A 1,153,433-nucleotide genomic window follows, 5' to 3' on the forward strand; every position below is an offset into this window, starting at 1 on the left:
CATTAGAAATAGTTAAAGAACAATTAAAAACAAAATTTGAAATTCAAACAACTTATGTCACAGAAGAAATAAGGGTAGGAAAGATACTTGAGCATAAACACAGACTAATTCGTGTCAAGGTCAGTTGTAATGAACATAAATTGGATATATTCAGGAAATCCCCAAGCCTAAAATGAACAAAAATCTTTATAAATGAAGATATCATTCTGGAAGACCAAGCTGAACTTAGGAAAGAAGTCCAAAAGGTCAAGGAGGGAAATGTGCAATCATTAGGAATAGGAAAGTTATTATTAGAGAAAGTTTCAAGCACGAGTGATAAATAGGGACTTGCATCACTCCGGATCCTCTTCTGGAATTTTCGTGGTTTTCCAAGCTGTAAATGTCCTATGTTAAGTTGGATCCCAAGTGATATTGACCTTATTCTTTTAGTCAAAACTTGGGAGCATGATGAATCTAGGGTCCCTCACATTGACCATTTCACTCTTTGGTCAATTTGGAATAAGAAATCCTCTCGGAGAGGTTTTGGTGGTATATTATGCTATATAAGGAACATTTTTTCCTCTCACATCTGACTTCATAAAATCGACCCCTTCAATCAATACATTTGGATTGAAATCTCTGATTCTACCACCAATAGGTTCTTTCTTGCAATATTCTATTTTGCCCCTATAAACTCTACATCCTATAAGAAGAACAACTTGGATAAGAACTGTCCTTTCAATAACTTAGAAAAAGACATCTTCAACCTAAGGAATGAAGGTAATATCCTTTTTCTTGGGGAATTTAATGCTAGAATTGCTACTAACCAAGCTATTATGTTAATTAACAACTCTAACCCCTACCCCTTGTGGCTTGATGAAGATAGTAACTTAGCTAATAGATTCAAGAGAAAATCTGAAGACATAATTGAGAATTTATTCGACACTGAGCTCCTCAAACTTTGTAGTTCACAAGACCTAATCATCCGTAATGGTATTAAAGTGGCCCCTCTTTGGTCAGATGCCCTGTTTCCGTGGGTTGGGTAGCAGTGTCGTGGATTATGCGATTTTAAACACCCTTGTCCTCAACCGTATTACAAACTTTGAGCTACTTAGCAGTTTCGAACCTGACTCTGACCACAAACTTCTATCTTTATCCCTCAATCTTGTTATGCATACCACCCACATGCAGGAGACTAATGAAAGCAAAAGACATTCGCTTCGATAGAAGTAAGGTTGACCTCTTATTAAGGGATTTAGAAAGGGATTTAGGCTCCATGACTTATAGTAGCAACATTGGCCAAATTTATTAACATTTTACTACTACCCTTTCCAATACCATTAGCAAGTTCTCTAATGAGACTTTGTATAAGCAGACTCATAGAAATTCCAATCCATGGTATGACAAAGACTGTAAAATTGTCAGGAAAGCAATTAGAGACGCTCCTAATGAAATCATTAAGCTCCAAAATATAAATATATACAAATATCTCATTAAGAAGAAGAAGAGGTCATATATTAATAAAAGGTAAGAACATCTTCTCCACCTTTCGTGCCCAAAAATTTTTGGTAGAATGTGCTTGCTTGTAAAACCAAAGATAATCAATCTATCCCCTTAGAAAATTGGGACAACTATCTTAAGAAGTTGTATGACTCTCCAAAAGTTCTGGGCACCACCTTAAAGACTCCTGTTAAGGAGGATGTATTTTCTCTGGATGACATTGAGTCTGGGATAAAAAAGCTCTCTAATGGGAATGCTAAAGATATTGAAGGATGCCAAGTTGATACCTTTAAAATGGGAAGATCCATCCTCATTCCTCATCTCCACAAGATTCTTAATTTGGCTTTAAAGCATGGCTTCCCTCAGATTTGGACACAAAACCTTATTGTGTCTATCTTTAAAAATGGGGACAAAAGTGTTCCCTCTAACTACAGAACCATTATGATTAGCCACATCCTAGCCAAGCTATATGGGCTCATTTTGGAAAAGAAGCTTAGCCTTTGGCTTGAAAGCCAGGGTAAAAGAGCTAAAGGGCAAGCTGGTTTTAGGAGACATCATTCGACTATTGACCATCTTGTCACTCTCAGGATCATTGTAGAGGAATGTCGCAAGAGTAAACCTGATCTCTTTTGTTGTTTTGTGGACTCTAGAAAAGCTTTTGACATTGTTCCATGCGAGAAGATTTGGGAGAGACTTGAAGAGATCATGGTTCCTTCGGAACTGAGGACTGTGGTGATCCGCCTCTATGAGACAGTCACTACTAATCTTAAGACCAACAAAGGGTGGCCTAAAGTCATTAAATGCAATAACGGAGTTAAACAAGGGTGTCCCCTATCCCCTACCCTTTTTGGCATATACATTGATAAGTTATAGGAGTGTTTGGAAACTACAAGATGCAAGGGCACCAAGCTTGCAGGTGTAATCATTACTCTTCTCCTCTATGCTGATGATATTGTTCTTCTTGCAAAAAGCCATGATGACCTGGACAAGCAGCTTAAGACTCTTCATGTCTACCGCTCCAAGATGGGTATGATAGTTAATACCGACAAGACTAAAGTCATGATCATGAAATCCAAGAAGATCACCCATGGTAGTTTTGTTTATAATAACCATTACTTAGAGTAGGTTTCTTCTTATAAATATATAGGTATTGAATTTCCTCATCAACTCAACTAGAATTATAACATCTGAAAAAGGATTATTAGAGGCTGGAAAGCTTCTTATGAGCTTTAAAACAATTGTAAGTCGGTTGATCTTTACATTTGGAGTAAAAAGTGGTTCCTTTTTTAGACTCTCATCACCCCTGTTGTCTTATATAGATGTGAAGTTTGAGGTTGCAGTATATCCATAGAGCCTTGGAGAAAGATTGAGATGATTCAAAAGCAATTCATAACCTACAACCTAAAGATCAAGGGAAATACTCACTATCCTATCCTCTTGATCGAAGATGGTCTATCCCCCATTGAAAGTATAGCTATGTTTAGACATCTGATGTATAATAAGACACTTTACAACATGGAACCCAAGAGGCTATCAAAAATTGCTTCTAACTTTAGTCAAAACCCCCACCTTTGCATAAAGCACGGGTGGCATAAGGATGCCCAGTCTTGGCTCAACCATTGGGGAATCAAGGAGGAGATCATAATGGGAAGCAAAGATAGTGTCAAAGATACTATTATCTCCAATTTTAAGGACAAATCTTGGGAGGATAAGGAGCTGGAGGGTAAAAGGAAGCTAAGACACTATAAGGAGCTGATCAACCCCACCCTTGATAACCAGAATTATCTCTATGTGTTGATCATCACTAAGAAAAAAATGAACATCGCTAGGATTAGAACTAATTCTCATGAGCTTCGAAGTGAAATTGGGGGTTGGTCTACTCCCAAGACTCCCTGGAATGACATAATCTGTCTGATTTGTGATACTAAGAAGGCAGAGGATGAAAAACACTTCCTTTTAGATTGTCCAACTCTTACTCACATCCACTCTCAATTCTCTAACATTTGCCACACTTCCAATCTTCTTGACTTATTAAGCCAACCCAACTATAATGATCTTGGTGTTGAAAATAGCAGCAAGAAATGCTAAAAATAGAAGTGCTAAAAATAACACTGCTATAAATATTGTTTCGGGATATATTCCAATTTTAGTTAGTCTCTAAACTAAAATTGAGAATTAAAATTTGAATTTGATCTTAGCAGTTGTTTGTAAAATAATTAATTAATTCATCTTGAGTTAATTAGTTGTATAAAATCAAACATGAAGTCTCTGTGAAGACACGCAATAGTTTCCCCTTTGATTAAGGAAGTTATCCCTTGATTAAGGAGATCATGATGAGTTGTACTTTGAGTTGTAATTAGTTAGCTCAGTTAACTGAGTTAATTCTAGTTAGATTAGTTCCAACAGTTTGTGGAACTGATTGTGAGTTCAATTAGTTAATGCATGCATGCATGTAACTACTGCACTTCAGATAATTGAATATTCTCTCATAAATAACTCATGCATGTCAGTTCAGTTAGAGACCCAGTTGAGATCAGATGATGGGACAATGTACTATCAATTGTAGGAATATTCCATTGAGGATATCTCTTGCATGCAGAAGGAATTCATTCCTTGGAGATTGCACAGTTACTTCTGAGTTTGGTGAGTTGTGTGAGAGGCCAATTCACACAGGTGGCAGCATTGGACCCCAGGAGAAACTGCGCAAGGAAATAGGAGGCTTGGAGGACTGAGGGAAGGCATAAGTTGTGTCTATTCAGTCTGTGAGCTGTATTGAGGGATTGTACTGAGAGCTGGATAGCTTGTGAGCTAAAGCTTTGTGTAATCCGAACATATTTCCACTTGTATGATAATACAGAGATCAGGGTTTTTAGTTGAGACTTTCCCCAGAGTGTTCTTCTGTGTTCATGTGTGATTGCTTTCTCATTCTCTGTTATATGTGTTCTATTTGATGTTGCTCAAAATCGATTAAGCTTCCACAAGTTTGTTTGTAGAAGTAGATCAAGTATTTTGCTTTAGTATATTGCATTATCTAGTGATTTACAGTGGGAAATTTCTACATGGTATCGGAGCAAAGGTGATCAAAGTGAAGAACAATTTACAAAGAAGAGAGAAGTTCCAAGTTTGAAGTTCCTGATTATAGAATTCGAATTCTTATCACATATCAAATTTCACCAATGGCGTTCAACGGTTTAAGACTCGAGTATGCCCTTGATAGCAGCTCGAATTATATAGCCTGGAAGGATCGCATGGAAGAGGTATTAGAGGATAACAATTTGAAGGGCTTCATTGATCACGAAGTCCCCAAGCCAGCAGCTGCTAATGCCTAAGAATTGGCGGAATGGAAGAAATGTGTGGCTAGAGTGAGGAGAATCCTTTTGGAGGGAGTTCGAGACCACATAGTCTCGAGTCTTCATGGGAAGGAGACACCATTTTCAATGTGGAAAACATTGAAAGATCTATATTAGAGCAACAACGATCAAAGAAAACTGGCGCTGAAAGACAAGCTTCGGAAAATCAAGTGTGAAAAGGGCAACACGAACTCTACATATCTAAACAAGCTCACCACCTGCAGGGATGAGCTTGGAAATGTAGGGATCACGACAGTCGATGATGACATGGTGAGTCTTGCTCTCCTCGATCTTCCTAAGAGCTGGCATAGCTACCAAGAATCAGTAAATGGAAGAGAGAAACTGCTAGATTGGGAACGACTTTGGTCAAATCTGATGTAGGAGGAGATAAGGAGAGGCACTAGAGATGGATCTTCATCAAATTAAGATGATGAAGAAAATCTAGCCTTAGCGAGTAAGGTGAGGAAAGGGAAAGGGAAGGCGTCCCATTCCAAATCCAGTTCTTCCCATGGTGGGAAGAATTTTGACAAATCGAAAGTGAGATGCTTTCATTGTCATGAGGCGGTCCATTATGCTACTAATTGTCCATAGAAAAAAGCCAAGAAGGGATCCTTGAATGGATCAGATGGTGAGGCACAGGCCTCACAGTTTGAATTGGATTTCTCTCTCATCGCATGCATGGTTTCATCCATGGTGGGATGTGTTTGATACCTGGACAGTGGGGTTTCATTCCACATGACCGAAAACAAGAATCCTTTAAGTAGCTTGGAGGAGAAGGATCTCCAGATGTGGATCGAGATGGGTGATGATGGAAAGTATCGTGTTTCAGGTGAAGGTACGGTTGTGTTTCAAAGGGAGCATGGAGCTCCTCTCACCCTGACTGATGTAAAGTATGTACCAAGTTTGAAGAAGAATCTTGTGTCCGTCACTATGCTGGAAGACAAAGGCTATGATGTAGTCTTTAGTAAAGGAAAGGTATTCCTGAGGCATATCGGCACTGGACAGACCAAGAGGATTGGGATTCGAGTAAAGAATCTCTACAAGATGGAGGTAGACGACTGTGCTGCATTGAGTTCCAAAGTAGAGTTGGTGTAGAGCCAAGATGTTGGCGAGCTATGGCATAGAATATTGGGCCACTTGCACCATGGGGCCTTGAAGATCATGCAACAGATTTCTACCGGACTTCCCAAGGGAAAACTGGAGCAGACGGATACATGCAAAGGTTGTACCTTGGGTAAGTATGCAAAATCTTCCTTTCAGGATCAAGATAGTAGAGCTGGAGCAATCCTGGAGTGAGTTCATACAGATGTGTGTGGACCATTCTCTACAGCCTCCACCGGTAAGCAAAGGTACTATGTTATTTTTATTAATGATTTTTCTCGTAGATGTTGGATCTACTTTATGCAGAAGAAGGATCAGACCTTCTCAAGGTTTTGTGAGTTTAAAGCCTTGGTAGAGAAAGAATCTGGAAAGAAAATAAGGGCCTTGCGTAGTGACAATGGTGGAGAGTATGTCTCCCAATAGTTTAAGGACTTCTGCGCAACAGAAGGAATTAAACGGGAGTTGACGACACCTCATAACCCACAGTAGAATGGGGTGGTCGAAAGGAAGAATAGATCGATTGTGGGAGAACAGAAGCATATAACAATATACTTGTAGAACAGAAGCCCACATCATAAACTGGGGATGAAGACACCAATGGAAGCCTTTTCTGGGAAGCGACCAGATGTGAGTCACTTCAGGATCTTTGGATCATCGGTTTATTGCCATGAGACCAAAGATGCCTGGAAGAAGCTAGATCCAACAATTGAGTTGGGGATACTTGTGGGGTACACTGATACACCCCACAACTATCGGGTGTTCCTGCCTACCAGTCACAGAATAGTGGTACGTAGAGATCTGAAGTTCGACGAGAAGAAAGCCATGCGAGTATCACTTGAGAGGGAGCTCAAGTTGCATGTAGAGGAGGAACTTTCAGTTCCTAAGGAGGAGGAGCCTCAGACTAATGCAGAGCAGCCTCATGCAGAGGATTCAGGAGTGGAGACATCCACTCATGCTGAGTCTTCCATAGATGGGTGGAAACGCTCAAGGGGAGTTGACAGGTTGATGCTGGATACGCGAGAGAATGTGGGACAACCATCTTCTTAGTGTAGACAGAGGAGGTCACCGAGCGATACACTGGTTACATGGCCCTGGTTGGGGAGTATGTAGAGTTCGAACCTTCTTCATTTGAGGAAGCAGTGCAACAACCAGTTTGGGTTGATGCCATGGTGGAGGAGTACGACTCCATCGTTCGGAACTGTGTTTGGGATGTTGTTCCAAGACCTCAGGACAAGTCAGTGGTGATTTCTTGATGGCTTTACAACAGAAAGTAGGTAGCTGATGGCAGTGTTGAGAAACACAAGGCAAGGTTTGTTGCCTATGGTTTCTCACAGGTCGAGGGGATTGACTACAATGAGACTTTTGCTCCTGTAGCAAGGTACTCATCTATCATATTAATTTTGGCACTATCAGCTCAGATGGGTTGGAAGATCCATCGATGGATGTGAAGACTATGTTCCTTAATGGGAGGATTGAGGAAGAGGTGTACATTGAGTAGCCAGAAGGTTTTTAGACCTTTGATCGTGAGTCGCATGTGTGCCGACTCAAGAGGGCTTTGCACGGGCTAAAGCAAGAACCTCGTGCTTGGTACACCAGGATCGATAGTTATTTCACCGGGTTGGGCTTCACCAAGAGTGAAGCAGATGCGAACCTTTACCACATCATGGTAGAAGGTAAGCCATTGATCATTGTTCTTTATGTGGATGATCTGATTTTGACAGGTGATGATTAATTGTTCAAGTCTTGCAAGGAGGACCTTGCAAGAGAGTTCAAGATGAAAAACATGGGTCTTATGAATCACTTTCTAAGCACGAAAGTGTGGTAGAAAGATGGGGAAGTATTTGTGTCTCAAGGCAAGTATGCCAATGAGATACTCAGGCGATTCCACATGGAGAAGTGCAAGCCCATGCAGACTCCTCTAGCTGGTAACTGGAGAAAGGAGGATGCTACTTCAGGTGAGGTAGTAGCTGCTACTGTTTATCGGTAGCTTGTGGATTCATTAATGTATCTAGGGAACACACGATCAGATTTGTGCTTTGTGGTGAACCAGCTGAGTCAAGCTATGGTTTAGCCTACCAAGCTGTTTTGGAAGGCAACGGAGCATGTACTGAGATACCTCAGAGGCACATCTCAGTATGGATTGTGGTACAGACGGATAGAGAGAGTGAAGTTTTTTTGCTTTGCAGATGCAGATTGGGCAGGGATTCCATCAGACCGGAAGAGCACTTCTGGAGGAATCTTCAACCTTGGTTTAGTTGCAGTTTCCTGGTACAATAGGAAATAGAGGTCAGTTGCACTTAGCTCAACAGAGGCTGAATACATGGCTGCCAGTCAGGCAGCATGCGAGGCCATTTGGATGCGGAAGATTTTAATGGGATTGTTTGGTCAGAGGATGGATCCAACTGTGATCTATTGCGATAATCAGAGTTGTATCAAACTCTCTGAGAATCTAGTATTTCATGACAGGTCCAAGCACATAGATATCTGGTATGATCATCTTCGAGACTGTGTGGTGAAGAGAATCATGTTGTTGTTGTATGTTTTGACCGAGGAGTAGGATGCAGATATTTTGACTAAGGCATTGTCAAAATGCAAATTCGAGTTCCACAGAGACAGGATTGGGGTGACTAATAATCCCTTTCTTGTTGAGAGGGAGTGTTGAAAATAGCAACAAGAAATGTTAAAAATAACACTGATATAAATAACATTTCAGGATACATTTCAATTTTAGTTAGTCCCTAAACTAAAATTGAGAATTAAAATTCGAATTTGATCTTAGTAGTTGTTTGTAAAATAATTAATTAATTCATCTTGAGTTAATTAGTTGTAGAAAATCGAACATGAAGTCTATGTGAAGACATGCAATAGTTTCCCCTTTGATTGGGGAAGTTATCCTTTGATTAAGGAGATCAGGATGAGTTGTACTTTGAGTTGTAATTAGTTAGCTCAGTTAACTGAGTTAAGACTAGTTAGATTAGTTCCAACAGTTTGTGGAACTCATTGTGAGTTCAGTTAGTTAATGCATCCATGCATGTAACCACTGCACTTCAGATAACTGAATATTCTCTCATAAATAACTCATGCATGTCAATTCAATCAGAGACCTAGTTGAGATCAGATGATGGGACATTGTACTATCGGTTGCGGGAATATTCCATTAAGGATATCTCTTGCATGCAGTAGGAATTCATTCCTTGGAGATTGCACAGTTACTTCTGAGTTTGGTGAGTTGTGTGAGAGGCCAATTCACACAGGTGGCAGCGTTGGACCCTAGGAGAAACTGTGCAAGGAAATAGGAGGCTTGGAGGACTGAGGGAAAGCATATGTTGTGTCTATTCAGTCTATGAGCTGTATTGAGGGATTGTACTAAGAGTTGGATAGCTTGTGAGCTAAAGCTTTGTGTAATTCGGACATATTTCCACTTGTATGATAATATAGAGATCGGGGTTTTTAGCTGAGGCTTTCCCCAACGTATTCTTTTGTGTTCATGTGTGATTGCTTTCTCATTCTCTGTTATATGTGTTCTATTTGATGTTGCTCAAAATCGATTAAGCTTCCACAAGTTTGTTTGTAGAAGTAGATCAAGTATTTTGTTTTAGTATATTGCATTATCTGGTGATCTACAGTGGGAAATTTCTACACTTGGAGCACTTCTTTCCCTTCTTTTTTATCATAAAAACAAGATTTTGAAGAATTACACTTAGATTATTTTTCTTTTCTTGAGTCCGCATTGGTCTCAGTGGACGTTAATAATCATCATCATCATTATTTTTTAAATGAGCTTTTTGTCAAAATACAAATTAATTATAATTTATTTTGAATTTTAAAAATTAATCAAATTTAGTAATATATTTAATATTAAATTATCAAAATTTTCAGTAAATTTACATTTTAATTTTCTCATCTCATCTTTTCTCAATTGTTTTTAATTAAAAAAAACATTTCCCCTCAATTATTTCTTTACTTCAAATTATTTACCCATTTATTATTTATTTACTTTACCGCATTTTATTTACTAATTATCTATATAAATAATATCAAATCAAACTTATGATTTATTATTCCACTTAGTCCTAACTAATTTTGGTTATCTGCATTAAATTTAAATTCTTATAAAGTTTAAATAATATTAATTTGAATTGTATTTTCATAAATCCAAATAATTTAAACTAAAATTTTATGTTGAAATTATTTAGAGGTCGTGATTGGAAATTAATTGTTTTACTTTTTCAAGTAAACAATAAAAAAATATATTCCAAACTTATAATCATTATATTATTCCATGTAATATAAACATATTTATTTTATTGTTTTTTTAAAGTGTTTTATCTTTCTTGGCTCTAGGTAGATTTGGAGTTAAGATGAATCTAGGTTGGTTTGATTCTTCTCTTTAGATAGGTTATATTCCACTTGAATATTATGGGTTCTCATAAACTTGGAGCTCAAAAACCGCCGGTAACTTGACCAAGTCAAGTTTACCTTAACTACCCAACAAAAATTAATTAAGAAAAAAATAAGGTAGAATTTTTATTTTAACATAGGGTTATTTTTATTTTATTTATGTTTACATAAAATAACATCACATCACATAACATAGCCTTACAACATCTCTTCCATATAGAGCCGGGGAAATGATAAAAAGTACTTGGAGAAGGTTTCCTCATACAAATATTTAGGTATTGACATTCACCATCAGCTCAACTAGAGCTATAACGTCGAGAAAAGGATTATAGGGGGCTCGAAAGCCTACTATGAGCTTGAAAACAAATTAAGTCGACTGATCTGGTTATGGAGTAAAAAAAACTCATCTTCGTCACCCCTATTATTTTATATGGTTGAGAGGTCTAGGGCTGTAGTATATCTAGAGAATCGAGGAGAAAGATTGAGATAATCCAAAAGCAATTTATACCCTACAATATCAAAATTAAAGGAAATACTCCCTACCCTATTCTCTTGATTGAAGTTAGGCTCTCCCTCATTGAAATCATGGTTATGTTCAGATATCTTATTTACAAAAAGAAGTTATCCAACATGGAAGCCACGAGGTTCCCCAAGATTGCTTCTAACTCTAGTCAAAACCCCTGCCTTCGGCTCAAGCAAGGATGGCATAAGGATCCCTAATCCTGGCTCAACCATTGGGGGACAAGGAAGGAGATAATTTTGGAGAATAAGGATGATATTAAAAACACTATTACTTCTAAATTTAAGGATAATTTATGGGAGGATAAGGAGATAGTGGGGAAAAGAAAGCTAAGATCAACCCCACTCGTACTAACCAGAATTATTTTTTGGTCTTGACCAGTGCTAATAAGAAGATGACATTGCTAAGATAAGAAATAATTCTCATGAGCTTTGGAGTGAAACCAGGCATTGGACTATTCCCAAAACACCTTGGAATGAAAGAATCTGCCCCCTTTGCAATACTAAGAGAGTTGAAGATGAGAAGCACTTTCTCCTTGAATGCCCGACCCTTACTCACATTCGTTTTCCTTTGCAAAACATGTGCCACATTACCAATCTTCATGACTTATTAATTTAGCCAAACTGCAGTGATCTCGGAACATATATCTCACTTCTTTTTTTTCATAGAAATACAATATTAAAGAGTTTCAGGTAATCATTTATTCTTCTTAAGGTCTGATAGACCTAATGGGTCTCTATGGACATTAACCATCATTATAATTCCAATGCACTCTTCTAGAGAGTGTTGTTTTCCAATAAATGTGATTTGTATCCACATAGGAGTCATTATCATCCCAAGTTGCAATAAGTTATTCCATTACTATAAATATGAGACTATTTTGTGTTGAGGGATGGATCAAATCCAATAAATATTTTTTCTTGTGACTTTGGCTATCTCATGTTGTTTATGCTTTTTGTTTTGGTATCAGAGCATATGGCTTGAGATCTAACAGTGTGAAAGAAGTAGAATGTGAGGGAAGGTGAGAAAAGATCTGGTCCATAAGAGCATGGGTTGGTTACATATTGAATGTTCAACTTGTGATACTCTCCAAAGATTTGGACGAGCTAAGATGCTTTACTAGGTTGCAAACAAAGTGAGGAATGCCTTGATTAGTAGATCTGAAGCAAACTCCACTCTATAATTATGCTAACAATTAACTATGGTTGTGTACATCAATTATTAAAGAACCACACCCTCGCACCACATCTTAAAGTTGTGGAACTCATGAGGTTTGAACTGTTGATGTAGATGCACTACAAGTTCATAATCGACAAACAAATTGAAAGATACAAGGTAAGCATAAATAATCGTCAATGAGCCCCACTTCATCGAGGTGGCCAACCATGGAGTCTAGTCGTCCTCACCTGTGGTGATCAAGAGGAATCAACCTATTATGCATGAGTTGATGTAGAGATTGGTTTGTTGATGAATCAAACATCTAATTGTAGAAGATAAAGTGTAACAACTGAGTGCTTGTGTGGCACTGACTTTACCATTGGATTTAGTCACAAACTATGAAGTAAGAGGGCATTTAGTGAGTTATATTTGAGAAAGTTTGAGGATGTGCCACTATAGCCATTGAAGGAGTTGCAGATCAAGAGTTAAGACTTCTACAATAAGTGGTTGATTTTGAATGCAGGGTTGCAAGTTTTGAGGATGAGTTGCAAAGGATGAAGCCTTAAAAATATTGAGCTTGAATGACAACAAGATGCAACCTTCAATAGGGAAGAGGAGGAAAGGATTAAAAGAGAGGAGGTAGCTCATGAAATAGGATGAATCTGATAGTTGTTTCTCTATTTCAATGAAGTTGGTAGTTCAATCCAAGAAGTTAGAGATGTTGAAAGTCGATTTAGGTAAAAAAAATCAATTGCTCATATTCCTTAAAATTCATGTTCTGGTGTGGTGTCTCATGATTATCTTAGTGTATAATTTAATTCCTTCATTTTCAATGTAATTTAATATTTATGTTGAGATTCCAAACCACAAGGGAGAGTTATGAGTCTGTAAAGGAGACATTTTTCATAGGGCCTCCTAAACAATTGCACGTATTTGTTCTGGATCTGAACATGTATCTAGTCAATATTTGTCCTACATAAAACATCTTGGAGTTGTTGGAGGGGAACACATAGAGTTGGCAAGGGAACCTTTAGTAACATGTGTCATGTTGACCAAAGGTTTTCCCTAGATACTCTTGAAAATTGATATTCAATATCATCTATGGTAAAATATCTTGACTAGATTATCAATTTCATGCCCTATAATTTAATATTGCAATCAATTTCATTTCACTACTATCTATCTCGCCCTCCTAAATCAAATTTATTAGAGCTACTACTTGGGCATTTTCCATCATCTCTACAAACCAATGTTAGAGGTTGCAAATTAGAGCATGTGCAACAAAAGTGTGAGCACTAGATTGTTGGTTTCCATTATTAAGAGAGAACATATTTCATGTTGGCCAATCTCTTGATTAAAAGTCAAATACGATTTATATATTTGTTATTTGGAAATCCTAAGAGGAAGAGACAAGCCAAGGAAATTCCTATGCAAGGGCATATCAGAGTTTGCTGGAATGGAATAGTAACGAGGTTGAAGGTTGAAGGAGCATGAGGAGACAAGGAAGTAGAACAACCTGATCTACAATAAAAATAATGTGAGGAGAAAATCCAAGAAGTGTGTAGATCATAGTGTGATTTGATCTAGAAGCTAAAGATTTGAAAGTTGCATTAGAATATGGGAAAAGAAGGAAAAAGACCTCATAATGCTAATCATGAAATTGAATTGTTACAACAAAATCTTGATGACGTTTTGCAAGAAATAGATAGGTTGTATAAGCAAAATGATTCCATAATGGGAAACGTTGTGGAACATATATCACGGGATAATAAAATTTATCTTGAATTTGTTGGTATCACTACACAACACATCAACACATTGGCAAAAATGTTGTTATCATTAGATCAACGGGCAAGTTATTTTTTCAAAATTCAAGATCGAAAGGATAAATTAATAAAATCAATATAGTAAGAGTTATTGGCAAAGGAAAATGTATCGTTAGCAATAGAAAATGAAGTAAAACAATGAAAGCATGAGGAAGTAAAGTGTGATGCAATTTGTGATATAAGTGACATGATTTATAAGATTGATAGTTCTTTTGATTTTTTTGATGATAATAATGTTGATTTGTCCTTCACATGCTCTAAGGCTCAGAATGATAATCCTAGTGATATTTCTAATGATGAATCTCTAATTGAAGATGATAAACTAGGTTGTTTTGAAAAATGCAGAAAAGGAATTGATTCCAAACTTTTGAATAAAATGTGTTATGATGAGAAAGATTTAGGCAAAAATGGTTAAGGCAATCACAATACCATACAAATAAGTGTAAGGTGAAGAAATCAAAGACTTGGTTATGAATTTAAAATAACTAATGAAGCTATCACGTTCATAAAATAAAAAACATTGATAATAGATGACTTATTTACAAGTAGTAGTGCAACAAATCAAGTGCAGAAGCAAAAGAAACATTGCAATCATGATAGCAGAAAAGGATATGTATAAGTTAAGGATTGGAACATAAACATATCAAAGACTCACATACATGTACATTGTGGTTGGGTAGAAGTGGAAAAATGGAAGAAAGTTACTTTTATGTTGAAATGATTCTACACAGATAAGTTTTAAAATGTTCAACACTATCTCTCATAAAAAATTCGTGAATTTGATAGTCCTCCAAAAGTCAACACTTATTAAGGAAATATTTGTCTATCATATTGTGTCATTTCTTCAAGTTATGAGTATTTTCCCTTGTAATGGTTTGGGTTAACTAGAAACCATTTTGTAAAGGGAAGGACAAGTGAGTCAAGTCTAAGTAAAGAGATAAAGGAGAATTGAGAAATGATGTGTGGAGATGAGATGGGATTATATGTTTGGGAATATGAATTACCACAAAGGAGTGATATAATCTTGTTGTGCCTTAGACGAAATTATGTGTATGGGATGTACCCAACACCCTAGAGTTTTGGTCCAAGTAGTGCAATATTTTTCCGCAAGGGTGTTAAGCCCTATTGAGTTAGACCTACATGCATTAATGTGTAGCATGTATTCCTCTTTTGAGTAGAGAGGATGTGGCATCAAGTTGTGGAGTTAACCACTTAGATAGGTATGATGGCTATCTTATGCTAGCTTGAATTGGAATCGAAGAAATTGAATCTTCGATTAAGGTGGGGAATGTGAGATGTAAGAATTTCCTAAATTGATATGGATTGATTTCTATGGACATAAATAATTAGTTTTATGTATATACAAAAGGAAACAAAAGAAATTTCAAGGATGAAGTTCAAGTGAAGATAATGAAAAGTTGATGATATTGCACGTGGAAGTCTTGTGGTAGGACTGACTATGGAAACATATATGAACAAGTAATGATTGAAAATTATAGCTAAAATGTTGTGAGTGTTGTGGATGTGAGTCATACATTTTGTTGTAAGAAAGTATATGGTTTCATGTTTGACTTAATGTATTGGTCCAATAAGTATATTTCACTATGTACTTGGTATCACCATGGATGGAGCATGAGAATTGTATGTACTTGATTCAAATGTAAGCTTAATGAGGCAATGTGTACTCCCATGTAGTTCGTCGTAATCTTAAAACCACATTGTAGAGGAAGGTTCATGGTCAAATAGATAATAGATGACATGGGAAGGTTAGTGGTCAACTGTAAGCTGTGAATGCAGTATTTGGGTTATGGTCAGTCGAATTCATTTGATGTGATGTTTGTGGTAAGAAAGAAACCAATTTAGGTGTGATGGTTGAGGGTCATCCACAAAAACTGATCGATGTAATGCTAGAGTGTGGTTATGGGTAAGACAAAAGAAAACCTAGTATAATGATGGTGTAGGGGGGGTTAAAGGTATAGGTATGAAGAGGGAAGAATGGTTGAGTGAACCATGTACATGAATGGCATCCTACTAGATTAGTGTTTGCAACAGTTGTTTACCCATGCATTTTAGCAGATGGTTGTTCCTTTATATGGAAATCAACATTTTGGTAATGTTTGCAAATGTTAGGTTGTGCCATAAATTAACTTTATTGAGCGGGAGGTTCGTTAGATCCTATTCTGCAAAGAATAACATATTGATGAACATATCAACTAATGGAGATTAAACCAAGTTAGGTTTTGTAGAGAATACATTTCTCCATTAAGGGGGAGTATTAGAGTTAATGGGAGAAATGTATTGTCCCTATGCATTAGAGTTCCAATGCATTCTTCTATAGAGTGTTGTTTTCCAATAGATGTGAGTTGTATCCATGTAGGAGTCATTATCATTACAACTTGTAGTAAGCTATCCTATTTCTATAAATATCAGACCCTATTGTGTGTTGAAAGATGGATCAAATCCTATAAATATTTCTTCTTCTATGTTTGGATATCTCATGTTGTTTCTGTTTTCCTCTATTTATTACATTGCTAAATTTTGGCATACATAAAAAAATTAATCCACATTTTGTTTTTTTGAAAAATAGCCATTGATTCAATCTTTCTTTCATTTCTTCTTTTTAACCTCATGCCACCAATAAAGTTCAATACTAAATAATGATAATTAAAATATGTCCAATATTTGAATAGTGTGTCAATTACTTATTAGAATCAAGGTTGTCAAAATAATAAATTCTCTTGATTCCCTTTAGTAGTGTTTCGTTTGTGGCTACCACCTTCAAGGTATTCTTGTATTCTTATATTCCGTCATAAATAACACTATTTCCTCAACCTACAGTTCCTGGCATCCGTTGCTTTCCTTTTCTAAATCAAGACTATCTTAACTGTATGTATTTTGTTTATCTTCATCATTCGATAGTGATTTATTAAATGATTACCATCTTTTGGGTTTTGGTTTAAAATGTCTTTTTTCCCAGGAGGATAAGCTTTTGTGTGAGGACATGTATCTTGCAAATGTCATGCTTATTAACATATATGGCCCACTAAAATGTCATATTTTCATAATCCAAATATTTCGTCCACCAAATAGCTTTCTTTTGAAATATAATCCCGTTTAGCAATCCCTTGCTAATGTAAATATCCACACACATATGGTAATATGGAAAAAGAATATTCTTAAACCTAAAAAGCCTTTCTTTGAAGTATAAGCCCCTTTGGCAATCACTTGTTAATGTAATTTTCCACACATACATGGTAATATATAAAAATATTAAGGTTAACCCAATGTATATCAATTTTGAAATATATGTCCAAAGTATTCCCAATGCCTTAAAAGATTGATAACTCCCAAGTGTGTATTGGTATGAATTGGAAGGGATCTCTTCCATAAAATTAGGGTCCCTCCTCAAAAACCTTTTGATCATTATAAAGTTTGTGAAATTGAACCATCAAAAATTTTTAGAAACAAGACATACCTAATAATCTCTTGACTAATTCAGATAAAGTCAATGGTACAAATATGATGTAGGAGGCTAGAAACTATTAAACCAACAAATTACCTCCTTGGATTTGTAATAAGCAATGAGGTTGGAAACTATCTCCTCTAAAATTACCTCTAGTACTAGAACCTCCTCTAATTGTTTCATGATATACACATCCAACCAATATGTTAACACAATGGCAAGGGTTTGGCTATTAACCAAAATCCTTAAAAGAGTGGCCCTTGGATGAGGAGGGTATTTCATTGCCCATTACTCCTCCACATAGGCACAAAACTAATACAAAGTGATCATCAAGTTGTTTACGTTCAAATAGAAGGTGATGTTGGTCCATCAATATCCCCTACATGAGTTATAGCTTGTACTTTAGTTCTACCACATAATCCACAAGCTCAACTACAAAACTAAGGTTTTAATTATGAGATGATTGACCAACATTTTAGAGCTATCTAATTCATTAGAACTATCTTGAATGAAGCTTGGCTTCTTCAGCAAAATTTTCATGAAACTCTTGTGTTGCAAAGATTTCATCCATACATTTTCTTGCAAAAGATTCTTTAAACACTTGGCATGAATCCTTATGATGAGTGAGAATGACACTTGAGAATGTGATAAGGTGGCTCACATTAGTTCTTTGTGTTTTTGTAATTAAGCTACATGCAGTGGCTGAGCTCCCCTCTTTGTATCATTGTATCATTCTTTTAAGAAATAAATAAAATAGTATTTTCCATTATCTTGTTGTCACCTGACATGATAGATTTTTTCAATATTCTCATCCTCATGATGAACCTCATAAGAAAGTTATAAACATTGATAATCCAACAAACTCACACGATGTTTCCAAAAATAAATTATGAACAAAACTAAGATCGCAAAGGCCTCAAATATATAACATATATGATATGTTACATTCTATATGTGATGAACATGTCCTATTATATATATGCTTATGTTGTTGCCAATTTATTAACTAAACTAAGCACTGTTGGGAATGTTTTGAGGCTAAGTTGAGTAGGACATGCTTCATTGTCCAATTGTTATAGTTCAAGATGAATTTATGGGTAGACATTGAATGAAAAGAAGTAATATGGCTGTAATATACATTGTTTGGCTAAGTTATTGCATCAGAGGCAATGTGGTTTCACACAACCAAAGATGATGAAACAAAAAAATTTGTGCAAGATTCTTAGGTCCATTATAGGCAATATAAAATCTCAACTCCTCTAAGGAGTTGGTTTCATGATTTTGTTTTGTGCTCTTCACCATGCCTAAGAAGGAAGCAATTAAATATCAATTAGGTGGGTTGAACACAATTGTGGATGTTTTGATCAGGAATATTCAAATTATTTCCTTAGAGAAGAATGACTTGTTGGAACTAATGGGTATTCAAACTCAAGCCTTGATGGATTTATGGGAGAATATTAGGAAGAGGTTGCACACATATCCCATGGATTTAAATATTGTCAAGTACATGAAGGAAGGAAAGACACAAAAGTTTTGGACAAGCAATGGAATCTTGCATTTTGGTGAATGAATCTATGTCCCCAAGTCATCAAACCTCAGGAAGGAAATCATAAGGGAGTCTCATGACTTTCCTTATGCTAGCGACCCATACCAAAGAACATAGGCGTTGTTGGAACAAAGGTACTATTGGGAAGCAAGGCGTAAGCAAACACAAAAGCAAGAAACATTTCTTGGAATTCCTTGTCTTGTTCTTCTTCCCTTTTCTTCGTTCAATATTCTTCTTGCTTATTTTTATTATATTTTTCCTTTTGAAATCTTAGTCCTTCAACCTCTTGTTGTATGTTCTCCTCTTCTACTGTTTCCTTGGATACAACTTCTTATTCCTATTGAAGTCTTAGTGCTTCAACTTCTTTTTCGAATCTTTCTTTTTATGCTACTATGTTGGATGCAACATCCTTTTCTACCCTATTCCTTTTCTGGGTGTTCCCTTTATAATTGTATTTATTAGTCCTTGAGTTACCTCCCGTTTTGAACATGATGTTATCATAGTTAATGGCCCTACTATATATTTTTTCTCCCTACCATACATCATCATCATCTTAGGGCCACCTATTTTTTAATACTTTACAATGTTGGTTGTTGATTTCTAAGGGGTCATGTTTGTGGAATGTTTCTTCCCTGAAATGGTGTCACACATCCAAATTTAGTAGGAAACAATATATGTATGTCATATATATATATATATATATATATATATATATATATATATATATATATATATATATATATATATATATATATATATATATATATATATATATACCTTATCTTATATGGAACCATATCCAACCCATGGTAAATATACATTTATGAATCTCATACATTTGGACAATAATATTTGTTAGTTCGGATATCATTTGAATTATTCGATCAACTTCATTTTACTGTGGATTCATAAGTAAATAATTAAACCATAATGTATTAGGAAATTCGGTTCACATTCGCAAATTGATTTACTTAATGATTTATTAGAATATTTATGTTTCTGGTACCATACTCGAATTGGCATATTAATCGCAGTTCGGCCTCAGCCTTGTCATTGAACCTTTTATATGTGTGAAGTAATTAATTCCGGCTGGTTTCTAGCCTAGGTGGCAGTCCGGAATCCTCGCAGTTGTCCAATTCCTTTACTGCCCTTGGGATCATCCATACATCGACCACCCTTAGCGGTTCTGCATATCGGACGACATGGGAGCATTCTAGAGTTCTTTGCCCTAGGAGTAGTGATCACGCTTGGTCATTGTGTATTCCAGGAGGTAGTCATTCGCCCACTCTGTCCAGGGTTCCTCATTCTATTCTGGCCTTTTGGTGCACCCTATTCGTAGTTGTTGGCTGCTCACATTATTCTTTGGTATCTTGCTTTTGTTTCTGCTCGCTTGAGGATTCTTTGGTCAACCGTCCTGGAATGTAGATCCGGGTATCGCGCAGATGGGTTTCCTCTGGTGCTTATTTCCTGGTTTGTCTGAACGCCATCTCTCTCTGCAATTTTTAAGTTTTATTTACAGTATTATTGTGGACAAGTATTAATGCTTTTAGTCCATCCAGCTTGGATGGAGGTTTTACAGGGTTTGTGGTTTTATGTGGATGCCATGGAAAAACCTTCGTTTAGGCCTTGGTTCTTGAAAGGGACAAAGCCCATTTCCCGTCGGGTACTCAAAGTTTCTTCTGCTCCTTTGTTACGGCTAGAGAACCTTGTCTTTAATTACCCTAATAGTTAGTCTTTTTAGTCTGTCTAGAGTTGACATGAATAGACTGAACATGATGTATTTATTTCATTTTAGAGAGGGTTTTGGGCTAAGACCATGTTATCATCCACTGCTTATGTAACTTTTGGACCATTTCTCACGCCACCGCTTTGTCTATACTTGTAATACTTTGAATGGTATTAGTGTCATTATACTTACAATTATTTGTCTCAGTAAAATCGTAATTCTAGTTGATACTACTTAATGTTCTATCGATGCTTGGAAAGATCTGGATATTCATCCGCCTACGTGTGGTCAAGTTCTTTTTGGGGTTAATTACTACAACCTATGGTTTTGTTATGGTTCTTAGTCGTGTAAGCAATTCATAAATTTTCATTGATTCCAGTAAATTTAGTTATCTTTCTTTAGTCTGGTTTATGATATGTACAAGTCAGTTATCTGTGTTCAACCTTAGCTCCAGCTCAAGGATTTGATATTAAGTTTTTCTACTCTTTAAAATAGATTATATATTTCTTCAAAGGAACTAAATTCTCTCGTTGAATGTCTGCATATAGCATTGTAATTTTACTGTAATTTCTTGTTGATTCTGGCGAGGGTGTTTGTACTGATGGCGTCCAAAGACCTGATAAATATTATGCAGTTTATTAAATCAGATTACCTACTATAGAATACACCTTTTCTGAAAATGTTGGAAATATTATCAGTTCGACGTTCTGACGAGTTTCTTTTTATTATGCTCATACAAATCTATATTTAGATTCAGCTTTTCTCTCATGAACATTCTAGCTTTGCTGTAGGTTTAGTCTGAGATTTGGTTAAGTTGCAACGATATTCATGGATATTTTCCATTTGCTTTAACTTTGACTGAAATTCATCTAGAACCAGTTTTCATGGTTTTCCTTTTCTCAAGTTATACTAAAAAAAACATTGCCTACTTTCTTAATCGTACTGTATTTTGTTAATTACATAATTATGAAAAAACAAAACGATACTCGTATCAGTTTCCATTATTCACTGATTTTGTACCTGAACTGCTCATAGAATTCTTAACAAAGGAAATATGATTCTTTAGACCTGCAAAAGGACTTAATAATAATATTTCTTGATACGAACAACTTATTATCATTAACTAATTTAACAACTTAAATATAAACTCTATTTGTAAATTCTATCCTTAACACAAAAAGATTCCACTTATCTGGTTTATGTTATTCCAAATTTTGGTCTACCAGTAGACCTATTCTTTATATTGCCTCCCAACCGTGAGATTACTGTTCTAGTAAATTCCCCCTCCCTGCCCCCACCCCGCCCGTGTTGTTCCTGTTCTCAAGAACCTTCATCTCACCCTCGAGAACTTTGTTTTTCTCCAGCTATATGGTCTTAACCAGATGTAGCTATCGCAGACTATCTGACCCTTCAGCACAACTCTCTTTTCCGTCTTCTTTCTGTTGAGCTCAGATACCCCTATCCTCTTGATATTTTGAGTAAAATACTCCTGACCCTTCAGCCTTTTCCGTCTTCTTTCTGTTGAGCTCAGATACCCTTATCCTCTTGATATTTTGAGTAAAATACTCCAGACTTTAATTTTGGGACAGATAACTGTCTCCCATAACTAATTAACTAGTGGAATAGTATTTACTAATAACTATAGAATTCACTTTTCCATAACTAATTTAAAAAATAGTTTATAATTAAAAATAGTAACAGTTTGTTTTGGTTGCAGTAGAAATGAATATTCACATTAACTAGTTCTAATACAAATGAAATTTCCAAGGTTTCTAATTTGTGGTTTCCTAATCATTTTATTTTTAATTTTTATGATCCTAGATAAGAAGGAAGTCGAGGGCCAAGGTAATTTATTATCTTGAGATAAGGCTACTCCAACACCATGTACTAATTTATAATATCCAACCTCCTGGAGACCTAATTTATTTGGCATAAACTTGGGGAGTAAATAGGGATATCTTATGGTCCTATAAACTCTAATGTGTCTTCCTTTCTCCATGACAACTTAGTCACTTAGCTTTCTTATACTCGCATTTCCCTTTTAGATATACATTATACTAGGGTGCAAAGAAATAACTAATATAAGGGAGTTAGGAATTGTTCATAGATTTTTTGATGTTCCTATCGGTCTTGATAATATGTGTAAATAAGGGTCATTGAATTTCCTCTACTATCCTATATTTAAGGAAGCTATAAGTTTTAATATGTACATAAATTACTTGCAAATGAAGTCTTAAAAACAGAAAAATATACAATGGTGAGAACATAAAATATACATATTTTTTCTCCTGGAACCTAAAACTGGGAAAACCATATTGATTTTTCATTATATTCCTTTCAACGTTACAATACATTATATACATGCCGAAGTATTCATAAACCCAAATCCATTAACCCTGGATTATAACATAATTGTAGTTCCCTTGACTAGATATTCAAAATACCATGGGAAAAACCATTATGCCCAAAACCATATGCCAAACCATGGGTAGGTCCACCCACCATCCTTGGGTTTGCGCTTGGAGCTAGTCATGGAAATAATATAACACATACCCAACATTCTCCCACTTGTTTTTTTCTTTCCACATAGGGGGTCGCAAGAGTGCACAATCATTGGTCCAATGTCGCAACACCAATTATTTCTCTACACCAAGAAAATTGCATAGTGTTCACAGACTTTGTCAATAAATATGCAACATTCTTCAAAGTTTCCACCTTTAATAGAAACACCTTTTTGTCTTCAACCATATCCCTCACAAAGTGATATTGAACATCAAAATGCTTTATCTTTGAATGACAATCAGGGTTCTTTGCCAAGAAAATTACACTTTGGCTATCATGTCTATCCTTAGAGTTTGTTGTACCAACCCCACACCTAAACACAATATTTGTAAACAAATTGATCCCTTTCTTACATGAGTGGTTGCCGTGTATTAAACATCTATAGTTGGAAATGCTATTACAGGTCGTCTCTTGCTCATCCAACTTACTGCTCCTCCAAATATGTTAAACACATACCCACTTGTACATCTTCTTTGATCTACATCTCCATCCTAGTCTGCATTAACAAATCCATGTATGTCCAACACTCTATCCAATCCTGGTCTTCCTTGGTAGCACAAACCATAATCACTAGTGCTATTCAAATACTTGAAAACCCACTTAACTATAGTCCAATGCTTCTTCCTTGGTTTTGACGTAAACATTCTCAATACTCCCACTACAAGTGCAATGTTTGGTGTGGTACAAACTATTACACACACCAAGCTACCAACTTCACTCACATATGGAATATATAACATGTCCTATTCCTCATCCCATGTCTTGGGACATTGTTCATCATATAAATTTTCACCTACATGAATAAGAACCTTCACCAGTTTACTGTCCTACATAGTAAACCTCTACAATATTGTCTCAACATACTTCCTTTGGTTTAACCAAATCTTCCTCTTTTCCCAATCTCATTTAATTTCCATGACAAAAATATATATTGCAACACCAATATCCTTCATGTCTAATTTAGAGGACAATGAGGTCTTCACATCCTAGATAATTTATCTATCATTTCCAATCAACAACATATCATCCACATACAAGAAAAAATAAATAACATGGTCACCAATTAATTTAAAATACACACAATGATCTACTTTTCTCCTTGTGAAGCCAAGTCTCGCATATATGTATCAAATTTTTGATATCACATCCTTGTTAACTGCTTTAACCCATACATAGACTTTTTTGACCTGCAATACTATTTCTTTCTTACCCTTCATAACAAAGCCTTCTAGTTGCTTAATATATATCTCTTATGCTAGATCCCCGTGAAGAAATGTTGTCTTCACATCCATATGTTCTACCTCAAAATCAAAAGGAACATCAATAGATAAAATTAATCTAATAGAAGCCAACTTGGAAATGGGAGAAAATATATCACCAAAATCAATTCCCGACACCTAGGAATAATATTTTTCTACCAACTAAGCTTTGTATTTCTGCACATTTCCTTCTGCAATCATATTCTTTTTAAGCATCCATTTTCTTCTAATGGGTTTCCTTCCAACTGACAGCTCCACCAGATCCCAAGCCTCATTTTTTTCCAAGGTTGCCATTTATTCAACCATGGTCTTTTTCCGAAGTTTTCCATCATCTAAATCCACTACCTCCATGAAATTTCTGGGATCATTGTTAATTAGTAATAGATAAAGCAAAATTTGAATGGAAATAAAATGGAGTATAACTCTTTGGTTGCCTTCTTTCCTGAACTGATCTCCTCAGAACAAGAGTGTGTTGTTCTTCTTCATCTGGTTCTTGTTCTTCTGTGGAGTATGATTCTTCTTCCTTCAGTTTAAAATCTATTTTCTCTAGTTCATTTTCCTTTGGCAGGACTTCCAATTTCACAACATCCTTCACTTCTCTAAATACCACATCTCTATTGTACATAACCTTCTTTTTTTCTAGGTTCCAAAGCTTTTAACCTTTTAAACCATATTTATACCCAATAAAGATGCACCTTTCATATTTACTATCCAACTTGGTTCTTTTCTCCTTTGGAAACATCCATATATGCATCACGACAAAATACCTTGAGATGTCAGAGAGAGGGTTTCTTACCAATCCATACATCATGTGGAGTCTTTTCCTCCAATGTTGATGAAGACAATTTGTTAAACAGGTAACATGTAGTATCCACTGCCTCTGCCAAGATTTCATGTCCTAACTCGACACCACTGAGCATGCACCTTTCCTTTTTCATCAATGTCTTATTCATTCTTTCTGCAAATCCATTATGTTGAGGTGTGTATGGTGTAGTCTTCTGCCGTGCTATACCACACTTTTTACAAAACTCTTCAAATTCCTTCTTGCAAAACACTCCACCATTATCTATCCTTAACATCTTGATCTTTTTCTTTGTCTGATTTTCCACTAGAGCCTTAAATTCTTTAAACCTGTCAAAGACTTTAATTTTTTTCCTAAGGAAATATATCCATGTATTCCTCAAGAATTCATCTATAAATGATACATAATACAAATATTCACCCAATGGTGGAACCGACATAGGTCCAAACACATGACTGTGCACAAGCTCTAATATCCCTTCTTCCCTCTTAGCATCGGAATAGAAACTCACATGATTCTGCTTCCCATATACACAATTTTCAAAGAAATCGAAATATAGAGAGAAATGATACCATTGTTATGAAACCAGCTCAAGAAAAGATAGAAAAGATAGATCAACGCCTTAGAATTCAGCCTCTTCGAGGGGGCAACCTCCTTTACATTACATAAATGAACAATTCTTGGATGATTCAAATGACAAAACCTCCTTTCTATATATAGGAGTCTAAGGAGTCACAATATAATCCAGCCGACCTAACAATAATAATATAAAGCCACAAAAATAACAATAGAGGGATTCTATGGGGCACAGTAATAACAATATGGGGGCAATAGGGGCACAACAATATTAATAAGGGGTATAACTACAATAGTAATGGGGTAATCACTAGTATTATAGGGACCCAACATGCCCCTCTCCTTCAAAAAAGTGTTGTCCTCAATGCTCAAGTAGTTCTGGACACTTCTGCATAAAATTCTCATCCTCCCATGTGGAATCTTCAGCGGATAAGTTCTTCCACTTGATAAGATACTCTGAAATTGATCGATTTTGTAGCTGTCGAGTTCTTGTCTCTGTGACTGCTTCCAGTTCCAATATAATTTTTCCTTCCTCGTCAAGTTCTGGCAATATTATTTGAACTGGGAGCTTGTCACCTATAACCTTCTTTAAACATGAAACATGGAAAACTGGGTGCAATCGAGAAGCTGCAGGAAGCTCCAATTTGTATGCCATAGTACCAATCTTTTGCAACACCTTGTACGGACCATAATACTTTGGTGATAATTTATTATCATTCTTAGCTTGCTTGAGGGACATTTGCTTATATGGTTGTAGCCGTAGGAATACCCAATCACCTACATCAAAACTTCTTTCACTGTGATGTTGATCTGCCTATTGTTTCATTCTATTCTATGCCAACACGAGGTTATCCTTTAAGAGTTGGAGGACTTGTTGTTGATGTTCAATGTGATGTTCCACTGCCTGAACCTTAGAATTTTCTCTTAAATATGATGTGATGGATGGTGGTTGATACCCATAAAGTGCCCTAAATGGGGTCATTTTTGTTGCTAAATGGAAGGAAGTGTTATACCACCATTCAGCCAGAGGCAACCATTTGACCTATTGTGTCTGTTTATCAGATATAAAGCAACGAAGATATCCTTCCAAACATTTGTTTACTATCTCAGTTTGCCCATCAGATTGAGGATGATAAGATGAGCTATGAGCTAACTGAGTACCAAGACAAGAAAATAATTCTGTCCAAAAATTTCCAGTGAAAATGGGATCTCTGTCACTTACAATAATCTTTGGGTTTCCATGTAGCTTTTGAATTGTTTCCATTAATGCAGTAGAAACTGTGTTGGCTTTAAATGGATGTGATAATGCACAAAAGTGTGCATACTTGGTAAATCTGTCAACTACCACCATGATGACACTCTTTCCCTCAGACTTGGGTAAACCTGTGATAAAATCCATTGAAACCTCCTCCCAACGTTGGCTTGGAATGGATAAAGGTTGTAATAGACCCGGTGTCTTAATTGTTTCAACTTTATTTTGTTGGCAAACCAAACATTCCGCCACAAACTTTTGAATATCTGATTTAAGGTCATCCCAAAAAAATTCCTTCTTAACCCTGTGGTAAGTTTTTAAAAATCCTGAGTGCCCTCCTAAGGGAGAAGTGTGCAATTCCATAAGAATCTTTTGTTTTAGCTGGGAATTCTTACAGAGGTATAAGCGATCTTTGTACCATAACGAATCATTTTTCCAGCTAAATGTATCAGACGTACTGGAATCTTGTTGTAACTTTCGAATAAGTGCCCACACTTCTTCGTCATTCTTCCATTCCTCCCTTGCTTCGTTTATCCAATCTGGTTGGATAATAGAAATGGCGCACAACAATGCTTCCACATCCTCATCCTTTCTTGAGAGTGCATCTGCCACCACATTTTGCTTCCCTTTTTTGTAGATGATTTCAAAGTCATAATCCAACATCTTTGTGACCCACTTTTTCAGAGGATAATATTTGTTCTAAAAAGTATTTAAGGCTATCATGACCCGTTTTTACCTTGAAGTGTCTTCCCATTAGGTAGGGTCGCCATTTCTTAAGTGCATGGAGTATTGCCAACATTTCCTTCTCATAAATAGCTTTGCTTAAAAACTTTCCCTTGATTGGATGACTTTCAAAAGAAATGGGTCTTTCATCTTGCATTAGAATAGCACCAATTCCATTTCCTGAAGCATCACATTCCACAATAAAGGTTTTTGTGAAGTCCGGTGTAGCTAAGACCGGTGCTTGGCACATTGCCTCTTTAAGATGTTTAAAGGCCTTTGTTGCTTCCGGATTCCATGAAAATGCATCTTTCTTCAATAATGTTGTTAGATGTGCTGCTATTCTCCCATAATGCTTAACAAACTTGTGATAATACCCTGTCAACCCGAGAAATCCTTGCAGATGCTTTATGGATGTGGGGATTTTCCATTCCTTAATGGCTTTAATTTTGCTAGGGTCTACCTTAACTCCTTCATGAGATACAATATGACCCAGATATTCCACCTCCTGGACTCCAAAGAAACATTTGGATCTTTTTGCATATAATTGTTTTTCCTCCAACAGTTGTAGCACCCTGTCAACATGTTCAACATGATCCTTCCAAGACTTGCTGTAGATTAGTATATCATAAAAAAATACTAATACAAATTTTCTAAGGAATGGTTTGAAAATTGAACTCATCAAACCTTGAAATGTTGTAGGTGCATTGGTAAGGCCAAAAGACATGACCAAAAATTCATAATGACCCTCATAGGGATATCTGTACGGCCTGATGTTTGGAGGAACACTTCTTGGAATCAGATGAATAGCATGATTATGATCACGCATAGGTGGGAGACCTTTGGGAGTCTCAAATACCTTGGAATGATTGTCCAGGACTTTTTGGAGATCTGCAGAAATAGATGATTCCGATGTGGAAACATCTAGCGAACATAATTGTGCAATTACACCTCTTTGCTCATTTTTTAGAAACTTTGTCATACCATTAGAGCTGATTATATTTCCTGGTTTCCCTGCAATACCCCTTAATTCAACTTCCTTTCCTTCTGTAGAAAATTTGATGAAAAGTTCTTGAAAATTAAAAGCTATTATACCCAAGGACTGTAGCCATTGGACTCCTAGTACAACATCAACACCTCCCATTGGAATGGAAAGCATTGGGCTAGTCAATACATATTCTCCCATGGATAGCTTGATATTATGGCACTTTCCAGAGCAATTTATTGTTCCTCCATTTGCAATCATCACTTGACACTCTGGTGCTGGATATAGGAAGCAATTCAATTCTTTTGCTACCTTACAATGAATAAAATTGTGGGTGCTTCCTGAATCAATCAACACTATTACCTTTTTCTTCTTGATTTGTCCTTCTATCTTGATGGTTTGAGGAGTGGTAATTCCCGCCAATGCATTACAAGATATGGTCGGATTTATTTGTTCTTCATCTAGGCTTTGTCCCTGGATTATATCATCTTCTTTTGACCTTTCTTGCTCCTTTTCTTCTTCCTCTTCACAATCTATGTAGAATAATTTCTTCTCAGCACACTTATGACCTTTAGTGTATTTGCTATCACAACTGTAACAAAGCCCTTTTGCTCTTTTTTCTTCCAATTGTTGTGGTGTCAACCTTATAGGTTGTGGAAGACTAGGGGCAACAACACTTCCGTCTTTATAGTTGTGAGTGGTATGCTTCCTGGTTGCCATACTTTTGCTTTCCATTTTTCTTGCTAACCTGAATGCCTTCTCTAATGAATCAGGTTCCCAAAGGCAAACATCATGTTGGATATTATCCTTTAAAGACCCTATGAACACATCAATCTTATTCTCCTCTGGAATATCTTTTACCCTTATGTTCAATTTTTGGAACTCCTCAATGTGCTCCATTATTGAACCCTTTTGTTTGAGACTTATGAATTGGCTAAAAAAAGTGTTGCTTTTTGTATCCTCATAATGTGCTATCAATTCTTCCGTAAAAATTGCCCAAGTGATAAATTGTTTACGAGAGCAAAGCCATTGATACCATACAAACTGATTTGGTTCCAAATATAAAGTTGCCATACGTACCTTTTGTGTGTTTTGCACATTATTGAGATCGAAGAATTGCTCCATCTATAATATCCATGTGGCGGGATCCTTGCCATCAAACTTCCTCATATAGATTTTTGGAATATGGTGAGTCTTCGATCCAACATTAGAGTCTATGGAATTATGATTAACATTTCTTTTGTTCTCATCATGAGTTTCCTTTAGTACCCTTTCACCCTTAGTGACCATTTCTTGTAGCAACTTATTCATATTTATCTTCAATTCTTCCATCTTATCATCCACGCCATCAATTTTAGCTCCTACGCCTTTCTTTAAACAATCCATCTTAGCTTCTACACCTTTCTTTAAACCATCCATCTTAGCTTCTACATCTTTCCTTAAACCATCCATCTTAGATTCTGTTGCTTTTTGTGCAAGTGACACTTGTTGCACTTGTTCTTGTAATTTTGATGTATCATATAACATTTCTTCTTCTTCTTCATGAGTCATGCTAGAGCTTTCAGGTTCCTTACTAGGTGTTTACATTTTCTTTCCTCGGGGCATCAGTTACTGATAATAATTCTCTATTATGCCCTTTTAATTCCTTCAAAATAAATTTTCAAACCAAGCTCAAGCAAAAATTTAAGAAAATCTACACACCTTTTTTCACTTTGTAGGAGCTCGATATTGCTTCTGATGTATCTCTGTACTTTCCAATCATCTAGTTCTGAATTTGTTACCTGGAGTATCCCTTTGTGTCCTCTTTCCAATTCCACAAGTCTAACCCAAATTGGATTCTCCAAGGAAGAGTTATGCGAAATCTCCCATAGTGACTTGATTATAGACTAGTTCAGTAGAGCGAACTTGTACGACGTGCCACAAGTCACTGTTTCAACCTTTGGATCTAAAAAATGCATACAAGAAACTACAGTCTGTCCTATTTCTGTACCTTCTTACGAAATTTCAATCCGATCCACAGAGAGAAAGTTATGATGATTTTTCCCAGGTCACCTGTTTGGAATGTAATTTAGGAGTCTGCAAAAAGACCAACTTCCTCAGATCATATCTCTGCAAATATAGCGCGAAAAGCTCTGAAATTTGGACCCGAGGTTCAGCGCGATTGCTTCTCAAATGGGTTTTTTTTGCAACTTCTGAAACGTCGCAGAAAAAAAGTTATAGCGAAAATGCCACGATGACCTTTTTGGAGCAGAGCTCTGATACCAAATGTTATGAAACCAGCTCAAGAAAAGATAGAAAAGATAGATCAACGCCTTAGAATTCAGCCTCTTCGAGGGGCAACCTCCTTTACATTACATAAATGAATAATTCTTGGATGATTCAAATGACAAAACCTCCTTTCTATATATAGGAGTCTAAGGAGTCACAATATAATCCAGCCGACCTAACAATAATAATATAAAGCCACAAAAATAACAATAGAGGGATTCTATTGGGCACAATAATAACAATATGGGGGCAATAGGGGCACAACAATATTAATAAGGGGTATAAATACAATAGTAATGGGGTAATAACTAGTATTATAGGGACCCAACAACCATACCATTTCCATGTATTATTCGAAGGCCCTTCTCTCCAATGTGTCATAGTCTTTGATGCCACAACATAGTCTTTTCACCAGAGACCATTATTTTCTGCTCCACTTTTAGGAATCACAAAAATATTGCACTCATCAATAATAATAATTCCCAACAACTTGTACAGAGTTATGATCTAAACTCCCCTCATCAATACTAGTGATCCCCAAACCATCTTGTCAGTATCTTTCTCGAACACTATTTTTACACTTGCATCATCTATCTTGCTTACATAAATTATATTTATGGCCAATGTAAGAATGTGTAAAACACCAGGAAGCATTCTAATCCTCCCACCTTGCAACTTCATCTTGACTTTTCCACGTCCTATGATTATGGTCTTCCTATCATCACTTAGGAAGACATCACCACCATCATATTTCTCGTACTTAAGAACCATTCCCTATGGGGAAAGGATGCACCTAATTCAATAAACCATGCCTTGTGATCTACATGTGTAATAAAAGAATCCAAGTACACATCCCCACCTTTATCTAATTTATTTTTCTCCTCTGCAGAAGGAGCATTGTCAAATCTCTTTCCTTTATTAGGAGTTTTAGATCTACACTCCTTTTTGTAGTGCCATTCTTTCCTGCTTTTCTAGCATACCTTTACATATTTTCCTGGAGATTTAGATCTCCCACTTGAGAAATTATTTTTATTTTACAGACAAGGCATCTCCATTTTGGCTCTCCATATTTTTCCATCCCATCTCCCCCACCAACAAGGATGAGACTATTTCATCAAATTTCAAGGTAGTTGTATTACTACCTATGGCAACAACCAAGCTATCCCACGATTCTAGTAGAGAACACAACATATTGATGCACTTATCTTCATATGAAATTATAGTATCAACATATAATAATTGAATTACCACAATATTGAAGGTGTTCAGATGCTCTATCATCGATTTTCCATCCTTCATCCTCAGGTTATACAACTTTTTCTACAAAAACAATTTTTTCACTAGAGACTTAGATTGATACAAATTCCCTAACTTGTCCCACAAGGCCTTTTCGTAGATTCCCCTAATACATTCAACAATACTGAATCTAAGAGACATAATCGTATTGTTCTCTTTGCCTTCTGATCTAAATTTTCCCAGTCTACTATCAACATTCATGTTGGTGTCATACTTGGATATACAACAATCCATTAATCTTTGTCCACCAATAGATCCTCCATATTGAGCTTCCACAACTCAAAAATATGTCCATTGAATTTCTCAATCTCTATCTTTCCATTGTTTGCCATCTCTTTTCACTGGAAGAATCAATCCCGCAGATCTCGCATTGTAGCAAGGTCTACCATAGGCTCGAGAAACAAACCTATTAGCTGTAAATGCGCCCCCTTGAATCCAAAACAAATCTAATACTAAATGTAAGTTTTAATCCTATACATAAATTACCTGCAAATGAATTCTTAAAAACATAAAAATATACAATGGTGAGAACATAAAATATACACAATACACATAGATTTTCTCCTGAAACCCAGAACTAGGAAAACTAGATTGATTTTTCATTATATTCATTTTAATGTCACAATATATTATATACATCTGAAAGCATTCATAAACTCAATCCATTAACCATAGATTAGAACATAATCGTAGTTCCCTTGATTAGATCTACAAAATACCATGGGAATAACCATTATGCCTAAAACCATGCGCAAAGCCATGGGTAGGTCTACCCACCACCTATGGATCCACCAAACCATTATTGGGTCTGCTTAAAAACAAATTCAGGGGCACTAACCCGGACCCTGTGCAGGGGGGTTATTGCCCCCCTACTGCACCTAGCTCAACTTAACAACACCTAGAGCTAGTCATGGAAATAATATAACACATACCCAACAAAAGAATGGAATATATAGAAAACATCCAGTAAGTAAGAAGCATGTGAAATGCAAAGTGTGTCCCCATCATTATTCATTTAGGCGTTAAGATGGTTTCTTCTAGAGTAGTGGAGAGAATGCCTTCTCAATTGAACATTGTGTCACTTTTGATAAATATGAATTTTAGGGAATCCATGATTCTTTGAAAATCAGGGAATCTTTTGGCCCATATAGCCTACTTAGGAGGGTACAACAATTTTGTAAGGTATCCTTAGCAATTCCATGGGCTAGGTTGTTTTTCCTCTTGAACTAAACAATGTCGCATGTACCCACCAACTTTTTTTCACTTCTCTACAAACATATGGGAATTTTTGCATACAATCTCTAGTGAGGTCAACCTTTGATGGAGGGAGTTCATATTATTTGTGTAAGATGGAGGTATAAAATGATGCAATAAGTTTCCTACTTTTATCATTGATGAATCTATTAACTACATCAATGTGTCTAATGATCTAAGAGAGAACCTCTACTCAAGGAAAGACACTAGGGTGCACAACTATTTTTCCCAACTAGGAGAATTTGATTTCCTAGTAGACTCCCATCGATTCGAATATTGGGAAAGGACCCCAAGATTTGATAAATTGAAATGCCAAAAATTAGAAGAAAAAAAGAAGGAGAACACCCAGTAAGCCAAACCAGAAAATAAATCAGGAACTAACTTTTATTAGATAAAAAATGATGGTTGCCACTACATTGTGTTTGTTGGGTGTGTGTTATATTCTTTCCACGACTAGTCGCATGCGCAGGGGGTCACTGGGGGGCGATAGCCCCCCTTGTACATTGCGTCGGGTGCAACAATGGGGTCACAAGGGGGGTGCATCCCCTCTTGTTGAGGGGTTTCAGGGGGGCGGTAGCCCCCCTATACGAGGTGCCCCACGATTTTTTTTTGGACCTTATATTAGGTGGGCGGACCTACCTATGGTTTTGTACATGGGTTTTGCACATGGTTTTGGGCATGATGGTTTTCTACCCATGGTATTTTGTAGATCTGATCAAGGGAACTACGATTATGTTCTAATCCAAGATAAATGGATTGGGATTTATGAATGCTTTAACATGTATATATATGTATTATAACATTGAAAGGAATATAATGAAAACTCAATCTAGTAGTCCCGATTTTTGGATCCAGGGGAAAAATCTCTGTGTATTTATTTTGTGTTTCTCGCCATTGTATATTTTCTGCTTTTTGAAGAAATCGTTTGTAGGTAATTTCTATACAGCGTTAAAACATACATTTAGTATCAGAGTTGTTTTGGCTTCAAGGGGATGCCTTTGCGGCTGAGGGGTTTTGCTCGGGCCTGTGGTAGACCCTATTCAATGGGAGATCTGCGTGATCGATTCTTGTGGTGAAATAAGATGGCGAGCAGTGGAAAGATAGAGATCGAGAAATTTAATGGTTAGAGTTTTTAGTTGTGGGAACTCAAGATGGAGGATTTGTTGGTGGATAAAGATTAGTGGATTGCGGTAGATCTGGGTACTAAATCAAAGACAGTTTTAGAAAAAGACTGGGTGAAGTTGGATCAGAAAGAAAAGAGCACAATACAATTGTGTATCTTAGATTCAGTATTGTTGAATGTAGTAGGGGAATCTACGACAAAGACTTTGTGGGACAAGTTAGGGACTTTGTACCAATCTAAGTCTCTGGTGAACAAACTATTCCTACAGAAAAAATTGTATAACCTGAGGATGAAGGATGGAGACTCGGTGACAAAAAATCTGAATGCCTTTAATATTGTGGTAAGTAATTTGTTATCTGTTGATATTAAAATTTCAGATGAAGGTAAGTGCATAAGTTTGCTATGTTCTCTACCAGATTTATGGGATATTCTGGTTGTTGAAATAGGTAGTAATACAACTACCTTGAAGTTTGATGAAATAGTCTCATCCTTGCTGTCAGAGGAGATGAGATGGAAAAATATGGAGGGCCAGAATGGATATGCCTTGTCTGTACGAGGACAATCCCATAACAGAAACAAAAATAAGTCCTCGAGTGGGAGATCTAAATATAGAGGGAGATCTAAATATCTAGGAAGCCCTGTAAAGGTGTGCTGGAAATGCAGAAAGGAAGGGCACTACAAAAGGAATTGTAGATCTAAAGCTCCTAAGAAAGGAAAGGAATATGATGATGCTCCTTCTACAGAGGAAGTAAACTGAGATTTCTCCCTCAGGCTTTACCATGTATCCCGCCAAAACCTGTCAAGGGCTATGTAAGCCTTTGGGAATGAAACTTGAGACCACCTCCGCCCTAGATTCTGAAATCCTTTTGGAAAACCAAAGCTTAAAACTGCGATAAAAATCTCAACATACCATGGCATTTAGAAAAAGGAAAGGCTAGGCTAAAAACCATTGGAATAACCCAAAAAAACCATGCCACCGACAACAAGAGAACCATATACCAACATACAAAACCATGCATGTCCAAACCAGCTAGGAAATCACACATGCAAAAGGTTACCTGAAATTATTCCTGTTGAAGTTGCTTGATCCCGCTCTTCTTCCTTGATCCTTGATTTCCTTTCCTTTCATTTCATTTCCTTTCCTTTCATATCCTTTCCTTTCTTTTCCTTCCTTGATCCAAAGCTAGAGTGCTGCAAGAAAACTCTAAGTGACCAAGAGAGAGAGAGAGAGAATATTAAGAGAGCTCCAAAATTGAACTAACAAAAGGTTACCAACTGATCCTCATAAGTCTTTTTATTAATGAGGGCTCTAATTTCTTCTTTTTCCATTATTTTCCTTCAATTTCCTACTCACATGCAACCTGTGACCTTTCGTCTTACTTTTCTCCTAATTTCCTTTAGTTTAATAAATAAATGTGCCAAAAATGCCTTTTTTCCTTTTAATGTCTTTGCCTTAGCCTTTGCCAATTTTCCTTAGCCAAAACACACATCCAATGATTCCCATTAGGATATATTTTCCCAACATTTAGCGTGGAATAAGTGTCCCTTAACGTGGTCTTATTTTGCCTTTATTAACTTTTATTACATGGAATTTTCACCAAGGTTATTATAGAACCCTCCCCCTTAGGGAACACTGTCCTTGGTGTTAAACCTCACCATGACCTAAACGAAACCACTGAAAAGAAAACATACTGCCCGTGGGGCTTTGTAACTTAGCTCATTCCAATATTTACAATGAAAGACCAGCTTAAAATAAAAACATCATGACAACATGAAAAGATAACAGCCATAATAACATGACACCAGTACTGCTTATTGGATCTTTATCCCTTAGCTCAGGACGGTATTTACATCCATATACATATACCAAAACATTAGCTAAACATAAGCCAAACATATACCAACATCAAACCAAAACTTCTTTGCCTCAACCGGAAAACAATGAAGGATATAGGGCCCACATCTGATCTACCATCTCCCATGTAGCTTCTTCAAACCCAAAGTGCCTCCACTACACTTTAAATTTCTCTATGGCTCTATTCCTGAGCATGAGATGTTTCTGCTGCAATATGAATTGAGGCTCCGACTAGAACTCTCCTTCTTGCTCCACCTGTAATACAGACCAATCAATAACATGATCAACATCCTTTATATACTTCTTAAGTAATGAAATATGAAAAACATCATCGGGTTTCATTGTTAGAGGTAGTGCAAGTCGATATGCCACTGGTCCAATCCTCTCAAGGATCTCGAAAGGCCTGCAATATTGTGATGCCAACTTGGCACATGAACCAACCCTCAAAGAGATTTTCTTGACCTTGATGTACAAATACACATGCTCTCTAACCTGAAACTCCTTGAATACCCTGTGTTGATCCACATAACCTTTTTGTCTATCCTGTGCTGCCTTTAGATTCTTATTTATAACCTGCATTTCTTGCTCCATGTCGGCCAACATATCTGGTCCAATAAGTACCATGTTCACTGGATCACTCGAACTGATGGGAGTGTTACAAGTCCGTCCATACAATGCCTCAAAATGACTGATCCTTAATGACTCCTAATAACCATTATTGTATGTGAACTCAACCAATGGAAGATACTCCTCTCATTTCCTCTGTTGGTGCATCAGGTACATCGTCAACATACCCTCCAAGATCGTGTTGACCCTCTTTGACTGTCCATCTGTCTGCAAATGATAAGTTGTACTGAATGGAAAATATGTACCCAAGCTTACAAATAACTCCTTCCAAAACTTGGAAGTGAAATTTGCATCCTTGTCTGACACAATATTCTTTGTAACACCATGCGATATTACCATCTCTCTAATGAACACTTGTGCTACCTTAATCATTGAATATGTAGTCTTTACTAGAATGAAGTGAGCTACCTTACTCAACCTATCAACCACGACCATAATAGAATCATGTTGCCTCACTATCCTCGGAAGACCTGTAATGAAATCCATGGAAATGACCTCCCATTTCTATTCTGGAATCACAATAGGGTGTAGTAAACCACCTGGATGATTACATTCTACCTTTACCTGTTGACAATATAAACATCTAGCCACAAAATCGACCATTTATTTCTTCAAATTTGGCTAATAGTAGAAGTTCTTCACCGTCGTCAACGTCTTCTGATATCCTGTATGACCCGAGTATGGCTTAGCATGAAACTCTCTCATGATAAGCTTCTTGACCGCACTGTAATTCGGCACATAGATCCTATCTCTAAATCTTACCAAACCATCTGCGATGTGATGATAATTTGCATCATGATCACCTGTACTTGTACCTGAACCTGAACCTGCACCTGTACCTGTACTTGTACCTGTGCTCTGCTGTAACTTGTGCATGATCTCCATGTATTTGTCATCCCGATGTCATGCCTGCAAGATCCTATCCTATAACTCTATCCCATAAGAGCTCATAACTGCTATATGATTTAATTGTACCTTCCTGCAAAGACCATCTGCAACCCGGTTCTCCTTCCCTGTGATGTATCTGATCTCGAAGTCGAACTTTGTAAGGGTTGCCAACCATATAGATTTCCTAGCATTTAGATTTGGCTGGTCAAACAAATACCTCAACCCATTGTGATCACTCATCAATGTAAACCTCCTTCCCAGAAGATAGTGCCTCCACATATTCAATGCATGTATGATCATTGCTAGCTCAAGATCATGCGTCAAATAGTTCTTCTCAAAATTATCCTCACATTATTCTGTCCATTCGAATTTCTTACCTTTCCGTTGCAATGATGTGATAGGATGTGTAATGCGTGCGAAGTTCCTGATGAACCTCCTATAGTAACCTGCCAATTCCATGAATGATCTCACCTCATCCACATTCCTAGGAATTTCCCACTCTTTGATAGCCCTTATCTTCTCTGGATCCAATTTTATGCCATCCTTGGAGACAACATGCCCCAAGTAATGTACCTCAATCTAAAAGAAACTGCACTTTCTATGTTTAGCATACAACTGATGCTCTATTAGCAATCTCAAAACCGCTGCTAAATGCTCAGCATGTTCTTCCTCATTTTTAGAATATACTAGTATGTAATCAATGAATACAATAACCAACTTGTCCAGATAAGGACACAACACACAATTCATCAAACACATGAATGTATCTGGAGCATTAGTCAAACTGAATGGAACAACAACAAACTCATAATGCCCATACCTGGTCCTGAACACAGTCTTGAAGATATCCTCTTCCTTGATGTGTACCTGATGGTATCCCGATCTCAAGTTGATCTTAGAGAACACGACTGCTCCCTTCAACTAATAAAACAAATCATCAATCCTTGGAAATTGGTACCTATTCTTGATCGTTACTTTGTTTAGCTGCCTGTAGTCAATGCAGAATCTAAGAGTACCAACTTTCTTTTTTACAAACAACACTGGTGCACCCCAAGACAATACACTTGGCCTAATGTATCCCTTGTCAAGCATCTCCTTTGACTGCAAATTCAACTCTACCAACTCAGGTGCGCTCATTCGGTAAGGTGCCTTTGATGCTAGAGCTACCCCTGGCACCAACTCAATAGAAAAGTTTACCTCCCTGTGAGGTGGAAACTTTGTAATGTCCTCAGGAAATACATCCTGAAATTGCTGCAAAATAGGGTACCTACTTAACACATCTACGTCCTCAACTTCCTTACCTTTATCACTAGAAATGTGCACTGCAAATATCACACAACCTTTTCTGCAACTATTGTTAGCCTGCATAACGGTAACAATCCTCACTAATGTAGACTTCTTCTTCCCCTGCAAATTCCTCCTTTCCCCACTATCATCCACACACTTAATGGCCTTGTCGAAGCAATCTACTTTAGTTCTATGAAGGTATAGGCAATCCATACCCAAAAGCATATTGTACAATCCCAATGGCAATGCATTCAAATGTGTCGTTTTAGGCATACCATTTAACTCAAATGCACAAGCTCTCACCCAATGGTGAAGTCTCTTCTTCATACCTATAGCCAATTGTACCAACCAATATTCTGCATACACTTCTTTTCTAAAACCACACGTATATACCAGGCCATGATTAATATAACTATAGTTAGATCTAGGATCAATCAAAATAGAAACAACGTGATCGCAAAACTTATCATCCATCTCAATGATCAATGCCTGATGATCCACCTACCTATTGTCCACAACTGTATAGATCTGAGGAATGATATGACCAACATCACTAACTATATGCACCTCTTGATCACTGTAGATATGGGGTCTACCACCACTGTGATACTGCAGACAATCCCTCTTACGATGATCCTTACTGCATATCCAACACTGCAATGGTTCCCTACCATCGCCTCTAGGTTGCTTCTCTCCACGTCCCTTCTCAGTTGTATTGAATCTCTTGTAAGGAATTTCATTTTCGTTCTCACTTGCATCTTGAGGTCTTCCTCTCTTAGGTGGCCATTTTCCTTTAGGTTCCTCATTTCTTTTCAAGTCATGCTTAGGCTCAACTTTGCGCTTCGATTTCTCATAACAATGCTTCAACTTTCGAATGGCCTCCTACAAGGATCTAGGCTCATCAAACTCAATATGGTCTTTGTATGCTACTGGCAGCCTAATGAATCTTTGAACCGTGGCCTTCTCCTCCCTAAGGTAAGGCACATATCTCAAAAAATCCAAAAATATTCTAGTATACTCATCATCTGTCACAAAACCCATATGCAACTCATAAAAGTCCTTAACTCTGTCATCATAATACCTCTTACACAAGTACTTCTTCTTGAAGAGCCTTTCAAATGCATGCCAAGTCAAATATTTCTAATGTATACCTTTGACATTCTTCACGCCTTCATACCAAATATCTGATTTACTTTTGAGACTCAAGTGGTTATCATTGCTTTCATGTTTTCTGAATAATCATGCAATCAGAAGAATTTCTTCATACCAAGAAACCATGCCTCTGCATCCCATGATATCTTCATTTCTCCATCAAATGTAGGTGGCTTTGCTTTCTTAAACTCATTCGTCAAGTAAACCCTATCACTCTTCGTGTGAGGATGATAATAATGATGATCGTGATGCTTATCAAAGCCAAAACTGGAATAGTACCCGTGTCTATCACATCTCTTATCCGGAGTGTCCAACAACCTACCATGTCTGATAGTGTCAGATCTATCTGGCCTGTGTTTACTAGGAGACCTACTGCCATATGCCCCATTAGTTTGTCCTCCTGTCCATCGCTGATTCGAAGTGGCCCCTGTCGCTGCAATTCTAGCAGACTCTAAAGAAGTATAGAATTCACCTCTGCTTGTTTCTCTTGTGTTTGCATGATTTTGTCATTGTCTACTTTGCAACTCCTTATTTCTTCCTTCAGGCTTCTTAATGTGTTTTCCAAGTTAGGAGAGTGACCCATGCCACATTGCTCATCTGATCCATAGGGAGATTCTATGTAGTCTACCACCTTGCTAGCCATTTGATCTCTTTCTTGTAAGGCATGCTATGCCAACTAAACCAAATCACAATAAACCAACGTACCTTAGGATAATTCGGGGAGGATACCTTGTCTACAAGATCATAAAATTAGCATGATACATGTATAACATAATGATAATAGCATATAGACATATATCGAATGAGTGCGTTAATGCATAAACATCATTATAGCTAGGGTCCAACCATCAATGCAAGGCCATATCAACAATGCATGTTATGACCTCATGCATGGCAAAAAAGATTACTCCATTGTACACATTGTCACAAGAAACTATCAACATGCATAATCTATGCCTAATCAACTACACATGCACATAAACACATGTAGTCAAGCATAAGAAATCAATTCTTGTAACCAGCCTACAACACTGATACATGTAATCAAACATACCAAGAATGAAACCTAACATACAAGGATGTAATCACACTGCATATAATCCTGTAACTAGTCATATACTTCTGACATACATTCCTCAAAATCAACATCAATTTCGTCATGACAACCTTACTACAATCATGATCAACATGATGCAATGCAACAAGTACACATAATGCAAGTGTAAGAGACACACATGCAACTTACATGCATGCGTGACCAACACATTCACCCAAGGAGAGCACAACTATGCTCTGATACCAATCTGAAACACCCCCTCCTCCTAGGTCTACCCAAGCAACCAACCAGCCGAGGTAAAAATGCGACGAGAGAGGTCACTATAAGGGATTCAACCTCCTTGGTGACCTTAAGGAAGTGGAATTGACATAACATATCAAAAAACCCATCCACATCAGCGACAACACCCTCAGGAGACATGTCAGCCACTCAGACATCATATCCCCGAGTCCCACTGATGTTTTAAGCCTTTTGACCCCTGGTTGCTCTCATGTTATAGGCATGACAATGTCCATAACCCAAAGTCATTCTCACAGGCCTCTGTGCCAGCGTCCCTGGACTCTTTTCAACAAATCTGTGCTAGCATCCCCGAGATTTGAGCCACTTTTCTAGCCCAGAATCTCGACCTCTTCCAAGAACTTGTTACAACCTCCATAATCCATCAAAGACATGATGAAAAGATAAACAAATCAAAATTTAACCTTAGGACTAGACCTGGGCATCCCCAACCGAGACTGACATTCTATCAAACACTTGGCATTAATGCAACCTATAGGTCTTGGATACAAGACAACGCTTGAATGACTGAAAGAACTTATGAAAAATAACCTGAAGGGTCACCACCTTCTCCATTGAACTATTATAACATCAATTAGGTCTTGCATCCGTCAATTTAACAATTACAAGTAAATACATGAAATAACCATGACATGAACGAGTCATATAACCATGCATATAACCAACATAAAACCATATAAATATCAGTGATATGACATCAATTAAATCCACATATAATTAAGTGTAAAAGTAAGAGAACTTATCTTTTATTAATCATAGGCAAATCCGACCAGGTTCGAGACTTCCACGTACCACCCAACCATAGACATGGCTAAACCAAATCTTTCTTTCAGCCAGTCACCCCCATGCCATATTCCAAGCATGAGTGTGATCTCATAGAATAACCAATCCAAGAACAACCAAGGGAATCGAGAGGTTTAAACACCTCCACCCTCATCAAATCGTGATCACACCAAAACTGGTCCTCTGACCACAACTGAACCAAACTTGGAATGCCATCTAGAATCCATCACTATCCTTGAGGAATTTCTGTCTCCTTGTCTCTCAGGATTTACCGCAATCCAATCCCAGATCACTAGGCCCTAAACTGAGACCAATATCACAGTCTTTACCGCAATCCAAACCCAGATCACTAGGCCCTAAACCGAGACTTCTCCCTCAGGCTTTATCGTGTATCCCAACAAAACCAGTCAAGTGATTCCTAGGCCTTTGGGAATGAAACTTGAGACAACATCCCCCCCGGATTCCAAAATCCATTCGAAAAACCAAAGCTCAAAACCGATATAAACATCCCAACATGCCATGGCATTCAGAAAATGGCAAGGCTAGGCTGAAAACCACTATCATAACCCACAAACCATGCCACCAGCAGCAAGATAACTATATACCAACATCCAAAGCCATGCATTTCCAAACCAGCTAGGAAATCACACATTCAAAATGTTACCTGTAAGTATTACCACTGAAGCTACTTGATCCTTCTAGTATTCCTTGATCCTTGCTTTGATTTCCTTTCCTTTCCTTTCCTTTCTTTTCCTTCCTTGATCCAAAGATAGAGTGCTCCAAGAAAACTCTAAGTGACAAAGAGTGAGAGAGAGAGAGGATAATTAGAGAGCTCCAAACTTGAACTGAAAAAAGGTTACCAACTGATCCTTAGAAGCATTTTTATGAATGAGGCCTCTAATCTCTTCATTTTCCATTATTTTCCTTCAATTTTCTCCTCACATGCAACCTGTGACCTTTCATCTTACTTTTCTCCTAATCTCCTTTATTTTCATGAATAAATGTGCCAGAAATTCCTTTTTTCCTTTTAATGTCTTTTCCTTAGCCTTTGCCAACTTTCCTTAGCCAAAACACACATCTAGTGATTCCCACTATGATACCATTGCCCAACATTCAACTTGGAATAAGTGTCCCTTAATCATGGTCTTATTTTTCCTTTATTAACTTTTATTACATGGAATTTTCACTAGGATTGTTACATCTAGCTTTGGAGCAAGGAAGGAAAAGCAAGCAAAGAGAAAGGAAGGAAAGCAAGGATCAAGGAAGGAAAAGTAGGATCAAGCAAATTCAGTAGGAATACTTGCAGGTAATCTTTTGCATGTGTGATTTCCTAGTTGGTTTGGACATGCATGGCTTTTCATGTTGGTGTATGGTTCTCTTGTTGTCGGTGGCATGGTTTTGCAGGGTTATGGTAGTGGTTTTAAGCCTAGACTTGCCTTTTTCCAGATGCCATGGTGTTGGGATGTTTACTTCGGTTTTTGAGCTTTGGTTTGTCTGGATGGATCTCAGAATCCATGCTGGAGGTGGTCTCAATTTTCACTTACAAAGGCCTAGGAATCCCTTGACCGATTTTGGTGGGATACACGGTAAAGCCTTAGGGAGGAGTCTCGGTTTAGGGCCTAGTGGTCCAGGTTTGGATTATGGTAAAGCCCGAGAGACTAGTCTTAGTTTAGGGCCTGGTGATCAATGATTAGATTGTGGAAAGCTTGAGAGACAAGGAGATGAAAAATTCCTCGAGGACATGGATGGCATTCCATGTCTGGTTCGGTTGTGATCGGAGCACCGGTTTTAGTGTGATCACGGTTTGATGAGGTTGGAGGTGGTTTAACCTCTAGATTCCCTTGATTGTTCTTGGATTAGTTGTTCTATGAGATCCCACATTCATACTTGGAATATGGCACGGGGGTGACTTGCTGGAAGAGATATTTGGTTCATCCATGTCTATGGTCGGGTGGTATGTGGAAGTCTCGAACCTAGTCGGATTTGCCTATGATTAATAAAGGCTAAGTTCTCTTACTTTTTCACTTGTTTATATGTGGATTTGATGGATGTCATATCTCTGATATTTATATGGTTTTATGCTGGTTGTAAGCATGGTTATATGATTGGTTCATGTCATGGTTATTTCATGTATTTACTTATAATTGTTAAAATGATCGATGCAAGACCTAATTGATGTTATAACAGTTCAATGGAGAAGGTGGTGATCCTTCTAGTTATGTTTCATAAGTTCTTTCAATCATTCATGCTCTGTCTTGTATCCTAGACCTGTAGGTTGCATTGATGCCAAGTGTTAGACAAAATGTCAGTCTCGGCTGGGGATGCTTAGGCTTAATCATGAGGTTGGTTTTGATTTATTGGTATTGTCATCATGTCTTTGATGGATTATGGAGGTTGTAACAAGTTATGGGCAGAGGTCGGGATTCTGGGCTAGAAAAGTGGCTCAAATCCTAGGGACGCTGGCACAGGTTTGGTGAGAAGAGTCCATGGACGCTGGCACATAGGCTTTTGCGAGTGACTTTGGGTTTTTGGACGCTGTCATGCCTATAAAATGAGAGCACCTAGGAGACAACCATAAAAGTAGAAGCCTTAGAAGGTTTCTATTTTGGGGAAGAAATATTCCACAAACATGACCCCTTACACATTAACAACTAACATTGTAAAGCATTCAAAATAACTGGCCCTACCATAATGAAGTACGCTAGGGAGAAAACTTGGTATATAGTAGGGTCATTAACTATGATGACATCATGTTCAAAAAGGGAGGTAGCTCAGGACCTAAAAAAGACAAGTTAGAAAGGTAACCCCTAGAAAAGGAAAGCGTAGCAAAGGAATTTGCGACTAAGGTAGTAATAGAAAAAGAAATATTGGAAAAAGAAGTTTAAGCACTAACGCTTCAATAGGAAGTAGATGATAGAAAGAAGCAAGAATAATACAAAATGAAGAAAATGGAAGAATAACATGGAAGAATAATAAAAGAGCAAGAGGAAAAGGTAAATGAGAAGAATAAGAGAGGGATAAAAACTTAAAAGAAGATAATGAAGCTAAAGCAAGCTTTGTACTTGCTTATTTGCTTATGCATTTCTTCACAATAGTACCCTCATTCCAACAATGCCAATATTCTCTGTTGTTCTAGGTCGATAGCCTAAGGAAATTCATGACACTTCGTTATGAGTTCCTTCCTGAGTTTGGATGACTTGGGGACATAGATCCATTCACCAAAATACAAGATTGCATTGCTTGTCCAAAACTTTCATGCATTTCCTTCCTTCACCCACTTGATTATGTTCAAAGCCATGGGATCCATGCATAATCTCTCATTAATCTTCTCTCGAAGATCCATCAAGGCTTGAGTTTGACTACCCATTAGTGCTGACAACTCATCCTTCTCTAAGGTTGCAAATTGAAGAGTCCTACTCAAGGTGTTGGTAATTATGTTCAACCCACTCAATTGATGCTCAATTGCTTCATTTTGAGGCATGGTAAAGAGCACCCAACACAATTTTGAAATCAACTGCTTGGAGAAGTTAATCTTTGATACCATCTACCATGGACTTAATTGTCTTGCCCAATTTTTTTTGTTTCATCATCTCTATTTATGTGGCACTATGTTGCCTTAGATGTAGTATGATTGTAGGTTTAGACTATACTTATAAGTTTTAAAAATATTTTTTCTATTATATCTTATTATTTTAATTTAAATTATTTGAGTAAAAAAATATAAGCAATATATATATACACACTCTCGAGGGAATTGAGAACTGAGTTGGATTACCCTTCCTTCAAACACATGTGAGTCAGTTCACGGGATTGAATATGGTTCTTTCAACACTCACATAAATGTACATAACATAAACTTGGCAAATAAAGTAAACCAAAAAGAAATTTAAATTTAATATTATTATATAGGAATAACTAAAATTAATTTGAAAAATAGATAATAAAATAATAAACAAATTAAAATTAATTTGAAAAAAATAAGATAAAATTATTATTATTATTATTTTAATATATATTTTTACAAATAATTAAATATATTAATAAAATTCTACAAAATAAATAAATGAATGAGATGAGTAAAACAATTTGATAAAAAAATAATAATTACATAATCAGATAATTTAGTATAAAATAAAATTATTAAGTTTAATATTTTAATATATTTTTAAAATATAAAATAAATGAAATAAATTATAATAACCTTATATTTTGAAAAAAACACATTTTGATAAAATTTAATATATAACCATGTTAAAAAAATCCATATTTTAATATAACTTAAGATATGAATTGCAACTCTACATTATTTCTTCAGAAGTCCATGGAATCCGTATCTCCCGTGGGCCGTAACACAGAAGGTCTTATCCAGAACCAAATTGAAAACTTATCCACTTCCACAAAAATAAAATTCGAGACATAAACCATCTGTTTTTCTTAATTGGAATGTTTGAAATATTTATCCACTTCCTCTTTATCTCGCCGTCTAAATATGTATGGAAAATTTAAATGGGTACCAATCACTACTTTATTCAATTCAATGTCAAGTAACAATTTTATAATAAGAACGCACAATTGCCTTCTTAAAGATAATCTCTGCATTCCCTTTCAGTGCATCTACGTTGCCTGCCGTGTCACTACCAACCCACCGTATGCCAAAAACCAATTCCACCTCCTGTAAAACTCAAACCAGCGGACACGTTGCCTACCGTGTCGCCCTCAACCCACCGGATGCCATAAACCACTTTCCTTTTGCCTGTAAAGTTCAAACCAGCAGACATATTTCCATTCGCCGCACATAGAAGAAAACGGTGTCATCTATCTGTGGAGCCTCAGCCGCCTATAAATTACCAGGAAACTCGTCGGAGTCTCCATCAATTCGAGAACAGCGTTTCAGTGGTGAGATAGAAGGATTTTGCGAGTGTTGTGAGTGAGGATATTAAATATTCATTCTTTCTGTCTTGAGTTCAGGAAAGAAATTTCTATTGTGACACTGATTTGGTGTGAAGAGATGCTGAAGCTGCGTGGCGGCACCTCACAAAAGGAGGAGCAGAGGCCGGGAGTTCCGAGTACTGAGCAACCGCCGGCGTTGGCATCGCAGTCCACAACTCATGAGTTGGAGTTATTGGCAGGAGTGGAAAATAATACTAACAATACTGCTTTTGCCGCTAAATTGGCAAAATGGTTGTCTGTTTCGTCGCCCTCTTCTTCGGCCATCGATAACATGATGGATTGCGTCTGTCCCTGATATATTGCTTCTCTCCCTTCATCCATTTGTCGTATCCATTACACAGTGCGCTCTCTATCTTTCTGTGATGTATTTAAGTGATTTGGGTGTGTGATGGCATAAATACACATATCATGGTATAGATATCATGATTTTGTAATTTTGTTTAAAGAAATTTGTATTTTCGTTATAAAGTAAATTTTATAATTCACTAACCCCAGTAGTGATTTTACCATGAAAGTCTGCCTTGATTAATTTGATTCCAGTTTCTATGAGGACAAACTATCCTTTTTCTCTTCATTTATATTGTTTTCTCATAATTTATAAAAGAAAATGGATATTTTTCCACATCCACCGATGGTGATGACACCCTTTGAATTTGAAGTACCTTATCTCAAAATAAAATCATAATTATAAAATACAATATTTTTATGATAAGGTTGATAAAAACATAATCATTTTTATATTTTTTTTCTTAAAATAGTAAGATAATTTATCATAATTCAGTTGTCAAACTAACAATAGGGATAACCATTATTGGAATGTAGGTTGACTCATGACTATTATTCAAGGAAAACCATTCCACTTGGAATTACTCATTGGTGGTTTGTGTCAGGCCAGGTTAACTCCAGTCTTGGCAGAAGAAAACTGATTGATTATTTCATTAGGTAACTATTGTTTATATACAGGAATGTGACTGATCAGTTCATCTACTTGATGACTGTTCACATTCCGGGTACACCCAACCGCTGAGGATTAGGTGTCAACAATTCCCCCCCTTAATCTGAAGGGATGTTGGTGAGTCCAAGCATCGTTCTGAATCTTTCAAGCTTTTCTCTTCCAAGCGCTTTGGTGAAGATGTCTGCAATTTGCTCATTTGTGGAACAATGACGGAGATGGATTGTTTTGGCCTCAACATGATGTCGGATCAGATGATATTTAGTATTGATGTGTTTAGTACGATCATGGAACTTTGGGTTCTTGGCCAACTTTATTGCAGAGGTGTTGTCAATCATGAGTGGAGTTGATTGTACTTGTTTTACCTGCAAATCTTCAAGAATTTTCCTGAGCCACACAATTTCTCTCGTTGCTTCAGCTGCTGCCACGTATTCTGCTTCTGTTGTGGAATCTGCTGGAACTGATTGTTTGCGTGATCTCCAAGAGACAGCTCCTGATCCAAGACTTATAGCATATCCTGAAGTAGATACTCCAGTTTCTTTGTCTCCATCGAAGTCTGAATCAGAGTATCCAATCAAGCTGAAGTTGTCCACCTGTGTATACTTGATTCGAAGGTCTTGAGTTCCCTTCAAGTACCTTAGAACTCTTTTTGCAGCAGACCAATGTCCCTCACAAGGCTTTTGCATAAACTTGGAGAGGATTCCAACAGCAAATGAAATGTCTGGTCTGGTAGTAGTGAGGTAGATGAGACTTCCTATAAGCTGTCTATACTTTGTTGCATCCTCAAATTCCTTTCCTTCAATAGATGTGAGCTTTAAGTTTTGTTCCATTGGAGTAGAAAGAGGATTGCACTCTGTCATGCCAAATTTGTTTAACAAATCTCCAATGTATTTCTTTTGAGAAAGAAATATGGATTTTGGATGTTGGGTTACTTCAATGCCAAGATAATAATGAACATAGCCCAAATCAGTCATTTCAAAACTTTTTCCTAATTCTTTCTTTATGGATGCAATATAGCTTTCATTGTTCCCTATCATTAAAAGATCATCTACATATACCACAAGATATACAACTGTTTTGCCAACTTTCTTGATAAATAAAGTTGCATCATCAAGATCAAAATGATTGAAGTTGAGTTTCAGAAGATGCTCTGTTAGTTTTTCATACCAGGCTCGTGGTGCTTGTTTGAGGCCGTACAAGGACTTCACAAGTTTGCATACTTTATGTTCATGTCCTTTCACAGCAAATCCTTCAGGCTGGGACATAAAAACATTCTCTTTTAGATCTCCATTCAAGAATGCAGTTTTTACATCCATTTGATGGACTTTCCAACCGTTCTGAGCAGCTAGTGCAAAGAGTGTCCGGATGGTGGCCCATTTTGCTGTGGGGGCAAAAGTTTCCTCATAATCGACCCCTTCCTTCTGTGCAAAACCTTTTGCCACAAGCCTAGCTTTGTGCTTGTCAAGTGAGCCATCAGCTTTGTATTTGTTCTTGTAGACCCACTTGCAGCCAATTGGTTTGGTTCCAAATGGAGGATCAACCAGCTTCCAAGTGCCATTCTTTATGAGGGCATCATACTCCTTTTGCATCGCTTTTTTCCATTCATCATGAGAAGCAGCTTCTTTGAAGGAAGTTGGTTCAAAATCTGTAGACAAGTTCAATTCACAATCATAAGTAACATCCATATCGACAGGTGAATTAGAGTCATCTACATCACCTCCATCTTGTCGGTTTGTATTTCTGGTTCCTGTTTTTCCAATTTCATCAGGATGAACACTTTCAAGTGTCTTTGTCAGCCACTTTGGGGGACCTTTCTGAGATGGTCCAGGTTGCTCTGTTGATTGAGTTGGGACTGAATCAAGATTGAGTCTCCCAATTCTATCAATTACATCACTTAAAGCATCATCCGTTGTTGGAGTTTCATGCAGGGGAGATTGTTCTTCAAAAGAAGATTCCACATGTTGTTCTAGTATAGGAATCCCCCCTTCAAGATGTGGAATCTGATTATCAAATTCTTGAAATGATTTTGTTTTTGCGAATCTATCCAAGCGATCAAGTTGCCGCTCAACAACATTGTCAGATTTGGATGATTCGAGAAAAATGACATCTCTAGATAAAACAAACTTTTTATTTACTTCATCATAGAGGCGGTATGCTTTAGATGTGTTTGAATACCCGAGGAAGATACACTTTCGACTTCTAGCACCAAGTTTGTTTCTATGTACCTTTGGTATCAAAGCATAACAGGTGGAACCAAAGATCCTGAGATGTTTTACCGAAGGAACATGTCCATACCATAATTCATAAGGAGTCTTGTTTCTTATAGCATTAAATGGACATCTATTCTTTATATATGCAGCACATAGAACAACATCAACCCAAAACATTATCTTTACATTTTTGAAGAAAAGCATGGATCATACCATATTCAAAATTGTTCTATTCATTCTTTCTGCTACACCATTCTGTTGGGGATTATAAGGTACAGTTGTTTGATGTTTAATCCCATGTTGGCGAAGATAGTGTTCAAATTCATTTGATGTATATTCTTTTCCATTATCAGTGAGAATAGACCCAATATGAGATTGTGCATCATTTTCAATCCATTTATGAAAATTCTTGAATGTTTGAAAAGCATCAGATTTGTTCTTCAATAAATAAACCCAACACATTCTGGTGTAATCATCAATAAATGTCATGATATATTTATTTCCATTTGCAGAAGGAACAGGCATTGGACCACATAAATCTGAATGAATGAGTTCAAGCTTCCTATGTGCTCTTGAATGTGAATCATGAAAAGACTGTTTGCTATGCTTTCCTAGAATGCAAGCATCACATTGCTTATGTTTTCTAGGAATTGTAGGCAAACCAGCAACACCATTTTTCTTCAATAAGCGGAGACTGTCATAGTTTAAATGTCCAAATCTAGCATGCCATAATAAACTTGATGGAAGTGTACCTTCTTCATGATGAGAAATATATGAGAAATGTTGTGCATGAGCAGAGGTTCCTTGCAGTTTGAGAAGCCTTTCTTCTTCTATTCCCCTCATGACAAGTGAGTGGTTAGAAGCTTTTCTTACCTCAAGCTTGCCATCAAACATATGAATGGAGTGACCTTGCTGGCGGATGTGGACCAAGGACAGCAAGTTTCTCTTGAGCTGTGGGAGATATAGAACATGATCCAGAAGAAAGTTTGGAAGACCAGGCAGTTTAAGCCTGATTGTGCCAAGCCCTGATGGCTTGATTTTTGACTGATCTGCAAAGTATACTGCTCCATCAACATTGTCAGTGAAATCTTCAAAAAAATCTTTCCTATGAGTCATATGACAGGTTGCTCCTGAATCAAGCAACCAATCATTTTTCGAAGAAGCAAGTGAAGCATTAAACAAATCTTCATTTACTCCAATGTTACATTGTGCCTCAATATAGTGAGCGGATTCAGGTGCTTTACCTTTGTCTGTATCATCAGTTTTACCTTTCTGCTGGTTTCTTTTCTTCTCAATTTTGTCCCATGGTAGCTTGCATGTAGAAGCATCATGTGATCCATTTCGTTTGCAGCGAATGCAATGCAGATCTGCTTTTTCTCCTTGAGAATGTCTGCCCCCCCTGCCTCTGAAGTATCTTCCTCTTCCTCTTCGTCCACCTCTTCCTCTTGTAGAATCTTGAGCAGGATGCTTTTCTTTATGAGCAAGGCAAACAGTCTCTTCAGAAGATTCAGGGACTGTCTTCTTTGCAAAGGCTTTCTCTCTTTCAGCAAACTTTTTCACAAGAGAGTCAAAGGTTATATCTTTAAGATTTCCATTTGCTTGTAAAGACTCAAGATAATTGGAGTAAGTAGGATAGAGTGCCTTGAGAAAAGCAGTAAGAGGGATATCCAGCTCAACTTTAGTGGATTTGATATCATGCATTATGGATTTTACTTCAGATGCAAGAGCAAGAGGATCATTATTTTTTAGTTCAAGAGTGAAGAGTTTAATCATGAGCTGAACAACTTCAAGTGCAGAATGTGAGTCATAAAGTTCTTTCAGCTTTTGTAAAGCTTCAAAGGCAGTTGAATATGATGAAATATGGCGACTTACTTATTCATTTACAGATGCTGCGATTAATGCATAGGCTTTGCTGTTCTTGTTTTCCCAAATGACGAGCTCTTTGTCTGATGTAGGCTGTACTAGGTCATTGTCTCCTTCTCCGACACACACTCCCTTCCACAACTCATTGTAGATGAGGGTGTGTTTTACCATCCGGGACCATTCAAGATAGTTCTCCTTGCCAGTGAGAACTATTCCTACCATAGAAATGATTGAATGCATTCTGTAAAAAAAATGTCTCTGCTGATAAAAAAAACTTCTGTTGATAAAAAAACTTCTGCTGATATACAGTGAAGTAGTATTCAAAAAGGCAACAGATTTCAAATACTTTTATATACTGTTTCTTCAAATCCCTCTGAGGATACTGTATCCACTATATTCCATATCTACAAACTCAGTTTATAACTCATTCAAATGAAGACCATAATATATATATATACTGGTTAATATAACCACAGCGCACATATATATATATACAGGATTCAACAGTGAATTTTTTTTTTTTTTTACTGCTAAACTTGATACCTCAATGATTAGCCAAGAGAAGTAAACTGCCTCAGCATGACGTTAATATTAACAGAAAATAATGGCTCTCGTATGTCGGAAAGGAAAAAATCCCCCCTCGATACGCTGATAGCTCAATGAATACGGCAAAGCCACAGAGACGCTAGTCAAATAAACCAACACAGAGCACCATTTGAGAAAGCATAAGAGACTTGGCAAAGAGGAGCACGGTTCATCAGCAAAGAAGAGCACGGTTCATCAGCAAAAAAACAGCGCATCAAAATCACATTATCTTAGCAAAGAGGAGCACGTTTTAAACTTTCACTGTTTCAGCACATTGAGTCTCTTGCAAGATGCATTGGTATGAGATCTTCCAAAATTTCAATCATTTCATAACCAAGTCGCAAATCTCATAACAATCCTTTTGATAGAAGGGCTATACTGATTGCAAACATACACTTCAGATGTAATATTAGATTGGAAAAAGGGTCTTTGCTTGTAACAAGTGCTACATCAAAAATTGTTGCGAGTTTATTCTCAAAGATCTGAATATACAAGGGTTTCCCAATGTCTGTGCTGCGCACTTGTCTTCTTGCTCTACACCGTAAAACAACTACCGCCACGCAACATGGAACCTTCACATTGTTTAATCGATCTCATGAAGACATCATTTATGTAATAATGCCAGAGCAAAATCAATGTTGTAAATTGTAAGTACCACAATTCCTGATCATAATCCCGAATTCAGAACGTAACTACAAGGATTCAAACTTAAATGAGGTTTTGATGCTCCCTTTAATCAGAAACGAAACCAAAGTCAGCCTCAAAGACAATATTTGTGTAAAATACTTAAGCCAGAGAGCAGTCGAAACGATTGCAGGGACAATGAATTGGAGATGAGATGATAATTATTATCTAGTATAGTGTTTCAATACCTCCTGCTGCGGCTTCCATAGCAGCCGAAGCTCAAAAGGTACACTTCTTGCGTTACATCGAAAAGCAGCTCGTAAAGCTCCAGCATCTGCTCGGGGCTTCCGTATTCAGTGCAATAGATGGGCTGAAATTGTTCGCCTGCTTCTTGGTGAAATTCCAGAGAGCAGATTATGTCAGGACAGAGGCAGCGCTGGTGCGCCAGAGAGCGTTATGTCAGGACAGAGGCAGTGCTAGCAGTGTAAACCGATGCGCAGAGAATCAATGAGAGGAGTTACGACTATTCTAAGGACTGGCTCTGATACCATGTCAGGCCAGGTTAACTCCAGTCTTGGCAGAAGAAAACTGATTGATTATTTCATTAGGTAACTATTGTTTATATACAGGAATGTGACTGATCAGTTCATCTACTTGATCACTGTTCACATTCCGGGTACACCCAACCGCTGAGGATTAGGTGTCAACAGTTTGTAAGGGGGTAAGCTTTCACTCATGATACCATAATCCAAGCAAACACGTTTTTAAACCATACTACATGTTAACTTATTAGCTTCACAGATAAAGACTTAATTGGAGAATAATTGCATAAACTTGCAAGAATTGAGAGAAAAAAAATGGAAGAGAAAATGAATTTTGTATAATCAATAGTGATGAAAGAATCAATACATAAAGCAACTAAATTAAGCTTAAGTGCATGCAGGCATTAAAGCTAACTAAAGCTATATATGCAATGTGCATGTTCATCACTGAACTCCATGGAAGGACTAAAGCTAATTGAAGCTATATGCTATGTTAATGTGCATGTACATCAGCCCCCTCCTTCCCCCCCCCCCCCCATAAGCATAACTTAGGTGAGTATGATGCAAGATGGATGAGTCCCAACAACAAGGTCATTTTAGGTACATATACAATGCATGGAAGAGGAAAGAGGGAAAACCCAGTGGGAACACCCCCCTGCTAAAATACAATGCAAAACTAAAAGAAAAGACAACTGCAAGGAAATTGTCCTTCACCTTGGAACAATTCCGTAGAAAGTGAAACTTGTGCTTAGTGAAAATGTCAGTAGTTTTCTCATAACTAGGAAAGCACCACAGATCGATGATCCCATTATTAATCAATCCTCTGATGTAGTGGATGTGGATTTGGATACGTTTGGTCTATTGTCACTACACTAGATCTCTGCAAAACTTCAGCATACTTTGATTGTCGCACCATATGACAGTCGAATGATGGAAAATGACACCAAGCTCGGAAAGGAAATGTTGCAACCAAATGGCCTGAATGGCATAATTGACTACTCCTTTGTACTCAGCCTTTGTTGATGATAAAGCAATGGCTGCCTACTTCTTGCTTGACCAACAAATGGGGTCGGATCCCAAACTAAGTACATAGCCAAAGGTGGACTTGCAATCAAGGTTGTCACCAACCCAATATGAATTTGTGAACCCAATGAGATCCAAAGAACAATTTGTTGCATAATCAATCCCATAGGTGATTATCCCTTGGACATAATGAAGGATGTGCTTTGCAACTTTCTAATGTAATTCATGTGCCTCCTACATGTATCTGGAAGATATTGGCATATGAGAGATCAAGACAGGAGGGAGTTAGATAAAGAAGACTCCCCACACTCTAACAATACAATGTGCAATCAAACAATGGTGTTTCTTTTCCATCCTCAAGCTTTATCCCTATCAAGAAAGGTGGGGCTATTGGGTTGCAGTCACTCATGTGAAATTGTTCCAAAAGATCTCTAATGGTAATCCCAACACCATTCTGACCGATCTGTAGTCTAAGGAAGAAATTGAGCATGCCCATGTCTATCACAGAAAAATGCTTATGCAATGTAGTTAATATTAGCAATAGTAGAAACTGAACTACCTATTATCAAATGATCATCTACGTAGAGTATTATGATCAACAAGGAATCAGTTTTATTCAACAAATAAACATTGGAATTAGAATTGCAATGTACAAAATTTTGAGACAACAAATAGGAATCCATCTTTGCATACCAGGTTATAGGTGTCTGCTTGAGGCCATCGAGAGATTTCTTTACTTTGCATACAACAGATGAATTCTCCACATATCCTTGTGGATGCTCCATGTATATTTCCTCCTTGAGAAAACCATGAAGAAAGGTATTCTTCACAAACATATGATGCACCTCCCACTGTCTTGCTACTGCAATGGAGAGAGCTAGCTGAATAGAATCCATTTTTTCCACTAGAGAAAAATTCTCATCATAATCAACGCCATGTACTTACTAAAGAACATTGGCCACCAATCATGCTTTATATCAACTAACTTGGCCATATGTTGCTTTCTTGATTTAGTAAATCCACTGGCACCTGACAAGTTTACAATAGGAAGTTAGTGGAACTAGGTCCCAAGTTTGGTTCTCAGTGAGAGATTTGTATTCCCCATCCATAGTTTCCTCCCATGCAAGATGCCCAATTTCTTCCACATAGGTCTATGGATCAGATGCACGTATCATATAAGCATGCATGGGCATGGATGATTCCATAGTTGAGAGTACTAGTGTAGCTTCCTCGAATTGAGGTATGGTGGCAGGATCATCTAAGATTTCACTCATGTTGCACCATTTTTGTGTTGAAAGTGGTTGAGAATCTTTCAAACTACATGAGGAAACTTATTATATTGATGTTCAACAATTAGTGGTCTAATAAGTGTCACAGGAAAATGCTCTTCTAGATCAGAAATCTAATATGAAGTATCATCTACATACTCATCAACTAGTTGTGAGGGTAACTTTGTAACAGGTCATCTGGCAGTGCATGAAAAGGATCTTCTTCAAACTTTAAATCATTTCAATAAATAGCTCTTTAGTGTTGATATCAATAAATCTATATCCTTTGACTCAGTCACAATATCTAATGAACATGCATTCCTTGTTGTGAGACTCCAAAGCCTTTCTCTTTTTTTATAGGAATGTGAGCCTATGCTTAAGATCCAAAAATGAAAAAATGATAGACTTTAGGTTGAATGCCAATCCAACCTTCAAAAGGTATTGCTTTGATACCATGTCAAATTATTAGAGGTTGCACACATAAGAACCTAGCTACAGAATAATTGCATAAAATTACAAGAATTGAGAAAAAAATTGGAAAAGAGAATGAATTATGTATATTCAATAATAAAATGAAGTAAATTAGTGATTGTAGTTTTTCTAAGAAATGAAGTAAATTAGTGATTGTAGTTGTTCTTTGCGTTCAAACAAATAACAGTTTTCAATGTAATTTTCAACATAACGAAGTTTATCCATAACCACAATTTTACCCTAATATGATATAAGGCCTTGATTTTTTTATTTTTTTTCGAAGTTTAATAAAGTAGATTTCTTTACTTTTCGAACCCCTTGGATTTTAAAAGTTAATGAAAAAATCGAGCAATGGTTTTATTGCGTTCGTTACTACATTGGTTCTAACTCCAACCAATAAGGAAACCATTTCTTCATAATGGGGCTAAATATGCACCTTTATTTCCTAAATAATAAAGGGAATAATATATTATTTGACCATAAATTTTTTCAGTTTGAAACTTCCAAAAAAAATAATCCAAAAATAGATTCAAGAAAGAGATCCATAGATTCAAGAAAGAGATCCATACTTGTCAAATTCTAGTTACAAAATCTGGAAGACAACTGATTTTTCATACAATAATAGGGTGAAGATTATTTAACAAAACCCACCTATAAACATAGACTTCATTTGATTGGACAACTTCATCCTTCCTTGTTAGTTGGGATAGGAAAAACAATCCATGAATTGATCGTCTCCTAAGACACAATAAATAGGACTTTTTTTAGACCATCTCTGATGTATCTATATTTTAGACTCTTATATTTCTCATATAATATATTGAAGCTTTTTTGTTCTGAAAAAAACAAATAGGAATCTCTCTGCATCTTTGAATAAGATTTCCATCTTACGATTTTGTTGTATGTGTATGAAAAGAGAGGGGATATCCTTTGGCTCCATCAGAAATAGGCATCACTCACTTCCATCGTTCCACTATTATTTTTCTCCGCTTTTACTACTTTTTTTGTTTTTTTCCTGTTTCTGTTTTTAATGTTATAAGCTTTGCGAGCAAAGGAGTAAACTCAGCAGGAGTTTCCATATTATTATGTGGTTACTTCAAAACCTTGAATGAAATTTAGACCTTCGAGTGTGCGTGATTCGATCCCGATACCTTTCAATTCAGGCTTTTGAGTGCACACGATTCTATCCCAGTACCTAATTAATTGTTCTATAAAAAAGGAGAGGTAGTGATCAGGGCACGTCAAATCACGATTGTGTTGGAGCATTGCAACCTAAAAGTGCAAGACAGGTTGTTTTCCGTACTGGAAGATGGTTTTGCATTTATATATTTCATGTCCAAATCCTTCTTTATCTCGTACGCGTGATTTGCAGTGTTTCTGGAAAGCATCGTCTTATTACAAATGGTATCATGTACTTTAGTTTTGGAATCTGGTGCTTATTGGTGTTTTATAGGGAGTAGTTTACTAAGGTGGAGGAATTACTTGCACTGTTAAAAGTGGCTGAAATCCGGGTAAAAAATTTCAAAAAATCTCGAAAAGACAGTGTTTGAATCGTGTTTTTAATGGTGGAAATTGATTCAGCACCATCAAAAACGTCTAGGACACCTAAAATTTTGAAGTTTTTTTCTTCAGAGAGAAATCCTCATATGGCCGAAGCCTACAGATATTTTTACAATCAATATGGCCGAAGCCAGCAGAATTTATGGCCGAAGGAAATTGATTCAGCACCATCAAAAACGTCTAGGACACCTAAAATTTTGAAGTTTTTTTCTTCAGAGAGAAATCCTCATATGGCCGAAGCCAGCAGAATTTACGGCCGAAGCCAGCAGAATTAATGGCCGAAGCCAGCAGAATACGGCATAGCCGTTACAAATCGCCAAGCGAGGGGCCGCCGCAGGACTCGAACACGGCTGGGGGGTGCGAAAGCCAACCGCCCCAGCCGTCATATCATGCACGTCATGTGCACCTAAAATTTTGAAGTTTAACAACTCTAACTTAGATTTACAAGATTTACAAAAATCCTTGCCCGATTTTCTCTAAATATGACCAGAATTTCTATAACTTTCCGGGCAATTTCTCCGGCTAGTTAGACTACCGCGTTTCATAGTGATCAACAAATTTAGAAAGACATGCTCTAGAGTTATTTGATTATAGATATTTGAGAATGCAAAAGACACAACTAAAGAGAAGAGATTGATAAAAAAATTGATGTTTTGAGTTGTATGAAGTAATTTTTTCTCTTCTTTTGATCAAATCAATATTGTGAGAGATAGAGTGATAATAGACCCAAGAAGTTAGTGAAAGAGTTATTAAATGAAAAAAAATGTGGCAATAAGTAATAGAAGGAAAAAACATATGTTGTAGGTGGAGATTGGGTGGAAACTTGAAGCTATTTTAAAGAAAGGTGTAGAGGACAAAGAGAGAGTTGCATAAACAATATCATAAAAACTTGTCAAAACAAATATTTACCTCCTTTATGAGGCGATTGGTGTCTCCTTCAGGTTTGTGCCTAAAAACGTTAGTAGGTTGGTGCCTATAAACAATGGGATTTGGTGTTTTTAGCAAGTGGATGCTTGGAAAGAAAAAGAGAGGTTGGAGTCTCCTAAACAATATCATAAAAACTTGTCAAAACAAATATTTACCTCCTTTATGAGGCGATTGGTGTCTGGTTTAGGTTTAGGCCTAAAAATGTTAGTAGGTTGGTGCCTATAAACAATGGGATTTGGTGTTTTTAGCAAGTGGATGCTTGGAAAGAAAAAGAGAGGATGGAGTCTCCTATGGGTTAGTGCATAAATAATATGATGTAAGATGAAATGTGTTTGCATTTACATAAAAACAATAATATTTGTGGTTTTCTCCCTTTATGGGTTACCACATACCTTTGGTGTCTCTATACTATGTATGTTTGTGATATTGATAGTATTGTTGTGTATTGATTTCATGGTTAAATGATGAATAGCTAATAGCTCTATTCATTGTTAAATAAATTGATTAAATATTATTAAAAGTTATACAATAATGATTCACCTCCCCTCTTGGTAATTTCCCAGTTTCTAAAAATTAGTATCAAAGTAGGTTCCTTTAGCATCAATCTAACAACTAGAAGGAAGATCTAAACTTGAGACATGGCCAACTAGGAAGGATGTTGTACCAACAAAGCTCCTCTTTTTAATGGAACAAACTATACCTTTTGGAAAGTGAGAATGAGGATATATCTAATGTCCCCTCATGTAGATGTTTGGGATGTAGTGGTGAATGGCTATGAAAAGCCACTTGTATTGGTTGACAAGGAGGACAAGGTTAATTTTTCATTTAATTCCAAATATATGAATGCAATCCTAAGTGGATTGTCTGAACCAAAACTTGTTAAAGTTATGCACTGCAAGACTACAAAAGAAACATGGGACACGTTAAAGAACAACTATGAAGGTGATGGTAAGGAAAAAGATGGAAAACTAAAATTCTACATAATGCAATTGAGTCGTTAAAAATGAATGAGGATGAGGATATAACATTCTTTTTCCTAAGAGTGAATGAAATAGTGAATGTCATGAGACTCGTCTTGATGAAACTATGAAGGAGTCCATTATAGCTCAAAAGGTGTTGAGATATTTTCTTGTCAGATTCAATGCCAAGGTATCAAGCATTGAGAATATAAATGAACTCGAAAAATTAACAATGGATTAATTACTTGTAACATTAAAAACCTATGAAATGATAACTACAATAGGAAAATCTACATCAAGGGAAGCAACATTTAAAGCAATTAGGAAAACTAAAGATGACCAAGAATGCTCAAGTTTTGGATCGAATGAAGAAGAGGCTAAGTTTTTCAGAATACTAAAGAAAAGAACTAAAAAATATAAAGGTAAGCTGTCTTTCAAATATTTAATTGTGGAAGAGTTGGTCACTATGCATCAAAATGGCCATTTAAAAAGGAAGATAATAAACTTGATAGCAAAGAAAAAGAATAAGAAACAAAAAGAGTTATTGATTAAGTATGTAAAACAGGAACTCGAATACGAAGACTCTCCACTCCTTCTTATCAAGGTAGAGCTGGAATAAGCAAAGAAGGTCGAAGACATTCTATTGCAACAACTGAAAGAGAAAGACAAGGAATGTGAAAAACTAGAAGTAGAGGTAGTCTCTCTAAGAAAGGAATTGGAGAAAACCTAGGCTCAACAAAACTAGAATATAAAACATATTAAAGGATCTGAGAATTTAGATGAACTTCTTAATGTTTAGACATCCCCTCTCATTAAAACTAGCTTAAGTTATAAGGGAGAAACTAGCAATAGGAAACTTGAAGACAAAAGACCAATCAAGTTCATCAAAGCACTCATAAAAATGAATGGAAATGGAATTGAAGGGAATGAAAATAATCAACAATAAAAAAATTAAGAAAATGATAGTAATACATCTAAGCAACACTCAATGAATATTGGAAACAATAGACGCATTGAACAAGTGACAAATCAACAAAAACGTAGTAACACTACAACTCAACAACAACCAAGAAAATTCTATAATAAAGTTTCGAAAAACTTTAAAGATCAAGCAAGAAATCATAAAAATCCCTACTTCCCTCAACGACAAATTCATAAAAATTTTTGTAGATCACATCCCAAAAGACAAAGTATTCCCGGGTACATAAATGTCTTCTATGGTTATTGTTATTTATGAAACAATTTTGGTCACAAGGCAATGAATTGCAGAACATATCTTAGAAACAACCAGAAAATGAATAAATAAAACAGATCTTATCAGCCAAGTAGATACCATATATTTGTAAATTTAGGTAGAAATAATATCAAGGGAAGCAAACATTTTTCTCCCTTATTTGATGTTATTGAATGTTATAACCGTCATAATCTTGGCCATAAAGCAAGTGAGTGTAGAATTAGAAATTTTAGACCAAATTCTCAGGATAAGCAAATACAAGAAGAACCCAAGGTTTGGAAAAAGAAAAAGGAGGAAAAGAAAGACAAATAGGCCCTTTTTTATATGCCTAAAACCAAACAAATAATTGTATGTGGATAGTGGATTCTCCAAGCATATGACCGATGATAAAAGTAAGTTCTTGTCACTCAACAAAAATAAATCATGAAATGTCACTTTTGGTAATGATGTTCCACCCAAGATCATCGGTAAAGGCACAATGAGCCTAGACAATGGAAAGGGTAAAGCTCAAAATGTTCTCTTTGTAGATGGGCTCAACAATAACCTGTTGAGTGTAAGCCAAATGTCCACGACAAAGTTACGATGTTATTTCTCTCTCCCAAGATTGTGAAATAAAGTCAAAAAACACGAGGAAAATAGTAGAAAAGGTTGTGAGAACCTAAAATAATGTATACGTTCTCAATGAAGAAAATGAGGAGTGTTATTTGGTGAAACTTGACGAAAGTTGGTTGTGACATAGAGGATTGGGGCACTTTAATTTTGATCATATTATAAATCTCAGCAAAAAGGAAGTAATAAGAGACTTGACAAAAATTACAAATCCAAAAAATACAATATACAAGTCATGCCAAAAGGGGAAGCAAGGTCAAGCTCCTTTCAAAGCAAAAGAACATTCATCCACCAACAGACCTTTACAACTAGTCCATATAGATTTATGTGGGACTTCAAGAACTGAGGCTCTAATTGGTGAGTGATACTTCATGTCAGTTATTAACAATTACACAAAACTTACTTGGGTCACATTCTTAAAGGATAAATCATAAGCGTTTGAAAACTTCAAAATTTTAAAATCCCTAGTTGAGAATAAAATAGACTGCAAATTAAAATGGATAAGGTCATACAAAGGTATAAAATTTACTTCAAATGAGGTTGATGAGTTTTGTGAAGAAAATGGCATAAAGAGACAATTTATAATTGCAAACACCTCTCAACAAAATGGAGTATCTAAAAGGAAAAACATAATAGTGCAACAAATGGAAAAAAAAATGACGAATGAAAGAAATTTGCCACATACATATTTGGGTGAAGCTATTCACACAATAATCCATATTTTAAACAAAGAACATCTCAGGCCAAACAACGGAAAGAAACCTTACGAATTGTGGCATGGAAAAAAAACAACACTAAAGAACTTCAAAGTTTTTGGGTAAGTTTGATGCCATAGATGATGAAGGAATATTCTAAGGATATTCAAAAAACAACATAGGCTACAGGTGTTACAATAAAAGATTACACAAAATAGTTTATTGTATTGATGTAAAAGTTGATAAGGAACTACCTTTCAAAACCAAGAGGGAAAGATTTATTAGCCCACCTAATTAGACTATCAATGAAGAGGAAGAAGAACAACTTGAAGAATCAGAAAATGAAGAAGAAAAAGAGGAAGAATAGACTCATCGAAAATCTTTCTCATGGTATGTCCAAAAGAACCACCTTGAAAGTCAAATTATTGGTAATAAGGAAGTAGGAGTTCAAACAATAAGAAAACTAGTGGGCACTTCTACTCAAGCACATATTTCCATGTTGTCAATGATCATACCTACAAGATTTTCTCAAGCAAGTGAAAACAAGTATTGGATAGGTTCCATGAATGAGGAATTAGACCAAATTGAAAAGAACTAGACTTGGGAATTGATTCCAAGAGAAATACGTAAGAATTCCATAGATACAAAATGGATCTTCAAGAAAAAACTAAATGAAGATGGAAAAACTATCTGAAACAAAGCCATATTATTGTGCAAAGGTTATGGTTAGGTTGAAGGATTGGATTTTGAAGAAACTTTTTCTCCTATAGCAAGATTAGAAGCAATCATAATGTTCCTAGCATTTTTTCAATAAGAATTTCAAATTATATTAGATGGATGAGAATCAACGTCCTTGAATTGAGAACTTGAAGAAGAGTTGTATATAGAACAATCTAAAGGTTTTCAGCTACCAAACAATTTTCATGATGTATGCAGGTTGAAAAAGGAACTATGTGGACTCAAGAAAGCACTAAGGATATGGTACTCCTGATTAGACGAAATATCTACACTAGCAAGGCTTCAAAAGAGGGACAACTAATGAAAATATGATAATGAGGATTGTGTGGTCGTTGTTGTTTATGTTGATGATATAATTTTTGGCAATAATACAGATTCACAAAACCAAGATTTTGTAGATTAAATCAAGTGTAAGTTTGAAATGACTCTGCTTGAAAAACTCTGAGTTTTTCTTGGTTTACAGATTACACAAACATCAAAAGGAATGTTCATCTCCTAAGGAAAGTATATAAAATAAATATTGAAGAAATTCAAAATGGAAGAGTGTTCACCTGTTAACACTCCTATGGTCACTAGGTGTAAGCTAAGTAAAGATGATGAGTCACCAGAAGTTAATAAAATTTCGTATATATCAATAATTGACATTTTGTTGTATCTAATAGCCTCAAGGCCAAACAAAATGCAAGTTGTTGGTTTGGTAGCAAGATACCAATCAACACCCAAGAAAAGCCACTTGTTAGTTGCAAAAATATTTTTCAAATATCTAAAAGGCACAATGGACTATGGAATGTGGTATCCAAAGGGTAAGAACTTTTTATTGACTACATATGTAGAAGAAAATTGGGCTACCTATATATATGATAGAAAGAGCATAAGTGGCGGTGCCTTCTTTGTAGGATCCTCATTGGTAGCATGGTCCAGATTTAAATAGGAATGCAAAAAATTATAGATATAACCATACATATAGAGATGCAACATAAATAATACTTCATTTCATTGCTGTAAAATACTGAAATATGATTACAAACAAAAATCGAAATAAACTAGCTAGGGCGATGGTAGCTTATCTCTAAGAAGAGATGTGGTGGATACATGCCTCTGAACTGTGTTACAATGAGGCTTAAAGGCCTATTTATTGTTGAGAAACAATGGAAAACCATAAACATCCAAAAACCTAACCCTAGAAGATGAAACACAAAATTGTGGGCCTTGTTTGGGTAAATTGGTACATCAACTTCTCAGGGTCGTAACTTTGGCATACGATCTTCATTTGATGCGCACAATATCTTGTTAGAAAGATATATCCGAGAACTACAACTTTGGGAAAAACAACATGGATTGATGTTGCTCCCAGTTTTCCCAAAAAACGTCGTTTAGGGCCTCAAAACGGCTCCGGAAGTTCAAGACTCGAAAAACTACTAAAAATAGTAAATTATGCTACAATTAAGGAAACTAAAAAGCCAAAAGAAACAATGGTGGGGGTCCAAGTGGACTTGGCAGGTGGCCACCAATATCCACCTGGATCATTCCTCCCCCCTTAGGAAGCAATGGTCCCCATTGTGTTGAGTTCCTCCATGAGATGAGGAAACTTCTGCTGAACTTGGTCCCTGGTGAAGGAGTTGGCCTGCTTTGAAAATTCGATACAGTTGGATATTCTGTTGGTGAGTGTGCATGATCTGTGTGTTCATGATCTAATCAGTTGTAGCTTGCTCCATGCAATCTGGATTTAACTATGTGGGTGTGAGTTGTTCTACAATGTCAGATGTGTCTAGTAATGGTGGAAAGTATGGCCGAAGGCCGTCCTCATTGAACACTGGGTGTAGGCCAAGGTATGGGGGAATGCTGAGCTCAAATGAATTGTCTCCCACAACCTTGGTAATGGTGTAAGGACCATATCGAAGTGGTCTGATTTTCTGATAGGCTCCGATAAGGCATTCCTTTTGAAAATGCAACCAAACTTTATTGCTCACCTGAAACTTTTGTGGCACCTGATGTTGATCATGTCGTTGCTTGTACTTGGCATTTGATTTCTCTAGAATGTCGTGGACCTGCTGGCGAATATGTTGGATGTGCTCAATGAAGTTGTTTTCCTTATCTGTTTCGGATTAGACATGAGCCGAATCTACGTGAGTAGCTACAAATGGCATGGCCACATCAATGGGACATAGCGGCTGGAATCCCAAGCCCACCTGAAAAGGGTTGTGGCCAATCGAGCGGTGGAGAGCCTGGTTGTAGCTGTGATGAACATAGGGGAGGCTCTCATCCCATGTGTGTGGATGCTTTGAGTTGTACATGCGCAAAAGGTGTACGATCACCCTGTTCACAACCTCTATCTGACCATCAGTTTGAAGATGGAAGGTTGTGGACTTAATGAGTTTGGTGTCTAGCATCGACCAGAGACTGGACCAAAATATACTGAGGACCCTGTTGTCCCGATATGAGATGATAGACTGTGGGATCCCAAAGTGTACCCACGCTCGTTCAAAGAAGAGTTTAGCGGTGGCTTCTGTTGTGATAATCTTCTTGTAGGCCGCCATAATGGCCATCTTCGAGAACTTGTTGACGACCACAAAAACACAGTTGTTTCCATGCTTAGTAGAAGGAAGGCCCGATGTGTAATCCATGGAGATGGATTCCTAATGTTGACTAGGGGTAGGCGGCGGGGTATAAAGGCCTTGCTTCTTGATGGTTGGTTTGGCAATGGTGTAGGCAGTGCATGATTTAATGTACTTCCCGACATCCTGTTGAAGATTCGGCCAATAGAAATACTTCTGCAGTACTACCACCATTTTCTCGACCCCGAAATGCCCATCAACCTGACTGTAGTGTGCTTCCCAAATCATCTTGGAATGCTTGCTTGAAGGAACACAAAGGTGACCCAGGTGGCATAATAGGGCATCCTGGAGGTGAAAATATGGAACATTTTTGACCCTCCAAGAGTGTCTGGTATGTGCGGCCGAATTTTGGGTTGCTTTTGTAGAGAAGTGGAAAATTACAAGTCTCGTGCCCACAAGAGTTCAGCACGGTGGTAAACGCCATGATCAATGGTCGACTGAGGCAATTTGCAACATTATTGGTGCTGCCTTTCTTATACTTGATATTTAAATGGAACTGTTGCAGGTATGTGGACCACTTCTGATGGCGATCATTCTGCAATTTCCCTTGGGTCTGTATGAACTACACGGGTTGGTGGTCTGTATGGATGATCGTTTCCTTCCCCAAAATGTAATGCGTCTATTGTCAGCAGCCCTGCATAATGGAATACATATCTTTGTCATAAGTGGGATACTTCCGGGCTGTGTCTGAAAGTGTCTCACTGTGATATGCCACTGGATGTCTGTGTTGAGTAAGGACTGCCCCAATAGCATAGTTAGAGGCATCTATCTTGACCTCAAATGGTTGTTGCAAGTCTAGTAGTGCGAGCACTAGTGTCGAGCAGAGGCGATCTTTCAACTCTGTGAATGCCTTCTATTAAGACTCAGACCAAAAGAATTTTTCTTTCGCTCCTCCCTTGGTGACTTGACTCAAGGGCCAAGTGGTATGAGAAAATCCCAACACAAACCTGCGGTAGAAGTTGGCAAGACCTAGAAAACTACGAAGCTCTATCAGAGTGGTTGGAGATGGCCAATCCCGAATGACCTGGATCTTGGTTGGATCCACATGCACCCCCTGTTCATCAATAATGTATCCCAGATACTGAACCTAGGTAATGCCAAAAGTGCATTTCTCCAAATTGGCACATAACTTGTGTTGCCGCAGTGTTTGGAGAACCTATCGGATGTGGTGGATGTGCTCTTCCTAACTCTAGCTGAAGATCAGGATATCATCCAAGTATACCACTAGAAATGAGTTGGTGAATGGCCGCAATATATCATCCATTAGTCTCATGAAGGTTGCAGGAGAATTCGTCAATCTGAAAGGCATAACCAACCATTCGAAAAGGCCCTCCTTGGCTTTGAAGGTAGTCTTCCACACATCGGAGGGTTCGATTGCTACCTGGTGATATGATGACTTCAAATCGATCTTGCTGAAACATTTTTCCCCCTTCAGTTGGTCCATGAGGTCATCAATCTGTGGGATCAGGTACATATTATAGACAATGATCTTGTTCAATGCCCGATAGTCAATACAGATTCTCCAAGTCCCATCCTTCTTCTGTACCAACACGATCGAGCTCCCACTGGGTAATGAAATCGGATGGATGTGACCTTTCTGCAACAGATCCTGAATCTGCCTCTTGATTTCATCATTCTCCAGAACAAAGCGCCGATAGATTGGTCCATTCAGTAGCGGTGCACCTAGGTTCAGATCGATGGAGTGCTTGACCTGACAGTGCAGAGGAACCCCTGCGGGGGAGGTGAAGATGTCCTCATACTCCTCCACAACCTTGTCCATCTGTAGTTGTCGTGCGGAGGGGCCCTATCTGGAGGTCGTGGCCACCATCTTCTTCTTTCCTTGAGGGCATATCATCAGGAAAACAAATTTCCCAGTTTTGGAAATGAGCTTACTGCATTGTTTTGCAGTAACCAAAGAGATGGCGGTAGGCAGTGCTACCTCCAGTATCCTGTACAACTTATTTCCCAAAGTAACAATAACAGCACGGGGCCTTGATTCATACACATCATGTCACTTCCACAAGTATGGTTGTCCTAATAATACATCACAAACATCAAGGGGAGCAATGTCACATAATACCTCATCCCTGAAGGGCTTGATGTTGTAGGGAAGGCGACACTGTCGACTTATGCGAAGATCCCATCCTTGGTGAAGCCACACAATGGTCTACGGTTGTGGATGTGTTGTGATCGGCAAGCCCAACCGCTTCATAACCTTTGTCGAAATGAGGTTCTTTTGGACCCCGCTATCAACAATGAACTGTAGTGGGGAGCCCTTTACCCACATTTGGGAGTGGAAGAGACACTCCTCCTCCTCTGGATATTCGGGTTCCTCCTTCTGGATCTTCGTGGTGGCAGCAGTGGAATTGGGCTCCGCATCGATAATCTGCTTCCCTTTTTCATTCCCCTTGTCAAGTTCTGACTTAGAGTCGGAACATGCATCTGATTCTGAAACCTTTAGCTCAACCACGAGTGACTGCTTTGCCCGACACTCACTTGTGTTGTGAGTGGAACTCTTATCGAACTCACTCCACTTTCCTGTGTGCTTTTTCAGCTTTGCGGCGTTGTTCTTTGCTTACAGCTTTGGCGATTTCTCTTGGGCCTCCCCGCCTTGGCTTTTTACTTTTTTTCTGCGGTTTGGGGGCACATTTCCCTTGCTTTGGATTTGCAGATCCAAAGTATCACTTCTTCTGTTTAAACTTTTGCTCGATCTTAGCGGCATATCGGTATGTCGTGCCGAGTGAGGAGATGTTCGGGAATTATATTTCTTCCTGGATGTACTTGTGTAGGTAGCCATGGTATTAGAGTACCAAATGCTGCTCTGAATCCTTGATACCCAACTTTGTGCAAAGGGTATGGAAAATATTGGTAAACTCTGGCACGTCTTAGTCCCTTCCCTACTGCAGCGTGGTCCACTTTATGTATTGATCCTCATAGCTTCCGACAGGGTAGTAATGCTCCTTGATGGTAGTTCGGAATGAATTCCAAGTGGGTGCGGCCGAAAACAGTGAGGTTGTACTTTCATCCTTCTGCTCGCAGTAGGTTTCCCACTAGTCCTTGACGTGCGGGGCGGCTTTGAGAAGAGTGAAAGTAATCTTTTCCCAGTCGGAAAAATCATGAACAGAATAATACCCTTCTAGCAGATTTAACCATTTATCTATGACGTCTGCATTTATCTGTCCCTCAAATATGGGAATGTCATAGTTAACTTATACCTTAAAGGGTGTGGTGCTTCCAGAGTAGCTGTTGGAAGTAGATGTGTTGCCCTTGGGTAGCCGCTGAAGGATCTGGGAAAAGTTGTCCATCATCGTGTTCCTTTGTCGCTCGAGGGCCTCTTTGAGCAAGATTTTGATAGGATCTTCTGCCCCCTCGTCTTTCTTTTCATCTGCCATGGGAGGCCGTCGGGATTTGCGAGGCTGGTCTTGCAAAGGTTCGACCAGTTCAAGCCCTAACTCCTTATATCCCGACCTCGTTAGGGATATGCAAATAAAGATAAAGAAAGAGCAGACCGCTCTGATACCATCGATTCGGATTTAAACAAGAACACAACAAATTACAGATATAACCATACGTATAGAGATGCAATAGAAATAATACTTCATTTCATTACTGTAAAATACTAAAATATGCTTACGAACAGAAATGGTAATAAACTAGCTAGGGCGATGGTAGCTTATCTTTGAAAAGAGATGTGGCAACCACATGCCTTTGAATTGTGTTACAATGAGGCTTGAAGACCTATTTATTGTTGAGAAACAATGGAAAACCCTAAACATCAAATAACCTAACCCTAGAAGATGAAACACCAAACTATGGCCCCCATTTAGATAAATTGGTACATCAACTTCCCGTGGTCGTAACTTTGGCATACGATCTTCGTTTGACACGCACAATATCTTGTTAGAAAGATTTATCTAAGAACTACAACTTTGGGAAGAGCAACATCGATCCATGGACCCATGTTGCTCTTAGTTTTCCCAAAAAATGTCGTTCAGGGCCTTAAAACGGCTCCGGAAGTTCAAGACCAGAAAAATTGCTAAAAATAGTAAACTATGCTACAATTAAGAAAACTGAAAAGCTGAAAGAAACAGTGGTGGGGGTCCAAGTCGACTTGGCAGATGGCCACCAATATCCACCTAGATCATAGCATGGTTGAGCAAAAAGAAGAGATCATATGCCTCACTATCTATTGCTAAATCCGAGTACATAGTAGTTGCAGTATGTTTTGTGAATATTTCACCAATGAAATTCTTATTGCAACAACTGGAATTAATTCTTCTAATTGTTAATTAATTGAAAATATATTTTCTACTACAAATATAGAATAAATCACATTGCAACCTTCAAAAATAAATTTACGGAAAATTATAGCACTAGAAACTGAGAAATGTTCTAGCACACACACACAAAAATTAACACATTTATTTTTGGACAAATGTCCCTGGAAAACCCAACTTGGGAAAGCTGATGCAACAACTGAGGATTTTATTATTATGCAACAGTGAAATTATCTAAGTAAAATCTAGATGCTGAAAACTGACAATCTTGCGGAGAAAATTCTAGCAAAAATTATTTGATAGAAATTACCCTCACTCTGAACAATCCTGACACTTCACTGCCTGTGAAATGTTAGCCGTCCAGTTGGGCCTGCATGGGCTCTGCGTCACTCTGGAGTTTCTTGCCACACATGCTACCTATATCAACTACCAATCTAGTTATCCTGCCTGCTGCTGACTAGGAAAATAGTTCTCGGACACTCTACAACCCCTTTGAGGCCTCTGGAACTGAAAACATCTTCTTCCTTCAAAAAATCAAACTACTCTCTAAAGCTTCTGCATAGCCTCGTAGAGAAATTTCGGCCTCTTTGCAATGAATTCACTAGATATGGAAAATATTCCTCTAGCTTCACTATCCCTGCCCCTCTCTATCTCTGCATCCCTTCTAAATCTCGAACTTTTCCAACAACAACTGCTCTCTAGAAAAATCAAACTTTCTAAGGAAATCGATCTCTGTGTGTGTGTCCTCCAGCTACCAATTGAATTCTTCTTATAATTTTCTATTGGACCTCCAACGAACAAGATTAATACTTAATCAAGGGCCAAGATCATATCTGGTCGATATGTGTGAGTTTCTAGATGATTCTCACCTTATCTCAATTAATTCTAATTAATTAACAAGATTTCCTAAGTTTAGACTTAGGAAATTTTAAAAAATAAGCTAATAATCTAATTGAGACACTTCTAGGTGGAATTTCCATGAACAATTTCTGGGTTATAGAGAACTCTTGTTTCTTAGCCTGTCCACAAATTTTTGAGACTACAACACCTTCAATGCTACAAAAAATAACACTCCCTCTTAGCGAGGAAGGTGTTCTAGTGTTGCACCACTACTACAACTCACTGTCTTTGTATCACCCTCTGTCACGGTGCTAATGTCTAGACACTGTGATTGCCTACCACTACCCACCAACCATTGTGAAAGTCTGAAGTTGCATCTGTGTTGTTCCTGACACTATTGTATTGCTGCCAACTTTGCATCTGCACTGCAACTCCCTCCCATCTGTTATTACTGCAACTACAACTGAGAAGCATCTTAAATACTGAATCAATTATGTCGGTTTCATCTATCTCCTAATTCCTAACTGCTACTAGCCACTTCACTGTCTACTAAAGAATCTAAGTTGTTGGTGACTCTGCATTAATTCCAACACTATATTGCGCTCCTCACCTCCTAAATGCTACTAGTATGCAATTTTCACTTAGGAATCTGACCGCATCCCTCACACTAATCCATCATTCTACCGAATACTGTGGGCCCCTATAGAAAGGTAATGATCCATGATGATGACACCTTAATGGACCCTTCCCAATATCTCTGCCTCTCTAGGACTATAACTCCATATCTCCCCACCTCACTACTAGAGGTATAAATGCAAACATAGCGAAATCTTCCTCCAACCTGAAGGATAATTTGTCTATCTTTGTGGATGTTTCCTCCTGGTCCTACCTCTCTTGCTTGTCCTTCTTCATGAGAGGACATTGGGTACTGTAGTGATCAAACTCACCACATTTGAAGCACTTGACCTTAGATAAGTCCTTCTTCTTCTTCTTTTTTCCCTGTCCCTGACTGGGACCCTTTAATGCTAGGGCCACATTGTCCTCTTCCTTCTCACCCTTCATAGCCTTACTATTGCTTCCCTTGATGGTGCCCTTCACTAGAGCCCACCTCAATTCCTCCTGATGTAGGTCAGACCACATCATGTCCCATGCAGGCAATGTGTCTCTGCACAAGATACTTTGGACGAACACTTGTCACTCCTCTAAGACAATGTTCAGTGCCAACTGTACAGGCTTTGTCAGTTGAGGTGCCTATCTAATTGTAGAAAGATGATCTCGGACCTCTTTAATCCTATTGAGGAAGTTATCTATCCCTTCATCCTTTTGCATTTTGATTCTTCTCATCTTCTCATGGAGAAACATCTTCTGCTGCTTGGAAGAACTCTGATATAGATGGGAGAGATCATCCCACATTTCCTTGGCAGTGTCCTTGCCAAATATATGTGAGACTATATGATCTCAGACTCCATCCAAGATCATCCGCTTTGCCTCCACCATTTTTTTTTTCTATATTCCTTCAGTTGATCTACATCCTAGGGTACTACTACGACATTGTCCACATAGGCTTTCAGGCCAAATTCATCAAGAAGGAAGGATGTCCTAGCCTTCCAGATGGCATAGTTGGAGGCTCTCTCCAACCTATCTTGATCTCTAAGCCCCGATGTGGCCATCTCTAAATATAGTAAAAAATCTCCCCCTTTCCCTTTTCTCTGTTGCTAGATCTTCTACATGCACTCCCTTCTGGAGTGAGAGTCTCTACTCATAGCTACTACCAATATACAACTATAAAATTGGATTTCTAAGGCTCGAAAATCCCCTAAGATAAATTTCCCTCAATGTGTACTACTTCTCTTACACTCGGTGTTAATTCTCCTTCTACAAACTCCTGCAAAAACCTTTATGGCCAAATAAGGAATCTACTCAGTGAAAATATGAGTTGTTGCTGCTCTCTCTTCCTGTTGGAATCACTCAACTAGAAAACCCAATTTTTCTCCCAACCTACACTGAAAAATCAAACTCTCTCAAGAAATTCACATTGCTTGGCTTAGGCTCTATGCAACCACTAGAAATTTGTCCCACTACTCCCTCTGAACAATGAATTTATGCCTCTTCTTTTGAGCTTCCCCATTTGATTAATCACACTTTGATACCATGTGAATATTCCACCATTGAAATTCTTATTGCAACAACTGGAATTAATTCTTCTAATTGTTAATTAATTAACAATTTGTTTTCTACGGTAAATATTGAATAAATGACATTGCAACCTTCACAAATAAAACTGAAAAATATAATAGTGATGGAAACTTAGAAATATTCTAACACACACACAAAAATTGACACAATTATTTTTGGACAAATGTCCGCGGAAATACCCAACTTGGGAAAACTAATGCAATAGTTGAATGCTTTATTATTGTGCAGCAGTGAAATTATATGAGTATAATATGGATATAGAAAACTGGAAATTCTGTAGAGAAAATCCTGGTAAAAATTATTTAACGGAAACTACCCTCACTCTAAGCAATGTCATCACTTGACTGCCTCTAAAAGGCTAGTCATCCAACAAGGTTTGTACAGGCTTTGCGTTACTCTAGAGTTGCTTGCCACACATGCCTCCTGAATCGACTGCCAATCTAGTTGTCCTTCCTGTTGCTGACTGGGAAAACATTTCTATGGAACTCTAGAACCCATTCCAAGCCTCTAGAGCTAAAAATGTCTTCTTCCTTCATCAAATCAAAATGCTCTCTAAAGCTTCTACATTGTCTCTACACAACCTCCTGGAGAAATTTCGACCTCTCTGCAAAGTACTCATCAGATCTAGAAAATATTCCTTTAGATTCACTATCCCCACCCCTCTCTGTCTTTGCATCCATTCTGAAGCTTGAACTCTTCCCTAAACAACTGCTCTCTGGAAAAATCAAACTTTCTAAGGAAATCAATCTATGTGTGTGTGTTCTCCATCAACCCGTCCAAATCTTCTTATAACCTTTTGTTGGATCTCCAATGACTAGGATTAAAACTTAATCAAGGACTAAGATAATATCGGGTCGATCTATGTGATTTTCTATATGATTCAAACCTTATCTCAATTAATTCTCATTAATTAACTAGATTTTCTAAGTTTAGACTTAGGAAATATTAAAAAATAGGCTAATAATCTAATTGAGACACTTCTAGGTGGAATTTCTAGAAACAATTTTTGGGTTATGGAGAACTCCTATGTCTTAGCCTCTCCACAAGGTTTCGAGACTAGAACACCTCCGATGCTACAAAAACTAACACGTTGCACTCAAGTCTTGTGGATGAAGCAAACACTTCAAGACATGAAGGTAACATGTGATAAACATATTCCCATAAAATGTAATAACATAAGTGCAATAATTATGTTCTTCCATAAAAAAAAAACATATACCCATGAAGTATCACTTTCTCAGAGAACAAGTAGTTGATCAGACTGTAAAATTTGAGTACATTTCAACAAAAGAACAAATAATTGATATATCCAGCAAGCCCCTTGTAAGAGAACCGTTTGAATACTTAAGACAAAAGTTGGGAGTGATTTCTTTATCTTCTCTCTGCTAATTTATTTTGAATAAAGACGACTGTCTAAGTGAGTCAAGGATAGTTGTATAATTAAAATGCCAAAGATAAGTAGGGAAAGCAAATATAGGGGGAGTCTCAAGATGAATAGAAGCAATACGCATTTAAAAGGGGATAACAGTTGGAGAGTAATTAGCATGGGGATTCTCATAAACAAAGAAAAAGAGTGAGCCAAAAGAAGTAATAGATTATGGTTACAACAAAAGAATGGAAACATTCACAAGGGTAGTAGATAGTGAGTAATTATTAAATCAAGCAACCCATGTATGTTGAGAAATTTTTATAGGGAGCATGATTAAAGTAGAAGATTTCATGGAGAGAAGAAGTTAGATGTAACATTCAAATATGTTCAATAAGAAATTAAAATTAACAATTGTGTTTGTCCTTCTTGAGAGAGGATGGTCAAAGGGGGAGAGTCCTCAGAAACTGGATCCTAAAATTTATGCACTAGTTCAGGGGGAACATAAACTTACGACAAAAATCATCAACAACATATTATATTCCCTCAGGGGGGAATTAGCATCTAGGTCCTTTGACATTGATTCCAAATGGGGGGAATGAGCAAAAATTTCCATCAATGTCCAAAAATGCTTGAATGTATTTCTATCAATACCCAAGGGTGAGATTGTTGAGCAAAGTGTTGTCATTGATGTCAAAGTTTTCAAGTGTTGTCATTGATGTCAGAGTTGAGTCATTACTATATGTTTGTGTCAAGTTCATGGGAGATTGGAGGTTATAACTTTGAATATTTGAAGGCATTTTTGTCTTAATGCCTCAACTCAAGTGAGAAAGCTAAGTGTTTCATTGTGTATTCCTCCCAGAGACCTTTCTAGTGGTATATAACACTTAGAAAAGATCCTAAGGGTTAAAGAGAAAGTTCTAAAGTCCATTCAAGTTCAACAGTGAAGAAATTCAAATCCATATAGACTCATCCAGGAATTCAAATTCATCTGGGGATGAAGTCATTTGGGCATATCTGGACCAACAAGTTATGCAAGAAACCTGGATCAATATCGAATAGAAATAAATATGAATCCATTAGGATGTTTAGAGAATTCGGGCCACACAAGGTTAAATGCAGGCATTTTCCCATCTAACCCTTAGAGAATTTAGCAAAAGAAAACAATGAAAAAAAACTATATGTCAGGTTCCAATTCGTACAAGGTAGATGACAGCAAGATGAAGTGGATAATGACTGGCGTACAACTAGAAGAAATGACACATGGCCTAATGTGATTGAACATGGTTGATGATGTGGTAGTGCCTAGTGGTAATGACATGAAAAGTGATGATGTGGCACACTCCATACACATTACATGTGGCAGACAATTTTTGAATTTTTGGGTGGCCAAGTGGCCTATTTCTGTATGACATGTGGTACCACTCAAAGGAAACCATCTGGCATGATGGCATCATCATGACATAAGAATGACTTCAGCTAATGATGTGGCATGCCAAGGGGTTAGTTTATAAGTAGTTTTATGTGTTAAGTGATTTGGCATATGTTCAGGTAGTGGGGCCAAAATAGGTTTAAGGGCATCTGGAGTATTTGAGATCTTGCTTCAAAGGATAAATGCACAAATTTAAAACAATCAGATATAGGATGCAATGCAAAATGTTTCGATTTGTGGACAAGTTTCCAAAGGATATGATATCCGACCCATAAGACAAATTTGGAGGTGCAGAGAATTTTCGTTATGTTAAAGATTAAAGCATCATGATACCAAGGAAAGTTATAGAAAAATTTAACACCTTTGAGTTAAGAGCTTGGATTTCAGTGTACGAGCCTATGGATTAAGCAGTTGACCTTAGGGAGCTTCGAAATTTGGTGTTTTGTAAAGAAATTTGGAATTGTGTATTCCATAAATTTGGTTTTTATATGTGTTAAATAAATTTGGCATTATGTGCTACATTAACGTAAAAATAAATTTTGTGCTTGGTGTTTTGAATTTCCTCAAAAATTGGTGTTGCATAGTGAACAATGAAGTTCAAAATCCATGATTTGAAGTGATTTGATTCTTGATATTTGAGAATGGAAAAAGACACAACTGAATAGAATAAATTGATATAAAAATTGATGTTTCAAGTTGTATGAAGGAATTTTTTCTTTTATTTTGATCAAATCAACAATATGTGATACAGAGAGAGATAGTTGACATAAGAAGATAATGAAAGAGTTGTTAAATTCCAAAGATCTAAAGCATATAAGGAATAAGAGGACAAAAATAGAGGTTGTAGGTGGAGATTGGGTGGAAATATGAAGTCGTTGTAAAGAAAAGTGTAGAAGATCATGAACAAAGAGAGTTGAAGAAACAAGATCATAAGAACTTGTCAAAATAAATGTTTACCTCATTTATCAAGGGATTGGTGTCTCCTTTAGATAGGTGCCTGTAAAAAAGATCATAAGGTTGGTTCCCAAAAAACTAAGAGTTGTTGCTTCCAACAAGTGGATGATTGCAAATAAAAATATAGGTTGGAGCCTCCTATAGGTTGGTGCCTACATAATATTATGTAAAAAGAAGTTGGTGCTTGCATTTACATCAAAAAAAAAAGATTTGTGGTTTTCTGTTTTTATGGGTTTCCATGTACATATGGTGTCCCAATGTGTTGCATATGTGTGTGATGTTGATAGTATTATTGTGTATTGATTTCATGGTTAGTTTCTGAATGGTTAATATCTTTGTTCATTGTTAAAGCAATTGGATAAATATTGTTAAAAGTTATAAAATATTGATTCACCCCCTCTTAGTATTTTGCTAGTTTCCAACAATGAGAAAATTTTGAAACCTATTACTTATAATCTACTACTTTCCAATAGATAATATACTACTTATCTCTACACATGAATTCATATATTTTAATGAGAATTACGCTAATGTTTGATGTCATTGACATGGATGATATGGCTTTAAAGAAGGACAGGAAAGGAAAACACACTATCAATAAAGTGATCCTAGATTGTGAAGATGAGCTAGAAGTAAATGTTTTTGCCCTAGGATCAATATATGGTGACACGTGATGTTGCATGGATCTTATTATTGCCTACAAATAGGGTGATAATATGTTCAAGGAGGATACACATCTAGTGATCTGCGACTCCTCCCTAGGGATACTAACACGAATTATGGAGTCTACTAGGAAATCAAATCAGCACGGTTGGGAAAAAATGTTTTGGAACCTATTACCTTTCCTTCAATAAAGGTTATCTCTTAGTACATCAGACACATTGATGTAGTTAATAAATCAATCAAATATATAAGCAAGAATGTTATTGCATCATTTTAGACCTCCATTCTACAAAAATATTACAAACTCCCTCCATCAAAGGTTGACCTCATGGAGGAGTGTATGCTATGATTCCCATTTGACTATAGAGAAGTGATGAAGGGTTGATGTGTATAGAACATTTTTCAAGGCAAGGAGAAAAACAACTTATCCCATGAGATTGTTCATATCCCTTACAAAATTGTTGTGGCCTTCCTCAGTATGATATATGAGCCAAAAGTTTCCATGAATTTCAAAGAATCACATGTGCCACTAATATACATAGTTATTAAAAGTGACATAGTGTTCAATTGGGAAAGCATTATCTACACTAGATTAGAAGAAACCATTTCAGTGCCCAAACACATAGTGCCTAGTGTTAGCGCTCGAATTTGGCCTCAGGCTGAAGAAGGCAAAATCCAAGGCAACATCAAACCACTTAGCCTCGTAGCTAGCCCTACGAGGACAGGAGAGGGCTCTCTCCGGGTCTATCTCGGCAAAAGGTCTTCAAAGGGCTGAGATGACCAATAAAGAACACTGATTTTAGGCTAGTAAACTGATAGGGAAAGTTTGATTTCAAATTTTTAGGGTTTTGTTGGAAAACTGAGCACGACAATTTTGGGTGCGGGGATGAGACACAGTTTTTGCAGAGGTCTTTTTGGGGCAAGGTAGGAGATTGTCTTGATGCCTTTGAAATAAGTGAATGGATAAAAATGACCGGTGAGAAGCTAAGGAGAGCAAGAAACCATCGAGAGTTCTCCTTAAACAGATGAAAACATAGATATTAAGCAAACTTAAAGGCAGAGCATAGAAACCATGAATTCTACCGTAACACTTCATTTACTTAATTTGCAGAAGAGAAGAGTAGGAAAATGATACACATAACAAACTTACAAGTACATGAGAGAAACACACCATCAACACAAATCACCACAGGAATCCCAAATAGTGCTGCAAAACCCTGGTCTTTCCTTTGCCAAAATTGCAGAGATACAAAGAGTAATACAGTCTAAGCTTATCCCTCAAGAGTCCAACCTCTCCAACCATGAAAATGATTTAGAAAATACATAATATAGACCATGCCAACCCATTCCCTAGCCTCTAGGGGTCGAGCTCATCATCCTAGGAGCTGTTTCAACCAATTCTAAACTGAGCACTACAATCTAGGCAATCAAAACAACTTGCCTCTATAAGCTAGGAAACCAATTCATTCATTAATTTTTTGCCATTTTATGAATGAATCTTCTAGAATAGGTAAAAAAGTGTCATGTCAACATGAAATTACATCAATTACATCAAAGAGGATGAAAAATCCCACCAAAAAGTCAAAACTAGTTAATGTTGCGTTTTCCTGAGCTGAAGGTGCAAAACTGGCAAATTTTCCCAACGTGTAGCGCGCCATTTCTCAACGCGTAGCGCACCTTTTAGGCCACTTTTGAGGCATTTCCCGGCATCCAAATGAGGCACAAGTGGGCTTGTTGGAAAGGTCTGGATGTCTACTCTCCAGCCCAAGTGGAATTTCTCAATTTGGTGGCCATTTGCCCCTCCAAAATTGCAATCTCCCAAGACTGCTTCCTGTGTGTCCAAAAAGTGGCAGAAGGTCATTTTTTGCTTGTTTTTTGACCTTTTGGGGGCTCAAATCTCCATGAAACTTCTTGGAAGTGGCTGAGAAAGTGTATTTTGTCATGACAAATCCAAAAATGCTGATTTTTTGTGAAATGGACCTCCCCAACTTAAGGGTAGCGCGCGGCGCGCTACGCGTTGAGCCAAAACCCTGACGCGTAGCGCGCCTAAGCCCTACGCGTAGCGCGACTTTCAGATGCTTTTTGGAGGCCTTCCCGGTGTCAAAATTGGGCACAAGATAGCTCGTTGGAAAGGTATTTGAGTCTACTTTCCAAAAAAACTATAATTGTTCAATTTGGAGTTCATTTTCCCTATCAAAAATCAAATCTCCCAAGACTGGTCAAAATGGGCCAAATGAGGCCGCCTCAAGGCAGAGTGCTGTTGCCGTCAACTTTTGAATGCCTTTCTCAACTCCAAATTGAGCTCATGATAGCTAATTGGAAAGCTCTTTGTGTCTAGTTATCATTTGACTCATCAAAAAAGTCATTTGGCCAACCAAGATAGGAGAAAACTTGATTTTCCCAAGGTCACTTCAGAGGTACATTCGATTCTCCTGAGGCAACGATATTTTTGACATTTCTCTAAAACCATGACACCTGTGTAAAAAGTGAGGGAGGTTTTTCTTCCTTGGCATGTTGTGGACAAAAAAATCTCTCAGTTTTCCCAAATTCATCTCTGATTGCTCAGAAACATCATTTGAGTAAAACCTACCTCGATGTGTGGAACAAGAGATTTTGTCGAAATGAAGCGAAATGAAGGGGATAGGGGGCTTCTAAATTCTTGAGGAAATTTTGGGGAGTAGGAGGGATGTTAGGAAGTAGGGGAAAGTGGAATCTCAGAGATTGAGTGAGGGGAAGGGGTCCAAAAGGGCAAAACACAGGCCCAACCTAGAAAATTGCCAGGTTGTAGCAAGAAACTAGGGTTTGTGAAAAAATGAGGAATTTGGGGAATCTGAGTGATGGGAAGTGTTTAATAAGGTACATGAAGGATAGGGGAAGGTGTATGAACATCTGGATACAAGTTTTTGACCCTCCAAGAGAATTTACCTCCAAAACCCTAGGAGAGGGAAATGGACCTTACCAAGGCGCAACTGAAGCATGAACAAGGTGTAAAATGACTCATTAGACACTGACATGATAATGAAAACCCTATGAATGATGATAAACTCAGCAGAATGATGACATGGACCGACATTTGGACAACTTTAGAAGGAGTGAAAGCAAACCCTAGACCTAATACCTAGTGACCAAATTTTGCTTGAAGACTCACTGAAATGACAAAATTTGACCTTGACACCCTGAGACCACTTTGTAAGAGCATACTTGATCACTGGAGGAAGGCTGGAAAGACTGACACTAACACCTAGGACACATTCTACATTTCACATGGGTTCTTGCTAGACATTGTTTGTGTAGTTTTATATGTTTCTAAGGTATGGCATGGAAGTGGCAATTCAATGACCCCTCTTTACACATATATTGTCAAACCTATGTGAGGGTAAGTATTGGATTTATTATCACAAAATATACAAACATTTATGTTGTCATTGCGGCAAACACCCTCCAAATATTTTCTTATACTAAATTTTGAAGCATATTGTGGATCTTGCGATCAATCGTTCTATGGTCACTTCTTGATCAGTCGGAGTCACTTTCTCAAACATGCTCAGTTTGAAAAAATTTCATGAGTGTATTATTTTATACAATCTTGAACAAGCATAACACAGTCCATTAAGAAAGTTCATGTGCAATGTTCAACCCGTCCCAGTAGTCAGTGCACACTGTCATTCATAGTCCTGCTATCACTCCAAGAAAATCTCCTAGGTTGTAGCTCAGAGATGCCTGGTAACATATAATCTTCAATATTGTTCTCTGAACTATTGGAATAAATGATGGTTTGGATCAAGTTAGATAACCATTTCAGCTCTGTTTTCACTCAATGCATGCATGAACGCTCTCACCAATACAAGGCTTTAGACCACTAATGCTCAATAAGCTATAAATTCAATGGATAGATGGAGAATACTGACTATACCATCACATTGCATATATAAACATACATCAATGGTTAGCTACAGGCAACAAAAGAGAACACTAACTGTATTGGAAGATGCATATATGACCACATATGGATGGCTAGTTACAAGCAATGAAGAAGCTTGTAAATCTAATATATCAAAGCAGAGATAATATGACAGTTATCTGGCCTTAGACACACAGCAAACATGAACAAACTGTTCAAGTGCAAGCATAGAACAACAAAGAGAATGGGAATTGAACATATAATGGAAAAAGAAGCTTATATTGCTAGAATGAAGATGAGAAGCTTGAATGAACAGAGGAGGAATAATCTCCAAGAGTTGAACCCCTATTAAATCTTTGTTTCAGCTATTTATAGCATGTTTACAATACTCCTCAGCTCTCTAGAAGGCTTGGAGTCTTAATATGCATGATATGCATTGTTAATTGATTTAATGCCCTCTAGGCAAGCATGGGATCAGATTTTTCTGCTTCTGATAGCAGACTAACTGATTTCAGATTTTTTTATGGCCTGCTGTGCTGTCTGGGAGTTTTTATGTGCTAGAGATGATCCATAATGTTTGTTGGTGTGGTTGTTGCGCTGTCTGAGCTCCCTGAACTTTCTGTTTCGAACTACATCATGTTGTGGTGTCCATGATCACTTTCCAGCCTCTGTCCCTGTCTCTCGGCCTCTGTTAGGTAATGGAAAGGGTCTGCATGCCTTTGTTTTCTCTTTATACTGCAATCAGTGACTGTTTCTGTTATAAACAGAAAACACAACAAATACTGAGAAATCCTGCCCTTCTCTGTCCTTTTCGGACTTCAAAGGTCTTCAAATATGATTTAATTATCTACTGGGTCCGGCCTTGCCGCCATCGCAAGTCACATTCGGCCTGGCCTATGTATTTCCTTTACACAATGAAATATGCGAAAACACTGAAAAATGCAGGAAAACTGCTTTGGGCGGACTTCAAATTTCATATATTCCACTTCCCGGACCCTTTCGGGTCTGGGGCTCATCGCAATCACACTGGCCAATGCTCCCTTCGTATTTTCGTTATACAATGAAAATACATGAAATACATTAAAATCTGGGCTTCTGCGGATCTCAAAATATATGTATTTTTATCCCGAAACCCTCTCGGGTCCGGGCTTTATCGCATCGGCACTGTCCCCTGTTCCCTTTGTATTTCATTAAAATAATGAAAAATTGCAAAAAACGTTGAAAAATCTTGGGCACGGATCTCAAAATATATGAATTATCGCATATAATTACGTTGGGTCCGGCCTATCGAGTCGCACACATGTAGGTGCATAGGCCCCGCCCCTTGGTATAGTGCCGATGCGATACAACAATGCGATTTGATCGCAATCGCTGATTGCTCAATACTCGAGCCTATATATATATAACGTAGCATATGTTCCCTGCCAATGCGACCTGCCGATCCGATCATCGGCGATTGTTGATCGGCGGTGTCGTGTGCCTGCCTTTAGACTATTCCGTCTACTTGGCCGATTGCGATTAGCTGCTTAGATCTGGGCCGTTGATCAGCCATATCTAATAGTGGCTATTCATTCATGGTTTTTAAGCATTTCTTCCCCCCGATAGTGTATTTCCGCCCTCCCGAGGGCTCTCCTCTTGTGCAGATTTTGATCATTTGATGATCTTTGAGCAAAAATTGAAGATTTCAATGGCAATAATGGATCCGTTGGCATGTTTTTAAGTAAATTTGGAGACTTTTAGAGCCTATATGGATCAATTTGTGGGCCTTTTGCCAACAAAGCTAACAAGTCTCTCACTTTGTTTGTGGTCATACTTTTATTTTGGTGAGTTTCTCCAACTGTCGCTTTTGCGGACTTTTATCATCGCAAGTGTCATTTTCATGTTTACAATTGTCAATTTCGATTTCTTTCCCTTTAATTAGTATTGTTTTCTTGTTATCTTCACCCTGTCATGTGTTGTTTTTACTGTCATTCACATATTGCAAGTGTAATTCGCACTTTTATTTTCCTATAGCAAGTGTCGTATTTTGGCATGGGAATTGCTGCTTATTGTGTAAAGTGGATTTTTGGTTTGTTTCAAGGGGAAATATTTGTTATAATGAGTTGTTCTTATCATCTAAGCATGTTTTGCACTCATTTCCAAAGTTTCATGCCTTGTCGCACAAGTGTCGTCATTGTCATTGCAAAGTGTATCTTTAGTGTCGCACTTGGAATGGGCTTTAAAAATGTTGTTGCATTGAGGAAAGTATGTTGTTCATGTGTTCTGAGTGTTTTGTGTTGTTTCTTCAAGTGAACTAAGTGTGTGATCATGTTCAAGTCTTTCTTTTATTCAACTTCCTCCCATTGATCCAACACTTAGTCAAAATTGCAAAAAATCATAACCAAGCCACTGAGCCTCATCTAGCTCCCCTGAACTTCGCACCACATAGTCTCAGTCCTCAAGAAAAATCCTTGTTCTTTGCATTGTGTAATGTGCAATCTTTGCCTCCTAGAACTACGCATTTCACAATATCATGCTCAAGCCCAGCCCCTGAGTCCCAAAACTACACAATATTTCTCTCCAGACAAGCCAACACTATGCATTATGCAATATCAATCCTCAAGCCTCAGTCTTCAGCTCCTAAACTATTCAACTACACAATCACCCAGCCTCATGTCCTTTTAGTACTACACATTTCACAATCTCAGTGATTAAGCCTAGCCCCTGAGCTCCAATACTGCACAGTCCCTATCTCCTACCAAGCCAATACTGTGCAATTCCACAATCTCAAGGCTCAATCCTTAGTTCTAAGCTCTTGAACTACACAATTTCACAATCACCTAGGCTTCTCCACCTTCCAGAACTATGCAATGGGAAAAATTAGCCTAGCTCCCTGACCTCCCCAATGACCCAATATTTTTTCTTAGTCCAAGCCTGAACTACACATTGCGCAGTCTCAAGGCTCAAGCCCGACCCTTGACTACCTGAGTTGCGCAAATCCATAGTCATTGAGCCTCTCCCTCATCCTACCACCCGATTTCGGCTAAGTGAGTGGATCATCATGCATCATCTTAGATTGGGGGTTTATCAGATTGATGTCGTCTTGTCATGAGGGGATTGCAGATGTAGGTGCTCTTTCATGCTATGGAAGGATGATAAAGAAATTGATGGAGAAGGAGGAAAATTTAGAAGACACCTAAGGAGTTGAGGAGATGAGATGATCTTCAGGTAAGAAGACGAAGGAACATTGTATTACAATAGAAGATCAAAGATCAAGACCACATGAAGACTCTATATGATTCACAACCCTTTGGAGGTTGGATATGAAGAATGAAGCATATATTTCATGAAGATAAATTATTTTATACATCTCTTATTGAAGACAGAAATAAAGAAGTAGCAAGAAGGATAACTTGACACTACCACACCATCATGTAGTCCATGTCATCAGTGTCATGTCATGTCCTGTCACGAGTCATCATGTGTCACATCATTTGTGTATTATGTAAATTCGATATTGGAAATGTAATGTAAAGTGGAAGTCCAAGAGTCATCCATGTGATGTGAAAAGTCATGTGGGAGTTGAAAGGTCATACAGAAATCAGACAATCATGAGGGTAGTTAGAGAGTCACATGGGAGGTGAATGATCACTCCATTTGTTATATATACACCCTCATTGTACATGAAAAATAATTTTCACTTGGGCTACTCCTACCAGGCATTAGAGAAGAAGATAGTTTTTTTGGAGGAGCAAGTGATTGCTCTAATGCTCTAGTGTTGGGGCTAATGGTGTTCAATGTCTTGATGTATCTTGGAACTTTTACTTAGTTCAAAAGCTCATTGAGCCGACACACTTTCATGAATATGTTGCAAATATTGTAAGACTTTTCTTTGAATGTTTGCGATGTATGTTGTTTTCATCTGTACTGAGGAAATTGAACTAATTCAGTGGATTTGATGCTTATCTTATTGAAGATGTGTTGTATTTGATTTAACAATTGTTTCTTCCCTATGAATTGTTTCGTTGGTTGATCAACAATTCATTCTTATGTATGTGCGCATGTGCCTTTTCTAGATTAGTACTATTACTTGTATTTAAAGAGCCCACTTTTATCTCCCTTTCGGTAGAAGGACCTTGATACTTTCTGCAGCTGAACATTCACAAGGCATACTCACTTGTTGATCTGAAGATACCTGTATATTGCTCTCTTGTGATGAACTTTGTAGCCAAGGGAAATCTACAAGAATACTTAGTAGCTTGGTTGATTCTACGGATGGGGCTCCTACTCCAAACAATGTGAGGTCTAATTGGGACTTCAGATCGAGGAGACCCCCTTAGTTAACGAATTTCCAGCACAGTTAATAAAATGGAACTAGAAGGAGGGCCAGGTGATAGGTTGTGCCCATTGGGTCTTCTTTGAATTTCTTATTCGAAATGGCTCTTCCCCAAATCATAATCTCGGGATGTTTTTTAAAAGAGATCAATCTTACCATCCCTGAAGAATTTTTTCATAACTTGTTCCAATTTAAGTTTGATGGTGAGGGTGAATTGACTCTTTGCAAAAATTTGTTTCAATTTGTACGTTTTTTCCTTTTTAATGGAATACATTACAAAGATGTCATGGCTAGATTGCTCACCATCACATTTGAAGGTCGTGTTAATAGATGGTGTCACACATTACGTGTTGCTTCTATCCATTCATTCGACCAACTTATAAAGGATCTTCATAAAGCATTTGATAGGTATGACTACCAGGATATTATTAAAAGAATTAATCAAATAAGAGTAAATCCTAATGAATAAATTGAGGATTTCTCTAATCGTTTCCTCCACCTTTGCTATGAATTTCCTAAAGAAAATATTGATTGGGATTTATTTAAATAAAATTTTAAGTGTTTGGTATATATCTCTTTGCACAGTGAATCCAAACCACCTGATTTTCCTACTTCCCCAACTATTTTAAACCATGAGACACCCCTAATTTTAGAGGAGGAACCTATTATTACTTTTTTTCCTTGTCCTCCTCCTTTTCCAATTCTGATGAGGGTGTCTCCTCGCAATGATAGTAAAGTTGGGAAATTTGCAAATAAAATTCCTAATAAGTCTCTTCATCCTCCTCCCACTTTTCATGATCCAAATCTAATGCAAGAAATCCCAGAATGGATCATGGAGCTTAGGGTGAAGGCTAATCCTTTCATTCCTCAAGATGATATAGCACTCTAAACAACAATATTAAATCTGGTTCCATTGAAAGTGTTACTTCTTCAAGGGACATATGTTATCCTCTATCATCTACATGTTATGACTCTATGTATCATGATATGCTTTATCAATATGCTCGCCCAACTAGCTCTTCATGCTCTCTTGATTTCCGAGTTGTTGGTTCAAATTGTGATCATATACAAGGCAGTCACATTACAGTGGTAAAGGAGGAGGAAAGTGAAGAGACTCTTGATATCTCTTCCCTTTCTCAAAGTCCCCTATGTCAAGATGATGCACTTCCATTCTTGGATGATTTTCAATTTTCTAATATTGGTAGTGAATCAAATTAAATCAATTCTTCCAATCAATTTGTATCCTTTGGAAACAATAATTTTGATGATGATGAATCTGTTGATGTATGCGATCATGAACACCCAGGTGCATCAGTTGATCTTTCAGTTTCTCATAAAGATTTTAATTTAGATCTCGAATTTGATTCAATCAAAGAAGATTCTTTTATAAAAAATTCTTCTTCATCTCACTATCCCTTGTGCTCTAGCGTTTGTGATGCATCTACTTGCGACAGAGATTCTCCATGCTCTTAAAGTTCTCCATATGATGAGTTTACTTCTCAATTGACACGAGGTGGTGAGATGATCCATGATGAAAATGAAAACAATAAAATCATTGAGTACTATTTCCATCCCTCATCATCTCTTCTCTTGCATGAAGAAAACTATTCAAATCAACTTGCTCAAAATTTCTTCGATTCATACATCTTGAGATTTGTGATCAGAAGAATATTTCAACTCAAAATCTAGTTATTGAAGTTGAAAAATATGGTCAAATAAGTGACAGAGATGGCTACCATTTGGTGAGAAGTGGTCTTATTGAAACCACTGGTAGCAGTTATCCTCACACCATGCACTTTTTGGTTCAATATTCAAGATGTGATTTTACAATCTCTAAAAGTTTCGGGACTTCCTAGCAAGTCGAGGCACTTCAACTTCCGTTTATGGTTATGTCGGGATCTTGCGACTCTGGTAAGCCCCCCGCATTAAGTCAGATATAGTTTCTCTCACACAATCCTTCTCTTTGAATGGTTTCACTCGATGTAAATTTATTTTTGAAAGATGTTTGGTATTTCGGATGTAATATTTCAAAATTTCAAGATTTTACTTCTGATCGGATACACAAATCTTATTTAGTTGTTTCATCTTCATGAAAATATCTTGCATTAAACTTGGGTTTGGAAAGTGTATCTCTCATAAAGTCATGGAACTGTGAAGTTAATCGCCTCAAAGATCATCTTTGGCCAAATGAATCATATCTATCATATTTATTTCATGATGAGAAACTCCTAGTTTTTCTTGTGAATTTTGTGAATCTTGTTCTTCATCACACCTAAAATCCTCTTGAGTTCGAATGATTGCATGAGTTCTTGTGTGAATCAAATTCTTATTCGTTCACTATATTATGACTGGTCTCATGTGTTTGTTGTACTGGCATTTCTTTTCACTTATTTTGATGATTACGATGCTAGTGTAGTGTGTTACAAGTTACAAAGAATTAGTTTGTTACAATCATTCAACTTACCATTTTCCCACCATTATATCATATGACAGTTTTTTTACATCCTTTGATCTTCATGGTTTAACATTTCACCATTCAGGTATTTGTCAAACGGTTGAGGCACTTTAGCCTTCGTTGATGGTCATGTCGGGTCCCCATTGTCTTGACATGTCAGATGAATATGATTAGATCAATTCTCTCTCACAAGATTATCATCCTGACCCTGTGTTTCTAACTGAAAATTCATCTTTTCAAGGATTTTGGGCTTTTGAATAAGATTGTTTCAGATTTCACGATCCAATCTATGATTTCCTGGAAGAATATTTCTTAGTAAGCCATTTTCCTAATAAAAAGTTTAGGTATTTTCTCATACTTGCTAAGAAGGATGACATAGATGAAGGTGCATTCATAGGAAGTTTTCGAGGTTTATCAGTTTATAATTTTTATCGAAAAGGTAAGACCGTAAGTTGGTTAGAAGTGGTGATTATGATACATCTTTTTTCTCACATGCAAGACCTTCAATTTTTTGTGCAAGTTATTCAAGCTCTTATGTTTTATGTTGCACATTGTTTTAAAACAATTTTAATTGTTAATATCTTTCCATATGTAGTCGAGGAGAAACTACAGTGGCTTTATTGGAAATTTAATTACACTTGACACTGACCTTCTAGCCAGTTAGGTTAGGAGTAGGCTTAGCTGCACTCTAGTTTCCCCATTCTTGCATTCATCTTGCACTTTATTTTTGTAGTCTTTCTTTTGTTTTCTAAATTTGTCTTTTGTTTTGTTTTGCCTTTGGTTTTGTTTCCTTGTTATGTGTTGTATTTTATTTCATTTTGTTTAATAAGATTTTGCATGAAGGATGTTCTTGTTGGCTCAAAAGGAAATATGCAAAACTTGGAAAGGGAAATCATGATTAAGGACAATTCTTGGCTTATCTATTGCCTCTTAGCTATCTTAGGTTTACATGTCTTTAAAGTCAATGATGTCTTAATGGAAAATATGATTCATTCCAGATATAAATCCTTTGGTCAAACTGTGACGCGCGTATCTTTATTAGGACCTTCATTCTTGACTCAACAAGGTATTGAATGGTGTTTCACCCTGTCAACTCAATCGGGTAGAGAAGTGATCTATTGTTGAATGTTAGTTTTACTATTCTAATTTCAACGTCAGATTTATAAACAAATGCTTGTCAATAGCTTCATGTTCACTTATGGTGTTTGTGAATGTAAACAGGTAAATTTTATCAAGTTTTATGTGAAATTCATGAGCAAACTAGCATGAAAAACAAGTACTAAACAACAACAAGTAAATGTACAACAAACCATCGAATTGAACACTTAACACAATGTTTTTATGAAGGAGTTCAGCCCTCCTGGGCTACATCTCCTTCGTCTAGCTTCCATGGCTTGGGCCTCTGTATTAGATCAATAATAGAAAAAGTGTTGTTTACAATGCTCTATTGCTCCTGAAACCTGCTTCAATGTGCTCAAAATTCCCAAATCAGCTAGGAACACCTTTTCCTTTTCTAAATTTGGTCGAATTTTAATCTAGTTATGGTCAAAACTGTTTCCCCTAGTAAACCTCCTCTAAAACTGGAAGAACTCTAGTTAACTCCACTAAACTGGAGTTGTTGCCGAAAAAGGAGGGTCTGCCAAAAGTGCCAATGAATTAAACTCGAGTTTAATTAAATTTTAAACATGATTAATTAGCGGATAGGTTAGATTAGTGCTTTATCCAAATTTTAATGGATAACTATTAGTCTTAATGCTGGCGTTCTCCACAAAAGTGGACACATGGTGATGGTTAGCGCAATACCTGCACGGTTATGGTGACTGTCTGCTTGACGGTTACGTGGAGGTGGACACATGTCGTGGTTATGGTTTGTGTTGGTCATTGGTCTGGTAGTTTTGGTGAACCGTTAGTGAGTGGTTAGTGGAGTGTTCACATGGGAGGGCTAGCCCGCAAGTTGGCCCTCCTAACCCCCATTCGCAAAACATTATAACTTCAAATACATGCAGACACCATAGTTGGTTAAGTCCTGTGGCGGTGGTATAATGGTAAATCTTGGAGTTAGTTCGGTGCAGGTCGCGGGTTCGACTCTACCGACCTGCCCAAAATTTTGTCACTGTGCACCATAACCGGTCCATTGGGGAGGGACATGAGGTGGCCTTCGAGCTTGCCACTTGTTCCCTCCTCATTGATCCATTTTAAACCAATCAAATCATGCCACATCACCACATCTGATAACCAACCACAACACGACACTTGTCGTAACTTGATTGAATCGTTGACCACCATTGACTTTGCACAGTCACATACCACGTCAGCAGTACGGACTGCTAACTGTGCAGTGACTGTACATTTTTTTTTCAAAAATTCCTTTGTTTGACAAAGTGGGAAAAACATGATATCTTCCTCATAATAACTCGGATTTCAGTGAAACGAGTTGCTTTGGAATCGTTTTGCTGACACAGACGCGATTCATTAGGTTTTGAGCCATTTTGAGAACTTTGATTTTTGAGCTAAACACTGAGCACCTGATCATTCCTCCCCACTCTAAGCCTTTTGAACCCCAAAAGATACTATCAATTGTGTTCAATAGGTGAGGGTAAAAATTCCTCACCTTCTCGATCTACAACCATTTGGCTTTAGAAGGCTTTTGTCCCTTGAGTCCCACTGTAAGGTATTCAACATTCCCTCTCTTCGAAGTTCTGGTTCTTCTATCAAGTATGAGATCCTGCTGAATTTCATCAAGATATTATAGCAAGAAATCATCTATTGATGGCGAATGAACATGCTCTCCTTGATCATAAATCAAAGGAGGCTCAAACAATCTCAAATTCCCAACGTTAACAACAGAGTATGTTTGCATATAAGGAGGCAAATCTAGCTTAAATGCATTGTTACTGTTATGTTCCTATACCAATAGGTGTCATATATCATGATTGACTTAGTTTAGTTCTGTAATATGTACATACCTTTGCTTGTTGCAAATGTTTTCCATATTCAAAAAAATAAAAAATGTAAAGAGGGTACGCCCTAAAAGAAAGATCAAAGGGAAAAAAGAATAAAAAGGTAAAAAATAAAGAAAGATGAAAACCAAAGAAAAAGAAAAGACCAGGAAAGTGTGCAAGTCCAAATTCCACTACTATTTTACTTTTTGTGCAATAAATGATTGTGTGCAACTTGTTACTTATGCCTCAATCCATGGTAACCAAACAGTTTAATCTTGGTTATACCATGTTTTCAATTTCATGCTTAGAGATAAAGAATAAAATCTGACCAAACTGTTTAATCTTGACAAATAAGTAGATAGGTAGAGAAAAAGGAGCTCAACAATTTAATCTGAGCCCTTGGATGTAATAAGGATAGACTTGGATAGAATTCCATTGTAAAAGAAAAGAAAAGTTTGATAAGGGTTTGCCAGTTTAAGTGAACCCTAATAAAGAGAAGTAAAAATGGTAGGATAAGTAGGTAGGGTAAGTAGATGAATGGTTGCAGAATTATGTATGATGAATGGTTAAGTTAAAAGCTAAAATCATTTGCTTTCATCATTACATTATTTTTCCAAAGATATGGATGACAATGAAGACATTTACATCATGAACAAAAATCAAACTAATTAACCTCCTCACTCATTTTTTCCCTAAATTTAACTAATTTCCCATAAGTACTAAACGCACCAACAACTTGAAAGTTAAAGGGATTTAGAGAATTTCTCTGACTTCTGGAGGGATCAGACCCTTGGCCCAATAACTTGTAAGGCCTAAGTGTTAAAGCCCCTTTATCAAATTTCACCCCCTCTATATTTCATTCCTTCCCTTTAAATTTTTTTCCTAAGGTAAAATCACTTTTTTACTTAGGAAAATAAATGGTTCTCCACAAAAACCCCCAAAACACATTTTAGCTTAAGTCATGATGTTAAATGATGAATGTATATTCAGAAAACATTTACTTAGCGCAATTTCTTTTTCCATATTTCATATTAACTTTTAATTCTTATTATCTATTTAAATCCCGAAAGAAATACCCTTTCCCGTATTATTAATAAAAACTCCAAGATTAATAAATATCCCATCCCGAAGGTTTGAAAAATAAAACATAATAAACGTAATTAATTTGGATTAATTAATCGAATCGCGATTAATTAAGAGCCAAACCCCCAACGTGTTAAAAAGGAATTAATTAGTCATTTGGATTAATTAATAGCCTCTCCACCAATACAATCACCCCCGATATCATTAAAGTTCCTTAATCCTTTATTCGTCCAATCATATCATCCCTGATATAGTTAAAATCATTTAATTATGATGATTATGCCGTCGGGTCCCCACCATTAATTCCCTAACACCTTCCGGCGCCGACTACCGTCCGATCTCCCTTCCCTCATCCAACGATCCTCGCTCATATCGATCAGACCTTTTGGTCAAACCTTAACCACGCAATACAAGTGGTTTTGACTTTTCGCCAATGCTACGTGTCGTTTGATTTGTGGTATCGCGCGAACCTCCGCCAAAACCACCAACCTCCCATAAGCGGTGCAATCAATCCCGCTTACTGCCTCCGCTAAACGACAAAGTGTCCCATCGTTAGTTGACACCATTTGTCTCTATCCACATTCACCCGCCAAAAGTCATTGACTTTGTGCATAAAAACAAAAATGTTCATTATTTTTTCTTTTTTCCGAGAAAAGAAACTTTTGTTCATGCACGCACAAAGTACGTCCAGACCAGCAACTGACTTCCAACTGCCAACCGCCATCAGTTGCTGAACTCCAAGCCACTACAGACCACTGTGCGCATCCAGCAAAGCCTTCACGACAACCATTTGCCCCTTCAATCTACCATAACCAGGTATTTACCATATTCCTTTTCAGAAACTCTGATTTGTACTGAAATATCACCAAATTACTCCAAAGCTTAAGTAATTTAGTACAATTAAGCTCTTTTTAGTCCCAAGGTTTCCCCAAGCACCTGTTTTTACTTGAAAACCTAGAAAACCCTAATTTCTTCCTTGAATACACAAGAACCAAGGATGGAAGCTCCCGTTGCCCTAAATGTCACTCCAATCACTACTCCCCATAGGGATTTGGACCACCTTCCCTTGGCCGATAAAGATTTTCAGATCAAGGACCTTACCTTTGAAGAAACCCCCTTGAAACTATTCTACAAATATCAGGACAATTATCTGGACAATTCTGATAAAATAGGACTTTGGGAGTCAAAATTACCTAAATATCAATTCCCCACTGTCCATATTTTCCCAGAAATTGTCGACCAATGCCATGCAAACTACAATCCCAATATGAGAGTAGTAATGTCCCCTAACCAGAAAATCCTTTTTACTATTATAGCTGAGTCTATAAACAAGAGATTGCAACTACAGCCTGGCTAGGACCTCACTCCTCTTTCTATTTCCAATTTACTTGAGAAATCTTCAAGGCTATCCAGTTCTGAAATTAACCAAATCTGTCAGACTTTCATGGAAGAAAAATACAGGCCTAAAGACCCCGTCCTTATATGTCAAGCTTCTTTACAACTCTAGGCAAGGATATCATCACCATGATTGCTTTCATTTTGGGTTTTACTACAAGTGAATATGTTGACGAATTGACCTTGGCCTACATGTCTATTTTTACCCCTGGTCAACCTCCTGCATCCAAATTTGACTATGCCACATTCATTTCTGATAAAATGCATGAACAATTTATGAGGTTAGAGAATGAGAGAGTCTTTAAATATTCTTTAGTCCTTTATCATCTTTTCCTCTATTATCAAAGTGAAAAATTCCATTTATTTGTGCAAAAGCTTGACACCAAAGGGAACCCTATGTCAGTCATATTCTGGACTTCCATTTTTCACAATTCACCTTCTTCTCCACATCCTTATACATATTTTGTTGATAACTTTGTGTATCCAGTTACTACCATGTTGATAGGAAGTCCCCCCCCAGAATCAGTGATGATATCAAAAGAATTCTTCAGTTATCCAAGAAATACAATGTTGGAGATTGGTACTTATACTAGAACCATACCGAGATTAGAATTTATGGATGTGAATTGCCTCCCTTCAAGCTGCCCAAGTACCTTCCCATGCGATTATTTGCCCTAGAGTACTACAGGCAAATGATCAACTCTGATGAAATCCACTTTATGAAGGCTAAGAAGAAATCCCAGTTAAGGATAAAAGACCACCTAGGACCATTCATTTGCAACAACAGAAAAGTAGGGAAAGAGGCAAAGGAAATCCTTGAGAGAATGAGATTAAAAAAGAGTTTCATCTGGATTTATGATCCTCACAGCTTCGTCTGTGATAGAAGACAAAAGCATAGATTATCCCCCTACATTCATCATTGAATTCCAAAGATAGAACAATATGCAAATCAAAATGAATGGGTGGAGGGAACACTTGTAGAACAGGATAGTACTCAAGTTGTAGTAGAAAATGCTATGAAAGATTTAGAAAAAAGACTTGATCTAGATTCCTTTGAACAGGTTCCTGAAGATTCTTCACAAAGGCCAAAACAGGAGCACAGTGCACAGAGCTCAGGACAACCAGAGACTTCAGTACAGGGAAAAGATTTAGGCTCACAAAGTATTTCTGAATAGTTGACCCAGACTGATACAAACATGGGCAATCCTCCAATATTGCAGACCCCTCTTAATGAGGAAAGAATTCAAAAAAGAAGTAGAAGTGAGGCCAACCCCTCTACAGTACCATTGTACCAAGTGTATGTAAAAAGTCAGAGATTAAATCCTCTATCTGAGGAAGAATATGAAGAAACAAGAAGTGACACTGTGCAAACAACATTAGTAGGGGAGACACCATCTACCTCCAAAACACAAGCACTGAGCAGGTAGCAAAGTGTAGAAGTGTCATCACTGAGAGCAGCTTCAGAACAAAGCCAGGATTTAAAGGAAAAATACAAAGAAATTAAGGCTACGAATGAGAAGCTTGAAGCTCAGACCTATGCCCATTATCTGAAGATGGCACCTACAAATCAGACCAGATTGATGTCAGCTTTTGACATCAAAGAGGGAAAAATGCAAATGAGTTTTTTGAAATGAATGGTACAACAACCAAATTCCATGGTTGATTATTTCAGAAAAAAATTTGAAGTTCTTTCCAAATACATCCACCCAATTGATCAGATTGAGCTCCATAAGCAAACGAGTGAGATGGTCTATTCAACATTGACCAGTAAAGCCATCACTGCACATCAATTGAGAATTCTCTAACTAATACTACAACACAACTACAATTGGAAAGAGCCTCTTCTCAGGCTAAAGATACCAGGATAAAATCATTAGAAGACCTAGTGATTGAGTTGGGCCATGATCCCAAAGATGTTAAGGCAGATGAAAAACTAATAAAGAAAAAGAATGATGACATTGCTGCAAAAATAACTCAAACTTCCTCCCCTCGTACATCCACAAACGACAGAAGTAATTGAGAAACAAAACGAGGAAGGACTTATGGACTTGGTCCTTAAGTTGAATGAGCAGTTAAAGGAAACATAACAATAGCTAGAAAAAGCTTTGCAGTCCAAACAAGGTGAGTCGACCACCATGCCTCCGATTGTAATACCAATAATTTCTATAGCAGTGCCATATACTATTGCAACAGCTTTAGAACCAAATATTCCTCTAGCAACAGCTCAACCAGTGACAACACTAGCAGGTACATCAGAAGCAGTAGTAGATTCAACAAAACAAACAGAGGACTTAATAAAGTCCATGGAAGAAATGAAAATCCAAGCAATTGAAATAAAGAAATTAAAAGAAATTGTTAGCAGCTTGGAAAGAAACTATTAGTTATCGCAGATCAATTACACTTAAGAAGAGAGGAAAAACAGAAGGATGATTGAAAGAATCAGAACATTAGAGAATGACTTAACAATGGAAAAGCCTCTAAAGGAAATTATAGAAATTTTATGGACCAATATCATTGATTCTATCAATGATATTTGGTCATTTATTCAGATCATTTTTGAACAGACTGAGTTAGTGAAACTAGCTACAGAGGCAATACAGAAGACTAGGGAAGAATTGGGAAAAAAACCTGAAGAGGCAACCCAATTGAACAATTTTTTGAACAGCAAAAGCAAACAACAGTTGGAACAATGGGATATTGACGATAGCACTGGTACTATTCTTGAAATTAAGAAAGTTCTTACCAAAAAGAACCTAATGCTTAACCTGGAAAGGAGATGCCAAAGTACTCAGGAGGACATAGATGACTTTATGTTAAAATATGGCATTCTAAGAGAAAAAGGCCTACCAAGTCCAATGGTCATAAACGATAAGCTAATGACTCATGAAGACTATGTCGAGAAACTGCACAAGCAAGCTAAAAGTCAAGCCAACTCTTCCACAATGAAAGCACTGCCTACTTGAAAAGTGTTGTATGATGGTTTGGAAAACCTCTTTTATATTGCGCATGAAGTTAAGCCCCTGTTTACTGTTCAACCTAATTTTTCAAAGTAGACTGAGGTTGATGAAGTATACAGGAAATTAATTAGGATGAAGATACCAAATGAAGAATGGTGGTCCAGTATGACAGACATCCTATAATTTACTATGGTTACTTTGAGGTAAATAGAAAATATTTACTAAGTTAAAGGCTGGTAAATAGGTAAAGAGTATCAGGAACAGATAAAGAGTATCAGTAGGGAAAAGTAAACAAATGTCCAGCACACAATTGCCACAACAACAACAAGAGACAAATCCGAGTTTCAACCTCCAGCTCATGCATGAATAAAGGGACAACAACAATCAATTTTCCATCTGTCCCTATATTTTTGTAAAAGATATTTTGTATTTCCTAGAATAAGTCTCGTATAGTTATGAGATATTTTTGATGTAATTTTTGTATAAATACTTCTCCATTCAAAGTATTGTGGGTGGATTCTATAACATCTCTGTAAATATATGCTATCAAGCTGAGAAATATTTTGTACTCAAACTTGGATTTTTGCTGGAAAAGGAATGAAGGTTGAGGACATTTCATCAGATTCTCGTGCAGTATAAGTACAAATAAGTATTCTATCCTTGTGATTTATGTGTTTTCTATATGTTTCAATGTTTCATGCATGTACTAAATGGTAAAATAGTAAAAGTGTATCAGAATTAGCTTTATTTCTCTTTGCTATCAACAATTTACCATTTTTATGTTTTCTTCTAAACGATTTCGACAAAGGAATTCTTAATTGCTCCTCTATCCCCGTAGTTTTTCTTATAAGTCCCTGGTATAGTATTCTTAATTTCCCTCTGCTAGTTGACCTATCTTACTTTCCTCTTTCTAATCCTGACTTGAGGATTCTTGATTGCCCTCTAGTTTTGAGCAGAAATATCACCCATTGAAGCCCAAAACTTTGTTTTTATTCTGATATCCTTCCTTTTGAACTCATATCTCAACAATTTGACTTAATCCAGTAAATTATTCCTGATAGACTCCATGGCCCAATGGCCTAAAAGCCTAGTTTTCCCATTTGTTTCAAAACTCCACCACTCTCAAACAAAACAACCTCACTGAAAATTAATAGCTAGCCTAAAATCTTTTCAAGCATAGCTAAAACATAAAGAGAGAGCCCTCTCTGAGTATAGATTGGCTAGAATCTATACTTAAAATATTGGTTTGTGGTTACCTTGTATCCTTTCCTTCTTTTGATAAATTCTAATGAAAATCTGAGTGATAACATAGTGGTGGCTCCACTGGGGAAGAACAAATCCTTAGTTGAAACAAACCTTTAAGAAACCTAAAAAACTTGATTTGAAATATCTTAAAGGATTGTTAGAAGTTATTTTCAAAATTCATAAAAAAATAGCGTTTTAAAGACTTGAAGTCTGGCTTCAGGGAGAACTCATTACACCAGGGCTAATCTTGATCCAAATCATCCCCCTGTGTTTGAAATTCCCAACCTGATTCCGAGAATCCTTAGGAGACAAGAAAGTTCATTGAGTCCCGGACCTTTGTACAAATCCCAATCATGTCCTGTTGAGTGGCTTTTCTTAGAAGATCTTCCTTTTGACGAACATTTTGAACTATCTCTATTTAGGACCACATCTGACAGTGAACTATTGGACCTAGTCCAAGATCTATAATTCCTCAGAGAACTTGAAACCCAACGAGCCAATTTTTCAGTTGATCGATAACTGCAGGACTCCACTCAGTCACCTCTTACCACCGATAGGACACCTGAACTTTCTGAAAAAACATCACTTTCTGCTAGTTCATCATTATTTCCCCACTCTTTTGAAGTTCACTCTACCTCTCCTTTCATCCCTTCACTTCCTCTCCCACCAATCATCACTCAACAACCCACCAACACCTCCAGTTCTTCCTCCACAACCCAAACACCCCCTGTTACCCTAACTCTAGTTCATACTACTACCCAACCTAGAATCATGGCTAATAGATATACTCCCCTTGTGATGCCTGCTCCCCTAGGTGCCATGCCTCAGGACTATCAAAGTAAAATTACTACTTTTGATGGCACTGGAACCTACACAGCCTAGCAACACACTAAGAAAATGACCGACTATTTTGAGATATATGAAATTGACACAGTCGATGTTCAAATGAGAATCTTTGTTCAGAGTTTGACAGGGGAAGTTAGAACTTGATTTAGATCTTCAGCCCCCAAAAGTATAGATAGCTTAAGAGTTATCTACCAACAATTCTTGAATAGATGGGAGAAAAGGAAGAACCCGTCACAGATTTTATCTGAATATGAGAACCTTAAAAGGGGACCTCATGAAACCGTTCAAGACTACTGAACTAGATTCAGTAGTGTTTATAGTGCCATTCCACTTGACCTTAGACCCCCACCTGGTTTAGCCCTGATCAAGTTTCCTGATGGATTTGATTCAGATATGGCTTTCCAGTTAAGAGAAAGAAACCCCCCCACTTCGGAAGAAATGCAGAGTGTAGCAGTAAGTGTTGAAGCTAACTTGCTTTCCAAAAGAGCCAAAGCTAGGAACGAGAGAAGAATACCTGCAAAAGAAGAGAATACACCCTTTGAACAAAACATGGATGCTATAGTTAAAGGAATGGATAGATTGTTAGACAGAGTTGAAACTATTGAAAAGAAATCTCCTTGGGATGGCCAACAGGCTAATTCAGGGAGAAATCCTAACTTTAGAAAAAATCAAAACCAAAATGCTGGAAAGAATATTCCTGACCAGAATATCAGACCACCTTTCCAAGAAAACTATGCAGAAGCCTCACATTTAGAAGACCCCCAAGAAGATACTCAGATAAATTTAATGGGCCTAAATGATGAGGAAAAAGTTTTCCTGACTCAGGATGATCAAGAATCATACATGCTCCAACAATTCCAAACCTAAACAGGAGAATCATTTGATTTTAAACAGGGGTATGATTCTGCTAATTCGAGGTACATAAACAGTACAATTTAAGAAGCAAAAGAAAAATAGATGCTCTAGAACAAAACCAGAAAACAACTCCTAATCAACCTGACAAAAATAAAACAACTCAAGTAACCAAAACCCTTCGAATCCTGTCTAGATCAACTCAAAATCCTCCCAGCCCCACCATAGAAGATGTGTCTGATAATCAGCCCAATAATGAACAACCTTCTACTTCTCTTCCCTCCAAGGAAACAGTGGAAGAATCTCCAAAGATCGTGTTAGAGAAATCAGCAAAGAATGTCCCAAATCCTGAAAGAGAAGAAGACACAGAAAACACTGCTACCAGAAATCCAAAAGACAAAACAATCCTGCCCTTTAATTTGGGGGCTGAGGTTGCCAAGCTTAAAATTTCAGTTCCTTTGACAGAATTGATAAAGCAGGAAACTTACAAAGCTCAAATTAGTAAATCTCTAAACCTAGTTGAAAATGAAGATTCTGTAAATTTATTTGATGATCAACCTAAATTACTTTTTGGACCAGATGTTAATGGAAAGCCAGTTGAAGGAGGGGTACCACCCTTCTATATCAGTCTTAACATCCACGATAAAACCCTACATAATTCCATGCTAGACTCTGGAGCCTCACACAGTCTTCTGCCAAGATATGTAATGGAAAAACTTAACTTAGATATCAACAGACCTTATTAAGATCTTTTATCCTTTGATTCAAGCCAGGTTAAATGCCTAGGTCTCATAAAAGATTTGTGTGTCTCTCTAGTTCAGTATCCTGCCAAAACTATACTCATGGACATTGTTGTTGCTGATATACCACCCAAGTATGGCATGCTGTTGTCCAGGTCCTGGGGTGCTAAACTCCAAGGATCTCTTCAATTAGATATGTCTTATGCTACCATTTCAGTTTTCGGACATCCCAAGAAATTGTATAGAGAAACTTTAATGAAGTATGTAGTGAGTAGTCAGGAAAAGCCTCAGAACTTTCCTATATATTCAGTACATTTTGACATGGATTCTTTTATCCTTTACAATGTTGAAACTAATCAAGAAGATATCTCAACTGATATAATAGCATAACCAAAAGAAATTGTAAAAGAAAATTCAAATGTCCAAATTCAAGAGATATCAGACAACAAAGAAAATCTAGATGCCCTAGCTAAGAAAGATTCCACTACCCTAGATGAAAATTATGAACATGAAATCCTATGGCATCTGGAATTTGATGGTTCAGTAAACAAGCTAGGTGCAGGAGCAGGTGTATGGGTTTACAACTTAGAAAATGATCATGCAGAAGGTCATGCCTACAGGTTAAACTCAAATGTACAAACAATATAGCCGAGTATGAAGCCCTTCTGTTAGGACTGAAACTGGTTAAGAGATTAGGAGCCATCCGGGTATCAATCATGGGAGATTCTGAGTTAGTGATTAAACAAATCAAAGCTATTTACATGACCAAGGATCCTAGGTTATGACTTTATAGAGGAACAGTCATAGAAATACTAAATACCTTTTTAGAAACTAAACTTGATGTTATCCCTAGAAAACACAACATGCGGGCTCATAGCCTAGCCATGTTTGCTAGTACTTGTAAGTTGCCTTTTGAGCCTAATCATCAGTATACTACTGAGGTCAAGCATAGACCTACCATTCCTGACAATTTAAAGAACTGGCAAGTATTTGAGAATGATTAGCAAATCAATAATTTTTAAACTTTAGATAATGAATTTGTAAATACAAACATAGATACTGACATAGCAGTAGATTGTAAGTATTCTAATGAAGTAGAAATAAATGAGCTAGAAGGAAATCAAATAAAAGATAAACTTCATCCTACAAAATTCGCAAAAACAGATATTAAGTATTTAAAACAAATGGAAATTGATGATGAAACTGAAGTCATAAACCTCAAAGATAATTTCTTGCCGAAAGGATTAACTCCTTTGGAGGACTTGTTCGACTCAAATGACATTCCTAAAAAGCCTAAGATGGAACCTTTGAAAGCAGACATTGAGGAATGCAACATAGGAACTCAAGAGAATCCTAAACTGATAAAATTGTCTAAATCATTACCCCTTGAAGAAAAATTGAAATATATTGAGCTAATGAAAGAATTCCAGGATGTTTTTGCCTGGAGTTATGAGGACTTAAAATCTTATGATACTAATATTATACAACACACTATCCCTTTGAAAGAAGATCATAAACCTTTTAGGAAAAAGTTAAGAAGAATCAATCATGTTTTATTACCTTCCATTGAAAAAGAGATTAAACGAATGTATGAAGCAGGAATCATTGCCCCCATTAGGTTTTCAGATTGGGTATCCAATCTTGTCCCTACGAGAAAGAAAATAGGAGAAATCAGACTATGTGTTGACCTTAGAAATTTGAACAAAGTCTCACTCAAAGATAACTATCCCTTACCTAAAATGGATCACATTCTGCAAAGGGTAGTAGGTTCTACAAGGATTTCACTTTTAGATGGATTCTCAGGTTACAACCAAATTTTAGTCCATCCTGATGACCAAGAAAAAACTGCATTCACAACCCCATGGGGCACCTTCATGTATGTCAAAATGCCATTTGGATTGAAAAATGTAGGGGCCACCTTTCAAAGGGCAATGGATATTGCCTTTGCAAAGGAAATCCATGAATTCCTGGTTATATACCTTGATGATATTACAGTGTTTTCTAAGTCAGATCAACAACACCTGGATCATCTTAGGCAAGTATTTCTTAAATGTAGAAAATATGGCATCTCTCTGAACCCAAAGAAATCTTTATTTGGGTTGGAAGAAGGAAAACTGTTAGGCCACATTATCTCTAAAGATGGAATCAGGATTGACCCAACCAGGATTGAAGCTATCTTGCAAATACCTCACCCAAGAAACATTAAAGAACTTCAGGCATTTTTAGGAAAAATAAATTTTTTAAGAAGATTCATCTCTAATTTAGCTGAACTAATTAGATTATTGAATAATATGTTGAGAAAAGATTAGACTATTAAATGGACAGTAGAGGCTAAAAAATCATTTGAAGAAATAAAATTAACCTTAACTCGAACACCAGTCCTCACAAGCCCAAAATTTGACAGAGACTTCATGATTTTTTCCTTTGCATCAGAACACACCATAGCTGCAGTTTTACTACAAAAGGATGATCAAGGATGTGAAAAACCAATAGCCTTTTTTAGTAAAGCTCTTAGAGATGCCTCATTAAAGTATAAAATAATGGAGAAACAAGCTTTTGCTTTGGTAAAAGCTATTAATGATTTCAGAGTGTATATATTATATTCTCATGTACTAGCTTATGTTCCCAATGCTGTCATCAAAGATATCCTAACACAGGATGGAGTTGATGGAAAAAGGGGAAATAGATAGCTATAATTTTGGAATATGATATAGAGATAAAACCTACCAATTTAATTAAAGGTCAGGGGTTGGCTGATATTATATATGTTCTAGAAAACCTGTAGGCTCCTCCAGGGTTATCCAAAACTAAGAGTAGGTTTTTGAAAATGAAAGCTTCAAAATTTTGCATTCTAGATAATACTTTATTTTGGAAAAATCATGAAGGAATTTTGTTGAACTGCTTATTAAAAGAAGAATCTGACAAAGTACTCCAAGAATTTCATGCAGGGGATTGTGGTGGACATCTCTACTAGAAGTCAACTGCTGATAAGATTCCAAGAGCTAGATTTTACTGGTCAACCTTGTATGCATATGTTAAAAGATTTGTAACTTCTTGCCATAAATGTCAGATCTTTGAAGGCAAAAGAAAACTTTTACCCTTACCTTTGAAACCTATTTCCACAGAAAAACCTTTTCAACGATGGGGTCTTGACTTCATCGAAGAAATATATCCACCCTCTTCTGCTCAGCATAAATGGATACTCATTGCAACTGATTACTTTACCAAATGGATAGAAGTTATTCCCTCTAGATAGGCCACTAATACTGTAATAATAGGTTTCTTAGAGGCTAATATTTTGTCTAGGTTTGGTTGTCCTAACAAAATCATCACAGATAATGCTGTAGCCTTCAAGTCAAAGAAAATGATTGATTTCTGTCACAAGTATCATATAACACTTGGCCATTCCACAACTTACTATCCTCAAGGGAATGGACTTGTAGAATCGTCCAATAAAAGTCTAATAAATATTATCAAAAAATTGTTGGAAGACAATAAGAAAACTTGGAACAAGAAATTAACCAATGCTTTGTCCGCATATATGCTTACAACTAAGAAATCAATTGGAACCAGTCCCTATGAACTGGTATATGGAATGGAGGCAGTTTTCCCTTCATCTTTGGGAGTTCCAGTCATGAAATTACTTCAAGAAGCCCAAGTGGAATCAAAAGATATACAGAGGAGAATTAATCAGACGATCCATTTACAACAAACCAGAGAGGAAGTATATAACATAACTCAAGTACTGCAAGAAAAACTTAAGAAGATTTTTGAAAAAATGACCAAAGCAGACGACCTCTATCTGGGAGACGAAGTGTTAAAGTGGGATTCAAGAAGAGAGGATAAAGGAAAACAAGGGAAATTTGACTTCTTGTGGAAAGGTCCATACATAATATATGCCTTCAGAGGAAATAATTCATATTTTCTCAAAGAATTAGATGGTGCAAAGATTGAAGGAGGGCCAGTCCATGGTTGAATGTTAAAGCACTACATTGATCCTAGTTTCTAATCTAACATGGTTGTAAAACTGTATATATTATATCCTTTTACAATTCAGTGTTGATTGGATGGTGAAATTTTTGAAGTTGAAGACTGAAGAGAAGGCCCTAAGCTTTAGAAGGATTATTGTCATACATACAAATAAAGCAGTGGGGAAAAGGAGATTTGCAAAGCATAATCAAAGTCTTTCAAAGGCCATTGATCTACAGTTCTTGACTTTCCACCAAGGAAAGCCATCCACAAGATGAGCCACTGTTATGTTCCTATACGAATAGGTGTCATATATCATGATTGACTTAGTTTAGTTCTGTAATGTGTACTTACCTTTGCTTGTTGCAAATGTTTTCCATATTCAAAAATTAAAAAAAAAAAAAAAAAAAAATGTAAAGAGGGTATGCCCTAAAATAAAGATCAAAGGGCAAAAAGAATAAAAAGGTCAAAAAAAAAGATGAAAAATGAACCCCAAAGAAAAAGAAAAGACCAGGAAAGTGTGCAAGTCCAAATGCCACTACTATTTTACTTTTTGTGCAATAAATGATTGTGTGCAACTTGTTACTTATGCCTCAATCCATGGTAACCAAACAGTTTAATCTTGGTTATTCCATGTTTTCAATTTCATGCTTAGAGATAGAGAATAAAATTTGACCACACTGTTTAATCTTGGTAGATAAGTAGATAGGTAGAGAAAAAGAAGGAGCTCAACAGTTTAATCTGAGCCCTTGGATGTAATAAGGATAGAATTAGATAGAATTCCATTGTAAAAGAAAAGAAAAGTTTGATAAGGGTTTGCTAGTTTAAGTGCACCCTAATAAAGAGAAGTAAAAATGGTAGGATAAGTAGGTAGGGTAAGTAGATTAAAGGTTGCAGAATTATGTATGATGAATGGTTAAGTTAAAAGCTAAAATCATTTGCTTTCATCATTACATTATTTTGGCAAAGATATGGATGACAATGAAGACATTTACATCATGAACAAAAATCAAACTAATTAACCTCCTCACTCATTTTTTCCCTAAATTTTACTAATTTTCCATAAGTACTAAAGGCACCAACAATCTGAAAGTTAAAGGGGCTCAGATCATTTCTCTAACTTTTGTAGCGACCGGACCCTTGGCCCAATAAATTGCAAGGCCTAAGTGCTAAAGCCCCTTTATCAAAATTCACCCCCTCCATATTTCATTCATTCCCTTTAAATTCTTTTCCTAAGGTAAAATCACTTTTTTACTTAGGAAAATAAATGGTTCTCCACAAAAACCCCCAAAACACATTTTAGCCTAAGTCATGATGTTAAATTATGAATGTATATTCGGAAAACATTTACTTAGCGCAATTTCTTTTTCCATATTTCATATTAACTTTTAATTCTTATTATCTATTTAAATCCCGAAAGAAATACCCTTTCCTGTATTATTAATAAAAACCCCAAAATCAATAAATATCCCATCCTGAAGGTTTGAAAAATAAACCATAATAAAGGTAATTAATTTGGATTAATTAATCGAATCTCGATTAATTAAGAGCCAAACCCCTGACGTGTTAAAAAGGAATTAATTAGTCATTTGGATTAATTAATAGCCTCTCCACCAATACAATCACCCCCAATATCATTAAAGTTCCTTAATCCTTTATTCATCCAATCATATCATCCCCGATATAGTTAAAATCATTTAATTATGATGATTATGTCGTCGGGTCCCCACCATTAATTCCCTAACACCTTCCGCCGCTAACTACCGTCCGATCTCCCTTCCCTCATCCAACGGTCCTCGCTCATATCGTGCAGACCTTTTGGTCGAACATTAACCATGCGATACAAGTGGTTTTGACTTTTTGCCGATGCTACATGTCGTTTGATTTTTGGCATCGCACGACCCTCCGCCAAAACCACCAACCTCCCATAAGCAGTGCGATCAATCCCGCTTACCGCCTCTGCTAAACGACAAAGTGTCCCATCATTAGTTGACACCAATTGTCTCTGTCCACATTCACTCGCCAAAAGTCATTGACTTTGTGCATAAAAACAAAAATGTTCATTCTTTTTTCTTTTCTCCGAGAAAAGAAACTTTTGTTCATGCACGCACAAGGTACGTCCAGACCAGCAACTGACTTCCAACCGCCAACCGCCATCAGTCGCTGAACTCCAAGCCATTGCAGACCACTGTGCGCATCTAGCAAAGCCTTCACTACAACCATTTGCCCCTTCAGTCTACCATAACCAAGTATTTACCATATTCCTTTTCATAAACCCTGATTTGTACTGAAATCTCACAAAATTACTCCAAGGCTCAAGTAATTCAGTACAATTAAGCTGTTTTTAGTCCCAAGATTTCCCCAAGTACCTGTTTTTACCTGAAAACCCTAACTTTCTTCCTTGAATACACAAGAACCAAGGATGGAAGCTCTTGTTGCCTTAAATGTCACTCCAATCACTACTCCCCACAGAGATTTGGACCACCTTCCCTTGGCCGATAAAGATTTTCAGATCAAGGACCTTACCTTTGAAGAAACCCCCTTGAAGCTATTTTACAAATATCGGGACAATTATTTGAACAATTCTGATAAAATAGGACTTTGGGAGTCAAACCTTCCTAAATATCAATTCCCCACTGTCTATATTTTCCCAGAAATTGTCCACCAATGCCATGCAAACTACAATCCCAATATGAGAGTTGTAATGTCCCCTAACCAGAAAATCATTTTTACTATTACAACTGAGTTTATAAACGAGATGTTGCAACTACAGCCTGGCCAGGACCTTACTCCTCTTTCCATTGCCAATTTACTTGAGAAATCTTCAAGGCTGCTCAGTTCTGAAATTAACCAAATTTGTCAGACTTTCATGGAAGAAAAATACAGGCCCAAAGAACCCCCTCCTTATATGTCAAGCTTCTTTACAACTCTGGGCAAGGATATCATCACCATGATTTCTTGCATTTTGGGTTTTACTACCAGTGAATATGTTGATGAATGGACCTTGGCCTACATGTCTATTTTCACCCCTGGTCAACCTCTTGCATCCAAATTTGATTATGCCACATTCATTGCTGATAAAATGCATGACCAATTTATGAGGTTCGAGAATGAGAGAGTCTTTAAATATTCTTCAGTCCTTTATCATCTTTTCCTCTATTATCAAAGTGAAAAATTCCCTTTCTCTATGCAAAATCTTGACACCAGAGGGAACCCTAGGTCAGTCATATTCTAGACTTCCATTTTTCACAATTCAACTTCTTCTCCACATCCTTATACAGATTTTATTGATAAATTTGTGTATCTAGTTATTACCATGTTGATAGTAAGTCCCCCCCCAGAATCAGTGATGATATCAAAAGAATTCTTCAGTTATCCAAGCAATACAAGGTTGGAGACTGGTACTTATACCAAAACCGTACAGAGATTAGAATTTATGGATGTGAACTACCTCCCTTCAAGCTACCCAAGTACCTTCCCATGCGATTATTTTCCCTGGAGTACTACAGGAAAATGATCAACTCTGATGAAATCCACTTTATGAAGGCTAAGAAGAAAGCCCAGTTAAGGATAAAAGACCGCCTAGGACCACTCATTGGGAACAACAGAAAAGTAGGGAAAGAGGCAGAGGAAATCCTTGTGAGAATGAGAATAAAAAAGAGTTTCATCTGGATTTATGATCCTCACAGCTTCATTTGTGACAGAAGATAGAAGCATAGATTATCCCCCTACATTCATCATAGAATTCCAGAGATGGAACAGTATGCAAATCAAAATGAATGGGTGGAGGGAACACTTGTAGAACAGGATAGTACTCAAGTTGAAGTAGAAAATGTTATGAAAGATTTAGAAAAAAGACTTGATCTAGATTCCTTTGAACAGGTTCGTGAAGATTCTTCACAAAGGCCAACACAGGAGCACAGTGCACAGACCTCAAGACAACCAGAGACTTCAGTACAGGGAAAAGATTCAGGCTCACAAAGTATTTCTAAAGAGTTGACCCAATCTGATACAAATATGGGCAATCCTCCAATATTGCATACACCTCTTAATGAGGAAAGATTCAAAAAAGAAGTAGAAGTGAGGCCAGCCCCTCTACAGTACCATTGGACCAAGTGTATGTAAAAAGGTATAGATTAAATCCTCTATCTAAGGAAGAATATGAAGAAACAAGAAGTGACACTGTGCAAACAACATTAGTAGGGGAGACACCATCTACCTCCCAAACACAAGCACTAAGCAGGCAGAAAAGCGTAGAAGTGTCATCACTGAGAGCATATTCAGAACAAAGCCAGAATTTAAAGGAAAAATACAAAGAAATTAAGGCTAGGAATGAGAAGCTCAAAGCTCAAACCTATGCCCATTATCTAAAGATGGCACCTACAAATCAGACCAGATTGATGTCAGCTTTTGACATCAAAGAGGGAAAAATGCAAATGAGTTTTTTGAAACCAATGGTACAATAGCCAAAGTCCATGGCTGATTATTTCAAAACAAATTTTGAAGTTCTTGCCAAAGACATCCACCCAATTGATCAGATTGAGCTCCATAAGCAAACGGGTGAGATGGTCTATTCAACATTGACCAATAAAGCCATCACTGCACATCATTTGGAGAATTATCTAATTAATACTATAACACAGCTACAATTGGAAAGAGCCTCTTCTCAAGCTAAAGATACTAGGATAAAATCATTAGAAGACCTGGTGATTGAGTTGGGACATGATCCCAAAGATGTTAAGGCAGCTGAAAAACTGATAAAGAAAAAGAATGATGACATTGATACACTTAAGAAACAACTCAAACTTCCTCCCCTCGTACATCCACAAACAACAGAAGTAACTGAGAAACAAAACGAGGAAGAACTTATGGAATTGGTCCTTAAGTTGAATGAGCAGTTAAAGGAAACAGAACAAGAGCTAGAAAAAGCTTTGCAGTCCAAACAGGGTGAGTCAACCACCATGCCTCCGACTGTAATACCAATAATTTCTACAACAGTGCCATCTACTATTGCAATAGCTTTGGCGCCAAACATTCCTCTAGCAACAGCTCAACCAGTGACAACACCAACAGGTACATCAAAAGCAACAACAGATTCAGAAAAACAAACAGAGGACCTAATAAAGTCCATGGAAGAAATGAAAATCCAAGCAACTGAAATAAAGAAATTAAAAGAAATGGTTAGCATCTCGGAAAGCAACTATGAGTTATCACAGATCAATTACACTGAAGAAGAGAGGAAAAACAGAAGGATGACAGAAAGAATCAGAACATTAGAGAATGAATTAATAATGGAAAAGCCTCTAAGGGATATTAGAGAAATTTTATGGACCAATATCATTGATTCTATCAATGATATTTGGTCATTTATTCAGATCATTTTTTAATAGACTGAGTTAGTGAAACTAGCTACAGAGGCAATACAAAAGTCTAGGGAAGAATCGGGAGAAAAACTTGAAGAGGCAACCCAATTGATCAATTTTTTTAACAACAAAAGCAAACAACAGCTGGAACAATGGGATATTGAGGATAGGACTGGTACTATTCTTGAAATTAAGAAAGTTCTTGATCTGAATTTGAAACTACTTGAAATTTGTTTGCAAGGTATTCAATTCAAAATTAAACATGTTTAAAAGATTTCAATGTCTTGCAGAAAGAAAACACATGAAATTTTCAGCTGTTTATGACCCATTTAAGCATAGCAGAGTTATTTCCTTTTACTGTTTAACACATTAAAACGAATTTGTTCTGCAAAATAAATCAACCACAAATGCAAAAGAAGTTGATAACGCAGTTCACCCCCTCCAGGGCTACGTCTGCTGGGTCCAAAGCTCCCAACTGGGCTTGTCCTTGTTTTTATTAAATGCTCAAATTGAAAATAAAGCTGAATAGAAGCATCTACAGGAGAAATAGATGGTAAAAATGGATTCAGAACACTTGAATCCTTCAGGATTGACTATTGGATCACCTCCAATGGATACCTGCAACCCTATCCAGTCTTCACAAAACTGGGCCCTCGTGGCTCCTAGAACTTTCACGGCTCCAAAACCTCTGCAAATGACCTCAAATGGCTGTAAGACCTACACCAATGGCTTCAGAAGGTCGAAAATACCCAAAATCAAAAAAAAATTCGTCCAAAACCGACTTTCCTTGCCAAAGTTATGGCCATTTAAAGTTTCTCCAGTTTGCCCCTAGAAAAACTCCAGTGAACTTTAGTTAACTCCAGTTAGCTCCGCCAATTATGGCGGGTCCGCCAAATTTGGCACTCCTGCCAAAATTCTGCCAACTTAACTGCAGTTACATTTAATGTTTGGTGGTTGCCTCGGATTTCATGCCCGACGGAATATTCCTTTTTTATTTTTTTTTTGAAAAATTAAAATTTCAATGTTATGGACAAATTCTTCTTTTTGCCATAACTTCCTCATACGGCGACCATTTTTCGAACCGTTTGCGGCGCCAGAATTGAGAAGACGAGCACTTTCCATTCATTCAACTTTGAACTAGTTCTAAGCACTTTAAATATTGAGCATTTTACGACACTTAGGACATGAGCACCTGATCACGCCTCCTCCTTGGGAAGCTTTTGGACCCCAAAAGCCTTCAACTACCTATTAAAGAGGTGAGGGTACAGCTCCCTCACTTTGTCCACCTCCATCCACTTTGCCTTGTTCGGTTTGCTGCCTTTGAAACCAACTTGAACATAATCTACACTGCCCCTTCTTGAAGTGCGTGTCCTTCTGTCAAGGATTGTATCTTCTTTCAGCTCATCTAAGAATTCTGGCGAGAAATCTTCTATAGATAGCAGCTGAACAACACTTTCATGATCAACAACCAAAGGAGGTTCATACAAACGTAAGTTCTCCACATTGACAACAGAATACATTTGCATGTAGGAAGGAAAATCTAATTGAAAAGCATTATTTCCAACCTTCTTGAGGATTTTGAATGGACCATAACGAATAGGCTTCAACTTTTTACCTTCTCCTTGCATCCTTTCCTTACTAATGTACAACCATACCTCATCTCCTTCTTGAAACTTGTGATCGACTCTATGCTTGTCGTGTCTTTCCTTGTACTTGCCTTGACTCTTCTCAAGCTGTTCTTGAATTTGCTGATGTATTTGCTAAATCATTTCAATGAATGAACGAGCTTTGTCAATGTCACTATGTCCCTCAATGGCAACATCTTTCTCAGGAATGAAATCAAGAGGTGATTTTGGCAAATAACCAAAACAAGCTTCAAACAATGAGGTGTTTGTGGAAGAGTGTTTGGCACGATTGTAAGCATGCTGTATGTAGTGCAAATGTTCATCCCAAAGCTTGGGATGCTTGCTGCAATAACCTCTCAAGAGGTGCACAATGGTTCTGTTCACAACTTCGGTTTGTCCATCTGTTTGCGGATGGAAAGCAGTACTTTTCTTCAACTTTGTGTCCATCATCTCCCATAGGTTGGACCAAAAATTCCCCACAAATCTGGAATCCCTGTCACTAATAATGGAAGTGGGCAAACCAAAGTGAATCCATACATGATGAAAAAATAATTCAGCAGTTTGGTCAGCAGTTATAGTTTTCTTACAAGGCATAAGTATACACATTTTGCTGAAACGATCAACTACTACATATAAATAATCATGATGCTTTCTAGATTTTGGCAAACCTCCTACAAAATCCATAGAGATGCTCTCCCATGGTCTAGAAGGTATCGGAAAAGGAGTATACAAACCAAGCTTCCTATTGCTAGGCTTGCTTGTAGCACATAATGAACAACCTCTTATGAACCTTGAAACATAATCTACCATGCGAGGCCAATAGCAATACCTCTGTAGATGTGCAACTGTTTTGCTCACACCAAAATGGCCAGCAATAAGAGAAGAATGAGCTTCTCTTATGACATTTATCCTCTCCCCCTGTGGTATACACAACTTGCCCAAATGAAACAGCAAATTGTTATGCATGTGATAGTCATTTTCCTCTACATGATTCCCTTTACTCAAGTTAGCATACACATCATTAAGGTCATCATCAGATGCATATTGTTCTATGTAACTATCATGTACAATGGAATCATTCTTAAGTAAAGTAACAGCACCAATAATAGGCCTTGAAAGCATATCAACAACCTTATTCAAAGTACCTTTCTTATACCTTATTACCAAATGGAACTGTTGCAAGAAGCCCATCCATCTGAAGTGTCGTGACTATTGTAACTTGCTTTGTGATTGCAAGTACTGTAAGGGCTGATGGTCGGTATGTATAACAGTTTCTTTGCCCATCAAGTAGTGTTTCCACTTTTTGACGCTTTGTACCAACGCATACAACTCCTTATCATATGTAGGATAATTTACAACAGCACCATTAAAAGTTTCAGAATGAAAAGTAATAGGCTTACCATGCTGTAGAAGAACTGCACCCATAGCATAATCACTAGCATCAGTTTGTATCTCAAATGGCTGTCTCAAATCTGGTAATGCAAGGACTGGAGCTGAACTAATCTTCTCTTTCAAAGATTCGAAAGCTTTTTGCTGCTTGCCTCCCCATTGGAAAGCATGCTTCACACTTGTCACTGCATGCATAGGAGCTACTATAGAAGAGAAGTTAGAGATAAACTTCCTCCAATATTGAGCTGCACCAAAAAAACTTCTTACCTCTGTTATGGATTTGGGAGTAGGCCACTTCACAATAGCCTCAATCTTAGCAGGATCAATTCTCAAAGCACCTCCTCCTACTATGTGTCCCAAATAAACCAAAGAAGTCTTTCCAAATTCACACTTTGACATTTTAAGAAATAACTGATTCTTCTTCAAAACATCAAGTACTTTTCTAACATGCATGACATGATCTTCTCTAGACCTTGCTGAAAATTAAGATGTCATCTAAGTAGACAATAACGAAATCATCAAGAAAAGGACGCAAGACATCATCCATTACCCGCATGAAAGTTGCAGGTGCATTGCACAAACCAAACGACATCACAAACCACTCAAAGAGTCCTTGTTTGGTTTTAAAGGCCGTCTTCCAAATGTCACTTTCTTCAATTCTTACTTGATGATATCCACTGCGCAAGTCTAGCTTAGTGAAATATCGAGCATCTTTCAGCTGGTCTAGCAAATCATCTATCCTTGGGAGTGGGTAACGATTCTTTACCGTTATCTTGTTCAAGGCCCTGAAATCAACACACATACGCCAAGTGCCATCTTTCTTTGGAATCAATACAATCGGTGACCCACATGGCGAAGTACTTGGCCTTATGAAACCCTTGTCCAACAAGTCCTTGATTTGCTTCTTTATTTCAGCATTCTCCATAATAGACATGCAGTACATGCCTATGTTTGGAAGAGGACAATCTGGATGCAAATGGATTTCATGCTGAATCTCCCTCTTAGGAGGCAAACCTGTAGGCTCCTGAAACATCTCATGATATGCATCAACTACATCATACAGATCTGATTTAAGTTTTGGATCACAATTGTCAAATGACTCATGATTCACATCAACCTTGGGCTTAATCATAAGAAGAACAAAATTCTTACTTGAATTGACCAGCCTTTTTACCTGTCCTGCATTCACCATCGCTATATTTGTCTTCTTGCGATGAGCTCTAACAATGAACTCCTTGCCATCTTTGAACAGATGATATTTGTTTTCATGGCGATGAAAGATAGCTTTCCTGTCAAACAAGTAAGGACTTCCCAAAACAATTCCTGATATATCAAAAGGTACCACATCAAGTTCAACTGTGTCAATAAAATGTGCAGTAATTGCAAAGCGCAATGTGCACTTTCTTGAAACTTGTAAATTTGCATCCTTGCAAATCCATCCAAGTGGATATGGCTTCGGATGTGGAACGGTCTCAAGTTTAAGCTGCTTGACCAAGTCCTCTGATATAAGGTTTGCTTGTGACCCACTATTAAAAAGTGTGTCAATTTTAGTATGTTTTGAAATCACCCTCACATGAAACAGTTCAATTCTTTCTTCCTCATTAGGAGCTTGTACATGGCAGTTTGAGGTACTAGTGCTGGCTTGAGTTTCAATTTCTTTTCCCTTCAAGTTTTTCAACCCCATGGCTGCAATTTTGGTTTCATCACCTGAATCTTCCCCTAAATCTTGTGGTGTAGATGTAGTAGCAGCAGTTTTCTGTTTCCCTTTGGATTTGTTAAATTGAGGTCTTTTTTCAGGATATAATTTCCAACAGTTTTTCTCCTCATGGCCTGGTTTAGAACAGTGTTTACAGATCACTTTCTCACTCTCCTGTTTGACAGATGCATTCTTTTTGCCCTTTCCCTTGGAGGTTTTCTCTTTGTTTTTCCCCTTGGGGGGCTTGTTTCTACCCTCTTCAAATGTGTTTTTTCCCCTTGCCTCTAAATGGGTAGCTTGGACACAAACCTCGTCCAGGCTAGTAGGGTTAAACGTCAAGATGGTGTGTCTAAGGTAGCTATGCAAGCCACCGATGTATTTCAGCAAGGTTTCTTGGGTCTGTAAATCTACCCCTAACAAGAGAGCTCTTCTCCTGAATTCTTGGGTGTAGTCTTGGACACTCTGACCCTTAAGTTGTCTGAAATTTTGCCAATTCATAATGGCCTTCTGCATGTGAGCAAGAGGATAAAACTTTTTTTTAATGGCTAACAGAAATTCAGGCCATGTTAAGGTAACCTTACCAAATTTTTTGATCTCCTCTTTAGTCTTGGCCTCCCACCAGACCAGTGCTGCTCCATCCATTCTCAAAGAAGCCAATTGAATCTTTGTGGCATCATCATGCATATTTTGGATCCTCAAGTAAACTTCCAACTGCCTAATCCAGTTGTCAAGCTTTTCTGCATTCACTTCACCATTAAACATAGGTAATTCGAATTTTACATCAAGCTTCAAAAAAGGACTTTTTCTAGAGGATCTATGCTTATGAACAGAAGAAGACGAAGATGAAGAGGAAGAAGGTGAAGATGGGGGTGGTGGATCACCATTTCCTCCATGTCCTTTCTTGCAATGATCATCATCCTTCTTACCTCCTGAAGAGCCCTCTCCTTCATGTGGATGTTTGGACCCTTCTCCAGCCAATTTCTCATTTCTTTCTTGGTACAATATCCTCACCATTTCAGTGAGGTCCAAGAAAGCCTTTCTAAAGACTCTTTCTTCTTCTCTTGGATCTGTCTCTGTAGGAATTTCTCCTTCATGTTCAGACATCCTTGAAGCTTCTGCTGAGACTCTTGAGGGTGAAATTGAAGGTGGAGGTGATGGCTCTCTGGCCTTCCTTGACTAAGGATTCTCTCGTTCTCTAGTCAACTGTCCTTCCCCTCTTTTAAGTTTCAACCTGGTAAGCATCAATACTTTGCAAGATAGTTAGAAGATCTTTGCACAAAAACCCTGAGCTCTGATACCAACTTGATCTGAATTTGAAACTACTTGAAATTTGTTTGCAAGGTATTCAATTCAAAATTAAACATGTTTAAAAGATTTCCATGTCTTGCAGAAAGAAAACACATGAAATTTTCAGCTGTTTATGACCCATTTAAGCATAGCAGAGTTATTTCCTTTTATTGTTTAACACATTAAAACAAATTTGTTCTGCAAAATAAATCAACCACAAATGCAAAAGAAGTTGATAAAGCAGTTCACCCCCTCCAGGGCTACGTCTGCTGGGTCCAAAGCTCCCAACCGGGCTTGTCCTTGTTTTTATTAAATGCTCAAATTGAAAATAAAGCTGAATAGAAGCATCTACAGGAGAAATAGATGGTAAAAATGGATTCAGAACACTTGAATCCTTCAGGATTGACTATTGGATCACCTCCAATGGATACCTGCAACCCTATCCAGTTTTCACAAAACTAGGCCCTGGTGGCTCCTAGAACTTTCACGGCTCCAAAACCTCTACAAATGACCTCAAATGGCTGTAAGACCTGCACCAATGGCTTCAGAAGGTCGAAAATACCTAAAATCAAAAAAAAAAATCGTCCAAAACCGACTTTCCTAGCCAAAGTTATGGCCATTTAAAGTTTCTCCAGTTTGCCCCTAGAAAAACTCCAGCTAACTTTAGTTAACTCCAGTTAGCTCCGCCAATTATGGCGAGTCCGCCAAATTTGGCGCTCCTGCCAAAATTCTGCCAACTTAACTGCAGTTACATTTAATGTTTGGTGGTTGCCTCGGATTTCGTGCCCGGCGGAATATTCCTTTTTTTAATTTTTTTTTGAAAAATTAAAATTTCTAATGTTATGGACAAATTCTTCTTTTTGCCATAACTTCCTCATACGGAGACCATTTTTCAAACAGTTTGTGGCGCTGGAATCGGGAAGATGAGCAATTTCCAGTCATTCAACTTTGAACCAGTTCTAAGCATTTTAAATTTTGAGCATTTTACGACACTTAGGACATGAGCACCTGATCAGTTCTTACCAAAAATAACTTAATGCTTAACCTAGAAAGGAGATGCCAAAGTATTCAGGAGGACATAGATGACTTTATGTTAAAATATGGCATTCTAAGAGAAAAATGCCTACCAAGTCCAATGGTCATAAATGATAAGCTAATTACTCATGAAGACTATGTTGAGAAACTTCACAAGCAAGCTAAAAGTCAAGCCAACTCTTCCACAGTGAAAGCACTACCTATAGGAAAAGTGTTGTATGATGGTTTGAAAAACCTCTTTTATATTGAGCATGAAGTTAAGCACCTGTTTATTGTTCAGCCCAATTTTTCAAAGTACACTGAGGCTGATGAAGTAGACAGGAAATTAATCAAGATGAAGACACCAAATGAAGAATGGTCCAATATGACAGACATCCTATAATTTACTATGGTAACTCTGAGGTAAATAGAAAATATTTACTAAGGTAAAGGCTGGTAAATAGGTAAAGAGTATTATGAACAGATAAAGAGTATCAGTAGGGAAAAGTAAACAAATGTCCAGCACACAATTACCACAACAACAACAAGAGACAAATCCAAGTTTCAACCTCCAGCTCATGCATGAATAAAGGGACAATAGCAATCAGTTTTCCATCTGTCTCTATATTTTTGTAAAAGATATTTTGTATTTCCTAGAATAAGTCTCATATAGTTATGAGATATTTTTGATGTAATTTTTGTATAAATACTTCTCCATTCGAAGTATTGTGGGTGGATTCTATAACATCTCTGTAAATATATGCTATCAAGCTGAGAAAACTTTTGTACTCAAACTTGGATTTTTGTTGGAAAAGGAATGAAAGTTGAGGACATTTCATCATATTCTCGTGCAGTATAAGTACAAATAAGTATTCTATCCTTGTGATTTTATGTGTTTTCTATATGTTTCAATGTTTCATGCATCCTAAATCTAAATGGTAAAATAGTTAAAGTGTATCAGAATTAGTTTTATTGCTCTATGTTATCAACAATTTACCATTTTTATGTTTTCTTCTAAACTATTTCAATAAAGGAATACTTAATTTCTCCTCTATCCCCGTAGTTTTTCTTATAAGTCCTTGGTATAGGATTCTTAATTGCCCTCTGCTAGTTGACCTATCTTCCTTTCCTCTTTCTAATCCTGACTTGAGGATTCGTGATTGCCCTCTAGTTTTGAGTAGAAATATCACCCATTCAAGCCCCAAACTTTGTTTTTATCCTGCTATCCTACCTGATGAACTCATACCTCAGCAATTTGACTTAATCGAGTAAATTATCCCTGATTGACTCCATAGCCCAATGGCCTAAAAGTCTAGTTTTCCCATTTGTTTCAGAACTCCACCACTCTCAAACAAAACAACCTCACCGAAAATTAATAGCTAGCCTAAAATCTTTTCAAGCATAGCTAAATCATAAAGAGAGAGCCCTCTCTGAGTGTAGATTGGTTAGAATCTATACTTAAAATCTTGGTTTGTGGTTACCTTGGATCCTTTCCTTCTTTTGATAACTTCTAAGGAAAATCTGAGAGATAACAGTTACCAATCTTTTCCAGAATTTTAAAAGGACCATAACGAATTGGCTTAAGATTTTTACCTTCCCCTTGAAGTCTCTCTTTTCTAATATATAACCAAACTTTGTCGCCAAATTGAAATTTATGATCGACACGATGCTTGTCATGCCTTGCCTTGTAGCTACTTTGACTTCATTCAAGTTGTTCCTGCACTATGTGATGTATCAACTAAATTTTCTCAATGAACTTCCTTGACTTATCCATGTCTCTATGACCATTGATAGCGACATCTTTCTCAAAGATGAAGTCTAATGGTGATCTTGGCAAGTACCCAAAACATGCCTCAAATGTCGATGTATTTATGGAGTAATGTTTTACCCTGTTGTATGCATGTTGTATGTAATGCAATTATTCATCCCACAACTTGGGATGTTTTCTGCAATATCCTCTAAGAAGATGAATGACTGTCCTGTTGACCACCTCAGTTTTTCCATCTGTTTGTGAATCTGTACTCTTTTTCAACTTAGTGTCCATCATGTCCCACAAATTTAACCAAAAATTCCCAACAAACCGAGAATCTCGATCACTTACAATGGAAGTAGGAAGACGAAAATGAACCCAAATGTTTTGGAAGAAAAGATGAGCTGTTTGTTCAACTGTAATTTTCTTTTTACGTGGTGTTAGTATACACATTTTGTTGAACCTGTCTACAACTACGTACAAGTAATCATGACCTTTCCTTAACAATGGAAGGCCTCCTACAAAATCCATTGAGATACTCTCCCATGGACATGAAGGTACCAGAAGTGAAGTGTAAAATCCTAGTTTCCTATTGCTAGGCTTACTTGTTGCACACAAAGAACATCCTCTAATGAAACGAGATACATTATCAAACATGCGTGGCTAATAACAATACCTTTAGAGATTCGCTATTGTCTTGCCTACACCAAAGTGTCCCGCAAGCACTAAATTGTGCACCTCCCTTATGATACCATTTCTTTCTCCCTGTGGAATACATAACTTTCCCAAGTGATACAACAAATTGTTATGTACATGGTAATATAACTCTTCAATTTGGTTTCCTTGCCTCAAGCTTGCATACACATCTTGAAAGTCATTATCATATGCATATTGCTCAATGTAACTTTGATGCAAAACAAAATTGTGCTTGAGTATAATAGATGAATTTACAATAGGCCTAGAAAGCATATCAACTACCTTATTGTAGATTCCCTTTTTGTACTTGATAACCAAATGAAACTGTTGTAGAAAACCCATCCATCTGAAGTGTCGTGATTGTTGCAATTTTGACTGTGACTGTAAGTACTACAATGGTTGATGTTCGATATGGATAATGGTCTCCTTCCCCATCAAGTAGTGTTTCCATTTTTTGACACTTTTTACCAATGCGTAAAGTTATTTGTCATAAGTGGGATCGTTAGTCACAGCTCCATTAAAAATTCCAGAATGAAATGAAATGGGCTTACCATGCTGCATAAGAGCTGCTCCCATAGCGTAATCACTAGCATATGTTTGAATCTCAAATGGCTTTCTAAGATCCAGAAGAGCCAATACCGGTGTTGAACTGATGTTTTACCTCAAAGCATCAAATTATTTATGCTGCACATCTCCCCAATTGAAGACTTTCTTGACACTAGTCAATGCATGTAATGGTGCTCCAATGAAAGAAAAATTAGCAATAAGTTTCCTCCAATATTGTGCTACCCCAAGAAAGCTTCTTACCTCTGTAACTGTATTGGGTTTGGGCCAATTCAGAATGACCTCAACCTTAGAGGGGTCTATCTTCATCTCACCTCCTCCAACAATGTGTCCCAAATACACTAAATAAGTCTTGCTAAATTCACACTTTAACATCTTTAACAACAATTTTTCTTTTCTCAAGACATCAAGTACTTTGTTCACATGCATGACATGTTCATCTCTGGATTTATTGAATATGAGAATATAATCTAAGTAAACAATGACAAAGTCATCTAGAAATGATCTCAATACATCATTCATAACTCTCATGAAAGTAGTTGGAGCATTTGTAAGACCGAAAGGCATAACAAGCCACTCAAACAATCCTTGTTTAGTTTTAAATGCCATCTTCAACTATTCTAACTTGATGATAACCACTTTGTAAGTCTAACTTAGTGAAATACTTTGCATACCTCAACTGATCAAACAAATAATCAATTCTTGGGAGTGGATAATTCTTCACTGTTATTTGTTCATTGCATAGAAATCCACACACATGCACCAAGTCTTGTTCTTCTTTGGCACCAAGACAATGGGTGAACCACATGGAAAAGTAGATGGGTGTATGATACCTTTGTTCAACAATTCTTGAATTTGCTTCTTGATTTCCATGCTCTCCATAATCGACATGCGATACATTCCAATGTTTGGAAGTGGAACATCCTGCTTCAACTCTATCTCATGTTGAATTCCCCTCTTGGGAGGTAACTCCTTTGGTTCATGAAACATCTCACCATGTTTTCTTACCACATCAAACAAATCAGATTTTAATTTTTCGTCACAACCTTCAAAATATTCATAATCAATATCATTCTTTTTCTTGATCACGAGAAGCACACAATTTTTACTTGTATTTACTAGGCTTTTCATCCACCCTACATTAACCAAAGAAATGTTTAACTTTTTGCGATGGACTCTCACAATATACTCCACCCCATTCTTGAGAAACCGATATTTGTTTACATGGCGATAAAATATTGCTTTCCTATCATTCAAATAAGGATTTCCCAAAATGATTTATGATATGTCAAGTGGAACTACATCTAACTCAACTTCATCAATGAACTTTTCAGTAATGGCAAACTTGAATAAGCATTTCCTTGTAACTTGTAATTTGCATTATTGACTATCCAACCCAATGGATATGCGTTATGATGAGTTATAGTTTCAAGGTTAAGCTTTTTGACCAAGTCTTCTAAAGTTAAGTTTTATTGTGACCCGCTATCGAATAATGCATCAGTCTTTGTATGATTTGAAATTACCCTTACATGGAAAATTCTATTCTTGATTCTTCATTTGGAGTGTTATTATGACTATGTGAGGAACCAGTGCTTGCAACAACTTTTTTTTCCTTTTGTAACCATGGCAAAAATCTTGGTCTCATCACCAAAATCAGATCCAAGATCATGTTGTGTGGTAGTGGTCATCTTTTGTTTTCCCTTATTGTTTGATTTCTTATGCCTTAGTTCGGGATGCAATTTCAAACAATGGGTTTCATCATGCCCAGATTTGGAACAATGTTGGCATATAGTTTTCTCCCCTTCTTTCTTCACACTTGCATTCTTCTTTCCCTTCCATTTTCCTCCCTTCTCTTTCTCCTTACCCTTGAATGGCTACTTCTTACTACCCTCTTCATGAATGTTCTTTCCCCTTGCTTCAATGTGCATGGCTTGCACACATACCTCATCCAAATTACTTGGATTTAACCTAAGGATAGTATGTTTTAAGTAGGAATGTAAACCCCCAATATATTTCAACAATGTATCTTGGGAATTCAAGTTTACTCCTAACAACAATTCCCTCTTTCTAATCTCCTGGGTATAGTCTTAAACTGTTTGGCCCTTGAGTTGCCTAAAAATTTTCCAACTCATAATGGTTTTTGCATATAGGCTAAAGGATAAAACTGTCTTTTAATTGCATAAAAAAATTCAACCCAGGAAATGGATATCTTACCATGAATTCACATTTCCTCTTGAGTCTTTGCTTCCCACCAGACTAATGTTGCTCCTTCTAGCCTCAATGAATCCAACTTGATCTTTATGTCATCTTCTTGAAGGTTCTAAATTCTGCAATAAATCTCGAATTGTCAAATCCATTTGTCTAACTTTTCTGCATTCACCTCACCATTGTACATGGGAAGTTCAAACCTAATGTCCAATTTGAGTAAGGGGGTTTTTTCCTTTGGTGTTTTTGAATAAGTATGAATAGTTTTTGTGGTGGAAGTGGAAGATGATTCTATTTGAGATGTTGAGGATGATGAATATGATGAGGAAGATGAAGATGGTGGAGATGGAGGAGGCTTTCCTCCATTACCCTTTGAATCCTTCTTTTCATCTTTTTTATCTCCTGAGATTCCCTCTCAATATGGAGGCTTTAAACTCTCTCCAACCATTCTAATATTCATCTCTTCATAGAGGACTCTAAACATGTAACTTAAGTCATAGAAAGATTTCTTGCATGCTTCCTCTTCTGAAAGACCTTCAGTCTCTCTTGCTCCAGACATGATGGCTTTGGATTCAAGCTGAGCTTCTAGTACTGCTTGTACCTCCTCAATCTCAATAGAAGGTAAAAATTGAGATGTTTCAAGTGCAAATGGAATTGGAACTTTGGGTGGATATTATGGCCTTATGGCTCTCCTTCTTCTGGGCATTACCTCAGCAGTTGCAACCAATAGTTTCCCTTGTCCTCTCTGCAACTTTAACCCTGTAAGCATCACAAATTTTCAACCATTAAAGTCCTACCTGCACAAAAATAAAGCAATCAAGGAAATAACCGTTTTTCTCTGATACCAACTTAGGAAGAAAAAAAACTTTAAAACAAGCATAAAACTTCAGTTATCTTTTAAATCCCATAAACAAGGAACAACCTCTTATGCTCTCAATAAGTTGGGATCCCTCTTCTGCCCTGGTAAATAAATATGCGCCGAAGAAAAATTCTGTAAATAAAATGAATAAAGGGTGAAATAAGAGGAAGGATTCCTATGCAGAGAGGTGAAGCAAGCAACTTCATCGGGGTATTGTCCAGGCCTTCTGGTAGCGAAGTGATATTTGTGTTATCTTGAGGTGACTTCCCTGGGGTATTGTTCAGGATCATTGGCACTAGAACAACACCAGTGAACGTGTTTAAAAGCTCAATATACTTACTATCCTTCTCCCCTATCGATGTAGTTGAGCCACATGTAGTATTATATTAATTTATTTTAAGCTAACTAAAGGATAGAGGGGACTATATATTTAATCAAGATACGTGGAAAAGTCGCGGTAATCTATATGGAAAACCAATACTTCCTCAAGGACTGAGACCTTGCAGTTAGGGATGAAACCCGAACATAGAAGCTGAAGTTCTACTAGAGTGTCGCCAAGTGTTGTCTCTATGACAAACACCCTCTAAAATTTTTCCTATACTAAATTTTGGAGCCTATTGTGTATCTTGTGATCAACCGTTCCATGGTCACTTCTTGATTGGTCGGAGTCACTTGCTCACACATGCTCAGTTTGAAACAAGTTCATAATTGCATTATTTTACACAGTCTTGGAAAAGAATAACATAGTCTATTAAGACAATGCTTATGCAATTTTCAACCTGTGTTAGTATGCAGTGCACACTGTCATTCACAGTCCCTCACTTCGTTCACTTTGTTTGTGATCATACTTCTATTTTGGTGAGTTTCTCCAACTGTCACTTTTGCACACTTTCACCATCACAAGTGTCATTTTCATGTTTACGATTGTGGCTTTCACTTTATTTCCCTTTAATTAGTATGATTTTCATGTTATCTTCATCGTGTCATATGCTATTTTTACTGTCATTCGCATATCGCAAGTGACGTTCACGCTTTTATTTTCTTATAGAAAGTTTCGTCTTTTGGCGTGGGAATTGTCGCTTATCATGTAAAGTAGATTTTTGGTTTTTTCAAGGGGAAATTTTTGTGATAATGTGTTTTTCTTATCATGTAGACATGTTTTGCACTCATTTCCAATGTTTCATACACTGTCGCACAATTGTCATCATTATTGTCGCACAATTGAATCTTTAGTGTCGCACTTGGAATGGGATGTCACAAGGTTGTTGCAATGAGGAAAGTATGTTGTTCATGTGTTCTAAGTGTTTTGTGTTGTGTTTTCAAGTGAACTAACTATGTGATCATGTTCAAGTCTTGATTTTATTCAAATTCTTGTCATTGATCCAACACTCCTGACCAGGCCACTCAGCCTCATCCAGCCCTCCTGAAATGTGCACTGTGCAATCTCATTCCTTAAGCATCAACCTTGTCTCTTGGAACTACGTGATGCACAATATTTGTTCTCAAGCCTAGCCGTTGAGTCCTAGATATGCGCAATCTTTCTCTCCAACCAAGATAGCACCATGCATTGCATAGTCTCAGTCCTCAAGCCTCAGTATCGAGCTCCTGAAATGTGCAATTACGCAATCAACCGAGCACTTGTCCTTCCAGTGCTGCGCGTTTCACAATCTCAGTGCTCAAGCCTAGCCCTTAAGCTCTATAACTACGCAGTCCTTGTCTCTTGCACAAACAATACTACACATTGCACAGTTTCAAGGCTCCAGCCTCAATCCTGAGCTCTTCAACCGCTTAATTGTGAAATCACCTGGGCTCATCTTCCTTCCATAACTACGCAGTGGGAAAAATCAATGCTCAAACCCTTAGCCTGACTCCTTGAGCTCCCCAACTGCACAATCTTTCAACTCAGTCCAAGCCTGAACTATTTATTGCACAGTCTCAAGGCTCAAGCCTGACCCTTGACTGCTTAAGTTGCATAATTTCATATTCACTAAGCCTCTCCCTCAGCCTGCCACCCGGTTCCAGCTAAGTCAGTGGATCATCATGCATCATCTTAGACTAAGGGTTTATCATACCGATGTCATCTTCTGATGAGTGGATTGTAGAGGAAGGTACTCGATCTTACTATGGCAGGATGATGAAGAAGGATATGGAGAATGAGGAAAAGCTATAAGACACCTAAGGAACTAAGGAGATAAGATAATCATCAGGCAAGAAGATGAAGGAAAAATGGATTACAATAGAAGATCAAAGATTAGGACCACAAGAAGTATCCATTTGATTCACAACACTTTGGAGGTTGGATATGAAGAACTAAGCATATATTTCATGAAGATAAAGTATTGGATACATCTTTTATTGAAGACAGAAAGAAAGAAGCAGAAAGTAGGACAACTTGACACTGCCACACCATCATGTAGTCCATGTCATCAGTGTCATGTCACGTCCTATCACGAGTCATCATGTGCCACGTGATTTTCGGATTATGTAAATTCAATATTGGAAATGTAATGTAAAGTGGAAGTCCAAGAGTCATCCATGTAATGTGAAAATTCATGTGGGAGTTGAAAGGTCATAGAGAAGTCAAACAGTCACAAGGGTAGCCCAAGACTCACATGGGAGGTGAATGATCACTCCATTTGTTATATATACACCCTCATTGTACATGAAAAATAGTTTTCACCTGGGCTCCTCCTAGCAGACATTAGAGAGGAATATAGTGTTTTTGGAGGAGTAAGTGACTGCTCTAATGCTCCATTGTTGGGGCTAGAGGTGTTCATTATCTTGATGTCTCTTGGAACTTTTACTTTATTTAAAACCTCGTTGAGCCGAAAAAATTTCATGCATATTTCATGAATATTGTAAGACTGTTCTTTGAATGTTTGCGATGTCTGTTGTTTTCATCTGTACTAAGGAAATTGAAATATTTCGGTGGATTTTGTGCTTGTCTTGTTGAAGCTGTGTTGTATTTGCTTTAACAATCATTTCTTCCTTGTGAACTATTTCGCTGGTTGATCAATGATTCATTATTATGTATGTGCTCATGTGCCTTTTATAGATTAGTACTATTACTTGTCTTTATAGGGCCCACTTTTCTCTCCCTTTCGGTAGAAGGACCTTGATACTTTCTACAGCTGAACATTTCGCAAGGCATACTCACTTGTTGATTTAAAGATACTTGTGCATTACTCTCTCATTTTGAACTTTGTACCCAAGTAAAATCTACAAGAATACTTGGCAATTAGGCTGATACTCTAGATGGGGATCCTACTCCAAATGGTGTGAGGTCTAATTGAGACTTCACTTCAGGGAGACCCCTTGGTTGATAGATTTCTAGCACCGTCAACAAATTCTTAATTCCCTTATATTAGATATTGTTCTACACCCCCGCGTAGTGTATGTCTAAAAGGGAGATGTAAGAAGTAAGAAAATTACGTGACTAATATTTCATGGGGAAAGGGACACATATAAGAGTTTACGAGACCACGAAAGCTCTACATTTATTCCCCTATTTTATACTAGATAAATTAGCTCTCCAAGAGGTTGCATATTAGACATTAATAGATGGAGTTAGAGAAACCTTCAGATAAGAAGTTACCATGGGCCTCCACTTTTGTTATATGTAGGATCATACAATTTAAAGACAACAAGGAGGAAGCCAGAAAACAAGAAATCTTGGAAATTTTCTTTTTTGGGGAAGAAAAATTCCACAAACATGATCCCTTACGCACAAGCAATCAACATTGTAAAGCATTGGAAAAAATATGGCCCTTCCATTATGAAGTATGCTAGGGAGAAAATATATATAGTAGGGTCATTAACTATGATGACATCATGTTCAAAAATGGAGGTATCTCAAGGCATAAAAAAGACAAGTTCGAAAGGTAACACCTGGAAAAGGAAAGGATAGCAAAGGAAGTTGCAACTAAGGTAGTAATAGAAACAGAAAGATTGGAAAAAGAGGTTGAAGCATTGTGGCTTCCATAGGCATAGGAAGTTGTAGCAAAGGAATAGTAGAAGAGGGGAACATAAAACAAGAGGTTAAAGCACTAAGGCTTTAATAAGAAGTAAATGACATAAAGAAGCAAGAATAATATAAAATGAAGAAAAGGGAAGAAGAATAAGGAAGAATAAGAAAAGAGCAAGAGAAAAAGCTAAAATGAGAAGAAGAAGAAAGTGTTAAAAAATTAGAAGAAGATAATGAAGCTCAAACAATGCTTACTACTTGCTTGTTTGTGTATGCCTTTCTTGAAAATATTACCCTCATTACAACAATGCCAATGTTTTATGCTATACTAGGTAGTTGTCCTAAGGAAAGTCTTGACACTCCCTTATGAATTCCTTCCTGAGTTTGGATGAATTTGGGACATATATCCATTCACCAAAATACAAGATTCCATTGCTTGTCCAAAACTTTCATCTATTTCCTTCCTTCATCCTCCTGATGATGTTCAAATCCATGGGATACATGCATAATCCCTCATTAATATTCTCTCATAGATCCATGAAGACTTGAGTTTGACTACCTATTGGTGTTGACAACTCATCCTTCTCTAAGGCTACAATTTGAACCTTCCTACTCAAGGTGTTCGTAACTATGTTTAACCCACCTAATTGATGCTCAACTGCTTCATTATGAGGCATGCAAAGGAGCACCCAAAACAATTTTGAAATCAACTCCTTGGAGAAGTTGATCTTTGATACCACCTACCATGGAATTAATTGTCTTGCCCAAACATTTTTGTTTCATCATATCTATTTATGTGGCACTATGTTGCCTTAGATGCGGTAGCTTAGCTAAACCATGCCTACTACAACCAGAGTACTCCTCCTCATTCAAATTATACCCACAACTTCACCTTTAACTACAACACTTAGAAAATGCACTAAGTCCTAATCAACTTAGCCTCATCCAAAAATATGCCAAGTGCATGTCCAATTGTGGCCTGAAACATTCCAAGTGGTACTTGTTTAGTTAACACATATGGAACAAAATTTAAGTATATATATATATATATATATAATAGGTTTCATTCCACACATAGAGAATATAAAATATCATATATTGTTGGTGACACCAAGGCAATGCCTAGTACTCATTTATTTATTACATAGAAGAATGATACAATGATACTTAGAGGGAAGCTCAACCACCACCTATAGCTTCATTACAACAATACAAAGACCAAGGTGAGTCTCCTTCCAAGACTTACTAACTCTTCGCACAACCAACCCTTGTCACATACTTGAGTACCATTCTCTCTCATCATAAGGATGGATTCTGAGTGTTTGAGGAAATGTTTGCAAGAAATGTTTTTGATGAAATGTTTGCAGCAAAAGTGTTTCTTGAAAACTTTTCTCAAGAAGCCAAGATTTATTCAAGAGGGTTAAAATGAGTTAGATAGCTCTAAAATGTTGGTCAAACCTCTCATAGGGAAAATATTAGTGTTGTAGGTGAACTTGTGGATTATGTGGTGGACTTAAAGTAAAAACTATAACTCATGTAGGTCATACTGATGGACTAACCCCATCATCTATTTGAAGCTAAACAACTTGATTATCATTGTCTATTAGTTTTTTGCCTATGTGGAGGATTGACGGGAAATGAAAGCTAAATAACTTGATTATCATTGTCTATTATTTTTTTGCCTATGTGGAGGATTGATGGGAAATGAATACCCTCCTCATCTATGGGTCACTATTTTAGGGATTTTGGTAAATAGACAAACCCTTGTTATTGCGCTGACACATTGGTTGAATATCATTGAGAAATTAGAGGAGATTCTAGTAATATATGTAAATTGAGAGTTCCAACCTCCTTTCTTAGTATGAATCCAAGGAGGTAATTTGTTGGTTTAATGGTTTCTAGCCTCCTACATAAAATTTGTACAAATGGATGTATTTAAATTAGAAAAAATATTGTGAAATATGTCTTGTTTCTAATTCTATTTTTAATGGTTGAATTTCCCAGGCTTTCTAATTATCAAAATGTTTTTGAGGAGGAACTGTAGTTTCAGCGAAGGCTTCCCAATCTACTAATACACTCTTCAAAGTTATCAATTTTTGAAGACATTGGGTAGATATTTCAAAACCAATATATATTGGGTTAAGCTTAGTCTTTTTACATATTACCATATGTGTGTGGATATTTACATTGGCAAGGGGCTTATACTTCAAAATAAATACTTTTGAAGTATAATCTTAGTCTTTTTACGCACCACCATATATGTTTGGAGGTTTACATTAGCAAAGGATGGCTAATGGGGGTTTATACTTTTAAAGAAATAATTTTGGTGAATGAAAGAATTGGCTTATGAAAATGCAACATTTTTGTGTTAGATATGTTAGTAAGCATGACATTTTCAAGATGCATGTCCTTAAGCACATTCATATCCTCAAAGGAAAAAATTACATATTAAACCAAAACCCAAAAGATGGAAATCATTTAAGCAATCACTAGTGGATGATGGAGATGAACAAAGTAAATAATTTTGATTTAAAGGAGGAAAGCAATAGATTTAAAGAAGTGTTGGTTGAGAAATCATTTCTCTTTAGAATGGGTATTAAAGAAAACATAAACACCTTAAATCTAGTAGTTACAAATGAAACATTGCTAAAGAAAATTAAGAGAATTCATGAATATGGCAATTTTCATTCTAATGAGGAGTTGATATAGCCTTCAAATATTAGACATTTGATTTTTCCAAGACATTTGATTTTTCCATTATTATTAATTAGTGTGAAATTTTCTTTAATAAATGACATAAATTTTAGGAAAATAAAAAAGATAAAATCAATTTTTTTAATAAAAAAACATTAATATATAATTTCAAAATTTATCTATATAATGAGCATATGAGAAATATAATTTCTATTTCATATTTAAATAAGTATGACGATTTTTCTTTAAAAAACTTACGAAAAGTCACTAAAATATATATGGCTATATGCCTAAGGAACAATATAATAATCTAGATAATATGTTTTTTTGTTTTGAACTTCTAAAAGGTCATTAAAACAAGTATGGCTATATGATTATAGCTTGGGACTATATTTTTTAATAATCTAGATAATATGTTTTTTTTGTTTTGAACTTCTAAAAGGTCATTAAAACAAGTATGGCTATATGATTATAGCTTGGGACTATATTTTTTATTAGTAACTCAAAAAAGTAAAAATAAATTTTGTTATAATTTTTTTTGTAAATCAATAATTTTCATTACTTTAGAAACTATTTACATCTTGATTGGTGTTTTTCAAAAAAATTGAAACCTCAACTCGACCGGATTTGTTGTCTAGTAGATATAGGCAAAATATATGAGATAGTAGCAAAATAAAACTTTATTACCACATATCAATAGCCCAAGTGGCCAAACATTGTGTAGAGAAAAAAAAATGACTTGTGTTTTTCATCCTTGCTAATTGTTCATGGGAGTTGGAGTTGAATTGTCACCCTCACCTTGCTAGTGGATGATCTCATGTACATGTGCTTCTATATGCGCCATGTAGAAATTTTGAATAATTTGACACTTATTCACAGAGATTATCCCGATTATACACGATTGCGGAATACATGCATAATACATAACCTCCTCTACGTTGATCATCAATTTAGCAGCATTAAAAACAATGAAACATCAATCGCATGCGCACATTACACAATATGTAACCCGAGGAAAGCATACAGTTGAAAACCCCACACTATCTGTATATTATAACGATTGAGAACATGTAACAATACATAGTACAATACTCCTCCAAGTACTCAGTACTATCTCCACCTGCTACACACAAACTAGCTTAGATCTGAATCAATCGCAGGTTCAAATCTCCTCTGTTGCTCGCTTGCCTCCATTGCGCAATCCTGCATGAGAATAATGATGAATGGCTGAACCAAACTCGTATTTCCTTGGCTGAACCACGCAATCCTCATTGGCATTACTCAATCCCATTGATTGTGCAAATATCATGCACAACCATAGTCACAACTGATAGCAATCTCAACCTCTAACACCTGTCTCCACTGAACTGTCCATGCACTGAGTTAACTGATGTATTCTTTAGTTGCTTTATGAGTTAATAATTAGTGAATTAATTAACAATTAATTCACATCACTCGTCACTAGTGTATTCTGCAGTTAGACTAAATACAACTATTTTAACCAAGTCAAACTGAACACAACTCCATCAACTCCTCAACCAACTCCACCAAACTCAACCACATGAGTTCTAACTAAAGTCCACCATGCAATAGCTCAACTGACCCACAAGAAAAGCGTATTTCCTTCTGACAGATGCATGTGCCACATTTGTAGCTCAAACTAAAGTGCTCCAAGAGGATAAGATAAAGTTTAGAGTCCAAATATTATTATGAGCTAATAATATTCGACTATTCTATTTTTAGCTTGGCAGTCTAAAAATAGAAACGCCCATATGTCTAAAAATATAAGTCCATCTATTTTTACCAACATGACCAATCATCCACAAATAACATCCTGCAACTCATAGAACATGATCCATATGTCTAAAAATAGACTTTGCGCCAAAAATAGCCTACGGGCCCACTTAGTGAAGGCAACTCCTTTCCACTAAGCTCCATTATCTTGTTGCATTTTCAACACTCCCTCTCAACAAGATATGGATTATCTGCAACCCCTATCCTGCAACTCTGGAATGTTCTGCATGCAACACATTTGCCTGGTCCACTTTCTCCAACAACACTTGGAACAAAAACACTCCCAATCTGACCACTCTGTTGGGCTAGGAACATACTCTGATGCTGAAGCTCTACCTATTGCTTACAAGTGCTCCCTCTCTGACATCTGCACTACTGCAACATCTCCATGCATCTCGCACCATTGCACACTTCTTTGTGCCACCTAGCACTGTGCAAAACACTTGTGCCTCTCGCATTGCTGCAGCCTGCTAGCTATGCGCTGTCCTGGGATTCCCTACACTGTCGCTCTCTATGCCGCTCCATCCACATGTGTCTCTACCCAATCAGTCAATTCCTACTACTCCACATCGGGGCTCCCGTAGCAAGGTCTCATCCAAGAGGTTGGGTACCTCAAGGATCCTGCCCCTCCTCCTTGGGACAATCACTCTATATCACCCCACCTCCTACCTGGAGGTATGGCTGCATGTGATCCCTCAGCCCACTTGGCTTGAAGTTTCCCCCTACTAGAGGTCTCTGCATGAGTAGATGTCTCTACTCGATCTCCTCTCAGCTTCCCTTGTTGTGGCTGCTCCACAACCTCCTGAAGCTGCTGCACCAATCGTGGCTCCTCCACAATCGTCTGAGACTTCTTCTGGCTCTGCATGTTGAGAGGTAATATACGCTCCCTCTCAACCACCAAGTCTCCATCAGTTGCCTCGTTGCTCAAGGCTTTTCATGCATCTTGAACCTCAAGAGCATACAGGTTCTTGACCCGTGAACCAATCTGCTTCACCTGTCTAGTGATGATGTGTCTAAGGAAAACCTTTCCCTTACTGAAGACTACATCATAGCCTCTGTCTTCTAGCATCGCGATCGACACCAAGTTTCTCTTCAGTCCTGGTACATACTTGACATCGGTCAAGGTAAGGCGAGCTCCATGATCCCTCTGAAAAATAATTGTACCTACACCTGAGACACTATACTTCTCATCATTACCCATCGCTATGAGTATTTGGAGATCTTTCTCCTCCAAAGTACTGAACAAACTCTTGTCACCGGTCATGTGGAAATAAGCTCCACTATTAAGAAACCAACCACTTCCCACCATGGATGAAACCATGCATGCGAAGAGTGTGAAATCCAACTCAAACTGTGAAGCAAGCGCCTCACCTTCAAATCCTTCCCCGAATCCCTTCTTGGATTTCCTCCATGGACAATTTTCAGCATAATGGCCCACCTCATAACAATGAAAGCATCTCACTTTTGATTTGTCAACCTTCTTCCCATCATTGGAAGAACTAGATTGGGAAAGAGAACCCTTCTCCTTCCCCTTCTTTGCTTTGGCAGCCAAAGCACAATTTTATTCATCAGATGCCTTTGATGAAGATCCGTCCCTAGTATTCTGCCTGATCTCCTCTTGCACAAGATTCGACCAAAGTCTCTCCCATCCTGGCAATTTCTCCCAACCATTGACAGAGTCCTGATAGGAATTCCAACTCTTCGGAAGACCAAGGAGAGCCAATCTCACCAAGTCGTCATCATCTACAGTCACCCCCACACTTCCCAGCTCATCCCGGCATTGAGTGAACTTCGTGAGATACTGGGGCATACTATCTCCATTCTCACACTTAATGTTTTTGAGTTTATCCTTGAGCGCCAACTTCCTCTGGTTGCTCTTGCTTTGGAATAGATCTGTCAACGCTTTCCACATCAAGTATGGAGAAACCTTTCCATGCAGGCTGGACACAATGTGATCCTTCACACCCTCCAACAGAATCCTTCGACACTTTGCTGTCTTCTTTTGCCAAGCCGTAGCTTCAGCAGCATCAGTAGGTTTTGAGACCTCAGCCTCTATGAACTCCTTCAGTCCATTGTCATCTAACACCGCCTCCATCCTGTCTTTCCATGCAATATAATTTGAGCTGCCTTCAAGAGCATACTCCAATCAATCCATTGAAAGACATTTCAACTTTGACACCAAGAAAACACTGTTGTAAATTCGAATTCCACCTGCTCAAAACTCAACCGCTTCTGATCTAAAATTCATGAGAACAAAGTATTTCTCATATAGAGATTGACTGTATGGGCTTTTACCGAATATCCCACCTTCCAAAGGAAGGATGAATCCAGAGGCTACCTAGCCCAATTACAGACTCTACCTAAAGAAATAAATTGTAAACACTTTCTGAATAATAGATTTGATGATCAACTCTGCTCTGATACCATGTAGAAATTTTGAATAATTTGACACTTATTCACAGAGATTATCCCGATTATACACTATTGTGGAATACATGCATAATACATAACCTCCTCTACGTTGATAATCAATTTAGAAGCATTAGAAACAATGAAACATCAATCGCATGCGCACATTAACACAATATGTAACCAGGGAAAGCATACAGCTGAAAACCCCACACTATCTGTATATTATAATGATTGAGAACATGTAACAATACATAGTACAATACTCCTCCAAGTACTCAGTACTATCTCCACCTGCTACACACAAACTAGCTCAGATCTGAATCAATCACAGGTTCAAATCTCCTCTGTTGCTTGCTTGCCTCCACTGCGCAATCCTGCATGAGAATAATGATGAATGGTTGAACCAAACTCATATTTCCTTGGCTGAACCATGCAATCCTCATTGGCATTACTCAATCCCATTGATTGTGCAAATATCATGCACAACTATAGTCACAACTGATAGCAATCTCAACCTCTAACACCTGTCTCGACTGAACTCTCCATGCACTGAGTTAACTGATGTATTCTTTAGTTGCTTTATGAGTTAATAATTAGTGAATTAATTAACAATTAATTCAGATCACTCATTACTAGTGTATTTTGTAGTTAGACTAAATACAACTAGTTTAACCAAGTCAAACTGAACACAACTCCATCAACTCCTCAATCAACTCCACCAAACTCAACCACATGAGTTCTAACTGAAGTCCACCATGCAATAGCTCAACTGACCCACAAGAAAAGTGTATTTCCTTCTGACAGCTGCATGTGCCACATCTGTAGCTCGATCTCAAGTGCTCCAAGAGGATAAGATAATGTTTATAGTCCAAATATTATTATGAGCTAATAATATTCGACTGTTCTATTTTTAGCCTGGCAGTCTAAAAATAGAAACCGCCCATATGTCTAAAAATATAAGTCCATTTATTTTTATCAACATGACCAATCATCCACAAATAGCATCTTGCAACTCATAGACCATTATCCATATGTCTAAAAATAGACATAGTCTAAACATAGACTTTGTGCCAAAAATAGCCTGCAGGCCCACTTAGTGAAGGTGACTCCTTTCCACTAAGCTCAATCATCTTGTTGCATTTTCAACACGCCATACGTCCCTTAAGGCTATCCAGTATGTCATGGAGCCTCTTCTAGCTTCGTTTAAGGGAGTCTTGGCTCTCCATGATATGCCATTGATTATGCTACAAGTCATTGAGGAAAGCAATTACCTCATTTTTGTCATCATGTTGATGTTGAGCTTGTTGGTCCAATGGAGCTAGGAGATCCGCACCTCTAGGGGACACATTTGCAAGTGGATCCACGATAGCTAGATCAACTTCTTGAACAGCGGGAGGGTAGATTCCATGTGTTATTAGGAGATTGACACAACCTTCCATGCTACTGCAACATAACAATCTGCAGGATCCCTTGTTTACGAGAGAATCTAGGATAGACCACCACCCTTAAAAAAAAACTCCACCTAACAGAATACCCCCAACTAGACTGCGAAGAGACCTGCAGCTAGACTACATGACATTGAAGACCTGCAGAGTATAAAATAGTTATAGAACAAACCTTCCAGACTTGTGCAAGGATTGAAAATAGAACCCCGTTATAGGAAAGGAATCTGTTATCAACAATAATAGGCCACTTTGGTAGAAGCCAGATAGGGTCACAGAGTAGCCAACCCAATGATGCCAAGATCCCTTCCTCACCCACACTCCCTTCCCCACCACCCACTGAAGACCAAACGATAAGGAGGATAGAAAAATTACCAGCTATGAGTAAAAGCATTGACTACCGCAGAAAACAAACAAATAGCCCTACTATAGACATTAACTTGCCACAAAACAAGAGTTAAAACCTAGAAATTCCCTCCTTCAAGAAGGACCCCCAGACGAAGCCTATTGCTATTACCACCACCCATAAGGAAAGAAAGAGATCGAAATTTTGAACAAAATAGCACCCAAAAAGATGCAATTACCAGTAGACAGACCCAATTCTCCATGGGAACGATCAGAGAACCATGATGCTTCACCTCCAGGCCTTAATTATCCACACTTGTACTCCAAGGGACCAACTAATGTGGTGCTTCCTCGCTGCTCAATATAAACCATGGACAAGGGTTCCATGTTAATGCACAGACTACAACAATAAATTACAAGTTTCCATGAATCGACCAAGGTTCCACCAATGGGTTCTATGCCTGAGGCAGTGTTGAGAGGGTGCCTAAGGTCTACATTTTTATAATCCCGCACCACCAACATTTCCAACATTATATTCCCTATGCACAAGGCATACCAAATGATCACTGCTATAGGAAATGTACTCTACATTACCTCGAGAATGTTCTTGTGCATAACTGAAAGTCTTGCTCGGTCACCATGTCTCATCATTTTTATTTTCGTGTGGAGGTGGTATTATATCCCCTATCTACCCTCCGCCCCCATTTTCCTAATTTTCTACCCCCAATGGGGAACGACTATCTCTGTACAATATACTTCTAATTTGACTTATGGACTAGTCTGGAATGTGCAGATTCCACCAGGAAACAAAATCTCTATTGTTGGCGAAGAGGCCCCAATTGGCTAGCCAATTCGTGATGTGATTTCTAGATCTTCATGTGGGGGGATAAAATCACATAGTGGAATGATCACATTAAATTTCGTATGTGACTGGCTATGCCTCAAGTCTCTAACTTCTGATAACCTTTGAAGGTGATGATCCCTGGAGCATTTTCTAGGCTACCTATATTACTATATAGGAGTCCCCTATTATTTGAATTTTAGGAATTTGCATACTTATAACCAAGAAGAGACCTTTTTCAAGTGTCATTAATTTTGTTACATTGTTGGTTGTGGATACACAAAATCCAACAAAGTACCCGAGAGGATTACCATCCAAGTCTGTAATAATTCCTTCCAAACCCGTTAGTCCTGGATTACCTTTTGAAGCCCTATCAAAGTTAAACTTGATGAAACCTTCAAGGAAGTTATAAAAATATACAGAGACTCGATAGGATCCTTTCTTGTGGGTGCAACCTAGGGATTCGTTATCGCCGATGCTAAACCAAGGTTAAATAGAATTGCAACCTCGTCCATGTCTACCTTCCAATCCTCCTCTTTCTATCAGTCAGCTAGGATAAATTCCCTAATGTTCTCCTTAATAGTGTTCCAAATTTCTATTGGGGGAGTTCTATGATATTTGAATATGATGTTATCCTTCCTTTCCAAATGTTCCATAGGAGGAATTTAACCTAATACCAACACCCAAGCTTTGTTCACAATCATATTTTTAAATAACGATGCCTGCCAAAGTTCTATAGTTTCTATGAGGTTGTTACGTGATTGATCCAGATGACCAAAAACATAGCTTACCTTTTCCCATAAGGCCTCCTCTTCTGGATAACAGTTTAATAAATTCTCCATGTTATCTTCCAGTATCTGGCATACCAGACACCTGGAGGGGCCAACATACCCTTTTCTAACAATTTGGTCCCATGTTAATATTTTTTGTCGAGCTATCAACCATATGAAGTGAGCTACCTTTAGCCAAAGGTTGGATATCCATATCTTTCTCCAAATAGGTTCCTGTGGAGTATTATTGTTCCTTGTTGCGATTACATAAGATTATTTTAATGTGAACGTACCATGTGGGCGATATCCCCGCTGTAGTTTTTCTTGCTGCTCGAAGAAGTGGATACAACATTCTTGGAGTATGTTTGATAGTTGCATCCAGTTTGGAGATCCTTACATCCCTTTCCAATATGAACTTGGCTACCATGATCTCCACCCCTCCTATTCGTTAGTCTCTTTCCGATAATCTGTGACTTTCTAGGCCTGAAATAGTCTTAGGTATTCTTTGATGGGGATTATATCTGTTGTGTTTTCCAACACAAGGAGATACTGTCAGGAATCCTCCCAGAACCTCACTGATTCCCCCTAATGGATTTCCAAAAAAAAGTGGTCCTTGATTAGATGATTATTGTGGCTTGGCTAAGTTCCACAAGAGAGATCTAGCTGGGAATTCTGACAACCAAATCTTGTCCCACATGGTTCTTCCTTGGCCATATTTCCTGTCCTGCATCCTTTTCCATATCTCTGCTCCTCCCTGGACCCATTTCCACCAAAATTTCACACCCATTACTTTATTGATAATGTCAGGGTCTCGAAATACTAATCCACCACATCTTTTCGACAAACAAAGCTTCTCCTAGGAGACTAATGCCCATTTTCGTCTTGAGTTAGTTCCCTTCCATAGAAATTTCTTGAAGACGGTCATGATTTATTTATAAACACTTTTTTGGGCTCATAAGGTAGATAGTTGATATAGTGGCATCACTTGTGAAACCTCTTTCAATAAGGTGGTGCTGCTAGGTAGATTAAGGGCCCTGAATGTCTAGTTGGAGAGTCGCTTGTAGATCTTACTACATACTTCCTTCCATACATATATTCTTATGGGATTAGCACTAGTGGCACACCTAGGTATTTGGCTAGAAATGATTCTAATGATAATCCCATCATATGTGCTACATGTTGATGCACTGGCCTAAGGGTATTGAATAAAAACAAACTAGATTTTTCGTTATTTATCAACATACATGATGCCTCTTGAAAGTAATTTAATATTGAGAATAAAGCCCAAGCCTCTTGTAATGTATGTTCACCAAAGAGCATATTGTCGTCCATGAATTGTTGATGAGATAGAGGTTCCTCTGCATGGTGAAATTGGATGCCCTTCAAATGCCCCTAATGCACAACTGATTGGATCAACTGACCTAGGCCTTTTGCTGCCATGATAAATAAAAATGGAGATAAAAGATCTCCCTGCTAAATTCCATATGAGGCTCTGAATCTTTCAGTAGGGGATCCATTGAGTAGAATGGAAAAGGAGGTAGAGATCATCAATTGAACCCATCGAATATAATCCTCTGAGAAATCAAATGTCACCAGTGTTTTGAGGAGGTAATCCCAGCTCATTCAATTGTAGGATTTTAAAAGGTCCAACTTTACTTGGTTTTTTATTTTATTCCAAGGAGTGGATAACCTCCTATGTTATTACTATCTCATCGAGGATTTGCTGACCCTCCATGAATCCTATTTTCTCTGGACTTATAATTTGGCTTGGGGGGCTTCAACCGTCACACTATCATTGAGGATATAATCTTATAAACCACATTGCATAATGCTATGGGTCTAAACTTGCTTGGATCAGAAGCAACGTTTGATTTAGGGATCAATGTAATAAAATTGGGATTAAGCCTCTACCATACCTACTTCGATCGTCAGGATTCTTCCATGAGAGTGACAACATCTTATTTGAGGAAATTCCAACCTAATTTAAAGAATTCAATAGTAAATTCCTCTGGTCCCAATGATTTGTTGCTGGGCATGTCCTTGACTACTGCTTCCACTTCCTGCAAAGAGATTTCTCTTATTAAGGATTCATTATGTTATGCAGAGATTAGTCATAAGATATTGGAAGTTACTCGATATATTGCTTCAAAGCGGTCATGGTCTTACTCCGCCAGTAGATCAGAGTAATAACTAATAAGCTCTTCCTTCGTCTCTTTATGACTCACTATTCTGGATCCTGACCTTATTGTTAGGGAAAATATTAGATTATTTTGTTGGCATCCAATCATTGAATGATGAAAGAATGGTGAGTTTCTATCCCCTTCTTTCAACCACTTAATTCGTGATTTATGATGCCATAACATTTCTTCTTTCTTTCGTTCTCTTTTATCTCATGGATGGCCTTTCCTTCCTCCATGGCTAGATCTTCTAATCTTCCTTCAATAATGATTTGGCTTTGTATTTCTTCCATTCTATCTTCCCATTTTCTTTTTTCTATGAAGATGTCCCCAAATTTGTTTTTGTTCCAAGTTGTAATTCTTAGTTTTAGCTCTTTGAGCTTTCTCTGGCATTTTTGTATTATGTTGTTCCCAAGGACTGAGATCTTGCCACCATTTGTTTAATTTGTCTACAAATATTGGGTTGTACAACCAAAATCATTCAAATTGAAAAGGATGATTTTTAGGAGTCGTCTTCATATCTATCTCCAATCAAATGGGCCAATGATATGAACCAATGCTAGGTAAGATTATGGCTTCTATGAAATAATCTCGCATGAGGATCTCTTCAAATATGAGGAAGTAATCTAATCGGCTAGTGACTTATTGACACCCGCCCCCGGACCCACCCCCCCCACACACCTTCCCCTTTACAGTTATTCCAAGTATGAAAACAATTTTTTGTCTCCAGGTCTGCTAATCCCAATTCTTGGATGGTATCATTGAATTTGTTTGATACTAAGTCTAGTCTTTGTACCTCCCATCGCTTCTCGTCCAAAGAACTAATCATATTAAAATCACCCACTATGATCCAGAACTAATCCAGGAGGTGGTCCTTTAGCCTTCTCATATCATACATGAATTGATATTTTTTATTGGGGGTAGAGGGTCTATAGAAAACCATTATAAATGTCCATTCCTCCACCCCAATACACATAAATATCCTCTTCAAGATGAAAGGAGTGGCTTGTCAGTCCTAAAACACCACCAACAATGGATCCCAGATCACCCCTAAGCCTCCTGCATTGACTTTAGCATCCAGAGAAATCACCTTACTTCCTTTCCAACATTTTCTTGCTTTATATTCCATTTTACCCCCTGACACTTTAGTCTCTTATAGCGGTGTTATCTCTGGTTTTTACCTATTGATCTTATTTCACAAATAACAGAGATTTCCTTAGCTATTCAAGCCCAGAATATTCCATGAGACATTTTCATTGGGTAAGTTGTGGGGTGCAGGGGAAGTACTCCGTGAGATGAATCATTTCACCAGAGTTTAGCAAAAATTCTCCAGCATCCCTCAATGCCTCTTTTGTCAATTTTCTGTCATTCTTTCCTTTCTCAGATATCGATGGATCTGATGGAGAAGGACCTTAGAAACCCCCCTCTCTGCTTATGAATGATGATTTCAGGTCTCCTTCCGATTTGGATATTCATGCGCACCATTGACTGAATAGGTTGCGGAAGTGGGCCAACTGATTGGAGGGGATGTCCTGCACCTCTGCTTTTACCCAAACCCGAAAGAATTCTGGCATTGTTTTATCTTCCACATTTAACCTGTTGTTTCTCTCCTCCACCTATAGAAGTTTTCTAGTGTGGATGAGAACCACTTTAATTCTTTTTTCTTCCTCTAGATCCTCAAGAGCCTTTCATTTTTGGTGCAATTTATCCACTATTGAGTTCTTTGTTTGATCTACCTCCATGATTTGGGGGGGCCATTTTCTCTGAATTCCCTTCTATGACCATCTATTGCTCCAACTACCCTAAGACATTAAATGGATTATTGTCTTGTGTCTTTTGTTGGGGAGGTTGAGTCATGGACTGCTTGGGTTGGGTTCCATTTTGGCATTTGTAGTCATTTTGTTCCCCTATTTCCCCTATTGGTTGTGGTTGTTTTTGTCCCTTCTTGGACCTACTGCTTGGAATCCTTCTTCATCCACCCCTTGTTTGTTTTTTTGTTCCTCGGCCATGGTGAGCGGGTAATCCCAGAAGAGATGTTCGTATTCAAGGAACCTTCGACATTTGAAAGGCACATCCTTCTAGTCCAACGGTTGTGGCAGGGGTCTGGAAATGTTCATGTGAACGCATATTTGTGCATACGCCGCATGCCATCGTCTTTTTGTGATCTCTGAGATCTTCACAAATTTCCCAATGGCGTTGCCAATTCCTTCAAGGATATCTGGTTCTCAAAAGTATTATGGCAATGAAAATAAGCAAATCCAAACATAAGTTGCCAGAAGTTTCTCTTTCTCAAGGTTATAACATTCTTTCCAAAAATGGATGAAAAAGCTCGCATTGTTCATGAAGTATGGCCCATTGTCAAAAACCCAATTTTGATCCATCAAATCCTCGAGTATTACTATGAAGAACCCCTTTGCCTGCAATCGCAATTCCACCAGCCCCTCTGGGTTTCGTTTTGCTTGGATCCATTATACAATCTCTTGCTCCTTCAGCCAAATACCCATAAATTTGTAGATGAGGACATGATTTTTCATAAACTGCTGAGGTTTTTTTAACCTATTATAGGGGATCACGAATTTCAGGTTCTTGGCAACTTTTGGCAAGCATCAACCATGGGTATCTGCTTGCCACTTAGCTCCCATCGTTGACATCTCCTCCGTCTCATTTCCTCCTTGCGACATATTGGAGTTTCCTCTCGGTTGTCTTGTCATCCCATGTACAACGTTGTAGTAGGAGGAGTCGCCCCGTCCCCCTCCCTCTCAAGGGGCCACTCATTCACCAATCATACCAACACCTTAATCTCTTCATCCACTGCAAATTGTTCAGATATGGCATGACGCTGATTCGAAGCCTATTTTACGCTATAAATAAACCCTAGTCTACTCAAACCTTAGCAGAGCTTTTGAGCTTTTATTATAATTTTATTATTTTAATATAAAATATAAATATAAATTATTTTTTTATAAAAAAAAATTAAAATTAATATTATTGAAATTTAATGGTTTTTTAATTACAGAAGAATTGACAATTTAACTAGACTAGACTTTTATTTCTCACATGAGATTAGAACACCACTATAAACTTGAGGTATAATTGCCTTACCTTAACACACAAGTCACTTAGTTTAGGGGACACGGGGTTACCAAGTAAAATACCTAAGAACAAATTTAAATGTAATATTATTACATTAAAATAACTTAAATTAATTAGAAAAAATGAGATAATAAAATAAAACATTAAAATTAGTAAATTTAATTTAATAATATTTACAAATAATTAAATATATTAATAAATTCGGTAAAACAAATACATTAATTAAATGAGTAAAACCATTTTAAAACAGAAAAAACATAAAAAAATAAAAAATGAAAATATAATCATAATTCAATATAAAATTATATTTTTTTATTATATATTTTTAAAAATTAAAATAAAATTTAATAAACCTATTAAATAAAAAACCACCTTTTAATAAAATTCAATATATATACTTATATTTTTAAAATAAAATACATATTTTAATAAAATTTAATAATATGAATAACAATTTTAGAAATCCATGGAATCCACATCTGTCATAACACATAATGTAACGCCCACGAACTACGAGGCGTTTCGGTGAAGACTGCACGATGGAGGAGCGGATGAGCCGGAGGAAACGACGCGGTTGAAGATGAGAAACACATGAAGGCACATTGAAAAATGGTTAATGTGTGGTGAGCGGTCAGTTGTATATACCCGTGGGCAGGCACGCCGACGAATAGACGAGCCAACGAGCGGGCGAACCAACGAGCACGAAAGCCGACAAACGGAAAAGCCGGTGGGCGGGCGTGCCAACAGGAAAGTGAGCCGACGAGTGGATGAACCGATGCGAGTTGGAAAGTTTGGTGGGTCGGCCAGGCGCCCCCACATGACGAATGATGGGTATAAGAATTCGGTGGTGAGACGACGGATGGATGACAAAGAAGTGCGAAGTTCATAACATGGTGGTTCTGCGGTGAGGAGCAGGGCGAAGTGTGAATGAGCCCGCACGACGGGTGAACCGAAAGGCAAAGAACCATGTGGTGAGTTTCGGGCAGGGTGACACGGCAGTTGGGCTGAACGGACTTGTGCAGGGTGACCTGTGGGTGGGAGCGCCTGGCGAGGTGAAACGAAGTGTTGGATTGTGAACGAGGTGTGACAAATGTGTGAAGGTGCCAGAGTTGGGTGGCATAGTAACACGGGTAGTGATGCCCGAGTTGGGCAAACGACACGATTGTTCAACGAGATGAACGCAACGCGTTCGGAGGCAAACGATGAGTTGGCAAGTCATGCGGCGACCATGTGGGCACGTCGACGAGCTGGGCAACCAAGTTGTGCCGATGAATGTAAAATTATTCTAAGTGTAAATTTGGGGTTTCCTCAAGATTATAACTTACATATATATATTGATATTTCGTGCAGACTCATTATAGGGAGTTGCCCCTCCCAATTATACTATTGTGCATTTGTGTTAATGTTGATGAACGTTTAACTGTTGTTTTATAATGAATGAAAGTACTTGGTAAAAGAAGAAAATAAACTAAGTATAGAAAGTAGGTGCAGTCCACGATTGCAAGTATTGGTGAAAAGAAAGTGGTCGGTGGTGTTGCACCTCCTATAGTGCGGTTGGAAGAGTACCGCCACTGTAGGGGCATGATAGGTGGTATCAAAGGTGATTCAAAAATTTGGAAGGTGATTCAGGTTTGCAAGGAAAGTGGATGGTAAAGATGGCGGAAGGACCTCAGGTTATAACAGGTGAATCTGGCCATAATGCGGGAAAGGCTTTTCTGAACGAGGTATTGGAACAAATGAGGAAATGGAGTTCGGAATGGGCTTCGATGAAGGCTGAGAGTATGCAGATGCGGGAAGCTATGCGAAGATAAAAGAAGAACTTGAAGAACTCAAGGACCAATACGAGTATATAGAATGAGAGTATAAACAGAAGGAGGACTTTCTTGGTAAGAAGGTCGTTGTAATAGAGCAGGATGAGCTCGACTACATTGACAGAGTTGGAGACTACTACCAGAATAGTCAGGCGGATGTCCGGAAGCTTAGTTCGATAAAAGAAGTCAATGGGTACTTGATTGGTGCACTTGAAGAGGATGTTGCAGAGTGCGATGAAGATGTTGCAAGCATGACAATGATGGAGGAGGAACTTGAAATTGTTCAGGTTGAACCAGGATTATGCAGTTTGCAGACATTGGTGGATGAGGAGACTCACATGGAGGAGCCTCATGATGAATTAAGTAATATTGATACTTGAGTTTCAGTGAGACTTTTGGAAGATGAACTGGATGCAGGGAAGAGCAAAATCAATTTTCCGATGCTAGGGAGGATCTTACCATGGATGTCTACGATGAGACCTTGTATGGAAATGTAAGAATCATTGACTATTGCAGGGCTTGTTGGGGTTATTTGTGATCTTATGGTAGAAGGTGCAAAGGCCTGTGACAAGGGAGGAACGTGATGATCATTGAGAAAGAATGGATCATGCTTTAGCCACATGGAGAATTGGCTAAGTTCCCGGCATGACTCATGGACAGATTAGAGGAGGGCACACACTCGAGTATGGTGATACTTGGGTGGACTTCTCATGGCCGAGACCAAGAGGAAGTCTTGGTGGAACCTTCAGTGGGGAAGCAATGGTGGAGAGACTCATGTGATGATGATATGGTTGGGTGATCGAGTTCACTAAATCGATTTGCAGGGCTTGGATGAGGATGACCGATTGTTGTGATGGGTCTACCTAATTGGACAACATGGGCAACTTGTGTCATGGACATCAGGTTGGAGACATGGAGTATGACAATCTTATGCAGGGACATTATGCAGGAGCACTTGTAGAGGTGTCACTTATGGGCATCCAATGAGGAGTGCCAAGGCAAGGATGTTTTGCAGGTATATTTGCTGATGTGACATGGAGATGTTTTATTTATGAGCCAATGGGAATGTTGTGCAGTTGAGTACAACAAGGCCATGGACTTGGTTGGACTTGTGAGCAGACTATGGAGCATTCCTACTACATGGAAAGCTGAGGCATCTTGTAGAGACATTTGGGCCGAGACTTGTATGCTTGTTGAAATGTTGGTTGGAGATGACTCATGGAGCTCATGATGACATAAGGTTGTGGATTTTAGGGACTTCATATTATGGTGGACTTAGAGGATCTAATGCATTGAGGAGTTGAGGTCAAGGACTTTGATGTAGGATGGAGTGCATATGTTTGAGTACATGTATGGGTGTGCTTGAAAGAGTGACTTGATGTGGAGGATGAATATGAGACACTTTGGAGTGATGGAGTTACAGCGAAGGTGATGCCTTACTGGCAACACTTGGGCATGGGTTGAGCCGAGAATTGACCACTTTTTACACATGGATGGATGAGATAGGTGTATACTTGTTTCTATGGCAAACTTGAGGGATGACACATTGAAGATATGGTGAAGGTTGTTTCATGAACCTGGATGTAGCACATCGAGAGTCGAATTTGGTGAGAGGATCTCTTTATTTTGAGGAGATGGATTTTACACATATGGATGATGATGTTGGGATAGATGCGGCTAATTTCATGCAGCACATTGATACCAGACATCATGGACAACATGTTGCAGATAAGATGAAGATTACTTCATGGACCTAGACGTGGCTTAGATGGAGATGGATTCTTGATCGAGTTGATGTTATGACAAAAGTCTGAGAAAACACTGATGATGGCATAAGAATGTGCATTCTTATGGTTTGAGTGTGACAGTTGGACTGATCCCTGGACTAGTTCAAATCATGGGGTCTGCAAGTGTACAGAGATGTGTTAGCATTGTGTTGGAGTATCATGACAGCAGTTCACACGATGATGATACATGATAAGGTCGACATGGTATGTTGCAGTAAGCATGTAGCTTAAGTTGGAGGAGCCGACCTTCCACAGTGGGAGTAGCATGTGGAGCTTGCGACGGAGGTGGTTGATGACCATGGATTGAGGAGACTTTCTAATGTATGACATACCGGTGCTTTATATGGCATTGGTATGGATATCTTGGTGACAGATGGTTGCTGAGATGGGAGATTGTCGAGAACGACAATGATTTGAAGTGGCGAAGAATGTAATGCCCACGAGCTACGAGGCATTTCGATGAAGACCGCACGATGGAGGAGCGGACAAGCCAGAGGAAACGACGCGACTGCAGATGAGAAACACGCGAAGGCACATTGAAAAATGGCTAAGTGTGGTGATCGGTCAGTTGTATATACCCGTGGGCGGGCGAGCCGATGAACGGACGAGCCGACGAGCGGGCGAGCCAACAAGCGGGTGAGCTGACGAATGGACGAGCCGGCAGGTGGGCAAGTTGACGGGCAAGCGAGTCGACAGGTGGATGAACCAATGCGAGTTGGAAAGTTTGGTGGGTCAGTCGGGCGCCCCCACACGACGAACAATGGGTATAAGAACTCGGCTGTGAGATGATGGATGGACGAAAAAGAAGTGCGAAGTTTATAACACGGTGGTTTTGCGGTGAGGAGCAGGGCAAAGTGCGAATGAGCCTGCACGACGGGTGAACCGAAAGGCAGAGAATCATGTGGTGAGTTTCGGGTAGGGCAACACGGGCGTGTGCGCCTGCCGAACGAAAAGCGGTTGGGATGAACGGACTCGTGTAGGGTGACCTGTGGGTGGGAGCACCCAGCGAGGTGAAACGAAGTGTTGGGTTGTGAACGAGGTGCGACAGACGTGCGAAGGTGCCCGAGTTGGGTGGCACAGTAACATGGGTAGCGGCGCCCGAGTTGGGTAAATGACACGATTGTTCAATGAGTTGAATGGAATGCGTTCGGAGACAAACGACAAGTTGAGCAAGTCATGCGACCACTGTGTGGGTGCGCCGATGAGCTGGGCAACCAAGTTGTGACGGTGAATGTAAAATTATTCTAAGTGTAAATTTGGGGTTTCCTCAAGATTATAACTTATATATATATATATTGATATTTCGGGCAGACTCATTATAGGGAGTTGCCCCTTCCAGTTATACTGTTGTGCATTTGTGTTAACGCTGATGAACGTTTAACCGTTGTTTTATAATGAATGAAAGTACTTGGTAAAAAAAGAAAATAAACTAAGTATAGAAAGTAGGCGTAGTCCACGATCGCAAATATTGGTGAAAAAAAAAGGTGGTCGATGGTAACACACCTCCTATAATGTGGTTGGAAGAGTACTGCCAATATAGGGGCGTGACACATCAGGGCTTATCTAGAACTACAGTGAAAACTTATCCACGTCCTCAGAAATAAAGTTCGAAATATAAACAATCTGTTTTTTTTAATCAACCGAATCCGTTAATAAGGTTTTCGCTAAAACTAAATTTGAATGTTTGAAATATGCATCCACTTCCCCTTTAGCGTGAACTAAACTCGCCGTCTAAATATGTATGGAAAACCAACCATTAATTTATTCAATTCAATGTCAAATTACAATTTCACGATAAAAAACGCACGATTCCCATCTTGAAATAATCTGTGCATTTCCTTTTCCGTGCATCAGCCATTTACTTTAATAATTAAAGTTTGAAGATTAATCCACACTGGCTGCAGTGTCACCTTCAACCCACCGGATGCCATAAACCAATCTCCCTTCCGGTAAACCCAAAACCAGCAGAGTTGTTCCCCTTCGCCGCACATAGAAGAAAAAGGCGCCATATGCCCACAGAGCCGCCCACAAATTACAAGGGAAACTCGTGAGAGTCTCCATCAATTCGAGAACAGCGTTTTAGTAGCAAGATCGCAGGATTTAAATATTCATTCTTTCTGTTTTCACTTGGGGAAAATAAATGTTGATTGTGGCACTAATTTGGTGTGAGGAGTTACAGAAGCTGCGTGATCGCACCTCACAAAAGGAGGGGCAGAGGCAGGGAATTCCGAGTACTAAGCAACCGCCGGCGTTGACATCGCGGTCGACAGCTCATCAATTGGATTTAATGGGATGGGAGGAGTGGAAAATAATACTAACACAACTGTTGCGGTTAAATTGGAAATATCGTTTTCTGTTTCGTCGCCTTCTTCTTCGGCCATTTATAACATGATGGATTGCTTCTGTCCCTGATCCATTTCTTGTATACATGACTTCCCCCGCTGTCTCTCCCACTTTCATGTATTTAAATGATTTGGGTGTGGATGGCTGTTGGATGTTATGGCATCTGGTAGTATTTTCCTTTTCATTTATATTGGTTTCTCATTATTAGAAAAGTGGGATATTTTTCACATGGATGGACAGTGATGACATGCACTAAACTAGAATTCCCTCCCATAATAATATCAAAATTCCAAAATACAACACTCTTGTGACAAAGTTGATGAAAAGACAACCACTTTTACCTTATTGCATAATCGGTAATTTCAAAGTTGTTTTACTTCATAAATAAACATACTTCTCTAATAGAACATGCGGTATATTGGCAATACCACAATTAGAGATGTGATTTAGGGCTATGCTAATAGCCGCCCTGAGAGGCAACGGACAGAAATCTTTAACAAAACTCCCGAGTTGACTAGAGTGTATTCTTCTACACATATTTTGATGCAAACAATGATTCCTCTTGTTGTCTACATTTTAGATATGGATTCTCTTCCATGTGAGAGATGCATGAGAATGTAAAAATATTGGATTGATTTGAAGGTCTGACAATGACCTTACTCTTGAAATGGTGGTGAACGTTAAACCTTGACATTCTTTGGGGCCAATGTTTACTGTTGCTTTGTTTAATGTTATTCCTTGTGACTTGTGTATTGTTAAATCCCATGCCATTCTAAGTGGTATCTGTCAGCCTGCGCCCCTTATGATAGGGGAAATGGTTACATATGTTGGTGTGAAATGTCCCATGGTGTTCGTTTGTATTGGTTGAAGTCAACTACCACGAAGGATGACAATTTTGGGGGCTTCAAGTCAGCTGCATAAAAGATTGAAATGTCTTTGCCAAGTGTGCCATTAACAAGGTCTGCGTGTACCCACAAGTTGTTGGTGAGTATAACATTGTGTTCATTGCATAAGAGTACCTTTGTGTCTAGATGTTCATCTTTTGTTGTAGCAGAAGTTTGTTGCCTTTCTTGTTTTGCAGAGAAAACCGTCACTGGCATGTTCAATTTTTTTAGCATTGTTTTATTATGCAAAGAAACTAAGTTGTTTGTTGCATATAGGTGCATGGAGTCTTGAAATGTTTGTTTCTCTTCATGTGTAAGAGAGGAATTTGTCCTTGACATTAGGAGTTTCCAATCTTCAAGTGTAGGTGTTCCATTTCTGAGGTTTGTGAGGATTTGGCACAAAGCAACTTGAGAAGGGTTAGGACCTTGTTGGTGAAAAATAGTTGAAAGTGTTACAAATGTGTTGAAGTTGCACCAAAGTGCAGTGCCACGTTATGTGCCAGCATATAAAGGAATGTCTTTCATAGGTGGTAGCTGTCCTAAATCTCCGACAAGGATAATGGAGCGATTTCCAAACAGTGCATTGCAATGAAGGGGGAGTACCTCTCTTAAGCAATTGTCAATGCGAGAAAGCACTTTTAGACCGATGAAGCTCATCTCATCAATGAGGATGTACTCTACATGGTGGAGCTGCTCTTGCAAGTGTAAAATCGACTATCATTCAAGAGGATGCATTGATTGGGTAGGGATGTGAAGGGCATAGTGGATTGTAAGGGCATTTATGTTGAAAGCTGCAATGTCACTGGGTGCAAGTAACAACAAAGGGTTTGTGCTTGTTGGGGAGTCTTCCATAAATGCATGTTCCAAGAATTTAATTAAATAAGATTTTCCTCTCCCAGTTGTCCCTTGTATGATTATTCTAAGTGGGGGTTTTAGTGAAGGGTTTTTGAAGTGAGAAAGAACAATGGTAAAATCTATTTGTTAAGTGGGAGAGAAGGTGTGATCTTGGGGTAGGGTTGAAAAATGATGATGTTGGTTTTGAGTATTTGGGCAGTTGAATTCGATGAAATTTATGGCAGTTTCTTGCAAGTGGAGAGGGGTAGAAGTATGCGACCAATTTTGGTTAGCATCAAAGTCGCAATGGCCAATCATTTCAAGGTCATCAATTTCAATGTTGTAGCCTAGGTGGAGGTGAGAGAGGATTTTCCATTCATTCATTTGCATGGGGTCAGGAGGGGGGTCAGGAGGGGTAGCCATAGGAGTAGATTGATCTTCAGTTTGTGGAGTTCGTGGGTTTTGAATTTCTCGATGAACATGTCATGGTGTATATTTGCCTTTATTTTGTTCCCAGTGTGCAATTATTTCCTCACCAGTCAATCCAATGTCATTGGGGAGTGTGTGGAAAGGGAAGCACAATAGTAGTTCACTCCAACAAAAAGTGGCATAACAAGGATCATTAAGGGAAGGGATGGCGGTGTATCGTGGCAAGACATGTACAATCATTGGAGGTGTTTCCATTGGTTTTGTTTTCGGCAAGTAGAAAATGACCAAGAGTGGGAAACTTCAAGGATGGGAAACGATTCCAATGATGCAGGTCTATTCATGTATGCAAGAATGAAATTCGGTGGTGAAAGGGGATTTTCAGAATCACGAGAAACATGTCTAAAAATAGTTTTATTAACATTCAAAGAAATAAACGTGTGATTGCAGAGTGAGAGGGGTAGTTTTTGTAACATATGGCATATTTCTTGTGTGCCAATATCTCTATCTATAATGGTTTCTGTAAGGAGTTTCCAGATGACAGTAATAGTAGGTGCTTCTAGAGCGGCATTGTGCGAGAGACGTGATAACATTTGGTGGTAGCTCTCTAATCTTGTTTCTATTTTTACTGTATACTTTGAAATATAGATTAACATAGCATGGTGGGATAAAACTAGTTGAAAATCAATATTTCCTCTCTAGATAGAAAGTAGATCGACATTGTTGATATTCAATCTATCATATTTGCAAGTAGGGACATAGGTTTTTCGACCTTTATCATTAATGAACAATGAAGATGTGGAGTTTAACTCCCACGATACTCCATATCGACAACTAAGAACATTGTCTTTTTTGTGAAGACAAGAAGATTCATGACACTTTGTGTGATGTTGAATGCAGTTGACAAGCTCTTCATAGTCTTTAGACTGGGTTGAACCGAAGATTGATGTTGTGTCAAGAAGACATGGGTTATGAATTCCGAATTGGTGAAGTGCAAGATTGTGATGTTGGGGCCATCACGGATTCCAGACAGTTATATAGTGATCAAAATATTTTTTAGCATCGACAACTTATGTTTCATTGTTCCAATTGAGAGGGTCAATATTTGGTGAATTTTGCAACCAAAGGAAGCCATGTATGTGTGCAAATCCTCTATGTTTCCATTTTTATCTGAATATAATATGAAAGTCAAAGTTGGTTCAGACATATTTGTAATGTATAAATTAATGCAGAGATAAATGGTTATTAAAAAATACTTGTTCCAATAATCAATTGTGTGGAAGCCTTTTTGTAGGACTTCTTCGAGGAAAATTGTAAATCTACAATGCATATATTTGGATGTTAGATGTGGGTTTTTAATTATGTCTTGAATTATCCATTAGAAGTGGTTGTTTGAATTGGTTGTGCAATTCATGCCATTTCGTATCAGCTGCACTGAGAGTGAAGAAGAATGTCGAGATTCCTATTTGTGTGATCATGTCAATTAGTTCACACGGTTGCTTGTTCTAGAAAGATCGTGTTCCTCGTAGGCCCGAGTCGAAGCGCATGACTTGCTTGGGAAATTTTTAATCTAGGAAGTCACGAAGACATTGTCGTATGTCTAAAACAGTTGTTGACAAATTGCTCTCAATGTATTTATTCACAAAAATAATAGCAGTTTCTTGGCTATGGTGGCACATTATAATGTTATAGAGGCAGTATCAGAATCTTGGATGTTGGCAAATCAGTTATCATGGTAGTGCAACAAGTGCAAAGCATATTCATGCATCATAATTTTTGTAATTCTTGGTTGTGTGATAATGAAAATGCTTGTAGGAAAGAGTGTTGGGAATTCCATAGAAAACAGGCCCTTGATGCTGTATTCATTCATAGCCGATAGAGATATTGCAAGCCATTTCAACCGAGCTTGTTGAATTTGGATGGGTCGAGTGAAAATAAGCACAAATGTGCTCAAGTTCAGTACATGAATTTGGAAGTATTGGAACAAAAGAAGAAGGTTGGATATCTAATGGATTTAGCATGACATCAGGATCGTAAGTAGAATCAACAATGGTTTGATGGGGTTCAAAACAGGAGGTGGTTACATTATGAAGAAGAGAAGAAATATCTGTGGGTTGATCTGGCAGAGCATAAATTACAGATGGACTGAGTTGGACATGTTTATAGTAGGGATCATTAGTTAGTTTGCATTCAAGTGCCACAAGTATACACAACTTGCAAACGAAGAATTTATAAGCCTTTTTAGAAGGATTGTTCCTTTTCACAATGAGGATGTCTAATTCAGAAACCATTCTAGGTAAGTATTTGGAAATAGTAGTGATGTCTTGAGGGAAGCTAATTGTATGACAACTCTATTTGTATTGACCATCACAGACATGAGTGAATTATAGAATGGGGTTCACACGTGCAGTGAGAATTTCTTCAAGTTGTGTTATATTTTGAAGGACATATGGTTGTTTACCAGGGTCCATGTCGTTCATATGAGAAAAACGATTGGTAGATTTAGATGATGGACAACAAAAGCAAGAAAGGATACCATTAAAAGCCTTGTTTTCATACCTGGGTATGATTCTTTGCATATTGTGCAAACATGCATGGTGGAAAGTTTATATATCCTTTGTTGAAAGCGATGACGCTCATCATTAAGGGGGGGGGGGGGGGGGGGGGGGGGGGTTATATTGGTTTTGACTATTGCTTGGCATATCTAAGCAAGTAGAAATATTTTGTCGTTAGTTTGGAGACATAAGCAACTTAGAGTGAATCTTAAACGAGCTTTGTATGCATAGAAACTGTGTTACAAGTTTTAGAGTTCCATCTTTTTATTTGAACATCATTAAACGATAGCAAGAATAGGTAAGAAAACAAACATGTAATTTATAGACACATAAAAGATGGAGTAAGAATGAATTGACATTGCTATAGATGCTGATATATAGGTTATGTAAATTTTGAAGGGGTAAGCATACATATGTTGGAATTATTAAACAAGAGTATTGCCAAAATATATGCTATTGTAGCATCAAACATTGATAGGAGAAGAACAACATAAGAAATTTTTCATTTTTTTATTTTTTATTTTTTTTTTATTTTTTAATTTGAGCGTCATTGAACGATAGCATGAATAGATAAACAAGAAAAAAATCAATGTATAGACATATAAACAATGGAGGAAAATAATGAATTGAAGTTTCTACAGATGTTGATATCTATATTATGTAAATTGTGAAGGGGTAAACATACATATTTTGGAATTATTGAAAAATAGTATTGTCAAAGAAAGTGTGTAGCACAACAACATGGATGTAATTTACAATATTATGGAACAATGAGCTATGCAGAAATGATACTTCATGTAAAAAACAATAGCGTTCCTTGCAACCATGAAGAAAATTCAAAGGCGGAAAATAACAGGTCGTTGCACAGTAGACATTGCTTGAATGTCCTTGAGGACCTCCTTGCATGCAGAGGCATATTGAATTTCTTCTGAATTAACCAGTATTGGTTGCAAGCACTCAACACCATAGAAGGAGTTTGTTTTGATGGAAAGTGTCAGTAGGGAGCGACAGCCTAAAATTTTGCCACAAATTTCTTGCAGATCAGTTGGTTCGATAAAAACAAGGAACAAGTCTATTGTTGTGATGCTCATGAGCTCATTTCCTGTGTTAATGAAAGCTGTGATGTTTTCTAGGTGCCCGAAGTGGTCATGTAACTCAATTTTAAGTTTGTAACGGTAGTCACATTATGGGAAATCATTGTTACACTTTTTACAATGTTAGATATTTTTAGAATGGTGAACCACTTTTTTCATGCATTACTTTCCATTGAAATTTAATCGACATTCAAGAAAATAGAAGTTGTCCATGTGAAGAGCAGTCACAATTGCATGAAACAAAACCCATATTGCTTTCTCAGAGGCTTGCATGCAAGTAATTTCATGAATTGTCTTTTGTGCTAGGGCTCATTTGGAAGCAACAACGTAGTTTCTACTCAAAGATGGAGACGAAGAGCTAGAGCCTGTTTCACAAAACCATGTATGGATTTGCTGAGTTTCTTCAATTTTTGGATTTATGACGAGAGTGCCAGTTGAATCTGTCCCTATGGTGATCCCATTAAATTCAAATACATGACCTCGTTCGATTGAAAGGATTGGCAGGTTGTCAGAAGAGCATAATTCATCAAGGTTCTATCTTATAGAGTCATAATGATCTCCCTATAGTGTCACATCAATGCTAAAACCCGAATTGTCCTTTAATGTGAGTGTTTTCCTTAGTGTTTCAGTTCCATATCTTCATTAAATTGTCGAGGTGGGTGAGGTGGAACTAACAACACCAATGAAATCTACATTGGTTTTTGGGCTTGCGGATTTGATTTCAGCAACAGTTTTGAAATGAAAGCTCTGATAAGGAAAGGTTGGGTAATCTATGAAACATGGATTGACAGTGGATGCAACAAACAGTAAATCTCCCATTTTTTCTTTAGGTGGTTGTAGTTTGAGTTTGCTTCTTTAAATGTGCCATTCAAAATAATGTATAGCTGCCCAACTTGGATTAGATTATAAAGAGATTCAACCAATTCAACAATACCCACAAAATTCAAAAAAAAATTCCTTGAGGGACAATTTTTTGTATGGTTGTAGTTGTAGAAATACCCAATCACCTACATCAAAACTTCTTTCGTTGCGATGTTGATCTACTTTTTGTTTCATTCTATCCTGCGCCAAAGTGAGGTTATCCTTTAAGAGTTGAAGAACTTGTTGTTGATTCTTGATGTGATCTTCCACTACTTGGACCTTAGAATTTTCTCTTAAAGATGATGTGATGGATGGTGGATGATATCCATAAAGTGCCATAAAAGGGGTCATTTTTGCTGCAGTTGGAAGGAAGTGTTATACCACCATTCAACCAAAGGCAACCACTTGACCCATTGTGTCTGTTTATTAGATACAAAGAAACAAAGATATCCTTCCAAACATGTGTTCACTATCTCAGTTGGCCCATCAGTTTGAGGACGATAAGATGAGCTATGAGCTAACTAAATGCCTAGACAAGAAAATAATTTTGTTCAAAAATTTCTAGTGAAAATGGGATCTCTGTCACTTACAATAAACTTTGGGTTTCCATCTATATTTTGTATTATTTCCATAAATGCAGTAGCAACTGTACTAGATTTAAATGGATGAGATAATGAACAAAAGTGTGCATACTTGGTAAATATATCAATTATCACCATGATGACACTCTTTCCTTCAGACTTCATTAAACCTGTGATAAAATCCATTGAAACCTCCTCCCAACGTTGATTTGGAATGGATAAAGGTTGTAACAGACCTAGGGTCTTAATTGTCTCAACTTTATTTTGTTGGCAAACCAAACATCCCACCACAAATTTTTGAATATCAAATTTAAGGCCATCGTAAAAAAAATTCCTTCTTAACCCTATGGTATGTTTTTAAAAATCCCGAGTGCCTTCCTAACAAAGAGGTGTGAAATTCCAGAAGAATATTTTGTTTGAGTTGGGAATTCTTATAGAGGTATAAGTGATCTTTGTACCATAACGAATCACTTTTCTAGATAAATGTGTTAGATGTATTGGGATCTTGCTGCAACTTTTGAATGAGTGCCCACACTTCTTCATCATTCTTTGATTAATCCCGTGCTTCATTTATCCAATCTGGTTGGATAATAGAAATGGAACAAAGCAATACTTCCACATCCTCAACCTTTCTTGAGAGTGCATCTGCAACAACATTTTGCTTCCCTTTTTGGTAGATGATTTCAAAGTCATACCCCAACACCTTAGTGACCCATTTTTGTTGCTCTTCTAAAGATAATATTTGCTCTAAAAATTATTTAAGACTATCATGATTGGTTTTTACCTTGAGGTGTCTTCCCATTAGGTAAGGTTTCCATTTCTTAAGTGCATGTAGTATTACCAGCATTTCCTTCTCGTAAATAGCTTTGTGTAAATACTTTCTTTTGATTGGATGACTTTCAAAAGTAATGGGTCTTCCTTCTTTCATTAAAACAACACCAATTCCATTTCCTGAGACATCACATTCCCCAATAAAGGTTTTTGTGAAGTCTGGCATAACTAATACTAGTGCTTGGCACATTGCCTCTTAAAGATGTTGAAAGGTCTTCGTTGCTTTTGAAGTCCAAGAAAATGCATCTTTATTCAGTAATGTTGTTAGAGGTTCTTCTATTCTCCCATAATTCTTAACAAACTTGTGATAATACCTTGTCAACCCGATAAATACTCGCAGATGCTTTATGGATGTGGGAATTTTCCATTCTTTAATGGATTTAATTTTGCTAGGGTCTAGCTTAACACCTTCATGGGATATAATATGACCTAGATATTCCACCACCTATACTCTAGAGAAAAATTTGGAATTTTTTTCATATAATTGTTTCTCTTCTGATAGTTTGATCACCCTATCAACATGTTGAACATGATCCTTCCAAGACTTGTTGTAGATTAGTATATCATCAAAAAATACTAAAACAAAATTTCTAAAGAAGGGTTTGAAAATGGAATCCATCAAACCTTGAAATGTAGAAGGTGCATTGGTAAGTCCAAAAGGAATGACAAAGAATTAATAATGACCCTCATGAGTTCTAAATGTTGTTTTCGAAATGTCTTCAGTCTTCATTCTGATTTGATGATATCTTGAATGAATATCCAACTTGGTGAAGTAAATTACTCCATGTAATTCACCCAAAATTCATCAATGAGTGGAATGGGAAATTTATCTTTAATAGTGAGATTGTTAAGCTCCCTATAATCTGGACACATGCACCATGATCAATCCTTCTTGTGCACCAATACTACTAGAGCAGAGAAAGAACTTTGACTAGGTTGAATTATACCAGCCTCTAGGATTTCTGCAACCATACGTTCAATTTCACTCTATTGGGCATATGGATATCTGTAAGGCCAGATGTTTGGAGGAACACTTCCTGGAATCAAATGAATAGCATGGTCATAATAATGAATAGGTGGGAGCCTTTGAGAGGCTCAAATACGTCGGAATGATTATCCAAGGCCTTTTGAAGATCTGGAGAAATAGATGATTTCGATGTGAGAACCTTTAGTGAACATAATTGTGAAATTATGCCCTGTTGTTATTTCTTTAGAAGATTTTTCATGTTGTTAGAGCTGATTATCTTTCCCGATTTCCCTGCGATACCCCTTAATTCCACTTCCTTTCGTTCCCAAAAAAAATTTAAGAAAATTTCTTGAAAATTAAAAGCTATTGGCCCATTAGACTCCTAGTACAACATCAACACCAACCACTGGAATGGAAAGCATTGGACTATTCAATACATATTCTCCCATGGATAGCTTGATATTATGGAACTTTCTAGATCAATTTATGATTCCTCCATTTTCAACCATCACTTGACACACTTGTGTTGGATATAGGAAGCAATTCAATTCCTTGGTTATCTTACAATGAATAAAATTATTGGTAATACCTGAATCAATAAACACTCTTACATTTTTGTTCTTGATATGTCCTTCTATCTTGAGAGTTTGAGGAGTGGTAATTCCTGCTACTGCATTACAAGATATGTCTTATTCATTTCTTCTTTCTCTAAGGTTTGTTCCTGGTGTATATCCTCTTCATTTGACATTTCTTGTTTCTTTTCTTCTTCCTCTTCACAATCTATGTAAAATAATTTCTTCTCAACACACTTATGACATTTAGTGTATTTGCTATCACAATTATAATAAAGCACTTTTGCTCTTTTTTCTTCCAATTTTTGTGGTGTCAACCTTGTAGTTTGTGGAAGTCTAGGGGTAGCAACACTTCCCTCTTTATAGTTGTGAGTGGTAGGCTTCCCTGTGGCCATAATTTTGCTTTCAATTTTTCTTGCCAACCTGAATGCCTTCTGCAATGAATCAGGTTCCCAAAGGTGAACCTCATGTTGGATGTTATCCTTTAAAGTCCCTATGAACACATCAATCCTATGCTCCTCTAGAATATCATTTACCCTTATATTCAATTTTTGGAAGTCCTCAATATACTCCACCATTGAACCCTTTTGTTTGAGATTCATCAATTGACTAAAGAAGGTGTTGCTCTTCGTATCCTCATAATATGTCATCATTTCCTCCATAAAAATTGACCAAGTGACAATTTTTTTACGAGAGAAAAGCCATCGATACCATACAAACTGATTGGGTTCCAAATATAAAGTTGCAATGCGTACCTTTTGTGTGTTTTGCACATTATGGAGATCAAAATATTGCTCCATCTATAGTATCCATGTTACAGGATCCTTACCATCAAACTTCCTCATATCGATCTTTGAAACATGGTGGGTCTTCAATCCAAAGTTAGAGTCTATGAAATCATGATTAACATTTCTTTTGTTCTCATTATGAGTTTCCTTACTACCCTTTTGCCATTAAGAATCATTTATTGTAGCAACTTTTTCAAATCTATCTTCAAATCTTCCATGTTTCCTTTAAGCTTTGCTTCCATGCCATCCATCTTAGCTTCCATTCCATTATTTAAACCATCCATGTTAGCTTCAATTACTTTTGGTGAGAGCAAAACTTGTTTTACTTGGTCTCGTAATTTTGATATATCATGTTTCATTTCCTCCTCTTCTTCGTGTGTCATTGTAGACAATTCAGGTTGCTTACTAGGTGTTTCCATTTTCTTTCTTCGGGTCATCAATTAATGATAATTTTTCTTCACAATGCCCTTTGAATTACTTCAAACTACTTTTTTAAACAAAACTTATGTAGATTTTAAAAAACTACATACCCCTTTTTTTTTTCTTTATAGGATCGTGATATTGAATCTGATGTATCTTTGTAATTTCGGATCTCCAAGGTCTAAAATTTCATCTTGTGGTAGCCCTTTGACTCTTCTTTCCAACCTCACAAGTCGAATCATGATTGGATTCTTCAAGAAAGAGTTATGTCCAATCTCCCACGATGACCTGATTATTGACTAGTTCAGTAGAGTGAAATTGTACGAAGTGCCACGTGTCACTTTTTCTATCTTCGACCTTGAAAACGATACCCAACAAACCACGGTCCATCCTATTTCTTTCCATTTTATGAAATTCAAATCCGATTGTTAGAGAGAAAGTTATGACGATTTTACCAAGGTCACCTGTTTGAGATGGAATTCTGAAGCCTACAAAACCCCTAACTTCCTCGACTTGTATCTCCGAAACTATAGCGAGAAAATGTTTGAAATTCGGTCACGACATTCATCATGATTTCACCTCAAATGTATTTTGTTTTCAGCTACTGAATCTTTGTAGAAAAAAAATAGAGAGAAAATGCGACGATGACCTATTTGAAGTAGTGAAACTCTATAATCCAAAGTTCTTATTCCAAATGTTATGCAACCAGCTCACAAAAAGATAAAAAAGATAGATCAACGAATTCAAAATTAGCCTCTTCGAGGGGGAAACCTCCTTTACATTACACAAATGAACAATTATTGGATGATTCAAATGACAAAACCTCCTTTCTATATATAGGAGTCTAATGGGTCACAATATAATTAGAGCTGACATAACAATAATAATGTGAGGGCACAACAATAACAATAGTGGGCTTCTATGGGGCACAATAATAACAATATGGGGACAACAATAATAATAAGGATTACAATGAAAATAATAATGGGAGAATACACTATTATTATAGGGACCTAACAGTAGCTAACTATGACACCATGGGAATGAGTTTCCAAACATTTGACGATAAACATAAATAATTATGGATTCAATCATCTAAGATAATCACTGAGAGATCTGGGGAAGGAGGTGTTGTAGCCATGTTGAGTGGAGGAGCATTAATCATTGCCTCCCAATTCTAAGGTGCCTCTAAATCATTATCAAAATATGAAATTATATGCCACTCCATTTTGTTCAGACGAACCACTATGTCATCCATATCATAACGAATATCTTATAGGATCCTCTCCAGTTCCTCTTGACTAGCAAATAGCTTGTAATTGTCCAGTTTCTTGTCTCGTAGCACCACGTGAAGAAGAGTTTCCATCTTCTTATCAGTTGAAATTGAGTGCAAAAAATATAATCTTCTCTTCCTCCATTTTCCTGGATCGGATACCCAATTGGTGTTGTCACTACAGACGACTTCTGAATCTGAATAATACACGCCATCTCCAAATTCCTTTGCTTCAGGGGTGTGAATTTCCTTTCAAACTTTCAAAGGCACAATATCAAAAAAAAATTCCACTGACTCCCAACCAAAGAGGCAATGATGCCTGGAGGTAGTTGCCTCGTGTGCTTCCTCTTTGACTAAGAAGAATTTAACATGGTACCATGTGAGAGAAAAACATGCACGAAATATTGGCAAAGAGAAATTTAAACAACCCAAAAACTTGATGCTAATTCATAATAGGCCAAAATAGTAAGAAAATTACCTTAAAGACCAAGTAATAAGTGATGTATGGGGTGAAGTGAGCAACTAGAAATTCCAGACTAATATCATCGAGGAACCTACGACCAACTACGCCCAGACCAAAATAGGAAGTATAGTCGCAATAAAACAATTGAGACGAGAGAATAATCTTATGTCCCTTCTGGACTGATCCTTGTAGCATGAAATTGAGATGACAATTAAAAACAAACCGAAAAGGAACCACTATACCAGGCTCTAACAACCAAGGTAGGACAATTAAATGTTATTCCTAATGGCTTGATAGTTTGAAGCTCTATGAAGAGTAGAACAACAACCAACTCAAAGGAGGGACCAAAGGAGGAGTTATGCAAGAAAAAAACAAAGAACATCGGTGATCATCGCTTAACCCCATGAGACTCCTTGAAATATTTCTTGCCACAGGGCTACAATGGAATAATAATCGACTGGAAAACCACACACCAGTAAATGTTCCTATATTTTATATGGTGAGAGATAGTGAAATAAGAGACAATGTGGTGATTTTTGTAGCCCAGTAGCGATAACGTTCCTGTACTAAAGACCCACAAAGGTTCTTAAGAGAACGTAAGTGAGTAAGAGAGGAGGACATGGAACAAGTTACCAAAGCACACCTAGAGTGGAATACAGACAATAATTGCCACCATGTATACACGATGGAAGTTCGCCACCCTTGGATATCAAACAAAACAAGATACAAGGCTACAAAATTGGAGTTTGTATGTAGAGAACATGAAGTCATGGTGAGAGAAGATGCAACAAAAATGCTAAGTGTGCTTCTTCTCCTTGGGATAATCCATACCAATAACCTATATGATTAAACATTAATGCTTTGTGATCGAATATCAGATAGCATGTTAGCCACATCCAATCACCCAAAATTTTGTAGCACCTCCATACCAATAACAATGAAGCAGATGGAATGTCGAGATAGCTTAGAAAACCTAGATACACCGCCCCCCATTGTTGCAAATTTAATGCAATAATCCTCACAACATACAACAGGAATGTGTGAATTAATTCCCCACCACACATGATTTGTTTTAGGCCAAGTGGAGGTCGTGGCTCTCACTCAGAAGGTTACCTCCAACTTGGCCAAAGGATCCCATTGTATGCCACTCATTACCAAGAGGAAGGAACTGATGCCAGAAACTATATGGTTTGGTGATTCTGAGGATCGAATTTCAATGAAACACCCCTATCGAGGAACATCATGCGGTCTTTGTTCCTATCCTAATCCACCCATTGTTGCAGTTTCTGGAGAGAGTCGCAACATTTCTAATTCAACCATTCCTCATCCAGTGCTAATTCTTTCTCATAACTTCCCTATTTAGCTAGACAATCTGTAGCCTTGTTACGCTCCTGTTTGGTGTGGACAGGGATCACATAGTTAAAAGTTAACAATAGATCCCTTATATTATTTGCAGGTTCCTGAAGGTGCCAATTGCTGATAAATTTGTTAATGGATGACCTAAAAGGATTTTTTTGCACCATATTGATCACTATTTGAGAGTCCCCATCAATTTGTAACAAGCATATCCCCTTTCTTGCAATGATTTGAAGGCCTTTCTTTAATGCCCAAAATTATGCCAAATTGTTAGAAGTTTCCCCACAAGAGAAAGCATAAACATGAACACACATCATGTTTTCATATCACAAGGTTCCACCAAACCCCGCTTCACCTGAGTTACCTTTTGTAGCGCCATCAAAACTCAAAAATGAAAAAGGATTGCAGGGAGATGTAAGAGAGCTCTTTTCAATCAAGCATGGACTGTGAACAATATATGAAGGAAAAAACTTGTCAACTTCCAATATTTTTTTTTAACAAACAAAACTTATGCACCCATATTACCATCTCCCAAATCTAGCGGGTGTGCTAGCAAGGTCCCTCTGCTATTGGTACAAATTGTTTCTTGCACCACATGCAAAGGTCTACATCTATCTTTGAATAGCCTTATGTTTCTCTCTTTCCACAAATTCCATATTGAGAAACCTAAAATTGGTTTCTAAGCCCTTAGTATCCATGGATGCTTAGGTTTTGTTTGAAACCATTCGATCATCCAACTTTTGATATCCAATGTAGTTGGCAAATGGAAAATATCGATTAAACAGGGCATGAGAAAACTTCCATATTCGTTGCGAATAAGTGCATGAAATGAACAAGTGATTTGTTGTCTCCTCCTTCTGTAAACATAATGTGAATCTTGATGGGCCCTCAAAGCCTATCCTTTGCAAACTCCCCAAGTGAGCTCTCTACCCCACGTTATCATCCAAAGAAAAATGGAGACTTTGGGCCATCCGCAACTCTTCCAGATATTACCCCAAATGTGATTATCCCCTTGAGATTGCATGCCAAGTAATAAAGAGTATGCCTCTCGTATAGAGAAGGTTCCTGATTATCGTTTCCCCCAATGTAGTATAGCAATTTTAGAAGAGCATATTATCCTTAATTGTTGCAAGTATTTGTGAAGATCAACCCAAGGAAAGGAATTATTTGAATTTTCCCATGCAAATTGAGTTTTCCATTGTCTCCAACCATGAAGTGGTTCCAAAGGACTCGAATAATCTGCTACTTTAAAAAAACCTTGGGATTGTATCCATGATTGTATTTCATTAAAATGTCTTCTTTCACTTAAGGGAGGATATTGTTTCCATGAGTCCTCAAAAAAAAAAAAACAATTTCACTGTCTCTTATTTCCTAGAAGACATATTGTTTCACCAAGTCCTTCACCTCATAAGCCCAATTCTATATTTGTGAACCTTTTATAGAATCTTGCAGTTGTAATCTATCCTCGTTTGGTCCTCCGGTCAAACGAGAGTTGAATATTTCCTCTCCCAAATCTTTTTCCAAACTTGATTACTTCCGTGTACCCATAATTACCACAACTTCATTTTAAGTCTTGCTAAAAAAAAAGGGATCCCTAAGACCCAAAGCACCATTCAATTCCAGTAAAATCAACTTTTCCAATTAAATATCTCCATCTTATTCAAAATATCGAGCTAAAGAGAAAAAAAAACTTCCCAATGGTCATAAAGTTAAAATAAAAGCTAAAAAAATAAAAGACTTCCCAATGCATCAAAGGATTAGGAGAATTGTAAAGAAAGGAAAAAAAACAACTTCCCAATCGTCATAAAGTTAAAATAAAAATTAAAGGGAAAAAAAAAAGATGTTCCCAATGCATGAAAGGTCCACGAGAATTATAAAAAGAGGTTACAAAGGATAACTGAATTTAGCAGTCGGAATGGATCACAGCAAATGAGTCTCGTACAAAGGTGCAGGAAATAACCATGGATGAATTATGCCAATTGTCTAATCTTCTCGTGGATCTATCATGGGTCATTGGTCGTAGTGGATGAACTAATGCTTATTGAACTTTTGTTAAGTGGTATGTTCTTGGCCTCTTGAATTGAAATATGATTATGCTAAAATATAACTTTAAAATAGTTATTTAACTAAATTAAAATTAAACAAGTTTTAATTAGTGAAAATTTATTATAATATTAACCAAAAAAATACATTTCATAACAAACTATTCATAAATAAAATGTTGGGCATTTAATCGCACGTTAATCCAGATATATGAAAGTGAGCATCTAATGCATCCCAAATATTACCACACATCAAAATGCATATAACATTATTATCATCCGCGCGTATAATGCATCGGGTAATAGGTCGTTCCTTGAATTAATTCAGAGTTGACTAAAAGTCAAATGAATACATTAATATATATATTTTTTTTTTAATTTTTAATTTTATTTATATGTATTTTGATGAGTGGAGGGGGTTGGCTTTTTATTTGGTAATGATGATTTTTTGCAATTAGATTGTACATTTATAATAGTGTAGTTTGTAGTTGTGTATGTTTATAGTTGTTTACTTTCTCGGCAACCAATATTAACCAGTTTATAGGGTCATTAATGCGGTTAAATTGTATAGGTCTAACTATTAAATTTAAACAAATATAAATGTGAAAATAGACCTATACAACCCAATCGCATTGATAACTTTATAAACTGAGAAATAAGTGTGGCCCTACCTCCTTCGCCTTGGTCGCAATTGTCCCGAAGTGTACATTAACTATACAATTTTTTGACCGTTTATTTTTCATTTACACTCATCTCTCGATTCAAAAAACCAAATATCCAAACAACTCTCCTCTTTAGCTTCTCTCATATGGTAATGTTGTTGCCTTCTTCTCTATCATATCGTGTGTCTTCTTCCGCCTAGAACACTTCGTTTGGATTTATTTTGATTTTGGTCACTGATTTTTTCGTGGCATGCTCAAACGTTCCCGTCACTATCGTTTTGATTTTAACGGGACTGTTAACACGCGTCTCGTTCCAATGAATCATTACGCAGGCCGTTGAGCCCGTGAAATGATTATCATATCCCTATCGAGAAACAGATAAATATGGTTCCACGTGAGAAAAAGCATCATTGTTGGCACTTATTTTATTAAATATGAAGTTTATATATATAGCTAATTTTTTACCTAGTTTAAATTTTTAATGCTTTTAGGAATTGAATTTTAAATTATATTGGTGAAAAAACTAATTTTTTTGTTTAATTAAATGAATTATTAAATTTTAGTTATTGTTAATAATAAATGTTAATTTTGACCCGAATGCGGGTGTTTTCAAGTCATAATCAATGAAGCTTTATGTCAAGCCGACATCTCGACTTGCAGCTGGCAAATCTGCACGGCCTCCAAAATCCTCCCGCATATGAAAATGGATTATATACAGTACCTGCAGATCATCAAGCATTCATAATTGAATCCGCTCCCTGTTCGAGACTTTTCGCAGGTTGTTTTATTTATGGCTTCGTTGGTTGTTTCAGCTGTCATTCCCATCGGGTCTCCCTTCATCAGCTTGTCTCTATCCCTGCATCCTCGTATCGCTCTGGTAGCTTGGTTGCATGTCTGGTGTAAGACCTTTATTTGGCTTTCTTACCTTCGAACTTGCTCTGTTTGGCCTTGTTCTTCATCTCCTTCAGGTTACTTCGCTCCCTTGACAATGGTGCGTCGCCGTGGAGGCAGCAGTGGAAACCGTGGGCATTCTCAGCCTGCTCCCCAGAATATTATCCCTTTGGCTTCGGCTTCCCCATCCTCTGATCATGGCAAGCCTTTCCCGCATAATTCGTTCCAAACCACCCGCTTTAAATTCCATAGTCATCTCAACAGACCGGTTCTCTCGGCCAGCATCACTGTAATTTTGGCTGAGGAAGAAGATAGGCCTAGTGTCTCTGTGCATACCTCAACTTCGCAGTCTCAGGATGATAGCGAGCTCCAGGGAGAAGATGTGGGCATTGTGTTCGATCGTGGTGAGTTGCAGGCTGAGGGGAGTGTCCCTGATGTCCTCAAGCCTCCATAAGACAATACTCAGGACATTTCGGCTTCGGTTGATCCGGCGAACCCCTCAGATGGCAATCAGCGCTTGGCAGCTCCTCCAGGTGGCAGCGGTACAGGTGCTGGGGACAATGTTGATGATTCATGGATGGGCATTCCTTGCCGGGTGGAGAAGGATGCTCGGGACCCTCTGACAGATGCATGATGCCTCCGGGACCTCGTTTGATGTCGCAGTTTCCCTTCTGGTTCTTTTATCCTATGTGCTGTGTTGTTCTGGCTTTTGTTAATGTGTTTTGTATCAGGTCTTGGCTCGGCATGTTTATCAGATCTTATGTCAACATGCTTTTTATCAGGTCTTGGCTCGGCAAGTTTATCAGGCCTTTGGTCTTTCAGTTTTGCATATGGTTATCCGGGCAGCATAGAAAATATTATGGCTACAGCGCTCCTCTGTCCTGTACTATTGTTTACCATTATGGCCAGTGTTTTTGTATGAATGGCTTCTGGGTCTTTTGTATCTGGTTATCTCAACTTAGGGATAGTTTGTCAGTTCTGTTGGACAACTTCGGCTTCCTCTGAGGTCTTGACCTCCATATAACTATATTTTCCTTTTATTAATAGAATTAGCCTTTACTTGGAAAAAAAAAAATTAATTTTGAAATTATTAATAACAAAAATTAATTTCGAAATATCAAAACTATAAATCTTCTTTTTAATCATTACTAAAATTTATTTTTAATAAATTTATGTTTTAACCGCATTCATTTTAAACAGAGTCTAAATGATACTAATAATTCAAATTTATTTATTTTATTTAAAAAATATAAAATATATGTAAATTTTAATATTTAGTATCCAAAGTATTTTGATTTCCATCCATATGGAAACATCATTCTAGACAGGTGGCGCTATTTCCATTCACGTGTCAACATCACCTTAGATAATTGTGACTCCAATAGAACATTATTGTTTGGTTTGGATGATGGGTTTATTTGTATTTACTCATGAAAAAATAAACGATTTTATTTTATTTATTTCAAAGAAATTTACAAGTTACAGAAAAACTTAATTAAAATTTTATTATTTAATAGAAAGTTGTTATCATATACAATTTTTTTTTTTTAAATAATAATGGTAAAAAATTTAAATATTTTTTTAAAATTATGCTACCAAACATTTTAAATAAAAAAGATTTTATTTATTGATGCGCTATTTTTTAAGACAAAATCCTGCATGCATAATATAGAATGGTCATTTGGCGTATTATGCTAACAATTATTCCAAAACTCCAAAATATCTTAGTGTGAAATCTTATATCTATGAATTAATTGTAAATAGCTATTATAGTTTTGTTTTAAAATTATATGTTTTTAAACTCCAAAATATCTTTGTGTAAGACCTTAAATCTATGAATGAATGGTAAATAGTTTTTTTGTTTTTTTGGTTTTTGGTTTTTTGTTTTTTGTTTTGTTTGTTTTTTTTTTTTTTTTTTTAATTATATGTTTTTATTTTATTGTTGCTCAGAGTGTGTTTTTTAGATAGACATGTAATTTCCCATAAATCAATTAAAAAATATTTTATAAAATTATAACTTAATATATATTATTATGGTATATGGTTTATTTATAAAAGAGATATATACCTTTTTTTATATTTTAAATATGAAATTAATAGGTTCAAAAATAATGGTTGAAACGTGTAATTCAACCGTATATAGTTCAATTATAATTCAACCAATTAATTTATATAGTTAAACAAATTCATATTCTCACTTGTCCATCTTTAATTTATTTACATCATAAACCCATAATTTCTAAATATCCATATCTTTACTCTCTATTCTACCACCTTCATATCTTTAATTGGGATACTTGATAACTTGAACATTGTCATGCACTTCCTATCTATTTTCCTCTGGTCTCCATTATCAATTATTATTATCCCCGCCTTGCATATTTGTCCCTTTCAAAAGTGAAAAATAAAATCAAATTCTCTCATGAATACATTCTAATTTGCCAAAAATGAACTAGATTAAGTTTAGATCTCCCATCCTAAAATATTTTAAAATACATATTATATCATTGATTAAAACACCACTAATCATATGCTTCCAATCAATCAGCGTACACTATTATATTAATTTTCGCTAGATATATCTTGGTGATATTTTATGTTTACTTTTAGACAAATATAAATATAAATAAATTCTATTATAAATAAAGTAAATTATACAATTAATCAATTTAAAATTACTTTTTATTGCTTGAAATTTAAGGTTAAAAAAATTAATTTGATTCAAGTTTTATTAATTTTTATAATTATATAAATTAAATTATAAATAAATATGAAAAATATTTTGATGAGTGTTTTCATACATTATAACTAACATTTGGATGTTCCAACTACTAGAAACTTGGCTTTACCAACAAGTATCAAAATGTTTCAATTTAACAACACCATAATTTTACATTGTGATTGCTCTACTTCAAAAGCTTTGTGATTTTGTAAAATGATTTGGTCAAACGAATTTTAGCTATGAAACAACTTTAGCTATGAAACAACAAACTTAAAAAAGATGATTAACTGAAGGTTAATACAATCAAACTCAATGGTTTAAGCACATATAAGGCTTATAGTTTGTCCATTATTATGAGTACCTTTCTCAATCACCCCCAATGAAAGTTTAATCATTTACTCTAATTTAACTATATTTAAACTAAGCTAGAGTATCTACAATATAGCCCTTGTTCAAATGTGGCAATTGGTTCATATCTTTCAAAGTTAAATAATTAAACTAAGTTGCAGGGAACGTTAACTATGCGACTTTGTTTAAAATGTGTTGATCTGGAAGTTCCATATGCATGTCACCAACCAACATTGTAGTATTCATCCAAAATTGTACCTCTGTGTAACAATATTACATGAATTAATAGAAATAATTAAGAGACAATGGAAAGTCTACATTTGAAGCTATTATGAAAATTTCGGGTCTACAACTTATTTATTGAGAATATTTTACAATGTTATTATTTCAATGCACGATGATACTAATGAGAGTGCAAGCAAGGTAAGCAATCAAGCAACATACTACATTTCCCAATAACTCATGCGTCTAAAAGGAAATTTTTTATTTATTCATAATGGTGGATGGTATAAAATCCATTATTTCTTTTTAGTCCATGCCTCATTAGCGACTATAACACTCGTCTTGCGGTCAAATTCCATAGAATCTTGATTATTTTGGCAACTTTTTACAATTTTAACCAAAGTTTCAGGAAAATGTCGAATATTTCTATTTTTCTGTAAATTGAAAAATAATTTTCTAATTTCTGAAAATCTTATTTCCAATTTTCCATTAGTTGAGCACCTTAACGTGACATAATTCCCCTCATGAAGGGAAATTTATTTTCGGTATTTGTCAATGCGTGACAAATCGTTTTAAAATTAAAAAAGACTAATTTTGTGAGTTGTCATTATGTTGATGAGTACTTTCATGACACAATTATCCCTGACACCACTATTTCTCTAGTTAATGATGCCCGAAGTGACGGGGTTCTAGGGCCTTTACAAAAGCAGAGGAGTGGGGGTTTGAACAAATATGTGGAGGAAGCTTTTATTTATTAATTTAATATCGAGCTGCTACTATTTTTTTGTGCAGAGAGAGGGCGTGTAGGAGAAAGCGTGTGCAGAGAAATTGTGTGTGAGGGAGTTCGTTAAAGAGTAGGGACTATATCAATTCAAGCTTTCTTCCTCTACATCTCCACATTATGTACAATGTATATTTAAATTTTTTAATAAGTTCCTTCACACATCAGATTGAAACCAATGCTAGAACCTACATTACTGACATACTATGTCAATGTTTAATAAGCTTGTTCATAACAATTGATAGTTAGCTTCATTTACAAATAATTCCAATGTTGTCGAGTGTTCAAGGTTTCTCTTTTCCTACTATGGAATGTATATATTCTTCTTTCTTTATTTGCATATTTTTTTATTGAAAATTTGACCAGATGATTGTTTTGTCTCTTTAGGACAAGGTATCTAATCCCTTCCCATTGGAATTCATCTTTAGTCTTTAATATCTTGTGCTTTACACTTTATTGATCTTCAGTGATTGCTTAGATGCATCAAAAACAATTTTATTTAGCATATTGTACAACACCATGATCAAATGTAGGGTGTTGTCCTAAGGTTCTCAGAGAAATCCTTGGCTTTTGGTGAATTTAAAGGAATGTTGAAATATGCGAGCAAATGTTATTTTTTTTTTTGTGAATAAAAAAATTCCATACTTTAAAAGATTACATCATTTCATGGTGTGTTTCTGATCCAGGTGGATATTGGTGGCCACTCACCTATTCCACCTAGACCTCCAGTTGGTTTCATCTGTTTCCTTATTTATTTCAACATTTACTATTTTTAGCAGTTTTTCGGGTCCTAAACTTCTAGAGCAGTTTTGACCCCCTAAACGATGTCTTTTTAGGTTTGCCACAGGGCCATTGCCGCTTGCTGCAAATCTTGTAGTACTCGCAGATACCTTTCCAACAAGGTATCCTACGTTCCAAACAAAGATAATATGACCAAGTTACGACCCCGGGAAGTTGCCTACCCAACTAACCCCAACGGGGCCCACAAACTCTTGGTGTTCCATCTCATAGGGTTAGGGTTTTGGTTGTTTAGTATTTTCCCTTGCTGTTAAATAATAAATAGGCCCTTGAGCCTCATTGTAACATAGTTCAGAGGCATGTAATCGACACATCTCTTCTTGGAGACAAGCTACCATCGCCCGAGCTAGTTTATTTCCATTATGTTTGTAAGCATATTTCATTATTTTGATATTAATGAAATGAAGAGTTATTTCTGCTGCATATCTTTATTTATGGTTATATTTGTAATTTTTTGCATTCCTGTTTAAGTTTGGATCAATGGTATCAAAGTGGTCTACTCTTTCTCTTTGTTTCTTTGAATGTCCCCAACAAGGTCAGCGTATAAAGATGTAGGGCTCGAACTAGTTGAACCTTTGCAAGACTAACCTCGCAAACCCTGATGACCTCCCATGGCGGAAGAAAAGAAAGATAAGGAGGTAGGATATCCTTTCAAAATATTACTCGAGGAAGCTCTCGAGCGACAAATGAATGCGATGATGGATGACTTTGCCCAAATCCTTCGACGACTACCCACAAGTGACACATCTTCATCCAGCAACCACTCTAGAGGAACCACTCCTTTTAAGGTACAAGTTAAGTTGATATTCTCATATTTGAGAGCCAGATAGATGCAGATGTCATAGATAAATGGTTGCATCTGCTGGAAGGATATTTTTCAGTTCATGACTTTTCCAATTAGGAAAATATTACTTTTGCACTTCTCAAAGTGTCCCCACATGTCAAGGACTGGTGGGAAACCTACTGTGAATAGAAGCACGAGAGAGAATCCTCACTGTTTGCAATCGAACCCACTTGCAATTCTTTTAAGACGCCATCAAGGAAAAATATTACCCTCTTGGGAGCTATGAAGATAAATACATAAAGTGGACCACGCTACAGAAGGGAAGGGAACAAGATGTGTCACAGTTCACAAATGTTTTCCATAGCCTCTGCACAAAGATGGGTATCAAGGATTCTGACTGGCTTTTGGTACTCGAGTATTGCGGCTATCTACACAAGTACATCTAGGATGAGATGGAATTCTTAGACATCTCCTCGCTTGACACGGTATACCGATACGCTTTCAAGATTGAGCAGAAGTTTAAATAGAAGAAGCGAGACTTTGGAACTGTGAATCCGAAGCAAGGGAAAGGCACCCCCAAACCACAGAGAAAAGGTCAAAGCCAAGGCTAGGCGACCCAAGAAAAGACTTTGAAGCTGCAATCAAAGGACAACACCGTGAAGATAAATAAGGACATGAGAAAATGGTGTGAGTTCCATAAGAGCTCCACTCATAACAAAAGTGAGTGTTAGGCCAAGCAGTCATTGGTGTCTGAGTTGAAGGCTTTTGAATTAGACGCATGTTCCGACTCTGAGTCAAGAGCTGACAAGGGGAATGATAAAGGAAGAAAATCATTGACGCGGAGCCTAGTGCCACCATGGCCACCACTAAGATCTAAAAGAATGAGCTTGAATATACAAAGGAGGGGGAACACCTCTTCCACTCCCAAATGTGGGTGAAGGGTTCTTCACTGTAGTTCTTTGTCAACAACGGGAGCCAAAAGAACCTCATTTTAGCATAGGCCATGAAGCGGTTGGGAATACTGACGAAATCATATCCACAACTATACACCATCGAGTGGCATCACCAAGGACGAGAACTTCGTGTCAGCCAACAATATCGCCTTCCCTACAACATCAAGCCCTTCACATATGAGGTATTATGTGATATTGCTCCTCTTGAAGTTTGTGATGTGTTATTAGGACAACCATACTTGTGGAAGCAACATGCTATACATGAGTCTAGACCTCATTTTGTGATTATTACTTTGGGTTGTACATGATACCAGAGGTAGCCCCGCCTACCTCCATCTCTTTGATCATTGCAAAGCAATGTAGTAAGATCATTTCCTAGACTAAGAAATTTGTTTTCCTTATGATTCACTCTCAGGGAAAGAAGAATGTTATGGCCGCGGCTTTGAGACAGGGCTCCTCCGCACAACAACAACAGATGGACAAGGTCATGGAGGAGTACAGGGACATTTTCACCTCACCTACAAGGGTGCCTCTTCACTGTCATGTCAAGCACTTCATCGATATGTCCTCAAGTGCGCCACTACCCAACATTGGACTGATCTATAGATGCTCTGTTCTAGAAAACAATGAGATCAAGAGGAAGATTCAGGAGCTATTGCAAAAAGGGCACATCAAGATAAGCTCATTACCCTGTGGGAGCCTAATTGTATTGGTACAAAAGAAGGATGGGACATGGAGACTCTGTATTGACTATCGAGAATTGAACAAGATCACTATCCAAAATAGGTACCCAATCTCACAGATTGATGACCTTACAGACCGGCTCAAGGGGGAAAATATTTCAACAAGATTGACTTGAAGTCCAGTTATCACCAAGTGCCTATCTAACCCTCCAATGTGTGGAAGACTGCCTTCAATTCCAAGGAGGGGCTTTTCGAATGGTTGGTCATTTTCAGGTTGACGAATGCCCCAAAAACCTTCATGAGATTGATGGACGACATCTTGCGACCCTTAACCAATGCATTCATGGTGGTGTATTTAGATGACATATTGATCTTGAAACAGATTTGGGAAGAGAACCTCCACCATATTGTTCGGGTCCTTCAAACCCCGCGACAACACATGTTGGAAATAATACTGAGAGGGGGGGTGAATCAGTATTATCAGATCAATCAAACTTTTCAATGCTTAGAAACATATACGCTACTTCAGTTAAGTGAACCAGCGTGTACACGCTACTGTGACTAAGTAAAACAGCGTATAAGAAGAAAACTCACAATTTTAGTTAGCTTATTCTTCAGTTAAGTGCATCAGGACATTATTCACCTCATTAACAGTAAACATGTGCAGTATAACAGAACAGATCAAAAGCCACACACATGAACACCAAGATATAAGGTGGAAACCCAATGTGGGTGAAAACCACCTGCTGCAAGTTGTCTCTATCTTTCTTTAATATGAAACTTCAGTTTACAATCTTTTGTACTGGTGCAGCCTTATACCAGTACGCAGGCTACAACCTACAGAAGGCTACAACCTTCTCTCGTTCTCCAAACTTCCTTGGAAGGGAGCTCCAACCCCCTTTGCTCTTGTACTAGCCAAGATACTAGTACGTAGGTGCTGACCTACAATCTTCTTTCTTTCAGGTATCACTTTTCATACATTTTCAGACTTGGATATTCCTGAAGCACAACATTACAATCTGAAGACCACAATTCATTCAATTTCCACAACAGATCATTGAAGCATAAAACAACCAAACTTTGAATCACTGAACCACTGAACCCTGTCAATCACCAGTTACCAGAACACAGAGCAGACTACAGAACTCTGCAATAACAGTCAGACCCCACTGTAAACCCAAAATCAAGCTTCAAAAGATATACGCTACTTCAATGAGCAAAACCCGCGTATACACGCGCTTTTACCGAAGCCAACCTGCGTACAGATCTAAAAATAAACTTTCTCAATTTGCAGCTGTACCAGACATTAGTTAGACCCAGAACATAACATTGCGACAATATGCAGATCTAGAAATACGCATAATCAACCATATCATGATAGTGCATTTCAAACCATTAGATCCCGATCTATCCTTAGATCTAGTCTTCCATCAACCGATGTGATCTCTCCTTGGCTTAGATCAAGCAACCCAGAACCTGCATATCAGATCTCTTTCTTTCTTAGATATTCAAGCCTTGTCGAAAGATACTTTTGCCTAATGATCTTCTTCTCCTTATATAGTCTTAGGCCTAGCTCAATACCAAGAGCCAAAACCATAGTAACACAATACCATCAACTTCAAAACTAGGGATCGACACGCCCGTCGAGACACAATGGTCCGAAATCATAGGCACAACTTCCAAGGACTAACCACCATGGACCAAAGATACTTTTCCACATACACGCGCTTTTTATGAATCCAACTAGCGTGTACACGCGACTTGGGCTTAACGAACTTGCGTATATGAACTTCCTTGGCATGCTGTACTAAGATCTGTCTTCTGATTAAGTTGCCATCACCTGTACCAACCTCTGAGCACCTGTACCAACCTCTGAGAGAGTTGCCATCAAGGACAACACTTGAATCATAATGCCAACAATCTCCCCCTTTGGACTTGATGGCAACCACCACACCAAGTCACTCTCCCCCTTTGACATCAAGGGCAAAGGGCTGTGCTCCCCCTGAGGACATGCTGATACCTCTGCTTGGCTGTGCTGACTCGTGCTCCCCCTGACAGTAGGCCAGATCTGCAAAAGATGTTCTTCAACAAGAACCAAGACTTATACACCATAAGAGACCTTCCTATCACCAAAAGACTCAATACATACATCCATACTCCCTACCAAGAGGGGACATATCAGAACCAACAAATTATATTACAGCATTCATCCCAGGCATAGAGGGGAAACCAACATAGGCTGTTACATGACCTTGACACCATAAAAGAGATATGACAAGAGAGATACATGACATAGAGACAACAGATCTAGACCAAGACTTAGGAAAGGCACCAGCAGCATCTGATAAACATCTTGTTAGATCAGCAACCAGGATTTCTTTCTGAGCTCCTTCTCCTGAAACCAACAACCAAAACATCTGAATGCCAACAATGCTTTATGAGACTTTTAAGCTGCTCCCCCTGAACCTGTGCCTGTTGCACCCCCTGAAACTGTGCCTGAAGAATTCTGACATTCCCATTGCTGTTCAGAACTCCAGAGTTTTCCCTTGCTGTTCAGAACTTCATATACGCGATTTCTCCTGCATAAAACAGCGTATGTACGCGGATATAATTTCTGCAACAAGCGTACACCTTACACGCGACTTTCCCAGCAAAAATCCGCGTGTATACGCGTATATACCTTTCGTAACTTGCGTATACCAACTTTTCTGTAGAACAGACAAGCTTCAACAGCAGGATGAAGCATCAACTACTCCCAGCTTTTGTCTGAGATATTCAAAAGTTTCCCTGGGCAGTGGTTTTGTGAGAATATCAGCAACTTGTTCCTTAGAAGGAACATACTCCAACTTGACTTTCTGTTCAAGCACTTGTTCCCGGAGAAAATGGTACTTGATTGGTATGTGCTTGGTCTTTGAGTGCATGACTGGATTCTTTGAAATGCTGATTGCACTAGTATTATCACATAAGATAGACACTGGTGGAGTGCAAGTGATTTGAAAGTCCTGCAAGGTCTGCATCATCCAAAGAAGTTGTGTGCAACAAGATGCCGCAGCCACATATTCTGCTTCAGCTGTAGATAAGGCAATCGAACTCTGTTTCTTGCTGAACCAAGATACTAATCTGGAACCCATGAAGAAAGCACCACCACTTGTGCTTTTCCTATCATCCACACTTCCAGCCCAATCTGCATCTGTGTAAGCATGAAGAGTGAGATCTGTATTTCTAGGATACCATAAGCCATAGTTTTGGGTCCCTTGAAGATATTTGAAGATTCTTTTGACTGCCTGAAGATGAGTTTCCTTTGGGTTGGCTTGAAATCTTCCAACCATTCCTACTGCATGTGTAATATCTGGTCGAGTACCTGTCAAATAAAGCAAACTCCCAATCATGGATCTATAAGTGGGTTGGTGAACTGCTGCTGATTCATCATTAGCACTGAGGCTGCATCCTGTAACCATGGGTGTACAAACTGGCTTTGACTCTTCCATGCCATACTTCTTCAAGATCTGCTTGAGGTATTTGGTTTGAGACAAGAAGATACCTCCTTCATTTTGTTGGATTTGCAATCCAAGAAAATATGTCAATTCTCCAAGAAGTGACATTTCGAATTCTTTCTGCATAACCAAGGCAAAGTTTTGACTCATAGTCTCTTCATTGCTGCCAAAAATAATATCATCTACATAAACAACAAGAATTAGCAATTTGTTATTTTCAACTTTTATATAGAGATTGCTATCTGCTGATCCTTTTGAAAAGCCTTGTTGGTGAAGATATTTGTCCAACCGATAGTACCAAGCCCTTGGAGCTTGTTTGAGCCCATAGAGTGCCTTTTTCAATCTGCATACAAGGTTTGGATCATTCCCAAGAATGAAACCATCTGGCTGCTCAATATATACTTCTTCTTCTAAGTCTCCATTCAGGAAGGCTGATTTCACGTCCATTTGAAATACCTTGAAGTTTTGAAAGCTTGAGAGAGCAAGGAACATTCGGATGGCCTCTAGTCTTGCCACAGGAGCAAAGGTCTCTTCAAAATCTATTCCTTCTTGCTGTGCATACCCTTTACAAACAAGTCTGGCCTTGTTTCTAATTACTTCTCCATTTTCATTTAATTTATTCTTGAAGACCCATTTTGTTCCTATTACATTCTTATCTTTTGGTCTAGGAACTAATTCCCAAGTGTTGTTCTTTTCGATTTGCTCAAGTTCTTCATCCATTGCTTTGACCCAACATTCATCTTTGCATGCTTCTTTCACATTTTGTGGTTCAATGGAGGAGAGTAGAGCCAAGTAGCTTGAAGCTTCTGCAAGTGTCCTTCTTGTTTGTACTCCTGCTTCTTTCTGCCCCACAATCTGAGTTTCTGGATGATTCTTTTGGACATATCTGGATGGAGTCTTCTCTTCTATTCTTGTCTGCTCCTCTGGTTCTTCTTGAGATTCTTCTTCTTCTTGAGGTTCTTCTTCTTCATCATTTCGCCTTTGAGAGTAACCTTCATCTTCTTCAATGTCTTCATGATGAACTTGCCTAGGAATATATCCCTTCTCATCAACCACTATATCAATACTGTCAACAATTCTGCCAAGTCTTTTATTGTAGCACTTGTATGCTTTGCTATGTGGAGAATAACCAAGAAGAATGCCCTCATCTGCTCTAGGTTCAAGTTTGCCAAGTTGCTCATCAGTATTCTTAATATAACATTTGCTCCCAAAGATTTTGAAATGCTTCACGGAAGGAGTTTTACCACTCCAAAGCTCATGAGGTGTTTGAGTGCTGTTTACTCGGACATTTGTTTTGTTAAGAATGATAACAGCAGCATGTGCAGCTTCACCCCAGAAGGTTGCAGGAGTACCTGATTCATCGAGCATAGCACGAGCCATTTGTTGGATAGTTCTGTTCATTCTTTCCACAACCCCATTTTGCTGAGGAGTTCTAGCTGTAGAGAATTCTCTTCTTATCCCATGTTCATCACAGAAATCGAAAAATTCATTTGATGTGAACTCCCCACCTCTGTCAGATCTGAGGCACTTAATTTTGTGTCCTGATTCATTTTCAGCCAATGCTTTGAAGGATTTGAATTTTTCGAATGCTTCATCTTTGTGCTTCATAAGCCCTAACCAAACAAACCTTGAGAAATCATCAATGAATAATATCAGATATTCTTCTCCTCGAGGTGTCCTTTTCCTAAATGGACCACATACATCTGTATGGACTAGCTCAAGAGGCAAGCTAGCTGATCCTTCCTTCTCTGGAAAGTTAGTTCTGGTTTGCTTTCCAAACTGACAAGATTTGCATATGGTGTTGTCTGGAATTTTGATATCTGGAAGATCGCGAACTGCCTGATATTTGCATGCTTTCCTTATTTGTGAGAAGCTTAGATGTCCCAACCTTCGATGCCATAACCAGTGCTCTTCATCCTTGCTAAGATAGCATTGTTGTTGTCCTTCTTCAAATATGTACAGATTATTTGGAGTTCTTTTGCCTTTGAGAACTGTTTTACCTGTATCAAGATCACGAACAAGACATCCATTCGATCTGAAAATAACCTCGGTTTTTTGATCACACATCTGGCTGACACTTAGTAGATTATGCTTCAATCCATCAACATACAAAACATTTCCAGCCTTGACCTTTTCTTTCAAAGGAGCAATACCTTTTCCTTTTATAGTTGCAGGAGTATCATTTCCAAAAGAAACTTTCTTTCCCTTTTCTAAAGTAGAATAAGATTCAAGTTTTTCTTTATCACCTGTCATATGTTTCGAACATCCACTGTCAATGTACCATAGATTTTCCTGTCCTTCTGCATAAAAGGCTATCCCACATCTTTCTGTCTGAGGTTCCTTTATTCTCCATTTTTTGGTGCTCGTGGCTTGTTCCTTTTTCTCCTGAAACCTGCTCCTGCATTCAGATTCTTTATGACCAAAATTATTGCAAATAGAACATTCAACTTCATTTTCAAGAACCGAAAAGTTGTTATAGGTCCTCTTTGTAATCCCTGTCATACTTCTTTGTTTTTGAGCTTCCCTAGTCATGATTGTTTTATATGCAACACATTGAGCTGCTTTGTGACCAAAGTTATGGCAAGAAAAGCATTGTCCATTGAAGAAGCTTCTGCGGTTATTGAATCTACCAGCCAACTGATTGTAATTTCTATTTTCATCTATTCTTGTGCCAAACTGAGAAGATTTTACCTGTGGTTGGTTGTAGCTTTTGTTCACCCTTAAGAAGGATTGTCCCTGTTTCTGTTTGTAATTCGTCCCTGCTTTACCTGATTATCTTCATTGTTCTTCTGCTCATTTCTTCTTGCTGCATCAAGATAACTTTTTGAGGTGGATGCTTGAGAGGTTTCTCCATTATAGCCCAAACCTGTCTTGTTTAGAGGAGACCGCTGCACATTGATAATCTCATCCAAAGTTTCAGATCCTTTGACAAACTTAAGATTAATAGCTTTTGTTTTCTCAATTTCTTTTCTGAGACCAACAATTTCACCTTCTAGTTTTTCAAGATGTTTTTCCTTTTCATCAATTTGAAATTGCAAAGTATCAATGATCACACTCTTTTCTTCTATGCATCTCTTGAGTCTAGTAATTTCATTATAGAGATTATCCACATCTACAGCATCCTCATAATCATCATCTTCAAATGCCATTAACAGCTTATATTTATTACCTTGTTCATCTTCATCACTGTTTGATAAGCCATCACTATCTTCATGGGTGTAGTAGCTTTTCTTATTTGCACTTTGTTTCTTGTTCCATCTAGCAGGTTCTTTTCCTTTATCCTTAAAAGGACATTTTGCAGCATAATGACCTACTCTTCCACAAGCAAAGCATTTGAAAGGTAGCTTACCTCTGAACCTTCCAGCACCCCTTTGAAGATTTCTGACAAAATTTGATTCTTCTTCCTCTTCTTCTGGAACATGGCTTGCTTCATAGTAATCTTCCTTTCCTGATGCCTTAAAAGCAGCTTCCCTTCTGTCTGATGGACCTCCCTTTCTCATTTCATAAGCAGTTAGAATTCCATGTAGCTGAGACATAGTGAGAACTTTGAGATTTTCCTTTTCTTCTATTGCAGATACTTTAGATTCAAACTTGGGGGATAATGATCTTAGAATCTTTTGAACTACTATAGTCTCTTTTATTTCTTCACCCAAATTTTTCATACAATTAACAATCTCATCTACCCGAAGAAAATAATTAGCCACACTTTCATCATTATACATCTTGAGAGTCTCATATTGAATCCTGAGAGTTTGAAGTTTAGCTTGCTTTACCTGTTCATCTCCTTCATAGCTAGTGATCATTTTGTCCCATATCTCTTTTGCTGATTTGAAGTGCATGACCTTCATGAATTCTGTTTGGGATATACTTCCTAATAGAGTACTGACTGCTTTTGCATTTGTTTCATATGTCTTTTTCTCAGCTGGATCTGTAGGAGTAGCTGAAGGAAAAGCATAGCCTGTTTCTACAATGTCCCAAACTTCTGTACCAAGAGATTGAAGATATGCAGTAACTCTTACCTTCCAATAATTGAAATTTGTTCCATCAAAAACCGGTGGCCTGATTGATGCTTCTTTCTCGTAGTTGCTCATGATGAATGATCTACCTTCAAGCGATCAAGCTTCTCTGAAGGACCTGCTCTGATACCAATTGTTGGAAATAATACTGAGAGGGGGGGTGAATCAGTATTATCAGATCAATCAAACTTTTCAATGCTTAGAAACATATACGCTACTTCAGTTAAGTGAACCAGCGTGTACACGCTACTGTGACTAAGTAAAACAGCGTATAAGAAGAAAACTCACAATTTTAGTTAGCTTATTCTTCAGTTAAGTGCATCAGGACATTATTCACCTCATTAACAGTAAACATGTGCAGTATAACAGAACAGATCAAAAGCCACACACATGAACACCAAGATATAAGGTGGAAACCCAATGTGGGTGAAAACCACCTGCTGCAAGTTGTCTCTATCTTTCTTTAATATGAAACTTCAGTTTACAATCTTTTGTACTGGTGCAGCCTTATACCAGTACGCAGGCTACAACCTACAGAAGGCTACAACCTTCTCTCGTTCTCCAAACTTCCTTGGAAGGGAGCTCCAACCCCCTTTGCTCTTGTACTAGCCAAGATACTAGTACGTAGGTGCTGACCTACAATCTTCTTTCTTTCAGGTATCACTTTTCATACATTTTCAGACTTGGATATTCCTGAAGCACAACATTACAATCTGAAGACCACAATTCATTCAATTTCCACAACAGATCATTGAAGCATAAAACAACCAAACTTTGAATCACTGAACCACTGAACCCTGTCAATCACCAGTTACCAGAACACAGAGCAGACTACAGAACTCTGCAATAACAGTCAGACCCCACTGTAAACCCAAAATCAAGCTTCAAAAGATATACGCTACTTCAATGAGCAAAACCCGCGTATACACGCGCTTTTACCGAAGCCAACCTGCGTACAGATCTAAAAATAAACTTTCTCAATTTGCAGCTGTACCAGACATTAGTTAGACCCAGAACATAACATTGTGACAATATGCAGATCTAGAAATACGCATAATCAACCATATCATGATAGTGCATTTCAAACCATTAGATCCCGATCTATCCTTAGATCTAGTCTTCCATCAACCGATGTGATCTCTCCTTGGCTTAGATCAAGCAACCCAGAACCTGCATATCAGATCTCTTTCTTTCTTAGATATTCAAGCCTTGTCGAAAGATACTTTTGCCTAATGATCTTCTTCTCCTTATATAGTCTTAGGCCTAGCTCAATACCAAGAGCCAAAACCATAGTAACACAATACCATCAACTTCAAAACTAGGGATCGACACGCCCGTCGAGACACAATGGTCCGAAATCATAGGCACAACTTCCAAGGACTAACCACCATGGACCAAAGATACTTTTCCACATACACGCGCTTTTTATGAATCCAACTAGCGTGTACACGCGACTTGGGCTTAACGAACTTGCGTATATGAACTTCCTTGGCATGCTGTACTAAGATCTGTCTTCTGATTAAGTTGCCATCACCTGTACCAACCTCTGAGCACCTGTACCAACCTCTGAGAGAGTTGCCATCAAGGACAACACTTGAATCATAATGCCAACAACACAAGCTGTGTGTCAATTTGGAGAAATGAACTTTTGGCATGACCTAGGTTCAATATCTAGGGTACATCATTGATGAGAAAGGTGTGCATGTGGACCTAGCCAAGATCCAAGTCATTCGGGATTGCCCATCCCCAACCACTCTAACAGAGCTCTGCAACTTTTTGGGTCTTGCATATTTCTACCATAGGTTCGTGTTGGGGTTCTCTCATATCACTTGGCCTTTAAGTCAAGTCACCAAGAGTGGAGTGAAAGAAAAGTTTTTTTGGTCTGAAGAGACATAGAAGGCATTTTCCGAGTTGAAGCATTGTCTCTGCTCTACACCAGTGCTCACATTACCATACCTTTAGCAACCATTTGAGATTGAGATAGATGCCTTTGACTATGCTAATGCTGCAATTCTTACTCAGCAGACCATCCAATGGCTTACCACAGTGAGACACATTCATACACAATCTAAAAATATCCTACTTACGACGAAGTAATGTATTCCATTGTGCAAGCTTACTGTCAATGGAAGCATTACATTATGTAGAAGGAAATGTCATCCACACAGACCACCAACCCCTGCAGTTCATATAGACACAAGGGAATTTGTAGAACGACCGCCATCAGAAATGGTCCACATACCTACAATAGTTCCATTTGAACATTAAGTACATGAAGGGAAACACCAATAATGTTACATATTGACTTAGCTGACCACTGGTCATGGCTCTAATCATTGTGCTCAACTCCTGTGGGCATGAGACTTCGGGGTGGCTACATCTTTACAAGAGCGATCTAGAATTCGACAGAACATACCAGACACTCTTAGAAGGGAAGCAAGTTCCAAAATTTCACCTCCAGGATGTACTGATATGCCACCTGGGACACATCTGTGTTCCTTCAAGTGAGCGTGCCAAGATGATTCTTGAGGCACACTACAGTTGGGTTTCTGGACATTTCAGAGTAGATAAAATAGTGGCAGTATTGCAGAAGTATTTTATTAGCCGAAACTTTGTCAGGATGTTGGGAAGTACATTAGATCTTGCACTGCCTGCGTCATTACCAAACTAACCATCAAGAAGCAATATCTATATACTCCTCTACCTACTCCTAGTCAACCTTGGGAATCCATCTCCATGGATTACATGTCAGACCTTCCTTCTACTAAGCACGACAATGACTATGTTTTCGTGGTCGTTGACAAATTCTCTAAGATGGCCATCATGGTGGCCTGCAAGAAGAGTATCACAACAGAGGCCACTGCTAAGCTCTTCTTTGAGAAAGTGTGGGTACACTTTGGGATCCCACAGTCCATTATCTTAGATCGGGACAACAAATTCCTAAGTGTATTTTGGTTAAGTCTCTAGTCGATGCTGGATACCAAACTTACTAAGTCCATTTCATTCCACCCCCAAACTGATGGCCAAATAGAGGTTGTCAACAAGATGATCGTACACATTCTATGCATGTACAACTCGAAGCATCCATGCACATGGAATGAAAAATTCTGCTATGTCCAACACAACTACAACAAAGATCTCCATAGCTCAACGGCTCATAGCCCCTTTCAGGTAGGGCTGGGATTTCAGCCCTTATGTCCTATTGATGTGGGCATACCATTTGTAGCTCCTCAAGAAGATTTGGCTCATGTCTAGTCTGAAGCCGATAGGGCTAACAATTTCATTAAAAGCATTCAACACATCTCCCAGTAGGTCCATGATATATTGGATAGAGTCAATGATAAGTACATGCAGTTCCATGATCAACTTCGAGTGTCACACAAGTTATAGGTGGGCGATAAAGTTTGTCTACATTTGGAGAAGGAGTGCCTTGTTGGACCCGACCATAAGCTTCTCCCACTCCAATATGGACCATACACCATCAAAAAGGTTGTAGGGGACAATGCCTTCGATCTTAGTGTCCCACCGTTCCTTGGTCTACACCTAGTGTTTAGTGTAGACAGCCTTCAACCATACTTTCCACCATTGTTGGACATATCTGACGTTGCATAACAACTAACACCAACAGAGCTAAACTTAAACTACATGGAACATGCCACAACTAAGAAGCTCATGGAAACATAGATCAAGAACACTCACCAATAGAGGATCCGTCTATATCAATTTTTCAAAGCAATCCAACTCCTTCACCAGGGCAAGTGGTTCACCAGGGACCGGACATAAATTTCCTCACCTCATGCAGGCTCTGCATGCAATGGGGACCATTGCTTCATAAGGAGGGAGGACTAGTCCAAGTGGATATATGTGGCCAACCACCTATTCCACCTAGACCTCCAGTTGGTTTCATCTGTTTCCTTGTTTATTTCAACATTTACTATTTTTAGTAGTTTTTTGGGTCCTAAACTTCCGGAGAAGTTTTGACCCCCTAAACAATGTTTTTTAAGGTTTGCAACAAGCCCATAGACATAGCTTGCCACAAATCTTGTATTAATAGGAGAGACCTTTCCAACAAGGTATCGTACATGCCAAACGAAGATAATATGACCAAGTTACGACCTCAGGAAGTTGGCTGCCCAACTAACCCCAATAGGGCCCACAAACTCTTGGTGTTCCATCTCCTGGGGTTAGGGTTTTGGTTGTTTATGGTTTTCCCTTGTTGTTCAATAATAAATAGGCTCTTTAGCCTCATTGCAACACAGTTCAGAGGAATTTAGTTGCCACATATCTTCTCAAAGATAAGCTACCATCACTCGAGCTAGTTTCTTTCCATTATGTTTGTAAGCATATTTCAGTATTATGATATTAATGAAATGAAGTGTTATTTCTGCCACATCTCTGTATTTATGTTTACATCTGTAATTTTTTGTTTTCTTGTTTAAGTTTAGATCAGTTTCAAAAACCCGTTGGCCTCACTTTTACTAGATTTGTTGGCCAACAAGTGCATGCCCACATATATAGTATATTGTCAAAGTATCAATGATATACAGACACTAACCAACAGTGATTACCAAAAGACCAACAACACAAAAAACAATCAACACACATCAGATATCACCGAAATTTACTAGGATAGGATGGTCTAGAGTTAAGCTCAGTGAAGGGATGGGTTAAAACTCATAATGGATGTGGCCCTCCATGTGCGCCAACTTGGTTGCCATCTGGTCCATCTATCTTAGATGCACCGCTGTCCTCTCCAAATATTAACTCATCCTGTTGCGCATCTCCCACATATTGCATTGGAGGTGGTTCATGAAGTCATTGGTATCATTATGGTCATCTTGCCAAGCCCGACTAGCGAATTGTGCATAGTTGAAGGATATCAACAATGTTTTCCATTGAGGGAGTGTTTCCCACTAGAGGGAGGAAATAGGGAAAATGAGGATCCATTGTTTCACCTTTTCCATGTTCATATTGTTGTCGTCGATGCTAAATACTTCTCATCTCCATCCCATGTCACCTAGCCTCTTTGAGAATTTGTGTTTTTCTTCTTACTTAGATCTTCTTGAACCTAGAAAATTCCCTTGCTAAAACACCCTTTGACCATAATAGGTGGACAAGGGTAAGCCCTAAACCTATAGAATATTGCAAGTACCCACTACCCCCAACGTGCACTACCACACAAATTATCACTGATCATCATCGGGGAAAACGAGGTAGGTAGTAGAACAATGACCCACTCACCAATCTCTAATTCAACCCTAGAGGAGAGGAGTCCCACCCACCACTCCACACAGAACAAAGAAACTTCATACCCAAAAAAACATGTCGTCAAGGTTAGCGAGACCCAACAACTGAAAGAGAAAATAGACCCCCTATAGAATTGGGAGCAACTTTCCCTAATAAAATTAAAATTATGCCCACTTTTACAGGCCGCCCACCCAGGGGGGGTCTAATAACCCACTATAAAAACACAAGAGAACCCCATTTCCCCATATCTTCCATAGAGGGAAAAATGATACAACCTTCTTTGAACTATACCACTATCACACCACACCTAACCTTCCAAATACTAATAAACATAAAAACGACCAGCACTAATAAATAAATAGGACAAGGATTCTTATACCTCGTATGAATCACCCAAAGAAGCTCTGAATTAAAACCCTTCCCATATGAATTAGAAATATAACTTGGTAAGTCTCCCATCTCTCCGTGCAATTATTGATTCCTCACTACTCAGAGCCTCCAACGTACTTTGGTTTTTAAAATCAAGACCGCTCCGAAGTCCCCTCTCCTCCCTTGCGTTCAGCTAGGGACTATGCTTCTTGGATTATACCCCAGTAAATGATACAAGATCAATCCCAACCAACATTCTTACACTTAAATTCCAATGGTTACTAACCCGCCACCATCTAAACCACCGCCCTCGCGTCTGGTACATGAACAATGTGTTTATTATAAATACCATTAATTGGCTTTCCTTAATGGATTGAATCCTCATACGTGTATGCATGCTTCCCAATTGTCAAGGGGCACCTCACTCCAAGTCAAGAGTGGGGTGTAGGGTGAAGAGCCTTTGCCACATTCTCCAATGTCCCATAATCTATCATCGCCATCAGGGTGAATGGATAAATAGTTTTAAAAACATCTTTATTTTGCTATCATAGATCAATTTATTTAATTAAAGAAATAAATAGTTTGATAAATTGTATTATTAAATTTTGGGAAAAATCTAAAATATCTAAATGATATGCGTGTAGTATAGAGAAATACTTTATTTTTCTTTCTCTGCACTCTCTCACCTCTGTACTATGCAAATTGCAATGTGAGGCATAACAATTCCATTATTATAATAATGTGAGCACAATTACAGAAGAAGATATCGCAATAAGCATAGCGAAAGGAGCAAAAGACAGACAAGAAACAAAGACAAAAAGGTAGTTCTATGCAATTTAGCTAACTGTATATCAAATTTATTTTTGTTTCCTTGAATTAATTTCAATTCAAAGCTCATGGCTAGGAAAAAAAGGGATTGATTACATGCCACTATTAATCGAAGATATCAATAACAAAATAACAGGAATAATTCTCCATAGCATTGTGTTAGTTACATATCAAACTTTTTTTAAGAAAGCAAATAACACAAGACCAATACTCCTTGCAGATTTGATAGATAAGAAAGAAGAAATGAAAATAGCATTTCTTATGCCAACACTTTATATTGAATAGCACGAGGAAAAATTTATTGCAAATGTTGGTGTTTCTAATATAAATTTTGAAATAATTCCAAAGAACAAAAATAATAATGGTGACTGTGGTAAAACTATTTCACTAAATAGCTCTAGCATTGTAGAAAACCTTTGTCTTGTTTCTGCAAGTATTGATTTTTCCCAAATATGACGATTGGAAATTTGTCCCATAGTCAATATATGTTTCCAATTGGCATAATTGGTGCCATTGCAATTACAACAACACAAACATGGATGCAATATGTACTATAAATCAAAGACAGTGAAGTCGATCAAGACAGGGAAATAATAAGCATAGATTTATTCGAATGTTTCAATGATAGAAAGTTATTGTTTCTTTCTTATACGACTTAGATGTATTGTTTTACAAATACTACATATGTGACAGGTTCAAGTACATGACAATGACTTCTTCCTTGATATATCTTCTAATCTAAATAAAATTGCAAGAAAACATATTTCTGCTCATCTTGCTAAAACATATAGTTAAAAAAAAAGAAAAAAAAATTTGTACTTCACTATTGATGTCAATTGAATAATCATTATTCAATATCAAATGAAGTTTCTTTTTAACGTGTATGAGAAATAATTGTTGTGCAGAAGAACAAGTGTCAGAAACAAGGAACGGAAAATCCCCCCCTCCTGCAAACTTCTATCACACACCTACCTCTTTCATTATGTAGAGTGTGCAAGTGCAGGTGATGGTAAAGTTAAAAATTTAATATAATTGATTAAAATATTTGTGCAAAGGGGAATGTGTGTAGAGGTGTGGAAGAAGAAACATACATCATTGACAAAGCAGTGTTGTCATAACTCCTTTGGATCCTGATATCAAATAAAATGAGCTCACATTGACATAACCCGATATTAATATATATTATGTGCATTTATGATCTCACATTTCTAAATTAAATACTTATGATGCAATATCAAATGAAGTATATTTTTAATGCATGCGAGGAAGAAGCATTGTGCGGGGAAGCGACTATGTGGAGCAAGGAACATAAACTTTCTCTCAGAATGTTCCATAGCATCGCATGCATTCCCCCTCCACACACTTCTGCTGTGTATCTCCTTCCTAGTCAAGACTACATATTAATTAATTAATTAGTGATTTTGTCTTATTAAAGTTTGGGGCATGAAAAATTTGGTTTACATGTATGTTTTATTTGATATCGGGATGTAAGGGAGTTGTGGAAAAATGGTGAATGTTGGTAGTCATGGTTCCCAAATACTACTTTTTTGTGCAATGTTTCATATTCACACCACATATTAACCAATTAATTGGCAGTTTTTCCTTATAGAAGTTTGGGACATGAAAATTTTTGGTTACCTGTATAAAGGGTGAAAAATAAGGGTGCGTGATTAACTTTCCCCACTACTATGTCGATGTGGACTTGTTTTATTTGAGATTCTTGAATAATGAATGCGTTTGTGATTTGACATTTGTCAATTAAATAGTTATTATCCAATATTAAATGAAGTGTCTTTGTAATGTGTATGAGGAAGAAGTGTTGTGTGGGAGAATGGGTGTGCGGAGTGAGTAAGAAAAGCTTTTCCCCCTCTGCACACTTCTACCGCATACCTCCCTCTTGCATAAAATTACATATTAATTAATTAATTAATTAGTGATTTTGGTTTATTAATGCATGTGAGGAACAAGTGTTGTGTGGGAAAATGGATGTGTGGAGTAAGGAACACAATTTTTCCTCTATAATGATTTGCATCTTCGCATACATTTCCCCATACTACATGCAAATCAATTAATTACTAGTTTGGTCTTATTAAAATTTGGGGCATGAAAAGTTTGCGTTATATGTATATCGGGTATGAAGTAAGGGTCAACAATTAATTGTTCTCACTACTATGTTTAATCCATAATTTGTCGTGGATATTCTACTGGACAACTCTTCACAACAAATTTGATAATAATATATTAAAATTTTGAATTTCTACACTATTACAGTTTTATTAAAACTCTTGATCTATAAATTTAATTGTAATTAGTGGATGCATGCGAATGGAAATTATGTAGAAAACTAGAGAACAAAAAAATAATCACACACACACACATAAGACACAAGATATGCTTTGGGAAACCCTTTTAGGAGAAAACCCAACTAGAAGGTGAGGCTCCCTCACTATCTTTATATGTCTGGAAAATATGGTTTTAAGTACAAAAAAATAATGCTTGTGGCCTGTGGGCTGCTACAATGCATGGATCCTATCTGTGTGCTCTACCTCCTATCTCTCCTAGCTATCTTTGTTCAACTATGGAAAAAAATACTCTCGAAAGAATGGAATGCCTCTTCTTCCTAGTGGCCTGGTTATAACACAACTCGATAGCCTACTAGTGGTAAAGTTTGACTACATCAACTCTTAACTAGAGTTACCATATAGACTCTTCTAGAGTCTCTTACATCAACACGTGGCTAGCCCCTTTTCAGTGATTAATGGGGGCTGACGCAACATCCTCTTGAAAAATGGTGGTGAAAAAAGGAAGCTCAACTACTACGTCGCATAAATTTTGCATACAACATGAAAATGTTTTGCGCTAAAGAGGCAACGTTTTACCCCTAAAAAACATTGTTTGATGCCTCAAAACACTCCTAGAAGGTTTCAAACCCCATTTTTCCAAATTGGGTTCCACTAGTAAAAATGGTTTTGTGAGGTGACTCCACTTTTTCCACTCTCAATGCATCAAGATGGATGGAAAACAATATAATGATCCAATCTAGATCAGTGTTGATGTGGGCTTGTTTTATTTGAGCTTCCTAAATACTAAGTGCATTTGTGACTTCACATTTGTCAGTTAAAAGAGTTATATTAAATGTAGTGTCTTTTTAATGTGTATGAGGAAGTAATGTTGTGAGGGAGAACGAGTGTGTGGAACAAGGAATAGGGAAAATTTTAGGGGCTGATATTCACAAATGGGCTAATTTTCCATGCTTTTTTCCCAACAAAAAATATCATCAATTTACATATTTTCTACAAATGATTCACCCAAATTTTATAGGATAAAATTATTTTACCTTAAAAGTCACCAAACTTTGATAGAGACTAATATAAAATCATTATAAATTTGAATATTTTTATAAAAATATCACCAAACATTTTATAGTTTTCATATTAAGCACTGCTAAGATTCACCAAGGTTTCTAACCTTTAAGATAAATTTCCATCCTTAATTTGTGCCCAACAAGCAACAAAAACTTTCATTCGTGATGTTCATGCCTCTGCAAGCTTGTCTGCACACTTCAGCACACGTATCGCTTCCACATAACATTACATATTAACCAATTAATTAGTTTCTTTGGGTTATTAATGTGTGTAAAGAAGAAGTTTTGTGCAGCAAAATGGGTGTGTGGAGAAAGGAACAAAAGATTTTCTTAGCAATATTACATACCTTCGGATACTTTCCTATAAACTACATATTAATCAATTAATTAACGATTATGGATGGTTGAAATTTTGGGTTTGAAAATTTTGGGTTACATGTATACTGGGTGAAAAATAAAGCTTCTAACAAATTATTTTAACATATTGTCATTATTATTATTATTACTACTACTTAGTATATAAAACATATCATAAAATTTTGAAAGGTAATGTGACAATTCTAATTATTAATTATATTTATTGTGTATGCAGGTGCATTGGTAAGATGTTCAAAAATAAGATACCATGAATAACATATCATCTTTAGTTAGTATCTAATACATATGTTGAAATTTTAAAAGTTAATGTGACAATTGTAACCACTAGTTCTAGTTACGTTGTCCATAGGAGCATTAGCCAAGTGTTTATCACGTAGTTTTTAGCATACACGTTTCCATCATATGTTCGATTACTTTTCAGGGGAGTTGGTTACCAAAAGGTTTGTTTTTCAAGATGTACGATGGTCATTCTAGTAGTTGCATGATGTGAGGGATTTTCTTTGCAAGTTCATTTCGAATGCAGGTACAAAACTTGTATATTTTTTTTAAGATAAGTGGTGCGTCCTTCCTTTCGTATGTGAGTGCTTAGAACATTTATACAATATATGTTACAACCTTGTAGCAATGAAGTCTACAACTCAAAAAGTGGATAATATTAGAGTGCTAAAAACATTTGTACAATATGTGTTACCACTGTGTTAAATATTGATAACTTTGCTAAGAGGTGTGTTTCTATTCTACTTATCGTCATTTATTTATAACATTATACAAGTCTATTTTTATACACTGTAACTAAAAACGATGCTTTTTAAATTTTAAGGAAACATGTAACACTTAGAGATTCAGAACTAGGAGAAAAACTACAAGGGATTAAGGTATTTTGAATATTTCTATAAAAAAATTGTGCATTTGTACAATTTTCAATTTAATAAATGTAACAAGGAACTATAACTTAGAATTTGTAGAAACTAGGATTGTTGAGAGCTCTAAGGAGCTAGGGTTTTGAACAGGGAGCAACAAGTGCGAGCAGGTAACGATGGAAGGGCTTGGAGGAGGGAGCTCACTCCTTCCTACAGTAATGTGGTTTCGAACAAAAGTAAAGAGGTGAGTCTGAACAATTTCCGGAATCCACCTGAGGTAGAAACAAAGAAAATTGACACTCACAAGTCGGGAAGTAGCATTTCCCAAGAAAAGGAAGGGACCCACAAGGAAGCTAGGCAGGAAAAGATTCCTGGTGACACTATTCAGAGAACTGAGAAAATGTCTGCAACGGGACCATGTAGGCCCAAGGCTAACATTAAACCCCGAGTGGTCTTAAATGATCCGGCCCTACAGGTGCACAGAGAACATATCGTGACTTATGCGGTTATTTGTAAGTTCATGGGCATATGACCGACGGAAAAAGCGTTGTATACTTGGATAAGAAATAACTGGAAACCGAAGGGAGAAATAAATCTATATCTTGGCTCCAAGTGTTTCTTCACAACAGTTTTCACTAACCTAGAAGACAAAGACAAAGTTTTCGAAGGAGGACCCTACTTCTATGCTACTGCAGGACTTTACATGCAACCCTGGGTGATGAACTTTGTTCCGTAGCGAGAAACGTTCACATCGGTCCTGGTATGGATTAGATTATACTCCTTACCTTTAGACTACTGGCTACCGGAATCTTTAAAAGCTATAGGTAACAAATTAGGGCATTTCATAAAGATATCATAGGCGACTCTGCGGAGGAAATATACCTCCTTTGCCCGCATATGTTGTTGGAAATAATACTGAGGGGGGGGGTTGAATCAGTATTATCAAATTCTTTTCAATTTATACAAGGATTTGCAGATCTAACTATTGAAACTTGCATATACCTTCCAGACTTATAATTTAATTTATTCTTCAGATGTTGATCATTAATCTATGTGTCAGAACCATATAACAGTAAGCAGGAACAGAAAAGTAGAACAGACAGTCACACAAAAGGAACACAAGATATAAGGTGGAAACCCAATGTGGGTGAAAACCACCAGCTGCAATATGTCTTTATCTTCTTTCAATTAGAAACTTCCTTTTACAATGATTCTGTACTGGTGCAGTCTTATACCAGCACGCAGGCTTCAACCTACAGAAGGCTACAACCTTCTCTCGTTCTCCAGACTCTTCTGGAAGGGAGCTACAACCCCCTTAGCTCTTGTATTAGCTGAGTTACCAGTACATAGGTGCTGACCTACAGAAGACTTCTCTTTTCTTCCAGGGACCATGTTTCATAAATTTTCAAACTGGATCCATGAATATCAATCAAACATCAAATAGATCTGCAATCAACCAATTTCCTTGTGCAAATACTGAATCAATAACTTTTCAAAACACAGTACCAGTAACCAGACACCAATTCAGAACCCTGAACACTGCAGTAATAGACAAAAGCAGCTAAAACATATTTCAAATAAAAGTCCACAACTTCACCAACAGAAACCTGCATATGTCTGTGCCTTCTCTGTGGCCAACTTGCGGGTATCCGCACCTTCACTCTGTCGGTCCTGCGGACTTCGCGCCTGCGCTATGTAAAACCTGCGGATATCCACGCTTGCACTGTGACGATCCTGCGGATCTCCACGCCTGAACTGTGTCGGACCTGCGGGTATTCTCACCTGCGCTGTGTCGGACTTGCGAGTATAGATAATTTTTCAGACTTCAATTATACCCCAGACTATCAGATTTACAGATCTGATCTTGCGCCAAAGAGATTTCGCCCCATCAGTAGATTCGTCTTGTAATGTCCAGGTTTCACCTTGGTTTAGGTCCAGCTATAACTCACCAATCGATCACAGAATTTCAGATCTTTCTCTTCTTAAGATATTCAACACATCAGTGCCAAAACCAAATGATCTCCTTTCCTTTTTATAGTCTAGGCCTCACTCAAACCATGGTCCAAAACCATAGAGATCCAATACTAGGGACCCAATACCTGGGTTCAATACTTTAGATGCAAAACCACGGACCGAAACCATAGGATAAAAAATGTCAGACTAAATATCATGGACCAACCATAAGATTTCCCACGTGCACACTTTTTCTCTGCATGAAAGTGTGTGTACTTTACGTCCGCACTTTTTGTTCGGAGCACCTGCGTACATGCCCACAGCTTTTGTTCACTGCACCTGCGTATGTCCGCACCTTTTGTTCGCTACACCTACGGGTACTTCATTTCCTTCCATTTTGAGAGCCTGGACTGTGATCTGCCATTTGAGAGAGTTGCCATCAAGGACAACACTTATGTGCCAAACCTGTGTCATAATGCCAACATATGTGTTGAGATGCACTTATCAGGAGCACTCTCAGATGAAGTCATCCTGGAAGTTTATGACGAGGAATGGATCCAAGCAGTCAACTATGAACACATCCCATTCAGATGCCGTAAATGTCAAGAACATGGGCATCTCTTTAGAGACTGCCCACTCAACAAGAGGGAGGAATTCTTAAAAACCAACAAAGGAAAAGACCCTGAAGGCTTCACCAAAGTGGGAGGCAGAGGAAAAGGAGGGGGAAAAAGGTCCCAAAAGAAATCTAGCAAAAGCAAGATACCAAGTTATAACAGTTTCGAGATCTTAGAAGAAGAAGGATGAGAAAATGGAACGCACAAGAAAACTGAAGACTATCAAATAGAAAAGGAAACAGAGGATAACATGGAAATCATATAGGAGCACAATGGACAAGAGGAGGACATTCCAAGCATCATGGAACATGGAAGGGACCTTGAGATGACCCCAAGTGACGGCGGTATGGAGGACCAAGACCTACAGGAGATCCTAGAGAGGGAGAACCTGGAATTAGAAAAGTTTCTGGAGTAGGGAATCAACACAAGAATAGACTCTCTACCACAGGAGGAGTTTGATAGAGCACAAAAGCTATTCCTCCGAAGGTCTAACACAAAGGCAGTAGGAGTTAAAAGGAACCACAATAGCCAGGAGAATTGAGGGGTTAAATCAAAGGAGAAAATAACATGACACTCCACCAAGAACCCAAGCAAGAAAAGAGGATGTAAGAGACAGAATGAACTATTGACAGAGTGTGGAAAACCCATGATTAATTCAGGTAAGATGAAAGATCTCACCAGTTACTCTTTTACAAACCCATCATTATGAAGCTTACAACCTGGAACATTATAGGACTAGGGAGTAAAAGAAAACAAAGAAATATCAGTAACATAATAAAAGAATAAAAACCAGATATGGTGTTTATTTAGGAAACAAATTGCTCAGTAGACAAAATAAGAAAAACCAGATATGGTGTTTATTCAGGAAAAAAAATGCTCAGTAGACAAAATAAGAGAGTTGTACAACAAATGGCTTATTAAGTACGATTATCTAGAATTCAAAGCAAATAATTTAGCTGGAGGAATTCTTACTCTATGGAATCCTCAGAAATTTGGAATCTTGGATGCTAAGGCATCAATAAACCACCTTTCAATTGTTATCCAACCATTGGGGGACAAGGATAGCTATGTGATCACAAATGTCTATGGTCCACAACTTCTGGAAGACAAACTCAGGCTCCTCACCTCTATGGAAGAGTTGAGAGAGAGACATCTAGCAGTGCCCTAGATTCTGGGAGGGGACTTCAATATGATCAAATCTCTCGCAGAGAAAAAAGGAGGAACCAGATCACTTTTTAGAGACTCAATAGCCTTCCAGAACTTCCTTAACAATATGAGACTGGTGGATATGGACACAATAAATGGCATCTTCACATGGAACAACAAGAGAGGAGGAACTTCCAAAGTAGCCTCGAGATTAGACAGATTCATAATCTAGGAGGATCTTCTTCTCACTGGCCGTAGTATGACTTCTTTCATCCTCCCTTTCGGAGGTTCGGACCACTGGCCCATCCAACTGGAAGCCTCCTTTACTGGAACCCTGAGGAACAGACCTTTTAGGTTCAAAAATGTCTGGCTTACTCACCCTGATTTCATCACTAACATTGGAAAGTGGTGGGCTAAAGAAATACCCACCCAAGGCACAAAAATGTTCCTTCTACATCAGAGACTCAAACACATCAAGAGAAAGCTCAAAGAATGGAATAACAATGTGTTTGGAAATATATTCAAAGCCAAGGGAGAAGTGGAAAGAAAATTGTAGGAAATTAATCAAATTCTCATCATAGAAAGTTTCATAGAGGAAAAGAAAATGCAAGCGGATTCACTTCAAGAAGAATGGGACAAAAGATTCCAGCAGGAGGAAATCTTCTGGAGATAGAAATCCAGAGTATAATGGATTAAGGAAGGGGAGAGAAACACTAGATTCTTTCACAAGTCTACCATGGAGCACAGGGATCATAATAGAATCACAAAACTTATAGATCCTCAGGGTACAGAGCAAAACACCCACAAGGAAATGGAAGCGGTTCTGGTCCAACATTTCCAAAGTATAGCAGAGGAGACCATGGAAGACAAATCTTTATTTACAAAAATTTTTACTCAGCACATTCCAAAACTTGCAACCAGAGATGACAATTATAATCTTAACAAGGCAGTAATGGAGGAAGAGGTCAATGAAGCAATCAAGGAGATGCACAATGGGAAATCTCCAAGCCGTAATGGTTTCAATGTAGACTTCTTCAAAACTTGCTGGGAAATAGTAAAATACGACATCCTGGAGGTGGTGGAGGACTCAAGAAATTCAAAATCAGTTCTGAGAGCACTTAATGAATCCTTCATAGCCTTAATCCCCAAACAGGAAAAAGCCATGACTCCAGATAGATTTAGACCCATAGCTTTATGCAATGTGGTGTACAAAATCATTTCCAAAGCAATTGCTAACAGACTCAAACCCCTTCTTCCAACGCTTGTGTCAGAAGAGCAGATTGGTTATGTGGAAGGTAGACAAATTCTCAATAACATCGTTCAAGCTCATGAAGTGGTGCATTCCCTCAGGACCAATAAGCAAGCAGGTATGATAATACACATGGACATAGTGAAAGCTTATGATAAGCTAAGCTGGTCTTATATAAGGGAAGTTCTTAAAGCATATGGCTTTGACCACAACTGGATAAGGTGGGTCATGGCTCTCGTCACCACTGCTAGTTGTTCAATTCTTCTTAATGGCTCTCCTTCCAGAACCTTCAAGACATTAAGAGGCCTCAGATAAGGAGATCCTATCTCCCCCTTCATCTTCATACTCATGATGGAAGGATTGGGCAGAGAGATCATTTCAGCCAAGGAGGAAGGAAGAATCCAGGGACGTAGACTCACTCCAAATGGGGACACATTGACCCATCAACAATTTGTGGACGACACTATGCTGCAAGGCAAACCAATAGTCAAGGAAGCCAATGCTTTCAAACAAATCGTACATGAGTTCGCAATGGCCACGGGTATTGAAGTAAGCCTCACAAAATCTAAAGTTTTCTTTTTCAATACTGATATTTCAATTCAAAGAAATCTCTCCAGAATTCTAGGATTTCAAAGAGATCATCTTCCCTCAAAATATCTGGGAATACCCCTCATTGACAAACCGTTGAGCAAGGAAATCTGGGAGTCTGCAATCAATAAATTGAAGGATAAAGTTAGCAAATGGATAAATAGATCCTTGAATTTAGCTGGGAGGGTAGTTCTCACAAAAGCTGTGCTACAAACCATTCCAATCTTCATGTTATCAGCCCTTCCGGCACCAACAAGAGTATTACAGCAAATCAGGAACATTAAAAGATATTTTCTTCGGGGTAAAGGGGAAGAGAAAAATAAATGGGCTCTGGTAGCATGGGACAAGCTCTATAAACCCAAAACCCATGGTGGTTTTGGTCTCCATGACCCGGACATTTTAAACAAAGTTAAGGGGGAAAAACTTTGGTGGAGATGGCTAAAGGAAATAAGAAACCCCTGGGCTAAACTCTGGAAACAAAAATATGTAAGGGATTGGCAAGAAACGGAGCACATCAGAATGACAGGCCACATCATAGGTTCCCACATTTAGAACAAGGCGTGGGAAAATAGAGCCTTAGTTTAGAAACACATTTTCTAGGAGATCGGAAATGGGAAGCTTGCATGGTTTTGGGAGGACAACTAGCAGCAGGAACATAACCTCAGTAGAGAAGGACTGGATATCATCAAAATCGATACCATTAACAAAGGACTGAAAAATTAAGTGACTACTGGGATCAGTCAAGGGACACTGGTAAATGGAGGAATTGGAAGGTACCAGACTATAATGAAGAAACCCCCTTGAAGACCCAAGCTAAAGTGCTGACAACTATTCTGGAGAAAAGACAAATTTTGACCTCTACCTCGAATGATCTTCTAAGATGGGGTAAAAACAACGAGGGAATCTTCAACCTCAAAGAAGCCAAAAGAATAGCCATGGGGCTTAATTACCCAAGCCCTAATAAGACATGGAAAGACCTATGGAACAACCCACACTAGACGAAGATCAAACTGTTCAGGTGGTTGGTCTAGCACAGAAATATTTTAACTTGGGAAAATCTCAGAAAGAGAGGTTTTTTTGGGTCATCAAGATGCCAATTATGTGGATAGCAGGAAGAAACTATAGATCACCTCCTCAACCTCTGCTCTTTCACCTCCACCTTATGGAATTGGGTAGCTGGTATCTTCAAGCAGACAGACATGAACGAAGGTGACATCACTGACACTTTAAAGAATTGGAGGAAGGACTTCTTGGACAATGAGACAGTAAACACAGCTTAGGCTCTGATTCCAGGATTCTTGATCTGGGATGTTTGGAAAGAACGTAACAACGGGATCTTCAAAGATAAATCTAGCCCAACTCAAAACATCATAGCTCAAATCCTAAAACAGCTTAAAGAAACTGTCAATGTCCATCGGAAGAAACCTCCTGAGAAACCCCCGGGTCATCGGGATGCTCACATCCTGGAACTGTTGGGACTCTAGTCTATTGTCCCTCAGGGAACAAGCAAGACAACAAATATAATATCAACTAGAAAGGCTTTCTAGCAACCCCCTCCCAAAGGCTTTTTAAAATTCAATATTGATGGAGCCTCAAAAGGTAACCCTGGGGACGCTGGCTATGGAGGAGTCATAAGAGATGAAGGGGGCAGCATAAAAGTCATCTTTCATAGTCATCTGGGGAGGGCCACTAATAATATGGCTGAACTCATGGCCGTTGAACAATGCTTAGAGATTCTGATAGAGTTCAATTTACATAATACAATCATCGAGGTGGACTCGGAATTAATAATTAAGTTGGTTAAGCGGCTAGGCACGGGTACTGCACCTGACAAAGTCTCGAGACGCTGGAGACTTTTGTAGGTCTATTACTGAATTCAATCGCACCTAAGAATTCTCTGAACTCTTAGTTTTGTGCATGTGTGTATAGATGCCAATAAATTAGCGGACTGGCTCGCTAATGAAGGGGTGAGATGCACAAAAGACAACAAGTGTTGCTTGTGGGAGTCGATACCCACAGGACAACTGCATGAGAGCTGCCACACTCTGGCCCTCACAGATAAGGAGCATTATCAGCACATGCAGGGGAATCCGCTAGTTTACCTATAAACAATGGACGATAAGGGTTTGATTGTTAGTCAACCTGAGCTTTGGCATAGTCGGGCCTCGCAGTGGGATACCTTAGGTTGCCTACTCGTGGGTTCTGCAGGTGAGCAGGCAGTCAGAAAAATGGTGATGATCTGCTCTAAACTACGAGGCACAGGTTCAATTGGGTGGCTCAGTCGAATGGATGGCAATAGTGCAGAGTTATCAGGCATCAAGCGGTTATCAGGCGTCAAGCGGTTCTCAGGCGTCAAGTGGTTATCTGGCGTCAAGCGGTTATCTGGCATCGAGCGGTTATCAGGTGTCAAGTGGTTTTCGGGTTATCAGGCATCAAGCGGTTTCCGGGTTATCGGGCGTCCTCAAAACCTGAAGTGGTTTATTAGATATGTCTCTGATGCCACTCAGCGATCAACACATGGCTTCTGGAGGAGAGAGAATATCGCCCACATCGGGTGGGTATTCCTCTGGCTTCTTCTCCGCCCGATATTTCCCTTAGCCGTTGGATCTTGCAGATGTAGATTAAGGGCTCTGATTTGTCGAGCTGGTCAGTGGGTCTGGGTACTCCCTCGCAGACCCAAAATCTTTATTTTATAGTCACTATTCACCTCCTTGGATTCGCGCAAAGTTTGTCGGGTTAAGTTGTTTTTGTTCCGTTCTACCCCTTGACCGCTGAACCTTGGTCCAATGTTCGGGTGGTGGAGGCAAACTGTTTTGTTCTCGAGTAGTTGACTCTTTCCCCAAAGATTGAAGTGATTGGTAAGTCTTTAGCCCTTTTCCTCTTTGGGTGCGATGTATTTTATGTATCATATTTTGAGTGACAAGATAATAAAAGGACTGGCTCTTGCTTTAGCAAAAAAAAAAAAAGAATTTGTAGAAACTAAAATTTGTTTAGTATTTTACCTATATGAATAGAAATCAGATTCTATCTAGTAACTATGAAATTTCTATTAAAATATGAATTAGCAATGAATTTGTGATATCTGGTTCTGTCTTCATAACCCATTTCTTACTTAGTATCAATTATAATGTCCTTTTAAGTAATGATTTGAGTGCGGTATTTGTGAATAGACAACAAATATCAAATTTTGAACTAGTCCCAAATAAAGATATTGTCAATGTTGTGATGATAGACATGGACGAAGAAGTAGAGATGGAAATGAGCATAATTATAGAAGCAAATATCATTGGGGACACAGTGAAAGGAGTAGGAAACAGGTAAGAAACAGAGACATAAAGGTAGTTTGGTCCAAGTTTAGCTAATCGTGTCTCAAATATTTTTATTTTTCTTGAATAAATTTCAATTCAATGCTCATGGCCAAGAAAAAAGGATCGATTGTATGCCATTATTAATCGAAAATATCAATAACAACATAAACATGTAGATTTACCCCTACTTTAGGATGAAACCTCTTAATTTGTAAATAGGCTTTGCTACAATACCATGGGCTAACACCATGGCTTCATATGCCCAAAAAAATATTACTCACTTCATATGAAACTTGTTCATATGACATTTTATATAGTTAATAATTTAATTAAAAGGAAAAAAATGGCATAATTACTTCGTAGATACTTCTCAACCTTTGATTTGTGTATACTACTATGAATATTCTAGAATATTCCATGGAAGTTAATTTGCTACCATCCACCTAAAAATCATTAATAATTAAATTAAAATTATGGAAGCCTTATTCCAAAATGTTAGGGTCCCACCCTAACCCCCTTATTTATGTAATGGGATCACGTCATAGTCAAGAGTCAATAAAGCCCATATTAATAATTGTAAGTGGTTAATCCGCAATTAATGACGGAACCACAGTTAGTTGCAAATGGGCCGTAGTATTAGATAGATGGTATTAATAAAACCCACGGTATTGGCCTGTGGTATTGCATGTATGAGTCATATATAAAGGATAGAGACTCCCTGCGAGGAGCATCGTGTCTTATTTTGTAGTTGAGCTCTGCTCTATTGGAGGTTGCCCCCTCGAAGAGGCAAGTGAACATTACTCTCTGAATAATAAAATCATTGCTATTCTGTGTTCTGGGTATCTTTTCTTCGCATATTCTGTATTTGGGTATCATTTTGCAGGTTAAGAGCATAACAAGTGGTATCAGAGCACTTTCCAGGGCCGGTGGGATCTCCATTTCTTAGCAAATTTTCTTTTGGCTAGAGACGTGTTCCGGCGTCTTTAAACCACGGGATCTGTCATTGAGCGCATAAACCTGCGGATTTGGGGAGGCATGCATGCAGGAAATACAAGAGGTGGTCACGTCTATTGGACTCCCTTGTAACCCCTGTGGGTACCCCTTCGAGTAGTAGCGCATTAGATAGAACCGCGCACGGATTGTCTTCCACGTACCCTCTGGGTATATCGGAAGCCCCCTAGGCTCCATTGAAACCTCGCCATAGATAAACCATCAGTCGTCTTGCGGCTACAGTACACCGAGAACAGCATTCGAGGAGATTACTCGCCCGTACGATAGGGTAGTCGGGTTGTACGGCTAAGGGTACGGTCGATCCTCCTTAGTTAGAGCCCTGAAACATTGGGCCGAGTACTACTGCCAGACCCTTATGTATATTGCGATCTGTAGCACCTGACACTCCTCAAGACTTTAGTTCCCTTTTCTATCGGGGGATCACACAGGATCTCTTCCAAATCCGCTTGTGCAAAGGGGTGCAGCAGCAGCAGACATCAGTCTCGCAGTATCGAGTTCGCAGATCAGCCATTCTGATCTATTAGATCCATCAGATCCGCAGAAGCAGTCTGTTCCGCTGCCCAGAGCTATCAGATCCACCATTCAGATCTCTCAGATCCACCAGATCGGAGTCGTTGTGAAGGGTTCCTATACCGAGGTATAATTTTCGCAGGACTTTTGGCCGCATTGACGTTTTGAGGATTTGGCCACTGCAGTATTGATAAGGAAGGAGTAAAACTCCATTAGGAGTTTTCAAAAGAAAAAAAAAAAATTCTGGGATCTTTCGGGGTGCTTATTGGTGATCTAGCCCATCAGAATCAGGACGATGAGCTGAGCATAGTGGTACCATCCACTTCTTAGTGAAAATATTTTTAGGCGGTCCCAATTTTCAAAAAACCCGGTTGGTGTATGGTAGAAACTAGAGCTCAAGCGATGGCCAATGAAAGGATGGACAAATTTGAAGAATCAATGCACAACCTCCACCTTCAGCTTACCGAACTATGTAACATGGTCGAGAAAATAGTCCCGAAGGGCAAGGAGCAAGCCCACGAGGAGGAGTATAATGGCACTGAACACAATGAGGGTGAGTCTAGCCACTCTCCTCACGTCTGGCACACCCACCCACCACCCAGTCAGCGACCTCCCAAGTTGGATATGCATAAATTTGACGGCTCTCACCCGTCGGCATGGATAGCACAAATGGAGCAGTATTTCAAACTGAATCGCATCTTTGATGATGAGACTAAGCTTATGTTGGGGAACATGTACTTGGACAATGAAAGGTGGCAATGGTGGGAATGGCATCAACGTTGCACTGGACCTTTTAAGACTTGGACCAAATTCACCAGGAATCATCTTTTTTGGGTCGTCTTACTAAGCTCCGACAGATTGGTACAGTGGATGAATATATTACAGCTTTTGAAGCCTTAGCCTTCCGCACTTAGGGTCTCTCAGATGTGTTCTACACGGAATGTTTTATCAGCGGTCTTAAAGAACCTATCAAAGCCCAAGTCCTACTGCACCACCCTCCCATGGACGGAGGCTTGCAAGGTCACTCGTAACGTGGAACGTGCATTAGCAGCCCAATACAGTCGCCCAAATTTCTTCGCTAAAGGTCGCCCCCCACAGGCTCACAACACGACTCAAACACTTAAGGTCCAAAAGGTGTCACCTGCGAAAATGGCCGAAAGAAGAAAGCAAGGCCTATGTTACTACTGTGATGAAAAATACTCCCCAGGTCATAAATGCAAGGAGCCCAAATTTTTTCAAATTGATGCCACTGACTACAGCTCAACAGAGGAAGATCCACCACTGGAGGAACATGAGCCGCTAGAAGAAGACAACCAAAAGGACAATGTCTCTGATGAACCAGTTATTTCGTTGCATGCTTTGGCAGGGATTTCTTCCCCTCAAACTCTCAAAATCAGAGGTTTTATTAAACATTGCCCAGTAGTAGTCTTGATTGATAGTGGAAGTACACATAATTTCATCCATCAAAAAGTCGCAGAAGCAGTGCATTGTTTTGTACGAGCAGTTTCTAACTTCCAAGTTCAAATTGCGGATGGAGGCACAATGAAATGTGAAGGTCGCTGTGAAAATGTCAAACTTCAAATGGGGGATTATTAGTTGAAAACTCACATGTTTGCCATACACATGGGGGGTTGCGACATTGTCCTCGGCGTTGAATGGCTCCGCACTCTTGGGCCAATCACAATGGATTTCCAGGAGTTATATATGAGTTTTAAGTAGAACAACTACACACATACCCTCCGTGGACTCCAGGCGGGAGCCCCCTCTATCATCAGCTCGCATAGGATGGAAAAATTGTTAAAAAAGGGCAATCATGGAGTTGTAGCTCAATTTAATGCCATCCAGGCAGTCGAAACCAAGCCTCTGCCAATTCATCCTGAGATGCAACAGATTTTAAATAACCATCTGCCGGTCTTTGACAAGCCTCATGAGCTTCCACCCTCGCGAGGGGAACATGATCATAGCATCACCTTGGTTCCAGGGGCCCAACCCCCAAATGTGCGCCCATACAGATATCCGTTCACCCAAAAGAATGAAATAGAAAAAATCATCAAGGAACTTTTTGAAGCAGGTGTCGTTCGTCCCAGCATTAGTCCTTATTCATCCCCAGTGGTCATGGTGCTCAAGAAAGATGGGGAGTGGCGGATGTGTCCCGACTTCAGGGCCCTCAATAAGTTGACAATCAAAGATAAATTTCCCATCCCGGTGGTTGATGATTTGCTAGATGAACTCAATGGGGCTCAATTCTTCACTAAGCTGGATCTTTGCTCAGGCTACCACCAAATTCGCATGAAGGAAGTCGACATCCGCAAGACTGCTTTCCGAACTCATGAAGGCCAATATGAATTCTCGGTCATGCCATTTGGTCTTTGTAATGCCCCCTCTACTTTTCAGAGCCTTATGAACCACATTCTCAAACCATATCTCAGGAAATTTGTCCTTGTCTTCTTTGATGACATCCTCATCTATAGTTGCACTTGGGCCGCACATCTTCAGCATGTAGATCTACTCTTGCAACTTCTCCGCAAGCATAAATTATTTGTCAAGATGTCCAAGTGTTCATTTGGCATGGCAGAAGTAGAGTATTTGGGCCACATTGTGGGGCGTGAAGGTGTCAAGGTGGACCCCAAAAAGATCCAGGCAATGCAGGAATGGCCTCAACCTAAGACCTTGAAGAGCTTGAGAGGATTTTTGGGTCTCACAGGCTATTATCGTAAGTTTGTCCGCAATTATGGTCGCATAGCGAAGCCCCTCACCCAACTCCTAAAGAAAAATTCATTCTTCTGGAATGAGGAAGCACAACAGGCCTTTAAAGCTCTAAAAAATTCCATGTGTTCCACTCCAATCTTAGCACTAACTGACTTCACCAAATCTTTTGTCATTGAATGTGATGCTTCGGGTACAGGTATTGGGGCAGTCTTAATGCAGGAAGGGCGACCGTTGGCCTTCACAAGCCAACAACTCAGTGGGAGGAATCTGGGCCAATCTACCTACGAGAAGGAAATGATGGCCACCTTACATGCAGTCGAGACCTGGCGACCTTACTTATTGGGGCGACGTTTCCAAATCCGCACAGATCATCACAGTCTTAAATATTTTTTGGAGCAACGCCTATCCTCCCCACAACAAAATAAATGGCTAGCCAAAATGCTGGGATATGATTATGAGATCATTTACAAGAAAGGGAAAGACAATAGTGTAGTAGATGCATTATCTCGCCAATTTGAGGAGGAAAGTACTCTGCTAGCAATTTCCCTCCCCATTCCAGAATGGATTGAAGAGGCTCGCAGGGAATGGTTTTCACACCCCGGGCTCTCCCAACTCATTTCTCAATTACAGGTAGATCCAAATTCCACCAAGGGCTACTCGTGGCAGGATGATATTCTTCGCTACAAGGACAGAGTCATAATATCACCAACATCCACCCTCAAAAGTCGCATTTTGGCATAATTGCACTCATCTCCCATTGCAGGACATTCGGGCTTTCAGAAGACGTACGCTCGCACCAGAAGATCATTTTTTTGGACAGGCATGAAAAAGGACATCCTTACTTTCGTAGCAGAATGCGATGTCTGTCAATGCCACAAAGGGGAAACCGTCAACACACCAGGCACATAACAACCATTGCCCATTCCGGCATCAATTTGGACAGAGGTTTCTATGGATTTCATTACAGGTCTTCCAAAGTCAGGGAACAAGTCAGTCATCATGGTGGTTGTGGACCGACTGTCGAAGTATGCTCATTTCTGCGCCCTACCCCACCCATTTACACCAACTTTGGTTGCTCAATTTTTCATGGATCAGATCTTCAAATTGCATGGCATGCCCATTTCTATTGTGTCCGACCGCGACCCGATCTTCACCAGTAATTTTTGGCAGGAACTCTTCAGAATACAAGACACTCAACTAAAACTCAATACTTCCTATCACCCGCAAACAGATGGTCAAACCGAAGCCGTCAACAAATGTCTAGAAACCTACCTTAGGTGTTTCACTTCAGAAAAACAACACCTTTGGGTACAGTGGCTACCTCTGGCTGAATGGTGGTATAACACCAACTATCATGCCACTACCAAAATGACTCCCTATGAAGCAGTATATGGTCAACTCCCACCTTCACCTACTTCGTATCTCAAGGGATGCTCAAAAGTACAAGTAGTGGATCAACTCCTACAACACCGCGCAACCATGCTCGCCCATCTTCGAGAGAATCTTCATCAAGCTCAGAACCGCATGAAGCAACAGGTAGACCAACATCGCTCAGAGCGCCAATTTCAAGAAGGGGATCAGGTCTTTTTACGTCTCCAACCATATAAGCAAACATCACTCAAAGACAAGGGGTGTCAGAAACTCTCTCCCAAATTCTACGGACCATATCAAGTACTTCAGCGCATTGGAGAAGTGGCCTACAAGTTGGCCTTGCCACCTACTGCAAAATCCATCCAGTTTTCCATGTCTCATGCCTCAAGAAAGTGATTGGGAACAATTGCAGAATTCAGACCAATCTACCTGAATTGGACGAAGAAGGGTCCATCTGGCTTCAACCTGAACAGGTCCTAGACACACGAGACAAGCAACTGCGCGGCCGCATGATTAAGGAAGTCCTCGTCAAATGGAAAGACACCTCTCCGGAAGATGCAACTTGGGAACCAGCCACTATTCTTCAGCAGTTTCCGCAGCTTCAGCCTTGAGGACAAGGCTAGTCTTAAGGGGGAGGGCATGTTAGGGTCCCACCCTAACCCCCTTATTTATGTAATGGGATCACATCATAGTCAAGAGTCAATAAATCCCATATTAATAATTGTAAGTGGTTAATCCGCAATTAATGACGGAACCACAGTTAGTTGCAAATGGGCCATAGTATTAGATAGATGGTATTAATAAAACCCACGGTATTGGCCCGTGGTATTGCATGTATGAGTCATATATAAAGGATAGAGACTCCCTGCGAGGAGCATCGTGTCTTATTTTGTAGTCAAGCTCTGCTCTATTGGAGGTTGCCCTCTCAAAGAGGCAAGTGAACATTACTCTCTGAATAATAAAATCATTGTTATTCTGTGTTCTGGGTATCTTTTCTTCGCATATTCTGTATTTGGGTATCATTTTACAGGTTAAGAGCATAACACAAAATGAACATGCCTATCGACATAATTATTATAAAATAATTTATAATATTACCATTAGTGAAAGCTTTCCAACACAAATTAAAATTTTCAAACAATATAATTTCTAAAATTAACATCATATTTTGGAAATCTATCTAACTTTGACTCTTGCACACTAAAATATTATTTTAATCAGTCTTCAATGTGTTTTAGATGCATTGGTTGCATGTATCTAGATAGAGGCAAGTACATGTCATTGAGAATTAAAACCATGCAACGTTGAACTTACCATGTGTCTTTATGGTCACCATGCATGATTTACACATGGCCTACCAATTATATTTAACCTCACGAAGACCTTTGCTTTGTAACTCCATAGTTGAGGAAACATAAAATGAAGGAGAATACTACTAGAGGGACTTTACCATAATGAGCTTTATTTATTGTTTGGAAAGAACTACTGTTATGGGCTTTCCTGGGTGGAAAATACACTAGGTGGAAGAGCCCTTCTATTTTTAGAGTGAGCATAATCAAAGCAAGAAATAAGGGTAGATGTAGAAGTTTCTACATGAGCAATTGACTTTGGATTTGCATTATTTGAATCGGCTTTGTGGATCCTCTCTAGCATAGAATTCCAACCACAATGGGAAATGAAATCATTGGTGGATTAGTGAGATGGGACACGAATATAAGGCCCAAAAGAAGAAACAAAAAGTCCTCAAACCTTAGTTTGATTCTCAAAGAACTTGAGTAAAATTTGGTAAAGGTTTGCTTCCTCGATGGGGAGAAAGCTATTTGAAAGACTATGTAGCACCCACAATAAGCGATGTCTACTTGTTTCTTCACCCATCATGATTTTGGTCACTTTCATCCTTGACAAATATGTTCTTCTTCCAAAGGAAACAAACAAAACTGATGAAGGTGGTTGGTTTTCCAACCACTTGAGGAAATTAGCTCATTCATCTTCAAATTTTTTGTCAATTTGTTCAATATGTGATAAGGATATGAGTAACCCAAATATATAAAAGTGGGGAACTTGGTCAACCTCAGTCTGATGAGATATATTTCATTCCATAAGAACTTTGATCATTTCAGGCTTCGGGTCCTCGAACTCTTTTATCAAAATCCCCATCACTTCACATAGGTGTAAGAAATGACACTTGATTGTAAAAGGCTTTGTCGGGTTTGTACTAAAATGGAGGAAAAAAATCCATGCCAACAATGAGTGGAAGTCTCAGTACCTCTATTGGAAACTTGATGACCTTAAAACAAAATTGGAATCTGTGAGATGAGCTTGGGAATAGATAACATGAAAGAGAGTTGAGAAGTAGTCAAAGTGAATAATATGTATGTGGGTATGTTGAACTCAATGTCCATATTAAACATAGTCGAGCAGACAAAAATTAGTGATGAAAGGAGAGAAGGGTAGGGCACATTCAATAAGGAATCCGAGTGAACTTGCAACTTATACTTTGAATTTCTCTAGAAGCTTCAATATGTGAGTATTGAGCTTCATGTTTTCTATGCCTTCTATGTATAGTTTTGGCAACTGGATGAAGGTGATGTTGAGATGTGAAGAGCCAATGTGATTTTTTACAATAATTGGTTCGACTAGGAAAAGAATAATTGCGACAATATAGAGATTTCTAGTAGCTTCCATAGATAGGGCACAGTTGAATTAATCTCATGCCACTCATGCTCACAAATTTATTAAAATTAAGTATGCTTCTACACTTGCACATAGATTAATTAGAAGGTATGAATATTTTGCTATTCGACTAAGATCACCTTCTTAGTTTTAACAATCTATGAGCTTTGTGCTCATCTAAAGCTAACGGGTGTTGGAGATTTACAGAACAAGCTAGAGAAGGATGATGATGCATGTAAAATTTAAAAGTCAAAATTTGGTGTGGCGACTTTGTACCTCACAGGTGTGTCAATTTTGATATACATTTATATTTTTAGTACTAATTTCTAATGTATTATATTATGTATTTTTAACAAAGAATGCCACTTGAAACAGAGCTCACCTCTCCCTCTATGCAATAAACTACATGAGAGAGTCGCAGATCGAGAATATGCATAAATTATGTTTTATGTAGGCTCTTAACCCATTCTCATGCCTCTTTCATGTCTTTCTCAAAGACTTGAAATTGCACCGACCAAGTGGCTACACCTTTCTCGTGTCTTTCTCAAGGACTTGAATTGCACCATTCAAGTGGTTCACCAAGTTGATAGCTTATTCATGAATCATATTGATAATTGGATAAAAACAACACCAAAAGATAAAATGAATCAAATAGTGAATCATGCACCTTACAACATGGAGACCAAAATGGATTACCCTTCCCATCATTAAAGAGCATAATTATTATCATCAAAGATAAACATAAATCACATCCCAAAAGATATAAGTGACTAAATTAAATTATAATAACTAAAAGATTTGTCACACCCTTCATATGAAACCAATAATTTATTTTCTCTTTTATATATAACTAATTATATATAATTAGATAATTATGAAAAAAACCTCAAAAATATTTACTCTTATTAGTCTTATATTAACCAATAAGAAAATCACTCCTATATTAACAAATATGAAAAAAATAAAAAAATAAATTAACAACAAAGCTATTCTAAATTAATACAAGTTAAAAGTAGCTTTGTAAATTAATACAAGTTAAAATTCGTTTAACTTGTCTAAGTCAAATTATATATAACGGTGAAATGTTATAATCCTTGTAAAAGACTCTAGATAAATTGGCAATTTAATATGGTGAAGAATTGAAAATCGGTTAAGAATCAAGATGGGAATAATAATATATTCTTGTTAAAAAGAGAACTAGGTAGAAAATTTGATCCATGCAATGTAGGTGGACACTCACACATCATCAACTCATGATAATATATTCTTCCTGACATGATCTTATCCACTCACTTCCTGTCATTAATAAAAATGGACTGAAGCTCCTTTCGATGTAAATATGAAAATAATTTGCACATTACTCACTACTTACTCTTTCATACCATCATATCACTTACATTATAAAAAGTTCGAATTAGAAGCTGTCTATGTATTCCACTTTGACCTGCCGTATCGCCTGCGGCCCAACGAATCATAGAAACCCACTTACCGTCAATGTAAAGCCAAACCAGCAGCCATGTTACCATTAGCCGCACACAAGAAATTACAACACACAGAAAAAGGGGTGCTTTCATTCCATCCATGGAAGCGTGTGTATAAATGGAGAAAACTCGTCACAGAGATCATTAATCCGAGGAGCTTGGATTGTATAAAGAACGTTTGAGTAGCGTATCATCATACTTTTGCTGTGAGTGGAATTGAGCGGAATAGCAGAGACAGAATAGAATGTTTACTATGGTGAGGTTGTGGTCTGACGATTTTAAAAGGCTGCGTGAGCGCGCCCCACAAAAGGAGGGAGTTTCAAGTACTGTGCCGCAGTCCACCATGATCGAGGGAGTTTCAAGTACTGCGCCGCAGTCCACCATGATCACCGATTTTTTATGCAAAGACGCGCCTGCCTTGACATCAAACTCTACAACTCAACAGTGGGAGGTAATTGGTGAAGAGGAGGATGATAAAAATAATGTCCATTTCCGAAGATGGTTTTCTGTTTCCTTTTCTTCTTCTTCCGCCATCAATACGATGATGGACTGCTTCGCTCCTTGATTACAGAGATCGCACTCTGTTTCCATGGGCGAACACAGAATTGAATTTGTAATATTGTAAATTTGGCAAGGCTATATCTTCATAATGTCTAATATATCAATTGAATATTAATTGAAATTCACTGAGAAGGAAAAAGTATCTTAACAAAACATTTTTATCATTTTCTATATAATAACCCTGAAGATTTATAACATGGTTTTTAATCTAGGGATAGATAAATATTTATAACATGTTTTTTCATTTAGGTATAAATAAGAAATTTAGTAGGGGCTAAATTTTGTGTTATTGTAATTTTTTTTAAATTAATTTTTTTTTAATTTTTTTCTAAAAAAATATTATTTTAATAATAAATTTATGTTATTTATTTAATATGTCTAGTTTTTAAAATCAGAATATTGTATTATAATATTATGTATATGCATATACAAATAATTATGTAGAAATATAATATGTATTTTGAGATCAAAATTTTTAATTGTGATTCAAGGTTAAAGCGTTATTCTTAAAAAAAAACCTGTGGTGATTCATTTTGTGTTATATTGCCATTTTAACGGTGGTGATTCATTTTGTGTTATATTGCCATTTTAACGGTAAATTTCTTCGTAAATAAATTGAAGTATAAATAATTTAATGAAAATCCTTCCATGCTTGAGCAATTAAAAGTAAATTTCAAAATGAAATAAATTTAAATAACCATTTTATCATATTGTCCCTTATAAACTTGAACGCAGTTTTTTAGTTAAGAGCCCTAGTTTGGGAGCATTGCAACTTGCAAGAACCCACAGGATCCAAAGAGAGTGCTGTCCGCATTCGCAAATGGTTTTGCCTTTATTTATTTCGTTTCAAAAAAGAGGTCAAAGTTTCACTTTCGTATAGTCGTATTGCACTAACACTTATTGAAAATTTGTATTTTTGTATGGCTGTTACCAGGATTTTTCTAAATTTGAAAGCATCTTATTTTTTTAATTTGATAGTGGTGGAGATATGAAGTTGATATTTAGTAACCAATGAGTTACGAAGTCAAGGCAGCCCATTTTTTTTAATTCTTTATTAGGGTGTTTATTTCGTGTTAAAAATAACTATTATAATGTATAAAAAAAATTGGGAAAAAGTTATATTGAAGATTTTGGTGGACGCCTTTTGAATCAATAAATTTGGTTCATTTTCAGGACACCATGAAGAAACAGATCTAGGAAGAAGTTAAATAGTGAGACAGGTCAACCTAACAGTTAAAAGAAAACAGCTATATTTGACTAAGGAAGAAAAAAAATATATTTAATAATATTAATTTTTTAGTTTTTTTAACCTAGTTTCAATCTTGTATAACTAAATGCTCTGCCATATAGTTTATATATATATTTTGAGCCTTTTTATTCCCAACTTATTTCGAAATTTGAATTAATGATTTAATAAAAATAAAAAAAAATTATATAAAATATAACGGTATTTTATAAAATAACTATTATCTTAATTTATTTTAATAACTAAATTATTATTATTTTTAAAAATAAAAAACAATACATAAAAAAGAAATATTATTCATTTCTTTTTTATTTATATAAATATATAAATAAAAATTTTAAAATTACTTTGCATTTAACCATTTTTGTCGACCTCATAAAGAAGATACTTCCAAACTCATAATTGTAGGGAAGATATACACTTTTTTTATATAAATTATATAAAATTTTAAATGAATAGATAAATTAAATATTGTAAAATAGTTTATATTATAAATTATAATATAATATAATAAATTATAAATTTATAAACAATAAACTATTATTAATAATTTATAATTTATTAATAATTAATAATTTGTTATATTTATTATAGTTTATAATATAAATTATAAGATAATATTATAATAAATACCATGACCATGTACCACCAGTCAACATTTTCACCACTTAAGCTTCTCAACAAATTCCCAAGACTCTTGTTCATCACTTATGTTTGTCCATATGTCTGCTGATTATAGGCTAAATTGTATAATAGTTTGGATCCCATCTTCTTCCAAAACATCCTCAAAAATTGACCCAAAGATATTATTTCCTTGTCTGAAGTAATGGTTCTTGGAAACCCATGAAGTCTCACAACTTCTTTGAAGAATAAAACAACCACTTCAGTAGCATCATTTATCCTCTTTCATGCTATGAAATGTGCCATCTTTGAAAACCTCTCTACAACAACCATTAATAAATCATGTTTCTTCTGTGTCCTTGGAAACCCCTAGACAAAGTCCATGCTCACATATTCCCAAGGCCTCTTTGGTACTGACAATGGAGTTTACAACCATGTATTTTGACTTCCACCTTTGGCTAGTTGGCAAAATTTGGTGCACTCAACAACCCTTTCGACATCCTTATTGATGATAGGAAAAATATACCACTCCTTTACAATTGTTGTTGTCTAATCCATGCCAAAATGTCCACCTAGACCTCCACCATGTAGCTCCTTAATAAGATTCTGTCTCCCTGAACCATGAGGAATGCACAATTATTAATTTTTAAACAAAAATCATTCTTGGATATGGTAGTCCAAGAAAATGGTTTTGTCCACACTCAAAGGTGCTTTACAAGTTGTCCAAGCTTATCCAAAATCAACGTCTTATGCATACATCTCCTTCTTGTTTTCTAAACCTGACCACTTCTACTGTGTTGGGATGGGGTCCGCTGGGTCAGTTTTGGGGTTAATATAACCCAAGTTTGATGTATTTTTTGTAAGTAATGTAAAGTCTCTGCGATTTGTGGATGTGGAGCAAGAAGATGATTAGGATTCAAAGGGGTTTTAGCCCCTTGTTTATGTAAAGTATGAGTCAGCTTTGAGACCCACCAATGGTTCGCGGACCATGGGATTGTATGAAAAAAGGTATAAATAGGTGTGTCTTAGAGAGTCTAAGGGAGGATAAAAGAGAATTAGAGATGTAATGGGTCGATAGAAGAGAAGTCTTAGCATAGAGAAGTGGGTCGGATAGGAGGGAAAGGATCTGTAGCTAAGTGCGTAGAGGCCTAGGTAGATTACGCAACTGAGTGCGCGGACCCCTGCAGCTGAGTGCACAGAGAAGTTTTGAGTCTGTATTCTGAACTGAAAATCAATAAAGAAGTTGTTTCTGGAGAAATCTTGTGTATTGATGTTTACTTCTATTTATGATTTATGTTGTTAATGAATAATGTATTTATGAAATATTGATCTAATAATGCGCGACTCTATGGACTAAGTCTTAATAATTGTATGCAATGCATGTTAAGTTCTTTTGCGAAGACTATGATAAATTATGTTATGTTTATTAAATACTTAAGTAGAACTGCGAGAGCTCTGACCTAGGATTTTTTTTTTGGTGCGTGTAAGTGGATGAATAGAATGTTAAGGATCTGTAAATAGTAATCATAGACCTTCGCAAAGGACTGGCGGCTATTGGGGTAGAGTTGCACTACCAAGGTCTAAAGGGCTTACAGATTTGCGCAAAGGTAGATCTAGGGCGCTAAAAAAAATCACACTGATCTCTGGATGCGGAAACTTGGTTCCAACATCCCCCCATACTACTTCGGGTGAGACTGTATCCTGTGCTACGCGGGTTGTTGCCAAAAGGGCCAGTAGTGTAGGGTTTTTTTGGTTGGCGCAACTAACTCTAAACTGGGGTTAGGACCCACTAAGCCAACAAATGGTTTCGTTTCCGGGACCGAGATCTACGTAAGCAGATGTGTGATGTCACATCACTAGAATTCGACGAAGAAAGAAATTGAAAAGTGGTTGGACAGAAAAATTCACGAATTCACGATGGAGGAAAACAAGAATCCGCGCCTATCAAAGGAGGAGTGGTTGGATAGATATTTGTATATGGAAATACATTAAATTTTCTTCTGCACCTTCCCGATCGAATTATACAAGTGGTTAGCTAAGTTGGTAGGTGACTAAGCGAGGTGGAAGCTTGACGGTCCAATAGTGTGGAATCCGGAGCTAGTGCGATGATTAGAAGCCTCTGAACACAAGATCGTGCACACTATTGATCACTAGCTCAATCAAATTATAGGAGGATTTTTTTACAGAATTCGCAGTTGATACCTCAGTCAGCTACAGTGAGGCGGAGCAAAGTTTTTTCAAGGGACCATGAGGTAAGTACTTAAGATCTTTGAATACTTGGATTAAGATGTTGTTATGTGAAAAATGGGTTATGCCATTTCCTTTATGTTCGGAGCTACGCGAAGTCAAAAACTCTTTAGGGATCATTGGAAGAATTGGTTACATGAAGTATCCACGCTGCGATGCAATATAATGACTAAATTGGTGCGTTGCGTTTCATCAGAGGTAAGGAACTTACCTTACTGTGATGGTTTAACTGACATGGATAAGTTTTTGGATGCATTTGAACATGAAGTCGCTGAGCATCCACTTCCAAGCGTTAGATTTGGCACTACGTGCTATGCCTGCATGATGGTGGGGTACGCAGAAGGATAGCTTTGATGGGTGGCAGGATTACAGAAGATGATGAGATTGCGGTTTGGGCATCCTAACATTTGATTGGCCGAGAAATATGATGGGTGGGATGATCTGTGTGATCACCTAACAAAGTGGGCTAAAGCTTATGGAACAAAGTCGCAGCTAGAATGGGTACACTTCTTTTTCCATACTTTGGATACAATCCCCATGAACTAGTATTTGGAAACAGAGCTTTGCCATGGCACCGCGGAGTGGGATATATTGAGGGAAGGATTCTTATTGACCTTCAGTTTTGAAGATGGCTTTGCGAGCATTGATGAAGCCTTATAGGAAATTAAGGCAGTGATCTTCAGAACGCCGCAAGAACCTCTAGAATGGGTCCAGCCAGATTGGAGCACCCAACTGCACCATGCGCTGGAATGTTATAATGTGACAACTGAAGGGGAGGATGATGATCCAAGGAATATTAATATTCCAGAGGCGGAAGGGCATCGCGAAGTCGAGGGCCCATAAGTAGACAACTCGAACATCACTGCGCCATTGAAAATAAGGCAAGTGAACATTGGGACTGAAGCAGAACCGAAGTTTGCAAAGATTGGAGATTACTGGGACGATGATACTGTGGATAAGGTTATTGGGTTACTTCACGAATATCAGGATTTGTTCCCTACTAAGTTTTCGGACCTGAAGGGAATAATAGGTGACTTGGGCGTTATGAATATTACTCTGAAGCTAGACGTGAAGCCTGTTAAGCACATGTCGTATCGTCTTAATCCCAAATACAAGGAAAAGGTTCATCAGGAGTTGGATAAGATGTTGGAGGCGAGCATCATAGAACCTGTGGAGGAATCTGATTGGGTAAGCCTGATGGTGGTTTAGGAGAAGAAACAAAAGGATGAAATAAGGATTTGCGTAGATCTGAGGAAGCTTAATGATGCCTGTGTCCATGACCCATTCTCGACGTCGTTTACAGACAAAGTATTAGACAACGTTGGAGCGTAGGAGGCCTGCTCATTCACTAATGGATTTTTTGGGTACCATCAGATCAAGATCATGCCAGAGGATAGGAGCAAAACAACCCTCGCGACAGAATGGGGTTGTTTTCAATACACTTTGATGCCGTTTGGACTCAAGAATGCACCTGCAATATTTTCTCGCGTAGTCATCACGACGTTCAAGGAGTTTATTCATAAGTTCTTGGAAGTATACTTTGATGACTAGACAGTGTTTGGGTTAGTGAAGCGCCATGTAGCAAGTCTACGCTTGATGTTGGATACATGTCGCAGGTACCAGATCACGTTAAATCTAAAGAAGTGTTTATTCTGTGTTCCCTTTGGGATCTTGTTGGGTCACGTGGTATGCAAACAAGGATTGATGGTGGACCCTGCAACGATTGCGGTGATAGTAAATTTGGAGTCCTTGATTTGAAATGGGGACCTAAAGGCTTCTTCTCAACTTACAAGAACCCCTCCCACTCCAAAGCTTATATATATTCCCAAGATCTATGCTTATGATTGATAATTGCGGAATTAAAAGTTCTTGAAATAGGTGTATGCTTGTGTTTGTATTTAACTGTTTATTTGCTTTAAGTCCATCTGCATAAACTGATATGTAGCATATAACAGTGAAATAATGCAGCAATAAACATCATACACATAGCAACAAGATGCAACAAATAAACAAACCACAAGACAACAAGTTTAATATGGAGCTCACCCTGATATCTTGGGCTACGTCTCCTTGAGCTCCAATCAACTCGATTAGGCTTTGGGATTATGGTAATGCTTATTTACAAGTTCCACACTCAACTCCATTGGTTTACAATTGAACCTATGGGTTTAGAATACCATCTTATCCCTTTGGCTGTCCATACTTTGCAGACATATCTAGGCTTCTTTGGACTAGACTCCTTCAATCAGTGCTCTGAGCTATCTTGAGCTCTAGCTTGCACAACTCCCTCAGAATTCTTTTAACTGTCTCTGGAATTCCTTCTTTTTTCTTTAGCACACATCAGACATCAGCAATAGCTTGATCTTTTGATCTCTTTGCTGTTCTCTGGCTATGTTTGCCCTCTGGCTCTCAGGCTTTGCAACTCTGCTGCGTTCAGTTCTCTGGCTCTGCAACTCTGTTGTGCTCAGATTTTTGAGGAATCACCCCTTTGCCATCGCCCCCAACCTCTGGTGGCTTCTCTAGCTTTCTCTGGAACTGAGGCTCTACAGATTTGTGGCTCTCGGCTCTATCAGCTCTCGGCTTTGTGGCTCTTTGCCCAGCTGTGAGCTCCCTGAAGGGAGACTAGCTTCTTCACTTGGCTCTCTAGCCTTTGAAGAATCCTCCAACTCTGCAGCTTCCACCCATTCCTTTGTCCCCTACTCATGAGGAATCATCCCTTTCTGGCTCTGCCTCTTCGTGCTTCGTACGCATTCCTATTACAGAAATGCCCGCTCATAGCGTGGCACAGGTGCGATGGACTATTTCCAATGGAAATGAACCGACGGGCAAAGGAAACCCGGTCGTTTGGCCTTCCTATGCAAAAATCCTGAAAATAGCCACATAATGGAATACACAGGCAAACTGACGAAAAATACATCATGGAGCGTTTTGCCGGAACTCAAATAATATAGAATCGCCCTTATAATCCTCTCGAGTCCATCATTCTATCGCATATCGCAATCGCATTGCGTATGGCCAAAAACCAAATACACGGGAAAATACAAAGAAATCTTGTAAATACGGATTTCAAATGATATGAAATCACACTTATAAACCTATCAGGTCTGCGCCCTGATCGCAATTCGCAATCGCATATGTCAACGGTCCATTATATTGGGGATCCACTGATCGCCGATATCGGCGCATCGCATATTGCTATGGGCCCCATAGCATCAGCGTATCGTTATCGGCCCCCTCGCATCGGCACTATCACTGATCGACACCGTTGCATATTGCAGTCGTAATAGCCCGAGGCTTATACAACATCCCATGGACTACTTCGACGCTATATATATATCATCGATCGCCGATCCACTTCGTCGCAATCGCTCTATCGACTCGCCCGGGTTCCGATATCGCATGGCATCCTACCTCCGATGCGATACGTCGGAGATCGCAATCGGGGATTCTTAAGGCCCACTGCTTTGCCCTTTATCATTGCGATGCGATTCCTTTAAGGATCCCTTAAGTCCCATTTATAAGAAATTTCCTCCTTTTCTAAGGATAATGGGCAAACTTCTTTTTACAATAACTTCTTCATCTGAAGTCTATTTTAGCCCATTCAAATTGTATTAGATTCAGAATGAAGAGATCTATGCAATGAGACTATTTCCAAGAGCATCCTTTGACTTCCATTTTCCTCTATGAGGAAGATTTTTAGACTTAGAAGTCTATTCTAGATCCATTTTGGATCACACCTTCCCACTAAAAATCTTTTAGACTCCAAAAGACTGATATACTGATCTGAATAGTAAATGAGAGTACCTCACCCTCTTCTTTCAGCCTCCATACACTTGCCTTGCATAGTTCCTTTGAATCAAAGCCTTTGAACACTTTCCTTCCTAGATGTGCTGGTCATCCTGGGAAGAACTGTCTTCCTCCTTGACTTCATGCAGAACTCCTGCTGAGAAAGTTACAGAAGGTAGTTTTAACTTCTCTGCCTTGATCATTGATCCAAGGTGGCTCAAACCAATATGAAGTTACATCTGCTTCACAAAATTTTCATTTGTGCCTGTTTGACATACTATCAACAACAATTGTTAACAACAACAGGATTACAATCAACAACTAGATGGCCTAAACTCCTGCTTCAACAAAAGAAACATATTTCACATCTTGTGAACACCTCCATGTCTTTACATCCACATACAAATGATTTACTAGATAACAAGCCAACAAAACATGCCTTTTAAAACAATTGACCCTTCAAGTCAAGCACGTAGAAAAAGAACTTTAGGATTCTTTTTCAAAGATGAAACACTTCATCATTATCTCCATCTTCGAGACCAAATCAAATTTTTCCAAGTCAATATCGCATTATATGCACGCTTAAAAACAAAGCAATCAACCCTTCAAGTTAATTACACATACATGTTCAATTACAAGGAAATCATCAACATCCCCGTGGTCATGCATATCATGCTTATGCATGCATTTCATCTTTCAAATTTCGCTTAAGCACACTGTACTTTCGAAGCTGAAATGGATATAATGTTGCAACAATAAAGTGAGTCTCCTACTCAACTTTTCCATTCAGCTTCTTGGTAAAAGCCTGCAACTTGCATTTCATTAACAAAGAAATGCAAATAGATGCATTATATCAATAGACATGCAATCTTAATTGGATAAGAACTCTAACCATTTCTTACCAATCCATTTCAAAGGTTCTTCCTTTGTCTGCACATCAGCATCAACATGTGAATCATCTTGAAACACATCATTCATGGAATCTTTATTTTCATTCCTGCCATTTTCTCTTTCCACCTTCTTCAAGTTTCGTGGAAGCATTGTTGGATTCAGAGTCCAACACTTTTCAGCAATGTGTACTTGCTTATGGTAGTAAGTGCAACACATGTGCATCTTCTTGACAGCATGATTTGCCTTGTCCAGTGGATATTTGGCTCTTTTCTTCCTTTCCTTCAAAAGTTTCCTGTATGCGGCCATTCTCTTCCAACATCTAGAAACATTATGGTTATCCAAACCACAAAAGGAACATGCAATTCTTTTCCCATACTTATATGGAAATTTATCATGCTTAACATAATCAAAATTAATATGATTAGAACCATATTTATACCTTTCTTTTTCACCTGTACTACCTTCATGAGGAGGTGAATTGAATGAAGAAGTAGCTCCCTTTGGAACACCATCAACCTCTTCAATTGTTTCAGAGTTTCCACAACTTTCTGGTTCAAGTGTATGCTGATATACACCTTCTTTCTGCAAAGTATGCTTCACACTATTGCATTCCCCAAGAATACAATCTTCACAATCTTGAGGTAGAATACCTGCAATGAAACTCCTTCTTGGAGCTGTTTCAATGGTCTTCATGGCAGCTTTGGAACTTTCTCCATAAGATTGTCAATAGCCAAGACCCAAATACTTAGGCCTTTCCTCAACTATTATTGGTTCAACAATACCCTGTGCATATTTGCCCAATCCTTTTCCTTCATAGCCCATTTTGGACATTAACTTGGAACCTATGCCTCTGGTATGTTTTTCAAAAGAACCAACATAAACATTCTTACAAGAATTTGAAGACAAAGAGGAATTGTTTACCTCTTCTTCAAGCTGATACTTGACTAAAGCTTCCATGGCAACAAAGAGCTGTGTCTCCAACTCATGCATCCTTTTCAGGTTCATATTTGCACTATGAAGTTGCCTCTCCATTTACTGCAATTTGTTAGAAAGCAACTGCTCTCTAAGTATGATGCTCTTCCTTCCATCCTCATACATTTCTCTCACCATATCCATCATGGTGAACAAGTCTTGCTTCATGTCTTCATCAAAGAATCTTGTGAAGAAAGCAGAATTTGAGGACTCACTTGTAGAAGTTGTCATTATCAGAATGAACAAAAGAACTTCAAACAAGATTAACAAAGAGCTTATTCAAGCAACCTTTTGCAACAAATGGCTTGTGCTTCAAAGATTAATGCTTTGAGGTCCTTTGGGATAAGAATAATGCCTTCAGCCCTTCTTCCTTCTTGTCCTCTCCTAGACTTAGCTAACAATAGCTTTCCCTTCACCTTTGCAAACTCAAACAATAGTCAGTTTACAAACAATCAAACAAAAGAATTATTTCTACTGTTGGAACACCTTCCAAGTCAAACAAGCAAATAGATTTCTCTGTCAATCATGCTTCCTGCTTTGGCAATCAAGCATCATGCTCTGATATAACCTTCTTTGAAGGTGGGGTTAATCAACTTGATGCTTCGATACCACCTGATCTGAAATGGGGACCTAAAGGCTTCTTGTCAACTTACAAGAACCTCTCCCACTCCAAAGCTTATATATATTCTCAAGATCTATGCTTATGATTGATAATTGCAGAATCAAAAGTGCTTGAAATAAGTGTATTCTCGTGTTTGTATTTAACTATTTATTTGCTTTAAGTCCATTTGCATAAATTGATATGTACCATATAACAGTGAAACAATGCAGCAATAAACATCATACACATAGCAACAAGATGCAACAAATAAACAAACCACAAGACAACAAGCTTAATATGGAGTTCACCCTGATATCTTGGGCTATGTCTCCTTGAGCTCCAATCAACTTGATTAGGCTCTTTGGGATTATGGTAATGCTTCTTTTACAAGTTCCACACTCAACTCCATTGGTTTACAACTGAACCTATGGGTTTAGAATACCATCTTATCCCTCTGGTTGTCCATACTTTGCAGACAGATCTAGGCTTCTCTGGACTAGACTCCTTCAATCAGTGCTTTGAGCTATCTTGAGCTCTAGCTTGCACCAACTCCCTCAGAATTCTTTTAACTGTCTCTGGAATTCCTTCTTCTATCTTCAGCACACATCGAACATCAGCAATAGCTTGATCATTTGATCTCTTTGCTATTCTCTGGCTCTATCTGCCCTCTAGCTCTCTGGCTCTCATGCTCTCAGGCTTTGCAACTCTGCTGCATTCAGCTCCCCGACTCTACAACTCTGTTGCGCTTAGCTTTCTGAGGAATCACCCCTTTTCCATCGCCCCCAACCTCTGGTGGCTTCTCTGGCTATCTCTGGAACTATGGCTCTACGACTCTGTGGCTCTCAGCTCTATCAGCTCTCGGCTCTGTGGCTCTTTACCCAACTGTGAGTTCCCTGAAGGGAGACTAGATTCTTCGCTTGGCTCTCTAGCCTTTGAAGAATCCTCCAACTCTGTAGCTTCCATGCATTCCTCTATCCCCTAATCATGAGGAATCATCCCTTTCCGACTCTGTCTCTTCATGCTTCGTACGCATTCCTGTTACAGAAACGCCCGCTCATAGCATGGCATAGGTGCGATGGACTGTTTCCAATGGAAATGAACCTGCAGGCAAAGGAAACCTGTTCGTTTGGCCTTCCTGTGCAGAAATCCCGAAAATAGCCACATAATGGAATACACAGGCAAACCGACGAAAAACACATCATGGAGCATTTTGCTGGAACTCAAATAATATAGAATCGCCCCTATAATCCTCTTGAGTCCGTCATTCTATCGCATATCGCAATCACATTGCGCATGGCCAAAAACCCAATACACGGGAAAATACAAAGGAATCCCATAAATCCGGATTTCAAATGATATGAAATCATGCTTATAAACCTATCGGGTCTACGCCTTGATCGCAAATCGCAATCGCATATGTCAACGACCCTTTATATTGGGGATCCACCAATCACCGATCATCGATCGCCGATATCGGTGCATCGCATATCACTATCGGCCCCATCGCATTAGTGTATCACTATTGGCCCCCTCGCATCGACGCTATCACTGATCAGCGCCATTGCATATCACAATCGCAACGGCCTGAGGCATATACAACATCCCTTGGATTGCTCTGATGCGACATATATATCATCGATCGCCGATCTGCTTCGTCGCAACCGCTCTATCGGCTCGCTCGAGTTCCGATATCGCATGGCAGCCTACCTCCGATGCGACACATCGGAGATCGCAATCGGGGATTCTTAAGGCCTGCTGCTTTGCCCTTTATCATTGCGATGTGATTCCTTTAAGGATCCCTTAAGTCCCATTTATAAGAAATTGCCTCCTTTTCTAAGGATAAAGGGCAAACTTCTTTTTACAATAACTTCTTCATCCGAAGTTCGTTTTAGCCCATTCAAATTGCATTAGATTCAGAATGAAGAGATGAGACTATTTCCAAGAGCATACTTTGACTTTCATTTTCCTCTGTGAGGAAGCTTTTTAGACTTAGATGCATTTTGGATCAGGCCCCAAGGAGCGTTAAGCAGCTATGCGCGACGCTGGGACATACTGCATATTATAGCAAGTTCATCAAGGCTTATGTTCAAATCATTGTGCCCATGGAGAAATTACTGAAGAAGGACGCCACATTCTGTTGGGATGAAGAATGTCAACGCAGTTTGGATGTATTGAAAGAGAAGATGGTCACCGCGCCAATCTTGGTCTTCCTTAACTGGAAGAAGGAATTCCATGTACATGTCGATGCTTCTTGTATTACATTGGGTGTAGTGCTAACACATGATAGTGAAGGAGAGATGGAACATCCTATAACCTTCGCAAATAGGAAATTATCGAAGGCCAAGAAGAATTACTCTCAACGATGAAGTGCGAAGGGTTGGCTATGGTGTACACGCTTCAAAAGTTCAGGCACTATCTGTTGGGAAGACATTTCAAAATGTACATAGATCACTCTACCCTGAAATACCTAGTCAATAGACCTATATTGGGGGGGAAGATCTGCTGATGGTTGCTGCTATTCTAGGAGTATGACATTGAGGTCATTGTGAAGCCAGGGAGGTTGAATGTAGGACCTAACCATCTGTCAAGGATCGAAACAGGAGACGAGCCTAATAATTTGGAGGAAGGGTTGCCAGATGTGCAGCTCTCCATGTTTCACATAACAGATGACTATTTTGTAGATATTATTCATTTTTTCACTACGGGGATGGCACCGGAAGGGTATACAAGTAAGCAAAAGAAGGAGCTAGTAGTGCATGTGGCAGACTTTTCAGTAATTGCGAGACATCTGTATAAGATGGGTGTAGATGAGATATTGCGAAGATATGTGCAAGATTTTGAGAGAAATAGAATTCTTGTTGAAGCTCATGGAGGGGTTGCGGGAGGACACTATTAAGGAAAAGCGACTGCGCATAAAATTTTGCACGCAGGTCTATGGTGGCCAGCGCTGCATAATGATTCCAAAGCGTATTGTAAGGCATGCGATGTGTGTCATATAATGGGTAGATCATCGTGAAGGGATGAATTTCCATTACAACCCCAAGTATCATTGCAGCCATTTGAAAAATGGGTGATTGATTTTGTGGGGCCAATTCAACCCCCGGGAAAGAAAACTGGTGCGTGCTACATCATCACCGCGACAGAGTATTTGACCAGATGGGAAGAGGCGCAACTAGTTAAGGATTGTACAGGGGCTACAGTAGCGAAGTTTTTGTTTGAATATGTCTTAACTAGGTTTATCTACCTGAAAGTGTTAATGAGAGACAAAGGTACACACTTTCTAAACGAAATAATCAGTGTGCAGACAAAAGAATTCTAGGCCTGTCATCAGAAGAGTACATCGTATCACCCGCAGTCGAATGGAACTATTGGGGCCTTCAACAAGATTTTGGAGAATGCACTGATGAATATATGAAACGCGTAGCGAAATGATTGGGATGTGCGCGTACCTACAGTACTATGGGCGTATACGACTACTTGCAAGAAGCTGATAGGACAAACACCATTCCGATTTGTCTATGGTGTAGAAGCTGTGATTCTTATGAAATATATTCTGCCTAGTCTACGCATAACAACTCTCATAGGTATGGCAGATTGCAAAGCCCTGGAGGAACGACTCGCGTAGCTGATGGAGCTTGAAGAGGACTGATTCTTGGCTGGATTACATTATCAAGTATAGAAAGAACGTGAGAAAGCATGGCATGATCGACACATCAAGCTTCACTCGTTCAAGGTAAATGATTTGGTATTATTGTATGATAGCAAGTTCTCTAAGTTTCCACGGAAATTTCAGATGCATTGGCTGGGGCCATGTATTATCAAAGAAATTACAGATGGATGTGTAGTTAAAATCGCGAAGCTGAATGGAGAACCTTTTCCAAGAAGAGTGAATGGAAGTTGATTAATGCTATATATAGGGGATCCTGCGCAATGAATATATGGTGTCAAGACAGTCTTAGTGCTCCAAGAAGTTGCAAGGGAGCACGAGACTATAAACTACACTACTAGGGTTGGAGGACTACGTAGCAGGTGAGCTACGTGGAAAATGGCGAAGTTGCAATACATGAAGGTGCACTATAGAGGGAGGTGTCGCGCAGCACAACAGATAAGTGGCTGTTGGAGTCACTGTTCATGACTTGAAATCCAGAAGACGGTTAAGAGGAGCAGGCTGGCGACATTTAAGGCCAAAATCTTTGGAGATCTACCATCAAACCAGCATTAATGGTCGAAATTTGGGGGGAACGGTCATATTTGAATTCAAAAACCCTATAAATTTTGCGTGTCGGTCCAACAGAGAACACTTTGCACCCTTAGAGATTTTTTTTGAAATTTGTCGTCTGTCGATGAGCCGAGTATTTTGGGAGGAATTCTTCACCCACACAGACGTGTCTATTGATGCCCATGAGTTGTTTATGGAGAGGATGACTGCCACCAACCCCGCTGGGGCTTTGAGTGTGGAAGCAGTCGTATATGACGCCCCAGGTCTTGAAATATCTAGTGCTGAAGCTACACCTGCGGTGCTCATAGCGTCGAGTTCGCCAAGGCCAAAACAATCCATGACGAAGGAAAATCAACCTGCAGCAAAGGAGAAGTAGAATATGCCGGTACATATATGTGCTTCCCTAAGGAAGCATACTATGACACCTTCTCAGAAGAAAGATAAACAACCAGCGAAAGGAAAACAAAAGGTTGTAGACCTAGAAGCGAAAGAAGGCCTAGGAACGGAGGATATCGATGTTGAAGGCATAAAGCCCATCACAAAGCTCCCTAGGTATATCCATCTGAGAAAGGGGAAGGAAAATATCACCAAAGACTCTGACTCGAATAAATTCACCATCTCCACACCCCTGCTACCTGAGCAGGTGCCTTTTGAAGGTCTGCGGCTCGCACGAGTCCTGTTATTGAAGATGGAGGACTGGGACCTAGCGGATCACGCTAAGTTCCCACACTTAGCGATGGATAACTTCATGAAGTGCATATACTATGAAGACATGGGTGTGACAGCACTGGAAATGGAGGAATGGGTCCACGGTGTTGAGCAATGTAGGCTTCTCAACTTGCTTTGGGTGCCACATTACCACCACACCCCAATTAACACAACTTTCATACGCTAGTTGCTCACTCTGGTGGATGATGGGTGTTTATGGCTAGGAGGGCCTATACCCATCACAAATATGCTTATTCATAGGATTACACACCTGCCACATGAAGCTTTGAACGCACCCAAGGAGTTTGGCAGAAAGATGGGGGAGAAGGGCCTTGTTGAGCGGATGAAGAAGGAGTATGAATTGGTAAAGAAGGTGTGTGGGTATTCCATGTTGTCAATAAATGACCCCACAGTACAATTGGCCACGCAGATATTGGCCAGAAAGGTAATGATGAAGTGTTGCACGGATGAAGTTCCAGCACTTGTAGTGTCCTTGGATGCTCAGTGCGCGAAGGCAGTTTTGTTCAACTAGTCCAGGTACTTGTGCAAGGAGTTCCTCACAAATTGTCACAAGGCCCAAGATGAAACCAAGCCATTTCATTACGCTTGGTTGTTTCTCTCCATTGTGTTGGTTGCATGGGAGCTACTGGAGGATAACCATTTTCCTCCATTGGAAGAAGGATTGTTGGAGGTCGCACAGTTTGCATCGCTATGGGCCACAAAGGACCCCGCGCGAATCACGGAGACTAAGATTTTTTGGGCCTTGATGGAAGAAAGTCTTCACATGGCAGTTAACTAGTGCCCAAGGTTGTCCCAAACCTTGTACATGTAGTTGTCAGCCTACGCAACCTTCAAGGATGATTTTCATCGAATATATATCTAGGGGCAGAAGGATCCTACATAGAAGTGGCATGATTTTCCATACTTGGTGATAGAGACCGATGTGCAGGAGGTAATGGCGTGCTGGCTAGCCGAGTGGCACGCCCCTTTAGATCTAGCTATTAGTCCAAGCACAGGTGCATAGAGTGTGGCCACAAAGAAACGAAAGGAGGTAACTAAGCAGGCTGCGCAGAGCAAGAAGGACGTTGCAGAGAAGGCTCGGGTTGAGAAGGAACGTGCTAACAAGGAGCAAGCAGAGCAGGAGCATCGCGAGACCTAGAAAGGTGACAAGTAAGCTTCGCCAACAACAAAAATAGAAACAGGGAAAGGCGACGGAGGTGAGGAAGGGTAGTGCACCCCCTTCATTATGAAAGGAGAGAATTGGAATAACAAGCTGCATCGAGGAAGAAGTAGAAGGCTCAGAAAACACAGGTTGACCCCCGAGTGATCATAGAAATCGATCTGGATGAGATTGGTGATAAAGTCAGGGACGTTGCCACATAAGTACTACAACATTTGGAACAATAGTACATACAAACATTAGGAGGAGTCCAGAAGGATCTTTAGGAGTTGTAGCTCCAAGAAACCAAGATCCAAGCAGATGTTAGGAAAGTGAGCGACGCAACAAGCAGTGTAGCACAGGGTCAAAGTATAGGCGTGGAGATAATTTTGTGGTCATTGATGGATGTTCGAGTCTTCCCCCTACCTGCAGGTTTAGTCCTCGCCGACACCGAGGAACAAATTTCCCTCCTTGAGAGGGTCCCAAAGATGGCCGTGAACCTTGCCGCAATGCAACTGGAGTCATTGCATGCGCTATTACAGGGATTCGTGGAGGAGCTTCGCATTTGGGAATGAGAAGCACTTAGTGCTGTCAACAAGATCAAAGGTTAATAATTAACAACTATTCGCCAAGAAGATAGATTTTGCAGGAAAAGGAGGTGCTCCAGGCACACAGTTCATGACTGGAGTCAGTAGTCGCAGAGGCATGAAGAACAATACAGAGCTTCATATTCTTGAAGATGCATAGCCAGAAGTGAAGATCAGGAAGTTAGCCGCTGGTGTGTGCGAAGCAAAGGAAAAGGTTAATCGAGTTCAATTTGAACTCAACATGAAGATCACTAAACTGCAATTGAAGATGTGGCCATCGACTCCACCGGAGGTTCCGAAGTAGCACAGAGCCGCAATCAAGGAAGGCATAACTACTATGGATACTGCAGTTGCAGACTGCACAACAGTATTTGAGTAGACCATGGAGTTGGTCACAAATCCGCAAGAGGATCCAAACCTGCAAACACTGAATATTGAGATCAAGGAGCTACAAAAACAGTATGATGAAGTCAGAGCAATGGTGTGTTCCATTTTCCCAGCACAGCGCCTAGCCAAGTTGTAGGAGGGGAAGCAGATCCTCGCGCAGGTAGAAGCAACACAGAAGAAGGAGGCCTTGCTTAAGGCCAGGATGGAGCCTTGGTTGGAAGAATCTTATCAGATCTCAACAAATATCTAGGATAAGCTGAAGGGCTTGCAAAAAATGCAACAGACGATGAGGTTGGCTGCAGAAGGACCAGCTACAGAGAATCTAGTGGAAGATATCAAGCAGGCATCCACTCAAAGCGTTGTCGAAGTTGTTGTAGTTCAGGTGGAGCTAGGGTATCTTCGCAGCAAGATCGCAGTGCCAGCTGAGTGACTCGAGGGCAAGTCACGATCTTTTTGTTGGGGGCCTATTGGGATGGGGTCCCCTGGGTCCATTTTGGGGTTAAGATAACCCAACTTTGATGTATTTTTTGTAAGTAATGTAAAGTCTCCATGATTTGTGGATGCAGAGCGTGAAGATGATTAGGAGTCAAAGGGGTTTTAGCCCCTTGTTTATGTAAAGTATGAGTCAGCTTTGAGACCCACACATGGTCTGTGGACCATGGGATTGTATGAAAAAAAGTGTAAATAGGTGTGCCTTTCAGAGTCTAAGGGAGGATAGGAAAGAATCATAGATGTAATGGGTCGATAAAACAAAAGTCTTAGTGCAGAGAAGTGGGTCAGATAGGAGAGAAAGGCTCTGTAGCTAAGTGCACAGAGGCCTAGGTAGAGTCCGCAACTGAGTGCGTGAACCCCTTGCAACTGAGTGCGCAGGGAAGTTTTGATTCTGTATTCTGAATTAAAAATCAATAAAGTTGTTTCTGGAGAAATCTTGTTTATTGTTGTTTACTTCTATTTATGATTTATGTTGTTGATGAATAATGTATTTATGAAATATTGATATAATAATGCGCGACTTTATGGACTAAGTCTTAATAACTGTATGCAATGCATGTTAAGTACTTTCACGAAGACTATGAAAAATTATGATATGTTTATTAAATACTTAAGTATAACTGCACAATCTCTAATCTAGGATTGTTTTCTGGTGCAGGCAAATGGATGAATAGACTGTTAAGGGTCTGCAAAGACCAATCGTAGACCTTCATGAAGGTCTAGCGGCTGTTGGGATAGATTTGCACTATCGAGCCCTAAAGGGCTTACATATCTGTGTGAAGGTAAATGTAGGGTGCTAAAAGACATCACACTGATATCTGGATGCGAAAACTTGGTTCCAGCATCCCCCCATACTGCTTCGGGTGAGACTGCAGCCTGCACTAAGCAGGTTGTTACCGAAAGGGTCAGTAGTGTAGGGTTTTGTTGGTTGGCGCAACTAACTCTGAACCTAGGTCAGGACCCCCTAAGCCAACATACTGACAAAGTGTTGAGTAACAACACTCTCCTACTCAAGGCATCTAAAACTTTGTTTAACTTTCTAGACCTATGCTTCAAAAAAAATGTGTAACTTTGCAAAAATTCAACCCATTTAGAATGCCTTTGATTCAACTTACCTTTACTGTCGATATATTGTAATGCATTGTGATTAGTAAACAAGACAAATTCCTTGGGTAGCAAATACTTTCTCCACTTCTTCAAAGCCTACATAATAGCTTAAAATTCTTGATCATATATGGAATACTTATTCTTTTCATTATTCAACTTCTCACTGAAGAATGTTCTTGGTCTACCTTCTTGACTCAAAACTTCTCTAATTGTTGTGTTTCTTGCATCGCAGCCAACTTGGAATACTTTATCAAAGTTTGGAAGTGCCAAAAAAGGTTTCTTTGTCACCCTCCTTTTCAAATCTGCAAATGGTTTCCCAATTGTTAGCGTCCATCTAGAATTCCCCTTCTTTATGCACTCAATGAGAGGTTATATGGATGAAATTCCTAATGAATTTCTGGTAGAAGCTTACCAATCCATGAAAACACCACACCTAAAAAGTAGATTGCGGTGTTGGCCAATCCAAAATAGCCTTCACGTTTTCTGAATCCATCTTCAAACCTTCCTTGGAAATCACAAAACCCAATACACTAACTCATCCTACATGAATGTACATTTCTTCAAATTGATTAGCAATTTGTCTTCCTTCGACCACTGCAACACTTTCCTTACATGCTCTAAGTGGTCCTCCTTATTTTTACTAAAAATTAAAATGTCACCCATATACACTACAATAAACTTTCTTAAAAATGGTTTCAATACCTCATTAATGAGCCTCATGAATGTGCTAGGGGAATTTGTCAGCCCAAATGGCATAAATAACCATTCAAACAATCCATCCTTCGTCTTGAAAGCATTTTTCCACTCATCACCTTCCTTGATCTGGATTTGATGATAACCGCTCTTCAAGTCTATCTCAGTGAAATATGCACCCCCACTCAAATAGTCCATAATATCCTCCATCCTTGGTAAGGGAAATTGGTCCTTGATGGTTATCCTATTAATGGCTCAAGAATTTGTGCACATTCTCCATTCACCTGTCTTCTTTGGAGTCAATACTGCTAGTACAACTCATGGACTCAAAATTTCCCTTATTAGTCCTATGTCAAGAAACTCCTATACTTACTTATTTACTTCCTAATTCTCTACTGGATTCATCCTGTAAGGTGCCTTGTTTGGTAAGCTCGATCCTAGAATAAATTTAATCTGATGAGAAATACTTCTCACGGGAGGTAGTCCTTCTGAAATGCATCAACGACAATCTCCTTGAATTAATTTAATAAGGATTTAATTTTTATTGGGATGGTTTCTAATTTAGCTTCCTCTGACACATCCTTTGCAATTACTACTAAACAGAACTTCATTCTTCATTCCTCATGTACAAAATCCTTGGTTGAACACAACATGATCTTGTTGTTACACATGCTGGTACTTCCACAAATTCTTGTTGTTATAATTGTATTTTCCAGCATTGTGGTGAGTTTGTGTCGATAGCCATCCTTCTTGAACTCATATGTATTTTCTTGATCATCATGGTGAAATTTCTTGTCAAACAACCATGGCCTTCCCAGAAGTATGTGGCATGTATCAATGTCAACCACATCTCACATAACTTGTTCCTGAAGGCTATCGATTTCAAAATTCAATAAGAATTGCTTAGTCACAACCATGTGTTGCCCCTTTTGTAACCATGAAACTTTGTACGGATTCATATGGACTAAAATCTTGAGCTTCAACTTTTTCGTCACTTCACTGGACACTAAATTCTCTTTACTTCCACCATCTATGACCAAGTTACAACACTTTCCTTGGACATTACACTTAGTTTTGAAAACTTTCCTTCTTTTATCTAGTTCTACCACTGTCCTCTTCTTAGGCTTGAGTAACACCCTATGAAACTTCAAATTTTCTACTTATTCTTGTTGAATCACATTAACATTTTTTCCAATAATAGTAACTTCACCATCTTGTGTAACTTTTGTCCTGGCTTCACCTTTTCTCCCTGAACTTTATCCTTCTAGGCACTCAGATTTCTTATCTCCTTCAACTCCACAACGATAAAAAGTAATTACATACTTTCCCCTTCCTCTTTCAATACTTCCTCTTCCTCTTCCAACACTACTTCCACCTATAACACCTTGACCACTTGTGGGTTCCTATTCCTTTTCATTTCCTTTAGTAGATCATGCCTTACCTTTGCCTCTAAAACCTCTTCCTCTACATTTATGTTGTGTTTTACTATTCAAATTTTCCTCTAAATTTAGGGCAATGTGATATGCTTCATCCACAGTTCAAAAATAATGTGTACTCATTTCATCTTGAATCAAGTATTTCATTGCTTTCATATACCTTACAACTCTTTGAAATTATGGTTCCTTTAAACTTGACCGAAGTGACAGTTTCAAAAACTCCTTGATGTACTCATGAACAAAGATCTCCTTTTTCTTAGATACTGGACTTTTGTCTATACAATTTTTATTGGTAATCAACAAGCATAAATTTCTCCTTGATGTTTGTGACCATCATTTTCCAAGTCTTGATATTTTCTAATTAATTGTTTACTATGTCTTTATGCACCATATCCCACCACAACACAACATGGCCTTTCAACTTCATCATGTAAAATTTCACCCGATTTAGATCCTGAACATTTTCATACTTAAGGTATCTTTCGAGTTCTTCGATCAATTGATGGGAACATCAGCTCTCAGATTGCCATCATAACAAGAAACTTCAACTCTAGCACTACATCTATTACTCAAGTATGAAATCAACCTTGCTACTGGGTCTCTCTCTTCAACCTCCTATTCATCATCTATTTCTTCTTCAGGCTCTGAATCTACGTATGCATCTGCATTTATTCTATGTTCCAACTCTTTTATTCCTCATCTTAATTTTTCCAGCTCTCGATTCCCTGCACCTCCTCGTCCTGATCTACTTCTCCTTGGTGGCATCCTTACAAGTTGAAAATGTCTCACCAACATCCATAAACCTCAACTCAAGTTCTATGACCCAATTTGTACCTTCAACACTCATGTTGTGAAACCACCAACAATATTTCCTTGTAGCCTATTACAAGAAGAAATTCAAGGTGAAAATCCTAGAACGAATAAGATCTAATACCACTTTACATATTCCAAGTTCTGTAGCTCTCACATTACCTATAGAATCTGGATCGTTGTTACAAAGTGCGCAACCCAGGTCATTCAAGTTTCACTATTAAATTAATTACTTCAAGTGAGTAAATCACATAACATAATAGAGAGAATAATTTTAGTCTGCTCACGAGAAAAAAGAAAGGATTTCAAATATTTTATTCATTCAAATGTGTTATTACAGACAAGAAATCAAATTAAATAACAGAGTCCTCAGAGCACTTGAAATTTTCACATTATTACATGACAATACCATGCACAACAACTAGACACACTCACCAACTTGTACAACAGCTAGTCACGCTCTTTGAAAATCGTTCAACAGTCAAATCAATGCCAACAGTCTAACAACCAAACATTTGGGACCCGAGAGGCAAAAGCAAAATCCTCACGTTGTTGGCATGTTCATATTCCACTGTAACATATCTCTTCCCATGCCGCTGACCTGTTCATCCTCTAGAACTAAACCAATTCACCTCCTTTCATCATGCTGACAAACCAGATTTTTAACTTACGCCTCATTCTAACATTGCATCTAGTAGGGTTTGTCCTGTAGTAGCGCAACTAAATAATTGTTGATTTTGGGTGTGTCAGCAACTCCACGCAGCAGGAGTATCATCATGTGATCCTGGTAGTATCAGAAACTTGATAATAGTCACAACTTAATAAAACGTGGCTACAAGAGTAGCACCAACTACTAGCTGGGTGCATCAACAACTAACATAACAAGTATATCGACAACTTAAAATACTTGGTTGTAACAACACTTATTACAAAATCATAGAAACTTGTTTTTTATTTGGTTGTTGAGGATTTCTTGAGGCCAAGGATGCTCCTGCACCAATTTGTGGACTTTAAAGGGCTAAGAAGGAGGAGAAATGATCATAGATACCATATGGCCACTACGATGGAAAATAAATGAGGGATTTTTTATCTATGCATTTACCACTATATATGCCTTTAGATATAACTGGGTGGCTTCCAACTAGTTAGTAGGATGTTTCATTATGTCTTGTGTTGTAATTTCCTCCCTGAGACCATCGATGAAGAATTCTTGATAAAAGGAGCTAGTGAGGGCCTTTGTGCAAATTTCAATTTTCTCAAAAGCTACCATAAAATCTTATACTATGCTTGTTTGGTGAAATTTGGTTAATCCACCCATATAGTGAAGGGATTTGTCAAAACCATAGTAGTTAGCCTTCACAACTTGGCTCCAATAAATCTTATATCCATAGGATTTCTTATTCCATTGCCACCATTTCCATATTTTTATGCCTAGGTGATACTCCTACTATAATTTTTATCATGGAATCACTAATTCCATTAAGGAATTTATGGTGTTCTCTCTTAGTAACCCAACTAGTGGAATTAAACCAATCAAACTTATTCATTAGTACACATGGACAACTTTCCAACATCATTATGCCAATGGTTCCATGAATAAACATGTGTGTTTTGATGAATTTGATTAGAAGTGTTCATCAAAATGGTTTTGTCGCATCATCAAGTATTATATCTTGTTATCATATGTTTGATGCACAAAATTGACTCATGGAAACTATGGAGGGATTTAATCACATTGAAATTTCAAGAAACGTGGCTATTGGACTTGCAGTGAAAACATTTAGCTTTTTTGCATTCGACATAAAAACTTCAACGTGGAATTTGGGGGTGGGTCTAATCCACCACTTGTTCTTTTCCATATCATTTCTCAACACCACCATAACTCCAACAATCATAGCAAGTTTTTGTACATTAAACACATAAAATGAGATTTTTTTTTAAATGGAAATGATATGGTGTGCATTCATCATTAAAATATAAATTAAGGGGTGGGGATTTGCAACGCAGAAAAGGTGTGCATTTTTTATTGGAAATTCATTGATGACATCAAAGGTACAACAATAGAAGAAAAAAAAAACAAATAAATAAAAAATGTTATTATACATTATAAAACATGCTTATGATGTGTTGGACTTAGGGCCCTTGACTAGATTTCATGCACATGCATAGGTGGTAAATGTCGTGCATTATTTCATTTTAAGTACTTGATTCCACCACAAAAAATTGTCCCTCATGGCATATGGATCTACCTTCATTTGATCATTTCATTAATCCCCTATCCGAGGTAGATAAAGTTTTAGATTTTCAAATACAAATGTTGATAATGATGAAGATTCAACTTTTGGTCCTTTAACTACAAAGTTAATTAAATAATAGTTAGTAATGCTTAAGTGAAGGTCATTGCTTGACCTTCACCATTCATGGATTCCCCTAGAAGGGTTTGAGAAGGGTTTCAAGGTATACCCATGCCTTATGATAAGAATAAATGGATTCTATGAATATTTTGGAAGAGGATTGTTTCCAATTCGATCATAGTGGACAAAAATGGATAAAATCATGGATAGTAGGATGTCTAGATAAAACTTGTTAAAATTTAATTTGTTGAAACACCACAAGTAGAGGTTTATTTCCTAAGGTAGGGTGTGCATTTCATGAGTCATGGAGTGCCTTTCCTATGATAGGGGTTAATTTCTTGATATAGGGCATGCATTTCCTAAGGCATGGCATGAATTCATAAATCAATCTGGGAATTTAATGGATATAAAATCATAGAAATATTTTGACATTCATAAATCTACATAAGATGTAAATTCACCAGCATTGAAAGCAAACAATTGTTAATACTAAAGTTTCAACTGATAGGCAGGATGAATTTAAGATTCCAAACCTAGGATAATCGATCTAAATCATGTGTTGGTGAGTTCCTCTGATAGTTATTATTGATAACCCCCTATGGCCTCCTCATGAGGATGTATTTTATCCTCTACTAGTGCACAGGCACTTCTCTTAGCATTCATTAGGTTAGAATGCGCGCCACCCGTGCCGCCCCCCCCCCCCCCCCCCCCCCCCCCCCCCCCACCCTTTTCACTTGTTTTCTACTCCCTTTCGTAATTTCGGTCCATAGTTTTCTTGAACTTATTTCATTTCGAATACTCGGTTTCTCTATCATCTTTCTACTTTGGAGGTGACATTTTTATCCTTCATAGATTGAATTTCCATTCCCTTCTGTTGTTGTTCCATCATGTCCCTCTTCTATGGACCGCCCAACATTGTTTATTGTCTTGTTAACCACTCTTTTCCCAATGAGAATGTGGCGTAGAGTTGCACCTTCATCCAATTTCGAAAATCATACTACGGGTGTATGACAGTTAAATTTTGAATTCCAACACTTAAGAAATGAGTTTATTCCCTTAAGGCACCTTCAAGCTTCCTAGAATCAAGCTCATGACCACCAAATAATGGTCATCTATAATACTTTGTCAACATATGAAGCAAAAAAAATTTCATTAAAAAAAGAAAACAAAAGGTTGAATCGCAAAATAGATTAAATAGTCTCTTAGCCTCACTGCACATCTTCTTAAGGTTCTAATGGAAGGATGGGAGAGGATTCAATATATCAAGAGATGATGAGGCAAGGAAAAAACTTGGATACTCCAGAATAACTCACAGGAGATAACCCACCAATCAATTTAGATATGAAATTGTAATAGCTAACAATTTTTAGGTGTTTTTAAATTATGCAGTTCTCCTCAAGAATACTTATGTCAAAAAAATTTAATGAACAATTCTTATTAGGAATTTAAATTCCCTCAAGCTCCTTTTTTTCATAAGGCCAGCCGAAAAATACAAGAATAAGTTTGTAATGGACAATGTTGCAACTTGGTAAGAAGTTAAACCACATCACATTTGTGAGTATCTTGTTTGCATGTAGATATGCTATCCTTGTGGAAGATGGTTGAAAATATTTTGTTTTCATGTGTTGATATTATCTCATCACACTAAGGTCAGAGCACCATGCGGGCATAGTTGATCTTTGATCATTTTGGACATTTGAATGATTTGTAAAATGCATAATTTAGAAATAAATTAAAGCATAGTCACTTACAATTCTATAATTGCAGTGTATGCCATACATGAATGTGGCAAGGAGGAAATTGAAATCTTTGAACAAATGGAACATTACACCTCAAAACCAAACAACACCATATTTATTAGTTTTATCTCTGCATATTCCCACATAAGCCTAGTGGAAAAGGATTGTAAATATGTTGATCATATGAGCGAAATTTATAGCATTACATCGATATTATAATATTATTGTTGTATGGTTGACCTCCATGGCTAGGAAGGATGCTTGTATGATGCAAAATGATAAGTAAATATGAGTTGTTCCATAAGAGAAAATGGAGGGCAACAAAAGAAAATGTTGTTAAATGTGTAGCTTCCATTGGGAGTTAAAGAAAATGTTGTTAGATGTTTTTAAGCGAATGAAGTTCTTAGTTATGCATTTAAATTCAATATATTAATAATTATTACATACATATATACCAAATCCTTTCACCAGTAAAGGTAGCTAGTGTTCTTATTACAATAGAAATTATAAATTCTTATTATCTATTAATGTTATAACAATGAATGCTAATAATATATCTATAGTACCACATCCACCAATGTGACTTTTCAATAAGGGTGTGAATTCAACATAAGAGATGCTCTTCCTAATAATGTCTATAGACAATAATTATGGGAGAATTCTCTCACATATAGACAAATGGATTTTATGAATATTTCATAAGAGAACTAGGTTCCAATTCGATCATAGTGGAAAACTATGAACAAAATCATTTCCAGTAGGATGTTTAGATCAAGCTTGTCAAAAGTTAAATTGTTGAAGCATCAAAAGAAGGGTGTTCATTCAATAAGGTAGAGCATGAATTTCTTGAGGCAAGGCATGCATTTCCTGAGGCAAGGCATGAATTCTTGAGCCAAGGTGTCAATTTTCTAAGGTAGGGCATGCATTTCCTGAACCAAAACAAACTGAAAATTGATGTGATCAAACCACATCATATTTGTATGTTTTATGCATGTAGACATGTGTTGATCAAGTTTACTTTATCGATGTCCCAATGGTTATATTCTTCCACCTCTCCCTTTTTATTTATTTTCATTATCCATAATTGAGTTATTTCTTCTAAATTTTGGACTTCCTTAAATGAGCATTTTCCTTTGAAGTCTTCCCACACATTGTTCTGTGAAACTTGAAAGGACCATTCACCTCCAAATTTTGTCCAACCAAAGTTCCATGGAACTCACTTTACTTCTAAAGTCCCGCAGCACTCATTTTGCACCACTAATTTTAGACTCCTTGAAATGAGAATTTACCTTTGCAGCTTGCATGCCGGAAGTTTTGTGGAACTCACTTACACCCAAAGTCTTGTAGCACTCATTTTGCACCACTTTGATGCAGTCATATTTATATATGATAATTATGAACCTCCTTCATGCCACCTCATAAGTCCAAAGTTTCGAATTTTCATCGATTTTCAATACATACAACATGAATAGAGACAATTGTTGGGTCCTTCGTTTTTGGAAGGCTAAAAGTTGCAAAGGACATTTTGGATGAAGCTGTCAGAAATGGAGCACCTAAAAACTAGAACGACAAAATTAAAACAGAAAACTCACAAACTTCATTAATCACTTTGCTCAATTACATCACACTTATATAGGTTAAAACACAAACTAATTCCTAACCACTCTTAACTAATTCTGTTTAACCACCTACAACTAATTCAGTTCAACCACTCATAACTAACCATTTCTGCATTATTCTCACATCCTCCCTTAATGGAGAAATGGATTTTCTACCATACCTAACTGACTTCTAGAACTTGTATTTTGAACATCTGCTGTATTCTCTAGATTGATCTAGCTACTGCATTAACAGAGGGTAGTTGGAATTAATACCTTTCTACCACTCCCCCTTAATTCCAACTATATAACAAATATATACTATAGCACGATATACAAGAAACTATATTCTTAATCATGACGACTTAAACTTTAACTTGCCTGCTGGTCTAAGTCTCAGCTAGGCTTACAACAAAACAGTTCATTTTTGTCTTCTTATTAAAAGGTCCATGCTTGTTCCTTTTCCATTGCTGGTGCAGTTTCATCTTCACCTTTTTGGGTTTCCTTATGAAATTCCTTTGCTCCTTGCTTACATACTTAACGTCAACAACCTCTTTTGGATTGAGAGGCAATGCAAGATCTCGAACGAGGTAATTTAATTCATGTTCGCCCCACTTTCCATGAGGAACCAACGAAGGAGTCACCAAAATGCATTCATCTTTGAACATGAACGGCCTTCAAAGAACATCCATGGTAGTATCCTCCAAAGTAGCAGTCATCTTGAAAGTAGATCCAACAAAACTTCTAACAACCAGGCAAGTTTTAATCTCAGTGATTTCTTCAACAGCGTGATCCTCAACAACATGAGTGATTTCTTTAGGGACATGATCTTCAACAACATGAAACTCTTTGTCAATGGACTCAAAAACACTGCTAATCCCAAATGAGTTCATGAGAAAATGATCATTAAAAAGATCATTGTCAAAAAAGTCTAAAATAATAGACATATCAGTTAGCTTTATCATACTTCAAACAAAACGCCTTTTCTACTGCCTCTCAAAAAAAACACCAGCAAACGATTCTCGACAGTCTTCGACAGCACCAGGCAACGTTCTGGACAGGGACTCCACGCAGCCTTTCTTCAGTTTAAAAAAACCTCGACCGCAAAAACAAGCAACTTCACTCACCAATTTATTAAGTCTGCAAAACTCGATTTTTTTACCCAACAGCCTCACGAATGCAACGCTTCTCAGACGGACGGTTCTGGACAGCACCTCACTGTCTCGCTTCACCACAGCTTCTCGACAGCACCAGCAATTGAAGCAGTCTTCAATCGGCAGAGTTCAATACAGCACCAGCAAACGGTTCTTCTCGACAGCACACCAACCTCCACGGCGTTCTGGACAGCGCACCAGCAAAGTACCTGTGGAGTAAACAGAGACAAGGCTCACACAGCACCTCGGCTCACTGTCGGTTACGCACAACGGCAACTGCTACCCGAGTTCTTGACAGGGGTCTTGGCAGCACGCGGACGGCTCTCAGTCCACGCAGAGATGGTAACACGCCAACAATGGCAGTGGTCCACTAAAACGCATAAAACAAGATGCGCAGACTTTCAAGTTTAGCAAAACTTGACTCCACAAAAAACTCGACTCAACAAACAAAAAAATGCACCGAAACAAAGGAGAAGGGTCTTATTTCAACAAGACGGCCATAAAAACTGGCTCCATGCAGCCTTTCTTGATGGCTCACGAGCAACGACACCTTGCTTCTCAACGGTTCTGCGTTTTGGCAGCACGAGCAATGGTTCTCCCCTCCTTGATGGCTGCAACGGGAGTTCTGGCAGCACAACGGTGCCCTCCTTGACGGTATACGCACTGCCCACCTTGACGGTATACGCACACACCCTCGCACAGCGTTCGGGACAGTAACGGTTGCGTTCTGGACAGCGACGGTTCTTGATAGCAGCACCAGCAACTGCTCACCGCACCAACAGTTCAAAAACCGAACCGGCTTCACACAGCCTTCAGCTCCAGTCCAACGGCTCCACACTCTTCAACAGCAGATCCGGCCTCACGCAACCACCACTCGGCCTTCCTCACCTGCGCTCTCACCCCAGCTCAAACCCTGAGCTCTGATACCAAATTAAAACAGAAAACTCACAAACTTCATTAATCACTTTGCTCAATTACATCACACTTATATAGGTTAAAACACAAACTAATTCCTAACCACTCTTAACTAATTCTGTTTAACCACCTACAACTAATTCAGTTCAACCACTCATAACTAACCATTTCTGCATTATTCTCACATAAAATGACTCAGAACTCTCACAACGGAAAATAAGGGAGTGTGCCGAAGAACTAGGAGCCGATTTTGATATTTTGATACAGTCAAGTAGAAAACCAGAATGATGGCCCTAGGTATTGAAAACCATGGATCAAGCGAGCGAGGTATCAGAGAAAGCAAGCATCATTATAAAAGAAAACATAAGGCAGTGAGAAATAATTTTAGACAATGCTGCAAATTCCAGATTGAGCCTAAGAGTTAGAGCTGAGCATCCAGAGTTGTTTGCTATGAGATTTGGATTTGTAATGTTTTGGTTATGTATTTCCTAAAGATTTTGATATTGCACGCAAGTCTGTAACTGCCGCAAGTTGTAATGTTGTTGTTTGTAAGGAAATTATTCTCCATTGGTGATTAATATAAGAAAGACGAGATTTTTGACACCTTTTTGTGTCATTTATGGGCCCCTTCTAAAATTTTATGCTTATGTTAAATTTCATGTTGAATCTTTATTTTATAAAGGATAATAATGAATGTCGTGATAGTTGTGCAATTCGTATAATAGGAAGATATAAATCCCCTTTATCGTTTTATGGTTCTAGCTCACCTCGGGTGAGACTCTTCTTCCTTTTGGAAGGAGTGAATATTCTAACGAAGTTCTATACTACGTGGGCTTTTGCTAGCACCCTTGGTCGTTGCTGGGACCTCATGTTTTTTTGAAGGGGAGTTTAGATAATGCAATCACAGTATATCTGTTAGAATATCCAAACACGGTGGCATGATAAGGTTGGCCGCTTCATTTTGCAACAAGCACGGCTGAGGCAGAAGAATCTGGACTAGGTCAAAGAAGAAACATGATATGTTGAACCTTCTTGTGACCAATATGGAATCTTTTGGTGTGAATTTCCGGAGAAGTTAGAAAATTGGCTGACTCGATATCACCATAAATAAAGAATTCCCATACATCGAAGGTTGTGTAGGGATTTGAAAATAACATAAATGGCCAATATTCATTGCCTGGATACATAATTGACAAAATTTTTTGATTTCTGGGTTAACTCAACTCTTGAAGGATATATTATTGAGTTTGCACTAAAAAGCATTAATTTTTTTATCATGTTGAGGCTATATTTACATTTGGAATACGAGGGCGACTGCTGAAAGAAATCCCACTTTGGATTAATATACTTTTAGTTGAAGACAATCTGTTGGAGTTTCATCAAAATCAAATGGAAACTTAAGTTACTTGTATTGGAGGAATGGATTAGGGGAAAGGGAGGTCGTGTCGCTGCGAGAGGATGAAGGGATTCTTATAATAAATCAAGAAGAGTTGTGAAAGGAAAGTGACTTTAGGGCATTGTGGAGAGCAAGAATCGCTGAAGAGCGCATGAGAAGAAGTTGCGGGAACTTAGAGCAAGATGAAGAGAATTACAGTGCATAGGTGACGTTGTGAGGAGTTCAGAAAAGAGCAAGAGGGAAATGGAGACTCTGAAGCTAAGGAAAGGGAGTGAGGGAGAGAGTTCTTTTTCTGGCATGATGGGAGAGGCTAGTGGAAGTAGAAGTAGAATTGGAACGAAAGGATTAGGAGTGGTTACTTTGATGCATGGGGATGAAGAAGGATTTCGGACACCTGAGCCAGAGGCCTGACTGACCAGGACACCTAAAGATGTTATGCCAGTAGATGATGATTTACGTTTTTAATGAGGAAAAATTTCTATATAACCTTGATAACCAAACCTGAAAACCACTATGTCTTCACCCAATTTCCAGGCGAATTGTTCAGAAGCCACCAAATTGTCAAGTGGGACATTAAACTCCACACAACTCGGTATCATGACACACGAGACTAAAAATCACTGGAATAAAGTAATTCTCACCAATTCTCATATTAAACATAGAATAGCAGATACAAAGCACATGCTACACATTGCCACCAGCTAGCAAAAGACCCAAAATAAAGCAAAAGTACCTCAACAAGAAGAATTGTCACTTTCTCAAAACAAGATAAGCTTTATAATTCAAGACGTTGTGAAGGTTAGGACTTTGTGGACAAATACCCCGTAGAATGAAAAAATCCCAACAACCATCAAACACAACCAGGAACTGAAAAGCTAACAAATATACAAGCTGATAAAAATGTTGAGCAAACAGATTGAACCAATAACACAAGACCAAAAGCTAGAAAATTGCACAGAAAACAATCAACATCTTTCTCACTTGTGCAGTATTGAATTGTATACCATATACTTCATAGCGATCTCCAACACCAACACAATTCCTCGGCAATTGGCCCTCATTCCAAATTACGTTCCACACACCTTCCACAAAATAGACACTGAACCAACAATGGCGGACAAGAGCTTGCCCTCACCTCCACTCTCACTTACTACGACCAACTCAAAAACATTATAGAAACAACCATTTTTAATACACCAACGCCACATGTTTCCTTACATGCATTATGCAATCTAGCACCTATGACGACCTGGTAACCATAAATGTTCAGTACTCTTGGGAGGTGGTGGGAACTTCCCCCGACGATCCCATCACATTAACAATAACACCTCCATCAGGGGTAATCTGTAGAAAAAAAATAATTGGACAATAAATATTATTTTATTTTCTACATTTTTTAATTAAATTTAGTAGTTATTTATCATTTAGATATTAAAGATGTGAAGGTCATTTTCTCTAAGGTGAATTTGTAATAATATAAGTTACATTCATTATTTAACATTTAAATTTATTAAACAAATATAGTTAAATAAATTAGTATTATATTTGTTATATTGTGTGAATAGGGAAGTGTGTTGAGGTGGGGACGATGAGGATGTTGTGACTTACTTTATGGAACAAGGTTGATGTGCCTCCCTCCCGCACCATGAACTACGACACGGTAGATAGATGCAACATGGGTATTTATATAAGGATGAGGACTCTCATCACAAAAGTGTTAGTTTGTATCCTTAAGGTGATTTGTGCATGAGCTAAACCACTCCTCCCCTTAATTGGATTTCCTCTGATCATGTTGTTTGACCCTTTGGTCCCATTGGCATGCAATTCTATTATATTAGTTGAGTGTTTGTTTTCAAAGGCTATTTCCTTGGTGTAGAGTCTCTATACTTACTATTTCTTCTAAATGGTTGTGCACATGCTTTTTTTGTGGTATGTTGGATTTGTTCTTGAGTTTCCTTCCTTCTCCATTATTTTTCCATTATCAGATTTGTTCATGGCTTTCTTTCCTTCTCCATTACTTTTCCAGTGTGCCTCCCCTTCCCCGCTATGCTAGTCCCTTAAGTTATATGGTCATGTTCTATTTTTCTTGTATGGTTTCCATGATTTGACAATGTGTTTATTGTCGTTGAGGAAGTGGTGGTTACGACTTTCCAGGGGGCTCTTAGGTGCACATGAGGGAAAAAATAGTGTCTTTCATTTACAATGAACAAATCCCTTCGAGCATTCTTAAGCAACTAAGTGAGGTGGAATTGGATTTGGATGGTGAATGCAACTATATATCTGACTCTAATGTTTTGGATGTGGTAACAACTTGGGTATTGGATGTTGGTCACACCCATGGTTGACAAAATTAATATATCTATACAATTGATCTCTATTGGGATATGAAAGCCCCCCTTGGCTTGACCTGCTTGACATAAATGATGCCAAAGATGAAATTCTCCTTTCTCTACATGACATTCTAATATTGTTGTCACCTAAAAGTGATCACCTAGCCATTTTCCACTAGGATGATCTCAATACAGCATGTAGTATAAATTTTACACCTAAAAACCCACTTTCACCTTAGGAAATAATTTAGGGAACCACTTTTCCTAAATTATTTATGTTTATCCACTTGAAAATAACCCAAAAAATCATTTAATTAATTTCATGTTATTTTGATATTTACCCATTTAGTGAAAATAATTTAAAATATTTTCACTCATCCATATGAATAATTAAATAGATTATTATTTTTTTATTATTCTTTAATCATTTAGCTTCTCTCCTATGAAATAATTATTTAGCAATTATTTCTAATTCACTTTGACCATATCCCCTTAAAGTAATTAATAAACCATTTTTATTTATTATTTACTTTAACCATTTTCTTAATTAACTCAATAAATCATTAGTTTTGTAGTTAATTCACTAAATAAAGATTGTTGACCATTTCAATACTCTTTTCCTCTCTCAAATATAATAAAATACTCCGAAGGATTAGATCTCGATTTGATCTTATAATATTTTATTATTTTTCTAGATCTAGATTTATCCTAATATTTTATTATAAATAAAAAAGTTTTTTTCTCACTCTTTACACATGACCATTTCATCATTGTCATTATTGTTTGATGCCTTTTGGACTCCCACTTTTGAGTTCATAGCTACATTCCTTATTTGCTCATTGCAACCATAGAGAGAGAGATTAGTTGTTAGAAAAGTAGAGACTAAAAAAACTCATCCCATGGAGGAGGATGACGTAGACCCAGATATGTATTCTTCTCCAACAAGTGTATTTTACATTGTAATAAAAATTAATTTGCTTCCATTGGGTTTTCTTAGCATCATTGTTGTCATATGTTTTCCAGTGTTTGCAAATCATTTTTTAGGTTGTTCTAACAATATTTTTGCAGATCTGAAGAACACTTGCAGCTTTTTTTTGTTTGCTTTCCTTGTTGTTAGGTGGATCGTCACCAATCGAACAAGAAAATGATTTGTGGCTCATCTGCTCAAAAAATATTCTCCTAACAACTACAGCTGAAAGAGATTAATGGAAGGTTGATGTTTATTAATGATAATGTAACCAGGCTCTAGACGACGCTGCCCTAGCCCTACGAAACTTCTGCTAATCGAGTTTGATACCTCCCATTCCAAGTATTTTACTTGAGGAAAAAGTTTGATACCTCCAATTCCACGTATTTTACTTGTGTTTTCCTCTTGATTGTTATTTTTGTTGTTTAATTGCAGGATTGTTAAGGTTGATGGGATATACTTAGAGATGCAACCCGTAGACAATTACATAATTCTTTGTCAATTACTGTTAAACTTATGGATGCTTTCTTTTTGCAAATTGATAATCTTATGTTTTGTTAGTGGTATAATTTCCCATGTAACAAGTCATTGACAAGTACAAACTGATACTGCATATAACTTTTATCACTAATAAAAACAAATTGATAATCTTATGTTTTGTTAGTGGTCTAATTTCTTATGTAACAAGCTATTAACCAATAGAAAGTGGTCTAATTTCCCATGTAACAGGCTATTAACAAATAGAAATGGATATTGCATGTAACTTTTATCACTAATAAAAAAAAATAACTTAAAAAAACATTATTATTTTACTTTATATATTATTTTTAATTAAAACTAATGTTTATTTATCTTTTTAATATTAACTAATATAAACTGCAACACTTCCCTCAAGTAAAAACATAATTGAAAGCAATAACTAATATAAACTACAACACTTCCCTCAAGTAAACACATAATTGAAAGCAATAGTCCATCCACACACATCTCAATAATATTTTGCTCTATATTTTGATCACTAGCAAAATATCAATGATATTTTGCTCTATTTTTTGATAGTTTATTTCTGATTGCAAGCTTCCAAAGAAATCCAACTTGTGTGTTTTATTTACAAATGTGTTGTTGTGTTGAGAGCGCATTCTACAACTTAGTAGAGTAGAGAGGATGAGGTGTGATTTTGTTAGCGCGTGGAATTGACATGTTTCCCTTTTAAAATAAAAACAAAAATAAAATATCTTCTAAATAAAAAACAATGTCGCTTATAATTAATTAAAAAAAAATTATCTAAAAAGTAGTAAAAATATGTATCTCACTCTTAGTCATTCGTGGCCTTAGGTGAGACAAAAGATAGTACAGGAGCTCTTATGGGTTAAACCAACAACTATGGTATAGGTTTCGGCACTACAATGTCGCCCACAACCATTTTATTTCAATATCCATGTATTAAGTAACATAATTTTATAGAAACTTTAAAGAGATAAAATAATTCAAAGTAAAAACAATTGAGCTTTTCACTTTCTAGTGCAAAGAAAATATATAGTTCTTATATATTTAAAAATATTTTAATATAATATATATCTATGTTAAGTAAAATATTTCAATTTAGCTATGTATATATTATATAGTTTGTAAAATAGATATTTGTATATTGTATAAACCAATTTTCAAATATACATATATAATATTATATATGGCTGAAAAATAAATACTTGTATATTATATAAATCAATTTTCAACTATACATTTATTATATATGGTTTAAAAAAACTACTTATATATTATATAAAGTAATTGATAACATTAAATTTTTGTGGTTAAAAGTTTCAACTAGTCTTACTATACTACATTTTCTCTCTTTTCAAGGTTACTTTTCAACCAATTTTGTCAGGAATGTAGCAAAGATTTATTGGAATTGCAAGTTTAAGTTGTGTAGCTTACACAATCAAAGTAGGCAACAGGATTTTCAAGGCATCCAATCTATTTATACATCCAAAAATCCAATTTAGGTATTGAATCTATTTATAGATTCACCTTAACCAAAGATCTACCAAACACTTTAAAAGAGGTTTGTATCACAATAAATTTGATCCCTCTAGGCATTTAGTAGATGTGTGGTTAAGATGGATCTTATTTACCAATCAATCCAAGTGAATTTTGTTTCTACTTAGTATGGACTCAATGATGAAAACTAAGTCATTGAGTTTATGGAAGCTCCTCCCTAAGTCATTGAGTTTACCAAAGCTCCTCCCTTAGGTCAGTTCTTAGAACTGGATACATTGTGAATTTTTTTTTTTTTATCGGCAATACTAACTACTGATATATTAATATGTACAGCAAATACTTTACATCCAAGGAAGCTGGCTGCCCATGGCCAAAGGAGTCTCCATGGGTGACATTGACCGTTTCATGAAATTGCCACGCAGGGCAATGTTAGCAAAAGAAGCAAAATGCTTGACACTGAGAACTATACTACTCACACTATGATAACCCGCGCAGGGGCATCTTGAAACATATTTATAACACGAGACAAACTGTGACAAGAGCCAGATCTGCATGGCCTGAAGGCCTAGCCAGGCAATTACAAAAGACAAAAATTGACATATACCAGACACACTACTTCGCGCCTGCTGCGTCCGTGAAGACCGCGCGCAGGACTTAGTTCCGAGATACTTAACCATCATAACAAAAACATGGAATTGACAATTAACCAGACCCCTGAACCCAACATGAAAGGACCCGACCTGAGAAAAGAAGACTAAAGCATGAGAGCGTTGGTGAGAGCTAGTCCTCGGACTCTTCCTCCATGCTTCTGCTTCCGCCTTCACCTTCAGACGTGCTTTCTCCCGTAGCCAATGGACTTTGCGAAGGGGATGATTGTGCATGGCCTCGACATTGGGGGTGAGGCTGAAGACTTGCACCTCCAGAAGTGCCCGCAGCAGTGGACGACTCCCCCAACAGAACCTTACCTTTGCCTCTCTCGGAGCAGGCCACCAAATTTGACTGCTCCCCCAGTGGGAGTTTCCCCTTCCCCTGCTCTGTGCCGTCCTCCGCCAGAACCAGCGATGACCCATCATCATCCACCGCAGGAGTTTTGGTGAAGAGCACAGAGATATGTGCGTTAATCCCTTCATTGCCCTCAGAGCTGCCCAGTGAGAAAATAACCGAACCAAAAGCTGGAAGCCTGGGCGCCCCCTCAACGGAACTGCCAACTTCCATGACTTGACTTGCAGGAATTGGGTTAGCTCCCACTCTGCGATAGCAATAAACACAACAACAATGATGATGTATGTCTGCTGCAGGTGGGCGGGGGAATTGTCCACTCCCAGAACCCCTCCTGCAAGGCATTCTCTCACGCACCATCGTAACCTCCCGTCCTTTGAGCTGAACACCGGCTCCCCGAAACGGTATGCAAGCCCCTTCCGCCTCTTGCCGTCTTCTAGATACAGCCAGACGGAGCTCCAAAGAGCGTAAACACAGGCCGAGATGCTCAGGGGGGAAACTGTCCTCACCCCAGCTCTCCACCACCCAAATAAAACATAGACTATGAACATTCCCTGAACCACAGTGCGCTGCCTTCGCCGGCCAACATTTGCCTTTATTCTCATGTCCAATTCTTGAGAAGTGATCCGCATTGAATGCCTTACGCAGGCCTGCCATCATCTTCAGCGGCTCCATTAAGGATGCTCTGAAGCGGCTCCCTTAAACCTGGATTTCGACGGCTTGGGGCATTAATAGCCCAGTCCTCTTCACGTGGCAGCGTGTGCTTGTCATGTGGCACCGCTCCGTTTACCTCTGAGACACCCGCATCCGGGAGGATACATTGTGAAATTACTTAGCCATGGCTAAGTAATTAGGCTTAAATCCTTTTATGAATAAAATTATAAAGAAATTAATTTAATATTTAAAAAAATAAAATTTAACTAACATAAAATATTGAAAATAATATATATAAAAATTAATATTAAAGTATGCCCTAAAAAAAATTTGTTTGGTTAAGAACTTATCACAAGTAAGTAATTAAAGAAACAGTGAAAGCTTACTCTTAAAGACCCCAAACAAATAATTTCAAAAGGAAAATATTGATAAATAGGTATTTACATTCACAAATAACAACCTATAATAACTATCATCAACACTGAATTAACAACCATTTTTTTCATTTGATTAAAAGAACAAAACCAAAACCGCCGCAGAGTGGACGATGGCACGGATTGAAATAGTACCTACCTTCCTTTGGCAGGCACTAATACCTAAAATTGACAGATGTTGCTGTCTGCCGTATGACTATCAGCCCACTGAATGCCATAAACCGACTTCCCGCCGTGGAAAGCGAAAACCAGCGGACATGTTTCCATTCGCCGCACACAGAAGAAAAAGCGGCATCTATCTGTGGAGCCGCATATAAATTACGGGAAACCGGACTGAGGGTTGAATAATTCGAGCTTGTATTTGTTAACAGCGTTTAAGCAGCAATAGTGCAGGATTTTGTGAGTGGGACTATTAAATACACACTTTTTCTGTTTCCGAGTTCAGAAAAGAAAAAGAGAATGTCCATTGCGGCGATACTTTGGTGTGAGGATTTAAAGAGGTTGCGTGACCGCACCCCACAAGAGGAGGAAAAAAGGCAGAGGGTTTCGAGTACCGTGCACCCTCCAGCTTTGACATCGCAGTCGACAACTCCTCCAGCTTTGACATCGCAGTCCACAACTTATCAGTTGGAGTTATTGGCAGGAGAGGTTAACAACAATATCAACACTGCTTTTGCTGCTAATTTCGAAAGATTGTTGTCTGTTCCGTGCCTCTCTTCTTCGGCCATCAATACGATGATGGATTGCTTCTGTCCTTGATCCATTTACTGTATACGCTACACACGGCTCTTTCTCTTTCTTCTGGTATTATGTTTTTGGATAATTTGGGTGTAAATGGCTGTAGGAAGTTGTAGCATCTATGTAGTAGATGCATGTTTTATATGTTTATAGCTGTGGGAGAGCAAAGCGTTCTATACAATTTCAAGACTTTTTTAAAATTTTGTTTCAGAAGATTTAATTTCGTAGAAGGTAAATTTAACTTTGTCCGGTATAAATACCGGTTTTTACAAGGATAAACTTTAATTTTATTTTTATTTTTATTGTTGTGACATTTTCTTACATCGGTGAATATCGGTAAATGTCAGGATCCAATTTCAAACCAAAACAACCTGTCGAATTTGATCCACCGAAGGCAATACCACAACATTTATGGTTCTGACAAAGTTAATGAAAACACACCCACTTTTCTTGTTATTTCAAATTTTTTAAGCCTTAGCGAGTTGGAGGAATTGTTTGGAAAGTTATGGAAATTTGGGGCATATTTAGAGAAAATCCAGTAAGGAATTTTCTAAATCCAAATTATAATTGTTAAACTTCAAAATTTAAGGTGTTTTAGACGTTTTTTTGATGGTGTTGAATCCATTTCTACCATCAAAAACATGATTCAAACATTGTCTGTACAAGATTTTTTGAAATGCTTTTGCCCAGATTCTGACCACTTTTGACGGTCCGGGGAGTCCTTTGCCTCTGTAGACGACTCCATTTTTTAAACTCCATATCTAACATATTTAATAAAGGCGTTGTTACCGAGCACACATTTTTGTTTGGAAAGCTATTTTTAGCCATTTTAAAAAAATAAATCTGATTATAAGAGTGAAAGCTATTTTTAGCCGTTTTTAAAAAAAAATCTGATTATAAGAGTGTTTGAATGATCATAATAATGTTTGAATTTTTTTATGGTGGAAATGGATTTAGTATCATCAAAAATCACCTAATATCTGAATGTAGACCCAAAATCCAAAAAAATTGACCACCATAATTCAAATTTCTCAAAATTTCTACATAATTTTGGGGAATTTTCACTATTTTCCAAACAAAAATGTGGCCAGGTTAAACTACTCTTTTCATAGATACAAAATGTGGTTTATTGACCAGACTACAATTTAGAGATATGTTTCAGGGCTACACTAATCAATGACCTCAATGATGGACAGACTTTCCCCATTTTGCCATGGTTGATTTGCAACAGAATGGTGGAGGAGCCATCGTTGGCTCTGAAGTAGTTGAGATAAAGAAACAGAGTTTTTTTGTGCACTGGGATAAGAATTGTTGCCCTGAGGTAGCGACCTAGGCTTGAGGTTAAAGCGGCCCTAGATTAAATGATCCCTCGCTTGGAGGCCAAACAAGCGTTGTGAAGCGTCTAATGTTTCACTTAATGGAGGCCCTCGATTTTAAACAGATTACTTTTCGGGCAAATCCACTTCTACACACTCTAGGGCTCGCAGGAATTGAAAGCAGACCACAGATTTCCAAATCTCAGAGCAAAAAGAGACTTAACCAGGACGTGCATCTAGGGTCCGTGTTTCTGCCTAGATACCTTGATATTGCATGTAGAGTGCGAGTTCAGTTCTTTGATAAGTTTTAACAGTTTCATCGGCCAGTTTTTTACTCAACAAATTCAACCCAATATCCACAGAAGGCGAGTCAATACTAGGGGAATTCGTAACAGAAACGAAATCAGTTAGAAGGGGAGATTCACACACAGGAACAGAGTTGCGATTCATGGCTAGGTTTTTGCTAAGAAGATTCGAATCAAACCCAGAGGTCATGATCTGAGACGGAATAGGGTTCTCTGGAAAATATGGAACACTCTAACTCTCTAAATGTTGATGATCCAGATACATTCTCTATGCTAAGCGTAATGGACAAACGCAATACCAAAAGACAAAACTAGGTCACGAGAAACCCATCCTGCTTCTATGATAGACCGATATAAAACAGAGCAAGGAAAGATAAAACCGAATAGTCCAGAGGAAACAACTCCTCGAATCGTAGAATCGCCGAGTCACCATATGAAAATTACGTCAGGCTACAACCTAAACAAAATGTTATAGATCAAAAGTTCCTCAAAAAATTACGAAGGATGATTTCCAGGAACTAATTAAAAAAGAAAACAGAACAAAATAAGGAAACCGATCTGGAAATCAAAAAACCCTGATGCACAGACAGCCCCATTGACAAGGTAGTCAGAATGTATCAAACCCGTCTGAAGCGAAACCCTGGGCTTGGAGAGGACATCAGCCATTGAATTTTGCTCCCAATATACATGATGGAAGATGTCACTGAAGGAGTACAACTGTAACTTGATATTTTGCATCCAATGGAATAAGGACGACACCTCAAGAGAGTTTCGGCCCGTGTCTATTCGACGACTGTTTTGGAGTCACCAATTATCATAATCTTCTCAATGATGAGTAAAATAACGCACTGCATTACGAACCCCCAAAGTGTCACCACCTCGACCTTACAATTAGAACCAGATCCACCCGACCAATAAAAATGGAAGATATGTGATGAATTTAGTTTAAATAGGCCCAGCGTCCACATTGACCACCAGAGGAAGCCCCGTCGAAATACCCAATGGGAAGGGAGTCTCCTAGATCCTTTTAATGTAATACAGCGTTGTTGGGGTCTTTGGTTTCCAAGGACCAATCTCGCTGAAATAGCCAATAATTTTCAGACTCGTGACCAGCACATCAGGGGATTTATTCTAAAAAATGTTAACATTTTTACATCTCCAAATGCCCAAAAAAATGTACAGTGGAACAGGTCCAAATGTTCAGACTCGTGACCAGCACATCAGGGGATTTATTCCAAAAAAACGTTAGCATTTTTACACCTCCAAATGCTCAAAAAATGGTACAGTGGAACAGGTCCAAATTTTCAGACTCGTGACCAGCACATCAAGGGATTTATTCTCCAAAATGCTAGCATTTTTACACCTCCAAATGCCCCAAAAAATGTACTGTGGAAGAGGGCCAAACTTTCAGACTCAAGACCAGCACATCTAGGTTTTATTCTCAAAAATGCTATCATTTTTACACCTCCAAATGCCCAAAAAAATGTACAGTGGAACGGGTCAAAATTCTTTCAGCCTACAGGTCCAGGAAGCGAGGCAAGAGATAATAGAAGACCGGTCCACCACTATGTCAATCCTAAGAATTTTGAAGACTCCCTCCCATATAGCAATAGCAAATGGGCAATTCAGAAACAGGTACAAAATCTTTGAAAACCAGCCCACATAGAGGGCATCTTCCCGGACCCGTAAACCTCTCTTGATCAGATTTTCCCAAGTCAAAATCTGATTATGAATAACCAGCCATGTGAAACATTCTAGCTTTAGTGGAACATCCCATTTCCACATTCCAGCCAACCAATCTGCATAGAGACCTTACTAATTATTCATTGAGATATAGGAGTAAGCCTCTTTCACTGAGATATTGCCTGCATATGTACGACCTCCCCACACAAGCTTATCTCCCTTAAGAGACAGAGAGATGCCTGCATTGCACAATTTCATTCCATACTGTTCCCACTCAAATCTCATGTTCTTCCGGAATGCCAATATCCCAAGACTGTGGCCATCTGGTAGGAGAGAATGGGGATAGGCGACAAGCACCAAGACTGGCCAAGGAATAAAGACCACATTGATGCAGGAATTGAATAGCTGGAAACGAAAGGATATGAGCCCATGTCATACCCTTTATGGCATCCACTCCCATTAATACCTTCTCGCCACTTCTTACCTGCCATCGACTCCAATTAATACATTATTGCCACTTCCTACCTGCTCCATAAATTTCCAAAGCCATGGTTTTTAGCAAGCATTAGGCTACCGTTCAAATAAGTAGGAATTGGAATGTAAATTAATACCATGGCATCTCGTTTTGGGAAGTGCTAAGTTTAACGCAATAGATTGCAATATTCTTTGCAACCCCTTCAAATATTAAAATATTAATGAATTAAATTGAGTAATCGTTTCATCGTGCTCGTTGCTGCCACTCCAACATACCAATAGGAACTCAGTTCTTTAATAATGGTAACGAGGGGAAAATCGGGAAAATCTACACATTAATTGCCTAAACTAATGAAGGGAATGTGCTTTTATACATATATATTTATATGTATGGAAGAAATTTGTTCCATCACCAACTTTCTTAAAAACCCAGAAAATCTTAAAAGAGATTTTTTTTTTTTAGATATGAGGTTTTTGTGAAAAGATTAATTATGAGGTATTTCCAGATTATTCACATACACTTTTTTCATGTTGAAAGAGATCTGTTCAATACTATCAATTTCCACATTATTATAAAATAACTTCACAATTTCGAAAACAATTTTTTGATGAAATATTATGATCGTTTTCTAAAAATATCGTGACGTAATGTTTTGGTCTTCCTCCTTTTATAAAATTCAAAAATGTTTAAGATACAGAGATCTATGTAACACCATTATAAATGCAAAAGGCTTGATAATTACGAAATATAATTAAATTTTTTTTTTTTTTAAACTGTAATTTTAATTATGAAAATACATTTTAAAATCATAAAAATATATTTAATCTTTTTGAAAAACTTTTAAGATATTCTCATTATACAAATACTAACGTCTCAAAATTACATCCGTCTCGGGATTGTCGTTCGCCGTTAAGAATAAAGTTTCAAGCGAGAGATAAGATTTAGGGTAACGTGTCAGAAAATTGTATCTTAGAAGTGTAAAACATTAGTATTGTTGGTATGAAAGTTTATTTAGTTTATGGTGAATAATTATGTTTATATATATTTTTAATTGAGGTGTATTTTACAGTCTAGTATGACTCTGATGTGTAAGTATGTCAGGTTAGTTTGAATTTTAAATTATATATAATTTGAATTGTTAGATTATATATAATTTTTTGATCTTATTAATGGAATAAGATTAATTATTAAAATACAACTATGTATTATTATATATAATTTGAATGGATAGTAAATTATTTTATGCGTTTAATAGTTTTTTTTATCATATACGTCAATTTGAATAGACACAAAAATTTACTAGATTAAAATTCCAAATTAAGGAAAATATTGAACATCTTTAGTCAGATTTACTACAGCTAATATCATCTCTTAAATCAAAGGAAAAAAGTTAATTCAACATAAAGAATCACAAATTTTGCTCCAAAATATTTTAATATTTCTTTTAATTAAATATTTGTAAAATTAATCTTTAAAGAGAAAAACCATATCCTATGGATATATTAAAGTCTTTAAAGACAAATATTTCCACATCAAAATTCTAATATTTGAAAATATTAATTTAATGTAGTTTTATTGTAAATTTTGTTATCATACCATAAAAAACATTATTAAATCTAATATTAATGTTATTAAATTTAATAACTTTGGATTAATACAATATTAAATTTAATATGATATTAAATTTGTTATATATATATAGAGAGAGAGAGAGGGGGGGGGGGGGAAAGAACAAAGACATAAAGTGATAGAGGTGGAGAGATAGAGGGAGTGGCAACGGAGAGATGGACATAAAATGAAGGAGAGGGGAGAGGAGGAATGAAGAGAGAGTGAGTGAGAAAGAGAGGAGTGAGAGAGGGAGAGAAGGGTAAGAGAGAGAGAGACACGCACAACGATGGAGGAGGGAGGGGGATAAGGTTGGAGAGAAGAGAGAGAGCGAGAGAGAGATGGGCGCAGAGAGAGGGAGGTAGGAGAGAAAAGGAGAGAGGGAAAGGACTAGAGAGAGGACTTGAGAGGCGGGGGGGAGAGAGGTAAGGACAGAGAGGGAGCGATAGAGATGGAGTTGTAGGGGGAGAGAGGGAGTGAATAAGAAAGACATAGAAAGAGAAAAGTGGAGAGAGAGAGAGAGTGACAAGGGAGAGATGGAGAGAGAAAGAGTGTATGTTTTGGGGTGAGATAGGGAGACAAACAAGGATAAATGGAAGGATGGGGGAAGAGAATGAGAGAGGGAAGGAGATAGTGACAAATTTGGAGGATGAAGAGAGAAAGATAGGAGGGACACAGACAGAGGGAAGTGAGAGAGAAAGGGAGAGAGAGATAACATGAGAGAGGGAGGGAAGGAGAAATGGAGTTGGAGGGAAAGAGAGAGGGAGGTAAGAAGAAATACATAGAGAGAGAAAGGTGGAGAGAGAGAGAGAGAGAGTGAGTGATAAGGGAGATAGAGAGAGAGGGAGAGAGAAGAGCAAGAGGGAAGAAAGAGAGAGAGGGAGTGATAAGGGAGATAGAGAGAGAGAGGGGGAGAGGAGAGCAAGAGGGAAGAGAGATAGAGAGGGAGTGATAAGGGAGATAGAGAGAGAGAGGGAGAGAGGAGAGCAAGCGGGAAGAGAGATAGAAGGGAGGGAGAGAGAGAGAGAGTGAAGGGGGAGAGAGAGGGAGAGGAAGAGTGAGGGAGAAATATATAGATATGGAAAAAGAATGTGTATGTTTTGTGGTTGATATAAAGAGACAAAAGAGAGGTAGAGGGAGATAGAGATATAGATGGGAGGTGAAGAGAGTGAAGAAGAGAGAGATAGAGAGAGGGAGGGAAAGATATATAGAGATGGAGAGAGAGTGTGTGTGCTTTTTTGGAGCAGAGAGGATGAGATAGAGAGACAAAGAAGGGGAGATGGATGGATATATAGATATAAATGGAGGGGGAGAGAGGGAAGAATATTTTTTGTACTATATGCATTGATTTCAGTGTAGATGATGATTTTTAATCCTATTTGATTGCTTGCACTAGATGCATTGATTTCAATGCAAATCTTGATTTCTAACTATATTTGATTGCTTGCACTAGATGCATTGATTTCAGTTTAGATGTTGATTTCTAATCATATTTGATTGCTTGCTCTATATGCATTGATTTCAAAGTAGATGGTGATTTCTAATCCTATTTGATTGCTTGCACTAGATGCATTTATTTTAGTGTAGATGTTGATTTCTAATTATATTTGATTACTTGCACCAGATGCATTGATTTCAGTGTAGATGTTGGTTTCTAATCTTGTTTGATCGCTTCATTATATGCATTGATTTCAATGTCAATGTTTTCTAATCATATTTGATTGCTTGCATTAGAAGGATTAGATGTTGTTAATCTTGAGACTATAAATTATTAAAAATATTTTTCAAGATTAGATGAATGGGGGAGAGAGTGAAGAAAATTTCTTGCACTAGATGCATTGATTTCAGTGTAGATGATGATTTCTAATCCTGTTTGATTGCTTGCACTAGATGCATTGATTTTAGTGTAGTAGTTTATTTCTAATTATATTTTATTACTTGCAATATATGTATTGATTTCAATGTAGATGTGGATTTCTAATCCTATTTGATTGCTTGCACTAGATGCATGGATTTCAGTGTAGATGTGGATTTCTAATCTTATTTGATTGCTTGCACTAGATGCATGTATTTTAGTGTAGATGTGGATTCCTAATCCTATTTGATTGATCGCACTGGATGCATGGATTTCAGTGTATATATGGATTTTTAATCCTATTTGATTTTTTGCACTAGATGCATTGATTTCAGTGTAGATGTTTATTTCTAATCTCATTTGATTACTTGCATTAGATGCATTGATTTCAGTGTAGATGTTGTTTTATAATCATATTTGAATGTTTGCATTAGATGCATTAGATGTTAATCTTGAGGCTATAGATTATTAAAAAAACAAAACAAGATATATTTAGAAATAGGTAGAGGGGCACTATTAAGAAATAATTAGTTGTCAAAAGTTGTCATACCTAGAATTAAAATGGAAAAGTGTTAAAGGAAATGTAACTAAGTTTTGTCTTCATAAATATACTTTTGATATTTGTATTTATTCAAGAGAAGAAATATTATTTTTATAATATATGTCAATGAGTTTCTTTCTCGTTGAAATAGGTCTATCACATGTTAAAGTGCTATAGGTGAGTCAAATAGTCAAAAGAAAATGTTCAACACCTTAAGGGCATGTTTCTCCATGTATATGTTTGTATAAAATTCAAAGAATACTCCTCCAAGCAAAGTCAAGTCTCCTCCAAAGAAAAGGCACCATCAAAGAGTCTCCTCCAAGCATGTGACACCACAAAAGAAGCAATCTGAATTATAAAAGGAAAGTCGCCCTACAAAATATAAGTCAGCCTTCAAGTCGGCCTAAAAGAGGGACAATCCTCTATATAGAGAGGTTGTCCACTCCTCCAAAGATAACGCACTCATATCTATGAAATCTGCGAAGAAAAGAGGCAAGTAAAAGGTAAGGAATGATAAATAAGAGGTCTCCTAGTGCAGTGAAGGAAGGAGGAGGAAAATCGAAGTGAAGAGAACTATTTTTAGGGACAGAAACAGTCACACATGCAAAGAAAAGGAGGTCAAGTCTACATGTATGACAATAGGGACAAAACAGTCCATGAACTAGTGTTGTTTAGGCTTGAAACTAGGCCTACAAGGCCTCCCAATTCAAACGAAGAAGCCTATCTCTTTAGCAAAGGAAAAGAACCCTAATTCTCTAGGGTTCCTACCATACGTGGCAAAACTAGGGTTGTTGTTTAGTTACATCAAGTTTGCAGACCTACCTCAAGAAGAATCTTGTTGGATCAAGAGAAGGGTGTCTCCTTAAGTGAAGAGCATCTTGAAGAAAGGAAGAACAATATATCATCAAGAAGCTAACATAGCCAATATCTATCTCTAGACAAAGCGGTGAAGAAAAGGATGAAATGCTAGGGAGAAAGGTGTCGGAAGGATGAAGTCCATGCGTCATGGAACATAGTGCCGAAAGGAGAAAAGACTTGACTTGTGATTGGAGGGCATCCTAGTCAGGGGTATAGGGTTTGGCATTGATCAATAAAAAATTCCAATAAGAGAAAATTACTAAAGGGTTTTCCTCGAGCCAACATCTTGTGTTCTTGTTCTTATGTTTTTGGTAGCATTTTCATGAAATACACTCACATGCATTAATAATAAGAAGAAGAAGATTAAGATAACAAGAAAAATATATAAGGACCCCACAAATTGTTATCAAGTAAAGAAGAATCACACTACACCTAATTTCCCTCGATTATTCAAGATGTTATCAGAGCTAAGGTAACACATCAAGGAGAGGGCAACTCAAGAACACTCATTAAGGAAAGACACCTACAAGTTTGAAGCATCAAGTCAAATCTACTAAAGGACAAGAAGGGATTACAAGGAAACTACAAAGCAAAAGAAGAAGCCTTTTGTACAAAGGCACCTACAAAAAAGAGCAGATCAAGAAGGGACCTACACCACAAGCCAAGCCATCAATAAAGTCTACTTGAAGCAAGCCCACTTGGGAGAAAGCAACTTGAAGAACATCAAGATCTAAGGAATGCAAGCCATCAAGTCTTCAAGGAGAAAGCAAGTCTACTACATCTCAAAATCTATCAAGTATATGTCCCCTACTGAATATACATCAATGTCTTTTTGCAAGGAAAGCAACAAATTGGTAGGTACCAATAACATTCTTGCATGGAAGAAGAGGACTAATTTACTTCTCAAGGAGAATGAAATTCTAGAACACATGGAAGGGAATGTTACTATTCCTGCTAAGGAATAGACTAAAGCATTAGCCAAGTATAATAAGGATGAGACAAGAGCTCAAAGGATTCTAATAGAATCCATCAAAGACTCTCTCATTCCTTATGTCTCCAAACTTGAAACATCAAAAGAAATCTATGGAAAACTAGTAGAGCTATTCTTCGTAACCACAACTGGAGAAGTGATATCTCTACAAAATGAATTGTATAAGATGAAGATATCAAAATAAGGAACATCTCCCTACTTCATGAAGATCTCTGAGATGAGAGATCAACTTCAAGGGCTAGGGGAAGTCATGTCTGATAGAGAAATGACAATCGTAGTACTCAATGCTCTACTTGAGGATTGGGGCAATTTCACCTCAAGCATATATGCAAAGAAGGAAGCCACCCCACTAACTGAAATGTGGTCTATATGAAAGATATAGGAAACAAGACTCAAAGCAAAGGAAGATGTGGGATCAAAGGAGCAAGCATTAAAATTTGACAAATTTGGTCCACGAAGAACAAACAACAAAAATATGTCCAAAATCTAATGTTATGGATGCAAAGAATTTGGACACTACAAAATGAATTATCCTAAACTAAAGAAGGAAAACAAAAACAAAAGAAAAAGGGAAGAAGCTCACGTGACTCAAGACATGAATGAAGAAGACAATAAGAAAAAGAAGGAAGATCCTCCAAATCTTTACTATGACTAAGTCTACTTATTTACTTAAAGACTTCTTTCAAATTTTTGAGTAGTATAGGAGCATGTAGGAATAGAATAAAATTGCATGGCTAGAAACATCTTCTAGATTGTAGAAGCATGATATACATAGAGTTCAAAATACTCATGTAGAAGGAGCATTTATAATAGATCTAAATGCATGGTTAGAAATATCATCTAGAATATAGGAGCATGGTAGATATAGCTCAATATACTCATGTAGAAGGAGCATACCTAGTATAGGACCTCATCCACAATGAAATAAAATTGATCATGATTAAGAATCCTAGAAAACCTCCATCACCAAAAGAAAAGAAACATTTTCAGGTTAAGGGTCTTCAAGATCCTATGATGGAATCTTCAAAAGAAGATTCATACACAAAAACAGATGTCTCATTGGGAATTCCATTCATGGGATTCAAGAAAAGGATGATATTCAGGCAAGCTAAGATGAAGCCAGAAGGGCCACACCATGGAAAATCAATTGAAGATAAGATGATCAAAGGAGAATCAAGATGAGGTATGGATGCATCAAAGTTTAGTCATGTTATCGTTTCTATATTATTGATTCATGGGAATAGTTCTATGACATGATCAATTATGAAAGAATCTCTTTCACCAATGACATGCTCGAAGGCATGTACTACATTGCAATGAAGGTCAACAAAAGGAAATACTCACATAATGAGTATAAGATTTCTGACTAAAAAGCAAGGAATGCTGACTAGTCCTAGAAGCAAGTAATGAATAAGTGCTCTCACAAGGAGCATAAGGTGGTTGACCAATCTATCCAAGAAGAAGCAAGTGAAGAAAGAGATCAAACATGTGAAGAACACCATGATCACAAAGAATCACTATCTAACAAAGATCCATTGAAGATATCTCCCGACAGAAGGCACGACCGCTCTGACTAAAACAAAAGATCAAAGGACCCTTGACACCTATGAAGACCTTGGAGATATGAAAGGTGTAGATAATTGATTCTACTGTATGAAGATGTCATGATGAAGAAGCTATCCGACAAAAGAACCATTTAATGTTGAAGCAATATCAAGATGAAGTCATGAAGGGCTACTAGATCAAAGCATGGGAACAAGCAAGTAAAAAGAAGCATCCATGTGAAGAGTATTTCATAGCATAGACAAGATGACAAGGAATAACCATACAACAAGAGAGCCTGATATATGACAAGAAGGCCACTTTCCACGAAGGAAGCAATGACATGACAAACCAAGAAGGAAAGTGATCAATGGATGGTGCCCTACCAAGAAGAATCTCAAACAAAGACTTTATGACATCAAAGAAAGGAAGGAGATCAAACAACTGAAGGACCCACGAAGAAGAATTTGTTGATGAATGGACAAGTCCCTAGGTAAGAGAGAGTTATAACAAGTTCCCAATTACAAAGGAACTTGGACAAGTACCTTTTCAAAGGATACTTGGGCACATCTTCCTCAATTGAGAGAAAGTGATAGACACAACATTCTTGTCTTCAGTTGGGAAGAAAGAATGGAAGGATTGGGTAGTCATCTGGCATCTGATACTCTTTAAGGATGTGTAGGGCATTAAGGACACGAGTGGGCAAGAGGACCGATATTCTTTGAGGGCTAGGAACCCAAGATAAGAATAGTCCTAGAAGGTCATACTCAGTGAACACCCGAGTGAGTATGTACCTTGAGAGACAATGACTACGGTGTCTATAAGTCATTGGTCTCACCAACATTGTGCTTTGATCTATTGAGATATAGAGTTGTCAGTCAAGGCCTTGATGTGGAAACAATGTTGGTTACTATGATGCTATAATAGATGGATTGACAATTCGGTTTCTCTTATGTGAATTCTTCAAGATGGAAACATAGTCAAACACCTTGTAATGTTATATGAATACCTCCCTAGTTAAGAGGGAGTGTTGAAGGAAATGTAACTTGGCTCGGTCTTCATAAATGTACTTTTGATATTTGTATTTATTCAAGAAAAGAAATATTATTTTTATAATATATTTCAATGAGTTTCTTGCTCATTTAAATAGGTCTAGTACATGTTAAAGTGCTATAGGTGAGTCAAATAGTCAAAAGAAAATGTTGAAGACCTTAAGGGCATGTTGCACGATGTATATGTTTGTGTAAAAGTCAAAGAATACTCCTCCAAGAAAATTCAAGTCTCCTCCAAAGCAAAGGCACCATCAAAGAGTCTCCTCTAAGCATGTGACACCACAAAAGAAGCAATCTGAATTATAAAAGGCAAGTCAGCCTACAAACTGTAAGTCAGCCTTCAAGTTGACCTAAAGGAGGGACAATCCTCTATATATAGAGGTTGTCCACTCCTCCAAATATAACACACTCATATCTTTGAAATCTGCGAAGAAAATAGGTAATTAAAGGGTAACGAAGGACGAAGAAGAGGTCTCCTAGTGTAGCAAAGGAAGGAGGAGGAAAACTGAAGTGAAGAGGATTGTTTCTAGGGCTAGAAATAGTCACACGTGTGAAGAAAAGGAGGTCAAGTCTGCGGGTATGATAGTAGGGACAAAACAATCCATGAACTAGTGTTGTTTGGGCTTGAAACTAGGCTTACAAAGCTCCCAAGTCAAGTAAAGAATCCTATGTCTCTAGCAAAGGAAAAGAACCCTAATTCTCTAGGGTTCCTACCATACGTGGAAAAACTAGGGTTGTTGTTCAGTCACATCAAGTTTGCAGACCTACCTCAAGAAGAATCTCGTTGGATCAAGAGAAGGGTGTCTCCTTAAGTGAAGAACATCTTGAAGAAAGGAAGAAGAATATATCATCAAGAAGCTAACATAGCCAAGATCTATCTCTAGACAAAGCAGTGAAGAAAAGGACGAAGTGCTGGGGAGAAAAGTGTCGGAAGGAGGAAGTCCATGTGCCAGGGAACATAGTGCAGAAAGGAGAAAGGACTTGACTTGTGCTTGGAGGACATTCTAGTCAAGGGTCTAGGGTTTGGCATTGATCAATAAGAAGCTTCAATAAGAGAAAATTACTAAAGGGTTTTCCTCTCAAGAGAAGAGAGGTTTTGGCCCTGGCAGAGAGCCAACATCTTGTGTTCTTGTTCTTATGTTTTTGGTAGCAGTTTGATGAAGTACACTCACATGCATTAATAATAATAAGAAGAAGATTAATCTAACAAGAAAAAGATAAAAGGACTCCACAAATTGTTATCAAGTAGAGAAGAATCACACTACACCTAATTTTCCTTGATTCTTCAACAAAAAGATGTGCAAAAAAAGTGCAAATTAATCCTTGACAAGTTCGTCTCCCTTCTTCATCACCAACTAAATACTAATAGACAATTACATGTATTCAAAATATATTCAAAATTACTAATAGAGTAATTGCATACAACAATGTATTCAAACAAATCAAATCAAAAGAAAACAAACTATTCTCAAAGGTGATGTGATAATTGTTTGGAGAAACAAATAATGTCAATATTTTTCAAATATGGCCACTCATTAAAAAAATTCAAAAATACATTATTCCTTGACTTTGCAAAATAAACTATAGATATAAAAAAATCATCAAAATATTCTTGAAGGAATTAAATTATTTCAAACATAAACAAGGAAACAAATTATTTCAAGAGTAATCATGACACAATAAATGATTAAAACTACTCTTCAAGATATATTTTATAATATTTGGAGAAACACTACTTAAAATTACTTAGTTGTCAAAAGTTGTGAGACCTAAAATTAAATGAAATAGATGTGCAATATCAATCTTCCTGCAAACTATTGACGACATTGTCTCCCTTTTTCATCACCAACTAATTACTAATAAACAATTACATATACATATAAAAATATAACACAACAACTATAACATTCACATACATTACCATCCAAATCCAAACACATAAACCACTCAAAGCATCCAAACATAGGCATAAAAACCATTCAAGGAAAGCAACACAGACCAAAATAAAGAAGATAATGTTATGGTCATGCCAAGAAAAAAAAAAACATAATGTGAATTTTGAATTTTATCTCAAACATATACATAATAATGATAATATAAAAATGTGACATTGTTTCCCTCAACTGGAACCATCTTATATCCATCTAACAACAAATCTATCATGTGTCGAGAGGGATCAAATCCCTCGAGGTGCAAAACTTTCCTCAAGTTCTACACACCAAAAAGAAGGTTACACCTTGAGGGATTTGATCTCTCTCGGCACGTGATAGATTCGGTGTTAGATGGATCTAAGCTGGTTATTATTATTATTCAGTTTTAGGGTCACGACTAAGCCAGACACCAAATTGGTGTATGTGACCCCCTTGTTTGTGATACAAGGGACCCACCTCAACAATTTGATTGCTAAGTCTACGAAGGCATACATACTCTACCTCCCTTTGGTTTTGAACCTGTGACCTCTTAGGAGAAAACACATGCTCTTAACCATTAGGCCCATTCAAGCTAATATATTCAGTGTTTTTTCATCTAAAGTAAAAAGAAAAAAAGATATATATATATATATATATATATATATATATATAATAAGATATTGAATGTTATTATTATTATCCTTACCTCAAGCAAAGGATGTTGCATTCAATTTTTAGTCAAACCCATATTAATTTGGGTTTGACTAAAAAAAATTTGCAAAACTTTCATAGTTTAACTTTGCATAATGAAATTTAGTATTATTTGACAATATTTTAATTTATTTTTCTGCAATCTAATTGGCTATTAGAATGAAGATGTTATTGGTCATTGTATTGATTAATGAGCCAAAGTACACAAGTTCCATCATGTCCTCACTGACAGTTCTAGTTTTACTGACATTTTTAAATTGAGTACTCTATCATATTATGACGGATTTGAACTCTTATTCCAGAACATGACAACCTTGATGGGATTCCCAATATGGTTTAATGTGGCCATAAATTTTTTTCTCTACGTCTATTTGTTGTCAACTTGACAAACCCTTGCGCCTATCTATCTATCCTCCGTGTCAATCTACATGGCACTGTCACAATTGATAGCCAAAGATTTTGTGGTCGCGGTAGTGAAACATATGCTGGCATTCAATGTAGAGGCACAATAACACATGCCAACATTGAATGCATGGAATTCTCAAATAGTAGTTTCTATGTTAGTTTTCTTTATTTGTTCGACCCTTATCATTTGTTGTAAACATGTCTCACACATCAACAATTCATATATTTTATTTATATGAAGCTTCTTTTCATGAATAAATTGATAATTTTGTTCAAATTATGGATCAATTATTTATAAATCAATAAACAAGAATGATCCAGTATACATTACATGAGGTTTCTACTTTATTTATAGTCATATGTTCAGATGTGATTGGGTGCATTATTAGTGTGGGAAGTGGATATAATGTTGATAATATCTCCATGGAAAGCTATGACAATGAACAACATATTATATCCCAGTTACACAAAATTCCTCTAGTTTTTATCAACATACTTTCAAAATGATTCATTTTAATGAACTATTTACATTATTTAAAATTACATTTTTAAAATGTATTTTCCAATTCAAAATTCAAAACATATTTGATAATTATGATTTTTTCAGTTTCTATGATGAAAAAGACTTTAAAATTGATGAAAAAGACTTTAAAATTATCAATTTTAAAAAAACTTTCTAATTATTATTATTAATTTGTTTTTTTAAATACTCGTCAATTTCTTTGTTATCTAATAATTAATTAATTAATTTTTTTTAAATAATAATAATAATATTTTTTATTCAACTTTATTTATATAATTTAAATAAAAAACACTTAAAAAGTCAAATTCAACCCCTACAAATACCATATCATTGAAAACCTTTGACCTCTCATATCTTCCCTCTCAATCTCCTCCCTACGACCAGTGATACACTGCTTGAAATACGATCATGTGATACACTTTTGAAATGAGACCATGCTAAAATAATAAGAGAAAATATAAACTGATTATATGAAGCTTCTTTTCATGAATAAATTGAGAAAATACGGAGACTGCCTCAATTTTGCATCTTATTCAACCATGTGATTTGATTTGCCAAATAGTGTTGTTTGACAAAACAGTGTAGTATTTATTAAAAAATTAATAATTACATTATAATATTTTCTTAATTACATTGTACTATTATGTTTCATTATAAAACTAATTAAATAATACATTGTATTGTTTTCTTATTTTTTAAGTTAAGATGTAAATATTTCAAATAAGTAGTGAAAGTATACCATGTGATAAATCCTTAAGACAAACTTATTATAAGTAGTGAAAGTATTAAAAAATGGTTGACCAATCACATTCTTTTTAAATATGTAAATATTAATTTACATTTTAAATTATAATTTTCTAGACTTTGAAAAGGAATGAATGTTACAACTTCAATAGTGGCTTTATAGATACATTTTGCAACTACATTTATAAAACATAGTAATTAATTTTTCTAATATATAGCAATATTGATAAGATAATTTCATTTTTTTTAGTAAGCGACAAGGAGAAGTTACTATGAAGCACTTGTTTTATAATGAATCTATGTATAATTATAATAATTTAAAATAAAATTAGAATATAATTATTTTTTATGATTTTTTTAAATATTAACAATGTGAAATATATCATGAAATAAGTATTTTGATACTTATTATGAACTAATGTATATCAACTATTTAATTTACATAATTGTGTCAATTTATTTTATTATATTTTATTGGTATTTTAGATTATTTTCCATTTTGTTTTCTCAATTGTTAATGCCATTTATTGTCAATCCTAATGATTGTTGTTGGATCTTGTTTTTAGTTATCTAACCTGGAATTCAGTAACCTTTGAATTTTTATTTTTTTTTGTAAATTCACAACATTATATGATGCAAATATATATCTAGAGAGCAAGCAAGAAGCAAGGCCATGACCATCTCTAACCTGCCTAAGTGGAAGCTAGACTTAGAAAACTGGCCAGGACTTGGTTTGTTAGGTCCAAAAAAATCAAAATTTGAGTTGGTATTAGCCAAGCCCATTACATAGAAAACTAAATTAGCTTTAAAAGTAGTGATAGCCATGAAAACAATGAATAGAAAACATATACTAAAACCATAAACCATAGTAGTAGCTAGGCATACTAATAATGACTTTAAAGCCATAGAAAGACAATATTATCATCAAGTTGGTGCAAGCCACACAAGAGGTGATTGTTTGCAATTCCTGAACAAAGCTACCTCCAAACAATGCAGTTGACCATATGTGATTTCAAAAAGCAAATGAAGCTCCTCCTCATGCCTACTCTCATTATGATGAATAAAAACTATTCCCAACAAGTGCTTGAGGTGCTAGTATAATTCTATGGTGTCGAGGTACTAATTACGTCTAGCTTGCGATGTTCCCAAGTCAGGGATCCAAACCTCCACCTATGCTAAAACATTTGAATCTGATAATGTAGTTCGTCCCCCAACCAACTCCCATTCGATGTTAGAAAAGTCATGTTGAATGACCACAAGGGCATTTTCATGAAATCGATCTGCATAGGTGCGAGCCTAGCCCCAATATCTTGTGTGGTCTTATGAGCCTCATCCCCCTCCTCTACGTGAATGGGTATCGAAATTAGAGAGGGAGCGGAGAGACATCCAATCATTCTCATCCCCCTCACGATCCATAGTACAAGTGAATAGACCATGAATCAAGCCCATCAAATGGCCTTCCACATTTGCCTTATTGTGTGTGTTGTGTGTCGCTCTTGCAGTGAGTAACTGTTATGCATGCATGCATTGAGGGTGACTCTCATACATTCTACAAATGCCAGTTTGTCTTGTTAACTAATACCTTGTTTGCTGAAATTTATGGTATGTTTGGGCTCCTTCCCTGCTGCTAGTGGGATTATTGTTTCAATTTTCTGGTAGTGTTGAGCTCATGCTTGAGGGAAAGTTTACAAAACCATGTTGTGACCCTTAGCCTTTTCTTGAGATTGGGTCGCTTGCCCCTAAAATTTAAGTGGAAATGACTTGGGCTTGCATGCTATATTATTCGACCTTCGCGTCCCAAAGGATCAATTTCTCATGTGGGATGTTAGATTTAGGACTAAAGTCAGAACCTCGATGCGCAAAGACTTATGCTATGTGATGTTGTAGAATTCGTTAGAGCTGAAGGTGGTAGATTTTGGTGGCGCCACCCTACACACAATATTTGAGAATTTATTGGTTGCAGCAAAGTGGGATGGTGTTAACAGGTTTTTGACTTACCTCTATATCCATGTTTCCTATTACTATGGTTCTGAGTTCTTATGGCATAAGTCTGGTGGTTTCCTTTTAAATTTTCTGGGATTCAATGTAACTCACTCTTTGGAGTTTCCTAGTGCAAGGGTACCCTTGCCAAGACCTGTTTGTTTGTGTCTTTGGTGTTTTGGAATTTCTACTATTTCTAGCTTGGGATGTCCCAAACTTTGTGCTTCTCTTGGATTTTCTTTTGGTTTGGTTCGTTTAGTTTCATTCTCCCCCATCTAGGTTTGTCGTGGGATAGTTGTATTGCTTGGTCTTTTCCATATTGGTCTAGAATGCTTAAACAATGCATGTGCATCTACAGGGGAGCTAGCAGTAGAGGTCCGCAAGGTTGGTCATGCATACATGCCCATGCCTAAGAAGCCACAACCATCTTTACTCTGCTACTCCTCCTAACATCTATGAAGAAATAACCTAGCTTGAAACCTTCACCATTAATAACCATCAAACATGTTCTGAATCTGAAATCTTAGGGGAAGTAGCCAATTGGGTTCCTGGCCCCGGTTATACCAGAGGAATAAGGAGCTAGTATATGAACTCTATCACCCTCCATTGGCAAATGAAAACTCTTTTTGGCAGTGTCTTGAAAGAGAAGCATGAAGATCAGAATGACATCATTTCTTCCTTGAACAAGATCAAGCGAGTGTAACGATATCAGTGCTCATGTTTGGCAAGCCTGGATGCTCAATTGGGTTACTTGGAAAGTTATCTTCAATGTGAGCTCAAGCTTTTTGCTCCTATTGGTACAGTGCCCAAGACCTTGCTCCACTGACTTCTTCAAACTCTTAATCACATGATATGCCGTGATTTAGATATTTTTATTCTCTATGTAACTCAGTCTCTGATAGTACTCATTATTTTCAGTAGTAGACAATTTATTTTGATACTGGCTATTAAATTATTAGTCAATAAATCTAGTTTTCCTGACAGATTAAGACCAATAATAATATGAAATGTGTTGATTGGGATGATGTATCTTGAAATTTTGAGGTAATGCAAACTTAACTTACAAAAAAAAATGAAGTATTATATAAAAAAACATAATATTGACTCAATTAAAAAATTAATAAAAGTAATAAATCCATTCAATTGAATTCATTATGCAATTTTATTTTTATTAATAAAATTACAAAAATATTTTTCCCCAAAAAAATCATAATAAATATATTGTGTTAAAATAAATTTAAATAATAATAATTCATATTTGTAACCATGATATTGTAAAACATTATATATATATATATATATAACCATAATATTTCAAAACATATAATTAATAGATATATAAAAACTTAATAAATTTAATTAATAAACATATAGATTAAAATAATGATTCATATTTACAGCCATTATAATTTAGAATTTTATATTTAAATTTAATTAATAAGGAAAAAAATATTTAATATTTATAATTAAAAAAAAATCCAAGTTATATATTTATCTATCTATTTATCATCAATGTTATGCATATCACATTATAAATATTAAATTATAAAATATTATAAAAGAAAAATCTGACATATATGTAATTATCCATGTAATTGTAATTGTATGTATTAATAAAATTAGGAGTAAGAGTATTTCTATATATAAAAATGTAAATTTTATATAAATATAAATAATATTATTAAGAATTAATATAGATCCATCTTAAATGTATATGTATATGTACAGAGGACTGAAATAAAATCTTTAGAAGTACAAGCATTTTTTCTAAGTTTTATATTAAAATGAAAATTTACATTTTATAAAATAAATCTATACTACTATATTGTAGTATATTTTAAGTTTTGTATTGTTTAATAAAAGTTGAAATTGTATAATAAAAATGATTGAAGATATTTTAAAAATGTTTGAATAAATTTATATATTAAATATGTGGTGTAAATAACATAAAATATTGATTTCATTAATAATTATATTAGATTTTAATAATATATTTTTTTTGTAAGCTTGGTAGATCCTTTTTTTCATTATAATATATGTAAGCAAGTTACAACCACTTAGCCTGGTTAGGTGATCTCAACCTGTCCATTGGGATGTTGAATTTTCTAAGTCTATCCATTAGAAAATTAATCTGTATTCTATTGGTTTATTTATTCTATTTGTTTAAATTTGAACAAGTTATTTAAAACATTTAAATACTGAAATAAACACAATACTATCACAACATCTACAAATCATCAACTGAAAGAAAACAAACACACAAGTGACACTATTATTTTTGGATAAATTTCCCTGGAAAAACCTAATGCGGGAAAACCATTGCAACTATTCAGAGGGTTATATTATTATGCAATCTATCTTAGTACAACAAGGTGCCTAACCGGCTCACCTGACAGAGAAAAATACATGGCAGCAATACCTCTATATTTGGAAATAGGTATTCAGAAAACATGTCCCACAAAACCCACTCCGGCACAACTGAAGCTCAACGCTGGCCCTTCTAGCCTCTGCGTCAGCCTCCTGTTAACTTGCGTCAGCCCCAGGACCCTCTGCGTCAACCCTAGGACCCTCTGCGTCAGCCCTCTGGCCTCTGCGTAGCCTTGATTGGCTGCTGCTCTCGCTCTCTCTGCTTCTGCGCTGGTCTCTAAGTACTATCTCTGCCTCATACTCACTGCCCCTTGCTACTAATCATTGATTCAACTTTGCTTAACAACCCCACTCTAGCAAAATGAATCACTAATCACTCCGATGTGTTCTCCAACTGACCCTCAAGCCTCTTCTTATATTTTTCTCGTTGGTCCATCAACGACCGAGATTAAATCTCTAATCAATGGCTAAGAATAGATTTGACTTGATCCATGACTTTTGGAACCTTCTAACCTAGATTTATATTAATACCCTATAATATTTTATTTTTCCTAAGTTTAGACTTAGGAACTCCATTAAAAATATAATTATTTTAATATCTCCCAAACCGAGTACAATATGTCCAAACCATTTCTAGGTCTTGATATCTCGTATGCTTTAACCACTCCACCAATTTTCATGGCTAGAGCACATCTGATGCTACCCCAAATCAACACTCCCTCTTAGCGAGGATTCTGCTATAGTAATACTCCACACTGAGTATCACACTGATTATTTAGCACTAGTCCCTGCGTTGGTTCTAGGCCTCCCTGGCCAACATCCTCTCCACTGCTGCATCCTATACTACTGCCCATGTCCCTGCCACTGCCACTAATACATCCGTACGACAGCTCCCTCTGCATCTGTGTTGTTGCCAGTCCATCCTCCCAGCAATGCATCTGCACTGCATCCCCTCTCATCATGCTGCATTGTGCTACTACATACTGCTGCTACACTGCAACTCAGTTACTGAGAAGTAGGTAATTTATCCACCCAACTTCTAACATCCCTGTCAGGCTAGAAACACTCCCGATGCTGAAACTCTCTCTATCGCTAATAAGTGATCCCTCTACTGACCTCTGCGCTGCTGCAACAACTCCCTGAATCTCACACTGCTGCACACCTCTCTGTGTCATCCTGCACTGGTACAACACTCTGGTGCCTTTCGTACTGTTGTGGCCTACTAGTCTCGCATTGTCCAGGGAATCCTACACTGTAGCACTATCTGTCGCTTCATCCGCATTCGTTTCTACCTGCATCCGCCAGTCCTTCTACTCCTCTTCGGGGCTCCCGTAGCAAGGTATAATCCAAGAGGTTGGGTACCTCAAGGATCTTTCCCCTCATCACCTATAGTATGTCTGACTATAGCTTGATGTCTCCCCACTTCTTCTCAAGTAGCACACGAGCACTCATGGCACAATCGTCATCCTCCCCGACTTCTTTCTCCACCTTCGCTGGCACTCCCTTCAAGTCAGAAGCCTCTCCCTTACTCTTCTTCCTCGGACACTGGTTCACAAAATGACCTAGTTCCCCACAGTGGAAGCACTTGACATTAGAGAGGTCCTTCTTCATCCTCTTCTCCTGCTTTCTTGCAGATGCTAGAGCCACATCCTCTTCTTCCTCCTTCATGATTCTGACCCCTTTGCTGCTACTCTCCGCCTTGGTCAACCGTTTGATCTCTTCTTGACAAAGATTCGCCCACAGTTCTTCCCAATCCGAAAGACTCGTCCTGCCCAGTATGCTCTGGAAAAATTCTTCCCAATCCTTGGAAACTGCGTTCAGTGCGGTCCTCACCAATAATTCCTCATCCGGTGTGGCCCCTATGGAAGTTAGCTGGTCACGGATCTCCTTCAACTGACCAAGGAAGACATCTATCTGCTCTCGCTTCTGCATCTGGTATGCCCTTAGCTAATTCTATAGGAGTATCTTCCTTTGCACGAAAGTATGTTGGTAGAATGTCTTCAAGGCCTCCCACATCTCCTTTTTCGTTTCCTTCTCGACAATATGTGGTACCACATGATCCTTGACCCCATCAAGGATGATGCACTTAGCCATAATCATTGCCTCCTCATACCTTTCATTAGCTACCGGGTCAAATGGGATAGCTATCACTCTCGAGACGAAGCCCTTGATGCGATGTCTATCTAGAATGGAGAATATCCTACACTTCTAGGCCACAAAGTTGGATGCTCCGTCTAGCCTATCCTGATCTCTCAGCCCATTCACAACCATCTCGCTGCTCTTCAGTCGACTCCTTCGAGTCTCTCTGCTTTCCGTCTAGAAGTTCTCCTCGGACTCCCTCTGAGTCCCAATTTCACTCCTGGAAATCCTTTTGCCAACATCGAGTTTCCCTACTCCAATCGTCTGTGCAACTGCACCACTAATCTGGATTCCTTAGCTAAAAATCCGCCTTGGCAGCAACTCCCTCCACCTTGGTCTTGCCCTGTTAGGTACTATTCTGACCACAATACCCCACCATCTTTGCTCTGCAAATTACCCACAACCTCCTATGCCCAAGCAACTAAAGGATTGAGCCACTTGGCTCTGCGCAATATCTGCACCGACAAATCAACTCCCCCAGCCTACTGCGTCAGCCCTCCTAGCCTTTGCGTGAGCTTGATTCTGCCTCCCTTAGCCTCTACACAACCTTTCTCTGGCCAGAATGATGACACAGTCTCTCTGCGTCACTCCTTCCTCTGTCGCTTTTTGCAAGGATCAACTCTATCACTCGGGACAACTAACTCTACTGCAAATTCTCCGCTTGGCTGATGCCTTCATTTTTCTTGTGATCTACAACCACGCACTGATATCTGATACCATGTTGGAATTTCTAAGTCTAACCCGTTAGAAATTCTTCCTATACTATCTTGTTTATTTCACTTACTTGTTTAATTACTTAATAAGTTATTTACCATGTAAATATTGAAAATAAACACAAGTACAGTATCAACATCTACAGATCATCAACTGAAAGAAAACAAGCACACAAGTGACACCGTTATTTTGGACCAATGTCCCCGAAAAAACCTAATGAGGGAAAACCAATGCAACTATTCAGAGGGTTACATTATTATGAATTCTATCTGAGTACAACAGGATGCCTAACTGGCTCACCCGACAAAGAAAAATACACGACAACAATACCTCTATATTCAGAAACAGGTATTCAGAAAACCTGTCCCACGAAACCCTCTCCGGCACAATTGAAGCTTAGCGCTGGCCCTTCTGGCCTCTACGTCAGCCTCCTGCTAACCTGCGTTAGCCCCAGGACCCTCTGCATTAGCCCTCTGAGGCAGTGCACAACCTCTAGAACCCTCTGTGTCACTCTAGCAGCCTCTACGTGGATGATGCAATCCCTCTGGCCTCTGCGTTGTCTCTGTTGGGTTCTGTGTAGCCTGGACTGGCTGCTGCTCTCGCTCTCTCTACTTTTGTGTTAGTCTCTCAATAATGTCTCTACCTCTTTGCCTCGTACTCACTTCCCCTCGCTGTTGATCAGTGATTCAACTATGTTTAGCAGCCCCGCTCTAGCAAAATGAATGACTGATCACTCAGGTGTGTTCTCCAACTAACCCTCAAGCCTCTTCTTATACTTTTCTCATTGGTCCATCAACGACCGAGATTAAATCTCTAATCAATGGCTAAGATTATATTTGGCTTGATCCATGACTTTTGGAACCTTCTAACCCAAATTTATATTAATACCCATTAATATTTTATTTTTCCTAAGTTTAGACTTAGGAACTCCATTAAAAATATTAATTATTTTAATATCTCCCAAACCGGGTACAATATGTCCAAACCATTTCTAGGTCTTGGATATCTCATGTGTTTTAGCCTCTCCACCAATTTTCATGGCTAGAGAACATCTGATGCTACCCCAAATCAACATGGGAAACCAGGTTTGTTGACCACCTAACCACATTATACGCCATCTAGTAGCAAAAAATAGTTAGTCTATCTATCCAAGCTATATATACTTGATTATCATGTCCACAACCATGAGTTGTCTTTCTATATATATAAACTACTGCAAACTGGAAAGTAAATGCTATCCACATATAAACTTAAGCAAAAAGACTATGACTTCATCCTTCTAGTTCTCATGATCAGTCGATGTACTCGGGGCTGGGTCTTTCGCACTGGATTCGGGTAGCTTGGTCGCAGGAACACGCTAGAGAGGTTTTCCTCAATTCGGCCCAGACGACCATCTTGTTTCTGTAACTGAGCTTGGATATTTTGAAAGTCCTGCTTGTAGTTTGGAAAGTCCTTAACGACGGTCATCCATATTTGTTCCATCGCCTTCCCTAAGAGGCATTTCAGCAGCTAGTACAGGTGTAGAGTCTGTTTATATTGTGTTTCTCTGCCACGAGTGTGTCCTGGATCAGGAACCAAGAACTTCCACTCTTCCACATCCACTGCCCCCTCGTTCTAAAATTTGTTGATTTCCTCCTCCCACTCTACGATGAGCCATTGAACCTCCTCTCTGGTGCCACCCACATATGCAGCCACCGCTTCTTGGATCAGTCTGTTCACTGATTTCCTTCCATGGCATTTTACAACATTTCTCAGCTCAGTCTCAGCCTCTCTCTCCCTCGGTCTCTTGCCTCTGCCATTACCTCTCCATGCTCGAGCCATTGTTGTGTTGTCCCATGTCCTTCAAACCTATTGCTGATGGTGGCCTGGAACTAGCTTCAGCACTTTCTTCCTTCAAGGGGAGTTACCTACTTCGGGAACAAGCAACCAACAATTCCAAACCATTATTTTCATAATTTCGAAAACCACTGGTTCTGTTCATCCAAGATTTCTTCCCCCCATGTAGTCTGTTCAAAGCCCCCGAGCATGAAATACCCCCACCTAAGACGCCCCGAACACCTTTGCATGCCCCTTGCCCTGTGCCAATAATGGCCACGATTTCGGGCACAAATTGCATGGCCACCCATAGGATTAGAGACCCAGAAGCCGAGTCGAAAGGAGCCCCACTCCTTCACCCCAGTGCCCCTTGTTGGCTGACCTCGTCCCTTGTCCCCCTACCTGTGTCTCTGCCATTCTTTCCTCTGCTCACCCCAGCCTCTCATCTTCTGAGCTTCTTCCTCGACCAAGTATCCCTCCCCTATTTTACGAACCAACCCTCGCTCCCACTACTAACCGAGGCTAGCCTGGCCGACTTTCCCAGCATACCAATTCCCCAGTTTCGGAGGACTCCTGTCATAGACACCCTCCCCCCTACTGACTCCCCTCGAGGCCTTGGTGTCCGCCCTCATGACCCCCGACCTCCACCAAGCCCTAGCCTTCGCACCTCGTTCCAGGACACAGACTCAAATTACCTCTACAACAATTTCCGCTACCCTACCCTTTCCCCTTAGGTTTTCCAAGCAGACGAACAGACAAGTTTCACTCAGCCAACATCCTTCCCTCCCCAACCCTATGATCCCCATACACGAGAGGAGAATTCCAAAGCGGAGTGAAACCCCAACAAACCCCATGCACGAGAATGCATTGCCTAAGCAGAGGAATATCCCTGCAAAGCTTCTGCAGCTACGATGACTCCCATCACCCTTCACCTCCCAGTTATTCCCACCACCCCAATTTCTCTCTCTCCCCAGCCCCTTGCCCTCATGCAATCCCAATTCAACAAACCAGATGTTGGGGAGCATAATGAAGTGCAGGCAAAGAACATACACGTTAACCAACGCTTGGGGTCGTTGTGTTTCTTCGCCTTCCAGAAAATGTTGTGCCACCTTCATTGATGTCTCCTCTCCATTATCTCCCTCCTTCCTGTTAACCCTATTTGTTGTCAACCCCCTCTTATGCATGTGTATGCCACCTTCCTTCTTCCATCTTGTCATAATCATGTTGACCGCCACTGTGCCCTGCGCTTTGAGCATGTGGGAGGTAGTGGCATTACCTTTGTTTGTACTTGTCATAATAACCCCCTTAATGGGTCTGTCATCCACCTCGCACCCCGATCGGGGGTTTGAGTGCCTTGACCACTCTTTCTCTGGTCTTGTTCCAAGATCTCCTTCAAGGGCCGAAACGTCTCATCTTCTGGTTGTTCCAGCCAAGCTTGCTCAAGAGGTGCATCCTGATGATTGCAACCCCAATTTGCTAGGAAGTCTGCTGCTTTATTTCCCTCCCTCCTAACATGGTTTTTCATTATATAGTTGAATTTGCTAATAAGGGTTCCTATCTCTTGGATTAGCCTTACTGTTCTCCAGCTTTGGCTGAGCTTTTCCCATTCGGTTCCTTGGTTTAATTTTTTTACTGTGTTGATAACAAACCTTGAATCCCCTTCCATTATAATACTCATGTAACCTCCTTTGGTTACAATTTGGAGGCCTTGCCTTACAATTGTGAATTCAACTTCATTGTTACTAGCAGCCCCACAATGCTCAGCATAAATGAGCTTGGTGTTGCTTCTGCAGTCTCGAAAAAGTCCTCCAAGGCTAATGGGTCTTTTACTGTGTTGATAACAAACCTCGAATCCCCTTCCACTATAATACTCATGTAACCTCCTTTGGTTGCAATTTGGAGGCCTTGCCTTACAATTGTGAATTCAACTTCATTGTTACTAGCAACCCCATAGTGCTCAGCATAAATGAGCTTGGTGTTGCTTCTGCAGTCCCAAAAAAATCCTCCAAGGCCAGCTGGTCCCAGGTTGCCTTTCAATTCTCCATCAAAGCATAGCTTCACAAATCCTTCCGGAGGTGTTGTAAAATAGTTAAGGGAGGTAACTCCTCTCACTGTTACCTTCTAGGAGGCCTGGTTTACCATGGTTAGTGCTATGTTTAATTTTTTCATGATTCTAGCCTCGTGGGGTGGGACCTGCCAATCCTTTGGGTACCATTTCTCTGCCATAATGGTTTCCATGATCTTCTGTATGATCCCTTCCCACACCGCCTCTTGAGGGAGAAGTTGGTTCTTGAAGATTCGGCGATTCCTTTCTTTCAAGATGGCCCAAAGAATGAATCCCAATGCAAGGCCCCAAGCTCTGTTTATGACTGGGATGGAGAATATGCCTACTCTCCATAGGAGTATGTTTTCTCGAATTTTATCTCTATCCTGGTCAATTCTTCCGAAGAGTTATTCCATCTGTATCCATTTTTGTTCAACATATGGACAAATGTTGAGGATATGTTCAAGGTCCTCACTGTTTTCATTACAGAGCTTGCAAAGAAACAACCCATAAAATCCCCCTTTTTGGAGCTGGTCCCAAGTAAGAATGCAACCTCTTCTTACAAGCCACAGGAAGTAGGCCACCTTCGGCCACCAACCCCCGCCCCATATCTTTTTCCAGATCATGTTCTGCCCTTCTCTAGTTCGACCAACTCTTATTCAATATGATTCTTTTATTGTAAATTTCTCTTTGGTAGTGTATCCCCATCGAAGGATGTTTGGTCCATTAAGGATAGTTATTTTCCTTGATTCAAGATACTTCTCAAACTTTGTCCATTGATCCGATTCCAAAGCCTGTGGCTAATCCATCCTCTTCCTCCATTTCCTCCAACCTTCCCGCTCTTGGTCTGGTTTCCAGAATTGTGCCACTGTATGACTCCGAGTTATATATAAAAGGATGTCTCTTAGGTCTTGTATGTTTTGTAGTTTTTCCCTTTGTTGTCATGATTCATGCCAGAATAGGGTTGTTTTCCCATTCCTCATTTCCCAGACAAAGTGTTGTTGAACAAGGTATCTATTTTAGGTCACCAAATTCCATATGGCCGACCCTTTGGGGATCCTTGTACCTAAGGATGTCTTCCGTTCTTACAGGAATATTATATTTTCTTGTCCATATTTGTTTCCATAGATCCAACCCACCTCTCATCCGGCGCCACCATAATTTTTCCCCCATTACTTGATTTAATATATAGGGGTCCCTCAAGCCCAGGCCTCCATCCATCTTATGCTTTGTTAAGTTTTGCCATGATACCAGTACCCATTATTTAATTTGTCAAGCTCCTCCCCATAGGAACTTCTTGAACGTTTCCACCATTTTTACACATGACATTTTTGGCACCGCCATTCCGGGGAGCTGATAGATTGAGATGGATTGGGGAACTGCTTTGAGGAAGAATGTCTGTCCCGCTAGATTTAGCCATCTAAAATCCCAACTGTTGAGGGAGTTTACTGTCAAGGGCATTCCTAGATACTTGGAAGGTAGAGATCCAATACCAAACCCCAAGACACAGGAAAGGTAGGCTTGTATGTTTCCAGGGGTATTGAAGAAGAAAATGCAGGATTTTTCATTGTTGATCATAGTGCCAGATGCTTCCATGAAGACTAGGAGTACTTCTTTGATGTGACGAGCTTCCTGAAGCGACACATGACAAAAGAGCATGATGTCGTCTACAAATTGTTGGTGAGTAATGGGGAGATCATTGCCCCATAACCTCGGGCCTTTAATCTGGGAATTTTTGGCTTCAGTATTGAGGTAGCATCCCAACCCTTCAGCCGCAATAATGAAGAGAAAAGGGGATAGGGGGTCGCCCTGGCGGAGGCCCCGCGATGGGTTAAAAGTTTGAGAGGGGGAGCCATTTAGCAGGATAGAGAACACATGGGATGAAACCAGGGCCTGGATCCATTTAATCCATATTTGATTGAATTTGAAGGCCCCAAGGACATGGCTTAGGTACTCCTAGCTGAGGCAATCATAGGCCTTTGACAGGTCTAGCTTAATCATCATTCCAGGGAGTATTTGGGATTTGAGGGAATGCACAATTTCCTGGGAAGCCACAAAACCATCCAGGATTTGTCATCCTTCTACGAATCTCGTTTGTTCAAGGGAAATGAGGAGAGGAAGCAGGGGCTTTATCCGTTTAACAATCACTGTGGATATAATTTTATAAATGACATTGCAGAGGGCGATAGGTCTAAAGCCTTGAGGGTCTTCAGATTTGGAGGATTTCAAAATTAGAGCAATGAAAGTTGCATTTAGGCTGGGACATAAAATTTGGTTTTGGAAGGATTCTTCCACCACATTCAGAATATCAAGCCCTATTAACTTCTAGGCCGCCTGATAAAATTTTGCTGTGAAACCATCAGGTATGCATGTTTTGTTCTTCACCATTCCCTTCACCACTTCCTCAACTTCCTCTAGTGTTACTTCTCGCATGAGGGCCAGGTTTTGGTCCCTGGAGATGAGTTGCAGAATGTTCCTCAAAATCCTTTGTGTAGCCTCGGAGAGATTTTGGGATGGTTCTATTAGAAGGGATTTTAAATGCTTGACCAAAAGCCCCTCCATCTCTTCATGTTGTACTACCCTGTTACCTTCTTCGTTCTTTAGGGATTAGATCCAGTTATGTTGCTGACGTTGAATCATCACTTTATGGAAAAAACGGGTATTCCTTTCTCCTTCCCTCAACCAGTTGACTCTGGATTTCGGTTTCCATAAGATCTCCTCGTGCTTTCTCATTTCCTAAAGTTGATTGATTATCTTCGCTTCTTCGACCACAAGGTGATTAGATCTACCATGTTGGATGATATATTGTTGTATGTCTTGGATTTTGTTGTTCAACTGGTGTTGGTCCCTCATGATGTGGTCGAGCTCTTCTCGATTCCATTTCTTGATCTTGTGTTTAATCTCATTTAACTTCCATTGAAAGGTGTGTATGAAGTTTCTCCCTTCTTCCTCACTGTTCCTCCACCATTCTTCGATTTTGTTTACAAGATTGGGGTCTCGTAGCCAGAAGGCTTCGAATTTGAACGGGTGAATCTTTGGTCCGATTTTCAAATCGATATCTAATCGAATGGGCCAGTGATCCGAGCCCATGCATGGGAGGATTGAGGCCTCTAGATAAATATCTCTGCTAATGACTTGCTCCGAGGCCAAAAACCGATCCAGTCGGGATGCAATCTGATGGTTTCCACCCCTACATTTGTTCCATGTGTACACTCCATTGTTTGTCTGGAGATCCACTAAGTGTAGATCTGCTATGAGCTCCCAGAAATCCTCCATCTCTGTCTCAGTGTGTCGAGTGCCTCATCTCTTTTCTTCGAGCGATGTTATCATATTGAAATCTCCACCAACTATCCATAGGTCTTCCATATATGCTTCCCTTAATTTGATGAGATTCTGTAAGAAGACCCCCTTTTCTCCTAGAATGTGAGGCCCATAAACTTGAGTCAAGAGGACCCAGTCTCTTGAGCACACATGTCTAAATTTCCCTGATAATATCCTTGGGAGGCTAATCCAATCCTTAAAAGTTACCTCCATTGGGTTCCACAAGATAGCCAGGCCACCATCACTACCTCTAGCATCCTGGGCCATTACCTCATACGTTGGGTTATAATTCTGCAAAATATATTTGAGCTTACCTTCCGCAATCATTGTCTCTTGAAGAATCATGATACTTGATTTATATTTTCTCAGTCGCTCCTTTAGGCACCATTGTTTTCCTCTATTGTTAAGGCCTCTAATATTCCAGGTTGTAATTATCATTTCAAAGGTTTGTTGAGTTGGTGAAACATCACTGACAAGGGTACCACCCTTCCTGAATTTACTAGCATTTCCCTTACCATTTGAATGGACTCACTCAAGTTCTTTCTCCCTCATTTCTTTCCCCCTTTTCCTTGGGTTCCTTCCTCCGTCCCCTTGTTGGCTCAAGACCCCAAGTGATCTAGTTGATCCACTACTATCATACCCTGCTTGGCCTGATATTTATGAAAAGTCTCTTTATACAGTTGTTTTTGATCTTCTGGAATGAATCTCTCATCCAGGTGTCTCCATTCACTCAGCAGGTGCTTCATCACTTGTTCTTCTAGGCTGAGGTCATCCTTCTAGCTGTCAATATCCATGTTGGCCTGGTCTACTGGCTGCATGGTTACTTCCTTTTCCTGTGGTTCTTCTTTTGCTTTATGTTTGGAGTTACTTCCTCCCCTTTGGGTCTGTGATTGAGTTTCTAGATCTACCTTTTCCATAGGGGTTTCTACACTTTCCTCGTCCTCTTACAGGATCTCAAAATGGTTATGATTGCGGCTTCCCTTTCCACTTTGTCCCTGATTAGGGTTCTGCGAAGTCTTCTGGTTGCATTTTCTTTTGTGGATTTCCTGGAATCCTTCTGCATTTCCTTTGGCTATGTTCTCCCCAACGATTTTAGGCTCTTCTGGAAATTCTTGCTTATTCAGAGGGAATGCATGAAATAGATGGTCATATTCATGGCACCTGTGACATCTAAATGGTATGTGTTCATAGTCTAAGGGTTGTTTCCATACCTCATCGTGGTATTCCAGCTCTACGAATTCCAGTAGTGGCTCAATTATGTTCATGTAGACGTAGATCCTGGCATAGGACGTGTATCTTCCCTTTCTAGTGGAGTATGCGACCTTGACGAAATTCCTGATGGAGTTACCTATGTCCTCAAGGATCTCTGGGTCCCAAAAGTGCATTGGAAGAGCAAATAATATGACCCAGAAAAACGTCGCTAAGATTTTTTCCTGGTCTGGGTTATAACATTCCTCCCAATGCCTCATAAAGAGACCTGCATTGTTGAAGAAGTAAGGCCCTTCTTCAAAGACTCGCTCCTTATCTTCCAGGTTGGAAAAGATTACTGTAAAGAAGCCTTTAGCTCCCAACTTCAACTCGATGTGTCCTTTCGACTTCCATTTGAAGTGGATCCATCTAACTAGCTCCTTTTCCACCGGCAAAGCCCCTATGAACTTGCAGATGAGGGCATGGTCTTTCATGTACTTCCTGTACCCTTCTAGTTTGTTATTTGGGATGATGAATCTTAGCTTTTTCATGGCCCTAGGAAGGCACTGTCCCCTCATCCTTGCTTACCATTGGGCACCCAGAACCTACGGTCCTTTGCTACCGCCTCTTTGGTGCCTCGTTGTTGTTGTCCCATGGATGCCCGTTTCTCTTGCTGCCACATCCTTATAGGAGGGGATATCCCCCCCTGCTGCCGCACTCATTCTGCTGTCAACTGGCCTGTGCTTGGACTTGTATGGTTAGTTGTATTTTTGGTAAGGTCGATTGCTGCAGGTTTTCAGGGTTTACAGTCTGAAACCCTAGCCTTCTTCATTTTCTTCAGGTGTTGTGCATTGTAATTAATAATTATTATTAAATATTATTATATACTGAAATTTATTTTATAAAATTAAAATTTGTTTTGGATTTTTTTTGGGTAGAAAATTAAATTACAAATGAAGTTAGTATGAGAGTTAAATTAATATTGGAGTTACTTATAGGATTAAGGTTAGATGCTACTTCTTAGTATATGCCCTTTAGGTTGGAGTCTCAACTATGACTAGTATGAGTTATTTGCTTACCTAAAGATATTATCTAAGTTGAAACCTCTTTTTGGGAAACCAATAAAAATAAAAACCATTTCCAATTTCTAAGAGTTTATCCTCCTTTGACATAAGAAAAAATGTTGTAAATCCAAGACTTATAGGCATTTGATAAGAGTGAAAGCTTTCCCCGTTATGGGTCATTAGTGTATTATTTTGGGTGATGTGATTTCCCCCAAATAACAATGATGAATCAACGTACATTAGTGGATAGTAGTCAATGATGGTTTTCACTGCTATTAATTGAAAATTGAGCTATCCCAAGTTTTGCTATCTTCAAAATAAATAAATAAATTTGTTTTAAAGGATATTTCACTCATGAGATCTCTCTCCTTCCCCATAAGGGATAAGGTTGATTCAAGTTTATTTATTTCTCTATAGTATTTATTTCCTTACCTTGTTGAATTGTGTGAATAAGTACAAATTCATTATATAGAAATTAGCAAAAAAAGGCTACATTGAAAAACTATTAACATCCTTTCCCCTTCTAGGATTTGGTCAATTATATAAAGGAGGGTTTGCAATATGGACTTTTTATTAGATAACTAGGTACATTCTTCGTGAATATTTTGAAGCAAAGTACTTCAGTCATAAGTAGGAGTATTTTTTTGTTTACATTTGAATTCGCGTCAATTATTCCAAGGGCTATACATCCTAAAGAGTTATCTAGATTCTCCACCGCTTTTTTACTATGTCCTTTTAATGTAATGAGCTATGTCATGTCCTAATCCCTCTCCTCCTCTAAGATGTTAGGTCCCTCGTGAAAAGAGGGATTCAATGTCTTTGTGTAGAGGTTTATCAATTATTTCCTTTAGTGTGACAATGCCCATGCTACAATCTAAGCTAACTTTCTCCACTACGTTTTTAATATATGTTACTTGTGACTTTCATTAGCACTACTTCACCAAGGAAACCTCTAATTATACTTCCTCCGGTGATAGCTCTAGGAAACTTGAGTGTTCCCTTAAGGTAACAAAAAATAGTATTGCCTATAACAAAGTAATACCTACGTCAAAAGTTGATTTTCTCATCTTCTAGCTTCTATTTGTAGACATAGTTGACTATGTTCAATCAAATATCCTCTAAAATATTTTCAATTGATCAATTTGTATACAAATCGACATATAGGATATGTAACACCTATATACATATCATTCCCAATATGATATGTAACACCTATATACATATCATTCCCAATAGTGAAATTTACCAATATCATTCCCACTCTCTTTTAAAGTCTCCATGGCCCATAATTAAAGGAAAATGGTTGAGGGTCCCTACCCACACAAGGGTATAGGATAAAGAATCCACATAGGGATCGAACATTACAAACTTCACAATTGAATTTAAAATGGGAACAAAACCTATTGCAAATTCTCCTTAATATGCGACTAATATGAAGTTGTGAGAACTATAAATGAAATTGCAAGACTCTTAGATTTGGGATTTATTCCTCCAAGTATATTATTGTGGGGAACAATAATGATATTGTAATGTAGAAAGATGGATTGTTGAGACTTTGTATTGATTATCAACAATTAAACAAAGAAACAATAAAAAATTAATATCTATTACCTAGAATAAATTATATATTCAATCAAATGAAATATGCTAAAGTATTTTATAAAATTATTTTAAGCTCATGATATCATCAATTGAAAATATAAGAAAAGGATGTTCCTAAGACAAAAATTATAATGTATTTTGGTCATTATGAATTTGTAGTTGTACTCTTTGGGTCGATGAATGCACTTGGAGTATTTATGATTTTAATGAATGGAATGTTTCAACAATATAAAAACAAGTTTGTGCAAGTGTTTTTGGATGATATTTTGATATATTACACAACATTTAAGGAAGTACTAAAATGTCTTAGAGAGCACAAGTTTTATGGTAAACTCTCCCAATGTTCATTTTATGAATCAAAGATTCGTCATTTTAGACCTGTGATTTCAAGAGGAGTTGTGGTGGACTCATCGAAGGTAGAAAAAAATATAGAATAGCCAATTCCTACTAATTTATATGAAATACACAATTTCATGTCTTTGTTTGGATATTATAGAAGGTTTCTAGAAGATTACAAATCCTATAATTGAGTTAGATAAGAATACTAAGAAATTCATGTGGATAGAATGATGTGAAGAAGTATTTCAAAAAATTAAAGAATTATTGATGATGGATCCCATATTAAATGTATTAGATATGGATTAAAATGTTTTCATACATACATATGCTTCCAAATAAGAATTGTATGGAATACTAAGGAAAGAAGGTAGGGTGATTTCCTACACTTCGCAAAAGTTTCTATCGCATCAAGAGAATTACACAATACATTATTTTTATAACTTGTAGCAATAATACACGCATTAAGAATTTGGAGGCACAACATAGTTGGAAGAAAATTGGAGTTAAAGACTCATCATCATAAAGTTCAATGCATATTTATGCAAAGTAATTTGAATTCTAGACAAAGAAGGTGGTTAAAATTATTAAGTTTGATTTTGATATCATATAATAAAGTAACTTTAAATAAGTGCCATATGCTTTAATTCATGGGCCACATGTTCTCAATTTTCTTGTTGAAGGTGAATTTGTGAGAAAAATTATTGAAGTTATAGTTAGAAAAAGAATAGTAAAATGAAGTTGTGTTGGAATTAAAAAATGAAGTGATGAAAATTTTGAAATATGAAGGATATAATGATAGTATATTATGATTCTGAGAGAGGATTTATGTGCTACTAAATGATGGAACTTGAAAATTAATTGTGATAGAAGCTCATAATGTAGTTTATATGACTCATATAAGAGTAAAGAAGGAATGTGGATCTAAAAACATTAAAAACATTATTCTTTTGGAATGGAATGAAGAGAGCATAGTTAATTATGTAGTTAGATGTCTTGAGTGTTAGAAAGTGAGGGTCGAACATCAACATCTGGCAAAATTATTGCTACCACATGCAGTACCAATCTCAAAATAGGAAGTGATTTGATGGATTTTATAGTTAAATTACCTATTAGATACTTTGATCGAAAGTATACATTTTATTCTAGTAAAGAATACTTATCAAGAACTAGATATTTCATAAGTGTTCATCAATGAGGTAGTAATATTTCATGGAATATTGAAGAAGATAATTTGACTAGATGATGAATAGTTATGGGGAGATTTCAGACACATTTTTAGGATCTGTTGAGAACACAACTTAATTTTAGTTTAAGGAACCATCTACAATTTTTATATAATAATAGTTATCAAAACTCTATTAGGACGACATCTTTTTAATTTTGTATGAAACATTGTGTAGGTTTGTTGTTTTCCCATTAATTAATATAAAACTATCGAAGTTAAACAACATAGCTACTTCTGAGATGCACATGATATTTGTGAGAGTAATAGTTGTTAATGAATGAACAAAGAGTGCCATTTTGTATCTAGAGAAACATATGTCATTCTTCCATGTTTAAACAAGGTGTGCTAATTTGTAAAATCATGGCACTTGTTCTATGAATTGAAGCATTTTTTTTTATTTTATGTTGATAAATGATTACGATGATGATTTACCCTTATAGATCTATAAACACAATAATTATAGTGTAGTGCATGTACCATTACTTAATATGTACATTTCACCTAATGATGTGTTATTCGTCGTAAAGAGGATGGAAGAACAACTAAAAATGATGGGAAAAACCAATAGTATAACATAGATATTCAAGCTTTCATATTTTTGCACACAAGTTTATGGATGGAACTTTCACTATAAAAAGATAAACTCAATATTAAAAAATACAAGCTTGGAAACTATTTTCTCTTCACTCTAGGAATGACAACTAATCTGGAAAGTAATGACATATAAATCATAAGCTTAGAATTAGTTTCTCACACAACTCCAATCCTTCAACAAATCCATGAGTCTCCTCACATATCTCTCAATCCTTGGTTTGAATGCCTGGAGGATCATTGCACTAGTTAAGAAGATGTACAAGGTTACCAAGTGAGTGATGGATTCCTATAAATTTATCAAATAAATTAAAATATTGCCCAATGCTCCCATAATATTACATGGCTAATTAATGATATGTTTTGGCCCCACCTAGGTAAGTTTATTTAGGTTTACTTAGATGACATACCCATTTGCAACAATACCTAGGAGGAACATGTGCAACATCTGTGTTTGACTCTAGGTTTATTATGAACAAATCAATATCCATGCTTATTCAGCCAAGGTCAATGCTCTTATTCAATTTCCCAATCCTACTTTTTCTATAGGCTAAAATACTTTTGTGGTTGTTCTAAACTATTATTGGAAACTTATACAACATTTTTCTCATATGAACTCAACATTACTTAGTTTACACATCTCCCTTCTAATGGGTTTTAGAAGCACCACTCCATACAATTATGAATATTATATAACATTATAGTAAGTAATGTATAATAAATAATCAACAATATAAAAAATAAATGAAATTTATAATGGTATAGTCTAACTGCTATTAAAAATAATATAAAATTATGGTAATCTTGATATATAAATATAATTAAATAGAATCCTTAATGTATAAGCATGTATAAGTAGCAAATTGCAATCGCTAATCTCACCAAAAACATCAATTTTCCATAATTGTATTTATTCAAAAAAATAAACGTTAATGAAGTAAAACATCCTTTATGCTAGGGTTCCCCTAGCCACCCTAGAGCTAAGTTTACCTATAATTAATCAACCATGCAACTTTCTCCTAGATGTTCTCAAGCTTATTGTAATTTCTCACTTCTTCCTTTGTCATTTTATCCATAGAAATAAAGGTGGATTTGCACCGTGGACTCTCATAAGAAGTTGCATCTCTTTTTTGTCTAGGATTAAATGGAAAGGAATTGTTCATTTATGAATGATCGCTCATTAAAAAGTTCATAGGAGCATTGACCAACTTCAAAACCTTGGAATTTTAGATATGTCCTAAATTCACCAATAATAGGTTCAAAGTATCCCGTAGTTCTACAATGTACATTTTTCCTCATTCAACATTTAGGAGCAATTTATTTTGTATGCAGTTGAACTCATTTGGAATTCGTCATTTTGATTGTCCTTTTTTCTTGAAACTTATCCAACTTGAATATGATATTCAAATTTCTCCTTACAAGTTGCAACCATATTGTCCACTTTAAACATAAAATCATCCTCTACTTCTATAAATTTTCATGAACAACGTTTTAATGCCTCTAAAGTTCCACTAGAAAATCAAACATCTTAACCCAAATTTTCTGAAATTGTATCACTTCTTTCCATGGGTTAAAATTATGCGCCCATGATTTTACATCCAAGAAAGATAACCCCCAATACCATATTTTCTCCATTCTTTTTCCACATCTTCCCTTGAATGGAATTTGAAGTTCAACCATCCTTGAATAAGGATATGAAATTCCAACAAGTATCCTATGGTTTCAACTCAATTATTCTCCATTCGCTTGTGAGTTTCCCTTTCCATTACTTCCCTCCCCACAAACTTGCTAGTTATGGCTCTATTCATTAACCAATCAATAACTTATAATATGCTAATAACCTCGCCAATGACCAATTTAACCTTATCTCTCATAGTCTTAATACTTTTGTTATTTTATGTCTCCACATTTTCAATTGTCATAATACAGGACTTGTTTCCAAATATTTCTCATGTCTAGCAATTTCCTCAGTAGATAACACCCAAAAACCCCACCATTTTCATTAAGGGCTTTTTCCAATTCCACATACTTTGAAATAGTCCTTCTCCTATCAATAATAAAAGATCTTGCTAAACTTGGTTGTTTAAAGTGACCTTTCCCTTGTCAAATTGTCATTTTAGTTTAGAGTTCCTAAAAGATTGAATCAGGTTGACCTCATTTGAGGTTCAATTTAGTGTCTTTTCATCCATGTGAATGCTAAAATCTGGTACCAAATTTGGTTTATCAACCTTAAACTTATTATTTTCAAAGTATAAATCAATTTGAAATCTTCAATTAAAAAAATAGTTTTATTTAATTTTTTGATGTATTGTTCTTTTATATAATTTTGAAAAGAAGAGTAAGAATAGGTTTGACCCATCCTAATAACCATTATATGGAGGCTTATTTTTTCCTTCACAAGTGAATAAAGAAATGGTGTTTTGATTTTAATCTAATATAATCATCATCAATTAAAACTTCTATTTGTATATGTGAAGGAGAATATAGTATTTGATAGATTTCTAGTAATCCTTTTAGCATAGAAACTTTATTCAAAAATGCCTCGTGACAGATTTAATGTCCATGCTAAGTGAAAAATTTGTGTTTATTTTACTAAATGAAATAACAATTGCTTAGATCATCGAATAAAACAATTTTTGGGCAATGGAATGATAGGAGATGGGTGCCCTTAATTATAGTTGAATGTCACGAGTCCAACACATTTAATAGTTTGTCAATCTAAACCCTAGTTAGAGTTTTATGGCGAGTTGCAACTTGTTTACCAAAGTCATGCAAGGACACATTGATAATTTGGATTGTGGCCATAAAATCCAAGCTAAGCATCATAATTAAGTTCTGTAAGTTCATACAAGTTGTTTGGACAAGTCCCATGTGAACACACATTAAAGAAATTTTGGAGTCTAAAATGGTCCTAAAAAAAAATGTACAACCAAAATCAACTTTATAAGAGCCAATAATATTCAAGATGATGATGTCAACCATAGGGGATGATTCATTAATTTTGGAGTAAAAAAATAAAAAGATTAAAATAAAAATAAACTATTTTTTCAACCGGTATTTTCAATTTATCGCCTTATGGTTTTACTCAAATTTCAAGTGGAAGCGCTCGTTGGATGCATAATTTAATTCTTCATCCAAGGAGTACCCATTTTGCATATGTTCAATGGGCCTTGCTGCACGAAAAGTGAGAAATAGATGGAAAATGTGATTGCAATCACATTTTTTCATGTATTTCTCATTTTTCGTGTATCAAGGTCCATCGAATGTATGCAAAATGGGTAATCCTTGGATGAGGAACTAAATTATGCATCCAACAAGATCTCCTGCTCGAAATTTGAGTAAAACCATAGAGAGATAAGTTGAAAATACGAGTTGAAAAATAGTTTTTTCTTTTTTTCCCTTTGAAATTTGATGATGTAATCTAATCTTATTTTATTATTTCCACTATTATTTTATAAATTCCTTAGGAGGCCCATTTTAGACCTCAAAATTAAACATAATCACCTGAGCCGTAGTTTCTCAAAATTAACCCCTTCGTGCAAAATTTACACTATTTGTTACTAAGAAAAACCTTAGCCCTACAGATGGTCAAATAAAAAAAAATCCTAGGAAATGGAATTTTCACAATTGATTGTTCACCCATTCGAGTCTCAGTTAGAGTTTTCTGTAAGTTTCAACTCGCTTTTTGAAGCCATTCAAAGATATTGTGAATTTGGTCCACAAGAAAAATTCAAATTGAGTAGAATTATTGATTTTATAAGCTCCTACAAGTGTATTTGACTAAGGGAAATGTTAGCACACTATCCATGATATACCTAACTAGGGTTTTTTACAATCGACCCCTTTGTGCAAAAGTTCCATTGTTCCTTACTAAAAAAACCTAGCTTCGGATATTATAAAAAAAAACAATTTTTGGGCGATGGAATAATATGAGAGGGGAACCCCTTTTTTTCAACTAGAAAAAACCAACAATATATATATATATATATATATATATATATATATATATATATTACATGGCCAATAAGTCGATAGGTCTCCATTATAGTGTCGACATATATATTAGAGAGTGATTACATCTCAAAACCAAAAAAAAAGACTAACACACATCCAATTGTGGTTCATACGGTACACCATATATGTATCAATGAGAACCATATCCGATATACGTATATTCCTTGTCATTGGAAAATCAACATAGAAATAACATGAAATCAATAAACCAATAATGATATAGATCCATCATAATCTAGTGTATTCCCAAGGCATAAAATATCGATCCAAGTGAAATATGTAGATACCATGAAAAAATAATTTCTATGTCAATGACCCGGTCAATCGACACTACTTGATGTAGAAAATAACAGAAACAATGATCAAAATCGTGCTTCTGAATGTCCACCTCCCTAACATTAAAGAAATTTTGAGGTCTAAAATGGGCACCAAAACAAAAATGTACAACCAAAATCAGCTTTATTAGAACCAATAGGATTCAAGATGATGATGTCAACCATGGGGGATGATTCACCATTTTTGAAGTAAAAAGGTAAAAATATTAAAAAAAATAAAAACCATTTTTTCAACTCATATTTTGTATAACTATAATTTTACTCAAATTTCAAGTAGAAGCACTTGTTAGATGCGGAATTTAATTCCTCATCCAAGGATTACCCATGTTGCATACTTTTGATGGACCATGATACACAAAAAATGAGAAATTCATGAAAAATGTGATTGCAATCATGTATTTTAATGTAATTCTCATTTTTCGTGTAGCAGGGTCCATCGAAAGTATGCAACATGGGTACTCATGGGATGGGGAATCAAATTCCACATCTAATGAGTTTTCTCACTTGAAATTTGAGTAAAAATGGAGGTACATATGTTGAAAATACGAGTTGAAAAAGTTGTTTTTTTTTTTTTTTCCCTCTAAAATTTGATAATGTCATCTAATTTTATTTTATTATTTCCACTATTATTTTATAATATTCCTTATGAGGCCCATTTTAGACCTCAAAACTTTTCTAATGGAGGGCATAAAAGATCGATCCAAGTGAAATATGTAGATACCATGAAAAAATAATTTTTATGTCAATGACCCGGTCAATTGACACTACTTGATGTAGAAAATAATAAAAACAATGATCGAAATCGTGCTTCTAAATGTCTACCTCCCTAACATTCGAGAAATTTTGAGGTCTAAAATGGGCACCAAAACAAAAATGTACAACCAAAATCAACTTTATTAGAACCAATAGGATTCAAGATGATGATGTCAACCATGAGGGATGATTCACCATTTTTGGAATAAAAAGATAAAAATATTAAAAAAAATAAAAAACCATTTTTCAACTCATATTTTCAACTTGTATAACTATAATTTTACTCAAATTTCAAGTAGGAGCACTCACTAGATGCGGAATTTAATTCCTCATTCAAGGATTACCCATGTTGCATACTTTTGATGGACCATGATACACAAAAAATGAGAAATACATGAAAAATGTGATTGCAATCATATATTTTAATGTAATTCTCATTTTTCGTGTAGCAGGGTCCATCGAAAGTATGCAACATGGGTACTCATGGGATGGAGAATCAAATTCCACATCTAATGAGTTTTCTCACTTGAAATTCGAGTAAAAATGTAGGTACATATGTTGAAAATACGAGTTGAAAAAGTAGTTTTTCCCTTTTCCCTTTAAAATTTGATGATGTCATCTAATTTTATTTTATTATTTCCACTATTATTTTATAATATTCCTTATGAGGCCCATTTTAGACCTCAAAACTTTTATAATGGCGATATCGTCGAACACCATTCACCAAATGCAATCATGTAAAATAAAATTTACCTCTCTGTTGTACAATTTTGTTTGCATATAATAAATAATATATCTCACCAAATGGCAGCTTGAGTCCATATTTCAGCAACATGTAAACGATTGTGTTTAATTCCTGATGTGCATGAGTAAAAGTATCCTCATTGAAATGATCAATAATCACCCGAATTATCCTAATCCAAATGATTAAAAGAGGCATATTAAATGAAGTATTATTGGAGGCCCATTCCACCACCACCTGAGAGTCCCTAAATACCTCCAACTTCTCAATATCAAGCCTTCAAGCAAAAATAATACACCCTAGAGAGCTAATACCTCTATGCAGATGTTTGACCAAGTGCCTCCATTCCAACTGAAATGATACTATGTACCATGATATAAAGAAATATATGCATTGCATCTGCACATGTCTTCCTTAGCAGCTTTGTCAAAAAACCCCTGAGGGAAGTTAGTAAAAGGTATGATATGTCTCATTGATGTAGATTTACCTCCAAACCTTGCTTCTCTGTAAAATGCCACAATCTTAATGCATAAACCTCTTATATTTGGATAAGCGTTTTCAAATATTAATGAATTGTGGCTCCTCCAAATGCCCCACATTATATATAAAGGAAGTGGGCCGAAATATTTATAATATATAACCCAATCTCGAAGGCATTCTTCCAAATGTAGAGGTATTCCAGTATTCATGTGTATTCAGTAGTTTAAATAATCCAAACCATATATATTTGGAAAATGTACACCTCAAAAATAGATGGATTGAATCCTCATATGAATCAACACATAAAATACAACATCCAGGGCCAATAAAACCCCTCTTGGATAGGTTGTCCCAAGTAAGAATATTGTTTTTCCAAACCAGCCAATCAAATACCTTAAGCTTAGTAGGAATATTCTTCCAAATTTGCAAGAACCATCAGCAACAAACCAAATTGCGTGGAGAAGGAAAAATGTACGAATAATCCTCCTTTACCAAAACCTGACCCTGTATCACGTTACTCTTTTTTTAAATAGTGCAATCCCCGCCAGTTCTAGAATTCAGGCATATCTATCCCATCATATTCCATGTCCACCATATAAACCAACTGCATTTTCCTTCATCCATTTAGGATGTATGTAGTCATCATTGACAACAATCTGGTTGATATTGTATATGCCAATATTTTGTAACCTCCTAAGAAGATCCATCAGTAAACTATGATCCCCCTTGAATCTGCATATAGGATCTAATCTTATTTCTATATTAACACCATTACCAATTTTCCATTTGATGTTTCTCAGAAGCCACAATCTAACTTTCATAAAGATCCTCCATATATTTAAGATATGGCGCAAGGTATGTGTGCCCCCACCTTGATCCATTGTATCATAGATCGATTTTGAAGATACTTTGATTTTTATGACACACTGCCATATACCATCCCCATTTAATGCACACCATAAACTCTTCATTAGTAAAGCCCAACTCAATCTCTTTAGATCCTTGATGCCCCAACCCCCATATTCCTTCCTTTGTGATAAAACCTCAAGACGTGCCAAGTGAAACTTACATTTCTTGGAATTCCCATCCCAAATAAAACTAATAAAGTTAATCATGTTGATAATGTTTATGAGCAGAATGTAGAGATGAAGCCAATATATCGATATGTTCTGTAGAACCACCTAAACCATAATCAAACAACCCCCCAAAGTGAGCCATATGTGTGCCCAGGTTGTCAATTTGCGCTAAAATTTCTCAATACGTCATTGTGTAATGCCCTACTTGATCTTATCATGCTAATTTTGATTAGTGTTTAATTAACCTACAAATATTGACTTACAAGTATTAAGTAATATTGGTATAAACCTACACTTGTGAATCTGTAATTTTATTTTACTAATATGACTTTTATTATTTGTTATTATTCTATTCTCAAGGTGTTTTCTCAACTCTACTTTTGGATAAGATATGGTCTTCTCCAATATATTTCTAAATCAAATATCTATATTTCTATTCCCAAGATGTCTTATCAAATCTACTTTTAGATAAGATATGGTCTTCTCCAATTTATTTTTAAATTAAATATCCATATTTCTATTCCCAATGTGTCTTCTCAAATCTACTTTTGGATAGTATATGGTAAGGAAAGTCAATGATATTTAAATGAAAAGATGGGGGCGTAGCCATGGCATTAATGGTAAGTGGTTGAGGTGGATGAGAGGAAGAGATATAAAGGGAAGAAGAATGAGAGGAGAAGAGGGAGAGATCCCAGTTCTTTATTTTGGATGAGAAGATTTTATTTTGGGAAGATGAATGTATGTAATGCTTTACTTGATCCTATTAGACTAATTTTGTTTAGTGTTTAATTAACCTACAGATATTGACTTAAAAGTATTAAGTAATATTGGTATAAACCTACACTTGTGAATTTATAATTTTATTTTACTAATATGACTCTTATTATTTGTTATTATTCTATTCTCAATGTGTCTTTTCAACTCTACTTTTAGATAAGATATGGTATTCTCCAATTTATTTATAAATCAAATATCTATATTTTTATTCCTAAGGTGTCTTCTTAAACTTACTTTTGGATAAGATATAGTTTTCTCCAATTTATTTCTAAATTAAATATTCATATTTCTATTCCCAAGGTGTCTTCTTAAATCTACTTTTGGATAAGATGTGGTAAGTAAAGTCAAAGATATTAAAATAAAATGATGATTGGGTAGTCATGACATTAATGGTAAGTGGTTGAAGTGGATGAGAAGAAGAGACATAAAGGGAAGGAGAATGAGAGGGGAAGTGGGGCACATCCTCGTTCTTTATTTGGATGGGAGGATTTTATTTTGGAAGGAGGAATGTGGAGGAGAAGAAGGGAGCGAATGGAGGGAAAATGAGAGAATTCAAACTTGGAACTATTGGAGAGTATTGGTTCTAAATTGGACATATTAAAACTAGTTGGACTTGGGCTCAGAGGGCTAGGGAACCTGTGGAGGTTCCCTGGGCTAGAAAATCATTCCTACTTGGCTATGAGGTAAATTCAGTCAAGTAACCCAGTAGAAGCATCCCAACAGAGTCAAGAGCATCCCAGCCAAGCCACTGGAACATGTATTCTTCCAATTTGTTTTATTTATCTAAACTGCTATAGATGAAATTCCTTAATGTTTAATACACTAAAAATAAAATTTTATGTTTTTTTCAAATAATTATTTTGTTATAAATATATTGTTTTCCTTATTATGATTAAATTAAATGATAAATTTAGTTTTAGTAGAAGACCTAAGTTAGGTTCTCACATGTGCTATCAGAGCCCAAATTCAAAATCCAAGGCCTAAAACCCACCAACCCATCACGAATTTATATTTGAAAAAAATGATAAAAAAAAAAATTAATGGTAAAAAAACCTATAAAAGCAATGCCAAATAATACATATTTTATATATAAAAAAACCAAATAATTTTCCCCTTTTTAGAGAATAAAGGATGTGAGAGTTTGAAATATAAACATATTCCTTAATAATATAAGGCCATAAAAGTTTTTTTTTTTAATGGCTTCAAATTTCTAAAATGCTCGATCAAGGTCCCAGACGTTTGCCAATATTATAGTTGATTGCTACTGAGTTGTATGGAGGTTTTGCTGAATTGTATGGAGGTTTTTCTCAGCTCAAATTCTTCAGTTGAAAATAAACTTATCTAATGTAGAAAACCCACCCTTAGAACAAACCCACACAAGTGGATTCAAAGACTAGAAATACTTTATGTGCTTGATGGGGCACATTATTTCTTTCTGAGTGCTAGATCGGATGCTAAAGACTTCAATTCTCTACGCCGGTGCTAGTAGGAAAATCTTTGTAAATGATATGAGCGTTATTTTGGAGAGTTGTTTGAAAGCATTTTAATTTTATTTTTTTTGTCCATCAATGCTTTGAAGCTGACCATCATTCTTGAAATCGAAATTATTCAGTCATTATAGCGATTTCCTTCTAAATATTGGTAATTTCCCATTAAAATATGCACAGTTTCCCTATCACAACTTTTCTGAGCACCGAATCACCCTTGAAATTTTATCTTTTCCATATCATCTGAGTTTCCTGACAGTGATCGAAGAAATCAGTACATTATAACCATGTTTGATAATTTATTGATATGTAGAGGACTAGAAAGAAATTGGTATGCCTGCATGAATTTCATTTGAAAGGTGTCTCGAATTATCTAAGTGGTTGGACTCCAAATTAGTTGTAATTGAACCCTCTACCAGGTTAGTTTCCCTTTTTACCTATACTCATTTCAATGTGAACTGAGTTTTGCACCCTAATAGTATGGAGCATATCCTACTCCTGTAAATGCATGAGGTTGCTTTGCCCCTTAGGTTGAGCTCTTATGTAACGACTACTAGGCATACTTGTGAAACTTCTTGTCGAGGCCTGAGAAGATCTACTAGAGTCCCCAATTTGAGGTCATTGTGTGTTTGCCAGAGCACTAAGGTCCAGATTAGAAAACTCAGAACAACGACAACGAGGCCATTTTATGTTAAGGCGCATACATCCCTCAATGCATTCTACATGAAAATTATGTGCACATGGGAACCCACGTCCCTGAATCCCAACACAGAACTCCTCAACAAAGATAGGGCACTCACTACAGTCTGTAGGCACTGCCTTCATACGGAATTTTGGAAGCTCCTGAATAAGTGCTTCGACTGCTTCCCTCTATGCTAGTGTCAAGTAAAGGCAAGGGTGGTATGTCCCAGTGGCTTGTCCCATGCCCTACAACTCCTACCCAGCAGCTTCAAATGCCTAATCAAGCACTTTGATAAGATAAACCAAAAAAACCTTAAATTATTAAATAGGAAACCCTTGTGCCCATTGTGGAAGTGCCTACCTCTGCATCAACCACTTCTGAGTAGAAATGAAGGCAATATAAATAAGTCCACAGAAACTAAAAAGCAACCAAATTAAGAAGCCCCATTTTTGACCTTTTTCAGGTATACAATTTCTTGCAATGGTGAACCATATGCTTCCAATTATAATCCAAGCCCATAGAAATGGATAGAGAATTAAGACAAGGGTTGAAAGAACCATAATTATCCTGCAGAATCACACAAATCTTTGTTGGAAACCTAGATCCAATCCCATTCCATTTAAAGTCAATTCTTACTGGGAGGAAGAAGAAGCTGTAGAAATAGAATACAGGAGGAGGAGCTTTGTTAGGCCCCTATACTACTAGTGTAAACCCTTATTGTTATTAGTACAACCCCCTTATTATATTGTTGTGCCCATGTAGTCCCCATATTGTTATTATTGTGCTCCATAGAAGCCCACTATTGTTATTATTGTGCCCTTACATTAATATTGTTATGTCGGCTTTGATTATATTATGACCCATAGACTCCTATATATAGAAAGGAGGTCTTGTCATTTGTATCATCTAAGAATTGTTCATTTGTGTAATGTAAAGGAGGTTGCCCCCTCGAAGAGGCTTATTTATAAGGCGTTCATCTATCTTTTCTATATTTTTGTGAGCTGGTTTCATAACATTTGGTATCAGAGCTTTGGATTCTAGGGTTTTGCTGCTCCAAACAGATCATCGTGACATTTGCGATATAACTTTTTCTCTGCGATGTTTTAGATGCTAAAAGAAAAACCAATTTGGGTTGAAATCGTTTTGAACCTTGGGTCCAAATTTCAGAGTTTCTCGTGCTATATTTGCGGAGATATGATCTGAGGAATTGGGCCTTTTTGTAGACTCCTGAATTACATTCCAAACATGTGACCTGGGGAAAATAGTCATAACTTTTGTTTTGAGCATTAGATTGAAATTTCGTAAGAAGTTACAGAAAGAGGACGGACTTTAGTTTCCTGTGTATATTTTTCAGATCCTAAGGTCAAAACAGTGACACGTGGCACTTCATACAAGTTCTCTCTTCTGAAAAGGTATATAATCAGGTCATCTTGGGAGATTGTGCATAACTCTTTTTTGGAGAATCTAAATTCGATCGGACTGGTGGCATTGGAAAAAGGACACAGAGGACTACTGCAAGTCACGATTTCAAAACTGGAGGATCTAAAACTACAGAGTTACAATCGTTTCAAGATTGAGCTCCTAAAATAAAAAAAAAGCGAGATGAGGAAGTTTGATGGCAAGGATCCGGTAAATTGGATACTACAGATGGAGAAATATTTTGATCTACATGGTGTACAACTGTTGCAAAAGGTATGTATTGCATCTAATTATTTAGAACCAAATCAATTTTTATGGTATAAAGGGCTTTGTTCTCATGAACAACTTGATACGTGGTCAATTTTTACGGAGGAAATTATAGGACATTATGAGAATACAAAGAGCAACACCTTCTTTAGAGAAACACCACAACAATTGGAAGAAAAAAAGAAAAAAAGGGCTTTGTTACAAAGTGGAAAGAAAAATTATGGCAACAAGGAGTTCTACCCCTCACAACTATAAAGATGGAAGTGTTGTTTCTCCTAGCCTTCCACAACCTACAAGGGTTACACCACAACAATTGGAAGAGAAAAGAGAAAAAAGGCTTTGTTACAATTGTGATAGAAAATGCACTAAAGGTCATAAGTGTGCTGAAAAGAAATTATTTTACATAGAGTATGAAAAGGAGGAAGAAAAGGACCAATAAACATCAAAAGAAGAGGATATACGCCAGGACCCAACCCCCAAAAAAAGAGAAATGAATTCGACCATATCTTGTAAAACATTGGCAAGAATTACCACTCCTCAAACTCTCAAGATAGAAGGACATATCAAGAAGAAAAAGGTTCAAGAAGTGAAAGATCTCATCAAGAAAGAAGAAATGAATCCAACCATATCTTTTAATGCTTTGGCCGGAATTACCACTCCTCAAACTACCCAGATAGAAGGACATATCAAGAAAAAAAATGTTCAAGAAGTGAAAGATCACAACAAGCGTCAAGAAATGAATTAGACCATATCTTGTAAAGCATTGGAAGAAATTACCACTCCTCAAACTGTCGAGATAGAAAGATATATTAGGAAGAAAAAGGTTCAAGTAGTGAAAGATCACATCAAGCATCAACAACAAGTTCTCCAACTTTTAAAGGAAAAGGCCACTTTGGCGCAAAATCAAATGAAACAATGGGTAGATCAACATCGTAGTGAAAAATGTTTTGATGTAGGTGATTAGGTATTTTTACCGCTACATCTCAAGCAAGCTATTTATGAGAAGGAAGTCTTGGAAATACTACATGCACTTAAGAAATGGCGACCTTACCCAATGGGAAGACATTTCAAGGTAAAAATGGGTCATGATAGTCTTAAATACTTTTTAGAACAAATATTATCTTTAGAAGAACAGAAAAAATGGGTCGCGAATATGTTGGGTTATGACTTTGACATCATCTATAGAAAAGGAAAGCAAAATTTCGTTGCAGATGCACTCTCAAAAATGGATGAGGATGTGGAAGCATTGTTTTGTGCTATTTCTATTATCCAACCAGATTGGATACATGAAGCAAGGGATGAATGGAAAAAGGATGAAGAAGTGTGGCCACTCATTCAAAAGTTGCAAAAGATTCCAGTTCAAACAATATTGTTAGAACTTTACGAAGGAGTAAAAATCATATTGGAACCTGAAGCATTCACAGAAACAAGAACTACGAAATCAATCAATTTTAGAGTATCTCATCAAGTGGAAGAACTTACCCGCTGAAGATTCCACATGGGAGGAGAATAATTTTGTACAGAAGCGTCAAGAACTACTCAAGCGTTGAGGACAACGCTTTTTGAAGGAGAAGGGCATGTTAGGCCCCTATACTACTAGTGTAATCCCTTATTGTTATTAGTACAACCCCCTTATTATATTGTTGTGCCCATGTAGTCCCCATATTGTTATTATTGTGCCCCATAGAAGCCCACTATTGTTATTATTGTGCCCTTACATTATTATTGTTATGTCGGCTTTGATTATATTATGACCCATAAAATCCTATATATAGAAAGGAGGTCTTGTCATTTGTATCATCCAAGAATTGTTCATTTGTGTAATGTAAAGGAGGTTTCCCCCTCGAAGAGGCTTATTTCTAAGGCGTTCATCTATCTTTTCTATCTTTTTGTGCGCTGATTCCATAACAAGCTTTGAGCATGGAATATCAGTGGGCTAATTCATCGTCAAATCCAATATAATCGAAGCATCCAACATCTAAATTCAACGATGAATTTAAGGGTTTGGCCGATCTGTGGGAGTTGAGAATAAGTTGCAAAACACTTTCATCTTGGAACTGTGTGAGAAGATGATTGACTTGTTCCTCATTCTCTTCTCCTCTCGACTACCTACTCCAAATTATGCTTCTAGAAGACCTTCTGTCCAATTTTTTTAAGTGTCTAGCTTGTGTGTTCCCCTCGGTTTAGAAACTTCAATGTGTCTATGCAAAAAATTAATCGACTTTGTTTCTTTTTTTTATACAATTAAATCTTGTTGAGAAAAGAAACAAAAGCTAGTCGACAAATATTTATTTTACAGTTGCACCTGAAAATGCAACCTTGGGACACAATTGTGGACAAATAAATGTTGGTAAAAGTCATTCAAAGTTTACCAACAATGAAAACCTCAATTAAATTGATGATATTTTGTTCAGAATACTTTTAAAAAAACAAACAACAATGTTTTTGTTTAAGAAGATGATGTAAGGTTTTAGACTTTTGTGATCCATACCGATTTTGGTAATGTCTTTTGGATTAATCACATTATGTGATTAATCTAAAAGACATTACCAAAATAAGATGATGTGATGTAAGACAGGGAACTCTAGTGTTGCGTGAGATTGGTAAAATATTATTAGAGTATGGAACTCCAATGTTGCATGAGATTGGTAAAATATTATTATAATATGTAACATTCTCAACTTTGATTTACCGAGGGATCTAATCAAATTTGAAATTAAATAAATTAGTTACATTTCATCTTTATTCTTATGCAATAATTTATTAATTTCTTCACAAGTGGTTCAATCTAATCGCTAAATAGTTGCTTTAGTAATTAGTGGAAAATACTACATTTGAATCAATGTATAAATGGATGTGCATAAATGGAATTAATTTTGCTTTAATAAAAATCTAGTTTTCTATAACTCGCTCATGCTTGAAACTTCTTGATCTTTGTCTACCTAAATAAAAATTGTGTTAGAATTACGACATTATGTTATTAATATAGCATCCAAATACTCTTGTCATCCCCAAAACTTAGCATCACAAAAAATGAAAAATTAAGAAATAATACAAAATAGTGTAAGTATAAAATAATATATATATATAGAGGAAGAGCACTAAAATGAATATAGAAATATCATAAAGTTATATATTTATATATAAAAAGAGTAAATACAAAAAAAATGGTACAAATATAATATACAAGTAAATTGTAAGTATAAAAGGAGAAAGTAGTTTTATCATGAAAAAAATGATAAAAGAATAGGAATGCATACTTGAGACATGCCTACGCTTATTGGAAAATATATTCCACTTCACATAAAACAAGGCAAGTTGTGAGGCAGCAAGTCCCTGTGCATTGAGTGGGGTAGTTGCTCAAGCAAATGTTGTACAGGGTCAAGGTTTCTTTGCCATTCATGATAAGAATATTCGAAAAAGAACCATTAGTTGTTTACCCATCCGCTAAAAACAAAGGCATTAAACTGCTATGCATGACACTGCTTCTTCTGGCATTAACTTTAGGTTCTATACACCATCATGTCATATCCCGAAATTAGAGGACTGGTATCCAATGTCCATGAAGACTAACAAAAAATGCCGAACGCATCCAGGTAATGTCTTCGAGGGTGAACCAAAGTCTGCTGGAAGAATCAATTTTTAGTTGATTAAAGGCCAGAATAAGACTTTAGTTATTCTTTGTAATACAAATGCACCAAGAAGAATATTGACCTAAAAACTAAATAATGAGGATGACAAGCTTCTCTGTTTGACCCTCATGAATTTGAAGAATTGCAGTGTGCAGCAACCCTACATTCAATTCTTTATTTTATATCTGAGACTTCAGTTCAGTAGCACGGCTAATTTTAAAAAACGTGAGATCAACTAGGAATTGTTCTAAACCGCGTTGCTCTTCCAAAATCCAATATATTACTTCACTTCACATTTATCAATATAGAAAACCAGTCTGAGACACTATCCTCCCCATAAATAATTTTCCACGCTTTTAACTAGGATATAATACAGAATCTTACAGTGGCATCAACCGTCGATGCTTGAAAAACCATAGAAAATAACAAAAAATGATGAGCCCAGTAACTCCAGTTATTATCAGAACCCACTTGAAAGCCTTAGGTTCTTCAAACTGATCAATTGGAATATTCATGCCAAAGACTCCAGCTACAACTCCAAATATAGCAACAACAAAAGTTGTAGTTGTGAGCAATAGTTCAAACTGTATCAGCTGGTTCCAAACATTACCCTGTTGAGGGACATTCTTAAAAATTAGAAACACTTCAAAATAAAGTCAATAAAATATAAAAGCAATACTAAAACCATTCCTAAGTGTACTGAGCCAAACACCTAACAGAAAAGATGCTTATTATCTTGCCAAATTGCAACCCCTGGCCAAGTGGGGGAATATGAGGCAATGCCAAGAACCTGGAATGGAAGGATTTATGCAATTGAAAGATTCAATACAACCTAAACTCAAACCAAACATTGAGGCTTACAAGTTGAATTTTTATGAAACCCTCTGTATCATCTATATATTCCTTTAAGAGCCAAATTGGTAATGTTTTACAGGAAACGATGCTAAGAAACAAAAGTTTAGATCATAAGATAAAAACATGCCCCATTTGGAATGAAAACAAGCTCTGAAACAAATAACTATTCATGGAGCTAAAATTGTATATTTCAGGGTAAAGAGAAATATGAGAAGAAATAGGCCAAAAAAGGTAGGCGCTACCTTTTTTGTTATGTGAACTTATATCTTGCATTAATGTAAGACATCTATTAGTTCAAACATCACAGAGATGGATAGAGCCTGCAACAAGCACTGGAGCAGAAACAGTGCATGCCACCTAATGATCAATCTCAGAAACAATAAATACTGCCAACTGAGCCAACCATCTGATATCTAGTTATGTTGATGTGCATCTTTATATGTAATGTAAAATGATAAGCATACTGTCAATCTCATTTAATGAGATAAGAGATTTGTCTAGAGAAGAAACTCAGGCACATACCACTTTCAGCAAATACAAGATGGGTTAAATTTGGGTGAGGCAACCTATTAAAGTAAATCATATCATTCTGTTGATTAAGACAACACCCTCATTCTAATCATCTTAGAAGTTAGAAATAGCTAGCTAGCAAGAACCCCTGAAACAGAAAGAAGAGTCTATCTTTTTATTCTCATCATCACCTTTCTAATGCCAACAAATTCCTCGCGCCTTTCTAATGCCTTCATACTAGAGAAGGCCTGAAGCAATTTCTAATAAACATAAAAGTTCAAGCAAGTCTTGATTAATGAACAGATAACAGTTCTACTAGTTCTTGGCCATGATATCATAACAATAACTCTTTTAGATATAAAAGATTGTTTTTGATAAATAGGTTTTTTAACCTTGATTGAAAATTTAGTTTATTAAAATAGATCCCTGGACACTAGCATTCATGTTTTGAAATCAAATGCATTTGCATAATATAAGATTTCTAGGAATCATATGCTCCAAGTTAAAACCATCATAAAAAGGCAGCAAGGCAGTTCAGTTATGCTCCAATGCAAACATGACCTTGCAGACTACAAACCGTACATTTGATTACCTGCAAAATAAGAACAATCAAGCCAATCCACTTGCATATGTCAAAGTTTTCTGTAACAAAGTTTTTTGCTTGGTCAAACTGTCTTGTTGGATCCTCTGGAAAATCCTGCAGATCAAATAAAAACAACATGATAGTTTATACCAAAACATATAAAGCATAAATATCATACGAATGATATGCCTTATTTTTACCAATTATGCGTGTTGTCAACAAAATGCTAAAAATTCATATAACAGCTACACTTACTTCTTCCTAGTTCTTATTGAAGAAAACATCAGCAGTGACCCTGCCTCAGTTATCAAAAGCAGGCCAACAGATAGCATGTACTATTATATGTTAAAGAAAACAAGTAAATACCCTGACAGCAGGATCAATCATTGTAAATGTATATCAATCCACTGACAGAGCATAGGGCCCAAGGCCACACCTCAAAAACATATAGAACAAGCATAGAGCCTTCTACAATATATAAGGGAACATCGTTTGAATGTGGTCACGAAATCGGAAATACATTCATCATCACCTATGCAACCAACATAGAACCATTTCAAACATCCCTGGACACTAGCATTCATGTTTTGAAATCAAATGCATTTACATAATATAAGATTTCGAGGAATACATATGCTCCAAGTTAAAACCATCAAAAAAAGGCAGCAAGGCAGTTCAGTTATGCTCCAATGCAAACATGACCTTGCAGACTACAAACCGTACATTTGATTACCTACAAAATAAGAAAAATCAAGCCAATCCACTTGCATATGTCAAAGTTTTCTCTAACAAAGTTTTTTGCTTGGTCAAACTGTCCTGTAGGATCCTCTGGAAAACCCTGCAGATCAAATAAAAACAACATGATAGTTTATACCAAAACATATAAAGCATAAGTATCATACAAGTGATATGCCTTATTTTTACCAATTATGCGTGTTGTCAACAAAATGCTAAAAATGCATATAACAGCTACACTTACTTCTTCCCAGTTCTTATTGAAGAAAACATCGGCAATGACCCCTGCCTCAGTTATCAAAAGCACGCCAATAGATAGCATGTACTGTTATATGTTAAAGAAAACAAGTAAATACCCTTATATTTAACCGTATTTAGCATTAAAAGAGGGTGTTCAAGTGTGAAATAAAGATTCCAGAAAACAGCTTGTGACAAGTTGACCATGAATAACTGACCTACCTTAAATTGAAAGTGGACAACTGTTTCTGCCGCTAATTCTAGATTAGAAGTTAAAATAAGGGAATCAACAAATTTTTCAAAGGTCCCCAAATAATAACAACAAAGCATCATGCTATAATAAAAAATTAAAAATAAGAGGACAATAAGTATAGGGTATAAGGTGTGAGATTCAATCAGAACTCATGATATTAAGCAAGACCCCTTCAGTTACCAAGACAGAGTTGCCTTGGAGTCTAGACTCAAATACCTTACAACATATTTATCCCAATAGGGCTTTGAATCTCTATCTATAGCTGATATGCAAGAACCTTGAAACAAAAAGAAGAGGCCAAATTAAAAGGCAGATTTTAGGCTTGAAGGAGTGCGTGGAGGAGATAGAGGCTGCTACAGGCAGCGTTAAGGTTACTACTGAAGATATTTTTCGATGCCTTGCAACTAAGAAATTGCCTTCCATGGCCTTACTGCTCAAATGGGGACCGACAAAGCTTTAGAGCCACAAAAAAAAAGCAAACAAACAAACAATTTCAACCTAAAGGGTAAACAATGCCACTAAATAAAGTGAATCTAAAGTGCATTCTAGGCTTACTAAATAAAGTGCATTCAATCTACGATAATATTTCGACATGCATTTTGACAAATGTCATTGAGTAACGTTACACGTTTGTTTAGAAGAGAGCTGACAGGTTGCCTTGTTCCTTCCTAACGCTCCACTTGTACTTTAGCGAATTCGTCCATAAGCTCTTCGTGCCATAGCCAGATCTTTTCGTGGCTCCGCCCCTCTTCAGATCGCAAGGTTGAACCAGCAAGCAGGTCCAGGTCCTTTTCATTTCATCTCCCAGCCCCAGGTCCATTTCATTTCATCTCCCAGCCCGGATGCAGAAACTAGGAGAACTTAATGGACAAGAAAGACATAATGAATACTACACTACCTCAGGCTGAGTGCTCTTACTGGAGTAGTGGCACTGGTACTGTTTAGTATACTTCTTTTATCTTTGAATTTCTAATAAATGTTCATTGTCAGACTAATTAGTTGCATAAAGATGCTATGTACTGAAACAATAAGGCTATTATGTAATAATTGGGGCTAACTAAATTGGCTAAAATTCTTCTGTCTGCATTGCATTCTGGTGAATAGAGAATGGCAGAATGATATTTGTGTTGACAGGGGCATTCTACAGCCCAAGTAGATGGATAGCCAACATAATGTGTGTTTCCACCCCAAACTATGCTAATTATATTATCGTTTGCTTCATTGTACAATAAATAGTTTATGTTATTCGCTTCCAGTTCGACTTTGCATCATCTAGAGATGGAAGAAGTTGCTCGGTTCCCGCAGGCAACTTTGACAGGCATCTAGTTTGGCCTTGCATCGTCTATAGTAAGTAGCATCAACACTTCTGTTTAATTCTGTAATTCTGTAGCAAAACAAGTTTAAAGGTTCTCTGTTTAATTCTGTAGCAAAACAATTATGCTACCGCTGTTAAAATTCATTTTCATACTAATTCAGTAGGAAACCAGCTTTGAAGTCTGAAAATATTGTCTGAATGCTGACACGCTTTACTCACAACAATTGACCTAAAATTGTTGTAGCATCATATTCCTAGGCTTTATTGAGCTAAAATTGTTGTGGATGCTACAGGGATACAAATTGATTATGGAGAATTGCAGAGAAAATGCAAAATACCTGACAGAAATCCTTGAAGATCCTTGAAGAGACTAGATGTTTCAACACACTTTCCAAAAAGATGTGGGTGTGCCTATTACTACATTCTATTGTTTCATTCTCGCTGAAGGACAAGGACAAGCGTTGAGAATTCAGCCTGAGCAATCTATGAACTCAGGCTGAACCTGAGCCTGAGCAGTCTATGAACTCAAGTTGAGCACTGAGGCTGAATAGTCTATCGTTATTCATTTTTGAGCGTCAATTTAGCACAGATCAGAGATCACCCACAGCGCATCAGAGATCAGTTCAGCATAGATAATAGATCACCCACAACGCACAACGTTAGAACAACTACAACCAATTATAAACATAAGAACAAAAGAATCGTTATTCATTTTCGGAAGTCAGTTCAACAGAGATCACCCAAAGCCCAAAGCCCACAGTGTTAGAACAACTACAACCTAATAGAAATTAGAAATTATAAACATAAGAACAAAAGAGGTGTCATGTAAACAGAAGAACAGAGTATTGTATAACACCTGTGAGTTGACACCTCAGAGTCATGGCAGCAAGCGGTGGTGGCAGCCCTACATGTAGCGGTGGTGGTTTTTTATTATACTAAATATGATTAACATAAAATGCTTGGGATTTAATGCTGACATTAGTTTGAAGCTAAATTTATAAATGTGAAGTGAAAATATGATATAACTTATGCTTTCTGCCTCCATGCCTCGAGAAGAGGCCAAATAAGACCATGGAATGGAGTAGTGTTAAAAAAGTTTGGATATTCTCGATAGCAAATGGTTATTCATCGGGATAAGCAGCTTAAAGAAATGCTAGAAAGTTTCAAATTGATTACTATAGTCCCATGCCCCTGCCATGCTAGATCCCATGCCCCTGCCAGATGGCAGGGACTAATAAGACAAATACTCTTTAAAAAGTGTGTATACTAATGAATTTATTAGGTATACTAATGAATCGAACAAATGCCATACCAAGCCATTAATAAGCCACTAATGTACTTAAAACTAGCAAACTCTGTTCTCTTGAGTACTCAAATCTTCCCCTTAACATAAACTCTTAAATAAATTTTCTAGCCCAAAGAAAAAAGGGAAACAACCATAGTTCCTGTTGGATACCATGAGCAAAAAGACAAGAGAAAAAACACAGAAATGGAGTCGGTGCAAGGGGAATTGAAGTTCCAAAAGATGGCTTTATGTATCCTATGAAGGAGAGCAAAAGAGGAACGTGGGCCTCATGCAAGGCATGACCCGCAAGAGAACCCAACAGGGGAAAAAAGATAGAAGTGGAATCAGTGAAAGGGGAATTGAAGTTCCAAAGGATGGTTTTATGTATCCTATGAAGGAGAGCAAGAGAGGAACGTGGGCCTCATGCAAGGCATGACCTGCATGAGAGCCAACTGCCTATATTTTTTTAATTTACTATTATATTTTTCTTATATATTTATTTCCTTTGATTATCATTTTATTTTATAATATTTTTATTCTTTTCATTCTAATTGATCATATTTTATTTATTTTATGTATATTTTATTTAAAAAAATATATTTGAATTAAATTAATTTAAATTATTAATCATTAAAGTATGACCCTTCTAGTTATGCTTCACCCATCTCCTACATGCAAAACAAAGAAAGACCCATCTCCTACATGCAAAACAAAGAAAGAATATATATTGTATCTATAGGGCCCTGTGGTCTATTTGGAAAGGAAGATTCAACATTATCTTCACATACATTGTGTATTTAGAAAGATACAAGTCTAACTTTTTGTATATTTATATTTAGTCATATTTTTCAAAATTATATATACTTGAGCCATAAATGTTTATACAAGTTGAGTTTGCTTATACAAATTTATGCAAGAAATTTTTTGAAGTTTTACACATATAGATGTAGAAGGGTTTACAACTCACTACATATATAAAATAATAAATTAACCATACAAAATATATATATATACAAAAATAAATAATCATCTTCATAATGTTAAACTACTGCACCCATGAGAATTAAATAGTTGGAATGCCATATACATCAATGGCAGAGTTCCTTGGGACATTCTTTACACTTAGGTAAATAAATATGTTTACTATTCTTTGCATAAATTTAGATAGGAGTAAATATGGAAGTATGTGGATTTACAAAGATTAGTACCTACCAAAATTTAAGCAAGTTGTGGCAGAAATTTCAGATAGAAGAATTATCGACTTTGGAATCAAATAAAACCCAACTATTTGTCCAAGGAGGTTGTAGCCTCTTATAGGGTTAAGTGCCTATTAAAGGAAAAAAGGAAAAAAAAATCTTGAAACAAAATTTACAAATACTTAAGACATTTGCACTAACTTTTGTGATTTTCTAGATTTTGATTTTATCACTTCATCATTAACAAACTTTAGTTCTTACATGTTCAAGTAAATTGCAGTTATGTCATGGGTACAACAAAATCTACTAACATGATGGGTGTATATATTAGTCTATGTATGTATATATTGTGTAAAAATGGGTTAATCATACCTACCTAGATAAATTCATATAATGGAAAGTAAATTGAAAATGAAGAATATGAGATTTAAATATACAAGCTATCAATAATTTAAACATAGTATATTGGAAACAATAACATGTTATTAATAAATGAGAAGTTTAGATAGAAGGGTCTCATTATAATCAACATGGATATTATGATCTAGACAAACATTGGTAAAAAAATAAAAAATAAAAAATCATTCCATTATAATACCAAGGGATTAAAAATATAAGTTGATCATTCTCTTTGATAATTATACATATATCCTTCAAAGAAAATGAAAAGAAAAACAATTTCCAAAATTGTAGTGGTATTATGTGTGTTACATTTTTCGTATATATCAAAAAGATTAACTTGGAAACACGTAAATTCATTCAACACAAGTGTTGTAGTAGTATGAATAAATTAATGTCCTTCATGTTTATTTTACACTAGTAAATAGTAGGGAATTGATGGAAAACTTATGGAAAACTAAGACTAAATATTAATTTAGGCTTCCTTTAGGTGACAACAACTTATATTATATTTGCAATGAGGAAAATAAATTTCTAAGGAGAATTTGTGTTAGAACAAAAGAGTTACGGAAGGAACCTCTTATGGTTGATTAAGGAATGAAATTTTTCCATGAATGATAGATGGAAATTTCCCCTTGATTTAAAACATGGTTACCTGAGAAAGTCTAAAAGGGAATGAAATTTGTAACTGATTAATGCATGATTAGAGATACTCGAAAAATGATGTATTAATATCATCAATGAATGTGAATTCGTGGACATGAAAGCATATCTTTAGGTTTGGAATGTTAGTTTACATGAGTCCTCATACAAGATGCATAACATTTCCTTCACTACAAGGTTCAATATGGGATAGATGATACCAACAAAGTATACAAACTTTTCAAAATAACTAATAAATGCTTATTATAATAAGCATCAATGTGGCACTTATGTGGAACATTCTAGGATAATAATAATCACTTTAGATGAGAAGGAAGGTGTAATAAAGTGTGCTAAGTTAGATAAAATAAAAGAGATGACAATTTATATGAATAAGTATGAGGATCATGAATAAAAGTTGGTACTTAGTTAAATGAAAAGAGAAGTTAAGTTATATACCATTGATTAAATAAGATTGAAAAACTCATGTGTGATCCTAATAAGGATTATGTTATTTAAGTATAAGAAGGTCCTAGTAGCATTTACAAAACAAGAATCTAAAAGAAATATTAATAAAATGAATTAGAGATGGATCATTTATGAGAAAAGATTGAATATGTGATCATAAGTTCATCAGTGAATTATAAAGTCTCTGAAAGACAACATGACAGAGATTAAAAGATTCATGACCTTTTCAAGGTAACATTAGTGAAGGGAAATACTACAAATGAAATGAAATAAAACAAGCTAATTGAATCAAATAAAAATCCTAAAAGATAAATAAACTTATTGATAATATGTGATGCCACAATCAATCTACAATGTGTGGATTTGACTTGACAACAACAATAAATGGTTAGCAAGCGGAAAAGAAGCAAGTCATAACAAAGGATGGTAGACATAAGTTATCTAGTGGATTACACACTTCATCCTTCACCCTTCTCACTTCATAGCCTGACTTGGAGGTGGTGCTTATGTTGGAAAACAATGGATGAGTGGTGAATAAATCAAATTCAAACAATTACTATAGATAATCTTGAATAACATAAGTGTTCTCACTTCCCCGATGGGGCTGAGGAGTCGGGCACAAAAGGTAACATGTGGGAAATTGTGAAATCCACCTAGCTGACGGTATGAGGATCAGCCTCCCCATCCTCTAAAAGCTACTTGTGTATAGGAGGTGTTATGGAAATTTGTGTGAAACCTCTATCAACATTGAATCGAGTGGGAGGAGCTGAACGACGAAGGTTTATGGAGGGTGGTGTGTGTTTCTGGGTATGGTATCAGTTCGGTGAATGTGATTAGGATTCTGTGAGCGGGAGGTGGAAGAGGCAAGGAGTTCTTGTTTGGGAAAGGTGGGGACTCTGGCGCTAGTGTCCCCTCCCTAGATTTTGGGTCTGTAAATTGGTCACTTTCTTCTCTGGTGTGTGGAATTTGGTGTCTTGGCATGAGAGAGGAGCGGAACCTCCAGTGGTGCAGGCCAGTCAGTGGTCCTACTGCGAGCGGGTGGGTTCCCATCTGCGTCTGCGTGGAAAACAAATCGCCCTCCTTTGCAACTCTTCCTCAAGTTTTTGTATGTCTTAGTGGTTTCTGCGCCAAGGGTGTACAAGCTTTCGGGCGACTAGACCGGTGAGCTACCAATGAAGGGTTGAGGGCGACAAAGCATGGGCTCAAATCCAATTTTTCGGTTGGAAATTGTTGGTTTGGTTATTGGTAGCCTAGTCGAAGTGGGTAGGGAAAAATATGGTGGTTGAAGTTGTCATTTGTATACCAGTTCATTGGTTTTCTCTGTCCCCTCGAACTAGTGTTGGTTCTCTAAAAATGCGTATGGTTCCTCATCGTGATCGGTCCTCTTCTTCGTCGAAGCCTAGCTCGGCTGGACAGGGGGGCAGGAGTCTTCAATGCAAGTGACAGTGGTGGAAGGGGCGGAAATTGGAACTAGGCGAGGTGGCAAGAGTTTTGTTCAGCCAGGTCGAGCGGCGTCTGGAGCCATTGGTGGTCATGGTCGTGGTGGCTCAAGGGTTGGTCGTGGGGGACGCATTTCACAGCCTCACCAGTAGAGTGGAGTGGTGTAACATAGAGTTTTGGGCAGACGAGGGAAGGCAAGGCGTGTGGGATGTGGACAGAGCGATGACCATCGATGTTGTTTGGAAAATTGCAGAGACTTGATTCAATCGATGCTTGGTCACTTGGAAACTCCGAGCGAGTACGCCAAGAAGAATATGTTGAGCTCATAACCACATTGGACAAGATGCACTACTTCTAGTGCCATTTCCAAGAGCGAGTTATGGTGCTTTGGCATGGCCAGAACCTGTTATCTGAGCAAGTGGAGAAGCTAGAATCTTGGATGACCCACTTTGAGGAGCATGTCCAATATTCTTTCCGCCCTCCACCTCCCCCTGGAACAACCCCGGATAACCTAGCTTCAATAAATTCAGATGAATAACATGGTTACAAGTATTATACTTGTTTTATGTGTTTTTGAGTGCTTTTGGCCTCCTAAGTTGTGGACTGTATCTTTGGTTGTCTTTCTATTTCTTTTCCATATGATGATCACGACAGCCAACAAACCTAGTTGGGGTGAGACTACCTGAATTTTGTTGCTGATGTACTTATTATCTGATGAATAAATAGAACATTGATTTACAAAAAAAAAGGATGAGTGTTCTTACTATTTACTTTGCTATGTTCAACCACACTATGTTATTTCCTTACATTATTTCTAATTCATGTGCATATAATGGTTACTTAATTTCCATTCCTTTGGACATTATTGTTTGTTCAAGATAATCCTATATGCATTACATACGGAATCATTTCAAAAGGAAACTAAGAGCATTACAAGAATATTTTCATGTTGGGTTGTTCATGTGATATGGTTGTGAGAAAGATATTTGTGAAACTAGTAAGTCTCATAAAAAAAGTTGGAATAAAGAAAAAAGGCTCTATATTGCACCAAAGTTGTTGTGTCTGTTGAGTTAACAATGATTGTTTAGAGCAAGATGACGCTCCAAAAAAAAAAATTACACGATTAATAGTGGCAAGTGGAAGAAATTTCTAGAAAAGTCGAGACCATTTAGTGTAATCCTTGATAAATCAGGTTTTAAGGGTGATAAGCACATGATTGAAATTGCATTAAGTCATGCATAACATTTTAACTAGAAGGCTACCAATACAATGTTAAAAGACCCAGAGAAGACAATGTTCAGTAAAAATAAAGTAAAAAAATTAAGAAAAATGAAGTGGTTGTTCAAGTTGGATGGAGTGAGAAGTTATGACGTTCCATATAGAGTGTTGGTATTTACTATTCTAACAAGACATAAATGATGCCAATTATTATAGGCACCAATGCACATAATTGATGGTCAATACAAATGATTTATGGAATGTAAATGACAATGGAAACTCTATAAACCCCAAAATTAATATATTAAGAAAGAAAATTCACAAACTATTACAATCATGTACGTTCATGAATATTATTTTCGTAGTTGTTCACATCTAGTGTCTAATTAAGATTTGCTTCACAAACATTACAAAGGGTATGCTTTAACAATATTAGAAATTTCTTTACATAGTGTTTAATTATGATTCACTGAGTCTCTAAATGTGCTCCGTATACTATTACAAGTCCATGGACAAGATTTATCACTGTTTAGCTTTCAATTGTGCCTCACTTCTCTGTCCCTAGTTGTGTTTTGCATAGAGTGTTTACTTTTTAGAGCTTAAGAAAAAACTTAACCAAGTAGCAATTTACAAAGTGATAATCTAATCTTTGAATGTGCAAATAGATACCCTTGTGATACTCTCATTCGAACTAACTTCACTTTTGAAGATTTCTATATCCAATATTTAACATAATCTTTTACATATATAATATTTCTCAAACAATTATTGTGTGACTTAGTGAATGGATTTTGCATGCAAAAAATATCCGGGCCAAAAAAAAATGAAGATTTTTTGGTATAGGAGCTCAACAACCTAGTCATAAATAAAATCTCCATCACATAACAATAACATAAATTCTCTATAATACCATATAAAGTACTCATAAGATACCATAGGACAGGTATAACCCAAAATTTGCTACTCGAGAGGATGCAGAGACATCGTAACTACCCTCACTTTTGAGCATATGTAATGCCCATTTTGACTTATATAGCTAGTTATACTAAGGCATTATTTGTAGTTTCACATTGTTTTATTTATGAATGCTATGTGATATTGATGCATTTTAATTGAAAAAATGAAACTACTTATATAAATCATTTGATGGATTAGGTATTTTTTATTAAAATATTTGATGTATAATTTATCTAATGTACGACTTACTTGGTTATGATTTATCTAGTATATAACTTATCAAAGTTATTGGTGTTTGATGTATGACCTAAGAGGATATGATTTATCTAATGAATGACTTATCAAAATTATGATTTATCTAATGTAATATTTATTTCCAGTATGTTCTTATGTAGTACAAAATTGACACGTGGATACTAGACTTAATAACATGATGATTAAGATCACTTATCTATATATATTTTGTTGTTATGTATATGCATGAATGAGAACTAACCTGCAGATTGGAAAGAACTATATGATACCCAAGATCTACTCTTTTGATGGGGGAATGTTGAGACATCCAAGAGGAATGGTATGATGTACATTGCTCTATTACATTTTGTGTCTACTTGATATGCACTATTATGACATAGGTAAAGTGTAAACGGAAGGTGATAAGACTATCTGACTGGATTATTCGATGACAAGTATCCAACCAGCACCATAGTGTGGTCCATATTAGGGTGTTGACCCTAGTTTTGAGGAGGGGTGGAGGCAGTTCCCACCGTGTAACCTCCAAGCCTGGAATCATGGGAGGGAAGTGATAGACACACTCCCCTAGACATGTGATGAGGATTTATAGTTTTGAGCTGGGGAAGTTAGGTTGATATAGTCGATGCTTCCACCATATTGGTTTTATCAATGATTAGATCGGTATAACCGATTCCCTAGTATATTATAGCAACGGATGGATATGATGGGAGCGGAAGTAGGTTAGGAAGGATATGAGGCTATAGGTTAGTTGCAGACTCTTGATGGGAAGTGGTATAATTGTTTGACTTACTTAATTTGACTATTATATCTCTCTCTATTTTGTTATGCCTTATTGTCAAACTTCTTTCATTTTCACTATAACTTTGAGATGAATTTTTCTGAAGGAGGGGTGTATGTAATGCCCTACTTGATCCTATCAAGCTAATTTTGATTAGTTTTTAATTAACCTACATATATTTACTTGCAAGTATTAAGTAATATTAGTATAAACCTGAACTTGTGAATATGTAATTTTATTTTACTAATAGGACTTTTATTATTTGTTATTATTCTATTCCCAAGGTGTCTTTTCAACTCTACTTTTGCATAAGATATGATTTTCTTCAATTTATTTATAAATCAAATATCCATATTTCTATTCTCAATGTGTCTTTTCAATCTACTTTTGGATAAAATATGGTAAGGAAAATTGAAGATATTAAAATAAAAAGATGAGGGGGTGGTCATGGAATTAATGGTAAGTGGTTGAGGTGGATGAAAGGAAGAGACATAAAGGGAAAGAGGATGAGAGAAGAAGGGGGGGAGATCCTATTTCTTTATTTTAGATGGGAGGACTTTATTTTGGGAGGAGAAATGTGGAAGAGGAGAAGAGATAGAATGGAGGGAAAAGTGAGAAAACTCAAACTTGGATCTATTAGAGAGTATTGGTTCTAAATTTGACCCACTACAACTGGTTGAACTTGGGCTTGGAGGGCTAGGGAAGCTGTGGAGGTTTTGTGGGCTAGGAAATCATTCCTAGTTGGTTGAGAGGTAAATTCAGTGGGGTAGCCCAGTAGAAGCATCCAAAGAGTCAAAAGCATCCCAACCAAGGCATTGGAACATGTATTTTTCCAATTATTGTTTATTTATGTAAAGCATCCAAACTAAGGCATTGGAACATGTATTTTTCCAATTGTTGTTTTATTTATGTAAAGTGCTACCACTGAAATTCCTTCCATTTTTAATACATTGAAAATCAAATTTTATGTTTTTGTCAAATCATTGTTCTGTTATAAACATAATGTTTTCCTTATTGTGTTTAAATTAAATGATAAATTACTTTTAGTTAGAAGACCTAGGTTAGGTCCTCACACACTGTCATTCTTTGATCCCATAATTGTTTGGTTTGAGGACAAAACCAAGATACTTGAAACCAACATCAATGTGAGATGAACACTCAACCCAAAAAATACTTGCAATCTCCATAACCAACGCATCTTCGGGAAAAGATGTAATCAAAAGGGATTTCGATTTGTTCATGAAGAGCCCAAAAACATTGCCAAAGAGACAGATGATATGATGTAAATATCTTTATTCCACAACAAATAAATTTACCAAATAGAAGTACATCATCAACAAACATAAAATGAGTACAATCTTAATATGACTAGAAATGTGCACACTTGATAGTGTCCCATTGTTATGAGCCCTAGTAACCAACTTGCTTAATCCCTCGACGACAAGTGTGAAAAGTAGAGGAGACAAATTACATCCTTTTCGAAGACCCCAGGACAAAGAAAATATTTGTAGGTATCCCATTAATCAAGACCATTGGCAGATGTTACACATGCCATAATCCATGTCATATCTGTAATGAAATGCCAATCTTGTGTAGAACAAGTCGCAAGAAAGTCCAATCAATGCAGTCGAAGGCCTTGTGGAGATCGAGTTTTAATATAATTGCCCCAATCTTCTTAACCTTGATCGAGTGTAAAGTCTCTTGACCAATAACAATTGCATTATGGATTTGTTGTTTTCAAAGAAACCCAAATTACTCTAGCGTAATGCCAAAAGACAAGTGATTTTTTTTTTGTTCGCTATGATTTTAGAAATCAATTTATATACAATGTTTCATAGTGAAATGGGGTGGTAATTTGATAAGGTAGAAGCAATACAGACCTTAGAGATCAAGGTAATAAATGTAGAGTTAATGACACCGGGATAATATCGAATGTGTGAGATTCCTCATAATCCAATAAAATTTACAGTCCCATAATATCATAGAAATGTATAAAAATTAAAATCGGCCATCCGTTGGGGCCCGAGCTCTTATCTCGAGTAAAGTATCTCATAGTAGACATCAACTCCTCAAGAGAAATCTCACGAAATAAAGCCTCATTGGACTCAACATCAAACATAACCGAATATCTTTCAATGACTTCCATCTTCCTTACAATGTCAACATCCACCCTAGCCTAATACTGTGCAAAAAATACCTCATAGCCTCCACTTGAATATCATACAGAGAAGTTACACATTTACCATTGTTATCCCTTAATTCCCATATGGTGTTTTCATGCCTCCTTCTAGAGGCATAATTGTAAAAGAATTTCATATTCTTATTGCCCCCAATAATCAAAATGGCCCAACTCTTATGTCGCCATTCCTCCTCCTGAAAATTAAGAATTTCCCTTTTACGCCCTTTCAACGACACTGCTTGTAAATTCTGAGATACTTAGAAATAATCCTTTTGTGATGGATTAACCAATTTACTAAGGTTGAGATCAATCTCCTCAATTTCGTTAATATGGTTCCTCTTTTGAATCTCAACCCAACTGCAAAAAAAATACTTACCCAAAGCTTACGACGAATATGCTCCAATAGCAAACTAATAGAAAGAGCAAGACCCCTATTTCCCAATTAGTGTGAACCCATTAGAGAAATTTTGAGGTAAAAAATGGGCCTCAAAACAAAAATGTAAAACCAAAATCAATTTTATAAGAACTAATAGGATTCAAAATGATGATGTCAACCATGGGGGATGATTCACCATTTTTGGAGTAAAAAATTAAAAATATTTTAAAAAAAATCAACTCATATTTTCAACTTATCTCCCTATAGTTTACTCAAATTTTGAGCGGGAGCACTCGTTGGACACATAATTTAATTCCTCATCCAAGGAGTACCCTTGTTGCATATTTTCGAGTAGCATGGTCTATCTAAAGCATGCAACATGGGTACTCCTTGAATGAGGAATTAAATTCCGTGTCCAACTAGTTTTCTAACTCGAAATTTGAGTAAAACCATAGGGAGATAAATTGAAAATATGAGTTGAAAAAATAGTTTTTCCTTTTTTCTCTCTAAATTTTGATGATGTAATATAATTTTATTTTATTATTTCTCCTAATTTTTTATAATATTCATTAAGAGACCCATTTTGGACCTCAAAATTTCTCTAATGTAATGTATCAAATTCAATATTTTTAAGCCAATTGTGGTTAAACTTGAAGGGAAATCCCTCCCATTCTCCGTCTTCCCACCAATGGAAGATAATTTAGTATTGATTTGACAACCTGGATGGAATAACCCATGAACAGACAATGCCAAGGCATTCTACCAATTTTTCATGAATCATGAAACAATCAAGACGCTTCGCAATACCCTAACAACAAGACTGATTATTCCTCCATGTTGGCATCATAGGGCACCACTTGTTGTAACTTGGTGTTAGGATTTCAACACAATCAACGATTTGCCCATCCTAGCCCTATTTATAGTTTATGGTGAGTTGCAACTCATTTCTTGAAGCTATTCAAGAACACATTATGAATTTGGTCCAAGGGCATGAACGAACAATGCCAAGGCATTCTACCAATTTTTCATGAATCATGAAACAATCAAGACGCTTCGCAATACCCTAACAACAAGACTGATTATTCCTCCATGTTGGCATCATAGGGCACCACTTGTTGTAACTTGGTGTTAGGATTTCAACACAATCAACGATTCACCCATCCAAGCCCTAGTTATAGTTTATGGTGAGTTGCAACTCATTTCTTGAAGCCATTCAAGAACACATTATGAATTTGGTCCAAGGGTATAAAATCCAAAGTGAGCAACATAATTGAGCACTCTAAGCTCCCATAAGTGTGTTTGGTCAATGTCCACATGAGCATGCTACCCAAAATCACTCAAGCAAGGGTTTTGTGAAATTGACCCTTTTGTGCAAAAATTGATTGTTCATTACTAAGAAAAACCTCAAATCTAGAGATTGTTGAATAAAAAAACTTTTGGGAAATTGATTGATAAGAGAGGGGTTCCCCTCGCTATAACCTAGTGTCAAGAATCCAACACAATTATTAGTTCATCAATTTGAATCCATGGTTAGAGTTTTATGATGAGTTGCAATTCATTTCATGAAGTCATTCTAGACATTATAAATTTGGTATGGGAGCATCAAATCCAAACCAAAACACAAAATAAAGTTTTGTATGTTCCCATATGTTTGTTTAGTCAACATGTGAATGCACTAGACACAACCATTCAAGCTAGGTTTTTGCAAAAATAGACTCATTTGTGGAAAAATTACATTGTTCTTTACTAAGAAAAACAATGTAATAAAACATTCATCAAATAAACCAATTTTCAACCATTGAAATCATAGGAGAGACAATCCCTTAGCTATAATATAGTGTCAAGAATAAAGTAATACCACTGATGATTTTTTGATCCAAAACTCCATTAGAGTTTTTTGATGAGTTGCAACATACTTCTTATAGCCATTTAAGGGCACATGGATATGGAGAGGTAATATGATGTCCCGAGTCTAATGGAGACAAAGGTTCATTTCTTTTCCATTTTATCACTAATTGAAACTTATAGTCCATACTCATTACAGGTTAGTTGTCAAACATGTGACAAACTTTTTGCATTATCTTAGAGAGGGAAGAAACCTTAGTTCATAAATGTTCCAACAAAATATAGTCTGGACCATGAGAAAAATGAGGTAATATGATGTCCAAAATTTGATAACTGTAATGACTTTTCTTTTCGTTGCATGATTTGAACTTAAACAAGAACAAAATAACTTACAGATATAATCATAAACAAAGAGATGCAACAGAAAAACACTTCATTTCATTAATAGAAAAATATTGAACTATGCTTATAAACAAAATGGAAATAAGATAGCTCGGATGATGGTAACTTATCTCTGAGAAGAGATGTGGCGGCTACATGCCTCTGAACTGTGTTACAATGAGGCTTAAGGGCCTATTTATTATTGGAAAACATGAGAAAACCCTAAACAACTAAATCCCTAACCCCAAGAGATGTAACACCAAAAGTTTGTGGGCCCCGTTGGGGTTGGTTGGTTGCCAACTTCTCGGGGTCATAACTTGGTCATATTATCTTCGTTTGGCGCGTATGATACTTTGATGGAAAGGTCTCTCTGAGTACTACAAGTTTTGTTGCATGCCCCTTTCAATGGCCACGGGCCTACTGCAAACTCCAAAAAAATGTCGTTTAGGGAGTCAAAACTGCTTCAGAAGTTCAGGGCCCGAAAAATTGCTAAAAATAGCAAACGTTGAAATGAAAAAGGAAACAAATGAAACTCACTGGGGGGTCTAGGTGGAACAGGAGGGTGGCCACCAATATCCACCTGGATCATTCCTCCCCCCTTAGGAAGAAATGGTCCCCATTGCGTGCAGAACTTCCATGAGGTGAGGAAGTTTTTGTTGAACCTGTTCCGTGGTGAACCACTTGCCTTGGTGAAGGAATTGGCCTTCTTTTACAACTCGGTATAGCTGCATCCTCTGTTGGCGAGTGTTCTTGATCTGTGTGTTCATGATGTGATCAATTGTGGCCTATTCCTGTAATAAAAGAAATTATTCCCTCTGCGGACAGAGGCAACCCCTCTAGCCCTAAAGTGGGTCTAATTACAACAAAGACAAAACAACAATCGATTCCCTTAAATAGTCATCGTTGGAAGCCTACCTCAAACCGGTGGTTGATGAAGTTCTGTTGCGCTGCTCCAGCTTCTGTTTCTTTCTCCTCATTGAGAAATCAACCTGAAACACCATAAGAAAACAACAGAGCACATAATCAAGAACAACAATAATCTATTTACTTATAAAGTCAAGAAATCATAAGCTATCAAGTAAATTGTATACAAGATATAGGAAATCATCATTGATTGTATTGAAATGAATCAAGCGCAAAACTTACAACCAAGTCTTGATGTTGCAAGCCTTCTCGAAGGGTCCAGCCAATATGTTTCTTCAAGCATTCACTCTTAAGAATGGGTCTCCCAAATAGATGATATCTCTCTCTCACTCACAAACTCTAATACAAGGTTACGGCACTCCACAACCTCTTACCAAACTATTAGCAATCCCACACTTGTCACACTCACACCAAAGCTATCTACTTAGTTTCAAAGCAAAATCAAAAGGACTAACCAACACTGCAGAACTAAAGAACTAAAAAACTAGTAACTAAAGAACTAATAGATCATAGCAATGGTGAGTGATTTTATAGGAGAAGGAGCCTCCATGAAGTGAGGAAGAAGGAGTTTATCCTTAAGGGAGGTTGCATAAGAGGCGGAACCACCATCCCAGAGGAGGAAATGCGACCCAAACTAACCCAACAACCAGCTCTAGAAACATCCAGAAGGCCCACTGTTTGAACAAATTCACTAATTCTAGATCATCGCAAGTCACGAACTAAGTCTCAGCGACGACATAGCAAGGAGGCAATGCAGTCAGACCAATCGTCGCAACAAATAGCTAGAGGCCTCGCGCCGAGCCCTAAAATCGCACCGTCACGGGAAACACGTGTACACCAGCGACGATGTTGCGACGAGACAATTCATGATAAGGGACCATCACACCTTTTAATGTCTTATTAGCGACGATGCAAAAACTTAGGAAAAAGGGTCAGTTCTTCAACATCAGAGAGCACTATTTAATCTTTTTGCATAAGTGGGAAGATATGGACATGTGTATTTGATACATGACACAACAGAGGGACTGAGATGAGGACAGTGACAAATTATTGTGTAACAGATGCCCCCTAAAGCATGAAGCCCGAGAGAGTGGGAGGGGTGAAATGCTTTACGAAACCATGACCGAACTGGAACACCACCTTGAAGAACCTGCAGGTGCAAGTACAACTGATATCTCTGATAGTGAAATACATGTAGTCTAAGAATGGGCACAGCGATCCAGAAGACATGAAACTTGGTCTGTGGTATGGACACAACCACCCAATGGATAAGACCATTTCAATGATAAAGGTATGGTCGCAGCCATCCATAAAGACTCAGGTATGGTCGCAACCATCCAATCAAAGAGTCATGTATGTAATCATGAACCAATCCACACAGCTCGAACATATGTAATCTTAGTCCGGAGTCTTGAAACCTTAACTGATCATAGTACAAATTTTAGCATGCGAACAAATGTGTTGAAACCACCAATGATGAAAATCGTTAACAAGCCCAAGAGAAACCACCAATAATGCCAATTGCTCTCAAGGTACTGCCATTACAATCCACTAAGTGTGAAAAATGGGCTGAAGTCGAACACTCGTGGAATCACCCAATCGAAGACTAAAGTCCATCGTCAGGTGTGAAGAACTTTCCATTGAAGCATGCAAGCTCCAAAGTACCGAAAGGGATATCTAAATCAATCTCCTGGATAATGAGCTAGTGTCGACAAGAGCCGATCTATCGCAGGAGGGCCATAATGTTTCCCTCATCAACGACGCAAGATAAAGAACAAGTGGTAGATGGTGAAACAGAGAATCAGAGAAGGAGGTAAGGATGTAAACTGCAAAAGGATTATACTCTTGAACATATTGGCGACACGACTCCGGAATGTGACAACATTTTGGTACCAAGGGATCAGAGGTTTAACGGAGACAACATGGATTAGATGGAATGAGGCAATAAGGCAACCCAAAAAACCTCGGAAGGCCAATGACGATGTGAGGATATCCCAACCCAACAAGAAGAAAAAGTGTCAATGTTCAAGAGTGACTAGCTGCCGTAGGTAACCAATGACGACTTTCAAATTTTCCCCCACCATTGTTGGTGAGTACCCTAGTTATTTTTGAAAAACAAGCTTGAAGGGGATAGCATATGCTTGTGATATAAGTTCGACCTTCGGACGAATCCAACCTAGTAATAGTTTAACGAGCCCTAAGGAGGAGAAGCTTGAGTCTCGTCATGGTGACGAGTCCAATGTCGTCAAGGTTTAACGAGCCCGACACAAGTAAAACTCGAAGTCTTTTTCATGTTTAGAGAGTTTGAAAAAAACACGGAAAATAAAACTTCAAGGGGGTCCTTTTTTGTAAATTTGTATCTCTCGAGCCCGAGAAAGTAGAAAACAATACCCGAGAGAACCGCTTGACCATTGCGACCAAGGAGTACTTTTCATAACTAGTGGTCTCGATCTGAAAAAGTAAAAAAGTGATCAAAGACACGTCGTTCCATAACCACAATCAAACTTGAAACGACAAAATTCCGACAATATTTTCACGTTTATACGGTCGGAAAAGAGATGAAAGTGGACCGCCTTTTTATTCCGTTTAACGAGTCAAAAAGGGTAAAACTCGGCAATCTTTTCATATTTTACGAGTCAAAAAAGAGCTTAAAGGTGACTCGTACTAGAAGAATGAGTGGTATAAAGGGTAGCAACTGGTTCTGATAATGGTGGAACTGCTCAAAACATGTAATGGTCAAGAGGCTGGCTAATAAAACCACTCATCGTTGTGGTATTCAGGAAGGGAAAAACAACCAAGTGAAAGCATACGATCGGCCAAAGAAATGGTGGTGATGGAATGAAACAACCAAGGCTCATCTAGCAGAATTTAGCGGATAAAAACCAGCGATCACGAGATGTAAATCGGCTATGGATTCATGTTTACACAAGCTTAAACTATGGAAAACTATGCTTGGATTCGGTTTCATGTTTTCACAAACTTGAAACGAAAAACTATGCTTGTTATAGGTTCGCATGCCCCCAGCATAATGACGCAAATCGAGGTACATGCCCCCCAAGCTTCATTGCATTCAATGAGGTGGATGGAATGAAGGTTCACTTTCGAGATCTTGGAAAGACTTGACTAAGATTTTATGAGATCTTAATCAAAGACTCGATTTGGAAAAGGGAGTTGCTTCATTTTTTAATAAGGTTGACACAGTAAAAGAACTATCCTCATAACTCCTTGATTCACAGGTCATATAAAAACATGACTCCCAAGAAATCTTCACTGGATGGAAGAACCGCACTCTGGGAGGAATACATGTCATTAGGCACCAATGACAGATCGGGTTCCAATGCCCACAGTACATGATGTACAAGACCATCTGCATGATCATCAACAAAGACGGAGACGAAATGGATAGCCACATGATGGACCTGTGGCAAGGAAGGTACTGTTTGCGGATAAAAATCGATGGGGGATAATGGTGGTACAGAAGGCACTGGGTGACTAAAGAATGACAATTGATCAATAGTCACCATTCTTCCATTGTGCGGAAAACAAATCACACGGAAAAGTGAAGAAACAAGAGCTCCCATGGCATAAATATAATCATGGCCAAAGAGAAGATTGAAATCTAAAGCACCTTAGACAACCATCACATCTATATAGACGATTTTGCCTCCCAAAGTAACAGGGAACTTCAGAAGGATCCCTAAAGGTTGACTGGTTCCTCCGTCAAATGTCACCAAATTCTGTGTGATCGGCACAAGCTGTGGGGAGCCCAAAGCTTTCCAAGTAGTGAAAGGCATGAGGCTAACCGACGCACCTTCATCCAAGACAGTGCCAGGTACTGCCTTATTATAGGCATGTACTATAATCTGGAAAGGAAAATAAGATGGAAGGCGGAATGCAGTCAAATGACTTCAGTCGAAGGAAACCACTGAACTACTTGGTGGGGGTATCACATGATTGCCCCCATGCTCAACAGGAACCGAAGAAGGACCCTCTGAATCAGCGGGGATAGAAGGGTCATTCTCGGACTCGAGAGAATATGACGAGACGAGAAGAACATGAGCAGTGTAATCATGATGCTCTTCCAAAACGGAGTGATCAACGGGTGGTGAATCCAAGTCGACACTCTTTCCAACCAATGGTTGGTCAGGAATACGCTGAGCACAGCAAGATTCAGGAAGAGAAGGGTGGACAAGAGAAGAATCTAAGTTAACCTCATTATCAATCGGGAGAGGGTCTTAAGATAGCCTCTGATAACCAACGGGAAGTCAGTGTGAAGAAACTGTAAGACTTTCCAAAACGACGGAAGCTTTATCCATGAGCGGACAAAGGTGAAGGGGATGGTTGCCTTCACATAGCCTACAGGGGAATCGAATCTTCCTTTTCTTCTTACCGCTCCCAGTTGATAGGGTAGCATCGTCATGAGCTTCAGAGGACGATGAGGGATGAGCCAGATCATGAGACCATACTTCCAAGACCTTAGGAATGCCAGGACAATCACGAAGAAGATGGTCACCCTTGCACAATTTACAAGGAAACTTAACCTTCCGTAGAGGAGCAGAAGGTGATAGGATAGCATCGTCATGAGCTTCAGAAGACGATGAGGGATGAGCCAGATCGTGAAACCATACTTCCAAGACCCTAGGAATGCCAGGACAATCACGAAGAAGATGGTCCCCCTTGCACAATTTACAACAAAACTTAACCTTCCACAGAGGAGCAGAAGGTGTTCCGACCTGAAGTGTAATTGGAGCAATAGTTGCACAGGTGGCCTCGCGCTTATCAAACGTTTTCTTCTTCTTCATCTTCTTCTTCTTCTTCTTAGTCTCCTGGTTACTAGATATGGAACTTTCACCAAGGGAAGTAGGAGAGGAGGATGAAGAAACAGGGGAAGAAGGCGTAGGCTCAACCTTGGAATCATCGTGTCATGATGCAAACGAAGGAGATGGTGGAACAGGAGTCATGACACTTGGGACCACCAAGGTTGAAAACAACCAAACGGGCAGACCGATGGTTAACCCAGGCAAAGACAATGTTGCCATGTATGGAGCACCGGCATTTCCAAAAGAAGGAAACGGACCAGGGTTCCCATCTGGGGGAAGACCTTGGCCGGTAGACTCGGGGAATGTTGCCATCGGGAACGAGCCTGAAAAACACTTGTACTATAACCAAGAACTCGAACTATTACCAGGAATATTTCGTGGGCAATAAATTTTATGACACATGAAAAAAACTTGACCTTTTCATATTTCAAGAGTTGAGAAAATGATGAAAAGGTGACTCTATCTCTTTTGAAGTTTAATGAGCCTGAAAGGACAAGTGCTCAGATGATCCTTTTATTTTAGGACGTCGAAAAGGAACGAAAGTGACTACTCTGGAGAACTAGGCAAAAGGTTAACCAGAAAAACCGTAAAACTGCATATACACCCTTGGTGATCAAATGAAAGAGAAATGACCAATGACTTTCCATATGACAGTCAATATTCCCGAATGTTGTGTTTGATGCATCACAGTTCGTAAGGCGGCAAACACGACTTCCTATGGATGTAGGATGATAACCTAGTGGGGTCTCCCAATATATACTCGACAGTACTGGGAGCACAAGTTCATACTAGGAAACTATTGAGTCACAAAAAGAGGAATCACCCAACCTTAAGCGAAAGCAATAGTGACTAGGTTTAACAACGCCGGAGCAAGTCTCTAGCCTAGACCTCTAAATAATGTTCATTAAGTTCCAATGTGTTGTTAAGTTCTTTCAGTTAATTTTAGAGTTGATCTTAAATTAGGTTTCAGTTTCAAAGCCCTACCGTATGTATATCAAAAACCCTAGGATGCAACTAGAATGAGTAAAGCATCTTTCATTTCGATGAACACTTACTTAAAGGAGGGTAGAAAGTTCATTCCCAAGCAAATGCAAACACTAAGAAACACAATGCATCAATACACTAATCTCACGATGCATTGATACTACTAATGGAAGATTTAGAGTTCGCTTTTCAATTTCAAAAGATGAAAATTTGAAATGCACATATACTTTCACTTTCGTATATCAAATGAATGCAATCCCTTAATTTTTTTTGTTTTGAATTTAAAGAGACAAACAAGCAAGTGTGAACTGATCAATCCAAACAATTGTGATCTATGTTTGGTAGTGAAGAAATCAAATCAATATCAAAAATTGGTTCAATAATCGACACTAAAAATCAACCAGCAAAAAAACAAGCAACGAAAAAGCCTCAAGCAAATCAATAAGACGGTTGTGGATGAACCTTGGATAGACAAGTAACCTAAGCAAACGGTTTCTTGACGAAACCTCTAAAGAGCTAGGTCACACGGTCTAAAAACTCAAGACTCACTCAATGATACCAAAAAGACAGTACCTTAACCAAAAGCAATCAAGACAAGCTGATGGGAGAGAGGAAAACAACATGGGATAAACAAGACTGGCGAATTCAGGAGGTGAAGGTGTAGAAACAACTTGCACAGGAATCCTCGCGAGTATATAACCAACAGCTTGTGATGATAAGTGAATCATCGCAAGGGTGCAAACAGCAACAGAGTGACGTCGTCGCAGGAGTACACTTATCTTCCGCGACATGCCGATTTCAGGAATAGTCGCGACTGTACGAAGGGAATCAGCGACACACAAGTTTACAAAACGAGGACAGGGAGACGTCGTCACGACTATCAGACTTATTCCAGCGACAAGCTTAAAAACAAGGAAAGACAAGTGAAAACTCCCAAACAAACACCAAGCTATTCTTCCAAACAGTAAGGGGAATTCCCAGATTGACCCAGAGGACCCAGAAAACTAATGATTTAACCCCAAAATTCAAGAGACGCTAAATCAAAACCAAACAAAAACAAACAAGAGAAAAAACATACAAAGAACTCCCCAGCGGAGTCACGAAATTGTGATAAAGAAAAGTGTTCCCTCTACGGACAGAGGCAACCCCTCTAGCCCTAGAGTGGGTCTAGTCACAGCAAAGACAAAACAACAATCGATTCCCTTAAATAGTCATCATTGGAGGCCTACCTCAAACCGGTGGTTGATGAAGTTCCGTTGCGCTACTCCAGCTTCCGTTTCTTTCTCCTCAATGAGCAATCAACCTGAAACACCACAAGAAAACAACAGAGCATGTAACCGAGAACAACAATGATCTATTTACTTATAAAGTCAAGAAATCATAAGCTATCAAGTAAATTGTACACAAGATATAGGAAATCATCATTGATTGTATTAAAATGAATCAAGAGCAAATCTTACAACTAAGTCTTGACGTCGCAAGCTTTCTCGGAGGGTCTAGCCAGTATGTTTCTTCAAGCATTCACTCTCAAGAATGGGTCTCCCAAATAGATGATATCTCTCTCTCACTCACAAGCTCTAATACAAGGTTAAGGCACTCCACAACCTCTTACCAAATTATTAGCAATCCCACACTTGTCACAATCACACAAAAGCTATCTACTTAGTTTCAAAGAAAACTCAAAAGGACTAACCAGCACTGCAGAACTAAAGAACTAAGAAACTAGTAACTAAAGAACTAGCAGATCATAGCAATGGTGAGTGATTTTATAGGAGGAAGAGCCTCCATGAAGTGAGGGAGAGGGAGCTTATCCTCAAGGGAGATTGCACAAGAGGCAGAACCACCATCCCAGAGGAGGAAAAGCGACCCAAACTGACCCAACAACCAGCTCTAGAAGCATCCAGAAGGCCAACTATTTGAACAATTTCACCAATTCTGGATCGTCGCAAGTCACGAGCCAAGTCTCAGTGACGACATCACAAGGAGGCAATGCATTCAGACCAATCGTCGCAACAAATAGCTGGAGGCCTCGCGCCGAGCCCTAAAATCGCACCGTCATGAGAAACACATGTACACCGGCGACGGTGTCGCGACGAGACAATTCATGACAAGGGATTGTTGCACATTTTAATGTCTTATTAGCGACAATGCAGAAACTTAGGAAAAAGGGTCAGTTCTTCAACATCATAGAGCACTGTTTAATCTTTTTGCATAAGTGGGAATATATGGACATGTGTATTTGATACATGACACAACAGAGGGACTGAGATGAGGACAGTGACAAATTACTGTGTAACAATTCCATGCAGTCTGGGTTGAGCTCTGTTGGTGAGTTCTGTAATGTCAGATGTGTCCATCAATGGTGGAAAGTATGGTCGAAGACAATCTACATTGAACACTAGGTGTAGATCAAGGAATGGTGGGATGGTAAGCTTGAAGGCATGGTCCCCGACGACCTTGGTGATGGTGTATGACTCATATCGGAGCGAGCGAAGCTTGCAGTGGGGTCCAACAAGGTGCTCCTTCTGCAAATGTAGCCAAACTTTGTCACCCACCTAGAACTTGTGTGGCACTCAATGTTGATCATGACACTGCTTGTACTTAGCATTGGATATGTCCAATATATCATGGACCTATTGGCGGATGTGTTGAATGCGCTCAATGAAGCTATTAGCCCTTTCAGCTTTAGAGTGAACGTGAGCAAAATCTACCCAAGTGGCTGCAAATAGTATGGCCATATCAATGGGGCATAATGGCTGAAATCCTATCCCTACCTGTAAGGAGCTGTGGCCTGTTGAGTTGTGGAGAGCTCTGTTGTAACTGTATTGGACAGAGGGGAGAATTTCATCACACTTTCATGGATGCTTCGAGTTGTACATGCGTGAAATGTGTACGACCATCTTGTTCACAACTTCTGTTTGGCCATCAGTTTGGAATGAAAAGTCTTGGACTTAGTAAGTTTTGTATCCAACATCGCCCAAAGATTTGACCAAAATGCACTCAGAAATATGTTGTCCCAATCTAAGACAATGCACTGTGAGATCCCAAAGTGTACCCATACTTGCTAAAAGAAGAGCTTAACGGTGGCCTCTGCAGTGATACTCTTCTTGCAGGCCACCATGATGGCCATCTTAGAGAATCTATCAACAACTACGAAAATGAAATCGTTGTCGTGCTTAGTAGAAGGAAGGCTCGACATGTAATCCATGGAGACAGATTCCCAAGGTTGGCTAGGAGTTGGTAGATGAGTATACAAGCCTTGCTTCTTGACCGTTGGTTTGGCAATGGCGTAGACAATGTAGGATCTAATGTACTTCCCAACATCCCGACGAAGTTTCGGCCAGTAAAAATACTTCTACAATTCCACCACTATTTTCTCTACTCTGAAATGTCCAGCGACCTGACTATAGTGCGCCTCCAAAATCACCTTGGCACGCTCACTTGAAGGAATACAGATGTGTCCTAGGTGGAAAAATAGTGCATCCTGACGGTGAAAATTTGGAACTTGCTTCCCTTCCAGGAGTCTCTGGTATATGCTGCCAAATTGTGGATCACTCTTGTAAAGATGTGGCCACCCCGATGTCTCGTGCCCACAGGAGTCTAACACAATGATCAACGCCATGACCGGTGGTCGGCTGAGACAATCAACAACATTATTGGTGTTGCCCTTCTTATACTTAATGTTCAAATGGAATTATTGCAAATAGGTGGACCATTTCTGATGTCGATCGTTCTGCAACTTCCCTTGTGTTTGTATGAACTATAGAAATCGGTGGTCTGTGTGGATGACCGTTTCCTTCCCCATAATGTAATGCTTCCAGTAACAGCGGTCCTGCACAATTGAATACATTTCTTTGTCATAAGTGGGGTACTTTCAAATTGTTTCTAAAATTGTCTCACTATGGTAAGCCACTGGATAGCCATGTTGAGTAAGAACCGCACCAATAACATAGTCAAAGACATCTGTCTCAATCTCAAATTGTTGTTGCAAGTCTGGTAATGTGAGCACTGGTGCAAAACAGAAACGATTCTTCAACTCAGAAAACGCTTGTTGTTGGCTTTTCGACCAAAAAAACTTTTCTTTTGCTCTGCACTTGGTGACTTGACTTAAAGGCCAAGTGACATGAGAAAACCCCAACACAAACCTATGATAGAAATTGGCAAGACCCAAAAAGTTGCAGAGCTCTGCTAGAGTGGTTGGGGCTGACCGATCCCGAATGACTTGTATCTTAGATGGGTCCACATGTACACCCTGCTCTTCAATGATGTACCCCAGATATTGAACTTGGGTCAGGCCAAAGGTGCATTTCTCCAAGTATTAACACAACTTGTGTTGGCGCAGGGTTTGAAGGCCCTGTCGAATATGGTGGAGGTGCTCTTCCCAACTCTAGATGAAGATCAAGATGTCATCTAAATACACTAGCATGAATGCATTGGTAAAGGGTCGCAAGATGTCATCCATCAGTGTCATGAAGGTTGCAGTGACATTCGTTAATCCGAACGACATGACCAACCATTCGAAAAGGCCCTCCTTGGATTTGAAGGCAATCTTCCACACATCGAAGGGTTCGATAGGCACCTGGTGACAACCTGACTTCAAGTCAATACCGCTGAAATATTTGTCCCCCTTGAGTTGGTCCAAAAGGTCATCAATTCGCGGGATTGGGTACCTATTCCAGACAATGATCTTATTCAGCACCCGATAGTCAATACAGAGCCTCCAGGCCCCATCCTTCTTCTATACCAATACAATCGGGATCCCACAAGGTGATGCGCTTGGACTGTTGTGTCCTTTCTGCAATAGATCATTTATTTGCCTCCTAATCTCATCATTCTCTAGAACAGAGCGTCGATAGATTGTTCCATTGGGTAGTGATGCACCCAAGGTCAGAACGATGGAGTGTTTGACCTGACAATATAGAGGTACCCCTATGGGTGAAGCGGAAATATCCATGCACTCCTCCACGACCTTGTCCATTTGTTGTCGTTGTGCAGAGGAGCCCTGCCTAGAAGCCATGGCCACAACCTTCTTCCTGCCCTAGAGGCGAATCATAAAGAAAACAAATTTCATGGTCTAAGAAATGATCTTACTGCATTGATTTGCAGTGATCAAAGAGATGGCGATAGGCGAGGTTGCCTCTGGTATCCTGTACAACTTATTAGCCAAAGTAATAATCACAAAGCGAGGTCTAAAATCATATACAACATGTCGTTTCCACAAGTATGGTTGTCCTAACAATACATCACAAACTTCAAGAGGAGCATCGTCACACAATACTTCATCCATGAAGGCCTTGATGCTATAGGGAAGATGACACTGTTGCCTGACGTGAAGATCTCTTCCTTGGTGAAGCCACCCAATGGTGTATGTTGTAGATGTGCTATACTCTTTAGGCCTAGCTGCTTCATGACCTCCACTGAAATGAGGTTTTTTTGGCTCCCGTTACGCACCCAAGGTCAGAACAATGGAGTGTTTGACCTGACAATATAGAGGTACCCCTATGGGTGATGCGGAAATATCCATGCACTCCTCCACGACCTTGTCCATTTGTTGTCGTTGTGCAGAGGAGCCCTGCCTGGAAGCCATGGCCACAACCTTCTTCCTACCCTAGAGGCGAATCATAAAGAAAACAAATTTCATAGTCTAAGAAATGTTCTTACTGCATTGATTTGCAGTGATCAAAGAGATGGCGATAGGCGGGGTTACCTCTGTATCCTGTACAACTTATTAGCCAAAGTAATAATCACAAAGCGAGGTATAAAATCATATACAACATGTCATTTCCACAAGTATGGTTGTCCTAACAATACATCACAAACTTCAAGAGGAGCATCGTCACACAATACTTCATCCATGAAGGCCTTGATGTTGTAGGGAAGATGGCATTGTTGCCTGACGTGAAGATCTCTTCCTTGGTGAAGCCACCCAATGGTGTATGTTGTGGATGTGCTATACTCTTTAGGCCTAGCTGCTTCATGACCTCCACTGAAATGAGGTTTTCTTGGCTCCCGTTATCGAAAATGAATTACAATGGAGAAACCTTCATTCAGTGAGTGGAAGAGATGTTCCCTCTCCTCTGGATCTTCAGGCTCAATCTTCTAGATCTTGGGGGTGCCCATGGTGGCACTAGGCTCCGCATCAATGCTCTACTTCCCTCTGTTAGTTCCCTTATCGGGTTCTGATTCAGAGTCGAAACCTGTCTCTGATTCAGAATCCTTCAGCGCGACCACCAATGACTGCTTGGCCCGACACTCACTTGTATTGTGAGTGGAGCTTTTATGGAACTCACACCATTTTCCCGTGTCCTTCTTCGTCTTAGAGGTGTTGTTTTTTACTTGCAACTTCGGTGGGCTGTCCTGGGTAGCATCCCCTTAGCTTGGTCCTTTGTTTTGTGGTTTGGGGGTGCCTTTTCCTTACTTTGGATTCGCAGATCCAAAGTCTCGCTTCTTCTGTTTAAACTTCTACTCAAACTTGATAGCGTATCGATACATCATGCCGAGTGAGGAAATGTACAGGAACTCCATCTCGTCCTGGATGTACTTGTGTATATAGTCACGTTACTTGAGCACCAAATGCCGCTAAGTATCTTTGATACCTAACTTCGTGCGAAGAGTATGGAAATTATTTGTGAACTCTGACACATCTTAGTCCCTTTGCTGTCATAGCACGGTCCACTTTACGTATTTGTCTTCACAACTCCTGACAGGATAATATTGTTCCTTGATAGTGTCTCGGAAAAAATTCCAAGTGGGTGCAGCTGAAAACAACGAGTGTTCACTCTCGCCTTTTTGTTCATAGTAGGTTTCCCACCAATCCTTTGTTGAAAAGTGTGCAACAAGAAATGCTTGTTGAGAGTGCAACAAGATGATGGAGCTTAGTGAAAAGAGTCGCCTTCACTAAGTGGACCCGTAGGCTATTTTTGGCGCAAGTCTATTTTTAGACTATGTCTATTTTTAGACATATGGATCATGTCTGTGGATTGCAGGTTGCTGTTTATGGATGATTGATCAAGTTGGGAAAAAATAGATGGACTTCTATTTTTGATGAAAGTGTGAGTGATCACAGTGTAAGTGATCAAAGTCAAAAATAGAAAAGTCAAATATTATTATCTCACAATAATATTTGGACTATAAACTTAATCTTATTCTCTTGGAGCACTTCAGGATGAGCTACAGATGTGGTACATGCAGATCCCAGAGGGAAATACGTGGTTACCTATGGGATGACTAATATTTGCATGCATGACTTCAGTTAGAACTCAATCAGTTGAGTTTGGTGGAGTTGATGGAGTTGTGTTCAGTTTAGCTTTGTTAAACTGGTTGTATTTAGTCTAACTGGCAAATAGACTAGAGATGAGTTGGGTGAATTAGTTATTAATTAATTCACAAGTTATTAACTCATAATACAACTAATGAATACATCAGTTAACTCAGTTGCATGTCAGTGCATGTTCAGTTCAGCAGGGACAGGTGTTAGAGAATCAGATTGCTATCAGTTGTGACTATAGTTGTGCACCAGATCTTGCACAATAAAGGGATTGAGTATGCCAATGAGTTTGCTCACGTATTTGCCCACATTACAGCTTGTGCTCACGTCCAACAAAGTGTGAGTGACTATTTTGCAGGTGAAATACGAGTTTGGGAAGCCATTCTCATCAATTCTTGAGCAGGTATTGAGCAGTGGAGGCAAGCAAGCAGTGGAATAGATTTGGAGATCAGATCTTAGCTGTATTGTGTGTAACAGGTGGACATACTTGTGAGAAGTATTATGCTGTGTATTGTTACATGATTCAATCAATATAATATACAGATAGTGTGGGGTTTTTAGCGAGATGCTTTCCCCGGGATACATACTGTGTTAATGAGTTTGATTGATGCTTCTATGTGCGCCTGTGAATGTTTCTGCTTCTGTAAATTGATGATCAACGTAGAGGAGATTATGTATTATACATGTTCCGCTTATAATTGTATGATTAGGATAATCTCTGTGAATATGTGTTAAATTATTCAAAATTTCTACATGGTATCAGAGCTAGATGATTTGTAGAAAAAGTTTCTACATGGTATCAGAGCTGCTTGATTTGTAGAAGAGATTTTTACAGGATATCAAGCGAGGATTGATCATCTGATCTACTATTCAGGAAGTGTTTACATTTTATTTCTTCAGGCAGAGTCTGTAATCGGGCCAGGTAGCCTCTGGATTCATCCTTCTTTTGGAAGGAGAGATATCCGATGAATGCCCATACAGTCGATCTCTGTACAAGAAATACTTTGTTCTCACGAATTCTAGATCGGAAGCGGTTGAGTTTTGAGCTGGTGGAATTCCAATTTAATTCCAAAGCAAGAGATAAAACTCAGAAACATTCAGTGTGATAATGGAGACAGTATGCCCCAGTATCTCACGAAGTTCACCCAATGTCGGGATGAGCTGGGAAGTGTGGGGGTGACTGTCGGATGAGGATGGTGAGTCTAGCACTCCTTGACCTTCCTAAGAGTTGGCATAGCTACCAGGACTCAGTGAATGGAAGGGAGAAACTGCCAAATTGGAAACGACTATGGTCGGATTTGATGCAGGAGGAGATTAGACGGCAGACCAGAGACGGTTCTTCATCCATGCAGGATGAGGAGAACTGTGCCTTAGCGAGTAAGGCGAAGAAGGGGAAGGGGAAGGTTTCCTTTTCCGAATCCAGTTCTTCCAATGATGGGAAGAAGGTTGACAAGGCGAAGGTGAGATGCTTTCGTTGTCATGAGTTGGGTCATTATGCTACTAATTGCCCAAAGAAGAAGTCCAAGAAGGGATCCAGGGAAGGATCTGAAGGTGAGGCAGCCTCACTTGCTTCACAGTTTGAGTTGGACTTCACACTCTTCGCATGCATGGTTTCATCCATGGTGGGAAATGGTTGGTTTCTTGACAGTGGAGCTTCTTTCCACATGACCGGTGACAAAAGTTTGTTCAGTACTTTGGAGGAGAAAGATCTCCAGATACTCATAGGGATGGGTAATGATGAGAAGTATAGTGTCTCAGGTGTAGACACGGTTATTTTTCAGAGGGAGCATGGAGCTCGCCTTACCTTGACCGATGTTAAGTATGTACCAGGACTGAAGAGAAACTTGGTGTCGATCGCGATGTTGGAAGACAGAGGCTATGATGTGGTCTTTAGTAAGGGAAAGGTTTTCCTTAGACACATCATCACTAGACAGGTGAAGCAGATTGGTTCACGGGTCAAGAACCTGTATGCTCTTGAGGTTCAAGATGCATGCAAAGCCTTGAGCAGCGAGGCAACTGATGGAGACTTGGTGGTTGAGAGGGAGCGTATATTACCTCTCAACATGCAGAGCCAGAAGAAGTCTCAGACGATTGTGGAGGAGCCACGATTGGTGCAGCAACTTCAGGAGGTTGTGGAGGAGCCACAACAGGGGAAGCTGAGAGGAGATCGAGTAGAGACATCTACTCATCCAGAGACCTCCAGTAGGGGGAAACTTCAAGCCAAGTGGGCTGAGGGATCGCATGCAGCCATACCTCCAGGTAGGAGGTGGGGTGATGTGGATTGATTATCCCAAGGAGGAGGGGCAGGATCCTTGAGGTACCCAACCTCTTGGATGAGACCTTGCTACGGGAGCCCCAAATGTGTAGTAGCAGGAACTGACTGATTGGGTAGAGACGGATGCGGATGGAGCGGCAGAGAGAGCGACAGTGCAAGGAATCCCAGGACAGCGCATAGCTAGCAGGCTGTAGCAATGCGAGAGGCACAAGTGTTTTGCACAGTGCTAGGTGGCACAGAGAGGTGTGCAATGGTGCGATATGCATGGAGATGTTGCAGTAGCGCAGATGTCAGAGAGGGAGCACTTGTCAGCAGCAGGTAGATCTTCAGCATCAGAGGATGTTTCTATCCCAACAGGGAGGTCAGTTGGGAGGTGCAGTGCGGATGCAATGCTGGGAGATAGAACCAACAACAGTAAGGATGCAGTCAGAGATCAAAGTGATAGAGGCTAGAGCAGTCAGATACTGAAGAGCACAGAGATGCAGAGTTTCAGTCGACAGAGGCAATAACAGTCAGAGACTTTGATGACAGAGCAAGTGGACCGGCCAGATGTGTTGCATGGAGAACATTCCAGAGTTACAGGATCGGGTTTGAGAGGAAGCCTTTCTTGTTGAGAGGGAGTGTTGAAAAGTGTGCAACAAGAAATTCTTGTTGAGAGTGCAACAAGATGATGGAGCTTAGTGAAAAGAGTCGCCTTCACTAAGTGGGCCCGCATGCTATTTTTGGCGCAAGTCTATTTTTAGACATATGGATCATGTCTGTGGATTGCAGGTTGCTGTTTATGGATGATTGATCAAGTTGGGAAAAAAATAGATGGACTTCCATTTTTGATGAAAGTGTGAGTGATCACAGTGTGAGTGATCAAAGTCAAAAATAGAAAAGTCAAATATTATTATCTCACAATAGTATTTGGACTATAAACTTAATCTTATTCTCTTGGAGCACTTCAGGATGAGCTACGGATGTGGTACATGCAGATCCCAGAGGGAAATACGTGGTTACCTATGGGATGACTAATATTTGCATGCATGACTTCAGTTAGAACTCAATCAGTTGAGTTTGGTGGAGTTGATGGAGTTGTGTTCAGTATAGCTTTGTTAAACTGGTTGTATTTAGTCTAACTGGCAAATAGACTAGAGATGAGTTGGGTGAATTAGTTATTAATTAATTCACAAGTTATTAACTCATAATACAACTAATGAATACATCAGTTAACTCAGTTGCATGTCAATGCATGTTCAGTTCAGCAGGGACAAGTGTTAGAGAATCAGATTGCTATCAGTTGTGACTATAGTTGTGCACCAGATCTTGCACAATAAAGGGATTGAGTATGCCAATGAGTTTGCTCACGTATTTGCCCACATTATAGCTTGTGCTCACGTCCAACAAAGTGTGAGTGACTATTTTGCAGGTGAAATACGAGTTTGGGAAGCCATTCTCATCAATTCTTGAGCAGGTATTGAGTAGTGGAGGCAGGCAAGCAGTGGAATAGATTTGGAGATCAGATCTTAGCTGTATTGTGTGTAACAGGTGGAGATACTTGTGAGAAGTATTATGCTGTGTATTGTTACATGATTCAATCAATATAATATACAGATAGTGTGGGGTTTTTAGCGAGATGCTTTCCCCGGGATACATACTGTGTTAATGAGTTTGATTGATGCTTCTATGTGCGCCTGTGAATGTTTCTGCTTTTGTAAATTGATGATCAACGTAGAGAAGATTATGTATTATACATGTTCCGCTTATAATTGTATGATCATGATAATCTCTGTGAATATGTGTTAAATTATTCAAAATTTCTACATCCTTGACGTGTGGGGTGGCTTTAAGAATTGCAAAAGTAATATATTCTCGATTGAAAATGTCATGAACTAAAAAATATCCTTCCAATAGATTTAACCATTTACCTACGACGTCTGCATCCATCAGGCCTTCGAATATAGGAATATCGAAGTTAACTTGTACCTTAAAAGGAGTGGCGCCTCCAGAGTAGCCGCTGGATGAAGATGCATCACCTGTGGATACTCGTCGAAGGATCTAGGCAAAGATATCCATCATCGTGTCCCTCTGTTGCTCGAGGGCTTCCTCGAGCAACATTTTGAAAGGATCTCTTGGCCCCTCATCTTTCTTTTCTTCTGCCATGGGAGGTCGTCAGTTTTTGCAACGCTGGTCTTGTAATGGTTCACAACCAGATCAAGCCCTAACTCCTTATACCTAGATCTCGTTGGGTACATGCAAAGAAAAATAGAGAAAGAGCAGACTGCTATGATACCACTAATACGAACTTAAACAAGAATGCAACAACTTACATATATAATCATAAAACACAGAGATGCAGTGGAAAAACACTTCATTTCATTCATACAAAAACACTGAACACTGCTTACAAACAGAATGGAAATAAGATAGCTTGGGCAATGGTAGATTATCTCTAAGAAGAGATGTGGCGGCTACTTGCCTCTGAATTGTGTTACAATGAGGCTCAAGGGCCTATTTATTTTTGGAAAACATGAGAAAACCCTAAACGACCAAAACCCTAACCCCGGGAGATGTAACACCAAGAGTTTGTGGGCCCCGTTGGGGTTAAATGGGTAGCCAACTTTCCAGGGTCATAACTTGGTCATATTATCTTCGTTTGGCGCGTACGATACTTTGTTGGAAAAGTCTCTCTACATACTACAGGTTTCGCCGCAGACCCTTGTCAATAGCCATAGACCTACTGTGGACCAAAAAAAATGTCGTTTAAATGGTCAAAATTGCTTCGGAAGTTTAGGACCCGACAAAGTTGCTAAAAATAGTATATGCTGAAATGAACAAGAAAACAGATGAGACTGACTAGGGGGCCTAGGTGAAATAGGCAGGTGGCCACCAATATCCACCTGGATCATTGCACTTTTTACATTTTATTATGAGTTTCATCTTGTTTTATAAACTCATTTTGAAACACCAACCAAACTTATCTTGGGATTATCAAACCTAAATAGAGAAGCATAATTGATGCTCTTTAGGATATTGTACGTATGTTATGTTATTAGAATACAAGGAGGAAATTGATGAGACAGTTAGGATTCTAAACTAAAACAATTAAGATGATAATATAACATATATAAGATAAGTATGTGACACCTAGGATGAAAAAATAATGCAAGTAGGATGCAATGAAGATGTAATGAAGATGCTAGCTAGACACTAAGGAGACCCTGATACCTTCTCATTTTGAAACACCAACCAAACTTATCTTGGGATTATCAAACCTAAATAGAGAAGCATAATTGATGCTCTTTAGGATATTGTACGTATGTTATGTTATTAGAATACAAGGAGGAAATTGATGAGACAGTTAGGATTCTAAACTAAAACAATTAAGATGATAATATAACATATATAAGATAAGTATGTGACACCTAGGATGAAAAAATAATGCAAGTAGGATGCAATGAAGATGTAATGAAGATGCTAGCTAGACACTAAGGAGACCCTGATACCTTAAGAAGATGGAATTGTGATGTAAAGTATGGCTGCAAGTACAATCAAGAAACAATAAATGTAATCTAAGGACACAAATGAGATGCTACAAAGATACTACTGTGGATATTAAAAGGATGCATATTACATCAACAAAACATGATATTTCAAGTTTGAAGACTGGCAAGATTCAAAACTTGATTCCAAAAGAGATTAAAAAACAACTCTTATAGTAAGAGAAAAGCTTTGTGTGTATGCATGAAATTCAATCATCATTTTTGTACTTGAAAATATGAATTGTACTTTCCATATGGTTAAATTTTTGAATCAAAGTTAAAATAAGTGTGGAAAACCTTAAATACAGAAATTTTGAGGTCTAAAATGGGTCTCTTAAGGAATATTATAAAACAATAAAATAATATTTGATTACATCAAAGTAAAAATTAAAAAACTATTTTTTCAACTTATCTCCCTAAGATTTTACTGAAATTTCAAGCAATAACACTCATTCAATGCAAAATTTAATTTTCATCGAAGGAGGACCCATGTTGCCTACTTTTGATGAATCTCGTTAGACGAAAAATGAGAAATACATAAAAAAAAACATGATTGCAATCACATTTTTCATTTATTTCTCATTATTTTTGTAACAAAGTCCATTGAAAATATGCAACATGGGTACTCTTTAGATAAAGAATTAAATTTTGCATCCAACAAGTGCTCCTGCTCGAAATTTGAGTACAATCGTAAGATAAGCTAAAAATATGAGTTGATTTTTTTTTTTACTCCAAAAATGGTGAATCCTCTCCCATGGTTGACATTATCATCTTGAATCCTATTGGTTCTTATAAAGTTGATTTTTGTTTATATTTTTGTTTTGACTGATTTTAGACCTCAAAATTTCTCTAATGATTTTGTACCAAAACATGGTTTTTCATATAACTCTGGCTGCGAACAACATCGAAGAAAATTTCCATTAACCATAAATTGAATGCTAGAATTCTTAAATAAATTTAAGGGTATACTAGGGTTCAAGTTTTGTCCTACGAAATCACCATAAGAAAAGTCAGAGAGAAATATTAGAGTAAGTAAGCACTTGATCTTGAAAAGGTTTCGTGGAATTTGGAAACCTAGTTTGGAGTGCTTGAAATGGAGAATATATTAGGACATAATCTTGTACTTAGTGTGTTATAGTTTCTGGTTGTGGGTCTCTCATGGAGCACCAAGCTTTAGTTGAAAGAGATCCTTTGCTAGGAACAGTTGGTGGCTAAGGGTTTTTTTAGGATGACCTATTTAGGTTTTGGAGAGTTCAACTTGTGATAGCGTATACTAGGAGTTTAACATAGTAGAGATATATTCATTATCCTTTCTCATGATGTGGTTATTAAGGTGAAGGGGCAAGAACACATCCTTTAAAGCTATATGGCTTTCAACTTATGAGTAGAAGAAGCATATGGTCATCCTAAGAATCTAGGCATGCAAGTGATGAAGATATAAAGAATCAACTACATACACTTCTTAGAACCATATCCCAAGCCCATTTGTCCAATCATCAGTGGGGTGATGTTGAAAAACACCATTATTGTTATTGATGGTCTTATTGCCTTCCTACTCCCTTAGATATTACTCAAGAACACTATTCAACAATAAAATTTGCATCACAAATGAAAGAAGTAGTTGTCAAACATGGACAGCACGTTCAACCATAGTCACCCATAATCAACTATGCTCAACAATAGTCAACCATGGTCAACATTGGTCAACCATAGTCAACATGGCCAACCATATTCATTTATAAAAATAATAGAATATTTGACAACCATGTTTATCCATATTTAACCATACGCAAAGAAGCTCAACCATGGCTAAACATGGTCAACAAGTTCAACCATAATCAACTATTGTCCAACTAGCTCAACAATGGTCAACTATTGTCCAACTAGCTCAACAATGGTCATTATGGTTAACCATATTTAGCCATAGTCAACCATGGTCAACCATTGCCTCCCATGGTTAACCATGACCAACCCTCATCAACCATAATAACCATAATCAATTCTCATTAACCATGATCAAACCTCCCATACACAATCTATCAACTAAAGTGGTTAATATACTTAAATTAACAGTAACAATTATAATCCAAATTATCAAATTCAACCATTAAAAAACATTGATATTTCTGAAACATGTTAAATTTGGAAAAATAAAAAGTATTTGCAAGTTCTCAAATCCGTTATATTCCGACGAAATTCAGTTCAAACGCTATTCATGTTGATATGCCTCTTTGGATCCTCAACGCCATATATTTTTGCAGCCAACTCTTCAAACAAACACTATTCATGTGGATATGTCTCTTTGGATCCTTAACGCCATATAATTTTTCAGCCAACTCTTCAAACAAATGAATTTTATCAGCGTTTTTGACAATCACGCAAATCTGACCTATAAAGAAAGCGATTCATGAATAACCACGCAAAAAGGATCCATAAAAGAAAGCAATTCAAGAATAACCCTCTTTACGATGATAAATTTGCAGCTTAGGAAATGACAATTGTGTTGGTACATTATTAACCCATTGGATTTTTTTGTTTGAACTTTTATTAGTATTAATGTGTGGCTGATCAAAAAAATTTATTACACATTTTTTTAATATTTTAATTTATTTATTTTAATTTTGATGGGTTGATTTTTTATTTTATAATGATAATATGTATATAATAGTAAGAGTAATTTTATTTATGTATAGTTATTAATTTTTTATTTATATTTTGTGAGAATTGTGTAATGATAGAAAGAGCAATTTTTTCATACTATAATACTATGTGGTATAGTTACTATAATAGAAATTTTTTGCAACAAAAAATATACTATGTGGTATAATATATCTTCTCATGCCCAGGGTTGTTAATAAAGACATTTGTTTCTATGCGAAAATATGATTTATTCAAATTTTAAAACTTGAAAAAATAGTACCATCCTAGTTTATTTATTTATCTATCAACAAATCTTCATTATTTTTTACTTAATTTAGTTATATTTAAACTAAATTACATGTACTATTTTTTACTTTAATTTAGTTATATTTAAACTAAACTACATGTACTAGCTACCATGTAACACTTATTCAAAAATATGATTATCACAAAACACTTTTTAATAATTAAGTCAAACCAAACCAAATAAGATATAGATATATTTCCCTATAGATGAAGTTAATAGAATTATTGACTGTAACATATGTTATTTTATTAACTAACTTTAATTACGAGAGAAATAAATAATAATAGAATTTAATTAAATATATTAACCACTTTTATTTATTTATTTTTGTTTTTATTTATTTATTTTTGTTTGGTTGACGAGAGCTTCTAAATACCTATGCTGACATAATTTAAGAGACTTTTTTTGCGCTAAATTGTAAAAAAAATCCAATTGTTTAATTAAATATATTAACAAAAAATCCAATTTGTTTAATTAAATATATTAACCAAAAGTATAATTAAATAAATAAAAATATATTAACCAAATTTATTTAGTGGGGTTCTTTCGCTAAATTGGAAATAATTCCAAAACAAATTGGAATTCAAACTGGATCACAATGATTTAAATCTATGCTATAAATTCAGTAAGATCGTTACTAACATGAAAAAAACAAAATTAGAACTCCTCTCAGCATGAGGTTTACCCGATGTGGCTATGGAACATTGTTCATTATCGTGCTACAGCTAAACGAAAGAGATCTGAAACATCCACCACTCATCGGGGACAGCGTTCACTACTCGAGCAAAGCAAGATTCAGCCAGCGCTGCAACGTTATGTATTTTCCATGTGAACTTGGCTTAGAGTGACAATATCTCTGCATCTTCCGGGCTTGGCAACATTGCCCTTCGGTAGTATTCCTCTGTTTCCACAATATCATGTTGCACCTAGTCCATATAATATATGAAACCCCATAATTAAAACAAACTCGATATCCCAAAATCCACTGGAGAATCAATATGCGAAAATCATAAAATTACAATTTCCAGAACCGGTGAAATCAATTACCTCATGCAGAAACCTGACATGGTTGAGTAGTTGATTGGCAGGATTTGCTTCCAACATACTTTGATCATACATATCTGTGCTGTTCTTGAAATCTGAACTTCTGCTGCTTCACATTTTTCCTCCTTCTCATCCAATACCAAAGCCTCAACTTATATGCTCAGTCTCAGACATATGGGCAACTCTGCATCCTCTTGCAGTTCAGATTGATGGCACGCCATTTGGGCAATCTTCTAGAGTCCAATATTTATGATCTTTATTTTTCCTGGACACGAATGGATAGTTCTCACGAAGGGTTTGTACATATGAATCTACAAGTTAACTCGTATTTCTGCTGGTGACCTGCACATTGTCTCCATCCAATTCTTTAGCCTTCGTACTCATCAGGCTAAAGGGTGCGAGATCGATGTCGAGGTCCAGTCGCTCTCTCATTGAATTTGAATTTGTTGAGCAGAGATTGAATTCTCTACTGAGTTTTCGAAGACACGCAATATATAATTTCCCCACCTCATGCAGACTTGGGTGTGAAAGCGTCCAGGTATTCAGCCCTGTTAGGCTGCTAGCTTCTGCAGATTCAGGGTCTCTCCAGACAGAGGCTGTAAAATTACCATCCAATAAGTAGAGGGTTCTTCTGCATCTGACGGAAGCCGGCGAGTAGTAGTTCCTTGGGCTCGACTGCCGTATAGCAGTTCCTGCCGGACACCCATGGCACGATCAACGGGCGCCGGAAACAGGTGTCATCCACTAATTTAAAAAATTAGTGGTATTTTATACAAAGTGGTTTGCATGATAAAGTTTTGTATAGCTTTGATATAAATATGCAGTATCTTTTAAATAAAAAAATAATATGATTATTTTGATTTTTTTAGTAGTTTTTTAATGCCATAATTAGATTTTAGTAGGTCAGTTATTTAATGAGTCTATATAATTCTACTGATTTAATGTTTATGGACAGGCTACATATTTGCTACTTATAAATAAATTTTGGTAGATCAGTTATCTAGAATAATTCTATTGATTTAATATTTATTAACACATTATATATTTATTGTTTATAAATAAAATTTTACAAATTAACTATACAACAATAAACATATACAATCCCATTAATTTAATACCTATTAGCAAACCATATATTTGTTGACCAGAATAGAGATTGTTGTAAAAAGTTGTTTTTAGATAATTTAGGGATAGTAGCATCTATGTGACACAATGATATTATAGAAATCATATTTTTAATTCCATCTCACGAAATTTAATTTTGTATAATGTAAATTTATAATCAAATACCCTCAAATGGTGTCTTTACCATGGATAGATTAATTTGATTCTGGTTTTTACCGGGACCAGCTTTCCTTTTGTTTTCAATTTTTTCATTTAAATTGTTTCAAATTATTTATAAATTTCCCGCATCGGCCAATGGCCTTGGGATCCTTTAAAATCGAGTTACATTAGGCCAAACAAAATCATAATGGCAAAGTATATAAAAACAGAGGTAAAATACATACTTTTATTTTATAGGTATAATTTGTTATTTGGATTTTTTTAAAGTTTTTTAAGTTTATTTTCTGATTCATTTTGTAATTAATTTAACAGGGATTTATTGAAATCACAAATTTGATTGGTGAATTTTTCACAATAAAAGTGCTTGTGCCCCAGGAGTTGAAGTATAATTTATTACTGGGAATTTTTGGAAAGTTTTTAAGTTTATTTTCTGATTTAATTTGTAATTAATTTGGCATGGATTTATTGAAATCATAAGTTTGACTGGTGAATTTTTCACAATAGAAGTGTCCCAGGAGTTTTAGATATACTGGGATTTTTTGGAAAGTTTTTAAGTTTATTTTCTGATCTAATTTGTAATTAATCTGGCAGGGATTTATTGAAATCAAAAGTTTGACGAGTGAATTCTTCAGAATAGAAATGCCCCAAGAATTTTTTAGATGGCTAAATCTATATATACAGTCAAAAAATTAATTTAAACAATTTGACCATCCCATCTAAACTCCAAAAAAATTGAACTACTCCTAACCTGTTATATAAAATTTATTTTATATAAAAATAAACATATTTCTTAAATACAAAACGCGGTTTCTTGACCAGACGACAATAAGATTTCACAGCGACGCTAATCATTATTTGACAGACTCGCACGTTTTTCTCGCAGGTCTGCGAGTTTTTCACTCAACAAAAGTTCAACACATCATCAGTATGTGAAAATAATGCAGAAATAGATTTAGTTATGAAGCAGTTGAACAGAATTAGTTATGAGCAGTTGAACAAGAATTAGTTGTGAGTGGTTAGGAATTGGTTGCATAAGTTTTCCTATATAAGTGTGATGTAATTAAGCAAGTGAATTGATGAAGTTGTGTGAGCTTTGTCTCACTTTTGCTGGTGTTTCTGCCTGTGTCTTTGTTATAGTTTGTGTTGTATTTGTTTTAATTTGGTATCAGAGCCACTCTGCCATTAGAGTGTGCCACTGTTTTCTGAAGTCGTCGTTTGAAGGAAATAACGCAGAGAATGACACAGTTGCCACAGTAAGCCGTGAGGTGAAATTTGCATATCGCACAAGCCGTGAGGTGAAATTTGCATATCGCACAGTTTCCCGGGTCCACAGCCAATTGCCAGAAGCCAGCGGCATTCCATTTGGTGAGTTTTCTGTGCGGTGAAGAGCCACAAACCCGTGGAGATAAACGTGGATTGAAGAGTGGTCTGTCTGCGGTGAAGAGCCACAAACCCGTGGTGATATTTAACTGTTAAATATATGCTGGTCTGTCTGGTTATGATTAAAAGGCGTGTCTGTATCTGTTCGTGTTTATTAAATTGTGTGGACTCTGTTATTGTTTGTATTAGCGTATGTGCTGTTGTTGGATACCAACACTAGTTTTCTGTTTCTGTCAACTCTGAAAGTGATTATACTCTCTGAAAACATATTTCGGTCAGAATATTTCAAGGATAAATTTTGCAGAATCTTGTAATTTCAAGCTTCTTGATAGCAGAGTTCAGAAATGGCTAATCCCCTTGCAGATTCATATTTAAATGAGTCTTCAAGACTTGATGGAGAAAACTATGTAAATTGGAAATTTAAGATCATCACAGTACTGGAGGCATACAATCTCTGGCCGATTGTCAAAGGTGACGAGACCAAGCCTCCACCTCCTACTAATACTCAAGATTGGGAGAAGCGTGAAATGAAAGCAAGGGTGCTGCTTCGCATGTCAGTGAAGGACAATATTATTCCTCACATTCGGGACTATGAAACTTCGAAGGCGACATGGGACACTCTCAAAGGTTTGTATGAGACTTCTAATGCAAACAGTATTTTATTTTTAAAAACAAAGCTGCTATCTATCAAAATGGATACCAATGAAAGCATTAGCAACTTTGTTTCCCGAATTAAAGACTTTAGTGATAAGCTTGGTGATATTGGTGAAAAGGTTTCTAGTACAGACTTGGTAACTGTTACTTTAAAGGGGTTAGTCCCAGACTATAAAGTCTTTATTTCAGCTCTCTCCGCTAGACCGACACCTCCTACATTTGAAGACTTGGCTGGAATTCTTCTTCAAGAAGAAGAGCGCATGAAAACTTTTGAACTGGAGTCAAATGGTTCTGATTTGGCTTTGATTGCAAGAGGCCAAAGACCATTCCGAGGGAGACCATGGGACAGAAACAGAGGCCGTTTTCAAGCAAAGCAGAAAGGTATGGCATCTCCTGATTCTTATGTTAAAAGGAACATTGAATGTCATTATTGTGGAAAACCTGGACATCTGGCTAAAGATTGCTATAGGAGAAAGAATAATGAATCAAATCAAAGACATCGCAGGCATAATGGAAATTACATAAACAGAGACACCTCAGTGAATGATGGATTTAAAAATCTTAAGTTATTTCTTTCTGATGCTGCATTGTCTGCTGAAACTGATGATGAGAATGCTTGGTTTATAGATTCTGGTGCCTCGGCACACATGACTTGTAATAAAGAATGGTATGATAAATATTATGAGAAATCTGATGGTACACACATTTACCTAGGAGATGATAGGTCACTTAAAGTTCAAGGCTATGGCATAGTAAATGTGTACTTATCTAATGGACAAATGCGATAGATTCATAATGTGATGTATGTCCCTGCTCTCAAAAAGAATTTGCTATCTGTTTCCACTATCACTGATAATCATTTAAAAGTAGAATTTGGTAAATTGGGGTGTATAGTGAAAGATGTTCAGGACCACTACAAGGTTGTTTCTACAGGTACCAGGGTTGGAGGATTATACAGATTGGATGTGACAGTCAAGCGCCATGTTGCATTGACATCCCAAGAGACATCGACAGCAGAATTATGGCATCACAGGTATGGGCACCTAAATTACAATGATTTATCGTTGTTACAAAGGAAATCAATGGTTGAAGGTCTTCCTGTTATGAAGTGTGAACATTTACCATGTGAAGCTTGTGCACTTGGTAAGCAGCATAGAGAAGAGTTTCCTGTTCATACTGAGAAACGAAAGTATGATATACTTGAATTAATTCACACTGATGTATGTGGACCTATGCAAACTAGGTCTCTTGGTGGTGCTTCATACTTTGTTATTTTTATTGATGATAGATCTAGATATACCTGGGTCTACTTCATTAGAAGGAAAAGTGACATATTTGAGTATTTTAAAGAGTTTCGAAATATGGTTGAAAAACAAACAGGAAAGTGCATCAAAATACTCAGATCTGATCAAGGGGGTGAATATAAATCAAAAGCATTTAACACCTATTGTAAATCTAATGGAATTCAACAACAGTTCACAGTGCCACATACCCCTCAGCAAAATGGTGTTGCTGAGCGATGGAATAGAACCTTGGTGGAATCTGCTCGTAGTATGCTGCAAGGTAAGAACATCTCTAATGGTTTCTGGGCAGAAGCCATTAACACTGCTGTTTATCTGAAGAATCGATGTCCCACTAAGAAATTATTTTTTCAAACTCCTTTTGAGGTTCTTTATGGTTATAAACCCGATGTGAGTCATTTCAAAGTCTTTGGATGTACTGCTTTTGCTCATATTCCTAAGGCTAACAGAAGCAAACTTGATGCCAAGTCCATCAAGTGTGTTTTCATTGGATATTGTACGGATCAGAAAGCCTATAAATTGTTTGATCCAAGTTCCCATAAACTATTTGCAAGTCGTGATGTATTGTTTCATGAGCAGACTGATAAAAGTAACACAAAGAATGATACATGGCATATTTCTAATGATGCACATCTCAAGCTTGATACTTTGATTAAGCAGGAACAGGAACAGGTCCAGGTACAGGTACAGGATCAGGATGATAGCCGCAGTATGAGCACATCTAGCAGCAGTGAGTCATCACAAGGAGGTGATACACCTCAAAGCCAACGAATCATGGATGGAACACCCACACCAAGAAGGTCATCCCGACAGACTCGGCTTCCTGAAAGGTATAGAGACTATGCCTTAATGTCTAATATAATGAATGTTGAAGAACCAATTGATTATGAACAGGCTAAACAACATGAACCATGGATTAATGCTATGAATGATGAGTATGCTTCTATTATGAAAAATCAAACATGGGAATTAGTGGAACTTCCTGAAAATAAAGTTCCAATTGGAAGCAAATGGTTGTACAAAACGAAATTTAAAGCAGATGGTACAATTGATAAATTTAAGGCAAGATTAGTAGCAAAAGGATATGCTCAACAGGAGGGAATTGATTATGAAGACACTTTTGCACCAGTAGCTAAGTTGAATACAATTAGATTACTGATTGCCTTAGCCACAAAACATAATTGGAATATACATCAATTGGATGTCAAATCTGCTTTTCTAAATGGTGATTTAAAGGAAGAAGTTTATTTGGTTCAACCTGAAGGGTTTGTCAAACAGGGACAGGAGCATCTGGTTTGCAGGTTAAGAAAGGCATTGTATGGTTTGAAACAGGCACCAAGATCATGGTATGTAAAGATTGATACCTTCTTTCTTCAGAATGGATTTGTGAAAAGCAAAAATGATCCTAACTTGTATTTTAAGAAAGATGAAAAAGGAAATGTTGCTTTAATATCTTTGTATGTGGATGATCTCATTATAACAGGCAGTGCTCACAAGTTAATTGAAGAAATTAAAGTTCAGTTGTCACAGGATTTTGAAATGAAAGATTTGGGTGAAATGCATTACTGTTTAGGCATTGAGGTATGGAGAGAAACTGGTAAAACTTTGATCACTCAAAGCAAATATACAAAGGAGATTCTTAAAAAGTTCAATATGACAGATTGTAAAGCTATGTCAACTCCCTTAGAACAAAATGCAAAGTTGTACAAAGAAGATGGTTCGAAAGAGGCAGATGGAACATTATATCGTCAGTTAGTGGGAAGTTTGAACTATCTCACCACTACCAGGCCAGACATTGCATACTCAGTCAGTATCCTTAGTCAATTCATGGCTAAGCCTTCAGGAAATCACTGGAATGCTGCAAAGAAAGTTCTCCGATACTTAAAGGGAACAGTGAATCTTGGTATTATGTATACTGATGTATCTGATGTTGCACTGACAGGTTTTTCTGATTCAGATTGGGCAGGAAATCCAGATGACAGACGATCTACCTCTGGCTATGCATTTCATATTGGATCAGGGGTCGTATCTTGGAGTAGTAAGAAACAGCCAACTGTTTCTTTATCATCAACAGAATCAGAGTACAAAGCTTTGACCAATGCCACCTGTGAAGCTATTTGGTTGCGGAGAATTCTTGCAGATCTTGAAGAAGCGCAAAGTGGTGCAACATGTATCAATTGTGATAATCAGAGTGCTATCAAATTAGCACATAATCCAGTTTACCATGCTAGAACAAAACACGTTGAGTTACAGTACCACTTTGTACGTGAGAAAATTGAGTCAAAAGAAATTGGATTGATATTTTGTAACACCAAGGATAATATGGCTGATATATTTACTAAGCCCCTTGGTAAAATCAAATTTGAAGTTTTTAGAAGTCAGTTAGGTATTGTAGAGAATCCATTTCTCCATTAAGGGAGGATGTGAAAATAATGCAGAAATAGATTTAGTTATGAAGCAGTTGAACAGAATTAGTTATGAGCAGTTGAACAAGAATTAGTTGTGAGTGGTTAGGAATTGGTTGCATAAGTTTTCCTATATAAGTGTGATGTAATTAAGCAATTGAATTGATGAAGTTGTGTGAGCTTTGTCTCACTTTTGCTGGTGTTTCTGCCTGTGTCTTTGTTATAGTTTGTGTTGTATTTGTTTTAAGGGTCAATTCAAGGGGGATTTGTAACAGAAAAGAAATCAGCTACAAGGGCAGAATGACACTCATGAACAGGGTCGCGATTCATGGCTAGTCTTTTGCAAAGCAGATTCCAATTAAACCCAGGGGTCACGATCTGAGATGGAAAATGATTTTCTGGAAAACACGAAGCAATATTATTAGTCTCTGTCCGGGACTCATAGTGATCGATTGATCGTTGACTATATATTAACCGGTCCTTTGACCAAAAAATTTGTGCACTATCAAAGTTTAACCAAAGTTTATCTCTGCAAATATGGGTGTAAGAAATTTATAACCAAAGTTGCGAATTGGAGGTCTTATTGCACGCTTCACGTGGCCCGATGTTATTTCAGTGGGAACAAAATATTTTACCTTAAGTTTTATGTGTTTTATGTTCAGGATGTGCATGTTGTTCTCAGTGTCCTGCATAAGCGCCTTGCATGCAGCCAGTGTCAAATGTCTCTCGCTCGGGCTATCTATTTGGGTCCCTTAATATTTTGCATAATTAGCTCCTGAATATTGCCCTGAGATTAATGCACCCTTGTTTCTTCCTCATGGAAATTGTGTGTACTGCGCGCACTATGCTTTGGCTCAGCGAGTGTCTTAAACTTATTCTTCTGTGTTTATGGAATTCTTGCTCAGGTCTCAGTTTGCATGTATATGATAGAGTTTCTTGAAATTAGCTTCAACAGAGCCATATCTGGAAGCCAACAAACGTTTTAAGTTCATTTGTGAAATTAGTCGAGATGCAGGCTCTCTGAGGTGTCAAAGCGCTGATTTTAGCCTTAGATATCCATTAACCATCTTATTATTGATGTTTGGTGTCTGAGTTTAGCGTGCAAATCAACCATCAGATGGATTAGTGCGGGATAGAAGCACCTGAAAATATCAGATACGAAATGTAGGTTGAGGTTGGGATGCCTGCAAATTGTTTATTTGAAAAACGTATGATATTAATAGAAAAGCTGATATAATGTCGGATGTCCCATTTCCCTTGCCAATTACATGTGAACCTGGAATTAGAATATGCATGATGTTTATGACAACTTTTACAAATATCCTGTATGGCAATTTAGTCTAGTTTAAGGCGTGGACAATAGTTTTAGATGTAACAAGAGTTATACTTCAAAATCTGACTCGATTTTCATGCCTGTTGAAGATAAGTCTTTCCTGCCTAATAGAGATTTAGAATGGTACTTTATCAGTCCACGTGATAAGAAGTATCCCAATGGAACACGCACAAATAGGGCCACTGAAGCTAGTTACTGGAAAGCTACTGGAAAGGACAAGAAAATCAGCTCGAAGTCATCTATGATTGGAACAAAGAAGACCCTAGTCTTCTATGGTGGGCGTGCACCGCAGGGAAGAAGAACAGATTGGGTGATGCATGAATATCGTCTAGATGAGACACAATGTGAAGGGGCAGCTAGTGTTCAGGTATCCTGATTGAATTTTTCTTTGCCCATTTATAAAACTAGAGAGTGGGGTTAAATAAACTTTAAAGCATAAATCATAGTCTCTCTATTATTTGTATACTCTTTGAATCAGAATTTTCAGTAGCCTTTCCTGCTGGATTTTAAAAATATTAAGAATAATTCTATTTACTTGTAGAAACAGAGTGTTTGAGAAGAGTATAGAATATTTTTCTTAGTTTAAGCTGGAGGTTGGAATCACTCCTTGCTCACACTCAGGCACAATGATTTTGACTGACATTCCAAGCAACTGTCATTACCAAGATTTTTTTTTTGGGTCTTTTATTCTTCAACAATTATCATAGCCTTGATTTGTCACTGATCTGTTTAATATTATTTTCTCTTGTCAATGTGCCAAGCTGAGAGATGTATCTGTGCATTATGTGGTTTTCAGTGACCAACAGTGTTTATAGGCTTTGTTCTCAAGTTTTCATCCTTCAGCCTAAGCTATATCTTGCAATTAATTTCTGCTATCATATCCCCAGTATTCTTCTGAATTAGTTCTATCAAATAATTAACGATATCCTTATGCCATTTGTCAAGGCGAAAATTTCATTCTGTTGTCTGCTTCAATTATTGTTAGAGAATTTCATTCTGTTGTCTGCTTCAATTATTGTTAGAGTAATTCCTTGATGCAACCCTTGATGATGATTTTCTTTACTTTTACAGGATGCTTTTGTTTTATGCCGTGTTTTCAAGAAAAATGGAATAGAGCCAAGGATTGGAAGCTCGAATGAACCACCAATACAGAGGAATGCTTTTCCTTCAGTAATGAATAGTTCCTTTTCTGATAAGATGACCAAACCTGATGCTGTTGAAGATCTGTCAGACAAAAGCTACCCACAAGTGAACCAGGAAAAGGCCGACATCCAGGCAGATACTACATTGTGATCAGAAACTTTATTTGAGAGACTGCAAGATATAACTGATAACAGTGCTACTCTTAATCAGTGGCTGGAGTTTCTACTGGATGACTCCAGCCCAAGTTACATTTTGGCATCCCCTACCAATGCCAGAAATGATTTAAAGGTGTGTACTACTGTAGACTCTTGTGATGATTACCTGGCATTAGTAAAGCTTTCCTACTTATGGTAATCTACAAATTTGATCTGTAAAGTAAGGTTTACTATCTAGTAATGTCAATATATAATTGTTTTCCAGGTCAGTTCTATGATTGGGGGTGCAAGATTGGAGCAGGAATCTCTTTGGCCAATGTTTAAAATAGATAGTTTTTCACAAGGCGTAGCTGATTTAAGCTTCAACCAGTTCATATATCAGATTGAACCTATGTTGAGTCATACAACTGATGCCTGCTTTGAAGAGGAAGATGTTTTAGACGAAATACTAAAGGTTGCACAGGCAGCTTAGAATGAGGATACTCATAACGAACATCCTTTCCTTATGGCCAAGTTATCTGGTAATTTGGTTGGAGATTCTCTCCAATTTGATAATATGTACAATTTATGGGGAAACTAAATAGTCATGGAGTTATTATAAAATAGTGATAGTGAAGGAGCTGGATAGATTAGCTTGTACAGACAGTCGTGGATTTCAGGAATGTTCTCGGTATTTATCATGGAATGGATGTGAGTAGGTTTTGCACATCCATGTTTAAACAGAGCTCAAAGACACTAGATCAGCGAATTTGCAAAGGAAAATGAGTACTTTTATTAGTGGCAGGTTAAATGTTCATAGGTCATATATGCTTGCTGATTGTTGTTATTGTAAGATAGTAGTATGCTAATCAGAAATTTTTAAATGTGTCATATAGTTTGGAACTAAAATTCTAGAACTGATTAACAGTGGATTTTTCAATTTTTCTTTATTGTATGCAAGGTAGCTGGTCCAGTATCTCGGAGCTTCATTTATGAACAGATGTTTTGGTGTATTAAATTGCCACCATAGTTATTCTTGTGATTTTGGCAGTTTATTGTGGATTGACAACAGCTAGCCCTGAAGTAACATGTACCATATCCATTTGTATGAAAAAGAGAACCAGTAAGTCTCTTTTATTATTTTCCCCAAAAGTTTACAAGATGATTTTTTCCCGAAAGTTTACAAGAGGAACACTTGCAAGCAGCAACAGCAGGACTATAGCCAGAAAGAACTGGGATTGTGAACCTTTTCCATTTTGATGTAACTAGGTTTGGTCATCCCTCGCATTATTATTTTTTGTTTCTTCCCTGATTCCACTGAAATTTCTGAGTCTGTTTTGGTAAATGTCTCCACAACCTTTCACTAGTGGATATTTTTGTGAACATGGGACCTTCAAATATATTTGAGAAGGTACCTTAATTAGAGTTAGAAGACAGCAATCCTGGATCTGGAAAGGTTGACTGATCTTGTTATGTACACCATCATCGTGATTCAGTATAGCCTCAAAGCAAGCAAATAATCGTCTGATGCCAAACAGATATGGATTGCGCAGCTAGAAAGTGATTGCAACATCCAAATATGATGCACAGATACGGCTCTGGTTGGCTGCAACTGGATTGAATTATCTTGAATTGAATTATACTTTGCTCAGATAACAAATAATTCTACTGTCTGTGTGTGCAGGTAGTTAATTATGTCATTCAATTGGCACAACTTTGAGGAAATTACAAATCTAATGGAGTGAGTTGTGTGTCCTTTTCGGATAACAAATAATTCAACTGTCTGTGTGTGCAGGTAGTTAATTCTGTGATTCAATGGGCACAACTTTGAGGAAATTACAAATCTAATGGAGTGAATTGTGTCTATTAGCTAATTTCATTGAAGCATCCATTGGTGGACTTATCTTTTACTGATGCAATTAGTAATGGGAATTCTATACTTGAGCTTATCAAGTTCGTATGGCACTATCATTTGCCTTGGAATTGTAGGAGGCGTTACGATTTTGACTCTTATCTTGGCGAACACATGTGTGGGCAGGATGCCCTTCAACTCCCGCTCTGAATGGCATCTCATCTGCCCAAAAACATACTTGTGTTGTTGTTGTTGCTGATACTCACGGTTCTTCCATCTAACAATATATCTGCGCCGCTTCCATTCACAAGTTTTGAAGTTCCTCTGTTGATCGTCCACCACATCAGAGTCTTTGCTACATGGACGGGCTCTTCCGTGTGTCTTGGCCAGGCCAGATCTCCCATTACAAGAATCCTTCCCTCCCGGTTGTGAACAGTCGAATTGTCCCCATCACCATCCAAGATCCCAAAATTTCTTGTGCCTTCCATCAGTTTTGAAACAGAGCTGGAATCTGCTCGGGCCAGTCGGCCATATGCCCCTGTCTGGTAACAGAAGAAATGAAATGGGGAATTGGAATCCGCGAGTAATAGAATGGAACAGTTAGCCGGTTTTCCTACGGGGACCTTGCTATCTATTATCAACATCCCAAGGAGCACAAGTGAAACCCGAACATAACCCGACAAGCATGATGTGATTTCTGATACCAGCACAAGAGCAATGGCGAAATCACCCTTAATCACCTGTCGTTAGTGGGCATCAACGAATAACGTCTAGTTTTGGACAATTAATCAGATGTGGGACAATTCGTTCCAGTTAGTGCTTGCGGATCCTGTCTATTTTGCAACGGCAACAATTGTCACACAATTGAAACAGCGCCTTAAAGGAAAAGCTCTATTTTCTCTCTGGATTTAAAGGACCTTAAAGGCATACTACGCAGCACCCACATGAATTGATGTCAGCTAGCTTCTTTGCCGAAAGCACGAGAAATGGTGCAAAAATCAGAAAAGGGCTTGATTTGTGCTTGAGGGAGGCCATTCCCTTACGGCAGGGACTACCGGCTGCATGCAGCACTTGTTATATTACGTACAAAATAGCCTGGAAAAGGGAGATATCTGTAAAATGGACCATTTGTTTTGCCCCAGGCGACCATTTCACCTTATGCTCGGAACAAGGTCACGAGGAGGACTTCTTTTCTGAGGAATAAAGCAAATGATCGTGGTTTCTTTCTGTTCAAATAAATTGGGGATTGGAATGTAATTTTCAACCATAATTATTCCGTAAATATGATACAAGGCCTCGAGAGTCCAGATATACGCATTATTAATAGTTCTGTGATGCAAACAAAGCATACCCTAGAAATAACAGAGTGGATTGCTTTCTTCATTCGAACCCCTTTAAATCTTAAAATTTAATGACTAAATTGAGTAATGGTTTCATTGTGTGCATGCTTACATTTTCTCTCGTTCTATCCAACCAACAAGGAACTCATTTCGTCACAATAATAGATGAGGTTCAAACCTATGTACACCTTAATTGCCTAAAGTAATAAAGGGAACGTATATATATTTTGAACAGAAATTTGTTAAAAGCTTACAAGAAAGAAATATGTTCGAGAAGTAACTCCCTTGTCAAATTCTGCATACAAATTTTCGATGAAAACTGATTTTCCATGTGATAAGTGAAAAGTATCTAACAAAACCCCATAGGGCCTGTAAACAAATACTTCATTGGATTTGGCAACTCCATTCTTGTTTCCTTTATGTTAGGGAGAAGAAAAGCAATCCATGAATTGCTCGGCGCCCTGAGACGCAACAGCGAGGAATCTCTCTGCATTTGCGGAGGCATTCCTTCTTGCGCTTCTGACGGATGTGCATGAGGAGAACGGTCGCGTCCAGGGGCTCCTTTAAAAACAGGCACTCGGTCACCTCCATCGTTCCACCACTATTTTCCTCCTCTTGTATTCCTTTTTCTTCTTCTGATATCTTATGCTTCGCCAGAACAGGAGTGAACTCAGCAGGAGATGCCATATTGGTACGTTGCCACTTCAAAGTTTTGAAAGCAAATCAGAGTTTGTGTGTGCGCGATTTCGATCCCGGGACCTTCGCTTGCAGTGAATTGCGTGTAAGAAAAAGAGCGTGTGATAAGGCCCGTGATATCACGACTCTGTCGAAGTAGGGGAGAGATTCCTATTGTTGTGCAGGGACTAGTAATTGATATAGTACTGGTCCCACCAAACCACCAGTGATTGAGACTTTTGAAACCAAAATTTAAACATAAATAAATAACATTATGTATAAATAAGTATTAAATTATGTCCAAAAATCACCCATACATTGACTGGGCCCACAACTGTCCATAAATAGTATTTTACTACTTAATACTGCAAAACATATTGACCCAAGTAGAAAACAGCTAGAGCCATAAAGGCTTCCTAACTGGTCTATTCCAGAAGTACAAAACCCCCACTCATTAGAACTGCAACTTTACATCCCAAATAAATATGCCTACCTGCACATAACAAAAGGAATGTATGTCAGCCATAACTGCTGTGTTCTTCAACAACTAAACACCCTATGTTCAATAAATGACACCCAACCCAATAACAATTAAATCCACTTTGTTCAATAAATGACACCCAGACCCAATAACTGCAATAAATGACACCCAACTCACTCTATTTCTCATTAAAACAGATCAAAGCACATGGATCAACAAATAAACAATTCCCAACCATTAGATCACATCAAATTAAATCCACACCACACATTCAAAATGAAGCCATTGCAATCCATGTGCATCCATGTCCACCAATTAAAATCAAGTCCCCAAAACTATAAAAGAAGTCCACCCACTGTTGAAGTTGCATCTTATGCTTTCAAACTATTCAACAAACTTGAAGACAACATCACAAAACAGTGGCCAATATATTCAAGTTAGTTATATGAATTACAACTCATTCTTCTTACAGTTTTGTTTTCATTGTTTTCATTTATCAGATTTCTTACATTACAGTTCTGTCCATAGGGTTATGGTTAACCTATACAGTTACAGTTAACCTTTTTTATACAGAGTTTATGTATGTGTTCTAGCTTATTATATCATCAGCTTCATAGTGATTACAGCTTACATATCACAGAGGTTACGTATGTCGTGTTAGTACTGTAGTCACAGCTTGTTTAGCTTACAGGAATTGAACCTATTGAATACAGTCGTATCCATCTAATCAACGTCACAGGTTGTTTACCTTACAGGAATTGAACCTTAGCTTACAGGAATTATTCGATCATCAGCTTCATAGTGATTACAGCTTACATATCACAGAGGTTACGTATGTCGTGTTAGTACTGTAGTCATAGCTTGTTTAGCTTACAGGAATTGAACCTTAGCTTACAGGAATTGAGCGATTATTATGGCTTGGGTTCTATGCAGAATGAGTTAAAACATAGAACAAAAACGAATTGTAACTTTAATGACTCTGATAAACTTAGTAATTTTTCACATATTTTCAGACCTTGACAATCATCATTGAGACATCACATTGAAACATAATCGAAAGACATGTATTTTCAGAAGCATGAAGCTATTGAGAAAGCAAAAATTTTGATATTGAGTCGAAAGAATGCAAATAAGTGAATTTCTACTACTGATGAATGGACCATAGAACTGAGGAATGGTTTCTTAGAATGGAAGCCCGAGCAGATGACCATTTCTCTTTATTGGATTAGATGACTATAAGATTTTAGATAATGAGAAAACACAATTAAAAGTAACATAGCAGATGACAGTCTTATTGGCCTTCATATCTTTTCACCTCGTTGAGCTCGAGACCTTAGGGTATGGAGAGCCCGAGCCATACGGAGTTGTAAAAGTTGGACCAAAGGAATGGGGATTTACAGAATTCAGCACTGTAAATTAAGTCACAAAAAATGGAGAGAAATCTTGGAGCAGAGATTGTTCTTCTCAATATTCAAAATAACTAAATAAATTATATGGAAAATATAAAAAATAAATGACTGCAACGAAACTCGATTAAACTGAAGTAAAACCAATTGTCTATGACACCTAGGAGACCATAGAATCAAATGTGATAGTGATTACAGCTTACATATGTCGTGTTAGTACTGTAGTCATAGCTTGTTTAGCTTACAAGAATTGAACCTTAGCTTACAGGAATTGAACCTATTGAATACATCTCATTCATCTTATCACTATTAAGCTCTATACACTAAAAAGCTCGTATTAGTATCTGAGCATGGTTTCAGTTCACCCTTATCTATGAGTGAGCTAGAACAAAGCTCTATATAATTACATATGTTATATGTATATTGAAGCTGAATCCAGTCTATTAGGGAGATAACCAACCTGTGATACAGGTACTTTATCATATCTATACATGTATTTCTTAGGTTAGTACTGATAGGTCAACCTTTAGATGATGTTACTTATAAAATATCTGTGCTATTACTTATGCCGAGTGTTATGAGAATGAGACAAGCAAGTGATTAGGTAAACAAGCATGGTTAGAAAGAGTCATGTGTAACTACTGTGTTCTAATTCCATAGCTTGTCATAAGCTTAGATAAGGTACAAAGGTGACAAGCTAATCAATATACAACATGATATCCCGGGGTTCTCACTCTTAGTCATTCCTATTATATAAATACCTTTTTTCTTATTGCTATATAGAGTACCATTCTCTCCATAATCAATACATATGGATAGACTGTAATCACTGTACGCATATCCTAATGTAATACATAATCAATACATATGGATAGACTGTAATCATTGTATATGCATATCCTAATGTAATACATAATCAATACATATGGATACACTGTAATCACTGTACACGCATATCCTAATGTAATACATATGGATAGACTGTAATCACTGTATACGCATATCCTAATGTAACAAGCTCTGTTTCCTCATTACTTTGATTTCCATGGTTCTACTTATGGCACTGATTCAACCATTAGTAATGATTACACTCTACTCTATAGGGTAAGTACATATTTAATAGACCTACTTATTACCTGTATTCCCTAATCTTTAACAGATATAAGGAGAATGACGTAATTCATACATGTTTACATACCTCATTGGTTTAGCTGTATAAAGCTGTTGAAAGTAAATGGAAAATGATATATGAAAACAGTGACATACATGTTGATAATTTCCTATAATAGAGGAAAAGTATTTTTGCAGAAGTAATAAAGCATAATTTGACATATATTCTAATGTCTAAATGCAACATACATGTTGATAATTTCCTGTAATAGAGGAAAAGTAATTTTTGCAGAAGTAATAAAGCATAATTTGACATATATTCTAATGTCTAAATGCAACATACATGTTGATAATTTCCCGTAATAGAGGAAAAATAATTTTTGCAGAAGTAATAAAGCATAATTTGACATATATTCTAATGTCTAAATGCATGCAATAATTTTACAGGTTGTTGCATCTATGGCAAAAGGAAGTTACTCTGCTCGTACAAGGAGAAGTGGCAGGAGAGTGACAAGGGGTGCGCAGCTGCGATGCACATCGTCTGATGATGACAGGCCAGCTGATGTCAATGCTGGCAATGCACCAGGGAACATTGTTGAAGATGACCATGTGACAGCCGCTAATGTTAACACACCATCAGCCACAGAACCACCATCAACAACAGTCTAAGGGGCAAGCTCAACTAAAAAGATCAGTGCTATAAGAGGATGGAAAAAAGAACAAATGTTAGTTGCAATTGACGACATAGAGTTTAATGGATACTCAGTTCGGGCATCTGCAAAAAAACATGGTATTCCTCCCTCATCAATACATTATTGGATAAATGGACTGACTCATACAAAACGTAGAGGGCCTCTTACAGTTATGACTGAGGAGGAGGAGGCCGAGGTGGTTGAGTGGTGTAAAGAGATGGCCCAACTGGGACATGGGCTAGAGTTGATACAACTCAAATCAACAGTTGCTCAAATCTGTCAAGGGAGGCCAAACCCATTCAAAGATGGGTTTCCTGGTAAATCATGATGGTTTGGGTTTAAAAAAAGGCATCCAGAACTTGTACTGCGTACTGCTGAGGGCCTTGACAGAGACAGAGCATTAAATTTGCGCCCTGCAGTTGTGCAAAAATTCTATGACACACTTTCTAGTGCTTACGATAAACATTCTTATGGAGCAGACCATATATGGAACTGTGATGAAATAGGTTTACAGGCAGGGAGGAATTGTGGCATGCGGGTAATTGCCAAGAGAGGGAGCCGAAATGTGCCGAAGATTTTGCCCAAGAGCAGGGAGTGGATAACTATTTTATGTTGTGTTAATGCAATTGGTACTTCAATCCCAGGATTTTATCTATTCAAAGGTAAAAATCAACTGAAAAACTATATACAGAACTGTGAACTAGGTGCATGCATGGCTGCACATCCCCATGCATGGATGACTAAAGAACTGTTTCTAAGTTGGCTTTTTCACTTTGCTGCATCAGTACCAGGTGGCGTCTCGCCTAATAACAGACACCTTTTGATATTAGATGGCCATGGGAGCCACATGGCTGTACAAACAATTGAGGAAGCAAACAATTTAGGCATCGACCTGTTGACATTGCCCGCTCATACCACTCATAGGCTGCAACCCCTTGATGTTAGTGTGTTTGGCCCTTTCAAGAACTATTTCAGGTCGGAGCATGCTGCATGGATGGCAAAGAATCCAGGGGTTGAGGTGAAAAGGTTTGAGCTAGCAGAGCTTGCAAGTAAAGCTTTTAAAAGGGCTTTGACACCATCAAATATCAAGGCTGGCTTTAGGAGGACAGGAATCTGGCCACTGAACTATGATGCTCTTATGCATGATACTGGTTGTAGCCAAGCGTTTCATGTGGATGGTCAGGAAGAAGGGAATGTCCAAACAGGTGTTGAAGTGCAAGAAGTAGATGACCAAGATGATGTGGTTGCAGCTGGTAATATGATTTCCCTGTCTCAAGGACACTTATATGCTGAAGATGATGAAACTGTATGTGAAACACAATATAACAATGAACAAATTCCTAGTAACATGGAGATTGTTCCACCAACTCAAGAACATGAAATTCCTGTTGCTGATATTGCTAATGATATTGTTGAACATGCAGTTGACAATGACCAATTGACATTGCCAAGCCAAGTAACCCCACCTTCATGGCTAGCAGAAGCAATGATCAATATGAATGCACATAGTGTCTCAGCAACCAATGAAGAAAGCATGAACATGCCCTCACAACCAGTAGAATTGAACAGTGAAATTGTTCATTTTTTGTGGACAATAGATCAATGGAAGAAGATGAAGGACATAATGAGGCATCAAATGAAGATAATGATATGGTTCAATCAGTTCCAACAGATACTGAAAGGGAAGTACCAAGCAATGACATGCAGGTGGGAGGGGTGGAGAAGACACTTGGATGGTTCCTAAAGCTACCAGTAGAGAGATTATCAATGAAAAAAAAACAAGGTGCACCGGGTAGTCTTCGTCTGGGCCGAAGCTCACAGTTACTCACCTCAGAGGACTATATAAACCTGTTAGTTGAGTCAGAAAAAAAGAAATTTGAAATGCAAGAATTAAAACAGAAAAGGAAGGATATAGTCAAGGAGAAGAAGGCAGCAAGGATTGTTGCAGCACAACGTCGAGCAGAAGAAAGGATTGAAAGAGATAAAGCAAGGCAAGTTAAGGACCAACAAAAGCAAATGGCAAGACAGGAAAAGGAAAAACGAAAGGCACAACAAATGCTTGAAAAGGAACAAGGGATGATCAACAATACAAGAATAGCTGATGAAACCAGGATTATTTCAAACTCATTGGACTCCATTGCAGACAATACACCATTATTCCAAGATCTCATAAACATTCAAGTGCCCCACTATCAAACTGAGGGTTTACCCACTTGCCTTGTTCCTACCAGAGCTGGTGTCAATTCTATGTATGCTCATTACACACCTCCACTTAATGCAGGGGTCAGTAGGGAAAATGTGAGGTATGGGTACTCAGTACCTCCATGGTTGGAAGCTGCAAATTGGAATCAATCATATGGCATCAATCAACCATTTCCTAATCAGCCCTTGACTGGTAGGCCAACCTACCTGGCTCAAGAAGGTAACTCGGGGAGTTTTGGCACTCAAGATTCTCAGGGCCATAAAGAATAGGGGTGCCATATGTTTTTGGTTCTAACCACATTATGATGTGGATTTTGGATGGATTGTATCTTTTTCTTGGCACAGAAACATTTTGGCTTACAACACTAGATTGTATCTTTTTCCTGTCACAAAAATATTTTGGCTTACAACACTAGATTGTATCTTTTTCTTGTCCCAAGAAACATTTTGGCTAACAACCTAGTAGTGTTAGAGAAAGATTCTTTGGCGAAAATCACATGGAATATCATTTGTCGACGCGTTTCGAACCAACTAGTGTGGTTCATCGTCAGGACAAGTTGAAGAAACAGATCAAGCTCATCATGTTAAATAGTCTGAGCAGAGCCTCCAACAACTATCTTCTCTAATGGCTAGTTTGACTCTAGGACAGGGGTCAAAATTATTATATTCGTTTAATTATTCTTGAGGGTAATTGGTTCAAGACTTAATTATTAAGAATTATAAGTTAATTAATAATTTAAAGGAAAGTTAGTTAAATAAATGACCTTATAATAATAGAATAAGTTAAATGCCTAAAAAATATATAAAGTAATATATATAAAAAATAATAATTTTATTTAAATTTTATTAATAAATAAATAATATAAAAATAATAATTTTATTTAAATTTTATTAATAAATAAAAGGTAATTAAGTTGTATAAAGGACCTAATAAGATTAGAAAATAAAGAGAATCAAAGTTAATTATTAAAATTATAAGTTAATTAATAATATAATATGAAAATTAGTTAAATAAATGACCTTATAATAAATGAAAAAGGTAAATGCCTCAATAAAATATATAAAGAATAAATAAAATAATATTATTTAAAAGTATCATTAAAAATTGTATGCTAACTAATAAATAAAGGTAAAAAAGGACCTTATAAGATCAAAAAGTCAAAATTAGTTAAAATATAAGCTGAAAAGAATTTGAGAGGAACAAACTAGTTATATGAAGGACCTCAGAATAAATAAAAATAATTGGAATGGGTGCCATTTTATAAGAAAAATACAAAAATAATAGAAAAGGATGCCAAAAAGTAATAGGAATTAAAATTCACAAAGGACCTCAAAATATCAGAAGAAATAGACTGCAATTAGTAAAGGAAGGAGAAAATAGTGAAGAGATCACATAAGGGACTTAAAAAACAATAAATAAAAATCACACTAAAAATTAAAATAACACTCGAAAAATAAAAATAAATAAAAATAAATAATAAAAATAAAAATAAAAATAAATTAGTTAAAAAAAATAAAAACAAAATAAATAAATAAATAAATGGAAAAAAAATAAAATAAAATAAAATATATATATATATATATATATATATATATATATATATATATATATATATATAATAAATTAAAATAAATAAATAAAATAAAATAAAATAACTAAAAACAATAATAATAATAAAAAGTACAAATAAAGAAAAACGACAAAAAACCAAAGAGGACGGAAAAACGACTAGGAAGAGAGGGCAGGGACCCAACACCTACTGACTTTCCAACCATCATCTCTATTGAGATTGCTTGGTCTCTTTTCAATCTCAAGCGCTTCCCTGAATTTTCGATGGTGGAAATGCGAAACTTTAGCAATAACACTGGCCTCTTCAATACAAACATGATGATTGGTTTTCTCAGCATGTTCAGCCAAAGCTGAAGACTTAGCTCTCCTATGCTTAAGATCCGCTGCGTGCTCGCTAATCCTCTGATTAATGGAACGACCAGTCTCCCCAATATAGGGGGTCCCACAGGAACAAGGGATCATATAAACGCCCTTCATATCCTTAGGGTCGATAGGATCCTTCACTAATCTGAGGGACATACGAATGGTGTTCAGGGGCCTAAAGGTCACAGGGATACTATGCCTCCTGAGAATCCTGCCAATTCTATCAGTGGTCCCTTGAACATAAGGAAGATGGACACCTGGAACACGATCTTTAGGTTCTCTTTTAGTCAGAGAATTCCTGGAAGCTTTAAGGAAAGCCCTATGACCCATGTATCTACTATAACCATTCTCCGTAAAGACATCCAGCAGATGGGATTTTTCTTTCTCAAAGCTCCTCTTGTCCGAGATCCTCAGGGCTCGAGTAGCAAGGGTACTAAGGACACCCATCTTCTGAGCCGGGAAATGGTGGGAACTGGCATGAAGATACTGCTCTGTATGAGTTTTCTTCCGGAAAACTCGATGGGCGAGGGAACCATCATCATTCCTAGAAATAAGAATATCAAGGAAAGGAAGGCATCCATCTACCTCCTGCTCCTTAGTGAACTTAATGGCTGAGGATTGCCTGTTGAGATGATCAAAGAAGAGATCAAGCTCATCCTGGCCATGAGACCAGATGACATTGGTGTCATCCACATACCTCCTCCATAGTTTAGGTAGGAGCCGGGAAGAGTTCAGAGCCTTGGACTCAAAATCTTCCATAAACAGATTAGCAACAATAGGGGAAAGGGGGGATCCCATTGCCACCCCACATGTTTGCTCGAAGAACTCCCCTTCAAAACTGAAGAAGGTGGAAGTGAGACAGATCTCAACCAACTTGGCCGTGTTAGGATCTGTTAGGCGGTTGATCACATCCATGGCCTCATTAATAGGGATGCAAGTGAACAGGGAGACAACATCAAAACTGACAAGAATGTCCCCAGGATCAAGCCTAATGTCCTTGAGCTCCTCAATAAAGGAAGCAGAGTCCTTTACGAAGGACTCCGAACGACCAACAAGAGGCTTAAGCTTTAAAGCAAGGAACTTCGCAAGAATAGTGATTTCTTGTGGCAACCTAACTGTGTGTTGATAATAAATTTTCAATGGAATATGTCTTTCTGTAAAATATTAATTATGATAAAACTATTTCTATAAGTTATTCTGTGCGCCCTCCCCGCCACGTCAGAAAACCACACGTAAAAGCACATGGAGCCGGTACAACACCTGTCCACCATGGAGCTCATGTGTTGGCCATCATATCATTGCATAAAACTTTGTGTTCGCGCCATTTCACAGGTTTGTTTGGGGTCATTGCTGCGATGTTGGGAATTCAATAATAACATTTCAAGTTGCATATGAAAAAGGCTAAATATAGAAATAAAATGACCAGACAATCTTATTATGATTGAGAGCACTCATTATCAAGTTGAGTATGAAAAAGGCTAAATACAGAAATCAATGAGGAGGCAATCTATCTCATAATAAGTTTTATTAAATGTGAAAAATCCACTAATAATTTTATTGATTGAAGGGACACTTGAGAAATTGAGAGCACTCATTATCAAGTTGCATATGAAAAAGGCTAAATATAGAAATCAAATGACCAGACAATCTTATTATGATTGAGAGCACTCATTATCAAGTTGAGTATGAAAAAGGCTAAATACAAAAATCAATGAGGAGGCAATGTACCTCATAATAAGTTTTATTAAATGTGAAAAAGCCACTAATAATTTTATTCATTGAGGGGACACTTGAGAAATTGAGAGCACTCATTATCAAGTTGCTCTCATTATCAAGTTGAGCATGAAAAAGGCTAAATAAGTGGACCGTTATCTAAAGGAACATCATTCAACTTGATAGCTCATGCTTCAACCATAATGCTTACAAAGCAATTTCTACCCATTGTATTCTGTAATAGCTAGTCAGTGAACCCCAAGACGGGCTGGAAACAGAGACTACTTCAGATATTCACACAATGAGTAAACTATTATATCATATACTAATTTACATTAGAACTTTGAAGTGAACAACTGAATCAGAGGGACCTAGGAATAAGTCATATTTGCTCATTTACATGATCCACATCCTTAATTAAATTAAAATGAAAAGTAAGGCCACTGAATGTGCAAGCCCCATTCTTGGGAGCAATTGGAGGGATGACGTTGTTCGCTGGAAGTGAAGGAGGGAGAAGTATAGCTTTGTCCACTCAACTCCCTCACAATCAGATGGAAACCCTGAGACAGATACTCTTGATCATCCCGTATTGAACATTCTTTCGATTTCTATATGTGGTTCCATATTAATATGTCTCGGTTCTTCTACTTAGTGGACAGTTCGCACCTCAATGGCTCAATGGCTTTTCATGTGGTCAATAAATTTTGACATCAGATGTTAGGAGAGATGGGTTTGACACTCAACCCATTAATCTTTGGATGATCTTTTCTCTAAGAGCATTTTATACATTGTATTTTTTATGCCTTCGATCTCAACATTGAAGGCATCAAATTTGCAGCGCTGTACAAAGCTCTAAACTCACTTATGGCTCCAATAAGTGGACCGTTATCTAAAGGAACATCATTCAACTTGATAGCTCATGCTTCAACCATAATGCTTACAAAGCAATTTCTACCCATTGTATTCTGTAATAGCTAGTGAGTGAACCCTAAGACGGGCTGGAAATAGAGACTAATTCAGATATTCACACAATGAGTAAACTATTATATCATATACTAATTTACATTAGAACTTTGAAGTGAACAACTGAATCAGCGGGACCTAGGAATAAGTCATATTTGCTCATTTACATGATCCACGTCCTTAATTAAATTAAAATGAAAAGTCACTGATACAGTAAGGTTTTATCGTTGGAGCCCGAGAAGGGTTAGTTATTGAAATGCATTTTATGTATGAGAACATAATTCATTACTAAAAATATTTATTCTCTTATCTCTGTAACCATCAGTAACCGGTTTTGGAATCGACTGTAAAATGTGTGAACTCCTTCTTCTTTTTTCAGAGAAAAAAGCATCACAGATTATATTTACAATATAAAAAACATCATAAGATACAAAAGGGTGGCATATGACAGCCACTGTCCGAGACATCTCGAGGAAAGGCAAATGTCAGAGGTCCGAAAACATATACATCAGGTTCAGGAAAATAGCAAAAAGCATCAAAATTAATAACCAGGAGTAACAAATTCCAGAAACGAACAAGACTTCTCTTCCTCCATAGTTAAATAACTGCAATGGTAGACTTATACTGCCCCATACATATGGCCATTAAAGAATTTGTTATTTTCAGCGCAACCAAAAAAAACCCCAAATTTGCTTAAACTGTAAATATACTCAAATTAGTCAATTGTGAGCAGCGTCAACATGGAAACAAAAAGGACTGTGTATACAGGATATCCATATTGCAAAACATATACATCAGGTTCAGGAAAATAGCAAAAACACCAAAATTAATAAGCAGGAGTAACAAATTCCAGAGACGAACATGACTTCTCTTCCTCCATAGTTAAATAACTGCAATGGTAGCCCATACATATGGCCATTAAAGAATTTGTTATTTTTAGCGCAACAAAAAAAAACCCCAAATTTGCTTAAACTATAAATATACTCAAATCAGTCAATTGAGAGCAGCATCAGCATGGAAACAAAAAGGACTGTGTATACAGGATATCCATATTGTAAAACATATACATCAGGTTCAGGAAAATAGCAAAAAGCACCAAAATTAATAACCAGGAGTAACAAATTCCAGAAACGAACAGGACTTCTCTTCCTCCATAGTTAAATAACTGCAATGGTAGACTTATACTGCCCCATACATATGGCCATTAAAGAATTTGTTATTTTCAGCGCAACCAAACAAACCCCAAATTTGCTTAAACTGTAAATATACTCAAATTAGTCAATTGAGAGCAGCGACAGAGGGTTTCGAGGCTTCATTTCAAATACAAAGAGTGAAGTTCCTGACAGAAGCTTTCACAGACGAGGAGAAGATAAGTTATGCAAGTCAATTGAGAGCAGCGACAGAGGGTTTCGAGGGTTCGTTTGGGGTCATTGCTGCGATGTTCGAGTTTCCCTTTGTCTTTCTGCTCGGGGGCCGAGGGCACGGGACGGCCGAGGAGCACGGGACGGCCTTGGATAGCACCGAAAACAACAAAAATAACAGCGAGGGCACGGGACGGCCGAGGATAGCACGGGACGGCCTAGGATAGCACCGAAAACAGCAAAAATAACAGCGAGGGCACCGGACGGCCGAGGATAGCATGGGACGGCCTAGGATAACAGCGAAAACAACGAAATTTCAGATAAACCCTAAACCTTCAACAACAAACAGCATCAAAATATCCCATAAACCCTAAACCCTCGGAAAAAAATCCTCAAAAAAATGCCATAAAAGTTTACAAAATATCCAAAAATAGAGATGCTTGTGTTGAAAAACACAGAGAATGCTGGTAGGATTAAAATCCTACCGGATACATGGTTGCCGACCTCCCCCACCTTCCCCGGAGCTCGCCAGACCTTCTCCACACCTGCAACGACCTTCTGCACACCTGCAACGAGAAGAAAAATATATATTAGGGAACAGAAAACCACAAAAACACCACCACAAAACAGCAAATTAACAGCAAAACACCATTTGACCTCGAGCTCAGTAAAACAGCGACCGACTCCTCCCCAAACAAAAAAATTGTCGAATAAGACCAGCAACAGAGAAATGCTAAACAACTGGCATTCCAAAACGACCAAGAACTCCAGGCGGAAAAACACAAGAAAAGCAGAAGCGCTGTGCCAACCACAAACCCTGAAACTCCAACAAAAATTCGCACCAGCACCTGCATACCAGGCGAAGCGCGCAGGTCCACAAACCCTGTCAACCGAACAGACGCCTCAAACAGCACATGAATAAACGACGAAGTGCGCAGGTTCCGGGGTCGTCCCGTGCCATCTTCGGCGGGGGGCTTCGCCCAACAACCGGCCCCGAGCAGAAAGACAAAGGGAAACTCATACATCGCAGCAATGACCCCAAACGAACCTGTGAAATGGCGCGAACACAAAGTTTTATGGGTTGATACGGTAGCCAACACATGGAGCTCCACGGTGGACAGGTGTCGTACCGGCTCCATGTGCTTTCACGCGTGGTTTTCTGACGTGGCGGGGAGGGCGCACATGTAATGGCGACCCTCCCCTATTGCAACTTGGTAGGGCAAAACAGGCCGCTGCCCGGACAGCAAATGGTTTTGCATTTATTTGTTTATTTCATTTCGAAACCTAATATTATCTCGTGTAGTACAAGTGGTAGCATGTACTTTTTTAGTTTATTATTACTTTCGTACTTTAAAATCCTATGTTTAGGTCTTTGCTCTGCTTTTGCGAGTTGAAAGTGACCCGCCTGCAGGACGCATCTGACAATGGCTGACACATGATGAGATTTGTTCATTTAAATGAAACCGTGTGCATATTTCGTTTTATTTCTTCAGAGGAGAATGACAAGATATAGGGTAGTGACAAGATATTGTTGGTTTTAAAAACGATTTTCTTAAAGATAACGTGGATTGCAATTTCAAATGTGGAAGTTGAAATGGATGGATGATGAAAAGTTGCCTTTAAGTGTGGATGCATCGATATCAAACGCCACATAGACAAACCAACACTAACGAAGTGGCTTCCGTGCATACCCACCGAAATGACTGTGAGAGTAGTGTACAAAGAGATGATCAGTAGAGTAGAGTAGTTTTCAAGGCACATTGAGGTTATGCTTAAGATGTCCTGCATAGTTTATCCCAAAATTTCAACATTTCACTGTTCAGATAAAGAATATGCTCATATTGGGGTGGCCCAAGGGTTTATTTGAAAAGTTTCAATAATGTACTCATATGATGTTATATATTAGGAATGTTTATATAATATTATTTTTTTAATTATAAGATGATAAATAGATATATAAAATATGATAAAAAAAAATTGAAATTATGGTGAATTAGTGATTCGTAGAAATGAGTAGGTTACGTTCAAGATCAAACCAAGTGATTTGGGCTAGGCTCAAGATCAAATCACCAAGTGATCTAGGTTAGGCTCAAGATCAAACCAAGTGATCTAGGCTAGGCTCAAGATCAAATCTAGCCCCTGCTACTATAACACTATTGAAAATGAAATTGAAATTAACTCAGACAAAAGATTAAGCACACATAAAAACTACACAAAATATGGGCGGAAAAAGGCTTCAGCCTTATGGCTACCTCAGGTGTTTTCTCTCATTTTCATTCATTAAAATAATTGAATATAGTGTTACAAATAAATAGATGAGAGATAGTGTTCTCAAGATAGTGCGTGCTATCTTAGACACTTTTGGTTGAGATAATTTCTCCTTTGGTTGAGATAATTTCTCACCAGACACACACCAATATAGGAGTTACCTAAACTAACTCCTATCTTAGAGGAACAACCCAAGAGTTAGGCACAAATTCCTAACTTGGAATATTTAATTAATTTTGGATTTATTATTGTTTTATGAGAGAGGCTAACATTCCCCCCTTCAATGCTAAATCCAAAATAAGAACGAGGAACCATCTTCCAAGTTCTCATGTTGATCCTCAAAAACATTGCCTGAAAAAACCGCCAAAACTGGATGCTGGAAAAAAACTCAAATCTGAAGAGAACATGAATCAGCTGCATGCTTGATTCATCTCTAAATGTCGCTTGACAACTCCATCACGTGCCAAGCCGCAAAAGGATCCAACTGTCTTTTGTTTGAAAACAACATCCGGTGTCCACTGACACAACTTGATGAATGCCCACTGGCGTGTTTGCTGATGATGATTGCCCACTGGCTGAAGATGTCGAAAAACAACTCAATGTTGTTTTTGCTATGATGAAAGCTGCTCACTGCTGCTTTGGCTGTCGATCGCCCACTGGCGAATTTGCTGATGCTCACTGCTGATGACAAATGCCCACTGGCTGATGAAGATGCCCACTGGCTACTTCATTGATGTTGTCGAGACTTTCAGTCTGACAACCACTTGTCAATTTCATTGACATTTCCCCCCTTTGTCAGCTGAAAGGAGAGACAATCTTCTCCAAAATATATTTGAACTCCCCCCCTTCAGGTGTAAGAGAGTTCCACTGTTGTACTCCCTCATTCAATTGCATGAGAGTACCATCATCGGTTCACTGCTGGCTGTATTATGTGTGATTGTAGTCGGTTGTAGAACTGAGATAACCGTTTGACTGTGGATGACCATTCCCAAGGATCGATCCATTCATAATGTATCTTCAATCTGGATGATTTTTGTTGGTTGCGACATTTTTCTGAGGAATGATTGGGCTTGCCACAATGGCAACACGGATGGAGATCAAAACATTGATCTTCCATATGACCGGTTCTTTGACAATGAGAGCATTTTGGTTGGACATAAACTTCAGGTTGCATGCAATTCTGTTTGTCTGCAATTTTCTCAGAACCTTCTGAGATGAGTTGTTCAAGAAATCCTGTACTCACAAACTTAATTGGCTTGGAATAATCTGGGATATGTAAGTTGATGTCATTAGTGACATATCCTAAGCCTCGTCGATTCTTGTTATTTTGAATCTCTTCCCAGGGCTTGATGATGGGTTTGGAAGAAATTTGAATTTGACCATAAACAACTTCGACACTTGAAGTTGTTTGGATGAGTGATTTGGAATCGACATCTTTATCTTCATCTGTATGGTTGAATGACATGGAAGAAGCACTCTTTTGTTGCAGCTCATCTCTTTGTAGTTGCGACTCTAGTTGAAGAAACTCAATGGTTTCATGTGTTTTTTGTAGATGCCGTGAAAGATCAGCAAGAGTTTCTTTGCTGATGTGCACCATGTCTTCATCACTGGAGATGATCAAACTATGAAGAATATTTAACAACTGAATATGTTGCGCCATCTGAACTTGCTCACTTAAAATCAGGCTCTCTTGTTATAGATGTCATGCGTTGAACTGTTTCACTTGATTTTGTTACTTGAATGACAGGCTCGCTTGCTATGGGACTTGAATGGCACGCTCGCTTGATTTGTTGCTTATTGCACTTGCTGGGAACACTTGCTAGTGTTGTAGAACTTTCTTGCTTAAACTCTGGAATTCATGCTTGCTTGATGATGATCGTATTTGCGTGAATGCTCACTTTCCTTACTTGATGACTTCACGCTCACTTGAAGGAATAGCCACGCTTGCTTGATGTCGATCTCAACATGCTTGATTGGTGTTAGAGTTGAACTTGTTTGGTTGCTTTGATGGTTGTTGTAATGAACTTCACTCTAGCTCGCTTGAAGGTTTGAACTTTGTACTATTTTGACACAAATTGCTTGAATGAATACTCACGCTCGCTTGTAGGAGATGTGAACTTGTTGTTTGTTTCATTTAGAGTTAAAACTCATGAACTCACTTGATTGTGATTTAAAGGAAGGGTGTCGAACACTGTCGAAAATGCACCCAAAAAAACTTACAATGATTTCAATGATTCACTACAATGAATTCAATTTGACTCGATGGAAGACTTGGGTGTCGGTTTCAACCGAGAATGCACCCTTACAATTCAATGTGATTTTAGTTTTATTACAAGTTCAATAATGTTGATGTAGACTGTGCTTTGAAACGTTGAAGTTTACAGATTCATTAACTTGATTGTATTGAGTGAAATTGTTCGTTGAGGTAGAATGCCGATGTTGAAAACTTTGATTATTTGTTGTAGTGATGCAAATGCATGTGTTGAGCTTAATTATCCTTCCTTTGTGCTATTATGTTACAAGTGTTGTGCTTGCTTGCATTGAACTTTATGTGTGTTAAATGAGATCATTTATGTGTCAAAACTAGACACAAATAAAAATGCAACAACATGAAGCATGCACCATCATCAACACACTCTTCGTGTACCTAAGATCCCCTTATTCAATTTCAGGCGGATCTAGCACACAATCGCCACAAAAAATATGATATCTTTATTAATCACTGAGTACATCTGAAGCAATGATAATGCCAAGCTGACAACCATTTGAAACAACTCGCCTTCAAAATCTGAATGGATAGTGACACGATCCCTTTCAAAGTAAAACAATACTTTGAATTACAACAACTTTCCCTTATCACTCCAAATACAAAATCACTTCTTACTTCAAAAATACAAAATATACTCCTTATCTCTCCAAAATTACAAAACACTTATCACTCCAAAATTACAAAAAAATCACCTTATCACTCCACACCATCACTTCAAAACTCTCAACACCTCATCACTCCAACAAAAAAATTACATTAAAAAACTCATCTCCCCAAAGTATATTAAAGCACTTTTACATACCAATCTTTTAAAACTTTCCCTAAAATATTTTTTTACACTATTTTAAAATATTAGTTTACACCCTTTTTTTTCAAGCATGAACTAATATATTCTAAAAAATGTGCCCACTTATCTTCAAACCAATCGTTTATACCTTTTTTATTTCAAGCATATTCTAATATAGAAATGTGACCACTTAAATCTTCAAACCGTAAAACTTAAAGCCTAGAAAACAAAACGACGTATGCAATTTTTTTGCCTTTGACTTCCACGTATATAACTTGCTCCATAGGTCGAATGGGACTGGGACTCACGTTGTACAACTTCATTCCAACGCAACTCTATGAAAATGGTCCATCACGTGCATATGTGTTTTGTTTTATTAATACACCACTCATCAATGCAGCTCATGGAGAGAGTATTACACCAGGTATACAGGTAGGCTCTTCACGATTTTAATGATTGCATGCAACTCTTCACACAAGTAAACCGGCAAGTCCTATTGAGAAACATCAATCCGACATTGTAAAATGTAATTAACTTGCTCATACGAATATGTCGAGAATCGGCCAGGAAGCAGAATTTTTGCCATAAAAATCAAACTTGGATAAAATAAACCTTGCGGTCTTTTGGCCTTGACCTTGGCACAATATAAATTGAATAAAAATTAATAACTGGGTCGTTTTCGACTATGCATGGAACTATGCATCCTTTCACTCCGAGTTGTCAGCGCTCCATCCTGAGCTCGAACCCCAGCAACAGGTTTCACACCGATTTGATTTTTTTTCTATGTGAATCGCCCAACCATTAAATAGCACTACCTTAGCTAGAATTATGATTACAAAGTGGATTGATGAGGAATAAAATGCGGCCCTCCGTCACAGTTTAGAGATACACCTACTCTGTCATTTAATCACATACACAAAATCGATTCATTCGCTTACACAACAACTGTAACAAATAAAGGAATAGAACCGTAAAAATAGAGACCGAAATTTCAATACTCCAAACCCCGTTGTCTTCTGAGAGCTCCGAAAGCCTCAGCACCACGACGCAGAGCAACAGAGAAAAGCTATGGTCTGGCTCCGGCAAAGTCCACAGTCTGACCTCAAACAACGATAGCGCTACCTCAATTCGCTCAGGTGCACAGGTCCTTTCACACAATTGCAACCCCAAAAATAGATATGTCCACGCAACTTGCAATCACCCAATAGTGCACACACTGCAAATTTTTCAGTCCTAGCTTTGATACCACATATTGAAAATGAAATTGAAATTAACTCAGACAAAAGATTAAGCACGCATAAAAACTACACAAAATATGGGCGGAAAAAGGCTTCAGCTTTATGGCTACCTCAGGTGTTTTCTCTCATTTTCATTCATTAAAATAATTGAATATAGTGTTACAAATAAATAGATGAGAGATAGTGTTCTCAAGATAGTGCGTGCTATCTTAGACACTTTTGGTTGAGATAATTTCTCCTTTGGTTGAGATAATTTCTCACCAGACACACACCAATATAGGAGTTACCTAAACTAACTCCTATCTTAGAGGAACAACCCAAGAGTTAGGCACAAATTCCTAACTTGGAATATTTAATTAATTTTGGATTTATTATTGTTTTATGAGAGAGGCTAACAAACACAAGGGTATATCCAACAACCAGTAACATAGATATACCAAGAATTTATAACAAAACCATATATCAAATTGGTGTATGATGTCCTTTTCTTAATATGGTTAGTTGTTGGATAACAGTATTTCAACATTGTGACTAACCTTATTACATAATTAAAGATCAAAGTCTCTAAAGGAAAGTTTTTTAAGTTATCAAAATAATGTCATCATTATAATAATTCTTAGTAGTGGAGTTAGGTAATGAATGGTTAAGAAATTAGTGATCTAAGGAGGTAACTATGGCATGTGGAATTCAACATGTGGTTCTTTTGTTATTCATGTTTAAGGATGTAATGGCATGCAATCGCTGGGATGTCATTCTTATTAGAGATCATGACAAGTTCAGACAATTAGTGATATAACTTGAGGTAATAAATGGCATGTGGTAGTTAGCATGTAGTTTTGATGTGATAACACTTTTATTAATAAGACGTCACCTCCAATCCTTAGTAAGGAGGTTTAGAGAAAGGAGTAATAACATACTTGAAGGGAATTGAAAGGAATTTATAGATGGGGACCTTTTGTGTACCTTTGGACGAGAATGCTCTCCCTTCTAGCACCATTATCTTGGAGCATATATAAATGAATGGAGAGAAGGACTCCATTCAACAGAGTGTGAAGCATGTGGATTTGGGTAAGTTTGTCGTTGACTATTCCTTTGAATATGGTTAGTTTGGATAAGAGTTATCATGATTTTAGGTTTTGGCCAACTTCTTTGGTTCTAAAAGTATCTAGAGCTACAGGGAAAGCTATCTCTAGTTATTGTGTTCAAGTTTTGGGGAGTTTATTGACGAGAGTGGGGGATTGATCGATGGTGAGGAATTTGGTAAGGGAATCAAAACCCGTTTAAATGGGAAAAATTCTTCAATGGTAGAGTGGGATGTATTATCTAAGGGTTTCATTACATATAATTTAAGGTCTAGGAAAGAAGTATTTAGAGGTTTAGACCACAAAATTGAAGGCGTTTTGGAGATAGGTGAGTGTAAAGGGGATTAAGATATCTAGGGGGGGAGAAAGCCTCACTTGATTATAGCTCAAGAAGAGAAAAAGAAGGAGATAAAAGTAGGATTTATTGATTTATTGAAGGAATACTTATAGTAGGTTATGCCCCCATGATGGGTGGGTCATGATCTATCTATCCTTAAATATTCAATTTTGAGAACACCTCATTAGAGGAAATTTTAGCCTAAAAGTGGTCTCCTAAGGAAAAATAATAAAATAATAGTTAAAATAATAAAATAAGGGTTATGCATTTTGGAGGGAAAAGAAGAAACCTATTTTTTTATTGTATTTTTTGTTTATCTCTTTATAGGTTTACTAAAATTTCAAAATAGACACTCATTGGAAATGAATTAAACTCCATATCCTATGAGTACCCATTATGCATACTTCTTAGGAGACTCACATTGATAAAAATTTAAGATACATTAACACTACAACAAAACCTTGTGATTAGCGTCTCTTTTTGCTTCATGTTTGCGTCTAGATCCCATTTTTGGTGCTATTTGTGTCCATTTATCAAATACGATGCAAAACTTGATGAAAAATTTGCACCAAGTCTTACACAAAGTTTAGCACCAGGTATTGCAATAGGTTTTGCACTAGGTTTTATGACAAGTTTTGTACCATCATTTGCACCGGGTTTTATTTCAGGTTTTGCATCAATTTTGGCATCTAACTTTGTTTTCCCCACTTTTTCATCCTCTATTGCATCAACTTTTTGCGCCTACACTTGAATCCTCTTTTGCATCCCTTTTTAAATCATTTTTTGCATCCATTTTCGCATCCCCATTGTGCCAAGTTTTGTGTCGAAGTTTGTGTCTAGTTTTTCATTTACTTTTGTTGCATCTACTTTTGCATCTTGTTTTTCATCCATATTTACATCCTCTTTTATATCTATTAGTGTGTCCACTATTGCATTCAATTTTGTTGTGTCACAATTTGCGCCTAGTTTGGCACCTCCCTTTGCACCCACTTTTGCTTCTAATTTTGCATCCATGTTTGCATCCTCATTTGCGTCTAGGTTTTCATGGAATTTTACATCTTTTTTTGCATCTTTTTTTGTATCCACCTTTGCATCGGGTTTTGTGTCTCATTTTGCATCTACTTTTGCATTGACTTCTATTGCATCTAATTTTTCATCCATTGTTGCACCTGTGTTTACGTCCACTTTTGCACCCCTTTTTGCATCAAAGTTTGCTTCTTTTTTTTCATCTATCATTACATCCACTTTTATTGTGCCACAATTTTTTCCATGTTTTGCACTTACTATTGTACCCACATTTGCTTCCAATTTTGTATCCATGTTCACATCCTCTTTTACATTCAATCTTTGCATCAAATATTGCATCCACTTTTCTGTCGAGTTTACGCATTGGGCTTTTCATCTCGTTTTTGTATCTGCTTTTGCATATACATCCATTGAATCCAATTTTTTTTCTTGTTGCACTCATTTTTGCATCCACTTTTACATCCCTTTTCGCATCATGTTTTGCATCCAAGTTTGCATCTTTTTTTGCGTTTGTTGTTACATCCACTTTTGTTGCGCCACAATTTGTGCCATATCTTGTGCCTATCGTTGCAACCCACATTAGTTTCCACATTTGCATCCTTTTTTGTGTCCAAGTTTTCATTGAATATTGTGTATGTTTTTGCATCCCCTATTGCTTCCACTTTTACATCAGGTTTTTCATCTACTTTTGCATCCACTTTTGTTGCATCCACTTTTGTTGCGTCCACTTTTGCATATGATTTTATATCCATTGTTGCACCCATGTTTGTGTCCCAGTTTACATCCCTTTTTTCATCTTATTTTTCATCCAAGTTTGCCTCCTTTTTGCATCCAAGTTTGTGTCATTTTTTGCGTCTGTTGTTGCATCCACATTTGTTTCAGCGCAATTCATGCCAAGTTTTACACCTACTATTGCACCCATGTTTGCTTCCACTTTTTCATCCTTTTTTACATCCAAGTTTGCATTGACTATTGCATCTTATTTTGCATCCACTTTTGTATTAGGTTTTTCATCTACTTATGTTGCATTCACTTTTCATCCAATTTTAAGTCTGTCACTGCCCCCATTTTTGTGTTCACTTTTGCATCCATTTTCCAACACTCATCATATTTAATGCATTGATGATATTTCTTATGACTGACAATAATGAACAACTGATGACAATGCCAATAATCACGACGATGATGATAGTGAAGACGACGACGATGACATGAATTGTGATTATGGTGATAATGACAATGATGATAAAGACGATAGTGTTACAATGTCAATGATGAGGATGAGGATGACAATGATTATGATGATGACTATGCTAATGACCTTGGCCAATCTTTCCAATTTTTAAATGTTGTCATTGTCATAATCATAATCATTAGCTTTGGTGTCATCATCCAAGTCATCATCATCTAATCATCATTAGCATCATTGTCATCTAGGTCATCATCAACAACAATAATGGCATGAATGATGATGATGTCCATGATGACAATGACAACAATGATGGTAGAAATTACATTAATGTTGATGATGATGATGATGGAGATGATGAAAATGATAATGATGATGATAGTGGTGGTGATGATGATCATCACCGATCATCTCTCAAAATATAGTTGTTATTTATCTTACATATATCATATGTATCCTAAACAGCCATTTTTTAGCAATCATCACATTTTTTTCGTTGATGATATTTCTTATGACACCTATAATTATTATGAACAATTGACGACAATGTCCATAATCATGATGATGAAGATGACAATGATGATAATGCAATGATGACAATAACGATGACAATGATTGCGGCGATGATGATGATAATGAAGATAATGAAAATGATTATGATGATGACAATGACCTTACAATCTTATGGAGTCGTGAACTTACTAGTTTGAAGACCATCTTCTGCATACATATTACTATCAGAATTTTTACATTTTTTGTCTCTCTTGGGATATCTTACTATAATGGTGATGTCAACACTAAAAACATATCTTGTTGTAATGGTGGTTCCACTTTTAGCACCAGAATTTTTTTTCTACATTTTTTGTTTAAAATAATCGATTTATGCAATTATTTTGACAATCTATGTAAAAAACTAAATAACATACAATTATTTTGACTACAATCACATGGATTTTCATGAATTCACCAGTTTCAATACCATCTTCTACATAGATATTATTATTAAACTTTGTGCATTTTCTATCCCTCTTGGGATATCTTGTTGTAATGTGAGTATTAGCACTAGAAGGTATCTTGTTGTAATGGTGGTAATAGTATTAACACTAAAAAAATCATTAAATTTCGGTAAAAAGTTTGGATAAAGATTTTTATTTTGTTTGTTTATTATTATTATTATTTTTTAATGCAGTAATAAAGTTTTTGTTAAATTTTGGTATTAACTAGTTCTAGGTCTAATTATATGTATCAACCATGTTCTTTGTGCTACAATTCTAATTCTCGGGACAAAATTTAGCTTTCAAATAAGTTTCAAAGAGCATATAAATGGAAGAATAGCAATGACAACTATTTGTATTGTCCGATTGTTCAGGATATCATGTGTGAACATAAACAATGGATTAGACGTGAGCTTGTGATTGTACAAAATGTTTGGATGATACATCAAAGCAAAGTTGGTTTCATCAATGTGCTTAGGATCTTCTTTGGATAAGAAACCTTAGGTTTTGGAAGTATGCAAATAATTAGTTTGGTCTACCTTTGATAACCAATGAAATTTTATTTATTTTTCCTCATCAAACCAAGGAAGATACGGCAATAATCCTCATCAGAAAAGAACTCATTGTTGAAGATTTATAGTTGGTTACAAAAGTTCAACAGTTGGCTATAAAAGCTTTTAGTTTCTATTAGGGCAACAATGTTATTATAGGTTGTAGTAGACATAAACCATTCTTGGTATTTGATTCACTTTGATGATGGCCTCTTCTGACCAATATACGAGATTGTGAATTTGTTGATATTTTTTAGATTACCAAGTAGAGATATTTGTCTATATAAATTTTGTGACACTTGGAGTATTAACAAAATGATTAATTGGGCTGCAAGCATGTTTGAGTCAAGCATTTTTAAGTCAAATTGGGTTGCAAAACTTAAGGAGAAAGCAAAAACAATTGTGAGTAGTTGTGAATTGCTATAGCCATTAAATGATTCTCAACCATTTTCTTTGTGCTACAAGTCTAATTCTCAAGTCATAATTAAGATTTTTGATTAGTTACAAAGAGCATATAACTAGAATAATATCAACCATGGAAACTATTTGTATTGTCCATTAACTATTCATTATATCACATGTAAAAATCTTTAACACTTTAAAAAACAACGAATATAAGAGGTGATAAGAGGTGAGCTTGTAAATATACATAATGTTTGAATGATACATCCAAGACAGAGTTGGCTTCATCAATGTGCTTAGGATCTACCTTGGATTAAAAACCCTACGTTTTGAAAGTGTGCAAAAAATTAATTTGATCTATCATTAAAGATGGCCTATGTATGGTAACTTTTTACAACTAATGATATATATATATATATATATATATATATATATATAATTTTCCTTTTACTTGATTCTTGCAAGTTGGGTAAATAAATAACCATAACAATTTGACAACTAAGAAAGTAGTAACTCAGTTTAACAATTATGCATATGTTTTGGGTCTCTTCTTAAAAAAGATAAATATGAGTAGATATTTAAATATTCAAAATAAAATGCATAAATTTAAATTTATAAAAATGAAATTGAATTCATCTACAATATAAACACAATTATGCATATGTTTTGGGTCTCTTCTTAAAAAAGATAAAAATGAGTAGATATTTAAATATTCAAAATACAAGGCATAAATTTAAATTTATAAAAATGAAATTGAATTCATCTATAATATAAACCATCAAAATCTAAACACTCATCCTTCGTATACAATCTCAATTTATCCTTGCCAAAATGACAACAATAACCATTATTTGCTTTCTTGAGTTTATTGAGAAGGATTTCGGTGATAATCACATCAAAATTCATTTTTTTACGCGTGTCAAACCAGCAAGTATGGTTCATCGTTTCTAGCCGATCTCTTTATTTAACCTGCTGCCATGATCTGGTTCTTCATCTCGTCCTGATGATCAACCACACTTTCTGGTTCAAAACGCGTCGATAAATGAATTTTGATGTGATTATCGCCGAAAACCTTCTCAATAAACAATGACCATTCTTTTTAATTGGACAAATTATATGTAATGTTAGTGAGTTCTACCATGTCAAATTGTTAGAAGTTGCCAATTATTTCCCCATATTCTTAGGATAATAGCTAAAATTGGTTCCTTTGGTTTGGGTTGTTTTCCTAATCTAAGTTTTTGGAAAAAACGTATAAAAATAACTTTTTTGTTTTATGTAAAAAGTTTCTTATGTAACTACTTTAAAAGTTATGGACGACAGCAACAGAAGATGAATGATAAGCATGAGAGAGTATCTATTATTAACAAATGATATACATTTATGGTACATTCATATGACCTTTGGTTTCGTATTCCAAGGTCTCTTGGATTTTCTTAGACCATTCAGCTTCCACACCAACCCTTAGAGGATTAGGTGTCCAACATTCCCCCCTTAATCTGAAGGGTTATGCATGAGTCCAAGAAGAGCGTTGTAATACAAAACGTGAAAAAATACATGGCAACACTAGGCTGAATGTGCTCTCTGAAATGTTGGTATAAGGGAGGTGGTTTAAAGATGACCACCAACACTATAATGCTTAATGCAGTTCCCAGAACTCTTCCAAGTCTAGCACAAAGCTCAGGTCTTCTGCTAGAGTAAGTGCAAAAATGCATAGTAGCACTAGGCTGAATGTGCTCTCTGAAATGTTGGTATAAGGGAGGTGGTTTAAGGATGACCACCAACACTAGAATGCTTAGTGCAGTTCTCAGAACTCTTCCAAGTCTGGCATGAAGCTCAGGTCTTCTGCTAGAAGAAGTGCTCCTAATGTTTTGAAGAGGAAAACCTTCAACCAATAAAGGTAGGTCTCACCCCACATAAAAGGGATAACCTCAACCTGAAAAGGGAAGTCTCAACCTGTGATGGTTTAAGGATGACCAACAACTCTGGAATGCTTAATGCAATTCCTGGAACTCTTCCAAAACTGGAAAGAAGTTGAAGTCTTCTACTAGAGGAAGTGTCCCTAATTCTTTGAAGAGGTTTCACCAACTGAAGGCATGCTCAGGGGCATCTTTGTCTCTGGATACAACTCTGAATCTGGTATGGCAGGTTGTGGCTCAGGTTCGCTTGACATGGCTTTGAAGCTTGTAGATGACCATCACTTCCCCCCCGTATCAGATACAAGGTGAGAAGATGAAGATATCTCAACTGCAAGACTTTTCAATATTCGAGAAAAAATCATGTTGTATGAGCGAAATATCTTATTGATTGTTGAAGCCCATTGGCAAGAAGTGATCCATCCAAGATGAATCTTTGTTCTTGCAGGAGGTTTGTCTCTAAAGCATCTGTTTGAAGAATGACTGGTTTTATGACAGTGCTTACATGTATGAAGATCAAAACAATCATCTTTCATATGGCCAACTTGGTCACAGTGTTGGCATTTCACAATCTGTTGTTGTTGCTGTGGAAGAGGAGCAGAATCTGGAACAACTGAATGTGAACTGTCATGAAGGAATCCAGCACTCTAAAACTGGATGGGCTTTGAGTAATCTGGAATATGAAAGGAAACCTCCTTGTCATATCAAAGACCTATTCTGTTCTTGTTATGGACAAGCTCTTCCCAAGGTCTGATGACCAGCTTGCGAAGTGCAGATTGAATTTCTGCATTTGCATGTACAACTGCTCTTGAGAGGGGCTCAATGATCTGATCAATTTTTGGTTGTTGATGGGAGTGTGTCTCAAACAAAGAATTGTCCTGAACAAAGACAAGTTCAGAATCATGATTATACTTATGTAACTCCTCTTGCTATAGTTGTGATTCAAGCTGCAAAAAATCAATCTTTTCATGTACATCTTGTAAACAACTATGAATATCTGTGAGAAAATCCTTGTTGATTTTCACTGTATTATCCATAGTAGAAAGTATTAGATTTCCAGTAACTCTAAGATTGCACGAATTGGAGCCATTTTTCAACAAGTAAATCTCAAAAAAATAATAAAACAATGAGGAAAAGATAGACACCAATTTCTCTTTTATATAAACTTATGGCAACAACTTCCAATAAATCTTGGCAGTTTGTAATAGATTCAACGCACAAAGAATGGTGATACCCAGAAAATAGACTCTATGTTACCAAGAATGATTTCCCAATCGGAATTCTGCCCACCAATGTGTTGACTAATTCAAAGGTTGTGGGAATATTCTTTTAATATGTGGTCGTTGCCTCCCTCAAATTGTTCTGCAGTGAATTTGTGTTGACTCTGAAATAATTGAGGATGGCTCCATCTACTTTTTCTTCTTCTCGCTTTCCTCTCTCGTGGTTTTCTTCACAAATTATCGACCAGGTCAAGCTTCCCATATTTCTTCACTGACATGGCTATGACTGGTCATTAGTCTTTGGTGCCTCTATTGTTTCCCTCTATCGCCGATTTTTTTTTTCTTAGACTAGCTGCAAGTCAAAGGAACAGAGTTGGATTGCTGAAATCTCACAGATGAATCTTTATTTGGCTGTCAAAAGTACAAAGCCTGGTGCCTACGATCTTGCAAAGCAAAGCAAGATGGGAAGAAAATAAATAATAAAATTTCTCTGGGCACATGGAAAATTCGGCCGAGAGGCAACGCAATCCAAGGCTAGGTATTTTCAGAGGTAATTTGCCTATAAAATCACTAGATGTTATTCTATTTTTCACATGAAAGATATTGATACTCGATATATGATCAGGAACTTTAACATATTCTGCCCGTGAAGTAGGAATGGTGATCATGGATTTTCTGAATTCGAAATTGAAAGCCTTGAGGAGCAATGGTGAACACCATGGATGTTCATCCTATGGTGTCATAAATTTTTCTAACAAATGTTGAAGATGGGCAAGGCTCCGTAGGTCTTGAAGATCTGGGAAATACTTGCTACATTAATAGTGGTGTTCATGCCCTTTATTTTTGTGCGCCTTTCAGAAATAAATTACTCCAATATTATGGTAATGTCGAAGGTCAAAATGATAATGATAATCTACTAAAGTGCCTGGCAGATTTATTTTATCTCTTGAACTCCAAAAAGATGTCTCACATTTATGCTCAGCAATTTAGAGAGATTTTTTTTATATCTTCACGTTGGGTTCACCATAGGGCAACTATAGACACTCACATCCTCCTAAATTTCAAACCCTTAACAATGCTCCTACAATTCAACAATTCTGCTGATTTTCCCCTCTAGTCGGAAGCTCACCCTTGAAGATCTCAAATGCCAATGACGAACCTAATGTCGATCCTCAAGACGATGACCACGAGTATGCTATTGTGAGCTTCACCTCTGAAGATGATCCTATCGCCATAGTAAGTGCTCGTCTGAATGTGTGGAGTCCGGAGGTTTCTCACAATGGTATTAGAAGGGGCGTACTCATGCCCTGCTCCAATTTGAGCCACTGGTATTGTGGCCTTTCTCTGCATGTCAGTTTCCTCTGTTAGAACTGCACCTAAGTGCTCTGCCATACCTCACTGTGCACATGTCCATAGCGCTCCATTAATTTGTTGTCTATTAGAAATTCGTTGCCTCTCCTTTGCATACTTGTCTCCTAGAAACACTTTATTCTTTCAACTATCTACCCTGCGAAGTTGCATACAACCACATTTCACCACCACATTGGTCGCATTCTGAACCTGCTCGTTGTTCCACTGTAGAGATACGGCCCAGTTATCTCAACTATTCTACAATAGCTGTCAAGGTTCACTTTTAACATGGTTAATGCATGAATTCCATTGAGGGCCGATTCTATCAATAAATTATTGAGGAATTGTTTCTTCTGTGAGGTTCTTTGTTTTCGGAGAAACACGGTGCCACAAGACACATGGAGGAGTAGAGTGAATGGAGCCATAGTTGAATCTGAGCTTTTGGGGGCTTCATTGGTGTGGAGTACTTGTTCCACCTCAAGTGCTCTTTGTGACTAAAATGTTTCGTCCAAATGTCCATTTCAAGATAGGAGAAATATGTCTTGACATCTTGAAAATTGCCTAGAGCCTAGCATGGACTCTACAATCTGTCTGGTGTGCAATAATTGCTTTAATTGCACATCCAGAACTTGATAGCCCCATAAATTGTGACTGTGGCAACCTTCTGCGATCTGGTGATGATCGAGGGTATCAGTCAATGGCCAGAATGTATAGACGGTTAGCATCCACGGCTAACATGGGTAATCATTGAATTATAATTTTAGAATGGTACCTTGCTATCAACATAACTTAGGTGCAACCATGTAGGAGGATCAATCTGATTACCTCGAAGGAGAGTACATGATATAGGAGGAGTCAGAGAGTCAGCGTAGCAAAAGGAAGTGGAGAATGTATGTGGGCAAGCTAGACCTGGGCGTTTTTAGCATGTCAGCTCTGCCGCATTGCTAAAGCCTATCAGCGCTGCATTTTCCATCTCTCACCGTATACCACACTGCCTTCATACCAATCTGAATATGAAAAACGGTACTGAATATGCTTCATTGACATCACTATATATTTATTGATGGTATTTTTCTTCTTTGATTGTTCCACTGGAATTAATTCCAAGTGTAATTCCGGAATGAAATTGCTCCTCTCATATACTGCCTCCTCTCCATACCACCCATCGACTCCTCTCCATGATTATCAGCGCTGAAAGTATAGTGTTATTACATTAACTCCTCTCCACATTGAATCCCGATACTCCGTCATATAAGACCTCCTCATATATGCTCTTCCCATTTTCAAGTGTGCCCGAATGAGGATATGACCAGATCGAGTTGGCCACATTGCACAGAGAAATCTGGGGTGTTTAGCCGGTGAATTCCACAAATTTAAATCGATTGAACTAGAATTTGAACGTTCCAGTTTACAAATTCCTCATTCACAGACTGGAAATTACATTTTCTCAGATCTTTCGGCTTTGATTTGGCCTATTTCAGAGAATATTAGAATTAGGCATTCAGCGAGCTGTTTAGAGCCTTTTTGAGCCTTTTTGAATCGGAACAATGAACAAAGTGTTGGACACCTAAGACTTGCGACCTTGGGTGAAAGGGAAAGACGATTTCTGTTGTTGTGGCATTCTTATTATTCTAGGATTGAACTTCTTAGCACGTCTTTCTATAAAGTTGGACATATTTAAGCCCAAGTCACCGTCTACTTGACTTGCAAAGTAGAGAAAAATAACCTGTGTCACCACGGTTTAAGATTTGTTTTGTATTGGTGGTCATGGCTCCTTTTGTTTTAAGCTCGTTGATGTTTGGTGGTTCCTCTATTTAATTTTATATGTTGTTCATGAGTGAACTGTTATGCACATGTAGTGGATTGTGAATGCATTATAGTCATTGTTGTTTGTTGGTGGGAGGATTAAGTCTTTGTGTTTAAGTCTTGGTATGTACATTGAATAGAGCTATTGCACACTGGTTGTTTGGTGCACATTGATAGAGAATATTGCAGTAACATTGAATTATGAGTGACTGTTGCTTCTTCCTCATTGGTTAATAGTTGTGATCGGTTTCTTTAAAGTGTATATTTTATAATGAAGAAAATGACCAGACTTGATAATGCATTAGAGTTGTTAAATACTCTGATACATTCCACTGTTGATGAGATGGTTAAGATCAACAAAACCGCTCTTTCCAATATTAAAATGTGTCTGCAAAATTCATAGGAAAATATTGATTTTTTGCTGCTTGAGACAAATCTACAACAAGAGGAGTTACAACAGAAAAGATATCCTTCTGAACTTGTTCAGAACAATCGCTTATTTGGCTTTGAAACAGGACCCTATCAACAACCAGCAAGTCATCAATTCAATAATATTGAGTTTGATCCCCATCAAGTGTCAATTTCAAGAGCAGTTTCGCATAAAGATACAGAAGTTTAGCCTACACTTCTCAAACAAAATCATCAGACCTTGGGAAGAGCTTGTCCACAACAAGCATAGAATAGGTCTTGGATATGACAAGGATGTTTCCTTCGTATTCCAGATTACTCCAATCCCATTCACTTTCAGAGTGCTAGATTCCTTCATGACAGTTCACCTCCAGCTGTTCCAGATTCTGCTCTTCTTCCAGAGAAACTGATCCAAATTGGATCCATAGAAGATTGTCAAAGAACCATGACTGTATTAGGTCGAACAAATCTCGAAAGAAATCCAAAACAGTGATCAAAGACACCCTGAACTAGTGGCAATGGTAGCCAACGTGGAATGACGAGGACCTTGGTCAAAGCGCGCTGACCGAGGCCCATGGAGACCGTGCAGGAGGTCAAAGTAGCCCCTGGGAGCCCCAGAATGGGAAAAGGAGGTGGAATTTGAACAGGGCCGTGAAGGAAAAGCCCGAGCACCCGGTCGCGTGGGGAAACCAGAGGACCATGGGCGGAAAAGAAAAAAGTGCTAAAATGCAACGGCAGGACCCGCGCTCTAAAAACCGACAGTTTTGATCGGGGCACCCTTAAACGATAAGAGGTTTTGGACGAGAGCGAAGCGATTCCATACATCGATCAATGCATGGCAGGCGGAGGTGAGAGAAAACGGTCGTTGATCACGCGCTATCAGTCGAGCAAGTCAACTGCGCGAAACGTGCGTATGGCGTCGGATCTGGAGGGCCCAGATCGGACAGCTGAGATTTCACCCGATGGAGGAGGCGGAACCGATAGGGAACTAAGCCACATTTTAAAGGGATTTGGAAACTGTTTCACTACCACGGTGGAGGAAGAATGCATCCACGACGTAACTGAAGAAATGAACCGATGAAGCATGATGGCGCCATTTAGAGGAGGACAAGTGGCCACTCCCTGAGCGTTCATGATGACGACGAACAGGGAACTCCAAGCGCAGCTACAGAAGATGAATCGACAAAGGCAGAAGAGGAACCGAACAGGCAAAGGGGTCGAATGGCTAAAGCCATGAACAGAGACAGTCGAATCAATAAGGAAGAGACAAAATTCGAGAGACGAAGAAGTGGAACAGTGAACCCAGAGAGGAGGACTGAACACAGAGAAAAGTGAAGCAAAAGCAAAAGGAGACAGAGGGCCGAGCTGACCAAAGGCGGCATCACGCACCAGAGAGCTTGAAGATTCAAGCCATCCCATAGAGGAATCTGTCCGGATTAAGCATCACATTTGGATCTTTCCACTGTAAACCAGAAGGTCACAGAGCTAGTAGGAAGAAGAAGAGTTTGTGTACTCCAGTGGCTTGGGGAATCCAAGAACCACCTTACCAAGAAAAACCTGCTTCAAGAGAACTCACATTAAGTCCCTGTATTGTAATTTTCTGCTCAAAGGCACAATAAAACAAGGTCACCACTAAACGCTGGACCGGAGATGTAGCCCTGGAGAATAGGATGAACTCCTTATTAAAATTTCTTGTGTCCTTGTGTTTGCTTACTGTATTTCTGCTGTCTTTCCATTTTATTGTTTGTGTATTGGCAATCTGATCGATCTGTTGCTTCAATAACACAAAACACACACCAGCACATGAGTCTGTAATGCCTTTAAACAAATAAATCTTTAACTGATGTCACTCATAGGGTGAATATCAGATCAAGTGGTATCAGAGCTCTACGCTATAAGTTTAAACAAGCTTCTGTTGGTATAGTTGTGAATGCTCACAAGATCAAAGCTCAAGTTAGGAGAAGGAGAGTTGGTGGAAACTAATCCTGAAAGTGGGAGAGTCTATTCTCGAAAGACAATGTCAGAGGAAGGTTTTGTAAGGCCAAACCCTCAATTCATAGAGAGTTTCCTAGCTATAAAGTCTATGGTTGAAGAAATGTACAAAGACTTTAGAAAGCAAAAGGTGGAAGATTCATCAGGCTCAAAGGTTGGCGGGGTTTTGGATTTTAGGCTGGTGACATCAGCGGCAAATGATATGACATTTTTGTCGCATGCAGAAAGGCGGTAAGCGATTTCATATCGCACCGCTTTTGGGGAAGGGCAGTGATGGACCTCGAACCAGCGATTCCATAGAGCATTCGGCACGTGGTAGAGACGCTGTGAGAAAACCGCTTTGTGATTGTGTGCTAACGCACTGTTACAAAGGATCATGCGATATTGATAATGGTCGTCAGATCTTGAGGACCTGATCGGACAGTTGACGGAGGATGCGATATGCGGAGTTTTAATGAAGGCAGGCCCGATGTAATTAAGAATTAATTTAATCATATCGAGAGCAGCGGGATTGGTTGGTAAGGTTATTAATTAACCTTGATGGTTAATTAATCCTGTTTTATGCGGCGGGGGAAGGTTCTTAATGAATTATTGATTAACTCATTAATCCCATTTTAAAACAAATTATACTTATATTTAACCAAGGGCGAGATATATAACATTTTGGGGATATTTAATATAATTATATAATAAAGGAAAGGGTAAACGTTATAAGGGAATTATATAATATAAATTAAAAGTTAATATGATAAATGAAATGAAAAAACGCCAAGTATAAAAACATTTGATGTGTGTATTTTAACTTAAGCTTAAAGTGAAAAAGAGTTTATATGAGAAATATTTGTAATTTTTTATTTTACTTAGGAAAAAAATTATGAAAGTGAATGAATGATTTATGAATGATTTAAGTACTTAGGCTTTATAAATTATTGGGCTAAGGGTCTGATCCCTCCAGAAGTCATAAAAATGCTCTGAGCCCCTCTAATTTAGCAAATGCCTTAGTACTTGGGGGAAATTAGTCAAAATTTAGGGAAAATGAGAAGGGGAGTTAATTATTTGACTTTGCTTGCTTGAGACGCTTTCAATGTAATGATTGCCTTGGACTTGTGATGAAAGTAAAAGATTAACACATTTAGAGTCATCATTCATCACATGTAATTTGGCAACATCTACCTACCCTACCTACTTTAACCTTACATTTTTTCTTATTTATTTGGGTGCATTTAAACTGACAAACGCTTATCAAACTTTTTTTTTCTTTTACATGCAAATATCTATCTAAGTCTAGCCTTATTACATCAAAGGGCTTATATTAAACTGTTGAGCTCCTTTTATTCAATTTACCTATCTACTTATCTGCCAAGATTAAACAGTTTCGTTAGATTTTATTCTCTATATTTAAAACATGAAATTGAAATATGAACTAACCAAGCTTGAGTTTTTTGACCATTCATCAATTGTGGCATAAGTTAACATGTTGTACGCAATTGTTTATTATACAAGAGTAAAAAAGTAATGGCATTTGGACTTGCACACTTTCCTTAGTCTTTTTTTGTTGGAGTTCATTTTCTTTCACTTTTTTGACCATCTTTATTCTTTCTACTTTTTTATTTTTCTTTTAGAGTATACCCTTTTTATATTTTTTAAACTTTTTTATTTTTGAAAATATGGAAAACCTTTGCAACAAGGTATGAACATATTACATAGCTCATCAAGTCAATCATGATATATGACACCTATTGGTATAGGAGCATAACAACTAAGAGTTTAACATAGTAGAGATATATTCATTATCATTTCTCATGATGTGGTTATTCAGGTGAAGGGGCAAGAACACATCCTTTAAAGCAATATGGCTTTCAATCTACGAGTAGAAGAAGCATATGGTCATCCTAAGAATCTAGGCATGCAAGTGATGAAGATATAGAGAAGCAACTACATACACTTCTTAGAACCATCCCAAGCCCATTTGTCCAATAATCAATGGGATGATGTTGAAAAACACCATTATTGTTATTGATCGTCTTATTGCCTTCCTACTCCCTTAGATATTACTTAAGAACACTATTCAACAATAAAATTTGCATCACAAATGAAAGAAGTAGTTGTCAAACATGGTCACCATGGTCAAACATGGGCAACACGTTCAACCATAGTCGCCCATAATCAACCATGGTCAACAATAGTCAACCATGGTCAACATGGCCAACCATATTCATTTATAAAAATAATAGAATATTTGACAACCATTTTATCCATATTTAACCATATGCAAAGAAGCTCAACCATGGCTAAACATGGTGAACAAAGTCAACCATAGTCAACTATTGTCCAACTAGCTCAACAATGGTCATTACGGTTAACCATATTTAACCATAGTCAACCATGGGCAACCATTGTCACCCATAATTAATAAAGGTCACCTATAATTAACCATGACCAACCCTCGTCAACCATAATCAACCATAATCAATTCTCATTAACCATGATCAATCCTCCCATACATAATCTATCAACTAAGGTGGTTAATATACTTAAATTAACAATAACAATTATAATCCAAATTATCAAATTCAACCATTAAAAAACATTGATATTTCAAAAATATGTTAAATTTGGCAAAATAAGAAGTATTTGCAAGTTCTCAAATCCATTAGATTTCGACAAAATTCAGTTCAAACGCTATGTATATTTCTGAAATATGTTAAATTTGGCAAAATAAAAAGTACTTGCAAGTTCTCAAATCCGTTAGATTATGACGAAATTCAGTTCAAACGCTATTCATGTTGATATGCCTCTTTGGATCCTCAACGCCATATATTTTTGCAGCCAACTCTTCAACAAACGCTATTCATGTGGATATGTCTCTTTGGGTCCTCCACGCCATATAATTTTTCAGCCAACTCTTCAAAGAAATGAATTTTATCAATGTTTTTGACAATCACGCAAACCTAACCTATAAAGAAAGCGATTCATGAATAACCACGCAAAATGGACCCATAAAGAAAGCAATTCATGAATAAATTTGCAACTTAGGAAATGACAACTGTGTTGGTACATTACTAACCCATTGGATTTTTTTGTTTGAACTTTTATTAATATTAATTTGTGGTTGATCAAAAAATTTTATTACACAATTTTTTTAATATTTTAATTAATTTATTTTAATTTTATAATGATATCATGTATATAACAGTGAGAGTAATTTTATTTATGTATAGTTATTAATTTTTTATTTATATTTTGTGAGAATTGTGTAATGATAGGAAGAGCAATTTTTTCATACTATAATGCTATGTGGTATAGTTACTATAATAGAATTGTGGTATAATATATCTTCTCATGCCCAGGGTTGTTAATAAAGACATTTGTTTCTATGCGAAAGTATGATTTATTGAATTTTTATAACTTGAAAAAATAGTACCATCCTAATTTATTTATTTATCCATTAATAAATCTTCATTATTTTTTACTTTAATTTAGTTATATTTAAACTAAGCTACATGTATTCGCTACCATGTAACACTTATTCAAGAATATGATTATCACAAAGCACTTTTTAATAATTAAGTCAAAGCAAACCAAATAAGATATAGATATATTTCCCTATAGATGAAGTTAATAAAATTATTGACTGTAACATATGTTATTTTATTTAACTAATTTTAATTACCAGAGAAATAAATAATAATAGAGTTTAATTAAATATATTAATCACTTTTATTTATTTATTTTTGTTCTTATTTATTTATTTTTGTTTGGTTGACGAGAGCTTCTAAATACCTATGTGACATAATTAAAGAGATATTTTTGCGCTAAATTGGAAAAAAAATCCAATTTGTTTAATTAAATATATTAACCAAAAATATAATTAAATAAATAAAAATATATTAACCAAATTTATTTAGTGCGGTTCTTTCGCTAAATTGGAAATAATTCCAAAACAAATTAGAATTCAAACTGGATCACAATGATTTAAATCTATACTATAAATTCAGTGAGATCGTCACTAACATGAAAAAAACAAAATTAGAACTCCTCTCAGCATGAGGTTTACCCGATGTGGCTATGGAACATTGTTCATTATCGTGCTACAGCTAAACGAAAGAGATCTGAAACATCCACCACTCATCGGGGACAGCGTTCACTACTCGAGCAGAGCAAGATTCAGCCTGCGCTGCAACGTTATGTATTTTCCATGTGAACTTGGCTTAGAGCGACAATATCTCTGCATCTTCCGGGCTTGGCAACATTGCCCTTCGGTAGTATTCCTCTGTTTCCACAATATCATGTTGCACCTAGTCCATATAATATATGAAACCCCATAATTAAAACAAACTCGATATCCCAAAATCCACTGGAGAATCAATATGCGAAAATCATAAAATTACAATTTCCAGAACCGGTGAAATCAATTACCTCATGCAGAAACCTGACATGGTTGAGTAGTTGATTGGCAGGATTTGCTTCCAACATACTTTGATCATACATATCTGTGCTGTTCTTGAAATCTGAACTTCTGCTGCTTCACATTTTTCCTCCTTTTCATCCAATACCAGAGCCTCAACTTATATGCTCAGTCTCGGACACATGGGCAACTCTGCATCCTCTTGCAGTTCAGATTAATGGCACTCCATTTGGGCAATCTTCTAGAGTCCAATATTTATAATCTTTATTTTTCCTGGACACGAATGGATAGTTCTTACGAAGGGTTTGTACATATGAATCTACAAGCTAACTCGTATTTCTGCTGGTGACCTGCACATTGTCTCCCTCCAATTCTTTAGCCTTCGTACTCATCAGGCTAAAGGGTGCGAGATCGATGTCGAGGTCCAGTCGCTCTCTCATTGAATTTGAATTTGTTGAGCAGAGATTGAATTCTCTAATGAGTTTTCGAAGACATGCAATATATAATTTCCTCACCTCATGCAGACTTGGGTGTGAAAGCGTCCAGGTATTCAGCCCTGTTAGGCTGCTAGCTTCTGCAGATTCAGGGTCTCTCCAGACAGAGGCTGTAAAATTACCATCCAATAAGTAGAGGGTTCTTCTGCATCTGACGGAAGCCGGCGAGTAGTAGTTCATTGGGCTCGACTGCCGTATAGCAGTTCCTGCCGGACATCCATGGCACGATCAACGGGCGCCGGAAACAGGTGTCATCCACTAATTTAAAAAATTAGTGGTATTTTATACAAAGTGGTTTGCATGATAAAGTTTTGTATAGCTTTGATATAAATATGCAGTATCTTTTAAATAAAAAAATAATATGATTATTTTGATTTTTTAGTAGTTTTTTAATGCCATAATTAGATTTTAGTAGGTCAGTTATTTAATGAGTCTATATAATTCTACTGATTTAATGTTTATGGACAGGCTACATATTTGCTACTTATAAATAAATTTTGGTAGATCAGTTATCTAGAATAATTCTATTGATTTAATATTTATTAACACATTATATATTTATTGTTTATAAATAAATTTTACAAATTAACTATACAACAATAAACATATACAATCCCATTAATTTAATACCTATTAGCAAACCATATATTTGTTGACCAGAACAGAGATTGTTGTAAAAAGTTGTTTTTAGATAATTTAGGGATAGTAGCATCTATGTAACACAATGATATTATAGAAATTATATTTTTAATTCCATCTCACGAAATTTAATTTTGTATAATGTAAATTTATAATCAAATACCCTCAAATGGTGTCTTTACCATGGATAGATTAATTTGATTCTTGTTTTTACCGGGACCAGCTTTCCTTTTGTTTTCAATTTTTTCATTTAAATTGTTTCAAATTATTTATAAATTTCCCGCATCGTCCAATGGCCTTGGGATCCTTTAAAATCGAGTTACATTAGGCCAAACAAAATCATAATGGCAAAGTATATAAAAACAGAGGTAAAATACATACTTTTATTTTATAGGTATAATGTGTTATTTGGATTTTTTTAAAGTTTTTAAAGTTTATTTTCTGATTCATTTTGTAATTAATTTGACAGGGATTTATTGAAATCACAAATTTGATTGGTGAATTTTTCACAATAAAAGTGCTTGTGCGCCAGGAGTTGAAGTATAATTTATTACTGGGAATTTTTGGAAAGTTTTTAAGTTTATTTTCTGATTTAATTTGTAATTAATCTGGCAGGGATTTATTGAAATCACAAATTTGATTGGTGAATTTTTCACAATAGAAGTGTCCCAGGAGTTTTAGATATACTGGGATTTTTTGGAAAGTTTTTAAGTTTATTTTCTGATCTAATTTGTAATTAATCTGGCAGGGATTTATTGAAATCAAAAGTTTGACGAGTGAATTCTTCAGAATAGAAATGTCCCAAAAGTTTTTGAGATGGCTGATCCATATATACAGTCAAAAAACTAATTTAAACAATACAAATCAAGATTTGACCACCACATCTAAACTCCAAAAAAATTAAACTACTCCTAACCTGTTATATAAAATTTATTTTACCAAAAAATAAACATATTTCTTACCTACAAAACGCGGTTTCTTGGCCAGACGACAATAAGATTTCACAGCGACGCTAATGATGATTTCACAGCGACGCTAATCATTATTTGACAGACTCGCACGTTTCTCTCGCAGGTCTGCGAGTTTTTCACTCAACACAAGTTCAACACATCATCAGCTAAGGGTCAATTCAAGGGGGGATTTGTAACAGAAAAGAAATCAGCTACAAGGGCAGAATGCCACTCATGAACAGAGTCGCGATTCATGGCTAGTCTTTCGCAAAGCAGATTCCAATTAAACCCAGAGGTCACGATCTGAGATGGAAAATGATTTTCTGGAAAACACGAAGCAATATTATTATATTACGGACAAAATAGTCTGGAAAAGCGAGATATCTGTAAAATGGACCATTTGTTTTGGCCCAGGCGACCATTTCACCTCATGCTCGATTAATAGAGGAACAATGCTCGATTAATAGAGCAACAAGGTCACGAGGAGGACTTCTTTTTCGAGGAATAACGCAAAAGAGTTGTCTTGAGTAAAAAATTTTGGAAATTTTTTCGGTGGGTTTCTTTGTGTTCAGATAAATTGGGGATTGGAATGTAATTTTCAACCATAATTATTCCCCAAATATGATACAAGGCCTCCAGAGTCCAGATATACGCATGATTAATAGTTCTGTGACGCAAACAAAGCATACCTTAGAAATAACAGAGTGGATTGCTTTCTTCATTCGAACCCCTTTAAATCTTACAATTTAATGACTAAATTGAGTAATGGTTTCATTGTGTGCATGCTTACATTTTCTCTCGTTCTATCCCACCAACAAGGAACTCATTTCGTCATAATAATAGATGAGGTTCAAACCTATGTACACCTTAATTGCCTGAAGTAATAAAGGGAACGTATATATATTTTGAACAGAAATTTGTTAAAAACTTACAAGAAAGAAATATGTTCGAGAACTACCTTGTCAAATTCTGCATACAAATTTTCGATGACAACTGATTTTCCATGTGATAAGTGAAAAGTATCTAACAAAACCCCATAGGGCCTGTAAACAAATACTTCAATGGATTGGGCAACTCCATTCTTGTTTCCTTTATGTTAGGGAGAAGAAAAGCAATCCATGAATTGCTCGGCGCCCTGAGACGCAACGGCGAGGAATCTCTCTGCATTTCTGCGGAGGCATTCCTTCTTGCGCTTCTGCCGGATGCGCATGAGGAGAACGGTCGCGTCCAGGGGCTCCTTTAAAAACAGGCACTCGGTCACCTCCATCGTTCCACCACTCTTTTCCTCGTCTTGTATTCCTTTTTCTTCTTCTGATATCTTATGCTTCGCCAGAACAGGAGTAAACTCAGCAGGAGATGCCATATTGGTACGTTGCCACTTCAAAGTCTTGAAAGCAAATCAGAGTTTGTGTGTGCGCGATTTCGATCCCGGGACCTTCGCTTGCAGTGAATTGCGTGTAAGAAAAAGAGCGTGTGATAAGGCCCGTGATATCACGACTCTGTCGGAGTATTGCAACTTGGAAGGGCAAAACAGGCCGCTGCCCGCACAGCAAATGGTTTTGCATTTATTTGTTTATTTCATTTCGAAACCTACTATCATGATTCATCTCGTGTAGTACAAGTGGTAGCATGTACTTTTTTAGTTTATTATTACTTCCGTACTTTAAAATCCTATGCTGAGGTCTCTGCTCTGCTTTTTCGAGTTGAAAGCGACCCTCCTGCAGGACGCATCTGACAATGGCTGACACATGATGAGATTTGTTCATTTAAATGAAATCCGTGTGCAGATTTCGTTTTATTTCTTCAGAGGAGAATGACAAGATATAGGGTAGTGACAAGATATTGTTGGTTTTAAAAACGGTTTTCTTAAAGATAACGTGGATTGCAATTTCGAATGTGGAAGTTGAAATGGATGGATGATGACAAGTTGCCTTTAAGTGTGGTTGAATGCATCGATATCAAACGCCACGTAGACAAACCACCACTCACGAAGTGGCTTCCGTGCATACCCACCGAACTGACTGTGAAGGTAGTGTACAAAGAGATGATCAGTAGGGTAGAGTAGTTTTCAAGGCACATTGAGGTTATGCTTAAGATGTCCTGCATAGTTTATCGCAAAATTTCAACATTTCACTGTTCAGATAAAGAATATGCTCATATTGGGGTGGCCCAAGGGTTTATTTGAAAAGTTTCAATAGTGTACTCATATGATGTTATATATTAGGAATGTTTATATAATGTTATTTTTTTAATTATAAGATGATAAATAGATATATAAAAGATGATAAAAAAGATTGAAATTATGGTGAATTAAGGATTAGTAGAAATGAGTAGGTTGCGTTCAAGATCAAACCAAGTGATTTGGGTTAGGCTCAAGATCAAATCACCAAGTGATTTAGGTTAGGCTCAAGATCAAACCAAGTGATCTGGGCTAGGCTCAAGATCAAATAACCAAGTGATGTGGGCTAGGCTCAAGATCAAATCTAGCCCCTGCTACTATGACACAAGGGTATATCCAACAACCAGAAACACAGATATACCAAGAATCTATAACAAAACTATATATCAAATTGGTGTATGATGTTCTTTTCTTAATATGGTTAGTTGTTGGATAACAATATTTCAACATTGTGACTAACCTTATTACATAATTAAAGATCAAAGTCTCTAAAGGAAAGTTTTTTAAGCTATCAAAATAATGTCATCATTATAATAATTCTTAGTAGTGGAGTTAGGTAATGAATGGTTAAGAAATTAGTGATCTAAGGAGGTAACTATGGCATGTGGAATTCAACATGTGGTTCTTTTGTTATTCATGTTTAAGGATGTAATGGCATGCAATGGGTGGGATGCCATGCTTATTAGAGATCATGACAAGTTAAGGCAATTAGTGATATAACTTTGAGGTAATAAATGGCATGTGGTAGTTAGCATGTAGTTTTGATGTGATAACACTTTTATTAATAAGAGGTCACCTCCAATCCTTAGTAAGGAGGTTTAGAGAAAGGAGTAATAACATACTTGAAGGGAAGTGAAAGGAATTTATAGATGGGGACCTTTTGTGTACCTTTGGACGAGAATGCTCTCCCTTCTAGCACCATTATCTTGGAGCATATATAAATGAATGGAGAGAAGGACTCCATTCAACAGAGTGTGAAGCATGTGGATTTGGGTAAGTTTGTCATTGACTATTCCTTTGAATATGGTTAGTTTGGATAAGAGTTATCATGATTTTAGGTTTTGGCCAACTTCTTTGGTTCTAAAAGTATCTAGAACTACAGGGAAAGCTATCTCTAGTTATTGTAGTCAAGTTTTGGGGAGCTTATTGACGAGGGTGGGGGATTGATCGATGGTGAGGAATTTGGTAAGTGAATCAAAACCATTTAGATGGGAAAAATTCTTCGATGGTAGAGTGGGATGTATTATCTAAGGGTTTCATTACATAGAATTTAAGGTCTAGGAAAGAAGTATTTAGAGGTTTAGACCACAAAATTGAAGGGGTTTTGGAGATAGGTGAGTGTAAAGGGGATTAAAATATTTAGGGGGGGAGAAAACCTCACTTGATTATAGCTCAAGAAGAGAAAAAGAAGGAGATAAAAGTAGGATTTATTGATTTATTGAAGGAATACTTATAGTAGGTTATGTCCCCATGATGGGTGGGTCATGATCTATCTATCCTTAAATATTCAATTTTGAGAATACCTCATTAGAGGAAATTTTAGCCTAAAAGTGGTCTCCTAAGGAAAAATAATAAAATAATAAAATAAGGGTTATGAATTTTGGAGGGAAAAGAAGAAACTTATTTTTTTAATTGTATTTTTTGCTTATCTCTTTATAGGTTTACTCAAATTTCAAGTTTAGACACTCGTTGGAAATGAATTAAAATCCATATCCTATGAGTACCCATTATGCATACTTCTTAGGAGACTCACATTGATAAAAAATTAAAATACATTAACACTACAACAAAACCCTGTGATTAGCGTCCCTTTTTGCTTCATGTTTGCGTCTAGATCCCATTTTTGGTGCTATTTGTGTCCATTTATCAAATATGATGCAAAACTTGATGAAAAATTTGCACCAAGTCTTACACAAAGTTTAGCACCAGGTATTGCAATAGGTTTTGCACTAGGTTTTATGACAAGTTTTGTACCATCATTTTATTTCAGGTTTTGCATCAATTTTGGCATCTAATTTTGTTTTCCCCACTTTTTCATCCTCTATTGCATCAACCTTTTGTGCCTACACTTGAATTCTCTTTTGCATCCCTTTTTAAATCTTTTTTGCCATCCATTTTTGCATCCCCTTTGTGCCAAGTTTTGTGTCGAAGTTTGTGTCTAGTTTTTCATTTACTTTTGTTGCATCTACTTTTTCATCTTGTTTTTCATCCATATTTACATCCTCTTTTATATCTATTAGTGTGTCCACTATTGCATTCAATTTTGTTGTGTCACAATTTGCGCCTAGTTTGGTACCTCCCTTTGCACCCACGTTTGCTTCTAATTTTGCACCCATGTTTGCATCCTCATTCGTGTCTAGGTTTTCATGGAATTTTACATCTATTTTTGCATCCCTTTTTGTATCCACCTTTGCATCAAGTTTTGTGTCTCATTTTGCATCTACTTTTGCATTGACTTCTATTGCATCTAATTTTTCATCCACTGTTGCACCTGTGTTTACGTACACTTTTGCACCCCTTTTTGCATCAAAGTTTGCTTCTTCTTTTTTCATCTATCATTACATCCACTTTTATTGTGCCACAATTTTTTCCATGTTTTGCACTTACTATTGTACCCACATTTGCTTCCAATTTTGTATCCATGTTCACATCCTCTTTTACATCCAATATTTGCATCAAATATTGTATCCACTTTTGTGTCGGGTTTACGCATTGGGCTTTTCTCTTTTACATCCAATATTTTCATCAAATATTGTATCCACTTTTGTGTCGGGTTTACGCATTGGGCTTTTCATCTCATTTTTGTATTTGCTTTTGCATATATATCCATTGAATCCAATTTTTTTTTCTTGTTGCACTCATTTTTGCATCCACTTTTCATCCCTTTCTGCATCTTGTTTTGCATCCAAGTTTGCATCTTTTTTTGCGTCTTTTGTTACATCCACTTTTGTTGCGCCACAATTTGTGCCATATCTTGCGCCTACCGTTGCAACCCACATTAGTTTCCACATTTGCATCCTCTTTTGTGTTCAAATTTTCATTGAATATTGTGTATGTTTTTGCATTCCCTATTGCTTCCACTTTTACATCAAGTTTTCCATCTAATTTTGCATCCACTTTTGTTGCGTCCACTTTTGCATATGATTTTATATCCATTGTTGCACCCATGTTTGTGTCCAAGTTTACATTCCTTTTTTCATCTTATTTTTCATCCAAGTTTGCCTCCTTTTTGCATCCAAGTTTGTGTCATTTTTTGTGTCTGTTGTTGCATCCACATTTGTTTTAGCACAATTCGTGCCAAGTTTTACACCTACTATTGCACCCATGTTTACTTCCACTTTTTCATCCTTTTTTACATCCTAGTTTGCATTGACTATTGCATCTTATTTTGCATCCACTTTAGTATTAGGTTTTGCATCTACTTATGTTGCATCCACTTTTCATCCAATTTTAAGTCTGTTATTGCCCCCATTTTTGTGTTCACTTTTGCATCCATTTTCCAACACTCATCATATTTTATGCGTTGATGATATTTCTTATGACTGACAATTATGAACAACTGATGACAATGTCAATAATCATGACGATGATGATACTGAAGATGATGACGATGACATGAATTGTGATTATGAAGATAATGACAATGAAGATAAGGACGATAGTGTTACAATGTCAATGATGAGGATGAGGATGACAATGATTATGATGATGACTATGCTAATGACCTTGGCCAATCTTTCCAATTTTTAAATGTTGTCATTGTCATAATCATAATCATTAGCTTTGGTGTCGTCATCCAAGTCATCATCATTAGCATCATTGTCATCTAGGTCATCATCAACAACAATAATGGCATGAATGATGATGATGATGGCAATGATGATGATAGCAATGATGATGATAGCAATGATGATGATGTCCATGATGACAATGACAACAATGATGGTAGAAATTACATTAATGTTGATGATGATGATGATGATGGAGATGATGAAAATGATAATGATGATGATAGTGGTGGTGATGATGATCATCACCGATCATCTCTCAAAATAGAGTTGTTATTTCTCTTGCATATATCATATGTATCCTAAACGACCATTTTTTTGGCAATCATCACATTTTTTTCGTTGATGATATTTCTTATGACACCTATAATTATTATGAACAATTGACGACAATGTCCATAATCATGATGATGAAGATGACAATGATGGAATGAATGATGATTATGATGATAATGCAATGATGACAATAACGATGACAATGATGGCAGCGATGATGATGATAATGAAGATAACAAAAATGATTATGATGATGCCAATGACCTTACAATCTTATGGAGTCATGAACTTACTAGTTTGAAGACCATCTTCTGCATACGTATTACTATCAGAATTTTTACATTTTTTGTCTCTCTTGGGATATCTTACTATAATGGTGATGTCAATACTAAAAATATATCTTGTTGTAATGGTGGTTCCACTTTTAGCACCAAAATTATTTTTGCTACATTTTTTGTTTAAAATAATCGATTTATGCAATTATTTTGACAATCTATGTAAAAAAACTAAATAACATACAATTATTTTGACTACAATCACATGGATTTTCATGAATTCACCAGTTTCAATACCATCTTCTACATAGATATTATTATTAAACTTTGTGCATTTTCTATCTCTCTTGGGATATCTTGTTGTAATGTGAGTATTAGCACTAGAAGGTATCTTGTTGTAATGGTGGTAAGAGTATTAACACTAAAAAAATCATTAAATTTCGGTAAAAAGTTTGGATAAAGATTTTTATTTTATTTATTTATTTATTATTATTATGTTAAATTTTGGTATTAACTGGTTCCAGGTCTAATCATATGTATCAACCATGTTCTTTGTGCTACAATTCTAATTCTCGGGACAAAATTTAGCTTTCAAATAAGTTTCAAAGAGCATATAAATGGAAGAATAGCAATGACAACTATTTGTATTGTCTGATTGTTCAGGATATCATGTGTGAACATAAACAATGGATTAGACGTGAGCTTGTGATTGTACAAAATGTTTGGATGATACATCAAAGCAAAGTTGGTTTCATCAATGTGCTTAGGATCTTCTTTGGATAAGAAACCTTAGGTTTTGGAAGTATGCAGATAATTAGTTTGGTCTACCTTTGATAACCAATGAAATTTTATTTATTTTTCCTCATCAAACCAAGGAAGATACGGCAATAATCCTCATCAGAAAACAACTCATTGTTGAAGGTTTATAATTGGTTACTCCTCATCAGAAAACAACTCATTGTTGAAGATTTATAATTGGTTACAAAAGTTCAACAGTTGGCTATAAAAGCTTTAAGTTTCTATTAGGGCAACAATGTTATTATAGGTTGTGGTAGACATAAACCATTCTTGGTATTTGATTCACTTTGATGATGGCCTCTTCTGACCAATATACGAGATTGTGAATTTGTTGATATTATTTAGATTACCAAGTAGAGATATTTGTCTATATAAATTTTGTGACACTTGGAGTATTAACAAATTGATTAATTGGGTTGCAAGCATGTTTGAGTCAAGCATTTTTAAGTCAAATTGGTTTGCAAAACTTAAGGAGAAAGCAAAAACAATTGTGAGTAGTTGTGAATTGCTATAGCCATTAAATGATTCTCAACCATTTTCTTTGTGCTACAAGTCTAATTCTCAAGTCATAATTAAGATTTTTGATTAGTTACAAAGAGCATATAACTAGAATAACATCAACCATGGAAACTATTTGTATTGTCCATTAATTATTCATTATATCACGTGTAAAAATCTTTAACACTTTAAAAAACAACGAATATAAGAGGTGAGCTTGTAAATATACATAATTTTTGAATGATACATCCAAGACAGAGTTGGCTTCATCAATGTGCTCAGGATCTACCTTGGATTAAGTGTGCAAAAAATTAATTTGATCTATGATTAAAGATGGCCTATGTATGGTAACTTTTTACGACTATATATATATATATATATATATATATATATAATTTTCCTTTTACTTGATTCTTGCAAGTTAGGTAAATAAATAACCATAACAATTTGACAACTAAGTTTAACAATTACGGTTGGGTCTCTTCTTAAAGAAGATAAAAATGAGTAGATATTTAAATATTCAAAATAAAATGCATAAATTTAAATTTATAAAAATGAAATTGAATTCATCTATAATAAAAACACAATTATGCATATGTTTTGGGTCTCTTCTTAAAAAAGATAAAAATGAGTAGATATTTAAATATTCAAAATACAAGGCATAAATTTAAATTTATAAAAATGAAATTGAATTCATCTATAATATAAACCATCAAAATCTAAACACTCATCCTTCGTATACAATCTCAATTTATCCTTGCCAAAATGACAACAATAACCATTATTGAATTTATTTAGTTTATTGAGAAGGTTTTCGGTGATAATCACATCAAAATTCATTTGTTGACGCATTTCAAACCAGCAAGTATGGTTCATCGTTTCTAGCCGATCTCTTTATTTAACCTGCTGCCGTGATCTAGTTCTTTATCTCATCCTGATGATCAACCACACTTTCTGGTTCAAAACGTGTCGATAAATGAATTTTGATGTGATTATCACCGAAAACCTTCTCAATAAACAATAACCATTATTTTTAATTGGACAAATTAGATGTAATGTTAGTAAATTCTACTATGTCAAACTGTTAGAAGTTGCCAATTATTTCCCCATATTCTTAGGATAATAGCTAAATTTGGTTCCTTTGGTTTGGGTTGTTTTCCTAATCTAAGTTTTTGGAAAAAACATATAAAAATAACTTTTTTGTTTTATGTAAAAAGTTTCTTATGTAACTACTTTAAAAGTTATGGACGACAACAACAGAAGATGAATGATAAGCATGAGAGAGTATCTATTATTAACAAATAATATACATTTATAGTACATTCATATGACCTTTGGTTTTGTATTCCAAGGTCTCTTGGATTTCCTTAGATTCAGCTTCCACACCAACCCTTAGAGGATTAGGTGTCCAACATTCCCCCCTTAATCTAAAGGGTTATGTATGAGTCCAAGAAGAGAGCTGTAATACAAAACGTGCAAAAATGCATGGTAACACTAGGCTGAATGTGCTCTCTGAAATGTTGGTATAAGGGAGGTGGTTTAAGGATGACCACCAACACTAGAATGCTTAATGCAGTTCCCAGAACTCTTCCAAGTCTAGCACGAAGCTCAAGTCTTCTGCTAGAGGAAGTGCAAAAATGCATGGCAGCACTAGGCTGAATGTGCTCTCTGAAATGTTGGTATAAGGGAGGTGGTTTAAGGATGACCACCAACACTGGAATGCTTAGTGCAGTTCTTAGAACTCTTCCAAGTCTGGCATGAAGCTCAGGTCTTCTGCTAGAGGAAGTGCTCCTAATGTTTTGAAGAGGAAAACCTTCAACCAATAAAGGTAGGTCTCACCCCACATAAAAGGGAGAACCACAACCTGAAAAGGGAGGTCTACACCTATGATGGTTTAAGGATGACCAACAACTCTGGAATGCTTAATGCAATTCCTGGAACTCTTCCAAAACTGGAAAGAAGTTGAAGTCTTCTAGTAGAGGAAGTGTCCCTAATTCTTTGAACAGGTGTCACCAACTGAAGCCATGCTCAGGGGCATCTTTGTCTCTAGATACAACTCTGAATCTGGTATGGCAGGTTTGTGGCTCAGGTTCGCTTGATGTGGCTTTGAAGCTTGTAGATGACCATCACTTCCCCCCCATCAGATACAAGGTGAGAAGATGAAGATATCTCAACTGCAAGACTTTTCAATATTCGAGAACAAATCCTATTGTATGAGAGAAATATATTCTTGGTTGTTGAAGCCCATTGGCAAGAAGTGATCCATCCAAGATGAATCTTTGTTCTTGCAGGAGGTTTTTTTCTAAAGCATCTGTTTGAAGAATGACTGGTTTTATGACAGTGCTTACATAGATGAAGATCAAAACAATCATCTTTCATATGGCCAACTTGGTCACAGTGTTGGAATTTCACAATCTGTTGTTGTTGCTGTGGAAGAGGAGCTGAATCTAGAACAGCTGAATGCGAATTGTCATGAAGGAATCCAGCACCCTGAAACTGGATGGGCTTTGAGTAATCTAGAATATGAAAGGAAACCTCCTTGTCATATCAAAGACCTATTCTGTTCTTGTTATGGACAAGCTCTTCCCAAGGTCTGATGACCAACTTGGGAAGTGCAGATTGAATTTCTGCATTTGCATTTACAACTGCTCTTGAGAGGGGCTCAATGATCTGATCAATTTTTGGTTGTTGATGGGAGTGTGTCTCAAACAAAGAATTGTCCTGAACAAAGACAAGTTCAGAATCATGATTATACTTATGTAACTCCTCTTGCTGTAGTTGTGATTCAAGCTGCAAAAAATCAATCTTTTCATGTACATCTTGTAAACAACTATGAATATCCATGAGAAAATCCTTGTTGATTTTCACTGTATTATCCATAGTAGAGAGTATTAGATTTTCCAGTAACTCTAAGATTGCACCAATTGGAGCCATTTTTCAACAAGTAAATCTCAAAAAAATAGTAAAACAATGAGGGAAAGATAGACACCAATTTCTCTTTTATATAAACTTATGGCAACAACTTCCAATAAATCTTGGCAGTTTGTAATAGATTCAACACACAAAGAATGGTGATACCCGGAAAATAGACTCTATGTTACCAAGAATGATTTCCCAATCGGAATTCTGCCCACCAATGCGTTGACTAATTCAAAGGTTATAGGAATATTCTTTTAATATGTGGTTGTTGCCTCCCTCAAATTGTTCTGCGGTGAATTTGTGTTGACTGAAATAATTGAGGATGGCTCCATCTACTTTCTTCTTCTGCTTTCCTCTCTCGTGGTTTTCTTCACAATTTATCGACCAGGTCAGGCTTCCCATATTTCTTCACTGACATGGCTATGACTAGTCATTAATCTTTGGTGCCTCTATTGTTTCCCTCTATCGCCGATTTTTTTTTTTCTTAGACTAGTTGCAAGTTAAAGGAACATAGTTGTATTGCTGAAATCTTGCAGATGAATCTTTATTTGGCTGTCAAAAGTACAAAGCCTGGTGCCTATGATCTTGCAAAGCAAAGCAAGATGGGAAGAAAATAAATAATAAAATTTCTCTGGGCACATGGAAAAGTCGGCCGAGAGGTAACACAATCCAAGGCTAGGTATTTTCAAAAGTCATTTGCCTATAAAATCACTAGATGTGATTCTATTTTTCACATGAAATATGTTGATACTCGATATATGATCAGGAACTTTAACATATTCTGCCCGTGAAGTAGGAATGGTGATCATGGATTTTCTGAATTCGAAATTGAAAGCCTTGAGGAGAAATGGTGAACACCATGGATGTTCATCCTATGGTGTCATAAATTTTTCTAACAAATGTTGAAGATGGGCAAGGCTCCGTAGGTCTTGAAGATCTGGGAAATACTTGCTACATTAACAACGTTGTTCATGCCCTTTATTTTTGTGCGCCTTTCATAAATAAATTACTCCAATATTATGGTAATGTCGAAGGTCAAAATGATAATGATAATCTACTAAAGTGCCTAGCAAATTTATTCTATCTCTTGAACTCCAAAAATATGTCTCACATTTATCCCCAGTAATTCAGAGAGATTTTTTTTATATCTTCACGTTGGGTTCACCATAGGGCAGCTATAGACACTCGCATCCTACTAAATTTTCAAACCCTTAACAATGCTCCTACAATTCAACAAGTTTGCTGATTTTCCCCTCTAATCGGAAGCTCACCCTTCAAGATCTCAAATGCCAATGATGAACCTAATGTCGATCCTCAAGACAATGACCACGAGTATGCTATTGTGAGCTTCACCTCCGAAGATGATCCTATCGCCATAGTAAGTGCTCGTCTGAATGTGTGGAGTCCGGAGGTTTCTCATAATGGTATTAGAGCGGGCGTACTCCTACCCTGCTCCAATTTGAGCCACTGGTATTGTGGCCTTTCTCTGCATGTCAATTTCCTCTGTTAGAACTGCATCAAAGTGCTCTGCCATACCTCACTATGCACCTGTCCATAGCACTCCATTAATTTTTTGTCTATTAGAAATTCGTTGCCTCTCCTTTGCATACTTGACTCCTAGAAACACTTTCTTCTTTCAACTATCTACCCTGCGAAGTTGCATACAACCACATTTCACCGCCACATTGGTTGCATTATGAACCTGCTCGTTGTTCCACTGTTTGAGCTCTATGATAATGTGTAGAGATACGACCCGGTTATCTCAACTATTTTGCAATAGCTGTCAAGGTTCACTTTTAACATGGTTAATGCATGAATTCCATTGAGGACCGGTTCTATCAATAAATTATTGAGGAACTGTTTCTTCTGCGAGGTTCTTTGTTTTCAGAGAAACGCGGTGCCACAAGACACATGGAGGAGTAGAGTGAATGGAGTCGTAGTTGAGTCTGAGCTTTTGGGGGCTTCATTGGTGTGGAGTACTTGTTCTGCCTCAAGTGCTCTTTGTGACTAAAATATTTCATCCAAATGTCCATTTCAAGATAGGAGAAATATGTCTTGACATCTTGAAAATTTCCTGGAGCCCAGCATGGACTCTGCAATCTATCTGTCGTGCAATAATTGCTTTAATTACACATCCAGAACCCGATAGCCCCATAAATTGTGACTATGGCAACCTTCTGTGATCTGGTGATGACCGAGGGTATCAGTCAATGGCTAAAATGTATATACGGTTAGCATCCACGACTAACATGGGTAATCATTGAATTATAATTTAAGAATGGTACCTTTCTATCAACATAACCTGGGTGCAACCATGTAGGAGGATCAATTTGATTACCTCGAAGGATAGTACATGATATAGGAGGAGTCAGAGAGTCAGCGTAGCAAAAAAAAGTGGAGAATGCATGTGGGAAAGCTATACCTGGGTGTTTTTAGCATGTTAGCTCTGTCGCATTGCGAAAGCCTGTCAGCGCTGCATTTTACATCTCTCACTGTATACCACACTGCCTTCATACCAATCTGAATATGAAAAACGATACTGAATATGCTTCATTGACATCACTATATATTTATTGACGGTTTTTTTCTTCTTTGATTGTTCCACTGGAATTAATTCCAAGTTTAATTCTGGAATGAAATTGCGCCTCTCATATATTGCCTCCTCTCCATACCACCCATCGACTCCTCTCCATGATTATCAGAGCTGAAATTATAGTGTTATTACATTAACTCCTCTCCACATTGAATCCTGATACTCCGTCATATAAGACCTCCTCATATATGCTCTTCCCATTTTCAAGTGTGCCCGAATGAGGATATGACCAGATCTCGTCAGCCACATTGCACAGAGAAATCTGGGGTGTTTAGCCGGTGAATTCCAAAAATTTAAACCGATTGCACTAGAATTTGAACCTTCCAATTTACAAATTCCTCATTCACAGACTGGAAATTACATTTTCTCAGATCTTTCGGCTTTTATTTGGCCTATTTCAGAGAATATTAGAATTAGGTGTTCAACGAGCTGTTTGGAGCCTTTTTTAGCCTTTTTGAATCGAAACAACGAACAAAGTGTTGGACACCTAAGACTTGCGACCTTGGGTGAAGGGGAAAGACAATTTCTATTGTTGTGGCATTCTTATTATTCTAGGATTGAACTTCTTAGCACGTCTTGCTATAAAGTTGGACATCTTTAAGCCCAAGCCACCACCTGCTTGACTTGCAAAGCAGAGAAAAATAACCTGTGTCACCACGGTTTAAGATTTGTTTTGTATTGGTGGTCATGGCTCCTTTTTTTTTAAGCTCGTGGATGTTTGGTGGTTCCTCTATTTAATTTTATATGCTGGTCATGAGTGAACTTTTATGCATATGTAGTGGATTGTGAATGCATTATAGTCATTGTTGTTTGTGGGTGGGAGGATTGTGTTTAAGTCTTGGTATGTACATTGAATAGAGCTATTACACACTGGTTGTTTGGTGCACATTGATAGAGAATATTGCAGTAACATTGAATTATGAGTGACTGTTGCTTCTTCCTCATTGGTTAATAGTTGTGATCGGTTTCTTTAAAGTGTACATTTGATAATGAAGAAATTGACTAGACTTGATAATGCATTAGAGTTGTTAAATACTCTGATACATTCCACTGTTGATGAGATGGTTAAGATCAACAAAACTACTCTTTCCAATATTAAAATGTGTATGCAAAATGCATAGGAGAATATTGAGTTTTTGTAGCTTGAGACAAATCTACAACAAGAGGAGTTACAACAGAAAAGATATCCTTCTGAACTTGTTTAGAAAAATCGCTTATTTGGCTTTGAAACAGGATCCTATCAACAACAAGCAAGTCATCAATTCAGTAATGTTGAGTTTGATCCCCATCAAGTGTCAATTTCAAGAGCAGTTTCGCATAAATATGCAGAAGTTCCGCCTACACTTCCCAAACAAAATCATCAGACCTTGGGAAGAGCTTGTCCACAACAAGCGCAGAACAGGTCTTGGATATGACAAGGATGTGTCCTTTCATATTCTAGATTACTCCAATCCCATTCACTTTCAGAGTGTTGGATTCCTTCATGACAGTTCACCTCCAACTGTTCCAGATTCTGCTCTTCTTCCAGAGAAACTGATCCGAATTGGATCCACAGAAGACTGTCAAAGAACCATGACTGTATTAGGTAGAACAAATCTCGAAAGAAATCCAAAACAATGATCAACGACACCCTGAACCAGTGGCAATGGCAGCCAACGTGGAATGACGAGGACCTCTGTCAAAGCGTGTTGACCGAGGCCCATGGAGACCGTGTAGGAGGTCAAAGTAGCCCCTGGGAGCCCCAGAATGGGAAAAGGAGGTGGAATTTGAATAGGGCTGTGAAGGAAAATCTTGAGCACTCGGTCGCGTGGGGGAACAAGAGGACCGTGGGCGGAAAAGGAAAAAGTGCTAAAACACAATGGCAGGACCCGCGCTCTGAAAACCGGCGGTTTTGATCGGGGCGCCCTTAAACAGTAAGAGGTTTTGGACGAGAGCGGAGTGATTCCATACACCGATCGATGCATGGCAAGTGGAGGTGAGAGAAAACCGTTGTTGATCGCGCGCTATCGGTCGAGCAAGTCAACTGCGTGAAATGTGCGTATGGCATCGGATCTGGAGGGCCCAGATCAGACAGCTGAGATCGCGCCAAATGGAGGAAGCAGAACTGACAGGGACCTAAGCCACATTTTAAAGGGATTTGGAATCCATTTGAATCCCACGGTGGAGGAAGAATGCATCCACGACGTAACTGAAGAAATGAACCGACGAAACATGTTGGCGCCATTTAGAGGAGGACAAGTGGTCACTCCCTGAGCGTTCATGATGACGCCAAACAGGGAACTCCAAGCGTAGCTGCAGAAGGTGAATCGACAGAGGCGGAAGAGGAACCGAACATGCATAGGGGTTGAATGGCTAAAGCCATGAACAGAGACAGTCGAATCAATAAGGAAGAAACATAAGTCGAGAGACAAAGAAGTGGAACAGTGAACCCAGAGAGGAGGACTAAACACAGAGAAAAGTGAAGCAAAGCAAAAGACCGAGTTAACCAAAGGCGACATCGAGCACCAGAGAGCTTGAAGATTCAAGCCATCCCATAGAGGAATCTGTCCGGACTGAGCATCACATTTGGCTCTTTCCACTGTAGACCAGAAGGTCACAGATTTGGTAGGAAGAAGAAGAGTTTGTGTACTCTAGTGGCTTGGGGAATCCAAGAACCACCTTGCCAAGCAAAACCTGCTTCAGGAGAACTCACATTGAGTCCCTATATTGTAATTCTCTACTCAAAGGCACAATAAAACAAGGCCACCATTGAAAGCTGGACCGGAGATGTAGCCCTGGAGAATAGGGTGAACTCCTTATTAAAATTTCTTGTGTCTTTGTGTTTGCTTATTGTATTTATCTGTTGTCTTTCCATTTTATTGTCTGTGTATTGGCAATCTAATCGATCCATTGCTTCAATAACACAAAACACACACCAGCACATTAGTCTGTAATACCTTTAAACAAATAAATCTTTAACTGATTTCACTCATAAGGTGAATATCAAATCAAGTGGTATCAGAGCTCTAGGCTGTAAGTTTAGACAAGCTTGTGTTGGTATAGCTGTGAATGCTTACAAGATCAAAGCTCAAGTTAGCAGAAGGAGAGTTGGTGGAAACTAATCCTGAAATTGGGAGAGTCTATTCTCGAAAGATAATGTCAGAGGAAGGTTTTGTAGGGCCAGACCCTCAATTCATAGAGAGTTTCCTAGCTATAAAGTCTATGGTTGAAGAAATGTACAAAGACTTTAGAAAGCAAAAGGTGGAAGATTCATCAGGCTCTAAGCAAGATAAAGAAGAAGATGAGTTTCACTTCCATGATCACTCCAAAGGAAAGGGGAAAGAGGAAAGCTTTCTCACACCTCCTAATAGCCCTGTGCATAATAAGAAAGCATCTTTGATTAAGCTAGATGTTAAATTTGATTTGCCTATATATGATGGAGAGCTAAATGCTGAAAAGTTGGACAATTGGATTAGACAAATTGATGTGTATTACAGGGTACAAAACATAAACTCGTACAAGAGTAATATTCAGCGGGAAAGTCTACGCCTAGGAGGCACTGCCTTGATTTGGTGGGAAGGCAGAACCCAAGCTGATATGAAAAGACATGGCAAGAGCATCTTCGTCTGGAGTGAATTTGTTTCTACAATAAAAAAGCAGTTCTATCCATTGGCCTAAATGCAACAAGCCATGATGTGTTGGCAAACTCTGCGGCAGTTGAAAGGGCAAAGTGTGCAAGGGTATACTTAAGAGTTCAGAAAGAGAGCATTGATGTTGGGTATCTCATTAGAATCACCAAAGACTCTTTTGAAGTACATTGGTGGTCTACACAACTACATGAGGCATACCATCCTCATGTTTAATCCCACTAGTATAGATGAAGTATTTGTACAAGCTACTCATCTAGAAGCTAGAGGAAATAATGGCAATCCAGAAGTTGGGGGACCATCCCAACCACTGTAAGCAAGAGCAAGGAGAAAAGAAAACAGAAGTGGAAAGCAAGGAAGGCTAACACTACACAGAAAGCCAAAGCTTCATGCACTCACTGTAAAAAGGAGGGGCATGATGATGAGCATTGTTGAATTTTGCATCCAGCGCTGAGACCTAATAAGTCTGAGGGTAAGAAGAAGAAGACATCTGAAGCTATTCAGAAAGATTTTGGGTCAGACTCGGGAGATGAAACAACTATAGCAGCCACCGGTATAAAAGGTAAGAATTCTGAAGCATCTACTAATAATTTTTCTCAATTTGTTATTGATGAAGAAAATGAGAGAAAAAGACACGAGCTTTTCCATATTCGATTTATTTCCAAAAATCAAAAGATTGATACTTTGTTTGATATTGGCTCACAAGTAAATTTGATTTCTGAAGCAATTGTAAAGAAATTGGGATTAGCAACTACACCTCACAAGAAACCATACCCATTAGGATGGTTGAATGATAAAGCACAACTACAAGTGACTAAACAGTGCAAACTCAAGTTTTCTTTTGGGTCAACATTTGTAGATGAGGTTGAGTTAGACATAATTCCTTTGGATATATGTGGAATTGTTTTAGGAAGTCCTTACTTGTATGATATAAAGGCTATTTTCTATAGAGCTGAGAACAAGTATCTACTTGTTAAAGATGGAATCGAATACTTTGTAAGAGCTCATAAGCTCAAGAATAATTATACTTTCATAAATTCAGAACAGATGAAAAGAATGATAAATTCATGCAAACAATTCTTACTATGGTTGTAAAGGAAAAGAAACCTAATAAAACCAATGTATTTGAGGGTTGTAATGTTGAAAAACAAGCTGATATAGATAAGGTTGTTTCAGAGTATGATATCTTATTTCAGGAACCTAAAGGTCTGCCACCCAAAAAGGGAATAGTACATGATATTATTTTCCAGCAAGATGTTCCATTGCCTAACATTGGGATGTACAGGTTGTCTGCTTTAGAGAATGTTGAAATCAAGAAGCAGGTGCAGGAGTTTCTCGAGAAGGGCTTCATCAGGCCTAGCACATCACCATGTGGGTCACCAATCGTTTTGGTGAGAAAGAAAGATGGCTCTTGGAGAATGTGCATTGACTACCGAGCACTGAATAAGATAACAATCAAGAATCGTTATCCCCTTCCTCGCGTAGATGATCTTTTAGATCAATTGAAGGAAGCTATTTATTTCACCAAGCTGGATTTGCACAGTGGATACCATCAGGTCAGAGTTGTAGAGCAAGATGCATGGAATACTGCTTTCAAAACAAAGCAGGGATTGTATGAATTGCTGGGTATGCCTTTTGGCTTAACTAATGCTCTTGCTACTTTCATGAGATTAATGAATGATGTACTTAGACCTTTTATTGATGATTTTGTTATTGTGTATTTGGATGACATTCTGATTTTTAGTAAAATGTGGGAAGAGCATTTAAAGCATGTTAAGCAGAGATTAGATGTTTTGAAAAGAGAAAAACTTTATGTTAAACTCTCAAAATGTGAATTTGGCAAAAAATCTCTAAACTACTTGGGTCATATAGTAGGGGGAGGTTAATTGAAAATAGATCCCTCTAAAGTGGCAGTCATTTTGAACTGGCCTAAACCCAAGTATGCTATAGAAGTGTGAAGCTTCTTAGAGCAGCACAATATTGGAGGAAGTTCATTTCTAACTTCTCCTCGATTGCAGCTCCTTTACATGCTTTAACATGATTGAATAAGGTGTTTCAGTGGGGAGGCAAACATCAGAAAGCCTTCAACACCTTGAAAGAGAAAATTAATACAACACCTATATTAGCACTGTCAGATCTACAAATACCATTTGAGATCCAAACTGATGCCAGTGACTATGCCATGGGAGCAATGTTGACACAGCGCGGTAAACCCATATGTTATCATTTTGAGACTTTTAATCTTGCAGTAGTTAACTATCCTGCATATGACAAAGAATTGTATGCATTAGTTCAGAGTGTGAAAAAGTGGAAACATTACTTAATGGGAAAAGAGAAAGTAATACATATTGATCATCAGCCACTTCAATATCTACACTCCCAAACTAAGTTGCAACAATCAAGACTTGTTGATGGATGGGTTTTCTACAACAGTTTCATTTAGTCATCAGATATAAAAAGGGCATACATAACAAGGTTGCAGACATGTTATCTAGACTCATTATAAATGCATCTACCATACTTACGCATAATTCTGTGTTACATGAAAGCTACATAGAACAGTATGCTCAGGATATGGACTTTAAAGATGTATATGCAACTTTAAGTCAAGGCAAAAGAGTAGAAGAATTGGACTATCATATAAAGGACCGACTCTTATACCATTGTGGGAAACTTTGCATTCCACAAACTGAGAGGATAAAGATAATTAGGGAAGCACACACTTCTCTGATATCAGGTCACTTAGGGGTAAGTAAAACAGTTGCACAGCTGCAAAGATTCTGCTATTGGCCGAAAATGAATGAGACAGTTTCTAGATATGTAAGAGGGTGTGCCATGTGTGCTAAAAGCAAGCCCAACAATAGAAAACTAGGCTTGTACACTCCATTACCAATTCCTTCTCACCCTTGGGAAAGTGTTTCCATGGATTTTGTTGGAGGACTACCTAAATCTAGGAAAGGTCATGATTATATATCTGTTGTTGTGGATAGGTTCAACAAAATGTGTATTCTGATACCTTGTAGTAAACAGATCACAGCTAAACAAACTGCAAAATTGTTCTTTGAACATGTATGGGTTCATTTTGGATTACCCACTTACATTGTATATGATCGAGACACCCAATTTGTGGGGAAGTTTTGGTCAAGTCTGTGGGAACTGATGGACACCAAGTTGAAGAAAAGCATAGCTTTTCATCCACAAACAGATGGCCAGGCAGAAGTAGTAAACATGACAGTGATCCAGTTACTGAGAGGATATTGCAGCAAACATCCTAAGCTTTGGGATGAACACTTGTGTTATGTGCAGCATGCTTACAACAAAGCCAAACACTCTTCTACACAGAGATCTCCTTTTGAGACCTATTTTGGTTTCACACCAAGGTCTCCTTTGGATTTTGTCTTTGGTAAAGATACCATGGTTGATGGACATAGTGATGTGGATAGGGCAACTAGGTTCATTGAACAGATCCAGGAGATCCACCAGGCAGTACAAGAACAACTGGAAAAGAGCCAGGCCAAGTACAAGGCTAGGCATGATAAGCATCGGATGGAGCATAGTTTTCAAGTTGGAGACCAAGTCTGGCTATATATCAGCAAGGACAGGATGCAAGGTGAAAGTAAAAAGCTAAAGCCCATCAGGTATGGACCTTTTAGGATACTTGAGAAGATTGGTGAGAATGCTTTTCACCTTGATTTACCAGCTTACATGCACATCTACTCAGTCATAAATGCAGATTGCTTGAGATTGTTTGAACCTTCAATGATTGAGGACCCTGAAGAGTAAAGTCAATTGCCTTCTATTGATGACCTGCTACCTGAATACCTCAATGAGTTGCAGGAAGCCACAGTGCTGGACAGGAAGGTGAGGACAACGCGCGGGGGAGATGTTGAATACCTCAGGATTGGGCTCAAAGGTTCGAAACCAAGCAGTGCAAAGTGGATTGAGATTGGACAAGTGAAGAAATAATATCCTCACGTAGTCGATGCTTGAAAACCAACTTTTGGTGGTCCAAAAGATTTTTCAGTGGGAAGGCCGTGATTCGAATTGGATCCATAGAAGACTGTTAAAGAACCATGATTGTATCAGGTCGAACAAATCTCAAAATAAATCTAAAACAGGGATCAAAGACGCCCTGAACTAGTGGCAATGGCAGCCAACATGGAATGATGAGGACCTCGGTCAAAGCGCGCTGATTGAGGCCCATGGAGACCGTGCAGGAGGTCAAAGTAGCCCCTGGGAGCCCTGGAATGGGAAAAGGAGGTGAAATTTGCACGGGGCTGTGAAGGAAAAGCCCGAGCACTCGGTCGCATGGGGGAACTAGAGGACCGCAGGCGGAAAATGAAAAAGCGCTAAAATGCAACGACTGGACCCGCGCTCTAGAAACCAGCGGTTTTGATCGGGGCGCCCTTAAACGGTAAGAGGTTTTGGACGAGAGAAGAGCGATTCCATACACCAATCGACACGTGGTAGGAGGAGGTGAGAGAAAACTGTTGTTGATCGTGTGCTATCGGTCGAGCAAGTCAACCGCGCGAAACGTACATATGGTGTTGGATCTGGAGGGCCTAAATCAGACGGCTGAGATCACGCCCGATGGAGGAAGCGGAACCGACACAGAATTAAGCCACGTTTTAAAGGGATTTGGAATTTGTTTGACCGCCACGGTGGAGGAAGAATGCATCCACAACGTAACTGAAGAAATGAACCGACGAAGCATGCTGGCGCCATTTAGAGAAGGATAAGTGGCCACTCCCTGAGCGTTCATGATGATGACGAACAGGGAACTCCAAGCGCAGCTGCAGAAGGTGAATCGACAAAGGCGGAAGAGGAACTGAACAGGCATAGGGGTCGAATGGCTAAAGCCATGAATAGAGACAATCGAATCAATAAGGAAGAGACATAAGTCGAGAGATGAAGAAGAGGAATAGTGAACCTAGAGAGGAGGACTGAACACAGAGAACAGTGAAGAAAAAGCAAAAGGAGATAGAGGGCTGAGCTGACCAAAGGCGACATCGAGCACTAGAGAGCTTGAAGATTCAAGCCATCCCATAGAGGAATCTGTCTGGACTGAGCATCAGATTTGGCTCTTTCCACTGAGATCAGAAGGTCACAGAGCTGGTAGGAAGAAGAGTCTGTGTACTCCAGTGGCTTGGAGAATCCAAGAACCACCTTGCCAAGCAAAACCTGCTTCAGGAGAACTCACATTGAGTCCCTGTATTGTAATTCTCTGCTCAAAGGCACATTAAAACAAGGCCACCATTGAAAGCTGGATCGGAGATGTAGCCCTGGAGAATAGGGTGAACTCCTTATTAAAATTTCTTGTGTCTTTGTGTTTGCTTACTGTATTTATCTGTTGTATTTCCATTTTATTGTATATGTATTGGCAATATGATCGATCCGTTGCTTCAATAACACAGAACACACACCAACACATGAGTCTGTAATACCTTTAAACAAATAAATATTTAACTGATGTCACTCATAGGGTGAATATCAGATCAGAAACAACATCAGATTGTGAAATGCCAACACTATGACTGAGTTGGCCATATGAAAGCTGGTTTTTTTTATCTTCATCCATGTAAGCATTGTCATAAAACCAGTCATTCTTCAAACAGATGCTTCAGAAACAAACCTCCTGCAAGAACAAATATTCATCTTGGATGTATCACTTCTTGCCAATGGGCTTCAACAACCAAGAAGATATTTCACTCATACAACATGATTTTTTCTCGAATATTGAAAAGTCTTGCAGTTGAGATATCTTCATCTTCTCACCTTGTATCTGATGGGGGGGAAGTGATGGTCATCTACAAGCTTCAAAGCCACATCAAGCGACCCTGAGCCACAACATGCCATACCAGATTCAGAGATGTAGCCAGAGAAAAAGATGCCTCTAAGCATGCCTTCAGTTGGTGACACCTCTTCAAATAATTGGGGACACTTCCTCTAGCAGAAGACTTCGACTTCTTGCCAGTTTTGGAAGAGTTCCAGGAATTGCATTAAGCATTCCAAAGTTGTTGGTCATCCTTAAACCATCACAGGTTGAGACCTCCCTTTTCAGGTTGAGGTTCTCCCTTTTATGTGGGGTGAGACCTCCCTTTATTGGTTGAAGGTTTCCCTCTTCAAAACATCAGGAGCACTTCCTCTAGCTGAAGAGGTGAGCTTCATGCCAGACTTGGAAGAAGTCCAGGAACTGCACTAAGCATTCCAATGTTGGTGGTCATCCTTAAACCACCTCCCTTATACCAACATTTCAGAGAGCACATTCAGCCTAGTGCTACCATGCATTTTTGCACTTCCTCTAGTAGAAGACTCGAGCTTCATGCCATACTTGGAAGAGTTATAGGAACTGCACTAAGTATTCCAGTGTTGGTGGTCATCCTTAAACCACCTCTCTTATACCAAAATTTCAGAGAGCACATTTGACCTAGTGCTACCATGCATTTTTGCATGTTTTGTATGACAGCTCTCTTCTTGGACTCATATATAACCCTTCGGATTAAGGGGGAAATGTTGGACACCTAATCCTCCAAGGGTTGGTGTGGAAGCTGAATAGTTTAAGGAAGTCCAAGAGACCTTGGAACACGAAACCAAAGGTCATATGAATGTACTATAAATGTATATCATTTGTTAATAATAGATACTCTCTCATGCTTATCATTCATCTTCTGTTGCTGCCATGTATGTGCCTGACAGGATTTAGAAAAAATCTGATAGCTTGTTATTTATCCATGTAAGCTTGTAGAGGTAATAAGAACACGAAAAGAAATGAGAGTGGGTTGAATGGTTAGATAATGTATGTCTCTGAGTTAGTTTTTGTAAATCTCCTTTGAATAATAAGAATACTAATTATCATTGTTCCGTGGATGTTTCCCTCACAAAGATGGTTTTACCACGTAAACATTGTCACTGTCAATATTTGTGTTTGATTATTATGTTATCTTGTTTATTTTTCATTATTTTTTGTACTTAAAATTTATTTGTAGGTTATTCTTTCACTACTCAACTCAACAAGTCATATCAGATCTTTTGGGAAAATTTTGTGTTAAAGGCGAAGATGCAGAGGGAAAAGTTTGAAATCGAAAAGTTCAATGGGCGTAATAGCTTTGAGCTATGGAAGGTTAAGATGTAGGATATGCTCGTACAACAAGGAGTTTCAAAGGAATTTATGGGCAGGGAAAAGAAACCCATGGACATGGAGGACAAAGACTAGGACATGGACGTAAGAGCCCTCAATGCTATTCATTTGTGCTTGGAAGATGATGTGTTGTTTAACATCGTTGGAGAGAAAATAACAACAGGCTTATGGACTAAGTTAGAAATCCTTTATAAGAAAAGTCCTTGAACAAAATCTACTTGAAGCAGCAATTATATAGTTTGTGGATGAAGGTTGGTACAAAGATCTCTTATCATTTGAACTCTTTCAATACTCTTTTATGTCAGTTGTCTAGTATAGATGTAAATCTCGAAGGGGAAGACAAGGAAATTACATTTTTTGTTCTCTGCTTGAGTCTCGGGATCATTTTGTAACCTATATCAGTTTTAGTTCTATCGATACCATTGATTTGATGTTGTTGTGGGAGATTTTTTGTTTGAGGAAACTCAATGGAAATCTAGCCTTGAAACCTCAACATTAGATTCGAATGATGGCTAGAGGTCGATCAAAAGAAAAAATTCAGAATTCAAGAGACACATCAAGATCAAAGTCAAGAGGCAAGAAGAGTAAGATCAAAGTCTTGGGATAATAGCTAAAATCAGTTCCTTTTGTTTGGGTTGTTTTCCTAATCTAAGGTTTTGGAAAAAAAAAAAAAAATGAACTTTTTTGTTTTATGTAAAAAATCTCTTATGTAACTTCTTTAAAAGTTATGGATGGATTTAGAAAAAATCTGACATTTTGTTATTTATCCATGTAAGCATGTAGAGACAATAAGAACACAAACACAAATGGAGAGTGGGTTGAATTGTTAGATAATGTATGCCTCTGAGTTAGTTGTTGTAAATCTCCCTTGAATAATAAGAATACCAATTATCATTACCCTGCGGATGTTTGCCTCACAAGGATGGCTTTACCACGTAAAACACCATGTCAATATTTGAGTTTTCTTATCCTACTATCTTGTTTATTTGTCATTATTTTCCTCAATTAAAATTTATTTGTAGGTTATGATTTCACTGCTCAACTCAACAAGTGGTATCAGATCTTTTGGGAAAAGTTTGTGTTAAAGGCAAAGATGCAAAGCGCAAAGTTTGAAATCGAAATGTTAAATGGGAGTAATAGATTTGAGCTATGGAAGGTTAAGATGTGGGATATACTCATACAACAAGGAGTTGCAAAGAAATTTATGGGCAAGAAAAAGAAACCTGTGGACATGGAGGACGAATATTGGGAGGACATGGATGCAAGATCCCTTAGTGTTATTCATCTGTGCTTGGCAGATTATGTGTTCTTTAACATCGTTGGAGAGAAAATAACAATAGGCTAATGAACTAAGTTAGAAATCCTTTATGTGGAAATTCTTTGACAAACAGAATCTATTTGAAGAAATAGTTATACAGTTTGCAGATGAACGTTGGTACAAAGGTCTTTGATCATTTGAATTCTTTCAATACTCTTTTATGTCAGTTGTCAAGTATAGATGTAAATCTCGAAGGGGAATTCAAGGAAATTACACTTTTTTCTTCTCTGCCTCAGTGTTGGGATCATTTTGTAACATCTATCAATTTTATTTCTACCGATATCGTTGATTTTTATGTTGTTATGGGAGCATTGTTGTTTGAGGAAACTCAACAGAAATCTAGCCTTGAAACCTCAACATCAGAAGCAATGGTGGCTAGAGGTCGATCAAAAGAAAAAAATCAAAATTCAAGAGACACATCAAGATCAAATTCAAGAGGCAAGAAGAGTAAGTTGAAGTGTTGGTATTGTAACAAATCAGGGCATCTTAAGAAGGATTGTTGGAAAAGAAAGGAACAAGCTGCTAAAAAGGACTCTATAAAGGAAGCTAATTCAGCTTAAACAAGTGTAGGTATTGTTGATGAGGTATCTTCTATTTTTTCTCAACATCATCAAAATTGGATGCTAGATTCTGGTGCTTCCCATCATATGTGTCTTCATAGGAATCAGTTCTCTTCATACCCATCTATTGGTGACGGTGTGGTTTTCAAGGGTAATGATGTTACATGAAAAAATATTAGGATTGGTAGTGTCAGGATTAAAATGTATGATGGTATTGTTCGAATGTTGAAAGAGGTGAGGCATGTGCCTCAGCTTAGAAAGAACTTAATATCTCTGGGAGTGTTAGATTCTGTTGGTTATAAATGTACGGTTCAAGGTGGAGTTGTGAAGGTGACGAAAGACATCTTGGGAGTCATGAAGGCTAAGAGTTTTGGGAACCTTTATAAGCTTGAAGGAAGGACATAAATAAATCATGCAACAATAGCATATAAATATGCAAGTGACTCTACTCATTTATGGCATCAACGCTTGCATCATATGAGCGAGAAAGGGCTAAAGGTATTGGTTGATTGTAAGTTACTTTCAAGCTTGAAATCTATGAATTTGAATTTATGTGAGCATTTTATTTATGGAAAGAAATCTAGGCAGAAATTTAAAACAAGAAAACATGTTAGTAAATGTACCCTTGACTAGATCCATTCAAAACATTAGGGACCATCTCCTAAAGTCTCATTTGGAGGATCTTCACATTTTGTAACATTTATATATTATTACTCTAGAAATGTGTGGATCTATTTACTGAAAAGAAAAGATGATGTATTTGATGCTTTAAGCAGCATAGAGATTTAGTTGAAAAGAGCACTTATAGGTCAATTAAATGTTTGAGAATTGACAATGGAATTGAGTTTACTTCAAAGGAATTCAAAATTATTGCAAGGAAGCTGGGATCAAAAGACATAAAACCACAATTTATACTCCTTAGCAAAATGGTGTTGTTGAACACATGAATACGACTCTTCTAGAGAGAGCAAGGAGTATGCTTAGCAATGCCAAGTTATAACAATAATTGTGGGCAAAAGTAGTTATTACAACACAAAATTTGGTAAATCGGTCACCATCAACTACAATTAATTGTAAGATTCCATAAGAGGTATGGACAGGTCAACTTTGTGTTTATTCAAATATTAAAGTTTTGGTTGTGATGTCTCTTATTCCAAAGAACCAACATTCTAAGTTAGATAAAAAATAAAAAAAGACAAATCTTTGTTGGATATGGTGATGGAGTTAAGGGATTTGTGGGATCCTACTACCCACAAAATCATCATTAACAAAGATGTCATATTTGATGAATCATCACTTATAAAATCAGATGTAGATGGTGAAATGAAACAGGGAAAAGCACCATAGATTCAACAAGTTCAATTGGAAATACAATCGTCTTCAAGGGAGGAGAATTATGAAGATGTTCATGAAGAAACTCCTACAAAAGCAGAGCAGGATACAAAAATTTCTCAGGAAACTTAGGAAATACTGCAACAAATTCTATGAACATCTACACAGATCAAATCTTTTTCTAAAATGTATGACGATTTTGCTACATCTGTTTCTTTAATTGCTAATGATGGAGAACCTAGTTGTTATTAGGAAGCAATGGAAGTATCTGATAGCGATAAATGGAAAGTGGCAATGAAAGAGGAAATGGATGCCTTACAAAGAAATAAGGCATGGGATCTAGTGGAACTTCCTAAGGACAAGAAGGTTGTCGGTGGCAAGTGTGTTTACAAATTGAAGAAAGGAGTTGATAATACTGTTCAGAAGTACAAAGAAAGACTGGTTGCAAAAGGATATTCTCAGAATGAAGGTATTGATTTCCATCATATCTTTTCACCAGTTGTTAAGCTTGTTTCAATTTGATTTGTGTCAGAATTAGTTTCATTACTTGATCTAGAGTTAGAGCGCATAGATGTTAAAACAACATTCTTACATGGAGATTAGGATGAGGATATATATATGGAACAACTAGAAGGGTTTGTTAAAAATCACCACAAGAGGTTTGTTTGCAAACTCAAGAAATCTTTGTATAGTCTGAAGCGGTCTCCCGGACAATGGTGCAAGAAGTTTGATTCCTTCATGATGAGCTACAATTTTACCAGAAGTGAGTATGATCATTGTGTTTACTTTCAAAATTTGGAAAATTACATATTCATTATTTTGGTGTTATATGTTGATGACATGCTTGTAGCAAGCAAAATCATGGTTGAGATCAACGGGTTAAAGGCTCAGTTGGCTAGGACTTTCAAAATGAAGGATCTTGGAGTTGAAAAAAAAATATTGGGCATGAAGAAACATAGAGACATGAAAAATGGTAAGCTACGGTTATCACAACAGAAGTATGTGGAGAAAATACTTCTAAGATTCAACATGAATAATGTGAAACCTATTCAAATCCCTTTAGCTTCCCATTTAAAGCTTTCTTTAGTTTTATGTCCTAGTAATGATGAAGAAAATGAGTATATGTCTTATGTACCATATGCTAATGCAGTAGGATGCTTAATGTATGTGATGGTTAGTACAAGGCCAAATATTTCACATGCAATTGGTGTTGTCAGTAGATACATGGAAAATCCAGGTAAAGAGAATTGGGAAACAATGAAATGGGTGCTTCAAGATCTTAGGGGCACAAATAATTATTGTATCACTATAGTGGTAGTAGTGATTTAGTCTGTGGTTATGTTGATTCAGATTTTGTAGGTGACTTGGACAAGAGGAGATCCACTTCTGGATATGTTTTTACTCTTGCAGGTGGAGTTGTTAGTTGGATGTCAAAGCTTCAGAACATAGTTTCTTTATCCACTATTGAGGCATAATACATAGCTGTCTCACATGCTTGCAAAGAGGCAATTTGGTTAAAAGGTTTGCTAGGTGAGTTTGGAAGGATGTAGGACAAGGTGAAAGTATTTTGTGATAGTAAAAGTGCTATTCATTTGGTGAGGAATCCAACTTATCATAGTAATACAAAACATATACATGTTAAATACCATTTTGTAAGATAGGTTATTGATGAAAACGGAGCGGTGAATATGGAAAAAGTGCATAAAAATAAAAATTGCGCAGACATATTCACAAAACCAGTTTTTTAAAGAAGCTAAAATAGTGCCTAGCTTCTCCTGCCTTGGAAGGAAGGTGATAAATAATTTGGGCATGATATATCAAGTAATTTGTTGTCAAGGTGGAGATTGCTAGAAGTTGTCAACTATTTCCCTATATTCTTGGGATTGTTAGAAGTTGTCAACTATTTCCCTATATTCTTGGGATAATAGCTAAAATTGGTTCCTTTGGTTTGGGTTGTTTTTCCTAATCTAAGTTTTTGGCAAAGACATATAAAAGGGACTTTTTTTGTTTTATGTAAAAAAAATCTTATGTAACTTCTTTAAAATATGTGGACGGATTTAGAAAAAAAATCTGACAAGTTACTATTTATCCATGTAAGCCTGTAGAGGCAATAAGAACACAAAAACAGATGGAGAGTGGGTTGAATGCTTGGATAATGTATGCATGTGAGTTGGTTGTTTTAAATCTCCCTTGAATAATAAGAATATCGATTATCATTGCCCCGTGGATGTTTTCCTTACAAGGAGGATTTTACCATGTAAAGCACTAGGTCAATCTTTGCGTTTGATTATTCCGTTATCTTGTTTATTTGCCATTATTTTTTCCAATTAAAATTTATTTGTAGATTATGCTTTCACTACTCAACTCAACACAAACAAACATCCAATTAACTCAAAATTATGTTATGCCATGTAGTAAATTATTCAGAAAGTTTTGAATATTAACAAGTTGGATGAAATCCATCAAATGATGCACAAAACACTCCCCAATTAGTCGAAAGGTGCTTTAAGCCTTTTGTGTGTGAGCCATTTTGTATACCATTGAACTTCATCAATCATAAATTTAATTTATGAAGTATAATTATGTGTGTGAAATATTTCATTGATCTGGCTTACTTTGGTATCTCAATGCAGGGAATACAAATCTGCTCCAGGAGAATATTCCCCATAATTTGGTCATTTCTTCAACTAGTTTTACTGTGAAAAATGTTAAATCTTAATCATTATTAACAAATAATTCTCTCAAGTTGTTTACACTTTTAAACCCAATACCTTATTGTATTTGCATATGGATCTAGTGGCAATTCAACCAATCTATTATTGTGTGTAAATTTTTGTGATTAGAATTTGAAATGCAGAACCATAGAGTGATCCACAATTTTCATTGTATTGTTATTGTTGTAGTGAATCATTCTCTCGTTTTGCATTCTAAAACCTACTGTTATTCACATCTACAGTTCTTAACAAGCTTTGAAATCAGAGTGCCATTCACCAATTATTTGAATCCTATGATGGCTGAAATAAAATTGTTTTCGATGAGAAAACAAGATTTTCCAATGGACTACAACAAAGTTCAGTGGAGTTTTTATCAATGTTTTTTTCAAAAAAATGGTAATCTTATCGTGAAAATTTGAACTTTCATTTCTTTGTGAAATTTATAGCCATATTGATACAATCATAACCATTAAACTCTTGCATACACACCAAAATGGTTCAACAAAGCAAAAACTAAATGGGAAACTCTACTAGAAAATGCAAATGCTAAGACAAAATGAGTGACACTAGAACAATACAACATATTTAAACTGGAGAAAAAAATCCCTCTCCAAGGTTTAAGAACAATGCACTGACATTAATTTGGAGGAGAATGGGACACAGTATGAGTTACAAAGAACAAAGAGATTCAAGATCTCTTGGATCCAGTCCTGATAGTTACACTCCCAGCCCTTAGCCTCCATTTTCAATATAACAATGACCTTCTCTTGTACTATCCATCATCCATGTGGCTCCTCCTTCTATTCCCTTTCCTTGTAGAGACCACAAAGGAGATTATGATTGTGTCTATGTGGCTTTCTGACCCTTTCCCTGTAGAGACCGCAAAGGAGATTAGGATTGGGTTTAAGTGGTTTTCTGACCCGATCCTTGTGAAAACGGGATTTGCATGGGCCTATGTGCGCTAGTCTAGATTTTCTGCTACCAGAAAAAAAAGTCTCACTTGATGTGCAAGTGTATGATTGGGTTTACGTGGTTTTTTGACCCGATCCTTGTAAAAACGGGATTTGCATGTGCCAACGTTTGCTCGTCTAAATTTTCTGCTACCAGAAAAAAAGTCTCACTGGATGTGCAAGTGTATAACTGAAACATGAGAGTTTTTTAAAGAAACTTTTTTTCTTCTGTACTGTTGGTCCTTTCCTTCTTTGCATTTGATTGCGCAGGTATTGTAGGCAGATATATGCTATGCCCATGGCTATGGTCATAAGAATGTTGGATGTAAACAGAGACAGTAAGAAAGAGCCACGTCGACAAGCAGAAGAGAATCAGTAATCGAGATAAGTTCAGTGCACTGTTTCCAGTAATCCAACATGTTAAAAACAAATTATGTAGTGTTTATTTGACTAATGGAAAGCGTGACATGATTTTTATGTTTCATGTTTCATGTTAATTTTTGTGGTGTTTCTGAGAGAAAAAAAAAGATATTTTATGCTTACAATATTATTTTCATCCTCTGCAGTGAGCAAATGTCGGTTGGAATAGGCCTTTTGGATTATGCCTTTTTCTATAATTCATTACGCTCAACAATGTATCTTTCGAAAAGCAAGTTAGGATTTGAGTTGTATCCTCATAACAACATTGAGCAGCAGCGAATAAAGTCGTGAACTATTTAAAGGCAAATTCCCGCTTTTCGAATGTTTAGATTGTGATATCCCCATATTTGGTTAATATTTTATTTTAACTATAGAACAAACAAACTATTTGATTTTATTTAGAAAAGTTATTATTTTGAGTATTTTTGTTATACTGTAATAAAAAATACAGTTGTTTGTAAATATATTTTTTTACTCAAGAATTAGCTGATGAATAGTTATTTGTCGAAACTGATTTCTAAAAAGATTTATTCCAAGGATCAAGAGGGTTAGGGGAACTTGAGATTTGGAGGAAGGATGCACTGTGCTGAAGTGCCAGGCATTGTGAAATGGCTAAGTCTGGTTAGGACCAGATAGCACTAAGGATTGAAAGTCCTCATAGAAGAAGTTCCTAAGTTTTACAAGAAACAACTTTAGGGGGAGACTCTTGGAAGAGTAAAACCAGAAGTTAATTCTGGTATGGAAAAATCTGGAGAAAGACAGTCCAAATAAGTAAATAAAAATTATTCTGTGCTAGATAGATTTCTTTAAAGCATTAAAAAATTCGATATATGAATTAATGTAGATATAAATCTTTGACAATTAAGTTTTCTTTCTTTTACCAGAATCAATACATAAACAATATGCTTAAACAATTTTAAAGAACTGGGTAGCAAACACTTGTGTTATATAATGTACAAGAATAAAAGTAAGCAAATCTTGCGAAAACAGAATTTTATGATAGGACAATATTTCCTTCTCTTGTAATATCAAGGGTTCGAAATGAAGAAAAAAAAAACAAACTGGACCATTGCAACATTATTTGACCTAGTTTAATTTATAGTTAAAGTAAATATACGAGAGGCAATAGAAGAAGAGCCATTCAAGTCAAAAATCGTCACGAAAGGTAAATTTCACAAATGTCATGTATTATGAGACATACAGGAGTAGAACTGTAAAGAACTAAACAAGAATTTGTTTTGCATTCAGAAATAAAGATTTACAGTGATAAAACTACCCATACAACCAAAAGCGTCGATTCTTTGAACATCATTAACCTCACAATATTCAAACAAAGTATGAAAGGCAAGCTTTTTGTAATCCATACAATTAGGAGAAATGTCGAAACCTATAGAACAAGACTCCCATTTTTCAACTTAATTAATGTATACATTATGGTCTTAGGCGGGGCTTGAAGTTATGCATGACAGAACTCAAAAATAGTTATACATTCATAAAAAAACTGTGCAGAGTAGGTCATATCTCCTCTAACCATAAGATTAGATCTAAGAAAACAGAGTAACAAATCCGCAAGATAATTGCATTAACACTGAATGATTTATAATCAACTGTCGGACTGAGTCTAGGGTGGTAGAGCTCGAACCGTCCTTAAAGCCCCTACTGAGCAAAACCCTCATAGCAAGATTATTATCTGACGCCCTGAGGCCATTAAAAACCCTTATAAATTCTAGACCAAAGGGCCGAGGAGGCCAACAAATTAAAATTACAGGCATGAGCTGAGAGGGCTAAGAATGAAAACTCGAATCCATAGGCATGTTTCTTGACAGTTTTCAAAAGAATTTAAAGGAAAAATCAGAGCGATAATTTCCATACAATGAGCATGAACCTTAGGGTAGTATTACCCGAAGACCGCCGCAAGTTAGAACCTGGAGTGTGCCCCATCCAACTGCCACCACCCATGCCTCCTGAACCTATCACAATAAACACATGCCCGACATGAGCATTCACTCAACCATATAACCAAATGTGTATCGTTCACATCAAAGGAACATGAGTCGTGATAGAATATTACCTGGTTAGGATGGCCTGAGGAAGCTGTTGTTGGAATTGATGACGGACCTCGAGGGCAGACCTGTTAATAAAAAATAGTAAAAACAATAGAGCGTAGTTTCCAGCATGCAATGTAACAATTTAAACTCAGAATCGAGCCAAGGACTTGTCAGAGTTAGAAGAAAACCTGTACCAATATTCAGTGCGCCATAAGACACCAGGCAACTCGTTCGGATAGAGTAACAGAGGAGGAGACGAACTCCCTCATCCAATGCACTTACCTCAGCCTTCAACGGAGAAATGAGATTCAGAAACCTTCGACCCGGAAGTAAATAGTTTGGACGGCTAAGCTCAATCGTTGGATTTCGGGCTCGAATAGAAACCGTAGATCTAGGTGAAAATCCCGAAAGGGAAATGTTGCAGTACTGCCATAAAAATGTTGGAAATAATACTGAGAGGGGGGGGGGGGGGTGAATCAGTATTATCAGATCAATAAAACTTTTTCAATGCTCAGAAACATATACGCTACTTCAGTTAAGTGAACCAGCGTGTACACGCTACTGTGTCTAAGGAAAACATCGTATAACCAGAAAACTTATAATTCAGTTAGTTTATCTTCAGTTAAGTGCATCAGGTCATCATTCACCATATTAAGAGTAAACAGATGCAGTATAACAGAACAGATCATCACACAAAAAGCCACACACATGAACACCATGATATAAGGTGGAAACCCAATGTGGGTGAAAACCACCTGCGGCAAGTCGTCTCTATCTTTCTTTAATAAGAATTTCAGTTTACAATCTTTTGTACTGGTGCAACCTTATACCAGTACGCAGGCTACAACCTGCCGAAGGCTTCAACCTTCTCTCGTTCTCCAAACTTCCTTGGAAGGGAGCTCCAACCCCCTTTGCTCTTGTACTAGCTAAGATACTAGTACGTAGGTGCTGGCCTACAATCTTCTTTCCTTCAGGTACCACTTTTCATCAATTTTCAGACTGGATACTCCTGAAGCACAACATTACAATCTGAAGACCATGATTCATTCACAAATCATATAAAACAACCAATACTAGCATCATCAATCTTTGAATCACTGAACCACAGAAACCCTGTCAAACCCAGTCACCAGAACACAGAGCAGACTACAGAACTCTGCAATAACAGTCAGATCCAACTGCAACCCAAAAAATCAAGCTCCAAAAGATATACGCTACTACTATGAAGGCAACCCACGTATACACGCGGTTTTACCGAAGACAACCTGCGTACAGATCTAAAAATAATTTTTCATAACTTGCAGCTGTACCAGATTTCAGTTATACCCAAAACATAACATTGCGTCAGTATGCAGATCTAGAAATTCGCATAATCAACCATATAAAGATAGTTCATTTCAAACCATTTGATCCCGATCTCTCCTTAGATCTTGTTCTCCATCAACCGATGAGATCTCTCCTTAGCTCAGATCAAGCAATACACCATCAACCAATAACCTGCATACTGGATCTAATACTTCATCAGATATTCAAGACATTTTAGATACGTTTGCTTAATGATCTTCTTCTCCTTATATAGCCTTAGGCCTTGCTCAATACCACGAGCCAAAACCATAGAAATCCAAAACCATCAACTCAAAACTAGGGATCGACACGTCCGTCGAGACACCATGGTCCGAAACCATAGGCACAACTTCCAAGGAATAACCGCCACGGACCAAAAAGGAGTTTTCCACATACACGCGCTTTTACTGAAGCCAACCTGCGTGTACACGCGACTTGGGCTTGATGAACCTGCGTATATGAATTTTCTCTTCTTCTTATAGTCTGATCATCAATTCCTTGTTGCTGACCTTCTGCACTATGATTTGTCATCAGTGAGGTTTGCCATCATACACGCGCTTTTACTGAAGCCAACCTGCGTGTACACGCGACTTGGGCTTGATGAACCTGCGTATATGAATTTTCTCTTCTTCTTATAGTCTGATCATCAGTTCCTTGCTGCTGACCTTCTGCACTATGATTTGTCATCAGTGAGGTTTGCCATCAAGGACAACACTTGTCTCATAATGCCAACAAAAAACAAATCGCAGGTGAGCACAGTCGCCCAGATCAATGCAACCTCAGGGATTAAGGCGAGAAGGACACTCGGGAGCAGCTCGACGTGACAACAATGTAAGTAGTAAGCAAGAGTTCCTCGTGGCAGGAAAAGTGTCGCTGTTTTTAATTTAAAATAAATGTAATATACATAATAAAGGTCTGTACAGTGACCCTCTCAGGTTAAAAGAAATGAATATCATGAAAAATATATTTAACCGTGTATGTAAACTCTGAACCAATAATTTACAAATCAAGAACCCATGTATATGTTTAAAATGTATTTAAATTGGGTATACATGCTATAAACGAGAGTTCAATAGAGTAAAATTTTTGTTTATGGTCTTTGACACTAGAAGATGTATGACATATGGTATCAGAACGACTCATGTTGCTAAACTGAGACCTCTCGAAATTCAGTAATAACAATACTCTATAATATGCACATAGGAAAATAGGAAGCTGAAAGTATGAGGAGAACTGGAAGTCTACCTCATAGGTCCGTGATAGTAACCGGACCCGCAACATATAAAGAGGACAACCTTGAAGTGTGGCTGCAGTTGGGCGACAAACCCATAAATACCAATCTAGATATTATAGTAACAATACAAGAATTAAAAGATGAAATGGCTCAATTGCGAGCAGACAATGAGAGATTGATGTGGGAACAAGAGAAAACCATGAAGAGCTTATCAAATAGACAGAGCCACCAACCACTAGTTCCCAGCCCAGAACGTGAGAATATGACAGGGGAACAAGAATTTTGGACTAAAAATGTGGAAACAAAGGGGGGAGAAGGGAATCACGAAGAAGAATCAGATAATGTGTCCAACCATAATATACTGAAAAAACAGAAAATGAAACTTCAAGGGGAGGTCCGGAAAATTAAGCCTCCTCTCTTCGATGGGGAACATGAAGAAACGACAGAAACATGGATCATCAACATGAATAAATACTTCCAGTTATATGAATACTATCATAATATGAAGGCATGCTTGGCCATTTTCCAGTTACAAGGGAATACTACATTGTGGTGGGAGGAAGTAAAGGCAGTATGCGGAGTTAGCGAACAAAGTATCCCCTGGGAAAAGTTTCAAAGATATTTTATGGAAAGATATCTAACAGAGAGGTTTTACAACGAAGGCAAGGGAGTTCCATGATCTCTGATTAGGCCAAATGACCATGGACGAATTTATAAACAAATTCACATCATTACTTCGGTATGTTCCTTACATATGCGAGGAAAAAGAAAAGGTGCAACCGTTTAACAACAGTCTTCCTATGTTCATAAAAGAATGACTGAAGTTTGACAATCTGAAAACCATGGATGAGGTCATTTGTAAAGCTCACATTTGTTACTAGCAGAACAAACCAAAGGGGGACCCAAGCAAAAGGTGGACTGATAAAAAGGGGGGTAAATTTGTTTCCAATTACAAGGGAAATAAGGGTCCATCCAACAAAGGAGTATTTAAAGGACAGGCCAACAAAAATGCAAATAAGAGTCATCCTCGATTTAAAGTGCCTGGTGAAACAAGAATGAATGAACAAGTTGGTAGAACTGAAGCTAAGACAACCAATAGACCATCAGTACAATGTTGGGGATGTGGAGGCCCTCATTACGTTAAAAACTGCCCAAAACGTAGGGGAGCCGATCAAATTTCACAGATACAAGAAGCATCTATAGTGGGGGAGATAGCAAAAAGCCCTTCTAAGATTAATGCTACTCTTGAAGACCATCAAGCAAAATTTCAGCCAACCATGGTTGAATTTGAAGGTAAAATTTTTGACTGCCCTGTTTCCATTTTAATTGATCCTGGGGCTACTTTAAGTTATATCAACCCCAAGATTGTGGAACAATGTAAATTACACATTGCTAAATTTAAACATCCCTGGTTAGTACAACTAGCCACAGGGTCCAAAAGAAGAGTCTTGGCTAAAATAGATAATTTCCCTTTAATGATAGCTAATTAGTCTATTATAGTAGATTTGAACATATTACTATTAAGGTCCTATGATATTCTTATAGGCATGGACTGGTTGGAGAAACATTGGTCTCTTATTAACTGTAAAACTAAAACTATCAATTATCAAGATGAGAAAGGGGAAAGAACAGAAATACAAGGTATTCAAAAACCCCTGCAGATAAGTCTTATAACAACTTCCTAGTTAGCAAAATGCATTAGGAAAGGATGCCAGATTTATGTGATACAAGTATGAATTACTAATTCCAAGGATAAGTCTGACTCCTTTGAAAACATATCAGTGGTACAAAATTTCTCAAATGTATTTCCTGGGGAAATCCCGAGTCTACCCCCAAAAAGAGACATTGACTTTACCATTGAGTTGATTTCGAGAGTTGCTCCAGTCTCCTGAACCCCGTACCGCATGAGCATTCCAGAGATGACGGAATTAAAAATGCAGTTACAAGAGCTGCTAGATAAAAAAATATATTCGACTGAGTGTATCCCTTGCAGAGCCCCAGTTCTCTTTGTGAAGAAAAAGGACGGAACCCTGCATATGTGCATGGATTACTGTCAGTTAAACAAGTTGACCATTAAGAATAAGTACCCTCTGCCCCGTATTGATGAGCTGTTTGACCAAGTCAAGGGAGAAACTGTTTTCTCAAAAATCGACCTCCATTCTGGGTATCATTAGATCCGAATAAAAGATGAGGATATAACAAAAACAACTTTTAGGACTTGTTATGGACATTACGAGTTCGTAGTTTTGCCTTTTGGATTGAATAACGCCCCAGTGACATTCATGTGTCTCATGAACAATATTTTTCATCAATACTTAGACAAGTTCGTATTAATCTTTATAGATGACATATTGATATACTCTAGGAGCATAGAAGAACATAAGGAGCACCTTCGTGTTGTTCTTCAAACCCTAAGAGAACACCAATTGTATGCCAAATATAGCAAGTTTGACTTCTTTAAGGAGAAAATCCAGTACGTGGGACACGTCATCACCAAGGATGGAATCGCGGTAGACCCAAAGAAAATAAGAACCATCATGGAATGGCCAGTACCAAAGGATGTAGCTGACATAAGATCCTTTATGGGTCTAACCGGATATTATAGATGTTTTGTGGAAGGTTTCTCTAGAGTAGCATATCCTATTACCTCTCTTCAGAAAAAAGGGAAAACTTTTAGATAAACCCCCATTTGTCAGCAAAGCTTTGATCAGATCAAACATTTACTGACCACTGCACCCATTTTGAGCATTGTTGATCCCAATAAAGAATACGTAGTTTGTACAGATGCTAGCAAGGAGGATGTTGGCGGTGTATTAATGCAAGGAGACATGGTGGTAGCTTATGAATCAAAAAACCTTAAAGAATATGAACAAAAATATTCGACATATGATTTGGAACTGACAACAGTGATTCATGCCTTAAAAATGTGGCGACATTATCTAATGGGTAAAAAATTCCTACTAATGATTGACCATCATAGTCTATCAAACTATTTTAGGGAACCCACTTTAAATGCAAATCAAGCTCGATGGGCAGATTTCCTAAGTGAATTCGATTTTGAAATAAAACATTTAAAAAGTAAAGAAAATTGGGTTGCGGACGCTTTGAGCCGCAAAGTGCATTGTTTATATGAAATTTCTTACAATGAATCTCGAACAACCTTTCATGAGCAGATCCATGAATGCGCAGTGCAAGATGTAGCATATAAGAAAATATGGCAGCAAGCAAGGATGTCGAACAACAATGAACAAGAAGCAGGATATGAGGTAATTTCTGAAGAATTGTTGGTGTATAAGAAAAGACTATATGTACCTAACCAAAAACAACTTAAGGATTTAATCTTGGATGAATTTCATAAGAGTCCTTATGCAGGCCACCTAGGATACCAGAAAATGATTTCTGCTTTAAGAAAAGAATTTTTTTGGCCTGGTATGAAAAAGTAAGTAGCGGAATACTTATCCAGATGCCTGGAACGTCAAGAAATAAAAGTTGAGCACCAACACCTAGCAGGATTACTTCACCCTTTGCCGATTCTGGAATGGAAATGGGAAACCATATCCATCGATTTCATTACCGGATTACCAAGGACCAGGAAGAAAAATGACTCCATTATGGTGGTGGTAGACAAACTGAGCAAATATTCCCATTTCATACTAGTTTAGTCGACTTATAAAGCAGTGCAAATTGCTAATATTTTTATGCAAAATATTTTTAAATTGCATGGGATCCCCAAGATGATTATCTCTAACCGTGATATGAAATTTACATTTGCCTTTTGGAAGGCTCTTTTTGAAGGATTGGGTACTCAGCTACACTTTAGCACCACCTACCACCCTCAAACAGAAGGACAAACAGAGCGGGTGAACCAGGTAGTCGAATATATGTTATGAATTTATGTAATGCAATAACCATCAAAATGGGAGGACTACCTGCACTTGGTAGAATTTTCCTATAACAACGGGTACCATACATCATAAAAGATGAGCCCTTTTGAAGTGTTGTATGGCCGAAAATGAAGGACACCCCTAAGTTGGAGTGGACCAGAAGACAAGTTGATTCTAGGACCCAATATGTTGGAGGAAATGGAGCGAATGGTGAAAGAGGTTGGATCTAATTTGAAAGCCTCTAATGCCAACAAATTTTTTTTTCTGCTCAGAAGCGAAGTTTCTGGCAATTCCAAGTGTGAGACCATGTTTATATTAGACTTCGAGCAAAGAAGAGCACCTTGTAATGGACCAGATGTGCTAAATTAGCACCCCAGTTTTGTGGGCCTTTCCAAACTTTAGCTCAAATCAGACCAGTAACTTATCAGCTGGCCTTACCCAACCATATTCGTGTGCACAATGTCTTTCATGTTTCTTTACTTAAGAAATACATTTATGACCCTAAACAAGTTATCAATTGGCAAGACATTCAGGTAAGATTTTTGTGGAAACTTCTCTTATTATGAGTTTATTAAAAACAAAATTAAATAATAATTAGTATTGTTGTTGATATGTGTAGGTCAAACCGGAAGGCGAGTTCTTGGTTGAACCTCAAGGTATACTTGAGTGGAGAGAAGTAATGCTATGGAAACAAGCTATCGCCTAGGTTAAAGTGCAATGGCAACACTTTGGCCCTGACGAGGCCACTTGGGAGGATGAGCAAGTTATGAAGGAAATCTTTCTGGGATTTTTTTATAAGGATAACATCGAGATGATGTTACATCTTGGGAGGAAGATGTGGTATCCCCAAATCTCGTCAATATTTTTTTTTTACTACGGAACAAACAAACTATTTTGATGTTATTTAGAAAAGTTATTATTTTGAGTATTTTTGTTATACTGTAATAAAAACAGTTGTTCGTAAATATATTTTTTTTACTCAAGAATCAATTGAGGAATAGTTATCTATAGAAAATGATTTCTAAAAAGATTTATTACAAGGATCAAGAGGGTCAGGGGAACCTGAGATCTGGAGGATGGAGGAACTCTGCTGAAGGGTCAGTCAGTGTGAAATGGCCAAGTCTAGTTAGGACCAGATAGCACCGAGGATTGAAAGTCCTCATAGCAGAAGTTCCTGAGTTTTATAGGAAACAACTCGGGGGGAGACTATTGGATTAATAGTCTCAAGTTTGGGAGGAAGAGCAAAATCCAGAAGTTAATTCTAGTACAGAATAATCCAGAGAAAGATAGTACAGATAAGTAAATAAAAATTATTCTGTGCTAGATAGATTTCTTTAAAGTGTTAGATAATTCGATATATGAATTAATGTAGATATCAATCTCTATAAATTAAGTTTTCTTTCTTTTATTAGAATTAGTACATAAACGATATTCTTATTTATCATACTTCTTGTAATTTAGATTGTCGAGAACAATCTTAAAGAACCAGGTAGCAAACAATGTGTTATATAATGTAGAGGAATATAAGTAAGGAAATCTTGAGAAAACAGAATTTTATGATAAGACAATATTTCCTTCTCTTGTAATATCAAGGGTTCGAAATGAAGAAAAAAAACAAACTTGACCATGACAATATTATTTTGCCTTAGCTTAATTTATAGTTAAAGTAAATATATGAGAGGTAATAGGAGAAGAGCCATTCAAGTCAAAAAAACACCATGAGAGGTAAATTTCACAAAAATGTCATGTATTGAGACATATAGGAGTAGAATTGTAAAGAACTAAACAAGAATTCTTGTTTTGCATTCAGAAAGAAATATTTACAATCATAAAACTACCCATACAATCGAAAGCGTTGATTCTTTAAATAACATTAACTTCACAATATTCAAACTAGTATGAAAGGCAAGCTTTTTGTAATCCATACAAAGTAGGAGAAATGTCGAAACCTGTAGAACAAGACTTCCATTTTTCAACTTAATTAATGTATACATTATAGTCTCAAGTGGGGCTTGAAGTTATGCACGACAAAACTCAAAAATAGTTATACATCCATAAAAAAAAAAAACTGTGCAGAGGACGTCATATCTCCTCTAACCATAAAGATTAGATATAGGAAAACAGAGTAACAAATCCGCGAGATAATTGCATTAATATAATCAACTGCCGGACTAAGTCTAGGGTGGTAGGGCTCGAACCCTCCTTAAAAACCCTACTGAGAAAAACCCTCGTAGCAAGATTATTATCTGACGGCCAGAGGCCATTAAAAACCCTTATAAATTCTAGACCAAAGGGCCGAGGAGGCCAGCAAATTAAAATTACAGGCATGAGCTGAGAGGGCTAAGAACGAAAAATCAAATCCATAGACATGTTTCTCGACGGTTTTAAAAAGAATTTAAAGGCAAAATTAGAGTGATAACTTCCATACAACGAGCATGAACCTTAGGGCAGTATTACCCAGAGACCGCCACGAGTTAGAACCTGGAGTGTGCCCCATCCGACCGCCACCACCCATGCCTCCTGAACATGTCACACGGAGGCCCAACATGCGCATTCACTCAGCCATATAACCAAATATGTATCGCTCACATCAAAGGAACAAGAGCAATGATAGAAAATTACCTGGTTAGGTTGGCCTGAGGAAGTCGTTGCTGGAATTGATGGCAGGCCTGGAGGGTAGACCTGTTAATCAAAACAATAAAAACAATGGAGCGTAGTTTCCAGCATGCAATGTAACAGTTTAAACTCAGAATTGAGCCAAGGACTTGTAAGACTTAAAAGAAAACCTGTACCCGTGTTCAGTGCGCCATAAGACACCAGAAAAATTGTTCGGATAGAGGAACAGAGGAGGAGACGAGCTCCTTCATCCAATGCACTTACCCCAGCTTCAACGGAGAAATGAGATTCAGAAACCTTCGACCCGGAAGCAAATGGTTTGGAGGGCTCAACTCCACCGTTGGATTTTGGGCTCGAATAGAAACCGTAGATCTAGGTGAAAATCCCGAAAGGGAAATATTGCAGTACCACCATAAAAACAAATCGCGGGAGAGCACAGTAACCCAGATCAATGCAACCACAGGCATTACGGCGAGAAGGACGCCCGGGAGCAGCTCGACATGACAGCATTGTAAGTAGTAAGCAAGAGTTCCTCGTGGCAGGACAAGTGTCACTGTTTTTAATTTAAAAGTAATGTAATATCCACAATAAAACTCTGTACAGTGACCCTCTCGGGTTAAAATAAATGAATATCATGAAAAATATATTTAACCGTTTATGTAAACTCTGAACCAATGATTTACAAATCAAGAACCCATGTATATGTTTAAAATGCATTTGAATTGGGTATACATGTGATAGATGAGAGTTCAATAAAGCAAAATTTTTGTTTATGGTCTTTGACATTAGCAGATGTGTGACATAGATTGTACCATTCTTTAAATGTTTTCATATGTTATTTTAATCATCCCGAAAAAGGAAAGAAAGAAGCTAAGCATAGCTTTATTTATTAATGTGAAGGTTGTTTCTGCTGTATTTATTCAGAAATTTGAAAATTTGAAATGAAAATCTTAACCCTAAAGTTATAGTTGTTAGTTATTATGAAACCATTTAAAAATTATAATAGAGAAACAATGTAGTTGGTAGTAAACCCAAAATACAGTCATTGGAAAAACATGTACAACATAAAACCTCATAATAGAAAAACAATGTAGGTAAACCCAAAACACAGCCATTGGAAAATAGAAAAATAAGTAGGCATGGCGTTTGATCTTCCCCTTGGCAGCTCTGTGATCCCGATGCCTTTTATTCACATTCATATCATATCAACTCCACTGCCTTTTGAATTTACAAATTGTCTCATGAATTTACAAAACTAGTGGTACAATTAATCAATGGATTTTGATTCCATCTCTAAGAATATAAGCAACATTTGTCTCTTTTTATGGAATTCAAAAGAAAATGGCAATGGAACTAGTTTATTTAGTGTGATTAAATGAGTTTGAAAATAAATTTATTATACATGACTACACTCTTTTAAATTAGATATTTTATAAATATTTATAAACATTAAAACACTTATTTCATCTTACATCTCACATTGTATATATTAAAAGAATTAAAAATTAATATATATATATATATATATATATATATATATTCACTTCCACTTTATTAGTGAGATGGCTAAATAGATTTTGTCGTTATACAATGGCTTACTACTATCATTACATGAGCAAAAAACCATAATACATGTTCATATAATATTTGTTTTAATTAATCAATTTAATTAAAAGAGAAAAAAATCATAGTCACTTTTAATATAAATCTCATTTTTTAATTTGTAGCTATTAGTAAAAATATCCTAAAATATTTCATATAGGTTAAATCTCTACATTCTCCCTAATAATTATTAATAAGTAGATTAAATTCTATAAACTCTATCTCAAAATAAATACATTAAATAATTATAAAAAACAATTAGAATATACCAAATGGAAAAATTACATATATTTATAAGATTTCACAATAATAAAAAATTTAAAAAAATTATTTTAAATAACACTTTTGGTATAAATATTCTCATAAATTCAAAGGGTGAAAAAATTAAATTAAATCTTATATTTTTAATAATAATATTATTCTCAAATTTGTCTACTTTATTATTTTAAAGTTTCAAATAAAAAAAAAAACAAATAAAGAACAATCATTAAAAAATAATAAAAATTAAAGCAAATCAAAACATTTTTTTTTGAGTGTCTAGCATAGTTATTTCTAAAATTTTGTTTTCGTATGTTTTAAGCTCCTTGTACTTTCCAAAATTTTGTTTTCCTGTGTTTTAAGCTACCTGTTCTTTTTTGTTTTATTTTATTTCTAAATTAAAATAATATAAAATATTTAAGAAAATTTTATAATTAAAATGGAATAAATTCTATTTTCTATATATTTAACATACAATATAAAATATAATTAATATAAATATATATAAAAGTATTTACATAAGTATACTTACAAAATCAAAATGTCGTATCTTCTTAAAAAAAAGTAATTTTCCATGTTTCTATTTTTACAGCTTTTTTTTTTATGTTCGTTTTTTTTTTTAATTATAGCTACAACTATTATTAGGTAAAACTAAAACACCTATGTCACGTAACTATATAAATTTAATGGTCAATAAATTTTGATAGGCATCAATTCATAATAAACATCAACGCACTTAATTTATAATAAGTTTCACATTAGGCATCAATTCATAATAAACACCAACACACTTACTTCATAATAACTTTCACATGCAAAAAAAAATCATCAAAAAATCTAAATTATTATTTTATTTTAAATTAATATTATTATTAAATATAATAATAATTAATGTATAAGTTAAACATATATACATGTCTAAAAAACATGGAACACTATTCCTAACCATGGAAAATTTTAATTTATAAATAAGCTTTGTTAAAATAGCATTATCAAATACCGTGACTTATTAATACCACATACTGAAAAAACTATAGCTCAATTTATATAACACTTTCTCATATGACAATTTTTTAATTAATAGATTTAATTAAAATGGAAAAAAGCGCACAACTAATCTAGAGATAAAAATTAAAGGCTAAAATTTAACCTTTAATTAGTTTATACTTAATGAATATCTTAAAATATTCCATAAAAATAAATCCATAAACTTTTATCTACAAAACTAAATAAAACTATAATTAACAATAACATAAATATAACAAAATTTTAATTATAAAAACAATATAAACCATTTTCAAGCTTTTCCTTTTTCTCTGATTTAAAAAAAATATATAATTACAATTATTACTAAAACTAATTTTGAAAAAAATTAAAATAAATAAATAAATTTATGCACCCCTTTTGTGTATAAAATGAACATGAAGGCATATGAGGTTTTAATTTAAATAAATCAGGAATAAATTTTTTAATGAGTTGAATTTATAAGTTTTAATTTCTAAAATATAAAATCATAAGAATAGTGGTTTACTAATCAATTTACAATATAAGAAAATTTAAATTTAAATTTTTTATTTTAAAAATAATATATATATATATATATATTTATTATTTAAAACTAAATAATATTATTAAAAGAAGTATTTTTCAATTAAAAATTGTTATTTAAATTTTTATTCATTATAAATAATAATAATACAAAATATTTCCAAAATTTCATATATTATTGTTGGCTTATTATTGAATATTTAATACCCTGGGGAGGAATTTTAATCCCATGAAGTATTCATACACACAAAATAAAAAAATTCCTCCACACATTTCTATCCAAAAAATTCTTTTAATATGAAGAATGGTAAAAATCTACTCATAACTGTATTCATTATAAATTAAAATAAAAAATAAAAAAATTATATTTCTAAAATTTTATATATCATTTAACTCATCATTGAATATATCTATCTTTATAGTACTATAATTAAAAAATATTTATTAATTTTTAAAATATATTTAAAAATATAATTATCATAAAAATGAATAATTATTAAATATTATATATATTTATAAATATTATATAAATTAATTTACAATATTTTTTATTAAATAATTAACCATATAAGATAAGTGATATTATATAAAAAAAAGAGTTTTTGAAAATGTCAAAATAATGCTTTCATCGATATGACTTTTTAAAAATCTCAAAATAACGTCCCCATTAAAAAGAGCTCTAGAAAGGAAGAGCTTTTGAAAATTTGAAAAAGAGTTCTTGAGCTTTTGAAAATTTGAAAGAGTTTTTGAAAATTCCAAAATAATGTTTTTATTTATATTTTTTTCCTTCATCTTACTTAAAAAAAAAATAAAAAAAATTGATTGATGGAATATAATGATTATTAAATATATATTAGTATAACTATTTTAATAAAGTGGTTGATATATACCAATTGGTATTATTTTCTTTAACAATATCATTATAAGTGAAAAATAAAGTTAATCAATCTAGGTCAACCATTTTTAATAATATGGTGTTAGTTGACAATTGAGGTGCCTGAGGTAGATCAGTAAACCATGGTTTACTAGGATTAACATTATCTGACTATGGTTAAAAATTGTTGACAAGGGTTAACCATGTGGGTTAGTCGTGATTGCTAAGAATTGTTGATGGTTGACCTTGTTTACAAGGTTAGTTGAGAAGGGTTAACCATAGTTGACCTGGGTTGTTGATGGTTGACCTTGTTGACAAGGTTAGTTGAGAAGGATTGACCATAGTTGACCTTCATTGAGAAGTTTGGTTGAGAAGGGTTGACCATGGTTGATGTTACATTATGCTACATTAATGGTTGAAGAGCGTTGGGAAAGTTGACCATGATTGACCATGGTCAACCATTAGTGTAACAATGTTACATTAATATTTGTACATTGGTGTCCATATTAATGTTACATTAATAGTTGAAGAGGGTTGATGAGGTTGACCATAGCTAACCATGCTCAACCATTAATGTAACAATGTATTTGTGTTACATTGTTGAACAAAATTGACCATGGCTAAACTTGGTGACCATGATAAAGATTACTTGACAATGTTTGATCATGGTTGATACATGTTACATTAATGAATGAAAAGGGTTGACGAAGTTAACCATTGATGAGGAGGGTTGAATATTGTTGATCGAAATTGGCCATTAATGTAACAATGTGTTTATGTTATGAGCCAAGATCTTCCAAAGAAATCACATAACTAAGTTTTCTATGTGATTTCTCTTGAAGATCTTAGCTCAAATCATGAATCACAGAAGCATCCAATCTCAGTGTTTATGTTATATGAATGTTGAACATTGGTACATTATTGTTTGTTAACCATGGTTGACCGTGTTTGATGTCATATTGGTGTTAATGTTAATGTTACATTAATCCTTAAAAAGGATTTACAAGGTTGACCATGATTGACCATCATCAATCATTAATATAATAAATGTATTTATGTTATAGTAATGTTGAGTATTGTTACATTAATATTTGACAACAATGGTTGAAGTTACATTGGTGTTTATGTTAACGTTACTTTAATGGTTGAAGAGGGTTGATGAGATTGACCATTATGACCATGGTCAACCATTAATATAAGAATTTATTTAAGTTACATTGCTAAACAAGTTAGACCATAGTTAAACTTGGTGGCCATGTTTGACCATGGTTAAGCTTGCTTGGGCATGTTTTAACATGGTTGCCTATGGTTAAATATAATGAAGTTATGGTTAAACATGAAACAAGTTCAAATCCAAAGAGAGGTAGAGTATGTACACTTCCATTTAGATTTTAGCAGTCAAATCATTATGTAAGCCCAGTCCATTGTCTCACAAACAAGGGGCTCTCCTACCCCAATTTGGTATTGAACATGACAGTAACTTTGCAATTAGATTATATTATGTATTTTTATACTATATCTCATCCATAATGTATCTTAAAATTTGCAACAATTTATGGGTGAATATAAGATGATTGTACAAATTATTTACGCTGATCAAATCAAGTTATCTACATTAATATATCTTGTAGAATCACAAAAACAATGAAGTCATTAAATTTGATCATGTTTATCCTTTTAAATATGAAGTCCAGTAAAACTAGAAGCTTTATTCATCTGACTGTATCCAAAAGTAGACTGTTGTCCGAATACAGAACAATGAAGTAACTTTCTATCCTTTCAGCTTCATCAGAAAGACAGCCATAGAGGCCAACAAATTAAAATGCCACTTTGAAAAGTGGAATCTTTATTGATAAACTGAAATGTTTCATTCTGGAGTTTCACAAACTGAAGTTAACAGAAATTGCACGAATACAGAAAGTTACGCCATTTCCATTGGTTTTTTTCCCATCAATAATAATTCTTACAATTATATATCATGAGCCATGACTAACTTTACTCTACAAAACTCAGCAAAAATCCACTTACAATTCGCCTTACAAGAGCATTTGGTATATGACGACATAATCTTCCATCAACATAGGCGACAGCAGTAGATATGAGGAAACTACCCAATGCGTGCCTTGGCATTTGTATTCCCCGTTCTATTTTCTCTTCGCCCTTGTTGGATTTGGATGCTCCAGGGAGAGCCACTTCCCTTCCATCATGAGATGATTCTTCCGCAGTGGATTTCTTATTCGAGTCACTCATGTGCAAAATTTTGTCTGTTTGCCTTCGTAATGCTCGAATGGCAAAAATAACAAACAGTTGTTCACATACGGCCTTAAGCCTGGGGACCACTTGCCACTCCTAGTAACGGGCAATATATGTGTCAGTATGATAAAATTGGTCAGAAAACACAATACGTTACAAGGGAAAATAAGAGCAAAAATGTCATTTGAAGGTTTGTGATTATGTAAATTAATCATACATAATTTGTAATAATTGTTCTAATCAATGATAAATAATATTCCTGTAAAATCTGCATAATTTAAAATAGACACATATTTTTTCATATTTATGATAGGAAGAAAATTCAATAATTAAATTCGCTCGCTGTTGACAAAATAAATATTAATAAAAAATGATGAAATTTGATATGATACATTAAAATGGAGGGAACCATTAAATATTCATTCGCGGATAACTATTTTATGAAAGACTCAGGCTTTTTATAAATATTATTTTATTTATTTTAATTATCATATATCTTTTTTTTTTTAATAACATTGTCTTCCTCCTTGGAGATATTTGGTCCTGAAAGCAAGGGTAACAAAGGAGACACCCTCTTCTCATAGATTATACCATTTAAGGTGATATTATTTAAGTACTCTGGAACGTAACGTAATTTATTTTCTCCAGTGAAAATGATAGCCTTTGGTTCTAATATAACTTCTCTTCGTCATTGAATGTAGAAAGTGTTACTGGGGTGGTTTGGTGTTTTTCTAATACTTTCCTGAGACAGGATATATTGAAAACATGGACAACAAACATTGTGGATGTAGGTTCTATCTAGCAAATCCAACCCATAGGCTACCTGCACTTATTGATTTTTTTGGTAACTTGTTGAGGTCTTATGAGCCAATTTGATTTTTCCTTTTTGTTTCAAAGGATAATTGTCTGCAAAGTTGAAATTTCACAAATATACAATCTCCACTTTCAATCTCTCTCTATCCAATGTTGGTCAACTTGTTGCTTCATATAGTTTCTCGCAATGCTTAATTTTCTTCTAATTGATCTTTTACTGCTGGAAATTTTGGCTTCTTTAAGTAAAACTCCTTCCATTTAAGGAGTTCATAACCATAAAGACTCTGAAAATGAGTCATTTTAATTGAAGTGTGATATGTGGAGTTGTACACCAATTAGAAAGATGTAGCCATTGTAATCATTTTTTTTAGTTACAAAATAATGGAGGTATGCTCTTAGAGATTTATTTACAATTTCGGTTTGGATACGCCGCATTCCTGTTTAAGCGATGTTCTAATTTGTTTGAAGAATTTTTTTCAAAAATTTCCCTTAATTCTGGGATCTCTACCACTAACAATGATCATTGCAAATTGATGTAACTTGTAAACATCTTCGTACAACACTTCGGCAATTGGTTTTGTTGAATCTAATTTCCTCACTCCTATGAGGTGTGCATATTTAGTTAGTCAATTTACTATCAGAAGGATTTTTTTCTTTCCCATCCGACATGGGTGACTTGTCAATGAAGTCCATTGATATTTCTTCAGCCTCAAAAAGAAAATGCACTAACAAAATCGAGTTTTAAATAATTAATAGAATTGAAGATGTTGATATCATCCTTAGTGGTAAAATTTTTTGGAGGGAAAAGGCAAAAACTACTTTTTTAAATTATATTTTTGACTTATTTCTTTATAGATTACTAAAATTTCAAGTGTGGACCGCAGTTAGATGCAAAATTAGATTATATATCCAACAAGTACCCAATTTGTGCACTTTTCAGAAGAATCATGGAAAGAAAAATTAAAAATACATAATAAAAAAGGCATCTTTCTTGAAAAGAAAGACATTTAACAAGTGTCCACACTTGAAATTTGAGTAAAATTATAAGGAGATAAATTGAAATACAATTAAAAAAAGAAATATATTTCATTATTTTCCTTTAAGAATTCATAACTCTTATGTTATTATTTTTACTATTATTTTATTATTTTCCTTTGGAGACCAATTTTAAACCTCAATATTTCTTTGAAAGCAACTTGGAATGTGTAGGGGTGGAATAACTTGGGGTCATAATATTTTCTTTTTTGTTCCTCTAGCATTGATCACATTATGTTACATATTTCTGAATTTATATTTATCCCTTTCTAAAGAAAAAAATGATTTGCATTATAATAAGCCTTGAAAAGATCCATGTGTTCTGTGATCGTGATCGCTGAGTTGTGGAGCTCTTTAAGGACCTTAGACTTAAATTTTGAGGTTGGGCTTAGGTAGATTCTACATTTGTACCAAAGGATACCATTCTTCTATTCAAATTTGGAATCTTGAATGAATTATTAATTATGACACATGTTTATCAATTCTTTGCATATTCACTAATTGGACTTTATCTAGGCATTCTAGAACTGCGACCGAGACTACAAGTAACAATGTGTTAAATTATGGTATGTTATGTGCTTAGAGCAGTTTACTTATTTTTCTTCTTATTAGCCACAGATTGGCAATTACATATACATTAAGTAAAGTGCAAATAGAACATTAAATGATCAACAGAAAACAAGCCAAGACAAGAGACACAAGATGTGGCGGCTAGCTAGGGACAAACCCCAATGCGGGGAAACCCTTTGATCAATTCTTCTTTTATCTTCAATAGTTCAACAGAGAGAAATAGTACAAAATCTGAATTCTGTAATTTTATATCAGCAGCAGCAAACCCTAGATCAACAAAGTCAAACTTGGTCAAACTAGCTGAAATTGACGTCTAAAATACTTAGTCAATTTCCAGTTAACTTTTCCTCGAATAGCCTGAAGAAACAACCCTTGAACAGCGGCAAAAATTCAGTCAATTTACAGATTTCTAAAGTCAATTTGCAGCCCTAAACTAGGGCAGTGAACACCAGTGAAACCAGAGGTCGGATCACCTCGATTTTCGTGCCAAAAATTGCGGCCTGCGTAGGAGAGGCAACCACACCCAATCCGCAATTCTGGAAGGTCAACGCTGGTTAAAGAGATGACCTGCTGCCCTAGCGTCCTTTCTGTGTCTTCCTTGCCCTAGGACGTCTTCCTTTCAACCACACGTGTGAGAGAGAGAGGCACCTTTTATGCGTAGGAGAAAGAGAAAAAATGAGTGAATTGAATTTTTCAAATGAGGAGAATGCTCCTTGTATTTATATGCAAATGTTGAGGTTGAATAGACATGAATGTTGGGCTTCTGAGCCTACATAAGTGTGCTGGCCGACCTTGACAATTTGTCCATAATCAAAATAAATTCATATCTCTATAAATACTTATCGGAATCGGATGATCTTTAGATCAATCCTACACCTCTCGATGAGAAGAATCTAGGAAAACTAACATAAACCATAAATAAAGTGATTCACATGGAGTTTGGTCATAGTTGCCAATTTTAACACTCTCTCAACTAGGGAGAACTTCATCTGCAATCCGTCAGACCGTCGTTGTTATCCATCCATCAAATGCACTGTCCTGTACAACTTGACCCCACTCTGCTTTGCTCTGCTCTGCTATGTTCGAAGTGTGAAGAAGAAGAAATGATCGAGGATGTATCATACCATCCTCGACTGACCCGAAGTCAGTGTCAGAGTGTGAACCACTCTCACTGATCCCAGATCAGTATCATTGATCCCAAATCAATGGAGGTCATCCTAGCATAGGGAGTACGATAAATACAACGATGCGTCCATCGATAGTACTACTATGGTCCCTATCCTCATTTCCCTGCTCATTGATCAGATGAGAGGTACTTCCCATGAGTCCCAGATTGCATGGGTAGGCTGCCTCGACAGGAGAACTAATCATCCTGTCCACAGGAGAACGAATCATCCTATCTAGTGGATGCCACGGAGAGCTAATCATCCTGCTCCACAGTGGCCACGGAGAATGATCATCCTGGCCCATAGGAGAACTAATCATCCTGTTCCACATTCGCCATGGTGTGTCACAGGGGAAGGTTGAACCTTTACCCTGTACATAGTGCACCACTAGGGGATGGTGAGTCGCCCTGTGGTCACATATCGCTCCAAGAAGTACCCAGCGCCCTCCTGGAGCTCCTAGAGCTCAATACCAATGTTCCACCAAGGTTCCGGGACGAGGGGGCGAGGGAGCGAGGGGGCGTGGGAGCAGCCTATGCAAAAGCTCCCTACCATTTTTTAGGAAACGTGGGGGAGCGTCAGGGTCTTAAAAATTTATAAATATAAAATATAATTTATTAATTGAGTCCACTATGACAATTTGGTTTGAATTGAAAAGCTGCAAAGCATGATCATTGATATGAATATCATTTAACATTATCCAAATTTATAATATCATATAAAATAATAAATTTAAAATTCTAATTCAGCTTGGTCAAATTCTAATTTAGATTTTGGTCAGACAGAGGGAGAGCTTCAGCTTGATAAGGTAGCCACTGAATTCTGTGAAAAGGTAAATGAACAGATCAGGAACACTGCATTGGCAGTGGAAGGGGCAACTACAATGGGTTGTCCAGCTGTATTGGATCCAACAGCTAGAAAGTTTGTTATATTATATATAATATAGACAGTACACCATATGCTGAAAGAAGAGTTTTAGTTCCAGGAGAGATGAGAAGATCACATGAAAGAGTTTCTGACAGTTTACTATCAAATGACATTGACTGCAGGATGACCATCTGCGAACCAACTTGGGTGACCAACGACGGCATGGATAATTTGTCTACCTTATTAGAGAAATGCCATGCAGTTCAAACCTCAAACTAGCAGTGTATTTCAGGGCTGAAAATAATTTTCAGACCTGAGAATTCAAGCTGAGCCACTGTGCTCTGTGTAAATTTTGTAACTGTATAAATTCATATATAACAACAGTTCCTGAGATTTCTTGTTGCCCATAGTATTTTTCATGCTTGCAGTAAACGCATGTTAGTCTATAGTCCACCCAATTATTTCCCACATGACATAGGTGTTGCTTCCATAGTTTGTATGTCAAATGTCATGCAAATTAAAAACACAAACTGAATGTCTCATATTCTTTGCCTGTCACTCCAGTTATCTCCCCACTGTAATCCAGCCATCACTTGAGAAAAAAAGGAGAAGTTTTAAAAGGGAAAATTCATGTACGTGCTATATGGTCCAGCAAATTTCCATGATACTGACCCTCTAAAATAACGCTAGTTGAAACCAAAAGACAGCACAAGACGTTATCCCCATACAGAACATGAGTAGCTTTGTACCACTTTTGGTCTATTAAATCATAAACTATAAGCAAGGCCATTTTTTTGGGAGCGTGGGGAAACGTCTCCTCAGGGAAGGGAAACGTTTCCTTGGCACGTCCCCCCGAGTTCCTCCATTTTGGGAGCGTGGGGAAACGTCCCCTACTCGTCCCCAAGTCCCCGGAGCGCGGGGGAGCGAGGAAACTAGACCCCTAGGAGGGGGGGCGAGTCCCCGTGGAACACTGCTCAATACATCATACTCAACCCTCATAAGAGGGTCTCTGAACGGCACCAAGTCGTTCTTGGAAAGTCAGGAATTTGACCTTTCCTAAGGGCTTTGTCAAAATGTCGGTGACAAGTTCATCTGTACCAATATGTTGGAGCCTTATTGCTCCTCGCTGCACCATATCTCGAATATAGTGGTACCTGATATCGATACGCTTGGAGCCATCATGAAATATGAAATTCTCTGATAAACGGATCTCGCTCTGGTTGTCACACAGAATCACGGTGGTATCCAATGTAAATCCAAACAGCTCACTGAAGAGCTTTCGCAACCAGACTGCCTCATAAGAGGCCATGCTAGCAGCAATGTACTTTGCCTTGGCGGTGCTCAAAGGCAATGACTTCTACTTCCTACGCATCCAGGATATCGAGGCAGATCCCAAAGAGAAACAACACCGTGGGTGCTCTTTCGATCCACCACACTGTCTGCGCAATCAACATTAGTATACCCAAGTAGTCTCACATTTCTGGCAGTGTATTTCAACCAATGAGTGATTATGCCACGAAGATATCTCAACAGATTCTTGGCACCAATCCAATGTGAGTGGTGAGGCTCAACCATATGTTGACTGCATAGCATATATCCGGACAGGAGTCCACCAAGAACATCAATGCTTCGACGAGTTGACGATACTCTGTAGCATTTCGTAAAATAGGTCCGGCAGCACTACTACTTAACTTCTTGAAGTCAAGCTCCATCGGGGTAGTTACGGGCTTGCAGTCCACCATGCTGAATCTCTCCAATATCTTCACCACATATTTTCCTTGAGATAGGAAAATCTCCCCTGGTTTCTACCAGACTTCCAGTCCTAGGAAATAGTGCATAAGTCCTAGGTCTTTCATCTCGAACTCAGAAGCCAGCTCCCTCTTACATTCGTGAATGAGAGGGTCTGCACTTGTTAGAAAGAGGTCGTCAACATATAGCACTAGTATGAGAGGCTTGTCATCTATAACCTTAAAGTAAAGGTTAACGTCAGCTTCACTCCCAGTGAATCCCTGCTTCATCAAGTAGCTATCGATCCTCTCATACCATGCTCAGGGTGCTTGCTTTAACCCATAGAGGGCCTTCTTCAACCTACACACATGAGATTCTTGATCATAAATCTCAAATCCTTCGGGTTGCTCCACATAGACCTCCTCTTTGATCGAACCATGTAAGTACGCAGCCTTGACATCCATTTGATGTAGGTTCAATCCTTGTGAAGCAGCAAGGGCTATGATCGAGCGGATGGTGGTATATCGGGCAACAGGTGCACATATCTCGTCATAGTCTATACCTTCCTTCTGGGAGAAGCCACGAGCGACAAAACGAGCCTTATACTTTTTCACACTTCCATCAACTGCATACTTTATCTTGTAAAGCCATTTTGAAGTGACAACTGCTTTGTCCTGGGGTTTGGGGACCACATCCCAAACATCGTTTTTTATAATGGACTCATATTCCTCGGTCATAGCATCCTTCCATACTTGATGCTTGACGACATCCCTGAATGACGAAGGCTCATTTTGGATTATCGTGCTCATGATGGTCAAGTATCCCTGATACCTGTTCAGCTTCTTACTTTCACGGAAGGTTCCTTGGGGTGCAATCTGTCCTTCAGCATCATCAAGTGTCCCCCTAAGCCATGAAGGCCTCTTCTTAAAAGAGGAAGGCTCTTGCGAAGGAGGATCGATAGGATCCATAGGTTATTCCACATCGGGCATCGTCTCATCTTCTTTTTCTTTCGGTTCCCCGATGTCAGCTTTTTTAGATCTCCTTAAAATAGGAAGATTGTCTACCTTGCTAAGAGCCATATCTTCGTCAAAGGTGACATCATGACTAATCTCGACTTCCCTTTGACCAACTACATAGATTCTATAGCCCTTAGTATTTTTTCTATAGCCCACGAAGATTCCTTTCTTTCCAGATGCACGCAATTTATTCCTTTTTTCTTTAGGCATATGAAAATATACAGGGCTTCCAAAAATTCTAAAATGAGATACGTCAGGTTTTTTACCGGTGAACATTTCTTTGGGAGTCTTGGAACCCAAAGCTTGATGAGGGCATCGGTTTTGTACATATATGGCGGTATTTGCAGCTTCGGCCCATAGAAACTTCGGAAGTCTTTGATCATGGAGCATAGCATGGACAACTTCCACAATTGTACGATTCTTCCTTTTCGCCACACCATTCTCTTCAAGAGTATATGGTGTAGTAGTCTCCCTCTTAATGCTAGCCTCTTTACAAAAGTCATGAAACTCATTGGATTCATATTCAATCCCATTATCAGTCCTTAAGATCTTGATCTTCTTTTCAGTTTGATTCTCGATCAAGGCTTTGAAGTGCCGAAACTAGGAGAACACTTCATCCTTATTTTTCGAGAAGTATATCCAAGTCTTGCGAGAATAATCATCTGTAAAGGTGAGGTAATATAAATATCCTCCCAAGGAGTTTACAAGCATCATACCGGATATGTCTGAGTGAACCAATTGCAATATATTGGAGGTCTTGCTTTGGTTTGAGGGGAATGGTCCCCTTTTGAGCTTCCCTTCGGCACATCTTGGACATACACCTTCTTGCTCTAAATTTGAACTTGAGCATCCCGGTCACCATTTTTCTTACATCGGGTAGAGCTTTATAATGAAGGTGAGCAAACCTTCGATGCCATAGTTCGGATTGAAGAGATGTGTCACAAGACATGACACCCAGCAGACTTCTACCGACCTGATATAATGAATCAACTCGAAACCCAAGAGTAAAAGCATCTTTAAAGTTCTTTTTCCATACATGTACCTTGCCATCATTGAAGGCCACCTTGTAGCCTTTGTCTTCCATTGCCGAAATGGACACCAGGTTCTTTTTGAGATTAGGTACATATAATACATCTTGTAAGTGGATGGTATTACCCTGATTCAATTGAAGAGTGACATTTCCTACACTTTTCACGGGATATTTTGAATTATCTCCAAGAACAATTTCTAGCTTGGTTTCCTTCTCTATCAGATTATAGAGGGCTTCTTTGTAACCATTGAAGTGCCTTGAGGCACCACTATCAATAAGCCAATTTCCCAGCGAATCCGGGGGAGCAGTAGTAGATAGAGCTACTGGTAGATAATATTCATCTTGCTTATTGTTTAGATTCATACCTGGAATTTCTTGCCTTATTGAATGGTTGTCCTCTTCCTTGATTTCCGACACTTCTTTTACCTCTGCCATTTGACCTGCCGTTCCTTTGATTGCCTTGAGAGGGATTTTGATCATCGTCCCGGTGTGAGTCCCTTTTATCAGGGCACTCCCTTGCATAGTGACCCGTTTTATTACAATTGTAACATCATCCTTTTCTTCCACCCTTTGGTCCAACCTTTCCTTTGAATTTAGCCCCGAAACTGTTTCTTCTTTTAGTATGAGAAGAAAAGGCAGAGGGATGGCCTTTAAGTATGGGCATTTCTTGCTCTTCCATCCTCGTTTTTTCTTGAATGCATCTGGCCATTAATTCCTCAAATCCAGGAATTACATTATTGTTGAGAAGAGTCTTGAATATATACCATTCAGATGGCAATCCTCCAAGAGTTGTGAGTGTCAATTCCCTGTCAGGTATTACTTCCCCAATAGATAGGAGATCATTCTTGATCTCGGTGATCCTTAAGAAATATGCTTGCATACTCTCATCTTTGCCCTTCTTAATTTCCTTCAGCTTGTTTCTAAGAAACAAGACTTGATTTGCATCATTAACTTTAAATAAACTCACTAGTCTATCGTAGATTTCCTTGGAGGTGTTCAGCTCGGAAACATAGGCCACCAAGTGCTTGTCGATAAAGTCCCGGACGATCTTCCTTGCTTTGAATTCTCCCTTGGTCCATTTGTTCCTAGCAGCAGCAGATGCATTTGATGGAGGCTCAACAATCCCGCCTCTCACATGGTCCAACACTTCTTGCTCTTCTAATGTTAGATCGAGAGACATTTTCCATCCGTGATAGTCAGACTTCTCACGGACTTTGTCTTCAACAGGGAAGTGTGTTGAGGACCCCATGATTTCTTTTTTAAGATAGCCTTGCCAACTTTCTCTTCGGTGATTGTTCTTGCTCTTGCTCTTGCTTGGGCTTTGTCTTCACCTCAACTCCGATACCATGTTAAATTATGAAATGTTCTATGCTTAGAGCAGTTTACTTATTTTTCTTCTTATTAGCCACAGATTAGCAATCACATATACATTAAGTAAAGTGCAGATAGAACATTAAATGATCAACAGAAAACAAGCCAAGACAAGAGACACGAGATGTGGCAGCTAGCCAAGGACAAACCCCAATGTGGGAAAACCCTTTGATCAAATCTTCTTTTATCTTCAATAGTTCAGCAGAGAGAAATAGTACAAAATCTGAATTCTGTAATTTTATATCAGTAGCAGCAAACCCTGGATCAGCAAAGTCAAACTTGGTCAAACTTGTTGAAATTGACCTCTAAATACTTGGTCAATTTCCAGTCAACTTGTCTTCGAACAGCCTGAAGAAACAACCCTTGAACAGCCCCAAAAGTTCAGTCAATTCGTAGATTTCTGAAGTCAACTTGCAACCCTAAACTAGGGTAGTTAACACCGGTCAAACCAGAGGTCAGATCACCTCAATTTTCGTGCCAAAAATTGCGGCCTGCCTAGGAGAGGCAACCATACCCAATCCGCACTTCTAGAAGGTCAATGCTTGGTCAACACTAGTCAAAGAGATGACTTTCTGCCCTAGCCTCATTCTTTTCTGCATCTTCCTTGCCCTAGGATGTCTTCCTTTCAACCACACGTGAGAGAGAGAGAGAGAGAGAGAAGATGAGTGAATTGAATTTTTCAAATGAGGAGAATGCTCCTTGTATTTATATGCAAATGTTGAGGTTGAATAGACATGAATGTTGGGCTTCTGAGCCTACATAAGTGTGCTGGTCGACCTTGACAATTTGTCCATAATCAAAATAAATTCATATCTCCATAAATACTTATCGGAATCGGATGATCTTTAGATCAATCCTACACCTCTCAATGAGAGGAATCTAGGAAAAATAACAAAAGCCATAAATAAGGTGATCCACATGGAGTTTGGGCCCTAGTTGCCAATTTTAACACAATGGCACTTCATTTTTCCATTAAAGAGCATTAATTGCTATATTGTCCTTGCCCCTTTTATGTGGTATTTCCATATCAAAGGTTGCTATTTTTTCTATCCATTTTTTGTTGTTTTGTAGAAAGCTAAGTACATGACATGAGGACACGAAAATATGGGTATCTGACGTGTGACACAGTGACCCCCCAAAACATGACACGAAAGACACATTATAAATTATATATAAAAAATATAATATATATTAAAAATATAACAAATTAGTGAACTACACAAAATATGAAATATATAAAGCATTTCATTAGAGAAATTTTGAGGTCTAAAATGGGCCTTCTAAGGAATATTATAAAATAATAATAGAACTAATATTTTAAACTTATCTCCCTACGATTTTACTCAAATTTTGAGTGGAATCACTCATTGGATGTAGAATTTAATTCCTCATCCATGGAGTACCCATGTTGCATACTTTCGATAGACCCTACTACACGAAAAATGAGAAATACATGAAAATGCGATTGCAATCACGTTTCTTCAAAATGGGTACTCAGATGAGACTCGGATGAGGAATTAAAATTTTCATCCAATGAGCGCCCCCACTCAAAATTTGAGGAAAACCATAGGGAGATAAGTTGAAAATACGAGTTCAAAAAGTAGTTTTTTTATTTTTATTTTTTTACTCCAAAAATGGTGAATCATCCCCCATGGTTGAAATCATCATCTTGAATCTCATTGGTTCTTATACAATTGATTTTGGTTGTACATTTTTGTTTTGAGGCCCATTTTAAACCTCTCTCTAATGACATGATCATGACTGTAAAGACTGTAAAAGACTGATATTAATTTTAGATATCAGATATGTAAAGACTGATATTAAATTTTATCAGATTGACATATTTCTTTTGCAAAATTCTATCAAATAAATTCTACAAATTAATAAATTAAATGCATCTGCGTACCTGATTCTTTGCATACCTTATTCTCCCGTCTGATGTTCATCACATTGCTCCAAGTTTTCTGATTCCATTACCAAACCAACTCTTCCTCCCTGCCTATCTGGGATCAACCTTTGCGGTTCCCAGATCCAGAGAACTTCGAAATGGAAGTCCACTGGCCCCCGTGCCCAAAACTCCAAGAACAGTTGAAGACTTCCGATTTTCAGTTCCAAAATCCAGCCTCTGGCTCATCCCTCCAACAGATTTATCCCTTTTTTTCCTTTCCCCTGTATATCTCCCCCCCTTTGAAATCCTCCTTCCTCCCTTTAAATAGTAGAGGTCCCTCCCCTCTACGTATCTGTTCACCGCCTTTATGAAAGGATAATGTTCACCGCCTTTATGAAAGGATAACGTTCACCGCCTTTATGAAAGGATAATGTTCACCGCCTTTATGAAAGGATAATATCTTTTGTTAGGCAGTGATTGCTTTGTCATGATTTTTGCTTTTAATTGAATCAGATCCTCACAACATCGAATGATGTCACTTTAATTATGACAGTTGGTATTTTAATTTATCAAATAGTATAAGACTATGATGATTTTAAATATTACATATTATTTTATGTTTTATAAAATATCAAGTTTAATCATAAGGTTTATGGGTTTAGTTTTATTAGTATACATTTTGGTTTATATGTAAACATATGAATAAACTCAACTATGTTTCTTACTGAGTGTATATTCCTTCTATTTACGAGAATTAGGTATTTAATTAACACCTTTGATAATTAATTCATTTATCTTATATTTAGACATTCTCCATGAATAGTCGATATATAGTCGATATATATATATACTAGTGCAATGTATATGATGCATGCATATGTAGCTATCATATGTATGCCTCATATGCATGCTAATATTGCTATGTTGTTCGTGATTTGAGATGGGTTGTTACATACACCCCTCCTTCAAAAGAACTTCGTCCCGAAGTTAAGGGTTTATAAAGTATATTGATAATTCCTTTAGGGTATGTAAGGATTGTATTATGTGATTGAATTTTCATTTAGGATCGAGAGGACACTTTAAAATTTGTGATTTTGAACGATGATAGATTTCTAATTTTAATGGTCATGCCTTGCCCAAACCAGGTTCCCAAGCTATTCTAAAATCATCCTATCCTTCCTAATCTCTTCCGCTCCCATCCTATCCGTCCTCTACTAGAGTATGCCATGGCGTCAGCTATACTGACCTAACCATGCATAAACTCTAAGGATGGCAGCGTCGACTATATCGACCTGATTTCCCAGTAGGCATCTGGCAGTCATCATCACACGTCTAGGGGAGCGTGACTCGCACAATCCTCCCATGACCCCAGGTTTTAGAGGATAAACGGTGGGCAACACCTCCACCCCTCCTAGTAGAATTAAGGTTAACACCCTATCATGAAATCTCATTAAGCTTCAATTGTTCTTGGAGTTTTGTCATCACGTAGTCGGTTTGGTAATGATACTACCTGCAATGTAAACACTTGCCCACAAATTATAACATATGCATCGATATATTCAAAATCAATTGTATTCTGATAACGATTTTCTATGCATTTTAATAAACTCTCATCTATGATATTAATCTTTGAATTCATATAACATACTTGGCTATGTCTAACCAATATATTTGTAAATTCATTTTCACATCAAGTAGTCAAGTGTATTCATTATTTTATTTCCATCTCATCATTCATGTTCATATGTAAAATAAAAATAAAAATATAGATATCACATTCATAACATAAGTCATGATTTATATAGGTATCCATGTACCAACAATGTTAAGCATAATAATTTGAAGTCATTCTTTCGTGTATTGATTGTGCATGAAACTTATAACTTTGGGTTGCTAACTGATACTTGATATTTGATCTTACCAACACATATCGTTATGTCCCAAACATTCATTGATCTATATGTTTTTGTTCCAGTAACAACTAACTGGGTTATTATCTTACTTGGTAACAAAATGCATCATATGGATAGTCATTAGCAAAGATAGACCTCAATTCATTCTTTTTAATAATAATGTTGTTTGTTGTGCTCTTTTATATATATATATATATATTATTTGAAATACCTAGATCAAAGCATGGTATGCAACAACATTTGGGGAACATATCTTGTACTCAACATTTTCTCTAACAATAATACACCATACATTGCTTTATGTTTAAATGGTAGTATACTCTTTCAATACCTCGGCCCTATATGTTGTATTTATGCTCATGGAACCTGTGCTCAGGTTGTATTTATCAATTATAAGAATTGCTAAATTAGGTCTGAATGTTGTGTATGCATCCGTTCCTATTGACTGCTAGATTTCGCAGTATTATTTCCCTTAGCAAATATTTCAAATCTGCCACTATTTTGTTCATACATTAAAAGATTTGAAAAAAAAAAACCTATATGTAACAATTTTGCTCAAATCTATAGCAGATAAGTTTGTTCAATCCTAACATAGTTGACTGCTTAGTCAATAACTTAGAATGAAAATTGATAGCTTTTGTAAACTTCGTGCATCATATTCATCCAACCAGTCAGCTCCAACAACCTTAAAACATGCTTTCATTTTCATGTTCTGAAATGAATTCTTATCAAAACATATCAAGTTGATTCTTATCCAAGTCGATTCTTACAACTATTATTCACTAGACAGGGTACGCCTCAGCCAAAAATGACTCTCTTTGAAATGGTATTATTTACTATCCATTGTTGTTGTTGAGCTTGAACATATATAATTTGTTGCACATTGGACGTAAGCAACATGAATAAATTTCTCATTTGACAATCCAGTAATTGAATATTACAATTGGCTGTGTTCTGCATCTTACCCTTTTACTGTGTTAACAACACATTCTGATACTTTATATATACATATACTTTTAAATTTATTCTATTCCAGTTGAACTTTTGAATTTGCTCTCATACTTTTGTTCTTTTCCTAAAGTGTCTTGTATGGTTGATGATGATTCTATATCTACTTAGCGTCCTCAAAATTTCCTCCATGATATACTCATACAATATTCTGGAGGAAAAGCAGCTCTTGTATTTTGCTCTACAAGAGAAGGAGCTCAAGAAGCAACATTCCATCTCTCTCTCAAACAGTAAAGAGTTTTGGATTTTCAGATCCTTTTATATAGTCAATGGACCACTTGAAAGACCACAATCAATTACTCTTTCAAGCAGTGATAAACAAATGCAAGCTTGTATTCAATGTGGTGTGGGGTATCACAATGGTAGTCTTTGTTTAAAATATTTCATACCCAATAGAAACATATGTACATGAAGCAACTCCAGAAGGTAAAGGTGAAGAACCTCTGCAATAGACAAACATATCACTACAGGAGGATATTCCATTAAGAGCCAAAGAAGTTTTACAGCAACATCTAAATCTGCAAATTTTCTAATGAATAGTTACTAAAAGTAGATAAGATTCTATTAATGAATGTCCAGGGGCAGCCTTTAGATTTAAAATCTCAATCATGAGAATACCGATGACTCAGTGCTGGCTGCAAAAGAAAAATGCATATGTTGGCTGTGCTTTGGGAAGGAACATAGGGGAGGCCTTGCAGCACTCCTCTACTGATTAGTTAGATGACTGGTCTTATTAGTTAATTCATTTAATGATAAAGATGTCCAATCAAGACACTTATTGGCATGCTTTTATAAGCCAACTATAATATTTTCGTAAATCATCTGTGGAGATTATGGGATAGTCATTGACTCGCATGAATCATTGACCCAGCTGCTTGATAATTTTCCTTTTAAATTCAGTATTAGCATGAGCTTGGTGGGATGCATAGCACTTTCTACTTGAATACTAATTTTCAGAACCAAGGTTCAGGTTTCTTTCTTCAATGATTTCCCATATTGAATCACCCAACCTGGATGTTTTTAGAGTAAAACAGAGGAACGCAAGTCACTAGTTCAGACTTTAAATTAACCGATAATGATAAGGTAATCAATATTATCTAATTGCCATCTCCTAGAAATAAGAGTGCAATAGGAGTGGAAGAATACGAGTGGATCATAGTTACCATTACTAAAAGTCAAATGTAATGGAACAGGTTGCACAGGAAGTGGAAATAGTAAATGAATGGGTTAGTCCTACAATAGGAGAACATGACAAGGAAGCAACAAAATGGAGAAAAGAAATATTCATATTTAAAAGCCGAAAATATTCAGGCAAAGGAGATTGTATATTACTTTGATTCCCCAGAGAATTGTCAATTGAAAATTGTCTTCAAGATTTGTACAGAAACAAGGTCTAAAAATGTGTTTTCCACAAAATTTATCTCATTTATCAAAAGAACAGTAATATAGCATCCAAATTATGATCGAGCATTAGCACTGAAAAGAAATGTAAGAAGAAAGAAAAATATATATATATATATATTTTATTTTATTATTTTTTTTTAAAGGAAATCTTAGATTGTCTCAAAAACAATAAAAATAAAATAAAAAAATATAAAACGTCTTGATGTGAGAAACAAAACCTGGAGTAACATCTGTCCTCGAAGTTCTCCACAACTTCCTCTACTATCCTCCTCTGCTACTAATTCTGTTCTTGCTCCTATATTAGCATACATTTCTCTTTCTGTACTCTCAACAGTAAAATTATCTGCAATCCTGCTTTGATATGAGTGACTTTTCAATGCTGATGCAAGTTTTTGACGGAGTAGAAGATTTGTCTCTTGTGCCTCATCATTTTCTTCTGACTCTTCATAAGTCTCTCCTTTGGCCCTAAGCAGGACAAGCAAAACGCTGATCTGAGCATCGTTTGCTCCTTCACGCAGTAGATGATCAAGCACTGCCTCCGCCTCTTCTTCCGATAAATCTGTCTTATTTATCAGCGATTCAACTACCCTTGCGATGGAGAAGGATTCAGTAGCTGCAGACAGGCCAACAACATTGAGTTTTGAATGAAATCGGGAACACGATTTCAAAGAAGCAAATGACAAAACACTCGGTTTGGTTTGAAATGAAACCCTTCTAACGCTGAAATCGAGTGCTAATTTAGAAGGATCGAGGCCCGCTGAGCATCCATGCCGAGTTAGTGTAAAAGTAGCGCGATTGCAAGACGCCCTGGCAGCCATTTGCAGTGGCTCGTGAAACTCTAAATCCCAAAATGCAAGTTGAACATCAAACCATTATTCGGTAGGGTACATCGCTGTGAAGCTGAATGAAAACGCGAAATCAGATAAATTCATATATCTTGATCGTTGCCCATCGGGATGATCGTCATCCAATCGGGTTTCCACAAACGTGCTGGTCTTACTGCCATTCGAATGGATGTGGGTCCGAGGAATATTGATTCTCGAGGACGCAGAGTTTCAGGCGGTTACAGAGAAACTTCAAATAAAGGTATACCATTCGAACACCAGACTTGCGCGGGGCAGCGCATGTACCGATTGGAAATGCTGAAAGAGAGGGGAATAGAAAAATAATTCTTTCGTCCGAGAATGACTTGATGAGGCTGAATACAAAGAATTGTGACAACAACCTGTTCTGAAGCCAATTTGAGTTCCCTGCACTCGGTTATTTTCCCGACTGCGTGGCCTGCAATTATGTTAATTAACGGATTTTTTGTTTGCACTTTTTTGTTTGCTCTCTAGCCTTTTCTGTTAATTAACATAATCTGGATAGTCAAATCTGTCAACTAAATGCACCAATTTTCAATCTTTTGACAAAATCCAAATGGTCGGATCTGTCAACTAACTAACACAAATTTCCCATCTTTTTGCCTTTCTGACTTTTGACAAAGTCCGAGCATCCGAAGGATTTAGGATCCGGAATTTCTTTTAGTCTGTGAATTGGCAAAAGTCTGGAACCGGATGTTGAAGACTTTAAAATTCCGCATGTTGGAAACTCAACTAGATGTCGAAAAATGGGGTCTACAGGCTGGAATCTTCCTTTTGCAGATGGGCGGAAAACACACAATTTGAGGCCAGAAAGAACGAAATCGGGTTCGAAACCCGGAGGCAGCTGTTCTGCAGGTCACTTCACATACAACCTGCAAGTATTTCAAAACAATAAATTTCTATACCACCTGAGCTTGTTTACTGGTTTAAGAAGAGTTATTGTGTTGTGGTTGATTTTTTTTTTAGGAAGCTGATTTTGGTACTGCAAAGACAATCACAAGTGTTGATCTTAATGGTCAACCAAGTTCACCAGCAAAATTACTGGGTACATTTGGATATTTTGCTCCTGAATATGCAATGATGGGAAGGGCTTCTTTAAAATCTGATGTTTTCAGCTTTGGAGTAGTTCTTTTGGAACTAATTAGTGGTTTGAACACTAATATGTTTTCACTGTTTTTATTCAATCAGGTTATTATGATGTTTACATCCGCTGGAAGCTTCAATAAAGTTTTGGATATGTAAACTGTTTTTATTCAACAGGTTATTATGATGTTTACATCAGCTGGAAGCTTCAATAAAGTTTTGGATATGTAAACTGTTTAAATAGAAGAACTTTCTTATGGTTGTTGGTTACAATTTCAGCTATATGATGGTAGCCACTAAGGTCCCGAGTGTTTGAATTTAAGCTCTGATACCATATGTAAAGACTGTAAAAGACTGATATTAATTTTTATCAGATATGTAAAGACTGTAAAAGACTGATATTAAATTTTATCAGATTGACAGATTTCTTTTGCAAAATTCTATCAAATAAATTCTACAAATTAATAAATTAAATGCATCTGCGTACCTGATTCTTTGCATACCTGATTCTCCCGTCTGATGTTCATCACATTGCTCCAAGTTTTCTGATTCCATTACCAAACCAACTCTTCCTCCCTGCCTATCTGGGATCAACCTTTGCGGTTCCCAGATCCAGAGAACTTCGAAATGGAAGTCCACTGGCCCCCGTGCCCAAAACTCCAAGAACAGTTGAAGACTTCCGATTTTCAGTTCCAAAATCCAGCCTCTGGCTCATCCCTCCAACAGATTTATCCCTTTTTTTCCTTTCCCCTGTATATCTCCCCCCCTTTGAAATCCTCCTTCCTCCCTTTAAATAGTAGAGGTCCCTCCCCTCTACGTATCTGTTCACCGCCTATATGAAAGGATAATGTTCACCGCCTTTATGAAAGGATAACGTTCACCGCCTTCATGAAAGGATAATCTTCACCGCCTTTATGAAAGGATAATATATTTTGTTAGCCAGTGATTGCTTTGTCATGTTTTTTTGCTTTTAATTGAATCAGATTCTCACAACATCGAATGATGTCACTTTAATTATGATAGTTGGTATTTTAATTTATCAAATAGTATAAGACTATGATGATTCTAAATATTACATATTATTTTATGTTTTATAAAATATCAAGTTTAATCATAAGGTTTATGGGTTTAGTTTTATTAGTATACATTTTGGTTTATATTTAAACATATGAATAAACTCAACTATGTTTCTTACTGAGTGTATATTCCTTCTATTTACGAGAATTAGGTATTTAATTAACACCTTTGATAATTGATTCATTTATCTTATATTTAGACATTCTCCATGAATAGTCGATACATAGTCGATATATATATATATATATACTAGTGCAATGTATATGATGCATGCATATGTAGCTATCATATGTATGCCTCATATGCATGCTAATATTGCTATGTTGTTCGTGATTTGAGATGGGTTGTTACAATGACACAAATTCAATCATACAACTAATGCATATAACCAAAATAACATTGAGTGAAATCCATCTATGAACTAGAAATACGTCAACAATGAGGCGCTAAATGGCATGTAGATTCCAAAAGAATCCTGTAAAAAAAATAACTAGTACTACATATCAAAAATTAAAATCCTCATCATCAATATCTCCCTTTCAACATTAAAATAAAGATTGGAAAAAAATATAATGTCAAATTGAGATTCTATTTGATTGATGGGTACATTTTTACTAGGGTCATGATAAAGGAGTTCACAATCAATGCCACCAACACCGAGGTACATAGAGGGTGTGGTCCTCTTAGTCAAACACTAGTTCCATGCCCTCGTACATGACAAAATCCAATGGAAATGTTGCAATCCCCCCAATCCTGAAATCCTGAAAACTGTTAACTCTGTTAGATCTTGAGTGAGATAAAAATTTACTTTCTCCATATGAAATCTGATGAGGTTGGAACCACTCTCAAACATCTTGTGTCAATTAGTGGTAATGCTAAAAGTTTAAGTCAAAGAATGAAAATGAAAGATAAAGGTGTTGAAGTTCGTATCTTAGGTGGTACTTCTGCACATGCCTTGTGTCTAGGCATGAAAAAGTCACCACATAATATTTGTGTTGTGTATCAACTTAGAATATTTGCTGATGTAACTTAGACTAAGTTAAAACTTAGGAACAAACATATAATTATATGTTGGTTTATTGAGCTAAAATAAACACTTAGATAAAGTATTTACTTTAGTGATTAAGTTTTAACCTTAACCATCCATCTCAAGTGAGGTGAGATCTTGTAACATACCCCCTCCTAATCTTGGTTTTAATCAAGGGTAGAGGGAGGTAGTTACTATGTTGACCCAATCTCTATGGTATAGTTATGGAAATGGGGTTTAAATTTTCAATCCTTTTCGACTCCCTTAAAACCCCAAATGGATGAAATCATTATATTTGTTTCATCGACACCTCTATAATGATATAAATTTTACCTTGACCTGACTTATGTATGAAGAGATATGGCCAGTTAAACATTGACGTATTAGAAAATGTTGGAAACATTGAAAGGGGGGTGAATCAGTATTTCCTTACTTTTTACAATTGGTTGGTTAAACATTTAGAGGATAAACAAAAACAACATCACATAAATGAACAATACATAAAGATTTGTGTCCAAACAAACTTTGTTACATGTACGATTACATACACAATTTACCAGCTACACTGGAAGGAAGCACGAAACTCCCCAAGCTTGAAGATTATTTGCAGACAAAGTCTGCAAGAGTCTTCAACCTCCCTTACAATCAACAACACAATTAACACTGCTGCTACTTTCTCTGTCCTCAATCACTGCTTTAGTCCACACTGCCTCTGATGTTGCACTCACTGTCTGCCATTGCCACTTATAACTCCAACAATTCATTGTCTGTTAATATTGTCTATTGTCACTGTCGGTTAACACAGTTGCTACTTTCTCTGTCCTCAATCTCTTCTTTAGTCCACACTGCCTCTGATGTTGCACTTACTGTCTGCAATTGCCACTTATAACTCCAACAATTCATTGTTGTTGCTTCTGTCCACATTGTCCACTGTTGTTATATTATTACTGTCAAGGTCACTGCCACATCTTAAGTACTAGGGTTTCAATCACTTATGGTCCAAACTTCACTATTTCCATGGTCCCTAGAATATCTTTCACAAAACACAGTGTTTTGCTCTAAAAAGATGAAAGTGCCATCTCCGCTTATGTGCACACATAACATCAATGTCATAGAATCTGCAACTCTGCTAGACATCCATATTACTATCACTACCATATCATAATGTCTTCCAGGATTCACTAATGTGCAAAGGTCTTAGACATAAGTTCACTTTCATATATGGCACGGTCACACTGTCTTATAGATCAACTGCCACAATTCACTGTTAACATAGTCATCAAGGTTAGGTAGCTCATTAGATTTTATTACAATCAAAGAAACATTGTTGTTGTAACAAAACATCAAGAGCACTACTAGGTCACTGTCATATACAATTTTGTTACCATCAATCCATTATCAAATATTAAGAATATAACCATGCATCTCATATCACTATTTGCTGTCATGTCAAAGATTGAATCATCATTGTCTCAAACATCACACATAAGTCAAACATTGTCATAGAAATATTGTCAATGTCATCACGTCTAGACTGTCATGTAGGAAATTCACTGTCAAGAACAGAGTCAACCAACTATAAGATCATAAGGTCACTGTTGAGCAATCAAAGTCACTTGTCATGTATACTGATATTGTTGTTTGATGTGCTATGTCAGGGTTATTGCTGGTCAAAATAGGATGTAGCTGGTGTCAAGTAAAGCCGCAAGCAAAGATACAGGAATGTGTCAGACCATTTGTTAACAAGATCACTATCAATATTTTCCCTGTGTCATTTACTGTTATACATGTTACCATCACAGTATAGTGATGTTGGAACAAATGTGATACCACTACAAAGCACTGTAAAATAATATACTGCAAAACGTCTGTCATAGTGATATAGCAGAATCTACCAGGACCGTAGAAGATAGAGTATAACACAGTTGTCCAACAAAACCTACAGTCCAAACATTCTGAATTGCGTCCAAAAAAAAGGTAACCAAGGATGCAATCAGCAGATTGCCATAGAGGAGCCCTCAACTTCCTTGTTTGCCTCACAGAGCCGCAGCCAAATCACAAAGAGCAAGAGAAACATCAATGACCAAAAATATGGAATGTGTTTTAGCTCTTTGCTAGAAGAAAGATTGCATGCATACTGTAGAAAAGACTCCAGAATTCAATCCCTATCCTGCAAAAGGCTTGAAAGAATTCAACGATACCCTTATTGAGATAAAAGTAGAACTTCGGATCAAAGACCATAAACCCTAGTGAATCGCAAATGTAAACCAACTGAATTTCCAGACTTTCGACTACCAAAAGGTGCACGTGCTACACAGGTCCGAAGGTTTTCAGAGAGAGATAGATGCAAATTCCTTTTTTTTCCTAATTAACTCCAATCTCCTTTATGTAGCTATAGGGAAGCTGACTTGGCCAAAATTTTGCAAGTAAATGAATATTTTTCATTTTTCAATGGTCCAACCCCAATCAAATTAGTTCAAGAATATTTTATTTGAGCCAACAAATTTTCATTCTTTGCATACTTACGGGCCAAGGATTTTAAATTTCGACGAAGGAGACAATATTGGACCAAGGGGTAAACTCCTCTACAATTTGGCCCAAACTTTTATTTGAAATTTAATTTAATTTAGGGCCCAAAAATAATCTAAATTTTGACTCAAAATTTTTGGTCCAAACCCTAGTCAAATTAGGGTTTTCAACTTTATGTTATGGCTTCTAGTTGTGAAGAGATTGCCACATCACTCATAAATGCTAGCATGTCATCAACCTTCAATCCTTCTATGCTACATCATCACACATTGTTGCCAAACCATCAACCCTCAGGGCTTTTGGTCATTGGTTGGGTGAGCCACGAGACACTCCACACACCATTGGAATTGCCAAGATGAGGATAATCCAATGGCAAGGGTCTCTGAGGTAAACTCACTGATCTGTTGTTGCAAAATCTCCAATAAATGTGGGTTGTGCACAACTTCCAAGGAAGCCAAACCCTAGAGCTAGGGTTTCAACAACTTGCATCATTCAACTGCAACATCTTGTGGACATCAATAATGACAACAACCTTATCACATCAACACATCAAGTTGGATCATCATCTGCACCCGCTTCTGCACCTCATCTTGCACTTGCTGCTCCTACTGCATCTAATGCTTGGCATTAATGATAACATGCTCAACAATCTACCCCTTTGTCATTGTGTCGACACACCTAGCATGACAAGGCATGTTACATCATGCGTCTCTCTCTCTCTCCCTTGATTCCTCCAACATTCTCTTCCCCTATGGAAAAGGGTGGTTGACACGTCCTTGACAATATCTTCAAGTGATGTGATCCCCCTGTCAACATGCTTACCTACTGCATCATCTGTACAAGCTCCCCCTAACATTGTGATTTCCAGCTGCATCATCTCTTCCAATACATAGGCTCCCCCTGATAGTATGCTCTCCTACCAAACTCCCCCTATCTTAGTGCATCTAGCAATTGTGTGTGAATTCATTGTGAAGCATGTTTTCTTAACCAAACCTTGGTGGTCTTGTCTTCCTTCATAATTCTGCGGAGTCCACATTAAGCCACTTCTACAATCTCATGCAAAATGGCCAAAATTATGGCATAAATAACACTCTAAATCTTATCAATAATGGAGCAAAGGTATTGTAACTTTTGTTGTCATAGGCATATGGGACTTTGTCTTGTCTTCTAGAAAATCTGCTTCTAGGGCTTTGATAAAACGCTCTATCAATACTCCTACTATGTCCCCTGCACTCTGCATCTCTATGTCCATAGTTAGAACATGAATAACAATAACCATAAAATGTGCCTGTATACTTGGGTGTCGGGTGAAGATCTCATGAAAGTGTCTTGCCCTTGAGAATACTCAAGGCTTTGTTGTTCTCCATCATTGAATGTTCTTGTATGAATTGGCGTCTTGAATGCATCATCTTGATTTCTCGATGTATTGGTCTTCCAACTTTCGGTGTTAGTTGATTTGTTTGAGGCTTTGACTTTGGGCTTCTCTCCATTTTTGGCATGAGACTTCATTTCATAAGACTTCTTTTCTTCCTTGAAATGTGGTTGCTCTTCATCTTTGGGATGAGGTTTCTCTTGATGTGGCCTCTCTTCATCATTGGGATGAAATTTCTCTTCTTCGACATGTGCCTTTTCTTCATTTTTGGAGCATGAGGATTCACCAACATATCCAAGATATGTCTTGATAAGTGGTGATCTCTAACAATTGATAATGTCATCCAAGACCTGTGAACTCCTCAATTTATGTTTCAACTTGTCCACTTCTACTCTCAATGTGGTAATTTCCTGCTCATGATTCATGCAATCTTCTTCCTTCTGCTTCATTTGACTTCTTAAGGCATCCTCAATCCTTTGGCTTCTTCAAGATCCCTCTTCAAGGTGGTGATTTGCTTGCCAAGTCCTTTATCCTGCTTGTTCCATTTATTTGGCTTTTCCTTCTCCTTGAGTTGGCTTGTCAAGGTGCTTTCCCTGTTGTTTGCTTCTTCCAGCACGCATTTGAGGTGATCCACTTCCTTCTTTGCTTCATCAAACTCACAATCCTTTTCTGGTGTATCTTGTTTGTCCAGTTGACTTTTAAGCTGATAGATTTCAAATATGGACCATCTCCAATTATCGTAATGCTTTGTATTTTGTTTTTTCAGCTCTTCATGTTCTCCATGGAGCCTATTATAACAATATCTACTCATTTCCCTCTCATTTTCCATCATTTTAAGTTCTTCTTTGAGAGACTTAACCTCTTCTTCGAGATCAACAACCATCTCTTCTTCAAACTCTAAATGTTATGGATATGCCTTCAAGTGGTTAAGCTTCCAACGATTTGCTCCAATACCAATTGTTGGAAATACTAAGAGGGGGGTGAATCAATATTTCCTTACTTTCTACAATTGGTTGGTTAAACATGCAAAGGATAAACAAAACCAACATCACATCAATGAACAATACACAGATTTGTCGTCCAAACAAGCATTGTTACATGTATGATTACATACACAATTTACCAGCTATGCTGGAAGGAAGTACGAAACTCCCCAAGGCTGAAGATTGTTTGCAGAAAAAGTTTGCAGGAGACTTTAGCTTCCCTTATAATCAACAAGACAATTAATCATTGCTACTCCACAACTGCTTCCCACTTCAACTGTCACTGTTGTTATCACTGTTGCTACTTTCTCTGTCCTCAATCACTACTTCAGTCCACACTGCATCTGTTGCTGTACTTATTGTGTACAACTGGCACTTACTGCTCCCATAGTTCACTACTGTTGCCTTTTTCCACATTGTCCACTGTTGTCATATTATTATTGTCAAGGTCACTGTTGTTGCCTCTATCCACACTGTCCACTTTTGTCATATTATTATTGTCAAGGTCACTGCCACCTCTTAAGTACTGGGGTTTCAATCACTTCTAGTCCAAACTTCATTGTCTTCAAGGTCCCTAGAATAGCTTTCACAAAACACAATGTTCTGCTCTAAATAGATGAAAGTGCCAGCTTAGCTAATGCACACACACAACATCAATGTCATAGAATCTGCAACTCTGCCAAGCATCAATATTATTGTCCCTACCAGATCATAATGTCCTCTAGGATTCAATAATGTGTAAAGGCCTTAGACATGAGTTCACTTTCATATATGGCATGGTCACACTGTCTTATAGATCAACTGCGACGTTTCATTGTTAACATAGTCATCAAGGTTAGGTAGCTCAGTAGATTTTATTACAATCAGAGAAACACTATTGTTGTAACACATCATCAACAAAACTACTAGGTCATTGTCATATACAATTATGTTACCATCAATGCACTGTCAAATATTAAGAATATTGTGAAAATTTCTAAATCTAACACGTCAGAAACCCCTACTGCAATTACTGGTTTACAATCTCCTACTTGTTCTTTACATTAACAAGTTATTTAATTGCATAAACATCAAAGTAAACACTATTGCAACCTTCACAAATATACAGATCATGCACTGAAATAAACTGAGACAATAACACAAGGGACACCGTTATTTTTGGACAATTGTCCCTGGAAAAACCCAATTCGGGAAAACCGATGCAACATATAGAGGGTTTGTATTATTAAGTAGATTTCGTGAATACAACTAGGGTGCCAGAAATGGCTCACCTAACAAAAAATATCCTTGGCAACAGTACCTCTATCTGGAGACAGATATTTCGGCAAATCAACAAACGATGATCAAACCCCACAACGACTCTGGTTGTTCCCTATGCTGGACAACGAAAGCTACTCCAAGCACTGCTCTAGAACTGTGTCACTCCTCCAGGAGCTGCGTCACCCTCTCCTGGCCCCAGTATGCCCCACAAAATCTCCCCAGCGTTGCCTCTGAGGCCCAGTGTTAGCCTTTACGGTTTCTGCGTCCTTTGCGTCAGCGCTTCTAGGGCCTGCGTTGTCTCTCTTGGCATTGTGTTGCCTCTCTGCTATGTATTCTTTAGCCTCAAATGAAAATCCCTTGTTGAACTGGCCCTCACTGCAACTCTAATCACTAACTCAATTTCCTCAACAAAACTCGCCCCAAAAAATCGAATTTTTTGATCACGTGGTGTGTCTCCAACTGACCCTCAAGCCTCCTCTTATACTTTTCCTATTGATGAATCAACGACCGAGGTTAAGTCCCTAATCAACAACTAAGATTAGAACTGGCTTGATCCTTGTCACTTAGATTTTTCTCACCCAATTTTATTAATACACATTAATATTTTTATTTTCCTAAGTTTAGACTTAGGAACCCATTAAAAATATTAATTATTTTAATAACTCCTCATCCAGGTGGAATTTCTCCAAACGACTTCTGGCTCCTGGAGATCTCATGTGCCTCTCCACCAAATTTCATGGCTAGAGCACATCCAATGCTACCCAAAATCAACAGTCCCTCTTAGTGAGGAATGTGCTCTAGCAATGCTTCACCATAGAAGCATCACACTTATCCTCCGCATCGGTCCTCTGTGTTGATGCTTGGCCTGCTGCCCCACATCTACTGTATTGTTGCTTCTTGTACTATTGCCCATGACACTGCCACTGCCACTGCTACATTTCTACTGCAACTCTGTCTCAAAAAAGCTGCCCATGCTGCCCATAGCAATGCCACTGCTAACTGTTGCGCTGCAACTCAGTTACTGAGAAGTAACTAAATTCACCCAATCACTAACAACTTGGTCAGTCTTGAAGCCTCGTGATGCTGAAGCTACATCAGCTGCTATCCTGTGCTCCCTCTGCTGCCATTGCGCTGCTGCAAACACCTCTATGCCTCTCGCACTACTGCAACCTCCATTGTGCTGCCTCAGATTTCGACATTCTAGCTCTGCCACTGTTGCTCCATCACACCTTGCTCCACCTGACACCTATCATCATGCTACTGTCATTAAGGGCTCCCGTAGCCGAATGTGATCCAAGAGTTTGGGCACCTCAAGAATCCTGCCTCACTTCTGTAGTCCTCTCGACTACAGCTCCAAGTCTCCCCACCTTCTTTAGAGGCGCATGAGCATTCATGGCATAATCGTCATCAGTCTCAACATCCTTCTCCGCCTTTGCTGGAGCAACCTTTGAGTCGGAAGCTTCTCCCTTACCTTTCTTCCTGGGGCACTAAGAGGCATAATGTCCTAGCTCCCCACAGTTGAAGCACTTGACATTGGAGATGTCTTTCTTCTTCCTCTTTTGTAGCCCTTGTTGTCCCGTTGATGCGAGAGCTACATCCTCCTCCTCCTCCTTGATTCGAACTTCCTTACTGCTACTCCTTGCCTTGGTCAATCTCTTGAGCTCTTCTTGTCGAAGAGCTGCCCACATCTCCTCCCAACTGGGGAGAGTTGCTCTGCCCAAAATGCTTTGGACAAACGTCTCCCACTCCTCGGAGACTGCATTCAAGGCAGTCCTGACCATGAACTCTGGATCTAGTGTAGACCCCACGGAAGTAAGCTAGTTGTGAATCCCTTGCAACCTGAGAAGGAAGGGATCTATCTCCTCTCCTTTCTGCATCTGATACTGTCTCAGCTGATTTTCTAATAGCATCTTTCGTTGCACAGAAGAGCCCTGATACAAGGTGGTCAAGGTCTCCCACATCTCCCTTGCTGTGTTCTTCTCAACAATGTGTGGTACTACATGATCTTTGACCCCGTCTAGGATCATGCACTTGGCCTTAGCCTGGACCTCCTCATATTCTTCAATGGATCAGCGTCGACCAGTTTAGCAACAACCTTCAAGGCATAGTTGTTAAGTTATGGTATGTTCTATGCTTATAACAATTTACTTCTTTTTCTTATTATATTCCACAAATTAGCAATCACATGTTCATAAAGTGCAGATAGAACATTAAATGATCAACAGAAAACAAGCCAAGACAAGAGACACAAGATGTGGCAGCTAGCCAGGGACAAACCCCACAATGTGTGGGGAAATCCTTTGATCAAATCTTCTTTTATCTTCAATAATTCAGCAGAGAGAAATAGTACAATAAATCTGATTCATATCAGCAGTAGCAAACCCTAGATCAGCAGCATCAGCATTAGCGGCTTCATCATCAAACTAGGGCAGATGATATCTCACAAACCGACCGTCGGATCGGCTTGATTCCACCACCAAAAGTTGCAGCTTCCAGAGGAGGTTCAGATGAACCTACAACGCAGTTCAGATGAGGAGATCTTCTGGTCCACGCAAGTCAAACTTCACTTCTGCAGTTGTAGTTTCAGTTTCGGCAACTTCCGGCTTCAAACTAGGGTAGTCGATATCTTGCAAACCGTCCGTCGGATTGACTTGATTCCACCACCAAAAGTTGTGGCTTTCAGAGGAGGTTTAGATGAACCTACAACGCAGTTTAGATGATGAGATCTTCTGGTCCACACACGTCAAACTTCACTTCTACAATTGCAGCTTCAGTTTCGGCAGCTTCCAGCTTCAAACTAGGGTAGTCGATATCTTGCAAACCGTTTGTCGGATTGACTTGATTCCACCACCAAAAGTTGTGGCTTTCAGAGGAGGTTCAGATGAACCTACAACGCAGTTTAGATGAGGAGATCTTCTAGTCCACATAGGTCAATCTTTACTTTTGCAGTTGCAACTTCAGTTTCAGCAGCTTCCGGCTTCACATGTGTGAGGGAGAGACCCTTTTCTGCGCAGTAGAGAAGAGACTCTTTTCTGCGCAGTAGAGAGAGAGAGATGTGATGAGATGAGTGAGTCCAAATGAGGAAAAGTCCTCCTGTATTTATACACAACGTTGGTGTTTGAATAGATACGACTGTTGGGCTTTTGAGCCTACATGAGTTGTAGGTCGGCTTGATAATAATTCCATAAATTCATATCTCCATGAATACTTATCGGAATCAGATGATCTTTATATCAATCCTACACCTCTCGACGAGAGGAATCTAATAGAAATATTATCAGCCATGAATAAGATGACCCACATGAAGTTTTGCCCTAGTTGCCAATTTTAACACTCCCTCTCAACTAGGGAGAACTTCATCTGCAATCTGTCTATCAATCGTTACTATTCATCCATCAAATGCACCGCCCTGTACATCTCGACCCTTGCCCTGCTTTGCTCTATTCTACCTGTTCTGCTTTGTCTTATTCTGCCCTGTACTGATCTCTACTGCTCTGCTTTGTTATGTTCTGCTTTGCTTTTGTCAGAATTATGAAGAAGAAGAAATGATCGAGGATGTATCATACTAACTCAAAGTCAGTCTCAGAGTATGTACCACTGGTCTTAGACTAGTATCAACCAACCCGAAGTCAACGTCATAGTGAGTACAACTCCACTGGTCCCAGACCAGTATCATCCTCCACTGACTCAAAGTTAGTCTCAGAGTATGTACCACTGGTCCCAGACCAGTCTCAACCGACCCGAAGTCAGTGTCATAGTATGGTACAACTCCTACCACTGGTCCCAGACCAGTATCGCAGTCTCAGAGATTGTACCACTAGTCCCAGACCAGTCTCAACCGACCCGCAGTCAGCGTCATAGTACGTTCCACTCTCGATGGTCCCAGACCAGTACTGCACTGACACGAAGTCAGTCTCAGAGTATGCACCATTGGTCCCAGACCAGTCTCAACCGACCCGAAGTCAGTGTCATAGTATGGTATAACTCCTACCACTGGTCCCAGACCAGTATCATTGATCCCAGATCAATGGAGGTCATCCTAGCGTAGGGAGTACGGTAGATACAACGATGCATCCATCGATACTACTATGGTCCCTAGCTTCATTTCCCTACTCATTGATCAGATGAGAGGTACTTCCCATGAGTCCCAGACTGCATGGGTAGGATGTCTTGACAGGAGAACTAATCAATCCTGTCCTCACAGGAGAACACATCAATCTTGCTACAATTGCCATGGATACACATCAATCCAGGCCACCATGGAGAACACATCAATCCAGGCCTCACAGGAGAACACATCAATCCAGGCCTCACAGGAGAACTAATCATCTTGCTACACAAGAGAGCGAATCATCCTGTTCCACAAGAGAGCGAATCATCTTGTCCCACAAGAGAGCGAATCATCTTGTTCCAGTGCGCACCACCAGGGGAGGGTGAGTCACCCTGTGGTTGTATGTTGCTCCAATAAGAACCACAAGCCCTCAGAGCTCCCAGAGCTCAATGTATGCAACATGCAGGACCTTTGTACAAGGGTTTCTTGATGACTCCAAGTCGTTTGGGAAAATCACAGATTAGATCTTTCATTGGGGCTTTGACAAGGTGTATCGACCTGTACATCATCTTAATGCGATGGAGCCTCCTTGCTCATCGACTTACCATATCCCAGATGATGTCTATCTGCTGGAGAAATCGACAAATACGGGATTCCTCAATAATTGAATCCCACCTCTGGTTGTTACAGAGAATCACAGTGGTATGTGTTCAGACAACTCATTGCAGAGCTTCCCCAACCAGGTAGCTTCATACGAGATCATACTCGTAGATATGTATCTGGTCTCAACGGTGCTTATGGCAACCGACTTCTGCTTCCTGCTCATCCATTATATCGAAGCAGAATCCAAAGAGAAACAACACTAAAAAGTGCTCCAGTGATCCTCGACACTACCTGCCTAATCAACATTCGAATAATCATGCAGTTTCATATTTCCGGCAATGTATCTCAATCCATGAGAGATTGTGTCCTGAAGACATCTCAGAAGATTCTTGGCATCAATCTAGTGAGGCTCAACCAAATATGAGCTCACAATGCTAACTGCAAAACATATGTTCGGACAGAGGTTCACCAAGAACATCAACGCGAATGAGATTTTTGAAACTCAGAGGCATTTCCCAAATCTGGTCCGACATCAATACCATATAACTTCTGAAAGTTAAGATCCTCGAGGTAGTCACAGGCTTGCAGTCCACCATACCAAATCTTTTCAGAATCTTCACCACATATTTTCCTTGAGATAGGAAAATTTCCCTTGGCTTCTACCACACTTCAAGTCCTTGGTTCTTCATTTCAAATTCAGAAGCCAACTCCCTCTTACATTTGTGAATGAGAGGGTATGCACCTGTTAGAAAGAGGTCATCCACATACAACACCAGTATGAGAGGCTTGTCATCTTCAACCTTAAAGTAAAGGTTAGGATCAGCTTCACTCCTAGTGAATCCCAGCTTCATCAAGTAGCTATCGATCCTCTCATACCATGCTCGGGGTGCTTGCTTCAGCCCATAGAGAGCCTTCTTCAACCTGCATACATGAGATTTTCAATCATAAATCTCAAATCCTTCGGGTTGCTCCACATAGACCTCTTCTTTGATCGAACCATGCAAGAACATGGTCTTGACATCCATCTGATGTAGGTTCCATCCTTGTGAAGCCACAAGGGCTATGATCAAGCAGATGGTCGTATATCTGGCAATAGGTGCAAATATCACATCATAGTCTATACCTTCCTTCTGGGAGAAACCACGAGCAACAAAAGGAGCCTTATACTATTCCATACTTCCATCTGCTGCAGCTTTATCTTGTAAAGCCATTTAGAAGTGACAATTGTTTTGTCTTGGGGTCTTCATAATAGACTCATATTCTTTGGTCATAGCATCCTTCCATACTTGATGCTTGACGACATCTCAGAATGATGAAGGCTCATTTTGTATGGTTGTGCTCATGATGGTAAGGTATCCCTGATACGTGTTAGGTTTCTTACTTTCACGAAAGGTTCCTTGGGGTGCAGCATGTCTTTCAGAATCATCAAGTATCCCCCTAAGCCATGAAGGCCTCTTCCTGGAAGAGGAAGGCTTAGGTGGATAAATAGGATCCATTGGTTCTTCCACATCAGGCATTGTTACATCATCATAGAGATAGCTTCCACAATCGTACGGTGCCACACCATTATACTCTGGAGTATGTGGTGTAGTAGTCTCCCTCTTAATGCCAACCTCAGGTATGCCTGAGTGAACCAACTGTAATATATCGGAGGTCTTGCTTAGGCTTGAGGGGAATGGTCCCCTTTTGAGCTTTCCTTCGCACATCCCGAACATACACCTTTTTTTTCTACTCGGAATTTGGGCATCCCTGTTACCATATGTCTTACATCGAGTAGATCTTTGTAATGAAGGTAGGCAAACCTCCAATGCCAAAGTTCGGACTGAAGAGATGTGTCATAAGACATGACACCTACCTGACTTTCATCGACCTGATAACATGAAACCCAAGAGTAGAGGCATCTTTAACATTATTTTTCAATACACGTACCTTGCCATCGCTGAAGGTTACCTTGTAGCCTTTGTCTTCCATTGCCGAGATGGACATCAAGTTCTTTTGGAGGTCAGGTGCATTTAATACATCCTGGAATTTCTAGCCTTCTTGAATGCTTGTCCTCTTCCTTGATTCCCAGCTCTCCTCTTACCTTTGCTATTGAGTTTGTCATTCCTTTGATTGCCATCAGAGGGATTTTGATCATCGTCCTAGTGTGCGTCCTTTCTATCAGGGCACTCCCTTACATAGTGACCTGCTTTATTGTAAATGTAACATCGTCCTTTTCTTCCACCCTTAAGTCCAGCCTTTCTTTTCGATTTAGACTCTGAATTATTTCGTTTCTTAGCATGAGAAGAAAAGGCAGCAGGAGGACCTTTAGGCAAGGGCATTTCTTGCTCTTCTACCCTTGTTTCTTCTACAATGCATTTAGCCATTAATTCCTTGAAACCAGGAATTACATGATTGTTTAAAAGAGTAGTCCTGAACACGTACCATTCGGATGGTAATCCTCCAAGAGTCATGAGCGCCATTTCCCTGTCAGTAATAGTCTCCCCAATAGATAGGAGATCGTTCTTGATCTCGGTGATTCTTAAGAAGTATGCTTGCATACTCTCATCTTTACCCTTCATGATTTCCCTCAGCTTATTTCTAAGAAAGAAAATTTGATTTGCATCATTAACTTTAAATAAACTCACCAGTCTATTGTAGATTTCCTTGGAGGTGTTCAGGTCAAAGATGTAGGCCACCAAGTGCTTGTCGATAGAGTCCCGGATGATCTTCTTTGTTTTGACTTTTCCGTTTTTCATTTGTTCTGGGCAACAACAGATGCATTTGATGGAGGTTCAACAATATTGCCTCTTACATGGTCCAACACTCCTTGATCTTCTAGGGTTAGATCGATAGATATCTTCCATCCGTGATAGTCAGCTTTCTCACGGAGCTTGTCTTCGGCAGGAAAGAGTGTTGAGGACCCCTTAGTTCTTTTAGGATAGCCTTGCCAATCTTCTCTTTGGTGATTGCTCTTGCTCTTGCTTGGGCTTTGTCTTCACCTCAGCTCTGATACCATGTTAAGTTATGGTATGTTCTATGCTTATAACAATTTACTTCTTTTTCTAATTATATTCCACAGATTAGCAATCACATGTTCATAAAGTAAAGTGCAGATAAAACATTAAATGATCAACAAAAAACAAGCCAAGACAAGAGACACAAGATGTGGCGGCTAGCCAAGGACAAACCCCACAATGTGTGGGGAAACCCTTTGATCAAATCTTCTTTTATCTTCAATAATTCAGCAGAGAGAAATAGTACAATAAATCTGATTCATATCAGCAATAGCAAACCCTAGATCAGCAGCATCAGCATTAGCGGCTTCATCATCAAACTAGGGCAGACGATATCTCACAAACCGATCGTCGGATCGGCTTGATTCCACCACCAAAAGTTGCGGCTTCCAGAGGAGGTTCAGATGAACCTACAACGCAGTTCAAATGAGGAGATCTTCTGGTCCACACAGGTCAAACTTCACTTCTGCAATTGCAGCTTCAGTTTCAGCAGCTTTCGGCTTCAAACTAGGGCAATTGATATCTTGCAAACCATCTGTCGGATTGACTTGATTCCACCACCAAAAGTTGCGGCTTTCAGAGGAGGTTCAGATGAACCTACAACGCAGTTCAGATGAGGAGATCTTCTGGTCCACGCAGGTCAAACTTCACTTCTACAGTTGCAGCTTCAGTTTTGGCAGCTTCCGGCTTCAAACTAGGGCAGTTGATATATTGCAAACCGTTCGTCGGATTGACTTGATTCCACCACCAAAAGTTGTGGCTTTCAGAGGAGGTTCAGATGAACCTACAACGCAGTTCAGATGAGGAGATCTTCTATTCCACGCAAGTCAATCTTTACTTCTACAATTGAAGCTTCAGTTTCAGCAGCTTCCGGCTTCACATGTGTGAGGGATAGACCCTTTTCTGCGCAGTAGAGAAGAGACTATTTTCTGCGCAGTAGAGAGAGAGAGATGTGATGAGATGAGTGAGTCCAAATGAGGAAAAGTCCTGTATTTATACACAACGTTGGTGTTTGAATAGATGTGACTGTTGGGCTTCTGAGCCTACATGAGTTGTAGGTTCGCTTGATAATAATTCCATAAATTCATATCTCCATGAATACTTATCGGAATTGGATGATCTTTATATCAATCCTACACCTCTCGACAAGAGGAATCTAATAAAAATATTATCAGCCATGAATAAGATGACCCACATGAAGTTTTGCCCTAGTTGCCAATTTTAACAATAGTCCTTGATGTGATGTTTGTCTAGGATTGCCGGGATCATGGCCTTCTAGATGACAAAATTAGATGCTCCGTCTAATCTGTCCTGATCCCTTAACCCATTCATTGCCATCTCTGCTCCTCTTCTCTAGCCTCCCTCTGAGTCTTGATTTCCCTCTCGGAAATCCTCCGACCAACCATCGAATTACTCCTCTCCAATCCTCCTTTGCCGTTGCAACCCGAATCTAGATTTCTTGGCTAGAAATCTGTCGAGCTAGTGCTTCCCTCTACCTTGGTTCAATCTCCTTAGACATTTTTCAACACCTACAGAGATAGCGTCCCACCAGCTCCTCAAATCAAAATCTGCACAGCTCCCTTCGCCCTGGCAACTTGAAGAATCTGAGCCCTTTAGGCTTTTGCACGAATCTCTGCGCGGGCTGAATCTGCTCCTCTCGGGCAACTACGTCAATCCTTCTTGGGTCAGAAAGATGACGGGGCTCTGCATGAGCCTAATCTGCCCTTCCTCTCAGCTACTGCGTGGGCTCCTCCCAGCTACCGCGTCTTCCTCTCCCGGCCCAGAATGTTGACGCAGGCACTGCGTGAGCTTCTGCATCACCTCTTCTGCACTATGTCACTCCTCTTGCCTCTCCGGCTCTGTAACAACGTTGTCTCTTGGGACAACTGCTTCTCTACTGCAAATTCTCAGATTTCTTGGTTGGTGTCTTCAGTGGCCTATGATCTGCAATTGCTCTGATAACATGTGAACTTTCCTGAATCTAACACATCAGAAACCCCTAGTGCAATTACTGGTTTACATTCTCCTACTTGTTCTTTACATTAACAAGTTATTTAATTGCATAAACATCGAAGTAAACACTATTGCAACCTTCACAAATATACAGATCATGCACTGAAATAAACTGAGACAATAACACAAGGGACACTGTTATTTTTGGACAATTGTCCCTGGAAAAACCCAATTTGGGAAAACCGGTGTAGCATATACAGGGTTTGTATTATTAAGCAGATTTCGTGAATACAACTAGGGTGCCAGAAATGGCTCACCCAACAGAGAATATCCTTGGTAATAGTACCTCTATATGGAGACAAATATTCCGGCAAATCAGCAAATGGATGATCAAACCCCACAGTGACTCGGGCTGTTCCGTATGCTGGATAGCGAAAGTTGCTCCAAGCACTGCTCTGGTACTGCATCACTCCTCCAGGAGCTGTCACCCTCTCCTGGCTCAGTATTTGTTGATCTGCTCCCAGTCTGCCCCACAGAATCTCCCCAGCGCTGCCTCTAAGGCCCAATATCAGCCTCTACGGCTTTTGCGTCGCTTGCGTCAGTCTTCTGTATCCTCTGCGTCAGCTCTTCGGCCTCTGCGTCAGCCCTTTTAGGGCCCGCGTTGTCTCTGCCGGCACTGCAATGCCTCTCTGCGATGTATTCTTCAGCCTTGGATGAAAATCCCTTGCTGAATTGCCCCTCACTGCAACTCTGATCACTAACTCGATTTCCTCAACAAACCTCACCCCAAAAAATCGAATTCTTTGATCACTTGGTGTGTCTCCAAATGATCCTCAAGCCTCCTCTTATACTTTTCCTATTGATGAATCAATGACCGAGATTAAGTCCCTAATCAACGACGAAGATTAGAATTGGCTTAATCCTCGTCACTTAGAACTTTCTCACCCATATTTTATTAATACACATTAATATTTTTATTTTCCTAAGTTTAGACTTAGGAACCCATTAAAAAGTTTAATTATTTTAATAACTCCTCATCTGGGTGGAATTTCTCCAAACGATTTCTGGGTCTTGGAGATCTCATGTGCCTTAGCCTCTCCACCATATTTCATGGCTAGAGCACATCCGATGCTACCCAAAATCAACAAATATAACCATACATATCATATCACTGTTTCCTGTCATGTCAAAGATTGAATTATCATTGTCATAAGCATTAGACATAAGTCAAACACTGAATAGAGATACTGTCAATGTCATCACAACATCCCTGTCATCACACCTAGACTTTGATGTAGAGAAGTCAATGTTGAGAACTAGTCCCAATTGTAAGATCATAAGGTCACTGTTGTGCAATCAAAGTCACTTGTCATCTATACTGATATTGTTGATTGATGTGACATGTTAGGGTTATTGTTGGTCAAAATAGGTTGTAAGTGGTGTCAAAGAAAGTTGTAAATGAAGCCACAGGAATGTGCCAAACCACTTGTCAACAAGATCACTATCAATATTTTCCCTGTGTGATTTACTATTATACAAGTTGTGACTACAATATAGTGATGTTGGAACAAACGTGATACCACTACAAAACACTATAGAATAATATATTGCACAGACTCTGTCACAGTGATATAGTGAAATCTACTAGGGCTGTAGAAGATAGAGTATAGCACAGTTGTCCAACAAAGGCTATAGTCCGAACATTTTGAATTGTGTCCAAAGAAAAAAGATAACTAGGGATGCAATTAGCAGATTGCCACAAAGGAGCCCTCAACTTCTTCGTTTGACTTCGAGCCACAAGAAAATCACAAAGAGCAAGAGAAATTTCAATGACCAAAAAATTGGAATGTGTTTTAGCTCTATGCTAGAAGAAAGATTGTAGATATACTGTAGAAAATACTCCAAAATTCATTACCTATCCTGCAAAAGGCTTGAAATAATTCAATGATACCTTTATTGAGATAAAAGGAAAACTTCAGATCAAAAACCATAAACCCTAGTGAATCCCAAATATAAACCAATTGAGTTTCCATATTTTCAACCACCAAAAGATGCGCGTGCTCCACAGGTCTAAAGTTGTTCAGAGAGAGATGCAAATTCCTTTTTGTTTCCTAATCAACTTCAATATCCTTTATATAGCTATAGTGAAGCCGACTTAGCCAAAATTTTGGAAGTAAATGAATATTTTAATTTTTCAATGGCCCAACCCTAATCAAATTAGTTCAAGAATATTTAATTTGAGCCAACGCATTTTCATTCTTCGCATACTTATGGGCCAAGGGTTTTAAACTTTTAAATTTGGACCAAAGAGAAAATATTGGACCAAGGGGTAAACTCCTCTATGATTTGGCCCAAACTTTCATTTGAAATTTAAATTAATTTGGAGCCCATAAATAATTAAATTTAAATTTCGACTCAAAATATTTGAGCTAAACCCTAGTCAAATTAGGCTTTTCGACTTTATTATATGACTGCAAGTTGTGAAGAGATTGCCACATCACTCATAAATGCTACCATGTCATCAACCTTCAATCCTTCTATGCTACATCATCACACATTATTGCCACACCGTCAACCCTTGGGGTTTTAGGTCACTGGTTGGGTGGGCCAACTTTGACCGAGTATATCTCACACACTGTGAAGGCCCACGAGATGCTCCACACACTGTTGGAATTTCCAAGACGAGGATAATCCAATGGCGAGGGTCTCTGAGGTAAACTCACTGATTTGTTGCTACAAAAGCTCCAACAAATGTGGGGTGTGCATAGCTTCCAAGGAAGCCAAACCCTAGAGCTAGGGTTTCATCAACCTACACCATCCAGCTACAACATCTTGTGGACATCAATAATGAAAACAACCTTATCACATCAACACATCAAGTTGCACATCATCTGCACCTCCTTCTGCAACTTATCCTGCACTTGTCCCTGCTGCACTTGTTGCTTGCCACTCTAGCTTGCCACATGGCACCTACATGGTGCGCAAATGGACATCTATGACATGATCTACATGGCGGATCGACGTGGAAGGCGTGTCGGCCCTTGTAGTAGGAAGTTGGCCCTTCCTCGCTAAGAATCAATCTTGTATCTAGCCAGGGCCTCGACCCTGACCTCACCGATTGAACAACTATATTGAGGGCTCAACCTAACCCAAGCCTTGACCTGCTCCTTAGCCAACTAGCTTGGCTATGCTATCAGGGCCGACCGGTCCGATCCCCAACCTGGCGGGTCCCACTTGATTTGCTCCAGGTCTAACTTTTTTTCTAAGCCTCGACTTAGCCAACAAGGTCGGCTGGCCTGATCTCTGACCTTGCAATTCCACCGATGACTCCAACCCACTAGTTCCCAATCTTATATGTTTAGATGCCATCCTTTTAATTTATACAACTCACATACCCGAAGAACATACAAAGATAACAACAATACATGCCAGTATCCATATTCAGTCAATTTCATAAACAAACCTAGAGATTCTTTTTAACAACAAGGGTTCTACCTATCCTTCATGATCAAGCAAATATATTAATTTTAGGACCAAAATGACATAGAGTCTATATAACTAACGTGTTCAAGCAACAGACCAACTTTGAACACAACATTAAGCACAAGAGTACACCATTTGTCAGCGTTAGCACAACCATGGTCAATCAGAATATTAACCAGTATAAACCTTCAGTTGTATTACTAATGTATTGGGCAATTTATCCATCAGCAATTACTCAGGAGATTCAAGCCCATAACCTAGACTCAGGAATGAAATACTAAATCAACCCATTTCGTATACATTATGCGGAAACCCAACGATCATACTTTTACAAGAATCAAACATCCCAGGCATCTAAAATAACATTTACTCAACCCAGCAAGCATCCACTTAGCATTCTATGGCACACATAGAATGAGACCCACTTATGATGGCACATAGACAATTTTATAAGCAGTCATATAAGATCTACATGCACACAGAGTTATATGAGTACTTATTTGGTAATGTAAAATCTTGGCAAAGGTGATTGTGACTCTAACTCTCCACTCAACTTTAGACAAGCTACAACCAAGCCTTTCTTGTAATTGTCACCCTCGGCTCACATTCTAGAGCTTGAGGAAGAGTACTTTGAGGGTTGAAGCCGATGTTAATTGCTAGAACAGGGTTTCTCGAGGTTGCTTCACCTCCACCAGCCAGCTACCAAATTAATCATGTAAAAGCAGCAAGCCACTTCATTGGCATACAACTATCTTCTTCTCATGAAATTTGACCAACATCATCAGCTGAAATAGGGTGTCTCCAGGTCGCACTGCCTTGGCCCTTCACCCACCAACTATTCAATGATTGTACAACAGGTAGCAAATGAGCTATATCCTGCCCATATTTTTGACATTTCGATATACTGTTTCCCAACAAACGAGCAGGGACTACATCAGTCATGTAATGTAAGGCTGATATCATGTGCATGGGCAGCAATATGGTTGTCGCAACATATAGAAGGCAATGTAGCTATTTGCTCACTGTTGTATGCTGATGTATCAATAAAATGCTGAAGGAGTGATCTTTAAGGGGCTTCTAAATGCTTAAACTTTAGAAATATCAATTCTTGAATTTCCAATATTGCAGATCAGGGAACACACTATCTAAATACCAGCAAGAGCCTAGAGTGCATTAACTATTTCAAGCTCAGATCAGACAGTGCTTGACAGTAGGAATTTGTACACGTTCTGCTTTAATGGCAACTGAACAAGGAAACACAAGATCTCAATTTGTAATACTTACTATGTTTTCTTCAGATTGGAGGTTAGGACTGCTACGATGAGTTCTGTGATGAGTACTTATCTCTGAGTAAGATAGTAGAAATTCTTGTAGAAATTAGGGCTCACCACACATGATCCTTTGGAGAGTTACTTGTAACGAATCAAGGTCTTTTTAATGGCAACGTATTATAAAGAAGCAGTTTCAGTCTTGAAATAAGCAAGTGGCTCCAATTAAGAATGACAAGCCTTCGGAAGTGCCGCAAAATACAGGGGACATCTAAACTCGCTTCCAAATCCCAAGTCCGATCCATCATTCGAATGCGACATTAAATCATGTAACAAATAATAGTAAAAATAAGTCGTTCAACCCAGAACCACTACACAAGGGCCGCAGCCGCAGCTTCAGATCAATTGTACATAATAACTATGCTGGAACATACTTCAGAAAACCAATCGAACCTAAGAACAATTTCAGAATATGTCGTTGAATATTGCTTATCGCTCAATTTATAATGTATGGGAGTTTTATTATTGCTTGCTTTTTTCTTATTATTATTATTATTTTGATTTAGCTAAGAACATGGCCGATGCCTTAGGACCTAATGACCATGCACCTTTTTAACAAGAGGCAAAAATACTTATAACTCATGACTTGATTTAATTATTTTATTTTTATCTATGACTATGGGAAAAAAACAATTATTTTCTTATTTTCTTTAGTTTTAATTTAATTTTAATTGTCGTTTGTCCTTTGACTCTCTAATGTCATGCCTCATCATCATGGTGTTCTTGACCTCAAATAGGATGTACCAATTTTGACTGGACTTATTTCTTCAACCATGATGCTCCACATACCAACAGAAATATGGCAAGTCACCACCGCTTGGGGTTTTAGCCCAAAGATGGGGTCTCCAACTACAAACTCAATTATCTCTCAAACCAGGGGGAACTACGTGATGTACCACATACTACCAGAAAGATCTCAACAAGGAGAATCCAATGACATGGATATCCAAGTCAAACTCAATGATTTGACCCTTCAGAAACCCTCGACAAAGTCGGGGTATGTCCTTAGTTTAGAGAACCCAAACCCTAGAATTTGGGTTTTCAACCATCCAACAGTGGAGCTTCCAACTTGATGTAATCCAGACAATTATAAGAAGTGTTCATTATTAATTTGACATCAATGATTGGTGTTTCAGTCAAAGTCAAACCAGTCAAACCCCAGGGTTGACATCAATGACAACACCATCTAACAAGGACCAATGGTCAGTTGAACCTAAAAAATGGAGGTGATATAAGAGCTTGTAATGTCAGATGGAAAGTGGTAAGTATAATATTGAAATATATAGAACTATGCTATCTAAATCAGGGAGTCCCAAGTAGTGCCCCTCCTATACCCATCGAGCCATTATGGGAGTTCCCACTGAGTTAGGATCAAAGATTAGCCCCCCGTTTTATGTGAGAGAACAAGATCACAGTCAAAAACCCTTTTCCTTTCAGGTCACCCCATAATCCATATCAAATGCCCAAAAACAAACACGCATAAGCACCCAATTGTAAAATGATCAAAATACCTTTTGAGTGGAAGCCCACCCTCATCCATGTGCTCTTGCCAGCTGGGTGAGAAGCACAAGTCTGATGCATGTGGCGGAGGCATAGTGGCACCACCTCGGCTAGTGGTGATTGTTTGGAGGTGCTGGCTGGCCGGCTGGATTTGAAGAATAGGAGAAATGTTTTCTCCTATAGGGTTACCCATTTTGGTGGATAACAAGTCCCATTAAGTATTCATTCAAGGAAGTCTTGAGCCTTTTTTTGAAAGGTTGTGCCTTTTTATAAATATTATTTTGTTTATCTTCGTTATTTTATTATTTTATTTATCTTAAGTACCCTATATCTTATTATTATTTTTAAAATTTTATATAACAATTTATCATGTCATGTTTGTACATGTATTTTCATACAAGTAAAATGGAACGGTCAAATTCAAAGTTATTTTCCAGATTCTAAATGTTTACTTGAATTCCACAATTTTAAACTAATGAACCTCCACCATTTTTATCCTTTCCGAATTTGCATGTGGTGTCTAATTTCTCAAATGACATCCGTTCAGCTTGTTTTCTATGTTTGTCTGTGGCATATGTTTTAACCACTCCTTGCATCTTTTGATAGGATCTTTTATTTGCACTAATATTCTTCTCTCTTTTTAAATTTCATAACAAGGATTCAAAATGAGTGTAAACTTTTTAAGGAGGTTGCAATTTCTTGTTATTTTGTGTCTTTTAGCTTTTTGCATTTTTTTGAGCATTTTTAGAGACTACTTTATAATACTGTCTATTATATTTCTCAACACTCACACCTGGTAACTTCGTTACATATCATTCAGATGCTTTAATAGGGCCTATTGTAATCTAAATTTTTTACTACCTCTCAGCATGTCTGATTTTCTGCATATGCTTAAAAATTTAAGTACTTCTCACAACGAATATAGACCTATTCATGTGATTATTAGTATGACTAAAGGAGAAGGGTATAAAATCATCATACAGATTCCCCATGAAGTCTCCGTAAAGAATTAACAGCTTGTGAAGATTCTCCTGCAAGTAAACCTTCCCCAATAAGGAAGTTCTTTACACATTGTTTGATTTCATTCATCAGAACACTGTTTGGAGGTAAATTCTTTAGCAACACCTGCAATAAAAAAAAATCAGTTGCTTATGATATAGATCACAGTTAACTTTTTCCCGAGAAGCATAAAAATATATATTATATCAACAGAAATATCGTTTCAATGTATACAACCAAAAGTTGAGGAACCTGAGAAATATTTTCAAGACAATCACAACCATTTTTGAAACAATGATAACTAACATTTGTTTTTGAGTAAGTAAAGAAGGAATTAAACCACTGCCATAAACATAATTATTAATAAACATTTTACCATGGGTAGCAATGCAGCCGGATAAATACTTTTACAGCATCAAATATTAAAAAAGAGATTCTGCTTGGACCCTGTCTTGTGGCAAATGGTATACTTAAAGTTATGAGTAGTCCACACAATCTGAATGAGGAACCTGCAAAAGGGCCTTATAAATCCAGAAAGAAAGACATAAAGAACACCAGCTTAATAAAGGACACAAGAAACAAGCTTCTAAAGCCTCACAATGACTAAAAGGACAGTGAACCACGTGAGGACCCTAGTAAGAGGAAAATGAAGGATTAAGAAAAACTGAAAGAACAACCATAAAAGCATTTCAAGGTCATTCGAAGGAATACAAATTCTCTCAAAGCCTCATCTTCAAAGATTTCTGAGTTTTGAGAGAGATCACAGGTTAGTTAGAAAACTTTTGCACATGGAAAAGTATTGTGAAGAGATAGACTAAGAAATTCCTTGCCAATAGAAGACTGTAAAGGGTGGGTTCAGAATGCAGCAGTTCGCTGTTTGGAAGGCAATATCCGGGTGGGTTCTGCATGCACCAGTGAGCTGTTTGGAAGGCTATATCCAGCCTTCATTATCAACTGTATCCTCTGTTGTAGTTTACATTTTTAGTAAAACTGGTATTTGAGAAAGGAAAGAAAAATAATAAAATAAACCAATGCCAAAAATGTCAGTATTCGATATATATTTCACCATGAAATACAATGCAACTGGATAGATGCTTTTAAGTATTTTTGTAATTGGGTCATTATCCCTGGTACGGGGGCCCAAGAGTTTTGTGTTCTAAACTTCTATCTTTTATAAGGGTGGCAGGGTGGTGCTAAGCAAGAAAGTTGTAGATTCATTTGGGAGGTTGTCACCGCCTTCCAGTGAGCGCTGGTAAAACCTGGGGTTGTATCCCTTCCAATTGTAACTGGCAAACCGGAAGTTGTAGCTTCCCTCAAATATAAATAAAGTGTTTATATATATATATATATATATATATATATTCCCTTGATTGGTTAATGCTTTGGATATTAAATCGTAAGAAAAAGTGAAATATCAATTCACCCCCCTTAGTATTTCCAACAGCTCTAATACAGATAATAGTGCAAATACCTAATCCAGTGGCTGAAAACTAAGTCACTTCGATCAAATTCAAATTCGAGTTCGACAATATTGAAGTTCAACAAAAAATTGATAGTGAAAATTTACATAATTAAATTTGACACACTACAAAATTTAAGACATAAAAATATATTTAATAAAATGAAAACATATATAATTAAACACATCATATAAATGAAAATAACATAATAATATATATTTCAAAAACACATTATTAAAGTTCAAAATTTAAAAACTTGTCTATGAAACATAACTGTATCAAATTGTATTCAATGAAAATCTTGAAATTTAATTTTTCAATAACAAATTCAAACTTACATATAATTGTTTTAGGTATAATAGAATATTCAATTTTTTATTGGTGTATTTCATAAAAGATAAATCACTATATTATGAAATCACTAATTAATTCTTGGAATATAAAAAAATTATTTTTTATGTTCATGTATATTTCACACAATTGCACCGAGGCACTCTCGAGCCTAGTATGGTGGAGATAGTTATAATGTAATATAATATCCTGTAGACATTTTGACTAGGTTAAAATAATATAAAAATAAAAATATAATATAATATATTATATAAAATTAATAATTATAATTAACAATTAAACCAACCTATATCCATGTCAATGCCAGATCTACCAAGCGTCAAGAGGGGTCAAATCTCCTGAGATACAAACCTTTTTGAAAGTGAAAAGAGATTTGATCCCTCTTGGTGCTTGGTAGATCCAGAGTTAAGATGGATCTAGGTTGGTTTACATAAATAAATGTTATCTCAAAATTAGATTACATATAAATTTTGTATTGTACTAAAGTATGTCTTACTTTAGTTACAATGTTTAAAGCCAAAATAAATGGGATGGAATTGTGAGCATCTCAAACTTGTATGTAGAGGTAAAAATTGCATGTACATTATATCTGTTAGTTTTTGGTAGTAGTGGACAGGTGTTCACAAGAAACATCTCAATTAGATTAATTAGCCTTACTTATTTTCTAAGTTAGATCAATTGAGGAAAATCAATTTTGCTCTAGAGACTTCCAGAAAAGTCATTTGATGGGGTCAAGATCATCTTAGCCATCGATTGACATTAGATTATGGTTGTTGGTTGCTCAATGAGAGATTATAAGAGCGAGTTGATAGGGTTTGGAGAGACACATTCAAGGAGTTCGACTTACCTAGTTGCAGTGATTAGAAAAGGCACAGTTGAAGTAGAGGGAGACACCAACAACAAGGGTTTCAATAGAGAATTTGGGAGATTATTTATGGAGGAGATGTCCACAGTGATTTCTAGTATTCTCAAAGTCAAAGAAAGGCCAAATTTATTCTACAGAAATAGGGCCAAGCAAACAATGAGAATAGCCAATTTACCTAGTTTGAGTAGCTGGAGTAGTAATCCCAATTCCAGTTTGCAAAATAATTATCGGAGGAGGTGTGAAGTAGCTTCAGTGGAGTGCAGGAGGTAGTATATTTGCCGGAACAAATTTCCGGAAGCATTTTCAGTTGCCAGTGTGAATTGCAGGATCCAATGTGAGTTGCAAGCAGGAGGTACAAGTTTGCTGAAGGAGGATAAGTTAGTTTTTGCAGAGGAAACTTAGTATTTCCAGATCGATTTGCTAGTCGGATAAGTGAAATAATATTTGCAGGAGATTTTCCAGTGAAATGGAAGCAGTTGATGTACCCTCAAATTGTTGAATATTTATTAATAATATATACCCTCATTTGCAGATTAGTTTTCCCCACATTGGGGTTTTCCCAAGGAATATTGTCCAAAAATATTGGTGTCCATAATTTTGTTTGTGTGAATTATTTCTCAGTTCTTGCATTTTATTTGTAAAGATTGCAGTAGTGAATTAATCATTATTTGCCATAATAGTTTCTGAAGAAAAACAAACTACATAAGTTAGAAGATTAATTTCCAGTTATTGCAATTAAAGAAATTTCACATGGTATCAGAGTAGATCTAGGCGCAGAGGGTTTGCAGAAGTAAATCAATGTAGGGCACAAGAAGAAAGCAAGGCTTTTTAACCTAGTTCAATTTCTTCAATAATTTCACCAGTTTATTTGTGTTTCACAAATTTCAAGAGATGGTCGTAGCAAGATTGAGAGATCAGGATAGGTTGGATGGAGCCTCCAACTTTGGCGTTTGGAAGGCCAAGATGTCATTCCTTTTGGATGAGTATGGTCTGAATGAGTATGTAGAAAATTAGTTGTCGTATAGATAAATCCTTAGCAGTTGGCTACCTATAAAAAGAAGAATGCCAAAATGAAGAAGATGATCCTTGATGGATTTAAGGATTTGTCGATGCACAAACTAACAGACCTAGTAAACAGGCTAAAGCTGGAGGGAACAACAACACCTTGGGACAAAGGCCCACTGTCACCACAACCTATGTCCCTTTCTCTTCTTGGATTTTCATCGACGGGAGGAGTCTCAGTATCCCTCACTTGTGATAGATGTTCCTAGGATAGGTTTTAAGTGAGGTAAGGTGGCTCCTTCAATGGAAAGGTTCAATGAAAGTACGAGCTTTGGGAGCAGTGTTACTTGGGAGCGGGAGCGAAAACGGGTGTGGGAGCGACATTTTCAGAAGCTCCCGGTTTGGGAGCGAATCCCGGAGCGTTTTTTATATAATATATATATTTTTTATATTTTTATATTTTGATACATATATGTCAACAAAAACATGTAGAATGATGAATTAGATATAAAAAACTTAAAAAAACATAGATTGAACCATATAACAATAATCATCTAGAAGTTATAATCTTCATCAACCACACCCACAAGTTAGTAACATAGTAACATACAACATATTGAGTCTCATGATTTATCAATCTTAAAGTTTCAAGCTTTCAAAATTCCATATATAACATTTATCATTATTGATCACCAAAGTTGTACTTGTAAGCTAAGTGTAACCATTACAACAAATAATATCCAACATGAAATGAAATGAAACAACTTTCAACTTTCATGAAGCATCATATTCATAATTCATTACTAATGAGCTATAATTGCCAACTTCAAACTTAAATTGTCATATATTGTTTAAAAAATACCATAATATATATGAAAGAGTCAAAGAGTAAATATTAGGAGTGACATTCTCCTTAATCAAGAGAAAAAATGTACACTTCCTAGTGGCATACCCTTCAAAATGGGCTTTGAACATGTACTGATGTTACCTTCCTTGACAAGAGAGGTTAATGAAGGACCTATTAGGTGGTTTCAACCTCTAAGGGAATGACAGGTCCATGGTACATCCATCAAATGGTAGGTGTCATGTGAAATAGTGATGGAACAGAGTGGGGGCAAAAGGGAAGGCTCCAAGCCACATGCCATGGTACAAGGGTAGCTATGATGAAGGAAGCCCATACCTTGGGTGTATGAATGTAGGAGAGAGTGATCGTGGTACATGAGTTCAATGTTATCAGAACTGAACTGGTCATCGAACCGGAAAACCTTGTGGACCAAGAACTGACTGGAACCGAAAAAGAACCAGGAAAAAAACCAGTTTACCAAAAACACATAAACTATTCATATTTTAAAGAAAAAGCAGATATAATCATGTGCATCCATATGAATCCAAACCATTTATACAAAAATATGCAAAAGTTCTCATTTATATAGCAAGTAATAGTGCATATAACCAAAATAACACTTAGTGAAAAACATCGCTGAACCAAAAATGTTACAAACATCAAGAAGCAGGTTCTAAAAGGCCTTTATAGTCCAAAATAACATGATAGGTCATAGTATTATACTACAATCTACAATACTACAAGATACAACTACAACAAATCAATGATCACATCATCAATCATCATCATAATCATCATCCGATTCTTGATCATCTTCCTCACCCTCATTTGAAGAATGAGTAGCATCTTTGAAGTAGCTCGAAAATCTGCCAACCTAACAGCTCTCCAAGACTCCAATCAACTTTTCAAATCTGCAAAAAATCTCCCTCAGAACAACCCTGCAAAAAACTCTCTAAAATCTCCTCACTGAACTCAGCTCAAGAACTGCAAGAGACTCGAATGAATAGTGCGAAAGAAATAAAGGGGGCAAGGGTGTTTAAATAGCTTTACGGGGGCTAGAATAGCGTGAGAAACTAGGAAAAATAATAAAAAACAAAAAATAAAAAAATAAGAAAACAAAAACGTTTTTTTATGCCTAGGCCGCGTGCTTTGTGGATTGGCGGAACCAGTCTCCGAATTGGTTTTTTCTGGTTTGGAGGGCTGGTTCGGACCGGTTTTTCCCCCAAACCAATCGGATTGACTAATTCTGATAACATTGCGATGAGTTACCCTGGCATTTTTTTTTCCACCCTTCTTCATATGCCTTTTGCCTTTTATTGATTTTTCTTCATTTCACTGATCAAGGCTCAAGGGAATAAGAGAATGATGTGTAAGATATAGCAGTGATTACCCCCTTAAGGTGGGGCAGTTCATCGCCCACCAGGGGTTGGGACAATTATGGGTTCCTTAATGATGTAAGGGGCACTCATAGAGGCCATAGGTACTAGGGTGATGGCCATAACGATAAGGGGTAGAGCTCATTTTTGGCTTTTTCCCACGTGTAGAACGTGGTAGCAGATGCATTGTCTAGGAGGCTTATGACTCTCTCTCTCTCATGAGCATACATCAAGATTGGAGGGCCCTATTACCGCTCAATTTAGTAGGGGTCCTCGAAGGGGTTCTAAAGGAACTACTAGATCAAGTGGCAACAATGGGAAAAAACCCACTGTCACCTCAGTCAAGGTCCCCTGCTCTTTATGGACTTTCACCGATGGGAGGAGTTATGGTATAGGGAAATCACTACAATGATGAGGTCAATAACGATGCACAATGTGATTTCCAAAGCCCATTCAAAAAAGAGGCTCAGATAATAGGTTGCTTGTTTTAGAAGCAAAAGAAGGGCTCTCCAAGAAATTCTTGAGGGAAGGATGATCTCAGGTTTAGGAATATTCAAAAAATTATGAACACCTAAGATCAAAACTTCCAAAATCTCTCACTTGTGATTGATATGTTTATACTAGGGTTCAAAGTGGGGCAAGGATGGCTCATTCAATGGAAAGATTCAATTAAAGTGTGAGCTTTGGGAGAAGCTAGGGTGACTTTCCACCAAAAACCCCTTTGAGAGAAATACTATATGAGACCAAGGGTTGAGAGATATATCGTGTTAACGGCTCATCCAATGATCACTTATAGTTAGAAAAAAGGTTTTGAATGATGAACTACAAAGTGCAAACCTTCAAGAAATCCCGAAGTAAAAGCAACTTCAAGGGTTCCCTCTTGGTGTGATAGCTAGGGCATCAATTTATTTGAAATTCCATCGTCAGAATTTATTCAAAGCTAGAGGATGCCTGGATGAGACATAAATGAAGAAACTTGTCTGGACGGAATCCTAAAATTCCTCCTCCCTAAAATTTCACACCAAGCCCTAGAAAATCTCCTTATTCGTAGGGGGCAAAGTAAAGAGGAAGGATAGAGGTGAAAGAATGATATTTCGTTAAGTTAATGTGATCACCAAGGATCTAGGACCAGTGCCTGGCTATTGGAAAGATTGGAGTCAAAATGATTAAGATTTAGGAACTTCGCTCTTCAAGGAGGCCTAAAGAAGTAGCTACGCTCTTTGTGTATGCAACTTCACAACAACTTTAGACTTTTATACTTCGATACACAATATTTGATGGATTTTCAGGGTAAAAGGTGAACAACTTACCCCTAGGAAAATTTGTTCTTCTTGAGAAGATGAATAACATATGCAACGAGCCAAGATTACAAGTGTTTCATAAATTCACATTAATTTTTAGGGCACAAGCAAAATCAAAGCATAGTGTTCCATACATTAGACATAATTATTAAGAAATTCGCATGAAAAGAGAACATACATGACGAGAGTATATCCATCCATCACATTTGCAAAATAGAAGCTCCAAGAGAGAGCGAAAATATTCCACACATCAAAATGCATTTAATCATCCAAATCATTCCACAAATTGTAGGTTCAAAATATTTTGAGAGATATATCCCAAATCCAAGTGATGATGAGGAATGAAATGAACCTCTCATCAATTTATATGATCCTCTAGTGGATTCGAATTGCCTAATGAGGTCTAATGATGCCCATAATAATAAAATAATGTACAAATAACAATCTTTTGGTGACAAGTCCACCAAATAGCTCCATAATATGAAATATAAGTCTCTCAAGAGGATCGAAATGATAATACAATAGCTAGGAGGGCCATTGGAAGGCCTAATGAAGTCCAACATGTGCAAAAATGAATGGAAGGGCTCCAAAAATAGTGATGAAGGGGATGACCCCTTGATCTCCAAGCAAATGACCTGTGGTGCTCCCAAGTGGCTGTGGGGGCACAAAGGAATCCTTGTGTGTCTCCAAATGAATCGAACAAGCATGTATCCCATATGCAAGGGCTAGAACAATGATGCAAGCCCTCCCTTTGTCTCCCATGGTGAGACAAAATCCCATCTAGGCACTGGATCAACTACCAAGTGTGTGGTGCAACTGTGTAGCCGACTGGGCAAGATGGTCCAGGTGCATCATTATCATCAAATAAGTGGAACACGAGCGAGTAATGAGTGGTGTTAAAAGATCCCATGGCATAGCTATCTGCTCTCTGATATAGTGAAGGCCCCATGGCTCTCAACGCGAACCTTATAAATGCCAATATGACCCCCTGGAGGGATTGGACACCATATAGGGAGACCAACCCTAATTTGAAGACCCACCTGCAATCTTGCATAAGATCTAATGCATCTCCTCACCTTCCAGTGCAATAAATCGTCAACGTAATTGAGCAAATGAGCTTACAAGTCATGGAACCAAGTTGGCGCTTGATAGTGGCATGCCCTTCCATAATGAGATTTAGAATGTACAGGTATCCCTAGGTTCAAGAGGGAAGTTAATCAAGGACGCTATTAGGTGGTTTCAACCTCTAACAGAATGACAAACCCATGGTATGTTTGTTATATGGCGAATGTCATATGAAATAATGATGGAATGGAGTGCGGCAACACGGAAGGCTCCAAGCCACATGCCATGATACAAGGGTAGTTTTAGCAAGGGAAGCCAACACATGGGTGTATAGATGTAGTAGGGAGCAATCATGGTACATGAGTTACCTCGACTTTGTTTTTCCACCCTTCTTCATATGCCTTTTGCCTTTTATTGATTTTTCTTTTATAACTATTCAAGGTTCTTGGGAATGAGAGTGTGATGTGAATGATATAGTAGTGAATACCCCTTTAAGGTTGGGCAATTCATCGCCCACTAGGGCTCGGGACAATCATGGGTTCCTTAATGATGCAAGGGATTCACATAGGAGCCCTAAGAACTAGGGTGATGGCCATGATAAGGGGTAGAGCTCATGTTTGGCTTTTGCTCACGTGCCCGACCATATTTTGCATTTTATGGTACATTTCCTGTTGTAAGTGGCCAAATTATGCTTTTAACTTTCATTTTAGTTGCATCAACCTCTGGGGCAACATTCCAAGGCCAACCCAAAGGGTGGACAAGGGGAGGGGGAGGCTATCTCCTTGTGGACGCAATGGACAAATGTGCACCTGGTTGGGAAATATGTGAAAAGGGGTTATAATAAGTAGAGGGGAGTGATGTATTTGATGTTGGGAAGCGAGACCACACAACCAAATCGAGGTTTCCCATCTAAAGCCACTCCTAAAGCTAGTATCCGATAGAGGAGATTCCACGGGACTAGGATACTGTTGAGAAATCTAGGGCATTCAAAGTCAACATTTTCTCTGCTGGATAATTTCTTGTGATACACTTTTAATTTTTAGCTTATAATCTTTTCTTTGTTATATTATTATTGTGTTCTCCTTATCAAGACAATTACCAATATGCACAATAAAAGACAAGTGACATAGTATATAGGCTTCTCAGCCAGGGCCAAAACCTCTCACCTCTTGAGAAGAAAACCCAGTCAAAATTTTTCTTTTAGATCTTCAATTGATAAGTACCAACACCTTGACATAGACCCTTGAATCTAGTATCCTCTCAAGAACCTTGTCACCAACCTTGATGCTCTGCCTCTTCCTTCCTTCGCTTTTTTTCTTGATCAAGAATTGCTCCTTTTCGGCTCCTTTTAGAGAAACTCGGTCACTATACTTTTTCGATGCACCTTCACCACTTCCCTAGAGAATCTTGGTCTCTACGTCTTCTATTGAGAAACTTGGTCTCTACTTTGATTACCTAGAAGAGTCTTTCCTTTGTTGCCCCAAAAGAAACCATTCTTCGTACTGCCTAGAAGATACTTCGTTGCCCCAGAAGAAACTTTGTTGCCCTAACTTCACACTGCCCAAAAGATACTTCACTGCCCTAGAAAAAAGTCACTTTCACTGGCCTAGAAGAGACCCTAACTTCGCATTACCCAGAAGAATCCTTTCTTTCACTTCTATTCTCTTCCTTCTTCGTAATATTGCCTTTCACCCTTTCTTCACACTTCTTCAAGTCGAGTTGCTTGTCTGAATTGTGTGTCTCCAAATGAGGCCGAGTTGGGCTATTTATACACTTCTTCACTTGACCTTTAGGCCAACTTGACAGTTGGAGTTAGGCCGACTTTATCTAGCAGCTTCTTCATCATTTGTAGGCCGACTTGAAGAGGTTATGTGACAAGTTCTTGGAGGATACTTTACATAGACAATATTGACCTTTTACAAAGTGTAACATGACTTCATTTACATGACAATGACTCTTACATTTTATGACTAGATGACAAATAAATCCTAAAGACTCTTAATGGGAGTCTTGACTCAAAAACAAAATCCTTGCTCATGAAACCCATGAAGCAAGTCAATAAAATAATTTCATTTTTCTTATTTACATCTCATTACATAAAATCATATTTACATGTCATTATGAAGACCGAACCTAGTTACACTTTTCAACACTCCCTCTTAACTAGGGAGGTATTCATAATGGTACTTGGACTTTCTCAATCTGAAGAATCTCTCATAAGAAGAATTCGGATTTGTAACTCATTTGTATAGCATCATACCAACCAACATTGTTATATAGCAAGGCCTTGACTAACAACTCTATCTCTCCACAAGATCAAAGCACAATGCTGGCGAGACCAATGATTTATAGACATACTCATCATTGTCTCTCTAGGAACATACCCCACCCAGGTTCACTCAGGATATGCTCCATAAGGACTATTCTTTTCTTGGACTCCCCAGTCCCAAAATAATATCGTTCCTCCATGACTACTCTTTCATGGGATGCCCTATCTCATCCCCTAAGAGCATTGGATGCCAAATGATTACACAATCCTCCATTCTGTCTTCCCAAGTGAAGATCAGAACAACATGTCTATCACTCCTTTTTATACCAAGAAGTTTTATTCCATTAAAGGAATGTACTCATTCCTATCATAGAGGAATGTACCTAAGCTTCCAGCTTAGGAATTTCCAATTTTCTTCCAAGTAAGAAACTTCTTCTTCGGCTCCCTCTTAACTAGGGACCTATTGCAGCTCTTCATCTGGAGATCCTAAAACAATCAGTTGCATGGATAGCTCCTTCCTTTGATGTCATGAATTTCTTCTTTGCGAAGGAGTCTTCATCCTTTGGGAACTTATATATATAGGGCACAGATCATTCATCACTTTTATTCATGAGTCCGTCATGTCCTTAATTCATCAAAAAGTGATCCATCAGATTCTCCATCTGGCTTTGCTTCATGTCATTTTGTTTTCATGCCATATTTCCAGAAGGACATTACATCTTTCTATATGGTTTGTTTGAGAGTCATTCATAGATCTTCGCTTCGACAATTCTACATAAGCCCAACCAAATGTTAGTTCAAACATAATCAATTATTTCAAATCAGAATTACCTTCGTGATGAAATTTTACCATGACATCTTCCTGTAAGTATCAAAACCGTGCATTCAGATTGACACATCTCCATTGATATCCATTGTTGAGGGTCTCTCTCTATATATAATTTTTCAACTTCCATCAAAGTCTTCACATCTTTCCAGGAGATCTTCTAGTCAAATCTTCTTGGATTTTGGATGTTGAATGCCTTCTTCCTTCGTTGCATATTATTCCAATCTCTTCCTTTCTTTTGTCACACATTTTATTCCAAGGAGCTACTAGTCATAGTTCCTTGATTGTAGTCATCTTCCCCACGATTCATATGAGAATATATATATATATATAGATATATATTATGTTGATTTCATCTAGTGTGACTTGTGCTTTTGTTGCAATCTTCCGGAGGAGGACATCATTTCTTTTCTTGATCATATTTCCCAGAATGGAAATAATGTTTCATTCGAAAGGACTTTATCCTTTAAACCTGCTTTCCTGTTATGTCATCATACCATTATTCCTTGAACCCCACGAGTTGAAATTCCTGATGAAAACCTTTACTTCCTTTCTATATCAGTGAATCCTTTGATGAGAAAATCGAGGATGTTTTCATATCCTCATCTTGTAGGTGTTTTCTTCTATGATGGTCCCAATCGATGATGACCTTTGCTTCTATAAGTATTAATGAGGTTTCCTAAGAGATTCCTATTCTTTTGTAATTTGTACCAGACATACTTTCTGCTTTCCATGTCATCATCTCTTCTAATGCTTCTATCACGATGCTTCTTTCTAACTTGATGCATCCTATCTTATTTACATTGCTTCCTATCTATAACTTATAAGTGAAAAGAACCTTCTAATGAAGAAGATCAACTCAATCATCTTTTTGCTTCTTCCTTCTTATGCTTCTTTGTCTTTGGTTCTTTCACTTCATCAGTAGAATAATCTTCTTCCCTGTACCTATTGTGATTGGGACAGTCCTTTCTGCAGTGCCCAAAATTATTACAACCATAACATCTTTCTTTAGCCATGTTCTTCTTTTTCTTCTTTGGATTACTAAACTTTCCAAATTTTCCCTTTCGACTTGACACTGTTTGTTCCCTACCATTTGATCTTTCGTCACTTTCATTCTTCATCCTGTCTTCCTCTGCCTTGCAAAGAGACCATAACCTGATGAATGGGATAGCTTCATCTTCCTTAGTGGCAATGAGGTTACCTTGTTCATTAGTTAATGCATTTAGCATAACAAAGATTATTTCGTTATTAGACACTATCTCTCCTAGGTCCTTCAATTGACCTTTTATTTGAGATGCCTTAGAGAGACATGACGATATCCTTTCATTCTTTGACACCTTTAATTTATGAAGATTAGATCTAAGTGATAAGATATTTTCTATTGTGCTTCTAGAGAAAATTTCTCCCAGCTTATCATATATTTCTTTAGCTGTCTACAACTTTGCTACATAGGAAATGAGTGAATCTTTGATGGACTCCTTGAGAATCTTTTGAGCTTTGAGATCCCTTTCCATGTATTCCAACAATGCTTGTCCTTCGGATGGCTTGGAGACCTTCCCATGGACATGATCAATGACTTCATTTACTTCAAGGACAATGTTTATCCTTCTTTTCCAAACAAGGAAGTTTGATATCCCAACCAACTTTTGGTCTTCCTTAAAACATGAAGTCATTTTTACTAGATTGTATTATAATAAGAGGTACTTACTTGTGAAGATCAAATCTTCAACTTGATGATGAACTTGCTACTTCTTAATTTAAATCTTTTGGTGAGGGAGGATTTCCTTCTATGAGATCTCTAGATCAATAGAGAGAGGATTGACTTTTGATTCAATCTTCCTTAGATTTGAAGAGCTTCCACTTCCTTTGATGATGTGATGATATCTGAAGTGCTTCTAGGGGTTCAGTCTTTCTTCCTGCTTCCTTCTTCAGTCTAGGGTTTTTTATGATGTAGATCTAAATGGTAACCTTCGAATTGCTTTGATGCCTTCTTTGAAGATTGATTCTTATGTGTCAACTTGCTTTTGACTGCCCCTTCTTGTCTTCAACACCTAAGCGCTGATACCATGTTGAGAAATCCAAGGCACTCAAAGTTAGCAATTTCTCTGCTTGATACTTGCTTGTGATACACTTTTACTTCTTAGCTTATAATCTTTTCTTCGATATGTTATTATTGTGTTCTCTTCATCAAGACAATTATGATTATGAATACTAAAAGACAAGTGACACAGTATATAGGCTTCTCAGCCAGGGCCAAAACCTCTCACCTCTTGAGAGGAAAACCCGATCAAAATTCTTCTTCTAGATCTTCAATTGATAAGTACCAAGACCTTGACACAAACCCTTGACTCTAGTATCCTCTCAAGAACCTTGTCACCAACCTTGATGCTCTGCCTCTTCCTTCCTTCGCCTTTCTTCTTGATCTAGAATTGCTCCTTTTCAGCTCCTTCTAGAGAAACTCGGTCTCTATCCTTTTTCGCTGCACCTTCACAACTTCCCTAGAGAATCTCAGTTTCTAGGTCTTTTATAGAGAAACTCAATCTCTACTTTGATTACCCAAAAGAGTCTTTCCTTTGCTGCCCCAGAAGAAACCCTTCTTCGTACTTCCCAAAAGATACTTCACTGCCCCGAAAGAAACTTTGTTGCCCTAACTTCACACTGCCCAAAAGATACTTCACTACCCTAGAAGAAGGTCACTTTCATTGGCATAGAAGAAACCCTAACTTCGCATTACCCAAAAGAATCCTTTCTTTCACTTCTATTCTCTTCCTTCTTCATAATATTGCCTTTCACCCTTTCTTTGCACTTCTTCAAGTTGAGTCCGAATTGTGTATCACAAAATGAGGTTGAGTTGGGCTATTTATACACTTCTTCACTTGACCTTTAGGCCAACTTGACAGCTAGATTTAGGCCAACTTTATCTAGCAACTTCTTCATCGTTTATAGGCAGACTTGAAGAGGTTATGTGACAAGTTCTTGGAGGATACTTTATGTAGACAATATTGACCTTTTACAAAGTGTAACATGACTTCATTTACATGAGAATGACTCTTACATTTTATGACTAGATGACAAATAAATCCTAAAGACTCTCAATGGGAGTCTTGACTCAAAAACAAAATCCTTGCTCATGAAACCCATGAAGCAAGTCAATAAAATAATTTCATTTTTCTTATTTACATCTCATTACATAAAATCATATTTACATGTCATTATGAAGACCAAACCTAGTTACTCTTTTCAACAGATACAAGGATAACCACCAAGTTGGACGAAGGGGCAAGAGTACAGACCAAGCCCATTCTTTCCGCTAAATCCCCCCACTAATCCATGCCTAGAAGTGTCCATGATAAGTAAGCAAAAATAGCCAATTACATAATGAAATCCATACCTTCAGGGTTGGAAGGCCCACCTTCAAACATATGATTATGACATATGGTGAGGGTGCATAATGGTTGGTTCAGGAGATAGTGGCAAATAGAGCTATCTTGTCACTATAAGGGGTTGCTGGCTGTTGGTTGTAGACAATGCAGGATAAAAGTTTCTCCTATGGGTGTCACCCACAAGTGGTGGGTAACAGGCCCTACTGCTGGTTGAGTATTCCAAGGACCAGTGTGCATGTGAGATCCTAGATGGCATGGGAGGCGATGACAGGTACAAAGTTATGAACGAGGTGATCTATTACAAAGACAAAATTTAGTTGGTACCTGGCTTCCAATTACGAGAGAAGATTATGTAGGTTGCACGTGATCACCCTCTAGCAGGACATCAAGAGTTCACAGAGACTTACAAGACCATCATAGAGCACTTCACCTAGAAGGGCCTCAAGGAGGATGTATTGAGGCACATTCGGGAGTGTGATACTTGCCAGAGGAATAAGGAGGAGCTGACACGCCTATCCATATTACTTCAGCCGCTCCCAATTCTTGAGGGTAAGTGGGAAAGCATGTCTATGGACTTTATCACGGGATTTCCAACAATGCAAGGATGGGATTGCATTTATGTAGTGGTTGACAAGCTAACCAAGTACGCCCAATTCTTCGCCATACCCTCTCGGTACTCAGCCTCACAAGTGGCCGAGTTGTTTTTCAGGGAGGTGTTCCAGCTACATGGTCTTCCCAAGACCATAGCTAGCAACAAAGATAGTAGGTTCATGGGAGGATTTTGGTAGGAGTTGTTCCACCTTGTGGGGTCTAAGCTCACACTTGGTACCAACTACCACCCACAAACGGATGGTTAAACCTAGATCGTGAACAAATGGTTGGAAGGGTACCTGTGTAATTATGTCACTCGGTAACACCATGCATGGGTGAAGTGGCTTCATCTGGGAGAGTATTGTTACAACACCGGCCACCACATGTCTATAGGTATGTCTCCATTTCATGTTTTGTATGGTTATGATGCCCTGACTTTTGCTGACATGGTTTTTGGCTATGTTGCACTGGCTATGGGGATGGGGAGGACGGAGGCACGAGTTTTTGGGACGGCTAGAGCGCACCCCCAAATTTTCAGGGGGCGACGAGTTGGGGATGGCAAGTGCGGCAAATAATTTTTATATTTAATAAAAAACTAAAATTAAAATAAAATTTAGTAATACAACATAAACATGAATCAAAATGATAAATTAAAATATAAAAATTAGAACTATTAGACTATTACTAATTTTGGAATTCAAATTACAAAATAAAATACTAAAATCTAAAGACTAATACTAACACTAATACTATCTAATCGTCATTGTGCATCACAAAAAACAAATCTTCATCATTGCCAAACTTAAGAAGTACTATTAGTCTGTTACAACCTACAATCTACTACTATCTACATAATCATTCTATGATGCATGATGAATCATTTCAAAATTTAAATAGCAGCTAAAGGATAAAAGTAAATAATAAAATTTAATAAAACTGTAAACATGAACAAGTCATTAAATTTTAAATATAAATCCCAAATTAAGAGTCTAGAAAACCATGGATTATAAATTTATAAATTATAGACTATAGTCCAAGAACCAAAATGGAAAAATAATATCATCACTAGTTTAGTTGCCAAATGGAAAAATCAAAATGTCTCAAGACAACAAAAAAGGAAGTATGCGTCAATATCCATAGTAGCATGAAGACTTGATGCTACTCAAACACTCATATCTTTTGCATCAAGTCTATCTGAAAATGCTTGAGCCTCACTATCTTCTCTCTTCCATCATCATCAATGCTTTGCAACTGTAGCTCAATGTCATCTGATAGTACATTAACCAATCCTGTATGGATAGATGGCCCATCATGCCCATCATCATCATCATCAATCTGTGAAGCATCCTCAGGATCTACATGCCACTGTGCTGCAGGTCCCTGTAAATACTCTGGTGTCTTCCTTGTAAGAAGGCGAAGACTGTTGTGCACATAAACTAGTTTCTCCGCTCTTTTAGAGGTAAGCTTATTCCTCTTAATAGAGTGGATAAAACTAAATGCAGACCAATTCCTTTCTGCAACTGAAGAACTAGTAACTTGACATAGTAAATGCATAGAAAGAGTGCGTACTTCTGGTGCCTTGTCCGCCTACATCCTCCACCATCCACTAGGACTTCTTTGTGCCAAACCCAACAAATCTTTCTTTGAGGCTCTAGAGAAAGTGGGGCTACTAAGCAAAGTAAAATCAAGAAACTGTTCTTGAAATATGATCGCTTTCTCTGGTGCATACATCTTTTCTATGGCATCAATAAAGCCTTGTTTCACTTCAGGGTCATCTATTGGTGAAACTCTACCTTCCCTCTCCACATACCACTTTGGATTAAGTGCATAAGCGGCCATATGAAGAGGTGTGTTTAACCTGTTCCATCTCTTTTCAATCAACCTTTGGAGTTCATTAAATAACCCCAAAGAGGGCTCCCTTTGACGAATGATGGACTTGATCTTTCCAATCATGCTATCAATTGACTCATATATTTCCCCAAGGCAAGGGGAATTTGAATCTGCATACCTGATTAGCTCCACTATTGGAGCAATGAAAGAGACAATGTATTTCACATCAACCCACCAATCATCATTCAACACCAACTTCCTTATTTTTTTCCCTGACCTGTTTTGGATTCCCCCCATGTAGACCACTCAAAACTTATAACAATGGCCTTTAGGGCATGTTGCACCTCTAGCATATGGTCAAGAAGGATATAGTAGGTGACATACCTTGTATATGCTGGTTTCAGGAATTCATTTTTTGCTTAAATTCTATAAATAGCTAGAGAGGCATGGTGGTTGCAAATGAACATTTGCACCTCTTGCATCCAAAATAATGCAGGTGATCCAATAAATTTTATCAATGTCTTTGAATGCATTATTTAAAGCATGCACACAACAAGGAGCCCAAAATAGATGCTTGTACTTACATTGAATCATCAACCCTGCAGGCCTACAAACTGGTGCAACATCTGTGATAACTTGAACTAGTTTGTAGGACCAATCTCCTCAATTGCTTCCCTTAATAACTCATACTGAAAGGTTGCATCCTTCCTCTTTCCAGTACAATCAATTGCCCTTAAGAAATATGGTCCATCGGAAAGGTGATAATGATGTTCAACAAAGGCCTTTGTTGAATATTTGTCCAACTATCCATGGTGATTGAACACCCATATTCAACCCATGATTTTTTAAGGCCTTCCATCACACCCTGCATCTTTTTTACCCCTATATCTAACAATGTTGGCCTCAATTTATTGTAACCAGGGGGCTGAAATGATGGACCAACAACAATGACTTTCTTCATCATCTCTTTGTACTGAGGGGGACGTGTGGCATTAAATGATATTCCATTGAAAAAGAAGAATTCAGCCACTTCATCATCTACCTCATTCATGCGTTGCACATTGAACCACTTTGCCACAACAACTTTACCTTTTTTACCTGAACTAGATTTACTGGAACCTGAACCCCCAAATAAATTAGTTGAATCTTTTTCATTGATTTCTCTTTGAGAGTGCTCTTCCTCTATGCTTAAAATATTTGGTTTTTTGAAGACAGTAGAGTTGTCCTCCATCTCTACAACGCCACCTGTGACAGTCATGTGAAGTTTGGTAAGTTTAATTCTCTTTTCCAATGGACAAGTGCATGCCTTTACTCCTCCAGGAAAGCCAATCTGTTTTGCAAATCTACTGCGCCCAAATCTGCTATGCAAATTTACTGATGTACTTCACTGGAAATGCTTCTCGGCTTTACCACTATCTGTTGGTACTGCTACTGGACAAAATGAACTTTCCTGCACTTTGCAACTAGAAAATCGAACCCCTGTCCAACAATTCGAATTGCCTGGCCAACCTTTGAGCAAACTTTGAAGAAATTCATTCAAACTCCCTCTGCACTGTGGAATTTCTTCCTCTTCATTTATGAGCCTCTGATTTGTCAAACTTGCTCTAATACCATGTGAAATTTTCCTTGAAATGCAACAACTAGAATTAATTTTTCTAACTGATTAAATTATGCAGTTTACTTTGTTACGGCAAAATAACGAATTAATCACACTGTAATTTCTTCACAATAAAAACGTTGCAGAAAATAAAATGCTGGAAATTGAGAAATATAGAGCACACACAAAAAATATGGTGCCATTATTTTTGGACAATTTTCCTTGGAAAAAACCCAATGTGGAAAAATCGGTGCCGCAAATGAGGGTTTTAATATTATGCAGTAGTGAAATTCTGAGTACAATTTGGATGCCCAAAACTAGCAATCCTCTACAAGATAATATGGCGACAAAAATTAGTGAGACAAATTTTGTCTCACCAACACTGATCCAACTCCACAACAGGCATAAACTGGGCTGCTCGAAAACCCTGTGTCAGTCTCTGCGCTGCTTCTGCGCAGGCCAAACTCGCATTGCCTAGAAGCTTCTCTGATCAAGATTTCTAATGCAACTCAGCCTTTGAGAATGACTCGCTAAACCTTTTAGAATTTCTTCCGGTCTCCAACAACTGAATCGATCCTCACTCCAACTGAATCAAACTCCTCCTCTCAAGCTGCATGCACAGTCCCTGTGCAACTTCACTGAGAAAAAATCGCCGTCTTATAAGAGATTCTTTGCAACGGGAATCTCCTCTAGATTCACTGTCTCTGCCTCTAACTAACTCTGCTTCCCCTCTGGCTCGAACTTCTCTTCCCTGCTCAGTTGTCGTTGCTAGATAGCTCAATCTGCCAAGGAAAATTGATCTCAACTGTGTCTAGCTTCAACCCCATCAACCTCCTCTTAATATCTCTCATTGTCAAACCAACGACCATGATTAAGTCCTCATCAACAGCTAATATCATCTCTGAGTTGATCCATGTGAGTTTCTAGAGAAATCTCACCTTTCTCAATTAACTTGTTAATTAATCACTTTTCCTAAGTTAGACTTAGGAAAAATTTAATTATTGATTAATTAACTTAATTGAGCCATATCTAGGTGTTTTCTCTTCAAGTTTTTTCTAAGATTTAGAGTTCATGTGTTTCTAAGCCTCTTTGACCAAAGTCGAGACTCGAACACCTTCCATACTTATTGAGATTCGACCTTTATGTAATAGTGCACAATAGACAGATCTCAGGCTTATAGTCATCAATTTTTGCTTCACAAGTATCTTCGGCCCTAAGGTGACTTCCTATAACCTAACAGAGGTATTCTTTTGAGATTTTCAGCCTTCTGAGGCTCCTTTTTCTTCTGAAATTGGATTCAACCTTTTCAAAGTCTAGGGTTTTAGGAATATTGAGATAGATAGCTCGGTATTCTTTTTAAACGGAGATAGAGTTCATTATTGTAATGTATTTTTATGAACTAGGGATTCATGAAACAAGTATGACTTTCTTTCTAGGGCAGCTCCTTCACCATAAGATATGATACCATGTTGATTTTTCAATAGTTCTCCAATTTGATAATTGTTTCTTATGATTCCTTCTTAGATTTATCTTCTCTTACATTCATTGTTCATCATAAGACAATTAAATAGAGAACTTCAACAATATAAATAAGATAAAGAGATAGCCACACAAGAGCACAAGGGTTTACCATCGGAAAACCCACATGGGGAAACCCAACAACCTTTTCAATAGAGAAATTTTCAATTCAACAGAGATACATCTTAGTCAATAACTAGGTCAAACTTGGTCCATCCTCCTAGTCAAGTCAACTGGCACAAGAAACATGCTCTTTTCTGCCCTAGGATAGAATTTCATCCTTCTTCCTCATTCATAAGCTCATCCCTGCAATTCCATTGCACCTCAGAAACTCAGCCTATCTGTCTCATAACCTTGCCTTGGGAATCTGCTTCTTTCTTGCCTTGGCATGCCCAAACATGAGAATATGCCTCAGAACATAAGCTTGTCCTTGCCTTGGAAACCTGGACTTCTTTAACAGAACCAAATTGTACGATGGAGGGATGTCGAATGCCTCATTTATATGGTAATCTAGCTATCCAAATGGGTGCAACTTACACTAGAACCGACTTGACTAGGAGGGGGCTGACATCATCTTTTGGAGACTTAAAATCAAATTTTACAAATTCAAATTGTCCTCTTTTTCAATTGACATAAGGACCATGTCTTTTAATATTTTTCTTTTTGACTCCAACATGAAGAACATGCTTACAAAATACTTTAAAGGCCAAAATATACATTATGAAGACCAACCATAGTTACAAAAGTTCAACAAATTGTTCCCAAGAAAACAAAATGTCTAAATCCTTGAGCAAAGTCTTACTTTATCATGGAAAATGAAGTGTAAAAACTTCTGGATAAACAGAAATATATATAGAAATAATTTATTAATAAAAGAATAGACAGATGATGATTGTTTTACAGTGGGCTGCCTAGCTTATATACCGCCATGGGCACCCTTTAGGAAAGGGCATGATCTTATGATCGTGCCCTTTCATCTAACTAAACCTAAAATTAAACAATAACCTAAAATTAACTAATTTTTTTACATAACATTGCCTTCCTCTCGAAAGAATGCTTTGTCCTCAAAGCATGCGCAACGACGGATGTTGTTGACAAAATGCTTCATTCTCCCAAGAAACGTCTTCTTTGGGAAGTCCTTCCACTTGAGCAGATATTCCAAGATAATCAATGTCACACACTGTAAAAGGTTTTGGATTAATCTCTCAATTTCCGTTTTTTGGAGATGTGGATATCGGTATGGCTTGATGTTGACAAGGTCTGACCCTGCTTTAACTTCTGTTCTACGCTCAATTTCCCTACTAGGCGGCATCTTCATAGGTAGGTCTTGAATCTCTGGTGATTCTTCTCTGGTCATATTTGCAGATAACATTTCTAATTGGTGACATTGTATTGCATAAGCAGGTGCTCTTCTTCGACTCAGCTTCATCATCTGAGATGATGATACAACATGATTTTCTGGTGCTTGGAATCCATGTAGTTTGTACTTCTGACCTCCCCATTTGAATTTTATAAATTGTACTTGATGGTTGGCTGCATAAGTACCTAAAGTTCGTAGCCATTGGATACCTAAGACTACATCTACTCCTCCTAACGGTATTGTGAAAAACGGAGACTCTAAACCGAAGTCTTGAATTTGCAATTTAACCTTATGACATTTTCCCACCTTTTCAATCTTCTTACCGTTAGCTATCATCACTTTCATGTTTGGTAAGGGAAATGAAAATATATTGAGTCTCTTTGCCATGGTTGTATCTAAAAAATTGTGTGTGCTTCCAGAGTCGATGAGAACCACTACGTTGTTCTTCTTTATGTGTCCTTTTAACTTTAAGGTCTGAGGTTGTGATATACCTGTCATGGCTGATAATGACACTTGCGGAATACTACCGTCATCTAATTCTGGTGAGAATTCTGCGGCGTCTTTTGTGTCTTCTACGTCATAATCTTCACTGTTTGAATCATTGGTTGCTTCACAATTATATAGGTTCTTTGGTTCTTTTCCTTTAGCACATCTATGTTTGGGGTCCCACTTCTCACCACAGCGTTTACATTTACCCTCTTTTATTCTTTGCATTTCCACATTCGATTTTTCATCTTCACGACGATGCGGTGGAACATATCTTGTATTATTTGAGTCCACATACTGGGGTATCCTTCGTCTTGCATAAGCCTTTTCCGCTGTTGACCAAAATATTGGTTCGGATTTCTTTTCGGCTGTTTTTGCTTTTTGTCTTGCTTCTTCTATAGATGTAATATCATGCATCTCAAGTTCTGCTTGTAAATGGGTTTTGAGTCCCGAGATGTATGACTGGATTAGACGAGATTCTGATAACCCAGGTACTCGTGTTACTAAGGTCTCCCATTCTTGAGTGTATTCATCGACACTTCCTTTTTGTCGTAGTTTGATGAGTTTTGAAAAGAACTCTTCTTCCTTTACACCTTGGAATCTTTTGAAGAATGCATCTTTAAATTTCCTCCAGCTAATGACATGTGTTGTCTTTTTCCACCACATATACCAGTTATATGCTTCTCCCTCCATTTTCATGGATGCATGTCTGAGCTTTTCGTCATCGTCAGTGATGTCATAGATCTCAAAGTATTCTTCTGCTTTATTTATCCATGCAACATTGTTTTTTTCGTTTCCATCGAATTTAGGCATCTCGACCATTGCCCTTCGCTGGTATGTTTCCACTGGTTGAGCGAAAAAAGGGTGTTGATTGGTAAAGTTATCCCAGAGTTGCTTGTTTGTAAAGATTGTGTTACTTGCTTCTTGGTGGGGTGTCGCTGATTTTTTTGGGGATTCAACCTTGTCATGAGAGTCTATGGACTTAGTTGAATCCGACGAGACGTGTTCTTGATTCTCTTCACCTTCTTTCAGTAGTTGTTCGGGCGTACAATTCGACCTTTTACACAGAACTTTTAGCATTGTTAAGACCTCTTTGAAGTTTACTTCTGTTTGGACATGTTGACTTTCCATTTTTATCTCTATTCGATTTGTCGTATCTTCAAGATTTTTGATTTTGTCTGCTTGCTCTCCCAGCTTGCTCTCGACTTCATTTAATCTTTTACTGACCTCGTCGTGGTTGTTATTTATCCTTTGCTCTACATCCAACAACCTTTTTTGGAAATCCGCCATTGTCATTGTCGACATTGAGCGGGTTTGCGGAGGCGTGTATTTATTTGCCAGCTAAAATATTTTTCCTTCCCTTCTTTTTTTATTTTTATTTTTATTTTTAAATAATTAAATTAAATTAATTTAATAATTTAATTTAATTAATTATTATATATATATATTTTTAAATTAAATTAAATTACTTTAATAATTTAATTAATATTTTTTTAAATTAAATTAAATTAATTTAATTACTATTTTTTTTTAATTATAAATTATAATAATTATAATTTATAATTATTAATTATTATATATATATATATATATATATATAAAATTTAAAGTTATAAATTATATAACTTTTAATTAAATTATATATGTAATATATATAATTAAAATATAATATATATATATAACCAAATCACGTTATAATTATAATATATATATATAGTATATAATATATAACTATATAATATAGTTTATTATAACTATATATATAACGAAAAGGTAATATTGAACTTTACCGCTATTTAATGTAATGAAACGCTGTTTAATTGAAACCACAGGCACGTTCTGTGACTTTTCAAACCCCTTCTTCGAGCGGACAGGAATAATAACTCAGAAAATGAAATGCGAACCTCAGTGCTGTCACCGCAGAAAAAAGAACGCCGGAATTTCAGTGTTTATCACCGCAGGTTAAGTCACACGGACCCGCAGAGATTATTCGACGTAGTCGCAGGCAATCGCTTTGGGTGAGTAGAGTGTCGATGATGGATGGCGGAGCTGGGGCGAAGTGATGGGGACGGGAATAAACCGATGCCTCCCTCTTTTCTCTTAAACCCCTCGTGAACTTTAATGCCTTTCTACAGCGGGCTTGAGAAGGACCGAATAGAATATTCGACAATGCCAGCAAAGATGTAAATTTGACTCTTTATGTGAGACGGAAAGTAAGTTAAGTAAGTTTTATGGATAAGTTTTATGTTGTTGGGAGCACTTTAAATAATTTCTACGCGGATACCATGCCCGACGTTAGTGTGAAACGTATGGCATACAAGGCCCCAGGCTTTAACAAATTTGGAGGCGATGCGGAAGAAGGTGAAATTTGCAGCAGATTGCGGCACGTGCAGAGGACTGTGGACGGGGTTTGCGGTGGATTGAAGGGTGATTCGTACAGTGAAGTATGACAGAACAACGGTGGTTTGACTGTGTATATGGACGTGGACAGGGCAGAATGAAACTAGCAGTAAGCACAGACAACAGACTGTACGAGGGGCGAACAAGAGCTGTAGCAGCGGTTGGCTCTGATACCAGATGAAGTGTAAAAACTTCTGGATAAACAGAAATATATATAGAAATAATTTATTAATAAAAGAATAGACAGATGATGATTGTTTTACAGTGGGCTGCCTGGCTTATATACTGCCATGGGCACCCTTTAGGAAAGGGCATGATCTTATGATCGTGCCCTTTCATCTAACTAAACCTAAAATTAAACAATAACCTAAAATTAACTAATTTTTTTACATAACAGAAAATTTTCCTATTTTCAGTGTAGCATGTGTATTTCACATAAATCACCCATAGATATGAGAATAAATCATGAGCACTGACAAATTATTATATGGGAATAGAGAATCACGTCATGAAATAAGCCATCTGTAGCATACATAAATACACATAAGCTAATAATAATAAACAATATTGAATAACCAAAGTCTAACCACATGTTTATTCATATGACCATTCAATGTATACTTACGCACAACATTGCATGCTATTGTAAGGATCTCTCATATTATATATTCAATACATATTATTCATTGCTTATGGAATTTCTCACTGTTGTCCTATTTATTTTGGGTAATCATTATATGAACTACTTTGGGAATAGAGAATCATGTCACAGAATAAGTCATCAATCTAGACTAGCTCATGCCATTACCATTTATCACAAACTACCAACCAGATATTTCTATAAAGCTATCCATCATGTCAAACAAACAGAGAAAACACATGACTAAATATCCCTTTGGTGAATAGTTTTTCGTACCTGATCATCAACTACTTTAACTCTTAAATAGCTTTGCTTAAACAAAGCATCTAACATTGCCTGTAGATATCCTTCAATGTATAACTGCAAGAATCAATCCAATAAATTGACTCATTAAACATATGATCTTTGAAAGATGAAAAAGCCTATGATGCTTATGCTACATGTATGGCAATAGTCTAACTTAAGAAACAATAGAATTGCTATCGATGCTGCTGGTAACCCATGACATTATCATCTATTCTGGGACACAATATCTCAAACCATGTCCTCGATTCCTAATGAAATTGGGTGCTCAACAAATAATTACGGAACGAATGACACAAAAATTAGGCATACCTCATCCATGTCAGCACTGTGTTCAAGCTTAATTTGATAAGTATAGCCACCCTTAACAGCAGCTGTACCTAATACTGACGGTTCCATAGCTAGTTTTAAAATGCCACGATAGAAACCATGCACCTTCAGTTGCAGGATACACAAGGCCCAGTGGTTCAGACTAATGACATTTTAGAAAGAAATGAAACATGTGCTGCGTGCCACTCTTATATATGTAGATTCATGGAATTTTCCAATAGATCTGGTAAAATAACCTTCTAGTAAAACTGAAATTCTTTAACAGAATTCGTAATTTGCAATCCTTACACGTATAAATAGGGCATTGAGAGATATCTTTACTTATATATACTATGATAAAACAATACTTGCACAAGGACACAGATTGAGGATTATTTATTACGGCAATTAGATTAATTAATCAAACGACATACCATTCCATTAAAACCACTTGTTTCGGCCCCCTTCATGACATTATCTGAGACTTCTCTTACTGCTTCAAATAAGACATTTGACCCAGCTGTCTTTATCTGTAATCAATAAAAATAATGTTCTAAGCGGAAGATTTATGCTGGGATTATGTTCTAGCCATATAATGATGATAAATATGTTTTTTAGTCATGGACATCCTATCCCTTCCATTGTATTTCTTGACATTTCAAACAAGCTGAAATGAATTTTTATGCATAAAGAAAACAATGCCCAACTTCCTTTCAGAAGCAGATGAACAGATATTTTAGGCCATGAATAGATAATTACCGTATGTCCCAGATCTCCAAGATAGCGGTTTGTTCCAGAGAATTCTTTATTCCCAATGCCTTTCCTGACCAGATTAAACATGCCTGCAATAAAAGTATTTCAACATGTTAGATTCAAGGTTTCTTCTCTTATTATTACTAAGTTAACTGTATATAGATCTGGATATGGTGGAGAAATGGGAAGTGTGTATTAAAAAAATAATAATTTAAATTTTTTATTTTTAAAATGTAGATATTTTGATCTTCACAAATTTCCAAACTGATTGGAGATTCTTTATGTTGTTTTTCCATGATACTAGAATCTAGGATAGAATCTTAAGTCACTGATGCTACCAATCCAAATATCACAACAAGACTCCTTTGCACAGCGAAACAATATACAACAGTAAATCTACTAGTGCACAAAATATACACAACTTTTTACAAATTTATACAACAACCCAACTTCGTTATATTAATCAAACTGATAATACAACAACCTAGGGATCTCATACCAAGGATAATGACCCTCATATATCCACTAGTACAAGAATACGAGAACAAGATAGATTGATCATCTAGCTGATGTTGTGCACCATCACGACTTCTCAATCCTATTCTGAGCACTGCGGGTCCTTCGCTTCCGGTATACAACATTGCTTATATCAATGCACCAACTCTTTTAGGCCACTGAACTCAGCTCTCCAATCTGCCCTCTAGTTCATCATAAGTTCATCTACAACCAACACATCTTCAAGCTCACTAGTTGCTCCTTAGTCCTTCAAGGCCACAACACTTTGAGTCTTCTTGCTCACTGCTGCTCCTTAGCTACTTAGGGACTTGTTGCACTCATATTTGTTAAAATTCCAAGGAAGTAGAAGTACAAATTTTTTCAACAGGATCAGATCATCTATCAACAATCTTATGTGTCATTATAAACCCATTCTGCAAGTTATGTAATGTAAATGATCCTAGTAAGACCTTGAGTGTATGTAACAACCTAGGTAAGCCTATTATTTTGGCAAAAAGTTTCATCCTAGGAGGTTTTTCGTCTCACTGATTCATGTGTGTTTCTAAACACAGATGGTCGGCAGAGTTTTTCCCTCCAGCCTCACCCCAAAGCTAGGGTGGAATTCTTCGTCAAAGTCTTAGGTGAATCCTAGTGTTCTAGTCGAGTCTTATGTAAAAGTGATTTGGGAATAATTTAAGCTAGTTGGCTAAATTATTTTATTACAAATCACTTGGTCTACTAGATCATGTTGTGTCGCAGAATTGGGTATGTGTCTTGAGGGTCTAAGCCAAATGTGTATTCCCCCTTTGAGGGTTGTAAATGTAAACATCTTATGTAAATGAGGGTGGAAAAAATATTAAATCCCCTCATGTGAAAATTAATTAATTTTTCTGGCAAAAAATTAAATAAATCCTAAGCCAGAAAATTAATTAATTAGAGTCAAATTAAATTGTCTTAGGAAAATTAATTCTCCAAGTGGAAAAATTCGTGGGTCTTAAAAGAAGTAATTTTTGAAGGTCCTCCACCAAGGGAATATTGTATATTTCAAGAAAATTTGGACCCTTGGACCTTGGTGGTTAAGTCAAAGTCAAATTTTTGAGGAAATTAGCTCAAAATAATTAATTTTGAGCTAATAAAAATGGAGTTAAATGAGAAATTCGAAAATTCCTCAAAAATAAAAATTCAATGGCTAAGATTAAAAGATCTTCAAGAGTTTATCAACGGCCAAGATTATTTTGACAAGGATCAAAGAAACTAGCGGTTATTTTCCACAAGGAGGATTTAGCTATAAATTAGAGTCATATGAGTCTCTAGCAAAATGATCTCTGGCTAGAAAATCATTGTTAAAGCTTTCATGTAAAGTATTGTCCCGTTGGGCACTATTTTTCTATCATAATAAAGACTTTGGAGTGCAATTTCAAGGTGTTCCATGTTCACGATTTGTGGTATGCACTGATTACGGGCTTTCCTATGTTGTGTTGAATATTGGTAATATCTGTTTTCATTAAATGGAGATAAAATCATGTTATTAATAGTTTGGGTTAATCTTAGGTGGTTTGATTCTCCATATGATTAACCAATTGTCTTGAGATAAATACATAGTGTTTGCAGGTATTCAGTCCTTGGTCTCCAAGTTCACAAAGTTGGGCAGGAATTATTTTGCTTTGATCACAAATATTTGTATGGTGGATTTAATCTTCGCTAAGATTATAGTGTGCATTGAGTTTCTAAAGTATTTTTAGCCATTCATCAAAGAAAAAACTCCATAAAAAAGAAAAAAAAACAATGTTCCACCAAGGTTTCGGGATAAGGGGGCGAGGGAGCAAGGGGGCGCGGGAGCGGCCCATGCAAAAGCTCCCTACCATTTTTTAGGAAAAGTGGGGGAGCGTCAGGGTCTTAAAAATTTATAAATATAAAATATAATTTATTAATTGAGTCCACTATGACAATTTGGTTTGAATTGAAAAGTTGCAAAGCATGATCATTGATATGGATTCCTAGAGCAAGAAAGCAATGAATTTGAAAATTTACACAATCCTTCTTAGAAGAAAACTTAAACAAAGAGAGAACTGTCCTTATAAGAAAACTTAAACATAGAGAGAACTCAGAACTATAGTGGATTATGTATAAAGATTTTGAGAAACTAGACTTCTAAGTTCTTGACATATTAGTTAGGTAGGCCGTAGATTTTCAACTGATAATATTAATATATGAATAGCCTATTTGGCAATGCTTCCATAGGACTAGCCCATAGGTCTGATATACCTTCACAATTCTGTTTTAGATACTGCTAACCTAGAGAAAAAGTCTAAAAGAAATCATTTTTGGAACTTGGACTATACGGAACCTGGATGCTTTTTCCACAGGTAAAGACCATAGGCCTAATATAGTAATAGGCTGACTGTCTATTGTTTATTCAGTTCCCAGGTAACCATTGCAACAACGATAACCTTGTGCCATAGATTTTTCCATCGGCAATCTCATGCAAAAAATGGTAGACACGTAAGTGGAAGTTACTCTCTTCTTTTCATGTTGTTAGACTGCTTAGTTAGTTTCCATTTTACAGATCCTGCTGGTTTTTTCCTTTGAGCGAATGTATATTTTGAACCCTTTAAGTTCTCATGGGATCAAAATTAGATGTCAGGGTAGAATTTTGAGAAATCATATAGGAAAGTAGTTGGGTGGCTAGTGGAATATTAACATTCTGTATTTTAATTAGGTCTTATTATATCAACAATATTATATTTCAGTCAGTTCTCATCAACACAATGCATGGTATTCAAGGAGGCAGTCTTTTAAGTTTTTACAAGTCGGATTTTTCACCCATACTTGTGGTTAATTGGTTCCTGGAAACAAAAAAGTCAGATCCACTTTTCAGAACATGTGACAGTAGGCTCTTTTCCTAAACCTACTATCACCATGAACGGGGAGAGCCCATATTGAACCGATTCAAGGTCTTGGTTTTCCAAGCTTGCACTTTCAACAAATTGTATTAATTCACTGACTTTTTTTAGGTAATTTACCTTTTGTATAAAATTCCTAATACAATCAATAATGATACAAGCACTGTTTATTAAAATTCGAACAATGAAATCCAACGCTATGAGTGGAGCGCTCAGCGAACTTGCAAAGGCTGTGAGTGTGTTGTTCATGGTTCAGGGTGCCGTTTTTATAACATGAAACAACGATTTTCCAAAACCCTAAATGTTAATTAACTCTTAATTAAAGATTAAGTTCAGCGTTTAGTTAATTAAATGGTTTTTAATGCATTAAAGGTGTGCCACGTCCCCCCTTGTCCCCCTACGCCCCCTCTCCCACCCCCCCCCTTGTCCCCTCTCGTCCCCCCACACCCCCCCACGTTCCCCTTTTCAGAAACGCCCCCTCAGGGAAGGGAAACGTTTCCCTGGCACGTCCCCCTGAGTTTCCTCCATTTTGGGAGCATGGGGAAACATCCCCTACTCGTCCCCAAGTCCCCGGAGCGTGGGGGAGCAAGGAAACTAGACCCCTAGGGGGGGGGGGGGGCGAGTCCCTGTGGAACATTGAAAAAAATTCTCAAAATTTTTATTTCAAAACTGTAGTATATTTGTAAATTTTGTGAATAGATTTGTTTATTAAATTTGTAAATTGTTTTTGCTAATTGGGGTTTTGTGTTTCTTGAGATTTTGTATATATTTGTGGTTTTGAAATTTATAAATTTATTTTTTTATTGGGTATTTGAGTTTCTATTCTAAATTTGTTTCAGGGTTGAGGAAGAAATTGGCATTGGAGGCCTCAAAAACCCTAGACATCTAATGCTTTCAGTTAATTTTTGTAGGTTGTTTATTTTCAAATCGGGGAAGAAGCCCATTTTCTGAAGGCCCTAGCCCTTACCCAACCTAAAAGGCTTGTGTTTGGGACCTATTTTGCAAGCATTAAGAAGGCCATAATCCCTACAAGGGCTATGTCACATCTCCAATACAATTTTTTTTAAATTTATTATAACACTAAACTGCATAAAAGAATATACAATTAAAACTCATTTATTATTTTGTACGCCAGTTCACATATCCACATTATGCCTAGTTGTACATAAGACTCCGGTTAATATGCCACTATGACATACCCTCCACACGCTCACTTAATCTCCTAATGCATTTAGCCTTAACCCCCCTAGTGCTGGTTCCGGTCTTCTGGTTTGTTCTGCGTGCCTTCCAGTTGTTGAGTGGTGTCTTGGGATGGTCACCCCATCCACAATCCATCAGGTAGCACGGCATTGAACGACGATGAGGTAATGACACATCTCCTTGTCATTCTTCGCGGCGTGTTTGTTCATTTTCCTCATTGTTCATCTGAACTCCTCCGCTCAGACTCCATGGCTGCAGGATTTCACAGGTTTTCTCTATTCCTCTTTTGCGCATGGACTCTTGGTGAGACTCCTTCATGTTCTTCGTAGCTTGTGGATGTCCGAGACTTCGATTGTTGGGTTGTAGCGACTCTTCTTGTTATCTTTGTCCTCCGGAGCTTCTCGGTCAGAATATCGCTCGACAGGTATCCAGTTTTTCTTGTATTATTAGTGATTGTTTACCATCACCATTTTACTTTGTACAAATCTGGTATTTCATTTACTTATACAAGTTTGTGTTTCTATCATTGTTTTATACTGCATAACTATGGTTTCTTTGTTGTTTGCAAGGTTTCTCCTGAGGGCTTACATAGCACGAACTTGCCAGGGAAGCTCAGGTCTCGCCCCCTTGCCCTTGATTGCGGGATACCAACTTCGCCTTCGCACTGGGTATGTGAAGAGGAATTAAATGGGATATATGAAACTTTGTTAAGGGTTTGGGCTTCCAACCTGCCTTATTGTATTTGCAGACCTGGGTTTTGTCAGAGCATAAACTCTTCGACTCTGTGTAGGGTGTTATCTCAGTTGTGTTAATATTTATTGAGGACCGGCAGTGCCATTCTAGGCTACTACTCTTTTTCCTTTAGGGTCTGTCGTGCGGTCTGAACCGCCTCTATTTTCGCAGACTTGGACTCAAGCTTGAGCTTGTTTAATTTGAAATTTGAAATTTATTTCTCTTAAAAGAATTGGTGCCGAATGTATGCATGTAATATGTTCTCTCAGCTACTTCAGTTGGGCTTTTTGTAGAGAACTTCTATCTGTTTTTCCATAGCTATTGTTACTATTTAGGCCTGTTGTCGCGCAAACTGGCACGACAACGCTCAGACCGGGGGCTGTCACTCTGATCCCCGGTCTCTCCGTTTAAGCCTGTCTCCCACGGCTAAGGGGGGTAGACCCTGAGGAAAGATGGAGGCCAACTGCCAAGCAGTTGGACTGGGAGACGAGATGCACGATAGAGGCAAGCACTAAAAAGATTTGATGAAACAAAGCAGACCAGTGCCTTACAAGATCTAAATGATTATTAACTGAATTGGTGCCGAATGTATGCATGTAATATGTTCTCTCAGCTACTTCAGTTGGGCTTTTTGTAGAGAACTTCTATCTGTTTTTCCATAGCTATTGTTACTATTTAGGCCTGTTGTCGCGCAAACTGGCACGACAACGCTCAGACCGGGGGCTGTCACTCTGATCCCCGGTCTCTCCATTTAAGCCTGTCTCCCACGGCTAAGGGGGGTAGACCCTGAGGAAAGATGGAGGCCAACTGCCAAGCAGTTGGACTGGGAGACGAGATGCACGATAGAGGCAAGCACTAAAAAGATTTGATGAAACAAAGCAGACCAGTGCCTTACAAGATCTAAATGATTATTAACTGAATGATCTAAGAATATGAGCCACAGACAACAATCATTTATTATCAGACAAATAGAACGATGCTTTAGATATCCAGTAAAAACCACAAAGCTCCTCAAATAACGATATCCGGCAAACTAAGAGAAATAAATTTGCTTTGAATGAACAGAGAAACCAGATATTTATTTCGTGTTTAAACCTCAGCACGAAATATGTACGATGATAAACAACTGAAGATGGCAAAATAATTTTCCACAATTAATTTTTTTTTTTTTTTTTTTTTTTAAATAAAAAGAAAAATCTAAACTATAAAACTAAAATCTAGAAATCTAATTAAAGCTAAATATTAAAGTCTAAAATAAAATCTAAAATAATTAAAATCTAAAACTAAAATCTAAAGACTAAGTACTTGAATCTAAACTAATAGAAATCAAAATGCTGACATTTTCCCCTTTTTTTTTTGTTGATTTTTTTTTTTTTTTATGAAAACTACTTAGAGAAAAAAAAATTAAAATCTAATTAAAATCCTAATTCTAAAGACTAATTAAAATCTAAAACAAAACTATGAAAAACTTAAAGCTAAATCTATTTGAAACCTAATTAAATGGGAACCAAAACATAACTAAAACCCTACGCGTGAGGCACTATGGACACCAAAAACGTGAAACGCATTTGCTGAGGATAACTCGACGGCAAACAAAAATGAGGTGATGGCGTATTCAGTAAATGGATGCACAGCCGAGCACGACGGACCGCAAACAAGATCGACTGATCTGCTATGAATACAGACAGCGGATTCAACGCATTCAAAACCACAGCGAATTTATTCTGATTCAGTGGGAACGAAACTGAAGAGGGAACGCGAATGCACACGCAATGGGCAGCGAAAATGGTGTGAAGATCTAACCCCACGACCACGCTGATGGAGGCGGCTCAAACGCTGAAAGCAAAAAAACGAAAATTGCGACCCCAGCCAGCAAATCGTAACCCAAGCAAACACTTTCAAATAAAAAACGAGCTGCAGAAGAAATTCTTTGATATTCTATACCAATCCAATGATAAGAGGGAAAAAGCACGCAGGAAAGAAGGCCAGCAGGTTATTTCGTGATTGTATTCGAGGGTGAGATAACCAGATGCGAGAGGGAGTAAATCTAAAACACGACGGAGGCCTGGGGAATTATGGCTATGCCGGCAAAATAAATTGTGAATGCAGACGTTTGAACCAAATCGAAACTCAAGGGAAATATGCAGATGGCGTGAATCCGAAAATAAGAACGCAACCTGGCCAGCGATAACAGAAGATTGCAAACGATGGGAGGCCTACACGACGGCTAAGCTATGGCTTTTTATCTTGCAGGTTTAAATGACATACATAACCCAATGCTTACTTGGAAAACGAATTTGAAATGCACAGTCATATGAATTCAACAGGCAGAGGGTGATAGCAGCAAAGACGGCTTGGTACTTATCTGATGCACGCAAACAGCAAATAGAGAGGGCCACGATAGGGTTTCATACACAGTCGACAGCAGCAGTAAATCGTTTCCAACGCAGACAATCACTTCATATTTATTGACAGAGGCTACATCAGTAAGGAAACAATGGAACCTGGTATACAAGACAGCGCAATAAACTTCAATACAATGGCCAGCTCCTTGTACGATATCCGTAGTGTAGTTTACTGGTGTTGTCCCCTTCAAATTTCAGTGTTTGACCCCTGCTACAGCCACATAAAGATATATGCAAGAGTTTAAAGTGAAACCCTTCAAAATTTACCAAAAGTTACAGAAATTTACAGCTCTTACACAGCCGAATTTAGCAATGATTGCAGTAACATTTTCAAGATATCAAACATTTGAACTTTACTGTGAAAATAAAGAAAATCCCTCATGTAAAACAAGAAGTAAACTCTAAAAGATTAACCCAGGGCACAAACAGCTGGGCTCTGCACAGAACAGCTTGTGGGAGTCGGCTGGTTCAGCCCAGAACTTCCCCAAACGCCCACAAATAACCTTCACCTAAAAGTTTCCTGCACATCTCAAGCAAACATCAGCGAAAAAGGGCAAGAAATGCTGCTAAATTTCAAGAGAAAATGGAGATACCTGCCATTTTCCAGAAACCCTACAACATTCAGACCCTAGCACGTGAGCAAGATACCTGTACTCACAATGCTCTGAAAAAAAATCAGCTATTTTAACTGTTGAAAACTGAAATATGCAGAAAAGCAAACACCTCACAGCAATTCCAGAGAGTAACACCAGCCAGTTTGAACCCCAAAGTCTTTTTATTAATCAGAAATCAGTTTACAAGAGAGCTTTCAGTACAGACTCACAAATCAGATAAAACTGTAAAATGACCCCCTAAGACCCTATAAGAAGGAAATGATCCCAACGGCTAGTTTTGGGTGATCCATGTAGAACTGATCTCGACCGTTGATGAGGATCAAGACATCTCTTGATCTCATCCGTCGATTTTATTTAAAAATGATATTTTGCATGTGTTCACAAAAAATATTGTTATTTTATTATTTAGGGTTTTTGCTTTGTTTTATGAATTTTTATTATTATTATTATTATTTTTTTTTTTTTTAATTTTTTAATTTTTTTAATTTTATTTTTTAATTTTATTTATGTTCTAAATGGATCATTTGAACCAAACCGTTGGAAACATCCCCTAGGACCTAGGACCTATGACTCACGAGGGGATTTAAACATTTCTCAACCCTCAAGACACATTACATCATGACTTTTACAATTTACATCTTAAGGGGACGAACCCACTTTAACATAGACCCTCATAGACCACCCAGATCTGCGACACAACTATAATTTAGCAGATTAACACGCTAGGATTCTCCTAAAGTCCTAATAACGAAATGCATCCCGGCTTTGGGGTCGGGTTTGAAGGAAAACTCTGCCGATCCATGGATCGGTGAGACTAAAAACCTCCCGGGACGCAGATCGTCATTAGAAAGTTAGGTCCACCTAGGCAACTTTACATACATGACTCTGATCTGCTTAGATTATTTACAATTCAAACATGCAGACTGGGTTTACAACAGGAAAGATCAAGCTGTCGATGACTGTAGGCTGGCACGGACATGTCGCTCAGGAGCTACCCTTCTCTGCCAACAGAAAGGAGGTGTACTGCATGGGTAGTTGACCAGTAGTGGTCAACATTTGGCTCTACTTGGGGACACGTTGCTGCACTGGTAGGAATGTGAGAATCCAGAATCTGCATCCATACAACACACAAATAAAAATAAGTAGCGTCCATTCCCAAATCATCATATGCATTAAGTACAGGAAAGATAAAAGCTCTTCATTTATTGACTAACTAATAACATGAAAAGTAGATCTAATCCTGAAAACAGAAATGAAATGCTGAAAAGACAAGGAGTAGGGATAGAAATACAATACAAAAGATGCCCCATGGCATCAGATATCATCTCTGAAGAAAAGCTTGAGCATTTGGCCGTTCGCTGGTAGATGAAGTGGCTCACCATCCAATCTGCTCAAGTGGAATGACTTTGGTCCAGCTATGTCTCTAATGATGTACGGTCCCAACCACAAGCTGTCAAACTTTTTATGCTTTCCTGGTTTTTCATTTTTGCGATCCCAAAGTAAAACCATATCTCCAACCTGCAAAGATCTAGATCTAGAGCATTTATCAAAGCTTTTCTTAATATTAGATTGATTTTTGCATATAGTTTCAAAAGCTGTCCGACGAGTCTCATCTAATTCCACAATCTGATCTATCCTATTCTGAACAACATCCTTATCAGTGGAAAAATTTTGGAGAAGCTGATAGGCTGGCAATTTTAGGTGCACAGGTAAGGTAACATCCAAGCCATAAACCAATTCAAAGGGAGATTTACCAGTAGATTTCTTCTTAGTAATTCTGTCTGCCCACAAAGCATACTTGATTTTGCTGTCCCAAGACTTCTTGTTATCTCCTACTATTTTCTTGATAATGGTTATGAGATTTTTATTACTTGATTCAGCCAAACCATTACCCTGAGGATAGTAATTCGACGAATGAGATAAGACAATGCCATATTTGAAACAGAAAGATGTAAACTCTGAAGAACTAAAAGCCTTGGCATTGTCCGTAGTGATTTTAGCGGGGACACCAAATCTAGTAATGATGTTATTCTCAATGAAATCCATAATCACCTTTTCAGTGGCATTCTTAGCAGGAATGGCTTCTACCCATTTAGTGAAGTAATCAGTAGCAGTCAAAATCCAAGAGTAGCCATTGCTAGAATTTTCATGGAACTTCCCTATGAAGTCCAGACCCCAATGCTGAAAAGGTGCCTCTACAATAACAGGCTGTAGAGGAAGGGCAGCAAGCTTCTGCTTCCCAGTGAACAATTGACAGGCTTGACACGTTCTAACAAACTTGTGCACATCAGAAAAAATCGAAGGCCAATAATAGCCAGCTCTCAGGATTTTGTGGGCAGTAGTTCTAGCGGCATAATGACCACCACAAAATCCTGAATGAAATTCGGAAATTAATCTTTTGGACTCAACATCGTCAACACACCTAAGCACTATGCCCTCTGGATTTCTCCATCCAAGGCCATCCTTCATAAGGCAGTACTTAGTGGCTTTTAGTCTAAGAGCCCTTCTCTTATGAGCGACTAAGTGATTAGGACATGCAAGATTTGTTAAGTAGTAAACTATGTCCTCATACCATTCATGCTCAGCTAACCTTCTTAATTCTGGTGAAGAAAGATCGTCAAGGCAGAACAAACCAAGAGTCTTTTCATTACTTTCAGTTAACATTTGAGCTAAACCTTGGCCTTTGATCAGCTTGGTGGGTCTAATTTCTAAATCATACTCCTGTATCTTAGTAACCCACCTAGCACGAGTCCCTAAGCAATCAGTTTGAGTTAATATGTCCTTAACAGCAGAATGTGGGACGAAAGCAATGATCTTAGAATAACCCACATAAGTTTTAAAATGCTTAAGAGACTTGACCAGGGCATAAGCCTGCTTTTCCATGGTATTGTACTTCAATTCGGAGTTTTGAAGTGCTCTACTCATGAAAGCAATAGGCTGCTCGTGACCCTCTCTATTCTTTTGAAGTAAGACACCGGCAATGGTATCCTCAGAAGCGAAAGAAAAAATCATGAAATCTTTGGAGTAATCAGGACTAACAAGGACAGGAGCCTTCGCGATAGCAGACTTGATTTCTTGGAAAGCCCTTTTGCCCTCTTCTTGCCAGACAAATTTCACATCCTTCTTCAGAAGACTTTGAATGGGTTTAGCTATTTCCGCATAATTCGGGATAAATCTTCTAATAAAATTTATCTTTCCAAGGAAAGACTGAAGGGACTTGAGGTTGTGCGGGAGAGGAATCTTTTGAATTGCTTCAACACGTTCAGGATCGACCTTGACTCCTTCCTTAGAAATGATATGACCCAGAAGTTTCCCTTCAGTTACCCCAAAGACAGATTTAGCCGGATTCAAAGAGATTCCATATTCTCTGCATTTATCGAAAACTTTCCTAAGATGATCTATATGGCTGATACCATCTTTAGAGAAAACAGTAAGATCGTCTTGGTAAATTTCGATGATTTTCCCAATTAACCCTTTGAAGGCATAATCCATGGCCCTCTGGAAAGTAGCCCCAGCATTTGTTAACCCAAATGGCATTCTGATGTATTCAAACGTGCCCCATGGTGTTGTGAATGTGGTCTTGTGTCGATCTTCCTTTTTAACCCAAACTTGATTATACCCAGAAAAACCATCTAGCAATGACATCATTCCAGACCCAGTTACTCTTTGCAACAAAGTTTCCATTTTTGGCAAAGGGTAATTATCCTTTTTGCATGCTAGATTAAGGTTTCTAAAATCAACACAAAGTCTTATTGTACCATTCTTTTTCCTGACAATCACTAAATTCGAACACCATGTCGAATGCCTAGTTTGAGCGATGATCCCTGCTGCAAGCATTTTCGTAAGCTCTTTCTGGACCAGGGGGGCTAACTTAGGATTAATCTGCCTAAGCTTCTGCCGGAAGGGTCTAGCATTTTCGTCCTTTAATGGAATAGTATGCTCCATAATATCCTCCCTATAGCCCTTCAATTCATCATAGGAAAAAGCTAAAATATCTCGATATTCACGAAGTAAATCAATTAACCTTTTCCTTTCCTCCAGACTAGTACCTTTACCGATTTTAACCATCTTCGGATTTTCAGAAGTACCAATATTAACTTCAAGGTACTCGCCTGGGTCCAACTTGTCTTCTTCTCTCAGCTTCGTGGCATCATGCCGATCAAAATGTTGCTCTAAGGCAACTACATTTCTGGGAGTAGGGTTTATGATATGTCCATGATCTAAAGAGCCATCCTCGCCAGAAACTATCCGGAAATCCTCAAACTCATCCAAATGATTGAGAAAACGAACGACTTGTTTTTCATCATTAAAAACCTGCCAATGCTCTGAGTTGTCTGGAACAGATGGTCTGAATATTACTTCCATTTTAATTTTATCGTTAATTAACTCGTCAGACAACTGGAAAGTGGTAGCAGCTACGGCAAGCTCATCCGCCGAACTATTTAGCTCTCTAGGAATTGCTTCAAGGTTAAGGGCATCGAAATGCTCCATAGTATCCCACACAGCATTTCGATAGTTTCTTAATCTCTGATTTCTACACGTGAATTTGTTCTTAAGCTGCATGATAACCAAATCGGAATCCCCCTTTATGCTAAGCAACTTAATCTTCAAAGCTTTGGCCAATTCAAGGCCCAACAATATGGCTTCATACTCAGCGACATTGTTGGTTGCTTCAAATTCTAGACGATAGGCAAACTTGAATACGTGACCAAGGGGAGACTTAAGCACAATTCCAGCACCCTTACCATGACTAGAGAACGCACCATCGAAATACATATACCAGACTTCATCTTTAAGACTTTTGACCTTTTCGTCGGGAGGAGTTATGAAGTTAGACAGGATAGCATAGTTCCCGATGTCAGATTGCTCTCTAATTATTTCGTTATGAGGCTTTTTAGGATTTTCAACATGAAATTTCCTCTCAGGCTCTCTATTTAGTCTAACGAAACCGTCACCGCTGGGAGAAGGAATCATAGCATATGACCAATTCATCTGAATGCTTCCCCCTAGATCAGAGGCCCACTTTCTAGATAACAGCATGCCCCAAGCATCAGGTACATCAACAACAACAATATCCATAACCACCATGATGTCTGGGTAGACCGAAAGATGAACTTGCAAATCCTTGATTAAACATGTACTTCGATCTTCTTAGAATCCATGGCGCATATATTATAGTAGGGTCTGGAAACTCTTAAGTTAAGCTGTTCCATAACCCTTTTAGTCATAACACAAGCAGATGCACCTGAATCCAACATGCAGTTATTCAATTTATAACCATTGACTAACAAGGTGATAAAGAAAGGTTGATGATCCTTGTTATTAGCATCTACGCTTTGCAGATAAATAGGAGCGTCATGATAGTCAACTTCACGAATCTTCTGTTGAGAAGCATTGACTTGAGGACCCTGAATTGCTTTTAGTAATTTGTCTCTTTGGGAAGGGATCTTAGCGATCTCAGAGACGGGAACCCAGATTTTAGCATTATTAAACCAACTCCCCAAATCGACATCTATTCCCGAATTTATACCAGGGTTTAAAGTTCGAGGAGGAATTTGATTCCCGCTCTGATCCTTATCCCTTCTCTGGTATGTCAAACCCTTATCTCTAGCAATTTCCAGAATTTTCTCAGGAGAAGGCTTCTCACCATATAACCTAGCCAAAATGTCATCTTCGTCTTCAAGGTTATTTATACTAAAAGCGGATTGAGGATTCACAACATCATAGCTTCTTTCCTTAACCTCTATCCAATCATTCATGGGCAAAGGAAACTTGCTCCCTACCACGTTTATTTGCTCACCTGTCCCAAACATTCCATTGTCGAAAAGTCTTCTGATAATGAGACAAGAGGATTCTTCGTGAAAATCAGCACAAGCACGACAGTAAGGAGGAGCATCATCCACCAGATTGGTAAGCGGATTAGGGGGCCTCTGCTCACTGGATTGACCCTTTCTTTGCCAGTTACTATTTCTGTTATTATTATTTCGAGGCTGAAAATTTTGCGGTTGCGCCCTTTCCATTTGAATTAACCTATTCTGCAAAGTGTTTATCTCCTTATTATGATTGATTTCCATGGTTTCAATTTTCTGAAGCAATTTGAGAACAAGTTCATTTTCAGGCTCTTGGGCTGCTTTTCCCTTAGGTTCCTTTAGTTTTGTAGCAGCCCTATCATAACCTGGGATTTCAGACTTCCCCGAAGCTGCCTTGTCCTTTTCAAGTTCTATAGCTAAGGCTTGGCAATCTCGATAATCACCAAGTTTAGCACGCCTTAACTCATAAGAAGGTTCAGGACCAAAGGCATCAATGTAAAAATCTTGGAGAGTTTTATCTGAAGGTTTATAGTCTTGAGGTAATTCTCTAATAATACCATTAAACCTTCTATTAAATTCTTCAACAGTTTCGTCTTCTCTCTTTTTCATCAGAGTAAGAGCTCTTACAAGATGCCTTCCCTCTCTCTTATCTCCAAATTTTTCTCTAAATGAACTAATGAGTGAGTGTAGAGAGTTAAAAGAATTAGGAGGTTTTTCTGTATACCAGTCATGAGCATCACCTCCTAGAGTCAAGATAAAAAGGGTCATCCTGACATCTTCATGATCAAAATCAGGAGATCTAGCATACTTAGCCATCCATATGTTGAAATCACGCAAATGGGAATTAACAGTAATGGCATTATCTCCATGAAAGCTAGGCAATTTGTCTATCCCAACAGATGGAATATCATTTGGGGCTCCAGGAATGTTGGAAAAATCACAAGGGGCAAACAGACTCATGGTGCTGCGCTTAACTTGACCTTTAAAGAGCAAATGAATATCGGAGAGGGCTTCTTGTCCAAGATTTCCAAGAAGTGTACGAGAAGCGAGTTTGTGTGATCGCACCCTATAAACCTTCTCAGGATCAGGAGTAGGATTGCACAGACTGCTCGGATGTCTTCTAGTGTACACTCTTGCAGATAATATAGGAAGTGGAGTCGCCACTTGAACAAGAAGCTAAGCACGGAAAAGCTTGAAAAACAAGGACCAAGGACAGAAAAACTCTATCCCCGGCAACGGCGCCAAAAAATGTTGTCGCGCAAACTGGCACGACAACGCTCAGACCGGGGGCTGTCACTTTGATCCCCGGTCTCTCCGTTTAAGCCTGTCTCCCACGGCTAAGGGGGGTAGACCCTGAGGAAAGATGGAGGCCAACTGCCAAGCAGTTGGACTGGGAGACGAGATGCACGATAGAGGCAAGCACTAAAAAGATTTGATGAAACAAAGCAGACCAGTGCCTTACAAGATCTAAATGATTATTAACTGAATGATCTAAGAATATGAGCCACAGACAACAATCATTTATTATCAGACAAATAGAACGATGCTTTAGATATCCAGTAAAAACCACAAAGCTCCTCAAATAACGATATCCGGCAAACTAAGAGAAATAAATTTGCTTTGAATGACAGAGAAACCAGATATTTATTTCGTGTTTAAACCTCAGCACGAAAGATGTACGATGATAAACAACTGAAGATGGCAAAATAATTTTCCACAATTTTTTTTTTTTTTTTTTTTTTTTTTTTTTAAATAAAAAGAAAAATCTAAACTATAAAACTAAAATCTAGAAATCTAATTAAAGCTAAATATTAAAGTCTAAAATAAAATCTAAAATAATTAAAATCTAAAACTAAAATCTAAAGACTAAGTACTTGAATCTAAACTAATAGAAATCAAAATGCTGACATTTTCCCCTTTTTTTTTTTGTTGATTTTTTTTTTTTTTATGAAAACTACTTAGAGAAAAAAAAATTAAAATCTAATTAAAATCCTAATTCTAAAGACTAATTAAAATCTAAAACAAAACTATGAAAAACTTAAAGCTAAATCTATTTGAAACCTAATTAAATGGGAACCAAAACATAACTAAAACCCTAAGCGTGAGGCACTATGGACACGAAAAACGTGAAACGCATTTGCTGAGGATAACTCGACGGCAAACAAAAATGAGGTGATGGCGTATTCAGTAAATGGATGCACAGCCGAGCACGACGGACCGCAAACAAGATCGACTGATCTGCTATGAATACAGACAGCGGATTCAACGCATTCAAAACCACAGCGAATTTATTCTGATTCAGTGGGAACGAAACTGAAGAGGGAACGCGAATGCACACGCAATGGGCAGCGAAAATGGTGTGAAGATCTAACCCCACGACCACGCTGATGGAGGCGGCTTAAACGCTGAAAGCAAAAAACGAAAATTGCGACCCCAGCCAGCAAATCGTAACCCAAGCAAACACTTTCAAATAAAAAACGAGCTGCAGAAGAAATTCTTTGATATTCTATACCAATCCAATGATAAGAGGGAAAAAGCACGCAGGAAAGAAGGCCAGCAGGTTATTTCGTGATTGTATTCGAGGGCGAGATAACCAGATGCGGGAGGGAGTAAATCTAAAACACGACGGAGGCCTGGGGAATTATGGCTATGCCGGCAAAATAAATTGTGAATGCAGACGTTTGAACCAAATCGAAACTCAAGGGAAATATGCAGATGGCGTGAATCCGAAAATAAGAACGCAACCTGGCCAGCGATAACAGAAGATTGCAAACGATGGGAGGCCTGGGAGGCCTACACGACGGCTAAGCTATGGCTTTTTATCTTGCAGGTTTAAATGACATACATAACCCAATGCTTACTTGGAAAATGAATTTGAAATGCACAGTCATATGAATTCAACAGGCAGAGGGTGATAGCAGCAAAGACGGCTTGGTACTTATCTGATGCACGCAAACAGCAAATAGAGAGGGCCACGATAGGGTTTCATACACAGTCGACAGCAGCAGTAAATCGTTTCCAACGCAGACAATCACTTCATATTTATTGACAGAGGCTACAACAGTAAGGAAACAATGGAACCTGGTATACAAGACAGCGCAGTAAACTTCAATACAATGGCCAGCTCCTTGTACGATATCCGTAGTGTAGTTTACTGGTGTTGTCCCCTTCAAATTTTAGTGTTTGACCCCTGCTACAGCCACATAAAGATATATGCAAGAGTTTAAAGTGAAACCCTTCAAAATTTACCAAAAGTTACAGAAATTTACAGCTCTTACACAGCCGAATTTAGCAATGATTGCAGTAACATTTTCAAGATATCAAACATTTGAACTTTACTGTGAAAATAAAGAAAATCCCTCATGTAAAACAAGAAGTAAACTCTAAAAGATTAACCCAGGGCACAAACAGCTGGGCTCTGCACAGAACAGCTTGTGGGAGTCGGCTGGTTCAGCCCAGAACTTCCCCAAACGCCCACAAATAACCTTCACCTAAAAGTTTCCTGCACATCTCAAGCAAACATCAGCGAAAAAGGGCAAGAAATGCTGCTAAATTTCAAGAGAAAATGGAGATACCTGCCATTTTCCAGAAACCCTACAACATTCAGACCCTAGCACGTGAGCAAGATACCTGTACTCACAATGCTCTGAAAAAAAAATCAGCTATTTTAACTGTTGAAAACTGAAATATGCAGAAAAGCAAACACCTCACAGCAATTCCAGAGAGTAACACCAGCCAGTTTGAACCCCAAAGTCTTTTTATTAATCAGAAATCAGTTTACAAGAGAGCTTTCAGTACAGACTCACAGATCAGATAAAACTGTAAAATGACCCCCTAAGACCCTATAAGAAGGAAATGATCCCAACGGCTAGTTTTGGGTGATCCATGTAGAATTGATCTCGACCGTTGATGAGGATCAAGACATCTCTTGATCTCATCCGTCGATTTTATTTAAAAATGATATTTTGCATGTGTTCACAAAAAATATTGTTATTTTATTATTTAGGGTTTTTGCTTTGTTTTATGAATTTTTATTATTTTTTTATTTTTTAATTTTTTAATTTTTTTAATTTTATTTATGTTCTAAATGGATCATTTGAACCAAACCGTTGGAAACATCCCCTAGGACCTAGGACCTAGGACTCACGAGGGGATTTAAACATTTCTCAACCCTCAAGACACATTACATCATGACTTTTACAATTTACATCTTAAGGGGACGAACCCACTTTAACATAGACCCTCATAGACCACCCAGATCTGCGACACAACTATAATCTAGCAGATTAACACGCTAGGATTCTCCTAAAGTCCTAATAACGAAATGCATCCCGGCTTTGGGGTCGGGTTTGAAGGAAAACTCTGCCGATCCATGGATCGGTGAGACTAAAAACCTCCCGAGACGCAGATCGTCATTAGAAAGTTAGGTCCACCTAGGCAACTTTACATACATGACTCTGATCTGCTTAGATTATTTACAATTCAAACATGCAGACTGGGTTTACAACAGGAAAGATCAAGCTGTCGATGACTGTAGGCTGGCACGGACATGTCGCTCAGGAGCTACCCTTCTCTGCCAACAGAAAGGAGGTGTACTGCATGGGTAGTTGACCAGTAGTGGTCAACAAGGCCCAAATGACTGTAATAGTCAATTTTCCTCCCAACCTTGAGACCAGCTTCCAAGCTTGAGTCTCCCCCTGATCCATTTGCTCAGATGCAAGATTCTTATCTTAAGACTCACTGTCTTAGGGTGCCACAGCTATCTGGTCCTAACTAGACATAGCTTTGCAAATCCGTTTGACATATCAACACGATATCCTTTTCATCTCTTTTCCTTGATCTCAGGTACTATCACCCTCTCGATCTTTTTCCTTGAGAATAAATCTTTAAGGAAATTAGTTAGGGATAGGTAATCGACTATCCTAACTACCTGGCATGTGAGATTTTACAATTGTCATTATCAAGACATTCTCTTTATGCTTATCATAATCAAAATAATATATATATATATATATATATATAAACTTATAATAATAGTGTCCAGTTTGTTTTAACTGTAGTAATAAATTATTTACATTCAGTGGGGACATCATAGGCTAGATCTCATTGCAAACAAGGGTTTTTTAAATGGATTGGCATTTTACCTCTAACAATTTGTTGTGCAGCGATTTTGGGGTTTAACATAGTTTTTTCAGGTGGTCATCTTCATTGGAAGTTTTCTTAGCCATCTACAAGGCCCCAAGGCCTCTTAGTTTGCTATCTAAACCCTAGCTTTTGACTATTTTAACACTACTGTAATTTTATTTTTAACAGTAATATATAAGCCCTTAAAACACATTTAATTTGGTCAAAATAACTAAAAATTGCAAAATTTCAATTTTCCTAAATTTTGGCCATTTGGGCATTGGTTATCTAGCCTAGATTTGTTTTTTGCTTGCTGGAATTTTACTGCATAACTGAATATATCAGATCTGAACCTTTTCTGAATAATTCACTTAAAAGGCTCAAAATTTCAAATTTTCAGTTTTGGCAATTTTTTCCAAGTTCTGGGCATTTTTTGGCATTTGTTCAAGCACTAATAGCTCAATGGTTTTCTGATTTCCTCACTGCTGTAACAAGTTTTTCAGATCTGATATTTTCTGAATATCACACTTTAAAAGCCCTACAACTTGATTTTTCAATTTTGATAAATTTTTCCTAGTTTTGGGCATATTGGGCATTTGTTGTAGCATCATTAACTTACTGATCTGATGATTTGTTTACTGCTGTAATAAGTTACTTCAGATTTGACATATCACTGAATACTCCATTTTAAAGTGGGCTAAATTCATAAATTTACATCTGCTAATCATTCAAAAAAAATTATGTTTCATATATTTGGTAAATTCCATGATCTAAAGTGATTTTCTTGCTACTATCATAAGTGCTGGAAATTTTTGAAATATTACTGCTGATTTGGATATTTGAGATCTAACATTTGTTTGTCTTGCTCCAAGATACAAGGATTTATGAATTTTACACTTAAAGCACTCATACATTTAAGCTCTAAATTTCTGACCTTGTGGTTGGTTAAGTTGCTTTGACACTTGGAATCTAATTGGCATTGTGATAAGAACATCTTGAGTAAATTTTATTGGAATTGTATAATCATTGGCTAATTTGTTCTAAGTATTTTGTGGATTGATTCATTGGCACTTGTATCCTTAAGCATTTTCCTTGTATTAAGATTGTCCTCCAATTGTTGTTAAGTACTGTTGTTGTAAGGAGTAATCATAACTCGAGTACTTAAACGCTTAAACAATCTTAACTCAAGTAATTTCACTCTTCATATTTGCATGAGCTTTCAAGGATCTAGCTTGCACTAAAAACTTACCTCCTAGGATAAGCTAGATTGATAGGCTCCTAAGATAACCCTTTTCTGATTAGCTTGAGGGATTCAACCTTTCTCAGTGGTTAACACAATGACCTAGCAGTTGTCAGAGCCACAGTCTTTGCAGCACCAGAAGCACTGGGTGGTTGGAACACAGGGGCTTCCTTCCCACAACCTACTCTAAACACTGTTTATCAAAACAGTTAAGGGAGAGGTTCAACTTAGAATAGGCATTTAATCTAAAATTTACCAACATTCTTGCATCACACCTACCTATTAGGACTTGCATCCCATATAGGTTAGTCTATCATATCAAGTAGCGGGTGTTCATCTGGTTACTTTGCATTAATTTACATTAAGCAATAATTGTGACTCCATAAGGCACTAGTCTCATACTTAAAATCTAATCTAATCATTAATCTTGCTAAATTTAACCAAGTAGCTAGGCCACTCATTCGTGTCTCCCAAACAAGTTGGTTCCCAACTTGTTTTCCTTCACCTCATTTCCATAGGGACTACCCCCCATAACCTGCTATTGGGAGAGACTTAGAACGGAGTGAGCGGGGATTAGAGTGACAGCCCCCGCCCCAAGTGGTTGTCGCGGTGTCTGTACAATTTGAGCGACAACAAGACTTCTTCCCACTATTGTCTTCCTACACTGCTCCAATGAAGGCAAACATAGGGTAGGAGGACTACCACCGATCACTATCAAATGTCCCTTCTCCAACAATGAACTTGGGCTAGTACAGCTGCTCTTCCTGGCTAATCAGACCTTGAGCTCCTCAATTCTCTGCCACCTCTAGCAACCAACTTAGTCCTTCAAGATGTTGCACTTAGGGCCAACTTGGTCCACTCTCACGCTGCCCTCCAACAATCCACGAGTGTCCAATCCATTGTCCAAATTAGCACTACTACATCCACTTAGCATCAACTCAACTTTAACACATCAAACACATACTTTTTCACTGTTCTGGACTTTTGTGCATGTTAGGCCAATGCACTGGTTAGGGCTTCTAACAACTCTCTATTAGCCCCTCCTTTCTACTGCCAAAGCCTTCCTCCTACAATGACTTTTCTCCCTTGACTTGCTGCTCCTATATGCTGACTGTAGGGCTACTTTTCAGCCCTGTTCAGACCTCTCGACTGCCTTTCAAACTGAGGTATAGGGCTACGACTACCCTCCTTCACTGTTGTACAAGAGTCTGGCTATAAACAAAGAGAACCCATCTCCCAAACCATGCACAAATAGTCCATAAACCACCTAGATTTGTCCTCCACCAATGTGGTTGCCTTCTTGGAAGTACTTGACCTTGTTGGAGACACAAAAAAACCTCTCTTTAACCCTCAACTTTCGTCCTTGAGCTGTGGCTACCTCAAATCGATGTGTAGTCTATGAATGAGGCACTTTCGATGATGTCTTTTGCCTCCACACACACCTTATATTTATATGCTAAGATGTGGCTCCATGTGGTGTCATCGAACTGCCCTTGTGGCATTGTTAAATCCCATGCCGACCAAACTTGTGTATCATAAAAACCACCAACAACACATAGAATTAATTTCTCCACTTATAGAGCTCTGATTTGAGTGATTTTCAATGCCCCTTTCTCCTCCAAGGGTCCTCTAACACCTCCATGTGTCAAATCACTCAACCTCCTCTTAGTTTTGGCCTCACACATTTGGGTACAAAACCCCAAGCTTGGGTTCCAAGCCCACAAAGCACTTTTGTGGCGCTCCAACCTCTAAACCCCGAACCTTAGGGCTTGGAGTACCTCCCAAGCTACCAAATATCAACACTCCCTCTTAGCGAGGGAGGTACTTCCAAGACTAAGAAGTAACTTGTCATCATCATTGTCACTGCACACAACACTCACCCAACTCCTGGCATTCATAACTGCAGCAAACCCTGTAGCATGGACTATGCCTCTCTCAAAAGTGTCACTATGATTAGAAGCCTCCTGCTTCTTCTTCTTCTCTTGAAATGTTTTCCAGTATTTCCATGATCCGCTCTTGCTAGATGTAGAAACACCCTTGCTCCCCACTGACCACACACTCTTCTTGGGTTGTGCATTCTTCCTCTAAACTTGCAAACTCCCTCTGAGCCTCTAGAACCTGTACCTAGTTATGCTTCTTCTTCTCATGATCTATAGGCTTGCCCATAAGCCTGTATAGACCATGTCTCTAACTCCAACCACAAACCCTGTAGAGATAAAGCCTTTGGGCTTGAATCTTGCCTTCCCACTCTGGAACAAGAATTCAAACCCCTTTTGCTCGATCGTTGAGATAAAAATCATGTTGTATCTAAGTCTTGTTATGAACAATACATCTTGAACTTGCATCACCTAACCTGACTCAATCTTGAATGTCATGACCCTCGATCTTCTGATCTCTTTTTGACTCTTGTTGCTCAACACCATGTGCAACTTCGAGTCCCACTCAGCTGGAGTCTCGGAAACATCCCGTGACCCTGTCATCTGCTTTGACGCACCACTTTCCATGTACCATTCAACCTCGTCAATGGTACACTGTGAGAAATGAGAGATCAAAGCAAAGTCCTCATTATCCAACCTCTTGGAGAGATCATCTATCTCGACAGAAGTGGTGACACCTGCGACCTTCTTCCCTTTCTTCTTCTCGTCATCTTTTTCATTGGGCACTTCGTCGAAAAATGACCCATCTCGCCACAATTGAAACACTTGATCTTACTCAAGTCCTTTTGCTTGCCCTTCATTCTCGCTGCAAGTGCCACATCATCATTTGAATCCTTCTTGTTCGGATGAACATCCTTATCTCACAACTCTTCTTGAATGAAGTCATCCCACAACCTATTCCAGTCTGGCAGCTTGTCCCTTGTAACAATTCCCTTAATGAACGATTTCCACTCTGGAGTAAACCCCTTAAAGGCAATCCTCACCATCTCAAAATTTGCAATAGTCACATCGATGACAACAAGCTCATCTCGAACTTCAGACAACTTCGTCAGATACGAAGTCACCCCTTCACCCTATATCATCTTGGAGGCCTTCAACTTACCCTCCAATTGTTGAATTTCTGACATGAAATTCTACTGCATTAAATGATTTATTTCTCCTACTTATTTCTCACGATAAGTTGTTTACAAAACCCTTCAGCAAACATTAAAATAAATTCTACTACAGTTATCACATAATAGCATAGAGAAAAATAACAGTGATATACAAGCACAAGAATCAATCACATCAACACAGTTATTTTTGGACAATTGTCCCCGGAAAAACCCAATGTAGGAAAACCGGTGCAGCAGATGAGGGTTTATTTATTATTCTTCAACAACAATCTCTTTACAAGGAATAATTTTGCAGTACATAGAGAAACCTTCAAGAAAACACCTGAGATAATTTTCCTCCTCAGCTAGGAGAAATTCTGACACCACAGAGACCCTTTATCCTTCACTGCATCACCCTTGCATCATCTGCGTGAGGACTGCGTCATCCCTGCATCATCTTTGTGAGAACTGCATGAGATCTGATCCCTGCCTACGCTGTTTCTTAGAGCTCTCCCTCTGTGTTGTCTCTCTGAGGCACGACATCACCTCCTCTTCAGTTTCTGATTGACGTTGAAACCCTCCTCTTTCATCACCCTGCAACTCTCCCTCTGAAATCGAACTCCTTGAGAATTGATTTCTCTCGTATTACTAAGTATTTGCTCGGTGTGTCTCCAAATGATTCTCAAGTCTTCTCTTATACTTTTCCTATGGATGAATCGACGACTGAGATTAAGTCTCTAATCAACGACTGAGATTAAAATAGACTTGATCCTTGTCTCTTAGAATCTTCTAACCCATATCTTTATTAATACCCATTAATATTTTTGTTTTCCTAAGTTTAGACTTAGGAACCCATTAATAATATTATTTATTTTAATAACTCCTCATCCTAGTGGAATTTATCCAAATGATTTTTGGGTCTTGGAGATCTCATGTGGTCTAGCCCCTCCACAAAATTTTGGAGCTAGAGCACATCCGATGCTACCCAAAATCAACATTCCCTTTTAGCAAGGAATGTGCTCTAGCAATACTTCCCAATAGAAGCATCACACTGATCCATGACATCGGTCCTCTGTGTTGTTGATGCTCCGCCTACTGCCCCTCATCTACTGTGCTGCTACAACCTGTACTGCTACCGATGACATTGCAATTGTCACTGCCACATTTGTACTGCAGCTCCCTCTGAATATGATGCATCATGCTGCCCATAGCACTGCCACTGTTAATTGCTGCACTGCAACTCCTTATACTATCCGCTTCTTAACTGAAACAAATTCTTCACCATCCCCATCGTCTCCCTGAAATAAACAAACATTGTTCTTCCTAGAGCCTTAGTGAGAATGTCTGCCACCTGTTTTCCTGTTGGGGTGTCCCTCAACTGTACTGCCCCTCATTGGACACAGTCTCTGATGAAGTGACACTTAATATCAATGTGCTTCGACTGATCATGAAAGACTGGATTCTTAGAGAGCTTGATGCAACTTTGATTATCACACAAAATACTAGTCACTTCCATCTTTCTCCTGAATAGATTCACAAGCAATTTCCTAACCCATATGGCTTTGAATGAAGTTGTGCTAGCTGCCATATATTCAGCTTTAGCTGAGCTCAGAGCCATAGATTTATGTTTCCTACTACACCAAGAGGTCATTCTTGATCTAATGTTGACACAGTACCCAGTGGTACTTTTCCGATCTACTAAACTTCCAGCCCAATTTGCGTCAGTGAACCCACTCAGCCTGATGTCATTGCCTTGGGTGTACATTAGTCCATGCTTGGTTGTTGCCAAGTGCGCCCTCTTTGGTTCCACCATGAACTGATTGAGGGTGTTGACAACATAACAAATGTCTAGCTTGGTATGGACCAGATACATCAAGGACCCTGGGATCGACTTCTTTATCTTTGGATGCATAAATCTTCTTCCAGTTGGTGATCATTGGAGTGGCCATAGGTCTATAGTCCTGCATTCTGAACCTTTTCAAAATCTCCATACATATCTCCCTTGTCTAAGGAAAATTTCACCCTTTTGCTGCCAAACTTCCAACCCCAAGAAATAATGCATCCGTCCCAAATCCTTCATGTCGAATTCTGTGGCTAGGTTCTCCTTGCGATCTTTGATGAGCCTGGATGAACCTGTCAGAAAAAGATCATCCACATATAACACCAGGATAAGAGGCTCATTCTCTATAAAAAGATAGTAGAGATTAGGATCTACATCACTCTTGACAAATCCCATCCTCTGCAAGTAGCCATCAATTCGACCGTACCATGCTCTAGGTTCCTGTTTAAGCCCATACAAGGCTTTCTTCAACCTGCATACATGAAATTTCTTTTCATGTGTCTCAAAACCTTCTGGTTGTTCAATGTATACTTCTTCTTCTGTCACCCCGTTCAAATACGTCGTCTTGACATCCATCTAGTGAATCTCCCATCCCATCTGTGCTGGAAGGGATATCACGGATCTAATAGAAGTATACCTGGCTATTGGGGCGAAGGTTTCTTCGTAGTCTATCCCTTCCTTTTGAGCATACCCCTTAGCCACAAACCTGGCTTTGTATTTTTCCACATTGCCATCTGCAGTGTATTTGACTTTGTAGAGCCATCTCGAACCTACAACTAACCTGTCCTGAGGCCTAGGTACCACTTCCCAGACATCATTGACCATTATGGAACTGTATTCCTCCACCATAGCATCTACCCATACTTGATGTTGAACGACCTCCTGAAAACTAGAGGGTTCTCCAATCTCAGCCACCAAGGCTTGGTATTTGTCTAGCTGTCTACGCTCCCTTTTCTCGTTCCTGGGTGCACTGATGAAATTCTCTGCATCTCGCAGCATTTGTCGAAGTTCCCAGCTCATTCTACCACTGGTATTGGGTATATCTATCTTCTCCTCCTCTTCCTGAGACTCCACCTGTTGTGATACCTTTGGAGTTTTACCTTTAGGAGAGATACTAATGCTAGTTTTTGTTGGACGAAGTCACTGGACCAACGGATCATCCTTTGACTGCTCTTCAGAAGGCATTTCTCGAGATTTCTTGAAATCTCTGTCCTCCATGAACTTTACATCCCGTCGAATAATGATCTTCCTATTCCCCGGAAGATAGACTCTATATGACTTAGCATTCTCACCATATCCCACAAGATATCCTTTCTCCGTAGTCTGATCCAATTTCTTCCTCTTTTCTCTGGGTACATGGAAGTATGCCAAACTCCCAAATATCTTGAAATGACTCACCTTAGGCTTCTTATCGGTGAAGACACTCTCCAGAGTAATCTTATCTAATGTCGTGTGAGGATTCATGTTTTGGACATACACCGCCGTGTTGAATGCTTTTGTCCATAGAAACTTGGGCATATCCTGATCATACAACATCGTCCTAGCTTCTTCCACAATAGTCCTGTTCTTCTTTTCTGCTACTCCATGCTGCTCTGGATTATAGGGGGCTCTCCACTCTCTTCTGATGCTTCCTTTGCACAAAAATCAGTGAAGTCCTTGTCGATATATTCTCCACCATTGTCTGAGCGCAATATCTTTATCTTCTTTCCTATCAGATTCTCAACTAGAGCCTTGAACTCTTTGAATCGACTAAAAACCTCATCCTTGGTTCTTAGAAAGTAGATCCAAGTCTTTCTGGAATGGTCATCAATGAAGGTGATGAAGTAATCGACACCACTAAGACCTCTTGTGGCCATGGATCCACAGATATCTGAGTGTATCAATCCCAAAACACTCTTAGCCTTATTGTTTCTTCTGGAAAATGCAGCTTTGGCGTACTTGCCAGCGTGCATCCTCTACATACATCATCTCGTTCGGTACTCAACTCTTGAACTCTTGATACTGTTTTCCCGAGAATGCTTAGAGCCCCATGGTGCAAGTGTCCCATCCTCCTGTGCCATAGTTCATTCAAATCATTTTCCCCACTGCTGCCTATCAGTGCCATTAGAGATTCTAGCTATAATCTATACAACCTGTTACTTCTGACTCCAATCTGGGCCTTCTTTTTCCAACTTGGGTCTTTAGCATATACTTTCTCCTTAATGAAGAAAACATCATAGCCCTTATTTTGAAGCTAAGATACAGAGAGTAAGTTCATCCCCAATCCCGACACATGCAACACATTGGTCGCTCGAAGCCAATCCCCTGATTCTATTTGAAATACTACGGTACCTCTTCCTACGGGGGTACATTTTGACTTATTTCCCATGGTGATCTAGAAGTTCATCCTTTCTTCCTGATAATTTGAAAAACATTCTCGTATTTCTGTCATGTGCCAGGAAGATCCACTATCTATATACCAAACCTTAGAGGAGGCAGAACTCGCTAGGCAAGTGACTTCTTCTTCTAGTTTGGAAGCTAACATAGAATACTCATGATCCATGTTCCTCGTGCTCTCTTCTCCCTTTGGAGATATGCGTGGGTCCTTCTAAGTTGATGCTCCGACATCATGGTCCCGACTCATAGCAGATTCTTTACTCTTGTTGTCTGATCTTTGCTCTAATACCATATTAGAATTTATGACACAAATTCTACTCTAGTAACTGATTTGTTTCTCCTACTTATTTCTCACAATAAGTTGTTTAAAAACCCTTCACCAAACATTAAAATAAATTCCACTACAATTATCACATAATAGCATAGAGAAAAATAACAGTGATATACAAGCACAAGAATCAATCACATCAACACAATTATTTTTGGACAACTGTCCCCGAAAAAACCCAATGCGGGAAAACCAGTGCAGCAGATGAGGGTTTATTTATTATTCTTCAGCAACAATCTATTCACAAGGAATAATTCTACAATACATAGAGAAACCTTCAATAAAACACCTCAGATAATTTTCCTCCTCAGCTAGGTGTTAGGATATTCTGACACATAGGAAATAGTTAAGTATAACTTGGTCTAGTATAGAGTTAGGTAAAGTGTGTTTCTTTACTATGTACATTTTGTAACTTACAATCCGACGGTCACGATATGCAGTGATCCGACGGTTCATTCTCTCCTTGGTATTACCGACACTTGATCCGTGGCTTAACACCCGATTGGTCCATGATCTCTATTTAAAGAGCATGGAGGGTCATTTATAGGTTAACCGTCCATGAGAGAAGCTTATGTAAATTTTCATTCTTTTATTAATAAATTGCCTGAAGTGGCCGCATTGGCTCAGGCCGTGGACTGTTTCGCTCTTTGAGGGTTTTAACCACGTCAAAAGTACTGGTGTATTGATCTGCGATCTGTTTGTAAGCAGTGTCCTTTGGTGTTCTGTTTGAGGAACTTACCCTGTAAATTCCTACATGGTATCAGAGCTATTTGAGGGCCGCGTCCGTTGGTGATCCAAATCTGAAGCCGGTAGAACTGCATCCGACTGCCGTTTCCTAGATCTAATGTTTCTGACTGCTTTCGGGCCGAGAGGACTACTCTGTTGTGTTGGGAGCATCTGTTCCAGTGAGGAACCCCTTTCGTTTCACGTGAAAAGGTTTCCGGTAGCCCTAGCTGCGTCATTTTTAAGATCTGGAGGTATACAGTTTTTATTTGCAGTTTACAGTTATTTTCTCTCTGTTTATTTCGGTTTCGGTTTATTTAGCCTTTTTTATTACCGGATCTATACCCTTCATTTCTGCGTATGCTCCTTGCCCCGCGACTCTGTGCGATTTGGGCAAATCAGAAACAGAAAGGAAGGATTTTTCTCATGCGTATGCTCTTTTCCGCTGCACCTTAGTGTGATCTCGGAAAATCAGAAACATTGAGGAAAATATTTAGTTTCCGGCTAAAGCTAACTTCGAGTCGCAAGGTTCGTTTTTGAAAATATTTAGTTTCCGGCTAAAGCTAACTTCAAGCCGCAAGGTTCGTTTTTTTTGTATGCCCGTGTTGGGTTTTGTGTTTTTTGTTTTGTAGGGAAAAAGAGCTTTTTCAAAGCAAGCACGCAACCCAAAGCTTCAACCCCCCCTTCTCTCTCTCTTTCAAACTTTTTGTATAGCTCACTTGGTGCAAAGCTAATTTATGAGAGTAGAGGTCTTGAGTCCAAGTCTCTTTTTTGTGGGGGCAGAATTTTTCATTTCTGCACATTCCCGCACTTCGTCGGCATCTTCATCAAATTTTCTTCAAAAGGTCATAACTTCTTCATCCGGAAGCCGTTTTCAGAACCGTTTTTTTGAAACAACCTAATTTTTCGAGATCCTTCCATTGGAATACTTAGTTTCAACATCCATAGCTTCAGTTTCTGTTAAAATGGAAAGTCCATGCCAATTTATTCTTGACAGCACCAACTACTTCCAATGGTGGTCCTACATTGTGGATTTACTTAGAAGTAAAAGTCTCTACAGAATAGCCACAAGCCAAGAAACCAAACCGAAAGATGAAGATAAGGCAGCTAAATGGGAAAATAGGCAAGACCAAGCATGTGGGTTGATAGGGATATTTATTTCTCGAGATCTTAGATTTCATATTGCAGAACTTGATACTCCTGATGAAGCAATGAAATAGATTACTAAAGTCTTTGGAATTAAAAATGAACTTAGAGCCCATCAACTTGAAAATGAGTTGCTTACATTGGACCCTAATAATTTTTCTTGCATTGAAGATTTTTTGTCCAAGTTCAAGACCCCTAGACTTCTCTTGGAAGGTGTTAAGGTTAAGAAAGAAGATAGTAACCTTATCTATTCCATTCTTACTAAGTTGGGACCAGCCTACTCTGTGTTTGTTTCCACCTTCCATTCTACAAGAGAAACCTTCATTTCTCAAGGACAAGACTACAAGTCCCCATCCTTTGATTCTTTTTGTGATTCTTTAATAAGAGAACAAGAAAAACTCTTACACCTTGGTCTTCTTAATCTTGGAAACTCTTCTAAGAAAGCGTTAGCCGCCCAACAGCAACCAAATCCAAAGAATCCTAAGAAGTTGTATCCTAAAAGGAATGGTCCTAAACCAAACAAGGGTCCTAAGCAATTTCAACCTCAAAATGAAAATCATTTCAACAAAATGATAAGAGACAAATAAAAACAAAGGGAAGAAGACTGATAGACATTGCAACTTTTGTAATCAAGATAGCCACTTAGAATCCAAATGTTTTAAGAAGATGGAAGCCTTGGAAGCAGCAATGAAGAAGCATAACATCCATTTGGAGCACTCTTCAACATCAACTTCATCTTCAGGAATGGCACTTTCTGGATGTGGTTGTCAAGCATCTCGGTCTAGCTATGCACTAAATGTATCTTCTTCTTCTCATTCTCATGAGTGGCTCATTGATTCTGGAGCTTCTTATCACATGGCCAAAAACAAAGCCATGTTTTCTTCTTTAAATGATTGTAACATCAAAAATATATATGTTGGTGATGATAGATCTCTTAGTGTTGTAGGGACTGGAATTGTTCATCTAGACAATGGTCAGTTTAATGATGTATTATGTGTTCCAACCTTATCCTGCAACCTTCTATCTGTATATCAGATAACTCATTCAGGTGAAAGTAAAATCGTTGAATTTTCACCTCACAATGTTGTAATTAAGGACCTAAGAGATCCTAGACAGATTTTAGCTACTGGCATTGCTGATGATTCTACAAGGTTGTATAAGTTTCACAACTTTGGGTCATCAAATCTTCCCTCAGTATTTGTTGCTGATAATGATGAAGTGAGCAAACTTTGGCATGAGCGATTTGGTCCCTTAAACTATTGCTCTCTTCAGAATCTATGTAAAGAAAATATGGTGACAGGTCTTCCAATGGTATCTTGCAGAGATAGTGTTTGTTCTGGATGTGTACTCAGAAAACATCATCGGGACAGTTTTGAAAAACGTGCCTCTTGGCACGCCTCAGCCCCTTTACAGCTTGTGCATAGTGATTTATGTGGTCCACTTCCAGTTGTTTCATTCTCTGGCTACAAGTATTTCTTAACTTTCATTGATGATTTCTCCAGACGCACTTGGGTATACTTCTTAAAACTCAAGAGTGTAGTATTTAACATGTTCTTGGCCTTTAAGGCCCTTGTTGAAAAACAATCTGGACATCAAATTCTTAAGCTAAGATCTGATAATGGCGGAGATTATGTTAACAACAAATTCATCAACTTTTGCACTGAGAATGGAATTCAAATGCAACATACTGTTCCATATACTCCACAACAAAATGGTGTAGCTGAAAGGAAGAATCGCACCTTAAAGGAAATGGCTAATTGTATGCTTCAATCTAAAGGACTTAGTCTTAATTATTGGGTAGAAGCAATTAACTATGCAAATTACATAATAAATCGCACTCCTACTAAGGTTTTAAAGAATATCACTCTAGAAGAAGCATGGAGCTCAATTAAACCAGATGTAAGTCACTTTCGTGTTTTTGGAAGTGAAGCATGGACCCATATTCCAGATGAGAAACATAAAGCTTTCGAACCTAAGAGTGAAAAATGTATTTTTGTTGGATATTCTGAAGATGTCAAAGGATATAGACTTATTCCACTTAAGTCCAAGAATGTTATCATTAGAAGAGATGTAAAGTTTGCTGAAAATATATCGGCCTACGAGCCTAGTTCGGCGGATGTGCCACCTCTTCCTATCTCTTCTACTTTTGAAAATATTTCTTCTTCAGATGATGAAAGTGAGGATGACAATCCTCCCCCACCTTCTCAGGATCCTCCTTCAGCTCCTCAGCTTCCAAAATGGGTCCATGCTACTCGGGATGCAGCAGGTAATCTTGCCGGTGATCCTACAGATCAACGATGTACACGTTCTCAGTTCGAGAGAGCCTCTTCTTTACTGGCTCAAGCTTCAGTGAATTATGATCCTGACACCTTTGCAGAAGCTTCAGGCCATCCAGATTGGGAAGCAGCTATGAATGAAGAATATCATTCATTATTGGCAAATAATACATGGGATCTTGTTCCTCTACCAAAGGGACGTAAACTTGTTAGATGCAAATGGGTTTATAGAACCAAGTATGGACCAGATGGGAAAGTTGATAAACATAAAGCTCGTCTTGTTGCTAAGGGTTTTTCACAAGTTGAAGGCATTGACTACACTGAAACCTTCTCCCCTGTTGCCAAAATGAACTCTATCCGCCTTGTTCTTTCCCTTGCTGCCTCTTTCAAATGGGAAGTCCATCAGATGGATGTTAAATCTGCCTTCTTGCATGGGGACTTGCATGAAGAAATCTATATGGAACAACCTATTGGCTTTATACAAACAGACTCCAACCTTGTATGTCGGCTTAAGAAATCCCTTTATGGTCTCAAGCAAGCTCCTCGAGCTTGGTATGCCAAAATGGATAACTTTCTTTTAGAAAATGGCTTTTCTAGGTATCATTCTGACAATACTGTCTACACCAAGAAAGTGGGCAAGTCTCTTATCGTTCTTGTTCTTTATGTTGATGATCTGAAATTCTGACACCACAAAGACCCTTTATCCTTCACTGCGTCACCCTTGCATCATCTGTGTGAGGATTGCGCCATTTGCGTGAGGACTGCATGAGATCTCATCCTTGCTTGCGTTGTCTCTCAGAGCTCTCCCTCTACATTGTCTCTCTATGGCACTGCACCACCTCCTCCTCAGTGTTTGACTGACGCTGAAACCCTCCTCTTTCTTCACCCTGCAACTCTCCCTCTAAAATCGAACTCCTCCTTGAGAATCGATTTCCCTCAGGTTACTGAGTATTTGTCCGGTGTGTCTCCAAATGACTCTCAAGTATTCTCTTATACTTTTCCTGTTGATGAATCAACGGTCGAGATTAAATCTCTAATCAACGGCTAAGATTAAAACAGACTTGATCCTCGTCTCTAAGAAGCTTCTCACTCATATCTTTATTAATACCCATTAATATTTTTATTTTCCTAAGTTCAGACTTAGGAACCCATTAAAAATATTAGACTTGGGTCTTGGAGATCTCATGTGTTCTAGCCGCTCCACAAAATTTCGGAGCTAGATCACATCTGATGCTACCCAAAATCAACATCAATACAAATACCTAGTTCTCGTTCTTATTCTGGAACAAATTTTGAAGAGCCCCCCACATCTCATGGATAGTGTTCTTCCCATAAATATGAGGTATTAAGGAATCCTTGACACTGTCTAAGATGATCAATTTAGCCTTCGTATCTAATTCCTCATACACTTCCAAATCCTTCGGGTCTATTGGCTTCTTGATTGCTTTCCGAGATCCTATTTACCATCAAAGCTAACTTGATCCTTTCCTTCCATGGACTATAGTTAGACAACCCTTCCAAGCTGTCCTCATAATGGAGACCAACTTGGAACTTCGACATTGTTGTGATTCCTTTACCAACTCCTCATACACTTCCAACTCCTTAGCGTTTGTTGGCTTCTTGATTGCTTTCTCAGCGAATTCCCAAATCCTATCGACCATCAAAGCTAACTTGATCCCTTCCTTCCATGGACTATAGTTCGACAGTCGTTCCAAGCTGTCCTCATAATGGAGACCAACTTGGAACTTTGACATTGTTGTGATCTCTTTACCAACAATGTGACCAACTCCCTCTTAAGATGTACTTCGTTGTGTACACTCTAATTCATCGAAGCTCTGATACCATGCTGTTTTTCCAAGATACTAGAGTCTAGGATAGAATCTTAAGTCACTCATGCTACCAATCCAAATATCACAACAAGAATACTTTGCACAGTGGAACAATATACAACAATAAATTTACTAGTGCACGAAATATACACAACTTTTTACAAATTTATACAACAACCCAATTTCATTATATTAATCAAATTGATACTACAACAGTCTATGGCTCATGTACCAAGCATAATGGCCCTCAAACATCCACTAGTACAAGAATACAAGAACAAGATACACTGATCATCTAGTTGATGTTGCACAACATCACGGATTCTTGATCGTATCCTAATCACACTATGGGTCCTTCACTTTTGTTCTGCAACACTGCCTCTATCAATGCACCAGTGCCTTTAGGCCATTGTCCTCGGCGCTCCAATAAATCCTCTAGTTGATCATAAGTCCATTTACAACCAACACATAGGGTCTTCACGCTCACTAGCTGCTCCTTAGTCCTTCAAGGCCACAACACTTTGAGTCTTCTTGCCCACTGTTGCTCCTCAGCTACTTAGGGACTTCTTCCCACTATTGTCTTCCTGCGTTGCTCCAATGAAGACAAACATAGGGCAGGAGGGCTACCACCTATCACTGTCAAATGTCTCTTCTCCAACAATGAACTTGGGCTAGTACAATACTCTTCCTGGCTGATCAGACCTTGAGCTCCTCAATTCTCTGCCACTTCTAGCAACCACCTTAGTCCTTCAAGATGTTGCACTTAAGGCCAACTTGGTCCACTCTCACGCTGCTCTCCAATAGTCCACGAGTGTCCAATCCAATGTCAAAATTAGGAAAACTACATCCACTTAGCATCAACTCAACTTTAACACATCAAACACATACCTTTTCCGTGCACGGATGTTAGGTCAATGGACTGGTTACGACTTCTAAAAACTCTGTGTTAGACCCTCCTTTCTTCTCCCAAAAACTTCCTACAACACCGTCTCTTCTCCCTTCACTAGCTGCTCCGATACACTGACTGTAGGGCTACTTTCCAGCGATGTTTAGACCTCTCGACTGCCTTCAAACTGAGATACAGGGATACGACTACCCTCCTTCATTGTTGTACAAGACTCGAACTATAAACAGAGAGAACCCAGTTCCAAAACCATGCACAAATAGTCCACAAGCCACCTAGATTTTTCCTCCACCAATGTGACTGCCTTCCTGCAACTACTTGGTCTTGTTAGAGACACAAACAAACCTCTCTTTCACCCTCGACCTTCCTCCTTGAGTTGTGGTTGCCTCAGATTGATGTGTATTCTATCAATGATGCACTTTGGATGGTGTCTTTTGCCTCCACACACGCCTTATATTTATATGCTAAGATGTGGCTCCATGTTGTGTCATCTAACTGCCCTTATGGCACTCTTAAACTCCAAGGAAATCTGACTTGTGTGCCACAAAAGCCACCGACAACACATAAAAATGAATTTATCCACTTCTAGAGCTCTGATTTGAGTGATTTTCACTGACCCTTTCTCCTGTAAGGGTCCTTTAACACCTCCATGTTTCAAGTCACTCAACCTCCTCTTGGTTTAGCCCCACAACTTTAGGTACAAAACCAAAATCTTGAGTTCCAAGCCCACAAAACACTTTTGTGGCACTCCAACCTCCAAACCCCAAACCCAAGGGCTTGGAGTACCTCCCAAGCTACCAAATCTCAACACTTTATAGAGCTTTCTGGGATTAATACAAGATACCACAGTCTAGAGAAATTTTGATAATATTTAACATTCTCAATTGTAAGGCACAAGGCAAGCCCTGTTTACAACAATTATGAGATTGCTTTGATGGTTGGTTACTATTGTTGCAAAATCTAGCAAGTCTGGTGAAGAGTCTCACTAGATGGGGCTACACCTTACAGTAACAAGAGAAAGGGTTGCTATTGTCACCTCAACAATCTTTCTCCTGCTCTTTTATGGAATTTAACCACAGGAGAGCCTTCTTTAAATCACCTAAACTATAATTCTAATGCTATGGCTCAAGGTGATTAGCAAAGGTCTATAATATTGGATAGAGTACTGGCAAAGCCTAAGATGACCTGGATTTTCAATACTAACATTCAAGTACTCTATGCCTAGACCAAGAGTGAGGTTGTTATAAATTAGGGTTTGGATGATATGCAAAGAAAGGGTATTCAATGTCATATAGCAGCCTAAAAAAATATCTTAAAATGATATTAGAAAACAAGAGATTAGAAATCTTCCAGTAGAAGATAGGAATAGGCTAGGAAATTTATTAAGAGAGTTTTTAAATGTGCATAAACAACGAAAACAAAGTGACGTCAACCCCAATTAGGAGGGTATGACCATGCACTATGCTAGATTTTTCCTTTCAAAAATTTATAAACACAAATCCTAATTAATGAAGCACTTCCATCCACACAATTCACTTTTATGCATAAATCAGCCCTAGAAACCCTAGCAATTTCCCTAGATGACTAGCAAAGAGAAAAGGAAGATGATTTTTTAGAAAAGTTTATGGATGATCAACACGCTTACAATTAGGCCTTATCCTACTAGGGTTTAATGGAATCTCTAGGATACAAATTCAAGAGAAGTACCTTCATAGAGTAAGGGGAAGGTGTACGGCATCCACATTGAAAACACTAACTATTATTCTCATGAGGGGATAAATCGAATATAGGGTCTAACTCTACACATTAAGAGTTTTCCTATAGGCCTTAGAGAGAACAATTTTACATGCAATAACAAAGCAAGTTTTGAACAACATATAAGCATTTAATCATGGAATACTAGAAATCCTACTGTGATGATACAACATGCAAAATATCAATGATAAGACAATAAACTTATTAAATTATGCATGAAAAGCATTTCTTTCAATCGCAAAATAATGTCTCCATGCAAAATCACATCCACAAGAAAGTCACACCAATAAAAATCACATATTTCCCATAGTAGCGAAAAAGCCTAGCTTGCATTCTATTAAAGAGGAAATGAAGCAAATGTGTGATCGTGAAAATGAAATGAGGGGAGTCTCTATTGATATGAGACTTATCTTGCTATGTGATATAAGATGATTGAATGTTACAATGAGGCCCTGCTTTTATACCTCAGCAAGTGACCTTTTGTGAACGAGAATGTCTTTTAGACATGTCTTTTCACCTAACTTAATGACTATTTTAACCTAACTAATATTTAATTATTTAATATTTATATTTATTTAATTGTTATGAATTATATTCATAACATTTTTGGCCCCACACCTTTGGGTACAAAACCCCAAGCTTGTGTTCCAAGCCCACAAAGCACTTTTCTGGCACTCCAACCTCCAAACCCCGAATCCTAGGGCTTGGAGTACCTCCCAAGCTACCATATCTCAACACTTCATAGACTTTTCTGCAATTAATAAAAGATACCACATTCTAGAGGAATTTTGATAATCTTTAATATTCTCAATTGTAAGGCATAGGGCAAGCCCTGTTTACAACAATTGTGAGACTGTTTTGATGGTTGGTTACTGTTGTTGCAAAATCTAGCAAGTTTGGTAAAGAGCCTCACTAGATGGGGCTACACCTTATGGTAACAAGAGAAATGGTTGCTATTGTCGCCTCAACAATCTTTCTCTTGCTCTTTTATGGAATTTAACCACAAGGGAGCCTTCCGTAGATGACCTAAACTATAATTCTAATGTTATGGCTCAAGGTGATGAGTAAAGATCTATAATATTGGATAGAGTACTGGCAAAGCCTAAGATTACCCAGATTTGCAATACTTGTGTTCAAATACTCTATGCCTAGATTAAGAGTGAGGATTTAAAAATTAGGGTTTGGATGATATGCAAAGAAAGGGTATTCAATGTCATATAGAAGCCTACAAAAATATCTTAAAATGATATTCAACAACAAGAGATTAGAAATCTTCCAATAAAATCTAGGAATAGTCTAAGAAATTTATTAAGAGAGTTGTTAAATGTGCATAAGCAAGAAAAAAAAGTGACAACAACCCTAATTAGGAGGGCATGACCATGCAATATGCTAGATTTTTCCTTTAAACAATTTATAAACACAAATCCTAATTTATGAAGCACTTTCATCCACACAAAATTCACTTTTATGCATATATCAGCCCAAGAAACCCTAGCAGTTGCCCTAGAAAGGTTTATGATGATCAACACACTTACAATTAGGCCTTATCCTACTAGGGTTTAATGGAATCTCTAGGATAAAAATTCAAGGGAAGGACCTTCATGTAGTAAGGGGAAGGTGTATGGCATCCACATTGGAAACCCTAACTATTATTCTTGTGAGGGGAGAAATTAAATATAGGGTCCGCTCATTAAGAGTTTTCCTATATCCCTTAGAGAGAACAATTTTACATGCAATAATCAAGCAATATTTGAACTATATATAAGGATTTAGTCATAGCATCATAGAAACCATACTTTGAACATACAACATTCAAAATATCAATGATAAGTCAATAAACTTACAAAATTATGCACAAAAGTCACTTCTTTCAATCACAAAATAATGCCCCCATGCAAAAATCACATCCACAAGAATGTCACACCAATAAAAATCACATATTTCCCATAGTAGCGAAAAAGAAAAGCTTGCATTCTATGAGAGAGGAAATGAAACAAATGTGTGATCATGAAAATGAAATGAGGGGAGTCTCTATTGATATGAGACTTATCCCACTCATTTCTACAATAATACAAGTAACAAGTCCTAATTACAGGCTTACATTGAGTGTTCTACAAGACAAAGGTTACAAGCCAAACTCATAACTCAAAAACATAACATAAAATTCCATAAATGCCCACACGTAAGGGAGAAAAACCTCCTCCACTTTGATATCATCTTCCAAATGAGCTATAAATGCCACAAATAAGTGTCAAGTGGGTTAATGAGTGCTTCATACTCCAAGATGTAGCTCTACGATCATGGGCATGAGTCCAGATTCCAAAGTGCCTCCATACCAAGACATCATCCCCAAGGCGCCCAATGTCACGCTCTAAAGGGAAAGAAGGGTGATGTGACACTCTCCTACTCAAGCATTGGGGCTAAAAAGTGATGTACAAGCCCTCCCCTATCATCTTAACGATGACCATCATCATCTAGGCTGTAGAACAAGTAATGCTGATCAAATAGTGTCAAGGAAAATCTGCGAGCATCCTGGGTCATCTAGGAACATCATCAATATCTCTGACACCAAAATTCATGGGCTCAGTGTTTTAGCAATGGGTGCTACCTCAGAGTGTCAAGTACCATGTGTGGTCATCAAGTAGCTCAACACTCTACTCTAGATATGCAACATTGCATCAACAAAGTCACATCATCTGTTTGGAATAGGTAAAGCAACCTATGCAATGTTGTTGAGGAGGATAATCATCTCTCAAGAGGCTTTTGTTGCTATGATAAAATCAACAAAACCCTCTCAAGATCAAGTGAAATCAACAATCAATGGACAAGCATGACAAAATCCAGGCGAGTAAACAGTAGCCCAATGGCTAGACGACTACTGCTCCAAAGACGTTCTGCACTACCCATAAACTGCGTTGCCTGGTGGAAAGGATGTGCTGGAAACTCCACTTCCCGTTCTCAGAAAATGCTACAACTTTAGCTCTTGGTTCCTCAACCAAAACCCACCAAAACCCAGAAAGGGTTTGGCCTAGTTCTGACCCCCAAAATTCGGCCTCCAAGCACCACATCCTCCTCCTCACGCTGGAAAGTACGACCTGCCTGTAGCTGGCTGGAAATGTCCCCCAAATCACCCCCAAGTGCTGAGATGCTCCCCACTAAGGTTTCCCTTACTTCTCCCAGCCAACTCCAGCTCTACAACTCCTTCCTCCAACTCCCACGTGTGCCCAGTGATGGCTCTTTGCGCAGGCCCAAGTGACTGTAAATCGAACTGCGCCAACGCAACAATCTCCTATTCCAAAACTCTCCCAAAGGTTGATCCTCCATTGTAGCTCCAATGCACAAACCCCCCCTGGAAATTGTTGCCAAGGTGAATCCACAAACAACACCTACGTGTTTTCATTCTGCGTACTCTAGAAACACGCACTGGCTGAGACAAAGGCTGAGTGATGTGATTGTGAAACTCCACCAACTCTCCTCCAAGGTAGTACGAATTGCCTTCCTAGGGTGGCACTCGAAGTCCCCCGAAGAAAGGTTTGAGTCTCTTGCCTGGAAAATTCGATGCTAAACAACTGGTAACTCAGCTAAGCAACTCGAGCAACACAAATGAGTTTGATAGACAAATGATGCCTTGAGTTGGGGAGTTCCTCCTTATAACTTCGTGAGCCTTCCTTCCCCATGTGGGCCCCTCTCCCTAGCCATTCGATTCCCCTCCAAGGCAATTTGAATTGCCCAAGTGCCCAAGAGCGTTTTTCCCCACATGGGTGGCCCCCACCTTCCACTAGTGATATAATTCAACCTCTTTTCTCCTAAGTCCCTAAGTAAAAAATGCATGGGTTCCTCATTCACCAAAAATTATGCAAAATTGTGGGAGACTAAAACCTGTTACAAATATATTTGGGAAGGGACATTACAGTCCTCCCCTCCCAAATGTTGCTTGCCCTCAAGCAACTTTAGCGCTGGATGCTCCAAAATGTGTTCACCTTCCCATGTGGCATCCTCATCTGGAAGATTCTTCCATCGCACCAAAAACTCCCTGATGGTTCTGCTCCTTAGCTTCCTCTCCCGAGTCTCCAGGATGGCCTTTGGTTCCAAAACCAGATGTCCCTCGTCATCTAGAGGGGGTAACTCTACAACTGTTGTCACCTGTTGTCCCAACACCTTCTTGAGGCATGAGACATGGAAGATGTTGTGAATCCTGCTCCCCTGGGGAAGCTCCAACTCGTAGGCCACCTCTCCAACTCTCTTGACCACCTTGTATGGCCCATAGAAACGTGGCTGTAGCTTCTCGACCCCTTTTTGCTTCAAGGTAGACTGTCTATATGGTTGTAGTCGAAGATACACCAAGTCCCCCTCCTCAAAATGTCTCTCAGTCCGGTGCCTGTCAGCATACATCTTCTGTTGATTTTACGTTGTCACTAAGTTGTCCTTAAGAGCCTTGAGAATGTCTTGGCTCTCCAAGATCCAATCTTTGGCCTTTGGGGCCTGATTGTCTCCAAAAAAAATGTTAGCAAAAGACAATGCATCATAACCATACAAGGCACGGAAAGGGGTCATACCAATAGACATGTGATGGGTGGTGTTGTAGTAGTATTCACCCAAGTGCAGCCATCGAATCCAGGCCCTTTGTTGCCCGGTCACGTAGTTCTTGAGGTACCCCTCCAACCACTGGTTAACCCGCTCAATCTGGCCATCTGTCTGAGGGTGATAGCTCATGATTGGGGTAAGCTGCGTACCCACCAACTTGAAGAGTTCCTGCCAGAACCCTCCCATAAACCGGCTATCTCTGTCGCTCACTATGTTCTTCGGAAGTCCATGCAAACAGAAGACCTCTCTGAAGAACAGCTCCGCAACCTGTGAGGCTGAATACCGGGTCGGAATGGCGAAGAAATGGGCATATTTGGTCAGCCGATCAACCACCACATAGATACAATCCTTGCCCTGCACTGAGGGGAGCCCGGTGATGAAGTCCATGGAGATACTCTCCCATTTCCCCTCAGGAATGGGGAGTGGCTGCAACAGTCCTGTTGGATGGGTCAACTCCCCTTTGTTCCTCTAGCATGCCTCACACTCCTGTACATGCCTCAACACATCCCCCTTGAGGCCCTTCCATGTGAAACGCTCCCGGATTGCCATGTATGTCTTCTTGAACCCCTGATGCCTTGAAAATGGTGAGTCTCTCCCTCAAATGCGAGTTGGGCACTGTTGACCACTATGTGCCAACGACCCATAGCAGTACACCCCCTTCTTTTGCAAAAGGGATAGCGCCTGATCGATGTATCCATGATGTGTCCATGTCATCCAACTATCATCATTAGCCTGATAATTATGTTATAATGTAAACCCATTCTACATGTATATGATGTAAATAATCTCAACAAACCTGTGTCATATATGTAATTGCCTGAGTAAACCTACTTTTCCGATAACGATCTACATTCTGGGAGGTTTTTTGTCTTACCGATTCATTCTCGGATGGTTGGTAGAGTTTTTGTTCAATCTCACCCCAAAACCAGAATGTATTTTGTCACTGGGATCTTAGGCGAGTCCTAGTGTTATAGATAGAGTCTACGTATAAGTGATTTGGGAATAATCCTAACTATTTGGTTAGGTTATTTTATTACAAATTGCTTGGTCTATTGGATTATATTTGTGTCGCAGAAATGGGTAGTCTGTGAGGGTCTATTACAGATGGGTTTCCCCCTTATGATGTAAAAGATATGAAAATTATAATGAAAATTAATTAAATTTTTTGGCAAAAAATTAATTAAATTTTTTGGCAAAAAATTAATTAAAATCCTAAGCCAGAAATTTAATTAATTCTAAGTCCTAGGTAAATATAAATTTTCCAAAGGAAAAATTCGTCGGTCCTTAAAATTCAAATTTTAAAAGGTCCCGAGACTAAGGTAAATTAATTATTTTGTTAAATTTTAAGCCTTTGGTCCCTAGGGTTTAAGTCAAAGTCAAATTTTTGAGGAAATTAACTCAAATTTTTTTATTTTTGAGTTAATTAAAATGTATTTGATTGAAAAATTCGAATTTTCTCAAGAATTTAATATTTTGACAGATAAGATTAAAAGAAATTTTAATTCTCATCAACGGTCGAGATTGCTTTGACAAGGATAACTTGAACTAGCCGTTGGAAGATTTATCTTTAAATAGGATGTCATTTGTCAGTTGATCCATCCGATCTTTGAGTCATGTGCTAAGCTAAAAACTCTCGTCTAATCTTTTCTTGGTAATAAAGAAAGACTTTGGAGTTAATTTTTCACTGGTGTTACTCTTCATGGAAACACTGTAAGATGTGTCATTTTCATGCATAATTTTTTTTTTAGCCATTAATGATAGCTTCTGAAGAGTGATTTGACTACAGGTATCTTGCTAGTCGCTAGGGTTTAAATGATAATTTAAGTTTTGAAAATAATAGCATGTGTCTCTATTTATCTGAATTTTATTATTTTTTTCTCGCTCTATTTTGATGGCTGAATTGAGTTTTCCATGTAAGTCTTGATTTTCAGATCCTCAGGCATCAGGAGAAGTTTTCAGTTGAACCAACCAACTCCCGATTCGTATTTTCTGAAGAGCCCAACTTGACTTGATCCCGGGCTTATCATAAGTTTTTTATTGATGATGCATGAAGGGTTTTGAGCTAAGCACCTCATTTAAAATTTAAAAATTTAATTTTTATGTGCTAAATTAATAAATTTGACTGTTAAGAGCCTTAGATTATCAGTTCTGGGAGTGGAGTTGGACTCACACTTGCCAAATCTGGTAGATCTGCTATACCTGTGCATAGATCTATAATTTTTTTTTATTTTTCTGACTTGGGTTTTTGGGGTTTTATTTATTTTTTGTATATCCGGGTTTTGGGTGTTTTTGTTTTCAGGTACAAGTTGGAGATTTGAAGGTGAAGTTTGATTTGAAGCCAGATCTAGGCCCTGGAGGGTAAGATTTGGCCTCAAAATCATTTTTCCAGGGATACTATCCAGATTTTTTTTGCTGTCCAAGGGTTTGAATTTTTTTTTTTTAAATCTGAAAAAAATCTTATAAGGGTTTTACAATCTGAAGGGTTTCAAATTTTCTAAAAAATTCATATGTTCTCGAAAGGAAATTTTAAACAGAATTTTTTGGGATATTTTCTTAATTTTTTTGGGCTACCGATTTTCTATTTGTTGCCGAATTGAGCATTCTTTTGGGCTACGTTTTTGCCTCCCAAAAAATCTTTGAAATGTTCATACTGTTTGCATTTTGAGGGTTTCCGAAATTCTCGGATTTCAAGCTTCCTACTACCTGCGTCTTTCTCTTTCGTGTTCGATCTCTTCTTTGTTGACATCTACCCAGATCTGCGTCCATCACTGCTGCCATACCTGCAGTCCTTAACCAGCATCAATATTGCTCCCTCTGCACGTTGCCTAAGCTCTTTGTCTTCGTTGTCCGATACCTACGTTCCTCACTAAACCCTCCACTGCGTCTGTCCATCTTTCTCCCTACGTCATCCCTGTCTGCAGTCCACACCTGCATCACCAGCAACAAACAGCTCCCACGCTACTCTTCAAATCTCCTCGTTGCTGCAACCCGCTGTCTTCATTGCTGCTCCAACCTGCAACCCCTCCACTGACAGAGCATCCATTGACCTGCATCATCTGCAAAGGGAAAATGTGTTAAAGCTCCTGTCTACTGCCATTGCTCCCTTTGTCATCTTTCCTTTCCTATTGTTGTCGTCAATCTTTTCTCTCCCGTCGAACCTGTAGAAATATCAAACACAAAACACATTCTTTTTATCATCTTAGGTTTTGTTTGTTTATGTTTTTTTAGTCTTTACATTAGGTTTTAATTCGGTCGTTTTTTATTTAGAAATAAATCCGATTTTGTTAAATAAAACTTTAGATTCAATTTTTTAACTTTCGATTTTTTGTTTTGGCGTTCGTTTTTATTTTTATTTTTTGATTTAATTTCATTTAGTTTCACATTTTTGTTTTTTATGATTTTGATTTAAAATATAAAAAATATCTAAAAAAATTAAAATATAAAATTTTAAAAAATTCTAATTTTTTTCTAAACATTTCAAAAAACCCGAAAATGGTTCATTTTATGTGACTAAAAAATTTAAATCAAATGTGATTTTCCGCATTAAATGATTTAAAAAAAATTATGTGGCCTCTGGCCCATTAAAAAATTTATTAAATCATTTTGATTTGTTTTACATTAAAAAGTCTTAATTGATCATTTACCGCATTTAGTCTTGCTTCATAAAACTTAGCACATTGGAAAATTTTCCTAAGGACTAATTAAATTGTCAATTTAAAATTCCTTCTTGGTGTCTTTTTGTGCTAAGGGTAAAATCTAAAGAAAACTTTTGTGGTATTAACATTTTTCATTTCTCTATAGTTAAACATACTTAAATTTTTTGTATCTAAAGATTAACTATAGGAAAGTGGTAAATTTTCCTAGATTTGGGTCACTAAGCATAAATCATTTTAATTCTAGGATTGGAATTGATCAACATTTAAATTTCATGGTGTTTTAAAGTATTTGGATCTCTAGAAATTTAATTGCTAGAATATTTTGCATCTATCGAAACTGATTGTCATTGCTTGAATTATTTGATGTGTGTTACATGTTAGATATATTGCGAATATTTTCAAGTAATTGTTAAAGTGCTTTGTCGTGGAATTATAATAGATTGCATATCTTTGTTTCCTAAGCTGAGTATTTTTTGAACATCTGTTGACATTGATATTAAATTGCAAAGAAGTTTTTTTTTGTTCTCTTTGAGCTACAATTGTATAAAAAAGATTTGACATAAGCTTGTGGTTTAATTGTAATATTTTCAGGAGTTTATATTTTAAGTCTTCATCCAATAAAGCGAACATTTAATTTTGGTGATTGAGGGCTTTTGCGACACAAGTGTTTCTAATCCTCGAGTCTAACTTCGTCCCATCATATGGTGCATTTGCATATAAGTTGGCTGTGCATAAATAAAATTTACTTCCAAGCATAAGCTTGGTTGATAGAGAGATAGGTATCCATCCATCTTTGATTGAGAAGCTTGTTTTTAATAGTACTTAAAATGGTGACCTTGCAGTCATCAGAGCCATAGCTCTCTGCAACACCGGAGGCATTGGGTATGTTAGAATTTTAGGAGCGGTATCGTTAATCACACCTTAGTGTGCTTCGCCTTATCTTCTCTCTGCCAATTACTACAAAATCGGGTTCAACATAGAAAGGATCGAAGGATTCACATTTAAGTAAGCATTTAACTAAAATTAACCAAGATTCTTGCATCTCACATTAGCTTTAGGACCTGCATTTCATATAAGCTAGTCATTCATCTAAGGAGCAGTTGCTAATCGATTACTAATCGATTACTTGGTTTTAATTTCCCTAGCAAGATCGTTGACTCGATAAGGCACTAGTATTAATCGTTTAAAATATAATCAAATCCTATAAGTCTTGCTAAATCTTAATCAAGTACTTGGTCGCTTCACTGTGTCTCTCGAACTGGTTGGTTCCCAACTAGTTCTTCTTCATTCATTTTTCCATAGGGTCTATCCTCCTTATCCTGCTGTAGGGAGACAACTTAATCAGAGAGATTGGGGATCAGGGTGACAGCCCCCGATCTGAGCAGTTGTCGTGGTGCCTAGACATTCTATGCACAACAGAAACCAAAAATATGTTCCCCTTATAGTATATGACTTCGTCCATCACCCGGTAGCGCTCGTCTGCGTGTACCCCCTCTAAGATCTCGCAGGCCCGCCTGTCTTTGGAATACTCTACCAACAACTGGGCCTTCCAATCATGGCAAATGCTCATGAGTGAGAGGCCTGCAAGTCTCCTGGATAGAGCATTGGCCACTACATTGTGCTTCCCCCACACATACTCTATGTCAAAGTCATAGGCCTGTACCTTGCTGACCCATCTCTGTTGTCTATCATTGAGGCCCTACTGCCCCATGAAGTGGCGAAGACTGTTGTGATCAGTCTTCACCCGAAATCGGTTACCCACCAAATACTGTCAGAATTTGGCCAAGGCATGCATGATGGCCAACATCTCTTTGTCATATATAGAATATAAATTCTCCTGTGAAAGCCCCTTTCTTTGTCAAATCCGTGAGGGGCGTTGCCAACTGCGAAAACCCTTTGACAAAGTTCCAGTAATGGTGCATATGCCTAAGAACCCCCTCAACGTTGTTATGTCTTGGGGTACCGACTAGTCTCGAATAGCTTGTATCTTCTCCTCATGCACCTTCACCCCATTTGCACCAATAATGTGCCCCAAGTAGAGCATCTCCGTTAGGCCAAACTCACATTTGGATGGCATAAAACTATTGTTCCTCCAAAATACGCAGCACCTCCTCCAGGTGTTGGAGATGCTCCTCCCAAGTCCTGTTGTATATTAGTATGTCATCAAAAAACACCAATACAAACCTCCTCAATTACCTCCGGAACACATGGTTCATACATGATTGGAAGGTGGTCAGGGCGTTGGTCAAGCCAAAGGGCATGACCAAAAACTCGAAGTGCCCATAATGGCATCAGAAGGTTGTCTTGGGGATGTCCTGATCCCTCACCCTGATCTGATGGTACCCCAAACACAGATCTATCTTAGAGAAGTACTTGGCTCCTCTAAGCTCATCCATCAACTCATCGATGCGGGGTATGGGGTATCGGTTCTTCAATGTCTCCCTAAGTCACCGGATTCGCCATATTTAATCCATAAAATTCGAAATTCGCCGTATTTCAAGCTCATTCGAATTTGTTCGTTCCAGTTCGCCGTATTTCATGCCGTATTCGAATTTCATGGCGTATTCGAATTTTTGTCGATTAAATTCGCCATTAAAATCGTTTAGATGCGTTGAAATTCGTTTAGATGCGTTAAAATTCCTTTTTTCGCGCCCGCGGGTATGAGTGTTGTTGTTTTAGCCTTAGGTTTCATTGGTTTCGTTGTTGAGTGTTGACGCAGATTCAAGATAATGCAATCTAACAATATATGTGTTTTGGACGCTTCATCTACTTTGACACGTATCCGACATGACAGGTCAACCAATCGAAAACGAAGCAACCTGATTGAATAATGCCACGTCATTTAATGCCACATAGGACAATTCCATTGCCGGACGCAATCTGATCGAGCGTCAGTTTCCCGGCACCCGGCTAGTTATTTTCGTCTGTCGGCGGTAGTCAATAATTGTGCCTTGCAGGACTCATTCCCACTCGGCGTTTATGACGAGTTCACAAGCCAACAAAGTTCATCTCTTTCTCATGTGGTGGTTGTCGAATCTCATTGTTAGAAATTGAAATATTTGTATAATATTTAATATAATATTATTTTAATCCATTTTATCTTTTCCTTAAATGGAAACTTTCAATATAATAACTTATATCATTGATAGAAATTGAAATGCAGTTAATTATATTTAGAGAAAGATGAATGCTCCTCTTTATCATAATTATATAAAAATATTTACAATATATATTTTAAGAAAATCCTTACGCAAATATTTAAAGTATATATTTTATGAAAATTATAGAATTCTTTTAATTATGTATATTTATAAAATTAATTTTAATCATAATATTTATAAAATTAGTGTTAAGTCAAAATTTTATTATTTAAACAGGTTTAGTTTAAGTGATGGTGAGATAGTGTATTATCTTTACTATGTATATTTTATTTTTGTAAGTGATATATTGAATTTATAATTAGTATATTGTTATAATGATGTTATTTTTGTTAATAAATAATATTTTTTTACATTAATATCATTCCTTGTAACTTTACATTTCCGCAGACCTTCCAGCTTATAATGGTTCCCTCCTGGTCAAATTTATGGGTATTCCATAGCTGAATATGAAGTATATTTCAGTTAATATAATTTCTAACAATAAGATAGTCTTTATAAGTGTATAAATCTACCCTCTATCTTTAATATATTTTTTTTTTCGAATTTCTATATGTCGAATTTTATGTCGAATTTTATCGACAAAATTTGAGTTGCCGAACTTTATTCGAATTTCATGGTCCTCGAACTCGAACTCGAACTCGAACCTGGTGACTTAGATGTCTCCCAGTTGAGCTCTCAATAATCGATGCACATGCGCAAGGTTCCATCCTTCTTCTTCACCAGCACTACTGAAGAAGCAAAGGGACTGGAACTCGGCCTGATGTGGCCCAACGCCAACAACTCTTTGATGGCCCACTCAATCTCGTCCTTATAGGCCTTGGGGTGCCTATAAGGGGTGGTAATCACTGCCTGCACACCCGGCTCCAACTCGATGGTGTGCTCGAATCCCCTATCTGGTGGCTGCCTTGGTGGAATGTCCCCAAATACCACTAAGTATTTGTCTAATAGTGCCTGTATATCCGGGGGTGGTGACTGGGCTTGTCCCCCAGCCTCTGAGATCCTCAGCTCTACTGCCCACGCTATGTCTCCATGCCGCAAATCTGCCTCCATCCTATGCACTGAGACTATCTGTGGTGGGTACGAATGCATGCCTCTGAGGACCATCACCTAGTCATCCAGCCCGATGAACTCCATCTCCAGCTTTTTCCAATCAGTGGTAACTCATCCAAGGGAGTATAGCCACTGGAAACCCATCACTACGTTGGTGTCTGGCACATCTACCACAAAGAAATGGTATGTCATTGAGTAGTTCCCCATGGTCATGGTCAAGGTGGGAACATACTGAGTGCACTGCATAGTTCGGTCACCTGGCACCATAATTGAAAAACCCTCAAACTTTGTCATGGTGAGTCCCCTCCTCTGAAACAAATGCGCATCAATGAAGTTGTGGGTAGCTCCACTGTCAACTAAGACTGAGACACACTGCCCCTGTATTGTACCTCAAATCCTCAATGTCAAAAATTTGGGAACCCCACATAAAGAATCAAGGACTCCCCTGGATGGAGCAAAAGATGTCCCCCACTGTGGGGGTGGTGGTGGTGGTTCCCTCTCTGCCAGACTCTCACCATCTCCCACACCATACTCCAACTCCACATCGTCCTCTTGATCGTTATCTGAGAAGACCTCGATACAATGGGCTTTGCTAGTTGTGCAATGATGGCTTGGTGCCCAACATTCCTGACAGGTAAAACACAACTTCCTCCTGCTGAGGTCCCTCTTGGTCTCATCATCCAGCTGCCCACATCCCTAGGTTTCTCTCTGTGGTGGTGGCCTAGTATCACTTCCCTTCTGAGGGTAGGGAGTGCATGCAGGGAAAGGTGCTTGTGTCTTGGGAATGGTCCCCTGTAGATCTCTAGCACGTGTTAGGGTCTGCGTGACTTTACCCTTCCCCGCAGTGGCTCAAGCATGCCCTCTGTAAAGGTGTACACCCTCCTAGCATTTGATATGTCTGACACCATCACTGGGACTCTCAGAAACTCTGATATGTACTTTTATGGGTTACCCTTTTATCTGAGTTAGGTTAGCTCCTTGAAGTGAGCCTCCGGATCCCTCTGATCAAATCACTCTACCACCCTCCTGGTGAAATCCTCATAGGAAGTCACATTGGCATGCCCCAAGGTAGCCAAGCCATGAAACCACCAATCGTGGGCTTCCCCTTCCAAGTGCAGCGTGGCCATCTTGATGGCTTCCACCTTCGTCATCCGATTGAGCTGGAAATAAGTGTCCATCTTCTCTACCCATGCCCGAGTTGTGCACTTGGTAGTGCCATCATATGTGGGGAAGTACATCCTCCCAATAGTATGTTGCAACTCATAGTTTTGCGTACCCTGTCCTCCATAGTTCTTGCCCTTCTCATTTTGCTTGAGCTTGCAGAAATCTCTAAAAGAGAGTGCCTCCCTGAAGTCTGCTCCCATGGATTGCCATTCCCTAAAGTGCTCCCCCATAGGTGAAGGATCTTCGACCCCTGCTGGTTCATTCTGCGCCAAAGGCACAAAGGAGGGTAGTGTGGCTCGAGTTGGCCCACTCGTTGTTGGAGGTTGCGCAGTGGGTGAAGGATGGTCGAATTGTTGAGAGGCCCCGAAGTCTCTCCAAATAGAAACTCCTGATGAGTGCTTCTCTCCTGGTTTTACATTTTGATCTCCTCTAGCATCTCCTTCTGCCCCTTCGCTAAGTCACTTAGAGCCTTCAAGAGACTATCAAAGGCCATCTCCTCCCTACTCTTGGGCTCTCCCATGCTTTCTGCTACCACTGCCTTCCCTCGGTCCTCCGTGTCGGGAGTGATCTCCAGTTCCCTTTCTCTTCTCTAGTACCTATGCTTCCTATATGTAATACCCTCACTCAGGAAATTCCCCACGGCTGAGCCAAGATCTGGGCTCTGATACCACTGTAATGTTCCTAACTAGGATGAACAGTGATATACAAAGCAATAAACAAATCCAACACCAGAAAATGAGAAACTATCAGCAAACACCCATAAAAACACTACAAATAAGAACCATCTGAGCCATATTATTAATTCTTCTGGAAGCAAGTACAATAGTGTTGGAATGGTGCACCTGGGCTTGTCTCAATGGACAAGCGTGACAAAACCCAGGTGAGTAAACAGCAGCCCAATGGCTGCACAATTGTTGCTCCAAAGATGTTCCGTGCCACCTAGAAAGTACGCTGCCTAGTGGAAAGGATGTGTTGGAAACTCCACTTCCCGTGCTCAGAAAATGTTGCAACTTTAGCTCCTGGTTCCTCAACCAAAACCCACCAAAACCCAGAAAGGGTATGGCCTAGTTTTGAACCCCAAAATTCGACCTCCAAGCACCACGCCCTCCTCTCACGTTGTAAAGTACGACTTGCCTGTAGCTGGCTAGAAATGTCCCCCAAATCACCCCCAAGTGTTGAGATGCCCCCAACTAAGGTTTCGCTTCTCCCGACCAACTCTAGCCCTACACTTCCTCCAACTCCCACGTGTGCCCAGTGATGGCTCTTTGGCAAGCCCAAGTGATTGTAAATTGAACTGCTCCAATGCAGCAATATCCTGCGCCAAAACTCTCCCAAAGGTTGATCCTCCGCTATAGCTCCAATGCCCAAACTCCCCCTGGCAATCGCTTCCCAGATGAACCCACAAACAACACTTGCATGTTCTCGTTCTGCGTCCTCCAGAAACAGGCACTGGTTGAGACAAAGGTTGAGTGACGTGATTGTGAAACTCCACTAGCTTTCCTCCAAGGTAGTACGAATTTCCTTCCTAGGGTGGCACTCGAAGTCCCCCGAAGAAAGGTTTGAGTCTCTTGCTTGCAAAACTCGATGCTAAACAAATGGTAACTCGGCTAAGCAGCTCGAGCAACACAAATGAGTTTGATAGACAAATGATGCCTTGAGTTGGGGAGTTTTTCCTCCTTATAACTTTGTAATGTCCAATGGGTTCCTCATTCACCAAAATTATGCAAAATTGTGGGAGACTAAAACTTGTTACAAATATATTTGGGAAGGGACATTACACTATTATTCTTTTGAAGGGAGAAATTAAATATAGGGCTGCACATTAAGAGTTTTAACTTCTCAAAATTTACAGATCTTCTCCAGGTATTTTGAGGTCTCTATTCCTCTTTTATTTTTCTCTATAAAAAAATTGCCATAGAATTTTAAAAACCCTAGGGTTTTCTATGCAGATTTTTCATTTCTTCCTGTATAAGTTTTCATGGTTTCCAAAAACAAGAATGATTCGTCTTGGGTTCACTGCCATGTAAACGAACAAGGGATAAAAGTTTGCAACTATTGTGGGAAGAAAGTTAAGAGTGGGCAAATCCATAGAATTAAAGAACACCTAACACATTGGAGAGGGCAAGTAAAACTTGTGAAAATGTTTCTAACGATCTTAAAACAAAGATGCAAAGTCTAATTGAAGCCTACAACGAAGAAAAGGGGAAAAACAAAAGAATCAAAAAAGAGATGGGCAAAAGTCAAAATGATTATGTTATGCCTAGTGACCCTAATTTCAAAGAATATATGCTGCATCTAAAACTGTTTGTATGCTGCATGCGTGAGCATTGTGTTTGGGGATTGATATATCTATCTAAGCCATTTTTCTCTTGCTGTCTAGTGATCTTATTCGGGCACAATATCATGGAACCTCGCACCACCTCAATCTACCCAACAACCTGTTGTTTTAACTCATTCATTTTCATCACAACTGCAACAACAGATGGTTTCCTAGCCTCCTCCACCTCTGCAAGGGGGCAACAGGGGGCCCTTTTTCAATCCTACCAACAGTTTGTCGATCTTTATGTGTAAAGAAGACATGAATGTGACCACACGAGCTAAGTCATATGATGTTCCCGAGTCGAGTTCTTCTTCTAAGGGCTAACTCGCTCCACCTATTTCCACTGGACCTCTCACGTTAGATAAGCCTTTCGAACTTGTCTATCGCCCACCTAAGGGTGTCTTCCATAAGACAACACAAAATCTTTCTGCCCGGGCTGCTCAACATTACATTATTGTTGAAGATCTTGCCCAGGCTCCTTGTGCCATGTCTGCCTTGGAGGTTTTGCATTGTTGTCGTCAACAGCACAAGGCCTAGTTGTCTGCAATCGGTGGAGTCAATCCTTCTGACTCGAACCTCATCAACTTAAATGTTGTCAAGGTTGCCTTTTGACCTTCCCACCAGTCACTTTTTAGATTACTGTGCACATCTTCCATAAGAATATTCATTGCACTATAGTGGATGAAGGTTTTTCTACTTGAATCATGTCAGCGTCATGACGGAAGGCTCTCGGCTCTCCAGTGCTCGCCACGTCCAATACTACCCTTCAAGCCTTTGATGGACATAATTTTGTACCAAAGGGCGTTTTTCCCAAGTTTTCCATTGAGTTAGGGGGTAAAACTATTTATGTCGATGTTGAAGTCGTTGGTGTTCCTTTGGATTATAACTTTCTCCTTGTTCATAGTTGGTTCTATGCCATGACCGCAATTGTCTCGTCTGTATTCTGTGTCCTTTGCTTTCCATTGACCAACTTGACTATTGCATTCCATCGGCACAAATTTCCACTACGGAGAATTTAGTACCACTCGTGGGAGATAACCGTAGTTAGTGCCAGAATGTTGGAGCGAGTCTATTTAAAAGTTCAACACTTATCGGTCTTTTTCCTCAATTACTGCCCCCAAACATTCCTTCCACCTCATCGAAAGCTCCTTTGCATATGATCTCTTCCGACGCCTGTGGACCCCATAGACTTGATCCTTGGGTGGTGTCGCCTAATCATATGGAAGTTGATCAAGCTAGTGAGCATCCTTTGCCACCTGTTGTGGAAGAGATTGCCTTTCCAGCAGTCCCGTCAGTACCTCCTGATGCTAGTCAGAAACTCCATCCAAATATGGAATATGACCCTTGCATGTAAATTTCAATGCAACAAACACATCCAGTAGAAGATTTTGCAAATTAAAACTCTAACTTCTTACAGTCATCAATGCCAGACTTCTACAAGTTACTCAATACTATTAGCCATTGTATGTTGAACCTTTGTCCTTTGCATACTCATTAAGGTTACGCCTTGGGAATACTTCTTTATAAACTTGTGCCCATGAATGAGAGCGCACTCTTGAAATTGCAACTAGATCATCAATTCACATAATGAAATTTTGAACCATAGACCTCACAACCATATTTCCATTATATTGATCTTGCTCAGGACTAGAGATAATGCAGTCGACTTAACTCTCATATCACAGCCACAGATGAGTGTTTTTAAAGACTACAGGACACAAGATAAACTACAAATTCAAACCACTTTTCGCTAGGTATAACATTCATTCACATCTTCGAAACTTTGACTATTAGATGAGCTTAATGATCCTTACCATTATTCCCAACTGTAGAAGTCTTCTAGGCCGAAAACACAAAAGTAAACCTTTGATGGTGGACAAGATAGTAGGCCGCAATATCACAGGTACGTACTGGAGGGTTTGATGGTGAATCTTTAGATGTAAGGCTACAAATCTAGGAGATAACCTAGTTTAAAATTCTATCATTTTCAAATGAACTACTAGACAGACGCACCAAATCTGATTCTTAGCTTCATTCTGTTCCTTCAGTGGTTTCAAAGTAGTTATATGGCCATAGAAGGTGATACCTTGATGAGGGCCAAAATTGCAGAAGAGAACAAGTGATGAGGTTACTTCAAATCTACATTTAATGTCTTTCAACACCTGCAAACAAGGCCAAACGAAACCCTTATACTTGCCAATAAACCCTTACTTCTCCTTGACAAGTAACCCTGTATAAAGAGAAGAGAAATCCTCTCCCTCACTTATCTTCAAAACACAAAGAAATAAATATGTACTGTCTCAGAAAATTGATGCCTTAATGGGGACCAAGTCTGTAGCTCCTACAAACAAAGATCCAACCTTCTTAGCCTCTCGTCTGATATGATCATTACTCCACAAGGCCAAATAGTTATTTCAGAGCTTCAAGAGATATGTATTTTTTCGTATTATTTTGAGGTAGGATGTAGCTACAATTCATAAACATTCAAGGGGTTGCAATGAGGCAAAGAGCTCCAATTTTCAAGGGAAGATTTTGAATTTTAAATTGAATTATAGAGGGAAGAAAACTCCTTTGGAGTTTTTAAACTTTGAAATTTAATTACCTTTAAGATCCAAAAACCCTTTTATTGATTTTTTATTTTTACATTAGATTTCAAAATAGTCTCTTGCCAAGATAATATTATTTTAATCTTTGGAGAAGAGTCTTGTTGACAGTACTGTCAATTTTTGGTAGCATCGGATGTGCTCTAAGTCTCAAATTTTGCAAGGAGGATTGGGCACATGTATTCCAAAGAACCCAAAAAGCGTTTTGGGAAATTCCACCCAAAGACAATTGTATTAAAATAATTAATTATTTTTAAAGGGACCCTAAGTCTAAACTTCGGAAAATAAAATAATTAAAGGGTAATAGCATAAACTGTCGGTGTAAATTCTAGAAGAAGACGAAGATCAAGCAGAAATAATCTTAGCCATTGATTAGCTTCTAATCTAGGTCGTTGAATGTCAACGAGGAGATAATTTAAGGAGACTTGAGGGTCACATGGAAAGACACACAGAGAGCTCAGAAGTTCGATTTTTTGAGGTAGAGCAGAAGAGCTGCCGGGAGAATTTCGATAGTGATCTTTTGCAGTGAGGGGCAGGGATAGTTGGGTTGGAGTAGGATAAGCAGCAAAGAGGCAGACAAACACCAGGAGAAGGAAGCACAGACCCAGGAGGGGTTGACGCTACACTAGAAGGGCCCACACAGTGCTTGATGCAGAGACAAAAGGGCTTATGGATAAGCAGCATAGACTTCCAGCAGAAGTCTGAGGTTGGCCGGGGAATTGACGTCTGAGCCGAGAGGGTTGATGTGAGAGTTCCAGGAGGCAAGTAGACTCAACGTAGAGTTGATGCAAAGCCTTTGAGGCATATCTAGGGCCTCCGCAGAGCCAACACAGAGATAGCTGGGGATAGTTGGTTCAGCTACCAGATCAGCTGGGACTTGCGAGGTAGAGTGAGGTAATCTCACTAAGATTTTCTGCCAATTTATTTCTCTGTAACTGGATTGCCAGAAGAGCATCCAGAGTTGTATTCAGAAACTACTGCTTAATAATATAAAACCCTTTGGGGACATTAGTCCGAAAAATACTTGTCACTTGCGTGTATCTTTCTCTATTGTTCTGTTCTTGTTTTGGGCAAATTAATTAAGTGAAAATTGCAGTCATATTAGCTTCGATATTTGTTGTAAGAAGCAGTAAATAATTTGTTTCAGTAATTAACAAAAAAGAGAAGTTTAATCAGCGGTTGTAGTAGTTGATTAAGGTGGGATTCGACCAAAGAGATGCTTCCACCTCAACGCCCTTGGGAAATTTTCCCACAAATTGGGTCCTTCCTTTTCAAACAAGCAGAAATAACAAACCGTGAAGGCTCTTGTGGCATGTCGTATACACCACCGGAATCGGTTTGCGAAGAGCATGTAATGGAAATGATCTCCAAGGCAAATTCAATGATTTGCTTCTTCAAAAACCTTCAACAAGTGTGGGGTATGTTTATCATCGAGGGAGTCCAAACCCTAAAGCTAGGGTTTCCAGCCATCCTTCTATAGAAGCTCCCAACTAATGAAATCTAGAAAAATATTAAGAGCGTTCATTAACAGATGTTGACATAAATGACAACACCATTCATCAAATTAGTGGATGGCCCCTAATTTTCCATGCAAGTCACCATGTGGGGGCCCAAAATGGGTTTGGGAAACAACTGCTTCTCATAGGTCTCTAAATGAAATAAAAGCTCGTACAATTCTCCAAAAGAGGGCTTTGGTGATGGTGCTTTCCCTCCCATGTATCAAGGGCAAGACCAACCTCTCTAGGCCTTGGATCAATTGCCATGATCATGCTAAGCTAGTCGGGGCATGTTAGTCCAAGTGCATCATCTAACAAGTAATGTGGGGTAATGAACAAATTGTTGAAGGTGTTCAAGGTTCCCATGGCATGAAATGATGCTCTACCACGTGATGGAGTCACGTGGCTCTCAATTACAACCACCTTCCAATTACATATAAGATCCAATGCACTTCCTCGCCATTAGGTACGTTAGTGCATCTAAGTGAACCAATCTTGTTAATCAAGGGCACATTGAGACTTCATAATGGGCTTCCCTTCTAAATTTGGGCTCAGGAGGAGTGAAAAATTGTTGATTTGGGGTAGCATTGGATGTGCTCTAGCCATGAAATGTGGTGGAGAGGTTAGGGCACATGAGATTTCTAATACCCAGAAAGGGTTTGGGCAAATTCTAAACAGTTTGGGAGATATTAAAATAATTAATATTTTTAATGGAGTCCCTAAGTCTAAACTTAGGGAAATTAAAATATTAATGTGAATTAATATAAAACTGTGTTAGAATGGTCCAAAAGACATGGATCAGGCTAGATCTAATCTTAGTCGTTGATTAGGGACTTAATCTCGGCCGTTGATTTGTCAATGAGAAAAGTATTAGAGGAGGCTTGAGGGTCACTTGGAGAACACACCAAGAGATCAAGATTTTGACTTTTTGGGGCTGGGTTTGTTGAGAAAGTTGAGAGAGTGATTGGAGTTGCAGCTGAGGGGCAGTGAATACAGAAGCAGAGAGGCAAAGATAGTATTTGAGGATCAGCTGGAACTGCCGAAACAACTGGGAAAGCTGACGCAGATGGTAGAGGTCGGAACTGCCAGGAATAGCCAGGAACTACCAGAACAGCTGGAAAGTTGACGCAGAGGGCAAAAGCCGGAACTGCTGGAACAGCTGGGAACGCTGATGCAGAGGGCAAAAGCCAGAACTGTCGGGAATTGCTGTAATCGCCAGGAAAGTTGACGTAGAGGGTAGAAGTTGGAACTGTCGGGAACAGTCGGAATTGCCAGAACAACCAGGAAAGTTGACTTAGAGGGCAAAAGTCAGAACTGTCAGGAACAACGGAACTGCCAGGAATTGCCGAGAAAGCTGACGCAGAGCGCAGAAGTTGGAACTGCCAGGAACAGCCGGAACTGCCGAGAACAGCCGACACTGCCAAGAACTGTCGGAACTGCCGGGAAAGCTGATGTAGAGGGCAGAAGAGGCTGATGCAGTTCCTAGAAGCTGACGCTGGGGTTTTTTGCGGGGCAGACTGGAGCTGAGGAGCTGTCGGAGTGTTTATCCGGGGTTTCAGCTAGAGCATCTGTCTCCAAAGGATAGGTACTAATGCTGAAATTATTCTCTGTTGGGTGAGCCGGTTTTGGCACCTAGATTGTGTTCAGAAACTACATAATAATAAAACCCTCAGATAGTTGCACCAGTTTTCCCGCATTGGGTTCTTCCGAGGACATTGGTCCAAAAACAACGATGTCACTTGTGTTCTTGTTTTGTTTCCTTCAGGTGAAGATTTGTAATGTGTTGAGGATGTACTTGTATTTATTTCCAGTATTTACATGGTAAATAAATTGTTAATTAACAGAACAAGTAGGTAGGAATAAATCAGAAAGTACATGAAGGGTTTCTAACGGGTTAGACTTAGAAATTCCAACATGGTATTAGAGCGTGGTTGCAGATCACAGGAGAACTGAGGACATCAGTTGAGCAGAGCAGCAACAACAGAAAACAGTGGTCACAAGTGACAGAAGTTGTTCCTAGCAGAGTAACAGCAAGGGAAGGGTGACGCAGTGCCTGCGTCATCAAGGGTGAGCTAGGAAGAGACATCACAGAGGCTAAGAGAGGCAAAGGCAAGCTCACGCAGAGCCATGTAGAGGCTAGGAGGGTTGACGCAGTTGGATGAGGAGGCTGATTTGGTAGTGCCAGGATTGCACAGAGCCCAAGAGCTCTCACCTTCAGGTTGTTGGGATTTAGGAGGCTATGTTTAAGTTGCAGAGTGGAGATGGTGGGGTACTGTAGTCAAAACAGTACCTAACAGGGCAAGGCCAAGGAGGAGGTAGTTGCTACTAAGGATTTTTAGTCGAGAAATCAGGATCAATGGTGCAGTTGCACAGATGATCAGAGTAGGGGTCATCTCGACATCGGCAAAAGGGTTTCCAAGAGGGAGAGTGGGACTCAGAGGGAGTCCAGAAGAGAACTTCTAGATGGGAATTAGAAAGACTTAGCAGGAGTCAAACCGGGAACTTCCAGGCGGGAAGTTGAGAGACTCAGCAGGAGTCGAACCAAGAACTTCCAGACGGGAAGTAGAGAGACTCGGAGGAGTCGAACCAAGAACTTCGAGACGGGAAGTAGAGAGACTCAATAGGAGTCGAACCGAGAACTTCTAGGCAGGAAGTAGAGATACTCGGAGGAGTCGACACAGAAGAGCAGCGAGATGGCCATGAATGGACTGAGGGATCAGGACAGGTTGGACGGAGCATCCAACTTTGTCATCTGGAAGGCCATGATCTTGTCTGTTTTGTGTGCCATGAGTGCTCATGTGCCACTTGAGAAGAAGTTGGGAGACATCGAGCTATAGTTAGGAGGACTATAGGCGATGAGGGGTGTTGACCACTACGTGTCAACTACCCATAGCAATACACCCCCTTTTTCGCAAAAGGGATAGCGCTTGATCGACGTGTCCATGCCATTCGACTGTCATCATTAGCTCGATCATGTTATGTTGTAAACTCAGTCTGCATGTGTAAATTGTAAATGATCTTAGCAAATCTGAGTCATGTATGTAAATTTCCTAGACAAACCTAATTTTCTAGTGATAATCTATGTTCTGGAAGGTTTTTTGTCTCACTGATCCATGATCGACAGAGTTTTCCTTCAGCCTAACCCCAAAGCCGGAATGGATTTTGTCATTAGAATCTTAGGGGAATCCTAGTGTGCTAGGTCGAGCTTATGTAAAAGTAATTTGAAAATAATTCTAACTATTTGGTTAGGTGATTACAAATTGCTTGATCTGCTAGATTATATTTGTGTCGCAGAACTGGGTGGTCTATGAGGCTCTATGTCAAATGGGTTTTCCCCCTTGAGATGTAAAATTGTAAAAGTCATGATGTAAAGTATCTTGAGGGTTTGAAAATGTTTTATCCCCTCATAAGTTCTAATTCCTAGGTCCTACGTGATTTTTCCAAAGGCTAGGTTTGAGGATCCAAAAATAAAAAATATAAAAATAAAAAAATAATAATAAGATTAAAAAATTAAAAAATTAAAAAAACTAAAAAATAAAATAATAATAAATCAAAGTTTTGAGGAAATAAATGCAGGGTTTTAATTTTTTAATATATTTAAATGCATTTAAAATTTTCGATGGATGAGATTAAAAGGGATTTTGATCCTCATTGACGATCGAGATCATTTTGACATGGATCACTCGAACTAGCCGTTGGGAAATTTTCCTTTAAATAGGGTGTCAGGGGTCATTTGAGATCATTCGATCTTAGAGTTGTGTGCTAAAGAAAGCTCTCTTGTAGTCATTTTTTGTGCAATAAAGAAAGACTTTGGGGTTGAAAATCTCGCTGGTGTTACTCTTCTGGAAATGATGTAAGATGTTTTATTTTTCTACATAAATTTAGTTTCAGCCATTGATGGTAGTTTGATGAAGATTGATTTAGGCACAGGTATCTTGTTTGATCTCTGGGGTTTGAATGATAGTTTAATTTCTGAATAAAATGGCAGGTATCTCTATTTGATCTGAATCTCACTGTTGTTTTCTCCCTCTATGTTAAAGTTTGATTTAAGTTGTGCAGGATATCCTTAATTTTGAGTTTACCGGGCGTTAGGGGAAGTTTTTGGCTGAACCAGCCAACTCCGGGATTGCGTTTTGTAAAAGAGCCCAGCCAGTTTTAATCTCGAGCTTATCATTAGAATTTTTGTTGCATATGCATGAAGGGTTTTCTGAAGCACCTCACATTAAGTTTAAAATTCTGAAAATATTTCTTTGCCATACCGACAGATATGGCAATTTAGAGCTTTTAATCTGTAATTACTGTAATTATTTAGCTGGTTTTTGTTAGGGTTTTAGGTTTCTTCCTCGCACATTTTATTTCTGGGTATTCAGCTTTTGCAGGATGCAGGTCAGGAGAAAATATTTTGTTTGAAGCCAGATCTAGGCCCTAGAGGGTAAGATCTGGCCTCAGGATCAACTCTAACAGGAATATTTGCTTCAGAACCAGTTTTATGGAGGTTTACGTTTCTGTTGTTCAAGGGTTTAAAAATCTCGAAAATTTTTATAAGGGTTCACAGGGTTTAAAATTTGTTTTAAGTTTTCTGGAGAAATTCAAGTGTTTCCAGGGCATCTTTGTTACAGGAATTTTTTCGATTTTTTTTTTAATAAGCTGTGATTGCCTGATTGCTGCCAGCGAACTCTCTGGCAGCCTCAGTTTTCCTGCAAGGACGTTTTTTCTATGCATCCCAGTCTTCACGCTTCATTTTCACGCAGCATCCTGCTCCAAATCATTATGCAACAGCCATCACATTCAAGATATGCACACAATCTCAACTCTCATACGCTTCTCCAAACCTGAAATACATTGCTCACGCTTTCTATTTCTCCTATGTGTTCCACTGGCTATTTCTCTTGCGTGTTCCTCTGGAGCTGCGTTTCCTTCCAACATTTCACTCCCTTCCCTACCTGCAGCAATCCCTTACTCTAAATCTGCCACCATTTCCCTCATCCATTTGCAACGTTGTCTGCACAATAAAACTCAGGAAATATTACCTTGCATATCCTTCACGTCTCCGCAGTTTTCTTTTTGCCCACGTAGCTCCATCCATTCTGAGCCAGCCACGTTCATTTTTACACATCGATTCATAGCTACTATGTCTTCATCCTGCATGCACTCCTCTCCTCACGCTGTCTGCCTCAACGTATTTCTGCCTTCCCTCATCTCCACCTGCAAACACAAAGAAACTTGCAAACACAAAAAAAAAGCCAGCACTCTCATCCGCTGCAATCCATTCCATCTTCACGCAGCCAAACCCACGCTAACCTACAAACTCGTCTCTGTTGTCCATCCGTTGCCCTTCTCGAAGCCTCTCCACTCTACCGTCTGCTAAAATCTGCAAACGTTAAACCCCAAACAAAATTTCGATTTTGGTTTGAATACTATGCGTAAGTTTTTAGTTAATGTATATATGATTAGGGTAGATTTAGATCTTTAGTTTTTTTTATCGTATAGTTTAGATTTTTATCTGATTTTCATTTAGATTTAAATTTTAGATTTTTCTCTAAGCCTCTCCACTCTACCGTCTGCTAAAATCTGCAAACGTTAAACCCCAAACAAAATTTCGATTTTGGTTTGAATACTATGCGTAAGTTTTTAGTTAATGTATATATGATTAGGGTAGATTTAGATCTTTAGTTTTTTTTATCGTATAGTTTAGATTTTTATCTGATTTTCATTTAGATTTAAATTTTAGATTTTTAGAAATTTTCACTTTTTATATTTATTAGATCAGGTTTTAAATTTTATTTAGCTTATAGTCTTTAGTTATAGTTTAATTTTAGTTTGTTTTATTTAAATTTTGAATTTAAAAAATATAAAAAAATCATAAATGTTTTAAAAATCAAAAGGTTCCTTTTCATTTTTCTTTTGGGATCTTAGTTTAGAATAGATTTTAGCTTTATCCTGATTTTTTATTTTAAAATAAAAAAATAAAATAATAAAAGAGCTCTTTTAGGATTTAGTTTTAATAATTTTAAGTTTCATTTACTTTAGTTTTTTTTTGCTTACTTTAGTTTTGTTTTATTTTAATCCTAAAATTTTATAAAAACATAAAAAAATAAAAACAAAAATATTTAAAAACTAAAATTTTTGAAAAAGCTTAACAAAAAATTGAAAATTCATTTTTTGGCGTCTTTCGTGGTATCTATGTTCCACTTTTCTATAGTTAAATGCACTTAAATGTTTATTTAAAGTTAGCTATATGAAAGTGGTAGTTGGTTAGCATTTAAATTGCATGGTTATTTAAAGCATTTAATCTTTAGAAATTTAATTGCTAGATCATTATTAAAGCATTGAGTTGATTGAATAGCTTGTATCGCTTGGGTTATTTGATGATAAATGATTGTTTTACAAGGTTCATATTTCTACAACATTTAATAAATAATCATTTAATCATTAATTCCATAAGGCATTGGTACATTAATTTCTAAAATCAGTCAGGTGCTAAATTGCCTTGCTGTGTCTCCCAACCCAACTAGTCTACAATTGGTCTTCCTTTATCCCATAGAGTCTACCCCCCTTAGCCTCGGGAGACGGCTTAAACGGATAGATCAGGGATCAGGGTGACAACCCCCCGGTCTGAGCATTGTCGCGCTGCCTAGACAATCTGTGCGACAACATTTTTTGGCGTCGTTGCTAGGGAAATTTTATTCTCGGTGTTTCAACAACATTAATCTTCTCATTTCTCATCATTTCCTCATCATTTTCATCTTTATCATTTGAACCGGCAACAACAACATTTTTTTGGCATCATTTCATCACTGTATCTTTCGTCATATCAACAACTACTCTTCAGTTCGTTTCTTGTTTGGGTGGCGACTCCATTTCTTTTCATTTATTTTTCCCAGACAAGAAGCTTCCCTCATATCTGCTTGTTTTTTGCTTTTTGGATCCTAGAATTAGATTCATTGTTCAAGTGGCGACTCCACTTCTTTCATCTCTTGATTTTCTTGAACTAGGATCTCTCTCTATCATCCATTTGGTCCCTCATTATTCATCATGGATTATTTGTTTAAACCATGTCATTTTACTGATGATCTCCATGATTTTCCGGAAGTGGCCATTTCTAAATTACCTTTGCTCTCGGGTGGCGATTCAGTCGCTATTAGAAGGCATTAATGGAGTTTTTATTGTATAACGTTCATATATTGTAGATCTCCTCAGTATGATCATGAAGATGTCAAAATGCATCTATTTGTCATTTCTTTAGAGGGTGATGCTTTGAATTGGTTTAATAATTGTCCTGAAGACTCTTTCACTTCTTTACAAGACATTTTCAATGCTTTTAAAGATAGATATGGTTATCCAGAGAGCTCGCCTTGTGCCCCTAAAATTGTACAACAGGATGAAAGTAATCTTATGAAAGGTCCAATAGTTGATAAAAGATTTCAAGACAATTCTTCATATCACAGTGTGCCATCCACTTCTACCATTGCAGATCAAATCCAGGATAGTGGAAAAGCAGGGAAAATTTGTGAAATCAATGAAAAGGAAAATCATAAGCAAATTATAGAAGAACTAATGCAGCTGGTAAAAAATATGGAGATCAATCAAACTAATTACGCCAATGATGTAAGAACTTTATCCACCCACATGGAAAAACGTAATAAGGAGATAGAGATCATGAAAATTAAACACTCTGATCACGTGACCGACATGAAAAGTCAGCGTGCTAAGGAAATTGAGACCATGAAAGCTAATCATGATAGGGAAATTAATTTTATACAAAGCAAGTTATCAGGCTTAGAGGAAAATATGACGATCATGGAATTCAATTATAATAATCAGTTGGCTACCATGCAAGAAAATTATAAGAAAGAGATAAACTCTATGCAACATTGCTGGATGACCATAAAGGCAAAGGACGATAAAGTAATAAAAGATATGGAAGCTAATCAGATATGTCTTCAGAATAAGTTATTGACCATGGAAGAAGACCATGCCAGGGAAATCAATGCTATGAAGGTTGAACACTCTAGTCAGATAGATGCCATTAAAATACAGGTTCAGAAATTTCAACAATGGTCAGAGGATGAAAGAAACCAGGGAACGTCAATAGATCAGGAGCCTCCTTATCTGTTGCAACAAGCTCCATCTTATTATGAGGTCCTTTGTTCCATTGAAAAGTGGATAATTGAAGGTGACCTGGATAAAAGGGAAATTAATAATCAGGTTGATGCTCACACGGTTAATCCACCAGTCATAGAAGATCAAGTTATAACTCATGGCACCTGTGAGATTGATCCATCATCCTTGACAGAGCAGATGCAGAATGAAGAAAGACATGTCATGCATATCTTACATACTTCATCTGAAAGCTTTGAAGTGAAAAGTTCCACGTCATCAGTGATACAGCCTGCCACAAAGAAAAAACGCAAAAGAAAGAGAACGAGAAGAATATTTGATGCATCAGACGGCTGCGAGCAGCTTGATTTTCGGATAGGAAAAAGTCCTACCGTATGCAGAATTGGACATGGCACATCCGACAAGCAACCGACAGATTTGCCTGAAAGCAGGCAAATGCTCAGTATACACTATATTGAACACATCTGATTCCATGGGGCATCCTTTGTATTTCTAACCCTACAACTTGTTTTTTTAGCATTTTCATTTCTAGGATTAGATTTACTTTTCATGTTACTAGATAGTTAACAAATGAAGAGCTTATATCTTTCCTGTGCTTAATGTTATATGATGATTTTTGGATGGAAACTACTTATGTTTTATTGTGTGTTGCGTGGATGCAGATTCTGGATTCTCACATTCCTACAACGCAGCAACGTGTCCCCAAGTAGAGCCAGATGTTGACCACTACTGTCAACTACCCATAGCAGTACACCGCCTTTTTCGCAAAAGGGATAGTGCTCGATCGACGTGTTCGTGCCATTCGACTGTCATCATCAGCCCAATCATGTTATGTTGTAAACCCATTCTGCATGTGTAAATTGTAAATGATCTTAGCAGATCTGAGTCATGTATGTAAATTGCCTAGGCAAACCTAATTTTCTAGTGATAATCTACTTTCTAGAAGGTTTTTTGTCTCATCGATCCATGATCGGCAAAGTTTTCCTTCAGCCTAACCCTAAAGCCGGAATGGATTTTGTCATTAGAATCTTAGGGGAATCCTAGTGTGCTAGGTTGAGTTTATGTGAAAGTAATTTGGAAATAATTCTAACTATTTGATTAGGTGATTACAAATTGCTTGATCTACTAGATTATATTTGTGTCGCAGAACTGCTGGTTTATGAGGGTCTATGTCAAATGGGTTTTCCCCCTTGAGATGTAAAATTATAAAAGTCATGATGTAAAGTATCTTCAGGTTTAGAAAATGTTTTATCCCCTCATAAGTCCTAAGTCCTAGGTGATTTTTCCAAAGGCTAGGTTCGAGGATCCAAAAATAAAAAATATAAAAATAATAAAAAAATAATAATAAGATTAAAAAATTCAAAAATTAAAAAAACTAAAAAATAAAAAATAAAAAATAAAAAAATAATAATAAATCAAAGTTTTGAGGAAATAAATGCAGGGTTTTAATTTTTTAATATATTTAAATGCATTTAAAATTTTCTACGGATGAGATTAAAAGGGATTTTGATCCTCATCGACGGTCGAGATCATTTTGACATGGATCACTCGAACTAGCCCTTGGAAAATTTTCCTTTAAATAGGGTGTCAAGGGTCATTTGAGATCATTCGATTTTAGGGTCATGTGCTAAAGAAAGCTCTCTTGTAGTCATTTTTTGTGCAATAATAAAAGACTTTGGAATTGAAAATCTCGTTGGTGTTACTCTTCTGCAAATGCTGTAAGATGTTTTATTTTTCTGCATAAATTTAGTTTCAGCCATTGATGGTAGCTTGATGAAGATTGATTTAGGCACAGGTATTTTGTCTGATCTCTGGGGTTTGAATGATAGTTTAATTTCTAAATAAAATGGCAGGTATCTCCATTTGATCTGAATTTCGCTGTTGTTTTCTCCTTCTATGTTAAAGGTTGATTTAAACTGTGCAGGATATCCTTAATTTTGAGTTTACCGGGCGTTAGGGGAAGTTCTCGGCTGAACCAGCCAACTCACGGATTGCGTTTTCTGAAAGAGCCCAGCTAGTTTAAATCTCGGGCTTATCATTAGAATTTTTGTTGTAGAAGCATGAAGGGTTTTCTGAAGCATCTCACATTAAGTTTAAAATTCTAAAAATATTTTTGCGCCATACCGATAGATCTGGGTATTTAGAGCCTTTAATCTGTAATTACTGTAAATATTTAGTTGGTTTTCTATTAGGGTTTTAGGTTTCTTCCTTGCACATTTTATTTCTGGGTGTTCAATTTTTGCAGGATGCAGGTCGGAAGAAAACATTTTGTCTGAAGTCAGATCTAGGCCCTGGAGGGTAAGATCTGGCCTCAGGATCAACTCTAACAGGAATATTTGCTTCAGAACCAGTTTTATGAGGTGTACGTTTTTGTTGTTCAAGGGTTTGAAAATCCAGAAAATTTTTATAAGGGTTCACAGGGTTTAAAATTTGTTTTAAGTTTTCTGGAGAAATTCAAGGGTTTTCAGGGCATCCTTGTTACGGGAATTTTTTCGATTTTTTTTTTTAATAAACTGTGATTGCCTGTAGCAAACCCTCTGGCAGCCTCGATTTTCCTGCAAGGACGCTTTTTCTATGCATCCCTCAGTCTTCACGCTTCATCTTTTCCTTGAACCTTCACGTACCAGCCTGCTCCAAATCATTACGCAACAGCCATCACATTCCAGATCTGCACACAATCTCAACTCTCATACGCTTCTCCAAACCTGAAATACATTGCTCATGCTTTCTATTTCTCCTGCGTGTTCCTCTGGCTATTTCTCCTGCGTGTTCCTCTGGAGCTGCGTTTCCTTCAAGCATTTCACTCCCTTCCCTGCCTGCAACAATCCCTTACTCTAAATCTGCCACCATTTCCCTCATCCATTTGCAACGTTGCCTGCACAATAAAACTTAGGAAATATTACCTTGCATATCCTTCACGTCTCCGCAGTTTTCTTTTTGCCCACACAGCTCCCTCAAATCTGAGCCACCCACGTTCATTTTTACACATCGTTTCATAGCTACTATGTCTTCATCCTGCGTGCACCCCTCTCCTCACGCTATCCGCCTCAACGTATTTCTGCCTTCCCTCATCTCCACCTGCAAACACAAAAAAAGTTGGCACTCTCATCCGCTGCAATCCATTCCATATTCACGCAGCCAACCCCATGCTAACCTGCAAACTCGTCTCTGTTGTCCATCTGCTGCCCTTCTCGAAGCCTCTCCACGCTACCGTCTGCTAAAATTTGCAAACATTAAACCCCAGACAAAATTTCGATTTTGGTTTGAATACTATGCGTAAGTTTTTGGTTAATGTATATATGATTAGGGTAGATTTAGATCTTTAGTTTTTTTTATCGTATAGTTTAGATTTTTATCTGATTTTCATTTAGATTTAAATCTTAGATTTTTAGAAATTTTCACTTTTTATATTTATTAGATCAGGTTTTAATTTTTATTTAGCTTATAGTCTTTAGTTATAGTTTAATTTTAGCTTGTTTTATTTAAATTTTGAATTTAAAAAATATAAAAAAATCATAAATGGTTTAAAAATAAAAAGGTTCCTTTTCATTTTTTTTTGGGGATCTTAGTTTATAATAGATTTTAGCTTTATCCTGATTTTTAATTTTAAAATTAAAAAAAATAATAATAAAAAACACTTTTAGGATTTAGTTTTAATAATTTTGAGTTTCATTTACTTTACTTTTTTTTTTTTGCTTACTTTAGTTTTGTTTTATTTTAATCCTAAAATTTTATAAAAACATAAAAAAAATTAAAAAATATTTAAAAATTAAAAATTTTGAAAAAGCTTAACAAAAAATTGAAAATTCATTTTTTGGCGTCTTTCGTGCTATCTATGTTCCACTTGTCTATGGTTAAATGCACTTAAATGTTTATTTAAAGTTAGCTATATGAAAGTTGTAATTGGTTAGCATTTAAATTGCATGGTTATTTAAAGCATTTAATCTTTAGAAATTTAATAGCTGGATCATTATTAAAGCATTGAGTTTATTGAATAGCTTGTATCGCTTGGGTTATTTGATGATAAATGATTGTTTTACAAGGTTCATATTTCTGCAAAATTCAATAAATAATCATTTAATCATTAACTCCATAAGGCATTGGTACATTAATTTCCAAAATCAATCAGGTGCTAAATTTCCTTGTTGTGTCTCCCAACTCAACTGGTCCACAGTTGGTCTTCCTTTATCCCATAGGGTCTACCCCCCTTAGCCTCGGGAGACAACTTAAACGGAGAGATCGGGGATCAAGGTGACAGCCCACCGGTTTGAGCGTTGTCGCGCTACCCAGACACTTTGTGCGACAACAAGGGGCAGGATCCTTGAGGTACCCAACCTCTTGGATTATACCTTGCTACGGGAGGCCCAAAGAGGAGTAGCAGGACTGGCGGATGTAGGTAGAGACGGATGCAGATAAAGCAATGGAGAGTGCTACAGTGCAAGATTCCCAGGACAGCGTGAGGCAGCAGTGCGAGAAGCACGGGAGTGTTGCACCAATGCAGGATGGCACAAAGAGGTGTGCAATAGTGCGAGATGCATGGAGTAGTTGCAGTGGTGCAGAGGTCAGAGAGGGAGCACTTTTCAGTGGCAGAGGGAGCTTCAGCATCAGGAGTGTCTCTAGCCTGACAGAGAGGTCAGAGTTGGGAGATTAGTTACTTACATCTTAGTAAGTGGGTTGCAGTGCAGTAGTTAGCAGTGGTAGTGCTATGGGTAGCACAATGCAGCATGATGAGAGGATTTGTAGTGCAGATGCAGCAGTGGCAGTGGCAGAACCATGGGTAGCAGCATGGATGCAGAGGGAGTTGCAATACAGATGCAGCAGTGGCAGTGGCAGGGCCATGGGCAGCAGTACAGGATGCAACAGTGTAGAGGATGATGGGCAGTAGGCCTAACATTAACACAGGGACCGATGCCAGATGATCAGAGTGATGCTCAGTGAGGAGTATTACTAGAGCACAATCCTAGCTAAGAGGGAGTGTTCATTTGGGGTAGCATCAGATGTGCTCTAGCCATGAAATTTGGTAGATAGGTTAGGGCACATGATATCTCCAATACCCAGAAAGGGTTTGGGAAGATTCCCTAAGTTTAGACTTAGGGAAATTAAAATATTAATGTGAATTAATATAAAACTGTGTTAGAATGGTCCAAAAGACATGGATCAAGCCAGATCTAATCTTAGCCGTTGATTAGGGACTTAATCTTGGTCGTTGATTTGTCAACGAGAAAAGTATAAGAGGAGGCTTGAGGGTCACTGGGAGAACACACCAAGAGATCAAGGTTTCAACTTTTGACTTTCTGTGGCTAGGTTTGCTGAGAAAGTTGAGAGAGTGATCGGAGTTGTAGCTGAGGGGCAGTGAATATAGAAGCAGAGAGGCAGAGATAGTCCCTGGAGGATCAGCTGGAATTGTCGGAATAGCCAGGAAAGCTGACACAGAGGGTAGAAGCTGGCACTGTTGGGAACAACCGAAACTTTCAGGGACTACCAGAACAGCTGGGAAAGTTGACGCAGAGGGCAGAAGCCGGAACATCCAGGAAAGTTGACGTAGAGGGTAGAAGCTGGAACATCCAAGAAATCTGACGCAGAGGGCAGAAGCTGAAACTGCTGGGAACTGTCAGAATAGTTGGGAAAGTTGATGCAAAGAGCAGAAGCCGGAACTGCCGGGAACAACCGGAACTGCCAGAACAGGCGGGAAAGCTGATGCAGAGGGCAGAAGTCGTAACTGTTGGGAACAGCCGGAACTGTCGAGAAAGCTGACACAGAGGGAAAAAGCCGAAACTGCCGGGAACTGCCAGAACTGCTCGAAACTGCTGGGAAAGTTGACAAGGAGGGTAGAAGAGGCTGACGCAATCCCTAGAGGCTGACGTTGGGGTTTTTCGTGGGGCAGATTGGAGTTGAGGAGCAGCCAGAGTGTTTATCTGGGGTTTCAACCAGAGCATCTATCTCCGAAGGAGAGGTACTACTGCCGAGATTATTCTTTGTAGGGTGAGCCGGTTTTGGCACCCAGATTGTATTCAAAAACTCCATAATAATAAAACCCTCAGATAGCTACACCTGTTTTCTCGCATTGGCTTTTTCCGGGGACATTGGTCCAAAAACAACAGTGTCACTTGTGTGCTTGTTTTGTTTCCTTGAGGTGAAGATTTGTAATGTGGTGAGCATGTACTTGTATTTATTTCCAGTATTTACATGGTAAATAACTTGTTAATTAACAGAACAAGTAGGTAGGAATAAATCAGAAAGTACATGAAGGGTTTTTAACGGGTTAGACTTAGAAATTCCAACAAAAATAAACAACCCTATTAGGTGTTCCTAGCCCCTAACAAGAAAGATAGGTCCAAGGTGTTAATTATTTTTTCGGAGGACTATATTGTTCTTTGCTTTAGATAATTGCATTTTTGAATTTTTTTTCATATATCACGTTCACCCCAGATACATCTTAACATCATTAGCAATTATGTAGAAAGAACAATATCATCAACAATGCAACTGAACAATAAAAAGAACATCAGAAGAAAAGCATGGATGAACTTCAACTTCTTCATCATGGAGCCAACTTCTTCATAACTTCTTCGTAGGACTTTGACCATCTTCTACAACACTTCCCTTCAATGAAACATCAATAGTCATGTCATCCTTCTCTTCATCGGGAAGTGACCTTTCTTCGTCACCATCTAGCTATCCTTCACACTGCTACCTATTCCAAGTCATGTTCCTTCTAGGATTTTCCATGAAGTCTATGTGTACTAGTTGTAGATGAAGTTCTACAACTCTCTTCCGATAGCCTTGTTCAACCCAACTAAATGTTTGCCTTCAAAAATTAAAAGTGAACTTCAAAAATATAATTAACTTTTCACGATGGCCCTGTTACCGCTCAGACTAGCAAGGGTCCTAGGAGGGGGTCCTACAGAGCAACTACTAGGTCAATGGGCAATAATAGAGCGATGGCCCATTGTCACCTCAGTTAAAGTTCCTTGCTCTTTACGGACTTTCACCGATGGGAGGAGCCCTGGTATGAGAGGAATCACAAAAGTAGATGTATCAACAGTATGATATGGGGTGATCCCTAAAGCTAATTCACAAGAGAGACTCAATTGAATAGCTTGCTTGAGAAGCAAGGTGATAGGCTCTTTAAGAAGGGAAAAGAGGATGCCTGAGCCTAGGTTTAGATGATATGCCTTGACAAGGGGCTTCCTAGACTTAAGGATCCTTATGGAGAAATGGATTTTATGTAATCCTTGTGGAATTTTGGGTTGTAGAGTTGTGGGACCATAGAGAACCCACATGGACCCAAAGTAGGTCAAGGGTATGGAGTTGATTAACCAAGGAGGGGCCTGACCTAATCAAAGAAGAGAATAGGATCAAAGGACTAATTTTCTTTTGAGATTTGAATGCAATGATCCAAGTGAGGACACTAACCCAAGCCAACCTAGGGAAAGAACTGGTCTTATGGCTAGGGCTTGCTCTATCTTGAGATTCCATCATCTAATTTGCCTCAAACTTGTAGGACCTCTAGAGAAAAGCCTAATGCAGTAGTGGACCAAAAATCGAGGGGTTTGGATGGCTACAATGAAATTCGTGTGATGCCTAGGGAAAGAACTAGTCTTATGGCTAGGGCTTGCTCTATCTCGAGGTTCGATCATCGAATTTGCCTCAAACTTGTAGGACCTCTAGAGAAAAGCCTAATGCAATAGTGGACCAAAAATCGAGGGGTTTGGATGGCTACAATGAAATTCGTGTGATGCCCTAGGTGACCTACTAGGGTTAGGCCTAAAAGGAGAAGAAGTGGCGAGAAAAATATTCTTTTAAGTGACCATCAATGGTTATATTAGTGCCTTTCCATTGGGAGAGATGGAGTCAAGCTGATTTTGTGATGTGGAGAGACTTAACTTGATCAAGGAGACTTCTAGGCAACTTCGCATGGCAATTAGGGCATGAGAACAGCGACTAGAAAATTTTATACTTCGATGTGCAAAAATTGATGACTTATCAAGGTATATTAAGTGAAATTAACCACTAGGAACATTCATTCATTATACATGACACATGTAACATATGCAACACTTCAAAAGTCTAAAACTTCCACAATTTCGCATAAATTATGGCAAATTTCAGATCTAGAGAGCGAAAATCCCATACATTATTCATGTGACAAGATAAAAGTAAAGAATAGACATGAAAAAGAGCACTTACATGTACAACGAATATATCGAATCATCAATTAAGACAAATGTGAAGCTTCAAGATGAAAGAGTAGTATTCAAACATCAAAATTCATCCATGAAACCAAACTCGTCCTCCAAAAGGGAATGCGAAATTCTCACAAGAGCTACTAATCCCAAACAAGTGATGATGAGAGGAATGAATGAACCTATAATCAATGTATATCCTCTCTAAAGAGTCGATTTATCTAATTAGGCCTAATTAAGCCCCAAATAATAAAATAATGTGCAACAATAACATCCCTTGGTGACAAGCCCACCAAGATAGCTCAATAACATAAAAATAAGCCTCTCAAGAGGGCAGAATAATCAACATAATGAGTCATTGGGCCATTGAGAAGGCCTAGTGGAGTCCAAAGTGTGCCATGGTGAGAGAATGTAATCCGACCAAGATAGCTCAATAACATAAAAATAAGCCTCTCAAGAGGGCTGAATAATCAACATAATGAGTCATTGGGCCGTTGAGATTCGAGAAGGCCTAGTGGAGTCCAAAGTGTGCCATGGTGAGAGAATGTACTCCTAACATAGTGTACAAGGGGTTGGCACCTTGATGTCCAAGCTAATCATAAGGGAGGGAAACCAAACATAAAAAAGGAAAAAAGGAACAAGATTCTTATCTTTTGGTAAAATGGTGAAGGCTCCCTCTTAATCCAATCTTTTCAAGGGATACCTATAACTTATCAAAATAATTCAAAACTTCTAACAAAGCGTATTAGACCTAAGAACTCAAGAAATCAAAACATAAAGGAAAACAATACAAGACTAAGAAGGTTATGTAAGAGAGGACTTAGTAGTATAAGTCTTTGACTTCCGATTCTTTAGTTTTGTTCTTCTTAGGTGGAGCTTCATCGGTAATATTTTCTTGTTCCCTATCTCTCTTCTTATTTCTTGGATTCTCAAGACATTGATTTTTGTAATGACCCATCTTATGACAGTTGTAGCATTCAATATTGGATAGGTCAACTTTCTTCTTTGGTCCTTTGAACTTCTTAAAGGTTCCCTTCTTGTGATGAGCAGAATAGGCATTAGAGGTGTTGTCTTCTTCAACCTCCTAGTTGTTTACTAATGATATTCGGGCTTCTTCTTGACTACATGCATTTCACATTTGTTCGAAGGTTGGAGTATCCTTCCAACTGCTAATTCTTGATGCAAAAGCACTCCAAGATATTGGTAGACCTAGAAGAGTGGTAATTACGAGATCTTTTTTCTGGTATAACCTCATCTATTGCTTGGAGTTCATCTCTTATTCTAGATATGCTTACAAAATATGATGACACAGTATCGTCTCCTGTCATCCTTATTGTCCTTAGTTCATTTTTTGCGGCTAGTTATCTGACCAATGTTTTTGATTGTGAATAACTTGGAAAGAGCTTCATACATTTCTTGAGCAGAGTCTATGTTGGATATGTATGGAATTAAGTTTTTTCCTTAAATCCATCCATTATCTGATTCATGGCCAAGATTTTGGTTTCTCTAGGCTTCTTGACTTTTCCTTGAACAAGGTCCAAAGCTTTGTGCTTAGTGAGGATAAGATCTATCCTCTTTTTCCATGCCTTGTAGTTGGAGGTTCCTTCTAGCTTGTTTTCTCCCTTCATTGTAGTTGACATAGTTCCTATAGATAGTAGTCTTCTAGTATAATCCTTTTTCTTGATGACCTTCCTTTGATCCCCTTTTCTTCAATAGATCTTCAAGCCGCCTTTTTCTTCTTCACCTTAGCTCTGATGCCGTGTTAAAAAATTAGAAAAGCAAAAAGATTTTCTTATGTTGATAATTACTTGTGATATCTTTGGGTTCTTACTAGCTTTATTACGTTCTTCTTTTATCTTTGTTTCATAAAGAAATCATCAAAACAAAACACGAAGATCAACGACACCAGATGTAGGCACTTGGTCAGGGCTAAAACCTCTCTATAGGGGAAAAACCTAGTCAAACTCTTCCACTAGCAAAATTAAGTTGAGATAGACCAAGACCCTAGACCAAAAGACCTTCATCCTCCACCAAGTCAGCTCTTTCTTCCAATAGATGACCTCTCCCAAAGTCGCTAAGTGCCAGCTTCTTAAATGCGACTTCAACCCATAATTTCGACCCCCCGCTTCAAAACTTTGACCCCCAGCTTCAAAATTTTGGCCCAGCTTTAGGACTGTGTATTCGGCCCTTCCAGCAGCTTACCAGCTTCACACATGTGAAAGAGAGAGAGAGAATTTCGACTTCTTGTGCTTGATAACAACCTCCTTCTCCTTCACTATCCCTTTCCTCTTTTTTTCCTTGAATTTCACACCTTTTCTTGTCCCAGAAATTGCAGATCGAACTTGATGAGAGTATGCTCCAAATGAGGTCAAGTTGCGGACTTTATATAGTATATTTTGCCCCTCAATTAGGCCAACTTGCCCAGTTTGAGGCCGACTTGGTTGAGGAGGCTTAAAATACCTAATTGACATCAAAATAAATTTGTTTCTTGATTGACAATGCCCAAGAAGGGTCTATTACAATATGACTGTTGAAGTTTCTAAGTCTAACAGTTAGAAACCCTCCATGTACTTTCTGATTTATTCCTTCCTACATGTTCTCATTAATTGACAAGTTATTTACCATGTAAATACTGAAACTAAACACAAGTACATGCTCAACACATTACAGATCATCAACTGAAGGAAACAGAAACAAGCACACAAATGACACTATTATTTTTGGACCAATGTCCCCAGAAAAACCCAATGCGGGAAAACCAATGCAGCTAACTGAGGGTTTGATTTATTAAGCAGTTTCAGAATACAATCTGAGTGCCAAATCCGACATACCCAACAGAGAAAATTCTCGGCAATGGTACCTCTCCTTCGGAGACAAATGCTTCAACTGAAACCCCAGATAAACACTCTGGCAGCTCCTGAGCTCCAATCTGCCCCACAGAAAACCCCAGCGTCAGCCTCTAGGGACTACGTCAGCCTCTTTTGCCCTCTGCGTCATCTTTCCCGACAGTTCCCGGCAGTTCCGGCTTCTGCCCTTTGTGTCAGCTTTCCCATTTGTTCCGACAGTTCTGACTTCTGCCTTTTGTGTTAGCCTTCCCAGTTGTTCTAGCTGTTCTCGGCAGTTCCGGCTGCTCCCGACAGTTTCGGCTTCTATCCTCTACGTCAGCTTTCCCAGCTGTTCCGGCAGTTCCGATTGTTCCCGACAGTTTCGGCTTCTGCCCTCTGCATCAACTTTCCCAGCTGTTCCGTTGATCCTCCCGACACTATCTCTGCCTCTCTGCTTCTGTATTCACTGCCCCTCAGTTGCAACTCTGATCACTCTCTCAATTTTCTCAACAAACGCAACCCCAAAAAGTCCAAATCTTGATCTCTTGGTGTGTTTTCTAAGTGACACTCAAGCCTCCTCTTCTACTTTTCTCGTTGACATGTCAACAGCCGAGATTAAGTCCCTAATTGATGGCTAAAGATTAGATCTGGCTTGATCCATGTCTTCTGAACCATTCTAACACAGTTTTATATTAATTCACATTAATATTTTAATTTCCCTAAGTTTAGACTTAGGGACTCCATTAAAAATATTAATTATTTTAATAGCTCCCAAACTGTTTAGAATCTGTCCAAACCCTTTCTGGGTATTGGAGATCTCATGTGCCCTAACTTCCCCACCAAATTTCGTGGCTAGAGTACATCCGATGCTACCCCAAATCAACAATGACATGGACAATGACACTTGACATCAACCCTAGAAGCCTACAATGAAGGCTTTGACCTATAAACCATTGACCCAAGCATGAAACCCATGCTTTAATAAGTCAATTTCTTTTATAATAAAATTTCTTTTTTTTTCTTTTGACAAATACATTACGTCATGACTCAAACACAATTATGAAGATTGACACTAGTTACATTCTTCAACACTTATAGGGTTGACACATTATCAGGAATAACTGCAAAGTAAGTCACAAAAACCCTCTTTAATTTGCCCAATGAAAAAACCAAAAAAGAAATAAACAGTACACCCATATCATCTCCCAAAATCGACATGTCTCACAAATGCAAATAGAAGATTGAATGCCTCAGATCACTACCCAATAAAGATCAAATGAGTACCTTATATAGTTTTTGTAGATGCTTCCAGTAGGGAGCCAACATACATATAATGGAGGGAAGGATTTGGAATTTCAAATTTCAAATTGGAGCCAAAACCCCCTTTTAATTTATGTCGACTTGTGTTGCAAGTTTTGAATATGTCACTTGAATTATTTAGCTTGAATATTTTACTTGACATTTTCCTTCAAGAAAAATTTCATTGCAATCCTTTCCTTCTCTTACGAATTGTGTTGTAATTTACTTTGCCAAATTTGCCCACTAGCACTTTGCCACATCATCTTCCTTTTGGGGCTTTTTCCCACATCAAGGGTCTTGAACCTTGGACCAAGCATATCTCCCAACCGTGAGGCCTCTCGTGACGATCCACATATTGTTGGAATCGGCATGATGAGAGGAACCCAATGATATAGGTCCCGAGCCCAAGATCCATGATCTTCATCCCCAAAAACTTCAACAAATGTGGGGCTTCTAGGGTTTTCCAAGGGCTTTGTCCATTGGAGCTTCCAACTAATGAAATCCAAACAAATATTAAGAGCGTTCCAACAGTATGGAGAGTGATCTACCATTTTCCTAGACTTAAGATTGACTTTCATTACTTACTCAATTAAATAAAAGAAGCGAAAATTGATTAATTGAAGGGAAAAGGCCAAAAGTGACTTAACTAAAATAAAATAATATTAAAAGTCATTTAGATGGAGTCAAGGGGAACTTCTAGAATAATATTAAAATAATCCGACATAAAACACTTCTAGAAGGTTGGAGATCTATCTATTCAGGCTATAAAAGGAGGGGGAGATCATCTAGGGACATCTTGGATTTGACTATTTGTCTTTGGTGTGGGTTGGTGAATCTAGTTCTCTGCTTTAGTAGCCATCGGAATTTAGGAAACCCTCAGGTAATTTACTCACTAGGTGAGAACCCATCTCTTCCCTTGGTGAATTCATCTAGAATTCATAGGTACATCCATCACATCAATTTTTATAGAGGCTCATGTGGAATTGTTGTAGATCTCTTTGGGGCCATCACCTCAACCAAATTCCAGTTTCTTGTACCAGCATATTTCCATATTAATAAACAACAACTGAGATTATTTACATGTTTATCTTGTTTATTCTTCAGTTGCAGATTATATTTCCAGTTTCGTCGTTAATTTTATGGTTCAATTTGCATGAATTGTTTGTCAAATTGACGGTGAAAAATGTTAAAGAAACATTAAACAAATTTATAATTTGGGATATTATAAATCAACTGCAATATGACTTGCAAATTAAGCACAAATGGGAATCTCAACGATTTCCCCATGTTGAGATTTGTAGCTTGGGAGGTACTCCAAACCCTAGGCTAGAGGGTTATGGAGGATTTGGCACACAAAAGTCTTTTTTGGGCTTGGAACCCAAGCTTGGAGTTCTGTACCCAAAGTTGTGGCTATGAAACCATAATGGGAATTTGACATGTGATGATTTGAAATGATAGAGGACCTCAAGAGAAATCGGGGGCAAAAATAATCACTAAAATCCGAGCTCTAAATAAAGATAATGAATTTTTCTTTGTAGATGGTGGGTTTTGTGCCTCAAAAGTAAGGTCAACTTGTAGTATTAGAGTTCCACAAGACATTTTAGAGCACACCAAATGAAGCCCTATGTTTTGTATAAATATAAGGTGAGTTGGGATGCATTTGACACATCCAAAGGTGCATATTTCTCATAAAGATCACATCTGAGGCAGTCGCAAATAGGAAAGGAGGCACAATGACTTTTTTAAGGAGTTGTAGGTTTGGGCACGCGAGCTAATTAGCACAAGTGCGAGGCTCACGCAAGATCGTCCTGAACAATTGCAAGGGTCGCATGGATTTTCTAAGGACAGTCGCGAGGATCACGCAAGATCACCTGTTATAGTCATGAGGCGCACATAGATTTCTCTGAAGCAGTTGCAGATTCAGGTCGCGCAGGTTTTCCCAGTACAACTGTGAGGACTGCACGAGATTACCACATACAGCTACGAGGACCACGAGAGATTACCAGGTATAGCCGTGAGGTTTGATTTGATGTGTTTATGTTGAGTTGGATGCTAGGTGGATGTGGGTCCAAGCATGACAGCGTGTGAAGTCTATTAGCAGCCAAGAGAAGGGGTGATCCTAGTGGTTGGATGCCATTAATAGTGGGCAGATGCTACAACATGTATTCGACGCTCGTGGTCTGTTGGAGGGTAGCATGATAGTGGACCAAGTGTGGGCCTAGAGAAGGCAGAGTTGGAGCGGCCTAAAGAACTGTTATCACCCCAAGAAACTCTCCTAGGTTGTAGCTCGAAGATGATTGGGAACATTACAAACTCAACTTAATGTTGGAAATGGATGAATGGGAGGAATGATGCTTGTTCAAGCCAGACAACCACTTCTACTATGCTTAACTCCAGACATGTGTGAACACCCCCAGACTACAAGGCTTTAGACCACCAATTACTCACAGTTCAGGGATTGGGTGAATATGGAGAATACTAACCACACCAGCAGATGCACAAGACCTTGTGATGGCCGGCTGCAACCAGTAAAGAGGTTTGCAAATCTAATTCCCTAGTGCACAGACAGGATGACAGCTCTCTGTCACTAAGTGAAAAGAAACCTGAATAACACATTCACTGATACATGCAAGATTCTAACACAGAGGTAGGATGACAGCTCCTCTAATGCTAAACATCAAGAGTTTAGGAAAACTGCATATCAGGCACAGCCTAGAACAGAATAGAAATGGAAAGTGAGCAATTAACAGCAAAAGAAGCTTGTATTAGCTGAAAATGAAGATGAGATGCTGCAAGTATCAAAGTAGTTACAGTCTCCAGAAGTTGAACCTTACATCAAAACAACAACCATCAACCCTAATTACATCTTCTTTGTGGGTATATATAGAGTTTCATTACAAGGGCACTCGGCCATTCTAAGTATGGAGGGGTCATAATTAACCACCAACCGCTTTAATTGCCTGATGGAGTCTGAGTGTGATTTCTTGCTATAGTGGATGAATTTGATCTTCCCGGGTGCTCTGCTATCCTCTCAGGTGGGTGGAGTGTCGTAAGGGATGAAGTCCCATAACTGTTAAATGCATTTGCCTGTTCGTGCTCTGTCCCTTTCCTTCTTGGCTATACTGCCTGTTAAATGTGGTTGTTGAGGAGGAAATGCACCTGGTACTGGTAGACTGGTCACCTTCGTCCTTTGGGAGCATGGAACAGTTAAGAGACGTGGATTGCACAACAGGTGGACGAGTAGGAGGAAGGAGAAGGGTCGACCGTTGGATTAGGAGGTTAAACATTGGGCATGAATTGGCGAGGGATATCGGAAGAAGCAGGAGCGGAATGAGTGTGGGCCATTGGATCTTGGCAGAGCCGATCGGACAGCTGAGGGATGATAGGGCGAGTCGCTTTATCGGACACGTCGGGAGTTGTCGGATCGGGTTTTTTGGTAATTTTGGGCCTTTATGTATGGTGATGCGCAATCGCGATCAGATCGCATCGCAATATCACATCAGCATAAGCAAAGGGGCGCGACTTTTATACACACATGGATGCGATTGCGATCGGATCGCATCGCAATATCGCATCGGCGGAAGCCGAGGGGTGCAGCCTTGATACACACATGGATGCGATTTGTGATAGCGATTAAACCTGGACCCGATAAAGGAATTAATCGTTTTTTAGGACCGATGAAAGGAGAATGAGCAGTGCAAGGGAAGGAGAAAGTGACCATTATGAGTCTCTTTTGGGTGTGACCATGGACCAAGCTCACTTCCGGCCTTTAGAAATCAAAGATATGTAGCAGAGCTAACACTGGCTCCTTTTGGGGATGAGATCCTCCCTGTGAGGTCTCAAGAACTGCAGACTGTTGCCTTTCCTGTGAAAACCAAATTAACAAAATTTCCTAGTGTTCCATTGGGCATGGAGTCTAACTGAGCTTATACATATTTACAACCTTAAGGCTAGAAGACCTTCAACAACATAAATTTTCAAAAACCGCCCATTAACTGGGCCATTAAAAAATGTTCCCCCTCCCATACTTTGCAATATGAAGGTATTGTTCCCTTGGATCTGAGAGATGATAAAAGGCCCTGTCCAGAAAGCATCAAACTTCCCATGGTTGCCCTTCTTCTCTTTCAGTGCGTCCTACTTAAGGACCAAGTCTCCAACCTGAAAATTATCTGTTTTTGTCCACTTGTCAAAAGCTTCCTTGATTTTCTTTTGATATGTTGTAGACTTCTCCACCAGCTGTTCTCTGATCTGATGTACCTCTGCTAAATCAGTGATCCTTTTTGCCATGTCTTCTTCCTCATTCTGCTCTTCTTGCAAGAGCTTTGCCACAGGAATGGTTAACTGAATTGGGAATACGACCTCAGTGCCATATACCAGCTTGAATGGAGAATTCCCTGTGGATTCTTGGTGGTTACTCTGTCAGCCCATAGTGCATACTTGAGCTTAGAATCCCAATTCTTCTTGTTGTCTTCCAACAGCTTCTTAATTATCCTTATCAGATTCTTGTTGGAAGATTCTAGTAGGCCATTGCCTTGAGGGTAGTAGGAGGTGGAATGAACTAGCTTAATGCCCATTGAGTCACACATGTCCACCAATTCTTTTGCCCTGAAGGCCGTTGTGTTGTCTGTAACCAGTTTACGTGGACAGCCAAACCTAGTGAAAATATTTTCATTCAAGAACTTCATGACCACATGGTGATCAGCTTTTCTGGTAGGGATGGCGTCAATCCATTTAGTGAAATAATCTGTGGCTACTAAAATCCATCTGTGCTGGCCACTGGAATGTGGATTAATTTCTCCAATGAAATCTAAACCCCACTGCTGAAAAGGGCTACTAGCATGTATGGGTTTTAAGGGCAGGGACTTCAATTGTTGTTTTCCTTCAAATCTTTGACACTTGTCACATGATTTAACAAATGAAAGAACATCAGCAAACAAGGTGGGCCAGTAGTATCCAACTCTGAGAATCCTGTGGGTTGTAGTTTTCCAATAATGATGCCCTCCACATATGCTGGAATGAAACTGCTGCATCACTTCCACGGATTGTTCTTTGTCCAGACACCTTAGCAGAATTCCAGAGGGATCCCTCCAGTAGAGCAGATTTTCATGAATGCAATATTTGGCTGCCCTAAGCTTAATAGTTCTGGCTTGGTTCGAACTAAGGCTTGGAGGAATTTCTAGCTTCAACAAAAATTGAGCTATTGCAAAGTACCAATCACAAGAAGCTAGATTTTCTGCCAATGACTGATTTTTCCTTGGTTTAGTTGTTTCTTCTTTTGTCTGACCATTCTTTGAAATTGTGCTCATTAGATTTATGTCCAGCGTTCTGCAATTTTCTTCTGCCATTAGTCTAGCAAGGCCCTGACCTCTGACAGGCTTAGTGGGATTTAGTTCTATGTTAAATTCAATCAGTTTTGCAATCCATTTAGCCCTTCTTCCATCAACATCAGGCTGCGTTAGAACATCTTTTATTGACGCAGACGGTACATATGCTATTATTTTGGAATGCAGAATGTAAATTTTGAAAGCTTTCAAAGACTTGATAAGAGCATATGCCTGTTTCTCAATGATATCATACTTCAGCTCAACATCCCTTAATAATTTGCTAAAAAATGCCACTCAATGCTCTGAACCTTCTTCATCTGCTTCCAATAAAACTGTTGCAAGGATGTCATCAGAGGCAAATGAAAATATATGGAACTCCTTGCTGTAATCTAGACTTCTTAAAGTGGGAGCTTCCATAATAGCTTTCTTAATGGACTCAAAGGATCTTCTCGCTGCATCAGTCTATTTGATCTCCGACCCCTTTCTCAACATGGAGCTAATGTGCTTCACAAATTCTACAAAATTTGGGATGAACCTCCTTACAAAATTTATCTTGCCCAGAAAGGACTGGATATCCTTCTTTGATCTCGGGACAGACAAGGTCTATATTGCTCTTACTCTTTCTAGGTAAATCCTGAGACCTGCAGCAGAAACAACATGCCCTAACAGCTTGCCCTCTTCCAAAGCAAACTGTGACTTTTTAGGATTGACCGAAATCCCAAACCTTCTGCACTTCAAAAACACTTTCTTCAAATGTTGCAAATGGTCTTGATGGCTGCTGGAGTACACTGTTACATCATCAAGGTAGACAAGGACAAACTTATCCTTCTCTCCCACAAATGCTATATCCATAGCTCTTTGAAAGGTGGCTCCAACATTCATCAACCCAAAAGGCATCTTGGAATACATAAAAGTGCCCCAAGGAGTGGTGAATGCAGTCTTCTCTTGGTCATCTGGATGTACAACAACCTGATTATACCCTGAAAATCCATCTAGGAAAGACATCACTTTGGCCCCTGAGACCTTTTGCAGCAAATGCTCCATTTTGGGTAGAGGATAATTGTCTTTCTTAAAGCATTTATTTAAGTTTATGAAATCAACGCAGAGCCTGATTTCTCCACTTTTCTTCCTCACCACTACCAAATTTGCTACCCATTTTGAATACCTGAGAGGGACTATGATTTTGGCAGCCAGTAACTTCTTGATTTCTTTTTCAATTATAGGAAGGAGAAAAGGATTTATTGGTCTCAGCTTCTGCTTAAAATGGATGGTGTCTTTCTCTAAAGGAATTTTATGCTGGATGATCTTTTTGTCATATGTTTTCAGGTCACTATATTCCCAGGAAAAGACATCAGCAAATTGCTTCATTAAATTGCAGTGTTCAGCACTCTGAGCAACAGAGAGATGGGTGGACAGATTTATATATCTTGGTTGTCCTGGATTCCCTATATTATGCTTACAAACTGCAAATTGGTCTTCTTTTTGGGCAGCCTTATAAGGCACATCATTTTGGTCAAACAGCTTTTCTAAAGGGACTAGACCCTTAGGTATATGATTGTTGGGCAGTTGGACAATGCTATCTTTACCAATTTTGTTTCTAAGCTGGGATTGGGGATTTTATTCCAAAGCTTCATTCTCTTGATCAATTTGCATTTCAGAAAATTCATCAATGATTTGCAGAAACCTATTCACTTCATCATCATCTCCAAAACCTCCCAATGCTGGACATTATCAAGCAAGGATGGTCTGTATTTCATTTGAACTTCATAAACTAGTCTGGGAGGCATGGGAGGGATAAACATGCTAGCAGACACAGCAAGGGAATCGACAAGCTGATTTTTTCCTCTAGGGATATATCAGATACAAAAATTATCAAAAGAATCTTTAAGTCTCCATACCTCATCTCTGTATGCTTTCAGCCTTAGGTGTTTTGCCTGAAATGTTTTGTTTACTTGCTGAATGATAAAATCAGCATCTCCAAACACCTTTATGCTCCTGATTCTTCTGTCTTTAGCTGCATTAAGGCCCAATATCAGAGCTTCATACTCTGCTATATTGTTGGTAACTTGGAAAGCCAGCTTAAAAGATAGGTGTGTGCTTTCTTGTTCTGGAGATATCAGCACCACCCCTGCTCCTGCGGTCTCCCTAGAACATGCTCCATCAAAGAACATTTCCCAAACCTGACTTCCTTGCTCTCCCTCGGCCTGATTCACTGGTTTCTTGATCTGCATTGAGGCCTTCTGGGATTCCTCAATTTGGAGAATACATGCTCCAAAATCGGTGTCCATTGCCCATATGGGATGATTAGAAGGGTTCTTCTCATCACTGATGATGTAGGCCAGTTGTGCTTCTCTGTACAATCTCTTGCTTTCCCCTCCAAAGACTGGGACAGTGGCATAAGATAAGTCATTCTGTAATGTCCCACCTAGTCTCTTAATCCACCCTCTGGACAACAACATGCCAAACTTGGGAGGGACATCTGCTACCACAATATCCATCATCATGCTCTTCATGGGCAACTGAGTTAGGGTAATGGCCAGGTCTTTGATTAATCCTAGGCATTTTACCTTTCTTGAATCAAATGAGAATAAGTCATGATATGGTCTAGTGATATCAAGGCCTAACTCTTCCATGACAGCTTTAGGCATCAAATTGTGGCTGGCCCCTGTGTCTAGCAGGCAATTGTGGAGGATTTTGTCATGAATGGTCAAGGAGACATAAAATGATGGAGAATTATTATCAGCAGGTTCGATCATGGGGCTAAGCACAACTGCAGGCTTATCATCTTGCAAATTGACATAGTCAGTGGGGTTTCGCAGGACTTTCTGCTCAAGAGCATCAAGGATAGGCTTTCTAAAAACTTCACTCTTTGCCAGTTCTATTAGTGGTACAAAGATTTTTAACTTCTGAACTTCTGATTCAAGACTGAAAGGGGAAGGGGACTTGTCAGGACCTCTTACCTCTTGCGCTGGTGCTTTGAGGATGACGGGATCAACTGCTGGTCTTTTCTGTCTGATACTCTGTTGCTCTGTTTGGACAACAACTTTTTGGGCAGGATTCTCTTTGACATTGTTTGCTTTTGACCTCAGATTGTATCTCTGCTGTTCGCTAGTCTGCAAAACAACATCGCTGTCCCATTCTTGACTGGTTTGGTCTTGTAGTAATGATTCTTCATATGCGGTCAATGTCAAAAAGGCAGCACTGCTTTTATCTTCCATGCAATCGATTTCATCCTCTTCTTCAACTTGCTCCTCTTCCATGATTACATTCTGGAAGGGAGCCTTCACTCTTTGTTCTTCATTTGTCTCTTTACCCCTTGGAATGATTTGCAATTGTTCATTTGCTCTTCTAAATGGATTTGGGTTTCGTGGAGCAAATGTGTTTGAGAGCCTTGTCTTTCCAAAGCTCTGCTCAACTTTCAGCTTAGATATCTCAGCAGCCAATGACTTTATCATTTTAGTCATCTTATCTAATTTGGGTTCTGAAGATGAAGCAGAGGAAGAAGAAGCCTCACCTCTCTACCTCTTTCTATCTGCATGACTTTTGAGCTTTTCTACAGCCATGATATTAGACTCCACCTCTAGAGCTGCATCTTGCATTTCAGCTACCGTGGCACATCTTCTTTCTCTCAAAATCAAGCAGAAATCAGAGTCAAAAGCATTGGCATAAGTGAGTTTGGCAGAGGTGGGGGTAGGCTTTACTTCAGTTGGTATTTTACTATACATACGGTTAAATCTTTTATTAAAATCAGGCAATGATTCCCCATTTTCCCTCTTTAGGTTTCCAAACTCTGTATGGTAATAGAGCAAATATTTCCTATCCCCCCATTGCTTCAGGAATGCATCATCTAATGCTTCAATGTCAGTTATGGACCTATGGGGCAATTCTCTGAACCACTTTCTAGCCTCTCCATCAAGGCTTTGGACAATCACTCTCATCCACACATCATCTTCATTGATATCTAAGTTATCAGCATAACTATAAAAAGACTCAAGGTGTTTCTCAGCGGTTACTCCCTTTGTACCAATGAACTTGGGCATATATTTAAGATATTCTCCTGCAGGCATGGCATTCAAAGGAACAAGCAAGACCAGGGGTCCATACCTAGCAGCTATGATTCTTTCCATCTTCGTGGGAGCTTGCTGGCCTGCCATGACTGGGATAGGTGGAAGGATACTGGCAGAATGAATGGTAGGAAGTAATGAAATAGATGACAGACACAAAGGAATATGATGGACTGTATGGGAGGCTTTCTTTGGACTGAGATCCAAAGGGAACTGACTGCACAAGGAGCTTTATGAATCTCTGAAGCTATTTCTTTACTAACAATGCTAGGCTCTCTATCTTCAAACTGTATATTCTCAGCTATAATATTTTCTTTCAGAGGTGCATAATATTTCTTAAGCTTACCTGATCCTGATGCTCCTTTCTGTGATGTTTTCCTTTGCTTAGCAATCTTCTCAGGGTCAGGCATCGGGTTGGCGGGTGATTTCTAAGGATTTCTCTGGGTATGTCTCACAAACCGAGCCAGAACTGTAATGTGGAGTCGCCACTAGGTTGGTTCTCCAGTAGGGTCGCTAGATAGAAGATTACAACTAGAAATGTGTCCAGACTTTGTCTATCATCAAAGCTAGATCTGTGTCGTTCTCCCAGGGAAGCTGAGCTTCGATCTCCTCTCCCCGGCAACGACGCCAATTAATGTTATCACCCCAAGAAACTCTCCTAGGTTGTAGCTTGAAGATGCTCGGGAACATTACAAAATCAATGTTGGAAATGGATGAATGGGAGGAATGATGCTTGTTCAAGTCAGACAACCACTTCTACTATGCTTAACTCTAGACATGCGTGAACACCCCCAAACTACAAGGCTTTAGACCACCAATTACTCACAGTTCAGGGATTGGGTGAATATGGAGAATACTAACCACACCAGCAGATGCACAAGACCTTGTGATGGCCGGCTACAACCAGTAAAGAGGTCTGCGAATCTAATTCCCTAGTGCACAGACAGGATGACATCTCTCTGTCACTAAGTGAAAAGAAACTTGAGTAACACATTCACTGATACATGCAAGATTCTAACACAGAGGTAGGATGACAGCTCCTCTAATGCTAAACATCAAGAGTTCAGGAAAACTGCATATCAGGCACAACCTAGAACGGAATAGAAATGGAAAGTGAGCAAATAATAGCAAAAGAAGCTTGTATTAGCTGAAAATGAAGACGAGACGCTGCAAGTATCAAAGTAGTTACAGTCTCCAGAAGTTGAACCTTATATCAAAACAACAACCATCAACCCTGATTACATCTTCTTTGTGGGTATATATAGAGTTTCATTACAAGGGCACTCGGCCACTCTAAGTGATGGAGTTTGAGTGCGATTGCTTGCTGTAGTGGATGAATTTGATCTTCTCGGGTGCTCTGCTATCCTCTCAGGTGGCTGGAGTGTCGTATGGGATGAAGTCCCATAACTGTTAAATGCATTTGTCTATTCGTGCTCTGTCCCTTTCCTTCTTGGCCATACTGTTTGTTAAATGTGGTTGTTGAGGAGGAAATGCACTTGGTACTGGTAGACTAGTCACCTTCGTCCTTCGGGAGCACGGAACAGTTAAGAGACGCGCACTGCATAGCAGGTGGATGAGTAGGAGGAAGGAGAAGGGTCAGCCGTTGGATCAGGAGGTTAGACGGTGGGCATGGCTTGGTGAGGGATATCGGAAGAAGCGGGAGCGGAATGACCGTGGGCCGTTGGATCTTGGCGGAGCCAATCGGACGGCTGAGGGATGATCGGGCGAGTCGCTTTATCGGGCACGTCAAGAGTTGTCAGATCGGGTTTTTTTGGTAATTTTGGGCCTTTACGTATGGCGATGTGTGATCGCGATCAGATCGCATCGCAATATCACAACGGCAGAAGCAGAGGGGTGCGGCTTTTATACACACATGGATGCAATTTTGATTGGATCTCATCGCAATATCGCATCGGCGAAAGCCAAGGGGTGCAGCCTTGATACACACATGGATGCGATTTGCGATAGCGATTAAACCTGGACCCGATAAAGGAATTGATCATTTTTCAGGACCGATGAAAGGAGAATGAGCGGTGCAAGGGAAGGAGAAAGTGACCGTTATGAGTCTCTTATGGGTGTGGCAATGGACCAAGCTCACTTTCGACCTTTAGAAATCAAAGATATGTAGTAGAGCTAACAAGAACAACTTGGGAGGATTGTAGAGGATTGCTTCAAGCCCAAAGAAACAAATTTCTTGAAGGACTAAGGGATTGTTAGATGTCGCAGAAGGAGAGCTCATAGGTATAATAAGCCAAGAACAATTTGAGTTGCCCTAGACTTGCCTTGTGGAGAAGGACATCTACAACAGAAGTTGGGTAGTCTTCCTAGCTCGTGTTTATTGTGGGAGAAGTACATCTTGTAGTGATAGGTGGAAACCCTTTGTGCCCTATGATAGTCTTCATTAGAGCAACATAAGTAGACTATAGCGGGTTGAAGTCCCAAAAGAGCTGAGCAGCAGCAATGGGCATAAGTCTCAAAGTGTTGCTGCCTTGAAGGACGAAGGAGCAACTAGTGAGTGTGAAGACCCTATGTGTTGATGATAGATGGACTTATGATCAGTGTTGCGAAAATCGCGATTTTTTGAGTTCGGTTATATTATCGCTCAATTTTTACGCTAATTTTTTTCACAAAAAATCGTGAAAAAATCATGATAACTTGAAAAAATCGCAATTTTTTGGGAAAGATCTTTGGAATTTTTTTTTCTCCGATTTTTTTATGAGAATGAGAAGCAACAAGAGGAGGAGGTGACACAACCTACCCAGACTACCCCTGTCACCAGTAGAGGACGTGGTCTACCTCCTGTTCCTAGTTCTTTAGCTTCCAGAGCACAACAGAGTCCACTACCAACTCCACCGGCATCTACATCTAGAGGGGCAAAGGAAATCAGTAGTATTATACTTTAGTTATTTGGTTCATTTCATTATATATGACATTATGACTCATGATATGAGATACATTATTATTATATTTTTTGTTGATATTTTAAGGTTGAGTTGGGACTCAGGAGTCAGGACTTACTATTCAAGACATGATTCACTGTTATGTGTGATGTAGTACTAGAAATGATATTACACATCTTATATATTAGTTCTTTTATCATATTTATGTGTCAATGTATTTATTTTATGTTGTAGATGCTTTAGATATTAAAAAAATTGAAAAAAATGAATATTTTTGTATGTTACGATTTTTTCCCAATTTTTACAATTTTTTCTGATTTTTTACCCTCACCGATAATATCCCAATAACAATTACTGCAACATTGCTTATGATCAGCTAGAGGGCAGTTAGATAGCCAAGATTCAATGGCCAGATGGACTTGGTGCATTGATAGAGGCAAGTGTTCCCAATCGGGAGTCGCAAGAATGAGCAAGTGTGTACAGGGTACGACTAAGAGAAGTTGAGAGAGAGCGCTATAGCCAGATAGTCAGAGTATCTTGTTTTGGGTAGATTGTTGGTCATCATGACAAAAACCAAGCCCTAACTGTTGTATATCTTGTATCAGTGGATGTATGAGAACCATTATCCCTAGTACGAGAGCCCTAGACTGTTGTATTATTCAGTTAGATTAATATAACAAAGATGGGTTATTATACATATTGGTGTAAAAAGTTGTCTATATTTTGTGCACGTGTTGATTTACTGATGTTTATATTTTGTTGTCTAAAGTAGTCTTGTTGTGATACTTGGTTTGGTAGCATCAATGATTTAAGATTCTATCTGGATACCAGTATTGTGGAAAAGAAAACCCCAAAATGCCAACTAGGGTGGCAATGGCACTCGATGTCCACCAAAATCAGCTAAGAACCAGCTAGGGTGGTACTCGATGTCCACCGAAATCAGCTAAGAACTAGCTAGGGTGGCACTCAAAGTCCACCGAAACCAGTTAGAGAGCTTTGCTTGAAGCCCTTGTGCTAGATGCTTGAGCCCTAATCAATCCACAATAGAAAATCACAAATCAGAATGACTGAGAAATGGCCTTAGCTCTCCTTTTATTAGATTTTTTTCAAATCTTCTAGAAAGCTCCTTTAATTATTTTATTAATAAGCCACTTAGTGCATTTTTCCTCCTTTTTCTCCAAGTGACATTTGCCCCTTTTTATTTACCCATTAGATAAAACTATTTTTCTCCTTTTATTTAATAAGTGACTATTTTTACTAATTAAAGTCACTTCTATCTCTAGAAAATGCTTAAACTGCCACCAAGATCACACCAGCCTCCTGAAGCCCATTTTCATCATCTTGTCTTGTAGATCTTTTCATCTTGATGCCAATGAGCTATTACACTAAAGTGTTTCTCCAAATAATTAGCCTAAAACACCACCATAAGTGTAATTAATTGAAATATGCCTATTAATAACTAAGTTTTACGAAAATTGTTAGAATGCAATGAAACCAAGGTCGAACTATGCAGAACATATCCCGATCATGAAAGATAACAAGAAATCCTAATTGCCCCCCATAAAACTCCTCAAAACCCTCTGGGCCCACCAATAATGTCATCAAGCTCCTATGACCTCTCTGACATAAGCTCTGGAAATATCTCTTAATCTCACCACAAAGCAATCCAAAAATTGGGGACATTACACTAGACAAGGTGCCCCTTCACGAATAGTCATGTCCTTTCGAACATGTCTCTTTAGTAACTAATAATTATTTAATTAATCATTATTATGATTATTATTATTTTTATATATTCTATTTATAATAGCTAGACTAGCCCCTAAACTGGAAATCACTTCTACAAAGCAAGGCTCTTACAAAACCATGTGTCCCTATATAAGCTCACCTAAGGCCTTCCAATTTTATCTAGGATGAAAGGAACCTAAAGCAAACTCAAAAGGACCAGTTGTGTTTCAACCAAAGGAAGATTGACACAACAAAAAATAGGGTCTAGGATGCCTAGAGGGCCTCACATGGTTGTTACATGGCTTTGACTTATGACACTAGGCTTACAATGGTGTTTAAGAATGATGCAAAGAATATATAGTTACCCCTACTACAAGAGGGGTAATAGTTGTCTCAAACTATGGTACACGTGCTCCATCTGGGAAGATGTTAGATCCCCAAAATACACCCCCCGTCACCTGAAACAAGCTCACTTGATAGACACCAAATATAGGAAAGTCATTGAGCTGATGTCCTATCCATTCCTAAGATGAAAAAATCCAAATGAAATGACGTAACTAAGCTAAAATACATAGTAAAATAATTGAAATGACAATACAATAAAATATGAAATGCAAATGCAAAACAGAAAGTAACATGCAAATGCACTACAAGTGCCTAATCTATTGCTCATAATAGAGTCCTTATTTATCCTATCCTAATCTAATCTAAGAAAAATGAAGCATGTTAGATAAAATCATATAACTAATGCAACAAATTAATAAATTCATCATTGCCTTGGGTTTTACCATTGTGCTTGTTTGCTGAGTAAAATATTGAAATGTCAAACCTGAGATAAGTGTATTTCAAAAGTTTATTCATGGCTTCAAAATCTCTACAAGTGAATCAACATCATGTAGAAGAAAATTGAAGAAGCACCAAGGCTTCTTTGTGCTACTACATGTGAAAATTTCATCTATCATAGCAACTGGAAATTATTTTCCTAATTGTTAATTTATTTGCAGTTTGATATGCCAATACCAAATAATTCACACTGTAATTTTCACAAATAAATACTGCAAAATAAAAATAGGACTAGAAACTGAGAAAATCTAGCACACACACATAAAAATGACATCGTTATTTTGGACAAAAGTCCTCGGAAAAAACCCAACTTGGGAAAACCGATGCAGCAGTTGAAGCAATAGTGAATTCTGAGTACAATCTATAGAAGCCCAACTGGAAATCCAAACAGCAAGTATCTAACAGAAATAATTAGAGAAAAAGTTCTCTCACCCCACTAGCAATCCCAGCATTGGCTTCTCTAGAAAAATTGGTCGTCCAAACCTCAGCATAGGCCCTCTGCACAGTCCTTGCACTGCCTCTCACACTTGTTGCTCGAATTTGCCTTTGAGCAAGTCATCTAGCCTGTCTTTGCTGCTGGAATTGACTCTCCAACCCTCTAGAAACTAAATCCACTTCCTCCCCAGCTAAATCGAATTGCTCTGCTTCAGCTACTGCGCAATCCCTGCGCTGCTTCTGCGTGGATCACTTCTGTCACTTGCTGCTGCCTCTCCGAATCTGGAAAACTTTCTTTCGATCACTATCCCTGCCCCTCACTATCTCTACTTCAATCTTTGGCTCTCCGACAATTGTTGTTGTTCTCTGGAAATCAAACTGCTCAAGTGTCTTCTACAAGTGTCCATCGACTTCTTCTTATAATCCTCCATTGGGACTCTGGCCAAGATTAAAACTTAATGAAGGGCTAGGATCATCTTGAAGTCGATCTGTGTGAATTTCTAGATTATTCTCACCTTGAATTAATTAATCAGTTTTCCTAAGTTTAGACTTAGGAAACATTAAAAAATAGGTTAATAATATAATTAAGTCATCTCTAGGTGGAATTTCCAGAAACGATTTCTGGGTTTTGGAGATCTCATGCATTCTATCCTTTCCACCAAATTTTGTGGCTAGAACACATCCAATGCTACAAAAACTAACACTACAAGATGCTTTAATCCACTAATTGATTGGGCTGATATAATGATATTTTTCATTGTAGACCTAAGCCCAATCATCATTGTTGTTTGCTAAATTGGTAGGCAAGGAAGGCTTAGATGGTATATGTTTCTCCTTTGTCAGTGACGGTACATAAACATTTTCAAAGTATCGTTCACCACAATTCTAAGCCCAAGGTTACAAGTCAAAGCCTCTTGTAAAAACCATGTGATGCCTTGTATTAGGTCTCCCAGATCTATGCCTTGTCAATTTGAGTTTGTATTTAGTATGATTGGTCGAACCATGCCCTATCCCTTTAAAGCTTCATCTTGGTGATCTTGTCTGGCCCTAACAGGATTGGAGGACCTTAAGAGGCTTCTCATGAGGACTCATGGTGTTATGGGAGCCTTGCTTTTGTAAGGGTGATCATCAAGGTATGGGCCAATCCAACTTGCGTTAAAGTACAACTCTGTCATTCAACATGGGTAGAGTCTATAAAGTTTGTAGGTGAACTTGGCCTTAGTAAATGTGACCATTGAACTTGCAAAGCACCCATTATTCATCCCAAACACACCATAACATATAATTTTGTTAATTCCCTATTAAAACAACTCATTTTTCACACATAGTCCAACCATGCTAAATGTGATACATAGATGAAGAAAACAAAGTTAAATAAGGAGAAAAGGGAAGAAAAAGGATGAATTAAGAACCAAGAGAGTGGTTTAATGTGCAATTGAGGAGGAAAATCACAAACCTAATCAACTTGCACTTTAGGTATAGTCTAATTTAGGTTGGTTTACACTCGAATTTGAATAGAGTGCCTTCACTAGATGTTGTCCCTGTAGAATACTCTTTCTAATTTAGCAAACAAAAAAGTTCTTTTCTTGAACCAATCCCTACTTCTCATTTGTTCTATCTTCTTCTAGATTGAACACATGGCTTGAGGAAGGTTCCTACCTTCCATATTTAATCTTACCTTGTCTATTGTAGCCAATAGAAATAGTGCGCCCTACTTGAGATTATTATATTTGATTTTGATTTATGCGAGTGGACTTGTGCTCCATGTTGTTGCAATTCACATGAGAGAGAGGGGGGAGTCGATTGGAACCATCAACAAACATTAAATCTTGCTATAAAAAGGAGAAATCAGCACTAGAGAAATCTAAGAAAAGTGCTCCAGAGTTGAACCATACGTGCACTAGACAGAGATTCCACAAGTAAGCTTTAGAGAAAAGGTCACAACCATAAACAGTGGATCACTTCTTTCAACATTATGATGTTGGTCCTTTCTGTATGTACCATATTCAGCACCTCTATTTTCAAGGACAACCTGAACAACTCTTCGTACCTTCAATGGATCAGTATGTTTTAGTGGGCCTTCCTTCTATACCTCTACCAGAGACCACCTTTAGTAGGGTGTGGAATTGTGTTGATGAGGGAAATACAACATGCCATCATGCACAAAATATTGGCACTTTCCTACCAAGGCTGCCAGTTGAAGATGTTTTATTTAAAATTTATTAAAGACTACGTGAAAAACATAATAGGCATGCAACGACCTTGTGTCCAAAATGGCACTGCTACAACAACCAAATATAAATCTAACACTTGATAGAATGAACCAATGAAGACAATATCGCCGATATTCGCAAATATCGCAATATTTTGTTTCCCTGAAAATATCGCAATATTTTGTCTCCTTGAAAATATCACGATATTTTCTACGACCTCAAAATTGTCGGGAGGGTGAAAAAATGTGATGCCGTGGCTAGAAAAGGCCAAAATCATTTTTTTTTCCTCATTCTTGTTTTTTGATTGTTGGAGAAGGAAGGGGAGAGCATTGTGCTTGCTTTCAAGGAGGAATGGAGAGCTAAATAGCCATTATCACCACCAACAATGAATATTTTGTTGATCAAAGATTGAAGAACAGTGAGACAATCTTCATTTCTTCAATTAACATGTATGTTCTAATAAACCCCTATGTTAATGATTTTTTTTGATAGATTTAGGGTTATTCTTGCTTGCCTATTTGCCTTCAAACATTTTGCTTGTTTTTTTTTCTTCCATTTGCTATGATTTTCATGCCCATGAGCAAATGCAAGGGTTTTCTCCATATTTGGAGAGCAAACTCCATTTTTTTTTTTTAACTTCAAATGCACCCTCTTATTGTCATTTATGATTTTTCATTGAATTCACATTGCAAATAATGTAGCAAAAAAATTATGTTGTAAAATGAGGTGGTTATTACTTATTAATTCCAATTTCTTTTTTGGTGCCCTAGGTTTGAGTTAGCTCACTACAAAATTCAAATATGCCAAAAGCCTTGGACCCATTTTGGGAGTATGGGGAGCCTGATGGTGGGACAAATCAGGCATATCTATCATGCAAATCGTGTGGGAGTAGGAATGACAGAAAGGATTACGCGATTGAAATACCATCTGGCTAGACTCACTAGACATGATGTTGGGATTTGTGCAGTTTCTAGCCCGAAGCTTATACAAAAAGCTCTTGAAGCAATTGATGAAAAAGAAAGAAAGAAGGAAGAGGCGGAAAAAAACAAGGTTGAACGTGCAGGTAGATCTTTCAGGATATCTTCTTCTAATTTTGATGTTGAGGGTAGTGGGAGGAGCTCAACAGCATCACTTGCTACTGCTAGTGTGAAATCATCATTTTTTGTTCCATGAATAGGACATGGAGCACAACCTAGCATAAAATCATTTGTTAAAAAAAAGAAGAAGCAAGAAGCAGATAAAGTCATGGGTAGGTGTCTTTTCTAGAGCGACTTACTTCTCAGCATCACCAAAACCAATCCATTTTGGCAGTCAACGGGTGATCCTATTGTTGTTGTGGGCCCAAGGTACAAAAGAGCTACGTATGAGGAGTTGCAGGGGGTAATTCTTCAAGCAAAAAAGCAAGACATCAACTCTAGATTGGCGGAGTTGAAAAAAACATGGGAAGTTTCTGGATGCACAGTGATGTCTGATGGTTGGATAGATAGGAAGGGTGAGGCCCTTCTAAATTTCTTGGTACATTGTCCTAAAGGTACCATGTTTATTAAATCAGTGGATGCATCAGCACATATCAAAGATGCAGCAACGATATGCGAGTTGTTAGATGGCTTCATTCGGGAGATTGGTGTGCAGAATATAGTACAAGTCATAACAGACAATGTAGCTAATTATGTGTCTCCCAGCAAGATGCTTATGGAGAGGCATTGCACATTGTTCTGGACTTCGTGTGCAGCGCATTGTATCGATTTGCTGCTTGAGGATATGGGGAAACTCTCCTTCATCAAGGAGGTGGTTGACATGGCTAGGAGTGTCCCCAACTTTATTTATAACCATGCTTTTGTTCTTAGCCTCATGAGGAGGTTCACTAAAAATAAGGAGTTGCAGCGTCCTGCAATCACATGTTTTGCCACAAACTTTATTACTCTTCAGTCTTTGTTTCGATGCCAGTTCGAGTTGAAGCAAATGTTTTTTTCTGATGAGTGGCGTGATTGTAGATACAACAGGAGACAGGACAGGAGAGCCATTGCAAAAATGGTGTACTATGACACATTTTGCCAGGGAGTAGAAGAAGCATGCTTAGTTAGTGAACCTATAGTACAAGTTCTGAGATTGATAGATGGGGAGAAGCCTGCAATGTCTTATTTGTATGAGGCCATGGATAGGGCCAAGGAGGCCATTCGTTCTTATTATGCAGACAAGGGTTTTGCTAGGCTTGATAGGCATATGATGTTATGGGATGTGATTGATAGTTGGTGGACAGGGATGCTTCATCGACCCATTCATGCAACAACACTCTTCCTCAACCCCGCATTTTCATACAAATGCGGCTTTGATTTTGATGGCGAGATGATGGAAGGGCTCCATTCCTATATTCATAGTATGGTACCTGATCCTGAGCTTTGTAGCAAAATCAATTGCGAGATACAGTTTTATCAGGATTGTGTTGGCCTATTTGGCTTTTATGATGCTATTAGGGAAAGGAGCCTCTTCATGCCACATAAGTGACAAGTCATTACTCATTAGAAATTAGAATTTCCTTACTTTGAATTCTAGATTTTAAAATTCAATTATGTAACTTTTATTTGAAAGTTTAATTATGTTTTAAGTTTTTGAATTTTTTATTTCTTTATTTTGTTGTAGATATTTGGTGGCGAAGCTATGGTGCAAGGGCACCAAATTTGCAGAAATTGGCCATAAGAATCTTGAGTTAAACATGTAGCTCTTTAGGGTGTGAGCGCAATTGGAGTGTATTTGAGAAAATAAATGCAAAAAAGCGCAACAGGTATAACTTTGAGCTCTAGCCTTCAGTTGAGCAATTACACTTATTGTAATTTTTAATTTTTAATTTATGACCTTCAAGTGTCAAGAGTCAAGAGTCAAGACTCATTAGTTTTTTTGGCACTCTTACAGGTTGGAGTTCACAAGCCTCAATGACTTAGAGTATGTGCATTACAATATCCGACTTCGAGTCAAGCAAATAGAAGCACCAATGGATCTAGATGCCATTTCGTTAGACAATATTGATGTATTGTCGCCATGGAGGGTGGAGTCTGAGGAGCCTATCTTGGAGGAGTCACCTTCATGGTTAGAGTCAGATGATTCATTAGAAAAGGGACAGTAAGAGGAGGAGGAGGAGCAGTAGCAGCAGCACGAGGAGGAGGAGCATGAGTCAGAGGAGGAGCATGAGTCAGAGGAGGAGGAGGAGACTGTGGGACCTTCAACATCAACACCATCTTCTATAGATATAGGAGAGAACAGCTCCATACGTAGCACTGATTATTTGACATTAGGTGCAGGGGCAGGGCTAGGGCCTTCTACTACTAGGGGAAGGCCTGACAAACAACCCATCATGTTTTCCCGTAAAAGGGGGAGAAGGCAGTGGTTTCAGATAGATAGTTGCTAGTTTTATTTGTTTTGCTACATATAACTCATGATGATGAGATACTTTTATATATGTGATGTTATTTTGTATTGGTTCTCCACATTTGAGTCCTTGATTGGACAATTATCACGGATCAGCAGGATTTGGTATCGCCTTTGATGTATCATTTCTATTTGACATCATATTAGTGTTGCGAAAATCACGATTTAATCACAATTTTTTCGCTGAAATGATTAAATCAATGATATTTTCATTTTGAAAAAATCGTGATTTATTCCCGATTTTTTTAAAAAAATCACGATTTTTTCGGAAAAAAACTTGATTTTTGTATTTTTTTAATTTTGCCGATTTTTTTTTCCGATTTTACCAATTTTATCCCAATTTTTATGATTTTTTCCCAATTTCAGACCCTTGCCAATTTAATCCCAATCGCGATTTTCGCAACATTGCATCATATATATCAGTGCTTTCTTCATATTTATGTGCCAATGTGTTTATTTCATGTTGTTATTGCTTTATATGTTTAAAAATCTGAAAAAAAAGAAAGAATATATTATGCATTTTTTATGCTTGCCGGTATTTGTCGATATTTCGCCAATATTTTCGCTAATATTGCCGATAAGATGTTTTCTGGACCCTCGCCGATATGTTGCCGATACCGATATTATCAACACTGGAATGAATACAATATAAAGAACAAGGAGATATTCCAGAACACGAGCATTTACCAAAGTGGGGTCATCAACAGACCCAAAGATGGAATGTACCTGTAATTCCAAATGTTGGAGGAACAGTTATGAAATACAAGATCTAGATTCAATATTGAGAAGAAATATAGTATTTCATTAATATCTAAGATTGATCAGTAGAGCGGGAAAGCTCTTATTTATACAAATGAGAAAATGAAGACCTAAATTGCAGCCAGAGTTACCTTTATGCAGTAATTAGAGTCTTATTTAGCTAATCAATTATAAACACACTAGTAATCTATTTAATAACTTATTTGACATAATGGCCTTGTATAAAACATCAATGGACTAAAGAGTAAAACATTATTACAAACTATAAGTTTACATATGGCATAGCTCACAAACATACATTTACTTTCACAGATAGAAAGGTTGTGTTTAAGTACACAACAAGATGGTGATACCTTTTGTGAAAGTTTGAAGATGATCAGATGGATCAATGAAAAAATCAAAAGATGTAGATGCCGAGTCATCAAAGAGAGAAACAAACGAAGGTGGTAAGAGTTGACTTCCTTTAGCAATATATATTGCCCTCATCATATACCTGCAGTGATTTCCTTGAGATATCAGTAGGTAATGAAATAAAATACATATAAAAAAGAACTTGAAAAATCATATTCACCATGAATAATGCTGAGCACATTTGATGGCCAGTTGATGGAATGTCATCAAGGCATGTGAAAGAAGAAGACCATTAAGCTCCACAACAGTGCCCTTAACAGCTGGTATCTGAATAATTGAAATTAATGGTCATGGACACTGTATTGATAAAAACACAACAGAAAATAATTGGCAGACTCGTGTAGACTCAATATGGTACTACCTTTATAATAGAATGCAAAAATGCCCGCAATGTTTCCTGGGCTGATGTATAATTTGCACGTGGGTGTCCTGGAAGAAAGCTTGCAACAATCTGTAATGGTGGAAAATAATTTCCTTTCACTCTTTAGAAAACAACTAAACCAGCACCACACATGTTTTTCAACTCATTTTTCTCTGAAATACATGAATCTTATATTTCATGAAAGTGTCAGGAGGAAATGCATGGGCATTTTATTGCCAGATTACTTAGGAATGAAAAATATGTAACACACCTTAATTGGGTGGATTTCAAAGTGTTCAAAATAAATCGCTCTATGAGGAGTGATTGAGTCCGCTAGAGAAGACCGGTAGAAAGGCACCAGCTTCATTAATGTATCTTCATCAAGATGCAAATCAAGAGCCTGCCAAGAATAAGGCTTAAATCAGTATTTTCTGAAAATCTAGTAACAAAACCTTTTTGTGCAGTATAAGTATTCCTACGTGTTCCTAAATGTGCACAAAAACTTTCATCCATGGATGAAGAGGCAAATAAATTTCTCATTGGTTTTTTTGTCTGTATTATATTGTGTGTTCATACCTGTAGAACAACAGATGAGTACTTTACTTGGTTGGGATTGGACGTATTATTAGAAACAATAAGGAACATGTGTAGCACATGTTCATCCCTTTGAAAGTAATCCTGCCCCCGGACCCTCAACATTGCTGTGAAGGGAGCACCGTGCCACTTTTCTTCAACTACGAATTTCTGGACAAAAAAGATTTCAAATTTCTCACGTGTATCTGATCATTCATTTTAAACATTAAAAAGATTACAACACAGAGATTGATCTATTATTCTTCATATTCTGACCAACATAAATAAGTAGACAACATTAAAACATTAAATTCAATTGACATACATTTCTAAAACCATTAGTCAGCATGAGAATCTCATTAGACATTTTAAACACATGCTGGAAGAAATACCTCAACATTGAAGGAGCATAGTGTATGCTTTCTTGTAATAATGAACTCTAGCGCTATGCTTCTGAATTTTACGAATATTATAGGAGTGTAGCAATTATTAACATTTGGAACCTCCAGTTGCTGCCAGTGGACATTGCTTGATATTAGATATTCCCATGAAAAAAGTAATAATCACTGTTTCATCAATAAAACATGGTCTTAAGATTACTACATATGAATGCAAAGCATGCCATACATGGACTGATTTGAATCAAAATTGCCACCCGCTACTTGCATATAGAATGCAAGCCATGATAATTTTTAATGCAAAATGAATCAAATTTGCAACTAAAGAATAATTTTCAAATGAACATTTCAACGACCATTATAGGAAGTGGAACTTGAGAATGAAGCCTCATTATAATTGTGCAGGGTCAAAAGGACTTAAAGCAACACAATTCACTTTATTGACAAATATATGCATTATTCAGAAAAAAAAAAAAACTTTAAAAGTTCCATGAATACAATTTTCAGACGATTAAGGTCCAAGGACCTTTCCAGAATGAACTCATGAAAAGTTACATTTTCTCTCTACAATTTTCTAAGATGCACGTCCGACAGATAGTTTTACCAAAGTGATCTGCAATGTGGAAGTTCGTAAGAAAGAAGAAATATTCTGTGCACTAAAAGTCCTATGGCTATGTATGGGATAGTATAACCTGCTTTCCTCGTTCAAGAAGGCTGATTCCCAGATGTGAAACCTTACAATCAATCTTGGTATATGGAATTTGATTTTGAGATAACCGATCTCTTTTCTTGTGACTCTCATGGGCTTCATAAACCCACAAAACTCTGGTTGGCCCATCTGCATAAACTTCATATACCACCTTTGAAAAATCCACTTCATCTGTTAATCTGTCATCATTACCTCTATACCGTGCTATATTTTCTAGGTGATCACCAGATAGAAGCGACAAGCCAACTCCTCCACTTTGCCTGTTTTTATAGAAATGCTTACATGATTCCAACTTGTCTAAACTTATTTCTCGCTGAAGCTGGGTGCCTGAAGATATAATTACAGTTCAAATTAGCAAGTTGGACACTGAAAATGGCTTTGAACTTTTGACCTGCTCAAGGACAACCGTTTCAAACAAATGTGTCGAAACCTTAGTCAGTCCTACTGAGAATATAACCAAGCAAAATTATATTTTACCTGCCACTTGTACAAAGAGCATATGTGGTAAATTTAGGTTATCCCAAACATAACCTACAGTGGCACCAGGCTCTAAAGTATCCGTTTCTGTTAACTCCTGTAATTTCCAAACCGAGTCCATTTAAACATCATTTACAATTAAAGCTTCCAATGAAACACTAAAATTACTCCTTTTCCAACTAGAAATATCTTATAGCATCCTTTTCACCTCCTATTTTCAAAACTATAGAGGAAATCTCACACCTTTTGATGAAATTGAATTGATGCTTTGTGAAGACCGTTAACTATTCGATATGGTAAAATTTCAGGAGATTGCATTTGAAAGTGCATGATCAATTTACTTCCTTCTTCTTTGACATCAACAACTGCAAAACGTGGTTTCCTCTTCTCCTGGGAGCTTTCTAATTGAGAATTGTCATGACTATTCGAGCAACTTCTCATTTTCAGAAAGAAGCGCCCCAAAGAAGCAGAACAGATTGGTCCAGACCAGCTCCATCCAGGTTCCTTCAAAGAAAATTGAACAAATAATGAGGAATCCATCCCTGAAACTCTGCGCATGTTGAAAATGTTATCCCTGGGACAAACCACTTTTTCTTCACCCGCCAAGATTTTCATATGAAGAATAGCTTCCTGTCCAGGGTTGAGTGCTGTCACAGCATTCGCAGTTTCCTTTACAAAGAGTGTGTCATGAAGACAGAAAAGTATCAATGCAAGTTAGGAAATGTTCTCTGTAACAATCAATGGCATAAACTCCAATAGCTTTGACCTATAAACTAACCTGCATATCACATTGACAGACCAAAATGTTCTCACTTGATTGATTCAGAGCAATATATCTTGGGACAAGACAAATAGTATGTGTTGGTTCCAAGCGTTTGGATGAAGACAACTGGGAATTAATACCCATCTTCACTATGTCCTTGAAACTAGTTTCTTCCTGAACTACTAAACTAATTTCCATGAAGCCAGAGAAATTTTCCAAATCTAGTAATGATGCAATTGCTTTTTCTCCCACTCTCCGAATGAGTATCTTGTCATGCCTGTCAAATAAATGAAATAACATTAATCACAATATTCAGGATGACCCCTTCAAGAATCAAAGTTCTTTTTCATGTCAAATGTACATAGTAACACTAGATTGTTGAAATGGGGAAACAAAACAAATCTTGAACAGGGATGGTTTCTGAAACAGGGCATTTCAATAACTTTGGAAACTGCAAACAAAATAACTAGCATTTAACTTTTCAGTTTTAGTTTTAAGTTATGGATTTTATAGGTTTTCCTAAAAAATAAGAAAAATAGTCCCAGATTTCAGCTTTTTAGAGTTAGGCATTTCTCTTAACCATAGTGGACCTTTCACGACCCCACTAAAAAATGAGAGATAAACCCCAGAGTAAAACCTTATTCTGTAAGAAGCTGACAATGCATTTCCAGATGCAAGTTGCCTCCTAGATATTACGAAGTAAAGTCATCCCCGTGATCGGAGAGATGGAAATTTCCCCCAGCCAGGCATTCTTGTAACATACAAAATACACTATTTGAAAAAGTGTTCAATTACTACCAAAAAACCACTGCAGCGAATAAATAAAAATTCTTAATGCATCCAAAATGCCTACTCCCATGTTACAGGAAAAAACAATTCACAAATTACTTTGCCATGCCATGCTAAAGTTTAAAAGAAGTACAAAACTTATCAGGGGCAATAACTGATTCTGAAAATGTTGAAGGCTTAACACAAGAAGTAAAAAAAAACAAGAATCGGTAAAGAATCAATATAGAATCAAGATAGATGACTGCCACCATGAGACAAATACTAGAATGATACTTACTTCTCAAACCACGAAATTCTGGACATAGGATTGAGAGGAATTATGTTGCCTGATTCACGAGTTTGTTTATCATTCCTTTTCCTATACCAAAAGTAAAGATTAATATTGAACCCAAAATTCAAGCACTAGTACTAGATGAAACAAACTAAGGTCAATCATGACTTACCACATAAAGAAGGACTCCTGTTGGGAGGCCCAGCAAATGAGTGGCATACCAGTATCATTTTGAAGTGCATATCGGGTAAAAATGATAACCTGCAGAATTTCAGGAACGGGCACAAGAGGGATATTGACCCTTGTTAATAATTGCTCAAAGTGATCACGATTCACAATGCACACTGTGCTGCACTACATATAAACAATGACATAATTTGATGAAAAAATGTGTACATTGAATATGCTTACCTCTAAATGTCCCATATCTCCTCGTGATAACCTTAACATAGCAATGTGTTTTCCATCCCCAAAATCCAACTCTATATCGAGATCATGCAGTTCCCCTTTAGATTTGTTTGAAAACTTTCCCCAGTCACCAGCATTTATTGGACTGCTCGTTTGTTTCAGATCATAGAGAGTTACTGTCAAAAAAAGCTTACTAAGATCTGAATACATGTATTTTTTCTGTCCACCCTCAAGAATTGCATGATTGCCACCACATTGTTCAGATATCTCTCCTGAGTTTGTCTCTGTAGAAAAGATCACAAAATGAGAAACTCAGGAAAATAGGGAAAAAAAGGAAATTTTGCACCAATGCCTCCACAAATGATGTTACCTAAATGATCACTTGATGTCACTGCAATCTTCATTTCCAGAAGATTGGACACTTGAATGGTCGGCAAGATCAAGATATCCTGCTGTTGCCAAGCAAATATCTGGGACTGTGGCTTTGGATGCTCAGGAGTATAGAGTGTTCCCACTTTTCTTTTTGTGGTTCTGACTAGGAAATAAAGATCCTTAGGCTTTGTACCCACGCTATTTAGGCCACAATGAATCATGCTAAAGCCTGACTCTGCATTTTGACCATAAAATGTCTGCTTCATGTGATAACTTAATTTGTCAAAAAGTCCTGAAATACGAACAGCTTTTACACCTTTCAAATCATCTGACCACTCAAAGGAAGGAGATATTTCACCATCTGCAAAGGATGCTTCATCATTTACAGGCCTAACACAGAGAAGGTAATTTCCTGGAACAACATATAAAAACATAGAAGTATGGGTGAGAAGCATGAAATCACATCCAATGTCATGTTGCCCTACAAATCCAAATAGAAGAGAACAATTTCCACAAAGCCTTGAATATAAGACTAACCTTTTGAAGTCATCTGCAATAAAAGTTTATGCAAATTTTTTATTCAAGCTATTAATACAAGCAATTCTCAATGAGAAGTGTTCATAGTGTACTTCTAGATAAGCTGTCATTCTTGAAACCAAACTCTATACTCTCCATCAGATAAACATGACCTTATATACTATATGTTTGACTTCATTTGACATACTGTGCGATTATTATATTACAACTAAAACCTATTTCCTAAATTTATGTCTTTGTGGCATTCTTCATGTCTTTGTGGCATTATTCATTGAATATTATCCTCATCAACTGTATTCCACTTCACAGATACACATCACTTCTAGTCTGCTATCTGTAAGGATTACGTGTTGAAAAATGTGTAACTAGGTTCGGTCTTCGTAAATATGAAATGTGCTTTTGATTCTTGTATATAGTAAAATGAAAGAAAAATTATTATTATTATTTTTGGAGCATGGGTTTCATGTTCAAGGTCTTTTATTTTAGACGTCAAGCACCCATTGAGTGCTTCTACGATTTGTCCGAGGAGAAGTCAAAAACGTCATTGCCATAAGTTGAAGATCCCATCGGGCACATTGTAACTTGTAATGAAAATTATTTGTCATTAAAAGTGTCAAAACACCCTTCAAGGCCAAGTCGGCCTAACAGCTGGGAAGTCGGCCTAATTTGAGGAGCCATGTCCACCTTAAGAAGCCTATATAAAGGAGGGAACTTGACGTCCTTGGAAGATATTTATTACTCACTCATTCAAGCAAAGGAGGAAGAAGAAGAAGGCATCGAAGAAGGAAGAGGACAAAGAAGACTTGTTTCTGGGCTATTTCTCTCTCGCATGTGCGAAGGAAGGCTAGGTTTTCTACTGCTGGTCTAGGGTTTTTCTTCTGCAAGTTCGATCTTGAATAAGGATGAGAAAGAAAGTCAGTGAAGGTCACATTAGGCCATTCTCAAGCACCAGAAGAAGGAGAAAGCCAAGGGAAGGTCTGAAGAAGTCTTGGGAGGCCAAAATAAGCTCACACATGTGGCAATAACTACTGCTGGGAGGGCCGAGTATTTCGGACCTATAGTAGAGGCCGAAATTCTGAAGTTGGGGGTCAAAGTTGTGTTGCTGGAAGAGATTTGACTAGGTTTGACTTGGAAAAAAGGAAGCATATCATTCGGAAGGGTTGGACTTGTTCTTGGAGGGTATTGGGCATGGTCTAGAGGTCTTGGAATTCGTCAATTGAAGAATCTATAAGAAGAGAAGAGGAGATTTCTGGCTTTACCTCTCAAGTGAAGAGGTTTTGGCCTTGGCTTGCATACTACATTATGTGTTCTTGTTCTTCTTGTTTTGGTAGTTTTTTGATGATATACAAACATAATAACAAGTAAAGAAGTTAATAAGTAAGAAAAAGTAAAAAGAGATCACAAGCAATTATGAAGAAAAATAGAAATCACTCTACTCATCGCCCTATATATTTCTCAACATGGTATCAGAGCTAAGGTTGGCTAAGGGCGTTATGAAGATCTCTACTACACTAAAGAAGTTTCTAAAGAAGTGTTCAAAGGTAGCAAGTCATCTCAAGAAGGGCTTCAAAGAAGTATGGAATCTTCTATTTACTCCAAAGAAGGAAGTGATCAAGACAAAGGACGAAGGACTCTTCTCAGCACTCACTGGCACATTTCAAGATGAGAGCATTTGGGTGATCGATAGTGGAGCATCAAGACATATGACCGGCCATCACAAGCAACTAAAAACACTGTCAAAAGGAAAGTCCTCTTACTTTGTAGAGCTTGGTGATAATAAGAGGTATCATGTGAGAGGAATTAGATCAACCCCACTAGAGCTGGATAATGGAGGAAATATTCATCTCAACAACATCCTATTTGATCTAGGGTTGCATAAGAATTTACCTTCCATTTCAAGTCTAGAAGATAAAGGTGATAGAGTGGCTTTCATTGATGGAAAAGTTGTAGTATGGGGTAAAAATTCAAGCATAGAAAATGCAAGAATGATTGGAATTCGTGAAGGAAGACTTTACAGACTGCTAACTCCCCTTGCTCAAGCTTTAGTTCACATTGAAATCAGCCCATGTGAACTTTGGCATAGAATATTCGGTCATCTCCACTTCAAAATCCTTCTAACCCAAAATTCAATAGTAGATGGAATCCCTGAATTGAAAGATCATGATGGAGTATGCAAGAGATGTGCATTGGGTAAGAACACCAAGAGACCATTTGGAAGCAGTGCTTCAAGGTCAAAAGAAATCTTGGAACTTATTCATTTTGATGTTTCTGTTCTTATGACTCCTAAATCACTTGGAGGTCATCTATATTATGCCACATTTATAGATGACCATTCAAGGAAAACTTGGGTTTACTTAATGAAATCCAAAGATGAAGTATTTAGTAATTTACCAAATTTCCAGGATTCAAAGCTGAAGTATAGAACCTTACAAAAAGAAGAATCAAGATATTAAGGTTTGATAATGGAGGAGAATACACATCCAAGGAAATTATAGCCTTCTGTAAGGAGTCTAGGATTAAGAGGGAGTTGATAGTCCCATATAATCCCGAACAAAATGGAGTTGCAGAACGAAAGAATCGGTCCATTGAAGAAAGTGTAAAAGCTATGCTACATGATCAAGATTTACCGAAATTTTTGTGGGGTGAAGCTACGAAGACAGTTGTATACATACAAAATCGAAGTCCCCACAGGTCACTAGATAACATGACTCCTAAAGAAGTATTCACTGGGAAGAAACCAAGTGTGGATCATCTCCGAATTTTTGGTTGTCCTGTCTATATTCATATACCTAAGGACAAGAGAAAGAAGTTGGATCCATCAGGCATGAAGGGAACATTTAATGGCTACAATAACTCTTCTAAGGCCTATAGGATCTACATAAAGGAAGAACATAGAATAGAAGTCAATCGAGATGTGATAATTGACAAAAGTATTGCATTCAACAAATCAAAGGATTTTCTTATGGACTCTGATGATGAAGAACTTCTAATATTTGAATAGGAAGTTACAAGGGCAGAAGAAGAATCCAATCATGAAAATGAATATCCCAATGAATCTATACAACCTGTGGTAATCCCCAAAACTAGAAAGAGACCTAATTGGTTTAAGTCTACACTACTTTATGCAGAAGGTCATGCAGCAGTTCAAGGCACATTTAGGGAAACCAAGAAGCCCAAATGATATTCTGGGTATGCAACCTATATGACGAAATTGATAGAAGAAGAGCCATCCACCTTTGAAGAAGTTGTCACACACCAAGAATGGAAGGATGCCATGAATGAGGAGTATCATTGATAATGAAAAATGGAGTTTGGGAGATCGTGTGTAGGCCTGAAGACAAATCTGTGGTAACTTCCAAGTGGCTCTACAAGATTAAACATGCAACAGATGGAAGTATTGATAAATATAAGGAAAGATTTGTGGCTAGGGGCTTCTCTCAATAGGAAGGCATTGATTATAAAGAGACATTTTCTCCGACAACAAGGTATACAACTATATGTTCGTTGGTCTCTTTGGGTAGTGTTGTCGCGCGGATTGACACGACAACGCTCAGATCGGGGGCTGTCACTCTGATCCCCGATCCCTCCGTTTAAGCCTGTCTCCCGTGGCTAAGGGGGGTAGACCCTGTGAGGTGATGAGACCAACTGTCGACCAGTTGGTTGGGAGACACGAGATACGATGATAAAAGGGCTTGATGGATTTAGAGATTTAATTGCAGACCAGTGCCTTGTGGAGTCAATGTTTAAATGATTACTTGTTAAATGATATAGAGACATGAACCATGAACAGCAATCATCTATCATCGGCTAAATCATAATGCTCAAAACGATATCTGGCAACTGAAAATTCGAAAAGATGAATGCTTTAAAATACCACGAGAATTATAAACCATTAACCAAATATCGATTTTGCATCTCGGCTTGAAAACTTTAGATCTCAGCAATAAAGATATAACGTGAAAAAACCACTGAATCTGGCAAAATAACTTTCCACAAAATATTTTATGCTTTTCAATTATTATTATTTTTTTTTTTTTTTTAATATAAAATCTAAAAAATGAAAATTTGAAATCTAACTAATACAAAAATAAAATAAAAAAAAAACTCTAATTAAAATCATTTTTTTTTTTTTTTTTATAAACAAAAATTAAAAAAAATGAAATGTAACCATTAATCTAAAACTAAGCTACATTAAAAATAAAACTAAATTCAAAATTTAAACTTTAAACCTAAAAGTCATAAAACCTAATCGCATTTCCTCCTTTTTTTTTTTTTTTATATTTTAAAACCAAGTCAAAGAAAAAATCTAATTTAAAATCGAATTTAGATCTAAGTCTAAAATCCTAACATTTAAATCTAACTATATATATATATATATATACAAAAAATAAAAAAAATAAAACTTTAAACTAAATCAAAACTAAACTACGCTACCATATGACTGTATGACCTACGTAAGTATATACAACCCCAAAACACATTATATTACCACAAAAAAAATCTCGACTTACCTGCTGAGCGGCGGACAAAATGCGGATTGGTTTTGAAGCTTACCTGAGGGTTTGCAGACGGAACCATAAACGATCACATCCGATGAAGAAAATAAGTACCGTAACCCATGCCCAAGCGTGAATTGCAAAGGGAAAACTCAAAACGCTGGGTAGCTAGTCTGAAAACCGCATTGAACTATTTCGATCTGCTCGGATTGGCGTTAAATGGTTAACATTTAATGGCTTTCACATGAATAGAACGCCAAAATTGTTTAACGCTGGAGGCTGGACGCATTCACACAATCTCGTTGAGAAAATTCGCTGAATAAACCTGGCCTCACGGGTTTGGGTATGGTGGAAAGCACAGCCGCAATGATTGACGGATACGCTTTGCCTTCAGCGCTTTTTTTAAAAAAAATCGAACTTACGTTGAGCGTATCTGGAGTCCATGGATTTGCTGGAAACGTAATACCCTGCAGCCACGCATTTACAATGGAATACGACCTCTGGCGATGACCAAATCCTTACGGCTTCAACACGCAAGTTATGGGTACCGCAGCCTCTGCTACCAATGCATATATGCAAGAATTTGACTGTTTCGTTCCAGATAAGCATACGCTGAAGGTATCCCCGTGTGGGTTGAGCACGCGTCCTCTGATGCGATTATAGCAAGAAACTTCAAATAGTTATCTGGTTAACCCGTCTATGTGAATGAAGTTTGAGCCAAATCGCACAGTCACATTTTTCATGGTACGCAGCAAAATAAACTCCAAACGTTGACGGCTACGCATATACAAGACAGCCCGATCTATTTCGTTTCTCGATTCTTTTTCCTTGACAATGGGCATATACGTGAGGCCACAGCGTGGAAGAATTTGTATAAGTCTTGCAGGCGTAATCTCTGCGATCGCGGGCAGAACAACGTGGAGAGCCCTTCCTAGCTGATATTCATCACAAACAGTCCAAGAAAATGTGCGTGCGGTGTATGGAACAGCGTGGAGCAGCATACAAGACTGTAAATCGATGGACTCTCCCTTGTCGTCCACGCTGAAAACTGGTGTTCGTGTTGAAATCTGCTGCTTGTGCACTGTGTGTCGGCAGTCCTGCAATTACAAAAACGACAAAACCCTATACCTGCAACAGAAAAACAGAACCCTAATGAAAACTGTAAAAAACCTGAAACCCTAGATCAGCTAATTTAAAACCCTAGAACAGCTGCTAATTTACAGATTTTTGGCCCCTGAAATAGCCAGATTCAGCAAATAAGAGCAGAAATACTTTCAGAATATCAGAAATTTTGAACTTCACTGTGAACAGAAAAAAAATCTCTCAATGTAAAACACGAAATAAAACTTAAAAGATTAACCCAGGGCCAATCAGCTGGGCTCTGCACAGAAAGTGCTTGCGGGAGTTGGCTGGTTCAGCCGAGAACTTCCCCGAACGCCCACGAAATTTCCTTCAAAAATGTTTTCCTGCACATCTCAAGCAACCATCAGCAAAGAGAGAGAGAAAGCTGCTAGATCTCAGGAAATAATGGAGATACCTGCCATTATTTCAGAAACCCTAGCAGCCCTCAAACCCTAGCAGGTGAACAAGATACCTGTGCTCACACTACAAAAAACAAGCTATGATTAATGGCTGAAAACTGAAATATGCAGAAAATTAAAGATCTCACAGCAATTCCAAAGAGTAACACCAACACGATTTAAACCCCAAAGTCTTTTTATTAACCAGAAAATCAGATTACAAGAGAGCTTTTTCAGTCCAGACTCACAGATCAGATGATCTGAAATGACCCCCTAAGACCCTATATAAAGGAAATGATCCCAACGGCTAGTTTTGGGTGATCCATGTAGAACTGATCTCGACCGCTGATGAGGATCAAGACATCTCTTGATCTCATCCGTCGATTTATTAACTTAAAATATTATTATTTTATTTAGTTAGGGTTTTTGCTTCATTTTTTAATTTTTTATTATTTTTATTCATTTTTAATTTTTTAATTCATTTTAAGATGAATCATCAAACTAAGCCGTTGGAAACATCACCTAGGACCTAGGACCTAGGACTCATGATGGGATTTACAACATTTCTCGACCCTCAGGATACATTACATCATGACTTTTACAAAATTACATCTTTAAGGGACAAACCCATTTAATACAGACCCTCACAAAACACCCAGCTCTGCGACACAACGATAATCTAGCAGATCAACACACTAGGATTCTCCTAAAGTTCTAATGACAAAATCAATCCCGGCTTTGGGGTCAGGTTTGAAGGAAAACTCTGCCGATCCGTGGATCGGTGAGACAAAAAACCTTCCGGGACGTAGATTATCATCAGAAAGTTAGGTCCACCTAGGCAAATTACATACATGACTTCATGTCTGCTAAGATTATTTACAGTTAATACATGCAGACTGGGTTTACAATCAGAAAGATCAAACTGCTGATGATGGCAGGATGGCACGGACATGCTGATCAGGTGCTGCTTCTTCTTGTCAAGAAAAGACGGGGTGCACTGCATGGGTAGTTGACCAGTAGGGGTCAACATCTGGCTCTACTTGGGGACACGTTGCTGCTTGCAGGAATGTGAGAATCCAGAATCTGCATCCATACAACACAAAAATAAGTAGCGTCCATCCCAAAAAAATCAGCATATTCATTAAGCACAGGAAAGACAAAAGCTCTTCATTTATTAACTATCTAAGGCAAAAATAAAAATGCGGAAAAACAAGGAGTAGGGTTAGGAATACGATACAAAGGATGCCCTGGGGCATCAGATGTGTTCAATATAGTGCATACTGAGCATTTGCCTGCTTTCAGGCAAATCTGTCGGCTGCTTGTCGGATGTACCATGTCCCATTTTGCATATGGTAGGATTCCTTCCTATCCGAAAATCAAGCTGCTCACGGCCGTCTGATGCATCAAATCTTCGTCTAATCTTCTTCCTCTTGCGCTTCTTCTTTCTGGCAGGATGGATTACTGATGATCTGGAACTTTCTGTTTCAAAACTATCAGATGAAGTATGCATGATATGTCTTTCTTTAGCCCGCATCTGATCTTTATCATTCTTAAGTCTGTCTGGATCACCTTCAATTAACCATCTTTCAATCGAATCAACAACCTCCTCATAATAAGATGGATCTGGTTGCAGCACATGAGAAGGCTCCTGATCTATTGATGTCACCTGGTTTCTTTCATCTTCCAATTGCTGAAACCTTTGAACCTCTATTCTAAATGCATCTATCTGACTAGAGTGTTCAACCTTTACAACACTAATTTGTCTGGCATGGTGCTCTTGCATGTCTTTTATTACTTTATCATTCACTTCCTTTATGTCCATCAAGCAATGCTGCATAAAATCTATTTCTTCTTTATGATTTGCTTGTATGTCAGCCACTTGATTATTATGATTGAAAGTCATGATGGTCATTTCCTCATCCATGGTTAAAAGCTTATTTTGCATAGAGTCAATTTCCCTATCATGATCAGTTTTCATGGTCACCATATTTTCCTCTAAGACTGACATCTTGCTATGCATGATTCTAATTTTTGTTTCATAATTAGTTTTTATGGCCTCAATTTCCTTAGCATGCTGATTTTGTGTGACCTCCAACTCCCTATTACGTTTTTCTAGGTGGGTGCATAAAGTTTTGACATCATTGATAAGACTAGTTTGATTGCTTTCCATATTTCTTACCAGCATCATTAGATCTTGTATAATTTGCTTTTGTTCTTCCCTTTCACTATTATTTGTCCCTGATTTTCCACTATGATGATCTGCAATATTTCCAGTGGATGACACATTCTGACATGATGAATCGTCTTGGGATCTTTCATCATCAGCTGGACCTCTTATTAAACTACTTTTATTCTGTTGCACAATTTTAGAGGCAGAAGGCAAGCTGCTTGGATAACCATATCTATCTTTAAAAGCATCAACAATGTCTTCTAAAGAAGTGAAAGAATCCTTAGGAAAACTGTTAAACCAATTTAAAGCATCATCTTCTAAAGTAAGGACAAATAAACGCATTTTGATATCTTCATGATTAAACTGAGGGGATCTGCAATATATGATCATGATGCGATCAAACAAGCCTAGATGCCTTCTAACAGCGATTGGATCACCACCTGAAAAAATAGGTAATTTAGGAGTGGCCTCCTCCGGAAGATCATGGAGACGGTGAGTAAAACGACATGGTTTAAATGAATAATCCATGATGAACAATAAGGGATCAGATGGATGATAGAACTAGCTCTTTGCTCAAGAAAATCAAAAGATGAAAGAAGTGGAGTCGCCACTTGAACAATAAAACTGATTCGAAGATCCAAGAAGTAATCAACAAACAGATATGCGGGAGGCTTCTTGTCTGGGAAAAATAAGAAAATGGAGTCGCCACCCAAACAAGAAACACACCGAAGATATGCTGATGATACGTGATGAAAAGATGCCAAAATATTGAATTTGCCAGCTCAAATGAGAGATGAGAAGATGTGAAGATGAATGTCGATGAAACCAAAGGGACAGAAAAAACTCTGTCCCCGGCAACGGCGCCAAAAAATGTTGTCGCGCGGATTGACACGACAACGCTCAGATCGGGGGCTGTCACTCTGATCCCCGATCCCTCCGTTTAAGCCTGTCTCCCGCGGCTAAGGGGGGTAGACCCTGTGAGGTGATGAGACCAACTGTCGACCAGTTGGTTGGGAGACACGAGATACGATGATAAAAGGGCTTGATGGATTTAGAGATTTAATTGTAGACCAGTGCCTTGTGGAGTCAATGTTTAAATGATTACTTGTTAAATGATATAGAGACATGAACCATGAACAGCAATCATCTATCATCGGCTAAATCATAATGCTCAAAACGATATCTGGCAACTGAAAATTCGAAAAGATGAATGCTTTAAAATACCACGAGAATTATAAACCATTAACCAAATATCGATTTTGCATCTCGGCTTGAAAACTTTAGATCTCAACAATAAAGATATAACGTGAAAAAACCACTGAATCTGGCAAAATAACTTTCCACAAAATATTTTATGCTTTTCATTTTTTTTTTTTTTTTTTTTTTAATATAAAATCTAAAAAATGAAAATTTGAAATCTAACTAATACAAAAATAAAATAAAATAAAAAACTCTAATTAAAATCATTTTTTTTTTTTTTTTTTTTTATAAACAAAAATTAAAAAAAATGAAATGTAACCATCAATCTAAAACTAAGCTACATTAAAAATAAAACTAAATTCAAAATTTAAACTTTAAACCTAAAAGTCATAAAACCTAATCGCATTTCCTCCTTTTTTTTTTTTTTTATATTTTAAAACCAAGTCAAAGAAAAAATCTAATTTAAAATCGAATTTAGATCTAAGTCTAAAATCCTAACATTTAAATCTAACTATATATATATATATATACAAAAAATAAAAAAAATAAAACTTTAAACTAAATCAAAACTAAACTACGCTACCATATGACTGTATGACCTACGTAAGTATATACAACCCCAAAACACATTATATTACCACAAAAAAAATCTCGACTTACCTGCTGAGCGGCAGACAAAATGCGGATTGGTTTTGAAGCTTACCTGAGGGTTTGCAGACGGAACCATAAACGATCACATCCAATGCAGAAAATAAGTACCGTAACCCATGCCCAAGCGTGAATTGCAAAGGGAAAACTCAAAACGTTGGGTAGCTAGTCTGAAAACCGCATTGAACTATTTCGATCTGCTCGGATTGGCGTTAAATGGTTAACATTTAATGGCTTTCACATGAATAGAATGCCAAAACTGTTTAACGCTGGAGGCTGGACGCATTCACACAATCTCGTTGAGAAAATTCGTTGAATAAACCTGGGCTCACGGATTTGGGTATGGTGAAAAGCACAGCCGCAAGGATTGACAGATACGCTTTACCTTCAGCGCTTTGAAAGAAATTGAACTTACGTTGAGCGTATCTGGAGTCCACGGATTTGCTGGAAACGTAATACCCTGCAGCCACGCATTTACAATGGAATACGACCTCTGGCGATGACCGAATCCTTACGGCTTCAACACGCAAGTGATGGGTACCGCAGCCTCTGCTACCAATGCATATATGCAAGATTCGTGGGACTCTAAATTTGACTGTTTCGTTCCAGATAAGCATACGCTGAAGGTATCCCCGTGTGGGTTGAGCACGCGTCCTCTGATGCGATTATAGCAAGAAACTTCAAATAATTATCTGGTTAACCCGTCTATGTGAATGAAGTCTGAGCCAAATCGCACAGTCACATTTTTCATGGTACGCAGCAAAATAAACTCCAAACGTTGACGGCTACGCATATACAAGCCAGCCCGATCTATTTCGTTTCTCGATTCTTTTTCCTTGACAATGGGCATATACGTGAGGCCACAGCGTGGAAGAATTTGTATAAGTCTTGCAGGCGTAATCTCTGCGATTGCGGGCAGAACAACGTGGAGAGCCCTTCCTAGCTGATATTCATCACAAACAGTCCAAGAAAATGTGCGTGTGCGGTGTATGGAACAGCGTGGAGCAGCATACAAGACTGTAAATCGATGGACTTTCCCTTGTCGTCCACGCTGAAAACTGGTGTTCGTGTTGAAATCTGCTGCTTGTGCACTGTGTGTCGGCAGTCCTGCAATTACAAAAAAAACGACAAAACCCTATACCTGCAACAGAAAAACAGAACCCTAATGAAAACTGTAAAAAACCTGAAACCCTAGATCAGCTAATTTAAAACCCTAGAACAGCTGCTAATTTATAGATTTTTGGCCCCTGAAATAGCCAGATTCAGCAAATAAGAGCAGAAATACTTTCAGAATATCAGAAATTTTGAACTTCACTGTGAACAGAAAAAAAATCTCTCAATGTAAAACACGAAATAAAACTTAAAAGATTAACCCAGGGCCAATCAGCTGGGCTCTGCACAGAAAGTGCTTGCGGGAGTTGGCTGGTTCAGCCGAGAACTTCCCCGAACGCCCACGAAATTTCCTTCAAAAATGTTTTCCTGCACATCTCAAGCAACCATCAGCAAAGAGAGAGAGAAAGCTGCTAGATCTCAGGAAATAATGGAGATACCTGCCATTATTTCAGAAACCCTAGCAGCCCTCAAACCCTAGCAGGTGAACAAGATACCTGTGCTCACACTACAAAAAACAAGCTATGATTAATGGCTGAAAACTGAAATATGCAGAAAATTAAAGATCTCACAGCAATTCCAGAGAGTAACACCAACACGATTTAAACCCCAAAGTCTTTTTATTAACCAGAAAATCAGATTACAAGAGAGCTTTTTCAGTCCAGACTCACAGATCAGATGATCTGAAATGACCCCCTAAGACCCTATATAAAGGAAATGATCCCAACGGCTAGTTTTGGGTGATCCATGTAGAACTGATCTCGACCGCTGATGAGGATCAAGACATCTCTTGATCTCATCCGTCGATTTATTAACTTAAAATATTATTATTTTATTTAGTTAGGGTTTTTGCTTCATTTTTTAATTTTTTATTATTTTTATTCATTTTTATTTTTTTAATTCATTTTAAGATGAATCATCAAACTAAGCCGTTGGAAACATCACCTAGGACCTAGGACCTAGGACTCATGAGGGGATTTACAACATTTCTCGACCCTCAGGATACATTACATCATGACTTTTACAAAATTACATCTTTAAGGGACAAACCCATTTAATACAGACCCTCACAAAACACCCAGCTCTGCGACACAACGATAATCTAGCAGATCAACACACTAGGATTCTCCTAAAGTTCTAATGACAAAATCAATCCCGGCTTTGGGGTCAGGTTTGAAGGAAAACTCTGCCGATCCGTGGATCGGTGAGACAAAAAACCTTCCGGGACGTAGATTATCATCAGAAAGTTAGGTCCACCTAGGCAAATTACATACATGACTTCATGTCTGCTAAGATTATTTACAGTTAATACATGCAGACTGGGTTTACAATCAGAAAGATCAAACTGCTGATGATGGCAGGATGGCACGGACATGCTGATCAGGTGCTGCTTCTTCTTGTCAAGAAAAGATGGGGTGCACTGCATGGGTAGTTGACCAGTAGGGGTCAACAGGCAGCATCGATGGGATGGAACATCCACCAAATGGATGTCAAGAATGCATTCCTGAGTGGCACAATTGATGAGGAAGTTTATGTAGAGCAACCCTTGGGATTTGAAGTTAAAGATAGAGAGGCATATGTTTGCGGATTGAAGAAGGCATTATATGGCCTCAAGCAAGCACTAAGGTCATGGTATGGTAGAATGGATGCATACCTACAGAGAATAGGCTTCATAAAGAGTTATGTTGATCCAAACCTTTATATTAAGGTTGTGAAGGGAGAGTCGGTAATCATTCTTATGTATGTGGATGATCTTCTCTTGATAGGTGTGGAAGGTCAAATTGAAGAATGTAAGAAGCAACTAGTAGCATAATTTCACATGAAGGATCTAGTGTTTATAGGTATCCACTACTATTTGGGACTGGTAGTCTGGTAAGGACCTGATGAGATCTACCTAGGTCAAGGGAAGCATGTGGTCGAGATATTGAAGAGGTTTGACATGATAGATTGCAAGCCAATGACAACACCAATGATCAAAAACTTGAAAAGACTAAGGAGGAATCGAACCCTGTGGATCCTACCAGGAATAGACATTTGATTGGCTCACTGATGTACTTAGTGAATACATAACCAGACATATGTTTTGCAGTGAATGTTCTCAGTCAATTCCAAGTGGATCCAAAGTATGATCATTGGGTAGCAACAAAACATATACTGAGATATCTACAAGGAACAATCCACTATTGCCTGAAATATGATAGAAGATGTCCATTTGATTGGATATACAGATTCCAACTAGGGAAGCAGTGAGAAGGATGGAAGGAGCACTACAGGAAAATGTTTTAGTTTAGGATCCTCCATGATCTCATGGATGAGCAAGAAAGCAAGATATGGTTGCACTCAGTGGTGCTTAGGTTGAGTATATTGCAGCATGTGTTAGGTTTCATAACATCGGATGTTTTCTAGCCACGAAATTTGGTGGGGAGGCTAGAATGCATGAGATTTCCTGAATGTTGTAATCCTACTATAAGTAGGCTTATCTTTAACAAAGTTTGCACCATCCACAGAAGTTTAAAATCTTTATGGAGATAGTTTACAATAGTGGCTCCCTTCAGTATTGTTGTCTTTTCATGAGTGTTATCAATCTTGCTCTTTGTTTCAACCAACAAAGTTTCATATGTTTTCCATGGCAGCAGATTTCCCTGTAAATCCCAGCAAGAGGGAAGCCCAACCCTCACTCTTTTATCAAACAGTATGCTAAACTTAGAGACAACTTCCTTCATCTCTTTTAACTTCTTTTCAACAGTATTCCTATAGATATTTCTAACAATCATTTTGTTGAAATCAATTGCACATAGTGTCCTGTCTGGAAGGTCATGCTCTTTAAGCTCTGAAGCAGACTTGGAATTGATAAAATCTATCATTCTTTTAGCAAATTTTGATCTGTCCAGATCTTTCTGCTTGTCCTTCATAACTTCACCTTCCATATCTCTGACCAATGCTTTTTCATCAGACATAATGACAAGGAACTCCCAGATGTTCCTGATAATCTCAATGATTTCATCCCATAAAATCTCCCTGGCTTGAATTAAGGACATATTACCCTTCAGTTTTTCTTTCAGTCTTTTCACCTCTTCTTCAGTCCTTCCTAGTACTTCTTTGCATTCTCTTTTTCTGTCCTTGCTTCTTCTTCACTCAAATTTAACAATCTGCAGGCCATTTGCAACTCCCTTTGTACTTTCTTGGTATCATGTTCAACCAATGTTCCACCAAGACTCCGGTGCGGGGAGACGCGGGTGCGGGGAGACGCACAGGGGGGACGTGTGGGAGTACCCTCAAAGTTTAGGAAAATTTTGGGGGTGCAGGGAGTCGTCGAGGAGTATATATATATATATATATATATAATTCAAGTTCATATTCATTGTTCACTGTTCAATAATGAAAGCATAAAAATATTAAATAGACAATTGAAATTTGAATCATTGATCCATCCTCATCATTCATTTTGATACATACATCATTCATATGACATACTCAAGTGACAAGCCTCATTATTGAATTAATTATTATTCATACATACCATGAGATTCGAAAAACAAAAATAAAAATCAATAATAAAATATTCAAATACATTGATCAATATCATTCATCATTCAATGGTTCATCATTCTACAATCTACATTGGTTTAAAAACTAAATTCATCATCCATCATTCTAGAATCTAAATTGAAAGCAAAACATACTAGTATATTTTCAAAGTTTGAACACTAAATCTATATAACTCAAAGTTTCAAAGTTCAAACTCAAAATTAGTTAAGAGTGAAATGAAAATGACTTTGGGTTGAAGTGAAATGAGCTTTTAACTTTAAGGTTTAGGCTTTTAAGTTTTAGTTATTTAGTTTTAATTTTAATTTTTTTTTAGACTTTGAAGTTTTAGTTATTTAGTTTAAAAAAATAAAATTTAATGGTTTTGAGTTTTGAATTTTTGATTTTGAATTTTGAATTTTTAAGTCTTATTAGACAAATTTAAAGGGGGACGCCCAGGCGCACCCTTTTTGGGGAGTCTAGACTCCCATACTGAAGGGGGACGCCCAGAAGCACCCTTTTTGGGGAGTCTTGGGGAGTCTAGACTCCCACACTGGGGAAACGCACCCCCTTGCGTCTCCCCAAGACTCCCCAAAAAGGGTGCGTGGGGAAACGCACCCCCAAGAGACTCCCCGTCCCGGGTGCGTGGGGTGCGAGGGGTGCGCGCACCCGACCCTGGGGGACGCGTCCCCGTGGAACACTGTGTTCAACCATTTTTCAATTATGTTGCCAACTGCAATTCCTGTGCTGCTGGATCTTCTACATTTGCTGGCATGACTATTATACAAACATGAGAACTCACTTGTTGTTGCAGTTTATCCAAAGATTCTTTAAGTAAAGAAACTTCTTCAGTTTTTTGCAATATGTCCTGTAATAGCTTCTCTTTTTCATTCTCTACTTCAGCTATCCCTGCAACAATGGGATGTTCTCCTGTAGGAAAATGTAACTTTTTCTTCAAAGCTCCAATCTCTGCCTTAGCAAATTTCAGTAGTTCTTGTACTACAGGTTGAACATCAGGGTTGATACCTATCTTGACAATAATGTTCTTCAATTCTTCTACCTGGGCATTCCGGGCCCCAGAATTGGCTTTTTCCAATTTTAGCTGTTGAATTACCTTGTTCCACATTTTCTCTGCTTTAACAATTGCATTAGTTTTGTGTAAGTCATTAACAATCAATTGCCCAGTTTGCATATGCAAGTTGATCTTGTCAAGCATGGGAAGCTTGTGAGTATCAACAGTCAAATTAACAGTTTTGAAACTGCTGGCAGATCCAACAGACATCTCAGTAGGATGAGAGAAAGCAATTTTAAATTGACTTCTCTCCAAGTCCATAGCAGATAACAATCTTGTTTGTTCAGGAACAATTTGAGACTCAGCTTGAGCCTCCATATTTACTTGCACCTTTTTATTTCTTTCAGCAATTTGAGCAAACATATTTTGAATTAAAGGAACTTGATCATGAGCAGGCTCTCTGGAAGATGGAGAGGCCGGTGCACCCTCTATTTCTCCTAATTGAATTATTAGGCCAGGTTGAGCTGCAGTCACTACATCCGAAAGTTTAGCTCTTTTGGCTGCTTCTGCTTCTTCTTCATCCAAGTCAATAACATTTTCTCTAGCCCTCTTGGCACCCTTTTCTGAAATGCCAGGAGTTTCAATCTCCGCCCCTTGGGTGACCTGTAAACCTTCATTTGCCATCTTCTCTGTTTCTGGTCTACTCTCATGTACAAATGCTGAATACCCATTCTCCATCCTCCTCTTGGAAATAACCTGGTGAGGGTCATAGGCCCACTCAACCACCTGTAAAAGACACGTCATTTAATATCCTCTCAACCTCTTGAGCAGCTTGTCTAGTGTTCACAATGAAAGGACCTACTACTCTGGGCAATTTAAACAAATAACCTTTTTTCATGGGAACAAAATGGACTTGATCCACATTCAAACCCTGTCTGATAAATTCTAGGGCAAAGAGCCTCATTGGCACAAATTTGGGCAATCTGTATATGACTTAATTAGATTATTAGCCTATTTTTTAATGTTTCCTAAGTCTAAACTTAGGAAAATTGGTTAATTAATCAGAATTAATTAAGTCAAGGTGAGAATATCTAGAAACTCACACGGATCAACTTCAAGATGATCCTAGCCCTTGATTAAGTTTTAATCTTGGTCGTTGGTTCTCCAACAGAGGATTATAAGAAGTCGATGGTCACTTGGAGAATGCACCAAAGAGACTTGGAGAATTTGATTTTCCAGAGTAGCAGCAGTTAGTTGCCAAAGAGTTTGAGCTTCAGTGAGGAAGCAAAGGAAATGAGGGACAGGGACAGTGAGGCTGGAGGAAGTTTTACAGATCCAGCGAGTACATTTGCAAAGAGACCAAGATTTCTCCTGGAGGTTGCGCAGAGGCGGCACAAAGCCTCAAGAAGGCAGTTCAATTTGTTGAACGGAGTAGACGTTTTCAGTTCCAGAGGTCGGGAAGGAGTCCCAGAGTGACAAAGAGACGTTTTCCTAGCCAGCAACAGGCAGGACGGCTAGATTAGCAGTCAGTGCGTGCAGCAGTTACAGTAGGTAGCATTAGGTTGATGTAGACCCTGTGCAGGCCCAGTTGGACGGCTTGCTTTTCAAAAGCATTTCAACGCCAGAGTGAGGGTAATTTCCCTCTAGTATTTTTGTCAGTATTTTTCTCTGCAGGATTGTCAGATTTTGATGTCCAAATTATTGTACTCAGATTTCCTCACTGTTGCATAGTAATAGAAACCTTAGTTGCTGCACCGGTTTTCCCAAGTTGGGTTTTTCTAGGGACTTTGCCAAAAATAACGGTGTCATATTTTTATGTGTGTGCTAGATTTTCTCAGCTTCCAGCGTTATTTTTCTTCTGCAATATTTATTTGCAAAAATCACAGTGTGAATTATTTGGTATTTGTCGTCGCAAGCTGCAAATAAATTAACAATTAGGAAAAAAAATTCTAGTTGTTGTGATAGATTAAAATTTTCACACAGTATCAAACATGAGTGATCATTCGGAAAGTTCAAAAGTGGAGGTGAGAATTTTGCTACTCAGTAGGAGCAGTAGGCCAAAACTATAAGAGGCAGCATAGTACCCAGATAGGTAGGCTGAATTCTTGGGGCAAAAATTAGATTCTCAGTTGCAGTGTTGTTGAAAGGCTGAGTTTCTTGGAATAGTGATTCCAATAGTCAAAGGCAGCAGCAGCAGCTCGGATTTTCGTTGAGCAGATTACTTGGTTGGACATAGAGGGTTTTGCAGCAGTAAAATCAGCATCGGGTGGAGGAGAAAAGCACACACAGAGGGAAAATTTCTCTCGGAGAACTTAGAGTCCCAAAAGTTTGATTTTCCAACAACAGATTGGCAATAGCTGAGTGCATATTTTCTCACTCCAAAAGCAAGTGCGTATATCAGAACAAGCCGACAAGTTGTAATATTCCTAATTGGAACTTAACAACTAATACCAAGCAATGGACTAGGAGCAGTAAATAAATTGAAACTCATACACAATAATTAAAACACCAAAATGTCCAACAACACAATCTGAGCCATTTTACTTAATTTTATGATAAAATAGTACATAAAATGAGTTGAAGTTTTGGAACCTAGGCTTGCTATACAAGCTATGCAAACCCCATGTAGTACAACTCTGATCTGGAGGAAATACCAACCCAAACTGGTACTGCGCACTACCCATAAAATTATTGCCACTACTGTTGGAATGGAACTAAAGACTCTTCCTTGAACAACGCTTAGATCACCCTAAAATTGCAGCCACCAACTCCCCTCTGAAACCCCAGCAATACCTAGAAAGAGTTTGGCTCAACTCCAAGCCAAAACTGAGTCCACCAAGTGATGTAGTTTCCCCAGCTAACTAACAATTCGCCCTGCTATAAGAATGAGGATTTTAGGACCTAATATTGCCCCAAAAAATCTATAAAATAGCTGCAGAATCCTCTCAATAAACCCACAAAAACCCAAAAAGGGTTTGATATGAATCCAACATGCCTCAATGACCCCAAGAAATGTGTATGGTTCTAGCTAGTTGGAAAAACACCTTGTAGAAAGAATTATGTTGTAGAAGGCCAATCAATTACTAGAAAAATCTCCTCCAACCCTACCAAATCACTCCTCCAAGCCTTTTTATTTCTCCTTAGCCCAAACTCTCCAAATCTCCTTGTCAAAATGTCTGCGCATTAGCTGTCCAGAAACCTCGAAAATACATAAATTCGGCCCTCCAAAATGCAGCACCCTCGGCCCTACAAATCACGAAGGAAAAACTCGCCCTCCCTATGGATTAATATTTGCAAATTCTTCGGCCAAACCTCCACTATTTCCTAGCTTCTCTCAGCCCCTTCAAATTTCCTTTTGCACCCTGAGAGAAGCACGCTCCAATTGGAAATGGTGTGCAATGTAGCTCCTAGATAAGCCCTGAGATGGACTCCTTACTCCCATAGGATGACACTCGAAGTTCACCGAAGGTAGAGGTGGAATTCCTGCTCAGAAATTCCTTGTGTTGAACAACATGGTTGTCTTGGCTAAGCAACTCAAAAGAACTAATCTTGAAATTGTAAAATGACCAAAGGTAATCCACAAAATGAGTCCATCCTCCTTTTATAACTTTTCATCGTGCCTCTAGACTCCTTTTTTTAATATTATTTTATTGGTGGGGGCCATTTTCCACTAAGCCACTTTTGCTACCATGTAATAAAATAATAATTTGCTGCTATTCTCCGATAAATAATACTAGCCACCTTTCTCGAATAATATTTGCCCCTTTTTAATGAATATTACTAAAATTGGGCAAAACTCCTTAACGACTCTCATGCTTACAAAATTGGGGATATTACAATCCTCCTCGCCAAAAATTGCTTTTCCTCAAGCAATGCTCGAACAAGTGCTCTCTCTCTCCGCTGACCAAACTATCATTGCAAGCAATACCAAGGTCCCAAATGTGCCACTGAGTTACCATGAATCCTTGCACCATCCTGTCATAAATGAATCCCTTGATACCAAGGTCCCATGTTAATCTCAAAAAGATGCCACCATGTCAACGTTGCACCACTTTGATTACAACTGACTGCCCATCATGTGCATACTATATCCTTCTCCCCTAAAACCCAGTGGTGAAATACTAGCAAATGCCAAATACATCTCACCCAGGCATCTCCATGATGCCAAAGCGTACCCATCCAAAGCTAACCCCGAACCTGTGCAACAACAGGGAAAGCTTGCCTCACCATACGATGAAGGCCTCGACGAACCCCCATGTGTCAACCCAAGAGTGAACTAGGACACTCTTTGCCATGACTGCTCATCATGAATCAACGTGATATATCAACCAACTAAATCGCCAAATCCCATAGCCAAACCTGCTGCAACATAGCTCTGACAGCTGTTGGAATCCATCCATACCTCGTCTCTATTCCCTGCATGCAATCAATATATATGCTCCATATATCATGAACTAATTTGATGCATGCTAGACTTCCCTATGCCTGCAATTACGTAGTACTGATGACCACTGGAAACTGCATGTGCCAAATAGCTACCCCCTAAATGCAGCCAATAGATGGGTTTCCAACGCTCGCAATCGACTCAATGTATGTGGATCCATCTTGCTCCTACCAACCATCACCACTAAGTCTGACATCCACCCTCTCGATAATATGCCAATACAATGTTTGGAGCCCGGACACCCCTGGAAAATTAACTCAATCATACACGTTATCTTCTACTTATGCAGGATCCCAACATGCCCTGTGGAAAGAGTGGCACATGTCTCCCTCGTGACTATCTCCCCAGGTGTAGGTTCAACGATGAACAATATGCCACCCTTGCAGAAGATCACCTCATCTCCCAGCCTGTGGCTATCAACTCGCGCACCAACCATGCTCCTCCACTAGAGAATATCTATCGTGCCCTTGAGGCACTAAATCTCATAGCGTCGTCTCAGGAAAGTCCCCCAAGTCCTGTTATCCACATTGTGGGTCTGGTGCCAACTGGTGGAAGATGCATGGGTTCCGATAGGTATCATTATGAACCCGTGTGGACGCTCCCGGCCCATCTCATGACCAATCCGCTCTCCCAACCTAGGTATGTCCACCCTAGTGACATGCCTGACATCCTCGTCAAGGAATCTCCCTGCTAGTAGCACTCCGTCAGTTCGCAGTGCAACCCTGCACAAAACTGCATACTGATATACAATTGCACCCAATCACACATATATATGCACTGTCGGACCCTGCTACATGTTGCTACATCATATCGGATCAACTAGTATCCCTGCTATATCGATGTGTCTGTCACTTTATGAGGGAATGCACTAAGATGTGAACCACTCCTCCTACACCACGATGTAACCCTGCACACCATTGTGCACCACTACACACCTTTGTGATCCTTTGCATACTGTTGTGCACTGCTGCATACCCCTATACACCTTTGGATATCAAGGTCTAAGACTAAGTCCATAGGAAATATCTCGCATCCTGTCAGGATTGCCATCTCTACTACCACTCTGCTGGTAAGTCCTCCACGATGTGAGCTATATCTCCTCATCTGCCCAGATAGACCTAAGCGACCTAACTTCTCACATGCTAACAACAATGATACTACTGTGCCTAGCCTTAGTAGCTCCTGCATCTCATATGCCAATAAGAGACCACTGTCTCCATACAATGCCTTGTCTGATAGCCTATTGATGCCACCTCTTCCTACCAACTCCTGCCAAAGTAAGCTAATCACCTTGTGACTCCACGCACAATCAATATGCCAAGACAACTCATGAAATTTGTCTACTCCCCTATCAAACCATCCTGTCACTAGGGTAGATTGGGACTCTGATGGAAATCTGAAAATGTGTGCGCCTAAAAGTCGGATCCATCACATAGCTACTACCATCACCTACTAGCTCTATGATGTGATGGGAAGTCCCACCTAGATCACAACAATAATCTGGCCCTTGAGTTCCTCTGGTAATCCTTGGCCTGATCTGAACTGTGGCCATGGATGTATCCAACCGCCTAGCTTGCTCCATCGGGTACCAACTAAGTACCTCTCGCCATCCAATCCCAAAGGAGGGATCGCATGTACAATCCCCTATGGAATGAACAAGCCCTTCAAGTTGATGCAGTGTCATACTCAGCTCATGTCGCTCAGTCTTGTTAACTTGGTCATCCCCTCAGGTATGTCTAGACAACTCTGTCTCCATCAACCCAATACGTAAGGGTGGGATAATAACGTTGTAGATCCCATCAGTGTGCCTCTAAAGCAAACTGTTTTGAAATCCCAATGTGTGGTCTCTATGTTGCCCCTCATCAATGGCTAGCCCAAAGGATGGTTGCACATCCTCCTCCATCATGAACTCAACACCAGCCTTCGACTGCTCCTCCATAGACAACCCAACATGCAAGACATGCTCACCAGTCAATTGTAGGTGACTATGGTCTGGCAACTCTATCATAGATTTCGATGCCTCTGTACCTATTGGCTCCTTATCAACAATGGAGATGTATCTTGGCACCTCATCAACCTGTGATGCGCTACTATCACTTGAGAACTCGGTCACAACCTGAGATACCTCATCAATGGATATCTCAACAACGGATGGCATCTCATCAACACGTGTAAGCTCAATTGTCTCCTTGCCAACCATGGCCCCTTGAACTACTCTCTCATCTTCTTCCTTAATCCTCCTCATCATCCCTACATAATTCCACTAAATCCCCACTAATTTGTGCATGCCTCTTAGTTCACAGAACTCCCAAAAAGAGAGGGATGCTTGAATGCCATGACCCAATGATTGGTATGCCCTCTAATTTGCTTCCAATAACTCCACATCAGTTGCAATCATGTCTTGCCATCTTGATGCATTACCCATAATTTTGGGCATAGTGCATTTGCTGTATAATTGAGAATGGCCCTGATTCCTAATTGTGGAATGAATCAACTTCTCTCCCACATCAATTATCATTTGTTGCATCCTAATCACCTCATTCAAGATTACTGCCATGTTGTTTGATTCTAATCTTTCTTTGGATTCCATGATTTCTTAGCTTTTTATTCTGGTCTTGTCATAGAATGAAGGGTTTCCCACAGGTTGAGCCAAGATTATGGCTTTGATACCACTATAATATTCCTAATTGGAATTTAACAGCTAATACCAAGCAATGGACTAGAAATAATGAATAAACTGGAACTCATACACAATAATTAAAACACCAGAATATCAAGCAACACAATCTGAGCCATTTTATTTAATTTTATGATAAAAGAGTACATAAAATGAGCTGAAGTTTTGGAACCCGGACTTGCTATGCAAGCTATGCAAACCCCATGTAGTACAACTCTGATTTGGAGGAAATACTGACCCAAACTGGTATTGTGCACTACCTAGAAAATTACTGCTATTGTTGCTAGAATGGAACTAAAATCCTGCCATGAAGAATGCTCAGATCACCTTGAAATTGCAGCCACGGACTCCCCTCCAAAACCCCATAAATAACCAGAAAGGGTTTGGCCCAACTCCAAGCCAAAACAGAGCCCACCAAGTGATGCAGTTTCCCCAGCTAACTAACAATTTTCCTTACTATAAGAATGAGGATTTCACGACCGAATATTGCCAGAGATATTCTATAAAATTAGTCGGAGACTCCTCTCAATAAACCCAAAAATACCAAGAAAGGGTTTAAGCTACGTGCCCCAATGACCCCAAAAAATGTGTATGGTTCTAACTAGTTGGAAAAACACCCTGTAGACAGAATTTTGTTGTAGAAGGTCAATCAATTACTGCAAAAATCTCCTCCAACCCCAACAAATCACTCCTCCAAGCCTTTTTATTTCTCCTTAGCTCGAACTCCCTAAATCTACTTGTCAAATTTTTTTCTCAGCAGCTGTCCAGAAACCCTTAAAATAGATAAATTTGGCCCTCCAAAATGCAACACTCTCGGCCCTACAAATCACCAAGGAAAAACTCGCCCACCCTATGGATAAATCTCTACAAATTCTCCGGCCAAAACTCCATTGTTTGCTAGCTTCTCTCAGCCCCTTCAAATTTCATTTTACACACTAAGAGAAGCACGCTTCAGCTAGAAATGGTCTGAAATGTAGCTCCTAGAGAATCCTTGAGATGGACCCTTCTTACTCCCCCAGGTTGACACTCAAAGTTCACTGAAGGTAGAGGTGAAATTCACCCTCGAAAATTCCTTGTGCTGAACAACACAGTTGTTTTGGCTAAGCAGCTTAAGAGAACTAATGTTGAAATAAAATGACCTGTTGATTTGGGGTAGCATTGGATGTGCTCTAGCCATGAAAATTGGTGGAGAGGCTAAAGCACATGAGATCTCCAAGACCCGAAAATGTTTCAGGCAGATTCTAATCGCTTTGGGAGAGATTAAAATAATTAATATTTTCAGTGGAGTTCCTATGTCTAAACTTAGGAAAAATAAAATATTAATGGGTATTAAATTTTAATATAAAATTGGGTTAGAATGTTCCAAAAGTCATGGATCAAACAAAATCTAATCTTAGCCATTGATTAGAGATTTAATCTCGACCGTCGATGGAACAACGAAAAAAGTATAATGAGGATTAGTTGGAAAATACACCAAAGTGATCAGTCATTCTATTCTCTAGAGCGGGGTTTGCTAAGAGAGATAGAATCAGTGATCAGCAACGAGGGGCAGTGAATACATAGCAGAAAGGCAGAGTTGGTACTAGAGAGACAGCGTAGAGTTGGGAGAGGTTCACACAGAGGTAGCTGGGTGCTACGCAGAGGCGGCTAGGAGTTGTGCAGAGCTAGGAGAGGCCAACGTGTGAGACATAGAGGGTCTAGGGGTTGACACAGAAGTTCTAGAAGCAGACGCAAAGCCTAGCAGAGCTGACGCAAGGCCAAGAGGCAGCACTGGGAGGATTTCGTGGGACAGACTAGGTGCTGGTGAGCCGAGTAGGGTGACGCAGTCCCTATCAGAGGGACACGGTGCAGTGGGAGTTGCAATTGTTGTTGTGGGATCATTCATCCAGTAATTATTCAGCTAGAATATCGGTCTCCGAGGAAAGGTACTACTGCCGAGGGCATTCTCTGTTGGGTGAGCCATTTCTGGCACCTTGGTTGTATTCTCAAAATTGCATAATAATAAAACCCTATGAATAGCTGCACTGGTTTTCCCGCATTGGGTTTTTCCGGGGACATTGGTCCAAAAATAACGGTGTCATTTGTGTGCTTGTTTTCTTTCAGTTGATTATTTGTAGATGTTGATACTGTACTTGTGTTTATTTTCAGTGTTTACATGGTAAATAACTTGTTAAGTAATTAAACAAGTAGGAAGAAATAAACCAGATAGTACAAGAAGAATTTCTAACGGGTTAAACTTAGAAATTCCAACATGGTATCAGAGTGTGGTTGCAGATCACAGGATAACTGAAGGCATCAGCTAGCAGAGCAGTAGCAGTAGATTTCACTGTCCCGAGTGATAGAGTTGATCCGTGCAAAAGGCGACGAGGAAGTAGTGACGCAGAGAGACTGTGTCATCATGTTGGGCCGGAGAAAGGCAGCGCAGAGGCTAAGGGAGGCAGCATCAGGCTCACGCAGAGCCACGTAGAGGCCAGGAGGGCTAATGCAGTTGGTTAGGGAAGTTGATTTGTCGGTGCCGAGATTGCACAGAGCCAAGTGGCTCAATCCTTTAGTTGTTGGGGTATAAAAGGCTGCGGGTAATTTGCATAGAGAAGCTGGTGGGGTAATGTGGTCAGAACAGTACCTAACAGGGCAAGACCAAGGAGGAGGGATTTCCAAAAGGGAAATGGATACTCAGAGGGAGTCGAACCGAGAACTTCCAAATGGGAAGTTGGGAGACTTGGAGGAGTCAAAAGAAGAGCAGCATAATGGTCGTGAATGGACTGAGAGATCAGGATAGGTTGGACGGAGCATCCAACTTCATGGTCTGAAAGGCCAAGATCTTGTCCATTCTAGATAGATATCGTATCAAGGACTTCACTCTATTTCTTCCAATGATCTGAGGGATCTTCGACTGATTTCTGAATTTGTATTGGTGCAAGGCCTTACCTCATGTCCAGGGATTTGTGCAAGGTGATACTTCAATCTATACACCCCCTGTCATATGATGCCCACACAACTTGTAAGACAAGTTTGATCTGTCAAACCCTCCATCAGGTTCACCAAATTCCCACAGAGAGTCCAATTTCCCTGACATGTTTGTAACTTGGTTGAATTCTTGAGTTTTAATGTAAGATGAGGTTTGAAGTTGAACCTAGGGCACAAGAAGAATTGCAAGTTAAAAATAAATAAAAATAAAATTTACATACAACACATTGAATTTTTTACCAAAAAAAAGAAAAACCTCAACTCAATGCAACACTGATAGAAAAAATGCACATTCAAACCCAAACAAAAATGATGCAAAAAATAGAGGACAAGAAGAAATTAATTCTAACAATCAAGTTTTTGCGTTTTTGACCAAAATGAACCCTCTCCACTCTATGCAACAAATATGAAAAAAAGACAATCAAATCCACTCAAAAATCATTGATAATCAATGGGTTATAGAAACCCAAGCAAAAACCAGAAAAAAAAAAAAAATAAAAAATTTGGTGCCCATACCTAGAAACCACCCTTTGCTGAAGAAATTTGGTCCAAACTCGAATTTGTCTTGCTTGGGATGCTAAAATATTTCGTTTTTCTCCTCTTCTTCCCTTGTAGTCGACCTCCTCTCCTCCTCAACTCTCAAACAAGCCCGCTGTCTGAAAAAAATGACAAAAAACCAAAAAATTGGCTTTAAAACTCACTGTTTCTATCGAAAAAAATCAGCAATTAAATCGGTCAGGCGAAAAAATCACAACTTAATCGCGATGTTCACAACACTGATCTTTTGTATATATGCAACTTCCGTATATGTGCATATCTTGCATATATGCACAACTTCCATAGATGCACATATACGGAACCTGCGCATATATAGAAGTAGTGCGAAACTTATGTAATATGCATATACAACAACCTCCATAAACACATAGCGTTTGTATATGCGCACATTTTCTCTATACGCACAACTTCCGTATATGCGTACATCTTCTCTATATGCACAACTTTTGTATATGCGCAACTTCCGTATATGCATATATCTTCTATATATGTGCAACTTATATATATGAACATATCTTCGTGTGCACAACTTTCATATATGTGTATATATGGAAGTTGTGCACATAAATACATAGCTCGTACATTTCAACATTTTGATATCATTAATCTTCTTCATCATCCAACTCATCATCTGTATCATCCAGTTCATAATTCATGTTCAAAGGATTCGCTATATCAGCATCATCATCATTGTTTATATCATCATCTGAAACATTCTCTTCTACATTTGGTTCGACTTCTTCAAGTTCTTCGTTCGACACAACGTCAATACCATCGAATTAATTCAAATTAACATTGTCTCAATTAACATATCCTTGAACTTCTTGATTAAGACATTCAAGGATATGTGTTATATGAAGAAAATCATGCTTTAGATTTTGTTTTGATGTTTGTAAATGGCATCCCCGAGCTCTGTTACTGTGATAAATGTTTAACTTTGTCAAGAACTGCAAATTTTTCATTAGATTACAGTGTAGACAGCACAGATAAAGTCCTCCCTATTTCGGCAAAGTTTGAGCTGCGTTTAGTGAACACTGCTATAAAAGTTCAACATTCTATGGACTTCAAGAATTTGATGAAAATGCTTCGGCCAGGCATCTATTAGATACATCTCAGAGCCTTTCAGGCTTTTCCTCGTTGTAATCATCTTTCATGGCCCAATGGAAGATTTGAGGTTCAAATCTCATGAAGCCACTTTTCTTGATGCCTTCAGTGAAAAAACGCACTAGAGATTGAGAAAATAACCTATGGATTTCCTCCATAAAATTGAATGGACATCCCAGAGCTACTTTGCAGTATTAAATTTCGTCTGGTCTCTGCTTTTTTCGTTTTAAAGTTTAGACCGTAGCGATTTGCAATATTTTATAGTGAACAAAGGCAAAAATTTATACATAGTTAATCATTTTAAGGCATTTTGAATCTCTTTTCTAGCTTAAAGCACAAGTAGTAGAAGGACCAGAGAAGAAAGTATACATAATGGATTGACAAACCCTTCAAACTGCGCGGTTTTTCTTGTTTCTCAGATTTTAGCTATTAATTTATCCGTTGGTTGTGCATGGAGCATTGGCACCTACGAAGTGGAGTTCAAACACTGCATATGCTACCATTATGTACATGTAACACCAAGAGTATGAATTATTTGCTGCTATCAGGGTTCTGCTTAGATGCATAAACCTCAATCTCAAAGTATTTTTTAGGATTTTGTAATCACTAACAACATTAAATTTCCGCCCTTGTTTATTAAACATAAAGTACATAATGTTTGCAATGTGCATCGCAAGTATATAGGGAGTTAGTGTAACCAAATAGTATTGATCTTGGCCAGATTTAAGTTAATCTTCCCCAATTATGAATCATTAATAGAGCAGTACCAATTTGCAAAAATAACCTCCTCCTTTCTTCTTTATTTTTTCCTTTTTAAATAAGTTCTATTATATTGGATTTTGAGTTTTCAATACTTTTCTTCCTGTATCTTATTGTAGATAAGTATATTAGTTAAATATACAAATATTTTAGTAAAGGGTTTGAGATTTTTCTTCAATCTTCTTCGTGAATATCGAAGGTTTCATGATTTTTTTCATCTTCCAAAAGCATTTCAACATTAAATCTGGCCATTGAATCTAAGATCTCTTTCGCTGGTGGGTGATGCCCCTAATGAATTTAGTTGTCAATGCATTCAATAAAGATACCTTAGGTCTAGTGTTACTTTTCATCTTGGTTAAATTGTGTTGTTTGGCCTATGTTTTGTACTTTGTATCAGATACATGCAGAGAAAATCTTCAAAGATGTGTAGTCCTTGGCACTGTTAACTTTCATGTGAACAATACACCTTTTGCATAAGGAGTCTGATGTTTCAGAGAAGATATTTATTCAATACCTGTGGAGAATTCTTGCTACCTTTCTTCTTTATAAAAGCATTAATTGGGTGGGCTACCTAGTGATGTGTTCTTTATGAGACATACTTTATTGTGAGCAATTTATCAAGATGGGTAAAAGATTGCAGAAACTCGGTGAGAAGAAAGTTGGTTTCAACTTTGTAATGATGTAATTGGTCTATTGTTTCCTTATTGTAGATAGAAAATGCAGAGCTAAAGAATTAATTGAAGACGGAAGATAAATGTTCCAAGTTGCTATAGCTAAGAGATTCCACAAGGTTGATATCTTATGGATAGCCATGGAAAGTTTTTTCTAGAATCTTGCAAATGAACTTGAGAACAAGGATGACCTTGTTGATGATGTCGAGGAGAATGTTAAGGCTCTCTCTCGTTCAAAACATATTTCCTTGAAGGAGAAAATCTGCAAGCTAGAGGAGACTAATTCTCAGTTGACAAATGGGGTTGCCCACTTACAAGCCTCTATTGGTGAACTTCACGAAGGAGTTAGCCCTCTTCAAGCAAATAACAATTGATCGTCTGATGAATATCATACCTTAAAAGAATATTACAGTACCTTTTTACTACATTGCCAGGAATGAGACTATCCAAGACTTGTCAAATTGCAAAAAAAACCTTGAGTTTAAGTAAGTTAACTACAAAATGTTGAGAAAAAGACTATTTGTTGAGGGCACACCTAGTAATTATTCCACCTTTGATGATTTTGTAATTTTTTTTAATTATTTAATTTCATATCATGTATGATATTCTTCATATTAAATAATTAAAAAACCTGCAGACTTGAATTTAATATGGATTTAGAATAATTTACTTTTTAAGTAGTTGTAATGTAACTTATATTATTAATTTAGTGTGATATATTTGTAAATTTGATAAACTAATGTAAACTTAAATTTATTTTAAAGTTCACTTGCAACTTTTTCAATTTTATTAATAAAAGTTATGTGTAAATGTCACAACATCTTCTTCATATTAAAATATAGAGCACCTCACTACTTTCAATGCAATTAAAATTATATTTTAAATTATATGTGAGTTTTAATTATTATGTGGATAGGCATGTATATTTTGGAATTGGACTTCTAAAATTTTAATTTAATTATCTATAATTATTAGGTGGATGGTAGGAATGCAAACTCAATGAAATATTGTAGAATATTCTTTGGAGTATGAACAAATCAAAGATTGATATTTATTTACAAAGTAATTATGTCATTTTTTCTCTTTTAATTAAATTGGTTAATTAAAAAAATGAGTTATGAACAAGTGTCACATTACATAAGTTATGGTTTTTTTTGGTATTGTGGTATTGGTAAACCATGGTATTGTAAACAACCTATTTACAAATTAAGAATTTCCATGGTAAAGTGAGGATAAATCCCCATAAATAAGAATCAAAAGCCATGTTTTTTCATTTGTCTTTATGTTTAACTTGTACATTTATTTTTTTATAATCAATAATAATTATTATAATTTTAATAAACTAAGTTTTATGATTTTTGTAAGTTTAACAATGTCAACTACATTATGAAGGGTTGTGATGCTTATTATGGATTGACCTTTATGATATTTACTAATCCTTTAATTTATATAGCGTATTAGTTTATAATCATTTTTAAAATAAATTAATTATTAAAAAATAAATTAAATTTACACTAATTATTTATAATACTTCATATATATATATATATATATATATATATATAAATTCTAAAATTTAAACATCATCTATGACTATCAGATTTAACATTGTTAAATCCATCTTCACATCCAACTTTTTCATTAGAGAATTACAAATACACGTAAGCACATTTCAAAATAAGCATAAACTAAATGCAAAAGAAAATCATTTCCTATTCTCAAATTAATGAGAAAAGATTGGATGATCAAATAATTAAACCTAATAATATCAGTTCAACAACCTAACCTTGAACGGCCTGACCCGTTTCTTACGATTGTGATTTCGATAAATGCCTTTCCCTCTTATGTATATACATTAACTAAATGTAAGAGAAAATCGTTTTCTATTCTTTAATTTATAAAGAAAGAAAGAAAGAAAGAAATTATTTTAACGTTCACGAGGCTAAAGATAACCTATGGGACAGAATGCTTCTTCATCTACTTGATGTATTCAGCTTTTTTTCTGTGAAGCTTCAAAATAAATGCTCCCAGCTTCTCGACAAACCCCTCGCTAAATAGATTATCCCAAGAGCTAGCTGCCAGCATATCTGCATAACTTTCCTTCTTGTCTTTGAAGGCCTCACATTCTAAAATGAAATTTTTCCTGTTTCCACTTTTCCGGAAAAAAACAAAAAATGCATACTCTTTACTCCCACACTCCTTTTGGCCTTTTCCAGTGCCCTGTTTCACAACGGAGTTGATGAGAGTTAGTCCTTAACTAAGCAATAAGAATTTTGGATCTCCAGGAGATATTGGCCTCTATGTATGCTTTTGGTTGATGACTATGAGTGGGATTAAAGAGTTCAATATAGTACCTTTTCTTTCTTCCTAGCTCATTATCCCAAGTACGATTGTGGAACTTTTCCATAACAAAAGCTTTTATCTCTTCGCTATTTATGGGACACGCGTTCAAGCAAATACCCCATTTACTAAACCATTTGTTATTTTGCTGCATCTAAGTTTTTTTGCTCTTGCACAATCTATCATTAAAGACAACCTTAGGCCATCTACCCTCTTCCATTTGCTCAATTTTTTTCAAATACCTTATGGCTCGCACCATAAAAATTGCTTCAATAGGAGAAGCCCCTGTTTCACTTAACAAGATAGCATAAGGAACTGCACTTTTAATCTTGAATTTGTTTGTAATCAAACGCTTCTGAATTTTCTCAATTCGTCTCCACTGCATGTCGGATGTACTGCTAGCCCATAGTTCACAACCATAGAGAATCACCAAAATCACTAGAGGCCCAAAAAGAGTTTACGTGGTTTTCCAATCCCATAACTCTGTCTCTGTACACCTATTTTGAAAAGCATAAAATGCTTTCCAATCCCCCAAAGTCCTTTCTTTCTACAACTATTCCAGCTTAGATTTTTGTTGAAGTCAATTCCGAGGTATTTGTAATCCGCAACTTCTTCCAGAATGTTGCCTTCAAAGTAGAACTTATGCTGGTTATGTTTTATTTTCTTAGAGAAAACCACTACTTTTGTTTTGCTGATATTGACTTGCATCCTCACACTTCTACAAAAATGCTCAAGGGATAGTAAGTGCTCTTGCAAACCAAGAGCCGATTTAACAATCAAAATAAGGTCATCAGCATAAAAAAAAATCCTTATAACAAACTTGCCAAAATAGATACCATCACCCCCTTGCGAAGTTAACCACTCCTCAAGCTTATCGATATATAAACCAAAAAGGGTAGGAGATAGTGGGCAACCTAGTGAGAAAAGTTTCGATGGATTTAAGATTCGGATAATTAAACTTAATAGTTATGATTTAATAATTTAGCATTAATTAAATTTAATAACATTAATTCAACAACCTAACTTTAATCAAACTTAATAACATTAATTCAACAATGTAATTTTAATTGAACTTAATAATATTAATTGAATGAACTAATTTTAAGGTCATATAACGAAGTCACTCGTTGAATGAAGAAGGAAGTCGCTCATATAAAGCTTAATTAAATTGATGAACCAAAATCCACGAGTATTTAAACATCACTTTCTATATTCGTTTCATTTTAATCCAAGGCATTTTCATGACACCAATGGATGTTATCCACATTACTTATATTTTGTAAGACACCAGTGCTAAAGAAAACAACAATTTTTTTTTCATCCAAACGAACTTAACATATAACACCAATAGATCGCATATACACAAGGGTTTGCACCAAAGCTCTTCCTATATAAATTTCATAAATTTAACCTAAAAAAACCAACAAACTTGAATAAAGGAAACAACAACAAACGCTTCTTTAACTGGATCCCTCCCAAGTTCTTGTGTTTCCATAAATCCTTCTCAAAAGACTTGATTTCTTTCTTGTAAGAGTTGAGGGAGTCTCAGTCGACCTTCTTCGTCTTGCTCTTCTCCTGAAGAGAGGTGTCCTCTTCCAGGGGTGACATGTCTGCATCCATCTTGACAGAAGTGTCATCCTCGATGCTTAGGCAAAGCTTCATCATCCTGTGAATTCTGGCAGTGAATGTGTTTGGCTCCTGTAGGGTTGAAACCCGAGGTAAGCAGAGCAGTTTAATACAAGAGCATCATTAGATCCTTAACCAATTTGTCGTGTTTGTCAGCCTCGACTCTCTTCCTCAGCGCTTTCTCCACGTTGATTTCCATCGTGTTCTTAGTAGACATGTAGGACGACATGGAGCTATCGCGGAGGGCCTAGGCCTTCATTATTCTCTCCATGTTTGTCGTCCACCCATACTCGCCCATCACGAGACAGCACGGAGAGTCCACAATATGATCCAAGACCACTACCTTCTCCACCTTGTCGCCCAAGATGTCCTTCATCACTTTGCATAGGCTCTCAAATGCAACTTTCTTTTCTTCCTTCTTTTTCTTCTCCTCCTCTGTCTCCTCCAGCTTCAACCCTTCTTTTATAGCAGAAACAAGCTTCTTCCCGTCGTATTCCTTGAGCTTCCCTACGGCATACTCATCAATGGCATCCACCTTGAACAGGACCTCATAACCCTTCCTCTTCAGTCTCTTCAGGAAAATCTCCTTGTTGCTGTAGAAAGTGTTGATGATGAGGCTGAGCAGCTGATTAATTTCAGCCTTGAAAGCAAAGGTCTCCACCTCGCCACTCTCTACGTTGATGTCCGCCATTGGAATTGGAATCGTAATTGCAATGAAGTAGAACAAAATAGGGAACCAGATAGGTATTAAAGAACAGAGACAGAAATCCCCAATAAGATATATCAAAAACTCGACCAATGCCAAACGCTAATACACAGCTTTGCAGATCTAACGGTTGTCTGAGAGGACTTGCATGCATATTAGATTTATAAAGATGGTAGGAATCTTAGCTTTCATTCGGACCTCAGAGCATAAAGCGAGGGCCCAAATGTCTCTAGAAGCCTTGGAATATGAATTGAGAGGCAAAGATTGATCGAGGAGGGCGCTATATTTCAAAATTTTGTTGTCCTGTGCTTAATTTGAAAACATGGTGTGCTATGGTGTGGATAGCAACATCATGCATGGTAGCATATGCGTATCATCATTGTATACCATGATGAAAATGGAAAACGAACACCAAACATCTCGGTGAAATGTGGGAGATGGACATTGTCGGAGGCCTGATGGGTCCCCATATCAAGGCGGCCAAAATGTACTGGTACTTTGAGGGGCCAGAAACGGCTATTGGTATATTAAATACTCTATAACATTGGAAATATTATTTGCCTAACTAAATGGCCTAGCAACCTGTTTAATTTAGCAAGTTTAAAGATTAGATTAGATTATCTTGAAAGACCAGTTCCTTAATGAAATCAAATACTTACTTTATATAAATTATTTACCAAGTAACCAGATGAACAGTTGTTTCTATGGGATGCTTCACTATCCTAAATGGGATGCAACGCCTAAAATCTAAGTGAGATGCAGAATCTTGGTTTATTTTAAATTATTTGCCTACCTAGGTGAATCCTTCCTCTCAACTATTTTAAAGCTAGTCTCTAGAGTACGTTGTGAGAAAGAAACACAGGAGAAGATAGTTGAGGCTATATTAACAATACATTCCCTGGGGTTCTAACCACCTGATGTCTCTAGTGTTGGAGAGACTGTGGATCTAACGACTGCAAGGTCACCGTGTTAACCACTATAGAGGGTCTAGGCTTCACAAGCTAGCTAAGAAAGGTGGCCCTATCTAGCTATCAACCAAGCTTATGCTAGGAGGTAAATTAAATAGTGCAAAACTAATCCTAAAATGCAAATGCACAATGTGAATGATCTTAAGGTGAGATTGTTAAGGTTCTTAAGTACTTATTGATATCTTAATTTAGAACAATGAAATACTTAACAATAAATAATGGAAATCTTCACCACAAGAGAAAGTGCTCAAAATAAACGATAGCAAAAAATGTTGTCAAGATTATCAATAGACAATTACTCATGAAATAGACAAATCCAATGCTTCTTTCAACAATTAGCAAATCTTCAAATTATAACAATGGAGCGCCAATATACCAATTAGATACACGAGAGAGATGAACTCCTTAGGGACACAATTAGATGTTAGTTTTTGTAGCGTCAGATGGTGTTCTAGTCTTGACACTTTGTGGAGAAGGCTAAAACACAGGAGTTCTCCAAGACCCAAAAACTGTTTCTGGGAATTCCATCTAGAAGTCACTCAATTAGATTATTAACAACTTTTTAAATATCTCCTAAGTCTAAACTTAGAAAAACTGGTTAATTAATCAGGATTAATTGAGAAAGGTGAGAATTCTCTAGAACTCACATGGATCGACTAGGAAATAATCTTAACCATTGATTAAGATTTAATCTTGGTCGTTGGAGTCCCACAGTGAGATTATATGAAGAAGTCGATAGGTAGATGGAGGAACACACTTGAGATTGATTTCCTTGGGCAGTTCAATTTATCTAGAGAGCAACAGCAGTTGCTGAAAGAGTTGAAGCCAAAGAGGGGAAGCAAAGACAGAGAGGGGCACATACAGAGAGTCTGGAGGAAGTCTTCTAGACCCAGAAAATCAACAGCAGAAGGGTCGTATTTCCCAGAGAAGTTGCACAGAGACTGCGGAGATAGCTTTAGAGGGAGATCAATTTCGCTGAAGGGAAGAGAAATTCAGTTGTACTTGGTCCGAAAATTCTCCAGGAGGCCAGGCGAATTTCTTCTTGAGGTAGAGTTAGCTAGTACGTCATCTTTCCAGCAATTCCAAGGCTTAGCAAGTTAGGGTCTATGCAAACACTGCGTAGATTCTCACGCAGACGTTGTACCACTTGCTAGCTTTGCCAATTGTCAGATAGGGATCAGGCATGGTGTTGAGGTATTTGCCTCTTAGATATTTTGACCAGTTTATTTTGTTGATTGGATTGTTAGTTAGGCATTCATAGATTGTACCTCACGTAGACGTTGTACCATTGGCTAGTTTTGCCAATTGTCAGATAGGGATCAGGCGTGGTATTGAGGTATTTGCCTCTTAGATATTTTGACCAGTTTATTTTGTTGATTGGATTGTTAGTTAGGCATTCATAGATTGTACTTGGAATTTATCACTGCTGCTTAATAATAAAACCCTTAGCGGCTACACCTGTTTTCCCAAGTTGGGTTTTCCTAGGGACTTCTGTCCAAAAATAATGGTGTCATTTTTATGTGTTGTGTGTGCTAGCATTTCTCAGTTTCCAACACTTTTTTTTTCTGCATTATTTTATTTGTAAAGATTGCAGTGTGATTAATTCGTTGTTGTCGTAGCAATAAACTGTTAAATTAATTATCAGCCATAAGAATTAATTCCAATCGCTACAATAGAATTTCATTGGTGAAATTTTCACATTGGATTGCCTCAAGGTTTCTCTTATCAAAACTATGATTAGACTTGATTAGGTGCTTTAAGGGCGACTTAGATTAACAAGAATGTAAATCCACACGAGATATTTATCTCCACAATATCAATGAAGAACAATGTATCCACTTATCCAATAACCAATGATAGCAATGACAAACTAGAGTTATTCTTTTAGAAAAAATGTCACAATAATACTAGCTATCAATGAGCAAAGAGAGCACTAATCCAAGATATGTTCTTAAAGCAATTAGCCAATCTCATCAAACAATTACCAATTCAATTAGAGCACTTGTGTTTGTTAACGCAAAGCAGTGAAACGCAAGATGGGTCAGCCAAGAGACCAATGATTGCAGCAACAAGAAAGACACCCAATTCCAATAGAAAACAATTATCCAAGATGCACAAGATGCAAGGAACAAAAGCCAAGTGAAATTAGGGGATTATTAACCACTTATAACACCACTGTAACATTTATATGCAGACCTTATGCAGCATATATTAGACCTCAAAATATCATAACAACCTTCAAGAAATGATAAGTTATGCTATGGAATGCAAGCCTAACTAATTCAAGTGGTATGCTAATGAAGAAATATGCCTGCAAATTGATTATTATGCCACTGTTATGTTATTTTACCACTGATGTAGATGATTTTATGTGGTTTTTGTTGATTTGGGGTAGCATCAGATGTGCTCTAGTGACGATATTTGGTGGAGAGGTTGGGGCACATAAGATCTCCAATACCCAGAAAGGGTTTGGGCAGATTCTAAACAGATTAAAAGATATTAAAATAATTAATATTTTTAATGGAGTCCCTAAGTCTAACTTAGGGAAAATAAAATATTAATGTGTATTAATATGAATCTGTGTCAGAATGGTCCAAAAGGCATGGATCAAGCCTGATCTAATCTTAGCCGTTGATTAGGGGCTTAATCTCGGTCGTTGAGATATCAACAGGAAAAATATAGGAGGCTTGAGGGTCACTTGGAGAGCACACCAGATGATCAGTGATTCTATTCTCTAGAGCGCGGTTTGCTGAGAGAGATAGAATCAGTGATCGGGAGAGCAACTGAGGGGCATTGAGTACAGAGAAACAGAGAAGGCAAATATTGTGTTGGGAGAGTAGCGCAGCAGCCGAGAAGAGTGATGCAGAGCCAGCAAGGGCTCACACAGGGCCACACAGAGGCAACCAAGTGCTGCGCAGAGCACCAAAGAAGCCAGTGTGTCTGACGCAGAGGCCCAGAAAGCTGACGTAGGGCCTCCTGGGGCTGACGCAATCCAAATTGGGCAGACCCTGGGGTTGCAAAGCAGTTTTTTGTTGAAGAGTTGCCGTAAGGATTTTCTGGGGTTTCAACCAGGAGATTTCTCTCAAACTATGGGGTATAGCTGCTAAGGAAATTCTCTATTGGATAGGCCAGTTTTGGCACCCAGATTGTACTATGATATTGCTTAATAAGAAAACCCTCAGATAGTTGCACCGGTTTTCCCGCATTGGGTTTTTCCGAGGACATTGGTCCAAAAATAATGGTGTCATGTGGTGTGTTTGTTCTTGTTTCTTTTAGTTGTTGATCTGTAATATGTTGAGCATGCACTAGTGTTTATTTTCAGTGTTTACTTTGTAAATAACTTGTTAAAGGAAAATAACAAGTGGGTAGGAATAAATAAAAAAAGTGCATGAAGGGTTTCTAAACTAAGTAAACTTAGAAACTTCAACATGGTATCAGAGCGTGATTGTAGATCACAGGAGGACCAAAAGACATCAGTCGAGCGGAGCAATAGCAGCAGAAAAAAATTGTCCCAAGGTGACAAAAGTTGTTTCTAGTAGCGCAGAAGCCAAGAAGTGTGACGCAGAGCCAGCCAGAACCACGTAAAAGAAGTCGGGAGCTGTGCAAAGCCTCAAAGATGCCAATGTTGCTAACGCAGAGGGCTAGAGGGTTGATGCACGACATCCCAAGGCTAACACAGACCCATCTAGGGTGACGCAGAGCCAGCATGAGGCAGAGAGGGGTTGACACAGTTCACAAAGAGGCAGTTGCTGGAGTCTGGAAGGCTGCTGAAATATTACAGAGTAGAGCTGGTGAGGTACTGTAGTCAGAACAGTACCTGTCAGAGCAGGGCCGGAGGAGTTGTTACCGAGGGTTTCTAGCTGAGCAACCCAGATCAGTAGTGCAGTTCACAAGATGATCAGAGTAGGGGGCATCTCGACAAGCGACAGAAGGATTTCCAGGAGGGAAATCAAGACTCAGGTGGAGTCTAGAAGAGAACTTCTAGACGGGAAGTAGACTCAGAGGAGTCGAACAAAGAACTTCCAGGAGGGAAGTACAGGAGCGTCGTGGCACCACACAGGGTAAGAGACCAGGATAGACTGGATGGAGCATCGCACTTCGCAATCTAGAAGGCCAGAATCTTATCAGTGCTTGACAAGAATTGTGTCAAGAACTTCGCCTTGAAGGTTATAGCTATCCCAGTCGACCCCAATGATAACGACAAGTACAAGGAGGCAATGGCGAGGGCCAAGTGCATCATCCTTAATGGGGTCAAGGACCATGTATTTCCACACATTGCCGAGAAGGAAACAGCATATGAGATGTGGGAGGCCCTCAAGAAATTGTACCAGCATACTTTGTGCAAAGAAGAATGCTACTTGAGAATTAGTTGAGGTCGTATCAAATGAAGAAGAGAGAACCGAGTGACACCGTCCTCAGAGGACTGAATGAGATCCGAGACCAATTGACTACTATAGAGGCGACACCGGATCAGGAGCTAATGGTGAGGACAACCCTGAATGATGTCTTAGAAGAATGGGAAGTATTTCTCTAGAGTATACTGGGCATAGGGACACTTCCACCTTGGGACGAGATATGGGCATCTCTTCGCCAGGAAGAGATCAGACGACAGTCAAAGACGGGTAGCAGCAACAACGGGATCAATGTCAAGCAAGAGGAGGAAGATGTGGCCCTAGCATCTGAGGAAAAGCAGGAGAAGCGGAAGAAGAAAGATCTCTCCAAGATCAAGTGCTTCCACTGTGGGGAGATGGGTCATTATGCGACCCAGTGTCCAAGGAAGAAGAGTAAGGAAGAGTCTTCCAAGACTAAGGCAGCACCAGCAGGGCAGAGAAGGAAGTTTTGACAGACGATGATTGTGCCATGAGTGCACACGCACCACTTGAGCGGAAGTGGGGAGACATCGAGCTGTAGTCAGGTGGACTACAAGCGATGAGGGGTAGGATCCTTGAGGTACTCAGCCTCTTGGATTAGACCTTGCTACGGGATCCTCGCCGAGGAGTAGCAGGACTGGCTGGGTGGGTAGAGACAGATGCGGACGGAGCAGCAGAGAGAGCTACAGTGTATGAGTCCCAAGACAATGCAGAGCTAGCAGGCTGCAACAGTGTGAGAGACATAGGAGTGTTCCACCAGTGCAGAATGGCACAGAGAGGTGTGCAAGGTGCGAGATGCAGGGAGTTGTTACAGCAGTGCAGAGGTCAGAGAGGGAGCACTTGTTAGCGGCAGAGGGAGCTTCAGCATCAGTGGGTGTTTCTAGCCCAACAGGGAGGTTAGTTGGGAGATCAATTACTTACTTCTCAGTAATTAAGTTGCAATGTAGCAGTGGGCGGCACGATGCAACATGATGAGAGGAGGTGCAGTGCGGATGCAGTGCTGGGAGAAAGGACCGGCAACAACACGGATGCAGAGGGAGTTGTCGTACAAATGCAACAGTGGTAGTGGCAGTGGCAGAACCATGGGCAGCAGTACAGGATGCAGCAGTGCAGAGGATGTTGGGTAGGGAGTCTTAGCATCTGCACAGGTACCGATGTCGAATGATCAGAGTAGTACTCAATGAAGAGTATTGCTAGAGCACAATCCTCGCTAAGAGGGAGTGTTGATTTGGGGTAGCATCGGATGTGCTTTAGCCATGAAATTTGGTGGAGAGGTTGGGGCACATAAGATCTCCAATACCCAGAAAGGGTTTGGGCAGATTCTAAAAAGATCAGGAGATATTAAAATAATTAATATTTTTAATGGAGTCCCTATGTGTAAACTTAGGGAAAATAAAATATTAATGTATATTAATATGAATTTGTGTTAGAATGGTCCAAAAGACATGGATCAAGCCAGATCTAATCTTAGCCATTGACCAGGGACTTAATCTCAACCATTGAGATGTCAACAAGAAAAGTATAAGAGGAGGCTTGAAGTTCACTTGGAGAGCACACCAAATGATTAGTCATTCTATTCTCTAGAGCGGGGTTTGCTAAGAGAGATAGAATCAGTGATCGGGAGAGTAGTTGAGGGGCATGGAGTACAGAGAAACAGAGAAGGCAAAGACTGTGACGGGAGAGCAGCATAGCAACCAAGAATAGTGATGCAGAGCTAGCAAGGGCTCACGCAGGGCCACACAGAGGCAGCCAAGTGTTGCGCGGAGCACCAGAGAGGCCAACGTGTATGACGCAGAGGCCCAGAAAGCTGACACAGGGCCTCCTGGGGCTGACCAGGCCAAGAAAGGCTGACGTAGGGCTAGCGTGAGACAGAGAGGGGCTGACGCAGTGCAGATTGGGTAGACCCTGGGGTTGCAGAGCAGTTTTGTGCTAAAGAGTTGCCGAAAAGATTTTCCAAGGTTTCAGCCAGGAGATTTCTCTCAAATTGTGGTGTATCGCTGCTAAGGAAATTCTCTGTTGGGTAGGCCAGTTTCGGCACCCAGATTGTACTATGATATTGCTTAATAAGAAAACCCTAAGATATTTGCACCGGTTTTCCCGCATTGGCCTTTTCCGGGGTCATTGGTCCAAAAATAATGGTGTCATGTGGTGTGTTTGTTCTTGTTTCTTTTAGTTGCTGATTTGTAATATGTTGACCATGCACTGGTGTTTATTTTCAGTATTTACTTTGTAAATAACTTGTTAAAGAAAAATAACAAGTGGGTAGGAATAAATCAGAAAAAGTGCATGAATGGTTTCTAAACTAAGTAAACTTAGAAACTTCAACAGTTGTAGCGAGCATATTAGATCTGGGAATTAGCCCACAGTTTAAAAATATTCACTTGTATGCATCCAATTTGACTTCAAAATTAATTCTAAAAGTCTTAGGTGATTTATTAATGAATTTTAGGCTTATGTTAGATGTGTTTAGGCCCTGAATACACTGTTGTCATAAAATACTTCAGAATTTACGATGAGAACACTGATGAAATAAAGGATTAGGAAGCAAACCAAGAGGCCTAATGGCCTTGTAGGTGCCTAGAGCTTCTTCTAATGCACTTGAGCACGTGCAACCACAATGTTAGCTCTAAGATCGTTGCAAAACAAATTTTTAGAGACGAAACACTAATGCAAACTCAATCAATGATTGAAGAATGACCAAATGAGGGCTAGAGGAAAGAGGCTAGGGCTAGGAGAAAGCAGAGGATAGGGGCTAAGAGGCCAAGGAAGGGATGAATGAGGGGAAGGAAGACTTTCGAAGGCTATGGCCAAGGGAAATAATCCCACAAGGGCTAACGTCAAGCAATAAAGGGATGACACAAGGCAAGGGAAGCCCCTAAAAGGGTCACAACACAAGAAAAAAGACCTTTAGAGCCTGCGACAAGAGTTAAGAGGGGGGTCGAGGGCCTAAAAAGGCCTCTAAGGATCACGGCTAGGGAAGAAAGACAGACAACTAGACCTACAAGGCCTAATAAAAATTGAAACCCCTGCAATGGCACAAAAATGCCAATGATCACTTAAAAATGTTGGAGGGCTTCCCTTCTTCAATCAGATGTTGAGTCGTTGGAGGCTAGATCTTACCCTCAAGGGCCTAGATCAACCTTCCTTGCTTGGATGAGTAGCTCAGGAAGAATTATTGCTTCAAACCCTTGAGGTATCACCTGCAAAAATGAATAAAATAATTCCAAACCCTAGATATATATACAAAATTATAAAACCGCAAATAGCCAAGTGTTGCATAATAACAAGGGTTAGAGAAATAATTAACAGATATTTACAATATTTACAAGCTCTCATTAGTGAATTAGTGCTTTTTAGCCCAAGATCAAATGGTAATTTAAAAAAATATTTTCTTAAATAAATGACAATGGATGAATAATTTCAAAAAATAGATCGGCCAAAACCCTTTTGCAAATTAATTACCACAACGAAATCTTAGAGCCCAAACAAAGTCGGCTCTTCCCCACACTCTGTCAACTTGAAGACCAAGGGTTAGAGTACTTGTAAATCTCTATAATTTTCTCAAGATAAAATTGTTAGATCATATGGTGAATTCGATCACCTAAGATAACTTGTACCAATAGAATGTTCTTATCACCGACCAATGAAATAACAATTTATAAAAAAATTATTGAGCACAATATAGGATCACACATAGCTAACCCATACCACAGATCAACAGAAGAAGAACACCATGAAGTAAACCGCAAAGTCTTTCTATTATGATAAAAAATGTTCCCAGCATAGCAGCGACTCAATACCAGCGTTACAAAACTTTTATCATCCAAAGATCATCATATATCTTGAAAATAGAAACTCTTCCCTCGGCAACCCTGCATAAGCCTATCCAGATATTTATTCAAAAATAAGAAATGAACACTTAAATCAAAATTACCTTTGTGATGGTCTTTCATCATGACATCTTCTAGTTTGCATCAGCATCCTGCATATGCATTGACACATCTCCAAAAGATATATACTGTCAAGGGTCTCTTTCTTTTTCAGACTTCATCAGAGTCTTCATATCTTTCATGGAGATATCCTAGTCAAATCTTCTAGTCCTTGGATGTTGACTGCCTTATCCATGGTCGCATATTCTACAATCTCATCCTTCCTTTCTTCACACATTTCATTCCCAGGAACTTCCAATCAGAGTTCCTCCAATTATTGTCAACCACCTCATATTACATATGAGCACATATTATGTTGATTTCATTTAGTGAATATGTGACCCATGCCTTCCTGCATCCTTTCGAAGGAGGAGATATTTTCTTTTGATCATGCTCTTGAAATAAAGCATTTCTTCATGATATCTACAACCATACAACATGACTAAAATATCGAATACAATCATACATACCTCATTTTCCTTTAGGTCATCTTGGACTTTCTTTCAATGACTTCCTTGATTGAAAGACATTCAACCCCTTGATATGCTTCACCTCCTATGATATCATACCATCATCCCATGAATTCCACAAGTTGGAATTCTTGATGAAACACTTGCTTCCCCTCTAGAATGCTAAATCTTTCGATGAAGATTCCATCAGAGAATCTTGAGCATCTTGAGCATCCCTATCCAACAGATGTTTCCTTTTGATTGATGAATGATGAGCTTTGTCCTGGATGACTTTTTCCTTTCCATAAGTGCCACTTATGCTTCTAATGAGGTTACCAAGAGCTATATCCTTCCAAAGGTGACTGTTATAGTCTTCAATTTTAACCACCTTACATGCTTCTCTATGATGATGTCAAGAGCTCTTGTTTCAATGCTTCTATGTTGCCATGATGCATCCCATCATTTGTTCTTAGTGAATCATGATAGCCATATCTTACAACATAAGACAAAAGAATGGGAAATTGAAAAGAACTTAGGTGAGGAAGACCATCTTAGTCATGGTAGAGATCTCCTACTTCCTCTTTCTTGGACTTCTTCTTTTCAGCTTCTCCCACTTCTTCGATGATATGGGCTTCTTCTCTACCTCATTTATTATTCTCCTTCTTGAGCTTAGGACAATCTTTCTTGTAATGCCCATATTCTTGACATCCATAGCATTGAATTTTAGCCATGTTTTCTTGAGAACTATGCTTCACGAACTTCCCTTTCCTTTTAGTAAATGTTTGACCCCTTTCACTTGATCCTTCATCACTTTTTTCCTTCAATCTGTCTTCTTCTATCTTGCATAGAAACCACAAGTTGTTGAATGGGATAGCTTTCTTCTCCTTACGGGCATTTGATACGAGGTTACCTTGTTCATTAGTTAATGCATTTAGAACAATGGAGACCATTTCTTTATCAGATATCATCTCTCCTAGATCTTGCAATTGAGTTCTTATTTGAGATGCTTTTGAGAGACATGAAGATATCCCTTCAACCTTTGATACCTTCAATTTGTATAGATCCGATCTAAGTGATATGACCTTTCTTATTGCACTTTCAGAGAACAGTTCTATCAGCTTGAAATATATCTCTTTTGATGTCTGTAGCTCTGCTAGATAGGGAATGAGGGGATCTTTGACAGATTCCAAAAGAATCTCTTGAGCCCTTAGATCCTTTTCAATGTATTCAAATAGTGCTTGTCCTCCGAATGGTTTGGATACTTTTCCATTGACATGATCAATAACTTCATTTGCTTCGAGGACTTTGTCTATCCTCCTTTTCCATGCAAGGAAGTTCGATGACCCAACCAGATTATAGATCTCCTTGCAAAATGAAGTCAATTTAGAAGATTCTATTATAAAGGCAAAGGTACTTACTTGTCAAGTGAAGATGAATCTTCAACTTGATCCCTTTGTTGATGATGATTGATGAAGATGTCTTAATGCTTCTTGGATGATCTTCTTCCAGATGAAATCCTTGCTTCAATAAAAAAAAGGAGATTACCTTTTGGATGATGACGACGCCTTTTGATCTGGCTTCCTTTGGATGACTAGTCTTTTAAGATAATAATGTGATCTTTGTTCTTGAAGTGCTTCTCTTGGATGAATATATTTCAAGTTGCTTGGATTTGTAGATTTCTTCAACTTGAGTAGCTATAAGGTCTTGGCCTTCTTTTGATGATGATCCAAGACTACTTCAATCTTAGATTTTTTACTTTGCTTTGAAGTCCTTCAAGGTTAGATCCTTGAGTGCTTAAGTGTCCCTTGATAAGATGCCCTGCCTGGAGATTGTCACCCTAGCTCTGATACCAAGAAATCTAGGGCATAGCAATTAAGTGATTTCTCTTTTGTTGATAACTTCTTGTGAATGCTTTTTACTTCTTTAGATTAGGATCTTCTCTTTCTTTAGATTATTATAGTGTTATTCTTCATCAAACAGCTACCAATGCATAAATAACAAAGAGACAATAGACACAAAATATAGGCTATTAGCCACGACCAAAACCTCCCCCACTTGAGAGGAAAACCCAAACAAATTCTTCTTCATATAGAGACTTCAATTGAAGAATACCAAGACCACGACCCTTGACCTAATTGCCACTCCAATACCAAGACACAAGTTCTCGTTCACTGCTTCTCTTTCGTGCCCAACCCAAGACCTAGTCTAACTGCTTGCCTTCCTTTATACCTCAGTTGTACTTCAAATCTCGGCTTTCCTTTTCTTTGCTTCAGACCTGCAACTTCTCGGCTTCCTTCAGAAACCCTAGCACGTGTAAATTATCAACTATGGAACCTTGATTCCCTTCACTTTAGGTGGAGGCAACTTCCTTGGCAACTCGGCTTGATACTGAACTTGTTGCCTTAATTTATCCTTCAAAGAAGAATGTGATAACTTGGCTTCTGCTACAATGGACAACACCCTTTCTTCGCACATGTGACAAAAGAAGAACCCTAATATAGACCCAAAAACACCTTCGCTCTTCCTTCCTTCTTCTCGTTGGCTATGAGACTCCTTTTTGGGTGAATCTCGCACTTCTTATTGCAAACCGAAAATCTATCTCTGAAATGAGGTCGAGCTGCCCTATTTATAGTGGTTAGAGCATCCATAATAGGCTGACATGTCGTTTGGAGCAAATTCATTATTTCATTTAAGGCCAACTTGAAGGAGATGCTTGAGCTTGGTCTTGGAGGGCTATTTGACTCTTTCATTGACTCATATACAAATGTAACATGCCCAAGAAGGGTCCTTCATACATGACATTGACTCAATTTGACTTTATGACCAATCCTAAGGGCTCACAATGGGAGCCATTACTAAAAATAAAATTCCTTGCTCATGAAACCCATGAGACAAGCATTACAATAATAATGTTATTTTCTTCTATACATAAATTACATAAAATCACAATTACATGTGTCATTATGAAGACCGAACTTACTTACACTTTTCAACAGCATACCTATCGCTACTCCTATGATCACCAACTGGAAGAAGTTGCATGATACTGATTCCGAGTTGGTGGATCCCACTTTGTATCGTTAGTTGATCGACTCATTAATGTATCTAGTCAACACTAGACCAGATATTTATTTTGCAGTCAACACATTGAGTCATTTTATGATGGAGCCCAGGAGAGTACACTGGGTGGCTAAGAAACACGTGTTGAGGTACTTACAGGACACAGTGGATTATTGTTTGGACTATGTCAGATGTGATGGAGTCAGATTGATTGGTTGCACAGACTCAGATTAGGTTGGCGGTGTTAGTGATGGAAGAGTACTTCCTGATGTTGTTTCTCATGGGGCTCAGCAATTGTGTCATGGTTTAGCATGAAATAGAAGTCAGTGGCATTGAGCAACATAGAGGCAGAGTATATGGCATCTAGTCAGGTAGGGTGTGAGGCATTATGGCTTCACAAGATGCTTCATGGATTATTTGGTCAGATGTTGATACCAACTATGATTTATTGTGACAACCAAAGTTGTATTAAACTCTTTGAGAATCCAGTATTTCACGATCAGTCAAAGCATATAGAGATCAGATACCACTTCATCAAAGACTGGGTTCAGCGAGGGGCAGTGAAGCTTGAGTATATATCCACTAATGAGCAGGTAGCAGACATTCTCACCAAGTCTTTGTCAAGAGGCAAGCATGTTTTCTTCAGAGACAGGATGGGAGTGGTGAGCAACACCTTCCTCGAAAATAGGGAGCATTGGAAATAGTACCAAGGAGAGGTGTTACTGGGCATTTATCCCTTAGCCTAGTAGACACATTAATAACTTTTGTCTTGGTGACATTTATGAGTTAAAGTAATGTCATGGGTTGAAAAGATACTTAAAGAAGTTGTACCATGTACCTTTTTTAATTTAAAGTCACTTGTACTCTAGAAAGTTGTGTGGAAAAAGTCCCAAAAAAATCGCGATTTATTCCTAAAAGTCCGATTTTTTGGGCAAAACGATTAAATCGGATGATTTTTTGGGAAACAAAAAAATCGCTTCGACCCAAAAAATCGGCCTCCCTTCCCAACGCATGGGTAAGAGGTCCGCAAAGGTTAATTTATGTTTTTTTTTCGTTGTGTATTTTGGCATTCAGCGCTATGGCAATACAAGGGTTTACGGCTTGTGGAGGATACTCAAGAGGAGTCCGCTCTATTAACTCTTAAGGTATGTTAACACTGCAAATAAAAACCCAATCTGTAGTTTAAATTTAAACTGCTGTGCATTGGTTGCCAAGAGTGAGATTAGACGGTTGTGCGTAAATGTTGTTTGGCTAAGTGTAAAGTGCGTGGAAGCTGAGCCAAATACGTGTAGAAGGAAGGAGGCGAAGGGGAGTCTAACTCCCAAATAACTCTGCTTTTGAAAACTCCCAATGAAACTGTATCATAGTGCGTGTTACAAGTTGTTGCATGGAGTTTCCTTGGGCATGCAGTCTTGCTTAATTTTGCATGTGCACAATTTTTTTTATTTTTTGATGTTGAATACATAGATTTCTCTTGAATATATTTAAATGAGAAGACATAAAGAAGTGAACTTGAGCTGACTGTAATTTATTCTAAATTTAAACTCAAGAGAGATACATACCAATGGGAAGTATGCTACAACAACATTGAAGAAGATACAACAATAAATATCAGCAATAAATTCAGAGAGTCTGGTTATAGAATGGCACTAGGATAGTAGTCTGGAACTCAGCCTATAGAGATGGAAATAATGCTTAGCTCAGCCCTTAATATCTCATCTCTTTTATCAGCCTTTTGCTAGCCCACAAACAAAGATACCAGTGGGTTGTAGATCAAACTTTTATACCCTTTTGTAGTTGCCAGATATCCGACTCTTTAAATTGCACTTTTTATTCTTTGAAACAAATTTCAGGAATTTGAATTTTGTACTTATTTTTATTAGATTTATGAACTATCAATATTAATTTGTTGAGTTGAAGGCTGAAGCAATTTAATTTGTTTCAATGTTTTTTTGTGCCCAGGTTTAAATTCAAGTTCAAAGTTTAAAACAAAATGCCAAGGATTTTGGACGCTACGTGGGAATTTGGTGAACCCGATACCTACGTTACCGGATCCAGCAGCTGATGGTCACAGATCTCCGTATCCTCGGATCTGATCCGGATACGGAGAAATACCTAGAAAATACGGCACGTGGCGGATGGCAGTTTTTGGAAATGGCTCCTCCTTGCCAGAAATGTATGGCTAGTCGAATGTCGGAACCCGCATAAATTAAACCCGAAAAAGCGAAAAAGTAAAATCGTTGTATGCGTTGGAGTTTAGGGTTTTTGCTTTGATGTATGCGTTAAACTTAGGTGGTCCCCCTTTGGTCGGCAGTGCACCCAACAGGCGGAACAGAACAGAACAGCGGAACAGAAGCGTTTGGCGTTTAGCTTTGAGTTTCTTGGTGTTTAGCTTTAGGGGGCCCAGCGTTCCAGTTCAAGTTTCAAAGTGTGTCGGCTGGACCAGAAACCGCGCAAGGTATTTTAAGTTTTTAATGTTATCGCCATTGGAATGTGCCGCATTGTTTTTATCGAGGGTTCCAAACTTCCAAGCGACAATTCGAGGGTTATCACTTATCCGTTATTACCAGGACTGCGATATATATTATAACCATAGTTATAATTTATCAGCATTGTTACGGTTCTGGGTTTACCACAGCTGCGTTAATTTTTTTTAATTTATCAGCGTTTACAACTTTACCCATAGATTTTATAAGATATATATTATTATTATGAATTATCTGCGTTTAGTATTTATAATTTTACCCACGGGAGCGTTTATTGGTTTGGACCCACTGGACCTTGGGGATGGGCACATTTGTGAGCTGCCCTTCCATCCGGTTAGCTCAGAGACCATAGGGGGTGTTGGTGGAAACATATATATAAATCATAAATTATCAGCGTTTATAAATTATCACTATCAGTTTGATATATATATATATATATATATATATATATATATATATGTAGCTTTCAAATGAATATTTAATTTTTTAAAATCTCATATATATTTTAGTTTTTGTCTATATATATATATATGTATATATATTAGTTATTTAATTCAAATTGTGTATGGATAATTATTAAATTTTAATACATTATATTTTGAATTTTATATGCAGTTGTGAGTAACGTAATTTATATATCATTATAGAGCCAGCACAGCGCGAGCAGAGTGAAGGGGAAATCATCAAGACAGACCCAAAATCTCCTCTATGGAAGTATGTGGAGATTATTGGAAAAAATCCCGGAGGTGGTTCATTTAAATGGAAGTGCAATGAATGCCAAGATATAAAAAATGGCTCATATACTAGAGTGAAGGCCCATCTCACGGGTCAAACTAACACAGGGGTGCAAGTATGCACGAGACCAAAAGATGCAAATGGCAAACTTGGCAAAGGTTTGAGTCCTAGAAAAATGCAATTCTATGCATCTTTGCAAGACGTTGCTGTTAGGAAGCATGCTAAGGGAAAATACCCTGTGCAAAGCTCTACAACTAGGCCTCCATTGCCATCTAGGCCTACTGCCACAACTAATAAAAGGCCCACTCTAGGCCCTCTTGAAGCATCATTCAATAATCAAGGTAGAGAGATAGTTGATGAACATGTAGCTCGTTGCATCTATGCAAATGGGCTAGCATTCAATTTGGTGTGTTTCCCTTATTGGCAACAAATGATTAAAGCAATGAATGAAGCGTCGAAAGGGTACAAAAGCCCTGGATATGAAAAGGTCTGCACTACTTTGTTGGCATCAGAAAGACAATCTGTGGATAGACAGCTACAGGCAATCCGGGATACATGGGCAGAAACAGGGGTGTCCATCATTTCTGATGGATGGAGAGATCAAAGAAACTGTCCATTAATTAATGTTGTTGCAGTATGCCCCCAAGGGGCAATTTTTTTGAAGGTTGTTGATTGCAGTGGAATAGAGAAAGATGCATCTTTCATATCCACAATTCTTATTGAGGCAATAGAAAGTGTGGGGCCACATAATGTTGTCCAACTCATTACGGACAATGCACAAGTTTGTAAAGCTGCAGGTTTGATTGTGGAGAGTCAATATGATCACATATTTTGGACTCCATGTGTAGTGCATTCACTGAACCTTATGCTTGCCAAGATTGGTGAGATTGAATGGATTAATGAAATATATGTAGCAGCAAAGGAAATCCAAATGTTCATAACCAATCATTCAATGTCCCAGGCCATTTATAGAGGTTTTGCAAAGTTGGAGCTATTAAAGGTATTTTCTTTTAATCAATATTATTTGTATTGGAAATTCTTTTAATTGCAAATTTATATATGATTTCTCATTTCAATTTGAGATTTGGCTTTTGTACTTTTTGAAACTTGTAGGTTGCTGAAACTCGTTTTGCCTCCCACACTCTTGCCATAAAGAGGCTTGTGGAGGTGAGACAAGCATTACAAGCAATGGTCATTCACCCTCTTTGGGAATCATGGAGGACTTCCACTTCTGATAGAGGGAAAAAAATCAAGTCCATCATTCTTGATGATGCATGGTGGGACAAGGTCCAATATCTTCTACGGTTCACTGAACCAATCTTGACCTCGATCAGGGCATTTGATACAGATACACCTTGCTTGGGGGAAGTTTATGAAAACATCGATAGTATGTTAGAGAGGATAAGGGAAATTATCAGGGCAAGTGAAAATGACCCTGATGAAACATTCTATTATTTAGTGAAAGACATAGTTACAGAAAGGTGGAAAAAAATGACCACACCATTACACCTTCTGGCATATGCATTGCACCCTAAATACTATCATTCCAAAGTTTTGTCTTTACCAGGTAGAACAGCACCAAACAAGGATTCTGAAGTGGTACAAGGATACAAAACAGCTTTGAGGAAAATTTATAGAGATATGGGAGTTGCAATGGAAGTCCGCCAAGAATTTGGAGGGTTTGTACAGTCTACGGGTAGCTTTTCAGATCCAGTAGCTATGGACGATCAAGGACATCTTGATCCTATTACTTGGTGTGGCTTCCATTGTGGGGATAGCATTCATCTCTCTACTTTAGCCACCAAGTTATTATCACAGGTTGCTAGTTCCTCATCAGCTGAGAGGAATTGGAGTACATATGGCTTCATCCATTCAGTGAAGCGAAACAGGCTGGGAGCGGTAAAGGCTGAGGATCTTGTTTATGTTCATTCCAACCTCCGTCTTCTATCACATGTTGAACTAGAGTATAAAAAAGGTCCGAATAGGATGTGGGATGTGGAGCTTGAGATCTCTGACTTGAACCTGACACTAAATGCCATGACTCACCACAACCCACTTGAGGATATTGTTCCACCACCAGTCCAGCCTACTGATGCAACTTCCTACATTCCAGGACCCCCATCATCTATTCATGATGTAGAGTTGCAATATGCAGAAGATAGAGATCCATTTGAAGATATGTAAATGTATTTACTATTAACATTTATGATATTATGATCCTTTTTGTTACTTTGTATGACGGATGATGCATCATTTCAGTGTTTCAGTCTTCCTATTCATAATATATCTAATGGTTTCGGTTCTAAAAGTGTTTGATGGTTCAATGGAGTATTTGATTTTTGAACTCTAAAGTGTTTTTTAAAATTTTAAAAATATTATTATATTTTATTTTTTTGTACGTGACGTATCCTTGCCATATCCGGATCTTGGATTTTCAAAAAACTAGCGGATCCGGATCCGGATCCGTATCCGTATCCGAATCCTGGTAACTTAGCCTGATACTACACCCGAAACTGGGGGGGGTCAATAGAATGTATTTGACTTGCAAGTTGTGTGGCAAGCATATGTCATGAGGTATCAACAGATTAAAATTCCATTTGGGGCAAATTCCAGGGCAAAATGTTTTGCACAAATACAACTCCAAAATTCATCCGACGGGCCATTCAATCATTGATGGATAAAGAGGACGGAAACGACACCAGGGCAGCGCTAAAAAACCAACTTGTAGGGGCCTCAAGAGTGGGGGAATTGAGAGTGGCAATGCTTCTTCAGCAGCATCACCTTCCTCACCCATAGGTCGCAACCCCTCATCTATCTCATCTTTTTTTGTTCCTAGAACCACAGCTGGTGCACAACCTGGAATCAAATCAACAACGAAAAAAAGGAAAAGGCAGAAGCTGACAAGTTGGTCAGTGAGTGTCTTCTATGGATTGATATTCCTTCAAACATTGCCAAGACAAACCCATTCTACCAAGCTATGTTTGATGTTGACGCTGTCGTTGGCCCGGGGTACAAAGCCCCCACCTTTGCAGAATTGAGAGGGCCTCTTCTTCAAGATGAAAACACTGATTGCACTGCTAGGTTGATGGAGTTTAGGGCATCATGGGAACAAACTGTATGCACAGTCATGTCAGATGGTTGGACTGACCAGAAGGGTAGGACCCTTCTTAACTTCTTGGTTAGTTGTCCCAAGGGGACAATGTTTATGAAATCTATTGATGCATCTGCACACATTAAAGATGCACGTACATTGTGTGAGTTGTTGGACATCTTCATTCAAGAAGTAGGCCCAAGCAATGTTGTCTAAGTCATAACGGACAACACCACAAATTATGTTGCAGCTAGCAAGATGCTTATGGAGAGGTATCGTAACTTGTTTTGGACACCTTGTGCTGCTCATTGCATTGACTTGATGTTGGAGGATATAGGTAAGATTCCTATTGTGAGGTATATTGTTGAATCATCCAAGAGCATAACAAAATTTATATATAATCATGCATTTGTGCTTAGCTTGATGAGAAAATACACAAAAAACAAAGAGTTGGTGCATCCTGCCATTACACGATTTGCCACTACTTTCATATCTCTTCAGTCTCAATTTAATTCTATGTGGAATGTGAAGAGCATGTTTCTCTCAACGGATTGGCGTTCTTTATCTATTAGCCGCAAACCAGAGGGAGAGGGCATATACAGACTAGTTTCATATGATCAGAGCTTTTGGACAGGAGAAGAGGAGGTGTGTGCCATTTCAGAACCTTTGGTAAGGGTTCTCCGGTTGCTTGATGGAGACAAGCCCGCAATGGGCTACTTGTATGAGGCCATGGCTAGGGCCAAAGAAGCCATTCGTGCTTATTATGCAGATAAGAGAGACAAGGGGTTAGAGAAACAACAGGTCATATGGAGAGTGATTGATCAGCAATGGAACAATACCCTCCATCGCCCGATTCATGCTGCAGGTATCTACCTCAACACTGCATTTTCTTACGCATATGGTTTTAGATTTGATGCCGAGGTGATGGATGGATTCTTCACTTGTGTCGAGAGGATGGTGTCATCTGAGCAAGAACATGAAGATATTTCTAAAGAAATGGAGGTCTATAGGATGGGAGGTGGCACATTTGGTTTTAACATGGCTATTAAGAATAAGACGACCAAAATGCCAGGTAAGCTTCAGTTTGTTTCAAACTTTCAAGTTTAGAATTTCAATGTTTTTTTTTATGTTTCTCATTTTTCTTTTAACTTGTAGATGCTTGGTGGACAAGCTATGGTGCCAGAGTACCCCATCTCCAAAAGCTTGCCATTCGAGTGCTCAGCCAAACATGCAGTTCCTCTGGGTGTGAGCGCAACTGGAGTGTATTTGACAAAATACACAGCAAAAAGCGCAACAGGTAAAAAGATTTCAAATTAAATTTTTTGAATTCATTTGATTAATTTTAATATTTAAATTTTCTAAGTACTAATTTACAATCTATGACCCTAATACAGATTGGAGTCCCAACACCTCAATGACATGGTCTACGTCTACTACAATCTTCGATTGTGGGTGAGACAGCTTCAGAAACCTACTAATGTGGAAGCCATCTCATTGGACAATATTGATACCACCTCTTCATGGAGAGTCGAGACTGAGAGGTCGATCATGGACTCAATCCCAGATTGGTTAGGTGTGGATCTAGAGGATGTAGCAGTTGCAGGGGAGGGAGAGCCAGAGGTAGAGGAGGAGGAGCAACATCAAGGTCAAGAGGCACTAGCAGAGCTGGATGAGGATGATGAGGAGGAGGTGACACCATCTAGGATGGGCAGCAGCAGCAGCAGCATAAGATAGAGGCCACCTCTTCCATCGGCTTCTAGAGGACGATTGAGTCCATTTGTATCCCTAGGGGCATGGCCTTCTTCCTCTAGAGGAAAAGGCAAAGTCGTTCCCTATTCCCGTAAAAGGGGAAGAGGATCTCAGTGACTGATTACTTGATGACTTTTAGATGACTCATGATATACATTTATTATATTTTTTGTTGATATTTTGACTCTTGAGAGTTGAGACTCAGACAAGACTCAAAACTCAAGAGTTGATTCACTATTTTGATATGTGATGTAGCACTAGACTTCATATACATATTATATATTAGCTTTCTTTACATGTTTATGTGGAAATGCATTTATCTGATGTTGTGGATACTCTAGATGTTAAAAATAAATAAATAAAAATGAATAATTTTGTGTTTTTTTTTAATTTTGCCGACTTTTTCAAAAAACTCTTTGCCGAGTTTTTCAACTTTTGGACCCTTGCCAAATTAATCTCGACTTCGACCTTTTCCACATTGCTATAAAGTGACTTTATGTGTAAAATACATATTGTACTTTTCTGATATTAAAGTGAGGTGAAAAATCACTTTATGAGAAAAATAGATAAAGGTTCACAACTTGAAAAAGGCACTAGGAGGATTTTAAGTAATGGGGCCAATGTGTGAGGGGAGTCAATTGAGAGAGTTAATCTCAACCACACATCTTGAGATTTGGAGATTAAATCTCATCCATTGGATCTTAGGTTTAGGGATTCAATCTTTTCTAAAAAGACAAAATAGGAAAAGGGAGACTCATTCTTCAGTTCAAAGAGCAGAAAACTTCAAGGAGAATTTGACACAGAGATAAGACATTGTAATTCCAAGGAGAGAGGAGCTATGGCACGAATTTTTAAGGGAAGGAGGCAGCACAAAAATCGAGGAAGAGAAGCTTAGATTTCAAGGAGAGAGAGGCACAAAAATCGAGAAACACAACAACCAATTTGTAGCATGAACTTTGAGGCACTTGGGCACGAAATTCAAGGGAGGCTGTTGCGCTGTCCTAGCCTAAAAATCAAGGTAAAATTTTTGGGATTGCTGCTACAAGCAGCATAATTTTCGAGGGTTCTAGTTGTCACCTGACATGAATTTCGAGGCAATGCAATCACCTCTAGCATAGAAATCGAGGCATCATTTGGCAAAAAAATTGAGGCAAAATTTTGGGCACAAAAATCGACAAGATGAGATGTGATAAAGTGCAGAAAATTTCTGGGCAAAAATTTTGTGAAAATCTGAAAAATATCAGTGGGCACAAATTTCCAGATTTGCATTTAATGCTTCAGCTGCTAAGGGAGATAAGTACTATGATTATTTTATGTACTTAGACTAATTTTCTCAAGCAACTAAATCCTCCTTTGAAGACCAGTTTTCTCCAAGAGGTTGTGGGGTTTTTCTAGAGTCACCTTGACCAAAAACTAGTCTCTTACATGTGTAAATGCTTGCAAAAAATTATATGTTAATTTTCAGTGGATAGGAAAGTGAAAAATGGTAGCACTCTTTGAATGTTTACAATTAATGCAAACTAAATTTATATCAGCATGAAAAACATGTGAGTTGGGCCTAAACAACACATCGAAACTTGTAAACTAGGTTAAGGGTGTAGATCATAATTTTTCTATAGGGAACGAAGACCCTCAACCGTTTTTTATTTCTTTAATAGTGAATGATTGTCATTTACACAACTGCAAGCTAGATTTAGGGGCTTCATCAAATGTCATGACCAAGAAATTCATGGAGCAACTTAACTTAAGGGTATCTAGGCCCTATCACAACATATGTTCAATGGATTCTAAAAGAATTGAAGTGTGTGGGATGATTAAAGATTTACAGGTTTTTCTAGTTGCATACTCAGATAGAATAATGACTATGTATATTACTGTGATAGATGCGCCTGATGCATGGGGAATGCTCCTATCGAGGAAATGGGCATCAGATTTAGGTGGTAGCCTTCAGATGGACCTATCATATGCCACCATCGCCATGCTAGACAATAACTTTGTCAGGCTTGATCAAGAGTTAGAGAGAAGATATCATGTTGAGGATCCAAAGAAACCCAACAATGAAATTATCTATGGGTAATGCAAACTAGGAAGTGATGCAGTGTTGACAAATTTTCTACCACCCTTAACAAAACAGATTCATAACGAAGAGTTTAGGCATAGCACAGAGAGATTGGGTATTTCAAATCTTCCATCAAAGCATTTTCAGGACAAGGGAGAAAAAATGACAGTGGTTGAATCATCATCACCATTGCAACTAACTAAGAAGAAAAGAAAAAAGTGAAAAAAAGAGAAAAGATATAAAAAGTGGATCACCAGTTTTGAGCAGAATCAATCCTCAACACATCAATAGTTGAAAAAAGAAAAGGAAGGGGCTTGGTATATCTGGTGGCTACAAACAGGTTAATATTAGAGCAAGTCAAAGTCCCAAGATAGTCAGAATTGGACAAGGCACATCAGAGAAAGAACCTCTGGATCATCCTGTGAGTAGACAGGTTATCAAGATGGATTTCACTAAAGATATTTGATGCCATGGGGCATCTCTGTACTATATTTCTAACCTCAATCTTTGTCATTTTTGCTAGTAGAAGTAGTTTTATTTTATGCTCTTAGAATAAATTTCCATTTATATACTTCTTCATGTTGGTATTTGATTTAATGATGATATTTTGAACGGACATTGTTGATATATGTCTTTTGTTTGTGGATGCAGATATGAGGTCCTTGCATGCTATCACTTCCTATCTAGCACACATCCCCATGTGGAGCCGAATGTTTACGACTGAAGTTGCACCTAAAATTTTTTAAAGACTCCATACTCAAGGATATGTCAAAGGCTTCATGTACCATCAGAATTCATATATCATCAATGTTTTTTAACTATAACTTATTCTTCTCATCTACTTCTATATTGTCATCAGATTCCGCAAGCTCTACGGGGATGATGTAAAGTGATGCTAGTGTGATGAATTGAGTCATGTAATGGGTCTACGTAACTTGGGACATTGTCATCAAGTGAGTTTACTCTAGGGGTTTTTTTTACTTGGTTAAGTACTAAGCACTTTCGAGCATTTAATAATTAATCAAGTTTTTTCCTCCAAGCAATAACCCCAAAGTCGAAGTGTGGCTTGATGGCGAGGCCTTGGGAGTCCTAGTGTCTAGATTAATTGTATATTACCATACTAGATCACTCAAGAAATTTCGTAGAATTTGACTAGATTTAAGTAGGATTTTTTAATAATTAAAAATTTCCCGCAAAACGGGATTTTTAATTATTTATATGTAATGATGTAAATAAGTGGTCTTCGGAAATGTCTAGGGCGTGAGACTACTCGAAATTCATCCTCCAAGGCCCGGCATTAACCTAGGACCCACATTGAGGGTCAAAAAACAAACTTTAGCTCCTCAAAAGCCACTTTTTCTAATGTTAGTGGCAAAAAGTGAAAATATTCAAAAAAAATTATAATTTTTCCAATTCAAAATAAATATAAATATTGACATGGAAATTAAGTGGAGATTAAAAGATTATGTGGCATCCATGTAGGGCTCACCACATGAGGCCCGGCTCATGGTCAAAGTCAAAGGGTGGTCAAAAGGCAGTCAACATGGCAACACGCTGAAGTTTGGAGACAACATGAATTATTAAAAAGTGGATTTGATTTAATCTAAAGTCTAAAGGTGAAAAGTAAATGAGTGGGAGGGGACCCACTTCACTTTTCATATGCATGGGCATATCAAAAGTTAATACCCACATGCAAATTTATTTTTCCACACAGCCAGGAAAGGGTATACGCACAGCTCAAGTTTACTCAAGGAAAATTAATGAACTACAAAAGATATTTGGCAAATTATAATTGAGAAAATTATGGGTGTATGTCTCCACCATTATTCACCTTTCCTTCCCACTTGTATGCACATCTTCAAGACAGCTCAACGCACTTCAAAAAAAGAGATAAACACACCAAATTTGGAGTAGAAACACTGCCTTTACACAACAAAGGAAATGGACATTTGTTTACCAATGTTTTTGGTGAGGATCCTCCATGGATTATGTGAGAATCTTCTCTTCTCATACAACCACTTGTTACACAGTTGCTCCATAGGTATGTATGCTCAACCATAGTGGAGAATTGCACTACCAGCACAAGGAAAATTAAAATGACACCTACAACAAGCAAGTAGCCACTTGCAAATTCATTTCTGCTTTGAGATCTCCACCTCTCTACTTGTCATTTGATCTCTCGTTGGGACTCCTCCCAAAATTTGTATAAATTGAGAAATTGGGCTCTTATTTAGTATTTCTTGATATAAGCTATTGGGCGTGAGGAGACTCTGTCAAATTGTATACTTTCTTTGATAATGATACAAAAGACTTTGGAGTATCACTGATGGTGTTCTTCTTCTATCTTGAAGTCAATGGGGCCTAATTAGGGGCTACTCAATGAGGCTACTTTAAGCTGTCAATAATCCTAGGTTTGATACACTTGATACTGATAGTAGGTAGTTGATCCCAGAGATCTCTTTCTAGTTTATGTGCTTCAATTTCTTATGCATTTGGATTATATTAGCTTCTATTGCCATTCATTTTGGATTTATATGTGCAAGTTATCTTGTATGTATCTTTGATTTTGAGTAATATTCTAGGAGTGAAAGTACTAAGTGTCTTTTGGAGGAATCTTTAGCTCTCTCACACATTATGTTTCTCTATTTCCTTTACGAGTGCTAATATCTATTTCCAAGTGCATAACAAACTCTTTTGAAATTGTATGTGTTGATTTGGGGTAGCATCGGATGCGCTCTAGCCACGAAAATTGGTGGAGAAGCTAAGGCACATGAGATCTCCATTACCCAGAAAGGGTTTGGGCTGATTCTAAATAGTTTGGGAAATATTAGTATAATTAATATTTTTAATAGAGTCCCTAAGTCTAAACTCAGGGAAAATAAAATATTAATGTGAATTAATATAAAACTATGTTAGAATGGTCCAAAAGTCATGGATCAAGCCAGATCTAATCCTAGCCATTGATTAAGGACTTAATCTCGGTCGTTAATTTGTCAACGAGAAAAGTATAAGAGAAGGCTTGAGGATCACTTGGAGAACACATTGAGTTGATCAAGATTTCGACTTTCTAGGGCAGGTTTTGCTAAGGAAATCGAGGGAGTGATCGCAGTTGCAGCTGAGGGGTAGTGAATACAGAAGCAGAGAGGCAAAGATAGTACCAGGAGGAACAGTTGAAACTGTCGGGAACTGCCGGAACAGCTAGGAAAGCTGACACAAAGGGCAAAAGCCAGAACTGTCGGGAATCGCCGGAACAGCCGGGTGAGGCAGAGGGCAAAAGCCAGAACTGTTGGGAACTGTCAGAATAGTCGGGAAAGTTGATGCAAAGGGCAGAAGCCGGAATTGTCGGGAACAACCAGAACTGCTGGAACAGCGGGAAAAGCTAACATAGAGGGCAAAAGTTGGAACTACCGGAACAGTCGGGAAAGCCAACACAGAGGGCAGAAGCCGGAACTGTCGGGAATAGCCGGGAAAGCTAACGCAGAGGGTAGAAGCCGAAACTGCCAGAAACAGCGAGAACTACCGGAACAGCTGACACAGAGGGCAGAAGTCGAAACTGTCAGGAACAATCGGAACTACCAGGAATTGCTAGAACAGCCGGGAAAGCTGACGCAGAGGGCAAAAGCTGGAATTGTCGGGAACTACCAGGAAAGCCTATGCTGGGCTAGAAAGGGCTGACGTTGGGATTTTCGTGGGGCAGATTGGAGCTGAGGAGCTGTCGGAGTGTTTATCCGGGGTTTCAGCCGGAATATCTATCTTTGAAGGAGAGGTAATACTGCCGAGATTTTTCTCTATTGGGTGAGCCGGTTTTGGCACCCACATTGTATTAAGAAACTGCATAATAATAAAACCCTCAGATAGCTACACCAGTTTTCCCACATTGGGTTTTTCCGGGGACATTGGTCCAAAAACAATGATGTCACTTGTGTGTTTGTTTTGTTTCCTTCAATTGATGATCTGTAATGTGTTAAGCATGTACTTGTATTTATTTTTAGTATTTACATGGTAAATAACTTGTTAATTAACAAAACAAGTAGGCAGGAATAAATCAGTAAAGTACATGAAGGGTTTCTAACAGTTAGACTTAGAAATTCCAATAGTATGAAGGATTATTTTGGGTTTGGGAGAAGTCTCAAATAGATCAACTCACTCTCAAATTCAAGAAACGAAGGACCCATTGATTTTAGCTCCAAGGACTTCATCCAACGAAAAGCAAAGAGGGGAGTTTCATTTTCATCTACTCTACTTGAATCGCATAAAATTCATATTTCATTATTCTTTTGATCTAAATATAGAGCTTTCAATAGTTATATGAGCTAATTAGAAAATTATTCTAGACTAGATAAGTATGGAGTTTTACTCCTATACCTTGGTCTAGTTCTTGTATACTAGTTGTGGATTATTGTTTATTGTTCTTGCATGCTCTCTCCACTTTTGAATTTGTTTTGCAACCCCTTAAGCAGCAATACAATTTTACTTTACCAGCAAATTGAAGGAAGGATTCTTCTAGAAAAACCACTAACTCATCTTTTGCAGGACCTCTTGCATTTGTTGGGCAACTTTACAACAAATTCGTGAGCCTTTTCTATTGATTTTTAATTTACCTTGGACAAGTGGTTTCCCATGGGTTAGTCTCTACCTAGGGAAAAGTGTCCAAAATAGTTTTTTTCACAAGTGTGACTTATAAAGTGAAAGTGACTTTATAAGTGGTAAAGTCAATGTTAAATTATAAAGTGAAAAGTGATTTTAGACATAAAGTACAATGTGGGTACTTTATTTAATGAGTGAGTTAAAAAATAGGAACTGAGAATTAAATGAATTTTTAGTCTCATCCCTTGATCTAAATGAATCTGAGCCATTAAATCTTAGGGTTGCCCAAAAGTCATTTAGAGAAACAGAAAGGGGAAAAGAAAAGAGACACTGCATTCATTTTTCATGAGCAGATTGGAGAAAGGAGGTTGAGAGATAGAAAAAAGTTCTGAAGGTGAAATTTGTTGCAGCAAGTTGAAGGAGTGATTTCTGGGCAAAATCGATATGGAAATCGAGGCATAGAAGACAGTGTAAGGTACAGTACGAACCGCATTTAATGTTGTGAGCTACACGTTGTTCAAGAGAAGTTTTTGAAAAAAATTGAAAAAAAATCCGTACAATGGTACGAAAATCCATACAATACAGTCTATACAGTTTTTATTCATACAGTACATATTTTCAACTTGAAGTGAGCATGGAAATCGAGACAAAGTGGGCACGGTTTTCAAGGAGTTTTGAGCTAAAGAGATAAGTTGTATTTTGTTGTTTTGTTTTGTCTGCAAATGTATTTTTCCTGAACTTGAAAGATAAATAATTTGGAAAAGCTCCCTAACAGGTTTTCCCCGGAGAAGATTGAAGGAGTTTTGCCTAGGTCTAAGTTGACCAAAAATCTGTGTGTATTTTTATCTGTGTTGCTCCTCCGTTTATGTCCATATTTATTTTCAGCGTGTGTTGACAGTCCCATTTGTGTTAATTTGAAACTTTCATTTCCATAATTCTATACGTTGAATGTATGTTTATGGGAAAGGGCATTTAACTGAATGGGGGTGATAAGGTGAAATTAAAACCGGGTTGGGATTGCAGGAAACATTTTAGACGTCAAATTTCAACATTTTCAAGACCCTTTCTTGGCTATGCCAAGTTCCTTTGAGGGTTACACCTCTTTCTCTCTAGGTCGTGGGCCTTAGGAGAAGCATAACCTCTATTCTTATGCTAATTCTTTCTCATTTCAAGTCTGAAATTTGTATTTAATTTTGAGATTTCAAAAGAACAATCTAAACTATCAATCAAACGAGAATTGTAAACTCAAAATCAGAACTCTTGCCAAGAAACCCCCAAAAAACATGAAAAACCAGCGCGAAAACGAAAAACATTGTTGTGTTAAAAAAATAAAATTCGAGGTAAATTTTCAACATTTTTTAAAAATGTCAATGAAAACCATTTTTTTTGTGCAAAAAAACACCCTAAAAACAAGAAGTGTTGTGCTGGAATAACATTTTTTTTCAAGATAAATTTTCAACATTTTTAAAAAATGGTGTTAAAAATAAAATATCAAAACTCTGAAAAACCTTAAAATTTCAAATAAAATTGAAAACAAAAATTAAAACATTGAAAAAAAACAAAAGTTTAAAAAAACTTAACAACTAAATAAAAATATATATTAGAACAAAAAAATAAAATAAAAAAATGACCAAAAATATCAAATATAATAAAATTAAGAAATTAACTTATCAAAGATAAAAAAATTATAAAATTATAAAATTATAAAACAAAAACAAAAAAAGTTAAAAACAAATAAATAATACATTATTGGACAATTAAAAAAAACAATCAAAATAAAAAACATCAAAATAAATAAATAAATATTACATTAAAAAAACACATTTAAAAAAAATCATTAAAATAAAATTAAAAAAAATAAATAAAATAAAATTAATAATAATAATAATTATTATTATTAAACCCGGATGCGGGTGATAGGACGGGTGGCAGTGAGGAGCCACATGCCAGCCATGTGCTGCCTCGAGTATAACCTGAGAATTCAATGTCTCTCGCCGCCGAGGAATTAAGAGCTCAGGTGAGAGCGAAGGGAATTCAATGCAGCGTCAGGCTAATTGGGGCGACTGCAGAGTGCAGTTATGGAGAACAGGTCTCGAGGGAATGTTGAGGATTTTAAGAAGGATGAGGGAATGGGGCAGGTTCATGCTCAGCGCTGGGATCACGCAGTTCAGGTTCCTGCTTGCAATTTTGTTATCCAGGCTACAGCTCTTGCTGTTAAGGCCTGCATTCAAGGTGCTGAGGGCTGTCTCAAGCTCGGAAATTCTGTTGGTTGCTGTCTCTGTTCTGTTGAGTGTTGTCCCAGGTCTGCTGGGAGCGGATTCAATACTGTTGGGGGACGTCTCAAGCCGGGAAGGCCTTCTATTGCTACACTGCTTCAAGCCACCGGCATTCCTGCAAAGATGGTTAGACCCCGGCAAAGATTGCTCAGTCGACGAGGTTCTGCTCGGGGAGGGTCTTCTCGTCCTCCAGTCACAGAGCCCCATCACCACTGTTGTTGCTGTCACTGCCACAGAAGGGCAGAGGCCAATCCTATCCAGGCGAGCCAATTCATGGATGCGAGCAGTCCCAGCTCTGAACCGAACCCTCTTCCTGCGTTCGGCTCCGCCATCTTCACTTTCGGCAGCTCGATGGACAAACCTCGCATTAATGCACACATTTCGGTTTTATTCATCGAGGAAACTCAGGATGGTGAAGGTGGTTCGCGCAGTAAGGAGAAGCTCCCAGGTGAAAGCTTGGAAGACGACGAGGAGAGACCAGCGGGGGCACCCGAGCAAACTCCTAATCGCCCTCAGGCTCAGGAGGCGTCGACTTCCAAGAAGAACATGGTTGAAGATTGGGACGCCTTCCCAGAGCATTATGGGTGGTGCAGAATTGTCGAGGAGAAGCCGGAGGAATAACCTCCAATGGTTCAATCTATCGTCCTCCATAATTGTTCAGGTCCGGTTTCGGTTTTACATCTTTGTCTATGTCTCTCTGGTTTATGTATATGTCTATGTCTGCTTTGGCTACGTTTGTATGGCCCGTAAGGGATGTTGCTATAAGTCTTTTGATGCCCCTGCGAGGGATGCATTTTTTTGCTCCGGTGCCCCTGCGCGGGATGATTTTGTATGGTCTGGATACATTGTCGTGTTATGTTGTACTGTGAAGGTAGTTCTGTTTGGTCGCACTGCCCCTCCGAGGGCTGGTATTGTGCTGAGAAATCCTGGCCCAAAGAGCCACAGTCGGCCTTGGGCAATCTGACTCTATGTTTGTAATGTTTTCCTATATATAATAGAATAGAATAGATTTACCGAGAAAAAAAAAAATTATTATTATTATTATTATTATCCATTTTTAAGGTCATGATCAAGCTCGACACCAAATTGGTGTATATACCCCCTTGTTTGTGGGACAAGGGACCCACCTCCGCGCAGCGATTTGACTGCTAAGCCTACGAAAGCGTACATACTCTAACCCTTCAGGTTGTGAACTCTTAGGAGAAAACACATGTTCTTAACCATTAGACTCACTCAAGACGTATTCAAGAGAATTCAAAATAACAAAATAAAGAACATTTAAAAACTAAAATTAAAAAACATTAAAAAAAAACAATTATAAAAAATATTTAAATAAATAAGAAAAAAATAAAAAAAACATTAAAAAAATTAAATTTAAACAATTTAAGAAATAAAAAAATAAAATAAAATAAAAAATTATAAAATAAAAACAATTATAAAGAATATTTAAAAAAATAAAAATAAAATTGCAACCTCTTGGGCCCCTGGACGCGGCCTGGCCAATTCTGAGAATCAACCAAGCTTCCCCAGCGGCCTTTGGATGAGCCTCGCCTAGGGGCCTGTGGGGTCATGGACATGCACGAGTGGAGCTCATCTACCTCCACCCACGCGGCCCCTCGGGCCCCTAGGCGGTGCTTACCCGATTCCATGAATTGGCCAAGGCCCGCCCACTTGCCTTCGCCCACTTGCCTGAAGAGTCGCAATTTTTTTTTTTGTTTAAGTGTTTTTTATAATTGTTTTTTTTATATTTTATAATTTTTTTATAATGTTCATTTTTTCTTAAAATATTTTAATTTAATAATTTTTTTCTAATGGTTTCAAATGTTTTTTATAATTGTTTTTTTTAATAATAATTTTTCTTAAAAAATTTAAATTTATGTTTTCTAATTTTTTAAATGTTTTTTATAATTATTTGTTTATATATATATATATATATATATATATATATATAAAGTTTTTAATGTTTTTTTAATTATTCTTCTATTTTTTATGTTTTTTTTATTTTAAATGGTTTTTTTTATAATTCGATTGTGTTTTTTATTTTAAATTTTTATTTTTATTTTTATTGTATTTTTAAATTGTATATTTTAGTTTATTTATTTTAAGTTATTTTTACTTAAAATTTTATCTAAATCATTTTTTTTAAATTTTTTCAAATGTCATCATTCTTTTATAAAATTGATAAAATTTGTTATTTTTCTAATTTTTTTATTCAAATTGCTCATAAATCTTTTATTTAACATGTCATTTTCATATGTTTTTTTATTTTAAATGGTTTTTTTATAATTTGATTGTGTTTTTTATTTTAAATTTTTATTTTTATTTTTATTGTATTTTTAAATTGTATATTTTAGTTTATTTATTTTAAGTTATTTTTACTTAAAATTTTATCTAAATCATTTTTAAAAAAAAAATTCAAATGTCATCATTCTTTTATAAAAGTGATCAAATTTGTTATTTTTCTAATTTTTTAATTCAAATTGCTCATAAATCTTTTATTTAACATGTCATTTTCAGTGAAGAGGTCCTGAAATACTTATTTTTTCAATACTATCTTTATGCAAAATGTGTATTTTTTTTTTCGATTTTTTAAATTATTATTTTTTAGCGACAATCATTTTGTGTATTCAAATATTAATTAACGATATATAAATATAGTCCGCATGGGGTAGCTCAAGTGGCAATGGACATGGAAATGAAGTCTCACCGAACCGGAGATCTTGGGTTCGATTCTTGTGCTACCCTCCCTGGAAATGGGGTGAATAACAGACATGTAAAAACTCTAAAATGAGAGGGTCCTACTGAAGCTTACAAAAAAAATGATATATAAATATAAAAATAAATCATAACTTCAAAATATTAACTTTATTATTATTTTTAAATTTGGCAAAAAAAAAATTAAGAATTTTATTATAAAAAACATTGCAAAGGGAAACAAAAAACAAAAATTTCGAAAGCACTTTAAAAACAAATATCTTAGGACGAAAAACATGAAGATGAATAAGACAACTTGGAAAATGGTTAAATAATCAACATTTAAAAAAAAAATGTGTATGTGTATACATAAGAAAATTTGAAGTGTCAAAAATATGCTTTAAAAAAATTGTTGATGTTTTTCAAAATCCGCATGAAAATCACTGACATCTGAAAAAAATTATCCACGCTTAATACGGTAGAAATTTTAAAGTGTCAAAAATAAGCCCTCTAAAAAGGGCTTGATGCTTTAGCTCATGTTTGTTGAATGATATTATCTTTTACTTGAACATTTCTTTACAAGTACAATATTCCATCGGTATCTTACAACTGCCATTTCATATTTCATCTAACATTGTTCTCTTCTGCAAGATTGCTTGTCATTACATTTTCATTTGAGCAAGTACATGTTATTTTCTTTGAGCAATTAATTGTTTAAGCATTGGTCTATGATAACATATTTTTCTTGAATGAATTATTGAAAGTTGTTCATATTGTGTAATCAAGTTTGCTATTGTTGATAAGCTTTCCATTTAACTTAATCTCCTAGAAATTCACATTTCATTTACTAACCTTTATTAGGGACCACCCCTATTAGCATTAACTAGGAGAGAGTTTTAACGAAGAGAATTGGGAATAGGCGACAACCCCATCTCTTAGTTTGTCACTAAGCCACACCTTGTGGGGTTGAAGATTTTTCTCACATTAACTAGGTATGCAAGTGAGGTGGCAACAGACCCCATGTATGACCAGCTTGCCATGACAACTCACGGTGTCTACCCACTATCATGTTAATCCATCTTGTCACTAATTCTACCCAAACATCTGATGGAGACCTGAAAGCGTGGGCGTGATGAGTCTCTCAATCCACCACCCTGCTAACACCATCACTAAGTCCATGATGTGATGGGGAATCCCATCCGGATCCCAACAATAGCCTAGCCCTCTAGCCCCTTTGGTAATCCACAGCCTTTGATGAACTATGGCCATGGATGTATGCAACCTCCTATCATGCTCCTTTGCGTACTCGCAGTACCTCTCGTTATCCAATCCCAAAGGAGAGATCGAATGTACAAGCTCCTGTGTATGGAACAAGCCCTCCATGCTAATGTTATGCCATACTCCGCTCAAGTTGCTCGCTCCTGCTCACCTTGCCATCCGCTATGATCTGTCTATACAACACTACCTCCCTTTGTCTAATGCACAGAGGTTGGCTAACAATGCTAAAAGCCCCACCAACGTGCCTCTGAAGTAAACTGGGTTGAAATTGCAATGTGTGCCCTTTGCACTGCCCCTCGTCAATGTTTAGCCCAAAGGACGATTGTGAATCCTCTTCCATCACGACCTCAACATGACCCTCCAACTATTCCCCCCTCAACAACCCATCATACAAAACATCCTCACCAATCAGCTATAGGTGACTGTCATCTGGAAACTATGTCATAGATCTAGATGCCTCTATACCTATCGACTCCTCATCAACAATAGATATGTCTCCTGGCACGTCATCAACATGTTGTGGCTGCTATCACTTGAAAACTCGGACACGGCTACGGACACCTCATCAATGGATACCTCAACAATGGATGGAACCTCCTCACCAGTGGGCACCTTTATGTCTCCTGGCACCTCGTCAATGGATGGCCCTATGGGTGTATTCTCTATTGTCCCCCCCGAGGTGTCAACCAGAGCTATCAAAGGAATCTCCGACAAGGGTAACTCCTGCGTTCCACTAGGTATATCTACATGATACTCAAAACCCTGTGTGCCCTCAGCCTCATGTTCAACCTCCTCCTCAGGCTTCTGATATCTAAAGTATCTCCACCAGCAAAAGCAGCTCCTAGTCTCAACCTCTAACTGTCTTTGTCCTACCTACTTTTGAGGAGATCTAATGCCCTGATTCTGTCGAATTTCCCCACATGGTGCAGATGGTTGCACCCCCATGGCCTACGCATCTCTAGTGTCTTTGTTGTAAGGATGAGGATAGATTTAGTCTGACACCTTCCTCGACTAAGCCATCATCTCATCGTTCCAGTGGATTCCAGCACAAATTTCTTGCATATTGAATCTTTCTTGTGCCATTGGTTTGCCTATGGTTTCACCTGTCATTGTGCATACATGCCAAATCTTCCATGATCTTGTTGGCTACCCCACAGCTAGCCAAGGTCATGCTGTGATACCACTATAATATTCCTAATTGGAATTTAACAGCTAATACCAAGCAATGGACTAGGAACAAAAAATAAATTGGAGCTCATACACAGTGATTAAAACACCAAAATGTCCGGCAAGAAAATCTGAGCCATTTTATTAATTTTGTGATAAAAAAAAAAACACATAAAATGCATTGAAATTTTGGAACCTGGGCTTTCTAAGCAAGCTGAGCAGAACCTAGAAAAATGGCCCGAACCCAAGTGGTAGAAATGGTCTCGGAGTGTTCTGTGCACTATTTTTGAAATAATTTGCTACTGTTTGTTCGCTGGAATGTTGATCTTAGGGTTTAATACTCCTCAAAATTCTCTTAAAATTTAACTCTAAACTCCACTCCCAAAACCCAGAAAAACCCAGAAATGGTTTGGGTTGAATCCAAATGATGAAGAAGCCCTCCCAAAAGGTGCAAATGGCTCTCTAGCTGGATATACACCCTACTGGATTTCTGCCCTATATATCGCTCAAAAAATTTTGAAAAATTAACACCAGCCTCTACACACCAATCAGAACAAAACGCAAAAAGGGATTGGCCCAATTCCAGCTAACCCAAATGACTCCAAAAAGTGCGAATGACCTTGCCAGGTAGACTTTGCACACTCCTAAAAATGCTCTACTCAAATCGACTCCAAACAACTATTGAATAGCGACCCAAACTCCACACAAATTCTCCTCTAAAAATAGGCTTTTTCTCCAGCCCCAATCTTTCAAGAATATGTTGCTCCTCTCTCCCGCACAAGTTTTAGCAAATGAGCTCTACGCACAACAAAAATAGATAAACTCGACCCAAATATCTCCTCAAACTCTGCCCTACAAAAGTGTCACCAAACTCCAGCTCCAATCAAGGAAAATCTCTTTGCAAAAACTGGAATCCCGTAACCCATTGTTGTTGATACAAAGAATGCTCCATGAAATCTATTTGTGTCCAAGAAATGTGCATAGTTGGCCAAAATCCTGCAATAAAGCTCAAGGGAAGCCCTGAATTTGACTCCCAAATTACCTCACTAGGGAGACACTCGAATTTCTCTTAAATGAGGATGGAATTCCGCTTGGAATTCTTGGTGCTAAACAACACTCTAGCCCTTCTGCTAAACAACTCCAGGAGAGGATGAAATATGAAGTGTAACAGCCAAAAGATGGTTAGCAAATGAGTCCATCCTCCTTTTATAATTTCTCCCCATGCTTCTAGACTCCCTTTTTTATTATTATTTTATTGGTGGGGGCTAGTTTTCACTAAGTGACTTTTGCCTCCATTTTAATAAAATAATAATTTGTTGGAAATCTCCAATAAAATAATACTTACCACATTTCTCCAAAACAATATTTGCCCCTTTTATTTAATATTACCAAAATTGGGCAAAATTCCCATGCTCACAAAATTGGGCATATTACATGGGGTCATCACACTACTACATGGGTGCCAAAACTTGAAGAGATTTGGATTGTACTTAATGACTAGAGAATTGAAATAGGCCTTGGCTACATTGGAAATTTTATTCGGAATGTGTGGTTGTTGATTCTGGATTATATCGGAGAACCTGAATTTGGACTTCTTGAGTTCTCAAAGGGATGCCCAAATTTGAAGATACTTCAATTAAGGGGTTGTTGCTTCAGTGAATATGCATTATTCGTGGCCTTGACATGCCTCTATCACCATTATTTTGCTTTTCAATCAAAAACCCAATTCATTCTCTGCAATTGGGGATGATCTCACCTTGCTCCTTATTGTCTAAGCCCTAGTGATCTTCAGGGTAGCCCCCTTGAAGTCGGAGGAGAGTTGGCCTAAGAGACAAGGTATGGGTGACCTATCAAGGTTACACTCAAATTGTACAATGTGGGTTGCAGCTTTTGTCATCTTAACATACAATTTGAGCAATAACAGCTGCATGGTTAAAAATATTCATGCTACAACAAATAACTATATATCATTAAGGAAAGGTTGTTCCTGGACTTCTCTTCCAAAACATCCTCAATAAAGGCTAGCACTTAGTCTCAAATCTCATTTAAGATGGAAGGCAACAATCAGTCATTTCCACAAATGCCAACGAATGTAATGTTCCAAACTTAAATAAGCAGTGATATGCAAAGCAAATTTGATTTACGACACATATATTTTAAACAATCAGCAAATGCTCATAAAAACTCCAAAAGTAAGAACTAGCTGAGCCATTTTATTAATCAATGGAGCAAGTACAATAGTATGGAGGAATGAACCTGGGCTTGCCTCAATGGCAAGCGTGACAGAACCCAGGTGATAATACAATGATCTCAAATGTTGGAAATCACTGCTCCTCTAATGCTTTGCGCTACCCAGAGAACTACATTGTTGGCTAGAAAGGGATTGCAAGAAACTCCACCTCCGAGGCTCGAAAATTGCTGCACAGTTAACCCAAAGCTCCTTGACCAAAACCCACAAAAACCGAGGAAGGGTTTGGCCCATCTCTGAGCCAAAGTCGAACCCACAAAATGGTGCGAATTCCCAAGCTAACTAGCAATTTGCCCTATTATAAGAACCAGGATTTCAGGCCCAAATAGCATCCAGAAAATTTTGATATTTTAACAACGGACTCCTCTCAGAAAACCCAGAAAAAACCCATGAAGGAATTTGGTTGGTTAAGACATCTGAAATTCGACCTCCTTGGAGCCCAGCTTCAGCTGCAACTGCTAAACTTGGCCTATTGGAATCTGCCTATAAATCCTCCCGGAAATGGACCCCAAGTGTTGGGCTGACCTCTGCTATCAATCTCCTGACTTCCAAGATGGGTTTCCGGCCTATGGCACCTACTCCTTAGCTCCACGAAATTGTTGGACTAGCCCTTTGCGTTGCCCTCAAACCCAGTAATTCAAATTGTTGGGATGTTGGCTCTACTAACTCCAAGACTCACAAGAAAGGTTGGCCCTTTGTTGCTCTTGCAATCCTTTAACTCTCCTAGAAAATGCTTGATCACTGATATCTCCAAACTCCCCCTGCGTATTCTCTAACAAGCCAGAAATACATACTCCCTGTTGTCGATGAATGGTAGTGTTGTAAGTTGCAACACTCCTGGAACTCCTGGAATACTTATGGAACTGCCTCTCTAGGGCAAGCACGGATGGTCCCCCAAAGTAGAGGTTGAATCTCCCGCTTGAGAGATTCGTGCCTAAACAGCCAGTTGACTCAGCTAAACAGCAGAGCGAACAATCAAGTAATTTTGATTGCAAGGTGTAAGAATGAATCCCAAAATGAGAGTTTCTCCATCCTTATAACTCCTTGGGCCTCCCTTGCCTCATGTGGATCCCTCCATCCACCTATTTGACTTTCATTCCAAGCTATTCAAATGGCCCAATTCGAATTTCCAAGTGGGTGGCCCCCACCTTCCACTAGCAACCAAATTAAGTCAAATTGCCTCTTAAGTCCCTAAGTCAAAAATGATGGGTTCTCTTCCTTAGCCAAAATTGTGCAAAATTGTGTAGCAACACCCTGTTACAAATGTGTTTGAGAAGGGACATGACAGTCCTCCCCTCCCAAATGTTGCTTGCCCTCAAGCAACCTCAAAGTTGGGTGCTCCAATATGTGCTCACCCTCCCAGGTGGCATCCTCATCTGGCAAGTTCTTCCAATGCTCCAAAAATTGCTTGTCCTCAAGCAATGCTTGAACGAGCATCCTCTCTAACTATTGCTCCCCACTGTCACTGCAACATGTGCCAAGGTCCCAGATGTACCACTGAATCGTCCCTGACCTCAACATTGCCTTGAGATGAAATAATCCTTCAATACCAGGATCCCAGGCCATCCTATCCAACATGAAGCTCCCCTCGCTCCACTCTCTATCCTGCCCGGTGCAAGTACCAAAATTCCCTTGCTCCATCAATGACTCGCTAAAGCCCAATGGAAGATCTGTATGTTGTCCCTCTGCAGTAGTCAGTGCATCCCTAAAGGTTATTGAGTTGTGAAGAGTTGTGACAACCCAGTTCCCTGCTAGTCCCAGAGTGGTGCCACCATGCTGATGTCGCACTTCTCTGACTATGTCATACTCCCCATCATGCACAAACAGTATCCTCCTCTCTTGGAACTCGATGGTGGAATACTAAAACAAGCGAGACACATCCTGCCTGGGCATCTCCATGTCACCAAGGCCTACCCATACAAATCTAACTCCAAACCTATGCAGCAATAGAGCATGTTTGCCTCCCCATATGATGAAACCCTCTGTGAACCCCCATGTGTCATCCCAAGAGCGAACTATATCACTCTTTGCCACGACTATGCTCATCACAAGTGATCTATCGATCCACTGAATCCCTACATCCCATAGGCAAACCTGTTGTGGCATAGCCCTGACAACTAATGGAATCCCTTTGGCCCTCATCTCTAGTCCCTGCATGCCACCCATATATAGGCTTCTTACATGATGAACTAATTTGAGGCATGCTAAACTGTCTGGTGCCTACCATTATGCAGTACTGATGACCACTGGAAACCACGTGTGCCAAATAACTACCCCCTGAATGCAACCAATAGATGGGTATCTGATACACACAATCGACTCAGTGTGTGCAAATCCATCCTTCTCCTACCAACCATTGCCACTGGTTCGACTACCCACCCCCTAGAGAATGTGTCAATACAATGTCGGGAACCCGAATACATACTGGACAACTATCTCAGTTGTACACGGTATCCTCTGTTGATGCATGGTACAGACATGCCCTGTGGAAAGAGTGAAACATGTCTCCCCTGTGACCAGCTCCCCAGGCATAGGATCAGTGATGAATGATATGCCATCCATGTCGGTGATCACCTCATCCCCCAACCTGCGGCTGTCAACTCGCACACCAACTCGATGGTCCCGCTGAGAAGTCTCCCCTCTATCATAGGAAGAGTCATCCAAATATCTTGGGTGATCTCCCCATCCCCTGTTGCTCGTGTCCAGAGGTCAAAGGACAACAACCAGATCTCTCGTTCCTGTAAGTGACTTAGAAGAGGATCAGGAGTGTGAGTCCCCGCGGATACCGTCAAGTATTGATCATCTGTGTCCCCATCAATCCTGGGTAAACTACACCCAACGGTATGCCCAGTATCTCCGTCCATGGGTGTCCTTAGAGACAACACTCCAATACCTCGTTGTGCAGCACCATATGCCTCTGCATACCACCGATCATCCTAGTACTCCTGGACATGCCACTGTACACTGCGGCCTACCCTTGTACATTGTTGGATACCCTCAGCTGCAACTATGCCATCCTGTACTGTCCTGATTCCTAACTGTGTCATTGTACCTGTCACTCCCCACATGTACTCAACGCGATGTGAGGCACTCCCACTCCGCAACGCAGTCCAACACATTACAGCACACCACCATGCATCTCCATGCCCTCCTGTAGACCACTTCTCAATGCTAAATGCTCCCACACATCCCTGGATATGATGGCCTAGAGCTATGTATCCACGTGTCAAGCCACAATCAATCAGTATCATCACCTCCACCATCACATCATTATCCCCGCCGATGAATGGATCTTCCCTCCAAATCCAAGAAGTGACTCTCCCTGTGTGTCAGCAGTGATGCCACCATTGCTTCGCTCCTTTGCGTCCTCTGTGCTTCGCACAAAAGTGAAGAGCCCCAAACTCCATGCAAGGCACCATCTGGCGGCCTGCCAATGCCACCTCCTCCGACAAACTCCTGCCAGAGTATGTTGATCACCCAGTGATCGCGTGTACAAATGCCATACCAAGAAAACCAAAAGAGTCTATCCATTAACTGGTCGACCACTGGCGCTGACTGAGACTCCCCTAGCGAATGTGCATGCTCAACTGCTAGGTCAACTGCACCATCCCAGTTGTAGTCAACTGGCATACATGGGAAACGATAGGTATTCCCTCCTAGATCCCAATGCCAGTGAAGGCTTCTAGCATCCTTAGTGCCTGGAAACTCTTGTTGAGCTCCACCTAGGTCCACTACCATCTCCATAGTCCACTCCAACGAGTACCAATTCAGAATCTCTCAACATCCAACCCCAAGAAAGGGATCGAATGCATGAACTCCCGCACATAGAACAACCCCAGCATGCGGGTGTTGCAACCTGTGCAACTCAGGTCGTCTCATTTCGCTATCCTCGTCAATACATACAATCTGACTAGGTAGCTTTGTCTCCCTCTATGCAATGGACCAAGATAACCTAACAGTGATGCCAGTCCCGTCTATGTATGCCTGAAGAGGGTTGCTCTCATGCTCCAACATGCACTCTAGCAGCACCAATAGGGAATCGAACTGCTCCCCAACGTGAGTCAATTGGGCCATGGACCGCTCTCATACCCTCCAACTCGTTCTGCCGCAGAATTGCCTCTCGCACTAAAGCGGCCTTTGTTTTTAATGCTAGAAGGTCGGCCTGAAACTGATGGAACTGTCGTGGGCATATATCACCTGTAAACTCGAGCACGGCTCCAGATACCTCAGCAATTGTTGGCATCTCGTCTAGGGATGGCACCCCCTCAACAAATGGCTCTATGCGAGTAGGCTCTATCCTCTCCACCAGGGTGTCAACTGGGGCTATCAAAGAGGTCTCTAATAAAGGTGACTCTTGCACCACACCGGGTATATTGATGTGCTCCTCACCATCATGTGGGCTCTCAACATCATGCTCAACCTCCTCCTCAGGCTCCTGATATCTAAAGCCAAGTCTCCACCAGCAAAAGTGCCCCTTGGTCTCACCCTCTAACCGTCTTTGTCCTGTCTGCTCCTTTTTAGGAGATCTGGTGCCCTGATCTGGTCGACTTTCCCCACACGATGTAGATGGTTGCACCCCCACGGCCTGCTCACCTCTAACATCTTTGTTGTAAGGGTGAGGATGGGTTTGGTTTGTCACCCTCCTCAACTGGGCCAACCTCTCATCGTCCCAATGAATTCTACCCCAGAATTTCTGCATATTGGATTTCCCTTGAGCCATGGGTTTGTCTCTGGTTTCACCCGTCACTGTGCACTCATACCCAAAGCTTCCATGATCTTCTGGCTAATTTCCCAACTTGGCCAAGATCATGCTCTAATACCAATGTAATGTTCCAAACTTAAATAAACAGTGATATTCAAAGAAAAAACAATTTAAAACACATAAATTTTAAACAATCAGCAAATGCTCATAAAAACACCAGAAGTAAGAACCAGTTGAGCCATTTTATTAATCAATGGAGCAAGTACAATAGTATAACAGAATGAACATGGGCTTGCCTCAATGGCAAGCGTGACAGAACCCAGGTGATAATACAATGATCTCAAATGTTGGAAATGACTGCTTTAATGCTTTGCGCTGCCCAGAAAACTACACTGTTGGCTGGAAAGGGACTGCAAGAAACTCCACCTCTAATGCTCAAAAAATGCTGCAAATTTAACCTCAAGCTCCTTGACCAAAACCCACAAAAGCCCAGAAAGAGTTTGGCCTATCTCCGAACCAAAGTCGAACCTACAAAATGGTGCAAACTCCTCAGCTAACTAGCAATTCGCCCTATTATAAGAATTAGGATTTCAAGCCCAAATAGCATCCGGAAAATTCTGAAATTTTAACCATGGACTCCTCTTAGAAAACCCAGAAAAACCCACGAAGGAATTTGGTTGGTTTAGACTTCTGAAATTTGACCCCCTTGGAGCCCAGCTTCAGTTGCAACTGCAAAACTCAACCTGCTGGAATCTATCTGTAAATCCTCCTGGAAATGGACCCAAAATGTTGGGCTGACCTCTGTTATCAATCTCCTGACTTCCCGAATGGGCTTCCGGCCTATGGCACCTACTCCTTAGCTCCACGAAATTGCTGGACTAGCCCTCTACGTTGTCCCCAAGCCTAGTAATTCGAACTGCTGGGATGTTGGCTCTGCTGGCTCCAAAACTCACAAGAAAGGTTGGCCCTTTGCTGCTCTCCCAATCCTCTAACTCTCCCGGCAAATGCTTGATCACTGATAGCTCCAAACTCCCCCTGCGTATTCTCCAGCTAGCCAGAAATATGCACTCCCTGTTGTGGCTGAATAATAGTGTTGTAACACACTCCCGGAACTCCTGCGATACTTATGTAACTATCTCTCTAGCGCAGGCATGGATGGTCCCTCGAAGTAGAGGTTGAATCTCCCACTTGAGAGATTCGTGGCTAAACAGTCGGTTGACTCGGTTAAATAGCAAAGCAAACAATTAAGTAATTTTGATTGCAAGGTGTAAGAATGAATCCCAAAATGAGAGTTGCTCCCTCCTAATAACTCCTTGGGCCTCCCTTGCCTCATGTGGGCCCCTCCATCCACCTATTCGACTTTCCCTCCAAGCTATTTGAATGGACCAATTCAAATTCCCATGTGGGTGGCCCCCACATTCCACTAGCAACCAATTAAGTCAAATTGCCTCCTAAGTCCCTAAGTCAAAAATGATGGGTTCTCTTCCTTAGCCAAAATTATGCAAAATTGTGTTGTAACACCCTATTACAAATGCGTTTGAGAAGGGACATGACAGCTAAGTGCTCTTTCACTGATGATGGTAAAGTGTTCGCCCAAAACCTGTTAGATAAAAATCCCTTACATGGTTCCTTCCAAAAGAACAATAAGAATACATCCAGCTGTGGAAATCTGCATTCTAAATTCTTATAGTCACCAATATTGTGTTAGAATTTCAATGGATTTGCAGACAAAAATGATAAATGGTGGTTAATTTTGTTCAAGACTTGTTTTACTCATGATTAGTGTCACAGAAGTCAAACTAAAAAATAACTCTGTTGGGGTCCCAAATCAGACTCTGGAGAAAGTCGGGAAAATATGGACGACAATGACAACGAATTGACAAAATTGTGTAAGTTATGAATTTTTTTCAAATAAATTAAAATATATTTTCAATGGATATGATGTTTTATTATTCTGTTCAACTGATTTACTTTACGGTTTACCATAGAAAGTTTAATTTTACAGGTTTGCTCACAGAATCAACTAAATAAACCTTTAATCATCATTGGTCCTAAAGCATCTTCAGAAAATGAAAGAAGCCGGATTTGTAATTACAATGTTTATGCAAGTAGAGGTAAATTCTATGACATTCTTATCAAAGGACGTACTAGTTGTAATGACAGGACAGGTGGTAAATACTTGAAAAACTTTCATTATTATACCAAATTAATTATTTCTAGGAAGGCTTGTTGATAGGATTGAAAAGTTTGTCTTAAAAATAAACCTTTTTTTTTTGTTAATGAAAATACAGAATGAGTTACTAATTCATGCATTGAGATATGTACGTATGCACACTAGAAATTATCCACCAAATTCTAAAGGAATTCCAATAACTTAGGCTAATACGGCTTGTATTCAGTTTATTGTTTCTGATTTTGGATATTTATAATGTGCAAAGAATAGCTCATCACTTAATCAGGAAGTGGAAAATATGTGAAACATAAGATTGTAGATATATAGGTACCAAACAAAGGAACATATTCTAGATTATTTATTGACATTAGAAAACCAGTGAAAACCAGTGAAAGAGAAGAGTGGTACCACAGATATAGAGTGAGCAACAATAAGCTAATTTCTAAAATGTTTTTGTTTCTTCTAGTATTAAATTATTCATAGCAGTAGCATATATAGAGGTCAATCAAAAGGCCAAATCCATATATGAATCTAGATAAAGAAAAGAGAACACCATTGGCTGTGGATGATGGCATTTTCTTCCAAATAAACAAACAAGCTACATTCCAATGAAGAAAAGATTGCTTTAAAAATCTAACATCATGCACAAATAGCATAGAAGAATTGATCCTTTTTACCTTTTAGCAACTAAAGTGCATTCAAAAGAATATGTCCCCCAAAATAAATAGCCAAGCTTACCTAGACCAAAAGATACTAATGCCCTTTTCGATTCACCAGACATATCAAAAGCATCAAAGGCTCCAATTGAATCATCAATAATATCTCCATGTTTGAGACAAACTGTTGCACCACCATCCTCCCTTTGTTTTGGCCGTCGACAGCGCAGCTCTAGTAAACAACCACTTTTATTATGTATACGTACCATGGGGGAAACAGTGACAGAGAGGCCATCCTAGGAAAAAAGGCTGTAGTTAGCCTACTTTTGGCAAAAAACAAGAAAAAGATTAAGCCTTTTCAATGAGTTTTCACCCCAGCACGGCCATAGGGAATTACATCCTTGCATGGCTTATTAGTGTCATGAAATTTTTCATTCTCAACCCTAATAAAATATTATCATAATATCGCTATCTATGATTCCCAATATTAATAAGAAATATATCAAATTTGATATTCTAGCTAAGTAACTAACTCTCAAAAGATTGAACAACAAAGAAATCCCAATTTATCAAGAATGCAAACTTTTATGAATTCTATGCAATTACCTCGTTCTCTTTGGAAACATCAACAACCACTAACGGCCCAGGACCGCTCTTCTTGGCTGTTAAACAATGAAACATTTTGACACTATATCAGAAAATTTTCACCTTGAAGATTCAATAGAACATTATTAAATAAGAGTTCAATCTAAGCATTTCTTATTCCATGAGAAAGCAGTAACATGGTAAGAGCTGAACATATTGCAAACCACATATATCACAGATATTGATGGATCTAATACTGATCAAAATGTAGTATATACATTGTCTGGACTCTAAGCGTGTTCTCAGGGTTGTAACTCCAAGTTGTTCCAGAGATATCTGAACTGGAGTTGATGAAACCATGCCAGACTTGACAAGTTGCCAGCTCATTTGCATTGAACTCTTCGGATGTGGGTCTTTTCTTGACACCATATACCTTGCACACAAATTGAACATGGATTATAAGTACTCAATTTTGCCATCAAATTCCAAAATTCCAAATTTGAAGGTCAAGGACAGATATACATCCTAGCAATTTTCAAAGTACTATTCCAAATATGACCAGCATGCCTCTGAAATTAATGTCAAGTAACATTCCATCCATCTAGGACTTTTCATTTTGAAAATGCTTCATGAACAATTAAGTATAACAAAAATCAAGATGATTACAGCATACAAACAACATGAGAACCAGGAATGTAACAGTCCACAAAAGCTAAAAACATCAGCATAAGAACCCCCTTAATGGAGAGGAATTCAACATCACAGGAGAAAGAATTTGGTTATTTTCAAAACATACAATCTGGAGTCTGTGCTTTTAAACTCACACCCTCTCTTCCTGTACATTGCCACATTGTATTTCGATTTGTTTTCCTATAAATTAGAAGGAACAAAAACATGTGTTCAAAGAAAATCACAAGGCATTACAGCATATAAAAGAGAACAACCAACAAGCTATATCACTCAGAATGAAAGCATGTCGATCTCCTTTTTCTAAAAAAGATAGCAGGAATGTCAGGACACTGAAAAACAATATGAACCTTGTAAGAAATGACTCGGACTGCCATGCAGCAATCTTTGCCTCTATGCTATCATCAAAATGACAAAGAAGGTCCAAACCCGTGTTGTTTAGAACCTGCATGACACCACAAAAAGATTTTCCATGAATAAACCATCACCAAATGTAAAAAGCACAGGACTCTAAAAAAAGTCTTAAATATTTCTTAAGGCTGCAGTAGATCCAAAACAAGCTTAACCACATACAGGTTAATCACAAGGCAGAATAAAAAAGACAAAGGGAAACCTCAAATTAGACAATTTAGAAAAGATAACACCTCAGCAAGAATATTGGTATGGTGCTCTGGCACCAAGAACTATACAAAACGGCAATTAAGATAGGAGTAAAATTGTTAAACACAAAGCTATTTTGTTAAACAAAGTTAACAAAAATTCAAAAGGAATGCAAGTGAACACATTATATTCCAAGAGATAAGAAATGAATGCTTCCAATGGCATATGCTTCCCTGGCCTTGCACAAGTGCCCACGTTTCCACTTGCTTTTTTGGGGCATCCCTAAGAAGATATACTATTTTGATACTATTACCCCTTATGTTCACATGATTGGTAAATGGTCTTCTGCAGATTGATAGGATCATTTTACCCTTCAAAATGATCGAATGTTAGTGGAGGTTGCTCCAGGGGTGTATCTTTTTCTTTAGATATCTTTATTGTGGTGGTCACCTAGTCATATCCTAGTCATTGTCACTTCATGTTGCGTGTTTGTCGTCTAACATGGTGATGCATTTACCTAGTTCCATTCATATTAATGTAGTTTTGATAGTTTTACGTAGGCAAATTATCTATTGCGAGCATGTCATCACTTTTGCAAAGGTGAAAATCACTTCACATATACAATCCACCATTTTGCCTAGGTGATTTGTGTATCACAACACATTTCACATTTCACCCAAGTAAAGTACACTTTCATACCCACATACCCCTTCATTCCATGTCGTAGAATGCACATGGTACACTTCATCTATAATTCCATAAGTTTTAAATAATATTAACCATCAAAGTCCCATATTTTCAATTTTTTCAGTGTGAGCACATGCCTAGCTGATTTACGATTTTTTAACTAAAATTTAAAATCCTTAACCTGCCTAAATTAGCATATTAGTACTTTATTGTTCTAATCATTCATTAAGGCCTTTTTTCCTAAGTTTCACTTTTTCCAACTTTGGCACATATGTCGGGACAAAAGCACATGACAGAAAGCCAATTCATCCTAGCCTTAATTTAGCCTTGTTCACACATGCTAAACCTCATTCATTCTTTATCCTTATCCACTAGGGTGAGGCTTGTGGAGTTACTTGAGCCTTAAGTTGAATAGAGAAGACTAATTCCAATGTGCCCTAGGGTTTTGACATTCCATCTTATCCATCCACTCATGCACACATCCCTAGGCGGTGCACTTCAGTAAGACGATGAAGCAACAAAACTGTAGGCTTGTTGACTTTAAATGTTAAATACACAAATGTATTTAAATAATAATTTATTAATATATATAAATGCACAAGGATGAGAAATGTTACAATGAGGCCCGACGTATATACCTAGGCAAGTATCCTTTCATGACTGGGCATGTCTTTTAGACATGCCTTCTCAGTTAAATAAGGACTATTTAAATAATCATTATTTTGATTATTCATTATTTATATTTATTTCTGTTCATTTTATTTTATACAATTATGTATTCATGACTGTCATGTCCCCTCTCAAATACATTTGTAACAGGGTGTTGCTACACAATTTTGCACAATTTTGGCTAAGAGAACCCATCATTTTTTACTTAGGGACTTAGGAGACAATTCGACTTTATTTGGTAGCTAGTGGAATGTGGGGGCCACTCACATGGGAGTTCGAATTGGCCCATTCGAATAGCTTAGAGGGAAAATCAAATAGGTGGATGGTGGGGCCCACATGAGGCTAGGGAGGCCCAAGGAGTAAGGAGGGAGGAGCTCTCATTTTGGATTCATTCTTACACCTTGCAATCAAAATTACTTGACTATTCGCTCCGCTGTTTAGCTGAGTCAATCGGCTGTTTAGCCACGAATCTCTCAAGCGGTATATTCAACCTCTACTTCTGGGGACCATCTATGCCTGCCCTAGAGAAGCAGTTCCATAAGTATTTCAAGAGTTCCGGGAGTATGTTACAGCACTACCATTCAACCACAACAGGAAGTGCGTATTTCTGGCTAGCTAGAGAATACGTCGGGGGAGTTTGGAGCTATCAGTGATCAAACATTTCTTGTGAGTTTCGGAGCCAGCAAAGCCAACATCCCAGCAGTTCAAATTACTAGGCTTGGGGATGGCGTAGAGGGCCAGTCCAGCAATTTCATGTAGCTAAGGAGCAAGTGCCATAGGTCGGAAGCCCATCCGGGAAGTCAGGAGATTGATAGTAGAGGTCAGCCCAGCACTTTGGGTCCATTTCCAGGAGGATTTACAGGCAGATTCCAGCAGGCCGAATTTTGCAGTTGCAGTTGAAGCTGGGCTCCAAGGGGATCAAGTTTTTGAAGTCTAAACAAACCAAATTCCTTCCTGTGTTTTTCTGGGTTTTGGGCAAGGATCGCACTTCTAATTTTATAGAATTTTTTGGGCAGATCTAAGGGGTCAAACAGGCGTCCCAACTAAGCCAGCAACTAGAGGAGCCAAGGGGAATTTGGGCCAAAATTCCGAGGTCAACATTTGGCCAATTCCTTCGTGGGTTTTCCTGGGTTTAGGCCAAGGAGCAAGGAGCTGAAATATCATAATTTTCTGAGCACGGGAAGTAGTGATTCCAGCCTTTCGAAGTCAGTAGACATAAATGTTTTATGGGGCAGCACAGTTCAGTTTGGTGCAGCAGTAGTAGCAGCCTTCGATTCAACATTTTTTCACCTAGATTTTGTCATGCTTGTCCATTGAGACAAGCCGAGGTGCATCATTCTATTTTACTATTGTATTTGCTCCTGAAGAAGTAATAAAATGGCTCAGCAGTTCTCTATTTCCAGCGTTTCCATGGGTGCTTAATGTACATTTCGTTTTTCTGATTACTGGATTGTTTTCATGCTTTGTATATCACTTATATCCCTGTTTAGGAAAATTAAAGTGGTATCATAGCCATAATCTTGGCTCAGCCTATGGGAAACATTAGAAACAAAAACAACATGGCGGTAACCTGGAATGAGGTGGTGAGGATACAATAAATGATGATTGATGTGGGGAAGAAATTGATTCATTCCTCAGTTGGGAATCCGGACATAATTTCAACTGATGTGGAGTTATTGGGGGAGAATTGGAGGGCATACCAATCATTGGGTTATGGCATTCAGGCATCCCTCTCTTTTTGGGAATTCTGTGAACTAAGGGGTATGCACAAACCAATGGAGATTCAGTGGGATTTTGCAGGGATGATGAGAAGTATTAAGGAAAAAGATGAAAGAGTAGTTGAATGGGCCATGGTTGGCAAGGACACAGTTGAGCATGCACTCATTGATGCGGCGTCATCCATTGATGAGGTATTCAGGGTTGTGACCGAGTTCTCAGGTGATAACAATGCACCACAAGTTGATGAGGTGTTGGAAGACAGCTCCACCGTTGTTGAGGAGCCGATAGGTACAGAGACCTCTAGATCTACAATGGAGTTGCCAGATGACAGTCGCCTACAGTTGACTAGTGAGCATATCGTGCGCATTGGGTTGTCTATGGAGGAGTCGTCGAAGGCTCATGTCGACTTCGTGATGGACGAGGATGTGCAGCCATCCCTTGGGCTAGCCATGGATAAGGGGCATCATAGAGGCTGTGTGTTGGGTTTTCAACACAGTTCACTTCAAAGACCCATTGGTGAGGTCTATAGCATCATCAACCCACCCTTATGCGTTGGATTGAGGGAGGCTGAGTTGTATAGACGTACCCGAGGGGGTGAACAGGTTAGCATGATTGAGCTAAGCATGAAACCACATCATCTTGGAGGGCTTGGTCCTTCCACGGAGAATTACACATTCGATTTCTCCCTTAGGATTGGATGGCCAGAGGTACTTAGATGGTACTCGATGGAGCAGGTTAGGTAGTTGGATACATCCATGGCCACATGCCAGCAGAGGCCATGGATTACCAGACGGACTCGAGGGTCGGACTGTTTTTGGGATCTCGGTGGGATTTTCCATCACATCATAGAGCAAGTAGGTGATGGTAGTAGCTACGTGATGGACTTAACGCTTGAGCACACCCACATTTTCAGATCTCCATCAAAGCCCTAGTCAGCACTAGTGACAGGATGGTTTGACAGGCAAGCAGACAGATTTCATGAGTTTTATTTGCATATTGACAGTGCGTGGAGTCATAGGGTGACTAACTTACTCTGGCAGGAGCTAGTAGGAGGAGGCGACATCGACAGGCTATCAGACAAGGCATGGTATGGAGAGAGTACTCTCTTACGAACATATGGGATGCAAGGACTATTGAGGATAGGCGCAGTAGTGTCATTTCCGTTAGCATGCGAGGAGTCAGGTCGCTCCAGTCTTTCATAGCAGACAGGGGGATGTAGCCCACATCACGGAGGATGTACTAACAGAGAGGTGGATATTTTCGCCCATGCAGGATACTGTATGTTACAGGGTGGTACGACAGTGCGCAGTGGTACACAGGACTACACAGAGTTATGTCATAGGGCCCAATGTTATCTAGAGGGATGAGTCTAATGCATACAAACCCAATGTTAGGCCATAACATCCAGTGGCGTGCAGGGCTATAGAGCAAGGAGTAGGGGTTTGCAGAGGATCATAGAGATGCAGGGTGGTGTGTCGTAGTATGTTGGACTATGTTGTAGAGTGGGAGTGCCTCACTCGCATTGAGCACATGCGGGGAGTGATAGGTACAGTGACACAGGCGGGACACAGGCCAATACAGGATGGCATATCCATAGCCAAGGGTATCCAATGATGTACAGGGGTAGGCCGCGGTGTACAGTGGCATGTCCAGGAGTACTAGGATGATCGGTGGTATGCAAGGTGTATAGTGCCACAAAGCAAGGTCTTGGAGTGTTGCCTCCAGGGAGACCCTTGGATGGAAACACTGGGCATACCTTTGGGTGTACTTCAACCAAGATCGACGAGGACATAGATGAGCGATACTTGATAGTATCTGCAGGGACTCACATGCCTAACCCTCTTCAACATCCCTCACGGGCACAATCAATTTTGTTGTCGACTTTTAGCACGTTAGGCATGAGCAGTGGAGGACGAGGAGCTCACCCGAGATATTTGGGTGACACTCAGCGCACTAGGGGGGAGACTTTTCAGCAGTGGCATTGGGTTGTTGTGTCAATTGACAGCCACAAATTGGGGGATGAGGTGATCATTAGTAGGGGTGGCATATCATTCATCATGAGCCTACGTCTAGGGAACTAGTCACGAGGGAGACATGTGTCACTCTTCTCTCAGGGCATGTCGAGACCATGCATGAGCAGAGGATACTGAGTACGACTGAGGTAGTTTCCCAGTATGTGTCCAGGCTCAAGACCTTATATTGGCACATTATCGAGAGGGCGGATGGCAGACCCAAGGGAGATGGCTGGCAGGGACAGGAGGTATCCACATACCCTGAGTCGATTACGAGTATCGGAGACCCTTCTTTTGGTTGCATTCAAGGTGTAGCTCTTTGGCACACATGGCTTCCAGCGATCATCGGTACTACACAGTGGCAGACACCAGGCAGATTAGCATGCATTAGATTAGCCCACAATATATGGAACCTATATAGTGATCACATGCATGGACTAGAGAAGGGAGCTAGAGGGATTCCATTGGTTGACATGGCTATGCCACAGCAAGTCTGGCTATGGGATACAGGGATTTAGTTGATCGATAGATCACTCGTGATGAGCGGAGTCATGGCAGACAGTGATATAGTTTGTTCTTGGGATGACACATGGGGGTTCACAGAGGGTTTCATCATATAGGGAGGCAAACATTCTATGTTCCTGCATAGGTTCAGAGTTAGATTTGGATGGGTAAGCCTTGGTACCATGGAGATGCCCAGGCAGGATGTGTCTCGCCTCATTCAGTATTCCACCATCGAGTTCCAGGAGAGGAGGATACTCACTGCGCACGATGGGGAGTCTAACATAGTCAAAGTAGCACAACGTCAACATGGTAGCACCACTTTGGGACTAGCAAGGAACTGGGGCATCACAAGTCTTCACAGCTCAATAACCTTTACTGATGCACCAGCTAATGCAAGGGAAGATCATACAGATCTTCCATTGGGGCTTTAGCGAGTCATTGATGGAGCAGGGGACTTCTGGTACTTTCACCGGGCAGGATAGTGAGTGGAGTGAGGGGAGCTTCATGTCGGACAGGATTGCCTAAGATCCTGGTATTGAATGATTATTTCATATCAGGATAGTGCAGAGGTCAGGCATGATCTAGTGGCACATCTAGGACCCTGGGACATTTTGTAGTGACAGTGGGGAGCAACAGTTAGAGAGGATGCTTGCCCAGGCATTGCTTGAGGACAAGCGATTTTTGGTGCATGGAGGAGCTTGCCGGATGAGGATGCCACCTAGGAAGGTGAGCACATTTTGGAGCACCCAGCTTTGAGGTTGCTTGAGGGCAAGCAACATTTCGGAGGGGAGGACTGTTATGTCCCCTCTCAAATACATTTGTAACAGGGTGTTGCTACACAATTTTGCACAATTTTGGCTAAGAGAACCCATCATTTTCAACTTAGGGACTTGAGAGGCAATTCGAATTTATTTGATTGCTAGTGGAATGTAGGGGCCACCCACATGGGAGTTCAAATTCGCCCATTCGAATAGCTTGGAGGGAAAGTCGAATAGGCCGATGGAGGATCCCACATGAGACTAGGGAGGCCCAAATGAGGCTAGGGAGGGAGAAGATCTCTTTTTGGATTCATTCTTACACCTTACAATCAAAATTACTTGATTATTCGCTCTACAGTTTCGCTGAGTCAACCGGTTGTTTAGCCACGAATCTCTCAAGCGGGAGATTCAACCTCTTCTTCGGGGGACCATCCGTGCCCGCCCTAGAGAGGCAATTCCATAAGTATTTCAGGAGTTCCAGGAGTGTTACAGCACTACCATTCAGCCACAACAGGAAGTGCATATTTTTGGCTAGTTGGAGAATACGCACTAAGAGTTTGGAGCTATCAGTGATCAAGAATTTGTTGGGAGAGTTAGAGGATTGGGAGAGAAGCATAGGGCTAGCCTTTCTTGTGAGTTTCGGAGTCAGCAGAGCCAACATCCCAGGAGTTCGTATTAATGGGCTTGGGGACAAAGCAGAGGGCCATTCCAATAATTTCATGGAGCTAAGGAGCACGTGCCATAGGTCAGAAGCCCATCTGGGAAGTCAAGGGATTGATAGCAGAGGTCAGCCCAACACTTTGGGTCCATTTCCGGGAGGATTTACAGGGAAATTCCAGCAGGTCAATTTTTGCAGTTGGAACTGAAGCCAGGCTCCAAAGGGGTCGAATTTCTGAAGTCTAAACCAGCCAAATTCCTTTCTAGGTTTTTCTGGGTTTTGGTCAAGGATCACAATAATAATTTTATAGAATTTTTTGGGTAGATATAAGGGGTCAAACAGGGGTCCCAACTGAGCCAACAGCTAGAGGAGCCAAGGGGAATTTGGGAAAAAAATTTGAGGTCAACATTTGGCCAATTCCTTCGTGGGTTTTTCTGAGTTTAGGCCAAGGAGAAAGAAGCTAAAATCTCATAATTTTCTGAACACGAGAAGAAGTGATTCCAACCCTTCGAAGTCAGCAGACAAAAATGTTTTCTGGGGCAGTGCAGTTTAGTTTGGTGAAGCAGTTGTAGCAGCCTTTGGTTCAGCGTTTTCTCACCTAGTTTTTGTCATGCTTGTCCATTAAGACAAGCCCAGATGCACCATTCTATTTTACTATTGTATTTTCTCCTAAAGAAGTAATAAAATGGCTAGCATTTCTCTATTTACAGTTTTTCCATGGGTGTTTAATGTATATTTCGTTTTTCTAATTGTTGGATTGTTTGCATGCTTTGTATACCACTTATATTCCTGTTTAGGAACATTACAGTGACATTGCCCCTTCCTTCAAAAGCTTTGTCCTCAAAGCTATATTGTTGGCAATTGTCTTCATCTTGCGGTTGTCATCTCGGTATATGGAACCCGATGTCACTGGTACCTCACTTGTATAAATTGTCGGTAATATTATTTTGGGCTAGGTTTTTTTTCCACTTTTTTTTTATATAATAATTTTTTATATATAATAATAATTTTTTATTAAATAATTGAATTAATTAAATTATATAGTTTAATTAATTTATAATCATATAATATAATTACTTGTGTTGACCTCTACTGGTCAACTTCCCATGCAGTACACCCTCTTTTCTTGGCAGAAAGGGGTAGCACCTGAACGACGTGTCCGTGCCAGCCTACAGTCATCAGCAGCTTGATCATTTCAATTGTAAACCCAGTCTGCATGTATGAATTGTAAATAATCTAAGCAGATCAGAGTCATGTATGTAAAATTGCCTAGGTGGACCTAACTTTCTATGATAATCTATGTCCCAGAAGGTTTTTCGTCTCACCGATCCATGGATCGGCAGAGTTTTCCTTCAAACCTGACCCCAAAGCTGGGATGGATTTTGTCATTAGAACTTTAGGAGAATCCTAGTGTGTTAATATGCTAGATTATAGTTGTGTCGCAGAACTGGGTGATTTATGAGGGTCTGTGTTAAGTGGGCTTGTCCCCTTGAGATGTAAGTTGTAAAAGTCATGATGTAATGTGTCTTGAGGGTCGAAAAATGTTTTAAATCCCCTCGTGAGTCCTAAGTCCTAGGTCCTGGGTGATGTTTCCAAAGGTTTAGTTCGATGATCCATTTAAAAAATGAAATAAAATAATAAAATAAATAAAAAATTTAAAAAAATGAAATAAAAAAAAATAATAAAAAAAAATTTAAAAATTTAAAATTTTAAAAAATAATAATAAAATAATAAATAATAAAAAAATTTAAAAATTTAAAAAAATGAAATAAATAAAAAAATAATAAAAAAAAATTAAAATTTAAAAATTTAAAAAATAATAATAAAATAATAAATAATAAGAAATTTAAAAAATAATAATAAAAAATTAATTGAATAAATCGACGGATGAGATCAAGAGATGTCTTGATCTTCATCAACGGTCGAGATCATTTCTACATGGATCATTCGAACTAGCCGTTGGGATCATTTCCTTTATATAGGGTCTTAGGTGGTCATTTCATATTCATTCGATCTGTGAGTCAGATACTGAAGAAGCTCTCTTGTAAATCTGTTTCTGGTTAATAAAGGAAGACTTTGGGGTCCATATCTTGCTGGTGTTACTCTCTTGGAATGCTGTGAGATCATTTCATTTTCTGCATATGTTATTTTCAGCCATTAATAATAGCTTTTCGTAGAGTATTGTGAGCACAGGTATCTTGTTCACTTGCTGGGGTTTGGGTGTTGTTAGGGTTTCTGAAGTAATGGCAGGTATCTCCATCACTGTTTGAGATCTAGCAGCATTTTTTCCCTCTTTGTTGACGATTGTTTTGAGCTGTGCAGAAAACATTTTCTGAAGGAAATTTGTGGGCGTTCGGCGAAGTTCTCGGCTGAACCAGCCAACTCCCGCAAGCATTTTTTTTGCTGAGCCCAGTTGGACTTGATCCTGGGTCTATCATTCGGTTTATTTTTCTAAGTTTGCATGAGAGATTTTCTTAAGTTCTTCATAGTGACGATCTGAAATTTCTGTTCTTTAAAATGTTTTCCGTGCTTATTGCTGAATCTGGCTGTTAAGGGGCCAAATCTGTAAATTAATTAGCTGATCTAGGGTTTTAATTTTTGCTTTATGCAGTTTTTTATTAGGGTTTAGGGTTTTTTTTTTTTGGTTTCATTTTAGCACATCAATCTTTTCAAAGTTTTTTTTTAATTGCTGGATATCGTTTTGGTCATGTGATTTAGCTGATGATAGATGGTTGCTGTCCATGGTCCATGTTCCTATATCATTTAACAAGTAATCGTTTCTACATCAATCTCTTAAGGCACTGGTCTGCTCAATTAATCAAATCCATCGCGTCCTTTTTATAGCGTATCTCATGTCTCCCAACCAACTGGTCGACAGTTGGTCTCATCATCTCACAGGGACTATCCCCTTTAGCCGCGGGAGACAGGCTTAAACGGAGGGATCGGGGATCAGAGTGACAGCCCCCGGTCTGAGCGTTGTCGTGCCAATCCGCGCGACAACAACTTGAAACCATGTTTTGATCATTATATTATCTATAATATAATATAATGTCAAAATGTCAAACCATGTTATATATGCCAAAACCACGTTATATATCCAAGCAAGATCGCTATATTATATATTCAGAACCACATATCAAAGCACCAATTGACGCAAGGATCCACGTCTGAACTGACACCAGAACCCCGTTGACCTTTCGGACATGATGCTTAACGACAAGAGGAGTAGACGACAATGTTTTTTAACGAATTTCGGTGTCAGAATAGCGGGATGGCAGGGGGTGATGGGGACGCTGCTCGAGTAGCATCTTGATTGGTGTTATGCGGCAAGGAAGGTTACAGGGGAGCGGATGAGCTGCATGGTAACGAGAAAATGCAACGAAGAATGTCGATGGTGACTATCAATTCGCTAGACCCGCAGAGGGTCGAATGAACCAGACTATCGACGGGGGGCGCAAGGAGACAGGGCAGAGAGCGGGTGTGGAACAATAGCACAAATCCGATGGCATGCTATGAGCCCTCCATAGCTATGTTCTAGCATCCTTCGTGTCAAGCTAACAGGAAGAATAATAGACATTGATAGAGGAAACCTGTCCAATTCGATGGCTTTTAGTGTTTCGTAAACGAGAAACTCTCTGTCGCGTAAGATATGGTGACCCGCCAATTTGTTGAATGCCAAGAAAATGATATCAACATCTTTCGCCGGATCTGCATCTACCTTTAAGTGGAAATTATCAATTGCAGCTCCAGTATTCCCATCCATCATTACAATAGCATCACTGATAGAGATCACATTCTCATTCAAATCAATTGTTCTAACACAATCATTGTACAACTTTGGGCCCGCTAAACCTACATATATGTCCAATTTGGATAAATATGAACATTTTCTCACACTTGGGCTTACATGGCTTCGGTACATTAGAAGGCAAGGTATTTGATTGATTTTCAATTATAATCTTGGGTGGACAATCATCTAATCTTTTTATCTCAATACTTTCTATTGGAGACCTTTTCCTTCTAATCTTCTCACGACGACTTCGAGGAAGTTGGGGCCCACCCCAAGATTCATCAGTATCCCTCGTGATGACTTTCCACCTATCTGTTCCTCGATCCTCGCTGCGGACACCAACTCCTTGGACAATTTGATCCCAAGCAAGTTGTCCATAAACATGGTATTCCTCTCCATAAAATGTTGGCCCATCCCATGCATGCACAGGAACCTGGATATGGGGACCACGGACTTCATCAGCCTCCCTGCAAAATTTGAGACTTAGAGCACATCCAATGCTACCAGAAATCAACACAAAATAAGAGCCGCATCAAGCACTAAATTTCAAGACACCCGAAGAAGCTTTCACTGGTAAGAAACCTGATGTTTCGCATTTTAGAATATTTGGTTCTGTGTATTTTCATGTGCCTAAAGAGAAAAGAAAAAAGTTAGAAGCATCTGGGAAAAAAGGTATATTTGTGGGATATAGTGAAAATTCAAAGGCATATAGAATCTATGTGCCTGAACAAAGAGATGTGGAAATTAGCCATGATGTCACCTTCGATGAAGATATTGCCCTTAGGAAGGCTCGAGATCTCCCCATTCCATCAAAGGATAATAATGATGATGCTGCAGAAAAACAGGATGAACCTCCTATAGATGAACCTATGCCTGATGTTGAAGGCCCGAGATCTCCCCATTCCATCAAAGGATAATAATGATGATGCTGCGGAAAAACAGGATGAACCTCCTACAGATGAACCTATGCCTGATGTTGAAGGCCCGATGGATCCCATTGATCCACCACCTAGTGATCCCTCTACCACAAGGAAAAAACCTTTGTGGCTCAAAGATACTCTCAAAGATGTTAAGAGACATATTGTTTCAAGAGGGGCATTCCATGAAACCATGAAGTCGAACAAGTATCAAGGGTACTTGGTATGAGTATTATTGTTCAATTTGAACCATGTACATTCGAAGAAGTCGTAAAACACCAAGTTTGGAAGGATGCGATGAATGAGGAATATGAATCTATCATGAAAAATGATGTCTTGTATGTGATGCCTAGACCAAATGACAAATCTATGGTCAACTCAAAATGGCTATAAAAAATTAAACATGTAGTTGATGGGAGTGCTGAAAAATATAAGGTTAGGCTTGTTGCTCAAGGCTTCTCTCAAAAGCAAGGAGTGGACTGTGCCAAGATTTTTGCACTAGTTTCTAGAGATACTACTATCTGATCTATTATTAATCTCGTTGCCTCTCAAGGATGGAACCTACATCAAATGGACGTTAAGACTGCTTTCTTGCATGGCTCTCATAAGGAGGAAGTCTATTTGGAGCCATAGGCTTGAATATTAGGCTAGCCTAGGGGAGAGTAAGAAGAGAGCCAACCAACTAAAAAATAAAAATAAAAATGGCAAATTTTTTCTGCACGGAATCGGTCCTTTACCAATTGGTTCGATATCGAACCGGCCTATTCCGGTTCGGAGGCTCGGTTCTGACCAGTTTTGGGCCAAAAATGATCGGACCGACCGGTTCCACCAATTACGGTCCGATTCTGATAACACTGTTTGGAACAACCTCACGGGTTCGAAGTACAAGATCGCAAGACACACATATGCAAGTTAAAGAAAGCCCTTTATGGGTTGAAGCAATCCCTTAGGGCTTGTTATGAGAGGATTCAAAACTCTCTTATGAAGCTAGGATTTACGAGGAGCGATGTTGATCCTAACTTATACTTCAAAGTTGAAAAGGACATACCTCTCATTTTGGTCCTTTATATGGATGATCTCTTTCTGACATGTGCAAACCCTCTCATTTATCAATGCAAGAGGGAGTTGGCTTCCGAATTTGAGATGAAGGACCTAGGTCTGATGCACTACTTCCTCGACCTAGAGGTCTAGCAAAATCCATGTGAGATTTTCCTTTCTCAAGGAAAACACATTGTGAAGTTGCTCGAGAGATGTGGGATGGTGGATTACAAGTCTGTGTCTACTCTGATGGAACTCAACTTCAAAAAGCTATGTGGAAGTGTTGTTGGGTCCGTTTTGGCAAATCCTTCTGAATGTAGACAACTTGTGGGGGCCCTGATGTTCTTGGTAAACTCTCGTCCTGACATATGCTTCGTTGTGAATACATTGAGTCAAATTATGATCGAGCCTCATCACATACATTGGATTGTTGCTAAGAATCTCTTAAGAGATCTTCATTACAAAATCAACTATGGACTGAGATACACTACTGGGAATTTGAGGCTACATGGATATACTGATGCTGACTGGGTTGGCAATGTGGTGGATCGTAAGAGCACGTCCGAATGTTGCTTCTCATTGGAGTCTGCTTCAATTTCTTGGATGAGCAGGAAGAAGATATTGGTTTCTCGAAGCATTGTCGAGGCCACAAATACATTGCAGCTAGTATGGCCTGTTGTGAAGTTGTTTGGTTGAGGAAGCTCTTTAGTGAGTTATTTGAGCACATGCTGAATACCACCGTGATCTTCTATGACAACCAAAGTGGGATTCGTCTTTTAGAGAATCCTGGGTTCTGCGACTGCTCCAGGATATGGTACAACAGGGAGAGATAAGGCTCTGACACATCGTGACTAATGAGCAGTTCTTAGAAATCCTCACAAAGCCCTTAGGAAAGGTCAAATCCTTAGCCTTCTAAGAGAGACTAGACGTCGTGGAAAGACCCTCCCATGAGGGTCTCGCTTGAGCTGGACATTGAGCTCTGGGAGCTCTTAGGGGCTTGGGGTACTTCTTGGAGCTATGAGCGACCATAGGGTGAGTGGTTCACCTTCCACTGTCATGCCCCATGATGGTTGACTGTGTGAAGGGTGAGTGGTTCACCTTCCCCTACAATTGACATATGCATAGGATGAGTGGCTGACCTTCTCATATGGCATATAAGCAGGATGAGTGGTTCACCTTCTCTTAATGATGCCCCAACATACATCCTAAGGACTCATGGGAAGTACCTCTCATTTGGCCAATGAGTTGGGAAACATGGATAGGAACCATACCACTACCGATGAATGCATCGTGTATTGTCGTACTCCCTATGTCTAGGATGCATCGTGTTAAACAACTTGATCTGGGATCAAGATTGACATTTGTCAGTGGAGAGTGGTAACGTCTTGTGACTCACTCTCGATCAACTCTTCTCTATTATTCATATTAGTGTTTAGCAAAGCAGAGATGAGATGAGTTACAAAGATGGTACATGATGATAAGATGGCATGATGATCAATGATTGGCAGGTGGAATTCTCCCTAGTTGAGAGGGAGTGTTAAAATTGGCAACTAGGGCCAAATCCCACCTTAGGACAACTCACTTGATGGAGATGATGATTGCATTAAATTCCTCTTTTAGAGAGGACCAAAATTGATATAAAGATCATCCAACTTTGTTAAAATTGGCAACTAGGGCCAAACTCCATGTGGGTCATCTTATTTATGGCAGCTGATATATTTCTTGGATTCCTCACATCGAGAGGTGTAGGATAGATCTAAAGATCATCCAATTCCAATAAGTATTCATGGAGTTATGATAATATTTGTGTTATAAGACAATTCGTCAAGGTCGGCCAGCAACCAAATAACCCCCACATGTGCTCAACGTTTTAGTATAAAAGGAGGTGACTTGATAGTCATTTCTACACACACTTCACACTTGATTTCTCTCCACTTGTTCTGGGTTTTAGTGGAAGAGAAATCTAAGAGAGGAAGCCCTAAACATAGAAAGTAAGGAGCCCTAGTATGAGACCTAAGACGCAGTCAAGAAGGAAGCCTACACGCTGCCCTATATGCTGGTCTCTACAAGCCCTAGACGCAGTCAAGAAGGAAGCCTACACGCTGCCCTATATGCTAGTCTCTACAAGTCCTAGCCACCACTGTTGATAATATCGGCGATATTCGGAAATATCGCGATATTTTCGGCAAAACGATATATCGCCGAGATAATATCGCGATATTTTATGTTTTGAAAATATCGCGATATTTTCAAAATATCGGCAAATATCGGAAAATATCGGCAAAATATCGCGATATTTTGAAAATATCGGCTATATTTAAAAATTTGAAAAAAATATTTTTTATGCTTGCCGATATTTTTGCCGATATTGCCGATAAGATATTTTCTGGACCCTCGTCGATATTTTGCCGATACCGATATTTTCAACACTGCTAGCCACAGTCAAAGAGGGTTACTATGATGCCCTAACCACAGGTTCATGATGCCTTAGCCGCAACCCACTTTAAGTGAGACGAATTGATGGATGGAGGGCCAAGGATCTAGGGTCAAGAGGGCAGGCTACTAGGCCGAGTAGAGGGAAGCTAAACACTGGAATTTGAGTGGCTGTTTGGGCATGTTGAGGAGGCTGAAAGCTACAGCAAGCTAGGCCGCAAGCCATAGCAAGTTGTTGGGGTTATTCCATGGCTATGTTGAAAGGATAACGTGGCATCGGAGAAGCCTCTTCAAGGCTAGCCGCTAGAGGGCTAGTCTTGCTATGTGTTGGGTGCAGTCACAGCAGCACAATGGGACAGCAACAACAATGGGACAGTAGCAATGTGCACTAACAAGCAGGGTTGGAGCAACATGCCAAAGTGTGAAGACTATTGATGATAAAAGCTGCCCATAATACATGGAATAGTATGACAGCAGTATGGCAAACATGGAATAGTAATGTCACTAATAGTGGGACATCAGTGCTAGTAGTATGACAGCATGGTAAATGGGACAACAAGGCTATGATGCTTGTTAGATTGTTGCAGGTTACAATGGGACAGCAGCAATGGTGCAGCAAGCACATGATGGCACAATGGGATGGCAAGGACATGGTGCTTGTTGGGGCATGGTACTTGGGACAGCAAGCTATGACATGGTACAACAATGCTACAATGGGACAACAGCAAGCACGGTGTTGCAAACACAATGGAGCAGCATGATAAGCAAGGTGCAGCAAGCACATGGTGACAAGCATGGTGCAGCTACCACATGGGACAACAGTATGGAAACATGGTGCAGCAATGGCACATGATCCAATAAAGTGATGGGTACAGTCATGATTGGTGAAGCATGATGAGATGTTGCATAGTGATGATGGATGCAGCATGGTGCAGCGCAATGAAGTGCAACATGATGATGAGGAGCAGAACAATGATGGGTGCAGCAAGGCGATGGAGTCACCTTGGAGAATCAATTGAAGTAGCATGTCTTCAACTGAGTTCAGCTACCTCATGTATCATCTTCTTAGAGTGATCTATGCTCTTATTTAGATAAATCAAAGTGTTCACTTCTGCTGAACTATTGAAGAACATATAAGAAGAATTGATCAAGGGTTTCCCCACATTGGGGTTTATCCCTGGCTAGCACCACATCTTGTGTCCTCTTGTCTTGGCTTGTCTTCTGCAATCTATGTTTATGTTATATCTGTAATTGACTTTAATGCTGATGTGATTGCTAATCTGGAAAAGATATTGAGCTAACTGTGAAAATAGAAATAAATTGCTCTTAGCATAGAACATACCTAAAATTAACATGGTATCAGAGTTGAGGTAAAGACAAAGCCCAAGCAAGAGTGAAAGAGTAATCACCGAAGACAATTGGGAAAGGACAATAGGATCAGTGGATTCCTCATCCCTCTTCAAATTCACCAAGGGTAAAGTCGAAGCAGAGAATATTATCAGAGTGGCACAGCAGAAGCTTCTAATGGCCTACCTAAAGATCACTTTAATGGGAAGTCTGGATCTAAGGGCGGAAGGAAAGGCAGATGCCTTGGTTGTAATAAGTCCGGCCATTATGCAGGGACACATCACTTGATGATGATAACAATCATTCCAGGGACATCTTCAATGATCGGAGGAATGACAGGTAATGCAGGTCATCAAGGAAATAGTTGAATCTTCAAAGAAAGCAAGGAACCCCAGGTATGAAGAATCAACTGTCGTTTCTAATGAGATAAAGAAGCGTTATCTTATATTGGCCTTCTCCTTCAGACTCTTTGGGAATCTGGCTTATTTATTGTAGTGCTTCAAGACACTTCATCGGATAGACGAGTGTTCTCTCTAATCTGGTAGAGATGGAAACAATCATGGGATTATACTTGGAGTCAATGCCACCTATCCTGGAAAGGGTGTAGTGAATGCTACCCCTCAATTGAATAAGGATAGCTCGATTCATTTACAAGAATCTCTTTATGTACCTAATAGCAAGAAGAACCAGGTGTCCATTTCGGCAATGGAAGTCAAAGGTTTCATGGTGGCATTCATTGATGGAAAGGTACGTGTTTAAAAATGAAATTTTCAAAATGCTTTTACTCATGGGTTCAAGGTTGGCAATTTGTATCAAATTGCAGGATGGTCCATTGGGGACCATGTCAGTTGACACATCTCATCTATAGCACCGGAGGTCTACTTATTATGGGGCCCTACCCAATGTGAGTCAGATGATGACAGGGATGCCTGATTTCAAGAGGAGCATGAAGGTACATGTCTGAGATGTACCGAAGGAAACTCTTGCAAGGGGACCATTCCCCTCATGTAGCAGGTCCACAGGTTTGGAATAACCCGAGGGGTTTGAGATTCATGATCGGGAATCTCATGTATGCAGGTGGAAGAAAGCCCTCTATGGCTTGGAGCAAAACCCCCGGGCTTAATATGAGAGGATTAATAGTTATCTGATGACGCTGAGATTTACTAGGAGTGAAGCCGATCCAAACCATTGCTTAAAGGTTGTGGATGATAGACCTCTCATACCAGCACCTTCTGAGGATGACCTCTCTCTGACAGGTGCATAGCCTCTCAGTTACAAAAGTAAGAGGGAGTTGGATTCCGGATTTAAAATGATGAACTGCAAGCCCGTGACTACCTCGATGGATCTTAACTTTCAGAAGTCATGTGGTAGGGATGTCAGACCTGTTTTGACAAATGCCTCTAACTTTCACAAACTCATACTAGCATTGATATTCTTGGTGAACTCCCATCCGGATATATGTTTTGCAATTAGCATGTTGGGCTCATATTTGGTTGAGCCTTACTAGATTGATGCCAAGAATCACTTAAGATGTCCTCAAGGCACAATCTCTCATGAATTGAGATACACTGCCGGAAATGTGAAGCTGCATGATTATTCTGATGATGATTGGGCAGGCAATGTAGAGGATCACAAGAGCACTTTTGGGTGTTGCCTCTCTGTGGGTTCTACTCGATATCCTGGATGAGCAGGAAGCAGAAGACAGTTGCTTTGAGCACCGCTGAGACCGAATACATAGCTACAAGTATGATCTCGTGTGAAGCTGCCTAGTTGTGGAAGCTCTTCAGTGAGTTGTTTTTACACATGATGGATATCACCGTGATCTTCTGTGTCACGGGGGGGATTCGATTGTTGAGGAATCTCGTATTCTATGATTGCTCCAGCATATAGACATCAGATACTACCTTATCTGGGATATGGTACATCGATGAGCGAGAAGGCTCCATCGCATTAAGATTGATGTACAAATCACAGACATTTTGTCGAAGCCCCAAGGAAAGGTCGAATTTGTGACTTTCCCGAACGACTTGGAGTCGTTGAGAGACCCTCGTAAGGAGGGTCATGCATGATGCATGCATTGAGCTCTGGGAGCTCCAAGGGACTTGGAGTACTTCTTAGAGCAACAAGCAACCATAGGGCGACACACCCTCCCCTAATGGTGCATTGTGTACAGGGTGAATGGTTTAGCCTTCCCCTGTGATACCCCGTGGTGACTTATGGACAGGATGAGTTGTTCTCCTGTCGAGGCATTCTACCCATGCAATCTGGGACTCATGGGAAGTACCTATCATCTGGCCAATGAGTAGGGAAATGGGGTTAGGGACCATAGTAGTACTATCAATGGATGCATCGTTGTATCTACCGTACTCCCTATGCTAGGATGACCTCCATTGATCTGGGATCAATGAAATTGACTTCGGTTCAGTAAGAGTGACATAACTCACTCTCTTTTGGAACTGATTTGGGATCAGTAAGAGTGGTATGACACACTCTCTTCATATGGGACTAACTCCAGGTCAATAGAGAATGGTATGAGACATTCTCGACCAATTCTTCTTCTTCATGGTTTAGCAGAGCAGAGCAGAGCAATGCAGGGCACTGATGGCAAAGATAGTACAGTCTGGCAGATGGATCCACAGATGGAGTTCTCCCTAGTTGAGAGGGAGTGTTAAAATTGGAAACTAGGGCCAAACTCCATGTGAGTCATCTTATTTATGGCAGCTGATATTTTTCTTGGATCCCTCTCATCGAGAGGTGTAGGATTGATCTAAAGATCATTCGATTCCGATAAGTATTCATGGAATTATGAATTTATTTGCGTTATAAGACAATTCGTCAAGGTCGGCCAGCAACCAAATAACCCCCATATGTGCTCAACGTTTTAGTATAAAAGGAGGTGACTTGATAGTCATTTCTACACACATTTCATGCTTGATTTCTCTCCACTTGTTTTGGGTTTTAGTGGAAGAGAAATCTAAGAGAGGAAGCCCTAAACGCAGAAAGTAAGGAGCCCTAGTATGAGACCTAAGACGCAATCAAGAAGGAAGCCTACACACGGCCCTATACGCTGGTCTCTACAAGCCCTAGACACAGTCAAGAAGGAAGCCTACACGTTGTCCTATACGCTGGGGTACCCACCCTCTGTAGAAGCCTTGTGCAGTAAACACCCTACGGGCGGATCATCCGTCGTCCTCAAATCGAGTAGTCCCCGCAAAGCTCTTGGGAAGAAGGGTAGTCTTGTGCGTAGGCATAGCATTTCTGGTCAAACCCGTCAGACGATAGACATCTATCTATTTCTTGGGATCGTGGGGTACTCTGCTCCGATGGGTGCCTCGCACGTCAAACCTCAGCCCACCTACTTGAGTATTGTATGGATATGCAGAAAAGGCCGCTCCTAGGTGTAGGGATTGTGTCTAGTCGTGAGAAGTCATTCCTTGTAAACCCTGGGATGCAGATACACTTGCGTGAATTCGGGTGACGACGACAAGGAAGGGTGGCAAGGAAGATAAAGGGAACTGTACCTGACCAGGGATGGATGTAAACTCGTATGCTATCAATTGGGTTCACAGAGATAATCGCCCTGGTCCTCCACAAAGCGCCCGGGTTGGTTCCTTCCTCTGTCGTGCGTGGGAAGCTCTTGAGGAGGGAGTAGGATGAGTTGCTAAAACAAACAAAATGGAGGATCGACCCATTATGATTACGAAGAAAGACTGTTGCGTTGGCTAGCCAGCCAAAGGGGACTCGGTATATCTAAATCTGAGCAAGCAAAAAGAATATATCGGTTCGATAAGAGGGTCCCCCAACTTGGATCACCTTTATAGAAAGCCCCAACATCCATTATAATTAACCCGATACCTCGAAAGACATAACTCCAAAGCTAGTCGTCCTAAACTCAGAGGCTACTGTAAGACTGACCTGGGCCATGCTTTGTACACATAGAGGCGAAATAACTTCTCTTCCGAAGGGAGCAATGAGAATTTTTTGGCTTTGAACTCGCATCTATGTATCCGGAGATATGGGATATGGAATATAGGGGTGGGAAGCCGTAACTTAGTTAGCCTATAATTGCTCGACGACCCAGCATCCATGACCCGCCAGTTATTGATGGCCCGCATCCATGACCCGCCTATTAATCGAGTTTTACAAAAGTGGGAGGAAGAACAAAGAAAGTCGGGCTGGATCAAATCATCATTCATTTCAACTACACTAAGCACTCATCATTATGGTACAATTCAGAAGTACAAGTTGTGAAGTTAAGAATACGGGGGCATCCTCTCCCTTTGGTCACTTTCCTCTCCCTTACAGTCGAGCCCTGCCGGGGGCATTCTCTCCTATTAGTTGAGCCCTGCCTTCCTTGATGCTTATTGGGCAGTGGGCTTTTCGTCTGTTTTCACCCCGGCTAAATCAATACAGAGTACCTCAGTGTTGTCATACGCGATAATGACATATATAATATATCTCATTCCTCTTCCCTTTGGTCGAGCCTACTTGCGCATCATGACTAGAAGAAATGAAATTGTATCTGGCTAGCTGTATCTAGCTACTGTCCTGTATCTTGCTACCCAGCTAGTGTCATTTTACTTCGGCTTTGGCTTCTTACCCAATGGCTTATAATCCTTCGGAGGAAGATCCTTCTTCCGATCCTTCTCCTTCTTAGGATCCTTCACCTTCTGATTCTTAGCATCTGTTTGTTTTTTCAAATCTTTCCAAGTCATTTGATTAGGGCGCATAACTGGTGCCTGAGGGCGCCTCACTAGTGCCTGAGGAAGCGCAGACTTTGATTGAATCTCTTCACGGAGTTTAGCAAGTTCTTGATCTTTCTTGTCTAACAGCTCCTGCTGTTTCACAAGTACTCACTCCAAACTAGCAAGACTCTGAGCATATTCTTTATGCAGTCCTAACTCTAGACCCAGTTCTAACTCTAGATTCTCAAGACTCTGAACAGATTCTTTCTCTCTAGCAAGACTCTGATCATATTTTGACTCCTACTTGTCCAACTACTCCTAAATACTAGCAATCTGCTCCTAAAGACTAGCAATACTCTGAGCAGATTCTTTACGTTGTTCTTCTAACTGCTCCTGAAGACTAGCAGATTCTTGATCTTTCTTGTCTAACTGCTCCTGAAGACTAGCAATACTCTGAGCAGATTCTCTCTTTCTTGTCTAACTGCTCCTGAAGAATCTTATTTTCCAATTTGAGAATAGTGCTTTCTTGACCTCCGAAGTCTATTACCTCCTTAGGTTGTGTGTCTACCCATACATTGTTATTATCATAGACTGGGTCCCTTTTGGTACCCACTTTGATTCCAAGGTTGACTTGGATCTCCTTTTTCATTATGTTGAGGGTATGCCAATCTATTCAGAAGTTAGATGCTACGGTGACCTGCTGAGTTCGAGACATATCTACTAATTGTGACTCAAACCATCCAACATTGACTAAGTTTTTAGCAGGACCTTTATGCTTAATTATATCACCAGCATCTTCAGTTAATAAGGTATAACTCTTAGGAGCTAAGAAGATACCTTTCTTGACAAAGTGCTCCATCTTGACCTTACCCAATTCAATGGAAGAGATTTCCTCTTCTTGAAGAGGACTTCCTAGAATTGTTGAGTCAGTATCAATGTAGTAACAATCAGGTCTTGAAATGTATTTATACATATGAATACGAGAACAAGCCGTAATAGCTACGGCCAATTGAACAATCGATATCTTAGGAGGATTCCAGTCTGAGTTGGAAACATTTGTTGTATTGCTCACATAACTGACGATATAGTAATTATCGCTAAGCTTGTCACCAAATATCAAATTGTCCCTCTTTATCAAATCTTCATATCTTTCCCTACTGCAGACCTCTGTGATAGTACTTTGTGGATTTATACCAAATCTATCGTACAACGAGTTCATTAGTATCTTGTACACATATGCCATTGCATCATCACCAATTTTCTTAGCTTCTTGTCTTCTCCCAAAGAGGGATGACACAAAGCTGTCGAAAGGACTAGGCATCTTATCAAACAAGTATCCCCTTAGTGGTATAATCATGTACCCCAAGTCGCAAGCATATTTCAACTCTTCGCTATAATACACACCTACGAATTGACCTGTTGGGAAAAGTAAAGTATTATTATGATCCCTATAGGGTAAGAAAGGTCGAGTCATTGTACGAGGACACACTACATAAGCCTCAATAAAGCCATACAAGTTGGACAATTCCTGGCCTTCCAAATCACCATGCCAGACAGGTACTCCACCCGGCATATGAAATGTTTTCATGATATATGGATATAAGGAGTTCACGTCGTAGTAGTACAAATTTTCACCATAAGGCTTATACGTATCAGCATGGCCTCCATAGTACCCACGCCGAATAAATGTATCTTCGTTCCTACTTGGTATATAGATAGGCCAACTCTTTGGATCGTAATAGCTCATACGATAAATGCTAAGAGCTAGCCTTGACAATGTCAAGCAAGTGGTGATATCCACTTTGTATTGAGTCCAATAAATCTCTTGAGCTTTCTGCATAACCCCACCTAACAGACGAATATCTTGTTTCATATAATCCAACAATAGTGATCTAAGAGTCTTAAGATTCGACACTCGCACCTCATCATTGTTGATTTGGGGTAGCATCAGATGTGCTCTAGCCACGAAATTTGGTGGAGAGGTTGGGGCACATGAGATCTCCAATACCCAAAAAGGGTTTGGCCAGATTCTAAACAGATCAAGAGATACTAAAATAATTAATATTTTTAATGGAGTCCCTAAGTCTAAACTTAGGAAAAATATGAATCTGTGTTAGAGTGGTCCCAAATACATGGATCAAGCCAGATCTAATCTTAGCCGTTGATTAGGGACTTAATCTCGGCCGTTGATATGTCAACGGGAAAAGTATAAGAGGAGGCTTGAGGGTCACTTGGAGAGCACACCGGATGATCATTGATTCTATTCTCTAGAGCAGGGTTTGCTAAGAGAGATAGAATCAGTGATCGGGAGAGCAACTGAGGGGCATTGAGTACAGAGAAACAGAGAAGGCAGAGATTGTGTCAGAAGAGCAGCGCAACAGCCAAGGAGGGTGACGGAGAGGCAGGAAGGGCTCACGCAGAGGCAGCTAAGTGTTGCGTAGAGCACCAGAGAGGCTAAAGTAGCTAACGTAGAGGCTCTTGGGGCTGACGCAGGGCCTCCTGGGGCTGATGCAGGCCAAGAAAGGCTGATGCGGGGCCAACATGAGATAGAGAGGGGCTGACGTAGTCTAGAGTGGGCAGATGTTGGGGTTGCACAAGCAGTTTTGAGTTGAGGAGCTGCCAAAAGGGTTTTCCGGGGTTTCAGCCAAGACATTTCTCTCAAACTGTGAGGTATAGCTACTAAGGAAATTCTCTGTTGGGTAGGCCAGTTACGGCACCCAATTTGTACTCTGATATTGCTTAATAAGAAAACCCTCAGATAGCTACACCAGTTTTCCAGCATCGGGTTTTTCCGGGGACATTGGTCCAAATATAATGGTGTCATGTGGTGTGTTTGTTCTTGTTTCTTTTAGTTGTTGATCTGTAATATGTTGAGCATGCACTGGTGTTTATTTTCAGTATTTACCTTGTAAATAACTTGTTAAAGAAAAATTAACAAGTAGGTAGGAATAAATCAAGAAAAGTGCATGAAGGATTTCTAAATTGAGTAAACCTAGAAACTTCAACAGTCATGTGGGATGGAGCCTTTAGAACCTAATTGCAGACATAAAGTCTTAGCCAATGTATCCAGACTACTAGGGAGCAGAGTGTATGAGTCTCTTATATGGAACACCAGTTTATTTCCCCAATACACAGCTAACTCATAAAGCCTAAGGTTCCTCATAAGTGGTTTGAAGGTGTACTTATCCCCATGAGAAGCATAATATTTCATTAATAGAATACCATCGAATCATGAGAAGTTATGGAAGTAAACAGTTTGAATATTAGTATTATAAGCAACCAGAGCTAAATGCTCTAGAAAGTTGCACAACATTTGATTACTTCTTTCTTCAAATTCAGGTATTACAAATAACAAATCCTCACTGAAATTCGTTTCAATTGAATAATCCAGTTCACCTAGCTTAACCACTAAGAAACCCGCTGCGTAAGGCACATGCACATTATTGATTAGAACAGTCTCAGTATCAGCTACAATGAAAGGTTTCCTTTCCTTACTCGTAGGTTTGAGTGCAGGTACATGCTCGGAATAATGACGCTTACTAACACCCATAGCTTGAACTGCTTGTGGTTCACCACCACCTATGCCGGAATTCCTTAATTGCCAAATTTTTGTATCAATTTCATCGTAGCTCAGAGGGAACTCTTTTTCAAGCCTACTAGCATAATACACTCGAAGGAATAAACCTGATAGCACTGCTTCCTCGTATTCCTCTGCTTTTTGCATGACTAATTTCAAAATCATAGCATAGACGTCCATGTTAGGAACAACTTTCCCACAAGAATCATTTAAAGAAATAGCTAAACCAATGTTATAGGAAACATCTCCTGTTGGTATTTTCATGACATAACCGATAGTAAATTTCCCATAGTCTAACCCAGTATTGTAAGCGTACTTCATTAACAGCTGCATGACAGCCAATGCTATAACTTCATAGTCTGCACATCGAAGGTAAGGCGATTTAAATCCTACTTGAAGTATTCTCAATCCCAAATATGGATCCAGGCATTTTTCCCAAGAAATTAACTGCTTTAAACGGGTCAATATACCATTGAACACGAATTTAGAATCTACAGAACTATAAGAAGCAGTTAACATGAATCTATAAGAAGCGGTGAAATTATTTTTTTTGTTCATATTCAGTAGTGCACGTTGTAATTAAACCCTAGAGAATCCCAGCTATTGAGAAGTGAATGAAATTGATTCCACTTCTCAGCATGACGCCTCCCACCTGCCGAAGGTAGAGCTGAACCGCACACTGTATTTACATATACCTCGTAACAACTCACTGCCTCATCTATCTTTTGATTCCATTTGAACTTATCTATCTTTTTCTCCTCAGGCACCAAATCTATTAATAGAGTTCTAAGATCCTCACCTGGAATAGGATCATTCACCCAGTCAGAGTCCCAAGGGGATGAGTCATTAACCAACTCTCCTATTGTTGGTTGGATCAGATTCTTTAGAATAAATTGATTGATTATTCGAAGTGGATGATCCATTTCCTTAAACACTTTGATATAATTTGGGGGAACCCCCACTGCGGAAACAGTTGTGGTTATGAAATTATCGTGTACCGTGTATACAGGCGCTTTCATGAAAGTCAATTGCTCCACCACTTTCATAGCAATAAAGGCATCCTTCTGATGAATAAAGTTGACGCAGGTAGAAACTTGAGTCTTGCACTTATCCCTATCATTCGTAGGCACTTTGAGAGTCACCCGACGTCTCTTCTTGCACACCCTATCATACACCCATATTTCAACTGGATTGCTACGCATATAATCCTACACAGTTGTAAAGAACGGTATACTATATTGCACTGGTTTATCCGAGAATGAACAAACCCAACCAATTAGGTTAATTAACCTCATTAAATTGGCTATGTCAGGATATTTATTTATCCAAAATTCATGCAAAGTTTAGTGATGTGATAGGATTCCTTCAAATTGAGCAATGACCCAAAAAACTCACGAATATCACTAGCCATGGTTATAACACTCTTACCATATATCAATGGCATAAAGAGTTGTTTTACGAGCTTTCTTGTTAACCGAGATTCTACGATAGCAAACTTATGATTATTAAGATCCAATCTTTTTTGAAAGAACTGACGAAGTTCATATTTCAAAGACAAATACAAATCTTGGATTTCATTTTCAGGAGACGGAAGAAGATTAGTTCGCATACCCATTTCTGCGTTAAGCAAAAGGTAACTCATTATTTGATAAGCACTTGCAGAAGCATCTTGAGTCACTGGAACCCCATTCAAACCACGAATTCTTTTGATATCACTAACTCTTTCGTTAGACAGAACCCTGGCTAGGAACTGAAATGGTTCACTAGCTTGTTGTGCGAAGTGAATCAAACTTTCGTCTGATTCAATCATTTCTTCAATGTTATGTAGATACCAGCTATAAGATTGATTTAACGATGCAAATTTCTGAGACTTAAATGCAGCTGCACAAGCTAATTGAAATCTGAGATTCATCTCCTCACGCTTGCTTAGTTCTTCTGGTGCTTTAGCATCAGAGGCAAATAAAAGAAAACTTCTAGCCAAATCACGTTCGTGAAAATGCAATACACCTGCGCAGTAGATTCTACCACAGAAGTCCATGAACGCAAGCAGATAAAATTGATAACCTGCGTATGCAATTGCTATCGTTAATAAGAAGTCTTCATACCTTGCTCGTTGCACCCGCTTAACTAATTCTGTTATTAGCTTATCACAGCTTATCACAGCCTGAATACCTTCGTCGTCATTGAAGTAATAGACCCTCAATAGGTTAGATGCCTCTTGTAGATTCACCTTCGCTAGACTTCTCTTAATAAGAAGACCCACCTCTTCTAAGGTATCACGATTTTTCTCAATAAACTTCAATACATGAAAGTTGACCTCAAAGACTTGAGACTGTAGTGTATTCAATACATCGCACATACGCTTTGGATCATTCAACATGATATAGAAATGGCTATAGTTCTTAGAAGATAAGAGACGAAACCTATTATAGAGGTCTCCCGTGAGTCCGCTTAAGTAACCACCTTCAATATCATCTAACGTTGAAGGTACATCTACCTTAGATTTCCAAGGTAACGGCTCGTAAACCATGGGAAGATTGAATTTAATCGAAAGAATACTTAAGTCAAAATTGCACATAGCATAGCAATTTAAGGGTATATAACCCTTACCCTTATTCTTAGAAACAGGTAATTCATCCGTATAGCTTGCTTCTGTTTTCAAAGTAATCAATTGTCTTTCCACCAAGAACTCTACCAAGCTTACCCCAATAGCATAATGACTCCTAGTCACTTTGCTTTTTTTATCTTTGTTTAAAGAGAACTTCACATCATCCTTACCCGCTTTATTCATTCCCATATTAACAGCTTGTACTCGTACAGTAGAATCAATCTGTTCGATCAAAGTAGATACCCTAACGACAGATAAATCCTGTACACAGTTGAACACTGACCCTAGTACATGAATAATGATAGCCTCCAGTGTATATTGACCAAACACATTAATATAAGTTAAATCCTTTTCGGATAGGCCACACTTCTGCATTACATATACCTTAGTAGTAATCACATATTGACAAATTAATAGTTTTATCAAGCTCGGAACACTTTTGAGCACACTTTGTTCATCAAAATTCATAGTAAGATCTTCTATTGATTTTTGTAAATCAAACAAATCTTCCTGGGTCAAAGATTCACCTTTCAAAAGGATTGATTTCGAGTTCATCAACAACTTGATCACTGCATTGTGATAGAGAGTAACATTAGAAGTTTTAGAACTAGATATAGAATCATCAATCTTGTTGTAGAAATGATTCCAGAACAAATCAATAGTTCGTTCCTTACTAGAATTATCTCCACTTTCACCATAATCATCTCTACCGCTACCTGCATCAACAGAATAATATCGTACGATAATACACGAACCTTTTGGATGAATCTCATGGCTACTCAAATCTCTACCCTCAAGCCATATTTGAAGTATCTTGCTACCGAGTCGTTTGTTCTGTATCTTGCTACCATGTCGTATTATCTGTATATTGGTACCATGATGTATTATCTGTATATTGCCATCTAAACCTTTAGAAGAACCACTGCTGCCTGAATTAGAATCATTAGAAGAACCACTAGAAGAACCACTGATTAAATTTATCCCTTTATTTGTAAAATTACCATATAATGTTGGTAGCTTACTACGAAAAAAGATGTTAGATGACAGCGGAACCGAAAAAAAGATGTTAGATGACAGCAGAACAAAGATGTTAGATGAGAAAACAGGTGGGACAAAGATGTTAGATGACAGCGGGACCGGAACAAAGATGTTAGATGACAGCGGAACAAAGATGTTACGTGGCATTCAAGCCATGCCTGGCTGGAGGTTTTTAGCCCCTCCTTCTAGCCGGAGGTTTTTAGCCCCTCCTAGCTGGATGTTAGCCCATCTCGGCGTGAAATTCCAAGTAGTCATGTGTTTTGTTTATCCCATTTTTTTCATGATTTGTTGATTTCCCATTTTTCAGGGTGGGGGGGGGCTCCCATTTGGGGGCCTTTCGAATGCGTAGGATAAAAGTAAATGACCCATCTTGAGGAGGGACACCCCTTTATGGAGTGGCCCTATTAACAATTCTGACAAGCCACTATCCAGTGGGGTTTTGTATCTAGCTACCATCCCGTATCTGAAGTGATTCCAGGACAAGTCATAGGGGTGTTGAGGCCCTTTTTAAAGGTGTGACGTACTATTATTTGCACTCTTGAGTGAGCCGCATACGAGTATAACCAATTACATTCCTGAGATAGCATCAAACCTAGGAACACCATGACTTGTTGGAACCATGACTGAGGGGATGGGGAATTTTTAATATAAAGTGTAACACCTTTTGATGTGTCCTTTTCTCATTCAGCATGCCTGATCTTTGACTCATTTAAAATCCAGTGTTTCATGATAGGTCGAAACACATAGACATCTGATATCACGTCATCAAAAATTGTGTGCAGTGTGGAGCAATTGAGCTACAGCATTTGGCCACAAAAGAGTAAGTTGCAGATATACTCACAAAAGCTCTAGGGAGAGCTAAGTTTGTCTATTTTAGAGAACATATGGGTATAGTGGAGAACCCATTTTCAGTAGCAGGAGGACCAGTGTTAGATGGTGCAGTGAGATCATGAGAGAGTTGCTGAGAGTCGGGACTAGTTACAGTCAGTTATTGCAGGGCGCGAAACCAATCAGAGTGCAGACAATCACTTAGTAAACAGTGCAACTACTACTTGCAGTCAGAGACTCAAGAGACAGTTGCAGAGCCAGTACAAAGACATAGTGGATCCATGGTTTGGTTCTCAGTTGCATTAGCTGCAGTAGCAACAGCAACGAGATCAGATGCAGCGCAGGCAATGTTGGAAGCACTGCATAGAGGCAAATAGCAATGTCAACAACAACACAAATGCAGGGTGGTTCAACTACAAGGTTAGCAGATGAATCAGACTCTCAGAGTATGTGCAGTGACTTGGTGGGTAGTGACAGGGTGTCACGGATGTCAGACATCAGCAACATGAGGGAAGATGTTACACGTGAATATAGTAGAACACCTTCTTCACTAAGAGGGAGTGTTAGTTTTTGTAGCATTGGACAGGTGTTCTAGTCTCAATTTGTGTCAGAGAGGATAAGAACCCGAGATCTCCAAAACCCATAAAAGGTTTGACGAGATAAGCCTGTGAAATGCCTTAATTTAATTAATTAACCATCATTTAAATTTTTCTTAAGTCTAACTTAGGAAAATTGGTTAATTAATAGTAATTGATTAAGGAAAGGTGAGAATACTCTAGAAACTCACATAGATTGAAGTTGAGATAATCTTAGTCGTTGATGGGGATCTAATCATGATCGTTGGTGAGCCAGCAAGAGATTATAAGAGTAGAACGATGGGGATGGAGATAGACACATTAGAAGCGCAAGTTCCTTGGCAGATCGAGCTATCCAACTACAAAAGTCAAGCAGGGAAGAAGAGTTCGAGCCAGAAGGAAGCAAAAGTCAAAAGGAGCAGCAGCAGAGATTTTCGGTGGAGTTTCAATGTCGGAAATCCAGCAGAGTAGAGATCAAGGTGTTCCATAGAGAGGTTGTCCAAGGGTTGCGCAAGAGCTTCAATGAAGCAGTTCAATTCAGCTAAAGAGGAGGTTGATTCTGGTGCTAGAGTCCGGGAAAATTTCCAGGAGGCCAAGCAAATCACTTACAGAGGCAGTAATACGTAGGACGTCTAACTCATAGGCAGATCCGGAGAGTGCGTGTGAGAGATTGTGCAAGCATTGCGCAGAGTCTACACGGGTATTCCGGGAGCCAGATTTTGAGGCCAAGATGAGGCCGGATTGCTTGTGAAGAGAGAAAAATCTCTGAAATATTTTGCTAGTGATTTTTCAGGACAGCATTGCAAGTTTGAGCATCCAAATATTGTACTTAGAAATAGCTGCTGCATATAATAAAATAAACCCTCATCTACTGCACTGGTTTTTCCAGTTGGGTTTTTCCAAGGACTTTTGTCCAAAAACATTGGTGTCATTTTTATTGTGTGTGTGTGTGCATATATTTCTTAGTTTCCAATTTTTTTTGGCAGCCAAAATAAACTGCATAATTAATCAGTTAGAAGAATAAATTTCAGTTGCTGCATTTCAAGGAATTTTCACATTCACTTCTGCAATTCCATGGTTCTCCAACATGAAAAATATATTGCAGAACCGTTGTATATTCATGATATTTGGGATTATGTTGAAGATGAATATTTCTTAGGACTACAAGAACACTGGATGAATAGGATGTAATGGCAGAGAAATATGGGATTCCGTATGACATCTTGGAATTTCTTGTTTGTGGAGGTTGGCATGTCACACAACTGTCACTATGGATCACAGAAGATTCAAAATCGAAAAACATTCAGCTTAGAGCCCAACATGTACAATAATAGTCACTGTGGATCACAAAAGATTCAAAGGGGACTTTCAGTGTTTACACTTGATTTAATAGATAAATTAATGGCTATGATGAATATTTTTAGGAATGATGCATATTCTGTTGACTTAGGATCTAAAGCAGATCAATTGGCTCTAACAGTGGATAAATAGGACTCATGCCTGAGAAATCTCAGATATCTTATGACTCCCAGGAATTTCTTGTTTGTAGAGGCAGAAATGTTGGATAACAGATGCCGGATTACATGAGATTCAATTTAGGGAAACCTTTAGCCTATAAAGCTGAATTAATAGATAAATTAATCACTAGGATGAATATTGTTTGAAAGATGCAGATTCCATGGACTTAGGATCTAAACAAAATATATTGGCTCCCACAGCTTGTGCTTGGATAAGGAAGATATTATAGACAACTTTCCATTCTGAAATATAATAACTCATGTAACCCTGTTTTCTTTTAGGTAATATAAGAAGCATTTTTAAAACCAATGAAACAAAGGTAGAAAACACTTTCCTTGCAACAATTAGCTGTCACCGGAGAATTCCTTATGGTATAAGGGCCACCAAGATTCAATTCTCCAACTAAAAAAAGGCATATGTCTAAGGATGGCTCCCTCACAAAGAGATCTACCTGCAGTGATATTGTTCCATTTGATGTCAGGGTCAATGATGAAATATTAATCCAGCACTACATGAAGACTAAACAAGTTCTACATTCAGTGACTAATACTTTGGCAATGAAAGATGAGATTATCAAAACAGTTTGAAAACAAGAGCATAATGATATACTCAATGCATGAACAATCAACCTGTTTTAAAATAGAGTAAAAGGAAATAAGTGGCTTTTTAAATACAAAATCCTTTTCTTCAATCGATACAAGGCGGGCACGATAGACAAAGCAAATCTCAACCTTTTGCAGCATTTCCATCCTGCAGAGTAAACCCAACATTATAGCAATCCTTTTTCTCTACCATAATTCAGAACTGTAAATTGTGCTATGCTTGAAGATCATACTAAGAAAAATTGTAAATAAAAAAACCACTATTGATCTCTTCAAATTTAAAATACTTACCAATTATCAGTCTGAGCTTCATAGCTCTCAAGGCCGATTTTAAATGTACTGATTATCCTAAACTTGTGAGAACTAACTTGTACCACGCTTTCAGCACTGTCCAGATACACCCGTAGAAGAGGAAAGAAATGAATTGTTCCAGATGACTCGTAAAGAATGGTGATAACAAACATGTTTACTGTGACTTTCACTCGTGGCACAGAAGTAGTAATCAAAGTTTCCTCCTCCAAAGGATCCAATTTTAAAGACCCATCTTTGTCAGATACATTAGTTGGTAGAGTATCAAAGGGAAGGGTCTTTCTCAAAGTCGCAGGTGAAAAAATCTTTAATTTAAGCGGGTTCCCTGGTTTTTTGACCAACTGTAGGCGCGCATTCACAAAAGCAAGACTGCTGCCACTCTTTTTGTTTATAAAATGCAGCCATTTTTTGCACAAATGACCATATATATCATGTTCCTCAATATCATCCTCTGCCTTATACTTGAAAGGAATAGCGTGCCAAAGCTCGCAAGATTTGTCATTTGTACTTGAGATATCAACTAAGCTTGACCCAGGATGACAATGTACACGATAAGGCTCGCCATCCTCATTTTTTGCAATAAGAGAGAGTAATGAAAACCATGATTGAAATTTTCCCCACGATCTTTGGGCCTGGTGCTTTACCTGCAAAGCCACAAGGTAAGCAACCTCTCACAGTGAACTGAGGGATTTAAATGCATAAAACAAGGACCAAAAACAACGTAAAATAAAAACAATCCACTAAATGCACAATGGTTTAGTTAAAAAGAAAACTGAAGGTACTTGTATTTGTACTTTTCTGTATAATGTGACGAGCATTATTTCAAAAACCAAAAATAAAAATGCAATGTTATATCTGTTGAAATTTTGTAGCTGCGGTCGGTATTAAAGTAAACAAAGTGAAGGAAAATTATTTTTATTTTAAGGTTCAAGTAGGCTCCAAGTTGGACAGGTCGGCCCCACAACTTGAAGGGCTTTGACCCTTGGGCAAATTACACTTGATTACACTCATATATTGAGATTTCATCCTCCACTTTTGGTAGCATCTGCAACAACTGGGATCATCTAAAGAAGAAGATTTTATATTCACGCGTGGGAAGGAGGAAGAAGACTTTTGGAGTTGACCAGCAAAGTTTGACCTATTCTATCCCTGCTTGACCAGTGTTTACTTTTGCATCTCTGGATTGATTTGACTTGGAATCCTTGACTGATTATTGGATGAAATATTTTTGGAATATTTGACTGGATGTTGACCAAATATCTGAACAAAATTCTGAGTTGACCAAACCTGTTTTCACCAGTGTTGACTGCAGGTCAACTCTAACTGTTTGACCGAAAGTTATGAGGGAGCAGCAAACGCCGAGATTCAGCCAGTTGACCAGAATTTGTCCAGAACAGAAGACTGTTAATCTCTCTCCTTTGACCAGGTTTCACTTGGAAAGTGCTGCAGTCAATTTGACTTTGTTTGACTGGAATAGTAAAATGTACATTTGATTGAATTCGACAATTTCACCTAAGAAAAGATTGCTGGGTTTTTCCCTGGCTTGGGTTTTCCGAGGATAAATTTCTGTCTTTGTAATTGATCTCTACTGCCCTACTATTCTTATATTTGAAATTTTCTGAAGAAAAATTGCTTAATGATCTAGAATGTGCTAAAGATATAATTGTATCATTGGAAGTAATTATCTGGCAGGAAATTGTGCTCATCTTAATTGCACCTTAAGAATCAACATTGTATTAGAGCTTTGGTGAAGTAAAGGGCATTGAGATCATTTTTGAAGACACTTGCTTCTACAATCCAATCTTTAACAAGATATTTATGTTAATTTTCCACTGTTCTATGTTGTTACAATCACTTTAGCCCAATTCTTTTCTTTAATTAGCAATCTTTCAACACAATTTATTCTTCCAATTATCAAGAGAAATTGTAGATAGAACAGTAAATGCAATAGACAGTAGAAGACAATCAAGAACAACAAGAGACACAAGGATTTGGTCAAAGACCAGGGAAAAACCCATAGCGGGGAAAACCCTTTCAAATTCTTCTTATTAGATTGTCATAAAACGTTCAGCAAAGAGAGAGTACAGTATTCCAATTCACCAATCACAAGACTATCCAGCAAAACCAACCAAACAACATCCACGAGACGTGCCCAAAAAACAAGACTAATCAAAATCAAAGTTCCAAGCCTGCGGTCAACGGTCAAAGTCTGCAGTCAACTGTCAAAAGTATCTTAGGTCACAGCAGAAGGGAGCTAGTGACCATGCGTGCAGTTGTAGCTCTCCGGTCGCAAGGGGCACCCTAGCAGGCAAGTGGCTAGAACTAAGAATACCCTATTCCAACCCTACGGCTCTAGATCAATTTCTCCTTTTCACACATGCGAGCTTGACGTTGAGAAATCTAGGGGCAACTTAATTAGGTGATTTCTCTTACTTTAATAACTACTCATGATCATAGTTTTAAAAACTAGGAACCGGGTTTTGAACTGGCCGCCCATCTAACCGTGAATCAAACTGGAACCAGATAGAACCAGATTTGATAAACCAGAATTGGAAAAAATGCATAAAATAATTAATTTTAATGAAAAAAAGATTACAAACCCTAACTCCTAACCATTAAAGATAAAATATGGAAAGTCTTCTCATCTATATACCATGTAAGGTTGCATATATATCAAAATGGCACCGAGTGCAATACGTACCAATGATATCATTCACAAAATACATAACAAGTAAGGCTCTAAATGACCTCTAGAGTCCCAAAACAATGAGGCCACTAGCCACCTACAAATCACTGATCAACATGATCACTCATCAAACTCATCACAACTACTACACATGGGTCATCGCCAGGAACTATATAAACATCATCTAGCTTGAAGTTTGAGGACTCCTCAAACTCCTCCCCAGCCACAATAGCAGTACTAGTAGTAGCATGAGAAACATTACAAGGCCTAGCAGAACTAGAAGCATGAGTTTGTTGAGTTGCACGACTATTGCTTCCCTCACAAGTCACCATGTGCCATGCTTGGTCTTGTTGGTTCACTTCCTTCAGACTCTTGGTTCAACTACCAGATCTGCATTGGGATCAACACCCCCAACTCCACTAGACAGCTCCAAACTAGCTCCAAGATGAAAAGAAAACCTCCAAACTTCTTGTTGTTGCTCCAAAACTCAATGTTGTTGCAAAACTGTCTAAGCTCTCATATGCACACAAACACAACATGCCCAACCATGTGGCTTCCTAACTGGTCGGTTTTTTACAAAAATCAGTCGGTCAAGTACAAAACCGGCCAAACCAGCCAATTTGGTACCAAAACCAGCTGATTTGGTACCCAATCGGTCCTGAACAACAAACCAATTGGATTTTTTAGGCCGATTTGATATCTCAGGGAGCTAACTGGCCAGTTTGACTAATTTTTGGTTCGATTGAACCGGTTTTTAAAACTAGGCTTGTGATGTATTTTTACTTAACTTGACTAGTTTCTTCTTTCACTTGATTATCATTACAGTTCTTATCATCAAACAATTACCAAACAATAAAACAATGAGACAAGAGGACACAAGATATAAGCTATAAGTTAGGGCCAAAACCTCCCCTCTTGAGAGGAAAACCCACAAGAACTCTTCTCTTCTTATAGAACTTCAAATGATGAATTCCAAGACCTAAGACCCTTGTCAAAAACCCCTCCAAGACCAAGTGAAACCTCCTTTGATGAGCTTGATCTTCAAAAAGTCAACTTTAGCCAAACTATTTTCAAATTGCTGCAACTTCTCAAAATTTGGACTTGCAACTTCTTAATTTCGGACCTACAATTTCTAGATTGCTTTTTTTTGGCTACTACAAAAACCCTAGCTATTGTATGTGTGGGAAAAGATGGTTATTTCTTCCCTCTTTCTCCTTCGCTTGAATTGGTTCTTCCTTCTTGGGAACTTGACTTGCAAAGTAGACCTTTTGGTGCCCTAACTCGACTTCTTTCTGCAATTCAGTCTTGATGTAGTAATGTTGCCCTAATCTTTGCACGTGTGAGGACATGATAGCCCAAAAATAACACTCAAAGGCTTCATTCCTTTTCTTCTTTATTCCTCCTCTTCTTTGCTCTTTTAGGTCTCTTTTTCTTCCTTAATCGAACTTATTGTCAATTGGATTGGATGGCCTTCAAGTGAGGTTGATGTCTCTTATATATAGGCTTCTCTTCTAGGTCGAATACCCCTACATGAAGTTGACTTGTCATCTTATGAAGGCCGCCGACTTGTTGTTTCTTTTTTGACAAGGTCTTGGAGGGTCTTTATGACACTTTTGACTATACAAAAATTTTCTTTGACTTGATACAATAAACCCAAAAGGGTCTTTCATACATGACAATGACTCAATGACAAGTCCTAGAAGCACTCAATGGGTGCTTGACCTATAAATAAAATAACTTTGAGCATGAAGCACATGCTAAAAAATAATAACAATAATAATTATTTTTCTATTTTCATCAAATAAAATCATGATTACATTAGTCATTATGAAGACCAAACCTAGTTACACATTTCAACACACGGACCTTGCAATTTCAGACCTATATGAACCAATTTCGCGAACCAATCTCACACATGTGCGAGCCAATCTAAAGAAGAGAGAGAAGAAGATGTTTGTTGATGATGTCCAAATGAGGATCACTTGACTTGTATTTATATGCTTACAAGCGTGCCCAATTTCCCTTTAAAGTCGACCTATAGTTTTGTGCACATGTGGGTTTCCTCTTCAAAAATACATTTTTCCTTAACCACATTAAATTCTTCCAAGGGCTACGAGGGGTCTTTCTTGATGAGGAAGATAGTTTAAAGGAGCGAATTTGTCCCTAAGCTGCCAAATTAACACTCCCACTCAGCCAGGGAGAAATTTCCGACGGTAACATATGACCCATCTCGAATATCTTGTCATCATCAAATGTCGTCACGGCTCACCTGCTAAACACTCTCGAATCTAGCAGAAGAAGAAGCTCAGTCGAGCATGACTGGGGTGTCACGATGTCAGCAAGATAGGTTCCTTTTGCGACGGACAAGGGATTATGGCATAGCAAGGCTTAGCAGTGCAACTACCAATAGAGATGAGTTGGTTTCTACAGGGGAAGGTCATCCAAATCTTCCATTGGGTTTTAGTGATGTTGGACACGCATTGTCATTAATGTCAATATGGCAATATTCAAGGAGTAGACAAAGCCACCAGAGGAGCAGATGGAGACGAGAGGAGCAGACAGAGCCGAAGAAGAGGGGCACACAGAGCCATCCGAGCAGATGGAGACGAGAGGAGCAAATATGCCACAGGTAATGCTATCGGGAGCCATCGGGAGCCGTATAGGCCACAAAAGCTTATCGGATGCTAGCGATTACACTGTCGGAAGCTTATCAAGCCTGTAAAGCCCATATCTCCGCTTCATAAATTATCGGAGCAGAAACCATATAAACATGCATTAACGTAAACGGAGGCGGAATCCTATGAATCCTCGGCAAATATACTATCAGAGTTGCGCAAATGAACGGCAGATATAGCACAACGGGCATATCCAATGGTCGCGAGCGATAAAGATGCACGGGAAATAGCGAGCGGGGACGACGGTAAGCGATATTCCCCACACCACCTTCGAAGGAGGGTGGTAAACGTACCATGGCGTGCGATACCATTCATTGCACGACACGTGGATGACGGGACGCGGTCAAAAATCGCTTTATCGCGCGTTAACATGCGGTTAAGTTACGGCATTAGGAGGAGCGAATGTCGTTGGATCGCCTGATGAATGATTGAACGGCTGGTTTAACTTCACGTGTTTTTTGACTGATGTGATAGGAGATCGATGCAATCCCCGATTGCGATAAGATTGCGGACCCGACGAGCATATAAATCATCGGAGCAGTGGAGTATCGGCCCATCGGCCATCGGCGATCTCATGAGATCACTATATAAAGAACTCCTGGAAGCAGCGATTGCCAATTGCGATAATGTTGTGGAGGAGCGGACCCGATGTCGTTATAGATACGGATTTTTTTAAGTCTGCCCTTTAGTTTTTTTTGCCTGTGTTCGATCGTAATTTATGTGTATTTGTATATATTTCTTGCGCAGGGTTTGGAGACAGAGATATGTTAAGGAATGCTCCCGATAGGTCAGAAGGCTAGAATCAAGCTGATTGTGATTGCGATAGGACGTGGCATGTCCGTTAAACGAAACAGTCTCGGTGGATGCCTGTTATCATTAAAAAAAATGGGCCTGTGTTACAATTTTTAACACACAGTGACCGTAAAGCCAAGAAGTTAAATGGAAAGCCAGCATAGAGGAAGCCACAGCGACCAAGGAGGGAAGCTGAAAGATCAAGCGAGTCAGAGGAAACGACAGCGACTGAGGAGGAAGCCTAAGAGACGATGTAAGCAGAAACAAATGGACAAAGGCATGGGAATGTATAAAACAGTAAAAACAGAGAACTGTTGGTGTTGTTGTTGTGGTAAAGAACCAGAGGGTGAGGTAGTTGAAGCAGTAGAGGCAAAAGAGGCAGAAAAAGCAGCGGAGGCTATAGAGGCAGGAGAGTAGGAGTGAGTGAACCTCAGCTGAATAGAGTGCAGCAGCATACTAGTGTATACTAAGATTGGGTTGGAGCCCAAGAGGTTGGATCCTCACTGAAGTCCAAGTTGGAGCTTGGCAACTATTCACAATCAGCTATATACTTATATTGTATTTAATTCATTGCACTGTCTTGAGTTTTAATAAACACATTAATTACAGTTGTTGATTTTTGTGTTCTATGTATACATATACATATCTATATATGTTTTTGGCAATCACTAGAACAATTAAAAAATAATAATAAGGAATAATGATTCACCCCCCCTCTCAGTGTTTCCAACAATTGGTATCAGAGTAGGCTTCTTCATACTAGCCTAACAGCTTGAAGAAGGATCCGCAGCCATGATGAGAAATCACAAAGCATCAGGAAGACCTCCTTTGTTCGATGGCACTAACTTTGGTTTCTGGAAGAAAAGAATGACCTACTACTTAATGTCCCTTGGACCTGAAGTCTGGCATTTTGTTCAAAATGAATACAAAACGACTACCACTCTTCCAATAGACCAAGACGAGAGGAAACCCTACATCGCAAATGCAAAGGCCATGAACTCCATCACTAGTGGAATCACTGATTCCGAGTTTACAAAAATCATGCACTGTACATCTGCCAAAGAAATGTGGGAGAAGCTAGTTAGCTTGTACGATGGAGACTCAAAAGTAAAAAAGGCAAAGCTTCAACTCACAGAAGACAATTTGAAAGTTTGAGGATGGAAGATGAAGAAGACATTGCAACATATCTCCTTTGAGTAGCTGAAGTGGTAAATTCCCTGAAAGGATTGGACGAAAAAGTTGAAGAAAGTACCATTGTTCAAAAGGTATTAAGGTCTCTTCCAGACAGATTTGACTCCAAAATAAGCGTTATAGAAGAAGCAAAGGATCTAGATACCCTCAAAATGGATGAACTCCATGGAATTCTCACTGCCTATGAAATGAGGAAAGGTGGCCCAAGCTCCAAAGATGCAGCATTCAAGGCCTCAAAGTCAAAGAAGGGGAAAGAAAGGAATCACTGTAGTGATGAGTCAGATGTGGAATCCGAATTGGCTCAATTTGTATGAAAGCTGAGGAGAGGATCTAAGCTTAAAGGCAAGTATCCTCTTATTTGTTTTAAATGTGGTAAAATAGGTCATTATGCAGCAAAATGTCCTCATAAACATGACAATGATGATGAAGGAAATTCTAAAAGAATGGCACATAAAAAGAAAGGGTTCAATAAGAAAAACTTCTTCTCCAAGCAAGATGAGTCTGATGAGGATGAGTTTATGGTCATCAAAAAGAAATCAGATGAGGAAAGCGATCATGATGAAAGCCAAGAAGCATTATTCATGGCACTCGCAGATGATGATGACTCAGGGCTGGAAGGAAATGTAGATGAACTGTTAATAAGCGCCATTGAAGAAAATGAGAAACTAAGGAACAAAATCATTTCTCTCAAAGTGGAAAACGAGGAAATAAGGAGAAGAGAAGATCTCTTGGAAGCAAAGCTTAAAGAAAAAGAAGAGACTTGTGAAGAACGCGAGGCCAAAATAGTGTCTCTGAGAAAGGAATTGGAGCAAATTAAAAAGGGCTGTAAAAGCTCTCAAATACTTGAGACTATTCTAAAAAATCAAAATCCTCAACATGACAAGTCTGGAATAGGTTTCAAAGGAGAATCCTCAAGCACTAAGAATAGTGCAAAAAGCTATGCTGATGCACTTTCCTGCAATCCAAAAGATGAAAGAATATGTTATCAAAAGTGCATCCCAGATCCCAAGAATGAAGAGAGAATTACTCCAAAGAAGAATGTGGAGTCGAATCATGGACACTACAGCAAATACAAACCTGTACTCCACCTAGGGCCCATCACAAATCCAAAGAACGAGGGAGGAGTAATTCCCAAGAAGGAAATCGACTCAAACCATGGTTGCTTCAACAAGTACAAAACCATCTTTCTTGGATACTGCTTTCACTATAAAAACTTCGGTCATCAAGCCAGACATTGTATGGTTCGCAGAAGTGAAAAGACAAAGCTAAAGGACCGAATAATCAACTCATATGCCCCCAAAAGGCAGGGACAAATCAAAACCTTCAATTCATTTGATCTCTTGACCAAATTTGATCTGATTTTCTCTTTCTGCTACAATAATGGACACTATGGACAACACTGCCCACTCAAAGGAAGAAAGACGAGTAGCCAGAACTCTAGCATGGACAAATGCGGCCTGGCTCTATATGCTCAAAATAATGAAAACAGTGGTTTGTAGATAGTGGATGCTCCAGACACATGATAGGAGACAGAAGGAAGTTTGTCTCACTAAGTAAAAAGGAAGGGAATGTGTCCTTTGGAAGCGGATCAGGCAGAATTGCAGGAAAAGGAACAATTACTCTAATCAATGGAAAAGGAGAAGCTCAAGATGCTCTGCTAGTTGACGGGCTCAAACACAACCTCCTGAGTGTCCGCCAAATCTATGATCAAGGACATAACGTCGTTTTCAACACCAAAGACTGTGAAATAAGGAACTCTGGCTCAGGGAAACTTGTGGCAAAAGGGGTGAGAACACCAGACAACATTTACATTCTGAACAAGATTCAAGAAAATAAATGCTACTTGAGTCAAACAGATGAGAGTTGGCTGTGGCACAAGCGACTTGGACATACAAGCTTCGAAAATCTGATCAATATCAGCAAGATCAAAGTTGTATGAGACATCCCAAGGTTGTCCAAACCAAATCAAGCAGTGTGTGGTCCATGTCAACATGGAAAGCAGACCAGAACCAGCCACACGACAAAGGGCTGTATGCATCGAAGCCCTTGGAGATCATCGATGCTGATGTGTGTGGGCCAACTAGAAATCAAGCACTCCAAGGAGAAAGGTACTTTGTGTTATTTGTTGATGATTATACTAGAATGATGTGGATATATTTCATAAAGTATAAATCTGAAACTTTTGAGTGTTTTAAGAATCTAAAAGCACTTGTAGAAAATGAAAAGGATTCAAAAATTAAGTGCCTCAGAACAGACATAGGAGGAGAATTCACATCAAATGAGTTTAGTGAGTTCTATAATATTCATGGAATTTAAAGGGAATTCTCGGTTGCCAGAACACCTTAGCAAAATGGGGTAGTTGAAAGAAGAAATCGAACAGTCCAAGAAATGGCAAGAACTATGCTATTAGCAACAGACTTACAACCTAAATTCTAGAGAGAAGTAGTAGGAACAGCTGTCTATACACTGAATCGAACTCAATTAAGACCAAATTGTGAAAAAACTCCTTATGAGCTATGGAAAGGAAGACCTGCTTTGGTGAAGTACTTCAAGATCTTTGGAAGCAAGTGCTTCATAAAAATAAATGATGGCTCACCCAGAAAGTTTGATTCTCGGGTTGATGAAGGGATATTTCTTGGATACTCTACACGGAGCAAGGCTTACAAGTGCTACAATTATCGACTGAAGAAAATAGTGGAAAGCATTGATGTAAAGGTTGATGAAGATCTTCCAGAAAGGGAAATTGAAGAACATGAAGATGACTCTCTCATTGAAGAAGAAGAACCTAAAGAAGAAGTAATAGATGAGGAAGAAGAAGAAGAAGAAGAGGAAAGAGAACCACCTAATACCCCTTCAAAGATGAAGTATGTCCAAAGACATCATCCAGAAGAGCAGATCATTAGCGATAGAGATGAAGGTGTGCAGACCCGAAGAAGGATATCAATCACACCCAAGAGAAAAGTCATTGCCCTCCTATCTATGATAGAACCAGAAACATTTGCAGAAGCAAGGATCCTCATTGGGTAAAAGCCATGGAAGAAGAATTGTCCCAAATTGAGAAGAACAAGACATGGGAGCTGGTACCTCGTCCAAAGGACAAAAACATAATAGGAACCAAATGGGTGTTCAAAAATAAAATGAATGAGGAAGGACAGGTTATCAGAAACAAGGCAAGACTTGTCTGCAAAGGCTATTCACAAATTGAAGGAATTGACTTTGAAGAGACATTTGCACCAGTGGCCCGTATGGAAGCTATCAGGATGTTCTTGGCATTTGCTTGTTCAAAAGGATTCAAAATCTATCAAATGGACGTGAAATCAGCATTTTTAAATGGGGAACTCAAGGAGGAAGTCTACATGGAGCAGCCAGAAGGTTTCGATCTAACAGCAGGAAAGGACTTAGTTTGTAAGTTGAAAAAGGCTTTATATGGGTTGAAACAAGCTCCTAGAGCTTGGTATGCAAGACCGGATCACTATCTATAACAACAAAGCTTCAAAAAGGGAGTGGCTGGAAGCAATCTATACATAAACAGAGATCAAGGTAAGTTACTAGTTGCTCTTGTTTATGTCAATGATTTGATTTTTGCTAGTAATAATGATGAAATGAGCCATGAATTTTCTCAAAACATGTCAAAAGAGTTTGAGATGTCAATGATAGGAGAGCTGTCCCACTTCCTTGGACTTCAAATATCTCAAACCAGAGCAGGATTGTGTTTATCTCAAACCAAATATCTAAAAGACATGCTCAAAAAATATGGAATGGAGGATTGTGCACCCATGAGCACACCTATGACCACAAACTGCAAACTAAGCAAAGATGATGACTCCCCTCTAGTAGATGCAACTCATTACAAGTCAATGATTGGAGCCCTTCTATACTTAACAGCTACACGACCAGACATAATGCAAGCAGTAGGAATGGTGGGAAGATTTCAATCTGCTCCCAAACAATCCCATTTATTAGTTGTAAAAAGAATTCTCAGATATCTGAAGGGAACTTCTGACTTCGGTCTTTGGTACCCAAAGAACTCAACACTAATTGTAACTGCATACACCGACGCCGATTGGGCTGGAAGTATAGATGATCAGAAAAGTACTAGTGGAAATGCATTCTTCCTAGGAGACTGTTTGGTATCCTGGCTCAGCGAAAAACAGTCATCCATATCATTATCCACAGTTGAAGCCGAGTATATTGCTGCAGCAGACTGTTGTGCTCAGATACTATGGATTAAGGAAGCTCTAAAAGATCTCGACATATGTACAGATCAACCAATTACCATTTATTGTGACAACACAAGTGCTATCAGTCTCAGCAAAAATCCAGTGATGCACTCAAGAACCAAACACATACCAATCAAGTATCATTTCCTCCGTGAGCAAGTAGCTAAACAAAACATCGTCCTCGAATAGATCAGTACAAACGAGCAGATAGCTGATATTTTCACAAAACCTCTTCCTCGAGAAGCATTCAAACATCTGCATCAAAAGATGGGGGCTATTTATTTATCATCACTCAAGTTCATTCATAAAGATGCAGTTTGACAGGGGGTGCAGTTTGACAGGGGGAGCAGTTTGACAGGGGGAGTCCGTATGCATTCCTTTGCCATTGATGTCAAAGGAGGAGAGAGCAGAAGAATATTGCCATCAATAACAAAGGGGGAGATTGTTGGACACGCATTGTCATTGACGTCAATATGGCAATACTCAAGGAGTAGACAGAGCCACCAGAGGAGCAGATGGAAACGAGAGGAGCACACAGAGCCATCCGAGCAGATGGAGACGAGAGGAGCAAATGCCACAGATAATGCTATCGAGAGCCATCGGGAGCCGTATAGGCCACAAAATCTTATTGGATGCTAGCGATTACACAGTCGGAAGCTTATCAGGCCTGTAAAGCCCATATATCCATTTAATACATTATCGGAGCAGAAACCATATAAACATGCATTAACGTAAACGGAGGCGGAATACTATGAATCCCCGGTAAATACACTATCAGAGTTACGCAGATGGACAGCAGATACAGCACGACGGGCAGATCCAACGGTCGCGGGCGATAAAGATGCACGGGAAATAGCGAGCGGGGACGGCGGTAAGCGGTATTCCCCGCATCACCTTCGAAGGAGGGTGGTAAACGTGCCATGGCGTGCAATACCATTCATTGCATGACACGTGAATGACGGGACACGGTTAAAAACCGCTTTATCGCACGTTAACATGCGGTTAAGTTACGGCATTAGGAGGAGCGAATGCCGTTGGATCGCCTGATGAATGATCGGACGACTGGTTTAACTTCACGTGTTTTTTTGACTGATGTGACAGGAGATCGATGCAACCCCCGATTGCGATAAGATTGCGGACCCGATGGGCATATAAACCATGGTTAATACCATATCGCATCCGGTTCATCGGAGCAGTGGAGTATCGGCCCATCGGCCATCGGTGATATCATGAGGTCACTATATAAAGAACTCCTGGAAGCAACGATTGCTGATTGCGATAATGTTGTGGAGGAGCGGACCCGATGTCATTATAGATACGGGTGTAATATTTTTTTTGAAGTCCGCCCTTTAGTTTTTTGCCTGTGTTCGATCGTAATTTCTGTGTATTTGTATATATTGCTTGCGCGGGGTTTGGAGACAGAGATACGTTAAGGAATGCTCCCGATAGCTCAGAAGGCTAGAATCAAGCCGATTGCGATTGCGATAGGACGTGGCATGTCCGTTAAATGAAACAGTCTCGGTGGATGCCTGTTATCATTAAAAAAAACGGGCATGTGTTACAGTTTTTAACACAGTGACCATAAAGCCAAGAAGTTGAATGGAAAGCTAAGCACAGAGGAAGCCACAACAACCAAGGAGGGAAGCTGAAAGATCAAGCGAGTCAGCGGAAACGACAGCAACTGAGGAGGAAACCTAAGAGACGGTGTAAGCGGAAACGAATGGACAAAGGCATGGGAATGTATAAAACAGTAAAAACAGAGAACTATTGGTGCTGTTGTTGTGGTGAAGAACCAGAGGGTGAGGTAGTTGAAGCAATAGAGGCAAAAGAGGCAGAAAAAGTAGCGAAGGTTGTAGAGGCAGCAGAAGCAGCAGAGGAAGGAGAGTAGGAGTGAGTGAACCTCAACTGAATAGAGTGCAGCAGCATACTAGTGTATACTAAGATTGGGTTGGAGCCCAAGAGGTTGGAGCCTCAAAACTGAACAGGACTGAAGTCATTGGGGGCAGGTGCTCCTAAGTGCAGAACCACTGCAAAAGAGAGTTGGTGCTCTGGAGGTTGGAGCCTCACTGAAGTCCAAGTTGGAGCTTGGCAACTATTCACAATGAGATATATACTTGTATTTAATTCATTGCACTGTCTTGAGTTTTAATAAACACATTAATTCCAGCTGTTGATTTCTGTGTTCTGTGTATACATATACATATCTATATATGTTTTTGGCAATCACTAGAACAATTAAAAAATAATACTAAGGAATACTGATTCACCCCCCCTCTCAGTATTTCCAACAAGTGATTCGTTAACAGTGTGGGGAACTTCACCAGTGTGAAAGAGTGATCAGCAGGAGGAGATTAGGGGAAGCTCTGGAAGACGAGGATTCAATCCCACTAGGATTGGATTGCATCTTCAAGAGTCCACTCCTAAAGCACACGAGAGGGACTATTTGATAGAATAGTTTCACGAGGAGATGATTAGGATCTTATACTACCACGATGCTCTACTTAGTGGCGGTATGCAAAGGGTGTCTAGTGCTTATGATGAGCTGGACAGCAAGTGGTGTTGGCATTATGACACAGATTTGGCACTATGAAACAGGTGTTGTCCTTGCTGGCAACTCACTCAGATGACAGATCACAGTTCAGACTCACATAATGAAGAAAGAGAGGTATATGCAGGTTCCCCATTGACTAAGTCGCGTGTACACACAGGTCGCAAACCAAAAGGTGCATATAGCGTACACACGCACTTTCACGAAAGGAAAGGCGCGTACATGTTGGAAAACTCAGTTTTGGTCTGTGGTATTTGGTCTATGGTATTTTGATCCATGGTATTGGTCCAAGGTATTTTGTCTAAAGTGTTGACCCTAGGTATTTGGTCCAAGGTATTGGTTCTAAGTAGTTTTGGTCCATGGTAATGAGTAAGGCCTAAGACTATAAAAGGAGGAGAAAATCATTAGGCAAATGTACTCAAGTATTGAATATCTAATGAAGAGAAAGATCTAGAATACAAGTTATTGGGTGATGGTGCATCGCTGGATCTGAATCAAGGATGAACCTTAGCGCTTGATGAAGGATAAGATCTAATGATGGGTCAAGATCTTAAGGCTTGAAGTGAAGTATCTTTGTGTGATTTTGATCTTTTATCTTAATAACTGACGTATGTTGTAGACTGTAAATATGATGATCTGGGTATAACTGAAGTCTATAATTGTTGTAAAGATTAAATCATCATTTATAGATATGTACGCAGGTTCACTTTAGAAAAGGCGTGTATACATGTTGGTTTTGCATATCAAAACAGCGTATACATTTTAAATTTGATTTGCAAATCTGTACGCAGATTCGTCTTGAGAAAAGTGTGAATGCACACAGGTTCGACAAATTGAAGTAGCGTATACCTCATAAAATATGCTTTAGCTACTTCTAGTTGTTATTGCAATGTTCTAGGCTCTGGTCACTGTTTTCTGGTTACTGTATTCTGGTTACATCATTCTGAAAAGTGATTGATTGATTCAGTTGTGGTTGGTGCAAAGGAGATTGGTTGATTGAATGATGTTATTGATGGATCAAGTCTGAAAATCTATGAAACGTGGTCCCTGGAAGAAAAGAGAAAGTCGTAGCCTTCTGTAGGTCGGCACCTACATACTAGTAAACATATCAGCTATTACAAGAGCTAGGGGGTTGTAGCTCCCTTCTAGGAGAAGCTGGAGAACGAGAGAAGGTTATAGCCTTCTACAGGTAGAAGCCTACGTACTGGTATAAGACTGCACCAGTAAAAAAATTGTAAAAAAAAGTTTCTTAATAAAAAGAAGATAGAAATGATTTTAGCAGGTGGTCTTCACCCACATTAGGTTTCCACCTTATATCTTGTGTTCGTGTGTGTGATTGTATGTTCTGTTTTTACTGCACCTCGTTACTGTTTATATGGTTCTGATGCACTGATTAAATATCAACATATGATAAATTAACTGAATCATAAGTTTGCAGGATATACGTGAGTTGCCTTAAATACAGTTGCGCATACACGCAAGTTCCATTAACTGAAGTAATGTATATAAATCTATTTATGGAAATGAAATATTATTGACTTGCTAATACTGATTCACCCCCCCTCTCAGTATTATTTCCAACAATTGGTATCAGAGCAGGTCCTTCAGAAGTAGCTTGATCGCTTTAAGGAAGATCTATCATCATGAGTAACTACAAAAGAGAGGGATCCATTTGACCACCAATCCTTGATGGGAGCAACTTCGTTTATTGGAAGGTAAGAACCACAACCTATTTTCAATCTCTTGAAACAGATGTCTGGGAAATCGTGGAAGGAGGATATACATTTCCATCAGCAATTCCTACAGATACGGTAGGTAAAAAGCAATATGAAACCAATGCCAAGGTTGTCAATACATTATTGGAGAGTCTGTCACAATCAAAATTTGTGAAAGTTATGCAGCTCAAAACCACCAAAGAAATATGGGACAAGATCGTTCTAAGCTATGAAGGAGACAATCAGGTAAAACGTGCAAAATTGCAAACTCTCAGAATTCAATATGAAACTCTCAAAATGCACAATGATGAAAGTATTGCTAGTTACTTCTTACGTATAGATGAGATTGTTAATTACATAAAGAACTTGGGTGAAGAGATAAACAAAGTTACTTTCATTGAAAAGGTTTTAAGATCCTTGCCTACTAAATTTGAATCAAAAGTATCTACCATAGAAGAAAAGCAGGATTTTCAGACTATTACTATGACACCGCTGCACAGAATCTTAACTGCTTTAGAAATGAGAAAAGGAGGTCCATCAAATATGAGAGAAGTCGCATTCAAAGCTTCAGGAAGAGAAGAACTCAATGGATCAGGACACTTCAGAAGGAAAGGAATAAGCAAACTTTGTCAAAAACCCTCAACGGGGTTGCGGAAGATTCAGAGGTAAATTACCTTTCAAATGTTTTGCTTGTGGAAGAGTCGGTCATTCTGCTGCCAAATGTCCTCATAAAAATAAGCTTGATAAAGGTAAGGAATTAGCAAAATGGAATAGAAAACAAAGTGCAAGTAAAAAGAGCTACTATACACATGAAGATAGCAATGGTTTATCAAATAGTGATGAAGATGAAAATAGTAATGACTATAGACTTCTAATGGCTTTTGAAGACGATGATTTCTTGGATGCTTTAGATGAAGATGACCTTTATGAAGAAATCTCTAAACTCAAAATCTGTTTAGAAGAAAAGAATATGATTATAGATACTTTGACATTCCAACTTGCTGAAAGAGAAAAACACAATGAAAAACTAGAATGTGAAATTGTGGGTCTAAGAAAGGATATTGAGAAAACAAAAGCTCTCAATCTTAGATTTACTAAAGGGTCAGAAACCTTAAATGAAATTATCAAAGTGCAGTGTTCTCCTCTGATAAAGACAGGTCTTGGATATACTGAATAAGCATCCCAAGCACAAAAGTCGTCTACCTCCACTAAAAGCTATCTTGATGCAGCAAAGAGCAGTGAACAGTTTGACAATTGACAGCGAAGGCATAAAGCAGATCACCAAGTAAATCAGGCTCAATTTACTTCAAGGATGAACAGAAGCTACAACCAACCTCGGGTAAATCATGCTCAATCTGCTTCAAGAATGAATATCAACAGCAACTACAATCACCAAGTCAGTAGATTCAATAATCGCAGGAACTTCTTTAATGGCCAATGTTTTTCATGTCATAACTTCGGACACAAAGCTACTCAATGTGTTGCTTATAAGACCATCATGACTAGAGAAACACGAAATCAAAGGAATGTGACGGGGATCATGAAACGGACCTACAATAACTTTTCTCTTCTTGAAAATGAAATAGAATGCTCTATCTGCAACGACTTTGGTCACGAAGAATCTGAATGCAAGAGTAAATTTCGGCAAACATCTCAGAAGGAGCAAACTTCATTAAATCCCAAAATATGGAAAAAGAAAGAACCACAAACAAAAAGATGTGGTATAGACTTGTATGTAGAAGGACAAGAAAATCAGTGGTACATCGACAATGGATGCTCGAAACACATGACAGGTGATAAAGAAAAACTTCAATCATATAATGCCTTAGAAAAAGAAAAGGTGGTCTCATTTCGAAATGACACTCCTGTTGTCATAAAAGGTAAAGGTTCTGTTCTTTTAAAAGAAAAAGTTAAAGCTGGGAATGTTATGTATGTTGATGGTCTAAAGCATAACCTGTTGAGTGTCAGTCAAATGTGTGATCAAGGAAATGAAGTAGTATTTCGATCAAATAGATGTGTTGTTCGTGAGCTTGATACAGGAGAAACCGTGATCAAAGGTATAAGAACTCCAAACAACTTATACATACTCAAGGGAGGACAACAACAGTGCTATCTAAGCAAAAATGATGAACACTAGCTATGGCACAGAAGATTGGGGAATCTAAGCTTCTCTCAAATAAGAAAAGCAAGCAAATTCCAAGTCGTTCGTGATCTTCCTGATATCAACATTCCAGAATATACAATATGCAAATCATGTCAATTTGGTAAGCAAACCAAGTCGCAATTCCCTAAAAATGAAGGATCAGCGAGTAAGCCTCTTGAACTTGTTCATACTGATTTATGTGGTCCATCAAGGAAAAAGTCACATCGTGAAGAAGAATACTTTATATTGTTCATTGATGATTTTTCCAAAATGTGTTGGATGGGACTTCTAAAGCATAAAGATGAAGCATTTGAAAAATTCAAAGCCTTCAAAGCATTGGTTGATAATGAATCAGATCACAAAATCAAATGCCTCAGATCTGATCGAGGAGGGGAATTTACCTCGGATGAATTTTTTGACTTTTGTGAAGAACATGGAATAAAAAGACAATTTTCCACTGCAAGGACTCCTTAGCAAAATGGAGTGGTAGAAAGGATGAACAGAACTGTTCAACAAATGGCTCGTGCTATGCTGGATGAGTCTAGAACTCCTGCAACTTTCTGGGGTGAAGTTGCATTCACTGTCGTCACTATTCTCAACAAAGCAAATGTTCGGGTAAACAATACTCAAACTCCACATGAACTTTGGTATGGTAAGACTCCTACTGTAAAATACTTCAAAGTTTTTGGAAGCAAATGTTACATCAAAAGCACTGATGAAAAACTTGGCAAGTTTGAACCCAAAGCAGATGAAGGCATTCTCCTTGGTTACTCTTCCCGAAGTAAAGGATATAAGTGTTATAATAAAAGACTAGGGAAAATTATTGAAAGTATTGATGTTGTGGTTGATGAAGCATGCAAAAATCCAAAGCAGGTAAAAACTGAAGATTGTGGAGAAGATGAGGATTATCCTCCCACATCAAATCAGATTAATTCTGAAGAAGAAACCAATGAAGCACCAAAAGAACAGATAACGGAAGAAGAAAAGACTCCATCTAGGTATGTTCAGAAAAATCATCCAAAGACTCAAATTTTGTGACAGAAAGAGGCAGGTGTGCAGACAAGAAGAACTATTACAGAAGGTTCAATCTATCTAGCATTGTTTTCCTCCATCGAAGCTCAAAATGTAAATGAAGCATGCAAAGATGAATGTTGGGTCAAGGCCATGAATGAAGAACTTGAGCAAATTGAAAAGAATAATACTTGGGAATTAGTTCCTAGACCTCATGATAAGAATATCATAGGAACCAAATGGATATTCAAAAACAAGTTGAATGAAAATGGTGAAGTCATTAGAAACAAGGCCAGACTTGTTTGTAAAGGATATACACAAGGTATATATTTTGAAGAAACTTTTGCACCTGTTGCTAGACCGGAAGCCATAAGAATGTTCCTTGCTCTTTTTAGTTTTCAGCAATTCAAAGTATACCAAATGGATGTAAAATCTGCCTTTCTTAATGGAGACTTAGAAGAAGAAGTATAAATTGAACAACCAGACGGATTCATCCTTGGAAATGATGCAAAACTTGTATGCAAACTTAGAAAGGCTCTCTATGGTCTAAAACAAGCTCCAAGGGCCTGGTATTACCGTCTTGATAAATACCTCTATCAACAAGGTTTTTCAAAAAGATTCGTTGATAGCAATCTATATACAAAGATTGACAATAATAAATTGCTAATACTTGTTGTGTATGTTGATGATATCATTTTTGGTAGCAATGAAGAAGCCATGAGTCAAAACTTTGCTTTGCTAATGCAGCAAGAATTTGAAACGTCCCTGCTTGGTGAGCTCACATATTTTCTTGGTCTACAAGTTCAACAAAATAAAGATGGTATTTATCTGTCACAAACCAAGTATCTCAAGCAGATCTTGAAAAAATATGGCATGGAAGATTCTAAACCAGTATGTACCCCTATGGTAACAAGATGCAGTCTCAGCTCAAAAGATGAATCAGCAACAGTACATCAACCAACCTACAGATCCATGATTGGCAGTCTACTTTATCTATCAGGTACCAGACCAGACATCATGCATGCAGTGGGAACAGTTGGAAGATTCCAAGCAAATCCAAAGGAATCACACCTTCAGGCAGTCAAAAAGATTTTCAAATATCTCCAAGGAACACAAAATTTTGGTTTATGGTATCCTAGAGATAAAGATCTTACACTTCATGCATATACAGATGCAGATTGGGTAGAAAGTGTTGATGATAGAAAAAGCACTAGTGGTGGTGCATTCTATGTGGGTTCCAAATTAGTGTCTTGGTTCAGCAAAAAACAAAGTTCAATTGCATTATCCACAGCTGAAGCAGAATATGTGGTCGTTGCTTCTTGTTGCACACAACTCCTTTGGATGATGCAAACATTGCAAGACATTCAGATCACATGTATTCCACCTATCTCCATTCTATGTGATAATACAAGTGCCATCAGTATTTCAAAGAATCCAGTGATGCATTCCAAGACCAAGCACATACCCATCAAATATCATTTTCTACGTGAACAAGTGCTTGAACAAAAGGTCAAATTGGAGTATGTTCCCTCCAAAGAACAAGCTGCTAATATATTCACCAAACCACCACCCAGAGAGACATTTGAATATCTCAGGCAGAAGCTAGGAGTAGTCGATGCATCATCCTGTTGTCAAAACTTATCTGTTTCAGAGAAAAGTGGTTATACGCGAATTTCATGAAGCGTATCCGCATACATACGCTAGTTTCTGTGGGTACAGTGGCATATATGTTGGTTAAAAAAAAGCAGTGGGGCAGACTCAGGATGAAAGGAGTCTGATATGGGTCTGACACGGATCATCTGGCACTGGTTCAAGGGGAGCATATACTTCTAATAATACATTATTGGCATTATCTTAAAAGATCTTGGTACAAATTCACAGTTGTTTTTGCTTCAGGTGGAATAGGTTCAGGGCGAGATCTTAGTTGCTAGTATGGCTAGTGATTCACAAATGCTGCTGATGATAGTTGTTGATGACTATCATGGTCTTGTTTTAGATATTTGGTCTCTATGTCATGTATATCTTTTAATGTCAAGGTCATGAAACGACCCATTTTGTTTCCCCACTATGCATGGGATGGATGATGTAATGTTTTTGTTTTGACATGTATAAACAATTGGTATATCCCCACTTGGTTGGGTGGATGAGTCAAACTTGGTATATCCCCACTTGGTTGGGAGATGGATGTATGTATGAGTCATTGGTGATAGGAAGGTCATTTATGATGTATGTATAGAGTCATGTTCTTTTAAAACATCCTTTTTGCAGACCTTGCTTATATTCAGGGGGAGCATGGACTCTAGCATGGAGCTCTTCAGCATATCCGAGAATTTAGCATGTACTCAGGGGGAGCATAACCCTTTGCCCTTGATGACAAAGGGGGAGAGTGACTTGGGGTTGCCATCAAGTCCAAAGGGGGAGATTGTTGGCATTATGACACAGATTTGGCACTATGACACAGGTGTTGTCCTTGATGGCAACTCACTCAGATGACAGATCACAGTTCAGACTCACAGAATGAAGAAAGAGAGGTATACACAGGTTCCCCATTGACCAAGCCGCGTGTACACACGGGTTCGCAGACCAAAAGGCGCGTATAGCGTACACACGCACTTTCACGGAAGGAAAGGCGCGTACATGTTGGAAAACTTAGTTTTGGTCCGTGGTATTTGGTCCATGGTATTTTGATCCATGGTATTGGTCCAAGGTATCTTGTCCGAAGTGTTGACCCCAGGTATTTGGTCCAAGGTATTGGTTCTAAGTGGTTTTGGTCCATGGTATTGAGTAAGGCCTAAGACTATAAAAGGAGGAGAAGATCATTAGGAAAATGTACTCAAGTATTGAATATCTAATGAAGAGAAGGATCTAGAATACAGGTTATTGGGTGATGGTGCATAGTTGGATCTGAATCAAGGATGAATCTTAGCGCTTGATGAAGGATAAGATCTAATGATGGGTCAAGATCTTAAGGCTTGAAGTGAAGTATCTTTGTGTGATTTTGATCTTTTATCTGAATAACTAGTGTATGTTGTAGACTGTAAATATGATGATCTGGGTATAACTGAAGTCTGGAATTGTTGTAAAGATTAAATCATCATTTATAAATCTGTACGCACCAAAATGGATGGAAGGGCTCCGAAAATAGTGATTAAGGGGGTGGCACCTTGATCTCCAAGCAAATGACCTGTGGTGCTCCCAAGTAGCTATGGGGGCACAAAAACATCCTCATGGGTCTCCAAGTGGATCAAACAAGCCCGTATCCCATCTGTAAGGGCTAGAGCAATGATACAAGCCCTTCCTTTGTCTCCCATGGTGAGACACATCCTCATCTAGGCCATGGAACAACTGCCAAGTGTGTGGTGCAAGTGTGCAGTCGTCTAGGTGAGGTGGTCCAAGTACATCATCATCATCAAATAAATGGAACACGAGCGAGCAATGAGTGGAGCTGAAGGATCCTCTGATGTGGCTATCTACTCTCTGCTATAGTGGAGGCCCATGGCTCTCTACGCTCATTCTACAAATGCCAATATGACCCTTTGGAGGGCTTGGACCCCGTATAGGGAGACCAAACCCCAAGACGACCCACTTGCAATCAAGTATAAGATCCATGCGTCTCCTCACCTTCTAGTACAACAAATCATCGATGCAATTGAGTAAATGAGCTTACAAAGCATGGAACCAAGAGGACACTTCACAATGGCATGCCTTTCCATAATGGGCTTCAGAACGTACAAGTGTCTCCAAGTTCAAGAAGGAGGTTAACCAAGGACTCTATTAAGTGGTGCCAACCTCTAAGAGAGTGACAAGTCCATGGTACATTCCTTAAGTGGCAGGTGTCATGTGATATAATGATGGAACAGAGTGGGGCATCAATGGAGGGCTCTAAGCCACATGTCACAGTACAAGGGTAGCCATGATGAGGGAAGCCCACACTTGGATGTATGAATGTACGAGGGAGCACTTGTGGTACATGAGTTACCCCGGCCTTTTTTTTCCACCCTTCTTCATATGCCTTTTGCCTTTTGTTGATTTTATACAACTGCCCGGGACTTTAGGAGATGAGAGCATGATGTGAATGATGTAGCAGTGAATACCCCCTTAAGGTTGGGCAGCTCATCGCCCACCAGGGGTTGGGACAATCATGGGTTCTTTAATGATGCAGGGGGCTCATATAGGGGGCCTAGGAACCAGGGTGATGGCCATAATGATAGAGGGTAGAGCTCATGTTAGCTTTTGCCCACATGCTAAATTTGTATGTCCCGACCATCTTTTGCATCTTATGGTACATTTCCTGTTGAGAGTGGCCAAATTATGCTTTTTACTTTCTTTTTAGCTGCATCAACCTCCGGGGCATCGTTCCAGGCCTGACCCAAAGTGTGGACAAGGGTAGGGGGAGGCTAACTCATTGTGGACCCAATGGACAAATGTGGACCTGGATGGGAAATAGGTGAATGGGGTTATAATGAGCGAAGGGGAGCAACATATATGATGTTGGGAAGCGGTACCATGCAACCAATATCGAGGTTTCCCATATAGTTCCACCCCTAAAGCTAGTACCAAATAATGGAGATTCCACAGGACTACGATACAAAGTTAACCATCAAATTGGATGGAGGAGACAGGAGCACAAACCAAGCCCACTCTTTCTGTCGACTCCCCCCACTAATCCATGCCCAAAAGTGTGTTGAAGAATGTAACTAGTGTCGATCTTCGTAATTGTATCAAAAGAAAGAAAAAGAAATTCTATTATTAAATAAATTGACTTATTAAAGCATGGGTTTCATGCTTGGGTCAATTGTTTTTAGGTCAAAGCCTCCATTGAAGGCTTCTAGGGTTTATGTCAAGTGTGTTTGTCCATGTCATAATGTAAAGAACCCTTCTAGGGAATTATTTGTCAAGAAAGAAAATTATTTTAATATAAAATAGGTCAATTAGGCCTCCTCCACCAAGTCGGCCTCAAGCAAGGACAAGTCAGCCTCAAGGAAGGACAAGTCATCCTCAATAGGGGAATTCGACCTCACCAACTCACTATATATTGGAGCAACTCGACTCATTTGGAAGATCATCACACACAAGTTCGAATTGCAGTAGCTGGAAGCAGTAAAATTCAAGAAGGAAGAAGGAAAGGGCTAGCGAAGGAGAAGGAGGTTGTTATTTTGCTAAGGAAGTCGAAATTCTCCCTCTTGTCTCACACGTGCAAAGGAACTGAAGCTACTAGAGGGTCGAAATTCCAGTCTTCAAGTTGGTCTGAAATATTGATGCAGTAAGGTCGAAAATTTGTCCTTGATGCAGTATTGAAGCAAGGTTGATGCAGTGTCATTGCAGTTGATCTTTGAAGGTTGGAAAAACAGTTTAAGGGTTAACTTAGTGGAGGAGGAAGGTTTGTTGGTCTAGGGTTTTGGTCTATCTAATTTGAATTACTGAAGGAAGAGTTCTTGAATGGACTTTCCCCTATATAGGGGTTTTTCCCTGGCTGTGCACCACATCTGGTGTCCTTGATCTTCGTGTTTTGGTTATGGTAATTGCTTGATGAACTAAGATAAAAAGAAGGAGCATAAGAAGGATAATAATAACTTACGAAAACCACAAGTAGTTATCAACAAGAGAAAATATTTCTTCCTTTCTGATTTTCCAACATGATTTCAGAGCTAAGATGGAGAAGAAGGAAAAAGGAAGTTTGAAGGTCTATTGATGAAAAGTAGATTGAAAGAAGGTCATTAAGGAAAAGGATAATATTAAAGGCTAATTCTACTATCTACAGGAACTATGTCAAACTCGATGAAGGGAGAAAACAAATTAGAAGGAGCCTCCAACTAAAGAGCCTGGAAAAAGAGGATAGATCTCATCCTCAAGAAGAACAAAGTTTTGGATCTAGGTCTAGGAAAAGTCAAGAAGCCTACAAATGAAGCAGACAAAGAAAAGTTCAGAGAAACTGAAATCTTGGCCGTGCATTTAATAATGGATGTAGTAAAGGAAACCTCATTCCATATATATCCAACATAGATTTTGCTCAAGAAATGTATGAGGCTCTATCCAAATTACTCACAATCAAGAACATTGGTCAAATTGCAAGCATCAAGAATGAATTAATAACTATTAAAATGACAAAGGACGATACTATGGCATCCTTCTTTATAAGGACATCTAGAATCAGAGATGAACTTCAAGCAATAGATGAAATTGTACTAGAAAAAGAACTTGTAATTACTACTCTCGTAGGTCTATTGAAATCTTGGAGTGCTTTTGCATCAGGGATTAACAGTTGAAAAGATACACCATCACTTGAGCAAATGTCGAATGTGTTGTCGCTTTTAATGGCACCTGTAGCACGAGTGCTTCGGGAGACATAGAAAGCTTCCCAGAGACAACCTCTGGGTTGATTGTAGACCAATGCCCAGGGCATCTTAAATAGAGGAATGCTTGGAAGATTATCTACAGGGGCTTTCGGTGCACTCCAATTGTCATGTTATTCAAAAGATAATAAAAGGGGCTTGGTTCAATCAGTTTTCATGAAGGTAAACTTAAGCCAACATATGGATCCAAATGCTCAGGGGGTAAAATCAGGCCAACCTTAGAGAGAAATGTCTGGTTCTGGTGATCGACACACAACAACGAGCAGTCTTAATATCGGCGTTGTAGTAACATGGAGAGGAGGAAAGAAAGGAGGGAATTCGATGCATAGGGCTGCCAGCAGAATCCTAAGAAACCATGTTCCAGCAGAAATATGGAAGAGGGAGGAGGTGGAATGGTAGAAACAGTGGAGCGCTAATGAAGGTTTCATGCCAGATAGATCATGGGTACCTTTCTCGCCAAACAACATGAGTAAATCTGGGATCACACAGGTACTGCAGGTTAATCAAATAACAGAAGTAAATCTGTCTTAAACACAGGGAATGTTCGCTTATTTAGAAGCCTAGATAAATCCCCGAATCAGAGAGAAACCAACAGCGTGATTACACTATTTCAAAGGGAGAAAAACATATACAGAATGAGATCTACAGAAGAGGAAACGTACTATCCATTGCCATGATTGGAATCACCGAGGACTTTCATTAATCTGCAAAATGAGTCCCATTAACCAGTCCATTTACATTCAGCAATCTACAGCTCAAGTCCCTCATGAACTAGCATTTAGAACCAAAAAATTTGGACCACTCGGGTGCAGAATTCTGGACCTCCTATTAAGTGTTTCTCCCCCTTATTTATACAAAGAAGGGGGGATTTGAATCCACATTTACAAAATATCTCAGCCAAGTGTCAGCTGTCTAATTGACAAGCTGCCTAGGCCTGCGATAGCTCTGCTACCCAAAATGATTTCCTCGTATGTGATTCCGTTCTTGGAAATATAGAAATTACAGAAAAATAGAAAAGAGGAAACCGAATGATGATGGTGGAAGATATTGTCCTAGTGGTTCCTATGAAGGCCCCTGATCAGACCACGACTCTACCACAATCTATCCCTCCTACTGCTTAGTCGATTTCTATCACTTCCGCCTTAACTGCCTGAATCGCTCGTTCTCTAAAGCAGGGAGTGGATCGACTGTGAGTTGCATGTTACAAACTAGAAGTGGAGAATGTCTTGTCAGTCCTTTGCTGTGTATCTAAGTGGAGCCCCATGCTGAGCCATTAATCTTCCTGAGTCCCCATACCTTTATTTACTCTGTATTCTGTTTGATGACCGTGTTGCTGGATATACGCCGAAAAATATCCTCATAGTCCCACTAAGCAAAAGTGAAATAGACGTTTTAATTTTCGTTGATCTAGGTCCTTGATCCGGGCCAATTCAATCTGGGCCATTGATCCGGACTTGTAGGTATCGCAATCGCAATATAGGAGAGGGCCTTTTTACCATTTTTCATAGTGCTTGTCAATTGTCCAGACGCAAAATTTCAATAAAGCATGATACATAAAATATCGCATCTAGAACCAGGACTCGCATATCGCCATAGTAAAGCGAAAAGGGGCCTTAACACTGATTTTATGGTGATTTCCCAATATGTCGGACTTGAAATTTCTCAAAACCATCATATATAACCTTTCAGGTCCATCGCAATTGCAAGTTGGAAGGGAGTTCAGTGGAGGAGGCGGTTATGTTTTGTGCGATTCCCGATTGCGATATCGCAATCGATCAAGGGAGGATCTTATCGTGATCGATGGGAAGGTGGAAATATCGCGATCGACGAGGAGGACCTTATCGCAATCGGTAAGCAGAGAAGGGACTTAGATATGACAATTGGCGAGGAATTTGCGGTATGCAAGGCAGAGAATTTGCGATATCGCAATTGGCGGGGGAAGAACTTTATTCCAGTAGGCGGGAACTTTGCAATATGTGATATCACAATCGCAAAAGGAAAAGGGAGATTAGCAGATATGTATTGCAAAGGAAAATGGGTCGATAGCAATAAAGTTTTGTGGGTCCCAGCCTTTAAAAAGGCCTTCAGTGTGTTTTATGAATGTTTTTAAGATATTTCAAAGGGGAATGAGGAAACACGGCTAGAGTTGGAAATACAAAGGGATTTCGACTAGAGTTAAAAAGGGTCACCGCGGCTAGAGTTTAAAAAACAAAGGGTAAAATGGGGTTTGTGAAAGAAATGAGTTTTTTTAGAGAATATGGGAATTTCTCCAAAACAAATTAGACTGGACTTGTCCTTCCTTCTTTAATCTCCAATTTGCAAAGCACAACAACCTTTTTCAAAAAAGAAGCAAATAGATGCAAATGATTAATCAAACTAAAAATTATTTCTAAGGGTTATCATGGATAACATATGGCTTGGAGGCTAGCTCCAAACACCTCTGTTTTTGTGCCCCCTTTGTACAACTGGAACTCTCTTTTACAGCGAGTGACAACAGAATGCATGCAGTCAAGAAGAAGCTCGAGTATTGTTAGTAAACAACAAGAAGGAGGAAGAAGAAGAAAATACCTCTAATACATACTCTGCTCATCACAAAAAGAAGGGAACCTTCAAAAAGTTCAAAGAACCAAAGAAGAAAATTGACCTATCCAAGCTTGAATGCTACAATTGTCACAAGATGGGTCACTACAAAATCCATTGTCTAGAGAATCCAAGTAATAAGAAGAGAGAAAGAGAAAATGTGAATATTGTTGATGAAGGACCACCAAAGAAGAACAAGATGGAAGAATCTGAAGTCAGACTTATTTACTAGGGATTCTTAGGGACACTAACCCTTGCATATCCTTTTATTCGAAATTTTGAAATGTTTTCCTTTATGTTTTGATCTCTAGAATTTGTAAGTCTAACAGGTCTTGTTAGTCACCATTTTACCAAAGATAAGTATCTTATTCCTTGTCTTATCTTTTATGTTTGGTTTCCCTCTCTTATCAAGATGTGTTTGTATTGTATGCTAATAACCTTTTCTTTATATTTTCCTTAGTTAGGAAAGCCTGCAGAATATAGTTATGTTGAAAAGGAAGCCTTTCAAGAATTGATGTCATAAAAAGTTTGTTAAGGAACAACTCAAGGTATGTCTTAAACTATAAGCTTTGTTATAAAGTTCTCTTCATGCAAAAGGTACGGTCATTCTTCTTTTGAAATTTGCTTTACATTATTGACATCGTTATGTCTAGGGTTTTGAATCATAAAGATTCTTGTTACGATAATTAATCCTTAGATTGAATCTACCCTCATTATATTATTATTGTTGTGGACCCTAAAAGGGTTCACTGTAAAACCCTAAGGGTGTGTCAATATTGATTATGAAACCCTAGTCTACTTAGGGTTGTTGATGAAATCTAGAATTCCTATTCTTTTGATGTTTTGGTATTGTTATGATAAAAACCCTAGCCCTTTAGGTTTGTTGTTAATGTCTATGCTATGTATTGAAACCCTAGATCTTTAGGGTTTGGTGAATTAGGGTTTGTGAACAAAGCCCTTGTAAGTAAGATTCTAGGAATGAAACCCTAGGTGTATATTAGTCCAATCGAAACCCTAGTCTGAATGAAATTGTTGTATACCTAATTTTGATGTATTGATGTTTGTGTCTTGGGTTTACCTAGTAGATATTGTTGTGATATGCTAGTGCATGATTATGAAATCCTAGATATGTATATGTGAGTATGCTAACCTAATTATTGATGCTCATAGTTTGTGAATTCTAGGATTTGTAACAAAACTTTAGTAGAAGATTGATATTCTAGGATATAATGATATTGTTTCCAATATTATTTAGTTTTGTTGATAAAATCTACTATTTGCAACAAACCCTAGTAGAGTCTAACATATAAATTCTGAAAATTGTTTATCCCTTTGATGCATTGTAGAACTAATATCTAAGGCTTTATGTCTCGAAGATGGATTCTAGGGTTTGCAATATATCATAAAAGAGTCTATCATATATCTCTGAAAGTAATATTGAGGCCCTAGATATAATGAGATTGATATCTTGATTGAGTTGCTCGAAGTCTTGATGATGAAGTCTAGGGTTTATGACAAAACCCTAGCAAAAAGTTGATGTCTAGCATATGTGTCTCGTAACTAGGTTCAGGTATTTGATGTCAAAAGTTTGAATGTTTTGATGCTTCCATTGTATTGACATAATTACGAAATAGAGTATTACCGTACTCTAAGGGAGAGATACTATAGCTATTACCTTAGGGCGAGAGGGAATAAGAGAGAAAAAAAAGACTAAAAGTAGGCAAGTGACCCAGACTTAAGCTAAGGCAATAAGGGCAAGACTAAGCTAGTGTCTAGTAGAGAGGGGGACTAAAGCTAAGACTATAGGATAGCCAGGCTGACATGGAGCTTCACCCTCTATGGCTTTCTATAGGCCTATGCTTCTATATATTTGTATTTGGTTGTACTTGCTATTGAAGTTTTGCAAGTACATAATCTTCAAGATGTTGAAGATGTTCGTATAAAACATGATGAAGGAAGTTATATGAATAAGATGACCTTGATGTTGTATGTTGTCGCACAGATTATCCAGGCAGCGCGACAACGCTTAGACTGGGCATTGTCACCTTGATCCCCGATCTCTCCATTTAAGCCGTCTCCCGAGGCTAGGAGGGTAGACCCTATGGGAAAAAGGAAGACCAACTGTGGACCAATTGGGCTCGGGGACACAGCAAGGCAATTTAGTACCTGATTGATTTTATAAATTAATGTACCAATGCCTTATGGAGTTAATGATTAAATGATTATTGCAGAAATATGAACCTTGTAAAACAATCATTTATCGTCAAATAACCCAAGCAATGAAAAATATTCAATAAACTCACAATGCTTTAATAATGATCCAACAATTAAATTTTGTAAAGATTAAATGCTTTAAACAACCATACAATTTAAATGCTAACCAATTACCACTTTCATATAGCTAACTTTAAATAAACATTTAAGTGCATTTAACTATAGAAAAGTGGAACATAGACACTGTTGTCGCGCAGATTGACATGACAATGCTCAGACCGGGGGCTGTCACTCTAATCCCCGATCCCTCCGTTTAAGCCTTTCTCCCGCGGCTAAGGGGGGTAGACCCTGTGAGATGATGAAGACCAACTATCGACCAGTTGGTTGGGAGACACGATATGAATAGCACTAAAATGGATTTAGAAGTTAAAAGACCAGTGCCTTGTGGAGTTAATTTTTAATCGATTAATTATCAAATGCTGAGGAATATAAACCATGTAGAGCAATCAATAAAGTTTAACTTGAACGATGCAAGATATCCAAGATTACCAAAACGAGAGAAGACACTTAAACGACGATCCAGCGTTTAAAGCTTCAAAAGATAGAATTCGATTTTAAATGCTAACCAGATATCACATTTACGCAGCTAAATTTTTTAAATGATCATTCAAGCACATTTAACCACATGCAAATGATAAACATTAATCCCACATCAGATATTTTGAATCTCAAAATGATAATTTTCCGAGAACGACTGGATCCGGCAAAAGAAACTTTTTTATTTTTTATTTTTTAAAACAAAACCAAACAAGCTTAAAATCTAATTTAAAACTAAAATCTGGAAAATCTAAAATCTAAAAAGGATGAAACAATTTAAAATAAAACTAAAAATTAACAAATAAAAGAAATTTAAATTATTTAACTAAAAAAAAATCAATTCCTAAATTAGAAACTAATCTGAAGTCTATTCAAAATAAACTAAGTAAAAAATTCTAAAATCTAAACAAAACTTTTTTTAGATTGATTTCTTTTTTTTTTTTTTTTTTGAAATCTAACTATATGAAAATAGAACTAGGCCTCTAAATCTTTTCTTCTTTTTTTTTCATATTATAAGTAAAAACTAAATTAAAATCCAAATAAAATAAATCCTAAACTAAAATATAAATCAAAAGAAAACCTAAATCTAAAAAATCTAACGAAATGGAAACGTAACTGATATTCAAATGCATGTGCATATATGATATAACAAAAATTTAAAAAAAATCTTAATCTAATTGACTGGGCCCAAAAAATCTAACGTGTTTAAAACACAAAAAGAAAACTTTCAAAAGGACCGGCTATGTCTCAGGAAGAGACTGCGACGAAGAGAACGAAGGCTTTTCGAAAGGAGTTACCTGGCCCGTGAAACAAAGACAGCATACCTTTGCAGAAAATTGTATATCGACAAATTTTTGGTTGCCACCCGCGCTAAAGCCGTGCCTCGTCTGGTCTACACGAAAAAGGGCGTGATCTCGTACAGAAGATTTTGGCGGCGGAAATGAGTGTTTGCAGGTTATTTGACGGCGTGGAAGCGGACTTCTGAGAAAACGCGTGGATTAATGCTAAGGTCGGCAACTACACCGATCCAACAACTGGTTTAGATGTGCCAAACAATCTGAGCAATGCCGCCGTTTGACATTTTCATGTGTTAGAGCCTGTGTATCTGTTTGCCACCGTTTTGAAACCTCCAGTGACCGAAATCTGATGAAAGCAACGAGCATTGAAACCTGGCTCAGTCAAAACGCGATTTCCTGGGCGTTTTCTGAGAGCTCTCACGTATGAACGCAGCAAAAATTTCGGTTTGGTGCACAGTCGACGGCAGTGGAGAAATGTTTAATCGTGAAAGAGTTTCAGTCAATGCCCGCACGGAACGCTCACGTGAAATACTTGATCCCTCCTTGTCGTTTTATGCTCTTACGCTCCCAGTACTCTGGGCATTTCTGCATTTGAATAACTTCGATTTGGACTGGATGCTGCCTGGCGTTCACTGGCATTCGCTGCTAAATCCGCAGGCTTGCGGCTTAATAGACCAGACGACAGGCAATTTCATTTTGAATGGCGCAAGGGGTGGAAGGAGTATAGTGGATGCTGATATGCCGTCTCTGAGAAAGCGTATCAACAACTTGAAACTGCATACATATTTAAATCCACCTCATGCCACTGTTTGATACGTGAAGTCACGCTGTATATGCACAAAAATTTATTGCATTTAGATTTAACAAATAAAGCCTGCGTCCAAAATTTTAAAGGAAATGCCTGCGGGCCGATCCTGGGCAGCTGCAAATAAAAAAAAATAAAAAAATAAAACCCTAATTATAGAGCAAAAATTGAAACCCCAAAAACGGCTGATTAATTTACAGATTTTGGCCCCTTTTGACAGCCAGATTTAGCAATAAGAGCATAAGTATTTTAAAGAACAGAAATTTCAGATTTTCACTGTGAAGAACTTCAGAAAATCTCTCATGCAAATTAAAAAAATAAACTGAATGATAGACCCAGGATCAAATCCAACTGGGCTCAGCAAAAAATTCTTGCGGGAGTTGGCTGGTTCAGCCGAGAACTTCCCCTAATGCCCGACAGTCTTCTTTAGTAAGAGTTTTCCTGCACAGCTCACTTCAACCATCAGTAAAGAGGGCAAAAATGTTGCTAGGTCTCAAAAAGTAATGGAGATACCTGCCATTACTTCAGAAACCGTAACACCACTCAAACCCTAGCAAGTGAACAAGATACCTGTGCTCACAATACTCTACAATAAGCTATTATTAATGGCTGAAAAATAAAAAATGCAGAAAATTAAACAATCTCACAGCATTTCCAGAGAGTAACACCAGCTAGATTTGGACCCCAAAGTCTTCTTTTATTAACCAGAAAATAGATTACAAGAGAGCTTCTTCAGTACCAGACTCACAGATCCAATTGATCTGAAATGACCCCTAGCACCCTATTTAAAGGAAATGATCCCAACGGCTAGTTCGAGTGATCCATGTCGAAACGATCTCGACCGTCGATGAGGATCAAGACATCTCTTAATCTCATCCGTCGAACTTATTATTAAAAATAATATTTTGCATGCATTCACTCAAAATATTATTATTTTATTATTTAGGGCTTTTTTGCATTATTTTATTATTTTTTATTTATTTCATTTTTTAATTTTTAATTTTTTAATTTTTATTTATTTTATTATTTTATTATTTTATTTATTTTCTTAAATGGATCATCGAACTAAGCCTTTGGAAACATCACCTAGGACCTAGGACTTAGGACTCATGAGGGGATTAAAACATTTTCTAACCCTCAAGACACATTACATCATGACTTTTACAATTTACATCTTAAGGGGACAAACCCACTTAATACAGACCCTCATAAACCACCCAGTTCTGCGACACGACTATAATCTAGCAGATTAACACACTAGGATTCTCCTAAAGTTCTAATGACAAAATGCATCCCGGCTTTGGGGTCAGGTTGAAGGAAAACTCTGCCGATCATGGATCGGTGAGACGAAAAACCTTCCGGGACGTAGATTACCACTAGAAAGTTAGGTCCACCTAGGCAATTTACATATACAACTCATATCTGCTAAGATTATTTACAATTCATACATGCAGACTGGGTTTACATTTAAAATGATCAAGCTGTTGATGACTGTAGGATGGCACGGACACGTCGATCAGGTGCTACCCATTTTTGCCAAGAAAAGGGGGGGTGCTGCATGGGTAGTTGACCGGTAGCGATCAACATCTGGCTCTACTTGGGGACACGTTGCTGCTTGCAGGAATGTGAGAATCCAGAATCTGCATCCATACAACACAAAAATAAGTAGCGTCCATCCAAAAATCATCATATACATTAAGCACAAGAAAGATAAAAGCTCTTCATTTATTAACTATCTAGAAAAGTAAATCTAATCCTAAAACAAAAATGAAAATGCGGAAAAAACAAGGAGTAGGGTTAGAAATACGATACAAAAGATGCCCCGTGGCATCAGATGTGTTCAATATAGTGTATACTGAGCATTTGCCTGCTTTCAGGCAAATCTGTCGGCTGCTTGTCGGATGTGCCATGTCCAATTCTGCATATGGTAGGACTCTTTCCTATCCGAAAATCAAGCTGCTCGCGGCCGTCTGATGCATCAAACCTTCTTCTCATTTTCTTTCTCTTGTGCTTCTTCTTTCTGGCAGGTTGAATTACTGATGACCTGGAACTTTCTGTTTCAAAACTATCAGATGAAGTATGCGTGATATGTATTTCTTTATCCTGCATTTGATCTTTGTTGTTTTTAAGTCTATCTGGATCACCTTCAATTAACCATCTTTCAATTGAACCAATGACCTCCTCATAATAAGATGGAACTTGTTGTGACAAATGAGAAGGCTCCTGATCTGTTGATGTCCCCTGGTTTCTCTTATCCTTTGACCATTGTTGAAACTTTTGAACCTGTATTTTAATGGCATCCATCTGACTAGAGTGTTCAACCTTTATAGCACTGATTTGTCTGGCATGATGTTCTTCCATGTCTTTTATTACTTTATCGTTATTTTCCTTCATGTTCATCAAGCAATGCTGCATGGAATTTATTTCTTCTCTATGATTTGCTTGCATGTTAACCAACTGATTATTATGATTGAACGTCATGATAGTCATTTCTTCATCCATAGTTAATAACTTGTTTCGCATAGAATCAATTTCCCTATCATGATCAGCTTTCATGGTCATCATATTTTCTTCTAAGCCTGACATTTTGCTGTGCATGAATCTAATTTCTGTTTCATGACTAGTCTTCATGGCCTCAATTTCTTTAGTATGCTGATTTTGCATGATCTCCATCTCCCTATTACGTTTTTCCAGGTGGGTGCATAAAGTTTTGACATCATTGATATAATTAGTTTGATTGCTTTCCATATTTTTCACAAGCGTCATTAGATCTTGTATAATTTGTTTTTTCTCCTCCTTTTCATTGTCATTTGTCCCTGATTTTCCACTATCATGAACTTGGTCTACGATATTTCTGGTGGATGACACATTCTGATCTTGAAAACTTTCTTCAACAGTTGGACCTTTTATAAGATTACTTTCTTTCTTTTGCACAATTTTAGGGGCAGAAGGCACGCTGTTTGGATAACCATATCTATCTTTAAAAGCTTCGACAATGTCTTGTAAAGAAGTGAAAGAATCCTTAGGAAAATTGTTAAACCAATTCAAAGCATCATCTTCTAAAGAAAGGACAAATAGACGCATTTTGATATCTTCATGATTAAACTGAGGGGGTCTACAATATATGATCATTATGCGAGTAAACAAGGCTAGATGCATTCTAACAGCGATTGAATCACCACCCGAGAAAATAGGTAATTTAGGAATGGCCTCTTCCGGAAAATCATGGAGACGTTCAGTAAAACGACATGGCTTAAATGAATAATCCATGATGAATGATAAGGGATTAAAAGGATGATAGAACTAGATATCTGCTCAAGAAAATCAATAGATGAAAGAAGTGGAGTCGCCACTTGAACAATGAATCTGATTCTAAGATCCAAAAAGGAATCACAAGCAGATATGAGGAAGGCTTCTTGTCTGGGAAAAATGAGAAAATGGAGTCGCCACCCGAACAAGAAACAAACACAAGAGATGCTGCTGATATGAGATGAAAAGATGCCAAAAATATTGAATCCGCCAGCTCAACTGAGAGATGAGAGATGAGAAGATGAATGTCGATGAAACTCCAGGAACAGGAAAACTCTGTCCCCGGCAACGGCGCCAAAAAATGTTGGCGTTGCCGGGCCAGATGAAAAGATAAAAATGAGAAGGATGATTGTCGTTGAAACGCCGAGAAAACAATTTCCCCGGCAACGGCGCCAAAAAATGTTGGCGTTGCCGGGCCAGATGAAAAGATAAGAAATGAGAAGGATGATTGTCGTTGAAACGTCGAGAAAACAATTTCCCCGGCAATGGCGCCAAAAAATGTTGGCGTTGCCGGGCCAGATGAAAAGATAAGAAATGAGAAGGATGATTGTCGTTGAAACACCGAGAAAACAATTTCCCTGGCAATTGTTTTAAACGCGTTAGATTTTTTGGGCCCAGTCAATTAGATTAAGATTTTTTTTAAATTTTTGTTATATCATATATGCACATGCATTTGAATATCAGTTACGTTTCCATTTCGTTAGATTTTTTAGATTTAGGTTTTCTTTTGATTTATATTTTAGTTTAGGATTTATTTTATTTGGATTTTAATTTAGTTTTTACTTATAATATGAAAAAAAAAAAAAAAAAGATTTAGAGGCCTAGTTCTATTTTCATATAGTTAGATTTCAAATAAAAAAAAAAAAAAAAGAAATCAATCTAAAAAAAAGTTTTGTTTAGATTTTAGAATTTTTTACTTAGTTTATTTTGAATAGACTTTAGATTAGTTTCTAATTTAGGAATTGATTTTTTAGTTAAATAGTTTAAATTTCTTTTATTTGTTAAGTTTTAGTTTTATTTTAAATTGTTTCATCCTTTTTAGATTTTAGATTTTCCATTTTTATTTATTTTATTATTTTATTTATTTTCTTAAATGGATCATCGAACTAAGCCTTTGGAAACATCACCTACGACCTAGGACTTAGGACTCATGAGGGGACTAAAACATTTTTCAACCCTCAAGACACATTACATCATGACTTTTACAATTTACATCTTAAGGGGACAAACCCACTTAATACAGACCCTCATAAACCACCCAGTTCTGTGACACGACTATAATCTAGCAGATTAACACACTAGGATTCTCCTAAAGTTCTAATGACAAAATGCATCCCGGCTTTGGGGTCAGGTTGAAGGAAAACTCTGTCGATCATGGATCGGTGAGACGAAAAACCTTCCAGGACGTAGATTACCACTAGAAAGTTAGGTCCACCTAGGCAATTTACATATACAACTCATATCTGCTAAGATTATTTACAATTCATACATGCAGACTGGGTTTACAATTAAAATGATCAAGCTGCTGATGACTGCAGGATGGCACGGACACGTCGATCAAGTGCTACCCCTTTTTTCCAAGAAAAGGGGGGGTACTGCATGGGTAGTTGATCGGTAGTGGTCAACAGACACCACGAAAAATGCTAAAAAATGAATTTTCAATTTTTTGTTAAGCTTTTTAAAATTTTTAATTTTTATATTTTTTTTTCAAATAAATCTAAATCTAAATAAAACAAATAAAAGTCTAACTTTTAGATTTTTAAAAAAAAAGGATTTTTATTATTTTTATTTTTTTATTTTGATTAAAGCTTAAAAAAAAGACAAAAAAAATCTAAGTCTAAATGAAATAGAAAATAGGCAAAAGTATAACTAAACATAAACTAAAAAATTAAAATCTAATCTAAAGCTAACACCTAATGGTAAAAATGAAAATCGAATTTTTTACGTTTTTTATTTTTTTATATATTAAAACATACTTTATATAAAAAAAAAAAAACTAAATATATGCTAAAAACAAAATCTAACTCTAATCTCTATCTCTACGCATATACATATGAAATAGAACTAAGTCCAAACTAACGCATATTACATTTACAACATATAAAAAAAATTGAAATCGAAATTTGAAGCTAAACTCTAAAGTATGTAAATAAAAAATTGAAAAACCCCTTCCTCTTTCCCTTTTTTTTTTATTTTGTTGATGGCAGGTCCACGCGAAGGAAGGCCGAGGGCAGGTTGCAGCGACGGGTGAGGAAATCGGCAGTTCACGCAGAGAGAATGAGAGGCTTGGACCAGGTTAAGGATTGATAGCGTGGAGCAACCAATGCAGGGAGCCACGGGTTCCAATATTTGTTTGCAGGTTTGCGTGAGAGCTGGACGGCGGGCAAGGAGGGTTTGCAGCTGAAGACTTCAACAGCTGAAAGGAGCTCTGGCAGGGATGATGAAGGGTCGGGCAACAGTGAAAATAGATATGCGTAGAAGGTGAAGGAATACGATAGCAGAGGGAGCTGTTCACCAGCGAGGAAGAGTGAGTTTGCTGCAGGTGAAGTTGTGGGCAGCGTAGAGCTGGAAGTGAAACCGTAGAGGAACAGCAACGACTGCGTGAGGTTTTTTTTGGTAAATCAATGGAGAGAGCAGCAATGTGTAGGAAGGTATGAATGCTGAGGTGTGGGCAGTGTGGTTTCTGATTTTATTTGCAGGTAAGAGCTGCGTTTGACAGTGTGAAGCTTGGAGCAGTTGGACAGCGTATAAGGCTTTGGAACCAGGCAGCAAATGGATCGATACAGATGGTAACGGATCTGGAGATGGCGAAGCAGCAAGGGTTTTACCCACTTCACAATAATAAAAACCCCAAATAGCATAACTATACCCCTGCAGAAAAGTAGTTATGAGGCCAGATCTTACCCTCCAAGGCCTAGATCTGGCTTCAAGATTGAAGCTCACCTTCAAATCTGCAACCTGTAACCTGCAACCTGAAAACAATGAAAACAAACAGCCAGAACCTGAAAATGCAAAAAATAAATGAAACCCAAAAAACCCTAAGAACCAGCTAAATAATTAAAGTATTTACAAACTGAAGGCTCTACGTAGCCAGATTTATCATTATGCCACAGAAATATTTTCAGAATTTTAAACTTAATGTGAGGTGCTTCAGAAAACCCTTCATGCATCTGCAACAAAATTCTAATGATAAGCCTGGGATTAAAACTCGCTGGGCTCTTTCAGAAAATGCAATCCGGGAGTTGGCTGGTTCAGCCGAGAACTTCCTCTAATGCCCGGTAAACTCAAAATCAAGGATATCCTACACAGCTTAAATCAACCATTAACATAGAGGGAGAAAACAACAGTAAAATTCAGATCAAATGGAAATACTTGCCATTATATTTCAGGAATTAAACTATCGTTCAAACCCCAAAGATTAGACAAGATACCTGTGTGTAAATCAATCTTCATCAAGCTATCATCAATGGTTGAAAATAAAATTATGCAGAACAATAAAACATCTTACAGCATTTCCAGAAGAGTAACACCAGGAAGATTTTCAACCCCAAAGTCTTTCTTTATTGCACAAGAAATGACTACAAGAAAGCTTTCTTTAGCACACGACTCTAAGATTAAATGATATCAAATGACCCCTGACACCCTATTTAAAAGAAAATTTCCCCACGGCTAGTTCGAGTGATCCATGTCAAAATGATCTCGACCGTCGATGAGGATCAAAATCCCTTTTAATCTCATCCGTCGAAATTTTTAAATGCATTTTAATATATTGAAAATTTAAATTTTGCATTTATTTTCTCAAAACTTTGACTTTTTATTATTTTATTTTATTTTTTAAAAATTTATTTATTTTTAATTTAATTTTTTTATTTTTAGTTATTTTTTATTTTTTAATTTTTTTGTTTTTTTTTATTTTTATTATTTTTTTATTATTTTTATTTTTTTATTTTTGGATCCTCAAACTTAGCCTTTGGAAAAATCACCGAGGGCATAGGACTGAGGACTTATGAGGGGATAAAACATTTTCTAACCCTCAAGACACTTTACATCATGACTTTTACAACTTTACATCTCAAGGGGGAAAACCCATTTGACATAGACCCTCATAAACCACCCAGTGTTGCGACACAAATATAATCTAGCAAATCAAGTAATTTGTAATAACCTAACCAAATAGTTAGGATTATTTCCAAATTACTTTTACATAGACTCGAAGTACACTAGGATTCCCCTAAGATTCTAATGACAAAATCCATTCCGGCTTTGGGTTAGGCTAAAGGAAAACTCTGCCGATCATGGATCGGTGAAATAAAAAAACCTTCCGGAACATAGATTATCACTAGAAAATTAGGTTTGCCAAGGCAATTTACATACATGACTCAGATATGCTAAGATTATTTACAATTTACACAAGCCGACTGGGCTTACAACATAACATGATCGGGTTGATGATGACAGTCGAATGGCACGGACACGTCGATCAAGCACTATCCCTTTTGCGAAAAAGGGGGTGTACTGCTATGGGTGGTTGACACGTAGTGGTCAACATTGTAAAAAGGAATGAAGCCATGAAAGGTTCTCCGATGTTATAGAAGAAGGAAGTGGTTGATCTCCCCAAGTTAAGAGGGAGCATGGTTAGAAGAAAAGAATACATCTCCCCAGTTGAGAGGGAGGGCATATTATGATAGTCATGATGAATATCTTATAGAAGAAATCAGAGAATGAATAGATCTGCAATATATTGAGGATGTCTTGGTGTTGTTGAAGAAATGAAAAGCTTCTGAATATTTGAATATAAATAACTAAGTGGCATCAAGATGATTAAGAGCCCCGAAGGTTTGTGTTTACTTGTATATGTATATTTGAAAGTTTATTACTGATTGGGGTTATGTTTGAATAGGTAAATCTCTCTATAAAGAAGGAAAAACACTTGGGAAGCATGCTTGGACAAATGGATATATCTAATTTATTAGGGAGAGATGAAGCATCTAATAGCAAATGCTTGGGAGGACATCCGGTTGGCCTATGTGTTGATGTCTCGATCACAAAGAGGGAGGGTCGTGTTGGTCTGGGAGCTCTGACCTTAGATACACACCAAGATCTCTAGGTTGATGGTTAGCTAGTAAGCCTTATGGTACCTAGATTGGCTGAAAGATTTAGTCCATCTTAGTCCCACCCGGATAGATTACCCTGGTCAGGAATCTAGTCTGTAGCACTCAGTGTGTTGGACTCTTCGTAGTTTATTTTGATATTTTCCATGTACCTCTATAGATATAGGTAATTATGAATGCCTCCCTAGTTAAGAGTGAGTGTTGAAGAAAGTAACTAGTGTCGGTTTTCATAATTGTATCGAAAGAAAGAAATAGAAATTTTATTATTAAATAAATTGACTTATTAAAGCATGGGTTTCATGCTTGGGTCAATTATTTTTAGGTCAAAGCCTCTATGGAAGGATTCTAGGGTTTATGTCAAGTGTCCTTGTCCATGGCATAACGTAAAGAGCACTTCTTGGGAATTAATTGTTAAGAAAGAAAATTATTTTAAGGTAAAATAAGTCAATTAGGCCTCCACCAAGTCGAACTCAACAAGGGAATTCGACCTCACCAACTCACTATATATTGGAGAAACTTGACTCATTTGGAAGATCATCACACACAAGTTCGAATTGCAGTAGCTGGATGTTGTAAAAGTGTGAAATTCAAGAAGAAAGAAGGAAAGGGCTATCGAAAGAGAAGGAGGTCATTATTTTGCTAAGGAAGTTGAAATTCTCCCTCTCTTGTCTCACGTGCAAAGGAACTGAAATTGTTGGAGGGCCGAAACTGCAGTCTTGACGTTGGGTCGAAATTCTGATGCAGGAGGGTCGGAAATTTGTCCTTGATGCAGTATTGAAGCAGGGTTGATTCAGTATCATTACAGTTGATATTTGAAGGTTGGAAGAACAGTTTAAGGGTTGACGTAGTGGAGAAGGAAGGTTTGTTGGTCTAGGGTTTTGGTCTATCTAATTTGAATTACTGAAGGAAGATTTCTTGAATGGGTTTTCCCCTATCCTTGAACTTCGTGTTTTGATTTTGGTAATTGCTTGATGAACTAAGATAAAAATAAGAACATAAGAAAGATAATAATAACTTAACGAAATCACAAGTAATTATCAACAGGGGAAAATATTTCTGCCTTTCCGATTTTCCAACAAAGTGTCCATGATAAGTAAACAAAAATACCGAACTACACAATGAAAAGCCATACCTTCAGGGTTGGAAGGCCTACCTTCATACATACGATCATAACAGATGGGCGAGGGAGCATATGGCTAGCTCAAGTGGCGGAGATAGTGGCACATCGAGCTATTTGGTGCCTGAAAGGGGCTGCTGGCTGCTGGCTAAGGATCATCTAGTAAAAAAAAATTCTCTTATGAATATCACCCACAGGTGGTGGGTAACAGTCATGAGACAAAGCTATGTAACAACCATGTGAGGCCCTGTAGGCATCCCAAACAATCTAGCAGAATGGTATAACAATCTATGAAATTGTCTGAGAACCAGCAAAATGGTTTGAAAACTAGTGGATCCAACAGTCACAAACATAACCTGCAAGGACAAAAGAATCTACAAAAACAGGAAATAAAAGAAAAAATAGACTGTAATCTGAGCAAAATAACTTACCTACATGTCAATATCCTAAAGATAAGAATTGGTGGAATCATACCTCCAGCAAATTGCTTGAAACAATCGGAAATCTCAAGTGAGTCCTAAGCAAGGAGAAAAATCTGAAGCCAAAATTGTGGACCCCTAGAAAAGCCATGATCTTAAGTTTGTGACAGCACCAATTGAAGTGGACACAAACAATACTGTGAATACAGAAGAATACAAAGCCCAAGAGATTGAAGTATGCAAGAAGAAACGAAATGAACTAAAGTTATAGTGGACAAATAGATTAATGGGACTGGAGAGCATAACATGCCGAAATGGGCAATAGGTAGAGTGCAAAAGTCATTTCACAAGAGTACAAAAAAGACCTGCAGCTAGTATGAAGGAGATTTTTGTGTACACATATGGTACACTCTTCATTGTATTATCTATCTAGACAGGTATAGAAGCAGTGGAACTGGAAAGTGATCATCTTTGGTGAAGTCCCCTAGGGTTATATTTAAAATATACATATTTAGGTAGGTGATCAAGTGTGACCAAGCCCCATTTGAATTATGTACAATGAGATAAGAAAAATAAAATAAAAACCGCAAATTACAGTGATAATGCATAGTCTAACGGGGTCCACTAAGAACTTAGGGGCTAAGTTTCATCACTATAGCAGATAATATCTTCCCTAACAGCAGCTCTGTCTAAACTTTATTTACAAAACTCTGTCCCAGACGCCTGTCCCATGCAAATTATTAATAACAGTATTAATTAAAGAATATATTTTCCCAAAAAAAGGTTTTGAGACTATAGACAAGCAAATAATGGATACAGAAGATTCCATGAAAAGAGAGGCAATGTACCCTGAAAAGCGCTGCTCCAGCACCAACAAGAGTATGGTGAGGAACACCAAAGAGCTGATGTTTTCCTTCCACATTTTTAACAGCCAAATAAAGGTGCTCCTGAACATCCTTGATAGCAACAATCGTTCCTGATGCATTATGCAATAATTTTGAGAACAATAATCTGATTTGAATAGATAAGGATGAAACTCTAAAGAAAAAAATGAAATGAAAATCTATACCATCAGGAATCTTGCATTCCAGTTCATTTTCATCATTTGGCATATATTCACAAGTTCCCATTGTCGGCAAATTACTGGCTTTATCTCCAGAGGATGGTTCAGAGATTGGTGATGTCAAGGATAGCAACATCTGCACATTTCAAATTTCAAACATGTAGAAAGACAAAAAATACATGCATATAAGTCTTTTTTGTTGTGACCTCCCGTCATGAGAATCCCTCAAATGTACAGGCACTTAATAGATACTGCAAAATTCGAATTTTAATACTGACAAAAGATTACATAGATTTGAGGAAACAAAGGAAAGGGAACAGAGTTAAAAAGAAATCATAGGTAGAATCAATCCATCATAAATTGGGCCTAGAAAAAGTTATTATTAAGAGTTCAAACTGTAAAAGAAGGATTTAAATTTTAAACTTTGGTTTTGTGGCTTGTAAAATTTTATTGAGCATCTTTTGGCTAGCCGCAAGCCTTCTTGGCACTTTTTTACCTACCCGCAAGCCCCTTAGGGCCTTTTTTTGCTCTTGGTGTCAAATATCTAACCCTTAAATTGTTTGCAGAGAAAATTGATTTGTTCGAATGGTTTCTCCATCAAGGTTTTGACAAGGAATTTATCATTTGTAGGATAATTTTTGAGACTATTTGTTGGAGAAAGCCGCAAGCTTTGGAGGTCCTTTCTCTCCTAGCCGAGGGCTCAAGGACGGTCGTCCTTCATTTTCAGATATGAACTCTTATACATTAAAGGACAGCTGAATTATTTAAGGATTTAGGGCTTAAAAATTTACAAATTAATCACAATTTTTATAAAATTTAATTAAAAAATTTTGCCCTTTCTCCTTGCAAGGCTGCGAGCTTTTAGGCCTCCTCTTCACGTTGGTCGTCAGCATTCGGAGGTCATTCTTCATTCTTTGAGAGGGCTGTATGCCCTTGAGGGCTGGAGGATTTTCTTTGTCACGTTTGAAGAGGATTCATTGTTATTTGCCTTGCAATTTCATTGTAACTCGAGGAGTGATTTATTTGTTGTTGTAAGGAACTATCACCTATAGCCTAAGTAACCTGACACAGGGATTCGGGATTCGTAGGATACGGGGATTCGACTGTCAGATTTGGACACGTTGACCCCCCAGAACAGGACACATAGGATTCGTTATATATTATTTTATTAAAATATATATATACTAAAAATTAGATATTTCTTACACAAATTCTCATTAATGATACAAATTCATTGATTTCAAACATAGATCTTCATCTAGATGTTAGTTCTACTGTTTACAAAGTACGTTAGTAATATTATAGCATGCATAGTACATACAAAATTCAAATACATGTCACATAAATCATAAATGAAAGACAAGATAGTAAGATAAAGACACTGACAGTTGTAGTTTTCTCATTAAGTCATCAAATCAAAATGTGTTACATAGGTAGTGCAATGCCAATGGAAAATAGAAATAGAAAACATAAAACAACTACAGGTATACAAGCCTCAAAGCAATAGGTAGCCCATGGCTCATCAGTCATCAATCCTCATAGTGATCATCAGAATCAACATCAATGTCTTCATCATCATGGTCACCACTGCTATCCTCTGCATCCTCCTCCTCCCTTGTATCCATAGTCGCATCTGCATCTGCTAGTGTGGAGGATGACCCCTCTAAAATATAATCGTCATCAAATCTAACAAGCTCTAGCATTGGATCATTGAGATCCATGTTGGCCAATGCCAACTCAACACTGTTGTCCAGACTCATATCATCAGGCAAGACATCCCACATCTTTGTCTTTCCCCTCAACCACTCTTCCCTCTGCCTATAAATAAGATGAAGGTTGGTGTGCACATACACCATTGTCTCTGCCCTAGACTGCTCAAGCCTACTCTTCTTCACACTATACAAATTCCCATATGTGCTCCAATTTCTCTCGCAACAAGAGGATGAAGTCACCTGAGAGAGGAGCCTCATGGCTAACTGCTGAAGAGGAGGGCTTGTTGCCCCATGATTTTCCCACCAAGAATAGGGCTTCTTAGCCCCCCTGTCTCTAATCACATCATATCCTGCAAATCGACCAATGCCAGTGGAAAACTCTGCAAAGGCATCCTCCACCTCATTAAGCAATGCTCTATCCTAAAAACCTGCCTGAATGCATCTTTCCTCCACTGTGAGATTTCACCATCCATGTGAGGAGGGAATCTACGGGAAGGTCCACCATTTAGCCACTCATGGTTGTAGTATTTTGGATTCAATGAGTGAGCCAAACAATGTGAAGGTGTGGAATCATCTACTGACAAGAATATCCTATATAGTACCACAAAAGGCCTCTGGTGATGTCTGTTGAAGTTTCTAAGTCTAACTCATTAGAAACCCTTCATGTACTTTATGATTTATTCCTACCTACTTGTTCTGTTAATTAACAAGTTATTTACCATGTAAATACTGAAAATAAATACAAGTACATGCTCAACACATTAGAGACCATCAACTGAAGGAAAGAAAACAAGCACACAAGTGACACCGTTGTTTTTCGACCAATGTCCCTGGAAAAACCCAATGTGGGAAAACCGGTGCAGCTATCTGAGGGTTTTATTATTATGCAGTTTCTGAATACAATCTGGGTGCCAAAACCTGCTCACCCAACAGAGAATAATCTCGGCAGTAATACCTCTCCTTCGGAGACAGATGCTCCCGCTGAAACCCTAGATAAACACTCCGGCAGCTCCTCAGCTCCAATCTGCCCCCCGAAAAACCCCAGCATCAACCTCTTCTGCCCTATGCGTCAGCTTTCCCGGTAGTTCCGACTGTTCCCGGCAATTCCAGCCGTTCCCAACAGTTTCGGTTGTTCCTGACAGTTCCGGCTTCTGCCCTCGGCGTCAATGTTCTCAGCTGTTGCGCTAATCCTCCCAGCACTATCTTTGCCTCTCTGCTTCTGTATTCACTGCCCCTCAACTGCAACTCCTGATCACTTTCTCAACTTTCTCAGCAAACCCAGCCCCAGAAAGTCGAAATCTTGATCTCTTGGTGTGTTCTCCAAGTGACCCTCAAGCCTCCTCTTATACTTTTCTCGTTGACAAATCAACAGCCGAGATTAAATCCCTAATCAACGGCTAAGATTAGATCTGGCTTGATCCATGACTTTTGGACCATTCTAACACAGTTTTATATTAAGTCACATAAATATTCTATTTTCCCTAAGTTTATACATAGGAACTCCATTAAAAATATTAATTATTTTAATATTTCCCAAACTATTTAGAACTTGCCCAAACCCTTTCTGGGTATTGGAGATCTCATGTGCCTTAGCCTCTCCACCAATTTTCGTGGCTAGAGCACATTCGATGCTACTCCAAATAAACAATGTCTCATACTTGGGGCACTCACTCTGTAGAATAATGCTCCTCACAGACTCAATCATGGAATCACATCCCTCATAAACCTCTCCTAGGATGGGTTTGTTTGTATTTGCAAATTGACACAAAGAAAAGATAGGGTCCATGATCTAAATAATTAGATCTACCCTCTCCCACCAAGCATCATCTAGCACTGTATCCTTCACTCTTTTAGAGGCTACTTGATTTGTCTTTCTCCAAAAAGACCAAAATTCAAAAATAACCATGGCCCCAAGAGCGGTCTTGACCTCCCTCAACCTCTTCAACATGATGAATGAAAAGGCAAACCGTGTATCAGTAATCTTCAACAATGATATATTGTTGTACTCCTTGTAGATAATGAGGGCATTTGTATGATTTTGCACAAAGTTACGAATATGTCGTGCATCCTCAATAATGTTACCAATCCAAAGCACATCATAAGCAATGGATTTCAGTGCTAATTTCAATGAATGGACAATGCAAGGTGTCCAAAACACTTGTGGATATTTAGCTTCCACAATCATGCCACCAACCTTGCAAACAGGTGCATTATCTGTAATGATTTGCAAACAAGAATCAACACCTACATCTTTAATAACTTTAATAAATAACTCACCCATAAATTGTGCATCCTTGTATTCTCCAAGTGCATCCACTGCTTTAAAGAAAACTGGACCATTTAAGAAAGACACCATGAAGTTGATGAGTGGGTGTCGTGTTGGATCTGTCCATCCATCAGAAACAATGCTAACCCCAGATGTTGGCCATGATCAAGGTTGGAATTTGGATTCCTCTTTACCCATCATACATTTTTTTTTTACGGTTTAGGTCTTTACGCTGCCCTTCAAGAAACGTTATGTTTAAAATTTTGTCGTTCCAAAGGTGATTCTTTCATAATAAATTAACCCTTCACCAATAAAGGTTTCATTAAAAACACATATCTATCATAAAAAAAAAAAAAAAAAAAAAAAAAAAAAAAAAAAAAAAAATGACCATAACACATAAATGACTTATTGAATTCTCAAATTTGGTTTGAAATTATATGGAACACTCACAATAAAATCTCCATAACTCTGAAATCAAATGTCCTTGACTCAGACATGCCATAACATGATATTACTAAGGAGATCTTATGGGACGTATAAGATGACCAACAAAGTAAAACTATGAGATGGACTATCCTCTACATCCTCTCCACGATCATAATCACATGGAATCAATGTGAGGGTCCACCGTGGAGAGTTTGTAGTCAAGTAAGTACAATGTATAAAAAGTGTTTTAGTATTTCATAAGCTTCATGAGCCATATCTTTCAAATCTTTTAAGTGATATGTTGAGACACTCAATATCTGGTGCAGATTGTAGTCGAAGCGACACTTCCACTGTTCCATAGGTGATATTGTGACATAGGATAACTTTCATAAGTGAGTGGTGAGTCAGTGACACTGTGACAGACCTCTGGCCCAAACAATCCAATAAAGGTGGGTGGCCAATACACTCAGGGAGAGCAAGTGGGAACAAGCAAGATTGTGGTCCAAAATTATTGTGACAAGGAAGATGTTTCGTTCTTTTAGCTATGTAGGTTCGATGATGCACTAACACACTCATGGATTGATTGTTTGATTCATTCAAGTGAGAATTTTAATGATGTTTGCATAAGAGATAGATACATATTCATTGGATTTCAAGGAAACTATTTGGACTTGGATTCTAATCCAACTTACCCTAATCAAATGAACGAATTGTGAGTTATTGAACGACATTCCTTCTAAGGAGTACGAAAGATATATGTTTTCTTACCCTTGTACCTTCTTGGTGACACTTATGGGAATTCAATCATATTAAGATTGAGCATCTGAAGAGATCTCATCATGAACAAAACATTTCAAACCAAGCCAAATTTGTTGTGTTGTGGGCATATATATATATATGAATGGCATTATTTGATATAAAGTCTCTATTAGACTAGATTCTTATTGATCACTTAGTTTTGTAGACATAAGGAGACTAGGTAATAACCTTTGTTGAATGGTCTCAAATCCATTTTCCTAGTTGTGTGTCCTTAGGCTTTAGGTGCTTTTGTGCAAGTTGTAAGTATCTTAATTCCTATTTTAATAAAAATATGTTTCACTTTCTATGTGTGTGCATATTCAAATTCACTTGAGAGCTCTATTCAATTGGCAATGTCCACTCACATGCACCTCAAGCTCATCAACAAGAAAGCAAATCAATGAAAGGTCAAAAGGGGCCTAGATAGATTTACCCATGGAAAATTGATATCTTGCAAAATTAATGGCACAAAAGAAAATAGAGAAAGACTAAGAATGTGAAGCCTAGGAATAGAAATACACAACATTGTTACGTATAAGTTTATAATTTCTATTCGTAATAATTCCTAAAGTATAAAAGAGCCAAACAAAGGTCATTTCTAGAAGGTTTTGTAAAAAAAGGTTTCCAAGGTAAGATATATACATTATCATGTTTACAATTGAGTTCTTCAACAACATTTCTACATTTATTATTTCTAATAAATTAAAAAATAGTTTTGAGTGATGTTTTAGACTCGTTTCATTCTGATGGTATTGTACAACCAATAAATTAGGTTTTGTTTTACTTGAACCCACTTAACGTATTACAAGTATGTGTTTCAATAACACACCTTGTTGGTGATGGATAGAGTAAAAAATAAATCATTAAATATACACACACTTCTTACAAATTTTTAAAAGAATTGTGTTTATAAATTGGAATTGTTGACATTTTTTTTTAGTTCTATGGTATGTCTTAAAATTTCTTTTGTTTGGCTAAGAGTTTGATTTCATGGAATGTACGGAAATAGGTTAATAGGCCAAGACTAAGAGATATTTTCTAAGAGTGAAAGTCAAACTCGGACTCCGAGTAGGGTAATTCCAGGGAGTAGTTTTTCTTGAATAACCATGACGAGTCAACTTGCGTTATGGATAGCTGCCAGTGAAACCATGATGATTCAACCTGCATTATGGATAGGCTAGATGCCAGTGATGATTGTCCCCAATGTGAATTTCACCACTGAATTATAATCAATTTTCCCAATATATTAAAAAAAAGAGAAAAACAAACAAAAAAATATTAAAATATTATAGAAAGCAATTCACTAAATTCACTTAATATATTTCAAGTATATTTTTAACTAAAACATCATAAAAAACACTCAACTTTTAAAAAAAAATATATTTATCAAATTTTAATTATTTAAAATTGGAGAGATTTTTAAATATACTTAATTAATTTATACATTAAAAAAATAAAATTATTTAATCCACACAAATCTACAATTTCTTTAAAAGATACCCATACTTAATTCCAATCCCAAAAAAAACTAAAATACTTAATAATAACCGAGCTCTGAATAGCAAGATGGTCATGAATAATATCTTTCAGCAAGTCTTGTTGAAACCACAATCACGGAACTTATGGTGCAGACAAATTTTAATTTCAGCGGACCATTTATGTAAAATAAAGTCGAGGAAACTGCCCTCTAATTCTCTCAATTCTTCATAATCATCATCCTAAAGTAGTTGGGTTTTTCTAAAGTTTATTTGTTGATAAGATCATTATCGATTTATTATAGTGTTCCAAGTTGAAGTGGAAAGGTGTCACTCTTTGGATATGATATTAATAACATTTTAAAAAAAACCTTAAGCGTCAAAAATACGTTCTGCATCCTTCCAAACACGTCAGGTCAGACGGTTATTTAAAAAAATTCAACGTATTTTACAGGTAAAATGGTCTCTAACGGGCAAAATGCCTGTCAAATTCCAACCCTGGCCATGATGCTTTCATAGGCTCAAGCATTTTTTGCACCTCTTTTTTTGCCTTCATCAACAATGTGGTTCTAAGCTTCTCTGAACCAGGAGGCACATACCATGATGGAGACTCGTGAGTTAGAGCTCGGCACATCTCAATAAATAGAGGTGAGCGTGCAACATTAAAGGATATGAAGTTTTGATAGAAAAAGAAGGCAATGGTGAGATCAAGCTCTTCCCATTTCTCTTTTTGAAAAATCTTGTCCATTGGACCAAGTGAAATTGTCTTTCTTTTTGTTGCTTGTCCCCCAATAGAACTCTCAAATGGAAATTTGGTGGTGCCTTTCCTCAAAAATGGAAGGGGGTCATCATTCTTGGTTTTTCTTGATTTTGCAGCCACATTTTCCATACCAACAGTGAACTCTTTTTCCATTTCTTTCCTCTTTTGTAAAGGAACAACTTTACGAGCTCCAACTCCACAACCTGGTAAAGCCAACCACACGAAAATATGTGTTTGTGAAAGTATTGTGGCAAAAGTTGCATCTCCAATGCACATTGCCTCCTCCCTTCCCCTTGGTGCTTGGCCCATCCTCTCTTGTGACATATTTCCACAAGGGATATTTCTCACTGTTGTCTTTAGGAGGAAGTCTTCCCTCAACATTACTTGTAGAAAACTCTGATGATATTGGGGGAGGAGGGCCATCTCCAATGGAGGCATTCTTCCCCTTCCTTTGCCCCTACCTGCTGCCCTTGATTGAACCATGAATATTGTAAAAAAAATAAACAAAACATGCACAAATTTGTAAAAGAAATGCATATACAAACTGTTGTAATAGAAATGCAAAAAAATAGAGATGAAATGCACTTACCTAGTGCTTGAATCTCCTTGCCGAACGCTCCAAACCCTTAGCTCCTTACTCCAAACTTCTAGCAGCAAACCCACAGCTCATTGTTTGCAAAAAGGAATGAGAAAAATGGTAAAAAATAAAAAGGAATGTGTTGTTTTAAAGCCCGCGGGTTTCACTTTTACGGGATTCGAATCCCAAAATCAGGATACGACCGAGATTCGATCGTGTCCCATTAGGACACGTTGTGTCACGTTTTAGGGATTCGAATTCCCTCAAATCGTGTCCGATTCGTAGGATTCGGGCACTTCACCAAAAATGGACAAATCTGATTTCAGAGCTTGTAGCCCTCCTCAAGGTTTCAAGAGCCCTTCTTTTTGTCTAAGGGTCTCTCTTTGTAACAATAATAATAAAAGATCTTGTTGCCTAAGGGAGCTTGAGATTTTCCCATGGTATCCCTTCTCCTTACTTAAAAGGGAGGACCTCTCATGCTCTTAGTTTAGTTTTCTTTTGCATTAGTCTTAGATCTGATTACTAACTTTTCTTCTTCCTCTCATTTGATTAGTTGGAGTTTCATTGTCATCATATTTTAGATCTAATCTCGTGGGTTACATTTTCTTCGCATTGCATTTTGGTAAGTTGATCTATTTGCATTTGAGGAATTATCTATCTTAAACTCATTTGCATTTTAGATTTAAAGTAGTCTTTCTATTATCTTCTTTTTAGCAATCTCATATGCCATCATTTACTTGTGCTTTCATCATATAATTCCCACTTGCTTCCACTGTCACAATATAATATAAGTGGAGAACATCTTAAGGAGCACTTTCCATTAATGGCATAATCAACATTTCTTTCATTTCTATTGTTTCATTGAGTAACCTTAATTTGCTTCATTGAATCATTGTTGTAAGGTGCTTTAAGTGATTATCGTAAATCTTGATTATAATTGGATTGGCATTTCCTTTATTGAAGCATATTGTTACAATTGAATCTCATTGAAGCATTTGCATTTCTAGATCAGACTTGCATCTTTAAAAAATTACCTCCAAGCATAAGCTTGCGTGATAGAAAGTTTAAAACAACCTTCTCCACCATTCAATTTAAGGAGCTTGATAAACAACAATTAAAATGAGTGACCTTGCAGTTCTCTTGTGGCCCGGTCCCTTGTAGGAACGGAGGCACTTGGGTTGCTAGAAGCCCTGTGTTAATGTGGGAGCTCAGTAACAAATTCCAACCATTGCATTGAATTCCTCTTTTCAAGAGGACCAAAGTTGACCTTTGAAGCACTTGATTTGGACATGGAAAAGTGTAGCTTTGAAATGAAGTCCACAATGTCAAAATTGTCAAGGTCAGCCTAAGGACAAATTAGGCCTCCAACACATATAAATACAAGTGACCTCAAGCCCATTTGGACATCACATCACACACTTCTCTCTCTCTCTTCTTGGGTTCAATACATCTGAAGTTTCTAGCGAAGTTACCAACCTGGCCGAAGGTGCAGAACTGTGGTACCAAACTAGGTGCGGAACTGTGGTACTGAACTAGGTACAGAACTGTGGTACCAAACTGGGTGCAGAACTGTGGTACAGAACTGGGTGCACAACTGTGGTACCTAACTAGGTGCAATACTGTGGCATCTAACTGGGTACAGAACAAGTTGAAGGTACAAAACTATTGATACTTTGATTTTGACCAAATTTTATTATTGGCTGATATTTTGGTTTTTGGTTGGTTGTTCTCTTGGATACGTCAAACTTTGACCTTAATTATTAATTTTGGATTTGGGCTCATTGTACTCTCTATTGAACATTTTATGACAATCTAATAGAAGAAGAGTTTCAAAGGGTTTTCCCCCTTGTGGGGTTTTTCCCTAGTCATTGACCAAATATTGTCTCTTAGTTGCTTTCATTGTGCATTTGTATAATTGTTCTATCTACTATTGCTCTATTTTCATTGGTTAATTGAAGAAGTGAAATTGTTAAATTGGATGCTATTGGATATTCTTGAAGTAATAGTTGCAGCATAGAACAATTGATGAAACATTAACACAGTATCAAAGCTGAGGTGAAAACAAGCCCAAGAGACATAGAGCAAGAGCATCCATCTTCCAGCAAGTGATTGGAAGGGGAAAATATTTTGGTAAAAATGTCTACCTCATACTTCAAGGACAGTGAAAAGCTAGCTAACTCATCTAGCTTTCCAACATGGAAGACCAGGATCAATGTCACTTTAGATGAGTATGATGTCTTGGAGCATGTGGAAGGGAAGATTTCACCTCCACCAGAAAATGCTTCTCAAGCTGCCAAATCCAAGTACAAGAAAGGTGAGATTAAAGCTAAGAAGATCATTATTGATTCCTTAAGAGATCATCTACTTGTTTATATTTCATCTCTGAAGATTGTGATATTCCCACCTAGTGACATTGCTAAGGGAAATATCAATTTTTGGCCAGTTTTGAATTAATTCACATTAGCACTTCGGAAGTGTGGGTTTAGAGGCCCCGCATGTATTTTTGATCAAATGCCAGTCCAAACATTAGAGGATGGAGGAGAAAATCGAGCCACTAGTTGTACATGGGGGCCACTCATAGAAAATTGCAGCCGACATGGACAACACTCTCTCATTGGAGCGAAGTTGGTGGGGGAAAGTCGAGTTGGGCCGACATGGGCATCTTGGAGGCTCTTTGATAAATAGAGCAAGATGCACTCATTGTGGTCATTCATTCAGCTATTCAGAAACTTGTCTTTGGCATAGCACGCTCGAGCAGAAGCCAAGTCTGCAAGTGTTGTTTAGCACACGAGTGTCTCTGAGCGGAGATCTCAACCCTTGATTCGGTGGACTTCGAGTGCCAACCCAAGGAGGGAGTTCCATCCTTTTCCGATTGTTCCAGCAATGGGAGTGCGAGTTTGTGTGGAGGAGAAACTAGCAACAACGCTAGGACTACACAATGCTTGGAGAAGACACACTTGGGAGTTAAGGGGTGAAGGGAGTTTGGGCCTAAAGCTTGAGGTGGAGTCCGAGGAAGTGTTGTAGGGGTTTTTCCAGCATTTAGACGGAGAAACAAATGCAACATCTTCTACAAGCTACATCTTTTACTTGTGGAAGAAGGCCAAGCATTTGGGGTCAATTTTGGAGCATCAAAACTAGGACAAACCCTTTCTAGGCTTTGATGGGTTTTTGACAAGGACCTCAAAAATAATTTGGCAGAATTTTCTGGGTAGATTTGACGGTTCAAACAGTTGTCCCAATCTAGGCAGAGCTAGAGGAGCTAGAGGAAATTTGGGCCGAAATTCCGAGGTCAACATTTGGCCAATTCCTTCATGGGTTTTTGTTGGTTATTAGTGGAGAGGCCGAGGTTAATTTCCCAGAATTTTCCGAGCATCGGAGGAGGCCCTAGTAGCAGATCTTCACACCCAACAGCGTATTTCTAAGCAGTTCAGCGTAGTGCTAGGAGATAGAGCATCAACATATTTGAGGGGGACTTTTTATCATTAATTTCGGCTTAGCTAGCTTGCCATGAACAAGCCCAGGTGCACTCTTTTCAGCACCTCATTGTACCCTCTTCATATTATAATAAAATGGCTCATCAACGCAGTTTTTGGCTTTAAAATGGTGTTCTGATGCTTGAGTATTTTTCTGTGTGTTTTTGGCTATGTTAGTTTTGTTTATCATTGTATATTTTCATTAGGAATATTATAGTGATATCAGAGCCATAATCTTGGCTCAACCTGTGGGAAACCCTTCGTTTTATGACAAGACCAGAATAAAAGCTAAGAAATAATGGGAGCCAAGGAAAGGTTAGAATCAAACAACATGGCAGTAACCTTGAATGAGGTGATTAGGATGCAACAAATGATGATTGATGTGGGGGAGAAGTTGATTCATTCCGCAATTAGGAATCTGGACATGATTGCAATTGATGTGGAGTTATTGGGAGAAAACTGGAGGGCATACCAATCATTGGGTCATAGCATTCAAGCGTCCCTCTCTATTTGGGAGTTTTGCAAACTAAGAGGAATGCACAAACCAATGGAGATTGAGTGGAATTTTGCTAGGATGATGAAAAGGATTAAGGAAGAAGATGAGAGAGTAGTTCAAGGGGCCATGGTTGGCAAGGAGACAGTTGAGCATACACTCGTTGATGAGATGCCATCCGTTGTTGAGTTATGCATTGATGAGGTATCTTGGGTTGTGACCGAGATCTTAGGTGATAGTAGCGCACCACAGGTTGATGAGGTGTCGGACACATCTCCACTGTTGATGAGGAGCCAATAGGTACAGAGGCATCCAGATCTATGACAGAGTTGTTGGACAACAATCAACTACAACTGACTCGTGCGCATGTCTTGCATGTTGGGTTGTATATGGAGGAGCAATTGGAGGCTCATGTCGAGCTCATGATGGAGAAGGATGTGCAGCCATCCTTTGGGCTAGCAATTGATGAGGGGCAGCATAGAGACCCCACGTTGGGATTTCACCATAGTTCGCTTCAGAAGCGCACTGACAGAATCTACAGCGTTATCAGCCCATACCTATGCATTGGATTGAGAGAGGTGGAGTTGCCTAGACATACCAGAGGGGATGACCATGTTAGCAGTATTGTTGGGTCACCTTTTCCCATTAGAGAGAGAGACAGAGACAGAGCTACCTAGTCAAATCTCATGTGTTGACCTGGGTAGCGGGATGAGACGATCGAATTTGCACAAGGCGCAGCATCCGCATGTTAGGGTTGTTCAATGTGCAAGAGTTTGTGCATTCAATCCCTCTATGGGGGTTGGATACCGAGAGATTTTGAGTTGGTACCCTATGGAGTGGACTATGGAGATGGTGGCAGACCAGGGTGTAGCTCAGCAGGAGCTTCCAGGCACTGGTGATACCGGAAGCCCAAAATGGCATTGGGATCTGAGTGGGACTACCTATCATTTCCCAGGTATGTCAGTTGACTATGACCTAGATGGTACAATTGACCTAGTAGTTGAGCGTGCACATTCGCTAGGGGAGTCTCGGTCAGCACCAGTGGCCAACTAGTTTATGGACATACTCCTTTGGTTGTCTTGGTATGATGATTGTACACAGGATCACGGGGTGATCAACATACTCCGTCAGGAGTTTGTCGGAGGAGGTGGTATTAGCAGGCCACTAGACAGTTCCTTGTATGGAGCTAGGGACTCTTCACTTTTGTGCGGGGCACAGAGGACACAGAGGAGCAGAGCAGTGGTGGCATCACTGCTAACACATAGGGAGATTCGCTTCTCAAATCCCTCAAGGAGGATTTGGAGTGAAGATCCATTCATCGGCGGGTATAGTGATGTGACGATGGAGGTGATGATATTGATTAGGTGTGGGCCGACACGTAGAGACACAACTCTAGGCCATCACATCCAGGGATGTGTGGGAGTATCTAATACTAAGCAGTGGACTACATGTGGACATGGAGGTGCATGGTGGTGTATTGTAGTGTGTTGGGTTGCATTGTGGAGTAGGAGTGCCTTACATTACATTGAGTACACGCAAGGAGTGACTGGTGCCTTGACACAGATAGGATGTAGGACGATATAGGATGGTATAATCGTAGCCGAGGGTATCAAGTGGTGTACAGGAACAGAGTGCAGCATATAGTGGCATGTCAAGGAGTACGGCGATACTTGGTGGTATGCAATGACACATGATGCAGCGCAACGGACTCTTGGAGCGTTGCCTCCAAGGAGACTTATGGACCAAGGCATTGGGTGTACCATTGGATGCAACTCACCTAGGATTGATGAGGACATTGTTGAGCCTCTAGGGACACCATGTTTTGCGAAGACAGGGCTTCGAGGGGGTTATCAGCAGATCCGCGACAGAGAGAGTGTCGTCTAGAAGATTACTCTTGAGCATTCCGCAGACTTTTGATCATACCCTTTGGGACATACCTGCCCATCATCCTCCAGTGTTGCTTACAGTCACAAAGTGTTTGGTTGTTGCCCCTTGACACTCTACATTCAGGTAGCGGAACATGAGAGGCTCACCCTAGACAGTTGGATGAGACATGGCATGTCATGAACCGGGAGGAGACTCTCCAGTTGAGACACTTGGTAGGTGCATAAGTTATCAGATACAGGCTTAGGGATGGTGTGGTTGATGGCCGACGTAGCATATGTTCCACCCCTGGGCTCCCACTTAAGGGACGGTGGATGGTAGACTTCATCTACAGGAGGGTACCCAGACTCCGAGCAGTGTCCAGGTGTATTATCATGAGTTGGGATAGCGGATTTCATTGCGTGGTCTGGCAAGAGCAGGACAAGTTCGCATGCGTGAGACATACTCCTGTAACTTGGGGTCCACCCAGGGAATACATATAGGGGTCATAGATGAGGGTCATATGAGTTCTAGCAGGTAACAGCGTTACACAGCGACATCCTGTGAGGAGTGGGAGTTATGAACTCCTTGTATGTTTGGGGGATCCAGGAATCTGGTTGGCGAGCGGATCACTCCACTTTGTGATGAGCAGGGTCATGGCAGAGGATGATCCAATTCACTTTGGGTTTGACACATGGGGGATCACTGAGACCTCCACTACATGGTGAGGCAGACTTGTCCTGTTATGGCTCAGGGTTGAGATTGGCAGTGGAGGGGTAGATATTGGCATCATAGAGATGCCTAGACAGGATGAGCTTGGCTCTCACAGATTTTTTGCCACTAGGCCTCGAGAGGGGAGGATATAGTCCACGCACGATGGGGAGTATGTCATAGTTAAAGTAACTCAGCGTTAGCATGGTGGCACCACTCTAGGACTAGCAGGGAATCAGGGCATTACAACTCTTCACAACTCAATAACCTTTAGGGGTGAGCTAGCTACTACAGGGGGAGATCATGCAGATCTTCCATTGGGCTTTAGCAAGTCACTGATGCAGCAAGGGACCTCTGATACTTGCACCGGGCAGAATAGTGAGTGGAGTGAGGGGAGCTTCACATTGGACAGGATGGCCTGGGATCCTAGTATTGAAGGATTCTTTCATGTCAGGACAGTGCAGAGGTCAAGGACAATTCAATGGCAAATTTGCGACCCTGGCACATTTTGCAGTGACAGTGGGGAGCAGCGGCTAGAGACGATGCTTGTTTAGGCATTGCTTGAGGACAAGCAATTTTTGGCGGGGAGAACTGTGATATTCCCACTTAGCGACATTGCTCAGGGAAATATCAATTTTTGGCCAGTTTTGAATTAATTCACATTAGCACATAGGAAGTGTGGGTTTAGAGGCCCCACATGTATTTTTGATCAAATGTTAGCCCCAACATTAGAAGATGTAGGAGAAAATCGAGCCACTAGTGGTACGTGGGGGCCACTTAGAGAAAATTGCGGCCCATATGGGCAACACTCTCATTGGAGCGAAGTTGGTGGGGGAAAGTCGAGTTGGGTCGACATGGGCATCTTGGAGGCTCTTTGATAAATAGAGCAAGAGGCACTCATTTTGGTCATTCATTCATCTATTCAGAAACTTGTCTTTGACATAGCACGCTTGAGCGGAAGCCAAGTCTACAAGTGTTGTTTAGCACACGAGTGTCTCCGAGCGGAGATCTCAACCCTTGCTTCAGTGGACTTCGAGTGCCAGCCCAAGGAGGGAGTTCCATCCCTTTCCGATTGTTCCAATAGTGGGAGTGCGAGTTTGTGCGGAAGAGACACTAGCAACGACACTAGGACTGCGCAGTGCTTGGAGGAGACACACTTGGGAGTTTAGGAGTAGAGGGAATTTGGGCCTAAAACTTGAGGTGGAGTCTGAGGAAGTGTTGCAAGGGCTTTCCCAGCATTTTGGTGGAGCAGCAAACACAACATCTGCTACAGGCTATATATTTTACTTGTGGTGGAGGGCCAAGCATTTGGGGTCAATTATGGAGCATCAAAACTAGGACAAACCCTTTCTTGGTTTTTGACAAGGACCTTAGAAATAATTTGGCAGAATTTTCTGGGCAGATTTGAGGGGTCAAGCAGGGGTCCCAATCCAGGTAGCAGCTAGAGGAGCTAAGGGAAATTTGCGCCGAAATTTCGAGGTCAACATTTGGCCAATTCCTTCGTGGGTTTTTGTGGGTTATTGGCGGAGAGGCCAAGGTTAATTTCCCGGAATTTTCAGAGCACCGAAGGAGGCCTTAGTAGCAGATCATCACACCCAGCAGCGTATTTATTGGTAGTTCCATGCAGATCTAGGAGATACAGAAGCAACATATTTGAGGAGGACTTCTTATTGTTCATTTGGGCTTAGCTAGCTCGCCTTGAGCAAGCCCAGGTGCACTCTTTCCAGCACCTCATTGTACCCTCTTCATATTACAATAAAATGGCTCAGCAACGCAATTTTTGGCTTTAAAATGGTGTTGTGATGCTTGGGTATTTTTCTGTGTGTTTTTGGCTATGTTTTTTTTATCATTGTATATTTCCATTAGGAATATTACAAAGACTTCCAAAGAAATGTACGATAAGATTGTTGGCATGTACGAATTGAACAATTTGAGCCACATTATGGATTTTAAAAATCAACTCAAGGATTCTAAGATGCATGAGGGAGAGACTTTGCAATCATTCTTCATAAGAATCACTGTGATTAGCTACCAACTCCGGACTGCTCAAGAAATTATACTTGACAGGGAATTGGTGATGACTGCCCCTAGTGGCCTTCCTTCATCATGGGACATGTTCATTACTTCTATCAACAATATGGAAAGAATCCCTTCTTTTGATGAGCTACTTGCTCTATGCAATCAAGAGGAAAGACTGATGATATCTAGAGGGGGAATTCAAAGACCAAATGAAGCAGAACCCACTACCTTTGTTGCTCAAGGGAAGAAGGAGAACATGATGAAAGGAAAGAGAAATCCATCCAATTCAAGAAGACCTCCTCAAGCCAATCGGGACCCCAAGGATTTAAGGAGTGATAGAGATGTCCAATGCTACAATTGTCATCAAAACGGTCACTATGCTCGAGATTTCCCTGAGAAGAGAGAAGCTCCAAGAAGAAATTCTTCAAGGTCCTACAACAATAACCATGGCTACAACAACAACAAATCAAATGATAGAAGAGATGGTAGAAGGAATGATAGAAGAAGCGACTCTCCTGGTGATCGTGAAGAAGGCTATTATCCATAAAAATTCCAAGTATAAGAGTAATACTACTAATCAAACTAAATATATTCTTATTTCTGCACTTACTAGTTCCTCTCCTTTGGATACCTGGGATAGTTGGTTGGTTGATAGTGGGGCCACTCATCATTTCTCTGAATATAAGGAGGTTCTCTCTAACTTGGTAGAGAGGGAGTCCAATTTTAAGATTATTCTTGGAGATAACTCCACTCATCCCGTTAAAGAATTTGGGTCTGTTAAATTTCACTTGGACTCTAGGGAATCTATTTTGCTTCATGATGTGATGTATGTGTTGAGATTGAAGAATAATTTGGTATCTATATCTGCTTTGGAGGACAAAAGAATGAGGGTTGCATTCATCAAAGGAAAAGTACTTTCTTGGCCCGTTGGATCCTATATGAGAGATGCTTTCACACTGGGATCTAGGCTTGAAGGACTCTATGAGTCACTGGAAGACCTCTTCTAGCTATGGTCCATGATACAAATCATCAAAGCGAACTATGGCACCAAAGGCTGGCCCATGTTCATTATGATGCTCTTCCAAAAATGACGAAGTTGGTCTACGAAATCCCCGATGTTCAACCTCAACATGTTGGAGTATGTCCAAGGTGTGCCAGTGGAAAGAAGTCAAGGGGACCATTCCCTATAGCGAGAAAAAGTCTAAAGACATACTTCATCTCATTCATTCTAATATATGTGGTCTAATGCTCGTACATTCACTTGGTGGCCATCTCTATTACATTACCTTCATTGACGATTTTTCAAGGAGAAATTGGATATATTACTTGAAGCACAAGGATGAGGCCTTCGAGAGGTTCAAAGAGTTCAAGGCATTGGTCGAAAATCAAACAAGAAAGAAAATTAATATCTTCGAGTCCAACAACGGTGGGGAATACATTTCAAATGAATTCATAGACTTTTGCAGGAAAGAAGGTATCAAGAAGGAGACGATTGTGCCATACTATCCTAAAAAAAATGGAGTGGCTAAGAGATGACAAAAAAACAATCTATTGTAGAAGTTACCCAAGCCATGCTTCAAGATCAAAAGTTGCCTAAGTTCCTTTGGGTTGACGCAACAAACATTGTCGTATATGTTCAAAACAGGGTGCCTCATCAAGTGTTGGACGACAAGACTCCCAAGAAAGTATTCATAGGCGTCAAGCCTGATATTGGTCATCTCCGGATTTTTGGCTGCCCTGTGTTTTTTCATCTGTCGAAGGACAAAAGAAACAAGTTGGAAGCCTCTAGAAGAAAAGGTACATTTGTTGGATATAGTCAAGATTCCAAACCATTTAGAATATATATTCCTAGTCAAAGGAAGGTTGAAATTAGCAGGGATGTAACATTCGATGAAGATACTTGGAAAAGAAAGGGACCTTCCTCTGCCTCCCCCTCCCGAGAAGACGAGAGTGATGATATGGATATTCTATAAGGTCCTTCCATGTCGGAATCCGAGAAAGATATCGTTGATGATCCCATGGAGCCTATGGACCCCTTGGATCCTCCTCCAAGTGATCCTCAAACCAAGAAGAGGCCACTATGGCTTCGTGATACGCTTCAAGATGTAGAGTAACATGTCGTTGCCCATAGAACATTTAAAGAAAGCAAGAAGCGATGCAGGTACCACGCATATGTTGCAGCTATGAGAAATGTGATTCAAGTTGAGCCTCACACCTTTGAAGAAGTTGTAAAGGAACAAGTCTGGGAGTATGCGATGGCCGAAGAATATGAACTATTCTGAAAAATGACGTATCAGATGTTGTGCCGAGACCGAAGGGAAGATCAGTGGTGACCTCCAAATGGCTCTATAAGATCAAGCATAGAGCAGATGGAAGCATCGAAAAATACAAGGCAAGGTTTGCAGCCTGTCGCTTCTCCCAAAAAGAGGGAGAAGACTATGATGACATATTTTCTCCTTTAGCCCGATATACAACAATTTGTTCGATAGTTTCCCTCGCTGCAAGTCAAGGATGGGCTCTTCATCAAATGGATGTGAAGACTACTTTCTTACATGGTTTGCTTCAAGAAGGAGTATATGTTGAGCAACCACCAAGATTTGAAGTACATGATAGGAAAACCCATGTGTGTCGATTGAATAAAGCCCCCTATGGATTTAAGCAAGCCCTTCGTGCATGGCATGCCCACATCGACAAATACTTGATGAAGCTCGGATTTACAAGAAGCACTATTGATCCAAACTTGTACTTCAAAACGGTCCAAGGTATTCCTCTCATTTTGGTGTTATATGTTGAGGACTTACTCTTGACAGGTGCAGACCCTCTCATTCTATAATGTAAAAGGGAGTTGGCTTCCGAATTCAAGATGAAAGACCTTAGTTTGATGCACTATTTCCTAGGACTTGAGGTCTGGCAAAGAACAGCCAAGTTTTTCCTTTCACAAGGAAAATATGTTGTGAAATTGCTAAAGAGATTTGGCATGGTTGAATGCAAGTCCTTGCCTACACCTATGGAGATGAAGGAGAGACTGTTGAACCGGACCTAGCAAACCCCTCTGAGTATAGATAATCGATTGGTGCTCTGATGTTCCTCATGAATGCTCGTCCTGATATATGACTCGCAGTTAACACTTTGAGCTAGTTTATGACTGAGCCTCACCATGTTCATTGGGTCATTGCCAAGCATGTATTGAGACATCTACATGGGATTGTTAACCTTGGATTGAGATATGTCACTAGAGATGTTAGATTACATGGATATACAAATGCAGATTGGGTTGGTAGTGTTGTCGACAGGAAGAGTGACAAATTCCAAACATTGCATTAAATTCCTCTTTTCGAGAGGACCAAAATTGACCTTTGAAGCAATTGATTTGGACATGGGAAAGTGTATTTTTGAAATGAAGCCCACAATGTCAAAATTGTCAAGGTCGCCCTAAGGGAAAATTAGCCCTTTCCAACACATATAAATACAAGTCACCTCAAGCTCATTTGGACATCACATCAAACACTTCTCTCTCTTCTTGGGTTCAATACATCTAAAGTTTCTAGCGAAGGTACCAAACTAGTCGAAGATGTAAAACTGGGTGCGGAACTATGGTACCGAATTGGGTGCGGAACTGTGGTACCGAACTGGGTGTAGAACTGTGGTACAAAACTGGGTGCAAAACTGTGGTTCCAAACTGGGTGCGGAGTTGTGGTACTAAACTAGGTACAGTATAGGCCGAAGGTGTAGAACTGTTGATACTTTGACTTTGACCAGATTTGACTATTGGCGGATATTTTGGTTTTTAGTTGGTTGTTCTCTTGGATAATTTAAACTTTGATTTGAATTATTATTTTTGGATTTGGATCATTGTACTCTCTACTTAACATTTGATGACAATCTAATAGAAGAAGAATTTCAAAGGGTTTTCACCTTTGTGAGGTTTTTCCTTGGTCATTAACCAAATAGTGTGTCTCTTGTCTTTTGGTTTCTTTCATTGTGTTGTTGTATAATTGTTCTATCCACTATTGATCTACTATCATTGGTTAATTGAAAAAGTGAAACTGTTAAATTGGACGATATTGGATATTGTTGAAGTAATAGTTCCAGCATAGAACAACTGATGAAAAATTAATACACCGGGTAGGTATCGTTAACGAGGTCTTATCCTCCTTCCACGACACTTCTCCCAACAACCTTGTTCTAAGACAAGGTCTAGCAATTGAGGAGAAGACATTCACCATACTCTAGGCATATAATTTAAAATCAACCAAGACTCTTGCATCACACATATTCATTTATCTAGCATTGTCCTTTCTTGCATTTCAATTGATTATTGTAATTGAAATTGTAGGCTATCCTATACTTGCAAGTTTTTATTTATATCATTGTACTTGTCAATTTCAGGCTTGTTGTCTCTTGAATATCATCTTTACTTGAAGTACAAGCCATCTTTCCTTGCAAGTTGTATTTAAATCTCATTGCTCATAATTTTAATTGCTTATAATCTCTTGGTTTCTTAAACTAACACTTTGTCTTGCAACATTGCCTATCTTGTAACTTGAAGTATCATTCCTTTAGTTGCAAGTATCATAATCTATATTTGAGCATTGTTATTAAGGCACCGATCTCTCATTTTTCATCTCATTAAGTGTCGTATTGATCTAATTAAATCCATCTTTTAATATTTACATTGCTCATTACTAATCTTACTTGTTAATAAATTGTAAATCAAGTTACTTTGAGTGCTAATAGCCTTGCCTTAGATCTCCTAGAACTTTTTGTTTTAACAAGTTTTCCTTTAGTTTCATCCTCAGGGACTAACCCCCTTAGCTTGCCTGGGAGAGAGCTTAAACAGAGTGAGTAGGGAATAGGTGACAGCCCCTACTTTGAGCATTGTGCTATAAACACTATACCTTGTGGGCTTAGAAAATTTTCCCACATCTAAGTGTAAATCTTAGGCAACAACAGGCCCTTCAGATAACACTAGAATTTGGCCTCCTTTCAAAAGTAATTTGGCCCACCACAAGAAATGTAATTTGTCCTATAGAAATTGGCCCCTTCCAAGTGGTGCAAGTTGTTGCATATTTATTTCTCTGGACTACTAGAAATGGTTGCTATTTGATCCTTCCTTCTCCACTAAGTGCCAATGGAGAACATAATATGAGTATCATTCAAGGATACCCTCATAAATTTCCTAAGAAGTATGAAGAACGGTTGTCCACGTTCAATGGGACTAATGCAATCAGGGTTAAAATCACATGCATGAGTTTTATCGGTGTGTTGAAGGATGATTTTGGAAGAACATGTGTTTATGATGTTGTTTGCCCTCTCCTTGGAAGGAAATGCTAAGGACAAGTACCAGTATTTTCCCTTAAGTACTCATGAAAGTCAAGTACCATGTGGAATCATCTCATGGCCCAACACTCATCTCTAGAGGAGCAATGTTGCATCATCATGGTGAGAACTACTCTATGGACGAGGTACAACAACCTTTAGAGTGTTGTTGAATGGGATGAAATCTATCTAAGATTAATTTAAGGTGGTCAAATCCGATTGAATTTGGCCATCCTTGAGCCTTGAACCTTGAACCTTCGGCCAGCCTTGAACCTTGAACATTCGGCCAGCCTTGAACCTTGAACCTTTGGCCAGCCTTGATGGTGCCCCATCACCCCACCTTCAAACCCCACATCCCAAAGAGCCTTCCAAGAACCCGCCAACAACCCCTTAACCACCAACAACCCAGATGGATTAAATTTAATACCACTACTACACCGAACTCCGACTTATAACCCTGAAGATCCCCGCCAACATCCGAAGTCCCCGCCAACATCCTTAAGTCCCACCAACATCCGGAAGACCCCGCCAACATCCTTAAGTCCCACCAACATCCTGTAGACCCTGCCAACATCCTGATGACCCACCAACATCCGAATACTCCGCCAACATCCCTTGAATAGGTACCAATGACTTTTTTGGAGCAACTCTCAATGGGTCTTTGTTGTTGTGATAACACCAACTGACAAAACCCTCTCAAGATCAAGAGAAATCAGTAATCATTAGGATACATAACCATAAATCTCACCTCCTGTTAATTTTCCACTATTCTATGCTTAACACAATCACTTATTCCAATTCTTTTTCATTCAGCAATCAATTTATTCAATCTTCCAAGAACCCGCCAACAACCCCTTAACCACCAACAACCCAGATGGATTAAATTTAATACCACTACTACACCGAACTCCGACTTATAACCCTGAAGATCCCCGCCAACATCCGAAGTCCCCGCCAACATCCTTAAGTCCCACCAACATCCGGAAGACCCCGCCAACATCCTTAAGTCCCATCAACATCCTGTAGACCCCGCCAACATCCTGATGACCCGCCAACATCCGAATACTCCGCCAACATCCCTTGAATAGGTACCAATGACTTTTTTGGAGCAACTCTCAATGGGTCTTTGTTGTTGTGATAACACCAACTGACAAAACCCTCTCAAGATCAAGAGAAATCAGTAATCATTAGGATACATAACCATAAATCTCACCTCCTGTTAATTTTCCACTATTCTATGCTTAACACAATCACTTATTCCAATTCTTTTTCATTCAGCAATCAATTTATTCAATCTTCCAGTAACAAAAAAAAAATTGTAAATAGAATAGTAAGTCCAATGCACAATGGAAGACAACCAAGAACAAGAGAGACACAATATTTGGTCAACAAGCAAGGAAAACCCACAACAGGGAAAACCCTTTCAAAATTATTCTTCTATTAGATTGTCATCAAATGTTCAACAGAGAGATACAATGTTCCATTTCATTAACAATAAGTCAAACTCAAACCTTTGACTATCCCAAAAATCAACCAACCAATATCCAATGAGAGATGAGCCCAAAAGTTAAATCTGATCCAAAGTCAAAGTCTGCAATTCTGGTCAAAGTCAACAGCAGTCAACAGGAATCAAAGATGCCTAACCTATCAACATTCAGCAATCAAAGATGCCTAACCAATCAGCCCATGAAAACTATCTGAGGTGCTCTATTCTAACAACTATTGTCCAATTATGAATACTAATTAATATTTCACTTTCTTTGTGCGCTGGAAATTACTTTAAATAAGTGTGATCAGTTTTAGGAATCCTTTATATTAAACAAAGGAGCAGATACATACCAAAATTTCAGAAGTAGTGAATGTTAAAGCGATGCCAGAAATGGAACACTGACCATTCCATCCACCCCTCCATTTCCAGCTGCGAGGATCAACCTCTGCTAAGCTTCTCTCAATGCTAAATTGTGCAGTCATGCATTCTAGAATATGACAATCTCTGCTTGTAGAGACATAACTGCTTGAGGTAGCATCCCTTCTAGAATGTGTATCCCATACAACTTGATCACTTGAAGTATATGATTCATTTATACCTGTCAGATTGGTAGCTGACGAAGGTAACTGGAGATTAACTGATTTTTTGGCGTCATTAGAGTGCAATGCAAATGAGGTGGAACCAAAATGAGGAATCTGGCAAGCCTGTTGTTTGCCTTTTATAACTTTTTGATTGGGATGTATACCAAGGATCATTAAACGAGAAAGATCAAATGAAAGTTCTTCTTTCTCATTTTCAAGTGCAAACATTGTGCCCAAATCCATCTCCACTAAAAATCCTTGCTCCCCACCTACAATGACGAATGGAAATCCAAAGAAATTAGTCTGAAAATAATTAACATTTAAAGTAAGTTTTCAATAAATCTCAGTAATGTCATATTTACCTGACATATCCACATGAGCCAAAACTGAGGAAAATTGTTGCACTTTAAATGATAAAGTTCCTATAAACGGCCTCTTTTTATGAACTCCATGCACACCAGAAGTCGGTTCAGAGCCCTGTCTTGATGAAACAAAGGGAAGAGACAATACCCTTGATGCAAAACCCTTCAAAAGAATTTGGTATGCTCTGTATGATTCCATAAGAGTAGCCAAAGCTCCTGTTTGAAGAACCAAGAAGCCTCCCTGTCAAGTAGCAAGGCCAAATGATAATGGAACTTTCACTACTTCCATAAATGTTCCTGTCAATATCATAATGATATTGAAATGCTCTAAACAACTATCAAGATCATTCAACTGTATAGAACATATCCAAAACCTAGGAATTTATTCCCACAATTTTCATACATCAGGATTCACATCCCATATGAAAGATGAAAGTTGAAACTACAAATACTGGTTGACAGCTATAATTGTTTGCAAAACATCAAATTTATATTGTCAACAATATCAAAGTTTTTCTTGTCAAAGCATACACATGCACAGCACAAAATTTGCGAGAGAGAGAGAAAAATCAGAGTTAACATGATCTTATTCAATGTGAAATAGAGATACAACTTCAATGTGTCTTATGAAATATACAATCACCCATATAACTGTCCTTAGATCGAGACATAACTAAGGCCTAATGAACAACATGTCTTAATTTTATTTGTTAGCATGACATCTCACTTTATGTCTCAACTCTCAAGTCCCTTTATTATTTAATATTAACACTTAACATAATGATATCATTAGACTTTCCAAACTTTATCTCCCTACTTTCTTGGTCATATCATAAGCAAAGGCTTACACCAAAAAGCTACAAACTTATATGCACCAAACGCATCGAAGAAAATGTCCGCAGCCTCTTCATGAAGCATGTAATGGTTAGACATTCTCACTTCAACCAGCCACTAAAAGTGTTAATGATGAATTTCAACACACTTCAAATTCTCCATTTTGTTGTCCATGACCTCAAATTTTGATGTCTTCTGCAAGCACCACATGTCCCTGTCATTTGAACTCCAAAAATCAACATATGAATTTTCCATAAAGTGAGAGAAAAAGTTGAATGCATGGCATGTACCCAACGTGATTGATGCAAAGTATACCTAGTAACCAACAATTTGTCTGTCCAAAGACTCATTAGCCAGATTAGTCAATGTTGGCTGAAAATGTCAGCCTGCCTACCACAGATGTAGAAGCTGATTTGAATTACAACAAGCTGATATTTTCTAGACCTAGGTAGCTAAGTATTTCAGTTCTCAACTTTTAGGGATTTAGGGCCTATCTTAAGTCATTGAAAATCATGTCCACAAGATTATTCTTAATTGCAAATCGCAACTATTGTGGCTGATTTTTACAAACACCATTTTTTATGACCAATCTGCAAGTCCACCAATCATATTGTGTTGGCACCATGTTGGATATAACTAGCATTGTTATAGAAGCGACTTCATCTTAGACTTCCTTGAGTGCTTTTTCCAGTCATATGTCTTCTACCTTTCCATCACACAAGTTGTTCAAAAAAGACAAACCCCGCAGACAACAAAGAAAAGAAACCGATCGTGCAATTGACTCCTCTTCTCGGACTTCCACAAGTTCCCTCAACACCAAGTTGTTAAGATCTTTCTCCACATTTTCGGAAACTGCACTTCTCTTGTGTATCATCTAAATCAGTACCATTTCTCACTTCTTCTGAAGCATTCCGAAATCCCCTGCCTCCTATATGTTCATCACATGACAGTTCCCTATCACCCCACACCTATTTTCCTACAAGACCAGTTATTTTATATAGCAGCAAACATCCATTTGTGACCCTGAAGAACCAGATTCGGAGCTTCCTTCTCATGTATTATCACATCCTTGCTCATTAAAATTTAAAACACAGTTTGTACAGGGATCTAAAAGTTTGTCAAACTAGACAACAAGCAACAATTTACTACCGGGGGCATCAAATCAATTTTTTTTTTCTCCATGTCTACATTAAGCAACAAAACCAAATATTTTAAATCAAGGGATACAGAGTGCATGGGTGTAGATTTGGGTGCTGCTGCACCAGTTTTGAATCTGGGTGCAGGTGAGGCATCTTCCACACACACACATTTACGAATTCTTAGTTCTGTATTTTACTAAAGACAAAACTAAGAATATATATATTTGAATTACAAATCTGACATTCTGAACAAGGATCCAAGACCTGAGCAGTACTCCATTGTCGTGCTTTCCGAACAGCACCCCATGCACCAACTGATATGACAATGCATTGAGTTGGAGTGCCCTCTTTTCTCGTGTAGAGAAGTGAGATGGCACGGTGCCATGCTCGAGGTATTGGTGCACGTCCGTATACCAAGAGTCTATGTTCGTAGTGGGGAAGGCTCACTCAACGTTGTACATTTCAATCTCTTGCTCCCATCCTGCAAGCTCTTCTTATTCCGCTTTTGCGTTCACTGCCTCTGCTGCTAATTGGACCATGACCATTGATGGTGTGAACTGGCTTGATATCTAGATCATATTCTTGTAATCCGGTCATCCAATTCGCCCTCCTTTCACCCAGTTCTTGTTGAACGAGTAGTGATCTAGCTGTTGGGTGCGGACCAAAGATAACACAACAATTCTTTAGTAGATAGGGTCTGAAGTGCTTTACTACCTTGTACACTGCATAAGCCCATTTTTCCACGGCAGCGTAGTTGAGCTCTGGTCCTTGCAAACTAGCACTCATGAAGGAGATAGGTCGTTCATTGTATAACTCATCCTTCTGAGTTAGCACAGCAGCAAGAGAAGTGTCAGAAGCAAAAGTGTAGAGCAAGAAGTCTAGACTATACAACGTGGGTGCTTCTGCTATAGCTTGTTTGATACAGGAAAATGCTTCATTTTCCCTCTTATCCCATTTATACACTGCGTCCTTCTTGATCATTTCCTGTATTAGTTTAACAATTTGGGCATAGTCGGAGATGAACTTACGGAGGAAGTTGATCTTCCCCAAGAAAGACTGCATGGCTTCTTGTTCACTGGGTGGGGAATCTATGTGATGGTCCGAACCCTGTACGGGTCTACCTTGATCCCACTTTTAGCAATGATGTGTCCTAGAAGGTTACCTTCGAACACTGCAAAGATACACTTTTTGGGATTCAAGGATATCCCGTATCTCAAAAATCTTCTTCAGATGGTGCAGGTGGTCTGACCTCTATTTTGAAAATATTTTCACATCAAGGTACACCACTACACTCTGTCCAATAAGCCCACAAAAGGCGATGTCCATCGCACATTGTAATGTTGCACCAACATTGACTAGCCCAAACGGCATTCGTCGAAATGCGAACATGCCCCACTTCGTGCTGAAGGTAGTTTTTAATCTGTCAGGCTCTGCTACCAAAACATGGTTGTAACCTGAGAATCCATCGAGCAAAGAAAACATTTCGGCCCCCGATATTGTTTGCAGTGTTTGCTCCATGGATGACACAGGATAATTATCCTTGTCTGAGGCGTGGTTGAAGTTCCGGAAATCTACACACAGGCAGATCTCCCCGAACTTCTTTCTCATGAGAACCAAATTTGGTGCACACGTTGAATGTCGCACTTTGTAGATGATCCGAGCATCTACAAGTTTTCTCAACTCCTTCTGTATGAGGGAATCAAGCGTTGGATGAACTTTCCTCAGTTTTGTTGAAATGGCTTGGCCCCTTCCTTGATCGGTATTACATGTTGGATGATTCGCGTGTAATATGTCTTAAGTTCATCGTACGTCCACGTGAAGACATCACGGTACTGCTTGTACAAGTGGATTAAGGCCTGCCGCTCTTGTGGTGTGCAACAAGTACCAAGATTAACATACTTCGGATCTTTCTCAGATCCCAAGTTGATTTGCTCATGCGACAAAGTGGAATTGTGGGTCTTGGCATTAACGAGCCCCCGGAAGCAATTATGCAAATCATACAACTTCTCTAATGAAACCACAACCTTGGGGATGAGGTTGCCTTTACTTGTATTGGCTACATCCTGCAGTGCCTTTTCGTGCCCGTCCTTATCGATCGTTGTGTCTTTGAATACGTCAACATTCGCCATAAAACACAGTGTCTGTTGGTCGTCATCAAAAGCGCGTAACTTAGTGATATTATCCGGGACAGGAGGTTTACACAAAATTTCAATAGAAAAGTCATCCAGTAAAAGTGACATCCTAGCAGCAGCATTTGCCAAGGCATTTGTTGTTGCATTACGCATTCTTGGAACTGAAAACAAAAAAAAAAAATGCTTGGAAGTGAGAGATGAGTCGCCATACCTCTTGTTCATAACTTTTTAGATGAGGTGACACATAATGTATAGTGCTATGTATCTGACGCACCATGATTTCAGAGTCACCTACCACTTTTAGATTGGCAACATTAAGGTCGATGGCCTTCTATAAGCCCAAGACGAGTGCTTCATACTCTGCATTGTTTTTAGTGTACTCGAATTCCAAGCGACTATAGATCAAATGATTTCTTTGAAACAGGTCCATTAAAACACAACTAGCTCTAGAGCCCTCCTGTGTCTTGGATCCATCAAAGTACATAGTCCACATATAATATGTACAGGGACTGCTAACTGCACTAGTACTACTACTACTACAAACTGTACAACGTTCATTATCGCCAGTTGGACATGGAAGGAGATCCAACTATGTGCCCGATGGAACTGGGGATGGCTCTACAAGATAGCACCCCAACTGTGTCTCCAGAAAATAATTGCCAAATAGTAGTTTTGCGAAAGCCATTGGCTCGTTATGTCCATTCAAGGGAGTCACCGTGTGCTTCATGTATCTCTCTAATTCTACCCGGATCTAATTGTTCCTGCCCGTGTACAGAAGCCATAAGTGTGACCAGTCTGTGGCAAAGTATCCTTGAAGCTTGCTTGACCAGTCTCTGCTCAGTAACACTCTGTATGGTTTCGGAATGTCCACAATTACTATCTTAATGCATTGGTGAACTTGTTCGTCAGATGATAGCCGAATGATGACATCCCTAAGTTCACCAATTGCATGGACATGAGTTCTATCCAATTGAATGATCTGTGCATTTGTCTTTTCCCATTTAGCATGTTCTTCTTGGCCATAGATAGTGGCATAACATTCACCGATGCACCCGAGTCAACCAAGGAATTGTGCACATTAAAGTTGAAGATTTCAAATGTTAACAAGAACAGAGGGAAATGCGTTTGCCTCCATCGTGAGTGTGTTAAAACTTAAGTACAAACGCAAGAGTGTCAAGAGACTTACTAGATCCCTTGTCCGAAGAGGTGGCATTACCTGAAGAGGTTTTCCCAAGTGCTCATAGAAGGATATCCCGTTGGCTCGTGATCTTTCTAAGTTCGAACATGGAAATATTTGCACAGCCCTTCTTCATATTGTCTACAATGTTGTAATCCACGATGGGTAGACTGATCGAGGTGTCTGGGGATGGAACTTAGTTTTTGGTTTCTAGAGGGATGGTTCTGTCCTTATTGCAGTCGGAAACACTTTTCGTTGAGACTGCTTTCCCAAACTTGCTCCGAGTGTTTTGCACAGAGTTAACCAGTGGTGTTTTTTCAACAGATTTTCTTTGAACTTTTGCTTCGGCACCTCAATCACAGTGGTCAGCCCTTGGATTCTTAAGTTGTATCGGTTGCTCTGTTTCTGGGTCGGACCATCACTTGGAGGTTGCTTATCAACATTACTCTTTTGGGCTGCGAGAACGTAATGATACATGTTTATTGCATGCCCAATGCTTGGAGCTTCATCAGTTGCAGCAACTTCTTCCTTCTCTTCATCGGGCTCAGCTTGCTCCTCAACCATGATCGATTTAACAAACTGCACAGCCATTCTGCTCATGAGTTGGTTCCATTTTGGGCATGTCTTCTCTGAATGATGCTCATTATGAAACGTGCAATACGAATCCGTGCCAATTTTTTTGATATTTAGGACAACATTGGAACTCTGCGCAGATTTGTTGACAGATTGTTGTTGCTGCTGGAAGTTGAATTCCTTATGAGCATGAACGGCAGTCTCGCTTGTCCTTTGTTTGAGTTCATCCGTTTCATTGGTCAAGGACTTCACGAGATGAGTTAGGCTTTCAAGATCATTTGATTTTTTCTCCTTAGCCTTGCTCATGGAGGCCTGTGGCCTCTTACCCATGTCCTTGGAGTCCTTTGGTGATTCATCATTTGTGATGACTCTAATAGCGCGCAAATCCTCAACGGCGATTGCCTCTTCGTAATTATCTGTCAATGTCTGCCTCGCAGTTCGCTTTACAAACTGTGTAATATTGGTTGGCAAGGCAGAAGTGTAGTAATCTAAGGTGGAGTCACGAGGTTTTGTGTTGTCAGAAAATTTGTTCAAGATGCGATTGAACCTCTAATTGAAATCTTTAACTTTTTCTTTTTGCTCCATCTTTAGAGTACCCAACTCCTTTAATAACATAGCAGGGATCTTGTCTTCAGCAAATTTTTCAAGAAAGATCCCTTTGAATGCCCTCCAATTCTGGATGGAGTTTGGAAGAAGGATGTGGTACCATCCAAGGTACATGGAAAAAGTTTGCATGCAACATCATCGTAACGTACCTCAAGTGTTTGCATATGTAGGTAAAAGTTGTCTAAGTGATCTTCAGCCTTCACTGTCTTGTTAGGGTCATACTTCGTCAAGAGCTTTTCCGCATGCCTCGGCATCTTGTGCAAGACACCCCAAAGCACTAGTGGGCCCTGATTCATCCAATCCAGATTTGGCTTTTCCATGTCTTCCTCTTCGTTGTCCTCCTCTTCCTTTTCTAAATCTGATGGTTCCTCTTCTTCTTCTTCCTCTTCCTCTCCACTTGTCCCGCCAAAAGTTGAACCCAAGAGTAAGGGGTTGCCTTCGTTACCTCCTTGAAAGAGTGGAGGCTCTTCTTCCCTTTCCACAACGTCTACTAATTCTTCAAGAGTGGTGAGGACCACTTCTTCAACGGACGAGACTATTATGCCTCTGGGTGTGGTCTTGTTCTTCTTTTGAGAGTATGGAAGACTGATTACTCCCGGAATCAATCCAACAGCCTTTGCAAACTGACGAATGATGGGGCAGACGACCCAGAGGTGATCATACGGGAATTCACATTCAGGCCTGGGATGGGAAGAGTCACCACCTTCAGAAATACAAGTAGGGGAGACAGAGTGAGCTTTGTTGCCTTCACCAGAAGACGAATTAGTGGGGTCGGTGGATCGATCAGCCATAAAATAATGGCTAGCCTCCTAGCACCAGAAATGTTGACGTTGTTGGACCTGCCAACATTTAGGGGATCTCCCCGATATGAAGTCCCAATCAAACCTCACACTGTTTGGTGTAGGAGTCCCATTCGGTTTAAAGGCCTTGTTGCCAAATCCTTAAAGATTTGCCTTGATTCTAATTGTCAGCACAAGAGTGATGCAATGGTGTCATCAAAAAGAAAGGGGAGTGTGCCTGGTGAGTGTGCAGTGCAACTGTGTCGAGGTTCTTCTCCTGCAAAGGGGTGAAGAAAAGTACATCACTAGCCCTAGTGGTGCAACATTAGAGCCACTCCTTGCTCCTCAAAGAACTAGCTAATCTCTCTAATGCCTTGCGGGAGGAGCCAAGGTCAAAAGTCTGTTGCTCATACAATGAGGGGGTATATATAACCAAGGGGTAATGCTTCCCCCTTGTGACTCTTTGACTACCCTCATGACTGTTCAACTTCCTATGACTTTTCAACTTATGTGACCCTTCATATTCATGTGTGTCCTTTGGACTTTTACTTTACAATAAATTTGATTACAATATACACGGTCCACACTAGTGATGTGGCATATGACAACTCATGACACGACTTGACATGACACTGTTGACATGGACTAGCTTGATGATGTGGCAATGTCAAGCTGTTGTTGTTGTTGAGTGATAGATGTGTTCTTGGATATGTTTTCTCTTCTCCTTCGCATAGCTTGATGATGCGGGCTCTTCAATGGTCTTCGATCTTGGGAGGTGGTTGCAAACTTGTGGAATGATTAAAAAACGGAACTATGATCACAAGTTTGTGCAAAAGGTATCCTTCATTGATCCTTTCTTCTTATGAAGCTTTCATCAAATCACAAAAGGGGTAACATCAAGAAAAAAATGTAAGCTTACTTTTGTATTCACTATGATTTTCTAAGGTCATTTGAGACGTCCTTCAGCCTTCCATCAATAGACCTGAGACCTTTCTACCTTACGGAACCATGATGAGATATCCTTTTCGACCTTCATGTAATAATATTAAGACATAGGATTTCAGACTCTTTGAAGTCATGACTAAAGGCATATCTTTATTATATATATGCGCTTCTTCCAAACCATGTGATTAACTTGTACAACAAGCTTTCGACCTACTAAATTGTTGTCTGAGATTATTTCACTTACTTCCTGAGGTTCTTGGTTCAACAAAAACGAAACTTTGGTCCTTTTCATTGAGGTCTTTTTGTTACATGCTTATTCTTTTCCTGTACGCAAATTTTTCTGCTTCTTCGAATTGTATGGACAGGCCCTGGTTAGGGCACAAATTACACAATGCTTTGGTGACAAAAACTCAACTTGCAGCCATGTGGAAAGTGGAGGACATGTCGCTCATAAACGTGGCACTGAATGGTTTTCCAAATCATGGGAAACATTTGTCAAGGGAATTCGCACTCAATAGAAATTTACCTCCAGGGAGAGACTTTGGAATTATTGCATCTAGGAAGAGGCTTAGGAGGAGCCTAAGGCCAATAGGTAGGGAGATGGAAGAGAACCTGGCACTAGTTAGTATGGCCAATAAGGGGAAAGAGAAGGATTCCAAGGGTATGTCATGTCCCTTCTCAAATGAATTAGTCATGGGATGCAGCAACACAATTTTGGCAGAATTTTTGGTTTAGGAGGAGGACCCCACACGCAGAAACTTAGGAACTATAGGCAATCTGATTTATTTCTGGCAGCTAGTGGAATGTGGGGGCCACCACATGCATAATTCGAAATTGGCCAAGGAATACGTTGGAGGGAATTCGAGGGGCCCACATGAGGCTAAGGGGGCCCAAGGAGCTGTAAAGAGAGATCAACTCTCAATCTAGAGGCATTCTGATCATTTTGACAAACAAACTTACCTTTGTATGCTCTGCTGCTTAGCGAGTCTACCGGTTGTTTAGCCATGAGTCTTCCACAGGGAATATTCAACCTCTACTTTGGGGAACCATCCGTGCCTACCCTAGGGAGGCTGTTACACAGGGGTTTTCAAGGATTCCAGGTACAGTCACACACTTCAGCCATCAACGCAGGGAGGAAATTGCGTATTCCAAGGCAGCTAGAGAACATGCAGGAGGAGTTGAAAATCAACAAGGGGGATCCACAGCTTGTTGGGAGAGCCACGAATAGACCAGCAAAAGGGATTCACAACTTGCTGGGGAGCCAAGAATTGAGGAGGCAACATAGAAAAGGCAACTCTACTAGAGTAGCAGCCAGTTAGACCAGCGCAACAGTCAGTCGAAATTATGGATAGAGGTGCTACGCAAAGGCCAATGTAGCAGCAAACTCATAGTACTGGGAGAGCAATCATCCGGACTAAGGGTCATCCGGGCAGCGAGCAGTTAGTCAGTACAGGTGAACCCAGCATCCTAGGGGTATTTTCAGAGGGATTTGCAGGTTGTTTCCTGCAAGTCGAATTTGGCTATAGCAGCCGGGGAGAGGCTCTAGGGAGGGCTGAAAATCCAAAAGTCAAAATCGAAGAAATTCCCTTCTGGGTTTCTTTGGCTTTTGTCCAAGTAGTCTAACGCTGAAAGGATATAATTTTCTGGGTGGTTTTTGGGCACCTTCCAGCAGGTCGAAGTTAGCAGATTAGCGGTTTTGCTAGGCCAACGCAGTGCAAGTGGTGCAGCAACTGAACGACCATCATCTCAGTTATTCCATCACCTAGAAACAGAAATAGAGCATGAAACCCATGCTCATAATATTTTTTCTTTTACAATAAATTTAATTTTATTACATCATGACTCAAATACAGTTATGAAATACAATTGTGAAGACCAATACTAGTTACATTTCTTAACAGGGTGCATTACTTCACAGTGTTTGTTTTCATTTTTTGGGAGCTTGCAAGAAGCTGTTTGTCATTATCTAATCTAGTTTTCCAACTAATAGAAAGATATTGCTGGGGCAAATGAGGGTGCAGATATCATTTTCTCCAAATATAATTTTTGTTTATTGTTGTAGCTGATCTGGAATTGTAATGTAATAAACAGTCAAGCAGGTGCAGCACTGTTTTGGCATGGTTATATAGTTCTTAGATCTAATGTATATTTAATGTTGAGCTGTCACTGAGCTGATTTAATTTCCCGATCTGATTTTCAAAATTCATTTAAAGAGATAGTACCTGGCTGCTTCTGGAATGATCTAATCTTTTAGTATGCAGTGTCCACACTCTTGAGTAATCCCTACACATTCTGGAATTTTCTTAAGTTTTGATACGTATCTCAGAAGGTTTCAGATTCAACTATAGCACTGAAGTTTTATGAGTGCAGATCCAATGTCATGAGGTAAAATTCTAACCAAGAGAATGCAAGACATAGTTTAACCCATTTAGGTGGAAACTTCAGCATATAGCTAGTCAGCAAATTTTCAGAAATGTTTTCAAACAGTGCATAAAAGATCAGTCATCGTATTTGTTCAATCCGGTCTCTTTCATTATACCAGTGAAAAGCCACATGCCAAGCTACTTTGTCATCCACCTTGAACTGTGTGTTAAATTATTCTCTTTTCCTTTGTGTATGAAACTTCATCGTATACTTGTTTGATTCCAGCTTTGACTTCTTTCCTTTTTTGATACTTTGCAGACCTTGATAAATAACTCGTGTACAATCTAGTTGGACAGTATTCTTCTATAAAAATTTACAAAAACCAACAACAAGGGTAATAGTGAAAATAACTGAATCTAATCAAAAATAGACATGCAATGACAAATAGTGTGCAGAACACTCAATTGGTAGGAAAATTCAAGGTGAACTGGTGACCTAGAAACAATAACGGGGATCAAAAAGTTTATCACTTCTGACATACAAATGGTATTAAATATTCTTACAAAAGCAATATAGATAACAGTATAACTCTAACCAAGGAACCTATCTAGAGCATTTAATAATACTTTACTGTCCAGGCTCCAGACAACATATCTATGATATTATGAAAAAATGCCCAAGAAAACGCCAACCTACTTATAAAGGAAACTAAATTACCTTTGCACCGCCAGAGACAGTTTGAAATCCTTTTCCAACTTCAAATAAAGCACGCATTCTTTTGCTCCCAGATAATTTTAACGTTGCCTCTGAAATAAGGACTTCAAGAGAAGAGTCTGTGAGAAAACATTCACTGAGGTCTATATCCACTCGAAGCCAACAACTTGAGGTTGGAGACAGGAGGTCCATGGCTGGATATCGATCTAAACATCTGTTTTGTTCGGGTTCATTCAATTGTGTCTTATAAGTTTGAAAAGGTAGCACACACTCAGCACTTTGACTCGTATATCTAATTTGTGAAGTACTACTACTGCCAATATCAGTTCTCACATTTTTTTCAAGAAGCATTTGTTCAGAAACATATGGGCCACCAACTACATTAAATGTGGAAGTGCGAACAATGAGCTGAGTCAAAACCTCAGGATGGGTTTCAGTAGCTTCCACAGGACTTGTTTCAGCCTTCATGTCTTGACCTCTTAAGTTTCTACAGGGCTCAAATGCACCATCACGAACAACAGCTTGAATGCCAGAGAATTTCAAAAACAATTGAGCTTGTTTCTTGTCCCCCCAAGAAAACTCAACAACACAGTTTTGGAAGGAAACCCTCATGTCTGTAATTGGAAAATCAAACCACCTCCAAGAATTACCAACCCTTTGCTTTTCCTTTCTTATTTTATACTGCTTTCCATTTCTAAACCCACTACCTTTTTCTCTGAACCTATGTCCATCAAGATTTCGCCTAGAAACTTCAAATGGAAGATCCAATGATTCCAAATCAAAGGTCATAACAACTGCAAAGCTTGTAAGCAAAGGACTGTTACCCATACCAAATTTATGTGGTACTAATTTTCCCGAAACACATCCAAGATATTCACGATTGCCACACAAAATGTCTGACTCTGCATGCGATTCTCGGGAAGAGCATACATCTCTTGCTGTAACTAGAAATTTAAGAAAAATATCTAGCAATTTGAGACGATCTTCCAGAACCTGCAACATGCAATTTGTAAGATTAGCAAACTGAATGACCAGTAAAAATGATAACAAATAATTGAAAATAAGATCAATATCAATCAGTGATTTAAGTTTTTAAATAAATGATGCATTTCCACATTCTATTGACTCTAATTGCATAACCAGGAAGTCATTTAATTTCAAGTTTCTTTATATGGACAAGGAAGGTAGAAGGTGTCAATTGGGTTCATCTCAGGTGGTTGGGAGGAATGATGGTATCCTTTCCACCCAAGTTCAATTCCTGCAAGTGCCATGTTGAGTTCATATCAAGTATATTGTTGTAATGGCTTCAAGCCTTGTTGTTGGATACAGGGTTGTCGGGGAGCAGCTCCCCCCTCCTTTTGAATTGCTCCCGAGCGCAACCTAGGAGCACGCTTCCGAAGGGAGCGAATTTCAGGAGCGCGCTCCAACAAAAAAAATGTTCCCTGCTTTCTTCACAAAAAAATTGTCAAAGCAACAAGTGTTTTTCAGTGGGGCACCCTAATATTCAAGATTATGTCCCTAGTATTGATATGCAATTCATGGTAATGTTAAATTCTTAAAGTAAAAGTGATTTTACTTAAAATTTTAACATTACCATGAAATGACTCCGGATGTTTGAGAGTAGCTCTGACCTCATTAGATTTCATACGGAGAAAGTAGAATTTTAGATCTCACTCAAAATCCATTAGGGTACCACCACCAGGGTGAGGGTTCAGGATATCCCTAAGACTGCTTTTCGGTGCCACTATGGGCACTTTGAGTTTCTGGTCATGCCATTTGGGTTTACCAATGCTCCTGCCACCTTCTAGTCATGCATGAATAATGTCTTCTAGGGACAGTTGAGGAGGTTTGTGCTAGTGTTCTTCGACGACATTCTGATTTACAGTCAGACATAGGAGGAGCACCTCCAACACTTGGAGGAGGTATTGCGCATTCTGGAGGAGCAGCAGTTTTATGCCAAGCTCTCCAAGTGCGAGTTTGGGTTGACAGAGATGCTCTACCTAGGGCATATCATTGGAGCTAATGGGGTGTAGGTCCACGAGGAGAAGATCCGGGCCATCCGGGATTGGCTAGTACCGTGAGATGTGACTACACTGAGGGGCTTCTTGGGTATTTGCACCTACTACAAAAATTTTGTCAAGGGGTTCTCACAGCTAGCAACACCCTTAACCGACTTGACCAAGAAGGGGGCCTTCGCATGGACCGATGGAGCACAGATTGCCTTCGATCGCCTCAAGGATGTGATGAACAGTTGCCCTGTTTTGGCACTTCCGGATTTTTCCCAGCCATTCATGGTGGGGTTCGATGCATCTGGGGTAGGAGTTAGAGCAGTATTGTCATAGGAGGGGTGTTGGGCCTAAGAATTATCCTTAAAATACATCCACTTTCACTCCATTCAACATTCACTTTCTCTCCATTCACGCATTTTCTCACCTCTATTCCACCACCATGTCCTCACATTAGCTTCACTTTCATCATTAAATGGTTTACCATTGTGTTTTCCAAAACATTATTAATTCTTAGTAATTTTAAGAGAATTTGTGGTTAAACTTTAGAAAATAATATCCATATACTTATACCTAACAATTAGAATGAGTTTGTTGACATGTCTAGGTACAAAGGAAGCTTCTAAGGCACCCTTATGTGGCACTCTATGTTCAAATTCGAATTTGAGGAGATCATGGAGGATAGGGTTATGTGTCACCATTGGTTGAGAGATATGTGGATTTGAAGAGGGAATAGTGGATCATCATTATGAATTTGTTATCTCATCTTGTTGTATAAATAGGAGTGTTATCTCCTTCATTTGTAATCTTAATTTTCCTTAGAATTTAGAAACTTAGTCCTTCATTTGTAATTTTAGATTTTAGGATCATTGTAATGGAGATTTAGAATCTCTTGGAATGTAGAACTTGGAGCTTGTAATTGCAATTTGCAATTGATGATAAATAAAGTGGATTGGATTTTCTTCTACATTTGACTTCTTTCTAGGCGTGCTTGTGGAGCTATGGAGGACCCCCATTGCGTCACTTGCATGCTCGTTTTGTTTTGGTATACTTTCATTTTATGTTTGTTTGTAAATTTCATTAGGTTCATATGTTTGAAATATTAACAAATGACCTTTCATAAGAAAGTATTAATGTTTCTTTCGATGAATCTGATTTGTTTGATTTCATTAATAGTTTGTTGATTAAGATGATTGAAAATATCAATGAACAGTCTCCTGTAAGGGAGCTTTAATATTTCTTACACTTGTCACAATGTCTTTACATTTCATTTTGTTAAATGACTAAATAAGTGTTGGAGATCCCAATGAAAGACCTCCTGTAAGGGAGCTTTGGCATTTCTTCACCTAGCTTAGTTTAGTTTGTCTCTAAGTCCATATATATTAGATAATCCTCGAAGTTTACTTACCCGAATTGATAGTAAATGAAACTCTAATTTGCATCCACATTTTCGACCAAACAAGGGGCATCCCATTGCTTTCGAGAGTCGAAAGCTCCTACCGCATGAGTTGTCATATTCCATATATGACAAGGTGATGTTGTCCATTGTGCATGCATTAGCCAAGTTCCGCCAGTACTTGGTGGGCAACCAGTTCAGAGTGAAGACTAATCACAACAGTCTTCAACATTTCATGGGGCAGCAGGGCCTCAATGACAAGCAACAAAGATGGGTCAGCAAGGTGCAGGCCTATGACTTTGACATAGAGTATGTGCGGGGGAAGCATAATGTGGTGGTCGATGCTCTATCTCGAAGAATAGCTGGGTTATCTCTCATGCGCATCTGCCATGATTGGAAGGCTCAGTTGTTGGTGGAGTACGCCAAGGATAGGAGGGCATGCGAGGTATTGGAGGGTACCCATGTAGATGAGCGTTACCGTATGATGGATGAGGTCATCTATTACAAGAGGCGCATTTACTTAGTGCCCAACTCGCAATTGAATGAGAGAGTACTCCAAGCAGCACATGATTCACCATTGTCCGGGCACCAGGGGTTCTGGAAGACTTGTCCAAGAAAGATTCACATGGAAGGGCCTCAAGGAGGACGTGCTGCAGCACGTACGGGAGTGTGAGGCTTGTCAGCGGAACAAGGGGGAGTTGACCCACCCTACAGGATTGCTACAGCCATTTCCTATTACAGAAAGGAAATGGTAAAGTATTTCGATGGATTTCATCACAGGGCTCCCACAGTGCAGGGGAAGGATTTCATATATGTAGTGTTCGACAAGTTGAAGAAATTTACCCACTTCTTCGCCATTCCCACTAGGTACACGGCTGCACAAGTTGTCGAGTTGTTCTTCCGGGAGATTTTCAAATTGCATGGGCTCCCCAAGAACATAGTGAGCAACAGGGACAGCAGATTCATGGGAGGCTTTTGGAAGGAACTCTTCAAGTTGGTTGGGACGGAGCTCACTCCTAGCACCAGCTATCACCCTCAGACAGATGGCCAAACGAAGAGAGTTAATCAGTGGTTGGAGGGTTACCTCAGGAACTACGTGACCGATCAAAATAGGACATGGATTCGATGGTTGCATCTGGGCGAGTACTGCTACAACACCACACACCACATATCCATCAGTATGACTCCTTTCTATGCCCTTTATGGATATGATGCATTATCTTTTGTTGATATTGTTTTTGGAAACAGTCGGGTCCCAAAGGCTAAAGACAGGATCCAAGAGAGCCAAGATATCTTCAAGGCTCTCAAGGATAATTTGGTGACAACCCAAAATAAGCAGAAACTCTACGCAAATTGGCATAGGACAGAGAGACACTTTAAGGAGGGGGACTTGCTATACCTTCGGCTACAGCCTTACAGAAAATCCATGTTGAAACAAAAGGGGGTCGAGAAGCTACAACCACGGTTCTATGGTCCCTACCGGGTGACTAGACAACTTGGGGAGGTGGCTTATGTTATGCAACCAGCTCATAAAATAGAAGAAAAGATAGATCAACGACCTCAAAATCAGCCTCTTCGAGGGGGCAACCTCCTTTACATTACACAAATGAACAATTCTTGGATGATACAAATGACAAAACCTCCTTTCTATATATATGAGTCTAAGGGGTCACAATATAATCAAAGTTGACATAACAATAATAATATAAGGGCACAACAATAATAATAGTGGGCCTCTATGGGGCACACTAATAGTAATATGGGGACAATAGGGGCACAACAATTATAATAAGGGATACAATGACAATAGTAATCGGGGAATCACTAATATTATAGGGACCAAACATGCCCCTCTCCTTCAAAAAAGTGTTGTCCTCAATGCTTGAGTAGTTCTGGATGCTTCTGTATAAAATTCTCATCCTCCCATGTGGAATCATCAGCGGGTAAGTTCTTCCACTTGATGAGATACTCTGAAATTTATCGATTTCGTAATTGTCGAGTTCTTATTTATGTCACTGCTTCAGGTTCCAATATGATTTTCCTTCTTCGTCAAGTTCTAGCAATATTGTTTGAACTGGGAGCTTGTCACCTATAACCTTCTTTAAGCATGAAACATGGAAAACTGGGTGCACTCGGGAAGCTACAGGAAGCTCCAATTTGTATGCCATAGTACCAATCTTTTGCAACACTTTGTATGGACCATAATACTTTGGTGATAATTTATTATCCTTCTTAGCTTGCTTGAGGGACATTTGTTTATATGGTTGTAGCCGTAGAAACACCCAGTCACCTACATCAAAACTTCTTTCGCTGCTATGTCGATCTGCCTGTTGTTTCATTCTATTCTGTGCCAAAGTGAAGTTATCCTTTAAGAGTTGGAAAACTTGTTGTTGATGCTCGATGTGATCTTCTACTGCTTGAACCTTAGAATTTCCTCTTAAATATCATGTGATGGATGGTGGATGATATCCATAAAGTGCCATAAATGGGGTCATTTTTGTTGTAGTATGGAAGGAAGTGCTATACCACAATTCAACCAGAGCCAACCATTTGACCCATTGTGTTTGTTTATCAGATACAAAGCAATGAAGATATCCTTCCAAACATTTGTTTACTATCTCAGTTTGCCCATCAAATTGAGGATGATAAGATGAGCTATGAGCTAACTAAGTACCCAGACAAGAAAATAATTTTGTCCAAAAATTTCCAGTGAAAATGGGATCTTTATCGCTTACAATAATCTTTGGGTTTCCATGTAGCTTTTGAATTGTTTCCATAAATGCAGTAGCAACTGTACTGGCTTTAAATGGATGAGATAATGCACAAAAGTGTGCATACTTGGTAACTCTGTCAACTACCACCATGATGACACTTTTTCCTTCGGACTTGGGTAAACCTATGATAAAATCTATTGAGACCTCCTCCCAACATTGACTTGGAATGGATAAAGGTTGTAATAAACCTGGGGTCTTAATTGTTTCAAATTTCTTTTGTTGGCAAACCAAACATTTTACCACAAACTTTTGAATATCAGATTTAACACCGTCCCAAAAAAATCCTTCTTAACCCTGTGGTAAGTTTTTTAAAATCTTGAGTGCCCTCCTAAGGGAGAGGTGTGCAATTCCATAAGAATCTTTTGTTTGAGTTCGGAATTCTTTCAGAGGTATAAACGATCTTTGTACCATAACGAATCATTTTCCCAGCTAAATGTATTAGATGTACTGGGATCTTGTTGTAACTTTTGAATAAGTGCCCACAATTCTTCGTCATTCTTCCATTCATCCCTTGCTTTGTTTATCCAATCTGGTTGGATAATAGAAATGGTGCAAAGCAATGCTTCCATATCCTCATCCTTTCTTGAGAGCGCATCTGCAACAATTTGCTTCCCTTTTTTGTAGATGATTTCAAAGTCATAACCCAACATCTTTGTCACCCATTTTTCCTGCTCTTCTGAAGATAATCTTTGTTCTAAAAAGTATTTAAGACTATCATGATCCGTGTTTACCTTGAAGTGTCTTTCCATTAGGTAGGGTCACCATTTCTTAAGTGCATGTAGTATTGCCAACATTTCCTTCTCATAAATAGCTTTGTGTAAAGACTTTCCTTTGATTCAAAGACTTTCGAAAGCAATGGGTCCTTCTTTTTGCATTAAAACAACACCAATTCCATTTCATGAGGCATCACATTTCAAAATAAAGGTTTTTGTGAAATCCGGCATAGCTAAGACCGGTACTTGGCACATTGCCTCTTTAAGATTGTCAAAGGCCTTCATTGCTTCTAAAGTCCATGAAAATGCATCTTTCTTCAATAATGTTGTTAGAGGTGTTGCTATTTTCCCATAATTCTTAACAAACTTGCGATAATACCTTCTCCACCTGAGAAATCCTCACAGATGCTTTATGGATGTGGGGATTTTCCATTCCTTAATGGATTTAATTTTGCTAGGGTCTACATTAACACCTTCATGAGATACAATATGACCTAGATATTCCACCTCTTGTACTCCAAAGAAACATTTGGAGCTTTTTGCATATAATTGTTTCTCCTCCAATAGCTTGAGCACCCTGTCAACATGTTGAACATGATCCTTCCAAGACTTGTTGTAGATTATTATATCATCCAAAAAATACTAACACAAATTTTCTAAGAGTTTGAAAATGGAATTCATCAAACCTTTAAATGTAGAAGGTGCATCGGTAAGGACAAAAAGCACGACCAAAAATTCATAATGACCCTCATGAGTTCTAAATATTGTTTTAGGAATGTCTTCATTCTTCATTCTGATTTGATGATATCCTGAACGAACATCCAACTTGGTGAAGTAAATTGATCCATGCAATTCATCCAATAACTTATCAATGACAGGAATGGGAAATTTATCTTTAATAGTGAGCTTGTTGAGCTCCCTATAATCCAGACACATGCACCATGATCCATCCCTCTTGTGCACCAATACTACTTGAGCAGAGAAAGAACTTTGACTAGGTTGAATGATACCAGCCTCTACCATTTCTACAACCATATGTTCGATTTCACTCTTTTGGGAATAGGGATATCTGTAAGGCCTGATGTTTGGAGGAACACTACCTGGAATCAAATGAACAACATGATCATGATCACGAATAGGTGGGAGGCCTTTGGGAGTCTCAAATACCTTGGAATGATTGTCCAAGACTTTTGGAGATCTGGAGAAATAAATGATTTCGATGTGGGGACCTCTAGCGAACATAATTGTGCAATTACGCCTTGTTGTTCTTTCTTTAGAAGCTTTGTCATGCTGTTAGAGTTGATTATCTTTCTCAGTTTCCCTGTGATACCCCTTAATTCAACTTCCTTTCCTTCCGAAAAAAATTCAAGAAAAGTTCTTGAAAATTAAAAGTTATTGTACACAAAGATTGTAGCCATTGGACTCCTAGTACAACATCAGCACCACCCATTAGAATGGAAAGCATTGGGCTATTCAATACATATTGTCCCATGGATAGCTTGATATTATGGCACTTTCCAGAGCAATTTATGGTTCCTCCATTTGCAACCATCACTTGACACTCTAGTGCTAGATATAGGAAGCAATTCAATTCCTTGGCTATCTTACAATGAATAAAATTATGGGTACTGCCCGAATCAATCAACACTGTTACCTTTTTCTTCTTGATATGTCCTTCTATCCTAAGAGTTTGAGGAGTGGTAATTCCGGCTAATTCATTACAAGATATGGTTGGATTCATTTCTTCTTTCACTAGGGTTTGTTCCTAGTGTATATCCTCTTCTTTTGACATTTCTTGTTCATTTTTTTCCTTCTCTTCACAATCTATGTAAAATAATTTCTTCTCAACACACTTATGACCTTTAGTGTATTTGCTATCACAATTGTAACAAAACCCTTTTGCTCTTTTTTCTTCCAATTGTTGTGGTGTCAACCTTGTAGGTTGTGGAAGGCTAGGGGCAACAACACTTCCATCTTTATAGTTGTGAGTGGTAGGCTTCCTTGTTGCCATAATTTTGCTTTCAATTTTTCTTGCCAACCTGAATGTCTTCTCCAATGAACCAGTTTCCCAAAGGTGAACCTCATGTTGATGTTATCCTTTAAAGTCCCTATGAACACATCAATCCAATGCTCCTCTAAAATATTTTTTACCTTATATTTAATTTTTGGAAGTCCTCAATGTGCTCCATCATTGAACCCTTTTGTTTGAGATTTATCAATTGACTAAAAAAGGTGTTGTTTTTTGTATCATCATTATGTGCTATCATTTCTTCCGTAAAATTGCCAAAGTGACAATTTGTTTACGAGAGCGAAGTCATTGATACCATACAAACTGATTTGGTTCCAAATATAAAGTTGCAATGCATACCTTTTGTGTGTTTTGCACATTAAGGAGATCAAAATATTGATCCATGTGTAGTATCCATGTTACAGGATCATTGCCATCAAACTTCCTCATATCGATCTTTGGAACATGGTGGGTCTTCAATCCAACGTTAGAGTCTATGAAATAATGATTAAAATTTGTTTTGTTCTCATCATGAATTTCCTTTACTACCCTTTCACCATTAGTAAGCATTTCTTGTAGCAACTTTTTCAAATCTACTTTTAAGATTTGCTTCCATGCTAGTCATCTTAGCTTCCATGCCATCCATCTTAGTTTCCACGCCATTCATATTAGCTTCCATGCCTTTCTTTAATCCATCCATCTTAGCTTCTGTTACTTTTTGTGAAAGTGAAAATTGTTGCACTTGGTCTCGTAATTGTGATATATCATGTTGCATTTCTCCCTCCTTTCATGAGTCATGGTAGAGCTTTCAAGTTTCTTACTAGGTGTTTCCATTTTCTTTGTTCGGGGCATCAATTAATGATAATTATGCCTCAATATGCCCTTTGAATCACTTCAAACTAATTTTTCAAACCAAACTTATGCAAATTTAAAAAAAAAAAACTACACACCTTTTTTTGCTTAGTAGGAGATCGATATTGAATCAATTGTATCTCTGAAATTTTGGATCTCCAGCTTCTAAAATTGCGACCTGTGGTAGCCCTATGCGTCCTCGTTCCAACGCCACCAATCTGATCGAAATTGGATTCTCCAAAAAAGAGTTATGCTCAATCTCCCAAGATGACCGGATTATATACATTTTCAGTAGAGCGAAATTGTACGAAGTGCCACGTGTCACTATTTCAACCTTCGAACCTGAAAACGATACACAGAATACTACAATCCATCCTCTTTCTGTAACTTCTTACGAAATTCCAATCCGATGCTCAGAGAAAGTTATGACGATTTTCCCAAGGTCACCTGTTTGGGATGTAATTCGGGAGCCTGCAAAAACCCTAACTTCCTTGGATCATATCTCTGAATATATAACAAGAAAAGATCTAAAATTTGGACCCGCAGTTCATCATGATTTCGACTCAAATGGGTTTTAATTTCAACTTCTAAAACGTCGTAGAAAAAAAGTTATAGCGAAAATTCCACGATGACCTGTTTGGAGAGCGAAACCCTAGAATCCAAAGCTTTGATACTAAATATTTTGCAACCAGCTCATAAAATAAATCAACGACTTCAAAATCAACCTCTTCGAAGGGGAAACCTCTTTTACATTACACAAATGAAGAATTCTTGGATGATACAAATGACAAAACCTTCTTTTTATATATAAGAGTCTAAGGGGTCACAATATAATCAAAGTCGACATAACAATAATAATATAAAGGCACAACAATAACAATAGTGGGCTTCTATGGGCATACTAATAACAATATGGGGCACAACAATAATAATAAGGGATACAATGACAATAATAATGGGGTAATCACTAGTATTATAGGGACCTAACAGCATATGAGCTGGAGTTGCCTCAGGGGAGTAGGATCCATAATGTTTTTCATGTCTCATGCCTTAAGAAGGTGTTGGGACAACAAGTGACTGCAGTAGCTGATCTACCCCCACTAGATGATGAGGGCCACTTGGTGTTGGAACCGGAGGCCATTTTGGAGAGCAGGGAGAGGAGATTAAGGAGCAGGACCCTCAGGGAGTTCTTGGTGCGCTGGAAGAACTTGCTGGATGAGGATGCCACCTGGGAAGGTGAGCACATATTGGAGCACCTAGCTTTGAGGTTGCTCGAGGGCAAGCAATATTTGGGAGGGGAGGACTATCATGTCCCTTCTCAAAAACATTAGCAACAGGGTGTTGCTCACAATTTTGCACATTTTTTACTTAGGGACTTAGGGGCCAAAATTGACTTTATTTCGCAGTGAGTGGAATGTGGGGGGCACCCACATGGGGAATTCGAACTAGCCATTCGATATTCTTGGAGGGAAATCGAATGGATAGATGGAGGGGCCCACATGAGGCTAAGGAGGCCTAAGGAAATATAAGGAGAAATCAACTCTCATTTTGGTTCATCTTTGACATTTGCAAACAAACACACATTTGTTCACTCTTCTGTTTAGCGAGTCTACCTGTTGTTTAGCCACGAGTCTTTCGCATGGGAAATCCAACCTCTACTTCAGGGGACCATCTGTGCCAGCCCTAGGGAGGCTATTTTATAGGAGTTTTCAGGATTTTCAGGGCAGTAACACACATCAACCACCAGCACAAAGAAGGGAGTGTGTATTTCTGGGTAGCCATGAATCACGCAGAGGGAGTTTTGGACCAGCAAGGATCACATAGCTTGTCAGGAGGTCAGGGAGCTAAGGTAGCAACATTGGACAGGGATTTTCATTAAAGCTTTTAACCAATTGAACCAACATTCCAGCAAGTCAAACTGCTGGGCTGAGGGACAGCGCAAAGGCCACACAGTAGATTTTCGTGGTACTTGGCAGCAACTAAGTTAGGCCAAGAGATCATCCGGGGAGTTAGGGATTGGATAGAACAGGTGAACTCAGCATTTTGGATGAGTTTTCAGGTGGATTTACAGGTAGTTTCCAGCAATTCGAAATTGGCAGCTAGAGCTGAGGTGAGGCTCCAAGGGGATCGAAAATCAGAAGTCAAAACCAGCTAAAATCCCTTTTGGGTTTTTTTGGGTTTTGTCCAAGGAGTCTGGGGTTAAAAGCGTATAAATTTCTCGGTCGTTTTAGTGCACCTTCCAGCCATTCAAACTTTAGCGGAGCAGAATTTTTCTAGGCAACGCAGTGCAGATTGGTGCAGCAGCTAGGCAGCCTTCGGCTCATCCATTTTCCTACCAAGGTTTGGCCCTGTTTGTCCTTTGAGACAAGCCAGGTGCACCATTCCATCATCCACTATAGTTGACTTTCAAAAATATAATAAAATGGCTCAGAAGTTCTCTATTTGCAGCTTTTATATGGGTGTTTGTTGAATATTTCATTTTAGTAATTCGATGCATGTATTATTTGTTTGTTATCACTTGTATTCCTATTTAGGATCATTACAAAATATCTGTGTGTAGAATAGCATGAAATGATGCTTCTCTAAAGTGGCAAAGCTTTACCCCCAATAAACGTTGCTTGATGCCTCAAGACTCAAAAGGCTCCCGAAAGGTTTTAGACCCTTTTTTCCAAACTAGGTCCCGCCAATAAAAATGGTTCCATGAACTGATTCCTCCACTTTTTCCACTCCAAATGCATCGAGATGGATAGCAATCAATATAATGATCCAATTCAGACCACACCTCCCCATTTTGGGAGGTTTTTGGTCCCCAAAAGCTTCTATTAAATGAGGTGAGGAAATTTTTCCTCCACCTTCTCTCTAGTGTACCATTTAGCTTTGCCTGGAAGTTGTCCCTTCAATCCAATACCAATGTAACGAACATGGTTCATATACGTAGCGGAAATATTTAGAATATTCAAGATATAAAAGTATCCATCATGGCATAGTAATATTTATATAAAGAATGTTTGTATATGTTAAATTTTCCTTAGGGCTATATTGTTCTTTGCTTTGATAATTACGTTTCATTATTTACATATTAAATTCACCCCACAGCATCATAACATTATTAAGATTTACAACATTATTTAGCAACATATGTAACTATATAGAAAGAACAATATCATCATCAATGCATTGGAACATAAAGGAACAATATAAGAAAAGCATTCACACAGAAACACCGAGATTAGTCAAAGACCAGGGTGAAACCCACTATAGGGAAAACCATTTCAAATTCTTCTTCTTATTAGATTGTCATTGAATGATTCAGCGAAAGAGAGTACAATGATCCATATCTTTAACCATAATCATAGCCAGCAAAATCAACTAAACAACATCATGACCCCTTTGTCTCCCTTTGTCCCTCTTTTGTTCCATCATTAGTCACATGACACCTATTGATAAAGGGATGTATCAGGGACTTGTCTTTCCTCTTAGGGTTTGGGAACACCTAATAGGGTTGTCCATTAGCCACTCCTATCTAGAGAGGTAACACTATTACGTGATCAAAGCCCCAAATTTGGAAGAGAAGCCCAATATGAAGTGTTAATTTTCCCTTGACCAATAAACTTTGTCCACTTGGATACACTAATGATTATTATACCTAATGGTGAAGATGTAGCATTGGACATTGTGTGTGATTGGCAAGCGGTTTTCATCATGGGCTGGCAGCTTAATTGGGGCCCGAGACCAATAAAGGAGCATTATGACACTACGGGTGAAGAGCTTAGAGACATCGGAATCCTACCACTTACAAAGCATCATTCCATTCCATGGTCACCCATAGCACCCCAGTTGTCTGGACTTTGCCCCACATTATTCATGAGATGATGCACTTGGTTCAATGTGCCCTGGCAGGCTTTGTAGTGATCACATGGTTTGGCAGTCGATTCAAAGCCTGGATGAGGTTTGTCTCACCCCTTGAGTCATGGGAGGGCTAGCGCCATCCTCAAAGCCCTCAAAGTTGGAGCAAAATCACGCTATTCTATTTGTTGGGGTCCTAATATTGGTTTATAGATCCAATCGCTCTTTACATTTATTAAAAACCCGGGGTCCGTCCAGTTATTTCAAGGTTATCATGCAAGGTCTATGCATGCTACATGTTCCCTACCCAGCATTGATCAACTACGAAATAAAAGGTCGTTGGCCCAAAAGAGTTCTAAATCAATCCAGCAAAAATTAACAAATCAAATAATATTGATCTTAAATAACATCAACTCTAAGTAACCGCAATCAGGAATAACAGTAAGGAAGTAAATAGCAATCATAAAATATTAACAATACCAGTGAAAGACATACCTAAACCACACGAACTATATTCCAATAGTACCTGATCAAAAGAGTGGGCCCAACTCTTCGATCAAGACTATCGCTGAGAATTATAGACTACATGGAGTTACAATATGTTGATATTCTCATTAATTCATAAAAAGGAATTACAAACTGAAATTCTGTTGTTACACGCGAAAGGAAGATTCTAAAATCTCTGATCTGCTCTATATGTATTATCTCTTTTCTCTCTGATTTGTGTCTTTTAAATACATAAACAACAAAGGTAAATTTACAACAAACTGATTACAACATGATTTCCCTTACAATTTAAATTGATTACAAAATCTCAATAAGCAAAATGATATCTTAGAGATCTTTCCATCATGGTTCAGCTGGAACAAGTCGAATCTGGCATTGCAATTGGAGCAATTTGGAAAACGGCCACAACAGAAAATCTACAAAAATGTCCTTAGAAGAACCTTGTTTTTCTCTCAATCCAGACCGAATTTTGGAAAACTGCTCATTGGAAAACTAATTTGGTCCGTTCTGCACAAAACCCGTGTCTTGGATTTTCAAGATTCATCTTCATTTGCCCGAAACGTCCAACGCAAAACTGTCACTTTTTATCCTAGCGAATTTTTGAGTTGGAATATTTGATTATGAGCTGAAGATCAAATTTGCAATCTAGATGAGATCATGGAGAAGGTTAAAATTGTGAGTGATATTATAACAAATTCATTAATAAACCATCATTGGCAAAATCATGCATACTAGTTATCAATTTATTAAAAATAAAGGAGAACAAGTATTACTTATCCACAAGAGCATAAATAATTATGAAATGGAATTATATAATAAATAACGTGATAAAAAATGGTAGAAATGGATGAAATATGTGTCAAGAAATGGTAATAATAATGATAAAATAGTGACTCAACATCTCCCCCAAACTGAACATGTTGCATGTCCTCATGCAAGACAATGTCTTCGTTCCAACCAAGTTATAGTACATTAATCAAAATGCTCACCCAAGCTCATGATATTGATGGAACAAAAAGCTTCTTACCCAAATGCTTCTTTAAAACAATAGTTATTCAATTTTAGCAATGTTGGTGAAGCTGTAACAATTTGCACATTAACTTTCAACCATATGTATATGAAGTTGTAGCAAAATATGATACAAGTAACAACAAACTTCATTAACCATTTTCTCAAAAACTACAAATCAGATCTTGCTGAAATTTTGCAGGAAGATTTCTACTATATTAATACCTCTCCACTCAAAAAACAGAACTATATGATCCACAAATCCCAAGATATAAGCAGAATGGCTATAGGTGACAGTGCATGATTTCTAGAGTCTTACAAACTAGTTTAGCTTGAAATTTTCTGGGTTTGTTCATTTTAATGATACCTTCTTGTTGTCCGAAAATCACAAGAATCTAGTTGATAGTTTTAAAGATATACGCAAATCAATTTATGCACTATATAAAAGTGAAATTGTATGCCTTAAATCAAGAAGAAATGAGAAAATATCCATCACACATAGCAACTCCTCCCCCAAATTGAACATGTTGCATGTCCCCATGCAATACACTAGAAAAAAAATTGAGGTAGTTGCTACAAATCGTTGTTGAAATTCTTGCTTGGTGTATAACAACTTGGAATAACGAAGGTTTTGAGAATGGATTAAGGAGTTCAATGGATGATAAAAAATATTAATGGCATGGTCATGATAAATAAATTAATGAAAGTAACACTCCCCCAAATTGAAAGCTTTTGTCTCTGAAAAAAATGGGAAGTGGTAAAGAAGCGAAAATAATGGTGGAAAAATATGAGTGAATAACGCTCATTGGTTTTCCATGACATTCTCCTAAACTTTTAATAAATCAAAAACTTGCGCTATTTTACCTCAAGTTTTACTTCCGTAAAAATGTGGAATGGCATGTATGGACTGATATTTGTTGAAGTTAATGTAGGTTGAGTTGATGTTGAAAGTGATGCAAAAGGTGGAAGCCATGCAAGCTGAAAGAAAGTAATCAGAAAGTGTAGTAGGGTTTCCTTCCCCCAAACTGATTAGTTTCCCTGTCATCAAGATTTCTATAACACATCTCATGAGTAGCCTCAATTAGTAATTCATCACCTCAATTACCTCATTATATATAAAAGTGACATAATCATGTTGTGAATGTCATGAGATAATAATGGATAAAAAGGGAATATAAAAGAGGGTAAAATGATGAGAAAAAGATGCATTCCCTAGACCCATAAGCTTTGGTTGTTATGAGCACAAAAATTGTGAGAATTAGTTATCTCAGTCTTTGCTTCTCAAGGTCTGACCAATTACCTGGGATTCAAAATCAGAATTAGGCCTCTTTATCCTACCCCAAAATAATAGTAGTGTTGTTAAGCTACGAATAAATGGAGACTGATTGGGCAAAGCAACTATCTTTGGTTAAAGATATGAAACTTGTAGAATAAAGGAATGATAGATTAGATGATACAAAATGTCAAATATCAAATATCCTAAAAGTTTCATCCCTGACATGTAAAGTGAATATTTATAACTCAATAATAGATATAAACCATAACCATCATCATCTAAGAACTGATTAAACATTACCCCGTGAACCATGAGTTCTAAAAAACCTTATATATGCAACAATAGGCTTTATCGACAATTAGTTTTCAGAAAACAAGGTAACCAAGTAGATCATAGTATTGAATTAACTTCTATACCATAGGCATGACCACCGCTACCAGCATGCGTCCATAACCTCGACAGGGATGATCTTTCAACCCATTGAAATGCTAGTGTCCCATCTATTAGAAATAGGTACATAGTTATAAAAGCATTTCAATTTACTTAAATGTCTACTGAAGATCATTGTTCTGGCTTGATAACCAGTTAATAGCAATGCCATTCATGGGAGCTAACAAAAGTGAACAAGTCGGCTCGTGATGAGACCTGTTGTCCTTCAATTTTACAACCAAAGGCCATTACCATGGCTTGGTGACTAGTAGTGGTAATGTCACTTTATTAGGACCTATGATCATGGTAGGTTGGCTCGTGATGAGACCTCCTATTCTCTAATTGACTATTTATGTTCAAAATTCAACAATGGTTATTTTTAATCAACAAAAGATTACTTACTAGATGGGGTGGCAAGTCAGCTCCTTAAGAGCTAGGGATGGCGTAAAAAGTTTTGTAGTAACTATTTTCAACTTGGATAATTTTGTTTCTTAAAACCTAATAACCTTCAAATCACTGTTGATAAATATATTTTGCTTTGTTAAGATTGGGGTTGAGGAACAGTGCATTAGATAGCGATGGAAAGATTTAAGTAGAACTTTGTGCTCATCATCATAAATTTTACAAGATCAAGGACTTGACAAATTAGGAAAGTTGAAAGTTGGCATGATGAAATAATCTTTGCATAAATATTCCTTAAAAATAAGATTATGTTTATAGATAAACAAAGATAAATTAACTACCCAATCATTATGTCAAGGAGGACCTAGAACATTAAAAGTATTTGCCATTCACCAAGGAGAAAAAAAATCGGAAAGACCTACCTGTGTTGAATCAAACGTGAAAATCGGCCAATAACAATAGTTGTCACTGAGGTAACAACGACTGTGACTTACGTAATAAACCAAGTAGTAAGAAATAAACCAGTAAGTACATGGAGGGTTTCTGACTATTAGATTTAGAAACTTCAACACTCCTAATTGACACCATTAAGAGAGGTTGTCCTCACCTCCATCTGTTGAATCCTCCATCCCATCTCAGCTGCTATAGATATCACTGCTCTAATGGAAGTATAACGAGCAACTAGTGCAATGGTCTCCTCATAGTCAACTCCCTCTACCTGTGAGAACCCCCACACCACAAACCGAGCTTTGAACTTCTCCATGCCGCCATCTGCATCATGTTTGATCTTGTAGAACCACCTAGAATTCACCATTGACTTCCCATCAGGACGTGGCACTACCTCTCAGATATCATTATTCATGATAGAGGCATACTCCACCATGGCATTCCTCCAGATTTGCTGACTAGCAGCGTCCTTAAAACTAGTTGGCTATGTCTCCACAACATCTGTCACAAAGCCACCCAACCTCCCTAGTGGTCTGCTCTCCCTCACTAATCACTTGGGTCTCCCCACTACCTCCTGAGCCTCCATTGATCCAAAATGAATCCTAGAAAACCCTTTAAGTCTTCAAAGTCTTCTAAAGATCAAAACTATCACAAAAAAAGATCTCTTAGAAATGGCGGATTACACTATCGAGAGTGAAAAAACATGAAGAAATAGTGGAAAAATAGAGTATCGGCGATTTAAACAACTTTGCACAGGAGTAGTCAGATCTGGCCGATCAACGGTCCAGATCTGATCGGCATATCGCAATCCGTAATGGCTATCAGAGGCTACCATATGGGAGTTGCGATCGCGATCGACGCAAGTCAACGAGGACCGTCGATGAAGCGCACAAATCGACAACCCAAGTTAACCCGCAATATCGCATCGGCAATATACAATGGAGCACTTATACAAAGGCCCGAGGACTAAGCGATATGCAATTGCGATATCGCAATCTCACATCGGAGTAACACAAAGGAGCGGGGCCGATATATGCAACGACGATAGCCATACCCGACAGGATTATAGAGGAAATTTAATATATTTTGAGATCTGTAAAAAGGGCTTTTTCTATGTAAAATTGAGTTTTCGTTAAATAAACAAAAACCAAAGGAAACGCGAATTGGGCGATTTAATGGACCCGAAAGGGTTTTTAGACACAACGATATGTTTGGAGTTCTGAAACGAGCGAGATTTCAGGCGGGTCGTAGGCGGTAAGTGGTTTTGGTCGGGCTCCGCCCGAGCCCATACATTGGCTGCCACGTGGCTAGGTGCCGGAGAGAGAAAACCAACCTTTTTGGGCGGGTAATCTTCGTGCATGTTACCACCCGAAATCAATAATAGCCGTTGATCAACGATTACTTGCTATGGCGCCTAAAGACGGATCCAAAAGGATATAAGGCGGAATTAATGATTTTTGAAGTCTGATGGACTACGTTTGGGTGGATTTTTACAGGTTCTCTATGTATTCTCTGTGTAAACAGAAAACGACCATTTTGGGGATTTCAAAGGCACTGATGGTCCATTCCGTTACAAAACAAGTGCCCACCATCCCTGAAGACGTTTAGCAATGATTGCTAATGCTCAGAGGGGGATTCGAGCGGACAAAGGCCGGGAGCCAGAGAGCCCGAGAAGGGGAAACAAACAGACAACGCCGATTGGCTTTAAAGCTACAGGCTGACAGAGACAGAGACAAGCAGTGCTGAGACAGAGAGAAAACAGAGCCAGAGAAGGAGAGATAGAGTCTGTGTACTCTGGGAGGCTTGAGGGATTCAAGCAAACTCCTGCTATTTTGTATTTGTTGTGTTGAGACTCAAATTGAGCTCACATTTTGTAAAACTTTGCTCTTGAAGACATAATAGAGAGGTCACCACTTAAGGCTGGACCAGGAAACGTAGCCCAGGAATTTTGGATGAACTCCATATTAACGTTGTTGTGTTATGCGTGCTTGTCTATTATGTTTCTTTAACTGCTTCATTGTCAATGTTATTCGCAATCTTATCGATCCATTTCCCTAAGTAATATAGGCAAATCCATGCACATGAGTCTATAATACCTTAAAAGTAATCTAAGATCTTCATTATCAGATCAAATGGTATCAGAGCTTTAGTTTTGCTAAGGTTAGACAAGCTTGTGCTGGACTGTTGAATGCTAACTAGGACAAAGCTCAAATTAGGAGAAGAAGAACTGGTTGAGGCTAATCTAGAAATTGGAAGAGTCTATCCTAGGAGGAAAATGGCAGAACAAGTCCCATTGGAATCGGAATCTCAATTCATGGACAGTCTCATGACCACAAGAGCCATGGTAGAAGAGATGTATCGAGAATTCAAGAAGGGTCGAGGTGAAAGTACTTCAACCTCCAAACAAGACAAGGGAGCCGAAGAACCTTCTCTAGATGCCCTAGAGGGCAAAGGGAAAGGGGAAAAGCTTCCTCCATTATCTCCTCCACCATCACCTCCATCATCTTCATCTCCTAGCCCTGAAAAGAAAAAGAAGAAAACATCTTTGATTAAATTAGATGTAAAGTTTGACTTGCCATTTATGATGGAGAATTAAATGCAAAAAAGCTAGATAACTGGATTAGACAGATTGATGTGTATTGCAGGGTGCAGAACATCGATTTAGAAAGGAGAAAGATTCAGCTGGCCAGCCTTCGCCTTGGAGGAATTGCCCTAGTGTGGTGGGAAGGCAGGACACAAGCTGATTTGAAGAAGCACAGTAAAATTCTTTCTACCTGGAGTGAATTTGTTTTTGCCATTAAAAAACAATTCTATCCACTAGCTTATATGCAGCAAGCAATGATGAGTTGGCAAACTCTTCACCAATTAAAGGGGCAAAGTGTACAAAGCTATACCCAGGAATTTAGAAAAAGAGCTTTAATTCTAGGCATTTCTCTAGACTCACCTGAAACTTTGTTGAAGTATATAGGTGGTCTGCATAGCTATTTGAGGCACACCATTCTCATGTTTAACCCTACTAGCATAGATGAGATATCAGTTCAGGCTACACATCTAGAGGCTAGAGGCAAGAATGTGAACCCAGAGATTGGGGGATCATCAAAACCCACTGCAAGCAAGAACAAGGAAAAGAAGAAGCAGAAATGGAAAGAGAGGAAGGCAAACGTTGTACAGAAAGACAAACCTTCATGCACTCACTACAAGAAGGATGGACATGATGATGCACATTGTTGGTCTTTGCATCCAAAGCTGAAACCCAAGAAGAAGAAGATTGCTGCTGCTATTCAGAAAGATTTAGGGTCAGACTCTAGTGATGAAACAACAGTCATAGCCATAGGTATAAAAGGTAAAAATTCAAAAATATCTACTAATAATTCTGCACAATCTATTGATAATGAAAAAAAGAGAGGAAAAGACATTGTAAAGAAGTTGGGATTACTAACCACACCTCACAAGAAGCCATATCCATTGGGTTGGGTATGTGATAAAGCAAAGCTACAAGCGACTAGACAATGTAAACTTAGGTTTGTTATTGGGTCAGCATTTGTAGATGAGGTTGAGTTAGATATAGTTCCCTTGGATATATGTGGAATTGTTTTAGGAAGTCCTTACTTGTATGATAGAAAAGCCATTTTCTATAGAGCTGAAAATAAGTATCAACTCACTAAAGATGGAATAGAATATATTGTAAGAGCTCATAAACTCAAAAATAATTACTCTCTCATAAATTCAGGGCAGATGAAAAGAATTGTAAATTCATGCAAGCAATTTTTACTAATGGTTGTAAAGGAAAAGAACCCTGATAAAACCAATGTATTTGAGGGTTGTGATGCTAAACAGAAAGCTAATTTAGAAAAATTTGTTTCAGAATATGATATCCTATTTCAAGAACCTAAAAGTCTGCCACCCAAAAGGGAAATTGTACATGATATTCATTTGCAGCAAGATGCTCCATTGCCTAACATCGGAATGTACAGGTTATCCACTTTAGAGAATGCAGAGATCAAGAAGCAGGTACAGGAGCTGCTCGAGAAAGGGTTCATAAGACCAAGCACATCACCATGCGGATCTCCAATCGTGTTGGTGAGGAAGAAAGATGGTTCGTGGGGGATGTGCATTCATTACAGAGCACTGAATAAAATAACAATCAAGAATGTTATCCTCCTCCTCGCATTAATGATCTATTAGATCAGCTGAAAGAAGCAATTTACTTTTCCAAGTTGGACTTGCGTAGCGGTTATCATTAGGTCAGAGTAGCAGAACAAGATGGATGGAAGACTGCTTTCAAAACAAAGCAAGGGTTCTATGAATGGTTGGTTATGCCATTTGGCTTAACTAATGCCCCTGCGACTTTCATGAGAGTTATGAATGATGTACTCCGACCTTTTATTGATGATTTTTGTATATTAGATGACATTCTTGTTTTCAGCAAAACATGGGAAGAACATTTGAAGGATGTAAAGCAAACTTTAGATGTTTTGAAAAGAGAAACCACTACGTGAAGTTATCAAAATGTGAATTCGGCAAAATATCTTTAAATTATTTGGGTCATATTGTAGGGGGTGGTGAATTGAAGATAGATCCCACTAAGGTTGAAGTCATTGTGAACTAGCCTAAACCCAAATTTGCTATAGAAGTTAGGAGCTTCCTAGGAGCAGCACAATATTGGAGAAAGTTCATTGCTAACTTTTCCTTGATTGCAGCACCCTTACATGCTTTAACAGGATTGAACAAGGTGTTTCAGTGGGGAGGCAAACAGCAGAAAGCCTTCGACACCTTAAAAGAAAAAATTAGTATAGCACCAGTACTAGCACTACCAGATCCTCAATGACCATTTGAGATTGAAACAAATGCCAGTGACTATGCCATGGGAGCAATGTTGATGCAACATGGTAAACCCATATGCTATCATTCTAAGACATTTAATTCTGCAGTAGTTAATTATCCCACATATGATAAAGAATTGTATGCATTAGTATAGAGTGTGAAAAAGTGGAAACATTACTTAATGGGCAAAGAAACAATTATACATACTGATCATCAACCACTTCAGTATTTGCACTCACAAACTAAATTGCAGCAATCAAGACACTACAAGTGGATGGGTTTTCTACAGCAGTTTCATCTAGTCATCAGATATAAGAAGGGCATACACAATAAAGTTGCAAATATGTTGTCCAGACCAGTCAAAAATGCATCTACTGTACTTAAGCATAACTCAGTAATGCATGAAAGCTACATTGAACAATATGCTCAAGATATAGATTTTAAAGATGTATATTCAACTTTAAGTCATGGCAAGTAGAAGAATTGGATTATTATGTTAAGGACCAACTCTTGTATCATTTGGGAAAGTTATGCATTCCACAAACTGAAAGAGTTAACATAATCCGAGAAGCACATACTTCTCTTATATCAGGTCATTTTGGTGTAAGTAAAACAATTGCACAACTGCAAAGGTTCTGTTATTGGCCAAGAATGCATGAAATAGTTTCTAGATATATTAAAAGGTGTACCATGTGTGCTAAAAGCAAGCCCAGCAATAGAAAATTAGGCTTATACACTCCACTTCCAATTCCTTCTCGTCCTTGGGAAAGTGTTTCCATGGACTTTGTTGGGGGGTTGCCAAAATCTAGAAAAGGTCATGACTATTTATATGTTATTATGGATAGGTTCAGCAAAATGTGTATTTTAATACCTTGTAACAAGCAGATTACAGCTGAACAAACAGCAAAGTTGTTCTTTCAGCATGTATGGGTTCATTTTGGGTTACCCACTTCTATTGTATCTGATCAAGATTCCCGATTTGTTGGAAAGTTTTGGTCAAGTCTATGGGAGTCGATGGACACCAGATTGAAGAAGAGCACAGCATTTCATCCACAAACAGATGGCCAAACAGAGGTGGTCAATAAGACAATGATCCAGTTGCTCAGGAGCTATTGCAGCAAACATCCCAAGCTTTGGGATGAACATTTGTGTTATGTGCAACATGCTTACAACCGTGCCAAACACTCTTCTACACAAAGATCTCCTTTTGAGACTTGTTTTGGTTTTACACCAAGGTCTCCCTTGGATTTTGTCTTTCATAAAGACATAGCAACTGATGGACACAGTGATGTGGACAAAACAACCAAGTTCATTGAACAAATCCAAAAAATTCACCAGGCAGTGCAGGAACAGCTGGAGAGAAGCCAGGCCAAGTATAAGGCAAGGCATGATAAGCATCGAATTGAGCATAGCTTCCAAGTTGGTGATCAAGTCTGGCTGTACATCAGCAAAAACAGAATGCAAGGTGAAGGTAAGAAGCTGAAGCCAATAAGGTATGGGCCTTTCAAGATACTTGAGAAAATTGGTGAGAACGCTTTTCGCCTTGATTTTCCAGCTTATATGCATATCTATTTAGTCATTAATGCAGAGAACTTGAGACTATATGAACCTTCATTGATTGAAGATCCTGAAGAGCAAGGTTAGTTGCCTTCTATTGATGATCTGTTGCCTGAATATCTCAATGAGTTGCAGGAAGACATAGTTCTGGACAGGAAGGTGAGAACTACGCGCAGAGGGGATGTTGAGTACCTGAGAATTGGACTCAAAGGTTCAAAACCAAGCAGTGCAAGATGGATAGAGATTGGACAAGTGAGGAAGTTGTATCCTCACTTGATTGATGCTTAAAAACCAACTTTTGGTGGTCTAAAAGCTTTTTCAGTGGGATGGCGTGATCCAAAATGGATCCTAGAAAACCCTCTAAGTCTTCAAGGTCTTCTAAAGATCAAAACTATCGCAAAAGAAGAACTCTTAGAAATGGAAGATTACACTATCAGGAGTGAAAAAACATGAAGAAATAGTGGAAAAACAGAGTATCGGCGGTTTAAACAACTTTGCACAGGAGCCATCAGATCTGACCGATCAACGATCCAGATCTGGTCAGCATATCGCAATCGGCAATGGCTATCGGAGGCTACCATATGGGAGTTGCGATCGCGATCGACGCGAGTCAACAAGGGCCATCGATCAAGCACGCAGATCGACGGCCCAGGTTAACCCGCAATATCACATTAGCAATATACAGTGGAGCATTTATACAAAGGCCCGGGGACTAAGCGATGTGTGATTGCGATATCGCAATATCGCATCGGAGTAACACAAAGGAGTGGGGCCGATACATGCGATTGCGATAGTCAGACCCGACGGGATTATAGAGGAAATTTAATATATTTTGAGATCCGTAAAAAGGGCTTTTTCTATGTAAAATTATGTTTTCGTTAAATAAAGAAAAACCAAAGGAAACGCGAATTGGGCGATTTAACGGACCCGAAAAGGTTTTTAGACGCAACGATATGTTTTGAGTTCCGAAACGAGCAGGATTTTGGGCAGGCCGTATGTGGTAAGTAGTTTTGGCCAGGCTCTGCCCGAGCCCATACACTGGCTGCCACGTGGCTGGGCAGTGGAGAAAGAAAACCACCCTTTTCGGGCAGGTAATCTCCGTGCGTGTTAGCCAACCGAAATCAATAATAGTCGTTGATCAACGATTACTTGCAATGGCGTCCGAAGACGGATCCGAAAGGATATAAGGCGGATTTAATGATTTTTGAAGTCCGATAGACTACGTTTGGGTGGATTTTTACAGGTTTTCTGTGTATTCTCTGTGTAAACAGAGAAAGGCCATTTTTGGGATTTTAAAGGCACCGATGTTCCATTCTGTTACAGAACAGGTTGCCACCATCCCTGAAGGCATTTAGCAATGATTGCTAACGCTTAGAGGGGGATTCGAGCAGACAGAGGCCGGGAGCCAGAGAGCCTGAGAAGGGGAAACGAACAGACAGTGCCGATTGGCTTTAAAGTCATAGACTGACAGAGACAGAGACAAGCAGTGCTGAGACAGAGAGAAAACAGAGCCAGAGAAGGAGAGAAAGAGTTTGTGTACTCAGATAGGCTTGAGGGATTCAAGCAAACTCCTGCTATTTTGTATCTGTTGTGTTGAGACTCAAATTGAGCTCACATTTTGTAAAAATCTGCTCTTGAAGACATAATAGAGAGGTCAACACTGAAGGCAAGACCAAAAGACGTAGCCCAAGAGTTTTGTGAACTCCATATTAAAGTTGTTGTGTTATGCGTGTTTTTCTATTATGTCTCTTTAACTGCTTCATTGTCTATGTAATTTGCAATCTTATCGATCCATTGCACTAAGTAATATAGGCAAATCCATGCACATGAATCTGTAATACCTTAAAAGTAATCTAAGATCTTCATTATCAGATCATCCATCAAGTCTCTAGAAGCCATCTTGGCTTCCTCTTCCCTGCAGTGGTCCCCTATGGTGGTATGGAAAAATCCTCAACTAGTGCCTCTCCTCTTGACGAGGAAGGCTCTGAAATAACCAATGGAGATCCTGAACTCTGAGATGTTGTGCCTGATGAACTTGTAACAAGTGATCCTGTACCAGGCGAAATTATGCTCTATAAACCTGTCACTCCTGAAGAGGATGAACCTCTTGATCTTGATGTACCACCTAATGCACCTGAAACCTGTAGTGTGGCCCCCTACTGAGGAGCCTACAACTCTACCTGATCAACCTCTTGAGAACTCCTCAAATCCCTCTTCTCCTCAAATGCCACATTTTGCCTCAAGACAATCTTCCTCTACGCAGGAGGATATATACGGTAGGCTTTGTTAGTCTCATTGTAACCCACTAGGATACCCCTCTCTACAGTGGGCTCCAACTTCGTCCTCCTCTCCTCAAGGACATGTGAATATGTAAGGCACCCAAATATCCTGATGTGCCCAACTTCCTGCTTCTTGTCGGTATACAACTCCTCAAGAGCCTTGCTCCCCAAGACTTTGTATGGACTCTTATTCTGCAAATAAACAACAGTGTTACATGCCTCGACCCACAAGAAGAAAGGTAAACTCTGATCATGCAACACTGCTCTAGCTACACCCACAATGGTCTTGTTCTTCCTCTCTGCCACCCCATTCTACTAGGGTTATAAGGCACAATGAACTCCCTCTTAATGCCAACACTCCCATAAAACTCTCTCATCTCCGTGGAAGTATACTCGCCCCCATTATTTGATCTCAACACCCTGATTTTCCTCCCTGTCTAGTTCTCCACAAGAGCCTTAAATTGTTGGAATTTTCGGAAGACCTCATCCTTGGTCTTCAAGAAGTAAATCGAGGTTCTCCTGGAGTGCTCATCAATGAATGTCACATTGTACTCATATCCACTCAATGAAACATGGGAAATAGGACCACATACGTCAGAATGAAATTATGAATTAAGTCAAGGATACCTGGAGCTCCATTGTCACTGCTTTGGAAAGGTGTCTTGGTGTACTTTCCCAAAGCGCACCCCCTACACACATCATGATGCTCTGTGCTGAAGTCAAGCAACCCTGTAAACATCTCCCTCAACATCCCGAAAGATCCATGGTGCAAGTGGGCCATCCCCATGTGGCATACCTCTCATAACTCACTGCTACTAGTTTGCGCTACCATAGCTCGAAGAGGCAAAAACATAAGTTTGTATAGTCTCCCACTACAAGCTCCAATCACATGAGCAAACTCAATACTGGATCCCTTGGGATATATCAACACTTGCCCCTTCCAGAACAGTACTTCATAACCCCTGTCCTCCAACTAGACATTGATATCAAACTCTTCTTCAACCCTGGAACATAAAGAACATTTGTCACCTTCAGAGGAGGTGATGGCTCCCTCTGAAATGAAAGTGTCTCCATGCCTACCACTTTGACTTTGGAGTTGTCGCCAAGCACAAACTCCAAGTCAATATCATCCTCTAAAAGGCTTGTGAAGTGCTCTCTAACTCCAATCATATGGCAGGATACTCCACTGTCAATGAACCATGCACGAAAAGATGTGAGATGAGTGGCTAAACTCACCACCAAAGCACACTTTGAATCAAACATAGCCGCAAAATTATCCACATCTATTGAAGCTACAACTCCCTGTTTCTTCTTACCCTTCTTGTTGGGACACTAAACAGCATAGTGACCCATCTTCCCACAAGCAAAGAATTTCACTTTGCTCATGTCATTCTCCTTAGCCTTTTGCTTCCCCTTCTCCTGCTTTACTCCACTAGAAGACCCCTTCTTAACCTTCTTACCCTTCTTGCCCTTTGCCGCAAGAGCAACATTCTCCTCTTCACCTCCCCCACCACTCTTGTTGCCGCCCCTTGCACTCCTCCTAATCTCCTCTTGGGTGAAATCACCCCACATCCTCCTCCAACCAGGAAAGTGCTCTCTGGCCACCAAGTCGTGGATAAATCCATCCCACTTCTCGGTGAACCCATCTAAGGCAATCCTAACCAACTACTCCTCTAGAACAGCATCTCCAATGGCAGCTAACTCATCCTTCACCTGTGATACTCTAGTGAGGAAAGAGGTGACACTGTCAGTCTTGGTCATCTTGGTGTTGTGTAGCTTTTGTCTCAACACCAACTTCCTATTCGCATTAGAACTCTAGTGCAAAGAGACCAAGGACTCCCACATCTGATATGCATACCTCATCCCTGACACGAGGGAATAAATGGTACTTGATGGCATCTAGAAGGATCCTCTTTGCCTTCACATTCTTTTTGTCGAACTCCACCAGCTGAGCTAGATCGGTGGGTGCTTGTACAACTACTTCAACAACATCCCACACTTCAACTTCCTCAAGTAAAAGCGTAATTCTCTCCTTCCATGGGTTAAAGTTTTCAGTCCTTGCCAATTTGTTCTCTACTCTCAACCTTGTAGCCATGACACCACAACCAACAAAATGGAGCAAATCTGAAAATTGGAACCTTCCTCCCTCTGAACTGCTGAAGTCTTTGGGTTTCTGGCAATGTTTCAAAGGTATTGGTTCACCGTTTGGAGACTTTAGATGCTTGCTGCCCTCTTTATCAGCTGAGTGAAAATTGAGATATGAGCCTCAACTTAACTTTGATACCATGTAGAAAATAAATTATTTGCACCCAAGTTTGCATGTGTTTGTTTAGGCCCAACCCACATGTTTTGTCATGCTAATATAAATTTTAGAATGCATTTATTGCAAACATTAAAGAGTGCTTCTACTTAATTTTCACTTTCTTATCAGCTAATAATTAATGCAAAAATTATGCAAGCATTCAACACATTTGAGACACTAGTTTTTGGTCAAGCTGACCCCAGAAAAACCCCACAGCCTCTTGGGGAAAACCAGTGTTCAAAAGAGGATTATATTGCTTGAGAAATTTAAATAAGTACATAAAACACAGTGCTTATCTCCCTTTTTGCTGAAGCATTAATTGCACTTATTCTAGAAATTTGTGCCCTCTGAATTTTCATACTTCCACAAATTTACATGCCCAAAAATTTAGCAAAATATTTCTGCCCAGCGCCTTGGAATTAGTGCCCAAAATCTGCCTCGAAATCTATTTTGGAAAGTGCCTCAAATTTTGTGTTGAAGGGATTGTACCTGCTCGAAAATTGTGACGGACAACTACAGAAATCCTCCTTGATTTTCGTGTTGCATGTAGTTGTTGTCTCGAAATTTGTGCCTCAAATTTCGGGCCTGACACCAATTGTTTCCTCCCTCAAATTTTGTGCCTCCTTCCTCGAAATTCATGTTGAGTATTTGTTGTTGTCCCTCGATTTTCATGTTGATGTTCCCTTGAAAATTGTGCCTCATCTCCTCGAAATTCATGTTGTTGTCTCCTCGATTTTTGTGCCTATTGTACATCCTCCTCCTTGGGATTCGAGCTCCTTTTCTCTAACTGCAATTTCTCTCCTCCTTCATGAAGTTTCTCCTCTTTCCCTTCTTTTCATGCTCTCTCTCAAGTGTGAAGTGAAGAATGAGCCTCCCTTTTCCTCGTCTCCTTGGAAAAGATTGAATCCCTAAACCTAGGATCTAGTGGTAGAGATTTCATCCTCATGTCTCAAGATGTGTGGTTGACATCAATTCTCCCAGATGACCCCCCTCATACATTGGTCCCATCACTTTAAAGTCTCCTAGTACCTTTTCCAAGCTTTGTACATTTTCTATTTTTTCCCATAAAGTCACTTTATAAAGTACAAGTGACTCTAATATTAGAAAAAGTACATGGTAAAACACTTCTAAGTACCTTTTCCACCCATGCCATTAATTTAACTCATAAATATCAATGAAACAAAAGTAACTAATGTGCTCACTAGGCTAAAAGGCATAAAAAGCCTACTAACACCTCTCTTTGATACTATTTTCAACATTGGGAGCCATGAAATTGAGCAACCTCCCTCATGCCCTGAAAGGGGGTTATGGTTCTTCCCAAGATATAATGATTGTAGCACACCTTGTTCTTTCCTTGATAATCAGGATGATGTGATTATGGATATGTATGAGTCATCTATCTCTTCATGTCATAAGGAGGATATGCTTGAGCTTGCTCTTCATCGAAAGTTTATGAGCTTGGTTGTTGAATTCACCATTCTTTCGTTGCAAGAAAGGATCCAATGGCACAAGTTGGACTCCTCTTTCCCCCCTCATCCATGATCCTTGATTCATGGTCCTCTTATTTTCCCACCTCCCACCCTTGTGATTCATCATGCCAATCTTACCAAGGAGGATGTGATATTTGGTTGCCCTATCTCTTGATCACTCATAGGTGCAAGCTTTGTTATGTTGATCTAATGATGTGTTGGTTACATTGGCTATATGACTATACTTATCTCATGCATTAAATGATCACATTGCATGGTAATGTAGGTGCTTGCATATCCATGTTGCGTAGCTAATATCACCATATCATGTTCTCATGCTAGATTAGAATGCACTTAGATTAAATTTACTTTTCCATATAGTTTACTATTTAATGAAAAACATGGGCAATAAATGTACACCTAGTGCACATGCTCCCAAATAATTGCATTGTAATGTGAAAGTTATAGGTCTGCATCTAAGGAGATTGTTGGAGTTAGTTCTCATGAACTCCCTATTCGAGTACATGGATCGTGTGCTCCATAGTGAGCTCGTGTCCTAGTTGGAGCTAGATGTTACCCACCAACAGTGGGTGACTCCTTGGAGAAATTTCCTTCTAATCATCTTCTTCCATCAAGTAGCCGACAACCTCTCACAGCCACCTTGTAGCTGATGTGATGTGCCATTTTATCTCCACCTGCATCAACCATATGTTTCCTCACCCATTTGTCAAGAGCACATGTTAGAAGGTGGGCAATCTGATCCAAAAGGTATGTTATTCATTGTGCAATCAGGTGGTTATGCTTGTTTTTCATTTGGACATTTAGCATGGATTATTTGGTGACTTGGAAGAAGGAAGCGGTTTGATCGTGGTTTTGTTCCCTCGCCTTAAATGGGGGGTTAATCATCAACCCTAGTCCAGTGGGACCTCTCCTAATGGCCCATGGCTTTAGGAAGGGCACTACTTGGGAAACCTCGATTGAGATAGTGCGGTCCCGTTTTCCCCATTCCATATGTATCACTTCCTTCAGTACATTATGAGCCCTATACACCATCTCCCATCTCTAGGTCCACTGGGTTCTAGCACACCCCCTCCCCTTCTCCACATATATGGGTCAAGCCTTGAAACTTTGCCTCGAGAGGTTGATGCAGCTAAAAGAAAAGTAAAAAGCATATCATGGCCACAAGCAAGAAGCAAAAGAAAGAAAATCATAAAATGAAAAAGATGGTCGGGACATTGATATGAGCATGTGGACTCTAAGAGGGAAACCTAGTTTCTTTTCCCCTCAACTTGAAGACTTTCTTAAGGGTTTCATGAGCCTTGGATTAGTTGAATATCATTGTACGAAACCCTTTCCCTCAAGCCTTGGCCTTGTGAGTACCTATTATCATCGAAAATCTCAAAACCCTAGGTTTTGAGCCTTATGTTCTAGAGCTTTTCTTTGAGAGTGTTTTGCTTTTTTGAAGCCTCATACCATTATTGTGCCTCTCTCTTGAATGAGCTCTAATAGTTTCACTCCATACCTTATCATTAGCATGTCTATTTAAAGTGATTCCTCCTTTACCAGGACTCCTCCCATTGGTGAAAATTCATAAAGAGCAGGGAGTTTTGGCTGAGGTGACATTAGGCCTCTACCCCATTGTTAGCACTTTGTCTAGCTTTTATCTTGTGTGGTTTCCCTCTTCAAGGCCTGCTAGATTTTGTGGTAATAGGGCAGGCTCCAACTCTCTCTTGCTCAAATTTTCTCACTTAATAAACGATAAATACTTGTATGCAATCTTTAAAGATGGGTCTTCAGAAGAACGTTCCAATACCATGTTAATTTTTGTTAACCCTAGCAACCCAACAATTTATTACCTAGTAGATTCTCTTGCAACAAAATATTTATTATGCGTACCTACAAAATAAAAGCATGGCTACAATTTTGACACAAATAAAAGAAACAACAAAAGCAAATTAAATCACACACATGCACAAAAAGATTTTATGGCCTTCAAATTAGTTCTTCATTCAAATAACTTCAGAATGTGCAGGGACTCCCTTCTTGGGATAATGGCCCTTTGTCCATATTCCCTTCTATCCATGTAAACATTAAAAATGTTTATTTGAATTCAAAGAACAAGATGCAACCTTAAACAAACATGAAAAAACAACCGTAGCAAACCTGAAAAACAAATGATAACTCATCCACAGGACACATGACGGTGACTGCAGAAACTGTACAGCTGACAGCTGCCATCAAAGCTTTTTCCATAGATGTGAGAGAAGTGCATTGATCCCTGTAAAAGAAATGTTAAATAATACCGATGAAAATTTAACCACCATTGGTAAGACTACTGCTTATAAATTTAACCACCATATCAAGCCAGAAAATATTCCAACCAGTAGAAAAGAAAATCAACTCAGTTCAGGTATCGCTAGACAGATAACTATGGTTGACTGTTAAACATTGTCCAAAAAACTAAAAATTCAACGGAACACATAAGAGCAACTAATCTCTAGACTCTAGAGGGTCACATAAAAATTGATAAAGGCACTTAACTATTCCATATAAAGCTAAAAATCAGCAAAAACAATGATCTAAAAGGAAACTAAACAATACATACATCTTCTCATTTTAATTTGTGCATAATATGTCGTATAAATGTTTAGATTATGATTAAACACTACAACATTTTTCCCACTAAAAGATATACTTGGGTAAGCTAACTAAGTAAAAAAGAGCACTCAGTCAGCACTCTTTTTGACATTTTGCCTTCACTTCCCACTAAAAGATATATTTCAGTAAGCTAATTAAGCAAAAAGGAGTCAATCAAAGCATGAAATTGAATCTGAAACTAAGCCAGCACTCGTTTGGGGACCTTTAAGCCGGAACAGGTACCATCAAATCATTGGTGACACCCTAGATAATCAGATTACAACAGATGAATGGGACAAGAAAAAAAACTAGGATCAGAAACTGATAAATGCACCAACATAGTCATACATAGCCCATCAGCATAGGGTTGTGTGCAACATCAAGGCGCATTTCTCATACTATAGAAAATACAAAAAGCCACTGCAATTTGTGCATAAAATGGTCAGCCCAAAAGAATGAACAAATTAGTTTTTCAACAAAGTGAAATATCCCAAAAGTAGAAATGCATATTTTAGTACAAACTAACCCAATTATATAATTGGGTCATCTTCTCCTCCACCATCAAGTCGGCCTGCCCACTGTTCATGTCGGCGTAAAAGAGCAGATTCGAACCACTATAAATTCCCCAGCATTCGACCTAGTATGAGAGTGATCCAAGGAAGTTTCAACCTGAAGTTGCCGATGGAAGAAAAGGTGTGCGAAGTCCCTAGAATGAAAGGAAAACTACAGCGAAATAGGAGACAATATCCCAGCTCACACATGTAAAAGGACGAAGATTTTGATCTGTTGCAGGGACGAAAAAGTTGCAGACTTGCTGTTGCAGGTCCGAAGGTACAGTATGGACAAAAAAGTTGCAGACTTGCTGTTGCAGGGCCAAAAGTACAGTATGAGCTTCAGAATGACAGAGCAGAGACCTTGGTTGACTCGATCTTGAGGAGCAGACCTGTGTTGATTTATGAAGAAATGGGCTAGTGTTTGACTGATCAATTTGGGAGGCTGACTTGGTGGATGGAGGAAAGTCTTGGTCTTGGTCAAAGGGTCTTGGTTGTCTCATTTGATTTGGTTCTTGAAGAAGAGGAGATTTTTGGGTTTTCTCCTCAAGGAGGGGTTTTGCCCTCGCTGAGAGCCTACATCTTGTGTCCTTGATCTTCATGTTCATATTTTGGTAGTTGCGTGATAATAAAAAGATAAAAGAAAACTTAAAAAAGATAATAAAATGATAAACAAATCACAAGTAATTATCGAGACAAGAAAATCTTTCTGTCTTTGTGATTTTCTAACATAAAATGTTAGCTTTTGGGGTTACCCCAAAGAGTTTACTGTAGGTTTTAACCCCGTACAGAAATTACCTGCATATGAATTCTAAAACACAGAGAATAAACAATGCGAGAGCCAATGTGGAAAAAATCGAAGTCGGGATTAATTCGGCAAGGGTCCAAAAGTTGAAAAACTAGTCAAAGTCGGGAGTTTTTTTAAAAAGTTGGAAAAAAATCGGCAAAATTAAAAAACACAAAATTGTTCATTTTTTTTTAATTTTTTTAACATCTAGAGTATCCACAACATCAAATAAATGCATTTCCACATAAACATGTAAAGAAAGCTAATATATAATATGTATATGAAGTCTAGTGCTACATCACATATCAAAATAGTGAATCAACTCCTGAATTTTGAGTCTTGTCTGAGTCTCAACTCTCAAGAGTCAAAATATCAACAAAAAATATAATAAACGTATATCATGAGTCATCTAAAAGTCATCAAGTAATCAGTCACTGAGATCCTCTTCCCCTTTAATTTTTGTTTCCGCTAATTGTATTAAGAAATAAGTCATGCATTTATTCAGTAGATTGTAATCTGCTTGGGTAATAAGGTGTCAGGGGGTAGGTCCAATGAAAATTAACAGTGAGTATCACAGTGGACGTGAAAATTAATGCTTGGTGACTACAAGTTACTTATTTTCTGAGAAAACACTGAACAGTAGATGTCAGATTACTAACCTAGCCTTGGCATCTATTATTCAAAAACTCTTGGAGGTAAAATCCACTTCTGATACATAACCTTTTCCCACATTTACAGGGAGTTGACCACTAAAGAATATTCCCTTTCAAAATGTGTTCTCATTGCAAGAAGGATCTTTGCTGTCACAAGATTGCACAGGTACTTTGTTCCTGTCTGAAAAATGGGTTATTTTTTGAGGCATTGGTTTTGATTTTTTTGGATAGGTTGTTGCTGTTTGATCTTCATGACCTCCTCTTTGTTGTTTCTTCTGGAAGCATTCAACAACTGTAACAATGTTTTTGATGGTGTGAGGTTCTTTCTACGGAAGACTGTTGTATGCTTGTCCTTTTGGTACTTTTGTAATCTTTTGAAGGGGCGGTGGCTTTTAGAGTCTGGATCACTAAAAGCTTGGAAGCTTAGCCAATGTATACTTTGCTTTCTAACTAGGAATATGAAGTATAAAGATTTGTTTTTCCTTGGAAAACAAAAACATATCTTAACCTCAAAACTAACAGATTACAAATGAGATTTCTATGCTCGCAAGAAGTATGACAAACAATACAATGCAATAACTTGAAAATGCATGGATGGAAGCTTCAATTTGCAGTTTTTTCACCTTTGTGGCCTCTTTATCCACGGCCTGGGAAGGGAGGCCGACTTTTTGGGTCGACTCCTGATTAAATCGGGAGTATAACGAAAAAATCGTTATTTTTTCCTTTTGTGAAAAAGTCACCAAAAAGTCGGGGGATTAAATCGTTTAGTTCAAAAATCACGTTTTTAGGATTAAATCACGATTTTTTGAAGACTTTTTCCACACTGGTGAGAGCATAACACATAAAACACATATACATAGAGATTTTCCCCTGGATCCCAAAACTGGGACTAGCAGCTGCAATTTTCATTATGTTCCTTTCAATGTTACAATACATATATATACATGCCGAAGCATCCAATACCATGGACCGAAAACCATTACACCCAAAACCATGTGCGAAAACCATGCACAAAACCATAGGTAGGTCCGCCCAACCTAATATAGGATCCAAAAAAAAATCCCCGGGGCGCTGCCCCAAACCCTGTAGAGGGGGCCTACCTGCCCCCCTCAAACCCCCTGTGACCCCCCCGCTGCGCAGTCGACGCAACGAATATAACACAACCCAACATTTACACCATGTTTGGAGGTGCTTAATGTGATGTAGAGCACATGGCCTGATGCCTACCCTTGTTTATACCTTCACGTACATATACAATGGAGATAGCCTACTCATAGATTGCTATACCTTGACTTGATGATTATGTGACACACTTCTTGTTACCCCAAAAGTGTCTTCATCTTGCCAAGAGAGTGCCAAGTTTCATAGCCACTTGGCAATGCTTCATGGACATATGGATAGCTCAACTTGGGCGGTCACTTGACCTTGGTTAGAGTGGTAGCATGGTGCCCTTAAATAGTAAATTGTTTCCCTAATCAACATGTTGACTGACCCGTTGGGTGCAAACAATGGGGCATTCGATTGCTCAATTCGGAATGGTATCTATCTAGGATGTCAAGCGTTGGAAAATTGGAAGAGGGCACTTTGCCCTTAGAGCTTGGGACCATGTGATATACACCTTGGAGATTGGGCACTTGACTTGAGGACACTTGGGTTGAGAACCATACTTCATGGAGGTTTGTGATGGACTCAAACACATGTTAGATTTTGGGCACTAGATTCAGTGCACACACGCCAGATTTGGTAACAACTTCCTATTAACTTTGCACAGCTAATGAACTGGAACACACTAATCTGTAAAACTAGAAACAAATTTTGCCCAACAGAAATTATAAAATAAGATCATGCATAATAGACAAAAAATTTCATACCCAAAATACAATTCTTATTAGTCCTTCAACAAGAATCTAGCGCTCTCATACAAGGGAAAATGGCCCTTGAGGAGATTACATATATAACAATTACCCTAGATCTGATCCAACGAAACAAGCCCTAGATCCATCCTCGATCTGGTTGATCTTGATCCCCTTTGCTACTTTGTGCCCTTTCCTCAAACACGGCACAACTGAGCATCTCACTCACAACAAACCTACAATATTAGTCATGGAAATCCCTTTCTTACTTGAGAGAATTTATCTCTCAATGTCTCGTGTTTCCGCACATCTATGTACCCTCCTCAACCCCCTTGACCTTACTCGGCTCGACCCTCTCGGCTCTCTTGCCATGACACAAGAATCAATCACTCACCCTTGTATTTATACTTTTCCAAAGGGTGTAGTACTTTCAGTCTATAGTATATACCATGGGTTACCATAATACCATGGGTCATTAGAATGCCATGGGTCTATACCATGGATCATCAAAATAACCATGGGCCTATGGGTGCAAAGCCCATCACTTAACCCACTTGCCCCACAAGTGAGAATACTCTTGATGCTACCCAAAACATCAACAATATGTTGAAAAGGAGTATTCGAGTTTGGTGACCACATTGGAACACATGTTGAGAAACGTTGAGCAAAAGAGGACATGTGGCAAACATATAGAGGAAAAGCAACTTGCATGAGGACAACTGGATAATAGGCCACAATTTTTTGGTTCAATACAGCACTAAAATTCATTTGTTGGCTTCAATTATTTGATTGATTGAATCGTTGATTTTAGCGCTCACCTACAATTATCTTCACATCAATGGATTTGCCAGTTGTTAATGACTTGTGGTTCTAGATTAACCTATGGAAACATAACTAACAATTTCTTTGGCTTGCAATCTACTCACATCCAAACAACCCCTAGCACCACTACCCTCCATTTATGAAAACCCACATAAGCACTGGAAATCCTACTACTATCCATTCCTGGAAGGATATCTTCAATCCCCCAAAAAGTTGCTACAAATGTCTCTCTTGAATCTCCAAAAGCTTGCCTCATTTTCTCTATTTCTAAGATAGCTTTAAACTACCAATATACAAATAAGAGTCATCTATCATAACACTTGAGAATTCAAGCAAGCTCTAGTCATCCAAATGGACGACAATATTTGACTCATGTATGTATACCCCCCACTTACCAATGAGAATATTTGTTGTTTGACGATGGAGACTGTGAAAATTCTATCACTGCAACAACTGATTTATTTTACCTACTTATTTCCCGATAAGTTAATTATGAATATCCTTCAGTAAAAATTAAAATAAATTCTGCTACAGATATCACATCATAATACAGAAACAAACACATGCACAAGAATTAACACATTAACACAAATATTTTGGACAATCAATCCCCGGAAAAACCCTGTGTGGGAAAATCAGTGCAGCAAGGGAGGATTTTATTATTCAGCAATTTTCAGTACAACTGGGTGCCAAACTGGCTTACACAATAGAGAGAAAATTCTTCAGCACTTCCCCCCGTCTCAGTGTCAGCCTAGCTGACCTCTGCGTAGCTCCCAAACCCTCTACGTCGGCCCCTGCTTCTCTGTGTCAGCACTGAGCCTCTCTGCGTCACCCACGTAGGCCCTCCAGTGACTGTGCAGTCTGCAGCCTCTGAAAAGACAATAGCGTATTCCTCTCCTGTGTCCTCCTGGAACACGCACTAGCTGAGCAAATGGCTGAGTGATATGCTTTGAATCCCCTCCAACTCTTCTCCAATGAGGTACGATTCGACCTCCCTAGGGTGGCACTTAAAGTCACCCGAATAAAGGGTGAGTTCTCCACTTGGAAAACTCGGTGCTAAACAACAAGTGACCCGGCTAAGCAACTTGAGCAACAAACTAAGTTCAATTGACAAAAGACCCCCAAATGAGGTTGAGCTTCTCCTATTTATAATTAGTGAGCTTCCTTTTCCCACGTGGGCCCCTCCATCTAGCTTTTCAACCTCCCTTCCTTGGCTATTCAAATTTCTCCTTAGGCAAGTGCGTTTTTCCTTGTGTGTGTGGCCCCCACGCTCCACTAACCAAGTATTTCGGCCTCCCTTTTCTCCTAAGTCTTTCTCCCAAAATTTCATGGGTCCCATGGTTACCAAAAATGTCAAAATTGTGGAAAAATAAACTTGGGACAAATTAATTTAGGAAGGGACATTACAGTCCTCCCCTCCCAAATGTTGCTTGTCCCCAAGCAACTTTAGCGTTGGATGCTCAAGTATGTGTTCACCTTCCCAGGTGGCATCCTCATCTGACAAGCTCCTCCAGCATACTTAATACTCCTTAATAGTTTTGATCCTCAATTTCCTCTCCCTGCTCTCCAAAATGGATTTCAATTCCAAAACCAAATGTCCCTCATCATCAAGTGGAAGCAACTCCATAGTTGTTGTCACCTGTTGGCCCAACACCTTGAGGCACGAGACATGGAAGACGTTGTGAATCTTTCTCCTAGTGGGAGCTCCAGCTCATAGGCCACCTCCCCAACCCTCCTAGTCACCCTATACATCCCATAGAAACGTGGTTGTAGCTTCTCAACCCCCTTCTGTTGTTGGCATTATGATGCATGTGTTGTCCTTGATGGCAACTCACTTGTATATGGCAACTAGATGAATCTACAAGAGAGATATCAGAGGTGACAAAATGATGGAACAGAATAATGGTTAAAGGTTTGATACAGGAAGATTGTGTTAAGTGTTGTCCTTAATGACAACCTACTTGATGAATGGACTACTTGATGAAGCTATAAACAGGATGTGACAGAATGCATGGCAATTGTGTTTACAGATGTGACAAAAAGCAAGGCAGTTCAGAAGTGATGTATGATGGCAACTCACATTGTAATGGGTCTATTCAAAGGTAACAAATAAATGGCATGGAAGAATAGGATGATGGAACAAAGGAGTACAGATCAGAATCAAGAATATGAAGAAAAAAAATTGTATTAAGTTGTATATGTTGGTTCACCTAGTCCAAGTAGCGTATACAAGTGGGTTCACAGAACAAAAGGAGTGTATACGTATACACGCATTTTCAGAAGAGGAAAAGCGCGTATGGGATGGAAAATTAAAGAAAATTAAGAATAATAAATACCAAGGGTCCATACCATGGTATTAGCCCACAATATTGAGTGGAATAACAGTGACTTGATCTTGTCTAAGAATACCACAGGTTAAGTGTTGCTTTGGTCCGAGGTATTGAGAAAGGATAAAACTATATAAGGAGGAGAAGATCAAAGGACTATGTGTGCAACTGAAAGGTTTTTTCATGAATACTTCTATCTGAGGTATATTTTATGTTGCAACGGCTATGGTTATGATATATATGAAATATCTTGTGCACCTTTGGATACAATGTTGGATCAGGATCATGAGACCTAAAATGACGTATCATTGTATGATCTAATAATGGATGAGCTAGATCTGAAAGCTAATGCATGTTTTATCCTTTACATGTTATGATCTGGGTATGTCTGAATTCTAGAATAGCTGCAAAGTTATAAGTTATTATTTGCAAATCTATACGCAGGTTCGCCTTGGTGAAGGTGCGTATACATGCTGGTTCGGCTCTTCCAAGTAGCTTATGCAGAAGAAAAGTTTGTTGTTCAAAGATGACTGATCTATCTGATCAATCTTGTTGTTTTACTGTTGTTTGTCAATGATGTTTTCATAAGATCTGATAGTAAATCTGATTGTATAAGGAGATTGAGTCTGGTTGATTGATTGATTGAGTGAGAAGGGTGATCTTTGCTGCTATCTATTTAGGACTTTGTATTTTGACAGTAGATCTTCAGAATGTCACTAATTGGTAAAGTTTGGGGTTCAGAGGTTTTATGATTCAGTATCTTTAGAGGTATACGCAGGTTGGGTTAAAGGAAGTAGTGTATACATGCAGGTTGGCTTCACTGAAGTAGCATATACATTCTGACATATGATTTTTGAGGTTGCAGTTGGTTCTAGTTGTTGATATAGTGTTCTGGGTTTAGATCTGTGTACTAGTTAGAGTGATCTGTTTGTTCTAGTGGATTGATTGAATTTTGATTAAGTGTTGGTTGATTGATTTTTCAGTGATTGATTGATTCGGTTGTGGTTGATTCAGAAATTGACGATTGGTTGATTCAGTTATGTCAGAGGTTCAGTGATTGTTTGACTCAGTGTGTCAGAGGTTTCAATGATTGATTGATTCAGTTGTGGTTGATTCAAAGATGATGATTGGGTTTCAGTTATATCAGATATTGATGATTGGGTTTCAGTGATTGGTTGATGCATAGATGTATTTGATGGATGTATTGCAATGGTGATTGATTTTGAGCTTCAATGTTACTGATGGGTTTTGTTGTCACGCGGATTGACATGACAACCCTCAGATCGGGGGCTGTCACTCTGATCCCCAATCCCTCCGTTTAAGCCTGTCTCCCACGGCTAAGGGGGGTAGACCCTGTGAAATGATGAAGGCCAACTACCAAACAGTTGGGCTGGGAGATGAGATGCACTAAAATGATTTTATTAATTTGATAGACCAGTGCCTTATGAGATTGGTGCTAAAACGATTACTTGCAAGACGATGTAAGAATATAAACCATGAACAGCAATCATTTATCATCAAATAACTTGAACAGCGCTTAAATACCCAATAAAACCACAAAGATCCTGCAATGACCAAATCTCAATAACGATATCCAATGATTATGGCAATATTAACGCAATTATAAATCATGGGTTGTTAACCAAATACCATATACAGCTAACATTCATGTACAAGTAAACATTCATCAATAACTTCTGAGCATGAGAATTTCTCAAATAACTGGATCTGGCAAGCAAGGAAATTTTCCAAATTTTTTTTTTTTAATTAAAACAAAAAAAGACAATTTCTATACTAAAACAAAATTTAAAATCTAAAACCCTAAACAAAATTTAAAAGTTTAAAATCCTACAACACCGTAACGCATTTCTTTTTTGTTTGATTTTTTATGAATTAATATGTAAATAAAGGAACTATTTAAATAAAAGAAAGGGTTATACGTAACTGTTAAAACAAAATTTCAATCTAATAAAAAAGGATATCTACGCTAATTCTGAAACGTGAAGTCAAAATTATTAAAACTAAAACCAAAGTCTGGAGTAAATGAGGGTCAAAACATATGGCGATTTCGTTCTGAGAAATATAGAAATTTCGAAAGCCGTTTAACGCATTTACCAAACCCAAAGAAATTTGAAATCGCTATCACAAATTGACCAGCGTTCACGATAAACTTACCTGATGCCTGCTCATTTCACAGTAAATCGATCACATCGAATGTATGAAGCACCTGGTCCATAAGGAGTTCTTTGAAACCCTGCGCGTGAGTTCTGGTCCGATGCTCTGTTTCCCAAATGTAATCAACGGTGCTCAAAAATCCACACCTCCCACAGTCGAAAGTGGCGACGGAATTTAACGCAGGCGTGGAAGAGATCTCACGCAACGTTCTTACAACAAATAGGGAACCATGAAGTGCAAGTAACAAACGACGGCTGCTTTGAGGTCCAGTGACGGGGCCCTTGGAATCGTAAACGTGCGCGGAGGGTTTTAAAAGAAATGAACGTAAATGACGTGACCAGGCTCCAGGATGATCGTTTACCCAAACGATTTGCAGGTGGAGGCACTTGATCAGTGAAGTGAGAAGGTTAAACGCTTGCCTCTGAGGAGTATGGTGTGGGGCAGCGGATGACTTTGACCACAATTTGCATGAGATATTTGCAGGTTTTCAGGTATAGCCTCTTAGATCAACAAATTTTTTGGTGGAGGGCACAGTTTTTTCTCCCCACGCAAGCAGACAAAATGACTTCCGTATACCCTGCAAAATATTAACTCTTGCGCAGATGACGTCCAGGGTAAAACTGCAGAATTTGAACGTGCCTGTCAGAAAGATTACAACCCAATGCAGAGTGCTTAAAATTGTAATGGTCACTGTAACCTGAAACAAAACCCAAAATTTGAAACTTCCAGATCAATCAAACAAAACTGCAGATTTTGGCCCCTTTTAGCCGGATTTAGCAATAATAACAGGAATATTTTAGAATATCATATAATGTTTCAGAAATCTCTCATGTAAACCAGAAAAACAACTCTCACAATGATTAACCCAGGGCAAAATCAGCTGGGCTCTGCAAAGAAGAGCCTGTGGGAGTCGGCTGGTTCAGCCTAGAACTTCCCCAAACGCCCACCAATATCCTTCACCTAAAGATTTCCTGCACATCTCAAGCAACCATCAATAAAGAGAGCAAGAATGCTGCTAGATCTCAGGAAATAATGGAGATACCTGCCATTATTTCAGAAACCCTAACAACACTCAAACCCTAGCAAGTGAACAAGATACCTGTGCTCACAATACTCCGAAAACAACCTACTATTAATGGCTGAAAACTGAAATATGCAGAAAAATAAACATCTCACAGCAATTCCAGAGAGTAACACCAGCAAGATTTGGACCCCAAAGTCTTCTTTTATTAACCAGAAATCAGATTACAAGAGAGCTTTTTCAGTACAGACTCACAGATCGAATGATCTGAAATGACCACCTAAGACCCTATATAAAGGAAATGATCCCAACGGCTAGTTCGAATGATCCATGTTGAAGCGATCTCGACCGTCGATGAGGATCAAGACATCTCTTAATCTCATCCGTCGATTTTATTAAAAAATGATATTTTGCATGCATTCACAAAAAATATTATTATTTTATTATTTAGGGTTTTTGCTTTATTTTATGAATTTTTTTATTATTTTTTATTTTTTTTAATTTTTTTTTATTTTTTAATTTTTTAATTTTTTATTTATTTTATTAAATGGATCATTTGAACTAAACCTTTGGAAACATCACCTAGGACCTAGGACTTAGGACTCATGAGGGGATTTAAAACATTTTTCAACCCTCAAGACACATTATATCATGACTTTTACGATTTACATCTCAAGGGGACAAGCCCACTTAATATAGACCCTCATAAATCACCCAGTTCTGCGACACAACTATAATCTAGCAGATTAACACACTAGGATTCTCCTAAAATTCCAATGACAAAATCCATCCCAGCTTTGGGGTCAGGTTTGAAGTAAAACTCTGCCGATCCATGGATCGGTGAGACGAAAAACCTTCCGGGACATAGATTACCACTAGAAAGTTAGGTCCACTTAGGCAATTTTACATACATGACTCTGATCTGCTAAGATTATTTACAATTCATACATGCAGACTGGGTTTACAATTGAAATGATCAAGCTGCTGATGACTGTAGGCTGGCACGGACACGTCGTTCAGGTGCTACCCCTTTCTGCCAAGAAAAGAGGGTGTACTGCATGGGAAATTGACCAGCAGTGGTCAACATCTGGCTCTACTTGGGGACACGTTGCTGCTCTGTAGGAATGTGAGAATCCAGAATCCGCATCCATGCAACACACAACAACATATAAGTAGCGTCCGTCCAGAATCATCATATACATTAAGCACAGGAAAGATAAAAGCTCTTCATTTATTAACTAACTAATAACATGAAAAGTAAATCTAATCCTAAAAACAGAAATGAAATGCTGAAAAGACAAGGAGTAGGGATAGAAATACAATACAGAAGATGCCCCATGGCATCAGATATCATCTCTGAAGAACAGCTTGAGCATTTGGCCGTTCGCTGGTAGATCAAGTGGTTCGCCATCCAATCTGCTCAAGTAGAATGAGTTTGGCCCGGCTATATCTCTAATGATGTATGGTCCCAGCCACAAACTATCAAACTTCTTATGTTTTCCCGGCTTTTCATTTTTGCGATCCCAAAGTAAAACCATATCTCCAACCTGCAAAGATCTAGATCGAGAGCATTTATCAAAGCTTTTCTTAATATTAGATTGATTTTTACATATAGCCTCAAAACTTGTCCGACGAGCCTCATCTAATTCCACAATCTGATCTATCCTATTCTGAACAACATCTTTATTAGTGGAAAAATTTTGGAGAAGCTAATAGGCTGGCAATTTTAGGTGCACAGGTAAGGTAACATCCAAGCCATAAACTAATTCAAAGGGAGATTTACCAGTAGACTTCTTCTTAGTAATTCTGTCTGCCCACAAAGCATACTTGATTTTGCTGTCCCAAGACTTCTTGTTATCTCCTACTATCTTCTTGATAATGGTTATGAGATTTTTATTACTTGATTCAGCCAAACCATTACCCTGAGGATAGTAATTCGACGAATGAGATAAGACAATGCCATATTTGAAACAAAAAGATGTAAACTCTGAAGAACTAAAAGCCTTGGCATTGTCCGTAGTGATCTTAGCGGGGACACCAAATCTAGTAATGATGTTATTCTCAATGAAATCCATAATCACCTTTTCAGTGGCATTCTTAGCAGGAATGGCTTCGACCCATTTAGTGAAATAATCTGTAGCAGTCAAAATCCATGAGTAGCCATTGCTAGAATTTTCATGGAACTTCCCTATGAAGTCCAGACCCCAATGCTGAAAAGGTGCCTCTACAATAACAGGTTGTAGAGGAAGGGCAGCAAGCTTCTGCTTCCCAGTGAACAATTGACAGGCTTGACACGTTCTAACATACTTGTGCACATCAGAAAAAATCGAAGGCCAATAATAGCCAGCTCTCAGGATTTTGTGGGCGGTAGTTCTAGCGGCATAATGACCACCACAAAATCCTGAATTAAATTCGTAGATTAATCTTTTGGAATCAACATCGTCAACACACCTAAGCACTATGCCCTCAGGATTTCTCCATCCAAGGCCATCCTTCATAAGGCAATACTTAGTGGCCTTTAGTCTAAGAGCCCTTCTCTTATGAGCAACTAAATGGTTAGGACATGCAAGATTTGTCAAGTAGTAAACTATGTCCTTATACCATTCATGCTCTGCTAATCTTCTCAACTCTGGTGAAGATAGATCGTCAAGGCAGAACAAACCGAGAGTCTTTTCATTACTTTCAGTTAAAATTTGAGCTAAACCTTGGCCTTTGATCAGCTTGGTGGGTCTAATTTCTAAATCGTACTCCTGTATCTTAGTAACCCACCTAGCACAAGTCCCTAAGCAATCAGTTTGAGTTAATATGTCCTTAACAGCAGAATGTGGGACGAAAGCAATGATCTTAGAATAACCCACATAAGTTTTAAAATGCTTGAGAGACTTGACCAGGGCATAGGCCTGCTTTTCCATGGTATTGTACTTCAACTCAGAGTTTTGAAGTGCTCTACTCATGAAAGCAATAGGCTGCTCGTGACCATCTTTATTCTTTTGAAGCAAAACACCGGCGATGGTATCTTCAGAAGCGAAAGAAAAAATCATGAAATCCTTGGAGTAGTCAGGACTAACCAAGACAGGAGCTTTTGCAATAGCAGACTTGATTTCTTGGAAAGCCTTTTTGCCCTCTTCTTGCCAGACAAATTTCGCATCTTTCTTCAGAAGACTTTGAATGGGCTTAGCTATTTCTGCATAATTTGGGATGAATCTTCTAATAAAATTTATCTTTCCAAGGAAAGACTGAAGGGATTTAAGATTATGTGGGAGAGGAATCTTTTGAATCGATTCAACTCGTTCGGGATCGATCTTGATTCCTTCCTTAGAAATGATATGACCGAGTAATTTCCCTTCTGTTACCCCAAAAACAGATTTAGCCGGATTCAAAGAAATTCCATATTCTCTACATCTATCGAAAACTTTCCTAAGATGATCTATATGACTGATACCATCTTTAGAGAAAACGGTAAGATCGTCTTGGTAAATTTCGATAATTTTCCCGATCAACCCTTTGAAGGCATAATCCATGGCCCTCTGGAAAGTAGCCCCAGCGTTTGTCAACCCAAATGGCATTCTAATGTATTCAAAAGTGCCCCATGGTGTTGTGAATGTGGTCTTGTGTCGATCTTCCTTTTTAACCCAAACTTGATTGTACCCAGAAAAGCCATCTAGCAATGACATCATTCCAGACCCAGTTACCCTTTGCAACAAAGTTTCCATGTTTGGCAAAGGGTAATTATCCTTTTTGCATGCTAGATTAAGGTTTCTAAAATCGACACAAAGTCTTATTGTACCGTTCTTTTTCCTAACAATCACCAAATTCGAACACCATGTCGAATGCCTAGTTTGAGCGATGATCCCTGCTGAAAGCATCTTTGCAAGTTCTTTCTGGACCAAGGGGGCTAATTTCGGATTAATTTGCCTAAGTTTCTGCCGAAAGGGTTTAGCATTTTCGTCCTTTAAGGGAATAGTATGCTCCATAACATCTTCCCTATAGCCTTTTAATTCATCATAGGAAAAAGCTAAAACATCTCTATATTCATGAAGTAAATCAGTTAACTTTTTCCTTTCCTCCAAACTAGTACCTTTACCAATTTTAACTATTTTCGGATTTTCAGAAGTACCAATGTTGATTTCGAGGTACTCGCCTGGGTCCATCTTGTTTTCTTCTCTAAGCTTTGTGGCATCATGCCGATCAAAATGTTGCTCTAAGGCAACCACATTTCTAGGAGTAGGATTTATGATATGTTCATGATTTAAAGATCCATCCTCCTGAGAAATTATCCGAAAATCTTCAAACTCATCCAAACTGTTGAGAAAACGAACGACTTGTTTTTCATCATTAAAAACTTGCCAATGCTCAGAGTTATCTGGGACAGATGGTCTAAATATTACTTCCATTTTGATTTTATCATTAATTAACTCATCAGATAACTGGAAAGTTGTGGCAGCTACAGCAAGTTCATCCGCCAAACTATTTTGTTCTCGAGGGATTGCTTCAAGGTTAAGGGCATCGAAATGCTCCATAGTATCCCACACCGCATTTCGATAATTTCTTAATCTTTGATTTCTACATGTGAATTTGTTCTTAAGCTGCATGACAACCAGATCGGAATCCCCCTTGATGCTAAGCAATTTAACCCTTAAAGCCTTGGCCAATTCAAGACCCAATAATATAGCTTCGTACTCAGCGACATTGTTGGTTGCTTCAAATTCTAAACGATAGGCAAACTTGAATATGTGACCAAGGGGAGATATAAGCACTACTCCCGCACCCTTACCATGACTAGAGAACGCACCATCGAAGTAAATATACCAGACTTCATCTTTAAGATTTTTTACCTTATCATCGGGAGGAATTATGAAATTAGACATGATAGAATAGTTCCCGATGTCAGATTGCTCTCTAATTATTTCATTATGAGGCTTCTTAGGATCTTCAACATGAAATTTCCTCTCGGGCTCTCTATTTAGTGTAACGAAACCATCACCGCTAGGAGAATGAATCATAGCATATGACCAATTCATCTAAATGCTTCCTCCTAGATCAGAGGCCCACTTTCTAGATAACAGCATACCCCAAGCATCAGGTACATCAACGACAACAATATCCATAACAACCATGATGTCTGGGTAAACCGAAAGATGAACTTGCAAATCCTTGATTAAACCATGTACTTCGATTTTCTTAGAATCCATGGCACATATATTATAGTAGGCTCTAGAAACTCTTAAGTTAAGCTGTACCATAACCCTTTTAGTCATAACACAAGCAGATGCACCTGAATCCAACATGCAGTTATTCAATTTATACCCATTGACTAATAAGGTGATAAAGAAGGGTTATTGATCTTTGTTATCAGCATCTACGCTTTGCAGATAAATAGGAGCATCATGATAGTCAACCTCACGAATCTTCTGTTGAGAAGCGTTGACTTGAGGACCCTGAATTGCTTTTAGTAACTTGTCTCTTTGGGAAGGGATCTTAGCGATCTCAGATACAGGAACCCAGATTTTTGCATTGTTAAACCAACTTCCCAAATCGACATCTATTCCAGAGTTTATGCCAGGGTTTAAAGTTCGAGAGGGAATCTGATTCCCGCTCTGATCTTTATCCCTTCTTTGGTATGTCAAACCCTTATCTCTAGCAATTTCTAAAATTTTCTCAGGAGAGGGTTTCTCACCATATAACCTAGCTAAAATGTCATCTTCATTTTCAAGGTTATTTATACTAAAAGCAGATGAAGGATTCATAACATCATAGCTCCTTTCCTTAACCTCTATCCAATCATTCATGGGCAAAGGAAACTTGCTCCCTACTACGTTTATTTGCTCACCTGTCCCAAACATTCCATTATCCAAGAGTCTTCTGATAATGGGACAAGAGGACTCTTCGTGAAAAGCATCGCAAGCACGACAGTAAGGAGGAGCATTATCTACCAGATTAGTAAGCGGATTAGGGGGTCTCTGCTCACTAGATTGACCCCTTCTTTGCCAATTATTATTTCTGTTATTATTATTTCGAGGTTGAAAATTTTGCGATTGCGTTCTTTCCATTTGAATCAATCTATTCTGCAAAGTGTTTATCTCCTTATTATGATTAATTTCCATAGTTTCAATTTTTTGAAGCAATTTAAGAACAAGCTCACTTTCTGGCTCTTGGACTGCTTTTCCCTTAGGGTCCTTTAGTTTTGTAGCAGCCCGATCAAAACCTGGGATTTTAGACTTCCCAGAAGCTGCCTTGTCCTTTTCAAGTTCTATAGCTAAGGCTTGGCAATCTCTATAATCGTTAAGTTTAGCACACCTTAACTCATAAGATGGTTCAGGACTAAAGGCATCAATGTAAAAGTCTTGGAGAGTTTTATCTGTAGGTTTATAGTCTTGAGGTAATTCTCTAATAATACCATTAAACCTTCTATTAAATTCTTCAACAGTTTCATCCTCTCTCTTTTTCATTAGAGTAAGAGCTTTTACAAGATGTCTTCCCTCTCTCTTATCTCCATATTTTTCTCTAAATGAATTAATGATTGATTGTAAAGAGTCAAATGAATTTGGAGGTTTTTCTGTAAACCAGTCATAAGCATCACCTCCTAGAGTCAAGATAAAAAGAGTCATCCTGACATCTTCATGATCAAAATCAGGAGATCTAGCATACTTAGCCATCCATATGTTGAAATCTCGCAAATGGGAATTAACAGTAATAGCATTATCTCCTTGAAAGCTAGGCAATTTGTCTATCCCAACAGATGGAATAGCATTGGGGTATCCAGGAATGTTAGAAAAATCACAAGGGGCATACAGACTCATGGTGTTGCGCCTAACTTGACCTTTAAAGAGCAAATGAATATCGGAGAGGGCTTCTTGTCCAAGATTTCCAAGAAGTGTACGAGAAGCGAGTTTGTGTGATCGCACCCTATAAACCTTTTCAGGATCAGGAGTAGGATTGCACAGACTGCTTGGATGTCTTCTAGTGTACACTCTTGCAGATAATATAGGAAGTGGAGTCGCCACCTGAACAAGAAATTGAACACAGAAAAGCTTGAAATGAAAGAACCAAGGACAGAAAAACTCTATCCCCGGCAACGGCGCCAAAAAATGTTGTCGCGCGGATTGACACGACAACCCTCAGACCGGGGGTTGTCACTCTGATCCCCGATCCCTCCGTTTAAGCCTGTCTCCCACGGCTAAGGGGGGTAGACCCTGTGAAATGATGAAGGCCAACTGCCAAACAGTTGCACTAAAATGATTTTATTAATTTGATAGACCAGTGCCTTATGAGATTGGTGCTAAAACGATTACTTGCAAGACGATGTAAGAATATAAACCATGAACAGCAATCATTTATCATCAAATAACTTGAACAGCGCTTAAATACCCAATAAAACCACAAAGATCCTGCAATGACCAAATCTCAATAACGATATCCAATGATTATGGCAATATTAACGCAATTATAAATCATGGGTTGTTAACCAAATACCATATACAGCTAACATTCATGTACAAGTAAACATTCATCAATAACTTCTGAGCATGAGAATTTCTCAAATAACTGGATCTGGCAAGCAAGGAAATTTTCCAAATTTTTTTTTTTTTAAATTAAAACAAAAAAAAGACAATTTCTATACTAAAACAAAATTTAAAATCTAAAACCCTAAACAAAATTTAAAAGTTTAAAATCCTACAACACCGTAACGCATTTCTTTTTTATTTGATTTTTTATGAATTAATATGTAAATAAAAGGAACTATTTAAATAAAAGAAAGGGTTATACGTAACTGTTAAAACAAAATTTCAATCTAATAAAAAAGGATATCTACGCTAATTCTGAAACGTGAAGTCAAAATTATTAAAACTAAAACCAAAGTCTGGAGTAAATGAGGGTCAAAACATATGATGATTTCGTTCTGAGAAATATAGAAATTTCGAAAGCCGTTTAACGCATTTACCAAACCCAAAGAAATTTGAAATCGCTATCACAAATCGACCAGCGTTCACGATAAACTTACCTGATGCCTGCTCATTTCACAGTAAATCGATCACATCGAATGTATGAAGCACCTGGTCCGTAAGGAGTTTTTTGAAACCCTGCGCGTGAGTTCTGGTCCGATGCTCTGTTTCCCAAATGTTATCAACGGTGCTCAGAAATCCACACCTCCCACAGTCGAAAGTGGCAACGGAATTTAACGCAGGCGTGGAAGAGATCTCACGCAACATTCTTACAGCAAATAGGGAACCATGAAGTGCAAGTAACAAACGACGGCTGCTTTGAGGTCCAGTGACGGGGCCCTTGGAATCGTAAAGATGCGCGGAGGGTTTTAAAAGAACTGAACGTAAATGACGTGACCAGGCTCCAGGATGATCGTTTACCCAAACGATTTGCAGGTGGAGGCACTTGATCAGTGAAGTGAGAAGGTTAAACGCTTGCCTCTGAGGAGTATGGTGTGGGGCAGCGGATGACTTTGACCACAATTTGCATGAGATATTTGCAGGTTGTGAGGTATAGCCTCTTAGATCAACAAATTTTTGGGTGGAGGGCACAATTTTTTCTCCCCACGCAAGCAGACAAAATGACTTCCGTATACCCTGCAAAATATTAACTCTTGCGCAGATGACGTCCAGGGTAAAATTGCAGAATTTGAACGTGCCTGTCAGAAAGATTACAACCCAATGCAGAGTGCTTAAATTGTAATGGTCACTGTAACCTCAAATAAAACCCAAAATTTGAAACTTCCAGATCAATCAAACAAAACTGCAGATTTTGGCCCCTTTTAGCCGGATTTAGCAAAAATAACAGGAATATTTTAGAATATCATATAATGTTTCAGAAATCTCTCATGTAAACCAGAAAAACAACTTTCACAATGATTAACCCAGGGCAAAATTAGCTGGGCTCTGCAAAGAAGACCCTGTGGGAGTCGGCTGGTTCAGCCTAGAACTTCCCCAAACGCCTACTAATATCCTTCACCTAAAGATTTCCTGCACATCTCAAGCAACCATCAATAAACAGAGCAAGAATGCTGCTAGATCTCAGGAAATAATGGAGATACCTGCCATTATTTCAGAAACCCTAACAACACTCAAACCCTAGCAAGTGAACAAGATACCTGTGCTCACAATACTCTGAAAACAACCTACTATTAATGGCTGAAAACTGAAATATGCAGAAAAATAAACATCTCACAGCAATTCCAGAGAGTAACACCAGCAAGATTTGGACCTCAAAGTCTTCTTTTATTAACCAGAAATCAGATTACAAGAGAGCTTTTTCAGTACAGACTCACAGATCGAATGATCTGAAATGACCACCTAAGACCCTATATAAAGGAAATGATCCCAACGGCTAGTTCGAATGATCCATGTTGAAGCGATCTCGATCGTCGATGAGGATCAAGACATCTCTTAATCTCATCCATCGATTTTATTAAAAAATGATATTTTGCATGCATTCACAAAAAATATTATTATTTTATTATTTAGGGTTTTTGCTTTATTTTATGAATTTTTTTATTATTTTTTATTTTTTTTTAATTTTTTTTTAATTTTTTAATTTTTTAATTTTTTATTTCTTTTATTAAATGGATCATTTGAACTAAACCTTTGGAAACATCACCTAGGACCTAGGACTTGGGACTCATGAGGGGATTTAAAACATTTTTCAACCCTCAAGACACATTATATCATGACTTTTACGATTTACATCTCAAGGGGACAAGCCCACTTAATATAGACCCTCATAAATCACCCAGTTCTGCGACACAACTATAATCTAGCAGATTAACACACTAGGATTCTCCTAAAATTTCAATGACAAAATCCATCCCGGCTTTGGGGTCAGGTTTGAAGGAAAACTCTGCCGATCCATGGATCGGTGAGACGAAAAACCTTCCGGGACGTAGATTACCACTAGAAAGTTAGGTCCACTTAGGCAATTTTACATACATGACTCTGATCTGCTAAGATTATTTACAATTCATACATGCAGACTTGGTTTACAATTGAAATGATCAAACTGTTGATGACTGTAGGCTGGCACGGACACGTCGTTCAGGTGCTACCCCTTTCTGCCAAGAAAAGAGGGTGTACTGCATGGGAAATTGACTAGCAGTGGTCAACATTTGGCTCTACTTGGGGACACGTTGCTGCTCTGTAGGAATGTGAGAATCCAGAATCCGCATCCATGCAACACACAACAACATATAAGTAGCGTCCTTCCAGAATCATCATATACATTAAGCACAGGAAAGATAAAAGTTCTTCATTTATTAACTAACTAATAACATGAAAAGTAAATCTAATCCTAAAAACAGAAATGAAATGCTGAAAAGACAAGGAGTAGGGATAAAAATACAATACATAAGATGCCCCAGGGCATCAGATATCATCTCTGAAGAACAGCTTGAGCATTTGGCCGTTCGCTGGTAGATCAAGTGGTTCGCCATCCAATCTGCTCAAGTAGAATGAGTTTGGCCCGGCTATATCTCTAATGATGTATGGTCCCAGCCACAAACTATCAAACTTCTTATGTTTTCCCGGCTTTTCATTTTTGCGATCCCAAAGTAAAACCATATCTCCAACCTGCAAAGATCTAGATCGAGAGCATTTATCAAAGCTTTTCTTAATATTAGATTGATTTTTACATATAGCCTCAAAACTTGTCCGACGAGCCTCATCTAATTCCACAATCTGATCTATCCTATTCTGAACAACATCTTTATTAGTGGAAAAATTTTGGAGAAGCTGATAGGCTGGCAATTTTAGGTGCACAGGTAAGGTAACATCCAAGCCATAAACTAATTCAAAGGGAGATTTACCAGTAGACTTCTTCTTAGTAATTCTGTCTGCCCACAAAGCATACTTGATTTTGCTGTCCCAAGACTTCTTGTTATCTCCTACTATCTTCTTGATAATGGTTATGAGATTTTTATTACTTGATTCAGCCAAACCATTACCCTGAGGATAGTAATTCGACGAATGAGATAAGAAAATGCCATATTTGAAACAAAAAGATGTAAACTCTGAAGAACTAAAAGCCTTGGCATTGTCCGTAGTGATCTTAGCGAGGACACCAAATCTAGTAATGATGTTATTCTCAATGAAATCCATAATCACCTTTTCAGTGGCATTCTTAGCAGGAATGGCTTCGACCCATTTAGTGAAATAATCTGTAGCAGTCAAAATCCATGAGTAGCCATTGCTAGAATTTTCATGGAACTTCCCTATGAAGTCCAGATCCCAATGCTGAAAAGGTGCCTCTACAATAACAGGTTGTAGAGGAAGGGCAGCAAGCTTCTGCTTCCCAGTGAACAATTGACAGGCTTGACACGTTCTAAAATACTTGTGCACATCAGAAAAAATCGAAGGCCAATAATAGCCAGCTCTCAGGATTTTGTGGGCAGTAGTTCTAGCGACATAATAACCACCACAAAATCCTGAATTAAATTCGTAGATTAATCTTTTGGACTCAACATCGTCAACACACCTAAGCACTATGCCCTCAGGATTTCTCCATCGAAGGCCATCCTTCATAAGGCAATACTTAGTGGCCTTTAGTCTAAGAGCCCTTCTCTTATGAGCAACTAAATGGTTAGGACATGCAAGATTTGTCAAGTAGTAAACTATGTCCTTATACCATTCATGCTCTGCTAATCTTCTCAACTCTGGTGAAGATAGATCGTCAAGGCAGAACAAACCAAGAGTCTTTTCATTACTTTCAGTTAACATTTGAGCTAAACCTTGGCCTTTGATCAGCTTGGTGGGTCTAATTTCTAAATCGTACTCCTGTATCTTAGTAACCCACCTAGCACGAGTCCCTAAGCAATCAGTTTGAGTTAATATGTCCTTAACAGCAGAATGTGGGACGAAAGCAATGATCTTAGAATAACCCACATAAGTTTTAAAATGCTTGAGAGACTTGACCAGGGCATAGGCCTGCTTTTCCATGGTATTGTACTTCAACTCAGAGTTTTGAAGTGCTCTACTCATGAAAGCAATAGGCTGCTCGTGACCATCTTTATTCTTTTGAAGCAAAACACCGGCGATGGTATCTTCAGAAGCGAAAGAAAAAATCATGAAATCCTTGGAGTAGTCAGGACTAACCAAGACAGGAGCTTTTGCAATAGCAGACTTGATTTCTTGGAAAGCCTTTTTGCCCTCTTCTTGCCAGACAAATTTCGCATCTTTCTTCAGAAGACTTTGAATGGGCTTAGCTATTTCTACATAATTTGGGATGAATCTTCTAATAAAATTTATCTTTCCAAGGAAAGACTGAAGGGATTTAAGATTATGTGGGAGAGGAATCTTTTGAATCGCTTCAACTCGTTCGGGATCGATCTTGATTCCTTCCTTAGAAATGATATGACCGAGTAATTTCCCTTCTGTTACCCCAAAAACAGATTTAGCCGGATTCAAAGAAATTCCATATTCTCTACATCTATCGAAAACTTTCCTAAGATGATCTATATGACTGATACCATCTTTAGAGAAAACGGTAAGATCGTCTTGGTAAATTTCGATAATTTTCCCGATCAACCCTTTGAAGGCATAATCCATGGCCCTCTGGAAAGTAGCCCCAGCGTTTTTCAACCCAAATCGCATTCTAATGTATTCAAAAGTGCCACATGGTGTTGTGAATGTGGTCTTGTGTCGATCTTCCTTTTTAACCCAAACTTGATTGTACCCAGAAAAGCCATCTAGCAATGACATCATTCCAGACACAGTTACCCTTTGCAACAAAGTTTCCATGTTTGGCAAAGGGTAATTATCCTTTTTGCATGCTAGATTAAGGTTTCTAAAATCGACACAAAGTCTTATTGTACCGTTCCTTTTCCTAACAATCACCAAATTCGAACACCATGTCGAATGCCTAGTTTGAGTGATGATCCCTGCTGAAAGCATCTTTGCAAGTTCTTTCTGGACCAAGGGGGCTAATTTAGGATTAATTTGCCCAAGTTTCTGCCGAAAGGGTTTAGCATTTTCGTCCTTTAAGGGAATAGTATGCTCCATAACATCTTCCCTAAAGCCTTTTAATTCATCATAGGAAAAAGCTAAAACATCTCTATATTCATGAAGTAAATCAGTTAACTTTTTCCTTTCCTCCAAACTAGTACCTTTACCAATTTTAACTATTTTCGGATTTTCAGAAGTACCAATGTTGATTTCGAGGTACTCGCCTGGGTCCATCTTGTTTTCTTCTCTAAGCTTTGTGGCATCATGCCGATCAAAATGTTGCTCTAAGGCAACCACATTTCTAGGAGTAGGATTTATGATATGTTCATGATTTAAAGATCCATCCTCCTGAGAAAATATCCGAAAATCTTCAAACTCATCCAAACTGTTGAGAAAACGAACGACTTGTTTTTCATCATTAAAAACTTGCCAATGCTCAGAGTTATCTGGGACAGATGGTCTAAATATTACTTCCATTTTGATTTTATCGTTAATTAACTTATCAGATAACTGGAAAGTTGTGGCAGCTACAGCAAGTTCATCCGCCAAACTATTTTGTTCTCGAGGGATTGCTTCAAGGTTAAGGGCATCGAAATGCTCCATAGTATCCCACACTGCGTTTCGATAATTTCTTAATCTTTGATTTCTACATGTGAATTTGTTCTTAAGCTGCATGACAACCAGATCGGAATCCCCCTTGATGCTAAGCAATTTAACCCTTAAAGCCTTGGCCAATTCAAGACCCAATAATATAGCTTCGTACTCAGCGACATTGTTGGTTGCTTCAAATTCTAAACGATAGGCAAACTTGAATATGTGACCAAGGGGAGATTTAAGCACTACTCCCGCACCCTTACCATGACTAGAGAACGCACCATCGAAGTAAATATCCCAGACTTCATCTTTAAGATTTTTTACCTTATCATCAGGAGGAATTATGAAATTAGACATGATAGAATAGTTCCCGATGTCAGATTGCGCTCTAATTATTTCATTATGAGGCTTCTTAGGATCTTCAACATGAAATTTCCTCTCGGGCTCTCTATTTAGTCTAACGAAACCATCACCGCTAGGAGAAGGAATCATAGCATATGACCAATTCATCTAAATGCTTCCTCCTAGATCAGAGGCCCACTTTCTAGATAACAGCATACCCCAAGCATCAGGTACATCAACGACAACAATATCCATAACAACCATGATGTCTGGGTAAGTCGAAATATGAACTTGCAAATCCTTGATTAAACCATGTACTTCGATTTTCTTAGAATCCATGGCACATATATTATAGTAGGCTCTAGAAACTCTTAGGTTAAGCTGTACCATAACCCTTTTAGTCATAACACAAGCAGATGCACCTGAATCCAACATGCAGTTATTCAATTTATACCCATTGACTAATAAGGTGATAAAGAAGGGTTGATGATCTTTGTTATCAGCATCTACGCTTTGCAGATAAATAGGAGCATCATGATAGTCAACCTCACGAATCTTTTGTTGAGAAGCGTTGACTTGAGGACCCTGAATTGCTTTTAGTAACTTGTCTCTTTGGGAAGGGATCTTAGCGATCTCAGATACAGGAACCCAAATTTTTGCATTGTTAAACCAACTTCCCAAATCAACATCTATTCCAGAGTTTATGCCATGGTTTAAAGTTCGAGAGGGAATCTGATTCCCGCTCTGATCTTTATCCCTTCTTTGGTATGTCAAACCCTTATCTCTAGCAATTTCTAAAATTTTCTCAAGAGAGGGTTTCTCACCATATAACCTAGCTAAAATGTCATCTTCATTTTCAAGGTTATTTATACTAAAAGCAGATGAAGGATTCATAACATCATAGGTCCTTTCCTTAACCTCTATCCAATCATTCATGGGCAAAGGAAACTTGCTCCCTACTACGTTTATTTGCTCACCTGTCCCAAACATTCCATTATCCAAGAGTCTTCTGATAATGGGACAAGAGGACTCTTCGTGAAAAGCATCGCAAGCACGACAGTAAGGAGGAGCATTATCTACCAGATTAGTAAGCGGATTAGGGGGTCTCTGCTCACTAGATTGACCCCTTCTTTGCCAATTATTATTTCTGTTATTATTATTTCGAGGTTGAAAATTTTGCGATTGCGTTCTTTCCATTTGAATCAATCTATTCTGCAAAGTGTTTATCTCCTTATTATGATTAATTTCCATAGTTTCAATTTTTTGAAGCAATTTAAGAACAAGCTCACTTTCTGGCTCTTGGACTGCTTTTCCCTTAGGTTCCTTTAGTTTTGTAGCAGCCCTATCAAAACCTGGGATTTCAGACTTCCCAGAAGCTGCCTTGTCCTTTTCAAGTTCTATAGCTAAGGCTTGGCAATCTCTATAATCGTTAAGTTTAGCACGCCTTAACTCATAAGATGGTTCAGGACTAAAGGCATCAATGTAAAAGTCTTGGAGAGTTTTATCTGTAGGTTTATAGTCTTGAGGTAATTCTCTAATAATACCATTAAACCTTCTATTAAATTCTTCAACAGTTTCATCCTCTCTCTTTTTCATTAGAGTAAGAGCTTTTACAAGATGTCTTCCCTCTCTCTTATCTCCATATTTTTCTCTAAATGAATTAATGATTGATTGTAAAGAGTTAAATGAATTTGGAGGTTTTTATGTAAACCAGTCATAAGCATCACCTCCTAGAGTCAAGATAAAAAGAGTCATCCTGACATCTTCATGATCAAAATCAGGAGATCTAGCATACTTAGCCATCCATATGTTGAAATCTCGCAAATGGGAATTAACAGTAATGGCATTATCTCCTTGAAAGCTAGGCAATTTGTCTATCCCAACAGATGGAATAGCATTGGGGTATCAAGGAATGTTAGAAAAATCACAAGGGGCATACAGACTCAAGCTGCTGCGCCTAACTTGACCTTTAAAGAGCAAATGAATATCGGAGAGGGCTTCTTGTCCAAGATTTCCAAGAAGTGTACGAGAAGCGAGTTTGTGTGATCGCACCCTATAAACCTTTTCAGGATCAGGAGTAGGATTGCACAGACTTCTTGGATGTCTTCTAGTGTACACTCTTGCAGATAATATAGGAAGTGGAGTCGCCACCTGAACAAGAAATTGAACACAGAAAAGCTTGAAATGAAAGAACCAAGGACAGAAAAACTCTATCCCTGGCAACGGCGCCAAAAAATGTTGTCGCGCAGATTGACACGACAACCCTCAGACCGGGGGTTGTCACTCTGATCCCCAATCCCTCCGTTTAAGCCTGTCTCCCACGGCTGAGGGGGGTAGACCCTGTGAAATGATGAAGGCCAACTGCCAAACAATTGGGCTGGGAGATAAGATGCACTAAAATGATTTTATTAATTTGATAGACCAGTGCCTTATGAGATTGGTGCTAAAACGATTACTTGCAAGACGATGTAAGAATATAAACCATGAACAGCAATCATTTATCATCAAATAACTTGAACAGCGCTTAAATACCCAATAAAACCACAAAGATCCTGCAATGACCAAATCTCAATAACGATATCCAATGATTATGGCAATATTAACGCAATTATAAATCATGGGTTGTTAACCAAATACCATATACAGCTAACATTCATGTACAAGTAAACATTCATCAATAACTTCTGAGCATGAGAATTTCTCAAATAACTGGATCTGGCAAGCAAGGAAATTTTCCAAATTTTTTTTTTTTTAATTAAAACAAAAAAAAAAGACAATTTCTATACTAAAACAAAATTTAAAATCTAAAACCCTAAACAAAATTTAAAAGTTTAAAATCCTACAACACCGTAACGCATTTCCTTTTTATTTGATTTTTTATGAATTAATATGTAAATAAAAGGAACTATTTAAATAAAAGAAAGGGTTATACGTAACTGTTAAAACAAAATTTCAATCTAATAAAAAAGGATATCTACGCTAATTCTGAAACGTGAAGTCAAAATTATTAAAACTAAAACCAAAGTCTGGAGTAAATGAGGGTCAAAACATATGACGATTTCGTTCTGAGAAATATAGAAATTTCGAAAGCCGTTTAACGCATTTACCAAACCCAAAGAAATTTGAAATCGCTATCACAAATCGACCAGCGTTCACGATAAACTTACCTGATGCCTGCTCATTTCACGGTAAATCGATCACATCGAATGTATGAAGCACTTGGTCCGTAAGGAGTTTTATGAAACCCTGCGCGTGAGTTCTGGTCCGATGCTCTGTTTCCCAAATGTTATCAACGGTGCTCAGAAATCCACACCTCCCACAGTCGAAAGTGGCAACGGAATTTAACGCAGGCGTGGAAGAGATCTCACGCAACGTTCTTACAACAAATAGGGAACCATGAAGTGCAAGTAACAAACGACGGCTGCTTTGAGGTCCAGTGACAGGGCCCTTGGAATCGTAAAGGTGCGCGGAGGGTTTTAAAAGAACTGAACGTAAATGACGTGACCAGGCTCCAGGATGATCGTTTACCCAAACGATTTGCAGGTGGAGGCACTTGATCAGTGAAGTGAGAAGGTTAAACGCTTGCCTCTGAGGAGTATGGTGTGGGGCAGCGGATGACTTTGACCACAATTTGCATGAGATATTTGCAGGTTGTCAGGTATAGCCTCTTAGATCAACAAATTTTTGGGTGGAGGGCACAGTTTTTTCTCCCCACGCAAGCAGACAAAATGACTTCCGTATACCCTGCAAAATATTAACTCTTGCGCAGATGACGTCCAGGGTAAAATTGCAGAATTTGAACGTGCCTGTCAGAAAGATTACAACCCAATGCAGAGTGCTTAAAATTGTAATGGTCACTGTAACCTCAAATAAAACCCAAAATTTGAAACTTCCAGATCAATCAAACAAAACTGCAGATTTTGGCCCCTTTTAGCCGGATTTAGCAATAATAACAGGAATATTTTAGAATATCATATAATGTTTCAGAAATCTCTCATGTAAACCAGAAAAACAACTTTCACAATGATTAACCCAGGGCAAAATCAGCTGGGCTCTGCAAAGAAGAGCCTGTGGGAGTCGGCTGGTTCAGCCTAGAACTTCCCCAAACGCCCACCAATATCCTTCACCTAAAGATTTCCTGCACATCTCAAGCAACCATCAATAAAGAGAGCAAGAATGCTGCTAGATCTCAGGAAATAATGGAGATACCTGCCATTATTTCAGAAACCCTAACAACACTCAAACCCTAGCAAGTGAACAAGATACCTGTGCTCACAATACTCTGAAAACAAGCTACTATTAATGGCTGAAAACTGAAATATGCAGAAAAATAAACATCTCACAGCAATTCCAGAGAGTAACACCAGCAAGATTTGGACCCCAAAGTCTTCTTTTATTAACCAGAAATCAGATTACAAGAGAGCTTTTTCAGTACAGACTCACAGATCGAATGATCTGAAATGACCACCTAAGACCCTATATAAAGGAAATGATCCCAACGGCTAGTTCGAATGATCCATGTTGAAGCGATCTCGACCGTCGATGAGGATCAAGACATCTCTTAATCTCATCCGTCGATTTTATTAAAAAATGATATTTTGCATGCATTCACAAAAAATATTATTATTTTATTATTTAGGGTTTTTGCTTTATTTTATGAATTTTTTTATTATTTTTTATTTATTTTAATTTTTTTAATTTTTTATTTATTTTATTAAATGGATCATTTGAACTAAACCTTTGGAAACATCACCTAGGACCTAGGACTTAGGACTCATGAGGGGATTTAAAACATTTTTCAACCCTCAAGACACATTATATCATGACTTTTACAATTTACATCTCAAGGGGACAAGCCCACTTAATATAGACCCTCATAAATCACCCAGTTCTGCGACACAACTATAATCTAGCAGATTAACACACTAGGATTCTCCTAAAATTCCAATGACAAAATCCATCCCGGCTTTGGGGTCAGGTTTGAAGGAAAACTCTGCCGATCCATGGATCGGTGAGACGAAAAACCTTCCGGGACGTAGATTACCACTAGAAAGTTAGGTCCACTTAGGCAATTTTACATACATGACTCTGATCTGCTAAGATTATTTACAATTCATACATGCAGACTGGGTTTACAATTGAAATGATCAAGTTGTTGATGACTGTAGGCTGGCACGGACACGTCGTTCAGGTGCTACCCCTTTTTGCCAAGAAAAGAGGGTGTACTGCATGGGAAATTGACCAGCAGTGGTCAACAGGTTCAGTATGAAAATTTGATGAAACATGGCCTACTTATTGTGTTGATGTGTACCAAGAGTATCCAATCTGAAAATTTATGAAACGTGGTCCCTGGAGGATGCTAAGGGTTGGAGCCTTCAGTGAAGAAGTCGAAGCTTCCTGCTAGTAGGAGCTGGTGAACAGATAAGGGGGTTGTAACTCTCTTCTAGTAGAAGTTAGAGAACAAGAGAAGGGTGTAGCCTTCTGCAGGTGAGTGCCTGCGTACCAGTATGAGTGTGCACCAATACAAGATTGTAAACAACTTATTCTTTATAGTAAAAATAAGACAGAGACAACAGCAGCAGGTGGTTTTTCTCCCGCATTGGGTTTCCACCTTAAATCTTGGTGTTCATGTGTGTTGCTTGTGTGATGTTTTCTTTATTACAACACATGGTTAATGTTTATCTAATGGTTAATAAAGTACTAATGCACTAGCTGAAGATAAACATATGATGGATTAAATGAATTATAAGTTCACTGGATATACGCTAATTGGCTTAAGAACAGTTAGGTGCACACACAGGTTCGAATCAGTAAAGTCGCGTATAGAAATCTGAATATGAAATGTAAAAAAGTTATTGATTTGTAAATACTGATTCACCCCCCGCCTCTCAGTATTTTTCTGAACATCTGCTTCAATGTAGATTGTTGATATGGCTGTAGCTGCAGAAAAACTAACTCCCCCTCCTCAAACTATCTCTCAATCCTATGCCTATCTACATATCTTTTACTGATTTTGGGCTGTCAATAAGTTATCCTTGAGAGCCTTGAGGATATCCTGGCTCTCTTGGATCCAATATTTGGCCTTTGGGACCCGGTTGTCTACAAAAAAATGTCAACAAAAGACAAAGCATCATAACCATACAAGGCATGGAAAGGTGACATACCAATGGACATGTGATGGGTGGTGTTGTAGCAGTACTCGCCCAGATGTAACCACCAAATCCATGCTCTTTGCTGCCCGGTCACATAGTTCCATAGGTAGCCCTCCAACCATTTGTTGACCCTCTCCATTTGATGTCGATCTGTGGATGGTAACTAGTGTTGGGGGTGAGCTCAATACCCACTAACCTGAAAAGCTCCTGCCAAAATGCCCCCATGAACCGACTGTCTTTGTCACTGACTATGGTCTTAGGAAGCCCATGCAAGCGAAAGACCTCCCTGAAGAACAACTCGGCCACCTGTGACGTTGAATACCGTGTCAGGATAGCAAAGAAGTGGGCATATTTGGTCAACCGATCCACCACCACATAAATACAATCTTTGCCCTGCACCATAGGGAGCCCTGTGATAAAGTCCATGGAGATACTCTCCCATTTCCCCTCAAGAATGGGAAGTGGCTGCAACAACCCAGCTGGATGGGTCAACTCCCCTTGTTCCTCTGGCAAGCCTCACACTCCTGCACATATCTCAATACGTCCCCTTTGAGGCCTTTCCAAGTGAAACGCTCCCTAACTATCATGTATGTCTTCCGGAACCCTGGTATCCAGATAGTGGTGAGTCATGAGCTGCATGGAGAATCCTTTCTTTCAACTGTGAACCCAGCACCAAGAATATGCGCCCCTTGTAGTAAATGACCTCAGCCATCACCACCCTATAGTGCTTATCAACATGAATACCCTCCAGAATTTCACATGCCCACAGGTCCTTGGAGTACTCCACTAACAACTGCGCTTTCCAATCATGGCAAATGCTCATGAGAGAAAGTGTCGCTGGCCTCCTGGATAATGCATCCGCTACTACATTGTGACTGCCCTTGACATACTCAATATTGAAGTCGTAGGCTTGCACTTTGTTGACCCAACTTTGTTGCCTGTCACTGAGGCCCTGCTGCCCCATAAAATGGCGAAGACTATTGTGGTCAATCTTCACCTAAAATCTGTTGCCCACTAGGTACTACCAGAATTTGGCCAATGCATGCATGATGGCCAACATCTCCTTGTCGTAAATAGAATACGACCTCTCATGTGGAAGGAGTTTTCGGCTCTCAAAAGCAATGGGGTGTCCATCCTGAGACAATACTGTGCCAACCCCCTCTCCTGATGCATCGCACTCCAATGTGAATGGTTGTGTGAAGTCCGAGAGTGCCAAAACTGGGCAACTACTCATCACCTCCTTGAGGCAATCGAATGTCGACTGTGCCCTGTCTGTCCATGTAAAAGCCCCCTTCTTCATCAGATTTGTGAGGGGAGCCGCTAGTTGTGAGAAGCCCTTTATGAACTTCTTGTAGTAGGTGCATATGCCTATGAATCCCCTCAACTCAGTCACATTCTAGGGCTCAAGCCAATCCCAGATGGCCCTAATCTTCTCCTCATGCACCCTCACTCCATCTATGCCAATGATATGTCCCAAGTAGAGCATCTTTGTCAGCCCAAACTCACACTTGGACAACTTGGCGTAAAATTGTTGCTCCTTTAAGATACGCAACACCATCTCCAAGTGTTGCAAATGCTCCTCCCACGTTCGGTTGTAAATCAAGATATCATCGAAGAACACCAACACAAACTTCCGCAATTGCCCACGGAATACATGATTCATGCATGACTGAAAGGTGGCAGGTGTGTTGGTCAACCCAAAGGGCATGACCAAGAACTCAAAATGCCCATAGTGGCACCTGAAAGTCATCTTGGGGATGTCCTGATCCCTCACCCTGATCTGATGGTACCCCAAGCACAAATCTATCTTAGAGAAGTACTTGGCCCCTCTAAGCTCATCCATCAGCTCATCAATGTGCGAGATGGGGTATCGGTTCTTCAAGGTCTTCTTGTTGAGCGCCCTGTAATCAATGCACATGCGCAAAGTCCCATCCTTCTTCACCAGAACAACTAATGAAGCGAAGGGGCTAGAACTCGGCCTAATGTGCCCCAATGCCAGCAACTCCTTGATGGCACGCTCAATCTCATCCTTGTAGGCCTTGGGATGCCTATAAGGAGTGGTGATAATTGCCTGCACCCCAGGCTCCAACTCGATGGTGTGCTCAAAACCCCTGTTAGGTGGCTGCCCTGGTGGTATGTCCCCAAACACTATCGGGTATCTGTCCAAGATGGCATGTATGTCTGGGTGAGGTGGCTTGGGCTGTCCCCCAACCTTTGAAATCCTCAACTCCACTGCCCATGCTATGTCCCCATGCCTCAAGTCAACCTCCATCTTGTGCGTTGAAACTGTCTATGGAGGGTACGAATGCATGCCCCGAAGAACTACCAGCTTTCCATCTGACCCTATGAACTCCATCTCCAATTTCCTCCAATCAATGGTGACCCGGCCAAGGGAGTAGAGCCACTGGACACCCATCACCATGTTGGTGTTTGACACATCCACAACAAAGAAATGATTTGTCACCGAGTAGTTCCCCAGGGTCACTGTCAAAGTGAGAACATATCAAGCGCACTGCATAGTCGTATCCCTCAGCACTAGAACTAAGAACCCCTCAAACTCCTTTGTAGCGATGCCCCACCTCTGAACCATATAGCCATCAATGAAATTGTGGGTGGCCTCACTGTCTACCAAAATTGAGACACGTTGTCCCTGCACTGTGCCTCGGATCCTCAAAGTCAAGAATTTGGGAATTCCACGCAAAGAAGTGAGGACTCCCCCAGATGGTGCAAAAGATGCTCCCCCAGATGGTGCGAAAGATGCTCCCCCAGGTGGTAGTGGTGGTCCCCTCTCTGCCTTACCCTCGCTATCTCCCTCACCAAACTCCATCACCACATCATCCTCCTTGTCACTATCTGAGAAGACCTCAATGTAGTGGGCCTTTCCTAATGTGCATCAGTGGCTTGGTACCCATGGCTCCCGATAAGTAAAACATAGTTTCCTCCTCCAAAGGTCTCTCTTGGTCTCCTCATCTAACTACCCACGCCCTTGGGTTGCTCGCTATGGTGGGGGTCTAGTGTCACCTCCCTTCTGTGGGTAGGGAGTTCATGATGGAATGGGTGCTCTGGTCTTGGGGATTACCCCCTGCAAAAACCTAACACAAGTCACTGCCTCCCGCAAGGTAGAGGGCCTGCGTGACATCACCAATCCACGCAATGGCTAAAGTAACCCCTCTATAAATGTGTACACCCTCGTAGAATCGGATAGGTCTAGCACCATAACTGAAACCCTCAAAAACACTGATATGTAATGCTCAGGGTGTCCAGTCTATCTAAGTTGGGTCAACTCCCTGAAGTGAGCCTTTGGGTCCCCCCTATCAAAACACTCCACCACTCTCCATGTGAAATCCTCATAAGAGGTCACGCTGGCATACCCCAACATGGACAAGTCGTGAAACCACCACTCGTGCTTCCCCCTCCAAGTGCAAGGTAGCCATTTTTATGGTTTCCATCTCCGACATCCAGTTAAGCTGGAAATAAGTATCCAACTTCTCCACCCAAGCTCGAGTTGTACCCTTAGCAAAGCCATCATTTGTGGGGAAGTACATCCTCCGAATGGTACGCTGCAACTCTAAGTCTGCGTACTCGGTCCCCCACTATACCTGCCCTTCCCATTCTGTTTGAGTTGGCAATAGTCTCTGAATGACAAGTCTGCTTTGAAATCTTCCCCCATTTCCACTCCCTAAAGAAATCTCCCATGGGCATCTGATCATTTAGTCCTCCCTGCTCACTAGGTGTTGATGGTAGAAAAGTAGCCAGCGTGGTTCTGGATGGCCCGTTGAAAGTTGGTGGTTGAGTGGCTGGTGAAGGGTGGTCATATTGTTGTGAGGCCCCTAAAGTCTCTCCAAATAGGAACTCACGATGAAGGCCCTTGTCCTTATTCTACTGTTTGATCTCCTCCAACATCTCCTTATGTCCCTTAGCCAAATCATTGAGGGCCTTCAAGAGGCTATCGAATGTTGCTTCTTCCTTACTCTTAGGCTCTCCCATATCTGCTACAACTATTGCCTTCCCACATGCCTCTGTATCAGGTGTAATCTCCAACTCCCTTTCCATGCTCCTATACCTCTGTCTCCAGTAAGTCACATTCTGCTTATCCTCCTCGTTCATAGGAAATTTCCCCCACGGCTGAACCAAGATCTAAGCTCTAATACCATTGTAATGGTCCTAATTAGGAAAAATAATGATATGCAAAGCAAACATAAATACAACACCATAAATTTTAAACACTCAGTAAACACCCATGTAAACTCCAGAAATAATAACCAGTTGAGCCATTTTATTAAGCAATTGGGGCAATAGTACAATAGTGTGGAAGGAGTGCACCTGGGCTTGCCTCAATGGCAAGCATGACAAAACCCAAGTGATAAAATAACAAGCCCAGATGACAGAATTAGCTGCTCCAATGATGCCCTAAGTTGCCCTAGAAAATTGCACTATCTGCTAGAAAGAAGCTGTTGAAAACCCCACCTCTGATGCTCAAAATATTTTGCAAAATTAATCCCAAGCTCCTCACAAATAACCCACCAAAACCCAGAAAGGGTTTGGTCTAATTTTGATCGGCAAGGTGAAAAAATCGCGATTTTTTCAAAAAATCGCGATTTTAACAACACTGCAAATAACACGTCCTCCTCCATCTGCTGGAAAATACAGCTTGCCTACTACTCCCAGAGAAAGCCCTCCAAAGCACTCCAAAAAGGTTGAGTTACAATCCCCAAAAGTTATCCTTGTTTCTCCCGGCAAACTCTCACTCCACAACTCGACCCACAAGCTCCCATGTGTGCCCAGTGAGAGGCTTATGCGCTGGCCCTGGATGTTGTAATTCGTGTTGCCTTCAAGCAGCAACCTCCTGTTCCAAAACTCCTCCAAAAGGTTGATATTCCACTGAAGCTTCTATGCCAAAATTCTCTCGTCAATTACTACCAGGAAGACTAAAGCAACAAAACAGTAGCTTGTTGACTTTAAATGTAAAAATACACAAATGTATTTTGTAAGTAATATTTTATTAATATATATGAAATATACAAGGATGACGAATGTTACAATGAGGCCCTGCCTATATACCTAGGCAGGTGTCCTTTCATGATTGGGCATGTCTTTTAAACATGCCTTTTCAGTTAGCTAATGACTATTTAAATAATCATTATTTTGATTATTGATTATTTATATTTATTTATGTTCATTTTATTTTATACAGTTTTATGTTCGCAACATTGCCTCTCTCTTCAAGAAGCTTTGTCCTCAAAGCTTAATCGTTAATAATTTCTTCCTTGCCCACGTCTTTTCCGACATGCGTAAGTTGTCGGTACTATTGTCTGGGAATTAGATTTTATCCATTTCCCTCGGATATATATATATATATATATATTATTTTTAATTTTATTTTATTTATTATATATTAATTATTTATTTATTTATTTTTTTAACAAGGTAACTTTATAAAATTATTATAAGGTAACTTTCTAAGTTTATAAAGTAACTTTAATAACATCTATAAAGTAATTTTATAATTAATATTTATGTTATTTTCCTAATTTATAGTTGTGTTTATTTAATTTCCTAAATTACTACCCATCGGATGTGTGCCAAATGGCTTGTCTCTATCAATGGTTGCATTGCAATTCTTCATCGCTGATAACTCATCCGGCATCTGTGTTCATTGATCCAAGAAATCCTCTTAATTGCCATCGAGCCTTTGGAGCGAACTTCGCTTTGATTTCCCCATTAGCAGAATAGTCTAGGATTTGGAAAAAATCGTGTACTAGTAAAGGATGAGGTGAGTTTGCATTCTTCAAAAACTCCACTGTAGATCTCATAACATAGAACCCACAGTCCAATCAATCGCCCTTTCCAACCAAATTTCAATCCCTCATTATCCACCATACTCACTCTCTCTCTGACACTAAATCCACTGGCCTTTGCAATCTCCTCATATAATGATATAATCACTGAAACCGTTTGCTTAGTCATGAATCTCAGTACCCTTCTTGAATCCCCGAACAGAGGAGCGAAGTCTAGTCCTTTGCCCCATGAAGCCAACAAACCGAAGGCATTCAAGAATGGCGGATTCGATTCAGTCTCCATATCTATGAAGACCAAATCTACATCCAAAGGGCATGAACTTTCAATGAGATCTTAGCGATGCAATGATATATTATAGTCCTCAAAACCCTCTCTGAACCAGGCGAGCTCCATAATCTCAGGAATGGTGATACGAGTGTTAGCGTTGGGATCAAACATTTGAGAAAGAAGCTCATGAACTTCACTTGAGCAAGGCCTCTCGCAACTGTATTGTGAGTTCATCATTCTCTTGTACATGGCATGCAAATTGTCATGACCAAATGGTAAACACCCAGACCTAAGTTCGTACAGAATTACTATGCACGACCATACGTCGGCACTGCGAGCATCGTAACCCTTCTGCCTTAAAATCTCAGGCACGTTGAACCTAAAAGTGTCGCACAGTGTGTGAAACATTCCATTCTTCCCCACCTACTCGCGAGTAACACTCAGCCCGAAATCGGCAACCTTGAGGTTCCCCTTATCATCTAAAAGTAGGTTTTCAATCTTGATGTCTCTGTGATAAGCTCCCTTTCTGTGACAGAAGTCTACAGCGCTAATCAGCTGCTGGAAATATTTCTTCGATATATCCTCCGGATATGTCTGTTTTGTACGGTTAGCAAACTTTATTTTGTTCAGTAGGGTTTTGCCGCTAACATACTCCATCACGAAATATATATTTTCTTTGTTGGTCATCACTTCGTAGAGTTGCACGATGTTGGGATGCTTCAGTGTTCTCATAATGGAGATTTATGTCTTGATGCGTTCTACCCATTCCTTCTTCTCGCAAAGTTTTTCTTTGTTGATGACCTTGATGGCCACAGTCTTGCCAGTTTTTAGGTTTTTGGCATGGTATACCTTAGCGAATCCCCCTCTTCCCAAGATTATGTCCCATTTATACTTGGCCAACAGTATATTCTCATCTTCATATTCAGTTTCTTTCAGGAGATCAAAATAATAATCAATATTTGCAATTTTACTTAGTCGTGTATCATCATCTTCCGAGTATTCACTCTGGAGCTCTTCAAATCGATGTTTCTTAGTTCTCGAATTTGCTGAGATTCATCGTCATAATCTTCATAAACATAATTATTATCCCCATCACTTATTTCATCTGAATCAAAGGATGAGGAATGAGGAATATCAAGAGAAATATTAAGAGGGGAGTTGCTAAACTCTGTAGGAGACTCCTCCGAAATTTCTGGTAACTCATTCGAATTTTCTTTCCTCGATTCATTTTCACTTTCATCATCTTTTTCAGCTTTTTCAACAGTCTTCGGGCTAGCAGGCTCATCTTTATCACCATCTTGATTGATATCATTCTCATCCACATCAAGATCAACTTCATTTGGATCATCATCTTGATCTATATCATCCTCATCCACATCAAGACCAGCTTCATTTAGATCCTCATCTTGATCGATATCATTTTCATATTCATCATTATCTATTACATCTTCATTTTCATTATCATCATTCTGATCAAAATCTTCTTCTCCTCTTGATTGATATCATTCTCATCCACATCAAGATCAACTTCATTTGGATCATCATCTTGATCTATATCATCCTCATTCACATCAAGATCAACTTCATTTGGATCCTCATCTTGATCGATATCATTTTCATATTCATCGTTATCTATTACATCTTCATTTTCATTATCATCATTTTGATCAAAATCTTCTTCTCCTACTTCACCTTGTTTCATTTCTTCACCATCGCTATCATCTTCCTTATTATGGATTTCTGCATAACTTTTCTTTAGACATGTTGTAACTTCTGCACATGATTTTTCTAATTGCTGAAATGCTTCTTGAATTTTGCTTAACTGCTTAATAAATTCAGCGTGAAAACTTAACAGCATATTGTGCGGCGGATAACGTTCAAAGACTCGCATGGCTCTAATACCACTGAAGCAACAAAATTGTATCTTGTTGACTTTAAATGTAAAAATACACAAATGTATTTTGTAAATAATATTTTATTAATATATATGAAATGTACAAGGATGATGAATGTTACAATGAGGCCTTGTTTATATACCTAGGTAGGTGTCCTTTCATGATTGGGCATGTCTTTTAGACATGCCTTTTTAGTTAAATAATGACTATTTAAATAATCATTATTTTGATTATTCATTATTTATATTTATTTATGTTCATTTTATTTTATACAATTTTATGTTCATAACAAAGACCCCTGAAAAGACACCAACGTATTCCCTTCCTACGTCCTCCTGGAACACGCACTAGCTGAACAAATGGCTAAGTGATAAGCTTTGAATCCCCTCTAGCTCTTCTCCAATGTGGTACGATTTGACCTCCCTAGGGTGGCACTCAAAGTCCCTCAAAGAAAAGGTGAGTTATTCGCTTGGAAAACTCTGTGCTAAACAGCAAGCGACCCGACTAAGCAGCTCGAGCAACAAAGTGAGTTCAATTGACAAAAAAACCCCGAAATGAGGTTGAGCTTCTCCTATTTATAATTAGTGAGCTTCCTTTTCCCACGTGGGCCCCTCCATCTAGCTTTTCGACCTCCCTTCCTTGGCTATTCAAATTTCTCCTTAGGCAAGTGCATTTTTCCTTGTGTGTGTGGCCCCCACACTCCACTAACCAAGTATTTCGGCCTCCCTTCTTTCCTATGTCTTTCTCCCAAAACTTCATGGATCCCATGGTTACCAAAAATGCCAAAATTGTGGAAAAATAAACTTGGGACAAATTAATTTAAGAAGGGACATTATAGGTACTAACCACCCAATGCCTCTGGCACTGCAGAGACTGTGGCTCTGACGACTACAAGGTCACCATGTTAACCACTAAAGAGGTGTTAGGCTCCTCAAGCTAGATGAGAAAGGTGGTCCTATTATCTTTATCAACCAAGCTTATGCTTGGAGGTAAGTTATTAAATGCAAGACTAGCTTAGGATGCTTAATGCAAAATTATGAGTGAATGATCTTGGAGTGAGATTTGTTTAAGATTTATTCAAGTACTTAGTTATTATTTGAGTTACGCAAACAAGTACTTAACAATAGCAAGTAACAGACAATCTCATCAACAAGAATATGTGCCAAATTCACAAGTGCCGACAAGATACCCACAAGATACAATTGCTTAAGTATAAGAAAGATGCTCTTCACAATGATTCACCAATATAGAGAGTTCACAATAGATATCCACTTACAACAATTAACCAATGATATAGGATTCCAATGATGATTACTTGAAACAATTAGAAATCTTCCAAGATATTTCAACAAGATAAATGCCAATATTACTTAACTCAAATTGTCCAATTAGATTAGAAACCTTCAAGTAAAGAAACACTTAGAGCTTAATGCCAATGTGAGATTATCATTCGCCAATAGATATGAGCAATGAGACAACGACAATAATATCACAGCTCTTATGCCAATTAGAATGATGAAAACAATAGATACCAATATCCAATGAGCTCTTAGATTTACTGGGTAACCAAAATGCATGTGCTTTAGGGAGTAAGTTAATGTGCACAATTAAGGTGATGGAACTTCACAAGTCAACCAACGTCAGATGCTAGCACATTAAACACAATAAACAAATCCCTTCCACAATGAGCAATTAGAACATGAAGAATAAACCTTCATGCTACTTGTGTTTTTATGATATTCAGTGAATTATAAGTGAACTTTGAAACAGCAGTGAGTGAATTTAATTGAGAGCTCGTTAGATGCAAAGTATGAGGTGCCTAAGCTTGCCAAATGCAAGTGAAACAAAACCACTTTGCCAAAATCCAATTTATGAATGAAATAAGCCTTCTTCTGATGCTAATATCATTGTTATATCAGACTTATTAAGCAGAGATGACAGTCAACCATAAATCATAAAACAATTTAAGTTATGAGTGCTCAACTCACCCAATTGATCTATCAATGTATTAGACAACATGTGAGTAAATTTTATGTCAAATAGATGAATTAAATGTCACTGTTAGGAAGAGATAAGACTGTTGTAGCAAAACAGTGAGGAAGGAGGGTTTAGAGATCAAACCCTTGGGTCTTCTCACCTTGGAGAAAATTGCCCACTTGCCCAAAAAAAATCTAGTGACTGGAACACCTGCAAACACCAAAATGATTCCAATACCTCTGCAAAACACAAATAATTAGCTTCAGAAATCACAGAGATGAAAGAGGGCAAGATAGGCCAAATTAGGGCCATGCTAAGCCTAGTAAGGCTAGATGGGAGCAGCAAAGGGAATGGAAATAGAAATGGAATGGGTGCTAGTTATAATATATGAAATGGAATGGAAATAGAAATTGGATAAAGACAAGATAGGGAAATGAAGGACAAAAAGAAGAGATGAAAAGAGATTGAAAGAAAACAGTGCCTATCAATCATTGACTAATGGAGTCATTGGGCATTAGATAAATAAAAGAACTAGAGTGTCACAAAGAACTAATTTGAAGCAGGTCGTATGTAGAAAAGGTTTGTTTACTATCTTCCACTAATTAGTAGATGATGAAACTATTTGATATATTCATCTTTAAGTTGTTTACTAAAGGTAAAAAGAGCTAATGTGATACATTTGAACCTTAAGTATTTGTTGGAAATGTGTTGCAAACAACTAGTCTTAGAGGGTTAAGATTGCCACTCCCTAATCAAATTATAAAGGTTTTGCTTGCCTTATGTCTGTAATGTGCTTCCAACTCTGCAACTTAAACTGATAGAATAAAGGAAAACCAAGTGTAAAAATCAAATAGAAAATAAAGAAAAAGGGAGAGCCTCCTCAAATTGCTTTATTCTTGGATGAATAAATTCATTACTAGGCCTTTATAAAATAATGGCAACAAAAAGAATCAACAATAATATGGATAGAAATTGAAGAGCATTAATAAACCATACATCACAGTGGATCAATACATCAAATCTTCCATTAATCTTCAAGAATGGTAGGACAGACCTGTTGTCACTCAAATTGTACAGGCAAGATGCAACAATGCTCAAAACGAGGGTTGTCACTCTGATCCTGGCCCTCTTTGTTCTAGTTGTCTCCCTACAGCAAGCTATGGGGGGTAGCCCCTATGAAATGTGAAGACGGGAGACTTGTTCGCAACCAACAAATACAAGAGACACAGCTGATGGCCTAGCAACTTGGTTAACAAGTTAAAGATTAGATTAGATTAATCGTGGAAGACTAGTTCCTTAATGGAGTCAATTACTTGCTTAAGATAAATTCTTTACCAAGTCACCAGATGACCAATTATTGCTTTGGGGATGTTTCACTATCCTATATGGAATGCAAATCCTACAATTTAAGTGAGATGCAAAAATCTTGGTTTGTTTTAAATTATATGCTTATCTAAATGTATCCTTCCTCTCAACTGTTTTGAAGTTAGTCTCTAGAGTAGGTTGTGAGAGAGAAACCAAAGGGAAGCAAGCTATGGCTTGATTAACAATCCCTCCTCTTGAGTTCTAACCACCTGATGCCTCCAGCTGCAGAGACTATGGCTCTAATGACTGCAAGGTCACTGTCTTAACCACTAAAAAGGTTCTAGACTTCGCAAGTTGGGTGAGAAAGGTGGGCCTATCTTTCTATCAACAAAGTGTATGCTTGGAAGTAAGTTAATTAATGCACAACTAGGCCTACGATGCAAGTGCAAAGTATGAGTGAAGACTCTTAAGGTGAGATTATTAAGTTTCTTAAGTACTTGAAAGACAATGATATTCCATGCCAGAACAATAAGGTACTTAACAATAAATAATGACAATCTTCACCATAAGAGAAAGTGCTCAAATCAAACGATGCCAGAAAATGCTGCCTATATGCCAATAGACAATAGATAAACAAGATCAAATTTGCAAGATCAATGCTCCTTAACACAATTAGCAATCCTCAAGATTATAACAATGAATCACCAATATGCCAATTAGATACAATGAAGAGCTCTTCATGGACACAATTAGATCTCTTATTACAATTGAGATTAAATTCGATGAAGGTATTTTACGAGTGACTTAGATTACAAATCCACAAGAGCTATTTAACTCAACAATGAGCAATGTATCCACTTATCCAACAATGATAATAGCAATGAGAAACAAGAACATTAATCACAATGTTACTTGTTAAGTCAATCTCATTAGACAATTATCAAATCAATTAGAGCACTTATGTTTATTAATGCAAGAGTGCAAATAAATGCCAATGATGCAAGAATGCAATATGGATCAGCAAAGAGACATACGATTGCAGAATAAGAAAATCACCCAATTACAGAATTAAATGATTATCCTAATTTCTTGTGATCTCCATATGAAATCCAATGAGGTTGAAACCACTCTCAAACATCCAAAATTATTAATTATAGTGTTAAAATTTAAGTAAAAGAATGAAAGTGACATTTCATCCTTTTGCTTTAAGAATTTAACATCACCATTAATTTCTATGGTAGGTGAATTGGAGGGATAGGGTTCTATTTATGTGGCATTAATAGGGCCCTAAGGTTAGGTATTGTGCTTCCAAATGGCTTATTATATTGCTTCTTTTTTAAAATTTAGGTTTTGATGGTCTGTCACTGCACCACATGACACTGTTTGAAACAATCTACTTCAGTACAGAACTGAAGAAAAATATTTCAAAGCACCCGGTTGGACCAGTTTCCCTCCAAACCAGTCAAACCAGCCAATTCCAACAGTTCTGGTTGTTGAATTTTGTAGCTATAGTCGGTCTTCATATTGATATATTGTTATCATTTATATTTGTGTAAAGCATGGTCTTCGTGCTCAAAAGAAAATTTTGTTTTTCAAATATTTGTCAAAAGAAAAATACAAGGCATGTTATTCATGACATTATCAAAAAGGAAAAATTGAATTTTTAATTTTATCTTTTGGTTCCACAAGATGTCAAAGTCGGCCCTCAAGTCATCAAGTCAGCCCAGCCCTCAATGGCACCCATTCGGCCTATTGGATCACTATATATGTGAGGCCTTCGACCTCTTCTCAAGCACCTTTCGATCTGATCATTAAAAGTTAAAACATGGTTCTTCTAGCCATATGAAGGAGATTAAGAAGCAGGTCAAAGACATTAAAGGCACAGGAAGAATCTCTGAAAAAGGCCAAAACTTTTGTGGTTATTCTCTGTGAAAAGGACCGAAGTTTCTGTGGTATATTCTCTATGAAAGGGGCTGAAATTTTCTGTCACATCTCTCTGTGGTCAAGTCCGAACTTCTGTGGAAGATAGGCCAAATTTCAGACCGCTGTTGCAGACCCTTGACCGAGTTGACTAGGGCGGAAGGCTTTGACTTGGACTCTTGGTGGACAGTCTGATGGTCAGTTTGTCTATTGACTTGACTTTGATGTCTCTCTTGTTGAATTCATTCTCTAAGGAAAGGTTTGCTGGAATTTTCCCCCATGTGGATTTTACCAAGGTAAATATTTGTGATATTGTGTGGTTGTCTCTTTATGATCCTTATAGCATTTTTTTTTTACTGTTGAGCTCCTCTAAGTAATTGCTTTATGATGGAAAATATCACAAGAAAAAGATTAGACTAATGAATATCATGAGAAGAAATTATCAGTTTCGAGGATGCCCTAAAAATTTTAACACTGGTCCAGTTACAATGAGAACAAGGACAAGAGGAGGGGATGGCCCCATGGCCAAGAGTTAATCAACATCTAGTTTAATTTGACATACAAAATTCCAATAAGAACTAATCACTAAATCGAGCTTAAATATCGTGTCCCTCACCAGATTAAGTGTAAATGGATTCTTCTTGTGATTTCATTGGATATGATTCTATTGAAAAGGAGATAATAGAAAGCAAATTCTGTAAATGCTTGTACCTGATCTATTTTAAAACAAGCATGTTTGTCATGACTCATAAAATTTGGAATGTGCTGATCACTTAATCAGTTAGGTTTAATTTCATGTCAAGAAGGGTAAGAGACATGAATGTCAAGTTCTACGCTGCCCTAATACTCCCAGAGATAACCAAATACAAGTATGGTTCCCCACAATAATTGTAATGTTCTTGAATTTCATATAAAATGTCATTTCAGAGGAGGCATCTATGAAACAAGATTAACTTCCAGTTTAAAAATTAACAGCACAGGCCTCCAGAAATCACCTGCAAACAGAAGATTGAACAGTGATTGTAAAAGGCTTCACCAACGGGAGTTCAGACCTATTTTCTAGTAGCACAACTGCATTCTCTAACTTCAGGTAAGCATTTAGTCCAAATTGTTCTCGCCCTGTATAAGAATCACTTCTAACAGAAAGATCTGATTTGGGAAGCTTTTTCAACCAACCATGTCCAGGCTCAAACCTGTTGTATCTATTATGTTCTTCTGCAAATGTCAATGCCTCTATATGGTCTGCTGGCCAAATGGCAACTTCTAGATTTCCAAAATCAATGCGAAACACAAAACTAGCATCATTTTCAGAAAATGTTGTCTGCTTCTGAAACTTTAAGTATTCCGTCAAAGAAGATGAAAGCTGGATCTTCGGGCCTGCAATGACTGCTGTGAGGTGAATGCTTTTCTCTGGTATGACTCTTAGCATAGCATGCCTGACCCTCTCTGTATATAGCTCATAGAACTCTTCCCACCTTTTATCCCTGCAGTAAGAATTGGTTACACTCCAATCTAAGGAATTGGAAGGTTTCTTGCTTCCATTAAGTGAGGTCCAACTAAAGGCATCCAGTAACTGTAAATACAGAAGAACTATGTACATGATAAATGAACAATCCAGATCAAAGAGTAACTCATCCACAGAGAGGCCACATTTCAAAACCCCCGAATTTGGATTTCTTAAAGATGGATCCACTGAGAAGCTTTTAGCTTCACATAAGAGAAAAGGTTTCCTAGTAGCTGTTGATTGAGTAGGACCTGCAGAAATGTTATATTTCACAAATTTATTCTCCCAATCTGACCACATTTCTCGTTGATGCTTTTCCAACACTGCATTGCACATGCTGGAAGTGCTATTTCTTCCACTAGAATCCATGCCTGCTCTCTGTCTGCTGTAGCTATCTTGGTTTGCTGACTTTGAGCCACTATCTTCAAGTTTGTTGTTAGAGGAAGAAGAAAATATCTGTCTAGAGCCACTCCCTTCACGTTCGTTGTTAGAAGAAGTTGAAAATATGTGTCCCTTCAACTCCCCACAAACAAGAGAGAACTCCACAGCATTCCTCTCATTGGTGGCATACAGTAAGCTCAAGTTTTCTAGTTTTAATTCAACAGAAGATCCAGCGATACTAGAAAATGACACACCCTCAATTTGTCCTGGTACTGTCATCTTGTTGATGTCATTGCATCTAATAGTGATAAAGACTTCACACAAGTCTACCCTGTAATACAATCCTGTGAAATTGCAAGGTTTCTTATTGTGCTTTGTACTACAAAAAGGGAGAGTTTGAGTCATTGTTGCACTCCTCTCACCAGCAGATTGACAATGAAAGCCCTTCTTAAGAAAGGAACAGGCATAATAAACCAAGTTACATAAAGTATTATAAAGATACACAATAAATGCATTAAAGCCTCCTATGAGTTTCCGTAGGCATCTCAATGGTAAAGAAAAGAAACGTTGCAGTAATCGCAAATGCAGATGAATTTTTTTCCTCCTAAAATTGTTGCTCTCTCCCTCTAAATTTTCCAGTTGTAATTGTGCAAAAACCTTATGTCGAGCAACTCGTCTCGCTAGTGCAATTGCTTCCACTGGCAAGTCCTTTTCCATCTTGCAGACCTCTTTCCAAAGTCCTTCAATACAACTGGAAATTCTTTTATTTTTCACTTGATTGGACCTAAAACCTATTTGGAATTCTTTAGGCACCCATCCAACTTCTCGAAGCCAGGATACATAAGCTTGGAAATATTGTCGTTGCAGTATAACAGTTTCCACAAGCTTTTCCATCCGTCTCCTTGGAGTAGGCCTTCTAACATGTTCTAATGCCCTTTTCCATAGATCTTTACCACTGATGCCATGTCTACCTTCCGCTATAAGCTGTGTATATTTTACCGACTCCATAGTGTCTACAGCAATTAAATTGAGGTGCTTTAATATTATCATGAGCTCATTCAAGTCTCGTGGGCACAAGCCAAGCTTTGCTTCAGGAATAAAAAACTCCAAATTACTAAGCTGAAGATTTGATAGTTGAACAGAAACCGTAAGCTTCTGCAGAAAAATAATATATTTATCATGAACTTCAACGGAATGCAACTGGATGATCTCTGGCTTCTTCAATTCAAGACCTAAATCTTTGATGTCACAAATCTTGGAGCCTTCAGCACCTCTGCATGAAAAAAAAACTGAAATCATAGCTGCACTTAGAAAACCTCCAGGTGAGTGGCTTTGCCTATAATATCCATCCTCCACAGTGAAGCTGTTTACACTCAAACAGCAGCCGTTTAAATTATTAACTGTAGCTGATTCAGCTGGAATCTCACGTGGAGCTTTCACTGCCCAAAGCAACTCAACAGAAATGTCAATTAACTTTATCTTAGCACCCTGTAATATCATATTGGTCAGGAGGGTAACAATCAAATCTCTTGATGGTCGAAGTCCAGTAACTTTTTCCGCAGCAGCATGCAAAGCAGACCCCTGCAACCCACACATAAGAATTTAGAGTACAAATTGGTAAATGAAGTACAGAAGCTTCAGGTGTATTTGAAACGACTTGTTGCAGCTCAGGAATGCAGCCTATAAGTCAGAACAATGATTCCATGGGCTAAAAAGGCTTTCAAAAATGCAGCTAAGATAAATCAAATGTATGTTCAATATGGCGATGATCCCTGCTCAAAACTAACAGTAAAACCACAAAATCATTAAAATGAGGTGTTCAAATCTATAATCATGTACACCAAAATATGAATATAAAAAGCTAAACCCTTTGATATTAAGTTTCCTGAAACATGGTAATGGGTACTATTACCCACCAAAGTGGGTAACCCCATGGGAAAAAACCTGTTTCTCCTATCTTGGACAGCCAGCAGCGCTACACATTGCTTATTGATGATGATATGTCAGTTTTCTCTGCCATCTACACCGGTCATGCACCTCTCGCCATCCGGCATTCCTCTTGGATGAAGATGGGCAACCACTCAACAGGTATCTTGACCATTGTGCAATTGAGTTCTTTTACTTTAACAATTTGGACATTTTATTCAGCAGAGCATTGGGCTTTTAGATGAGCTTGGCAGTAGATGGACACCCCAGAGCACCCTCAAATGCCAGAACGTTGAGCTTCTCTTGCTTAGCATTGAGGATTCTTGATGATGTAGCAGTGGATCCAACATGACCCCATGCTAACCTTGACACTACTTGATGGACATGCATTGATCCAAAGCTAGATGAGGATGATTGCCCCCCAATATGACAGAGGAGGGCTTGTTGCACCTGATGGAGCCCCAACATTGGAGAGAGAGTACGCAACATTGTCTACTTGGCACCCATAGAGATGACGTGAGGTAACTAGAGCTGGATTTTGGAAACATGGAGATGCTTTGAGGCTTGATTTGAGGGCCCTTTCTCAAATTGATGGTTGATCATGATGCTTGGAGACTCATTTAGCTCTTCCAATACATTTTTGGAGCATTTTGAGCCCTAAAAGGGCATGACGGCATGCTTATGAGAGCTTACGGCTCACAGGAGTGGGCATTTATTGGCATATTCTATTGTTTGAGTGAGTGGGTTGTCTTGTAACCCATTTTACTTTATGTCTACTCACATTGACTTGTTTTAGGGGCTTTTAGTAGATTATTAGAGGTGATAGACCTCATATAAAAAGAAGATCACCTCTTTTCATTTGTCATCATCACACATGGATTTTGGCCTCTATTTGTACTTTGTTGCTCGAGGAGATGTGATCTTATGTGGATTTTTGCACTTGGAGACTAGTTTTTGTGTTGGAGACATCTTTTGGAGATTGAAAGAAGGCATGTTCTTGGATAATTTGTGAGTATTTTATTGCATATCTTTATGGTTTTACATGTAAAAATTTTGCTAGGGTTTCCACTTGTTCCTTGTCTAAATGAAAATGTTTATTGGTAATTCTTGGTAATTATTGTGTTAAACTCACACCAAAATAATGGACAGAATTAGGATAACTCGTGAGATACTTTATTATTCACAAGAATGTACATATAAATACATTTTTTTGACCCTTGGTTTCATATTCCAAGACGTCTCTTGAACTTCCGTGACTATTGTACTTCTTACACGCCAACCCTTACGGATTAGGTGTCCAACATTCCCCCCTTTAATTCGAAGGGGTGTATATGAGTCCAAAAAGAGAGCTAAGATACAAAAATGCATGGCAACCAATGACTAGATGTGCTCCCGGAAATGGTGGTTTTAAGGAAAACCACAAACAAAATGAGGAAAACTCGAGGTCTCAAACAGTGGAAGTTTAAGGTTCACACCAACTCTGGAAATAAAGCTTGAAGCAGTTCCTGGAACAATTCCAAATTTGGCTAGAAGTTGAAGTCTTTTGATTGTGGAAGTGCTCCCTAATGTTGGTTTAAAGTTGGGCAAAAACTAAAGTCTTTTGCTAGTGGTGGTTTAAGGAAGGCCACCAACCAAAAGCATGCTCATGGGGCATGAGTCTGTCTCACTCTAAATCTGGCTATGGTTAACTCTGGCTCTAGGCACTAGCAATGACCTTTGGTTCAGGTTGTGGCTCAGGCTCGCTTGATCTGGCTTTGAACCTAGTAATTGACCATCAATTCCCCCCTATTAGATACAAGGTAAAAAGATGAAGAAATCTCAACTACAAGATGTTTCAATAGTCAAGAATGAACTGTAAAGTATGACCAAAATATCTTCTTGGCTATTGAAGCCCATTGCCAAGAAGCGATCAAGCCAAGGTGAATCTTCGTTCTTGTAGAAGTCTTGTTTCTAGAACATTTGTTTGAATGATGAGTATTTCTACCGCAATGCTCACATGGGTGAAGATTAAACAATGATCTTTCACATGGCCAACCCGATCACAATGTTGGCATCGGCAAATATATTATGGTTGTGGTAAATAAGCAAGTGAAAAGGAATCATCCTGAAGAAACCCAGCACTATGAAACTAGATGGGCTTAAAATAATCTGGAATATGAAAAGAAACATCCTTGTAATATCCAAGACCGGTTCTATTTCTATTGTTAACAACTTCTTCCCAAGGTCTAATGATCGGCTTGGGAAGTGTAGCTTGAAATTTTGCATCTTTATGCAAAATTGCTCCTGAAATGGCCTTAGTATTCTGATAAATTTATGGCTGTTGATGGGAGCCAGCTTCAAACAAAGAATTGTTCTTGTTGCACAGTTATTGTCAAAGTTCCAAGGAAGAGGAAGTACCATTTTTTTCCAACTGGGTCAGATCATTTATCAACAGTTTATGTGTCATTGTAAACCCATTCTACAAGTTATGTAATGTAAATGATGCTAGTAAGACCATGAATGTATGTAAAAACTAGGTAATCCTATTATTTTCTAAACATGGATGGTCGGCAAAGTTTTTCCCTCCAACTTCACCCCAAAGCTAGGGTGGAATTCTTCGTCAAAGTCTTAGGTGAGTCCTAGTGTTCTAGTCGAGTCTTATGTAAAAGTGATTTGGGAATAATTTAAGCTAGTTGGCTAAATTATTTTATTACAAATCACTTGGTCTACTAGATCATATTGTGTCATAAATTGGGTATGTAATTTGAGGGTCTAAGCCAAATGGGTATTCCCCCTTTGAGGGTTGAATTGTAAAAAAAATTATGTAAAAATATTTTAATGCATGGTCCCTCATACTTAGACACCACAGTTAAAATATTAGAAGGTGGAAAAATAATTGATCCCCTCAAATGTCAATTAATTACATTTTCTGGCAAAAATAAATTATTATCCTAAGCCAGAAATTTAATTAATTACAGTCAAAATTAAATTCCTAGAGAAAATAAATTCTGAGTCGAAAAATTCGTAGGTCTTAAAAGAATTAATTTTTGGAGGTCCTCCACGAAGAGAATATTGGATATTTCAAGAAAAATTGGACACATGGACCTTGGTGGTTAAGTCAAAGTCAATTTTTTGAGGAAATTAATTCAAATAATTAATTTTGAACTATTAAAAATGGAATTAAATGATAAATTCGAAAATTACTCAAAAATAAAAATTCAACGGTTAAGATTAGAAGATGATCAAGTATTTTTTGATGGCCAAGATTATTTTGACGAGGATCAAGCAAACTAGCCGTTATTTTCCACTTGGAAGATTTAAGTATAAATTAGAGTCATTTGAGTCTCTAGCCATCTGATTTTTTGCTAATAAATTGTTGTTGAAGCATTTATGTAACACTAATGTCCCGTTGGGAACTTTTATTTCTATAATAATAAAGACTTTGGGGTGCAATTCAAGGTGTTCCATGTTTGTTAATGTGTGGTATGTACTAACTACAGGCTTTCCTATATTGTGATGGTAAATTATAAAAAATTGTTTTTTTATTAAATGGGGATAAAGTCATTCCATTGATATTTTTGGGTTAACCTTAGATGATTTGATTCGCCATATGATTAACATATTTTCTTGAGATAAATACATAATGTTTTCAGGTACTTTAGTCCTTGGTCTCCAAGTGCACAAACTATGGACAGGGACCAACTTTACTTGGATCCCGAATATTTATGTGGTGGATCTAATCTTCGCTAAGGCTATATAGTGTGGACTTGGGTTTCTAAAGTATATTTTAGTTCTTTATCAAAGAAAATATCCATAGAAATTTATTTCTCAAAAAAAAAAAAAAATTCAAAACCCTTGTATATTTGTATACTTGTAAATAGATTTGTAATTTAAACTTATAAATTATTTTTGCTAATTGGGGTTTTGGGGTTTTGAGATTTTGTATATATTTGGGCATTGGGTGTTTTATTTTCATTTTTGCAGGTGAAGTCAAAAGAAAAGGCTGAAGTATAGCTAGATCTACACCCTTGAGGGTAAGATCTAGTCTCTAGAAATTTTGCGGGGCTAGCCACTGAAAAATTTGTTGAAAATGCAACAAGAAAATCCTAATTTAATTTTGTCCTTAAATTAAATTAGAAATTAAATTGTAATTCCAATTCTCATAACAACTTGTAATAGTTAACTAAGTTAATTTGACTTAGTTGGCTCAATTAATTAGAGTCGGGAGTTAACTAGAGTCATGTAGAGTGTTTGCTACATTTTAGGAGCCTGGTTGAGTTTATTTTGAGTTTTAATTATTTAATTCAGTTAAATTTAGTTAAACTATTTCCAACTGATGGACGAATTAGTGGGAGATCCAGTAATGGGTTGTAACCTGCAGTAGTGGGGTGTAACCAGCACTGATCAACCAGTAAACTAAAGATTCACTCATAATTAACTCATGCATGTCGAATCAGAGAAAGACCTAGTTGAGATTGGAGTTCAGGGATAGTGTACTATCAATTGTATAACCATATAAATTGTACAGGTGATGCATGCAATCAGAGGAAGGCCTATGAGGATTGTGCAATTCATTATTGAGTAATTTCCCAATTAAATATGGGCTAATTCCCAAGGGAACAACGCAAGGAAATAGGAACTTTGCAGGCAGCAGAATTGGCTAAAGTATTGGCTTAAGCTGGTTTGTGAAGTGTTGAAATTTCTAAGTATTACCCGTTAGAAATTGTATCTGTATTCTCTGGTTTATTTTGCCTACTTATTTAATTACTAACAAGTTGTTTAACCATATAAACACTGAAATAAACACAATACAGCCTCAACCATCTACAAATTAACAGCTGAAAGAAATAGACAAACAAACAAGTGACACCATTATTTTTGGACAATCGTCCCCGGAAAAACCCAACTTGGGAAAACCGGTGCAACAGTTCTGAGAGATTTATTATTATGCAGTTTTTCCTTGAGTACAACTGGGTGACAAACTAGCTCACCCGACAAAGAAAAATAACCCGGCAGTAATACCTCTATTCAGAAGCAAATATTCAAAAAATCTGCCCCATGAAACCCTCTCCAACACAATTTAAAGCTCAGCATCAGCCCTCCTGGCCTCTGTGTCGGCTTGAAACCCACTGTGACAGCCTTATAAGGCTCTACGCAGCCTCTCTGACCCACTGCGTCACTCCTGCAACCTCTGCATGGATGACGCGGGCCCTTCTGGCCTCTGCACAGTCCATGCTAGCCTTTGCATGGCTCCCTTTCCCTCTGCATCTGCCTCTCTGCTTTTGCGCTAGTCTTCCAGCGCTATCTTTGCCTCTTTGCCTCATACTCACTGCCCCTCGCTGCAAACTGATCACTAATTTGATTTCTCTTAGTAAACCCCACTCTAGAAAATTGAATGGTTGATCACTTTGGTATGTTCTCCAACTGACCCTTAAGCCTCCTCTTATACTTTTCTTATTGGTCCTTCAACAACCGAGATTACATCTCTAATCAACGGCTAAGATTAGATTTGACTTGATCCATGTCATTGAGAACCTTCTAACCCAGTTTTGTATTAATACCCATTAATATTTTATTTTCCCTAACTTTAGACTTCAGAACTCCATTAAAAATATTAATTATTTTAATATCTCCTTAACCGAGTAGAATCTGCCCAAACCATTTCTCGGTCTTGGAGATCTCATGTGTTTTAGCATCTCCACCAATTTTCATGGCCAGAGCACATCCAATGCTACCCCAAATCAACACTCCCTCTTAGCGAGGACTGTTCTCTCGTAATACTCCACCCTGAGCATCACTCTGATTATACGACACCAGTGCCTGTGCTAATGCTAGGCCTCCCCGCCCAACATCCTCTACACTGCTGCCCATGGCTTTGCCCCTGACAATACTGCATCCATACGACAGCTCCCTCTGCATCCATGCTGTTGTTGGTCCTTTCTCCCAACACTGCATCTGCATTGCAACCCCCTCTCATCATGCTGCATCGTGCTACTGCACCGCAACTCAGTTGATGAGAAGTAAGTAACTGATCCACCCAACTACTGACATCCCTGTCAGGCTAGAAACACTCTCGATGCTGAAGCTCTCTTTGTCGCTATCAAGTGCTCCCTCTACTGCCTCTGCGCTGCTGTAACAACTCCCTGCATCTCGCACCGCTGCAAACCTCTCTATGCCATCCTGCACTGTTGCAGTGTCCTTTGTGCCTCTCGCACTGCTGCAACCTGCTAGCTCTGCGCTGCACTGGACTCCTGCACTATAGCCTCTGTCATTTCATCCGCATCTGTTCTTACGAACATCCATTAGTCTTGCTACTTCCCTCTTCGGGGCTCCCGTAGCAAAGTATAATCCAAGAGTTTGGGTACCTCAAAGGATCCTGCCCCTCATCGCCTATAGTCTTCCTAACTACAGCTCGATGTCTCCTCACCTTTTCTCTAGAGGTACATGAGCAGTCATGGCACAATCGTCATTCTCCTCTACCTCCTTTTCCGCCTTCGTTGGCATTACCTTGGAGTCAGACGCCTCTCCCTTATTCTTCTTCCTCGGACACTAGTTAGCATAATGCCCCAGTTCCTCACAATTGAAGCACTTTATCTTGGGGAGGTCCTTTTTCTTCCTCTTCTCCTGCTTCCCCACAGATGCCAGAGCTCCATCCTCTTCCTCCTCTTTCTTGATCCGGACTCTTTTGCTGCTACTTCCTGTCTTCGACAGCCGTCTGAACTCTTCTTGGCGAAGAGTTGCCCACAATTCTTCCCAATCTAAAAGAATCGCCCTGCCCAGAATGCTCTAGTATAATGTATCCCACTCCTCGGAGACTGCGTTTAGGGCAGTCCTCACCATCAACTCCTGATCTGGCGTCACTGCTATAGAAGTCAGTTGGTCCCGGATCTCCTTCAATCTGCCAAGGAAGTGATCTATCTGCTCCCCCTTATACATCTGGTATGACCACAATTGATTCTCTAGTAACATCTTCCTCTGCACGGAAATACACTGGTACAACATCTTGAAAGTGTCCCATATTTCCTTTTTGTCTCCTTCTCGACAATATGTTGAACCACATGATCCTTGCCCCATCAAGGATTATGCATTTTGCCTTCGCCATTGCTTCCTCGTACTTTTCAGTATCAGCTGGGTCAACTGGGATAGCCATTGTTCTCAAGGCAAAGGCCTTGATGCTATGTCTATCTAGAATGGACAAGATCCTGGCCTTCTAGACAACAAAGTTGGACGCCCCGTCCAGCCTGTCCTGATCCCTCAATCCATTCATGGCCATCTCTCTTCTCTTTCGTTCGACTCCTCCGAGCCTCTACTTCCCTCTGGAAGTTCTCTCTTCGACTCCCTCTGAGTCGCTACTTCCCGTCTAAAAGTTCTCTACTAGACTCCCTCTGAGTCTCGATTTCCCTCCTGGAAATCCACCTGCCAACCGTCGAGTCATACCTCTCCAATCTCCTGTGCACCTGCAACACTGATCCAGATTCCTTAGCTAGAAATCTGCCTTGGTAACGACTCCCTCAACGTTGATTTTGCCCCGTTAGGTACTGTTCTGTCTCGGCAGCAACAGCACCCCACCAGCTTCACTCCCCGTAATCTGCCCACATCTTCTATGCTCCAGCAACTAAAAGACTGCCTCTAGGCTCTGCGCAATCCCGACACTGGCTGAAATGCTCCTCTAGCCAACTACGTCAACCCTCCTAGTCTCCATGTGGCTCTTCGTGAGCCTTTTCTGCCCTCCTCAGCCTCTTCGTTGGCCTCTCTATAGCTCGAATTGATGACGCATTCCCTCTGTGTCAACCCTTCTCCGCCGCTTTCTGCTAGGAACAGCTTCTGTTACTCAGCTTCAGCTGGTGCCGTCAGCTCTCCTGTCATCTGCAACACACTGATACCATGTTGAAATTTCTAAGTATTACCCGTTGGAAATTGTATCTGTATTCTTTGGTTTATTTCGCCTACTTATTTAATTACTAACAAGTTGTTTAACCATATAAACACTGAAATAAACACAATACAGTCTCAACCATCTACAGGTCAACAGCTGAAAGAAATAGACAAACACACAAGTGACACCGTTATTTTTGGACAATCGTCCTCGGAAAAACTCAACTTGGGAAAACCGGTGCCGCAGTTCTGAGGGTTTTATTATTATGCAGTTTTTCCTTGAGTACAACTAGGTGCCAAACTGGCTCACCCGACAAAGAAAAATAACCCGGCAGTAATACCTCTCTATTCGGAAGCAGATATGTAGAAAATCTGCCCCATGAAACTCTCTCCAGCACAATCTGAAGCTCAGCGTCAACCCTCCTGGCCTCTGTGTCATCTTGAAACCCACTGCGTCAGCCTTCTGAGGCTCTACGCAGCCTCTGTAGCCCTCTGCGTCACTCTTGTAGCCTCTGCATGGATGACGCAGGCCCTTCTGGCCTCTGCACAGTCCCTACTAGCCTCTGTGTGGCTCCCTCTAGCTCTACGTCTGCCTCTCTACTTCTGCATCTGCCTCTCGTCTGTGGTCTTCCAGCACTATCTCTACCTTTCTTCCTCGTACTCACTGCCCCTCGCTGCAAACTGATCATTGATTCGATTTCTCTTAGCAAACCCCGCTCTAGAAAATCAAAGCACTGATCACTATGGTGTGTTCTCCAACTGACCCTCAAGCCTCTTATACTTTTCTTGTTGGTCCTTCAACGACCTAGATTACAAGTCTAATCAACGGAAAATATTAGATTTAGCTTGATCCATGTCATTTAGAACCTTCTAACCCAATTTTATAGTAATATCCATTAATATTTTATTTTTCCTAAGTTTAGACTTAGGAACTCCATTAAAAATATTAATTATTTTAATATCTCCTTAACTAGGTAGAATCTGCCCAAACCATTTATGGGTCTTGGAGATCTCATGTGCTTTAGCCTCTCCACCAATTTTCATGGCTAGATCACATCCGATGCTACCCCAAATCAACACTCCCTCTTAGCGAGGACTATGCTTGCGTAATACTCCACCCTGAGCATCATTCTAATTATACAACATCAGTCCCTGTGTTGATGCTAGGGCTCCCCGCCCAACATCCTCTACACTACTGCCCATGGCTTTGCCACTGCCACTGCTATATCCGTACGACAACGCCCTCTCATGTTGCTAGTCCTTTCTCCCAACACTACATCTTCACTGCAGCCCCCTCTCATCATGTTGCATTGTGCTACCGCTCACTACTATTGCACTATAACTCAGTCACTGAGAAGTAACTGATCCACCCAACTACTGACATCCCTGTCAGGCTAGAAACGCTCCCGATGCTAAAGCTCTCTCTGTCACTATCAAGTGCTCCCACTACTGCCTCTATGCTGCTGTAACAACTCTCTGCATCTCACACCGTTGTAAACCTCTTTGTGCCATCCTGCACTGTTGCAACCTCCTCTATACCTCTCGCATTGTTGCAGCTTGCTAGCTCTGTGTTGCATGATACTCCTGCACTGTAGCACTCTCTGTCATTTCATCCGCATCCGTTCCTACCAACATCTGCCAATCCTGTTACTTCTCTCTTTGTGGTTCCCGTAGCAAGATATAATCCAAGAGTTTGGGTACCTCAAGGATCCTCCCTCTCATCGCTTGTAGTCTTCCTAACTACAGCTCGATGTGTCCCCACCTCTTCTCTAGAGGTACATGAGTACTCATGGCACAATCGTCATCCTCCTCTACCTCCTTTTCCACCTTCGCTGGCGCTGCCTTAGAGTCAGATGCCTCTCCCTTATTCTTCTTCCTCAGACACTAGTTCGCATAATGCCCCAGTTCCCCACGGTTGAAGCACTCTATCTTGGAGAGGTCCTTTTTCTTCCTCTTCTCCTGCTTCCCCGCAGATGCCAGAGTTGCATCCTCTTCCTCCTCTTTCTTGATCCAGACTCCTTTGTTGCTACTTCTCGTCTCGGACTTTGCCCACAATTCTTCCCATCTGGAAGATTAGCGCTGCCCAGAACGCTCTGAACAAATGTCTCCCACTCCTCGGAGATTGCGTTTAGGGCAATCCTCACCATCAACTCCTGATCTGGCATGACCCCTATGGAATTCAGTTGGTCCGGGATCTCCTTCAATCTGCCAAGGAAGTGATCTACCTGCTCCCCCTTCTGCATCTGGTATGACCGCAATTGATTCTCTAGTAACATCTTCCTCTGCACGGCAATATGTTGGTACAACGTCTTCAAGGTGTCACAAATTTCCTTTATCGTCTCCTTCTCGGCAATATGTTGGACCACATGATCCTTGACTCCATCAAGGATTATGCATTTCGTCGTGGCCATTGCTTCCTCATACTTTTCATAGTTAGCTAGGTCAACTGGGATAAACACAGTTCCCAAAGCGAAGGCCTTGATGCGATGTCTATCTAGAATGGACAGGCTCCTGGCCTTCCAGATGACAAAGTTGGACGCCCCATCCAGCCTATCCTTATCCCTTAGTCCATTCATGGCCATCTCTCTTCTCTTTCATTCAACTCCTTCAAGTCTCTACATCCCTCTGGAAGTTTTCTCCTCAACTCCCTCTGAGTCGCTACTTCCCGTCTAGAAATTGTCTGCTAGACTCCCTCTGAGTCTTGATTTCCCTCCTGGAAATCCACCTACCAACCGTCGAGTCGCACCTTTCTAATCTCTTGTGCGCTTGCAACTATGATCCGGATTCCTTAGCTAGAAATTTGTCTCTGTAGCGACTCCCTCAACCTTGTTTTTGCCCCATTACGTCTTATTTTGTCTCGACAGCGACAGCACCCCACCAGCGTCACTCCCCGCAATCTGCCCACAGCTTCCTATGCCCCAACCACTGAAGGACTGAGCCTCTAGGATTTGTGCAATCCCAGCACTAGCTGAAATGCTCCCCTAGCCAACTGCGTCAACCCTCCTGGTCTCTGCGTGGCTCTTCGTGAGCCTTTTTTGCCCTTCTCAGCCTCTGCATTGGTCTCTCTATGGCTCGAACTGATGATACAGTCCCTCTGCGTCAGCCCTTCTCTACCGCTTTATGCTAGGAACAACTTCTGTCACTTAGGACAGTTGCTTCTGCTACAAATGCCCTGATTCAGCTGGTGCCTTCAGCTCTCTTGTCATTTGCAACACTCTGATACCATGTTGAAATTTCTAAGTATTACCAATTAGAAATTGTATCTGTATTCTCTGGTTTATTTCGCCTACTTATTTAATTACTAACAAGTTGTTTAACCATATAAACACTGAAATAAACCCAATACAGTCTCAACCATCTACAGATCAACAACTGAAAGAAATAGACAAACACACAAGTGACACCGTTATTTTTGGACAATCGTCCCCGGAAAAACCCAACTTGGGAAAACCAGTGTAGCAGTTCTGAGGGTTTTATTATTATACAGTTTTTCGTTGAGTACAACTGGGTGCCAAACTAGCTCACCCAACAGAGAAAAATAACCCGGCAGTAATACCTCTCTATTCGGAAGCAGATATTTAGAAAATCTGCCCCACGAAACCCTCTCCAGCACAATCTGAAGCTCAGCATCAACCCTCCTATCCTCTATGTCAGCTTGAAACCCATTGCGTCAGCCTTCTAAGGCTCTACGCAGCCTCTCTAACCCTCTGCGTCACTCCTGCAACCTCTGCATGGATGACGCGGGCCCTTCTGGCCTCTGCACAGTCCCTGCTAGCCTCTGTGTGGCTCCCTCTGGCTCTGTGTCTGCCTCTCTGCTTTTGCTCTGGTCTTCCAGCACTATCTCTGCCTCGCACTCACTGCAAACTGATCACTAATTCGATTTCTCTTAACAAACCCCGCTCTAGAAAATCGAATGATTGATCACTCTAGTGTGTTCTCCAACTGACCCTCAAGCCTCCTCTTATACTTTTCATGTTGGTCCTTCAACAGTCGAGATTACATCTCTCATCAACGGCTAAGATTAGATTTGGCTTGATCCATGTCATTTAGAACCTTCTAACCCAATTTTATATTAATACCCATTAACATTTTATTTTTCCTAATTTTAGACTTAAGAACTCTATTAAAAATATTAATTATTTTAATATCTCCTTAACCAAGTAGAATCTGCTCAAACCATTTTTGGGTCTTGGAGATCTCATGTGCTTTAGCCTCTCCACCAATTTTCATGGCTAGGGCATATCCAATGCTACCCCAAATCAACACTCCCTCTTAGCGAGGATTGTGTTAGCGTAATACTCCACCCTGAGCATCACTCTGATTATACGGCACCGGTACCTGTGTTGATGCTAGGCCTCCCCACCCAACATCCTCTGCACTGTTGCCCATGGATTTGCCACTGCCACGGCTTCATCTGTACGACAGCTCCCTCTGCATCTGTGTTGTTGCTAGTCCTTTCTCCCAACACTGCATCTGCACTGCAACCCCCCCTCATCATGCTACATCGTGATACTGCTAACTGTTACTACACTGCAACTCAGTTCCTGAGAAGTAAGTAACTGATCCACCCAACTACTAACATCCATGTCAGGCTAGAAACACTCTCGATGCTAAAGCTCTCTCTGTCGCTATCAAGTGCTCCCTCTATTGCCTCTGTGGTGCTGTAACCAATGTTTTAAAACTCCGACTCGGCCGAGGGTCGACTCCGACTCAGTATCGACTCGGTCGGCTCGATTTCAATGACCCGGTCGTTGTAAAAAATATATTAAATATTTTTTTTTTTTTAAAACATAATTTTAAAGTTTTTCATTCATGTTTCCAAACACAACATTAGAATATAGATAGAAGACAACATATGATCAAAGTAGGCTCATGAATATATCCATTATATCAAAATGGCACCCAGTGCACTATCCAATACATACATGATGATGATATAGAGATCAAAACAAAGACACATAACCAAGGAGGCTAGAAATGGCGTTATCCTCCGAAATAGATTGTAGGTCATCAAGGAACTAATACAAGGGTCCAAGAGTGTTCCTCACTCCAAGAAAGTCCCAAAGTGCATGTGTACATCTTCAAAAGGTGCATCCTCTGCCATGATGTCATCTAGGAGAGACCCTATGTCACCCTTTTCAAGCATGTGAGTGACATGGCACCCCTAAGGGTAAGCATTGGCATCAAAGAGGGATGTGCTAGTCCTCCCAAGTCATCTCAATGATAACCATCCTCATCTGTGCTTTGGAAGAAGGCACCATCCACCAAAACAGGTTCAAGGCCAGCCAGGGGGCATCCTCAGTCCATTTGGGCATATCATCAAATAGTCCAACGTCCAAGGTTTTAATTTTAGTGTTTTAGCATTTGGAGGCTCATCAAGGGGTGTAGCATCACGTGGAATCAACTCAAGGCTCGATGCTCATCTTTGGAGGGCCAAGGTTGGGGCCACAAAGTTAGGTTTGCTTTAAGAAAGGGGCAAAAAACCTATTGGAAGGTTTCGAAGAAGAATGAAGCTATCCCTTAAGAAATCTGTACTACATATGTGATACCACCTAAACAAACCTCTCAAGATCAAACGAGATAAACTTATTTAGGAACAAAAAACCATTAAAGTATCATAGTGAAAACTTTGAAGTCCCCCAAAATAAAAAAATAAAAATAAAAAAAATCGTTGTTTTTTAGTTCACGGGCCACTGTCATCCAACCCGGCCGAGTAGGCTCAGACTCGACGGAGCCGGCCGGGTTATTACCGAGCCGGCCGAGTTGTTAGACAACTTGGCCGGCTCGGTAATAACCCGGCCAACCGAACTGGTTCACTGGCCGAGTCAACCCGGTGAGGCCTTGACTCGGATCAACTTGGCCGAATCAGTGCTGAGCCGGCCGAATCTTAAAACACTAGCTATAACAACTCCCTACATCTCGCACCGCTGTAAACCTCTCTATGCCATCCTGCACTGTTGCAACCTCCTCTGTGCCTCTCGCACTACTACAACCTGCTAGCTCTGTGCTGCACGGGACTCCTACACTAAAGCACTTTGTCGTTTCATCTACATCCATTCCTACCGACATCCACCAGTCCTATTACTTCTCTCTTCGGGGCTCCCGTAGCAAGGTATAATCCAAGAGATTGGGTACCTCAAGAATCCTGCCCCTCATCGCCTGTAGTCTTCCTGACTACAGCTTGATGTCTCCCCGCCTCTTCTCTAGAGGTACATGAGCACTCATGGCACAATCGTCATCCTCCTCTATCTCCTTCTCCGCCCTCGCTGGCGCTGCCTTGGATTCAGATGCCTCTCCCTTATTCTTCTTCCTCGGACACTAGTTCACATAATGCCCTAGTTCCCCACAGTTGAAGCACTTTAACTTGGAGAGGGTCTTTTTCTTTCGCTTCTACTGCTTCCCCGCAAATGCCAGAGCCGCATCCTCTTCCTCCTCTTTCTTGATCCAGACTCCTTTGCTGCTACTTCCCGTCTTGGACAGTCGTCTGATCTCTTCTTGGCGAAGAGCTGCCCACAATTCTTCCCAATCTGGAAGATTCGTCCTGCCCAAAATGCTCTGGACAAATGTCTCCCACTCCTCGGAGACTGCGTTTAGAGCAGTCCTCACCATCAACTCCTGATCCGGCATGGCCCCTATGGAAGTCAGTTGGTCCCGGATCTCCTTCAATCTGCTAAGGAAGTGATCTATTTGCTCCCCCTTCTACATTTGTTATGACCGCAGCTGATTATCTAGTAACTATGTTTGTACAAAATCTTCATGGTGTCCCACATTTCCTTTGTCGTCTCCTTCTCGACAATACGCTGGACCACATGATCCTTGACCCCATCAAGGATTATGCATTTCGCCTTGGCCATTGCTTCCTCGTACTTTTCATTGTCAGTTGGGTCAACTGGGATAGCCACTGTTCTCAAGGCGAAGGCCTTGATGCAATGTCTATCTAGAATGGACAGGATCCTGGCCTTCCAAATGACGAAGTTGGACGCCCCGTCCAGCCTGTCCTAATCCCTCAATCCATTCATGGCCATCTCTCTTCTCTTTCGTTCGACTCCTCCGAGTCTCTATTTCCCTCTGGAAGTTCTCTCTTCGACTCCCTCTGAGTCACTACTTCCCGTCTGAAAGTTCTCTACTAGACTCCCTCTAAGTCTCAATTTCCCTCCTGGAAATCCACCTGCCAACCATCGAGTCGCACCTCTCCGATCTCCTGTGCACCTGCAACACTGATCCGGATTCCTTGGCTAGAAATCTGCCTCGGTAGCAACTCCCTCAACCTTGGTTTTTCCCCACTAGGTATTGTTCTGTCTCGGCAGCAACAACACCCCACCAGCTTCGCTCCTCGCAATCTTCCCACAGCTCACTATGCCCCAGCAACTGAAGGACTGAGCCTCTAAGCTCTGCGCAATCCCGGCACTGGTTGAAATGCTCCCCTAGCCAACTACGTCAACCCTCCTGGTCTCTACGTGGCTCTTTGTGAGCCTTTTCTGCCCTCCTCAGCCTCTATATTGGCCTCTCTATGGCTCGAACTGATGACGCAGTCCCTTTGCATCAATCCTTCTCTGCCGCTCTCTGCTAGGAACAACTTCTATCACTCAGGACAGTTGTTTTCGCTGCAAATGCTCTGATTCAACTAGTGCCTTCAGCTCTCTTGTCATCTGCTACGCTTTGATACCATGTTGAAATTTCTAAGTATTACCCGTTAGAAATTGTATCTGTATTCTCTGGTTTATTTCGCCTACTTATTTAATTACTAACAAGTTGTTTAACCATATAAACACTGAAATAAACACAATATAGTCTCAGCCATCTACAGATCAACAGCTGAAAGAAATAGACAAACACACAAGTGACATCGTTATTTTTGGACAATCATCCCTGGAAAAACCCAACTTGGGAAAACCGATGCAGCAGTTCTGAGGGTTTTATTATTATGCAGTTTTTCCTTGAGTACAACTAGGTGCCAAACTAGCTCACCCGACAGAGAAAATTAACCAGGCAGTAATACCTCTCTATTCAAAAGCAGATATTCAGAAAATCTGCCCCACGAAACCCTCTCCAGCACAATCTGAAGCTCAGCGTCAGCCCTCGTGGCCTCTGTGTTAGCCTTCTAAGGCTCTGCGCAACCTCTCTAACCCTCTGCGTCACTCCTGCAGCCTCTGCATGGATGACGCAAGCCCTTCTAGCCTTTGCACAGTCCCTACTAGCTTCTACGTGGCTCCCTCTAGCTCTACGTCTGCCTCTCTACTTCTACACTGGTCTTCTGGCACTATCTCTGCCTCTCTGCCTCGTACTCACTGCCTCACACTGCAAACTGATCACTGATTCGATTTCTCTTAGCAAACCCTGCTCTAGAAAATCGAATGATTGATCACTGTAGTGTGTTCTCCAACTAACCCTCAAGCCTCCTCTTATACTTTCCCTGTTGGTCCTTCAACAGTCGAGATTACATCTCTAATCAACAGCTAAGATTAGATTTGGCTTGATCCATGTCATTTAGAACCTTCTAACCCAATTTTATATTAATACCCATTAATATTTTGTTTTTCCTAAGTTTATACTTAGGAACTCCATTAAAAATATTAATTATTTTAATATCTCCTTAACCGGGTAGAATCTGCCCAAACCATTTCTAGGTCTTGGAGATCTCATGTGCTTTAACCTCTGCACCAATTTTCATGGCTAGTGCACATCCAATGCTACCCCAAATCAACATGAAGCGGTGAGATAGATTGAGATAGTGCAAAGGTTTCTTGCGCTTGGGCAAAGCATTGTAATCCTCTCATATTTTCTGATTAATGCAATATACAGATAGCGGAGGCTTTTAGTTGTGGCTTTCACCAAAAATTATTGTGTTATGTGTGATTGAATGTTTTCTCTTTTATGCTTTGTGATTTCATCGATCGTTTATTGTTTCCACTGATGAGTAGAGCAGATTCAAGTCAATTGTTTTAGCACATTACAATATGCAGCCTGAATCTACAAGGAATTTCTACATGGTATCAAAATTAAAATCACTATAGAAGAGGAGAATACGAGTTTGTCTTTTGCAGGAGAAATTAGATTTGCAGTATCATACTTCAGAGTGAGCAAGATGTCGTTCTACGGATTGAGACTCGAATATGCCCTTGAGGGTAATTTGAACTATATTGCTTGGAAGGACAGGATGGAGGCAAAGTTGGAAGACAACGGGCTTAAGGAATTCATAGACAAAGATATTCCTAAGCTAGTTGATGCTCAGAATCTAGCAGAATGGAGAAAGTGTGTGTCAAAGGCGAGAAGGATTATCCTAGGAGTTCAATATCATATTGTCTCGACGCTCCACGGTAAAGAAACTCCATTTGCAATGTGGAAGGCCTTGACAGACCTATTTCAAAACAGCAATGAACATAGGAAGTTGGCACTGAAGGACAAGCTCAAAAAGATAATGATGGAGAAGGGCAACACAATACCGAAGTACTTGACCAAGTTTACCGAATGTCGGGATGAGCTTGGAAGTGTCAGCGTTATAGTTACTAAAGACGATCTGGTGAGCCTAGCACTTCTAGGACTTCCCAAGAGCTAGCACAGCTACTGGGACTCAGTCAATGGGAGGGAGAAGCTACCAGAGTGGGAGTGATTGTGGTCTGACCTGGTACAAGAAGAGATTCAGCGGAACACCAGAGATGGATCCTCATCAAGCATGATGGTAAGGAGAATTGTGCCTTAGCTGGAAAGGCCAAGAAAGGGAAGGGGAAGTCATCCCATTCCAAATCAGATTCTAGTCAAGGCGGCAATAAGAAGGACATGTCGAAGATTAAATGTTTTCACTGTCACGAGCTGGGACACTATGCCACAAAGTGTCCACACAATAAGGCTGGTAAAAATCCCTCAGGAGGCGCGGCAAGTGAAGCTCTTTCTTCACAATTCAAGTTGGATTTCACCCTCATCGCTTGCATGGTGACATCAATGATGGGTAGTGTGTAGTACTTGGATAGTGGAGCCTCATTCCATATGGCCGACAACAAAGAGTTCTTCAGTGACTTGGGGGAGAAGGACCTCCACACATCGAGATGGGAGATGATGGGAGGTATAGCACAACCAGCATCGTTATTTTTACCTTTCAGAGGGAGTCTGGTTCTCCTCTCACATTAAAAGATGTCATGTATGTTCCGGGTTTGAAGAAAAATTTGGTTTCAGTTGCCATGTTGGAGGACTGTTCCTACGATGTGATATTTAGCAAGGGAAAGGCTTTTCTTCGTCACATAACCTCTACAAATTGGATGTAGAAGACTGCATTGCTTTGAGCACAAAAGCAGAGAAGGTGCAGAGTCGAGACATTGGTGAGTTGTGGCATAGAAGATTGGGTCACTTGCACCACAGAGCTTTGAAGATCATGTAGAAAATTTCTATAGGACTTCCCAAGGGTACACTAGAGCATAGAGACACATGCAAAGGGTGTACATTGGGGAAGTACACCAAAGCTTCCTTTCATGATAAAGACAGTCGAGCGCAAGCGATCCTTGATAGAGTTCACTCAAATGTGTGTGGACCGTTCTCAACAGCATCCACGGCCAAGCACAAGTATTATGTAATATTTGTTCATGACTTTTCTCGTAAGTGCTAGATTTTCTTCATGCAGAAGAAAGATCATACATTCACTAATTTTTGTGCATTTAAAGCACTTGTTGAGAAAGATACTGGCAGGAAAGTTAAAAATCTCATAAGTGAAAACGATCGAGAATATGTGTCGAATGAATTCAAGAACTTTTGTGCTTCAAAAGGCATTCGACGAGAGTTAATATCACCTCATAACCCACAACATAATAGAGTGGTTGAAAGGAAGAACAAAAGTATTGTGGGAGTTGCATGGGTGATGTTATATGATCAAGGCTTACCGTTACACGTGCGGGCTGAAGCATGCAACACAATTGTTTATTTGCAGAACATAAGCCCTCATCGAATTCTCGGGATGGGTACACCAAAAGAAGCTTTTCAGGGAAAAACCAGATGTGGCACACTTCAGAATCTTTGGTTCATCAATCTACTGTCATGTTACCAAGGATGCACGGAAAAAGCTAGAGCCAACAGCTGAGTTGGGCATATTTGTAGGGTACACTGATACACCTCGCAATTATCGGGTGTACCTCCATCCAACAGGATGACAGCGATTCGTAGAGATGTGAAGTTCGATGAAGAGAAGGCCATGAGATGTTCCCATGAGAGGGAGCTTCAGTTACATGCAGATGAGTAGCTTTTAGCTCCAAAGAAAGAACCTCAGGATGATGTGGAGTAGCCACATTTAGAGGAGAAGAGAGTGGAAGCACCCACTCATGGAGAGACTTCTAGAAATGGAAGTTCATTCACCAGAGAGGCTGGCAGACTGATGTTGATGCTACAGAGAATGTGGGAGCACCCATATCACAGCACAGGCAGAGGAGGTCACCAGATCGGTACACTAGCTACACGGCGCTAATGAGAGAGTGTAGAGGTTGAGCCATCCTCATTCGAGGAAGCAGTGCAACAACCAGTATGGGTTGATGCCATGGTTGAGGAGTATGACTCCATTATCAAAAACAGTGTTTGGGAAGTGGTCCCAAGACCAGCAGACAAGTCAGTGGTGAGTTCCAGATGGCTTTACAAGGTAAATCAAGCAACAGATGGGAGTGTGGAGAAACACAAGGCGAAATTTGTGGCCAGAGTATTCTCTCAAGTGGAGGGAATTGATTACGATGAGACCTTTGCTCTAGTAGCAAGGTACTCATCAATCAGATCTATTCTAGCACTGTCAGCACAGATAGGATGGAAGATATATCAGATGGATGTGAAAACAGCATTCCTCAATGGTATAATTGAGGAAGAGGTGTATATTGAGCAGCTGGAAGGATTTGAGACCTTCAATAGAGATTCACATGTGTGCAGACTCAAGCGAGCACTGTATGGACTAAAACAAGAACCATGTGCTTGAAACACTAGGATTGACAGCTATTTCACTAGGTTGGGCTTCACGAAAAGTGAAACAAATGCGAACCTTTCCCATATTGTGGTTGAAGGTAAATTGTTGATTATAGTATTATATGTCGATGATTTGATTCTAACAAGTGATGAGACGCTGATAAAATCTTGCAAAGAGGATCCTGCAAAGGAATTCGAAATGAAGGACCTGGGACTCGTGCATTTCTTTCTTGGTATGGAAGTATGACAAGGAGATGAGGAATTGTTTGTCTCTCATGGCAAGTATGCCAACGAGATATTGAAGAAGTTCCACATGGAGAGCAGCAAACCCATGGAGAATCCTCTAGTAGGTACCTAGAGGAAGGAGGATGCTACTTCAGGGGAAGTAATGGAGGCTACTTTTTATAGACAGCTTATGGGTTCACTTATGTATTTGGTGAACACACGACCTGACACGTGTTTTGCAGTTAAGCAGCTTAGTCAAGCCATGGTTAAGCCAACCAAACTCTATTGGAACGCAGCTAAACGTGTTGAAATACCTCAGAGGCACCACTCAGTTTGGTCTTTTGTATAGACGGACAGAGGGAGTGAAGCTTCAAGGCTTCACAGATGCAGATTGGGCAAGAAGTCCATCTAACAGGAAGAGCACATCAAGGGGAATCTTCAGTATTGGGTCAGCAGCAATTTCTTGGTACAGCATCAAGCAGAGATCAGTTGCACTCAATTCAGCAAAAGCAGAGTACATGGTTGCTAGTTGTTGTAGTGGCTGCAACACCCTCCAAAATTTTGGCTAGCACTCAAAATCTCAGTGCCTTCCTTGCTCTTTTCATTTATTGCTACAAGCACTCGAGCTCATTTCATGAGCTTCTTCAGAGTCTTTCACCACTCTTTCCCATTTGATCAATTGTTGTCTCTTCGCATGTTGGAATGTTTTATCACGCTTGCGGTCCTTCTCTGGTGAGTTTGAAGGTTTGTCTTTGTGCGTTCGAGTTGTCCTAGCTATGTAAACATTGGTTGCAGTCATACACAAAGTTTTAAGCATTGTCGCACAAGTTTCATCACAGTCGTCCTAGGGTCTATCTCAAGTGTCGCACTTGACGCTTTTTGTTCTAGATAGTCTCACAAAGGGTAATGCTTTGTCTTGTTGTTCTGGTGGTCTATGTTGTCATGTCGTTGAAATATGCTAAGTGTGCGATCACAATTTCAAGTTCCTCAGAAGTTCCCCTGCCTCCCGCACTTAGCTATTTTTCAAAAAATCCTTCCGATCGAACAACTCTCATTTGCCGGACCCCGACTGAGCTGTGTAGTCTCAGCCCACAGTGATGCAACCCTGTGTGAAAAATCCTAAGCCAGAATCCCTACTGCAGAAAACTGATGTTACTTCTCCTACTTGTTAATCCATGCAAGTTATTTACAGTGTTCTACTGTAAATATCGAAGCAAATACATCTGCAAGAAGGAAAAATACAACACATAGCACACTATTATTTTTGGACAAAAGTCCCCAGAAAAACCCAATGCGGGAAAACTGGTGCAACAACTCTGAGGGTTTTATTATTATGCAGGATAAAATTATGAGTACAATTCTAGGATGCTCAACTAGCAATCCGATACACAGATAATATTGAACAAAAGATTGGTGAAATGATCTCACCCTGTCACTAGAGAATCAGTGATTGATCCTGCTACTTTGAAGGCTCTACGTCACCCTCTGCGCAGAACTGCGTGACCCTGGGCAGTTTCTGCGTCACCCCTCCTAGGTATTATGTTGCCTATCCTCTAGATCCTTTGTTGGCTGAGAAATCGACTTTTTGCCTCCCAGACTCACACCTTGGCTTCTGGCAACTGAACTTCGACTTCTCTAAGCAAGAACTCGACTTCCCCTCAAAGACTGTGTTGCCTCTGCATCAACACTGTGTGGGCCAGCGTCAACCTTCCTCTGGACGTCTTTTTGTTCTCTCTTTGCCTCGTACTATCCGAAAATTCCTTCTCCCTGATTCTCACTGCCCCTCTGCTGCAAGATCTCCTCAATCGATTTTCCTCCTAAGAACTTCTCACTTCAAAAAATCGATATTCTCAATCTCTCTATGTGTTTTCCAAATGACCCTCAAGCACCTTCTTATACCTTCCTATTGGACAACCAACGGCCTAGATTAAAACATAATCAAAGGCTCAGATCATTTTGGCTTGATCCATGGCTTTTTCTAGAAGTTTCACCCCTGATTAGATTAATCCCCATTAATATTTTAATTTTCCTAAGTTTAGGAACTCCATTAAAAATATTATTTAATTTAATATAATCGTCTCTGGGAGGGATTTCCCAAAACGGTTTCTGGGTTCTTTGGAATGCATGTGTCCAAGACTACCTGCAAAATTTGAGGCCTAGAGCACATTCAATGCTACCCCAAATCAGCACTCCCTCTTAGAGAGGAATGTGCTCTAGCAATATAGTGTTGTTGCATACTACTCGAACTCTTGAGCATCGTCCTCTGCGCTATTGATGTCTGACATGTTGTCCACCAACTACTGTGTTGTTGCTGCTACTGTACTGCTACCTTTGACACTGCCACTACAAATGCTACATCTATACTACAACTCCCTCTCAATTGTTGCATCTGTTATGCTGCTAGCACTACCACTGCTAACACTGCAACTCAGTTGCTGAGAGAAGCAACTGAAAACACCAAAAACTGGACAAGTATCCAACGGGTACGCCTCGATGCTGAAAGCCTGATCGCTACTAGTCCCACACTATCTTCTGAAGCCACTGCACTATTGAAGCTCTGCACTATGCCTCCACGCACTGTTGCTTCTCTGCTCTGTACTGATCAAGTTCTAGCACTACTAACTACTGCATCTGTCGAATCAACACTCCATGGCACCAACTGAAAGCTCCTCCATCTCGCTACATCTGATCATGGGCTCCCATAGCAAGGTGATGATCTAAGAGGTGGGTTTCTCAAGGATCCTACCCATCTGTAGCTCTATCGAACTACAGTTTTATATCAACCTAGCTCCCTCCTAGAGGTATCTTGGCTGTCATGGCGAACTCCTCCTCTTGTTCGATCTTTGCGGCTGCAACCTTAGGGTCATACTTCTCATCCTTGTACTTCTTCTTCAAAGGACACTGGGATGTATAGTGGCCCATCTTGCTACATCTAAAGCACTTCACCTTGGAGATGTCTTCTTTCGTCTCTATTGTCCCTTCGATGCAAGGGCTGTGTTATCCTCCTCCTCTACTTTGGGCTTCGACCCACTGTTGTTGCTACTCCCCTCAAGTTTGACCTTGACTAGATCTCTCCTCAGCTCTTCTTATTTTAGAGTTGCCCACATCTCAATCCCAATTTGGCAATGCTGCTCTGCCCAGGATACTCTGGACAAAGACTTGCCATTCATTTGAGACGAACTTTAGAGCCAGTATCACTAACTCTGAATCCTAAGGTGTGTGCCCCACAACCAACAACTCATCACAGGTCTCCTTCAGTTTTATGAGGAATGGATCCACATGTTCTCCCTTCTGCATCTGCGCAGATCTCAACTTCTGTTCTAAGTACATCTTCCGCTGCTTGTAAGATCCATGATACAATGTGGCCAAGGAATCCCACATCTCTTTAGTAGTTGCTTTGCTAGCAACGTGGCACACCACGTGATCCTTGACTCCATCCAGGATCATCCTCTTGAACTTTTCCATCTCAGCCTTGTACTTCTTCAGCGGATCTGCATCCACAGGTTCAGCGACCACACTATCAACATAAGTCTTGAGGGCATGCTCATCTAGAAGGTCGGTCATTCTAGCGTTCCAGATGGCATAGTTGTAAGTAGTGTTGCAGTAATCGTTATCGGGATATTATCAGCGAGGGGAACAAATCAAAGAAAAAAAATAAAAAATTCGTAAAAATCGGGAAAAAATCGTAAAATACTTTCATTTTTTTTAATATCTAAAGCATCTACAACATTAAATAATACATTGACACATAAATATGATAAAAAAACTAATATATAAGATGTGTAATATCATTTCTAGTGCTACATCACACATAACAGTGAATCACGTCCTGAATAGTAAGTCTTGACGCCTGAGTCCCAACTCAGCCTCAAAATATCAACAAAAAATATAATAATGCATCTCATATCATGAGTTATAATGTCATATACAATGAAATGAACCAAATAACTAAAGTCTAATACTATTGATTTCCTCTGCCCCTCTTGCGAGAAAATGCAATAGCTTTCCCTTTCCCTCTAGATGTAGATGTCAGTGGAGTTGGCAGTGGACTCTACTGTGCTCTAGACGCTGATGAACTAGGAGCTATAGTTGTTAGACCACGTCCTCTACCGGTGGTAGTGGTAGCCTGGGTAGGTGGTGTCACCTCCTCCTCCTGTTGCTCCGCCTTCTCCTCCCCCTCCCCCTCCCCTACCTCTTTCTCTAACCAATCATCGGCAGACTCCATGAGAGGCCTCTTGGCCTCAACCTATTATCACCCCAAGAAACTCTCCTAGGTTGTATCTCAGAGATGTTTGGCAACATTAGAAACTCAACAAAATGTTGGAAAAAAGGTGGATGAATGAAAGAAATGCTGCATATTCAAGCCAGATAACCACTTCTACTATGCTTGACCCCAGACATGGATGAACACCCCCAGACTACAAGGCTTTAGACCACCAATTACTCATAGTTTTAAATAAAATGTGATGATGGAGAAGACTGACCACACCAGCAGATGCACAGGACCCTGTGATGGTCGGCTGCAACCAGTTAAGAGGTCTGTAAATCTGTTTCCTAATACACAGACAGGATGACAGCTCTCTGGCATTAAAATAACAGAACCCTGCATACAAATTCAATGATGCATGCTAGATTCAAACACAGAGGTGGGATGACAGCCCCTCTAATGCTAAACATCTACAGCACATGAATAAATGCATAACAGGCACAGCCTGGAACAAAGAAGAAGAAGTGGACAGTGAGAAATTAACAGCAAAAGAACCAAAATCAGCACTGCCCAACCTGTTTATCCATCAAATGTCAAAGAACATAGCAGAGCTAACACTGGCTCCTTCTGGGGATGAGATCCTCTCTGTGAGGTCTCAAGAACCTGCAGACCAATGCCTTCATCAAAACTCAGCTTTAAAAAAAAAAATTGCCTAGTATCCATTGGGCATGGAGTCCACCAAGCCTACAATAGAAACCTGTAAAAGAACATGATTATAATCACTAAGGCCGGGAAACTTCAAACTTCAAAAACTGCCCATCTGCTGGGCCACCAAAATTTGCTGGCTGTCCGCTGGTTCATCATAGAGCTGCAAAACTGAATTTATTTGATCCTCTACCTCAAACAGTTTAGGACATTTGAGTTTAATAGGTAGATATGGATCAACTTTCATCTCCCTTCTACATGCTCTCCTCGTTGGATGTTCTTTATGTGAGCTTCTGTACACCTGTTGAATAATCATGAATGTTGTGTATTTATTTGTGTCATCTGCGGTCTGCATGACTAATATGAATGATGAACCATCAATTTCTTGTGCAGGGGACACAGAGACTTCATCTGCTCCTAAATCTTTCTTTGAACAATCCTCATCCAAGGAGGAGTCCCATAACTGTACATTTTCTTCCTCTGTCATCTAATAAGTTGCCTTTTCAATCTGAGTGGAGGCCACCTGAGCAGATTTCAAAATATCAAGACTGAGATGATCAGCTTCAGCCTTGAGCATTGAATTATGTTCTGCCTCAGTGTTTAAGTGGCAACTTTGAGGGATTGTTTTTTGAGCAGACAGAGAAACAAAAGATGATGGAGAGCTTTCCTCTCCTTTTTTAATCACTGGACAGGGGACAAAAGCAAGCTGGAAAATTGGCAGATCTGCACAGCCATGGGAAGATGGGCAGGCTTCAAGCTCAGATTCTTGGAGGACAAAGGGATCTGCTGCTTCTTGATTCTGCTAATCAGCTTGTTGTTCTGCAGCTACAACAAACTAGCAAACAGTGCCTTTGGACATTGCTTTCTCATAAGCAGCCCTGGTTAGGAAAGGAACACCTTCCAAACCATGGGCCTCCTCCTCTTCTTCATGCTGCTCTTCTTCCATGACTGAATTCTGCAAAAGGGTCTTGACCCCTTTATCTTCATTTGTAATATTATTTCTTTGCAAAATCTGCAAATGTTCATGTGCTCCTCTATATGGATTTGGAGTTGAAAAAGAAAAGTCACAAGGAGCTCCTGCTTCTTCAGAATGTTGCTTAGCCTTTAGTTTGGAAACTTCAGAGGTCAATAGCTCTATCATCCTAGCCAATTCATCTATTTCAGAATCATAGGATGAAGAGGATTCACCTCCCTGCCTTCTCCTTTCATCATCACCTTCGAGTGTTTCTGCAACAATAATGTTTGCTTCTACCTCAAAGGCTGCATTTTGCATATCAGCCAAAGAAGCACATCTTCTTTCTCTTAACAACAGGAAAAATTGAGAATCGAAAGCATTAGCATATGTGACAGCTCACCATCTTCTCTCTGCAAGTTCCCAAATTCATCATAATAAAAGAGCAGATCTTTAATATTCCCCCAGTGCTTTAGGAACGCATCATCTAGAGCCTCAATGTCTGCAACAGAGCTAGGGGTAAATTTCTAAACCATTTTCTAGCTTCCCCATCTAGGCTTTGAACAAAAACCCTCATCCAGACATCCTATTCATTGATATCCAGGTTATCAGCACAGCTGTAAAATGACTCTAAATAGTCTTCAGCTGTTACTCCTTCTGCACCAGTAAACTTTGGCATAAATTCTTGATAATCTCCTGCAGGCATGGCATTTAAAGGAACAGGCAGAACCAGGGGTCCATACCTAGCAGCAACTATTCTTTCTATCTTTGTGAGGGCTTGCTGGCCTGCCATGACTGAGGTATACGAAATGATACTGGTGGACTGAGTGGTATGAATCAATGAGAAGAATGACAAAAACAAAGGACTACGATGGACAACATGGATGCTTTTTTGAACTGAGGTCTGAAAGGGAAATGACTAACAAGGAGCTGAATGAATCTCTGAAAGTATTTCTACACTGGCAGAGATACATAAAAATTCTTTAAGGCTTACCTGACCCTGATGCTCCTTTCTGCAAAGTCTTTCTTCTGCTTAACGGTCTTCTCAGGATCAGGCACTAGCCAGCTGCTGATTTCTAAGGATTTCTGTGATCATGCCTCACCAACTGCGCCAGAACTGCAATGTGGAGTCGCCAAATGATGGTCTTCCTCCAATGGAGTCGCCAGATAGATGATTACAACCAAAATATGTGTTCAAACCTTGTCTATCATCAAAGCTTGAAGCTGTGTCGTTCTCCCAGGGAAGCTGAGCTTCAATTCTATCTCCAAGAAAATCCCTAGGTTGTATCTCAGAGATGCTCGGGAACATTACAAACTCAACAAAATGTTGGAAAAAAGGTGGATGAATGAAATAAATGTTGCATATTCAAGCCAAATAACCACTTCTACTATGCTTGAACCCAGACATGGGTGAAAACCCCTAGACTACAAGGCTTTAGACCACCAATTACTCATATAGTTTTAAATAAAATGTGATGATGGAGAAGACTGACCACACTAGCAGATGCACAGGACCCTGTGATGGTCGGCTGCAACCAGTTAAGAGGTCTGTAAATCTGTTTCCCAATACACAGACAGGATGATAGCTCTCTGGCATTAAAATAACAGAAACCTGCATACAAATTCAATGATACATGCTAGATTCAAACACAGAGGTGGGATGACAACCGCTCTAATGCTAAACATCTACAGCACATGAATAAATGCATAACAGGCACAACCTGGAAGAAAGAAGAAGTGGACAGTGAGCAATTAACAGCAAAAAAGCTTGCATTAGCTGAAAATGAAGCCCAGAAGCTCCAGGTGTCACAATAGTTGCAGTATCCAGAAGTTGAACTTTACAACAAAATAACATTCATCAACCTATTACATTCTGTTTCTTGGTATATATTGAGGTTGGTTTACAAACAGTCTGCTAAACTATGCGTGGAGGAGTCAATAAATGACCACCAACCACATTTACAATCTGAAATGGGCCTCTGCTACAGTCTGAGAGCTTTAATGAACAAAATCAACCCTTCTAGATATTTTGTTGTCCTTCTCTGCTTAGATGGAATGTTGACCAAAAGAATCCCATAACTGATAAATGTTTTAACTGCTCGAGGCAGTCCTTTTTGTCCTTCGGCCATCCTATCTTTAATTGCAGTTGTTGAAGCCTTAACTGTGCAGAGAGCAGGTAGATCATCCCCTTCATCCTTCGGGAACACAAAACAAGTTACGGGCGAGAGCAGAATGGTGGAAGCAGACTTGAATCGGAGGAATGAATCTCAGCCATCGGATCATACAAATCAATGGCGGAGATCAGACTATGGAGGCCATCGGGAGGTGAACGATCAGGGTGAATGAGGGCCGTCGGATCACCGCTGGGCAGATCCGACGGTGATCGCACGAGGAAGATGAGCAGACATTAATGCGCGGGGGATCAGCGGTTTCACGGGCAGGCGGTTTCCCCGCACCGCTTATCGAGCGGCGATGGTTTCCGTATAAGGGCGTGCGATCCAATAAACAAGAGTCGCGTGGCAGACTAAAACCGCCGCCCCCGCGGGTTAACGAGTGCGCAGGTCTCACAATCGGGGGCTGCGTATATCGTTGGATTGCAGCGACAGACGATCTGACGGTGGAAAATAGGTAAAGGGTTAACGGGTGTGATGTGACCGGGAAAGCCGCGGGTTATAGTGCGCGGTCACATTATCAAGGTTATAACGTTTAAACGAGCACCCAGGGGCTAACAGAACATGGTTTTTACAGTGAATGCAGGTATAAAACAGGGGTAGCGGGATTTGATAGTATTTAAACCAAAACGCGCAGGAGCCCCGGGAAAAAGGGTTTATAGAGAAATTTTAGCAGAAGACAAATGAATAGGGAGTTAAAGAGTGTACGCGGGGGCTATAAGAAGAAAAGGGAATGATGAAAGGGAAGGAGGAAATGAAGGTGGCGGGAGTTATAAGGGCATAATGAAGATGGAGGAGGAAAGATCCAATAGACTGTTGTGAGCTCCTTTGCAACCAAAATCAGCACTGCCCAACCTGTTTTATACATCAAATGTCAAAGAACATAGCAGAGCTAACACAACCCTCCATGCAGCAGTGGTGTCAATCCCATCCAATGAGATGACCTCCATATCAACTATCCTCTCAAGTTGCCTCACCCACAATCGAAGATTGTAGTAGACGTAGACCATGTCATTAAGTCGCTGGGACTCCAACCTATACAAAGATCATGAAATAATAATTATAAAAAAATATTGTTTAATGAATTCAAAAAATTATTTGAAAATTTGCAGTATTTTAAGTTTTAAGTTTAACATGTTGCGCTTCTTGTTGTGTATTTTCTCAAAGACACTCCAATTGCGCTCGCATCCTGAAGAGCTACATGTTTGGCTAAATATTTGAATGGCAAGCTTTTGCAAAAGGGGTACCCTAGCACCATACATTCTCCACCATGCATCTACAACAAAATTACAAATAAAATTTTAAAGAAACATAAGAAAAAAAATGAGATTTGAAAGTTGAAGCAAAGTACGAAGTTATGAACTTGAAGAGACAATGAAATTTGAAACAAACTAAAAAATACCTGGCATTTTAGTCGTCCTATCAGTCACAGCCATGTCAAAGCCAAATGTGCCACTTGCCATCCTGTATGTTTCAATTTCTTTGGAGATTTCTATATGTTCTGCTGGAGATCGCACCATCCTCTGAACACAAGTTAAAAATCCATCCATGATCTTAGCATCAAATACGAACCCACATGGATAAGAAAATGTGGAGTTCAGGTAGATCCCTATAGCATGAATGGGACGATGGAGTGTGTTGTTCTATCGTTCATCAATCACTTCCTCTAGGAGGAGTTGTCTCTGAAACCGGCCCGAATGGATTCTTTGGCCCTGTCCATGGCCTCGTACAAATAGCCCATTGCGGGCTTCTCACCATCAACCAATCGGAGAACCTTTACCAAAGGTTCAGTAACAATGCACACCTCCTGCACTCCCGCCCAAAAGTCTTCCTGGTATGAAACTAATCTGCATATGGCCTCTCCCTCTAGTTTGCATCTCATTGTCAAAGCACGCCACTCCTCTGAAAGAAACATTCTCTTCACATCCCACATAGAATTCAAGAGGGATTGAAGAGATATGAAACTGGTGGCAAACCATGTAATGGCGGGGCGCACCAACTCTTTGTTGTTGGTGAATTTTCTCATCAAGCAAAGCACAGATGTATGATTATATATAAATTTTGTAATGCTTTTCGATGACTCAACAATATCTTTGACAAAGGAAAATTTCCCTGTGTCCTCTAACATCAAATCAATACAATGTGCAGCACAAGGTGTCCAAAATAAAGTAGGATACCTCTCCATAAGCATCCTTCCAGCAGCAACATAATTTGCAGCATTGTCCGTTATGACTTGAACAACATGTTCTGCACCCACCTCCAAAATAAACACATCCAACAAATCACATAAAGTTTTTGCATCTTTGATATGTGAAGATGCATCAACAGATTTCATAAACATTGTCCCCTTGGGACAACTAACCAAGAAGTTTATAAGGGTTCTCCCCTTTTGGTCAGTCCAACCATTTGACATCACAATGCATCCTATTTGTGCCCATGATGCCCTAAACTCCTCCAATCTTTTGGTGTAGTCAACCTTTTCATTTTGAAGAATCCGGCCTCTAAAGTCATCATAAGAAGGGATTTTGTACCCTGGGCCAACAGTTGCAATAGCATCAACAGCAAGCTAGAAAAATGGATTATTCCTTGCAACACTGAAAGGAATATCACTCCAAAGGAAAAATTTGGCCAACAACTTGTCAGCTTGTTCTTTCTCAGTTTTTTTAAGCATTGAAGTGATAGATGGTTGTGAACCAGGCATGGTTCTAGGAACAAAAAATGATGAGACAGCTACTGGGTTGGTTGTAGATATTGATGCTGAAGTAGAACCAATGCCACTTCCTTGTTCACCTGAGCCTAACACAGTCTTTGCTAGTTGCTTCTTCATTTATGCTTTGGTCTCTCTATTGTGCTCTAAATTTTCCAATGATCTCATGGCTTTTCAGATGATTTCCGGATTTATATCTCTGCAAGGCCCTACATCAAATCCAGGGATTTGTGCAAGGTGATACTTCAATCTATAAACCCCCCCTGACATATGTTGCCCACACAACTTGCAAGACAAGTTTATTCTATCAAACCCTCCATCAGGTTCACCAAATTCCCACAGAGGGTCCAATTTCCTTGGCATGTTTGTAGCTTGGTTGAACTCTTGACTCTTGATTTTTAAATTTGTAAGATGAAGTTTGAACTTTGAAGTTGAATGGTGAACCTATGGAAAAATAAGGATTGCAAGTTAAAAAAAATTTAAAAAATTACATACATAAGTAACATGACAAAAGACATTGAATTTTTTACAATTTAACAAACAAAAACACCATCAAATCAACTCAAAAATATTTGATAAACCAATGGGTTATCCAAACCCAACCAAAAACAAAAAAAAACCAAAACAAAACACATAAATTTGGTGCCCATACCAGTTTGCTGGAGAAAATTGATCCTCTCCTCCTCAGCTCTCAATCCACCAGGGGTTTTGAGTCATTTTCTCCTCCAATCAGCGCCCAATCAACCAAGATTTTTCTCCAAGGGGACTCCCAATCCACTACTGCCGTTGTATGAACAAATGAATTAAAAAAATCGATTTTTGGGTGTTTATAACTCGCTGTCCGCCGGCCCCACGATTAATTCACATCGAATCGTGATTTTATCGTAGTTATCGCGGATTTTTTAAAACGCGCAATTTTTTCGGGGAAAAAAAATAAATAAATAAAATCGCCAAAAAAAATCCACGTAAAAATCGTGCGATTTTATCGGCGTTTTGAAAAAACAATGATAAAACGATAAAATTGCGATTTTATCGCGAGTTTCGCATCACTGGTTGGAAGCTCCGTCCAACCTGTCCTGATCCCTCAAGCCACTAGTTTCCATCTCTGCCAGAAATTTCAAAAATCCCTCTCAGTTTCTCACTGTTGTTGCTCAGCAAATGAGAAAACAGACTTCTTGGCGAGAAGTCTACCGAGGAAAAATCCCTTTACAGTGCTCCTCTTCTTTCTTCTGATGTCTTTTCAGCCCGACAAAGCTGCCCACTGAAAAATCTGCGTCCCACCAACTGCTCCTCACGCTGAGGCTCAGCGTTTACTCCCTCTGCCACTACAAAATACGAATTGCAAGCCCTTTCTCTCCGTCAACTCACTCGGAGAGAGACTACCTCAATTTTTCAGCCCTCCAACTAGAACTGCGCAAACCCTCTAGGGTGTTGCTTGCTTCCTCCTGCACCTTTCCGATTTTCCCCTCTACTCAGCATTGTGGTTTTTGGTTCTACTCTTCTAGCTTCACCTGCAGCTCTGATACCATGTGAAAATCCCTAAGCCGAAATCCCTACTATAGCAAATTGATATTAATTTTCGTACTTGTTAATCCATGCAAGTTATTTACTGTGTTCTACGGTAAATATCGAAGCAAATGCATCTGCAGCCTTCACTTAATTAACATATATGCGGAAACAAAATACTGAGCAAGAAGGAAAAATACAACACATAGGACACAGTTATTTTTGGACAAAAGTCCCCGGAAAAACCCAATGCGGGAAACCCGGTGCAGCAACTCTGAGGGTTTTATTATTATGCAGGAGAAAATTGAGTAAAATTTTAGGATGCTCAACTAGTAATCGGATACAGAGAGAATACTGAACAAAAGACTGGTGAAATGATCTCACCCTGTCATTGGAGAATTAGTGACTGATCCTACTGCTCTAGAGGCTCTTCTACACAATCTACGTGGCCTCTGCGCAGAACTGCGTCACCCTGGGCAGTTTCTGCATCACCCTCTGCGCAGAACTGTGTCACCCTGGGCAGTTTTTGCATCACCCTCCTGGGTATTACGCTGCTTCTCCTCTGGATCCTTTGTTAGCTGAGAAATCGACTTTCTGCCTCCCAGACTCACACCCTAGCTTTCGGCAACTGAACTTTGACTTCTCTCAACAGAAACTCGACTTCCCCTCAAGGACTGCTGCCTCTGCATCAACATTGCATGGGCCAGCGTCAGCCTTCCTCTAGACGTCTTTCTATTCTCTCTCTGCCTCATACTCTCCGAAAATTCCTTCTCCCGAATTCTCACTGCCCCTCTGCTACAAGATCTCCTCAGTCTATTTTCCTCCTGAGAACTTCTCACTTCAAAAAATCGATTTTCTCAATCTCTTTGTGTGTTTTCCAAATGACCCTCAAGCCCCTTCTTATATCTTCCTGTTGTACTACAACGACCTAGATTAAAACATAATGAAAGGCTCAGATCGTTTTGGCTTGATCCGTGGCTTTTTCTAGAAGTTTCACCCCTAATTAGATTAATACCTATTAATATTTTAATTTTCCTAAGTTTAGACTTAGGAACTCCATTAAAAATATTAATTATTTTAATATAATCGTCTTTGGGAGGAATTTCCCAAAATGGTTTCTGGGTTCTTTGGAATGCATGTGTCCAAACCTCCATGCAAAATTTGAGGCCTAGAGCAAATACAATGCTACCCCAAATCAACAACCTACTGCCTGGAACTGCGCAATCACTGTCCCCCGGGGCAGTTGCACTGCGCAAGTCCAGAGCTGAGCAGATTGCCTTCCTCCCCAGAATTGCGCAATAACTCCTTCAAGCCTGACCTAAACTGTGCATTTCGCAAGATCAATCATCAAGCTTCCACCCTGCTTGCCAGAACTCGCAATTCACAGAGACCCAAGCCTACCTTGCCTCCCAGAACTGCGAAGAACAGTCTCCCAGTGTCCTCCCTTAGTCGAGACTCGCTGATCCCAAGAACTGTGCATATATTTCCTCCCAGGTCCCTCTATTGCCCAGTCCTGCCTTGCCTCTGCAAACTGCGCAGACCTGCCTCCCAGGGTCCCACCTTGCAACAGCCACTGATGGTCTCAATTGCACAATCCTATCTCCTAGTGGCCTCTACACAATTTTCCCCACAATAAAGACTGTGCTCAGGAGTTCCTTAGCCAAGCCTGAGTTGCGCTCTGAGCAGTCTCAATAACTAGTCTCCCTCCCTGTCACCTAGAATTGTGCAATGAGAAGTTACTGGGCCCTCTTTCTCAGCTTGTCCCCTGGCCCGGGCCCATTCCATGGATAACAATGCATCATCTTAGACTAGGAGGTTTTTGGATTTGATTTCGTCCTGTCATGAGTGAATTGCAGGATTAAGTACACTATTGGATCATGTCGAAGCGATTCAAAAGGAGAAGGAGCAAACATGCTAGAAGACTCGTTTACAGCTATATGGACAAAGAACCTTATCAAGAACAAGCATAGGGGACACATGCATGCACCACCTCTCAAGACCAAAGATCATTGAAGACCCTGCATCATCAAGCTATGTGAGGTGAAGAGAGAGCACATCCAAGAACACATCTATCACTCAGGATCAATAGTGGCTTGGCATTGCCACCTCAGCAAGCTAGTCCATGTTAGCAGTGTCATGTCAAGTCGTGTCATGAGTTGTCAAAGGCCACATCACTATTATGGGCCATATTTATTGTAAATCAAATGTAATGTAAAGTGGAAGTCCAATCGACACACATGAATATGAAGAGTCATGTCAATTGAAAAGTCATAGGAAGTTGAACAGTCATGAGGGTAGTCCAAGAGTCACAAGGGTCAAGCATCACCCTTGGTTATATATACCCCCCTCATTGTATGAGCAAGGACTTTTCACCTTGGCTCCTCCCACAAAGCATAGAGAGTTTCAGTCAGTTCTTTGAGGAGCAAGGAGTGGCTCCAATGTCCCACTACTGGGGCTAGTGATGTATGATGTAAATATGTGTCTTGGAACTTTTGCTTAATACAGAAGCCTATTTAGGCCAGCACGTTTCCATGCATGACTTGTAGATGTTTGTAAGACTATTCTTTGAGCATTTGTAATTCATGTTTGTTTCACATGTACTAAGATAGTTGAACTATTTCAGTTGTTTTAGTACTTACCTTGTTGGGAATGTGTTGTATTAATTATCATTGTTGTCTCATCCTTATGGACTACTCTACAAGATACTAGACAGACATTTCTCACGTACTGGTTATAATGATCGTCACGCCCGTTGTGGACTATTCCACTAGATGGTGAACGGATATTTCCCTGTACTTTGGTTTTAACGACTACCGCATCCGCTGTGGACTATTCCGTTGGATGTTGGACAGACCTTCTTGGTTCGCGTGTGTCTCTTGCTGGGTGGTACTATTAGCTCTCACTTAGAGGTTCACTTTTTCCCCCCTTTCGCAGTAAGAGAACCTAGACACAGTTATGTTGCACACTCACCTTGCTTTTCGAAGGTACCAGTGTAACACTCTCATGTGTTGAACAGCAAGAGTCGAGGAAAATCTCTAAGTATATGGCAATTGGGCCATCATACCAGATGGGACTCCTACACCAAATGGTGTGAGGTCTAGTTGGGACCTCATATTGAGGAGATCCCTTGAATGTTGGCAGATCCAGCATCATCAACATTTCTGGCCCTAAAAGGAGGGCTGCCAATAGTTTATGGTTGATTATCCCACTAACCCCACTCATCCATTTTCTGGTCAAGGCAATAACATTCACTCCCTCCCCTACTCGCAATTCTAAAGTTAGTAATTTATCACCTCCCAGAACTTAACGTGAAATCCCGTACCATTAAATTCAGGTTGTCCATCCCATCACCCATGAATTTGCAAAAGTTGTTGGACTGATTTCGAGAGTGTACACCCTTCCATACTCTCAAAAGAAGCACAAGACTACCCCCACAAGAGTAGTAGTTACATTTGTCGAAAAAGCGATCTTTGCCACTCTTGAGGAGCTGGCAGAAGTTGTGGAGAAAGAAGAGGAACCCCCACTTTTTCAAAAGGAAGAAGAGGACAACCTCTTACTCTCGGGTTCAGGGTCTGGCGGAGGAAGCAGAGGGGAATAAAACGAAGGAGGATGAGAAGAAGAGGAGGATCAGATTCAGAAGAGGAATCATCATATTCAGAAGAGGAAGAGGAGGACAGCAAAGAGGACAACATGACAGACCAAAATCTGGATTGGATGACTTAGAGGGCCGATTGGCACTTCCGAGTGTCCGACACAAGATGCCAAGACACGACGACAAACTCTTAACGAAATATGACCCTGAAAAAACAGTGAAGGAAGAAGATCACTTAGACACATTCTACCTACATCTGCAGACACTCGAGGTACGTTACGATGACGTTGCATGTAGATTGTTCCATGTACCTTGGATGGCAAAGCAGTTGTATGGTAACACAGCCTTCCTCCGAACTCCATCCAGAATTGGTGGGTATTCAAAAGGATCTTTCTTGAGAAGTTTGTTGAATACAAGATCCTTGCCATGTTACTGAAGGAGTTGGGTAGTCTCAAGATGAAGCAAAAAGAAATGGTCAAAGATTTCAATCAAAGGTTCAACCATATTCTGAACAAGTTCTCAAACGACATAAACCTCACGACTCCATCTTTGTCAACTACTACACTTCTGCCCTGTTGACCAATATTGTGCAGTTCGTCAAGCGAGCTGTGAAACCATCATTAACAAAAAATTATGAAGAGGTTATTGTCGTGGAAAAAGACCTGCGCACTATTGGAGTCATTGCAGACGATGAACCCACTAAGGACTCCAAAGACACGGGGGTAAGAGGTCCTGTTGACCAATACGTGTCAACGACCCATAGCAGTACACCCCCTTTTTTCGCAAGAGAGATAGCGCCTAATAGATGTGTCTGTGACTGTCCAACTATCATCATCAGCCTGACTTCCAATATGTTATGTAAACCCTTTCTGCATGTGTATAATGTAAATGATCTCAGCAGATCCGTGTCATGTATGTAACGACCTAGGTGAACGTACTTTTCTAGTGACGATCTCCATTTTGGGAGGTTTTTTGTCTCACCGATCCATTCTCGGATGGGCGGCAGAGTTTTCCTCCAGTCTTACCCCAAAGTTGGAATGGATTTTATCGATAGGATCTTAGGCGAATCCTAGTGTTCTAAATCGAGTCTATGTAAAAGTAATTTGGGAATAATCCTAACTATTTGGTTAGGTTATTTTATTACAAATTGTTTGGTCTGTTGGATTATATTTGTGTCGCAAAAATGGGTAGTCTGTGAGAGTCTATTACAAATGGGTTTTCCCCCTTGTGATGTAAAAAATATGAAAATCATGATGTAAAATGTCTTGAGGGTTGGAAATATAATTTATCCCCTCATAGGTTAATTAATTAAATATTCTAATCAAAAATTAATTAAAATCCTAAGCCAGAAGTTTAATTAATTCTAGATCCTAGGTAAATTTAAATTCTCCAAAAGCAAAATTCATCGGTCCTTAAAAATTAAATTTTAAGAGGCCCAGGGACTAAGGTAAATTAATTATTTTGATAAATTTTAAACCTTTGATCCCTGGGGTTAAGTCAAAGTCAAAATTTTGGGGAAATTAACTCAAAAATTTAATTTTTGAGTTAATTAAAAATTTCGAATTTCCCCAAATATTTAAATATTTCAACATATGAGATTAAAAGAAATTTTAATCTTCATCAACGATTGAGATTTCTTTGACGAGGATCACTCGAACTAGCAGTTGGAGGATTTATCTTTAAATAGGAAGTCATTCGTCAATAAAAATCATCCGACCTTTGAGTCGTGTGCTTAGCGAGAAGCTCGTGTAATTTTTTTTTGGATAATAAAAAAAGACTTTGGGGTTAAGTTTCGCTGGTGTTACTCTTCATGGGAATACTGTAAGATGTGTTATTTTCATGCATAATTTTTTCTAAATCCATTAATGATAGCTTCTAAACAATGATTTGAGTACAAGTATCTTGTTCAGTTGTTTGGGTTTGAATAATAATCTAAATTTTGAACGTAATAGAAGGTATCTCTATTTGTCTGAGTTTTGTTATTATTTTCTCGTTTTATTTTTAATGGCTGGATTGGTTTTGCAGGGAGATGTTGATGTTAGATCCTCGGGCGTTAGGGGAAGTTTTCAGTTGAACCAACCAACTCCCGATCCATGTTTTCTTAGGAGCCCAGTAAAATTAATCATGGGCTTATCATAAGATTTTTTGTTGGTGATGCACAAAGGGTTTCAAATTAGCACCTCCTTAAAATTTAAAAATTTAATTTTTTGTGTGAGAAATTGATAGATCTGGTTGTTGACAGCCTTAGATTATCAAATCTGGGAGCAGAGTTTGACTCATACTCCTCAGATCTAATAGATCTACCATTCTTGTGCAGTTTGTAAATTTTGTAATTATTTTTTAACGTGGTTTTTCTGGGTTTTAGTTTTTGTCATTGTATATATCGTTTGGGTGTTTTCTTGTTGTCGTGCAGCGACATATCTGAGGAGGAAATTTGTGTAGAGTCCAGATCTAGGCCCTGGAGTGTAAGATCTAGATCTCTGGGGTTTTATCAACGTAATTTTGCAGAAATATTATTCAAAAAAAAATTGCAGTCCAAGGGTTTCAAAATTCTTAGATCTGAAAATTTTCATGAGGGTTCCAAATTTCTTAGATCTGGAAATTTTCATGAGGGTTTCAAGGCTAAATCTGAAGCATAAAAATATATTAACGTGGAGTTCAATTTTCTGAGTTTATTTTGAGTTTCTTGAGGCTACCGTTGGCTGCCTAAAAATGCTCCCTGGGTTCTTCTTTTAGTCTTCTAAAATGCAAAAAACTTTCGAAATTTTTTTTAAGGAAGGCCCACAGCACTTTGTTGTTGTCTGCATTCTCCATTAAAATTGCAAGAAACCCTCATCACTGCCTATCCACCGCACTCCCTCACGTCCCTACAAAAAGCGTCCTCCATTCCCGCTGCAACTCCCTTGTTCCCCTTGAAACTCCTCCTTTGCCCTCTCCTCTTCCTTGCAGCACCCCCGCGGTCTTTTCACTGCTTAAGTTTTTTTTGTTTATTTGCTGGCTGCATCTCAAGCTTCATCGCCATCCCATCACTGCTCCCCATCCCTTCGAAACCACAGTCCTTTTCCCTTGCTACCCACGTCACCGCTACTCCCTCAGCCCTGTATCCCTTCATCTGCGCAACCTTGCCCACATCCTTCTTCCCTTCAACCTGCAAAATAAAAACTCGTTGCGATAACCAGCGTTTCTCTTGCAACTCCGCCTCCTCCCGTAGAGATTGTTCTCCTCTTCCCTGCGATTTCCATTCCTCCGCCTGCAAACCTGCAATCCATCGCCGTCGTCAAGCCCTTCTAAACCTGCAGAGCACTCACAAATTTGACTTTTTCTTTTATTTTGTGTTTCATTTGTTTTATGGTATATATTAGGGTTAGACTTCACTATTATTCGACTTTGTTTTTGTTTTGGTTGACTTTTCATTTGTTTTATTTTAATTGTTTTGTTTTGCACATTTTTTTTTTAACTTATGTTTTTTTTTTTTTTCATTTCTTTTAATTTATTTTATTTTGATTTTGCTTAAAACATTTAAATTTTTTTTAAAGCATAAAAAATTCTAAAAATTTTAAATTTTAAAAATCTAAAAAAATGGTGACTTTGATTTCTAATGAAATAAATCAAAAGCAGAGCTCTCACATTTAAAAAATTTTAATGTGGCCTACGACCCATAGATAAATAAAAAAAAATGATTAAGGTCTTTAGATTTTTTATCTTTGGTCACAATAAAAAATTTAATTGGCACATTAAATTTGCTTCATTAGCTTAGCACATTAGAAATTTACCTATGGGATAATTAAAATTCTAATCTAAAGTTCCTTGGTGTCTTTTGTGTTAAGTGTGAGATTTTAATTTCTGTGGTAGTGATTTCTCTATTGTCAAGTGCGATTAATCTTTACAATTATTGACTATAGAAGAAAGATAATTAATTCTAGATCCGAGTTCTTAATGAAAATTATTTTAAATCTGGAATCTCTTGCATGATAAAGTTTTAAACATTCGCATTTGATCATTCATGATCATCGCAATTCATCATATTTATAAATTGCTCTGGATAACTTGTTTTTTATTTAGTCTATAGTTAATTGAATATAATGGAACTAGTCTATAATTATTTTCATCTTGTGGTCGTGTCTTATTTTAATCTATTTATCTCAGTTAACCAGGACTCGTCTACATTCATCAAGTTGTCCATCTTTAAGTCTCCTAGAGCCTGTGTTTTATAGGCTATCCTCATCCATTCACCTTAGAGACTACCCCCCTTGACTTGTCTAGGAGTGAGTCTTAACAGAGTGAGTAAGGAATAGAATGACAGCCCTTACTCTGAATGTTTTTGCAGTGCCTAGACACTTTGTGCGACAACAGGTCCCAAAGCTCTATAAGCAAGGCTAAGGAAAAGGAAGCAAGTGATATTGAGAACCTTATTCGTCTCGTCAAGTCCCTGACTACCAAAGTGGCCGAACTTAAATAAAGGACAAGCGAGACTACCATGAGCAGCAGGCCCCCTAGGTACCCGCAAAAGAAGAATGTAGCTTCTAGTAGCAGCAATAGCAGCCAGCCGGCCAAATCTGCGCAGAGCTCTAACTTGGTTCTAAACCTTGAGAAAATCGCTACAGATTCGTACTAACATTTCACCACGAACCCCATTCGGAAAGAATGTGCCCAGAATGGAACCATGGAATGAGTAGTCTGGCTATGCAGTTGTCCAGCACAATCATGGTTGATGAGCAAGCTGAGCCTAACAATGAAGAAGAAGAAGTTGCTACACCTGATGAAGCTCCAAGCACTAGGCATGTAGTAAACATGTATCAGTATGCTCTCGCAGCCCAGAAGACCACCACCGATAAGGAGCCTCCAAGTGACGGTCTAGCCCCGAAGCAAAATAACCGATATAACTTCAAAATAAAGTCAAACAGACCAGAAATAAAACCTAGGTCAAACCTAGACAAACTATCCACAAGCCAAGTCAAACTGTTGCTCAGAGAATTTGGTCAATTGGGCCGAATTTCAGCCTACTTCTCTTCCACAAAAAATTCAGTCTATGTCCAATGAAATGCCCAGAAGAAGTTCGGCCTCCTTGCACATGTGCAAGGTAAAACAGATAGAGAACAAAAGTTCTATCAAGTGGTGGACTGTCATGGTCAACTTCAGCCTTCTTGTGACTCCTTCACCTAGCTGAACAGAAGATATTATTATTGTGTGATCCAAATTGGTGCCTTGAGGAGGAGGTCGAGTAGCATATATATAGTCATCTCATGAGCCTGAAAAAGTGTGGCATGTAGGCTGGCCGACTTGAGCTTGTGGAGAGAAATTTTAAGGCAATCTGGAGCAATGAGGACCCTCTTTAGGGTTTATTCGTATTTGCATGAGGTTTCATGTGGCTGTCAAGCAGTACAGAACGTTCCTGAGGCCCCTTTAGGGCTGCGGTCAATCTCAGGAGACAGCGGATCAGTTCCTGAGGCCCCTTTTGGCCCGCAGGTCAATCTCGATTCTCAAGAGACAGCGGATCTCCTCCAAACTCGCTGTGGCTCTTCCAAGCAGTAAACTAAGGCAGCGGTCTTTCTGTGGTAACTTGAGGTCAAGGTCATGAGGGTTTAAACTAGTTCTACTTCTGCTCAAGACCTACCCTGTAGCAGCAAGTTTCGTGTAGCACTGTAAGGCAGTGAAGGACTGTCTAAAAGTAGCTGGAGTGGCTCATATCTTCCAAGGAGACCTGTGGATTAAGGGCCTGATCTGGGAAACAGGTCAAGTCTCTGGCAGCAATCGGTCAGTGACAAATGACAGCTAGGAGGCAGCAAGTTGACTAATTTCTGACGCTGATTATAAGATCAGGACAAGATTAGTAGGCTAGTAGAATTACTAGTAACTTAGCAATTGTGTGTACCTCGATTGTAGTGTGAATCTTGAATGATTGTGGATTAAACCGAATATGTATGGAGGCCTGCTTTCATGTTCATGAATTGTGGATGGTATGAAATGCAGTATCTGGCATACGACTGTTCTTAATTGTCCAGTGCTATAACTGCATTAGGGAGTAAACCTGTGAAGGTTATAAACTGATGTACTCTGTTGATGTTACTTATCTGTTCATTGTTGCATCTTAATTGTCATTGTCAAAAGTTGTAACGGATACTGTGTTATTAGTACAATATATCCTTTTACTCTTGATAACCCTAATGGCAAAAATTCCCTATGGATATTACACAGATGATGAGACCAAGCAGAGGGAATTAACCAAGCTACATGATTAAAGAGAACAGCAGTGTGTGAAACAAGAGAACTAATACCATGTCTAAGAAAAGTGTAAGAATAGAATATCTTCTCTTATCTAGGGGAAAGAAGACAGAAAAATAATCACAGGCCCGATAGAAAGTGAAAAGTTATTGACACTTGAAAACTCAGCAACTTTATGACTATTACAAAGTCAATACTTTTCAAAATCATTAGAAATTAATAGCTTTTTACTTTTCACATAATGCTAGTATTTTTTTGTAGTTAGTGTGTAAATATATTTTACAAACATGGTACTATTACAAGAAAAAGTGGTCCCGGTCTCTTAAATTTTACCAGTGGATCAATGTGAAGCAATGCCGCCTTCTGCTCTTGCTCAGCTGTCCGCGGTTGATTAGTTTTCCTCCAAAACCCATCATCTGGGGGCCTTAAATCAGGAAAATAACAAGAAAGAAACAATGAGCAATCATTTTCCTTTTTGCTGCAAAGATAGCTGACAAGCTGGAAAGAAAAACAATGTTGAAAATATGAATTAAAAAGCCAATAGCCACTTGAATTTAGAGACATAAACTGCCTTAATCTTTACCTTCTGAGGTGATTAAAATATGGAAATCCAGAGCTCTGGAGCAAAGAAAACTTCACTACCAAGGTCAGAAAATGTGGTAAAGAGCACTTGCACCAAGTTCAAAGAGGTCATTCCACAACCAAGACTCTGACAACTAACGTAAGCATATGGTTAACTGTCATTATAATAATTCTGTGCTTGCACATTTTACATTTTTGTTTGTTTCGAATGTCACCCAGCAAAGAAACATATAAACTTTCAAATAAAAATCCAGAAGCAGCCAGAATTATAAGTGTTGAAAAGTGTAACTAGGTTCGGTCTTTGTAATTATCTTTGTACTTTTATATCGGTTGTACCCTGATCTATTTTCTAATCTTCCTACACATGATAATGACTTGATTAATCTTCCTGCTCCAGTATTTGTTTGCACTGATTTTGATTTAAATAAAGTAGAAACGTTTGCAGAAGATCATAACCAACTCTAAGAGCCTATGCATGAAACTAAGGTTGAATATAATCCACCCATTGTTGAGTCGCTTGCCTATCCTTTTATAGATGCACATGAAACTGATTTTTTTCAGGATATGCAAGAGGGAGAAGTTTCTTACGACACTTATGAGGATGATATATGCGACATCTCTCTCCCAAATGCCTCAATCTTGTCTCCTCCCGATGGTTGTATTTTGCCTCAGGTTTCTCATTTAACGTGCAAAGATGTTTATGTTAGTATTTGTCACGATCAAATTTTGTCAAACCCTTTTCCTCCTTTTCTGGGTTCTTATTTTCTTGTAAATACTACTGATTTGGTATGCGAAGAAATTTCTAACTTTGTGAAGAATTGTCGAGAAAATGGGGCACTTCAACCAGGGCCGATGGTTATTTCAGATCCCCACAATCTTGATAAATCCTCTGACTTTATTTACATTCTTCCATGTTGTTCCTCTTTTGGTTTGTATCATGACAAGATTGCAGATTGGCTGGAGCAGTTCTATCAAGCGAAGTTCCCGAAAGATGGTAAGGTCATTCTTGCCTTACTTTTCAATGAACACCTTCTTGGTAAGTATGATTTGTTAATTTTCACTTTCATTATGCTCCAATTCTTTTTACTAATTGGAGATCTCTTTGTCATTGAAAGATTGGAGTTGCTTCAATGGTTACACTGGATATAGCATTACACTTGATATTGTAACCATCGATTAGTTGAGAGTAGTTTAGGAGTAGATTAGCTGTGTTTTGACTTTTTCTCTTTCTGGTCTAAGCAATGCAGTTGTGGGAGCTTGCTAGTGATGATGCTAAGGATGAACCACCATCATAACATCGTCAAGGAAATGTGCTTGATTGTGATTCTTTCGCTTTTATTCTTGTTTATTATGAATAGTATAAAATCACTAGACAAGGGTGTTCTAGGCGAATTAATCATTTACAAAATTTTCTCTCATGAGAAGTTTATGTTTTGGTTCTCCTCTGCTTTGAAATAAATACCACAACTGCACATTTGCTTTAGGTTTGTTTTGCTTTTGATGGTATCGATATGAAATAAATCGTCGAATCATTAAACATCTTACACAATGCTGAACCTTTAAAGCCAAGTAAAAGGGATAAAACACCAAGGGACTAAACATGCAACCTTTTAAGATTCATGTTATCCCTATACCATCATCCTTTTTATTCATTTTTGGCTTGCGTTGTGATCACTACAATGGTGTATGACTCTTTGTTTTTGACCTATTTTTCATGATTTCGATTCTATTTTTATTTTGTCTTCCCATTGGTAGATTTCTCTGCTTCTCTCCTTGGTTTGATGGGGGCCCAACTCTCGTTCCTCTTTAGATTTCTTCTTGAATGCAGTCACTCCATAACCTTTCCCAACTGGGAATATTCTCTGTCATTTACTGCATCCTGGAAACTATACGAAGACTTAAGGAGTCCCATAAGCGTAAGACTCATAAGGTCTTTTTCTGCTACTGTCTCGCCCACACCACCTATCTCATCCCGAACTTGAGTGAATTTTGAAAGATATGTGATAATGGGCTCTCCTTTGCTCATCTAGATACTTCTTAGCTTCTCCTTGAGAGCAAGCTTCCTGGCATCACTGGAACCTTGATACAAATCTAAGATGGCTTTAAACATCTCATATGTTGTCTTCTTCTCATGGAGATGAGGAATAATATGGTCTTTGATCCCCTCAAGAATGATCCTCCTTGCAATGGTGTCATTCTTGTTATGTTGGCCAACTGTTGGGCATTTATAGTGGCACTATTTGCTGCATCACAAACTCTAGCACCCCATTATCTTCCAACACCACTGATATCCGCTCCTATGCACAAAAATTCCCTCTAAATTGTGATCTGACCTTATTCCTAGGAATGCCATACTATTATCCAAAGCACTGTTACAATATGTAACTAGGTTTGGTCTTCATAATGACATATGGTTTGGGTAGACCTTCCCATCTTGACATTTTCTTATTTTCTTTGGCACGACCATTGAGTAGACCATTTATCCTCTGTTATCTATAAAAGAAATCTTATTTCTAAGGAATGTTTCCTATAAAGATGTTTTCCTTATGTTGAAGCTCAACCCTCCCTATAAGTTAAATTTTTGGTTTTGTAAACTTATCATTTGATCATTCTTATTGCTTCTCATAATCTTGCCGCCATTACTTAAAAGCTATGACATGATATTTTCTTTGGATGAGACTTTTGGGTAGCAAGATTGGCCAGTGATAATTAGCCATTAAAAACTTTTCACACCATCCCTTGCTCTTAAGGAGCAGATTTGTCTCCTCGCCTATTAAGTAACTTATTAGAGGTTAATCATGTAGTTAGAGTTTATTTTTACACATAAAAGGATTAATTGAGGGATAGGAGGTCTCATTACGAGCCAACCTACCATGATCATGGGAATTAACGAAAGCAACATTACCATTATCTGGTCACCAAGCCAGGTGTAGTGACTTTCAGTTGTACAACTGAAAGACAAGGGGTCTCATCATGAACCAGCTTGCTCGTCTTTTGTTAATGCTTGTGAATGGCACTGTTGTTCGTTGGTTACCAAGCCAGGACAGCGACCTTCAATTAATTTCTAAACTAAAATAGATGATTTTAATCGATTGTGAATCTATATCTAACAGATGGGACTCAGGCATTTCATTGGGTTAAAAGGCATCCCTGTCGAGGCTATGGACGCCTGTTGGCAACAGCAGCCATGCATGTGGTATTAAAGTTAATTTAACACTATGATTTTCTTGGTCATCTTTGATTTTCCCTGAGCTCATTCTCAATAAAATTTACTTATTGGTTCTTATTTTGTCTGGTTTTGAATTATGGTGGAAATGATTTTAACATATTGCGAATTTCTAATTGTTGTTCATACAAATCAGAAATGAAACTTTTTGGGTTAATTGAGTGTTAGCATAATGTAACTTCTTATCAAGATTCCTTGATTTCTATAGGTTTCGAATTTTTAAACCAGAGGTAACTGGTTTGCCCAGTCAGTCGCCAATGTTGGTAGGCCAACCTCTCCCATCTCATTCATTGCTAATAATATGGGACCCCTCTTTAGTATTTATGATTGCAAATTCGATGCTCTAACTTTTGAGTTTTATAATGCTTTTTGGTCACTTGAGAAGTCTTATCATGATTTTTATTTTGCTTCAAAAGTCACACTTTAAGGGTTGTGTTTTTGGATGCAAATGAGTTTACGCAAGATTATTACAAAACTTCTAAAATTCTAAAGCTAATTCATTATTTGCAGTTTCCTTTGTGATTTTCTTTCGACTTTATTTATCATATGATCATTTACACAGTTTTTACACTTCTCCGACCCCTTTTATTTATGTTAAGAAATTTATCGAAGAACACAAATTAATTACGAAGAATTACTGAGAGAAACAAATATAAAAATAACCAGCAACAACCATAAACACATAAACACACATGTTTATCCGAGAAAACCCAATATCCTGGGAAAAACCCAATCATAATGAAATTTCATTATCCTTGGCCAAAGCCCTGGCCAATCCGGCCAAGTGAGCCTTCACCGCTCACCTCCAAGCCCATGCATTACAATGAAGTCCCTCCAGCCTTTTATAGGCTCCATTACATATAATACCACGGGCAGAATACCATGGGTGCACAATACCATGTGCCCCAAAACCATCACTGTTTAACCTGCTCAACTTTTGACTCTATCCCGAGTCAAGTTTACCTAACAATTCCCCCCTTAAACTTGACTTGGGGTTCCTTGACTAACTCCAGCCAAACCTGCTAAGTGAGACAATCCCGCTCACTCTAGCTCTTACCCCCCTCAGATTTTTTACCTGGGGTATTGTTAACCCGACATCCCCCTATCACCTAGGTCTAACCCAGACTTTACCGGTGATTACCCAGGGGTACACATGCCTTACCAGGTCTTTCAGTAGTATGCCCATTTACATGCAATAATTTTGACTTCATTCATTTTTTTTTATTTTTTTTCTCTTTTAACCTATCCTCTCTCATTTAATGCGACCAAGTAGCTGCTTGCATTCAGGTGACACATGTACATGGTCCAGAATAGTACACTGCGCTTAAACTGCCAACGCCTTTCCTAGAAAAAAAAAACCACTTCGCTGATGAAGAATACGTAGATCTCTTTCACTTGGCGGTATTCTTGACCTACAAATACGGACATGTCCAGTACCCAACGAGTGGTATCAATCTGAACGCAATTGGAAGCGTCCATGGGATAACTTCTGTTGGGAAATAAAAAGCCGAAGGCTTTCGAGTAAACGCTCTCTCTGCCGAAGAAGCTTCCCACTATATTCAACATCTGAACTACTAATGTCTACGTCTTCATTTCGTGAGGACAATTCAACAACATTCTTTGGAGTTCGGACCATCACTCCACCAAATTCAACCCTTCTCATTCATGTCCATATCAACATCGCTCTACGCAATCGACCAGAAAATTGAAGCGATCGATGAAAAGAAGGTAACACAACGAACTCTTGGAATGAACTCTGTTCAACGGACACACTTGCAAGTTGGTTCCCATAGCTTTGGTTATGTCTCTTCCTTCAGTGTAGTAATGATTTTACTTACAGTATCTTTCCTCTTGTAACCATACACGTCTTTCCTGAACCATCGACTTGAGGAAATATCGAACCGTTTATGCTCTGGTCATTGCCAAATTCATAGATCCACGTCAGATATGACTAGATCCGTCTTTTCTTCTTTTTTTACACAGAAATATGTTGAGAATCAAACCCTACATAACAGATCCGTTCTCTTCTCACGAAGATTTTTCCAATAAATTTCACTAAGTTTTTATCTAACATCTTCTTCATTGATTTGGGCATATTTTGGGCTTCATTCTGCAACATATTCTTATCATACTATCACACATCGAATCTTTTCACTACGTAGATTTTTCTATCCATTGGGCCAAAATAAATCCTTCACTGCAGATGCATACATTTGAAGCCCAAACCCTCAACCATGGCTCCGATACCAATTGTTAAGAAATTTATCGAAGAACACAAATTAATTACAAAGAATTACTGAGAGAAACAAATATAAAAATAACCAGCAACAACCATAAACACATAAACACACATGTTTATCTGGGAAAACCCAATATCCTGGGAAAAACCCAATCATAATGAAATTTCATTATCCTTGGCCAAAGCCCTGGCCAATCCGGCCAAGTGAGCCTTCACCGCTCACCTCCAGGCCCATGCATTACAATGAAGTCCTTCCAGCGTTTTATAGGCTCCATTACATATAATACCACGGGCAGAATACCATGGGTGCACAATACCATGTGCCCCAAAACCATCACTGTTTAACTTGCTCAACTTTTGACTCTATCCCGAGTCAAGTTTACCTAACAATTTAAACCTTATGCTATTCATTTTGAATCTATGTCAGTAGTGTTATGATTATTGTTTGAGTTTCAAATTAGACATCTATCGACGATGATTATTATCCGAATGAGCGAAGTGGGAAACTTTGGTATAAACTCTATGTTCATTTGTCGAACTCTCTGGAATGTGAACTTAATCACGAGGAGTACAAGCTGGTTTACAAAATGATGTCGAGTGTCATTATTATGCTTTGATCGTTTATACACTTGTCATGTTTCAACAGTCTCGAATCCCGATCGTAAGACCTATTACCATTGTACTGTGCAATTCATTACATGAGTTAATTAGGCCCATTTCAAAACCCATTCCTATTGTTGTCTCAATAATCTCTTCTAGCTTCGTCTCTTCTGGTAACAAGTGGGGGTTTTGAGGGTGTGATTATTGTGCAGCTTCCCTGAAATTTTTATGTTGGATATAGTTCCACCATGTCTTGGCTGGTTTGATATGAAACCCAAGGAGTTGACATGTTAGAGGCTTATGAGGACTGTGTGCGATTGTTTCAGACCGCTGGTTGGTTTGAATTTTTCAAATTGTTTCAAGGCCACAACTAGGCAGTAACTAAAGCTTTCACAACATCTTTTAATGGTCATAGGGCTAAGGTTGGTGATATACAGTTCACAATCGACCCTGAGTTTATAGTTGAGGCCACCAGCATGCCTTTCAAGGGCGAGAAATGGTCAAAAACACAGAGGGTAAACAAGGTTCCCTAGCAGAAATTGTTAGCTAAGAAATCATACTACTACGTGTTGCTTTTTGGTAGCATCGGATGTGTTCTTAGCCTCAAAATTTGCAGGCAGGTTAGGACACATGTATTCCACAATACCCAGAAATCGTTTTGGGAAATTCCACCCGGAGACAGTTTTATTAAAATAATTAATTATTTTTAATGTGTGCCTAAACTGTGAGTGAAACTTCTAGAAGAAGACGAGGATCAAGCCAAAATGATCTGAGTCATGGATTAGGATCTAATCTGGGCCGTTGGTTCTCAACAGAAGGATTATAAGAGGAGGCTTGATGGGCATTTGGAAGATACATCGAGTGGGGATCAAAAGATCGAATTTCTGAAGCACAGTAGTTGCCGGAAGAGGAGTTCGAAGAGATCTTTTGCAGTGAGGAGCAGGGATAGTATCTGGAGGGAAGTTTTTCTTGGGTCGGAGAGTACAAGACAAAGAGGGCAGAACGACGTCCAGAGAGGCTAATGCTGGGCCACGAAGAGCTACGTTGTGGCAACACATAGGCTGAGAGGGAGATCGAATTCCTATTGAGGAAATCGAGTTTCAGAAGCCAAGAGTCGGGGTGTGAGACCAGGAGGCTGAGAGCTGAAGTTTCCAGCCAGCAGAGGATCAGAAGGAGGAGCAGCGCAGTCCCAGTAGAGGTGACACAGAGACTATGTAGAGTTGACACAGTTCTGCGCAGAGGCTGATGCAGACGGGACGTAGAGGCTCATTTTCAGCGAGAACAGAGTCGTTTCTTCCAGTGATAGGGTGAGATCATCTCACTATTTGTTTTGCCAATTTTCTCTCTATATCGAATAGCCAGTTGGGCATCCAACAAATTGTACTCATATTTACTACTGCTTAATAATAAAACCCTTAGTTGTTGCACCGGTTTTCCCGCATTGGGTATTTCCGAGGACTTTTGTCCAAAAACAAAGGTGTAATGTGTTGTGTATTTCTTTCTTGCTTAGTTTCTTGTTTCCGCTTATAATTTAGTTGGTGAAGACTGTAGTGTATTAGTTTCGGGGTTTATTGAAGGAAACAGTAAATAATTTGTTCAGTAATTAACAAATAGAAGGAACTTAATCAGTTGTTGCAATGGTGATTCGGGTATTCGAATTTTCACATGGTATCAGAGCTGCAGGTGAAGCAAGAGAGCAGAGCCAGAAGAACCCAGCACTGAAGAGGAGGAGGATTGAAGTGTTGCGTAGGCATCCAATCAAATCCACAGAGGGATTGTGCAATCCAGGCTAGGAGGGCAAAGATTTTCGAGGAAGGTATCTCTCTGAGTGAGTCGATAGAGAGGTAAGGCTTTCAGAACGAAGTTTGCCAGTGTCAGAGGGAGCAGCACAGCAGCTTCAATGAAGAGGCAGTTTTCTAGTGTGACATAGTTTTTTGCAGCAGTTCTTGGGGCAGAAAATCGTCAAAAGGAAGAAGGGGAGACAAAGTTGATGGAATTTCTTCCTCAGAGAATCCTTAGCCAGGGAATTTGATTTCTCTATTGCTGAGCAGCAGCAAAGAGGAGCAGATCTACTAACTCCAGCAAGGAGTGCGTAGGCCAGCCCAATGCTGCGTAGAGGAGAGAGGAGGGAGTTCGACAGATCGTTGGTAGAGATCGCAGCAAATCAATTGCGAGATCAGGATTGATTGGACGGAGCGTCCAACTATGTGATCTGGAAGGCAAATATCTCATGCCTTCTAGATGAGCACGATCTCAAAACTTACGTCGACAGTGTGGTAGTTGTACCCGCAGATCCAGATCCACTCAAGAAGTACAAGGCAGAGATGGCAAAGGCCAAAAGGATGATCCTCGATGGAGTGAGAGATCGTGTAGTGTGTCACATTGTCGGCAAGGATATTGCTCGGAAAATGTGGGAAGCCTTGGCCACGCTATACGAAGGATCTTTCGAGCAGTGGAAGATGTACTTGGAGCAGAAGATGAGATCCACGTAGATGCGGAAGGGGGAACGCATTGATCCATTCCTTACGAAGCTTCAGGAGACCCGAGACTCATTGGCAATTGTGGGGTCAACAACTCAGCCTACCGAGATGGTAAGGGTGGCCCTAAACTTAGTCTCAGAAGAATGGCAAGTGTTTGTCCAAAGCATCCTAGGCAGGGAGAGATTGCCAGATTGGGAAGGGATGTGGGCCGCTCTTCAGTAGGAAGAGATGAGGAGAGACTTAGTCAAGTGAAAACTTGACAATAGCAGCAGCAATGGGAGGAAACCGAAGGAGGAGGATGAAAATGCAACCCTCACATCTAAGGGACAACAAGAGCAATGGAAGAAAAAGAAAGATGTTTCGAAGATCAAGTGCTTCTGGTGTGGTGAACTTGGTCACTACATGACACAGTGTCCTCTTAAGAAGAAGGACAAAGACGAGAAGCATGATCCGAAGGCTGCATCCGCACAGATCGAGGAGGAGGAGTTTGCCATGTTTGCCCAGAGGTGGGGTGATATAGAACTGTAGTTTGAAAGAACTGCAGATGGGCAGGATCCTTGAGGAGTCCACCTCTCGGATCAATACCTTGTTACGGGAGCCCAGATCAGAAGTAGCAGGATGGACCAGGTCAGTTGATGCAAAGGACTATCAGAGTGAAAGTTACAGTAGCTAGGAGTGCCAAAGACTAAGCAGAGCAGAGCTAGAGTTGGCAACAGTGCAGTTGGCACAAAGTAGAGTCATCAGCAGCGCAGAGGCTTCAAAGGGTCAGTGCAAAAATTAGCAGCAGTCAGAACTCCAGCAATAAATGCATCATGCTAAACAGCAGTTTAGTAGCAGCAGCAGTTGGAGAAGATTGCAATGCAGATGAGTGTTGGCAGTGGCAGTGCCAACAACAGCACGGAGGTAGAATTTGAGAGGGAGTTAAAGTACAAATGCAATGTTGGTAGTGGCAGTGTCAGAAGCAGTACAGATGCATCATTTGCGCAATAGTTGGTGGGCAACAATGTCAAACATCAGCAACGCAGAGGGAGATGTTACAAAGAAGGGTGATGCTTCAACAGGTTGCATTACTAGAGCACATTCCTCGCTAAGAGGGAGTGTTGATTTCTAGTAGCATTGGGTGTGCTCCTAGCCTCAAAATTCGCAGGGAGGCTAGGACACATGTATTCCACAATACCCAGAAATCGTTTTGGGAAATTCCGCCTGGAGACAGTTTTATTAAAATAATTAATTATTTTTAATGGGTGTTGTTGACCACTACGTGTCAACTTCCCATAGCAGTACACCCCCTTTTCTTCGCAAAAGGGATAGCGCTTGATTGACATGTCCGTGCCATTTGACAATCATCGTCGACTTGATCATACTATGTTGTAAACCCAGTCTGCATGTGTGAATTGTAAATAATCTTAGCAGATATGAGACATGTATGTAAATTGCCTAGGTGGACCTAATTTTCTAGTGATAATCTACGATCCGGAAGGTTTTTCGTCTCACCGATCCATGATCGGCAGAGTTTTCCTTCAGCCTAACGCCAAAGCCGGAATGAATTTTGTCATTAGAATCTTAGAGGAATTCTAGTGTGTTAATCTGCTAGATTATAATTGTGTCGCAGAACTGGGTGGTTTATGAGGGTCTATGTCAAATGGGTTCTCCCACTTGAGATGTAAAGTTGTAAAAGTCATGATGTAAAAGTGTCTTGAGGGTTAGAAAATGTTTTAATCCCCTTATAAGTCCTAGGTCCTAGGTGATTTTTCCAAAGGCTAAGTTCGAGGATCCATTTAAAAATAAATTAAAAATTAAAAAATAACTAAAAAAATAAAAATTTAAAAAATAATTAAAAAATAAATAAAAACTTAAAAAATAATAATATTTTGAGTAAATAAATGCAGAATTTCAATTTTTAATGCATTAAAAATTCGACGGATGAGATTAAGAGATATCTTGATCCTCATCGACGGTCAAGATCTTTTTGACGTGGATCAGTCGAACTAGTTGTTGGGGATTTCTCCTTTAAATAGGGTGTTAGGGGTCATTTGAGATCAGATTAGATCTGAGAGTCTGGTGCTAATAAAAGCTCTCTTGTAGTTATTTTTTGTGCTAATAAAGAAAGACTTTGGGGTTAAAAATCTTGCTGGTGTTACTCTTCTGAAAATGCTGTAAGATTGTTTTATTTTTCTGCATAATTTTTTTTCAGCGATTGATAATAGCTTAATGAAGATTGATCTAGGCACAGGTATCTTGTCTGATCTTTGGGGTTTGAATGATAGTTTAGATTCTGAAATATAGTGGCAGATATCTCCATTTGATCTGGGTTTCACTATTGTTTTTCCCCTCTATGTTAATGGTTGATTTTAAGTTGTGCAGGAAATCCTTTTTTTTAGATTACCGGGTGTTAGGGGAAGTTCTCGGCTGAACCAGCCAACTCCCGGATTGTGTTTTCTGAAAGAGCTCAGCCAGATCTTGATCCCGGGCTAATCATTCGAAATTTTTTTTTTTATGAATGCATGCAGGGTTTTCTGAAGCGTCTTACATTAAACTTATACTCTGAAAATATTACTGTGGATTATTGACAAGTCTGGCTGATAAAGAGTCGAAAATCTGTAAATACTGTAAAAAAAAATTAGTTGGGTTTTAGGGTTTTAGGTTTTTATCCTTGCGCATATTATTTTTGCGTGTCTTTTCATTACAGGTTGCAGGGTTTTCTGTTGATTTCCAAGGGTTTATCCAAGTTGTTTTGCTGTCCAAGGGTTTCAATTTCAGTTGTTTTCAGATCTGGAGGGTTTTATTTGCAGGAAGAAAGTTCCCGAAGATTTTTTTATGAACTGGGTAAAACCCTTGCTGCTTACCATACATTCAGCTTCAAATCCAATCTACGTTTACTTCTCTACACTTCACCATCTTTCAGCTCTCCCACGCTGCCATGTTTTCTCTCAATGTTTCAACGCAAGCCTGCAGCCACATAGCCAATTCGATTTTCTCTCGGGTCTGAAATAACGAATCGCTTTTCTTTCCCTACGTATGACCTCGTATGGTTCTTTGTTGTCATTGCACCTGCAAGCATAGCGTATCATTCATTATTCGACCCGCAGCTCCCTCCATTAACATTTACCTGCAAACCTTGCCTTCCGCCGTCAAAAAAAAAAACGCCGTCAAACATCGTGGGCCTGCACCTGATTAACGCAGAAGCTATCGAGGCTTTGCATGGGTAACGTTTCAAGCTTTTTTGAAGAGCGCTGGATAATTTCTTCAAGACCTACGTACTGTGTCGAAGAGCATTCCACCATTAAACGTTGCTAGAAGCTGCAAACTCGATAATGTTCTCCATCCGCCATCGAAGGAGCCTGCAAACGCACTATAAGAAATCACATTTTATTTTTACGGGCCAGGTAATGCGTGAACTGTTATGCGCAAGTCTTTTCTTTGCCTGAAGAAATCGTTTTTTGGGTCCAGCGTAAATACGATTTTAGGACTTTGGTGTTATTACAGTTTAGCATAAGTCTTTTCTTTGCGTTGAGCGGTAAGGTATTCTTGGCTTAGTTTTCGATTTCATTTTTTTTAATTTATTTCATGAATAGGTGCTAACGCAGGTTTCTTTTGTTTGTTTTAGGTTTATTAAAATTTAAATCAAAAAAGAAAAAATTTGATTTTAAGTTTCTTCTTTATGTTTATTTGATTTAAGATAGCTTAGATGTAACTTTACGTTTAGTTATATTTTGATTATATTTTATTCTAGTTTTTGTTTCATTTTAATTTTAAAGGCAAAAAAAAAAAAAAAAAATCATAAAAAATCTTTAGGCTTTAAGCTTTAATTTAGATTTGATTTTTTTTAGTTTTAGATTAGATTTAAATTAGATTTTTTTATTTTATTTTTTAGGCTTCCTTTTGAGTTTAAGAATTAAAATTTATAAAAAATTATAAAACTTCAAAAAAAAAAATCATTTTCCTATAGTTTAGATTTTGATTTAATATCATTTAGATTTTTTTTCATTTAGCTTTAAAATTTTGCTTTATCTGAAAAACATAAAAATATTTTGGAAATATTTTGCCAGATTCAGTCTTGGCTCGGGGATCTATCACATTTTATCTTTTCTGCTGAGGCTAAAATTTTGATGTGGAATTAATGTTTATCATTTTTTATGTGATTTATCATGCTTGAATGATCATGAATGTGATATATGGTTATAATTTTGTGGTTTTGTATCAAATTTTATCTTTTGAAGCTTTAAATCGTTGGAGTATCATTTAAGCATTTTCTCTCATTTGGTGAAAGTTAATCTTTGTTCGAGTTATTTGATGATAAATGATTGCTCTACATGGTTTACTTTTCTGCAGCATTTAGTAAGTAATCATTTAAACATTAAGTTTATAAGGCATTGGTCTATTTATTTAACAAATCAATTTAGTGCTTGTTCCTTCGTGTCTCCCAACCCAACTGGTTCACAGTTGGTCATCCATTTCCCTACAGGGTCTACCCCCCTTAGCCGCGGGAGACAAGCTTAAACGGAGAGATCGGGGATAAGAGTGACAGCCCCCGGTCTGAGCGTTGTCGTGACAATTTGTGCGACAACATTTTTTGGTGTCGTTGTCGGAGACAGAGTTTTTCTGTCCCTGGCTTTTCAACGACATTCATCTCCTCTTTTCATCATTCATCGTTCATCTTTCTATCATTCATTTGAGCCGAAAACACCAACATTTTTTGGCGTCATTTGGATCTCTTTCATCACCTTATCTTTCGTCATATCAACAACTTCTCTTTAGTTCGTTTCTTGTTTGGGTGGCGACTCCATTTCTTTTCATTTATTTTCCCAGACAAGAAGCCTCTCTCATATCAGCTTGTTGGTTACTTTTTGGATCCTAGAATTTGACTCATTGTTCAAGTGGCGACTCCACTTCTTTCATTTATTAATTTTCTTGAGCAGAGATCTCTTTCTATCATCCATTTGATCCCTTATTATTCATCATGGATTATTCGTTTAAACCATGTCATTTTACTGGTGTTCGCCATGATATTCCGGAGGTGGCCATTTCTAAATTACCTGTGTTCTCGGGTGGTGATTCAGTCGCTGTTAAAAAGCATCTAGGCTGGTTTACTCGTATAATGATCATGTATTGTAGATCTCCTCAGTATAATCATGAAGATGTCAAAATGCGTCTATTTGTCCTTTCTTTAGAAGATGATGCTTTGAATTGGTTTAATAGTTGTCCTGAAGATTCCTTCACTTCTTTGCAAGACATTGTTGATGCTTTTAAAGATAGATATGGTGATCCAGATAGCTCGCCTTGTGCCCCTAAAATTGTGCAACAGAATGAAAGTAATCTTATAAAAGGTCCAGCTGTCAATGAAAGATTTCAAGACAATGCTTCATATCAGAATTTGCCATCCACTTGTACCATTGCAGATCATAGTGGAAAAATAGGAACAAATTGTAAAAACAGTGTTGACAATGAAAAGGAAGATCATAAGCAAATTATACAAGAACTAATGTTGCTGGTAAAAAATATGGAGATCAATCAAACTAATTACACCAATGATGTGAGAATTTTATGCACCCACCTAGAAAAGCGTAATAGGGAGATAGAAGTCATGCAAAATCAGCATACTAAGGAAATTGAGGCCATGAAAACTAATCATGACACAGAAATTAGTTTTATGCAAAGCAAGTTATCAGGCTTAGAGGAAAAAATGACGACTATGCAAGCAAATCATAACGAAGAGATAAACTCTATGCAATATTGTTTAATGACCATAAAGGAAAAACATGATAAAGTAATAAAAGATATGGAAGCTAATCAGATATGTCTTCAAAAATAGTTATTGACCATGGAGGAAGATCATGCCAGGGAAATCAATGCTATGAAAGTTGAACATTCTAGCCAGATAAATGCCATTACAATACAGGAACATAAATTTCAACAACGGATTAAGGATGAGAGAAACCAAGAAACATCAATAGATCAGGAGCCTTCTCATTTGCCGCAACAAGCTCCATCTTATTATGAGGAGGTCATTGGTTCGATTGAAAGGTGGTTAATTGAAAGTGATCTAGATAAAATTAAAAACGATAAAGATCAAATGCAAGATGAAGAAAGACATGTCACACATATCTTACATACTTCATCTAAGAGCTTTGAAACAGAAAGTTCCACGTCATCAATAATACAGCCTACCAGGAAGAAAAAGCGCAAGAGGAAGAAAATGAGAAGAAGATTTGATGCATCAGACGGCCGCAAGCAGCTTGATTTTCGGATAGGAAAAAGTCCTACCATATGTAGAATTGGACATGGCACATCCGACAAGCAGCCGACAGATTTGCCTGAAAGCAGGCAAATGCTCAGTATACACTTTATTGAACACATCTGATGCCATGGGGCATCCCCTGTATTTCTAACCTTACTCCTTGTTTTTTCAGCATTTTCATTTCTATTTTAGGATTAGATTTACTTTTCATGTTACTAGATAGTTAATAAATGAAGAGCTTATATCTTTCCTATGCTTAACGTTATATGATGATTTTCGGATGGATGCTACTTATGTTTTGTTGTGTGTTGTGTGGATGCAGATTTTGGATTCTCACGTTCTTACAGTGCAGCAACATGTCCCCAAGTGGAGCTAGATGTTGACCACAACGTGTCAACTTCCCATAGCAGTACACCCCCTTTTCTTCGCAAAAGGGGTAGCGCTTGATTGACATGTTCCTGCCATTCGACAATCATCGTCAACTTGATCATACTATGTTGTAAACCCAGTCTGCATGTGTGAATTATAAATAATCTTATCAGATATGAGTCACGTATGTAAATTGCCTAGGTGGACCTAATTTTCTAGTGATAATCTACGTTCCAGAAGGTTTTTCGTCTCACCGATCCATGATCGGTAGAGTTTTCCTTCAGCCTAACCCCAAAGCCAGAATGAATTTTGTCATTAGAATCCTAGAGGAATCCTAGTGTGTTAATCTGCTAGATTATAGTTGTGTCGCAGAACTAGGTGGTTTATGAGGGTCTATGTCAAATGGGTTCTCCCCCTTGAGATGTAAAGTTGTAAAAATCATGATGTAAAGTGTCTTGAGGGTTAGAAAATGTTTTAATCCCCTCATAAGTCCTAGGTCCTAGGTGATTTTTCCAAAGGCTAAGTTCGAGGATCCATTTAAAAATAAATTAAAAATTAAAAAATAACTAAAAAAATAAAAATTTAAAAAATAAAAAATAAATTAAATTAAAAAATAAATAAAAACTTAAAAAATAATAAAATAATATTTTGAGTAAATAAATGCAAAATTTCAATTTTTAATGCATTAAAAATTCGACGGGTGAGATTAAGAGATATCTTGATCCTCATCGACGGTCGAGATCTTTTTGACGTGGATCACTCGAACTAGCTGTTGGGGATTTCTCCTTTAAATAGGGTGCTAGGGGTCATTTGAGATCAGATTAGATCTGAGAGTATGGTGCTACAGAAAGCTCTCTTGTAGTCATTTTTTGTGCTAATAAAGAAAGACTTTGGGGTTAAAAATCTTGTTGGTGTTACTCTTCTGAAAATGTTGTAAGATTGTTTTATTTTTCTGCATAATTTTTTTTTCAGCCATTGATGATAGCTTAATGAAGATTGATCTAGGCACAGGTATCTTGTCTGATCTTTGGGGTTTGAATGATAGTTTAGATTCTGAAATATAGTGGCAGGTATCTCCATTTGATCTGGGTTTCACTATTGTTTTTCTCCTCTCTGTTAATGGTTGATTTTAAGTTGTGCAAGAAATCCTTTTTTTTTAGATTACCGGGCATTAGGGGAAGTTCTCGGCTGAGCCAGCCAACTCCCGAATTGTGTTTTCTGAAAGAGCCAACCAGTTCTTGATCCTGGGCTAATCATTCGAAAAAAAAAAATTATGAATGCATGCAGGGTTTTCTGAAGCGTCTTACATTAAACTTATACTCTGAAAATATTACTGTGGATTATTGACAAATCTGGCTGATAAAGAGTCGAAAATCTGTAAATACTGTAAAAAAAAAATTAGCTGGGTTTTAGGGTTTTAGGTTTTTATCCTTGCGCATATTATTTTTGGGTGTCTTTTCATTAAAGGTTGCAGGGTTTTCTGTTGATTTCTGAGGGTTTATCCAAGCTGTTTTGCTGTCCAAGGGTTTCAATTTCAGTTGTTTTCAGATTTGGAGGGTTTTATTTGCAGGAAGAAAGTTCCCGAAGATTTTTTATGAACTGGGTAAAACCCTTGCTGCTTACCATACAGTCAGCTTCAAATCCAATCTACGTTTACTTCTCTACACTTCAGCATCTTTCAGCTCTCCCACGCTGCCATGTTTTCTCTCAATTTTTCAATGCAAGCCTGCAGCCACATAGCCAATTCGATTTTCTCTCGGGTCTAAAATAATGAATCACTTTTCTTTCCCTACGTATGACCTCGTATGGTTCTTTGTTGTCATTGCACCTGCAAGCATAGTGTATCATTCATTATTCGACCCGCAGCTCCCTCCATTAACATTTCCCTACAAACCTTGCCTTCCGCCATCAAAAAAAAAACGCCGTCAAACATCGTGGGCTTGCACCTGATTAACGCAAAAGCTATCGAGGCTTTGCGTGGATAACGTTTCTAGCTTTTTTGAAGAGCGCTGAATAATTTCTTCAAGACCTGCGTACTGTGTCGAAGAGCATTCCACCATTAAACGTTGCTGGAAGCTGCAAACTCGAGAATGTTCTCCATCCACCATCGAAGGAGCCTGCAAACGCACCGTAAGAAATCACATTTTATTTTTACGGGCCAGGTAATGCGTGAACTGTTATGCGCAAGTCTTTTCTTTGCCTGAAGAAATCGTTTTTTGGGTCCAACGTAAATACGATTTTAGGACTTTGGTGTTATTATAGTTTAGCATAAGTCTTTTCTTTGCGTTGAGCGGTAAGGTATTCTTGGCTTAGTTTTCGATTTCATTTTTTTTTTTTTCATGAACAGGTGCTAACGCAGGTTCCTTTTGTTTGTTTTAGGTTTATTAAAATTTAAATCAAAAAAAGAAAAAAATCGATTTTAAGTTTCTTCTTTATGTTTATTTGATTTAAGATAGCTTAGATGTAACTTTACGTTTAGTTATATTTTGATTAGATTTTATTCTAGTTTTTGTTTCATTTTAATTTTAAAGTCAAAAAAAAAAAACATAAAAATTCTTTAGGCTTTAAGCTTTAATTTAGATTTGATTTTTTTTAGTTTTAAATTAGATTTTTTTATTTTATTTTTTAGGCTTCCTTTTGAGTTTAAGAATTAAAATTTATAAAAAAATTTAAACTTTTAAAAAATCATAAAAAATTATAAAACTTCAAAAAAAAAATTCATTTTCCTATAGTTTAGATTTTGATTTAATATCATTTAGATTTTTTTTCATTTAGCTTTAAAAATTTGCTTTATCTGAAAAACATAAAAATATTTTGGAAATATTTTGCCAGATTCAGTCTTGGCTCGAGGATCTATCACGTTTTATCTTCTTGGCTCGGGGATCTATCACGTTTTATCTTTTCCGCTGAGGCTAAAATTTTGATGTGGAATTAATGTTTATCATTTTTTATGTGATTTATTATGCTTGAATGATCATGAATGTGATATATGGTTATAATTTTGTGGTTTTGTATCAAATTTTATCTTTTGAAGCTTTAAATCGCTGGAGTATCATTTAAGCATTTTCTCTCATTTGGTGAAGGTTAATCTTTGTTCGAGTTATTTGATGATAAATGATTGCTCTACATGGTTTACTTTTCTGCAGCATTTAGTAAGTAATCATTTAAACATTAACTTTATAAGGCACTGGTCTATTTATTTAACAAATAGATTTAGTGCTTGTTCCTTCGTGTCTCCCAACCCAACTGGTTCACAGTTGGTCATCCATTTCCCTACAGGGTCTACCCCCCTTAGCCGCGGGAGACAGGCTTAAACGGAGAGATCGGGGATAAGAGTGACAACCCCCGGTCTGAGCGTTGTCGTGACAATCTATGCGACAACAAGTGTCTAAGTCTAAACTTAGGAATTTAAAATAATTAAAGGGTCTTAATCAAATTGTGGGTGAAACTTCTATAAGAAGATGAGGATCAAGCCAAAATGATCTGAGCCATTGATTAGGATCTAATTTAGGTTGTTGGTTCTCAACATAAGGATTATAAGAGGAGGCTTGATGGACATTTGGAAGATACATCAAGTGGAGATCAGACGATCGAATTTCTAAAGCACAGCAGTTGCCAAAAGAGGAGTTCGAAGTGATCATTTGCAGTGAGGGTTAGGGATAGTATCCGGAGGGAAGTTTTTCCTGGGCCGGAGAGTACAAGGCAGAGAGCGCAGAACGATGTCCTGAGAGGCTGACGTTGGGCCACGCAAAGCTACGTTGTCGCAGTGCAAAGCCTAAGAGGGAGATTGAATTCCTACTAAGGAAATCGAGTTTCAGAAGTCGAGAGTTGAGGTGTGAGACTAGGAGACTGAGAGCTGAAGTTTCCAGCCAGCATAGGATCAGAAGAAGGGGCAACGCAGTCCCAACAAACGTGACGCAGAGACTGCGTGGGGTTGACGCAGTTCTGTGCAGAGGCTGACGCAAAGGCTCATTTCCAGCGATATCGGGCAGTGTCTTCCAATGACAGGGTGAGTGTGAAAATTCTATCACTACAACATCTGATTTACTTTGCCTACTTATTCTTCAGTAAGTTATTTATGAAATTCCTTCAATAAACATTAAAAATAAATTTTGCTGCAGATATCACATCGTAATACATAAACAAACACATGCACGAGAATCAAGACATCGACATAGATATTTTGGACAACAGTCCTCAAAAAACCCAAAGTGGAAAAACCGATGCAGCAAGGGAGGATTTTATTATTCAGAAATTCTTCAGTACAACAGGGTGTCAAATTGGCTTACCCACAGAGAGAAAAATTCACCAGCACTTCTCCCAGTCCCAGCGTCAGCTTGGCTAATCTTTGCATCGCTCCTAGACACTCTGCGTCAGCCCTTGGCCTCTCTACATCACCACATAGGCCTTTTAGTGACTACGCAATCACCTGCTGCCTCTGCGTCTGCCTGAAATGCTTTGCGCCTGCTTCTCCTCCCTCTGCGCTGGCCTCCAGTGGCTGATCCCGACTCTCTGTTCCGTACCTGCTGCCTCCCACTGCTCACCAGACCACTAGTTCGAATTTCTCAGCTAACCCCGCTCCAGAAATCGAACTAACTGGTCTCCCTCAATGTATCCTCCAACCGACCCTCAAGCCTCTTCTTATACTTTTCTCGTTGACAGAAAAACGACCGAGATTAAGTCCCTAATCAACGGCTAAGATTAACTCTGGATTTATCCATGACTTTTGGACCCTCCTAACACAGTTTTATATTAATTCACTTTAATATTTTATTTTCCCTAAGTCGGACTCCATTAAAAATATTAATTATTTTGATATCTCCCAAACTGCTTAGAATCTGCCCAAACCATTTATGGGTATTGGAGATCTCATGTGCTTTAGCCTCTCCACCAATTTTCATGGCTAGAGCACATCCCATGCTACCCTAAATCAACACTCCCTCTTAGTGAAGATTGTGCTCTAATAATACTCCACGCTAAGCATCACCCTGATCATCTGGCATCGGTCCCTGGGTCAATGCTAGGCCTGCTACCCAACATCCTCTGCACTACTGCATCATGTACTACTGCCCATGGCTCTGCCACTGCCATTGTTGCATCTATACGGCAGCTCCCTCTGCATTCGTGCTACTGCTGGCCCTTTTCTCCCAACACTGCATCTACGTTGCAACTCCCTCTGCATCTGTGCTGCTATCACTCCCATTTCTGCTACTGAAACGGGTTCTTTACCATCCCCATATTTTCCCTGAAGTAATCAAACTTTGTCCTTCCAAGGGCCTTGGTGAGGATGTCTACCACCTGTTCTCCTGTAGGAGTGTAGCTCAACTATACAGCTCCTCGTTGGACATAGTCTCTGACAAAGTGACATCGGATATCAATATGCTTTGACCTATCATGAAACACTGGATTCTCAAAGAGCTTGATGCAACCCTGATTATCGCACATGATCCTGGTCGCGTCCATATTCCTTCTGAATAGGTTCACAAGCAGTTTTCTAAGCCATATGGCCTCACATGAACCTGTGCTCACTACCATATATTCTGCCTCAGATGGGCTTAGAGCCACGGACTTCTGTTTCCTATTGCACCAAGAAGTCATTCCCGATCCAATGTTGAAACAATACCCAGAGGTACTTTTCCGATCCACTGAACTTCCTGCCCAATCTGCATCAATAAATCCACTCGATCTGATATCCTTACTGTTGGTGTACAAGAGTCCATAATCGACTGTTCCCTGTAAATACCTAAGAACGTGTTTGGCTGCTGCCCAATGCGCCCTCTTTGGTTCCACCATGAACTGACTGAGGATGTTGACAGCGTAGCAAATGTCTGGCCTGGTATTGACCAGATACATCAAGGACCCTATGAGCTACCTGTATAAGGTGGGATCAACATCCTTGTCTACTGATGCATCAATCTTCTTCCAATTGGTGAGGAGTAGCCATGGGTCTACACTGTTCCATCCTAAATCTTTTCAGGATTTTTGTAGCATCCCTCCCTTGCCCAAGGAAGATCTCTCCCTTTTGCTGCCAAACTTCCAACCCTAGGAAGTAATGCATACGTCCCAAATCCTTCATATCGAATTATGTGGCTAGATTCTTCTTGCAGTCCCCAATGAGCTTGGATGATCCTGTCAGAAAGAGATCATCCACATACAATACTAAGATTAGCGGCTCGTTCTCCACAACCAGATAGTAGAGATTCGTATCCGCATTACTCTTGACAAATCCCATCTTCTGCAAGTAGCCATTGATTCGACCATACCATGCTCTAGGTGCCTATTTCAGCCCATACAAGGCTTTCTTCAATCTACATACAAGAGACTTCTTCTCATGTGTCTCAAAGCTCGCTGGTTGTTCAATGTATACCTCTTCTTCTATTACCCCATTTAGAAACGCCATTTTGACATCCATCTAATGAATCTCTCACCCCATCTGAGCTGCAAAAGATATCACGGTCCTAATAGATGTATACCTGGCTACCGGGGCAAAGGTCTCCTTGTAGTCAATTCCTTCCTTTTGAGCATGCCCCTTAGCCACAAACTTGGCCTTGTATTTCTCAACACTCCTGTCTGCAACATATTTTATCTTGTAGATCCATCTCGAACCTACCACTAATCTGTCTTGAGGCCTTGGCACTACCTCCCAGACATCGTTCACCATTATGGAGTTGTACTCCTCTACCATCGCATCTAGACAAACCTGATGTTGAGCTGCCTCCTGGAAACTAGCAGCTCCCCATCCTGAGCTACTAATGCCTCATATCTATCTGGCTGTTTTTGCTCCCTCTTATTATTTCTTGGTGCACCGATGAAATCCTCTACATCTCGCAGAATCTGACGAAGTTCCCTGTTAGTTCTTCCTCTGCCAGTAGGTGCTTCTGTTAGCTCCTCCTCCTCATCCTGTGAATCTCCCTGACCCGAGGAAGAATTCTTTACTTCCGTTGGTTCAAGAGGCTTAACCAATGGCTCCTCTTTTGGCTGCTCCTCGGAAGGCATCTCATGAGATTTTCTGAAGGCCCTGTCCTCCATGAACTTTGCATCTCGTCGAACTACTACTTTCCTGCTCCGTGGAAGGTAGATTATGTATGCCTTAGCGTTCTCGCTATATCCCACCAGATATCCCTTTTCCGCAGTTTGATCCAACTTCTTCCTCTTTTCCTCGGGTATGTGGCAATATGCTAAATCCACAGGCACAAATATCCTAAAGTGACCGACTTCAGGCATCTTCCCAGTGAAAACTTTCTCTGGAATAATCTTGCCCAACACCGGATGAGGAGTCATGTTCTGAACATAGACTGTTGTGTTGCATACTTCTGCCCATAGGAATTTTGGCATATCCTGATCATACATCATGGTCCTAGTTGCTTCTACAATAGTCTTGTTCTTCCTTTCTGCTACTCCATTCTACTCTGGATTGTAGGGAGTTGTCCACTCTCTTCTGATGCCCTCCTGAGCACAAAACTTTTATTTTCTTTCTAGTCAGATTCTCCACCAGAGCCTTGAACTCTTTGAATCGATAGAAAACCCCGTCCTTGGTTTTCAGAAAATAAATCCAAGTTTTCCTTGAGTAGTCATCAATGAAGGTAAGGAAATACTCGGCACCACTGAGAGCTTTGACAAACATAGGTCCGCAGATATATGAGTGTATCAATCCTAATACACTCTTGGCCCTGTGTTTATTCCTAAGAAACGCTCCCTTGGCATATTTTTCTAGAGCACATCCTCTGCATACATCATCTCGTTCCATACTCGGATCTGGAACTCCTGTTACAGTGCTTCTGAGAATTCTCAGAGCTCCATGGTGCAAATGACCCATTCTTCTGTGCCATAGTTCGTTCAAGTCCTTGTCTCCATGGCTGCTTATTAGTGCCATTGGTGATTCTAGTTGTAATTTATACAACCTGTTACTTTTGATCCTGATCTGCACTTTCTTTTTCCAGCTCGATTGTTTAACATATACCTTCTCCTTGATGAAGTAGACGTCATAGCCCTTGCCTTGAAGTTCGACAAGGAAAGTAAGTTCATCCCCAATCCTAGTACACGCAACACATTTGTAGCACGGAACCGTTCTCCCAATTCTATTTGAAAACTATGGTACCCTTCCCTACTGGAGTACATTTTGCCTTGTTCCCTATGGTGATCTGAAAGTTCATCTTCTCTTCTCGATATTCTGAGAAACATTCCATGATTCTCGTCATATGCCAAGAAGCTCCACTGTCTATATACCATACTTCTGATGATGCAGAACTAGTCATAAAAGCCACTTCTTCTTCCAGCCTGGAAGCCAACATAGAGAAATCGAAGTCTCTATCTCTTGTGCAATCTTCTGAAAATCTGTGCGAGTCCTCTGACGTGGATGCCTCTGCATCATGGTCTCGACCCATAACTGATTTTCCCTTCCTATCTCCGATTACTTCCTCTGATACCATGTGAAAATTCTATCACTGCAACATCTGATTTACTTTGCCTACTTATTCTTCAATAAGTTATTTATGAAATTCCTTCAATAAACATTAAAAATAAATTTTGTTGCAGATATCACATCGTAATACAGAAACAAACACATGCACAAGAATCAACACATCGACACAAATATTTTGGACAACAGTAACCGGAAAAACCCAATGTGGGAAAACCGCTGCAGCAAGGGAGGATTTTATTATTCAACAATTCTTCAGTACAACAAGGTGCCAAACTGGCTTACCCACAAAGAGAAAAATTCTCCAGCACTTCTCCCAATCCCTGAGTCAGCTTGGCTAATCTTTGCGTCGCTCCCAGACACTCTGCGTCAACCCCTGCTTGACTACGTCAGCCCTGGGCCTCTCTACGTCACCCACACAGGCCCTCTTAGTGACTGTGCAATCACCTGTTGCCTCTTGTTAAGATTTGGAATGTTCTATGCTAGAGCAATTTCTTTAAATTTTCATAGTTAGCTATCACAACAGCATTAAGATAAACTGCAGATAGAACATAAATATAAAACACAGAAGACAAGCCAAGACAAGAGGACACAAGATATGGCACAAGCCAGAGACAAACCCCACAATGTGTGGGGAAACCCTTTGATCAAATCTTCTTTTATCTTCAAAGAAAGAGAGAGTACATTTACAACAGAAGTCAACACTTTGACTTGTCTAGATCTGAGCATAGATCATCTCCTATAACGATGAGATCAGTTGAAGACATTCTGCTTCAACTGATCCTCCAAGGTGACTCCTTCACCTATCATCATCCTGCATCAGGTTCTCAAGCTGCACCACTGCATACTGCACCATGCTGAACTTTATGTCCATGACCTCATTCATCATTATGCTGCCCTTTATGTCCATGTCATGTTCTAGCAGCATCATACAACCATCAAATAGCTTTAGATCTCAACAGTACAATGCATGACAACTTCATATATTATGGTAATAATCTGAGCCCACAAATACCCATACAAAATGCACACAGTCTTCCTATAGCAGCATAAACAATATCCTTGTTCTTCCAATGATACCCCAACAGGTTTTTAACTCAGCCTTCTAACAAGAAGAAACCACCCTCACTCAGTTGTAACAGGGATGCTCAAACAGTCCCTTAACCTTGTTGTATTATGGTTCCTTCTACTGAAGCTAGGGCACATGGTTGTACTGCAGTTTGAACAACAGATTTGGTCTCCTTCTTACCAGCGTATCAGGGCCTCCTTATTACAACGTATAGGGCTACTGATCAGTCCTTCATTTTCTGCGGATAAGATCTCTTCATAACAGCGGATAAGGCCTCTTCTTTTCCTGTGTATTCATGCCTCCTTTGCTGCATAAAACACTTGATGATTGTGGCCCTAGGGCACCCTTAAATGCTGCCAGCGTCTTACTTTCCTTTAGAACTGCTTGAGGGAGCCTTCTAGGACTGCGTATAACAGGTTGCACAATTGCGTGTTAGGATGGCTCCATTTGACTGTCTCCTTTGCATGAACAGGACTGTGCTGTATATGTATTAGGGCTTCTTCAATAGTGAATAGATTAGTTTCTTTTGACAGCGTGTAAGCCTCCACTTACTGCATTCTGGAAGCTTCCTTCACTACGTAGATGAGGGATGTTGATTTACCTTAAACCATGCTGCCAGCTCCTGCGTATATATATATATATATATATATATATATATATCTCCATTGTGGTGCCAGATCTAGGGCTTGTGTGCTAACAACGTTCCATGTATACCTGTACATGGATTCCAAAGACGAAACCCGAGTTCTGTTCCTGGAATCTCACTGTGATGCTCTGAAAGGCCCCAGCATAGTTGGATCAGCCTCGACAACATAACGATGGGCAGTGTCACTGCTCCCAAAAATATGCCAGATGTTGAACCTGGCCTGGGTTTGAGGCGATCGATCCTCAATTTACGGGAACCATCTTCGGCTGCGAGCTCGAGCAACAGAGTGGCGGCCCCCAGAGAAACGAGCACCAGGGACTCCCATAGCAAAGCAGAGGGTGCGAGAAACAGCACCCTGCCGATCACCAGTGCAACCACAAGCGCCTCTCCTCGACTCCCCATCTATTAGAATCTGGTCTTTTTGGCAAATTCGTGTGATTCAATTGAAGAGATAGCGGCATCGTTTGTGTTTTGCACCGAATAGATACAGGCCATTAAACTCTGTGAAGGATCGTTGCGTCCGTTGACTCGTTCTTGATTTCCCTCCGTCGGGATATGCTGACTCTGATGCGTATGGATAGAGTAACGTAGACTTTCCTTCAGTTTGACGACTGTGGCACCCTTGATAGTGTATAACAACGTTTTACCATGACCAGCGTTTTACCATGACTGCGTTGTACTGCGGCTAGGGCATTTTCATAAGGCCAACATATCACTCTTGGTGTATCACTCCTTCTCCAAAAACCCAAGACGTGGAGAGGAGGAGATCACTCAAGAATATGTGTTTTAAATGACATAAAATCCTCATCTATTTATACTAAAAATGTAGAGGTTGAATAGACACGTCGGTTGGGCTTCTAGAGCCTAGATATGTGCTGGTCGGCTTGATAATAATCACATAAACAAAATAAATTCATATCTCCATAAATACTTATCGGAATCGGATGATCTTTGGATCAATCCTACACCTCTCGACAAGAGGGATCCAATAAAAATATCAGCTGCCAGAAATAAGCCAACCCACATGGAGTTTGGCCCTAGTTGCCAATTTAACACCTCTGCGTCTGCCTGAAATGCTTTGCGTCTGCCTCTCCTGCCTCTGCGCTGGTCTCCAGTCACTGATCCCGACTCTCTGTTCCATACTTGCTACCTCCTACTGCTCACCAGACCACTAGTTATTTCTTAGCTAACCACGCTCTAGAAATTGAACTAACTCGTCTCCCTCAGTGTATCCTCCAACCGACCCTCAAGCCTCTTCTTATACTTTTCTTGTTGACAAATCAACGACCGAGATTAAGTCCCTAATCAACGGCTAAGATTAACTCTAGCTTTATCCATGACTTTTGGACCCTTCTAACACAGTTTTATATTAATTCACTTTAATATTTTATTTTCCCTAAGTTTAGACTTAGGGACTCCATTAAAAATATTAATTATTTTAATATCTCCCAAACTGCTTAGAATCTGCCCAAACCATTTATGGGTATTGGAGATCTCATGTGCTTTAGCCTCTCCACCAATTTTCATCGTTAGAGCAAATCCGATGCTACCCCAAATCAACAGTGAGATCATCTCACTATTTGTTTTGCCTAGTTTCTCTCTGTATCGGATATCCAATTGGGCATTCCCGCATTGGGTTTTTCCGAGGACTTTTGTACAAAAACAATGGTGTAATGTGTTGTGTATTTCTTTCTTGCCCAGTTTCTTGTTTCCGCTTATAATTTAATTGGTGAAGACTACAGTGTATTAGTTTGAGTGTTTACTATAGGAAACAGTGAATAATTTGTTCAGTAATTAACAAATAGAAGGAACTTAATCAGTTGTTGCAGTGGTGATTTGAGTATTTGAATTTTCACACTATGATGTCAAAGGTATGTTGTCACCCATTTGAAGCATCAATGGCAAAACATGTTTTTTATCAGAATGTATATAACATGTGAAGGTCGTTGCAGTTTGGTTTTTCTGTATCATGTTAGATTGTTAATGGCTTTCTTGGGTTATCCTTTAAGTCTTCTCCATTTCTTGTATGTTTTATTGGTTAAAATGGCCTCAACGTACCACAAGTGGCAAAATCACTACTATCTCATTCACCATGGTTTGGTTGCAATATTGGTTAAATTTCAGTTGGGCAAGCTAGGGTTACAGAGGGCGTCTTTCCTGTCGAAAAATGGTTTCGTTGATAAACCCCAACCTAAGCAATATAGTCCATAGGTGTTTTCTGTTGAAAAGTGTGCAACAAGAAATGCTTGTTGAGAGTGCAACAAGATGATGGAGCTTAGTGAAAAGAGTCGCCTTCACTAAGTGGGCTCGCAGGCTATTTTTGGCGCAAGTCTATTTTTAGACTATGTCTATTTTTAGACATATGGATCATGTCAATGGATTGCAAGTTGCTGTCTATGGATGATTGGTCAAGTTGGGAAAAATAGATGGACTTCTATTTTTTATGAAAGTGTGAGTGATCAAAGTCTATTTTTAGACTGGCTGTCAAAAATAGAAAAGTCAAATATTATTGTCTCATAATAATATTTGGACTATAAACTTGATCTTATTCTCTTGGAGCACTTCAGTTTGAGCTACAGAGGTGGCACATGCAGCTGTCAGAAGGAAATACGCTTTTCTTATGAGTCAGTTGAGTTGTTGCATGCATGACTTCAGTTAGAACTCAATCAGTTGAGTTTGGTGGAGTTGATTGTGGAGTTGATGGAGTTGTGTTCAGTTTGACTTGGTTAAACTAGTTGTAGTTAGTCTAACTGCAGATAGACTAATGATGAGTTGTTAAACTAATTATTAACTCATGATGCAACTAATGAATACATCAGTTAACTCAGTTGCATGTCAGTGCATGTTCAGTTCAACAGGGACAGGTGGTAGAGAATCAGATTGCTATCAGTTGTGACTATAGTTGTGCACCAGATCTTGCACAATCAAGGGATTGAGTATGCCAATGAGTTTGCTCACGTATTTTCCCAGTATTGTAGCCTTTGCTCACGTCCAACAAAGTGTGAGTGATTATTTTGAGGTGAAATACGAGTTTGGGAAGCCATTCTCATCAGTTCTTGAGCAGGCATTGAGCAGTGGAGGCAAGCAAGCAGTGGAATAGATTTGGAGATCAAATCTGAGCTGTATTGTGTGTAACAGGTGGAGTTGGTACTGGATTGCTTGTGATAAGCATTGTACTTTGTAATGTTACATGATTCAATCAATATAATATACAGATAGTGTGGGGTTTTTAGCGAGATGCTTTCCCCGGGATACATACTGTGTTAATGAGTTTGATTGATGCTTCTATGTGTGCCTGTGAATGTTTCTACTTCTGTAAATTGATGATCAACGTAGAGAAGATTATGTATTATACATGTTTCGCTTATAATTGTATGATCAGGATAATCTCCATTGAATATGTGTTAAATTATTCAAAATTTCTACATGGTATCAGAGCTAGATAATTGTAGAAAAAGTTTCTACATGGTATCGGAGCTGCTTGATTTGTAGAAGAGATTTTTACAGGATATCAAGCGAGGATTGATCATCATATCTACTATTCAGAAAGTGTTTACATTCTATTTCTTCAGGCAGAGTCTGTAATCGAGCCAGGTAGCCTCTGGATTCATCCTTCCCTTGGAAGGTGAGATATCTAGTGAATGCCCATACAGTCGATCTCTGTACAAGAAATATTGTGTTCTCCTTGATGCAACTAATGAATACATCAGTTATCGGGTTTTCCTCCATTCTACCAAGTATTTGCCTTCCGCCAAGTTTAGACTGTGTTAAACTATATTTCTTTTAAACATATCCCGATTATCCCAATACACAGAAATAAAGATTTAATCGTGATAACACAAAGTTATATTATCAACCTCAAATTCTAAAGGCCAAACTGGAAATTAACAATACACAGAGATATTTCAAAGGAATCCAAACCTTTAGGATTTAACCTTTCATGCACAAAAGACACAGAGATACAGAGATATTCTGATTCTTTTACATTCTAATTCTCCATAACCAAAATCCAGCCAAATCCCCTTTCAATAGTTCAAAACTTACATAAATACTTTACATCCAACAATTTGATCCTCAATCAATGGATCGAATCTATCTAATCCTAGATAAATACCTAAACTGCTTGATATTCTCCTCGAGAATCTCAACTAAGTCTAAACTACTTGGATTAATTACAAAATCATTCAAATCCTATATTCTAGCTCAATTCCTATCTAGAAAACTTAGTAAATTGATAGCTAAAGGGTCCCACTCCTTTGCTTGTAAACTTTTTTTGGATTTTTTTGAATAAAATCGAGCCTTTTGTCTTTAAGCCTCATGCTCCTGCATCAGACTCCTAAGGACAAAATTCTTCATGGGCTCTTGTCCATGAGCTCTTCTACAGAACGACCCAACTTCTGTAGCATGGTTTCTATCACCCAGGTATCATCAAAAATTAGTTGATCTTTCCACTTGACCAAGTACTGAAAATACTCCTATCCCCTTGTTTTCTTAAACACTCTTTTATCCAATATCTTCTTTGGTTGCAATGCCTTCGTTGTAGGTAACTGTTTTACCCAATCCACCTCTTGTTCTTCCTTGTCTTCTGTTGTGTCATCTGCCTGTCCCTTTTCATACCTGTACAAATCAACAACATTGAAAATTGGAGATATTCCAATACCAGGGGGTAACTCAATTTCATATGCATTTGCAGAAAATTTCCTCAAAACTCTACATGGTCCAATCTTCTTGAATTTTAATTTGTTATACTCCCTTTTTGGAAATCTTTCCTTCCTTAAGTGTGCCAAGACCAAATCTCCAACCTCAAAATTTACTTCTCTCTTCTTCAAATATGCTTTGTTCTTGTACTTTGTGTTGCTGTCCTATAGCTGTTGTTTTACCTGTTCATGAACTGCTTGAATCTCTTGAAGCAAAATCTTCTCCTAGAGCACTCCTCATTTCAGCTTTACCTAAATCTCTCAATTCAGACACTCCTCTTGGGTGCATTCCATAAACTATATGGAATGGACTTTGCCCTGTACTCCTATTAGGAGAATCATTATAAGCATACTCAGCCTGTGCCAAAACTTGATCCCACTGTTTTGGATGTTCACCTGCAAGGCTTCTTAGAAGATTACCCAAGCTTTTGTTCACAACTTCAGTCTTCCCATCAGTCTGAGGATGATATGCAGAACTGAAACTCAGTTTAGTGCCAAGCTTCTTCCACAAAGTCCTCTAGAAATGACCAACAAATCTGGTATCTTTGTCTGAAACAATGCTCTTAGGTAACCCATGCAACCTTACAATTTCCTTAAAGAACAAGTTAGCAACATGAGTAGCATCACTGGTTTTGTAACATGGAATAAAATGTGTCGTTTTTTAAAATCTATCAACTACTACATAAATTGAATCATGTCCCCTTTGAGTTTTTGGTAAACCCAAAACAAAGTCCATACTTACCATATCCCAAGGCCTATCTGGAATAGGTAATGGAACATACAAACCTATGTTTTGGCTCCTTCCCTTTGCATACTGACAGACTTTACAATTCTTCACATACTTTTCTACTTCAGCTCTCATCTTCGACCAGAAATAAAACTGGTTCAACTGCTCATAAGTCTTGTCTGCACCAAAATGTCCTCCAAGTCCACCACTATGTTTCTCCTTGATCAAATTTTCTCTCATAGAACAATTTGGTATGCACAGCTGATTTCTTTTAAATAACAGTCCTTCTTGCACGAAATAATCCAACCACTTACTTCTGTCTAACAAAACAGGATTTCTACAAGCTTCAAATGCCTCTTTAAAATCTAGATCCTTCTCATATAACTCCTTAAGAAAATCAAACCCCAACACTTGAATTTGACTTTCTTGCACCAAAATGATTTTTCTACTTAAGGCATCTGCTACTTTGTTTGATTGACCAATTATATGTTTTAAGACAAAATTAAAACTTTGTAGGTATTCTACCCATTTTGCATGCTTCTGGTTAAGCTTTGGTTGTTGCATAATGTACTGTAATGCATGGTTCTGAATACAGTATGAACTCCTTAGACATCATGTAATGTCTCCACTTCTTCAAAGACTGCACCACTGCATAAAACTCCCTGTCATAAGAAGAATATTTCTTCTTTGACTCATTCAGTTTCTCACTGAAATAAGCTACAAGTCTGTCCTCTTGACTTAAAACAACTCCAATGGCTTCTCCACTGGCATCACACTTCACTTGGAAAGGTTTATTAAAATCAAGCAAAATCAAAATAGGTTTCTCAGTAATCTTTCTCTTCAACAGCGAGAAGTTCCTTTCTGCCTCAATAATCCATTTAAATGGTTGTCTGTCCTTCTTTATAGTATCAATAATAGAAGCATTGATCTTACTAAAATTCCTTGTGAATTTCCTATAAAAACTAGCAAGACCATGAAAACTTCTTACCTCAAAGACACTTTTTGGTGAAGGCCACTCCATGATTGCCTTGATCTTCTCTGGATCCATCTTTAACCTCAGCAGAAACAACAAAACCCAAATACACCAACTCCTCCTTCATGAATGAACATTTCTTTAAATTTAACAGTAATTTCTCTTGTTGTAGCCTCTGTAAGACATAATTCAGATGTCTCACATGTTCCTCTTTTGATCTGCTGTAAACTAATATATCATCCAGATATACTATTACAAATTTACCAATAAATTCTTTCAAAACTTCATTCATGAGTCTCATAAATGTACTAGGAGCATTTGACAACCCAAAAGGCATTACCATCCATTCATACAATCCTTCATTTGTCTTAAAAGCAGTTTTCCACTCATCCCCTTCTCTAATTCTGATTTGATGATAACCACTTTTTAAATCTAACTTTGTAAAATATCTTGCTCCACTCAAACAATCCATCAAATCTTCAATTCTAGGTAAAGGAAATTTGTACCTGATTGTTATCTTATTGATTGCTCTTGAATCAGTGCACATTCTCCAGCCTCCATCTTTCTTTGGGCTCAACACTATTGGCACTACACAAGGACTCAAACTCTCTCTAATCAGTCCCTTGTCTAACAGTTCCTAAACCTGTTTCCTGATTTCTTCATTCTCTGTGGGAGTCATTATGTAAGCTGCTTTATTAGGTAGATTTGCTCCTGGAATCAAATCTATATGATGGCTGATTTTTCTAATGGGTGGTAACTCATCAGGCAAATCATCTACAATGATATCACAATAACTGTCCAGCATCTCTTGAATTTCAATTGGTAAATCAGAAACTTTTGTGGAAGTTATTATTACCTTGGGTTTACAAACCAATGCAAAACTTACCTCATCTTCTTCCATCTGTTGCAAGTACTCCTTTCCACTCAGCAAAAGGGTCTTTGGATCAGGTTTCTTCGATGCATCCTCTTCTTCCATAGGCAGCAATGTATGATTGACACCATCTTTGCTAAATTTGTATGTGTTCTTCTTTCCATCATGCATAGCTCCTCTGTCATACTGCCAAGGCCTTCCTAGCAATATGTGGCACACATCCATAGGCATCACATCACACAGAATTTTGTCTCTGTATTTGCCCAACTGCAACTCCACTTCACACTGCTCATTCACTATCAACTGATATCCCTTTTGAAGCCATGACACCTTGTAAGGTGTTGGGTGTTTCTTTGTCTTCAATTTCAACTTCTCCACCACTTCTGTGGAGACCAAATTATCTGTACTACCACTATCAATTATCATCTGACAACACTTCCCTTGAACCTTGCACACAGTCCTGAACAAGGTTTTTCTCTGTGCTGGTTCAACAATTTCCTTAGCTGGCTTTAGTAAAACTTTGTTAACTACCAAAGACTCTCCTTTCTCTGGTACATTTTCTTCTTCTATTACCTTTGTTTCTTCCTCTTCAGTCTTAGCAACAATTGCATTCCTCTGATTCATTCCTAGGTTTTCTGGGCACTCATGGGCTCTGTGTCCCAACTTGTTATATCTGTAACATCTAACTTATCTTCCTCTGCCTCTGCCTCCTTTTCCTCTGGAAAAACTCCCTCTACCACTTGCATCACCTCCTGTGGGTGCATGCTGACTTGAGCTGCTGCTAGCTCCATCTCTAGGTGTTGTAGACCTTCCTCTACCACCTTGGCTTCCCCTTCCTCGGAAAGTACCTCTACTTCTGGCAGACTGCTTCCTAATGAATTTTTCTTAAGCCTTCAATACCATCCGATAAGCCTCTTCTACTGTTTTTGGAGACAATACACTTATCTCATCTTGGATTTCCATTCTGAGACCATTCACATATCTTGCAACCTTCTCATCTGTATCTTGGATTTGTCCTGCTCTTACACTCACTTTGTAGAATTCCTCTGTGTATTATTTTATTGTCATAGACCTTTGTTTAAGATTCTGCATCTGTCTAAATAATGTCTGCTGATAATCACTTGGAAAAAACTTACTTTTCAGTTTTGCCACCATTCTATTCCAATTCTTAATTGGTTGTTTACCAAGTCTTCTTCTTTCTGCCTGCACTCCATCCAGCAAACTTCACCTTCTTTCCTTCTTCTGTTTCTTCATAGTCAAAGAATTTCTCCATGTCATTAATCCAGTCTATCAATTCTTCAAGGCTTAAGCTTCCTATATATATTGAAACTTCAGGTCTGGGCTTGGATGTGGATCTCAATACTAACTCAGAGAATCTCATTTCAAGAGTTACATCTGCAGGTTCCTCTTCTTCTGCAGCTCCAACTTTAGGCTCACTAACATCTCCAGCATCTGCATCTCTTCCCATTTCCATTGCTTCCAATCTGGCTTGCATCTGTTGCATAGCTTCCAACACTTCAGCATTTGCAACTGGTCTTCCTCTTCTTCGACTACCACCTCTTCCTCCAACTCTGAAAGCCATGTTGGATTTCTTTTTTCTGATCCTTGAGATCCTGTTTAGTGTCAGTAGGCTGCTATGATACCACAAATGGTGGTCTAGTTGCAGGTGTAAGAGATAATCGTTCAAATCCTGAAACGATCTCCTTAAGCACAGGTGGAAGTTCCTCTTCTATTTCTCTTGGAGTTTCAGTCATCCGCCTCCAAACTTAGATATTCTACTAAAACAGCCAAATTGCTAAATTTACCCGGAAAATAGCAAAACTCCACTTATTGGAACCGAAAGAAAACAAAGCTCCAACTTATAATTTCTCGGGTCCGAAATCTGGATTAAACTACGTATACTTTTACCACGCGACCACTGTTGGATCGCGGCCTCCACAACAGATGGTTACGATCATCTGGACTTCAACAGAATTCAGCTACAGTTGAATTGCTTATCGGGTCTGAAAATTTTACTAACCACCGTTCACTTTCCACCCGATACCCGTTGGATCTCTCTCCTCTAACCGGACGGCCCAAATCAGCTGCACTATTAACCCAGTTTGATAAAATATCGCATCTAGTTTTGGGTTAAACCTCGACGTTGATTTGCACACGACTACCGTAGATCTAACGGTTCTGTCGATCGGACAGTTCTAGGCTTCTTTCTTAGGCTCTCTCGGCTTTTATCGGGTTTTCCTCCATTCTGCCAAGCATTTTTGCCTTCCGCCAAGTTTAGACTGTGTTAAACTATATTTCTTTTAAACATATCCCGATTATCCCAATACACAGAAATAAAGATTTAATCGTGATAACACAAAGTTATATTATCAACCTCGAATTCTAAAGGCCAAACTGGAAATTAACAATACACAAAAATATTTCGAAGGAATCCAAACCTCCGAAATTTAACCTTTCATGCATAAAAGACACAGAGATACAGAGATATTCTGATTATTTTACACTCTAATTCTCCATAATCAAAATCCAACTGAATCCCCTTTCAATAGTTCAAAACTTACATAAATACTTTACATCCAACAATCTAATCCTCAATCAATGGATCGAATCTATCTAATCCTAGATAAATACCTAAACTGCCTGATATTTTCCTCGAGAATCTCAACTAAGTTTGAACTACTTGGATTAATTACAAAATCATTCAAATCCTATATTCTAGCTCAATTCCTATCTAGAAAACTTTGTAAATTGACAGCGAAAGGATCCCACTACTTTGGTTGTAAACTTTTTTTGGATTTTTTTGAATAAAATGAAGCCTTTTGTCTTTAAGCCTCATGCTCCTGCATCAATGTGGCCCTTGTATCGAAGGGTCCCAATGAGAGACAGGAGCAGAAGAATATGAAGAAGGACCTATCTCAGGTCAAGCGCTTCAGGTTTGGCGATTTTTGCCACTACAGTACTCAATATCCTCCCAAGAAGACTTCACCAGGTTTGCAGCTATACCTCCAGGAGCAAGGTGGGGCGATATGGAGTTATAGTCCTAGAGCAGAGAAAAGGTTTGGGCAGGGTCCATTGAGGTGTCCTCCTCATGGATCATTACCTTGCTACAAGGCCCCACAGTATTCAGTAGCAGGATGGATCAGTGTGAGTTGATGCAATCAGATTCTAAAGTGACAGTTGCAAACTGGTAGCACTCAAGTGCTGAGGAGTGCAGTGCAGTGTTGATAGCAGAGCAGGAGGCTCAGCAGCAGAGTCAACAACAACGCAGACTCCTTAGTGGACAGTGCAAGTACTAGTAGCAGTCAGAGGCTCACGAGACAGATGCAGCACAAAGACAGTTGATTCAGTATTTTGGATGCTTCTTAGTTGTAGTAGTTGCAATTGCAACAGCAAAAGATGAGAGGGAGTTGCAGTGCAGATGCAGAGTTGACATCAATATAACAGTGTCAACAGCAGCAGAGATGCAGCATCAGAGTTACGCAGTGGTTGGTGGGCAATGGCAGGTAGTCATAGTGGCCATACATCAGCAGCATACAGAGGGTGATACAGATACAGGGTGTTGTAGCATCAGTGCAGCACTAGAAGTCCTTCCTCGCTAAGAGAGAGTGTTAGTTTTTGTAGCATCAGAGGTGTTCTAGTCTCGAAACTTTGTGGAGAGGCTAAAACACAAGAGTTCTCCATAACCCAGAAATCATTTCTGGAAATTCCACCTAGAAGTGTCTCAATTAGATTATTAGCCTATTTTTAAATATTTCCTAAGTCTAAACTTAGGAAAAGGGGTTAATTAATCAGTATTAATTGAGAAAGGTGTGAATCATTTAGAAACTCGCACGGATCAATCCAGTAATAATCTCAGCCATCGATTATGTTTTAATCTTGGTCGTTGGAGTCCCAACTGAAGATTATAAGAAGAGGTCGATGGGTAGATGGAAAACATAAGCTTGAGATTGATTTCCTTGGGTAGTTCAATTTTCCAGAGAGAAGCAACAGTTGTCGGAAGAGTTTGAACCAGAGAAAAGAAGCAGAGGCAGAGAGGGGTAGGGACAGTAATCCGGAGGAAAATTTCCAAATCCAGAGAGGTAGCAGCAAGTGGCAGAAGTATTCCACGCAGAAGTTGTGGAAAAACTTCAGTGAGGAGTTTCAATTAGCTGGAGAGGAAGACAATTCAGCTTCCAGAGGCTGAGAAAGTCTTCCAAAGGCCCAAAGAGTCACTTCCAGCAACAGAGGCTAAACAGAGCCACATGTGCGAGAGGCAGCGCAAGGACTGCACAAAGGGCCTGTGCAGGGGTTTGGACGACCAGATTTTTTAGAGGAGCTAGTCCTGGGATTGCTTGTGGAGTGAGACAATTTTCTCTCTAACTACTTTTGTCATATAATTGCTAATTGGATAGTCAACTGGGCATCCATAGATTGTATTCGGATTATTTCACTGCTGCTTAATAATAAAAACTCTCACTTGTTGCACCAGTTTTCCCAAGTTGGGTTTTCCCAAGGACTTTTGTCCAAAAATAATTGTGTCTAATTTTTGTGTGTGTGTTAGTATTTTCTTAGATTCCAGTTTATCTTCCGCAGAATTTAATTTGGTGAAAATTGGAGTTGTGTATTATTCATTGTTTGTGTGGGCAAATAAAGTGTTAATTAATTTACAGTTAGAAGAATAATTTATAGTTGTTGCAATAGTTGAAATTTTCATAGTTAATGGTTGAAATTTTTCAAGTTTAATTGCTTAATGATTGGAATATTCTAAAGAAGTCAAAATTGTATCATTGGAAACAATTATCAGTTTGAAAAATTGTTCTGCTTTCGCTGCTACTAGAAAATCAAAATGGATGGACCTTTTTGGATTTAATTACCTCGACTTTCGTTTTGCCAGTATTTAAAGCCATATCCATCTTGGAGCAGAAATCTTGGAGGATTCTTAGTTTCCTGCCAAGATAGTAATGGTTCCTTACCAAAATAAAAATATCATCAGCATAAAGGAGAAGAGTATGACCATACTAGTGAGCGTGGGGCCAACACAGACTGCATCTTCCAAACACTCTTTTAACTTATCAATGTATATGCCAAAAAGGGTAGGGGATAAAGGACACCATTGGTTGACTCCAATATTGCATATAATTTCCTCCAACCAACCCTCAGTGGTCTTAAGCTTGGCAATAACATTCCCGTACAGCCTTGTTACAGCAACCCTCAACTCGACATGAACCATTATCTCTTCTAGCCTCTTCCATATCTTTGTTCTAGGAATGGTGTCAAAAGCTTTTCTAAAGTCAACAAAACAATAGCAGAGATCAGTTCCCAAGAAGAGCACTCTCCCAAAATTCATCAAATACATCTGCCAGCTGGAAATTTTTCATCCACTGCCCAGCTAACTCCTAAAAGTGGCTCGAATAGACATTATCACAGTGTGAAATGGTTATGTTGATGGTTATGGTTAGAACAACATGCCAGCTATATGGATTTGTACTAGGGCAGGCTTGTACTGCTTAAAAGTGATTCTAATATACTAGCTCTCTTTGACATTCATTCCAAAAACAGATCCTTAACAAGACCAGGAAAATTATTTCCCTTTCTTTAGCAGCAGAACAAAGAGGATGGGAGAATCCTTTTGGAGAACAAGGAAGCCTTCTCCATACCAAAACAATTAACAATTTGGGAGTCGGGGAATTAAGCATTTTGGCCTTTTCTCCAAGGCACTAACAAGCAAAGAGTGCATCGAATCTTATGACAGAAAATGGGATGTGGAAGGGAATTTTGAAGAGGAAATATATATCCCCTGTTAATGTGGAAGATTGGATCATATTGCCAGCAAATAAGTCATGTGATGGTTCCATCTTTTGGTAAGTTGTTATAACATCCTTTGATCTCAGTGAGAATTTTTTGTGTTGGAGAGTTGAAAATGGTACCAAGGTGAGATTAGGAAATGAAGAATAGTTAGACAAGGATCGGAAGTACAGAATACCCATTGAACTAAACAATGAACTAGCCGAAAAGAATTATCACACTCAAGTAGAAGTATCAGTCCCCTTGGCACACTCATTACTAGACTCGGTTGGTCTGGATGGATTAGACATGGATTTACGCGTGGACGAATCAGGCATGTGAAGAGAGTTCGATGAAATTTGAACCTTTTTGAAAAACTAGCCATACCCGATGACAGCGCCTAAAACCTAGCAGCTGGTATCAGAAGTTCGCTTTGTCACGTCAATAGCTGGCGATGTACTTCAAAGAAATTTATTTATATTTAATTTAACATGCTCCTGCTGTTTGCCCCAAGGGATTAGGATTGGGACTACCGATGCGAAGCGACGAGTTTTCCCCTATAGGTCAAGGTTTATTTCTCATGACTACCTAAGGTAGTTGAAGGACACCTGGATTTAACAGTTGAACTTACGGTTGGACTGGGAGGTCAGGATCTCCGTGTACATGTCACAAACCCAAGCCCACTTCATGTTGTCATTGAGGCCTGCCAATTCTTAGGTAAAATGTTTTGTGATCAAGAGGTGAAATCAAAGCACTTTCACAGCTGAGACACCCAAATTTACTGCATAACAGGTTCAAATCCCACGAAGATATGTTCTAGCGTTAATGCCCAAGGTACAGCTCAAGTAATCGAGGGCAAGTAAAATTTGTTCGTAACAGTCAAAAACCTGCCCAGAGCTACATGAAAAGCTTTAAATAACCCTATGTAACAGCGTCATTATGATTTCAAACCAAAGAATTGCCAAAATTGAATAACAAATACATGTTTTTAATTTGTACCTCGGGCTCATAACGATGTGCAGACCATTAATTTCAAGCGTGAGAACTGGATTACGCCACGGCATGAATGTAATGTGCACGGATCCAACTGTGGCAGACTTTATTAACAGACTACTCGACTGCAAAAAAGCTTCGTTTAGAGCAGAGACATTCAATTCCGAAGCACCTAAAACACCCTCGCATTTGAAGAAGCCCAACTCAAACTTCAGGGCAGCTTCAGGATCAGGTCGTAGCCATGGGCTCAGCAAAGACGATACCCGCCGCAGCAATGCCTCCTTGACCACCATTACTTTCACTTCAAATTTCAATACTGTCACTCAAACACTCAAGGTCTGCAGTACAAATTTAGGATATGAAGATTAAAATTGACGAATTCTCCTTCTGTGATCCGCAGCATGATGTCTTTCAACCCGTACTGCGAAGTGCCACCGCCATTAACGCTTTCTACAAACCATTTGGCGAGCATACCAGGAGGGAATCAGATAAAGATTCCACGTGTCCTTTCACCTATCAAAATATTTATCATAGCTATCAAATTTAATAGGAAAAATTCTATAATGTTTATGGTGATTGATATAATCTTTGTTCATATAGTTTCCAGATCTGGTTTAAATATTATTTTGTTTTTTTAATTTAATTTTTGTTTTTATATAATTTTATTAAATTAAAATGTTTTAATTTATAATTTTATTTTATTTTTATGTAATTTTACTCAGTTGAAATGTTTAGATAACATAATATTATTGGACATTATAACAACTCTTCCATACTGAGATGGAGAGTGCCTTTTGGCCCAACATTGTAATAAAATAAAATTTTAAAAAAAATGTTTATAAAATATTTTGATTGTAAAATGAGAGATGAATTTTGGACATGTGGTATTGATGAGTCATGATATTGGTCCATGGTATGGTATGGTTAATAATATCCATGGTAAAGTGGAGTGAGGATTTATGGTTAAAAGTCTTGTTCATTGTAAGTGTTATTTTGATTGTGAAATGAGGGATGGTTTTTGGGCATGTGGTATTGATGAGACATTGTATTGGTCCATGGTATGGTATGGTTAATAATATCCATGGTAAAGTGGTGGTGAATATTCATGGTTAAAATCTTATTATATTGTAAGTATTAAGTTATTTTTGTACTTATTAATAAAATTTAAATATGGTTACAAAATTATTATTTTGATTTATATGATGAAATGGATCTTAATTTATAGCTACTATTTATATCTTATATATATTCATGTGACAAATGTGTACATATATCTCAAAAGTAATTATAATATTTTTTCTTTTAAATTTAATAAAAAATGTTATAAAAATAAATTGAAATAAAATATTTATAAAATGTTTTTAGTGTGAAATGAAAGATGGTTTTTGGGCATGTTGTATTGATGAGCCATGGTATTGGCTCATGGTATTGTAACAAACCATATTTACAAGTTAATAATATCTATGGCAAGGTGGACATGAATATCCATAGTTAAACATATTGTTATGTTGCAAGTTTATATGCTTATTAATTAAATTTAAATATGGTTATATAACAATGGTGACGAGGGGAAGTTGTTGAATGATCTCGTGAAATACGTCCTTAAAAAGCTCAAAAAAATAGGTTTGAATGTGGCAAGATATCCAACCAATGTTGAAGAGAAAGTAGCAGGCTTTGAAAAGATCATGTTATTGCAGTAGCCAAAGAACTCTTCAATAAGAAGAGTTCCAATTTTGGTGAGTCTTGCTTCTTATTTGAAGTTAGGGAGAATGCAAATAAAGGGCCTTTAAATTCCTTGCAAGTCAAACTAATAAAATACCTAGTTCTTAGAGATGTGCAGATAAGTCATATTGATGAAGGCACAGGGGTCCTCAAAACTTTTCTCAAAATTTCTATATTCATTATTCTATTTTATAAGGTAAAATGGATCTTAATTTATTTCTATTGCTTATATGTATTAATGTAATATGTATATTATTGTTTTTTTAATCTAAAAAGTTATTAGTAATTTTATTAATAAAAACAAAATTACAATGTAACAAATTTGAATTTTATTATTTTTATTACTTTTAACTTTTTATGGACACTACAACATCTCCCTTGGGCTCTATATTAATTTTAACTGACATGTAAATGTTTACCAATTTATGTATTATAAATTGGACATATTAATATAAATTCAACATATTAAGTTGACATGTAAAAATGTTTACAAACTTTCTTACATTACATCTACACATTACCCCTAAATTGGGTTGTAGAGGGCCTCGACTCAATAACATATCATCATTCCTACCTACATAACATAAATTATTACAGATTCCACGTTTGTGAAATGCATATACACGTTAAGCTTTTAAGCTTTTAACTTGTGGAGTTTTCAATCTATAAACATGGTAATAAGTTAACTAAAATATATATTATATTATGGGTTGATAGTTTGGGTGGTTGGGAGTAAGATTTATTATTTTCTTCATTTGAGATTAATTTTGGGAAAGAAACATGTTCGCCCCTTGTGATAAGATTAGAAGGATGTGTTTTCGGACATCTCATTCCTTGTTAAGTCATAAGTTACTGGTATATCTCACTTGCAGAATAATAGCTTGGATTCTGACTTCAATTAGTGAAAGAAGATGCAAATAAATAATGTTTATGGTTCAAAATAACAAAGAATGAGAACCACCTAAGAATTGTAGCATGCTATTTTGCACCTCAAGTCTCAAAAACTTACAAAAACAAGGGGCTAGACAGTGAAGACCCATATGCATCTTTAAAGCAAGATATTGTCTCATATTCTCAGTAGGGAGAAGTTCTTTTAGTGGGAGATTTCAATGCTAGAACAACGAATCAACAAGCTAGTATTCTTTGTTGCAAAGAAGATCACAATCTGATTTGGATCATTCAAGAGGAGAATCCCCAATGGTTGAGATGCTCAAAAGATGACAAAGTTAGCAATCATTTTGGAGAGGAGTTGCTCATGTTGTGTGGTGCTTTCAACTTAATTATCTGCAATGGTCTAAATATATGGAGAAGGTACGGGAACTTCACTTGCAACACACACAATGGGGCAAGTGTTGTTGACTATGTTATTTGTCCACAAAGCTTAATAGAAAGGATACATGAAGTTAAGATTGGAGAGTGTAGGTGGGACTTACAATCATACCATAACTCAATTTATATAAATTTATCTTGGTTATAAGAAACATGACATAGGAGGAAAACCCAATGTTCTCAACAATCGATATCAAGGGGAAAAATTCTTCTAAAATAAGAAAATTGCACTATCTTCAAAACAATGTTGGATATATCAACTCAGAAGGGAAAGAGTGGTTCCCAAAGCCTCAACAATCATGAGTTAACAAGTATAACTCAGGTTGCACTTGAGAAGTGAAAAAAGAGCAAAAAATATGAAATCATAATCAACTCGTTTTCTTATAAATGTTTGGTTTGATAAGGAATGAAAAATTGCAAGAAAAACCTTGAAAAAGGTAGGCAAGGAGAAGATGAATGTAAAGTTATATAAGCAGATTTTAAAAAGGAAACAAGATGAATTCATGCAAACAAGGCAAGAACAGTTAATATATCTAGGCAAGGATAACCCAAATCTTTTTTGGCAGGAACTTCAACCAAGAAAGAAGCAAACTGAAAATAATATTATAGCCAATCAATGGTTTGATTATGCAAGACAACTCTATGAGAAAGAATCAGAGGATGAGCCTCCTCCTAGGATCAACACAACTTCAAATCTTTTCACATTATAGGAAGTGGAGACAGGACTTAAGAAGTTGAAAATAAGAAAGGAAAAGGACTTGGTTGAACTTCAAGCAGAATATCTAAAGTGAGGAATGAACATTCTTGCATTGCACATCATGGAAATATTCAACAACGTCATTCGGCAAGGATTCCCAAGAGATTGGACAACTAGTCTAGAAATACCCCTTTATAAAAGTGTAGACATTAATAATCATTCCAACTACATAACCATTATGATCAATCGTTTGTGTGCAAATCTCTTTAGCAACATGGTAGAAAATAGAATCAGTAAGTGAGCAAAAGTAAAAGAAAAGAGGGCAAAAGGGCAAGCAGGTTTTAGGTTGGCACATTCTACAGTAGATCATGGTATCATGTTGAGACACATTATTGAAAATTTTTAGGGGGTAAAAGAAGAATTATTTTGTTGCTTTGTTGATTTCAAAAGGAATTTGACACAGTCCCTAGAGATAAGTTATGGAGTAGAATGGAAGAACTTGAAATTCCTTTGCATTACAAAGTCGTTGTCCATAGTCTTTATGAAGAGGTGAAAGTTAAAATTATAACTTCAACAAGCATTTTAGAAAGCTTTAGAAGTGACATCAAAGTCAAGCAAGGTTTCCCTTTATCCCCTACTCTTTTTGGTTTATATATTGATAAATTGGAAGAGTGACTAAAATCTGCAAGGTGGGGATGGTGTTTTGTTGGGGGAGTTTGTGATCAAGATTATTTTATATGTTGATGACCTTGTATTGATTGTTAAATTGGCCCAGGGATTGCAGATGCACCTATATGCCCTTGAGAATTTTCATAAAGCAGTGAGGATGCAAGCCAATACCATCAACACCAAAATAATGATTTTCTCAAATAAAAGGAAGCAAAGCCAGCATACGTTCTTATTTGAAGGCAACATTCTTGAAGAAGTAAATGAATACAAGTACCTCAAGATCGATTTCAACAACAAGCTTAATTGGGAGGACTGCAGAAAGAAGATAATTTTAGAAGGGTGGAAAGCATTATATGCTCTTCAAAACAAATGTAGAGAGGCAGATTTATGGGATTGGAAAATGTATAAAGTTCTTTTTGGTCTCCTAATTTTTCCAGTGATATTATATGGGTGTGAACTGTGGGCTAACAGCATCCCTGTCTCAAAATGGAAGCAATTTGAGAAAATCCAAAAACGCTGAATCATGAGCAATTTCAAAATATAAAGTTCGGTTACTTATGAGATAATGTTGAGTGAAATAGGAGCATCTCCCATCGAAGCAATTACTATGGTGCATCTCATAAGGTACCTAAAAAATTTGCGCAGATGGGAGTAGGTAGATGGCCTAAAGTTATCTTCAATGAAGGCATGAGTGAAAGAAAGAAATCATGGATGAGATAAAACAACAACTAGATGAAAAAATGGAATATTTACCTCAATGCATGTCCCGCAAATAGCAAGGAGTTAAAGTATTTTGTTATGGAGAAGTTTCATAAGAATATATGGGGAAAAGAATTGGGTAGAAAGAAGAAGTACTATGTTCAGGAATTCAACCCCACTTGTAATCTCCAAAAAAAAAAGTACATTGGAGCTAGAATTCCATGGAGAGAAAAGATTCTTATTGCTCAATTAAGAACAAACTCGCATCAACTTCGATGTGAAACGAGTCACTGGAAATACCTAAATAAGCTTGGGAATAATGGGTGTGTACTTTTTTCACTTCTGGGGCAGTGGAATCGAAAAAACATTTCATTTTGGAATGTGATTCTTTTAGAGACACCAGAGGGAGTTACGACAGTATGTTAACATCGGTTCCTTGGCATTGTCTTTTCAGTGAGGGGATTGTTAGAAGGTTGGGTCATCTCATCATTAATTTGAGTAAGAAAAGGATTGAATTGAAAAAAGAGAAAAGCAGGGAGGTTGGTGGTACCATAGACTATTTTTAGTCTCATGGACGCTAACATTCCATTCATTCATTCATTAAGGGTTAGGATAATTGGTTGAACCATTTATAATAGAGGGTTAATTTAATTCATTGAACCATTTAGCCAACACATATTGCTATATGGAGGTTGCAGGTCATAGGTTCAATTCTAATCGAGTCCCTTGATGTCACTAATCACTATGTGAATGGCAATTGAATCACTTTCCATCCTAATATCTCAATGAAGAGAAGGGGGATCTGTGATTCCTTAGATAAGAAAGAAACTTTTTTCAACGTAAAACTTTCCCAAGAAAACCTTCAAGTGCTTCATTGTACTTTGTGATTGGTGCCCAATGTAAATTTCATCGGCATATAACATGTACTCCTAACCTAGAGGAATTTTGAAAAACTTAAACCCATGACTCCTCAATAGTATTGCCAAATAAATTGTGCATTAATCCACTGGACAAGATAATGTTTGTATGTTTGGGTGCATGTGCACTCACACACACACACACACACATTCCCTTGAAAATCACTCATTAGGAAAGCTAGCCACTCTTGGTTTTCCCATAAATAGCATTGTATCCAACTTAGAAGCAATTTCCCAATTGATGGAAATGACAACCTAAGTCAGGCTATCTCTCCACGCACAACAACATAGATTCATCTTAACTCGAGGTCTTTTAAACACCAACAAATTTGATTCTTCTCGATGCTTAATAAATCTGCAATTTAGATGCATGCATGTGAGTTGTAATTTGTCGCCATAACTTAAGCTTGGATAAGTTTTAGAGTGGTCATACTAGTTAAGTTAATACAATCTCTCCATAGACAACAACATAGATTCATCTTCACTTGAGGTCTTTTCAACACCAATAAATTTGATTCTTCTCGATGCTTAATAGATCTAAAATGTAGATGCATGTATGTGAGTTACAATTTGTCGCTATATGGATAGAAATGGAACTTTCTTTGTGAGTGTTGCCTATGTTTATTATAACTATATTAGGTCGCAGTTTTCATGAACTAGACCACCTATGGAATTTGATTAAAATCATTTAATATTATAATGGCCAAACGTTTGAGAAAGTGGGTTGGGGGGGTGGTGATTTGATGACCTTGTGCATGTCATTTTGTTGTCCTTATAACCATCCTTTCTTGTCTCACTAGTCTAGTTACCCTACTTTGGCCTCATTTTCCCTACCAATGCCCAACATGAACACTTTGAGTAGCATGCATTGCCTTCCTTGGTATCAAAGTCAAATCATGTGAACCATCTTTGACTATGGTAATTCACAATAGAACTAGCATAGTGATCCCTCTAAAGGTGTCTCAAAAAGTTTGTTATGAAGGTTTGCTAAAAGGTAGTGATCATTCCCTTGAGGAAACTCTCATTTATATTTCTATTTGTAAGTATGGTGAATTTTATAATACTTCTAAGAAGCACATGTTGCTCTAATACTTCACAATCATGTACCTAAAGAGGCCATGATTAAGCCTTGGGTCAAGGAGATATAGGATCCATGTGATCAGTGTTGCCTTAGCTCTTAAAGATTGACTACGCATGGTTTCCTATTTTCCTTCCTTGAGGAATCACACTATGCTTCCATGTCTAGTCTCAAAAATGGTCTACCATATTATCGTTGTGTGTTTTCACCTTGGGGTTGAAGCTCTCTTTATTGAACAAACAAGATAAATATGTTATTTTATGTCGATTCATTTTCTCAGACTACCCATGCAATTTTGGCATTTCACTGTGCATTTTTGGTCTAACAGGAGGCTTTATTTGTCATGATCCCGTTCGTTTCTTTAGCCCTCGACCCCAAAAAATGGTTTCATTTAGACTCAACCTATTTAAATATCTTGAGGAAATTCTTTTGATTCCTATAGAGGATGAGATAATTGAGAAACAAGTGCATTATACTAATAAGCCTTATACTTACTTTTGTTGTCGAAGCTCAAACCACAAATTTCATTTGTCAACTCATGGGATCAAACCAACTAATTTCTCTAATAAATCAAGATGCTCAAGGTCATGCTTAGCCAGTGCCTCTAGATAACAATGGCATTAATGGATGATGGGTTCAATTAGTTGAGATAATTAAGTGACATGTGCATTGTTTGATTTTCCCAATGCTTGCCTTCGTCGACAAATATCAAACCACAAAAAATTGTTTTCCCACTCATGGCCAAGCCAAACCCACTAGTTCCTCTTATAAATAAAGTTGCTCAAATTCATGTTTATCCAGCGCATCTATATAATAATGACATTGATGGTTGATGGGTTTTAATAGTTTGCAAGAACTCCCAAAACAAAAATGCAACCATAGCCCATAATCTTGACTTATTAAGTTAGTAACCTTTGGTATGTCAACAACCATTAAGCCCACAACTTTGACAACTAGGAAGCAAGTGATGCACCTCTCCCAAGGATCATCCTATTGAGAAGGGGGTAGCAACTATGTTCCGCACCTCCTATTCTAAACCTTGACCAACTCTAGATCCTTAGGATTCCCAACAAAAGCCCAAGGGTCATACTCTTGAATAATAGTTTTGTCCCTTGATAGTGAAAGGTTTAATTACTTTGACTTTTTATGAGGCCTTGGATAGGCTAAACAATGATGTTGGTGGAGATAATATGAATTGTATTGCTATAACATTCCAACAAAAGAATTACGTAGTAGTAATGTCTTACTGAGTCCAAGATAAAATATTATAATTTATAGAATAAAGACTTTGCTTCATAATTTTAATTGTTTGCATACTTAGGAAGTGAAAATACTAATTTCTGGTTAAAATTTTCTTTTAAGTTTTATTTGGAAACTTGATCTATATATTGTTGTGGATATTCCACTGGATAGTTTGTCACAACATATCTAATAATATTATACTTAAAAATATGAAATTTATACTATGCAGATTATTTTTCCTTAAACTCCTACATTTACTAAGTTACAATTCCATGCATGCAATATGAAAATGCATAAAATAGAGAACAAAAAGAAAATACAATCACTCAAAACCATAAGAACACAATATATACCCTTGAAAACCCTTTTGAGAGAAAACCTAGCTAGAAGGTGGGGTTGCTTTGCTTTATTTATTTGAATGGAAAATGGACACAATTACAAAGAAGTCGAGCCTATGGCCCATGAGCTTCTACAATGCACAAATCCTCTTTGTGTGTTCTCTCCTTGTCCACTCTCAGCTACTTTGTTCATCTATGGAACAAAATGCACTTTGATCAAATGGAACCCCTTTTCCTCCTAGTGGTCCAGTTATAACACAATTGATACCCTACTGGTGGTTAGGTTTGACTCCCTCAACTCTTAACTAGAGTTACAATATTGACTCTTCCAAAGTCTCCTCGATCACGTGGCCAACCCATTTGTAATAGCCCCGGGTTAAAAGTTCATGTAATAAAGTTAATAAAGGCAAAATAAGACCAATGTCATGGGACACATATTCCAATATTAATGTTGGGCAAAACATCCTATCGGGTGTTCATTTGGTTTATTGTGGTTAAGGGGAAATTGGAAAAGGAAATGGCAAAGGCTTTGAAAAGGCAAGAGGCATTAATTGGCATTTTATTTATGAAAATAATGGAAATTAGGTGAAAAGGAAGGTGAAAGGTCACAGGTTGCATGTGAGGAGGAAAATGAAGGAAAAATAATGGAAATTGAAGAAAACAGAGGCCTAATTGATAAAAAGTCTTCTAAGTATCAATTCACAAGTTTTGTCAATTTAGCTTTTGTTAGTTCAGTTTTGGATCTCTCTCTATATTATCTCTACTCTCTCATACTCTTACACACTTAGAGCACTCTAACATTGGAGAAAGGAAAGAAAAGGAAGGACAAGGAAGGAAAAGGAAAGTGAAGATCAAGAAAGGAAGAGTTGGATCAAGCAGCTACAGTGGGATTACTTGCAGGTATCGAGTTGCATATATGATTTCCTTGCTAGTTTTGGCATGCATGGTACATGCATGTGTAAATTTGGTTATGTTGCTACCATTGGCATGGGTTTTTCTAGGTGTGACAGTGGTTTCAACCTTGCCTTTCCATTTCCGGATAACCACGGTGTGATGGGATTCTTTTACTTGGTTGAGTTGGATTGTCAGATGGTTTCGAAACTGGGTGGGGTGGTCTTAGGAAAAATTCCCAAATGCCTAGGAATCCCTTGACCGGTATGTGGTAGGATACATGGTAAAGCCTTAGGGTGGAGACGGGAAAATTCCTCACGGTTTAGGTGGAGAAATCTGGAGGCATCCATGCTTGTTTAGGGCCTAGTGATCCCTTGACTGGTATATGGTGGGATTGCCGTAAAGCCGGTAGTGCACGCGTATTGTTTGGACCTAGGAATCCCTTGACGGGTATATGGTGGGATACATGGTAAGGCCTGGTTGTATAGATGAGGGTTTTGGGCCAATGGCGAGATACACAGTAAATCATGAGAAACCATGGTTGGTTTTGCTGTGAGTCCCACATTCATGCTTGGAATATGGCACGAGGATGATTGGCTAAAAGAAAGATTTGGTTTAGTCCAATCTATGGTCGGGTGGTACGTGGAAGTCCCTGACTTGGTTGGATTTTTCATATGTTAATAAGAGCTCTTTTTCCCTTGTATTTCATGAATAAATGTACTTGCTATTATGTGGCTTTGATGATTGTTCTATCATTGTTATTTTGTTGGTTATATGTCGGATATAAGCATGGTTTTGTGACAGACTTTGGTTATGGCTCTCATCATGTTTTGAATAGTAAATGAAATGTAAATGAATGTATGACCTAATAGATGATAATGCAGTTATTGTGAGAGGGAATCAAACCTTCTTGACGAATCTCAGATAAGTATGAGGCCCCTATGTTCATATGTGTATTTATGACCTATACATTACATGTTCATGAAGTGCTTGATGAAATACCTGTCATGGTTAGGATGAGTCAAGTTAGGTCTATTGAAAAGTGTAACTAGGTTCGGTCTTCATAATGACATGTAATTATGATTTTATGTAAAGATATCTAAAGAAGAAAAATAAAATTATTGTAATGCTTTCATAATGGGTTTCATGAGTAAGAGATTTTATTTTCAAGTCAAGGCTCCCATTGAGAGCCTTTAGGAATTTTTTCATCTAATCATAAAAGAATAAAAGAGTCATTTTCATGTAATGAAGTCATGTTACACATTGTAAAGAGTGATCCTTGTCTATGTAAAATTCATCCTCCAAGATCTTGTCACTAGCCCTCATAATGTCAGCCTATATCAAAGCGATGGATCTAGAAGATGAAGCTGACTTCCCTCCAATAGATCATGTTGGCCTAGAGGTCATGAACAAGCTTGTATATATACCCATACTCGGCCTCATTTGGTGACAATGAATTCAGTGAAACAAGTCAGGAAGGAAGTGTGAGATACACTCCAGAAGAAGCCTCCATATCTACGCAACAACAAGGAAAGATAGTGAAGGTCATTAAATATTGTTTTTGGGTTGGTTTGTTCTCCTACATGCAAACATAGCAGAACTAAGGGTATCCAAAAGAAGTTGAAGGAACTTTTGGGGCTAGGATCTCGCTAAGAGAAGCCGAGTCAAGAAGTCTCCCTCTTAGAGACTATAAAGGAAGTGAAGACAAGCGAGGGTTTCTATGGTGGGTTGGAAAGCCTGCAAGAAGAGACTAAGATTCTAAGGAATCTGAGATCAAGAAGGGAAGAAATCAAGCTCAAGAAGAGAAAGGAAGCTAAGAAGAAGAGCATCATTGAAGAGGAGGTTAGTGACAAGGATCTTGGGAGGACACTAGAGTCAAGGGTCTTTGTCATAGTCTTGGTATTCGTCAATTGGAGATCTATAAGAAGAATTTATGATTGGGTTTTCCTCTCAAAGAGTGAGAGGTTTTGGCCCTAGTTGATAAGCCTACATATCTTGATGAAAAGAACATAATAATAATATAACGAAGAGAAAATCATAATCCAAGAAGTAAAAGTATATCACAAGAAATTATCAAGAAGAGAAATATCCTAACTAATGATGCCCTAGATTTCTCAACATGGTATCGGAGCTTAGCTACCAAAGAAAAGAAGGGGCATTCAAGAAAGAAGACACATGAGAATCGATCTCCAAAGAAGGATAAAAGCAAGTCAAAGAACACAAAGCAAGAAATCAAGATCTTCATCATATGAAAACCCTAGAAGCACTTCTGAGATCATCACACATGCATCACCAAAGGAGTGGAAGATCTTCAAATACTAAGGAAGGATATATTGAAAGGCATTGTCATAAAGGGAAATAATCTCCTTATTGAAGCAAGGATCTCATTTGGAAGAAGAGCATCCTAAAGAAGGCAGTGTTCCCTCATAGAAGTAAGAACAATCTTAAAAGGATCATCTGAGAAGCATCAAGTTCATCATCATAATCAAGTTGAAGATTCTATCTTCACAAGTAAGCACATTTTTCTTATAATATAGTCTTGTAAAAATGACTTCATGTTTCAAGGAGAACCATAAAGTAGTTGGGATATCAAACTTCCTTATATGGAAAAGAAGGATAGACATAGTCCTCAAAGAAAATGAAGTCATTGATCATGTCCATGGAAAGGTCTCCAAGCCATCCAAAGAGCAAGCATTATCTGAATACATGGAAAGGGATCTAAAGGCTCAAAATATTCATAAGGAATCTATCAAAGATCCTCTCATTCCCTATGTAACTGAGTTGGAGACATCAAAAGAAATATATGATGAGTTGGTAGAACGTTTCTCTGAAAGTATGATAGAAAAGATCATATCACTTAGATATGATCTATATAAATTGAAGGTATCAAAGGATGAAGGGATATCTTCATGCCTTTCAAAAGCATCTCAAATAAAAACTCAATTGCAAGATCTAGGAGAGATGGTATTTGATAAAGAAATGATCTCCATTATTCTAAATGCATTGACTGATGAACAAGGTAACCTCATATCTACTAAGGAAGAGGAAGTTATCCTATTCATCAAATTATGGTCTATATGCAAGGCAAAAGAAGATAGGTTGAAGAAAGAAATTGACAAAACATCACATGAAAGGGATCAATTAGTAACAAAAAGAAAAGGGAAGTTTGGTAAATTTTGCACTCAAAAGAAAAAGAAGGACATGGCTAAGGTTCAATGCTATAGATGTCAAGAATATGGGCACTATAGAAGAGATTGTCCAAAAAGGAACAATAACAATAGGAATAAGGAAGAAGTTAATATTACCGAAGAAGTAGATCCCGAGACAAAGAATCCTAAGAAGGAGGAAGTAAAAGATCTCCAATATGACTGAAATAATCTCCGACATTAATAGGTACTGTTGTAGATAGTAATTTTTGAAATGAGATAGGATGCATCATATTAGAGAATGGAATCATGGTAGAAGCATTAGAATTAAGACCTTGTGACATCTATTATATGATGGATGTTTTGATCAAAACCTATGGCAGTCAACTATGTAGGATATAGTTCTTGGAAACCTCATTGAAAGCTCAAGTGATATTTATAGAAATCATCTGGAAAAGGAGGTTATCATACATTTGTCAAAAGGGAAACATCTACAAGGTAGGATACACAAGATCCTCAAAATTATCTGATGGAATCTTTATTGTAAGATTCACCGACCAAAAGGAAAAGCAAGTGTTTCTTCAAGAATTCCAATCTTGTGGAATTCATAGAATGATGGTATGACAACATGACAATGAAGCAGATCAAGGGAATGAAGTTCTTTCATTCAAAGGTAGCTGTTGCAGGAAGTTTGGATGATCCAAAAGAAAAATGAGGTATGAATGCTCACATTTGATTTTATAGAAGTCATGTCATATGGTTACAGACAACATGGATCATTGCTCTTAAGAGGCATGATCAAAGAAGAAATCTACTCCCTCAAAAGGATGCTAGAATGCATGAATCACATATTTATTAGATGAAATCAACATAATATGTCCTCATATGGAAGTATTAAGTGCTTGATTAAAACTGAGGAACTCTGAAGCTCTTGGGAAAGAAATGTGTGAAGAAAGGAAGGAATAGATCATGAATTTATACAACCATGGTAAAGGAAGTCAACATCTGAAGGACCAAGAAGATTTGACTGGGAAATCTCCTGGAAATATATGAAGGCTTTGATGAAAGTTGGGAAAAAGATCCATGAAGAACCATGTAAAAGGATGCAGGAACCTTCTAGAAGAGAAAGCCTGATGAAGGTAGCATAACATGAAGTAATTCCAAATAAAGACTGATGGATCACTTTCTAATGAAAATAATAGTGACATGATTGATGGATGAAAGTGATGGATGGTTTGTGCCCTATGAAGAAGTCCCCAAAGTTGAAGACTCCACAACAAAGAAGAAATTCATGACATCAAAGAAAGGAGTTCTTCAAGCAGTTGGTTGTCCCATCATCTCCACCTGAAGAGTTGTTGAAGGTCCCTATTTTGAGAAGGAGCATGGAAAATTTCTTAATTGGAAGAAACTTGGAAATTCCTAAGCCAAGAGGGAGCTTAGGTACATTCCTTTTGTAGGAATGAGTAAATTCCTTTAATGGAATAGATATGTCCTCCCTAATTGAGAGGGAGAGATAGACACATCATTCTGGTCTTCACCTGGAAAGACAGAATGAGAGGATTGGGTAATCATTTGGCATCCGATACTCTTTGAGGATGAGATAGGGAATCCGAAAGAAGAGTAGTTGTGGAGGACCGATATTCTTTGAGGGTTGGGGAGTCAAAGATAAGAATAATCCTCATGGAACATACACTGAGTACCCAAGTAAGGTATGTTCTGAGAGAGACAATTATGAGAGTGTCTATCAATCATTGGTCTCGCCAGCATTGAGCTCAGATCTTGTGAAGATATAGAGTTGTTAGTCAAGGCCTTGCTATGTAACAATTTTGGTTGATATGATGCTAAAAAAATGGGTTACCAATTTGATTCTTCTTATGAGAAATTCTTAAGATTGAGAATGACCAAGTACTATTATGAATACACCCCTAGTTAAGAGGGAGCGTTGAAAAGTGTCACTAGGTTTGCTCTTCATAATGACATGTAATTGTGATTTTATGTAAAGATATGTAAAGAGGAAAAATAAAATTATTGTAATTTTTGCATCATGGGTTTCATAAGCAAGAGATTTTATTTTTAAGTCAAGGCTCCCATTGAGAGCCTTTAGGAATTTTGTCATCTAGTCATAAAAGAATAAAAGAGTCATTTCCATGTAATGAAGTCATGTTACACAAAAGAGTAATTCGTGTCTATGTAAAAGTCATCCTCCAAGACCTTATCACTAGCCCTGATAATGTCGGCCTACATCAAAGCGATGGATCTAGAAGATGAAGTCAGCTTCCCTCCAAGAGATCATGTCATCCTAGATGTCATGAACAAGCTTGTATATATACCCATACTCGGCCTCATTTGGTGACAATGAATTCAGTGAAGCAAGTCAAGAAGGAAGTGCGAGATACACTCCAAAAGAAGCCTCCATATCTACGCAGCAACGAGGAAAGATAGCGAAGGTCATCAAGTAGTGTTTTTGGGTTGGTTTGTTTTCCTACATGTGAAGATAGCAAAACTGAAGGTATCCGTAAGAAATTGAGGGAACCCTTGGGGCTAGGATTTCACTAAGAGAATCTAAGTCAAGAAGTCTCTCTCTTAGAGACTATAAAGGAAGCGAAGACAAGCAAGGGTTTCTGTGGTGGGTTGACAAGCCTACAAGAAGAGGTCAAGATTCTAAGGAAGCCGAGATCAAGAAGGGAAGAAGTCGAGCTCAAGAAGAGAAAGGAAGGTGAAAAGAAGAGCATCACTGAAGAAGAGGTTAGTGACAAGGATCTTGGGAGGACACTAGAGTCAAGGGTCTTTTTCATAGTCTTGGTATTCGTCAATTGAAGATCTATAAGAAGAATTTCTGATTGGGTTTTCCTCTCAAAGAGTGAGAGGTTTTGGCCCTGGATGACAAGCCTACATACTGTGTCACTTGTATTCTATTATTTATTTTGTAATTGTCTTGATGAAAATAACACAATAATAACATAATGAAGAGAAGATCATAATATAAGAAGTAAAAATATATCACAAGCAATTATCAAGAAGAGAAATCTCCTAACTAATGATGCCTGGGATTTCTCAACAAGGTCCTTGTTCAAGTTTTGCATTAGAGGTATCGTTTTCTTGTTATTTATCAATTATGAGAGTTTCATTGAGTTCTGAGTAGAGGCCTAGGTCCTAGCCCTTAAAAAGTAGCTCAAATCTCATGGTCGCTGACACAGAACTAGCTCAAAAGTATGTAGTCACATGGAGGCCCTATTGTGGGAGTGACTGGAGAGACTCAGTCGCATGGAGGGCTTGTCATGGGAGTGACTAGGGGTTTAGTTCATTTAAAAGGCAAGTTAACTCAGGGATTGGGCACCTATAGTGGTTGGTTAGCCTCTAGGGGTCCTGTAGCTCCTGAGGAAGGTCACTTTGGTTTTGGTTTGTCGATTCCACTTCCTTAATTGTACTTGGGGAGTTGAATCACATCATATTAACTCTTCATCACATATTTACCCCAATAGACCAGTTAGCTTTAAGTAAGTGTGGGAGGAGGGTGTTAAACTATTTTCCATGAATAATGGGGGTTGACATGGCATCCTCTCAAATTATGATGGTTAAAACAAGAAGGTCAAATTCCAAGTGACATAACTTTTGTATATGAACTCCGATTGAGGCGATTCCTGCACAGTTGGAAATGTATTTGTGTGTAGAATAGCACAAAAAGGTTCAATAATCAAGTGCAAAAGTTTTATCCCCCAAATTATTTTTTTATGCCTCAAGCCACTCATGGAAGGTTTAATACCCTAATTTTCCAAACTGGGTCACATTGGTACAAATGGTCCTATGAGTTGGTTCCTCCACTTTTTCCACTCTAAAAGCATCCAGATGGATGAAAAACAATATAATAATCCAATCTAGATCACACCTTCCCATTTTTGGAGGATTTTGGTCCCCAAAAGCTTCTATTGAATGAGGTGAGGAAATTTTTCCTCCACCTTTCCTTAAGTGTATCATTTAGCCTTGCCTAGAAGTTGTCCTTTCAACCCAACCTACCAAAGGTCATGTTGCCCCTGTATTATAGTCCTAGACCTCTTCGGAAAAACTATATCTTATGTCAACTCTACCTAAGCATATAGTTTCAAATCCTCTATAAAAGGTAGGACTTGTTCCTCTACCTGATCTAACATGAAATTCTTATAAAGTTACAAATTCTCTACATTCACCACTAAGTAAATGCACATGTATGAGGGTAGAATGAGTCTATAGGTGTTACCTTCCATCTTTTCTAGTATCTCAAAGGGACCATATCAAAGATCCTCGATTTTCTTACTATGACCATGTAGTCGCTCATTGTTCAACTATAACCATACTTTGTCTCCCACATTGAATGACTTTTTTTTTCTTTATTGATCATGCCTAGCCTTATATTTGTCTCGTGACTTATACGATGTCTCTTGTACCTATATATGCATATGTTTGATCTTCTCAACATTTTTTTCTACTCGTAAGGCATCCCTTGTAAGATTTCCCTCACTCCTCCTTGTTGTTCATATGCAATATCGAAATATGAAGGTCGAAAATATCCAAAAGCAAGTTTCAAATGGGAACCTACTAATAGAAGTGTGTACTACTCTTATAAGATTTTTGTGTATATACCATATTTTCATCCCAAGACTTTGGATGATTCTGATTGTAACGCCTCAAAAGTTGCACCAAAGTCATGTTAACTACTTCTATTTGTCTATGGATGGAATGTTCTAGACATATTCAACTTCATGTTTATCTTCTCCCACAATATAGTTCAAAAAACACCAATAAATCTTGTGTCGCTGTCTGAGATGATGCTCCTTGGTATCCAAAAGTGCACCCACGCATGTCCCAAGAATAGATTCACTGCTTCTTACCCGTTGATGGTCTATTTACAGGGCATCTAAACACACGTCTTGTTGAACCTTTTAACTATCACAAAAAAGTAGTCATGTCCCTTCTTGGTTATTGGTAAACCTCCCACAAATTCCATGGAAATGCTTTTTGAAGACGACTAGGCATAGGTAAGAGATGATATTGACCATGTTTCCTATTGTTATGCATGCTAGTATCACAAATCATGCATCCTCGTATGGAATTAGCTACATGTTCTTGCATCTTGGGCCAATACACATACCTATGCAAGTTGGACATTGTATTTCCTACATTAAAGTGCCCTACAACCTTAGAGGTGTGAGCCTCTCTAATCAACTGCAGTTGCTCATCTTTAGGAACACATAATGTATCCAACCTATAGAGTAATCTATCTTAGAGATGGTATTCAATGATGTTGTCACCACCGTGTACATGACTCTAGCTTTGCAACCGCTGAAACACCTCCTTGAAGTCATCATCCTCTAAATATGCCTCTATGTATGTATCATGGGTGGATGGTGTAACAACCTATGGTTGATTTTCTATGTAAATAAAATAAGACCAAGGTTACGGGACACGTATTCCAACCTAAATTTTGGGAAAAACATAGTGATGGGTATCACTTGTGATTAATTTATGGCTATGGAAGTTGTAAAAGGTAAAGTGGTAATAATTGACATTTTATTTATAAAATAAAGGAAAATAGGAGAAAAGGAAGGTGAAGAGACATAGATTTTCATGAGAGGGAAATTGAAGGACAATTAAGAAAATAGAGGCCTTAATGATAAAACGGTTTCTAAGGATCAGTTCACAACTTTTTTTGTTAGTTTAGTTTTGGAGCTTTCTTCCATTCTCTCATACTCTTGCACGCTTAGAGAAATATAGAGCATTCTTGGAGTACTTTAGCATTCACTTGGATTGGAGAAAGAGGGCAAATGAAAGTAGGAAAGTGCAAGGGAACAATTCGATCAACTCCTACAACTGGATTGCTTTGCAGGTAACAGGTTGCATGTATGATTTATTTGTTGATTTATGGATGTATGGTATATGCATGTGTTAGAAAATTATATATTACGGAGCAATGGAACACATAAAATATTGCAGAAATATAAACACAGAAAACACACAAACAAGAGAGACACAGATATACGTGGTTCACCCAGTTTGGGCTACGTCCACCCCGAACAGCCAGTCCTTCCTTTCTATTATCCAGCAAAATGAAGAGACACAACCTACAGCAAATCCGCTATAATATCCTCTGTTTTCTCTCACAGTCTCACCTCTCTGTTTCTCGCTCACAGAATACACATCTATATCTCAGCCTCCAATACAATACCCTCATACAAAGAGAGGGGTTGCCTTCTAGGGCAAAATACCCTAAACTAAACATAAGTTCTACCGTCAGATCATCTGCCTAATGAACGGCCCAGATTGACTAGAAATTACTATACTTTTACAAGGCAATTTTACATTTGTTTTTAGCTTCGGGGGCGCTGCCCCCGAGCCCCCACCGGGGGACCGCTGGCCCCCGGACCCCCCAGCCGGGGGGGATGGGGGGACAAGTCCCCCCAGTGTGGAGGGGTGTACAAACTTCCTGGGGTATACATCCAACTGAAACAAAGACCTCTGAACAATCATGCTCCACACACAACAGCATGTGATTTTTTGGTTACATGTTGTCACTGGCATGGAGGATTTCTAGGATTGACAGTGGTTTTATCCTTGCCTTTCCATTTCCTCGATAGTCATGGTGTTGTGGGTTTTTTTTCCACTTGATTATTTTTTGGTTGGTGCTCATGTTCCTTATGGTTGTGGGTTGGAACAAATGCTCTGGAAGCCCTGGAACAACTTGGGTTGAGTTACTAGTCCTAGAGCCTAGGTTGGGATAAACACTCTGTTTCCCTCGATGGGTTGAATTACTAGTCCCTGAAGTTGGCTTAGACAAATGCTTTGGAGCCCTGGAAGGTTGTGGGTTGTGTTACATGTTCTTGGAGCCCTGGAAAGCTTGGGTAGAGACCGATCTGGTTGGTATTAGTGATGTCTGGCCATAGAGGTGGAATCACTATAGTTGAGGGTTTAGGTGGTTTGGCCTCTAGAAGCCTTGGTTTGGTTTTGTCTTGGTCTATTCCATGAGATCCCACATTCATGCTTGGAATATGGTGCAGGGGTGATTGGTTGAAAGAGAGATTTGGTTCAACCCAATCTATGGTCGAGTGGTACGTGGAAGTCCCTCCCTTGGTTAGTATTTGCATATATTAATACGATATATTCTTCTACTGTGATTCAGGTATACTTGTTGTGATTGTATTAGTGATATTATAATTGAGTTGTCATGATTCCTATGTTGGTTATTTTTTTGGTTATACGTTGGTTATATGAGGTGTACCATCTGTGGCTCTTGTCATGAATTGTTTAGTTATTCATTGGTTTATGAATATATGGACTAATAAGTGTTCATGCAACTATGTGGAGAGGGCATAGAGCCTTCTTGATGATTCTCTGGTGAGCTTGTTGAATTAGTGAACTGATATGTATTTATAACCTCCAGGTACTAGGTACACAAAGTGTTTGTGTAAATGAGTAATTTGGACCTCCAACTTCTTGGGGTCGTAGCTTTGGAATACGATCTCTATTTGACTATCATAATACCTCGTTCCGAATATCTCCATGAGCAAGTTGAGCATTACACAAGTTTTTCCACTTTTTCGGTCTCTTCGTTTTCCCTGAAAATGTCATTTAGGCCCTCAAAATGACATCTGAAGTTTAGAACCCAAAAAACTACAAAAATTATAAAGTTCTATTAAATTTAAGGAAATGAAACTTAAAATAAATAATGTTGGGTCAAGTTAGGCTGATAATTGTGTGATCATGTGTCACTGGATGTTTGCAGTCAATTTTGGACATGTGGACCCTATTTTCCATAAGTGCATCTTGGAAATCACGTCTCGCATAGTAACTGTCATCTCATGTTTACCCGAGTGAGCATGTTAAAGTGGGTATGTATGGTGTGAGGTGGTTACAGGGTGGTATTAGAGTTTCCACGTTCAAACACTTGGATTGGATGGGTTAGGTGTGATTGTTATGCATGCATGTTAGTTGTCGATGTGTTTGTTATGCATTCATTGTGATGATTATCGTTGTGGTCTTGTGTCATCATGATGTTGATTCTGATATATATATATATATATATATATATATATATATATATATATATATATATATATATATATATATATATATATATAGTGCTAATTTGGACTAATTTGTGCAGTAGCTTCCCCTAAACTTCATTAAGGTATGTTTGATCATGTTTATATTTGGTTTATCTAACATGGTGTGTTTGCAAGAAGAAGATCAAAGATGACAAGCGAAATGATGGACTACACTTCACGTGACTCTTCTTATGTATCATATAAACAACAAAGAGATGAGGACTCTCCTGACATAGTAGATACCTTGAGAAGTTTAAAGGCAGAGATCATAAGTTGTAAGGTGGATAATGAAAGAATTTCACAGGAAATAATTTCCAGGGCACATGAAAAGCAAGGAGAGGTCAATGCAATGATCCTTCATAGCTTATCATATTTACAGAGACAGGGATAACCACATATCAGTTATGGACAAGAGGAAAGGACAAATGGGGCATATGGTAGCAAGTTTCATGGAGGACACATGATGGACAGGGATGACACAGTCAAAGGTGGTAGATGGATGGATACACCTAACATGAGAGGTAGAGGTTATGGGTTCTATTCCAGTTATGGATTATAGAGACAACATGGTCAACATCTTTATCATCCTTACAGGAGGAGTGAGAAGCAATATTTGTTTGAAGAGTTCAAGAAAGCTAAGCCTCCTACCTTTGATGGAGAGTTAAGAAACCGGAATATGCATAAGCGTGGCTACTTGGGATGAAGAAGTTCTTCGAGTTGCACGATTACACAAAGAATATGAAATATAGGATAGCCATTTTCAGTCTCAAGGGAAAAGCGAACATCCGGTCGGAACATATGAAGCATGTTAGAGGCATCAAGACAGAGGAGTTGAGTTGGCATGAATTCAAAAGACTCTTCAAAAAGAAGTACTTGTCCAAGAGATATTATGATGACAAGGTTAAGGATTTCTGCGAGTTGAATATGGGGTCTATGACAGATGAAGAGTAGATGACTATGTTTCTAGATTTATTGAGGTGTGTACCATATCTTAAGGATGAGAAGACGAAGGTTCAAAGATTCATTAGTGGTTTTCCATTAGCCTTTAAGGATCAGATTGAGTATGATGATCATCGAACATTGGAGGAAGTAATTGGGAATTTGAAGCATTGTTATGAGAAGTGTAGGCGTAAGTAAAAGCCCAAGTAGGGTTGAAAATATAATGAAAATACTAAGGGAAATTGGGGTAAGAAGTGAGGAAGACCATAGGATACAGGTAACAAGGATATTACAATGTCGTACAAGAAATTCAATACAGTTGACAGAGGACAAAGGTTTCAGTATGAGTAGGAGAACAAGGGTGATGACAGGAAGCCTTTGCAGTGTTGGACTCGTGTCAAAGATCATCACAAAAGAGATTGTCCAAAACACTAGGGTGGAAGACCTTATATTTACAGTGCTCAGGAGGCACAAAAAATTGGGAATGTTGGACAAAGTATTCCATAGATTTATGCAACATTGGATGATAGGTAGGTTGATCATCAAGCATCTATTATCGAGATGGAAGGTAAGCTTTGTGATCAAGTTGTTTCTATTTTGATTGCTATTGGATCTAATTATAGTTTTGTTAGTCCTAACCTAGTGAATAAGTGTGGCTTGAATAAAGAAGTGCATGCAGAATCTTGGTTGGTGCAGTTGGCTACAGGGACCAAGAAGAGAGTTCATCATTGGTTGAGATCTTGTGCATTTGAGTTGAATGGTATGCCTACATTAACACATATGAATGTGCTTCCATTGGGATCATAGAAAATGATTTTGTGCATGGATTGGTTGTACCTTCATAGGACTAAAGTGGACTACTATGATAAAACTATTGAGTACTTGGATTACGATGGAGAAGGGAGAATATTAAAAGGAAAGAAGAAGCCCACATCAATGAGAATAGTTACAACTATGCAGGAAAAGAGCAGTAGCAAGAAAGGATGTGCATTTTTTGTAGCTCATATTTCCAGTGACAAAGGAAAGGATGTTGAGGATGATGAATTTTTGAAGAGGTATATGATATTGCAGTAGTTTCGGGATCTGTTCCCTACAGAGATTCTAGAGTTGCCTCCTCACAGGAAAGTGGACGTTTCTATTGAATTGACGCCGAGAGAAACACCAACATCGAAGGCACCATACAAGATGAGCACTCCATAGTTGGTCGAATTGAAGTTGCAACTTAAGGAAATGCTTAATAAGGGATACATAAAGCCAAGTGTGTTGCCTTGGGGTGCACCAATGTTGTTTGTGAAGAAGAAGGATGTTACTCTCAGGTTGTGCAATGATTATAGGAAATTGAACAAGGTGGAAATCAATAACAGGTATCCTTTGCCATAGATTGATGATATTTTTGATCATTTGAAGGAACATCAATGTTCTCGAATATTGAGTACTTGAGATCAGGATATTATTAGGTATGCATCAAAGAAGAGGACATCTACAAAATCGCATTTCATACCTGGTATGGGTTATGATTTTGTCGTATTTCCTTTTGGTCTTACTAATGCTCCAGCTACTTTCATGTATTTGACTAATAGTGTGTTGTGTCCTTATCTGGACAATTTTGTGATAGTATTCATTGATGACATACTGATATATTCTAAGAATGAGGAAGAGCATGTAGAACTCAAGGCAAAAATGTTAAGATTGTTGAGAGAGCATCAATTGTGTGCCAAGCTTAGTAAGTGCAGTTTCTTTCAGACATAAGTTCATTACTTAGGACATGTTTTTTCCAAGGTATAGCAGTGGACGCAGAAAAGATCAAAGCTATCATGGAATGGGAAGCTCCTAGGATTGTGGGTGAGGTCAGATCATTCATGTGATTAACAAGTTACTACAGGAGGTTCATCATGAAATTCTCATGGATTGCCTATCTTATTACATCTTTGTAGTGAAAATGGAAGAAGTTTGAATGGATTGAGGAGTATGCAACTAGTTTCGAGTAGTTGAAGCGCTTTCTTACAAATGGTTTGATTTTGAAGATTACAGATCCTGGCAAAGTGTTTGTGGTATGTAAAAATTCTTGGAAGAGTGTACTTGGTGGAGTCTTGATGTAGGAAGGAAAAGTGGTATGCTATGAGTCAAGGAAGTTGAATGAGCATGAGAAAAACTTTGTGACTCACGATCTCGAGTTGGCAATTATCATTAATGCGTTGAAGATGTGGATACATTATTTTCTTGGTAAGAGGTTTGTCTTGATGAGTGACCACAGTGGGCTGAGGTATTTGTTTGACCGACCTAATCTGAATGCCAAGCAAGGTCTATGGTCGGCTACTGTCAATGAGTTTGACCTTGAGATTAGGTATATTAAGGGCAAGGAGAACATGTTTGTAGATGCTCTTAGTAGAAGAGTGCAGGTGAATCATATTGCGGCAATGAGTTCTTATGAGACAGATTTATAGGAGTGGATCTTGCAGGCAGGGCAACATGATGATAGGTATTAGTAGCTGAAGTAAAAGTTACAACAATAGGGTGAAGGTGATAGGGATGAGGAGTATCACCTCACGACATATGGCTTGGTCAGATTCAGGAATCAGATTTATGTGTTGGACAACAATGAGATCAAGAAGCTTATATTGAGGGAGTTACATGTCAAGTCGTATTCAGGTCACCCTGGATATCAGAAGACATTGACAACAATTAATAAATTTTATTATTGGTCGAACTTGAAGAAAGAGATGGTTGAGTTTGTTGTGAGATGTTTGCACTGTTAGAAGGTAAAATAAGAGTGTAAGCATATAGGTGGTCTATTATAGCTGATTCTGATTCGAGAGTGGAAATGGGAGGTCATTTCCATGGATTTCATTCCAGATTTTCCGAGGACATCGAAACATCATGATTTTATTATGGTTGTGGTTGACAAGTTAAGTAACGTAGCTCACTTCACTGTAGTTAAGTCTACAAATTTAGCTAGCGAGGTAGCTTATATTTTCATCAGGGAGATAGTAAGGTTGCATGGTGTTCCTAAGAAGATCATATTAGACAAAGATGCCAAGTTCACTTCCAGGTTTTGGAAGGAGTTGTTTGTAGTTTTGGGGACAAAATTGGTTTTCGGTACAACTTATCATCCGCAAATAGATGGGAAGACATAGAGGGTTAACAATATTCTTGAGGATATGTTGAGGATGTACAACATGCATCAACAAATAAATTGGGAATAGTATCTTCCATTGGTTGAGTTTACTTATAATAATGGGTATCAAGAATCCTTGAAGATGAGTCCATTTGAGGCACTTTATGGGCGGAGTTGTAATACTCTATCAACTCGAGTGATCTAGTGAACTAGACATTCATTGGACTCGATCTTTCGGCTGAGATAGAATAGGAAATGTAGGTTATCAAAAGGAATTTAAAGGAAACACAAAACATGTATAAGAGTTATGCAGATGAACACAAGGTATTTAAGGAGTTTCAGGTTGGGGAACATGTGTACTTACGCATCAATCCCAAGAAGAGCTCCTTGAGGATTGGGTCACATGTCAAATTGGCACCTCAGTATTGCGGGACTTTTGAGATCCTTAAGAGTAGTGGACCAGTGTCCTATAGACTTGCACTGCCTCTGACAGTGAAAGTCCATAATGTTTTCCACGTTTCATTGCTTAAGAAGTATGTTTAGGATGTTGATCATGTGATTGACTGGTCTATATTGCAAATGGAACTAGAGGAAGAATTCTAGCCATAACCACAATGCATATTGCAGCGGAAAAAACTCATGCTTCGAAACAGAGCAATCGAGCAGGTTAAAGTGCAATGGAAGCACTTTGGGCCTGATGAAGCTACATGGGAGATGGAGGACCAGATGTGGGATTTATATCCTTCATTATTTGTTGGTTTAAGCAAATGAATTTTTATATGTATATGTATATGGATGTTGTTGTAAATTCCACAATGAGTTGTGTTATAAAGCTAGAATAAGCGGTATGATTGTCATTTTTGTTATGTTGGTCATGGTTTGTAGTAGTTGATCATTGTAAATACTGCATCGAGCTATGTTATGAAGATCCATGGGTAGTATGTGTTGTTTTAAGTGGTTTGCTGGTAATAGGTGTCATAGAACACTGAGGACGGTGTTCCCCCAAGGGGGATGGATTTGTAACAACCCCTAGTTGATTTTCTATGTAAATAAAATAAGACCAAGGTCATGGGACACGTATTCCAAGCTTAATATTGGGAAAAAATAGTGATGGGTACTACTTGTGATTAATTTATGGCTATGCAAATTGGCAAAGGCAAAGTGGCAATAATTGACATTTTGTTTATAAAATAATAGGAGAAAAGGAAGGCGAAGAGACACAAATTTGCATGAGAGGGAAATTGAAGGAAAAATGAAGGAAAATGAAGAAAATAGAGGTCTCAATGATAAAAAGGCTTATGAGGATTAGTTCACAACCTTTTTTGTCATTTTAGTTTTGGAGCTCTCTTCCATTCTCTCATACTTTTGCACACTTAGAGAAATCTAGAGCATTATTTGAGCATGCTTGGAGCACTTTACCATTCACTTGGATTGGAGAAAGAAAGAAAAGGAAAGTAGGAAAGCACAAGGGAACAATTGGATCAACGACTACAATTGGATTGATTTGCAGGTAATAGGTTGCACGAATGATTTCCTTGCCGATTTATGATGCATGATATATGCATGTGATTTTCTGATTATGTGTTGTCATTGGCACATAAGATTGTTGTTTTAGCCTTGCCTTTCCATTTCCTGGATAGTCATGGTGTTGTGGGTTTTTATTTCCACTTGATTGTTTTCTAATTGGTGCTCATGTTTCTTATGGTTGTGGGTTGGAACAAATGCTCTCGAAGCCCTTGAACAACTTGGGTTGAGTTACTAGTCCTAGAGCCTAGGTTGGGAAAAATGCTCTGGAGCCCTTGGTGGGTTGAGTTACTAGTCCCTAGAGCCGGGTTGGATAAATTCTCTAGAGCCTTGTAAGGTTGCGGGTTAAGTTACTAGTTCCTAGAGCCCTCGACAACTTAGGTAAATATCGATATGGTTCATATTAGTGATGTCTGACTGTAGAGGTGGAATCATTGTGGTTGAGGATTGAGGTGGTTTGGGATCTATAGCCTTGGTTTGGTTTTTTCTTAGTTTATTCCATGAGATCCCACATTCATGCTTAGAATATGGCGTGGGGGTGATTGGTTGAAAGAGAGATTTGGTTCAACCCAATCTATGGTAGGGTGGTACATGGAAGTCCCCGACTTGGATGGTATTTTCATATATTAATAAGAGTTATTCTTCTATTGTGATTCACGTATACTTGTGGTGATTGTATTGGTGATATTATAGTTGAGTTTCCATGATTCCTATGTTGGTTATTTTTTTGGTTATATGTTGATTATATGAGGTGTAGCATTTGTGGCTCTTGTAATGAATTGTTTAGTTATTGATTGGTTGATGAATGTATGGACTAATAAGTGTTGTTGTAGCTATGTCGAGAGGGCATAGAGATTTCTTCATGATTCCATGGTGAGCTTAATGAATTAGTGAACATATATGTATTTATAACCTACATGTAATATGTACACAAAATGTTTGTATAAATGAGTAATTTGGACCTCCAACTTCCCAGGCTTGTAACTTTGGCATATAATCTTCATTTGGCTATCATCATTCCTTGTTTCGAAGATATCCACGAGGAGGTTGAGTAAAAAGTACAATCAGTAACTTTTCCAGTCTCTTCGTTTTCCTTGAAAATGTCGTTTAGGCCCTCAAAATTTTAAAACCCAAAAAATTGCCAAAAATAGAAAGTTTTGTTAAATTTAGGGAAATGAAATTGAAAATAAATAATGTTGGGTCAAGTTAGACTAATAATAGTGTGATCATGTGTCATTGAGTGTTTGTAGTCCGCTTTGGACATGTGGACCCAATTTTCCATAAGTGCATCTTGGAAATTGGGTCTCGCATAGTAACTTCTATCTCGTGTTTACCTTGGTGAGCAGGTTAAAGTGGGTAAATATGGGGTGAGGTGGTTACAAATGGCTCCATGTGCATTAGAGTTCCCAAGGTTGTGATCTTTGATGTGGGTGGTCATGAAATCATACCATCCAACTTGTTTGTGTTTCCCTTCTTATACTTGATTACTAAATGAAACTATTGTAAAAACCCCATCCACTTGTAATTCGTGGTTTGTTGTAGTTTACTCTAGGCCTGCAAATACTGTAGTGGCCGATGATATACGTGGATTACTATCTCCTTTACCGTCAGATAGTGTTTCCATTTCTTCCTAAGTTTCACCAGGGCATAGAGCTCTTGGTCATAAGTAGGTAGTTAAGAACTACCTCATAAATACTTGAGAATGATAACATATAGGCCTTCCTCCCTACAACAAGACCACTCCCATAGCATACCCACTCACATCTATCTCCACTTCTAAGGGTTTCTACAAGTTCAATAAGGCCAAAACTAGTGCTTGAATGCTTTTCTTCTTTAAGTCCTCAAAGGCCATCTGCTGAACATTTCCTTACCAAAAAATCTTGCCACTCATTGTTATGGTGCAGAGTGGTGCTACTACTCCTGAAAATGAGACTACAAATTTCCTAAAGTATTGTGTTTCCCCACATAAACTCCTAACCTCTTAAACATTAGTAGGCACTAGCCACTTCAATATGGCCTCCATATTGGAATAATTTATCTTCAACTTTCCTCCACTTATCACATACCTCAGATACACCAAATATTGTTATGCAAACTCACACTTCTTGAGATTTGATCATGCTTCTTTAATATGTTTAGCACCTACATCAAATGTGATATGTGCTCTTGCCAAGTAGTAATATATACCAACATATCATCTAAATAAACAAGAACAAATGAATCTATAAAAGGGCATAGTATATCATTCATTAACCTTATAAGCATAGTTGGTGCATTACATAAACCAAACAACACGAGTAACCACTCATATAAACCTTGTTTGGTTTTGAAGGATGAATTTTAATTATATTCTTCTTTGACCTGAACATGGTGATATCCAAATATTAAGTTTAGCTTGGTGAAGTATTTGGCTTGTTGCAATTGATCCAACATGTCATGTATCCTAGGCAGGGGTACACGTTCTTTAGCGTAATTTTGTTCAACACATTGTAATTAATACACATCCACCAAATCCCATTCTTCTTGAGCACAATGATGATGGGTGGTTCACATGGTAAGGTACTCGGTCGAATGACCCCCTGTTCTAGTAGTTGTTGCAACTGCTTCTTCACCTCACTTGCTTCTATAATGAATTTCCTCTACAACCCAATGTTTGGATATGGGGAGTATCATAGTAGTTGGATCTCATGCTCCACTTCCCTCTTGGCCGGTACCCCTTTAAGCTCCCAGAATACATCCTTGTATGTATGTAGAAACTATTCTAGTTGTTTTTCTTGTTTCTTAGTATACCCCTCCAGGGATGAGTTTGCTCTCACTAACTCTTCTACAAAGTTATTTTCACTTAAAAGAAATAAAACATACTTCTTGCTATAACTGATGATATTTTTGGCTTGGTTGGCACTTACCAACAAAATTTTGGAATTTCCCTTGTGTGTGTTGATGGTGAAGGATTTTCCATCATTGATGAGGCGGTACTGGTTGGCTCTCTGCATGAATATTGCATCCCACATGTGCATATAAGGACTTCTAAACAATACTCCACATACGTCAAAGGGAACTATATCTAGTTCTACTTCATCAATAAAATCAACACTAGAAGCAAACATAATATTGCATTGTTTACTTACCTTGATTTATGCGCATCCTTATTCATCCAACCTAATGGATATGGGCCTAGATGATCACAAACTTCCAATCACAATTTTTTGACGAGCGTTGTTCCAATGAGATTTTCCTATTATTTTAAGTTGAACAAAGCATTAATCTTTGTCTTCTTGACCTATATCTTTATATGGAAGAGTATGGTATTTTTGTTCTCTCCCTATTGTTGAAGGATACTCAAATTCACCTCCTTATGCACTAATGTACAAAAAATCTTCTCACCACATCTAAGCTACTTTCAACCTGGTTTCTTGAATTAGTGGCCATGAAGTTCTTCTTCTTTACATCTTTCTTTTTATTCTTCAGGTTAAGCTTTGGATGCAACTTCCAACACTTCTCCTCTATATGAATGCCAATGTCATAGTGGTTGCAGTGGTTGTTGGGATCTTTTCACTAACGGGTGGTGGTTTTTGTAATTTTATCTTTACCCCCTTTCCACTTCTTCTTCCCCTCCATAGAAGCATCAAGATGCTCCTTGTGATTCAACCTACTTGATTGTCATTTCTTCTAGTCTATGTTCTCTAGGTATTATTCATGTACACAAGCCTTGTTCACTGATCTAAGTTTTAACAACATCACTTGCTTCCAAAAATACCTATGTATACCCCCTATTTATACTTGAGGAATATTCCTAGGTTCATTGGGGAGATACCCAACATTATTGCCATCTTTCTAAATTCGATAATGTACTTTCTACATTCTGCCCCTACTTATGCCTAAGGTAAGGTTGCCATATCCATCGGTCCTCTACATACCTGATAGGGTAAAATTGTGACTATATGAGGGCTTTGAAATACTCCCACTTATTCACTATAGGATCTTGTTCCAACCTCAAGGTCTGTATGTGGATTTCCCACCAGGTCAGGGCATGACCCTGTAATTTTAGCTGAGTAAACAAAATCTTATATTCTTTCTCTATATGATGAACATTAAATGAAACTTCTAATTTCTATAACTAATGATTTAGCTTCAGAGTGTCAATATCACCTTTATATGGCTTGATGTCGACCTTTGCTTTGATTTTGAACAGAGATTGTGAATGATTCACAACACTAATACTAGGTCGGTCTTTTTATAGGTTTTTTTCTTAGATTCCCTCTCTGGTTCTTCCTAATTTACTGATTTCCCCTCCAATCTGACCTCTGCATCAAAACCTCTATCTTCTTCAAATAACCTAAGTTTATTGGTCAAAGCCACCATGAAATGGGCTGCATTAATGTTTATATCTATGACTTGTGCTTCCAACTATGAAAACCTCTCCTGTATGACTCATGAGGGTTATTGACATATTTGTCAGCCATGGCTGGGGTTTTATGACTTTTCGCATAGTCGATATAGATCCCCTAAAAATCGTCAAAATATACCAAAATAAACATGTTCTTATACCAATATGGTCTATAAACTACCTTGGATATTCTAATGAACAATTTATCACAAGGATATAATAAAATGGGTTATTGACATATTTGTCAGCCATGGCTGGGGTTTTATGACTTTTCGCATAGTCAATATAGATCCCCTAAAAATCGTCAAAATATACCAAAATAAACATGTTCTTATACCAATATGGTCTATAAACTACCTTGGATATTCTAATGGACAATTTATCACAAGGATATAATAAAATTATACTTAAAAATCCAAAATCTATATTATGTGAATTATTTTTCCTTAGACTTCTAGATTTATTGAGTTACAGTTTCATGCATTCAATATTTAAAATGTGGAAAATATATATCACACAAAAATAAAATCACTCACAACCATAACAACACAAGAAACGGCCATGGGAAACCCTTTCGAGAGAAAACCTAGCTTGAATGTGAGGCTACTTTGCTCTCTTTCTCTTCATGAAAAATAAATTCAACTACAAAGAAGTGAGGTATGTGGTCCGTGGGCTTCTATAATGCATATATAATCTATTGTTTCTCTCTCCCTATCCACTCTTGGTTACTCTGCTCATCTATGGAATAAAATTCACTCCAATCAAATGGAACCCCTTTTCCTCCCAGTGTTTTGGTAATAACACAACTTTATAACTAGTGGTTAGATTTGACTCCTTTAACTCTTACCTAGAGTTACAATATTTACAATTCTAGAGTCTTCTTCATCATGATCACATGGCTAGCCCCTTTGCAACAACCCCAGGTTAAAAGTTCATGTAATAAAGTCAATAAAGACAAAAGAATAAGACCAAGGTCATGGAACACATATTCCAAGCTAAATTTTAGGCAAAACATCCTAGTGGGTGTCACTTTCAATTTATTATAGCTAAGGAAATTGGCAAATGAATTGACAAAGGAAAAGAGGCATTAATTGGCACTTGTTTATGAAAATAAAGGAAAATAGGAGAAAAGGGAGATGAAGGGTCACATATTTGCATGAGAGGGAAATTGAAAGAAAAATAGAGAAAAATGGAGAAAATAGAGGCCTCAATTATAAAAAGGCTTATGAGGATCAATTCACAACTTTTTTTAGTTGAGATTTTGTTGCTTTAGCTTTTGTTAGTTTGGCTTTAGAATTAGTTTCAGAGAGATAAGGGCACCAAGAGGAGAAAGCAAACAAGGAAAGACAAGGAAAGCAAAGGACAAGCAAGGAAGGTTGGATCAAGCAGCTTCAATAGGAGGATTTTGCAGATAACAGGTTACATGTGTGATTTCCTAGTTGAGGTGTGAATGCATGGAACATGCATTTGTTTATTTGGTTCTTTTGTTGTCATTGGCATGGGTTTTTCCTTGTTTAACAATGGTTTCAACCTTGCCTTTCCATTTCCTGATAGTCATGTTGTGATGGGATTCTTTTCTAGTTGAGCTTTGGATTGCCATAAGGTTTTGGAATAAGGTGATGTGGTCTCAGGAAAATTCCCAAGGGTTGGGGGTGGAAGTGGTTTAATCTTTAGTGATCTGGAATTTATCCAGGACAAAGAATTAAAGGTATTACAGACTCATGTGCATGGATGTGCCTATGCTACTTTATGCAATGGATCGATAAGATTGAAAAATACATAGACACTGAGGCAGTTAGAGAAAACATAACAGGAAAACATGTAATACAACAAGTTTAATAAGGAGTTCACCCAATGCTTATGGGCTACGTCTCCTAGTACAGCTTTCATTGGTGGCCTCTCTATTATGTTTTCAAAGCAGAGTTTTTACAACAATGAGCTCAATTTGAGTCTCACTCAACAGATATGAATCAGTATGATTGGAGTACACAGACTCTCCTTACTGGTACTTGACCTTTACTGGTCATGGTAGTATGAGCCCAATCTGAAACTCATACATGACAGGCCTATGCCAAGGAGCTCACTTGAACCTCTCAAGCTTTCTCTGGAGTGCACAGACTCTCTGGCTCTCTCTGGCTCGATGTTGCCTTCAAGTCAGCTCGGCTTTTTCTCTTTGTTCTTTGCTCTTAGCTTTCTTCGTCTAACTAACTCCTCTCTGTGTTGTCTCTGTGTCTCCTCTGCTTTTGTCAGTTCATGGCTTTAAAGCCAGTCTTCTTTCTGTCGGTTCGTTTCCACTTCCCAGTGTTCTAGTTTCCCTGCCTCTGTTCGTTCGAGCTCTCCTGTTCTGCGTCATCATCACTGTGTAATGCTTCACAGGGAGGTGGCCACCTATTCTACAACGGGTGAGTGTGTCAGGTTCCTTGGACACGTTTGAACGGTCGTTATTTCCGTTTGCTTCAAGATGCTCGCGAAACACGAATCTCCTGCCAACTCGTCGTCCACGTCAGACTTCAAATCCCATGTAATATTGCTTTTTGACTTGTCAAATCCGGTCATTTATTGGGACGCGCCTGTGCCGTTGATCTGGGCCCTCCAAATCCTACGGTCGTTGTTCATATCGGGCAGGCAAGTTGCCTGACGTTTACCTGTCCAATGCGGGCGGTTTTCTCTCTCATCCGCCGGACACGTGTCACTCGATGTGTGGCATCGGGTGGGACTCACTCAAAACTGCTTACCGCCTCGAGGCCTTTCGATATCCTGTCAGTCTGTGGAATCTTACGCTACGGAACCGAATGCAATACTTTTCCACATTTCATGGTCATTTCGGGTCTGAGCGCTTCGGGGCTTTCTTTCATTGAGGGGGATGCCTTGCGATACACGATTAGTGCTTTAGCACTAATCATGTATCAGAAAACACCCCCGTTTCTTGATTTGGCCTTCAGTTTTGCTAATTTGTGCTAGTCCGCGTTACCATGTGTCGACGGTCTGCGCACTCGACCGAGGGTCCTCATTGCTCCGTGCTGATCACAATTGCATCCTTCATGAGGATTCCTTCTGATAGCGTGATCTTTCTAAGACTTGACTCTGTTTGGCATAATTTGAAAGGGTTTATGAAAACTTAGAGAGTGTTTAGGATCCAATTCAGATCATTTAGGAAGCCCTCAATAGGTGGGTGGAGGTAGGAAAATTCCTCAAGATAATGGTGAAGAAACTATGAGGCATATTGATATGGAATTATGCAGGAACACAACAAAATACAGATATAAACATAAACACAAAGATGCAATAGAAATTAAACTTCATTTCATTAATATCAAAGAATCAAAATATGCTTACATACATAATGTAAATAAAAGAGCTCACATCCAAGCTTGTTCTGGGCTTGTGATCTCTTGACTAGTTTTGGTGAGATCGCGGTAGCTTGAGGGTTGAGGTGGGTTAATCTCTAGGAAGCCTTGGTTGTTTATGTTTTGAGATTGCACATTCATGTTTGGAATATGGCATGAATATGATTGGTTGAAAGAAATATTTAGTTCAGCCCAATCTATGGTCGGGTGGTACATGGAAGTCCCCGACTTGGTTGGATTTTGCATAGGTTGATAAGAGTTATTTTCCTATTGTAATTTATGAGCACTTTTACTTGTTATTATGATGATTTTATGATTTTTATATCATGTTTATTAATTTTGTTATAAACATGGATTTGTAATGTACTCTAACTATGACTTGTTCAGGTTTTGATAAGTATTTGTTGGTCATTGATGCATGGTCTAACAAGTGTTATTGCAGTTATTGTGAGAGGGAATTAGACCTTATTGGTGATTCTCAGGTAAGTTTTAGACTCTCATAATCAGATAGATATTCATGACTTGTAGCTTACATGTTCACCTTATGTTTGACGAAATGAATGTCATGGTTAGGCCTAGTTAGGTCAAGTTCTTGTTTAAGTTTATTAAGAATAACATTGTCATTAAGTCATTTATCATTCTGGAAAGTCTCAAGAAGTTCTTGACAATGGTCTGGAGGCTGACCTGGAATTATGGCTCGGATCTCAGGACCACACCCTATGAACTGAGGACTTTGGGCTATAACTACACTCTTACAGGCTTGTGCGTGTGGATGGAGGGTCATAACCACACCCTTGTAGGCTTGTGCATGTAGTTGTGGGCCCAGGTCACTGAAAAAGCTATCCACCTCAGGGTTTGGTCACTTGGGGTGGTTCTTTGGCCCCTTAGTGTCTTGTAAGCCATGTAGGGTGTTAATTTGTGGTCAGTAAGTCTCGATTGTTGGCCCCACTTCCATAACTAAAGATTGGAGGTTGCGTCAGGTCATAGGAACTCTTCGTCTCATGTTTACCCTGATAGACTAGTGAAATTGGATAAATGTGGGAGGGGGTGGTTACAGGGTGGTATCAAAGCTTGTTTCAATACTTGGATTGGATGGGCTAAATGTATATGGTGATGCATGCATAATAGGCTAGACATGCATCGTGGTGGTGATTACATAGTTTGTGTCATCATGGTGTTGTTGGTGTTAATACTCAAATTGTCCTAGTAACTGAGGACACCCTAAGACCACATCATTAAGGATCCTAGATCCTCCTCCTCTAGGTGATAAGGGCTGGTCTCCCTTTCACCACAGGGGGTAATCCCTGGTGATAATCAAAATTGAATAGTTGTTGTAGAATAATGTAAATTAAATAGTTTTTCTAATTAACAAATAAGTAGTCTAGAATATTGAATAAAGAGTATTTTAAATAAATAATGATTTTTAGGAAATAGAGGTGGTAAGCATATAACTTGTGAAAACTTATTAAAAATAAAATATCATTATGACTATATTAGTTTTAAATTAATATACCATATTTCTCACAAAACATAAAGGTTAGTAAAAATTAAAAATAAAAATAAAATGAAAAGACAGAAATTAGGAAAAACTAGTTTAAATGCACTTAATAGAAATGTTGTAGTTGAAATAATATGACATCAAGTGTTATTATTATTCATCGTGCAAAAAAACAATTAAATTATTTGATTTAATTTTTCTAAATAGTAAATATTGGAGGAAAACCTAAACCAATTTTAATATGTGAGAGATAAATCAATCTGAGCATGTCAAAGCATTGCTAATCATCATATATTACTAGTAAAATAAAGAAATGAAATATGAAAAATAAATTAGGAGGATTGGTTTTATGGAATTTAAATTTATGTGCATATAAAACCCTAAATAACATGTATTGTTAGAGTATATTTTGCAACAAATAAATTCAAATGTATTTTTAAAAACTTTAAAGAACAAGTATTTAAATATTTAAATCATTATTGCATGTAATATTATTGAATAATCATGTTATATCAATAACTTGCACAATGAAGTAGTAAATAATACCTCACATGAAAATGCACAAAAAGAAAAGAAATAAAGACATAAATATTATTAAATAAAAACCTCACAGTCATAATGAACACCACCACTGTGGCAAGTACATGATGATTTAAAATGAATAAATCTTCATCTCTGATGCACCACCATCCTTCAATCCGTTCAAAAACACTTTTGAAATAAACCCTTACATGTTTTTTAAAATGTCTAGAAGTTCGTTTCATTTTTAGTTCTTGTAACTTCCAAACAAAATTACATTGATAATTATTTTTTTGATTAGCTATAATACATATTCATCATTTAATTGAATTCTCGCTCGAATTCTCCATGTTAAAAATCCTTTGAATAATATTTCTGCATTAAAATAAAAAATAATAATTAATTCTCTAATATTAAACATTCTAATAAACTAAACTAAAAGATAGCCCACCCTTTCATAATATTCTCTTCATTATATTATCTCACGTATATTAAATGAAATTCAATTTTTACTTTAGGTGAGACCCATTAAAATTTTCCCACTATATAAAACAGTAGGTCATAAAATATATATTTAACGTAAACATGTTTTCTAGAAACAGAAGATAGAATCCAAAATATTAACTTTAATAAATTTAATGTCATTTTCCCTTTTAAATGCTTGCATTTCTACAAAATCTGCCATGAAATATCAATGTTCCTCCCATGCTAAGTTGAAACCTACACATTCCTTGTCCAAACATTAGAAACAAAATCTTGATATATATATATATGTATATCTTAAGCTTTTAATCCAAATTTCTATTAAATAAAAATTTCAAATATCACAAACAATATCTAAGGTTATACTAATCTATATATGATATTTTCTATATATATATGATTCCAACCTTATACACACACACACACACACACACATATATAAACCTACATCTATCATATAAACAAGGAGGGCTGCCAAGCAGCAAGTCCTTGCCAATGCAAAAAGTCTTGCGAGAACGGTTCGGGTAGATTCAGTATAGTCTAGATTGGAGTTCGAGCAGATTCACTAGCAAAGGAAGGAGCAGAGAAAATAGCACCAACAGCTCCCCATGAGCAGTACAAAGTTGAATTGGGCAGGCCTTGATCTCATATCAAAGGCAGTTTTCTTTAATGAAGGGAAAGAGAGGGCTGAAAATATTTCACCCATACCAGCATAGGGGGCATCTATAAAGAGGATAGAGATATTTATATATGTAATTATTTCTTTCTTGAAACCAGATGAAAAAGGAAGGTCTCTGATATATGGCCTTCGAAGTAACATAATGTACTTATCTCCTTGGACAGAGTGGCTCGATCTTGGCCAACCCCACCTTCTCTTCAACTTGTCCTGGTTGAATAAACCTAACTTACCGATAGTATATAACCAAGTTGTTGTAAACCTAGCTCTTTTATTATTTTACTTGTGGAGACACCACCTTACCTTTGGCGCCTGATCCCGACCAACATTCAAAAAATAAACTTGATCTCTCTTGGGATGGCCATATGTGTGGAGATGAAATGCCATTGCAACCCATTGTGGTCAATGAGTTGTTTCAGTATTTGGAAATGGACTCTCTTGCTCTGCCAATTGTCTGCAGAGTGATGTTGAAGTCAAAGCTAGAGCAAAATCAAATTGCAATATGTGGTGTGTAGCAAAACCTACTATGACAAATCCAGTCTTGTAGAAGGCTATGAACTATGCATGTTACTTATGCATGGATTACATTTAGTTTTTTTCTGTCTTTTACTACTCTGATAAGAAACCATGGCCAATAAAATAAAGAGCAGTATTATTGCTCAACTTAGTCAACATATATACGATGTGATTCGCTTGGATGTAAACAAACGACTTTTCAAACATGTTGAGATACTTCAAATGAAGAGGCTTGTACATGATATATTCAACCAATTCCAAGACCAGGAAAATAGGCTTCCAGACACAATGAAAGATCGCTTGTAAAGGATACAAGGAGCAACCATACCTGTTACGAACCAGACTTCGGGTTTGTAGGTCCGGGGATAACCTCTGCCCAGATGCAGCTAGAGCTTTGGCTAATTGAATCTCCCCACATTAACGCCATTGGTATATATGGCATGTGTGGGGTTGGAAAAATGACATTGCTCCAAAAAATCTACAAGACTTTCAAGAATAGTAACGTCTTCGATGTTGTAATTTGGGTTACAATTACCTAGTTTCCCATTTCAGAGTTTCAAGATATTGCTCAGAAAATCAAGTTAGAGATTAAAAGCAGTTCCAATGTTGAGGAGGAGACTGTGTTGTCTACCCATCTAAAGACGAAGAAATTTATTCTTATTCTAGATGATTTGTGTAGTAGACTCAATATGAAAGAATTGGGCATGGACTTTGAGAGAGGTAGCAAAGTAGTATTTTCTACGCGGAACGAAGATTTGATTGCAAAAATTAATCCAGAAAATTCACTACAAATACAACCCCTATCATCTGGGAAGTGATGATATCCCCCCTTATCATCCCCATCTCGTCAAACGAGTCCTTTTTGTGTTCTCAGAGAATATCAAGCTCGCGCTCTCCACGACCGATGCCATGTGAGTTCCCATGTTGATTTGGGGTAGCATCGGATGTGCTCTAGCCATAAAAATTGGCGGAGAGGTTAAGGCACATGAGACATCCAATACCCAGAAAGGGTTTTGGCAAATTCTAAACAGTTTGGGAGATATTAAAATAATTAATATTTTTAATGTAGTCCCTAAGTCTAAACTTAGGGAAAATAAAATATTAATGTGAATTAATATAAAACTGTGTTAGAATGGTCCAAAAGGCATGGATCAAGCCAGATCTAATATTAGCCATTGATTAGAGACTTAATCTCGGTCTTTGATTTGTAAACAAGAAAAGTATAAGAGGAGGCTTGAGGGTCACTTGGAGAACACATCGTGTTGATCAAGATTTCGACTTTTTGGAGCTGGGTTCGTTGAGGAAGTCGAGAGAGTGATCAAAGTTGCAGCTGAGGGGCAGTGAATACAGAAGCAAAGAGGCAGAGATATCACTGGGAGGATCAGTGCAGTAGTCGAGAGAGAGGGATGCAAAACTAGCCAGGGGTTCACGCAGAGCCAACTAGGGCTCACACAGAGGCAGCCAAGAGTTGCGTAGTGCCTCGGAGGACCAGTGTTGGCGCAGAGGGCCAGGGGACTGATAAAGTGCCTCAAGAGGCTAACGCAGGCAAAGCTAGAGTGACGTTGGGAAAACACTAGGCCAGAAAGGGCTGATGCAGTCCCTAGAGGTTGACATTGGGGTTTCATGGGGAATATTGGAGCTGTGAAGTTGCCGGAGTGATTATCCGGGGTTTCAACTGGAACATTTGTCTCCGACTGAGAGGTACTACTGCCGAAATTTTTCTCTGTTGGGTGAGCTAGTTTTGGCACCCAGATTTTATTCTGAAACTACTTAATAAATCAAACCCTCAGATAGTTCACCGGTTTTCCCGCATTGGGTTTTCCCGGGGACATTAGTCCAAAAACAATGATGTCACTTGTGTGCTTATTTCTGTTTCCTTCAGTTGATGATCTGTAATGTGTTGAGCATGTACTTGTGTTTATTTTCAAAAAGTAAATGAAGAGTTTCTAACTGTTAGACTTAGAAACTTCAACATGGTATCAGAGCGTGGTTGCAGATCACAGGAGAACTGAGGACATCAACCGAGCAGAGTAGCAACAGTAGAAAACAATTGTCTCGAGTGACAGAAGTTGTTCCTAGCAGAGTAGCAACAAGAAAGGGGTGACACAGTGCCTGCATCATCAAGTTTGAGCTGGAAGAGGATCAGTGCATTGGCAGAGAGGTGCAGTTTCGACCTACACAGTGCCCGGTCATCCTTCTAAGTCAGGAAGGATTGATGCCCGTGGTGAGGAGGTGTGAATACTAATAGTGTCGAGATTGCGCAGAGCCTAGGAGCTTTAACCTTCAGTTTGTTGGGGTTTAGGAGGCTATGGGTAACTTGCAGAGTGGAGCTAGTGGGGTACTGTAGTTAGAACAATACCTAATAGGGCAAGACCAAGGAGGAGGGAGTTGCTACCGAGGATTTCTAGCCAAGAAATTTGGATTAGTGGTGCAACAGTACTAACGATTAGAGTGGGGGCATCTCGACATTGGCAAAAGGGTTTCCAGGAGGGAAATCTAGGCTCGGAGGGAGTCACACCAAGAACTTCCAGGAGGGAAGTAGAGGTGCAGCGAAATGGCAGTGCACAGAGTAAGAGACCAGGACAGACTAGATGGAACCTCAAACTTCGTAGTCTGGAAGGCCAAAATCTTATCCGTTCTAGACATGAATCGTGTCAAGCACTTCGTCTTGAGGACAATAGAGATCCCAGTTGACCTAGCTGATAATGACAAGTACGAGGAGGAAATGGCAAGGGCCAAGAGCATCATCCTTGATGAGGTCAAGGACCATGTAGTACCACATATTTCCGAAAAGGACATGGAAAATGAGATGTGGGAGGCCCTAAAGAAATTGTACTAGCATACTTCTGTGCAGAGAAGGATGTTATTAGAAAATCAGTTGCATTCATACCAGATGCAGAAGGAAGAACATATCGATACCTTCCTTGGTCGATTGAAGGAGATCCGGGATCAGCTGAATTCCATAGGGGCCATGCTGAATCAAGAATTGATGGTGAGAACAACCCTGAACGTAGTCTCTGAAGACTGGGAGGTGTTTGTCCAGAGCATACTGGGCAGGGCGACCCTTCCAAATTGGGAGGAAATGTGGGTGGCTCTTCGCCAAGCAGAGATCAGAAGGCTGAGAAAGGTGGGAAGCAACGTCAAGGGGATCAGAATCAAGAAGGAGGAAGAGGAGGATGTTGCCCTAGAATTCGAGGGAAAGCAGGAAAAATGGAAGAAGAAGGACCTCTCCAAGGTCAAATGATTCCACTATGGAGAACTGGGTCATATGAGAGCCAGTGTCTAAGGAAGAAGAGCAAGGGAGAGGCTTTCGAGACCAAGGCTGTGCCAGCAAGGGCGGAGAAGGAAGTGGAGACAAATGATGACTGTGCCATGAGGGCGCACACACCACTTGAGCAGAACTGGGGAGACATAGAGTTGTAGTTAGACGGACTACATGCAATGAGGGGCAGATCATCGAGGTACCTAGCCTATTGGATTAGACCTTGCTATAGGAGCCCCGAAGAAGAATATTAATACTGGTAGATGTCAGTAGAGGTGAATAAGGATGGAGCGACAGAGGGAGCTATAGTGCAGGATTCCCAGGACAACATGAGGCAACAGTACGTGATGCATGGAGTGGTTAAAGTAGCATAGAGGTCAGAGTGGGAGCACTTGTTAATGATAGAGGGAGTTTCAACTTCGTGGGTGTCTCTAGCCTGATAGAGATGTCAGATTTGGGAGATCAGTTACTTACTTCTCAGTAACTGAGTTGCAGTGCAACAGTTAGTAGTGGTAGTGTTATGGGCAACACGATGCAGTAGGATGAGAGGGAGTTGCCGTACGGATGCAACAGTGGCAGTGGCAGGGCCATGGGTAGTAGTATGAGATGCGACAATGCAAATGACGGCTAGCAGGCCTAGCATCAGCATAGGGACCAATGCCAGATGATCAGAGTGATGCTCAGTGAGGAGTATTGCTAGAGCACAGTGCTCTCTAAGAGGGAGTGTTGATTTGGGGTAGCATCGGATGTGCTCTAGCCACAAAAATTGGTGGAGAGGCTAAGGCACATGAGATATCCAATACCCAGAAAGCATTTGGGCATATTATAAAGAGTTTGGGAGATATTAAAATAATTAATATTTTTAATGGAGTCCCTAAGTCTAAACTTAGGGAAAATAAAATATTAATGTGAATTAATATCAAACTGTGTTAGAATGGTCCAAAATTCATGGATCAAGACAGATCTAATATTAGCCGTTGATTAGGGACTTAATCTCGACTGTTGATTTGTCAACGAGAAAAGTATAAGAGGAGGCTTGAGGGGCACTTGGAGAACACATCATGTTGATCAAGATTTCGACTTTCTGGGGCTGGGTTTGCTGAGGAAGTCAAGAGAGTGATCAGAGTTGCAGCTGAGGGGCAGTGAATACAAAAGCAGAGAGGCGAGATAGCACCGGGAGGATCAACGCAGTAGCCGAGAAAGAGGGATGCAGAACCAGCAAGGGGTTCACGTAGAGCCAGCCAGGGCTCATGCAGAGGCAGCTAGGAGTTGCGCAATTCCTCTAGAGGCTGACGCATGCCAAGCCAGAGTGACGCTGGGCAAACACTGGGTGTGAAAGGGCTGACACAGTCCCTAGAGGCTGACGTTTGGGTTTCATGAGGCAGATTGGAGTCGTGAAGTTGCCGGAGTTATTATCCGGGGTTTCAATTGGAACATCTGTCTCCGACTGAGAGGTACTACTGCCGAGATTTTTCTCTATTGGGTGAGCCGGTTTTGGCACCCAAATTGTATTCTGAAATTGCTTAATAAATCAAACCCTCATATACCTACACCAGTTTTCCCGCATTGGGTTTTCCCAGGGACATTAGTCCAAAAACAATGGTGTCACTTGTGTGCTTGTTTTTGTTTCCTTCAGTTGATGATCTGCAATGTGTTGAGCATGTACTTGTATTTATTTTCATTATTTACATGGTAAATAACTGGATAATTAATAAGAACAAGTAGGAAGAAATAAATTAGAAATTACATGAAGGGTTTCTAACTGTAAGACTTAGAAACTTCAACACCCGTGTTGTTTGGGAAGCGATGATATCCCCCCTTATCATCCCCATCTCGTCAAACGAGTCCCTCCTCTGTTCTCATAGAATATCAATCTTGCACTCTCCACGACTGATGCCATGTGAGTTTCTTGGATAATAGGGGATGCTCAAATTGGACCTAAGGCAGTTTCGCTGGATCCTTCGTCCTTGGGGTTCGAGGTTTTTTATGGCACCCAGACTGGTAACTATACCTTCACTTCCAAAGGGAAGTCCCTTGTCTACAACCAAATATGTCCATACGAAGGCCTTCTCAACTACACCTCTAGAATTATTCATCGAGTGCGTCTCACTGGGATTCTTCCTAACACAAAATTCTACTACAGATGTGGAGACCAATCCTTATCTGCCATAAGTGAAGAGCACGAGTTTGTCACACCACCATCTCCAGGCCCAAATAGCTATCTTACTCGAATAGCAGTTATTGGTGATTTGGGCCTCACATACAATTCATCTAGCACATATGATCATCTTGTTGAAAATGATCTAAGCATGATTCTTATGGTTGGAGATCTAGTCTATGCAAACAACTACCTAACCACAGGTGAAAAAGGAGTACCATGCTATGAATGTGACTTTCTATAAACTCATATCAGAGAGACATACCAACCTCGCTGGGATGCATGGGACAGATTTATGGAGCCATTATTGTCACGCATACCAATGATGGTTCTAGGAGGAAATCATGATATAGAACCTCAAGCGGGAGATCTCACATTTGCATCATATAGCGCCCAGTTTACAGTTGCCAATGAAGAGACTGGATCCAATAATAGCTTGTATTATTCCTTTAATGCTGGAGGGGTACACTTTCTCATGCTTCCATCTTATATAGATTTCAATAGATCCAGTGAACAATATGGTTGGCTCAAGCAAGATCTTGAAAATTTAAACTGTGAACTGACTCCTTGGTTGATTGCATCATGGCATTCTCCTTGGTATAATAGTTACACTAACCATTATCAAGAATTTGAGTGTATGAGAAAACAAATGGAAGACATCCTATATGAATATGGTGTAGACTTGGTGTTCAAAGGCCATGTACATGCATATGAGAGGATGAACAAATTTTATAACTATGTCCTAAACCCATGTGGTCTAGTGTATATCACAGTGGGAGATGGTGGAAACATTGAGAAACTTGCAACAAGGCATGTAGACGAACCTAGAAATTGTCCAAAAAAAATACATAACCAATGAAGCGTGGGACATGTTTTGCAAAATAGCTTTCAAAGACAAGTATGTTCTGAAGGAAATAGAGGATATTGCCTGACAAGTTGCCGACCACTGTAGAGGATTTCCATTAACAATAATTTTAATAGCCACATCAATGATTGGTAACAACCCCTCACACTAATATAATGCTTTTAATTTAATGCATATCTTCACTTTGGATTTCAATTTTTCATTAGCTTACCTTCGTCTTCATAATTAATAAATTCCTAAATAAAAAACGTTCAATAGTCTTCTAATTGCTTTTTAATTGTAATACAAAGTGATACACATAGCCACAGATATAAAGACACTTTTCGATTGTAATACAAAGTGATACACGTAGTCACAGATATAAAGACGATACATGTAGAGCTCTGCAACATAGATAGCTATACATGTGGTGCAACCCTCCCGGAGAGCTTTGCAACATGGAAATGCCTGCATTCCAACATATTGCCATCGAGAGGGCTAGAATCGTCATAGTCCAATTACATAAGGTATTCATTTCTCTGGTTTAAAATCACAAAAGAATCCCTCTAAGTCTTGGAGGGTTAATAACTATATGGTACCATTATGATGATGAATGATTGTTTGTAGAGTGGCGTGTGTGAAGGAAGGAGGATCTAAAGTTTATTATGAGGGTCTCTAGGTTGGAAGTAGAAGGTGAAGGGGTTGAACTCCATTGCAAATGTTTGTGGAGACGACACAGTGGCAGACATGAAGGTGAAGCACATAGAAGTCGTTCACATCACAATAAACAGAAAGTCGTTCACATGGAGAAGGTTAACATAAATTGTTCATTCACAACTTTCAATAGCTTGGTGAAGAGGAGCAACTAAGCCTTGTAAAGAGAAAGCTGGAAGAGTAGAAAGAGGGAATGAATTGTCAACCAACCAATAGCCAGCCTATTCCTATTCTTCAATCGCTAATTCTCCTCCTGGTTGGGGTAGCATGGTGAAGTAAAAAAGGTAGGTCCTTTCATCTATTGGTCCCTATAGGTGTTTTATCATTATTTCTAACTGGTAGGGGTAGTTGTAGTCCTTAGAGTAAGTTCCATGGAAACTTTCTTCAGTCTGTAGAGTTATGATCGACTATTATCTATTTCTATGTCGACTATGCTAGATGCTTATGTATGTGTGCTCACACATACTAATCATGCCTGACAAGTTTCTCTGATCCAGCAATGGAACCTCATAGCTTGTGTATCTCAACATGTCCTGTTGTGAGTCTCATAGGACACTAAATATCAAATAGAATCATTGAATTTGATTGCAAAATGTGTAGTACATTAAATATCAAATAGAAAATAAGCTACTAAATGACAGAGGGGCTAGGGTGAACAAACGATGTTCATTAACAAAATTTTTATCTTCCGCTTTTTTACAGTCCTTGATTTCTGTTTGTGAACATGCAAGGCATATGGGCTTTACACAGTTATGTATGTGAAAGTTTATACTTATCTGGCTACAAGTAAGCGTTGTTTTTTATTGTGCTGTCCCCATCAAGAGTTGTTTTTTATTGTGCTGTCCCCATCAAGAGTTGTTGAACGCCTGGTTTTCCTTGTTGAGACACTGATAACAAATAAAGCAACAAAGGAGCAAAGAGAACGAATAAATCTGGGATTTCAGATATGACCTCTCTTCTTATTTCATGTGTACCCCTCTCTCGGATTGAATTAACAGTGTCTCCACTACGCATCTAAATGAATGCTCATGATACTGGAAACTACCGCTTGTGCTCTACATGCCGATAAATATTTCACATATATAGAATAAATGAATTTATACCTTAGCAATGAATAGCGATCTCGTGACTTTTAGGCAGCGCGAAACATTGAGTGAACCCTTCATCTACTTTATGGATCTTCACCAGACATATCCGTTTATCAGGCTGGCTCTAGCGTAAGCATGCATGACCCACACACTCAACACGCAGGAACGCAAGGAACTCACTACACTCACTAGATGCGAAAGCCATATTTATTAGCATACCCGTCACCATAGCAGAGGCCCGCATGCAGAATAAGAAATAGAGCCTACGCGACACAGGAACAAAAGAAACACACTTATGTATCGCTCAAGGTTGCGACGTTCCCCTTGCATTCATCTAAGGAAGAAATTGCTACAGATCCAAGAAATCCAGTTAAAGAAGAAATTGCTACAGATCCAACAGATCTAGTTCTTGTTGATGTAGATCAAAACACGAAAACTTGCTTTCATTACTTAGGCCCTCGATCTACTATGATCTCTCATTCTTCCAGCTTCTGTTTCATAAACAACATTGCATCAACATGTAGCAACGAAGACACTGCATCAACATGTGGCAACTTCGGCGACTAAGAAATGACTTTATGGAAACTTTACGTTTCCTGGGACTTCCACTTCCAAACTCTACTGGCATTTCGTAGCATTTCATATTGCTACGTTAACGCCAGCTCCCATTAGTTTCATTAGTTTACCGTTTCCGAAATATGAAAAACTCAAACACAAAATAATATAAACTTATGGCCTCTCCGCCCCGGGAAAAGGCCAAATTAAACCATTCAAAAATTAGAATAAGGTTGGTCAACGACATAGTACAGCTACAAGGTAAAACAAATCACTAAATGCTAACACAAAATAATGCTATCGAACCATTTGCGGTTACTATAAGCAGTTGTCTATAACGCGATTTTTTGAAAGTTTTTTTGGCGGGTTTTTTCGGTCGAAATCCGGGAGGAATTTATTGGAATCGCAAGTTTGATAGCTAGTTTCTACACAATGAAAGCGTCCCAAGGGTTTTTCAGGGTGCTGAATCCAAATATGCAATTAAAAAACCATTTTAACTGCAACAAATCAAGATTTAATCTCAATTTCTTCAACCGGATTCCGTCACCGAAATCTCCAAAAAGTCACATTATAAACAACTCCTTACTATAATCCGGTCGCCTGGCGGAGGGACTAAAAATAATAAATATTATATACATTATGATTTAATATATTAAAACCTTATACAAAAATCAAATGCCAAGTCAAAGGTGGAAATCAATGAAAATTTGCTATCGGATTATTTGAAGGAGAGAGAAAAGCAGACCATGTTAGGCCCGATGAGATCTCAATCGTTGAATGTTATGTGATCGAATGGTTTCATATCGTATTGGGTCAGAATCAACTGGAGGGTTAACTTTTATTAATGGCCCGATGGGCTTAATGCATCTCATATTATTCGTTTAGTCTCCTTGACAAGTCGAAGAATTTCGTTGATTTGTATTTTTAAAGCACGTGGGGTTTCCTGGATTGCTCTTCACGTGGAGGCAAGTTTGAGTTCACGTGAAATTTTATAACTCATCCTTCTCTTCGAATTTGTATGCATGCTTTTTAAAAGAGTCTTATAATTATGTGCCTTTACCTTTAAAATTGTGAACCGATTGTTGAGTATGAGGTAGTGAAGGTAGTTAGGTAGGTTTAAGGTTTGATTTTATTTATTTTTTAATCATTTTATTTATTTAATTTTAAATTATTTTGGTTTATTTAATTTATAATTATTTAATTTTAATTTTATTATAATTTATTTAATTCATGATTAATTTTAATTAATTTGTATTTTGTATTTTAATTATTAGTTAATTAAATTTTAATTTTAATTTATTATTCAATTTTAATTTTAATTTATTTTTAATTAATTTTTGTTTAATTTTAAATATATTATAATAATAATTGTAACTTATAATTAGAATTATTAATTCAAAATTAAGATTTTTAGTTTTAATTAATATAATGGTAATTCCTTATAAGTTACAATGATTATTATAATAACAAATTTAATGCAGGGTAAAGATGAAGATTTAAGGAACGATTTTCGATCAAGAAAATATGAGAAGAGGCATAAGGTAAAATTGAGAGAAGGAGCCAAGAATTAAATAGGGGTCAAATTGGCAACAACAGTTGGTATGTTGGCTAAGATTGATGAGGAGATGCAGATCATCAGAGCAAGGTTGCAACACTAGACCTCGGGGTAAGCGCATATCGTCATACTTGTTTGTATGTTGGGAATGCAAGTATGTTAGTTAATGATTATTAAAAGCATTATAGTTATGTAAATGCATGTCATTCTATCATTGTTGTGGTTACATGCATGATAGATGCTAGTTGATCAGTGCGGTCATACGCACATGCGTTAGATAGTCATGAATGATAGTAACTTGTTGTTATATGCATTATGGTCATACACATGATGATTATGGTCATTACATTTAAGATCTTGATGTTAGATGTATCGTGTGAATCTAGATTGGTTTGCACATATGGTTATGGTTATGATATTCAAGTATGAGTCGATATACTTGTGATATCGTGTCGTACTAATATGGACTAACTTATGTAGATGTGATAGCCCCCCCTAAGATACATTAAGGTATGAGTTTGATTATGTTGTCTATTTGGCTTATCTAACATGGTATGTTTACAAGTTGTCTGAATGTTTGATTGATTACATAATATGAGTATGTGTCTATAAAATTGCAAGGAGGAATGATCTCGTTTTAAGACGGTTATACTAACACAATATGCACCAAGAAAACTGACATGCATTTAAGTGCAAGTGGGCGCTAGTTGTAGTATTATGATTAATGACTATGAATTAATTATGACATGGTTGTTAGCCTTAGTAAAGTAAGATTTCAAATTAATAGACATGATGTCTTGATATTTTGAACATGTCATTGACATGTGTGAACAGTTGCAAGGCAACATGCTTGGCATTAGCGTGACAAGGTAACAATTGATTTGTTTATATAACTAACAACTGGGTAATGTGATAACACATAATAAGACTCAGTTGCAACAAGGAAAAAGGTAAAAGAAAGGAATTGGATGATAATTCTTTTGGTTATGTTTGGAAATTGTAATTCCAAACAAATGAGTGCTTTGCATGAATAGAGGAAGTCTTCTTAACCTTGATTTTGGTTGACATTACGTGGATATGTGCTACATTCATGAACATGTATTTGACATGTATAACAATTGATTTCTAGTTATGGTTGGAATCGTTAAGGAATTGGAATCCCTTGGGAGATGATATATATACGTGTTTAGTTACAGGTCAACGTGTTAGGTATAGCAAGGTAAGGTAACTTGTATATTGTTATGTTTCTTTATGCACTGACAGTTATGTGCTTATGGTAGTATGATGTAGGGGATTGCATGGGAGGTTGCCATGAAATCTTGAAGAAGACTTGGGTTGAGCTTTCCCTTGGAAGCATTGGGAACCCATGGGGTTGAGTCTTGGTGCTTGTTGATAGTTTTATGCTTTCGATATTTTCTAATTTGTTTGTGCTTGATTTGCAGTTTTGTTTATGTCAGGTGCATGGCCATGCCACTTTGTTTGTGGTGTTGTATTGCTATTATTTTTCCATAGTTTTCTTCTTTTTTGTTTCTTGTTCTTGCCTTTTATGTTTTGAGAGCCTTGGGAATTGGTTGGGGAAAGAGGAAAGTTAATGGAGCTCAAGAAGAGTTGAATGAAACCCAACAGGCAAAGTAAGACCTGGATGAAGCCCGATGCATGAGTAAAGGGCAATTGAAGGCAAGAATATGACAACCAGTTGGATTGGTTGCGTCCTTTGGGATAAATGGATGGTGGCATGATAATCATGAGAAAGATAATAATAAAGGTAAAGTAAATTGATTTGAGATGTCAGATGCCTTGGCTATGTTGGGAACAATTGTTCTCAATGTTGTACATGTTCTGCACAAATAAATGGGGTTCTCTTAACCTTGACCTTATGATATATGGTAATTATGTTATGATTATGATTTATGTATATATGTATGCACATATACCATTGTTTGAAAGGATCGTGAGGGATCATGCTTGCGGAGGAATGATTGCTTATGCAGGTGGATGACGTGAATAGGTTCTTAGTTTATGAGGAATCAAGTGGGTAGATTAACCTTGATAGATCTATGAGGTTAGTATCGTGTGGATATGAATTGATATTATTTGCTTATACTATGCCTATGTTTAGGCCATGGAAGGTAATGTTGAGGGATACATTAGCGGAATGAAAGCACTACGATTTTCGACATGTTGGGACAAACATGGATAGTGGAAAGACACTAGAAGCAAGGTTACTTGGTAGAGAAAAGGTGGTCGCTGGATGTGCAATACTACTATTGTGTATATTTGGTGTTGTGTACATGTTGTGCAGGTGGTGTTGTGTACACATTGTGCAATTGGTGCTATGTACATGTGGTGTTGTGTGCATGTTGTAGATGTGGTGTTGTGTGCAGTGGTGTTGTGTACATGTTGTAGATGTGGTGTTGTGTACATGTCATGCAAGTGGTGTTGTGTACATGTTGTGGAGGTGGTGTTGTTTACATGTGGTGATGTATACACATTGTGCAGGTGGTGTTGTGTATGTGTGGTGTTGTGTACATGTGGTATTGTGTACATGTCGTACATGTTGTGTTGTGTATATGTGGTACTATGTTACGGGTGTTATGTAGTCATTGTGTGGCGACATGTGTATTCATCGTATTATACAATGTGTACGTATATGTATTGTTTTGTACCCCGGGTGTAGGTGTATGTGTTGAGTTGTACATCGCGTGTAGGTGTATGTGTCATGTTGTACACTCAGTGTAGGTGTATGTGTTGTGTTGTACACTACGTATGTGTATGTGTTGTACATTGTGATGGGACAGGCAGGTATGGGAATGATTGGGATCTTGTTGTTGGTATTGAGGGTTGAGGTGGTTTAGTCTCTAGATGCCCTTATTGTTGATATTGAGGGTTGAGGCGGTTTATTCTCTGGATTCCCTTGTTGTTGATATTGAGGATTGAGGCGATTTAGACTCTGAATGCCCTTGTTGTTGATATTGAGGGTCGAGGCAGTTTAGTCTCAAGATACCCTTATTTCCGATATTGAGGAAGGAGGCAATTTAGTCTCCATATTCCCTTGTTGCGTTGAAGAGAAGAAAAGACACTAGGTGCTTGCCAAGTTTGGCAACCAATCTAGTGTGCGTATGAGATTAAAGAGAAGAGAAGGCACTGGGTGCTTTCTAGGTTTGGAAAACCAAACTAGTGTGTGTATGGGATTGAAGAGAAGAGAAGGCACTTGGTTCTTGCCATGTTTGACAACCAATTCAGTGTGGACAAAAAGGACAAAGAAAAAAGGCAAAAGCAAGGAACCATTTTAAAGATAAGTATTATTATTTATTTCAATTTTTAATTATGCACATAATTTATGATTCTGATTTATGATGGTTGCATGTGATCTATGATATTGATTTATGATGGTTGAGTTTTGAGCTAACCGGATGTGACATGTTTATACATGATTATTTTATCAAAGAGCTAGTTTGACTTGTTGTCACAAGAAGTAAACATAATTGCAAGTGTACCTATTTGACGGACCACCAATGAGGTATGATTTGAATTTATTTCAATTCCTTTTGAGACTTGTTGGGTAGCGGAGGCCCTGTGTAATAGTTTTGGGGCTCAAAGCCCACAATTTTGGGCAAAAGTATGGTAAAAACTCCGCGAAGTTCGCGGAGCGCAAATTGTAATGAGTCAAGTCAAAGGGTTGTCCACTCGAAAATAATATAAGAAAATAAAAAGTGAGTCGGCCTGCCCATGGTCCGCAGACCATGGAAATGTATAAATAGAGCAAGGCTCTATGACTAGAAGGCGGTTTTTGGTTTTGGATCTTGATGTTGTGGGTGTATGAAGGTAATATTCTCTCTGCGTCTGTAAGTCCGAGTCAAGAGCGTTGGTAGATAGACAAAGGCTATGCAGCTGTGTGCGCAGAGGCTTGATAGAGTCCGCAACTGTGTGCACGGACCCTTGCAGCTGAGTGCGCAGGGCGGATCTGGTTGTACTAAAAAAGGGTTCAATAAAGATAAGAATTTCTAAATCATTGTGTGTTTTATCGCAAATCTATCTGTTACTTATGTTCTGAATTTGTGCATAGTTATGATTGCGCGCACTAGTTGTTACTGTTAAATGTTTTCTTAAAGACGTTAAGAAGTAGATCAGATCTATAATAAATTCCTTAATAAGAAAACACACCTGTGCGGATCTACACGAAAGCCAAACAATAGTACAGAGTGGCGCGAGGCTGCATAACAGTTCGAGACCCCTCCAGACCACATCAAGACATCCCAAGGGTGCGGAAACCTGGTTCTAGCACCCTCCCCTGCTACCTCGGGTGAGACCTCAATCCGCACTTCGTGGAATGTTGCTGAAAGGGCCGGTAGCTGCGGGACTTGTTTGGCTAATAACTCTTCCGAACCTAGGTCAGGGCCCAATAAGCCAACAAATGGTTTCGTTGCCGGGACTGGGATCTGCCTAAGGGATGTTTTATGTCAGAACACTGGAACCCTACGAAGAAAGAACTTGAAGATTGGTTGGATCAAAAGCTTCACGAGTTCGTGGTACAGGAAAATAAAAATCCGCGGATATCTGAGGAAAGGTGGTCGGATCACTACATATATACAGAGATCCACGAGATCTTCTTCGTGTCCTTCCCGACAGAACTATATGAGTGGATCACGAGACTGGCTGACAGTCAAGGAAGGTGTCGACTGGACTAGCCCATCGTATGGACTCCAGAGTTGGTGCGCAGGCTAGAATCATCTGAAGATAAGATTGCACGGGCAGTAGATCACTGGTTGGATCAAATAATAGGAGGGTTTATCACCAAGTTCGCGATAGACACAACTGTGAGTTACAACGAAGCAGAAAGGCTCTTTCTCCAAGGACCGCGGGGTAAGTACATCAAATTGTTGCATACTTGGATTAAAATGTTGTTATGTGAGAAACATGTTATGCACATCCATTGATGTCTAGGGTAACGTGGAGCGGAAGAGGCTACCGAGGGACCGAAGGATTAGAAAATAGTCCTTTGATTTCGATTTCGCGGGAAAGCGAAGAGGAGCTTGTAGGGTTTTCTTCGAGAAGCACAGTCCGATTGATAAAGCAACGCATTCCACTGGTACCACCGCCATCCACGCCATCCACGCCATCCCCCATTTCACCTACATCAAACCCATCTTCGCCCACCCCACCTCCGCCACCACTGAGGATTGGAATGATGAGTGCGATCAAGCTACCAGTATTTAGAGGTGTAGGAAATGAGGAACCAGATCAGTTCTGGTTTGTGGTAAAGGTTGTATGGGAAGCCCAAGGCATGATGGATGATAATATCAAAAAGGCTACTCTGGTAAGCACACTACAGAATCACACACTGACATGGTATATAAAGCACTCTAGTGATCACCCAAATGTGGGAATAACGGAAATCCAGGATGCATTGAAGAAAGAGTTTAACCGGCTAAAATCAGAGACGCAGTTGATCATCGGGTTCAAGGAGATGGTAATGCTACCTGGTGAAACCCCGTGGGATCTGGATCAGAGATTGAAAAGTACAATCCGCGAGGCTAACATGACGCTGACAGATGCGCAACACTGCGCATGTTTTGTGGTGTCTTTGACACCACATATGAGGACGATGCTGTCACAACAAAAGATCTCAACCCAAGTTGAAGCATTAGAGACAGCAATGAGGTTACACGAAACTCCAATATAGGATCCGGGGTTGGGAGTTTAACAATTCCACGTGAAACTACAAAACCTATGCTTAGAAGTGCAAAGTTTGAAGCAATAAAGGGCGCCCCGACTGGAGACACGTACAGAAGTGGGGTGTATAAAATAAAAAGGTCAAGGTCACGAAAAGGATCATTGCCCTGTATTCGTGAACTCTCTGGCGAGAGGGGGACTGATGCCATTAAGGCTGGAGGTACAAGCAAGGCCAAGTGTGGCGCCTGCACTATGCTGTGTAATTTGTTAAGTAGGAGGAAAGCATGCAACAGACAACTGTCACCGGTTGTAGAAGTATACCCAGACTTCGCAGCAGCTGTACTACAACTTCTGTAGATCAGTGGATCACAACGAGCGAACGTGTCGAATCTACGAGCTAATGATGGAGAGGACCTCAGCCTATCAAATGTAGACTGAGGCGCAGGGTTTCGATCCAGCCGCAGGGCTACGCGCTGGATTCTAAGGACGCGAGTGAGGGAGAGGAGGAATGGGGCCTGGACAAGGGTGCAGACAACTGATCTGTTATAATTGCAAAGGGTCGGGGCACTACGCTCGCAACTGTACTAACCCAACGAGAATATATTATCAATACTATGAGTAGTTTGACCATGAAATGGTAGATTGTCCGACACTAATTGCCCAAATGTGCGAAAAGGGGGTACTACAGCCTATGCCAACTCAAAATGTCCAAATGATGAGATTTGAACCGCGTGAAGAGGACCCCAGTGTAAACATGGTACTAAGAAGTGGCACAACCACAGGAGGAGATGCGAGGAAACAACCCGGAGAAGATGGGAAGGGTCGTGATGCTCCTACAAAGGAACCTGACATTGTGGTGGAACAGGTGAAGGGGACGTCTAAGGAAGCTCAGAAGAGCTTCATGGAAGTCTCTACTCCAGGTAGTAGGGATCCAATTGAGCTGGGAATGGATCCCTCTATGCTTACTACCTTTTTAGAGACATGTATGAAGCTGCTATGCGACAATAAGGCAGTTAAAGGACTGCAAGAACTGATCACTAAGTGCGCTGGATCAGGGGAGCCGCGCGTAGTCCGGAAACTGGGAAAACATACTCTGCACACTGGGTGGGAGATGCAAATGATGACACAAATCGGTGAGTTTGAGATGGATCAGGTCATCCTAGATTTAGGGTCGGATGCGAATGTGTTGCCTAAGCAAACGTGGGAACGCATGGGCAGGCCCGCCTTGCAGTGGTCTCCTATTCAACTACGAATGGCCAACCAACAAAAGATCTTACCGATGGGAAGATTGCAAGGGGTGACAATGGACATTGAAGGCGTAAGTACACATACAAACTTTGAGGTAATAGAAATTATCGATGACAGTGACCCATACCATGAATTGCTACGAATAGATTGGGCCATGGACATGAATGGGGTCATTAACTTAAAAAGACAAAAGATAACATTCGAGAAAAAGTCACTCTGTGTTATAGTTCTATTAGACCTAGGTGAATGAGCGCACTACACCGAACCGGTGCACGACGAGGACCGTGACAATGAACTGGACTACATTTACCAGATAACAGCGCAAGACCAGGATTGGGTGCATCCCACAGCGGATGGGAGAATCTCATGGGAGCGCGATAGTTCCTGAACCTCGGATTCAGACAAAGAGATTGAACAATGGAAGAACCGATTGCATGAAGTCACAACACTCAACTGTAACATGATGATTAGATCACCACGACGCGTGACAGCCAAGGTACGACAACAACCAGTGGACAACGACGCAAAAAAGGAGGAGGATTTTGTCAACCTCTGCTGAACTTCAATCATAGAGTAGAAGCGGCATGGTGTGACGGAAGAAGCACTGCACACGGTAATCACACCAGGGTGGCGTGCACAAAAGAAGATGAGGTCGAATGAGCGCGGAGGTAGAAGGCAGTTCCAGGTATGGATTGGAGAACGTGCGCGGCGAATGCTGCTAGGGCAGCCACGACAGAGCCGTGCGGGCACCCATCCAAAACGAAGGGCATGGTTGTATGCTGCACAACCAGCGACCCAACAAAATCTACGCGTAACAAGGTTTCCCTGGGCCGATAAGATCGTAAACAAAGTAGGGTGTGCCAAGGGAACTCTATCCATGGTCAGACATGAAGTAAAGAGAATTGCCCCGACCACTGCCCCTGTAGTTCGACTTGAACGAAAGGACCTAGACGAAGGTATCCGACAGTTGCAGGAAGCCATTCGATGTGGCAGCTTCAGACTTCGGGAACTAGAGGAAGTGGGGCAAGGCTAAGGAGGAAAAGCGCGAGACTGGACGAAGAAATTGACAAAATAAAAATAGGAGGCACACAAATGGGCCGCACGAGCGTGCGAATTAGGGGACTGGACCTGGCTGACCCTCCTATGATACTAGAACGAGTTGTGACCCTGCTATCATGGTTGCAACTGCACCCTACTAAACAAGGGAGCACAAATCGCAATGCGCTATCTGATTCGAAGGTACACAAAGGGTGCCCACAACCCAGGCTAGCATGGAAAAGGAAGACTCGCACGAGTGGTGCGACCACCTGACTATCTGTAGGAGGCCTAGTCTCAGCGTCCCATGCAGTTGGAAGAGGGCGCAAGACTATAAAGAAGCCTATAGGGAGGTTGTGCGGCACGGATGTGGCACGCAAGGTTAGTATGCAGTACCGAACGCGTCTATGTACGAGGGCCTGCGCTGCCACGTGGGAAGGACGGAAGGTGACCATTGCAGACACTGGTCGTGAGAATATGTCCCATTTAAGACACCGAGGAGCGGGCGATGGGCAATTAAGACATCGGGTTAATCGTCAAAATCGCATTAATGAGCCACGAATAGGGAACAAGGCTGAATTTGAATTCGAAATAGTATATAAAAAACAAGTGGAGTGGCACAAAACAAAGTTTGGTCATTCAAAGATTAGGACGTTTTGGGTTCAAAACGATAGGAGCAAGATGAATGAAAAGCTATTGAAAGAAAGCCCGTGGTTTTAGGAATTGCCGAAGAGATTGCAAGAGTCATTACTTAGGTCGATAACCACCACCAAGGACGTTACACAGAATCCTACGCCACAGGCGGGCGAAATCCCTAAATCGCCCAAGACATCGCAGACCAAGAAGGACCCCTAGGTACTAGGACTAGTAAGGATGTCGCTGCGGAATCCGCGATTTAGCAAGCTATCAATGGAAGAAAAGGGAAAAGCTGTTACTATTGAAAGTGACGAGGAGGAAGAGGACCCTCCGACATATGTCGAAGAAATGGAACCCAAGGAAGAAATAGAGGAAGATATTCCACCAGTGCCAGGCCCCGTAAAACGACCCAAGTACGTCCCTCCACGAAAAGGAAAGGTCCGGGTACCTAAAGATTTGGATGCTGTTTAGAGCAAGCTCATAACCCCATCCCTCCCCAAAGGGGTTTCGCTTGAAGGATCAAAGTTTGGCCGCATCCCCTCGATGAAATTTGAGGACTAGGACCTCGCGGATACTGAGAAGTTCCCTCATCTGGAAACTAGCAAATTGATGGACCTAAGCACGGAGGGGGCCGTCACAACACTACAGCTGAAGGAAGGGTTGCGAAAGGTGGAGGAGGCCGGGCTACTTCACCTCCTGGCGATTCCACATTTTCATCGGCCTCCAATTACAATATTGGTCATCAGGCAATTGCTTTGCCTACTACACGATGGGTACTTATGGCTTGGCAAACCCATCCCCATCACAGTGGAACTCATTCATAGGATCTCTCGACTTCCCTGTGAGGGAAGGGACCCCACAGAAATTGTGGGCACAGGCGATGACTTGAAAATTGCAGAAACTATGAAGAAGAAATACAACTTGGAGAAAAAGCAGCGAGGGTATCTTATCACTAGCATTCAAAACACAGGAGTCCGCATCGCTACCCAATTGCTGGTCGGGAAGGTAATGAGAAAGTGCCGAGGCAGTGAGGTACCAGCAATGGTCATCATGTTAGCTGAGCAATGCGCGGAAGGGGTACGATTTAATTGGGCGCAGTTCCTCCGCGACGAATTCCTAACGAACTGCCGGGAGGCCCAGGAGGAGGGTAAGACCTTCCACTATGCGTGGTTACTCTTATCCATACTATTGGTTACAACCGAATTGCCTGAAGATAGTCAGTTTCCTCCCTTAGACCAGGATTGGCTAGAGGCAGCCAGATACGCGTCACTATGGGCAACAAAGGATGCCGCCAGAATTCGCAAAGTCAAGATTTTATGGATACTAATGGACGCAAGCATACGACAATGGATCAACCAGCAACCCCACTTAACTACCGAAGTATATGACAGTGTGAAAAGTATTGCTGACTTTAAGGTGGATATGCACCACGTATATATCAGGGCGCGCAAGGATCCAGAGCAGACATGGACCACGCTTCCGTTCATCACTATTGATGATGTTGTTTATGCAGTGCTTGATACCTGGCCACCAGAATGGCGTGGACTAGATGTGGTAGGATGTGATGAGGCCGCAATCCAAAAGTAGAAGGCTGCTGCCAAATCCCTAGCACAACAGAAGCGAAATGAACAACTTGCTGAGGAAGTATGGGCGTCCCAAGAAGCAGCGCGGGCCACCACAGACAAGGCGACAACAGGAGAGGCTGCAACAACAAAAGATGACAGCGGCACGCATGTAACTATAGAGCCAGAAATGGATACTGTGATGGAAGGTGCGGAGCCTAGCACCAACTGCGCACCCTTAAAATGACCACGCGTAATAGAGCAGACAAAGTCAAGGCAGAAGGCCAAGGCATCCAAGCTGGATGTGGATCCTAGCACAATGACTGAGGGTGACTTAGGTGACATTGGGAATACAGTGTGCGAGGCTACTCGGGAGGCGCTTGATGAAGCCATGACAGAGCAACAGAATGTGTTGGGGGCGCTTAGGATGCAGCTGCAGGAACTTCAAACAAGGGTCCCACAACTGACTATGATAACTGCCCATGGAGCTACAGATATGGCCGCGACCGAGCAGTTGCTGCAGGCCAAAATGGCTAATACCATCGCACTTTTGGTCAGAGCATTGACAACAGATAATGTGGAAGATCGAGCCATGGTAGGCCAAATTTCGGGACTTGGAATAAACTTGGCTGCCCTTCCATGAGAGGTTTTATACTGACTACAGGATGGCGCAACGACGGAGCTCCGCGCAAGGGAAGGTCGCGCGGTACAACTACTTAGTGAGAAATGAATTAACATCGAGCAGTTGAGCCTCCAAAGAGATGAAGCAGTAGCATAGAACCAACAGTTGGAGCAAATTGTGCAGGAAGCATGTTGTCATGTCCCTAAACTTGAGATCACGGTAGAGTTACAGGTCAGCATCCGGATCCACAAGTTGTCCGGTGGGTTCTGCGAAGCAAAGGACGAAGCCGCAAGGATCCAGTTGGCTCTCAACTTGTAGATCGCAAAGCTGAAGCTGAAATCACAACCCTCTACACCACCGTAGGTCCCAGAGCAATGGAAAGGCATCATTCAATCTGGGCGGGAAACAATAGCATGTGCTATGCAAGAGTGCACCGACTTGTTGGATCAGTCACTTATTACGGTCACGTCACTACAGGAGGACCCAACCTTACAGCGGTTGGAAACAAAAGCAAGGGAGCTACAACAAGCCTATGACAATGTTAGGGGGACCGCGCAGATGGTTGCTATTATCTAGTTCTTGGCCAAGATGAGGGAGGCCCAGGCTCTCAAACTACAAGTTGATGCCGCTCGGCAGAAGGAAGCAGTGCTTAAAGAACGCATCCAGCCTTGGTTGGATGAGGCATTCGAGGTTGGCACCAACATTGAGGGAAAGTTAGCATACATGAAGGCCATATATGAACCCGGAAAAGCAACTGAAATAGATACTGATACAGTGGTGGCTCGCGTAGAACGGGTACAACAGATGGCGAAAGATTTTGTTGCAAGTGTAAGCGAAGTGCAGACATTGTTGAATGGCCTCTGCACGAAGACTATTGCACCAGCCGAGTGACTCGGGATGAGTCACGTTGATTGTGTTGGGGGCCTGTTGGGTAGCGGAGGCCTCGCGTAATGGTTTTGGGGCTCAAAGCCCACAATTTTGGGTAAAAGTATGGTAAAGACTCCGCGAAATGCGTGGAGCGCGAATTGTAATGAGTCAAGTCAAAGGGTTGTCCGCCCAAAAATAATGCAAGAAAATAAAAAGTGAGTCGGCCTGCCCATGGTCCGCGAACCATGGAAATGTATAAATAGAGCAAGGCTCTATGGCTAGAAGGCAGTTTTTGGTTTTGGATCTTGATGTTATGGGTTTATGAAGGAAATATTCTCTCTGCGTCTATAAGTCCAAGTTGAGAGTGTTGGTAGATAGATAGAGGCTCTACAGCTGTGTGTGTAGAGGCCTGATAGAGTCCGCAGTTGTGTGCGCGGACCCTTGCAGCTGAGTGCGTAGGGCGGATTTGGTTGTACTAAAAAGGGGATCAATAAAGATAAGAATTTCTGAATCATTGTGTGTTTTATCGCGAATCTATCTGTTACTTATGTTCTGAATTTGTGCATAGTTATGATTGCGCGCACTAGTTGTTACTGTTAAATGTTTGCTTAAAGACCTTAAGAAGTAGATCAGATCTATAATAAATTCATTAATAAGAAAACGCACCTGTGTGGATCTACGCGGAAGCCCAACAACAGTACAGAGTGGCGCGAGGCTGCAGAACGGTTCGTGACCCCTCCAGACCACATCAAGACATCCAAAGGGTACGAAAACCTGGTTCCAACACCCTCCCCTGCTACCTCGGGTGAGACCTCAGTCCACGCTCCGCGGACTGTTGCCGAAAGGGCCGGTAGCTGTGGGATTTGTTTGGCTAATAACTCTTCTGAACCTGGGTCAGGGCCCAATAAGCCAACAAGACTAATGGAAATTATGTCATTGGTACAGGAAATCCGGGAAAAGCCCGGTTTGGGTGGTTGAAATTGACTGCAAGAATTAACAACAATGACAAAAGGAATTGGAACAAGAAGCGATATGCTAAATTTTAGAATTTTGTGATCCATATTGATTTTGATAAAGTCTTTCAGATTAGTCACATCATAAGTTTTTGGTTAAGCAATATGATGGTAAAGCACTTTAGGAGCAGGGCCATTGTGGGACACTAGTACACGATATTGTCCATTGATTTCCATGAGCATGTTATGACCGGTATCATGGTTTAGAGGCAAGGATATGCCTTAGTTTTCGGACTTTTCGATGCGAGGACACTTGCTAAGGGATGGATCTTCCAGGAAAGGGGGATGCTAGGGAACTTGGAAGGTGAGTGACTGCATGTAAGGGGGTGACCGATTTTCCCGAGGGGCTGTGAAATAGAGAAGGGAAGGTCGCGTAATAAATTTATTTTGGTCATTAACATTGTCAAATGGAATTAGAAGCACATAGGGAGTGAGCCTTAGTACAATGAGCTTGTAACTGTTCATTGAGGTAATAGGTAGCGCAAGGATTGTAGCACTAAACATTGGATGCAGGTTTAACTTTGGCATTGGATTTTGGACTTCCTGGGAAGGAGGTGAATGCTAGTTTTACTTTGAGGGTGGAGGTGTGAGCCTCTAGATTCCCTTGTTGCAGATGCAAGCATCACATCATCTTATTTGCGGGTTAGACAAATTGTGCATATGTATATATGCATGTTTTATTGTGAATACTATATCAAGTTAGATTTATAAAGATCCATGAACAATATGTTTATTTGTTGGTTGAAGCAAATGTGAAAAAGTATATGTGGTCGTTATTTTAAATAACATAATGAGTTGTATTATAAAGCTCCAATAAATAGTATGAATGTCATGTTTTCAATAGGATGTCATTGTAAATATTACAATGAGTTGGGTTATAAAGCTCCATAGGCAGTATGTTTGTTTTCAATGATTTCTAGTCATAGGTGTCATAGAACATCGAGGACAGTGTTCCCCTAAGGGGGAGGGGTTTGTAACAACCCTGGGTTAAAATTTCATGTCATAAGTTAATAAAGGCAAAAGAATAAGACCAAGGTCATGTGACAGATATTCCAGGCTGAATGCTGGGAAAAACATCCGAGTGGGTGTCACCTTCAGTTTATTATGGCTAAGGAAATTGGCAAAGGCAAAGAGGAATTAATTGGCATTTGGTTATGAAAATAAAGGAATATAGGAGAAAAGAGAGATGAAGGGTCATAGATTTGCATGAGAGGGAAATTGAAGGAAAATAGAGGAAAATGGAGAAAATAGAGGCCTAAACCCCCTATTGTAGTGGAATTATACAAGAAGAAAACCCCCTGCATAAGTGAAAGAAGCTTTGATTTGATCGATTGGTGTTTTCTCTGTGACTGTGCGACATTGCAAGATTGGCTTCTTTTAGTGAGATGTGAGGGCAAATGGATATTGGTTCCTTTAAGTGAAATTGTTGATATTGCTAATTTGAGAGGGACATGAATCCTGTGTCAGAATGTATTACAAAATTCAAGTTTTATTTGTTGTCTTCTCTGAAGCTGCTCATCCAAAATGATTTATTGGTGTTATTTCTGGTGTTTTATCAAGAGAGGAGGAATAATGTAAAGTTGTTGTATTTGTGTGTTGGTGGTGAAACCTCATCACACGTCAGAGACATTTTTGTTCCCATCACTTCAGAATACATAGCCTAAGATTTTTTTTTTCCACTGATAGGTGAAGAATATTACAAAGAGCGACAATTCAAAGAGAAATGATGAATTTTCTTTTTAGAAAAATAGAGGAAAGGAAAAGAGAAAAAGTAAAGAATGTCATCTACAAGGAAGGAGAAAAAGTACATGAAGGCATAGATATCCTTTTACAGGTAGCTCAAGAGAAAGCTTCATCTTCAAGGGTCAGAGCCACAGGTATATCAACAAGCCAATCAGCATATAGAAGCAAAAGGTCAAGGAGACAGAGGCAAGCATGAGGACATGCTTGAGAGTAAGAAAGGGGGAGATGTCGGCCCTCGTTTTTGATCAAATTTTGCTTATTAAAATCCACCTAATTTCCATCATTTTCCACCATATACCATCCATATACACCTTATTTTGACCTTATTATGCATATTCAAGCAAGTAAATTATGTTTTTCAATTTTTAGATATTTTTGCAAAAATTGGGTTTTAAGAGTATTTTTGGACAGAATTAGAAATACCTGTAATGGCTATGTGGATGACATATTTGCAGGACACTTGGGCTCGAGCTAGATACATGAACGGAAAGCTTGGGAACTAGGACTAAACTAATTCCAATTGGTTCGGTCAAAACAAGCTAAATCAGGCCCGGTCAAGGCTGGTCAAACATGACTAGTCATCTAGAAAGTCCCTAGGAAATAGGGCAGTTTTATGATTTCATGGGATTTTCCATATTTTTAGTGATAGATTGGATGGATTCGACTTGGATAGGTGGATATGGATAGATATAGTTGTTAGAGATACTTTAGATCAGTTTGTTTCATGATCTTCTATTTAAGCCAAAACTTTGAAGGCTTATGGATGGAGAATTAATGTAGAATTTATGTAATTTGATTTTGAGACTCTTTGAAGACTAAAAGATAATTGAAGAACCTATTTCATTTCAATTTGTTGTTCATGCTTGGTTGATTTAATGAAGTTGCTGTAGCTGAGATTTCTTCAAGTGTGCAAGGCAAGGGTGGAGGGCCCCCACACCAAGCTAAGTGCACTTCTTGGTTAAATTTTCACAGTTTTCATAAATTAGTTCTTGTTTCAAATGTATTAAGATGTGTGGTGATTGCTGAATGACAATTGGTTTAATTCTAATCTACATATGAAGGGACAGTCATGAATTTAAGTTAAATTCCCCTTCTATTTGATCTTGAACTAAAATTGAATTTCATTCTCCTTTTCTTATTTGAAGTTATTTATGCATTTATGGTTTGAGGCAATGGTGATTATGATATAGTAGAATTATGAAGAAGGACAATCTAGTCCTCCTTAGTTAGGAGCCTCTTCTTTTACATCTTCTGCATCATAAACCATTGTTAATTAGTGATTTGGATTTATCTTCATGAAAGTAGTATTGTAGGGAAGGACAACCTGGTTCTCCTAAGTTAGGAGCCTCATCCCTCACATATTACATAAGTGAATTAGAAATTGTTAAAACAGGTTTATATTTGTAATATGTACTTCCTTAACTCTTCAAATTTTATTTTCTAAGCTTGGCTACATCTGATATCCATACACTGTGGACTTGCCTCCAAGTTTTACAAACCCGGATTGATAATTAAATACTTGTGTTAATTTGTGTTAATAAATTAGCTCAACAATACCCACTTACATCTATCTCCAATTCAAAAGGATTATACAAGTTAGGAAATGTGAGAATTGGTGCTTGAATGATATTTCATTTTATCTTGTTGAAAGATTTCTACTAATTATTTACCCATTGAAAAATATTACCACTAGTTATTATGGCGTGGAGTGGTGCAACAACTGCTCAAAAGGATGCTATGAACTACAATAGGTACTCCACTAACCCAATAAAACACCTAAATTTAGTGAAATTAGTAGGAACTAGCCACTTCATGACGACTTCCATCTTTTTGGGATCTATATTGAGTTCCTTGCTGATTTGATTTAGAATATTAGATTGTTGTGATAAGATCCTCCAAAGATTAGAAACTAAATGCTTTCATTGTGCTTAAGGATTCATGAATTTTTGCAAGTGAAATGATGAGTTTTTATGTTAATTTTATGAGAAATTTCACATAAATAAGAGACTGAACAACAACATAAACATGTATAGAACATCATCAAAAACACATTACAACAAGAACATGATAAAGGAGTTCACCCCTCCTGGGCTACGTCTCCTTGGTCCAACTTCTAATGGTTTGGGCCTCTCTAATATGCTCAAAAGTGTAAAAATATGTGTTTACAATGCTCAAATTCTTCTAAAACCTGCTCTAATGAGTCCAGAATGTCCAAAAATGGCTATCTAGCCTCTTTTTGCATCCAATTTGGTTGAAATCTAAAGAAGTTATGACCTCTCGTAGTTCGCTCACTATTCGCTCCATGAATTGGTCCAAATCCGGCATGATCCTCCAATTTCGCCCCAAAAAGTGCTAACTAGGCAAAGATTTTGTCGTGTGGCGGGTAAAATTGTAGGACGACTAATTCCGCCCATAACCCCATTGGTGGTTATGAAAAAAATGTCGCGACTTGCAGATAAGGTGGTCACATGGGTGTTTGGACTGGCAGTTGGTGGTGCAGTTACCAGGGCGGAAACATAACTGTTGTGGGCTGCGGATGAGGTCTTCACATGGGAGGTTTGCTAATGGTTATGTTGGTGGTCTCCCCCCAGCCTGATGGTCAACATAATTTAAAATATAATCCACGACCATAGTTTGTTAAGTCACATGTTGCGAGCTCAACATTAAACCTTGGCGCTGTTGTATGGGAGGTCACAGGTTTGACCTTGGCCTTTGACCTGTCTTGCCAACCAAATTTTTAGCCGACCATTAGGAGGACACGTGGTGGCCATTAAATATTGACGCTGATAGTTCCATTGCAAATTGCAATCGGCTGGAGCAGGGGTGATTCTCCATAATGAGCCGTTGTGCTGTGCGATATGCGATTGTGATATCGCAATCAGTTGGAGCAGGGGCGATTCTCCATAAGGGGCCACTGTGCTGTGCGAAATGTGATTGCGATATCACAATGGAAACCTGAATCTTCCGGGGTTGATTCTGTAAATGCACTTTATCCATGCAATGTACGATTGCGATTTATTGCGTCACACTCCACCTTCACTCTCAGGTTGATTCTTTATCGCCAACTTGCGTCCGATCTGCGATTGCGATATTGCAAATCGCAACCCGGTAGTGCTGGGGGTCAATTTCCTTAATCACAGACCTCTTCCTTATGTTATTGCGAAATTTGGGGCCAATGGAAGCTTGCCACTTGGCACTTTCCCATTCACTGAAGAATCTTCCATGTCATTTCCTTTGCCATATTTTTTTTTACCTGTTTGACAAAGTGAACAAATCGCATTTCTGGGAGCATACGGTGTTCGTTTCGCGCGAAATGAGTTGCGCTACATTCAGGATGATGAGAGCTACACGGTCATTTAGGTCCCACACCATTCTAACAATTTTGATTTTTGAACATAATTTTGAGCACCTGATCTCTCCTCCCCATTGTAAGCCTTTTGGACTCCAAAAGATCACTTTCAGTTGTCTAGCATGTAAGGGTACAATTCCCTCACCTTTCCGACCTCTATCGATTTGGATTTTTCCATGTTACTATCAATAAAAACATCCTTCTTACCAAGATGATACAATACATTATGATGCAAATGGTAATCAAATTCCTCTACTTGATTCTTTTGACTCAAGATTGAATATACATCTTGAAAGTATGTATTTTTTTGAACGTAACTTTCATGTAAAACAAAATTATGCTTGAGGATAGTAATTACACAAACTATAGGCCTAGAAAGTACATCAACAAACTTGTCACTTATACCTTTTGACCAAGTGGAATAGTAGAAGAAAACCCATCTAATAAAAGTTCCCTTGTCACTGTAACTTAAACACCGCACCACTGAAAATTTCTGAATGAAATGAAATGGGCTTACCATATTGCATAAAGACTACGCCCATGGCATAGTCACATACTCCAACCTGAAACTCAAATGACTTTTTCAAGTTTAGAAGAACAAGTATAAAGGCTAAACTGATATTTTGTCTTAAAGCATCAAATTCCTCTTGTTGTTTGCCTCCCCACAGGAATACCTTTTTCACAACTACCAAAGAATGAAAATGAGCTACAATAGAAGAAAAATTAACAAAATATTTCCTCCAACATTGGGCTGCTCCCAAAATACCTCTTATCCAAATGACTATCTTAAGCATTAACCAATCCATAATGGAATCAATCTTGGAGAAGTCTAACTTTAGCTCATATTCTCTAATATCATGGCCCAAGTACATCAAAGAAGTTTTATCCAACATATACTTTGACATCTTCAAAAACAAATGTTGTTGACATATGACATCAAGTATTTTTTTCTCACACATGACATGTTAATAATGAAATTAACTGAAAATGAAAATGTCATCCAAGTAGACTATCGTGTCTAGAAGTGGATTCAATACATCTTGCTTCATATGCATGAAAGTAGTAGGAGCATGGAGAAGACAAAAAAACATAACAAGCCATTCAAACAAACCTTGCTTGGTTTTGAATGTCGTCTTCCATATGTCTCCTTCAACAAATCTACTTTGATGAAAACCACTTCTTGAATCCCACTCAATGAAATGCTTACCATTCTTCTTGGGCATCAAAACAAGAGGTGCACCACATGGTAAAGGAGAAGGTCGAATGATCCTTTTGTTCAACAATCCTTGGATTTGTTTTGTTATTTCTGCACTTTCCCTTCTTAACATCATGTGCATGTCAATGTTAGGAAGAAGACACTTTTGTTGCAATGGTATTTCATGTTGGATTCTCCTCTTGGGAGGAAATCCTTTTACTTTCTAAAACACCTCATCATCATGGTTAACTACATCAACCAAATCAGTTTTCAATTTTGAAGTACAACCATCAAACACTTCATAATCAATATCAACATTAGGTTTGATCATAAGAAGCACTAAATTCTTTCTTGAATTCACTAACCTTTTCATTTGCCCAACATTAACTAATGAAAGATTTAGTTTCTTGCGATGAGCTCTCACAATATACTCCACATCATCCTTGAACAAGTGGTACTTGTTTTCATGACGATATAAGATTTATTTTCTGTCATAAAGGTAAGGACTACCCAAAACTATTCTTGATATATCAAGCGGTACAACATCTAATTCAACTTCGTCAATGAAGTTTGCTGTGATTGCAAACTGAAGAATACATTTTCTTGTAACCTGTAAGTTTGTGTCCTTACATATCCAACCCAATGGATATGTCTTGGGATGTAAAATGGTTTCAAGATTAAGTTTTTTGACTAAGTCATCAGATATCAAATTAGCTTGAGACCCACTATCAAAAAGTGTGTCGATTTTTGTATGTTTTGAGATTCCCTCACATGAAATAATTCAATCCTTGTTTCTTCATTTGGATTACTAGTGTGACAATTTGATATACTAGTGTTAGCAATGGATTCTTTTCCTTTTATACCCATGGTTGTAATTTTAGTTTCATCACCTGAATCGGATCCCAAATCCTCTTGAATGACGACAACTATCTTTTCTTTTCCTTTGTTGTTGAATTTCTTTGGTTTCATTTCGGGATGAAGCTTCCAACAATGAGCTTCATCGTGACCCTCTTTAGAACAATGTTTACATATTGTTTTCTCTCCTTCCTTTTTAATGGATGCATTTTTCTTTCCCTTGAAGCCCTTTTCTTTCTCTTTACCCTTAAATGGATTTTTACTACCTTCTTCTGGGGTGTTTTCCCCTCTTGCCTCAAGATGAGTGGCTTGCACACACACATCATCTAGATTATTGGGATTAAATATTAAGATAGTATGCCTAAGGTAACTGTGTAAACCCCCTATGTACTTCAGCAATGTGTCCTGTGATTGCAAATCTACACCTAACATCAAAGACCTTTTTATGAATTCTTGGGTGTAATCTTGCACATTTTGACCTTTAAGCTGTCTAAAGTTCTGCTACTTCATGATGACTTTCTGCATATAATCTAGAGCGTAGAATTGTCTTTTGATTGAAACAATGAAAACATTCCAAGAAATTGAGATCTTACCGTGTTTTTTAATCTCCTCTCGTGTCTTTGATTCCCACCATACCAGCACTGCCCCCTCCATTATCAAGGAATCCAACTGAATCTTTATTCTATCCTCTTGAAGGTTTTGAATCTTGCAATCGACCTCCAACTGACGAATCCAATTATCAAGCTTCTCTACATTCACTTCACCATTATAGATGGGCAACTCAAATTTAACATCAAGTTTTAGGAAATATGATTTATCAGTTCCTTTTGAAGTATGATGATGAGTATGAGTAAGGGTTGTGTTAGTGGAAGAGGGTGAAGATGCTCGTGAAGAAGAAGATGAAGAAGATGGTGGAGAGGGTGGAGGTTTATCTCCATTTCCATTACCTGCTTTTCCATTACCTCCTCCTGAAGAGCCTTCTCCTTTGGGAGGTTTGGAACTTTCCCCTTACAACCTGGTATTCCTCTCTTCATAGAGGACCTTCACCATGTCTGTCATGTCAAAGAAAGCCTTTATGAAGGTCTTATCATCTTCTGTCATGTTTGTAGGTTCTCCTTCATGAGACATGATCTCTGGAGTCTCAACTGCAACTCGAGGATGAACTAGTGTTGGAGCTTGTGGCAACCTTGTTCTCCTTCCCCTTGACCCAACTTCAGGGCTTCCAACCAACTTCCCTTCTCCTCTTTTGAGTTTTAACCTTGTAAGCATGACATAAAATTGTAAACAATTAAATCCTTCTTTCACAAATAAAACCTAGAGATCTAATACCAAAAATGATTTGATTTAGAATATTAGATTGTTGTGCTAAGATCCACCTCAGATTAGAAACAAAATGCTTTCATTATGCTTAAGGATTCATGATTTTTTGCAAGTGAAATGATGAGTCTTTATGTTAATTATATGATCAATTTAACATAAGAAAGAGACTAAACAACAACATAAACATGTACAAAACATCATAAAAAACACATTACAATAGGAACATTATAAAGGAGTTCACCCCTCCTAGGCTACGTCTCCTTGGTCCAGCTTCCAATGGCTTGGGCCTCTCTATTATGCTCAAAAGTGTACAAATGTGTGTTTACAATGCTCAAATGATTCTGAAACCTGCTCCAATGAGTCGAAAATGTCCAAAATTGGCTATCTAGCCTCTTTTTGCATCCAATTTGGTCGAAAATTGAAAAAGTTATGACTTCTCCTAGTTAGCCCACTATTCACTCCAGGAGTTGCTCCAAATCTGACGTGATCCTCCAATTTCGCCCCAAAAAGTGCTAACTGGGCAAAAATTTCGGTGCGTGGCAGGAAAAATTGTAGGATGGCTAATTCCGCCCATAACCCCACTGACGATTATAAAAAAAATGTCATGGCTCGTAGATAAGGTGGTCACATGGGTGTTTGGACTGGTAGTTGGTGGTGCAGTTACCATGGTGGAAACATAACTGTTGTAGGCTGCGAACGAGGTGTTCACATGGGAGGGCTGCCGATGGTTATGCTGGCGGTCTCCCCCCAACTTGACGGTCAACATAATTTAGAATATAATCTGTGACCATAGTTTGTTAAGTCACATGCGGTGGGCTCAACGGTAAACCTTGGCGCTATTGTATGGGAGATCATGGGTTTGACCCTGGCCTCCGACCTATCTTTCCAACCAAATTTTTATCTGACCATTAGGAGGAAACGTGGTGGCCATAAACTATCAGCGCCAATAGTTCCATCGCAAATTGCAATCAGTGGGAGCAGGGGTGATTCTCCATAACGGGCCGCTCTATTGTGCGATATGCGATTGTGATATCGCAATCGTAACCTCACTTTGCTAGGGCCGATTATGTAAATGAACTTGATCCATGCGATGTGCGATTGTGATTTATCATGTACTCCCACTTTGCTTTGGGTCCGATTCTTTATCGCCGACCCACCTCCGATCTGCGATTGCGATATCACAAATCGCAACCCGATAGTGCAGGGGGCCGATTTCCTTAATCGTGGACCTCTTACTTCTGCGATCTACAAAATGTGGGGCCAATGGAAGCTTGCCACTTAGCACTTTCCCATTCGCTGAAGAATCTGCCATGTCATTTCCTCTGTTTTTTTCTTTTTTTGCATGTTTGACGAAGTGAACAGATCGCGTTTCTGGGAGCATACGGTGTCTGTTTCGTGCAAAATGAGTTGCACCAGATTTATGATGAAGAGAACTACACTGTTGTTCAAGTTCCACACTATTCTAACAATTTTGATTTTTGGACATAATTTTGAGCACTCGATCACTTGCACTGATCACATACCCCAAATACACCCATGATGACTAAAAAAATTCACATTTCTTAAGATTTGCTAACAATTGATGACTTTTTAGAGTCTCTTACACTTACATGAAATGTGAGATGTGCTCCTCCCAGGTAGATATACAAACCCATATCTCATCCAAATACACTACTAAAAGTGAATATAAATAGGGACGTAATACATCATTCATCAATTGCATAAATCTAGTTGGCGAATCACTTAAACTGAAGGGAATAAATAAGCATTCATACAACCTTTCCTTGCCTTGAAGGTAGTCTTTTAGGTGTCTACTTATTTAATTCATACCTAGTGATATCTTGATTTGAGATCCAACTTGATGAATTACTTGGAAGGTTGCAATTGATATAACAAACCATCAATCTTGGGTAGAGGGTATTGGTTCTTAAGTGTGATCTCATCTAAAGCGTTATGGTCGATACACATTTGCTATGTTCCATTCGTCTTTGGCAAAATGATGATACATGACCCACAAAGTGAAGTTCTTTTGGGGCATTGTCTGTAAAGTAGGTTCTGATTCTTGGTATACTTCTTATGATTCTTTGGATTGAACTCTTTATGTAGTTTCCAATGCTTATCTTTAGTGCGACCATTGATATTGCAATGGTTGTTGTGGTTGTTTGGATCCTTGCACTAAAGTGTAGTTTTTCCCATCTTCTTCATTTTTCTTTTCCATTTCTTATTCTCTTCCTTAGAATCATCTCCATGGTTTTTCTATTTAGAACCACTTGGTTGTCCTTTCTTATGGCTTATTTTCTTTAGTTACTATTCTTGCACATGTATCTCAAGGTATTGTTTGTAAAGGGAAGATTATTTCCTTGCTTGTGCCCAACTAAATACAGTCTTATCACAAGTATACCCTTGGGAACTATGGCCCCAAAGCCTGAGGTATCAGCCTCTAAGTTTAAACAATAACCAAAATGAAGTATTTAGAAATAAGCATTCATTTACATACTATCAAAGTACATCAGTGTAACCAAAACCCATAACTACACAATCTTCATAATCATATTAGATATCATACTCAGGCAAACACCGAGCCATGAATTACGAGACATCATTCCAATCATGGTTATATCAACGAACTTCATTGCTAGAGAAATCATCTGTATTTATAACACACAATATACAACATTATTAACATCGTAATAGAATTCATCATTATCCATAAGACAATACAAATAAGTAATGTACACTTATTTGTGTGTTTAAAAATCACTGACAACTCAAGGAGGGATTTCAACTCTCCACCCAATCATAAGCTAGCCACACTACAATTTTTCTTATAATTGGCCAATCTTGAGCCAGATCCAAAGTGTGAGGGGATGCGTATTCAGGGGAAATTCATACCCAAGGCTTAATTACATAACTAGGAGAAAGAATCCACTGTCAAGGTCATTTCACAACCTCACAGAAAAAACCTCAATGAATGAATCTCTCTAGTTAAAAGAAAAGGATTCACCCAAGATCAAATGAGTTATGCCTCAGTTCTAGGAGATGGAATCAACTTCTTTTGATGGTTTTGTTACTTGCCATTTCATGGAAATCACCAAAAAAGTCTACAATCCATTGTCCAGGTAGCTTCATAGCCCTAAGGCAAGCACCACAATGACCCAAATTGCCATGTCCCAATGGTTTAATAGGCAAGAAACAAGCACCAGGTAATTTAACAACATCAACGCAAGCATAACAATGACTTATTTTTCCACTGAGCTCCTCATTTATCAATCAAGATTAGACACACCATCTAGTGGCATCAATATAGTCACAGGAAACACTATCTAAATTTTCAAAACACATGGTTCAATTCATGACCATATTCACTCCTTTTGGACTCCACACTAGTCACTTCGAACAGAGCTCCCTCGAGTGTCTTCACCCAAAAATCCCTTGTTGTGCGGGATCTAGCACTCTACATGCTCTCTATGCAGTAAGCTTCTATGCCAATTGCTTTCCTGCTCTACACAATTGCCTAAAGGTTGAAGTCTGATATCTCTTTTCCTTGGCACTTCGCCCTTTTGGCTCATAGCCTTCCTCCTTTCTCTCCATGTTCCATGAGGAGAGGGGATGGTATGGAATTGTCCTCCACTCATGCTGCCCAATCTATCTTCAATGATTTTCAATGCTTATTTCCACATATATTCATATATATCTATAATTTACATAGTTGTGTTTACATAAACAAGATGTTTGTTAAAAAAAGGGCTGTTACATTTGTGCATATGAATATTTTTATATTGGCTTTGACCCTTGTGAACTCTTGAGCATGAGTATACTCGTGGGATGGTATCTACCAACAACTTCACTCTAGCCCTTGGGCCGAGAGGGATGCTGATTTATTTCCTTGGAAAAACAAACACAAGTATGTATATGCGTTTAATTTGTTTTATAATGAATATTGAAATTTATTCCTCTATATGGGGTGAGAGGAATGGGATAAATGTATGATGATAACCTAGTTCTATTTTATTCCACTGCCTTGGGATGAGAGGTGATAGGTGCAGTGTACCTTGACTTCCTAGAATGAAACCTATCATTCTCATGAGCGATAAGGATTTTTGGATCATTATCTTAATTATTTCTTTGTTTTTTGAAACTTTCTTTGTACCTCGATTTTTTTGGGGGGCTCCCAAACTATTCAAGGTTGTAACTATGCCGGTTGTGGCTATCACATTGCTTATCTACCCAGTGAGGGGGTCGTGCTTTCCAAAGTCCAACCTGTTTCCCCATCCACTCTTACTCAAATCTGTTTCTCATTTGATCGAGAGAATGGCTTGTATAGGCTGTCACTACAAGGGCCGTAGAGGTTGCACTCAACCACCGACCTCACGAGAAAAACTAGGTGTTGAATATTTAAATATGCCTTTTGTTAGCAAATTTTGATTGTTATGCAATGGGAGATAACCCTTGTTGAAGAGAAGCCATGCTTGGAATGGGGCTTCATCCTGGACAAGGAGGTTGATGTATAACTTGAATATTGGATACCAGACACTGGAAATACAAGGAGTCACATTACCAAATATTATCAAATCATGGACTTGCATTGGAAAATTAAGACTTAAATGGCCAAGGTCTTGATGGAAAGGCATAAGACAAACTAAGAAATTTTATTTCAGTTGGATGAAGTACAACTCTAGATAAAAGAAGTCGAACACAAGGTTGTAGTTCTTTCCAAGATATTGGCAAATTTGGAGTCTCAACCATTGAAGATCACTTAGGGAATGTACCCATTGAGGTTAAGGTGTTGTCTAATTATTCAATATTTTGGAGTTTTAGTCAGTATCTGACAAAATAATTTTTCGGTGAGGTTGTTTTTATTTTTTTATGTTGTTCAAAATCTATTTTTGAATGCATAAATGGATCCAACACACAAAAATCCCCTAGGTCACTTGGATTTTGAAAAGTTCATATATCAAACTTATGCTTCCAACAAATTTCTATGGGATTTCATACAAATTTGACTAAAAAATATGCCTACAAGACCTCCAAAACATACCACAATTAGAATACATGATTATCTCTATGAATAGACATGTGGCATCCTCTCTTTTGGTTGTTGATAGGACAAGGTGATTGTTGCCTCTCAATATAGTTGTTAATCTTTGGATAATTGATTTATTTTTTTTGCTTATAATGTTCATTTGTATAATTTTATGGCAGTTAATATGATTAGGACATTATGAAATAAAAGTATTTTGTTATTGATATGGTTCCAAGTGGAAGACTAGCATCAATAGACTATGCATAATTTCCTTTTTAACAATTAACTTTAAAAAATGAAAATTCTACAATTTCCTTTTTAACAATTAACTTAAAAGTGAAAATTGTTATATATATATATATATATATATATATAAAATTAATTAATTAATTAAAAATTAAAAACCTTATATAATATATATTTAATTAATAATTATGATAAAAATAGAGTAACATAATGCCATTTTTATTTTTAATTTTTAAAGTTTCAAAATATTAAATTACTACATTTTATTTTTATTTTATATTTATTAAATTTTGCATATTTTTACTTGTAGATTCCACAGTTTATGAGATATGCTAAAACATAAGACAATCATCTACTCTACTCATCAGAGGAAACCAAAATTTATGGATTGCATTAACCAGAAGACCTGAGAAGAAAATACAATGCTTTTTCAACCCGAACAATTCCTGCACAAGTACAATACATCTCTTTAACCAACTCAAGTAAACACTTAGCCAAATATATCTCTTTGCTTCACAAACCATCTCAAGCCAACACTTAGCCAATTCCGCTCCCTGCCAAGCCCCTAATTCCTTGCACAATTCTAGAGAGAATTATCCCATATTTAATTGGGAAAATCCCTCACCATAACTGTGCAATCCATCATAGGTCTTCTATTGATTGCATGGGCCATCTGTATGGCTCAAAAAATTATACAATTAATAGTACACTGTCCCTGAATTCTAATCTCAACTGAGTCTTCCTGTGAATTTGCATGAGTTTATACAATTAATAGTACACTGTCCCTGAATTCTAATCTCAACTGAGTCTTCCTGTGAATTTGCATGAGTTATTTACCAGTGAATCTCTACTTAAGTGGTGGAGCAGTGAACCCGCACTGAAGCTGATCCCCATTACTAAACCTCCTACTAGTTCCTCCAACTGAGAACTAGTTTAACTACTTAAGTGGTGGAGCAGTGAACCCGCACTGAAGCTGATCCCCATTACTAAACCTCCTACTAGTTCCTCCAACTGAGAACTAGTTTAACTGACTTTAACACTGAGTTAATTAATTACAATTAAAAAGAACTCAACCTGGACCACTAAAATTTAGGAATCACTCTACATGACTCTAGATAGACTTCCAAGCCAACTAAGTCAAATTAACTTAGTTAACTATTACAAGTTGATATGAGAACATGAGAATTATTTAATTCCCAGTAATTCCCAATTTAATTAAAGGAAAAATTAAATTAAGATTTTTCTTGATGTTATTTTTAACATTTTTTGTTGTTATTTCAACAAATTTAAAGTTTATTAATATTTGTTGTTGTTATTTTCAACAAATTTAAAGTTAAAAATAAACTTACACTCATAATTTGTTGTTAAAAAAGAGCCACTTGACGGATATTTATTTTATATATATATATATTTTAAGGGAATGGTCACCTAATATAACTAACTTCCATTAAATTATAAAATTAGCAGTTGGAGGCTGTGCTCAAACTATTCAACATGCAAAGGTGGATCTGTTTCTTCAACTTGTCTAATGATGAACCACACTGGTTGGTTCAAAACGCTGATATTTCATGTGATTTTGCCCGAAAAATCTCTCGTAAACTTAACATGGCTTTTGTTTATTGTGCGAGAATGATGAATATTTGAAAACATAAATTATAACACACTGATCTAAATCCCTAGAATTCTCAAATTGAATTCCAAATATTTTCATAAACCACTGATTTCTTGGCAATAACGACTAAGGTGTTCTTGCTTTACCACGAAGAAAAAAAAAAAGCAGAAGGCTCCACATGAAAGGATTAAAATGATTAATAAACTTCATTGAAGATAATAAAGAAAGCAAATTGACCAAAAAAAATACAAGTAGAATGTTCAAATTGAATATTTTCTTAAAGAATCAATAATCAACATGATAAGAAGTTACACAAGTAGAATGTTAAAATTGAATATTTTCTTAAAGCAGAATCAATTCATCAAACTGTCAAGTAAAAATAACAACCTAAAGGATGTGACAAAATATTGTAATTAAAAATAAATAAATTATTTTAACCTCAGATCTATTAAGCTCTAACATAAAAATCAAGACATATTAGACCAGAAAAAGAAAAAAGAAAAGGTGAAAGAAAAAAAGAAAACACTTTAATATTAAAAAACATGTCATCCGTTAACATAAAAATCAAGACATATTAGACCAGAAAAAGAAAAAGAAAAAGAGAAAGGTGAAAGAAAAAAAGAAAATACTTTAATATTAAAAAACATGTCATCCGTTACAAGTGAACTGACAGAATTAATGCTCAAAAAAAACAAACAAATAAATGGTGGAAACTCAGTCCGACAACTTTATCAAAGATCCGCACTCCATTGCAGTGAAATAACCCAAAATTCTGACGTGAATGAAAGCAAATAGAAGCCTACCTTTCGTCCAGGGACATGACAGGGTGACCTTTGTTGTCTATTATCTCATTGTCTTTGCTGATGCTGACCACCGATTCGTCTCTGAGGGCACAGTCCTGCTTGAGGGCGTTTCAGTGGCCGTAATGCATCATGTCAAAGCAACCATCCATGTACAGTCTCACGGGCTTCTTCTTACTTTTGCACTTGGAGAGGGAAGGAATAATTAAAGAGAATCAAGACCCAAAATCGGCCCCAACACCATTGTTGACACAAGGATTCCCCAAACACTCGAGGGGCTGTCCACCTTGCTATTAAATAATCATTGGACTTGTTCTCGAACCTCACGTAGAACCTTGGTGTCTTTTTTTTCCCTTTTTCTTTCTTTCTTTTTTTTTTCTATTAAATTATCATTTTCTTTAAGAATTTACATATTAAATTTTTCAAATTTTTTTAGAGTATTACTTTTTATCAAATTTACTTCTCTTTTTACCTAATTTACAAAAATTTCCTGCTATCGGAGTACCCTGCACGCTTTAAAATGCATCCTATTGATTGGTAGCCTGGTTCTTAATATCCATATTCCTGTTCCACCACTTTTGTGGCCGGTGGCGATCCTTCCAGAAACGTTCACTGCAGACAACGCATCTTTTAAAAATCTCAGTTCTCTTCCATTACGCTCAGCCCTAGTCTATCGGTTATAGTTGTTTTGGAGAGTAATTATGGTTTATTTTTGGGTTTAATTAGTCACAATTGGTGAAGATGTATTAAAATCACAAGTTTAAGCTCTAATTTATTTTAGAAAAATTTTTAGCTTAATTTTTTTATAATTTTTAATATATATTGAAATCACAAATATTAAGTTCATAAATATAATTAAAAAATCGATTTGAAGTAACAAAAATTAAAATTTCACCAACTTTAAAAAACATCATTCAAAGCGGTCGCTCACGTTACTTCAAGCTTTGCTTTCAAGGTTTCAGCAATGCCCAGCATTGCCCAGATTGAATTGGATTGACGGTTTACCAGGGGTCTGAATAGTGTAAGTCTGCCTGAATACTTTACCAATTCTGGATGGTTGGGAGCATTTAAGGATAACTTCCCATTTAAATTCCAGTGTCATAAAACTACTACGTTATAAAAATATTTGATAGGTATACTATTCCCAAAACAAACTTCTTCTAGAATTTCGCACCCCTTAGAAAAAATTGAAGTCCAGGAATTATGTTTGGGAGAAACTCACTCGTAATAAGCAACCAAAGACGCACATAATGAAACTCGTAATAAGCAATCAAAGATGCACATAACGAAACCGTACAAAGTGGTCCCCATTTATGTTCCAATTTTTTTTCCTTAAATCTATACATTTTCCCACATTAATTTTCAATATTTTGATTGTTTTTTTATTTCAATATTATTAAAATTAATTTCATATAGTTACATAATTCTCGTCCTATAACAAAAATTCAAATTTACATTTTATATATTTATTAAAATTAATTTCATATAGTTACATAATTCTCCTCCTATAACAAAAATTCAAATTTACTTTCTTATTAAAAGTATTATTTATATAGTTACATAATTCCGGTCATATCACAAAAAAATAAATATATAATTCTATATATGTTCTATGTATTTTTAGTTAACAATAAAAGAAATAAAAGCCATTAGAACAAAGAGTCCAAAATTTGGGAGCTTAAAATTATGACTTATATACATAGAGTTAATTAGAAATGTTATTTCATGGAGGGGAAATCAACAAATATACATATAATTGATTAGAAATGTTATTTCATGAAAGGGAAACCAACAAATATATATATAGTTGACTAAAAATGTTATTGCATGGAGGGGAAACCAACAATCAAATACATCATAAAAAATCAAATGTGGGAAACCAATAATTATAAAAAATCAGATGTGGGAAACCAATAATTAAAGACATCATAAAAAATCAAACCTTTAAGAGGGCTAGTGCAAATTTAATAATGGAAAACCAAAAGTAAAACTACATAACCCATGAATCGGTGTCCAAGTTGATGGTGGTCCGTTCCCTTCTTGTGAGGATGCATTGAAGATCTTGATGGTGACGCCATCTTTAGACATGCCAAGCAACCCTCCACATCCAATATAAGCAATTTCAATTCCTCTAACCTGTGTAGGAGGTTATCCTGTGCCTCTCTTCGATCTACATGAACCTTTCATAGGAGAAGTTTTTATGTGCCAGTAAAGATCAATAATATATGGATAATGATTATGTCAATCTCTAGTGTTGCCACAGTTTGGAATCCATCGAGTGACTGCTTCCAAAACCTTTGAGCTCAACATATGCTATTGTTCCTGTTGGACATCCTCTTTTGCATCATGAATTTCCAATCGATCTTTAGCTAGAGTATGAGCTTGATAATTGCCAGCCAAGGATTCAACCCAAAAGCAAGCTCATGTACCACCTATGGAACCATGGCCACCTCCTCCATGATGAAAATGTGCAGGTTACCTTATTAGAGGCAACACTAGGAAGGAGAGAACTAAGAGGCATGAAGAGGTGCAAAACATGGGGGTTGAAGAGGTGAAGGCTCTGGAAGATTATCTTATGAGAAAGAGGCAAAGGTAGATGAAGCTATAGAAAGACCCTCTTCATATGACAAAGTTAGCAAAGGTAGGAGAATCACACCCGAAGGTGGCGAGTTGCTAATATTAGTCATTGTAAGGTGGGGAAGTGCCTATAAAGGAAGGAAACCAAATCTAAAAGCCCACAACACCTCACACTAGAAAAAGTTCTAGCTAACGAAGATATTTGAGTAGCCAACACGAGCTGGAGTAATATCAACCATAATGCATTGAGAAAGGTCCCCAAATCAATGAGACTCATAAATATAGGCCTTGAGTGGTGGCATGCAGAGGGGGTGATGTAATAAATTCACTATCATGTCAACCTCCCCAGATTGAATTGACAATAATTGCCACTGGATGAGAGAATAACAATAATAATAATAATTAAAAAAATTAGTAAACTTAATATTTTAATTACCCCAAAGGTATTTCATAAGGGAGAGTTCCTCCACTAACCTTCACCATCTATCCAGAGCCTATCGATAAAGGGCACATGTTTGCACTTTTGTTTTCACACAAACATTTTCAACGCATCAGTCCTCCACACTATTTTCCAATCAATCTCGTCCCATCCAATGATTGTGTGCCACTTAAGGTTTCATTCCGAAGCCCATATTATGTATTTATCTCTCTTCTTTGAGATTGTTACGGGGGCTTTGAATCAACCGTGCCACTCATAATTGTGCGTTTGGAGTGCGATTACGACATCGGGCTTGGAAAATCAAAGAGGAATGGGTAGTGGTGGTGGTGCTGAGACGACCAACTACTCATGACATTGCAAAACACTGCCACTGGGTCATCTACCACTACTGGAGCTCCACCTGTGCCATTGCAGTGGTTATTGTTCTCATCTGTGGTAGTAGTGGAGTTTTGACGAGAGTTGCAATGATGTTTCCATAGTGGTAAGATACTTGTAACCCCCTCCTCCCACATTTACCCAAGTTAACCGGTTTGCAGGGCTAAACATGTAACGAGAGGCTACTATGATATGATTCAAATCACCATGCACAATTAAGGAAGTGGAACCGACACAACAAAACCAATCTGACCTTCCACACATGCTACAAAACCTCCAGGATCCAACCAACCTTTCCAGGTGACCAACCAACCTTTCTAGGTGACCAACCCCTGAGGCAACCTAACCTTCTATAGACCTAGAGCCTTAGTCACTCCCATGAAATAGGCATGCATGTGACTAGGACCCCCCAGTTGCTCTCTAAACAAGGGCATGCAAGCGATTGGGGTATTTTTCAGCTTGTTTTGAGCCTGCGACCCTGGATTTTGTGCCATTTTTTCAGGGCCAGGTCTCATGCCACTATCCAGAACTTTATGGAGCTTATAGAACTTAACATCAAAACAGTGATACAAATGAAAATATTTGAACAAAGACTTGATTGGACCCCTACTAGTCATGACAAGCATTTCATCAAACATTTCACAAATATGCAATCTACACGTCATAACAATAAATCTGAGCATAGGGGTCTCATACTTATCTGGGAATCACTAAGAAGCATTGATGCCTTATCACATTAGCTACATTATCATCTATTAGGTCATATATCCATTGTTCATTCATTTACAAATCAAAAACATGATGAGAGCCATACATAACCACTGTCATAAAACATACTTATAACCAACATATAAATAAGAAAAATAATAAGGATACATCAACCATAAATACCATATATGAACCAATACATTTTCTCATAAAATACCAAGGAAAATAACTCTTATTAATGAATGCAAAAGCCAACTAGGTTTGAGACTTCCACAAACCACCCAACCATAGATTGGATGAAACAAATCTTTCTTTTAGCCAATCACCCCCGTGCTATATTCCAAGCATGAATGTGGGACTCATAACGAAAACTCAACCAGGGTTTCCTGAGGCTACACCACCTCACCCTCATCAATAGAACTAGGCTTTACCGCAATAATCACCGGATCACTAGGCCAAACCAAACATGGATGCCACCGAATTTCTCCACCTACACCATGAGGAATTTGGCTGTCTCCTAGCCTCTAGGCTTTTTCGCAATCCACACCGGATCACTAGGCCCTAATAGAGACTCAACACATTTGGGCTTTACCATATATCTCGTCCCAGGATTCCTAGGCCCAATCAAGGCTCCATCCTCCAAGATTTACCATATATCCCATCTGAGATTCCTAGGCCTGACAAAGCGCACCCACCTCTAGGATTTATCGTATATCCTGCCATTCAATGGTTGAGGATTCCTAGGACCACCGAGGTAACACAAAATATGGCTTTACCACAACCCATAGTTTGGTTTAGGGGTCACTAGGCCATGTGTTCTTTCATTAAGAGAACACCTCACTCAGTTTCGAATCCATTTGGCAATCCAGCTCAACCAAAAACATGAGAATCCATCACACCATGTCTATATGGAAATGACAAGGCTAGGCTGAAAAACACTGTCACACTTGGCAAAACCCATGCCCATGATAGTAAGATAACCAAGAACACACATGCATAACCATGCATGCTAAATCTAGCAAGGAAATCAGACATGCAAATCGATACCTACAAAAAATCCCACTGTAGTTGCTTGATCCTGCTCTTCTTTGCTTGATCCTTGCTTTCCTTTTCCTTGTTTTCTCTTCTTGATATAATGTTGAAGTGCTCCAAGAAAACTCTAAGTGCCCAAGAGTGAGAGTGAGAGACAGAGAATAGAGAGAGAGAGATCCAAAACTGAATTGTCAAAAGGTTACCAAGTAATCCTCAAAAGCCTTTTTATTAATGAGGCCTCTATTTTCTTCAGTTTTCCATTATTTTCCTTCATTTTCCTCCTCATGTGAAACCTGTGACTTTTCACCTTCCTTTTCTCCTAATTTCCATTATTTTCATAAATGAAATGCCAATTAATGCCTCATGGCTTTCCAAAGCCTTTGCCATTGTCTTTTCCAATTTCCTTAGCCATAATAAACCAAATGAACACCTACACTAGGATGTTTTTCCCAACATTTAACTTGGAATATGTGTCCCATAACCATGGTTATTATTTTTCCTTTATTATTTTTTATTACATGGAATTTTCACAAGGGTTGCTACAATACTTGTGGATTGGGACAAGCTGCACTAGTTCTAAAGTTCCACCGGCACAAAAAATTCCATTCAAATTTGAGGACTTGAGTACATATATTGATGTACCTCCCACCAATCCTACACTTGATGGATATTTTAGAATTCAACCCTGGGTTGTATATGCATCTTCTAGGAAATTAAACTTTCATAGCAATCCTCAATTTCCACAATCGTTCCTTTATCTATATTTCCTAAATATGCTAAAAAATTAAGAAATAAGCATATTCATGCATCCATCCATCTGTAAAATATATACAAATATCCCTCCGATGCATGAAGCTAGACCCATAGTAAAGCGATAAGAACCAAACTTGACAGATCTTGCATGTTTCAAAGACCAAATAGTCTCTATTGGGGCTCCTGGAATTGGTCCAGAGACCTTATTCTGGTAATTGCTATAGTGGAAAGTGGCAATTTAAGTGAGAACAAGACTAGTAAAACGAGTAGATGCAACCATGTAATAGTCTTGAGATGGCTGATTTGCAGTGACTAGAACAGAGTAGGTTTGGCTGACATGAATGTCAAGAGAATCATAGACATTTTGAACAGTGTGATATCCTTCCACCTCCACAAGCTTCAATTTATGACCCTGGATCCTGAAGTTCAAAGAGGATGACAATCCCACATTTGAAATCTATATGCGATAGGTTTTTCCTACAAATAAATAGATGGTTCATTTTAGATATATAAGTAAATGAATTGAACAGGCAATATATGCCATCAGATAAAATCAAAACAAACTGCATCTTGTGGATCATTGAGTACCTAGACACATCCACAAAAAGTCTAGCAATCTCCCTTGTTATAGAGAATTGCAATATACCTTGATCCACTATGATTATTGCATCACTTTCTATCCCATGACCATTGATGAGAAAAAAATGAAGTTTACCAAGTGATATGTTCAAGTGTTCTCCTAAGGATCTACCAAAATCTAGAAAATGGTAAGAGATTGATGCCATGTAAGTGAACATAGTGAATTTGAACATAATCAATCTCTTTAAATGAAAAAGATATATTTGTTTTAAAGACGGATTAACAACTTATGTGATTGGTCTTATACCAAGCACTTATGAGCAAAGTGATATCATATATAGGAGCAGGAACAAAATAGGGATGAAGGGCCTACTGGCAACAATTAGCCCTCCAAATCCCCTAGCTGCTTTATTCATATACATTAATGGAAAGTAGTAGTAGTTGTCTATCTGGTCCTTCACCTAGAACTTATATATAAAGTTTTGTCCTAGTAGTATAGGGAAGTTTGTTCCCAAAACTCCATCTTGCCATGAATTCCTTCTCTGTTGGGTCCCAGTATTGTACCATAATGCGTTAAGGATATCAATGCATTATAAATCACCAAAGAACCTATGAATGATCTTAATCATCCAATACATGAGAGAAAACCCAAAAGACTTACCAAGCTAATAAGAAAGGTTGATCCATGTTGTTAAACACATTCACGATAATGTTATCATTGGTGACATTGTCCATTTATTATAATTCCTTGCAATGAAAATAATGGGTATTACACAAATCCTGACAATTCATACATGAACTACATTTTCTGTCATTGAAAGAAGCCTGGTGTTTTTATCAACCATACCTATTGAGGGATACCAAGATGCCATATTGTGCCCCATGTAATGTTCCATGTAAAGAATCTATATAGATCTTCTGTTAGAGAATATCCCAAGAATGCTATAGCAAAAAACACACAAATAAAAAAATGCCTCATCAAACCCATGGAGTTCTTACTGAAGATAATTGTCCCTTAAGCAATGGAGTTCCAAGCAATGGTTTCATTTGTCTTTCTAAAATTGAACTTGAAGTCTATACCACATAATTTATGTTAGCAAATGAAGGAAGATGTGAGATATTGAGGTGGGGTACAACGCCTTTAGTGGTGAAGCCCCACGCAATAACATAATGGCTTCAAAGTGACTGTTCATGCACTTGCTATAAAGACATAGATAAGTTTTCTTAGATATGAGGGGATTTTTTGATCTCGGCAAGTCGACCAACACTATGCTAACATTGAGCGGAATTTGAAGATAGCCATAATCGATCAAGGCTTGTATGTTGTGTTCCCTCTTGAGGCTAAATGCCTAGAAATCCTCCCTTTTCCAATGGCCTACAAGCTTCGAGTTAATTAAGATGAGGTTGGTGATGTCCACACCCACGTGGTTGTTGTGAGGATATTTCACACTCTTGATCGTGTTGAACTTCATTTCAAACAAGTGACACACTTACCCTCTTCAATATAGAGCCACTACAGTATCACTCTATCCCTACCATTGATCCGCTGAAGAATCGAGAGAAAGCACAAGAGAGCTGACATGGGTTGGCACCGAGATTGGGGATGACTCCCAGTTTTAAAAATATCATATTACGACTATGTATGAAAGATTGGGGAATGATGTGGAGTTCCCAAGAAATATAGTTTCTCCTCCTCCATTACCCAAAACACGTGGAGAGAAGGCCATGCAACACGGCATATAGTGGAGTTAGAAAAGCCGAGGCTCAATGGTGACAAAAAGGAGTGAAATCACTAATAGCAAAGGATGAGGGGCCTTAAACCGAGCGACTAGGAAGAGTAAAAATAAGGAAAGAAACCTTACATAAGACCTACAAAAATCCTCATGCAAGGTCTTCATTCCGTAGAGCCTCCCTTCAACTTCTTTTCTAATTAAAGTAAAAATATTATTAAAAATAATTACAAAATAATAATTAAACAATTATTAAAGTATTATGATCTAATTTTTTTTTTATAAGTAACGTAAATTTGACGCTAATATTATGATTCAAGTTGATTGAATGTAACACATTTGTGTGCAAATTGATATAATATTTGACATGTATTTGATGTTAAATTTGACACTAGCATGACACATATATGGTGATAATATGATTCGAACTTTATGATTTTCATGCCAATATAAAGACACAAAAGTTTTTATATGAATTTTTAGTTATTACTTACTTTCTACCATAATTTAACCAAGTTTTTTATAAAGAAATAGATAGGAATAAGATGTAAATATATATACCTATTGTTGAAGTCCAAGTGTGATTTAGCATACCTAAAGGGAAATTTGAGTTAATTAGAAGATTAAATTTAAAATATACATGTAAATATAAATGAAATGATATGAAATTTAAATACCATGGAATGTCAATTTCTAATGGGGAAAAACATATTTTCATTAAAATATTCCCCTCTTATGATTATACAAGATTTTAGGGTTAGGGGTTTTGAAGAGTGTGTGTTGGGACTGGAATCTATCATTTGTTGTAGAGTTCTTCTTAGGGTTTCGAGTGCGTAGTGAGAGACTTGAAAGCAGCTCAATGTCCTTACTGCCATGATAGGGAGGGTTTTGCATATCATGTAAGTTTTCTTTATATTAATGAAATGAAGGATCTATACGATGCTATAACATTATATTTGCAACAACTTTGTGCTTGTTACAATTTTTGTTTTAGTTTTCTGTCCAATTTGAAGTGGTTTGTTGGTTTAATTTGTTGTTGGTTTTGTTTGTGTTTAATGTATTGTGTTTATTTCTACAATTAGTTTTTTTTTGTTGACTCTCGTGCTTAAGAGGGCTACCAACAATTTCCACTGGTTGGGAAAAGTCTCGTTTCCCTCTTCAGTAGAAGTAGAAGTCACTTGTACTATCATTATTGATGATGAGTCTTGCTATAGACTCGAAACGACAATTCTTAAATGGCTACTGTGGAATCAGTTTCGATCGCTAAAACTCAAGATAACATCCACATAAATAGTCAAACAATCAATAATTTCATTGGTTTCTTAAACAAAAATTCATTTGTTCTCAATACATAATTACAATAGATAATTCAAATGGTTTATGCGTAAATGGTTCACCTTGTAGTAGACAGATTGGCCACTACAACAAAGAAATACAAGTATGTTAAGGGTGGTTACAACTAGGGTGTAAAGTAATCTCTGTTAATAGATACAATATTCATAGTTTTCAATTGAATTGATTCATTGTGCATTTTTTTAACCATTTAATCATTCATGTTCATATCACTTAGCTAGAGAGACCACTAGGACTTCTTATCACTTAACTAGAGAGACCACTAGGACTTCTTATCACTTAGCTAGAGAGACCACTGGGACTTCTTCATCAACCATATTAGTAGACCTTATTATCACATCTTCTATAGGTATGATTATATTAGAACTCACAAGGATAGTTAACATAGCTATTGTTGCCACAAATTCAATGGATGCAACTCACATAGAGGTAGCTTTCTGTAGATTCCATAAACTATTTTTATTTATTTATTTATATTAACTAATTATGTATTGTTTTATATTGATGCCTATCATGTTTCCTTGGAGTATATTTCCCATTATACCATTGAGGATTCCCTCCATTGGAATCCATGTTCATATTATTTTAATTCAATCATTAGGTATTTTTCTTCTGTCAACTCTTGAATCATTTGTTCATGACAATATTGGTCTTTCAGTCCCTATTGGCATGCCCCTACTCAGGTATTTTTATAGTGATTAAAATTTACAAGTTAAATGTGTAAATTGGTCATGCTATCATCAAATCATGCATCCAACTAGTTCAAAGACTAGTGATTACAACCATCATCAGGAGTTTTTCATGCCCTAGTTCCACCACATATTTATATGTTAATTTTACTATGACTTTCTATTGCACTTGCACATGGTGGTGTTGTTTCCCCTTCACTCATTGTTATACCCATTATTAGTTTGAGGGAGGTTTACATGGTACACTTTATTGTTGGTGCATATATTATGGGACTATCTTACAATGGTGAATATACATTGGTCATATCCATTGCTATAATTTCCTCATAGATTCTTTACAAGTGGTTAAAATTTACAAGTTACACATGTGTATGTGAATCATGTTGGATCATTAAATAATGCATCTGACTAGTTCAAAACTTGGTGGTTATAGCCATTTGCAATAGTACATATAATGTCAAGTGTACTTGCACATGATGTTGTTTCTTCTTCATTTGCTATCATACCCATTATAGTCACATCCACTTTTGTTGCCTCCAAGCATGTATGAAATTAACAACCCCCTGTCCTATTTAATAATTTTAATCTCCTAGGTTGCAATCACTTTTTAAGGTGAGATGTAACACACCTACCCCCCTAATTCCATATTAGGGATGTTGGGTATAATTATACCCAAGATTCAAGGTACATTATGAAGATAGGGATAGAAAAATACCTCTTTAATCTATCTCCTCAAACCACATCTTTGAAACCACCATCCTCTTCTGCTTGTCAATAGCATTCCAACAATATAAATTTCATCTTATTTTGAGCTTTGGGCACAAAGTTATTCCCATTTGAAGTTTTCCCCTTGAGGACCACATCATCATCTATACACGTCCACATGGATAACATGTGGTGGCCCTTGGCTATGTGTTTCCCTTGCACTTGTCCACATCCTTGGCCCACATGTCATACTGAGTGCTTGCCATATCAACAACTTCCATAAACTTTCACTATCCAAGCCTTCGAAGCTCTAATATGCCAATACCAATGTGGCTCATTTATATATCTTGAGGGTTTGATATATTGATATAACCTTAGGTATAAATACCCTATATGCCAATATAACTTTGGTATTGACCTTCGATAAGCCAATATAGTGTTGATAGACATTGTATGTCACAAATCCAACAATCCTATTAATAACTGAAATCATTCCCAAAACACTGATAAGCCTATGAGATGGTATCCAACTTGGTATGCCACCTCATAAATATGACACCCAAATGAAACCTACCATGTGGAAAAGGCTGGAATGTCTAACACATGGCATGATTAATGTGTACATCAAGATATTGACAAATTTGTAGGATATAGTCCTCCTAAAACATCGATATTCTATTATGCCAATATGATAGCTCAATGTGCCACATCAATAACTAACAAAAAATCATCATGTGACATGTGGAATCTATTGATGTGTCCCTTACCACATAGCACTATTGATGTGTGCCATGTGTCACTCATATTTGTATAACTAACATACCCAAAAGGGACAAATCTGGGTGGCACATGTCATATACATGGCATAGCCACATCATCATCCATGACATCACCATGACATCACTCCAATTCTTTTAGTTAGTTCGATACTTCGAGGTCATTGGTTGATGGACTTGATAACATAAATGGGGTTGTCAAGTGATGGTCCACCACCCAAGCTGTGGCATATCAAAATTTTTCCATATAGGGTGTATTCTCATTGATTCTCTTGAGGCATGATTTCCCAATATGCCCCCTTTATGACTGGCTCCTAGTCTTGGATCCCCTTGGGCTATGTGACCAGGGGCTATGACTGAGGCTATCACTGAGGCTTCCTCAAACTACATTTGTTATAAAAGAACTTGGAGATTTCTAACCAACTCCTATTCCAAGCTCTTCATCCTCTTCCTATTCCAATATAGATTTCTCTACATTTAACCAAGCAACGTTAAACTTCTTATTTTTCGGTACACAAATTTATCACACCATTATAGCTTGTACATCAAATCCTCAAGGTTGCATTCATGAAAAAATTAAGAGTATAACCATTATAGCCCCAGGATAAATTTTTGTTTTATGAACATAAAACATACAAAAATTATCCCTTAGCATAAGAGAAGGGCCTCTAATGAATATATCACTCCTATTTATAACAAAAATGTAGAGAAATGTCCAAGCAAGTTTTGCTCAAAACTCAACTCACTATCATTCATACTTATTTAGTTTAACATTCAATATTACTATACAACAACTTTTATCCCATGAATACATTATACATAGTAAATGCAACATGGTACATTAATAGGATGCATGAAACAACATCTACAATTCATTCACAAGATATAAATACACTTATTTGTTCCACTTAATTGTATTGGAAACTAAAGAAGGGACTTCCACTCTCCACCTAACCATAGACACAAATACACTACAGAGTGTTGTTTTGTGATAATCAAGGCTGTGTGAATTTGACTGACATCCAATGTTTCATGATAAGAAAAAACATATTTAGATCAAGTAACATTACATTCGTAATATGGTACAGAAGGGAGAAGTAAGGCTCCAATATATCTCCAATGATGAACATATGACTGACATTCTCACAAAGCCTCTATCTTGAGAAAAGTTTGTATACTTCAGAGACAAGCTTGGACTACTGGAGAACTCCTCTATAAGTGAGAGGGAGTGTTAATGTGAAATCAACAAGGTTATGGTTTGGACTATTGGTGACAACATGAGCATGAACCAAATTGTGGATGGATGGGGAAGAAGGATATGGCTCGAACTATTGGTGACAATAGGAGAAAGAACTAGAATGTTGATGGATGTAAAACAGGGGTATGGATCAGAATGTTGGTGACAATAGGAGTATGACCCAAACTGTTAATGGATGAAAAATACGGGTATGACTCAGACTATTGGTGAAAATAGGAACATGACCCAGACTATTGATGGATGGACAATATGGGTATGGCTCAGACTGTTGGTGACAACAAGAGCATGACCTAGACTGTTGATGGATGGACAACTGGGGTATGGCTCAAACTGCTAGTGACAATAGGAGCATGACCAACACTGTTAGTGAGATAGCATGAGGGTAAAGAATTCTTGAAAGGAATGGTCTTTGAGGCTCGAACACTCATGGACTGGGTTCCTCTTTAGAATCATGGCCTATAGAGAGGCCTTTGGATTTAGGGCATGAGTTTCCCTAGAGTTTAACCATGGGGGATGGCAACCTTGAAATAGTCAGAGTAATAAGAGGTGAGGTGCCCACCCGATCATGGTGCCTATTTGAGTAAGTACCATTAGTTAAGAGAGATAACCTGGGTTGAGAATACATATTGATGGTGAAGATGATGTAGGCCAAGGATATTGACCTAGATAAAGAGGTTATCGATGAGATATACCTTTCTTTTTAGAAATATCATGTATACAAAAAACATCTGGATAATCATTATGAATAAACATTTTCTTGTGTCATGTATTGTGACTTGAATTAGGGATGTTGTCCCTGTGTCAAGTACATTGGACAAAATTTGGAAAATGGTTCTAGAGGCTGAGTTGTAGCCTCCCAACATCCTTCTCGAATCTCTGAGTGAGGTGCTTGGATATTTGAGAGAGTTGCCCGAATATCTGTTTAGAGAGAGTTGGTCTGATCTTTGAGAGAGATGCTTGGATCTCTGAGCGAGATTCTTGGAACTTTGTTTAGAGAGAGCATATTTTGGCATTTGGCATGGGTTGAAGCCATTTGGAGTTTCACTTGGACTATGTGCACTGGTCATATAATGGTGAATGAGGACTAGTTTGGATACCATGAAGTTGAGGTGCCAAGCAGATCATGGTGACTAGCTGATATTAATGTTGTACCATAGGTACTGAGTTGATTCCATGATTGTTATAGTTCTGAGGGTTGACCTAAATGATTATGATGCTGGTAATTATGATATTGATTATGATGTTGATCTAATCTTAATCCTTCCTTAGAGAACCCATTCAACTTGTTGACATCTTGATAGACATTATGAATACCTCCCTAGCTAAGAGGGAGTGTTAAAAAATATAGCTATGGCTGGTCTTCATAATCCTTGATGTATTTATAATACTATGTAAAAACATGAAAGAAAATTAAACTTTAAATTAGAAGAAAGAAAGGAAAGGAAATCAACAAAACCACAGCTCATACTCATGCAAATAACATATTTACTATAAGTTACTACCTACCATAATTTAAGCAAGTATTTATATAAAATATGGGATAAGGAACAAGATATAATAAATATACTTACCGAGAGTTACTACCCACCATTATTTAAGTGTATTTGGGGTAAGAGACTTTTCATTTTATACATTCACTTATACCACACATATCTCTCTCTTAAACACATAATCTCACATATCCTAAGTTTTCAACATTTGCGATCTTTACTTTCCTTTCATGGTTATTGGTTGAATTTATGAAGTGTGATTGCTTGATGAAGATAAAATAACTATAATATATATTCACAAGTAATTACCATAGTTCATAAATAAAGTACTTGTATCAATTGTATTGAAAAATCAACACCTACTTCCTCATAAACCTATAAGACCAAATTCCTAATCAAGATAGGGCATTGTCTAACAAGGTGACAAATTTACTTGGATGACAAACTTCTTGCCACTATTGGGTGAGAAATTCTTCAAGAAATCTGATTGTGGGAGTGTTTAAATCATTTGTTAATAGGAGAAATAGATTTTGCACCATCAAGAACCTTGGATACCCAAAATCAACGTGATAGCTATAACCTGGATTTTAAAAAATTCCCATCATATTCTCTAAAAATCATGTGATAATTTCTTATTATTTTCCAAAAAAACGTACCTTATTTAAACTATGCAAAATAGTACCATGTTTACGCTATGCTAAGATAATTGATTTTTCACCAAACCCAAATTCTACTAACTATCCCCAAATGTTGTGCTATCGCTTGGTAGGGTCAGACACTGTAGCGCGAATCTAAAAGAAATGTCGTCCACTAAAACTTGTATTTAGTCGAAGAATTTCGAAGGGCATTCGTTTTTGGGATACAGTGGGCCGATATTTCTTTTGTTTTTTCTTTTCAAAGAGCTAACCTGTCCTGTCAACATTCGGGTTGGGTTTGGTAGATGGATTTGATATTATTAGTGAAAAAAACAGATTGAAATAGTGATGGTGAGAAGTGTGTTGACAAATCCTTGGTTCCAAGTCCCTGTCTACATGCTGCTTAAAATTTGTAAATAATATAAAGAATAGCCAGTACGTTTAGTCATACTATATACACTATAAACGGTTCGATTCTATATTAAATAAAAAATGTCAGAGCCAACATATCATTCCTGAGTCATGGAGGCTACTTTTAATTTGATGTCATAAGATTTTCTAGTATAACCATGTTATTATTTTATTTATTTTACAATATCATGGTGGTGGGAATTTTATTTTATTTTTTAAAGCTTTTCAATATTCTTAATTATTTGTTATCAATTTTAAAACCTGCCTAACTTTCTGCAATAGTGTTGGAGCTGATTACAAATTTTCAATTAAACGACAATGTAACAAATCAACTTATGATACTTATCTGTTTGACAAATTGATCTCAATTAGGTGTGATGAGATTTCTCAGTTTTAAAATAAACAATCAAATTATAATTACATACGTTCTCTTGTCATTGTCTTCTTTGTCCAGACATAGCTAGCTACCACTACCAAACAAGACTCTTGTATCATGTTTAAGAGCAATCACCTTTCACCCACTTTGCATTCTAGAGTGATGTATATGCCAACTCCAATGCCATATTCATTCAAGGAACACACCAAAGGCATGGGAAAGGTTTGGATCATGGCATGTTATATCACTCTTTTTCCATAACCATTCATCATAGGAACATAATCGAGACATTATGAAGAACCATATATCACAATAGCATGATTAGCCATTCAAAAGGGCCTTATCAAATGCTACAACGATATCCTTGGTCACAAGATGCTTGCATTAGTTTTCTAATCAAAGTACATTTAAGATTATCAAATCATGTGAATAACTTAATAAAGGTTATTAATATATGAGATGTAGATTGGTGTGTGATGTTTAGTTTTTATAAGATTTTTCTTCAAAATTTTAAAGAGAAAGATTGAGATGGAATTAATTGTAAATTAATCATACATTTTATTTTTCAAGGAAAAAAAGAAGTGAGAATTTCATTATTTCATCAAACATTAAGACTCCCACCTTGATTTAAGAAGAACAAGAGCGAAGGTTATTCAATTTTTGTAAAGTAACAATAATCCTAATATCATGAAGCATAACCTATAATTAAAATAATTAAATACATACTATGAAGCATCATCAACCATTTGATAATTAAATTATTAAAAATATATTTTATTAAATTTGAACTTTAGAATTATTACTTGAATTTATTTATTAACTTTTCAATATTTTTATTATTAGCTTTATACGATTATTTATAGTGAGTGTAATAAATTGATGGACTTTTTGATGTAATTAAAGATTTAGAAAACCCATTTATGTTATGAAAATCTAATGTTTGCATGGGTGAGGTTATAGGAGATCCTAACCTAACACCTCATTCTTCACATATATGCCTTGCTCGTCGCTACTAAACCAAATCAAAATGTGATTCTAGATATCACACTTCTCTAAACTCATAGACTTCAAATTCTCTAAAGAAAATTGCATTGAGTTCCAACATTATTAGTGCATTAATTTTCATTGGCATTAGTGGGAAGCCCATGATTCAAGATAGGTGATGTAAACCTCCTTTTTATACTTTTCCATGAATGATCATTGCCAAATTTTGGTTCTTGTTTATTTTTACATTCTTAAAATTGTTTTTGATTGCAATGCTCATAAATGGATACCAAAACCTCAAACCATAAATTCATTAATAATGAAAATCCCCAAGGGAATGCCCCACCATTGATGGACCATATTACTAAAACCATAAGAGGGATGGAAAACCTAAAAATATGAGAGAATTTTTAGGAGTGGAGACCCACTTCAACACTCACTTGCCCAATCTATAGACGAAATCATTGATACAAGTACCCAAAAAAACTGGACATTGTACAATATTACTTGTACATAGAGCATGATTGTCATGAATATCATAGACGGCTTGGATCATAATGACATAAAAAACTAAAAACTAGAAAAGCGGATATATTATCCCTTTTCATAAATCCTCATCAAGCGAAATCTCAAACACCAACAAACTCTATATTTCTATTAAGTGGTGCACTTATCAACCTTTTGTAAACAAATGGACGTGTGATACGCAAAGTACCACTTCATATGGAAAATCCCACTATACTTCTTGAGGAAAATGTATGTAGGGTTTGTTTTGGGGAAACATATTAACTATTTTCATCACTTAGCATTGCAATGGGTTGGTTTGGGGCTGCTACGAAATTACCCTGATATGAGGCATCGAGATGTAGCTACCAAATTCTTCCACCTCATAGAAATTTAGCTAATTCTCACCTACAAAGTTGTTGCTTCCACAAACATAAGAAGCGTTACTTTGATTGACATGGAAAATGGCTTTTCCAGCCATATGTGTTGAGGGTATGAACTAGTTGGAGCCATAATATATTGGTGGGGCATCCATCAACTCCTAATGGGGTATGATCTTCATCTCAAGGTGGGGGTGTACCATCATCTCACATTGGGGTTGGACCACCATCTACGAATTGTGATAGACCATAATATAATAATGACCATAGTTGGTACTCAAATCCATGTATATTTTATGGCAAGAATTTCCATAGTCCTTCGACATATATTTTTCATGGTGAATTTTTGAGTGAGGTAAGCATAATGATACATTTTAATTTTATTGTATTTATAATTACTTTAAGTGATTTTGCTCATATTATTTTTTCCACATGGTATGCATATGCGTGTACACATATATATGTCAATTGAAGCTATCCCAGGTGGTTGGGAGGAAGGAATGGAATCGTTCCCACCCAAGTTCAATTCTCATAAGTGACATGACATATTTTGATAATATTGACAATATATGTATATTTCTCATACGAAATATACAATGTTGTATATATATATAAACTTGTAGTTGTTAGCACCTTATCTACAAGGCTAAAATATTGATGTGCTTAGTGCACTTGTACTACGACGACTTAGCTAATAATTTTATTGGTTTCTTAAACTAAAATCCATTTGTTTTCAATATATAATTACAATAGATAATTCAAATGGTTTATATGTAGATGGTTCGCCCTGTAGTAGACAGACTGACCACTACAACAAATAAATACAAGTATGTGAAGGGTGGTTGCAACTAGGGTGTAAAGTAATAAATGTTAATAGATACAATATTCATAATTTTTAGTTGAATTGATTCATTGTGCATTTTTTAACAATTTAATCATTCATGTTCCTATCAGTTAGCTAGAGAGACCATTAGGCCTTCTTCATCAACCATCTTAGTAGGCCTTATTATCACATTCTCCTATAGCTGTTATTATATTAGATCTCACAAGGATAGTTAACATAGCTATTGTTGCCACAAATTCAATGGCTGCAACTCACATAGAGGTAGCTTTGTGTAGATTCCATAAACTATTTTTTTAAAATATATTAACTAATTATGTATTGTTTTATATTGATGTGTAATATGTTTCCTTGGAGTAAATTTCCAGTTATACCATTATGCATTCCCTCCATTGGAATCCATGTTCATATTATTTTCATTCAATCATTAGGTATTTTTCTTCTGTCAACTATTGAACCATTTGTTCATGTGAATATTGGTATTTCAATCCCTATTGGCATGCCCCTACTTAAGTATTTTTATACTGATTAAAATTTACAAGTTATATGTGTAGATTTGTCATGCTACCATTAAATCATGCATCTAACGATTTCAAAGACTAGTGATTACAGCCATTATCAAAATTATTTCAAGCCTTAGTTGCACCACATACTTATAAATCAATTGTACTATTCCTTTCTATTGTGCTTGCACACGGTGGTGTTGTTTCCCCTTCACACATTGTTATACCCATTGTTAGTTTGAGTGAGGTCTCCATGGTACAATTTATTGTTGGTGCATATAATATGGGACTATATTACAATGGTGAATATACATTGGTCATATCCATTGCTATAATTTCCTCACAGATTCTTTACAAGTGGTTAAAATTTACAAGTTACACATGTGTATGTGACTCATGTTGGATCATTAAATAATGCATCTGATTAGTTCAAAACTTGGTGGTTATAGCCATTTGCAATAGTAAATATCCTGTCAAGTGTACTTGCTCATAATGATGTTGTTTCTTCTTCACTTTCTATCATACCCACTATAGTCACATCCACTTTTGTTGCCTCTAAGCATGGTATGAAATTAACAACTCCTTGTCCTATATAATAATTCTAATATCCTAGGTTGCAATCACTTTTTAAGGTGAGATGTAACACACCCACCCCTTAATTCCATATTAGGGATGTTGGGTGTAGTTATACCCAATATTCAAGGTACATTATGAAGACGAGTATAGCAAAATACCTCTTTAATCTATCTCCTCAAACCACATCTTTGAAACCACCATCCTCTTCTACTTGTCAATAGCATTCCAACAATATAAATTTCATCTTATTTTGAGCTTTGGGCACAAAGTTATTCCCATTTGAAGTTTTCCCCCTGAGGGCTACGTCATCATCTATACACGTCCACGTGGATAACATGTGGTGGCCCTTGGATATGTGTTTCCCTTGCACTTATCCACATCCCTGGCCCACATGTCATACCAAGTCCTCTCCATATCAATGACTTCCATAAATTTCACTATCTAAGCCTTCGAAGCTCTGATATGCTAATATACCAATGTGGTTCATTTCTATATCTTGAGGGTTTGATATATTGATATAGCCTTAGGTATAAATACCCTATATGCCAATATAATTGTGGTCTTGGCCTTTGATAAGCCAATATCGTGTTACTTGACATTGTATGTCAAAAATCCAACAATTCTCTTAATAATTGAAAACATTCGCAAAACAATGATAAGCCAATGAGATGGGGTACAAATTGGCATGCCACCTTATAAATATGACACCCAAGTGCAACCTACCATGTGGAAAAGGATGGCCTGTCTAACACATGGCATGATTAATGTGTACATTAGGATATTGGCAAATTTCTAGGATATAGTCCTAAAATATTGATATTCTAATATGCCAATATAATAGCTGAACGTTCCACGTTAATCACTAACAAAAAATAACCACGTGACATGTGGCATCTATTTATGTTTCCCCTACCACATAGCACTATTGATGTGTGCTACGTGTCACTCTTATTTGTATAACTAGCATACCCAAAAGGACCAAATCTGGGTAGCACATGTCATATACATGGCATAGCCACATCATCATTCATGACATCATTACTTTGATTCTTTCAATTAGTTTTCTATGTCAAGGTCATTATTTGATGGACTTGATAACATAATTATGGCTTTCAAGTGATGGTCTACCACCCAAGCTATGTCATATCATAATTTTTCCATATATGGTGTATTCTCATTAATGCTCTCGAGGAATGATATCCCAATATGCCCCATTTATGACTGGTTCCTGGTCCTTGATCCCCTTGGGCCATGTGATCAGGAACTGTGATTGAGGCTTCCTCAAACTCCATTTTTTTTAAAGAAGTTGGGAATTTCGGCCAACTCCTATTCCAAGCTCTTCATCCTCTTCCCATGCCAATATAGATTTATCTACATTTAACCAAGCAATGTTAAACTTCTTATTTTTTGGTACATAGATTTACCACACCATCATATCTTGTACATCAAATCCTTATGGTTGCATTCATGAAACAATGAAGAGTATAACCATTATAGCCCTAGGGTAACCATTTATTTTATGAACATACAACATATAACAATTCCCCCTTAGCATAAGAGAAGGGATTCCAATGAATATAACATTCCTATTTATAGAAGAAATGTAGATAAACGTCCAAGCAAGTTGTGCTCAATACTCAACTCACTATCGTTCATATTTATTTAGTTTAACATTCAACATTACTAGACAATCACTTTAAGCCCATGAATACATTATACACAGTAAATGAAACATGGTACATAAATAGGAAGCATGGAACAACATTTACAATTCATTTACAAGATATAAATACACTTATATGTGTTGAAAATGCAACAAGAAAATTCTAATTTAATTTTGTCCTTGAATTAAATTAGGAATGAAATTGTAATTCCACATCACATGACAAGTTGTATTAGTTAACTAAGTTAATTTGACTTAGCTGGATGAGTTAATTCGAGTTGACGGTATAACTTGAGTCATGTAGAGTGTCTCCTACTTGATAGGAGCCCTTGTTGAGTTTATTTTGAGTTGCAATTAATTAATTCAGTTTAACTGAGTTAAATTCAGTTAAACTAGTTCCAATTGTTGGAGGAACTAGTGGGAGGTCTACTATTGTGGTACTGCATCCAATGATCAACCAATTAATTGATGATCACTCACTCATGCATGTCATATTTGATAGTTCCCAGTTGAAATCGGAGTTTAGGGACAATGTACTATTAATTGTATAATCATCCAAATTGTACAGGTGGTGCATGCAGTGAGAGGAAGGCCTATGAGGATTGTGCAATTCCAATTGAGGAATTTCCCTAATTAACAGGGGGCTAATTCCAAAGGAAACAACACAAGGAAATAAGGACTTGGATAAGCAAAAAATTGGTTAAGCATTGGCTTGGGATTGTTTAGGAAGTTGTGAGACAAATAGAGATAGTGCAAAGGTTGCTTGGGCTTGAGCAAAACATTATAATCTTCTCATGTTTTTTGGCTAATGCAATATATAGATAGCGGGGTTTTTTAGCTATGGCTTTCCCTAGGAAATAATTGTGTAATGTGTTGATTGATTTCTTTCTCTTGTATGCTTCATGATTTCTCGATCGTTTAATTGGTTTGACCGATGAGTAGAGTAGGTTCAAGTCTATTGTTTTAGTAAATTACAATTAACAATTTGAATCTACAAGGAATTTCTACATGTTATCAGAGCAGAAATAACTCTAGAAGAGGAGAATACGAGTTTGTATTTTGCAGGTGAAATCAAATTTGCAGTATCATACTTCAGAGCCAACAGGATGTCATTCTACGGATTGAGACTCGAATATGCCCTTGAGGGTAGTGTTGTAACATATTTGGTTTTGATAAGTTAGTTTTTGTTTACAAAAAGAGGGTATAAAAAAATATAATAAAAGAATGAAAATGAAAAAAAAAAAAATGATGAAAGGAAACCCCATGAAATGAAAAAACAATTGTATAAGTGAGAAAATTTAAATGCCACTAGAAAATGATTATATTTGCATTAGAAATAAATTAGGGTTTTGTGTGCAGCTTGTTTAAATGCCACAATCTAATAGTCTGGTTTAAATCACACAGTTTAACCATGATCAAATCATTTAAATTTTTGTCTCTAGATTTGAGAATAAGTTCACCAAATTGTTTAATCTTGGTAGAATATGAATTAGATAGGGTAGAATAGAAAGAAAAATTGACCAGATATACTCAAAACTTGGCCAAATTCAAAAGATGTACTAGAGTAGGGTTAGTATAGAGTTAGGAAAAATAAAATGGCAGCTAAATCAAATGCACCTATTCATAATTCTACTTTAATTAGGAGTTAATCAATTTTTAAAGGGTGTTTAATAATATGTAATAAAGATATGAAATGATTTTATTCCAAAGTCATAAAACGAAAAAAATTATTTGTCGCCAAGCTCTATTGAGCGGCTTGTTTTCAACAACGATCCTTTTCCCCGCCTAGATCAATGGTTGGGAAGCCATTTCGCACCCCCTTCCCCCGTTTTGCATTAATGACAAGGGGGGTCCGAAAAGTGGTATTATTTTCAGTGTGCCCCTTGCAACATGTCATCCCCTCTCAGCTTCACCCCCTCGCTCAATACCGCTTACCACTACCTCCCCTCCAAAATCCGCTTATCCTGCTCATGTGAGCATGTCATCCCGCCAACGGTTATCAAACCACTTCCAGCACATTCCCTTCACTAATCATATTCTCCTACATGTCCATACCTGTTGCTACATGCCCGTTAGACTCCTGCCCATTACTAGGCTCCCGTTGTCCATTAATGCTCCCAAATCCCATTTGGTAACAGTTTGATCCTAATGGTAATTCATTTTTCTGTTATAAATAAACACTCCATTCCTTTCACACGATTCCCCTGACTTCATCGCCACTATTTGAAACTATAGGTTTTAAAGTTTGGCTTTGGTTAACCTCTTATAGACTACACTTACTTTTTCAAGCAGATACCAGGCTCACCAGGGTCTACAGAGACTGCTCTCTATTCATGTATCCATCCTATCAACATCCTGTTACTCTTTCTCTCTATTTTATCAGAATATGGCACCAAAGACAAAAGACCAGGCCTATGGCAGAAAAATCACGATTCAGGAAAATTCTAAAACTTCTGATACACTATACCTTGACCATATCCTCTTAGCAGACCAGTTTTTCAAAATCACTAATACAGAATGTGAATTCGATATGTTCGAATTACACCATTGGCTAAAACAAACTTACCACGGTTAAGAGGATGATATTAATCTATGGGAATCCATGTTTCCCATGTTTATGTTCCCCTAAACCCATCTATTTCCTGATTTGGTCATGTCGTGCCAAGCTAGGTATAATCCCCTCCAAATAACTATTGTGGCCCAGAAGGGAGACATTCTGATCTCTATCACACCTGAAACCATAAAAAAAATGCTGCTCATTCCTGATAATGACTCCCTTAGCCATTTATTTGCTGCTGTCCTCATGGATTTATATCATAAACTTACTTTCCCCCAAAGAGCTCAAATTTTCAAAATATTTCTTCCAGAAGATGCCGAGCTTCCTAAAAAGAATCCTCCATATCTAGCCTCTATGCTCCTAGAGAGCCAAACAAATCATCTCCCTAGTTTCTTGCATGTTAGGTTACTAGACAGACCAATGGGTAGATGAACCTATTCTAGGTTATCTATCCATCTTCTCCAAAGAGAACAAGCCAACATTCATGTATAATTACAGTCAATTTTTGGCTAAAAATATGCATGAACAGATAATGAAGATCACTATTGAGGGTGTGTTCAAATACTCTTATGTACTGGTCCATATGTTCCTTTTTCAACAAGGAGACATGCTGCCAATAACTTTACATAAGCAGGATGATCAAGAAATCAGCCAATCAGTTATATAGTGGACCTCATTGGTCAGAAGAAAATCAATTGAGTTTAAATTTATAGACTTTATTGACTGTTTTATTCATCAGTTTCACAACTTCTTAATAATGACAGTGAACCTAGAATCAGTTCAAAGATAAAAAGGGACCTACACCTAAGTGACCAAGCCAAAATGGTAGACTGGTATCTTTACTAGAATTATACAGAGATAAGGGTATATGGATGTGAGCTAGCTCCTTATAAGTTGCCTAAATATGTTCCAATGATAGTTTTCTCTCTAGAATCTATAAGGAAAATGATTAAAATGGATGGGCTTCATTTTGTTTCAGGTAAGAGGAAGTCCCAAGCGGGAATTGAAGCATATTCAATTCTCAAGTAGATGGGATTCCAACCAAGCTTTACCTGGTCGCATGACCCATTCAACATAATCTCTAATTTAAGGGTGGAACTCAAAACCACACCTTATAATCACACTCCTAAACCAGAGATTGGGAAATACAGGAATCAAGAACAGTGGGAGGAGAACACACTTCAGGAATATGAAGAGAAAATTCTAACTACTTCTACCCTCTAGACTCCCATTTCGCAAAGCAAACTGGAAAATAAGCTGAGAGAAGAATAATCATCTTCAACAAAGAGTGCAAAAGAGTTTGTCATCTATTAGAAAAAAATAGAAGACTGATCCTAAATTTACCACTGTTTAGGGTCAGAAACAACCAATAATTATTGATTTGGATGATTCACAGGTTTCTACAGGATCAGAGGAAAATTTCCTTAATACTCCATCCTCCTCTTCAGCTTCACAAAATCTATTGGATATTACATAGCCAACATAAGTAAGCAAACAAGATGAACCCAACATTTTCTCTAATTTTCTAGAAATTAAGCAAAAGAATGAAACTCTTAAGGCCAATGTCTATGCTCAATTCTGGAAGAAGACATCTACTTCACAACATAGATTTTTGACAAAATTTGACAGTGAAAAGGGAAGGATGAAAATGGCATTCCTACAGGCCCAAGTTCATTTTCCAAATACTTCTTCAGATGATAAGAAAACCATATTTTCTTTTGATGAAAAACAAATACATCCTATCGACCAAATGGAGAAGTATAAACAGTCTAGAGAGATGCTTTTCTCCACCATGACTAACACTGCCATGGAACTGTTAAAGTTAAGAAGAACTCTTTCAAATGTGCAGTCACAATTAAAAATAGAGAAGATATCCTCCTTAGCATAGGATAATAGGGTAAAATCATTAGAAGATTTAGTGATCAAGATTGGGTATGATCCCACTAATGCTAAAGTTGTAGAGGGCATCATCAAGAAAAATAATGTAGACATTACAACACTTAGGAAGCATCTCAAATTAACTTCTACAGAGGATCCTCAAACCAAGGAGATAGAAGAAAGTGAGCAACATAAAGAAGAAATGTTCAAAGTAATCGTTGAGCAGAATATACAAATAAAGAAGATGGAGGAGTAGATAGAAAGTTTTCTCAAGGAAAAGGAAGATTCTATACAAGTGGCCATAGCTCCAATCAAAACTATACCCATCACAGTGGTAGGGACAACAAGAGAATCAACATCGACAAAAACAGAGTCTACATCAACAATAAGTGATCTAAATAAAATCATATAGGAATTGTCTCTCCAGAGGAAGGAAAATGAAAAACTTCAGAATAAATTCAAAAATCCGGAGGCACATAAAATAAAAAATGACGCTCTTTATGTAGAAGAGATGCAGAAGATCCACAGAGTGACTAGGAAGATTGAAGAGTTGGAAAATGAGTCACTAATGGCTCAGACATTGGCCTAAGCCAAGGAAAAAATTTGGGCAGATATAAGTCAATCTCTAACTGAAGTTTGGCCCTCAATACAAATTATTTTTGAACATGAAGAGCTTATTACTAGATGCCAAACAACTATTGAAGAAGTCATAGTAGCACTCAAAACAAAAACCAGACGAGGCCACATATATGATTAAAGTGCTGAATTCAAAAACCAGATTTGAATTAGAAGAGATTCAGATTGCAGATAGAACATAAACTATTTTAGAAATTAAGAAAGTTTTGCAGAAGAAGAATCTTATGACTCAGCTGGAGAGAAAGTGCCAGACTTTGAGAACTGCTGTCCAAAGATTTCATTTTAAGTTCAACTTGTTTAATCAAAGAGGATTTCCAGGACTAGTAGCACCAAATGACAGATTGATCAGTTTGGAGGAATATTTCCAAAATATTTATACAATTGCAATTGATAAAGCTAAATTTGCAGGTATCAAAGGTCATCTTACAGGGAAGGATTTATTAAAGGCTTTAAACTTTTATTTAATGATCAAGCATGACATCAAACATATCTTTGTCAATAAGCCTACTTTTGAAGAGTATAACGAGGTGGATGAAGTCTATAGAAAATTAATTAATCTTTATATACCAAGTGAAGATAGATTGGATCACTTGTGTAAAACCATTGAGTAACTTTCACCACCAACTGATAGACAGCGAGGCAGCACATTCTGGGGCTAGATCATCAACAACTTCCTTGAAGACAGTGCCAGTGGCTCAACATTTTTTGGATTCCTATATTTTGTAATTTCTTAAATACATTTCTAGAAAATCAAGTGTTTTTGTGTAAATAAATCCTCATTCGAGTTAGTAAGGGTTGAACCCTTGGATGAGATTTTCAAAGTAGAATTGTAATCAAACTGGAGATTTGCTTCGAATTGATGAAAGGACTATGAATTTGCCTCAAACAGTTTGTCTCCTTGTGAGCCTTTCTCATGTTTTCATTTCATTATGTTATTCTTCATGTATTTAAGTTTTAATGAAGAACAATGGGTAAGATTAAACTGAATATCAGTCTATCTTAAATCCGTTGTGAAGTTATAATCAATAATTAGAGATTAGTTTATAAGACCGCCTGTTATTATAAACTCCTCTACATTTATAAATTGTCACACCCATATTCATAGAATTAAATACATTTTTTTTGGGCTGTAAACATTGTTTACCTGCACTCCATCTTTTAATTAGATAAATACTCAGTTTGAATATTTAGTGAGCTATAAAATTTCCAACTCTGCTATTCATGCAACTATAAATCAATTAACTGTTTAGAGACAAAGAATCAACCCTTTCATTATATTCAAAATTATTAAGGTTTAAGCACCTGTATTTAACTGGTTCATAACATTGGTCATCCTAAAAACCTTAAAACAATTTTTTTTTTTAGAAGCTCTGGCATGACTAATTAACCTAGAATTATCTCAGAGGACAACATCACATTGGCATCTTTGCCGAGGAATGAAAATTGAAGTATTTCTCCCTAGGACAACGATAAAACTTTTTCTTTAAGGTGAATAAGGGAATAGTAGGTTAAAATATTTCACCTGACAACTTCATAAACCCAAATTGGCTCCTTCAAGACATACCAAGTCTCATTTTGACTTTGAAATTGTTTCTCCATTATCTGGTCCAGAGAGACTAGTAAGAGAAGACTCTTTAAGAAGGAGGATTGAGGCTTCCGCCTCTTCTTTTGTACCCTTACAACCTGAGGATATTTAAGCATTTGATCCCTTTAGGCCTGTACCATCTCCATTAGATTTGGATGACTTAACACCTAGGGGTTTTAGAACTACTATCCAACGAAGTTGATCTGCAATAAGCTCTTTTAGTCCATTCAATGGAATCATATAAAATTCCTGAAATACTTTCAGATTCACCCAAGTCATAAGAAAAAATGGATGTACATTTACCTAAGTTATAACCTATTGATTTTATCTCCCCCACTCATTATACATTTCCATCCACTTCTGCTCAACCTGAGGAAATATTTTTTTGTATATTCAAATCCTTTGTTTGAAAATAAAGAAGAAGTTGAAACAAAGGTTCAGAAGTTAGTTATCAAAACACCTTTTAAAACTTTTAGAGATCCTCCATCCTCTTTTCCTCCTCCTCCTACTTTTACACCTCCATCTTCACCTACAACTTCATTATCCTCTACCTCATCATCTACCACATCTTCTATTGATTCATATTCATCTTCAAATATGGCTACTTTTATACCTATCATTCAAGCTAGGCATGTTGCTTTACAGATTCCTAATATACTCGATAATTTTCCCCATGGGTATTTAAAACACCTACCAAGGTTTAATGGAGAAACTGATTTGTCTGCTGAAGATCATTTAGCTACCTTCTTGGATTTTTCTGATAACATAAACACAGAACATGAAGATGTATATATGAGATTGTTTGTTCAATCACTATAAAAGAATGTTAGGATTTGGTTTTGACGACTGAGAGCTGATTCAATTCGATCTCGGAATGAATTAACTACCATGTTTAAGAATCAATGGGGGGTTAAGAAGGATCTTGTTTACTATCTCACATAATTTGAAGAACTGAAAAGAAACAATGGTGAGCTAGTGGCAAATTTCATAAAAAGCTTCAATAAACTTTATCATAAGATGCCACCTGACTGTAAACCACCAGTAGCAGCAGCCAAAATTAGATTTTCTAAAGCATTTGAAGATGATTTTGCAATTATGCTTAGGGAAAGGACATCTCATACCCTAGAAGATATGCAAACAAATGCTATAGAAGTTGAATCCAATAGGTCAACATCAACTAAACTTAAATCTAAGGTAGAAAAAGCTGAGAGGAAAATGAAAGCCACGAAAGAAGGTTCTTCCTCAAAAACTAAAAATGAAGATCAAAAGATAGATGAAATCACTTAATTACTTAGAAATCTTTAAAATAGAATTTCAAAAATAGGCAGTCAGCGTAGAACAATTCAATAAACCACTGTTAGATATTAAACTCAATTCAGGAGAGCTCCCCAAACCCAAATATTACAAAGACCAAATACCGATCAACAAATTCAACCTCCATTGATGATTGATGATTAACAACCTGAAGACACTAGCCCTTTGATTACCAAGGATATAAATAATCTTGATCATTCATATGTACAAAATGTTATTTTCTTTGTTCCTTTAAATCAGTCTTCTCAACAAGATCAAGAAGACTCACAAGTTTTGAAGTATCATGCCTTTTCTAAATTTTTGATTGCAGAACTGAATAGGAAATATGACTTATGACCTAGGTTTGGGCCTGGTAGAACTCCCAAAAATCCAATTGTAAATGAACCACAAATTAAGTCTACCGAATCTAAAACAACAACAATTCAACCATTGAATTAGTCAAATGAAATAACTTCAATTGATAAAATTTCTTTAACCACTTTCAATGTTGAAAAGGAATTAGAAAGAGTCAAAATACCCATTCCTTTATCTGAACTTTCAAAGAATCCAAGATATAAAAATCAACTTTCTAAATGGATCCAATCATCTAGTGTTGATGCTGAAGGAGATGTAATAAGTTTACAAGATGAAAAACCTTCAGTAGTCTTTGGTCCCAGCTCAGATATGATTGATGAAAATGTACCACCTTTCTATGTGACTCTAAAGGTTCATGATTTCTTATTATATAACTGCATGTTATATTTTGGAGCCTCCCATAATATGATGCCAAAGGTAATCATGGACCAAATTCAATTATAGCTTACCAGAAATTATCGTGATCTATACACTTTTGACTCCAAGAAAGTACCTTGTCTTGGACTTATAAAGGATCCAGTGGTCAATTTAGCTCAAATCCTTGTAAAGAGTGCGGTTTTAGACATTGTAGTAACTGATATCCCTCCTAAATTTGGCATGTTATTATCAAGATCCTGTTGTGCCAAATTAGGAGGAAGTCTTCAAATGGAGATGTCTTATGCTACTATTCCTGTATATGGGGGTGAGCATATCATATTATACAGAGAAATAAGATTCACGAATACTATTTTCAAATCTAATCAAGTAAGAAATCATCCCATTTATGCAGTAGATCAAGACTTTGGATGTTTTGAATTATCATAAAATAATTTACAAAACACTCAAATTAGCATTGAAAAAATTGTAGAGAAGCCAAAGACCATTAAGACCGATATTTGGAGATTATAGTTTGATGGTTCTTGCTCAAAAGAAGGAGATGGAGCTGGTATTGTACTAGTTTCACCAGATAAAGAGAATATTACTCAATCCTATAAGCTTGAATTTAATGTGACAAATAATGTAGCATAGTATGAAGCCTTCTTGCTAGGATTGGAATTAGCCAAAAACCTTAAAGTGAAAAATCTAAGTGTATTAGGTGACCCTGAGCTCATTGTCAAACAAGTAAGGAATGTTTGTCAAAAAAATCATCCTAGACTTAGATCTTATAGGAATGAGGTGTGGGATTCAGTGGATAATTTCTTTCAAGCATTTAAAATCACTACTATTCCAAGGGATGAAAAATTCATGCATATCCTTGAGTTGTTTCAGCTGGTTCTTTTAAAATTCCTGATCAAATGCTTGTCCAATATCAAATTAAAGTTAAGTATAGACCATCAATTCTTGATAATCTTAAGCATTGGAAGATATTTGACGATGATGAGCAGTTGAAATACTTTTTACAAGTAATGGATGAATTTTCAGCCTTGCAAATTGAATAAGAACAACTAGATAATAATGAATCAAATAAGGAAAGTCAAACTTCTCAATTTGACTAAAAAATTGGTGATCATAGTATTATTCACTTATCTAACAATTTCATTCCTAAGGGTTTGGTCCCTCTTGAAAAGCTGTTTGACCATAATGATGTTTCTAAAAATCCATTATCAAATTCACCTGAAGAAGATATAGAAGAATGTAATAGTGTAACTTTAGAAGAAATAAAAAATATTAAAATCTCTGCATCCTTACCAGTGGAAGTCAAAGATAAATATTTAGCTCTCCTTAAAGCTTATAAAGATGTTTTTGCTTGGTCTTATAGTGAGTTGAAGACATATGATACAACTCTCATTGAGCATAAAATCCATTTAAAACCTAAAGCTAAACCTTTTAAGCAAAAGTTAAGGAGAATTAATCCTATCCTTCTTCCTACCATTGAAAAAGAGCTTAAAAATCTACTTGATGCCAAGATCATAGTTCCATTGAGATATTCTGATTGGGTTGCTAATTTAGTTCCAATAAGTAAGAAAAATGGTGAAATAAGACTGTGTGTAGGGAACTTGAATAAATCATCTTTAAAAGATAATTATCCATTACCCAAGATGGACCAATTGCTTCAAAAAGTTTCAGGTGCTAATAGAATTTCTATGTTAGATGGTTTTTTTGGATATAATCAGATCATGGTGAGCCTAGAAGATAGAGAAAAGACAACATTCACAACTCCTTAGGGTACATTTATGTATGCAAGGATAACTTTTGGATTAATCAATGCTGGAGCTACCTTTCAAAGAGTTATGGATTTAGAATTTGTGGGTAAGACAAACAAATTTGTTGTCATTTATCTGGATGATTTGATTGATTTTTCTAATTCTAATAAAAAACATTTAAAGCACTCGAGGAAAGTTTTTGACAGGTGCAGGAAGTTTGAGATTTCTCTTAATCCCAAAAAGTTCCTGTTTGCACTCAAAGAAGGAAAATTGCTTAGCCATATTATTTCTAAGGAAGGAGTAATCATTGATCCTAAAAGAGTTTCAGCTATCCAAGCACTTTCATTACCAAGGAATAAGAAGGAAATTCAGGCTTTTCTTGGTAAAATAAAATTTTTAAGAAGATTTATACCTAATTATGCTAAAATAGTTAAGGATATCACTGACATGTTAAGGAAGAATCATGAAGTTAAATGGACAATTCCAGCAAGATATGCTTTTGACCAGATTAAAAAAACCATTTCAGAAGCCCCCATACTGGGCAGTCCAAACTACTTTGAGCCATTTAAAATCTTTTCCTTTGCCTCTGAAACTACCTTAGTTGCCGTTCTTTTGCAAAAGAATGGGGATGTATATGACCAACCTATTGCCTTTTTTAGTAAAGTCATGAGAGATGTTGAAATTAAATATGATATCATTGAAAAACAAGCCTATTCCTTAGTTCAAGCACTGAAAGCTTTTAGAGTCTATGTCCTTCACTCTTCCATCATTTCCTATGTCCCCAATAGTGCTATTAAAACTGTGTTAACACAACTTGATACTAATGGAAGAAGAGGGAGATGGATTACCAAGATATTGGAATTTGATCTTATTATCAAAACCACAAAGTTAGTAAAAGGTCAAGGCTTGGCTAAACTCTTAGCTGAGTCAAATTGTAAAGTCTTGGGAATTAATTCTGTTTTTGAAATTCCAGTAGAGAAGAATCCACAAGAACCTTCTCAAATTCCAGCAGAGAAGAATCCACAAGAACCTTCTGAAATTCCAGCAGAGAAGAATCCACAAGAACCTTCTCAGATTTCATTAGAGAAGAATCCACAAGAACCTTCATCTTCAATCCAATCAACTCTGATTCATATTGATGAGAAATTTTTGTTATCTGAATGGTACACTGATATTGTGCATTTTCTTAGAGATTTTGAGTGTCCATCTGAATTTACAAAGAATCAATGTAAAACACTGAAGTTGAAGGCCATAAAATACTGTATTATCAATGCAAATCTATATTGGAAGGACCCACTCAACATCCTTTTACTTTTCTTGACAAAAAGTGAGACAAAAGGAATCATTGATCAATTTCATGCAGGTATTTGTGGAGGACACTATGCTTGGAGGGCTACAACATATAATATTTTAAGAGTAGTATTTTATTGGCCCACATTGTTTGCACAAGTAGGAGAAAAGGTTAGAAGTTGTACCCAATGCCAAATGTTTGTTGGAAAGTAGAGATTACCAACACTTCCTCTAGTTCCAGTACTAGTTCAAGCACCTTTCCTACAATGGGGATTGGATTTCATTGGGGAAATTAATCCACCATCAAGTAGCCATCATAGATGGAGATTGACTGCCATAGATTAATTTACCAAATGGGTAGAGGAAATTCCAGTGAGAAATGCAACCGACATAGTAGTTATTAAATTTATTGAAGAGAATATACTATCTAGGTTTGGCTGCCCCTAACATATAGTTCCAGATAATGCAACATCATTCAACAGTGTTAAGATGATTGAATTTTGTTAGAAATACCAAATTTTGTTGCATCATTCTACCCCTTACTATCCATAAGGAAATGGACTGGAAGAGTCCTTAAACAAGATTCTGGTTAAAGTCATTAATAAAACACTAGAGGAACACAAAAGGAGTTGGGACAACCATCTCATATATGTAGTTTGGGCAAGCAGGATCTCTCCAAAGATGTCAACAAGAAAATCTCCTTTTCAGCTTGTTTATGGTAAGGAAGCCATATTTCCTACACATCTAGATTTTCCTGTCATGAGTTTTTTACAAGAACAAAATGAAGAACCTAATGATTTTTCCAAAGGAATAAATCATATTATAGAACTTAATGAAAACAAAGATGAAGTTCATTATAGGGTTCATAAATATCAGAACAAAGTGAAAAGTTTGTTTGATATAAAGGCTAGAAAAAGAGATTTTAAAGAAGGAGATTTAGTATTGAGATGGGATGCCAGAATGGAAGATAAAGGAAAACATGGGAAATTTGGTAATCTATGGTTTGGACCTTTTAGAATTTGAGAGGTTAAAGGCAACAATAATTTTATCTTGCAGAACTTGGAAGGAAAATATTCCTCATTGCCTGTCAATGGGAAATATTTGAAGCATTATATCCAATATTGAGATTCCTTCATTCATTCATCATTTGTACATACTGTATTATTTTAATTTACATGTAGTGTGTAATTGTTTTCAACAGAGACCCCATTAGCTTGAGGAGAAGGCACATGGATCTGTAAGTTCTCTGTATCCTGCAAGAGGAAGCAATCCCTAGTTGGAGCTGATGTTGTAACATATTTTGTTTTGAAAAGTTAGTTTTCATTTACAAAAATAGGGTATAAAAAATATAATAAAAGAATGAAAATGCAATAAAAAAAATGATGAAAGGAAACCCCATGAAAAGGAAAAACAATTGTATAAGTGAGAAAATTTAAATGCCACTAGAAAATGATTATATTTGCATTAGAAATAAATTAGGGTTTTGTGTGTATCTTGTTTAAATTCCACAACTTAATATTTTGGTTTGAATCACACAGTTTAGCCATGAGCAAATCATTTAAATTTTTGTCTCTAGATTAGAGAATACGTTCACCAAATTGTTTAATCTTGGTAGAACATGAATTAGATAGGATAGAATAGAAAGAAAATTTGACCAAATATACTCAAAACTTGGCCAAATGCAAAAGATGTACTAGAGTAGGGTTAGTGTTAGAGCCTAGATTTGCCTTAGGCTGAAAAGACAAGGTTCTAGGTCCACATCAAACCACGCTCAGCCTCGTAGCTAGCCCTACAAGGATAGGAGAGGGCTCTCTCCGAGTCGATCTCGGCAAAAGACAAACGATGGAGCTCGAGATGACTGAAATAAAAGCTAATTTTAGGCTAGGTATGAAGTAGAAGGGTTTGATTTGAGTTTTTGGGGGTTTTGTGTTGGAAACTGGGAAAGGCAAATAGGGCTCGGGGATGAGGCACAATTTCTGCAGAGTTCTGATTGGGGCAAGGAAGGCAATCGTTCTGATGATTTAAATTGAGTGAATGGATAGATCAGAGTGGTGAGGAGCTAAGGAGATCAAGAGAGTCTCAAGAATTACCTTAAACAGATGAAAACATGGAAATTTAAACAAATTCAAAGGTAGAGCATAACAATTAATGGATTTCACCTTAATCACTCATTTGTTCAAATTCAGAAGAAAAGAGAGGAAAATGATACACATAACACTAATGAAATTACAATTACTGAGAGAAGCACACCATCAAAACATAAAGCCACATGGATCCCAAACAGTGCTGCAAAACCCTGGTCTTTCGTTAGCCAAAAATGCAGAGATAGAATGTACAATGATATGCCAAAGCAATCCCAAGTGTCCAACCCTGAAAATGACTTAGGAATTACATGATATAGACTAGCCCAACCCATTCCCTTGCCTCTAGGGGTCGAGCTCATCATTCTAGGAGCTGTTTCAACTAATTCTAAACAAGGAACTGAAAACTAGGTAGTTAAACAACTTACCCCTATATGCTAGGAAACTGATTCATTCACTCACATTTCACCTTTTGGTGAATGAATCTTCTAGAACAAGTAAAAATGTGCCAATATTACATCATGGTTGTCAAATTACATCATGAAAAGTCAAGAATAACTTCAAGAATCAAAACTGGTTAAAACTGGGTGAATTGCTGAGCTGAACAGTGAAAAACAAGCCAAAATTCTCTATGCGCAGCGCCAAAATCTGTATGCATCACGCGACTTTGGAACTGATTTTGAGGCACTTCCTGAAGTCCAAATTGAGCCCAAGTGTGCTTGTTGGAAAGCCCTGCCTGTCTAATTTCTAACCAAAGTGGAATTTATGAATTTGGATGTCATTTTCCCCTCCAAAACTGCAATCTCCCAGGACTGCTTCCTGTGTGTCAAAATAGGGGCAGAGAGGTCATTTTTTGATTGTTTTTGACCTCCTGAGGAATCCTTTAGCCTCCTATTGCAATAGGTTTCATATTTCATGATTGACTGTTTTACATGCCAAATATGTCATCTTTTCATGCTGCAAGGTTCCATATTTCCAAGAAGTTCCATTTTTGAAGAATCATACCATTTTTGAAGAGTTCTACAGTTAAGGGAAAGCCAAACAACTTAATCTTGGTTTCCCTAGGTTTAAATTGCTTGTTTTAGAAGATAGAGAATGAATATCTGTCCAAACTGTTTAATCTTGGCAGATTTATAGATAGGTAGAGAATCTTGGGCGCTCAACAGCTTAATCTGAGCCCCGGAAGAGATAAGGGTACATTTAGATAGGAGGGCAGTCAAAAGAAAAGAAGATAATCAGGGTCTGCAAATCTAAGTGCACCCAAACCAAAAAGAAGAAAAAATGTTAGGTAAGTAGGCCGGGTAAGTAGTTTTGAGGTTGCAGAATGAATAAGTGTGATCAATTTTGTATTTCAAAGTGTTATTTTACTTTAGATCACAAGTGCAAGGCAGTTTTCCCTTGGAGCAGCTCAAGCAAGGCATGATTAACTTCCCTTTCTTCCTTTCCCCAAATCATTCACTAACTTCCCTGAAAGATGTTAAGATCTGCTTAATATCTTTAAAAATTCATCATATTCCACAGCATTTGCCTAAGCAAAGATCTGCTTTGCTTAAGGATGCTTATATTTCTTATACAGGTCCTGTTTCCCTTTTAAAGCCTAAGATTTCTATCCTTAGCACTTTCTTCACAAAATTCATATTAACTCCTAACTCTATTATGTAAATCCCTCCTTATTTCCCCTTCCCATACTAAAGTATAGTAAAAATCCCCATTATTTACATATCCCCTCCTCTGGTTGAAATATAACCATAAATATTTCTTGGGAATTACTAAGTTTACTTGAAACTTAGTAAGAACCCTCATTTTGCTCAAAAAACCATTTTCCTGAGGTGTTTGGACTCCTTTCAAACACAAAACCCCCCTTCAAATGCTATCAGACCCCTTCCGATGCATTAAGGACCCTTCCTAAAGCTTAAAAAATCTTCATTCGATGCACTAAAACCCATCTCCGATCACATTAGGCCTTCGCTGATTAACAAAACATTTCTCCGATCCATATTCCCCTCACCTCCGATGCGATATCGCTGTCGGAGGCGGCAATGACTTTGTTGGCCCAAATACATTCACGCTCCGATGGCAAACCGTCGATCGCGACATCGTGATCGGCAGTCGCAAAGGTTTCTATACCTATATATATATATATACCCCCCTCTCATCCCCCGATGTGATATTATTATCGCACCCGAAAGCATATCGCATCGCGACCCACTCAGTATCACAATCGCATCAGTTATCCATATATACCTCCGTTTCCCCGTAAAACTTGGTTATATTGCAAAGCTTAAGTTTTACCGCTAACCTCATTTTACCTCAATATATGGCATTTTTGCAATGTTTCCCATTTTCGCACAGCCGCATGCCTTATCGCTTTTCCGATATCGGCGATCGCTCCCATCGCATCACATATATAAAAGCCATCGGCCCCTGTCCCCGCCGATTGCCGATCGCCGATTTAATCCCTGTCGTACTGCCACATCACCCTGCCACGTCACTGCCGTACCGGGACCCACCGCTGACGTCATGCTGACATCATCACTGAAAGAAGGCGCGAAGGGCGAAAATCGCAGCAAAGGAAGCCTGAAACGAGAAACAGAGGCAGTTTTAATCGCGCATCACTAAGAAAAAATGACCAAAATGGAAGGCTTCATATTGCTCGGCTACCAGCAGGCCCGAAAATTCGCAGTTTGACAGGATTTCTTCATTTATGTTCATATTCAAATCGGCCAGCGCCGATAGCATTCCAGAGGCCACGAAAAGCATTTGCAGCAGCCATTTTTGCCTTGAAAGGGCAGAAAAGGGGCGATTTGACAGTTTCTAGCATATCAAGGGAGAGAAAGTGGCCCAATTCAACTGTAAAAGAGTATCAGAGGAAAGATAAAGCCCAGATTAAATTAAAGAGTATCAGTGAAGCGGCAAAGAGTATCAGATCGGCAATATCAAAGCAGGCGAACATTAAAGGCCCCCAAGCAAAGTCAAAGAAAGCGGCGAATCCATTCAAAGGCTCTCAGATCACAGTTAATGCACATCAAAACCACTCAAGAGCAGGGTATCAAAGCCCAAAGCATAGTTATGGCTAAATGAACAGCACAGAGCCATAAGGATGCCATATTAACTCATTTTGGTACAGCTGCCTCCAGCGCAGCTCAAATATATATCTTCTTGCATTAATTTCAGGATAAGATTAGATTAAAGAACTCATTTCCCTCAGATCTGTTTAAGATGCTGTAATAGATATTTTTGGATATTTTCTCTATAAAAAACACCCTAATTCATTGTTTAAAGGGTTGGTTGGTTGATAATCCTCATTTTGGACTCGCACTGTATGTTTGAGAATTTCTATAATCAAAGACTGCTGAAAATCTTGGAGGATGGACTGTATGTTGTGTTATTAATGGCTGAAGAGTGAAATATAGAATTCTTGCGCTGCTACATGGCCCAATAAGTGTTTCTTACCTCTATTTTCAATTCATATATGTTTATATCATACATATATCACCATCTAAATTACAGAAAGAAAGAATAGCTTAGAATTTTCTTGGCTGCACTCCATGCTCAATTTCTGTGACTTCTATATGTTTTCTTCTGATTTAGGCATAAATATGAATTCCTCATGTCTCATATTTGCTCTATTTCATTCATGTATGACTGTTATTTAGGAATTCTCGACTGCTCCTAGATATAGCTCACTCACCTTCCCTCTGTTAAGGTGAATGAGAGATTCTTAGTTTCCTTTCATTCCTTAGTGTTATCAGGAAAAGTGTCTATCTAGATCTGCTCTATCCCACTAAGGTGTGACAGCGACCTTAGAAACAAACAGAGAAAACTACTTTTGTATTCTTCTTTATGAACTATAAACAAAGAGGAATAGGATGAACCAACCTGTGTCTTGCGCTAGTCCTTTGATCCAATCTCTCTCCTCTTTGACAGCTTCCAGCTACCTGCTCTCTCACTTGCCCAGCTTCACCAAGTTCCTGCAAGATCACAAAAGAAAGAAACTATACAAAGACATGGGTTTATATTCATAAATAACTTAGGATCAGATTTAAGTTAACCATACAAATGTAACAAGCATCAATGAAACACAAGCATGGAGAAGAAACTCAAATAGTTTTATTGATATACAAGAAGATCCAGGAGTAGTTACAACCGATGATTCCTGACCCAGCATCAACCTCCCAGCAAAGAAGTCCCTTCTTCAACCCCAACAAAGCATAGATCACCCAATCCTCTGATATGTATCTCAAAACCAACAACAATTCCTTGCAATGTACAACATTCCAGCCTCTGGATCTCTTGGATGAGGGATCCATATATAGATGTATGCAAGGAGGATGAGTAGGCTCATGAATTGATTAGTGGCTTCTCTTTGTCAGTTCTTGCTTCCACTTGGAGACTGAGAGCTTCTTACTCATCCTTGGTCGAATTCAGTGAGGCAAGTGTCATTGGAGAAGATTCTGGAAGCTTCCATTGTCTCTCCACCTCGTGGAATGACTTTGCCACTTGTCATTTCCCGCTCAACGCACCCTGGTAGTGCATTTAGGTGCGTTTCAACGCACCTAGCTAGTGGCCTTAGGTGCTATGCAACGCACTTGGCTAGTGGAGCAGCTGAAATGATCCTGATTTGACTTATTCTGAGCAGTTTCTGGTGGAGAACTTCTGGGAGAAGCTGTAATTTGTTGACCTTGTTCCTTTAGGAGTTAGAACAACACTTTTAGGGACTTAGGAGCCCTTGGTTTATGGACATTTCATGCTTAGAGCTGTAAGGCACAAAAATGTCTATAACAGTTGCCCCCTAAAGTATGAGGCCGTTTATCGGGTGAAATGCTTTATTAGGAGGATCCGAAGTTCTTTCAATGCTGGGAGGAGACCTGTAATAAGATACAATACAATACATTATCTTCATACTATTTTCATGATCTAGCTGAGGCGGGCATTCCCATGCTCAGCTTTATAAATTCATTTTCATGTACATAGGACAAACAATCGTCTGATGGTAGACTGATGATTCTGGTAGAGCCGTCATCCTTTTGGTAGGATGATTATATGTGCTGCAATGCTGTACATTTCAATGTCTTTATTTTCCTGAATATATATCGCAGCCCGGATGGATGAAAGTAGATCCGGGGTCTTCAATATCGTCCAATCTTCACTCGAAGTACAAGTCGATCCATGTGAGAAATGTTTTGAAGCCGAACATGGAAAGACATTGCTTGATTACCAGTCAATGATGTAAACTGTTAACATGCGCAAGAGGAATCACCGATAATGATAATGACCCTCAAGGTACTGCAGTACAATTCACATGGTGTGAATAAAGGACTTGGCGTCGAACACCACGCAAAATCTTTCGGTTGAAGGTCATTGATGTATACCTGTCGCCGGAAGTGAGAAACTTGCCATTGAGGCATGCAAGCTTCAAAGTACTGAATGGGGTGTTCCTAGATCAACTTCTTGGATAATGAGCTGGTGTCGACAAGAAGTGATCCATCATAGGAGGGCCTTAATGAATCCCACATCAATGACGCGGAACGGAGCAAATGATTTTGATGGAGGTGAAAACAATCTGATGATATATGGTTTAGGGTGGCGGTCATGAAAGAATGGAGTATAATGTATGGTAGTGGGCGGGACACAGGTGGCCTTTTCTCTTGAACATGTCGGCGACACTTATGTGATGGATTGGTAGCATTAACCCCAAATGTGGATGGTATGGCGAGACCATGGCGATGTGACCGGTGAATGGAACAACCCAACCCGACTCGGGCACGGAGTGGAAGTGTCATGTTCAAGAGCGACTTGCTACCAATAAAGTTTCTTTGAGTTTTCTTCCCAATTTTTCCCCAGTCATTGCTGACCAGTACCTCTTTATTTTTGTCAAGCTTGAGGAGGATAACATATGCTTGTTCTATAATTTTCCCTTCGGGCAAACCCATCGCTATGTTTTAACGAGCCTAGCGATAGTGAAACTCGTTCTCGTCTAAAGACAAGTTTGTCGCTATTAATCTTTTTAACGAGTCTAACGACAAAGATAACTCGGTCCTTTTCATTTTTAGAGAGTCTGAAAAGGTACGTAAAGGTAACTCCAAAGTTCCTTTTTCGTCATCTAATCCCTTAAGTCCGAAAAAGTATAAAACAATACAGAAGGGATGAATTTTCGATTGTTTTAATGAGCCAAACAAAACAAGCGCTCGATCTTTTTGTGCAATAATCCCTCAGGTCCAAAAAGATTAAAATCTAGAGGAGGGATAGCACTTCCCGTCGCTTTAACGAGCTGGAAGGCCAAAACTCGGCAATCTTTTCATATTTTACGAGTCAGTTGAAAAGAGCTTAAAGAAGACTCGTCTTTTGATGAACGAGTGATAAAATGGGTAGCAGCTGATTCCAGGTAAGGTTTGGAATTTTCCAATCACGGCAGTGTCACAAAGATGGCTAGTGAAATCACTCTTCGCAACTGTTTCTCAAAATGGGTAAACAATCAAATGGAGGTGAATGATCGGCCAGTGGAAAAGTGGAGGTGACGGTGCAAACACGACCAAGGCTTTAATGGCTGAAATGCTTCATTCACGGTGGTTATTTACCGGGGAATAGTTCATTTTTTAACGAGCTTAAACACGGGTGGAAACATTTGCTCATGTCTTATGTTTATTTTTTAACGAGCTTGAACTATGTGCTAAAACTGCTTGATCAATCCAGTCATATGATAAGAATGTCTCTTATAAAAACGGAAACTTTTAGATTTTTGCCTCACATCCTTTCTTTATGAAAGTTAGGTGACGACTAATCCTACGAGTTTAAAGGGTTAGCCTACGGGTTTAAAGGGAGGACCTAAAAATTTAAAAAATAAATAGTCACCCTTCGCTTGCACTCCAAAAGGTTTGCATGCCCCCAGGTATAAAACAGAGTTTCAAAATTACCCCTCAATTTGCAGACAAAACATTTGTTCTATCGGGAGAGGCCTACCTCTTACAGGTTACCTGAAGATTGTTCTATTCACACAACAAACAAAACACTTCTTCGGCGATGTCTACCGAGATAAACAAAGGTGAGTGACGACGTCCGCCAACTCACATAACTTTGACAAGAGAATCGTATTCTAGAATAACCCCTCTTCCACTGACGGACGGGGTACAGACTAGTCATATTCTCCCGCGGAAACCTACCCTCTACCCGAAGTTTTCCTGCCGAAGCAGACCAGGACGCATGCCCCCTGGGTTTCAGTCATATCCCTCTGAATTACCCGCGCTCATCGGGAGGACGGACTGGGGATGGAGACATTTCTTGTGTGAAGAGACCATTTAGGGATGGTATGTGACTATTTGCTATGCGTGATCCGGGAAATGAAAGCTGGTCCACGAGCTTGACCACTCTTCCTTCGTGCAGAAAACACATTACTCTAAAGAGTGAGGAGACGATGGCTCCCATGCAATAAATATAGTCTCGTCCAAGGAGTAGGTTATAATCCAAGGGTCCCTGAACTACCATGACGTTCATGCGAACTGTCTTCCCTCTCAATGTTATGGGCACATCGGGAAGGATCCCTATAGGTCGATTGGTTCCTTTATCAAAGCCTGTCAGATTTCTCATTTCAGGCAAAAGCGATGGCGAACCAAGCGCTTTCCAAGCAGTAGAGGAAAGGATACTCACAGAAGCCCCCTCATCTATGATGGTACCAGCCATGACCATTCTATATATTTGAACGATAATTCAGAATGGTATGCTTTCTGGTAAACGGGGTCTGCCTAGTTGATTCCAGTCGAAGGAGACAACTAGGTTGCTTGGAGGTGGGACCAAGTAGACGACCGGGTATGGCTCTGACGAACTTCCTTCCTGCGGTAAAGGAACGGGTAGATTGCCCCCATGTTCGTCGGAGTCTGTGTTGATGAAGAGAATTTGGATGGTGTCATCCTTGTTCTCTTCAGTGACTGTATCATCTGAAGATAAAACCTCTGAAGGCAAGACCGGGTCAACTGCCACCTCGACCTTTTGACTTTCGTCAGGTATGGATTCAGTTGGTTTATCTTCAATGATAGGCGCTTTAGCCGACCACCTGAGCGGGCCAGCTGGATTCTCAACTAGTGACGGACTCGGCAAGATTTTTTTATATCCAGGAGGAAGTCGTAAAGGTGAAACCGGACGATCATCCAAAACTCTTTTAGCTTCGTCTAAGAAGGGACAACGGTGGAGGGCATGGTCACCTTCGCATAGTTTACAAGGAAATCTAGCTTTCCCTTTTTGTCCTGGGGCTTCACTTTCACTAGTTGATGGTGTGCTTTCAACATGATCACCAGAGGTTGATGACACCGGATTGTGCAAATGAGGAGACCAGTCCCTTAGTATCCGGGGGATGCAAGGACAATCTTTGTGAAAGTGGTCTCCTTTGCAAATGACACATGGCGATTTAGGCCTGGTCAGTGCAGTGTGTGGATTTTCGTTAGACGACACTCGTTTTCCCCCATTTGACTTTGGCTCCTTCTTCTTTTTCTCTTTCTTCTTCTTTTCCTTCTTCTCCTTAGGAACTTGGTTTTTAGCTTTACCAGTTCCGTCAAGCGAAGAGGAAGGAGGAGAGGAAGAATTATAGGAAGTAGAAGGCTGGTGGGCAACTCTGGACTCGTCTAATTGCTGATTCGATTGTTTAGGAATGGTGGTGTTCTGAATGACATTGGTTGAGAAGAGCCATACTGGCAAGCCAATTGTCAGTCCTGGAAGCGACAATGTGGCCATATGGGGCGCACCAACATCTCACCAAGAGGAGAAGGGACTAGGATTTCCACCAAGGGGAATTCCTTGGTTGGTAGGCTCCATTTTCTCAACCCAAGATCAACGTAGGAAAAAGGTATGAATATTCTGTTTAAAATAAATTTTAACATGCTTTGACACAACTTGTTTTTTCAGTTTTTAAGAGTCGAGAAAAAACAAAAGATGACTCTAGTCTCCTTTGATTTTTAATGAGCCTGAAGTGACAAGTGCTCAGATGGACCTTTTCCGTTAAGGAGTCTGAAAGGGAACGAAAGGGACTGCTCTGGAGGTCTAGGTAGAGGGAGTACCAAACCAATCGCAAAACTGCAGAATACTTTTTACGGTACGGCAGTCAATCTTCCCGAATGCTGTGTTCGGTGCATTGCGATCAGTAGGGCGGCCGACACGGCTTCCTATGGATAAAGGTTTTAAGCCTATAGGGGTCTCCCAATATATACTCAAAAGTAAGTGGGAGCACAAGTCCGTACTGGCACTTATCGTCTCAAAGTGGAGGAATCACCCAACCATCAGTGAGGACAACAGTTACCAGGCTTTACGACGCTGGAATACGTCTTTAGCCTAGACCTCTAAATGTTGTGCGTTAAGTTCCAAAGCGTTGTTAAGTTCATTGAATTTATTTTAGGTTGATCTTTCTTATGAAGTTTGCCTTTTGGGATCACCACGAGATGTAGATGTAATTCCTAAAATGCAATCTAAAGATGATAAACAAACTTTTGTCTCTTTTTAGCAATGAAAATCCTAGCTACTAAGGGAAAAGAAAGACACAATCTTTTCGCAAAGAGCAAAGAGCAGACTCTAAATGCACTTTTCCTAAATCAAGCCAAACAGACTGCCAATATGCAAATGCACATGCATGTGTTTTGTTTTTCACTTTCTTAATATTGATGCCTAAAAAGAAAGTTGTTGTAAAAATCTGAATTTGCTTTCAAGTGACAAACACAAACAAGCTTCTTTTCGAAATCAAAAGGTAGAGACGATTACGACACTTTATGATTTTGAAATAAATACTCGTTTCGACACTAGAAAGTGACAAATTCAAGCCAAAGACAAAAGTAAAAGCATAATCGACTATCAACAACAAATAAACTTTCTCCTATGATCAAAATCGACACTTGCGACAGATCTAAACCAAAGGACGACAGTTGACTATTATACTTTTGCAATGGAAAACTGTAAATGATCTAACAAACACATAAAAAACATCTACAGTTTCTTTTGTACAACTGAGGCGGAATATCAGTAAGGAAAAGGGGTTTGAAACAGTGAAATATTGATCACAGGCTGCAAAAACAGAGACAAAACTGGAAAAATGAAGCAAAGAACCTCAGCTGCACAAGGCTAGGCTGATCAGCGCACCTGTTGCACAAAGAAACTGCATTTCAGCACAGGTAGCCCTCTCGGGAAGTGCGTTGAAATGCAGAACCTCTTCACAGAGCCTGCGCTGGGGCAGAAACGAGAGTTCTATCCGGGTTCTGGGTCACGGTTTGCTGTTTAATCTATGGTTTTTGGTCGAGTAAAACAATCAGTATTACACAATCAGAGGTAGATCTAAGGGGGGTTCTAAGAGCTATCACAAGGGCAATCAGTTGGTTTATGAATCAGCTGTTCAAATCATAAACAAATCCAGCGAATGGATTGAAACAACAGATGTCTACTTTGCATTTGTTGATGGCAAATGCAGTTCGATTGCTGCTTCTAAGTTTATGAAACAAACAACAAGAGAAACACAAACTAACTAACTAGACACGATCCCCAGTGGAGTCGCCATTTTGTTATCGGGAAAAGTGTCTATCTAGATCTGCTCTATCCCACTAAGGTGTGACAGCGACTTTAGAAACAAACAGAGAAAACTACTTTTGTATTATTCATTATGAACTATAAACAAAGAGGAATAGGATGAACCAACCTGTGTCTTGCGCTAGTCCTTTGATCCAATCTCTCTCCTCTTTGACAGCTTCCAGCTACCTACTCTCTCACTTGCCCAGCTTCACCAAGTTCCTGCAAGATCACAGAAGAAAGAAACTATACAAAGACATGGGTTTATATTCATAAATAACTTAGGATCAGATTTAAGTTAACCATACAAATGTAACAAGCATCAATGAAACACAAGCATGGAGAAGAAACTCAAATAGTTTTATTGATATACAAGAATATCCAAGAGGAGTTACAACTGATGATTCCTGACCCAGCATCAACCTCCCAGCAAAGAAGTCCCTTCTTCAACCCCAACAAAGCATAGATCACCCAATCCTCTGATATGTATCTCAAAACCAACAACAATTCCTTGCAATGTACAATATTCCAGCCTCTGGATCTCTTGGATGAGGGATCCATATATAGATGTATGCAAGGAGGATGAGTCAGCTCATGAATTGATTAGTGGCTTCTCTCTGTCAGTTCTTGCTTCCACTTGGAGACTGAGAGCCTCTTACTCATCCTTGGTCGAATTCAGTGAGGCAAGTGTCATTGGAGAAGATTCTGGAAGCTTCCATTGTCTCTCCACCTCGTGGAATGACTCTGCCACTTGTCATTTCTCGCTCAACGCACCCTGGTAATGCATTTAGGTGCATTGCAACGCACCTAGCTAGTGGCCTTAGGTGCTATGCAACGCACTTGGCTAGTGGAGCAGCTGAAATGATCCTGATTTGACTTATTCTGAGCAGTTTCTGGTGGAGAACTTCTGGGAGAAGCTATAATTTGTTGACCTTGTTCCTTTAGGAGTTAGAACAACACTTTTAGGGACTTAGGAGCCCTTGGTTTATGGACATTTCATGCTTAGAGCTGTAAGGCACAAAAATGTCTATAACACTTAGCCTTCATTTCATCCTTTTTAGCTTGAATGATTGTTTCATGTGTAGCTATCCTGCTCTATATTCCTCTTGTGACCAAGAAAACGCACCAGCAGCCCTATTCCATGACTCCATGCCCAATGGTTTGAACCTCTCACACTATGCATGCCTCCCTACTTGAAAACATCAATCATCCCACCAAAATCAAAACAAAACCCTTGTACTCCATAAATAGCCTAAAATCAACCCAAAACAAAGTTAAATCATAAAGAGAGAGCCCTCTCTGACTGCAGGTAGGCTAGGACCTGCAGCTCAAAGATTGGTTTGTGGTTACCTCAGCCGTATCCCTTAAGGAGCTAAGGGACAACCTGAGTGATAACATCATTGGCGACTCCGCTGGGGAACTTATTCAGAAAATTCCAAAAAACAAGTTAGAAGTTAGCTCCCAAGAATAAAACACATAATACCAGGTCAAACCTAGACCCAAATCCACTAGCTGTTTTTGAAAATCCCAATTTAATCTCTAGAAACCTTAACAAACAAAAACAAGAAAAGTTTGCTGATTCTAGTCCTGAAACAGTTCAACCAAGCTGTTTTCCAACCCCTGTTAAAGTTTTGTTTCGTTCAAACCCCACTTCCCCTTGTTCATCATCCATCTCTCCAAGCACTTTTTCCACACCTCCATTCACTGCGCATACTACCACTACCACCGCTGTTCCAGCTGTTTCAGTCGTTCCACTTATCCCTGTAAATATGGCTAATAGATATGCACCTTTACAGTTACCTGCAAATCCAGGGGCTATGCCTCAGGATTATCAAACCAAAATCACATATTTTGATGCTACTGGTTCTGGCACAACCCTGCAACATACCAAGAAAATGCAGGACTTTTTTGAGAGTTATGAAATAGATGATGATGGTGTAAGAATGAAGATTTTTGTCCAAAGTTTTTACAGGAGATGTAAGGCCCTGGTTTAGAGCACTTGCTGCAAATTCCATAGCTGACCCAGAAGCCCTTTACCAAACATTTATTAATAGATGGGAGAAGAAGAAGGACCCTCTACACATATTATCCGAGTATGACACTATCAAAAGAGGCCCTCAAGAAGCTGTCTTAGACTATTGTGCCAGGTTTAACAATGTTTACAACGCTATTCCACAAAACCTGAGACCTCCACCTGATCTTGCTTTATACAAATTCCTTGATGGATTTGATTCAGACATGGCTTATCAGTTAAGGGAAAGATCCCCTCAAACCTTAGCAGACATGCAGAATGCAGCTGTTAGTGTGGAGGAAAATTTGATTGCCAAGCGAAATAGAGCAAGAGCTGAGAGAAGAACCACTTTCAAAGATAAACCTTCAGCCTTTGAGCAAAACTTGGACACAATCATCAAAGATATGGACAGCTTTGAAAATAGAATTGGAACTATTGAAAGAAAAGCCTCATGGGAAGGACAACAAAACAATCCTATCAGAAATCCAAACTTTAGAAAAAATCAGAACCCAAACGTTGGAAGGGCAAGTCCTGACCATGCTATAAGACCTCCTTTTCATGAAAACTATGCTGAAGCATCCACATTTAGTGAGCAGGTAGAGGACACTCACATAAACTTGATGGGTTTGAAAAGTGAAAAGCAAGTATTTCTAACCCAAGAAGACCAAGATGACCATGATATAAAGCAATTTTAGACCAAGTCTGAAGAATCCTTTGACTTCAAACAAGGCTATGATTCAACTGTCTACGAAGTCCATAAACAATACAAATTGAGAACAAGAACCATTGATGTGTCTAATCCCATCAAGCCAAAGGATGCCAAGAAAGCTAAGAAAGTAAAAGACAAGGCCGCTATCACAGAACCTGTTGATAAAACAGACCCAAAATTAAAAGAAGTGACCATAGAGGATGTATCTGACATGCAACCCTCTAATAACCAACATTTTGTATCCTTTCCATCAAAAGACAATGTAAATAGCACTCCTCAAAGCCTTCCTAAAACATAACAATCTCAAGAAATCACTGATAATCAAGAGAAGATCACTGAAGATACAATTGAAAAGGGAAAATATGCCAGTCACAATACTAAGACACAGTCAGAAAAACCGTTTGATTTAGAAGCAGAAATTGGCAAATTAAATATATCTATTCCTCTCTATGAGCTTGCCAAACATGATGTGTACAGACAACAAATCAAAAGATCACTGCAAATACCAGAGAACAGGGATGATGTTAATGTCTTAGATAATCAACCTGAATTACTTTTTGGTCCTGAAGTCAATGGTAAATCAGGACATGGAGCTATTCTACCCTTTTACGTCAGTTTGCACATTCATGATAAAGTGTTGCACCATTCTTAGTTTGATTCAGGTGCTTCACACAATCTAATGCCCAAAGCTGTAATGGAGAAGCTAAACCTTGATGTCACTAGACCCTACAAAGACTTATTCTCATTTGATTCTAGTCAGGTCAAGTGTTTAGGCTTAATCAAAGACCTTTGTGTGTCTTTAGTCCAATTTCCCAACAAAACGATCCTAACGGACGTGGTGGTTGCTGACATTCCACCAAAGTATGGCATGCTCTTATCAAGATCTTGGTGAGCAAAACTCCAAGGATCTCTCCAACTAGACCTCTCCTATGCCACTATTTCAGTCTTTGGGCAACCAAAGAGACTGTATAGAGAAACACTGATGAAGTATGTGGTAAGTAGTGAGGAAAAACTCCAAAACTTTCCCATTTACTCAATCCATTATGATATGGATTCCTTTATATTGTTCAATGATGATAGCTGCCCTCCCACTGATGAGAAGCCTTTGCCTTTAAAACCAGAAACATGCATCAATCAAGAGTCGGTCGCCCATACCCGTCAAACTGTTAAAACAATTAGTGCAACCATTATACAAGAAGAACCACATGAAGCACAAAACCTGGGCCCGCCTAATCCTAAAATGACTGAAACTCTTAATACTAACCACAAGCAAGAAATCACACGGTATTTAGAGTTCGATGGTTCTGTTAATAAGCTAGGAGCAGGGGCAGGAATATGGATTCACAATACACTTAACAGCCATGCAGAGGGTGATGCTTACAGACTAAACTTTAAATGTACCAATAACATGGCAGAGTATGAGGCTCTCTTATTAGGCCTTAAACTGCTCAAAGCTCTAGGAGCTGCAAAAGTGTCCATTCTAGGTGACTGCGATTTGATCATTCAACAAATGAAGGGTAACTTTGTTACTAATGAGAATAGGCTAAGAGCTTATAGGTCTGCTGCCACAGAAATACTCAATTCCTTCACCGAATCCAAGCTTGCTAAGATTTCTAGAAACCATAACATGCATGCTCATAGTCCAGCTACCGTTGCTAGCACTTGCAAGCTACCCTTTGAGCCCAATTACGACTTTACTGCTGAGATAAAGCACAGGCCTACTATCCCTAACAATATCAAAGATTGGCAAGTGTTTGAGGATGATGCTGAAATCAACAATTTTCTTACTTTACAGCAAGAATTCTCAAGTTTAAACATTGATGAAGATGCCATGGATGACCCACAACAAAAAATGAGCCAAAATGAGAAAACTATAACAGCTGAAGCAGCAAATCAAATGCTACACCCAACCATTTTTGATGAGAAAAACATGCAAGAACTCAAGCAAATGCATTTAGATGAAATAGCTCAAGCAGAGGCCGAAGTGATTGATTTAAAAGACAATTTTCTACCTGCTGGCCTCACTCCATTAGAAGACATATTTGATTCAAACGATATCCCCAAAAAGCCAAAGATACAGCCCTTAAACGCTGCTGTGGAACACTGTAATATCGGGACAACAAAGAAGCCCAAAATGATTAAAATGTCTAAGTCTTTGCCTCCCGATCAAAAACCAAAATATGTTGATTTATTTAAAGAGTTTCAAGATGTATTTGCCTGGAGTTATGAGGACCTAAAGTCCTATGACACCTCTGTTATTCAACATACCATTCCCTTAAAACCAAATCAAAAGCCCTTCAAAAAGAAACTAAGGAGAATCAATCCAGTGCTTCTCCCTTTGATTGAGAAAGAAGTAAAAAGAATGTTTGAGGCCGATATCATAGCACCCATTAGATTTTTAGAATGGGTATCTAATATTGTTCCCACAAGGAAGAAAACAGGGGAGATTAGACTATGCATGGACTTGAGAAATCTGAACCAAGTTTCCCTTAAAGATCACTACCCACTGCCAAAAATGGACCAAATTATACAGAGAATAGTGGGGTCCTCAAGAATTTCTTTGCTAGATGGCTTTTCAGGTTTTAATCAAATACTTGTTCACCCAAATGACCAAGACAAGACAACCTTTACAACACCGCGGGGAACATTTAAGTATGTGAAGATGCCTTTCGGACTAAAGAATGCAGGTGCTACCTTTCAAAGGGCCATGGAAATTGCATTTGCCAAAGAAATCCATGATTTCCTAGTGGTTTACCTTGATGACCTTACTCCTTTCTCAAAATCTGATCAAGATCACCTAAAACATTTGAGACAAGTGTTCCTAACATGTAGGAAATCTGGCATTTCCTTGAACCCCAATAAGTCTTTATTCGGCCTTGAAGAAGGCAAATTATTAGGCCATATCATTTCAAAAGATGGGATTAGAATAGATCCGAAAAGAATTCAAGCCATCCTTCAAATCCCTTATCCAAGAAACATCAAATAATTGCAAGCATTCCTAGGAAAGATCAATTTCCTAAGGAGATTTATTCCAAACTTGGCCGAGCTGATGATAATGCTAAATAAAATGTTAAAGAAGGATTCCAAGGTAAAATGGACTTTAGAGGCCAAGCAAGCCTTTGAGGGCATAAAATCTACCTTAACACAAGCTCCAGTCCTCACAAGTCCTCAATTTGATAAGGATTTCATCATTTTTTCATTTGCTTCTGAACACAACATTGCTGCCGTCCTTTTGCAGAAAGACGATCAGGGAAATGAAAAGCCAATTGCATTTTTCAGCCGAGCCCTTAGAGATGCACCCTTGAAGTACCAAATCATGGAGAAGCAAGCATATGCCCTTGTTAAAGCAATCAAAGATTTCATAATTTACATTTTATATTCACATGTGATTGCTTATGTACCAAATGCTGTTGTAAAAGACATATTAACTCAAGAGGGCATAGAAGGAAAAATAGGCAAATGGATTGCCAATATCCTTGAGTATGAAATTGAGATAAAACCCACCAAGCTGATAAAGGGACAAGGTTTAGCCAAACTGATGTCTGAAACTAATTTTCAAGCCTTAGACATCAATCATTTGGACAATGAACAGGAGCTGGCGACTCCACAGATCAGTCAAGTTTTTTTGCAATCCCCATGGTATGCTGATATATGTTTTATATTGTTAAACCTGTGTGCTCCTCCAGGGTTGTCCATAACCAAAAAGAGATTTTTAAAGATGAAAGCGTCAAAATTTTGTGTCTTAGATAGTGCCTTGGTTTGGAAAAATCATGAAGGAATATTGCTGAATTGTCTAACTATGAATGAAACTGACAGTGTCATGAAATAATTCCATGCAGGGGACTGTGGAGGACACTTATATTGGAAGTCCACTGCTGATAAGATACTAAGGGCTGGTTTCTATTGGCCCTCTTTGTTTGCTGATGTGAGAAAGTTTGCTGTTTCATGCCACAAATGCCAAATCTTTGAAGGCAAAAGAAAGCTTCTGCCCTTGCCCCTTAAGCCCATTTCAACCGAGAAGCCTTTTCAACAATGGGGTCTTGACTTCATTGGAGAAATCCATCCATCCTCTTCTGGCCAACATAAGTGGATTCTAACAGCCACAGATTACTTTACCAAGTGGATTGAAGCCATCCCATGTAGGCAAGCCAATGACTCCACCATTATCCAATTCCTTGAAACCAACATTTTGTCCAGATTTGGCTGTCCTGAGAAGATCATTATAGATAACGCTGCTGCATTCAAATCCAAGAAAATGATCAGTTTTTGCCACAAATTCCACATTACCTTGGGTCACTCCACGGCCTATTACCCTCAAGGTAATGGCTTGGCCGAATCATCCAACAAGAGTCTGATTAACATCATTAAGAAAGTCTTGGAGGAGAACAAGAAGAACTCGCACAAAAAGCTTGTAAATGCCCTATGGGCAGATAGATTTTCAGCCAAGAGATCCATAGGGATGAGCCCATATGAGTTAGTCTATGGCATGGAGGCAAAGTTCCCCTCTTCTTTGGGAATCCCTGTTATCAAATTGCTGCAAGAAGTGCAGGCAGAGCCAAATGATATCCAAAGAAGAATAAACCAAACCATCCATTTGCAGCAAACAAGAGAGCAAGTGTACGACAGAGCTCAGATCTTACAAGAGAAGCTCAAGAAAATGTTTGACAAAAGAACCAAGGCTGAAGATTTCTGCATAGGCAACAAAGTCTTAAGATGGGATTCAAGAAGAGAGGACAAAGGAAAGCATGGAAAATTTGATTTCCTGTGGAAAGGCCCCTTTATTATTTCTGCTGTTCAAGGCAACAACACATATTTTCTGAAGAGTTTGGATGGCAGCACAGCTGAAGAAGGCCCTATCAATGGCCGAATGCTAAAGCACTATCATGATCCTTTTCGTTGAATGCAACACAGCTCTGTATACTATCTGTACATTAATATTTGTATTTTCAGCACTTTTCTTATAGCAGGCCAATAAGAGGGAACCACGCAGCAAATTTTGAAGGAAAGACCAAAGAAAGTTCTATTTCAGATCTCTGTTTTTGAAATAATTACAAAGAAGTGCTCAAGCAGATTTCAATATGATTACAAGCACCCAAAAGGCAAGAAGGAGAATTTCAGTTTACAAAAACAATTGAAGATCAAGGCATTCTGACCTGCTGTTATTGGCTTTTCATCCTGAAAAACCATCCCCAAGTGGAGCCACTATTAGCCTCCTATTGCAATAGGTTTCATATTTCATGATTGACTGTTTTACATGCCAAATATGTCATCTTTTCATGCTGCAAGGTTCCATATTTCCAAGAAGTTCCATTTTTGAAGAATCATACCATTTTTGAAGAGTTCTACAGTTAAGGGAAAGCCAAACAGCTTAATCTTGGTTTCCCTAGGTTTAAATTGCTTGTTTTAGAAGATAGAGAATAAATATCTGTCCAAACTATTTAATCTTGGCAGATTTATAGATAGGTAGAGAATCTTGGGCGCTCAACAGCTTAATCTGAGCCCCGAAAGAGATAAGGGTACATTTAGATAGGAGGGCAGTCAAAAGAAAAGAAGATAATCAGGGTCTGCAAATCTAAGTGCACCCAAACCAAAAAGAATAAAAAATGTTAGGTAAGTAGGCTGGGTAAGTAGTTTTGAGGTTGCAGAATGAATAAGTATGATCAATTTTGTATTTCAAAGTGTTATTTTACTTCAGATCACAAGTGTAAGGTAGTTTTCCCTTGGAGTAGCTCAAGCGAGGCACGATTAACTTCCCTTTCTTCCTTTCCCCCAAATCATTCACTAACTTCCCCAAAAGATGTTAAGATCTGCTTAATATCTTTAAAAATTCGTCATATTCCACATTTGTCTAAGCAAAGATCTGCTTTGCTTAAGGATGCTTATATTTCTTATACAGGTCCTGTTTCCCTTTTAAAGCCTAAGATTTCTATCATTAGCGCTGTCTTCACAAAATTCATATTAACTCCTAACTCTATTATGTAAATCCCTCCTTATTTCCCCTTCCCATACTAAAGTATAGTAAAAATCCCCATTATTTACATATCCCCTCCTCTGGTTGAAATATAACCATAAATATTTCTTGGGAATTACTAAGTTTACTTGAAACTTAGTAAGAACCCTCATTTTGCTCAAAAAACCATCTTCCTGAGGTGTTTGGACTCCTTTCAAACACAAAACCCCCCTTCAAATGCTATCAGACCCCTTCCGATGCATTAAGGACCCTTCCTAAAGCTTAAAAAATCTTCATTCGATGCACTAAAACCCATCTCCGATCACATTAGGCCTTCGCCGATTAACAAAACATTTCTCCGATCCGTATTCCCCTCACCTCCGACGTGATATCGCTGTCGGAGGCGGTAATGACTTTGTTGGCCCAAATACATTCATGCTCCGATGGAAAACCGCCGCGAGTCACAAAGGTTTCTGTACCTATATATATATGCCCCCCTCTCATCCGCCGATGCGATATTACTATCGCACCCGAAAGCATATCGCATCGCGACCCATGCATTATCATATTCGCATCAGTTATCCATATATACCTCCGTTTCCCCGTAAAAATTTGTTATATAGCAAAGCTTAAGTTTTACCGCTAACCTCATTTTACCTCTATGGCATTTTTGCAATGTTTCCCATTTTCGCACGGCCGCATGCCTTATCGCTTTTCTGATATCGGCGATCGCTCCCATTGCATCGCATATATAAAAGCCATCGGCCCCTGTCCCCGCCGATTGCCGATCGTTGATTTAATCCCTACCGTACTGCCACGTCACTGCTATACCGGGACCCACCGCTGACGTCATGCTGATGTCATCACTGAAAGAAGGCGCGAAGGGCGAAAATCGCAACAAAGGAAGCCCGAAACGAGAAACAGAGGCAGTTTTCGATGCGCGATTAGCGCTTAGCACTAATCGCGCATCGCTAAGAAAAAATGACCAAAATGGAAGGATTCATATTTCTCGGCTACCAGCAGGCCCGAAAATTCGCAGTTTGATAGGGTTTCTTCATTTATGTTCATATTCAAATCGACCAGCGCCGATAGCATTCCAGAGGCCACGAAAAGCATTTGCAGCAACCATTTTGGCCTTGAAAAGGCAGAAAAGGGGTGATTTGACAGTTTCTAGCATATCAAGGGAGAGAAAGTGGCCCAATTCAACTGTAAAAGAGTATCAAAGGAAAGAGAAAGCCCAGATTAAATTATAGAGTATCAGTGAAGCGACAAAGAGTATGAGATCAACAATATCAAAGCAGGCGAACATTAAAGGCCCCCAAGCAAAGTCAAAGAAAGCAGTGAAGCCATTCAAAGGCTCTCAGATCACAGTTAATGCACATCAAAACCACTCAAGAGCAGGGGATCAAAGCCCAAAGCACAGTTATGGCTAAATGAACAGCACAGAGCCATAAGGACGCCATATTAACTCATTTTGATACAGCTGCCTTCAGCGCATCTCAAATATATATCTTCTTGCCTTAATTTCAGGACAAGATTAGATTAAAGAACTCATTTCCCTCAGATCTATTTAAGCTCTACTGTAATAGATATTTTTGGATATTTTCTCTATAAAAACCACCCTAATTCATTGTTTAAAGGGTTGGTTGGTTGATAATCCTCATTCTGGACTCGCACTGTATGTTTGAGAATTTCTATAATCAAAGATTGCTGAAAAGCTTGGAGGATGGACTGTCTGTTGTGTTATTAATGGCTGAAGAGTGAAATATAGAATTCTTGCGCTGCTACATGGCCCAATAAGTATTTCTTACCTCTGTTTTCAATTCATATATGTTTATATCATACATATATCACTATCTAAGTTACAGAAAGAAAGAATAGCTTAGAATTTGCTTGGCTGCACTCCATGCTCAGTTTCTGTGACTTCTATATGTTTTCTTTTGATTTAGGCATAAATATGAATCCCTCATGTCTCATATTTTCTCTATTTCATTCATGTATGAATGTTATTTAGGAATTCTTGACTGCTCCTAGATATAGCTCACTCACTTTCCCTCTGTTAAGTTGAATGAGAGATTCTTAGTTGCCTTTCATTCCTTAGCCTTCATTTCATCCTTTTAGCTTGAATGATTTTTTCATGTGTAGCTATCCTGCTCTATATTCCTCTTGTGACCAAGAAAACGCACCAGCAGCCCTATTCCATGACTCCATGCCCAATGGTTTGAACCTCTCACACTATGCATGCCTCCCTACTTGAAAACATCAATCATCCCACCAAAATCAAAACAAAACCCTTGTACTCCATAACTAGCCTAAAATCAACCCAAAACAAAGTTAAATCATAAAGAGAGAGCCCTCTCTAACTGTAGGTAGGCTAGGGCCTGCAGCCCAAAGATTGGTTTGTGGTTACCTCGGCCGTATCTTTTAAGGAGCCAAGGGACAACCTCAGTGATAACAGACTCAAAACTTGCCCAAAATTCTTGGCCATGATCCAGTAGTCATGATTTTTCATGAAAAATATAGAAATTTAAACTTTTTGCAATTTGGAGCTCCCTAGCAAAAGCGCGCGCCAGGTCGCGCGACGCACAGGGAGAAAAACCCTGTTTTTTGTGCAAAAAATTTCCAAAATGCAAAAATTGCTCCAAATTTCTTGAAATTTGGACTGAAGGTGCCTTATTAAGCATCATGCTTAGTCAAAGAGTCTTCGGCCAAGATTCAGAGTCTATCCTCCCTTTTATGGAATTTTAGTGCCCTCTTGGTGCATGCAGTTTCAGTTGTAAAGTCATTGTCTTGGTCATATAATGTATCGGTGCCCGCCTACATGGTGTTGAAAGTCTATGCCAAGTGTATGTTTGGTTTGTTGAGAATGATAAATGAGAACTTGGTGTCTTGTTTCAATGCCAAATGTGTGCCAAAGGGAAATGAGGGACTGTGGCAAAAATGGGACAGTGGGAACAATGAAGTCTTGCCAAGTGGTAGTTTGCCCTTTGACGATTTGACAAACTTTGGAGGAGGGGAAAACCACTGAATGTTGGAGTAACTTGGGATTTTACAAATGAGATGGGGAAATAGGAATGATAGGGAATGATGTGACTTAGGGATAGGAAAAAGGGGCTTAGGAGTGAATGAGGGAGCTTTAGGGATAACAACTAGGGTTTGGGATAGTGGGAGTTAGGAATATAGGGTTAATGAGAATTAGGGATATGGGGTTAGGGAATGGGTTTATGAAATTGGAAAATAAATCAGGGAGGGAGTGATGAAGTGGACTTGACAACAAAAGCTCAAACTGCAAACCCTAAGCAATTGTTTTTGAGGAAAAATTGCAAGGAGGTAGGGTTTGAAAATTTTCTCACTAAAACACCATAAACACTAAGGTAGCTCATTCATTGGTCATGGGAGAAATTTTGACTTACTTGAACACAATAATATTGAGAAAATTTTACAATTTGTGAGAGTTTTTTGAGTGAATTTCAGGCTTTTTATCCTAGTGCGCCGCACCAGTGTAAATTTACACAAGAAATTTTTGCCCAATGCGCTGCGCCTTCCTAGTTCACTACACCTTTTTCCATGTGACGTTTTGAGGCCTTCCTGGTGTCCAAATTGGGTGCAGGATAGCTCGTTGGAAAGGTATTTGAGTCTAATTTCCAAAACAACTAGAATGTTTCAATTTGGAGTTCATTTTCCCTATCAAAAATCAAATCTCCCAAGACTGGTCAAAATGTGCCAAACGAGGCTGCCTCAAGGCAGAGTGTTGTTGCAGTCAAATTTTGAATGCCTTTCTCAACTCCAAATTGAGCTCATGATAGCTCATTGAAAATATATTTGTGTCTAATTAACATTTTATGCAACAATAAAGTCATTTGGCCAACCATTCTATGAGAAAACTTGATTTTCCCAAGGTCACTTCAGAGGTGAATCAATTCTCCCGAGGCAATTGTATTTTTGACATTTCTCTAAAACCATGACACCTGTGTAAAAAGTGAAGGAGGTTTTTCTTAGTAGGCCTGTTTTGGACAAAAACCTCTCTTAGTTTTTCAAATTCATCTTTCCTTGCTCAGAAACATCATTTGAGTAAAACCTACCCCGATGTCTGGAACAAGAGATTTGTCGAAATGAAGTGAAATGAAGGGGATAGAGAGCTTCTAAATTCTTGAGGAAATTTTGGAAAGTAGGAAGGGATGTTAGGAAGTAGGGAAAAGTGTAATATTTGAAATTTATTGAGGGGAAGGGGTCCAAAAGGACAAAACACAGGCCTAGCCTAGAAAATAGTGTTTGTAGCAAGAAACTAGGGTTTGTGTGAAAATGAGGAATTTGGGGGATCTCAGTGATGGGAAATGATTAATAAGGTACATTAAGGATAGGGGAAGGTGTATGAACATTCGGATACAAGTTTTGCTAATGATTTGATCATCCAAGAGAAATTGCCTTCGAAACCCTAGGAGAGGGAAATGACCTTACCTAGGCGCAACTGAAGCATGAACAAGATGTAAAATGACCCATTGGAACTTGAAATGATGATGAAAATACTCTGAATGATGACATGGAACGACATTTGGACAACTTTGGAAAGAGTGAAAAAAAACCCTAGACCTAATACCTAGTGACCAAATTTTTCTTGAAGACTTAATGAAATGACAAAGTTTGACCTTGACACCTTAAAATCACTTTGTAAGAGCATGTTTGATCACTGGAGTAAGGCTCGAAATACTGACACTAACATTGGCTCCAATGGGGATGGTAGCTCCTTGGAGGTACCAAGAACGACAGATCTTTGGGAGAGCAGACAATGCCTTCATCCATTGGGCAATGGAGTCAAAACTCAAGCTAAAATGCATGACTGAAAACCGACACAAACTAACTTAACAACAAGACTGAAAATTGACTCATAAACGACTCATGACTCAGCTAAAAACTGACTCGATACTTAAACACAACTGACAAACTGGAAATGATGCTCAAAGTGGAGCTTATTCATCAAAACCTACTCTAACAGTTTCATTCATCACCTGATCAAGTGAAATGAAACAACCAATGCAACCAAGTAAGTATTTCGTCTGCTGTTTGAATTCTCCAGAAGTGCTCACTTATAAACAACAAGAGAGAACTACTGAAAGGCAACTCCCATGACAACTTGGAAATAGATCCGTTGAATGCTATGGATTCTCTATCCGCCTCCAAAAACACTGCATAAGGATCTTGAAGTTCAAGCACACTGGGACTTATCTCATCCAATGGATTACCTCTCTTCTCTTCAGACCATGAATGCAAACTTTTATCTGAGCTTTGTGACAAGATTCCTGCTGGAAATGACAAAGAAACCAGCTGCCGGATCAAGTTTATATCATCACACGTTTCAAGTTCAAATATAGTTAATGGAGAAGGACTTTGACTGCAGAAATCGTCCAACACATCAGCAATAGGATCATCAAAAACTTGAGAAGACTGCTGCGATGTATCTATTGAAACTGTATGACATCCTACTAGCTGTTCATCTGTTTCTTTAGAGATATTATGAAGATTCTGCCTTATAAACTGAAATGCTTCGAAACAAAAGGGTACATAATCCTCTTGCATCATTAGATCATGTATTTCGGCTACCACACCTTCATCTGTAATTTGACCTTCATCCTCAACATTAAAACCTAGAGATTGTTGATTTCCTACAGGCTGCCCATTCAAAGATTTACTGTGCATTTTACCCTTCAAAAACTGAAATGATTCAAAACAGAAAGGTAGGGAATCGTCCTGTATCATTTGATCATATGTGCCAGCTTCCATGTCTTCATGTGAAACTTGACAATCAATGGCATTTGGGGGCTGGAATCTGAATATGATAAGTCTTGAACAAGGTTTTTATTGCCCTCAAGATGGTCCAAATCAAGACTTGTTGACCGCTGATTTCTGATTGCATGGAAGTTGTCTCTAATGAACTGAAATGAATCAAAACAAAAAGGCAAAGATCCTTCACTTATTTCAAAATTTGTTGCACTTTCCTCGTCACTGTCATAGCTGATATGCGATGGCTGAACATTGTATTCAAGATGTTGTAAGTGAACTTCCTCCTCCCACAAACTAGCTGCTGATTTATCTGCAAGATTAGCTTCTTTTTGGAGAACATAATCATCATCATACTGATCAAACTGAGGCAAATCATCAGTATAAAACACATCATCAAGCATACATGTCATATCAACAGTTCTCTCTTCTCCAAGATGATCTACAAAACAATCATTATCAGATCTATGACAACTAGGATAAGAAACAAAATGTTTTGGAGCGGCCATTTGTTCTTCTTCAATCAACGAGCGATGGACTTGAACACTATTCTCATTCCTTGTGTTGATCTTGTCCATCATCTTTTCCACTGCACTTACCAAAATGTCAAGCTTCACCTCTAGAGATGTTGATTCCTCCAGATCTATGTTTTTCATCTCTTCTTCCTTCAACCTTGCCCTTCGGATCAACAAGTGAGCCTCTACATTTACTGCACTGTTCTACATCGCTTCAAGTGTTGCAAGGTTCCTTTCTCTCAGCTGAAACTCCATTTCTGGATCAAAGGCACCCGGATAGTGCAAGAGAGCAGATCTAAGAGGAGGTACTATATCAACTAGCATTGAATAATAAACTTGGTTAAATCTGGCAGAAAACTGTTGTACTATCTCCCCTGCCAGTCTTTTCAGCTGGTTATACTCTTCTATAATCAAGAAAAGGTTCTGTCCAACCACCCACCTGTCGAGAAAAAAATTGACGAACTTCTGGAGATCTGAGATGCTTGCATCAGGCAGGGCTTTGAACCAACTCTTCACTTTACCTTGAAAAGAAAGAGCAAAAATCCTTATACTGACATCTTCTTCATCAACTTCAAAAATATCTAGAAAATTCTCAACATTCTGCGCATGTTGCTCAGCATTAACATTCTTACATTCACCGTCAAACCTCGGCAAGTATAGATCATAGATTTTGGGAAAAGCATGAAGAACAGAAGGTAAAACAAGAGGTTTATACCTATCCGGGACTACAAAAGGTGTAGGAGTATATACAAGAGCTATAGGATCAGTTTTGTTTTCTTTAGGTTCATCACTCTGAAGAGGGTCATCACAAGATTCAGAAGAAGGGTCTTGATCAAGCTCAAAGGCATGCAAATCTTTGGTATTCACAATCTTCAAAGGGAAAGAATCAACTGCAGACCGAGGATCTATTCTCAAATACAGTATACTTTGCAAAGCCTTGTTAACATTCTCGGGAAAAGAGAAGAAATAATTTAGAACAAAGAACAAAATGTCTTGGATGAAACTCCAACTTGAATACCTGATCTATCCATATTGTCTTTTCATGTTTCTGCTCGCCAGGTTCATCATCTAGTGGAGTCTTTGGATCTGATCTCGAAAATGATTTGGAATTTCCAGGTGAATGATTTCAGCCTTTCCAGTGTCTGATCGTTGTCCACCATCAATAATCAAATCTGAACTTGATACATGTACTAGGGCAATTAAAAAGTTAGATGTCATGTTTACAAGCTAGACCGGAGATTGACTGAAGAAACGTTTATCTACTTCCGCTAATGCAAAGCAAAAGTGTTTCGAAGGCTACCTGGCATAACTTCAGGCTCCGTCTGTAGCTTAGAAAACCAATGACATCAACAAGCAAACCATTTTCTTCCCCAGTGGAGTCGCCACTATGTTAGAGCCTAGATTTGCCTCAGGCTGAAAAGACAAGGTTCTAGGTCCACATCAAACCATGCTCAGCCTCGTAGCTAGCCCTACGAGGACAGGAGAGGGCTTTCTCTGGGTTGATCTCGGCAAAAGACAAACGATGGAGCTCGAGATGACTGAAATAAAAGATAATTTTAGGCTAGGTATGAAGTACAAGGGTTTGATTTTAGTTTTTAGGGGTTTTGTGTTGGAAACCGGGAAAGACAAATTGGGCTTGGGGGGATGAGGCACAGTTTCGGCAGAGTTATGATTGGGGCAAGGAAGGCAATTGTTCTGATGCTTTAAATTGAGTGAATGGATAGATCAGACTGGTGAGGAGCTAAGGAGAGCAAGAGAGTCTCAAGAATTCTCCTTAAACAGATGAAAACATGGAAATTTAAACAAATTCAAAGGCAGAGCATAATAGTTATTGGATTCCGCCTTAATCACTCATTTGTTCAAATTAAGAAGAAAAGAGAGGAAAATGATACAAATAACACTAATGAACTTACAATTACTGAGAGAAGCACACCATCAAAACATAAAGCCACATGGATCCCAAACAGTGCTGCAAAACCCTGGTCTTTCCTTAGCCATAAATGCAAAGATAGAATGTACAATGATATGCCAAAGCAATCCCAAGTGTCCAACCCTGAAAATGACTTAGGAATTACATGATATAGACTAGCCCAACCCATTCCCTTGCCTCTAGGGGTCGAGCTCATCATTCTAGGAGCTGTTTCAACCAATTCTAAACAAGGAACTGAAAACTAGGTAGTCAAACAACTTACCCCTATATGCTAGGAAACTGATTCATTCACTCACATTTCACCTTTTGGTGAATGAATCTTCTAGAACAAGTAAAAATGTGCCAATATTACATCATGGTTGTCAAATTACATCATGAAAAGTCAAGAATAACTTCAAGAAGAAAAAGTGGTTAAAATTGGGTGAATTGCTGAGTTGAACAGTGAAAAACAAGCCAAAATTCTCTATGCGCCGCGCCAAAATATGTATGCGTCGCACCACTTTGGAGCTGATTTTGAGGCACTTCCTGAAGTCCAAGTTGAGCCCAAGTGTGCTTTTTGGAAATCCCTGCCTGTCTAATTTCCAACCCAAGTGGAATTTATGAATTTGGATGTCATTTTCCCCTCCAAAACTGCAATCTCCCAGGACTGCTTCATGTGTGTCAAAATAGGGGCAGAGAGGTCATTGACCCCCTGAGGACTCAAAACTTGCCCAAACTTCTTGTCCATGCACCAACAGTCATGATTTTTCATGAAAAATCCAAAAATGTAAAATTTTTGTAATTTGGAGCTCCCTAGCAAAAGCGCGTGCCAGGTGGCGCGGCGCACAGGGAGAAAAACCCTGTTTTTTGTGCAAAAAATTTCCAAAATGCAAAAATTGCTCCAAATTTCTTGAAATTTGGACTGAAGGTGCCTCATCAAGCATCATGCTCAGCCAAAGAGGCTTCGGCCAAGATTCAGAGTCTATCCTCCCTTTTATGGCGTTTTAGTGCCCTCCTGGTGCATGCAGTTTCAGTTGTAAAGTCATTGTCTTGGTCATATAATGTATCGGTGCCTGCCTCCATGGTGTTGAAAGTCTATGCCAAGTGTATGTTTGGTTTTTTGAGAATGATAAATGATAACTTGGTGTCTTGTTTCAATGCCAAATGTGTGCCAAAGGGAAATGAGGGACTGTGGCAAAAATGGGACAGTGGGAACAGTGAAGTCTTGCCAAGTGGTAGTTTTCCCTTTGATGATTTGACAAACTTTGGAGGAGGGGACAACCATTGAATGTTGGAGTAAGTTGGGGTTTTATAAAGGAGATGGGGAAATAGGAATGATAGGGAATGATGTGACTTAGGTATAGGAAAAAGGGGCTTAGGAGTGAATGAGGGAGCTTTAGGGATAACAACTAGGGTTTGGGATAGTGGGAGTTAGGAATATAGGGTTAATGAGAATTAGGGATATGGGGTTAGCGAATGGGTTTATGGAATTGGAAAATAAATCAGGGAGGGAGTGATGAAGTGGAATTGACAACAAAAGCTCAAACTGCAAACCCTAAGCAATTGTTTTTGAGGAAAAATTGAGAGGAGGTAGGGTTTGAAAATTTTCTCACTAAAACACCATAAACACCAAGGTAACTCATTCATTGGTCATGGGAGAAATGTTAAATTACTTGAACACAAGAAGATTGAGCAAATTTTTCAATTTGGGAGAGTTTTTTGAGTGAATTTCAGGCTTTTTAGCCCAGTGCGCCGCGCCAGTGTAAATTTACACTGGAAATTTTTGCCCAATGTGTCGCGCCTTCCCAGTGCGTTGCTCCTTTTTCCAAGAGACTTTTGGAGGCCTTCCTAGTGTCCAAATTGGGTGTAGGATAGCTCATTAGAAAGGTATTTGAGTCTACTTTCCAATCCAACTAGAATTTTTCAATTTGGAATTCATTTTCACTGTCAGAAATCAAATCTCCCAAGACTGGTCAAAATGTGCCAAACGAGGCTGCCTCAAGGCAGAGTGTTGTTGCACTCAACTTTTGAATGTCTTTCTCAACTCCAAATTGAGCTCATGATAGCTCATTTTAAAAATATTTGTGTCTACTTATCATTTTACTTAACAAAAAAGTCATTTGGCCAACCATTCTATGAGAAAACTTGATTTTCCCAAGGTCACTTCAGAGGTGCATCAATTCTCCCGAGGCAATTGTATTTTTGACATTTCTCTAAAACCATGACACCTGTGTAAAAAGTGAAGGAGATTTTTCTTCCTTGGCCTGTTTTGGACAAAAATCTCTCTCATTTTTTTCCAAATTCATCTTTCCTTTCTCATAAACATCATTTGAGTAAAACCTACCCCGATGTGTGGAACAAGAGATTTGTCGAAATGAAGCGAAATGAAGGGGATAGGGAGCTTCTAAATTCTTAAGGAAATTTTGGGAAGTAGGAAGGGATTTTAGGAAGTAGGGGAAAGTGTAATATTTGAAATTGAGTGAGGGGAAGGGGTCCAAAAGGACAAAACACAGGCCTAGCCTAGAAAATAGTGTTTGTAGCAAGAAACTAGGGTTTGTGTGAAAATCAGGAATTTGGGGGATCTCAGTGATGGGAAATGATTATAAGGTACATTAAGGATAGGGGAAGGTGTATGAACATCAAGATACAAGTTTTGCTAATGATTTGATCATCCAAGAGAAATTGCCTTCAAAACCCTAGGAGAGGGAAATGACCTTACCTAGGCGCAATTGAAGCATGAAAAAGATGTAAAATGACCCATTGGAACTTGACATGATGATGAAAATCCTCTGAATGATGGTACACTCAGCTGAGTGATGACATGGACTGACATTTCGACAACTTTGGAAAGAGTGAAAACAAACCCTAAACCTAATACCTAGTGACCAAATTTTGCTTGAAGAATTTATGAAATGACAAAATTTGACCTTGACACCTTAAAATCACTTTGTAAGAGCATGTTTGATCACTGGAGGAAGGCTGGAAAGACTGACACTAACAATTAGTATAGAGTTAGGAAAAATAAAATGGCAGCTAGATCAAATGCGCCTATTCATAATTTTTCTTTAATTAGGATTTAATCTCTTTTTAAAGGGTGATTAATAATATGTAATAAAGCTATGAAATGATTTTATTCCAAAGTCATAAAATGACAAAAAGTATTTGTCGCCAAGTGCTATTGAGCGGCTTGTTTTCAATGACGATCCTTTTCCCCGCCTAGATCAACGGTGGGGAAGCCATTTCACACCCCCTTCCCCCATTTCACGTTAATGGCAAGGGGGGGTACGAAAAGTGGTATTATTTTTGGCGGGCCCTTGCAACATGTCATCCCATCATAGCTTCGCACCCCCTTGCTCAATACCACTTACCACTACCCTCCCCCCCCAAAATATGCTCATCCTACTCACGTCAGCATGTCATCCTGCCAATGGTTATCACACTACTTCCCGCACATTCCCTTCACTAATCATATTCTCCCACATGTCCATACCTGTTTCTACATGCCCATTACAGTCATTCCCATTACCAGGATCTCGTTGTCCATTAATGCTCCCAAATCCCATTTGGTAATGGTTTGATCCTAATAGTAATTCATTTTGCTGTTATAAATAAACACTCCATTCCTTTCATGCGATTCCCCTGAATTCATCGCTGTTGTTTGAAACCACAAGTTTGAAAGCTCGACTTTGGTTAAACTCTTACAGACTACGCTTACTTTTTCAAGCAGATACCAAGCTCACCAGTGTCTACAGAGACTGTTCTCTATTCATGTATCCATCCTATCAACATCCTGTTACTCTTCCTCTCTATTTTACCAGAATATGGCACCAAAGAGAAAATACCATCCCTCTGGCAGAAAAACCATGATTGAGGAAAATCCTAAAACTTCTGATACCCTATACCTTGATCATATCCCCTTAGCAGACCGGTTTTTGAAAATCACTGATACAGTGTGAATTCGATATGTTCGAATTACACCACTAGCTAAAACAAACTTACTAGGATTCATAGGATGAGATTAATTTATGGGAATCCCTGTTGCCCATGTTTATGTTCCCCCAAACCCACTTATTTCCTAATTTGGTCATGTGGTGTCAGGCTAGGTATAATCCCCTCCAAAGAATTGTTGTGTCCTAGAATGGAGACATTCTTATCTCTATCACATCTGAAACCATAAACAAAATAATGCTAATTGTTGAGAATGAATCCCTTAGCCATTTCTCTGCTGCTGTCCTCATGGATTTATATCATAAACTTACTTTCTCCCAAAGAGCTTAAATTTTCGAAATATTTCTTCCAAAAGATGCTGAGCTTTCCAAAAATAATCCTCCATATCTGACCTCTATGTTCCCAGAGAGAGTCAAACAAATCATCTCCCTAGTTTCTTGTCTGTTAGGTTACCAGATAGACCAATGGGTAGATGAACCTATTCTAGGTTATCTATCCATCTTCCCCAAAGAGAAAAACCCAACATTCATGTATAATTACAATCAATTTATGGCTGAAAATATGCATGAACAAATAATGAAGATAACTACTAAGGGTGTGTTCAAATACTCTTATTTACTGGTCCATATGTTCCTTTTTCAACAAGGAGACATGCTACCAATAACTTTACATAAGAAGGATGATCAACAAATCAATCAATCAGTTATACAGTGGACCTCATTGGTTAGAAGAAACTCAACTGAGTTTAAATTTACATATTTTATTGACTGTTTCATTCATCTAGTTGCACAACTTCTTAATAGCCAGAGTGAACCTAGAATCAGTTCATAGATAAAAAGGGTCCTGCACCTAAGTGACCAAGCCAAAACTGGAGATTGGTATATTTACTAGAATTATAGAGATAAGGGTATATGGCTATGAGATAGCTCCTTATAAGCTACCTAAATATGTTCCAATGAGAATTTTCTCTCTGGAATATATAAGGCAAATGATTAACATGGATGAGCTTCATTTTGTTTCAGGTAAGAGGAAGTCTCAGTTTAAGATCAAGTCCCAAGTGGGACCTTTTATATGTAATACCAGAGCAACAAGAATTGAAGCATATTCAATTCTCAAGCAGATGGGATTCCAACCAAGCTTTACCTGGTCATATGACCCATTCAACATAATCTCTAATTTAAGGGTGGAACTCAAAACCACACCTTATAATCACACTCCTAGACCAAAGATTGAGAAATACAGGAATCAAGAACAGTGGGAGGAGAACACACTTTAGGAAGCAGAAGAGAAAATTCTACCTACTTCTACCCTCCAGACTCCCATTTCTCAAAGAAAACAGGAAAAGAGGCCGAGAGAAGAATCATCATCTTCAACAAAGAGTGCAAAAGAGTTTGTCATCTATTAGAAGAAACAAAAGACTGATCCTAAAGTTACCACTGTTCAGGGTCAAAAAGAGCCAATAATTATTAATTTGGATGATTCACAGGTTTCTACAGGATCAAAGGAAAATGTCCTTAATACTCCATCCTCCTCTTCAACTTCACAGAATCTATTGGAGATTACATAGTCAACAGAAGTAAGTGAACAAGATGAACCCAATATTTTCTCTAATTTTCTAGAAATTAAGCAAAAGAATGAAACTCTTAATGCCAATGTCTATGATCAATTCTGGAAGAAGACATCTACTTCATTGCATAGATTGTTGACAACTTTTGATAGTGAAAAGGGAAGGATGCAAATGACATTCCTACATGCCCAAGTGCCTTTTCCAAAGACTTGTTTATATTTTAAGAAAACCATATTTTATTTTGATGCAAAACAAAGACATCCTTTTGATCAAATGGACATGCATAGACATTCCGCAGAGATGGTTTTCTCCACCATGACTAACACTGCCATGGCACTATCAAAGTTAAGAACAACTCTTTCAAATGTGTAGTCACAGTTGAAAATAGAGAAGATATCCTCCTTGGCAAAGGATAATAGGGTAAAATCATTAGAAGATTTAGTGATCAAGATTGGGTATGGTCCCACTGATGTTAAAGCTATAAAGGGCATATCAAGAAAAAGAATTCAGACATTACAACACCTAGGAAGAAACTAAAATTACCTTCTACAGATGATCGTCAGACCAAGGAGATAGAAGAAAGAGAGCAACATAAAGAAGAAATTATCAAACTAATCATTGAGCAGAATATACAAATAAAGAAGATGGAGGAGTAGATAGAAAGCTTTCTCAAGGAGAAGGAAGAGTCTACACAAGTGGCCATAGCTCTAATCACATCAACACCTATGACAGTGGCAAGGACAACAGGAGAATCAACATTAGCAACAATAGAGTCTACATCAAAAACAAGCGATCTAAATAAATTCATATAGGAATTGTCTCTCCAAAGGCAGGAAAATGAAAAAATTCAGAAGAAATTCAAAAATATGGAGGCACATGAAATAAAGAATGACACTCTTTATGTAGAAGAGATGTAGAAGACCCATAGACTGACCAAGAGGATTGAAGAGTTGGAAAATGAGTCACTAATAGCTTAGACCTTGGCCTAAGCCAAGGAAAACATTTGGGCGGATATAAGTGAAGCTATAACTGATACTGGACCTCCATACAAATTATTTTTGAAAAAGAAGAGCTTATTACTAGATGTCAGACAACTATTGAAGAATTCAGAGCAACACTTAAACAAAAACCAAACGAGGCCACATATATGATTAAAGTGTTGAATTCAAAAACCAGAGCTGAATTAGAAGAGATTCAGATTACAGACAGAACATAAACTATTTAAGAAATTAAGAAACTCTTTTCAGAAGAAGAATCTTTTGACTTAGTAGGAGACAAAGTGCTAGAATTTGAGAACTACTGTCTAGATATTTCATTTTAAGTTCAACTTGCTTAATCAAAGAGGATTGTCAGGACTAGTAGCACCAAATGACAGATTGATCAGTTTGGAGGAATATTGCCAAAATATTTATACAATTGCAACTGATAAAGCTAAATTTGCAGGTATCAAAGGTCATCTTACAGGGAAGGCTTTCTTAGAGGCTTTAAACTTTGATTTAATGATCAAGCATGAAATTAAACATATCTTTGTCAATAAGCCTACTTTTGAAAAGTATACCGAGGTGGATGAAGTCTATAGAAAATTAATTAATCTTTCTATACCAAGTGAAGATAGATGGGATCACTTGTGTGAAATCAGTAACTTTCACCACCAACTGACAAACACCGAGGCAGTGCATTCTGGGGCCATATCATCAACAACTTCCTTGAAGACAGTGCCAACAGCTCAACAATTTTTGGATTCCTATATTTTTGTACTATTTTTGTAATTTGTTAAAGATGTTTCTAGAAAATCAAGTGTTTTTGTATAAATAAATCCTCATTCGAGTTATTAAGGGTTGAACCCTTGGATGAGATTTTCAAAGTAGAATTGTAATCAAACTGGAGATTTGCTTCGAATTAATGAAAGGATTCTGGATTTGCCTCAAATAGTTTGTCTCCTTGTGAGTCTTTCTCATGTTTTCATTTCATTATGTTATTCTTCATGTATTTAAGTTTTAATGAAGAACTATGGGTAAGATTAAACTGAATATCAGTCTATCTTAAATCCCCTGTGAAGTTATAATCAATAATTAGATATTAGTTTATAAGACTCTTTGTTATTATGAACTCCTCTACATTTATAAATTGTCACACCCATATTCATAGAATTAAATACATTTTGTTTGGGTTGTAAACATTGTTTACCTGCACTCTGTCTTATAATTAGCTAAATACTTAGTTTGAATATTTAGTGAGTTATAAATTTTTCAACTCTGCTATTCACACAACCATAAATCAATTAACCGTTTAGAGACGAAGAATTAGCCCTTTCATTATATTCAACATTGTTAAGGTTTAAGAACTTGTCTTCAACTGTTAATAACATTGGTCATCCAAAAAAACCTTAAAACAACAAAACATTTTAGATGCTCTGGCATGATTAATTAACCTAGAATTATCTCAGAGGACAACAAGTAGTTTGAACTATATTGCTTGGAAGGACAAGATGAAGGCAATGTTGGAAGACAACGAGCTTAAGGAATTCATAGACAAAGATATTCTTAAGCCTCTGGAACTGATGCTAAAGATCTGACAGAGTTGAGGAAATGTGTTGCAAAGGTGAGAAGGATTATCTTATAAGGAGTTCGAGATCATATTGTCTCGAACCTCCACTATAAGGAGACTCAATATGCAATGTGGAAGGCCTTGACAGACTTGTTTCAAAAAGGATGTGACCACAGGAAGCTGGAACTAAAGGACAAGCTTAGGAAAATCAAGATGGAGAAGGGTGACACAATACCAAAGTACTTGACCAAGTTCACCCAATATCAGGATGAGCTTGGAAGTGTTGGTGTTACAGATGCTCAAGATGATCTAGTCAGCCTAGAACTTCTAGGCCTTCCCAAGAGTTGGCACCACTACCAGGATTCTATAAATGGGAGGGAGAAGCTACCAGATTTGGAGCATTTGTAGTTCAACTTGGTGCAAGAAGAGATTCGGTGGAACACCGAAGATGGATCCTCATACAAGCATGATGATGAGGAGAATTGTGCCTTAGCTAGAAAGGAAAAGAAAGGGAAAGGGAATTCAACCCATTTCAAATAAGATTCCAGTCAGGGCAACAAGAATAACGACTTGTTGAAAACTAAATGTTTTCACTGTCATGAGATGGGAAACTATGAGACGAAGTGTCCGCACAAGAAGGCCGAAAAGAAACCCTCAGGAGGATTGGTAGGTGAAGCTCTTGCTTCACAATTCAAGTTTTATTTCACCCTCATCACTTGCATGGTGACATCGGTGATGGGTTGTGTGTGGTATCTGGATAGTGGAGCCTCATTCCATATGACCGACGAAAAAAATTCTTCAGTGAATTCAAGGATAAGTACCTATAGATGCACATCAAAATGGGAGATGATGGAAGGTATAGCATGACCGACACTAGTACTGTTACTTTTCAGAGGGAGTCTGGTTATCCTCTCACATTGAAAGATTGTAGAAATTTTGAATAATTTAACACATATTCAACAGAGATTATCCTGATCATGTACTATTGCAGAATACATACACAATACATAAGCTCCTCTACGTTGATCATCAATTTAGCAACATCAATAACAATAAAACATCAAGAGCATTCACACATTAACACAGTATGTAACCGAGGGAAAGCATCTCGCTAAAAACCCCAACTATATGTATATTAATGATTGAGACCATGTAACATTACAAAGTACAATGCTTATCACAAGCAATACAGTACCAGCTCCACCTGTTACACACAATACAACTCAGATCTGATCTCCAAATATATTCCACTGCTTGCCTGCCTCCACTGCTCAATACCTGCTCAAGAATGAATGAGAATGGTTTACCAAACTCGTATTTCACCTCCAAAGAATCCCTCACACTGTGTAAGACGTGAGTAGAGGCTATAATACTGGGAAAATACATGAGCAAACTCATTGGCATACTCAATCCCTTGATTGTGCAAATCCTCATGCACAACTATAGTCACAACTGATAGCAATCTGATCCTCTAACACCTGTCCCTGTTGAACTGAACATGCACTGACATGAAACTGAGTTAACTGATGTATTCTATAGTTGCCTTATGAGTTAATAATTAGTTTAACAACTCATTATTAGTCTATTTGCAGTTAGAATAACTACAACTAGTTTAACCAAGTCAACTCCACAATCAACTCCACCAAACTCAACTGATTGAGTTCTAACTAAAGTCATGCATGCAACAACTCAACTGACTCATAAGAAAAGCGTACTTCCTTCTGACAGCTGCATGGGCCACATTTGTAGCTCAAACTGAAGTGCTCCAAGAGAATAAGATCAAGTTTATAGTCCAAATATTATTATGAGACAATAATATTTGACTTTTCTATTTTGGACAGCCAGTCTAAAAATAGACTTTGATCACTCCTGCTGTGATCACTCCTGTTGTGGTCACTCCTACTGTGATCACTCCTGCTGTGGTCACTCCTGCTGTGATCATCCCTGCTGTGGTCACTCCTGCTGTGATCATCCCTGCTGGGATCCAACAATAGAACTTGCGCCATAATTTGCCTGCAAGCCCACTTAGTGAAGGCGACTCTTTTCACTAAGCTCCATCATCTTGTTGCAATCTCAACACTCCCTCTCGACAAGATATGGATTATCAGCAACCCCTATCCTGCCTCGGTGGTATTCGAATTTGCTCTTGGTGAGAGCTTTCGTCAGAATATCAGCATCCTGATCCTCCGTTGGAATGTATGAAAGCAACATGATCCTCCGCTGCACACAATCTCTGATATGATGGTACCTGATGTCAATATGCTTAGATCTATCATGAAATACAGGATTAGCCGAGAGTTTAATGAAACTCTGGTTATCACAGTAAATCACAGTAGGATCCAAACGAGAACTGAACAAACCAACCAGGATCTTCCCCATCCATATAGCCTCGCATGCAGCAAAACTTGTTGCCATATACTTGGCCTCCACTGAATTGAGTGCCACGAATCTCTGCTTCCTGCTGTACCAAGAAACTGTTGTTGATCCAATACTGAAGACCCCTCCTGATGTGCTCTTTCTGTCCGTTGGGCTCCCTGCCCAAACTGCATCCATGAAGCCACATAGCTTCACCTCATCCTCCTGTCTGTACCACAAACCATATCCCGATGTGCCTCTTAAATAATGCAATACATGCTTGCCCGCCTTCCAGAAGAGCTTGGTAGGCTTAACCATAGCTTGTGAAAGCTGGTTAATTTCATGGCATATATCGGGTTGTGTATTGACCAAATACATCAGCGACCCCAACAACTGTCGATAAATAGTGGCATCCACTTCTTCTCCCGAAGTGGCATCCTCCTTCCTCCAACCTCCAGGAAGAGGAGTATCAACAGGCTTGCAACCATGCATGTTGAACTTCTCCAGTATCTCCCGAGCATACTTGCCCTGAGAAACAAACAATCCACCACTGTGTTGCCATATTTCCAATCCTAAGAAATAGTGAAGGAGGCCCAAATCCTTCATCTCAAACTCTGTAGCAAGATCCTTCTTGCATGACAGTATCAACAGCTCATCACCCGTTAGAATCAAATCATCAACATATAGTACAATGATAAGTAACTTACCCTCCACCACAATCTGGTATAGGTTAGGATCTGCCTCGCTCTTGGAGAATCCAAGTCCTGTGAAATAATTGTCTATCTGTGTGTACCAAGCACGTGGTGCTTGCTTCAACCCATACAACGGTCTCTTGAGCCTACACACATGCGACTCGCTGCTTAAGACCTCAAAGCCTTCGGGCTGCTCAATGTACACCTCCTCCTCAATGACTCCGTTGAGGAACATAGTCTTCACATCCATCTGATGAATGTGCCATCCCATTTGCACTGAGAGAGAAAGAATCGTCCGTATGGAAGAATACCTTGCGACAGGTGCAAAGGTCTCCTCATAATCGATCCCCTATATCTGTGAAAAGCCTCGGGCAACAAATCTTGCCTTATACTTCTCCACACTCCCGTCAACTGCCTGCTTAACTTTCTAGATCCATCTCGAACCCACCACTGATTTCCCTTCCGGTCTAGGAACAATCTCCCATGCACTGTTTCTAACAATAGAATCATACTCTTCCACCATGGCGTCTACCCATGCGGGATCCTCCACAGCTTCCTCGAAAGAGGATGGCTCAGTCACAACACACTTGCTCATAAGAGCCATGTATCCAGTGTATCGATCAGGTGACTGTCTCTGCCTGCGTTGGGCTGTAGGTGGTCCTACAACTTTCTCTGCATCTTGAGCCAGTCGCTCAGCTTCTATCAAGCGCTTTCGCCCTCTGATGGTTGGCGCTGCATGAGTGGTCTCTTCCACTCCATGAACCTCATCCCGTGGCTGATCCACGTCCTGAAGCTCATCCTTAGGAACTAATAGCTCATCATTTGCATGCAAGTGTATCTCCCTCTCAAGCGAACACTTCATGGCTTTCTCCTCCTAAAATTTTATATCCCGTCGCACGACAGTTTTACCACTGTCTGGAAAATACACACGATAGTTGTGGGGCATATCAGTGTACCCCAAAAATATCCCAACCTCTGCGGTCAGCTCCAACTTCTTCCTGGCATCCTTCGTCACATGCATGTAAACGTTAGCACCAAAAATCCTCAAATGGGAAAGATCAGGCTTCTTACCAGAATAAGCCTCCTCGGGTGTACTTATGCCAAATATCCTATGAGGACAACGGTTCTGCACATAAACTGCTGTATTGCATGCTTCCGCCCACAAGTGAAGGGGTAGGCCCTGATCATGCAACATTGCCCATGCAACAACCACAATCATTCTGTTCTTCTGCTCAGCTACCCCGTTCTGCTATGGGTTATGGGGAGCTATGAGCTCTCTTCGTATCCCTTCTGCCTTGCAGAAATCCTTGAACTCGTCCGAGATGTATTCACCACCATTATCACTCCTAAGAGCCTTCACCTTCTTCCCCGACTCCTTCTCGACCAGTGCTTTGAATTCATAGAACTTTGAATATGTCTTGCTCTTCTTCTGCATGAAGAAGATCCAACACTTACGAGAGAAATCATCAACAAAAATCACATAATACCTGTGTTTTGCTGTCGAAGCAACTGAGAAAGGTCCACACACGTATGTGTGAATTGTCTCAAGGATCATCGTGGCACGACTATCCTTCTCGTGAAATGTGGCTTTCACAAAATTCCCCAAAGTACACTCCTTGCACTGATCTGACTGCGCAAGTGTGCCTTTAGGAAGCCCTGTAGTGATCTGCTGCAGTATCTTCAAGGCTCCATGGTGAAGGTGACCCAATCTCCTGTGCCACAACTCGCCATCATCCCAGCTCACCAATCCTTCTGCCTTGCCTGTCATTGTTGCGCATCCATCTACATGCAACTGATAAAGGTTCCTCACTGGAACCCCTATCTTCCGGGTCTCACCAGTTGTCTTGCTGCGCAGGAAAGCCTTTCCCTCACTGAAAACAACATCATACCCCTTGTCTTCTAACATCGCCACTGAGATGAGATTCTTCTTCAATCCTGGAACATGCATGACTTCCTTCAATACGAAGGGTTTACCAGACTCCCTCTCAAAGGAAATGGTACCGATACTAGTCGCACTGTATCTACCATCATCGCCCATCTCGATGTGCACTCCAAGATCTTTGTCCTCCAGATTAGAGAACAAATCTCTATATCCCGTCATGTGAAAAGATGCACCACTGTCGAAGAACCACACCGATCCCATCACAATTGAAACCAAGCATGCGATCAATGAAAAATCAAGCTCAAACTCTGAGGCTAGAGCCTCTCCTGCTGAAGATCCAGCAACCTGCTTGTTCTTCTTCTTCTGCGGACAATTAGTGGCATAGTGTCCATGCTGGTGACAGTGAAAACACTTCACCTTGGACATATCCTGCTTCTTGCCTTTCGCACCAGACTGAGAAGCTTTCTTGCTCTTCCCTTTCTTTACTTTTGCAGCCAAAGCGCAATTCTCTTCATCAGCTCCATTTGACGAAGATCCGTCCCTAGTACTCCGCCTGATCTCCTCCTGCACAAGATCTGACCATAGTCTTTCCCATCCTGGCAATTTCTCCCGACCATTGACAGAGTCCTGATAGGAATGCCAACTCTTCGAAAGACCAAGGAGAGCCAAGCTCACCAAGTCCTCATCATCGACAATAACCCCCACACTTCCCAACTCATCTCGACACTGAGTGAACTTTGTGAGATACTTGGGCATACTGTCACCCTTCTCGCATTTGATGTTTCTGAGTTTATCTTTGAGTGCCAGCTTCCTCTGATCGCTCTTGCTTTGGAATAATTCTGTTAATGATTTCCTCATCAAATATGGAGTAGCCTTTCCATGGAGGTTGGACACAATGTGATCCTTCACGCCCTCCAACAGAATCCTTCGACATTTTGCGGTCTTCTTTTGCCAAGCATCAGCTTGAGTAGCATCAGTAGGCTTTGGGACATCTGTATCTATGAACTCCGTCAGCCCGTTATCATCCAATACTGCCTCCATCCTGTCCTTCCATGAAATATAGTTTGAGCTGCCCTCAAGAGCATACTCCAATCGCAATCCGTTGAAAGACATTGCTACATTGCCACCAAGAAAACACTGCTGCAAATTCGAATTCCACCAGCAACCAACTCAACCGCCTCGGATCTAAGATTCGTGAGAACACAATATTTATCATACAGAGATTGACTATATGGGCATTCACCGGATATCTCACCTTCCAAAGGAAGGATGAATCTAGAGGCTACCTGGCCCAATTACAGACTCTGCCTGAAGAAATAGAATGTAAACACTTCCTGAATAGTAGATCTGATGATCAACACCTCTGATACCATGTAGAAATTTTGAATAATTTAACACATATTCAACAGAGATTATCCTGATCATGTACAATTGCGGAATACATACACAATACATAATCTCCTCTACGTTGATCATCAATTTAGCAACATCAATAACAATAAAACATCAAGAGCATTCACACATTAACACAGTATGTAACCCGGGGAAAGCATCTTGCTAAAAACCCCAACTATTTGTATATTAATGATTGAGACCATGTAACATTACAAATTACAATGCTTATCAAAAGCAATCCAGTACCAGCTCCACTTGTTGCACACAATACAGCTCAGATCTGATCTCCAAATCTATTCCACTGCTTGCCTGCCTCCACTGCTCAATACCTGCTCAAGAATGAATGAGAATGGTTTACCAAACTCGTATTTCACCTCCAAAGAATCACTCACACTGTGTAAGATGTGAGTAGAGGCTATAATACTAGGCAAATACATGAGCAAACTCATTGGCATACTCAATCCCTTGATTGTGCAAATCCTCATGCACAACTATAGTCACAACTGATAGCAATCTGATCCTCTAACACCTGTCCCTGTTGAACTGAACATGCACTAACATGCAACTGGGTTAACTGATGTATTCTATAGTTGCATTATGAGTTAATAATTAGTTTAACAACTCATCATTAGTCTATTTGCAGTTAGACTAACTACAACTAGTTTAACCAAGTCAACTCCACAATCAACTCCACCAAACTCAACTGATTGAGTTCTAACTGAAGTCATGCATGCAACAACTCAACTGACTCATAAGAAAAGCGTACTTCCTTCTGACAGCTGCATGGGCCACATCTATAGCTCAAACTGAAGTGCTCCAAGAGAATAAGATCAAGTTTATAGTCCAAATATTATTATGAGACAATAATATTTGACTTTTCTATTTTGGACAGCCAGTCTAAAAATAGACTTTGATCACTCCTGCTGTGATCACTCCTGCTATGGTCACTCCTACTGTGATCACTCCTGCTGTGGTCACTCCTGCTATGATCATCCCTGCTGTGGTCACTCCTGCTGTGATCATCCTTGCTGGGATCCAACAATAGAACTTGCGCCATAATTTGCCTGCAGGCCCACTTAGTGAAGGCGAATCTTTTAACTAAGCTCCATCATCTTGTTGCAATCTCAACAAAGATGTCATGTATGTTCCAGGGTTTTAAGAAGAATTTGGTTTCAGTTGCTATGTTGGAGGACTGTGGCTATGATGTGATACTTAGAAAGAGAAAGGATTTCCTTCATCACATAGCATTAGGACCAGTGAAGTGGATCAGGGTTCAGGTGAAGAGACTCTACAAATTGGATGTAGAAGACTATGATGCTTTGAGCATAAAAGTAGAGAAGGTGCAAAGCTAAGACATCAGTGACATGTGGCATAGAAGATTAGGTCACTTACACCACGTGGATTTGAAGATCAAGCAACAGACTTCTACAGGACTTCCCAAGGGTGCAATAGAGCAGAGAGATACATGTAAAGGGTGTACATTGGAGAAGTACAACAAAGACACCTTTCATGATAAGGACAATTGAGCACAAGCGGTCCTTGAAATAGTTCACTCAGTTGTGTGTGGACAATTCTCGACAACCTCCATGACCAAGCATAGGTATTATGTAATATTTGTAGATGATTTCTCTCGTAAGTGCTGCATTTTCTTCATGTAGAAGAAATATTAGACATTCGCTAAATTTTGTGAATTTAAAGCACTTTTTGAGAAATACACTGGCAAGAAAGTGAAGGATCTCAGGAGCAATAACGATGGATAATATGTGTCAAATGAATTCAAGAAATTTTGTGCATCAGAAGACATTCAATGGGAGTTAATAGCACCCCATGAACCACATCAAAATGGGGTGGCTGAAAGGAAGAAAAAAACTATTGTGGGAGCTACTAGAGCAATGTTACATGATCAGGGCCTACCATTGCACTTGTGGGCTGAAGCATGCAACACAAATGTATATGTGCAGAACAAAATTCCTCTTCAAATTCTTAGGATGAATACACTAGAAAAATATTTTTCAGGTAAGAAACTAGATGTGGCACACTTTAGGATCTTTGGTTCATCAGTTTACTGTCATGTTACCAAGGATCCAAGGGAAAATATAGAGCCAACAATTGAGTTGGGCATATTTGTGGGGTACACTGACACACCTCACAACTATTAGGTGTACCTGCCATTTCACAGGATGACAATGGTTCGTAGATATGTGAAGTTCGATGAAGATAAGGCCATGAGATGTTTCCTGGAGAGGGATCTTTAGTTACATGTAGATGAGGAGCTTTTATCTCCAAAGGAAGAACCTCAGGATGATGTGGAGCAACCACATGTATAGGAGTAGAGAGTGGAAGCACCCACTCATGCAGAGACTTCCAAAGATGGAAGGAAGTGCACTAGAGAGGTTGACAGATTGATGCATGATGCTAGAGAGAATTTGGGATCACCCTCATCACTGTGCAGGTAGAGGAGGTCACCAGATTGGTACATTGACTACATGGATTTGATGAGTAAGAGTGTAGAGATTGAGCCATCCTCATTTGAGGAAGTAGTGTAACAACTAGTATGGGTTGATGCCATGGTAGAGGAGTATGACTTCATTATCAAAAAAAATGTTTGGGAAGTGGTCACAAGACTAGTAGATAAGTGAGTGGTGAGTTCAAAATCACTTTACAAGGTAAAGCAAGAAGAAAATGGGAGTGTGGAGAAATACAAGGCATGATTTGTGGCCATTGGGTTTTCTCAGGTGGAAGGAATTTATTACGAGGAGACCTTTGCTCCAGTAGCAAGGTACTCTTCAATAAGATCTATTCTAGCACTTTTAAAGCAGATGGTATGGAAGATACATCAGATGGCTGTGAATACAACATTCCTAAATGGAGTGATTAAGGAAGAGGTGTACATTGAGAAACCAAAAGGATTTGAGACCTTCAAGAGAGAGTCACATGTGTGTAGCCTCAAGCGAGCATTATATGGATTGAAACAAGCACCCCGTTCTTGGTACACGAGGATTGACAACAATTTCACCAGGTTGGGCTTCACCAAAAGTGAAGTAGATGCAAATATTTACCATATTGTGGTTGAAGGTAAATTTTTCATTATAGTATTATATGTCGATGATTTAATGCTAACAAGTGATGAGAAGCTGGTAAAATCTTGCAAAGAGGATCTTTCAAGAGAATTTGAGATGAACGAACTGGGGCTCATGCATTATTTCCTTAGTATGGAAGTATGGAAAGGAGATGCAAAGCTATTTGTGTATTAGGGAAAGTATGCAAATGAGATACTGAAGAAGTTCCACATGGAGAGAAACAAACCCATGGAGACTCTTCTAGCAAGAAATTGGAGGAAGGAAGATGCTACTTCAGGTGAAGTAGTGGAGGCTACTATTTACAGGGAGCTTGTGGGTTCAATTATGTATTTAGTGAACACACGACCAAACATTTGGTTAACTAACTTAGCCAAGAAATGGTTAATCCAACCAAACTCAATTGGAAGAAAGCTAAACATGTGTTGAGATATCTCAAAGGCACCACTCAATTTGGTCTTTGGTACAAACAAACGGAGGCTTCACAGACGCAGATTGGGTAGGAATTCCATCCGAAAGGAAGAGAGCATCAAGGGGAATCTTCAGTATTGTGTCAACAACAGTTTCTTGGTCCACTAGGAAGCATAGATAAATTGCACTCAATTTGACAGAAGCATAGTACATGGATGCTAGTCAAGCATCTTGTGAAGCTATCTAGAAGAGGAAGACCCTTGTTGGGTTATTTGGTCATCATATGGATCCTACAGTGATTTAATGTGACAATCATATTTGTATCAAACTCTCTAAGAATCCAGTTTTTCATGATCCATCCAAGCATATTGACATCAGGGATCACCATCTACGAGATTGTGTGTTGAGAAGAATCATGTTGATGGAGTACATCCCTACAGAGGAACAAGATGCAGATATCTTGACAAAGGCATTATCAAGATGAAAAATCGAGTTTCATAGAGGTAGGATCGGGGCAATAGATAATCCCTTTCTTGTTGAGAGGGAGTGTTGAAAATGCAACAAGAAAATCCTAATTTACTTTTGTCCTTGAATTAAATTAGGAATAAAATTGTAATTCCACATCACATGACAAGTTGTATTAGGTAACTAAGTTAATTTACTTAGTTGGTTTAGTTAATTCGAGTTGAGGGTCTAACTTGAGTTATGTAGAATCTCCTACTTTATAGGAGCCCTGGTCGAGTGTATTTTGTGTTGTAATTAATTAATTCAGTTTAACTGAGTTAAAGTCAGTCAAACTAGTTCCAACTATTGGAGGAACTAATGGGAGGTCTAGTAGTGTGGTGCTGCTTGTAGTGATCAACCAGTTAATTGATGATTTACTCATAAATAACTCATGCATGTCAGATCTGAGAGTTACCCAATTTACATTGGAGTTCAGGGACAATGTACTATCAATTGTATAATCATTTGAATTGTACAGGTGGTGCATGCAATCTGAGGAAGGCCTATGAGGATTGTGCACTTCCAATTGAGGAATTTCCCTAATTAATAGGGGTTAATTCCCAAGGAAATAACATAAGGAAATAGGGACTTGGGTAAGAAAGTAATTGGTTATGTATTGGCCTGGGATTTTCCAGGAAGTTGTGAGATAGATAGAGATAGTGCAGAGGTTGCTCGGGCTTGAGAAAAGCATTGTAATATTCTCATATTTTCTGACTAATGCAATATACAGATAGAAGGGCTTTTTAGCTGTGGATTTCCGCAGGAAATCATTGTGTAATGGGTTTATTGAATTCTTTCTCTTCTATGCTTCATTATTTTGTGATTGTTTAATTATTTCTGCTTATGAGTAGAGTAGATTCAAGTCTATTGTTTTAGTGAATTACAATAGTAGTTTGAATCTACAAGGAATTTCTACAATATGTTCCCTTTAATTGTATTGGAAACTAAAGAAGGGACTACCACTCTCCACCAAACCATAGACACAAATACACTACAAATTTCTTGCAGTTGGGTACCCCCTAGCTAGATATGATGTTTGAAGGATGCTTCAATCAAGGTATTAAACCAAAGGTCAAATAAGGGATATAGAATGAAGGGAAATCTCTTTGACTAGCTTGGAAATAGGGAAGTATTAAGTTTAAAATTCAATCATTATTATTCCACATGCAACAATTTAGCTCACTGCTTGCAATTATACATTACCCATTCACACTCCTGACCTAATGACTGCGCGACAAGTCTCCCTTTCTTGGCAGTTACTTACCATTTTAGTGTCCATGCAATCCCCTTCTTTGGGCAATCTACTTGAAGACAGTTTCATTGCATAGGAATATTGTAGGGACTGTTGGAGTCTTACAATCAAGCCAATCCGTTTCCTTGGTCCTAACATAATTTACTTGTCCCGGGATCCAATATCACTTCAATGGCCTTGTTCATAGGCTCTTCTTCTCAACCTTTATTTACTCGTCATGGGTGATTCCTATCTTCATCTATAACAAAACATTTAGTCTACAAGAGATATATCCATAAAAATTTCAATTAGAATTTTCTTTATTTTCTAAACTTGCTTCATAGAGTAGTAAGTTTCACAAACATGAGACTCTCATCATAACAATGGGCTAGTTGCAGGTGATGGTATTTCATATTTCATCATGGGATTACGTCCCATGCCATATTGAGGACTAATTTACCTACAATCTATAGTTCACACTTAAACACAGTGTATTAGTTGTCTCATACATATGACCCTTTCAATATAATTTTATGATAACTACTAATATTGACTTCAAAGTCATCACATAGTTAACCAATCATTTTAGCTGCACAATATTTTCATTGAAAGGAAAACATCATTGCATTACACATTTAATCGTTGTCATTCAATTTAATCATTCCAAGGATTTCATATGATAATTAGGATTTTCATGTCCATAATTCAAACTAGCTCAAGGCAAGAGTTTCATATTCACTTTCTCTACTACAATATTCATCTCATAATTAATTAGAAATCAATTTTCCAACTTTACCTTTTATGGGAGTGATGGATTCACACCACTCACTTCAATAATAATTAGTGTGTTTTTGTCCAATTGTTTGAGTTCATCGGATATTACATCGAGCTTGACCTGTGGCTTGAGAAACCATGACACATGGGCATCTAAGTCATCAAAATCACCCCGGTATCTCACTCGTCCTAGGCCACAACAACCAGTAACAAGGTTGGACTTTTACCCATGGATTTTTGAATTGGTGATCTTCACATCACAAAGTGACTTAACAGTACACCCCATCACCATCTATTCTACGCCCTGTGGGAAATAATAATTATCTTTTAAAAATATCAACCTTCATTCTTTTCATGACACTTAGTCACTCTAAATATTTTCCTACACAAGAATGCATGCATTAAGTGCATGACACACACACACACACACTAAAATTATTATTTTTTAAAGAAATTATGATCATATCAAATGCAATAATCACTAATATCATATTCCATTGAATATTTTGTGACAAACATGCTTCCCAATATTAAGTTTTCTTTAACTTGCAGATACATCTCTCACTTATTTGATTGATATTCACTATGATAGATTATTTTGAAGGAATTATTAACTAAATCATTCAATTTACCATATGTTCCATCCATTTCCAAGCTTAGATGTTTGTCTTTACCCCCAAGTACTATTTTCTTAGTAAGTCCACTTGGCTCCTTGTTTATCCTTTCATTCTCTTGTCATTGTCCCCAAGGTCATTGGTATGATTGAAGACACTTCTACTACCTTGAATCTCATTAATTTTAATTTATGAGAGTAACCTGCATCTTGTCCCACTTCACATATTAGTTGTTAATTAAATTAGTTAAATTATTACACTCTTAATACTTTCTAGTTTAGAAACCAATGTAAATTTACTTATTCATTCATTTTCAATATTTTTCATCAATCAATTAAGAATTATCAAGCTCATGCCACTTCATGATTAAGTATACAACCTAGTCAAGTCTAATTTAATTGATATTTAAATATTCAAAATTTTCCCTCTACATTTGTTTAACAATGGACCTTAGCACATCAATATATGCATAAAATTTGTTAAATTTTCTTGAAGACCTATGATAACCTCTAAAACCCAAAAGTTTTCTGAATAGTCCAGGGGAGACCTAATCATTGTACTCTTGTGCATATAGATTTATGCATTATATAAACATCATTAATTATAGTGAAGTCCATAGCTCTACCATGGGCTTTCCTTCAACTCTCTAATAATCATAGAGATATTTTTTCCATTTATCCCTAATTACTCTTCACCATTGGTGGTTGATGACTCAACCTTCTCAAATTATCTAGTTGTCCTCTTATATATAGGTACACTTGCCAACCCTTGGCATGCTTTCATTGCGCTACTCTAATTCTTCACTATTGCATGAAATTTGGACATGCTCTTGGCTATCATATCAATTGTTGTAGTCTCTTGGAAATAAAAAATTCCTTACATTATTTTACTTATTTCCAATGAAGTAGGTTCTCCTCTCCACATACTCAACACTTCAATGGCATTTTCTTCCAGTCCTATATCATTTCCCCTTGCTAGTTCGACAATTCCTTTATCCCCTTGAGTGGGATAAATTTTCTAGTGTACACTTTTTTTGTAAACTTGATTTTAACACTCTTTCCTGATACTCATGTTGTTGGGGAAATTATATGTGTTATAATTATAACATTAAATTATCAATCCAAGGCTCGTAAGATTTGAGGCACAAGCGTAGGTAACACAAGATCAAAGCATCTAACCTAAATTAACATCATGAAATATGAAATCTGTTCCTAAATTAAGTATGGAATTTATGTTCCTAGTTTGAAACTAATCTATTGATAAAAACATGCTCAAGCGTATATCTCCTTACAAAAAAACTATGCATATGCATACTTCTTGCTGCTTACAAAACAATGACCTTTTAAAGAGTTCAACCGATGGAGAATAGTTACAACAAATTAACTAAGTAAAGAGTAGATCAGAGCCAAGTAAAGTAAAGGAACAAATTGAAGCCAAGTAAGGAGAACATATCGAATGAAAATATTTCTAGAAGGTGCAACCAACTATCCCAATTTTGGTCCTCCACGTGGCTGATTGTCGAAAATGTCAAACCCATGTTTTCTGTACTTAATGCAAATTCTTTCAAGCCTAGGGATTCTGTACTTAATACTCCCTCGACCATAACTTCTTCGTGATGATGAATTTTGCCAAACAATTTCTGGGTTACCTAAATGAGGGTATTCTGAACAAAACCTGCATCTCAGAATCATGATATTCTTCCTCATTTGATCACAAATTTTATATTTTCACCTACATGAATTCTGCATTTTGTACTACATTATGTACTTAGTCCTGTAGCATTTTTCTTTATGAAGAATTTTGGAAATGGATCCTTGTGGTAAATGAACTTGGCAAAAACATCATTAGAAAATCATGACAAAATCATCTCTAATCATAGAAAAGTCAAGAAAACTAATGATAATCAACCACAAAGTGTAAGATGTGTATTTGGCGGCAAGTTGTGGAATTATGGTATGAAATGAGTTAAAAATATAGGAATTTAGGTTATGAATAGTGGTATTGTACAGTGGAAAAATGGGCATATTTGAGGGCCAACACATGTCACGATGGTTTGGATCTTTTCCTCTTGAGCCCAAATTTGTCTTTATTCTTCCATACATTGTGGGGATCCACCTTAATATTTGATTGCTCATAGTATTCCTTTGCTTTTCGGAGGGTATCATTAAATGTCTTGGGTTCTTCATACTCTACCTGATCTTGAAACGATTTAGGAAACCCATTGAGACATCATTATATCCTCATCTTGATGCAAGAAAATTCATTTTTCTTGCAACTCAACTTTGAGTGATGGAGACTTGTATGGAATTTGGATCCTCAATGGGTTCTACCCAAATTCAAACTTGATCAAGCTAGAATTCCAAATGGAAATTCTACCCAACATACTGTAAAAGAGTCTTATCAATCTTGTTTACTTCCTCTACAGTCTCTCACACAGATGAAATTCTTTCCAATCTACATAAATTAATATTCTTGGTTTGAACAAACAGCTTCATGCATTGATCAACTAGATCGATTCACCCACTTTGCAATTTCTTATTGAAATGTTGGTGATTTCCTTCAAATTTCATTTCCACTCCAATGATTTACCCCTTCGAATTTGACCACACATTGGTCAAGACTTATTTTCTTGTGCACATATTGTTAGCATCCTCTTTTTGCATTTGATTGCTGCTAAATGAAGAGCAACTTGGATAACGACCTCACCATGGTTCGATTCTCTGTCCTGCAAACAATTACACATGCATAAAACTTCCTTCTCTCATTCACTTAATCATAAATTGTCCTTAATCCTTACCCAAGATTACTTCTTCGCATGAAAGATTTATAAATTAATCTATCATCAATTTCAAGCTTCACATAGATGCTGAAACTACTTATTCTAGCTTTCACAAAGACTAGAATTCTTCTCAAGCACATAAACACATAGACAATTCATGAACACATTAAATGTATGAAAACTCCATTCCATTAATTAAAATATGTATACACACAAATACTTAGAAACTCTCTTGTTCCTCTCTTAGCCCGCTTCTACATTCATTTGGCCATTAGCTTTGCCTGTATGCTCACAATGATTAAAACAATTTAAACTTTGAAACAAGAACTGATAATGTTACATGTTTCGTAGAGATAGCAAAAAAGTGACCTGATTTTGAAAAGGGGCGATGCAGAACACATATTTTGTTTAGAGCATAGTTTTTGGCACTTAAATTTTTTTATGTACACTACGTTTTAGAATGTTGTTGATTTGCATGCTGATTTAAAAAAGTGGCGATTCTGCATCAGACCCTTTTTTTAAAAGACCTATTTTTTGACTTTAAATTTTCTAATGTATGAAATGTAAATAATTATTTTCTAAATTTAACAATTTTTGACACTTTAAATTTTTTAATGTATTAAGTGTGGATATTTTTTTTAAATGTTACATTTTTTTACACTTCAAATTTTTTATGTCAATTTTTTTTTTGACATAAAAAAGCAAATATAAAAATATATATAAAAAAGACAAAAAAGAACACAAAATGTAAAAAAAAAAAAAAAAATCTCGTAAACCATAAAAAATAATAATAATAATAATAATTAAGTAACTAAAAATAGAAAAATTTAAAAAAGAATTAACAAAAAAATAAATTAAAAACAAACTAGATTAAAAAAAAAAAGAAAATTAAAAAAAGGCAATAAAAATCTAAAAAACTATTAAAATCAAGATTAAAAACATAAAAAAACCTAAAAAAACCAAAATATACTCAAATTAAAAAAAAAACCAAAAAACAATTAAAATTTAAAAAAATATATATATTTTAAAATAAAAAAAACCTAAAATCATTTTAAATCTTAAAAAATATATGTATTTTGGATTTAAAAAAAAACCATTTAAACATAAAAAAATAACATATATTTTCGATTTTAAAAAAATAAAAAACATTTAAAACTTTGAAAAACATATATTTACGATTAAAACTTTAAAAAACAAATATGCACGGAGCTCTGCTGCCGAGGGCCGTGCCTCCGCGGCGACCAAGCAGTGGCTATCCAGTTCTGAGAATTAGATAGCCATCCCTACGAGGGGTTAGGCGGTGGCTATCCAATTCTTGGAACCAGATAACCACCGTCCGACCGCCCGTGGGGGTGGTTATCCGATTCCAAGAATCGAATAGCCATCGCTCGGCTGCCCGTTGGGGTGGTCGAGCGGTGGTTATCCGATTCTCGGAATCCAATAGCCACTGCCCCACCTTTTGTGGGGGTGGTCGGGTGGTGGCTATCCGATTCTGAGAATCGAATAACCACCGCTTGGCCACCCCCATGGGCGGCCGGGAGATGGCTATTCGATTCTTGGAATCGGATAGCCACTGCCCAGTCGCCCGTGGGGGTGTGAACCTGAGCGGCGAAGCCCCCACGAGGGGTCGTGTGGTGGCCAATAAAATTGTTTTTTTCAAATAAAAAATATTTTTTGTTAAATATGTTAATTGTATTTAAAAAAAAATATTTAAATTTTAAATGTTTTTTTCAATTATATATATTTGTAAAATATATATATTTTTAAATATTTTAAATGTTATTTTAAAAAAAATCAAAAATATATTTTGTTTGTTTTTTTTGGGAGTTGTTTTAAAGAGACTTTTTGGAAGCTTTTCTGGTGGGTTTTTCCGATCAAAATCTGGCAACAATTTATTGAAATCGCAAGTTTGATAGCTAATTTCTGCACAATCAAAGCGTCCCAAGGGTTTTTCAGGGTGCTGAATCCAAATATGCAATTAAAAAACCATTTTAAATAATACAAATCAAGATTTAACCTCAATTTTTCTCCTGGATTCCGTCACCGGAATCTCCAAAAAGTCGCATTAAAGACAACTCCGTTTTTTTTTTTTGGTTTTGTTTTGTTTTTTGTTTAAATGTTTATATATATATATATATTAATTATTATTTTTTTAAAATAAAAAATCTAAATCATTATGAAATCCAAAATTAATATTAATTTTCTTAATATAAAATTTGAAATGTTTTTTTTTAATAAAAAATATATTTATTTAATTTAATTTTAAATGTTTTTTTTTTTTTTTTTTTTTTTTTAAATTTGAAAATATCTATATTTTTTAAAATTTTAATTGTTTTTAAGTTTTTTTTTCAACATATTTTTGTATTTTTAGGTTTTTTTAAAAATGTTTTTAATCTATCTTTTTTTTTTTTTTAAGCTTGGTAGGACTCTCCGATTTTCATGTCCATTACATACCCTACTACAGGGGAAGGGTAGCCCAAGATTTGAACCCAAGACTTCCGGTTCAATGAGACTTCATTTTCACAGCCACTGCGACTTGAGCTACCCCACGCAAACAAAATATTTTTAATCTTAATTTTAGTAGTTTTTAAATTTTTTTTTTTGTTAATTTTTTTTTTTTTTTAATCTAGTTTGTTTTTATTTTTTATTTTTTAACTTTTGTTAATATTTTTAAAAAATTTCCATATTTTTTTATGGTTTACTAGATTTAAAAAAACAGTTATTTTTTTGTTTGAAAATATGTTGTTATTATTATTATTATTATTATTTATTTTATTTTATTTATTTAATTATTTTTTTTGCGCGTGGTTCACTGATACCTTTGGTCAATGGGTGGCGCTACGTCCATTGGAGAAATATGGGCTGACGCCCGTCGGCCTACTGCAAGACCTAACCCCAAGAGCTTTCGGGAATTGATCCTGTGACCTCCCATCTGGCGAGGTCCCGTCTTGACCGATTGAGCTAACCCTTGGGGCTCTTTTTCTTATTATTTATTTCTCTATATATATTTTTTTTAAGTTTTTAATTCTTTTCTTTTATAGGTTAATTTTGTTTTGTTTTTTAATTTTTATGATTTTTTTTTTAACATTTTTATAATTGTTTTTTTTAATATATATTTTTATTTACGTTTTGGTATATATATATATATATTTTAATTTTTTTCATTGTTTTTATTTTTAATTTTATGTTTTCATTATTTTTTTGAGATTTTAATGTTTTTCAGAGTCATGATAATTTTTTTTTGTTTTTTTAAATATTGAAAATAGACCCTAAAAAAAGGTCATCATTCCAGTATCAACACTTTTCATTTTGAGGCTGTTTTTTGCACAATTTTTGGACAAAAAATTCGTTTTCGCTGCCATTTTTAAAACATGTTCAAAATTGACCCTAAAAAAATAACTATCGTTCCAATATACACACTTTTCATTTTTAGTACTATTTTTCATGTTTTTTCGGGGTTTTTTGGCCAGAGTTCGAGTTTTAGTTTATAGTTCCCGTTTCAAAGTTTACATTGTTTTAAATACAAAGTTACAAGAAAAAGTAGATTTTTCTACATCCATAAATCACTCCCTGATTTATTCCCTAAATCTTTCATGTTTTTCAAGGTAAATTAGCTTTTTCCTTATGGAAAAAATATCTCCTATCCATAGATTTTCCAAAACTATTCTATAATAATTAAAGAAACTAAGAATCTTTACAAGCAAACAATTAGATTTTTTTTTTAAATGTTCAAGCCCCTTTTGGAGCTTTATCTCTAAAAGGCCTTGATTTTTCGAAAATGACTTAGAAGTTCAGATGCTCTTGCATCACATCCCCTTCTCTTTCATAAATGGTACATACTTAAATATCCCTATGAAATTGTGATCATAGTCAACTAGGGTGAGCTTCCCCCACTTGGGTTCATGGAACACCTTGATCTTGCCATCATTGTATCTCTCCACATCTCTACTAGTTGGTATAGATTTCAACAACCTTTGCATGTATGACAAGCTTTGTTGTAGCATTACATTTAGCTCTACCTGCTTCTCTTTCTCTTTAATGAGTTTCTTATTATCAACCTTGTAGCTCTAAATTTATTCCTCTATACTTTTCATTATATCTTCCAATTATAGGTTAGAATATATAACTTTGCTTTTATTCACCATCCATGATTCATGGATTTTTCTCTATGTTACACTATACTACATTGCTGGTAGTTTTAATCTTCACCATTGCGTGCTTTATTATGTGCTGAAAACAACACATCCATGTTATGTTAAGAAAATAGAAGATATTTTTTGGCATATTTAATTTCTTTGGCCACATATGCATATGAATATAACGGTCTGAAATTCCAGTTCTACTTCAGATGCAAGTCACACTCACATTTTGATTAGTATTCCAATTAAAATAAACTTCCAAAACTCACTAATCTAATTTAACAATTTATCACAACAATCATTTTCTCTTTATGCATGCATTCATTCTGAGGTACACATCCTTGGCATGCAAGAAAGGTATCCAACCTATTCACAACCATAAACATGTAATCATATCCATTGCATTTTTCAGCCTTTAATTATGCTTTGTTTATTTCAAGGTCATCATTAATTACATGAGTTCACACTCCTTTCAATTTCCTTCCACATGGAACAAATTCTACAACATGACTTTTGCTTGAGGGAGTACTCGTTTCATTCAATTACTCCAAATTAAGCAACAAAAAATATCCATCCAAAGTTAAATCAAGGTAGCACTGCTACTATTAAAAACAACTAATAATCTCTATATCTTGCTCAAATTCATCACTACCTATAACATAACTATAATGTTTGAACCACAACTTGACCTTGCTGAAAACATGCTTACCTCCCGCTCCATAATCACATCATCATTTAAGCCACTAGCATGTATTATACAAGGTACTCAAGGGGACCTTTACGTATTCTTTGGATACAATATTCTCATGCACAATCATACTCACTTTTATTACCTTACATTTGGTTCCTTCACTTAGGTTTTAAACAAATCTGATTTGCATGGGTTTTCTTCCTTTCTCACTCATTCCCTAACCAAAATTATGGCATCTTTCTGGCAATAAACTTTCTCTTGCACACTTTCATCCATTGGAACCATGTGCCACATTTCCTCCCATTGAGGCAACCCAAGTAGTATCATATCTACCCAAAACATATCAAGTAACCTTATGCTTGTTTAGTACTAGCTTAGTTGATCCATGCATCTATCCTTGCACATTAATTTTTGTCCTCTTGCTGGAGATATATCTCCTTATATCCTAAAATAACACACAATTGACAGTAACCACATTAAGTTACCTTGGACATACCAACACTAGCTTAGGGTAGCCTAAGACATAAATTAAACAATTAGCAAGGTTTAAAATCAGCAAAGTCATCAAAAAATAGATTCAAATTTAACTCTCTCTACTCCAAGCCTATTCAACCAAAATGATGAAACTTTAGCTCTTGTATCACTCTATATGATAACTTTAGCCCTTGTATCACTCTATATGATAACTTTAGCTCTTGTATCACTCTATATGATAACTTTACCTTTATCTTAGATAGTTTTATATCTCCAGGGTCCATTCAGTTCGAGTGTGAACCCTTGGCTCTTTGGAGTAGAGTTCCAAAATTATTCATGTGGTGTATTTTTGGCCCTATAGGATTAATGTTTGAACCATAGCTCTCTATTTTCTTGTTCTAGATATGGATCATCTAGTTCAAGTGTTTGAACGCCAATCTTACACCACTCTATAACACACCCAACCCCCTAATGCAACAACCTAAAATAAACATGTAATTAATCAAGAAATTTATATTCAACATGCAATTATCACTAATTAACTTTAAGTTCAAAACTATGGATAGAACCCTTACCCGTGATTTCGGTTGAAACTATTAACTGCAACAAGGTTTTGGGGACGACTCTCCATCCAACCGTAGGCTCAATTGCGCAAAGTCTTGCTACAACTGGCCACCCCTGAGCCCTCAATCATCGTACTACTACTAGTGAATCCTCTGTCTTAGAACACTATTCTCCCAAGAGAATGAATGATAGAATCTTGGAATGATGGAATGCCTCCCATCTTCCTCACCATCTAATAAATAGAGCAAACATTGGAAGGGGAACCACATGCACACACTCCATGTGTCTACATGCAACTTTATTGCTTTATTGTTTTATTTCTTTTTGATAGCTTTACTAATTTTTTTTACTATTTCCTTTTTTTATTTCTATTTATTTTTGTTTAGAGCTTTAGTATGGTTATTTATTATTTATTATTTTTTATTCATTTTCTTGTATTTTTTAATATTATGGTTATTTATTATTTTTATTATTTATTGTTAAATGATTTATTATTTATTATTTATTATTAAGGGAGGGACACTACATACTCTCCCGCTTTAAGGAACTTCATCCTAAAGTTAATTTGACTTATTATTATTATTATTATTGATTATTGATTATTTTTATTATTTATTACTTCATGTTTTCTCGACACCCTTTGCTGAACTAGTATAACTAGCAGGCATCGAAAGTTTCACAACATGTAGGAAATCCAAAGGAATCTCTCTCCTTTTTCCCACTTTCGGCACTAGGCATAAGCCTGGCCCAGTCTATATCCTAGTCTAAGCCTAGCCCCAAGGCTCGCGCTTGACTCATACCTCATCTGCCCCAAGGAAGGCATCGGTACGGTACTCAATGACTCCGAGCATCTTGCAAGGCTGGCCCACTCCCTCCACAACTACTAAGGCACACAGCCCCAGGCATTGAAGTCCTTACACCCCCACCAGACTTCGGAATCCCAATCCAATAACAGGCACCTAGCCTAGAACATCAGGGACTTGGCCTCCTTAAGATGGTCCCATAGCCCTACAAGAGCTATCCATCAAGAGCTACACAAGACAAAGGAACCACTTGCATATGTAGTGTTGTTTGAGTTTGTCCCCAGCCCATATGGTGTTACTTATTCTCCCTCATGCGTATGGCCTTGCACGAGATCATCAAATAACTAACCTTCATGGTCCATTGTGGAGTCCTGTCAATCATCACACCTCAACATGCAACAATGCATTAGCTATACCATCATAGTATCATAGAAAATAATCCACATGCCAAGTCTTGCATGTCATTATGAGAACATTCATCATTGTGAACTGCGTGCTCATGCATGTCATAAATTTGTATGCAACTATTACATGCTTCACCTCATGAAATACCATCATAGGTTATAACATGAACATATTGCATCAAAGATATATCATGACTTCTCATACTAAATGAACCACATGTCAATAACCTCATATTATAGCATAGTAATTCCTATGCATATCATATCCATCATGAGTATTCAACCTTAAATACCTATCATCACGTAGTAAATGAATATTTCAATATACCTTGACATAACATCATAATACCTATGCATATCATCATCATCATAAGGATACATCATCCCTATTGTAATAACTATATAAATATGAACCACATGTGCATGATCACCCTCATACCATCATATCATGAATCATCATCAATATGAGAAACATCTCAATACTCATCAAATATAGAATAATACTCTATAAGCATTCTTATCATGATTCATCAGAAAAATCAATTTTATTTTCTTTACAAACATTCAACTATGAACTAAGATTATTCAACATCCATCTAAGATCTATGTTATCTCATCAGTGTTATTAGTGTTATGTTTTCATTAAGATACCAATTACTTTTTCAATAATCATTTCCACTTCTTTCAACTAGGAAGTTGACCATTTACACCATAGGTATAATCATCTAAGTACATCGTTAAATTTCACATGAGCCTCATCATCTTGAGTCTTAATCTCTCGTCATATATTCTTCCTTCCCCAAGGAAAATTCTAGTGAAATTCATTGTTAAGATATTACTAGTCATACAATCATTATTTAAATCATCTATCTCAAAATTAAAATCCCTTGGTTTTACATCCATTTACCCTTTGGCTTACCGATTCCAATATCGCTATATGCAATTGCATATAAACACTAGGTCATCTTGATTTAATTTTATATCATGCTTAATTTACTTGCATGAGGGTTTGTTGATCCATGTTGACTTATACATACATCACTTAATAATTATCATTTTCATCCACAAAATTATTTTCTTATCTCGTCAAGTTCCTATCTCAATACCACTTGATTGCTCTATCGTAAATTCACCCTTCTTCAAGTTGGACAAGAGACTCTTGCTCATTAAATAGTATCTTTATTTTAGATTTTGAAACAATTGGAAACACTACTACCATCATTGTCCATGAAAAATGTGTGGTGTTATGTGGAAACAACCTCTTTTAACGTTATGGGAACAAACCTTGATAAGTTTCTCTATGAGAAGTCCTACTCATGAAACAATGAGTGCAAATCAGTGAAGTACAACCTCTATTAATTGATTCTCACTTCTTTTGTCAATATTTACACAATCCTTCTCAAGGTATCCTTATAAAATTTCTAGCAACATTCCTTCCTATACTTCACTATTATTTTACCATTTAAACATCTTCCTTGTTTATCATCACTGGTCATTATGAAAACTCTCAACTTGCATAATCTTACCATTTTCTTGGATATAATTGGCTCAAAAGTAGTCATCTTCCAAATCTGAAATGCGTGCTTTAAGAGGTCGTATACTAGTTGTCTCATCCTCGATACAATTAAGTATTGAAGCAAAATTTCAGCTCTCTAGTTCAATATTGAATTTTTCAGAGATGATGCTATAGCCCTAGAGAATGTGGCCTAAAATAATAGAAATAACCCTTTCCTGTAGCAGGCTTCACCTTCTGAAAGATTGTAGTTACACAACTCTTGAAACTTTAATGACCCAATTTGTGTAGCTTCCAATCTTACTCCATCATATAAACTTCCCATGTAAGAGATATCTTCATCCAACAAAAATGGAGGAGATTGGGCCCTTACTCACAAATGGTTATTGGTTGCTTTAGTGAGCCAAACTTGACCCATTAACCACCATACTCTTTGAATATAGTTGATTTTGTCCTTTACTCCAGGTTATGTTTGAACATAAAACCATCTCGCCCTCTGGAGAATGTCAATGGTCGTAGGTCACTCAAATTCAATTTCTTCCCTTTAATATAATTTATCATTCTTCACAATCTGGTGGAAAATTTGTCCTCTCTTCACGCTTAGTCACACACCATCTACCGGGTTTTACATTCATTAATTACAACATAAAGATCGAAACAAAACTAGGAAACTTTGAACAAACCTATTGGCTACAATACATTTTAGCTATAATGATTTTAGTGCTTTGAATTCTTGACGAGAGAAGGAGCTTCTTTTGGTGCTTGGACTTTGAACAGATATGCACTTCATTTGAGGTAACCTTGTGGATCATATTTATCTGCAAATGGTTGTAACTTGGATGCTACACAAGGAGATTACATATCGTTGGTTTTACCCAAGGGATTGTAGCACCCTCCGGTGTGTTAACTCATTCAAGGGGAACAAAAATGTCAAAAACTCATGTGTTGTAAAAATGTCAGATTGCCACACTGGGTTGAATTCTCATGTTGAGCATGGAAGAAATATACTACGCCATGAACATATCACATCTATGCCATGAACATATCACATTTGTTCCTGAACTAATTTACATCTGTGGTGTAATCTGTAAATCCTGAATGTTAAATAAAGTCATTACCCTTAGGTATTAAATTATTCTTCTTACCTCGTTGTTGATTTACTTACAGACAGGTTTATATGCTCAAACATTTACCCAAACATCATGCAATCAATATGCTCAGATTTCTTTTTACACAGATTTGTCAATGTTGTAAATAACCAGTGCCAGAAGTCTTGAGACAACAAGAAATTTAATGTGACATGAACAATAGGAGGATTGTTGAACTTGTTTTGCATCGGTTTTCCTTTTAACGGTATTCAGTAAAAACATCAACCCAAAAGGAGATGCGAGTGCTACTTCACAGATTGAAATCCTATATGTTTTAATGTCCAGAATACAGAACATGTTCAGATTTGTGTTAGGCGAAAGATGGACAAATTCTTGTGCCACATATTAATTTACATCACTATGAAGTATATTTGGATCTGCCTGATGACCTCAAGCCCTAACGTCAAGTTTAAAAAAAAAATCTGCGATTTGGATTCCAGAAGCATATCTAAACAATTGAGAAAAAAAAAATGGAATTTCTAGTAATTTCTAACTACAAAAGGGATTGTTGTACAGAGTAACCAATACAAAAAAAAATATAGACACAACCATAACTATCATCATAGAACTTATGTAAATAATTGCAGATTTGACATTTTAAGAAATTCCCATCATCCCTCTGTGTCTTCCTCCTTTTCTATCCAGAGACTATTTTTATGGTGGCTGTAAATGTTGAAATAATGCCCAAATTCGCAGGGAAGTCTGCGAAATCCCTGAATTCTTCATTTAAGCTGTTCGGTAGAATGATTGCTGTGAAAAATCCCTGTGATAGAAGCAGAAATGGTATTCATGTCAATGGGATGGTATTTATTATGTGAAGTTATGATGGTATTCATGTCGATGGGATACAAAAAGCGCTACCAAAGAAGAGGGAAGAACAAAAATGTTCTAAACGCATATATTTTCCTTTGCATTTGGATTTTCAGTTACAGGCACTGCCATTGCACACTTCGTATGGAGGATTTGTGGTCTAGCCATACGGCCGTTTCATTGTAGACACGAATAGCACGGTTGGAATCTGAAGCATTACAGGGGAAATTAGCTAGGCGCATGGACTGTGCAAAAATGAGCTCAATCCTTTAGGCGCGTTCAAAACTTTGAATTAATTATTCGTTTATTCAGAAGTGACTTATGGAAGGAAAATGAATTTCGTTTCCTAACCCTAAACATAAATCATAGGTTAACTTTTTGGGCCAAAAATGCTGCTTTCCTGCTATTAAATGTACTGCATCACATCTTACAGCCTACGTTCCTTCTGGCTTGGTAGCCAAATTTGAGGGGTATAGTTTCTACCAGGGTCTTCTGGGATTTGCACACAGCCTCACACCTTTCTACTTTTATTCAAGTGCAACAGAGGTCTATTAATGATGACCTTAGAATTGATGAAGCAATATGACAAGAATTTATTTCTTTCATAGGCAGCTCTCTCCTAGTGGGTTTGGTTGGGGTATGCTCTGACTCTTGGAAAAAGAGGTCTAGGGATTGAATTCGTCGGATCCTTAAAAGTAATAAATTTCTGAGTTTCAGTGATGTGGAGTGTACCCTTAAGTGAAGGAATAAGGAAATATGATATATTAGGATCTATATTTTACTATTTCCCAAGATTTGTCTGCTGGTTTCCTGCAATCATTCTAAGCAATATTCTCTATATGATGAGCACTGAAAAATCATCCTGTAGTAAATTTTGGTATGTACGATGTCAAGTTCCAGGTTTGTTTATAAGAAAAGATAGTTTTCAGATCTTCTTATCTTGGAAAGAAAAAAGGGGTTTGAAACAAGGCAGTGTATCCTGGAAAAAAATAGAGTAGAATTCTTCAACAACACCACATAAAATATTCAATATACAGAATAACTGTAGAAATACAAAACATTTATTTCCAAAGGGTGTGTGTGTGTAAAAAGAGAGAGAGACAGATGTACATAAATTGTATGGACCATGGACGCAAATTTGAACAGTTAGAATATGAGTTAAGGGGATCCAAAGAATAGGACTGAGAAGTTGCGACAATTCCAATCTTGCAGTGATTTCAATTCTACATGTCAGAGTAGCTATTAATAACAGGTCTCTGGAAGAGGCCTAAATTTCATTCACAGAGTACAGGGAAATATTCCTCTAAGAAGGAATGAGAGGGAACAAAAATCCAAGGCAAAGCTGAAGATTTTACTTGAAGTGGATAGTTTTACCTGATTAAAGTAAGGTAGGTCATATGATCCAATATAAACAAAGCGGCTACTGACAGTGCAGCCAATGGTCAGATTAGTGGAGTCGAAGCTTCTAAAATTATAGGGGTGGTGCACATTTATTTTCTGAAACAGTTTCTTCGATCCCCATAAAATATACAAATCCATAACAAGTTCAATTCTATTAGAAACACCCAGACAATAACGGAAAAAATCGCTGTAGCAAGAAGGATCTTTGACGTTGATTAGATAGTTCACAATGGTTAATCGATATATTGTAATTTGGGTAAGTGGCATTAATGATAACTTAGATCAGACTTTCCCTTGTGATTGTATCCTTAAATTAGAAAAATCAAAACTGGTGAATGGATCGAAACAAATTTTTCAAATATACATTTTAAACATTTATCATATCATAGTCTCTCTACTTTATTGTGAACCCTAACAGAAAAATCAGAGGCTCAAACCTTATTCTGAATTTCAATGAAAAAGAACTTACGTTTTCCTTTATTAGCTATCCCATTAGTTTGATTAAAAAAAATATGGCCTGATCAAGTAATTTGACAAATACAAATTAAACTGCAAAGTAAGGTGTTTCTTACTGCGTTGTTTCTCGGCAGATATACTCTTTTTATACACACACACACTTTCCTGACAAAATACAATTAGGCTGAAAATGGAACAAGTGTTACCTTCTTTAAAAAATTTGAGATAATCTGGTAATTATAAAATATCCATCTCAACAAAACCATAGCTCAACAAACAGTTAAAATTCCCAGAAAAGAGGAATGGAATAACCATAAAAGACATGCAGCCTCCTGGAATTAATGATCCTGTGACTTTCAAAACAAGTCGAGTTAAAAAAATCTCAACAAAACAAAAAAATTATTTTTTTTAGATGCCCATAGGCCCTAAGGGTTGAACTTGCTATGATACCAAATGTAACAGCCCAAAATAAACATGTAATTAACCAAGAAATTTATATTCAACATGCAATTATCACTAATTAACTTCAAGTTCAAAACTATGGGTAGAACCCTTACCTGTGATTTTGGTTGAAGTCTGCTAACTGCAACAAGGTTTTGGGGACGACTCTCCACCCAATCGTAGGCTCAATTGCGCAAGGTCTTGCTACAACTGGCCACCCTTGAGCCCTCAATCAACGTACTACTACTAGTGAATCCTTTGTCTTAGAACACTATTCTCCTAAGATAATGAATGATAGAATCTTGGAATGATGGAATGCCTCCCATCTTCCTCAACATCTAATAAATAGAGCAAACATTAGAAGGGGAACCACATGCACACACTCCATTTGTCTACATGCAACTTTATTGCTTTCTTGTTTTATTTCTTTTTGATAGCTTTATTGATTTTTTTTATTGCTTTCTTGTTTTATTTCTATTTATTTTTATTTATAGCTTTAGTATGGTTATTTATTATTTATTGTTAAAGGATTTATTATTTATTATTTATTATTAAGGGAGGGACATTACACCTAATGCCATATCATGGTTGTGGGTGTAATGCACTTGACCTGCGAGAAAACAAGAATACCAGAAATACAAAACAATATAGCCCGAAACAAAGAAATATCACATGAAATGAGACAAGATGCAAATATATTTTTATTATTCAGAAGCAAAATACAATGTTCACTTGCCTCTTCGAGGGGGGAACCTCCAACAAATCAGAGCTCAATTACAATAAGACTTGATTATTATTCCCTTACTATCGAAGACTATTTATAGATTAATGATATCCAAAACATTGACAAATAGTGGTCCCTTGCATAACACAGGTTAACCACTTTCTTTATTAACTATGGCTTGTTTGTAACTAATTGTGGTCCCTTTTTTATAATGCAGGTCAACCACTTACTATTATTATTAATATGATAACCACTTACAGGCGTTATTGACTTAACTAACTAACTATGACTTTGACTAGGTCCCTTGGGCTCATTACATAAATAAGGGGTTAGGGTTAGACCCTAACAAGCCCTCCCCCATCAAAAGAAACCTTGTACTCAAGGCTGAAGTTGCAAAAACTACCTAAGAATAATGGCTGGTTCCCATGTCGCATCTTCTGGAGAGGTGTCTTTCCATTTGATGAAGACTTCCTTGTTCTTGCAACCACATAGATGCCTTTCACGAGTATCGAGGACCTGTTCTGGTCAGAACCAAAGTGAGCCTTCCTCATCCAATTTTAGTAGACTTGTTTGAACCTTGCAATTGTTCCCCACAACTTTCTTGAGGCACAATACATGGAAGACCAAGTGAATTTTTGAAGAGTTGGCAAGGCCAAGTCGTAAGTGACTACTCCTATATGTTGAAGTACTTGATAAGGTCCATAGAATTTTGATGCTAGTTTCTGGAAGCACTATTCTTTGAGAGAGGTCTTCTTATACGGTTGGAGTCACAAGAACACCTACTCACCTACTTGAAATGAATGCTCAGAATGATGTTGGTCGACCTATTGCTTCATTCTGTTCTGAGCTTGACGTAGATTGTCTTTGAGATGAGTGATCATGGTGGCGTGGTTCTGTAGGAGCTGATCAAATGCCCATACTTTGGAACATCTGGGGATATAAGAAGTTGGTGAAAGTGGGAGTTGGCCATACACATCCTCATATGGTGTCATATTTGTGGTTTCATGATAGTTAGTATTATATCACCATTCAAATAAAGGAAACCACTGTACCCATTGATGCTGCTTGTTTGAAGTGAAGCACCATAGATAGGTCTCCAAACATTTGTTGACTGCTTCTGTTTGACCATCTGTTTGGGGATGATAAGCTGTACTTAGTTGGATTTGCATGCCTTGGAGCTTGAAAATTTCCTGCCAAAATTTGCTGGTGAAAGTGGGGTCTCGATTAGACATAATGGAAGTCGGCATGCCATGCAATTTGAATATTTGGTCCATGAAAACTTGAGCCACCAATGTTGGGGTAAATGGTTGTGGTAGAGTGCAAAAATGAGCATATCTGAAAAGTATGTCAACAAACACCATGATGAATGATTTTTTGTCAGACTTTGGGAGACCTGTAATGAAATCCATGGAAACATCTGTCTAGATGGAAGAAGGGAGTGGAAATGGTTGTAAGGTTCCCAGTAGCTTGATCATTTCCCCTTTCTTGCAATGGCATACATCGCATTCAACTATAAAACTAAGAATGTTATTATTCATGCTGGTCCAAAAGAAAAAGCACCATGCTCGTGCATAAGTCCTCTGAAATCTTGAATGTCTTGCAATCAGAGAGGAGTGCAACTCTTCCAAGATGCAATTTTTTAGGGTTGAGGACAGGGATAGAAGTACTTGATCCTTATAACAAAGAACCTCATATTTCCAAGAGTAGTATTCTGAGGCATTAGGATATGCTCTTAATTTATTAATGAGTTGGAACAGAGAGGGGTGGGAGAACTATTCATGGCAAGACCTTCAATCCAATCTGGTATGGGTAGAGAGAGTGATAAAAGGGTGCCCTCCTCCTCAAATTGGCATGATAAGGCATTAGGCACTACATTGTCATGCCCCTTCTTGTAAATTATCTCATAATAATATCACAACATTTTTGCAAGCCATTTATTTTGCTATGGCGATGATAAATGCTACTCTAGAAAATATTTTAGGCTATGATGGTCAGTGCAGATTTGGAAACGTCGCCCCAATAAGTATGGTCACGAAGTGTCTACTGCATGTAAGATGGCCATCATTTATTTCTCATATGTAGATTGACCCAGATGTTTTCCATTGAGTTGTTGATTGGTGAAAGCCAATGGTCTACCTTCCTGCATTAATACTACACCAATGCTCGTACTGAAGCATCACATTCAATCAAAAAATTATTTGGTGAAGTCTAGTAAGGCTAATACTAGAGTGGAGCACATGGCTTGTTTGAGAGCCAAGAAGGCTCAACGAGCTGCATCAATCCAGAAAGATGAATTTTTATTGAGAAGGTTAGTGAGGGATCTAGAAATGCATCCATATTTATGGAAAAAATTGCGTAGTAGCCCATGAGACCCAAGAATACCTGTAAACCCTTAAAGGTTTTTGGTTTGGGCCAATATTGCATTTCCTGAATCGTTTTTAGATCAACCCTCACTCCATCATGGCCCACAATATGTCCCAAATACTCTAATTCTTCCATGCTAAAGGAGCACTTGGATAATTTGACAAATAATTTGTGATCTTGGAGCAATTGCAATATCTGGTCAACATGCTAAAGGTGTTTGTCCCATGTTATGTTGTAGATGATAACGTCCTAAAAAAAGACTAGGAAATTTTTCTAAGAT

General features: G+C 38.3%; 4 protein-coding genes and 5 pseudogenes across 9 annotated transcripts; 3 read left to right on the top strand and 6 right to left on the bottom strand.

Moving 5' to 3' along the window:
• Positions 1-297,435: 297,435 nt before the first annotated feature.
• On the bottom strand, positions 297,436-298,414 carry LOC149261746 (E3 ubiquitin-protein ligase SIS3 pseudogene; annotated as a pseudogene).
• A 46,026-nt stretch (positions 298,415-344,440) lies between these two features.
• On the bottom strand, positions 344,441-346,122 carry LOC149261747 (uncharacterized; annotated as a pseudogene).
• A 6,548-nt stretch (positions 346,123-352,670) lies between these two features.
• On the top strand, positions 352,671-356,194 carry LOC149261748 (NAC domain-containing protein 54-like). The gene is made up of 3 exons (XM_089382297.1): positions 352,671-353,534; positions 354,239-354,598; positions 354,731-356,194. The coding sequence occupies exons 1-2, from the start codon at positions 353,244-353,246 to the stop codon at positions 354,458-354,460; spliced, it is 513 nt and encodes a 170-aa protein (XP_089238423.1). The 5' UTR covers positions 352,671-353,243; the 3' UTR covers positions 354,461-354,598; positions 354,731-356,194.
• A 38,724-nt stretch (positions 356,195-394,918) lies between these two features.
• LOC149261749 (uncharacterized) lies at positions 394,919-396,140 on the bottom strand (annotated as a pseudogene). The gene is made up of 2 exons (XR_016248493.1): positions 395,425-396,140; positions 394,919-395,303 (listed from the first exon to the last, which is right to left on the bottom strand). The product of XR_016248493.1 is annotated as an uncharacterized LOC149261749 (transcript).
• Positions 396,141-439,459: 43,319 nt separating this feature from the next.
• Positions 439,460-440,476, bottom strand: LOC149261750 (uncharacterized). Of its 2 annotated transcripts, none has more exons than XR_016248494.1 (3): positions 440,183-440,476; positions 440,013-440,072; positions 439,460-439,910 (listed from the first exon to the last, which is right to left on the bottom strand). XR_016248494.1 is itself a non-coding variant. In XM_089382302.1 (3 exons), the coding sequence occupies exons 1-3, from the start codon at positions 440,471-440,473 to the stop codon at positions 439,865-439,867; spliced, it is 309 nt and encodes a 102-aa protein (XP_089238428.1). In that variant the 5' UTR covers positions 440,474-440,476; the 3' UTR covers positions 439,460-439,864. The 2 variants fall into 2 exon arrangements, 1 of the variants encoding a protein (XP_089238428.1); XM_089382302.1 differs by having other exon boundaries at positions 440,271-440,476.
• Positions 440,477-446,105: 5,629 nt separating this feature from the next.
• Positions 446,106-974,582, bottom strand: LOC149261751 (vacuolar protein sorting-associated protein, putative (DUF1162)). 4 transcript variants are annotated; one of them, XM_089422751.1, is made up of 36 exons: positions 974,113-974,567; positions 934,548-934,638; positions 889,333-891,803; positions 844,483-844,597; positions 812,228-813,217; positions 800,962-801,202; positions 800,369-800,868; positions 776,644-776,773; positions 776,423-776,550; positions 733,274-733,935; positions 733,055-733,130; positions 732,714-732,831; positions 700,770-700,863; positions 700,011-700,165; positions 699,754-699,809; positions 699,230-699,443; positions 620,399-620,812; positions 620,032-620,312; positions 619,793-619,881; positions 619,627-619,707; positions 618,576-618,837; positions 618,041-618,466; positions 617,798-617,894; positions 617,304-617,647; positions 616,606-616,725; positions 616,217-616,384; positions 615,912-616,040; positions 615,641-615,730; positions 615,440-615,546; positions 615,222-615,361; positions 515,990-516,072; positions 515,665-515,760; positions 515,234-515,356; positions 514,895-514,978; positions 489,437-489,580; positions 446,106-446,637 (listed from the first exon to the last, which is right to left on the bottom strand). In XM_089422751.1, the coding sequence occupies exons 1-36, from the start codon at positions 974,397-974,399 to the stop codon at positions 446,284-446,286; spliced, it is 9,960 nt and encodes a 3,319-aa protein (XP_089278877.1). In that variant the 5' UTR covers positions 974,400-974,567; the 3' UTR covers positions 446,106-446,283. The 4 variants fall into 4 exon arrangements, with proteins under 4 accessions (XP_089278877.1, XP_089278869.1, XP_089278881.1 ...); XM_089422743.1 differs by having other exon boundaries at positions 733,010-733,130; positions 974,113-974,566; XM_089422755.1 differs by lacking the exons at positions 776,423-776,550; positions 776,644-776,773 and having other exon boundaries at positions 733,010-733,130.
• LOC149261752 (heat shock protein 90-1 pseudogene) lies at positions 653,684-654,455 on the bottom strand (annotated as a pseudogene).
• Positions 674,513-678,090, top strand: LOC149261753 (uncharacterized). The gene is made up of 3 exons (XM_089434130.1): positions 674,513-674,630; positions 674,714-674,855; positions 678,018-678,090. The coding sequence occupies exons 1-3, from the start codon at positions 674,513-674,515 to the stop codon at positions 678,088-678,090; spliced, it is 333 nt and encodes a 110-aa protein (XP_089290256.1).
• Positions 974,583-996,802: 22,220 nt separating the features above from the next.
• On the top strand, positions 996,803-1,018,192 carry LOC149261754 (purple acid phosphatase 23 pseudogene; annotated as a pseudogene).
• Positions 1,018,193-1,153,433: the final 135,241 nt, after the last annotated feature.

The sequence above is a fragment of the Pinus tabuliformis genome, chromosome 6, assembly GCF_031772625.1.
Source record: "Pinus tabuliformis cultivar Carrire ecotype Pingquan chromosome 6, CPIR1, whole genome shotgun sequence".
NCBI classification, from domain to species: Eukaryota; Viridiplantae; Streptophyta; class Pinopsida; order Pinales; family Pinaceae; genus Pinus; species Pinus tabuliformis.

Coding starts and splice junctions, on each gene's coding strand:
- LOC149261748 (XM_089382297.1), top strand. CDS start 353,244: ATGCCTGTTGAAGATAAGTCTTTCCTGCCTAATAGAGATTTAGAATGG. Junction 353,535..354,238: donor AAGGGGCAGCTAGTGTTCAG/GTATCCTGATTG, acceptor TTACTTTTACAG/GATGCTTTTGTTTTATGCCG.
- LOC149261750 (XM_089382302.1), bottom strand. CDS start 440,473: ATGCCTGTGGTTGCATTGATCTGGGTTACTGTGCTCTCCCGCGATTTG. Junction 440,073..440,270: donor ATTTCTCCGTTGAAGCTGGG/GTAAGTGCATTG, acceptor TTTGATTAACAG/GTCTACCCTCCAGGCCTGCC. Junction 439,911..440,012: donor CCTCAGGCCAACCTAACCAG/GTAATTTTCTAT, acceptor TGACATGTTCAG/GAGGCATGGGTGGTGGCGGT.
- LOC149261753 (XM_089434130.1), top strand. CDS start 674,513: ATGGTGTCATCTGAGCAAGAACATGAAGATATTTCTAAAGAAATGGAG. Junction 674,631..674,713: donor TAAGACGACCAAAATGCCAG/GTAAGCTTCAGT, acceptor TTTAACTTGTAG/ATGCTTGGTGGACAAGCTAT. Junction 674,856..678,017: donor CACAGCAAAAAGCGCAACAG/GTAAAAAGATTT, acceptor TTGTGGATGCAG/ATATGAGGTCCTTGCATGCT.
- LOC149261751 (XM_089422743.1), bottom strand. CDS start 974,399: ATGGTGGTCAAGGAGGCATTGCTGCGGCGGGTATCGTCTTTGCTGAGC. Junction 616,385..616,605: donor TATGCTCCTTCAATGTTGAG/GTATTTCTTCCA, acceptor TTTTTTGTCCAG/AAATTCGTAGTTGAAGAAAA. Junction 615,547..615,640: donor TTTTGCATTCTATTATAAAG/GTAGTACCATAT, acceptor TCAATTATTCAG/ATACCAGCTGTTAAGGGCAC.